General features: G+C 43.1%; 8 protein-coding genes across 32 annotated transcripts in view; 4 read left to right on the top strand and 4 right to left on the bottom strand.

Annotated features, from left to right (window-relative positions):
- LOC141271018 (G-protein coupled receptor 39-like) overlaps positions 1–3,519 on the bottom strand; it is a 4,996-nt gene extending 1,477 nt beyond the window's left edge. Inside the window, exons 1-3 of one of the 2 annotated variants that reach the window (XM_073681123.1) lie at positions 2,983–3,519; positions 1,995–2,944; positions 1–391 (exon numbers count right to left, since the gene is read on the bottom strand). The exon at positions 1–391 is cut by the window's left edge and continues 1,477 nt beyond it. In XM_073681123.1, coding sequence (XP_073537224.1) covers positions 60–391; positions 1,995–2,934 — 1,272 coding nt within the window. In that variant the 5' untranslated portion in view covers positions 2,935–2,944; positions 2,983–3,519 and the 3' untranslated portion in view covers positions 1–59. Of the gene's footprint in view, positions 392–1,994 lie in introns of both variants that reach the window. The other variant, XM_073681122.1, reaches the window with a different exon arrangement.
- A 15,969-nt stretch (positions 3,520–19,488) lies between these two features.
- On the top strand, positions 19,489–29,548 carry MRPL45 (mitochondrial ribosomal protein L45). Its single transcript, XM_073681121.1, has 8 exons — positions 19,489–19,616; positions 20,383–20,581; positions 21,512–21,629; positions 23,183–23,281; positions 26,077–26,125; positions 26,210–26,359; positions 29,000–29,170; positions 29,256–29,548. The coding sequence occupies exons 1-8, from the start codon at positions 19,575–19,577 to the stop codon at positions 29,352–29,354; spliced, it is 927 nt and encodes a 308-aa protein (XP_073537222.1). The 5' UTR covers positions 19,489–19,574; the 3' UTR covers positions 29,355–29,548.
- Positions 29,549–56,885: 27,337 nt separating this feature from the next.
- GPR179 (G protein-coupled receptor 179) lies at positions 56,886–80,140 on the bottom strand. Its single transcript, XM_073683474.1, has 11 exons — positions 78,513–80,140; positions 71,964–72,072; positions 70,124–70,208; positions 68,052–68,245; positions 61,833–61,901; positions 61,639–61,748; positions 61,316–61,554; positions 60,360–60,498; positions 59,980–60,085; positions 59,757–59,900; positions 56,886–59,551 (listed from the first exon to the last, which is right to left on the bottom strand). The coding sequence occupies exons 1-11, from the start codon at positions 79,481–79,483 to the stop codon at positions 57,164–57,166; spliced, it is 4,554 nt and encodes a 1,517-aa protein (XP_073539575.1). The 5' UTR covers positions 79,484–80,140; the 3' UTR covers positions 56,886–57,163.
- Positions 80,141–139,658: 59,518 nt separating this feature from the next.
- SOCS7 (suppressor of cytokine signaling 7) lies at positions 139,659–177,890 on the top strand. Of its 3 annotated transcripts, none has more exons than XM_073683472.1 (10): positions 139,659–140,405; positions 153,455–153,519; positions 153,606–153,710; positions 155,464–155,565; positions 156,057–156,187; positions 156,276–156,444; positions 156,793–156,921; positions 157,427–157,562; positions 173,016–173,173; positions 176,345–177,890. In XM_073683472.1, exons 1-9 carry the CDS (start codon positions 139,810–139,812, stop codon positions 173,134–173,136), a joined length of 1,554 nt encoding a protein of 517 aa, XP_073539573.1. In that variant the 5' UTR covers positions 139,659–139,809; the 3' UTR covers positions 173,137–173,173; positions 176,345–177,890. The 3 variants fall into 3 exon arrangements, with proteins under 3 accessions (XP_073539573.1, XP_073539572.1, XP_073539574.1); XM_073683471.1 differs by having other exon boundaries at positions 176,326–177,890; XM_073683473.1 differs by having other exon boundaries at positions 176,293–177,890.
- A 29,530-nt stretch (positions 177,891–207,420) lies between these two features.
- Positions 207,421–316,835, top strand: ARHGAP23 (Rho GTPase activating protein 23). 4 transcript variants are annotated; one of them, XM_073683470.1, is made up of 25 exons: positions 237,530–238,116; positions 272,072–272,248; positions 273,319–273,337; positions 273,978–274,076; positions 277,707–277,785; positions 277,894–277,948; positions 278,541–279,801; positions 280,072–280,227; positions 282,961–283,072; positions 284,172–284,229; positions 288,441–288,578; positions 288,753–289,046; positions 289,414–289,475; positions 294,797–294,924; positions 295,637–295,758; positions 295,999–296,154; positions 297,143–297,221; positions 297,667–297,740; positions 298,124–298,213; positions 299,703–299,828; positions 304,946–304,987; positions 305,322–305,415; positions 305,695–305,718; positions 308,638–308,669; positions 309,795–309,902. In XM_073683470.1, the coding sequence occupies exons 1-23, from the start codon at positions 237,928–237,930 to the stop codon at positions 305,712–305,714; spliced, it is 3,630 nt and encodes a 1,209-aa protein (XP_073539571.1). In that variant the 5' UTR covers positions 237,530–237,927; the 3' UTR covers positions 305,715–305,718; positions 308,638–308,669; positions 309,795–309,902. The 4 variants fall into 4 exon arrangements, with proteins under 4 accessions (XP_073539570.1, XP_073539571.1, XP_073539568.1 ...); XM_073683469.1 differs by lacking the exons at positions 237,530–238,116; positions 305,695–305,718 and adding an exon at positions 207,421–207,820 and having other exon boundaries at positions 309,795–316,835; XM_073683467.1 differs by lacking the exon at positions 305,695–305,718 and having other exon boundaries at positions 237,532–238,116; positions 295,640–295,758; positions 309,795–316,835.
- A 7,614-nt stretch (positions 316,836–324,449) lies between these two features.
- SRCIN1 (SRC kinase signaling inhibitor 1) lies at positions 324,450–912,574 on the bottom strand. Of its 18 annotated transcripts, none has more exons than XM_073683441.1 (24): positions 912,292–912,574; positions 660,529–660,812; positions 526,802–526,914; positions 523,594–523,618; positions 380,029–380,224; positions 379,720–379,918; positions 374,775–374,937; positions 370,749–371,581; positions 368,549–368,641; positions 364,716–364,750; positions 364,518–364,604; positions 360,850–361,022; positions 357,970–358,145; positions 357,681–357,811; positions 355,689–355,836; positions 354,153–354,453; positions 353,553–353,793; positions 353,296–353,450; positions 352,556–352,708; positions 349,220–349,351; positions 344,843–344,923; positions 340,893–342,065; positions 339,098–339,241; positions 324,450–330,181 (listed from the first exon to the last, which is right to left on the bottom strand). In XM_073683441.1, the coding sequence occupies exons 1-24, from the start codon at positions 912,311–912,313 to the stop codon at positions 330,050–330,052; spliced, it is 5,190 nt and encodes a 1,729-aa protein (XP_073539542.1). In that variant the 5' UTR covers positions 912,314–912,574; the 3' UTR covers positions 324,450–330,049. The 18 variants fall into 18 exon arrangements, with proteins under 18 accessions (XP_073539542.1, XP_073539541.1, XP_073539550.1 ...); XM_073683440.1 differs by having other exon boundaries at positions 523,594–523,617; positions 526,798–526,914; positions 912,292–912,573; XM_073683449.1 differs by having other exon boundaries at positions 324,450–329,902; positions 339,065–339,241; positions 523,594–523,617; positions 526,798–526,914; positions 912,292–912,572.
- Positions 912,575–1,023,049: 110,475 nt separating this feature from the next.
- On the bottom strand, positions 1,023,050–1,026,667 carry EPOP (elongin BC and polycomb repressive complex 2 associated protein). The gene has a single exon (XM_073681120.1). It carries the CDS (start codon positions 1,026,205–1,026,207, stop codon positions 1,024,957–1,024,959), a length of 1,251 nt encoding a protein of 416 aa, XP_073537221.1. The 5' UTR covers positions 1,026,208–1,026,667; the 3' UTR covers positions 1,023,050–1,024,956.
- Positions 1,026,668–1,105,754: 79,087 nt separating this feature from the next.
- Positions 1,105,755–1,147,271, top strand: MLLT6 (MLLT6, PHD finger containing). Of its 2 annotated transcripts, none has more exons than XM_073683461.1 (20): positions 1,105,755–1,105,821; positions 1,110,079–1,110,158; positions 1,119,496–1,119,550; positions 1,120,525–1,120,634; positions 1,120,740–1,120,843; positions 1,124,093–1,124,201; positions 1,132,857–1,132,958; positions 1,133,564–1,133,659; positions 1,133,833–1,133,959; positions 1,134,407–1,134,850; positions 1,134,982–1,135,130; positions 1,137,452–1,137,557; positions 1,138,263–1,138,329; positions 1,138,453–1,138,580; positions 1,140,016–1,140,177; positions 1,140,295–1,140,371; positions 1,140,717–1,141,039; positions 1,141,129–1,141,213; positions 1,145,020–1,145,229; positions 1,145,400–1,147,271. In XM_073683461.1, exons 1-20 carry the CDS (start codon positions 1,105,785–1,105,787, stop codon positions 1,145,439–1,145,441), a joined length of 2,613 nt encoding a protein of 870 aa, XP_073539562.1. In that variant the 5' UTR covers positions 1,105,755–1,105,784; the 3' UTR covers positions 1,145,442–1,147,271. The 2 variants fall into 2 exon arrangements, with proteins under 2 accessions (XP_073539562.1, XP_073539561.1); XM_073683460.1 differs by lacking the exon at positions 1,105,755–1,105,821 and adding an exon at positions 1,105,828–1,106,018.
- The last annotated feature ends 6,162 nt before the right edge of the window (positions 1,147,272–1,153,433 follow it).

Below are 1,153,433 nucleotides of genomic sequence, written 5' to 3'. Positions count from 1 at the left end.
ACAAATCAGGTATTGTCATTTGGGGCAATCAAATAGAACAAGACACATCTGAATATAATCTATAACATATCACTTGCTTCTTGACCTATTGTGGACAGTCTGATTCCTTGGCCTCTTGCTTGTATCTCCCAGGATCCAGATTCTGGAGGAGATCCTTTTGTGCAGGGGGTGATGCTATGTAGGAAGGCTCTGCGGAACTTACGGGATGTCAAGTTGTACAACAGTGGGGTAAGACAAGCACTGAGGTAGTAGAAACTATTAGTAATGGGCTGTAAGGTGATATAAGAGCGGTAATAGGTCTCTGTCCATTGATCTTTACTCCTCAATACAGTCATTAGCCTCCGTGATTGGAATGGTAGCCAGCACACCGCCAGCACACCTACAATACAGCCTGGAATTAGAGAGAGTGTATTACAACAGATGTGTCCAGAAACATTCATTATATATGGTACCTATATATAAAAACATGCACAGAAAAAATAACAAAAATATGCAGCATAAAAATATAAAATTCTGACTATGTGAGCCAATTTTACATGAAAGAAAAAAATGTCCATGTCTGTAGCGTGGTCCTATAGGGCCATATTACAGTGCATGCCATGGGAAGTGATGCAGTAGTCTATATTTATGGAAACTTCATGCTGTGAGCACATACTACACCTAGTGGCTTTACCAAAAAGCAGAATAAGATAAAACGAATAAAATGAGTGGGTTATGTATATTGTGTAAAAAAACAAAACAAACAACAACTGAGAAGTAATAGAGAACGCAGAGTATTTCAAATGTATCTGGTGGTGACATATCTCACTGCTCATCCTAATCTTCCTGGTTCATAGATAAAATTGTAAAACCAATATAATTCGAAAAATATTACAGTACAATGCAGCATACCATTACAGATTTATATACTATTTAGGTCCTGTGGAAAGGTAACTGACAACCTCTATGGCTATTATGTCGGATACAGTTAGTGGTTGTCACAATAACTTAAAGGGGTATTCCCATCTTATACATTTATGGCGCATCCAAAAGATATGCCATAAATGTACAGTAGATGTGGGTCCTATTAGTGAGACCTGCATATATCTCAAGAAGAGTAGAGAGGGGTTGGCATTCTTATACAAAAGAATGGGAATTCTCCCCATCACTCCACTGGTACGGCACATGTTAAAAGCCTATTCATGTAGGTGCCATTAGTGCAGCCCACATTTGCCATACAATATATATACAAGATAGGAATACCCCTTTAAACATACCTTCCAACTGTCAAAGAAGATTACAGCAAGATAGGAATACCCCTTAAGATAACAGCTGAATAGAGTATCAAAGGTTCACACCAGGGCGAAGTTCCCGCCTACCACAAATTAGCCTTTTTAATTATAAATTAACCGTATAAATTATGTATAGGTCCAATAGAAAATCATATAAGGGGGAAGGTTTCATTTATAGCAAAGAGTGAAATACATTGACATTTCTTAAGTAACAGTACCCCAAGGTACTGTGTGTGTGTATGTGTGTGTGTGTGTGTGTGTGTGTGTGTGTGTGTGTGTGTGTATATAATATATATATATTATACACTATATACAGTATAGTGTAACTACACCTTCAGAAAACATTTGACATGCTATATACATGTGTCAAAACTTTTTAATTGGTGAGGGTTCAGGTGCTGAGACTCCCACCGATCACTAAAACAAAAGGGGAGAAGTGCTCAGCTGAGTGCCACACTCCAAAACTGAAGATGAGCTCATTAGTAAGTCTTTGGTCCTTAAAGCTGACTTCAGATTTTCTGATGAAATAGGTCTTTTAATATATTTAGTGAGGGAAAGAAAACTTCGAATAGAGAACATGAAACTTGATATTTCTGCTGTTCTCCCATTAGCCCTCATTGTATAGCTGTGCCTGCCTTGGGAGTGAAATTCTAGAAAACTAGTGCAAGAAAAAACTTCAGCAGATGCCAATAGGAACCCACATTTTACTAGCTCAGAACTTACCTAGCAGTCTGGCATTTTGTCTGCGGACAGCCACATTTCCACCACTAAACCTGCCCAATTGCTGTATAGATCCATTAGGTCCTCTAATTTCCAAACTGTTGTTCCTGTTCCCCTGTAGAGTTCTCCTGATGTTCCAGCAGGTTATGGCCACCGCCAATAATACACCTAGGTATGTGAGGAAGGATGCCCAGACACTGACCTTAAAGAGCTTTACCCATGGGCTTAATGGGGTACATACTGATACGTCCTTGTCTTCAACTGCTTTAACATTGATGTTTTCCACGCCAATGGAAAAAAGAACAGGCAGACCAGCAAGCAGAGAAGCTATCCATAGAAAGCAAATGCGTAAGCGCACCCTCGACGACTGACGTATGTGAAGGCTTAAAGGTTGACAGGTTGCACGGTGTCTATCATAACTCAAAGACAATACATTGAATATAGCCGCATAGCAAAGCACTTCCCATAAGTAATAGAAGCCAGAGCATCCAACAGATCCCAGCGGCCAAGGAAAAGGACTCCAGATACTGCCATATAACTCAGCTGGGATGCCCAGTACTAGCTGCAAAATGTCACAGCATGCAAGGCTACATATATGGTGACTAAGTGAGGCTTGAACACTTCGTCCATCACGGATGCTCCTCAGTACCCTTATGACCAAAGTGTTGCCCAAAATTCCAGCCAAAAGTAGAAGGACGTAGGCCAATGACACTAAGGATTTGGCACAAACACCAAGCTTGATTGGGGCCTCAGGAGTGGCAGTCACGGGGGACATTGATAAACCGAGGTCAGGTCTGGCAGAAGATAAATTAAAATCAAGCCCTTCTTTATAATGGGAGTGCATAGATGGTTCCAAGAGTGGTGTGTCCCTTAGATCTTGGTTGGGTTTGGTCTGTACATATGTAAAAGTCAATATGTGCAGATCCTCGTATTCTCTACACATTTCCTTGTACCTTTTCCAACTTCTTCCACACTTTTATTGTAGTTTTACAAACTTCATCCTTGGTGTGTGCAGCAAGCTGTAGATGATGATGGATTCTCTAGTCTATATGTTCTTTTTGTTCTTCTCTGAAGTTCCTCTTGATTTGAGATCTACATTGAAGTTTTGATCTTGAAAGCTTCCTCGATGATCTTAAAGAAGTTTTTCCTGAGGTCTCACGTGTCCGTCAATAGTGTCTTATAATGATAAATCAGATGTCATCAGAGCCTATACTATAGCTTGTCTCTTCAGTGTCCTCCTGTCTAGTCTCTTCTGTTCAGTGCCGCTTGACTTCTCCTCTCGTTCAGTCGCTGCTCTTTAGTTTTCCTATCTTTTTGCTATTTACTTCTTGTAATGTCAGATATCTGTCTCCTTTCATTTTTTTTTTCATTCTGTCATCCTCCACCCCTCTATCTTATAACTTCAGAGAGGAAATGACAGGATGTTAGTTTTAGGAGTGTCAGATTATAAAGATGCTCGCTAAGTCACAAATTTGAGAGAGGGGTCTGCGGGTGTTGCCGATGTCGCCACTGGAAGTAATGTAGTGAAAGCTTCACAGCGACAATATGGGTTCTGTAATTAGGAACTTGCTTATCTGTGCAATGTTCTGCATAACAGAGGGAAATGTTAAGAGGTCAAAGATGAGATTTGCAGCATCTCAAAAATTATACAGTTATTAAATGGTTTACACTTGAGTTTTGAATTCTATTTTTCTGTTCTATAGTAACAAAGGCCTCATATTTGTGAATAAAAATCAAAGGTTATAAGATACTGATGTCTGGAAAGTGCTGTGGAACTAATGGCGCTATACAAGTGAGTAAAATAACCAGATAATAAATGTCGATATCTGCATGTTACATCCATGTCTGTGATCACTCTCTCTGCTTGTGACACTAGGTGGTGCCACATTATCAGTACATGTGATCAGGGCTGTATTTGGCGTTGGTGTGTCAGATGTGACAGACAGTTACCCTGCAGTTGGTTGCAGAAAATATCTTTGTTTGGCATTACAGACACCTTCTTAGATCTCTCACTCTAGGACCCAGCAGCTACCTCCCTCCTGCTAATTGACACTCAGGCCTGGGTGTTTAAATACTTTCTGTCTGTTACAGGGAGGTGCCAGTGATATTCACATGTTCCCTTGTGAAGGCTTGGTGCTATTGCAGTCTGCTTACTTCCTCTCAGGTGCTAGGAAGACGTGTGGTGTAATCTCTCTGAAGTCGACTCAAGCTAAATTACTTTTATCCGTGTTTGTCTCCCAATTTGTCTTTAGTTGTTAGTGGGGACTGACTAGTGCTCACCCCCCCCCCTTCCCTATCCAGGGCCAAGCTCTAGGGAAACACAGGGTTTAGGTTCCTGTGCGACGATTGGTGAGGAACCAATATAGGGATGATAGGGGAGATTAGGTGATATTAGATCAGCCTAGGAGGTCTTCACTCCCTCTTTCCCTACTGTCTGGGCTCCCTCCCCCTCTTCCCTTTGTGTTGCACTTAGTCTTTCCCTCACCTTGCGTGACATTATCACCGGCCGTGCACATTTAGAAAAAAAACAAAACCTGACACTTGGGTTTATTTGTGTGTTGTTTTTTTTCGGGCGTGTTTTTTTTTTTTCCATTTCTCCCTTGGTATGGGTTTAGCTGCAGAGCTCTCAGAGCAGTTGCGCGGACTGTTTCTGGTGGTGAATGACCTCCGCTGTGAAATTCAGCAACAGCATTAGCGGCTACAAGTCGCTAATGTGGGGGTCTCTGCAGGTAGGCCTGTCCAGCCTGAGCCCAAGGTTGCCCTCCCGGACAGGTTTTCAGGAGGTAGGACAAGTTTTTTGTGTTCAAGGAGGCCTACAAACTTTACTTTAAACTTCGTCCTTACTCCTCCAGAAGTGAGGAGCAACGAGTGGGAATTGTGATCTCACTGCTGCAGGGAGATCTGCAGTCCTGAGCTTTTTCTTTACCACAGGATTCGGTTTCTCTCCTGTCTGTGGAGGGTTTTTTTGGGGCCCTGTCCCTCATCTATGATGACCCTGACTGAGTCGCCTTGGCTGAGTCTAGGCTACGTCACCTTCAGCAGGGAAATCTGTCAGTGGAGACGTACAGTTCTGAGTTCCGTAGCTGGGCAACGGATTCTAAATGGAATGACTCAGCCCTTAGAAGCCAATTTTGTGAGGCCCTTACTGAAAGGTTGAAAGATGCTTTGGCAGTATATGAAACCCCTGAGTCCTTAGAGGCTGCCTTGTCGTTGGCTATAAGTATTAATAGACGCCTTCAGTATAGGCGGGTGAGTCTACCTTCTCCGGGGCCTTCTCGTCGGGGTTATGTACCTCTGCCGGGTGAGGCAGTGAACCAGTACTGGGGGAGGTGGAGGAACCGATGCAGTTAGGGGGTGCCTCTGCATCATACATTTCCATGGAAATTTACAAGAAAAAAGGTGTATATTTTGTGGGAAAAAGGGACATTCTACTGGGGTCTCTCCTTCAAGTTCTAAGCAAAAGGAAACTTGATTAACCCTTGGAAGTCTAGAGTTGGATAAGCAAGGGGTGCATTTATCGCCAACCTGCAGTTCCTGGTTTGTCCTAACAGCAGAGGCGGTGCTAGAGAGCAAAACCTAGAAAGTTTCTGTGTTTGTTAGTGGAGCTGGAGTCAGCATGGTTGATGCTGAGTTTGTGAAAACTCATGGTCTTGCTTGCTGTACTTTAGCTAAGCCTATTCCCATGTTCGCCATCGACTCGGCGCCACTTGCACAGAAAGCATTAATTCAGATTGTACATAATGTAAAACTGAGGGTGGGGTCAGTTCATTGGGAAATAATCCTTTGCTTTGTCCTGGATGGTCTTCCCACCCCAATTGTTTTGGGTCTTCCCTGGTTGGTGAAACATAATCCGTTGGTGGATTGGCAAGCCAGGGAGATCATTGAATGGGGAGATTACTGCCATGAAAACTGTTTAGATATTTCATTTGCTACAGTCTCTACAGAAATATTACCTGCTTTTCTGTCTGGTTTTAAGGATGTTTTTTTCTGAGAGGGGGTGTCAGGATTTGTCTCATCAGGTATATGACTGTCCAATTAACCTGACCCCCGGAGCTAAAGTACCGAAGTCCAGACTGTATAATCTTTCTGGCGTTGAGAGACAAGCCATGAAAGACTTCATTGAGGAAAGTCTGGAGAAGGGACACATCAGGTCCTCATCTTCACCCGTGGTGGCAGGATTCTTATTCGTGAAGAAAAAAGATGGCTGCCTACGTCCCTGTTTAGATTTCCGGGAATTAAATCAAATTACCATCCGAGATCCATACCCTCTTCCTCTGATTTCAGATTTGTTCAGCCAGGTTGTGGGAGCTAAGGTATTCTCTGAGCTGGTTTTAAGGGGAGACTACAATCTGGTTAGAATCAGAGAAGGAGATGAATGGAAAACAGCGTTCAATACCCCTGAAGGGCATTTCGAGAGTCTGGTTATGCCTTTCAGTTTGACCAATGCACCTGTGGTGTTCCAGCATTTCTTAAATGATATTTTCCATCATTTGGTGGGGAGGTTTGTGGTGATCTATCTGGACAATATTTTGGTTTACTCACTTGATTTTGAAACCCATCGGGGGCATGTTAAACAGGTGCCCCAGATATTAAGGGATAAGAAACTATTTGCCAAACTGGAAAAATGTGTTTTCGCCGTTCAGTAAGTGCAGTTTTTGGGGTACTTGTTGTCATCTTCGGGTTTTCGGATGGACCCGGAGAAGATCCGCGCAGTCCTTGATTGGAACTGTCCCGAGAACCTGAAGGCTCTACAACGTTTTCTGGGCTTTACTAATTTTTACCGGAAATTCATCTATAAAATTGCTCAGTAACCATGAAACCCCTTACTGACATGACTAGGAAGGGGTCTGATTTTTCAAAATGGTCGGATGCCTCCCTCCAGGCTTTTTCTTCCTTAAAGACTTATTTTGCCACGGCACCTATACTTAGTCAACCCAATGTTTTCCAACCCTTTATTGTGGAAGTTGATGCGTCGGATGTGGGGGTTAGGGCTGTGTTGTCTCAGGGTCCTTCCCCTGGTAAATGGCGTCCATGCGCTTTCTTTTCTAAAAAAATTGTCTTCGGCGGAGAGAAATTATGACGTGGGTAATAGGGAACTTTTGGCGATCAATTTGGCGTTCGAAGAATGGTGACATTGGTTAGAGGGGGCTGTCCATCCTATTACTGGTATTACTGACCATAAGAACCTGTCATATCTCCAATCAGCTAAGCATCTCAACCCTAGGCAAGCCAGATGGTCCCTGTTTTTTACTAGGTTCAATTTTGAGTCCCTTTTAGTCCAGGGGTCAAAAATGTCAAGGCTGATGCTTTGTCCCGGAGCTTCCCTGGTGGTGGTGACCATGAGAACCCTGTCCCAATATTACAGAACGGGGTAGTCATTTTGGCATTGTATCCTGAACTGGAGGGTGAGTTGTTGGAGGCTCAGGGGGACGCCCCTGCCTCCTGCCCTTCAGGAAGGTTATTTGTACCATCTAATCTGCGCTGCAAAGTAATTAAGGAACATCACAACTCTGTATTTGCTGGTCATCCAGGTGGTAAGGCAACCGCAGACCTCCTCTCTCGATGTTTTTGGTGGCCAGGGTTGCATCGTGATGTGATTGAACTCGTATCTACTTGTAGTATTTGTGCACGTTTTAAGGTTTTGCATACCCGTCCGTCTGGTACTCTTCTTCCGCTACCTAGCCCTAGCAGGCCATAGACACACTTGTCCATGGAGTTTACTACTGACTTACTGGTTTCTGCAGGCAAAATGGTGGTTTTGGTGGTTGTAGATAGGTTCAGTAAAATGGTTCACTTCGTCGCATTATCTGCACTTCCAAATGCCAAGACACTGGCTCAGGTGTTTATAAATGAGATTGTGAAGCTTCACGGGGTTCCCTCCGATGTGGTGTCAGATCGGGGGACCCAGTTTGTTTCCAAGTTCTGGAAAGCATTCTGTTCTCGACTGGGGGTGCAGCTGCTTTTTTTCCTCTGCCTTCCACCCTCAGTCGAATGGACAAACCGAGCGCGTCAATCAGAATTTGGAGACCTACCTCAGGTGTTTCGTCTCCGAAAATCAGGAGGATTGGGCATCTTACTTACCGCTGGCCGAATTTGCAATTAATAATCATCGTCAAGAATCCACTGGCAGATCACCATTCTTTGGTGCATACGATTACCATCCACAGTTTGGTACCTTTAGTGGGAGAGGAGCTTCGGGAGTTCCTGAGGAGGAACGTTTTGCTTCGTTGTTCTCCTCGGTGTGGCGGGGGGTTCTGAGTAATTTAAAGATCATGGGAGACAGGTATAAACATATGGCTGACAGAAAACGCTTGCCAGGTCCGGACCTGAATGTGAATGACTTTGTGTGGTTGTCTACCAGGAATATCAAGTTAAAAGTCCCTTCTTGAAAGCGGAGACCTAGGTTTATTGGTCCCTATAAAATAAACTCCGTCATTAACCCAGCAGCGTTTCGTCTTGAGCTTCCTCAGGCCCTTAAGGTCCACAATGTTTTCCACAGGTCCTTACTCAAGAAGTATGTGGAACCACTTGAGCGCTCACCCTTACCGCCGCCCCCAATAATGGTTGATGATAATCTGGAGTTTCAGATTTCGAGGATTGTAGATTCTCATCTCCAACGTCGTTCCCTGGAATACTTGGTGCACTGGAAGGGTTATGGTCCAGAAGAGAGGATGTGGGTTTCAGCATCAGAGGTGAACGCTCCCAGGTTGGTTCGTTCATTCCACACCTCTTATCCTGAGAATCCTCGTCCTGAGTGTCTGGAGGCCACTTGTAAGGGGTGGGGGGAATGTCACGGGTGTGTCAGATGTGACAGAAAGTCTCCCTGCAGTTGGTTGCAGAAAATCTTTGTTTAGCATTACATACACCTTCTTAGATCTGTCTCACTCTAGGACCCAGCGGCTACCTCCCTCCTGCTAATTGACACCCAGGCCTGGGTGTTTAAATACTTTCTGTTTGCTACAGGGAGGTGTCGGTGATATTCACATGTTCCCTTGTGAAGGCTTGGAGCTATTGCAGTCTGCTTACTTCTTCTCAGGTGCTAAGAGGACGTGTGGTGTAATGTCTCTGAAGTCTGCACAAGCTAAGTTACTTTCCTCCGTGTTTGTCCCCCGTGTTGTCTTTAGTTGTTAGTGGGGACTGACTAGTGCTCACCCCCTCTTCCCTATCCAGGGCCAACTCTAGGGAAACACAGGGTTTAGGTTCCTGTGCGGCGATTGGTGAGGATAAGGGAGACAGGGTGATATCAGATCTGCCTAGGAGGTCTCCACTGCCTTTTTCCCTAGTGTCTGGGCTCCCTTCCCTTCTTCCCTTTGTGTTGCACTTAATCTTTCCCACACCTTGTGTGACATTATGCTGCTATAGGCACTTTAAGTGTTCATGCCTCCTACTGATAAGGCAGACTAAAAGTGTCCATACCCTTTAGATAGTAGTTAAAGTCCCCTATACACACCTACCATGCTAGGTATGGGAAGAACCCAGCGAACGATGACAGGAAAAGGGGGGAAGCCCAGCAACTAGGGAAAGGGGGGATGGAGACCCCTAAGCAGATCTAACAGCACCCTGACTCCCATATCATCCCTAAATATGTTCTGCACCTATCAGCGTGCAGGATACCTTAGCCCTGGCTGACCCTAGAGCTAGTGTAGCACCCTGGGGGTTCGGTTGCTACAGAGGTATTGCATCTCTTCCAGATGTGCGATATCTCACTCTCAGGATGGAGTGTGGATCAGGACCCCGACACCTGCATGCATTACACCACATGTCAGGGGGGGCAGGGCGACCGATATGTTCCAAGTAGAGCACGACAGTCCCTGTCCCTGGCTGGGGTGGGGGGAGGGAACACCTAGTAAAGGGGGAACCCGGTAGTGCAGAAGCAGGGAGGAAGCAGTTCCTGGGTACACCTAGGGAGAGGTACAAAAGGTGGGCACCATCTTGGTTCAAGAGAGAAGTCGGTTCAGTGGAGTCAGAGAGAAGATGTGACAGAGCAGGATGCGGGTCTAGCCTGTGAGACCCAGTCAGCACTGAAAGGAGAGAGAGAGAGTAGGGGAGAAGAGATGAAGAAGAGCGGAGGAGGCTCCAGGAACACTGAGGAAAGAAGGGACTCCAGGGGTGTGGACCGGCTGATAGCCACCATACGCCCGCATCTACCTGAGTAGTGGGGTCAGGCCAAGGGGGAGACCAGTCCCCGAAACTAGTGGAGGCGGGGAACTACCCTCAACTAGAAACTGGAGGCTGTGACATTTTATATGGTGCAGCCCCTCTCTACACCCGCTAGGAAGTCACCACATAGGGTCAGGGAAACTGGCGCCGAAGTTTACCCAGAGAAGGCCCGAGGCAGCCGGACAGAAGCGTGGTCACTGGTGGGGTATGACAGGCCAGAGGAAGGATACGCAAAGGGGGTCCTGCGAAGCGCTCCAAAATCATCTGGGAGTTGGCCGAGCCCCCTCACCTGGTGAACATGGTGCGACGCGGGAAGTTACAGCCGGCCGGAGTATCGTGGATTAATGAACTGTGCGTAAAGATCCTGGACTGCATTACAGAGACTCTGAGTTATTATTCCCGCGCACCATCACCCCCATCATTCACCTACACTGCCCTGGGGCTACACTCTTCCCGTGGGGAGTTATACCATCCCTGTGCTGCTCACCAACATCAGCCCCAGCGGTCTGCCCTGCAGCGGCGGTTCATCCTGACCGCAATCCACGGGTGGCGTAGTCGGACATTCGAAAATAATGAAAACCATATCAATAGACTGCCACTGGTTTGACCACCCTAAGCCACGGGATCGGGTCATTGCCACGGTGACTACAACCCCCAGCATCCCACCAAAGGCCCGGTTCCGGGTTCCCCACGCGGCCCAGGGGGCGAGTCACTAGGCCCTAGGTAGGGAGGGGGAGGACTGAGCACTAGTCAGCCCCACTACAGCTAAAGACAAACAAGATAAACAGACAAGGGGATACACTTAGCTTTGAAAAGACACCAGAGAGATCACGACTACAATCCACAGACGAACTCCAAGGAGAATCTAGCTGACCGCCAGAACTCTAGACCTGAACAGAGGATTTTACTCTATCACCAGCGACTCTCTGGAGAAACGGAGTGTATTTAAAGATCCAGCAAGGGTGGGTTAACTAGCAGTAGAAGGTGGAGATCACTGCGGGGTCCTAGAGAGAGAGGGATGATGATAGGATCAAGGTGTCTGCAAGGCCAAGCGCAGTGACCTTCTACAGCCGGATCCAGAATGATTGTCTGTCAAACCTGGAAAGTGTCAATGGGGATGTAAAAGTGACCCATGACAATAGTGGTGATGCCAGCGGAAAGGAAGTGAAGTAGCCTGGTGGTGAAGTGGTTGAAAAAGGTGGCAGCTGATCCTGGTGGGCGGTAAATGACAGCCAATTGGAGGGGGAGTAGATGCTCACACCGTGCACCTCTAAATAGGGGAGACTAATGGAGGGCGGCAGTGGGATTTAGGTGAAGAAGCAGTTACCAGACAGGAGAAAACCAACTCCTCCTCCATGCTTGCCGCTGGGGCAGGGGGTGAAGATGCAGTTACCAGGCAGGAGAAAACCAACTCCTCCTACATGCTTGCCGCTGGGGCAGGGGGTGTGGGAAAGGTGATAACCACTGAATGAAAGTGCAGCTGGAGAGGCTGTTTCAGAGGGGTGAGCCAGGTTTTGGTGATGGCGTGAAGGAAAGTTTGTTAGTTATGAAAAGATCAGCCACGGGATGGATGTTATACACCTTATATACACTTGTGGCACTGGGACTGATGGAAAAACCTGAATTCAGTGTGATTAAGAGGCTTGACTGTGTCCCAATACTTTTGTCCTTAGACTGTAGTCCCTTAGCAGCTCTGTAGCACGTTCACCTTTGGATATCACCTTATGACTTATTGACTGAATTTCTGGTTCAATGGACAATGCTAATGGACATGTCTTGCCACATGACCCCCTCCCCATCAATGACCATTTTCCGGATGGGAGCAGCGCTGTTACAAGACTTTTCTAACAAGTGGAGGTCGTTTGCTAAACTGATAAAACAACAGAAAACTTCTAAAGACCAGTTATTAGTAATTTGTCTGTATTCTCATTTCCGGTACATAAGTAAATATTAGACATAAAGAGGACACCCCCTGTAAGTTTAGGAATTGTTACTATACGGCTGCTTGATACATTGTCTATAGTCACACATTCGCCTATGACAAAGGGTGATTGCCCTTTATGGCTACTGCTGGGAGGGTTCACACATGGGCGATTCTGGGTTACATCTAACTAGAAGTCTCTTTAAACATATGATGTCACATTAGTGGAATGTGGGATCATGAACTCTGTGTTTCCTCTGGTCATCATCTTGCCTGTCGACCTTTATCAAAGTATGCACTTAAATAAATAGTGAGATAACAGCGCTTGGGATCCATAGAAAGTGCACATACTAACAGAAACTAATGAGAAAATATATGGAAACAGACTTTTAAAGGGTTTTCCAAGGTTGAAAAACATGGCTGCTTTTGTTAAGAAATATCACCACCCCTGACCATGGATTGTGTCTGGTACTGAAGATCTGACCTTTTGATGTGAATAGAGCTGAGCTGCAATATCACACACAACTGTAGTCAGGGGTGGCGCTGTTTCTGCAAAGAAACAGCAATATATTTTAATCACAGATAAATCCATATATATATATATATATATATATACAGTACAGACCAAAAGTTTGGACACACCTTCTCATTTAAAGATTTTTCTGTATTTTCATGACTTTGAAAATTGTACATTCACACTGAAGGCATCAAAACTATGAATTAACACAAGTGGAATTATATACTTAACAAAAAAGTGTGAAACAACTGAAAATATGTCTTATATTCTAGGTTCTTATAAGTAGCCGCCTTTTGCTTTGATGACTGCTTTGCACACTCTTGGCATTCTCTTGATGAGCTTCAAGAGGTAGTCACTGGAAATGGTCTTCCAACAATCTTTAAGGAGTTCCCAGAGATGTTTAGCACTTGTTGGCCCTTTTGCCTTCACTCTGCGGTCCAGCTCACCCCAAACCATCTCGAGTGGGATCAGGTCTGGTGGCTGTGGAGGCCAGGTCATCTGGCGTAGCACCCCATTACTCTCCTTCTTGGTCAAATAGCCCTTATACAGCCTGGAGGTGTGTTTGGGGTTATTGTCCTGTTGAAATATAAATGATGGTCCAACTAAACGCAAACTGGATGGAATAGCATGCCGCTGCAAGATGCTGTGGTAGCCATGCTGGTTCAGTATGCCTTCAATTTTGAATAAATCCCCAACAGTGTCACAAGCAAAGCACCCCCACACCATCACACCTCCTCCTCCATGCTTCACGGTGGGAACCAGGCATGTAGAGTCCATCCGTTCACCTTTTCTGCGTCGCACAAAGACACAGTGGTTGAAACCAAAGATCTCAAATTTGGACTCATCAGACCATAGCACAGATTTCCACTGGTCTAATGTCCATTCCTTATGTTCTTTAGCCCAAACAAGTCTCTTCTGCTTGTTGCCTGTCTTTAGCAGTGGTTTCCTAGCAGCTATTTTACCATGAAGGCCTGCTGGACAAAGTCTCCTCTTAACAGTTGTTGTAGAGATGTGTCTGCTGCTTGAACTCTGTGTGGCATTGACCTGGTCTCTAATCTGAGCTGCTGTTAACCTGCGATTTCTGAGGCTGGTGACTCGGATAAACTTATCCTCAGAAGCAGAGGTGACTCTTGGTCGTCCTTTCCTGGGGCAGTCCTCATGTGAGCCAGTTTCTTTGTAGCGCTTGATGGTTTTTGCAACTGCACTTGGGGAGACATTCAAAGTTTGCCCAATTTTTCAGACTGACTGACCTTCATTTCTTAAAGTAATGATGGCCACTCGTTTTTCTTTACTTAGCTGCTTTTTTCTTGCCATAATACAAATTCTAACAGTCTACTCAGTAAGACTATCAGCTGTGTATCCACCAGACTTCTGCACAACACAACTGATGGTCCCAACCCCATTTATAAGGCAAGAAATCCCACTTATTAAACCTGACAGGGCACACCTGTGAAGTGAAAACCATTTCTGGTGACTACCACTTGAAGCTCATCAAGAGAATGCCAAGAGTGTGCAAAGCAATCATCAAAGCAAAAGGTGGCTACTTTGAAGAACCCAGAATATAAGACATATTTTCAGTTGTTTCACACTTTTTGGTTAAGTATATAATTCCACATGTGTTAATTCATAGTTTTGATGCCTTCAGTGTGAATGTACAATTTTCAAAGTCTTGAAACTACAGAAAAATCTTTAAATGAGAAGGTGTGTCCAAACTTTTGGTCTGTACTGTATATATAATACATACACACGAGTGCGTAAAGATGGTATAGCAAGTCAGTCGGCACGTGTTGGCTTGAGAAAGGCTCACACAATTTGAAGAGCCGAAATGTCACACGGGTGAATAAAGACCACAGTTTTTTCACTCTTTCACATCTATTATTATTATTATTATTTATTTATATAGCGCCATTGATTCCATGGTGCTGGACATAAGGAGGGGTTACATACAAAATACAGATATCACTTACAGTAAACATACTAACAATGATAGACTGGTACAGAGGGAAGAGGACCCTGCCCTTGCGGGCTTACATTCTACAGGATGATGGGGAAGGAGACAGTAGGTTGGGGGGTTGCAGTAGCTCCGGTGGTGTTGAGGTGGCAGAGTGGTCATTGCAGGTTGTAAGCTTTCTTGAAGAGTTGGGTTTTTAAGTTCCGTCTGAAGCATTCGAATGTGGTGGCTAATTGGACATGGTGGGGCACAGAATTCTAGAGGATGGGGGACATTCGAGAGAAGTCTTGGAGGCGATTAAGGGAGGAATGAATAAGTGTGGAGGAGAGAAGGAGGTCTTGGGAGGACCGGAGATTACGTGAGGGAAGATATCAGATTAGTTCTGAGATATATGGAGGAGCAAGGTTATGGATGGCTTTGTAGGTCAGTGTTAGTAGTTTGAACTGGATTCGCTGGGGAATTGGGAGCCAATGAAGGGATTTGCAGAGGGGAAAAGTGGAGGAGTAGCGAGATGAATTAGTCGGGCAGCTGAGTGAAGGACGGACTGCAGAGGTGCGAGAGTGTTAGCAGGGAGGCCACAGAGGAGGATGTTGCAATAGTCGAGGCGGGAGATGATGAGGGCATGCACAAGCATTTTAGTAGATTGAGGGTTGAGGAAGGGATGAATTCTGGAAATATTTTTGAGCTTGAGGCAACAGGAGGTGGAAAAAGCTTGGATGTGTGTTTTGAAGGACAGGGCAGGGTCACGGATTACTCTGAGGCAGCGGATTTCCTGTACAAGGGAAAGTGTGATTAGTGATTTATTGCTGTGTTTTATTGTTCTGCTTGCTTGTCAGTATGTGCTCTAATTTCACTTGTAAAGTGTCCAGCATTCCGGTAATCTCATTAGTATCTCAGGAGCCTCTAACCATTGTTCTAACAGCAACTAGGCCCATTGTGTGAGTGTTGAAAGTAGATCCGGCAGAGCCGTCACCACAGGGAGTCTCACATGCAGACCCCGGTGATGGGTTCTACCTGAGAAAAATACCTCCACTAATGCACGCTTAGCTTTGGGGGGGAAGGTGAGAGCAGTTCTGCCCATTCAGGGGGCTGATCCCAGTGAAGGAAAAAGAAGCCACATGTTTAGTGAAGAGTTGGTGGAATGTCATCAAAGGGATAAGATCTAGTCTGAGGACCTGGACCATGGATGGATCGATTGCTTATGGAGTAGAGATCAGCTGCCTATTGGGCTGGATAAACATGCTACAGTTGTGGGATCTGCCATCTGGATTTGATAAACTTTCTTAAAGGACTGTTGCTATTGGATACCTTTGCTTCAATCGTTTTATCTGTCATATGGAGGATTGTGGACTGTGACTACAGACTATACTGGCTGGAGATACGAAATCTGTGGACAACCAAAAGTTATTGGACAGTGAATATTACCTGGCACAAAAGCAGTGGAACTATCGCCCCGGGGAAGGGATCTTGTGGACTGAGACAATTGTATTTTGGACATTTACCTGGAATTGCTGTATTACCATGGATGTAAGGTATAAAATATTGTTGCATCGTTAACCTGCCTAATTGATTATTACAACCCACAATCTCAGATTTTCACACTATCCATCTATCTATTTCTACTTCTCATTCTCACTTCTATATATTAATTTCATTTTGAGGTCTTGAGCTTGTGGCCTTTGGAGGAGTTTTGGTGCAATTCCCCTGTACTTTTTCTATTGTTTCTTTGTGTCTATCATATAAAGATATGTAAGAAATAGATAAACAGCGTTGTGGATAATTGCATGGGTACAAGCCTCAGGTGCTGGTATAAAAAAATATGAGATAGATACACATATAACCAAAAATTAAAAAACGTTTTAGTTGTAAAAAAAACGTTTTTTTTTAATAACCAAAATATTGCCATGCCACATGGGCTAATAAAAAGTCCATTCTTGTTTCATCACAATACCTGCCTGCAGTTTCAATTTTTGGTTATCTTGCATGTGGATAGTTGTTTAGGAGGCCCTGCACACACCTCCCTGCTCTCTGTGTGCTGAACCAATTTTTTGTCTAGCTACATAGGTAGATGGTACACTGCTCAAAAAAATAAAGGGAACACTCAAATAACACATCCTAGATCTGAATGAATGAAATATTCTCATTGAATACTTTGTTCTGTACAAAGTTGAATGTGCTGACAACAAAATCACACAAAAATCATCAATGGAAATCAAATTTATTAACCAATGGAGGCCTAGATTTGGAGTCACCCCCAAAATTAAAGTGGAAAAACACACTACAGGCTGATCCAACTTTGATGGAATGTCCTTAAAACAAGTCAAAATGAGGCTCAGTATTGTGTGTGGCCTCCACGTGCCTGTATGACCTCCCTACCGTGTCCGGGCATGCTCCTCATGAGGTTGAGGATGGTCTCCTGTGGGATCTCCTCCCAGACCTGGACTAAAGCATCCGCCAACTCCTGGACAGTCTGTGGTGCAACGTGACGTTGGTGGATGGAGCGAGACATGATGTCCCAGATGTGCTCAATCGGATTCAGGTCTGGGGAACGGGCGGGCCAGTCCATAGCTTTAATGCGTTCATCTTGCAGGAACTGCTGACACACTCCAGCCACATGAGGTCTGGCATTGTCCTGCATTAGGAGGAACCCAGAGCCAACCGCACCAGCATATGGTCTCACAAGGGGTCTGAGAATCTCATCTCAGTACTTAATGGCAATCAGGCTACCTCTGGCGAGCACATGGAGGGCTGTGCGGCCCTCCAAAGAAATGCCACCCCACACCATTACTGACCTGCTGCCAAACCGGTCATGCTGAAGGATGTTGCAGGCAGCAGATCGCTCTCCACGGTGTCTCCAGACTCTGTCACATCTGTCACATGTGCTCAGTGTGAACCTGCTTTCATCTGTGAAGAGCACAGGGCGCCAGTGGCAACTTTGCCAATCCTGGTGTTCTGTGGCAAATGCCAAGCGTCCTGCATGGTGTTGGGCTGTGAGCACAATCCCCATCTGTGGACGTCGGGCCCTCATACCACCCTCATGGAATCGGTTTTTAACTGTTTGTGCAGACACATGCACATTTGTGGCCTGCTGGAAGTCATTTTGCAGGGCTCTGGCTGTGCTCCTCCTGTTTCTCCTTGCACAAAGGCGGAGGTAGCGGTCCTACTGCTGGGTTGTTGCCCTCCTACTGCCCCCTCCACGTCTCCTGGTGTACTGGCCTGTCTTCTGGTAGCGCCTCCAGCCTCTGGACACTACGCTGACTGACACAGCAAACCTTCTTGCCACAGCTCGCATTGATGTGCCAGCCTGGATGAGCTGCACTACCTGAGCAACTTCTGTGGGTTGTAGAGTCCGTCTCATGCTACCACGAGTGTGAAAGCACAACCAACATTCAAAAGTGACCAAAACATCGGACAGAAAGCATTGGTACTGAGATGTAGTCTGTGGTCCCCACCTGCAGAACCACGCCTTTATTGAGTGTGTCTTGATAATTGCCAATAATTTCCATCTATTGTCTATTCCATTTGCACAACAGCATGTGAAATTGACTGGACAGTTTGATTTCACAGAAGTTTGATTTACTTGGAGTTATATTCTGTTGTTTAAGGGTATGTGCCCACGTAGCGTTTTTCAAGCGTATATGCTGCCGAATTTCCACAGCGTAAACGCTTGTGAAACGCTATGTAATCCGCCCCCCATGGTCCCCAAGGGGATTCCGCAAGTTCAATGCCCATGCTGCTGATTTTTCCGCAGCGTTTTTGATGCACAGAAAAATCCGCAGCATGTCAATTAATTTTGCGTTTCCGCAAGCAGAATTGCCTTTGCAATGCAATAAAAAAACGCAAGGCAATTCCGCATGTGGAAATCGCGTGAAAAACACACGATAAACGTGTGCTGAAATCCGCATGCGTTTATCCGGGAGAGGACATGCAGAAAATTTCTGCTTCATTTCCGCAACGTGGGCACATAGCCTAAGGCTATGTGCCCACGTTGCATTTATGAAGCAGAAAATTTCTGCTGCATAAATGCAAGTCCTCTCCCGGAAAAACGCATGCGGAATTCCGCACGCGTTTATCGCGCTTTTTTCGCGCGTTTATCACGCGTTTTCCACATGCGGAATTGCCTTGCGTTTTTTATGCATTGAACAAAGGCAATTCTGCTTGCGGAAACGCAAAATTAAATGACATGCTGCGGATTTTTGAACGCAGCATAAGGCTGTGTGCCCACGTAGCATTTTTCAAGCGTTTTTGATGCGGAATTTCCGCAGCGTAAACGCTTGAAAAACGCTTGGTAACACGCACCCCATGGTCCCCAATGGGATTCCGCAAGTTCTATGCACATGCTGCGGATTTTTCCGCAGCGTTTATGCTGCGTTCAAAAATCCGCAGCATGTCATTTAATTTTGCGTTTCCGCAAGCAGAATTGCCTTTGTTCAATGCATAAAAAACGCAAGGCAATTCCGCATGTGGAAAACGCGTGATAAACGCGCGAAAAACGCGCGATAAACGCGTGCGGAATTCCGCATGCGTTTTTCCGGGAGAGGACTTGCATTTATGCAGCAGAAATTTTCTGCTTCATAAATGCAACGTGGGCACATAGCCTTAACGCTGCGGAAAAATCCGCAGCATGTGCATAGAAGTTGCGTAAACCCATTGGGGATCATGGGGTGCGTGTTACCAAGCGTTTTTCAAGCGTTTACGCTGCGGAAATTCCGCATCAAAAACGCTTGAAAAATGCTACGTGGGCACACAGCCTAAGTGTTCCCTTTATTTTTTTGAGCAGTGTAGATGATAGATATATAATATATACATATTAATCTCATTATCTGTATATCCATTATCTATCTATCTCACAACTGTCTATCTATCTCGCTATATCTTTCCGTCTGTCTAATCTTTCTTATTACATAGAAGCCGCCATTCACTCTCCCGCTCTGTTGCTATTGGTCGGCTTTAAGCCCCGCCCACACAGCTGCTCTCGGTGACAGCTCTTGTCATGTGACCGTGCAGCGTCCCAGCCTTCTGTGCGAGCGCAACATGGCGTCCTCCATGAGGGTTGTTAGGGCGCTGGGAGAACCTGTAAGTGCCGTCGGAGAGGTCACAATTAAAAAGTGGTATACGGTCCTGGGAGTTGTTACAGGAGCATGGCGGGTGGGGGGACGGGACTGTGTTCTGCCATTGTTAGATGAGCACCCCAGGCTTATCCTCCTGTCATGAAACTTTAGGACTCAGAGCGCCTGGACATAGAGAACATACTGCTGGACCTTGTAGTTCTATCACAGCTGTATGGCTGCCCATCAGTTAGGGAGCCACTACTCCTAGTATGCCATCATAGGCTGGGAGTAGTAGGTTGGAGGTGGCCACTACCATGACGCAGTGTGGGCAATCCTCTGCCAGCTACAGACACTGGCAATGTATCAGGGCATGTAAACTTCCTCCTCAGGCGGGTGACTCGCAGAGGAGTGTGCAGACCGGGTATCATTGTGATCTCTTCCCTGTCAGGTCTGTGAGGGCACACGGGCCTTGCTCAGGGGCGCCCGGTATGTGGGGCTCCAGTTTATCCGCCAATAGAGGCTCTTGTTCTGTCCGACCCGCGCCAGAGATGGAGGATCATACATTCAAAAGACCTCCATGTAATATTACAATTACATCCCCAGTGTGTGGCCAGCAGGAGCTGATCACCGGGGGTTTCTGAAGCCAATCCCAGAGCAGTCACCAGACCCAGATGCTGATTTCAGTATTAGGAGGGGTTCACTTAATAATTTCATTTTTATTCTATTTTATAGAGTATATACATTGGACCATTTATTAACTTGACTCCAGTGTCCTCCTTTTTACCTTGTAGGGATTTGCTGCCATTCTCAGTCCTTCCCGGTTGATTTCACCTCTTACCATTATAACAATAAGGACCAAGAAGAGAATGTATAAGCCCCCATATTTGGCAAATAAGCTTTCTGTAGATGAGATGATGAAGAAAGCTAAGGCTGCTGGAATAGTAATGCCTCATGAAAATTTGGAGCGACCAATTAATATCTCCTGCACAGGTAAGGACCCTCAGTGCAGTTTACTGAAAACGATTTTCTACTTCTAGAAAAGTGGACCTCAAACAATTCCTGTGATGTAAAATAACAAAGATAGATAGTTCTCGCCCTCCCCCACCCCAGTGCCGGCTTCCTGTCACTTCTGTGGTGGTGACATCACGTTTGCAGCGGAACACTGAGCTCATGCTGTCTACATTGACGGAGCTACTCATCTCAGTGATTAGCTGCAGCCGTGATGTGTCTGCTGTAGCAAAAACAGAGAAACCAGAACAGCGGCAGGGAGCTAGAGCAATGGAGGACGAGTACTATCTGTTTTTAGTTTACACTGAAGGAATCGTTTGGGGTCTACTTTTTTAAAATCCCATTTAAAGTGGTTGCTTCACAAAAGACAACTGCTATCACATAGGAGTTGCGTCAACCAGATTTTATAGGAGAATGTTATGTTTGACCAGTTAATTTAAATGCTGCAACCTGTTCTTGAAAAATCTAGTGTTCCATACTTTATGTAATACATATATGGCTTGAGTCAGACACTTTTCTAACCTTCTGGCTAATGGAGTGAGCCCTGAGTTGGGATTCTTACAAACAAAATTATTTTTTAGGTGACTTTCTTTAAAATACAAGTCACGTGAGTACACCAAAGCTGTGTCCTTGGTGACCACAGTATTAGGAAAATTATTGACATTAGCTTGTTATTACATCTGCAGGATATAGCATTACTTTATGATAGATGGGTGCCCACCCTCATGGACCCCTGTCTTTCCTGACTAGGATGAAACCGCTGCATTGATTCAGCGAAGGACCACAATTGTGGGTTAATCCCTTGGGACCTTGATTTTTTGAAATATTGGAAGTCACATCTGTATTTTGGCAATATGAGAACACCATTTTAGAATAATGCTTTCTTTCATTGTGCTCCTCTTTTGCTCATAGCTGGAATACTTGATGCATATGTGCCCCCAGAAGGTGATGCCCGTCTGTCCACTCTTTCCAAGGATGGCTTGAAGCAGAGAACAGAGCAACTGAAACAGACCGCGGCCTCTCAGTTGGCGTATGTGTTGACCGTAAAATTATGGCGTAGTTTTTTTTATTTCCTGCCGTTTACTAGTATGAAAATACCCCCTTTGACAATACCCGCCTCTCTTTTTCTGATCTTTCTCTTGTAATTCAGTTGCTTCATTTTATGTTTTGAGATTACAACTAATTGTATATGGTATGTAGGGCCCAGTTCATACTTATTGTGCTGGATTCTTCTAGAACACCTAGGTTTTAGAATAGATGCTGGCTTTTCCTTATGTTATATTCATCATTGCCACAAATTGTTCACAATTATGAGCAGCTATCAAACATAATATCCCCTTTCTGACACATGATGTCCTGTTACATCATGTCAGGTCCTTGTCTTTGATACGAGCTCTGGGGCTGCGCTTACATCATTGCCAGCAGATAATGGATGTAAAACATAGCCAGGATCTGCCTCTAACAGCAGCGGGTGGAGCCAAACTCTGCCCACTGCTATTAACCACGTAAAAGCCGCTGTCAATATTTTGACAGCGGCATTTAAAACGCAAAGACCTGGGGACGTGCCATTTCATTCACCCGTCATCCCCCGTCCCCAACCAGCGACGCACCATTGGGTTGCCGTGACAGCTGGGGTCTGCTGAAGACCCTCGTGCCTTTCATGACTGTGTGCATATGAAAACCAGCTTGTGACTGGTGTTAATAGTAGAATGTTATTTTTTCTATATGTGATATTGGACGATTGCAGGTTCAAGTCCCATAAGGGAACAATTAAATAAAAACTTATAAAAGTTAAAATAATCCACCTTTTCTTTTACCTTTTAAAAATAAAGAAATTTAAAAAATATATGTGGTATTTCTGTGTCCATAACATTCTGATCTACCAAAATATAGAAAATGATTGGTTTAATCAGGAAACGCCGTAATGAGAGAAAAAAAAATCAACTCCAGAATTTTTTTTTTTTTTTTGTCACTGCAACTCTGCAAAAAAATGCAATAAGAAGTGATCAAAACATTGTAGTGATACCAATTTTAGGTAGATACAAACGACAGGCCACCGCGACAAAGAATACAATCTTTCACACTGCTCCATCAACCAAATGAAACCGTTACATGTCGTGGAGAACAGCGTCAAATTTTCAATTATCTTTTTCACCACTTAAAGCGTCAAACTAGACAAGTTTTGGTATCTCTGTAATTGTACTGACCTGGGCAATCATGTGCACATGTCGTTTTTCCCACACACTGAATACTGTAACTACAAAACCCCAAAAAAACAATTGCAGATTTTGATTTTGATTTTCTGTTTTTCCAGTACATTGCATGGTAAAATGAATGGTGCTATTTAAAACTACAACTTGTTTTTTGTTTTGTTTTTTTTTGTTTGTTTGTTTTTTTTTACAAAACAAGCTCTCATACAGCTATATCAGCAGAAAAATAAAATAGTTATGGCTCTGGCAAGAAAGGAAGGAAAAAAATTAAAGCGTAAAAGTAAAAAATCACCATGTTGGGAAGGGGTTAACAGCTTGCCACTAACTGAATTATTAACATAAATGATTATATTTTTTTATTTCTTTTCTATAGGATTCGAAAGATCAAAAACCATGACGAGGATTTTAGCACCAAGACCTTTCCAGAGAAAGCTCAGGAAATCTTCATGGAAGCGCACAACTGTCTGACACAGTGAGTACCTTTGCCTTTGTATACGCCTGATAATGTCTGCTGCGGAGAGTGTGAGATGATTCAGATTCTTCTGGATCTATTGTATGTCTCATATTTTTATATAATAAAGTAGTGGAGTTTCGGCTTGATGTTGTTTCCATCTTTAGAACCAGAGAATAAATGATAACTTGCTGATCGTGTCCGATTTTTGGGACTGCTACCAATCCCAAAAATGGGATTCTGAATTACATAGTTTGTAAAGCCGAATAAAGACTTGCGTCCATCAAGTTCGACCTGTAAGTTCTGTAGTTGCTAAAGTTGATCCAGAGGAGGGCAAAAACCCCAAATGATTTAGCCAATCTTCACCTGAGGAAAAATTCCCTCCCGACTCTGAAACCAGCAGTCAGAATAAATCCCTGTATCAACCTACTATTTTATTCTATTTTTAAGTATATGCAGAAATCTGCCTGGTATCTAGAAAAGCATCCAGTCCCCGCTTGAACTGGTGTAGTGAATCTGACATTACCGTCTCCTCACTCAGTGAATTCCATATTCTCACTGCTCTTACCGTAAAGAACCCCTTCCTATGCTGGTGCTGAAACCTTTTCTCTTCCAGTCTTAGTGAGTGCCCTCTTGTTACCGTAATACCCCTCCTTTTGAACAAATCCCGGGCAAGGTCTCTATACTGTCCCCTAACATATTTGTACACATTTATTATGTCCCCCCTCAACCTTCTCTTTTCCAGGCTGAATAGTCCTAGTTTTGCCAACCTCTCTGGGTATTGCAGTCCCTCCATTCCCTTTATTAATTTTGTTGCCCTCCTTTGTACCTTTTCAAGCTCATTTATATCCTTTCTATATATTGGGGCCCATAACTGAGCACAGTATTCCAAGTGTGGTCTGACCAATTGCCTTAAAGGAAGTGCTGCCCAGGCATGTGCCCCACCATTCATTTATTCTCTATTTATTTTTTTCTGCTAGGAAAAAGATGAACTCTGTACTGTATCTCCAGCAGTCCCATAGAAAATGAATGGTTTGGTGGTGCACATGTCCGGCCACTGCTCCATTCAGTTAAGGTATTTCAGAACCCTGTGCTTTGGATTGGTTGGGGTCCCAGTGGTCAGACCCGAATACCGTTTTATCACCTATCCGGTAGTTGGGTGATAACTTCTGCTTTAGTTTAATAAATGACCAGCGCTCATTCCCAGGTCACACAGCTTAAAGGCAAATGTGGGTATCTGTAAACCACACCAATAAAAATGCTGAAATCCAATACATGTGTTACTACACTCTTAAGCTCATGTAAACCAGTTACAGCCAGCTACTCATTTTAGAAAAGCAAGTCGACAACACTCAAGAAATCAATGTTAAAGCTCTTGCTTAACACCAGCAGTACAGATAAAAATTATACCTGCAATAAATTATTATGGTGGCTGTAAATAAGTGCTCTTAACTGGTAAATGAAAGTAGAGAAGTGCCTCCAATTTAGTTCCTTTTTACTGTTCTTCAAAAGGCTGTAATATTGTAGCCCATAGTTTCCTTGCTTAACCCCTCTCCAACATGGCCAATTTCCATTCTTATGTTTTTTTATTTTTTCTGAGCGCTCTTCCAAGAACCATAACTTTTTTATTTTTCTGACCACATAGACATATGAGGGCTTGTTTTTTGAGGGAAGAATTGTACTTTTGAATAACACCATTAATTTTACTACATAATGTACTGGAAAACGGAAAACAAAAATCCAAGTGCAGTGAAATTGCTGAAAAAAAACACTGCGAAATTCTGTTGTTGTTTTTTTAACTGTTTTTTTACAGCGTACAGTGTGTGGTAAAAATGACCTGGCATTATGATTCTCCTCATCCATATAGTTATGGTGAGGCCAAATTTTAGTCGATTTATTTTTGTAGTATTTTAGCGGTAACTATTTTTTTTAATGTAAATTAACATTTTTGATTGTATTACCATATTCCCAGACTCATAATGTTTTCATTTTTCTGTCGATGGAGCTGTGTGAGGACTCATTTTTTGTGTGGGTGTAGACAACGTTTTTATTGATATCATTTTGAAATAGATCTGACATTTTGATCACCCCTTGCAGTATTATTTTTTGCGGTGAGCCCCCCCCCCCCCCCCCCCCCAAAAAAAAAAAAGTTTTGGAGTTTTTCATTTTTTTTTCTGTTTACGGTGTATGCCAGTTTAATATATTTTAGTTTTTGATCAGACTATTATAGACACGGCAATATCACATATGCATATTTTTTCAAAGCATTTTTTTATATTTATTTTTAATGGGGTAAAAGTGGGGGGGAGGGTGACTTGAACTTTTTTTTTTTCATGTTTGATGTTGCCGACGGCGCATAGAATGTTGCACCCCCATTCCTGCGCGCGGTAGAAGCTTAAAAGCTTCTGGCAGAGATTGCTGTTAGATGAAGGTGATCGGACGGGCTCAACCCATGAGCCTGTTAAATACAGCTGCTCCTGACTTATGCCATACATGTATGGCAAATGCCGGGAAGGGATTACAAGACTAGGATGAGGGCGCTCCAGACAATGGCATCTCCCTGTTTTTCAGAATACATTTTCAGCGCTACATGGTAATATAATCTTCTCCTATTGAAACTCTTGACAACCACACAACAATCCTATGCATTTTGGAAAATTTTGTTTTTCTTCATCAGGTGAAAACTTCTAAAGAATAACCTGTCATTATTGATGCCATTGCTAATGGAAGGGGGTTGTGAGACTTCTGTACCTCATTTTTTACAGCATAATATAGTGGGAAGTTGGACTAAAATTGAAATCTTTGTACTATTTCAGGTTTAATCGCCATAAGTTACACTTACTGGTTACCGAGCGCTGCTATCCGGTAAGTAATGAATTCTTGTGTGTGCCTAGTGTGTATGAAATTTTTTACCAGGTTTTTCTTACTTTTTTAATTTTTGTATTGTAGGAGATGGTGCGGGGTAACAGGTATCGTACAATACGCTGGTCTTTTGTGGAGTCCTTAGAGCCACCCAGAATTGTGCAGGTTCGGTGTCCAGAAATGGTTACAAAAGGGAACCTGTATGGCCAAGTAACTGTCCGTATGCACAGCAAACAGGTGAGGACAGAAAACAGCCATTCATAGATAAACTTTTATTCCAGAGTACATGGTCTTATGATATCACAAACTCTCCTCTTTCTTGATAGTTTATTATAGGAGACCTCTAGATTACAGCTGGCCATGCACAAAATGATCGTTTGTCCTCAGCCTTCCCTGTAATGGGTGGCTTGATCTATTGTTATTTAAAGGGGCTGTCCAAAATATACTTATTAATGACCAGTCCTTAGGATAGACCATTAATATCAGATTGGCGAGGGTCTGGCATTTCCACTGATCAACTGTTTGCAACTTCTGCTGAGACCGAATGTACATGTTGTATAGAATTACAACAGAGACAAACTGCTATACCACACCCAGCCCATGGACAAGAGTGGCGTTGTTTCTTGTAAACAATGATATGTAGTGTTGTGCGAATGTGCTCGGATAAGGAATTATCCGAGAACACTCAGGTCCTAACTGAGTATCTTTGGCGTACTTGAAAAATATGTTTGCGTCGCCGCAGCTGTTAGATAGCAGCAACACATGCCGAGATTGACGGTTTGTCAGTCAATCCCATGCAGCTATTCATGGCTGAAATGAGAATAGCTGTCTATATGGCCAGCTGTAGGTGGTAAGGATTATGGAAACAGCCGAGCTGGCTGTGCTCTGCTGATGTAATAAATTTTATTCACATCTATGGCTTAGTATACCACTGTCAGCTTGGCCCTTTCTTTAATCCTATGCGCCCCTCCACATACAGATGCATATCACTAAATTAGAATATCATGAAAAGGTTAATTTATTTCAGTTCTTCAATACAAAAAGTGAAACTCATATATTATATAGACTCATTACAAACAGAGTGATCTATTTCAAGTGTTTTTCTGTTAATGTTGATGATTATAGCTTACAGCCAATGAAAACACAAAAGTCATTATCTCAGTAAATTAGAATAATTAACAAAAAACATCACATCTGCAAAGGCTTCCTAAGCGTTTAAAAAGGTCCCTTAGTCTGTTTCAGTAGGCTCCACAATCATGGTGAAAACTGCTGACTTGACAGGTGTCAAGAAGGCAGTCATTGACACACTCCACAAGGAGGGTAAGCCACAAAAAGTCATTGCTAAAGAAGCTGGCTATTCAGTGTGTTGTATCCAAGCATATTAAAGTTGTCCGTTACTTTTTTTAAATTGCCCAATGTATTCAGCATGTGGGCATAAGTATATTTGTAAATACCTTGTGTTGCTGATAGCGCCGCTCACAGGCATTATCGGTGGGCGCTCACAGGCATCACGTGACCCCGCGCTGATGTCACGACAAGTGAGGCATGACTCAGCGCTGGGGTCCCCGCGGTGGACCCAGCAGCCACCGGTGGAACGCGGAAGAGGGACCCTCGACTGCAGCCTGGACTTGTCGTGACGTCAGCGCCAGCTGCAGCCGGCGATCACGTGATGCCTAAGAGCAGCCGATAGCGCCGCTCACAGGCATTATCTGCAACACAAGGTATTTTCAAAGATACGTATGCCCATATGCTGAATACATTGGGCAACTTAAAGTACCGGACAACCCCTTTAATGGAAAGTTGAGTGGAGGGAAAAATTGTGGTAGAAAAGGGTGCACAAGCAACCGGGATAACTGCTGCCTTGAAAGGATTGTTAAGAAAAGGCCATTCAAAAATTTGGGGGAGATTCACAAGGAGTGGACTGCTGCTGGAGTCATTGCTTCAAGAGCCACCACACACAGACGTATTCAGGACATGGGCTACAAGTGTCGCATTCCTTGTGTCAAGCCATTCATGACCAATAGACAACGCCAGAAGCATCTTACCTGGGCCAAGGAGAAAAAGACCTGGACTGTTGCTCAGTGGTCCAAGGTGTTTTCAGATGAAAGTAAATTTTGCATTTCATTTGGAAATCAAGGTTCCAGAGTCTGGAGGAAGAGTGGAGAGGCCATAATCCAAGTTGCTGAAGGTCTACTGTGAAGTTTCCACAATCAGTGATAGTTTGGGGAGCCAATACTTGGTTTAAAAACAACAGTATCACTGTGCTTGATTGGCCAGCAAACTCGCCTGACCTTAACCCCAGAGAGAATCTATGGGGTTTTGTCAAGAGGAAGATGAGACACCAGACCCAACAATACAGATGAGCTGAAGGCTGCTATCAAAGCAACCTAGGCTTCCATAACACCTCAGCAGTGCCACAGGCTGATCGCCTCCATGCCACGCCGCATTGATGCAGTAATTGATGGAAAAGGAGCCCCGACCAAGTATTGAGTGCATTTACTGAACATACATTTCAGTAGGCCAACATTATGGATTTTAAAAACATTTTTCAAGCTGTTATAAAGTATTCTAATTTACTGAGATAATGACTTTTGTGTTTTCATTGGCTGTAAGCCATAATCATCAACGTTAACAGAAATAAACACTTGACATAGATCACACTGTTTGTAATGACTCTATATAATGCGTTTCACTTTTTGTATTGAAGAACTGAAATAAATGAACTTTTTCATGATATTCTAATTTAGTGAGAGGCACCTGTAGATGGTTATTCCAATCTCAGCCAAGAATGACTACATTGTGAATACTCCTTTTAATGGATACATTGGGTCATTCTTTTTGTGCCTTGTAAGTACTGTGTGTCTCAATTACCTACAGACCTTAGTCATCTACGATCGCTTTGGTCGGGTGGAATGTGGCAGTGAAGAGCCTCGAGATGTTCTGGAGTACTTGGTATTTGAGCGTCACTTGGTGAATCCATATGGGTCATGGAGGTTGCATGGCAAGATAGTTCCTTCCTGGGCGCCATCTAAAGAGCCCATTGTAAAGGTCAGTAGAGTCAGACCATTGTTAAGCTCATGTTCCTGGAACCATTGCTATATCACATTTACCCTTTGCCTGTTTGTCTTCATAGACTGTAATGTTACCAGGTCCAGTATTACAGCCCTGGCAGGAGCTTGAAGATGTAGCTGTGGAGAAACAGGAACTCGTACCAAAACAGTGGTATAAATAAGACACCTGCACCTTGATGACATAAGCATTGAAGCCATCACAGAGATGTAAGCACTTCTTTCATCTACAAAGGACAATATTACAGCAGCCCCTTAGCCAGTATAAAATATACTGCTTGTAAAATCCATGCTATGAACAATAAGTATATAAGCCTTGGTATCTGCAACATTTGTAATAAAGTAATTTTGGAGTTATTTTGAGATTTATGTCCAGATTCTTGGTATATGTGTTTTATATACAATCTCAAAGTCACTGGGTTATAATAGTGCAAGATGCTTTGAGAACATTATTTAATAAGGAGCAGTTAATTTGAATGACATATTATTGTATACAGCTAATACAACGCTTCTCCAGTCTTACCACTTTTTTTCAAAGGAATGTCATTAGGAAAATGCTGGCCTAGTACAATTCGTATTGCTTCACTAACAAAATCACATTCTGATCTCACCTCTCCTGACCTTCAAATATACGGATATTTACTTTTTTATCTTTGATCTCCCAGAACAACTAGTTTGCCAACTTATGAATACTTATATCATTCTGTATGTGCCTGGGCAGTTTCTTCTATTTCACACTCATTTTCCATATGAGTTAAAAGGAATCATTTAAGTAGGTTTTTACTATTTATTCTGAGACTAGCATAATGTAGGGGCAGAGATCCTGATTACTGTGTTGTCACTTGCTCAGCAGATTGCCCTAGTTACAATACAATCAGTTTTATCAGCCGGAGATTATTACTAGAGGACTAGGTGTCACATGCCTGGTAGTCCTGCTAATCTGATTTGACTGGCTCTCCTGGGGCTCGCATGACTTTTATGCTATGCGATCCCAGTGGCTGCTTCACTCTCCTCTCCTACGGACTTTGACATCTGGAAGAAGTCAGAGTCAGGGCTGCTTTCTCGCCTCCTCTGGATCTCAATCATGTCCGAAGGTGGGGTTAGTGTAGCAGCCGTTGTTTGGCCCAAAGGGGTCGCGTGACATAACGATGTCACACGAGGCCCAGGAGAAGCCGGTGCTGGAACGGCTCCAACTCTGATTAGAATTTGATCAGAGTGTGATCATAGTGTGCTCCAATTTTCTCGAACGATGAGAAGATGGAGAAAAAAATTTCTCCATTCTATCAGTGCACAGAAGTCGGGCTACGCTCAAACGGTCAGAGTGCAGTTTGAGGTTTCCACACACTCTTTGACTTGCATGGCTGAGTGCGATCCAAACATAGGATGAAACTTGGGCATGCAGCAATTCTTTTCTCAGGATGTCTTTCTCTGAGGCCCCATAAAATAATATTGGTCCGTGTGCGATCCAATGTTTTGTCAGCTCCCACTCGGACTGAAAATACACTCTTCTGCAGTTGCCCTTAGGGTGATCTTTATCTCTTCTGCTGTGTAGACTACATGAACAAGAATTGTGTTCATGTCTAGATGTAAGTAATCCAGTATGTCCTGTGAGGCTGTGTGCCCACGTAGCATTTTTCAAGCGTATATGCTGCGGAATTTCCGCAGCGTAAACGCTTGAAAAACGCATGTATATCCGCACCCCATGGTCCCCAATGGCATTCCGCAATGTCAATGCCTATGCTGCGGATTTTTCCGCAGCGTTTATGCTGCGTTCAAAAATCCGCAGCATGTCATTTAATTTTGCGTTTCCGCATGCAGAATTGCCTTTGTCCAATGCATAAAAAACGCAAGGCAATTCCGCATGTGGAAAACGCGTGATAAACGCGCGAAAAATGCGCGATAAACGCGTGCGGAATTCCGCATGCGTTTTTACGGGAGAGGACTTGCAGAAATGAAGCAGAAATTTTCTGCTTCATAAATGCAACGTGGGCACATAGCCTGAAGGTGCTGCCAATCTCTCCGAGATGTCTGTTTTAATTTATTTGATTTGGTCATTGAGTTAGCCATGTCTGACATTACTAGTGGCAAGAAAATTATCTTTTAAATTGTACATGCCCCATAGACACGATTAATACTTAATTTTGAAATTGTCTTTTTTTTTTTTTATTCTTGCACAGTTAATGTATTTGCTTTTCGGATGTCGCATACATCTTCATAATGTGTATGTTCTCTCATGCGACAAGATCCTGGAATATAAACTATTTGTGTCAGACATAACAAAAATGCAATAATGCAGTTTCTATATTGTCTTTGACCACATTTCCAGTTTGTAACTTCCAGATAGATCTCTCAGCATTAATCTATCCAAATGTACACAAAGTGAGGCTGAGGTGTGCTTGCATTAGTTCACTATAGATGTCAAGTAAGCAAGAAATGGAAAAAAATAGTTTCCTTAAAGCTATTGTCATGCAAGGTGTGGGAAAGACTTAGTGCAACACAAAGGGAAGAGGGAAAGGGGGGAGTGGAGACCTCCTAGGCTAACATCACCCTGTCTCCACTAACATCCCTATATTGGCTCTTCGCCAATCGCCACACGCGAACCTCGCCTTGTCTTTCCCTGGCGTTTGGCCCTGGTTGGGGAAGGGAGGGGGATGAGCACTAGTCGATTCCCACTGACCATTAAAGACAACAAAGGGGAGCAAACAAGGGAAGATAGCTTAGCTTTTAGTCGACTTCAGAGAGATGAACACCCGTCCTCATAGCTCCAGAGAGAATGACGTAATGCATTTGCTCCAAGCCTACACAAAGGGTAATGTGAGTATCGCCGGCACCTCCCTCTAGCAGATAGCAGGTATTTATATACCCAGGCCAGGGTGTTAATTAGCCAGAGGAAGGTAGCCACTGGGTCTTAGAGAGACAGCCTCTAACGAGGTGTCTGTAATGCCAAACAGATCTCCTGCAACCAACTGCAGGGCGACTGTCTGTCACTTCTGACTCACCCGTGACAGTACCCCCTACTCTACGAGTGGCCTCAGGACCGGGTTTCTCAGGATAAGAGGTGTGGAATGAACGAACCAACCTGGCAGCATCCACCTCTGGTGCTGAAACCCACATCCTCTCCTCGGGACCATAACCCTTCCAGTGCACCAAGTATTGTAGAGAACGACGTTGGAGACGAGAATCTACAATTCTTGAAATCTGGAACTTCAGAATACCATCAACCATTACTGGGGGCGGTGGTAGAGGTGAGGGCTCAAGAGCGGTTTTTGAGCTAAAGTTAATTGAAAAGGAACGTGGGACATTGCTTTAACCCTTGGATTACTGTCAGAACTGGGGTGAGTATATTGGTTAATTTAAGAATGTGTCTGTTGTATTTTAAATAAAGTGTTTGCTTTGTGTCTGTATGTTTATTTAACTCTTTACTTTAATTAGGTTTGATGATGAAAGGGTGTGATTGACACCTTGTCATCACCAAACACCTTGTCATCACCAAACAAAAGAGCTAGGTGTCGGCTAATCCCATTCACCCAATCTTCATTAGCATTTCCATTCATGTAATTTCTGGGTGAGTTTGGGTATGTGTCCACGATCAGGAGCCACTGCGGGTTTGACGCTGCGTGCTGCAGCGTCAAACCCGCAGCATCCAGATGTTACAGCATAGTTGATGGTATTTCTAGAAATCCCATGACCACTATGCGTGCATCTGAGGCTGCAGATCACCCTTGGACACTGACATGCGGCGCTTCTTTCAGGACCACAGCATGTCAAATTCTCTTGCTGAGTCGCTAGTCTCTGCAACAGAAATTTGACCACTAGAATGTATTGAATGCGGTAAATCAGCTTGGTTCAGTGAACACGTGTATTTACCTGTGTTCAATAGAATGCAACGTTTTGGAGACACGCCTTTTATCTTGCGAATCTCCGGGGAGATGTATGATGCAGAGACACACACACCAAATCCCCCCTTCCCCCCCCCCCCCCCCAAGCATGGGTTCGTTCACCTCCAGACCGCTCCCCCGTACACAACCCTGACAAGAAGGCCCTGGAGAAGGTGGTTTCACCCGTCTATTCCGAAGGCGTCTAACAAGACGTATGGCCAACGACATGGCAGACTCCAAGGACTGAGGGGTTTCATATATTGCCAAGGCATCTTTCAACCTTTCAGAAAGGCCCTCGCAAAATTCACTTCTAAGGTCATTCCATTTGGAATCCGTTGCCCATGTACAGTACAGACCAAAAGTTTGGACACACCTCATTTAAAGATTTTTCTGTATTTTCATGACTATGAAAATTGTACATTCACACTGAAGGCATCAAAACTATGAATTAACACATGTGGAATTATATACTTAACAAAAAAGTGTGAAACAACTGAAATTATGTCTTATATTCTAGGTTCTTCAAAGTAGCCACCTTTTGCTTTGATGACTGCTTTGCACGCTCTTGGCATTTTCTTGATGAGCTTCAAGAGGTAGTCACCGGAAATGGAGTTCCCAGAGATGCTTAGCACTTGTTGGCCCTTTTGCCTTCACTCTGCTGTCCAGCTCACCCCAAACCATCTCAATTGGCTTCAGGTCTGGTGACTGTGGAGGCCAGGTCATCTGGCGTAGCACCCCATCACTCTCCTTCTTGGTCAAATAGCCCTTACACAGCCTGGAGGTGTGTTTGGAGTCATTGTCCTGTTGAAAAATAAATGATGGTCCAACTAAACGCAAACCGGATGGAATAGCATGCCGCTGCAAGATGCTGTGGTAGCTATGCTGGTTCAGTATGCCTTCAATTTTGAATAAATCCCCAACAGTGTCACCAGCAAAGCACCCCCACACCATCACACCTCCTCCTCCATGCTTCACGGTGGGAACCAGGCATGTAGAGTCCATCCGTTCACCTTTTCTGCGTCGCACAAAGACACAGTGGTTGGAACCAAAAATCTCAAATTTGGACTCATCAGACCAAAGCACAGATTTCCACTGGTCTAATGTCCATTCCTTGTGTTCTTTAGGCCAAACAAGTCTCTTCTCCTTGTTGCTTGTACTTAGCAGTGGTTTCCTAGCAGCTATTTTACCATGAAGGCCTGCTGCACAAAGTCTCCTCTTAACAGTTGTTGAAGAGATGTGTCTGCTGCTAGAACTCTGTGTGGCATTGACCTGGTCTCTAATCTGAGCTGCTGTTAACCTTCGATTTCTGAGCCTGGTGACTCTTATAAACTTATCCTCAGAAGCAGAGGTGACTCTTGGTCTTCCTTTCCTGGGGCGGTCCTCATGTGAGCCAGTTTCTTTGTAGCGCTTGATGGTTTTTGCAACTGCACTTGGGGACACTTTCAAAGTTTGCCCAATTTTTCGCATTGACTGACCTTCATTTCTAAAAGTAATGATGGCCACTCATTTTTCTTTACTTAGCTGCTTTTTTCTTGCCATAATACAAATTCTAACAGTCTATTCAGTAGGACTATCAGCTGTGTATCCACCAGACTTCTGCACAACACAACTGATGGTCCCAACCCCATTTATAAGGCAAGAAATCCCACTTATTAAACCTGACAGGGCACACCTGTGAAGTGAAAACCATTTCCGGTGACTACCTCTTGAAGCTCATCAAGAGAATGCCAAGAGTGTGCAAAGCAGTCATCAAAGCAAAAGGTGGCTACTTTGAAGAACCTAGAATATAAGACATATTTTCAGCTGTTTCACACTTTTTTGTTAAGTATATAATTCCACATGTGTTAATTCATAGTTTTGATGCCTTCAGTGTGAATGTACAATTTTCATAGTCATGAAAATACAGAAAAATCTTGAAATGAGAAGGTGTGTCCAAACTTTTGGTCTGTACTGTACTTCTCCACTGCCCGATTCCCCTGCTGAAGGCGATGTAGCCTAGCCTAGACTCAGCCAAGGCGACTCGGTCAGGGTCATCATAGATGAGGGCCAGAGCCCTAAAAACCCCCTCCACAGACTAAAGACAAACCGAGTCCTGCGGTAAAGAAAACGCCCACGACTGAGGATCTCCCTGCAGTGGAGAGCTCACAATTCCAACCCGTTACTCTTCATTTCCAGAAGAGTACGGACGAAGTTTCAAATACAATTTGCAGGCCTCCTCAAATACAAAAAGCTTGTCCCTACCTCCTGAAAACCTCAACCTTGGGTTCAAGCTGGACAGGCCTACCTGCAGAGACCCCCACATTGGCGACCTGTAGCCGTTTATGCTGATGCTAAACCTCACAGCGGAGGTCATTCACCTCCAGAGACAGACTACGCAGCTCTCTGCGAGCTCTGCAACTGAAACCATACCAAGGAGAAAGGAAAAAAAAATACCAAGCGTAGAGATGTCCTGCAACCAACTGCAGGGCGACTTTCTGTCACTTCTGACACGCCCGTGACAGCTATCTATTAAGCCTCTGTCAATTATTGACACTGCTGGATCTTTATGCAGATATAGGAGTTGTTTGCTGTAGAGCTGAAAAGATGGAGGTATGTTTTGAAATATCCTTAGCACCCATCTCCTGCCTGTATTTTTATACAGCAGAGGGGCAGTGGCTTCTGTCAGTCCATACAAATACCTGAAAGGATCTATTCAGAGATGATGCAGGGAATTGAAGGTATTATCCCACAACAATTCTATATATTGTTTTGGAGTAGTCTACTTTGGACCATAGGACCGCTTTACTAATGATTAGGGGCAATCACACATTTATCTTCTACCCTTTGATAGGTAAGCGATGTTTGTTGTGGAATAATCCATTTAAGGAACACCAAGGATCTGCTTTAGGCTCAAAAACATGTCTGGCATTTCTTTTAAAGACCATTTCAACAATTGAAAAAATGTAAAGTGTTAATTTTTAATTTGTTTTAAATATTATGATTTATTTTTAATGAAGTCAAATCTGAAAAATAATTTTAAAAGGTTTGGTATTTCCACTTTTAAACACTAGGGGGAGCAGCTACTGAAATTTGCCATGAAAACCTAGTATACAACTAGCTCACATTACGACCGCAGTAAACGTGGTGTGTGTGTGTGTGTGTGTGTGTGTGTGTGATGTCGCTCTTCCCCCTCCTCTTCTGGGTGTTTGTAAAAAGATAAGAAAGGATGAGTTTAGGATTACAGTGCAGAGCCATTTTGTTGGTGACTGCCAGTGATACTGACAAGTACAGTGTCACTGAGGACGGCCAGCACCACTGATTCTGTTAGTGCTGCTTGTTGTATCACGTGCGTGATTAGATATGCTTAGAGTAACACGCTGGGATTAGACACAGTGCTAAGTGTAGTGTATCACATGATGGAATTAGATATTGGGCTCAGCGGAGTGTATCACACAGGATGGGATTAAATCCGCAATATCTAATGTATGTGAGATGTGACCCCCGCTCCGTCCACTTCCATGGGAGCAGTGGTATAATGCGTGACCCTGCTCCGTCCACTATATTACTGCTCCCATAGAAGTGGACGGAGAGGGGTCACACATTATACCACTGCTCCCATAGAAGAGGAAGGAGCGTGGTCACACATCAAGGCACTGCAACCATAGAAGTGGACGGAGCGGGGTCACACATTACACCACTGCTCCCATAGAAGTGGACGGAGCGGTGTCACACATTTACACCACTGCTTGCTTAGAAATGTGTAAGTCTGCTTTGTCCACTTCTATTGGAGCAGTGGTGTAATATAAATGTCCTGTGCCTTTAATATGGCACTAAAGGGTGTTTACTGTTTACCTTAATAAATAAGTGAAAACACCTGGGGTCCCCACTATTTCTGGTAACCAGGCAAGGTAAAGCAGACAGCTGCTGGCTTATATTATCAGGCTGGGAAGTTCCCTGGTTTTTGGGCCCTTTGCTGCCTAAAAATAGCAGCCGACAGCTGCTCCAGAATTGGCACATCACATTAGATGCGTCAATTCTGATGCTTTGCCCGCCTCTTCCCAATTGCCACCGCACCAGGGTAATCGGGGTAATGGTAGTTGTGGTTGATGACAGCTGTAAATTGTCAAATATCACATCTGGCATCAAGCCCTGGTGCTAGTAATGGAGAGGCGTCTATCACACACCCCCATTACTAACCCACTAATGAAGAAAAAAATACACTGACAGAAAAATACATTTTATTTGAATGAAGACTCCCCGACACTTTCCCTGGTTCACCAATTTATTTTTGAAAAAAAAACAAAAAACATGCAGGTCCAATGTAGTCTACGGCGCTCCCACGACGATAACCGAATCAGACGTCCAAAGGCTATGGAGCCTTGTTCAGAGAATGACGCTCTATAGGCCGTAGCAGCAGCCACACCGGGTCCTGCTGCGCTCCGCGAGACCTGGCGGCTTTGATGAGCAGTGACCTCCGTAACTACACCGCTCATCAGTCGCCGAGTCCTCTGTATGATGGCCCCATATAGTGCACTACAGCATGATGGCCCCATATAGTGCACCACAGCATGATGGCCACATATAGTGCCCCACAGCATGATGGCCCCATATAGTGTCCCACAGCATGATGGCCCCATATAGTGTCCCACAGCATGATGGCCCCATATAGTGTCCCACAGCATGATGGCCCCATATAGTGTCCCACAGCATGATGGCCCCATATAGTGTCCCACAGCATGATGGCCCCATATAGTGCCCCACAGCATGATGGCCCCATATAGTGTCCCACAGCATGATGGCCCCATATAGTGCACCACAGCATGATGGCCCCATATAGTGTCCCACAGCATGATGGCCCCATATAGTGCACCACAGCATGATGGCCCCATATAGTGCCCCACAGCATGATGGCCCCATATAGTGTCCCACAGCATGATGGCCCCATATAGTGTCCCACAGCATGATGGCCCCATATAGTGTCCCACAGTATGATGCTTCTGAGCTATTCCTTGCACTTAAACAGTGGTTTTCTCCCACATATGGGGTATGGGCGTGCTCAAGAGAAATTGCACAACAAATTTTGGGGTCCATTTTTTCCTGTTATCCTTGCGAAAATAAAAAAAAAATTGTGTCTAAAGTAACATTTTTGTGAGTAAAAGTTAAATGTTCATTGTTTTCTTCCACATTCCAAAAATTTCTGTGAAGCACCTGAAGGGTTAATAAACTTCTTGAATGTGGTTTTGAGCACCTTGAGGGGTGCAGATTTTAGAATGGAGTCACTTTTGAGTATTTTCATAAAGGCCCCTCAAAGTCACTTCAAATGTGATGTGGTCCCTAAAAAAATGGTTTTGCAAATTTTGTTGGAAATATTAGAAATCACTGGTTAAATTTAACTCTTACAACTTCCTAACAAAAAAAGTTTTGGTTTCAAAAATTGGGCTGATGTAAAGTATACATGTAGGAAATGTTCTTTATTAACTATTTTGTGTGACATATCTCTCTGATTTAAGGGCATGGAGATTCAAAGTTTGAAAATTGCTACATTTTTGCCAAATTTAGATTTTATTTTATTATTTTTTTTTTTTCACAAATAAATGGCAGTTATATCAAATAAGTTTTAACAATTGTCATGAAGTACAATATGTCACGAAAAAACAGTCTCAGAACCAGTGGGATCCGTTGAGGCGTTCCAGAGTTATTACTAGTGTTGAGCGATACCTTCCGATATCGGGAAATATCGGATCGGATTGGATCGGACCGATACCGAAAAAGTATCGGATATCGCCGATTCCGATACCGGAAACCAATGCAAGTCAATGGGACATAAATATCGGAATTAAAATAAACCCTTTCTTTCCTTGTAGGTTATTTCTACATGAAGGAAAACAACTAAGAATAATGTAGAATGTATTGGGGGAGGTGGGGGAGACAATAAAGGCATAGAGGTTTAGCCCAGTCAAATGGAATAGCAGGAATTAATATTTTTTTATTATGTTCTGAGTTACGGAAATATTAACTATGTTAAGTATTTTTATATTTTGTCAGATATTTATGTTTCACTACTTCCATGCTCTTCACCTTCTTTTTTACTTCTCCCACACTTTCTCCTTCATCATCCTCAGCATCTTTTTCATCCACTTCTTCTTCACCTTCTTCTTCTTCACCTTCTTCGTATTATTCTTTTTTTTACATTCTTCATATTCTACTTCTTCATCTTCTTCATATTCTTCTTCTTCATCATATTCTTATTTGTGACAGGCATTCCTGTAGTTGTTATCTATAAAAGGTTGGACATTACACCTTTCGTTCTGCCCGTCACAAAAGATTTACAACAGGATTTGTCCGCGTTCAGTTTGGCCTGCAGCAGCAGGTCTTTTCCAGGGGCACCACGAGGAGGAACGGACTCACCCCCATACACTGCTTAGTCATCTTCTGCTTATAATTTAGATATTATCTTTTGCTCTGATTTTTAGTCTTATGCTTAATGTTCTTCTGCTTTTTGTTCTGCAGCTTCTTGTATTTCTGCTTCTTGGTTTTCTGTCTCTTGTTTTTCTGTATCTTGGTGCTTGTCTTCTCTTCTTTGTCTTCTTGGTCAACTTCTTCAGGGTCATCTTCTTGGTCTTCTTCGGGGTGGTCTTCAGGGTCGTCGTCTTCGGGGGTCCTCGTCTTCGGGGTCCTCGTCTTCTTCGGGTTGGTCTTCTGGGTCCTCGTCTTCGGGGTCCTCGTCTTCTTCGGGGTGGTCTTCAGGGTCCTCGTCTTCTTCGGGGTGGTCTTCAGGGTCCTCGTCTTCTTCGGGGTGGTCTTCAGGGTCCTCGTCTTCAGGGTCATTGTCTTCGGGGTCCTCGTCTTCTTAGGGTTGGTCTTCAGGGTCCTCGTCTTCAGGGTCCTCGTCAGGGAGATCCAGAGTGATTACCAAGAACCATTTCAAAAAGCTTGAACTTGGAAATGTAGCAGAAGGTACAAGAAAGCTGAGGAACTACCGAGGACCAGCTGACGGTACTGGAACCCGGATGGATAGCAGAAGGTACAAGAGCCAATGGAACTACCGAGGACCAGCTGATGTTACTGGAACTCGGTTACTAAGCAGGAGGTACCTGTGCCAGAAAGCACTACCAAGGACCAGCAGACGTTGGTGGAACTTGGATACCGAGAAGGAGGCACCTAATCCAAAGGCACTGCCGAGAACCAGCTGACGGTACTGGAACCCGGATGGGTAGCAGAAGGTACAAGAGCCAATGGAACTACCGAGGACCAGCTGATGTTACTGGAACCCGGATGGGTAGCAGAAGGTACAAGAGCCAATGGAACTACCGAGGACCAGCTGATGTTACTGGAACTCGGTTACTAAGCAGGAGGTACCTGTGCCAGAAAGCACTACCAAGGACCAGCAGACGTTGGTGGAACTTGGATACCGAGAAGGAGGCACCTAATCCAAAGGCACTGCCGAGAACCAGCTGACGGTACTGGAACCCGGATGGGTAGCAGAAGGTACCCATGTAAAAAAAAAGTTCAAGGCCGCGAGCCGGCCGCAGTTACCAAAACCCACAGTCCTACAGAGGGTGCTTGTCCTATTGGCACTATGGAACCAGCCTTCATTGCCAGATCCCGCAGCCCACATAGGAGTCACCTAAACTGCAGGCACCATAGAGTCGGCTAACCCGACCGCAACACGACAGGACAACGCATTGGAGGCAAAGTGACGTTGACACTACCCGGAAACAGCTGGCGTGCTGGAACCAGGCTGGGCAGGAGGGAGTACCCGTGCCAAAGACACTGCCGAGAACCAGCTGACGGTACTGGAACCCGGATGGGTAGCAGAAGATACAAGAGCAAATGGAACTACCGAGGACCAGCTGACGGTACTGGAACCCGGATGGGTAGCAGAAGGTACAAGAGCCAATGGAACTACCGAGGACCAGCTGATGTTACTGGAACTCGGTTACTAAGCAGGAGGTACCTGTGCCAGAAAGCACTACCAAGGACCAGCAGACGTTGGTGGGACTTGGATACCGAGAAGGAGGCACCTAATCCAAAGGCACTGCCGAGAACCAGCTGACGGTACTGGAACCCGGATGGGTAGCAGAAGGTACCCATGTAAAAAAAAAGTTCAAGGCCGCGAGCCGGCCGCAGTTACCAAAACCCACAGTCCTACAGAGGGTGCTTGTCCTATTGGCACTATGGAACCAGCCTTCATTGCCAGATCCCGCAGCCCACATAGGAGTCACCTAAACTGCAGGCACCATAGAGTCGGCTAACCCGACCGCAACACGACAGGACAACGCATTGGAGGCAAAGTGACGTTGACACTACCCGGAAACAGCTGGCGTGCTGGAACCAGGCTGGGCAGGAGGGAGTACCCGTGCCAAAGACACTGCCGAGAACCAGCTGACGGTACTGGAACCCGGATGGGTAGCAGAAGATACAAGAGCAAATGGAACTACCGAGGACCAGCTGACGGTACTGGAACCCGGATGGGTAGCAGAAGGTACAAGAGCCAATGGAACTACCGAGGACCAGCTGATGTTACTGGAACTCGGTTACTAAGCAGGAGGTACCTGTGCCAGAAAGCACTACCAAGGACCAGCAGACGTTGGTGGAACTTGGATACCGAGAAGGAGGCACCTAATCCAAAGGCACTGCCGAGAACCAGCTGACGGTACTGGAACCCGGATGGGTAGCAGAAGATACAAGAGCAAATGGAACTACCGAGGACCAGCTGACGGTACTGGAACCCGGATGGGTAGCAGAAGGTACAAGAGCCAATGGAACTACCGAGGACCAGCTGATGTTACTGGAACTCGGTTACTAAGCAGGAGGTACCTGTGCCAGAAAGCACTACCAAGGACCAGCAGACGTTGGTGGAACTTGGATACCGAGAAGGAGGCACCTAATCCAAAGGCACTGCCGAGAACCAGCTGACGGTACTGGAACCCGGATGGGTAGCAGAAGGTACAAGAGCCAATGGAACTGCCGAGAACCAGCTGGCGGTGCTGGAGCCCAGGGTAAATACTAAAAACAGAAGAGCCAGAGGTGTATTTGGAGGAGGTTTTAAATCCGTACTACAGTGGATGTGGACAAAGCAGGAGAATTTGCCGGACACACAGCTGGGGATCAGCTGACGTTACTGAATCCCAATAACACTGGAGCAAGCGTTGACTGTGCAGACGGCACTTCTGAGCAGCAACTAGCGGTATTGGAGCCCAGGGTAAATACTAAAAACGGAGGAGCCAGAGGTGTAATTGGAGCAAGTTTTAAATAAGTAGCACAGTGAATATGGACAGAGCAGGAGAAATTGCCGTGAACACAGCAGGGGAACAGCTGACGTTACCGAACCCCAATAACACCGCAGCAAGTGTTGACTGTGCAGACGGCACTTCCGAGCGCCAACTGGCGGTGCTGGAGCCCAGGGATAAGAATGAAAACAGAGGAGCCAGAGGTGTAATTCGAGCAACTTTAAAATGTGTAGTACAGTGGATGTGGACAAAGCAGGAGAAATTGCCGTCCGCACAGCAGGAGAACAGCTGACGTTACTGAACCCCAATAACACGGCAGCAAGTGTTGACTGTGCAGACAGCACTTCCGAGCGCCAACTGGCGGTGTTGGAGCCCAGGGTAAATACTAAAAACGGAGGAGCCAGAGGTGTAATTGGAGCAAGTTTTAAATAAGTAGCACAGTGAATATGGACAGAGCAGGAGAAATTGCCGTGAACACAGCAGGGGAACAGCTGACGTTACCGAACCCCAATAACACCGCAGCAAGTGTTGACTGTGCAGACGGCACTTCCGAGCGCCAACTGGCGGTGCTGGAGCCCAGGGATAAGAATGAAAACAGAGGAGCCAGAGGTGTAATTGGAGCAACTTTAAAATCTGTAGTAGTGAGAATGTGGACAGAGCAGGAGAAATTGCCGTCCGCACAGCAGGGGAACAGCTGACGTTACTGAACCCCAATAACATGGTAGCAAGTGTTGACTGTGCAGACAGCACTTCCGAGCGCCAACTGGCGGTGCTGGAGCCCAGGGATAAGAATGAAAACAGAGGAGCCAGAGGAGTAATTGGAGCAACTTTAAAATGTGTAGTACAGTGGATGTGGACAAATCAGGAGAAATTGCCGTCCGCACAGCAGGAGAACAGCTGACGTTACTGAACCCCAATAACACGGCAGCAAGTGTTGACTGTGCAGACGGCACTTCCGAGCGCCAACTGGCGGTGTTGGAGCTCAGGGATTACAGTTCAGGTGGTAGAAACATGAACAGAACAGGAGACCTGGATACTGTTGCCAACCAATTATTTATTCTGGAAGAGGACTGGCAAATTCATGAGAGATCCAGGCCTTGTTCATTTTGAGAAAAGTAAGCCGGTCAACGTTATCGGAGGATAGTCGCATGCGACGGTCTGTTAGTACACCACCTGCGGCACTAAAGACGCGTTCCGATAATACACTAGCAGCAGGGCAAGCTAGCACCTCCAGTGCATACTGACTAAGCTCTGGCCATGTATCCAGCTTACAGACCCAAAACTTGAAGGGAGAAGAGCCGTCTGGGAGTACACTAAGAGGGCAAGACATGTAGTCTGTCACCATCTGACGGAAACGTTGCCTCCTGCTGACTGGAGCTGTCTGTGATGGTGTAGACATTTGTGGCGGCGGGGACACAAAACTTTGCCACATTTCGGCCATACTGGTCTTGCCTTGTGCTGAGGCGCTGCTTCTGCTCCCTCTTTGTGCAGAGCTTCCTCCACTGCCTCGACGCACTGAGCTGCTTTGTAAAGCACTAGCAGCACTGCTCTCGGTTGGAATGGAGAACATGATGGAATGCACCAGTGCGTCTTGGTACTCCCGCATTTTACGCTCCCGGTTCAATGGTGTTATGAGGCTTTGTAAGTTGTCCCGGTAGCGAGGATCTAGGAGGGTGGACACCCAATAATCAGCCGTGTTGAGAATGTGGGCGATGCGGCGGTCGTTTCTGAGGCACTGCAGCATGAAATCAACCATGTGCTGCAGACTGCCAACTGGCCAAGAAACGCTGTCCCCTGCTTGAGGCGTGATCTCTGCCTGCTCTGCATCACCCCACCCTCGCTCTAGATACTGACTACTAGAGCATTGTGTACCTCCCTCCTCTGGACAGATGTCTTCCTCATCCATTGACTCCTCCTCATCCTCCTCACAAAGTGTCCCCTGCCTAGGCCTTTGTGAGGAACCACGTTGCGCAGACTGTAGAGAAGCAGATGGCATTTGTGACTCCTCATCCTCCACCTCTTCCAAAACCTCGTCCCTTAGTGCTTGCAGTGTTTTTTCAAGCAGGCAGATAAGGGGGATAGTCATGCTGACTAGTGCATCATCTGCACTCGCCATCCGCGTGGAATAATCGAAGGCACGCAAAACGTGGCAAATGTCCTTCATAGAGGCCCACTCAGTGGTGGTGAAGTGTGAACGGCGCGCACTGCGACTTGTTTGCGCCTGCTGCAGCTGGTACTCCATTACTGCTGCCTGCTGCTCACACAACCTCTCCAACATATGTAACGTTGAATTCCACCTGGTGGGTAGGTCACATATGATGCGATGTTCCGGAAGACATAATCGGCGCTGCAGAGCTGCAATGCGTGATCTTGCATTGCTGGAACGCCGCAAGTGAGCGCACTCTATGCGGACCTTGTGAAGCAGTGCATCAAGATCCGGATAGTCCCTCAAAAAACTCTGCACGACCAAGTTGAGCACATGTGCCAGACATGGGATGTGAGTGAGGTTGCCTAGGCCCAGAGCTGCCACCAGATTTCGGCCATTGTCACACACTACCATGCCTGGCTGGAGATTCGCTGGCACAAACCACACGTCACTCTGCTGCTTGATGGCATTCCAGAGCTCCTGCGCTGTGTGGCTTCGATTCCCCAAAGAAATTAATTTTAATACGGCCTGTTGACGTTTGGCCACGGCTGTGCTCATATCGGTCATCATAACAGGTAACACGGGTCGATGTGGAGGTAGACCGTGACGGCTCCTGCAGCGCTGATTCAGAGGAACTGGAGTATGAGGAGGAGTCAATGTGTACAGACTGGATTCCTGCAATCCTTGGAGTTGGCAGAACACGTACAGCGCCACTCTCAAGATCTGTACCCGGCTCCACAACATTTACCCAATGGGCAGTGAGGGAAAGGTATCGTCCCTGTCCATGCTTACTGGTCCACGCATCAGTGGTCAGGTGGACCTTGCTACTGACGGCGTTTTGTAGCGCATGTTTAATTTTTCCCTCCACATGATGTTGCAGGGCAGGGACGGCTTGCCTGCTGAAATAAAAGCGGCTGGGCACGTTGTATTGTGGGACTGCCAATGCCATAAAGTTACGGAATGTGTCAGTCTCCACCAGCCTGAATGATAGCATTTCAAGGGCCAGTAGTTTAGCAATGCCAGCATTCAGAGCCTGTGCTCGGGGGTGGTTTGCCGAGTATGGGCGCCTTTTCTCCCATGCCTGTGCTAACGATGGCTGTAGACTGGCCTGGGAGTGTGAGGATGACTGGGAAAGTGGTGCTGTGGGTGGAATTACACTGTGTCTCTGTACAACAGTGCCAGAGATTCTTCCATGGCGATCCTGTGAGGAAGCCGAACCAGCTGTGTGTGAGCTGGAGGAAGAGGCTACAACACGAGCTGAAGAGGTGGTAGGTGGCGCTGTAGGTTGGCCTAGGTCTTCAGTGTGTTTGTGTAACTCCACCACGTGCTTGGTCCGCACATGTTTCCACATATTTGTGGTATTGAGGTTGCTGACACTTTTCCCTCTTTTCACCTTCTGATTACACAGCTTGCATTTGACAAAGCAAATGTCATCTGCAACTGTGTCAAAAAAGGACCAGGCACTGCAAGTCTTGGGAGCGCCCGCTTTGGATTTTGGAAGAGCCATGCTCCTAATGGGTGCCGAAGTGGAGGCTACAGGCAACCAAGTCTGCCCCCTCCCTCTCCCTCCTTTTTGGGCCGTTCGGGGAATCTCTTCCTCAGAGCTGCTCCCACCACCTTCCTGTCCCTCACGCCATGATGGGTCAAGGACCTCATCATCTACACCACCCTCTTCAAACAACTGCTTCTCCTGGGTAGTCTCGACAGCACAGTACGCACCAGAAAGTGGCACCTGAGTCTCATCATCAGATGCGTACTGAGGTGTGCTGCTGACCATAGGCACTGGCCCACCCGCCTCTTCAGATTCAGAGAGACAAAACGGTTGCGCATCACTGCATACTACCTCTTCTTCAAATTCTCGAATTCTGCTTGGCTGGCCCCCTCTTTCCAAGCCAAGAGATTCAGAGAACAGAAGTAGAGATGGCTCCTGTCCAGGGCTCTCTGACTGCCTGGGCAATTTGGCAGGTGGTGAAGAGACAGATGGGTGCTCTTCAGTGCTCAGGACCTGAGAGGATCTGGAACTAATTGAAGTCGATGCGTTAGCTGCCATCCATCCGACAACGGCTTCAATTTGGTCCTCGCGCAGCAGTGGGGTACGGCTAGCTCCTACAAAGCTGCGCATAAAGGACTGTTCCCTGGTAAAACTGGGGGATGCTGAGTCACTGGTGCCCGCAGCAGGCACAGAATCCCCACGTCCTCTCCCTGCAGGCACAGAATCCTCACGTCCTCTCCCTGCAGAAACTCCACGCCCACGACCACGACCACATGCCTTACTCCCTGCCTTCTTCATCTTGGTAGACTGATAAAGATAGGCAGAAAAGTACTAAGGGCTTAGTGTGCTTATTCCTGAACAGCTGCTAACAGGTATAAGAAACACTAATTTTATAAAGTGTGGACTAGACTTTAATATGAGCTAATGTGGCCTACACAACTGTAAAGTGGAGTGTTTGGTGAACTTTATTTAGGTTTTTTTTGTCACAAAAAGACACTGGATGTGCCTAAAGATGTAATAACGATAGTATCACAAACTTTTTGTAGCTATTACAATGTAGGAAGGTAACCTACAATGCAATAGATGAGGCTGCAAAAAATAGGCTAATACTAATCTGGCTGGGGCTGCAGGGCCCAATGCTGCAGAAAGGCTCCTCTATCTACTCCTATATAGTGTGTTTGGAATCAATTTAGCTGAATATGGATGGAACCACCACACTAATAGGAGATATCAGGAAAAATTATGAATTGGCAATAAAGGACAATGTATGAGGCAGTGACACACACTGAGTGCACTACAACCAGACGGGGTTGAAGCACACACTACAGGATGAGCTGCACTCACACACCAGACCTTGCAGACAGCGGTGAACAGTACAGATGCAGAGCACTGTGCACTAGTGCTGCAAGACGGAAAAAAAATTCTCTATCTACTCCTATATAGTGTGTTTGGAACCAATTTAGCTGAATACAGATGGAACCACCACACTAATAGGAGATATCAGGAAAAATTATGAATTGGCAATAAAGGACAATGTATGAGGCAGTGACACACACTGAGTGCACTACAACCAGACGGGGTTGAAGCACACACTACAGGGTGAGCTGCACTCACACACCAGACCTTGCAGACAGCGGTGAACAGTACAGATGCAGAGCACTGTGCACTAGTGCTGCAAGACGGAAAAAAATTTCTCTATCTACTCCTATATAGTGTGTTTGGAACCAGTTTAGCTGAATACAGATGGAACCACCACACTAATAGGAGATATCAGGAAAAATTATGAATTGGCAAAAAAGGACAATGTATGAGGCAGTGACACACACTGAGTGCACTACAACCAGACTTGGCTGAAGCACACACTACAGGGTGAGCTGCACTCACACACACAGACCTTGCAGATAGCGGTGAACAGCACAGGGAACTGTGCACTAGCACTGCAAGGCACAGTGATTTAGAAAGTAGCTTGGGTAAAGCAGTATAGAGCAAATAGGTAGCTAAAACTGTCCCTCAGAACAACAGCGTCCTATCCCTAACTGAATTCACAGCAGAGTGAGCTCAAAATGGCGGCGGTGGCTTTTATAGTGCATCATGACATCATTTCAGCAGCCAATCACAGCCATGCCATTAGTTAAGATGCCTACATGCCTAACAGGATGTGCCCACACTTCTTAGGATCCTCATTGGCTGAATAAAATGAAAATGTCTCATTGCATTATGGGAACTTCCGATTCCGGTATACGATATTGCAATAGTATCGGAATTAAGTATCGGAATTCCGATACCGCGAATATCGGCCGATACCCGATATTTCAGTATCGGAATGCTCAACACTAGTTATTACCTCATAAAGTGGTTAGGGTTTCTTTGCATTGGTAAAGCCCTCTGGCAGCAGCTCAACTCCTGGCAGAACAAAAGGAGTTGGAATGTTAAAATGCAACATGCCTGATCAAGACAAAATTTAGATACTTCTGTACATGTGAGATACATCTATATAATGAAACATTGCAAAGTGCGCTGGATGAAGCTGTTCCTCCTACACATAGAACAACTTTTCATAGATGGCGGCAACTCCGGCACATGCTGAAATCATGTTTTCTCCAGCAGTGCTCCAGTTGTGCGGAACATCTGTGGAGAAAATCCAGTCTGGCTGAAGATTTCATCCATTATAAGTTTATTCTTAAAACATACAACTCTTCCCTTCATCTCTCCAAACAAGCCTACTTCAACACCTTCATCACCCCACTATTCAACAATCCTAAACAACTCTTTTCAGAAGCTCCTCAGTCCAAGAGTGCAGGCCCCAACCACCAACCACCAACCTCAGCGCTGACGATCTGGCCAATTATTTCAAAGAAAAAATTGACCATGTCGGACAGGAAAGTTTCTTCCAATCCCCTAATATCATGCATTCTCTTCCCTCCTGTACTTCATCTAACTTACTTTGTCTTTGAACTGGTCATGGAAGAAGTGACCAGACTCCTCGCATCTTCTCATCCTACTATCTGCACCAGTGACCCTATTCCCCCACATCTCCTTCAGTCCCTTTTCCCAGTTGTCACCACTCACCTGACTAAAATATTTAACCTCTCTCTCATCTGGTATCTTCCTCCTTTAAATACGCCAGCATACATCCATTACGTTAAAAAAAAACCTCAAACCAGACCTGCACTGCTAACTACAGACCTGTTTCTAAACTTCCCTTCATCTCTCAACTCCTGGAATGTTTGGTCCATTCCCGCCTAATCAATGTATCTTTTGCTGCCTCATTTTCTCTTCCCCTTACTGTTAGGGTTCCTCAGGGTTCAGTTTTAGGTCCCCTTATCTTCTCCCTACATACTGCCCCTATTGGACAAACCATCAGTAGATTCAGTTTTCAGTACCATCTCTATGCCGATGATACCCAATTATACACATCATCTCCTACCATCACCCATTCATTACTACAAAATACCAGTGATTGTCTTTCTGCTGTCTGTAACATCATGTCCTCCCTCTACAACAGAATCTATCAAAACCTGAACTTGTATTTCCTCCCTCTACTAACCTTCCCAAGCCTAATATTACATTTCCGTGTGTGGTTCTACCTTTACTTCCCAGCAACATGCCGCTGTCTTGTGGTTATATTTGACTCAACTCTTTCCTTCACTCACTACATCTGATCGCTTGCTCATGTCACCTTCACCTCAAAACATCTCTAGAATTTGACCTTTTCTTACTGTTGACTCTGCAAAAACTCTTACTGTTGCTCTTATGTATTCTCGTCTGGACTGTTGCAACTCTACTAATCAGTCTTCCTCTTACTAAACTCTCCCCTATCCAGTCCATCTTGAATTCAGCAGCCAGGATCATATTGCTTTCCAACCACTACACCGATGCTTCTAACCTGTGCCAGCCATTGCACTGGTTGCCCATCCGCTACAGAGTGCAATATAAACTTTCTCACTCTCACCCACAAAGCACTCCACAGTTCTCTCCTCCCTCATCTCTGTATATAACCCTACCTGTGCCCTCCGTTCCGCTAATGACCTAAGACTAACATCCTCAATAATCCAAACCTCCCACTCCTGTCTCTAAGACTTCTCTGCGCCAATTCTTTGGAATGCATTACACAGGACACTTCAATCCCCAATACCCACAGTTTCAAGTGTGCCCTAAAAATGCACTTCTTTAGACTGGCCTATCGTCTCACCTCACTTATCTAACTATTCCCATTTTTCCATTACCAAAATTTTCCTACAAATCTGGTCTTCATAGCATCTGTTTACATACCCTCCATGCACTTAATAGCCCTCTGGGTCTGTACTTGTACACATACTGGCTGGTGACCGGTTCATGCAGCATTATGTGAACACCCTATTTATTATATTGATGGTTGTACTATACAATAAAAGCACTTTTTACCATCTACCTTTTGTGCCTCCCCAATTTTTTCATGGACAATAAGCTTGTGAGCAGGGCCCTCACAAATGAAAAGTGCTGCGGAATATGTTGGCGCCATAGAAATAAAATTATTATCATTATTATATGTGTATGGGCAGCCTGTGAGTGGTATGTAAATTGTATGTTCTTATGTCATGTGACTTTCATCTGACTATCGTGCAGCAAAATATTAACAGGAAAATTATTTGTACCACAGCAGCATTCACATAGAAAAAGTCTGTATCCTTTGCATGGAAGTGAACCAATGTATAAAACTGGCCATAGCTTCTTTATTGGATTATTATTCTTTATAGGCCTTTTCTACTACAAAACTCTTCCCCTTTCTCTGTTTTTTCCCCTCTTATTTCTTTTCCACTTGTTTCCCTCTTTTTACTTTGTTGAAGAATGTCTTATTCTTCTAATTTCCTTGGGCCTGTTTCACTATTTGCATTTTTTTTCTTGTCAGTTTTTTTTCTTTATCTTGTGGTGTTATGGCATTTTTTGCGGCAAATTCTGTGAAATAGTATACATGGTTCACAAATTTTGTGCAAAATCACAGAGGCAGTTTATTTGTCTTTAAGTTTTTTTGCAACTTTTTAACTTATGTTCTGCTAAAATGCTGCAAACTACACACCAAAAATTCAGGCATATGTAAAAATCACAATTGATGAATTAAGTGAATAAAAACAAACTAGAAACCCTAAACTCCACCTACAGTGACAAACCTAAAAAAAGGAAAAACAGGCTCACAAATATAAAGACTTTACAAAGGCACAAATTGAAAGAACAATAAGGCAATAATGAAGAACGGGCAAAAAACCCTCAAAATCAGATAAAAAGAAGGCACCAATGCAATAATGAATTGGGCTTCTTATGTTTAGATTCCTCTACCAGCTTATAGTTACCTTCTCCAGTAATTTACAATTGTGATTGATAAGGGTTTTCAGTAATACTTTTTTCCCTTCTTCTGTCTAAGGAGGCTCCATTTCCAAATGATAGTTAGCCATTAATAATAGGAGGTTTTGAAAAACTTTATAAAATCAGATTCCACATTCATGTTATATAGCCAGAGCAACGCTTTTCGAACGCAGGGCTTGCGTTCTTTGTCAAGAGACTTGACATTCACCCAGCCCCCACTTCCCCAGTCGCACTAACTGGAGCTCTATGGAACGCACGCTCCATCCGTAACAAACTTTCCTACATTCATGAACTTTTCATTACTAACAAACTTTCCTTCCTCGCCATCACCGAAACCTGGCTCACCGCTTATGACAGAGCTTCTCCAGCTGCACTCTCATATGGTGGATTCCACCTTTCCCACACACCCCGCCCCAGCAGCAAACATGGTGGAGGATTAGGCTTTCTACTATCTGATTCCCGTGCCTTCACCCAAATGCCACTACCGCCCTCTGATACTCTTCCCTCTTTTGAGGTGCACTGTGTGCGCATCTCCTCCCCCTCCAACCTGCAACTGGCTGTCATTTACCGTCCCCCAGGGTCAGCCACCACCTTTCTCGACCATTTCACCACCTGGCTACTTCACTTCCTTTCCACTGACATCCCCACTATCATCATAGGCGACTTCAACATCCCCATTGACACTTCTCACTCATCTGTCTCTAAGCTTCTATCCCTTCCTTCCTCCTTTGGCCTTGCTCAGTGGCCTTCCACAGCCACTCACAAAGATGGCCACACACTGGACCTCATCTTCACCCTCCTCTGTTCCCTATCTATCCTCTCTAACTCACCTCTCCCTCTATCTGACCACAACCTACTTACATTGTCTTCCCTCTCCTCTCCAGGTCCACAAACCTCACTCCACATCCTCGCAGAAATCTCAAACACCTTGACCTACACTCACTCTGAATCCCTCCTCCCTCTTACAGACATAAGTTCCTTACATGATGCATATGTTGCTGCTGCTTTATATAACACCACAACAGCTGCAGCTCTCGATTCGGTCACCCCTCTCACACACCCAAGCTCGCACAATCAATAGGCAACCCTGGCACACCAACCGGACTAAAGAACTGTGACAGGCCTCTAGGGTTGCTGAGCGGAGATGGAAAAGGTCCCGCTCCAACGAGCACTTCATCACATTCAAACAATCCCTCACCATTTTCAAGTCCACACTCACTGCAGTAAAACAAACTTACTTATCTCTCATATCCTCCCTGTCTCACAACCCTAAACAGCTATTCAACACTTTCAATTCTCTCCTCCGTCCCCCAGTGCCTCCTTCCTCTCCTCTCATCTCAGTCAAAGACCTTGCTTCATTCTTCAAGCAGAAGATTGACACCATCATACAAAGCGTTTGCCTTAAGTCCCCACAGCCTCTCCTCATATCTACCCAACCTTCCTCCTCCAAAACTAGCTTCTCCACCACTACAGAGGATCAAGTTTACTCTTTACTCTGTGAACTCGACCCAGTCCTGTCCCACCTAATCCCTAACCTTTCCACAGCCTTCATCCCAACCCTAACCCACCTCTTCAACCTGTCACTAACAACTGGCGTTTCAAACATGCCTCAATCACACCCATCCTCAAAAAGCCCTCCCTCGACCCATCCTCTCTGTCTAGCTATAGCCCCATATCGCTCCTCTCCTATGCCTCAAAACTACTGGAACAACATGTCCACCTGAACTGTCCTCCTACCTCTCCTCCTGCTCCCTCTTTGCTTATAATCAGGCTTCCAATTGCACCGTTCTACTGAAACTGCCCTGACTAAAGTCACCAACAACCTACTTACCGCTAAATCCAAGAGTCACTACTCTGTCCTCCTCCTCCTGGACCTGTTATCTGCCTTTGACACAGTGGACATCAGAGACTTGGCCCTATCTTGGATCTCTTCATACCTAACAGACAGGACATTCAACGTCTCCCACTCACACACCACCTCCTCATCTCGCCCCCTAACTGTCGGTGTCCCCCAAGGTTCAGTCCTAGGGCACCTGCTCTTCTCTATCTACACCTTTCGCCTGGGACAGCTCATAGTCTCACGACTTTCAGTATCACCTCTATGCTGATGATACACAGATCTACCTCTCTGGACCCGATATCTCCTCCTTACTAACCAGAATCCCACAATATCTGTCTGCTATTTCATCCTTCTTCTCTGCCAGATTTCTAAAGCTTAACATGGACAAAACTGAATTCATCATCTTTCTCCCACCTCATTCAACCCCCCTAACTGACCTATCCATCAAAGTTAATGACTGGCCATTCTCCCCAGTAACACAAGCTCGCTGCCTCGATGTAACCCTGGACTCTGATTTCTCCTTCAAACCACATATCCAAGCCCTCTCCACTTCATGCCGACTCCAACTCAGAAATATCTCCCGGATCCGCACATTCCTCAGCTAAGACTCTGCAAAAACACTAGTGCATGCCCTCATCATCTCCCGCCTCGACTACTGAAACCTCCTGCTCTGTGGCTTCCCTTCTAACACTCTCACACACCCCTCCAATCTATCCTAAACTTTGCTCCCTGACTAATCCACCAGTCCCCCCCGCTATTCCCCGGCCTCTTTTCTCTGTCAATCCCTTCACTGGCTCCCCATTGCCCAGAGACTCAAGTTCAAGACCCTAACCTTGGCATACAAAGCCATTCACAACCTGTCTAGTCCATACATCTGTGACCTAGTCTCCCGGTACTTACCTGCACGCAACCTCCAATCCTCACAAGAACTCCTTCTCTACATTTCTCTTATCTCCTCTTCCCACAATCGCATACAAGACTTCTCCTGTGCATCCTCCCTACTCTGGAACTCTCTAACCCAACATATCAGACTCTCGCCTACCGTGGAAACCTTCAAAAGGAACCTGAAGACCCACGTCTTCCGACAAGCGTACAACCTGCAGTAATCACCGCTCCAGCATACCACTGCACGACCAGCTCTACCCCCACCTACTGTATCCTCACCCATCCCCTGTAGATTGTGAACCCTCGCGGGCAGGGTCCTCTCTCCTCCTGTACCAGTTGCTGACTCGATTTGTTCAAGATTATTGTAAATGTATTTGCTATGCATACCCCTTTCCACATGTAAAGCGCTATAATGATAAATAATAATAATATTTGTGGCGTTTTTTGCTGCGTATTTTTGAACACCCATTAATTCCTATGGGTGAAAAAAACGCAGCAAATACGCAGCAAAAACGCAGGTGCGTTTTCTGCTGCAGAAACGCTGAAAGGAGTGACATGCTCTATTTTCCAAATACGCAAGTAAGGCAAGGCTGCGTTCACACATTGCGTATTTCCCTGCGTTTTTTTACGCTGCGTATTTTCCTGCTTTTTTTACCTGCATTTTTTTACACAGGTAAAAAAAGCACCTCCATTCACACACTGCGTAGAAAAGCGCAGCAAAAAACGCAGTGTGAAATGAAGTGTGACATGTATAATGTATGTGTCTGTGTATACTGTGCGTTATGTGTCGTGTGTGTGTGATTGTCCCCCTAGTAGTGTACGTACAGACAGCTTCTGGCTGCTGTACATACACTGCTTTAAAAGAAATAAACTATGGATACTCACCTATCCGATGGATGGGAGAGGCGCCCGCTCCGGTCCCGCGGCTTCCAGCATCTGCCGTGAAGCGATCAGCTGACTGTCACGTGACCGGCTTGTAAATCAGCTGACCGGATGCCGGTTAGCTTACAGCTGATCGCTTCACCGGCAGATGCTGGAAGCGCGGGACCGGACCGGACGGCTCTCCCATCCATCGGATAGGTGAGTATCCATAGTTTCTCCTGCGCCTCCATAAAAAAGTGCTGGAATTACGCAGTGTGTGAACACCGCTGCGTAATTCCATCGCTTATAATGGGCACAATAGGAGAAAGCGCGGGACGCAGCTGCGTAAAGAATTGACATGTCAATTCTTTACGCAGCTGCGCTTTCGCGCTGCATAAAATCACACAGTGTCTGAACGGCAAAGGGAATTTCCCATTCACTTTGCTGGCAGACACAAGGCACATTGCGTATTTTCGCGCGCGCTTTTTCAAAATAAGCAATGTGTGAACGCAGCCTAAGGCAGAAAATACGCAGCAAACAAAAACCAACATGTGTGAACAGAGAATTCTGGTTTCTCATAGACTTTGCTGGTGCTGCTAGACGCAGCATAAAAATCTGCTGCAAAATCCACAGCAAAACACAACGTGTGTGAACATAGCCTGAGCCTCTCATCAGTGTAGAACAGACTGGCTGAGGGTGACGCCCTTGAGGCAACTTGTCGGATGTACTGGTTTTCTTTAAAGAGGCCAGCTGAGTATGGAGTCTATGGGAGAAAAGTATGCAGTAACCGATACTTCCCCAACCTTGCCCCATGGATGTCACACTCAGCCAAACAGATGCTGCTCTACACTGATGATGGGCACACACACTGAAGCAGGCTTTCTGTAGAGAAGCTTCTGGCTTGACTTGTATCACTGGACATGTTGCAAGGATCGATAAAGAGTCAGACATTGACCTATAGGGTAGACGCCTCTCCTAGATAGTTCTTGCGATATAGTTTCTTTTGTACTGTGAGAGCTAATTTGCATAACAAAGATGTTAAAAAGTAATAGCATTGAAGATAAAGCTGACCATACATCTTATATAGCTGTTAGCTAAACAATCCATCCTGACTCCCCCATAAATGTGAACATTTGGCTCTTCCTCGTATATTAATATGTTATAGGAGAGAGGAGGAAGCTGCTGCCAGACACCGTATCTCACAGAAAAAATAAGGCTCGGGATTTTGTATTCGATCTGCCTCATTCCTTTCATTCTGTGACATATATGGATAGAGCTGGGAGGCCCCATACATATTACATGTTTGGCTATTACTGGTGGGTTCGGCTGACCTAAATCTAATCTGTGGGGGTCTTATAACTGCTTCCTATCATGACCAGATCCATGAGGCATGGCTCATACTGATATTCTCCCTAATTAAATATTCCGTAGACAAAATAATTGTTAAGGGGCTCACTGGGTGAGGTGCTTCACGGACAAGTATCAAGGTTACTGGAAACTGCAGACAAGAAGGTAGCGATACTGGAAACTGCAGACAAGAAGGTAGCGATACTGGAAACTGCAGACAAGAAGGTAGCGATACTGGAAACTGCAGACAAGAAGGTAGCGATACTGGAAACTGCAGACAAGAAGGTAGCGATACTGGAAACCGCAGGCAGGTAGGTAGCAAGGTTACTGGAAACCGCAGATAAGTAACTCAGGGACTAGAATCCATAGACAAGCCGGAGACATCCTGATGACTGTGGACTTGAACTGTGCACAGAAAACTAAGACTTACTACAAGTCTTAGAGCAATACCAAGACACAGGTGTGTCTCTAGGGAGCCTATAAATAGGCCTTGGAAACACAGCACATGGATCACACTGGGCTACTTGCAAAGCCCGAAGCGGAACACCAGAAAATCAAATGGACCGGGGCATGTGCCTAACAGTAATAACTACAATTAACGTGTGAAATATTTTTACCAATTTTTGTCCTTTTAAATCAAATACTATATGTACAAACTAAGAGGCCAGGGAAGAAAAGAAACAATTTTTATTTGTATATTTGGGCACAGACAAAGGATCCAATTACGCCATAATTTTATCAGTTTCAAAATTTCTGAATTATTCTTTAATGCATCTTGAAATGAAAAGTTTATAGTAAAATTCTCCATTGTTTCGATACTCACACATACACTTCTGAGGAAATATGACAAACTGAATTCTGCTTCATCTCTCTTGTCTTTAAAATCTACCACTCACACAATCTGTTCCTATTGTAACCTAGGCAATAATTTGTATATCAGAGCAGGCATAATAGGGCACCTTCTCTTAATTTTTACTGAAAGTCCCATGGACATACATCAGCTTTGCTGTCTGGGATCTCGGTTTCATTGACTTCGTTGGGTTCCTCTTGCACCTCCCAGGGACAGATGTTTACCAGTTTGTTTGACTTTTCAATGTCTCCAGCCTTGGCATTTTGTGTATTTGTATCCAATGTGTTGTTTCCACTTCTCTCATTCTCATCAGAACACCTGATACTTTTTTCCACCAGAGAATAATGATAACGCCTATCATGCTTTACACTACTTTCGGAGGCATAGAGATCACCAATACGGCTTTCACTTTTGCTTATGATTTTGGTCAGTGGTCGAGGATCTTCACTGGACAAGCTGCTCAAAGAATCCTGTTTACTTTGTGCTTTGACTAGCTGACTGTTAGAAGGTCTGCTAGTCTGGGCTGACTCCCATGTGGATATTTCATCCATTCCCTTTGAAGAAGGTTCCCAACTGTGACTCTGGGACTGACTCATAGTTGCAGGAGTTTCCTCAGAATCTAGGCTTTCCCAAGGACATATCTCACCTCTCCTAGCTTCCAAGTCTAAACTATCTGATGTTTTAGATGGAACAGGACACCCATCAAATGTCTTGCTCTGTGATTGACTAAGTACACCAGGAGAACCTCCTGATTCTTCACTCTCCCAAGGACAGACTGCATCTCTTTGCTTGCCAAGTACCTCAAGCTTCATAACAAGTCTGCTACTACTCAACCCTCCCATTTCCAACACATCATCATTTGTTTCCCATGGGCATATGTCTTTTCTTTCTTGTCTTACATTCTTTCCTTCACAAGGACTGGTTCCCATTCTCTTGGTTTTCTCCTCACTTTCCCATATATTTTCATTATGGCTCTTTTTTCCTTCTGTTGAAGGGCTGTGAAAAGATAGGTTGCTACCGGACTGGCTAAGTGGACCTCCTGCACCTTCACTATCTGTGCTCTCCCATGGACATATTTCACTTCTTCTACTTTCCACACTATTGGATTTTTGTGGAGCATCTCTAGGACCCTCCATGCTTTCCCATGGGCAAACTGCCTCTCTCAGCTGGCTCATTCTTTCTAACCTGCTTGCTGTAAGGGTATGTTTGGAGGCTTTTGTGGTAGAGTATTTCCCCTCTTGTTCCATCTTATCATGACCATTTTTACCTGGCTGTGGGGAGGAGCAAACCAGCCCTTTATTTTCTGCTATGTTGAATGCTGTTGGTTTTGGTTTCTTGTCCACTGTATAACTGGATTCTGTTTCCCAAGGACAAACCTCTTCAAGAACCTGTTTATTTGTTTCTACAGCTCCCTCCACAGGTTGCTTCACCCTTTCTTTGTTTTCTTTGACCACAGCTGTTCCTTTAAATGCTCTGACTGCAAGAACCAAACTTTTTAGGGTACTTTTGTACTGTGGCTTTGTGTTATCAACTAATTCTGACTTCTTCACCACTGTACCTGTTGTCTCTAACCCCTTCCATTCATGTTGAACTGTTCCAGGTCTAATGGTTAGAGGAGAGCATCCATTCTCATTTTGCTTTCCGCTTCTATTACTCTCTTCTAGGTTTTTCGATTCTTCATTACTACTCAAACTATGGTGCTTTCCCCCCACCTCTCCCTTATTTACAAGTGAAGCATGTGGCTTTCCTGCTGAATGGGAGCTGTCCAAACTGCTGCATTTTCCTGGTGCATAAGTGACATGCTTCTGTGACCGATTTTCAGACTGCATTGGGAGCTCTTGAACTTCCCATGGGCATACCTCTGCTTTGTCAAAGCTGCCACCCAATAACGGGTTTCGGCTTCCTTCCATTGTTCTCTCTGAGGGGACATCTGTTAGTGGTCCCTTTCCTCTAGCACTTCCCATCATGCTATGGGATTTCTGTAGAGTCCCAGGTTGTACACTCAACGGCTTTTTATCAGCTAATAGATTGTGGGCACTAAGAGATTTACAAACCAAGGGCGCTTGACGAAGAGAATCACTGCGTGAACGTAAAGATACATTCCGAGCAAGATTTCGTCTCATGACAGAGTCTCGCAAGGAGGCATCTCGGGAAGAGCTTTCCAGTCGTGGAGATGTAGCTCCTGTATCCTTGGATTCTTGCATGTGGTCATATGTGCTATGTGACTTTCTTAAGGAAAGAACTCTCTGCCTCAAAGATTCCTCACGCAGTTTAACACTACTACTGTCCTGTTGCCTCCTCCTTTGTCCACCAGTCGAACCTGGTGATCCTTCACGTTCGTCACGTCCACTTTGCTTTGAAACAGAATCTGGGATTTCAGTGATGCGTCGAATAATGGATCGACCAAGACCTCTTCGAGAGCTGCGTTTCTTTTGCAGGTGCGGATTGTTTAGAGTCATTTTTTTTGTTTTATGGACTTCCAACTGAGCATAAAGTTTTTTCAGTTCGTCCTGCAGATAGAAATATAAAAGATGACAAACTATTAGCATGGAGCTGTTCTTGGGAAATACACTCGTTTTCTTTCCTGTGCATTTCAGATGGACTTTATGAGATATCATTGGATAATCCCGAGTCCGATAATAGAATATTATGCACATACCTATAGATCCCAATTTGTATTCTAGCTCCTGACATTCACAGATATTCAAGACTCACTCTGATGTCATCAGGGTCCAGGCTGTGCTCACTCCAAGCTGATGTGATGCTGCTATTCAGGTTGGATCTAGACCGTCTCAAGTCCAATTCATCTTCATACACCTCAGCAATCTCTTCTCTCGGAGGACCTCCTGCATGTAAGAACTAACACAGCCGCTTACATTGGGATCTGGTGAAAGAATATCTTTTATATAAATGGATGAACACAAATATTATAAATTACCTTGGGTACAAACATCAAGGTGAGTGTCATTGTGACTGTTCCATGTGTGTGAATGAAGAAGAGAAGTAGTGTCCAATCCGGATGAAGTGATGGAACCATAACAAACCTAGAGTGAAGAAGATGGTGTAGCACACTGTCAAGGGACTGTGAAGTTTGCATTGCATATCATGCGACAAGAAATAATTGGAGTTGGATGGCACTAATTACTGAGTGCATAATAATATCAGTTTACCTTTTGCCAAGAAAACATGCTTCCTGGATCTACACCCAAAACTAGCTAAAGCCTGGAGTAACGTTCCAAAACTGATGTGTGAACCAGGGAGTGAAAGTTGGAAAACAACAATATGGTGCATTTCATACCTTAGTACTTTTCACCTTACCTGAGAATATGGAACGCAGTTGATATAAGCATCTCATTGTGTATCGCCAGTCCCATATAACGTGGTTCATGGAAAGCAGAGGGCACGGTACGAGCTCCGTAACACAAGTAACTGCCCCAAAAGAGGAAGAGCAACTCACCTGTGGAAAGAGATCAGTGTCACACGGAGCACTTTATATCACTTCACATTTTCTTTCTCAATCATACATATGGCCAAAAGTAACATCCCCCTAATTATTGTATGCAGCTGGTTCAGCGACATCAATTTGAAACAGGTGCATAAAATCAAGCACACAAATATGCAATCTCCATGGACGTTGGTATCAGTTCAGTCATATAGAGAAACTGAGTGACTTTCAACATGTCACGATTAGTATGCCACATTTTATGAAATTTCTGACATCTGCCTTGGTAAAAGTAAATGCTGCTATTGTGAAATGAAAGATTCTAGGATTATAAATATCTCAGTCATGAGGCTGCACCAAGTAATTCAAACTGGAAGTGATATCGGCACAAGATCTGTGTCTCGAGATCTTCATGGAATGAGTGTCCATTGTGAAATACCTGCATGTAAACCTAGGATCACCTTGGCTATTGGCTCAAGCATTGTCTTAGCGGTATAAAATATGCAGTCATTAGTCTTTAAAGCATTGGAAATGTGTTTTCTATAGTGTTAAATCACGTTATTAAGTGGCTCTCTAGAGTATTAATAGGAGTTTGTTGTATGCCAACAGAATGTTACCTACCAGAAAGGTTAGTGCCTACTGTAAAGTTTGGTGGTAGAGATATATAGTATGGGACTATTTTGATAGTTTCATCTGTGCCTTTCATTTTCACTAAAGGGTGTGATTGTTACGTGTCTACATGTCTCTTGGTCACATTGTGTAATCTGTTAAACTTTGATGTGTCACATATTGCAATATAAAATTAAAATCTGACACAGTATAGAGGACTTACCCAAAGACATCATGTAGTCCCAGCGATCGTAATCACATGTGTAAAAGATTAGCCCTTCTTGTGTTTGTGTGCGGATGACCACTGGAACTCCTCTTTGTAAATTCTCTAGCGTCCCTACAGTCCATCCCACGAGGAACCAGATACAAACCGCCAAGATGATACATAACATACGTAACAATCGCACACTAGTCATGTACGGCACACGCTGGGCAGTCCGTGATAGGAAAACTTTCATAACCCTAGTGTAAGGTATTATACATTATAAAATATTAGTTCATGAAACCGTACATGTCTAACTAGACCGATATCATCTACAATCTTACCTGTACAATTTAAGTATAATGGTCCCATAGACAATACAGAAACCAAGTAGACGGACCCAGCGAAGAGCCATGCAACGGAACACACCGGGTTTAAAATACACAATAAATACCTGCAATCCAAAATTGGTTTTAGGTAAAAAACAAGAGCTCTCACACATCTTATTATTTGTGCTGAATACATTCTTGTAACTCACTGGAAAGTAGAGCAGCAGTGACCCAAAAAGTATAGTCTCTAGGAGGAGAAGACCTGAGGCTCGAATTCTCTATATGGGAAGAGACAAGGTTCAGGTGTTATTACTCAGGAAGAAGATGTCTTAGGACATGGATGAGCAACCTTTTGGCAATCCAGATGTTCCTAACAACATTCTACATATGACGTTCCATACACCAAAATGAAAACACCTTCAGTATTAATTATAATCAAAATGTAGCTGTCCGCACTGACTATGGTAAGGGTATGTTATGAAAATAGAAACATTGTGGATTTCATCCATGTTTAATACTTGTTTACAAAACTGCATTGTAATATCCATTAACAGGGCAGCACGGTGGCTCAGTGGTTAGCACTGCAGCCTTGCAGCACTGGGGTCCTGGGTTCATATCCCACCAAGGACAACATCTGCAAGGAGTTTGTATGTTCTCCCCGTGTTTGCGTGGGTTTCCTCTGGGTACCTTGGTTTCCTCCCACATTCCAAAGACATACTGATATGGAATGTAGATTGTGAACCCCAATGGGGACAGTGCCCATAATGTCTGTAAATCACTGTGGAGTTAATGACACTATATAAGTGAATAAAATAAATAAATAAATGTGATTAGGACTAAGCATGCTAAGCAACCGGTAGAGATCTTGGAGGACCAGTCATCAATCCTGATGTTTGTATTTAATCTAACACAGAAAAAGCACAAAAAAATCCAAGCAATTTTTACCTTAACCTTCTTTTCTTTTCACTCTGACCTAATTTTGTTTTATCCTACAATCAAATCTGAGCAACAAGTAAGGAAATCTTTTTATGTTTCAAAGGCTCTACATATACCCCTCCTCCTAAGTGTCCAGACTTTGGCTGTAAGATTTCCTGCGCCCAGTCTCCAGGTGATGCCCCCATACACATGAAGCAAAATGGGATGACGAACGGTTGATCGTCGGCAGAGATAAAAAAAAAACATCTCAGACTGTAGCCATGTCGATGTTACCGTCATGACCACACCTAAAAAACCAACATGCCAGATCGGTCTTTTGATTGATAACAATTGTTTATTAGTAGGCCATCGGTTGGAAACAGGGCTGTGGAGTCTGTAAGCCAAATCTCAGACTCCGACTCAGACTCCAACTCCGCCTCCACAACTGCGACTCCCTCATACATGGCTCATGTTTAAGTGATAAATTTACTGTAGCACAGATTGATCTCAGCTAAAAGTCTAGACCCTTAGATCAGGAATAGGACAGACATTTATAGGACATTTCATAACTTTCCCAAATTCTTATGGAAAAAATATTCCCCACAAACTGCATTGAACTACTGTACCCAATTTATTATATATTGGGAAGTTGGAGTCGGTCCATTTTATACCGATTCCGACTCTGACTCCACGACTTGGACTCCACAGCCCTGGTTGGAAACAAACAATTGCTTGTTTGTTTCACCGAGGCTGAAGTTGATCATTCGCTATGGTCAAAATCATCTGTTTTGGACAACTTTTCTCTGATGTGCATGTGGACCTTAAGAAAAAAATCATTAGGCCACGCACGTTTGGAAAAGGGGTAGTGTTTCAGTTGACCACTAGTAGAAATTTCAACTGATCCGCCAGAATTCTCTGCACAATTTCTATAAGACTCTTTCAGGATCATGTAGAAAATACTGCAGACTGACAAAAAGTGAGGTTGACTATATTTTTTGTTTTATTTAAATATTAAAGGGGTTGGATAACCCCTTCTAAATCCTTATATTTTCTTCCAGTAAAATAATAACACTTATACTCGGCTCTGGAGTCATTCCATTGGTGTCGGCACTGGCTCTCCCAGGGCTCATGTGACACTGTTATGTCACACAATCCCTGCTGCCAATCAGCACTGGCTTAACTCTCCTCTGGACAAATCAAGACATCCGGAGGAAATGAGTATCAGCAGCTCTCTCTTCCTCTGCATGTCAATTACATTCATAGGAGAGGAGAGTGAAGTCAGCGGTGATTGGCCACAGGGATCGCATGACATAGCAATGTCACGGGATCCCCAGAAGAGCCAATGCTGAAACCGCTGGAGCGGCGCCGGCACCAGAAGTTAGTATCAGTGTTATTTTTTTACAGGGGCTAAAGATAAGAATTCAAAAGGGGTTGTCCGAGTAGTGGAAAACCCCTTTAATCTCCAGGTATAAGTTTTCTTAAAATACTTCCTTTCCTTATTCAGATAAAATAACAGTCCAGGGGACTATTGTAACTCCGCCATGTACCGTTCTGTTGACATCTGGGAGTTACCATTCCCATTGTCAATGGGGCGTGTCCCTACATAGTGTCTTTGTCCAATCAGTGCTGTGTCAGAGTGTGTAGGGATAGACCCACCTGTCAATTTATAATTATATTCTTACATTTCCAGGAGAAATATCAGAGAAATTACAATAGTTCTGAGAAAAGATGCCCCAGAAATGTTATTATTTTATAGGCAATGCAAGTATTTGCTACAAAAGACATGTTAAGAATACTGACTGACCAGTCCTCTGTCATGTCCATGAAGCCTCAGATACTGTCCCCAGTACAATTTAATGTGGATTAATGTGAATGTTTCTGATACCTGAGATAATAAATGGTATTATTGGAATAGTAAACTTTTAATGCCATCCTCGGCGTATGCAAATTGATTAGTCAGAGGGGCGTTTCTTCACTAAGAGCAGTTTGGCTTTACATGCTGTAATCATGTTTCCCAGGGTATGATTGGCATGTTCCTTACTCACTGCTTCTTCTCTTCTATGCCTAGGAAGCAAAGACATTGAGCCTGATTCATCAAAGAGGTGTGCCTAAATTTTGCGACTTTTGGTGTTTTCACAGCTCCACCAAAATGGGTGAAGCTGGAGCGGGATGCCACAGCTCATCTAATTTATGACAAGCTGTGGTTTTTTGTCCACCAAAAATCTGATTCCAGTCTCTGACTGGAGTGGGAGTTCTGGAATAGCATACAGAGGCGCACACCACTTGTCAGACGCTGAAGATTAATGAAGAGGCATGCACTTCTTTATGAATCAGGAGCCAGTCTTGATGAATCAGACCCATTGAGCGCATGCGCCAGCTCTAAAGAGAAGATAAAAGAGAAGACACTGGACCCTATTCATCAAGACTGAAATTTTTCATGCCGGTCTTGATGATGGGACGTGGTGGAGCCAGGCACTTCCAATTCATGAAGACGTGCACGCTTCTATGAATCCGGAGCATCTGACAAGTGGCATGCACCTCTGTGCGTTACACCAGAAATCTTACTCTAGTCAGGTACTGGAATGAGATTTATTGTGTCGTGCCCTTGCCCTTTTCTGAGGAAAATATTAAAAGTTTATACTTCCGATAATAATAGCTATTGTCTCAGGTTATTTATCGGGGACATTATTGGGAAGCTGGATTCATGTTCTGAATTGCACTGGGGATGGTTTTTGAGGCTTCAGACAAGACCCCTTAGACCCCTTCTTGCCCTGTGACTGTATATTGCAGTTAGACCTCCATACTATTGCAGTGACAGAGCAGGCATAGGAACTGTACCCGTGCCATTACTTGTGGGAGCCAGCTGCATTATACAGCTTACAGCCTTCTCAAATGGTAGGTTTGCAGATAGCTCCAATTCTAGTTTAATAACTCCTTCCATGATGTGGTAAATTCTGACTGTGACATCTACATTTTCAGGCTGCTACATTAAGGAGAAAAATGTCAGGTCTGTGTCATTAAGTATTAAACTGGGCTGCAACTGTGGCGCCTCTGAGGGTTCAGTCGCCACAGGGGTACTGCACCTCAGAATGAGGTGTGGTATCTCCTTTCCAAGGTAAGGATGGAGTGCCACACAGGACCCCAACCACACACTCAACACTACACCACTCCAGTTCTGAAAGGGGCCTAATGCACCATAGTGCTGCCCCGTCCCGGAATGGAGCAGTTGGGGGGGAACCAAAGTTAGGGGGAACCATGTAGTGAGTGAGGGTGGAGGAAGCACTTTACTTTAGCACTTAATAGAACTATATATAACTGGAGGCCATTTTAATAACCGGGTCTTTAGTCGTGGGTCTTTGGGACGGCAGGTCAGCACAAGACTGCAGCCGCCTCAGGGTCCACAGTTCCCGGTCTCAGGCCTCGAGATGGGGGATTGGGGCAGAGTTAAAACCGGCTCTGTCCCCGGTCAGAGTCCAACTAAGAAGGCCCAGGAGGGGAGCAGAGGAGATAGGCTCCACAGGCAAAAGGATCTCATGGGATGCGGACGGAGTGGAGTCGCCACTTGCATACCTTATTCCGGCTCAGCCAGAGAGACCCTGCTGCAAGAGGGGGTATCGGTCCCCGATTATCTGACTTTGCACTTCACGTCTCTGTCGGAAAAGTCCAGAGGCTTATGTGGATCCCAGGGGGATACGGACGGAGCGGAGTCGCCACCTGTATTCCCTAATCTAAGTTTATCCAGAGGGACCCGGCCTTGCGCCAAGTTCTCACCACTAGTAACCAAGAAGGGCATCCAGTCGGTCCGGGAGCTAAAAGCTACCCATCAAGGACATCGCAGTACCCGTACGGGACACAGTGGGGGACACGAGGCGGGAGAAGTACAGTAGGAGACGAACACTTTAGAGCGGGGGTCCTGTCAAGCGCGCCTGAACTACCTGGAGGGTGCTGAACCCCACCCTGGCGGCCGCGGCTCGCCGTGTGACAGCAGAGAGAGAAGCTCTGAGCTGAGAAAACACTACCGTGAGTAAAATACTTGGATGACTTCAACTACTGCCTCTGTCTGTTCTTTCCTACGTGGCTCTGCACCCGCCAATGCGCTATTCTTCACTCTCCCACTACACTGCCCTGAGGCCCTGTTCCACCTGTGGGGAGCAGCACCAACTAAGCTGCCTAAAACACCGGCCTCAGAGGACTGCAGCAGCGCTGGTGATCCTCACCAGATACCACGGGTGGCGTCACGAACATTTCCCTATCCCATATAACCTTCCCCCCATTCCTTGCTTTTAAGAGTGACCCCAGGGTACGGGCCCGAGAGCCGGCCACCGCGGCATCCCCAAACACCATCAACAAGGCCCGGGCGCCGAGTCGCCTCCCCCCATCATCCCCTGGGCGCGTCACAACCTTAAAGGGAACCTCTCCGCTTCCCTGACTGTTCCCATAAGGCAGATTTCTTTATTCCAATAAGGTGCTGCAATCTTTGAACAATGAACCAATTGACTTTTATACTGCTGCTTTGCATATGCAAATAAGGCAGGTCTGAATAATGGTCCTACCATAACAAAGATTGAATGCAGGCTTAAAGTCAAGCCCAGGTAAGTGTGATTAGAAGATCCATGGCAGGACTAGTCTGTGGGAAGACTGCACGCCCTGCCACACTAGTCCTGACTCATTTGCATATTCAAAGCTGCAGAATAGAAATTCTGCAAATATTGCAGAGCTAGTGTGGATCCTGAAATATCTTATTGGGATAAAGAAATCTGCACCAATTGCACTATAGTAGCAGTTGGGGACCATGAGGGGACCTGACACGCTCCCTATGTTCACATGGTGTTTTACCCTCACGTCAGTGACTGTGTTGGGCTTACGTCTGGTGCCCTGGAAAATGGGATTCTGGTGAATTCACTGACGGAGCTATTGACTGTAATGATGCAGACGGAGTCACTGTGTTCTCTGTCGGCATCATTTCCGGCCATTTCCTCCTATTTGATGCGGGCTCCAAGACGCAGTCAACCACGTCTTGGAGCCGGCCTAATATAGGTGAATACAGTAAAAAATTATGTCCAACAGAGCACACAGTGATTCCGTCTGCATCATTACAGACAATGGCTCTGCATACGCCAGAATGCTATTTTCCAGGACTTCAGACATGAGGGTAAAACGAATTGTGAACATAGCCTATGGTGTTAAATGGATATATAAAACCATTCTTGAATGGTTTATTAAAGGGAACCTGCCAGCTGATTCATGGGCAGCTCGCTGTAGGGTTTCAGAGAAAAGCATAATTGAAAGTGCGGTCACTGACGAGGTGACTAGTCCATGAGGCAGGTCCCCACGCGCCAGCTAGACAGACAGATCTCTTCCTATATGTGTGGACACTCTTTCAACTTTTAACTATGTTTTTTTCTGAAACAATGCAGCAAGCTGGTCTCTGATTCATCCTGCATGTGGTTCGATTGGCATGAATCAGCTATCAGTTTCCCTTTTAAATAGCAAAACTTAGGTCTCATACTCACTTTGCTCTCTCGGAAGTTGTAGGACACCAGCATACTAAAGAAGACTCCCAACATCCCAGCACCTTGTAATGACAACACGGTAACACGCAAAGCCCAATCTTCTTTCACTATGCAAGGTGTGTTATCTTCACAAGTGGCGCAGCCTTTACTACAAGGTAGACAGGAAGTGGCCCCAAAGTAAGAGTTGTCCGGACCTGCAGGGTATATATATGTTTTTTAGAATATATATATATATATATATATATATATATATATATATATATATATATACACAGTTGAAACCAGAAGTTTACATACACTATATAAAAAGACACATATGCATGTTTTTCTCAATATCTGACATGAAATCAGAATAAACCTTTCCCCTTTTAGGTCATTTAGGATTACCAAGATTTTTAATATTTGCCAAATGCCAGAATAATGAGAGAGAGAAAATGTTTTAAGGCATTTTTATTACTTACTACAAAGTCAAAAGTTTACATACACAAGATTACTATGTCTTTAAACAATTCTGGACTGCCCATATGATGATGTCATGTGTTTGGAAGCTTCTGGTAGGTTTTTTGCCAACATCTGAGTTAGAGACACACTTGTGGATGTATTTTAATGCACACCTGAAACACACTGCTTTTTTGTGTAGCATCATGGGAAAGTCTAAAGAAATCAGCCAATATATCAGGAAGAGAATTGTGGACTTGCACAATTCTGGCTCATCCTGTTTACATACATTTCATTAGTATTTGGTACCATTGCCCTTAGACTGAATGACTTGGGTCAAATGTTTGGGATATCCTTCCACAAGCTTCTCACAATAGTTGGTCAGAATTTGGGCCCATTCCTCCAGACAGAACTGGTGTAACTGATCCAGGTTTGTAGGTCACCTTGCTCGAACCTGTCTTTTCAGCTTTGCCCATAAATTTTCAATAGGATTGAGCTCAGGGCTTTGTGATGGACACTCCAAAACATTGACTTTGTTATCCTTAAGCCACTTTGTTATCATTTTGGCAGTATGCTTCGGGTCATTGTCCATTTGGAAGACCCATTTCCGCCCAAGTTTTAACTTCCTGGCTGATGTCTTGAGATGTTGCTTCGGTATTGCCATATAATCTTTTTTTCTCACGATGCCATCTATTTTGTGAAGTGCACCAGTCCCTCATGCAGCAAAACAACCCCACAACATGATGCTGCTACCCCCATGTTTCACAGTTGGGATGGTGTTCTTAGGCTTCCAAGCTTCTCCCTTTTTCCTTCAAATGTAACGATGGTCATTATGCCCAAAAAGTTAAATTTTAGTTTCATCTGACCACAGGACATGTCTCTGAAAATCAAGGTCTTTGTTTCTGTGTGTATTTGCAAACAATAATCTGGCTTTTTTATGTATATTTTGTTGTAATGGCTTTTTCCTGGCAGAGTGGCCTTTCAGCCCATGTTGATACAGTACTCGTTTCACTGTGGATATTGACACAATCTTACCAGCTTCTGCCATCATCTTCACAAGGTTTTTTGCTTTTGTCTTTGGGTTGATATGCACATGTCAGACCAAAGCAAGTTCATCTGTGGGACACAGAATCCTTCTCCTTCCTGAGCGGTATGATGGCTGGACATTCCCATCTTGTTTGTACTTGCGTATAATTGTTTGTACAGATGAAAGAGGCACATTCAGGTATCTTGAAATTGTACCCAAGGATGAGACAGACTTGTGGAAGTCCACAATTCTCTTCCTGATATCTTGGCTGATTTCTTTAGACTTTCCCATGATGCTACACAAAGAAGCAGTGTGTAATCTTAGTGTATGTAAACTTTTGACTTTGAAGTAAATAATAAAAATGCCTTAAAACATTCTCTCTCTCTCTCATTATTCTGGCATTTGGCAAATATTAAAAATTATGGTAATCCCAATTGACCTAAAACGGGAAAGGTTTATTCTGATTTCATGTAAGATATTGAGAAAAACATGCATATCTCTCTCTCGCCAAAAAGACACAAACATTACATTACGAGTTATCTATAATTCTATATTGAAGACTACACATCAATGTACACATAGATATTTGCACAAAGTTTTACATTACCCTCGGGCTGTCTCCTGTAATAGCCAGGCTGGCACACACATCGGTACCTGCCCAAGATGGAGCCGTCTCTTTCATCCGACACACACTAAAGGAGGGGATACACAGCTCAGAACAAGCAAGCTATACAAGATTATTCATCACATACTAGCGATATTAGTAATCAATTAATCACCATCATCAATCAATCATTAACAGCCAAGAAGAAATTATATCTTATCTCTATTTCAATACCTAAGGGAATCTCAAAAATATATTTATTTATTAAAAGGGTTATTAGGATTTAGATAAACAAGATTGCTTTCACCAAAAACAGTGCCACGCCAACACACAGATTGTGTGTGCGGTATTGCAGCTTGGGCCCATTATACTATGTGGAAGGCTATGTGGGTCCTATTATACTATATGGAAGCCTATGTGGGGGCCATCATACCATGTGGGGGCCATTATACTGTTTGGAGGGCTATGTGGGGGACCATAATACTATCTTGAGGGCTATATGAAGACCATTATACTGTTTGGAGGGCTATGTGGGTGGCCTTCATACTATCTGGAGGGCTATATGAGGACCATTATACTGTTTGGAGGGCTATGTGGGGGCCATTATACTGTTTGGAGGGCTATGTCGGGGCTATTATACTTTTTGGAGGGCTATGTCGGGGGGCCATTATATTGTTTGGAGGGCTATGTGTGGGGGGCCATTATAATTTTTATGAGGGCTATGTGGGGGGGCCATTATACTGTTTAGAGGGCTAGGTGGGGGCCATTATACTGTTTGGAGGGCTAGGTGGGGGCCATTATACGGTTTAGAGGGCTAGGTGGGGGCCATTATATTGTTTGGAGGGCTATGTTGGGGTCATTATACTGTTTTGAGGGCTATGTGGGGGGCCATTATACTCTGTGTGAGCAATTATACAGTGTGGAGGGTTGTGTGGGTTCCATCATACTGTCTAGATGGTTGTGTGGGGGTCATTATACTGTGTGGAGGGTTGTGTTGGAGCCATCATCCTGTGTGGAGGGGTGTGGAAACCAGTAAACTGTGTGGAGGGTTGTGTGGGGGCCAGCATATTATGTGGAAGGGCATTATACTGTGTTGGTGTCACCATACTTTGCTAGGGAGGGAGTGGATGGTATAGTAGGTTCATGTGGAGGGTACTGTGGAGGAATTCACTGTAAGGGTATCATACTGTGTTTGGGGAGCACTTTTGTTGGCATCATACTTTATGGGGCAATAAAAGGGGAATCTAGGGGCTTCAATAGGAGAAAAATTACTTTGTAACTGTTGCAAAGTTGTGAGATATGCTCGTCTGCAGTCCCGCCGAATATTATTTATTTATTTTTTTTGTAGGGGGGCCCAAATAAAACTTCTGCTATGTGGCCCCATGATTTCTATGTAAGCCCCTGACAGGAGTCACACTTTGTATAAGAAAGCAGCAACAATGTCTAATCCTGCTCAATCCCTATAACAATGCAATAGCAAAGTAGATAACGTAGATTTACCAAACCATTTAAAGTAATGTTAACTGACATACTAAAATATCAAGAAAAGCCTAATGAACTTGCTCTGCAAATTTTGATATAACACAAAGTGTAAGGAACAGATTTATTGAAGTCGTTGTACGGATTACAAAACTAAGGCTGCTTTCTGAAAAAAAGAAAGAAACCTGAAATGCTGCATTGAGCCCGTGGACAAATGTAGTGTTATATTTGGGAAATAGGAGGATTTTTAATCTTGTAAAACCCTATGACTATCAACATTTCCCCTTCTTATATATCAAAATTCATAATTCTGGTTCTACTATCTCCAAGTAATTGAAATCTCCATGGCGGTAGACATTATTACCTGTGTACTGTTCTCATCACAGCTGTGAGTGTTGGCAAACCAGCCTGAGCCTTGGGAGCACTGGTCTATCCCCAGACTCAGCAATCGCACATCTGCATGTAATGTTCCCCTATGAAAGGAACAAAGGGAGAAATTTTAACGTACATGAATCATTTTAAGCACAAAGTTAATGATATACCGTAGCTATATTTTAAGTAAAAAGTGGAGTAATTTAGGAAATACTCAGCTGCCACAGGCTGCTCCATCATCAGTACGGGACTCGGACATCTGTGACACCGTTCTACCGGTCACAAGACCACTGTGGCTTGTAATGGGATGCAGCGGTCAGTTAACTTGAATAGATCCGGAGAAAAACATCCAATGACGTGCAGCTCGAATAACCTGACTGCGGAACCCTACTACAAACCAAGGCGGTCTTGTGACTGGTTGCAGTCATCACTTCTGGTCTTGGTGCAAATCACGGAGCGGCCTGCACTGGATTCAGGAGGATGGCAGCAGAGAGTGGGATTTATTTTGTTACTTTTTCAGAATCCATCTCCCACCTAATAAGCACCTCTTGCCTGGACAACCCATTTAAAGCGCACCTATTATTTCATGTATGTTTTCAGAATAAACTGCAATGTGTGAACGTGAGGGATGACACTTCTGACCATTATTTCAATTGCATTCTGCATTTTTCAATAGTTTTCAGCTCTATAGGCTCTATCTCAAGTTTCCGCTGTCTCTGACCTAGTGGGTGGACACTAACTGATGTGATGTCTCCTATACACAGAGCACAGAGAGAGATCCCTTTCTCTTTTTTCTGTATATCACACAAACAGAAGCAGCACTAGCCAGGAATATATTATACAACAGCACTGAGCTTTGTGGCTGTGAATCCAGTACTGCAGTGAAATACATTTGCTTAAAGCTGCAATCGGATCTGCCTGGACTCTCACTGTGCTGCGTGCTTTTAATTTCCCCCCATCCCCTCTATAGACTAAAATGGTCAGCGTGCTGGCAGTCAATTTTGTTTTGACCAAGACAGATCAGTGCTGTTTTTCACACTGGATGTTGAGTTCAATGGACAAAGTGGAGAAGAAGTGGCTCTTATGTGGTAAATGATACAGATTTCACTAATAAGATATATTTAAAAGTTTCTCTTGTACTATTGCTTTATGCTAAAGAGAACTTGGCACCTTGAGTATGCTATTTACCTGCAGATATAGGGCTAATCTGCAGGTAAATAGCGTTACTAAGCTACCTGGGTGCCATAATGGAAGTGCGGCTACCAGGAGAAAATGATCTAAATTCCTCTGGGAAACCGCCAACTTTCAGTCATTTTGCTGGTTCAGGGAGTGGCTACAGTCACCGCTCACAACACCGCTCTTTATATAGTGCGTGGCAGTTGTTAGCACGCACTGGCATACTTTGCTGACAGCTCGTTCTGCACAGATGCACTACACATCCCGCTATCAAAGTGCTGGAACATGCTTACAGCTGCCACTCACAATACAGTGAGCAGTGTTGTGAGCTGTGACTGTAGCCGCTCCCTGCACCACCCCTATGACTGAAAGCCGGCAGTTCCCAGGAGGAAATAAGTTCATCTTGTCTCAGTAACCGCGCTGTTAAAAAAGTAGCCGAGCAGCATTTTAACACAAGTTACCTGCAGATTATTCCTATATCTGCTGGCAAATAGTGTTTTCCGAGGTTCCCTTTAAGCTTGTTGAAATTACTTTGGCCATTTAAGCAGGCAGTATATATGAGTGAGTTTCAGCCAAAACATATAAATTCAAATATTCACTCCAATATTAGCAATTAATGAGCCACAATAGGGTTGTGTTGTTTTGGACATAAAATGCTGAAATTTTTTGAGCCTGCGGAATTCTAAATGCAGTTCTGATGTATAACAAACGATAGGCTTTAACTCAGCATCGATACTACGGACATTTTACACTTTCTTATAGCTACTGTTAGAAGCGAAGGGTGGTCTTTCCATAGGATAGGCAATTCATATTTGATGATGGGGGAGTATCCAACTTTCGGTACAGTAGCCAATCAGCATCAAAGATTAGGACATCAATGTTAAGTCTCAAAAAACTCTTTTAAAGGAATCTTTCAGTAGGATCAATCCTCCTAAGCCGTCTATATGGGCTTGAAAGTCATAGGAAGCTGAATAAAATGATACCTTGATATCTGCAATCCGATGTCTTATTCCAAATAAACCCATGTTTTTCATATGTAAATGGCCGGTTCAGGACTATGGGCCGGACACTGATCTGCATGAGACTTTGCTTCCAGAGATTACGTTTAATGAAAAGTAGCATTTCCAGTGTGAGACATGTAACTGACACCGAACAGTAGCACTGAACTTTGTCTCCTTACAAACATGTTTGCTGCAGCTCTCACAGCTCTGCTGTATTGTAAATCTATCTGTCTGTGATCTGGAGGCTGAATCTGAGAGGAACCTGCAGATGTGTCAGATATAATCACACACAGCTCTGCAGTGAGATCAGGAGAGCAGAAAGCGGCCATTATACATCACACTGGTAACACTGGTAACCATTACACCTTAAACTGGTAATCATTACATATCACACTGGTAATTCACCCTTTCATTTAAAATACACTCTGGAGGCAGATTCTCATGTAGATCAGTGGCTGACCCATATCTCTGAATAGCTCATTTACATATAAGAAAAACTGGATTTCTTTGGAATAAGACATCGGATACCAGATATCAAGACATCATTTTATTCAGCTATGACCTACAGTGCCTTGAAAAAGTATTCATACCACGTGAACTTTTCCACATTTTTTCATGTTACACCGACAAACTTAAATGTATTTTATTGGGATTTTATGTGATATATCAACACAATGAGCAAGTATTTCTGAAGGAAATGATACATGGCTTTCTAAATATTTGAAAAATATAAATCTGAAAATTGTGACGTGCATTTGTATTCAGCCTTGCCTGAGTCAATACTTTGTAGGTCCACCATTCGCTGCAATTACTGCTGCAAGTCTTTAGAGGTATGTCTCTACCGGCTTTGTACATCTACAGGCTGAATTTTCGCCAATTCTTCTTTGCAAACTAGTTCTAGTTCAGCAAGATTAGATAGAGAGCGTCTGTGAACAGCAATTTTGAAGTATTGCCACAGATTCTCAATGGGATTTAGGTCTTGACTTTGACTGGACCATTCACACACAGGAATATGCTTTGATGTAACCATTCCATTATAGCTCTGGCAGTATGTTTAGGGTCGTTGTCCTGCTGGAAGGTGACGCCCCAGACGCCCCAGTCTCAAGTCTTTTGCAGCTTCTAACAGGTTTTCCTCCAGGATTGCCCTGTATTTAGCTCCATCTATCTTCCGATCAACTCTGACCAACTTCCCTGTCCTTGCTGAAGAAAAGCATCCCCACAGCATGATGATGCGCCCACAATGTTTGACGGTGGGGATGGTATTTTCAGGGTGATATGCTGTGAGTTTTCAGCCATTTTTGCATTTAGCCAAAAAAGTTTTACTTTGGTCTCATTTGAACAGAGCACTATCTTCCCCATGCTAGCTGTGTCACCTACATGACTTTTTGCAAACTTCAAGTGGAACTTCTTATGGCTTGCTTTCAAAAATGGTTTACTTCTTGCTACTCCTCCTTAAAGGTCAGATTTATGCGAGATTTTCCCACCTGAGGTCTTGGCTGCTTCTTTAATTAGTGCTTTCTTTGCTTTGGATGTCAGCAGGCTCGGACTGGCCGACAGAAGAACGGGAGAATCCTCTGGTGGGCCTCTGTGCAAGAGTGGGCCACCCCCCTCTTATATGAGCAGTACTTGACACAATATACCTAAATCACTATGTACAGACAAAGGCAGCATCTTTTTCAGTTAACAATCTACCCAGTTCATTGTTATACAAATTTGTGATTGAGGATAATGTTACATTTGCATGAAGCTGAAAATTGGGGCCCTGGAGTTGGTTACTGGTGGGCCCTTGGCATCCCAGTCCGACACTGGATGTCAGTTTAGGTGGACGACTATGTCTTGAAGGTTTCCAGATGTGCCATACTGTTTCCATTTTCAGATGACGGATTGAACAGTGCTCTGTGAGATGTTCAGAGCTTGGGCTATTTTTTTTATAACTTAACCCTGTTTTAATCTATCTTCTCCACAACTTTATCCCTGACCTGTCCAGTGTGTTTCTTGGTTTTCATGACACTGTTTGATCCCTAATGTTCTCAAACAAACCTCTGAGGCCTTCACAGAACATCTGTAGTTATACTGAGAATAAATTACATACAGGTGGACTCAATTTACTAATTATGTGACTTCTGGAGGCAATTGGTCACTCAGGATTATATTTAGGGGTATCAGACTACAGGGCACTGAATACAAATGCATGGCGCAATTTTCAGATTATGTTTTTAAAATACTTAGACACCTAGTTGCCAACTTATTCTAAAATTTCTTAGAGGAATAACAAAAACTGCACAGGACTTATATTTTATAGGGAATTTAGCTAGACATATCAGGAGCACTGACCGCTCATCTTTGATGTTTAAATTGTACCATAGCTTGGTCTCACACTATTTATAAGGTGTAAGCCAAAAAATTACAGCTACTACTGAAATAATAGTATATATAACTGGCTGTTATAGATTAATTTAATTGACATCAATTAAACATACATTAAAAATGTGTGAAAATGCTGAAAGGTGAATGACAATCAAGGAGAAGGAAAGAGTAATGGATGATTGAACGATAATGTATAATTGGCGGATTATTGGAAAGACTTGAGATGTTCAAAACAATAATGCGTGACAAACAGTGTGTGACATAAACAGATTCATAAGTATAAAAGTGAATGTGATGAATAAGAAGTAAAGTTGATCTTATATATCTGTCAGTTTGGCCCAATGTTATGTGTATGAGGCCTGTCGGGAGACTATTGGGGCAAGAAAGATCAGCGTGTTGGATTTTAAAATGCCTAATCCTTTATTCCAACAGGAGATAAGCCCCCAGAGAGGACTGACAGCAGCTTATTCCTCTCTCCCCTATCTCTCCCAACTCCCCTGTAAACATGCACACTAGGCCATGCTGAACATGCATGTTTATTGGGGAGTCGGGACTGATAGTTGACCCCTGTACATATGTCCAGATGAACATGATCTTATCTGTATGGCCAATTTAAGTAAATACTATTTTCAGTGCAAATGTTTGCTTTTCTCTTGTTGTAAATGCCATCTAAAGGCATGATTTGGAATTTCAGTTTCAAATAAGAAAACTTGGAAAGTTCTACAATTCCCCATTAATTCCCCTCAATTTTCATGATCTCTGCTTGCCTCCATAGAATCAAGACTTTAATTCTTATCTTCAGCAGAAGTAAATCTGTCCTAGTCACTTGATGTCATACATGTACTCAATCATTATAGAAGAGGGGATCAGAGCTACGTCTTCCAAAAACCCATGGACCTTAGTAGCTATCACATGGCCAGGACCAAATTTTATTCACTGGAATTTAATAATGAAGGGATCTCAAAAACACAAGGAATCAATGTAAAAAAGTATATTGGGACATTTTATAACTTTTCAATAAATAAACTTTATTTCACTGAAACCAGAAGACCCCTTTAGGTTGGTAGATTGAACTACACACAGTTGGGGCACCACAGTTACAACATGTTATCATCAAAGGAGATGCCACAACTTTTACAGACATTTGTAATGCCACGTTCAATATTAATAACTGGAGTTAAAAATTACATAAGTAATTTAAGTAATATGAAGGTACAGCATCAGCATAAGCAAAAAAAAAAAAGAAAAATAAATGTAAAAAAAATTATAAATAAGGGAAAGATAGACGGGATCATACATTGTGGTTGTACATGTACCCTTTCCCTTTGTCCTTCTCTACCCATGGGTTAAACTTGATGGACATTTATCTTTTTTCAACTGTATTAACTATGCAACTATGTAACAAAATGTCTTTAGCATAACTATGAGGGTGGAATATTGGAATATTGGTATTAAGCCCGTGAATCCCTCATTCTATGGGTAAGGCGTCTATAATATGGCAGTTCTCTATGGATTTACTAATAAATAAGGGGACACTGAGATGGAGAGGCAGGGGGGTGCACAGACAGTTAGGACCTGGCAAACTAGCGCCATCTGCTCTCTGAGAGCTGGCGGATGGGAGATTTGCAGCTTAACAGCTGCTCAGTTTGAGGGCGGATGTGAGTGATACAGAAATCAGCATGTGTGAGAGTCTAATCTGTGGGGGGAGGGAAAATAGAAGGACAGGTGAGAGACAGAATGGGCAAATAGCAAGGAAAGTAAAAAAATCATAATTATGTCAACTGTGCATAATAACCAATATATTATAGTATGACCCAGTTAGTATCATTCCCATGAGAGTAATAATCATATAGTATCATCAACAGAAACACTACGGATACATTTTCAGTCAGACTCTCATCCCCCTCCCATCCTGTTTCTCTCCCTCCTCCATGTTCCAAGCTCTTCAAAGATCCCATCTGTCCTCTGCCCACACAATAATATGGAGGTTCACTTACTTAAATTCTGGACTCAGATCAGGCTTCAGCCCATAAAATGCAGTGGACAATGAGACCATCCATCCTTGTACAAATCGACCTCCCTCGCACTCCAGAAAGGGTTTAGACCACTGAACATGGCTTGGGTCCAAAACATAGCTGTCACCTCTGCTCCACTTGGGAGTTTCTAGACTTTGGAGGTCATTTAGTAGAATTGCTTTGGTAAGAGAAGGGTTGGCTTGAAAGGTGGTCCAGTTACCCAGGTCTATCCTGTGTCTCACACGATGAAGGGACAAAGACAAGTCCTGAAGCAAAATTTCATGACCCACCTTGGTAGCCTGAAGAAGCAGCTGAGGTTTAGAGGACATGGGATGTGCAGTGAAGGAGAGCATGGCCCTATGTATATGTGGTTCCCCTCCAGCCAGACTTCGAACCAAAGCATGATACCATTCCATATCCTCTTTTATGCTGGATTCTCGCATGTCACTAGCCTGGAATATCATGTTAAGGAAGTTGGTAGCATGCAACAAGTAGTCCAGTGGCCTTCTGACATGATGGAGAAGTGTCTCAGGTGGAGACCCCTGCAGGTCTGTTAGCTCAAATCTCCTTGAGCAATTGGCTTCTGATAGAGAAAGAAGGTCACCTGAGTGTAAGAACTGCACAGCTGCCTTTTTGCCCTCTTCATCAGGCTGGTCTGGATTAGGTGTGGATGGCTCAAATGGAGTTGTTTGGGTTGATGTTGTAGGAGAGGGTGAAAATGGAAAGGAATATAAAACCGATACAGTGGTAGAAGAGTCTGAAAAAACAGGAACAGGCACAGGAACTGAGGGAGTTGGCAGAGGAGATAAAGATGTTGGTGATGGAGTGGGGGTTGGAGTTGGTGTCCACTCGTCAATGGCATATTTCCAAGAAGGGCTCTGAAAATCCTCGTTGGCATGGAGAAAATGCTGGGCATGATGGCACCATAACAGCGCCCACCATAGCACCGCCATCTCTCCGTGAAGAAAAAATCATGCCAGGGATCTCATCCCTGCCAATCGTCGGAGGAGTCTTGGCCAGTTCTCTTCTGAACACGGACACCCCATCGCACAGAAGGACCAAATGCCTGTCAGGGCATGAAACGCTGGTAGTCTGATGCCATCTATAGAGGAACCTGTAAGCAACAGATATCTGCTACGGTCTCACGTGCACTGTGGACGTATCTAGTCTTCTCTATAAGATTCCCATGCTTTCTTCCCACTCCTTCTTGTCTCACTCCTCCCTCTGTAGCTCTTTCCTGTTACATCTACTAACCACTTTCTCTCTCAGACCCCTTTTCTCTCTCTCTCACTTATCTGTCTTCCCTGTTATATTATCTATTCCCTGTGATTCTCTCTCTTCTTCTCTCTATTCCTCTATCTCTCTCGTGGAACCCCCTCCCTCTCTGACTTGCTCCGTTTATATGTACGTCAATTCATTCCCCAATCTCTGCCTGGCACTGCCCCCTTACCCTGTGCCCGCTTCCCATGACAGGGCTGCCTAATCCTTTTGCTTGCTAACAGATCGAGGTGTGAGGGCAAGGACTGCTGGGCAATGATCAAAAGGCTCAAATGTGAGGGAGGAGTGTCTGCAGGATGCAGATGTTAGGGGAAAGCTGGCAGATTATGATGGCTACCGTGCCTCCTCTAGGCAAGAAGCTGAATATATGATGTTTGTGTAGCTCAAGGGGCACTTATTGAAGAGACACATTTCAGGCAATGCTCCTTGGGAAGGAAGTATGCAAATTAGATACCAGCATTGCTAATTAGTAGATGACATTATATTTAGGAGGCCGGTTACAGACTTGCTGGTAAGGACTGATTTTATCGGCATAGAGGAAACAAGACATTTGTTTTTGCATGTATAGTTATTGTAGTAATTTCTGCCATCCGTGGGGAATATAAAAAACAAGTTGGCATATGGGTCAAAAGTGTAGTAGAAAATGCCAACTGCAGCTGCCCAGTGATGAGTATGAGGTGAGGAGTTACCACTAAGTTAAAGGTCAAATAGAGACATGGCATCAAAGATGGCACGACTGTACGACAGAGATGGTAAAAGGGGGTAGTGTAAGATGCATAAAGTTATGTGGTGACAGTCTTGTGGGAAAAGGGGGGTTGTTCTGTTTTTTTTTTTCCGCTATGCTAGGAGACGCTAGATGTGTCGTCACACCCTGGCTAAAACTCCATGGCAACTGAGGCTGAGTTCTGCCCCCTCCATCAGACAGTCTGCTGTGAGAAAGGAGCTGGTACAGGAACATGGGGCTTCCTTCTGATAGGCGAGAGATTGAGTAAAAGATGTAACAGAGACAGATGAACAGAAGAGACGAGCAGAGAACATGGAGAGACACATATTTATATGTTACATACAAAGTGATGAGATAATGATATTACTGAACAGATTGATGAGGAGGAAGATTAATGGGCAGACAGCGCCATGTAATTCTTTGATGGTAAACAGCTGTCACATGAGTGTGGTTTCAAGTGTCTATCATTTACATTTCTTTTGCTGCATGCCGCGTCTTGTGGTAGCGCAATCCCTACAACCACAAGGATAAATGACATAAGTGATGTGGCGAGGGCAGAAAACTCACATGGGCTGGCAAGGACAGCTGGCATCAGGTGTTATGGGTGACATCGCTCAAGGATATTTTAATAAAAGCAAAATAAGTCAGAGAATTATGAATCAGGCATTTATGGCATTGAGGAGCAGCACGGTGGCTCAGTGGTTAGCACTGTTGCTTTGCAGCACTGGGGTCTGGGTTCAAATCCAGCCAAGGACAACACCTGCAAGGAGTTGTGTGGGTTTTCTCCAGGTTCTCTGTTTTCCTCCCAAAGACATAGATTTAGATTGTGAGCCCCATTGGGGACAGTGATAATGCCTGTAAAGCGCTGTGCAATATGATGGTGCTATATAAGCAATGCATAATAACAATAAATAATAATTGAGATAGAGCCATAGTCACAGCAATCCAATAGGCATTAGGTTGGATAATGTCCTGCACAAAAGCCTCTATTACTGCAGTTTTGACGCTGCAGAATTTCTGCACCATTTCCGCACCTAATATGCAAATTAGGTGAATTGCGTTTTTTTGGTACGGTTTTTACATGCGTTTTTGATGCATTTTTTATGCATGCGTTTTTCATGTCTTCATGTTGAAGTTTGCAGAGTTTCAGAAAATAGGTTTTTTTTTAAACAAACTTTATTGATCATCATGTAGCGTTTTTGTGTGCGTTTCCGCTGCGGAAATGCCATTGAAACACATATGCGTTTTTTACGCATGTGGATTTTCCTCATCTAATGCAAATCTATGAGGGAAAATCCTCATGCGTTTGCGCAAGAGAAATTGACATGGTCTGGAAAGACGCGCCTCATGTCAGTTTCCACAGGGTGTACAAAAACGCATAGTGGGCATGGGATTTCTAGAAATCCCATCCACTATGCTGTAACATCTGGCCGCTGCGGTTTTGATGCTGCATAAAAATGCAGCGTCAAAAGCGCAGCAAATCAGCTCCGTGTGCACATACCCTTAGGCTATGTTTCCATGATGAGTTTGTGATGTTACAGATTTTATGCACCAAATAGCTAAATTAGGTTACTTCCATTGTTTTTCATGGCTATAAGGTGTTACCTAGAAATATAGGGGAAATAAGGGAGCGCTGTCTAAGCGTAGTATTAGTAAATGTGACCAGAATAAGGTGAGAAGAGATTTTGCTCTCCTTGTGAAGTTGTGCAAGCAGGCACAACTCTGAAATGGGCAAATGTCCAGTAATGATCCTTGGTGGTGATTTGCTGCCAATGTGGTTACCGTGTACAATTCCTTGAAAAGGGTCCAACATGAAGCAATAGACAAAGTAAAAAACTAAGATATAGGCGCTCCCACTCAATAATACAAAGGTTCCAAAAAATTGGTGATTGATAAAAAATATTTTATTAATTAAATAAATACCTCTGTCGAGGAAGATAAGAGGTTTTGAATATTATATAAAAATTGCAATATAAAAACACAATGCGTTTCGATTATCCAGCCTTTATCAGGTGTATATTTGGTATGATCCACAGAACTTATTTATACCCTTCACTAGTGTTGGAAGGGGGCGGACTAATTAATAGATTTGCTAATTGGTAGGTTTTACTTCCCCCATTCCCCATCCACTTGTTTGCTAATATCAGTGGATGGTGAGGAATGTTTTTTTTTTTTTCATTGAATTTCTAGTGTGTTTTTTTACATGCAGAAATTCCTGAACTCATTCAAGTTTATAACGAAAATCTGTAAATAAAACACATATTTACCACAAGAGAATTTGACATGTTGTGGAATCCAAAATCACACCGCTGGTTTTTGCAGCATAAAAAAATCACAATGGGAATTAGATTTATATAACTTTCGTGTGCATTTTATGCACACGAAAAAATAAAATTGATAAAAACTCAACAAATACTCATCGTGGGAACTTAACCCTGTAGTGTCTAATAGTGTCCAATTAATACCTGGAATATAGCTGGATCCAGTAGACCTCAGGATCTGAATTCCACACCAAATTGCAGATTATCCACATTGGATTCACACTTCTGAGCTGAAAAATAAATCATGGTAAAATAATTAAAAAGTACTCACCTATTGTGGTTACAGTAGCCTGGTCCCCTGCTGGTCTCTCTATCCTGGCCTCCAATGATGACATATTGTCACATGTGGCCACAGCAGCCTGTGATTGGCTGCGTCGGACATGTGCCTACATGAGATGTCCTTGCTGAAGGCCATGATTTAGAGACTGTCAGGAGACCATACTAGCATTACAAAATGAGTGTATTTTTATTTTAAACTGCTTTTTATTTTACAATTGTCTATGAATTTTGCTTGTAATCAAAATTTGCAACAATTGGGTTTGGTCTTCCACATTGAACTCAATGGGGAAAATCTGATTTCCAGGTCAATCTTTTGCATGGAAAATTTCTTTAGTGTTTAGATGAGATTTGAACAAATTTCATTCTCTTTTCTTTTACTGTATATCACTTTTGATTTTCTGCCTGACTAAAAATTGTCCGCAATTCCGGTGAATGTATCCTAAGGTCAACTTTGGGTACAATAGGGCTTAAAGAGGTTGTCCACTACTTTTACATTGATGATATATCATTGGGATCCGTCATCAATGTCTGATTGGCTGGGGTCCTACACCCGTCACCCCCGCAGAACAGCTATTGGTTGTCGTCGGTGGCGACGCTGGCTACCGGCCGGAAATACTTACTTGCGGAGCTGGCAGTCTACTTGTAATGGCCAGGGCTTGTTACTGCACATCCGCCTCCTATTGATTTGAATAGGAGATGGATGTGCATTACCCTGCCTCGCCCACTACAAGTAGACACCCAGCTCCGCAAGTACTTCCAGCCGACGCCACCAATAGCAGCTGATCGGCGGAGGTGCTGGGTATCGAACCCTGGCCAATCAGACATTGATGACCTATCCTAGAGCTAGGGAATCAATGTAAAAGTAGTGGACAACCTCTTTAATAGACATCTGTGGGTTCTGAATTACAACTTTATACAACTCGGAAGTTGTACAGAGCTGTAGTTATAGTCTGTGTGAGCGCTTCTGGTGATTGGGCAACTGATCATGTATTTATCAGGATTTTTGTTGCCTTCTACAGTTTGACCACTAGTGGCCGCTATTGTTCACTTTAATAATTGTGCTGCAGTTTCACTCCTTACCACTGGAGGCAGCTGTTGTGTTCTGCAATTTCCCTTTACCAAGATGGTGGATTCTGAATATATGGAATCCATCTTATTTCCTGTTTGGGCCTATTTAAAGTCACATGGATCTCTCACTCATTGCTTGAGTATTATGGCTAGCTGTTAGCCTAGTTGCAGTCTCCAGCTCCTGAACATTCTTACCCAGACTGTTCTAATTTATCTACGAATTGTTTCCTACAACTCCTTGCTAGCTCCAAGAACTTCTACTACTGCTTGCTGTTCCTTCTTGTTCTCTTTCGGCCACTGGTTTCCAGCAGTACTACGCCAGTATCGTAACAATAATTGATAATCTAATACTAGTTTTTGCAAAATAATTTACAAAATTACAATTGTTTATCTTATGTGATAATAGTTTCTATGGTTTCTATTGATGATGTCCATATTCAGACACAGTAACTGATCCTCTATATTGAAAAACCTACTGTTAGGCCCCCAGCAGCAGTGTATTTCACACTAAGAATATTCGCTAATTGGGTGGATACTCCGTTGACTTTTATTCCAGATTAATGCTGCAGATTTGCACAACGAATCTCACCTTATGCAATGCTTAGGCCACGACCCCACTATAAGTATTTGGTCAGTATTCGGTCAGTATTTTTTCTCAGGAGTGGGAGCCAAAACCAAGAGTGGGTGATAAATGCAGAATTGGTGACTTGTTTCTATTATACCTTTTCTCTGATTGTTCCTCACTGGGTTTTGTCTCTCACTCCTGAGAAAAAATACTGACCAAATACTGATAGTGGGGCCGTGGCCTTATGGTAAAATCTGGGGTAAATCTGCAACAAAACCAATACAATTTGGTACCAATTTTGCAGTTGAAGATTTATTAATGAATAAGATTAATTAAGATTTATTATAAATTTGCAGCATGTCAATTTATCCTGCATATATACGTACATTTTTGCACTGCAAAGGGTAAAATAAGTAGCTTACCTGCATACCGCTGCAGATTCTACGGCAGCATTTCCACTGTCAGAGGTCACAGCATGAGAATGTACCTTAAAGGTGTCCATATACATTAAAAAGAAGTAGGCTGATGGTTAGACAATCCTTGAATCATCGATTCAGCCATATACTGTACATTTTACTCCATTTTGACTGTTACAGTTGTTTAATAACATACATGTTTAATGGCTTCAAGCAAAGGAGGAACTATTTTTCATTTTTTGTTAAAGTCCACCTGACAAACAATCGATTTGATTGACTTTAGTCTAATGTGTATGGCCACATTTACAATGAGAAGAAATAAGTTGCATTCTCTAAGTAGACTGCAAAACAGGGTTTACTTTACTCACAATAGTCACAAAACCTTGTTGGTTCTAGCAAAGAGGTGGAGTATGTAAGCAAACACAGAACAGTCCATATAACAGTACATAACTTGCCAGAGTAGTCCTTCAGGTGATTTCCTGTCTGTATAAATTATAGCTCTTTCATAGGTCACTATCAATTATTTAGCCATGGTGGCGGCTTTCTGTCAGTCTTTTGCACCAGTTGGCAGCACAATCACAAACAGGAGGGTGTGCCCAAAGTACGGTACATCTCCCAGGTTGATCACTGGCCTGGAGATAAGCGTTATCACTACACAATGCAAGCAAAGCGTAATGCAGCTACTGTTGCAGATTTCAGCTTTCAGCAGAATCATTTCACACTCTGATATTGTGGGCAACTTGGCTTGTTTACTTGTAACATACAGCAACCATTATCTGTATCTGTCACACACAGTGTGGGAAAGACTAAGTGCAACATGAAGGGATGAGGGGAAGGAAGCCCAGACACTAGGGAAAGGGGGAGTGGAGACCCCTGGACGAAAAGTGATAACAAAATTAAACCTAGTAAAAAACAGGGACCATCTAGCTTGTCTAGGGTTAAGATATTTAGCCGATTGCAGATATGACAGGTTGTTATGGTCAGTGTTATATATGCACGGCTGGTGATAATGTCATGCACAGTGTGGGAAAGACTAAGTGCAACACGAAGGGATGAGTGGAAGGAAGCCCAGATACTAGGGAAAAGGGGAGTGGAGACCCCTAGACCCTGCCTACCCTACCGTCCCTATATTGCTTCCACACCAATCGCTGAGCTGGAAAACTAAGCCCTGTATATCTTTAGAGCTAGGCCCTTGATATGGAGGGGGTGAACATTGGTCAGTCCCCACTGTAAACTAAAGACAACAAGGGAGACAAACAGAGGGGGAAAACTTAACTTGGGCAGACACCAGAGAGATAACACCAAACGTCCTTCAAGGGCACCAGAGAGGAAGCTAGCCGACTGCTATAGCGCCAAGCCTTCACAAGGGAAAATGTGAATATCACCGGCGACTCCCTGAAGCAGACTGAGAGCTTATAAACACCCCAACCAGGGTGTGTCAATTAGAGCAGGAGGGAGGTTGCCGTTGGGTTCAAAAGTCAGAAGGATTAAGACAGCGTCTGCAGTGCCAAACGCAGTGACGTTCTGCAGCCAGATGAAGAGCGACTTTCTGTTACATTTGACACACCTGTGACAGTACCCCGCCCTTCTATGAGTGGCCACCGGACACTCAGAACCAGGTTTCTCAGGATAAGAGGTGTGGAATGAATGAACTAAACCCACATCCTATCCTCTGGACCATAACCCTTCCAGTGCACCAAGTATTGTGGGGAACAACGTTGAAGACGAGAATCTACAATCCTCGAAATCTGAAACTCCAGATTAACATCAACCATTATTGGGGGCGGCAATAGGGTGAGGACTCAAGAGATTTGACATATTTCTTGAGCAGAGACCTGTGAAAGACATTGTGGATCTTAAGGGCCTGAGGTAGCTCAAGACGAAACACTGCTGGGTTTATAATGGCGGTTATTTTATAGGGACCAATAAATCTAGGTCCCAGCTTCCAAAAAGGAACCTTCAACTTGATATTCCTGGTAGACAACCACACAAAGTTATTCACATTCAGGTCCGGACCTGGCAAGCGTTTCCTGTCAGCTATATGTTTGTACCTGTCTCCCATAATCTTCAAATTACACAGAACCCGCTCCCCCGCTTCACCCACCCCGCCACACAGAGGAGAGTGACGAAGCAAAACTTTCCTCCTCAGGATCTCCTGAAGCCCTTCCACAACTAAAAGTAACAAACGGTGGATGGTAACCATATGCACCGAAGAAGGGTGACCTGCAGGTAGATTCTTGACAATGATTATTAATAGCAAATTCTGCCAGTGGTAAGTAGGATGCCCAATCCTCCTGATTTTCGGAGACAAAAACACCTGAGGTAAGTCTCCAAATTCGGATTAAGGCGCACGGTCTGTCCATTCGGCTAAGGATGGAAGGCAGAGGAAAAGGACAGCTGCACCCCCAGTCGAGAACAAAACACTTTCCACAACTTGGAAACAAACTGGGTTCCCCAATCTGACACCACATCTGAGGGAACCCCATGAAGCATCACAATCTCATTTATAAACACCTGAGCAAGAGTCTTGGCATTCGGAAGTGCCGGTAATGCGACGAAGTGAACCATTTAAGTAAGCCTATCTACAACCACCAAAACCAACGTTTTGCCTGCAGATACCGGTAGGTCAGTAATAAAATACATGGACGGGTGTGTCCATGGCCTGCTAGAAAGAAGAGTACCAGACAGAAGGGTATGCGATACTTTAGAATGCACGCAAGTACAACAAGCAGATAGGTGTTCAACCACATCCCGATGCAACCCCGGCCACCAAAAACTACGAGAAAGGATGTCCGCAGTTGCCTTACCGCCTGGATGACCAGCAAGCACAGAGTTGTGATGTTCCTTAATTACTTTGCGGTGCAGATTAGATGGTACAAATAACCTTCCAGAAGGGCATGAGACAGGGGCGTCCCGCTGGGCCTCCTATACCTCACCCTCCAGTTCAGGGTACAATGCCGAAATGATTACCCCCTTCTGTAAAATCGGGGCAGGATTCTCATGGTCTTCACCACCAGGGAAGCTCCAGCACAAAGCATCAGCCTTGACATTTTTGACCTCTGGACGAAAAGTGATAACAAAATTAAACCTAGTAAAAAACAGGGACCATCTATCTTGCCTAGGGTTGAGATGTTTAGCCGATTGCAGATATGACAGGTTGTTATAGTCAGTGTTATATATGCACGGCTGGTGATAATGTCATGCACAGTGTGGGAAAGACTAAGTGCAACACGAAGGGATGAGTGGAAGGAAGCCCAGACACTAGGGAAAAGGGGAGTGGAGACCCCTAGGCTGATCTAATAACACCCTGCCTACCCTACCGTCCCTATATTGCTTCCACACCAATCGCTGAGCAGGAAACCTAAGCCCTGTATATCCTTAGAGCTAGGCCCTTGATAGGGAGGGGGTGAACATTGGTCAGTCCCCACTGTAAACTAAAGACAACAAGGGAGACAAACAGAGGGGGAAAACTTAGCTTCAGCAGACACCAGAGAGATAACACCAAATGTCCTCCAAGGGAACCAGAGAGGACGCTAGCCGACTGCTATAGCTGTAAGCCTTCACAAGGGAAAATGTGAATATCACCGGCAACTCCCTGAAGCAGACTGAGAGTTTATAAACACCCCAACCAGGGTGTGTCAATCAGAGCAGGAGGGAGGTTGCTACTGGGTCCAAAAGTCAGAAGGATTAAGAAGGCGTCTGCAATGACAAACGCAGTGACCTTCTGCAGCCAGATGCAGAGCGATTGTTACATCTGACACACCCGTGACAGCATCTTCAACATCATGGAGGATTTCAGAAGAACCACTGGTGGACACAGATCGAAAAGGGTCCCTGTGCAAGAACAATATATAAGCTCTTTCAGTCCAATAGCTCATCATAATGCACTATTCCATCTGTTTTGGAAATGGGCACCTTACCTCTTGGGGCCCTATGCAGCTGCACAGGCTGCACCAATAATATGCCTGCCCCTGAGGAGAACAATGACGCAAATAAACCAGAGGTCACACACTATAGTGGTAACGCTAATAATTAACATGGCGCCATCTGCTGTATGCTCAACACAGTCCCTCAAGCATAAGTCTGCAGCTGTTGAATACTCCAACAGCTACACAGTCATATGTACATATACAGACAATTAGGCACAATGTCAATATTAATTTGTCTCCAGGGGCATCCAATCTCATACTGTCATCATTTATAGGAGAAAGCACAAGAGGAATAGTGTAATTACAGAGTGATGGAGCTTGGCACATGACACTAAGGACAAAAATGAAACGATAGTAACAGCCTACCTCTATTGTCATCTGGCATGCAGCATATATAGTGGACAGGGTGACACCTAGCGAGAATCGTCTCTCTCCCCCTCCTACAGGCTGTATATATAATGCATTCTCAGACTGTGTCGCTTCCAATTAGTGTTGTATGAATGAAGAGAGCAAAAGGACAGATGGCTGTAGTGAGCCTGGGGAGTTGTGGATGTGTCACAGATGTGTGGAGAAAGTGTCAAGCACACTAACCTTTCCCTGTACTCCGTTTCATCTCAAAATGTAATGTATAATGAGCAGATTATATACATTTGTTGATGACATCACAACCTTACAAGGATACTTGAGGTTTTGAAGAATACAGTTAGTTCCATATATATTTGGACAGAGACATTTTTCTAATTTTGGTTCTAGACATTATCACAATGAATTTTAAACAGAAAAAGTCAGATGCAGTTGAAGTTCAGACTTTCAGCTTTCATTTGAGGGTATCCACATTAAATTTGGATGAAGGGTTTAGGAGTTTCAGCTCCTTAATATGTGCCACCCTGTTTTCAAAGGGACCAAAAGTAATTAGACAATTGACTCCAATTCTATTTCATGGACAGCTGTGGGCAATCCTTTCGTTATGTCATTCTCAATTAAGCAGATAATAGGCCTGGAGTTGATTTGAGGTGTGGTGCTTGCATTTGGAAGGTTTTGCTGTGAAGTAAATATGCAGTCAAAGGAGCTCTCCATGCAGGTGAAACAAGCCATCCTTAAGCTGCAAAAACAGAAAAAAAACATCCGAGAAATTGCTACAATATTAGGAGTGGCAAAATCTACAGTTTGGTACATCCTGAGAAAGAAAGAAAGCACTGGTGAACTCATCAATGCAAAAAGACCTGGGCACCCACGGAAGACAACAGTGGTGGATGGTTGCAGAATAATCTCCATGGTGAAGAGAAACCCCTTCACAACAGCCAACCAAGTGAACAACACTCTCCAGGAGGTAGGCGTATCAATATCCAAATCTACCATAAAGAGCTGCACGGTGCAAGCCACTCATAAGCATCAAGAATAAAAAGGCTAGACTGGACTTTGCTAAAAAACATCTAAAAAAGCCAGCACAGTTCTGGAAGAACATTCTTTGGACAGATGAAACCAAGATCAACCTCTACCAGAATGATGGAAAGAGAAAAGTATGGCGAAGGCGTGGTACAGCTCATGATCCAAAGCATACCACATCATCTGTAAAACACGGCGGAGGCAGTGTGATGGCTTGGGCATGCATGGCTGCCAGTGGCACTGGGTCTCTAGTGTTTATTGATGATGTGACACAGGACAGAAGCAGCCGAATGAATTCTGATGTATTCAGAGCCATACTGTGTGCTCAGATCATGAGATCAAGACTTCAGGCAGTCATTGCCAACAAAGGGTTTTCAACCAAGTACTAGAAATGAACATTTTATTTACAATTATTTAATCTGTCCAATTACTTTTGGTCCCTTTAAAAACAGGGTGGCACATGTTAAGGAGCTGAAACTCCTAAACCCTTCGTCCAATTTTAATGTGGATACCCTCAAATGAAAGCTGAAAGTCTGAACTTCAACTGCATCTGAATTGTTTTGTTTAAAATTCATTGTGGTAATGTCTAGAACCAAAATTAGAAAAATGTTGTCTCTGTCCAAATATATATGGACCTAACTGTAAGAGCTTGTTCAGATGAGCATATAATAGGTGTGTATGCCGCCCCTGTGCAAAATTAGTAGCATACAAATTCACTACTTTGATCCTTATTTCGGATCAGACTTGACCAATAAAAGTCAATGAGTGCATACATTTATTATTGGTCTTTCAAGGATCCATTAAAAAAATATTAACATAGGAAACTGTATTTCATTTTTCATTATTTCTTAAATTAATGTAAAAAAATATGGATGTCATATGAATGTACAAAATATACAGATTGTATACGGTTGACAATATGATTGAAAAATCTTTGTTTTTTTTTTCTGGGTAGGGCTGATTCATTAAGACTGATGTTGTGCATGCCAGTATTAATGAAGGGGCTCACTGGCGTACAATGCACCTAATTCATTTAGAGGCACACGCCACTTAATGAATTAACTGCTTCTCTTACAACGTGTAAATGCAAAAAGTCATAAAATTTTTGTGCAACTTGCAAATTGCGCAAAAATATTGCAACTTATTAAGGTGTTTTACTCCAGAATTCTAGCATTATCCTCAATGAATCTGGACCCATATATTTCTAATTTAAATATTTGAAGCTGTGGCCAGCACAGGTTTCAACTTAGGCTATGTAGAGGAAAGCAGAAGATATTTGGAATGGGGCTGTTCAGAAAAACTTTGGGGGAAACGGCGAACTTTATGGTGACCAAGAAATGAATATCCATTTATTCCCCAAAGTTACACTTTATTGAAGGGGTTGCTCACCAATGACTTTTTTTTAAATTCACAGCTTCTGCTTAGAAGGCATTTGTTATGTCATGCATGCGTCATCCTGCAACGTAATGACATTTCTTTATCTTAACAATCAGAAGAGGTGCCAGAATGTCACAGGTAACAGGAGGATTGCAGTGGCTACTAGACCACGGTCCTGCATATCTTTTCACTCAACTTTAATACCAGACCCGCTGCTACTTTTCCAATGCAGCTTAGGCCCATACTGGTCTCTGTACTTTGTATTTGTTTCAAATTATCTTTATTGTTTTTTTAATGGGGTGGGGGGATACAATACACACGATGGGATTAAAAACATGCAAGTAACAAGGTCAGTAGGAAATAAATGTGAATTTACAGTAGGTCAACCTGTACTTTGTATTTGGTCCAGAAGAGCATGTTCCCGCCACAGTCAATAACTGGCCACAGCAGTAAAGAGCACTGCCGTGTAATTGATGTTACATGTCCATTCAGAACAGGCTGTACAGAGTCTGGCTTTGTACTGCCCGGTTGGACCATACAGACATCTGACCACTGCAACCAATCACTGTTGCGTTGGTCACCGCTGCAGTCAATGATTGGTTGCAGCAGTCTTATGTCCAACCAAACCGACCAGGGAGTAAAGAGAATGGCGGTGGACCAGATAGCAAAGGAGTGTCAGGAGCAATAGATAGTTCTCATCATTATTTCCTGCTATTAGTGATACAGTCTCTAAGTTTAATATTATTCTTTATTTAATGAATTCTTTATTTAATACTTATTCTTTAATTAAGAGGTTGAAACCTGGGAGCATGAACTGCGGAGATCAGGACCAGAAGTGCCTCAACGCCATTTGACCTCAACCTTTTGTAGGTCGTGACACACTATCAGATATGACAGATGGTGTTGTGTTCACTGCATAGTGACAGTATACAATCCTCTTAAATGTAAAGACCAGTGATTTTTATTCTGTGATAGCCTCCCTTGATATGGTTTTGACCTTGGTACCAAGTTCTGATAAAAGTATGATATCCCCAGTGCCACCAGTTTTTAGTACTGCCAAAAAAACAACATGAAAGCAATCAAGAGCTGTATGTGGCTCACAAGCAACAAGTAAAGGAATCCAGTTGTTCAGAATGTCATGCTTGACAAAACCTTTTAGTCTTGGGGACAACCTTGCAATCAACGGTATCTGAACCCTGAGTAAATGGGATCCATTAGGATTATTTGTCTTGGTTGTTACAATTCTGTTATTAAAGCAAACCATGACACTAATGTGAACAGACCCTGACCCTTACTCCCTTGTACAGGGTAGAGTGACTTGCTGTCACGGGTGTGTCAGAAGTGACAGACAGTCGCCCTGCAGTTCGTTGCAGGAGATCTCTATGTTTGGCATTACAGACACCTTCTTAGAGGCTGTCTCTAGGACCAACTGGCTACCTTCCTCTGGCTAATTAACACCCTGGCCTAGGTGTATAAATACCTGCTGTGTGTCAGAGGGAGGTGCTGGTGATATTCATTACTCCTTGTGAAGGCTTGAGCGAGAGCAGCACTTCTTCCTCTCTGGTTCATGAGGACGTGTGCGCATTTGTCTGGAGTCGTCTAAAGCGAAGTCTGTCTAGCTTAACACAGTTGTTTTCATTTGTCTGCCTATCACCTTTCGGTTGCGGCTTTATATTCTGTCCCCTTTCTGGCGTTTCCTGCTGGTGATAGATTCATTTGGATGTGACATCTGTTGATGTTTGGAGCCAGTCTGTGAAATTCCAGCTAAAGGTTTTCACTTTACTGTTTCTTTGCTATACCTTGCACCTATCTTTTGTTTATCTTTAGGAATTAGTCAGTATATTTGTTAACAGTACTTGCTTTATTCTCTTTTTGGTATTTCAGAATTTATTTTACTCACTCTGGGTTCTTTCCTTTGTTCAGCACACTTCCCTTTTTTAGGTAATTCATACTCTGCTCTGCCCTCCGTTTCTTTAGGAGGAACGTGAAGCAACTCGACTGCCTTTTAGCTAATTTTGGTCCTAGTTGCCATTTTCTAGTCTGTGGTTAGGGCTATCTCTCCTCACGCAGGAACCACTAGAGACTGAGGGGTCAGAATCCCTTGTCTGTACAGGAACCTGAAGGGTCAGCTGCAGTTTTTTAGTATATTAGATATTTTCCTGAGTGAGTTGCTCCACAAGCATAACATTTGCATAGAGAAGGTATGGCTTCTTAGTATGAAGTTATACTGGTTCTATAAGTACTGAGTTTACCTTGGTGGAGAATACCTCTGTAAGTGGAGTCCAATCATATGGGAAAAAACCTCTGTGTCTATATTTTTTATTATTTTGAATTAATGTATCTTTGGAAATATCTTTTATTTGTAGTTCCTTTCCGAGGATTTTCAGTTAGTTTGCAGCCAGAGCTTTGCAGATGTGACCAGTTTAAAAGAAACATTTCAGCTGATTCATGCTGCCTGAACTATGAAAATCATGAATCATAGACCGGCCCTTGCATTCTAAACATCTGCGTAGAAGATCACAGACTAGTGTATTCCGTGATCCTCTGCGCAGGCGCCGTCGAGTCAAGGAGACTTTCTCCCATAGAAGGGAGGATAGTGAAGGGAGCAGGAATACAGCGTTGCAACTGCACATCACATCTATAATAAAGACACGAGGTGGGGATTCCTTATAGCCCCGGGGCTTGGAAAGGATCATTAACATAAAGATAAAATATAAGATTTCACAAAATAAGACTATTAATATGAGGCATACACGTAGGACTAGATTAACATTTCTATCACCTGTATGCCCATATTAATAGGCTATATACGTCCCAGGGGGTGACAGATTCCCTATAAAGGGAATCTGTCACCAGGTTTATGCTTCCCAATCTGAGCATAGCATAGACACAAAGACCACTTTATTACTTACTGTAGTTTTCCAAAGCTGTAGTTTTGATATCATTTTTTTATCTGCTAGTTCTTATGAACGCTGTCTAACCTCTCCCACACCATTGATTGACAGCTTTCTGCCTATCTGTTCATAGACAGAAAGCTGCCAATAAATGGTGAGAGTGTGGTGCTAGCCAAAACTACATAAAAGGGGCTCATCACTGAGGACTATCAGAACTGCTGCAGATACAAGCATTTTATCAAAAGTATAGTTAGATGCTCAGTAAAACTTATGGAGGGAATTGAAGCTCCGAGTTGCCAAGCGACAGCCTCAAAAACTAAATGATTTAGAGATGATTTGCAAAGAGGAGTGTTAGAACCCTCCTGTTTGTTTTTCCATCTTGTGTTTTGCGGTCACCTGACCACCTGCCTTTATATTTCAGCTCCGCCCTTTTGGCTGTGCTGGACTTCAGTGTTGTTTGACTATCTTTCTAGCCAGTTGCTTCGGTGCCTATCTCTGTCAGTTCGTTTGGTCCTTCTGGGACCTCTAGTACCTTTTTGTCTGTTTGTCTTTTTGTGTTCTGCAACAACTTCTCTGTTTAGGAGGTGTCCCATTTTTGTTCCAGTCCTTAGTTCTTTTAGGGACCCCTCCCCTTATGCTATAGGTCTTCGTTCAGACTAGCCGAGGACTAAGGCGGGTCTGTTTGCTAGGAACAGGAAGCCCGCTACATCGTAGGGATTCAGCTTAGTTTTACTGTAGGGACAGCTTTCCCCTATCTTTCCTTAGTACATGTTGCAGATCATAACAAGGAGTAGACCAAAATTCCTCCTGACATGGGAGCCAACCTCATCATTAACTACAAACAAAGTCTGACTGCTGTTCTTGCCAACAAGGGTTTTGCCACCAAGTATTAAGTGTTGCTTGCCAGAGGGATCAAATACTTATTTCTCACCGCAAAATACAAATAAATTTATCTAATTTATACAATGTGATTTTCTAGATTTTTTGGGGGGATATTCTGTCTCTCAATGTTAAAATTAACCTACCCTTAAAATTATAGACTGTTCATGTCTTTGTCAGTGGGCAAACTTACAAAAACAGCAAGGGATCAAATAATTATTTCCTTCACTTTATTTATTTATTTTTGTCAGTCAGTACTTGGGGAGGAAACCGTAGGGAGAGGTGGGAAGCTGTGGAGACATCATACTGTTTTTGGGGGCATTATCATGTTGGAGTTTTTGGGGACATCATGCGGTGTGTGGGTGGCTGCGGGGGTCCATAATACCAAGTGTGGGGAGCTGTGGAGTCCACCATACTTTACCGGTGGTGGCTGTTGGATCCATCACACTGTAGAAACCAAGAGACCTGAACTGGAATGTAAATTGGTGTGCATGCAGCATGTAAGAGCATGTTCACACATGGCCACTAAACAGTAAAAAAAACAAAGACAGAAATACAATACACAAATACCCTGCAGTAAATAAATAAATCGTAATAGTGCATGAAAATAATAAAGGGTACTTAGTTAACATAATTTTGATCAAAATAATGCGAAAGCCATCCCACCTCGTCACGGCGACCCTTATGGGACAATCCTAACTATAATATTTAAAACCTTACCGTTTGGTGACGTACATGTGGATAAGGGCAGAGAGACTGAACCAAAACAGTGGACACAGAGACATGGGGAGCAAGATGAATAAGCTTTCCAGCTCAAAGAAAGGGCAGCCACACCCTTATATGTGCTTGTACACATTAGACTGTGTGGAGAGTTGTGGATGCATTGAGTCCAGCTTACTGTGTAGGAGGCTATAGTGCTATCACATAGTGTGTGGGAGACAGTGGGGATCCATAATACTGTGTGGGTGGGTTTGGGTTGGGGCATATGGTCTATGTCTGGGGAGCTGTGTGGTTCACCATACCATGTGGGGGGCTGTGGAGGCCATCATACTGTGCGAAGGGGGCTGTGTGGGGAACTGTGGGGGCATCATGCTGTGTGGGGAACTGTGGGGGCATCATACTGTTTGGGGAGGTGTGGGGGTCATCATACTGTGTGAGGGGTTTGCGGGATCCATCATAATGTGTGTGGGAACCTGTGGGGTCCATCATACTTTGTGGATGGGGTCCATCATGTAGGGGCAATCATACAGTGTGTATGGGTGGATGTGGGGGCATCATACTATGTGGGGAGCTGCGGGGTCCACCATATAGTGTGTAGGGGGCTGTGTGGGTGTCATACTGTGAGTGGGGGAATAATTCTGTGTGTGAGGAAGCTGTAGAGACATAATACTGTGTGTGGAGGTATTATATTGTGTGGGGGCTGTGGGGACAACATATGTTGTGTGGGGGCAATCATTATGTGTGTGGGAAGCTGTAGGGTTCACTATACTGTGTGTGTGAGGGCTGTTGGGTCCATCATATTGTGTGAAGGCATCAAACTGTGTTGGGGAGCTTTTGGGTCCATCATGCTGTGTAGAGGGCTGTTGGGGTCATCACACTGAGTGTGGGGGAGCCATTGACGCGCCCCTGGGCCTGTGTCGCGCTGCGTTGCGCACGCGGGAGCTTACCCGGAGCCGGATCTTTTGAGGGTTGTAGTCTCGTGGCGGTGATCCGGTCCGTGCCCAGGGAGTCAGACTAAGTGGCGCTGTATTAGCGGTAGATGTTGGACGACTACGCCACCCGTTGAGTACAGCTAAGGAGCTGCTGCTGCAGGGCAGACCGCTGAGGCCGGTGGTAGGATTGTGCAGCGTGATAGTATAACCCCCAACGGGAGGGGTAAGTCCTCAGGGCAGCCGACGTGGATGATGGGGGTAGCAGGAACCACTCGGAGAGGGTACGGTGTAGTTCAGGGTCTTTACTGGTGACAAAGATAGACCCTCCCGGAGTACTGGCTAGCGATTGGGGCCTGGTCAGTCCTTGAGCAGATGGGATCTCCCCTGGCCAGGCGGAGTTGTAGGCCTCCCAAACTAACGATACTCTTCTGGCTACCTTGCTAGAGGCGGGTATAAGTAGCCCACGTCCCTGAGTGTACCGTGTGGTGCTCACCCGTATGGCCGGTGACTCGGGGCCTTCTAGTAGCTTCCGCTCCACGACGGCGGTGCTGGTCCCACGCGTGTGACCGTGCCTTCGGGTTTCTGGGCCAGAGGACCTGAAATCCCCTGCCGGTCGGTTTCTGCTGCTGGGTAGGAGTTAGTCCCCACAGCCTCGGACTCCGGGTCCGGTGATAGCTTCTCAGTCAGGGCGAGCTCTGCAGCTGCCAGCCCTTGACTCCTTATAGCACTGCTCCCACAGAGCTCCTGATGTTCTTTTCCTATATCTGCTTCTCTTCTCTGTCTCTACTTCTTCTCTACTCACTAACCCTGCCTCAGCCCTAGGTTTATATAGGGGAAGTTCTTCCCCTCCCAGGACTGGGCAGGAGGTGTGGCATGCACAGGATCCCTGACCAAGAGACCTCCCACCTGCTCTCAGACATAGCATTGCTGTTACTGTGGAAACCAGACCCCTGGGGTGCCACATTCCCCCCTAGTGAAATTTAGTACTCCGGGACTAAACATATTTTTAGAAAAACATAACAAGGTATAAACAATAATAATACAATAAGAAAAACACATAAAGATGGTTACGGCGTGTCCGCAACCGGGTGCAGTCTTTGAAGAAAAGCAAGGTGTCCATTTCACCAAAACAGGGAGTCGTAACCAGGTAGGGGTCTGTCCTGCCCCGAGTCCTGAACAGTCTTTAGTCCATTCCTAGGTTACGCTCCAACCATGTACAAGGATTCCCGGTAAATCCCCCAAGGACTCCTATAAATAACTAGAAACACATAATTATACACAAGCAACAAGAAAAACAGGTAACCACAAATAAAACAATTTATACACTTCAAATCCTCCAACGTGCGGGTAACTGGCCTCTAGTGGCCCTAGTGGACCTACGGAGCTGACTGTCTAGCCCTGAACTACAGGGTGTAGGAGCTGTCAAGGGTAAACTGGGCAGCTGTCTACCGGCTCTTTGGCTCACTAGGGGTACGGCAGGCTCACTATAAGCAGAGGGTTGATCCTCCTGTTCTGCTTGTGTGGAGTCTTCTGCCTCCTGGACCGGCTGCTCTTCCAGCTCTACCTGTTGCTCCGTAGGCACTTGGGATGCTGGTTGGAGGAACGTGAGGACGGGTACCACAACTGCACCATTGACTTGAGTCCAGGACCGAGGGAAGTCTCCGAGCACAGTACTAACCATATCTTCCCTTTCCTCTACGGGTCGATGGTCTTCTTGTTCCTCTTCAGGGTTCCGTAGCTGTTCAGGACACTTCTTCAGGTGATCCCGGGATACAATGGCTATGGTCTCCCCTCCGTCTTTACTGATGGTACAGACTTTCGGGTTCTCGTGGCTTGAGGGCAGTACGGTGTACGGGTCCTTCTCCCACTGGTCGTCCAACTTGTGGAGCCGTCTTTTCCTCTTCAAGACCTGCTCTCCGGGTACCAGGGGAACAGCGGGAGCATACTGGTTGTAAGTTTTCTCTTGTCTTTCCCTAGCCTGACAGAGACTTCGCTCCACGCTCTCCTGTACTTTCCGGTACTGCTGCTGCCTCTCTGTGTCCCAGTCTGCTTCTGGTGAAGTGTCCTCGGGTGTCAGGACTCCCATTTCCAGGTCAACAGGTAACTTACCAGGTCTCGCCCTCATTAGGTAAGCCGGGGTACAGTTGGTGGAACCTACCGGGATGTGGTTGTATAGGTCCACCAGATCGGGCAGCTTCTCAGGCCACAGACTGCGTTCTTCCAGGGGCAACGTTTTCAGGAGATCCATTACCACCTGGTTCATTTTCTCACAAAGTCCATTAGTTTGCGGATGATAGGGTGTCGTCCTTATCTTCCGGCAGCCATACAGATTGCAGAACTCCTGGAAGACCTCCGCTTCAAAGGCAGGTCCCTGGTCCGTCAGCACTTGGTCCGGGTACTCGTGTGGACGGCAGAAGTGCTGCTGGAAGGCTCTAGCTGCTGTTTGAGCCGTTAAGTCCTTAACGGGGACGACAACCAAGAACCGGGAGTAATGATCCACAATGGTTAACGCGTAGACGTAGCCACTTCTGCTTGGGGTCAGTTTTACATGATCCAAGGCTACCAGTTCCAACGGCTGCCGGGTGACGATGGACTGCAGGGGAGTCTTCTGGCTGGCACGGTCCTTCCTTCTTAGGTTGCACGGGCCACAGTCTCTGCACCACCTCTCGATGGTTCCCCTCATGCCTACCCAGTGGAACCGCCCACGCAGCAGGAACTCCAGCTTCTTCCATCCGAAGTGTCCAGCCCCGTCGTGGTATGCTTCCATCACCATGGCTGCGTCTCTCCGTGGCACCACTACTTGCCAGATTAGTTCATGCGTCCGGGAGTTAACCATTCTGCGGCACAACTTCCCCTTGTAAAGGAACAGTCGACTCTTCTCAGCCCACAGTTGCTTGGCTTCCTCCGGAGCATCTGGGTCAAGGCGAACCTCCGGCCGAGTCAGCATCTCCTTCACCAGCCGGACGGCAGGGTCACTGTCTTGCGTTTCCTCCCAGTTGTAGTGAGGCAAGGGGTTAAACGTAGCGGCTTGCTTACTCCTTACCCGATGGGAATACTGGATAGTCCCATGACGGTGGAACGCGGGGAGTTCGACTTCTTCCAGTCCCTCTGGATCTTCTCCTACGTCCGGTAGGTTTGGCATCCTGGACAGGACGTCCGCGTTGGTATTGGAGCGTCCTGCCCGGTATTTGATTGTGAACTCGTAGTTGGACAGACGGGCCATCCATCTCTGCTCTAGGGCACCGAGTCTTGCCGTGTCCAGGTGTGTCAACGGGTTGTTATCCGTGTACACGGTGAACTGGGAAGAAGCGAGGTAGTGCTTAAAGCGTTCGGTGACTGCCCACACCACTGCCAGGAACTCTAGCTTAAATGAGCTGTAATTCTCAGGGTTTCTTTCGGTGGGTCGCAGTTTTCGGCTGGCGTAAGCGATTACTCGTTCTTTCCCCTGCTGGATCTGGGACAGTACGGCTCCTAGCCCGATGTTACTTGCGTCGGTGTAGAGGATAAAGGGCTGGCTGTAATCAGGGTACGCCAGGATTTCATCCCCCGTGAGGGCCATCTTCAGCTGGCGGAAGGACTCTTCTTCTAACTTCTCCCATCTGAAGGGTGGCTTCTGGTTCTTGGCCTTCCGGGACTGGCCTATCAGGAGGTCCTGCATAGGAGCTGCCTTTTTGGTGAAACCGGGGATGAATCTGCGGTAATAGCCTACCAACCCGAGGAACTGCCGCACTTCCTTTACACTGGAGGGACTTGGCCATTCCTTAATTGCGGTGATCTTATCAGGGTCGGGAGCCACTCCATCAGCGCTCACCACGTGTCCCAGGTACTGCACCTTTGGTTTCAGGAGGTGACACTTGGAGGGTTTCACCTTTAGGCCGTAGCTTGCCAGAGCTTCGAACACTTCCGCCAGGTGTTTCAGGTGGTCCTCATACGTCTTGGAATATACGATGACATCGTCCAGGTACAACAGGACCGTCTCGAAGTTTCTGTGGCCCAGACAGCACTCCATTAATCGTTGGAAGGTTCCTGGTGCATTGCAGAGTCCGAACGGCATGCAGGTAAACTCGCTAAGTCCCATCGGGGTGGTGAATGCGGTCTTCTCCCGGTCCGCCTCTGCTACAGGAACCTGCCAGTACCCACTAGTGAGATCCAAGGTAGAGAAGAAGTTAGCAGATCTTAAAGCAGCCAAAGACTCCTCTATCCTTGGTAAGGGGTACGCATCCTTGTGTGTGATACGGTTGATTTTCCGGTAATCTACACACATCCTCATGGTGTTGTCTTTCTTTTTGACTAAGACTAGTGGAGCTGCCCAGGGGCTACAGCTATCCCTGATCACCCCAGCCTCCTTCATGTCTCTAAGCATCCCCTTGGCGTGTTGGTAGTGTGCAGGGGGTACGGGTCGATACCTCTCTTTTATGGGAGGATGGTCTCCCGTGGGGATGCGGTGTTCTACCCCCTTGACTCGCCCGAAGTCTAACGGGTGTTTACTAAACACTCTCTCGTACTCTTGAACCACCCGATAGACTCCCTGTTTCTGGTGTGAGGGAGTGGAGTCAGTACCCAAATGTAGTTGCTGACACCAGTCCTCCATTGTTTTCTGAGAGCCGTTACCTTCCTCCGGGGAAGATGGAGGCAAGGGTTCTACGGACTGTATGGAATCTTGATTGATGGTATACAATTTGGCTAGCGTGGCATACCGGGGCAGGTACACTTCCCTCTTCCCGATATTTATTATGCGAACGGGCACCCTCCCATGGCGTACATTGACCACCCCCCGTGCTGTCAAAATGGTGGGCCTACTGTCTGAGTAAACTGGTTCTACCATTGCCTGGTAATCTCTACCTCTCAGACCAATAGCTGCCCGGCACCAAATCATCATTTCACTTTTCGGGGGCATGGCAATAGGGAAAGGGTCACACATTCGCACGCTACCAATCTCACCACCGGAGAGTTCTAGCTGTTGCCGTCGCATCAGTGCCCGGATCTCTTTCTGGAGCACTCGCTGCTGGCCGGAGCTGGCGTTCTTGGCAACCTGCTGTAAAAGGAAAATCACCTCTGCAAGACAATTTTCAATTACATTAGTTCCTAGAGTTATCTTTGGGTGACTCTCGTGTTTGTCAATGTCTACAATGATCAGTCCCTGTGCTGCCAGTTCGACTCTACCGATTTTAATGGTCACCTCTTTAAATCCAATCTGTGGCACGGGCTGACCATTGCTGGCGATGATACTCAAGTCGTCGTCAGAGTAGCGGGTGATATCCGAGTCATTCCAGTACTGCTTGAAGAGCACGTACGGGATGGTGGTGACCTGTGACCCGGTGTCCAGTAGGGCACTCATAGGAATGCCATCCAGTACCACGGGTAAGACTGGACGTCCTCCCACATATTTGTCGCGCCAGTTCGATGGGCCTGGTGATCTTTTTCCTGGGGGTTGGCCCTCTACCCCAGGTTGTGCCAGTTTAAAGGACAGTACCTTGCCATATGTCCGGGTTGATTGCAGCGGCGGCAGATGGGTCGTCCGTCCTCGTTGTATCGGTCGCTGGGTCTTCCTCTGGCCGGTGGGGTCCTCCTTGGTCGACGCCACGGGATGTCCTCCGGTCCGGATGCCAGCTGGATCTTCCCTGGAGTGGAAACCTGTAAAGACTGCACAGTTCGGGTTAGCGCAGCAACGCTTTTAGCTAGCTCTTGGACCTGATGGTGAAGGTCTGGAGCCGGGTCATTGTTCAAAGCCTGCGCATCAGCTCCCACAGGCCCTGTCGACAAGGGCGCCGCCTCCTGGTGGTAAGTGGTAGTGGGGCGTCTGGGGGTCACAACGCCACCTGGTGCCGGTTCTCGAAGCACCCGGATGGCTCTGTCCTTGAACTGTGCAAATCCCAGATGAGGGTCCTGTAAGGCCATTGCCCGCAACTGGGTTCGGTGGGCATTGCAATATAGTCCCTCTATAAATTGTTCAGTCAACAGCCTGTCCTCGTCTCCCACGCCGTCAGGGTCGGTCTGCTTAATGGCTCTCAGGGCCTCTTGTAGGTTCAGGGCATAGTCCCTTATACTCTCATATGCCCGCTGTTTGCACCCGTAGAATCTAAGCTTGATCTCGGCTGAGGTGCGGGTATCAAAGGTGTCCCTCAGCCGGGTTAGTATCCCTGCGACAGTCCTCCCCCCAGGTGGCCAGGACTTTACCTCCCTTTGGGCTGCCCCGGTTAATTGGGCCACCAGGATGCTCACTTTTTGCTCCTCTGTGAGGGGGTACACCTGGAAGAGGCTATCCAGCTTTTCTCTAAAGTCATGCAGGGTATGTGACTCCCCTGAGTACTGAGGTAGCCAGGCTGCCCCCGGGATATAGGGCATGGTGAAAGGCATGACCGCAACAGCGGTGGCGCTGGCGGGGGTTGAAGCGGTGAAGCTCTCCTCCGTATCCGGCATCCTTCTCCCCCCTAGTGGACCGTGGCCTACCTTGCGATGATCCTCTTCCGTAGGCCGCGGCTCCGCAGTGGATCGTCAGGGTTGAGGACCTTCCGTCGCGCTCCTGTGACATCGGCGTCTGCTGGGCTCCTTCCAGGACCTTACGCAACGTCCGGACGTGAGGCTGGGCTTCAGTTCTCGCGCGCTTTCGGAGTCCACGCCCCTCTTCTTCCCGCGCGGCGTCCTCAAGATGGCGTCCAATGGCGGGAAAACTCCACGTATGGCGGGAAGAAGGCTGAAGATGGCGCCGGATGGCGGGAAAACTCCACCGATGGCGGGAAGGAAGCGGAAGATGGCGCCGGATGGCGGGAATCTTCACCACAGGTAAGTTTGAACAGTCGTTTTCAGGCACGCAGTACCCGGTGGTTGCGGGCACGAAATCCTGCCGACTACGCCAAAAGTTGACGCGCCCCTGGGCCTGTGTCGCGCTGCGTTGCGCACGCGGGAGCTTACCCGGAGCCGGATCTTTTGAGGGTTGTAGTCTCGTGGCGGTGATCCGGTCCGTGCCCAGGGAGTCAGACTAAGTGGCGCTGTATTAGCGGTAGATGTTGGACGACTACGCCACCCGTTGAGTACAGCTAAGGAGCTGCTGCTGCAGGGCAGACCGCTGAGGCCGGTGGTAGGATTGTGCAGCGTGATAGTATAACCCCCAACGGGAGGGGTAAGGCCTCAGGGCAGCCGACGTGGATGATGGGGGTAGCAGGAACCACTCGGAGAGGGTACGGTGTAGTTCAGGGTCTTTACTGGTGACAAAGATAGACCCTCCCGGAGTACTGGCTAGCGATTGGGGCCTGGTCAGTCCTTGAGCAGATGGGATCTCCCCTGGCCAGGCGGAGTTGTAGGCCTCCCAAACTAACGATACTCTTCTGGCTACCTTGCTAGAGGCGGGTATAAGTAGCCCACGTCCCTGAGTGTACCGTGTGGTGCTCACCCGTATGGCCGGTGACTCGGGGCCTTCTAGTAGCTTCCGCTCCACGACGGCGGTGCTGGTCCCACGCGTGTGACCGTGCCTTCGGGTTTCTGGGCCAGAGGACCTGAAATCCCCTGCCGGTCGGTTTCTGCTGCTGGGTAGGAGTTAGTCCCCACAGCCTCGGACTCCGGGTCCGGTGATAGCTTCTCAGTCAGGGCGAGCTCTGCAGCTGCCAGCCCCTGACTCCTTATAGCACTGCTCCCACAGAGCTCCTGATGTTCTTTTCCTATATCTGCTTCTCTTCTCTGTCTCTACTTCTTCTCTACTCACTAACCCTGCCTCAGCCCTAGGTTTATATAGGGGAAGTTCTTCCCCTCCCAGGACTGGGCAGGAGGTGTGGCATGCACAGGATCCCTGACCAAGAGACCTCCCACCTGCTCTCAGACATAGCATTGCTGTTACTGTGGAAACCAGACCCCTGGGGTGCCACACCATCATATTGTGTGGTGGCTTTGGGTCCATCATACTGTGTGTAGGAGGCTGCGGGGTCCATCATATCGTGTAGGGGAATCATATTGTGTGGGTGATTATCATGCTTTGTCTGGGGAGCTGTGTGGTTCATTATACTGTGTGGGGGGCTGTGAGGGCAATCATATTGTGCGTAGGAGGTCCATCATGCTGTGTGGCGGGCTTTAGGACATCATATTCTGTGGGGAGCTCTGTGGGGACATGATTCTGTATGTGTATATGGGGGGTTGTGGGGTCCATTATACAGTTATAGGCAGCTGTGGGGTCAATCTTACTCTGTGGGTGGGGGCATTTAAGGGAATTGTACTGTGTAGGGGACATCACTGCTTGGGAGGAAGCTGTGGAAACATTATACTACTGTATCATACTGTGTGTGAGGGCATTATACTGTATAGGGGACTGCGGCATTCATCATTCTGTGTAGGGAGCTGTGGTGGCCATCATACAGTGTGTGGGGGGGTTGTGGGAGCTGGGGGCATCATACTGTATGTGGATGACTGGGGGCATCATATTGTTTGTGGGAGGAGCTTTTGATCAAGGTACATCATTATTATATATAATTGAGGCTGAATAACAGGAGCAGTATGATTTGTTAACTTTATAAAAAGCAGTAAATTATATGGTTTTGATTAGCTGCTACAGGTAAGAATATAGGTTATAATAAGCCCTATTGTAACATGTATTAGTGGTTAGTAAACATGCTTAGAGGGAACCTGTCACCAGAAAAAACGCTATTAACCTGCATCTATGTGGTGAATCTGCAGGTTAATAGCGTTGTGAACCTGCCTGGCGCCTGCACTTACCCGAACACTGCGGGGAGAATATAGGTTATAATAATCCCTATTGTAACATGTATTAGTGGTTAGTCAACATGCTTAGAGGGAACCTGTCACCAGAAAAAACGCTATTAACCTGCATATATGTGGTGAATCTGCAGGTTAATAGCGTTGTGAACCTGCACGGCGCCTGCACTTACCCGAACACTGCGGGGAGAATATAGGTTATAATAATCCCTATTGTAACATGTATTAGTGGTTAGTCAACATGCTTAGAGGGAACCTGTCACCAGAAAAAACGCTATTAGGGTATGTGCACACGATGCAGAAATGAAGCAGAAAATTTCTGCATCATTTCTGCATCTCCCTGGCAGAAAAACACATGCGGATTGTACATGCGTTTTTCCTGCGGAATACATGCGGATTCACATGCGTTTCCACATGCGGATTGACAAGCGCTTTCCAGGCGATTTTAGCATCACCTGGAAAGTGCTTGACAACTTGGTCACACTATATAAATCCATGCAACCGGCATGGATTTATATAGTGTGACCGTAAGAATGTTTAAAAAAAAATAAATAAAGCTATACTTACCCTCTGATGGCCCGGTGTGTGTTGCCGCGTTCGTTCCTGGCTTGTTCCTGGCTGCCGGAATATCGCGAGACACTGCGCTGAAGGGCCTGCTGTCACATGAGTGTGATGTCACCGAAGGTCCTTCAGTCTTGTATGCAAGTGACGCGCCCCCTGGGCCTGTGTTGTGCAGGGGAACCCGGAACCGGGCCTGTTGTAGAATGCTGGGGGTTGTAGTCTCCGTGTGGCGGTGACCCGGTCCGTGCCCAGGGTGGTCAAAACAGTGGCAGTCTTAATGTATAGCAAATGTCCGACTACGCCACCCGTGGATTGCGGTCAGTGGGGACCGCCGCTGCGCTGCCGACCGCTGAGGCTGATGTTGTCTGCGCTGCCGAGTATGGGATGACTCCCCACGGGAGAAGTATTGCCTCAGGGCAGCTAATGTGAGAGATGATGGGAGTGATGGTGTGAGGGTCCCAGTGCTAATGGTGCTGGTGCGGCGAGGAACCACAGAGACGTGCGGTTGCAGTTTTCAATGCTTTACTCACAGTTGTTGTTCATGTCAATGCTGCAGGCGATGACTGCCCGAGCCGTGCTGCGTCCACCAGGCAAGGGACTCGGTCAACTCCCAGGTAATTCCAGAGTGTGGTTCAGAGCTCCCTTCTCTACCTTTCTCTGGCCGTCCCCACCAGTGACCCACCTTTGTCCAGCTTCCTCGGGCCTTCTGTTGGCGAAACCTCTCCCGGTTTCCCTGACCCTATACGGTATGCCTTTCTGGTGGATGTAGTGAGGGGTCGCACCAAGATGTGGTAACAACCTCCGGTCTTTGGCTGAGGAATCTGTTGCCTCCACCAACTTGGGTTCCGGCACCCTGTTCTGCCAACCCTTCACCCTGTATCTCCTCTGGGCATATGGAGTTCCTTCTGTCCTCGTGTCTCTGGGCCTTTCTCTGTGTTCCTTGCCTCCTTTCTCCTCTGTTCCAGTTCCTTTCTTACTTTCCTTTCCGCTCCCTCTCCTCTCTCCTTCTGTTGTTTCCGGCCTCCACTCCAGGCCTGCCTCTGGAGCTGGGCCCAGACTGAGCCACAGCTCCCTGTCAGCCCTCTCTGGCTGAACTCCTGTCTTCTTCTCCTCCTCTCTGAACTGAACCGGACTGAACTTTGTTCTAAGATGGTGCCCACCTTATATACCTCCTTCTAACACCCGAGCCCAGGTGACTAGCAACCAATGGGCTCCTACCTATGCCCAGAGACCCACCCCTATCTGCTCCTACACCACTGGGTATTCCACCCCCTCCCCACTCCAGCCAGGGACAGATGCTGTCGTGCCTGCACTTCTGTCTAGTGGGAGCACCGTTGAGCTGTCCCTCGGAAATGGGGTGTGTGTGGTGCATGCAGCTTACTGAGTCCTGGTCCACACTCCATCCTTACCCGGGAGTGGAATATCACACCTCTGGTTTGAGGTGCAATACCCCTGTAGCAGCCGAGCCCTCGGGGTGCTACACAAGCAGAGGGAAGGAGACCGGGGGCCGTCGGAAGGTGAATATATCTTATTTTTTTATTTTATTCTTGTTTTTACAGCTTTTTAATGGTACCTGGGTGTGGAGGAGAGTCTCATCTTCTCCACACTCGGGTACCATCCGCACATTAGAACGCGCCAATAACGCAAGTACAAATGCAGTCTTGCGGTATTGGCGCGTTCTAATGCAAGTCAATGGCGGCGAAAATGCCGCGTTTCCGCAAAATTAATGGACATGCTGCGGATTTTTGAGCGCAGCATAAATGCTGCGGAAAAATCCGCAGCATGGTCACAGCATATGCGTATTTCCATTGGGGAGCATTGCTGCCCTTCTACCATGCGTTTTTAATGCGTTTCCGCAGCTGCAAAAACGCCGCGGAAACGCATCCTTAACCTGCAGATATGGGGTGAATCTGCAGGTTAATAGCGTTGTGAACCTGCCCGGGGCCTGCACTTACCTGAACACTGCGGGGAAAAAATTAACTTTATTCCCCCTGGCAGTGTTCTGGTTTCAGCCACAAGGGCGGCGCTGGTGCGGATTCAGTCACCGCTTCCCCAGCTCTAATTGACAGCTGGCCCCAATGCACAGCCTGTGTCAGTCAGGGCCGGGGGCTCTGTATACTCAGAGTGGTGACTGAACCCGCTCCGGCATCGCCGCCATGACTGAAACTGGAGAGCTACAGGGGGGAATAAAGTTAATTTTCTCCCCGCAGTGTTCGGCCTGCACATAAATTTGATAAGATCATAGAAAAACAGACATTACAGAATAGCAGACCATATCCTGACTCATGGCCTTGAGATCACACTTCCATGTTGCTCTAGTAACTCGGATAGGTGCTGCCCACTTATGTCTCTCAAACAATGGATTACTGCTTCTCCCTGTACATGGGGTCAATGGGCTATGCATGTGCTGTGGCAGCACTGCCATCTTGCACAATTCCACAGGAACACTCTGTGTCATTTTTCTCCCAATAAGGAGGTGAAATATGTGTAACGGTGCAATTGATACCACGGCTCCTGGAATACTTTCCAATTTACCAAAAGACCCAGCACTTCCCAGGGACATGCAGATGTGCCGATTTGCACCACCGCCTGTACTCTTCTTTGTCACAGTCTGCAGACAACATACCCAGTCAGGCCTCCTTCACCCACTTACCAGTCTCACACTCTACAATACAGGCCTAACTCTTACCCGACTCCTGATAGCCCAATAGGTCAACTGCCCAGTGCATGAGGTCCTCCTCCTGTCTTCTACCCTTCAGGAACTGGCCTTGTTTTTCTCTCATGGCCTCGTCTGTCAGATGCCTTATCGCGTCAATCATCTACTGATACTAGTACAACAGTACCCACTGTTCAGGAGGTACACTTGTAAGAGTATGTCCGGGACAAGCATGTTCTTCTTCCCTCCATACTAAATCGGGTACGCTTTTCGGGTATTTTAAGTGTATTGAAAGGTTTACGAATAATAATGTAAATAACATAGAATGTACCGTTTTACAGCTATTTTATATGTGAATGTATTATGACTAAAATGTGGTATTGTATTTAGATAGGGACAGCATAGGAATCGGATCAAGAAATAGTTAATATAGATAGGATTGGGAAGTGCAGTGGAGGGCACTTTAGTTCAGGAAGTTAAATAGGTTTAGTACAGAAACAGTTAATGTGTTCAGGAAACTTACCCCAGTTGGGATTGGTAGGAGTAGATATAAGGGGAAGCATTTTCTGGTTAGGGCAGATGATACAGAGATAGTGACAGTGTTAAAGAGTTCTGATAAGATTGTGTGGCGCCCCTGAGGGTTCAGTCGCCACAGAGGTACTGCACCTCACCCAGAGGTGTGGTGTCTCCCTTCTCTCAGGTAAGGAGGGAGTGCTGCACGGAACCCCAAAACACCTGCATCCAACACTACACTACTCCAGGCTGCTGGAGGGGAAAGATGCAATGTATGTTTCTGCTGAGCCCTGACCCTGGCTGGAGTGGGGGGAACCCAAAGGTAGGGGCAACCAATAGTGGGTGTGGGTGGAGGAAGTAGATAGAGGAAGCACTTTTCATAGGAGTATAAATAGGGAAGCCATCTTAGGGTGGCAGTTCAGTTGAGTGGTGGAGTAGTCGTGTCAGTTCTAGGGAGCTGTTCAGAAGCAGTCCGGGAGCAGAGTCTCATTAGGAGATCTGCTCCATAGTTAGGGCCAAGTGTGAAGGCCCCGGAGGGGAGCAAGGAGTAGGCTCCGTTCTACAGAAAGGATCCCAGGGGGTACGGCGCGTGCAGGACGGCACCTGTACACCCCGCATCTGCCAGAAGACAGAGGGATCGCTGCGGCATTCTAATCCCCCAGGAAGGTCAAGTAGGTCCCGGATCCGACGTACAGGAAGGACTCCAGAGCACCCGAGCGGGATTGAGAGTGGGCAGCGCAGAACAGGAGGGAGAAGGACCAGAGTAAAGACGGTCAAAATAGGAACACGAGAAAGTGGGGTTCCGCCAGGTATTCCCAAGTTGCCTGAGGAAGGATTGAACCTCTGCCCGGTGAACGCAGCGCGACGTGGGAGGCCTTTACCTACACCGTGCACCTGTGAAGTGTCTAAAGAACTGTGAGTAAAATCTTGGATGACTGCACCGCACTGCCTCCGTCCATTCTTTCAGCGGCACCATTGTTCCCCCTGCACTACAGCGCCCAGCGCAACCACCACTCCATCTTACACTGCCCTGAGGCCTGCTCCACCTGTGAGGAGCCGTCCCATCACTTGCTGCCCTAACATCTGCCTCAGAGGACTGCTGCAGCACTGGTGATCTTCACCAGACACCACAGATGGCGTCATGAAAAACCCCATATAGAAGAGTAAACCCCCTTTTTGTTGACCGCCCTGGGTCACGGATCGGGCCAGCCACCGTGATATCCCCCGGCAACCAGAGGCCCCGCTGCCGAGTACCCCACGGCCCTGGGAGCGCGTCAATTGTTTGGTGCAGAAGTTCAGGGCCAGAAAGCTGAAGAGCACGGAAGATATGGACAAAGAGAGAGAACAGCATGAGAATGGCCGCAACAAATTTCTGTGGTCCATCCCATACTAATTAGGTATGGAGGAGCCTGCCTTACTTGTTTCTCCTATGGGGAAGCAAGACGGGAAACCACAAAAGGAAATTGGGTCGGGATTCTGGGGAGCTGCGGAGCCGGGCGGAACATCCCAGGGGCCAGAGGTGGCAGCAAAGAGAGGGATAGCGCAGGCTGAAGAAACCGTTACCACTTTGACATATTGTGCTGTATCTGTGACTAAAACTGAACTTGATCTGCTAAGTAAAGTTGAACTGTTAAAAAAGAATAAAGTGTCTGCTGGTGACTGTGTGGCTGCATCCAGATCCGGAATTGCATATTGGAGTCCTCGTGACCAAAAGTGAGTGTTAGCCACTTTACACAGACCACACGACAGACGGAACATTATTTACTTGTGAGGTGCCAGGGTATGGGAGAACAACAGCCCGGCCCTCACCCATGGCTACCGCCCTGCACACCTTACACAATCACTTCTCCTGGAGTTACAGACATCAGCTCTGGAACTTCTTTTACATCACTCCTACTTTGTCCTTCCCATTCCTGAGAGAATGGCGGGGTCATTGGATCCTTTTACAGAACTGCACACTTCTTTCTGTATATTTCCTCTAAGGTGCAAAGCAATTCACAATCTCTATCCTCAATCTCCAATGCATCAGGCCACACACTAGTCACCCTCACATTCTGACATGGCAGCCCATTCGCCTGTCACTCAGCTCACTTTCCACCATGCCAGTGTCATATGTTGCACTATAATCAGTTAACCCCTTGAAAAACATGATGATACGGCAGTCTTTTACTTTTGAACGTAAACATATTCACGTAAAAAAGGGGAAAATGTGAACAAAACATTGCAATAATAGGAGAGATTAAAAAATATCAGCATCAATCAAAACATATCTCATTGGCTGGAACAGGGGATTTGGAATACAGCTATCCAATCACCCCACAATACCATAACAGTGTTTCTGTTCATTAAGCTACTGTGACATCACAGGGGATTTAATCAGGTAAACTGGATTTCAGTGAAGTGATCATCTGTGACATCACAAATGCCAGGAGAACAGCTGTGACCTCACAGGCAGGTGTCAGTGCAGACACATTGGATTTCAGTCAGGTAAGCTGTTGTGACAACTGTGCTTCTGTCAGAACATTTCTGACATCACAACCGGGTTTTAGTCAGGTGAGCTGCTATGACAGCTGTATAACGCAACGAAGAGATTAATTGAATATAGACGCATTTGAGGACATTTTTTTTACTGAAGTGCATGTATTTTGTGCTAAAAATTATTTTTGAAAAGTGGTTTCACTAAAAATGTTGCATTTTTTTACTTTTACTTACCTGCACATTGCCAGCTACAGAATGAGTTAAAGGAGTTGTTCAGCCAAATAATATTGCTGACTTTTTCCTAGGATACAATACAGTGGCTTGCGAAAGTATTTGCCCCCTCTGCTTGGCTTTTTACCTATTTTGTTACCTTACAACCTGTGTTTAAATATTTTTGTAATCTGATTTGTGTGTGATACATCAGCACTAAATAGTCTAAGTTGGGAAAGTGAAGTGAGAAAAATATAGGCATAAATTAACTGTATGGGATCAAATAACTAAAATTTGGCATGTGCATATGTATTCACTCCTTTTGCTATAAAGCACCTAAAAATTTCTGGTGCAAGCAATTACCTTTATAAATCCCATGCTTAGTGAAAGGAAGTCCCCCTGTGTGCAATTTAAGTGTCACATGGTCTGTCAGTATATACACACCTTTTCTGAAAGGCCACAGAGGATGTAACACCATTAAGCAAGAGGCACCACTAACCAAACAACACCATGAAGACCAAGGAGATCTCCAAACAAGTCAGGTTGTGGAGAAGTCAAGTCAGGGTTGGGTTATAAAAAAATCCCAATCTCTGATGATCCCCAGGAGCACCATCAAATCCAAAGCAAAAGGAGGCTCTACAAAGTACTGACTTGAGGGGGGTGAATAGTTATGCACACTGAAGTTTACAGTTATTTTGTCCTATTTGTTGTTTGCTTCACAATAAAAAGAAAACCAAATGTTCACAGTTGTAGGCATGTTCTTTACATGAACTGATGCATGCACTCAAAAAAAAAACAGTGAAATTCCAGGTTGTGAGGTAGTGACGCGCCCAGGGGATGGGGACGACTCGGCGCCCGGGCCTTGCTGTTAGTTTTGGGGGATGTCGCAGTGGTCGGCTCCCGGGCCCGTACCCTGGGGTCACTCTTAAAAAGCAAGGAATGGGGAAAGTTATATGGAATAGGGAAAGTTTGTGACGCCACCTGTGGTGTCTGGTGAAGATCTCCAGCGCTGCGACAGTCCTCTGAGGCCGGTGTTCAGGCAGCTTAGTTGGTGCAGCTCCCCACAGGTGGAGCGGGGCCTCAGGGCAGCGTAGGAGAAGGGATGCAGGACAGAGGGGACCCAGCTGGGTCAGAGGAAGAGTAGGCACACTCACAACAGTTCACTTCAGTACCTTTACTGGTGGTGTTTCAGGCACGATCCAGGGCACTGTAGGGTGAAGGGTGCATATCGGGACTCTCCCCTGTGAGCGGGTGTGGGGCCTCCTGTTTCTTGCCTTTTCCTGATAAGTTTATGACCTGCCTGGAGCTAGGCCTAACATGGTCTCTGTCTTGCACCGGCTGACCTGGTGGTAGGGCCTTCTGTTGGAGATCACACTCCCCGGTCTCTTGGGCCTCAGTGACTCCTGACCCTGGTATGACAGTCAGCTTTTGGTGTTCCTGGGACATGTAGTTCGCCAGGGGTTCCGGTTGTTTCTGCTGGGCCTTAGGGATCCCTGCAGACGCGGACCCGGTGTCCGGTAAATGGTTGTGGGGTGAGCTGGTTAAGCTCCTCTGCCCCTTATGTAGCTCGCTTACTCCACTTGCCTTCGGCCACGCTCGGGGCCCTCACTAGGCTTCACACTGGCAGTAGGCCTCACTACTCTTCACCGCTCTTATGGCGTCGGCACGCCCTAGGCTCATTAACTCGAGCTCTCTGAGTCTGTACTGACCCGACAACCTCTCTGGCTGCAGCAGACTTTAGACTGCGACTCCAGGCTTCAGACTTCAGACTAACTGACTGCCTAGCTCCACCTTCCCTTTTTATATCCCCATCTGGGCTCCCTCTGCTGGTCTGAGGTGGAAGGTGGAGGTGTGTGAATGTTACGAGGGCCTCTTGTGGAGGAATCCGTCCATGCACCCCTCTGGGATTTGTGGCACCAATGCGCAGCAGGGTGCCACATTCCCCCCTAGCAAAGCTCAGTACTCCCGAACTGAAGTACTTTTTATAACAACAATACAATAACTCTTCCCTTTATGGGAGGCACTTTGCTTAAACGTTGCATATAAAACATTATAAATAATAAATAGATACAGTATGTACAATTAGATAAGCAACCCCAGAATTCAAGTCTCTTCCGGTGAGGTACCCCGACAGGATGTCCATCTCACAGGGTAGAGTACTTGGTAGCTTGAGGGACCTGTCCAAAGCAAACCCTCCACGTAGGCCCTGGGGTGGCTGCAGGGCATGGTGATCCTGAGTTGGACCTCCGCTTGTGCCACACCAGACAGGTTTTTCTTCTGAGGTCACCTAAAGGGGCACGCCAGGGAGTGCAATTATTTACAAGAAGCAGTTTTTGGGCTGCACACAGTCCTCAGCCACAAAGTTCTTTATGTACCCTGACGGGTAACTAGAGGCAACAAGGGAAGTGTCCATTTCACTTAGATTGTCCATTATAAGGCAAAACGCAAGTTAAGGAATTCATACATGAAAATACACAATATAATACCCCAAGGGCAACTATCTACACTGTCAGAGTTTCCTTCTCTATTCTCTGTATCTGACAGGGGTCTGACCTCGTGTGCTACGTGTCGACCTACGTGGTACTGGGATGCGTGAGGCACTATTATTTGCACTACCTCCCATTCTGTCAGTTCTAAGTGTTCTGGAACTGCAGGGTTGCCTTAACCTATCTACAGGACTGGCAAGTATACCATTGGCTGGGCCTTCTTGCTCTGCTCCAACGGGGGATCCTTCTTCCGGGGATTCTTCTTGAGCAGGCTCTTCTGAAGCACTTACAGGTTCTACTTGCTGTGGAGGTTCTTCTGGCTGTTGAAAGAAGTGGATCACAGGTATTATTACTGCTCCTCCTAGTTGAGGCCAATCTGCCGGGAAATCTCCTAAGTCAGTATGGAGTACTGCTTCTTTAGGCTCCTCCGGTACGGTGAGAGGCACTTCTTCTTGGGGCTTTAGCAGGTCTGGACACAACTTCAGATGGTCTCTGGATACCGTTGCAGTCGTTATTTCTCCGTCTTTGCTAATCAAACAGGTCTTCTTGTTATCAAATCTTGAATTTAACACAGTGTAGGGTTCTCTCTTACACTGGTCATCAAGTTTGTGGTTTCTCCTTTTCCTCTTTAACACCACTTCTCCTGGTGTGAAGGGTTCTGCGGGCGCACTTTTATTGTAGTGGGCTTCCTGCTTGTCCCTTACTCGAGTGAGACTGTCTTCGACACATGCCTGTACTCTTCTGTACTGCTCCTGTCTGGTCGTGCCCCAGTCCTCAGTGGACATATCTGCTTCTGGCTCTACTACACCAAGCTCCAGGTCCATGGGCAACTTCCCGGGCCTGGCTCGCATGAGATATGCTGGAGTACAATTGGTGGAACTCACAGGTATGTGGTTGTACAGATCTACCTGGTCTGGTAGTAGGTCGGGCCACTGATTTCTCTCCTCTAATGGTAAGGTCTTCAGCAGGTTAATGACGATGTTATTCATCTTTTCACAGAGACCGTTGGTTTGGTGGTGGTACGGTGTAGTCCGGATCTTTTTACACCCGTACAGATGGCAAAACTCCTTGAACAGTTCGGCTTCAAAGGCTGGTCCTTGATCCGTCAGCACCTGCTCCGGGTACGCCTGAAATGTCTTTGCCGCAGTTTCTGCCCTCAGATCCTTGACGGGGGCGACCACCAGGAACCGGGAGTAGTGATCCACCATGGTCAGGGCATGGAATATCCTGACCTGCTGGGTGACAGCTTGACATGTTTCAGGGCCACGATCTCCAGGGGACGAGTCATCTTGATGGGTTGCAGGGGTGCCTTCTGGCTGCTGTAGTCTTTTCTTCTGAGGCTACAGGGTCCACAATTCCGGCACCACCTCTCAATGGAACTGCGCATTCCTACCCAATAAAACCGACACTTCAGCAGGGTTTCTAGCTTCTTCCAGCCAAAGTGCCCCGCCTGATCGTGGTAGGCTTCCAACACCATCTGGATGTCTTGGGCACCACTATCTGCCACACCATCTCATGGGTTTTGGGGTTGACGTACCTCTGACACAGCTTCTCCCTATAGATGAACAGACGGCTCTTTTCATTCCACAGCTCCTTGGCTTGTAGAGACGCGTCCTTCTCCAGGGAGGAACCTTCTTGGGTTATCAGCTCTTTGATACGGCTGACAACCGGGTCGCTGTCCTGGGTCTCTTTCCAGCTGTGGTGAGGCAGGGGGTTTAACGTCTTACCGCAATGCCTCCTGGAGGCTCATTGCTCGTGGACCATTCCATTCCGATGAAAGGCAGGTAGTTCAATCTCCTCCAGGTCATCCACTTCCTCTTCAGTGTCCGACTGGTGAGGCATCCTGGACAGGGCATCGGCGTTGGTGTTCTTGCGGCCCGCCCGGTATTTAATAGTGAATTGATAATTTGACAGCCGAGCTATCCATCGTTGTTCCATGGCTCCTAGCTTGGCTGTTTCCAGATGAGTCAAGGGGTTATTATCAGTGAAGGCAGTGAACTTACTGGAGGCTAGGTAGTGCTTGAACCGCTCGGTGATGGCCCAGACCAGGGCCAGGAACTCCAACTTGAAGCTGCTATAGTTCTCTTGGTTCCTCTCGGTTGGGCGGAGCTTCCTGCTTGCATAGGCGATCACCTTCTCTCGGCCCTCCTGCTTCTGACTCATTACAGCTCCTAATCCTTCGTTGCTGGCATCAGTGTACAGCAGAAATGGTTGGCTGTAGTCAGGGTAGGCTAGGATCTCTTCGCCGGTCAGGATCTCCTTCATCACCTTAAAGGATTCAGCTTGCTCCTTACCCCACTGGAACGGGGTATTTCTGCCTCTGGGGGACTGTCTTACTAGGAGGTCTTGCAGAGGCGCCGCTTTCTTGGTATAGTCCTTCACAAACCTCCGGTAATACCCGACTAGTCCCAGGGACTGACGTACCTCCTTGAGGTTGTTCAGCTCCGGCCATTTCTGGATGGCAGTGACCTTCTCCGGGTCTGGAGAAGTAATTTGCAGACTTTAAGGCAGCCAGGGATTCCTCTATACGTGGTAAAGGGTATGCATCTTTATGTGTAATGCGATTTACTTGTCTGTAATCTACACACATTCTCATGCTTCCGTCCTTTTTCCTGTGTAGAACTAGGGGAGCTGTCCAGGGACTACCACTATCCCTTACCATCCCTGCCTTCTTCATGTCGTGTAACATCTCCTTCGCCTTCTGGTAGTGTGCTGGTGGTATAGGCCTGTAACGTTCTTTGATGGGTGGATGGTCACCTGTGGGGATATGGTGTTGAACCCCCTTAATCCTCCCAAAGTCAAGTGGGTGCTTACTGAATACCTGTGCATATTCCTGAACCACCCGATGTACACCCTGCTTCTGATGGGCAGGAGTGGTGTCTGTCCCAACATGGAGCTGTTGACACCAATCCTCCACCTGGGTTGCCGGGTCATTATGCTCTACTTCGTCTGTTGAGGTTAAGGACTCCGCCGTGTATATGGAGTTGTTATTTACTGTGTACAGTTTGGCAACAGTGGCATAGCGTGGTAATCTAACCTCGTCCTCCCCATAGTTTAGGAGGCGTACGGGCACCCTTCCATTGTGTACATCCACTACCCCTCTGGCAGTCAAGAGTGTAGGCCTATGTTCCGAGCTAAGGGGCTCTACTACCGCCTGGTAGCTCCGTCCTTTGAGACCTATTGCTGCTCTACACCAAATCAGCATTTTACTCATCGGGGGAATCACAATGGGTACCGGGTCGGTCACCCGTACTTTACCAATTTCACAGCCTGTTAGCTTTATCTGTTGCTGGTACATAAGGGCTCGGATCTCTTTCTGGAGCGCCCTCCTCTGCCCTGGTCTGGCAGTGTCAGCTATCTGTTGGCGCAAGAACAACACTTCTCCCAAACAGTTACTAACAATATTTGTGCCAAGTACCATATACAAGTCTGTATCATCAGGATTAGTCTCTACTACAATTAGTCCTTGGTCCTTCAGTTCCACTCTTCCCACCTTTACTGCCACATCCTTAACCCCGACTAGGTTAAGGGGGAGGCCATTTGAGGCATGCACGGAAAGATCTGGATCTGGTGGGTGAAGTTCGTCTATGGAACAGAACCTTTTGTAGAGGACATCAGGCATGATGGTTACCTGAGATCCTGTGTCCAGCAGAGCGGGTGTCGCGATGCCGTCCAGCACGATGGACAGGAAAGGTCTTCCTCCCACGAACCTGCGGTACCAGTTTGATGGGCCTGAGGGGTCTACTCCTGGGTGTCGGCCTCGGCCCCAGGGTTTGCTTGTTTAAAGGACAGCTCCGGACGGCGTGTCCTGTCTTGTGGCAGCGGTGGCAGACAGGGTCCTTCGGAGGGCGGCGTTGGTCACTGGTCCTCCCAGGGGGTGGCGTTGTCCTCCTCCTCCTTCTCATCCAGGGGACATCCTCAGGGCTGTCGGCTAGCAGGATCCTTCCTTCCTCCTCGAGCTCCGTCCGCAGCTGCAGGGCACTCAGTACAGTGGTCAGGGTTTTGCTCAACTGACGCACTTCAGAGCGCAGGCTGTCCAGCTCACTAGGGGACGATGCTGGAACCTTGGCTTCAGCAGCCACCGGGGAAATGGTGGACGCTGCAGGCACTGGGGTGGCCCCACCCTGGTAACATTGGATAGCAGTTGTTTCCAGGGGCTGCAGTCCTTTTATAGCCATGTCCTTAAGGGTGTCAAAGGTGGCATGTGGATGATCCAGGGACCACCAACGCACAGTCCTGCTCTCCTCTTGAGACCTCAGTCCCCGGATAAACTGTTCCTTCAGCATTTTATTTTCATTATCGATGCTAGTTGGACTAACCTGCTTCAGAGCTCGCAGGGCCCCTTGTAAATGCCAGGCATAGTCCCGAACACTGTCCTCCGGTTGCTGAGCGCAGTTGTAGAACCTCATCCGGAGTTCTGTCTCAGTACTATTCTCAAAGACAGTCTGTAACTTTTTAAAGATTGCGGACACTGACTCCTGGTCTGCGGCCGACCAGGTTTCTACTTCTCGCTCCGCAGCACCAGTCAATTGTCCCAATACAACAGCGGCTCTTTGCTTGCCTGTCATAGAGTACATGTCCAGTATACCACATATTTTCCTTTTAAATCCAGACAGGGTATCTGGTTTGCCGCTGTACTGGGGGAGCCACTTCGCTCCAGGGATGTACGGTAGGGCCATGGGTATGACAGGGGTTACAAGCCCTGCTGATGGAGCCGCTGCTTCGGTCTGCTCGGCGCTGAGCGCGGGTTGAACATCAGGGCGGTTAATCGTTACTCCGGCGTTGTGCTGTTCTTCGGACATTCTGGGGCCCCCCTAGCGAACCGTGACCTACCTTTTCTTTTCTTCCGGTAGGCCGCAGCTCTGCAGGTGACGGTCTTCCTTCAGGACCTTACGTCGCTTGCGTCCTACGTCAGAGCGCTCACCGGCGCTCCTTCCAGGACCTGGAGCTTCCTGGTTTGATGTCGAGGCGTGGGGCGTGTCCGGGGCTTTGCGCGCTTCAGCAGGTACGCCTCTCAGTTTCCCGCGGTTACGCCCTTCTTCCCGCTCGGAGGCACAACAATGGCGGCGATCTTCGCCACAGTTAAATACACAGTTCTGATTAAAGGCGCACAGTACCCGGTTGCAGCAGACTATAGACTTTAGACTGCGACTCCAGGCTTCAGACTTCAGACTAACTGACTGCCTAGCTCCACCTTCCCTTTTTATATCCCTACCCGGGCTCCCTCTGCTGGTCTGAGGTGGAAGGTGGAGGTGTGTGAATGTTACGAGGGCCTCTTGTGGAGGAATCCGTCCATGCACCCCTCTGGGATTTGTGGCACCAAAGCGCAGCAGGGCGCCACAGTAGCAAAACACAAAAAATGTCAAGTGGGTTGAATACTTTCGCAAGCCACTGTAGATCCTCATTATGGTGTTCTAACACCCAGCACCTCCACTAATAAGCTATTAACTAGGGCATCACGGTGGCTCAGTGGTTAGCAATGTATCCCTGCAGCACTAGGATCCTGGGTTCAAATCCAACCAGGGACAACATCTGCAAGGAGTTTGTATGTTCTCAGTTTGTATGTTCTCCCTGTGTTTGTGTGGGTTTCCTCTGGGTTCTCTGGTTTCTTCCCACACTCCAAAGACATATGGGGAATCTAGATTGTGAGTCCCAATGGGGACAGTGCCCATAATGTCTGTAAAGCACTGTGGAATTAATGGCGCTATATAAGTGAGTAAAATAAATGAAAATAAATAAAATAAACTCTGGTGGCGATCAGATATATACATTGAACAGAACTGGACAGCACAGCTCCAGCTCAATGTGTAGCGGCTGCTGCTGAAAACTTCACATCACCTCCTATTCTCTGGAATATGGGTCCGTGGAAAAAATTGGACTGCACTCAGGATTATATCACGGACTGACAGTATGGAAAAGTTGGAGGAACTTTTTTTTTTAATCTCCACATCTGAGAAAAACGGATTCCACTCTGATCAGAGTGTGATTAGCATAATCAGACCATTTTTATCAGGTGTGGGCAATATGGAATATGACCCTGGCCTAAGACTCATAGGGGTCAAGGTGTTAGCAATGCAATTCCAGGTACCAGTGAAACAGGTTACACTGAGTCTGTGTTTGTGTGTGTGCGTAGTTTTTACATTCAGATGTTCTCCATTCAGGCCACATACCTTCATATGGTGCAGGAGCCCTTGGTGTATTACAATCACAAGGAATGAAACAGTTCTTTTTATAAAAAATAAAACAGTCATTACTAATGAAACTGGTGTAAAGTATGTACAGGGAATATCAGGCACAAAATGTAATGTTCACATCTCTCCTGTCTTTGAGGCACAGACATTACACGTGGTGTCATTTGACTTGTAAATGACATTGCAGCAATATGGCTTGTCTGACCTGAAAACACCATTCTTTTTGTCTATCTTTCACTGACTACAGCCCACTCCAAGGATGCCCTTGCCCCAGCCTGGCCAGTCCAGTATTCACTATAACATCCAGGTCTGGCCTACAGGTTTCCTTCTCTTTAGCATTTTAAAGTTGTGCTGTGTCAGGGTTACCCACCAACCCACCACTATACCTCCTCTGGACTCCTGGCCGTATCCAATGCAGCTGAGCTCTCCTTATGTTTATAATCCACTTGACCACACAGGATCCAGGATGCTCTGGTAGTATTACTCTGGCACTTGGTCCAGGAATCTTGCTATCTCTGATCTGCTTCTTACCTTCACACACTCCTCATTAGAACTCGCTCACACTGCTGTATAACACGTCCAAGTGCAGATCAGTCAATTCGGCATGAGAAAACAAACATATCATGCTGTGAGTGCATCCGAGAATCGGATTGCACTCACCCATACAAGTCTATGGGTGCGTGGGAAACATTGGACTGCACTCGGGCGTCATCCGAATGCAGTCTGATTATGCCGGCAATGGAGAACATGGAGAAATTACTTTCTCTGTTTTCTCCGCACCTGTGCTGCGATTCTCTCATGCGAGATAATTGGAGAACAGTGCACTGACACTCGGCTCAAACTCTGACAGAGTTTGAGTCCAGAGTCATTTCCATAATCAAACCTACAAAGAATACTTCCATACAAAAACTCATTTAAATAGTTCATCTTTATTTGCATACAAAGAAATGGTAAAAACAGGTAAAAAAGATATACTGCAGAATAAAAACAGCTGGTATACAAAACCTATGTGTGTCACATGCATAGAATAAATTCAGATTAAATACCATATAAATATGTTCACTTATATGCAGAGAGACATATATGCACACACATGCCCCCTTAATATATACAGGTAAATATAAATAAACCAATATAAATACGACATCAATGTTCAAGTGATCTTCTTTTGCATAGCGGAGTTACAATCTCCATTAATATACATGCTTTTTCTCTACTGATGTCGTATTTATATTGTTTTATTTATATTTACCTATATCTAAAATAAAGCAACATATAGCCAATGATGTGGCAATGAGTAAAGTGGATTCTAAAGGGAGGACCTGCAGAGCATACCTTGAGATATGTATTCTGGGAGTAAGAAAACATTGGGTCTTTATTCACATTCACATATTTGTAGACAAGACGATATCAGAAAGTATATACACTTTCCCCAGACCTGAATCCGATTGAGCACATCTGGGACATCATGTCTCGCTTCATCCACCAACGTCACGTTGCACCACAGACTGTCCAGGAGTTGGCGGATGCTTTAGTCCAGGTCTGGGAGGAGATCCCACAGGAGACCATCCGCAACCTCATCAGGAGCATGCCCAGGCATTGTAGGGAGGTCATACAGGCACGTGGAGGCCACACACAATACTGAGCCTCATTTTGACTTGTTTTAAGGACATTACATCAAAGTTGGATCAGCCTGTAGTGTGTTTTTCCACTTTAATTTTGGGGGTGACTCCAAATCCAGGCCTCCATTGGTTAATAAATTTGATTTCCATTGATGATTTTTGTGTGATTTTGTTGTCAGCACATTCATCTTTGTACAGAACAAAGTATACAATGAGAATATTTCATTCATTCAGAGCTAGGATGTGTTATTTGAGTGTTCCCTTTATTTTTTTGAGCAGTGTATATCCAGTGAAGAGCTGCTTTCCATTCTTTTTGTTCATTTCAAGTCATTTGTGTTTTTGGAACATTGTCTGTCAACAACATACCGTATATTCCGGCGTATAAGACGACCTGGTGTATAAGACGACCCCCCTACTTTCCTGTTAAAATATAGAGTTTAGGATATATTCACCGTATAAGACTACCCCTTTTCCAACGCATACCAAACACCGGTAAAAATTAAAAAAAAAACAGATTTGAATTTAACATGGTCCTTTTTTAATTTAAATTCTTATGACATGCAGGTATATAGCAGGAAAACTGTCACTCATAAACATATTAAAATAGGGGGGACCCCACGTCATTTTTTGGGGGGGTCCCCCATTCTAATAGCTAGTAAAGGCTAGGTATTCAGCTGGGGGCTGATATTAGTAGCCTGGGAAGCTCCGTGGGTATTACCCCCTTCCCAGACTTCAAACATCTGCCCCAGCCGTCTGCTTAACCTCCGCTAGAGACTATAATGATGGGGGATCCCACGCCAATTTTCTTTTTAAAAAATCCTTTATTTTAACACTAAATGACAATTGAGGGGTTAATAAAGATGCAGTCCCTAAATTATTATTAATTTTGTAATTAATTTTTCCCAAAAATGTTGACGTGGGCTTCGCCATATTTTTGTGTCCAGCCAGATACAGCAGGCAGGAACGGGCTGCCCCCAACCACCAGCTGCCTATTTGTACCTGGCCGGACACAACAATATAGGGAAGCCCTTTTTTTTTTTATTATTTCATGAAATAATTAAAAAAAAAAAGACGTGGGGCTTCGCCCTATTTTTGTGTCCAGCCAGGTACAACTAGGCAGCTGGGGGCTGGAATCTGCAGCGCAGGGAGGCCCAAGCTTTCTGGGCCCCACCCGCTGCAAATTGCAGTCCGCAGCCACCCCAGAAAATGGCGCGTTCATAGAAGTGCCATCTTCTGGCGCTGTACCCAACTCATCCAGGGCCCTGGTGCGGTGGCTCACTGGGTAATAAAGGGGTTAGGGCCAGCTTGGCATTATCAGCTGGCCCTAAGCCTGAAATTCATGGGGTCACGCCAATATTAGACATGACCGCCATGAATTTCTAGTAAAGTAATTAAAAAAAACACAACACCCAGAAAAAAGTCCTTTAATTGAAATAAACACACAATTTTTTAATGTTCTAAATTAAACCATACTTACCATCACGCCCATTCCAGCTGAAGCCAACGATCTCCTGCAATAAAAGTAAAATAATAAAGCAACCTAATCCTTACCTTCCCATGGTTCCCAGGACCGGTCCAGCTCTGCTACATCGAGATGACAGGCTGGACCGCAGCAGAACGCTGCCATCCAGCCTGTCGTCCCGCAGACACTGAGAAGCGCAGGCATGCTTGTGCTCCTCAGTGTCTGACTGTGACGGCATCCAGATGAGCCGACAATGAACTCGGCTCACCTCATGCACGTCACTGACAGCGTGGGAAAATTCTCCTGCTCCCCGCATGCGCAGTAGAAGTTTCCCACGCTGTCAGTGACGGACGTCCAGGAGGTGAGCTGAGTTCATTGTCGGCTCATCTGGATGCCGTCACAGCGAGACACTGAGGAGCGCAAGCATGCCTGCGCTTCTCAGTGTCTGCGGGATGACAGGCTGGATGGCAGCGTTCTGCTGCGGTCCAGCCTGTCATCTCGATGTAGCAGAGCTGGAGCTGTCCTGGGAACCATGGAAAGGTAAGGATGAGGTTGCTTTATTATTTTACTTTTATTGCAGGAGATCGTTGGCTTCAGCTGGAATGGGCGTGATGGTAAGTATGGTTTAATTTAGAACAATAAAGAATTGTGTGTTTATTTCAATTAAAGGACTTTATTCTGGGTGTTTGTGTTTTCTTTTAACTTTGACTATGGGGTTAGTAATGGGGGTGTCTTATAGACGCCTCTCCATTACTAACCTGGGCTTGATGTCAGCTGGCATTATAAGCTGACATCAACCCCAACCCTATTACCCCCTGCCACCGCACCAGGGCAGTGTGGAAGAGCGAGGCTAAGTGCCAGAATTGGCGCATCCTATGGATGCGCCATTTCTGGGGCGGCTGACGGCTGGTGTTTCTAGCCTGGGAGGGGGCCAATATTCATAGCACCCTTCCTGGGCTACTAATATCAGCCTCCAGCTGTCTGCCTAGCCTTTGCTAGCTATTAAAATAGGGGGGACCCCACGTCATTTTTTTGGGGGGGTCCCCCATTTTAATAGCTAGTAAAGGATAGGTATTCAGCGGGGGGCTGATATTAGTAGCCTGGGAAGCTCCGTGGGTATTACCCCCTTCCCAGGCTTCAAACATCTGCCCCAGCTGTCTGCTTAACCTCCGCTAGAGACTAAAATTAAGGGGAACCCCACGCCAATTTTTTTTTAAATAAATCCGTTATTTTAACACTAGATGACAAGTACAGTAACCAGCACTGTCACTGTACTTCATATATATGTGACTGACATGTTTCTATCTATCTAATCTATGTGTGAAGCTCTATTCTGTCTGTTATAAATTGTCGGGTACCGCTGCTGAATTGCCGGCCGGCTTTTTTAAAGAGACGGTGCATGGAAACACTAATATTTGTTTTAATAAATCCTTTACACTAAATGACAAGTACAGTAAGCAACACTGTCACTGTACTTCATATATATGTGACTGACATGTTTCTATCTATCTAATCTATGTGTGATTCTCTATTCTTTCTATTCTAAATTGTCGGGTGCCGGCTTATGCCGCTGCTGAATTGCCGGCTTTTCATATATTGTCACAGAAGCGATGCGAACTTCCCTGCTCCGGACACAGCACAGCGCTTCTGTGACAAGTGAAAGCTGTCGACACAGAAGCCCTGCGCTGTGTCCGGAGCTGGGAATACGCAGCGATGTGTCCGTTTCAGCACAGAAGCGCTGACTGTCTGGACCTACCGCCGCCGTATTTTAACTCCCTCCACCTTATATTAACTCCGACATGGCAGGGATACGGCCACGGCAGCTTATTAACACCCCCAGAGTATCCCCGCATGTCAATTTCTGAAAGTTCAAAAGCATTACCGGCGTATAAGACGACCCCAGACTAGACAGAAGATTTTTCAGTCTTCAAAAGTCGTCTTATACGCCGGAATATACGGTATATGTTTTCCCTAATTCCTAAAAATGATTTATTGCGTTCATTTCTGCAATAGTCTCATGAACTGACAGTTCTAATCTGCGATTTAAATACCAGATTATGATAGAATTCTGATCCAGCTTTTCTTTCAGTATGTCTGCAAATCCACACGTTTTCTCAATCATGACACTGGCTCCATCTGATGTTAAACCTACAAGGTTTTATTTTTGTTCACATCTTTTTTTGGCAGTGCACACACACTAGGATTTGGCTCCCCTTGCTGGTTCCAGTGGTCATCACGTTACCGCAGGTATGCAATGTGCATATTAGCGGTCACGAACCAACTAAAGTCTGAATACGACATTGCAAAACGTGACTAAGACTCTACTAGGAACGTGTGTATCTGTGTCATGCAAGGTGTGGGAAAGACTAAGTGCAACACAGATGGAAGAGGGAAAGGGAGCCCAGACACTAGGGAAAGGGGGGAGTGGAGACATCCTAGTCTTGTCTAGTGTCAAACTGTCTCAACTACCGTCCCTATATTGGCTCTTCACTAATCGCTGCACGCATGTCTCGCCCTGACTTTCCCTGGCGTATGGCTAAGGCTAGGGAAGGAAGGAGATGAGTACTAGTCGATCTCCACTAAACTCTATAGACAACAAGGGTAGACAAACAGGGGGTAATTGCTTAGCTTTAGACAACTCCAAACAAATGCGCCCACGGCCTCAAGCTCCAGAGGGGACGAAGTACTGCTCTTGCTAAAGCCCCACAAGTAGTAATGAATATCGCCGCCATCTCCCTCTTAGACACACCAGGTATTTATACACCCAGGCCAGGGAGCCAGTTAGCCAGAGGGAGGTAGCCGCTGGGTCCTAGAGACAGGCAGCCTCTAAGAAGATGTCTGTAATGCCAAACGTAGAGATCTCCTGCAACCAACTGCAGGGCGACTGTCTGTCACCTCTGACACACCCGTGATGATCTGTGGATGAGCAGCACAATCGTTTGGATGCTAAGCTGAGGCGGTCAAGGATGTGTTTTCTAACAAAAACTAATTCAGTACATGCTAATTCTTTAAGGGTTTTTTGGAGAAGGTTTTCATTTCGTAAAGCAGTTTTGAAGAAATCTACGGCTATGTGCACATGGCGTCTTTTAGACATTGGCACAGCCACTGAGTTTTCTCTAGTGAAGCAGTTTCATGAAAACGCCAGCGGTTATTTTCCTGAAGCAGCTTTGCCGTCATCCTTGTGGCGTCAACGGCATCCTTTACTCTTACTCTAAACCGTGAAGTATAGACAGCGCACGGATTCTGAACGGAAGACGTTTGAAAAATAAACATGTCACTTCTTTTAACTGCTTCAGGGTGTCCGAACCCTGAAGCAGTTAAAAGACAAGAAATTAGGTGGTTCATCTGCACAGCAAAGACTTTTTGACATGGCTTGCATTATGCTTATTTTATGGGACACTCTTGCAGCACTTTTTTAGGTGGATTTTCAGGTGCAATACTTCTGAAAAAGACGCCGTGTGCATGTAGCCTTCAATTGTTTTGGGGAAGTTTTTTTCCTTAATGCACCACTCAGGCATTTTTTTTATTTCACTGCTAAAGTTGTGCAACTAATGTAAGTTCCCCGACCCTAGTATTACACCAGGGTTGTTCAGTAAATTATCTACCCCAGCATATTCTGTCAGTGTTAGAGAGCTGAGCGTTTCTGAACATGCAACAGACACAGTAGAGGTTCAGTCTGGTTAAAGCACTGGAAGTGACAGGATGGCAAGTGCAGTACAGTGCTGCTCTACAAAGAAAGTGAGGGATTCAGAGCTTTGTTCCTTGATTAAATTCGTTACAAACGAAGAAAGGAAGCCTACACAAATCAATGAAAAGATGATTGCTCTACAGGTGCATCTCACTAAATTAGAATATCATCAAGAAGTTAATTTATTTCAGTTCTTCAATACAAAAAGTTAAACTCCTATATTATATAGAGTCATTAAAAACAGAGTGACCTATTTCAAGTGTTTATTTCTGTTAATGTTGGTGATTATGGCTTACAGCCAATGAAAACACAAAAGTCATTATCTCAGTAACTTAGAATACTTTATAACAGCAGCTTGAAAATGATTTTAACATCTGAAATGCTGGCCTACTGAAATGTATGTTCAGTAAATGCACTCAATACTTGGTCAGGGCACCTTTTGCATCAATTACTGGATCAATGCGGCATGGCATGGAGGCGATCAACCTGTGGCACTGCTGAGGTGTTATGGAAGCCCAGGTTGCTTTGATAGCAGCCTTCAGCTCGTCTGCATTGTTGGGTCTGGTGTCTCATCTTCCTCTTGACAATACCCCATAGATTCTCTATGGGGTTAAGGTCAGGCGAGTTTGCTGGCCAATCAAGCACAGTGATACTGTTGTTTTTAAACCAGGTATTGGTACTTTTGGCAGTGTGGACAGGTGCCAAGTCCTGCTGGAAAATGAAATTTCCATCTCCAAAAAGCTTGTTGGCAGAGGGAAGCATGAAGTGCTCTAAAATTTCCTGGTAGACGGCTGTGCTGACTTTGGTCTTGATAAAACACAGTGGACCTTCACCAGCAGACATGTCTCCCCAAACCATCACTGATTGTGGAAACTTTACACTAGACTTCAAGCAGCTTGGATTATGTGCCTCTCCACTCTTTCTCCAGATTCTGAGACCTTGATTTCCAAATGAAAATTGGAACTCTGGGATCTTGTGGAGTGTGTCAATGACTGCCTTCTGGACATCTGTCAAGTCAGCAGTCTTCCCCATGATTGTGGAGCCTACTGAAACAGACTAAGGGACATTTTTAAACGCTTAGGAAGCCTTTGCAGGTATTTTTTCTTAATTATTTTAATTATAGAGCTAGAGATAATATAAAGATAATGACGTTTGTGTTTTCATTGGCTGTAAGCCATGATCATCAACATTAACAGAAATAAACACTTGAAATAGATCACTGTGTAATGACTCTATATAATGTATGAGTTTCACTTTTTGTATTGAAGAACTGAAATAAATTACCGTTTTGATAATATTCTAATTTAGTGAGATGCACCTGTATATGGTAATGATGCACTTTCCTACTACCAAGTAAAGTTTGGGGTCACGCAGTTTAAATGTAGGGAATCAGCTGAAGATGACCACCATTAAGGGCAACCTGAAGAAGCATCTACAGAGAAAATGTACCGTAAAGTGGAGACCATGATTTTGTAAGATCGTCGGGTCAAAGTCAGTGTTATAGCTCATGAATTAGGCATTTCAGTTGGCATGATTTCTAGTATCATTCATGATGTTTTGAAGATATCAAAGATCAGTTATAGGTGGGTGTCATGAATGTTGATGCTTGAGCAAAAAACATGTCTCCAGCAAATTAGCCAAAAGAATTTGGAAGTGTTTAGACAAAAATGTTATTTTCATATTCAGGTAGATAAATTATTGAACACCCCTCGAACTTTCCAGCCATCGTCTTCAGTTGTTTCCGGCGCTGCTCCGGTCCTGAGCCGGCATCGTTTGACCTCAACTTCTGACTGACCGGAAGTCAAAGGTAATGTTTAATGGACTTACACTGAGTTGTGACTTCCGGATCTCCCAGCAAACACTGGAGCAATCCGGCAGGTCACAATCTTCAAAAGACCGACCGGAGCAGCACTGATAACAGATGAAGACGGCAACTGGTAAGTATAATACTAGGGGCAGGGAACTTAGATTAGTTGCACCACTCCAGAGCTGTAATAAAAAATGGTGGAGTGGTGTTTTAAGTGTTTTTACAGCCTTTTGATCGGACGGTGCTTAGTTTGGAGTGTTTTCCATCAGGAACTGCCTCAAAGAAATTAGATGTACTCTCTTTTTTTCTACCACCAGGAGTTTTTCAAAAACTGAAATGGAAGAAAAACACGCAAAAGACTGAACATATGAACAGCAAAGTGGTTTTACAATAAAAATTAATAGGAAACGTCTTAAAAGCATTTTTTTGCGATTTTTTGGGGGGTGTCTTTTGAGTGAACTAGTTCAAAAAGACGCCTCGTGCCCATATTCTTAAGCTTATTGAGTGACTCAAGTGAATTTGTGGACATCATTTCAGTGTGCTTTCGCAGAAATTCAGCTTTTGTGGCTTTAATAAATGGGGACTGTCTCTTACATTTTTGAAATTGTGGCAATAGACAATTATTGTATTTGCCTCAGTCTATGTGACACAATAAATTTAATCAAAATGAACACTCTTGAAAGCGTTGTTAATGTTTTTCTTTTGCTGTATTACGTGAATGAAGGGTAAAGGCCCCACACAGTATTCTAAAATCGTCCAAACCCCGCAAGATCAGTAGGATTGGCCAATAGTCTAATTTGCATAGAAGCTTCCCGAATCTCCCCCGTCAGATGTAAAGGAAGAGAAGGATCCAACCTGTTGAAATTCACCAGACGATCCTTTTTTTCCTCTGGAAGATAGGCCGTTGTTAGACTCTACCAGAGAAGTCTGATAGCGGCTCTCACAGGGAACACAGGAGCACTCGACGAAGCTAAGCATTCCTGTGCATGGAAGACTCGCGGGAGATAGCAGTTAGACAATACGGTTGATAGCTATCTAATGTGTATGGAGCCTAAATAATCTCCATATCAATACCTTTCATAATTTGGAATTCAATTAATTGTTCAATACTAAAACAAAACAAAACATTGACATTTTAGATCCATGGCCAGGAAACTCCCCAGAACCTGTGGTGAATCCTCAACAAGTGGATAAACAAACAAAAGCCCAGACATTGTGATAAACTCCAAGCACCTATTAGACAAGAATGGGTTGTCACAAGTCAGGATTTAGCACAGAAGCTGGTATCCATCATGTCACAGCGATATGTAGAAATCTTGAAAAATAAGGACAATACACTGTAAATATTGAGTTTTTGCATAAACTTGATGTATTTATCAATAAAAGTTTAAAACTTATGAAATGTTTATAATTTTATATATTTAACTTACTTATATAGCACCAGCACAGCGATTTACACACATTATCATCACTGCCCTTATTGGGGCTCACAATCTACATTCCCTATCAGTATGTCTTTGGAGTGTGGGAGGAAACTGGAGAACCTGCTGGAAACCTACGCAAACACGGGGAGAACATACAAACTCCTTGTAAATGTTGTCCTTTATGGGATTTGAACCTAGGACCCCAGCTCTGTAAAGCAAAGTATACCTTAGAAATGTGTGCATAAAAGATCTAAACCAGAAGCAGAAAACTGTGAAGAATAAAGTTTGTGTCAGTCTCAAAATTTTTGGCCACGGATGGACGTTCAACTCCTTCCATCAGCCAGCAGCTACTCTGTGGACATAACTCAGGGGCCTCTTCAACAAAAGCTAGATTTCTATATAGGGTTGAAAAGGTGAATACTAAAGTGTCTTTGGAATCTGATAAGTGAAGATGTTTGTGGCAAGTCTGACCATGTAAGCTCTATGAAGGGTTGATGGATCATCTTAACGTTTAGGACTATTTATTGGTTTTGGGAAAGAGACTGAACCATCTTCCAGTGTTACTTATGGTATCCCTTAGGGAAACCGAACGAAAAATAAAATGTCAGTATGGGCTAAGTCCCAACAAATGGAAAAAGAGTCTGTTCCACAAGGTACGATTTTTCTTTTTTTGCATGGTGGCTCAGTAGGGATGGTGTATGCCCGTGTATATTATACAAATGCATACATCAGGGCTCTGTGTTCAGTGCTAATGCCAAAAGATTTCCCCAGATTATGAACCAAATGTAGCTGAAAATTCTGTGAGAACAGAGCCTACATAACTTTTCTGATGTCGTCCTTTTAGTTTTACTGATAATTAAAAATTACAGCTATCAAAACCAAGCCACCTGCCTCATATGAAAGATAGCTGCTGACTCCATTAGTGATCAGCTAAGGGTAACAAATCATGCTATGGCTGCCCACTGGCATGGGTTATTGTTTCCCAAACATTGTTACTTATTGTTGAATGACTTTCTGATTCTATGAATAAAATGAGATCAGTTCTACATGACGCAATGTATGTACGTGTAATTATTCTACATGTAGGTAGAAAATGTTAAAAAATCAGTTGTCACAAACCCAGTGGGACACATGCAAAACACATGATGCAAGACTGCGTCAATGTCTGAAGAGAGTGCAGAACATGAGAAATGTTACTGTAATACTCATTCCCAAACTATGTACAACCATCATTAACAAACCCAATCCCGAGAGAATGGAAGGCAGCGCAAGTCATAATGAAATGAACTGTTCTGTATACTTAACCCTATACAGCAGAGCTAGCACTGGTTGTATACAAGATATTCTAAGGTTACAATCACGTAGACAATACTCCTGCACAGGGGAGGAGTCCTGAGGAGATAATTTGCATATTCCCACTGCATTTTGGGATAAGTAAAGAGTCTCCACGAGCTCAAAGAACACTGGATTTTGGCCGTTTGAGCTGAAAGGAGGACATCGGTAAACTGCGCGCGAAATTTGAAGCGTTTTTCACTGTTTTCATAACACATTAACGATAAGAACATGGAAGAGTCCAGGAGCCATTTGGTGAGCTGCATATCCTGCTACATGTTCAGACTTGCCAGTGGAAAAGCCAAACTTCACATGCCAGAAATGCAAGCTTGTGTCCCTGTAGGAGGAAAAGTTGCGAAATCTAGAAGAGAGGTTAACTACCTTGAAAATCATTAAGGAAGGTGAAGAGTTCTTAGACAGACCAGAATTATCTCTTCATGATACAGAAAGAGAAGAAATTCGAACTGCACCTGACGAAACAGAGGAATGGAAGCATGTGACCCACAGAAGCAGGAGGATCGAGAGGCAGTCAGCACCCATACTGCTCAGGAACCAGTACCAGGCTCTCACGCAGGAGAACCATGAAGAAATACAGCAAAATAAGACTTTGCCAGCAATGAATAACCTTGTAAGCCCTCAGAATCCTCCTGGATGGAGAAAGAAAAATGTTGTGAAGAAAAAACGGAGAGTGGTGGTCATGGGGGATTCCCTGTTGAGAAGAACAGAGGCCGCTATCTGCAGACCAGACATAACCTCAAGAGAAATGTGCTGTCTTCCAGGAGCAAAAATTAAAGATGTGTCTGACAGGTCTTCAGACCTACAGATCACTACCCATTCCTGCTAATACATGTGGGGACAAATGACACCGCAAGAAAGGACCTGGAAACCATCTGCAGTGACTTTGAAAACTTAGGCAAGAAAGTGAAAGAGTTGGGAGCGCAGGTGGTCTTCTCACCCATCCTTCCAGTGGATGACGATGGAACAATGAGGTGGAATAAGATTCTACAGGTGAACAACTGGCTACGTCGATGGTGCCGTCAACAAGAATTTGGATTTCGGGATCACGGAATGAATTACCTATATGATGGACTACTTGCTAGAGATGGGGTGCACCTTACGAAGACTGAAAAACATGTATTTGGAAGTCGCCTTGCTACACTCATCAGGAGAGCTTTAAACTAGAACAATGTGGGAAGGGAAGCAAAAGGCCAGAAAAAGCCATACAGCTGACAAATACTATTGAGATCTCTGCTATTGGAAGTGGAAAGGAAGAACAAAGACAGAAAAATCAAAATAATAAAAATATGGTAGGAAGAGAAACCAATCACAAACTAAAATGTTTTTATACAAATGCACAGAGCATGGGCAACAAACAAGGAGAATTGGAACTACTAACGCAGGAAAAGAAATATGATGTCATTGGAATCACTGAAACTTGGTTGGACAATACACATGATTGGAATACAAGGCTAAAAGGATACAACTTATTTGCAAGAAACAGACTTGATAAACGAGGAGGAGGTGTCGCTTTGTATGTTAGAAAAGCGTACATCTGCACAGAGATTGAAGCTTCAGAGACTGGGAGTTCTGTGGAAACTGTTTGGGTAAGAATACAAGGAGAGAACAACGGAAAGGACACCATTGTAGGCATTTACTACAGGCCACCTGGGCAAGCTGAAGATATGGATGAACTCTTTATGTATCAAATGACCAAGTTCTCCAAAAAATATGACGTAGTGGTCATGGGAGATTTCAACTATCCAGACATTTGTTGTGAATCTCTCTCAAGTAAAACTAACAGGTCAAGCAAATTCTTATCCTCACTTGCTGACAACTTTATCTTCCAAAAGGTAGGGGAGAAAACAAGGGGATCTGCTACTTTGGATCTAATCCTTATAAACAGGGAGGAAATGGTTGAGGAGGTAAAAGTGGCTGGGACCCTAGGAGGAAGCGATCATGCTATTATAGAATTTTGGATAACTAGAGGAGGAAGACATGTGAAGACTCAAACTTCAAGGTTAGATTTTAGAAAGGCAGATTTTAAGTGACTCAGAAAGAGAATAGGAGGGATCCAATGGCTGGATGTCTTTAAAGACAAAAATGTCCAGGAAGGATGGGAAATTTTTAAAAATGGGATTCTCAAAACACAATCGTTACCAATCCCGAAAAGTAGGAAGAATGGGAAGCATTTAAGGAAACCAGGATGGATGAACACAGAACTTAAATACATGCTAAAAAGAAAGAAAGAAATGTTTATCAAATGGAAAGAGGGAGGCATATCTAAAGAAGATTATAATGCAGTCTGCAGAACCTGCAGAGCACGTATCAGGTTAGCTAAAGCTGACAATGAATTAAGGCTTGCAAGACATGTCAAAAGCAATAAAAAAGGATTGTGGGGGTATGTCAAAAGTAAAAAAAAGTCAAAGATGCTATAGAATTTTTACAGGATGAAAATGGTGAAATGGTAAGAAAGGATGTCGAGAAGGCCGAACTTTTTAATTCCTATTTTGCATCTATTTTCTCTCAGAAAGAAAATGTAACATCAACTGATCTTCACTGTCCTATTAAAGGAATAGAAGAATCCAAGTTATCTGTAAACAGAAATATTGTGAGGGAATATTTAGCTAGCATAAATGAGTTCAAGTCTCCAGGTCCAGATGAATTACACCCCATAGTACTGAAGGAGATCGTAGAAGAAATTTTAGAACCACTCTCTATAATCTTTGAAAATTCTTGGAGAACAGGAGAAGTCCCAGAAGACTGGAGAAGAGCAAATGTTGTTCCTATCTTCAACAAGGGGAAAAAGGTGGACCCAGGGAACTATAGGCTGGTGAGTCTGACTTCTATACCAGGAAAGATCTTCGAACAAATTATTAAACAACATGTATGTAAGTACCTGGATAATAATGAAGTGATTAAGCAGAGTCAGCATGGGTTTGTAACTAACAAGTCATGTCAGACTAACTTAATTTCCTTCTATGACAGAATCACTGACTGGGTGGATCAGGGAAATGCTGTAGATATAGTAGATCTTGACTTCAGCAAAGCATTTGACAAAGTATCTCACACCATCCTTATTGAAAAAATGTATATAAGTATGGAATGGACAAGGCAACTGTTAGGTGGATTCATAACTGGCTTAGTGATCGGACTCAAAGGGTGGTTGTAAATGGCTTCACATCCACTTGGATGAATGTTTCAAGTGGGGTACCACAGGGCTCTATCCTGGGACCTGTATTGTTCAACATCTTTAGCAATGATTTAGATGAAGGAATTGAGGGTAAACTGATTAAATTTGCTGATGACACAAAGCTAGGAGGGATAGCTAATACTAGAGAAGAGAGAAAGAGGATTCAAAAAGACCTAAATAAACTGGAGCAGTGGGCAGCAACTAACAGAATGGTTTTTAACAGGGAAAAATGCAAAGTACTACATCTGGGCAATAAAAATGAAAAAACATATACAGAATGGGAGGAATAGAGCTAAGCAACAGTACTTGTGAAAAAGACTTAGGTATACTAATAGATCATAGACTGAACATAAGTCAACAGTGTGATGCAGCAGCAAAAAAGGCAAATACAATTCTGGGATGTATTAACAGAAGCATACAATCTAGATCACGTGAAGTCATTATCGGACTTTACTCCTCTTTGGTCAGACCTCATCTGGAATACTGTGTCCAGTTTTGTGCACCACATTTTAAAAAAGACATCGACAAACTGGAGCAAGTTCAGAGAAGAGCGACCAGAATGGTGACCGGTCGGCAAACCATGTCCTATGAGGAACGGTTACAGGATTTGGGAATGTTTAGCTTGCAAAAAAGAAGACTGAGAGGAGACTTAATAGCTGTCTACAAATATCTCAAGGGCTGTCACATTGTAGAAGGATCATCTTTATTCTCATTTGCACAAGGAGAGACTAGAAGCAATGGGATGAAACTGAATGGGAGGAGACACAGATTAGATATTAGACAAAACTTTTTGATAGTGAGGGTGATCAATGAGTGGAACAGGCTGCCATGAGAGGTGGTGAGTTCCCCTTCAATGGACGTCTTCAAACAGAGGCTGGACAGACATCGGTCTGAGATGATTTAGTGAATCCTGCTTTGAGCAGGGGGTTGGACCAGATGACCCAGAAGGTCCCTTCCAACTCTACCATTCTATGACTCTATGACATAATGCAGCCATAGTATCCAAATAATACTCCTCTAAATTGCCCCCTCTAACTGCAACTCCTGGAGAGAATAGTCACCAACAGTCCAGTACTGTACTTATTTTTCTGAAACAATCCTGGAAACTTTAGGGATGTCCTGGGCTGGATGGAGAAAGGTTTCCAAGTGGGATTGTGGTTAGTCTTGGACAGTTCTAGAGACAGGAAATAAACATCCCTCCCTACTGTACTGGGGGCATGTCCCGCTTTGTACTGTGTGTCTTTACGAGAAGATAATAGTAGAGCAGGAAGCCTTGAGCTCCCTGCACCACAATTTATCTGTGTCATCTGAGGATCAGCGCAGGAGGTGTGATGACATCACTACATTGTACCTTGCCACACAGCGGATATCGGAAGCCTGCTCTGCTCATCATGGGGTCGGAGATAGGTGGGTAGTTTTTTTATTTGCCAGTGAAGTGAAAGGGTAACATACTGTGGAGGAGAGAAGGCATCACACCATGGCAATGGACCTGACCAGGATGTACTTTTTGACTCTCTATTTCCAAATTCAGGTTGGGAGAATGGAATTAAAGGGACACTTTTAAGGGTCAAATAGTACTGTGATTGAACTCTCAAATAATACCGCCATACAGTACTAAATAATACTGGTGGCTTTAGTTAATTCCTGAAATTGCCATTTTCATGGTCCCCTTGGTAATGGAGTAAATCTGCTCAACTTGCCTTCCCTTAGAGACCAGACCTGGGCTTGTTACAGATACATTAGTTATTAGATAATTATCAGGGCTCTCCACACAAGCACAGCCAGGAGACTGACATCTTCTGGAAGCAAAGACTAAAAGTTCTGTCACTTATGAAAAGTAGAGACCTTTAAAGAGGTATTACCCTCTACAAGATCGTATCCCAATATTTAGTAGGTGTAATAATAATAATATTAACAAATACCTCCAATTAGAAATGTAGTATAGTTTTTCTGATTTGCTATGTCTATTTCCTCATATGCAGATGACGCGCCCCTGGGCCTGTGTCGCGCTGCGTTGCGCACGCGGGAGCTTACCCGGAGCCGGATCTCTTGAGGGTTGTAGTCTCGTGGCGGCGACCCGGTCCGTGCCCAGGGAGTCAAACTGAGCGGCGATGTACTAGCAGTAGATGGTTGGTGACTACGCCACCCGTTGAATGCAGCTATGGAGCTGCCGCTGCGGGGCAGACCGCTGAGGCCGGTGGAAGGATGGTGCAGCGTGGATGGTATAACCCCCAACGGGAGGGGTATGGCCTCAGGGCAGCCGACGTGGATGATGGGGGTAGCAGGAACCACTCAGAGACGGTGCGGTGTAGTTCAGGGTCTTTACTGGTGACAAAGATAGACCCTCCCGGAGTACTTGCTAGTGATAGGGGCCTGGTCAGTCCTTGAGCAGATGGGATTTCCCCTGGCCAGGCGGAGTTGTAGGCCTTCCCAACTAACTGTACTCTTCTGGCTACCTTGCTAGAGGCGGGAATAAGTAGCCCACGTCCCTGAGTGTATCGTGTGGTGCTCACCCGTATGGCCGGTGACTCGGGGCCTTCTAATGGCTTCCGCTCCACGATGGCGGTGCTGGTCCCACGCGTGTGACCGTGCCTTCGGGCTTCTGGGCCAGAGGACCTGAAATCCTCTGCCGGACGGTTTCTGCTGCTGGGTAGGAGTTAGTCCCCACAGCCTCGGACTCCGGGTCCGGTTAGAAATCTTCTCAGTCAGGGCGAGCTCTGTAGCTGCCAGCCCCTGACTCGTTGTAACACTGCTCCCCACAGAGCTCCTGATGTTTCTTGCTATGCTGCTTCTCTTCTCTACTCTTGTTCTGTCTTCTTTTTCCCTCACTCTGCCTCAGCCCCGGGTTTATATAGGGGAAGTCCTTCCCCTCCCAAGACTGGGCAGGAGGTGTGGCATGCACAAGATCCCTGACCAAAGGACCTCCCACCTGCTCTCAGACGTAATATCTCTATCACTGTGGCAACCAGACCCCTGGGGTGTCACACAGACATTGCAGGACTTTAGGTATCCATGGTTACGTCCACTGATGAAGTGACAGTTAGTTAGCTAGTTCCTAGTGGTCGTAACCATGGATACCTAAGGTCCTGCAATGCCTGCACATGAGGAAATGGACATAGCCAATCAGAGAAACTATACTACATTTCTAATTGGAGGTATTTGCTAATATTATTAATATTACATCTACTACATATTGGGATAGGATCTTGGAGATGGGAATATCCCTTTAAGGGATTGCCCCCTTTAAAAACAAACAAACTGAGCTTTATTTAACATCCTTGACTCCAATGCTGTGCCTCTGCTCCTGCCCAAGCCTCTGTTGTTTGGCTGCAGCGGTGTAGTAACATCGACAGTGCTGCAGCCAATCAGTGAGCTCAGTCACGCTGCCAATGTAGACAGCACGAGCGAGTCAGTACAGTGATTTCACCAGTGCGGCCAAACAATAGAGACCGAAGCAGCGGAGGCAGAGTGCTGGACCTGGAGAGGGTATGTAATGCTCAGTTTTTTGTTTTTGAAGGTAACTGATCCTATGGGCAAACCCTTTTTTTAAAAGTGATGTCTTTAAACTGTCAAAAGAGAGACGTTAAAAAAACCTCAAAACTGTCTAATAAGAAGAAAAGATTTTGTTGCCCATAGCAACCAATCAGAATGCAGCTTTCATTTTACCAAGGCTGCTTATAAAATGAAAGTTTCAATTGTTGCTATGGGCAACAAAGTAAGTTCTCCTTATAATAGTGTATATTAGAGCCTAGAGAATTTTTCATCCATATAACAAATATATTGCATATCTGCCCAAAAAATGACGTATTTTTTAAGGCATGTTAGAGACAAGCAATCTGATTGGTTGTTCCAGCTGCTCTTCACTTGGTGTCTTGCCCCGCCCACAATGCGTTTAGCTTTACACAGTCATAAACAGGACACTCACAGGTAGAGTCTGATCCGCCAAGAAAATGGCGGCTCTCCTTTGCGGCGACACTTTTCTGATGAATTGGCGCATTTGACAGCTCTATGGGCGGAGCTTCATTCCACTGCATGGAAACAAGCCCCGCAGCTGTCACTCAGCAAACCGGAAGTGACGTCGTCTTGTATCGGATACGGGGGGCGGGCTCCGATGAGGGAGCTGTCGGAGCTCGGGCAGCGGAGCTGGGAGAGGCCGAGGCTCGGGCCGGGGCCTGCAGAGCCACCGGGGACATGCGAGGCGCAGCGGCAGAGGAGGAGGCCGCGTCCTACCGGGTGCTGAGCCGGCTGCTAGGCTGCGGAGCAGAGGCCGGGGAAGAGGCAGCCAGACCCAGGCTCATGGTGTTCCGTAATATGCTACGAGGGGAAGAGGTGGACGATGCGGAGGCCTCCAAAGAGCCGGGTGCAGGAGTGGAAGCGGTGCCCGCAGAAGGGGCTCCTCCGCCGGCTGAGCTCTGCAACCGGCACCGCAAAGCCGCGCAGCCTGGGGAGGGCCTGGAGTTGCAGCTGGGGGCGCTGGGGCTGCGAGGGGCCGGCTGTCCGTGCGAGGAGACCAGCGATGCCCTACTGGTGCTGGAGGCCCCCGAGGCCCGGAGGCTGGAGGAGGAGGACGACGGGGAGGCGGCAGCGGGGGACGGACAGGCCGGAGCGGCGGCCCAGAGGAGTGCGGGGAGAAAGGGCTCTCTGCGGATCCGGCTCTCCAGGATCTTCCGCACCAAGAGCTGCGCCGGCACCGCGGGGGCTGCGGACCGGAGAGGAGCCGGGGACCTGGGGGGCTCTGGGGGCAGCCTGACCGACATGTCCCGGGACAAGGAGCTGGAGCTGGGCAGGTGAGAGTCCGACAGGTCCTTCCTGGGCCCCACAGACCCTCTGGAGCCCCAGCTGTGACATTAGGGGACCACAGACCCTCTGGAGCCCCAGCTGTGTGACATTAGGGGCCCACAGGCCCTCTGGAGCCCCAGCTGTGTGACATTAGGGGCCCACAGACCCTCTGGAGCCCCAGCTGTGTGGCATTAGGGGCCCACAGGCCCCCTGGAGCCCCAGCTGTGTGGCATTAGGGGCCCACAGGCCCCCTGGAGCCCCAGCTGTGTGGCATTAGGGGCCCACAGGCCCCCTGGAGCCCCAGCTGTGTGGCATTAGGGGCCCACAGGCCCCCTGGAGCCCCAGCTGTGTGGCATTAGGGGCCCACAGGCCCCCTGGAGCCCCAGCTGTGTGACATTAGGGGCCCACAGGCCCCCTGGAGCCCCAGCTGTGTGACATTAGGGGCCCACAGGCCCCCTGGAGCCCCAGCTGTGTGACACTAGGGAGCCACAGGCCCTCTGGAGCCCCAGCTGTGTGACACTAGGGGGCCACAGGCCCTCTGGAGCCCCAGCTGTGTGACACTAGGGAGCCACAGGCCCTCTGGAGCCCCAGCTGTGTGACACTAGGGAGCCACAGGCCCTCTGGAGCCCCAGCTGTGTGACACTAGGGAGCTGGAGCAGTGGGTGATGCTCAGGTGTCTCAGAAGCAGATGTAGCAGAAGGTGTATTTCCTGGAGGCTGTGATTATTGGGGTCCTCTGGCACATCTGGGGTGTGTGGTGACAGTACACGGGCAGAGGGTCAGCAGGATGGTGCCTGTGCTCTATTCTAATGCAGCCACCTGCCCATGCAGTGTCATCAGCACCATTCACCCCCGATTGGGAAGTGGAGCCATAGAATCCCTTTAAGGAGTTAGTCACGTTCTTTAATGGGTACAATTGCAAAGTGTATGGAAGAACAAGCAACATTATAATTTACTTCTAATCCAAAATCATCTCTGTTCTCAAAAATGGGGAGACTTTTGAGCCTGTCAGAGGTGGCAGAAGTGCAGGGTTTACAAGCTCTTGTCTCTACAGCTTACAAGCTGTTTGCTGTGGAGCTGGCGTCAGTGCCCCGGTGTGATGCAGAGGCAAAACTGTCCTTGCTTTCAGCATGGGAGCTGGAACAATTCAGGCCAGTGATGCATTCATGCTGTCAGTCGTGCAGGAACCAGGGAGACAGGAGAGCGCTATGCACCTGAAGAAGGTTCGTGAGATTACTTCTTTAAGGCTCTGTTCACACTATTAGGCCATTCCATCTCCCTGTTGTGTGAGAAAGTAATTCATGTAGATACAGGACAGATGCAAATTGCCCCCGAAGATTCCCATTGCCTATAACGGGGTCGGTTTAGTTGCTGTTATGGTGTCATTTACTGGGATAACGGACATAGCACTCTCTTTCCTGGCAAACTGACAGACGCCATGACAGATGCCAATCCCACCTATTATAGGTAGGGGTGTTTTCTGGTGCTCTCAGCACCTGTCATGTAACAGATCCATCCTCTGCATGAATTACCTGTTTCTGATCCTAGAACACAGATGTGACAAGAGCGGATTTTTTTTTCTGCACAGCAGCCGACCTGTTGTACTGATGTTATAATTTGCAGCTTGTCCGCTTCTGTTTTGCAGTTTACCCCTATTTAGGGGCTCAATTACTTTACTTTTTCATGTACGAATGCCATCCGTTTTTTTTCACGCATAGCACTTCTACCTATGACAGACTACTGGACTGTTAACACGTCCGTGATTTCTTGCGGATCCAGTGGGCCGTGCAAAATTTCGGAGACGTGTCTGATCAAACTCGGCAATGATTCTGTGTCCTTGAAAAAAATAAATCGGACACCACTCGGATGCCATCTTTATGCTGACTGTTATTCGTGGAATGATAGAAGGTGAAGAAACTTTTTTTTTTTCTGACCACACTCTGATGAAAATCTGATGAAACTCAGTCAGTTTTTCTCGTATTTGAAAAATACCCAAAAACCAGACATCTGAATGAGGCATAAAATGAGTAAATCTCACAGCGAATTCCACCACAAATCTGCAGCAAAATCTGGGTGCAATACGCAGGTATCTACTGAAGTTGGAGGAAACTTTTGCTAGTCATCATTTAACCCATTAATGAGAATCTGTCATTATGAAAATACTGTCCAATCTGCAAGCATCATGTTATAGGGCAGGAGGAGCTGAGCGGATTTAGATACAGTTTTGTGAGAAAAGATTCAGTATAATCTGTGTTTTAATAATTACAGCTTTTTCTCTTACCTGTATTTTTTGACTATTGGGCGGTCCCATCAGTGGTTGACAGCTAAGGGCTTTTTCACATGTCAGTGACACGTTTGGTGACAGTTTCCACACGTACTGGAGACACTGACACACTCAGACCCATTCGAATCTATGGGTCTGCGCACATGTCAGTGTGTTTCCACGGACCGTGTGTCCATGTGCTCCACACGCTGACATGTCCGTTTTTTTTGCGGATGCCCGGTCTGCAAAAGTCTCTCACGCTGAACACACACGGATGACATCTGTGTGACACGTACTGGCGCCTGGAAAACATCGCGACAGCGCTGTTCCCAAGCGCCGGGTGCTGCACGCTGCCCTCATCATGGTTCCCTGTCGGCGCTGGGAACAGCACCAGCAGGGACAATGTTGAGGGTAGTAGTAGTCTGCTTCCACAGTGTCCCTGTGTAAAATAAGATTAAAATAATAAAATCCTTATACTCACCTAAGTGTCCCCCGCTGTAATCCATGTGACCCATCAGCAGAGGAGCCGGGGAGAATGAGCCACTCCGGAGCTGCTCTGAGTGAGTGACAGGACCCTGCTCCGGGGCCCACTCGCTGGAGCGGCTCATGCTCCTTGACGTGAGAGGGTTACAGCAGGGGACATCTCCGGACAGGTGAGTATAAGGATTTTCTTATTTTAATCTTATTTTTACACGGGGACTGAGCGGGAGCAGACACTACTACCCCCATCATTGTCTCTTCTAGTTCTGATCGCAGCGCTGGCTTTGGAACAGTGCTAACTGTAGCTCCAGTGTGTATGATCCTGATGCAGCATACATGTGACACACGGGAGACGGATATCTCCGGTACCGGAAATATATAGATGTGTGAAACCGGCCTAAGTCTGTATGCACACTTGCACAAAGAAATCTGTCAATCACATGGGACAGCCCACTGGACCGAAAATCCCTAAATCGGCGGTGGATTAAATGATAACACAGGTTACTCTGAATCTTTTATTCGCAATTATATATCAATCTGCTCATCTCCTGCTCTATAACATGGTGCCTGCAGACTGGACTGCATTTTCATAGTGTCAGGTTCCCTTTAAATGCTGCTGTCGCAGTTAATTGAGATTTTCAAAATGAATTCCTGTGCGTCCATTTCTTGTATAGTCAGAAAGTCCAGTGTCCTTCTAAGGATCCCAGGGCTGTCGGATCATATTCCTTATTGCTAGGGCATGCTTATGTATTCCCTACCTTCTACCTATCTACTGTTAGTATATATGTTAATGTACCTGCATCTAAATATATCCCAGTACATAATGGCTAAAAAATATAAATGAAAGGGGGGAACCTGATAGCAGGATTTATGCTTCAAAGATATTAAAAAAGCCCTCCCATGAAGTTTTTTTTTTTTTTTCCACTAAATCTGTGTATATGTAGTGTAATGTGTATACTCGCCTACTTCCGCCTACCCCGTTTCAGCTTCGTTGTTGTCCTCTTCTCAGTGATGTCATCCCTCTGCAGACGCTCTGTGTGATCCAGAAGTAGTTTTTACAATGTAAGCCTATAGAGTGTCAGATCAAAGCTCCATAGACTTACATTGTAAAAGATGCACAGTGATCCGGAGAGTCTGACGAGCGTTGACGTCACTGAGAAGGGAGCAGAACGGTTCTGGGTATTGGAGAAGGCCGCCGGAGGGGAGTACATTAACATAGACACACTACACTATATACACAGGTTTAGTGAAGAAAAAAAAAAAAAACTTCATGGGAGGACTTCTTTTAAGGAGCACTTTATTACCCCTCTAATATTTTTAATAATTCCTGTACTATTCTTAAGGCCTTACTCAGATGTCCATGTTCACGTACACAACAAAATTTAGCCCAGTTTTCAAATATTTAAAGGGATTTTCCTAACTTAAGCCTTATTTAGATTTTGGTGATTTTTCTCACACACCTTAAAGGTCAGATTTTCATCAGTGTTCTGGTCAGTGTCACTTTTTACAATTAGTTTCATATTTCTCTAGCTTCTCCTGTCAAGCATGAATATCGGACAGCATTATGATGCAACTTACCGTAGCTGGCATCAGAGTTCTGTTCAAATTGTTATTTACCGTAGTTTTTTCTTTTTCCACAGACCCAGACACTTGCATTGACAAGTTTGATCCTTGACTCTGATCTAAATCGGACATGTCTCCACATTTTGGTGCGGATCAACGTGGTCCACAAAAATACATGGGCACGTGGACAGCCTTAGAACTCAAACCCCATTATAAATTATATCTACGAGAAACACGAATAAACCCTAAGGTTGTGAGCTGCACTTTAAGTTGAATTTTCAAGATAAGCTGTGGTGTTTGTGTAAATGAGGAATAACCCTATTTCTAGCCGTTAAATAACGTTTCTCTGTGTCTCTCTGCTTTAGTTTACCGGCAGATTCTCCCCTCTCCATAGACTTTTATAGGCATTAGGTGTAATGTGATCCATCACCGCACAGATTTGTAGACTGTTTTCAAGCGTGAATGATCAGTGCAGGAGACAAAAAGTGACTGATAACTGTGAAACTTAACATTTTTCTCTACTAAGGAATATTGCAAAGTTTGGAATCTTCACTTTATGAGTTTTATTAAAAAGTGTAGTTGCTATATAAGTTATAGCTTAATGACTTTCTGAACAGTCTGCATGGTGAGTCTGAGGTTTGTGACCTCAACCCCCTCCACCAATTCCAAAGAAAGTGAAAATCTACAGTGAACTAATTGTTCACTGGACAAAAATAATTCTCAGATTGCTCTATTAAAATATCTTCGGATTTATCACAGATAAACATGAGTAGTTATCTGATATTATATGGTTCTGAGACCCCAAACCCCTTACACTACTCTGAGGCTTCTGCTACTGGAAATCTGTAACAAACAAAAGGTAAAAGGTCTCTGAATTCAGAGAATCATAGATTCCAATAGTAAATCTATGAGCAGCACCGAGGGTTGTGTGAGCCTTACAGAGATGATTCATTCTAAAAATTGGGAGGCTTCATACTATTCGTCTTCTCATGTATCTATGACATAAAAGTTTCACTCTTGTCCTATTTGTGCTTTATTTTTTTTATACCATAGACAGAATATTTCTAACTTTGAGGGCACATTATTGGATGGAGAATTACTTTCAAAGGAGCTACAGATGTAATGTAATAGCGTAGAGGTCAAACACCTTTTATACTGCTCAGAGATCTGTTACTGGAAATCTGACCTCATCTTGTACTTTCCTTGTATTGCTCAGTCATTTATCCATGTGGCTGCCATGTAATACTACAATTATCTTGCAGTAGCCACTACAAGATAAATGCTTCTGGGCTGCTTTGCCAGGAGCAGGATCTGTGGCATTACAGGATGCATCTGATTGTGGCAGCGCTCACGTTCTGGAAGGGGCTGTCAAGCTCCTTATGAGGGCTGATCTGCAGTTCTCAGCAGCGGGCACTACAGTGTATGTATGAAGTGGTCCAGTACAGATCAAATGTTGACATCCATTTGCTGTAGGATAATTTTGCTTGTACTGCTAATAGGAGCAGTTACAAAGTAAGCCATAGAGATTTGCTGCAGTTTCCCGAATGTATTCTTGTAGGTGGTTTCCAAGGTGTCAGTGCCAGAGGTACCTGTGGCACACAGAGGTCCACAGGTAGAAAGTGTAGCAAAGTGTTGCCCATCCAGCTATCGCATCAGCTTTCAGGAGCTGGAATATATGTGAAGCATGTTATTTATGGTGAACTGTGGTTTTATCACTAGCCTTAGTTTTTAGTTGCCATTAGTAGCCGATGTTGCTGCAAAGAACCCCACATCCTGACTGCACTCTAGTTTTCCTTGATAAAAGCATTGGACTGTCCCTAGGCTAGGTACTGAATGTATGAATGCTTGGAGTTGGACCTGTGGGACCATCGGCCAAAATGCAAAGATGGTAGTAACTCTCTAGGCTCCTTCACTGCAGTCCCCAGCAGCTGACTGTCCCTGTCTGTGCCTCTGAGTGCAGCTCAGTGCTGTTACAGTGAACGCATTCCCTGGCTCCTGTGCTCTGCTGATTGGTTTAGATATCAGAGGTGGACCCCCAGCAATTATTGATGGCTAACCTATGGACCTGCTGTTCACTGCTATTAAGTGAAGTAATTACAGATACACATTGACCATACAGGACAGGGAGCTGGGTGAGCACATGCCACTTCTGCACTTCTAAGGGAAGAGTTTAAACTACTATATACAGTGATAGGTAATTTTACTGTTTTGCCTCTCACTATAACTACATGTCATATTTAGGTGCCAATACCTATCCTACTTGTGGTCTTGTGCTGCATCCTGTCTTGTGACTGGTCAGGAAACGCTGCATAATAACACATCTGGTCAGAGAAGCTTTATTAGAGGATTATTACTGGAGACCCCAGTTATATATCCCCTTGACATCATTGCAATACGAAGTAGTCTTTTTCTTCAAGACTCACAAAAAAACAGGGTGTCATCCATTGTAGACTTTGTGATGGGCGCTGAAATGCCCTGAAAATTTGTGGGGTTTCTGACGTTGCCCACCCATCGCTTGAAACACTTGCCTGATGAATACCAGCGCAGTGCAATGTATGAGCTCAATACTAAATCAGTGAACCCTTACTCCGCTCCGTGCAGGCTCAAACTCTTTCTATTGCTCTTGTACACAGCTTTGTTCACACACGCTTAAGACAATTGTTTTGAGACACACAAAACGTACAAAAAAATGACTGTGTTAGGGTAAAAAGTACAACATTATTTAAACAGAACAAACAAGATTAGAGATTAGATTGACCCAAACAAGACACAGCTCACTGTGAATGGAGACAATACGTAGTGATATAGTGCCAGGCGAACACTGGTAAGTATAAAGCCTTTAGTAGGCACCTGCACAGTGCCAGGAGGACATTGGTAAGTATAAATTTGTGGGGGATCTGAGGTTGCCCACCCATCGCTCGAAACACTTGCCTGATGAATACCAGCGCAGTATGATAATATACTCGCCTACCGCCGTTCTCTGTGACCCAGCGCCATTGTTCTCCTCTTCTCAGTCACCTCTCTGCAGACTCTCTGGTACCCCTGAGCCCTGCGTGACTTGGAAGTGGCTTTTACAGTGTAAGTGTATTGCTAGAGACTTCCGGCTCACACACAGAGCCTAGTGTGACGCAGAAAGTCTGCAGAGCCGGTAACATCACTGAGAAGAGGAGAACAATGGGGCTGGATCCTTGAGAAGGCAGAGGTAGGTGAGTATATTATCACATGCACACTACACTAAATGCATGTATACACAGATTTATTTTAAAAAAATCCTCATGGTAGGGAGTCATTAAAGGGCATCTGCACATTATTATTTTAAGTGTCCCAGAGACTTGTATGATTTAGAAAGTGTTCTGATACTACCTTTTTCTCCATAGGATATGACATAAATATTTGATTGCGGGACCACTGATCAGGATTTCCAAAACTTAATGGAAATTTTCAGCCCTCTTAAAACTATAATGAACGATTGGTGTGATATGAGTCACCCAGCTGCACCCGACGGACCCTATATACTGTCAAATGTGAAGGAACTTCAACCATGCTTTTGATCTAGCCTCTACCAATCTAGATAGATAAGACAAGGTTTAAAGGGATTGTCCCCCTTCAGTAATTCTTGGTCCCTGGTCGCAGTTAAGAGATATATAGATATATATAGTTATATATATATATATAGTTATATAGATGTAGATATATATATAGTTATATATATATATATATAGTTATAGTTATATATATATATATATATATATATATATATATATATATAGTTATATATTATATAGTTATATATATATATATATATATATATATATATATATATATATATATATATATAGTTATATATACACACACAGTGCAGACCAAAAGTTTGGACACACCATCTCATTTAAAGATTTTTCTGTATTTTCATGACTTTGAAAATTGTACATTCACACTGAAGGCATCAAAACTATGAATTAACACATGTGGAATTATATAGTTAACAAAAAAGTGTGAAACAACTGAAAATATGTCTTATATTCTAGGTTCTTCAAAGTAGCCACCTTTTGCTTTGATGACTGCTTTGCACACTCTTGGCATTCTCTTGATGAGCTTCAAGAGGTAGTCACTGGAAATGGTCTTCCAACAATCTTGAAGGAGTTCCCAGAGATGCTTAGCACTTGTTGGCCCTTTTGCCTTCACTCTGCGGTCCAGCTCACCCCAAACCATCTCGATTGGGTTCAGGTCTGGTGACTGTGGAGGCCAGGTCATCTGGCGTAGCACCCCATCACTCTCCTTCTTGGTCAAATAGCCCTTACACAGCCTGGAGGTGTGTTTGGGGTCATTGTCCTGTTGAAAAATAAATGATGGTCCAACTAAACGCAAACCGGATGGAATAGCATGCCGCTGCAAGATGCTGTTGTAGCCATGCTGGTTCAGTATGCCTTCAATTTTGAATAAATCCCCAACAGTGTCACCAACAAAGCACCCCCACACCATCACACCTCCTTCTCCATGCTTCACGGTGGGAAACAGGCATGTAGAGTCCATCCATTCACCTTTTCTGCGTCGCACAAAGACACAGTCGTTGGAACCAAAGATCTCAAATTTGGACTCATCTGACCAAAGCACAGATTTCCACTGGTCTAATGTCCATTCCTTGTGTTCTTTCGCCCAAACAAGTCTCTTCTGCTTGTTGCCTGTCCTTAGCAGTGGTTTCCTAGCAGCTATTTTACCATGAAGGCCTGCTGCACAAAGTCTCCTCTTAACAGTTGTTGTAGAGATGTGTCTGCTGCTAGAACTCTGTGGCATTGACCTGGTCTCTAATCTGAGCTGCTGTTAACTTGCGATTTCTGAGGCTGGTGACTCGGATAAACTTATCCTCAGAAGCAGAGGTGACTCTTGGTCTTCCTTTCCTGGGCGGTCCTCATGTGAGTCAGTTTCTTTGTAGCGCTTGATGGTTTTCGCAACTGCACTTGGGGACACTTTCAAAGTTTTTCCCAATTTTTCGCACTGACTGACCTTCATTTCTTAAAGTAATTATGGCCACTCGTTTTTCTTTACTTAGCTGCTTTTTTCTTGCCATAATACAAATTCTAACAGTCTATTCAGTAGGACAATCAGCTGTGTATCCACCTGACTTCTGCGCAACATAACTGATGGTCCCAACCCCATTTATAAGGCAAGAAATCCCACTTATTAAACCTGACAGGGCACACCTGTGAAGTGAAAACCTTTTCCGGTGACTACCTCTTGAAGCTCATCAAGAGAATGCCAAGAGTGTGCAAAGCAGTCATCAAAGCAAAAGGTGGCTACTTTGAAGAACCTAGAATATAAGACATATTTTCAGTTGTTTCACACTTTTTTGTTAACTATATAATTCCACATGTGTTAATTCATAGTTTTGATGCCTTCAGTGTGAATGTACAATTTTTATAGTCATGAAAATACAGAAAAATCTTTAAATGAGATGGTGTGTTCAAACTTTTGGTCTGTACTGTCTGTATGTATATACAGTACTTGCTCCCTGTCTCTTAACTGCAACCAGGGACCAAGAATTACTGAAGGGGGACAATCCCTTTAAACCTTGTCTTATCTATCTAGATTGGTAGAGGCTAGATCAAAAGCATGGTTGAAGTTCCTTCACATTTGACAGTATATAGGGTCCGTCGGGTGCAGCTGGTGTCTGCTGGGTGACTCATATCACACCAATCGTTCATTATAGTTTTAAGAGGGCTGAAAATTTCCATTAAGTTTTGGAAATCCTGATCAGTGGTCCCGCAATCAAATATTTATGTCATATCCTATGGAGAAAAAGGTAGTATCAGAACAATATTTCTAAATCATACAAGTCTCTGGGACAGTTAAAATAATAATGTGTAGATGCCCTTTAATGAATGGTCTGTACTGTATTTAAAAAAAAAAAATCACGCCGTCACTCACCCTTCTTGGGTCAAGCGCTGACTATCCTGTACTGATGTCTGGTATTGGCCCACAGCGCTAATGTCACGTCAACAGCACGGTAGCCAATCATACTTGAATTCTGAGAAGGGCAATCAGTCTATGCAGGCAGAGCCGCTGAGCTCACTGATTGGCTGCCACGCTGTCGATGTGTCACCACCCCGACCACTACGAGATACTGGAAGTGGCCTCAGCACTAGACTTGGTGAGTAAAGTGTGGGGGCCAAGATTATGCTCTGCTTCGTCATGTACGGTGTATAAGCCCCGCAGCAGCACATCTGACACACGAGTCATAGGGAAACGGAGAAGTTTGCCTATTAACCTGGAAATTCTCTTGACGTTTTTAAAATAAACTCCAGGAAAAAACAAATACTGTTCCACTAGGACTCTATGGTATCATGCTCAGCTCCCTCAAAATTTACGTTTAAATGGGTTGTCCACCCCTAAAAAGGTTTTCATAAACTGTCAAGCCTATGCTATTATTAAAGAAAGCATATCCACCTTATCAATCTGTCACCATTTCTCTCCCAGCACTGGCCCATGTCCCCGGCAGGTCTGCATGCTTCCTCTTCTGGCCGCATGGACATGTGATGCTTCAGCGATCACATGCCTGACAAAATCTGATTCCTGTGGCCGCAAATGACTTCATTTTGTAAGATGGGTTATTTTTCTTGTGTTCAGTACCTTACACATACATTGATCTGCCCTGTCAGTGGCCTCCATCAGTCCCAGCAGGGGTGGTCCTCGGCTGCTCCTGCATATTATTCAGACTAATAATGACCGTGCTGATGTCACGGTCAGCTTGTTATCCATGCAGGCTAATCATGTGCCAGGCATAATAGCTCATTTTTGCTGGCTGGTCCTACATGTTGTTGAAGACTGGGTTCTCTGGGCACAAACTGCTGGCTGAGCTGCTATGTAAGATCTGTGCTTTAGCGGGAGCTGGAATTCTTTTCTATGGCTGTTGTGACAAATGAAAACACCAGACTTGTAAATGATAACGGAGGTGTACGTAAAATCTGCACACAACGTGTCATCCTGTGACCAGGTAGAGCCGTGTACATCTGGATATACGGCATGTTCTGAGACGGGGAGACGCTTGCAGTATGTCATTCGTGGGGGCAGTGTTATGACTGCTGCAACATTTGATATTTTTGAGTTTCTTTGCCATGGGAACTCTGTATTTTCTTGCATGATTCGTGACAGAGTGCCAGACCCTCCTTCGGATCCTCTGTCTGCACGGAGTGGAGGTGGCATCACATTGCTCTACAGACTTTGTGTTTTCTCAGTAGTTATCCCACAGGTTGTAGAGAAGTAATTTTGGACAGTGGAGGGGGTTAATTAAAAAAAAAAAAGTACTGGACCTACACATGGTATTTTGGGTACCGCAACCGAGTCTTATATTGGTGAGGGCTGCATGGCATAAAACCACATGATGGGCCACCATTAGTATTAACTTCAATGACTGGAAGTTCATGGAAAATCCTCATGATCTTCGTTGGTCTATAGACTTCAAGGTAACCTGAAAAGTGGTCTGTAGTGTACCTCTGAGCTGTGACTACCACATACACTACCATGTTGTTGGACTTGGTGAATGAAGATCACATCCTTTATTTTTGTCATCTGTCCTAGAATATGTCCATATTGATACAATATTGACTGGCTGCTTTATCCTCCTATATACAATGGCGAAGCAATAGCTAGTATAAATTAGTGTATATATGACATTGAGTTTTCAGAGGAATAGTTCTAGTTTGGACAGCTTGATAGGGCATACCTGACAGTTAAGCCCCCCAACGACGTCAACAGGTTTGGCTGATGTATATGCTAATTATATGGTCTCCCAGAGATATGATGCCGCCAGACATGTCTGATGACTGCCCTGTCATGGAGAACCCAGACGTGGTCAGTCAAACAAGCACTCCTGTGTATGGGAGTGATGGCTGACGGCCGAACCATCGTTTGGCTGACTGCCACCTAATACGTAAGGCAGGCTTAAGGGAACAAAAAGATCAGTCAAAATCACATATGCCGGATCCTTAATGCCCCAACAATCATCTCTCAGGGGTTCTCCTACACATTAGATTGTCAACTGAACTCTGCAGTATCGTTGGGCTCAGCCAACGTTGCTCTAATGTGTATGGAGGCCCTAAAGGTGTTGACCCACAAAGTTTATTTTGATAAATAGATCTTGGAATAAAAATAAGTTCCACAATTGGATGTGTTTTAAAACATTTTTTTTCCTTTGCTGATCATCTTATAAATGTGCCCCTGCTGTGTCTGACCGTACACGAACATGGTCTGATCATACCACTGCTCCTGGGCGAGGGGGAGGAAGCAAAAGAGTATACAGACATTACAGCACGGGATTGCTGCTGCTGCTGCTTTCTGTGAGGTATAACATTTCACTGCCTGCTTGAAAACATGTTTTACCTCACAGAAAGAATCGGCTGTGATCCCGTGCTGTCCTGTCTGTGTACTCTTTTGCTTCCCCCCCCTCGCCCAGGAGATGTGGTATGATCAGACCATGTTCATGTATGGTCAGTCACAGCCATTACACAGTAATTTGTTTTTAACACATCCAATTGTGGACATTTATTATTACTCCAAGGTCTATTAATTAAAATGTACTTTGTAGGGAAAGCCCCTTTAAGTCCTGTCATAACCACAGACGAGGATTATTTGAATCTGTATGGTGTGCTCTGCTTGTTGATGAATAATATTCTTGTCTTCTCTGATATTTCCTATATTGTCCTGTTTTTGTGTGATATCTGTGTTGCCATAGAATTGACAATGTGTCTCTTTACAGGAAGCCCCGTTTGACCAGAACTCAAAGTGCCTTCTCTCCTGTCTCCTTCAGTCCCCTCTTCACTGGTAAATGGTTTCGTTTTTTTTTTAACCATTCACCCTGATTATGCATGTTCCCATTACATTGTTTAATGTGGTTTTCTTTGTGACAGGTGAAACAGTATCGCTTGTGGACGTGGACATATCACACCGAGGTTCATGCTCTACCCACCCCCCTACCCCACCCCCACCTCCTCGCAGGAGCCTGAGCCTTCTAGGTAATGCCCTGGCTGGTGTCCTCTCTTATGCCCTTATAAAAGGAACGTGTTATCAGAAAATGTCCTGTTGTTGGTTTTTATGTCAAAGGGAACCTGACAGCTGAACACCTAGAAAGGAATTATTTGGCTGCATCTGTCTTTTAAGGCCGATTATTGGCAACCCCACAGCGGGGGAAGCTTACAGTATATAGTGACACTTGCATTTTCAAACTTCTTTCGCCACATATCGAAAGGACTTTGATTAGTTGAAAAATGGTGTACCAGTCCTGTCGTGTCTGCTGATGGCATGCACACTGAGACATTGCTGTGGTCCTTCATCCGGCCTCGCTGTTTTCTCCCATAACTTTACGTCCCGTGGCTGCTTGTGAACTCCGCAACTTCAGATAGAGGTCCACTGCACATGCCTGAAGTCACAGTATTCTCAAGCAGCCACGGGGTGCAAAGTTCTGGGTGGAGGGTGAGCCCAGATCGGGGAGCATAGTCAAGCCTCAGTGGGCATGCTTTCTGTAGACGGAGTCTTTTTCAACTAGTCAAGGTCATTTTTGATATGTGGCGAAAGAAGTTTGAAAAAGAGAGTATTGCTATATACTGTAAGGTTTCTCCACACCATGGGGTTGCCTGTAATCAGCATTAAAAGATACATGCAGCCTTATAATTCGATTATTGATGTTGATACAGATGTCAGGTCGCCCTTTTAAATGTATTTTAAAGATTTTTTTTTCATAACTATTTTTTTTTCTTTTTTAATTTTTCTTTCTTGCAATTTTCAAACTGGCCACTAGATGTAATATTAGACTACTTCCTCTTCACAGGAATATTAGCAGCTATAGACCAACACAGATTCTTGTTTGTGGTCATTGTGCAAGCAGGTGGTCTTGTGTGATCATTTCTGTATAGAGCTATTATAGAGAACCTGTCAGCACGATTTTGCATGTTAAAGTAATGGCATGGCCATAACGGTGCTCTTATACAGATACTTTAATTAAGAAATCCGCATGGTGGTTGTCCTTTTAATCAGCATTTGAAGTGTTAATGTAATGAGCTTTAAGTGCATAGGGGCGGGACTGTGGGTTGGGGTTTTGGCTTCTGTCCCGGCCCCTCCACCAGCTTCTGCTGTCTTTATCTGCCTCCTGTTTGAAAGTTCATGCTGAGGACTTCCTTACAGTGAGTGGCACTTGTGCAGATTGAGCTCCTGGCGTTCTTCAAAAGAATACGGCTGGTGGAGATCACTGAACTGAGTGTCAATCTGTGCTTGTGCCGGCACCAGCGACATTTTATTGAAGACTTCTGGGAGATCAATCTTGTGTAAAGCGTCACCCGCAACGAGGACGGCTCCTGTGCAAACTTTCAAAGAGGAGGCAGATACAGACACCTGAGGCAGACGGGAGGGCCTTGGAAGGAGCCGAAGACCCTACCCACAGTCCAGCCCCTATGCACCTAACATGTATTACACCAAAACTTCAAATGCTGGTTAAAGAACAGCCACCATGAGGATTTCATCACTGAAGGTATCTGTTTAATCTGTATAACAGTGCCATTATGGCCGTGTCTTTACATGCTGACAGGTTCTCTTTAAGAACTCCAATAAAATATATACAAAAAAAATCGGACTGCATTCTATAACAACGAATCAGAATTTCGTTTTCAAAAACGAAATGTATGGGGAAGATATTGGTTAGGTTCATTATGATTCTTTCCATTATGTGTGTAGATTTTAATACACTATAGTATATATAAATTTTCCTTATTCCAGATGATATTGGAGGTATACAACCAGCGTCTGTTCTAGTAGGTCCTATGGGTTCTTCACTTCAGTCGTTCCCACTGCCCCCTCCACCACCGCTACATGCTCCTGGTTAGTCTTTACTGCTATAAGTTCTATTATCAGACATTTGTATTGATTTTGACATTTTCTTTTGACGTGATGTTAGATTGTATTGATTTATTATTAATTTTAGGCGTGCATTTTTTTTTCCCAGATTCGGCTTATAGTACAGGTTTTCATGAACCTAATATCTTTTTGCAGAGAGTAACATTAAAGGAGAACTCCTGGACACCCTGTGTAATCCTGTTCATTACATGAAATATACTCTGCATATTGTGACTTTCTAGTTGGCTTGTGCTAATACATAGCCTTCATCCAATCTTGCAGAGATGCGATGTAAAGCATGGGGGAATAGAGCAAATGATGTAACAGAAGCGTAAAATCTCACACTTGGTGCATTAAAAAATTGGTTGCCATTCTTACATATATACTTTGTGCACTGGAAGGGCAATGCAGGGGGGGACAGTTGTGCAACGTTTGGTCTGAAAGCAGCTAAAATATCTTTTGTTACTATTTTTCAGATCCTCTGCCTCGATTGGTACCTCTTCGGCCTCCTGAGTGTGTCCCAGTCCCTCTGGTACAGCCCTTACAGTGTCCGATTTTCCGGCAGGATCCTAGTAGTTTTGCTGCAAGTTTGAGAGAACTGGAAAAGGTTGATCTTGGTTTATACATGTTCCGCTCCTTACGTTATCTCTTCTTTTAAGCTCTTTATTTTACTTTGCTTACCTTTCTTCTTGCAGTGTGGTTGGTACTGGGGTCCTATGAACTGGGAAGATGCTGAAATGAAGCTAAAAGGGAAGCCAGATGGTTCATTTCTTGTACGAGATAGCTCTGATCCCCGCTATATCCTGAGCCTCAGCTTCCGATCGCAGGCCATCACCCACCACACACGCATGGAGCACTATCGAGGTGAGAGCAAATGGGGCAATGTCTAAAGTGGCAGGACTGCTGATAGTTGACCCTTTACGGAGATCAGGGCAGGCGTAACAATGATGATGGCCTAGAATCACAAAAAATCCATAGCAGATCCACAATTCACAGCGTGCGACAACATCTGCATAAATTTTTACTAATATGTCTGGGTCAGGGCTTAAAACCCCCCGTTTCTAGTATTTTACTTAAATTTGTTCTAGATCTTCGATGATGAATTTCCCAAATCTGTCTGAACGTGGCCTTATGGTTACTTCACAATTTATTTTTTCTGCAATGTAGATGTGATGGTGATATATTAACCTTTGTTCTCCACTTGCGGTTTAGGCACGTTCAGTCTGTGGTGCCATCCCAAGTTTGAAGACCGGTGCCAGTCTGTAGTAGAGTTCATAAAACGGGCTATCATGCACTCAAAAAATGGGAAGTTCCTTTATTTTCTGCGCTCACGGGTGCCAGGTTAGTACATGAAGTGCAGTCACTATACTAGGTGTGTGTATGACTGCCTGATAAGTCGTCACATCGGACATCTTTCCTTGTATATAGTTTACTTAGACTTTGGCAGCATGGTGGCTCAGTGGTTAGCACTGCAGCCTTGCAGCGCTGGGGTCCTGAGCTCAAATCCCACCAAGGACAACATCTGCAAGAAGTTTGTATGTTCTCCCTGTGTTTGCGTGCGTTTCCTCCGGATTCTCCGGTTTCCTCCCACACTCCAAAGACATACTGATAGTGAATCTAGATTGTGATTCTCAATGGGAACAGTGATAATAATGTCTGTAAAATGCTGCGGAATTAATGGTGCTATATAAGTAACGCATAATAATAATAGACTGTGACTGTCCTAAGCATTTTTACTTCTATATCGCCAACATATTCCGTAGCACTTTACATTTTAGAGGGTACTTGTACAGACAATTATTTTACATAGTTGGTAGAATTGTATTCTCTGACCTCTCTCTTTCAGGTCTTCCTCCTACCCCAGTTCAACTATTATACCCTGTGTCCCGCTTCAGCAATGTGAAATCTTTGCAACATTTATGCCGCTTCCGTATTAGACAACTGGTCCGGATAGACCACATTCCTGAGCTCCCTCTACCTAAGTGAGTACTGAGGTCTTAGTCCATAGCCCGAGGCCACAGCCTTTGTGTTTTCGGAGATGATTGCTGCAATGTTCTTGGGTAATTGAAAGCCACATCAGACTTGAGCAAAGTGTTGCACTGATCCACTATTTCCAATTTACAGACACATACTCAACATTCAGTAAAATTTCTTCAAAGCTTTAGTGCAGATTCCCACTTATCGATTCTGCTGCTGATTTTCCAACGTCGATTTTCCGCTGGGCTATCTTCTGTTTATTACAGTTAGCAGCATTGTAGATGAGTGTTTGTTTTTTTTTTATTTTTTTTTTTAAAGGCTTTATTTTCCTTTTTTTTTAGCACAATGAAAATATTAACAATAGCAACCATTAAAATCAATAAGAATCATCAATATTCCAAAGAACCATACATACAACCTCATACACAACATGCTGTCCTACCTGTCCCCATGCCCATCATCCTCGCCCCCGAAATGTCTTTAAGTAACACGATATGCAGACATATGATGGAACTAAATATACCGAAGGTTAATATTGGAATCTTATTGGGCAGCGTCTGCTATTGCTGACCACCATCCCTATACCTTATTAAGTTTATAACCACGTTTCCTTTTCATATAGAGAAATTTATATAGTAGAATATATTTATTGAGTAATTGCAGCCTGTGGAGCATACAGGGGGCTTCTTTGGATTTCCATGCTATTATAATTATCTTTCTAGCACATCTTCCATCCATTCAACATAAGGTATATACTCGAGTATAAGCCGAGGTACCTAATTTTCCCACAAAAAACTGGGAAAGCTTATTGACTCGAGTATAAGCAAAGGATGGGAAATGCAGCAGCTCCTCGTAAATTTCCCCATCCTAGTATGTATGGCCCCCTCATCTCATCTCATGACCCCCCCACTAATCCTGGTATTCATGGCCCCCTCAACCCCCGTCAATCCTAGCACACTTAAAAAAAATAGTGTGTGGGACCATGTGCGTGGAGAGGAGCGAAATATGCGTTCACTTTAGTAGCGGGCACTGTCAGCAGGAACCACGGCTCAGCGCTCCTCCGTGCCCGCTACTAAAGAGAAATGAATATTCCCTCAGCAGCGGCTACCGTGTGTGCCCTGCTCCTCCGCCACAAACTGCCCCTCCGCAAACCCCCCCCCCCCTAACAGTGGTTTTCCCCCACATATGGGGTATCTACATGCTCAGGATAAATTGCACAACAAATTTCTTGGTCCATTTTTTTCCTGTTACCCTTGCAAAAATAAAGTTTGCGTCCAAAGTAACATTCTTGTGAAAATTAAATGTTCGTTGTTTTCTTCCACATTCCAAAAATTCCTGTGAAGCACCTGAAGGGTTAATAAACCTCTTGAATGTGGTTTTGAGCACCTTGAGGGGTGGAGATTTTAGAATGGTATCACTTTTGGGTATTTTCTGTCATATAGACCCCTCAAAGTCACTTCAAATGTGATGTGGTTCCAAAAAAAAAAAAATTGTTTTGTAAATTTTGTTGGGAAAATGAGAAATCGCTGGTCAACTTTTAACCCTTATAACTTCCTAACAAAAAAAATTTTGCTTCCAAAATTGTGCTGATGTGAAGTAGACATGTGAGAAATGTTCTTTATTAACTATTTTGTGTGACATATCTCTCTGATTTAAGGGCATGAAAATTCAAAGTTTGAAAATTGCAGAAGTTTTAAAATTTTCGCCAAATTTCCTTTTCTTTTTCCCCACAAAGTAACCTAAGTCGTATCTAAGAAATTTTATCACTATCATGAAGTACAATATGTCACAAAAAAAAAACATTTCATTAACGTGCAAACCACCTCCTTGGGGAAATGGGCTAAACCAGAATGGCACCCTAGGTGACACCAGGGGCATATGTGAGCCCCTCCATATATTCTGTGCTATTGCCCACACTCTAGCTACTGTCTTAAAGGGACTCTGTCAGCACAGGCTGACCGTTCAAACTAAGTACTGCCATTAGGCTCTTCACGACACAGCCAATCTTTCTCCTTCCCCCATGACTGCACCACGGAGAGAGGGGATCCGCCCTTCAAGGACAGGAAACCTACAGATAAAAGGGCGGTACCTCTCTCCCGCATCAGTTGGTTTCCTGTCCTTGACGGGATCCTAAAGTTCCTGAGGAGGCATACCTGCCGGGTGCCAGAAGATGATCGTCGTCGGATTCCAGGCCCGACCAGTCCGATCCAGGCAGCGGGGGTGCCCTGATGCTCCACCGCTTGGTTCAGTGGGCCTCTAGGGTGTGCAGGGGGGGGTCCAGAAGAAGAGGACTGAGCCTGCCGGGGTGCTGTGCTGGACCCCCTGGTTGCGGCAGGTGAGAGTGCGGCCCGGCAGCGTACTTTTAAACTTCAGGGTTTCTGCTGTGAATGCGCGAGCGCGCCGGGCGCCTCCGGATGACGCGGCGCCGCAATGCATGACTGGGTAAACCAGTCTGCGCCGGCATCCACCTGCAGCTGTGGGGGAGGAGGGGGCGCGGGGTCACCACAGGCACTGGCGGAGGATCTCCCAGTGCCTTAAAAGACAGCGCAGGACGCCAGATAATGCTGCTATCATGCTGTTGGCTGTATTTAAAAAAAAAAAAAGAGAGAAAATGAGTGACCAGGAATTGCTGGAGGAGCAAGGGTTGCATCCTCAGTCGCCACCGCCAACCCAGCAAAAGAAAAAGCCGGAAGAAACTGGGCACCAGGGCCGTAGCAGTGGAAGCGGGCGCTCCGGCCGATCGTCGCAGCGCAGCAAAGACTCCACCTCGGCGTCTTCCAGGAGGACCCCACCTGTAAAGATGGCTCCACCTCCTGAACCGGTACCCTCTCTTCGGTCTGGTTGGTAAGTGAGCTTCGTGAAAGTCCACTTTGTAACTAGGGGCCCTGCTCTTTCTCTTTTTCTCTTTTATCAGTGAAGAAAGAGTACGGGGAAACTAAAGAATAGAACCTGTGCACTTTGCACAGAAGCCCTACCCACTACTTGGGATAAGAGACTCAGCAGCTCCTGCATTGAGCAAACTATATGCGAGGGAACCCCGAGATTTGCCTCTGAGCTTAGAGACCTAATTAAGTTGCAAGTCGAAAATACCATTAAATCCTTCCTGGGGGATAAAAGGTTAAAAAAAAAACCAAAAACATATCCCCCGAGTCCCGATCTAGTAGTTCTGAAAATGGCGAAGATTCGGACACATCCATCTCTTCATCTTCCTCTTCCTCGTCTACAGATAGAGGAGGACGGAGCTGCTTTCCTATAGAGGAAACAGCCTCATTAAAGTTGTCAGGTCTACCATGGGGTTAGCAGATCCCCCGGCCCAAAAAATCTATCCAAGATATGTTCAGCGGTCTAGATCAAAAAAAGAGGAGGTCCTTTCCACTAAATGAGCATGTCCTCTCTTTAATTAAGAAGGAGTGGAGTAAACCGGAGAGGAAGGGCTTCCTTGCGCCTAAACGGAAGTACCCGTTCGAGGACCCTGTATGTTCCTTTTGGGAGAAAGCGCCAAAATTGGACGTCGCCATAGCCAAAGCCTCAAGGAAATACTCCCTTCCTTTTGAGGACATGGGCGTCTTAAAAGACCCCATGGATAAGAAAGCAGACTCCTTTCTAAAGGGTTCCTGGGAAGCCGCTGGTGGGGGGGCTAAAACCTGCGGTAGCAGCCACATGTACAGCCAGGTCATTATTGGTCTGGCTGGATCAGCTTGAAACGCATCTAAGGCAGAAAACCTCTAGAGACACAATTCTAGAATCTATCCCAGTGATGAAAGGGGATTCCGCCTTCCTAGCTGACGCCTCGGCGGATTCCGTCAGATCAGGTGCTAGGGTGACAGGGCTTGCTAACGCGGCCAGACGAGCCCTCTGGCTCAAATGTTGGCCCGGGGATCTACAGACTAAATCAAGATTGTGCTCCATCCCCTGTGAAGGAGAGTTTCTATTTAGGTCTGCTCTTGATGACATCTTAGAAAAAGCAGGGGACAATAAGAAGCGTTTCCCTATCCTGTCAAACAATGCTTACGGAAAACCTTTTCGGAGTAAGAGATGTATCCGTAGAAAACCCCCTAAAGAGCAGGATAGGTGGGAAGACAGGAGAAGGAAGACCAAAGGATTCCTATTTAATAAACCCCCCAACGATAGCAGAAAGACCTCCCAATGAAGATTTGCCCTGGGTGGGAGGGAGGCTTTCAAGCTTTCTCCCGGCCTGGGAGTTAATATCCAACAACTCGTGGATTCTGAGCATAATACAATCGGGCCTGAAACTCCAGTTCCTCACATTTCCTCAACAAAACTTTGTCGTGACCCCCGAAAGGTCCTCAAGCAAGGAGCAGCGGGCCTTGGAGCAAGAAATCCAAGGACTACTAGTGAAGGCAGTCCTTCAGGAAGTCCCGGAGGAGGAGGAAGGCAGGGGTTTCTATTCTCCGTTGTTCCTGAGGAAAAAGCCAGATGGGACGTACAGGACGATTGTAAATCTAAAAAAGCTAAACAATCTTTTGAAGGTGGAAGCCTTCAAAATGGAAACAATAAAATCATCAGTGAAAATGCTGTTTCCCAATTGTTTTATGGCCGTCCTGGATTTAAAAGACGCTTATTATCACGTCCCGATACACAAAGACTACAGGAAGTTCCTCAGAGTAGCAGTTCCCATGGGTGGAGAGGTCAGACACTATCAATATACGGCCCTCCCATTCGGCATCGCCATAGCCCCAAGGGTTTTCACCAAGATTGTGGCAGAGGTAATGGCTCATCTAAGGGAACAGAATACCCTGGTCATCCCATACTTAGACGACTTCCTTGTAATAGGCAGCTCCTTCCTAGACTGCAAATCCCATCTGGGAAAAGTCATGGATTCTTTGACTCGCTTAGGATGGCTTTTGAATCTGGAGAAATCCAAAATAGTACCATGCCAGATACAGGAATACCTTGGCATCGTGCTGGATTCAAAAAGACAGGAGTGTCGTCTCCCCACAGAGAAAATTCGCAAAATCATGGACCAGATGTCACGGGCAAGGTCCCACCCATCTATGTCCCTACGGGAAGCCATGTCCCTTCTAGGTTCCCTGACAGCTTGTTTCCCGGCCGTCCAATGGGCCCAAATACATACCAGGACCCTACAGTGGGAAATTCTGGAGGCAGAAAAATCCCTAAAAGGGCATTTAGAAGGGCAGTTAACGCTATCTGCAGAAACCACACTTTCCCTAGAGTGGTGGGGGAACATAGACAATCTAGGGTGGGGGATTCCTTGGACTATCCCGACACCTCAAATTCTGACCACAGATGCAAGTCCTGGGGGTTGGGGGGCTCACCTCAACAATCTCGTAGCTTAGGGGGTCTGGTCAGAGCGCCTAAAACTAATGTCCTCAAACATGAAGGAGCTCCTAGCGGTAGAGCGGGCCCTCCGGGAATTCAAGCATACACTACAAGGACATCACGTGAGGGTCTTTTCAGACAACCAAGTAGTAGTGGCGTACCTGAACCACCAGGGGAGTACACGGTCCCATTCCCTAATGCAGACGACAGAGGTCATCTTTCGCTTAGCCGAGGAGAACTTACAATCCCTATCCGCTCTACACATAAAAGGAATAGAAAATCATACCGCAGACTGAGTCGGACACAACTGAAACAGGGCGAATGGGAATTAAGTCACTCGGTTTTTCGACAAATTGTACAAATGTGGGGCCGGCCCTCCATAGATCTGTTCGCCATCAATCGGAACAAGAAAACACACTCTTTTTGCTCCCTAGATCCCAGTGGGAACCCCGTAGCCGTGGATGCCTTCATGATCCCATGGAAATACCCTCCAGCTTACGCTTTTCCTCCGACTTCTCTGATTCCGGCTGTTCTGAGGAAAATCAGGGAAGAGAAAGCAAGGGTAATCCTGATGGCCCCCTTTTGGCCAAAGCGAGCATGGTTTTCATGGCTGAGGAGGTTATCAATCTCCGACTCATGGGTTCTTCCAGAGCTTCCGGACCTTCTTTCTCAAGGTCCGGTTCTCCATCCTCGGGCGTCAAGCTTACACTTGACAGCCTGGAATTTGTGAGGGCTCTTCTGAAAGACAAAGGTTTCTCCCCAAATCTTATCACCACACTACTTCAAAGTAGAAAACCAGTGACCACCAAACTATACGGGAAAACCTGGAAGAAGTTCCTTTCAGTCTCAGGTTCCAGGTTGGATGGGGAGGTTCCATTAACAGCTATCCTGAAATTTTTACAGAGGGGTCTAGAGCAGGGCCTGGCCACAAGTACCTTTAAAAGTTCAAGTCGCAGCCCTGGGAGAGCTCTACAATGTTGACCTAGCTAGGGATATATGGGTATCTAGGTTTATTAAGGCATCAGCTAGATCCAGACCCATCCCATCCCAAAATACTACACCGTGCAATTTAAACTTGGTCCTTTCAGCTTTAACGAAGGCCCCTTTTGAACCCCTGTCGGAAGCGTCCCTAGAAATTCTGTCCCTAAAAACAGCACTCTTGGTAGCTCTCACATCCGCACGTGGGGTTAGTGATATTCACGCCCTATCGGCAGACCCCCCCCCCCCTTCACGCAAATCTCAGAGGATAGGGTTACTCTGAGAACTGACCCTGCCTAGCTACCAAAAGTGGCGTCAAGATTTCACAGGTCCCAGGAAATCACCCTTCCTTCTTTCTGCCCTAACCCTAGGAACACGAAGGAGAAGGTCTTGCATACACTAGATGTCAGAAGGTGCCTAATCCGACATCTACATAGGAGTGTAGGCAGGATAGTTCTCTCTTTGCTTTCAGGGCCCTCTTAAGGGGAGAAAAGCCTCTAAGGGCACTCTGGTCAGATGGATAAGGGAGGCATCACACTATCGTACTCCTCACGTGAAGAAGCTGGCCCGGAGATACTGAAGGCCCACTCAACAAGAGTGGTGGCAGCCTACTGGGCGGAGAAGGCCGGTACTACGATAGAGCGGATATAGAGCGGCAACCTGGTCTTCCCCCTCTACCTTCTTTAATTACTACCGGATAGACTTAACCTCTTCTTCAGACCTTACTTTCGGGAGAAGGGTTCTGGAAGCTGTGGCTCCCCCCTAATGAGTCACTTCTCTGTAATTCTCTCCGTGGTGCAGTCATGGGGGAAGGAGAAAGATGTAGTTACTTACCGGTAACGGGATCTCTCAGAGCCCATGACGGCACCCTTCACGTGGTGACTCTGACGAGTTCTTAATTTGTAAAATTTCGTGTTACTAACCTGGTGGTCCTCTCATGCTCTGTAAACAACTGATGCGGGAGAGAGGTACCGCCCTTTTATCTGTAGGTTTCCTGTCCTTGAAGGGCGGATCCGCTCTCTCCGTGGTGCCGTCATGGGCTCTGCGAAATCCCGTTACCGGTAAGTAACTACGTCTTTTAACCACTTCGCGCCAGAGCCTGTTTTTGTCTTCGTGACCGGGCCAATTTTTTCAATTCTGACCACTGTCACTTTATGAGGTAATTACTCTGGAACGCTTCAACGTATTCCCCTGATTCTGAGATTGTTTTTCCATGACATATTGTACTTCATGACTGTGGTATAATTTCTTCAATATAACTTCCGTTTATTTGTGAAAAAATCGGAAATTTGTCGAAAATTTTGAAAATTTTGCAATTTTTAAACTGAATTTTCATGCCCTTAAATCAGAGAGATATGTCACACAAAATAGTTAATAAATAACATTTCCCACATGTCTACTTTACATCAGCACAATTTTGGAACCAAAATTTTTTTTTTTGTTAGGTAGCTATAAGGGTTAAAAGTTGACCAGCGATTTCTCATTTTTCCAACAAAATTTACAAAAACCTTTTTTTAGGGACCACATCATATTGGAAGTCACTTTGAGGGGTCTTTATGACAGAAAATACCCAAAAGTGACACCATTCTAAAAACTGCACCCCTCAAGGTGCTCAAAACCACATTCAAGAACTTTATTAACCCTTCAGGTGCTTCACAGGAATTTTTGTAATGTGGAAGAAAAAAATTAACATTTAACTTTTTTCACAAAAATGTTACTTTAGACCCAATTTTTTTTATTTTCACAGGGGTAACAGGAAAAAATGGACCCCAAATTTTTTTGTGCAATTTCTCTTGAGCGTGCTGATACCCCATATGAGAGGGAAAACCACTGTTTGGGCGCACTGCAGGGTTCGGAAGGGAAGGAGCGCCATTAGACTTTTTGAATGTAAAATTTGTCTGAATAGTTAGCAGACGCTATGTTGCGTTTGGAGAGCTCCTGATGTGCCTAAACAGTGGAAACCCCCCACAAGTGACACCATTTTGGAAACTAGACCCCTTAGGGAACTTATCTAGATGTGTGGTGAGCACCTTGAACCCCAAGGTGCTTCACAGAAGTTTATAATATTGAGCCGTAAAATAAAATTTTCACATTTTTCCCATAAAAAATGTTTTTCATTCCCTAATTTTGCATTATCATAAGGGTAAAAGGATAAATTGCACCATGAAATTTGTTGTGCAATTTCTCCTGAACACGCCGATACCCCATATGTGGAGGCAAATTACTGTTTGGGCACATGGCAGGGTTTGAAAGGGAAGGAGCGCCATTTGACTTTTTGAATGTAAAATTTGTTTGAATAATTAGCGGACGCCATGTCACATTTGGGGAGCCCCTAATGTGCCTAAACAGTGGTAACCCCCCACAAGTGCCACCATTTTGGAAACTATACCCCTTAGGGAACTTATCTAGATGTGTGGTGAGCACCTTGCACCCCCAGCTGCTTCACAGAAGTTTATAATATTGAGCCGTAAAATAAAATTTTCACATTTTTCCCATAAAAAATGTTTTCCATTCCCTAATTTTGCATTATCATAAGGGTAACAGGATAAATTGCACCATGAAATTTGTTGTACAATTTCTCCTGAGTACACCGATACCCCATATGTGGGGGAAAACCACTGCTTTGGTGTACAGCAGGGTTCGGAAGAGAAAGAAGCGCTATGTTGGCTGGGATAGCCAGCAGACACCATGTCACATTTGAAGAGTCGCTGACATGCCAAAACAGCAGAAACCCCCACAAGTGACCCCATTTTGTAAACTACACCTCTAAAGGAATTCATCTAGGGAAGTAGTGAGCATTTTTTAATTTTTTAATTTATACCATTGGGCAGTGAAAAAAGCATAATTATATTTTTACCACAAAAAAATGTTTTACCCTCAGATTTTACATTTTCACACAGGGCAATGGGTAAAAATGGTGCCGAAATGTGTCACTCAATTTCTTCTAAAAGTGGCAATACCCCATATGTGGCTGTATCGTACCGCTCAGCCATATGGCGAGATCTGGGGGGGACGGAGTGCTATTTGACAATTGGAGAACAAATTATTGTAGAATAGGCATTTGGATTTGGGAGCACAAAATTTTCTGAATTTCTTTTGGGGGGCAAGGACCATTTTGCTTTTCTAGAGCCTTTCTGCTACCAGTAACTTGGAAGTCCCTTATATTTTTAACAGATGATGGACCTGAGTGGGGACTAGCTTCTTTTGAGGACTGAGTTGAAGCTTTTATTGGGAACATTTTACGTAACATTTATCCGGCGCTCTAGGCTGAGCACTTACATCGGGGTTTCCATCTAAATTTCCAAGTGATGTAATTCAGATGAAACCCCTGCGGGATCCATTCACTGTAATGAGGCAGCAGAGTTACTCTGGACACCGTCTGGCCTCTGTTTAGTGGTGTCCTTTTTTTCAGAAGTGCACAAAACTGTGGCCAACCGCACTTTTATGCACGCCTAAAACAAATGACACCGTGGGATCCCAGGCTAGACGGCGTCCACAGTGGCCTATATCTGCCTCATTACAGGAAATCTTCCATCATGGGTTCTGGCTGAATCACGTATTTCAGAGATTTACACGGAAACTCTGGTGTAAGTGCTCAGCGCAGAGCGCAGGATAAATGTGAGCAGAGCCTTACTGCGATCTTTGGGAGACATAATAAACAAATCAGTAGCAGGTGAATAATATTTGTTTTATTTATTTTTTATGCCGTTCCTAGTGTGATATAACTGATTAGATTACTTTATTCTTCGGGTCGGTGCGATTACAGAGATACCAGATTTATATCGGGTTTTTATGTTTGGCAGCTGTCACACACTAAAATACGCTTTTTTTGCAAAATCTAGTTTTTGCATCACCATATTTTGAGAGCTATAATTTTTCCATATTTCGGCCGATAGTCATGTGACGGCTTGTTTTTTGCGGGACGAGTTGACATTTTTATTGGAACCATTTTTGGGTACGTGACATTTTTTGATCGCTTTCTATTCCGTTTTTTGGGAGGTAAAGTTAACAAAAACAAACACTTCAGGAATTGTTTTTTGAGGTTTTTTTTATGCCGTTCTGCGTGTGGTAAAAGTGATCAGGCAGCGTTATTCTTCGGGTCAGTACGTTTACAGCGATACTACACTTACTGTATTTTTTTTATGTTTTGGCGCTTTTACACAATAAAACAATTTTATAGAAAAAAATATTTTTTTTGCATTGCTTTATTCTGAGCGCTATAACTTTTTTATTTTTTGGCTGATGGCGCTGTATGGCGGCTTTTTTTGCGGAACAAGATGACGTTTTCAGTGGTACCATTTTTATTTCTATTCTGCTTTTTGATCGCATTTTTTTCCACTTTTTGTTTGGCGATATGATGAAAAAGCATATTTTTTTGCTCCGTTTTTTTATTTATTTTTATTACGGTGTGCACTGAAGGAGTTAATTAGGGTAACAGTTTTATAGCTCGGGTTGTTTCGGACGCGGCGATACCAAATATGTGTACTTTTTTTGGTTTTGTAATAATATGCGGATTTATTGGTTTATTATTTTATTTATTTATTTTTATTTTGTGATTTTTTTTTTTTTTTTTTAATAGTTTAAAAACTTTTTTTTTACATTTTTACTTAGTCCCTGTATGGGACATTAATTTTTATTTTTCTGATCACTGATCTCATGTAATGTAATAGACATATATTACATTACATGAGATCTTCACTGACTGTTTCAGTCTCCTGTCTGGAATCAGCTACATACAGGCTGAAGCCAGACAGGAAGGACACCATATATGGCAGAGCTGGAGGCGGTCATGTGACCTCCAGCTGCCATAGCAACCCCAGGTCCTGGAAGGAAACGGAGGTCTTTGGAGGTAAGTAAGACGACCCCCTCTCCTCTTGCTGTCTCCTATATGCCGCAATCACTATAGATCGCAGCATATAGAAGACAGCAAAGGGTTAACATCACTGGGACCTGATCTAATCAGGTCCCGATGATGTACCCTGTCAGAGCTAACGCTCTGCACCGGAATCGCAGTGCTTGCAGGACCCTGGGGGTCCTGAGCACTGCGAGACCACCCACCGTTTTTAAACGTCGGCGCTGCACAGAGCCCGGGAAGCGCCGACGTTTATCTACAGTGGGCGGTCGGGAACCGGTTAAAGTGATAAGGCAGCGTTATTCTTCGGGTCAGTACGTTTACAGCGATACTACACTTACTGTATATTTTTTTTATGTTTTGGCGCTTTTACTCAATAAAACAATTTTAGAGAAAAAAACATTTTTTTTGCATTGCTTTATTCTGAGCGCTATAACTTTTTTATTTTTCGGCTGATGGAGCTGTATGGCGGCTTTTTTTTTGCGTAACAAGATGACGTTTTCAGTGGTACCATTGTTATTTCTATTTTGTTTTTTGATCGCATTTTTTTCCACTTTTTGTTTGGCGATATGATGAAAAAGCATATTTTTTTGCTCCGTTTTTTATTTATTTTTATTACGGTGTGCACAGAAGGAGTTAATTAGTGTGACAGTTTTATAGCTCGGGTTGTTTTGGATGCGGCGATACCAAATATGTGTACTTTTTTTGGTTTTGTAAAAATATACGGATTTATTGGTTTAATATTTTATTTATTTTTATTTATTTTGTGATTTTTTTTTTTTTTTTTTTTTAAATAGTTTAAAAACTTTTTTTTACTTTTTTTTTACATTTTTTCTTAGACCCTGTATGGGACATTAATTTTTATTTTTCTGATCACTGATCTCATGTAATGTAATAGACATGTATTACATTACATTACATGAGATCTTCCCTGACTGTTTCAGTCAGAGTCTCCTGTCTGGCTACAGCTGCAGCTGAGCCAGACAGGACACCATATATGGCAGAGCTGGAGGCGGTCATGTGACCTCCAGCTGCCATAGCAACCCCAGGTCCTGGAAGGACTCTGAGGTCTTCGTAGAGGTAAGTTGACGACCCCCTCTCCTCCTGCTGTCTCCTATATGCTGCGATCACTATAGATCGCAGCATATAGAAGACAGCTAAGGGTTAACATCACTGGGACCTGATCTAATCAGGTCCCGATGATGTTCCCTGTCAGAGCTAACGCTCTGCACCGGAATCGCAGCGCTTGCAGGACCCTGGGGGTCCTGAGCGCTGCGAGACCACCCACCGTTTTTAAACGTCGGCGCTGCACAGAGCCCAGCAAGCGCCGACGTTTATCTACAGTGGGCAGTCGGGAACCGGTTAAATACTTTTTCTCATCAGTTGTTTTTCCTCCGTCTCCACCTCCCACTTCTTTTGATTGATAGTTCTGGCTTCATTGGGCCAGAGAAGGTTAGAGATGTATGGAAACCATGCAGGTGGGAAGGTGTATTTAAAAGATTTCCCCTGCCGTGAAGCACCGAGCGCCAGTACTTGTTTTGAACAGTCATTCTGTGCTGACAGAGTCCCTTTTACAGAGGATTGGATCTGTTGAGGCCTTGTTGTATCTATAGCATATCAACGGATAAGGAAAGGAGAAAGGCAGCACTCACCAAATCCAGAAGTTGAGATCGTCCTTTATTGATGCATATAGGACATATGAGCGGCGTGCAGGATCAGGGAAAGGCGGTGTGGGGGAGGGAGGTGTTGGACGACGGCCGTTTTGCGCTCACGGCACTACCGTTGTCCAACACCTCCTTTCCCCGCACTTCGGAGGCAGCGCGTCCACAGATTGAGATCTCAGGAGACAACATCTCTGTGCCAAGATTTCAGTCTGCACATGCGCAGCCTCCAGCTGCCATTTTCCTGAAGTCCACCGCATTGAAAACCATGGGGAGTGAGGGGTCTTTGGGCTTTCACAAAATGTCTGAGGATCCCCCTCGTCGCCGAACACCCCTTCCTACCAGCGAGTGACCCGCACCATTGCCCCACTCCTTCCACCAGCTTTCTGCAGCAGCGACCCTGGGAACCCGCTCCACCGCAGCTGGTAAACTACATTTGGATTATAAGACGCACATTTTGGGGGTCTACTTGTATTTTAGAATAGACGCTATTGCAACATTTAGCTAATTGGATTTCATCTCGTGTTCAGAAGTGTGTGTAATTTCCAATCCTTAGAATTGGATAAAAATAGTAATTTACGGATCATGAGGATGAGATCACATGAACATGACTGGTTCGGTGTGAGCAGCAAACAGTGTGATCGGCTCTTGACCTAATGTACATCAGCCTGGTTTAAGACCTGGTGATCATTCTCAATATGTAAGACTAGTGGTAAGTTTCTACAGAAAGCGGTTTTTTTTCCCCCTATGACGTGTCTGAAAGAAATTCTTTCTATAGTCACTGGGTATATGGACAAATTATTTTCCCTTTTATAGAGGAAGAGGTTTTATATGACCTAATTAAAATCTTTCTTTAACAATCACTGCATACGTAGTTAATAATATGGAAGACCCTGATAATGGAGAACAGAATACATTTAGCAGAGTTTTTGTTAAGTGTGTTTGTATGTATATATAATATATATTACAAAAATCCTGCTAAATGTGTAATACAGTACATGTATATATGACACCCACAAAAACTGCCTGCCGTCTCTTCCCTACTACTGTGTGGATCAGTGTGTGTGTAAATATAATTCTCCGTCCTATATAATTATCATTTCCAGCATCAACACTAATTATTAGTCGCAGCCAGGCAGAGCCCCTGCTAAGTGCTGTTTATGTTGCTCTGGGAGGTCTGGGGCTGTGCTGTTGTCTGCTGCTGTCTCGCAGCTTGTTCACCCCCTGTCAGAACATAGACGGCATTGCTAATTTTATTACACTCCTGTGTGATGCTGTGTGACCCACATTATAGAATATGGACTTCTGAATACAGACACCACTCTTTATTACCATTCCGGGCCTTGGCATGATTAAGTGACATTGACTTTGTCCAGATTCATCTTTTTTGAAAACAAAATAAGAAAAGTGACGACATGACTATGGCTTTTGTGACAGCAGATCGATATAGAATATTTTTCTCTAAAATGTCTCTAGTAAACATTTTTGATTGATACCTGCATTTTGGACGGATTTACCACTGAATAGATACACCATTTTTAAGTAACGGGATTATTATATGTAACATTTTATAGGTCATTTGTCTCCAACTTATGGCTTGCGTCATAGTCTGTGACTTCCAGGGTATGCTGAGAGTCGTACCACTACATCATCTGAAAAGTCATTGCTTGATACTATTGCTTTTCCAAAAATAAGTCTAATCTAGTCACAATTTAATAGAATATTAATATTACAGTGGGTGGTCTGAGATGAGAAATTCGGGGATGAGCTGCAATGCCAGATGCAGCCTTGAGCAATAGCTAAAATCTTTTCAAAACCTAAATCCTAGGCAACCCTGTTTAATATTTTGAAAGAAGGGGCAAATTTGGAAATTAGTAATGAGACTTTTGTTAGGTTCTTAATTTTTGGAGTTTGGATAATCCCTTTATCATCTAGTAGATAATTATTAGTTTGGTGCGAGTTCCACTGCCTGGACTGATTGCCAGAATGAGCGTCCTTCTCCCCTGGCTCCCACTTTGCCTCAGAACCATAGCCAGGAGGCATTGAATGCTTAGTGAATTGTTTGCACCCTGCCTCTCCATTCAATTTCTATGTACAAGAGTGCAGATGATAGCGGAGTGCAGCACTCTGAACTTCATTTGTGCGGTAGGGCACATGCATGATTGGCTGCTTGACCCAACCCTTCTGGGTCATGGTCTTGTGGCCAGGAAAAAAAGGGAGGGCAGGCCTGTCGGATTTGGTGAATGGTTGGGTACTAGCAGGAACTTGTACCTTTACATCAGTTCTTGCTTATGTAGTTGTTAGGTGGTAGTTTTTGGAGACTGGAACATACATAAGTGTATATATTGGTGCACACTTGTTTTGGAAATGACCCATTGATATCACCTTCTTGCATAATCATGAAGTACAAACGACCTTGATTACGACTCTAAAGGATATATGGTCATTGTGTTTGCTGACGGCCTCTTTAAGACTGCATTACTTGTTCTGGCATTGTGTATACAAGAATATGGAATGTTTTACAGGTGCATTTTTGCTTTTAATGTGTTTTTAAATAGTCATAAAGGCCCTTATAAAAATTGTTCAAACGTCTCCACCCTAGTTTCTTAGCAATCTAGTATATTGCGGAAATGTCATCTTACAAGCTCTTTCCATTTCTTCTTCAGGCCTCTCATCTCATACCTGCGCAAGTTCTACTACTATGACCCACAAGAGGAAATATACCTGTGTTTAAAGGAGGCCCGTCTTGTTCCCAAAATGGAGTCTGGGACAGAGAGCTCCACGTAGCAAGGCTTCTACATGTAACTTATTGTGTTGGACCCAGGTAATTAAGATGAGAATTTTCATTGTAGCCTGATGGGTAAAACTAATATCTTTTACTTGTGGGGTAGTTTTTCTGATACATGGTTTTCTCCTAGACAACCCCACTCTGTGTTCTAGTAGAACATATAAAAGTCATATAGGGTAGTTTGCTGCTCAGCATGCACACCTCCACACCTCTGGCGAGCTCTATTTAGACTGAAAGCTACTATAAAATGCTAGTATGGTCTGATGAGGCTTCTGATAATCAAAGAAAGCTGGATCCACACTGATGGGCTTTATTACTCTCATTTGTATGTAACCCATTCCCAACCTCTGACATATGACAGCTGTTAAGTGAACATGTATGGAGCATGCTCAGGAGCTGAACCAGCGCTTTAAATGGCAGGTGCCAGTTGTATTATACAGCCAGGCATCTTCCTCCAACAGCAGTGATTGGAGCTACAGTGCTGGCCAAAAGTATTGGCACCCCTGCAATTCTGTCAGATAATACTCAGTTTCTTCCTGAAAATGATTGCAATCACAAATTCTTTGGTATTATTATCTTCATTTAATTTGTCTTCAATGAAAAAACACAAAAAGAATTGTCCTAAAGCCAAATTGGATATAATTTCAAACCTAAAAAAGGGGGTGGACAAAAGTATTGGCACTGTTTGAAAAATCATGTGATGCTTCTCTAATTCGTGTAATTAACAGCATCTGTAACTTACCTGTGGCACTTAACAGGTGTTGGCAATAACTAAATCACACTTGCAGCCAGTTAACATGGATTAAAGTTGACTCAATCTCTGTCCTGTGTCCTTGTGTGTACCACATTGAGCATGGAGAAAAGAAAGAAGACCAAAGAACTGTCTGAGGACTTGAGCAACCAAATTGTGAGGAAGCATGAGCAATCTCAAGGCTACAAGTCCATCTCCAAAGACCTGAATGTTCCTGTGTCTTCCGTGCGCAGTGTCATCAAGAAGTTTAAAGCCCATGGCACTGTGGCTAACCTCCCTAGATGTGGACGAAAAAGAAAAATTGACGAGAGATTTCAACTCAAGATTGTGCGGATGGTGGATAAAGAACGTCGACTAACATCCAAACAAGTTCAAGCTGCCCTGCAGTCCAAGGGTACAACAGTGTCAACCCGTACTATCTGTCGGCGTCTGAATGAAAAGGGACTTATGGTAGGATACCCAGGAAGACCCCACTTCTTACCCCGAGACATAAAAAAGCCAGGCTGGAGTTTGCCAAAACTTACCGGAGAAAGCCTAAAATGTTTTGGAAGAATGTTCTCTGGTCAGATGAGACAAAAGTAGAGCTTTTTGGGAAAAAGCATCAACATAGAGTGTACAGGAAAAAAAAAGAGACATTCAAAGAAAAGAACACGGTCCCTACAGTCAAACATGGCGGAGGTTTCCTGATGTTTTGGGGTTGCTTTGCTGCCTCTGGCACTGGACTGCTTGACCGTGTGCATGGCATTATGAAGTCTGAAGACTACCAACAAATTTTGCAGCATAATGTAGGGCCCAGTGTGAGAAAGCTGGGTCTCCCTCAGAGGTCATGGGTCTTCCAGCAGGACAATGACCCAAAACACACTTCCAAAAGCACTATAAAATGGTTTGAGAGAAAGCACTGGAGACTTCTAAGTTGGCCAGCAATGAGTCCAGACCTGAATCCCATAGAACACCTGTGGAGAGATCTCAAAATGGCAGTTTGGAGAAGGCACCCTTCAAATATCAGGGACCTGGAGCAGTTTGCCAAAGAAGAATGGTCTACAATTCCAGCAGAGCATTGTAAGAAACTCATTGATGGTTACCGGAAGCGGTTGTTTGCAGTTATTTTGGCTAAAGGTTGTGCAACCAAGTATTAGGCTGAGGGTGCCAATACTTTTGTCCGGCCCTTTTTTGGAGTTTTGTGTGAAATGATCAATGATTTGATTTTTGCTTCATTCTCTTTTGTGTTTTTTCCTTGCAAGCAAATAAAATGAAGATAATAATACCAAAGAATTTGTGATTGCAATCATTTTCAGGAAGAAACTGAGTATTATCTGTCAGAATTGCAGGGGTGCCAATACTTTTGGCCAGCACTGTATCTCTGATCTCTTCTGTTTAAATGGAACTTGTCACCATAAAAAAAAAAAAAAAACGCTATTAACATGCAGATATATTCCTGTGAGGGAAAAAATGAACTTTATTCTCCTGGCAGCATTCCAGTTTCAGTCATGGGGCTACACCGGCGCGGATTCTGTCACTGCTCTGAGTATACGTGTCCCCGATCCTGACTGACACTGGCTCTGCATTAGGTTCGGCTATCAGTCAGAACCGGGGACGCGGTTACCGTGCCGGCACCACCCCCTTGACTGAAACCGGAACGTTGCCAGGGGCAATAAAGTTCATTTTCGCCCCGTAGCGTTCAGGTAAGTGCGGGCTCCGGGCAGCTTAGTAACGCTATTAACAAGCAGATTAACCCCATATCTGCAGGTTAATAATGTTTTTTTCTGGTGACAAGTTCCCTTTAGGTGCTTCAAAGCTGCTATTAATTTCCGACTTTAGCATTTAAGCTTTGCAATCTAAGACAGGCGGAGCCCGCTGCAGCGTCATAGAAGATTGTCAATACATACTGCATTACTAAAGTATTGTGGTATATAGTGCAAGCCATAATACGATTGCAGGTTCAAGTCCCTAAGGGGACTAAAAAGTAAAAAAAAGAAAACTCCTAAAATGTAAAATCTATCCCTTTTCTGAAAGTGAAAATAAAGATATAAAAAATGAAACCTTTTGCTATCTCTGCATCTGTAAAATGAATTGACCTATATCGCAAGCTGTGTAAAGGTAAAAAAATAATCAAACTGACAGAATTTCCATACTTCAGTCACTGCTCCTACCTCTAAAAAAATAAAATGCATTAAGGAGTGACCCAAACGTTGTATGTTCCCTAAAAAGACAGCAATAAAAATGTCAGCTCGCAACCTAAAAAAGCAATCCCTTGTACCTCGATAAAGGGAAAAACTAAAAGTTGTGGGCCTCAGAAAGTGGTGACACAAGCCAAATTTTTTTTTATGTTCTTTTGCAAAGTTCTGAAATATTATTTTAAACCATTAATATATTTAAAAAGATTTTATTTCTTGTAATGTTACAGGATGACTTTTCACACCGGACTAATTTGCACCAGGTCTCTTGTTTCTTGGTAGGAAGTGTTGTGCTGGTATGAGTACACTGGACCCCACCCCGGGGGATGGAGAAATATGACGGGGGGAACGGACCTTCAGTGGACCGCGTCTAAGTCTCCTTCTACATTTTCCCCCTGTAAAGACTAAGGGGTGATAATTTAACTTGGACTTGGGTGTCACACTGCCAGCACCCTGACGTACCCCCCTGATCTCCAAGAGCCCCCACTGGAATGTAAGTTGCTGGTCACACCGTTCTGCCAGCATCCTTACTATGTTACAGTATTGTATTTTGATGAAATTTCCTTGTAATGAAAGTGAACAGGGTTACTTACCCGCCATAGCTACTGAACAACTGGCCGTCATCTACTGGATTGTCTTCAGGGCTTCCTGTGTGAGCTCCACTTGATATTCATTTACAATACTAGGGGGTTTTATTCCTCCTACAGAAAGGACAGTAATTTATTTTATTAGTGAAGGTCCGCAGAGACTGTGCATCTCATGAACAGAACTGGAAGTCTTCTTGGTCCATGGTCACATGGTGTACAGACTACTACTAATGACCGTCTTGCCCTCAACCTGCTGGAGGGAGGACACATCTACATTTTACTACTGATGGAAAAGAAAAATTCTCCGTAGTGCTGAATGTCCTTCCGTCCTGTCATGTGGCTTCTCACATTTTGATCTCTCGATGCAGGTCTTCATAACACTGGATAAAGCTTACCACTGGAGATAATACATTCATCTCTAACAGCATGGTTATGGCTGTCCGATACACGGGTTAAATAGTCCGGTAATTATTGCACCCATAGTGAGTGCCACCTGGCTGCTGCAGCCGCCCTACGAGCCCACACAGAGTTGATTGTGGAACCACAATTGTTTAGCCTTTTTTATTTTTAATGTTATTTTTTTATTTATCCTGAGGGGTAAGGATTTATTTTTTCATTTGTTGCCCTTAAAAGGGAAAAAATGTAAATTAAGCTCATGGAGTAAAGTGAAAATTATCTCCAGCACAACCTTAAACTCCCCTTCCTTTTCCTTAAATTGACCGAATTTTGTGTATATTTTTGTTTCTGCGCTTAATTTATTGAAAATAGTCTGTGTAATTTATTTTATTGTCTTTCTTCCTTGTTGGATTTTAATATATGGAAACTGCTGCAAAACTGGCCCTGCGTGCATATTTGGGATGTCAGAAAAAAAAAAATCTGTTTAAGGTGTCCTTCCCAGCCCTGTTTGTATATACTGTGTTATAGGCATGAGAGGGACACATTCTTTCCAATTTAATTTTTATTTTTTAATCTCCTATATTTTTGAATCTCCCCTCCCCCAAGAATGATTTCTTTGTAGACGTTGAATAGAAGATAACTGCAAAAATTGTTTTGTGTTAGTGATCAGTCTTTCTGTTACGTTTCTCCCATCCCCGGCCCACCCCAAGACATTAAAACATTCACCTATGTCTTGATTTAAACTCCTGTCTCTAATTATAATTGATTTTTTTTTTTTTGCCATGTTAATTACTTCAAGACGGGTGGAGAGTGGGTTTAAAATAAACAATTTAGATATAACTACATCCCCTTGTGTGATTGTTGTCTGCTTTACTGTTGTACTGCTATAGAGTGTGTGCGCTGGAGCCTTCTTAATCATGGCTCTGTCCTCTGATACACAAGCACCTACTTAAGTCATATCCAATACAGACCTATCAGCTCTGTGAAAAACACTGGCTATGTGCCAACGATGCAGAAATGAAGCAGAAATTTTCCTGAGATTTCTGCATCTCCTTGGCAGAAAAAACGCATGTGGATTTTACATGCGTTTTTAAGCTTTTTTGCATGCATATCCGTATGCATTTTTTCAAGCGCTTTTCCAAGCGATTTTGAGCATCACTTGGAAAAGTGCTTGACAAGTTGGTCACACAATATAAATCCATGCAACTGACATGGATGTATATTGTGTGACCAACTTATGCTGCTTTAAATGCAGCATCAATAGTAAAAAAACAAAAAACATTATACTTCTCTGGTGGCCCCCGGTCTCCTTCTCCGGTGGCGTTCTGTCTTCGGCGTCCCACGCTGTTCTGAAAGGACCTGCGCTGACATCATTTAGTCAGCTGACGGGTCACGTGACCGCTGACATCACTAAATGATGTCACCACAGGTCCTTTCAGAACACGGCGGGATGCCGATGACAGAGGAAGCCGCCGGAGAGGTAAGTATAATGTGTTTTTTTTTTTTTTTATGTTTTAATTCATTTTTTACTAATGGTACCTGTGGCTGGAGGAGAGTCTCCTCTTCTCCAAACCTGGGTACCATCCGCACATTGAACCGCATAGCATCCGCATGTATATATGTATACATGCGGATGTTATGTGACTCAATGCAAGTCAATGGCGGCTATTTCGCCGCGTTTACTTACAAGAAATGGTTGTGCTGCAGATTTTTCCGCAATGATAATCCGCAGCGGAAATTTCCGCAGCATGTGCACAGCACTTGCCGATTATCATTGGGGAACATGGGAGACAACTTAACATGCCTTTTTAATGCGTTTTCGCAGCGGAAATGCATTAAATCTGCATCGTGGGCACACAGCCAAAGTGAGCCTTTTCTCAAATACTTGTCATTAGCAAATCAGATGATTTTCCTTCAGGATTTGAGAGATGTGGATTTACTGCCTCACCAGATTTTGCAGTCACTTTGTTAGTGAGTCTTTGTCAATGAGATTCTATGCAGCATTAAAATGGCCAATGCAGCCTTCACTCACATCCAGTCAGACTTTAAGGTGAACCAATTGAATTACCTGTGTTGTCAATATTTTTGGCCAATGGAATACAAAGGGAGAATAGACTCTCCTATCTTCCTCTCACTGGGGAACAATTTTGAACATAATTTTTGTTGAGTTAAATTTTTCTGCTGATTTAAACTAAAATAGGCTAAAAAGAGAATGGACAGCACCTCCAAAAACATACGTTGATCTAATGCCTCTCGGCAAAAATATATAAAACGGAACATGAGGTTCTTAGCTTAACATTCTGATCAGACTGTATGAAGCCCACTGCCACGTCACAGCAAACCTCTTAGTGCTGGTGTACTGTCGGTGCGACGGTGGTTTGCGCACGGCGCCATTCCTTCAGGGCAGGAAACGTTAGGACCCACTAAGGTTTGCCGTGGCGTGGTAGTGGGCTTTTCCTGGAAAGTATCCTGTAGCTTAAAAAGTTGTTGTGATAGGAAAAAAACGATGTGACTTTTGGGTTCAGAAGCCAAAAGTTAGTCAAAAACCAGTGTCAGATCTAACTGTGACAATTGTGTTACCCAGAGTAATTCACTGAAAGTGAAATACAAAAGTGGTGAATTAATTTGCCAATTTATCTCTATGGCCAACAAATCATCAAAATACAATTCAGGTGGAAATGTTACTCACCTCCTGACAGGTGATTGAAATTAACTCCATACAGAATATTGGTATTTATCAGAAATGTAATAAAATGTCCCTGCATGCTATGAAGCCCAGGATACAGCTTCTTGAATATGGTAAAATTGCAGGCAAAGGAAACAGCTGCCTGTAAAGGGTTAATCTGAATCTTAAAAATACAGAAACAGCCAGCAGTAGCCACAGTGAAGAGAAGACTGTTACTGGCTTTGCCTCTTGATGTGGCTAATTTCACCTCTTCCTTTTCCATTTGCTCCACAATATACATAAATCTTTTGAACATCACTACCTATATAACTTCTGATTCTATCCGCTCAACCGTGTCAGACCCGTGGATACCAGTGTTCCCCAACTCCGGTCCTCAAGGCCCACCAACAGGTCATGTTTTCAGGATTTCCTTCCTATTACACAGGTGATGGAATTATTGCCTGTGCAGGTGATGGAATTATCACCTGAGCAATACTAAGGAAATCCTGAAAACATGACCTGTTGGTGGGCCTTGAGGACTGGAGTTGGGGAACCCTGCTATAGACCATTTCTTCCCATGCTTCCCTATTTTCCCCTGCTGCTTTCAATTTGCATGATGTTCATTCCCCATGTCGTAGATGATGTTAAGGGCCTCAGTCTCCCCTGTATCCTTTTACCACTGATCATTCTGTGTAGCTTCTCACCTTCTAGTAAATTTGCCCTCATCACACGTCTGAAGTAGGTCAGTTTCTGGGTTTGTATCTTTCACATAATCTTTGTTGGTGATCTTCGCTCAGGGATGCACATTTTTTGGTTCAATGACCACATTGAGAGGCAGAGCTCCTCCCTCCTCCTCCCCTCTCACTTCTACATAGGTGACAGTTGGTTTTTAAAAGATTCTATGTAGAAGTGAGAGGAGGAGGGAGGAGCTCTGCCTCTAGTACCTTGCTCACCTCTACTTAGAATCTTATCAACATAACCTACAGAACATAACCAGTGTAAAGCCCCCGTCTCACATAGCGAGATCGCTGCTGTGTCACGGTTTTGGTGACGCAACAGCGACCTCAGCAGCGATGTCGCTATGTGTGACACTTTGCGACGTTTCAGGCCCCTGCTGTGAGGTCGCTGATCGCTGCAAAATGTCCTGGACCATTTTTTGGTCGTTGCTCTCCCGCTGGTCAGCACACATCGCTGTGTGTGACCAGCGGGAGCAGTGATCAGGCTGGTAACTATGGTAAACATCGGGTTACTAGGGGCACACGCGCACCTAGTAACCCGTTGTTTATCATGGTTACGAGCCTGCTAAAGTGAACGGTAACCTCCCGCTCACTGTAGCAGAGTGGTAACCGTGATAAACAACGGGTTACTAGGAGCGCGTGTGCCCCTAGTAACCCGATGTTTACCATAGTTACCAGCCTGCTGGTAACCAGGAGCAGGACATCGTGGAAAGATTCTTTCCATGATGTCGCTGCTCCCCTGATCATTGGTGAGCCTGCCTGTTTGACAGCTCACCAGCGACCACATAGCGACGCAGCAACGATCCCTGACAGGTCGTATCGTTGTCGGGATCGTTGCAGCGTCGCTAAGTGTGACGGGGCCTTAACAGCCAAAGTAAAATCAGTAAATCTTTATTGGTAAACAAATATAAATACAAATAAAATGAGGATGACAAACAGAAGGCTAATCCACAAAACAAGCCCAGATATCAACTAGTCCCCGTGGAAGAAGCTGTACATAAAACGCACGTCGGGGTGTTCTTCTTGGCTACTCCACATACAGATTTTGCCCTTCTTCCTTATGTCGTATTGTAGTCATTGCTACATCCAGCATAAATTTTGTCTTTCATGTTCACTATTGGATATTTCTGTATTGACAATGTTCACAGTCTATCGGAATGCACTTTTGAAGGAATACACTTGGTATTTTTTCTGATAGATTGCCTTTCTACTTGTTATCTCAGCTACTTCTATTTTCTATTTCAGCCAGGCACTTGGCACTTCACCACTACTCCTATCATTTGTTAATATTCTTTTTATAATTTTTTTTTTTCTTGGGGCTATGTACTACTTAAATTTGCTTTTTATATACCTCATGGTCTATTGACAAGTCTATATCTGGGCTTGTTTTGTAGGTTAGTCTTCTGCTTGACATCCTACTTTTATTTATTTGTTTTTATCATATTTCTCTTGATTTTTACTTTGGCAGTTACACTCCTTATATTCTGTAGGTTCTGTTGTTTTTTAAGGAAGGCCCTCTACAACTTTGGTAGGTAGGTAAATTATAGGTAGGTACATTAGAATCTTATCAGTAGCTGCTGCCATCTCCTATCTCAGTAATGGGAAAGTCTGTCTTTACTGAATAGATTTTACCCTGGAATTAATTGTGATATCTGATCATGACTGGGAGAGAAAAAGAAAACCAATTTCATGTGTACTATTGATTTATAAAATAAAAATGACTTGCGCTTTTAATAACAAATCTCTGGAATCCAGGTTTCTGTCCTCATTTTATGCCGCTCCCACGTAGGACAACACAAACGTTGTGTGAAGACATGGGGTCTTCCATACTACTCAAACAACACAGGGTGAGGGTGAAACAGCGTGGCAATGCTTTATTGAACCACAAAGCGGACAATTAACACATAGAACAGTCCCAGTAAATACCCAAGATGTTACAACATTACACAGTCTCACCCTTCTGCTCTGCCTGCCTGGGATAGAACAGCTGCGACTTTGAGACTTCCAGGGCCAACTACCTCAACCAGTGGCCCCCTGCTTTGGGTGGGCCCACACAGAAATAAGGTAGCAGCAAGCTTAGGAAGCTAGCAGTCCATCGAGGTACAAGGCCAGGAGACCCGAGGGTCCCACCCTGGCCTCTCCGAGAGTTTCCATGGGGCCAGATGACCGGCTGGTCCCAATCTGGCTTCTCCGAATGTCTCTGTGGGTTCCAGGCGACCGGATGGTCCCTCCTGGCAACCCCAAACAACATATCCATGGGGCTAGGTGACTTCATCGTCCCAACCTGGTCTTCCCAAATGTATCCATGGGCTCCCTGACGGTCAATGTAGCAGATCTGTATCTTTCCAGTCAGGGCCTCGTACCCTTAGACCGGAATCATGTGGAATCCAAATCTGTGTCTCTTTGGATGGAGCCGCCATGCAATCCATATACTGTCCTGAAGGATGTCTCTCATTCTCCTTGTAAAGTCTTTCTGATGCTCTTTGATTCTGCTTGCAGCCCTACAGACATTCCTGTTTATATTTATATCTGTATAAGGTCATCAGTCACAGGTTGGGGGAGGGCAGCGCTCAGGTCTCATTGTTTAAGCTAATCAATTTACATAGTTGGTATACAGTGGGCTCTTTAAATCAATATTCAGCTGGCTTTCAGTACAATATGTAATTAGCATATTAGCAGACATCATTGTTTCCAAACCCAAGAAGAGATAACAATCAGGATTATTTGTATAATCCTATGTCCTTCTTGACCAGCCAAGAGAAACACATACACTTATCTTTGTGTTGACTTATAGATGTATTTCTCTTGGCTAAATAAATCTAGACGTCTGGCTTATTAAGATTATAGGCTGTATCGTCACACCTTGACAGTTTAAGTTTTTGTAAAAAGGTGCAAGAAATTAACATCAGAATTGTTCAAACGCTGTGGCGTAAATAAGTGTTGGCACCTCGGTAGTATTTGCACTCACTAATTGAACTGGAGTGCCAGCTATGACAATCCCCACAGTCCTCAGATTAGAGGAGTTGCAGTGCTTTGCTGCTTGTAAGTTCACTTCCCCACTATCAGTATTTGGTCAGTATTTTTTCTCAGGAGTGGGTGATAAATGCAGAATTGGTGACTTGTTTCTATTATACCTTTTCTCTGATTGTTCCTCCTCACCTGGTTTTGGCTCTCACTTCTGAGAAAATATACTGACTAAATATTGATAGTGGGGCCGTGGCCTTATTCAGATTATTGCAATACAGACACAATCCTATTGAATGCTGCTGTGTTTCTGATCAGCAGGGTTACCCACAAATTAAAAAAAGCAAAAAATTCTGGAATAGTTTATCTATTCCCTGAAGTTAGTGGGTTTCACTTAACTCCTGTACCAACATATGATATACCAGTACATCATATGCTGGCTCACACGCCGAGCCCGCATCTTTACCGGCACATGACTGCTGATTTAAGCAGAGCTCCACCTGTGTCTGTTAAATGCCGCTGTCAATCTCTTAACACGCCCCAGCTGGGGTGCGTGTCGTTCCACGCTCCCATCAGCGCACCCCTGATGTGGTTGCGGGGCACCAATGGATTGCCATGACAACCGAGAGTCTGCTGAAGACCCCCATGCCTGTCATTACAATCCTCCTGTGACAGCCAGTGTTTTGTTGGCGTTCATAGATTGTGATTTTTCGATATCGCACAAGCGATCAGACGATCGCAGCTTCAAGTTCCCTACCAGAATTATGTTTTTTTTGGCTGCCGCAACATTGCAGTAAGAGACAATGAAAACATTGTGTCTACCCCAAAATGGAATCTGTTAAAACATCAGCTCAGGTGCAATAAATAAATCCTCACCCAGCCCCAGATCCCGAAAATTGAAAGTGTTACTAGTCCCAGAAAAGGGCAACACAAGCAAAAAAAATTTTTTTTATACAAATTTCCGAATTTATCACCACATAAATTAAAAAAAACAACTATGCACGTTTGGTTTTATTTATTTGTACTGACCTGGAGAATCATATTGCCAGTTCAATTTTACCGTATAGTGAACATGGTCTAAAAAACAAAATAAATAAATAAAATTGTGAAATTGCACTGGAATATTTTTCCCACTTTCCAATGCATCACCTGATAAAAGAAATAGTGATGAGCGCAAGTGCTCGTTACTCGAGTTTGCCTACGGTGCTCGGGTATGCACAGAGTATTGCGGGTGCTCAAGTGACATGTTTGAGCACCCCAGCCGCATTTCATGCGGCTGTTAGCTACAAAACAGTCTTGGATTGCCTGCGTTTGTCAGGCAATCCCTGCATGTTTTGTGGCTGTCTAACTGCAGCGAAACATGCGGCCACGGGGACTTGAACGTGTCACTTAAGCACCCGCGATAGTCGGTGCATACCCGAGCACCATAGGCAAACTCCTGTAAGAGCACTTGCGCTCATCACTAAAAATGAATGGTGTCATTCAAAAGTACAACTTGTCCTGCAAAAAAACAAGTCCTCATACGACTATGTGGTTGAAAAAAATTAAAAAGTTATGACTGTTGGATCAAGCAGAGGAAAAAAACAAAACCTGAAAATGGTTTGGGGTGAAGGGGTTAATATTTTCTTTAGGTCATTATCTAACTTACAAGTGGAGACTAAACTGTAGCACAGCAGGTAAGGTGCTCTAGTAGGGTCCAACACCAGTAGATAGGTAAAGATTAACTGGGCAATCAGACGAGTTGAAGTTCATCAATTTTAATTGCAGCTTAAGCACAACAAAATGGTAGATGTTTCGGTCGAAACAGACCTTCCTCAGTATATGCAGACTGCGTGAGGGGAATGGATACTGGCGGAGAGGACAGACGCCGTATCAGGATTAAGTCCCAAGACGTGGATGTGATGAAGTACACTGCTCAAAAAAAATAAAGGGAACACTTAACAGAATATAGCTCCAAGTAAATCAGACTTCTGTGAAATCAAACTGTCCACTTAGGAAGCAACACTGATTGACAATCAATTTCACATGCTGTTGTGCAAATGGAATAGACAAAAGATGGAAATTATTGGCAATTATCAAGACACCCTCAATAAAGGAGTGGTTCTGCAGGTGGGGACCACAGACCACATCTCAGTACCAATGCTTTCTGGCTGATGTTTTGGTCCCTTTTGAATGTTGGTTGTGCCTTCACACTCATGGTAGCATGAGACGGACTCTACAACCCACAGAAGTTGCTCAGGTAGTGCAGCTGATCCAGGATGGCACATCAATGCGAGCTGTGGCAAGAAGGTTTCCTGTGTATGTCAGCATACTGTCCAGTGGCTAGAGACGCTACCAGGAGACAGGCTGTACACCAGGAGATGTAGAGGGGGCCGTAGGAGGGCAACAACCCAGCAGCAGGACCACTACCTCCGCCTTTGTGCAAGGAGGAACAGAAGGAGCACTGCCAGAGCCCTGCAAAATGACCTCCAGCAGGCCACAAATGTGCATGTGTCTGCTCAAACGGTTAGACACCGACTCCATGCGGGTGGTATGAGCGCCCGACGTCCATAGATGGAGGTTGTGCTCACAGACCAACACCGTGCAGGATGCTTGGCATTTGCCACAGAACACCAGGATTGGCAAAGTCTCCACTGGCGCCCTGTTCTCTTCACAGATGAAAGCAGGTTCACACTGAGCACATGTGACAGACGTGACAGTCTGGAGACGCCGTGGAGAGCGATCTGCTGCCTGCAACATCCTTCAACATGACCGGCTTGGCAGTGGGTCAGTAATGGTGTGGGGTGGCATTTCTTTGGAGGGCCGCACAGCCCTCCATGTGCTCGCCAGAGGTAGCCTGCCTCCCATTAGGTACAGAGATGAGATCCTCAGACTCCTTGTGAGACCATATGCTGGTGCAGTTGGCCCTGGGTTCCTCCTAATGCAGGACAATGCCAGACCTCATGTGGCTGGAGTGTGTCAGCAGTTCCTGCAAGATGAAGGCATTGAAGCTATGGACTGGCCCGCCCGTTCCCCAGACCTGAATCCGATTGAGCACATCTGGGACCTCATGTCTCGCTCCATCCACCAACGTCACGTTGCACCACAGACTGTCCAGGAGTTGGATGCTTTAGTCCAGGTCTGGGAGGAGATCCCACAGGAGACCATCCGCAACCTCATCAGGAGCATGCCCAGGCGTTGTAGGGAGGTCATACAGGCACGTGGAGGCCACACACAATACTGAGCCTCATGTTGACTTGTTTTAAGGACATTACATCAAAGTTGGATCAGCCAGTAGTGTGTTTTTCCACTTTAATTTTTGGGGTGACTAAATCCAGGCCTCCATTGGTTAATAAATTTGATTTCCATTGATGATTTGTGTGATTTTGTTGTCAGCACATTCAGCTTTGTGCAGAACAAAGTATTCAATGAGAATATTTCATTCATTCAGATCTAGGATGTGTTATTTGAGTGTTCCCTTTATTTTTTTGAGCAGTGTATTTTAGGCAAAAGACGCGGAATCCACCGCTCATCATATGGGCTGCCTTGTCTGTTTCGACCGAAACGACTACCATTTTGTTGTGCTTAAGCTGCAATTAAAATTGATGAAATTCATGTCGTCTGAGTGCCCAATTTTACTTTCTATATTCTAACTTACAAGCTTGCTGACAATTGAATAATTTTAGGGTGCTTTCCTTTAGGATGTGTGCACATCAGATATTCTGTTTGGATTTTTTGGACACAATATGCGCTTAGTACAATACCACCAACATTTTGTATGAGATTTTGTGGAATTTTATTCATAGGCTGCAAAGAAAATCCGCAGTGTAAATTGAACTGTGTTGCGGCTTTGATATCTACACTGCAGATTTCATCAATGATTCTAATACAAAGTGTGAAATGTGCTACAAGTCTTATCACATTACGTAATGGAATCTGAAGCGGATCTAACAGATTTAATCAATGGTATTTTTATGTTGGATGGGAAAAGTATAATTCTATATTTAGCAGAGACATGGATGTGTGTGAACATCTTGTAAATTTTACCAGTTGTGGGACAAATAGTTATCGCAATAAAAATGATACTTGCTTTAAATAAATCGGGGGCCATGAAAGGCAATGAGTCTATATTGCATCTTAGTGTAAACTGTTACGGATCCGGGTGGTGGAACGTCTGTGCTGCGGTGCAAGGAGGGACCAGAGGGGCGTAACTAGGTATCAACTCGGACTGACCAAGGTCGCACGGCGGCTCAATCGACTCCGTGAACCAGGGAAGGACCGAGCAGAGGGACCAGGTGCTACTCTGGGCCTGTACTTGTATGAGAGCAGGTGACTGCCACGGGTCGGAAGGCAGGGACTGACCGGTACAGCAGATGAGCACGGCAGGCAGGCTGATGGGTGATCCGGGTAGACGGACTGGCAGACAACACGGGTAACTGGCAGGAGCTTCCAGGTAGGCTGGCTGGTAGGCACGGCAGGTAACTGGTACGTTCTCCAGGTAGGCAGGCAAGCCTGGCCCATAGACAGACTGGCGGGTTTGGACCGTAGGCAGACCGTCGGGCTGGACTGGTAGTCAGGCTGGCGGACTGGACTGGTAGTCAGGCTGGCGGACTGGTAGGCTGGCAGACTGGACTGGTAGTCAGGCCGGCAGACTGGACTGGTAGTCAGACTAGCAGCAGGACCTGAGGGCTGAAGCAGAGTTAGTACACAGAGCTACAACCTTGCACGGGCACCTCCATTTTGGAGGAGGTGCCTTTTATATGAGAAGTCCTCCAGCCATTGGCCGGGGACTCCTTAGGATGGCGCGTGCGGCCCCTTTAAGAGGGAGGGAGCGCGTGCGTGCGCCCTAAGCACAGTGCCCGGGAAGCTGCGCGTGCCAGCTGCAGCAGGAGAGCCGGAAGACGCCGGGCCAGTAGCGTGGCGATAAGGGGGACGGCGTCTCTGCCTGTCAGGAGGCAGAGACGCCGATACTACATAAACCTCCTGTCATTCTGCATTACCACAGTACTAAAGGCTGTGTGTACAGAGTCCCCACACACAGCAATGCTGGGGGTAGTATTATACACGGTGTGCACAATTATTAGGCAAGTGAGTATTTTGACCATATCATAATTTTTATGCAGATTTTCCAACTCCAAGCTGTATAAACGTGACTAGTTATTGGATGAAGCAGTTCAGATGATGAGTATTTGTGTAATGAGGAAGGTGCAGCCTAAGGATACAACATCTTTTATCACGGTGTGCAGAATTATTAGGCAGCTTGTTATCTTCAGGCTAAATGGGCCAAAAAAAAAAATGATTTAACGAACTCTGCAGCGCTATTAAAATTGCTAAGGTATTGGGGCATAATCACAGAACCATCAAATTTTTTGTTGCAAATAGGGGGTCACAAAAAAAATGTTTAGAAAAAAAAATGCTCATTAACTGCCAAAGATTTGAGAAGAATCAAACATGAAGTGACCAGGAAGCCATTATCCTCCAGCGCTGCCATATTACAGAACTGCAACCACCCTGGAGGGCCCAGAAGTACAAGGTGGTCAGTGCTCAGAGACACGGCTGAGGTAAGCAGGCTGAAACCCGACCACTACTGAACACGACACAGAAGGTGAAATATCAAGACTGAGCCAAGGAATATCTGAAGACAGATTGTTCAAAGGTTTTTTGGACTGGTGAGATGAGTAACTCTTGACAGACCAGATGTATGGGCCTGTGGCTGGATCCATATTTGGCATAGACCTCCACTTCGACTCAGACGCCAGCAAGGTGGAGGTGGCGTACTGCTATGGGCTGGTATTATTAAAGGCCATTCATTCAGAAGAACATTTGTGAATTCAGACACTGATGTTGGAGAAGAGCACCTGGCTCACAATCTCCGCTCTGTGCAGGTGATCATGTTCGTCCACACCAAACTCACCCACCCATGCCTTTATAGACTTTGCCTTCTGCACTGGGGGCAGTCATGCTGAAACAGAAAAGGCTTGCCACAAAGTCTTTATATGCTGAAGCATTAAGATTTCCCTTAAAGGGAACCTGTCACGTCCTAACTGACCTCTAGACTGCCCCCATAGCGTTGTTAGTGATGCAATGTGCATCACTAACCAGCTGTTTTCATGAAAATTGGTGCAGCTATAATGATTTTATAAAGTTAAATAAACTTAGATCCGACCTGCCTTTTCAGTCATAAGGGCATGTTTGTCATATTCAGTCATGGGCAGGCGCAGCATTCACTCACTGCTGGCGCCGCTCACATATTTGAGTCCTGCTCCCGGCAAGCGCTGATATTGTGGGGCGCAGGCGCACTAGTATATGTCCGGCCGCCTGTGCAGTGAGGCTGTGTGAGTACCAGCTGCACTGCGCATGCGCTATGACGCTCTATTCCCCGCGCATGTGCTATGAGGAGCTATGTTCCCTGCGCGTGTGCAGTGAAGCTGGTAATCACAAAGCCTCACTTCGCAGGCGGCCGGACATATACAAGAGCGCCTTTTCCCCACAATATCAGCGCTTGCCGGGAGCAGGATTCAAATACATGGGCAGCCTCAGCAGTGAGTGAATGCTGCGCTAAATATGACAAGCACACCCCTATGACTGAAAATGCAGGTAGGATCTAAGTATATTAAACATTATAAAATCATTATATCTGCACCAATTTTCATGAAAACAGCTTGTTAGTGATGCACATTGCATCACTAACAACACCATGGGCAGTATAGAGGGAAGCTAGGACATGACAGGTTCCCTTTAAGTGGAACTAAGGGGCCAAGATCAAACCCTGAAAAACCACTCCATAGAATTATCCCTCTTTTGCTAAACTTTACTGCTGACCCAATGCCTTCAGGCAGGTAACGTTCTCCTGGCAGTCTGGACTTAGTCTTAGACTGGTGCATGAGACTTCCAGATAGAGCAGTGTGATTCGTCACAACGCTGAACACGTTTCCACTGCTCCATAGTTCAGTGGCGGCAGCATTCACCTCTCGATCCAACGCTTTGCATTGCTCTTGATGATGTACGGCTGTCATACAGCTTCTCGCCCATTGAAACCCATGACATGAAGCTCTTGGTGCACAGTTTTTATGCTGATGTTATTGCCGGAGGAGGTTTCTGATTCTGCAGTTATTGAGTCATCAGAGCGTTGGTGACTTTTATGCACTATATGCCTTAGCACTACGTGACCCCGCTCTGTAACTTTATGTGGTCTCCACTTTGTGGCTGAGTTGCTGTGGTTCCTCAATGCTTCCACTTTTCAATAATATCATTAATACTTGATCATGTAATATATTGGAGGAAATAAATTTCATCAACGGATGTGTTACAATGGCGGTATGCTATGACCATAGGATAAAGTCAATGAAGGATATTTCCAGCATCCACAAAAATTATAGAATAAAAATTCTCTTTTAATAAATCATGTTAAAAAGTGAGATAAATGTGCATAATTAGAAAGGCTCTTGAATTCTTACGTGTTTCGGATCACCTGGATCCTTTTTCATAGTCAGATACAACCACTGAACCATTATTTAACCCCAGACAGAGTGGGGTGTCTCAGCATGTGACATGTTGCGTAATGAATATTGCTGATATATGGAAATATAAAAAAGCATTAATTGACTGAATATCAATAATCATACATAAGGTCTGTTCTATAGTTTAACCGATGAGTTGTTCAGCCCAGAAAGCCTCACGAGACAGGAGTTTGGCGAACCATCACCCCCTCTCCTAGGTTTATGCACACAACGCCTTGAGAAAGCAGGAATCTAATATGTGAAACGCGCGTCGGGGTTCTTTTAAACCACCTCACCTGTCAGGTGGTACCCGCTACCCCACACTGATAAAAACAATCCCTCCTATTTGCCTCTCGTTGACGATTACTAGTCTTATCATGTTTCTGCATTACCATTAACAGAGGCTATGGCTCACTTGCCTGCATTGGTGGGGCTCATCTTGCCTGCACTGCACTTTGCTGTATAGACATATATCATTTTGTGTGGATGTGGTGTACTATGACTGACACTTTGTTTTTCTGTCATGATATTTCTAACATGTTTGATCATTTTTTTCTATGAGTAACAAATATGAAGTTTCATACAAACAAAACTCTCTTTCCTCCAAGCTGATATATAATTAAAAAGACTCCTGAATTCTTACGCATTTCGGATCACATTGATCCTTTTTCATAGTGAGACATAACCACTGAACCATTATTTAACCCCGGACATAGTGGGGTGTCTCAGCATGTGACATCTTGCATAATGAATATTGCTGATATATGGAAATATAAAAAGGCATTAATAGACTGAATATCAATAATAATACATAAGCTCTGTTCTATACTGTAGTTTAACCAATGAGTTGTTCAGGTATCTAATTTGAGGATCCAGAAAGCCTCACGAGACAGGAGTTTGGCAAACCATCACCCCTCTCCTCGGTTTATGCACCCTTTCGATAGTGTATTCTTGAAGATCATTAGAATTTCCAGCCTGTATGTCACACCACAATACCATAATGGCCTGCACCACCGCGGTCAGATCAGGTAAGCAGTGCCTGCCTATCAGATCTAATTTATTGTGTGGCTGGCACAGTATATGGGCACTATTCATCTGGATAGTAAACATTTTTTTAATTGGGCTCTATTACAATACTAGATAAATATGGGCATGTTTAGTTTTAGACGTGACCTATAGTTTCATGGGTTACTAGGGCAGTTACAGAGTTTGGAAAACCTATGGGACAAGCGATCTTTATGTATTAAAATATCCTTTTGGGGTTCTTACTAATTTATGGAATATTTGTTACACTTTATTTCTATTTATGTTTTGGCATTACAATAATTCAGCACTTTTGTATGATGCCAGAATACATTATTTTTTTTTGTCTCTGCTTATGATAATTGCAAATGAATATAAGTTCTAATGCTGCTTTCAAACTGTTGTAACAAAATGTTGTAAGAAAGCGGGTTCACTTTACTAAAATGTGCCTGAAAGCTGCTTTTATTTTACCTCAGTATTTGTAAGCCAGAACCAGGAGTGGGTGATAAATCCAGAAGTGGTGACGTGTTTCTATTATACTTTTCCTCTGACTGTTCCACTCCTGGTTTTAGCTTATAAATTCTGATGTAAAAAACTCACCAAATACTGAATGTGTGAACATAAGTTGTAAACCAAACTGCAAAAATACATAAGAAATGTTAAGGTCCTTTAATGTGATTTTTCGTGTGTTAAGGTGTCTAAGATTTCTTAGTGAAAACATGAATTTGTTTTAAAATGTGTTTTATATTTAACAGAGTATCACGTTGGTGTTATTACATTTTTCCACTAGAGGGCAATATTTTCCATATACTTATTCAGTATTCTAGGGGGAAACTGATATGTTATTACAATGTGATGATATCTGATGGAGGCGAAATTCACTTGGCCTAACACTAATTAGTATTTCTATTAAAAAAAAAACATTATTATATAGAGCATGATTTTCTTCAACATATTGATTTTTAGATTTAAGAGGATTTGTAGCGATATTTTTTTATTTTATTTCAACCTTATAAATATAACGCAATTAATAATAGGATCTAAATTTTGCTGTTCATTTGCTAAGTCTGTAAACGTAACCTCACACCACAGCACACGTTCTAAATACAGCTACTCCAATCTTGTGACCTCTCCCCTAGATGACCTGATGGCTGCAGTCTGGAAATTCCATTTCGTGGGTTCTGGTTGCCATGGGAACACTTCCTCCTTGATATATTTTGCTGGTGGTCTGACTGGTAAAGGATATGAGTCTATATTCACCTTATTTCATACTGCCAATCAGTCGCCACCCTGCTCAGAGGTCTGAATTACAATCCGCTCATTCATTCCTGAAGACGTCATATCCTGAGATCCAGGGTTGTGTGTGTGTGTGTGTGTGTGTGTATATATATATGTATGTGTGTATATATAAGTATGTGTGTGTGTGTGTGTGTGTATATATATATATATATATATATATATATATATATATATATGGGAAAAATGATGCAAAAAACCCTGCTTTCAAAAAAAAATAGAAGTATTAATAGTTTATTTTATCAATTAACACAATGCAAAGTGAATGAGCAAAAGCGAAATCTAAATCACATGAATATTTGTTGTCTCTACCCCTTTCCTTCAAACCAACATCAGAGCAGTAATTCTTCTACACTTGCACACAGTTTTTGAAGGAACCCAGCTGGGAGGTTGTTCCAAACATCTTGGAGAGGTAACTACTGATGTTTTGTGGATGTAGACTAGCGCAAATCTTTCTATCTCTTCATACAATCCCAAAGAGACTTGATGATGAGATCGGGGCTCTGCGGCAGCCATATGTTTTTGAGGTTGTTGTCTTGCTGCAGGATAAATTTGGAAACAATCCTCTCTAATGGCATTGCATGATGAGTAAGGCTAGATTCACACATCTGTGTGAGTGTTGCCATCCAAGAAAAAAGGACTTTTTTTTCTCAGTTGTCATCCTCACTGCATCATTTTTTTTTCTTTCCTTTTTCCACACCAAATGTAGACTAAACTTTTATTATCCATTGACTTTTAATGTATCAGTTAAAAATGGATGAAACTCGGATGAACTCTAAAGTACAAAGTCTCTCTAGTTTCTACCATGTTTCTCAGATCTCCATAGACTTTAAAGGGGATGTCTCATTCACAATGTACATTTTAATTATTAAAACTATCCAAGAAAAAAAATGGGCAGTACTAGGACATGTCACATGGATGTGTAAATGTAGCGCAAGTATCTTTCTGTATGTTTTTGCCTTGATGACACCAATAAATGATGTCAAAAGTCACAGGCAACAAACTTGTAGCCAGTCCAAGTATTTTACGCCTTTTTTCTTTTACTTTTTATATTTTTTTGTGCTTGAGACAAGATCTGATTTGCAAATCTGTGCTCTTAGCCGTCATTCAGGCATCCATGAGCCACGTACGTGTTCTATCCATGTTTTTCACAGATAGAACATGTGCCCATTATAGTTTAAGGGGCTGTTCCCCAGATTACAATCATAGACTCAAAATTTCAATGTTTTGTTCAGCGAACCACTTGGTTATCACTTTTGCCTTGTGACATGGTCCCTGTCTTGCTGGAAAAAGCCTTGTTCATCACCAAATTGCTCCTGGATTGTCGGGAGAAGTTTTCTCTTGGAGGATGGTTAGATACTATTATTTCTTCATGGCAATATTCTGAGGCAAAATTGTAAGTGAGCCTCCTCCCCCCTTGGATGAAAAGTAACCACATACATGAATGGTCTCAGGATGTTTTACTGTTGGTATGATACAAGACTCATGGTAGAGCTCATCTTTTCTTCTCCTGACAATCATTCTTCCAGATGTCCCAGGCAGTATGAAAGGGTCTTCATCAGAGAAAATCACTTTAGACCAGTCCTCTGCCGAATGTCAGTTTGCTCTCGATGCTTTTTCAAAAGATGGCTTTTTTGCTCCGTTGCTTTTTGACACCAGATCAGCCTCCAAAAGCCTTCACTGAACTGACACCTGCCTGCTGCCATTCCTGAGCAAGCTCTGCACTGGTGTTGAACCGATCCGTAAAAATAATTTAGCAAAAATATTATACTGTGTGGATGGTGCCACCCAGTCACTCCATATTCTCAAGTATATACTACACTCACCGCTAGGGAATTGGGGTGGCATACTGATTAAGTTTATATCATGCACTTTAGCTCCCCTGAAGGACCTGGTGGGGGAAACGCGTCGGGAGACGCACGCTTGACTAGTTTAGGGCTACTCACAGAAAAGGGCTAGCTGTGGACTGCCCTTGTCAGGGCGGGAGCTTTGTGGTTTGAGGGATACTATAGCCTATACAGGGTTTAATAGGCTCTCCCCTTGTGCTCCACCTGACAGCATTGTTCTACTGGTTGAAGGAAGTCTAATATTGGATGCCTGGACCATTACTCGCCTTCTGTCGTCACTGAAGACTATTGGTGAGACTGTTCCGATTATACACTATATCTGTTTAGAATCTACTATAGAAAAGTGACCACTGTCGCTTAGCATTCCATGACATTCCTTGTTATTTGTGTGGTACTATTGTGATATCGACCCGACAGTTCGATGGTGTTTTTATATGTGTATTAGTGTCCATGGTACTGGATGTATCTGGATATAGGAAATATTGATTTATTTTAGTATAGTGTTATTAAAAGTTATATTTTAAAACTCTCCTTTCAGTGCTGGCTATTGAACCGCTGAATTCTCTTTAGTAAATGGCCCTGGCACTTGCTGGCTTTTTTGGGTGCCCTGAATTCTTCTTCACAGCAATTAAACAACTCTATTTGAATGGAGTTCTTGTGATCTAAGTCAATTTCAATGGCAAGGAATGTCTTTTGCAATTTATTTTTTATCTGATCATATTTTGTAACAATCTGGAGATTTTTGCAAATTGTATAAAAACTGAAGCAGCAGACTTTGTGAAAACCAAAATTTGTGTCAGCCTCAAAGCTTTTGGCCATGACAGCGACTGTACATTTTGATTGTGAGGATCTAAAGGGTTGGTTACAGACATACAACGCACTGACCTTCTTTTGAGATAATTAGTCATGTATATTTAGGATAGCTGAGCGTTGTTCAGCTATTCTTTACTCAGGCATAGATTAACTTGCTGCTTCTCCCAACTGGAGAGGGCAAGTTGTACTGTCCATGTAAAGGCCTCTTGTGTTAGAAAAAAGAGACGGCAGTCCTGAGCAGAGGCGGACAGAGACAGAAGAGGGCCCCTAAGCTAAAAACAGTATAAGGGCCCTTTGCTGAACAATAGTTCTATCTATGAGAGAAGCTGCTATGGAGGTGATAATGGGGCCCTGTTTGGCTGTGCTGGTTGCCCCAATGATATGTCCGCCTCTGGTCCTGAGGATCACACTGTCTTCTATGGGAAGGAGCAGGATATACAAGCAATGAGTGTACCTGAAGGGGAGTGATTTATGATGCGTACTTGCTAGGGAGCACCCCACTTTTTTGTATGTATCTGATTTAGGTTTTAAGGTGATTATTTGTTTACAGCAAGTAAAATTCCGGTTTTATGAATTGTAGTTGTTTCATAATTCATGGGCCCTATTAAAGGCTCTTTCCATTTTAAAGACTATGTAATACAATTACACAGTATTTTTTTAATGGTTCATTTGCTTCCTGACTTTCTAAGTAGTATTAATTAACATTTTTCTACAATTTTGTTGCTGCAAATGGTCTAAATCCTTTTACTAACTGGGAGCTTTATAAATGTTACGACTCCATCCAAGCTCCTGCTCCTAATGGCTCTCTGCTCACTCCTCCCTTATCTCAGTCTATGGCCATGTTCACACGTTCAGTATTTTACATCACTATTTTTAAGCCAAAGCCAGGAGAAGTGATAAATACAGAAGTGGTGACGTGTTTCTATTATACTTTTTCTCTGACTGTTCCACTCCTGATTTTGGCTTACAAATACTGAATGTTTGATCCTGGCCTTAGAAATGGCAAGAAGGAAGGGGAAAGGTTTGTACTCAGCTTTCTACAGCATGTAAAGAGAAGTATTTCAGGGAGGGTGGAGAAATGCCAAAAATGAGGAAAGCACATGAAGAGGAAATAAGTGCAGGATAGAAGCTGTGCTCGCTGGAACTCGCATTGATAATATAACCAGCATGTATTACAGCGAGGGACACTCCCACGAGAGACAAATCTGAAACCTGCATATCTGAAAATTAGTAAATCAATGAAGACTGCAGACTGAAAACAAGTGTTATTTTATTAAAGGTAACCACTAACTTTTTTTTTTATGTAAAAGATGTCCATAGCCTTTAAGTTATGTTCCTTCAGTTTTTTGTGTGACTAATGGGCCATAAAAATAATTAGATATGTCCTACTCTGGTCTGTCTTGTGAACAAAACTCATTAATTTAAGTGGATTTGTCAGTAAAAAAGAAGTATGGCATATGGATGACATGGTTGTGTTGTCCGCTTTTTACTGGTTGCTAGGAGAAGTTTGATAAACGTTATCTGATCTTTTTTTTTTTTTGTTATGAGAAAAACTGATGAGACATGCATAGCAAAAACATGGTACAAAAACATACCATAACATGGAAATCAAAATTTTTTCTTCATTATTTTTTTTTCCTGGAGCAACATGTACATGGATATGTGAATAAGCCCTAAAGTATTATACTAAAGAGCCTGGGCACTGTGTATTCTGCAGCATAGTGGCACTGTAATATGGAAATATTCTTTCATAGTAGAAATTTGATACAACATCCAATGGAGCTTGCAATCATTTTTTCTTTTAGGTTCCTATAAAAGCCCCCCTAAAAAACGAGTATACCTGAATAGAAGTACAGCAGGGTTGCATCGACTTCTATGGATGCTTCTGCATATTACAAGTCAAAGGTTGTTGGTCACTGTTGACATTTTCATCCGTTAATGACCAGGACAACAAATCGCACCATTCTGGCAATCAGTGACTAAATGGACCCTCACTCCAGTGTGAACAGAGCGTATCCATTATTTGATTTATTTAGGTTCTGTGGGCCTAAAACTCCTGGTGTTGTCTGCGGTTTGGCAGAAAGTCACAATGAAGAATGTAATGGAGTTGAATATACAGAGTGGTCCAAAAGTAAGTGGACACAAAGTGTAATAAGGTAATGAAGGGGGAGATTTATCAAACATGGTGTAAAGTGAAACTGGCTCAGTTGCCATTCGCAACCAATCAGATTCCACTTTTCATTCCTCACAGACTCTTTGGAAAATGAAAGGTGGAATCTGATTGGTTGCTAAGGGCAACTGAGCCAGTTTCACGGATCTAGTTTTCACAGATAGATCTCCCCCAAATCTGTTTTCTTTTCAGATAATTCAGATAACACATAATGGCAAATAATTTAAATACAGATCAAAGAAAATGGATTTTAACACAGTATGAGAAATCTCAAAATGCTGAAACCGTTAGAGCAAATTGGGTTGAAACATTCGGTACTCAAGACCCAAAGAGACAAACCATTTACCGCATTCGTGACAAATTCAATGCCACTGGCTCAATCCTTAATGCTCCTAAAACTGGTCGACCCAAAACAGTCTGTACAGAAGATAATAAACAACTTGTTGCTGAAACATTTGTTCAGAGTCCAGAAAAGTCCACAGAAGAGCCTCTTTGGAATTGGGAATTTCACGAGCTTCTATCATGCGAATCCTGAAATCTATTGGGTGGAAAGCTTATCGTCCACGTCTAATTCATGGTTTATTGGAGGATGATCCAGACAGGCGGCTGCAATTTAGTAAGATTATGCTTAACGAAATTGAAGAAAATCTAGTAATTTTAGATAACATTATGTGGAGTGATGAAGCTTCTTTCAAATTATCCGGCCATATTAACAGACATAATTGTATTTACTGGTATAATGAGAACATGCATTTAACATTAGAGCAACAACTAAATGAGCTTGGTGTCAATGTTTGGGGTGGTATTTCAAGTTTTGGTGTTTTAGGACCAATATTTTTTGATGGAACAGTCACAGGAGATAAGTATCTCGAAATTCTAATGAATCAAGTTGTTCCCCAGTTACAGCAACAGCCTAATTCAAATGACCTTTATTTCCAACAAGATGGGGCCCCTCCACATTATTCAAGAGTAGTCCGCGAGTATCTTGATGAAACATTTCCTAATAAATGGATTGGCTGAAGAGGCCCACTTGATTGGCCGGCACGTTCACCAGACTTGACCCCAATGGATTTTTTCTTTTGGGGACTACTCAAGGACAAACTTTATAGTCGAAAACCAAAAAGTGTCAGTGACTTGAAAAATTACATAAGAGATGCATTTCAAGAAATTAATACCCAAAGAGACTTGTGCAAAAAAGTTTGTCGAAGTGTAAGAGGCGACTTCAAAGCTGTGCAAATTGTAATGGAAAACAGTTGGAGCACCTGTGTTGATAAAATTTAAGGGCTTTTATATTATTGTTCAGAATAAAATTTAATTGTCAATGTTATGCTTGTGTTAGTAAATATAATTTTATATATAAATCAAAATAAATGTTATTATTTTCTGGCCACCTACTTTTTAACCACTCTGTATATATATACACATGAATACTTGATATTATGCTTCATGCTCCAAAATACTCTTATCTTTCAGGAAGCCTGAAGTCGCATACCTGAAGAACTGAAACAACTCTAAGAAGTTTTAAAGTGTTATATTTTCATGTCAGAATGATCAGTTTCTTGACTGTGTTCTCCCTTTAGTCTTTAGAAAGCCCCAACAAGGCTGCAGTATCTGACCACATGAAGACTGCTTTTCCGTCTACCCCTCTATTTCACAAAGAACCAGCCATCGTTACATCCATGCTCTGTCCGCCCCACCCATGCTAAGTATTTTGCCTCTTTTTTTGCCATGATGTTTTACTAACTCTCTAACCTTGACCCTTGTTATTCACACATATTTTGTGTGACACAGGAAACCTTCTGTCCGGAGAAGGAAGATGGAGGCTCAGGAAGAGTTAATATGGAGAGTGACGCCCTTTTCCTGTTTTACAAATGATTTTTTTGGCTCAAGGAAACCAGAAATTCCTCAGCCTGTGACGTGTTCTTATGTGTGGCACTGAGAATTCTTCTCTGAGGATAAGGGGAAATTATTTCTACATACTATTCATATGGAGATGGATATATTTATATAGTGCTAAGGTCTCGCCTGGTGCCGTAGACAAATGTTTTACTGATGATCGCTCACTTCCTAGAAAAATATTTAGATTTGAGAGTCCTCAGTGGTTGATACCTTTTAATGGCTAACTGAAAAGATGGTAACAAATTTCAAGCTTTCGAGACTTCGAGCTTGCAATTTGTTACCATCTTTTCAGTTAGCCATTAAAAGGTATCAACCACTGAGGACTCTCAAATCTAAATATTTTTCTATCTACTGGCTAACACGGTACAAGAATATATATTTTCCCTATATCACTTCCTAGAGGAACTTTTATAGGTAGTCAAATCGCCTTTTGGTTTTTGGGGAGGGTAAAAAGTCTATAGGAAGCCCACAATGACCTGGTGAGCGCATAGAGACTCCATACAGATGTTGCCCGGGTAGCATTTGAACTCTGTGGTATAAAGCGTTCGTGCCAAGATGAAAAAAAGTGTATCCCATTTTTTTTCCATCTGTGATGTTTGAAGAACATAACCTGTATAAATAGCTATTAAAGGTGTACTGTACCTTCTGAATGTTCTAAACAAGGTTTAAGTCAGCTCACCCACTATGCAGTCCGATGCCAGGAACCAGTAGTGCACCAGGAATCAATTGAAGACAATAGTGTTCACGCGTCAGAATCGAATAAAAAATCCAAGTTTATTGTAGAAAAAATATTAATGAAAAGATCACCCTGGGTCACCAACCATCCAGAATGTATAATCAGCAAACGTATTTCAGACCTGCGTCTTTAATCATTGCATTATGAATGTTCTGGTCCAATACCCCTGCACAAAATCTGAATATTCCAGAATATTGCTGGAGATGGAGAGCACTTGATGGTTTCCTGCTGCAATTATCTAAACATGTCCTCAGATTAGGGTCTTTTAGAAAGAGGTGCAATCTCTTAGTCTTCAAGTCACGCTAATGTGAATACCATTATTTTCCAAATTCTTTCTTTCTTAACCTACCTCCTTTCACATGACCGTGGTTTTTTTTGTCAGAATGCTATCCGTGGAAAAAAAAAAGGGCATCATTCAAGTGCAGCATCTAAGTGTACTGCAATGAATTACACCTGAATTTAATATGATGTATACAGAATGCACTTGGTCATCTACCACCACCGCAATCTAATCACCATGTGTATTTATCTATTCTTCCTGCAGATTTGTTAACCCTCGCTCCACCATACCGCTACACAGCCAGCTGTACCCTCGCAGGCAGGGTCCTCGCTCCTCCTGTACCAGTCGCTGACTTGTTTTGTTCAAGATTATTGTGCTTGTTTTTTACTTTTCTGGATGAAAATCCGACAGATCTTTTATACTGTCGTGTGTCCCTAGCCTTATACATATATTGACAACAGAAAGATGTCTAATTACTAGGAATTGAAAGCAACTTTTGTTCCTGGAATTAGATGCCCGAATCAAAGAGGTTCAAAATATGGAATATCTAACAGCGTTATCAAATAATGAAGAAGAGATGTTTGAGGCTGCATGGACATTATGGGATAAGTATTAGATTTTGCAGAGAGATTGATTTTTGGTAAATCTGATCTCTAGATGACTACATAAGAGGCCTCTTACCAGAGTGGAGTTCCCGTCAATATGGAATATAAGCTTTGTCCTCCTGTCTTGTCCAAGTCCATTTCTGTTTTGTTCTAAAGTCTGTGGTATTGATAGAGATAGCTGAAAGATGGATCTAGCAATTATTGTCTGTCCACTGGAATCCCCCTTTAAGGTCTCATTCACATATCTGCAAAGATAATAGATGGCTAGCTTGTAGTGTTTTATTAAGCCAAATAAATAATTAAATGAAAAAAAAAAAAAAATGACATGGGGACATGTCCAGTGATCTGTTCGGATATACAGATTTATAGTTTGCAGGATGTACTTCCCAGATATTGAAGGTTGCTCTGGGTACATTCTATAATATACACTACATATGTGGAATTGCAGCTATTAAAGGTACGTATGGGATAAGGGTGGGCATTAAACGATGTTGCAAAGAATTCTTTAGTTACAAATAATCGGGAACAAAGTCTACATCTACTTTGTTCACAAAGTTGTTTTAAATGTACAAAAAACATTCAGGAAAGTGAGTTTTTGGAATTGAAAGAGTAAATAACCCAGAGGAGGAGATTGGTAAGGTAATGATAACAGAACAGATCTTATGTATTTTTACTTATTCGTGCATTTCTAATGCATTGCATATTAGTACTCCTGTTTTTCATGACTATGTAAAGGGAACCTGTCACCAGAAAAAAAAAACGATATTAACCTACAGATATTTGGTTAATCTGCAGGTACCAGTGTTATTATGCTGCCCAGCGCCTGCACATAGCCGAACGCTGCAGGGAGAAAATTAACTTTATTTCCCCCACAGCGTTCCGGTTTCAGTTATGGGTGCGGCGCTGGTTCAGTCACCACTCTGAGTATACAGAGCGGCGGCTGTAACCGCGTCCCTGGCCCTGACTGATAGCCAGGCCTGATGCAACGCAACGTTCGGATAAGTGCGGGCGCCAAGCAGTTTGGTAACGCTATTAACCTACAGATTAACCCTATATCTGCAGGTTAATAGCTTTTTTTCTGGTGACAGGTTCCCTTTAAGTACAGTACAGACCAAAAGTTTGGACACACCTTCTCATTTAAAGATTTTTCTGTATTTTCATGACTATGAAAATTGTACATTCACACTGAGGGCATCAAAACTATGAATTAACACGTGGAATTATATAGTTAACAAAAAAGTGTGAAACAACTGAAAATATGTCTTATATTCTAGGTTCTTCAAAGTAGCCACCTTTTGCTTTGATGACTGCTTTGCACACTCTTGGCATTCTCTTGATGAGCTTCAAGTGGTAGTCACCGGAAATGGTTTTCACTTCACAGGTGTGCCCTGTCAGGTTTAATAAGTGGGATTTCTTGCCTTATAAATGGGGTTGGGACCATCAGTTGTGTTGTGCAGAAGTCAGGTGGATACACAGCAGATAGTCCTACTGAATAGACTGTTCGAACTTGTATTATGGCAAGAAAAAAGCAGCTAAGTAAAGAAAAACGAGTGGCCATCATTACTTTATAAATTAAGGTCAGTCAGTCTGAAAAATTGGGAAAACTTTGAAAGTGTCCCCAAGTGCAGTTGCAAAAACCATCAAGCGCTACAAAGAAAGTGTCTCACATGAGGACCGCCCAAGGAAAGGAAGACCAAGAGTCACCTCTGCTTCTGAGGATAAGTTTATCCAAGTCACCAGCCTCAGAAATCGCAGGTTAAAAGCAGCTCAGATTAGAGACCAGGTCAATGCCACACAGAGTTCTAGCAGCAGACACATCTCTTCAACAACTGTTAAGAGGAGACTTTGTGCAGCAGGCCTTCATGGTAAAATAGCTGCTAGGAAACCACTGCTAAGGACAGGCAACAAGCAGAAGAGACTTGTTTGGGCTAAAGAACACAAGGAATGGACATTAGACCAGTGGAAATCTGTGCTTTGGTCTGATGAGTCCAAATTTGAGATCTTTGGTTCCAACCACCGTGTCTTTGTGCAAGCGCAGAAAAGGTGAACGGATGGACTCTACATGCCTGGTTCCCACCGTGAAGCATGGAGGAGGAGGTGCTTTGCTGGTGACACTGTTGGGGATTTATTCAAAATTGAAGGCATACTGAACCAGCATGGCTATCACAGCATCTTGCAGCGGCATGCTATTCCATCCGGTTTGCGTTTAGTTGGACCATCATTTATTTTTCAACAGGACATTGACCCCAAACACACCTCCAGGCTGTGTAAGGGCTATTTGACCAAGAGGGAAAGTGATGGGGTGCTATGCCAGATGACCTGGCCTCCACAGTCACCAGACCTGAACCCAATAGAGATGGTTTGGGGTGAGCTGGACCGCAGAGTGAAGGCAAAAGGGCCAACAAGTGCTAAGCATCTCTGGGAACTCCTTCAAGATTGTTGGAAGACCATTTCCGGTGACTACCTCTTGAAGCTCGTCAAGAGAATGCCAAGAGTGTGCAAAGCAGTCATCAAAGCAAAAGGTGGCTACTTTGAAGAACCTAGAATATAAGACATATTTTCAGTTGTTTCACACTTTTTTGTTAAGTATATAATCCCACATGTGTTAATTCATAGTTTTGATGCCTTCAGTATGAATGTACAATTTTCATAGTCATGAAAATACAGAAAAATCTTTAAATGAGAAGGTGTGTCCAAACTTTTGGTCTGTACTGTACATATCCATGAATCACATATTTGCATGGGTGGATCCCATTTACTATTTGGTATTTTTAGGCTGAGACGGACCCAATAACCATGGACCTTCCCAACCTGATAAACTCACAGCTTTCTGCTTTCAAAAAATAAGGGGGGCCCCATGTCATTTTTTTTTTCATTTAATTATTTATTTGGCTTAATAGAACACTACAAGCCAGCCATCTATTATCTTTGCAAATCAGTAATTTCTTGAATGCATAATATATTCCGGTACATGGCACCTGGATGACACACACACACGGATGACACACACATACACATGGATGACACACACATACACACGGATAGCACATGGATAACACACACATACGGATGACACACATACACACGGATAGCACATGGATGACACGGATAGCACATGGATGACACACACACGGATAGCACATGGATGACACACACATACACACGGATAGCACATGGATGACACACACACATGGATAGCACATGGATGACACACACGTACACACGGATGACACACATACACACGGATAGCACATGGATGACACACACACGGATAGCACATGGACGATACACACGGATAGCACATGGATGACACACACATACACACGGATAGCACATGGATGACACACACATACACACGGATAGCACATGGATGACACACACATACACACGGATAGCACATGGATGACACACACGTACACATGGATAGCACATGGATGACACACGTACACATGGATAGCACATGGATGACACACACATATACACGGATAGCACATGGATGACACACACATACGCAGGGATAGCACATGGATGACACACATGTACACACGGATAGCACATGGATGACACACATGTACACACGGATAGCACATGGATGACACACACGTACACACGGATAGCACATGGATGACACACACATATACACGGATAGCACATGGATGACACACACATACGCAGGGATAGCACATGGATGACACACACGTACACACAGATAGCACATGGATGACACACACATACACACGGATAGCACATGGATGACACACACATACACACGGATAGCACATGGATGACACACACATACACACGGATAGCACATGGATGACACACACGTACACATGGATAGCACATGGATGACACACGTACACATGGATAGCACATGGATGACACACACATATACACGGATAGCACATGGATGACACACACATACGCAGGGATAGCACATGGATGACACACATGTACACACGGATAGCACATGGATGACACACATGTACACACGGATAGCACATGGATGACACACACGTACACACGGATAGCACATGGATGACACACACGTACACACGGATAGCACATGAATGACACACATACACACGGATTGAAAAAAAAACGTACACACAGATGCTTAAAACGGAATATCTCACATGGACGTGTTTTTATGTGCACGTGTGAAGGGGCCTTACGGTCAGCTATGATTAAGGCCTAATTCAGACATCAGTTTTCCTCACGTACAGGAAAAACGGACTGATTATTTTGATCAGAGTATGGTCCGAGTGTCATCAGTTTTTCTCATATGTAACGAGACAAAAGGTTTGCTGGACTCACCGCATGTGTTTAGCGTGTTCTCCTCTCATGTGTTATGTGGGAGCCACTTCACTGCTGGCCTGCAGTATAGATAAGAAGATTCAAGTTAAAGGAATTAGCACTCCCATTAGAGAGAAAAAATACCGGATTTTCTTTATTGATATCTTCGTTAAAAAATGTCATGTGCAGTTCCATGTTAACCTCTGACGCGTTTCCAGCGACTCGCATACTCAGTCATAGAGAGCTAAGGACTAAGGGATACGCTGGAAACGCATTCGGGGGTTAACATGGAACTGCACATGTCATTTTTTAACGAATATATCAAAAAAGAAAATCCTGTTTTTATATCTCTCCTGGGAGTGCTAATTCCTTTCTGTTGAATTTTCTCCCATCAGTTTTTCTCATATGTGGAGAAAAAAAAAAGTTTCTCCACCTTCTCCATTCTGTCAGTCTGTGAAAATGTCGGTCATCCGAGTGCAGTCCAATATTTTCAAGGACCCATAGATTTGCATTGCCTATTTTGATCTGACCCTCGGATCAGAATTGGACGTGTTTCGGCAATTTTCTGCAGACAATCCGGGCTATGAAAAATCATGTAGGTGAAAATCACGTCTGAATGAGCCCTAACCCTAAGGACTCATTCACATGACTGATTTCCGTGTACGAGTGCTATTAGTGTTTTTCATATATAGCACTCTTACCTGTGTAAGTTTATGGGGCCATTCACATGTCTGTAATTTTTTGGCTGACGGAAGATCACAGAGACATGTCCGACTTTGTTCTGAGGGCTGGATCGAAATCGTCAATGCAAGTCAATGGAAAAAATCGGACTGCACTTGGATGATATCTGAGTGCAGTCCAATTTTGATGGAATGTCAGAAAGGAAAAGGTGGAGAAACGTTTTTTTTTTTCAACTTTTCCATGTACGAGGAAAACGAGTGACACGACTCGGACCACATTCTGATCCAAATAATTTGTCTGTTTTCCTCGTATGTGAGAAAAACTGAAGTCTGAATGGGGTCCAATATTTTTACCCAAAACATGTAAGCAAAATGGATTGTTTTTAACTGTGTGCACATTGCGCTTGTTTTTTAATCCCGTGTTATTAATAGCTACGTTCTGACCACCTTTCTGTTGGTGCTGGAGAACATCCTATATGGACCTGCTGTAGAAGCAGACCACAGCCTGCCTACCCTGGAAGTTTCCTGAGGCCTTCCCCCTTAACACTGGAGTGTAGAGCTGAACCAAACAGTTGTGCTTTTTTTACTTTTTATTTAGAAAATAAAAGCTGCAGTCTTATTCGTTGCTATGAGCAACTGCTACTTTTATTTTCCTCCACTGGCGTACTGCATAGTAACCAATCAGATTGCAGCTTTTCTTTTTTTAGAGCAAGTTAGAAAATAGAAGCAGGATTCTTATTGGTTACTACAAACAACAACTCAACTTTTTTTTCCATCACTGGGGTACTGCATATAGCAACCAATCAGATTGCTGCTTGTTAGTTTTCCAGCGCAGGTTAGAAAATAGAAGCTGGATTCTTATTGGTTGTTGGTGCCTGTCGCTGCTCATCTGTGTGTATGTCGGTGTGTGCACACGTCCGTGTATCGCTCTGCGCCGCCTTGTCTCCCGGTCGGGTCTGGTTATCAGCAGCCATTCTTGTAGTGTATCTCTCCGTCTCCTTCCTCTTCCCTATGTCCTCTCCGTCAGTGCCCCCAGTGTGACAGCTCGTCGCCCCCCTCCCGGCAGCGGCTCTGCCCTGTATCTCCCCCTCGCCTCCAGCAGCAGGAGGAGGGGGAGGGGAGCTCCTCTGTCATCCTGTGAGGAGGGAGAGACTTATACACAGTGCGAGCCGGAGAGAGACACAGGAGGAAGGCTCCGGCCATTGCCAGGGATTCCCGGCCCCTCCACCTAAATGAATGGCGTGGCTTTCTGCCTGGTGGGATCCCCGTCTTCCCCCGCCGCTCAGGTAAGAGACGCCTGGCACCGAGGACCCTGCTCTGCTCCTGGACCGGCAGGGGCTGGGTGGGGTTTGGGTGGCAGCAGATCCCACAAGTACATGGAGCCTGTGCTGTGAGGGGCCTGCTCTGCTGGAACTGTGTGTATGTATGTGTATATATATATATATGTCCAGCTGTGTTATCCCCCGTATCCCCTCGTTGCCCTGTATATAGAGGGCAGTATGGACTTACAGGAGGCATTTACATTGGGTACCGCAACTCCGTACTCATCTACAGTATATAGAGGGCAGTATGGACTTACAGGAGGCATTTACATTGGGTACCGCAACTCCGTACTCATCCATATACAGTATATAGAGGGCAGTATGGACTTACAGGAGGCATATACATTGGGTACCGCAACTCCGTACTCATCCATATACAGTATATAGAGGGCAGCATGGACTTACAGGAGGCGTATACACTGCTCAAAAAAATAAAGGGAACACTTAAACAACAGAGTATAACGCCAAGTAAATCAGACTTCTGTGAAATCAAACTGTCCACTTAGGAAGCAACACTGATTGACAATCAATTTCACATGCTGTTGTGCAAATGGAATAGACAATAGATGGAAATTATTGGCAATTATCAAGACCCACTCAATAAAGGAGTGGTTCTGCAGGTGGGGAACACAGACCACATCTCAGAACCAATGCTTTCTGCCTGATGTTTTGGTCACTTGAATGTTGGTTGTGCTTTCACACTCGTGGTAGTATGAGACGGACTCTACAACCCACAGAAGTTGCTCAGGTAGTGCAGCTCATCCAGGATGGCACATCAGTGCGAGCTGTGGCAAGAAGGTTTGCTGTGTCTGTCAGCGTAGTGGCCAGAGGCTGGAGGTGCTACCAGGAGACAGGCCAGTACACCAGGAGATGTGGAGGGGGCCGTACTAGGGCAACAACCCAGCAGCAGGACCGCTACCTCCGCCTTTGTGCAAGGAGGAACAGGAGGAGCACTGCCAGAGCCCTGCAAAATGACCTCCAGCCGGCCACAAATGTGCATGTGTCTGCACAAACGGTTAGAAACCGACTCCATGAGGGTGGTATGAGGGCCTGACGTCCACAGATGGGGGTTGTGCTCACAGCTCAACACCGTGCAGAATACTTGGCATTTGCCACAGAACACCAGGATTGGCAAAGTCTCCACTGGCGCCCTGTGCTCTTCACAGATGAAAGCAGGTTCACACTGAGCACATGTGACAGGCGTGACAGAGTCTGGAGACGCCGTGGAGAGCGATCTGCTGCCTGTAACATCCTTCAGCATGACCGTTTTGGCAGTGGGTCAGTAATGGTGTGGGGTGGCATTTCTTTGAAGGGTTGCACAGCCCTCCATGTTCTCACCAGAGGTAGCCTGACTGCCATTAGGTACTGAGAAGAGATCCTCAGACCCCTTGTGAGACCATATGGTGGTGCAGTTGGCCCTGGGTTCCTCCTAATGCAGGATAATGCCAGACCTCATGTGGCTGGAGTGTGTCAGCAGTTCCTGCAAGATGAAGGCATTGAAGCTATGGACTGGCCCGTCCGTTCCCCAGACCTGAATCCGATTGAGCACATCTCCCAACACGTTGCACCACAGACTGTCCAGGAGTTGGCGGATGCTTTAGTCCAGGTCTGGGAGGAGATCCCACAGGAGACCATCCGCAACCTCATCAGGAGCTTGCCCAGGCGTTGTAGGGAGGTCATACAGGCACGTGGAGGCCACACACAATACTGAGCCTCATTTTGACTTGTTTTAAGGACATTACATCAAAGTTGGATCAACCTGTAGTGTGTTTTTCCACTTTAATTTTGGGGGTGACTCCAAATCCAGGCCTCCATTGGTTAATAAATTTGATTTCCATTGATGATTTTTGTGTGATTTTGTTGTCAGCACATTCAACTTTGTACAGAACAAAGTATTCAATGAGAATATTTCATTAATTCAGATCTAGGATGTGTTATTTGAGTGTTCCCTTTATTTTTTTGAGCAGTGTACATTGGGTACCACTCTCCGTACTCATCTATATACAGTATATAGAGGGCAGAATGGACTTACAGCAGGCATATACATTAGGTACCGCTCTCCCTACTCACTCATCTAGCTGTATACACATTATGGCCGCTGGGTTTGTCTTATCATCCCGCGTCTGTATTTAACCGATCCTTACAGACAGCAATGGATGCCTTCCTTTACAATCCACTTCTCCATTGACTTCAGTGGTAACAATACCAGCGGCAGTTTGTGAAATCGATAGCAGAATATAATAACAGAACGATTATCGCCATTGTGATCCGAGCCTTGTTGATCCCATGGATGTCGCACGTTTTTACACCAGTGGTGCCCGGAAGACCCCATTTATTGACTTTTAACTGGGTCTATTGGATATGATGGCGATGCTGTTTTTCCCCTTCTAACAAGACAGAATCTGCATTGAAGAGTTGGTTCACAGATCAGGACCTATTTATTACATATGGAGATACCACATAACGGACGGGTGGTTGCTTTAGATTTCTTTATGGATGGATATAATATATGTATTAGCCTTCTATGACCTCTGTATGGGGTTAGCAAGTTTTCTATATAAAGGAGTCGTGTGTGTGTACACATGGACATATCCCACCCCAGTCTAAAAGTATTGCACATTCTATGTGAACGGATGTCCCATAGACATCTCAGCCCATCAGAAGACGACATATTTGCCCCCTCCAGCTGCACAGACTTGTTGAAATATGAACAAGTCTGCACAGTCAGAAAGAAATGACTGATTTTTGATAGGCTAAGGGACATTAAAGAGGATATCCGGAATTTAAAATAATTTTTGGATAACAGCTGGAAAACTGATAAAATGCAGTACTTACAGTTTCAACTTCCTCAGTTCCAGAACTAATGCGCCCCATGTCCCGTCAGTTTTGTTTTTCTTCCCTGTAGCGATGACGTCACCTGTATGAATCAGTGGATGTGTACTGTACATTTATTCTTACCTTTTTATATAGCGCCATTAATTCCACAGCACTTTACAGATATTATAGACACTGTACCCATTGGGGCTCACAATCTACATTCCCTATCAGTATGTCTTTGATTTGTGGGAGGAAACCGGAGTACCCGGAGGAAACCCACGCAAACACGGGGAGAACTTACAAACTCCTTGCAGATGTTGTCAATAGTGGGATTAGAATTCAGCATCCCAGCGCTGCAAAGTGCTAACCATTGAGCCACCGTGCTGCCATGTAAGACGTCACCTCTGAGACTAGTGATTGGCTGCAGCGGTTACGTGCATGTACAACAAGGCATCACTGCTAGGGAGTACGCAAAGAGCTCCCCAGACCATCAGTCCTGGAGATGCCTATTAGAAATCCAAGACAGCCTTGTTAAAACTTGTTTCTCTTTACATTATTTAGAAAGTTGCCCTTAGCCACTAAGGCCGGTTACACATGATTGACATTTATGGTCCGGCGACCGCAAGACTCATGACCAAACCCATCAGCCTCATATATAGCAATGAAGGCCATTCCATCATCACACCCCCAGTCCTCCTTGCCAGTCTACAGTTATAACATACCATATACTTTACTTGAAACGCAGCGGCCAATTACTGGCATCAGCAGAGTAACATGGAACACCCTTTTAATCTGCGTGGAGGACAGGAAATCGTTTGCCCGGTCATCAAGCCCCTCTGTGGGCGGGGGTGGCAAATGTACTCACTACATTCTCTTCATTAAAATACCAGTCCTCATGCCCTTTATTTGCTGTACCCACAGGTGGGCACTTTCTTTACAGTGGGTGGGAATACTAGTGTAGCATTTATTGTGCTCTGCTGTAGACTTGTGTCCTGTTCACACCATCATTACAGTACACGCTTTTAAAGCTGGAATAATGAACCACTATGGCCCCCAGTTATGCTAGCCACAGGTCTAGATTTATTGGTCATTAGAGGAACTCTTTTACAAATGTTATTATTCAGTGACCAGTACGGCAGAGGACTCTGGCCATCTTTCTAATGTCATTACTTGTTCACAGACAGGGTTGTTTGGTCGAATCCTGTCTTCCCAGACTCCCACGTAAACATCTGTTTGGTATGTAATTTACATAGAGGCGGGGGATCAGCAGCTGCCAGATACATCTGGCACCACTTATCTAAATTGGATTGGACAGGATGAAACTCAACAGACATAAATCCAATACACAATGAATTTTCTGCCAATCTTACTTAACTCGGCATGTGATTTTATATATAATATATATATATTTTTTTCTTACATTGGATTAGTATTTCCCAGGATGTGTCTGTGAGTAAATGACTCCATTCATAGTGAGCGATGAGAAGGCCTGTTCCACTTCCCTGTAGTGGCAGGAACGCTGACATATAAAGATCACGTTTTGATCTGCTTGCTGTAACATGCATGTTCCCGGCCTCTATCATTCCTATGGTTTCTTGTGCATTTTTGTGGTTTGCATTAAAGATGTCATCATTTGCTTGCACAGTCTGTGGTTGCCATGGTAACAGCTCCCTCCTTTCCAGGTATAGGCGGTTGTAGTACGGCATAAGTGGAGTAGTAGTGTGCACCGCCCTCCCCCAAGTGGTTACAATAATGTGGCCTGATTTCTGCCAGACCATTGGGGCCCAGTGCAGATCGACTTCCTGCACACTGCCGTTCCCTGCCCTGTCTTACAATGGTATCTCACATAATCACCAGCCAGGAGCATTATGATGCAGCATGACAATGTGCAATTTGCACAAGATATATGTCAGTCCCACTGAATAGGGTATTAATGAGAACAATTATTTTTCTTCCTACAATATAGGCTTTGTAAGTCCCATGTGCTGCGTCTGGATTTTATTCAAAGGTCGCTGGTCTTGGAATGTTTTCTGAGCATTCTGCAATACTTCATGATAATGTGGCCTGTGGGTGGCACTATTTTACAGTAGGGGTAATTCCATTCACGTATTTTCAGGGTAAACGGATGGATGCTGCTAATTGTCCAGACGTTTTAGAGCAGGCATGTCACCTCCACCAGATAAAGATGAAGACGTGACAGGTGTCGTTGTAAAGATTTTACTGGATGAGCCAGAGCTGCACTTGTTGAAGACGTGATCTGCCCCAGCACATGTAGTCTTTGGGGATTCCTCCAGAGCAATTGTCTGTTGATGAGAGCTCTGAGTTGTGGTTCTACAGCAGCTCGAGTCACTTATTTCGATTGTTTCATGTTCAGACTTAGCTGATATTTTGGCAGATTTTTAGTGCAACGAGCTGCAATATCGCACATAAATGCGATAAAAAAACATGAATACGTGGCTCCAGTTCTCACTTATTCTAATGCCATGTCGGAACAGCCTGAGTTACTGTCACCGGGGATCATGCTGGTGACTTTATCAATTTTATGGGAAAAAGCTATATTCACCCCTGACAAGGCACATACGTTCTACCTTTATATTCTTATACTTACTAATCAAGCAGATGCTTCTGTCAGAGAATACTTCCAAAATATGCTTCTGATCAAACATGAAAAGTTTTTTTTTCTTTTTTTGTACGTCTCCATGAGAAACCGGAGGTATATAGAGAAACAGTTGCCTTGCCCTATAAACGTCTATGGTGGCCGTATTACCTCTTTGTACTACCATAATACACTTGTGTACGTGAACTCGTGCATTTTTTCCATGCTACACTGCTCATTGGTGTATTAGATGGAAATATGGATCGGGCATGTAGGATTTAAACATGTCCAATCATTTGGTTCTCAGAAGAATTGGCTTATCCTCCCCCCCCTTCCTGTTGAGAACACAGCCAAGCCGAGCGTATATGTGTGAGGGGGTCAGGATCTAATATCTATGATGTACTGCCACCCTTTCCTGTTACGGGACCCCCAACCGTAAGAAGATATTCATAAGAGTTGGACGTCACCTCACAGGAGGTAGCTGGAGAATCCGGAGAGTCTTACTGTATCAGTTAAACCTGAAGTGCATTGTAATAATTGAACATATGGTTACTATTAGCAACAAGCCTGAGTTTTGTCAGTGAGGAGTCTGAGATGAAACAATGGGCCAATGTGACAAGTGTTATAATTGCTTTGGGCTCATGTTATGGGCACAGATAACTTAATGTGGGGAGAACGAGTCAAACAACTCCACTGTGCACAAACCCTAAAATCTAGTACCATTTGGCGATGAATGCTTGTACCGATCTCTCAAAGATTACAATATTGTGTATGTGGCAGAGCTTCATGATGTGGTGTTGTCTGCCCTCTGCTGAGAGTACATTCTGCTTGTGTGGACATATACCCATGTTCTAACATCCCCATGTAATGCACTCTATAACTGGCAGCGCCAGTGTGGCACTGAATTATCATGTCTCTTAATACTAGACAGGGCTGACAAATCAATCCTTAGAGAGCTGGGAAGAATGGCAAAACCTTTCTTTAACACTGTGGCTTCTAATAGACCCTTGGACCCTGAAATTGGGGTCTGCTATTGTCATGTGATGACTGATGAGGTGATGTAGATATCACAGATGGGACCCCCTACTTCAGACCCTCAACTTCTCCCTGATTTAACTTTGATCCTTGATGGGCTGCTTCCCAAATTTCATCTCCACTTCTCTGATCATGTGGAGCTACACTACTTGCTTAGCTCTGCTGCATCTGTGTCCATCTTTCTATTCCCTAATACATTTTGCAGGGCATTTCTGCAGCTTGTGTGTGTTATTACATATATTATTTATTAGAAATAACTTCAGATACTTCGGTCCTGGAACAGATTTCCATATATTAATTAGATTTTGATGAGGTCACGGGAGATGGGTCGGGTTGGTGGTGGTTACTTTTGGTATAGTTGGGTACAGAGCCTTTCCGCCATCATTCATCTGCTTGTGAATGCTTCTGAGCTATGGTATCCATGAATCTACTCTTCTGTATCACACCCTTACTGGCCACGTTGGCAGCATAGTTCTGATTTGATGTTTTTTTTTTTTTTTTTTTATAAAAATGGAAATAGATTTCTGGGAGAGAAAGCTATAAAAATAAAATCCAATCTATATTTGCTTTGTTAGTAAGACAATAATATTTTTATATCTTATTAGAGAACATGAATGGTGTGTAAAGTGGGGTACCCAGCTCAGGACCCCATCCAGGGATCAGGGCTACTCTTGCCCTGGTGGACCGGCCTGGGCTCCTATTATATGGTCAGACGTTCAGTTGAAAAGTTTTCTGTTCTGTAATTTGAAGCTTTCTGCGTATTAGTTTTGGAAAAGTCCAATTAATCAGGACAAGTACTAATGAAATAATGTCAGGTGTTTATGGCGAGCCTCTAACTTATTTTAGAATAATGAGCTGATGAGAATGCACCCATATAGTAACCTTATTCCAGTAGTCTGTCTGTTCGTGTCCAATACTGTACGGCGCTGTGTGAAGAATGTGCCCCAGCCGGCTTTCTAAGGGTTATAGTGTCAAACTTGCATTTTTGTGGAGTCCTTTTCAAAAATGACATGTGTGTCTCAAAAATGACATGCCCCCTCTGAAAGCCAGTGTTTATTGGGTGTGAGACGTTCCTGGAGTGGGGGAAGGTTACAATTCTTTCAGCGAGTGTGAATTTGACATCTACGTGCAGGTAGACAGCTGAGAGGTTGGAAAGGAGAAAAATTCACACAAATAATACCAAATTGGTGCCATCGGGGGCGTCATCATCATCATTCCTAATATGCAGCAAGCTATGTAGTTAATACATGATTTTTACAATAATAATTAAAGGGTTGATTGTGACTTGTAGGACTGCTGCTTCCAATAGGAGGCGCTATAGAGTTCAAGCCTTCTTTTTCTCTGAAGAAGCAATTTGCATACAATAATAATATATTTAATATTTTAATTTCTATATCTTTTTTTATTTTGGTCCTTGTACTGATCACACTTTTTCTTGTGTGATCAGTTGGATCCATTTTTTTTGTAATATAAACATTTTTACCTTTTTGTCACCATCATTTTTGCCACCTAATCTGAGAGCAGCATAATGTAGGGACAAGACCCCACTTCCAGTGATGTGTCACTTACTGGGCTGCTTGTTGCAGTTTTGTAAATCCCTGCTTTCTCTGCTGCAGATCTAGCAGTGCTCTGAATGCTGAGCTCTGTATAACCCCGCCCACATCACTGATTGGCAGCTTTCTGTGCACAGATCGCTGGAATCAGGGTCTCTGTCTGTACATTATACTGCTTTCAGATTAGGTGGCCAATTCGTAGTCGTGCCTCAAGGGTATCATTCATGCTGCCTGTGGTTTGGACAACCTGAACCAGGTGACAGGTTTCCTTTAAAATGTAACTGCACTTTCACAAAACTTTTAACATGTGGTAGAGACATGACCGAAGTTTTGATCGGTGGGTTTCCGGGTGCTGAGGCACTCGCCAATCGCTAAAACGAATCTGCTTTCGTTGAAGACTGAAAGCTGGTGTACTGACTTTCTTAGGAGTCCATCTTCAGTCTTAGAGGAGAGCCGCACTTGCCTCGGGCTTTTGGTTTAGTTATTGGTGAGGGTCTCAGCACCTGGACCCCCACCATCTCTATAACATGTCAAAAGTTTTGTGAAAGTGTAGTTCCACTTTATGGATTGCTATATCTGTAGGAAGCATTAGACGGGCATTACTACTTCATACATTTATGATGTAACCACAGAATATGAATCCCCTGTCCGGCAAACGACGGTGTCCAGTGGTGGCCACATATAGGGCTAGAAGGAGTTGAAGTGGAGGTGGCCTTGTGTTGAAGTCTACGGGAGTTACGGTAACAGCTGAGGACAGTATAGGATAGTGTTCACATTAGCATTGTAGCTTTGTGTAAGTCTTGACCCTATGTCGGATATGTTGTATGGTAACTTATAATGCGGTCTAGCAGGCTTCTGTTACAGTTCCCATAGTTTTCACAGTAAGAATGATGGGGCAAAAGCCATGAACTCCAGTATGAACTTTGCTAAAGCCTGTATCATACATGTTTCTTGTTACTATTCCCGTCACTTCAGCCTTATATTTTGTAGTCTTGGTATTTTTCGAATTGCATGATAATTTAGGGCCTAAATATTTCTCTCCTTTTGGAATCTGTATGTAGGATATGAAATGGGGACAGTACATGGCTGTGAGCTTATTAGTGGGGGTGTTAGTGCTTGCAGATCTGTATATACTGGAGGTTATTTGCTTGACTTTCCATTTCACAATTGGTTACATAGAATTGGAATTGATATGAAAAGCTGCGAGTTTCTGTTGTTCTAGTGACTTCTTCCTGATAATATTTATAAACCCAGGCTAATCCCCATGTGGCAGCCAGCGCCAGGCATGTGTACATGTATATACATGCAAGTATGCCGAGGAGGAATGTCATCTGCACTCCATGGCTCTCAGACATGTCCTTACTGAGCGGGGGCCGTGCAGTATACAGCCCTGTGCCATTGTATATTGTTCTGCGGCTTCATACCATCTGATGACACTCGTGCGCCCTGTGGCAAGCCAGAAGTATCCCCAGCAACTAGAAAATGCCTGTTAACATTTGACTTTAGGGCTTTTTTTAAAATTGAATGTGGTTTTATGAATTTGACTACATGGGTCATAGATTGCTGTAATATAGCGTTCCTGCCAGAAGTTTTCCAGCTTCAGCATGGTCTTGGGCTGGCTGGGTGACAACTGCTCCACTGAGCCAGCAAAATGTCCATAGTGGTTGTCACTCCTCTTTCCTTACTTGGCTCTGCAAACTAACGTTACTGATCTCTGAATTAATCACTATTACCGTAGGCTAAATATACAGACTACCATCTGAAAATGGAAAAAGACCTTCTCCCCCACACATGACCCCCAGAGTTCTTGCTCCTGGACAGGATTGGCCCTCTTCACTATGGCCTGGTTATTTTGAGCATGTATAATATATTGGGCTCAATGTTTTCCTCCAACAGGAAAGTGATGGAATAATTGGATCTGCCATAGAAATGTAAGAAGAAGATCTCCCCCCAAAGCTTCTCCCGAGTCTCTGTATACAGGCTTGATAATTGGCGCTGGCATCCAGTCTATGTACAGCATGCTGAAGGATGTGCCAAATACCAGGCTAGATCTTTTAGGACATTTTGGTCGTCTGTTTTAGGGTCTTTCTAGCCCTTTAGGACCCAGTGGATTTGCATGACTAGAGTACAGACCAAAAGTTTGGACACACCTTCTCATTTAAAGATTTTTCTGTATTTTCATGACTATGAAAATTGTACATTCACACTGAAGGCATCAAAACTATGAATTAACACATGTGGAATTATATACTTAACAAAAAAGTGTGAAACAACTGAAAATATGTCTTATATTCTAGGTTCTTCAAAGTAGCCACCTTTTGCTTTGATGACTGCTTTGCACACTCTGGGCATTCTCTTGATGAGCTTCAAGAGGTAGTCACCGGAAATGGTCTTCCAACAATCTTGAAGGAGTTCCCAGAGATGCTTAGCACTTGTTGGCCCTATTGCCTTCACTCTGCGGTCCAGCTCACCCCAAACCATCTCGATTGGGTTCAGGTCTGGTGACTGTGGAGGCCAGGTCATCTTTTTTCCATTAACAGATTTCTTTTTTACTGATTTTGTATCATGTAATCACAAAGCAAGAGTTGAACAGTAGCGTCAGTTGTACATAGTTTTACATCGAATTATAATGAGAACGACATGTCATTGTATGCTTCTTCGACGACGTAGAATAAAATAGCCCATAATGAACAGTGAGAAAGATGATGCTATAAAAAAGAAAGGGAAGAAGGGACGATTGGGAGAAGAGTGAGGGGTGGTGTAATATTATTTAGCTGCTGTTTTCATTTTCCCACAAAGACGTTGATGTAGGAGTTTCTCCTTAGCATTTGTACTTCTACTACATTATATGGCGATTTCTGCCTCCTGGAGAGAAGTGGACTGTTATCTTCCTTTCCTGACCTGACACAACAACCCTCATCCGCTGATTATGTAAATGTCTATGAACAATCTAATGCACAAGTAGTGCTGAGGCCTTATCTATTCTGCATGTTGTGTAGTGATCTGCAGTTTTTGAAATGGCTCATTAGTCTACAACCTCTTGCTTACGGCCCCTATACACATTAGACAAAAAATTGGCCCACAAACCGTTTTTTTTTTCCAGAGGAAAAAAATATCTCAGCCCGCTTTGACCATGTTAGATTTTGTTCAGCTAACGATGCGGATGGTGCTTATTATCGAGAGAGCAATATAACACACCTGACCCCAGTATTGAATGTTTGTCCATAGAAACAAACTTTTCACCAAGAAAACAGACTATTGTTCGTTATGGTTGAACTTACAGATTTCTTTTTATAACTATTTTGCATATTCTCTGTGTAAAGGCACAAGTCAAGGGGTTTTCCACTTTCAGTAAAGTGTACCCCAAACACTGTAAAATAACTGAGCAGGTACTCGCCCTCCCTGTGTCCAGCACCAGTTCCCCACCGCCGCTTGTCCCTTCTGCCTCGGCAGAGCTGCTGAGCTCCGTGATTGGCTAAAGTGAAGCTTTGCGCTTTCAACATGATGTCACCACTGCAGCCAAAGCACTAAGACCCGAGGAGTGTTGTGGAGCAGGCTCTGGACCCTGGGAGGGAAAGTACCTGCTCTTTTTGCTATTTTAGGTATTTTAGAGGGTTTTAGAACATTAGGGATTTTCTTTCGGCTATTTTCTGTCTAATTTCTCTTTCATAGTGGGTCTGTGAAAGTTGTCATCTGGGGTTTAGTTTTCTATTGATGGGTTACAGATCTGTCTTTCGGCACAAAGACTTTTCAATGACAGTACCTACCAAACAGCGAAAATTTCCAACACAACAGATTATCTTTTTGACAGATTTTTGTGGGACGGCTATGGCCATGCTCAGAGACCTCTCTGTCACATCCATATGCCCAACTATGGGTGGCAGTGAAACACTTACCCTATGTCCTCAGCTCTATCGATTTCTGGATGTGATTACTTGTTTTCCTGACTACACGCCCTCATCTATATTGACCGCTTCAAAACAGAGCATTTCGCTAGGTCTGGCTCCAATATATGTGAAATTTGTATTCGTGGACACAGTTGTGCCAGATGTGTCCGCTTTTTTTCCAGGTCCAAATTCCTTCGCTGTAAGGACAGTCTGCTTCTAATGAATCTTCAAAGTTGGTATAAGCTAACACTTGTACATTCTCATTGCTAAAAATGCTGAAAACGCTGATAAGGGGAACCACAAAGTACGTTCCTTAGTTGCTTACTTTCAACTCCCTGTACAGTGCCGTTCAGTTGGTTAGTTTTATGTTGGCATGTTTGCTGTTTTATGACCTGAGGTTGTAGGTGTTGATAGGAGAATAGCTATGGGTAAATCAACAATGAAGTAATTGGACAAGGTCTTCAAATCGAGGAACTGGCAACGAAGACACGGCTCGTACATAGTCTGGTCTTTTCTGTAGTAACAATGGATGCGAAACCTGGACGATAAAGAAACAAGACCGAAGAAGAATCGATGACTTTGAAATGTGGTGCTCTAGAAGGATATCATCAATATCATGGATGGCAAGAAGAGCAAACGAATCAATCTTGGAATTAATGGTGCTATATAAGTGAGTAAAATAAATAATAAATAAACAAATCAAACCAGACATGTCAGTTGAACCAGGGATCACCAGGCTACGACTTGCCTACTTTGGACACATTATATGAAGAGAGCAACCTCTGGAGAAGGACATCATAGTCGAAAGATTAGAAGGCACAAGGCGAAGAGGAAGACCAGCAACCCGATGGCTTGATACTATCAAAATAACGGCAGCGAAGACCCTGGTGGACCTATCTAGGCTTGCAGAAGATCGATCTTCCTACACAGTGTTGATCCATAAAGTCTCGATGGCTGGAGATCGAGCCGAAGGCCGTTAAATAATAACAAGTAGAAATAGGCAGGCACATGCGCGACTACTTCTGTTCAGTCTACGCTCTGGTGAAATGGAGAACTCATGCATATATTGATATATTGTGCGTATGCTATAAATATCTCAGAAGGGAAACTCCTTATAAGTAAAATTTTCCATAGTGAAGAGATGAAGGTGAGCATACAAATTATAATATAAAGTAATGTAAAGCACACCTTAACATATAAAATTGTAAAGATCAATACAGGGTGAAGTTCAGGAAAGCTGCTTAATCCCTTCAACATCCAAAGGGGCAAATAAACTTTACCAGGTCCAGGATCTTTAAGGCACATCTAAAAATGTTCCTGGATTCCACCTCTTAATCACACTTACAGTGCTAGTATGCAGATGGAAAAGATCAGTCCTGGCGTTCTTAGGTAGTGAAGATCTTCATCCTCTCACCGCTCATGATGTGAACTCCCTCGAAACATAACTGAACAAAGAGCAGCACAGCCAGGTACACTTATCCAAGAAATAGGGTTTTTTATACTGACAAAATCCACTTAAAATATAGGCATCAATAAAAGGAGAGGCAGCACGCCAGTTCACGTTGGTACAACAAATTTTATTTCTCGGATAAATGTACCTGGCTGGGCTGCCCTATGTTCAGTTGTGTTTTTAGTTGGTTTACATCATGAACTTTGAGAGGAAGAAGATTGTCAATACCCAACAGTGCTGGGGCCAGTATTCTCCATATGCAAACTGACACTGCAAGTGTGGGGAAGAGGAGGAATCCAGGAGATTTGTTTGGACATGCAAATTAGTCTAAAGTCATCCACTGATGCCAACCACCTAAATGTTGCCTCAAGGATCGTTCTGCATGTCAGAGGAAAAAAGAATTGGGCATGTTGTTAAAGGGGTTGTCCAGGTAATCTAAATTATTGTTTGAATGCCTCTAACCAACTAAAAAAAATAAAAGACTAACTGATAGGGAATTTAGCTCTTGAGCTCCACTGTGGACTGTGGAATTAATATCACTATATAAATATATATATATAGACTTGCCTTAACCAGTCCTCTGCAAGTCCCTTTCTGTCACTTACCTGGTTCCTCCTGGTCTGAACATCTTGTTCCCATACTCAGCACTACGGAAATAGGCAGTAGATCACTGGCTGAGATGGATCACCAGTGTGGCCGGTAATTGGTGAAGCAGTTTTTCCCAGTTTCTCAAGAATGGGGACTAAGTAAGCACCCGAACAGTAGCTGTTTTTTTTTTTTTTAGGTTATGAAGTTTTTTTCCATGGATATCACAGTTGTTTTTGCTCTGAAAACCACATAATTTATTTTCTTAAATAAAACCTCCTAGTGATTGCAATGAGAAAACACCCAGATTGCACATGGTGCCATTGTTTCCACTTGTTATTGTAAGCACGAAAAAAGAAGCTTCATGTCAATTCTTCATGCATTTCTGCTTGGGGGGAAAAAAAATCTCAAAATTTGACTACTGAATCAATTGCAGGAGAAAAAATTGTCCCATACACAAAGGGCATGAAAAAGTACACCATAAAAATTGTATGTATATAATATAATAGTATAATGCGTAGAAGCATGTTCCCACTATGGCCATTTCACAGACAAAACCCCCCCAAAAATGAGCATATACCCTGTAGTAAGTAAACAGCGTGCAAGCGCTCATAGGCGCGAAACGGCCGTCGTCGGCACAGGTGTTACACATGTACCCCCCAGCTTGTTGTGATTATAATGCAACAATAAAAAAGTAAGTTTTTACATGAACCGGTGAGTGCCTTCTATCTTTTTTTGATATTTTACATGGACATGCATATTTGTATAGAAGTTAATGCACCCGGTTCGTATGGGATAGGTGCTTTGTCCTGCTCTATTGAGCAAAATTACGAAAGCAAAGGTGCTGCCTTTCTGATCTACTATGGACATTAAAGTGTAAAAAGTCATCCCACCATGACAAGGTGTATCCAATCGAGATGGTCCTATTCTGTCTCTAGTATTAAAGCCACCTCAGCTGACCTCAATATATATAAGGACTGAATGTTTAGACACCTGCCCATGGGGAGCTGTATAGATGAAATGCCTAGCTCAAAAAGGGGGAGCCACACCACTGTTTGTACAGAGTACAAGAAACTACAGCAAAACCAAAGAAATGACCCGGATCATATGTCCCTTCTCCCCATTGAGAACACATGCACTCTCAGCTGAACTGAGCACACGTTTGTATGTAAAAAAAAAAATACGGTTTGTACGACTGCTACTAAAGATAGATCGGACACTTTGAAGTATGAAAGGAAGTAGATGACTTTTTACGATGGCCTAAAAATGATGGTTTATTGGCATTAAATCTGCTTGTGTAAACAGGCGTCTGCCAGTCATTAGAGGATACTGGAGAAAAGACAAGCGATTTCAAAAGCAGCTGCAATTTTTAAAATCATACCATTGTTGTTAGTGTTATGTTCTGCTACCAGAGCTAAGGAAAGAGAGGAGATCTGTCCCTACGATAGAACTCAGCTTAATCCCTACGATGTAACAGGGGACCTGATCCTGCGATCAGACCTGCTAAAGTCCTAAGCTAGTCTGTACGGAGACCTATAGATGTGGGGAAGGAATCCCTACAAGTACTAAGGACTGGGAGGAATATGGGACACCTCCTAACAGAAATAGTAGCAGACAGACGAACAAACAAAATATATAGAACATAGAGGTCAGTAGACCAAGCAAACTAACAGAGCAAGACACAGAGCACAGGCTAGCTAGAAAGTAGATATACAATGAAGTCCAGCAAAGCCAGAAGGGCGGAGCAGGCTTAAATAGGCCAACAAGGTCATGTGACCAGCAAAGGAAAAAAAACCTAAGAGCAAGGTTCTAACAGTACCCCCCCTTCTAAGAGGATCCTCCGGATCCCCTAGGACCAGGCTTATCAGGAAATCTCCTGTGAAACGCTGTGATAAGTCTGGACGCGGAAACATCATCCGACCTCACCCAAGAGTTATCCTCGGGTCCGAAACCTTTCCAGGCCACAAGATACTGCAAACTACCTCTATACAGTCTAGAGTTAAGGATGCGAGAAATTTCATATTCCCCGTCCTCCACCACCGGAGGAACAGAGGCAGAGGCGTCACAATCCAATACAACAGCTTTTTTCAACAGAGAGACATGAAATACCGGATTAATTCTCCAGGAGGTAGGAACCTCCAACCTAACAGCAGATTGGTTGACAACCTGAAGCACCTTAAAGGGCCCTACAAACTTGGGACCCAATTTCTTAGAAGGAATCCTCAACCGCAGATTCCTAGAGGACAACCAAACCATGTCACCAACAGCGAACAAAACCTCCTGTCGTTTCCTATCAAAGTAGTCCTTAGATTTTCTGTTGGCCTCCTGAAGATTACCACGCACATCCGTCCAAACTCTCTCCAAATCACCGGAAAAATTCTCCTCCTCAGGCACGGCAGATCCCAACTTGGAGAACGACCCAAACGACGGATGTCTCCCAGAACAACAAAAAAAAGGCGAACAACCAGCAGAAGAAGATGTATGATTGTTCAGAGCAAATTCAGCAAGTGGCAGAAACTCAGACCACCCCTCTTGATTGTCTGCCACAAAACAACGCAAGAACTGCTCAACATCCTGGTTTTTCCTTTCTGTCTGGCCATTAGATTCAGGATGATATCCGGACGAGAACGATAAATGAACTCCCAACCTGTCACAAAAGGCACGCCAAAAACGAGCCACGAACTGAGGACCCCTATCAGAAACAATGTCAGTAGGAACGCCATGAAGTCTGACAATTTCCTTGACAAAGGCCTTAGCGAGAGTTTTAGCGCAGGGCAGTTTGACAAAGGGAACCAAGTGACACATCTTGCTAAAACGGTCCACGACCACCAAGATGACAGTAAAACCCTCAGAGGGGGGAAGGTCAGTTATAAAGTCCATAGCCAAATGTGTCCAAGGAGCACTGGGAACCTCCAAAGGACAAAGCAACCCCGCAGCAGGAGTATGTGAGGACTTAGATCTAGCACATATAGTACATTGACGCACCCACTTAATGACTTCCTTCTGCCATCCAGGCCACCAAAAACTGCGACCCACCAGTCTCTTGGTCTCAGAGATTCCGGGATGACCTGCCAACCGAGATTCGTGACACTCAACAAACAAATCTCTCCTAAAGGTCCCAGGCACAAACAACCTCCCATGAGGAGTGTTAGAAGGGGCATTCTCCTGAGCTTTAAGAATCTCATTTTCCAAAACGGAGTCCAAAGCAGCTATCACAACACCTTCTTGTAAAATGTTCTCCTCTTTCTCAGCACCGACTATGGGAGAAAAACTGCGAGACAAGGCATCCGCCTTAACATTCTTAGTACCAGGGATGTAAGTAATGGAGAAATTAAACCGCGAGAAAAACAGTGCCCACCTAGCCTGACGGGCATTCAGGCGCTTGGCAGCATCAAGATATATCAGATTTTTATGATCCGTAAGAACCTGAACGGGAAATTCCGCACCTTCCAAGAAGTGGCGCCAGTGTTCAAATGCGAGTTTAATAGCCAATAATTCCCGATTACCAATATCGTAATTCAGTTCAGTCTCCGAAAAAATTTTTGAAAAAAAGGCACAGGGATGTAATCCATCCCCGTTATCCTGAGACAATACTGCGCCAACCCCCACAGAGGAAGCATCAACCTCAACCAAAAACGGCTTAGTCACATCAGGCTGCATAAGGATGGGAGCAGAGGTGAACCTCTCCTTGAGATACACAAAGGCTTCAATGGCCTCAGAAGACCACTGAACCGCATCAGCACCTTTCCTGGTGAGATCAGTCAGAGGTTTGACAATACTAGAAAATTTTTTTATGAATTTTCTGTAGTAATTGGCGAAACCCAAAAACCTCTGTATCGATTTCAAACCAATAGGCCTAGGCCATTCCTGCACAGCCTGAACCTTAACCGGATCCATCTCAAAACCTTTGCTGGAGATAATGTAGCCCAAAAAACGAATTCTCTGTACAGCGAACTCACATTTCTCCAGCTTAGCAAAAAGCGAATTGTCCATTAATAACTGTAATACCTCACGCACGCTCCGCCAATGAGACTCCAGATCCGGCGAATAAATCAAAATGTCATCCAAATACACAACCACATTTTTGCCGATCAAAGGTCTAAGGATGTCATTAATCAGATTCTGAAAAAATGCAGGAGCATTAGTAAGACCAAAAGGCATAACCAGATTCTCAAAATGACCCACAGGAGTGTTAAAAGCAGTCTTCCATTCGTCACCCTCCTTCATGCGCAACAGATTGTATGCCCCCTTAAGGTCAATTTTAGAGAACCACTTGGCCCCCATTAACTGGTTAAACAGATCAGGAATCAATGGCAGTGGGTAAGGATTGCGTACAGTAATTTTGTTAATCTCACGAAAATCCAGACAAGGACGTAAACCGCCGTCCTTTTTTTTTTTACAAAAAAAAATCCAACCGCCACAGGAGACTTAGAGGGCCTAATGTGACCGGCGGCCAAACTTGTCTGTATGTATTCCTCCAAAGCCTTCCTCTCAGGAATAGTAAGGTTAAATAAACGACTTTTAGGAAGAGTCGCTCCAGGGACAAATTCAATAGAACAATCATAGTCTCTATGGGGAGGCAAAACCTGCGATTCCTTCTCAGAAAAAACTCTCCAAAAATCCTGAATAGGAACAGGCAATTCTCCCCTATCCAAAGCTGCAATACGCCCGTTACAACACTTGTCATAACATTTATGGCTCCAGGATTTAATTTCACTGGTAGACCAATCCAGTACAGGATTGTGAAATTTTAACCAGGGCAATCCCAATATTACTGGAGAAGGCAAGTTATTCAACACTACCAAATCCAATTTCTCATGGTGAACACCATTAATAGTGAGAGGAAATTCACAGACCTTGAGAGTAATATTCTTCAAAGGGGAACCATCCACAGAAACCACAGCAATGGGGGATGATAAAGGTTCAGGTTTTAAATTGAGTCTTTCCACGAATCCCCCATCAATTACATTCAGAGTAGACCCGCAATCAACAAACACCCGAAATTCCATTAATTTTTTCTGAGCAATCGTGGAAGCAGCTAAAAATATACCCTTGGAATTTAAACAGGCAATACGGGCGTGACTGACCATTTTTTTTTCTTTCTTCATACGAAGCTCACAGCCTTTAATCAAATGACCAGATTTTCCGCAATAGAAACACAAGCCTTCAGAAAATCGACTGTCTTTTTCTTGAGAGCGAGGTGCCACCGATCCAATCTCCATCGGTTCACCACTGTTAGTACACACATTCTCATAACCAGAAACTGACATAGCAGAGGATTTTCTCTCATTAACCCTTGCACGCAGTCTTCTATCCACCCGTATAGCTAATTGCATAGCCTGTTGCAAATCTTCAGGTGTAGGATAAGCAATTAGCAGGTCTTTAACCCTTTCACTGAGCCCAGCAAGAAATAGACTTTTCAGAGCAGAATCGTTCCACCCTGTTTGAGTAGACCAACGACGGAAATGAGTACAATATTTTTCCACATTACCTGATCCCTGTTTTAAACGTCTCAACTCAGTCTCAGCTGATGCGACACGGTCAGGATCATCATATAATAGTCCCAAAGCAGAAAAAAAACTATCCACTGATCTGAAGCATGTATCACTAGGTTGCAAAGAAAAGGCCCACTCCTGAGGCTCTTTGCGCAAAAGTGACATTATGAACCCTACGCGCTGGGATTCATCCCCAGAGGACTTAGGTCTCAAACGAAAATACAATAAGCAAGCATTTTTAAATGAAAAAAATTCTCGGTGTTCACCAAAAAATAAATCCGGCAAACATACATTAGGCTCCAAGAAATGTGCTCCAGGACAGTTACTCACGTGCTGACGGAGCTCGGCCACCTCCAGAGAGAGTCCCTGCAGGCGATGAACCAAATCCTGAACCGACACCATGATGGAACAGAAAAATCTTTCCTTAGAGAATTTGCTGGCTGGACTTACTGTTATGTTCTGCTACCAGAGCTAAGGAAAGAGAGGAGATCTGTCCCTACGATAGAACTCAGCTTAATCCCTACGATGTAACAGGGGACCTGATCCTGCGATCAGACCTGCTAAAGTCCTAAGCTAGTCTGTACGGAGACCTATAGATGTGGGGAAGGAATCCCTACAAGTACTAAGGACTGGGAGGAATATGGGACACCTCCTAACAGAAATAGTAGCAGACAGACGAACAAACAAAATATATAGAACATAGAGGTCAGTAGACCAAGCAAACTAACAGAGCAAGACACAGAGCACAGGCTAGCTAGAAAGTAGATATACAATGAAGTCCAGCAAAGCCAGAAGGGCGGAGCAGGCTTAAATAGGCCAACAAGGTCATGTGACCAGCAAAGGACAAAAAAACCTAAGAGCAAGGTTCTAACAGTTAGAAATCTTGTCCTTTATAACATTAAAGGGATTTTCCAGGGTGAAATTAATTTATTTTATTTATTATGCATTGCTTATATAGCATACTCCCCAGTGCTTTTCAGACATTATCACTGTCCTCATTGGGGCTCACAATCTAAGTTCCCTATCAGTATGTCTTTGGAGTGTGGGAGGAAACCGGAGAACCCGGAGGAAACCCAGGCAAACATGGGGAGAACTTACAAACTCCTTGCAGATGTTGTCCTTGGTGGGATTTGAACCCAGTGCTAACCACTGAGCCACCTTGCTGCCAGGGTGAAATGAAAAGTCTGCAGTCATTGTGAATCCTGACTGTGTGCCCTATAAGTCCCAAGTAAGAGGGTGGTCACATGGCTATATGTGATTTGCATATTTGCAGTAATATGTGGACTAATGTCTCATCCGACTTCTGTCAATTCTCTTGTATTGAGGAGACTATTCGGCAATTGACCTCAAGTTTGCAAATTGCATACAAGCAGTGACGTGACCACAACTCGCTCGGAGCATACAGGGCACACTGTCTCATAGTGATTGCAGACTTTTCATTTCAGCATGGAAAATCCCTTTAACACCTTGCTATATCGACAATCATTGCCATTTTTACTAATTTATCTTACCCTGTAGAAGGTCTATTGGAGATCGTCCATGTGGATGAGACCTCCTTCCATGAATATGCATATGAATGCCTTAAAGATCAATAGTGGAAAAAACCCACCATGGAAGCTGCATCTAGTGATCACTGAAGTCACGACCCTATAAGCACCATCTACGATAAAACACAACATATGCAAACCATTTCCACCGTTATGTATATCTGCAGTTTGTGCCATTTGTTCCTGTTTGTTCTACTTGTTTTCTCAGTGATTGTATATGTTCTCGTTGATTACCTTTCCCCAATGCATAGTTTCTTTCCCTCTATTCTTTGATGTGTGCTCTCGCATTCTTCCGTGTGTTTCTTACACTCGGAGGCTGTATTGTGTTGCGTTCATGAAATCTGGGAACCACTTGACACAATTTCCGTCCCATTTATAAAGTACAAGGTAAACTTATAGCCAGGACTTTCCTATAAATACCTGCAGTGGTTTACAAAGCACAAGCTGCATTTACTGGCAGCTGATCTCTCAGTTCCTATTAGGCAGAGTTTACACATAGGGATTATTGTGCCTGTTTGCAGTGATAGTCACTGCATGTAAGTGGTCAGGTCGATCCACCCTATTCAATTTTGTGTTAATATTTTGCTTATGTGAGCTTGATCACTTGTCTATGTTGGAGTACAGACGCATTGGACGGTTGTCTAATCCTGTGACATAAGCGGCATCAGAGGTGCCTTATAAATGCTTCTCTATTAAAACGAATATGCTGTACATTGGGAAAGCTGTGTGCATGCTAATTTTTGTAGAGAAAGGATCATAGGAAAATGAAGACTTGTTTGCAGGCAGTACTATCCAGACAAAGTGATCGCCTGCATCCCAAAACGCGTTTCACAAGTGAAAGAGTTTGAACCAGTGAAGTCTCTGAGATGTGTTCTGAACATAACATGTAATTGCCGCAATGGTGAGTATCATAAAACTTTACTTTTAATATTCATGGATAAAAAACATAGTATCACATACTCTATCTTATCAACTCTACAACCACAGTGGTGGACACTGAGTCAAATTAAGTCTCAATCACTTAATGCTAGAACTAATAGTCATACATTGCCTATATGACAGAAGTCATCAAAAATTCATGTGCAAAGTACATATAGAAGAATTTAAATGGCTATATATGGGTAGCACGGAGGCTCAGTGATTAGCACTGCAGCCTTGCCGTGCTGGGGTCCTGGGTTCATATCCCACCAAGGACAACATCTGCAAGGAGTTTGTATGTTCTCCCCGTGTTTGTGTGGGTTTCTTCCGGGTTCTCCAGTTTCCTCCCACACTCCAAAGACATAATGATAGGGAATCTAGATTGTGAGCCCCAATGGGGACAGTGCCCATAATGTCTGTAAATTTTCTGAATTGTAAAGCGCTGTGGAATATGTTGGCGTTATATAAATAAAAAGATTATTATTATTATAATACCAAATATACATGTGAGTGAGAAAATCAATAGTGAGTGTTTAATAAATGGAACTTTCTCACCCATCTGTTTCATCCATATGACAGAAATGAGGTCCTTCCTTCATGTCGTTGTTTTAAAGGCTCCCCATCTGGTCAGAAGGAGGCAGAGCCTTGAGCTGGCCCTGTTATGCCCTATTTCGTTTTATTGTAGCCATATCGCCCCACAAGACGCCTGCCCTTACTAGGGCAATCCACAGCTAGTCTTACCTGGTCTGCCCTAAACTTGCCCTAGGTGCCACCCGACGCGTTTCTCCTATTATAGGTTATCAGGGGAGAGCTTATGCTCTTATGATACGATTTGCGGGTACCAGTGTCCACCTGTCTAATAGTTACCGCTAATGGCCAGAGCTCAGTGCGGGAGTCTTGTGCCCATATGTACTGGTGGCTCTCACCTGCATGTAACCTCTTTTTGCTGCCACCTCATCCATCTGCTATAAAATGGAACTCATAATTGTTCAAAAATTGAGGGTCTCCGAGGTGGGAATCCCGACTATCTGACATTTCAGGTAAACAGTGTTAGTTTTTTCTCCCCCCTAGGGGGGCATAAGTATAATGGGTGTTGAGGTTGCAGTCGACCCTGGGTAATGGTGCCTAGAGGGGTCCTAAATGTCCCTTTTGCCCATCTGAGAAGACCAGTACTACTAATGACCCTTAATACTTGAGGTCGCTATTAGGGATTTTGCAATAGGGGCTTTAAGGCACACCAAAGCCCCAGCCACCCCATAGATTGTTTTGTAGTTTTCTAGTTCATTACTTTTTCTGCTTATTCTAATTATTTTTTTTACACTATTACAACTTTGCCATCTCATAGCAATATAAAATGTAATAGTGGCTGATGACTGGCTGATGCAGAGAAGCCATTACAAAGAATTACATGTGAGGGGATCTTCCCCCTGTATTGTGCTTTCTCCCTGGTGCGTGGGATCCAAATGGGAGAAGTCAGGTCAGCAGCCCTCTGTTCTTATTTCCTGTCTCATTGGATTGAACTTTTCCTGCTTTTCCAGATGTCCGCTTTTAATCTTCACCATTTACATTCATAGGAACAAACATACACAATGCCCGAAGCTGATGGAAGCTCCGGGACTAATAGTTTACACAAAGGACAGATTTGCCTCCACTGTCTCTGCCCAAGACTCCAGCTGCAAGTTATAAAATGATCTTTGGTAGTGAAACAATGCAGACAAACTAGGTTCTTGTAGACACATTTCACTGATATACATCTTGCCAGGATCCTAGAAGGTTCATGTGTGAGGGGACATCTCAACCGGCCCTGATACTGAAATGTTTTACCCTAGCCTTAGTTTGCCTGTTTAACATGACTAAGGGTTGTGACTATACATTTACACTAAAGTCGTCCTAACTCGCCGATTTAATGTATTGGATTTTGGGAAGAAAAAGGATTGGACATGTTGCATTTCAGTATGCACTATACTATATTCTTGAGAGATGAGCTCTGTGAGAGGTGTCTGGCAGCAGATTATCTCTCTCCCCACTAGGAGATGTGTAGGGTTGGCAGAGCAGAGCATGCATGAGAAACTGGTGCCCTGCTGCGCCGTGGTCCTGGAGCTTCATGTAAGGGATAATCCTTCTGATGTTTGGATATAACTTAATTGCTGTGCTGTACACATGCATACGTTCCTTCTTTATAGGCATCACTTTTATAACAGAACGTTATAAATCAATCCAGGTAACCACTACATCTAGACATATGCTATTACCTATGATAGTTCTTCCAGTCCGGTCATTTTTTCTTTATCACTTTGGGTTTTATACCATAGCAGTTCGACTCTCCATTGACTTTGTTTGCAATTGTTGACTACTGTGGTCATAAGTTAGCTTTTTTTGTGGCATATAAATGCATGTTGATAGAAGCCACGTGATCTATCATTCTCCATTACTGACTTGTGGATATGCTAAAATGATGGCACAATAAACCTCATGTAACATCCATTCACACATGATCCAGAAGATGATAATGACTAATAAACACAATGTGCTGGGGCCGTGACCACATGGGAATCCTGTGAGCAAGCACACAGTGTGGGATGTTTGTAGTAAGCATGTCCCCTGACATAGGGAGGAGGTGGGCAGACAGGGGACAGTACAGCGGAGAGGAAGGTGCTAAACCTGCTAGTAATATCCTGTGCTGACTCCACAGGAACCTGCGGCCTGCACTGCCCCTTCCTGCGCACACAGCCCTGACACAGGAATTTCATTCACTTTAGTGAGGGATGACCGCCAGTTCCCCACATATTCCCAGCATCGCCACAAGAGGTTAATATATATATTAATGCAGTGGTATGTTGACTACACATGAAGCAATCGGATCTGTACAATTCATATCTGACTGGACCTGAGGAGGCAGACATGACAACAAAATGCAAATATATTAGACATGTAGGGGGATCTGAAAATCTATTTAAAGTGAACCTGTCATATTGAACATGCTCATGTCTAAGCATCGTGTTATAGAGCATGAGGAGCTGAGCCGATAAATAGCCGGTGGGGAAAGGATTCCGTGCACTTTGTACTTCATTCTTTAAATGTTGCTCATTTTGGATTTAGGAGTCCAGTGGGCGGTCCTAATCAATGATTGACAGATGTTCCTGTGCCATTGTACACAGACATTGCTCTCTATCTATACTGCCTAAGCCCAGAATTAGCAGGGATTTCAATAAATAAGCTTACAAGTTGGCAGTCCTAATCAGTGATTGACAGGATTCCCTGTGTCTGTGTACTTACAGTGTGTCAATCACTGATTAGGACCGCCCACTTGATGCTTATGCTTATTTTAATCCAGGCTCAGTATGGGTTTAGGAGTCGAATGGGCTTTCTTAGTGATAGACAGAAATCTCTGTATACACACTGACACATGGAAGGCTGTCCATTGCTGGTTAGGACCGCCCACTGGACTGCTGAGCACAGAACGAGCTGGCATTTCTATGCATATAGTGCAAGCTATACCGAATCTTTCCCCACAGTCTATATTCCTGCTTAGCTTCTCCTGCTATACACGATGCTGTCCACTGATAGGACTGCATGTTCACTGTGACAGGTTCCCATTAAATAGATTTCCCAAATATGTGCTGCGGCTGGACAATCTGACTGCCTGCTACTATTATATGGGGCAATTGCACAGTAAATCTTGAATCGTGCCGCACTCTTGCCCAGATATCCCACTTGAAACGTCCCCTTGGGGCATGAACCTTGGTCACACTTTTTTCTGCAGTATGAAATATTTGGAATGCTTTCAGAAGTATCCAAAATGTTCTGGAAATGTTTTCTCTCCATACAGCGCCTACTATGGGGATGGGGTGATATGATTCACTGCCGGCAGTTTGTATACATGCAGCTTCCCTTGTGCTCCCGCCTCGCTGTATCCTGTATGATCCCATTGTGCGGCCAGTGAGAGTGAGCTGATGGGTGTAACAGGTGCACCTACCTCGTCCTACACATATCTCCTATAATATGCTCACACGCCCTGCCTGGCTTCATTCCTACCTCTCCATCATTGTCTGTGTGTGCTCACCCCAAATAATGCGTTCATGTGTGGCCAAGCATGTTTTATTGTCACCCACCTAGACATGTCAGCTAATCCCAGGTCACTGTGGAGATAATGATCTATTCCTGTGCGCGCACATGCTTTTATCCTCCATCTAGTAATACAAGGCTGGTAGGGAGCGAAAATATTCCAGAAAATACAGGACGGCTTCATATTGTTATATTGTCATTTAAAGGATGGCGAAAATACTAATCACAAATAATAAAAACAGTAATTGGAAAACTAATTGCTGCAATTTTTTCTGTATTATTTTTTTATACAATTTTTTTGCAGCTTTTGGGTAAAAACAGAACGGTAAACAATAGTCTTATGCCTAATAGAAGATATAAACTGGAGCTGGAACTACAAGTCTCAGTATATTTTGTCAGTACATGGCCATTACTATAGGAAGGTACTGATGGGTGTAGCAGTATTTGTGTTAGTAATGCCCCAGTACAGGTTACTTTCATGCCACCTCTGTTTGCATTATATTTCTATTATTAGTCATTCTGCATACAGAAAAAAAAATATATAAATATACATATATACATACACACCAGATATGAGCAGTAGTGCTGTGCCTACTGATGAGCTGCAGCGGTACGTGACAGTCCTCCAGACTGTGTGTTGAGCAGAAAAGGGTCAGTACTTTTTACTACTAATACTTATTATTTTTAATATGTATATCACTTTTATGATAAAGATGAGAAATCAGATGCATTTGCTTATGGGTTGTATATGTTTTATAAGGATATCTGGGTGGCCGTTTTATTCTCTTGCTCTAGTATACCTGGTGTTTGGTGGTCAGTATACAGCAATGTAATTAATTCACCAGTCTGATATATGTTATGTCTGTTATTGCGGATTCGCACCAGTAAAGAGGTTGTAATACAGGGATTTGTCACTTATCCATTGGACTGGCAGTACATATCTGATTGCTAGGGGTCCCTCCACTGGAGCCTGCATTGATCACTAGAATAGGGGTCCTGAAACCCCCAGTCCTTCTCGCTGTGCAGCCATAGTAGAGTTTGAATGGAGCAGATAGAAATGGCCAAGCTCTGCAGTTGGCTGATCATAGTTATTCTGAATGTGAATAGACTTGAAAAGAGAAATTACTGTAGACTTTGGGGGACAGATAAACCACCCTTAAAAGCCATTGTATGTCTGTATTATTTTTTTATGGCAGTAAAGTATTAAGAACTGGAAGTATTAAGAACTTCCATAAACTTCAATGGAAATTGAAAAAAGCAGCATATATCTAGGCAGCCTGGCAATTTCACCGAATAAATGGTAAGTCGGACTGATGTTTCCTCTAATAAGGAAATAATATATCTGTACAAATACACATGTATCTGATCCTTGCCAAGTCTTTTGTCCTGTTGGTAAATGAGGTAAAAAAAAGTTAGAAAATAATCAAAATGCTAAAACGTACAAACTCCTTGATCCCAGTGGTAACAACTGAGCATCCTCGCTGCCCAGGCACATCATCATATATTAGCTCCGTCCTTACTGTGGTGATTATGGCTGGTGACCAGGAGGCTTCTTCAATTAGTATGATTGACACATGAATGCCAGATTATAATAAAAGGTGTTTTCCAATCCGTACAGAAATTTTGGCTAAATCCTAACCTGTCTTCTCAAACAGCAATTTAACTACCATCTAACTTTGACACCGTTCCTGCGATGCTGATACCAGGATTCTCTGCCCGTGTCGATCCATCAGTGCCATCCAGTTGCTGACTGCTTAGATGACGTCACCACATTTTTGTATGGGTCAGAAAATAACGTCATTGCTGTAAAAATAGTCTGAATGCAAGTAAAATATTAAGCTGTACACAATGGTCCACAATCAGCACAATAATCAATATGTGGGTCACATCTTGTATGATAGAAGCCCTGGGTAATAACCACAAGAATCAGATAAACTCTCGTCTGATATTCCTGATGTTCACCATGAGAAGGGTTGTGGTATCGTGCATAGTTCCCCTGATGGGTTAACAATCCTGGCCCACCTCGCCCACTCCCCCTCAATGGTCTTTGTCCTGGATCTGTATGAATAATTAATTTCAGACTCCCACTTCTGTCAGTGGCTTTGTGTTGTGTTTGCAGTGCTCTCCCCTGTAGACTCCATTCTGGAGTTTGAGGACTTGTCTTGGTCCTTGTGAACTTGTTTTACAGTGTGTTTTACGGAGTGCTGGACAATTGACAGCTTGTACGGAGTGGTGGTACACAAGGGCCGGAAAATGCACTTCAAAGGGTTTGAGTGTTTTGTGGCAGCACTATTTTACTTGTCAGGGCTGGTGGACCACTATGAAAGGCTTTGTATGGAGTAGTGGTACACAAGGGCTGGAGAATGCACTTCAAATGCAGTTTTACGTGTCAGGACTGGCAGACCGCTATGAAGCGCTCTATATGGACCCATTATTCACACATGGTGGTCATGATCATTTTGATATAAGAACCATTATTTACAAGACTGCTTCCTATTGATTCTCATTGACTTCATGGAAACCTTTAGTGACACCAGGGCACCTAATATAATGTCATGATCCTTGAAAATGTATACTCGTAATGTATCATATTGTAGGGGTTGGAGTGTTGCTGTAGGAGCTATTTCACCAACTCCAGGTATTATTTTGGATCAATATTAAAACCTTCAAAAATCACTAATACAAAATAACCCAAAATGTGGTTCCCAACAGCAAACTAATAGTCTTATTGGCCACTCTGGTACTCCTAAACTCTGTTTTTTATGTTAGGTGACACTTCTTTCCTGCGTCTTAGGGTTGTCCAAGGTTTAAAAAAACTGTCAGCATCTCATCCCTATTGAAGTGAATGGAGCTGCAATACTAATCTTAAGCCCCTGGACCAAATAACTTTGTTTTTAAGAAAAAACATCCAGTTTAAGGTGTCTTACAGGCCTTTAAATTCTCTGCCCTCTACATGACACATTTTTGATCCATTCTGCCCTGATACCCAGACCCCCCCCCCCTTCCCCGTGTTTTTTAGGCTAGCCTCTCTCCTACTTTTCCAATGTCCCTGAGATCTGCACTTACTGAGAACATGTTTAGGAAGGAAGGAAACGTGAAAAAGTTGGAAAGCCATAGAACAGTGAGAGCTATCTGCACACAGGGACAGAAGAGTGACAAGGGAAGCGACAGTGGTTCTGTAAACTTTCTGACTGCTCTTTACTGGGCATATTATACTGATTACTTATAATGATCTCCGCTCCAGCAGCTGTGCCCTTATCTGACACAGGCTAGCATATTTTCTGACACTTCTCTGGCAGTTGCCCATCATGGCATTCCTAGCAGTCAGGCACACAGTTTGGCTGACCCATTGTAAGGTGCACTTCTGGCATTTTTTCATTAAACAAAACCTGGCATGGCTTGTCAATCTCTGTGTGAGTCAGAATAGCATCTTGGCACCCACAAATACATAGCCTGGCACCCATCGATAAACATACTGTGTGCTCCCACAGACACAGTGTCCTAGGCAGACAGTCTGGGTAGTGCTGATGGCAGGTTAAGCTTCAATTCACCCCCTCTCCCCTCACTAGCGGCCTGCCAGCCCCCACTTGTGCTGCTGTCAGCTTTGGGGCTGGAGAGAGACAGTGGTAGGGGTGTGGAGAGGACACTTAGCGAGGGAGAGGCACATGCAGGGTGGGGTAAGAGCCCGTGGCAGCTGCCTCACATGCGACCAGGAGTTTTCCCCTGTGTATGTGAATGGCTGGCTGTGACTGCTTCTTTGTGTGCTGAAGACCTTCCCTCCCAGGAGTTGTGCTTTTCTGTTGGGCTCTCTTCTTTCTTGCTTTTCTTTCATCCATCTTTCCATTTTCTCCCCGTCTGTGTTTCCCTTGTCCTGCGCTCACTTCCATTCAGTGGCCCATGACCACCCGTCTGTTGTGAACTTCTGGGTTGCAGCAGATCTGTCATACAGATCCTTGACACTTGCTTTTCGCTTTGTGTCCAAACGTGTCAGCTCTTCCCTTCGTCACCTCTCACCCTTTGTCAACTATTCCCTAAAGTCTACCCTCTGCCTTGGGAATGACAAGTGTGGGATAATGGGAAACACTCTCGTCTCTTTCAAGCGGATTTTACTTTTTATCAGAATATGCCAGTTATGCAAAGAAGCATGTCGGGCCCTGAGGGGCCAAACTGGTGCTGGGAGAAGGTAGTAGGAGTGGATTGTAGCTCTCCTGAGCCATGTTGTATTTGGCTCGCAAGCTCAAGAAATGGACAACGAAAGTCAGCAACGCTTCCAACCAGGACCAGGGGTTCCCATTGGGGTGTTCAGCAAGGGGTAAGATGCATGGCCTATTAACTCCTTAGTAGCAGAAGTATGTGCGGCCGTGTGTTTACACGGTCTAATGCTGGACTGAAGTATGCAGACAATGTCTAACTAAATATATATATATCCTCTCAGTGCAATGTGTAGTATGCCGAGCAGCACGGTGCTACTTATAGACCGTCCCTTAGCAATGCAGAATATTTGGTTTCTGTATATATGTGACTGCATGTGTCCAGGGCAGTGGCCATCTTTCAGCATTGGGTATTAGTAAATTTCAGGGTCCATAGTTTCCTTCGTTTTATGACGGTCAGCTGTGTTTTTTCCCCTACTGCAGCGGCTTCCGCTTGGATGAAAATGGCATAGTTCAGGGAGATTAAGTTTGGGAACTGCTGATCGTTGCACAGTGCCATACATGGGATGTCATGGTGTGCGGCTCCTCTGCCACTATCTGTATGTAGGTATACTCATAGGTGTAGTGGCTTCCTACCTGACATGACAAGGTAATCAATACTTAAATGAAAGCTTCCTGTTTATCATGTAAATCATTGCCAGATAATGATAATGACATGTCTGGTAATGACAGACGTGATAATTCACCATGACGTACAGTAATCATGCAAGTCGTGCATTGACAGTATTAGGCGACTGTGATATTACAGTTTTACAATTACTCATTTACGTTAGGGACATTCTTTAATTTTATTAAAATGAAATGGCAAACTAACAGGATATTGTTTGGTTAGCTCAAATTATGAATATTCCCGAAAAGGAAAAAAAAAAAGGAAAAATACACTCCAATAGACTTCAAGTGTGCTCATGCGTGCGTCCAGCTGTCCTTTTCCTCTACTTGATGCAGCTGCCTTGTATTGCAAAGTGAGGAACTTGGGGCCCTACATTCCCCTAATTGGCGAGAGATCCCCACTCCACCATACACATGTACGTCCAGGTCACTTCCAGTTGAGAGTGGGAGAGTAAAGCTCGCCATATACAGTGGATATAAAAAGTCTACACATCCCTGTTAAAATTATAGGTAAAAAAATCATACCAAGAAGAATTATTTCAGAACTGTTTTCACCTTTTAATGTCACCCATAATCAGTACTATTCCATTGAAAAACAAACTGAAATCTTTTTGGGTTGGAAAAAAAATAAAGAACTAAAATATTGTGGTTGCAAAAATACGCACACCATAAACTAATGCTTTATTGAAGTACACTTTGCATTTTTCATAGCATTCAGTCTTTTTGGATCTTATCAGCATGGCACATCTAGAATTGCCAATCTTTTCCCACTCTTCCTTGCAGTAGTGCTCCAAATCTGTCAGATTGTGAGGGCATCTCCTGTGTACAAGCGCTCTTTTCAGGTGAACAAAAATATTTTCTATTGGATTCATGTCTGGTCTCTGGCTGGGCCATTCTTTAGTTGATTTGGAGGTATGCTTAGGGTCGTTGTCGTGCTGAAAGGTAAATGTTAAGATTTGAGAGTCCTCAGTGGTTGATACCTTTTAATGGCTAACTGAAAAGATGGTAACAAATTGCAAGCTTTTGAGACTACTCAGGCTTCTTCATCAGGCATAGAATAACACAAAATCTGAAGAATCACATATTTATACACAACAGGGCACAAGAATAATGCAATAGATGAGACAAGTGACGTGAAGCAGAATTATTACTATGGGACGGGGGAGAATGAGTTGTGGTCATAAATATTGGATCAGTTCATAGATAAGGAGTGTGAAAGTTTTATTGTTCTGTGATTGAGGTCTGTTCTGGGGCTGTGATGCCCCCACAGGTCTGAGGAGCACATTGCTTAGTTGATGTGAAATGACATAAATCCATGCGACACATTCATTCCTGCACTGAGTGTATCAAAGGTTGTCATGAGTTTGAATTCCCAAATTTTTCTGTCTCTCTGATAATTGAAGTTACCTTTTAATACCAGTAACTTCATGTCTATGATGCTGTCATCAGGGATACAAAAATGTTTGGTCACAGGTAGATCTATTCTTTTTTTCTTTTATTATGTGGCGATGAGAATTCATCCTGTAAACAATTGATATCAGGTGCATACAATATTTGGCCACATTTTCACCAATGTATACTGGCAAGTTTTAGAATAGTCAGCATAATTTTCTTTTCAATAATTATTAGGTTTTCAGTAAAGTACAAGTTAAACAATTACCAAGAAAGGTAACAAGACAAAAGAAACTATATGGGGATAAGAACATCTTTTCGAATAGGAGAGCATTCTGGAGACTTGTACAGGGTCTCCAGACAACAAACAGTCCATAAATTGGTGTACTTGTGTAGCATCGGAGAGTGAAATAGAATAGGTGGACTAAGGTTCCCAAAAACTTAGCAAGAGCAGTGCGCCTCATAGGTGCAAATGGTGTCTGAGGCGGAGATCACTTCAGACAGGCATGGAGGCTCTGGTGATTTCCAGTGCCTTATGAGCACTAGTTTGGTGATCAAGTGTTTATACCCCATTATGGGCCTTAATTTGGGAGGGAAAGTAAGAATGTCTAGAAACAGCAGTTCAAGATGAATGTAAGGGATGCATAGAAATGTGTAATAGTCAATAATGGGTCAAAACATCTGGATCTTAGTGAAAGACCACAAGATATAACATACTGTCCCCTTATGTGTACACTGTCTCCAACAATCAAACATAATTTTAAAATAAGCCCCACAAGAACTGAATAAATGGTTTAGTTGGAATCTGTTCATTTCACATGATGAGATTGATGTGGATCTTTTCATGGCAAATGAAGAGCCCCCCCGCCCTTCCTCTTTGATTTGGCTTTGATACATATGAATGCAATCCACAAAGACCCCCGCTCGAAGGCCCTTATCCATACTACCTTCTGAAGCTTCACTGCTACTGCTCCCTAAAACAAAGCAGGTCACTTTAAAAGCATCAAAGTCATATTTTCTCTGTGCCCATCCTGATATCTCTGTTCCCACAAAGGTGACCTTGGCTGGTAGCCGCACGTGCTGGTAATAAACTCTTAAAATCATTTGGGATGTTACAAAATGTGCTCAGATCTGTACTAGAATGTACTCGATCTCCTCTCACAATTGAGAAACTTTTCATTTCTTCTGCATTTGTGACTTGTTTTTCATTAGTTGGAGAATTTCGTCCATGCTTGGTCTGGAAACCACATTAAAGTACCAATGTGGTGAATTCCTATAGCTGCGGACATGGGCCGCACATGTTCATACACAGGGCTTATAACAAGGAGTCTTAGTAGGAATGCCAATCTGAAAGTGAGCAATTCCAGAAAAATCTATTCAGATCCACATTATTGTACATAGCGTGCCCCACCCCCTTGGAGAGCCATGTATTACTCAAGAAGTGTATAACGAGAATATTGAATGATGAGGGGGTGCGATTCATGGAGTCTGATGGTGTACTGTAATGCATACATTTGGTACCTATTCATCTGCGATCAGTATACAACAGTCTGTAGGAGATTATAATCTTCACTGTATTCTCTAATCCTGGCAGATTATACTCTGCCCTTGAGCTCATGCTACCCTGTATTTTATATATTTTGGAGATGATAATTTCCACAGTCTGTTGTAGGTTATGGTGTACTGTATAGCATCCCATAGCCTGAAGATGTATCGCCAGCACCTCTTATTGCTGAGACCTTTCTCTTCTCGTTCCATCGACTCGAAGGATCTGAGCTGAAAGTAGTACACTTTGGAAATGTTTTAACTTTTGAGTTTTTCTCATCATTGTAGGCCTCAATATCCCCACATACAGTGGGGAAAATAAGAATTTGATACACTGCAGATTTTGCAACTTTTTCCACCTACAAAGAATGGAGAGGTCTGTAATTTCTATGGTAGGTACACTTCACCTGTGAGAGAGAGAGAATTTAAAAATAAAAGCCAGAAAATCACATTATATGATTTCTACATAATTAATTTGCATTTTATTGCATGAAATAAGTATTTGATCACTTACCAACCAGCAAGAATTCTGGCTCTCACAGACCTGTTAGTTTTTCTTTAAGAAGCCCTCCTACTCGACACTCATTACCTGTATTAATTGCACCTGTTTGAACTTGTTACCTGTATAAAAGTATAAAAGACACTTGTCCACACATAATCAATCACACTCCAATCTCTCCACCATGGCCAAGACCAAAGAGCTGTCCAAGGACATCAGGGACAAAATTTTAGACCTGCACAAGGCTGGAATGGGCTACTGGACCATAGGCAAGCAGCTTGGTGAGAAGGCAGCAACCGTTGGCACAATTATTAGAAAATGGAAGAAACACAAGATGACTGTCAGGCTATGTTCACACAAATTGGGTTTTTTTAGGTTACAAATCTGCAGCAAAACTTATCTCTGGCAGGATATAAGCTGCGTCAAAAACGCAGGTTTTGATGCATTTTTTTCCCCCTGACCTTTTGTCTCTATTTATGCATGTACATAAAGTTCTGTAAAAAAAAAAAATATATTTTGCCATCAAAAACGCTGATGCAAATTTTGGTGCTTTTTTTCAGCGTTCTTTTCACCACCCATTACTTCCTATGGGTAAAAAAATGGTAATAGAAGTGACATGCTCTATTTTCTAAAAACCCAACCAAGGCACAAAATATGCCGCAAAAAAACAAGATGTGTGAACAGAGAATTCTGATTTCTCATAGACTTTGCAGGTACTGCAAAATGCAGCTGAAAATTTGCATAAAAATCATGCAGCAAAAAACGCTGAAAAACCCAACGTGTGAACATAGCCTAAATCTTCCTTGGTCTGGGGCTCCATACAAGATCTTTCATCGTGGGGTAAGGATAATTCTGAGAGGTCAGGAATCAGCCCAGAACTACATGGTGGGATCTGGTCAATGACCTGAAGAGAGCTGGAACCACAGTCTCAAACATAGTAACACACTACCCATCATAGATTCAAATCCTGCAGGGCATGCAAGGTCCCCCTGCTCACGCCAGCACATGTCCAGGCGTGTTTGAAGTTCACCAATGACCATCTGGATGATCCAGAGGAGGCATGAGAGAAGGTCATGTGGTCAGATGAGACAAAAATAGAACTTTTTGGTATCAACTCCACTTTTGTTTGGAGGAAGAAGAAGGATGAGTACAACCCAAAGGACACTGTCCCAACCGTGAAGCATGGTGGGGGAAACAACATACTTTGGGGGTGCTTTTCTGCAAAAGGGACAGGACGACTGCAACGTATTGAAGGGAGGACGGATGGGGTCATGTATTGCGAGATTTTGACCCAACAACCTCCCTCCCTCAGTAAGAGCATTGAAGATCGGTCATGACTGGGTCTTCCAACATGACAATGACCTGAAACACACAGCCAGGGCAACTATGGCGTGGCTCCGTAAGAAGCATTTCAAGATCCTGGAGTGGCCTAGCCAGTCTCCAAACCTGAACCCAATAGAAAATCTTTGGAGGAAGCTGAAACTCAGTGTTGCCCAATGACCGCCCCGAAACCTGAAAAATCTGGAGAAGATCTGTATAGAGGAGTGGACCAAAATCCCTGCTGTGTGCAAACTTGGTCAAGAACTACAGGAAATGTCAGACCTCTGTACTTGCAAACAAAGGTTTCTGTACCAAATAATGAGTTCTGTTTTTCTATTGCATCAAATACTTATTTCATGCAATAAAATTCAAATTATGTAAAAATCATACAATGTGATTTTTCTGGATTTTCTTAAGATTCTGTCTCTCACAGTTGAAGTGTACCTACGATAAAAATTACACACCTCTCCATTCTTTGTAGGTGGGAAAACTTGCAAAATCGGCAATGTATCAAATACTTATTGTTATGCACACGCCCGGGCTAAGCGGCGTGTGCGTGTGATTGGTAGTGATTCCACTGGACCGTGCCGGAGAGTGAATGCCTGGAGGGGCGTGACTAAGTATTCACCCGATCCGACCAGGGTCGCACGACGGCATACGACGCCAGTGCACCAAGGAGGAACCGAGCAGAGGGACCAGGTGCTACTCCAGGACAGACCCCGGACACGGCTGTTGACCCACACAGGGAAATACAGGAACAGGCTGGTAGGCTGGCACACAGACTGGTGGGTATAGGCAGGCACGACTGGTATGCAGGCAGGCAGGTATGCAGGCAGGGGGGTAAAGACAAGCACAGCTAGAGTGCAGACAGGGAGGCACTAGCAGGTAGGAACACAGGCGGGATAGGACCCAGTACACACCGGGACTCAGGAACAATACAGGCAGAGGGTTACAGGCAAGCACAGCTAGAGTGCAGACAAGGCTGAGCAGGGAGGACAGGGCTCTGTTCACACGGAACAGACAGGAAGGGAAAGACAGAGCCAAATACTCACACAGTACTTGCAGAGGCAACAAGCAGGAGTTAGGTACGAGTTCAGACTCTGCAGAAAAAGGAAGGGAACGGACATAGAGGCAAAACAGGTAAAGGACAGGAGAGAGTTCAGACTGGAACTGAGTGTACGGAGGAGACCGACACTGCAGCGGGATACAGGAGCGGGTCTGGGAATACGGCCCCCAGAGAGGCAGAACGAACAGGCAAGGAGCGTGTTCAGACAGGACAGACCAGAAACAGGAGCGGGTCTAGGAAATCGGCCACAAGAAGGCGGAACGAACAGGCAAGGAGCGTGTTCAGACAGGACAGACAAGAGAACACAGAAAGGACTCAGTTCAGACACGGGAACTAATACCGCAAAGCAGGAGACATACAGGACTTAGTTCAGACACGGGAACTAATACCGCAAAGCAGGAGACATACAGGACACAGTTCAGACACGGGAGCTGATACCGCAAAGCAGGAGACATACAGGACTCAGTTCAGACACGGGAACTGATACAAAAAGCAGGAGACATACAGGACTTAGTTCAGACACGGGAACTAATACCGCAAAGCAGGAGAAATACAGGACTCAGTTCAGACACGGAAACTGATACAAAAAGCAGGAGACATACAGGACTCAGTTCAGACACGGGAACTGATACAAAAAGCAGGAGACATACAGGACTCAGTTCAGACAGGCCTGGAAATACAGCCTCCAGGAAAGGCAGACAAGGAAACAAAGACGGGACCTGGCACCTTCAGAGTGCAAGCACACACTGAAGGAAAACACTATGCTCAGGCAGGGATAGAAGGGAGCTGCTGAGCTATATACCAAGTGTCAGACAGCAATAGGCTGAGGACGCACAAGGGGTGTGACCCACAGCAGGTACAAAAAGCAGGAAGTGATCGGGCGCCGCCCTTAAGCAGCAGAGACAGACACAAACAGACAGCATGGAGGGAAGCCAGAGAGACACTCTGGACAGGAGATCAAGTGCGCTCTCTTGCACAGTGGGAGATGGACCACCATGCAAGGACGCCGCCAGGTATGTTACAGTACCTCCCCCCTTACGCCCCCTCTTCTTCAGGCCTGCCAGAATCTTCCGCAGGGAATTCGAGGACCAGTCGTTCACTGGGTTGGAGGGGGACAGAGACTTGAGGGTAATCTCTGCTTCGAGGTACATCTTGTCAAGCTCACAGGAAAAAATAGACGGGTTATCAGGTACATAATGAGGAAAAGTCACTGTCTCTTTGTTATCTGGTGGTACCCCGGAGGATTCAGGAAACAACTGGAGGTCCTCCGCCGGGTCAGAAGAGTGCAGAGGCTCAGAGAAAACAACTGCTTCAGAGTACACTAGGTCAGACTCACTGGAGGAAGCAGGCGAGGTATCGGGTACCGAGTATAGGAAAGTCTCTGTCCATTCACCACCAGGTGGCACCCCGAAGGGTTCTGAACACAACTGGAGGTCCTCCGCCTGGTCGGAGGGGTGTAGAGACTCGGGAGTAACCTCTGCTTCGGAGTACACTAGGTTGGACTCACTGGACGAAGCGAGCGAGGTATCAGGTACAGGATATAGGAAAGTCTCTGTCCATTCACCACCAGGTGGCACCCCGAAGGATTCTGAACACAACTGGAGGTCCTCCGCCTGGTCGGAGGGGTGTAGAGACTCAGGAGTAACCTCTGCTTCGGAGTACACTAGGTTGGACTCACTGGACGAAGCGAGCGAGGTATCAGGTACAGAGTATAGGAAAGTCTCTGTCCATTCACCACCAGGTGGCACCCCGAAGGATTCTGAACACAACTGGAGGTCCTCCGCCTGGTCGGAGGGGTGTAGAGACTCAGGAGTAACCTCTGCTTCGGAGTACACTAGGTTGGACTCACTGGACGAAGCGAGCGAGGTATCAGGTACAGAGTATAGGAGAGTCTCTGTCCTTTCGCTACCAGGTAGCACCCCGAAGGGTTCAGGAGACAACTGGAGATCCTCCGCCTGGTCGGAGGGGTGTAGAGACTCGGAGGTAACTACCACTTTGGGGTACCCATTGTCAGGCTCACAGGACGAAGCGGACAAAGTATTGAGTACCGGGTGTAGAGAAGTCTCTCTCCATTTGTCATCGAGTGGTATCCCGGAGGATTCAGGAGGCAACAGGGGATCCTCCGCCAGGTAGTAGAGGTGCACAGACTCAGAGGTAACCACAGCTTTGGAGCATCCTTGGACATGCACACCGGTTAAAGAGAGAGAAGCATCTGATGCCGGGTGCAGGAAGTTCTCCTGTGTGGAGTCTGGATGGGCAGAAGTCTCTTCGGGCAGGAGAACTGGTGCACTACCCACGCACACTACCCATTGGGGTTTCTCCGGGATACAGGGAGATGAAGCTTCAGTAGGGACTTCAAGGTTGGGGTCAGGAGGTCTCAGGGAGGACAGGCCCTGGCGTGACGGCTTGCCTCTACGTCTAGCACGTCTGGACTGCCTCTTGAGGTTGAGAGAAGTATTCCGGAAAGCGTAGTCACCCTGAGAGGATTCTGGGTGGGCAGTAGTCTCATTGGGCTGGAGGACTATTGCGCTACCCACACACATTACCCATTGGGGCTGCTCCGGGATATTGGGAAGTGAAGCTTCAGCAGGAGCCTCCGGGTTAGGATCATCGAAGACCATTAGAAAGGCCACCAGGAAGGCCATTAGGTCCCGGAGGATCGGATCCTGTGTTTCATATAGGGGGTTGATCCATTCCAAGGCATCACCCGCCAGGTAAGACATCATAAAGGCCACTTTAGCCCAATCGGAAGGAAAATAAAGAGGGTAGGCCTTAAAGTGTAGCATGCATTGCTCCACAAATGCACGACACTGTCTTGGATCCCCATAGTAACGTGGCGGATCCGCAGGAACGAGAGCTGATAGATCCATCTGGACGGTGCGTAATTCGCCTGGAACTCAGCTAAGGGAAAAAAAATTTATTTATTTATTTTAATGCATATATTCGCTGGAAAACTTCTCAGAGGGCGAAGGCCGTGGGGCTCAACGGGAACCATGGCCTGAGCATGCTGTTATGCACACGCCCGGGCTAAGCGGCGTGTGCGTGTGATTGGTAGTGATTCCACTGGACCGTGCCGGAGAGTGAATGCCTGGAGGGGCGTGACTAAGTATTCACCCGATCCGACCAGGGTCGCACGACGGCATACGACGCCAGTGCACCAAGGAGGAACCGAGCAGAGGGACCAGGTGCTACTCCAGGACAGACCCCGGACACGGCTGTTGACCCACACAGGGAAATACAGGAACAGGCTGGTAGGCTGGCACACAGACTGGTGGGTATAGGCAGGCACGACTGGTATGCAGGCAGGCAGGTATGCAGGCAGGGGGGTAAAGACAAGCACAGCTAGAGTGCAGACAGGGAGGCACTAGCAGGTAGGAACACAGGCGGGATAGGACCCAGTACACACCGGGACTCAGGAACAATACAGGCAGAGGGTTACAGGCAAGCACAGCTAGAGTGCAGACAAGGCTGAGCAGGGAGGACAGGGCTCTGTTCACACGGAACAGACAGGAAGGGAAAGACAGAGCCAAATACTCACACAGTACTTGCAGAGGCAACAAGCAGGAGTTAGGTACGAGTTCAGACTCTGCAGAAAAAGGAAGGGAACGGACATAGAGGCAAAACAGGTAAAGGACAGGAGAGAGTTCAGACTGGAACTGAGTGTACGGAGGAGACCGACACTGCAGCGGGATACAGGAGCGGGTCTGGGAATACGGCCCCCAGAGAGGCGGAACGAACAGGCAAGGAGCGTGTTCAGACAGGACAGACCAGAAACAGGAGCGGGTCTAGGAAATCGGCCACAAGAAGGCGGAACGAACAGGCAAGGAGCGTGTTCAGACAGGACAGACAAGAGAACACAGAAAGGACTCAGTTCAGACACGGGAACTAATACCGCAAAGCAGGAGACATACAGGACTTAGTTCAGACACGGGAACTAATACCGCAAAGCAGGAGACATACAGGACACAGTTCAGACACGGGAGCTGATACCGCAAAGCAGGAGACATACAGGACTCAGTTCAGACACGGGAACTGATACAAAAAGCAGGAGACATACAGGACTCAGTTCAGACACGGGAACTGATACAAAATGCAGGAGACATACAGGACTTAGTTCAGACACGGGAACTAATACCGCAAAGCAGGAGAAATACAGGACTCAGTTCAGACACGGAAACTGATACAAAAAGCAGGAGACATACAGGACTCAGTTCAGACACGGGAACTGATACAAAAAGCAGGAGACATACAGGACTCAGTTCAGACAGGCCTGGAAATACAGCCTCCAGGAAAGGCAGACAAGGAAACAAAGACGGGACCTGGCACCTTCAGAGTGCAAGCACACACTGAAGGAAAACACTATGCTCAGGCAGGGATAGAAGGGAGCTGCTGAGCTATATACCAAGTGTCAGACAGCAATAGGCTGAGGACGCACAAGGGGTGTGACCCACAGCAGGTACAAAAAGCAGGAAGTGATCGGGCGCCGCCCTTAAGCAGCAGAGACAGACACAAACAGACAGCATGGAGGGAAGCCAGAGAGACACTCTGGACAGGAGATCAAGTGCGCTCTCTTGCACAGTGGGAGATGGACCACCATGCAAGGACGCCGCCAGGTATGTTACACTTATTTTCCCCACTGTACTTGATCCTATTCTAGAAATATACAACCCACACTATCAATTTCATATATGTCGTGCTATGACATGGAAGAGGTATGTGCTCAATATAATCCAGGAAATATAATATATTCTATACAATCTATTGTAATATACAGTAATATTATTCTATGATGCTCATATATGTGCAGTTATCATGGTCCTTCCTTGCGTGTGAGTCATCTATAGCCTCTGCTTTTCCTTATCATAAGTTGCCAATCCACATTAGATGAACTTTAGACATACTTGCCAATTTAGGGTGATCTGTTTAACCATCAAATGTGTATTAGGGTGTACTGCCTTCCTTCTGACCGCAGATGTCGGAGAGAGAAAGTAGAATTGGGCATGTGGGATTTCAACATGCCCGATCTTTTTGTTTTCATTGAAGAGTAGCCACCAGGGAATCTATCAGCAGTTTACACCTCTCTCTTCTGAGAACATGTCATCCTCGCCAAGTCTAGGGTATCTGGGTTTGAAGGATGGGGTAGTGGAGAGGGGACAGAAGAGAAACCTGTTGGCTTACACCTCCGCACCTCTGTCAATTGTATGGTCACCTATGCACCCATTCATTATCCTCGTCTATTAGCCATAGCAGTGAGCCACTAAGAACGTCCTTCACTGCACAGGACGTTGTACTTTTCAGCATTGTATTGATAATCCATTATGTCATGCCTTATTTCTCCAGTGGTGGAGCTCCAGGCTGATTGGGTATGTATAGCCGGCCTCCTGCTGATTGCAGCTGATAATTTCTCAGCCTCGAGGACGGTAGATTACTCACTTGATTGGCCTTGAAATTCCAGTTCAGTCTAACAGGCATGTCCCATAGTAAGATGTGATTATATGCTGTTTTTTGGAGACATAATATTGCCTTTATCTGTCTAGTGCGGAGACCATTCTGTAAATGTTGGGATTAGTAAATACGGTGTGTTCAGCTCTGTGTCTCCATATAGATTTCTACATATACATTACACGGAGGGTGGTCATGGATGTAAATATGGCAGCCGGGGAATTAACAACCTGTTAGTTTCCTTCTATTTCCTTCTACAGACTTCTTGGTTGAAATCGTTCTTTTTTGCATAATTTTTATATGTCTCACAGCATTGCTTGGCTATAGGGTAAAGATGAAGAATGTCGGAGACTGTCCAGTAGACTTTACGGTTTCATGTACCGAGATCTCTGTTGGGGTCAGAGGGTTGTATGGGTGGGTTCACATCTGCGCTATCTTTTTTTTTTTTTTTGTTCTGTCATAGGAGGAGAGAATTCTCACTAATGCCACCTGATGGCGGAAACTACCCTATTAGGCATAGTCTGACCAGTTGACGCAAATTGGATAAAACAGGAAAAATGTATGCGGTGTCATCCGTGTGCTGTAATGGAGGAGACCAAACAGCACCTGGATGACACCGCATACATTTTTCCTGCTTATCCCATTCTATGATCAGCTCCCTGCCGAGGGCATCTAGAAGCTAGCGGTCAGTAATCGAGTGGACATTATTGTACTACTTCCAGTGTTGTGCCTGCCCAGCACAACCAGCCAAGGTGAGCGCAACTCGCATGTTTCTTCTCTGGCCAGTTGTATCGATCCACACATGAAGCGCTTTCCTTTTTCAGTTTCTACACTTGTATCATGACTAGGAATATTAGCCAAGGAGGATCGGTAAAGAATTGGACATCGACTTATCGGGTAGCTACCGCCAACATGAAGTGGCGCTAGTGAGAGGTTTTTTTTTCTTACCACAATATCCATACACAACTGGTCTCACTAATGAAAGCCAGTTCCCTCTTCACCCAAAAGTTGCACTGCTTCATAGGATCAGAAAATAGAAATGAAGGCGTGCCATATCTATCCCTTATTGGCCACCGCTGGCATCTGACACCCCCCATTGATTTATAATTAGGTCAGTCAGATTGCATCCTAGTGACCAGCATTTTGTCAGGAAAAATAACGCTGAATATTGCTCTTTTCTTTGATATAAAATAATCAGCGATGGAGGATCTGCAATCTAGAATTTGGTGGTGAATCGAGAGCCACACATGCCCTCTATTCCTGTGCGGGGCGAGATGGGACCCCATTCTCTAAGTAGATAAAAGTTTCACCTCTGCGATCCATACCTATCAGAAATGTATGGCATGTCCAAGATGAACACCATTTTAAACAGGGTATATAGTATTGAGACAACCCCCTTAAATAGTGTTGAGGCAGGGACTGAGCTTTTAACATTCATGTCATCTTGCATCTCTGCACTCAAGGCTTGTGCCTACTATTCTGCCCTCAAAAGTGTTAGTCAGGGCCACTTCCTTCACATTCACCCAGCAGTGGTAAAAGCGGTCACATCACGCTCCTATGCAGCTCTGATTCCTTGAAATTCCCTCTATCTTAGGCTGTGTGCCCACGTAGCGTTTTTCAAGCGTTTATGCTGCGGAATTTCCGAAGCATAAACGCTTGTGAAACGCTAGGTAATCCGCACCCCATGGTCCCCAAGGGGATTCCGCATGTTCTATGCACATGCTGCGGATTTTTCCGCAGCGTTTATGCTGCGTACAAAAATCCGCAGCATGTAATTTGCGGTAGCGCAGCGGAACTCCCACCATTGACTTGCATTGAAACGCATAGAAACCGCGACTGTACATTTGTACAAGCGGCTTCTATGCGTCTCTATGTGCGGATGGTACCCAGTTCCGGAGGAGAGGAGACTCTCCTCCAGACCTGGGTACCATTGTACCTGTAAAAAAAGAATAAAATAACAAAGTTATATTCACCTGTCCGGCGTCTTCTCTCTGAATGCCGGCATCGCTTGAGGACCTGCGGTGACGTCACAGTCATGTGACCGCAGGCCCTTCACCGCTCTGTCTCGCGATATGCCGGCAGCCGGGAACCAGACAGGAACGAGCGCTGCAGCCAAGCCGGGCATCGGGGGTGAGTATAGCTTTATTTGTTTTAATTTTTATGGTTCACACTGTATAAATCCATGCCGGTTGCATGGATTTATACAGTGTGACCTAGTTGTCAAGCACTTTCCAAGTGATGCTATCGCCTGGAAAGCGCTTGTCAATCTGCATGCGGAAACGCATGTGAATCCGCATGTATTCTGCAGGAAAAACGCATGCACAATCTGCATGCGTTTTTTCTGCCAGGGAGATGCAGAAATGCTGCAGAAATTTTCTGCTTCATTTCTGCATTGTGGGCACATAGCCTCAGGCTTGTCTCATACATACATCCGGGAAACTCGGATCCGGCTGGGATCGCAATATCCGACCCAACCACCAGGTAATTAGAGTTAACTGCCTCATAGCCATACAGTGCTCAGCATAAATGAGTACACCCCAACAGATTTGTCAGAAAACCTTTAGTTTCCTTTCAGAATCAACATTTTCTATTGGCTACCATACTACAAAAGAATCCCTTGAAGAATAGAAAAACATAGATGTTGCAACATGTCGCCAACTTATTCATTCCATGCCTAGAAGACTTGATGTTGTAGTTAAAATCATGGGGGTGATGCAAAATACTAGGTGTAGTAGTCTTTGTTACGGGGTGTATTCATTTTTGCATCAAATGATTTGAGTAAATCTGGAGATGTTGTAATGAAAGTTATTAAGCTTACTTTCATGTTATGGGTTAAAAGATGAAAAATTTTGGAAGTTTTTCTTGTGTTCCGTGAGAGATAGATTTTTAGTTTTCGAAAGGGGTGTACTCATTTATGCTGAGCACTGTCTATGAGGCAATTAGTTAAGGTCAGGAGACCTGGTGGTCTGGATGGTATTGTGGCCCGTAATTCACAGACGTTTGAAACCGGTCTTGGCCATACACATTAGATATCAGTTTGCTCTCCTAACACTCTCTCCTCCCCTATATACACTGCTCAAAAAAATAAAGGGAACACTTAAACAACAGAATATAGCTCCAAGTAAATCAGACTTCTGTGAAATCAAACTGTCCACTTAGGAAGCAACACTGATTGACAATCAATTTCACATGCTGTTGTGCAAATGGAATAGACAATAGATGGAAATTATTGGCAGTTATCAAGACACACTCAATAAAGGAGTGGTTCTGCAGGTGGGGACCACAGACCACATCTCAGTACCAATGCTTTCTGGCTGATGTTTTGGTCACTTTTGAATGTTGGTTGTGCTTTCACACTCGTGGTAGCATGAGACAGACTCTACAACCCACAGAAGTTGCTCAGGTAGTGCAGCTCATCCAGGATGGCATATCAATGCGAGCTGTGGCAAGAAGGTTTGCTGTGTCTGTCAGCGTAGTGTCCAGAGGCTGGAGGTGCTACCAGGAGACAGTCCAGTACACCAGGAGACGTGGAGGGGGCCATAGGAGGGCAACAACCCAGCAGCAGGACCGCTACCTCCGCCTTTGTGCAAGGAGGAACAGGAGGAGCACTGCCAGAGCCCTGCAAAATGACCTCCAGCTGGCCCCAAATGTGCATGTGTCTGCACAAACGGTTAGAAACCGACTCCATGAGGGTGGTATGAGGGCCCAATGTCCACAGATGGGGGTTGTGCTCACAGCCCAACACCGTGCAGGACGCTTGGCATTTGCCACAGAACACCAGGATTGGCAAAGTTGCCACTGGCGCCCTGTGCTCTTCACAGATGAAAGCAGGCTCACACTGAGCACATGTGACAGACGTGACAGTCTGGAGACGCCGTGGAGAGTGATCTGCTGCCTGCAACATTCTTCAGCATGACTGGTTTGGCAGTGGGTCAGTAATGGTGTGGGGTGGCATTTCTTTGGAGGGCCGCACAGCCCTCCATGTGCTCACCAGAGGTAGCCTGACTGCCATTAGGTACCGACATGAGATCCTCAGACCCCTTGTGACACCATATGCTGGTGCGGTTGGCCCTGGGTTCCTCCTAATGCAGGACAATGCCAGACCTCATGTGGCTGGAGTATGTCAGCAGTTCCTGCAAGATGAAAGCATTGAAGCTATGGACTGGCCCGCCCGTTCTCCAGACCTGAATACGATTGAGCACATCTGGGACATCATGTCTCGCTCCATCCACCAACGTCACGTTGCACCACAGACTGTCCAGGAGTTGGCGGATGCTTTAGTCCAGGTCTGGGAGGAGATCCCACAGGAGACCATCCGCAACCTCATCAGGAGCATGCCCAGGCGTTGTAGGGAGGTCATACAGGCACGTGGAGGCCACACACAATACTGAGCCTCATTTTGACTTGTTTTAAGGACATTACATCAAAGTTGGATCAGCCTGTAGTGTGTTTTTCCACTTTAATTTTGAGGGTGACTCCAAATCCAGGCCTCCATTGGTTAATAAATTTGATTTCCATTGATGATTTTTGTGTGATTTTGTTGTCCGCACATTCAACTTTGTACAGAACAAAGTATTCAATGAGAATATTTCATTCATTCAGATCTAGGATGTGTTATTTGAGTGTTCCCTTTATTTTTTTGAGCAGTGTATATTAACACCTATGTTGGTGGCTTGTATTACTTGGAAACAAAGTTGGGGCGCTGAAATTCAACATGCCCGATCTTTCTGTTCCCCAAATTCATCTAACAGGTGGCTCCTACACAAATTAGATGGTCGGTCAGGCTCCTCAAAATCGCTTGGTTCGGACATCATTATCCTAATGTATATGTTCCACTATGGAATTCTTGATGGAGCTATTTTAGGCACCACCTAGGCAGTCTAAGGGACCTTTAAATTGCTGTCAGGGGTGCCCCAGCGCAGTTTTGAGAACACGTTCCCTTTCATTTCAAGGGCCAGTGCTGCTCGTTTTGAAGGTGTTTCTGGTTCGGTTGTGGTGTTTTTGTGTTACATTGTAGAGTTGGCTGTTTAGCATTATGGATGTGTCCCTCTGCTGGTAATACCTCAGAGTGCACAGTGGTTTATGTAAATCTCTGTGTACATCAGGTAGGTTACATTGAGTGGGCTTCGTTGCAGGCCTCAGTCATCTGGACGCTTCTTCTATAATTTCCCAGTCTCCTGTGGTGCAGATAATGTGTAACTGTTGTGTATATCTGGCTTTGGCCGTGGTGTGTGCGTGGCCTGTGTAACCTCCAGTAATCTCCTGCTGCATGCTGCTTTCTTTCCCAATATATCCCTTCAGCGGCTGACACAGTGCTGTGCAGATCCTAATCATCTAATCTTTCTATGAATTTCTGAGCCACAGAGTCCGTCCCTGGCACAGACTGAGACACCGCAGACAGCACAGAGCCGTGTGACATACCGTCTGCCCCAGTCACAATCACGGCATTGCTCTGCAATATGGAATCTGTGCCCTATTCTGATCCCATACCCTGAAATAAGAAGTACTCCCTGATCTAGTTATATGCATGGAGAAGAAGCCTAGGCCTGGGCAACATATGGAAAGAAGGTGAAAGACGATTGGCACCATTGTACCCGAAATGAAAATATAAGCAACTTTTTTTTTTTTTTCCAATTATTTTCCTACTCCGGTGTTTAAGGCAGCAAAGCACCCCATGTGTGTCCATAGTAATACAGGAACATACATTTGGTATATTAACAGGAAAGGGGGAGCAGCTAGAAAGGAGCATGACTGCTGGATAATACTACACAGGCCTTGTTTGTTGTCTGTTAGCATGGAGATGCTTAGGTCTGCATTAGCACTGCAAACACTAATTAGTTTCAATGGAAACTATTAACAAAGTTCATTTTGTTTTTAATTATAGATGACTTTGAGCAATAAAAAACATTTGATTACAAAGGAGCATATAGCTGATAAAGAAAACCCTTTACCAGCTTTAGCATGTTAAACTGGCCACATTGTGGTATAGTGGCCACAGAGCTGAATAAAGCACAGTTTTTATTTTTGAATTTCTCTTCTCCGCTGTAGAAATATTAGCTAGTAAAGTTTATATGCTAGTTTTCCCTTCAATCTAGAGGGAGTTAACTTAGGTTTGTCTAAGCTGGTGGTTATTTTTTCTCCTGTATGAGGTTGACCAATTGTAAGCAAGAGGTGTCCTATAGGGGAAGAAAAGGAACCCACCCCCAGAGAAGATCAGACCTGGCTTTCTCTGTGTGATATGGAAAGACCAATGTGACCCAGGTCTGACAGATCTAAGTGCCAGAGATTACTGCAGGGCTGTGTGTTAAAAACACCTCTTGCAGCTCTCCTCTCACAGTACTGTTAGCTTTGCTCTACCCAACACTGACTGACATGAGAAGTGAGCTGCAAAATTTGTTTGTAATTATGCGCAGCACTGCTCTCCTTCCTCACTGATCTTCATGCATGCACCTACCTTTATTACAAGTGAGGGAGGGGAGTAGAGCAGAACTATGTGACATTATAAACACCTCTGCAGTTCTTTCATGGCACTGTGAGTGTGTGGGGAGGGGAGTAGAGTAGGGATATGTGTCATTATAATCCCCTCTGCAGCTCTATTCTCACCTTCTCTTTTAACTTAAATCATTTTATGATTTGAAGGTCAGTAACAACATTAACAAAAGCAATTGGAACATCATGCATACAAAGATGTTCCAAAAGAAGAGAGTTGGTAAACAAATTCTCCTATTCTCACCTACTCACTCAGTTATGCCTATTTCACATGTCCGGATTTTTCCAGTGCTGGAAAAATCAGTACCGGAGATGTCCGTCTCTACCTGTGTGGCAACCGTGTGCTGCATCAGGATCATGCGTATCGGCGCCTGGGAATCAGCGGTACAGGTTGCACTGTTCCCAAGCATCAGGTGCTGAAAGAATCTCTCATCATTGTCCCCTGCTTGCGTTGCTATTAGCGCTAGCAGGGGACAATGTTGAGAGTAGTATTATGCTCCCAATGTCTCCAAAACCTGTAAAAATAAGAAAAAAAATCAAAAAAATCATTATACTCACCTGGCTTGAGGCGAGCACACACTATGAGGAGCAGAGGAGAATGACTTGCTGCAGCGAGCGGGCCCCTCACCTGCGCTGAGCTCACTGAGTGACCGGACACCGCTCAATGAGCTCAGCGCAGTTCAGTGGCCCACTCCCTGTAGTGAGTCATTCTCCTCTGCTCTTCAGCATGTGTGGTCGTCTCAAGCCAAGTGAGTATAATGATTTTTTTTATTTTATTCTTATTTTTACATCACACTGATGACACACGGATGTCAAGGCGCAGGACACTGGATTACAGCGCCTCAACTACACGTCACAGGATACTGTAACGTGCAGGAGGGAGAATATTATTGTAATGAAGAGAGGAGGCGGGGATTCCTTCCGGCCCTGGGGTGCTCAAAGGATCATTAACATAAATATATAATATAAGATTTCACAAAACAAGATCATTAATATGAGGCATACAGGAAGGACTAGATTAACATTTCTATCACCTGTATGCCCATATTAACAGGTTATATACGTCTCAAGGGGTGACAGATTCCTTTTAACACAATCTGCTGACAGGTCATCTTTAAACCTCTCTCCTGACATGTCTCTGTTAGCATATGCTTGTGTTCTCCTTGAATTCAATGCTGATTGGGCAGTGTCAGACTGGGTATGGACACTCCTCAATTTAGCATCAGCCCAGTTGTCAATTTATTTATGTATTTCTAGGAGGAATAATAGAGGAACAGCAAAATATAAAGATTTAAGAAAATATTCTGCAAAATTGTAATTTTGTCGGAAATGCAACTATTTACTAAATCAGACATATCAAGAAACACATCAGACACGTGGAAGGTGCTCTTAAAAGCCTCATACCATCCTACAATTCCTACAGAAATTTACATTTTTTGTAAGTTGTATGGTACTATGTACAGTGGAAACCACACAAAATTGAACTAAAAAGGTCTGAAATATGTCTAATTTACAAGGATGGAGGAGTGTTATCATAGTACAGTCACCCTGACAGCACAGAGCTGTGTGACAATGAGTGTTGTTATAGTACAGTCATACTGACAGCACAGAGCTGTATGACAATGAGTGTTATCATAGTCAGTCATACTGACAGCATAGAGCTGTATGACAATGAGTGTTATCATAGTCAGTCATAATGACAGCATAGAGCTGCATGACAATGAGTGTTGTTATAGTACAGTCATAATGACAGCACAGAGCTGTATGACAATGAGTATTGTTATAGTCAGTCATACTGACAGCATAGAGCTGTATGACAATGACTGTTATCATAGTACAGTTATACTGACAGCATAGAGCTGTATGACAGTGTTATAGTACAGTCATACTGACAGCACAGAGCTGTGTGACAATGACTGTTGTTATAGTACATTCATACTGACAGCACAGAGATGTGTGACAATGAGTGTTATCATAGTCATACTGACGGCACAGAGCTGTATGACAATGAGTGTTATCATAGTACAGTCATACTGACTGCATAGAGCTGTATGACCATGAGTGTTATCATAGTCAGTCATACTGACAGCATAGAGCTGTATGACCATGAGTGTTATCATAGTACAGTCATACTGTCAGCATAGAGCTGTATGACAATGAGTGTTATCATAGTACAGTCATACTGACAGCACAGAGCTGTGTGACAATGACTGTTATAGTACAGTCATACTGACAGCACAGATCTGTGTGACAATGACTGTTATAGTACAGTCATACTGACAGCATAGAGCTGTATGACAATGAGTGTTATCATAGTCATACTGACAGCACAGAGCTGTATGACAATGACTGCTATCATAGTACATTCATACTGACAGCACAGAGCTGTGTGACAATGAGTGTTATCATAGTACAGTCATCCTCACAGCACAGAGCTGTGTGACAATGAGTGTTGTTATAGTACAGTCATCCTCACAGTACAGAGCTGTGTGACAATGAGTGTTATCATAGAACAGTCATCCTGATAGTACAGAGCTGTATGACAATGAGTGTTATCATAGTACAGTCATACTGACAGCACAGAGCTGTATGACAATGAGTGTTATCATAGTACAGTCACCCTCACAGCACAGAGCTGTGTGACAATGAGTGATGTTGTAGTACAGTCACCCTCACAGCACAGAGCTGTGTGACAATGAGTGTTATCATAGAACAGTCATCCTGACAGTACAGAGCTGTATGACAATGAGTGTTATAGTCAGTCATACTGACAGCACAGAGCTGTATGACAATGAGTGATATCATAGTACAGTCATACTGACAGCACAGAGCTGTATGACAATGAGTGTTATAGTCAGTCATACTGACAGCACAGAGCTGTATGACAATGAGTGTTATCATAGTCAGTCATACTGACAACACAGAGCTGTATGACAATGAGTGTTATCATAGTACAGTCACCCTCACAGTACAGAGCTGTGTGACAATGACTGTTGTTATAGTACAGTCATACTGACAGTACAGAGCTGTATGACAATCAGTGTTATCATAGTACAGTCATACTGACAGCACAGAGCTGTATGACAATGAGTGTTATCATAGTCATACTGAAAGCACAGAGCTGTATGACAATGAGTGTTATCATAGTACAGTCATACTGACAGCACAGAGCTCTATGACAATGAGTGTTATCATAGTGCAGTCACCCTGACAGCACAGAGCTGTATGACTGAGTGTTATCATAGTACAGTCATACTGACAGCACAGAACTGTATGACAATGAGTGTTATCATAGTACAGTCATACTGTCAGCACAGAGCTGTATGACAATGAGTGTTGTTATAGTACAGTCATACTGACAGCATAGAGCTGTATGACAATGACTGTTATCATAGTACATTCATACTGAGAGCACAGAGCTGTATGACAATGACTCTTATCATAGTACAGTCATACTGACAGCACAGAGCTGTATGACAATGAGTGTTATCATAGTCAGTCATACTGACAGCACGGAGCTATATGACAATAACTGTTATAGTACAGTCATACTGACAGCACAAAGCTGTATGACAATGAGTGTTATCATAGTCAGTCATATTGACAGCACAGAGCTGTATGACAATGAGTGTTATCATAGTACAGTCATACTGACAGCACAGAGCTGTATGACAATGAGTGTTATCATAGTACAGTCATGCTGACAGCACAGAGCTGTATGACAATGAGTGTTATAGTCAGTCATACTGACAGCACAGAGCTGTATGACAATGAGTGATATCATAGTACAGTCATACTGACAGCACAGAGCTGTGTGACAATGACTGTTATAGTACAGTCATACTGACAGCACAGATCTGTGTGACAATGACTGTTATAGTACAGTCATACTGACAGCATAGAGCTGTATGACAATGAGTGTTATCATAGTCATACTGACAGCACAGAGCTGTATGACAATGACTGCTATCATAGTACATTCATACTGACAGCACAGAGCTGTGTGACAATGAGTGTTATCATAGTACAGTCATCCTCACAGCACAGAGCTGTGTGACAATGAGTGTTGTTATAGTACAGTCATCCTCACAGTACAGAGCTGTGTGACAATGAGTGTTATCATAGAACAGTCATCCTGATAGTACAGAGCTGTATGACAATGAGTGTTATCATAGTACAGTCATACTGACAGCACAGAGCTGTATGACAATGAGTGTTATCATAGTACAGTCACCCTCACAGCACAGAGCTGTGTGACAATGAGTGATGTTGTAGTACAGTCATCCTCACAGCACAGAGCTGTGTGACAATGAGTGTTATCATAGTACAGTCATCCTCACAGCACAGAGCTGTGTGACAATGAGTGTTGTTATAGTACAGTCATCCTCACAGTACAGAGCTGTGTGACAATGAGTGTTATCATAGAACAGTCATCCTGATAGTACAGAGCTGTATGACAATGAGTGTTATCATAGTACAGTCATACTGACAGCATAGAGCTGTATGACAATGACTATTATCATAGTACATTCATACTGAGAGCACAGAGCTGTATGACAATGACTCTTATCATAGTACAGTCATACTGACAGCACAGAGCTGTATGACAATGAGTGTTATCATAGTCAGTCATACTGACAGCACGGAGCTATATGACAATAACTGTTGTTATAGTACAGTCATACTGACAGCACAAAGCTGTATGACAATGAGTGTTATCATAGTCAGTCATATTGACAGCACAGAGCTGTATGACAATGAGTGTTATCATAGTACAGTCATACTGACAGCACAGAGCTGTATGACAATGAGTGTTATCATAGTGCACTCATACTGACAGCACAGAGCTGTATGACAATGACTGTTATAGTACAGTCATACTGACAGCACAGATCTGTGTGACAATGACTGTTATAGTACAGTCATACTGACAGCACAGATCTGTGTGACAATGACTGTTATAGTACAGTCATACTGACAGCATAGAGCTGTATGACAATGACTGTTATCATAGTACATTCATACTGACAGCACAGAGCTGTGTGACAATGAGTGTTGTTATAGTACAGTCATACTGACAGCATAGAGCTGTATGACAATGACTGTTATCATAGTACATTCATACTGAGAGCACAGAGCTGTATGACAATGAGTGTTGTTATAGTACAGTCATCCTCACAGTACAGAGCTGTGTGACAATGAGTGTTATCATAGAACAGTCATCCTGATAGTACAGAGCTGTATGACAATGAGTGTTATCATAGTACAGTCATACTGACAGCACAGAGCTGTATGACAATGAGTGTTATCATAGTACAGTCATCCTGACAGTACAGAGCTGTATGACAATGAGTGTTATCATAGTACAGTCATGCTGACAGCACAGAGCTGTATGACAATGAGTGTTATAGTCAGTCATACTGACAGCACAGAGCTGTATGACAATGAGTGATATCATAGTACAGTCATACTGACAGCACAGAGCTGTATGACAATGAGTGTTATAGTCAGTCATACTGACAGCACAGAGCTGTATGACTGAGCGTTATCATAGTCAGTCATACTGACAGCATAGAACTGTATGACAATGACTTTTATCATAGTACAGTTATACTGACAACACAGAGCTGTATGACAATGAATGTTATCATAGTACACTCATACTGACAGCACAGAGCTGTATGACAATGAGTGTTATCATAGTACAGTCACCCTCACAGTACAGAGCTGTGTGACAATGACTGTTGTTATAGTACAGTCATACTGACAGTACAGAGCTGTATGACAATCAGTGTTATCATAGTACAGTCATACTGACAGCACAGAGCTGTATGACAATGAGTGTTATCATAGTCATACTGAAAGCACAGAGCTGTATGACAATGAGTGTTATCATAGTCATACTGACAGCACAGAGCTGTATGACAATGAGTGTTTTCATAGTACAGTCATACTGACAGCACAGAGCTCTATGACAATGAGTGTTATCATAGTGCAGTCACCCTGACAGCACAGAGCTGTATGACTGAGTGTTATCATAGTCAGTCATACTGACAGCATAGAACTGTATGACAATGACTTTTATCATAGTACAGTCATACTGACAGCACAGAACTGTATGACAATGAGTGTTATCATAGTACAGTCATACTGTCAGCACAGAGCTGTATGACAATGAGTGTTGTTATAGTACAGTCATACTGACAGCATAGAGCTGTATGACAATGACTGTTATCATAGTACATTCATACTGAGAGCACAGAGCTGTATGACAATGACTCTTATCATAGTACAGTCATACTGACAGCACAGAGCTGTATGACAATGAGTGTTATCATAGTCAGTCATACTGACAGCACGGAGCTATATGACAATAACTGTTGTTATAGTACAGTCATACTGACAGCACAGAGCTGTATGACAATGAGTGTTATCATAGTCAGTCATATTGACAGCACAGAGCTGTATGACAATGAGTGTTATCATAGTACAGTCATACTGACAGCACAGAGCTGTATGACAATGAGTGTTATCATAGTACAGTCATGCTGACAGCACAGAGCTGTATGACAATGAGTGTTATAGTCAGTCATACTGACAGCACAGAGCTGTATGACAATGAGTGATATCATAGTACAGTCATACTGACAGCACAGAGCTGTATGACAATGAGTGTTATAGTCAGTCATACTGACAGCACAGAGCTGTATGACTGAGCGTTATCATAGTCAGTCATACTGACAGCACAGAGCTGTATGACAATGAGTGTTATCATAGTCAGTCATACTGACAGCACGGAGCTATATGACAATAACTGTTGTTATAGTACAGTCATACTGACAGCACAGAGCTGTATGACAATGTGTGTTATCATAGTACTGTCATATTGACAGCACAGAGCTGTATGACAATGAGTGTTATCATGGTACAGTCACTCTCACAGTACAGAGCTGTGTGAAAATGACTGTTGTTATAGTACAGTCACCCTCACAGCAGAATTGTGACAATGAGTGTTATCATAGTACAGTCATACTGACAGTACAGAGCTGTATGACAATGAGTGTTATCATTGTACAATCACCCTGAAAGCATAGAGCTGTATGACAATCAGTGTTATCATAGTGCAGTCATACTGACAGCACAGAGCTGTATGACAATGAGTGTTATCATAGTCAGTCATACTGACAGCACGGAGCTATATGACAATGACTGTTGTTATAGTACAGTCATACTGACAGCACAGAGCTGTATGACAATGTGTGTTATCATAGTACTGTCATACTGACAGCACAGAGCTGTATGACAATCAGTGTTATCATAGTCAGTCATACTGACAGCACGGAGCTATATGACAATGTTGTTATAGTACAGTCATACTGACAGCACAGAGCTGTATGACAATGTGTGTTATCATAGTACTGTCATACTGACAGCACAGAGCTGTATGACAATGAGTGTTATCATAGTCAGTCATATTGACAGCACAGAGCTGTATGACAATGAGTGTTATCATAGTACAGTCACCCTCACAGCAGAATTGTGTGACAATGAGTGTTATCATAGTACAGTCACCCTCACAGTACAGAGCTGTGTGACAATGACTGTTGTTATAGTACAGTCATACTGACAGTACAGAGCTGTATGACAATCAGTGTTATCATAGTACAGTCATACTGACAGCACAGAGCTGTATGACAATGAGTGTTATCATAGTCATACTGAAAGCACAGAGCTGTATGACAATGAGTGTTATCATAGTCATACTGACAGCACAGAGCTGTATGACAATGAGTGTTTTCATAGTACAGTCATACTGACAGCACAGAGCTCCATGACAATGAGTGTTATCATAGTGCAGTCACCCTGACAGCACAGAGCTGTATGACTGAGTGTTATCATAGTCAGTCATACTGACAGCATAGAACTGTATGACAATGACTTTTATCATAGTACAGTCATACTGACAGCACAGAACTGTATGACAATGAGTGTTATCATAGTACAGTCATACTGTCAGCACAGAGCTGTGTGACAATGAGTGTTGTTATAGTACAGTCATACTGACAGCATAGAGCTGTATGACAATGACTGTTATCATAGTACATTCATACTGACAGCACAGAGCTGTATGACAATGACTCTTATCATAGTACAGTCATACTGACAGCACAGAGCTGTATGACAATGAGTGTTATCATAGTCAGTCATACTGACAGCACGGAGCTATATGACAATAACTGTTGTTATAGTACAGTCATACTGACAGCACAGAGCTGTATGACAATGTGTGTTATCATAGTACTGTCATACTGACAGCATAGAGCTGTATGACAATGACTGTTATCATAGTACATTCATACTGACAGCACAGAGCTGTATGACAATGACTCTTATCATAGTACAGTCATACTGACAGCACAGAGCTGTATGACAATGAGTGTTATCATAGTCAGTCATACTGACAGCACGGAGCTATATGACAATAACTGTTGTTATAGTACAGTCATACTGACAGCACAGAGCTGTATGACAATGTGTGTTATCATAGTACTGTCATACTGACAGCACAGAGCTGTATGACAATGAGTGTTATCATAGTCAGTCATATTGACAGCACAGAGCTGTATGACAATGAGTGTTATCATAGTACAGTCATACTGACAGCACAGAGCTGTATGACAATGAGTGTTATCATAGTACAGTCATGCTGACAGCACAGAGCTGTATGACAATGAGTGTTATAGTCAGTCATACTGACAGCACAGAGCTGTATGACTGAGCGTTATCATAGTCAGTCATACTGACAGCACAGAGCTGTATGACAATGAGTGATATCATAGTACAGTCATACTGACAGCACAGAGCTGTATGACTGAGCGTTATCATAGTCAGTCATACTGACAGCACAGAGCTGTATGACAATGAGTGTTATCATTGTACAATCACCCTGAAAGCATAGAGCTGTATGACAATCAGTGTTATCGTAGTGCAGTCATACTGACAGCACAGAGCTGTATGACAATGAGTGTTATCATAGTCAGTCATACTGACAGCACGGAGCTATATGACAATGACTGTTGTTATAGTACAGTCATACTGACAGCACAGAGCTGTATGACAATGTGTGTTATCATAGTACTGTCATACTGACAGCACAGAGCTGTATGACAATCAGTGTTATCATAGTCAGTCATACTGACAGCACGGAGCTATATGACAATGACTGTTGTTATAGTACAGTCATACTGACAGCACAGAGCTGTATGACAATGTGTGTTATCATAGTACTGTCATACGGACAGCACAGAGCTGTATGACAATGAGTGTTATCATAGTCAGTCATATTGACAGCACAGAGCTGTATGACAATGAGTGTTATCATAGTACAGTCACCCTCACAGTACAGAGCTGTGTGAAAATGACTGTTGTTATAGTACAGTCACCCTCACAGCAGAATTGTGTGGCAATGAGTGTTATCATAGTACAGTCATACTGACAGTACAGAGCTGTATGACAGAGTGTTATCATTGTACAATCACCCTGAAATCACAGAGCTGTATGACAATCAGTGTTATCATAGTGCAGTCATACTGACAGCACAGAGCTGTATGACAATGAGTGTTATCATAGTGCAGTCATACTGACAGCACAGAGCTGTATGACAATGAGTGTTATCATAGTACAGTCATACTGACAGCACAGAGCTATATGACTGAGTGTTATCATAGTACAGTCATACTGACCGCACAGAGCTGTATGACAATGAGTGTTATCATAGTCAGTCATACTGATAGCACAGAACTGTATGACAATGACTGTCATCATAGTACAGTCATACTGACAGCACAGAGCTGTATGACAATGAGTGTTATCATAGTACAGTCATACTGACAGCACAGTGCTGTATGACAATGAGTGTTATCATAGTCATACTGACAGCACAGAGCTGTATGACTGAGTGTTATCATAGTACAGTCATACTGACAGCACAGAGCTGTATGACAATGAGTGTTATCATAGTACAGTCATACTGACAGCACAGTGCTGTATGACAATGAGTGTTATCATAGTCATACTGACAGCACAGAGCTGTATGACAATGAGTGTTATCATAGTCAGTCATACTGACAGCATAGAGCTGCATGACAATGAGTGTTATCATAGTACAGTCATACTGACAGCACAGAGCTGTATGACAATGACTGTTGTTATAGTACATTCATACTGACAGCACAGAGCTGTGTGACAATGAGTGTTATCATAGTACAGTCATACTGACAGCATAGAGCTGTATGACAATGTGTGTTATCATAGTACTGTCATACTGACAGCACAGAGCTGTATGACTGAGTGTTATCATAGTGCAGTCACCCTGACAGCACAGAGCTAGCTGTATTACCATGAGTGTTATCATAGTACTGTCATACTGACAGCACAGAGCTGTATGACGATGACTGTTGTTATAGTACAGTCATACTGACAGCATAGAGCTGTATGACAATGTGTGTTATCATAGTACTGTTATATTGACAGCACAGAGCTGTATGACTGAGTGTTATCATAGTGCAGTCATGCTGACAGCACAGAGCTGTATAACAATGAGTGTTATCATAGTACAGTCATACTGACAGCACAGAGCTGTATGACAATGAGTGTTATCATAGTACAGTCATGCTGACAGCACAGAGCTGTATGACAATGAGTGTTATAGTCAGTCATACTGACAGCACAGAGCTGTATGACAATGAGTGATATCATAGTACAGTCATACTGACAGCACAGAGCTGTATGACAATGAGTGTTATAGTCAGTCATACTGACAGCACAGAGCTGTATGACTGAGCGTTATCATAGTCAGTCATACTGACAGCACAGAGCTGTATGACAATGAGTGTTATCATTGTACAATCACCCTGAAAGCATAGAGCTGTATGACAATCAGTGTTATCATAGTGCAGTCATACTGACAGCACAGAGCTGTATGACAATGAGTGTTATCATAGTCAGTCATACTGACAGCACGGAGCTATATGACAATGACTGTTGTTATAGTACAGTCATACTGACAGCACAGAGCTGTATGACAATGTGTGTTATCATAGTACTGTCATACTGACAGCACAGAGCTGTATGACAATCAGTGTTATCATAGTCAGTCATACTGACAGCACGGAGCTATATGACAATGACTGTTGTTATAGTACAGTCATACTGACAGCACAGAGCTGTATGACAATGTGTGTTATCATAGTACTGTCATACGGACAGCACAGAGCTGTATGACAATGAGTGTTATCATAGTCAGTCATATTGACAGCACAGAGCTGTATGACAATGAGTGTTATCATAGTACAGTCACCCTCACAGTACAGAGCTGTGTGAAAATGACTGTTGTTATAGTACAGTCACCCTCACAGCAGAATTGTGTGGCAATGAGTGTTATCATAGTACAGTCATACTGACAGTACAGAGCTGTATGACAGAGTGTTATCATTGTACAATCACCCTGAAAGCACAGAGCTGTATGACAATCAGTGTTATCATAGTGCAGTCATACTGACAGCACAGAGCTGTATGACAATGAGTGTTATCATAGTGCAGTCATACTGACAGCACAGAGCTGTATGACAATGAGTGTTATCATAGTACAGTCATACTGACAGCACAGAGCTATATGACTGAGTGTTATCATAGTACAGTCATACTGACCGCACAGAGCTGTATGACAATGAGTGTTATCATAGTCAGTCATACTGATAGCACAGAACTGTATGACAATGACTGTCATCATAGTACAGTCATACTGACAGCACAGAGCTGTATGACAATGAGTGTTATCATAGTACAGTCATACTGACAGCACAGTGCTGTATGACAATGAGTGTTATCATAGTCATACTGACAGCACAGAGCTGTATGACTGAGTGTTATCATAGTACAGTCATACTGACAGCACAGAGCTGTATGACAATGAGTGTTATCATAGTACAGTCATACTGACAGCACAGTGCTGTATGACAATGAGTGTTATCATAGTCATACTGACAGCACAGAGCTGTATGACAATGAGTGTTATCATAGTCAGTCATACTGACAGCATAGAGCTGCATGACAATGAGTGTTATCATAGTACAGTCATACTGACAGCACAGAGCTGTATGACAATGACTGTTGTTATAGTACATTCATACTGACAGCACAGAGCTGTGTGACAATGAGTGTTATCATAGTACAGTCATACTGACAGCATAGAGCTGTATGACAATGTGTGTTATCATAGTACTGTCATACTGACAGCACAGAGCTGTATGACTGAGTGTTATCATAGTGCAGTCACCCTGACAGCACAGAGCTAGCTGTATTACCATGAGTGTTATCATAGTACTGTCATACTGACAGCACAGAGCTGTATGACGATGACTGTTGTTATAGTACAGTCATACTGACAGCATAGAGCTGTATGACAATGTGTGTTATCATAGTACTGTTATATTGACAGCACAGAGCTGTATGACTGAGTGTTATCATAGTGCAGTCACCCTGACAGCACAGAGCTAGCTGTATTACCATGAGTGTTATCATAGTACTGTCATACTGACAGCACAGAGCTGTATGACGATGACTGTTGTTATAGTACAGTCATACTGACAGCATAGAGCTGTATGACAATGTGTGTTATCATAGTACTGTTATATTGACAGCACAGAGCTGTATGACTGAGTGTTATCATAGTGCAGTCACCCTGACAGCACAGAGCTAGCTGTATGACCATGAGTGTTATCATAGTACAGTCATACTGACATCACAGAGCTGTATGACAATGACTGTTGTTATAGTACATTCATACTGACAGCACAGAGCTGTGTGACAATGAGTGTCATCATAGTGCAGTCACCCTGACACACACACATGTATTACATTGGATACGCTGTATAAAACAGGAGGCTGTGCGAGGATTGCTGCAGGTGACAGCAGTGACGCCTGTACAGACGACGTACGCACTTTATAGGACACCATCAGCCAGATGTGTGGCACAGGACTGATGGAGGGGCTCATGGCACTGCCCTATGGATATGTCCGGCTCAGGGCCAGTGTGATATGGAGACTGTTACTGAAACAATGCCATACACAGAAGTGAGCGATGAAGGAGCGGAGCCAGCGACCATGAAATCAGCAGGACAATAGACAGAGCCAGGGCTGTAGTGATGAAGGCACTTTCCTGTGGTGGGGCATGAGGGGCTGCAGATGGGTGGGTGCAGAAGGCGACCATTGTCTGAGAACCCAGGATCTGAGCTTGTGCATGGTATTTTATTATCAGTAGCCCAGCAATGTTGTGCAATGCCGGCCCTCTATAGCATGAAGCTGTTTATACTAAGCAGCATGTATCAGATCACAGGAAACTCTGTATACACCACACCCCATGTAATGTGATAAATAGGACAAGAATAGGACCGGCCGAGCTTTCCTTTCATATTGTGCTGGATGTGAGGGTGTGATCACTGCACGTATTGTGTCTGAGGCCTCCACATCTCTGGAAACAAGGTCGTACAGCTGAGACTAGGTATCATTTAATGTTTGAGTTTTAGGATGATTAAAATGCATGAAAGACAGAGCATCCATGTGTAGTGACATAATTTACAAGGGGTGTGGTGAAAGCCTGGAGTCCAGCTCTACCCCCACCCTCCTCTCCCCTCAATGTCTGTGCCAGTCGGGCATTGTTTGCAGCTGTGTCCTTTGGGCCCTCGCTCTTTCATTACTCCTCCCATGGAGATCAGCTGTATGTGGAATTGACTCATTTCCAGGATGTCTCTGTCTGTCACGACCCCAGCCCCCCAATCATGTCATCATCCCAACAGTATGTCTGCTGGGTGAAGGTAAATCAGTTTAGAAAGGAGCAAATAATTTATAAAAAAAAAAAAAAGCTGTGAACATCAGCTGATGCTCTGCCAAACACAGCAGTGATCCTACAAGTCTAGATTCTATGTTCTTGGTGTATATACAGACGAGATCCGGTGTCATGGGTGTATATAGATGCCATCTTGTGTGTGTATGTATGTGTGTATTCAGGAAGAAAGTAGTTTGTCAGTCCATGTGCCGTTAAAAGGGTCTATGTTATAAAAGTAGATTTGAGCTGCAATACCACACACTGAAAACTGACACTTTTCTGTGATTTTGGACAATCCCTTTAAACCTTAGGACTGGTGATTGGGTTCGGCAGTGCATTTCCTTGTCATGGAGACGTTGTCTTGGGATCCTTTAGTTCTGTAAAAATGGTCTAGGATTAACCATAGCCATGCCATAAGGATCCATGCACCAAGATTATGATAATTCTAGGTATTCTGGCCAGTTTGTACGAACAATCCCACTAGCAACCCACCAGACTAAATCGGCAGCTAAAACACTTCATTAAAAAACAAACCACAGGGTCATTCACTTGCACAAAATGTCAAAAGATTAGCCAGATTCAGCCGATCATGCCGCACACATTTAGTTTCAGCCAAAGAAACTTGCATGTATTTTACAAACTTTTTTCTGCCAATTCAGGCATCCTTTGACTGCCATGTATTTGCCACGTAACCGACTAATTGCCCCAAAGTTATTGGATATAAGACAATATGATAACGCCTATTACATTAAGACTTGATGCTGTGATCAAAGCAATGTTGCTATAGAAAATTGCTATGACAGTGAGATTAACAATTAAAGGGGCTGTTACAGCCTGAGGAAGCGATGTAATATCACAAGGATACACAATTACTTGCATATCGGTGGAAAGTCAACTTATAAGACCTCCACCGATCGCTAGAATATTTTCTTGGATGGCGCCATATTCATAAGTTACCACAGTTAAGCACCACCTTCTTGAGTGATGCTGTTCACTAGATTGTGTCTGGATGGGAGTGAGCAAATGGATAAGGGTTCTTGCAGTCAGACCCCCATTTGTCAGTTAGTGATGACATAAAATGGCAATATGCTATTACTTGTCCAGACCCCTTAAAGGAAATCTGTCACCAGGTTTTGCAACCTAATCTGAGAGTAGAATAATGTAGGGTCCGAGACCCTGATTCCGGTGATGTCACTTACTGGGTTGCTTGCTGTAGTTTTGATAATTTCTTTCTCATAAAACGGGATTTTATCACTAGAGGACTAGTAAACCTGCTGCAGTATAGTCCAACTTCAACTTCTTCCCCAGCACTGATTGTCAGCTTTCTGCCTATGCACAGTGTACACAGAAGGCTGCAAATCAGTGGTGTGTGTGAGGTTATACAGAGCTCGGCAGCAGAGAAAACTGTGATTTTATCAAAACTGCAGCAAGAAGCCCATTAAGTGACACATTGCTGGAATCAGGGTCTCTGCCCCTATATCATGCTGCCCTCAGATGAATTAGCAAAAACCTGGTGACAGGTTCACATTAATAACCAATAATTGATTGGGGTGTCTGTGGAAGAATATCAGCCACGTGTTGATAATGAGTAGTGAAATTGTAAGTAGTGATGATCGGGCGCCTGTACAAAGCCCACCCTTCTTGGTTTCAGCTGGAGTGTGTCTTGTCAGATATGTAAGTTCCAGTTATTACAGATATAAGGGTAGGAAACTGTTATAGAAATTAAAAAGCCAATACCTGAAGGTGGGAACATAGTGCTGTATGCGAGTGTGCCATCTCCTCATCTTTTTCTTCTTGTGGTGTTTGCAGGCCCCCTTAGCCCCACGAGATGGGGGTCGATTCAGCAGTTCCCCACCTCCTGAAGAGCCCTTATCATGGGTCGGACCCAGGACATTGATCATCAGGAAGACCCGGCAAGGATTTGGCTTCACTCTGCGCCATTTTATTGTATATCCACCCGAATCTGCAGTACATGCCTCACAACAGGTACAACGCAAACTACATTTACTTTACATATTATGTGTATTATTAGAACTGACGCTGACAATAAGGGGCCCTAATAAACACATCGTCCCTTTTACATTTTTTTCCTGAACAACCAATACTACTGATACTACTGATGAGTGGTAACAGCCCAGCTCTGTGTGAGTAAATGGGTCCTCGTCCAGTTTCCTTCTCGGGGGCTGGCAAGTGGCACTGTGTAGGCAAAACAGTGAAGGGGCTGCAGGACTGTATCAGGGCCGCAGCCTCTTGATTCCCAGGAACAGTGGAGGGCCCAGGATGACCATAAAGTGATGGCATATCCTTGCAACATACCAAGATGAGTATTAATAGGAAAAATGAAATTGCATTCATTACTGAACTTTCCTTTCCCCATCAGAACAAAGTTACTATTTTAATCATATTTCTACTCACGTAGAAATGTCAGAAGATTGGTATAAATCTTGGTGCCAGAAATCCTACTATTCACTAGAATCAGAGGCTTTTCTTGTCTGTAGGTTACATTTTGAAACCATATGAATATATGTAATTGACTTTGCAGTGTGACACATGGCTAGATTGTTAAAGGGAATCTGTCAGTAGGATCAAATTTCCTAAGGCAAGTATTTGGGCATGCAAGTCATAGAAAGTTGAATAAAATGATAGCTTGATATCTGCGATTTGAGGTTTTATTTTAGAGAAATCCACGTTTTTCTTAATATGTAAATGAGCTGTTAAGATCTATGGGCCAGACACAGATCTCCCTGAAAAATCTTCTTCCAGAGTTTATTTTAAATGAATGTTAATGTCGCCTTTCATTTAAAATAGTCTCTGGAGGCTGATTCTCAGTGTGATCTATCTCTAGCCCATAGATCTTAACAGCTCATTTACATATTAAGAAAAACATGGATTTCTCTGGAATAAGACTTCAGATCGCAGGTATCAAGGTATCATTTTACTCCGCTCCCTATGACCTGCATGCCCATATAAATGGAGGGTTGATCCTACTGACAGGTTAAGTATGCTGTTTTTGCATTCATTGTACTTTGTGCTTACATGCTCTCCTTTTCTTACAGGAAGAAAATGGCAGCGCAGGTACGTGTCCTAGATGCTGTATATACATTATATAGTTTCTAATCTGGTAAATATTTGGTTTACAAAAGTCGTCCGAACCTGCTGATTTTTGTGGGAGCGACAATCCTTCTGATGTGAATGGGGGGGCCTCCCAACTTCCTCCCGTCAGATGAGGTTGTGGAAAAGAAGGATAGAGTAATTAGAATTTCAAACCTGATCTTTTAGTTTTCAGGGGAGTTACACCTCTGCCAGAGCTGTCTGGCAGTGGCTTTCTCCTCTCTACCAGTTGATAACACATGACTTCTCGGCCGCGTCAATTGTGCATGTACATGGGAACGTTGGGAGGGATGGCCTTCTGCCAAATAAATGTACTAACGATAGTTGTCTCAAGTGTATGGCCAGATTTACACGAATGGGACTTTAGATATGTCCGAGCTGGCAGCGAAGTATGAGGCCGAGGAGTTGTCGACTGCAGTTTGATTGACTGGACAGAAGTGTCTATGATGCCTGTATGTATGTTACTTTGTATTGGCTGCACTCCTGTTTCTGTGCACTAGATTGGATTACTTATATGATTTTGCTATCTTCAAAATGTTATCTTCCTCCTTAAGCAGTTTATCCTTCTCCATCTACAAGTCTCTGTTCTTGTGCTGCATTTTAGAGTATCCCTCTGCATCCGGTCGTCTGGAACCAATGGACACCATCTTTGTCAAGCAGGTGAAGGAAGGTGGACCTGCCCAGCAGGCAGGATTGTGCACTGGTAGGTGATGGAATAAGAGTGGAGAGAATGTAATAATAGGGTTGTATGTTATATGTAGCAAGGGATGTATTTGGTTGTCATTAAGAGTTAAAAAGAGAAAACAAAGTAGTTTGACAATAAATGGCTTCACCCAACTTAGTGGAAAAAATGTTTTTTTTGTTATCATTCATATTCTCTGAAACAAGGCCAAGAAAGGAAAAATTCTGCTGGGGTATGTAAACTTTGGAGCACAGCTGTATTTCCATTTTGTAATGCAAGGCAATCGTATACGAAAAACAAGAATCCACACACTTTTACCCCTGTATCTCCCCAATATGGTTTCTTCTTATCAACCTATTTTCTTGCATAATTTTTTTAAAACCTGTAGAACAGGGGTGGGCAATTAATTTTCCCGAGAGGCCACTTGCGAGACCATGACTGTTGTGGAGGGCCGACCCAATTGGCTGAAATTAATTATTCTCAATATTAATATACTAATTACAATTCTAATTATTATTTTATATTTAGATTATCATTTAATATTGAGCAGAATTAAGTATGCTGACACCTCCCTATATACAGCATGAGCCCCCACACAGCCTGCCTATATACAGCATGAGCCCCCGCACTGCCTCCCTATACACAGCATGAGCCCCCACACAGCCTCCCTGTATACAGCATGAGGCCCCACACAGCCTTCATTATACAAAACATGAGCCCCCACACAGCTTCCTTATATACAGCATGAGCCCCCACATAGCACCCTATATGCAGCATGAGCCCCCACATAGCCTCCCAATATACAGCATGAGCCCCCACACAGCTTCCTTATATACAGCATGAGCCCCCACATAGCACCCAATATGCAGCATGAGCCCCCACATAGCCTCCCAATATACAGCATGAGCCCCTACACAGCTTTCAATATACAGCATGAGCCCCCACACAGCTTCCAATATACAGCATGAGCCCCCACACAGCCTCCAATATACAGCATGAGCCCCCACACAGCCTCCAATATACAGCATGAGCCCCCACACAGCCTCCAATATACAGCATGAGCCCCCACACAGCCTCCAATATACAGCATGAGCCCTCACACAGCTTCCAATATACAGCATGAGCCCCCACACAGCCTCCAATATACAGCATGAGCCCTCACACAGCTTCCAATATACAGCATGAGCCCTCACACAGCCTCCAATATACAGCATGAGCCCCCACACAGCCTCCAATATACAGCATGAGCCCCCACACAGCTTCCAATATACAGCATGAGCCCCCACACAGCCTCCAATATACAGCATGAGCCCCCACACAGCCTCCAATATACAGCATGAGCCCCCACACAGCCTCCAATATACAGCATGAGCCCTCACACAGCTTCCAATATACAGCATGAGCCCCCACACAGCCTCCAATATACAGCATGAGCCCCCACACAGCCTCCAATATACAGCATGAGCCATCACACAGCCTCCAATATACAGCATGAGCCATCACACAGCCTCCAATATACAGCATGAGCCCCCACACAGCCTCCAATATACAGCATGAGCCATCACACAGCCTCCAATATACAGCATGAGCCCCCACACAGCCTCCAATATACAGCATGAGCCCCCACACAGCCTCCAATATACAGCATGAGCCATCACACAGCCTCCAATATACAGCATGAGCCCCCACACAGCCTCCAATATACAGCATGAGCCCCCACACAGCCTCCAATATACAGCATGAGCCCCCACACAGCCTCCAATATACAGCATGAGCCATCACACAGCCTCCAATATACAGCATGAGCCATCACACAGCCTCCAATATACAGCATGAGCCCCCACACAGCCTCCAATATACAGCATGAGCCCCCACACAGCCTCCAATATACAGCATGAGCCCCCACACAGCCTCCAATATACAGCATGAGCCATCACACAGCCTCCAATATACAGCATGAGCCATCACACAGCCTCCAATATACAGCATGAGCCCCCACACAGCCTCCAATATACAGCATGAGCCATCACACAGCCTCCAATATACAGCATGAGCCCCCACACAGCCTCCAATATACAGCATGAGCCCCCACACAGCCTCCAATATACAGCATGAGCCCTCACACAGCCTCCAATATACAGCATGAGCCATCACACAGCCTCCAATATACAGCATGAGCCATCACACAGCCTCCAATATACAGCATGAGCCATCACACAGCCTCCAATATACAGCATGAGCCCCCACACAGCCTCCAATATACAGCATGAGCCATCACACAGCCTCCAATATACAGCATGAGCCCCCACACAGCCTCCAATATACAGCATGAGCCCTCACACAGCATCCTATATACTTTGTAAACATCCCATACACATATGAAAGAAAAAAAAAAACACATACTCACCTCGCTCCTATCCCCCTCGGCGCTCTGCTCCTGTGCATTCAGCAGAGTCTCAGCAGCAGCGCGATAAAGTGACGTCAATGCGTCTGCTGTCTCACACTCTGATTGGTGGAAGAAGGAGCCGATGGTGCCGTCCTCCACCAATGTATTCACCGCTATCTGCATTTTGAGGATGCAGAGAGCGGCGGACGAGCGGCAGAGAGCACGGTGCGACCCGTGGGCCACTGTTTTCGGCCCCTTGGCTGTCCCTGTCCACATCTGGCCCTCTGGCTATTTCAATGCGGCCCACGGGCCACACTTTACCCAGCTCTGCTCTAGAAAATTTTTACCTTTGTACCGTTTAAGTATCCCACTTGGTTCTTGCTTCACATCACACCTGTAGTACTTCACCCGTCTATTGCGCCATCTATGTTAATTGCCCATTTCTAGCCTTCTTAGTCTTGTCAGATTTTCTGAAATGATGCCAGGTCTTTCTAATTATTTCTTCCGTAGTTTTCTAACTTACTAAGGTTTTTTTTCTTCATATATATTTTCTATATCTTTCCTCCTGTTACCAACATTTCAGAATCATTTTCTTGGTAGGATAAAGTATTTTAGAAATAGCCCGTTGTTTTGCAGCTGTACCTGTTAATTGCCCGATATATCCAACAACCCAACTTTGGGATCTCTTGGCATCTTTACACCATATATTCTATGAAGCTATTCTATAACCTCTGAACAAAGGTCTTGCAGTGCCCCATACACAAAAAACATGTTTTAGGCTTCATACAGACGTCTGTTTTTGTTCATGTACCCAAAAAAATGGCACAAGTTTCATCAGTGCATTGGATCTGAGTGTCATCAGTGTTGGGTTCGTGGCACAGTTTTTACCATCAGTGGTTATTGCGTATAGATAACTAAATTATAAATCTTCTCCTACCCACTACAAGGTTACCTACGGACAGCACACGGCTGCCATCCGTGTGCTGTCTGTGATTCTCACTGACACACAGACTTATATAGGTAATTTTCATCCGTGATACCGGTACAAAAACATGTCTCCATGACTTTTGCATGGACACAGTCCGCATAAAAACACAGACATGTTAACAGCCTCAGAGACTGTAATGGGTACGTGCTCTATCTGTGAAAATCAAGGATAGAACATGGAAGTAAGTAACAGACATCTGAATGAGGCCTTAGATGTCCTTTTTGAGCCTTAAGCCTGTGTTTTGTGCTTCCTGGTTGACAAGCTGTTTGTTTTTCAGGTGACCGACTTGTAAAGGTTAATGGAGAGAGTATAATCGGGAAAACGTATTCACAAGTCATTGCCCTGATACAAAACAGGTGTGAAGTGTGGCATATTGAAGGGTGTGGGCAGAAAGTGCATGTCTATTTCAATGTCTGACTGCAGATTTATATATTAAATTTGTTATGTAACATTTTTTCACCCAGTGATGATGTGCTGGAGCTCTCCATTATGCCACGGGATGAAGACATACTACAGCTGGTAAGTGCCACACGTGGCAGTCTTATTCCACTGTTATGCATCCATCACAACCTCTGTTTGACATATGTATCTGCAGCTTTTATATGTATATGCTAAACGGAGGGCATAAAATGTGCTGTGGACCAGGGCTAAGTAATATTCAGTTATAGAGGAATATCATATATATGTACACTATTCAACGTCTTGATAAATATATTACCACTATCCGTAGGAAATAAATTAGCTATAACTGTCTGCTATCCCCAGCATTTACATGTGGATTGCAGTTGGGGTGTGCACTGGCTTTCATTTTCAGTCCTAAATCCAATTTATTGCCCTGTTTCCTGCTCCACCACCAATTCTAGGAGTGAGCTTAAAATATTCCCCTCAAGGACTGGCACCTCTTCTGCATAGTCAGCACTGACTACGGAGGAGCGGCACTAGTCCAGGAGGTATCAATTTTTGTTCTTTTTCTCAGCTCTTTGGTTCCATTAATAGTGGTATACAATAGTGGACAACCCTGTTATAATGTATTTGTTGAATACGCTATTACTGCTTTACATGGAGTCCCACTAAGTTTCTAATATATTTTTACTTCTATTTTCATCTTCAGGCATACTCGCAAGATGCATATCTGAAAGGGAATGAGCCATACCGTGGAGGAGCACATAGTATCCCCGAGCCACCCCCTGTGTTTTATCCATGGCGGAGTCAGCCACCTGAATGTTCTCCTGGGTATCCTGCAAGCTCCAGAGTACAGCGCTCAAACTATGAGGACTTTCCTTCCATCAGAAGCCCCATACATGGTGATGTACCGAGGAGCAGCCCTACTCATCATGACAGCTATTCCAGACCGCTTCCTAATCCTTTCCCTCCCCACAGACCCTACATGGGGTCACCATCCTCATCTGACAGATTCAGAGGACCAGGCCCTCCGTGTAATTCTGCATATGGTTGGACTTCACGCTATCAGCCAGAGCCTCCAATTAAAGCTCCTGTAGACTCTTGGGAGCAGACAGCTAACCCCCGCTGGGTGAGTCATTGGGAGAGACAGCAAGCATTGTGCAACTGGATGTCTCAGCAGACCCCTCATAGGAGGGGTTCTGCTTTACCCCCAAGAAGACGCAGTGCCTCACAAGATCGCCTAGGAGAAGTCTCCCATCCTAATAACTGGCCTCATAGTGTGTCACAAGATACTCTCCACCATCCTCCTGATAATGATTCTTGGGGTCATCGGGCACAGTCAGATAATTTTCTGGCCCATTATGGAAGATCTATGGAGAAACTGGAGTTGAATGCTTTAATATCTCCTCCTTATGAACGCTCTGTGTGGTCTTCAGACAGACCCCCACGGACAACACAAGCAGTGTCATGTCCACCTGTAAGTCAGACTGTGCCATCTGGCCCTAGGGATGTAGCCAAGCCTCCAACCCAGCACTCTAGTTCTGGGGATTCAGGGTACATTGGGTATCGGAGTTATAGTCCATCTTTTCAGCGTCGGACTGAGCTGCTTCATGCTTTTTCCTTTAGGGAGACTGCATTTAGTGGCTTTCCTACATTTAGGACAGCACAATATCCAAGTTCTCCCCCATCCCCAACAGAAAGGAGAGAGCCATCTGTGAGTGTCAGCTCCACAGATGACAGTAGTGCCACGGAGGAGAGAAGAGAGGAGGTAGTATTGAGGCAAAAGCCTCCATCAGGGCGCAAGCCACCAGCAGCTGCTCGCCAAGTTAATGTTCTCTTTCCTGAGGAAAGCAAGGGCTTGGAGTACTCACCTTCTGCTGGCAGTGAGGAGACAAGCAGTGAACGACCATTGCAGAGGATACCACCCTTACCATTTTCTGAGGAGCCTCTAGCATCGATCCCTTTTATTGGTAAGACTGCATTAATTGATTTGTTTGTTACTAATGCATTCATCTGACAATGAATCTTCAAGAAGTTTTCCAATAATAGACCTTTCTTCAATGAGCAGGTCCATCTGATTATAACAGCAGGATGACCTCTCCTGCATGGACACCTCTCTGTTAACATTTCAGTTATGTCGGCTTACATATATGTGATTTTTTTGTTGTTGTTATTATAGGACTTTTCACACATCCAATATAGTAGTAAATCTGCATCATTCTAATTTTAATTCTTTACAGATGAGCCAACAAGTCCAAGCATTGACCTACGAGCCAAACATGTCCCTGCCTCCTGCGTGGTATCCAGCGCCATCAACTCTGCCCCTGTGATCTCCGACAGTCCTTCTTCCCCAACATTTAGCTTTTCCATCGGTCGCCATTACTCACAGGATTGCAGTGAGTGCCCTCATTGTGTATTTCAATGCTGGTTCACTGGCTAGCTTATTGACATTTGTCAATATGGGGAAATTAATCATGAGAACAGAAATGGTTAAACAAGTATTAAAAGTACAGTATATTTAAATTGTGCATGACGTCCGGGCTGGATTTTAGCATTGGTGTTGTGCATTACCTGAGATGCTCAGTGTTGTGGACACGTACAGGGTGTAGAGTCCTGATTAAAAGGCTAAATATTGCTCCCTTTAGGCTGTGTGCCTACGATGCGTTTTTGGTTCTTTTTTTGGTGCGTATTTGCAGCGCTTAAACGCTCCAGAAACGCATTTCATACCTTATCCCATGACTTCCTATGACATTCTGCAAGTTCTGTGCAAATGGTCAGGATTTTTTCTGCGCAGATTTTACTCGCATAAAAAATACGGACATGACCAATTCTTATGCGTTTCTGCATGCGTATTTGCCTATTGGAAAAACGCATGCAAATACGCGTCAAAAACGCATGGAAAAACCGCATGCGTTTTTCTGCCAAGGAAATGCAGAAATGCTCAGGAAAATTTCTGCTTCATTTCTGCATAGTGGGCACTAAGCCTTAGGCTGCGTACCCACTATGCGGTTTTCAAGCGTTTCTGCCACGGAATTTCCGCAGCGAAAACACTTAAAAAAACGCTTGGTAATACGTGCCCCATGGTCCTCAATGATAATCCGCATGTGCTATGCACATGCTGCGGAAATTTCTGCTGCGGATTATCATTGCGGAACAATACGCAGCATGTACATTCATTTTGCGGACACGCAGCGTAATCGCCGCCATTGACTTGCATTGGACCGCGTGACATCCGCATCACTGCATCTGCACATACTTATATCAGACGGTTCAATGTGCGGATGGTACCCAGGTCTGGAGGAGAGGAGACTATCATCCAGACCTGGGTACCATAGAAACTGTAAAAAAAAAAAAAAAGAATTTAAAATAAAGATTATACTTACCTTCCGATGTCCCCTGGTCTCCTCAGCGATGTGTGCGATGTGTTGGGCGGCTCGCGGTGGTGTGAGGACCTGACATGACGTCACTGAGTCATGTGACTGGTCACACGACTGCTGACGTCTGCGGTTGCGTGACCTGTCGTATGACTCAATGATGTCATCGCAGGTCCTTCACACCACCGCAGGAGACCGGACGGAGCGGAGAAGGAGATCGCGGGCCATTGGAAGGTAAGTATAATCTTATTTTTTACCTTTCTTATTCTTTTTTTTAACTATTACTTGGTCACACTATATATGCCGGTTGCATGGATTTATATAGTGTGTTGTCAAGCACTTTTCCAAGTGATGCTAAAATCGCTTGGAAAAGCGCTTGATAACCCGCATGCAGAAATGCATGCAAAAACGCTTGACAAACGCTTCTACCTGGCGGGAAAAACGCATGTAAAATCCACATGCGTTTTACCTGCCAGGGAGAAGCGTAAAAAATATGCAGCATATCTGCATCGTGGGCACATAGCCTTACTGTAACACAATTGACCTGCAGCAGGAGCCTCTCCCCTCTCCCCTTGTCGGTAGGACATATAGATTGGTAAACCGCGCCCCTTGTTTAAGGCACACCTCCTCACCTAAGACCTAGCTCTTTAGACTCCCATACACATTTGCCTGAACCAGTCGATATCTGTCTGTCACATGTGCTCGGGGCATGTTAGATTTCTAACAGCAAGTCCTTTTGTTCCCCGGGAGATGAGCCACCGTTAGGGGAATCTGACAGCGGCTCTGTCATGGAAAACAAAGGAGCGCTCACCTATATATTGGGCACTCGAAGGAGATAGTTCTGTCTACAACTATCGTTCTGTTGATAACTAAAGGCGTCATACACGTTAAATAGCTGTCTTCCAACCAAAATTGGAACTATTCAGCAGAAAACTTTTGCACTGCAGGATTTACACAAGACGTATGTATGGCTTCAAGAACATGCAGAAAATCCTGCAGACTGACATGAAGCTAGACTATCTCCCGTTTAGTTTTATCATTCATTTCTAGGTTTACTGTTCCTTTAAGGGTGTATTTACATGAGACCATTTTGTCATGATATTGCTTAGGATTTTTACAGAAATTCTCTAAATTATAGCAAAGCCGTAACGTTTTTTAGTTTATTTGCTAAAGAGTTGTTGTAAAAGCACGCAGAAGTGTGAGTAATTCCTGAGAATGTCGTCAAACCAACATATTTCTTCAGCAATTTCTAACTACTGAAATCTGAGCTGGTTAGAGAGAAGAATAGTGTGCAGATCTCTAGGGAGTGCAGTCCGCCGATAATCTTCAAATTAGTGCATCCCCAGAACACCGCCGAGGCTCTGGCTGCTGGTGCTATCATTTCATCAGCACGCCCAGATACATCGTTAAAAATAATAGGCTTATGCTCCTTGGGTTGACACCATATCATTTAAGGATGCAAATGGCTCAGTTTAGGCCTGGCTATTTGCTGCCCTTCACTGGCACAATCATAAATTTCAACAAAAATAAATATAAATCCTGTAAATTGTGCCAGATATGAGAAAAAACATTTCTGAAACATTGAAGCCACCTTTTATACATAGAAGGCTTCTTTTGTACATAATTGATTCTTTTATGCTTGAACATACATAGAAGGAATGTGAATGTGAAACGTAATTGTTCATTCTGTAGTGGTACACGTGCAGCGCCATATTGTGTTCCTTCCTTATGTCTCATCTCTGCTGTTTTATTTAGGTAGCATTAAGTCCAGTCGGCGTTCCTCTTATCTTCTGGCCATCACCACTGAGCGCTCAAAATCTTGTGATGATGGACTCAACACATTCCGCGATGAAGGGAGATTACCAAGGTAAGCGTGGGCTACTCTCACCACAAATAAGCGTATTTGATTGATTTTGGGCGCCCCCTGCCAATCTTTTTTGCAGCAGACCATTTATCATACTCTAGGGTGGATAAGCAAACAGCCAAGTTAGATGTTGACGTTACATGTAGGAAAAATGTAGAAATCCAGGAAAGGAAAGCATACACATTTCTGACACAAAGTCCTCAATCATTGCAATAATTAAGCATGTTGTGTCAAAAACACGTCTTCTATTCCACATTGTTTTTTTAATGAATCTTAAATAAAAATGTTATTTTAAGGACCCCTTTGCTAGATTTCTACATTTTTCCTACATAAATTACCTTTTAAAAGAGTTATCCTGGCAGATGATTGATGACCAATCCTTGGGCTGCTGCAGAGTACTGCTCTTATTTAAGAGCTGATCTGCAGTAACCGGCAGCAGCTGCTATATGTGTAATGAAGCTTGTGCGTTGCAGCTCTGTCCATTGATTACGTCTGGCTTCCGGCAGAGCTAATAATCGCTGATTAGAGGCGGTGCCTGGCGTTGTACCTCCACTGAATCATTGCTGAGGAACTTTCCAAAGGGTAGGACATGGATATCATGTGCCTGGAGACACCCTTTAAATATAACTTTTCACCAACAAGGTGTCAACCAATTGACTTCATTTTTCACTAGAAAATATAGTCTTATTCCTTTGTTCTATATCACCATTGACAGTTATTATCGCGTCATTAGATAATCCAAACTGTTCTATGTAGAGAGTGAAGTGTATTTTGTATGCCATTCACCTCTCTTCCTATATATGTTTTTGGCTGTGCCAAAAACAAGATAGAAAATAATTTTGTTGAGGTCTGAATTCAGTACTTGTGTGGGGAGCTCCTAGATGGGCAGTATCTTGTAGATTGATTTTAGATGTCAGATGTAGAATTGTCAGTGGTGGCATTACTTCTTGTCTGAGGACCTGCGGGCACATGGCATGAGTGTGCATTAGTTGTGAGGACGCTGAGCAGCAGTGCAGATGCACTCAAGACGCAGAGGAGATGAAAGCTGGTAATGTCTCTGCTAGACATGTAATCTGATAATTGTCTCCTTCTCCAACCACAGGAGAGTTGTGGGCCGGGTGCCGAGTCTGCGGATGCTGCGGAGCTTCTTCACTGATGGGGTGAGAATGCATTTTGTAGCTGTAATTACTGTTAATATCTGGGTGTGGATGGTGTTATGAGCTGCGTTCACACTAAATATTTATTACTATGAGTTCCTGCTGCAGAGTGTCACTTAATATTCACAATTACATAATTTATAGGTAGTCATGGATCATATATATCTATAGGTAGTCGTACCACAAACTCATTCATTTAGTGTTTACATTATAGAAATTGCCAGAGCATGCTCTGTAAGGACAGTTAGCTAGCAAGGGATGCTGGGAAATTTAAAGACCGTCCATCAGATGATTTATGCCTATTAAAGGGACTACAGCATTGGGTAGATGACATGTTCACACCTGCCTGACTGCAGATTAGTTTAATAATTATGTTAGAGAGCTGACAAGAGCCTCGAGAGTGGTCCCAGTGCTTGCAAGCCCTCCAGCTCTCCTTACTAAAGCCTGCCTCATACAACCCTTTGACCTTGAAGGATGGGTGAACTGTGGTAGCACCTCAAGGAGAAGGAGTAGAATGGTTTAGTAAGGGGAGCAGGAATGCTTGCAGGGCTGGGACTATCCATAACACATTTACATAATGGATCAAGTCAAATTCCTCTACATTGTTAAAATTGATCTGTAGCCACATAGATATATTTTATCAAGTTGTAAAGGGTTATTCCCAAAAAAACCTAGTTATCTTCTTTCCATGGGAACCCCAGCTTTCCCAAGATTGAGGCTTTACTGCCTTGTCCTGGAGCTGAGGTGCGTATGTGTGGCCTCCTCTACATTCATTGACTATGGGACCAGCTGAGCGCTGCACTTGGGAATCCCATAGACAAAAAATGGAGCAGAAGCCAGGCATGCGCACCTCTGCTCTATTTTTTGTCTATGGGATTCCCAAGTGCAGCGCTCAGCTGGTCCCATAGTCAATGAATGTAGAGGAGGCCACACATACGCACCCCCTGCTCCACTCAGGGTGGGGCTGCAGAGGGTTCTTGGGGTTCTCAAACCTCGATTTTGGGACTGCCGGAAATGTCCTGGCGGATGAAACTTTGGATCGCTTGCAATAAACAAGTTATACCCTATTCCAATATTGTACAACTTGTTTTCTTAGGAATGATCCTTTAAAGTCCTCTACCTTGCACTGTATATGGTTTAGTAGCCACACATCATCTGACGGAGTTTCTTAGCTTTCTCCTTATCCATCTCCCACTTATAATGTCAAGGATATAATTTACTGAATTTACTCTTAGGTTTTTTACATTCCCTACATTTCTGTTTCACTGTCAAGACACCTTTAGTAAATATCCAGCGTTAACCATCAGTTTATTGAAAGGGAGTCTGTCAGCAGTTTTAACCTGTAAAAATTATACGTAAATGTGTGTAAAATGGTAATCTGTGGAACTTGCTAATAAGGTTTTAATATCACAGGTGTCTCGATCTTTAGCTATCTCCTCTTTTCCAGTGTTAAGCAACTCAAATTCTGCTTGTGCTCGACACAGACTAGGCTTTGCCCATTTCAGTATTTAGGCCAGCCACCTTTTCTCATGGTTTATGCAAAGACCGAGAAGAGATCTGGCATAACTATTGAAATGAAAAGTCAGCCAGCCAGCCCCCTTCTCCCAAAGCAGTAGTCATGTGCTAACACAAAAAATGCTCTCCTGTGTCCAGCACGAGCCGGAAATGGAGCAGCTGAGCAGGGAACAGAGGGAATAGAAATGGATCAGGTCACTGGTGATACAATAGGATGATTCACTCACTACTTTACCCGGAAAAATTGCTGTAACTTCTAAAAGAGACGACCTGTCGTACTGAAATTTGGACTCTACATATCTTGGTTTATGAGAAACTGATATATTAAAGCAGGTGTTGAAAATGTCCACCGTTCACATCCAAGCATACGTTGTTCCATATTGTTGAATGAATTCCGCAACATGTCTGGGGTCATAGCCTGAATTTCTCACTGTATGTTCTCTCGGAGTGCCTGTAATGTTCGTGGCTTGTTACTGTACACCCGACCTTTCAAATGGCCCCAAAGTGAAAAATCCAGCAGTGTTAAAGGGAATCGGTCAGTAGCATCAACACTCCTTAGCCGTTTATATGGGCATATAGTCATAGGAAGCTGAATAACATGATACCTTGATATCTGCGATCTTATGTCTTATTCCAGAGAAATCCACGCTTTTCTTATTTGTAAATGTCCTCTTCCAGGCTATGGGGAGGATACTGCCTGGAAGGTAACTCTGCCTCCAGAGATGATTATACATGAAGGGGGAGTTACCAGTGTGAGACAAGTAACTAACACAGAACAGGAGAACTGAACTGAACTTTGTCCCATTACAAACACATTTTCTTCTCTCTGAGCTCTGCTGTATTGTAACAATATTACATTCTGTCTGCCTGTGAGCTGGAGGCTGAAGCTGAGAGGAACCTGCAGATGTGTCCTGTATAATCACACACAGCTCTGCAGTGAGATCAGGAGAGCGGCCATTACACCTCACACTGGTAACCATTACACCTCACACTGGTAACCATTACACCTCACTGGTAACTCCCCCTTCATGTATAATAATCTCTGGAGGCAGAGTTACCTTCCAGGCAGCGTCTACCCCATAGCCTTGAAGAGCTCACTTACATAAACTGATAAAAGATGATTTATCAGCAACATGGTATTTGATATGCGATATACAATTACGACTTTTTTCAGCAGTCTATAACCTGTATGCCCATAGTAATAGCTAAGATAGGTCAAATATGGTGGCAGATTCCCCTTAAACAAGCACTCCCTTCAAAGTTTTTATCCTCTTAATATATTGCAATCATCATATTATATAGCACTGTGTACTTACAATTGCTCATTTTGCCCTTCTACCCAGCTAATTCTTCTGATTTCTCTGCTCTGTGTAGAAACAGGAAATCTATTTTCTCTTTATCATTCCCCTCTTTAACCCCTGACTCAACTGCCCCCCTCCCTCCCCAGGGACTTTTGCAGTGACTCATGAGTTGTGCAGGGAAATTTGACCCCCTGTTTCTACATAGAGCTTAGAAGGATTCAGCTAGTCAGTTTTTAATCACGTGATTTCATAGACCTAATGGAAAAGAGAAGGAATAGCTGGGTAAAAGGGCAAAATGAGCAATTGTAACTGCACACTGCTATATAATAGGATCATTGCAATATATTAAAGATGTTATCCACTACTTTTTCATTAGGAGGTGGAGATATGTAGCACCCTGCCGCTTTCACTATCAGAAGACAAAGCAGCTCCGCAATCGAGCAGTTGCGGTCGCTGACACCGAGAACAGCTGATCAGCGGGAATGCTGGGTGTCGAACTCCTACTGATCAGTCATTGATGACCTATCCTATGGATAGTTCATCAATGAAAAAGTAGTCAACCACCTCTTTTAAGTGGATAAAAATTTGGATGGGAGTGCTCTTTAAGTAAGGCAATTTTGTTGGCCACAGTCCCTTGGAGATTACTCTGACATCAAAAAAGGCATCAATACACGGTTTGGATGGTGGATTTTGACCCCCAAACTAAACGCACTTTGGCACCTCTTTAAGGACTCCAATAAGTTTTCCAATTTGTTTTCACAATGAAAACCCGCTCCTCCAAACTGTATCTGTACATGGTTAACAAATGAAGAAGGAATTCTGCAGGAGTGAAATGCAAGCACCACACACAAACTATCGACGTGCAGAAAGGCGTGCGGCAAGTCTATTTCGTAGTGGAGACGACCGTCGGGGTGACAAGTTGGCGAGACCACTTGGCTTGAGGATGTTTCTCGTCACTGCCATTGATGTTCATTGCACTCTCACTTCTCAAGAACCAAAGTATGTAAAGTTCGAATTTGAGTACGAGCGACCTTCTCTATTAGAAGTTACCGCAATTTTTCCGGGTAAAGTACTAGTGAATCACCCCATAGTAAGCTGTATAAATTCCTATGTTAAACTTGATAACCTGTAATAGAACATATCCTGCAGTATCCAGATATTTGTAGATGGCGAGAGAACTGTCCTTTTGTCCTGACATCACATAGCTGGTAAGAGCAGATTGCCACCTGGTGGCCACAAGCAATTGTATAACAAATGTCCCCGTTACAGGAATATCCCCTTTGTTATAACAGATAAGACTGACTTTTTTACTATTCTTCTAGTATCACTTAGTTTGAACTGGAGCAAAAAAGATGTGCCACAATCTTATATTTTCTTTCCCTCTCTTATTCTTTGCAGTCTTTGGATAGCTTGGTTGCGCCTGAGGACGGACGGGCAAAACGGCACTCTGCTTCTGAAATTTCAGATACAGAGCTCAGTGATGTGCACAGGGAAGGCTGGCTGCTCTATAAGCAGATTCTCACTAACAAGGGCAAGGTATGGCTGCTGGTCGGTTGTGGAGTGTTCATGGACACTTCTTGTTACCCCTTGCTCTGTTTTTTATGGAGGTATTTTTTTCCTTCTCCACATTTTCAGTCTCTTATGGCGACTCAGTGACTGTCCTCGTGTGTACGTCTGTATCATGGTGATTTTTCTCTTGTCTCCCTGTAGAAGGTTGGCGGCGGGCTCCGTCAGTGGAAACGCGTGTACTCCATCCTGCGCCCTCACCTCCTCTTCTTGCACAAGGAGCGCCCAGAGACAAGGGGTCCGGGGCCAGGTGAGGAGGAGCAGCCAATCAGCATCCTTGGAAGCCTGGTGGACATCTCTTACAGCGAGACCAAGAGGAAGCACGTCTTCCGGCTGACGACACCTGACTTCTGTGAATATCTCTTTCAGGCAGAGGATCGGGATGATATGTTGGGCTGGGTAAAAGCCATCAGAGAAAACAGTCGGGATGAGGGTGAGGTAAGGGGGCTTTTATCTCCTTTATGATGGAGTTTTAAGATATAAAACGGTAAAAAGCAAGGGATTAAAGTAAGAAGTTTGTGGACCACTAATCTGTGCATTAGTCACTAAGAGAAAAGGGTTTTATACGACACAGCATTGAATGTGTCAAGATGACTGCAGCCGCATGAGATTCTTCTGTTGTAACAATGTCATTTTCTGCTTCAAATTTATATTTGAAGTAATTTTAATAATTTTTTTAAATGAGTTACACACACAGAGCTAGGAAGCATCGGAATTTTGGAAAATGTATAAATTGTACAGCAATTTGTAAAGTATCTTACTTGTGATCATACTAAAAGTCCCAATTTCTTTCCCTCCGTTCCAGGACCCAGGCTTTGCCAGTCATGCTTTGATTAACAAGAAGCTTAATGACTATCGCAAAGTAAGGTAAGATAACAATAGGATTGCATATACATTTTCTCTGGTACATGTGGTATCACTCACCATGCCGGGTTGTGTCAGTTACAACTCCTATGTAGGCATAAATAACCAGCTGCGCCAGATCTGCGTGTTACGACAGACCACAATGTAATTTGGTAATATGAAAAAGGAATACATAGATGTGTATGTTGTGTTGCCCGTAAATAAAGATACGTAGTGGAAGTGCGAAGATGAAGATCAATCAATTGTGGTTTTATCCTGAGGAAGGAGTCTGTTCTGACTCAGAAACGCATAGAAATAAACTGCATGATCTTAATCTTTTTGCTTCCATCGGACATCTTTATTTACCAGCAGCACAGCAGATACCGTATTTTTCGGACTATAAGACGCACCGGACCATAAGACGCACCTAGGTTTTAGAGGACGAAAATAAAAAAATAAAAATTGAAGCAAAAAATGTGGTCATGATGCACTTTTAAGGGGGAGGGGGTCTTCTGCTGACACTGGTATATTCTGACAATATCCCCCATCCTGGTATATATGCCCCCCCCCCTTCCTTTTATACGTGGTCCCCATCCCCATCCTGGTATGCCTGGCATCCCTCCATCCTGGTATGCATGGCACCCCTCATCCTTATCCTGGTATGCATTGCACCCCTCATGCCTATCTTGATATGCATGGCACCCCTCATACCTATCTTGATGTGCATTGCACCCCTCATCCCTGTCCTAGTATGCATGGTACCCCTTATCCCTGTCCTGGTATGCATGGCACCCCCTCATCCCAGTCCTGGTATGCATGGCACCCCTCATCCCAGTCCTGGTATGCATGGCACCCCTCATCCCTGTCCTGGTATGCATGGCACCCCTAATCCTTGTCCTGGTATGCTTGGCACCCCTAATCCCTGTCCTGGTATGCATGGCACCCCTAATCCCTGTCCTAGTATGCATGGCCCCCCTCATCCCTGTCCTGGTATGCATGGCACCCCTCATCCCTGTCCTGGTATGCATGGCACCCCTCATCCCTGTCCTGGTATGCATGGCACCCCTAATCCCTGTCCTAGTATGCATGGTCCCCCTAATCCCCATCATGCTGCACATTAAAAAAAAAAAAAAAACACTCCTACTCATCTTTCTTCTCTCCTCCAGCGCTGCTTCCGGTCTGCCTGCACTGATCTCTCCATGTGAGCCGCGCATGACGTCACTTCCATGCGCGGCTCACAAGGAGAGATCAGCTGCCGGAAGTCACTGCTCCCCACGCCAATGGGCGTGGGGAGCAGTGAATATTCATTTTCTTTAGCAGCGAGGACAGTGTACGCTGCAGTAGGCTGCTGCTGCCTCCTGTGCCCCGCTCCTCCACCGCTGCCGCTCCCCCCACACCACACATAAATATACCCCCCCCCCCCAACATTCGGACTATAAGATGCACCCCCCATTTTCCTCCAAAATTTTGGAGGAAAAAAGTGCGTCTTATAGTCCGAAAAATACGGTACTTCCGTGTATTCCTTTTTCATATTGCCATATTGATGAATTTGGCACAATAAAAGTCAGCATTGAATTTCACAAGACAAAATAAAAGAATAGTGATTTAAAAAAAAAATGCAAGTGATGAATCGGGGCCTATGCATCAGCACACTGCAAACATGAAGGCATAAATTCCATTATTGCTGCACTCATAAAAAATGTGAGGAACTTAAAGCGCACCTATCACTAAATTTTGTTTTATTTAAATTAAATACAGATGTAATAACATTTATCATTTGACTAAAACATTATAAACAAGGCATACACCACGTGGGAGAAAAACTCCCTTTCTTGGCACCAGCCTCCACTTAACTGAGCCGACTTCAACTCAACTGAAGTCGCTGCCAGGCAGGGGAATTCCCCCTTCTCTGCTTTGCTGACCTCACTCTCCCATGATGCAGTGCATCAGGAAAGGGAAGGCAGTCTGCCTTCTGAGCCCAGGCAGCACTGTGACTGAACTGGATGTGCTCAGTCCAGCAGGCAGCTGTGGGTATGAGCTGTGCTCCATAACTCACCAGGCAGTGAACTGGAGCCAGCTCTCATGTTTCCTCCTTCACCTCCCAGTTCCTTTGCTCACACTGTCCAGCAGAGAAGCCTCAGTAGTGATTGTGCCCCTCCCCCACTGTCACCACACACACACACACACACACACACACACACACACACACACACACACACACACACACACACACACACACACACACACACACAGTGCAATGTGTGTATTTTCAAATATCTGTATACCTGTGTGTGTGTGTGTATATGTATGTGTATATATATATATATATATATATATATGCACCATGTGTATATATGTGTGCAGTGCAAGTGTGTGTGTGTGTATATATATATACACAGTACAGACCAAAAGTTTGGACACACCTCATTTAAAGATTTTTCTGATTTTCATGACTATGAAAATTGTACATTCACACTGAAGGCATCAAAACTATGAATTAACACATGTGGAATTATATACTTAACAAAAAAGTGTGAAACAACTGAAAATATGTCTTATATTCTAGGTTCTTCAAAGTAGCCACCTTTTGCTTTGATGACTGCTTTGCACACTCTTGGCATTCTCTTGATGAGCTTCAAGAGGTAGTCACCGGAAATGGTCTTCCAACAATCTTGAAGGAGTTCCCAGAGATGCTTTCCACTTGTTGGCCCTTTTGCCTTCACTCTGCAGTCCAGCTCACCCCAAACCATCTCTATTGGGTTCAGGTCTGGTGACTGTGGAGGCCAGGTCATCTGGCATAGCACCCCATCACTCTCCTCCTTGGTCAAATAGCTCTTACACAGCCTGGAGGTGTGTTTGGGGTCATTGTCCTGTTGAAAAATAAATGATGGTCCAACTAAATGCAAACTGGATGGAATAGCATGCTGCTGCAAGATGCTGTGGTAGCCATGATGGTTCAGTATGCCTTCAATTTTGAATAAATCCCCAACAGTGTCACCAGCAAAGCACCCCCACACCATCACACCTCCTCCTCCATGCTTCACGGTGGGAACCAGGCATGTAGAGTCCATCCGTTCACCCTTTCTGCATCGCACAAAGACTGTGGCTGGAACCAAAGATCTCAAATTTGGACTCATCAGACCAAAGCACAGATTTCCACTGGTCTAATGTCCATTCCTTGTGTTCTTTAGCGCAAACAAGTCTCTTCTGCTTGTTGCCTGTCCTTAGCAGTGGTTTCCTAGCAGCTATTTTACCATGAAGGCCTGCTGCACAAAGTCTCCTCTTAACAGTTGTTGAAGAGATGTGTCTGCTGCTAGAACTCTGTGTGGCATTGACCTGGTCTCTAATCGGAGCTGCTGTTAACCTGCGATTTCTGAGGCTGGTGACTTGGATAAACTTATCCTCAGAAGCAGAGGTGACTCTTGGTCTTCCTTTCCTGGGGCGGTCCTCATGTGAGCCAGTTTCTTTGTAGCGCTTGATGGTTTTCACAACTGCACTTGGGGACACTTTCAAAGTTTGCCCAATTTTTCGGACTGACTAACCCTTATTTCTTAAAGTAATGATGGCCACTCGTTTTTCTTTGCTTAGTTGCTTTTTTCTTGCCATAATACAAATTCTAACAGTTTATTCAGTAGGACTATCAGCTGTGTATCCACCAGACTTCTGCACAGCACAACTGATGGTCCCAACCCCATTTATAAGGCAAGAAATCCCACTTATTAAACCTGACAGGGCACACCTGTGAAGTGAAAACCATTTCTGGTGACTACCTCTTGAAGCTCATCAAGAGAATGCCAAGAGTGTGCAAAGCAGTCATCAAAGCAAAAGGTGGCTACTTTGAAGAACCTAGAATATAAGACATATTTTCAGTTGTTTCACACTTTTTTGTTAAGTATATAATTCCACATGTGTTAATTCATAGTTTTGATGCCTTCAGTGTGAATGTACAATTTTCATAGTCATGAAAATACAGAAAAATCTTTAAATCAGAAGGTGTGTCCAAACTTTTGGTCTGTACTGTACATATTTATATATAGCAAGAGAGAGTGCTATATATATAAGCATACGTGTGTTATATAAACAGAGGGGCTCAACGATAATGTGCAGTTACATAAAGTTGCGCTATATATAAATCTATAGGTATAGAGAGAGTCAAAATTGGGACGGCACCATATCTTCAAAATATCGGGTGCAAGGCCCCCAAACAGATATCCATAAGTAAAGACAGTATAGCAAAAAAAATGGCAGGCTGCACACCAAAAGGTCTTTGAAAAAATATGGACTTTATTCGCCCGGAGTGGCGACGTTTCGGTTGCGGTGCAGTGATGAAGGTTGTCTGCAACTGAAACGTCGCCACATCGGGCTAATACAGTCCATATTTTTTCAAAGAACTTTTGGAGGACGGCCTGCCATTTTTTTGCTATAGATATAGAGAGATATATGGAAAAATATCAGCAACCAGCCAAAAACCTTCAAATTAGGAAAAAATAGAATGGAAGCAGCACTTCACTGAAAATAAATGATAGACTTTATTCCCCATCTGATCTGCATGGATAAAGTCGGCCTTTTTCACTTATTTCCACTGGAGCGCTGCTTCAACTGTATTATTCAACTTGCTCCATTTTTAGCCACGAGATGTAAATGTGGATTTTTATTAGCAGATATGGGTGATACATGCTGTGGTTACTCTGTAGTCTTCTCTCTGGCTCTACACACAGTATATATAGACAGAAGACCCCTTTACATAGATTGTCCCCCTTTCTATTATGACCATTTGATAAATGAGCTCTCAGGGTCACTACACTGCTGGTGAGCAGAGGTTCAGCCTAGCAACCTGCCTCTGGGGGTGTGTCTCAGAACACAGCACGCTAAGCTGCCAATCCCAAGATGGCCGCTCCCATAACTGTGATTCTCTTATTTCATAACGCAAGTAATTCTTTCAAAGGTAATTTATTTCATGTTAATTTATATCTACAGTCTCCTAACTGTAATATACCATAATATGTGTGGAGGTGATAGGTCCTCTTTAAGTAATATTTTTCAATGAACGTCAGTTGGACCCCTAACTCATATTTGCACCACTTAAATGCCACGGTCAGAGATTGACAGTGGTGTGGAAGTGGAAAAAAGCAGCAATCAGAGCTACTGTAGGATGAAAGTGCTGGTATCCGCCGCGTGTGGTGCGGGTACAGGTCCTGAGCATTCTCCATATTCCTGCACCTGTGATGGGATATATTAGTATGTCATTATTATTTTTTTAAATATATATATTTAAAAATATTAACCTTAAAATGAATTTTCACCATTCATTAGTTATTTATTTTATTCTCCTATTTTTATTTTAGTATTACTGGGGCCAAACCTGACATGTCCCCTAAGGGGACAAGAAGTTTAGGCATTCGCTCAGAGCTGTTATGGGCAGCAGGGCTGGCCGCCCCTCGCTCACCCAAGCAGCAGGACAGTGCTGTAAAAGGTAAGGCCGAGTTCACATGAGCATTTTCAATATCATCAGTTCTTCAACAGACGATTGTTGATCCCATATATCATCAGTATGTCATACTTGTGTGCTTTTTTCAATACTGTATGGAATCCATATGGTATCCATTTTAAACATCAACAATTTTAAAATATAATAATTGAAATAGTTTTCTGTGTTAATAATTGGAATGGGTGCATGATGTGATGTATGGATAGTAACCCATACATGATTCGTTTTTTTGCGCACTCATTGATTTATAATGGCCGAGTTGAATTACAAAAACGGATTAAAGTAATTTTCTGTTCTTGCGTAAAAATGTTCATATGAACTACCACATTGGCTTGCATTGGTGCTGTTTGTGTGTCACCGGTTTTGCATATGGACAGCACACGGACATTTAATATGCTCGTCTGAACGAGACCTAAGCTAAGCACGGGCTTTTCTGGAAATCATAATGGAATATAGTGGTTGGGTAGCATTGTGTAATGTCTGTGTGTCTGCTCCTCTGCCTCTCAGACAACTTCTGTTTCACCTAATGTAACTTGTACAGAAAATCCTATACAGTTGCCCTTTCCCTTTATTAGTGATTAAAAGGCAAACTTGTATACCAGTCCTAGCACCATGTTTTATACAGATCCACAATAAATACAGTATTGATTGTAAAACACGTGAGAAATCATACGTCTCTTGGGTATGTTTTCCCTAGCAGATGAAGGACCTTCTTCCAAAGTTCCTTGGGGAATCAACATTATGAAGAAGAACAAAAAGTGTCCACCAAGGGCTTTTGGGGTGAGACTAGAGGATTGTCAGCCTGCAGTGGAAAACAAGGTGAGGATGCATTATGATCTAGATATAATGTATCTATCTGTATGTTCCATATTGCTCTATTGTTCTGCACATACAGTGAAATCTTGCTTGACCAGCATGCAACTGAATGTGAATGTAAAGGGATTACATTTACTGGTCACATAAGGGGAATTATTGGTGTAATGAAGAATAGACTGCCCTTATTAGATCTGTATAAATTGAATATTCACATTCTCTTTTTATCTCCCATGTCACCCGCAGGGGGTTCCTCTGATTGTGGAGTTGTGCTGTACGTTGGTGGAACAGAAGGGTCTGGAGTATTTAGGAATATACCGTGTTCCTGGAAATAATGCTGTGGTGAGCAGTCTGCAAGAACTGCTTAACAAGGGGCTGATTGATACCAACATACAGGACCAGGTAAGAGAAACTGGGATGGATGGATGAATGTAGCCATGTCTTACATGTACTGTGTAACTTTACTTCCAGTTTATGGGGAGAATACATTGTCAATTTTCACGGATGCTCAGTACTGTTGGTATTTTTCTTGTTCTAAAATAAGCAGCCATGTTGCTTTTATATCACATTTTTTATAAGAATATGTTGTCTTGTTTGGATAGCTTCTTTTTACCGATTTATTAAGTCTCCCAAAAATATTCTGTTGGGGTAGTCAGCAGCAGCTCTCTATTCAGGTGATTAGAATAGTTGTGAATGAAGAAAACCCCAGCATCAGTGCAACCTATCCATCTTTAAATGTTCTCACCTATCAATAAAATAGGTGATTACGTGCTGGTCGATGGGGGTCCGATTGCTGAGACCTACATGATCCAGAGAACTGTGCTCTGAATTGAGCGGTGGCTGGACATGTGCATCACTGCTCCCTTTATTCTCTGTGGGACTGCCAAAAAAACAAGCGCGGTAAGGGTATGTGCACACGTTGAGTATTTGATTGCAGAAATTTCTGCAACGTTTCTGCATCTCTTGGCAGGAAAACGTTGCGTTTTTGCCTGCGTTTTTTCAGTGCATTCAATGGGTGAAAAATGCATGCTGCAGATTATTTTCTGCACCAAATCTGCAAGTCAAAAATTCTCAATTTTTGCCACAAATCCGCGCAGAAAAAAAAATGCAACAAATCTGCAACGTGTGCACACAGCCTTATGGTTATCATCGCCAATCCCACATAGAATGATTGGACTGGTGGAGTGCATGTCTGGCCACCGCTACATTGAGATGGGGCTCTCTTTGATGACCCAATTCTCAGGACTGTGAAGGTCCTAGTGGCTGGACCCCCAATGATCGGCAAGTTAGCAGCTATCCCAGAAAAGTTAGCACCTATCTCTGAGAACGTCTAAAGGCGGAAATGCTCTTTTAATGTTAAGTTCCTGACCTCATTATATTGTGGTTTCAGCGCTGGCAGGACTTGAACGTGGTCAGCAGTTTACTTAAATCTTTCTTCAGAAAGCTGCCTGAACCCCTCTTCACTGACGGTGAGTGTGACAAGTGTTTGCACTTCTTCTGCAGGCTGGTGCTGTTCATTACTGTGGGATCATTAGAGCCAGTTACACTGTACACACATTGCTCATGCCGACTCTGGAAATATCCAAATAAAATAATGATTGATGTTTTTGTGCACACTCAATTTAGACCATGCCCTGTTCCTTCCCCCATGAATTTGCCAATAGTTAACCTTTAGTTTTGTGGTTCTCTTGACAAAAAGCACATCAGAAAATTAGCGGGAATTGTCAGTCATTATAATAGCCCATTAATCGAAGACCATCATTATCCCCAAATATAATATGTGAATATAATGCATACATTTCTCTAAATCTGTGTGGTTGGCAATTTTTCATCTGCTGTGTCCACATAGTTAATGAAATGCAGAGAATGACCAATGATTATGACCGTTACGTCTTTCATTGATTTTCTTTTAAGACAAATACAATGAATTTATTGAAGCAAATCGTTTAGAAGACTCCAAGGAGAGAATGAAAAGACTTCGCAAACTGGTAAAAATTTCCACAGATTTTATACACTTAATCCAAGGTGAAATCACAATGCGCTTTCAATACTGGGAGAGTTGAGCCCTGAAAACTTTGAAGACAAATTCAGTTCAATATAGATTATATCCATAGGTAAACTATATAAAGGTGTTGAACCATGGACATAACCTTTAATTTTCTGTAGCTTGATATTAGTGGCAAATCCAAACTCCCAGTGGTTCTGCGAGAGACAGAACAGCACAATGATCTGAGATTGGTTTAGTAGAACTATTGGGTGTCCATGTTGTTTGCCACCCGTCTGATCCTGGCTTATCCTGTAAATGGATGATGGGTGTGGTACTTTAGAGCTTTTCTCTTAATTTACATTGAAAAATCTGATCTCCTGACAGATTAAAGAACTCCCCTCATACTATTATGAGACTCTGCGCTTCCTGGTTCGTCACCTGAAGACTGTGGCCGATCACTCCGAGAAAAACAAGGTGATGATTCTTTTTCTTCTTTGTAACAGTATTACAAACAGTTGTGGGATATGCATATGCTGAATGATAATCTATAAGAGATCAGGATATCTGCATAGCGTAAAAAAGGTTTAAAATGATAAACCCGAGGAGGTTGTAAGGATAGATTGGCTGATGGAACCAGCGATTGAAGAACCTGTCACAGCTTACATCTGTCTGCTCAACAGTTTTCTATCTACAGCTATTGCCCCTCTTTCCCCCCAATATAGTGTACCTGTGGCTCAGCCTTATATACATATTTACTCATTATCTAGTATTGGGCATTCATACCCTTTAATCTTCTTACTTTACCATTGTTGACATATTGTTATCCTTCTTGTCAACACCTTATTTAATTATCTTTCTGTTGTTTTTTTAACTATTCTTCTAAAACTATAAAGGGTGTCTGTCTTTATTTCTCCTACCACTTCATTTTCACTGGTACTCAATGAATACCTGGCACTGATATCTGTTAATGAATCACAAATGGACTGCCATATTTACTTAGTTGCTCTTTAATTTACACTGGCATTGCACTGCTATTATCTGCTGTGTTCTCCTGCGGTGCGTGCTTGCCTCAGCAGAGGAGCTCTCGGGTGCAGTGGTCACGCGTCCTCTGACGTCCCCCTCCCCACCTTCCGCCTAATACCTCAGTGGAGGTCACTGACCTGTGATGTCGGACGCCACCTCCACTGCTTCCAGCGCTCCACACTGCTGATGCGAGCACCATCACAAACTGCCTGATACTAGGAGAGGTGAGTCTCCCAATAAATGGTCAACATTCACACTCCTACTTCACTCCCTTCAGGCTGATTCAACTTTTTATTGGTGTATTTGTAACTTTTTCCCCATTTTGGGATTTTATTTGCACTTGCACTTTTCATTGGTTGGTTGTTTACCTATTATCTTGGGACATCAATTTTATGTGTCTATTCTCTGCTGCTCTTTGTAGGATAATTTCACAATATTGCTGCCACATTTTGTCATAAGCGTGTATAGTTGAAGTTATATAGACGTGTACCTAACTATGTGATTGTACTTGTATACTTCACATGTTTGGGAATTTTCTTACTTGTATCAGTTTCATGCAGTTGGTCCCTGGGGGAGTGGGTCCTTTGTTCCACACTCCCAGTTTTTATTCTATTGTTCTGATTGTATCAATAAAGATTATTCCTTATTGTTCCTTCCATTGTTTATTGAGTTCTTGGATATGTTGGGACTATTTCTTTTAGTTGTTGGCCTTTTCTCTTGGGCACTTATATACATGTTATATAATACATCTGGGGTGATAAGTATCTTCTTGATGCCTCTATTAAAGTGATCAGATGATGGTTTAATATATTAGCTGTTAGATGCGTCTTGGGTTTCACTACATTAACTAGTAGGTATGATTATGGAATTTGTCAAACCCGTTCATTACTTTTCCACCTCTTGCTAAAACTAAATTGTAACCTTAAATTTTCTTCTGCAGATGGAGCCCAAAAATCTGGCCTTAGTTTTTGGTCCCACTCTTGTTCGCACTTCTGAGGACAACATGACTGATATGGTGACACACATGCCGGACCGCTATAAGATTGTAGAAACGCTTATCCAGCATGTAAGTATAGACATTTACATTCCCATTCCAGATATTGTCCCCATATATAGCAACCACTTGAGTAGAGTAATTGGAACTCCCAACAATGTAAAGGTTATCTAAGCTAGCCCTACCATCATACCAGATTCATTATAGTATACCCATGAGTAGTTGCACGCCTGAAACGCGTAAGGTGTTTACGTTTGTATTTTCTCATTTCTCTTTTTAGTGCACTATTTTTGTCTTTTAATGGATTCAAATAAACTGGACTAAAAAAAGAAATATCTATCTATCTCTCTCTCTATCTATCTATCTATCTATATATATATATAATTTGTGTGTGTGTGTGTATGTATGAATATATATATATATAGTACAGACCAAAAGTTTGGACACACCTTCTCATTTAAAGATTTTTCTGTATTTTCATGACTATGAAAATTGTACATTCACATTGAAGGCATCAAAACTATGAATTAACACATGTGGAATTATATACTTAACAAAAAAGTGTGAAATAACGGAAAATATGTCTTATATTCTAGGTTCTTCAAAGTGGCCACCTTTTGCTTTGATGACTGCTTTGCACACTCTTGGCATTCTCTTGATGAGCTTCAAGAGGTAGTCACCGGAAATGGTTTTCACTTTCCAGGTGTGCCCTGTCAGGTTTAATAAGTGGGATTTCTTGCCTTATAAATGGGGTTGGGACCATCAGTTGTGTTGTGCAGAACTCTGGTGGATACACAGCTGATAGTCCTACTGAATAGGCTGTTAGAATTTGTATTATGGCAAGAAAAAAGCAGCTAAGTAAAGAAAAACGAGTGGCCATAATTACTTTAACAAATGAAGGTCAGTCAGTCTGAAAAATTGGGAAAACTTTGAAATTGTCCCCAAGTGCAGTTGCAAAAGCCATCAATCGCTACAAAGAAACTGGCTCACATGAGGACCGCCCCAGGAAAGGAAGACCAAGAGTCACCTCTGCTTCTGAGGATAAGATTATCCGAGTCACCAGCCTCAGAAATCGCAGGTTAACAGCAGCTCAGATTAGAGACCAGGTCAATGCCACACAGAGTTCTAGCAGCAGACACATCTCTTCAACAACTGTTAAGAGGAGACTTTGTGCAGCAGGCCTTCATGGTAAAATAGCTGCTAGGAAACCACTGCTAAGGACAGGCAACAAGCAGAAGAGACTTGTTTGGGCTAAAGAACACAAGGAATGGACATTAGACCAGTGGAAATCTGTGCTTTGGTCTGATGAGTCCAAATTTGAGATCTTTGGTTCCAACCACCGTGTCTTTGTGCGACGCAGAAAAGGTGAACGGATGGACTCTACATGCCTGGTTCCCACGGTGAAGCATGGAGGAGGAGGTGTGATGGTGTGGGGGTGCTTTGCTGGTGACACTGTTGGCGATTTATTCAAAATTGAAGGCATACTGAACCAGCATGGCTACCACTGCATCTTGCAGCGGCATGCTATTCCATCCGGTTTGTGTTTAGTTGGACCATCATTTATTTTTCAACAGGACAATGACCCCAAACACACCTCCAGGCTGTGTAAGGGCTATTTGACCAAGAGGGAGAGTGATAGGGTGCTACGCCAGATGACCTGGCCTTCACAGTCACCAGACCTGAACCCAATAGAGATGGTTTGGGGTGAGCTGGACCGCAGAGTGAAGTCAAAAGGGCCAACAAGTGCTAAGAATCTCTGGGAACTCCTTCAAGATTGTTGGAAGACCATTTCCGGTGATTACCACTTGAAGCTCATCAAGAGAATGCCAAGAGTGTGCAAAGCAGTCATCAAAGCAAAAGGTGGCTACTTTGAAGAACCTAGAATATAAGACATATTTTCAGTTGTTTCACACTTTTTTGTTAAGTATATAATTCCACATGTGTTAATTCATAGTTTTGATGCCTTCAGTGTGAATGTACAATTTTCATAGTCATGAAAATACAGAAAAATCTTTAAATGAGAAGGTGTGTCCAAACTTTTGGTCTGTACTGTATATATGTATATGTAATATGCATACAGTGGAGAAAATAAGTATTTGATACACTGATGATTTTGCAAGTTTTCCCACCGACAAATGTAGAGGTCTGTAATTTTTATTGTAGGTACACTTCAACTGTGAGAGACAGAATCTAAAAATAAAGACCAGAAAATCACATTGTATGATTTTTACACAATTAATTTGCATTTTATTGCAAGAAATAAGGATTCGATAGAATAGAAAAACAGAACTTAATATTTAGTACAGAAACCTTTGTTTGCAATTACAGAGGTCAGACATTTTCTGTAGTTCTTGACCAAGTTTGCTCACACTGCAGCAGTGATTTTGGTCCACTCTTCTATACAGATCTTCTCCAGATCTTTCATGTTCCGGGGCTATCGCTGGGCAACATTGAGTTTCAGCTCCCTTCAAGGCTTTTCTATCGGGCTCCGGTCTGGAGACTACCCCAGGACCTGGAAATGCTTCTTATGGAGCCACTCCTTAATTGCCCTGGCTGTGTGTTTAGGGTCATTGTCATGCTGGAAGACCCAGCCATGACCCATCTTCGATGCTCTTACTGAGGGAAGGAGGTTGTTGGCAAAATTTCGCTATGCATGATCCCATCCATCCTCCCTTAAATACGATGCAGTTATCCTGTCCCCTCTGCAGAAAATCACCCCCAAAGTATGATGTTTCCCCCACCATGCTTCACGGTTGGGACGTTGTCCTCATTTTTCTTATTCCTCCAACCACAACTGGTAGAGTTGATGCCAAAAAGTTCTATTTTGGTCTCATCTGACCACATGACCTTATCCCATGCCTCCTCTGGATTATCTAGATGGTCATTGGTGAACTTCGAATGGGCCTGGACATGTGCTGGCGTGCGCAGGGGGACCTTGCGTGCGCTGCTGGATTTGAATCCATGACGGCATAGTGTGTTTCTAGCAGTAATGTTTGAGACTGGTCCCTGCTCTCTTCAGGTCATTGATCAGGTCCTCCCGATTAGTTCTGGGCTGATTCCTGACCTTTCTAAGAATCATCCTTACCCCACGAGGTGAGATCTCGCATGCAGCCCCAGACCGAGGAAGATTGACAACTATCTTGTGTTTCTTCCATTTTCTAATAATTGTGTCAGCAGTTGTTGCCTTCTCATCAAGCTGCTTGCCTATTGTACTGTAACCCATCTCTGCCTTGTGCAGGTCTACCATTTTCTCCCTGGTGTCCTTAGACAGCTCTTTGGTCTTGGCCATGGTGGAGAGATTGGAGTGTGATTGATTGAGTATGTGGACAGGTGTCTTTTATACAGGTAACAAGTTCAAACAGCTGCAATTAATACAGGTAATGAGTGCGGAGTAGGAGGGCTTCTTAAAGAAAAACTGACAGGTGTGTGAGAGCCAGAATTCTTGCTGGTTGGTAGGTGATCAAATACTTATTTCATGCACTAAAATGCAATTTAATTATTTAAAAATCATATAAATGTTATTTTGAGGTTTTTAGGTTTAGATTCTGTCTTTCACAGTTGAAGTGTATCTACGATAAAAATTACAGACCTCTCCATTCATTCTAAGTGGGAAAACTTGCAAAATCGGCAGTGTATCAAATACTTATTTTCCCCACTGTGTGTATGTATGAACCCACAAAATATGTGATAAAGTATTATTAGAATGCATCATTTTTTATTTTTAAAAATGTTTGTCAGATTTAAGCAAAGAGAAGAAAAAATAAAGGGCCAAATGGCAAGCTATAATTACATCAGTATTTTCATAAACAGGACCTTTCACCAAATTTTTCATGTTGAACTGGACACACAATGCACTAGTGACTGTAGAGCGGAGTTAAAGGTTTTGGGGTTTTATCAATTTCACCTCTCCATTATGGTGGGTGTTATCAGGTTTCGTTCAGGGCATGAACTTTTCTCATTGTATGATGCTGACCAATCATAAGCAGACAGCAACACTCAAAGGAAAGAAAACACGCCCACACAATAGCTTAGTGCTGGTTTCTCAGTGTGAGATGTATAATGTCAGATAGCCTGATCTCCTGGTCTATCCACCTGCATGAGTCAGTGTAGGGGAGGGGGACATGCTGTTGAATTTAACTGTGTCACATTACAAACCCTTCTATCAGTTCTTCTCCTTTCACAGTGCTGTCACCTCTGCTGTACTGCCCTTTCCCCCACACTACTTGTCCTGAGATGTGCGAATAATCACACTCTGCTGAGCTCAGAGAACCTGAACTAGGTGAACTCGCTGGGCAGGTAGATCAAGGCATTACATCTCACACAGGAGTAACCTGCCTGTTTTAGTCTACTCTTGTGTGAGATATAATGACATCATGCTCTCAAATCACTGCAGAGCGATTAAAAGTTGAGCACAATAGATATAACTGTGAGCTCTCAGCCCTGGAGGTGAGTACAGCAGAAATGACAGCGCTAGGAGAGGAGGAGAGCTGATAGAAGGGTTTGTAATGAGACACAACTAAACTTAGCTGCACTACCCCTCCCCTACACTGACTGCAGGAGGTTAGACCAGGAGAGGAGGGCTGTATCATTACATATCACACACTGAGATACCTACGCTATGGTGGGGGCTCGTTCTTCTTTCTGCTGTGTATAGTACTGCCTGCTAGTGGTTGGTCAACACCTTACAGGAAAAAGAAGTACATGCCCCCAATGAAACTGTCTGATAACACCTACTTGGACTTTATGAAAATTAATTCATTAGGATACAAATACTTTGATTGCCAATATCTCTGCAACAAAGAGGTGAGATAAAAAAAAAAAGTTTTATTCCGCTGTGTTGGTAATATTACGTCATGTGTCCAGTTCCACATGAAAAATTTGGTGAAAGGTCCTCTTTCAATACAATACATGTACTTGGGGGGTGATAAATATTTCAATACTGGACTTGCGAAAGGGTCTCGGGGAGTGCTAACAGTCCACTTGTTGGGAGGCACAAAATACTTGCTTTGCCCATGTTGCTGGCAACACACAACACGCCACTGGGTATTGGAGAATATTAGGAATCTCATTAGGGCCTATGGAAGCATCGAAACTAAGTATCAGAATTATATCTATATAATATAAATATGTTTATCCCTCCCGCCTGCTTACATTTTGCAGTTAATGCTTTCTCTCTTTTTCTTTTCTAGTCTGACTGGTTCTTTAGTGATGAGCATGAAAAAGCTGAAAAGGTAAGTGCACTCAGTAATGTTCAGTCTCATTGAGACTGTTGTGAGTGAACTCCTTTAATAATGGCATGTTGTGTCTTCTGTCTCACAGGTTTACAGTACATGCCCATTTTCAGGAAATTTTTGATTCTGTATCATTCATATAATTTCTATGTCTAAACTGGCTCCCATCCGAGAACAAACACATAGAATATAGCCTGGATCTGAACTTTTTTCTCCCATCCACGCCATAGATATAATGAACAAATGCAAGTGGACACATACTCTTGCGTGTCCTAGGTTTAGGCCCGTTAATCTATTTTGCTCCTCCATATTTGATCCATGGTTTGTATTTTAGACTCCCGTGGATGAATTTGATGCACAATCTGTACCAAATATTGAACATCTTCTGCCAAACATAGGACGGACAATAGCACCAGGAGACACCTCAGGTAGGTTCTGCAGCCATCATTGGAGTAATTGTCTTTGGGGAAACACAGTAGTCTTGGAATATTCTCTTTATGTAGAAATGTGCAGATATTCCTCTCACTGTCGGTTACACACATGTGACACTAGGCTGTGTTCTAGACACATCACACATCATCTTAAGGTGGAAACACAGAGGCCTGATCCACCCTGGCATGTTGTGACTTGTAATAATTCCCAGCCTTTTTTCCTTTCCTCCTTCTCCCAATATCTGTCCCTTCTCCTCCTCCTTTCTCTTCTCTCAGCGGATCTTCAGCAGCCGTGAACGGGTATGGTTGGTTTCTGCCGCTTTCCCTCCTAATCACTTGGTTGGTTGCAAGAGAGATGCTTCCTATATTACATATAAAATGTAGATCCATAAAGATGATAGCAACAGATGACACTGATTCATGGGCAAAAGTTCACCTGTCTGTCAGGGACAACCCAACTGAATCTCTGGAAAAAATCAAGCGCTGTCACTTTGCTATTTACTGCAGAGTGATGGTGGAGGAAAAGACCAGCTGTTCATCTCTCTTGTCTCCACCTATCGCCCGCCCGGGGATTTAACACATTTGATGGCTGTTACCGTGTGGCGTTGTCACGCTAATGTCCTGTGTTACTGCTGCTCTCACATACTTACAGAGCGGCACCAGCAAGTTGTCTGCAGGCTCCCCCACCTTCTAGATATACAGTGTCTCCTAAATATGCACTAAAATTACCTCCATTGAAACGATCATTGTTTTTCACCTTAATAGTTTTTCTTCTTCAATCTCATACTTTTTTTCTTAAGGGGCAGCTGTTATGAAGTCAGGCACGTTTAGCTTAGGGAACTCCTAAAATGCTGAATCTTGGATGTCAATTAGCTTGTAACCAGATATTTCAGTCCTTTCTATCTGAAAGTGATATACAGTAGTGTTCAAAATAATAGCAGTCCAATATGACTAACCAGGTTAATCATTGTTTTAGGTATAAATTATATTACCACATGTCAAACAATTTACCAGTTGGTGCAGTAGATTCTAAGAAAACCAACAGACTCAGCATTCATGATCTGCATGTTTTGAGTCTGTGTATTTGACTCTATGCAACATAGATGTGAAACAGTTCTAAAAAAAACTGTGGGTATACAACTAAATATTAAGTTAGTGATTCACAGAAATGCTAAATCCTCAAAAAAAAAGAGTACATATTGTGAGTTTGTAAAGACAAATGCAGACACCGCTATTTTTTAGAACAACCCAATGTTAATTTTTTGTTATTTTCTGTAAAGTAGTCAAAAATTATATACATTTCTCTTCATGTTTTGAAGGGTCACCTGATTCCCACCTGTTTCTTCACAGAATGATTGATCTCACTAATTGAACTCCACACTGCTATTATGTTGAACACACCCCCTTACAATTAATTATTCAAATACACAGACTGAAAAACATGCAGATCATGAATGCGGAGTCTGTTGGTTTCCTTAGAATCTACTGAACCAACTGGTAAATTGTTTCACATTCTGTGGACTTAGAGTAGAGAAACTACTATACACGCTCATTAGAATAGTTGACAAGCATTTGGGACCCTCTTCAACCTCATCATCAATTTATTGGTCTGCTTAGTGGGCGCTGTTCAACCTTTGATAGGGACTTGGACATTTAAATTCTCACATCTTACTTCCCCCCCACGTAGCCCCATGTCTTTCTTAATGCACCTTGCCCTAATTTTCCTCACCTTCATCCTTTTCTCCATCATCCATTTCTCTTATTTTGAACACTTCTGCACTGTAATGCATTTTCATACCTCTTTGGGTTTTATCCTTCTGTAAATATCATGTATCAGCTTAAGAATTGCATATATTTTCTATGGCCAGTACATGTTTATGTTGCACTACAGGGCATGTGGACATCATAGAGAGGGTCTCTGCTGGGGATTGCCCTAATACATATGTGTCAAACTCTGGCCCGCAGGATGGTTTATTTGGCCCGCGATACCAGAACCACCACCCCTATGTGGGGCCATTACTCTGTATGGAGGACTTTGTGGGGCCATTACTCTGTATGGAGGACTATGTGGGGCCATTATACTGTATGGAGGACTATGTGGGGCCTATTATACTGTATGGAGGACTTTATGGGGCCCATTATACTGTATGGAGGACTATGTGGGGCCCATTATTCTGTATGGAGGACTTTGTGGGGCCCATTTTTCTGTATGGAGGACCTTGTGGGGCCCATTATTCTGTATGGAGGACTATGTGGGGCCCATTATACTCTATGGAGGACTTTGTGGGGCCCATTATACTGTATACTTGTTGGCCCGAGACTTTGTCCAAGTTTTTCACTTTGGCCCTCTGTGTGTTTGAGTTTGACATACCTGCCCTAATAGAAAGCTTTCGTTAATGAGGCCCATTTTAGGCTACCTCTTCAGATCTGTTAAAAGCAAGAAATCCTTTACACATGCTGCATATAAAGCAGAAATGTGACATTCTCTCGACACATTTTTAGCATTTCTCTTCTCTTCTCATACTTTTCTTTCTGTTGACATTTCCTTCATCCCACTGTGTGTTCTCCCATTATTCTCTGCACTGTGCTGGAAGGACCTGCAATCTTCCCTTGTGTGTAGTCTTATGTGTGGGGATGAAGAAAGCATTTATTTCTATTAGTGATTGCTTTCTCTCATCTTTATGCCAGTTCACACACTTTTTTTTGCCCTTACAATTACCATGTCCTTTAGAATCTGATTGAGATGTGCAATGCCAATGGCTCCCACAGTACTAGCCAGTGATGGATGAGGCTTAGGGCAAAGGACGGGATCGTCCGCGTCTAGTGTAGTAACGGTTTTAGCCTGGAGGCAAAATAGATTTCACTTTTAATTGGTAATATCATCCTCCAGGCTCATTCTTCACAGGTAACGTTTGATTCTTTCTAATACAGAAATTGAGAAATAAGAGAGAATAAGGAGACTAGAAGAACAATCTTGTAGCAAAGGCTGCACTTTTGGTGTTGTGTCCATCATGTACTGTGTGTTAACCATATGTCTGTGGGTTATTGGTGGCCCATTTGTGCTCTATATGTGCCCAAGTGAATCGTGTAGAGGAAGTGGAGGTAAAAGACCAGACTAATCCCGAGCTCCATGATATATGTGATGGGAGGCCCGGGCTTCTTTAATTCTTCATTAATACTTTGTTATTCTCTGCTCAATTTTGTCTGTTTTCACTTTAGATTCAACGAATAGTGATTCAGCCAAAGCAAAGGTAAGAAACACTGAAGTACTCAGCTCCCAGGCCTGGAAATATGGACTGAGCCCCCTGATGGGAAGCAGCAACCTGTCTTAAATATAGTGTACAAACTAATAATGGTACAAGGAAGAAAGTTAAATGGGTCAATCAGTGCCGCTCAGTTCCACATCTAGAAGTGCTTGATGAGACACATCTGCCAAGACACGTCCACGATTGGTAGGAATCATGCCCGTGTCCTAGTGTAATGAACAGGATGCATGCAAGATATCTGTCGATTGTGCACACATCTTGGCGTCGTGTGGGGTCATACCATCATAGGCGTTTCTCACCTCCAATGTGGAAGGGATCGACGCTGGACAACCACTTTAAAGAAAAAGTTCCATCAAAAATATATGTTCCCTACTGTGCAAGTCTTTTACTGAAAGTATCACCCATAATAAATAAATGATAGCACACTGGTAACACAAATGCTAGGAGAAATGGATGCAGGGAAAAAAGAATCTCCTTTATACATGTGATGGACACAGCATTTCCATGGCTGAAGCGGGAATATCTCAGACCACAGGAGGTGGAGCTGCGGAAACGTCTGTGCCATGCTGTTTTCATAACTCCAATTAATTTCTATGGACGTTACTGCTCCTTGCTTCTTCTGTAGCTCCATCTCAAGTAATCAGAGCCTGGGCAGTTATTCCTGTTTCAGCCATGATAGGCCATCAATATCTGATAGATTGAGTTTTAGTCTCTGCACCCCCTCCGAACAGCAGATTATTGCATCTGTGGCGCACAGCCTGATATTGCAGCTCAGTAGAATTCACTTAAATGGAACAAAACTCTGCTACTAGACTCAGCCGTCACCAAAAGTGCAGAGCAGTGTCTGATATGCTCAAGTTTAGGAGGTGCTTATAGTTGGACCTCACCGATATTGATGATTTATCTTAAGAAGATGCCATCAATTTTGTAGTCTTGGAAAACCCTTTTGCATTTTAACATTTTAGTTCCCTGTGAGCTCTGACTTGTCATAAAGAGAAGTCAAAAATTTGCATCAATTTTATTCCCATCTGATCTATTGCAGATTCTTATTTTTTAAAGTACCAATAAAGCAATATGGATAAATATTTCACATTTTCTTTTTTCTTAAAGGCATCTCGAAAGGAGTTATATGCCCGTGATATCCTGTCCATTCCCTTCATTTCAGCAGTGAACCGCAAGCGCAGGAAGCGAAGAGATGAGAAGCGCTTTGGGAGCAGCACAGAGGAAGACGACTCTGAGCAGGAGGTAGCACGGTTAGGGCAGCCTGAGGCGGAGGTGGAGATCATAGAAAAGCAAGAAAAAGCTGAAGAACCCCAAGAGTCGTTGTCTTCAAAGACCCAAGAACGAAAGTTGTTGGATGAAGGGGACATTGACGCACAAACTAAAACCTCAGAAAGCAGGTGGCCAGCCCCTGTAGAAGAAAGGATCCCTGCCGATGCCCGATCCATTGTGTCGGGGTACTCAACTCTCTCTACACTGTGCTCAGAGCCAGCCTCCAGTGTTCGTGGTGGTGATGACGCTGATGATGAACGCAGTGAATTCAGCCACATGGAAACAGACACAGAGGTTGGTGGAGGAAGAGAGACGGAGCGACCACGCTCACAAGACTCTTTCACTTCTCAAAGGCTAATTCCTGGTGATACACTAGCTCGGAAGAAATTTGGGAAGGGTAAACTTGAAGGCTCTGAGGATCCAGTGTCCTCACATCCTCGCACACCTCAGCGCATTAGGCCGGCAGCAGATGATCTTTGTATGGCAGCAATGCGGAAACCTGGATCCCCAGAAACCCGACGTAGGAAAAGTGCTTGGAGACGACACACTGTGGTGCTCCCCGGGCAGCTTACTGACCTTAATTTCAATGACTGGAAAGAGCCAGTTCTTGGAGCAACATCAGCTTCTGAACCCAGTCCCCGCTTAAGTGGAGGTGCCTGGGCAGAAGCAAGGGACTCAGGACTGAGTAGCCTGGAATCTCAGAAAGCCAAAACCCCAGCAGTTCAAGAACCTGTAGCCAACAAAGGGTCCAAATCCCAGAATCCTTCTCTTCCTGGACTCCGCCATTATCTGTAAACACTCCGCTGTTACCATGAATGCCATGTGGTGGTCTCACTTCACATTTTAAGCATACAGACTTTTTCCCCTTGGCTTCAGCTATTTGGGGGGAGAGAAAAAGTTTATTTATTTTTTTTTTTTTTACATTGTCCTTTTTTTGTTCTTCTCTGGTGCCATCTTCTCTCACAATTGCAGCTACAGACCAGATACAGGAAGACACTTTGCAGGACCTAATGATGAAGTTTAGAAAGTGTCTTAAGTCCCCCCTAAAGAAATGTGGGCCACCACTAGCCGTTCATGACTGGTTTCTGTATACATAGGAGAGTGCACACATGGAGTAATTACATTTCTACAAAGCAACTCCTAACAGACTGAGCGGATCACTCCCAACTCTGCAACACGTTTCCCAAATATAGATTCAGACTATGGTGCCTTAATCCATTTTTTACATCGTTAACCCTTTTCCTGCTAAAGCTGAACCGTGGCATGTGCACAATACATGGGTGCATGTATATTGGTCTGTATAGATGTAAAGTACACTGTGAGTAGTGTATAGATGTACAGTAAAATTTCATTATTTCAGCATCTGATGGACCAGCGTGCTTGTGACTTGGCTGCAGGCTTTTATGGCTTTAGCCTGGCTCATTGTGCAATTTTGGATTTTATTGGAGTCGTAGATGTAAGGAATTTTACTGTACAGAGTTTCTTAATTTGTGGTCATCTGTATGTATGTAAAATAATACATACTATATGCACATACATAATATAAGTATGTATACATTACTATGCACACCGTATACTATTTGATGTACTGTCTTTTTGCAGACCAGCTAGCTGAAGGTTAATTTTGCCACTGGATACAGTATCCGAGGTACCTTAAAGGGAACCTGTCATCAGATTCATGCTGACTGAACTATGGCAGGAGACCACCTCAGACTATTCAGGGAAGATACATAGTCCCTTGCCCCCAGCTTTGTAAAGTATAGTACATAAAAGCACTCCTTAGTTGCATGGAAGAAAATGTTACTGATCTGTCATGTCCTGCTAAAGGTGCCACGCTTTACAAGACTGCTAACATTTTGTTCCTCCGGACCATGACCATGGCCCTATTAGGAGCAGTGTGGAGGATGATGGCACATAACTTTTCAAAGTATGTGTACGCAGCATTTGAGAGTAAAACATACCCGGCTGCAATTGTGCAGCCATTGTCTGATTCATGGTGTCAGTGGATCAGACAGCATGAATCTGATGACAGGTTCCCCTTCACGGTATATTCGCACACGTCAGATTAATTGCCAAAATTTCGGCTACTGACCCTTTTATATGAATCTGAAACAACCATGTTCATATAAGCAGGAGTGAATTTTCACAGAAGTTTCAAATCCAATTTTTCTGGTCATAAGGCTGTAAAATGTAAAAGAAGGAAACTGCATCCATCCTCCAACAAGCATGCATCTATTGAACTGAGCTAGCGTTGCTGTATTAGTCCCAGGAGGGGCCACTGAGGAGACAGCGGAGGGGGCAGAGGCTGAGGGGCTTGTGTAATAAGGGTCTACCTATGATTTGTTTTCTCTTTAGACTTTACTTCTGGTTAAACTCGCACTCTTTTCAGAATATCCTACTCCCCACTATTAGTCTGCTCTTATGCTGTGCACCAATGCACCACTTTAGTAAGTACTATAGTAAGCGTGTTATTACATAAGATTAGGGATAGCTACAGATGGGCAGATATCTGAAATAACTGCCCACATACTGAATGAGGTGTTAATTTATCATTAAGAACGCCTCGGGCTGGCTTCACATATCCAAAATATATGGTTTGAGTACAAACCACCATGTGTAGGCTGCCCATGTGTCTCCTGACTCAACCGCTTCATACATGTTTAGGCGGCTGTTGAGATCGGGTCAAAAAACCCACAGCTGGTCCGGACATTGCAGTCCTTACTCAGGCCGTGAATGTGGGACGTGTGGCACCAGCCTTAATCTGGGGAACCCAGCATGTCTGTGCATTGCCAGGGTAGACCACTTATTTCATCCGGGACTGTTCAATGCTTTGAATACTTGCTGACCGGTCCCGGCACAGATTAACCAGTTCTAACAAACTGAGATTGTCCAAGCCAGGCAACCCATTAAGGTGCTGTTGAGGGAAAGAAACTGAAGATAAAATTATAATGCAATTTTCTTTTCTGTGCTTTTTGCACCTCGGACACAGCATTGCTTTGACTATAGATATAGTGGCACCATTTCACAGTTGTTACAATTATAGTTCCCAGGTAAGGAGAACCTTTAATGATCTCCAAAGCAGAACTGTCCAAATCCCCCCTGTATAGGTGGAGAGAGGAGAGTGGCAGGAGGATTTACAAAGCCATTCTAGAAGACTTTGCAGTAACGTCTTTGGTAAATAGGAACTCGACTTGTCCCATTTCCGCACTTGGCCTCCGGCTGGAGAGTTGTAGGACTGACTGCCACTGCAGCCCATTTTTGGCCTCTGGGTTTCATTGCTTTTCCTTTGTGCTCCCTGAATCTTGTATATGAAATGTAAATGATTTTATAGAACTCTTTTAAACTGCAGCAAATAATATTCATCCCCATATGGGGGAAATATGTGCACCAGAGACCCCTGCTGTGTCCCCACCCATGAATGTGAAATGTCATGGTGCAGATAGCCCACTGTCCGTCCCAGCAGGAGACAGATATACCAGTACATCATCTAAGTGCCATTATCCACACAGATTTACCTCATACGGACAAGAAGCTTTTGTTATCTCTGCCGCTACCAGGCTGAAGTGTCTGCAGCATGCTATACATTACTAGCCGTGTACATTGTGGAGCAAAGTTCTGCAGCCTTTGGTACTACAACTCCCAGCATGTTGATTCACAACTAATAGCCACAGATTGTAGATCACTGGTGTGTAGGAAAGTTACTGGTGAGAGGTGAGGTCTTACAAGATGTCTATGCTTCTTTGTAGTATAGAAAGACATATAGACCCGGGCTGATGTAGGTACACAGCCTATTTGATGTAGCCCAGGCCCACTGAATAAGAATGGCCCATTTTGGCAAGTAAAGAAACTAGGGGAAAATATGAGTAGTGCAATAATTTTAGCTGTTTAGAAATGTCCTGGGGACCCCTTAAGAATGTACTGAGAATATGATAAAGGGTTCTGCTTCATAGGACTGCTGAAGCGTGTTGGAGACTGGACTGGTACTGATGGCATCTGGAGCTGAGCTGAAGATTTTTTGTCATGTGTCAGCTGCTCTTCATGGGTGTATACTGAGGAAAGAAGTTGAGGAGGATAACAGCACATATAGACCACTGCGTCCACTTTTTGCAGAAGCCTCCTGTATCTTATCTGGTTGTAAGCAAGTATCCGACAATGGCAGATTCAGAAACAGATGAGAATAGGACATGCACTGAGTTACTAAAGTTTAGGCTATTTTTTTATTATATTTTTGAGGCCTTTTAATTGCTTGCATATCGGGCCGGGTCCAAGTCCTGAGACCCCAACGGATAACTCAAAAAACCAAGGATGAAGTGCACAGTTCCTGCCTAAGAGCAGAGTATGGATTCAATAGAAAATCATGCACATGGGGCCCGATTCATTATTACTTTTGCGCCTGTTTTTGGTGTGTTTCTCCTATTTTTTCATTTGCCCTTTTTAAAGCCTTTTTATGCGTTTACCTGTTTTTTTTTGTTTGCCATTTTGAGGTTTTCAGCTGATTCACTTTTTTGCAACTTTTTAAAAATGTTCAAATTTTTGCATAAATGTACTTTAGTCCCTCTTGGAGTGATTTTATGTACACTTAGAATTTTGACACACATTTGGTGACATTTTAGCGGATCGTGTGACTTTTTTGCTCCCTAAAGTCGCCAAACAGGTTGAAAACAAAAATAAAGAGTATTTTTGATTTTGTGTAAAATTTATGAACCACGTGCCATTTTGAAGAATTTGGCACAACAAAAAAGTTAACGAATACTATAAGACAAAAAAAGAAAAGTCACTTTAAAACACGGTCTGTTGAATGACACGCTTAGACAGCAGCTTGGCGCTTCTACCTCCTGAGCTGAGTTTAAGGACTTAAAAAATATATATTAAAAAATTCTAAAGTTTGGTTACTCTTACATGGAATAGACACACTGATCCATTAAAATAAGGCATGTGTGAACAGCTTCATTAAGTTCTAAGGGCCAACACATGGGTGAATACATGGCTATATACTGAAGCTGTAAACCCCATTTTTGCCCTGGTCGCATGGCAGGCAGTCTGAAGCTGTAATTTATGATATGTGTAGCACACTGGTAGACTGCAATGAAATGGTTATTGGTTTAAGGCTCGGAGCAGGGTGTTGTCCGCTATGGACTGGGTAGTAGTGATGTGTACGAATTAAAGGATTAAAACGGGCTTATCCATCTGACCTGGGATTAATAAGGCACATGATCCACCAGAGGCCTGGACACATGAAGTTTTATAAATTGGAAGCAAGTACTGGAGGTGAATGCAGACCAGGCCTTGATAGTGTTATTTTTCTTGTTCATACACTGTTAGAAATCTGTATGTGACATTGACTAGAAAGCCGTACCACGTGAGGGATGATATGTGAAGTACAGTGCGGGATATGCAGTGGTCACCAAGGCATGCTGGGAGCTGTAGTCTCAACCAGAGGCTGCAGACCACTGAAGTGTAGTCAGAAAGCTAAGGAGTAAGGTGGTGTATGATTGGGTAGTGTTGGTGAAAAGTGACCATGTCCTGCTCCCACACATGCAAATGACAAGTCACAAGACAGGTAACAATACCGTGGTCCATTGGTGCACAGCAGAAATAACAGCAGACTGCAACTGTCTAAACTTATCTCTTTTTTTATCCTGTCGATCCAGCACTGACGCTTCAGTGGCCCTCCCGCTTTTGGTTAACAGGTGATAACATGCCATTCTACAGCCAGCACCTCCTAGTTATGGCAGCCACAATGAGTAGCCAAAGACCAGGAGGACCACCAGAGCAATCAGTGCTGGGTCAGAGACAAGATGCCAGTATTGCTTGTTTTACACCATTTGCAGCTGTTTTTTTTATTATTTTTTGAATCGACCCTTATAATCTAAAGTGGCTCCACAAAGCATTACTTCCCTGCTCCCTTCCCGCTAGTTTACAAATAGACCTTTCACTGCCCTGAAATGAAGGATCTGTTCTCATGGCGTTTTGGCAATATATATTGACTGTTACTTGTAATGTGTAATAACATAAGTGCTGCCTCTGTACCCCATCCTGGTCCCCTTCTCTTACTGCCTGTACCCTGCACCGCCTATGCCTTTCTATTATACCCCCTCTAAATGCCTGAACAGTGCCTCCAAACCTCTTCACTTATCTGTATAAAGTGTTCCTCCAGCTTTACATATAGCCTCTGGTGTATGACGGAGGCCGGCAGACTATGGCTCTGCATGTGCGGTCAGCCTCGAATATATAGTTCTGTACATAAACTTTACCAGACCCTTCCCAATAATAGCCTCCAGTACCCTATGCTTTTTAACCTTTTTTATTATCTCGACTGACCTCAAATCCCAAGCCCACACCTTCCATTACATTGTAAATATATATATTTATATATATGGACTTGGTGCTGCTAACAAACTGTTCATAACTCGTTGCTGCAATGTATGTTGCTCTTACCGATGGAATTCTGCAACGGTAGATCATTCATCGTGATTGTGCTGCGGGATGTTATTGGCAGCGAAAAGGTTAAAATCTACTAAAAAAAAAAAAAAGTGTCTGCTGAAGATGAGCACGTGGCGGCTCTAATGAGGTCTATACAGTAACATTGTGCATTGCAAGCCTTCTCGGCAATAAAGAAGTTAATACAACCCAGGATCCTTAGTGAAAGTGTTTTGTATAAAAACTGCCGCCATTCCAGACTAGTATTGTGACTAATGTATAATCCTGTGCTGCATATAATGTAAAGTATTATTACTCTGTTCTGTAAATATGGTCTCTACATGTGTAACATAATATAAAATGTATACAAATTTTTAATGTTTGTTTTTATTCTCCAGCTTTTTTTTTTTCTTTTTAATGGAGATACTGCTGAATAAAGCTTCTTGCATGTTTTATGGACCCTGATATCCTCCTGGATTACACAGATTAGATTACCCATCCATTGTCTGTCCAGAAGATGGGACAGAATCTGTACTCTGGAGCCGTATATAAGGACTGGTCATAAAAGCAAAGGCCCAAAGTTGGGTTAAAGGGATCTTGTCACCAGGTTTGTTCCAAATGAGAAGACCGGTATCTTTCAGCCCAGATATACAGCATTCTATAATGCTGTACCTATGCCCCCAATCAGGCCTGCAAGACCAGAAAAAGACCTTTTATAATACGCGCCGGCGGGGCAGTTCTGTCCGAGGGGCATCGCTGTCTTAGTCTGGCACCTCCTCTCTTCTTGCGATGCCATCCTCCTTGCTGCGTGTGACTGGCACGTCCTACGTCATCCACATATTGTCCCGAGGCATCGCGCTTCTGCGCAGGCGCACTTCTCTGCCCTTCTTTGACTTTTCCCGGCACATGCGCATTATAGTACTTTTCCCTTAACAGGGCAGAGAAAAGTACACCTGGCAGGAGCGCGATGCTGGGGACACTGTGTGGGTGACGTAGGACTCGTCATCCACACTAAACAAGAAGAGAGGAGGCACCAGACCAAGACAGCGACGCCCATCGGACGTTTCAAAAACATGAGTTAAGCCTAAAATCTTTATACTAGTTTTTATTTCCATGCATTGGGAACATTGCACTCTGTTTTCTAATTCAAAACATGAAGAGAAATGTATATAATTTTTAACTACTTTACAAAAAATTAAAATTGGGCTGTTCTAAAAAAAATAGCATTTGTCTTTACAAACTCACAATATGTACTCTCTTTTTTTAAGGATTTTGCATTCTTGTGAATCACTAGCCTAATATTTAGTTGTATAGCCACAGCTTTTTTAGCACTGCTTCACATCTATGTTGCATAAAGTCAGCCAATTTCTGGCACCTGTCAACTGTTATTCCAGCCCAGGATACTTTGACTACATCCCACAATTTTTTGCCATTTGTTGGCCTTGACTCAGAAACCGCATTTTTGATGTCACCCCCCCAAGTGTTCTATCGGATTAAGGTCCAGGGATTGGGCTGGCCACTCCATAACCTCAATTTTGTTGGACTGGAACCAAGATTTTGTCTGTTTACTGGTGTGTTTAGGGTTGTTGTCTTGTTGAAACACAAATTTCAAGGGCATATCCTCTTCAGCTTAAGGCAACATGACCTCTTCAAGTATTTTAATATATGCAAACTGGTCTATGATCCCAGGGATGCAGTAAATAGATCCGGCACCATATTAAGAGAAACATGCCCATATCATGATGCTTGCACCACCATGCTTCACTGTCTTCAGTGTACTGTGGCTTGAATGCCGAGTTTGGGGGTCGTCTGACGAACTGACTGCAGCCCTTGCACCCAAAAAGAACAATTTTACTTTCATCAGTCCACAAAATGTTTCTCCATTTCTCTTTAGGCCAGTTGATGTGTTCTTTCGCAAATTGTATCCGCTTCAGTATGTCTTTTTTTTAACAGTGGGACTTTGCGGGGACTTCTTGCTAAGAGTTTAGCTTCACACAGGCGTCTTCTAACTGTCACAGTACTCACAGCTAACTTGAGACGGTCTTTGAACATCCTGGAGGTGATCATTGGCTGAGCCTTTGCCATTCTGGCTATTCTTCGATCTACTCGAATGGTAGTCTTCCATTTTCTTCCACGTCTCTCTGGTTTTGCTTTCCTGTTTAAAGCATTGGAGATTATTATAGCTGAACATCCCATCATTGTCTTCACTTCTTGATAAATTTTACCCTCTCAATCAACTTTTTAATCAAAGTACGGTGTTCTTCTGAACAATGTCTCGAATGACCCATATTTCTCAGGCTTTCAAGGAGAAATGCATGTACAACATGTGCTGGCTTCACCCTTAAATAAGGGCCATCTAATTCACACCTGTTTCTTCACAGAATGATTGACCTCACTAATTGAACTCCACACTGCTATTATTTTGAACACACCCCCTTTCAATTATTCAAATATACAGACTGAAAAACATGAAGATCATGAATGCTGAGTCTGTTGGTTTTCTTAGAATCTACTGCACCAACTGGTAAATTGTTTGACATGTGGTACTATCATTTATACCAAAAACAGTGATTAACCTGGTTAGGCATATTGGACTGCTATTATTTTGAACACTACTGTGCAGCATATTAGAATGCTGTATATAAGGGCGGAAAGGTACTGGCCTTATCTCGTATGGGACAAACCTGGTGACCGGTTCCTTTTAAGTTCCCACAATGAGTTTTTGACCCTGCATATTTTTGCTCCCCAAAAAAAGTGTCTTACCGTTCCAGCAACGTGGATGGGATTTATAGAAATCTCATGCCCACTGTTCTTTTTTAACACTGCGTAAACTGACATGCGGTGCATGTCTGAAGTCAGCAACATGTCAATTTTTTTTGCCGGTAGGCTGAGTTTTATGTGCAGAATTTCCCCATAGAATTGTATTACATGTGGAAAATCGGCAGGTAAAAAACGCATATCCGGTTTTAGTGCTTTTCTGCTGCAGAAACGCAATAAAAACGCTTTTAATCCACATATGAGTATATCAATAAAGTTTTGTCAAAGCCAAATACCAGGCAGTATAAAAAACAAAGGAGCTTTGGTAAAAACATGACACACCAAAAAGAGACAAAAAACGCAGTGTCAAAAACTAATTTACTTAATAGGTTCAGAATATCTGCAACATCAAAAAATCAGCAAACACTCATTGTGGAAACGTAGCATTAAAGGAACGTTCTAGAAAAATTAATTTGATACATTTTGTCTGCTGTTAGACTGGCAGATAATGGAGAACAAACTTTCCTAGAAAGACTTGTTTCCAAATATTAGGCTGTCTAAACAGGCCTGCAATCACCCAACGAACGAGCAAAATATCGTTCTCTTCAGCATATTTTCCTGTGTAAAAAGGACTGATGCTACGATGCTACCTAGAACAATAATAATCCGTGCACACAGATCGATCGTATTAACAATCGTTCTATCTGCATGGAAGTGCTGTCAGACGATCTAAACAAGCCATTGACGGGGTTGTCCGGCCTTGTGCTACAAGTCAATGAACGCTGTAAGGATTCTCCGGTAGCGTGCGGTCATGTGAGAACAATTATGTGATTTGCATGCTTCCGGCCACATTCTGACTAGACATGTCTGGCCTTGCTCAATACACTTGCATTGAGCAAGGCGGGCACATGTTTAGTTGGCACGTGACCACATGTATGCAAATTGTATACCTGCAGTCATGCGCCCGCTCTCGGCACCGGAAACTCCTCACAAAGTGCAGTGCGTGCGATGTGAGGATTCATAAGTCTGCAGTCACATAAAGTGACTGTAGACTTGTAGCCTAAGGCTGGACAACACCTTTTAAATTACCACTCGCTGATAGCTGAATTCTCCCTGCCTGTGTGATGTAAGGCACGAGGTAATGAATTCAGATAGTGAGCTATCAATCAATCAAGCTAAAGAGAATGATGCTAGCTGAGAAAACAACTTGGGAATCCATAAACTAGTTAGGTGCTCTGTCTCTCCCAGAGCACTTACTGCCTAATTTGCATATTAATTAAAACACTAATTTCTTGGGGAATGCAGCAGATAGACGATATTAGTGTCAGTGGATTTACATTTCAGCAGTTTGGTGAGGTTCTTATTGACAGATTCCTTTAAGTTATATTTAAATGTCATCCACTGTCAGGAAGCTACATACTAGATAGAATCAATTTACGGACTGTTCATACACCGCTTTTTTTCTGCATGAATAATGCAGGCTATGGCCAGAAAAGTGCAGCATAAATTCAACACTTTTTTTTAAATGTTTTTTTTTTCTCATTGGGGAAAAACTGCAGTAAAATGAGTAAATGCTGCATTTTGTGTGTTTTCTGATCCTTTGCACTGCTGCGTAGTTGTTAGCACTATACGTTCCCAGAAGTGGAACACGAGTGCTTTTACGGGGAACGCCGGATGTGACGCATTAAACTTTTAGCCTTGCGCTCCAAGGGCTGGAACGCGCAAACACCATATTGCCGAGCACCGGAAGTGACGTCGGCGGAAACCGGAAGCTATGCGTTCCACGATGTGGAGCGCACGCCAACCTACCAGGTCTAAGAGTGCTGGATTAGACTAGAAATGGAGACTATGGAGTGCAAACACATGGAGTATGGGGCCTATTTGCTTACAGGTTGCACACCTGGTATCTATTATTGGGACTTTTTGGGACCAATGGAATCAGGGTGGAGGATGTATTTAAACAGGACTAGTGGAAGGCTTGAGTTACCTACCCTAGTTCTGACTATCAAAATGGACTGATCATCAGTATGCATCTATATATTATATATCTATACCCTGGACATTCCTTCTGTATCAGCCTTCTGAGGAACCGTACATTTGGGGAAACGCGTTGAGGCACTGGGACACTAATCAGAGACCGGAGACATGAGGACCTGATTTTGAGGCTTTAGGCTTCTATCGTCTATCTGGGACCACTTTTTATCTCTGGTCATAAGTCCTCCATTGGGAGACACTGGGACACTGATAAAAGGCTGAAACCTTCATCATTATACATCCTGGACATCTTCTTATGGGCAAGATAAGTCATCTATTTACATTACTCTCATAGTTTTTTCACTGTTTACAATATATGCCTTAGATTGCATCGGATTATGGTGCAATTAGGAATTAATTTTAGAGCGAGCCAGGATATTTAGAGATAGCCGGCGTGGAGTGGGGGTGCCAAAATCACCAACTTTAATTAGGGTGCCAACCTCCGCAGATAGGCAGGAATCAGCACATAGGTAATAATTTAGGGCCTGGTCAGTGGTGTATATTCAGTGTAGAGGTCTATGGAAGAGTGATCCTACTTGTTTGTTTTAATTATGCACTACAATCACTTTGTTCACTGGGTTGCACTTATCCTTGTGAGGTACTGAAAGACTCGCTGTATGATTTTATTTAATCCTTTCTACATGTATAAAGGAAGGGATTACTTGATTATGATAAATGGTATACTAGCTGTGTGAGATACCCCCTTCTTTTTGCCAATAGGGCTAAACCAATATGTGGGTTTAGCCCTATTGGCAAATGTGGGTTATGTGGGATAAACCAATAGAGTCCAGTACCTCTAGTGTGGTTGTTTCACAATAATATGTATGTTGGTCCGCTTTTTAAAGAGATTTTTCTGATTTAAAGGTTTTTTATTCTGAGGTTACATGTTAGCCATGCTTTTTCCTCAGAACAGTCGTATTATAATATAAAAAATACTGTAAAAAATCTGTGTTCAAGGAAAGTGGATGTGAATTTATGAAAACTCATGCCCAATGTGTCTTTATACAGACGTTGTTGAACTTTGCATTTTTTGGTGCAGTTTTCCCTATAGGTTTCTTGGGGCACCTGAAAAAATGGCTTGTAAAAAAAAGCATTTGCATTTTTAAGTGCGAAATATCAGTGTTTATATACTAAAAACATTAGCAAAAATGGAATAATGAGAACAGATCTATTGGGAATAATGGAGCAGAAAAAGTGACATATACGCTATGTGGGAGCATGGCTTGAAAAATTGACATGCTCCACTTAAAAAAACAAAAATGTCAAGGAAAAAAAAACACTGATTGATTCATCAAAGCTTTTATGCCAGAAAATTGGCGTAAAATGCAAACAGGTAAAATGGGTGGAACTGGGAAAGAGTCAGGACGGGGTGTGACTATGTCCGCGCGTCACATTCAGCAAGAGTGACAACGTTTCTAACAATCCATGACTTGAGTCGTTTTTCTGGCGAGACACAGAAACGGTCTGTACTCTGATTCTGTTTCATGGATCTCACACTAGTATAAAAATGCATATTTTACTATACTATTACAGTAGATCTCTCTAACAGCAGCTTGGACTAAAATGAATGGAAGTTTGTGATCCCAAATTCCTGCTAGCTTGCTGGCTGTCATGTGGATGTTCCTGCATTCCTCTTGTGTATTAATCCCACAGAAAATCACCAGACTCTCCAAGTCATACTACAAGGCTCATTAAAGGGTCAATAGTGACTTATAGGATTGCCTCTTCCAACAAGTGGCGCTATAGAGTTCATGTCCTCTTCCTCGCTGAAGAGGCAATTTGCACATTAAGTTTGGATGCAGATTCTTTGACCTGGAAGCTAAAGACAGTTTTTCATAGCCCCTAAAATGCCTACCTATGGCTGAAAGGTAATTTCCACATTATTGTACCAGAGGATCCATGGCCGAAATCTAAGGCCGACATTTAGATTCTGCTGTGGATACACACAAAAGTCAAAGATAATAAATAAGATTGTGATTACCCCATTGGTTTGTGTCGAAACTGGATTTTAGTTAGAGGTTCGAGCAGAAATCCACAGCGTTTCTGCAACAGAATTAACACACTGTAGATTTGATCATTTCTATCAAGTAAATTTATAATTACATTAAAAAATTTTTGTATATGTTCATGGGGTTGAGATCACCATCCTCTTCTTTCTTACTGAAAATTGATGTGGACTCGTTGATTCTGCACAAGAAATTATCTATGTCTGGACTTTTGCATTAATGAGTGAATCACTATATAACCTGTGATTTGGGCTCCAGAGTTCATCTTCTAAGGGCTCGTGCACACGACCCATTTTCTCGTACGAATGTTATCCGTATTTTTTGCAGATAGCACTCATACCTATGATATTCTGTGGGGCTGTGCACATGTCCAATTCTTTTCTTTGACCAAGCAGTCCGCGTAGAAAATCGGAGACCTGTCTGATTTTGATCCGGGTGTCGGAACAAAATCGGCAATGACTTCCGAGTGCGGTCCGATTTTCATGGACTGACAGAATGGAGAAGGTGGAGAACCTTTCTCCCCCTCCACCTCTGAGAAAAACTGAAGCCACTATGATCAAAATCTGATCAGAATGTTAGGACCGGTTTTCTCAGATATGGAGATATTTGTCATGTGAACCTACACTAATACTAAGAACAGGAAATTTTATGAGCTCCTGTAAGATTTAGTCTTTGTTAAAGGGCTTTCCTGACTGAGCAAACATTTCTGTAATAATCTGTAAAAATCAATATGTAAACTGTCCCAATTCAGCAAAGAAATTTACATTCAGCCTTTTAAACTGTAAAGAGAAAACTAAACACACCAAATAATTTCCACACAAAAGAAAAACACATGATTTTTTTTTTCACGGAATATTTATGGCATCCATATATTTATACATAGAGCTATATTCTACAATTGTAGCATCGACTGTACAAAATGACATCATTACCCAGAATCACTGCGAAGAGAGACGCGTTGAGAGGCCTTGAACATTTCACAAATATTAACCATGCTCAGATAGACAGATTTTCAAATTTTTTAAGGAATAAAACAAAAAAACAAATGTATATTTCCCCCCTCAAGTCAATTTTATGTCCCAAACATTTCCTTTTTTTTCATTTTTACAACAGAGACAATATTGCTAAATTTATCATGCAAAAACCTGGTGTCCGCATGCTTCCTCGCTCATGATCACCCTCGTCTGATATGGGTCCTTCATTCATTTATGGCTTATTCCCACTTTGTTGCTTACCCATAGTTCTTAATATGCCATGAAAAGCACATAGTGTATGGTTAGTGCCTACACCTCCATGAAAGTAAATCACAGCTCATTGTATATGGATGTATCCATTCTACCCAATTGTATCATTTCTGCAACTATCTCCAGACTTATCAGCCATTGTCATGGGATTCTCAGCACACTACAAAATGTACTTCACTATGGATAAGGCCAAAATGTGAATAAGCCATGGAAAAATAGTAATGCACTTGGTCATTTGATGGCATTTTCCATGGGTGGCCTGTACTTCATGTTTGCAAGGTAAGTTATGCAGGGTCCGTCATCTAAATGTTTGTGTCATTGGTTCGCACATCTGATGACAGACTTGATATGTATAGGAGCTGAAAACTTGTGTAATATTTTTGGACTTAACAATAATGCGCTTTCTATACCTACAGTTCATATGTCATTTACAAAAATATCAATACAAACAAGAGCAGCTCACAGTTATTTTTAGGCAAGAGAGGATCAGTGATTAAGTGCACCATGTAAAATACTGCCATCTCCTTTTGGATTAGAACAAAAAGGTCTGATTTTTAATCCCCCCCAAAAAAACAAAAACAAACAGCACCCCTCTCATTGGCTGTGACTGGTATTGGTGCTCAGCCCAGTGTATATATTTCCAGGGAAAACAAAATAAGCAAATCTGGCCATTTTCTCTAAGCATCATACTTTATCTTTAATAAAAAGCGTAACTATAACTATCATATTAAAAATAAGAACATAAACTATCTTATTATGGTGAAGAATCTTCTTAAATGTCTGCAGATCTTATATACGAGTACCATCATCTGCACAAGGCTAAGGCGAAATTAGGGAATGGCTAAAAAATGTACCTGTGAATAGGCTACTTTCCAGCGAATTGACTCATTTTGTGCTTATTTTAATCCTTTATTGGGTTTGCCCAATCCCAAGAATTTTTTTTACAGTTATGATGGTATAAAATATCAGAGGGATAAAGAGTAGCTGTCATTTTAATTTATTTCAGAAATCAATTGTACACATGAAAATAAGAAACTTATCAATACATCTTATCAGAGAAACCTGCCTTTTTTCTCCTCCTGGACTGATCTTACAATCTCAATTCATGGGTAAAATCTGTGTTCAGTGAAGGCAGACTTCTCCATTACTGAGATAGGAAAAGGCCGTTAATGGTATTAATAAAAACCGGTTTGGAATCCCAAGGCTCTTCATTCCCGCAGTGCAGCCCGCCTAAATGTGCCAGCTTCCATCTTTGCCATTATACATCTTCAAGAGCCATTTCCTCCAGCCACGGAGCAGCAGCGGCTCTCCATGCTTTTATAGGTGTTGTGCCTGCACACAACACCTGTAGGTGAGTGTTTCCATCACTTATACTTACCCTTTACCAGCTGCTGTTACCCTATTTTATGTGCACGTTTGTCCCTCTCCAGAGGTTCTCAGGAAAAGACAGTTGGTGTTTTTAAAATTCTATGGAGGAGGGAGGAGCTAGAGGCAGACACATATTTAGCTGCAAATTCTACTGAAATGAGAGTTGATTCTCATACATTTCTATGGAGAATTGTAACAGTTAGCTCGTATCTCAGTAATGGAATGAATGATCAGTTCAGAAGGAGAAAGGAGCAGATTTCTCTGATCAAATATTTTCTTATTTTCATATGTATCATTGATTTATTAAATGAATTAAAAAATGACGGTTACTCCTTAAACCCAACTTACAACTGCTCCCATGTGTCCAGTGATGATGTAGTGTGCGATCGTGCAGAGGTCCCATGTCATCAACAGACCTGTGTGAACAGAAACTATGTATATGTGTGTGTGTATGTGTATAACATACATATTATAATTTATATTATTAATTTTTTTTTAAATTGTAAATGACAGGTAAAAAAAAAATCTATGGGATTGGGAAACCCCATTGCTTTACTCCATAAACGGCAGCCTCCCCGTCACCGTGAATGCTCCTCGGCAGCTGTAAACACTGGCATCCAGCTATCTGTACTACTAATATTAGCAGGGACACCATACATTTATAGGGCTTTCTACTGCATATTAATAACCCATTTACAGAAACCTATGGGGATCGCTTTAAAATAAAATATATCTAAAACATGTCTGTTCTCTTCTGTTTTCATAGAAATACTGCAAATCTAGAGAAGTACATATATAGTGAGGGGTCATATGGTAGAATTGTTGCCTGTCACAATACACACAATATACTTTTTGTTACACTTTAGAGTCTGAATTGTAACATTATAGGGAAATGTGTGAATGAAAAGACTGAATAGGTAAAACCAGGACGCTGGATCGATCTTATGGATAACTAGGGCCAATATTCCTTCTAGCTGTGGCATTATTATTCGTGTTTTTGGAGGGGGTGTATAATTTGGCCGCACAGTCAGAGCTTAAGCACTTACTGTTGATATTGTAAGTTGTGAAAGAATCTGAAGAATGGAAATATTTGTAAACGTCTTCACCAAGGAAACGTAACAATGCAAATATCGGTAACACGGTAACTTCTGGTGGAGAACATGCAGAATGTTTATATGAACATGTTGTTCCCACATAAAACGTATGACATAAAGCTAGTGGTCTCCACCCTGACACAACACAGTTGCGGGCCAAAAACATTCTTTTAACTTAAACGTATGTATTTGTGGCTAAAAATCATTTTTGCTATAGAATTTCCTAAAAAAAATTTGGACCATTTGGCTTATACAGCCAATATGAATTACTTGTACATAGCAGACAGCAACCTAGAGGATAGTTCAAATGTAGAGAGATATGGGTTACAGATACCTGTCCGATGAGCTCACTGACAGATTTGCTGTTAACTCTTTCTGCAGTCTGCTATGTGCTGTGAAACACTCATACAAAAATTATTTACAGCCAAAAATACATGCAATGGGGTTAAAAAAGTAGCCTCAGAGGTGTCCATATAATTTAAACACATCATAAAAATGAGAATGTTAGGGGTTTGTGCAAGAGCATACAAATCATAGAGGCAAACTATGGACAGCTATGGGATCCTTAAGGAGTTAAAGCCAAGTCCATTTTAGTCCCATCTCCTTGTTACTAGGTGGCAAAAATCCGTGCAGGACCCTAAGCCAAATCCTTCTTCTAAGGCCGGGTTCACACAAGTCTATAAAAAAATTGTCAAAAGTTTCTTTAAAAAAAACCCTCTTTTCTTCTTTGTCATTCGTATGCAATCCATTTTTACACATCAGCAACTATTAAAAATTTACAAGACTAACAGACTACAGATTTCTATATTAAAGAATTGCAATTTATCCGTAAAAATCAGATGCTAATCAGTGGCTCCGTATGGAATCCTTTTTTTTAAGTGTGCACCTATAGCCATGAATGGGTGAATCTAATCTGACACACAGAAGAAACTAGTGAATGCTGCGATTTTTTTCATGTGCAGATTATGTCCGTGAAAAAAAAAAATCGCTGATCTACAACGCCCCATTGAGTAAAATTAATCTGAGTGCTGTCCGTGTTTTCATGGAGAGCACTCGAACCAAAAATACGGTTGTGTGAACTTGGCTTAACCAGGGGTCGTTACTACAGTAGGTGCTGGGGTTTCAGTCGCACCCAGGCCCTGGAGCCCCAAATCCTTTAGGTTCATATGAAAAGACCAATACTACCATAGAACAGTGATATTTAGGGGCCCTGATGGAGATTTTGCATTGGGGCCCATGAGGTTTAGGTTACGCCACTGGGCTGAAGGGTTATAGAAATACAAAGCAAGGCCTTTCTGACATGGGTGACCCCCCAGCAACATGGGCCTCCTATTTTGGATGTATGCTGTTGCCTTTGTGCACTTCCTATTTTATGACATAATCCTTTTACAATACTTCATTAAATAAATGTCTTCAAGAATATCCAAGAAAATAAATAAATCTGCTGATAATTTAATGATCTCGTAGATCAATACAATTTCTTTGGAAAGTGCTACTGATTGGGAGTTGTTCTGCACTATTATTGGGGGATATTTAGGGCAGTGTATGCTATAGAAATTACTTAACAACCTACATTCCCTAATAGATCTATTCAGTGCAAGAAATGTCCAGAAATATGGCCAGAGTAGGATACTGGAGACCCGTAGCACCATAAGACATGATCGGCCGGCATGGAAACCCTGTACGGACCATAAACCCTGCTTTAGGTTTTATAGGTCTGAAATAAATCTCTGGAATTAAAGTTTATGACCCCCTCCCCCATATAGAATTACCCTGTTCAATCAACTCCTCTCGCACCATAGAAGGAAATATTTAAAATTGTACATATATATTTATATTCTGTATTTATTTTATATATATTATGTATATATTTAGGTTTGTTTGTAATACAATAATAATAATAAAAAAAAAAATAAGTAGGACTCTTTCACTGAATGGAAAGATTCCGAGATTTCAAGATGTGACCGTATAGGTTGTTCATTATCTTTATATAAACTCCACCTCTGTACAAAAAAATGAACAATTTACAAAAACCAGAAGCGAAGCGCACAGTGCGAGAATAGACAGAAGCAAATTAAATAGTGTGACTTGCTCTTCAGGTCTCTCTCCTGTCCATTTAACACACTTTCTTAGACACACAATTCACCAACACACACACACACTTCACATATAGTGTTATCAATGTCTGTGCTTATATTATACAATGTTACACAGGAATGTCCTACAAGTAAAACCCTAACAACCCATATGGAACGCCCAGAATAATCCGATAGGGTGATGATTTTGACTCCTTTTTGAGTTTCTGACAATCCTATTGATAATGAAAGCCCCGGGAACGTCTCTACCTTGTGCCCTGAAGTCCACCTTCTGCCCCCCGCCTACGACCGGTCAGGAAATAGATATTGCTAGACAAAGATAACAGTGTTGGCGTCACCAGTCTTGGCATCTCACACTCTTTTGTGAGTGATCATGTAATACCACGCACCTGGCGACATGGAAGCCACCACTTCTTTTCCATCTGTGCTTTTATTCAATAACCCAAGCGTGGCACAGAACCCGGACTTACCTTGCGTTTCATACTTTTGGGCTACTGTGAAAGTGTGGGTGCTGTACAAACACCCAAAAATACAATCTGCTCTCTTGGGGGGGGGGGGGGTAAGGGATGGGGAGGTTGGGGTCTTTGCTTATTGCTGGCAACGCAACACACACAAATAATAGAAAAAAAAAGATCATCCTGACATCTCTAGACTTCCACAGAAACAACAAATAAATGAAGCATCAAAATAAAAAAACAAAACAGAAAGCAACATACAAGGCTCGGGACCCCGAGATACTGTCCGGTAAAGTCCTGGCTTCCGAATATTCAGATCTGCGTCATTTGGAAAGATGAGCAGCTTGCAGGTGTGGTAACAGTCACGCCTGGGGAGGTGGGAGGCACCAAGGAATGCGCCGACTGTTGTACGTCGTGTCTCTCACACTCCTCTCCGCGTTTTCAGCCCTTTATGGTGTCAGGTTTCTCAAAGCTGATAAAACGCAGAGGGGAAAAAATCGGTGAGGAGGCTCGTAGCCAGAAGAAGTTGGCCAACCTAATAGTCCACACTTCTAGGAGCATGAAGGAGAATTCAGATGAGAAGAGCACAGTTGAATAAAAACTTGCAAAGTAGATAATTTTAGAAGGAAATAGAGGAGTTCCTTGAACCAAAGGAAGTCAGTACAGGGATAGAGGTTCGAGAAGGTGCATTTTTATCCGATCCAGGGTTATTCTCATTCACATTACCAGCCTCTTTAGATGGTCTAGCAGCCTGGAAAGGAGAGTGAGAAGTAGACTGAGGAAATTAGGATGGTGACATTTCAGCCAAGACACAGAAGAGAGACATCGGGATTCTGAACCAATGAAGTCAATGAGAGAAGTGACGTAGAAAAAGAAAGATCATTAGTGACAGAGGCACAAAGGGGACATTAAAGGGGTTGTCTCACTAATCCAATTTTCATATGCCCTAATAGGATATACATAAAAAGGGTCCCCTTATTGGGACTCTCCCCTTATTGGAATCTCTCCCCTTATTGGGATCTCCTCTCTGAGCCAGAGCTGCACCAGCTTTTTTCAATGCAGGGAACCCATCCTAATATTGAAAGGGAAGTGAATGGCTGGCACAGCTTCCAGAAGAATTAACTACTGATCCCTGGTGAATCCAGAAGTATCAGTCAAGTTACTTTCTAAGCAGCATCTTATGTAAGAGATATTCCTATCTTAAAAACTTATGGCATATTGCTGTAATATTCTATTACCTTATGATCCTGAGATTCTTGAGGCTAAAGCAATGGTACACTGCACTAGACTGCATGATATGCCAGAGACCCAGGATCTGGTGCAAGAGATGTGCAATTTGGGGGTGCATTTATTTGTGGCCCTGGTTCATCAGGCTCTGGTTACACCATCGGGTCTGCTCTGCAGTTCAATGCATGGTGGATGACCGGGCACCTATTTGCAGGAAAAAACACTATAGGGGGCATTGTGTTAAATTACAGCTGGTGGGGCTTGCATTCTCAGAAATTTTCAGGGTCCCCCATCAAAGCTATTTCTGGTAAAATCTCATCACCTTATAACATAGGAATACCCATTTAAGTAATGTGGAAAAAATACAGAAAAAATATCTAAATATACTGTATATATAAAAGATATCTTGTAATAATAAGGATTTGCAGAGGGAAATTTGTATCTTTAGGGTTCAGTGACCAAAGATAATGGTAGAAGGCCCTATGCTAATGAAAAAAACAAACCAAGATGGAATAGCAGGGCACTGATAAAGGATGAAAGAAAGTTGTGCTTGAAGATCACAGGATGGTTATCAGGACTAGAAAGGCATAGGTAGATAGATGGTAATGGAAGGCCAATAAGGGTAAGGGTGGGCATAAATAAAATATAGGAAAGTTTAATACATAATATTGACTCCACTTATATAACAAAAGAAAAAGAAAAGTCACAAGTGAATAAAAGAAAATTATAACAAAGCACACATGGCCTTTCATCAGAAATATGGCAATTTGAGTAGGTGGATGGGATAAAATGCAAATTCAGGCAAACATGAGGAATAAAAAGAACAATAAGTAAGAGAAGAGTGAATACAAAAATAACACAAAAACAAGAAATAAACGATATAGAAAATGTGAGACTTGGCAAGAAACACAGGGCAGTCATTCTGTGGCCTGAATTATTATCCCTTCAAATGGACACATTATGAAAGGGAAAATGTCACCAGTTTTGTCATATATCAACTGAAACTATCACCTTATTCAGCGCCTGTGCTGCACTCCATAACCGTCTGTGATTGACGTGGATGACGCCTCCTGCGCATGCACATTTATGTTTTTGGTTTTGCGCGCAGTAGAGCAAAGCATAGTGCGCAGCCATGATTTCTCTGCGCAGGTGCGAGATTTCACCTGGCAATGTGTATGACACAGGAGGAGCCAGCCACGTCAATCAAAGAAAGAGGGCGGCGAGCAGCAGCCGGGGGGAGGGATGGAGAGCCCAGAAAGGATGCCCATCGGACCGGACCGACAGGATTACCATACAGCACGGGAGAATTTCAAAAGATTTTGGGGGTGTACAGGGGGAGTCAGAGGGTTATATAACTAGTTATGCAATACAACACAGGCACTGAATAAGGTGATAGTTTTAGTTAATATATGACAAAACTGATGACAGGTTCCCTTCAAAAGGTTTTTTATTGATAGCCTACCCTCGGGGTGCTGGGTGTGGCACCCTCTCCAGATACTGATGGCCTAATTTACACATTGCCCATCAATAAAAAAGTAGTGGCCAACCTCTCTAAGGTTTACATCTCTTTATTTCATGATGGCGCTAGTTTTTACAATGATGAGAACAAAACGAATGCCTCAATTCTTTATAGAACGGTGTTGTGCTGTTACTCTATGATTACCCCTGAAAATTATTACATACATTAACCAATGTTATCATTCCATTTTTTCAATGGAAAGTGTCCCTATACAGTCTCTCACACCATTTTTGCATTTTCAGGAGGGAATAACAGAGGAATGGCACAACTCAGAAAGTATTTAGAAAACATGGTCCAGAAACTGTTTCTTCATGGGGATTACAAGCAGTATTTAGTTACTCTCATATTCTTCCTTTACACTTTTGGATCATGGATCTTTTAGTGAATGATAAGCGCCATTGTAAGCAGGGAATGTATCATCCAGATACATTTTTATTTTTTTTTACAGTTAAGAGATTTATTCTTCTAATGTGTTTTGATTTTCTAATTCTGAAGTTTCTTGTTTTTTCTTGACAAAGAACTGCAATATGGAATGATATGTCTTTAGGTTTTGCATTGATGGAAGAATAAAGTAGATATATACTGCACCCTATTTTGTATTGTTAACCATCCATCTTTCCCAAAAAGGTTTAATTATGAGTTAAATGGAATCTGTCACCACATGTGACCTATGTAAACTATTAATATGGGCATACAGGTCATAGACTGCTGAGGAGAGCGATACATGTATGCCTCATATCCGATGCCTTGTTATGGATAAATCATCTTTTATCACTTTATTTACAATGGCATGTAAAAGTTTGGGCACCCCATGTCAAAATTACTGTTATTGTGAACAGTTAAAGGGAATCTGTCAACCCCTGGGAGATATCAGACTTCTAATATGGGCATACAGGTTATAGAAATGTGAATCTATAAGTACCTGTATGGCCCATATTAACAGTCTGCTTGCAGAGAAATGTAGTTTTATAAAATCAGTTTTCACATGCTTGGCGTTCGGGGGACGCCAATAAATCCCCACCTATCTGATTAGGAAGCCCAGAAATCCCTGCCTATCATCTTATTTTGCATATCCCCCACCCTCCCCTGCACGTCCACTCCTCCAGGAGCAGCTGATGGCCGCAGAAGGACAGTATTATTGCGCTGCGCCGCTGTAGCTCATCGTGGCTATGGAGGCTCTCTGAGGATAACAGGAGATCAGTACCTCTGCACTCTGTGCCCCGGACAATGTGGATTAATCCCGAGGAAGTGCTGCTGGCAAACGCCCTGTGGATCTGTGACATGCAGGGGAGGGGGGGGGGGCGATTCAAAATAAGATGATAAGCGGGGATTTCTTGCCTTCCTAATCAGATAGGCGGGGATTTCTTGCCTTCCTAATCAGATAGGCGGGGATTTCTTGCCTTCCTAATCAGATAGGCGGGGATTTCTTGCCTTCCTAATCAGATAGGCGGGGATTTCTTGCCTTCCTAATCAGATAGGCGGGGATTTCTTGATGTCCGGGGGACGCCAAGCATGTGAAAAGACATTTTAATAAACTACATTTCTCTGCAATCACACCTCTACTATGGGCCATACAGGTAAGTATAGATTTACAGTTATATGAAAAAGTTTGGGCACCCCGATTAATCTTAAGCTTAATGTTTTATAAAAATTGGTGTTTTTGCAGCAGCTATTTCAGTTTGATATATGTAATAACTGTTGGACACCGTAATGTTTCTGCCTTGAAATGAGGTTTATTGTACTAACAGAAAATGTGCAATCTGCATTCAAACAAAATTTGACAGGTGCATAAGTATGGGCACCCTTATCATTTTCTTGTTTTAAATACTCCTACCTACTTTTTACTGACTTACTAAAGCACTTTTTTTGGTTTTGTAACCTCATTGAGCTTTGAACTTCATAGCCAGGTGTATGCAATCATGAGAAAAGCTACTTAAAGTGGCCACTTGCAAGTTGTTCTCCTGTTTGAATCTCCTCTGAAGAGTGGCATCATGGGCTCCTCAAAACAACTGTCAAATGATCTGAAAACAAAGATTATTCAACATAGTTGTTCAGGGGAAGGATACAAAAAGCTGTCTCAGCGATTTAACCTGTCAGTTTCCACTGTGAGGAACATAGTAAGGAAATGGAAGAACACAGGGACAGTTCTTGTTAAGGCCAGAAGTGGCAGGCCAAGAAAAACATCAGAAAGGCAGAGAAGAAGAATGGTGAGATCAGTCAAGGACAATCCTCAGACCACCTCCAGAGAGCTGCAGCATCAACTTGCTGCAGATGGTGTCACTGTGCATCGGTCAACTATACAACGCACTTTGCACAAGGAGAAGCTGTATGGGAGAGTGATGCGAAAGAAACCGTTTCTGCAAGCACGCCACAAACAGAATCGGCTGAGGTATGCAAAAGCACATTTGGAGAAGCCAATTTCTTTTTGGAAGAAGGTCCTGTGGACTGATTAAACCAAAATTGAGTTGTTTGGTCATACAAAAAGGCGTTATGCATGGCGGCAAAAAAACACAGCATTCCAAGAAAAACACTTGCTACCCACAGTAAAATTTGGTGGAGGTTCTATCATGCTTTGGGGCTGTGTGGCCAATGCCGGCACCGGGAAACTTGTTAAAGTTGAGGGACGCATGGATTCCACTCAGTATCAGCAGATTCTTGACAATAATGTTCAAGAATCAGTGACAAAGTTGAAGTTACTCAGGGGATGGACCTTTCAGCAAGACAATGATCCAAAACACCGCTCCAAATCTACTCAGGCATTCATGCAGAGGAACAATTACAATGTTCTGAAATGGCCATCCCAGTCCCCAGACCTGAATATCATTGAACATCTGTGGGATCATTTGAAGAGGGCTGTCCATGCTCGGCGACCATCAAACTTAACTGAACTGGAATTGTTTTGTAAAGAGGAATGGTCAAAAATACCTTCATCCAGGATCCAGGAACTCAGTAAAAGCTACAGGAAGCGACTAGAGGCTGTTATTTTTGCAAAAGGAGGATCTACTAAATATCAATGTCACTTTTCTGGTGAGGTGCCCATATTTATGCACCTGTCAAATTTTGTTTGAATGCAGATTGCACATTTTCTGTTAGTACAATAAATCTCATTTCAAGGCAGAAACTTTACTGTGTCCAACAGTTATTACATATATCAAACTGAAATAGCTGTTGCAAAAACACCAATTTTTATAAAACATTAAGCTTAAGATTAATAGGGGTGCCCAAACTTTTTCATATAACTGTACTTTTCTATACCCTGTAATGGCCATAGTAGAGGTCTGATATCTCCCTGTGGGTGACAGATTCCCTTTAAGCAAGTTGAAGATGAAATCATCTCTAAAAGACCTAAAGTTAAAGATGACACATTTCCTTTATATTTTAGGCAAAAAAAAAATTACAAAAAGGAAAGTGGGCCGATGCAAAAGTTAGGGCACCTTGCATGGTAAGTACATAGTAGCACCACCTTTTGCAAGTATCACAGCTTGTAAACGATTTTTTTGTAGCCAGCCAAGTCTTTCAATTCTTGTTTGAGGAATTTTCATACACTCTTCCTTGGAAAATTATTCCAGTTCTGTGAGATTCCTGGGTCGTCTTGCATAAACTGCTATTTTGAGGTCTACCCAGAGATTTTCAATGATGTTCAGATCATGGGACTGTAAGGGCCATTGTAAAAACTTCGGTCCACAGGACTTGTTTCCAAATTGCATCAAGCTTGTTTAGATGTCCTTTTGCATACTTCTGACGCTGAATTTTATGGTGAGGACACAGGAGAGGTTTTATTCTGATCACTCTTTCTTGAAGGTCATATTTGTGCAGGTGTCTCTAAACCGTAGAACAATGTACCACAACTCCAGAGTCTGCTAAATCTTCCTGAAGGTCTTTTGCAGTCAAGGGGGGGGGGGTTCTGATTTGCCTTTGTAGCAATCCTACGAGTAGCTCTCACTGAAATTTTGCTTTGTCTTCCAGACCTTATCTTGACCTCCACTGTTCCTATTAATTGCCATTTCTTAATTACATTTGGAATGAGGAGAGGGCAACTTGAAAACGCTTTGCTATCTTCTTATAGCCTTCTCCTGCTTTGTGGGCCTCCACCATTTTCATTTTCAGAGTGCTAGGCAGCTGCTTAGAAGAATCCATGGCTGCTGTTTTTGGCATAAGGTTAGAGGAGGCTGGTTTTTATAAAGCGGGGAAATTTGGACCTTTCCTCATGATGATAGTGAACAAGCCATAACCCTAACAGGCTAACTAAGGTCTGAAACCTTGGTCAAAGTTATTGGAGCGCATAAATCTCCAAGATTGCCCAAACTTTTGCCCATTTTCCTTTATGTAATTGTTAAAATGTAAAAAATTACAATATATTTTTTGTCTAAAATACAAAGGAAATGTGTCATCTTTAACTTTAGCCCTTTTAGAGATTATTTCATCTTCAACTTGCTTAACTGTTCACAATAACAGTAATTTTGCCAAGGGGTGCAAAAATTTTACATGGCACTATAAATGACCTGTTCCAGGCTATGGGGCGGAAGCTGCCTGGAACATAATTCTGCCTCCACAAATTATTTTACATGAAGGGGGAGTTACCAATGTGAGACATGTAACTAACACAGAACAGGTAAACTGAAATTGTCTCCTTACAAATACATTTTGTGCAGCTCTCTGAGCTCTGCTGTATTGTAACAATATTACATTCTGTCTGCCTGTGAGCTGGAGGCTGAAGCTGAGAGGAACCTGCAGATGTGTCAGGTATAATCACACACAGCTCTGCAGTGAGATCAGGAGAGCAGAGAGCGGCCATTACACATCATACACATCGTAATAGTTTAAATAGGTCAAATGCAGCGACAGATTCCGTTGAAGCCTGACTCCTATCTCTTCCCCATTTCCCTTGAGGCCTGCCTGGGCACATGGAGAAGTGAATCATTAAAGTTAGGCTCCATCCATATGAGGTCACCTTGTTGTGGTTGGATGGCTTTTATGCTTTTTGATCGCAAAATGTTAACTAAGTATCTCACGTTTTTTCTGTGTCTAGCAATAGTGGAATTAATGTATTCACTAAGTGCAGTGTGCTGAAGCACAGTGTATGTATAAGGCTATGTTCACACGTTGCATTTTTTTTTTTATGTTTTTTTATGCAAATTAAAAGCTGCTTTTTATCAGCAAAAGTTATGAGATTTCAGAAATCTCATGCACACGATTGTTTTTTTTTTCCTGACTGAATTGGAAAACTGCTGCTTTTTTGAAAAATTGCAGAATGTCAATTTTTTTTCAGCGTTTTTGCAGTGTTTTTTCACCCATAGAAAGCAATAAGTAAGTGCAAAAAAGCAGCAGAAAGCAGCAAAAAACGTTTCATCATTTTAAGTGAAAAAAACATGTACAGCATGATGTGAAATCCATTTATTTTTATGATTTTCCCAAGTTTAAAACAAAATTGTCTTGGTGTCCTCACATGAGCATGGATGTTAGTATTAGTATTTAATTAAAATAGTGATATGTGTGAAAGTAAACAATATCTGAACAGCTCAATACCCGACCAATGTATGAAAATAAACAATGCCATACTAATGTGTGAAAATAAACAATGTCTGACCATCTCAATGCACTGCCATTGTCTTAGGTAAACTATGCTTGACCAATTCAACTCCCCCACTGTTTTTACAATTGTGTATTTTTACATCAACTCATATGAACTTTTTTTTCAGAATAGTCACTATTTGTTCACACATAAAAATCTTTTTCCACTAAATAATTTAATCAAATTGCCCTTTTTTCCAAAAATGTTTTAAGGTTTCACACATGTCTTGCATTGGTGGCCTATTACCTTGCATTGTTCATGCTTTTCCAGTAGAAACAAAACTGAACTTTGGGATCCTGAAAAGTGCAGCAAAAACACCAACAAAACCTGCTTTTTGGCTGCAGCTTTTTAACTGCCAAGAGATCAGGTTTTGGCTGCAGAAAAATCAGCAAAAAAGCAACGTGTGAACATAGCCTTAATGTGACTATTTTGCAGTTTTGTTCTCTTCTTTCTAAATATGTAAAATGTTCTATTCTACATTCTGTGCATGATTATAAGGGTGTCTATCTTGGGTGCTCTGCTGTTTATTAGTGATTTGAGACATGCTTTACAGCAGTCACGTGGGCCATAGGAACTAGAAATCAGGAGAATACACATTGACAAGTTCTTTGACCTGTGTCCTGGTCATTGAAAAAGGAGAGTGAGGAGGCAAGCTGTGACCATCACCTATTGTGAAAAGTAGATCCTGTATTATCTGTATATACTGTACAGACAAGGACAACATTTTTGGTAACCTTCTGTTGGATCTTGTAGCAAAATATTAAGTTAAGGGTACTATCATTTTTTTTATATTTTTTTATTGAACGACAATTCAAAAGCCATGTCTGATTTTCATTAGTTGATATTCAGTAAATTTAAATTGAAAATTACTTTTGTCAGATTCCAGTTATTTCAATGACCATTGTGTTTTTTTCTTATTTTAACAGAAAAGTATCAACAATTTTGTACATGTCTGTAGGTGTTTGCTTCTATTGTGATCTGACTTGTGATTATAATGAGATGACCACTGAAGAGTGATCTCTACAGGACTGGAGGTGTCAGCATGTTATGCGACTCCGTGGTCGGAGTTAAAACTGCAAGACTTCAAGATGTGTTTTTTTTAAATATAGACAGCCATACAGATAGTGTGCCCATTGCGGAATAGCTCAGGTCTTCAAGAGAAGAGGTAGGCCTGGTGAGACAATACCAAAAACCCAACAGTTGTCTTACATTACACAGATGGTGCTGATCTCAAAATGGCCCTGGTGACAAGGTTTAACACACAGACTGATGCAGGATTAGGATGAGATAGGAGAGGGGAGCCAGTGTGTGCTAACCTTGTGCTCACATCTTCTCTAGAGATAAACTACCTGCTGGTGGCCCTGGATCCTCATGTACTCCATCCTTTGTTTGGAGTGCTTGTTGCTCTTGTCTCCACTGCTTTGCTGGACGCTCTTTAGTCGTGAGCCAACTGGATTTACCATCTTCATGGGAGGAATTGACATACCGCCACTCTGCAAATAAAAAGACCAAAATGTCAAAACAAAAAGACGAAGCCTCTCATAGCATGAGCCTTAGAAGACTAAATATATCTGAAAATACTGCAGGCTTGCAAAATGCAGGACAAGGCCGAGGCCCTGGTTCTAACCAATCGTCAATGAACAGTTATGTAGCGATCTGAACCAAATGGCCACTCACATCGCATGCAAAAAAATATACCAGATGGGATTTTGTAGCTTTGTTTTCTGCATGACTGTTTGGTCAGGACACGGACAGTGCCAGCAGATACAGGTGTGAACTGCATTCATTACACACTGACAAGGTCAGGGAGGAACGTCACTGTTTCCCGTTTCTTATCTGCTTCCTACAGCTCAGTTTTTGGCATTCCCAGACCATGCATGTCATAGAGAGATGTAATATCTTGACCGATGGGGTCACACACCTGTGAAAGCATCATCCAATAAGTGAACGCTTGCCAATCCTGACTTTCCCTTATTTCTAGTGCACACAGTCAGTAATGAGGGTGAATTGTAAAAACTGGAACAGAAAACTGGTATACAGTAGCCTATCAGTTCCGATTAAATACCGTTATTGATGGAAGAAGGGTGAGTGCCGCTCTTCTATATTAAAATCATCAACTCCTATAAAATTTTCCCAGCGTCATTTAATATTTTAACTTTGTACACTAGAACAAAACATAGAACAACATTTAATGGGAACCCCTCGGGGCAAAGTTCCCATTACCTAAGCCTCACATCTGAGTTTCCGATTGGAAGGCAACGAGTCCTAAAAGAGGCAGAGCATGGTGAGTGAGTGGTCTCTCGCATCCATATACACATAGCAAGTATATGCAAGTGTCACTAGCGGGGGCTTACTGCATACAGTTTTTTACAGAACCCATTGAGTTCACTAGTAGCTCCATAGGTCCATGTGCATTACTTCTCCTACTGTCATAGTTTTATCACTTAAATGGGTCCCGTCTATATAAATGATTACCAATCTACTGGATATGCTTCATCTAAATGAAGTCTTGAGTCCATTGTAAAACAAGAGACACAAGTGCCTTATTCAGGCAATTGGTGGGGGTCCATATGGTGAGATTCACACTGATCCAACATTTTTGTAAACCAGACTCCTTTATTGGTTTGCACAAGAAGAGTGTGTGTTGTTCTGCAGATGAAAAATAAAGACATCATCCACATTTTTTACAGAAAACCCATCATGCTACCACCCATCTGCTGTTTACAAGCATCAGGACTGCTGATATGCATGATGAGATACACTTCAGCAGACCCAAAGCAGCCAAATATCTAATATGCATGGTCCTGGGCCGTCCCTGATGTCAGGAAATGTGTTGGATTTCATCATGTGTGATTCTTTTATTCTGCAGATGTCTGACAGCTTCACATTTTCCTCTGAAAACACAACCTCGCTCGATGTGTAAGGAGATATAAGGAGGAATAGCTGTCAGCAGAACAAGCGTTCATGTGACAGCTATTATAAGTATGAAGGAAGCTTAAATTACATATTGCAGTTTATACAAAAAGGACATACATCATTATATTATTATAAAGAGACAGGCACATTATCATTAAGGCACAGGCACAAATCTATTTGTGAAGACGAAAATTTCAGGGCAGACTTGATTAAAAAAATGAAGAACACCTTAGCAATCTGAGGCTTTGGTAGTAAAGGTGGTTTCTTTTTCTGAAGGAAAGGGCTGTCCGACCCTGTGAGAGGTTTTACATTAGAGCTTCCCCCATTCAGGTGACAAGATAACCTTTCCTGTTCTTCCTTTGAGTATATCTCTGATGGGTGATGCTCCGGTGGGACGTCCTGCTCAGTGATCGATGAATGGACACCAATTGCATTAATTGTGAGCTCCAGTTCTCGAATGCTTTCCTCCAGGCTATCCAGCCTTTTGTATGTGTTCTTGCAAATGTCCATGCTCTTCCAAGCCTCATGATTGCTAGCCGCACTGTCCTCAGCGACATGCGAAGCACTGCTATCAATGTTAGCAGCCGAGTTTAACATTTTTTGAACATCAATGACTCTAAGTTTGGAGTTTCCATCTGACTGAACAGGAGAAACCTGTTTGGAAACATCAGTACTTTTGATTGATGGAGGCTTTGATGCTTTTGCTTGTACATGCCTGGGTTTTGGCACAGGAAGACTTGGCTTTGGTATGTTTGGGTGCTTGTCGGATGTGCCCATTTCTATCTGACCATCATAATTATTAGAAGAAGGACTCTGTTCTGTGCTTTCTCTGTAAACTTTATTTCCCATTTGGTTCTTTATTTTTTCTCCATGTTCCTTCATCTCCACAACATCAGTCTTCAGATTCCACAACTCTCTGCGGTCTTCCTGTGGACTTTGTCCTTCATCAGATAGAAACGGGACAGGACTGGTCTTCGATTGAGCACTGTTATTATCTCTGGATATGACCTCTTTTTTCATTTCACAGAAATGTTTAACTTCTAATAACTTATTTTTCTCCTCGGTCGATAATGAGACTATTTTATTATTGCTTATCATGAAGCCTACACTATCATGCTCTGTGTGTTTGATGCACTCATCTTCCATATTTCTACAATTGGACTGGGAGATGACATTGTCACTTTCTGACAGGCCTGGGTCTTCAATGTCCTTTGCTACAGCTGAGCAGGACCATTCTGTCACTTTTTCCAGCAAAGCATCGCTACTACCAAGATTAGCAAAACAACAGTAATTAATTTCAGAATTTTCATCAGGGGGTGATGGTGGATTGGAAGACCACTCTGTCAAAATAATCTGTGGCAGCGAGAATTTCCTACTGGTCACCGGAGGGAAAGATAATTCCTAAAAGAAGGAGACAGAAAGTTAGATTAGGTATATGGCATAAAATATTCATAAGCAGATGAACATAGCTTCATTGGGGTCCTATTAAATTTGTTGATTTCCTTTTCTTCTTAATATATGGATAGAACGAAAAACATAAAGATTCTGTTAGTGATATGACAACACTGTGTGCAGAATTATTAGATGAGTGAGTATTTTGACCATATCATCATTTTTATGCAGATTTTCCAACTCCAAGCTGTATAAACCTGAATGCTTATTGGATGAAACAGATCAGGTGATGTGTATTTTTGTAATGAGGAGGGTGCGGCCTAAGGATACAACATCCTTTATCAAGGTGTGCAGAATTATTAGGCAGCTTGATATCCTTAGTCCAAAAGAGAGATGTAACTGACCCTGAGAAATCAATGAGAGAAACACACCTGCAGCGACATTTCGGGAGACCTCGACCTTGAGAAAAAAGGGGGAGGTCCCCCGAAAGGTTGTCGCAGGTGCGTTTCCCTCATCGTTGGTCAGTGTTTCTGCCCTCCTGTTCATTTCATGGAAGCGCTTATGTGCACATGAACAACCCACACCGAGGATCTGTCTGCAGCTCGGAGGCTCGCTGAGACCCGTATCACAGTCAGGATGTATTGTTCACAGTGGTGAATATATTGAGATGAAATTATTTGTATATACACTGGATGAAATATTTTTGATAAATTATGAAGAAAATTACTGGTTGTGCCATTTGTCTATACAGGAAAAAGCCTGCAACTTTCATGAAAACCATGATTTTAATGCAGGACAATGCTCTATCGAATGCATCGAAGCCTCTACTACTTGGCTGCCAGTAAAGGCCTTAAAGGGTTGTCCCAAGAACAAAGTTGATTTTAATCAATAGATCTTGGAATAATAATAAGTTCCACAATTGGATGTGTTTAAATAAAATGTCCCTGTGCTGATATAATCTTATAAATGTGCCCCTGCTGTGTACTGTGTAATGACTGTGTCTGACTGAGCAAGAACAAGGTCTGCACATACCACATCTCCTTGGCAAGGGAGGAAACAAGAGAGTATACAGAAATTACATCATGGGATCGCTGCTGCTGCTTTCTGTGAGGTAAAACATTTCACTGCCTGTTTGAAAACATGTTTTACCTCATAGAAATAATCAGCTGCGATCCCACGTTGTCCTGTCTGTATACTCTCTTTTGCTTCCTTTTTTTGTGGAATGTGCAGACCATGTTACTGCATGGTCAGACATATCCAGTACACAGTACATAGCAGGGACACACATATAAGATGAATCTCAGCACAGAAATATTTTTTTTAACACATCCAATTGTGGAATATTTTTATTCTAAGATCTATTAAGATGTACTTTGCTCATGGGACAAATCCTTTAAAGATGAAAAAATAATAATATGGCTCCTTCCTCACCTGACCAAAACCCTATTGAGAACTTGGGGGAGTTACTTAAATGGGAGATTTACAATGAAGGAAAAAAGTCTCTGAACAGTGTCTGGGGGCTGTGGTTGGTGCTGCCCAAAAAGTTGATAGTCAACAGATTAAGAAACTGACAGACTCCATGGATGGAAGACTTATCACTGTTGTTGAAAATAACAGTGGCTATTATTGGTCACTAATATATTTTTTTAAATGTCAGAAGTATTTTTTGTACATTTTGAGTTGTTTGGTTATTGTTCTCATAGTGTTCTCATCTTTAAAAGATGAAAATAAACAATTGACATGGGAATATTTACGTTTTTCATTGAGCTACATAATAATTTTGCACACTAATAGTTGCCCAATAATTCTATACACTAATATATTCTCCTAAGAAAGTCAAAACTTCACTTTTACTTTCTTAAATATTCAGGTCTCAGGTTTATTAAACTTCTGGATTGACTGACAGCACTGTAGTTGTTCAATACTAAAATTAATCATCAAAAACACAAACTGCCTACTAATTCTGCACAAAGTGAACATACTCGATGAAATAAGACACCACATCGTAGACATATCCTGAGTCCCAACCAATGTCAATTCATATAATATAATACAACCTAAAGGTGCCCTTACACATTAAATAGCCGTTGACCTAACACTTGCCAGCCATTTCTCCCTCCATGCACATGCACGCTCAGTTTGGCAGAGCATGCATGTGCTTTCAATGGGGAGAAGGAAGTAAGCCTTTGCTAAACATCTCAGGTGGTAGCTTATCTTCCCTGTAAACAAAAGGATTGGGTGTAGAACATACCCCCCTCCTATCCCTGACACGATCTGTCGGGGGTGAGTCGGGAGGCCCCTATACACAGGCTTTTCACTAATATTCAGGGGGGTCTTAAGATATGCAGTATTGATAACAACTCTTAATCTTTGATTGTAGATATAATGACTAAAACGCTTAAACGCCTGTCGGCATGCAACATGCAGTATATTCAATTTTACTTTGAAATATTTGCAAATAGTTTTGTTCATGTTTCTCTAGCCATTGCTGAGTTGCATATGACCATCACTGTCACAAGTGACTTCTTAACCTACTGGACAGACCAGTAAAAGTATACAGCTATCACATAATGCTTGTGATGTAGGATGCCATCTCTACTGGTGAGGCCAGGCCAAGCTTATAAAGTTATAAATCGTCCTATCTGACAATCTAAGCTTGCTGTAAAGAGTATATACAGGATTTATTTTTTAGCATACTCAACACTCAAATTATGTTATTTTTTTCATTACAGTGACAGTTATATTATGGAGAAATCCACTGAAACACTATCAGTTCTGCACCTTACCTGTATCTGAGGTGACCGTGACACTGTGGACTCTACAGATGGAGGCTTGACTGTGTCATCTTTGGGAAAAGTATCTCCAGCCTAGCAGGACATGATGACAATGTTCAGCGATCATCAGCTTGAGTCTCATCGTTCTTATTAAGTGCATAAAAAGTGAGTATTGGCTGACAGATCCAGTAAAGTAGAAAGGAAAGGAAGGTGAGCGCAGCTTCATAATGCAAGATAGAAGAAGGTTGAAAGCTGGAGGAAGTTCTTTCTGTACTTAGAAGAAATGAAGAGCCTTGAAAATCTTGAGATTTCTTGTGTTGTGTTGTTGAGATATATAAAGAGGTACAGAGTATTGGTGTCCACAATTGTACAAAAGGACAAGGACAAGGAGAAGAGAGAAGATGAATGCAGCCAAAAAAGTAGAAGGTCCAAGGAGATAGCGAAACAGCCAGGCAGGTAACATAGGAGTCTGTATTTCTAGATACGTTCATTGTTAGTTTACAAAGATCTAGGAGTGGAGAAGAGAGTATGACGGCAGAGGAATCACTCTGATTGTGCTGCATGCGTAGCCATGCTGAGCAGAGAACCTGATCTTCAGCATTCACCATCGCTTGTCTCCATACAAGGCATTTAAAGAGTCTACAGCACTGTGATACTCTTTATTAACCCCTTTACGTACATGGCACTTTTTGCTATACAGGTCATGTATTATAGAATATATATTTACAAGTTTCCCAACTTCCAAAACTTACATGGCACAATAAAGTGTACAGATCCCACACACTCATCTACATTACAGGGACATCAGTCCAAATGGATCATATGAGAGCTCAACAACAGTGGCATCTGTGATATACTACAGCCCTCTATGGCTTATCGTGGTCTCAGACAATCGTAGGTAACAAATGGAAGGGTGTATAGTTGTAATCCCACCCATCAACTAAAAACAGCTAAACTTTAAAGAAGATCTGTCAGTTCTCCTTACATTTCCATTGTATTAAATTTGTGTGCTCACTATGACAATTCTGCAGCTTCTTTTCTAATAGCGCCATGTTGTATCATTCCTCTGTTATTCCTCCTAAAAATTTCTGTATAAATTAGACAAGGCTGGAGTGAAGGGACACCCCCCCCCAACAAGGAGTGCACAGTTGTCAATCAGCACTGACTGTATTAGACTATCTAAGGTCACACTCCTTTGTCAAGGATAATGGTAATACCCAGTTGTCAATTTATTGGTAGAATTCAGGGAGGAATTACAAAGGAATGGCACAGTGAAGTTTTGGTTCCCCTGGTCAAAATTACTGCTATTGTGAACAGTTAAGCAAGTTGAAGTTGAAATGATCTCTAAAAGGCCTAAACTTAAAGATGACCAATTTCCTTTGTATTTTAGACAAAAAAAAATATAATTTTTTACTTTTTAAAAATTACATAAAAGAAAATGGGCAAAAGTTTGGGCAATCTTGGAGATTTATGCGCTCCAATAACTTTGACCAAGGTTTCAGACCTTAATTAGCCTGTTAGGGTTATGGCTTGTTCACCATCGTTAGGAAAGGACAGGTGATACAAATTTCCCAGCTTTATAAAAGCCCAGCCTCCTCTAACATTGTGCCAAATAACAGCAGCCATGGGTTCTTCTAAGCAGCTGCCTAGCACTCTGAAAATGAAAATGGTGGAGGCCCACAAAGCAGGAGAAGGCTATGAGAAGATAGCAAAGTAGGATTGCTAGAGAGGCAAATCAGAACCCCCGCTTGACTGCAAAAGACCTTCAGAAAGATTTAGCAGACTCTGGAGTTGTGGTACATTGTTCTACTGTTCAGAGACACCTGCACAAATATGGCCTTCATGGAAGAGACATCAAAAGAAGACCTCTCCTGCGTCCGCATCAAAAAATTCAGCATCAGAAGTTTGCAACAGAACATATTAACAAGCTTGATGACTTTTGGAAACAAGTCCTTGGACCAGTGAGATTAAAATAGAACTCTTTGGCCACAATGATTAAAGGTATGTGTGGAGCAAAAAGGGCACAGAATTTCAGGAAAAGAACATCTCGCCAACCAATAAGCATGGGGGTGGATCAATCATGCTTTGGGGCTGTATTGCAGTCAATGACAAGAGGAACATTTCACGGGTAGAGGGAAGTATGGATTAGATGAAATTTCAACAAATTCTTGATGCAAATATAACACTATCTGTAAAAAGCTGAAGTTGAAAAGACGATGGCTTCTACAAATGGATAAAGATCCTAAACACATCAAAATCCACAATAGACTACCTCAAAAGGCACAAGCTAATGGTTTTACAATGGCCCTCACAGTCCCCTGATCTGAACATCATTGAAAATCTGTGGCTAGACCTCAAAATAGCAGTGCATGCAAGATGACCCAGGAATGTCACAGAACTCCAAGAATTTTCTAAGGAAGATTGGATGAAAATCCCTCAAACAAGCATTGAAAGACTCTTATCTGGCAACAAAAAGTGTTCACCAGCTGTGATACTTTCAAGAGGGAGTGCAACTAGGTACTAACCATGCAGGGTGCCCAAACTTTTGCATCGGCCTATTTTCCTTTTTGTAATTTTTAAAATGCAAAATATGACAATATATATATTTTTTTGCCTAAAATACAAAGGAAATGTGTCATCTTTAACTTTAGGCCTTTTAGAGATCATTTCATCTTCAACTTGCTTAACTGTTCACAATAACAGCAATTTTGATCGGGGTCCCCAAACTTTTACATGCCACTGAATGTATAGATTTCTGCCATGTACTGTATACCGGAGCACCTTGCAAACACTGATCATGGAGGAACCTGGCAGGCTCTGTTTAAGGAGACAGCTGCAAGCAGTTGTTATTTCTATGGGAAAACACTATGCATTTCAATATTTTGGGGATGGATGTGCTGCTGAAGAAAGGAAACAAAGATATGAATGTGGCATATTCTTTAAAGAAGACCTGTCACGCTTCTTTTCTTTCCGCTTCTCCCCTGAGTATCTTGTTTCTTTCTTTTTTTAAAATTCGCCACACAGTTCCAGAGATATGTGCCTTTTTGTTAAAGCGAACCAGTCACCAGAAATAGTGGTATTAACCTGCAGATATGCGGTTAATCTGCAGGCTAACAGTTTTATTATGCTGCCCGGCGCCTGCACGCAGCCGAATGTGGCAGGGAGAAAATTAACTTTAGTCTCCCCGCCAGCATTTGGTTTCAGTCATGGAGGCGGGGGCACCGCTGTAACCATGACCTTGGCACTGACTGACACTCCCTCTACATTGTGGCTGTCAGTCAGGGCCAGGGGTGCGGTTACAGCAGCAGCTCTCTATTCTGAGAGAGGTGACTGAACCAGCGGAGCCCCCGCCTCCATGACTAAAACCGAATGCTGGCGAGGAGAATAAAGTTAATTTTCTCCCTGCTGCATTTGGCTGCGTGCAGGCGCCGGGTAGCATGATAACACTGTTAACCTGCAGATTAACCACATATCTGCAGGTTAATAGCGATATTTATGGTTACAGGTTCCCTTTAAGGTCTAATTTTTATGGTTTTTACAAGGGGGCAGCACTCACCGGATTCCCTAGGGGCGTGTCTTTAGGCTGCTTTACACAATTACCCTGTAAGCCACTCCCCTTTGGCATAGATCATAAAAGTCAGCATAAATAAAAAAGGCCCATATATCTCGGGAACAGTATGGCAGATTTAAAAAAAACAAAAAGTGAAATACTCAGAGGAGCAGCGGGAATAAAGTAAGAGAAAATACTGGCCACTTTTGACCTGGTGACGGGTACTCTTTAAGCTGTAAGAAGTCTTCATGAGAGTCTTTGCCCAGTGGCAAAGACTGAGTAAGCAATCATCAATTAAACAATACATTGATCATGAGTCATTCACGTACCGGTAATTCATTATACCCCTGATTGCACCTGATCAGTGCAGTATTCCTTTATTTGATTTTCAGGGTCAGGATACCGTACAGACTTCCAGTATATTAGATTGCATAAGTATCTATCTATTAATGTAACAGTTGACCACAGATCCTCATCATTAACAATACAATAACACTTTCCCTCAAACATGTAAAAAAAATACATAGCAGCGCAGATACCAATGTAACTTTGTAATATTTTGTTCATGCCAGATGTCACCAGTTATGCCAGCTGCCATTAAGGAGCCACAGACATGCAGATAACGTGATCCCCGTGCCTGCTCTGGAGATGTGCGGATGAGTGACAGGCAGCTTGGCTTGCATTAGTAGGCTGAATATGTTACTGTCAGTGGAGTGAGGGACAGAGGAGGTGAGGCATTAGTTGGTTAACAAAGACTTAAAGAGACGGTAGAGTGAAGGATTAGACTGTGAGAAGTGCACAGCAGACCGGGCCAAGGTGCCCAGAATGCAAGCTGTTACCTTCCATCCTCCATGTTCTATGGTGGCCTCATTAGACCACAGATGTGCTGGACGTGGCACCGAATGGGATGCCGCTGAGAGCTCAGAATGGAACTGAGGTATTAAGAGGGACCCAGAACTTCTCTGAAACACCTGGGAAGTCAAAATACAGCACGATGGGAGACAGAAACCAAACACCAAAACTGTGCTGAGTCACACACATGAGAGTGTGTATATGCATATATTTATATGGACCCATCTCCTACTGAGACGCAGCAGACCTCATGAGACCTCTTGTACCATAAGCATTACGTAGTTACACACAAGACAAAACTTGGTCAAACCTATCGATTTTGTCGGGATCAGGTGACAGTCTAATGGGTATGGAGGCCTCCCGACTCGTCATGGGGACCTCACCATGCCTGATCTTTTACATTTCTTTGGGTTTGGCAATGACTTATCTCCCTCTCCCCATTGAAATATTTTTTAACTTGCTGCAATGATCTACCATGTTCCTCTGGCAAAGGATTTGCTTACATGAGCGTATTACATGGCAGAATACTATGCAATGTTTTATTAGATAGCACTCGGCCCTACGTTATACTATGGGGCAGGGCATATCTGCTGTGGGTGCAACCGATGATCGAATCACGCGCACTCATACAAGTCTATGGGTGCATGTGAAACTTCGGACTGCACTCAGATGTCATCTGAGTGCAGTCTGACATCCGCGGACAGAGACCATGGAGAAGATGGAGAAGTTAATTTCTCAGTCTTCTCCGCTCCTCGTGCGAGAGAATCGCAGCACAGTGAGATCACACTCAGATTAAACTCTGACAGAATTTGAGCCGAGTGTCATTTGCATAATTGGCCCAATTCTCTCATATGATAGAATCGATGGCCGTGTAACCCGGCCTTATATTTACTCTTCAGTTTCCAACAATTTGTTTATGAGGAGCAGAACTTCTGAGAAATACTGGACATTTATATGCATTATGTGATATACAGATCATAAGTTACCCACTTGTAATGGATATCTATTTTGCTGACAATCCAAACTTTTAAACTTTTAGGTAATGTCAGAAATAAAGAGTCATGTATGAGGAAACACCAAGGTTTATATTCTGCGGATGTATGAACATGGTGAATATTAAACAGAAAAATATGATGTTAGTAATGATGCTGTCAATTAATATTAATTATGTATCTTATATCGCTGATTTGGCACAAGCACATGGTGCATCACTATAAAGGAAAAAATAAAAGGTGAGGTTCACCTAATAAAAATCTCAGGTCATATAGAGCCTCACTGCCCCCTAAAATCCTTACTCACTTACAATACAGGGGTACAGCACTCCAATTCTGCACTAATCAGTGCACAGACCAAGTAAGCATTTATTTTACTATCTTCTTTATGCCATTTTGCTCACAAGCATTCTACCCTCAATAATGAAAAGCAGCCATTACACAGCAGTACCATTACAGATAATGGCTAGACAGATCATTGGATAACTGTAATCTCAGATGGGGTTGTCCAATTCCCCAGGTTGTAGTTTTCCAGAACTGTGCTCACTCGTCCATTGATGGCCATGTAATCGCATACTGCATTCTTACTAAAGAGCTGAATTTTCGTACTATATAAAAAATTAGAACACATCATTTGATGGTATTAAAAAGGAATCTGTAGACATAATAGAAAGAGAGCCTATTAAAATTAAAGAAGTCTTCTGGTTTTGGAAAACCCCTCTCCCCTAGGGGCAGTTTAAAAAAATAAAAGAAACAAACTGAGCCTCACTTACACTCCCCAGGTCCAGCGCTGAGTCTCCACTGCTATGCCCGGTGTCTATTACTATCTACAGTGCTGACATCATGTCGACAGCGCTGCAGCCAATAGCTGAGCTCAGTGGCTTTGGCTGAATTCATGGCACTAGTCACTAAGAGCCACGGAGCTCAGTTACTGGCTGCAGTGCTGTCAACATGAAGTCAGCGCTGCAGACAATAACAGACACCAGGAGAGAGAGAGTTAGTGCTGAACCTGAAAAGGGTGAGTAAATCACAGTTTTCGTTTTTTTTTTTATTAAAAAAAAAAAAAAGAAAACCCCTTTAGGCTTTGTGCCCATGATGAGTTTTTGATGCTGCGTATTTTCGCTGGGTTAAAAAAGCAGAGTCTAACAGTTCCAGCAAAGTGGATGGGATTTATAGAAATCTCAGGCTCAGTGTGCTTTTTTTTTTTTACTCAGCGTAAACTGACCTGCGGTTCCTGTTTCAATTCAGCAGCATGTCAATTTCTCTTGCAAGTACACTGAGTTTTATGTTCAGATTATTCCATAGACTTACATTAGGTGCGTAGAATCCACAGGTAAAAAATATGCACATGCATTTTTAGTGCATTTCCACTGCGGAGACGCATTTAAAATGCATGTAATCCGCAAATCAATTAAGTTTTGCCAAAGCCAAATACCAAGAAGTATCAAAAACAAAGCAGCATTGTTTAAAACATGAGATACTAAGAAGAGACAGAAAATGCAGAGTAAAAAATGCACTAAAAAACACAATGAAAAAACGCAAGTATTGTAATTTACATAATAGGTGCAGAAATGGTGCAGAAAATCTGCAACATCAAAACTTCACCAAAAGCTCATCGTGGGAACGTAGCCTTAATGCTAGTAAAAAAAAAATAACCATCTTACACCAAAAAGAAAAATGTTTAGATTTGGATGTTTTCTCCTTTTCTGAGGGGTGTTACAAATTGAAAAAAAAATTGGAGCGTTCGTCATATTAGAAGGAAATCTTAGGAGACGCACTGTCAGTGAAAGGTGTGGTAACATCACAATATTACTGCAACTTCATGTTTCCAGGGGAAGAAAAAGTTGCAAGCCACCGTACAACCATCACAAAATATTATTATTATTTATTATTATAGTGCCATATTCGAGCATATCTCTGTATACTGAAGCTGCATTGCCCTCACCCAATATCTGGGGCCAGTGTGACATGTGACAACCAAATGACCACAGTCCTAAAGACAAGTCTGTTGAATGAGTTGTCATTTCTTAGCAGAGAAAGGGTTTGGGGACTTACAGCCTTGATATCTGTTATCCCGAGAACAAGGAGTAAGAAGCAAGTGGGACAAGATATCACAGCAATCAGGGGGTCACCATATAAATTAGGATTGGGTGATTAGTGGTCAATTTAGGGTAAAATAAAAAAGCTAGATTTCCAAAAAAAAACAAAAAGAAAAGAGGAGAAGCAAAAATCCATCTATCTGTAATATCCATACAGAATAAAACCTTAGAGAAGGTATTGTGCCTGTGGGTATATAGGAAGAAATTTGGATTACGTTCACACAATTCTCACCTCTAGCTCTGCAATAATTCGATCTTCGTCATCATCGTCTTTGATGCCAGAGGCGATGATCGGTGGGGTGGATGCTGGGCGAACCACTTCAGAAACAGTGCGACGAAGCTTCACCTGAGGTTTCTGGCTTTCCAGTTCCTCAGAGTCAGACTTCTGGAATATGGGGAAAATAATCTTTAGATAATGTACAGATGTATAATGTTCTAACATTGTTTTTACAATACATGTAAACCGGTGATCCTGAGAACTCGCAATGAGAAGAATGAAGGAGTCTTACATGCCAGCTTCATCCGTCATAAAACATTAACATTTTTTAGAGTTTCTTTTAGAGTTCCTACAGTAAATAAGTGCTTAACAAGTCAGGGTGGTGGAAAAAAAATAGAATGGATGCTCACCTCCTGTAGTAACGCTGCCTTTCTATACTCAGCACAGTGTCAACCACCAGTCCCCTAACATCAGCATCTAGATCAGCTGCCGTCCCTACATTTTGTCCAAACAAGTGACGCCCCTGAGGGATGTTGACGCCAGGAGACCACACAGTGCTGAGTATGCAAAAGCTGCTTCAATTGGTGCTTTTTTTTTACCACCCAGTGGCCATTCAAAAATGGATGGCTAAGTTGTGGACATCCCCTATAAATGTGAAGACAAGAACCCCCTTGTGGTTACCATTACACTTTTCTGACAATTCTTCGTTTTGCACAGACTCTGTATTGCATAGCTTCTTTTACGGCTTTTCTCACCTTGATGAATGCGGCATCCTTCTTGCTGGTGACGATCACCTCCCCTGTACGAGTTGTGGTGATCCCATGTGAGGATGGAAAGCTGCGGCGAGGTGGTGGAGGAGGTGGGGACTTAGATGGCTTTTCAGTCCTGTATCTGGGGACTGTCAGTTCATCTGTATGTAAATAAGTCAAGAAATAACAAACCAATCCCAAAACCACTTTGTACGTTTTTATACATCACTTCAACCCTCTACATGTGCGCTCCTGTGTCTTACCAGAGCCTCTTCTCCCATTAGGATCTAATTTGGTGCTAAGCTTTTGTGCTTGCTGTGGCTTGTTGGCACGGTGCTCTGGGGTAGATGCTGCACTTCCACTTGTTTTATGCTTGGCTGCAAAATCCAAGTCTGGAATAGCCTTCATGAGCTCGGCCTGGGTCTCTTCCAGTAGGCGGTTAATGTCTTTGGCACTGTACTGCGTCAGTGCTGCTCGCTTCTCCTCCCAGTCTCGCTCGGCTGCCTAATGTAGGGAGAAGGGAAGCGCCCATGTAGCAGGAGAGTAACAATGGGTCACATATAATACAATGATGAACATGAGGGTTTATATACACTTTTTAAGGCCTATAACAGCAGATCAATCACTAAATAAGAAATTGAGATGGACATGGCTACATTTGCATGGATGTTCTTCTGAGTCGTTGTGGAATCACATCTAGGCCCATTACTTCTACAGAGACCCTAAATATTGGTGAATGACAACGAAATATATTGTGAGTGCAGTTTTAAGATATTGACATAGATCATTGCACCGCATGTACCCAATTCACTGGATCGTCTAAAACCATTGTTGGCCTTGTACATGTCATCAGCAGTACTTACCTCAACGGAAACCGATTTCTCTGCTCCCACCTTCTTGTTCTGTGTCTCTGGGACTGTCTGGGTCTTCACGGTCACCATCTCCCCTCGGGTTGGGGTACTAGTGTGAGAAGCAGCATCCCAGTTGGGTGTCTGAGATTCATTAAGCTGTGAGAAGTTTGTTGGGGGGCTACAGGGAAGCTCAAAATCTGTGCTTTTAGAGAACTCTCCATCAGTTGCCATTTGCTTGGGAGAGGGATTATGAAAGTTCACTGGAGTGTTCCAAACACCTTCATCTACTTGCCTGGAGAACATAAGAGGACACCTTAAACCATAGAAAAAAGTGACACTTAGAAAAAAACCTAAAGGAACTTTGCACATGGAGTGAGCTACAGGATTTTGCCTTCAAAATACATTTTCACAAGAAGTGGATAAGTTCTCAAATTGCCTTTAGCAGATCATTATAATGAAATTATCACGTTCCCAATGCTACTCTATGTACAAAGCCATGCAACATGTGGTGAGGGGGAAGCAGCATACACTTGGAAATATGGTACTCCTGGGATTTTGAGATGCTCGGATTGGGTCCTAACCCATAAATACAAGTATTAAAAGAATCTGGCACTTCTTAATAGATCATATTTATTTGTGTCATCCAATTCACATTGTAAAAAAGTGACGTTTCAGTCTTCACGACCTTCATCAGACATACACATAGTAAAGAATTGGACAAAGAAAGTGATGTAGAGCTGAATAGAACGGCAATGTCATTAGTGCAACCTCCATCGCTGTAGAGGTGCGTTCTCCAAAACATTACTTTTTTTACACTGTGAATTAAATGACACAAATAAATATTATCTTCATCATCTACTGAATGGAATCTGTCAGTAGGGTTTTGCTATTTCATCTGAGAGTAGCATAATGTATGGGCAGAGAGCCTGATTCCAGGGATGTGTCACTTGCTCAGCAGCTTGCTGTAGTTTCAATACAATCAGTGATTATTAGCAGGAGATTATCACTGCAGGACTAAATTTCACATGCAGGTCAGTCAGACTAATGTGTGTAACCCCGCCTCCACCACTGATTGGCCGCTGGCTGACACTGTACAGTGTACACAGGAATCAGCCAATCAGTGGTGTGGGCGGGGTTATACACAGCTCAGCACTGACCACTGCTACATCTACAGCAGAGAAAACAGGGATTCTATCAAAACTGCACCAAGCAGCCCAGTAAGTGATACATCGCTGGAATCAGGGTCTCTGCCCCTATACCACGCAGCTCCCTGAAAGGCACTCCCTTTATACCATGCAGCTCCCTTTAAGAAATGGCTTCTGGCCTCAGAGTTGCTTTTTCCTTGGATGCAGGGAGAATAAAACAGTATAAGAATATGTTAACTGTCTGTGTGCTGGTGTTAAATGAAAAGATTGATTTAAAAAGAAATGTCACGATTCCTGGTTTAGTAAATAATTCTATTCCAGAGGAAATAACAGGTCAGATACATCTTCTCAAAGAACTAGGTGGCTATAGGTCGATATTTATATGTTTGCTGAGATTACTCACTTGCGTATCTGAGCCAGTGTGTCCGTAACCGTCTTGCACCTCTTTAGCAGCCCGTCCAAACGATGCGGCTCCTCCTTCAGGAACTTCACTGCTTCCACCTCCACACGCAGGACTATTCGCATTTTACTTTGCAGGCTGGGAAACTGAGCTATAGATTGGAGAAGGATCTAATCAAAACCAGGTACTCACAAAACAGAGGGGTTCACAGACATTAGGGACTGGAACAAAACTATCAGAAATGTAACAAGGTCACATTGGATGAAGTTTATAGAGAATCTGTCACTTGTCATAAATATGTCATTGATTAACCTGGTGTAAATGCTGCTGTTCTCCTGAATCTGACATTGTTTGTCTTTTGTTCTTGTGCCTCTCTGTTCCTGAGATATAGCCCCCTATTCCCGGTGTATAAAGCTAGTCTTTTTAGCCAAATGGGCGTGATCCTAAATTTTTCCCTATGGAAGTTTGCATAAGGACCATGCCCAGTTGGACAAAAAGAAGGAAGAAAGGACCATATCTGAGGATTGGAGAGGCGCAGGAGCAAAAGAAAAACCATGCCTGATTCAGGAGAACAGCGGCATTTACACCAGATAAAAAATACATATTTAGGGCAAAAGACAGATCATCTTTAAGACGTGATACTTCACCAGCCTTGTACAAACAGGTCATGACATTGGTGCATTGCAAGTATGAATGGCCACATTCCCAGTTATTGAAAGGTCAAAAATGCTATCACTATAATAGCTCCTCGAAGCTAATAGAACAGCGTCCATTGTGATTATTTATCCCTGCCACAAATAAATGCATACTTCAAACAATGTTTACTGACATCCTTCATCCTACTCTGTAGGAAACAGCAGAAATAACAATTTTCAATTATGATCATCCCCTTTACATACTGTATGGGATTGCTCTGACAATATATTCAAGGATTATCGGAAATGTTACATTTTTGTAAGGGTCCACTGAGATTTGTCCGCAGACTACAAGTAGCTTCAGTAGTTGTCTTTATCTTCTTCTATACTGGATATAATTTTTCAATTGCATTACAGGTAGACACAGACGGAAGAGGCTCCTCTGCAAGAACAATATGGGTGTGTTACCACATTCAATTTGCTGCGGTTTTGACGCCGCGGACTTATGCAGCGTCAAAACCGCAGAGGCCAGATGTTACAGCATAGTGGAGGGATCTGTAGAAATCCCATGTCCACTATGCATGTCTGTGCACCTGTGGATCACCCGCGGAAACTGACATGCCGCGCGTCTTTCAGATCTGCAGCATGTCAATTTCTCTTGTGGATCCGCATGCGGATTTTCCCCATAGACCTAACCTCTGAGAGGAAAGTCCGCATGTGGAAAAAAAGTAAAATGTGTGTGTGCTAATTTGCATAATAGGTGCGGAAATTCTGCAGCGTCAAATCCTGAATGTTGGAACTATATGGACCCTTTGCAGTCCAGTAGGCCATCATAATGCACAATTTCATCTGCTTTGGAGGTAGAAGTGGGCCCCCTTATCTCGTGGGCTCCTGTGTAGCTACACAGGCTGCATCAAGTCAAGCCAATGGCCATCCTATTACACATTAAGGTTATGTTCACATGAGTTTTTTGAGGATTTTTTTTCACTCCAAAATCCTCCTCAAAAAAATCTCTTCAAAGTCATCTGGAGAACTCTTCTTATTAATTTCTCTGAGAAATCTAATTTACTATTCATATGCGGAATAGTTTGAGTTGTTTTTTTTCCAAGAGAATATAAAAAAAAGAGAATGTCACTTCTTCTCATCCCGATATAATAGGCTCCAAACTAGGCACTGTCCAAATAAAGGGTTGTGAAAAAAACTGCTTCAGGAACAGAAAACTATTCCAAAAATGGAGCAGTTCTTGAAGGCTTTTCTGCATGAAAACATCATTGTTTTTGAATGCCTCAAATAACTCAGTGTGAATATGGCCTAATTTTTGTTTTCGGTCTTATGTCCATAATTTTACCCTTCTCCTTACCTTTCAGCTCTGTTAGTGTCTCCCCAAGCTGTTTGAGCACGACAGCCTTCTCCTCCAGTTCCTGCACTGATATCAGACGGTGGTTGTGTGCTAGATCTTTCTTAATCTTGTCCACTGATTTCTCTAAATCGCTGTAGCACGAAAAATCAATATTAATCACAGTAAATACATAAAAAATACATAAAAATAAATTATACATATACTACACAATAAGACCCCCAGGCCTCAATGTGTCCATTTTGCCATGACCATATAATTCCGCCAAAGGACTAGTCACACAAATACTCACTTGAGCTGCTGAGTGATGAGCTCTTCCTCGTTCAGATACTTCAGCCTCTCTTCCTCCACCATTGCTCTCTGCCGCTGTAATGGGTCTTCATGTTTCCGCACGGTGTCAGTCACTCTAACACTTATCTCAGTCTCTGTGCGTTTCAACATGCTCCGCACCGTCTCCTGGTTCTGCAGCTAAAGTACATAGAGATACAAAGAGGCATGGAACAAATGGTTAAATATCTTCCGCACTATGTAAGGGGTAAAATTTAACTTCTTGGCATTTTATACACTGCTCAAAAAAATAAAGGGAACACTTAAACAACAGAATATAACTCCAAGTAAATCAAACTTCTGTGAAATCAAACTGTCCACTTAGGAAGCAACACTGATTGACAATCAATTTCACATGCTGTTGTGCAAATGGAATAGACAATAGATGGAAATTATTGGCAGTTATCAAGACACACTCAATAAAGGAGTGGTTCTGCAGGTGGGGACCACAGACCACATCTCAGTACCAATGCTTTCTGGCTGATGTTTTGGTCACTTTTGAATGTTGGTTGTGCTTTCACACTCGTGGTAGCATGAGATAGACTCTACAACCCACAGAAGTTGCTCAGGTAGTGCAGCTCATCCAGGATGGCACATCAATGCGAGCTGTGGCAAGAAGGTTTGCTGTGTCTGTCAGCGTAGTGTCCAGAGGCTGGAGGTGCTACCAGGAGACAGGCCAGTACACCAGGAGACGTGGAGAGGGCCATAGGAGGGCAACAACCCAGCAGCAGGACCGCTACCTCCGCCTTTGTGCAAGGAGGAACAGGAGGAGCACTGCCAGAGCCCTGAAAAATTACCTCCAGCAGGCCACAAATGTGCATGTGTCTGCACAAATGGTTAGAAACCGACTCCATGAGGGTGGTATGAGGGCCCGATGTCCTCAGATGGGGGTTGTGCTCACAGCCCAACACCGTGCAGAACGCTTGGCATTTGCCACAGAACACCAGGATTGGCAAAGTCGCCACTGGCACCCTGTGCTCTTCACAGATGAAAGCAGGTTCACACTGAGCACATGGGACAGACGTGAGAGAGTCTGGAGACGCCGTGGAGAGCGATCTGCTGCCTGCAACATCCTTCAGCATGACCGGTTTGGCAGTGGGTCAGTAATGGTGTGGGGTGGCATTTCTTTGGTGGGCCGCACCGCCCTCCATGTGCTCGCCAGAGGTAGCCTGACTGCCATTAGGTACCGAGATGAGATCCTCAGACCCCTTGTGAGACCTTATGCTGGTGCGGTAATCCCTGGGTTCCTCCTAATGCAGGACAATGCCAGACATCATGTGGCTGGAGTGTGTCAGCAGTTCCTGCAAGATGAAGGCATTGAAGCTATGGACTGGCCCGCCCGTTCCACAGACCTGAATCCGATTGACCACATCTGGGACATCATGTCTAGCTCCATCCACCAACGTCACGTTGCACCACAGACTGTCCAGGAGTTGGCGGATGCTTTAGTCCAGGTCTGGGAGGAGATCCCACAGGAGACCATCCGCAACCTCATCAGGAGCATGCCCAGGCGTTGTAGGGAGTTCATACAGGCACGTGGAGGCCACACACAATGCTGAGCCTCATTTTGACTTGTTTTAAGGACATTACATCAAAGTTGGATCAGCCTGTAGTGTGTTTTTCCACTTTAATTTTGGGGGTGACTCCAAATCCAGGCCTCCATTGGTTAATAAATTTGATTTCCATTGATGATTTTTGTGTGATTTTGTTGTCAGCACATTCTGCTTTGTACAGAACAAAGTATTCAATGACAATATTTCATTCATTCAGATCTAGGATGTGTTATTTGAGTGTTCCCTTTCTTTTTTGAGCAGTGTATATTGGCTCCAATTTATTACTGTATTTGCGCCTTTTGTGTCTAGATGTTTTGTGTTTTTCGCTTGTTTTCCATTTGTAGCATTTTTAGTATTTTTTACAAGGGTTCTGTTTTTTTTTTGATGATTGTTGGTATGGGCAGGCTTTGGGGTATCCAGAAGTTTTTGAATGATTCATTAATTGCAACTTTAAAATATCGCTAAATTTTTTCATAAATGTACACTAATCCTGAGTGATATTATGCACGCTTGAAATTTTTAGAGCCTCTTTTTTAACATTTTAGCGGAACTCGTGACTTTTTGCCCTGAAAAGTGACAAAACTGTTAAAGACAAACATAAGGAGCATTTTAGTGACTTAAAAACCCGCAAATGATGAATCGGGCCCATAGTTTTATTTCGATGGCCCTTTCCCTTGTACATGGAAACACACACTAATGCCAGGGTCACACAAGCATATAAATCAGATGAGTGCTATCCAATTTTTTATCAGATAGCACTTGGACCAATATTATTCAATGGTGCAGTGCAGATGACCGATTTTTTTCACTGACAGGATATGTCTGTGTAAAAAATCACAGCGTGCTGGGTTTTCACTCTGAAATCAGAAGGCACTCACGCATTCAAGTCTATTGAATCCAACATTGAGCAGAGGGTTGGACCAGAAGACCCTGGAGGTTCCTTCCAACTTTACCTTTGTATATTTCTGTGGTGCGTGGAAAACATCAAACTGCACTCGGATGATATCTGAGTGCAGTCGGAATTATGCAGACTGAGAAAATGGAGAAATTTTGTTCTCCATCTTCTCATCTGAGAGAACTGTATTACATTATGCTGACACTGAGCAAACTCTGATCAAAGTTTGACCGGGAGTGTTATTAGCATAATAGATCTGATTCTTTTGGATGAGAGAAGCTACAGTCTTTTGACTCTGGCCTAATGCTGCATTCCCACAATGCGTTTTTGGGAATACATGGACGGACCAAGGTGCTGAGAGTTGTAGCCGGCCTCATTACTACCAAATTCTTAGTACCTGAAGTTTCTTCAGTTGCTGCAGCTGGTTCCTTAGTTCGCTGGCATTATGTTGCAGGTCATGAAGATGAAGCTGCATGTGCAGGCGAGTGATTGCCTTACTCTGGTCAGCGGGGGTGGAAGTGGACCCTGGGGTAGGAGTGGACATTGGGGTGCTAGTATTTTGAGGTCCAGCTAAAACAGAGTACAAATGAGAATTTACTAAACTTCAAACAGACCAACATCTATGTTCCACCGCAGCAGAATGTCATATTTTCCATAGTCTGTGTGATGGATGTAGGCTGTAAATCATTAAGGCATTTCCCCTATAATTCCGGCACAATATTACTAGGGGCACTTTTCTGCTTTTTATATGGTAATGAAGGCATATTGCTTCAATGTGCACTTCTCCCATTTACCACCAGAGGTTAGTCATGCATCTAATACACTGGGGATAATATATCAGTAAGGGCGTTCATACGCCAGTATAGCCCAGTATTGAGCCTACACTGGCACAATGTGTGCCAAATTTTAAGTTGTAAACTTCTGAATAAATTTGCCACATGTCTGGGCTGACAATGCACAAGAAAATATAAATATATGCCAGCCATGAGCTTTCAGCTACAATATACTTTTCTTGCCATGTATTAATAAGCTCTTCTCACTTTTTAGAAATGAGCAGTCAAAAAAAAATAAGTCGCAAATGATTGCTCAAATAATGGCATGTGCCATGATTTGGAAAGTTTTTTCTTTATGCCAGAAAACTAGCGTAAGGAAAAAGAACCTCCAAAGTAGACATTATGATGAAAATATATTAAGGCTTTTGCGCCAGTATTTTTTTTTCGCAGTCAAAAAGTCACAAATTTTGCCACACACCACATTTGTGGCATAAACTGTGACTTTGTCCTATTTTACGTCACTAAGTGGGTATCAGAATGGGCATGGTTAGCTATGTAAATAAGCTGCAGGCCATATACAGTACAGACCAAAAGTTTGGACACACCGTCTCATTTAAAGATTTTTCTGTATTTTCATGACTATGAAAATTGTACATTCACACTGAAGGCATCAAAACTATGAATTAACACATGTGGAGTTATATACTTAACAAAAAAGTGTGAAACAACTGAAAATATGTCTTATATTCTAGGTTCTTCAAAGTAGCCACCTTTTGCTTTGATGACTGCTTTGCACACTCTGGGCATTCTCTTGATGAGCTTCAAGAGGTAGTCACCGGAAATGGTCTTCCAACAATCTTGAAGCAGTTCCCAGAGATGCTTAGCACTTGTTGGCCCTTTTTGCCTTCACTCTGCGGTCCAGCTCACCCCAAACCATCTCGATTGGGTTCAGGTCTGGTGACTGTGGAGGCCAGGTCATCTGGTGTAGCACCCCATCACTCTCCTTCTTGGTCAAATAGCCCTTACACAGCCTGGAGGTGTGTTTGGGGTCATTGTCCTGTTGAAAAATAAATGATGGTCCAACTAAACGCAAACCGGATGGAATAGCATGCCGCTGCAAGATGCTGTGGTAGCCATGCTGGTTCAGTATGTCTTCAATTTTGAATAAATCCCCAACAGTGTCACCAGCAAAGCACCCCCACACCATCACACCTCCTCCTCCATGCTTCACCGTGGGAACCAGGCATGTAGAGTCCGTCCGTTCACCTTTTCTGCGTCGCACAAAGACACGGTGGTTGGAACCAAAGATCCCAAATTTGGACTCACCAGACCAAAGCACAGATTTCCACTGGTCTAATGTCCATTCCTTGTGTTCTTTCGCCCAAACAAGTCTCTTCTGCTTGTTGCCTGTCCTTAGCAGTGGTTTCCTAGCAGCTATTTTACCATGAAGGCCTGCTGCACAAAGTCTCCTCTTAACAGTTGTTGTAGAGATGTGTCTGCTGCTAGAACTCTGTGTGGCATTGACCTGGTCTCTATTCTGGGCTGCTGTTAACCTGCGATTTCTGAGGCTGGTGACTCGGATAAACTTATCCTCAGAAGCAGAGGTGACTCTTGGTCTTCCTTTCCTGGGGCAGTCCTCATGTGAGCCAGTTTCTTTGGAGCACTTGATGGTTTTTGCAACTGCACTTGGGGACACTTTCAAAGTTTTCCCAATTTTTCGGACTGACTGACCTTCATTTCTTAAAGTAATGATGGCCACTCGTTTTTCTTTACTTAGCTGCTTTTTTCTTGCCATAATACAAATACAAATACTAACAGTCGATTCAGTAGGACTATCAGCTGTGTATCCACCTGACTTCTGCACAACACAACTGATGGTCCCAACCCCATTTATAAGGCAAGAAATCCCACTTATTAAACCTGACAGGGCACACCTGTGAAGTGAAAACCATTTCCGGTGACTACCTCTTGAAGCTCATCAAGAGAATGCCAAGAGTGTGCAAAGCAGTCATCAAAGCAAAAGGTGGCTACTTTGAAGAACCTAGAATATAAGACATATTTTCAGTTGTTTCACACTTTTTTGTTAAGTATATAATTCCACATGTGTTAATTCATAGTTTTGATGCCTTCAGTGTGAATGTACAATTTTCATGAAAATACAGAAAAATCTTTAAATGAGAAGGTGTGTCCAAACTTTTGGTCTGTACTGTATATGGATTGTTACTTTTTAAAAAGTCACAAAAAAGGCTGAGATTCGACTCCAATAAAGAAGGTGGAGTAAAAAGTGTACAAATAGTTTTAGACAGAAGATTCAGAATTAAACAGTTACCAAATTTATTCAACGTTGTGCGACACTTTGATAAATTTTATACAAAAATAAACGACAAGGCAACCACAAGGAAAAGTGATTTAAAAAAGCCTTGCTAATAATTCCCTGTGACATTTTGAAGCCCATAGCATATGTTCCCCCAATGTCTACTCTGCAGGTTGTGAGCTCCACATACACGTGGAGGTAACTATTCTAGATGTTATAATTAGGGATGAGCGGACCCGTAGTTCGGGTTCTGGTACACATCCCGAACTTCAGTCTAAAGTCCGGTTTGGGTAACAGAACTGTACCCGAACTTGAACCAGAACCTGAACCCCATTGAAAACAATGTAGACCCGAACTTTGGATCTCTCTCGTCCCGGGACTTCCCCCAGAATTCCGAACATTGTAATGGACGTCCGGGAGAAGTCCATGTTTGGAGTTTAGCACAAGACACTAATTATCCGGTTCGAACCCTGAACTTTTAAGTTCGGGTTTGCTCATCACTAGTTATAATCAAATATGTCCCCTAGTGGCGACAATGGGAAGCCAAAATGTTTACATGTATGGGGGGGAAGAAAACAGTGCCCTGTAATAAAAGGTCCCAAACCAGTAGTCTTATTAAAGGGTAACCAAACGTTTAAATATTTTTTGATATGTTGTAGCCCCTGTTTAGTAATGCTAATCAGTGATGGTCCTGAATCCCCCTTTGCCCCCACTAACCACTCAAACCAAGGGGCAGAAGTGGTCAGCTGATCCTTAGAGCGTGGGCTGAACATTGTCCGCACCCATAGACTTCATATTGAGTCCGGACATCGCTCTGCTCATGATCTGAGGACAAACTGCTTCTGCCCCTTGGCATGACCAATCGGGGGAAACCCCAACTGTTCAACACCTCTAATCGGGGGCTATAACATATAAAAAAAATATTTAAACATTTAGTCACCCTTTAAGTATACTAGGAGAAAGATCCAAATTATTTACTTAAAGCTTTCTCTGCTTTTTTTCTTGGATGTCTGGCCGTCACTGACTGTTTGTACAGCTTCATTTCTGGCGCATTGCTATTAAGAGCTGTGAAAAAAAAAATCTAGAAAATTAGCATGCAGGCTTTTAGGACATAAGTGGAGTCTGTAATTCTTTACATTGCAAATGTCCTACTGTACTGATGCAACCATTACTCACTTGTTGATCCACTGTTGGTTGACTCGGTCTTCTCACTAGAAATAGATATGAGAGATGGTCAAAATGGAAGACAAAAACTTACATATGAGCATATAGTCCATAATGATGAGTTAAAGTGACTCTACAATGATCCAGTCACTAGTTCCCAGATTTATAACATTTATTTTTGAAAGTTTTTCCCCCTGATAATAAAAATGAGCTTGGCTCTATGTGGATTCATAAAATGCTCATCCTAATATCAGGATCATACAGATGTTCTGACACGGATTTTCCAAGCAAATATGCCAGCTCCATCAGGTCTAAGAGAGCTATGTAATAATGTATGCCGTGTGTGTTGTGAAATCTGGTGACGGATCTGTGGTCTTACATCCAAGATTCAGTTCGACTCGCTGATTGGTCTTTTCAGTCACGGCTCGAGCAGACAACCGTAGATTCTCTTACCCGAGAGAATCGGGCCAAATGACGCACTGATCATACGCATAGTGCGATCTGATTCTCTCGGATGAGTGAATCAAAGGTCACAGTGAGGAGAAAATCGAGAACAAAATTTCTCCATCTTATCCATTGTGTCAGTGTGCGGAAATCGAACTGCACTCAGATGTCATCCGATTGCAGTCTGATATTTCCCATGCACTCATTGACTTGCATGGCCGAGTGCAATCCGAATACTGGATCAAACTCAGGCATGCAGCGGTGTTTTCTGCGGACAGGATCTGTACAAGAAAAATATCAGACATGTGCACAACACTAAAAAAAAACATCGGTCTAAGTGAGAGCCGATATTTTGTTGTATCGCACTTGGATTGATAATCGGTGGTCTGAACCTGCCTTTGAAGAGATTGTTCACCAAGATTCACCTCTTTCTGGCGCCACATTCAACGGAAGTACACAGTGTATGGAGCTGGGAAACAACAGAGATCTACACTGATTCTTGGGTTTTGTAGCTTAGCTCCCATTGAAGTGAATCTCAGCCTTAGAGGAGAGTCACACAGCCGTATAACTAGGAAAAGGATCACAACGCAATGCTAGGACTGGCCATTGGCTCTTTTGACAGGAGCGTGACAGCTGCATAGAAATACATGCCTTCACGCTCCTGTCAGGAGAGCCAACAACCAGTCCTAGCATTGCGTTGTGATCCTCATCGGAGTTACACGGCCGTCTAACTCTCCCCTTAGACAACACCTTTAAGATTCAGTAGATGAATTAGGTTTATCACCTGTGGATGCCACCAGTGCTCTGACATTTGCACAATCAGCACATGGAGGTGACCGATGGACGGGACATCAATGCTGGAGAGGCGGCAGAAACCAAAGCAGCAGTGGATTCATAAGTAAAGAAATTATTTCCTTCTTTTATAGCGTTCCCGATCTTAGAATTTAGTAAAACTGCTTTAACCATCAAAGTGTTTGGTAATTTCTCAGACAATTAAGCTTTTTATCATCTTAGGTAAATTCCCACAATGAGGATTTGATGCATTTTTTCCACTTCTTTTGTTCGTAAGCAGAAAAACGCAGAGTATTACAGCTCCAGCAACGTGGATGAGATTTCTATAATTCTCATGGACACTGTGCTGTTATTTTTATGCTGCGGAAACTGACCTGTGGTGCGAAGTTTAATTCCTCAACACGTCAATATCTCTTGTGGTAAATGTGTGTTATAGTTACAGCTTCTCCCCATAGACTTGAATGAGATGGGGAAAATTCACAGATAAAAACTGCATATGCGGAAATGCAGCGAAAATGCAGCATGGTGGCTCAGTGGTTAGCACTGCAGCCTTGCAGCACTGGGGTCCTGGGTTCTAAGGAGACCATCGGCAAGGAGTTTGTATGTTCTTCCCGTGTTTGTGTGGGTTTCCACTGGGTACTCTGATTTCCTCCCACACTCCAAAGACATACGGATAGGGCAGTTATATTGTGAGCCCCAATGGGGACAGTGAAGATGATGTCCATAAAGCGCTGAGGAATTAATCGCACTATATAAGTGAGGAATAAGTGATTTTAAAAATTTGATGCTCCACAGACATAAAATACAGACACTCGGATAGTACAAGGATGACAATACAAATGAAAATTGTTTTCTGGATAAAAATCTGACAATTTTTCTTACCCTTGCCTGATCCCGGACTAAGGGTACAATCACACAGACTTGTACTAAGCTTAAAAATCCACATAAAAAACTGCTTCAAATATCCTTTAAATACTCTTTGATGTGGATTTTAAAGCGGATCATCTTCAAATTCCATGTCTAAAAAACTGGAACTGTATTTTCACCTTTTATATTACTGGAAAAAAAGGTACCCTTATAAATCTTGAGTATATGTGATAAGATTGTATACAGATCCACCCATCTAATGTCAGAAAGAGGCAACACAAAATGTTCTCAGTACTGTATGCATTTTTTACAGGCACATTTGAAAACTATAATAAATTATTAAAGGGGTTATCCAGTGAAGCTAAGCGATCACTAGACCACAGGACAGGTGATACCTTATAGATTTGTGGAGGTCCAACAACTGGGACACACACCAATTAGCAGAGTGGGGGACTTTTATCCCAGTTAAAATGCAGTATGCATGCTTGACCGCCGGTCCATTCATTTCCTATAGGTCTGCCAGAAAAAGCTGAGCTTGGACCCATGGACCTCAGTAGCCCCATGAGAAATGAATGGAGCAGCTTTCAGGCATGTATGCACCCGCTCCTTCGGGGATAACAGTGTCCTGTCCTGTCAATCACTGTGGTTCCCAGGGGTTGGACCCCAACCGATCTATAAGTTATCACCTCTCCTGTGGTTAGGTCATAATTTATGTGCTCAGGGCAACCCCTTTAAGATTATACATGAGGTGTCTGTAGCTTGAAATATTAATATGAACACATTAGCAGCAATTGTAAAATGGTAATATTAGAATAATCTGTAGTAGAGTATCCAGTCTTCAAAAAAATCACAAAAGCAGAATATTTTTGTACTCACAGTGGAAAAAAGTGCCCAATTTGTACATATTGTCCAAGAATTTACGTATGGTTGGCTACCCTGGCACGAACAATACCCTGCACTGAAGAACCAGAGCACTTTATTCTTTTGGTATATTATAAAAATGCTCCTGATGCTAATTGTTAGAAATGTATTGTAATACTGCATGCACTTAAAGGCTCATTTGCACAGAATGATTTTTCATTCATGCAACCAATAATCTGAGAACCTCCTAACAATCGCTCTAAGTAAATGGCCAAAGTGATAATTTACAACAGATTAGTGTGTTTATTGTAGAGAAAATGAATGTGTAAAAAGTAATGTTGCTAGTCGGTGCTGTTGATCCATGCTATATAATGATGGTCTTCTATGTCTATAGAGAGCTGACAAATAATTCTGAGTGTGTGGGTGTGCGAACAACAAGGATTAAGTATCAACCCCCCAATAAAAAAACTATTTCTAATGGCAATGCTACAGCAATGGCTGATCTGTCAGTGGGAAGAAGAATGATGCAAAACAACCTCATCTTTTCAGGTTAACTTCTAGCTAATAATATGGTGGACACTTCAGAAATTAAATGCCAAATATCTGTAAAAAAGACATTTCTAAAGTCTAATGCAGAACTTAGTCATCAGAAACAAAGCAAGAGGTCTCCAGGAGAATATGGCATAGTAACTACCACCATGGTTGTTATTAAACTAAGGCATCAGGGATCAAGACCTTAAAAAGATCTACCTGGTTGCCAACCGAGGCTGTAATAAAAGGTGACCTATTGTTTGGGTTACAGTATAAGTGTCTGCTACATGTGTGATCATCACAGGCCACAATGCAATGTTCACCCATGACAATGTCTTCCCTCTCTATACCTGGGATTTTCGCTGTGGGAACTTTGCATTAGAGCGCTCTGGACTAGTCCCGTCAAGCTAGCAATCTGTTTCTCCATTGCTTCCATCCGTTCCCTGCAAAACACAGAACTAGGAATATTAATACTACATTTTATATCCAGTGGAAGTGACTTCTAATTCAACATAAAATCTTGGATTCAAATGGTAAGTGCACACCATATCACCGATTCATTATTGGCAGGGTTTTTATTTAAGTTACTTTCCTTTTATGTATTGTGGCATTAGTTGCCAATTTTATCAAAACGGCGAATGTGATTTATAAATTTGGCGCAAAGTCAAAAATGTGCTTTCTTACTGTCTTGAACTGTTTTTTGCGACTTTTGGCAACAAAATTTGTCCGTGCTCAAAAATACACCAGAAGAGAACTGTAGTGAAGTTGCTCCAAATTGTGCTAATTTTTAAGAAGTCACAATTGACGAATCAGGTGAAAACATCAGGAATTGATAAAGTCCGCCAACAAAGCGGAAAACAAAAAAAAACAAGCGAGTACATATAAAACAGAATTCAAAAAAGGTGCTAATAGAATAATGAATTGAGTGCAGACAAAAAAAAGGAACAAAATGCACAAAATTAGACAAATAACAGAGGCAAAGGCAATGATGAATCGGGGGGCCCATGTCTTTTAGACACCGGTGTACTCACATTGTTCTTGAAGCAGAAGACGTTTCAGGAAAACAACAGCAGTGTTTCCTATAGCGTCTTCTGGGACGTTTATAGCTTCATTGTTGCAGCAGCTTTATTTCATATATAAGATAGTGGCGGTTTCCAAGTGAAAGCCACCAGAAGAATGGACAGGTCACTTATTTTAGCCGCTTCACGGCTTTTGAAGCCTGAAGCAGTTAAAAGAAGTGACAAGATGGAACATATTCACAGGAATATGACATTGAAGTGCATATGTTCCTTTTTGGGGTGTTTTTTTTTTGCAGCCCTGAAAAAGACGTTGTGTGCACATAACCAAAGGTAATAAAATCACAAAAATGCCTATCTACTGTGGATGAAAATATCTACATTTCCAAATGAGATCTTTGCACGTATGACTCTCCTACAAAGACTCCGATCAAGATGATGAAGAAACGTCAGCGCAGACACATTAATCAGGTTAATTAATAAATGATGCAGTTATGAATAAGATAGCAGCGCTAGAAGACTTCAGCAATGAACATCTCATTATTGGACTGCTATTTTGGCATAAGGCATGTTGATTTATTAATACCCTGAAATGTGTTAATTATCAGAATCCATCTTATTACGTATCATGCCGATTGCAGAGAAGCCATATAAATATTGCTATATTATGCTTTTAAGGATTTTACTGACGTAGTCGCTAAATGATCTCCATGATAATAACATTTACATTGGTTCAGCCTCAGCATCTACATTTGGTCCTCTGGTATATACAGACCCAGGAACTGCCATCTTTCTCCTGTTTAGGGCCCTACATTGATGCCATGTCTCTTTGGAAAGTCTATACCAACCAAGGCCCCTATGACAATATTAACCCATAGTTTCTGCGAAGTAAGATGTTTGCTGTTGGCTGGATACTCTTAATATTTGCTCCTTTTACTGGCCTTAAAGGGAACCTGTTACATTGCACATGCAGTCCAATCTATGGACAGCACATGGTATAGGGAGGGAGAAGCTGAGCAGAATGATATATAGGTTTGTTGGAACACATTCAGTATAACTTATATAATATTCATTGAAATCCCTGGTGCTTGTATGTATATGAGTCCAGTGTGCGGTCCTACTACTGATGGACAGTTTTCTCTGTATGCAGTCATAGAAGGAAGACTGTCAATCACTGAATAGGACCACACACTGGACTCATATACATACAAACACCAGGGACTTCAATGAATAAAATGCAAGTTTTACTAAAACTTTTCCTACAAAAATGTATATTATATGATCAGCTCCTCCTCCTCTATAACAACCTGCCTGCAGATCAGATACCATTTTTAACATGACTGGTTCCCTTTAACAATTAATATCTCCTTTCTATCAACCACATTTTTGATAGTGCTCAGGTATATAATGCTTACTAATGACATGCCTAAGATATCTTGAGATAGGAATCTCGGTTAAAAAGTGAAGAAACTTGCCATTGGCCATATGGGTAATGGATGACCAATACATAAAAGTAACAGGTCATTGGTCTTACCTTGTCTCAACTTCTTTGGTGGGCACTGGAGAGCTGAAACCAGACAAAGGACGTTCACCTGGTCCAGGGAATATTTCATTGTTGCCCGAGGAAGAGCTGGGATTCCTCTGCTTACCCACAGGGCTGTCCATAAAAACAGAAGAAGAAGAATCCTTGCGAAATGTCTGGCGAACAGGGGAGGAGCGGCTGGAAGGCCCTGAATAAGGACTATGGGGACCTTGACTCTGGTTGACTTCGACCATCCTTCCATCTGACACCTTTTGTGGTGAGGACGGTGGAAGACGAAAACCCATTCCAGGACCATAGGTGTCTCCATATATCTGGGAATTAGGTTTGTACATTCCATCTTCTAGATCTGTCTGTAGAGCAGCTGCAGAATAAGTGCTCAGGGAACGCACTGATCCACGCTTATATAACCCCCCTGGGTATGCAAAGGGGTCCCCAAGTCCAGCTAGGGACTGAGTGGATGTAATGCTAAGTCTTCCTTCATGGACCATTGCATAAGGATCTGAATAGAGTCCTTCATTCTTCACCAGCACGACATTCTTGTTGGTCAGATCTTCATCAGGCTTCACATCCCGTCTCTCCAAGATAGCGCTAGGACTAGGAGAGACTCCTTGGGCTGGAGGAAGGCCAGACATTCTGTCCCCATGATGCACGGGACTTCCAGCATAGGAAGGTGGTCGTCCACCACTGTAAGACATGCGGGAGCGTGCTGGGGAAGAGGACTGAAGTACTGGAGGAGGAGACCCAGAGGCCAAGTGAGGAGCAGGAGACATACTATTGAGGCGTCGAGTAGGAGAAGAATCCCTGGACCCATACATCATCTCACGCTGTGAAAGAAGAGTTGCAGAATATGGTCAGGGCAACCAAAATATTTTAAATACACGAATTAAATAGCATGCAAATTATGAAGGATGAGAATCTACCAGTACAATATATTTTCTATTCTAGAGACAGGCATGCACATTGAGACCAAAGCTAATATGCTCATGCTGGTCAGTGAATAGATATAATACATATATACAAGACATATGAAACAGGGCACACATCATTCATCCAACAGCCACAAGTCACCACACTTCTATTAATTTCGCTATGTATGTACACACATGCAGGGTCAGATTACAGCAATGATGTCCTGGGGATCCTCTCACATGCTTTATTTGTGGACTTCTGGTGGATTTTACCATATGATCTTTTCACATGGTGCCATCTGTGATAATGTGTGGGCACTATACTATGATGCTATATTTGGGCATTGTATAATAATAATTATAATTGCACTGTTATATGCTCACTATATGGCACTACTATGTAGACACCAGTATTGTATATTGATGTTATATGGAACTTTGTTACAGTATACTTTAGTTAATGTTATATTTCACTTTCTTTATAATATTAGGAAAGGGGTCCCCAAACATCTGCCCAAATGCTTCCATACACTTTGATCTAGCCCTGCATACATGCCAAATATAGCTCACAAGATATCCAACCAAAGAGACAGACGTACATGCACATACATACGAAACCGCAGGACAACACATACATTATACAACATCCGCTTACATACAGAAATAGTAACTCCATCTACCTCTTTTACAATATACAAACTTGCTCACAAACATACATATGGTGGCATAGAATCGGCAAGTGCAGATTACTGCAGCACATAGTATTGCCTAGTGCCCCTTAGTGCATGAAGACATACAGTATAATATACAGTATCTGTACCCATAAGTACACCCAATTGTGTAGTGTGAGTGTGGGAAGGGGGACAAGGGCATCTGATCTGAGCACAAAATTCTTAGGGGTGCAAAATAAAAAAAAATCTGAATAACACTGGCATCACTAGCACTAAAGATCCAAAGCAATGCACATGCCCAGACCCCTGGTTCCTTTCCCTGGATCTCTGGGTGAGCGCCACTGTGAATTTCATAGTCAACAACATAACGTTGATACTGTTGGATCCTGTGATAGACCATGGGCTCCCTTAACCCCCAACCTTCACCCTATAGGCCGTAGGTTGACATAGACAATTGCTTACAAGACATCAGCATCCCAGTACAGGTGGCACAACGACAACACTGCCTATGCACTCTGTGGGCACAGTGGAGGAGGTCACAAGAATTATTTGAGTAAAAAGTGGCACAAAGGTAGTAGCATTATCAATTTTGAAGGTGGCACTCAGGGGGTATCATTACTTTCTAAGCCAATGTTGATGTGGCATTATTTATTTTAAGAGCACACTCTCAGGGTGCATTTTTGGGTTAGGGGCACAATAATGTATACACTTTCTCTTGTAATATTTTCTTTCACCTTATAATTCTAATTCAGCGTATTTTTACTTCCCCATTTATTAGGTAACACTATTGTATGTCCACTGTATATAGTAAAATACTTACCGGTTTCCATCTTCTGCCATTTCCAGCACTGCTCTTGTCCTCTCAGGCAGCATGTGACTGCTTCTTTTTCTTGCCGGCTCACACCCCCGATCATTACTTCCTTTCCCAGTGTAAATCGTTTCCTATACTTACATTGAAAAAGTGACATCTGGCCCACACAAAAACGATGAGTGACCCAGCTAATGACAAATGTGGTCACATGACACAGGAGAGGACTGGAGCCATGCTGGAAACGGCAGGAGACAGCAACCGGTAAGTATTTTAATGCACATAGTGCACACACATTACTGGCAGCTAACGTATAGGAAAAAAAATACAGAAGTGGTAAAATTATATATGGCTGCGCAAAATAAACTCTCATACAGTAAACGTATACAGCAGCTTTTATTAGAGGCCAGGCTAAGAAGATGAAGAATCCTCAATAAGGCACGTTCTGCAACTCATGTCTAAATCCATTTCCATAAATCACTTTGCACACAGCCTGCTGCTGTTATTCTCACCACATATTAATTAATTAAAATCAGAAGCACATTACCTGCCACCTATCTGTCTCCTGTACCCCTGACAGTAATGAAATGCGCATTAAGCAGAAGAAGGGAAATCCCTGTGAAGTGAAGAAGCTGCAGACATTTGTATGCAGGATCACACCTACAGTCTCCACAATAGGAATAAGAACATGGAGGAAGAAAAGGAGAGGAGCTCTCCAAGATGACTCATTAGCACAGACAAACATCTCAGGAAAGTGACTGCTAATGTATGCAGAGCGAGACTCCTATTACTTACTTGCTGTATACACAGTGCCATATTCCGGATGCTGAAATGACTCTGGATAGCAAAAGGCAGACTTACTTAATGCACATACACCGCAAGGCTTGAACTTAACACAATTTACCCGCCTTAACTGCTTTTTATTCCATGTCTGAAACAACTAGAATAAACATGAGCTAGAACATAGGTAATGATTTCTTATAATGGGGGTAGATCTCACACATATTACTCAGCTGGTATGCCCGATAAGGAACGAATGTTTCTGAACCAATGGAAATCTGGGGAATCTGGTGGAAAATGTATGAAACAAGCAGATTGCTGATATTGCTACCCGTGTAATTAAACCTCCCATGCAAAACAATGCAAGTGTCATACTGATCCATGGTGGTCACTAAAATAAAGAATCCATGACGTTCTTCTGATCACCTGGCCCTTGAAGCTCTAGGTTAGATTAGCCAGGCTTTATTCACAAGACCAGATCAGCCGAAGAGACCAAATGAGCAACAGGAATAAATAGAGCGCTGTCGCCCCGCAGCTTTAGCAATTGGCAAAGGGTTTCAGCTATTGGTCCTACTCCAACCAGATCTTATTGGCATTGCCAATAGATATTCTCAAATATTGTGGAAAACACTCTTTTTAATGACAGTTTCTGTAACACAGAGACAAGTAACAGCCATTTATAGTATAGTGCTAAACAACAAATCTCACCTAACAGTATACACACCATCTTCAATTCCACACACAGAAGCAATCTGGTTGTACAGACAAACAACAGTCATTCACATGCACGGCTCCCATTCCACACAAGGACACACATGCTTCTGGGCTGGGAGCAATCACTGCCACCTACTTCCAGCCCCCAGCCCAGACCCAGCCAAAGCCGGTGACAGCAGTCTGACCAGCGGTCTTTTCCGCTTACTCTCACGTCCCCGTTGGTGATGTGAGGAGCAGGAAACGAGGAGTAAATGGGCTCCTTCCGGTAGATCTTTATAATACTTCTGTCCTGAATGTCTCTGAGAAAAGAAAAAACAGATAAGATGTTAGCTAATAAAATCAAACTGATCACCCAGAAGAGACTCCATGATGCTGTCCTTACTGTGTGTATGAAATAAATAAATATATTTAGCTATAGTCTTTGAATTCATGAATTACTTGGTCACTCTATACAGTTGAAACCAGAAGTTTGCATACTCTATATAAAAAGACACACATGCATGTTTTTCTCAATATCTGACATAAAATCAGAATAAATCTTTCCCATTTTAGGTCAATTAGAATTACCATAATTTTTAATATTTGCCAAATGCCAGAATAATGAGAGAGAGAATGTTTTAAGGCATTTTTATTACTTACTGCAAAATCAAAAGTGTGCATACACTAAGATTACTATGCCTTTAAACAATTCTGGACGGCCCATATGATGATGTCATGTGCTTGGAAGCTTCTGACAGTTTTTTTGGGCAACATCTGAGTTAATTAGAGACACACCTGTTGATATATTATAATGCACACCTGAAACACACAGCTTCTTTGTGTTGCATCATGGGAAAGTTTAAAGAAATCAGCCAAGATATCAGGAAGAGAATTGTGGACTTGCACAAGTCTGGCTCATCCTTGGGTATACTTTCAAGATACCTGAAGGTGCCTCGTTCATCTGTACAAACAATTATACGCAAGTACAAACAAGATGGGAATGTCCAGCCATCATACCACTCAGGAAAGAGACGGGTTTTGTGTCCCAGAGATGAACATGCTTTGGTCCAACATGTGCATATCAACCCAAGGACAAAAGCAAAAGACCTTGTGAAGATGATGGCGGAAGCTGGTAAGATTGTGTCAATAATCACAGTGAAACGAGTACTGTATCAACAGGGGCTGAAAGGCCACTCTGCCAGGAAGAAGCCATTACTCCAAAAGAAACATAGAAAACCCAGATTAATGTTTGTAAATGCACACAGGAACAAAGACCTTCTTTTTTGGAGACATATCCTATGGTCTGATGAAACTAAAATTGAACTTTTTGGGCATAATGACCATCGTTCCGTTTGGAGGATAAAGGGAGAAGCTTGAAAGCTTAAGAACACCATCCCAACTGTGAACCACGGGGGTGGCAGCATCATATTGTGGGGTTGTTTTGCTGCAGGAGGGACTGGTGCACTTCACAAAATAGATGGCATCAAGAGAAAAGAAGATTATGTGACAATACTGAAGCAACATCTCAAGACATCAGCCAGGAAGTTAAAGCTTGGGCGGAAATGGGTCTTCCAAATGGACAATGACCTGAAGCATACTGCCAAAATGGTAACAAAGTGGCTTAAGGGTAACAAAGTCAATGTTTTGGAGAGGCCATCACAAAGCCCTAATCTCAATCCTATTGAAAATTTATGGGCAAAGCTGAAAAGGCAGGTGCCATCAAGGCGATCTACAAATCTGGATCAGTTACACCAGTTTTGTCAGGAGGAATGGGCCCAAATTCCCACCAACTATTGTGAGAAGCTTGTGGAAGGATATCACAAACATTTGACTCAAGTCGTTCAGTTTAAGGGCAATGGTACCAAATACTAATGAAATGTATGTAAACTTTTGACTTTGCAGTAAGTAATAAAAATGCCTTAAAACATTCTCTCTCTCTCATTATTCTGGCATTTGAGAAATATTAAAAATTATGGTTATCCTAATTGACCTAAAACGGGAAAGGTTTATTCTGAGTTCATGTCAGATATTGAGAAAAACGTGGATACGTGTCTTCTTATATAGTGTATGTAAACTTCTGGTTTCAACTATACATGGCACATTCATCTTGAAGTTCTTCAGTTTTCGCAGTAGAATCAGTACCTGATAAAGTCCCCAATCCACTTGTAGTCAGATATGTGGACGGCCTGTTCCGTTCATTTAGATTAGGATGCAATCTAAAAGTCTGAAACATTTATCTCTATACTGAATCTGTCAAAAACTGAACTTCTGGCATTTTTGCAATCTATTTCCCTATCTAAACTTGACATTTTAATTTCTTTATGTAGAACGATGATAACTCTTAGGCAGCATGCCCGCTGTCTTGGGGTTAAGTTTGACTCAGATTTGTCCATTACAATCTATTTTTAATCTGTTGCACATCCATGCCATCTGCACTTCAGAAAAACATCTCCAGAATCTGTTCTTGCCTTTCTGCGAAAACAGCCAGAACTCTTGTTGCATTCTAGTAGACATTACTGACCAGTTTTCCATTCTCTAAACTTATTTCTCTCTTCTCCATACTGAATGCCACAGCCAGGCTTATATTTCTGTCCAGCCTCTACACCGATGCCTCCACCCTGTGCCAGTCACTACAATGGTTGCTCAATGACCTAAGACTAACTTCCTCTGTAATCTAAACTTCCCACTACCATTTACAAAACTTTTCTTAAGCTGCACCAGTTCTCTTGAAGGTGGTATCTCAGACTACCACATTAATTCCGAATATCCACAGTTTTAAACGTGACCCCAAACAAGTTTTTAAGCAGGACTCTAACATTCCTTAATCGTACACCCTCATCCCCTTCTAAGGCTATGTGCCCACGTTGCGGAAATGAAGCAGAAAATTTCTGCTTCATTTCTGCATGTCCTTTCCCGGAAAAACGCATGCGGATTTTCGCAAGCGTTTATCGTGCGTTTTTCGCGCGTTTTCGACATGCGGAATTGCCTTGCAGTTTTTATTACATTGAAAAGGCAATTCCGCATGCAGAAATGCAAAATTAATTAACATGCTGCGGATTTTTGTGCGCATCAAAAACGCTGCGGAAAAATCCGCAGCATGGGCATAGAACTTGCGGATTCTCATTGGGGACCATGGGATGCGGATTACCAAGCGTTTTACAAGCGTTTCCGCTGCGGAAAATCCGCATCAAATACGCTTGTAAAACGCTACGTGGGCACATACCCTAACATTTCTTCTCAAAACTTGATGTTTTAAATTAATAGTATAGCCTGCACTAATACAATTGCTCTGCAAAATTTTATGTGTACTTCCCTATTTTTTTAATCAAAAATGTCTGGACCCTTGTAAAAAAACAACACTTTTTACCTCTTGTGTTATCACTACTTCCTTATAGATTGTCAGCTCTTGTAATCAGTGCCCTCACTCCTATTGTTTGAATTGTTTAATAATTTATTACTATGTAAAGTCCAATATAGTTTGTGCACCCTCTGATTGCAAAGAGATGTGGAATATGTTGGTGCTATACAATAAAAATTATTATGACGCATCTAACTAAGGGTTTTTTCTTTGGTAAACCTTTATCATAAAGTCAGGGTTTCCAGCTGTTTAAATCCCCACTATAAGATGTGGTGGAACCGGGCAGCAAATATTCAATGTCTCCACAGTGAAAATTAAATATAATACTGTTCTCATTGAAATTAAAGGGCTGCAATGCAAAAGATAAAGTTTACAGCAAATACACAAGGAGCTGCAGATTTTTTGATGGGTCTATGTACTCTTCAAGGGGTTGTCCCATAGACAGCACATATCACCTATGCACAGCAGCAATGATCACACGTCCTCCCCAGCGTTCGTTTTGGGTACCCTGTTATGTTCTTAGGATCATAGCAACCCCAGCAATCAGATATCATCTATCCTATGCGTAAGATGATAAATATTGTTTATGTGATAACCTCTTTGAAAGGGAACCTGACAGCCCGGTGGCAAAAAAAATCCAGACAAGTTTCTTCATTATAGAGTGATATTTTTTACTCTGCAGCATTTCCAAGAGAACACAGTTTTAAAAATGAGCCCAGACATGGGAAAAAGAGCCCAGTGGTCAGCTCCTTCCAGCTTCTCCCAACCTGGCTCAATTGACAGGTTTCTCCCTATATGAAAATAGGGAAAGACCTGTCAATCAAACCAAAGTCAGTTGTGTGAAGCCTAAGGGAGTTGCCCAATAGTTATTAAGTTCTCCCACTCCTGTCTCTTTTTTTAAAGGGGTATTCCCATCATGTGTAGGATATGTCATACAGTAACTATGTCATAACTGTATTGCAGATGCATCAAATGGCATCAGCATCTAACTTAAGAACAGGGACCCATCATTGCTGTCAGTGGAGAGGTGATCCTAATTCCAATACGAATAAATGGGATTTCTAACCACCTCTGCACTGATAGTGGCATGCATTAAGGCCTCGTCCTTGAGATAGAGGCAAGTTTATTCATTGGGAACTGCATCTACTATACATTTATTGCATAGCCTGTAGATATGCCACAAATGTATGAGATGAGAATACCCCTTTAATCTAATCTATCATAAAAATACCCCTTTAATCTATATAGTAAATGCGGCAGCGATTTAGAGGAAAAGATAACAAATTAAACCTGCACTCTAAAATGCTATAATATGCAAACATTGAATATATGAAATTGGAACTGCATTACTGCTGGATCATATATTCAATGTATGCATACTATAGCGTTTTGGAGTGCAGCTTTAATTTGTTAGTTATATAGAGTGGCTCTCTTAGCTTGCACCTGTTCACATTTGTCTTTCTGCTTGGAAGTGAAGGTCAGTCTTTTGATATTTCGAGTAAAACATAGCTTTATGTAATAAGGGCACCTGTCTGAACTTCATGTTTCATGTTGTCCGTGGCTCAGGCATCATGAAACGGCTAACAGCTTCTCTTTGAGATATTTCCAGCTTTCATGGAAGATACAAACATGTATTCACCCACTTCCACTTCCCAGAGGACATCACACTGTGGCATCATTCAATTCTTAGACGGCCTCTTACCAAATGGTCACTTCTTGGTCTATAGCCACTCCTGATCCATACCTGACATCTTCTAATTCATAGAAGACATTCCGGGACTCGTCTTTGATTAGTATAGCTGTGTTATGTGATTTCAGCATTCCCATGGTGAGCTTCTGCTGGAACATGTGCACTATAAGAGCATGTAATGTGTCCATGCTGGTGATCTCGTGAGTAATGTGCACCCGTCTCGTCTCGTCACCATACTGCAGGAACAAGACACCTGGAAGCAGAGTGATATTCACTGCATTAAATCTAGAAAGAGGCAGACTCGCACACAACCTCCTACGAAGGTCAGTAACACTGTAAGGAACACATGTATAATTTACGGACCTGGTGAGCGTAGTTTGGTTTGGCTGGTGGATCGAGATAGTGGCAGGCTTTGCCGAAAACGGTTCATCCTGTTAAAACCAAGTGGCAACTCTGCTTCAGACATGGTCTCCAGGGATTCAGCCGAAGCAAAGGACAATTTGGCTGCTTGATCTGCAAGGCCGGGCTGAGAGCTTTGGGAGTGACGCGAGCTCCTAGTCTGCAAACCAAAGAGATACAAAAATTACTGATCAATAGTGTTGAGCGATACCTTCCAATATCAGGAAATATCGTATCGGATTGGATCGGACCGATACCCAAAAAGTATCGGATATCGCCGATTCCGATACCGGAAACCAATGCAAGTCAATGGGACACAAATATCGGAATGAAAATAAACCCTTTCTTTCCTTGTAGGTTAATTCTACATGAAGTAAAACAACTAAGAATAATGTAGAATGTATTACGCGAAAAGCCGGCAATTCATCAGCGGCATACACCGGTACCCGACAATTTAGAACAGAAAGAATAGAGATTCACACATAGATTAGATAGATAGAAACATGTCAGTCACATATATATGAAGTACAGTGACAGTGTTGCTTACTGTACTTGTCATTTAGTGTAAAGGATTTATTTAAAAAAATAATAGTGTTTTCATGCACCGTCTCTTTAAAAAAGCCGGCCGGCAATTCAGCAGCGGTACCCGACAATTTAGAATAGAAAGAATAGAGAATCACACATAGATTAGATAGATAGAAACATGTCAGTCACATATATATGAAGTACAGTGACAGTGTTGGTTACTGTACTTGTCATTTAGTGTAAAGGATTTATTTAAAAAAATATTAGTGTTTTCATGCACCGTCTCTTTAAAAAAGCCGGCCGGCAATTCAGCATCTGTACCCGACAATTTAGAATAGAAAGAATAGAGAATCACACATAGATTAGATAGATAGAAACATGTCAGTCACATATATATGAAGTACAGTGACAGTGTTGCTTACTGTACTTGTCATTTAGTGTTAAAATAAAGGATTTATTTAAAAAAAAATTGGCGTGGGGTTCCCCTTAATTTTAGTCTCTAGCGGAGGTTAAGCAGACGGCTGGGGCAGATGTTTGAAGCCTGGGAAGGGGGTAATACCCATGGAGCTTCCCAGGCTACTAATATGAGCCCCCAGCTGAATACCTAGCCTTTACTAGCTATTAAAATGGGGGACCCCCTCAAAAAAATGATGTGGGGTCCCCCCTAATTTAATAGCTAGCAAAGGCTAGGCAGACAGCTGGGGGCTGACATTAATAGCCCAGGAAGGGTGCCATGAATATTGGCCCCCTCCCAGGCTAGAAACACCAGCCGTCAGCCGCCCCAGAAATGGCGCATCCATAGGATGCGCCAATTCTGGCACTTAGCCTCGCTCTTCCCACTGCCCTGTAGCGGTGGCAGTGGGGTAATAGGGTTGGGGTTGATGTCAGCTTATAATGCCAGCTGACATCAAGCCCAGGTTAGTAATGGAGAGGCGTCTATAAGACACCCCCATTACTAACCCCATAGTCAAAGTTAAAAAAAAAAACACAAACACCCAGAATAAAGTCCTTTAATTGAAATAAACACACAATTCTTTATTGTTCTAAATTAAACTCTACTTACCATCACGCCCATTCCAGCTGAAGCCAACGATCTCCTGCAATAAAAGAAAAATAATAAAGCAACCTCATCCTTACCTTTCCATGGTTCCCAGGACAGCTTCAGCTCTGCTACATCGAGATGACAGGCTGGACCGCAGCAGAACGCTGCCATCCAGCCTGTCATCCCGCAGACACTGAGAAGAACAGGCATGCTTGCGCTCCTCAGTGTCTCTCTGTGACGGCATCCAGATGAGTCGAGTTCATGTCCAATGAACTCAGCTCACCTCATGCACGTCACTGACAGCGTGGGAGAATTCTCCTGCACTCAGCGCTTCAGCGTGAGAATTTTCCCACGCTGTCAGTGACGTGCATGAGGTGAGCTGAGTTCATTGGACATGACCTCACCTCATTCACGTCACTGACAGCGTGGGAAAATTCTCACGCTGAAGCGCTGAGTGCAGGAGAATTTTCCCACGCTGTCAGTGACGTGCATGAGGTGAGCCGAGTTCATTGGACATGACCTCGGCTCATCTTTATGCCGTCACAGAGAGACACTGAGGAGCGCAAGCAAGCCTGCGCTTCTCAGTGTCTGCGGGATGACAGCGTTCTGCTGCGGTCCAGCCTGTCATCTCGATGTAGCAGAGCTGAAGCTGTCGTGGGAACCATGGAAAGGTAAGGATGAGGTTGGTTTATTATTTTACTTTTATTGCAGGAGATCGTTGGCTTCAGCTGGAATGGGCGTGATGGTAAGTAGAGTTTAATTTAGAACAATAAAGAATTGTGTGTTTATTTCAATTAAAGGACTTTTTTCTGGGTGTTGTGTTTTTTTTAAATACTTTACTAGAAATTCATGGTGGTCATGTCTAATATTGGCGTGACCCCATGAATTTCGGGCTTAGGGCCAGCTGATAATGCCAAGCTGGCCTTAACCCCTTTATTACCCAGTGAGACACCGCACCAGGGCCCTGGATGAGTTGGGTACAGCGCCAGAAGATGGCGCTTCTATGAACGTGCCATTTTCCGGGGTGGCTGCGGACTGCAATTTGTAGCGGGTGGGGCCCAGAAAGCTTGGGCCTCCCTGCGCTGCGGATTCCAGCCCCCATCTGCCTAGTTGTACCTGGCTGGACACATAAATAGGGTGAAGCCCCACGTATTTTTTTTTTAATTATTTCATGAAATTCATTAAATAATTAAGAAAAAAAGGGCTTCCCTATATTGTTGTGTCCAACCAGGTACAAATAGGCAGCTGGTGGTTGGGGGCAGCCCGTTCCTGCCTGCTGTACCTGGCTGGACACAAATATAGTGCGAAGCCCCACGTCAATTTTATTTTAATTATTTCATGAAATAATTTTTTAAAAAAAGGGCTTCCCTATATTGTTGTGTCCGGCCAGGTACAAATAGGCAGCTGGTGGTTGGGCGCAGCCCGTTCCTGCCTGCTGTACCTGGCTGGACACAAATATAGGGCGAAGCCCCACATCAATTTTTTTTTTAATTATTTCATGAATTTCCTGAAATAATTAAAAAAAAATTGACGTGGGGCTTCGCACTATATTTGTGTCCAGCCAGGTACAGCAGGCAGGAACGGGCTGCGCCCAACCACCAGCTGCCTATTTGTACCTGGCCGGACACAACAATATAGGGAAGCCCTTTTTTTCTTTATTATTTCATGAATTTCATGAAATAATTAAAAAAAAAAATACGTGGGGCTTCTCCCTATTTGTGTGTCCAGCCAGGTACAACTAGGCAGCTGGGGGCTGGAATCTGCAGCTCAGGGAGGCCCAAGCTTTCTGCCCCCCCCCCCCCCCGGTGCAAATTGCAGTCCGCAGCCACCCCGGAAAATGGCGCGTTCATAGAAGCTGGATGCTGTACCTGGCTGGCATACAAAAATATGGCAAAGCCCACGTCAAAATTTTTGGGAAAAATTAATTAAAAAATAAATAATAATTTAGGGACTGCATCTTTATTAACTCCTCAAATGTCATTTAGTGTTAAAATAAAGGATTTATTAAAAAAAAAATTGGCGTGGGATCCCCCATAATTTTAGGCTCTAGCGGAGGTTAAGCAGACGGCTGGGGCAGATGTTTGAAGCCTGGGAAGTGGGTAATACCCACGGAGCTTCCCAGGCTACTAATATCAGCCCCCAGCTGAATACCTAGCCTTTAATAGCTATTAAAATGGGGGACCCCCCCAAAAAAATGACATGGGGTACCCCCTATTTAATAGCTAGCAAAGGCTAGGCGGACAGCTGGGGGCTGATATTAATAGCCCAGGAAGGGTGCCATGAATATTGGCCCCCTCCCAGGCTAGAAACACCAGCCGTCAGCCGCCCCAGAAATGGCGCATCCATAGGATGCGCCAACTCTGGCACTTAGCCTCGCTCTTCCACGCTGCCCTGGTGCGGTGGCAGGGGGTAATAGTGGTGGGGTTCATGTCAGAGCCAGCTGCCATGAAGCCCAGGTTAGTAATGATGGGCGTCTATAAGACACCCCCATTACTAACCTACAAAATGTTAAAAAGAAAAAACACACTACACCCAGAAAAAAATAATTTATTTGAAATAAAACACACAATTTTATTTAATTCTTAGTTTACTAAAAAAAAATAGTTACCTGTCCACGTTCCTGCGCTGATCTCCCATGCACAGCTGTCACATCTGAAGATGGTGACAGCTGTGCATGGCTGCTGTAAGCTCACGCTGCCGGGAACACGTCCGCTCCCGGCAGCGGGAGCCACTGACTGAGGTCACCGGAGTGCATTCAGTCAGTGCTGCTCCGGAGACCTCCTTTACGGCACTGCTGTACCGTGGGAATTTCTCACGATACAGCAGGGCCGTAAAGGAGCTAACCGGAGCAGCGCTGCCTGAACTCCGGCGAACCCGCTTATGCAGTGACGGGGCTGCTTTACGGCCCCATCATTCTAGCGACGGCAGCGGTTCAGAGCGGTCACATTCTATGTGGCTGCTCTAAACTGGAGATCATCGTGGGACACTCGTGGACTACTACGGAGGGGTAAGGATAAGTTTGTGGTTTATTATTTTATATTTTATTACAGGAGATCGATGGCTTCGGGGAATTAGGTGTCTAGGTGAGTATAGGTGTAGTTTTTTATTTTTTACTATATTTTAGGTGGCGATCGGCGGGGACAGGTAATGTATAAACTAATTTATTTTAGGTAACCACTGGCCACCAATGACATGTATTTTAAATTTATTGGGGACACAGTAGGGCAATTTAAATAGCAGGATCAGGCTGATGGGAACTACTGCTCCCATCGAGCTGATCCTGCTGGCACGAGTGGACGGGGGACAGACATAGGCCGATGGGAGTAGTAGTGTCACATCGGCCTATGTCTGCCTGCACGCACACACCCGCAGACATCGCACAGACACCGCACACACTCGCAGACACCGCGCACAGACACCCACACACACCAATCATGACGGGCTGATCGTCTGGGAGGTGAGGCTGACCTGTGCGGCCGTGGGAAAGTTCATGTGAGTTCATGCAATGCAGTCAAGCATGAACTCACGTGAACCCTCTGAGGGCACCGCGGCGACTTCAAATGAACAGCTGATAGGCATCACCTGATACCTCAGCTGTTCATTTGAAATAACCGGCGGGAAAGCGCAGCACAGAACGGGAAAGCCGGCGGTGAAGTCTTTTCACTGCCGGCTTCCCCGCCCGGGTCCTTCGCTCCCCGCTCCTTGGTGCTGCGCTCCCCGCCCGGTCCTAACTTACGATCGGGATGGGAGGTGGCGAGGGGAGCGGAGGAGCGGAGGATCGGGGTGGTAGGCTGCGGGGAAGCAGTATGGGGCTGTGTGATTGTTTAAAAGCCGGCGGCTTTTTACCGCCCACCGGCTTTTAAACGATCAGGAGAATTCTCCCACGCTGGGATGGCATTCTGATGACAGGCTGGATCGCAGCTGAGCGCTGCCATCCAGCTTGTCATACTTCAGAGACACTGCAGAGCGCAGGCATTATGGGAACTTCCGATTCTGGTATTCGATATTGTAAAAGTATCGGAATTAAGTATCGGAATTCCGATACCGCGAATATCGGCCGATACCCGATATTTCAGTATCGGAATGCTCAACACTACTGATCAATCCAACGACTGTAGCAATATAACATATACAAGCTGCTGTAATGGTTGCAATTTATTAATAGTTACATCTTCCTCTCCCCTCATAAGCCATGACATTACTCTGGTATTAATATTCTGCTACAGCAAACGTCATTAGGCCGTGTGAACATACAAGCCCCAAGGTTCCCATCTTAAGACGAACTTGCTAAACTATCATGTACTAGAGGAAAAGCGTAAATATTTCAATTCATTTCAGAGACGAGCAATGTGCTGTAGGCTACAAGGAGCACTTCTGCATTTCTAAACTAGACATAAAAACTGTGACAGGTTTTCTCATCTGCCTAGTATACAATATCGCTAAAGTAATGTATTGCATCAGGGAATAGAATGAGATTGTGGGGGTACAGACATATACACTGCTCAAAAAAATAAAGGGAACACTTAAACAACAGAATATAGCTCCAAGTAAATCAAACTTCTGTGAAATCAAACTGTCCACTTAGGAAGCAACACTGATTGACAATCAATTTCACATGCTGATGTGCAAATGGAATAGACAATAGATGGAAATTATTGGCAATTATCAAGACACCCTCAATAAAGGAGTGGTTCTGCAGGTGAGGACCACAGACCACATCTCAGTACCAATGCTTTCTGGCTGATGTTTTGGTCACTTTTGAATGTTGGTTGTGCTTTCACACTCGTGGTGGCATGAGACGGACTCTATAACCCACAGAAATTGCTCAGGTAGTGCAGCTCATCCAGGATGGCACATCAATGCAAGCCGTGGCAAGAAGGAACAGGAGGAGCACTGCCAGAGCCCTGCAAAATGACCTCCAGCAGGCCACAAATGTGCATGTCTGCACAAATGGTTAGAAACCAACTCCATGAGGGTGGTATGAGGGCCTGACGTCCACAGATGGGGTTGTGCTCACAGCCCAACACCATGCAGGACGCTTGGCATTTGCCATAGAACACCAGGATTGGCAAAGTCGCCACTGGCGCCCTGTGCTCTTCACAAATGAAAGCAGGTTCACACTGAGCACATGTGACAGATGTGACAGAGTCTGGAGACGCCATGGAGAGCGATCTGCTGCCTGCAACATCCTTCAGCATGACCGGTTTAGCAGTGGGTCAGTAATGGTGTGGGGTGGCATTTCTTTGGAGGGCCGCACAGCCCTCCATGTGCTCGCCAGAGGTAGCCTGACTGCCATTAGGTACCGAGATGAGATCCTCAGACCCCTTGTGAGACCATATGCTGGTGCGGTTGGCCCTGGGTTCCTCCTAATGCAGGACAATGCCAGACCTCATGTGGCTGAAGTGTGTCAGCAGTTCCTGCAAGATGAACGCATTGAAGCTATGGACTGGCCCGCCCCCATTCCCCAGACCTGAATCCGATTGAGCACATCTGGGACATCATGTCTCGCTCCATTCACCAACGTCACATTGCACCACAGACTGTCAAGGAGTTGGCGGATGCTTTAGTCCAGGTCTGGAAGGAGATCCCACAGGAGACTATTCGCAACCTTATCAGGAGCATGCCCAGGCGTTGTAGGGAGGTCATACAGGCACGTGGAGGCCACACACAATACTGAGCCTCATTTTGACTTGTTTTAAGGACATTACATCAAAGTTGGATCAGCCTGTAGTGTGTTTTTCACTTTAATTTTGGGGGTGACTCCAAATCCAGGCCTCCATTGGTTTATAAATTTGATTTCCATTGATGATTTTTGTGTGATTTTGTTGTCAGCACATTCAACTTTGTACAGAACAAAGTATTCAATGAGAATATTTCATTCATTCAGATCTAGGATGTGTTATTTGAGTGTTCCCTTTATTTTTTTGAGCAGTGTATATAATCTATTAAATGCTAATTAAGCCCCCATACACATTAGATAGATGCAGGTGAACGATCATTTGGTTGACAGCTATCTCTCCTGACTAGCTAATACACAGTAAGGCCTGGCAGTGCTCCAGTGTTCTCTACAAAAGAGCCGCTGTCAGACTCCTCTGGTGGCAGATTACCTCCCGGACAACAAAAGGATCAACTGTTGGAAATCTGACGAGCCAGATCCATCTCTACCTCAACATCGTCTGTTGGAAGAGATTTAGGAGGCCTCCATACACTCTAGACTGTCATCCAAACCCATCAAGCATGTTTGGCTGACTTTAGTCTGATTTCCTTCTGCTTTAAAAAAGTTGGCCAGCTCTTTTACATTGATTCCCTATCCAATTCAATGGGAGGCGGATGTGTAGTACCCCGCGGCGGCCACTACAACTAGACGGCCAAGCTCCGCAGGTAAGTACTTTCGGTTGCCGGCAGCCGCTGCTGACATCGATAACAGCTGATCGGCGGGAGTGCCGGACCACGGCCAATCGGACATTGATGCCCTATCCTACGGATAGAGTATCAATGTAAAAGTAGTGCCCAAATTTTTTAAGGAGGAGTCACAGCTGATTTTAAAATGAAGATAAACATACTTTACATTAATGTAATACATAATCATATTGCCCTGAATCATCAAGGTGCAAGGTAATTTTAAGAGCAAAACGAACGCTATAAAAACTAAACCCAAAAAACATTGGCAGAATTGCAGTTGTTTTCAACATTTCACCTAATTTGGATTTGTTTTACCAATTTTATTAGCACATTATATGGAAAAGTAAATAGTATCAAAACTACATCCCGTCCTGCAAAAAATTAGCCTTCATACGGCTATGTCAACGGAAAGATACAAAAAAGGTATGCCTCTTAGAAAAAGAAAGGAGAAAAGAAGGAACAAAAAAATCATAAAAATGAAAATTGCCTATGTTTTGCTTGTGTCATTATTTTAAAAAGTAACATAAAAACGCACAAATTCACTCCACTCACCAGGTGGCGTAAAAACCAGAAACATCACTAAACATGAGGCTACATTTTCTACATACTTTTCTCACTGCTCTGTGCAATGTTGAAGATCTCATCTAGTGTGGATACAATTTAGTTACACAAGTTTTATTTTGCATTACTCAAATAGAAGCTAAGAGAAATAAATATAATCTTTTACATTATAAATATGTTTTAATGTGTGTACTATCCATTCATTGACATTCACCACTTGGCATCCAGAATTCTGCCAGATGTTCCTCACAAACTAAACATAAACTTCCACTTTTTATATCATTACCACTAGAAATGGGGCAGAACCCCCCAATAGATACAGCAAATCTCTAAGAGTTTCTGAAATATCAAAAGTGACATGAAAAGGAAAAGCCAATTGGAGTTTATAGAAACTAAACATCAAGAACACAAGAAGGAGATGTTGAATGGTGTATAACAAGTATTTAATATATCCCATATATAAAAGTGATAATACATAAAGAATATATTTAGCCTATATAGAATATGGATGATTGCTATTGGTCAGTTATTAGTCACATGACCAGTGCCACCTGTGTGGCCAGGCAATTTGATTGGTTGTTGGCAGTTGAAAGTGACAGTTGGAGTTGACTTGCGACGGTGGAGGAGATGTCTGCCAACCCTAAACTGAATGCGAATATGGAGATGAATGAAGATAGTGGACGACGGAGTAAGAGAAAGAGGAGGACAGATGTCATCTTGATCTCATCAGATGAAGAAAAGAAGACATCTAAGAAGAGGAGCCAAGGGAGGAAGAAGAGAAAGATAACATCCGGATCAGCAGGGAAGATGTCTTCCAATCTCAAGGTGGATCAAATGGATGAAGAAAAGAGAAAATGTGCCAAGAAGAGAAGACACATCCTGAAGTCTTCAGGAGAAAAAGAGCCATTGCCTAAGAGAGCTAAAGGTGTCCAGAAGACCGAAGACCTGCAGGATGACCACAGTGCCTCAGGTACAGTATGTATTCATATACATATATGGATTACACAAATGGATTACGATTTTTTCCTAAGCCATGTGGTTTTCTTCCCATTTTTATAACTGTGTCACAAGATTTACATTCTTTAGTCAACATAGCCATGTTTCTTTGCTGATTAGGTTGAGCTGTAATTTTGATAATATCATTTTGGGGTATATGTGCAGCCTGACTCATCATGTCGTTTTTGCCATTATTAGGTCATGAAATTGAATGAAATGTCGTGAACATTTTGCAGAACTCATAGGGTCTAATGGGGGGACTCAGATGGGAAACATGGGGCCATTGATAGGGCCCAGATTAGCATTCTCACCAATCCTCACCATTTTAGGAGTAAGACTTTGCATATCAGTTACTGCAGCTGATGATACACAGTCAGTACCTGCACAATCAATAGGGTGGATATATCTGTCAGAAACTTTGCATGTTGATCAGTATGGACTAATGATATTTTATAAAACCTGTGTAAAAAATACTGTACATCATTTGTTCAATCCTGTAAAATAGTGTTTCATATAAAATCAATTAAAATGTCACCTTGAAGAAGATCTGTCACCAGTTCAACAGTCTCCAGTTTTTGCTCTTATTTTATTCTTGCTAATCCCCTGAGTATTCAAGTTTTAGTTTTTTTATGTTTAAATCTGCCATTCCAAAGAAATGGGACTTTTTATTTAGTGCAAATTTTCATGTTTTTTTCTTTTACAAAGGGGTGTGGCTCACAGGATTCTCTGTGGGCGTGTCTTTAGGCTGCTTTGCATTATTCCCTGTGTGCACCACCCTCTTGATAAAGAACATAAAAATTAGAACTGAATAAAAAAGCTCATTTCTTTGGAACCGTAAGGCAGAATTTAAAAAAAAAATCCAGAATATTCAGGGAAGCAGTAGGAATAAGATAAGAGCAAAAACTTGTCACTTTTGACCTGGTGCTCGGTTCCCTTTAAAGGGTTTTTCCCACAATGGCAATATTTTTTACAAAGCACAGTATCTGCATAACGATTGTTAATATATATACTAGCCCAAAATAAAGTTTCTTTCTTGTACCTTTGTGTCTTTTATTGTGTCTTTCTGACCCTCAGTGTATCCAGTTTCACAGAGCTGAATGTTTGATCCTATTCATATCTGCTAAAACTACATTTCCAGCAGCACCCTGCCTCTCCTCAGTGCTGCAGGCCTCTACCTCAGCTCTTATGAGTATTTCCTGATAGAGACAGCTAGATCTCAACATGGACAATAAGATAACCATTGATAGATTTCAATGTAGTGACTGTGACCCACTATTTGACTGATATTCATTAATATTAACATGTTGGTGCACGGGTATCTTCAGAACATGATAGCAGAGCTGAGCATAGAACAGCTGAACTGTGCTACAACACGGCTGTCAGGGCAATAAGAATATTGTGTCTGGGCGATGTCTTATTACACTGGGTTCAGGTGCATTTGTTTTTATGAATTACACAGGTTCATTAGGTGCAAAAGCTGCTCATGACAGTGGGATCTCCAGCATAACATAGCTGAACTGCGGTACAACCCGGCTGTATAATTTTTCTTAGACAGATTCATTTGGTGCATTTGAGCATGCTCGACCGACAGCTTTAGAGCTACTGAAGGACAGATCCAATGACAACTGAGGGTAAACAGAGCCTGAGGTCATCATTAGAGGGTAATAGCTGTAAATCAGTGCAAATTTAAAAACAGATAAAATCTGTAAGGAAACAGCGCACGAGACCATAGGGTGATACTTTAATAAAATGATGCAATAGATCTAGGTAATATGCTCTCCTGAGTGAGTTGTGTAGGCACAACTCCTGTAAAAGCTCAATAATGGTCACTGCTGCCCGTGTCTGGAGGATAAACTCCACCAGGATGCTTGACAAGAAGAGACAATTTACGGTTTTAGGCCGCACTACCGAAATAAGAATCCCTGGTCCAATGATATGAATAAGCAGTTTTTATTCCACAACGTTTTTCGACGCTGGACTGGCGTCTTTATCAAGTGTAAAAAACAATTTTTTTTTACACTTGATAAAGACACCGCTTATTCATATCATTGGATCAAGGATCTTTACTTTGGTAGTGCAGCCTAAGGCTATGTGCCCACGATGCAGAAATGCTCCGGATTTTTTCCTGAGCGTTTCTGCATCTCCCTGACAGAAAAAACGCATGCGGATTGTACATGCGGATTGTACATGCGGATTGTACATGCGTTTTTCCTGCCAGGGACATGCGGATGTGAAGCGTTCTTCACTTGCATTTCCGCATGCGGGTTGACAAGCGCTTTCCAAGCAATTTTAGCATCACTTGGAAACTGCTTGACAACTTGGTCACACTATATAAATTCATGCAACCGGAATGGATTTATATAGTGTAACCGAAAGAATGGTAAAAAATAAAAAATAAATATTATACTTACCTTCTGATGGCCCCCGGTGTCCTTGTCTCGGCTTGCCGGCAGCTCGCGATAGACTAAAAGACCTGCCGACGTCAGCGGTCGCGTGACCCGACACATGACAAAATGACGTCAGCGCAGGTCCTTTAGTCTACCGCAAGCTGCCGGAAAGCCAAGACAAGGACTCCGGGGGCCATCAGAAGGTAAGTATAATATTTATTTTTCATTTTATTTTTTTTACAGGTTCTATGGTACCCGGGTCCGGAGGAGAGTCTCCTCTTCTCCAGACCCGGCAACCATCCGCACATTGAAACGCATGGAATGCGCATCTGCAGATGCAGCGATGCGGATTCCATGCGTTCCAATGCAAGTCAATGGCGGCGAAAACGCCGCATTTACGCAAAATAATTGGTAGTGCTGCGGATTTTTCCGCAATGATAATCCGCAGCGGAAATTTCCACAGCATGTGCACAGCACATGCGGATTATCATTGGGGAACATGGCAGACCTTCTACCAAGAATTTTTTAAGCGTTTCTGCAGCGGAATTGCCGCTCCGGAAACGCTTAAAAAAAGCATAGTGGGCACACAGCCTAAAACTGTGAATTGTCTCTTCTTGTTAAATGTAAACATAGGTTGTATTGGCACACATGATTAATTCTGTATTTACAAAAAACTGACACCGCTTTATGATTTTGGAAATAACCCTGGTGCCTACAGTGAAACATGGTGGAGGCAGTGACCTTATGTGGGGCTGTGTGAGTGCTGCTGATGTCGAGGAGCTACTTTTCATTGATGTTATCATGAATTCAGAGATGTAGTGCTCCATATTGAAAGAGAGGATACTGACATCACTCCGTGCCCTTGGTAAACATGCATTTTTCCAACATGACGATGATCCAAAATACACATATAAGGACACTGTTGCATGAAGAGAAACTGGGTGAAAGCGATTCAGCGGCCAAATATTTCCCCTTATCTGAACTCAACTGAAACCCCTATGGGGAATTCTGGAGAGACAAGATGAGCATCACTCACCACCCAACATCCAGGCTCTAAAAGAGGTTGTTCTTGAAGAATAGAACAAGATAGTTGTTGCAAGTTCCAACTTGTTCATTCCATGCGTAGAAGACTTGGTCCTTAAAAGTCATGGAGGTCATACAAAATAGTAGATGTAGTAATTTTGAAATGGAGTGTATTCATTTTTTCATCAACTAATTTGAGCAAAACTGACATCTTTGTAATGAACCTTTTTTTCATGTTATGGCTTAAAGGGGTTGTCCACTACTTTATATCCCCCCGCCATGTATCCCTCCGGAGCCCCTAAGACTTCTTGTAAATACCTTCTGTTGCTAATAATGCCTGTCACTGGCCGCTCACAGGCATCACGTGACCCCCGGATGCAGCCGGCTCTAACATCCGCTGATGTCACGACAAGTGCTGGCAGCAGCTGGGGGTCTCTCTCTTCCGTGTTCTACGGTGGATGCCAGGTTGTGGGCGGGGTTACCCCGCACGTCACACCCGGCATCCACTGCTGCTCTGCCTCTCCCCATTCATTGGGAAAGTGCGCGGTGGATGCTGGGTGTGACGTGCTGGGTGACCCCGCCCACAACCCAGCAGCCACCGCGGGGACCCCAGCGCTGAGTCACGCCTCACTTGTCGTGACATCAGCGCAGGGTCACGTGATGCCTGTGAGCGCCCACCGATAGCGCCGCTCACAGGCAGTATCAGCAACAGAAGGTATTTACAATAAGTCTTAGGGGCCCCGGGGGGATACATTGGGGGGAGGGAATAAAGTAGTGGACAACTTCTTTAAACAAATGTTCTATGAAACTCAGTAGTGTCAAAATTTTGGAAACTGTTGTTATGTTCAGTGACATATTGATTACAATCATACCTTTCAAAGGGGATGTACTAATTTATGCTGAGCACCGTAACTGGGAGCAAAGCACTCGTGTACAGATATGTTTAATTTAGCCATAAGAAGAGTAAGAACTCATACTCACTTGCGAGTAAAACGGATGAGTGCAATCTGATAAAACACCGGATTGCACTTGGACCAATGTTAATCAATGAGTGACATCTCATCTGCGATTTTTTTCTATGCTGAAATCGGGCAGAGAAAAAAATCGCAGCATGCTGAGTATTGCCGCATATCTCGGGCGAAACTCACTAATGCAACTCAATGGTTGCGTGAAAAAAATCACACGGCACTCGGACCATGCGAGTCCCGTTCGATTTTCACACACCCGTCTCTTTAAAAAAGCTGGCAATACATCAGCCGCATACAGTTACAATAGTACCCGACAATTTAGAACAGAAAGAATAGATCTACACACATAGAATAGATAGATAGAAAGATGTTAGTCACATATATAATTAGTACAGTGACTGTGCTGGTTACTGTACTTGTCATTTATTGTTAAATTAAAGAATTTATTAAAAAAAAAATTGGCGTTGGGTCCCCCGTAATTTTACACTCTAGCAGAGGTTAAGCAGACAGCTGGGGAAGATGTTTGAAGCCTGGGAAGGGGGTAATACCCATGTAGCTTTGCAGGCTACTAATATCAGCCCCCAGCTGAATACTTAGCCTTTACTGGATATTAAAATGGGGTCCTCCAAAACATGACGTGGTGTCTCTCTATTTTAACAACTATCAAAGGCTAGGCAGACAGCTGGGGACTGATATTAATAGCCTAGGAAGGGGCCATGAATATTGGCCCCCCCTGAGGCTAGAAACAGGAGCCCTCAGCTGCCCAAGAAATAGCGCATCCATAGGATGCATCAATTCTGGCACTTAGCCTCGCTCTGCCCATTGCCCTGTGGTGGTTTATAAAACGCCCCCATTATTAACCCCATAGTGGAAGTGATATGTGAAAAAAAGACACCCACACCGTGAATAAAATATTTTAATTGAAATAAACACAGACACCCTTTATTTCTTCTAAATTAAACTCTACTTACCATCACGCCCATTCCATCTAAATCCCATGTCTCCTGTAATAAAAGTAAAATAATTAACCAACCTCATCCTTACCTTTCCGACGTGAAGAACAGAATCCAAGTGTCCCGTGACGGCTCCAGCATTGCTACATCTAGATGGCAGGCTGGATAATAGCGGGACGCGACCATCCAGCCTGCCATCCTGCAGGAACACTGATGCATGCGTGCGATCCTCAGAGTCTCTGCGGAATGGCAGGCTGGATGGTCGCGTCAAGCTACTCTGCAGGCTGCCATATAGATGTAGCAGTGCTGGAGCCGTCTCTGGACACTTGGATTCTGTTCTTCACGTCGGAAACAGAAGGATAAGGTTGGTTAATTATTTTACTTTTATTACAGGAGACATGGGATTCAGATGGAATGGGCGTGATGGTACGCAGGTGTTTAATTTAGAGGATTAAAGGGTGTCTGTGTTTATTTCAAATAAAATATTTTATTCACGGTGTGGGTGTCTTTTTTTCACATATCACTTCCACTATGGGGTTAGTAATGGGGGTGTCTTATAGACGCCTCTCCATTACTAACCTGGGCGTGATGTCAGCTGGCATTATAAGCTGACATCAACCCCAGCCCTATAACCCAACTTACTACCACCACATCACGTTTTTTTTTTTACACATATGGGTATGAGCCCTTAGGGTCAGGACTAGGGAGTAAAAAACTAGTGATTTCTATGGATTTGATATTGCATCGATTCTGTGATATGAATATAATTTTACGTGAATTCAGGAGGATAAGGTAAAATACAACCATTTCACAAAAAATACCATAGTACAGAGTGCAAACTTCCAAAAAGAGATTCTGCAAATCCTCAATCCTGCAGATCAGCTTTGTTAGCATCTATCTAGTCAGTGTCAACAGAGTTCAGTAAATGTTAAGCATCTTCTCATTTTCCCCGATAGGACACATTGCTCGGCCAACCTGCTCTAGGAGCACAATCTCACCCAACATCAGAGAGAGATTGGTTTTCCATCACGTGCTCGGGCAGGGAGGTTTTGGGAAGGTAGTGCTGGCAGAGGATGCTTCTAACCATCAGAAGTATGCTGTTAAGATCATCAGCAAGAGATCCCTGCTCGCCTCTGGCAATGAGGAATATGTGATGGTGGAGCGCCGAGTTTTACAGCTGGCAACTGGGAGCCCCTTCCTTGTCCACGCAGACTTCGCATTCCAGACCAAGGTACAGCGATGGCTGCTTTCTGAAATGTCCCTATATTAAGAAGTATAGCCTGGGCGCTTAATGGGAAATTTGCCCTTGCTACTGGCAGATTAAAAGTGTGCCTACAAGCCAATTTGTAGTTGTCTGGCTATTTCGATACAGAACTAGGGAAGGGGAGCGAATCCTCAGGTGAAGGAAAGCCTAGCTATGACCATACATTACACAAACTCAACCCCTGTGTATAGAGTAACTGCCTTATATACAGCAAGACCTCATGTACAGTGCGGTACAATGGCTCCAGTTTATATGGATCCATAATAAGGAATCCATAGAAGTTTATGGGTCCTTTAATGCATTGTACCTCCATATTCCTCATAATTTATACATCGGCGTGGAAAGCTTCTAGGGAAGAATAGATACATATATACAGGTGCATCTCACTAAATTAGAATATCATCAAAAAGTTTATTTCAGTTCTTCAATACAAAAAGTGAATCTCATATATTATATAGAGCCATTACAAACAGAGTGATCTATTTCAAATGTTTACTTCTGTTAATGTTGATGATTATGTCTTACAGCCAATGAAGATACAAAAGTCATTATCTCAGTAAATTAAAATAATTAACAAAAAAATACCTGCAAAGGCTTCCTAAGCATTTAAAAAGGTCCCTTAGTCTGTTTCAGTAGGCTCCACAATCATGGGGAAGACTGCTGACCTGACTGATGTCCAGAAGGCAGTCATTGACACACTCCACAAGGTCCCAGAGTTCCAATTTTCATTTGGAAATCAAGGTCCCAGAGTGTGGAGGAAGAGTGGAGAAGCACACAATCCAAGCTGCTTGAGGTCTAGTGTGAAGTTTCCACAATCAGTGATGGTTTGGGGAGCCATGTCATCTGGTGTAGGTCCACTGTGTTTTGTCAAGACCAAATTCAGCGCAGCCGTCTACCAGGAAATTTTAGCGCATTTCATGCTTCCCTCTGCCGACAAGCTTTTTGGAGATGTAAATTTCATTCTCCAGCAGGACTTGGCACCTGTCCACACTGCCAAAAGTACCAATACCTGGTTTAAAAACAACAGTATCACTGTGCTTGATTGGCCAGCAAACTCACTTGATCTTAACCCCATAGAGAATCTATGGAGTATTGTCAAGAGGAAGATGAGAGACACCAGACCCAACAATGCAGACAAGCTGAAGGCTGCTATCAAAGCAACCTGGGCTTCCATAACACCTCAGCAGTGCCACAGGCTGATCGCCTCCATGCCACGCCGCATTGATGCAGTAATTGATGGAAAAGGAGCCCCGACCAAGTATTGAGTGCATTTACTGAACATACATTTCAGTAGGCCAACATTTTTAAAAACATTTTTCAGGCTCTTGTTATAAAGTATTCTAATTTACTGAGATAATGACTTTTTTGTTTTCACTAGCTGTAAGCCATAATCATCAACATTAACAGAAATAAACACTTGAAAGAGATCACTCTGTTTGTAATGACTCTATATAATAAATGAGTTTCACTTTTTGTATTGAAGAAATTAACTTTTTGATGATATTCTAATTTAGTGAGATGCACCTGTATATGCCACCTGTCATAGTATTTTATGGCAAGTCTATATGTAGATGTTGTCAGGATTTGGTAACTCTGTCTTCTCTCCACTTGTTTCTTCTATGTAACAGATGCTTGTTCTTCTTGGGCTGGAATACATGAGCTGCGGGGACTTCTTTGATTTCTTAGATGTGAAGGGGCGGCTTGACATCCCCAGTGCAAGGTAAAATGTTATCTAAAACCCTGATCTGCATTATTAGTAAATGACACTGGACAGGTTACAGGGTTAGCTGAACATACATTCTGACATACAGTAATTTAGTTACATTTGTATTAGAAATAACCATTATCATCTCAGTTAATTATACATGGTGTCCATTATCACTGAAGGGCTCTCCCACTAATGTCACGTATCACATTATCACCTATCCATAAGACTGTCAATTACTCTTCTGTCCAAAGCTGGTCCATCAATGAGCAGTTCCTCCACATTATCATGTCCGCGGTGAGGAGATGTATGGAATGGTTATCAAACATGCATGCTGTGTCTCCATACAACCCTGTGGGAGATGATTGAACAGCGCATGGCTATTTCCATATGTCCCACCATAATTATCATGAGTGGCAGTGCACATGACCAATTGTAGACATGCTGGTGAGGAAAAATGGGAATGGAGCATGCTGATGGATGGGGACCTCACAGTCTGACAATTATCTCCTGTAAATCTATGGTTATGTGTGATATACAGCATTTCACCTATAAGTCTATAGACTGATAGTATAAGTTCTACTACTAGTGTAAGAGCCTCCTGTCACCTCCACCACATGTTACATTTAGTCATTTTCTCTTGTGCCAGATTCTATGCCGCTGAGCTCGTGTGTGGCATCCAGTTTCTCCATACTAAGGGCATCGTACACAGGTAATTACTCGTCATGTAACATCTCTAACTATCACAATGTAGCAGAATATTTACATATCTTATTACATAATGAACAGCAAATTATTATCTTATGTTCTTTCTTATATTTTAGAGACCTCAAGCCCGAGAACATCTTGGTGGCTGAAACGGGCCATATTAAAATCACGGATTTCGGTCTCGCTCTTGAGAACATCTTTGGAGACCGCACAGCCACCAAACGTGCTGGGACCAAAGAATATATGGCTCCTGAGGTGAGCAGAAGACTTCTCTACTACTGCATATCTGGTGCATTAATGATTCTGCTCCAGGCTGAAGTTCCCTGTAGTTTTTCTGGGTGCACTGAGCATTACTCTAATGACATAAAACATGTAGAAGGTTTTGACCTTTTTAGTAACTGTTCTCTCCTTTATGGCAGATGCTGGCTGGGGAGAAGTATGGCGCCGGAGTGGACTGGTATGCGTTTGGTGTCATCTTAAACGAAATGATTACCGGTGAGTGCAAATACCATCGTGCACTATTTGATGAAACGCACTCCGGCGTGAAGAACATCATTAAGAAGGTCAGTGAGTTATTGGTATAAGATGTAATGCCACACTACACAAGTACAGGAAAAACATTTGCAAGTTCCAGGCATTATCCGCAGCACTGGTTGCATCCTAAATCTTACAAATATTACTCTTTTTTTTAGCTTCTCCAGAAAGATCCTGCCAGGCGCTTAGGAGTCAAGAAAAACATCAGAGGTCATCATTTTTTCCAGCACGTTGACTGGGTCTCTGTGGAAGCCCTTCGGGTGCCCCCACCACACATCCCTGTAGTAAGTAAATGGAGTCAACTTCTGCCCAGTTCTGAATTAACTTTTTTTATAGCATATAATATAATAAATAATGATCATCATTACATAATTATTTTCTGCTGTTTTCTTCTAGCCATCTAATCCTCGTTGTGAACCAGAAACATTCAGGCTGGACGAAATCGAGGCAGAAGAGGCCAGAAATTCATCAATACCCCCAAACAGACAGGCCGCTTTTAGAGGGTTTTCATTCGTCACCTAGAAAACCCCTAAAACACCAGCTCAATTGTCATCAGATCAAGATGTCCTCCTGAGTTCTGGAAGAAGATTTCCAGAAGAACATGAAGACCATCTGGATTCATGAGGAACACCCATTATGAAGAACGAAGAATGTATCCTTGTGATTGGCACTGGCTGAAGAAATTCTCGGCACAAAGATTTCTCCTGTATTCATCCATGACCTTGAGAAATATCCCGGCTGGGAAGAAGACTAACAATGGACCTGCGAAGATGGAGAAGCCAGACGACAAGCTGGCGGTAAGTAGAAGTGCAAGAACATCTGCACTTCCTCACTGTCATAGGCATTTGTAACCGGTGACTGGTTTTCCTGTAGCCCACAATAGCAGCAGATCATGGTGCTGTCTTGGGTTAAGAGAAAATAACTCGGTGAGTGCTGGCCGGCTATTTAGGGGACGGAGGAGGACGGAATTTTTTTTTTTTAATGCCTATGACAATTTTTACATATACCGGTATTTTAGATTCCTCATGTTCATGACACTACTGTCACGAGCTATGGGGAATAAGGTGTGAGTTGGCCGGCTATTAAGGGGTGGAAGGAGGCCGGATTTTTTTTTTTTTTTTTTTTTATGCCAATTATTGTATTTTACCTGTCATGGGTTCTCAAGGTCATGACAGTACTGCTATGACCAATGAGAAATAAGATGTGACTTGGCCATCGATTTAGCCATAGATGTGCTTTTATTGAAAACCTACACAAAAGCATGGTCTTACTCCGTGACAACAAGTTAAAACTACTGTTGGCATATCTACCAGTCTAATATCTTACCATTCATTCTTTTTTTGGGTAGGTGGCTCATTTTAATCAGCATGCTGCTAACACTATATGTGCAGGAACCCCCTTGCCCCCTCACTTCTTAGTGTGCATTGCATCTGTACCTGCCATTGTCTACCTTCAATTTGCCCTTCTTTTATACCTTAATCAGTTTGACAGATAGGAGACCAGAAGAATAGAAAAAAGACCTACCCCACTTCTTGTAATCTGTCTTGGCATCTCTGCTGCTAGATATGGATTGGACTTGACAACAGGCAGTAGGCAACAAGTTAGACAGAAGGGAAGCACCTAGTTCCCCGCACTTTGCAGTAATTTTTCAGGTGCGGAATATAAATTTTAAAGCGGTTATCAGCTACTTTGCATTTTTTTGGCTATTGATCTAAGGACTACCAGCAGGAACTCCTGCAGACAATTCTGAGACACTAGCGGTAAGTAGAAGTGTAAGAATACCTGCACTTCCTCACTGTCATAGGCATTTGTAACCAGTGACAGGTTTTCCTGTAGCCCACAATAGCAGCAGAACATGGTGCTGTCATGGGTTAAGAGAAAATAACTCGGTGAGTGCTGGCCGGCTATTTAGGGGATGGAGGAGGCCGGAATTTTTTTTTTTTTAGTGCCTATGACAATTTTTACATATACCGGTATTTGATATTCCTCATGTTCATGACACTACTGTCACGAGCTATGGGGAATAAGGTGTGAGTTGGCCGGCTATTAAGGGGTGGAAGGAGGCCGGATTTTTTTTTTTTTATGCCAATTATTGTATGTTACCTGTAATGGGTTCTCAAGGTCATGACAGTACTGCTATGACCAATGAGAAATAAGATGTGACTTGGCCATTGATTTAGCCATAGATGTGCTTTTATTGAAAACCTACACAAAAGCATGGTCTTGCTCCATGACAACAAGTTAAAACTACTTTTGGCATATCTACCAGTCTAATATCTTACCATTCATTCTTTTTTGGGTAGGTGGCTCATTTTAATCAGCATGCTGCTAGCACTATATGTGCAGGAACCCCCTTGCCCCCTCACTTCTTGGTGTGGATTGCATCTGCACCTGTCATTGTCTACCTTCAATTTGCCCTTCTTTTATACCTTAAGCAGTTTGACAGATAGGAGACCAGAAGAATAGAAAAAAGACCTACCCCACTTCTTGTAATCTGTCTTGGCATCTCTGCTGCTAGATATGGACTGGACTTGACAACAGGCAGTAGGCAACAAGTTAGACAGAAGGGAAGCACCTAGTTCCCCGCACTTGGCAGTAATTTTTCAGGCGCGGAATATAAATTTTAAAGCGGTTATCAGCTACTTTGCATTTTTTTGGCTATTGATCTAAGGACTACCAGCAGGAACTCCTGCAGACAATTCTGAGACACTAGCGGTAAGTAGAAGTGCAAGAACACCTGCACTTCCTCACTGTCATAGGCATTTGTAACCGGTGACTGGTTTTCCTGTAGCCCACAATAGCAGCAGATCATGGTGCTGTCTTGGGTTAAGAGAAAATAACTCGGTGAGTGCTGGCCGGCTATTTAGGGGAAGGAGGAGGCCGGAATTTTTTTTTTTAATGCCTATGATAATTTTTACATATACCGGTATTTTATATTCCTCATGTTCATGACACTACTGTCACGAGCTATGGGGAATAAGGTGTGAGTTGGCCGGCTATTAAGGGGTGGAAGGAGGCCGGATTTTTTTTTTTTTTATGCCAATTATTGTATTTTACCTGTAATGGGTTCTCAAGATCATGACAATATTGCTATGACCAATGAGAAATAAGATGTGAGCTGGCCATTGATTTAGCCATACATGTGCTTTTAGTGAAAACCTACACAAGAGAATGGTCTTGCTCCCTGACAAGTTAAAACTACTTTTGGCATATCTACCAGTCTAATATCTTGCCATTCGCTCTTTTGTGGGTAGGCGGTTCATTTTCGTCAGCATTCTGCTAGCACTATATGTGCAGGAACCTCCTTGCCCCCTCACCTCTTAGTGTGCATTGCATCTGCCATTGTCGACCTTCAATTTGCCCCTCTTTTATACCTTAAGCAGTTTGACAGATAGGAGACCAGAAGAAGAGAAAAAAGACCTACCCCACTTCTTGTAATCCATCTTGGCATCTCTGCTGTTAGGTATGGATAAGACTTGACAACAGGCAGTAGGCAACAAGTTAGACAGAAGGGAGACACCTAGTTCCCCGCACTTTGCAGTGATCTTTCAGGTGTGGGACATAAATTTTAAAGCGGTTATCAGGTACTTTGCGTTTTTTTGGCTATGGATTTAAGAACTGCCAGCAGGAACTCCTGCAGACAATTCTGAGACACTGGCGGTAAGTAGAAGTGCAAAAACACCTGCACTTCCTCACTGACATAGGCATTTGGTAACCGGTGACTGCTTTTCCTGTAGCCCACAATAGCAGTAGATCATGGTGCTGTCTTGGGTTAAGAGAAAATAGTGGGTGAGTGCTGGCCGGCTGTTTAGGAGATGGAGGAGGCAGGAATTTTTTTTTAAATGCCTATTATTAATGCCTATAAATGTTTACATTTATTGGTATTTCATATTCCTCATGTTCATGATACTTGTGACGACACAGCTTTTAATCTTAATTGTACAGATGTGTAAATTCAGTATGCCAGGAGCCATACACCTTTATCTTTATGTTGACTTTTGAATTTGTGCTCTTCTTTGGTTGATCAACACAGACTATTGTTTCAATAAGCCTGGATGTTGATCACTTGAGTTGATATTTGTTAATTGATGAATGGCTGTTACATCAGCTCCTACAACATATTGTCTGTTAGTTTTGCAAGACAGCGACTCAGAGTCTTGGAACAATAATGTTTTCTAATATGCTAATTACATATTTTACTAAGCCAGCTAGTTTGTTGATCTGCAGAGGAGTGGAATACAAAGTATGCAAATTGATTAAATGCTCAAACAAGGAGCCCCAGCCACCTTCCCCCATGACCTGTGAATGATAACCTGAGTCACAGATGTAAATATAAAAAGGGATTTCTATCGTGCTGCAAGAAGAATCAGAGAGACTCTTCAGGACAGCAACCAAGACACATAGCTCCATCATGAGGGATACAGATGTGACTCTACAGGATATCAGCTTAGGGGACCCCAGCCCCAGCTGAAGGGATACAGATCTGCTCCATTGACTATCACAGAACCCATGGATACATTTGCGGAAACCAGGTTGGGACCCTCCAGTCACATGGTTCCATGGAGATGTTTGGGGTAGCCAGGTAGGGACCCTCCGGTCACCTGGAACCCATGGATACGCTCGGCGAAAGCCAGGTTGGGACCATCCATTCACCTTGTTCCATAGATATGTTTGGAGAAGCCAGGGTGGGACTCTCGGGTCTCCTGGTCTTGTACCTCAATGGACTGTCAGCTTCCTAAGCTTGCCACTACCTCCTCTCTGTGGGTGTCCACCCAAAGTGGGGTGCCACTGGTTGAGGTAGTTGGCCCTGGAAGTCCCAAAGTTGCAGCTGCTTTATTCCCGGCGGCCAGCGGGAGAGTGAGACTGTGTAATTTTGCACCATCTTGGCTATTTGCTGGGACTGTTCGATATGTTTATTGTCTGTTTGGTGTTTCAATAAAGCATTGCCACACTGTTTTACCCTTACCCTGTGTTGTCTGAGTAGTATTATGCCCACGGAAGACCCCGTGTCTTCACAACATTACTGTCACATGCTATGGGGAATAAGGTGTGAGTTGGTCGTCCATTAAGGGGTGGAGGAGACCAGTTTTTTTTTTTTTTAATGCCATCTATTGTATTTTACCTGTAACGGATTCTCAAGTTCATGACAGTACTGATATGACCAATGAGAAATAAGATGTGAGCTGGCCATCGATTTAGGCATACATGTTTTTTATTGAAAACCTACACAAAAGCAAGCATGGTCTTGCCAGTGCAAGATGTCAGAAGAACAATCCATACACTAGTAGAATTTGGTTTTAAAACTGATTTTTTTTCACCATGGATTCTGTTATAAATCTGCAACTGTGTTACATACACATTTTGTCTAGAATTTTCCTCCAGCAAAAACCACAGTGTGGGTAGGAAAACGCTAAGGTTTTGATACATCTTTTTCCTTGCATTTTTTCTCATTCATTTTAATGAGTGAAAAACTGCAAAAAAAAAATTGAAAGTATAGACATACTGCAGATATGTTAAAAAAAACAACAAAACACTTTGATGTTTCAAATCTCCAAAGAAAAAATAAGCAGCATATGCACGAGATTTCAGAAATCTCATTCACTTTGCTGGTACTGGAAAATGCAGGGTTTTTTTCTGCAGCAAAAACGCAGCTTGTGAACATGCCTTTATATTGCAAATGAGTAAAACCATCAGTTTTGAGTAAATTTGCAGCATGCCTATTATGTTGCAGCATGGATAAATCATGTGCTGATGTTTGAAAATCCATTTTCATGAACTGCTATTTGCTGCAGACTTTTAATGCTGATGTCTCAATAGAAATCTGTGATAAATCTGACACATCTGAACATAAGCTCAAAAGTCACTAGAAATATTAGATGGAAATTACACATAAATGAAGTTTACATCCTCTCATCAGCGGTACATGTTGGGTGCATCGTCTAATGTATACCTCTGACAGGGGCTGTCACCTCTGAATGGCTGTCTCGGATGCCTATGATGGATGCCATGGTACTTAAATTTTTTTTGCATTTCATGAAAGGTAAAAGGGTTAATAAAGGGCCTTGAAGGGGTCGTCCAGGGAAAATAAAACTTTGGCCAGGGGACTGGACATGTAAAACATGACAAACTCATTCATATTCACCTACCGGTACTTATCTGAATCCAGCGCAGGCAGTTCAGTAGTCGGCACAGAAACAGGAAGAGGTGATGTTACCTTTCCACCAGCCACTGGACTGGTGCAGACTGTGATTGACTGCAGCGGTCAGGTAACTTGAGAACTGCATCATCGGATGCATCAGAATGACAGTCTGCTGAAAGTTACCTAACCGCTGCTGCACCACAGACCACAATGGTCCGGCGGCTGGTGGAGCAAGTATGACAGAGTTTATTATGTTTTACATATCCAGTTTCCCATGGTCAAAGTTTTGCTTTGCCCAGACAACCTCTATAATAAAATTTTTACCCTGGACAGTCATGTCTGAAAGGAGTTGTCCATTACTCGGACAACCCCTTCTCAATCCGCATGTTTCCTCCTTTTAAAATAACACCACTTATACACACCTCCGATACTGGTGCCTTTCCAGCGGTGTCGGCACTGTCTGTCCCAGCGATCGCATAACAGTGTGACATCAAGTGAACTTTGGCCAACCATGGGCTCCTTCACTCTCCCGCCTTCTGACAAATCACTTACATCCGGAGAAAGTGAGCGCTGTTGCTCTCTCTTTAATTGGACGTATGTGATATGTCTGAGGGTGAGGAGAGTAAAGAGGCCGCTAATTGGCCGCAGGGTTCGCGTGACGTCACACTGTTACGCGATCACCGGAAGAGACAGTGCCGGCTCTGGAGGGGAGTATAAGTGTTGTTATTTTAAAAGGGGGAAACATATGGATTGAGAAGGGGATGTCCAAGTAGTGGAAATAAAATAACAAACAGAGACATACCCACCTACTGTTTCCCCCCGTGGATCCAGAGAAGGCCGCTCTGATGGTCTGCACCAGCACCAGAAGACATAAGGTCACCTTATTTCTTCACTGTATCACCAAGGTCTGTGATTTGCTACATTTGACCTTGAGAGATACCACAAATGTAAAGAAGAACGATGATGGACCGACACGATGGAGGAACAAGTGGATCTAATGGTAACAGGTTAAGCATGTAAATGCAAAAGTGTGAAAACACCTGCACTCCGCCACAGTCATAGGCATTTAGAACCGGTAATTGCCTTTCTTGTAGCCCAAAATAGCAGCAGATTATGGTGCTGTCTTTGGCTAAGAAGAAATAAATAGGTAAGTGTTGGCAGGCTATTTCTGGGTTGAGGAGACCGGAGATTTTTTTGTAACGCCTATCACAATTTTTACAAGTACCGGTAATTTTAATTACGCATGTTCATGACACTACTGTGGAATAAGGTGTGAGTTGGCCAGATATTAAGGGGTGGAGGAAGCTGCATTTTTTTAAATGTCTATTATAATTTTATCTATAACTGGATCTCAGGGTCATGATAGTACTGTTATGGCAATGAGAAATAACATGCATTATACTTATTTATATAGTGCCATTAATCCCCAAGAAATTCTCATCACTGTCCCCACTGGGGCTTTCAATCTAAATTCCCTGTCAGTATGTCTATGGAGTGTGGGAGGAAATTACTCGTTTGTCAGTTGATTTGGTCATTCATGCCAACATAAAAATCATAGTTATTGGCAGCACATTTGTCACGCAAACTAAAGACAACAAGGGAGGCAAACAAAGGGGATAACTTAGCTTGAGCAGACACCAGAGGGGAAACGCCAACTGTCCTCCAAGGGCACCAGAGAAGAAGCTAGCCGACTGCTAGCGCTCCAAGCCAAAGCCAAGGAACATAGAAATATCACCGGCGGTTCCCTGCAGAAAACTGAGGGTTTTTAACTCCCTTGCAAGGGTGTGTCAATTGACAGCAGGAGGGAGGTCGCCCCTGGGTCTTAAAGTAAGAAAGATTACGAAGGCGTCTGCAATGCCAAACGTAGTGACCTTCTGCAGCCAGAACCAGAGTGACTGTCTATAACACCGGACACACCCGTGACAACATTGCCCTGTGATACAAATACAAATACAAAATACAGGAAACAAATCTCCTACTGGAAATGGACCTTTGGCCACATTCAGTATTTGGTCAGTATTTTACGATCCGTATTTGTTAACCAAAACCAGGAGTGGATCAGAGGAAAAGTATAATAGAAACACGTCACCACTTCTGTATTTATCACTCACTCTTGGTTTTGGCTTACAAATACTGATGTAAAATACTGACCAAATACTGAACGTGTATATAGTCGATCAATGTTTGTTATTGGCATAAATCTTACCATACACATGCATCTATAGTTATTATCAGCAATGACACTCAGATCTACCTTTCTGGCCCACACTTCACCTCTCTGCTGTCCAGAATCCCGGAGTGTCTATCTGCCATATCCTCCTTCTTCTCCGCTCCCTTCCTAAAGCTCAATGAGGACAAATCTGAACTCATTATCTTTCCTTCATCTCACGTATTTTCCCCACCTGATTTATCTATCACAATAAATTACATCATGACCGGAAATCCGCTGCCTCGGAGTAACCCTTGACTTTGCCCTGTACTTTGAACTACACATCCAAGCTCTCACCACCTTCTGCCGCCTCCAGCTTGAAAATATTTAAAAATCCGCCCTTCCCTAAACCCTTAAACTACTAAAATGCTTGTGCATGCCCTCATCATCTTCCGCCTCGACCACTGCAACATCCTCCTCTGTGACCTACCTGATGCCGCACTAATTGATTTTTCTCCTCGCTATTCCTTCGCTTCCCACCTTTGCAAATCCTTTCATTGGCTCCCAATTCCCCAGCGTATCCAGTTCAAACTACTAACAGTGACCTACAAAGCCATGCATAATCTGTCTCCTCCGTACATCTCCAAACTAATCTCCCGATATCTTTCCTCATGTAATCTCTGGTCCTCACAAGACCTCCTTCTCTCCTCCACACTTATTCTTTCCTCACCCAATTGTCCTCAGGACTTCTTCTAAATGTCCCACATCCTCTGGAATTCTGGCCTCAATACATCCGATTATCCACCACATTCGGATCCTTCAGACGGAACCTGAAAACCCAACTCTTCAAGAAAGTTTACAACCTGCAATGACCACGCTGCCACCTCAACACCACCGGAGCTACTGCAACCCCCCAACCTACTGTCTCCTGCCCCATCATCCTGTAGAATGTAAGCCCGCAAGGGCAGGGTCCTCTTCCCTCTATACCAGTCTATCATTGTTAGTTTGTTTACTGTAAGGCTATGTGCACACTGTTAGTTTTTGATGCGTTTTTTTCCACGCGGAAATGCACCAAAAATGCTAGGTAATCCGTGTGCCAGCTAATGCAATGGCAATCCTGAAGTGCTGTGCACATGATCAGGAATTTTCCTGTCAGGATTGTCATTGCACTTAAATCTGCAGCACGTCAATTCTTTGTGCGTTTCTGCAGCGTTTTTCACCCATAGACTTGAACTGAGTCAGTCAAATCTGCAGCAAAAACGCAGGTATAAATATATTTACAGATTTGCTGCGGATGTTTGCTGCGTATTTGACTGACTCAATTCCAGTCAATGAGTCAAAAACGCCGCAAAAACGCACAAAGAATGGTACCTGGGGAAGACTACTCCTCCCATCATCTGACAGCCGCTCTCCCTGAAAACAGCGGGAGCAGGCGTGGCTGAGGGGAGAAGTAGTCTCCACAGTCAGCGTCTGTGCGGTGTTCAAAAAAAAAAAACAGTAAAAATCTATATTAAAATAAATTTTATCACCTGACCGCTCTCCTCCCGATGTCCCACGGCGACCCGATCACCCGGCAGCTGGCAATATATTGACAGGAGAGTGACCGCTCCCGGCAGTGTACATCACTGCGCTGCTGGGACTGAGTTCACTGGAGTTCATCAGCTGAAGATCAACTGACAAGCTCAGGGACTTCACTTACGGCATTGGGGCAACACTGATGCAGAAAGTGAGGACACCGGAGATTATCAGCTGATCTTCAGCTGATGAACTCCGGTGAACTCAGCCCCAGCAGCGAAGCAATGTACACTGAAAGGAGTGATTACACTCCTGTCAGTGCATAGTGCTGTCTTCTACACCAGTCACATCAGTGATTGCTGGTGTGACTGCTGTGGAAGTGACCCAGATCGTCATGGGACACTGGGATTACTTCTTGACAGTGGACAGGTAAGAAATATGGTTGTTTTTTATTTTAGTTTTTTTCTTACAGGAGACAAGGGCTTCGAAGATTGGGCGGTAAGTGAGTATATGGTGTTTTTTATTTTTGAATAAAAGATTAAAACCGTGTGGAAATTTAATAAACAACATACTTTATTCTGCCCGTATCTTTATTTGAAAAAATGTCAAAAACCTTACTAAGGGGTTAGTAATGGGGGCGCCCCTCCATTACTAACCTGGACTTCATGTCAGCCAATACAAGGCTGATATGAACCCCAACCTTATTATCCCACTCGCCACCGCTACACGGCAGTGGGAAGAGCGGAGGTTAACCACCAGATTTGGCGCATCTTATGAATGTGCCATTTCTGGGGCTGCCGAGAGCTGATATTATTAGCCATGGAGGGGGCCAGGATCCATGGCCCCTTTCCAGGTTATTAATATCAGTCCGCAGCTGTCTGTTTAGCCTTTGCTGGTTAGATTTTATAGGGGGACCCTACGTAATTTTTTTTCTGTAATCTAGCCAGTAAAGGCTAAGCAAACAGCTGTGGGCTGTTACTAATAGCCAGGGAACATTTATGGCTAATGGCCCCTTCCCCAGCTACTAATATCAGCTCCCAGCGGTTGGCTTACCCTCTACTGGTTATGAATATGACACGGGAGCCCACGCCATTTTTATTTTCAATTTTAGGCAATGTGCCCACAATCCATTCATAGTAGCGCTTTGGACGCAGCATATTTTGGATAAAAAAACGCATAAAAAAAAGCATCAAAATCATGGCCAAACGTGCGTTGTTTCTGCGTTTTTCCGGCCTAGAGATACAGAAACCTTAAGGAATTTTCTGCATTCAAATCTTGAACATGCGCACATAGCCTAAGTGATATCTGTATTTTGCATGTAACCCCTTCTCATGTACAGCACCATGGAATCCATGGTGCTATATAAATACATAATAATAATAATCCATAAAATAGTACAGATTGTGTGGGTTACAGACATATATAGCATTTATTAAATGTTATTATGTGGTTGACAGCTATCTCTCCTGAATTGCTAATACACAGTAAGCAAAACCTACAAACGAATGGAAGTCAAAACGCCATCAACTTCTAAAAGATAATACATTCTTTATTAACATCAATAAATTAAAATCACTTAAAAAATGGGGAAATAACTAGTAGACAGAAAAATCCAAACACTGGTTATATCACAGTGCTCCACATAGGGGCGCCATAATGGTATTCCACAAGAGAAGGGATTCAAAATTCTCAATTAGATACATATATATATATATATATATATATATACATATATATACTGTATACATATATATATCAAAAATTGATCTAGCCTGGTGAAATATGTAAAGTGTTGCTGTGCTGAATGTCAAGGGGAAATATAAACCATGTGGATAAGATGATAAGTATCTATTTTTAACTATTCTAAGGCTGTGTGCCCACGATGCGTTTTTTAAGCGTTTCCGCAGCGGCAAAAACGCTGCAGAAACGCTTAAAAAACGCATGGTAGAAGGCCTGCCATGTTCCCCAATGATAATCCGCATGTGCTGTGCACATGCTGCGGAAATTTCCGCTGCGGAAATTATCATTGCGGAAAAAAACGCAGCACTACCAATTATTTTGCGGAAGCGCTGCATTTTCGCCGCCATTGACTTGCATTAGACCGCATGGTTTACGCATCACTGTATATGTAGATGCGCATTACATGCGTTTCAATGTGCGGATGGTACCCAGGTCTACAGGAGAGGAGACTCTCCTCCGGACCCGGGTACCATAGAACCTGTAAAAAAAAAAAGAATAAAATAAATATATACTTACCTTCTGGTGGCCCGCGGTGCGCTCCTCCTTGCTTGCCGGCAGTTCGCGATGGAATGAAGGACCTGCGCTGACGTCAGAGTCATGTGACGGGTCACGCGACGCTGACGTCGGCAGGTCCTTCAGTCTACCGCTGCCGGCAGCCGGGACGGTGAAGCAAGACAGCGCGGGCCATCGGAGGGTAAGTATATATTTATTTTTTTATTTTTTGACATTCTCTCGGGTCACACTATATAAATCCATGCTGTTTGCATGAATTTATATAGTGTGACCAAGTTAGCAAGCACTTTCCAAGTGATGCTAAAATCGCTTGGAAAGCGCTTGTCAACCCGCATGCGGAAATGCATGTGAAGAACGCTTCACTTCCGCATGTCCCTGGCAGGAAAACGCATGTACAATCCGCATGTACAATCCGCATGCATTTTTTTTTGCCAGGGAGATGCAGAAACGCTCAGGAAAAAATCCTGAGCATTTCTGCATCGTGGGCACATAGCCTAAGTATATTGCACACACCCCTAGGCCTGAAAGAATAAATAAATAAATATATATATATATATATATATATATATAAGGTGCAACAGTGTAGAATTATATCCTGAGAGTCACAGTGGACAAATCAATTTATTGCATTTATTGCACAAACACCTAAGGCCTAGCTAAGAGTAAAGTGCAACTATGCTCATTGGATTCACCAGTGAATACAAATTCCAATTCCAATGGGTGTTATACTCCACTAGGGCACATAGCATCACTTATTGTACTCAGAAACAGTTTTAACAATACGAGGTGGCAAGAAAGCCTAAAACTATATCAAAGAGTACCTAAGTCATGAAGAGACATGGAATATAAAGATAGAGTAACATAGTATGCACGTGGATAAGGCACACAGCAGATATCATGAATAAATCACCAGAGTTACATAGAGTATAGATAGGAGCAAAGTGTACGACCTGAGAGCTGGTTTATCCCCGACGTGCGTTTCGCGGTAGCTTCTTCCGGAGGGGGGGCGTTTTCCGTTCCCCGAAAGAAGCTACCGCGAAACGCGGTAAATAGAAGTTTGTTATTCTCTCAGACCTAGGGGTGTGTGCAATATGCTTACAAAAGATAAAAACAGATACTTTGTGTGACTCACGCGCGCCCTCTGTAAGCCCTTACCCTGGGAGATGGGGGACTCGGAGTCGGGTCCTGCGATGTAGAGATGGGGTGCAGCCGTGGCCCGGACCCGCTCCGTGCCCAGGGTCGTCACATTAAAACAAAGAGATGGTACGGGCTTATCCGGGTTGAGTGGCTGATCTCGACTACACCACCTGTGGCACCTGGTGAAGGCCACCAGCGCTGCTGCAGTCCGCCGAGGCATGGTGTTATAGCAGCCGACGTTGTTACTACTCCCCACAGGCGGAGCAGGGCCTCGGGGCAGAAGGACAGGATGAAGGGGGTAGTAGTCTAGGAGGCCTGGTGCTGCGTAGCGCGGTGGGATGCAGAATAAAGAGTCCGGAGGCCATAGGGGTGAACTTCCAAGGCTTTACTCACGAAAGAGATGGCAGTAGGAAGGCGACTCCCTGCTCCTCGCAGAGTTCTGCGGTCACCAGAGACGAGGGTCCGACAACCTCCGAGTAAGTCCTGCGTTCAATCAGGACCCCGCACCAGAGTGTTCCTAGACTTCAGACCGGTTCCTTTCCTGTCTGTGTGTGTGTAGATAGGCCGCGTCTCCCTCTGAACTTCTCTCAGAAAAAGGGTACGGGTGGCAGCTCCGCTGCTTCCGATACCCGGTGGGATCCTCAGGGCCTACCGGGCTTTCCCGACCAGGACGTGGAGTAGCAAGGTCGGGTGTCGGGGGCCGGTACCCCTCTTGCAGCCGGAGTCCCTCTGAATATATCAGGTTGGCGAGGACAGGTGGCGTATACCGCTCCGTCTGCATCCTCCCTGGGATCCATTTGCGGTGGAGCTACACTCTTAAGCTCCGGGCCTTCTTGGTCATGGTCCTTGACCAGGCTGAGACATACATTATTTGCAGCCTGCCCCTCGACCCAAGGCCGGGGTACGAGGGCCGTGTCCCCGTCCTCTGCAGGTCCACACAGGATCCACGTTCAGGGAGGAGAGATCACGATGAGGAACAGTCAAAGAACCATAAAGGACATCAAAAGGACCATGAACCAAGATGGCTGTGTATTAAATATCAAATATTAAGTGTCACTAAAATGTGAGTCCTCCACCCTCACCCACTAAATGGTTCCCCTATCTCTTGGTTCCCCAGTCTCCCTGTAACCAGGAGGGAAGCACCTAGTGCATTCTAGCCCCCTCTGGTGGGAGAAGTGTGGTGTTGGATGTGGAGGTGGGGTCCTGACCATCACACTGTTCTTACCTCAGAGGAGGAACACTACACTCCATTAAAGAAGTGCAGCATTCCTGTGGCGTTCGAACCAGCACAGCAACACTTTACTTATTTCACAAGGCTAGATCAATTTTTGCTATATATATATATATATATATATATATATATATATATATAGATATATATATATATATATAGATAGATATATATATACATATATATATATAAATATATATATATATATATATATATTTAATTGAGGATTTTGAATCCCTTCTCTTCTCTTATGGGATACCATTATAGCGCCGCTGTGTGGAGCAATGAAATATAACCAGCATTTGGATTGTTCTGTCTACTAGTTATTTCCCCATTTTTTAAGTGATTTTAATTTATTGATGTTAATAAAGAATGTATTGTCTTTTAGATGTTGATGGTGTTTTGACTTCCGTTCGTTTATAGGTTTTGGTTATACAGTACAGACCAAAAGTTTGGTCACACCTTCTCATTTAAAGATTTTTCTGTATTTTCATGACTATAAAAATTGTACATTCACACTGAAGGCATCAAAACTATGAATTAACACATGTGGAATTATATACTTAACAAAAAAGTGTGAAACAACTGAGAATATGTCTTATATTCTAGGTTCTTCAAAGTAGCCACCTTTTGCTTTGATGACTGCTTTGCACACTCTTGGCATTCTCTTGATGAGCTTCAAGAGGTAGTCAGCTCAAATTGTTAGCGGATATCATGTTGCATTTGGAGAGTCCCTGTGTGCCCAAACATTGGAGCTCCCCCACAAGTGACCCCATTTTAGAAACTAGACCCCCCAAGGCACCTATCTAGATGAATAGTGAGCACTTGGAACCCCAGGTGCTTCACAAATTGATTCATAAAAATGAAAAAGTGTTTTTTTTTTTCACTTTTTCATTATTACGAATCAATTTGTGAAGCACCTGGGGGTTCCAAGTGCTCACTATGCATCTAGAAAGGTGCCTTGGGGGGTCTAGTTTCCAAAATGGGGTCACTTGTGGGGGAGCTCCAAAGTTTGGGCACAGAGGGGCTCTCCAAACGCAATGTGGTGTCCACTAACAATTTGAGCCGATTTTCCATTCAATTTGTTAGCGGATACCATGTTGCATTTAGATAGTCCCTGTGTACCCAAACATTGGAGCTCCCCCACAAGTGACCCCATTTTGGAAACTAGACCCCCCAAGGCACCTATATAGATGCATAGTGAGCACTTGGAACCCCTAGGTGCTTCACAAATTGATTCGTAAAAATGAAAAAGTGTTTTTTTTTTCACTTTTTCATTATTACGAATCAATTTGTGAAGCACCTGGGGGTTCCAAGTGCTCACTATGCATCTAGAAAGGTGCCTTGGGGGGGTCTAGTTTCCAAAATGGGGTCACTTGTGGGGGAGCTCCAAAGTTTGGGCACAGAGGGGCTCTTCAAACGCAATGTGGTGTCCACTAACAATTTGAGCCAATTTTCCATTCAATTTGTTAGCGGATACCATGTTGCATTTAGAGATTCCCTGTGTACCCAAACATTGGAGCTCCCCCACAAGTGACCCCATTTTGGAAACTAGACCCCCCAAGGCACCTATCTAGATGCATAGTGAGCACTTGGAACCCCTAGGTGCTTCACAAATTGATTCGTAAAAATGAAAAAGTGTTTTTTTTTTCACTTTTTCATTATTACGAATCAATTTGTGAAGCACCTGGGGGTTCCAAGTGCTCACTATGCATCTAGAAAGGTGCCTTGGGGGGTCTAGTTTCCAAAATGGGGTCACTTGTGAGGGAGCTCCAAAGTTTGGGCACAGAGGGGCTCTCCAAACGCAATGTGGTGTCCACTAACAATTTGAGCCAATTTTCCATTCAATTTGTTAGCGGATACCATGTTGCATTTAGAGAGTCCCTGTGTACCCAAACATTGGAACTCCCCCACAAGTGACCCCATTTTGGAAACTAGACCCCCCAAGGCACCTATCTAGATGCATAGTGAGCACTTGGAACCCCTAGGTGCTTCACAAATTGATTCGTAAAAATGAAAAAGTGTTTTTTTTTTTCACTTTTTCATTTTTACGAATCAATTTGTGAAGCACCTGGGGGTTGCAACTGCTCACTATGCATCTAGATAGGTGCCTTGGGGGGTCTAGTTTCCAAAATGGGGTCACTTGTGGGGGAGCTCCAATGTTTGGGCACACAGGGGTTCTCTAAACGCAACATGGTGTCCGCTAATTATTCAAGCAAATTTTACAATCAAAAAGTCAAATGGTGCTCCTTCCCTTCCGAGCCCTACAGTGCGCCCAAACAGTGTTTTTTCCCCAAATATTGGGTATCTGCGTGCCCAGGGGAAATTGCACAACAAATTTTGCGGTCCATTTTTTCTTGTTACCCCTGTGAAAATAAAAAAAATTGGGTCTAAAGTAACATTTTTGTGAAAAAAGTTAAATGTTCATTTTTTTCTTCCACATTCAAAAAATTCCTATGAAGCACCTGAAGGGTTAATAAAGTTCTTGAATGTGGTTTTGAGCACCTTGAGGGGTGCAGTTTTTAGAATGGTGTCACTTTTGGGTATTTTCTGTCATAAAGACCTCTCAAAGTGACTTCAAATGTGATGTGGTCCCTAAAAAAATGGTTTTGTTAAGTTTGTTGGAAAAATGAGAAATCGCTGGTCAACTTTTAACCCTTATAGCTCCCTAACAAAAAAAAATTTTGGTTCCAAAATTGTGCTGATATAAAGTAGACATGTGGGAAATGTTATTTATTAACTCTTTTGTGTGACATATCGCTCTGATTTCAGGGCTTAAAAATTCAAATTTTGAAAATTGCAAAATTTTCAAAATTTTCGCCAAATTTCCGTTTTTTTCACAAATAAACGCAAGTGATATCGAAGAAATTTTTCCACAATCATGAAATACAATATGTCACGAAAAAACAATCTCAGAATCAGGGGGATCCGTTGAAGCGTTCCAGAGTAATTACCTCATAAAGTGACAGTGGTCAGAATTGTAAAAATTGGCCCGGTCATTAACGTGCAAACCACCCGCGGGGCTTAAGGGGTTAAATGAGAAGGTGTGTCCAAACTTTTGGTCTGTACTGTACATGGAAGTGCCTTACAAATTTTTGACTTTAGATAGGTTGAATAATACACAGTAAGGCCTGGCAGCGCTCCAGTGTTCTCCATAAAAGAGCCGCTGTCAGACTCCTCTGGTGGCGGATTACCTCCCGGACAACAAAAGGATGAACTGTTGGAAATCTGATGCCAAGCAGGTTCGGCTGACTTTAGTCTGTTTTCCCTCTGCTTTAAGGAGGAGTCACAGCTGATTTTAACATCAAGATGAACATACTTTACATTAATATATTACATAATCATATTGCCCTGAGTCATCAACGTGCAAGGTCATCTTTAGAGCACAACGAACGCTATAAAAACTAAACCCAAAAAACACTGGCAAAATTGCGGTTAATTTCAACATTTCACCTAATTTGGATTTGTTTTACCATTTTTTAGCACATTATATGGAAAAGTAAATATCAAAACTACATCCTGTCCTGCAAAACACTAGCTGTCATATGGCTATGTCAATGGAAAAATATAAAAAAGAAAGGAGAAAAGAAGGAAAGAAAGAAATCATAAAAATTGCCTACGTTTTGATTGTGTCATCATTTTAAAAAGTAACATCAAAACTTACAAATTCACTCCACTCACCAGGTGTCGTAAAAACCAGAAACATCACTAAACATGAGGCTACATTCAGGGCCGTATTAGCCACTAGGCACTGGAGGGGGGGTGCCTATGGAGGCAGGTTAAAGGGACGGCGCCATCTTGAAGGAAACATTTTTTTTTCTTTTTTTAAAGCCCCAAACCCTTGGCTGGATCAAGTAGGAAAACTGGTGTTTTTTTAAGGGGGAGGGGGAATATGCAAGTGCACAGCAGGGGCAGAGGAGCACTAAACAGTTTCCCGCCTAAACGGAAGAAATTATATCTGAATGGTATAGGACTTGCGATGACGTCACGATCATATGACTCGAGGTGGGGAGCCATAAAGTTTTGCCGGCTGGAAGCTGCAGGAGAAGCTGGAGGAGATGGGAAAACTGAGACGTAATGAGAGAACAGGGTACATAAGGAGTCCAATGTGTATGTGATAGAGGGGTGCAAACTCTGTTGGCTATGGGGGTGCAGGGAGTGAGAGATAGAGGGGTGCAAGGTGTATGTGATAAGGTGAGAGAAAGGTGCAAGGGGGTGCAGGGTGTGTGAGATAGAGAGCTGCAAGGGGGTGCAGGGTGTGTGAGATAGAGGGTTGCAAGGGGGTGCAGGGTGCTTGAGATAGAGGTGTGCAAGGGGTGGTAGGGTGTGTGAGATAGAGGTGTGCTAGGGGTGGTAGGGTGTGTGATATAGAGGTGTGCAAGGGTGTGCAGGGTGTGTGAGATAGAGGTGTTCAAGGGGGAGCAGGGTGTGTGAGATAGAGGTGTGCAAGGGGTGGTATGGTGTGTGAGATAGAGGTGTGCTAGGGGTGGTAGGGTGTGTGAGATAGAGGTGTGCAAGGGTGTGCAGGGTGTGTGAGATAGAGGTGTTCAAGGGGGAGCAGGGTGTGTGAGATAGAGGTGTGCAAGGGGTGGTTTGGTGTGTGAGATAGAGGTGTGCTAGGGGTGGTAGGGTGTATGAGATAGAGGTGTCCAAGGGTGTGCAGGGTGTGTGAGATAGAGGTGTTCAAGGGGGAGCAGGGTGTGTGAGATAGAGGTGTGCAAGGGGGAGCAGCGTGTGTGAGATAGAGGTGTGCTAGGGGTGGTATGGTGTCTGAGATAGAGGTGTGCTAGGGTGTGTGAGATAGAGGTGTGCAAGGGTGCGCAGAGTGTGTGAGATAGAGGTGTTCAAGGGGGGTGCAGGGTGTGTGAGATAGAGAGCTGCAAGGGGGTGCAGGGTGTGTGAGATAGAGGTGTGCAAGGGGGAGCAGGGTGTGTGAGATAGAGGGGTGAAGGGGGTGAAGGGTGCGTGATATAGGGGGTGCAGGGTGCGTGAGAGAGGGGTGCAAGGGGGTGCAGGGTGTGTAAGAAAAAGGGGTGATGGGTAAGTGAGATAGAGGCGTGCAAGGGGGTGCAGGGTGCGTGGGATAGGAGGGTGCAGGGGGCATGAGAGAGAGGTGCATGATGCGTGAGAGGGGTGCTGTGAGATAGAGTGGTGCAGGGTGTCTGGGTAATGGGGGTGCAGGGTGTGTGAGATAGAGGGGTGCAGGCTGTGTGTGATAGAGCACCACAAAGGAGGTGAAGACGAGGGAGAAGGTAAGTGCTCCATAGTGTAGTTGAAGATGTTAGGAACTTTTACTGTGGACTGTGGCTGGGGGAATAGCGGAATTCACTCAGTATACAAAGTGAGGGCACAGTATGAGAGACAGTATACAAAAGTAAGGACAGTTTAAGGACAGAGTATGGGGGGAGCAGTATACGAGGGACACCGTGAGGGCACATTATGGAGGCTGTATGGTGTAAAAAGGGGACCTGAAGATGTGGACAGTGTGGAGGCCATAGTTCATATCACAGGTACTGTATATTGTGTAGTTTGGAGAGCGTATAAGCCATACTTGTTAAGGGGAGATGGTTTGACGGATATTATTCATAAGGAAAGCCAGTGTAGTGGCCATAGTTAATGTGGGAGGAATGGTGGGTATAGTATATAAGAGGGACAGTGTGGAGGCCATGTATCATAAGGGGGGCAGTGTGGGGGTCAGTTTTTGGGCAGGGAGCACAGTGGGGCAATTATTTATTCAGGTGCACATCATAAGGCTTATTTAGTGCACATCATGTGTGGATATTTTTTATTTCGGCGTAATTATGAGACTGTTATTTTTAAGGGCAATGTGTTGGAATGTGCTGTAGAAGACCAGATAAGAGGGAAGTCTGCAGAGACGATTTGTAGATGTCCAAAGTCACCCTGGGGTCTGGACCAAATGAAGAAGAAAGGGATGAGAACATTTCCAATCAGGACTATCCACTGCCTATTGGATCAGGTACGTATTATTACGCGCACTGCGATCGTGACCGCACACAAGCGGTGCGGGGCGACTACCGCCAGGTGTCAGCTGATTCTCAAAGCTGACACCAGGTGCCATGTGCCAGGAGTGGTCAAACACCGCTCCCGGCACATTAACTCCCGCAATGCTGCTATCGAAGTTGATCGCAGCGTTTCGAGAGCAAGGTGAGGTAAGCGCAGCTTACTTACCTCCTCTCCGGGGTCCCGCGCTGTCTGTGCCGGGTCCCGGTAGTTGTCATGGTGTCCCGATGTCGTCATGATGACATCCGGGTCACCAGGCAGCAGGAAGTCACTTTAATCATGCGCAGTGTGCGATCAAAGTAACTTCTGAGTGTGCAGCGCTGACATGCAGCATAACATAGAGATGGTGCTGCATCTCTATGCTATGCAAGTGATCAGCCTGCAAAAAATGAAAGTCCCATAGTGGGACACAGTGTAAAAGTAAAAAAAAGAATCAGAAAGTGAAAAAAAAAAAAAAAATTGTAAAAAAATGAAAAAAATAATAAAAAAAAATATATATATATACTGTCCCCATAAATATTATTATGAAAAAAAACAAAACAAACAAATAAAAGTACACATATTTGGTATTGCCGTATCCGGAAAGACCTGACCTATAAAACTGTCCCACTAGTTAACCCCTTTAATGAACACGGTAAAAAACTAAATAAAAAATGAAGCAAAAAACGATGCTTTATCATCATACCACCAAACAAAAAATGGAAAAAAACGCAGTTAAAAAGACGAATATAAATAAAAATGGTACAGCTAAAAACATCATCTTGTCCCGCAAAAAACAAGCTGACATACAGCTCCATCAGCCAAAAAATTTTGGAGGAAAGTGGGGGGTGCGTCTTATAGTCCGATGTACATAAATATTGTGGCTGTGGGTGGTGGGTGAAGCGGCAGTGGCTGAGTAGCGGGGCACAGTAGGCAGCAGCCTACACTGTGCCCGCTACTAAAGAAAATTAATATTCACTGCTCCCCACGCCCCATGGGGAGCAGTGAATATTCATTTTCCTTAATAGCAGGCACACTTCCTGCAGCGCAGCTCCTGGTATGCATGGTACCCTTCATCCATGTATGTATGGCTCCCCTCATCCCTCATCCCGGTATTTATGGCACCCTTCATCTCTGTATGTATGGCCCCCCTCATCATGGTATGCTTGGCACCCCGTGATCCCCATCACGCTGCACAGAAAAAAAATAAACACTCATACTCACCTCCTCTCTCCTTCAGCGCTGTGTCTTGCTCTGTGTCGGAATAGTTACTGCTCCCCACACCGGGACTGCGTGCGTGGGGAGCAGTGACCATTCATTCTCCCTAATAGTGCGCACTCTGTACCCACAGCACGGCTCCTACTGCGCTCGGCTGTCAGTGTGCCCGCTATTAAAGTCCATGAATATTCACCACTCCCATGGGTGTTGTGAATATTCATGGAGTTTAATAGTGGGCACGCTGACAGCCTAGCGCAGCAGTAGTCGCGCTGCGGCTACAGTGTACGCGCTATTAGGGAGAATGAGTGGTCACTGCTCCCCACGCATGCAGTTCCGGCGTGGGGAGCAGTGACTCTTCTGGAACAGCATTTCGCTGTGTGAGAACCCTGTCGGCAACAGAGCAAGATGCAGCGATGGAGGAGAGAGGAGGTGAGTATGATTGTTTATTTTTTTTCTGTGCAGCGTGATGGGGATCAGGGGGTGCCAAGCATACCAGGATGAGGGATGAGGGGGGTCATATATATTGGGATGAGGGGGGCCATACATACAGGGATGAATGGGGCCATGCATACAAGGATGAAGGGGGCCATGCATACAGGGATGAGGCATGAAGGGGGCCATACATACCGGGATGAAGGGGGCAATACATACTGGGATGAAGGGGACCATACATACAGGAATGAAGAGTGCCATACATACCAGGAAGAGGAATGATGGTACCATACATACCAGGAAGTGGGATGAAGGTGTGATAGATTCCAGGATGGGTGTGAGGGGGGCCATACATAACAGGATGGGGGATTGGGGTGCCATGCATACCAGGAAGGTGGATTGGGGTGCCATGAATATCAGCATGCGGATGAGGGCCACATATAACAGGAAGGAGGGGGCCATATATACCAGGATGGGGAATATTAACAGAATTGGGGGACATTACCCCTATAACAGTGTCAGCAGCAGACCTCCTCCCCCTTAACAAGGCATCATGACCACATTTTTAGCTTACATTTTTTTTCTATTTTCCTCCTCTAAAACCTAGGTGCGTCGTATGGTCCGATGCATCTTATAGTCTGAAAAATACAGTATTTTTTTCTATAAAATAGTTTTTATAGTGTAAAAGCACCAAAACATAAAAAAATATATAAATGTGGTACCGCTGTAAACGTACTGACCCGAAGAATAAAGCTGCCTTATCAATTTTATCATGCGAAACGGCATGAAAAAAACAGAAAAAAAAACAATTCCTGAATTGTTGGTTTTTGTTTATTCTGCCTCCCAAAAATTGGAATAGAAAGCAATCAAAAAATGTCAAGTGCATTGGGTGGTCATGCCCAACTATTCAGAGTTTTTGGCTCAAAATATTTGACCTATTTAACAAACTTTCCATATACAGGGCGCGACCTTCGTTGGAGTTTGCCTTACTATCATTAAGTGACATTTCAATGTCAGGTTTCAAAAAAGGCCTACTGAAACATTTCCTCACAGCTGCCAGGAATCGAATTCCTCAATACTGGAAACAAGAAAAAACGCCGTCACGCTCCGAATTTGTATCTGAGCTCAACAACATATTCAGAATTGAACATTTAATAGGCCAGATTACAGGAACCTCAGATAAGATTTACAATACTTGGGCCCCTTGGATCGCGTTCAGAGAAACCCCAGACTTGGATTCCTGGTTAAATTAGATTCATCTTCACTTATCTCGATTTATGATACCCTATAATGAGCACCCTGTTACAGTATCAACTCGCCACGAGAGTTCTCAAGAGTTGCGATACCTCAGGAGAGAGACCTACCCCCTTCCCTATTGCTCTCTTGCCCCACACCCCCCCTCTTTTCTTTCCCTTTTCCCTCTGTCTTGATTCTTTTCCTTCTCCCGTCACTTTATTCTAATATTTCCTTTAGCCTACATAATTTTTATCATGTTACTGTTATTCATTTATTAAGGTGGGTCATATCTAATACAATTAAACACTAATCAATTATACACAATCCTGTTAAGTAATATGATCGTAAAGTTAAATTGTACCATTTTGACAATTTGTTGCTGTGCAAACACTGTACCATTTATTACTGTTCATATTTGTTATACTTCACATTCAATACATTTCTAATTTACAAAAAAAAATGACAAGTGACCGAAAATGGTACCAATAGAAACATTAACTTGTCCCGCAAAAAAACAAGCCATCACATGACTCTGTCGGCCGAAATATAGAAAAATTATAGCTCTCAAAATATGGCGATGCAAAATCTAGTCGTTGCAAAACAAGGGCCTTTTAGTGTGTGACAGCTGTCAATCATAAAAACCCGATATCTGGTATCGCTGTAATCGCACCGACCCGAAGAATAAAGTTGTCTAATCACTTATATGGCACGAGGAAAGGCGTAAAAATAAACTCTAGGGTTAGAGTTGTGCTAGGGTTAGGGTTGTGCTAGGGTTAGGGTTGTGCTATGGTAAGGGTTGTGCTGGGTTAGGGTTGTGCTAGGGTTAGGGTTGTGCTAGGGTTAGGGTTTTGGTAGGGTTAGGGTTGTGCTAGGGTTAGGGTTGTGCTAGGGTTAGGGTTAGGTTTGTGCTAGGGTTAGGGTTGTGCTGGGTTAGGGTTGTGCTAGGGTTAGAGTTGTGTTGGGGTTGGGATTTTTTAAAAAGTAAAGAAAAAAAATGATGACGATATGGGGACTAGTGTTGAGCACAAGTGCTTGCTACTTGAGTTTGCATCGGGTGCATGGGTATGCACCGAGTATTGCGTGTGCTTGAGTGACATGCTCGAGTCTCTGCCCCATATGCTTCGCGGCCAAAAAAACTTGCAGGGATTAACTGCCATGCACGAGTGATCCCCGCATGTTTTTTTTTTGAGTGTCTAACAACCGTGAAACATGCAGGGCGGGGACTCGAGCATGTCACTTGAGCACCCGCGATAAATGGTACATACTCGATTACCCGATGCAAACTCAAGTAGCGAGCACTTGCAATCAAGACCAACGACAACTTATTCAATATGATAACATAATGTTATCAAATTCTGTGTCCAAAATGTTCACTATACCCCTTGATAAAATCCTTGAGGGGTCTAGTTTCCAAAATGGGGTCACTTGTGGAGGCTTTCAACTATTTAGGCACATCAGGGGCTCTCCAAACGCGACACAGTGTTCGCTCTCAATTCTAGCCAATATTGCGTTCAAAAAGTCACACAGTGCTCCTTCCCTTCTGAACTCTGCAGTGCGCTCAAACAGTGTTTTTTCCACACATATGGGGTATTGGCGTACTCTGGAGAAATTGCACAACAGTTATTTTTATTTTCACGGTTCCATGTTATAAACGTCTGTGAAGCACCTGGGGGTTCAGGGTGCTCACCACACATCTAGATGAGTTCCCTGAGGGGTCTAGTTTCCAAAATGGTGCCACTTGTCGGGGTTTCCCCTGTTTAGGCACATCAGGGTCTCTCCAAACGCAACAAGGCGTCCGCTAATTATTGAAGCAAATTTTACATTCAAAAAGTGAAATGGCGCTCCTTCCCTTCCGAGCCCTGCCGTGCTCCCAAACAGTGGTTTTCCCCTACAAATGAGGTATCTGCGTGCTCTGGAGAAATTGCAGAACAAATTTTGTTGTCCATTTTTTCCTGTTACCCTTGCAGAAATAAAAAAATTGGGGTCTAAAGTAACATTTTTGTGAAAAAAGTTAAATGTTCATTTTTTTCTTCCACATTCCAAAAAATCCTGTGAAGCACCTGAAGGGTTAATAAACTCCTTGAATGTGGTTTTGAGCACCTTGAGGGGTGCAGTTTTTAGAATGGTGTCAATTTTGGGTATTTTCTGTCATAAAGGCTCCTGAAAGTCACTTCAAATGTGATGTGGTCCCTAAAAAAATTTTTTTTTTTAATTTTGTTGGAAAAATGAGAAATCGCTGGTCAACTTTTAACCCTTACAACTTCCTAACAAAAAAACATTTTGGTTCCAAAATTGTGCTGATATAAAGTAAAGATGTGGAGAATGTTATTTATTACTATTTTGTGTGACATATCTCTCTGATTTAAGGGCATGAAAAGTCAAAGTTTGAAAATTGTGAAATTTTAAACATTTTCGCCAAATTTCTGATTTTTTTCACAAATAAACGCAAGTCATTTCGAAGAAATGTTACCACTATCATGAAGTACAATATGTCACGAAAAAACAGTCTCAGAATCAATGAGATATGTTGAAGCGTTCCAGAGTAATTACCTCATAAAGTGCCAGTGGTCAGAATTATAAAAATTGGCCTGGTCATTAACGTGCAAACCACCCTCGGGGGTAAAGGGGTTAAAGAGGTTGTCCATTACTTTAGCACTGATGACCTATCCTTAGGATAGATCATCAGTGTCTGATCAGTGGGGGTGACATCAGCTGTACTTGGTGTCGGCGGCCAGAGCTGCTTAGTTACGGAGCTGCACAGCGCAGGGGGCAGACATGCAGTACCCGGCTGCGGCCACTTTACTGTAGACGGAGCTGTGCAGCTCCATAACTGAGCAGTCCCAGCCATCGCCATCATCAAGAACAGTTGATCAACGGGGGTGCTGGGCGTTGCACCCCCACCGATCAGACATTGATGACCTATCCTAAGGATAGGTCATGAATATAAAAGTAGTGGCAACCTCTGTAAGCAAGCTTATAACTTATTTCACTCAATGGATGAATATCTTGCTCATGCATCGGGTGACTGACAGCCTGTTCTGTGTAAATACGTGTAAATACGCTCAGTGGCTCTGTGGGGGCTTAGATCTGAACCCCCACAAAACAGCATTCAGTGATATGCACTGATGAGACCTTTGACTATAAAGATGCAGACGGAGTCACCATGTGTTCTGTCGTGCAGCATTGTCGGCTGTATACACCTAGTTGAGGCAGGTGGCAAGACGATCAAGGAGGCGTCTGATTGACTCAAATTTATGTTGCAGCAGAACAACGAGCCCAAACATCCAGCCAATACCATTAAAGGGGTCGTCCAGACTTGGAACAAGAGTCTGGATTCTCTGTATGTGACTGCTGCAATGTGATGGCTTGTGGTGAGCACGCTATAACGATTCCCTGATGCAAGATAGCGGTCATGTGACCTCATGCCTGCCATTTGAATACTTGCAGTCACATGCCGACTATGTATTCGGCTTCTCTCAATAAAACTGAATTGATTGCATTTGTTGCTTAGTGATGAACTTGTGACCTTCCGACCTTAGTCTAACATGTATGGGGACCTTAACATCTAAAGGGAATAGGGATCATTCACACATCCGTGTTCAAACACGTACGTGTAAAATGGTTCCGGTGTCATCAGTGTACGGTCCGTGTGTCATCAGTGTACGGTCCGTGTGTCATCAGTGTGCGGTCTGTGTGTCATTAGTGTACGGTCCATGTGTCATCAGTGTATGGTCCGTGTGTCATCAGTGTACGGTCCGTGTGTCATCAGTGTGCGGTCCGTGTGTCATTAGTGTACGGTCCATGTGTCATTAGTGTATGGTCCGTGTGTCATCAGTGTATGGTCCGTGTGTCATCAGTGTACGGTCCGTGTGTCATCAGTGTGCGGTCCGTGTGTCATTAGTGTGCGGTCCGTGTGTCATTAGTGTACGGTCCATGTGTCATTAGTGTATGGTCCGTGTGTCATCAGTGTATGGTCCATGTGTCATTAGTGTACGGTCCATGTGTCATCAGTGTACGGTCCGTGTGTCATTAGTGTATGGTCCGTGTGTCATCAGTGTACGGTCCGTGTGTCATCAGTGTACGGTCCGTGTGTCATTAGTGTACGGTCCGTGTGTCATTAGTGTACGGTCCGTGTTTCATCAGTGTACGGTCCGTGTGTCATCAGTGTACGGTCCGTGTGTCATCAGTGTACGGTCCATGTGTCATTAGTGTACGGTCCATGTGTCATTAGTGTACGGTCCATGTGTCATCAGTGTACGGTCCATGTGTCATCAGTGTACGGTCCATGTGTCATTATTGTACAGTCTGTGTGTCATCAGTGTACGGTCCATGTGTCATCAGTGTACGGTCCATGTGTCATCAGTGTGCGGTCCGTGTGTCATTAGTGTACGGTCCATGTGTCATTATTGTACAGTCCGTGTGTCATTAGTGTACGGTCCGTGTTTCATCAGTGTATGGTCCGTGTGTCATCAGTGTACGGTCTGTGTGTCATCAGTGTGCGGTCCGTGTGTCATTATTGTACGGTCCGTGTGTCATTATTGTACAGTCCGTGTGTCATTATTGTACAGTCCGTGTTTCATCAGTGTATGGTCCGTGTGTCATCAGTGTACGGTCTGTGTGTCATCAGTGTACGGTCCATGTGTCATTATTGTACGGTCCGTGTGTCATTATTGTACAGTCCGTGTGTCATTATTGTACAGTCCGTGTGTCATTAGAGTACGGTCCGTGTTTCATCAGTGTACGGTCCGTGTGTCATCAGTGTACGGTCTGTGTGTCATCAGTGTGCGGTCCGTGTGTCATTAGTGTACGGTCCGTGTGTCATTAGTGTATGGTCCGTGTGTCATCAGTGTATGGTCCGTGTGTCATTAGTGTACGGTCCATGTGTCATTAGTGTACGGTCCATGTGTCATCAGTGTACGGTCCGTGTGTCATTAGTGTATGGTCCGTGAGTCATTAGTGTATGGTCCGTGAGTCATTAGTGTATGGTCCGTGTGTCATCAGTGTATGGTCCATGTGTCATCACTGTATGGTCCGTGTGTCATTAGTGTACGGTGCGTGTGTCATTAGTGTACGGTCCGTGTGTCATCAGTGTACGGTCCGTGTGTCATCAGTGTACGGTCCATGTGTCATCAGTGTACGGTCCATGTGTCATTATTGTACAGTCTGTGTGTCATCAGTGTACGGTCCGTGTTTCATCAGTGTACGGTCCGTGTGTCATCAGTGTACGGTCTGTGTGTCATCAGTGTGCGGTCCGTGTGTCATTAGTGTACGGTCCGTGTGTCATTAGTGTATGGTCCGTGTGTCATCAGTGTATGGTCCGTGTGTCATTAGTGTACGGTCCATGTGTCATTAGTGTACGGTCCATGTGTCATCAGTGTACGGTCCGTGTGTCATTAGTGTATGGTCCGTGAGTCATTAGTGTATGGTCCGTGAGTCATTAGTGTATGGTCCGTGTGTCATCAGTGTATGGTCCATGTGTCATCACTGTATGGTCCGTGTGTCATTAGTGTACGGTGCGTGTGTCATTAGTGTACGGTCCGTGTGTCATCAGTGTACGGTCCGTGTGTCATCAGTGTACGGTCCATGTGTCATCAGTGTACGGTCCATGTGTCATTATTGTACAGTCTGTGTGTCATCAGTGTACGGTCCGTGTGTCATCAGTGTACGGTCCGTGTGTCATCAGTGTACGGTCCGTGTGTCATTAGTGTACGGTCCATGTGTCATTATTGTACAGTCCGTGTGTCATTAGTGTACGGTCCGTGTTTCATCAGTGTACGGTCCATGTGTCATCAGTGTACGGTCCGTGTGTCATCAGTGTACGGTCCGTGTGTCATCAGTGTACGGTCCATGTGTCATTAGTGTATGGTCCATGTGTCATTAGTGTATGGTCCGTGTGTCATTAGTGTACGGTCCGTGTGTCATCAGTGTACGGTCCGTGTGTCATCAGTGTACGGTCCATGTGTCATCAGTGTACGGTCCGTGTGTCATTATTGTACAGTCTGTGTGTCATCAGTGTACGGTCCATGTGTCATTAGTGTATGGTCCGTGTGTCATCAGTGTACGGTCCGTGAGTCATTAGTGTACGGTCCGTGTGTCATCAGTGTACGGTCCGTGTGTCATTAGTGTACGGTCCATGTGTCATTAGTGTACGGTCCATGTGTCATCAGTGTATGGTCCATGTGTCATCACTGTACGGTCCGTGTGTCATTAGTGTACTGTCCGCGTGTCATTAGTGTACGGTCCATGTGTCATCAGTGTACGGTCCGTGTGTCATCAGTGTACGGTCTGTGTGTCATCAGTGTACGGTCCGTGTTTCATCAGTGTACGGTCCGTGTGTCATCAGTGTACGGTCCGTGTGTCATCAGTGTACGGTCCGTGTGTCATTAGTGTACGGTCCGTGTGTCATTAGTGTACGGTCCGTGTGTCATTATTGTACGGTCCATGTGTCATTAGTGTACGGTCCGTGTTTCATCAGTGTACGGTCCGTGTTTCATCAGTGTACGGTCCATGTGTCATTAGTGTACGGTCCATGTGTCATTAGTGTACGGTCCGTGTGTCATTAGTGTACGGTCCGTGTGTCATTAGTGTACGGTCCATGTGTCATTAGTGTACGGTCCGTGTGTCATCAGTGTACGGTCCGTGTGTGATCAGTGTACGGTCCGCGTGTCCATTTTCACCATCAGTCGTCAGTGGCTTTCACAGATGACTGAATAAATTACAGGGGCCGCACGGTGGCTCAGTGGTTAGCACTGCAACCTTGCAGCGATGGGGTCCTGGGTTCAAATTCCACCAAGGACAACATCTGCAAGGAGTTTGTATGTTCTCCCCGTGTTTGCGGGGGTTTTCTCTGGTTTCCTCCCCCACTCCAAAGACATACTGATAGGGAATGTAGATTGTGAGCCCCAATGGGAACAGTGCTGATATTGTCTGTAAAGCGCTGTGGAATTAATGGTGCTATATATGTGAGTAAAATAAATAAATAAATTACAAAGCTTCTCCTATACTTTACAATATTAATCACAGACAGCACACGGATGGCACACAGATCTGTAAACTGTCTCATAGACTACAATGCATATCTGTTGTAGCCATGAAAAATACAGATAGAATCTGTATTTATGACACTGACAGCTGCAATGAGGCCTTTGTCTGACTTGCCATTAGGGGGCGTGACCACTTAAAGAGCCTAGGGCAGCATGAATGCCAAATGCGGCCCTGGCTACATTTATCAATACTTTTCTCACTGCTCTATACAATGTTCAAGATGTCGTCAGATTAGTGTGGGTACAATTTAGTTACACAAGTTTTTATTAATCAATTAATTGCATTACTCAAATAGAAGCTCAGAGAAGTAAATATAATATTTTACATTATAAATATTTTTTAATGCGTGTACTATCCATTCATTGACATTCACCACTTGGCATCCAGAATTCTGCCAGATATTCCTCACAAACTAAACATAAACTTTCAAGTTTTTATCTTTACCACTAGAAATGGGGCAGAATCCCCCAATAGATACAGCAAATCTCTAAGAGTTTCTGAAATATCAAAAGTGACATGAAAAGGAAAAGCCAATTGGAGTTTATAGAAACCAAAAATCAAGAACACAAGAAGGAGAAGTTGAATGGTATATGACAAGTATTCAACATATCCCATATATAAAAGTGATAATACATACAGAATATATTTAGCCTATAGAGCAGGGGTCTCAAACACGCGGCCCGCGGCCCTTCAGGCTGCTTCATGCGGCCTGCAGGCACCATAGACCCCGATCGCGGCCCGGTCCAGGAGCTGCCGGCAGCTGCGCTTCAGTTCAGTATATTGCAGTGCAGAGACCGGCTCTCTGCACAGCAATACCAGTGTCAGCCGCCGGCCCATCAGAGGCCAGCAGCTGACATCTGCGCGTGTCAGTGACGTCATACGCTGCTGCGCTGGGACGCTGATGTCAGCTGCTGGCCTCTGATAGGCCGGCGGCTGACACTGGTATTGCTGTGCAGAGAGCCGGTCTCTGCACTGCAATATACTGAACTGAAGCGCAGCTGCCGGCAGCTCCTGGACCGGGCCGCGATCGGGGTCTATGGTGCCTGCGGGCCACAGGTGCAGAAAGGACGCCGAGGGAACGGAGGACAGGTGAGAAGAATCTTTTTTTTTTCTCTTGTATGTGTAGAACGGCACAAGGGACAGTCCTCCAAGATGGGGACCAGGCTGGGGACAATCCGAAAAGATGGGGACCAGGCTGGGGACAGTCCTAAAAGATGGGTACCAGGCTGGGGACAGTCCTAAACGATGGGGACCAGGCTGGGGACAGTCCTTAAATATGGGGACCAGGCTGGGGACAGTCCTAAAAGATGGGGACCAGGCTGGGGACAGTCCTAAAACATGGGGACCAGGCTGGGGACAGTCCTAAAACATGGGGACCAGGCTGGGGACAGTCCTAAAACATGGGGACCAGGCTGGGGACAGTCCTAAAACATGGGGACCAGGCTGGGGACAGTCCTAAAACATGGGGACCAGAATGGGGACATTACTACAAGAGGGGGACCAGGATGGGGCATTACTACAAGATGAGGACATATCTACAATATGGGGACCGGTATGTGACATTACGACAATATGGGGCCTAGGATGAGAGACTTTACAACAAGATGGGGACCAGTATGGAATATTACGACAAGATGGGGACAAAGATGGGGGACATTACAAGATGCAGACCAGGGTGGGGCACATTGCTACAAGATTTTGGCAGAAAAACTTCAAAATAAAGCATGAAAAAATATTTTGCCACTAAAAATGTTGCTTTATATCTAAACTAAAGTAAACAAAAAAAAGTGCATGTTTTATTATCGCCACATCCATAACGACCCAAGCTATAAAAAATAAAACAGCAAAAATGTTCAAAAGGTGTATAGAAAAAAAAATGGTATCACTAAAAATGTCACTTTGTCCTGCAAAGAATGCAGCCCCCCAAATTAATTTTTTTTCCGTGTGCGGCCCTTTTACCCAGCCGAGTTTGAGACCCCTGCTATAGAGCATATATTAGCCATTTGAGTATCAGAATATTTCCTATATCAGTCTATGTAAATATAGTATAAATTGTATAATACTCCATTCAGGACAATAGTAAAAGGTTACACACCATCATGACATCTCTCATAAGAAAAAGGTGTAGAAAAAAAACACATGATCTCTAACGCTATAATAAAATAAATTTTTATTGAAAATAATTAAAAAATACAGGAATAGTCAGCCAATGGTTGCCATCAGCGGCCAGCTAAGGTAAAGTATCAGTAATAAACCCAGTTTTAGGTAATGTAAATTAATCGAGAACAAGGTTTCCATATATAATAAATAATATGGGGATCTTGGCATCATACTCCAGCTTGGGTAATATAATCTATTATGCACTTACTATGTATTTATATATGTCATATGTTTTAGTGTGTCTTTCATAAATGCCTTGATTGATAGTTTGTCTCCATATAAGTTACTATTGATTACTGATTGCATGAGGTAATCTGTGTCACTCTACCTTACTATTTTTATGATTACACATCTTGAATTTTAATATATGATTAATTTTATTATAGCTTTAGAGATCATGTGTTTTTTTCTACACTGTTTTCTTATATGAGAGATATATTTAGCCTATATAGAATATGGATGAATGCTATTGGTCAGTTATTAGTCACATGACCAGTGCCACCCGTGTGGCCAGGCAATTTGATTGGTCGTTGGCAGTTGAAAGTGACAGTTGGAGTTGACTTGCGACGGTGGAGGAGATGTCTGCCAACCCTAAACTGAATGCGAATATGGAGATGAATGAAGATAGTGGACGACGGAGTAAGAGAAAGAGGAGGACAGATGTCATCTTGATCTCATCAGATGAAGAAAAGAAGACATCTAAGAAGAGGAGCCAAGGGAGGAAGAAGAGAAAGATAACATCCGGATCAGCAGGGAAGATGTCTTCCAATCTCAAGGTGGATCAAATGGATGAAGAAAAGAGAAAATGTGCCATGAAGAGAAGACACATCCTGAAGTCTTCAGGAGAAAAAGAGCCATTGCCTAAGAGAGCTAAAGGTGTCCAGAAGACCGAAGACCTGCAGGATGACCACAGTGCCTCAGGTACAGTATGTATTCATATACATATATGGATTACACAAATGGATTACGATTTTTTCCTAAGCCATGTGGTTTTCTTCCCGTTTTTATAACTGTGTCACAAGATTTACATTCTTTAGTCAACATAGCCATGTTTCTTTGCTGATTAGGTTGAGCTGTAATTTTGAAATTATCATTTTGGGGTATATGTGCAACCTGACTCATCATGTCGTTTTTGCCATTATTAGGTCATGAAATTGAATGAAATGTTGTGAACATTTTGCAGAACTCATAGGGTCTAATGGGGGGACTCAGATGGGAAACATGGGGCCATTGATAGGGGCCCAGATTAGCATTCTCACCAATCCTCACCATTTTAGGAGTAAGACTTTGCATATCAGTTACTGCAGCTGATGATACACAGTCAGTACCTGCACAATCAATAGGGTGAATACATCTGTCACAACAGAAACTTTGCATGTTGATCAGTATGGACTAATGATATTTTATAAAACCTGTGTAAAAAATACTGTACATCATTTGTTCAATCCTGTAAAATAGTGTTTCATATAAAATCAATTAAAATGTCACCTTGAAGAAGATCTGTCACCAGTTCAACAGTCTCCAGTTTTTGCTCTTATTTTATTCTTGCTAATCCCCTGAGTATTCAAGTTTTAGTTTTTTTATGTTTAAATCTGCCATTCCAAAGAAATGGGACTTTTTATTTAGTGCAAATTTTCATGTTTTTTTCTTTTACAAAGGGGTGTGGCTCACAGGATTCTCTGTGGGCGTGTCTTTAGGCTGCTTTGCATTATTCCCTGTGTGCACCACCCTCTTGATAAAGAACATAAAAATTAGAACTGAATAAAAAAGCTCATTTCTTTGGAACCGTAAGGCAGAATTTAAAAAAAAATCCCAGAATACTCAGGGAAGCAGTAGGAATAAGATAAGAGCAAAAACTTGTCACTTTTGACCTGGTGCTCGGTTCCCTTTAAAGGGTTTTTCCCACAATGGCAATATTTTTTATAAAGCACAGTATCTGCATAACGATTGTTAATATAGAGTACTAGCCCAAAATAAAGTTTCTTTCTTATACCTTTGTGTCTTTTATTGTGTCTTTCTGACCCTCAATGTATCCAGTTTCACAGAGCTGAATGTTTGATCCTATTCATATCTGCTAAAACTACATTTCCAGCAGCACCCTGCCTCTCCTCAGTGCTGCAGGCCTCTACCTCAGCTCTTATGGGTATTTCCTGATAGAGACAGCTAGATCTCAACATGGACAATAAGATAACCATTGATAGATTTCAATGTAGTGACTGTGACCCACTATTTGACTGATATTCATTAATATTAACATGTTGGTGCACGGGTATCTTCAGAACATGATAGCAAGCTGAGCATAGAACAGCTGAACTGTGCTACAACACGGCTGTCAGGGCAATAAGAATATTGTGTCTGGGCGATGTCTTATTACACTGGGTTCAGGTGCATTTGTTTTTATGAATTACACAGGTTCATTAGGTGCAAAAGCTGCTCATGACAGTGGGATCTCCAGCATAACATAGCTGAACTGCGGTACAACCCGGCTGTATAATTTTTCTTAGGCAGATTCATTTGGTGCATTTGAGCATGCTCGACCGACAGCTTTAGAGCTACTGAAGGACAGATCCAATGACAACTGAGGGTAAACAGAGCCTGAGGTCATCATTAGAGGGTAATAGCTGTAAATCAGTGCAAATTTAAAAACAGATAAAATCTGTAAGGAAACAGCGCACGAGACCATAGGGTGATACTTTAATAAAAAGATGCAATAGATCTAGGTAATATGCTCTCCTGAGTGAGTAGTGTAGGCACAACTTCTGTAAAAGCTCAATAATGGTCACTGCTGCCCGTGTCTGGAGGATAAACTCCACCAGGATGCTTGACAAGAAGAGACAATTTATGGTTTTAGGCTGCACTATCGAAATAAGAATCCCTGGTCCAATGATATGAATAAGCAGTTTTTATTCCACAACGTTTTTCGACGCTGGACTGGCGTCTTTATCAAGTGTAAAAAACAATTTTTTTTTACACTTGATAAAGACACCGCTTATTCATATCATTGGATCAAGGATCTTTACTTTGGTAGTGCAGCCTAAGGCTATGTGCCCACGATGCAGAAATGCTCCGGATTTTTTCCTGAGCGTTTCTGCATCTCCCTGACAGAAAAAACGCATGCGGATTGTACATGCGGATTGTACATGCGGATTGTACATGCGTTTTTCCTGCCAGGGACATGCGGATGTGAAGCGTTCTTCACTTGCATTTCCGCATGCGGGTTGACAAGCGCTTTCCAAGCAATTTTAGCATCACTTGGAAACTGCTTGACAACTTGGTCACACTATATAAATCCATGCAACCGGAATGGATTTATATAGTGTAACCGAAAGAATGGTAAAAAATAAAAAATAAATATTATACTTACCTTCTGATGGCCCCCGGTGTCCTTGTCTCAGCTTGCCGGCAGCTCGCGATAGACTAAAAGACCTGCCGACGTCAGCGGTCGCGTGACCCGACACATGACAAATGTAGCACCCCGAGGACTCGGCTGCTACAGGGGTATTGCACCTCAGTCCAGAGGTGTGATATTCCACTCCCGGGTAAGGATGGAGTATGGACCAGGGCTCAGTAGGCTGCATGCACCACACACACCCCATTTCCGAGGAACAGACCAACGGTGCTCCCACTAGACAGAGTGCAGGCACGACAGCTTCTGTTCCTGGCTGGAGTGGGGAGGGGGAGGAAAACCCAGTGGTGTAGGAGCAGATAGGGGTGGGTTTCTGGGCATAGGTAGGAGCCCATTGGTTGCTAGTCACCTGGGCTCGGGTGTCAGAAGGAGGTATATAAGGTGGGCACCATCATAGAACAGGGTTCAGTCCAGTTCAGTTCAGAGAGGAGCTCAGCCAGAGAGGGCTGACAGGGAGCTGTGGCTCAGTCTGGGCCCAGCTCCAGAGGCAGGCCTGGATTGGAGGCCTGAGACAGCAGAAAGAGAGAAGAGAAGGAACAGGAAGGAGCGTAAGAAAGGAACTGAAACGGAGAAGAAAGGAAGCAAGGAACACAAAGAAAGGCCCAGAGACACGAAGGCAGAAGGAACCCCATATTCCCAGAGGAGATACTGGGTGAAGGGTTGGCAGAGCAGGGTACCGGAACCCGAATTGGTGGAGGCGACTAATCCTCAGCCAAAACCGGAGGTCGTGACCACATCTTGGTGCGACCCCTCACTACATCCACCAGAAAGGCATACCGCATAGGGTCAGGGAAACCGGAGAGAGGTTTCACCAACAGAAGGCCCGAGGAAGCTGGACAAAGGTGGGTCACTGGTGGGGACGGCCAGTAGAAAGGAAGAGAGGGGAGCTTTCAGCCACACTCTGGACTTGCTTGGGAGTTGACCGAGTCCCTCACCTGGTGGACGCAGCACGGCTCGGGCGGTCACTGCTGGCCGAAGTGACCGGAGCAATAACTGTGAGTAAAGCTATGGAAACTGCACCACACGTCTCTGTGATTCCTTGCCGCTCCAGCACCACTAGCACTGGGACCCTCACACCATCACTACCACCATCATCCACATTAGCTGCCCTGAGGCAATACTTCTCCCGTGGGGAGTCATCCCATACTCAGCTGCGCAAACAACATCAGCCTCAGCGGTCTGCAGCGCAGCGGCGGTCCCCACTGACCGCAATCCACGGGTGGCGTAGTCGGACACTTATTACCATACAAATAGACTGCCACTGGTTTGACCACCCTGGGCACGGACCGGGTCACCGCCACACGGAGACTACAACCCCCAGCGATCCGGCTCCGGGTATTCCCCCTGCACAGCAGCAGCAGCACAGGCCCAGGGGGTGCGTCACAAAATGACGTCAGTGCAGGTCCTTTAGTCTACCGCAAGCTGCCGGAAAGCCAAGACAAGGACTCCGGGGGCCATCAGAAGGTAAGTATAATATTTATTTTTCATTTTATTTTTTTTACAGGTTCTATGGTACCCGGGTCCGGAGGAGAGTCTCCTCTTCTCCAAACCAGGGTACCATCCGCACGTTGAAACGCATGGAATGCGCATCTGCAGATGCAGCGATGCGGATTCCATGCGTTCCAATGCAAGTCAATGGCGGCGAAAACGCCGCATTTACGCAAAATAATTGGTAGTGCTGCGGATTTTTCCGCAATGATAATCCGCAGCGGAAATTTCCACAGCATGTGCACAGCACATGCGGATTATCATTGGGGAACATGGCAGACCTTCTACCAAGAATTTTTTAAGCGTTTCTGCAGCGGAATTGCCGCTCCGGAAACGCTTAAAAAAAGCATAGTGGGCACACAGCCTAAAACTGTGAATTGTCTCTTCTTGTTAAATGTAAACATAGGTTGTATTGGCACACATGATTAATTCTGTATTTACAAAAAACTGACACCGCTTTATGATTTTTGAAATAACCCTGGTGACTACAGTGAAACATGGTGGAGGCAGTGACCTTATGTGGGGCTGCGTGAGTGCTGCTGATGTCGAGGAGCTACTTTTCATTGATGTTATCATGAATTCAGAGATGTAGTGCTCCATATTGAAAGAGAGGATACTGACATCACTCCGTGCCCTTGGTAAACATGCATTTTTCCAACATGACGATGATCCAAAATACACATATAAGGACACTGTTGCATGAAGAGAAACTGGGTGAAAGCGATTCAGCGGCCAAATATTTCCCCTTATCTGAACCCAACTGAAACCCCTATGGGGAATTCTGGAGAGACAAGATGAGCATCACTCACCACCCAACATCCAGGCTCTAAAAGAGGTTGTTCTTGAAGAATAGAACAAGATAGTTGTTGCAAGTTCCAACTTGTTCATTCCATGCGTAGAAGACTTGGTCCTTAAAAATCATGGAGGTCATACAAAATAGTAGATGTAGTAATTTTGAAATGGAGTGTATTCATTTTTTCATCAACTAATTTGAGCAAAACTGACATCTTTGTAATGAACCTTTTTTTCATGTTATGGCTTAAAGGGGTTGTCCACTACTTTATATCCCCCCGCCATGTATCCCTCCGGAGCCCCTAAGACTTCTTGTAAATACCTTCTGTTGCTAATAATGCCTGTCACTGGCCGCTCACAGGCATCACGTGACCCCCGGATGCAGCCGGCTCTAACATCCGCTGATGTCACGACAAGTGCTGGCAGCAGCTGGGGGTATCTCTCTTCCGTGTTCTACGGTGGATGCCAGGTTGTGGGTGGGGTTACCCCGCACGTCACACCCGGCATCCACTGCTGCTCTGCCTCTCCCCATTCATTGGGAAAGTGCGCGGTGGATGCTGGGTGTGACGTGCTGGGTGACCCCGCCCACAACCCAGCAGCCACCGCGGGGACCCCAGCGCTGAGTCACGCCTCACTTGTCGTGACATCAGCGCAGGGTCACGTGATGCCTTTGAGCGCCCACCGATAGCGCCGCTCACAGGCAGTATCAGCAACAGAAGGTATTTACAATAAGTCTTAGGGGCCCCGGGGGGATACATTGGGGGGAGGGAATAAAGTAGTGGACAACTTCTTTAAACAAATGTTCTATGAAACTCAGTAGTGTCAAAATTCTGGAAACTGTTGTTATGTTCAGTGACATATTGATTACAATCATACCTTTCAAAGGGGATGTACTAATTTATGCTGAGCACCGTAACTGGGAGCAAAGCACTCGTGTACAGATATGTTTAATTTAGCCATAAGAAGAGTAAGAACTCATACTCACTTGCGAGTAAAACGGACGAGTGCAATCTGATAAAACACCGGATTGCACTTGGACCAATGTTAATCAATGAGTGACATCTCATCTGCGATTTTTTTCTATGCTGAAATCGGGCAGAGAAAAAAATCGCAGCATGCTGAGTATTGCCGCATATCTCGGGCGAAACTCACTAATGCAACTCAATGGTTGCGTGAAAAAAATCACACGGCACTCGGACCATGCGAGTCCCGTCCGATTTTCACACACTCGTCTCTTTAAAAAAGCTGGCAATACATCAGCCGCATACAGTTACAATACATTGGTACCCGACAATTTAGAACAGAAAGAATAGATCTACACACATAGAATAGATAGATAGAAAGATGTTAGTCACATATATAATTAGTACAGTGACTGTGCTGGTTACTGTACTTGTCATTTATTGTTAAATTAAAGAATTTATTAAAAAAAAAAATTGGCGTTGGGTCCCCCGTAATTTTACACTCTAGCAGAGGTTAAGCAGACAGCTGGGGAAGATGTTTGAAGCCTGGGAAGGGGGTAATACCCATGTAGCTTTGCAGGCTACTAATATCAGCCCCCAGCTGAATACTTAGCCTTTACTGGATATTAAAATGGGGTCCTCCAAAACATGACGTGGTGTCTCTCTATTTTAACAACTATCAAAGGCTAGGCAGACAGCTGGGGACTGATATTACTAGCCTAGGAAGGGGCCATGAATATTGGCCCCCCCTGAGGCTAGAAACAGGAGCCCTCAGCTGCCCAAGAAATAGCGCATCCATAGGATGCATCAATTCTGGCACTTAGCCTCGCTCTGCCCATTGCCCTGTGGTGGTTTATAAAACGCCCCCATTATTAACCCCATAGTGGAAGTGATATGTGAAAAAAAGACACCCACACCGTGAATAAAATATTTTAATTGAAATAAACACAGACACCCTTTATTTCTTCTAAATTAAACTCTACTTACCATCACGCCCATTCCATCTAAATCCCATGTCTCCTGTAATAAAAGTAAAATAATTAACCAACCTCATCCTTACCTTTCCGACGTGAAGAACAGAATCCAAGTGTCCCGTGACGGCTCCAGCATTGCTACATCTAGATGGCAGGCTGGATAATAGCGGGACGCGACCATCCAGCCTGCCATCCTGCAGGAACACTGATGCATGCGTGCGATCCTCAGAGTCTCTGCGGAATGGCAGGCTGGATGGTCACGTCAAGCTACTCTGCAGGCTGCCATATAGATGTAGCAGTGCTGGAGCCGTCTCTGGACACTTGGATTCTGTTCTTCACGTCGGAAACGGAAGGATAAGGTTGGTTAATTATTTTACTTTTATTACAGGAGACATGGGATTCAGATGGAATGGGCGTGATGGTACGCAGGTGTTTAATTTAGAGGATTAAAGGGTGTCTGTGTTTATTTCAAATAAAATATTTTATTCACGGTGTGGGTGTCTTTTTTTCACATATCACTTCCACTATGGGGTTAGTAATGGGGGTGTCTTATAGACGCCTCTCCATTACTAACCTGGGCGTGATGTCAGCTGGCATTATAAGCTGACATCAACCCCAGCCCTATAACCCAACTTACTACCACCACATCACGTTTTTTTTTTTACACATATGGGTATGAGCCCTTAGAGTCAGGACTAGGGAGTAAAAAACTAGTGATTTCTATGGATTTGATATTGCATCGATTCTGTGATATGAATATAATTTTACGTGAATTCAGGAGGATAAGGTAAAATACAACCATTTCACAAAAAATACCATAGTACAGAGTGCAAACTTCCAAAAAGAGATTCTGCAAATCCTCAATCCTGCAGATCAGCTTTGTTAGCATCTATCTAGTCAGTGTCAACAGAGTTCAGTAAATGTTAAGCATCTTCTCATTTTCCCCGATAGGACACATTGCTCGGCCAACCTGCTCTAGGAGCACAATCTCACCCAACATCAGAGAGAGATTGGTTTTCCATCACGTGCTCGGGCAGGGAGGTTTTGGGAAGGTAGTGCTGGCAGAGGATGCTTCTAACCATCAGAAGTATGCTGTTAAGATCATCAGCAAGAGATCCCTGCTCGCCTCTGGCAATGAGGAATATGTGATGGTGGAGCGCCGAGTTTTACAGCTGGCAACTGGGAGCCCCTTCCTTGTCCACGCAGACTTCGCATTCCAGACCAAGGTACAGCGATGGCTGCTTTCTGAAATGTCCCTATATTAAGAAGTATAGCCTGGGCGCTTAATGGGAAATTTGCCCCTGCTACTGGCAGATTAAAAGTGTGCCTACAAGCCAATTTGTAGTTGTCTGGCTATTTCGATACAGAACTAGGGAAGGGGAGCGAATCCTCAGGTGAAGGAAAGCCTAGCTATGACCATACATTACACAAACTCAACCCCTGTGTATAGAGTAACTGCCTTATATACAGCAAGACCTCATGTACAGTGCGGTACAATGGCTCCAGTTTATATGGATCCATAATAAGGAATCCATAGAAGTTTATGGGTCCTTTAATGCATTGTACCTCCATATTCCTCATAATTTATACATCGGCGTGGAAAGCTTCTAGGGAAGAATAGATACATATACAGTTATATGAAAAAGTTTGGGCACCCCTATTAATCTTAAGCTTAATGTTTTATAAAAATTGGTGTTTTTGCAACAGCTATTTCAGCTTAATATGTGTAATAACTGTTGGACACAGTAATGTTTCTGCCTTGAAATGAGGTTTATTGTACTAACAGAAAATGTGCAATCTGCATTCAAACAAAATTTGACAGGTGCATAAGTATGGGCACCTCACCAGAAAAGTGACATTAATATTTAGTAGATCCTCCTTTTGCGAAAATAACAGCCTCTAGTCGCTTCCTGTAGCTTTTAATGAGTTCCTGGATCCTGGATGAAGGTATTTTTGACCATTCCTCTTTACAAAACAATTCCAGTTCAGTTAAGTTTGATGGTCGCCGAGCATGGACAGCCCTCTTCAAATGATCCCACAGATGTTCAATGATATTCAGGTCTGGGGACTGGGATGGCCATTCCAGAACATTGTAATTGTTCCTCTGCATGAATGCCTGAGTAGATTTGGAGCGGTGTTTTGGATCATTGTCTTGCTGAAAGATCCATCCCCTGTGTAACTTCAACTTTGTCACTGATTCTTGAACATTATTGTCAAGAATCTGCTGATACTGAGTGGAATCCATGCGTCCCTCAACTTTAACAAGATTCCCGGTGCCGGCATTGGCCACACAGCCCCAAAGCATGATGGAACCTCCACCAAATTTTACTGTGGGTAGCAAGTGTTTTTCTTGGAATGCTGTGTTTTTTTTGCCGCCATGCATAACACCTTTTTGTATGACCAAACAACTCAATCTTGGTTTCATCAGTCCACAGGACCTTCTTCCAAAAAGAAATTGGCTTCTCCAAATGTGCTTTTGCATACCTCAGCTGACTCTGTTTGTGGCGTGCTTGCAGAAACAGCTTCTTTCGCATCACTCTCCCATACAGCTTCTCCTTGTGCAAAGTGCATTGTATAGTTGACCGATGCACAGTGACACCATCTGTAGCAAGATGATGCTGCAGCTCTCTGGAGGTGGTCTGAGGATTGTCCTTGACTGATCTCACCATTCTTCTTCTCTGCCTTTCTGATGTTTTTCTTGGCCTGCCACTTCTGGCCTTAACAAGAACTGTCCCTGTGTTCTTCCATTTCCTTACTATGTTCCTCACAGTGGAAACTGACAGGTTAAATCTCTGAGACAGCTTTTTGTATCCTTCCCCTGAACAACTATGTTGAATAATCTTCGTTTTCAGATCATTTGACAGTTGTTTTGAGGAGCCCATGATGCCACTCTTCAGAGGAGATTCAAACAGGAGAACAACTTGCAAGTGCCAATTTAAGTAGCTTTTCTCATGATTGCATACACCTGGCTATGAAGTTCAAAGCTCAATGAGGTTACAAAACCAAAAAAAGTGCTTTAGTAAGTCAGTAAAAAGTAGGTAGGATTATTTAAAACAAGAAAATGATAAGGGTGCCCATACTTATGCACCTGTCAAATTTTGTTTGAATGCAGATTGCACATTTTCTGTTAGTACAATAAACCTCATTTCAAAGCAGAAACATTACTGTGTCCAACAGTTATTACATATATCAAACTGAAATAGCTGTTGCAAAAACACCAATTTTTATAAAACATTAAGCTTAAGATTAATAGGGGTGCCCAAACTTTTTCATATAACTGTATACAGGTGCATCTCACTAAATTAGAATATCATCAAAAAGTTTATTTCAGTTCTTCAATACAAAAAGTGAATCTCATATATTATATAGAGCCATTACAGAGTGATCTATTTCAAATGTTTACTTCTGTTAATGTTGATGATTATGTCTTACAGCCAATGAAGATACAAAAGTCATTATCTCAGTAAATTAAAATAATTAACAAAAAAATACCTGCAAAGGCTTCCTAAGCATTTAAAAAGGTCCCTTAGTCTGTTTCAGTAGGCTCCACAATCATGGGGAAGACTGCTGACCTGACTGATGTCCAGAAGGCAGTCATTGACACACTCCACAAGGTCCCAGAGTTCCAATTTTCATTTGGAAATCAAGGTCCCAGAGTGTGGAGGAAGAGTGGAGAAGCACACAATCCAAGCTGCTTGAGGTCTAGTGTGAAGTTTCCACAATCAGTGATGGTTTGGGGAGCCATGTCATCTGGTGTAGGTCCACTGTATTTTGTCAAGACCAAATTCAGCGCAGCCGTCTACCAGGAAATTTTAGCGCATTTCATGCTTCCCTCTGCCGACAAGCTTTTTGGAGATGTAAATTTCATTCTCCAGCAGGACTTGGCACCTGTCCACACTGCCAAAAGTACCAATACCTGGTTTAAAAACAACAGTATCACTGTGCTTGATTGGCCAGCAAACTCACTTGATCTTAACCCCATAGAGAATCTATGGAGTATTGTCAAGAGGAAGATGAGAGACACCAGACCCAACAATGCAGACAAGCTGAAGGCTGCTATCAAAGCAACCTGGGCTTCCATAACACCTCAGCAGTGCCACAGGCTGATCGCCTCCATGCCACGCCGCATTGATGCAGAAATTGATGGAAAAGGAGCCCCGACCAAGTATTGAGTGCATTTACTGAACATACATTTCAGTAGGCCAACATTTTTAAAAACATTTTTCAGGCTGTTGTTATAAAGTATTCTAATTTACTGAGATAATAACTTTTTTGTTTTCACTAGCTGTAAGCCATAATCATCAACATTAACAGAAATAAACACTTGAAAGAGATCACTCTGTTTGTAATGACTCTATATAATATATGAGTTTCACTTTTTGTATTGAAGAAATTAACTTTTTGATGATATTCTAATTTAGTGAGATGCACCTGTATATGCCACCTGTCATAGTATTTTATGGCAAGTCTATATGTAGATGTTGTCAGGATTTGGTAACTCTGTCTTCTCTCCACTTGTTTCTACTATGTAACAGATGCTTGTTCTTCTTGGGCTGGAATACATGAGCTGCGGGGACTTCTTTGATTTCTTAGATGTGAAGGGGCTGCTTGACATCCCCAGTACAAGGTAAAATGTTATCTAAAACCCTGATCTGCATTATTAGTAAATGACACTGGACAGGTTACAGGGTTAGTTGAACATACATTCTGACATACAGTAATTTAGTTACATTTGTATTAGAAATAACCATTATCATCTCAGTTAATTATACATGGTGTCCATTATCACTGAAGGGCTCTCCCACTAATGTCACGTATCACATTATCACCTATCCATAAGACTGTCAATTACTCTTCTGTCCAAAGCTGGTCCATCAATGAGCAGTTCCTCCACATTATCATGTCCGCGGTGAGGAGATGTATGGAATGGTTATCAAACATGCATGCTGTGTCTCCATACAACCCTGTGGGAGATGATTGAACAGCGCATGGCTATTTCCATATGTCCCACCATAATTATCATGAGTGGCAGTGCACATGACCAATTGTAGACATGCTGGTGAGGAAAAATGGGAATGGAGCATGCTGATGGATGGGGACCTCACAGTCTGACAATTATCTCCTGTAAATCTATGGTTATGTGTGATATACAGCATTTCACCTATAAGTCTATAGACTGATAGTATAAGTTCTACTACTAGTATAAGAGCCTCCTGTCACCTCCACCACATGTTACATTTAGTCATTTTCTCTTGTGCCAGATTCTATGCCGCTGAGCTCGTGTGTGGCATCCAGTTTCTCCATACTAAGGGCATCGTACACAGGTAATTACTCGTCATGTAACATCTCTAACTATCACAATGTAGCAGAATATTTACATATCTTATTACATAATGAACAGCAAATTATTATCTTATGTTCTTTCTTATATTTTAGAGACCTCAAGCCCGAGAACATCTTGGTGGCTGAAACGGGCCATATTAAAATCACGGATTTCGGTCTCGCTCTTGAGAACATCTTTGGAGACCGCACAGCCACCAAACGTGCTGGGACCAAAGAATATATGGCTCCTGAGGTGAGCAGAAGACTTCTCTACTACTGCATATCTGGTGCATTAATGATTCTGCTCCAGGCTGAAGTTCCCTGTAGTTTTTCTGGGTGCACTGAGCATTACTCTAATGACATAAAACATGTAGAAGGTTTTGACCTTTTTAGTAACTGTTCTCTCCTTTATGGCAGATGCTGGCTGGGGAGAAGTATGGCGCCGGAGTGGACTGGTATGCGTTTGGTGTCATCTTAAACGAAATGATTACCGGTGAGTGCAAATACCATCGTGCACTATTTGATGAAACGCACTCCGGCGTGAAGAACATCATTAAGAAGGTCAGTGAGTTATTGGTATAAGATGTAATGCCACACTACACAAGTACAGGAAAAACATTTGCAAGTTCCAGGCATTATCCGCAGCACTGGTTGCATCCTAAATCTTACAAATATTACTCTTTTTTTTAGCTTCTCCAGAAAGATCCTGCCAGGCGCTTAGGAGTCAAGAAAAACATCAGAGGTCATCATTTTTTCCAGCACGTTGACTGGGTCTCTGTGGAAGCCCTTCGGGTGCCCCCACCACACATCCCTGTAGTAAGTAAATGGAGTCAACTTCTGCCCAGTTCTGAATTAACTTTTTTTATAGCATATAATATAATAAATAATGATCATCATTACATAATTATTTTCTGCTGTTTTCTTCTAGCCATCTAATCCTCGTTGTGAACCAGAAACATTCAGCCTGGACGAAATCGAGGCAGAAGAGGCCAGAAATTCATCAATACCCCCAAACAGACAGGCCGCTTTTAGAGGGTTTTCATTCGTCACCTAGAAAACCCCTAAAACACCAGCTCAATTGTCATCAGATCAAGATGTCCTCCTGAGTTCTGGAAGAAGATCTCCAGAAGAACATGAAGACCATCTGGATTCATGAGGAACACCCATTATGAAGAACGAAGAATGGATCCTTGTGATTGGCACTGGCTGAAGAAATTCTCGGCACAAAGATTTCTCCTGTATTCATCCATGACCTTGAGAAATATCCCGGCTGGGAAGAAGACTAACAATGGACCTGCGAAGATGGAGAAGCCAGACGACAAGCTGGCGGTAAGTAGAAGTGCAAGAACATCTGCACTTCCTCACTGTCATGGGCATTTGTAACCGGTGACTGGTTTTCCTGTAGCCCACAATAGCAGCAGATCATGGTGCTGTCTTGGGTTAAGAGAAAATAACTCGGTGAGTGCTGGCCGGCTATTTAGGGGACGGAGGAGGCCGGAATTTTTTTTTTTTTTAATGCCTATGACAATTTTTACATATACCGGTATTTTATATTCCTCATGTTCATGACACTACTGTCACGAGCTATGGGGAATAAGGTGTGAGTTGGCCGGCTATTAAGGGGTGGAAGGAGGCCGGATTTTTTTTTATGCCAATTATTGTATTTTACCTGTCATGGGTTCTCAAGGTCATGACAGTACTGCTATGACCAATGAGAAATAAGATGTGACTTGGCCATTGATTTAGCCATAGATGTGCTTTTATTGAAAACCTACACAAGAGAATGGTCTTGCTCCCTGACAAGTTAAAACTACTTTTGGCATATCTACCAGTCTAATATCTTGCCATTCGCTCTTTTGTGGGTAGGCGGTTCATTTTCGTCAGCATTCTGCTAGCACTATATGTGCAGGAACCTCCTTGCCCCCTCACCTCTTAGTGTGCATTGCATCTGCCATTGTCGACCTTCAATTTGCCCCTCTTTTATACCTTAAGCAGTTTGACAGATAGGAGACCAGAAGAAGAGAAAAAAGACCTACCCCACTTCTTGTAATCTGTCTTGGCATCTCTGCTGCTAGATATGGACTGGACTTGACAACAGGCAGTAGGCAACAAGTTAGACAGAAGGGAAGCACCTAGTTCCCCGCACTTGGCAGTAATTTTTCAGGTGCGGAATATAAATTTTAAAGCGGTTATCAGGTACTCTGCATTTTTTTGGCTATTGATCTAAGGACTACCAGCAGGAACTCCTGCAGACAATTCTGAGACACTAGCGGTAAGTAGAAGTGCAAGAACACCTGCACTTCCTCACTGTCATAGGCATTTGTAACCGGTGACTGGTTTTCCTGTAGCCCACAATAGCAGCAGATCATGGTGCTGTCTTGGGTTAAGAGAAAATAACTCGGTGAGTGCTGGCCGGCTATTTAGGGGAAGGAGGAGGCCGGAATTTTTTTTTTTTAATGCCTATGACAATTTTTACATATACCGGTATTTTAGATTCCTCATGTTCATGACACTACTGTCACGAGCTATGGGGAATAAGGTGTGAGTTGGCCGGCTATTAAGGGGTGGAAGGAGGCCGGATTTTTTTTTTTTTTTTTTTATGCCAATTATTGTATTTTACCTGTCATGGGTTCTCAAGGTCATGACCGTACTGCTATGACCAATGAGAAATAAGATGTGACTTGGCCATCGATTTAGCCATAGATGTGCTTTTATTGAAAACCTACACAAAAGCATGGTCTTACTCCGTGACAACAAGTTAAAACTACTGTTGGCATATCTACCAGTCTAATATCTTACCATTCATTCTTTTTTTGGGTAGGTGGCTCATTTTAATCAGCATGCTGCTAACACTATATGTGCAGGAACCCCCTTGCCCCCTCACTTCTTAGTGTGCATTGCATCTGTACCTGCCATTGTCTACCTTCAATTTGCCCTTCTTTTATACCTTAATCAGTTTGACAGATAGGAGACCAGAAGAATAGAAAAAAGACCTACCCCACTTCTTGTAATCTGTCTTGGCATCTCTGCTGCTAGATATGGACTGGACTTGACAACAGGCAGTAGGCAACAAGTTAGACAGAAGGGAAGCACCTAGTTCCCCGCACTTGGCAGTAATTTTTCAGGTGCGGAATATAAATTTTAAAGCGGTTATCAGCTACTTTGCATTTTTTTGGCTATTGATCTAAGGACTACCAGCAGGAACTCCTGCAGACAATTCTGAGACACTAGCGGTAAGTAGAAGTGTAAGAATACCTGCACTTCCTCACTGTCATAGGCATTTGTAACCAGTGACAGGTTTTCCTGTAGCCCACAATAGCAGCAGAACATGGTGCTGTCATGGGTTAAGAGAAAATAATTCGGTGAGTGCTGGCCGGCTATTTAGGGGATTGAGGAGGCCGGAATTTTTTTTTTTTTAGTGCCTATGACAATTTTTACATATACCGGTATTTGATATTCCTCATGTTCATGACACTACTGTCACGAGCTATGGGGAATAAGGTGTGAGTTGGCCGGCTATTAAGGGGTGGAAGGAGGCCGGATTTTTTTTTTTTTATGCCAATTATTGTATGTTACCTGTAATGGGTTCTCAAGGTCATGACAGTACTGCTATGACCAATGAGAAATAAGATGTGACTTGGCCATTGATTTAGCCATAGATGTGCTTTTATTGAAAACCTACACAAAAGCATGGTCTTGCTCCATGACAACAAGTTAAAACTACTTTTGGCATATCTACCAGTCTAATATCTTACCATTCATTCTTTTTTGGGTAGGTGGCTCATTTTAATCAGCATGCTGCTAGCACTATATGTGCAGGAACCCCCTTGCCCCCTCACTTCTTGGTGTGGATTGCATCTGCACCTGTCATTGTCTACCTTCAATTTGCCCTTCTTTTATACCTTAAGCAGTTTGACAGATAGGAGACCAGAAGAATAGAAAAAAGACCTACCCCACTTCTTGTAATCTGTCTTGGCATCTCTGCTGCTAGATATGGACTGGACTTGACAACAGGCAGTAGGCAACAAGTTAGACAGAAGGGAAGCACCTAGTTCCCCGCACTTGGCAGTAATTTTTCAGGCGCGGAATATAAATTTTAAAGCGGTTATCAGCGACTTTGCATTTTTTTGGCTATTGATCTAAGGACTACCAGCAGGAACTCCTGCAGACAATTCTGAGACACTAGCGGTAAGTAGAAGTGCAAGAACACCTGCACTTCCTCACTGTCATAGGCATTTGTAACCGGTGACTGGTTTTCCTGTAGCCCACAATAGCAGCAGATCATGGTGCTGTCTTGGGTTAAGAGAAAATAACTCGGTGAGTGCTGGCCGGCTATTTAGGGGAAGGAGGAGGCCGGAATTTTTTTTTTTTAATGCCTATGACAATTTTTACATATACCGGTATTTTATATTCCTCATGTTCATGACACTACTGTCACGAGCTATGGGGAATAAGGTGTGAGTTGGCCGGCTATTAAGGGGTGGAAGGAGGCCGGATTTTTTTTTTTTTTATGCCAATTATTGTATTTTACCTGTAATGGGTTCTCAAGATCATGACAATATTGCTATGACCAATGAGAAATAAGATGTGAGCTGGCCATTGATTTAGCCATACATGTGCTTTTAGTGAAAACCTACACAAGAGAATGGTCTTGCTCCCTGACAAGTTAAAACTACTTTTGGCATATCTACCAGTCTAATATCTTGCCATTCGCTCTTTTGTGGGTAGGCGGTTCATTTTCGTCAGCATTCTGCTAGCACTATATGTGCAGGAACCTCCTTGCCCCCTCACCTCTTAGTGTGCATTGCATCTGCCATTGTCGACCTTCAATTTGCCCCTCTTTTATACCTTAAGCAGTTTGACAGATAGGAGACCAGAAGAAGAGAAAAAAGACCCACCCCACTTCTTAATCCATCTTGGCATCTCTGCTGTTAGGTATGGATTAGACTTGACAACAGGCAGTAGGCAACAAGTTAGACAGAAGGGAGACACCTAGTTCCCCGCACTTTGCAGTGATCTTTCAGGTGTGGGACATAAATTTTAAAGCGGATATCAGGTACTTTGCGTTTTTTGGGCTATGGATTTAAGAACTACCAGCAGGAACTCCCGCAGACAATTCTGAGACACTGGCGGTAAGTAGAAGTGCAAAAACACCTGCATTTCCTCACTGTCATAGGCATTTGGTAACCGGTGACTGTTTTTTTCCTACAGCCCACAATAGCAACCCGACATGGTGCTGTCTTGGGTTAAATGAAAATAACTGGGTGAGTGCTGGCCGGCTATTTAGGGGATGGAGGAGGCCTGAATTTTTTTTTTCATGCCTATGAAAATTTTTACATTGACCAGTATTTCATATTCCTCATGTTCATGACACTACTGTCACGACCTTTGGGGAATAAGGTGTGAGTTGGCCAGCTATTAAGGGGTGGAAGGAGGCCGGGAAACTGATTACTGTTGTCCCCCCATCTTGGCTCCCCACTTTACTTAGTGGTAAGTGGGATTTATTTGACTTTAGATGTAATTTTTATGCACATCATTGCATAGTGCATATTCCAGCTTCTAGCTGGAACTTCATATACCACTGGGGATTACCTATTTGGGTGACACAATGGTCTTTTCTACATTTTGTACCTTTCCTATTGAAGATTGAAATTTTGATGATTGAGTATGTTACAACTTTTGATAGATGCTTTTTAATTATTTATAAATAAAGATCTATTTTATGCCATATGTACTCGCTATTTCTCCTGTTTTTTCATATGCAATTGAGTAGGCGAATGGGTGACAGGCATAACGTAATGACGGATGACCTGTCAACCAGATTATAGATATGAAGGCCGACCCCTGTTTACCTTTATATTTATGTTGACTTTTGAATTTGTGCTCTTCTTTGGTTGATCAACACAGACTATTGTTTGAATAAGCCTCCTGGATGTTGATCACTTGAGTTGATATTTGTTAATTGATGAATGGCTGTTACATCAGCTCCTACAACATATTGTCTGTTAGTTTTGCAAGACAGCGACTCAGAGTCTTGGAACAATAATGTTTGCTAATATGCTAATTACATATTTTACTAAGCCAGCTAGTTTGTTGATCTTCAGAGGAGTGGAATACAAACTATGCAAACTGATTAAATGCTCAAACAAGGAGCCCCAGCCACCTTCCCCCATGACCTGTGAATGATAACCTGAGTCACAGATGTAAATATAAAAAGGGATTTCTATCGTGCTGCAAGTAGAATCATAGAGACTCTTCAGGACAGCAACCAAGACACATAGCTCCATCATGAGGGATACAGATGTGACTCTACAGCAGGGTTCCCCAACTCCAGTCCTCAAGGCCCACCAACAGGTCATGTTTTCAGGATTTCCTTAGTATTACACAGGTGATAATTGCATCACCTGCACAGACAATAATTCCATCACCTGTGCAATACTAAGGAAATCCTGAAAACATGACCTGTTGGTGGGCCCTGAGGACTGGAGTTGGGGAACCCTGCTCTACAGGATATCAGCTTAGGGGACCCCAGCCCCAGCTGAAGGGATACATATCTGCTCCATTGACTATCACAGAACCCATGGATACATTTGCGGAAACCAGGTTGGGACCCTCCAGTCACATGGTTCCATGGAGATGTTTGGGGTAGCCAGGTAGGGACCCTCCGGTCACCTGGAACCCATGGATACGCTCGGCGAAAGCCAGGTTGGGACCATCCACTCACCTTGTTCTTTAGATATGTTTGGAGAAGCCAGGGTGGGACTCTCGGGTCTCCTGGTCTTGTACCTCAATGGACTGTCAGCTTCCTAAGCTTGCCACTACCTCCTCTCTGTGGGTGTCCACCCAAAGTGGGGTGCCACTGGTTGAGGTAGTTGGCCCTGGAAGTCCCAAAGTTGCAGCTGCTTTATTCCCGGCGGCCAGCGGGAGGGCGAGACTGTGTAATTTTGCACCATCTTGGCTATTTGCTGGGACTGTTCGATATGTTTATTGTCTGTTTGGTGTTTCAATAAAGCATTGCCACACTGTTTTACCCTTACCCTGTGTTGTCTGAGTAGTATTATGCCCACGGAAGACCCCGTGTCTTCACAACATTACTGTCACAAGCTATGGGGAATAAGGTGTGAGTTGGTCGTCCATTAAGGGGTGGAGGAGACCAGTTTTGTTTTTTTTTAATGCCATCTATTGTATTTTACCTGTAACGGATTCTCAAGTTTATGACAGTACTGATATGACCAATGAGAAATAAGATGTGAGCTGGCCATCAATTTAGGCATATATGTTTTTTTATTGAAAACCTGCACAAAAGCAAGCATGGTCTTGCCAGTGCAAGACGTCAGAAGAACAATCCATATACTAGTAGAATTAGGTTTTAAAACTGATTTTTTTTCACCATGGATTCTGTTATAAATCTGCAACTGTGTTACATACACATTTTGTCTAGAATTTTCCTTCAGCAAAAACCACAGTGTGGGTAGGAAAACGCTAAGGTTTTGATACATCTTTTTCCTTGCATTTTTTCTCATTCATTTGAATGAGTGAAAAACTGCAAAAAAAAGTTGAAAGTATAGACATACTGCAGATATGTTAAAAAAAAAAAAACACTTTGATGTTTCAAATCTCCAAAGAAAAACTAAGCAGCATATGCACGAGATTTCAGAAATCTCATTCACTTTGCTGGTACTGGAAAATGCAGGGTTTTTTTCTGGAGCAGCTTGTGAACATGCCTTTATTTTGCAAATGAGTAAAACCATCAGTAAATTTGCAGCATGCCTATTATGTTGCAGCATGGATAAATTATGTACTGATGTTTGAAAATCCATTTTCATGAACTGCTATTTGCTGCAGACTTTTAATGCTGATGTCTCAATAGAAATCTGTGATAAATCTGACACATCTGAACATAAGCTCAAAAGTCACTAGAAATATTAGATGGAAATTACACATAAATGAAGTTTACATCCTCTCATCAGCGGTACATGTTGGGTGCATACCCCTTTACAGCCTGTGAAGTATTAGTACGCACAGGCTGTAATCCCCCGGTTCAGTGAGGGCTCCGGCACTGAGCCCACACTGAACCGAGCACATGTCAGCTGATTATTACAGCTGACATGTGCCCGCAACAGCCGCGGGTGGAGTCGCGATCCAACCGCGGCTGTTAACATGTTAAATGCCGCTGTCAATCTCCGACATCGGCATTTAACGCGCGCTTCCTGGAAGCGCGTCCTAAGCCCCGCACATCAGCAACCCCCGTCACGTGATCGCGGGTCACCGATGGGCGGGCATGACAACCCAGGGTCTGCAGCAGACGCCTGCGGTTGTCATGAGCTGGTCGCTATGAGCGCCACCTAGTGGTCGGGGCTCATAGCACAGGACCATTTCTGCTACATACAAGTGATCTGCTGATCCCCTGTATGTAGCAGAGGCGATCGGACAGTTGCTGCTTCTAGTCTCCTATGGAGACTATAGAAGCATGCAAAAAGTGGAAAAAAAAGTTTTTAAAAATATAAAAAAAAATTAAAAAATATAAAAGTTTAAATCACCCCCCTTTCGCCCCATTCAAAATAAAATAATAATAAAAAAAACACCTACATAGACATATTTGGAATCGCCACGTTCAGACTCGCCCGATCTATCAATATAAAAAAAGAATTAATCCGATCGGTAAACGGCGTAACGAGAAAAAAATTCTAAACGCCAGAATTACGTTTTTTGGTCGCGGCAAAATTGCAAAAAAATGCAATAATGGGCGATCAAAACATCGGATCTACCCCAAAATGTTATCAATAAAAACGTCAGCCCGGCGCGCAAAAAATAAGCCCTCACCCAGCCCTAGATCCCGAAAAATGGAGACGCTATGGGTCTCGGAAAATGGCGCTATATTTTTTTTTTTTTTACTAAATTTTGGGATTTTTTTTCACCACTTAAATAAAAAAGAACATATACATGTTTGGTATCTACGAACTCGTAATGACCTGGAGAATAAGAATGGCAGGTCAGTTTTAGCATTCCGTGAACGTGGTAAAAAAAAAAAAAACCAACTGTGGTATTGCACTTTTTTAGCAATTTCACCACACTTGGAATTTTTTTGCCGTTTTCCTGTACACGATATGGTAAAACTAGTAATGGCGTTGAAAAGTACAACTCGTCCCACAAAAAATAAGCCCTCACATGGCCATATTGAGCAAAAAGTAAAAAAGCTATGGCTCTGGGAACGAGGGGAGCAAAAAACGAAAATGCAAAAACGACAAAACCCAAGGTTGCGAAAGGGTTAATGTATACCTCTGACAGGGGCTGTCACCTCTGAATGGCTGTGTCGGATGCCTATGATGGATGCCATGAAAAAAAATTTCAAGAAAGGTAAAAGGGTCAATAAAGGGCCTTAAAGGGGTCGTCCAGGGAAAATAAAACTTTGGCCAGGGGATTGGACATGTAAAACATGACAAACTCATTCATATTCACCTACCGGCACTTATCTGAATCCAGCGCAGGCAGTTCAGTAGTCGGCACAGAAACAGGAAGAGGTGATGTTACCTTTCCACCAGCCACTGGACTGGTGCAAACTGTGATTGACTGCAGCGGTCAGGTAACTTGAGAACTGCATCATCGGATGCATCAGAATGACAGTCTGCTGAAAGTTACCTAACCGCTGCTGCACCACAGACCGCAATGGTCCGGCGGCTGGTGGAGCAAGTATGACAGAGTTTATTATGTTTTACATATCCAGTTTCCCATGGTCAAAGTTTTGCTTTTGCCCAGACAACCTCTATAATAAAATTTTTACCCTGGACAGTCATGTCTGAAAGGAGTTGTCCATTACTCAGACAACCCCTTCTCAATCTGCATGTTTCCTCCTTTTAAAATAACACCACTTATACACACCTCCGATACTGGTGCCTTTCCAGCGGTGTCGGCACTGTCTGTCCCAGCGATCGCGTAACAGTGTGACATCAAGTGAACTTTGGCCAACCATGGGCTCCTTCACTCTCCCGCCTTCTGACAAATCACTTACATCCGGAGAAAGTGAGCGCTGTTGCTCTCTCTTTAATTGGACGTATGTGATATGTCTGAGGGTGAGGAGAGTAAAGAGGCCGCTAATTGGCCGCAGGGTTCGCGTGACATCACACTGTTACGCGATCACCGGAAGAGACAGTGCCGGCTCTGGAGGGGAGTATAAGTGTTGTTATTTTAAAAGGGGGAAACATATGGATTGAGAAGGGGATGTCCAAGTAGTGGAAATAAAATAACAAACAGAGACATACCCACCTACTGTTTCCCCCCGTGGATCCAGAGAAGGCCGCTCTGATGGTCTGCACCAGCACCAGAAGACATAAGGTCACCTTATTTCTTCACTGTATCACCAAGGTCTGTGATTTGCTATATTTGACCTTGAGAGATACCACAAATGGAAAGAAGAACGATGATGGACCGACATGATGGAGGAACAAGTGGATCTAATGGTAACAGGTTAAGCATGTAAATGCAAAAGTGTGAAAACACCTGCACTCCGCCACAGTCATAGGCATTTAGAACCGGTAATTGCCTTTCTTGTAGCCCAAAATAGCAACAGATTATGGTGCTGTCTTTGGCTAAGAAGAAATAAATAGGTAAGTGTTGGCAGGTTATTTCTGGGTTGAGGAGGCCGGATATTTTTTTGGAACGCCTATCACAATTTTAACAAGTACCGGTAATTTTAATTACGCATGTTCATGATACTACTGTGGAATAAGGTGTGAGTTGGCCAGATATTAAGGGGTCGAGGAAGTTGCATTTTTTTTAATGCCTATTATAATTTTATCTATAACTGGATCTCAGGGTCATGATAGTACTGTTATGGCAATGAGAAATAACATGCATTATACTTATTTATATAGTGCCATTAATCCCCCAGAAATTCTCATCACTGTCCCCATTGGGGCTCTCAATCTAAATTCCCTGTCAGTATGTCTATGGAGTGTGGGAGGAAACCGGAGAACCCGGCGGAAACCCACACAAACACGGGGAGAACATACAAACTTCTTGCAGATGTTGTCCTCGGTGGGATTTGAACCTAGGACCCCAGTGCTGCAAAACAACTAGAAACCATCCCAATTCTTGAGTCCTATAACTTGCCGTCCTCTCATCTTGAGTGTGTGCTCCTATTCATCAACATTCTGCTGGTCGTACAGATGCAGAAATGTCTTTACTCGAACGTGAATTGAATCTGCCATTTTCCAATGACTTGGGCGCTCAGGACTGATCGCTTGCCTTTGTATTGTCTGTATGCAATTTGACAGACAGGGGAGCAGGAACAGAGAAATAAAAAAATTTAAAAAAGGCGAAATGCTCCGAAGCAGCGAGAATAAAATAAGAAAAAAACTCTTGATAAATTCCCATACGTGTTTTCTAAGGCATTTATACAGTTTTTTATTAAGGAAGGAGGTGGGCAGTGTCACAGTACCCTATAAACAATAGATATGTTAGCAAATATGTGCCACTGCCTTTTCCACAGGCTGATAATCCACGTACAAGTGTTTATAACAATGCTAGTTCCTAGTCATTGGACCTTGTAAACATGCTGAACAGTTAATAAACAAGCAAAATACTCGTTTGTCAGCTGATTTGTTCATTCATGCCAACATAAAAATCATAGTTATTGGCAGCACATTTGTCACGCAAGGGTGTGGGAAAAACTCAGTGCAACACAAAGGGAAGAGGGGAAAGAAGCCCAAACAAGAGGGAAAGAGGAAGTGGAGACCCCGAGGCAGATCTACTAACACCCTGCCTACCCTACCGTCCCTATATTGGTTCCACATCAATCGCCGAGCAGGAAAGTTAAGCCCTTTATATCCCTAGAGCTAGGCCCTAGATAGGGAGGGGGAGGGGCGAGCACTGGTAAGGCCCCACTACAAACTAAAGACAACAAGGAAGACAAACAAAGGGAATAACTTAGCTTGAGCAGATGACGCGCCCCCTGGGCCGTGGGGTACCCGGTGCCGGTAGATGCTGGGGGTTGTAGTCACTGTGGCGGTGACCCGGTCCGTGACCCAGGGCGGTCAATCCAAGGGTAATTTGTATATATGGTTTTTAATGTCCGACTACGCCACCTGTGGAGTGCGGCTAATAGGGGCCGCCGCTGCGGAACAGTCCTCTGAAGCTGATGGTTTGGCAGCAAGGGTGGTATAACTCCCCACGGGAAGAGTGTAGCTTCAGGGCAGTGTGAGTGGATGATGGTGGTTGTGCAGGGTGTCGCGGTGCAGAAATAACCACAGAGTCCGTGCAGTGCAGTCACAGGGTCTTTACTGATGACACTTTTAACAGGCCTGGACTGGAGTACTGACTAGTGGTAAGAGCCTGGTCAGTCTGGGAGCAAGCATAGAGTCCTCCTGGACAGATGGAGTTGTAGGCCTGCCGTTCTTGCTATACTCTTTGGCTATTCTGCTTGTAGCTGTGTTGTAGCCCACGTCCCTGAGTGTAACGTGCTGTGCTCACCCATATGGCTGGCAACTCGGGCATTGTGGATGCCTCGCTCCTCCTTGGTGGTACTGGTCCCTCTGTGCTGCTGAGCCTCCGGGCGTCTGATGGGGCCAGGAGACCTGCAATCTCCTGCCCTGCGGTATCTGCTGCTGGGTCTGGAATCCCCACAGCCTCGGACTCTGGTGTCCGGTTCTCTGTGTATCCTGGCTAGGACGAGCTTCCTCAGCTCCAGTCCCTAGCTCCTCTCTCCTCGATGTCCTAATCTCAACTCCCTGACACTGACTAAACTAACCCCGCCCCCAGATCCAGTTGACAAGGGGAGGGTCCTCCCCTTGCTGGTCTAGAGCCAGGAAGTGTTGCATGTATTGTGTACCTGGCTAAAAGAACTCCTGCTTGCTTCCAGGTATGGCATTACCTCTTTTGAGGGAAGCAATGCCACTGTGGCAACCAGACCCTTGGGGTGCCACACAGACACCAGAGGGGAAACGCCAACTGTCCTACAAGAGCACCAGAGAAGAAGCTAGCCAACTGCTAGCGCTCCAAGCCAGAGCCAAGGAACATAGAAATATCACCAGTGGTTCCCTGCAGAAAACTGAGGGGTTTTAATTCCCCTTCAAGGGTGTGTCAACTGACAGCAGGAGGGAGGTCTCCCCTGGGTCTTAAAGTAAGAAAGATTAAGAAGGCGTCTGCAATGCCAAACGCAGTGACATTCTGCAGCCAGAACCAGAGTGACTGTCTATAACACCAGACACACCGGTGACAACATTGCCCTGTGTAAACAGGATACAAATCTCATATTGGAAATGGACCTTTGGCCACGTTCAGTATTTGGTCAGCAATTTACCATCCATATTTGTAAGCAAAAACCAGGAGTGGATCAGAGGAAAAGTATAATAGAAACACGTCACCACTTCTGTATTTATCACCCACTCCTGGTTTTGGCTTACAAATACTGATGTAAAATACTGACCAAATACTGAATGTGTATATAGTCGATCAATGCTTGTTATGGGCATAAATCTTACCATACACATGCATCTATACTTATTACCTGTAACGACACTCAGATCTACCGTTCTGGCCCAGACTTCACGTCTCTGCTGTCCAGAATCCTGGAGTGTCTATCTGCCATATCCTCCTTCTTCTCCGCTCCCTTCCTAAAGCTCAATTAGGACAAATCTGAACTCATTATCTTTCCTTCATAGCATGTATTTTCCCCACCTGATCTATCTATCACAATAAATTACATCATGACAGGAAATCCACTGTCTTGGAGTAACCCTTGACTCGGCCCTGTCCTTTAAACTACACATCCAAGCTTTCGCCACCTTCTGCCGCCTCCAGCTTAAGAATATTTCCAAAATCCGCCCTGCCCTAAACCTTTAGTCTACTAAAATGCTTATGCATGCCCTCATCATCTCCCACCTCGACCACTGCAACATCCTTCTCTGTGACCTACCTGACCAATTCATTTTTCTCCTCGCTATTCCTTCGCTTCCCACCTTTGCAAATCCTTTCACTGGCTCCCAATTCCCCAGTGTATCCACTGCAAACTACTAACACTGACCTACAAAGCCATGCATAACCTGTCTCCTCTATACATCTCCAAACTAATCTCCCTGTTAGAACCCTCCTGTTAGTTTTTGCTATCTTGTGTTTAGCGGTCACGTGACCATCTGCCTATATATTCCAGCTCTGCCCTTCTGGCTTTGCTGGACTTCAGTGTTGTTTTGACTGTCTCTCTAGCCAGGTGCTTCGGTGCCTATCTTTGTCAGTTTGTCCTTTTTGCCCTGCAACAACTTCTGTTTAGGAGGTGTCCCATTTTTGTCCCAGTCCTTAGTTCTTTTAGGGACCCCTCCCTTAATTCTATAGGTCTCCGTTCAGACTAGCTGAGGACGAAGGCGGGTCTGTTCACAAGGAACAAGCAGCCCGCTACATCGTAGGGATTCAGCTTAGTCTTACTGTAGGGACAGCTTTCCCTTATCTTTCCTTAGTTTGTTGCAGATCATAACAGTAAGTCCAGCAAAAAAAAAAAAAAAACTAAAAGGAAAGAAAATTCGGGTATCAGTATGGTTTCCGTCCAGGAGTTGGCTCAACGCCTGCAGGGATTGCCTCTGGAGATGGCCGAGCTTCAGCAACACGTGAGTAGCTGTCCTGGAGCGCATTTTGTTGAGCCCAAGGTAGGACTGCCTGATGTTTTTTATGATAAACAGCAAGATTTTTTTTCTTTTAAAAATGCTTGTTTGTTATATTCTCATTTGAGACCAAGATCCTCTGGGAATGAATCCCAGCGCATTGGTTTTATTATGTCACTTTTGCGCAAAGAACCACAGGGTTGGGGCTTTTCTCTCCAACCTAATGATCCGTGTTTAAGTTCTGTTGAAGAATTTTTTTCTGCTATGGGGCTATTATATGACGATCCTGATCGAATCTCATCTGCTGAATCAGAACTTAGACGTTTGAATCAGGGGTCAGATGATGTTGAAAATTATTGCACACACTTCAGGAGATGGGCTTCAGAAGTTAAATGGAATGATTCTGCGCTGAAATGTTTATTTCTTGCTGGTCTGAGTGAAAGGGTTAAGGATTTGCTAATTGCTTTCCCTGCACCTGAGACTCTGCAGGAAGCTATGCAGTTAGCTGTTCGTGTGGATAGGAGACTGAGGTCCAAGGTTAATGATGTAAAAACTCCTGTAACTTCAGGTCCTAGTTCCCAGAAAATCTGCTCTGACAGCGGAGAACCAATGGAGGTTGGGGCGATGTCACTCCGCTCTCAGGAAAGAGATCGGAGATTCGCCGAGGGTTTGTGTCTTTATTGTGGTAAACATGATCATTTGATTAAGCATTGTGAGCGTCGTTTAAGTAAAGAAAAAAAAAAGGTTATTTACACCCGTATAGCTTGTTTACGCTCTGCAGGAGTGTTTCTTTCTGGGAGTACTGCTCTGCAGGGAGATTTGATTGAATTTCAGGTATTTGTGGATTGTGGTTCAACACTTAATGTGATTGATAAAGGGTTTTTGGAAAACCTTAAATTGAAATCCAATCCTTTGTCATCACCTATTTCTGTGGTTGCAATTGATAACACTCCTTTGAAATGTATTACTCACAAGACTGCTGCATTTCCTCTCACTATCAATGGAGATCACCAAGAAATTTTGGACTTGGTTGTTTTGGATAATTTGCCCTCTCCAGTTGTTCTAGGATTGCCTTGGTTAAGACTGCACAATCCTTTATTGGACTGGTCTACTAATGTGATTAAGTCTTGGAGTCCGAAGTGCTATGATAAATGTTGTAATGGTCGCATTGCGGCTGTGGAAAAAACGGAATTACCTGTACCTATTCAAGATTTTTGGAGGGTTTTTTCGGAGGAGGAGTCACAAGTTTTACCTCCTCATAGGGATTATGATTGCGCCATTGAGTTTGTTCTGGGTGCTACTCTTCCCAAAAGTCGCTTGTTTAATCTTACTATCCCTGAGAGAAAGGTCTTGGAGGAGTACATACAGACTGGCCTGGCTGCTGGTCACATTAGACCTTCTAAGTCACCTGTGGCAGTTGGATTCTTCTTTGTTAAAAAAAAAGACGGCGGGTTACATCCATGTCTGGATTTTCGTGAAATTAATAAGATTACTGTACGCAATTCCTACCCATTGCCGTTAATTCCTGACTTGTTTAACCAGTTAGTGGGGGCCAAGTGGTTCTCCAAAATTGATCTCCGGGGGGCACACAATTTGTTACGTGTGAAGGAGGGTGATGAATGGAAAACTGCTTTTAACACTCCGGTAGGTCACTTTGAGAATCTGGTGATGCCTTTTGGCCTTACCAATGCACCTGCATTTTTCAGAACCTTATTAATGACATCCTGAGACCTTTGATTGGTAAGAATGTGGTTGTGTATTTGGATGACATTTTGATTTATTCACCAGATCTCGAGTCCCATTGGCAAAGTGTGCGTGAAGTTTTGCAGTTATTGAGTGATAATTCACTCTTTGCTAAGTTGGAGAAATGTGAGTTCGCTGTGCAGAAAATTAGTTTTTTGGGCTACATTGTCTCCAGCGAGGGCTTTGAGATGGACCCTGTGAAGGTTCAGGCTGTGCAGGAATGGCCTAGGCCTATTGGTTTGAAATCTATACAGAGATTTTTGGGTTTTGCCAATTATTACAGGAAATTCATTAAGAATTTTTCTGTAATTGTTAAACCTCTAACCGATCTCACCAGGAAAGGTGCGAATATGGCCCAGTGGACTACTGAGGCCATTGAAGCGTTTGAGTATCTCAAAGAGAGGTTCAGTTCTGCCCCTATCCTTTTGCAGCCTGATGAGACCAAGCCTTTTTTGGTCAAGGTTGATGCTTCATCAGTGGGGGTCGGAGCAGTTTTGTCTCAAGAGAACAAGGGTGGAGTACATCCTTGTGCCTTTTTTTCGAAAAAAAATTCGGCAACCGAACTGAATTATGATGTTGGAAATCGGGAGTTGCTGGCTATTAAACTTGCATTTGAACACTGGCGTCATTTTTTGGAAGGCGCTAGATTTCCTATTCAGGTTTTCACAGATCATAAGAATTTGATCTATCTGGATGCTGCCAAGATTTTGAATGCCCGTCAAGCTAGGTGGGCACTTTTTTTTTCTCGGTTTCATTTTTCTGTTACCTATATCCCTGGTACTAAGAATGTTAAAGCCGATGCTTTATCTCGCAGCTTCTCTCCTACGGTCGGTGCCGAGGAGGAGGAGAGCATTTTGCAGAAAGGAGTTGTGGTGGCGGCTTTGGACTCCGTTTTGGAGAATGGGATTCTGAATGCTCAAGATGATGCTCCATCTAACACTCCCCATGGGAGGTTGTTCGTGCCTAGAGCCTTTAGGAGAGATTTGTTTGTGGAGTGTCATGAGTCTCGGCAGGTCATCCAGGAGTTTCAGAGACTAAGAGACTTATCAGTCGCAGTTTTTGGTGGCCTAGATGGCAGAAGGAAGTCATCAAGTGGGTGCGTCAGTGTACTGTGTGTGCTAGGTCAAAGGCTTCACATACTCCTGCTGCTGGTTTGCTTTGCCCTCTGGAGGTTCCTAGTGCGCCTTGGACGCATCTCACTATGGATTTAATTACTGATCTTCCGGTGTCCGAGGGGTTTACTGTCATCTGGGTGGTCGTGGACCGTTTTTAGTAAGATGTGTCATTTGGTTCCATTCGTTAAGTTGCCCTGCGCCAAGACACTCGCTAAGGCGTTTGTTAAGGAGATTGTCAAGCTCCATGGCGTTCCCACGGATATTGTTTCTGATAGAGGACCTCAGTTTGTGGCTCGCTTTTGGTGTGCTTTTTGTGACAGGTTGGGAGTCCATTTGTCATTTTCATCTGGTTATCATCCTGAGTCAAATGGACAGACTGAAAGAAAGAACCAGGATGTAGAACAGTTTTTGCGTTGTTTTGTGGCGGACAATCAAGAGGTGTGGTCTAAGTTTCTGACTCTCGCAGAATTTGCTCTTAACAATCATACATCCTTCTCTGCTGGGTGTTCTCCTTTTTTTTGTTGTACTGGGAGACATCCGTCTTTTGGTTCGTTCTCCAAATTGGGGTCGGCGGTGCCGGAGGAGGAGAATTTTTCCGGTGATTTGGAGAGAGTTTGGACTAATGTACGTTGTAACCTGCAAGAGGCTAACAAGAAGTCCAAGAAGTATTTTGACAGGAAACGTAAAGAGGTTTTGTTTACTGTGGGTGACATGGTTTAGTTGTCCTCGAAGAACCTGCGGTTGAGGATTCCCTCTAAAAAACTGGGTCCTAAGTTTGTGGGTGCATTTAAAGTGCTTCAGGTTGTTAACCCGTCTGCTGTTAGGTTGGATGTCCCTACTTCCTGGAAGATTTATCCTGTGTTTCATGTTTCCTTGTTGAAAAAGGCTGACGTATCTAATAGGGACGCCACTGTCACAGTTCCCTCTGTGGTGGAAGACGGCGAATATGAAATTTCTCGTGGCATAGAGGGAAATTACAGTATCTTGTCTCCTGGAAGGGTTTCGGTCCCGAAAACAACTCCTGGGTAAGGACCGATGATGTCTCTGCTCCTAGGCTTGTTAAAGCTTTCCACAGGAGGTTTCCTGATAGGCCCGGGCCTGGAGGATCCGGAGGATCCTGATAGAAGAGGGGGTACTGTTAGAACCCTCCTGTTAGTTTTTGCTATCTTGTGTTTTGCGGTCACATGACCATCTGCCTATATATTCCAGCTCCGCCCTTCTGGCTTTGCTGGACTTCAGTGTTGTTTTGACTGTCTCTCTAGCCAGGTGCTTCGGTGCCTATCTTTGTCAGTTTGACCTTTTTGCTCTGCAACAACTTCTCTTTAGGAGGTGTCCCATTTTTGTCCCAGTCCTTAGTTCTTTTAGGGACCCCTCCCTTAATTCTATAGGTCTCCGTTCAGACTAGCTGAGGACGAAGGCGGGTCTGTTCACAAGGAAAAGGGAGCCCGCTACATCGTAGGGATTCAGCTTAGTCTTACTGTAGGGACAGCTTTCCCTTATCTTTCCTTAGTTTGTTGCAGATCATAACACTCCCGATATCTTTCCTCACGTAATCTCCGGTCCTCCCAAGACCTCCTTCTCTCCTCCACACTTATTCCTTCCTCACCCAATCGCCTCCAAGACTTCTCCCGAATGTCCCCCATCCTCTGGAATTCTGTGCCTCAACATGTCCGATTATCCACCACATTCGGATTCTTCAGATGGAACCTGAAAAACTCTACAAGAAAGCTTACAACCTGCAATGACCACGCTGCCACCAGAGCTAATGCAACCCCCCAACCTACTGTCTCCTTCCCCATCATCCTGTAGAATGTAAGCCCACATGGGCAGGGTCAACTTCCCTCTATACCAGTCTATCATTGTTAGTTTGTTTACTGTAAGGCTATGTGCACACTGTGCATTTTTTATGCGCTTTCGCTGCGTTTTTTTTTCCACACGGAAATGCACCAAAAATGCTAGGTAATAAGTGTGCCAGCTAATGCAATGACAATCCTGAAGTGCTGTGCACATGATCAGGAATTTTCCTGTCAGGATTGTCATTGCATTTAAATCTGCAGCACGTCAATTCTTTGTGCGTTTCTGCAGCGTTTTTCACCCATAGACTTGAATTGAGTCAGTCAAATCAACAGCAAAAACGCAGGTATAAATCTATTTGGACGCAACACTGATCCAGAAAGTGAGGGCACCGGAGCTTATCAGCTGATCTTCAGCTGATGAACTCTGGTGAACTCAGCCCCAGCAGCGAAGCAATGTACATTGACAGGAGTGATTACACTCCTGTCAGTGTATAGTGCTGTCTTCTACACCAGTCATATCAGTGATTGCTGGTATGACTGCTGTGGAAGTGACCTGGATCATCATGAGACACTGGGATTACGTCTTGACGGCAGACAGGTGAGAAATATGGTTGTTTTTTATTTTTGTTTTTTTTACAGGAGACAAGGAATTTGGGGATTGGGCGTTACGTGAGTATACAGTGTTTTTTATTTTTAAAGAACAGATTAAAACCGTGTGGAATTTTATTTAAATAAAATACTTACTTCTGCCCCTATCTTTATTTGAAGAAAAGTCAAAAACCTTACTACGTAGCCGCCAGTACAAAGCTGACATGAACCCCAACCTTATTACCCCACTCGCCATCGCTACACGTCAGTCGGAAGAGAGGAGGCTAAACACCAGATTTGTCGCAGCTTATGGATGTGCTATTTCTGGGGCTGCTGAGAGCTGATATTATTAGCTATGGAGGGGGCCAGGATCCATGGCCCCTTTCCTGGCTATTAATATCAGCGCGCAGCTGTCTGTTTAACCTTTGCTGGTTAGATTTTATAGGGGGATCCTACATAAAAAAATTTCTGCGGTACCCCTGTAATCTAGCCAGTAAAGGCTAAGCAAACAGCTGTGGGCTGTTATTAATAGCCAGGGAACATTTATAGCTAATGGCCCCTTCTCTGGCTATTAATATCAGCTCCTGGCTTTCCCTCTACTGCTTATGAAAAGGACACGGGAGCCCACGCCATTTTTTTTTTCAATTTTAGGCTATGTATCCACAATACAGACGTAGTAGCCCTTTGGACGCAGCATATTTTCGATGCATCAAAAAAAGCATAAAAAAACGCATCAAAATCATAGCAAAAAGTGCAATGTTTCTGTGTTTTTCCGGCCAAGAGATACAGAAACCTTAAGGAATTTTCTGCATTCAAATCCTGAACGTGTGCACATAGCCTAAGTGATATCTGTATTTTGTATGTAGCCCCTCCTCATGTACACCACCATGGAATCCATTGTCCTATATAAATAAAGAAGAATAATCCATAAAATAGTACAGATTGTGTGGGTTACAGACATATATAGCATTTATTATATGTTATTATGTGGTTGACAGCTATCTCTCCTGAATTGCTAATACACAGTAAGCAAAACCTACAAACGAATGGAAGTCAATTACGCCATCAACATCTAAAAGATCATACATTCTTTATTAACATCAATAAATTAAAATCACTTAAAAAATGGGGAAATAACTAGTAGACAGAAAAATCCAAACACTGCTTATATCACAGTGCTCCACATAGGGGCGCCATAATGGTATCCCACAAGAGAAGGGATTCAAAATCCTCAATTAAATAGAAACATATACAGTAGAGACCAAAAGTTTGGACACACCTTCTCATTTAAAGATTTTTTGTATTTTCATGACTATGAAAATTGTACGTTCACACTGAAGGCATCAAAACTATGAATTAACACATGTGGAATTATATACTTAACAAAAAAGTGTGAAACAACTGAAAATATGTCTTATTTTCTAGGTTCTTCAAAGTAGCCACCTTTTGCTTTGATGACTGCTTTTGTACACTCTTGGCATTCTCTTGATGAGCTTCAAGAGGTAGTCACCGGAAATGGTCTTCTAAGAATCTTGAAGGAGTTCCCAGAGATGCTTAGCACTTGTTGGCCCTTTTGCCTTCACTCTGCGGTCCAGCTCACCCCAAACCATCTCGATTGGGTTCAGGTCTGGTGACTGTGGAGGCCAGGTCATCTGGCGTAGCACCCCATCACTCTCCTTCTTGGTCAAATAGCCCTTACACAGCCTGGAGGTGTGTTTGGGGTCATTGTCCTGTTGAAAAATAAAAGATGGTCCAACTAAATGCAAACCGGATGGAATAGCATGCCGCTGCAAGATGCTGTGGTAGCCATGCTGGTTCAGTATGCCTTCAATTTTGAATAAATCCCCAACAGTGTCACCAGCAAAGCACCCCCACACCATCACACCTCCTCCTCCATGCTTCATGGTGGGAACCAGGCATGTAGAGTCCATCCGTTCACCTTTTCTGCGTCGCATAAAGACACAGTGGTTGGAACCAAAGATCTCAAATTTGGACTCATCAGACCAAAGCACAGATTTCCACTGGTCTAATGTCCATTCCTTGTGTTCTTTAGCCCAAACAAGTCTCTTCTGCTTGTTGCCTGTCCTTAGCAGTGGTTTCCTAGCAGCTATTTTACCATGAAGCCCTGCTGCACAAAGTCTCCTCTTAACAGTTGTTGAAGAGATGTGTCTGCTGCTAGAACTCTGTGTGGCATTGACCTGGTCTCTAATCTGAGCTGCTGTTAACCTGCGATTTCTGAGGCTGGTGACTCGGAAAACTTATCCTCAGAAGCAGAGGTGACTCTTGGTCTTCCTTTCCTGGGGCGGTCCTCATTTGAGCCAGTTTCTTTGTAGCGCTTGATGGTTTTTGCAACTGCACTTGGGGACACGTTCAAAGTTTTCCCAATTTTTCGCACTGACTGACCTTCAATTCTTAAAGTAATGATGGCCACTCGTTTTTCTCTACCTAGCTGCTTTTTTCTTGCCATAATAGAAATTCTAACAGTCTATTCAGTAGGACTATCAGTTGTGCATCCACCAGACTTCTGCACAACACAACTGATGGTCCCAACCCCATTTATAAGGCAAGAAATCACACTTATTAAACCTGACAGGGCACACCTGTGAAGTGAAAACCATTGCCGGTGACTACCTCTTGAAGCTCATCAAGAGAATGCCAAGAGTGTGCAAAGCAGTCATCAAAGCAAAAGGTGGCTACTTTGAAGAACCAAGAATATAAGACATATTTTCAGTTGTTTCACACTTTTTTGTTAAGTATATAATTCCACATGTGTTAATTCATAGTTTTGATGCCTTCAGTGTGAATGTACAATTTTCAAAGTCATGAAAATAGAGAAAAATCTTTAAATGAGAAGGTGTGTCCAAACTTTTGGTCTGTACTGTATATATATAGCAAAAATTGATCTAGCCTGGTGAAATAAGTAAAGTGTTGCTGTGCTGAATGTCAATGGGAAATATAAACCATGTGGATAAGATAAGTATCTATTTTTATCTATTCTAAGTATTTTGCACACACCCTTAGGCCTGAAAGAATAAATATACATATAAGGTGCAACAGTGCAGAATTATATCCTGAGAGTAACTAGCTAAGAGTAAATTGCAACTATGCTCATTGGATTCACCAGTGAATACAAATTCCAATTCCAATGGGTGTTATACTCCACTAGGGCACATAGCATCACTTATTGTACTCAGAAACAGTTTTAACAATATGAGGTGGCAAGAAAGCCTAACACTATATCAAAGAGTACCCAAGTCATGAAGAGTCATGGTATATTAAGAAAAAGTAACATAGTATGCACGTGGATAAGGCACACAGCAGATATCATGAATAAATCACCAGAGTTAGATAGAGTATAGATAGGAGCAAAGTGTACGACCTGAAAGCTGGTTTATCCCCGACATGAGTTTTGCGGTAGCTTCTTCCGGGGAACGGAAGACACACCCCCACCCAGGGCCAGCTCCAGGTTTTTCTGGGCCCAGGGTGAAAGAGTCTCAGTGGGCCCCTTTAACACATACCACGATTCATGATGCACGGATACCACAGAGAAATATATATATATATATAGTACAATGCCAAAGATTTCACGTCTTACATTACATGAGCGATATCTATTGTAAATTCCACAATAGCTCAGAAACTGGCGAATCGCTCCACACAGTATACTGGCCCCCATAAAATGCTCCATACAGAATACTGGCCCCCATAAAATGCTCCATGCGGAATACTGGCCCCCATATAACGCTCCATACAGAATAGTTGTAGCGTCGGCGTCCCTGCCTCCTGCCAGACAGGGACGCCGTTCCCCTCACCTCTCCGCTCCGTGCCCGGCGGCTTCCTCCCGCTCTGCTGGCAGCGCGCGCTGCTTCTTGGCCTCTGTGCTTAGGGTGCGCGCGCGCTCCCCCTCTCTTAAAGGGGCCGCGCGCGCCGTCCTAAGGAGTCCCCGGCCAATGGCCGGAGGACCTCACCATATATAAGGCACCTCCTCCAAAATGGAGGTGCCCGAGCAATGTTGTTGCAAAGCCTTTCAACTCTGCTTCAGCCCTCAGGTCCCGTTACCAGTTACCTGCCAGTCACCTGCCAGATTCCTGCTTGATACCTGCCTGATATCTGCTTACCTGCTTGCTATCCTGAGGTCCGACAGTCTGCCTATGGATCAGTCCGCCTGCGGACCAGGAAGTACCTGCCAGATACCTGCCTGCCTGTCCAGAGACTCTTACTCGCTCACCTGGGAGCGCTCACCTGCTACCTGCCTGCTAGCCTACCTGGAGGCTTAGTCGTCACTTGCGGTGACCACCTGCATGTCCAGAGACTCTTACTCGCTCACCTGGGAGCGCTTACCTGCTACCTACCTGCTAGCCTACCTGGAGGCTTAGCCGTCACTCGCTGTGACCACCTGCCTGTCCAGAGACTCTTGCCCGCTCACCTGGGAGCGCTCACCTGCTACCTGCCTGCTAGCCTACCTGGAGGCTCTGCCGTCACTTGCCGTGACCACCTGCCTGTCCAGAGACTCTTGCCTGCTCACCTGGGAGCGCTCACCTGCTACCTGCCTGCTAGCCTACCTGGAGGCCCTGCCATCACTTGCCGTGACCACCTGCCTGTCCAGAGACTCTTGCCCGCTCACCTGGGAAGCGCTCACCTGCTACCTGCCTGCTAGCCTATCTAGAGACTCTTCCCTGCTGTCACTTGCCGTGACCACCTGCCCGTCTAGAGACTCCTTCCCTGCTGTCACTTGCCGTGACCACCTGCAAGTCTAGAGACTCTTACCCTGCTGTCACTTGCCGTGACCATCCGCCTGTCTAGAGACTGTCCCCGTCACTTGCCGTGACTTCCTGCCCCTTCTACCCAGAGACTGTCCCTGTCACTTGCCGTGACTACCTGCCCGCCTTCCCTGGGAGCCACCCGCTTCCTTACAAGGACTGCCCCTTTGTATAGTTGCTCAGAGGTTCCACCTCCCAGACCCGTTACAGTTTGCTCGGGCACCGGAACCCGGTGGCACCCAAGCTCCCTCGCTCTCGGACCTATGCCATGAACTGTCCCGTCAGAGGTCCCAACAGGAGTCCATCCTGAGCCACCTGCGTAGTGTTAACTCCCGCCTGGACACACTGACTACATCTTCGGGACCGGCTTCCAGTCGCACGACTCCTACCCCGGCAGCGCCACTGTCCATCAATTCCATGGCATCTCTTCCCGGTCCCCGCCTCACCGCCCCACCTCGTTTTGGCGGAGATCCCGGTCAGGCACGGGGCTTCATTAACCTGTGCACTCTGCACTTCGAACTGTTGGCACACCAGTTTTCCACTGACCGAGCCAAAGTAGCCTTCATCATGTCCCATCTCACGGGGGAGGCGCTGGCTTGGCTAAATCCTCTATGGGAGAGAGGAGACACCCTGGTGTCCAATCTGCCAGCCTTTCTCTCGGCTTTCCGGAAGGTCTTCGACGAACCAGGACGGAGGACCTCATCCGCCTCATCTCTGCTACGCCTCCGCCAAGGAAGTCTCACCGTGGGCCAATATGCCATACGGTTCCGTACCCTTGCTTCGGAGCTTGCCTGGGATAACGACGCCCTGGTGTCCGTCTTCTGGGAGGGTCTGTCCGGCCGTATTAAAGATGAACTCGCCGGTCGGGACATTCCTACCACTCTCGATGACTTAATTACACTTGCCACCCGGATTGACATCCGGTTCCAGGAGCACACCAAAGAGGTCACCCGTGAGAGGAGGTTTCCACGCCTTGCCCCTACCTCCCAGAGATCCGTCACTTCCTCCGTTACTCCTCCGGCGCACTCACCCGAGCCTATGCAGGTCGACCAGACCAAGATGGTCAAGACCCGTCAGGAATTATGCCGTGCCGAGGGGAGCTGCTTCTACTGTGGCAGTAAGGAGCACCGGATCCGTTCCTGCTCGGAGAGGTCGGGAAACGCCTGTGTCTAAGATCGCTCAGAGAGGTCACCCTAGACAGAAATAAACCCTCTCCATCTCTAATGCTGTCGGTCTCTATCATCTGCGGGGAGAACCGTTATTTTGAACTGGCTCAACTTGACTCTGGAGCTGCCGGAAATCTCATTTCTCAGTCCCTGGTAGAGAAATACCGCATTCCCACCAAACCTCCGGCTGTACCCTTATCTGTCGCCGCCGTGGATGGGGGCCTCTTACCACATCCCATCCAACTCATCACCGAATCCATAACTCTGCAGGTGGGAATGCTGCACTCTGAGAGCATCTGCTTCCATGTTCTGCCTGGGCTCTCTCACGCCCTCTTGCTAGGCCTACCTTGGCTCCAGAAACACACACCCGTGCTTGATTGGCAGACCGGAGAAGTTCTTCGCTGGGGACAGGACTGCCATAAGACTTGTTTAGTTCCCGTTCATCCTGCTCGTCCTTCTCCTACCCCAGCCAATCTACCCGGCCTACCGGTTCCCTATAAGTCTTTTGCGGACGTCTTTAATAAAAGAGAAGCAGAGACATTACCCCCTCATAGACCATACGACTGCCCAATTGACCTGATGCCCGGCGCTACTCCTCCCCGTGGGCGTATTTACCCTTTGTCCGCTGCTGAGACCCGGTCCATGTCTGAATATATTGAGGAGAATCTGGCCCGGGGATTTATCCGGAAATCTACCTCCCCGGCGGGAGCAGGCTTCTTCTTCGTCAAAAAGAAGGACGGCTCACTCCGTCCCTGTATAGACTATAGAGGCCTTAACCTGATCACAGTGAAGAATAAATACCCCCTTCCGCTCATTCCTGAATTATTTGACCGTCTGAGGGGGGCTAGAATCTTCACCAAGCTGGACCTCCGTGGGGCGTATAATCTGGTCCGTATCCGTCAGGGGGATGAATGGAAGACGGCATTCAACACCCGGGACGGCCACTATGAATATCTTGTAATGCCCTTCGGTGTCTGTAACGCTCCCGCTGTCTTTCAAGAGTTGGTCAATGACATCTTCTGTGACCTTCTCTACTCCTGCGTGGTGGTGTACCTGGACGACATCTTGGTCTTCTCTCCGGATCTTCTCACTCACCGGAGGGACGTTCGTCAGGTCCTGCTCAGGCTCAGGCAGAACCACCTCTATGCTAAATATGAGAAGTGCCTCTTTGAGCAGACCTCGCTTCCGCTTCTGGGCTACATAATCTCTCAGACCGGCCTACAAATGGACCCTGAGAAACTGTCTGCCATCGAGAAGTGGCCCCGACCAGAGGGGTTGAAGGCTATTCAGCGGTTCCTGGGCTTCGCCAACTACTACCGCCTCTTCATTCCGCACTTCTCTTCCCGGACTGCCCCTATCTCGGCGCTCACCCGTAAAGGCGCTAATCCCAGAGAATGGAAGCCCGAAGCAGAAGAGGCCTTCCTTTCTTTAAAACGAGCTTTTTCCTCCGCCCCTGTGCTGCATCGTCCGGACGGCAACAAACAATTCTTTCTAGAAGTCGACGCTTCCTCCTCCGGAGCCGGAGCAGTACTTACCCAAAAGTCGTCTTCCGGAAGAATGGTAACCTGCGGCTTCTTCTCCAAACTCTTCTCCTCATCTGAGCGCAACTATTCTATAGGAGACCGAGAATTGTTGGCCATTAAGCTGGCACTGGAGGAGTGGCGTTACCTGCTCGAGGGGGCTCTTCACCCGGTAATAATTTACACGGACCACAAGAACTTGGCTTACCTCCAGAGTGCCCAGAGACTTAACAAGCGCCAAGCCCGGTGGTCCTTGTTCTTCGCCCGCTTTAATTTCATTCTACATTTTCGCCCGGCTGACAAAAACATCAAAGCTGATGCCTTATCCCGATCCTTTTTGGTCTCTGATCTTGAGGAGGAGCCTAAACACATCATCGACCCCGCCAAAGTAATGCAGGTGGCCCCCGTGAATCTATATCGTCTTCCACCCGGTAAGACATTCGTAACTGTTCCTGATCGTGAGAAGGTTCTACACTGGGGACACTCATCCAAGCTAGCTGGCCACGCTGGTCAGAAAAAGATCCTCCAGCTTATTTCCCGGCATTACTGGTGGCCTACCCTGCACAAGGACGTAATAGACTTTGTTTCAGCCTGTGTGTCCTGCGCCCGCAACAAGGTTCCGAGACATCTGCCAGCCGGCCGTCTCCTTCCTCTTCCTGTACCTGCTGCCCCGTGGCAGCATATAGCTATGGACTTTATAACGGACCTCCCTGTCTCTGCCGGTTGTACGGTCATATGGGTGGTCGCTGACCGCTTTTCCAAAATGGCTCACTTTATTCCCTTGCCGGGTCTCTCGTCTGCATCAGAGTTAGCTAAAGACTTTATCCATCATGTCTTCCGTCTACACGGTCTTCCTCTCCACATCGTATCCGACCGAGGGGTTCAGTTCACCTCTCGTTTTTGGCGAGCCATGTGTAAACTGCTGGGGGTCACCTTGGACTTTTCTTCTGCATATCACCCACAGTCCAATGGCCAAGTAGAACGGATCAACCAAATTTTAACCAGTTACCTCCGGCACTTTGTTAATGCTCATCATTCCGACTGGGTGGATCTTTTACTGTGGGCCGAATTTTCTTACAATAATCACGAGAGCGAATCTTCCTCCAAATCCCCGTTTTTTGTAGTCTTCGATCAGCATCCTCGGCTCTCGTTTCCCGTCTCCACCTCGGTGGACAATCCGGCTGCGGAATCTCTCGTTAACGAATTTTCCTCCATTTGGGAAAGTACCAGATCCGCACTTCTTCAGTCATCCGAGCGGATGAGAAAACAGGCTGACAAAAGACGTCTGGATCCACCACAATTCCATCCTGGAGATAAGGTCTGGCTCTCGTCCAAGTATGTCCGGCTCAAGATTCCTTCCTACAAGTTAGGGCCTCGGTTCATCGGCCCACTGGAAGTTATCAAACAAATCAACCCGGTGGCCTATAAATTGAAACTCCCAGCCAACTTGCGGATTCCTAACTCCTTCCATGTATCTCTACTCAAACCCGTGGTACTTAACTCTTTTTCCAAGTCTACAGGTACGCCTCCTGCTCCGGTTTCCGCTGAAAACGAGTTTGAGGTAGAGAACATTCTGGCCACCAAAAGGGTAAGAGGAAAGTCCTTTTTTCTAGTGGATTGGAAGGGGTTTGGTCCTGAGGAGAGAACATGGGAGCCCCGGGAGAACATCCATGCCCCGCTCATCCTTGATAAATTTCTCTCTGGCCTAAAAAAGGGGGGGCCTAAAGGGGGGGGGTACTGTAGCGTCGGCGTCCCTGCCTCCTGCCAGACAGGGACGCCGTTCCGCTCACCTCTCCGCTCCGTGCCCGGCGGCTTCCTCCCGCTCTGCTGGCAGCGCGCGGCTTCCCGGCCTCTGTGCTTAGGGAGCGTGCGCGCTCCCCCTCTCTTAAAGGGGCCGCGCGCGCCGTCCTAAGGAGTCCCCGGCCAATGGCCGGAGGACCTCACCATATATAAGGCACCTCCTCCAAAATGGAGGTGCCCGAGCAATGTTGTTGCAAAGCCTTTCAACTCTGCTTCAGCCCTCAGGTCCCGTTACCAGTTACCTGCCAGTCACCTGCCAGATTCCTGCTTGATACCTGCCTGATACCTGCCTGATATCTGCTTACCTGCTTGCTATCCTGAGGTCCGACAGTCTGCCTACCAGCACCTGCCAGTCTGTCTATGGATCAGTCCGCCTGCGGACCAGGAAGTACCTGCCAGATACCTGCCTGATACCTGCCTGCCTGTCCAGAGACTCTTACTCGCTCACCTGGGAGCGCTCACCTGCTACCTGCCTGCTAGCCTACCTGGAGGCTTAGCCGTCACTTGCTGTGACCACCTGCCTGTCCAGAGACTCTTACTCGCTCACCTGGGAGCGCTTACCTGCTACCTACCTGCTAGCCTACCCGGAGGCTTAGCCGTCACTCGCTGTGACCACCTGCCTGTCCAGAGACTCTTGCCCGCTCACCTGGGAGCGCTCACCTGCTACCTGCCTGCTAGCCTACCTGGAGGCTCTGCCGTCACTTGCCATGACCACCTGCCTGTCCAGAGACTCTTGCCCGCTCACCTGGGAGCGCTCACCTGCTACCTGCCTGCTAGCCTACCTGGAGGCCCTGCCGTCACTTGCCGTGACCACCTGCCTGTCCAGAGACTCTTGCCCGCTCACCTGGGAGCGCTCACCTGCTACCTGCCTGCTAGCCTATCTAGATTCTCTTCCCTGCTGTCACTTGCCGTGACCACCTGCCCGTCTAGAGACTCCTTCCCTGCTGTCACTTGCCGTGACCACCTGCCCGTCTAGAGACTCTTACCCTGCTGTCACTTGCCGTGACCATCCGCCTGTCTAGAGACTGTCCCCGTCACTTGCCGTGACTTCCTGCCCCTTCTACCCAGAGACTGTCCCTGTCACTTGCCGTGACTACCTGCCCGCCTTCCCTGGGAGCCACCCACTTCCTTACAAGGACTGCCCCTTTGTATAGTTGCTCAGAGGTTCCACCTCCCAGACCCGTTACAATACTGGCCCCCATATAACGCTCCATACAGAATAATGGCCCCCATAAAACGCTCCATACAGGATACTGGCCCCCATATAACGCTCTGTACAGTATACTGGTCCACTTATAACGCTCCATACAGGATACTGGCCCCTATATAATGCTCCATGCAGGCTGTTCCCCCCACATAATGCCCCATGCAGGCTGTTCCCCCTCTTATAATGCTCCGTGCAGGATGTCACTCCCCATATAATGCCCCATGCAGGATGTCACCCCCCATATAATGACCCATGCAGGATATCACTTCTCCCCCCCACATAATGCCCTATGCAGGCTGTTCCCCCTTTATAATGCCCCATGCAGGCTGTTCTCCCTCTTATAATGCTCCGTGCAGGATGTCACCCCCCATATAGTGCCCCATGCAGGATGTCACCCCCCATATAATGCCCCATGCAGGATGTCACCCCACATATAATGCCCCATGCAGGATATAACCCCCCTCTCTTTAAAATTCCCCATGCAGGATGTCACCCCCCCTCTTTATAATGCCCCATGTAGGATGTCACCTCCCATATAATGCCCCATGCAGGATGTCACCCCCCATATAATGACCCATGCAGGATATCACTTCTCCCCCCCATATAATGCCCTATGCAGGATGTCCCCCCCCCATATAATGCTTCATGCAGGATGTCCCTTCCCCCCCATATAATGCCCCGTGCAGGATGTCACCCCTCATATAATGCCCCATGGAGGATGTCACTTCTCCCCCCCATATAATGCCCAAAGCAGGATGTCCCGTCTCCCCCCCATATAATGCCCCATGCAGGATGTCCCTTTCCCTCCATATAATGCCCCATGCAGGATGTCCCTTTCCCCCCCATATAATGCCCCATGCAGGATGTCCCTTTCCCCCGATATAATGCCCCATGCAGGATGTCCCTTTCTCCCACCATATAATGACCCATGCAGGATATAACCCCCCTCTCTTTAAAATTCCCCATGCAGGATGTCACCCCCCCCTCTTTATAATGCCCCATGCAGGATGTCACCCCCCATATAATGCCCCATGCAGGATGTCACCCCCCATATAGTGCCCCATGCAGGCTATCACTTCTCCCCCCCATACAATGCCCTATGCAGGATGTCCCTTCCCCCCCCCCATATAATTCCCCATGCAGGATGTCCCTTTCCCCCCATATAATGCCCCATGCAGGATGTCACCCCTCATATAATGCCCCATGAAGGATGTCACTTCTCCCCCCCATATAATGCCCCGAGCAGAATGTCCCTTCTCCCCCCCATACAGGATGTCCCTTTCCCCCCCATATAATGCCCCATGCAGGATGTCCCTTCCCCCCCCCATATAATGCCCCATGCAGGATGTCCCTTTCCCCGATATAATGCCCCATGCAGGATGTCCCTTTCCTCCACCATATAATGCCCCATGCAGGATATAACCCCCCTCTCTTTAAAATTCCCCATGCAGGATGTCACCCCCCCTCTTTATAATGCCCCATGCAGGATGTCACCCCCCATATAATGCCCCATGCAGGATGTCACCCCCTATATATAATGCCCCATGCAGGATATCACCCCCATATAATGCCCCATGCAGGATGTCACCCCACCCCTCCATATAATGCCCCATGCCTCCATACATTAAAAAAAAAATCAAATACTCACCTCACTCCTCCTCACCTGCTGCCGCTGCTCGGGTCTGGACTCCAGCGTTGCCGGCGTCTTCCCCCTCTGCGTTGCCTGTGATGGCTCAGGGGAGGGCACGGTGGAAAGACGTCACCACACCCTCTGACCCTCTGACCTGACACGTCACAGGGAGCACAGAGCAGGAAGACAGCGGATCTGCGGAGGCACGGGGAGAGGTAAGTATCTGGCTGCCGGGGCCCTGAGCAAGCGGGGGAGAAGGGTGGGCACTGGCACCGCTCTCCTCCGCCCATAGCTTGGCGGGGTGCCCGACCGCGAGTGGGCCCCCTGCTTGCTCAGGGCCCCGGCGCTTACCCGGATGCGCCGGGTGCTGACGCTGGCCCTGACTACTGTCACGAGGTATGTGGAATAAGGTGCGAGTTGGCAAGCTATTAAGGGGTGGTGCATTTTTTTTTTAATGCAATTTATTGTATTTTACCTGTAACGGGTTCTCAAGGTCATGAAAGTACTGCTAAGACCAATGAGAAATAAGATGTGAGCTGACCATCAATTTAGCCATACATGTGCTTTTATTGAAAACCTACAAACTTGCCCCTCTTTTATACCTTAAGCAATTTGACAGATCGGAGACCAGAAGAAGAGAAAAAAGACCTACCCCACTTCTTGTAATCTGTTTTGGCATCTCAGCTGCTAGATATGGATTAGACTTGACAACAGACAGTAAACAACAAGTTAGACAGAAGGGAGACACCTAGATCCCTCACTTTGAAGTGATTTTTCAGGCGTAGGACATAACTTTTAAAGAGGTTATCAGGTACTTTGCGTTTTTTTGGCTATGAGTCTAAGAACTACCAGGAAGAACTCCAGCAGATAATTTTGCTGCTTCCTGTGACATCACATTGACAGAGCAACTTCTTATCTTCTGCTCTGTCCTGGGCGTCACTGCCAATGTTATTCTGACTGACTGCCAGCTCTCTGCTGCCCATCTGCGGACAGCCAGCTATCAATCAGCATCACAGTGCCAGTGATGCTCCGTTGACAGAGCAGACCAGAAGTGGAAAAGCTGCTTTGTTGATGTGAGGTCAAATGAAGCAGGAGAATCACTGCCTGCACCAGAACACATTGTTGCAAAGCAGATTAGGCAAGTAGTTAGTAAGTTCTTTGCCCCATAGCCAAACAAAATCCAAGGTCCCGGATAACCCCTTTAAGTGAAGCGATTTGCAGATTGTCCCTTTATCACTCATTCTCCTATTTGAGGAGGATAGAAACAGAATATATGCTATGTCCCACATTTATTAGGTTTGTCCCAATAGAGGGCAGGGCTTATACAGATCATATACAGGGAGGGACTGTGGTGTTCCTAAATTGTCAAAACAAATGTTGGTAACTATAGCACTCTCAATTTTTTGAACTTCTAGAAAGTGCAGAAGAGACAAGAAATTAAAAGCCAGGGCAAGACGTCATGGACTAGTAAAATTAGGTTTTTAAATTGCTGACTTTTTTTCACCATGAATTCTGTTATAAATCTGCAACTGTGTTACATACACATTTTGCATAGAATTTTTCTGCAGCAAAAACCACAGTGTGGGCAGGAAAAATGCACGGTTTTGATGCCTGAATCCAATGCAGGCAGTTCAGTAGTCTGTGCAGAGACAGGAAGAGGTGATCTTACCATTCCACCAGCCACCATACCGCTGCAGCCTGTGATCAGCGGCAGAGGTCAGATAACTTGAGAACTGCATCATCAGATGCTTCATGATGACATTCTGCTTAAAGTTACCTAACCACTGCTGCACTACAAACTGCAATGGTCCGGCGGCTGGTGGAACATGTAAGATAGAGTTTATTATGTTTTACATATTCAGTTTCCCATGGTCAAAGTTTTGCTTTGCCCAGACAACCTCTATAATAAATTTTTTACCCTGGACAGTCAGTCTGAAAGGAGTTGTCCACTACTCGGACAACCCCTTTTCAATCCATATGCTTCTCCCCTTTAAAGTAACGCCACTTATACACACCGGTGCCATTCCAAAGGTGTCGGCACTGTCTTACCCGGTGATCGCGTAACAGTGTGATGTCACGTGCGCGAGCCCTGCAGCCAATCAACGGCGTCTTCACTCTCCTCGCCTTCGGACAAATCTCTTACATCCAGAGAAAGTGAGCGCTGCTGCTCTTTCTCTTCCTTTGGATGTATGTGATACGTCCAAAGGAGAGGAGAGTAAAGGGGCCGCTGATTGGTAGCAGGGTTCACGTAACGTCACACTGTTAAGCGATCGTCGGAAAAGACAGTGCCGACACCGCTGGATTGGCGCTGGCACCGGTGGTGAGTATAAGTGTTGTTATTTTAAAAGGGGGAAACATACGGGTTGAGAAGGAGTTGCCTCAGTACTGGACAATCTCTTTAAAAATATCAAACAGAGACATACACACCTACTGTCCCCCCCCTCCTCGTGGATCCAGAGAAGGCCACTCTGATGGTCTGCACCAGCAGCAGAAGCCTTAAGGTCACCTTACTTCTTCACTGTACCACCAAGGTCTGTGATTAGCTACATTTGACCTTGAGAGATACCTCAAATGGAAAGAACGAAGATGGACCAACAAGGTGGAGGAACAAGTGGATCTAATGGTAACAGGTTAAGCATGTAAATGCAAAAGTGTGAAAACACCTGCACTCCGCCACAGTCAGAGGCATTTATAACCGGTAATTGTCTTTCTTGTAGCCCAAAATAGCAGCAGATTATGATGCAGTCTTTGGCTAAGAGGAATGAAATACATGAGTGTTGGTCGGCTATCAAGTGGTGGAGGAGGCCAGATATACCGTATTTTTCGGACCATAAGACACACTTTTTCCCCCCAAATTTGGGAGGAAAATGGGGGTGCGTCTTATGGTCCGAAAGTAACTTACCAGTGGTGGTGGAGCGAGAACAGCGGCAGCAGATGGCGGCGGCGGCAGCAGCAGCAGAAGAGGTATCTGCCTGGGAGCCGGGGCCTTGCCCGGTACTGGGGCCGGTTTCTTGATGTGAGCGGCGTGAGCTGCTTCCGGTGTGCGCGGCCATCTTTCTGAAGCTGATCTACAGGAAAATGGCTACCGGCGCATGCGCTCTGTTACGCCGGCGGCCATTTTCCTGTAGATCTCAGCTTCAGAAAGATGGGCGCGAGCATCGGAAGCCGCTCACGCCACTCTGCCACGCTACTCACAGCAAGACACCGGCCCCAGTACCAGGCCCCAGCCACTTCTCACCCAGGCCCCAAGCCCCCACTCACCAAGGCCCCAAACCCAAGTGCCAGCCATCATTCCCCCAGGCCTCAAGCCCCAGCGCCAGCCATCACTCCCCCAGGCCCCAAGCCATCACTCCCCCAGGCCCCGAGCCCCCACTCACCCAGGCCCCAAGCCCCCAGCCACCACTCACCCAGGCCCCAGCCCCCAGAGCCAGCCACCACTCACCCAGGCACCAAGCCCCCAGCGTCAGCCACCACTCACCCAGGCACCCAAGCCCCCAGAGCCAGCAAGCAGACGCCCAGCGCAAGCCACCAGGCCCCCAGCCCAACAGCACCAGGCGCCCAGCCCCAGGCTACCAGATGCCCAGTGCAGGCCACCAGCACCAGGCCACCAGGCGCCCAGCGCCAGGCCACCACGCCAGGCCACCAGCACAAGCCACTAGCGCCAGGCCCGGCTTCCTGAAGGATCTTGCCTCCTGTGCCCCAGGAGAACATACAAACTCCTTGCAGATGCTGTCCTCGGTGTGATTTGAATCCAGGACCCCAGCGCAGCAAAACAACTAGAAACTATCCCAATTCTTGAGTCCTATAACTTGCCATCCTCTCATCTTGAGTGTGTGCTCCTATTCATCAACATTCTGCTGGTCGTACAGATGCAGAAATTCCTTTACTTTCACCTTCTAACGTGAACTGAATCTGTCATTTTCCAATGACTTGAGCGCTCAGGACTGATCGCTTGCCTTTGTATTGTCTGTATGCAGTTTGACAGACAGGGGAGCAGGAACAGACAAATTAAAGGCCATCTTTTATGGATATATCATCAATTGTGAAGTCTCGGACAACGACTTCAAGAGGACTTGTCACCAGGTATAACATTACAAGTTTTTGCTCTTATTTTATTCCCACTCCTCCTCTAAGTATTCTGTGCTTCTTTTGTTTTGATAGTTTTTGGACCTTTTTATTTACTGCTAATTTTTGTAATCTTTACTAAGAGGGTGTGGCTCACAGGATTCTCTGGGGCGTGTCTTTAGGCAGCTCTGCATTATTACTCTGTGAGCCACGCCCCCTTGTACAGACCATAAAAATTAACACTGAATTAAAATACTCTCTACTAATCTCAGGAGCATATGGTGGATTTAAAAGAAAAAAAAAACAAGACAAAAAGAACAAAAAAACAAGAACAAATAAACAAAATACTCAGGAGCAGCAAGAATAAAATAAGAAAAAAAATGTTGATGAATTCCCATCAGTGTTTTCTAAGGCATTTATATTGGGTTTTTTTAAGGAAGAGGGTGGGCAGTGTCACAGTGCCCTATAAACAATAGCTATGCTAGCAAATACGGGCCCTAAGTGGCCTTTTCCACAGGCTGATAATCGACGTACAAGTATTTATAACAATGTTCATTCCTAGTTAGTGGACCTTGTAAAACAAGCAAAATACTCGTTTGTCAGCTGATTTGGTCATTTATGCCGACAGAAAAATCATAGTTATTAGCAACACATTGCCCTGTGTAAACAGGATACAAATCTCCTATTGTAAATGGACCTTTGGCCACATTCAGTATTTGGTCAGTATTTTACATCAGTATGTGTAAGCCAAAACCAGGAGTCGAACAATCAGAGGAAAAGTATAATAGAAACACATCACCACTTCTGTATTTATCACCCACTCCTGGTTTTGGCTTACAAATACTGATGTAAAATACTGACCAAATACTGAACATGACCTTGAGATTCTGATCAACCCGTATATAGTTGATCAATGCTTGTTATGGGCAGAAATCTTACCATACACATGCATCTATAGTTATTACCGGTAATTCAATAACAAACAAACAGAACAATCATTCTTGGACTGGGGAACACTGGACCCACCAGAGGACTTGATTCTGAGAGTCCCCCTTTAAATTATTGAAAACCAATGCATTATCACTAAAATGGGTTAATCTGAATCTCATGGTATTGCGAAAAGATACACAATACTGGGAATCGGGTCTGCTTGCAGATTCAATCGGTCATCACGTGATTGTTCATAAGTGATTTGCATACTTGTGGTCACGTGCTGACAAGCTTCTCTTCCTGCTTCTCTGAATACTAATGTTAAAGCATTGAGAGAAGCAGGAAGAGAAGTTAGTCGTCACATGACCACAAGTATGCAAATCACATATGAGCGATCATAGGACGACTGATGAAATCAGCAAGTAGAGCCGAATTCTTAAGCTATGTGCACACAATCAGGATTTAAAGCAGAAATTTCCTGAGCGTTTCTGCATCTCCTTGGCAGGAAAACCGCTAGGCGTTTTTTGCATGCGGTTTTTGAAGCATTTTTGTACATCAATGAATGCTTTTTGGAGCTAAATAAAGTTATTTGGTGGGACATTGCCTAAACTCTTGGATTACCAGAAGTATATTGGTTCATTTAAATGATTAAAGAATGTGTCTGTTGTATTTCAAATAAAGTGTTTGCTATGGGTCTGTGTGTTTATTTAACTCTCTACTTTACTTTAATTAGTTTTGTTCATGAAAAGGTCTGATTGACACCTTGTCATCACCAAACAAAAGAGCTAGGTGTCAGCTAGTCCCATTCACCCAATCTTCATTAGCATTTCTATTCATGTAATTTACGCGGCAGCTATGAGCTGGTATTTTTAGCCTGGGAAGGTGCCTTTTGCAAACCTGGTCCCTGGCCATTATTAACAGCTCACAGCTGGTTCCTTAGCAGCTACCTCCCCCGATCAGCAACAAGCAGCGCTTTGGACGCAGTGCATTTTTGTTGCGTCCAAAACATGGTGTTCTAATGCCGCACTTTTGTTGTCGGTACATGTGAATCCACCGCATATAATGATAATTCAATCGGTCAAAATCTGCAGCGGAGACTAATGTGTCCGCTACAGAAATTGACATGATGCGGGTGAGTTTTGGTACGTGGCCATGATCAGGAGCCGCTGCAGTTTTGACGCTGCGTGTTTATACAGCGCCAAACCCGCAGTGTCCAGATGTTACTGCATAGTGGATGGGATCTCTAGAAATCCCATGTCCGCTATGTGTACATCTGAGGCTGCAGATCACCCGTGGACACTGACATGCGGTGCGTCTTTCAGGATCGCAACATGTCAAATTCTCTTGCAGAGTCGCTAGTCTCCGTAACAGAAATTTGACCACTAAATTGTATTGAATGCGATAAATCCGCATGGTTCAGTGAACACATGTGGATTTACCTGCGTTCAATAGAACGAAACTTTTTGGATGCAGCAAAAAATATGCTTCGTCTGGATCGTGGGCACAGAGGAGAAAATTTTAAAAAATGGTTTTGAAACGCAGCAAATCCGCAAGCATAGATATTATACTTGCGGATTTGCTGCGTTTCAATTAAAGTCAATGGACAGAAAATGCTCCGGAAACGCTTGGCACAATGGCCATGCTGCGGTTTTTTATGCAATGCTAATCCTGAGCGGAAATTTCATGTGTACAGCACATCAGGATTACCATTGCTATAGCTGGCAGACCTATTAACAAGCATTTTTGCAGCATTTCCGCAGCAGAAAAACAGCCGCGAAAACGCATCAAAAACGCATCATGTGCACTTAACCTAACAGTGTGTATTCTTCACATTTTTAGTATTTTGCATAATACAGAGCATGAAGAAGATTAGCCCTGCATATTTTGTCATGGGTGGTCGAATTTTGCCTAAAATTCTTTATTTTATTTTTTGTGTTTTTAGGTTAAAAGATGGCAAAGACAAAGACAAATTTATCACCAGATGTCAGGAAGGTTTTTATCCTGAGAGTGAAGTCAGGCAAAAGCCAAAAACAGGTAGCTATGGAATTCAACTGTTCTCAGAGTCAGGTGTTACGTATATTAAAGGAAAAAAAGGTTATGGAACATCTGACAAACCTAAAAGTGAAGTTGATCACATTATTAAGAAAAAGTCAGTATTTGATGTCCATAAAAGTGCTGTACAGATTTTCACACGAAATGAACGAAGAATATGGAGTCAAACTGAGTCGCCAAACTGTGGTGCAACAGCTAAGAGCAGTAGGGTTGAATGCACGAGTTCCCGTCAAGAAGCCTTTCATCTCTGCAAAGAACCGGACGGTCCGACTTGAGTTTGCCAAAGAACACGGCCAACGGAAAGAGACAGATTGGTCTAAGGTGTTGTGGTCGGATGAATCCAAGTTCAATCTGTTTGGTAGTGATGACAAGCACTATATATACTGCCCAATTGTAAAGTGTAATGATGTAAGGTACGATACACCTACAGTGAAACGTGGTGGTGGCAATATCATGGTTTGGGACTGCTTTTCTGCATCTGCCATTGGCTCGTTGCATAGAATTGATGGAGATATGAATGCTAACATGTACAAGGATATACTGGAGAATGTAATGCTGCCACATGGTAAAACCAAAGTAGGTAGGGGATGGAATTTCCAGTAAGACAATGATCCTAAGAACACATCCAATTTAAAAATGTTCGCCTGTTGCAGTGGCCAAGCCAATCGCCTAATTTGCACCCTATAGAGTACCTTTGGGATGAGTTAGGACGACGAGTTGGGGCCCGTACCCATAGCAAAAAAGATGAAATGTTTGTAGATTTGCAAATGGAATGGAGCAAGATCCCTCAAGATGTCTTGAATACCCTAGGGGCTTCAATGCCCCGTCGGTGTGGTGCAGTAATTAAAGCAAGAGATTATGCTACAAAATACTAAGTTATGGCATTGTAAACAGTGAATTACTCTCTATGTTGTGATCAATAAATAGTATATGCAAAACTTTTGGCAGTCAGTTTTCTTTAATTAAATGACCTTTCCTATATTCAAAAGCAGTTTGGTTGTAATTAAGGTCTTGCATGATGACAACTTCATGCACTTTCAATTCATCACCAGGGAAATGGCATCACAACAACCAGACAGAAGTAAATACACTTTAAAAAAAAAATGCAACCCTTTTGGTCGCCATTGTATGTATATACATAATGTCCCCAGGCTTGTAATCTATGATTCCGCACAGAAATAAAACTATTTATAACATTGTGAAATGAGGAGTTTGGGGCAATTTACTATTTCTATAATTTATCCAGAAACTTGGGATATTCCATGGGCTGGTTTTGCTTGTTGAAATGAATATGCCATAACGTGAGATCAGCGTGTGACAGCAGCAGTGCACAATATTCTCTTCCTTGGCACATGCCCTTTTTGCTCATCTCTGTAAAGTTCAGAGAGCACAATTCTTGCAGGCGGGTAAAGGCTACTTACTGACAAGCTGCGTTTTGTCTGACAGATGAAGCTATTTGGGCCTGATTGTCCCTGACCTCTTATGGAACATTAATCAGAGCACTGGTAATGGCTTTGTAAAAGAGCAGATAAATTTGTCAGCCCTTTTATGGTGATGTCATCAGAGGAAACAAAAGAGAACAAGTGACATACTTGTGGAGTGGAAGTAAATGCCAAGTACCGATCCTTTGCTTAGCTATGTACAGCAATGTACTGAGTTGTAAAATGTGTGTAGTCTATACCGATGCATAAAAGTCATTACAGACTAGGAATAATCATGGAATAGAAAAGACTTGTGGTCTATTTATTTATTTCTTCATTAGAAGAAATTGCTGTTGTCCTCGGAATACAATCACCCACCTATACTGTAGCACAGTTATAGGGAGTACAGAGGTAACAACCGTAACCAGGCCTTAAAGAGGTATTCACAATTCCAAAATCCTATCCTAATATGTAGTAAGTGTAATAATATTAGCAAATACCTCCAATTAGAAATGTAGTCTAGTTCTTCTGATGTGTTATGTCGCCTACCCCATGAGCAGGACATTGCAATAGCTCAGGTATCCATGGTTACGACCATTAACAACTAATTAACTAGGTCTTCTTAAAGCGATGAACACAGTGCAGTAGCCTGACAGTAGTACAATGTCGGGCTATCACTCACAGCTGCGGTCACCACAGTGTTCTGAGCACAGTAGTGTAACCATCACACTGCTGTGCTCTGAACACTGACTGAGCTCTGTTATGTCAGTGTATGCCTCACTCAGTCATCCCTGCATTGCAGACATCTAAAGGAGGCTTACACTGACATAGCATGTATCTAATCCCACCATACGTTACAGGCTGCAGAGCAGCAGATCTAATTTTCATCATGTGTGATGCAGCCCGCAGTGCCACGTATTTAATCCCTAAGAAATTAGGTTTAGGGTTCCATCAAAGAAAGTTCACCTTGCCGTGGTTGATGGGCTCTCATGAATTGGCCAATTTATGAGCTAAGTACCTTCATTTTTAGAACTATATTCTATATAGCAGTAATGCAGTTAAAATTTCATATATTCAGTCTTTGCATACATCTTAGCACTTACAGACTCTGCTGCTGTATTCTCTTGTTTGTATATTATGCAGTCATAGCAGCTTGCACCTGTTTACACTTGCTTTATACTGTTCGGAGGTGCTGGTCAGATTTTTTTTTGTAGTTTACTATTAGAGGTTGTGACTGCCTCTTTTTCTGACTGTGCACTCCTCCCTTCAGCCTAAAATTCCCTTCACACGTCCTGATATTTCTGGAACTGTAAAGTACCAGTGCTATCCTTGTCCATGTGTACGTGTGAGTCATCAGTGTGCCGACCGTATGCATCATCCGTGAGACACGTTCTGAAATAGAATGCAGAATAGAAATGACAGATGTTTAAGTGTTAAAGGATGTGCAAAGATAGAGATAGATAGGTAGTTAGATATCCGTGAGATATTGTATATAATTAGTGCCTACATGTGTAGTGTACTGTACTTGTATTCAGCTAATAAATGAAAAAAATGTGGGGCCCCCCCTATTTTTGATAACCAGCAAAGGTAAATCAGACAGCTGCGGGCTCATATTGTCAGGCTGGGAAGGTCCATGGTTATTGGTCCCTTCCCAGCCTAAAAATACCAACCTGCAGCCACCCCAGAAGTGGCACATTAATTAGATACGCTAATTCTGGCACTTTGCCTGGTTCTTCCTGATTGCCCTGTTGCGTTGGCAATCGAGGGAATAGTATTGAGGTTGATGTCAGCTGTGATTTATCAAAAATCACATTTGAGATCAATCCCTGGGGTTAGTAATGGAGAGGTGTCTATCAGACACCCCCATTACTAACCCAGTAATAAAAAAAAAAAAGACAAAAAAAAACTTTATTTGAATAAAGACTCCCCTACACTATCCCTGATTCACCAATTTATTGTAAAAAAAAATCCCATGCAGGTCCGCTGTAATTCACCGAATCCAATGTAGTCCAGAAATGAGTACTTGAAAAAGATAAAACAGGAGAAATAAACACAAGAGACAGACCCTAGTTCACCAATTTGTTTGTAAAAATGTTCCCACGAAGCTCCGATGTAGTCCACATTCCCTGAATCCAGCTCTGGCGTCTGTGAATAGCAGTAAAATTCCTGCTATTCACAGGTGCCGGGTACTAATGATAATGCTCATCAGAGCCGCTGGATCTAGCGTGAGCCAGCGACGCTGATGAGGGTTGTCGTCAGTACCCGGCCACTGTGGATAGCTGTAATTTTACTGCTAATCACAGACGCCGGAGCAGGATTCAGGGAACGTGGACTACATCGGAGCTTCGTAGGAACATTTTTACAAATAAATTGGTGAACGAGGGTCAGTCTCTTGTGTTTATTTCTCTCGTTTTATGTTTTTCAGGTATCCATTTTTGGACTACATTGGATTCCCAGGACTACGGCGGACCTGTGTGGGATTTTTTTTTCAATAAATTGGTGAACAAGGGATAGTGTGGGGGAGTCTTTATTTAAATAAAGTGTTTTATTTGCCGGTGTTTTTTTTATTACTGGGTTAGTAATGGGGGTGTCTGATAGACACCTCTCCATTACTAACCCCAGGGCTTGATGGGGTTAGTAATGGATGACTAATCACAGCTGACTTCAACCCCAATTACCATTACTCCGATTGCCAATGCACCAGGGCAATCGTGAAGAGCCGGGCAAAGTGCCAGAAGTGGCGCACCCAGCCTGATAATATTAGCCCGCAGCTGACTCCTTTACTTTTGCTGGTTATCAAAAATAGCGGGGACCACACATCGTTTTTTTCATTTATTTATTTATTAGCTTAGTACATGTACCGTAATCTACACACGCAGGGCACTAATGCTATAGCTTATGGACATCTATCTATCTTTGCACATCTAACACCTAAACATCTGTAATTTCTATTCTGCATTCTATTCCGGTACTTGTCACACGGACGGCACAGGAATGTCACACTTTATGTAATCCGTGTGAACATGTACAGAACGTATTGACATCCATGCTGCCAGAAAAAAATGAACGCGTCTACGGGTTTGTCACACGGTCTGTGTGAAATAACAGATATGTGTGCAGCCTCATATATTATAATAGGCGTGTGTGTCCGTGTCGCCAGTACGTGCAAAAACGGAAGTCACAAGCACCGAAAAAACGGACAAGTGAAGGGGGCCTAAGGCTGCTTTTAATGAGTGCTGGATCCTAACTGCCCTTTAAATTTGTAAGTTTATAGCTTGGGAGAGGCATGTTTGATAAATATTAGGTTTAGGGTCCCATCAAAGAAAGGTCACCTTGTCATGGCTCATGGGCACACATGAATTGACCAAGTTATGGGCTAAGTACCTTCATTTTTTAAGTATATTCTATATAGCAGTAATGCAGTTCAAATATCATATATTCAATGTTTACAGGGTGCGGCTATATTCTCTTGTTTGTATAATCCCAGCGTGTGATACACTCCCTTTATCTAATCCCAGCGCGTGATACACTGTGCATTTTCAATGCCAATGCGTTATACAGTCTGCTCTTCCTGGTGTTTAAAAGTGGGAAATATAAAAACTTTTTAAATTATTTTTCATATTTTATACCATTAAAAAAATTTTAATATTAAAAAAAAAAAAAAACATTAAAACTTTACATTTTTTCAATTGTTGATAAAAAAAAAATGTTTGATGTCACATTCCCTTTAAAGAAGCCTCAGTTGGCAATCACTGCATACGACTGATGGAGATAAAAAAATTAACTTTGGAGGACAATAAAGGGAAAACAACAGAACACACGGTGCTGCTAATCCGAGGAAATAAGAAACAGATACAGAGAACATGCAATCTATAAGGGTACGTTCAAACATGAGATACATGCAGATTTGTAACAGATTTTGTTGTGGATTTCAGCCTATTTATTTCAACGAATTAAATCTGTGTTGAAAATATGCAGCATAAATTCAGAGGCTGAAAAAAAAATTAAAAAATGCATTTCAGTGAATTTTTGTGTTTGGGTTTTTTTTTGCTGCGAGTGGATGAGATTTGTTAAAACTTCATCTACTTAACCTCTGCTGTAATTTTCCGCCCGGATAATCAGCAGCTTATTTGTCCCATAAATCATTTCTATGTAACAATGTGAACAAATACAAATGTAAAACAGTAAGGAAAAGGTTACACAGTCACTGGCAGATACAGTGTGCATTACGTTGCCACATCTCTTTTAGAAAGGCAATGCCCGTGGCTGTGTTTCTCCATCTGCCAGGCACGTGCTGGTTGGGGAGAGACTTGTGTATAACCAGGCCCTGTCTCTGGTATCACCGGATGCCAGTCTCTCACTTCTGTTACAGAGCTGGTTGTGTATGACTAGGTCTCATGCGGGCATTACCAGCTGCCCGTCTCACACTGCTGATGGACTTGGCTGCGAGAAGAACTTGGCAGCAAGAAGACTGCAGATGTTTTCTAGGCAAATCTTCAATACTCTGAGCTGCGTACTGTCCCAATTTCCAGAAATGAAGAGTGTGTGTTGGCTGCTCGGCGAGGTGCAGGTGTGCATCACCGTATGATGTCATGTATTGGAGCAGGTTATATTATGACACATCTTTCGTTTTTTTTGTACATGTGATACAAAGGTTTTTCTAAAGCTGGCCATTCAACTTTACCAGTCAGTTACTGCAGGGCTGGTATGCGCTGACGTCAATAATAATAGGGTACTGTTAGTTCTTACGCTCCCCCTAAGACTGAATTTATATATCCGTGTGTTAGGGTCTGATTGGGGTCTGCAATGCAAGAACTGGTAGAGGGTCTCCTGAGCTGAATCTGACAGCCTCATATATGCATATGACACTGTTCAGTTTGGGGTCGGGAGACCTGTGGCCGGTCTGTGAATCAAGGACAGATGTGTGAATGTGGCCTAAGGCCCTATTTAGATGTCCATTTCTCATGTACACGTTCTATTCGTGTTTCCCATGGTTAAGACACATACCCATTAAACAGGTGTATCTCACTAAATTAGAATATCATCCACAAGTTAATTTATTTCAGTTCTTCAATACAAAAAGTGAAACTCATATTATATAGAGTCATTACAAACAGAGTGATCTATTTCAAGTGTTTATTTCTATTAATGTTGATGATTATGTCTTACAGCCAATGAAAACACAAAAGTCATTAGCTAAGTAAATTAAAATAATTAACAAAAACACCTGCAAAGGCTTCCTAAGCGTTTAAACAGGTCCCTTAGTCTTTTTCAGTAGGCTCCACAATCATGGGGAAGACTGCTGACTTGACAGATGTCCAGAAGGCAGTCATTGACACACTCCACAGAGTTCCAATTTTCATTTGGAAATCAAGGTCCCAGAGTCTGGAGGAAGAGTGGAGAGGCCACAATCCAAGCTGCTTGAGGTCTAGTGTGAAGTTTCCACAATCAGTGATGGTTTGGGGAGCCATGTCATCTGGTGTAGGTCCGCTGTGTTTTATCAAGACCAAAGTCAGCGCAGCCGTCTACCAGGAAATTTTAGAGCATTTCATGCTTCCCTCTGCCAACAAGTTCTTTGGAGATGGAAATTTCATTCTCCAGCAGGACTTGGCACCTGTCCACACTGCCAAAAGTACCAATACCTGGTTTAAAAACAACAGTATCACTGTGCTTGATTGGCCAGCAAACTCACTTGACCTTATCCCCATAGAGAATCTATGGAGTATTGTCAAGAGGAAGATGAGAGACACCAGACCCAACAATGCAGACGAGCTGAAGGCTGCTATCAAAGCAACCTAGGCTTCCATAACACCTCAGCAGTGCCACAGGCTGATCACCTCCATGCCACGCCGCATTGATGCAGTAATTGATGCAAAAGGAGCCCCGACCGAGTATTGAGTGCATTTACTGAACATACATTTCAGTAGGCCAACATTTTTAAAAACATTTTTCAGGCTGTTGTTATAAAGTATTCTAATTTACTGAGATAATGACTTTTGTGTTTTCATTGGCTGTAAGCCATAATCATCAACATTAAGAGAAATAAACACTTGAAATAGATCACTCGGTTTGTAATGACTCTATATAATATATGAGTTTCACTTTTTGTATTGAAGAACTGAAATAAATTAACTTTTTGATGATATTCTAATTAAGTGAGATGCACCTGTAGTTTATGGGACTGTTCATATGTCCGTGTTTTTTTTGAAGACCAAGTATCAAATCAGGCCATGTAAAAAAATGCCATCTGTGTGCTGTCCGTTTATTACTGTTTAATGCGGTGGGGAACATTGGAAATGCATTTTCTGTTTTCCTATGAGAATAATGGAGGCCACAGACCACACTGATGGTAAAAATAGAGGCCCTGACAAAACACTAATGAAAATCTGCTCCAACACACTGATGAAAAACAGTCAGTCTGAATGAGTCCTAAAGGTGGCTGCAGATAACCATGATGTTAAGTTTAAAACACCACTCGAGCTGGTGGTGCTACTAAACTACGATCCCTGACCCGAGTATTATACTCACCTGCCGCCATCTTCACCTGTTATTGGAGCTGCGGCATTCCAGTGACGCTATCTTGTGACCACAATTTCTGAAGTCAGAAGTAACGGTCACAAGCTGTCAATGGAAGTCTATAAGAGCCAGAACGAGAAAAGTGACCTCCGGCTCGCTTCAGCAAACACAAACTGCTGGAGACCGATAGGAGCGGCGGTGATAGAAGGTGAAGATGGCGGCTGGTAAGTTTACAACTAGGAGCGGGGACCTTAAGATTAGAAGCACCACTCCAACACTGCAATAACAAAACCCACTGGAGTGGTGCTTTAATATCTATGGGGTGGATGTATGAAGGGCTTTATGTAACTTTTATGGTGTGAAATAAATTGCAACTTTTTGAAGTGACATTTCTGCACCAGAAATTGCAATTTTGCATTTACTTTTGAAGTGTCGAAGATGGGTGTGTTTTTGTATATGGGACATGGCCAACCATTATAATAATTTCCGTTAGAAATTTGTGTAAATAATAGAGCGATTATATGCCTACTTATAGAAGGTAAAGGTTTCAAATGCAGACTTGAAATTTAAAACACTTTATACATCTCTAAGTGGATGTCCACCTATCAAAGTCCCTGCAATGTCTGCTGATGAATGAAAATGTGACCAGACCTGTCCATCAGCCTCATCCAATAGGAAAGCAGCGTTCTCATGTGAGGTGGTGGAGATCAATGGACTGGTCTGGTCACAAGCCTCTCCACCAGTCTACCAGCAGCCATCTTATGGACAGTGCAGTCTGTGATGAAAGCTGCATAACTAAGTGCTGGAGAAAAACTTGTAATACTTATATAATAGTAAAACCGAAAGAAATGAACTTTGTATACATGCAACGTGTAGGAGCATGTTCACACTGACCATTAAACAGAAAACCTAAAATAGAAACAAAATGAATGGGTACCAGTCCTGCTCGATCCTTATGCATATTAAGGTATTAAGGTAATTTTTGACACATGGTAACAGGTTTTGATACTAGAGGATAGGAACGTCCCAGTTAGGTACACACTGTTGCTGTTGGGATGGCTTTACGCTTTTTTTTATAAAAAACAGTGTTTATTAAGTACCCTGTGTTACGTATATGCACTATTACTTTTACTTACCGCACTTACAGCAGGGTATATGTTCATTTTGTTTCTAGCTTAGGTTTTGATTTTTTTTATATAATAGTTAGTATACACAAAATCATGTCCTAAACACATGTTAAAAAAAAAAGATAAAGTAGCCAGCCTCTTTAAGGAGTGCATTTTTAATTTAGTGCATCTTATTCTCCAGTACTTGAACCTAGAGTCTTTTTATGATGGATTAAAAAAATATTTCAGAAGAATTAGAGATTTTTTACATCAGAAAGGAATTTGTTCTGGGGATTATATTTAATTAGTACAGAAAGTCCCAGAGTCTAAACTCTTTCACTATAACCAGATTTGTCATTTTGCGCAGTCACTACGGACTTCTTCTGAGGACTTTCCAACTTCATCTCCTTTTTAATCTGCATGTCTCAATACACCGGTAGAAGAGGTGTTGTGTCTGAATTATATAATGCTCAATGTACTCATTCTTCTCTACCTTTAATTGTGGTTTGGCAAAGGAAACTCAAAAAATCTATGTGGGATAGAGTTTTTATAGAAACAGCTAAACCGTCTATTAATGTTTCTCTAGTTGAAGATGCTTTCACAATGATTTCCTAATATTTTCCAGGTTGCGGCTGTGATGGTTCTGCTATGCTATATCCTATCCCTATCTGGATTAGGGTTGAGACCTATATATAGTTGTTGTTGTAATAATTATTATTATTAAAATATAAATGTGTTTTAGTTGCTATTACCAGATGAAGGCCACGGCCCCACTATCAGTATTTTTTCTGAGGAGTGGGAGCCAAAACCAGGAGTGGGTGATAAATGCAGAATTGGTGACTTGTTTCTATTCTACCTTTTCTCTGATTGTTCCTCACCTGGTTTTGGCTCCCACTCCTGAGAAAAAATACTGACCGACTACTGACCAAATACTGATAGTGGGACCATGGCCGTAGACTGTATCTCTCCACAAGTGGTGTTGTTTACTATATACACTCTATAGCCAAAGTCTGCGGACCCTTGACCATCGGCTTCACATTTCACAATCACGGGTGTCAGTCTGGAGATGGGCTGCACCCTCCTTTGTAGCTACAGTAGCCTGCAGACTTCTGGACTGGAAAGCCTTTCCACAAATTTTTTGGTCTGTGTCTGTACTAATTTGGTCTGTCTCAATCTGTATTACATACATCATAAAGGTGATCGCACTCATGATTCTGTGTGATCACTTAAGTTCATCCATACCAAGCTCGCCCCACCATGTTTTTGTGGACCTCACCATGAGGAGCACAGTCATGCTAGAACAGGAGAGGGCCTTAACCAAACAGACATAAAATTGTAAGCGACGATAGCCTGAACTTTTATTGTATTTTGTAGCATTAAAGGGAACCTGACAGCTGATACATGCTGCCAGATTCACAGGCACATTTATTAGTCACTGGCAGCCTGATTTCAGCCAGGTATGTTTGACTCAAACGCTGCGGTGTTTCAGAGTTAAACATACTTTCGCTGCCAGGAGTCCAAGCTGCATGGTAAGCTAGTCGGAAAGTTGGGTCCCTGGTGGCTTCTCCCTGCATGTTCCCCTTGAGTGACAGGTCTCTCCCTGTGTACATGTATAGGGAGAAACTTGTCACTCCAGAAGAGCAGTTGGGGAGAAGCTGCAGGACTCGCCTATCCGACTAGTCTCCTGTACGACTCGGTCCCCAGTGGCTTTTAAAGTATGTTTTTGTCTAAAATGCAGCAACCTTTCAGAGTCAAACATACCTGGCTGAACAGAAGCAGCCAGTGCCTGATAAATGCTGCTCGCGGAGCGGGCAGTACGCATCAGCTGTCAGGTTCCCTTTAACATATAAAGAATGTCCTTTTGGTCTCCATCTGGCCAGCAAACCTTTATGTTTCCTGTATAGAATTACATAGTGAGTTACATACACTATTCCATACAAAAGTATACAAAATGTACCGCATATACAGGTGGATAAGCCTCAGCCTTCCATCAGAGGTGGGGTTCTACTCCTGACATATTTTCAAGTAAAAGGCCCCCATTCTTGTTAGATAGCTATTGGCTAACTGACTGTTCAGCCAATAATTATCTCTCCCGACTCCCCCATACACAGGAGTCACTTGTGCTCTCTCCATGAAGGAGTTGTTTCCAGTCCCCTCTGGCAGCAGCTAATATCCTGGGAATATAAAAGAATTGGCCATTCCACAGGTCGGATCCTTCTCTCCCCGGATATTATCTGTTGGAAGAGTCAGGGAGCCTCCATACACATTAGATTATCAGGTGATCCCCGATATACGTGGCTTCGGCTGACTTTAGTCTATTATGTGTGGGCACCTGAAAGGGAACCTATCACGTCCCAAAATGCTACTGGGTGGAAATTAACTTTATTCCTCCTGGCAGCCTCCGGTTTTAGGTCATAGGGGTAGGCCAGCGTGGTTTCAGTCATCGTTCAATACACTGTGAACAGCAGCTGTAACCATGCCCCGACACTGAGTGACAGCAGGCTCTGCAATGGATCGATACAGAGCATGGCTGTAGCATATTTGCCACAAGCACTTCCAGATCCTTAAAGGGTTTCACTGGCCACATGATATTGATGACCTATCCATCCATATCCTATCCATAGAATAGGTCATCAATATCAAGTTGGTGGTCGTCTGACACTCAGCACCCTCACTGATCAGATGTTATTAGTGACAGCATTGGCCAGAAATTAACATCGAACAGTGCTGCACTGCGCAGCTCCATACAAATGTGTAGCCGCCGCTGGTGGGTGCTGCAGATCAGCTCCTATTAGAGAGGATGGCCATCATGCTGGATTAAAAGTTTTTTTTTAATGTGCTTTTACAGAGGACATAGCACAGACGGCAAGGTACTTTTGCTGAAGTTTCTTCATTGAATCTTTTTCTTGAATCAATTTCATTCCTGACAAGTCTTACATTTAGATGTCTACTTGTCACTTTCACCATTTGTTCTTTAACTGCTGAGTCAAATCATCAAATCAATTCAGTCTTCGTCCCGACTTCAGAAGCAGGGCGAATCAAATACATTTTGCCATTCATTATTTGGGAAGTGACCCAGAAGGCGGAGAACGAGAACCTGTTCTCAGAAGATTTCTGAAATAAACAAGTCTTTCTGCTGGTACTGATGTCTGGAGACGAGACCATTAGACAACAAGATCAAATACCAACATCAAACCACTGGTCCAGCTCTTGTTTATCCACTTTCCTTTTATTTTGCCACTGGTGACATTTCAGAATGCCCAACGTGGTGACATACTGAATTAGTGCCAACATTAAAGATAAATTCCACCTCGCTTCAAGTCAGGCTTAGCAAAGTAAATACATAGAATAAACTTTAGAGACTTTTCTTTGAGATGGACGTGATGCTTAGTTTTTCCCTTTGTCACTAGCATAATAACTCCAGCAACACAAGACAAAGTAAATTGCACGGTTATTGAAGTCAATCATGTAGACAAACAACATAAAGAGACTCAGTATTTCCTCATTGAAACATTTCAAGATTACACAATACAAGACACTACCTGCACACAGGTCATATTTCCAAACACAAAAACGTCCTAGGATGTTATGCAGCAAAATTCCATTAAAGAGAACCTGTCAGAAGTTCTAATACGACGTGCTGCGGAGTACTATGTCAGCATGTAACTTTAATGTAACACATAACACTTTCTATTAAGTGGCACATGCTGTCAAATAAGTACAGCACGGTGCCAGGTAAAAATACGGAGAAAAGTGGCAGCTTTTCTGGTAAATAACCTGTGTGGCTTGCATACACCATTTATTGAAATACAATTTGTTTAATAAATATGTCCCAATAATTGAAGTTAATCATTACTGCAATAGTAGGAAGTCATTTTTTTCAAGAAAGTCTGTCAACGCGTTTTTACTATGGAATCTGAGAGCAGCAACATATAGGGGCAGAGACCCTGATTCCAATGATGTATTACTTACTGGACTGCTTGGTGCAGTTTTGATAGAATCCATGTTTTCCTTGCTGTAGATGTAGCAGTGTTCAGAATGCTGAGCTGTGTATAACCCCGCCCACACCACTGATTGGCAGCTTTGTGTGTACACTGTACATTGTCAGCGAGCTTTCAATTAGTGGTGGGGGTCGGGTTACAGATTAGTTGGACTGGCTTGCACGTGACACGTAGTCTGGCAGTAATAATCTCCTACTGATAAAATACTGATTGTATTGAAACTGCAGCAAGCTGCTGAGAACGTGACATATCCCTGAAATCAGGCTCTCTGCCCATACATTATGCTGCTTTCAGCTTAAATAGCAACAACCTGCTGATAGATTCCCTGTAAGTGGCGGGCGTCATGGCCGGGAGGGCCCCATTCCAGCTGCTCTAACTACACAAGTGGCATGTCTACCTCACCTTATTGCATTCTGCCTTATGAAATGTTACTCATACACTTCAGATCTGTCACTGACAGTTATTTGCTGTGACTGTATTTCATGGTAACTTTTCATGGTTAAGTAAACCATCAAAATGCTAACACTTTGGCCTATGAGCAGCTTAAAGGCTATGAACACCATTGACATGAAAAAATATATATACAGTAAGTGGTTACCTATAGTTAACAAAATTTCACAAGCTTTAGTCTGCAATCTAAAGAGCACCCAGAAACACCCAGAAGCGACAAGAAAAAGGACAGCCAAGAAGGGAAGAAGAGTGGTGGTGGTGGGAGACTCACTACTGAGAGGAACAGAAGCAGCTATCTGCAGACCGGACATAACCGCAAGAGAAGTATGCTGCCTCCCAGGCGCGAAGATCAAGGATGTTACCGATAGGATACCGAAGCTCATCAGTTCCAAGGATGTCCACCCATTTCTTCTGATACATGTTGGCACCAATGACACGGCAAGGAAGGACCTACCGACAATCTGCAAGGACTTTGAAGCATTGGGGAAGAAAGTAAAAGAACTGGAGGCGCAGGTAGTTTTTTCTTCTATCCTTCCAGTAGACGGGCATGGCGTCAGGAGATGGAACAGGATCCTTGATGTGAACAACTGGCTGAGACGATGGTGCAGACAACAAGGATTTGGATTCCTGGACCACGGTGTGAATTACCTCTATGACGGACTCCTTGCCAGAGACGGACTACACCTCAACAAACCCGGGAAACACACATTCGCCAGGAGACTCGCAACACTCATCAGGAGGGCGTTAAACTAGAAGAAGAAGGGATGGGAAGAAAAACGCTGGACACGAACATGCAACCAGAGAACATACTAATGAAAGATATGAAGTGCGACAAAGAAGGTCCAAGACAAGATACTTGGAAGGGAGGTAAGAAAATTTCTAATACAATCCACAGGGAGAAGATTGGAACAAAACAAAATCGTGTAAACTGCGTGCTAGCAAATGCCAGAAGCCTGACAAACAAGATGGATGAACTGGAAGCAGAAATATCTACAGGTAACTATGACATAGTGGAAATAACCGAGACATGGTTAGATGAAAGCTATGACTGGGCAGTTAACTTACAGGGTTACAGTCTGTTTAGAAGGGATCGAAGAAGTCGGAAAGGGGGTGGAGTCTGTCTATATGTAAAGACGTGTCTAAAGCCTACAATACGGGAGGATGTATGGGAGGGAAATGAGGAGGTCGAGTCCTTATGGGTGGAGATACATGGGGCAAAAAACAATAATAAAATTATCATAGGAGTCTGTTATAAACCACCAAATATAGCAGAAGCCACGGAAAGTCTATTAATGAGACAAATAGACGAAGTAGCAAAAAATAACGAGGTGATTATTATGGGGGACTTCAACTACCCCGATATAGACTGGGAAACTGAAAGCTGTAGATCTCAGAAAGGAAACAGGTTTCTGTCAATTATCAAAGACAATTATTTGTCACAACTTGTGCAGGAACCAACTAGAGGGACGGCCCTTTTAGACTTAATATTAACTAGCAGGCCAGACAGAATAACTGAGGTGCAGGTCGGGGGGCACCTGGGAAATAGTGACCACAACATTATACAATTCCACATGTGCTTCAGTAGGGTGCCCAGCAAGGGAGTCACAAAAACACTGAACTTCAGGAGGGCAAAGTTTGATCAGCTAAGAGATGCCCTTCACCTTATAGACTGGGATAGTATCTTTAGTAATAGGAGCACGGATAGAAAATGGGAAATTTTCAAAACAGTCCTACATAGTCACTGTAGAAGGTACATACCTTATGGGAATAAAAGGGCTAGGAATAGGAGGAAGCCAATGTGGCTAAATAAGGAAGTCAAGAGGGCAATGAAAAACAAAAAAAGGGCTTTCGGTAAACTTAAACAAGAAGGCAGCGAGGAAGCGCTAATATCTTATAGGGAAAAAAACAAAATCTGTAAGAAACAAATAAGAATAGCAAAAGAGGAGACAGAGAGACTAATTGCCAAGGCAAGTAAAACGAATCCCAAACTGTTCTTTAACTATATAAACAGTAAAAGGATTAAAACTGATGGAGTTGGCCCATTGAAAAATAACCTGGGTAAAATCATAGAGGGCGATGAGGGTAAAGCAAACCTACTCAATAGCTTCTTCTCCACTGTTTTCACAAAAGAAAACTATTTATCGGAGGAAATGCAGAGTGATAAAGTAAACCCTCCGCTAAATATCACCCACCTAACCCAGGAGGAAGTTCAGAAACGCCTAAATAATATCAAAATAGACAAGTCACCAGGCCCAGATGACATATACCCCCGGGTACTAAAAGAATTAAGTAATGTGATAGACAGGCCGCTGTATCTTATATTCAAGCACTCTTTATGGACAGGGACTGTCCCACTAGACTGGCGCCAAGCAAATGTGGTACCAATATTCAAAAAGGGGTCTAAAAGTGACCCTGGGAACTATAGACCAGTAAGCTTAACGTCTGTTGTGGGTAAATTGTTTGAAGGATTTCTTAGGGATGCTATTGTAGAATATCTTAATGATAATAACTGTCTAACTCCATATCAACATGGATTCATGAGGGATCGCTCCTGCCAAACAAACCTGATCGCCTTCTACGAGGAGGTGAGATCACAGCTGGACCGGGGAGAGTCAGTGGATGATGTATACCTTGACTTCTCCAAAGCGTTTGATACCGTGCCACACAAAAGGTTGGTATATAAAATGAGAATGCTTGGTCTGGGGGATAATGTGTGCAAGTGGGTAAATAGCTGGCTGAGTGATAGAAAGCAGAGGGTGGTTATCAATGGAATAAGCTCAGGGTGTGTCAGGGTTACTAGCGGGGTACCTCAAGGGTCTGTCTTGGGCCCTATATTTTTTAATATATTTATTAATGATCTAGTGGAAGGGTTGCATTGTAAAATAGCAATATTTGCAGATGATACTAAACTTTGTAAAGTAGTTAATACAGATGAGGATAGGGCACAGCTACAGGAGGATTTAGATAAATTGGGGAGTTGGGCCAAAAAATGGCAAATGGGGTTCAATGCCGATAAATGTAAGGTCATGCACATGGGAAAGAAAAACAGCAGTCACCCATACATATTTAATGGGAAACCGTTGGGGAAATCTTACATGGAGAAGGACCTGGGCGTCTTGGTTAACAGCAAATTAAATTGGAGTGCCCAGTGTCAGGCAGCAGCTGCGAAGGCAAATAGAGTCATGGCATGCATCAGAAGAGGAATAGGGGCATATGATGAGAACATTGTTCTTCCTCTGTATAAAGCGCTGGTAAGGCCGCACTTAGAATATTGTGCACAGTTCTGGGCTCCGGTGCTCAGGAAAGACATATTGGAGCTAGAGAGGGTACAAAGGAGGGCGACTAAGGTAATAAAGGGAATGGAGGGACTTGAATACCCAGAGAGGCTGTCTAAATTAGGCCTATTTACGTTGGAAAAGAGAAGGCTTAGGGGAGACCTCATAAACATGTATAAATACATCAGGGGGCAGTACAGAGATCTCTCCCATGACCTGTTTATACCAAGGATGGTGACAAAGACGAGGGGGCACACTATGCGTCTGGAGGAAAGGAGGTTCCTGCACCAGCATAGAAGGGGATTCTTTACGGTCAGAGCCGTGAGACTCTGGAACTCTCTGGGAGAGGAAGTGGTGATGTCCAACTCACTTAATGAGTTCAAGAGAGGCCTGGACGCCTTTCTTGAGAACAATAAAATTACATCTTATGCTTAGTGATAGTTAATTAATCCAGGGATTTAATCTGACTGCCAGATTGGAGTCGGGAAGTGAATTTTTCCTCAATGATGTAAATTGGCCTATACCGCATGTTTTTTTTTTGCCTTCCCCTGGATCAACGCTGCGGAATAGCTGCAGTGCACAAGAAATAGGCTGAACTGGATGGACACTTGTCTTTTTTCGGCCTTATAAACTATGTAACTATGTAATCTTCATTTCTACATTGATTTTCAGACTGCCTCTTCCTCCATTATGCAGTTTATAGCCTGATTAATTTTCAGACTTTTTTCCTTGTGGAAGTGTCCTTCCCGGTAATATAGGCTGTATGTGATCTCTGTGTATATACAAGGTACTATTGTCTTCACTTGCTTCCAAATATCAGCACAGCTTCTATCCTGCACTTATTTCCTGTCCATGCTCTTTCCTCCTTGCTTATAGCTTGTTTCCTCTGCCCTCTGAGACACTCTCTCCCCTGTCCACTGCAGATCTGTGTACATCCCCCTCCCTCTTGGTATCTCTAACACTGAGAGAAGTGACGGATTAGAAAAGAGCCGTAAGGAGTAGGTCTGACGGATTTGTAACATTTCTGCAAAGTGCACAACCATATAAAAAGGTTAATTGCTCTACAGCAACAAGGAATTGAACATTTTTAATGGAAATTATTTGAAAAGTTTCTTAATTTTGCATTTAGAAAGCAAATGAACAATAAAGAAAAAAGCAGTGTGAAAGTGTACATAGCTTTTAAGTTTTCAGCAACCCCGTTTCCACCGTGTTCATATTGAAAAACGTAAGGTAATTATACTGTTCTACATTGGCACCTGGGACTCGCTCATTGGTGTGTGTGATTTCTAACAAGCTCTGAGGATGCTTAAACAGGTCCCCTCGAAAATCATGATCCAGACAAGTGATCCAGGTAATGGCACTAAGAGCACAGCACATTTCATGGCAGTGACAAGCAGATAAAAAAGGGCAATTTATTTAGATTTATACAATATTATAATACAAATACTTGTCAGCTGTATAACCCATGGAACAAAAAAGGCTCAAACAGTTTACATATAATGCATGCTCATATAGTCACCAAAGCTAAACCTACAACTGGGGCATAAAGCAGACTGCAAGGACAGAAGGACAGACAGGGCAGGGGTACCAATAAAAAAGGCTTTGACAAGTATGACAGATCACATGTGGAACTGAAAGTCATCGGAATAGTTTAGGGAATGCATTCTCACATACTCCACTACGAAATAGAGGAGACTTTGTAATTCTTGGACGGCGTGGAGAACATTTATAAGACTGTGTCATGCCCCGGAAGAACTATCCTTGTCTTGCACAGACAACCCATTTGTATGGGCGTTGTGTAATTCTTAATTACCCCCTAGGTGACGCCGGAGGAAAACTGAACGATTACTGTAAGGTTTCTCCACAAATTACTGTCGATTTCCTTTTTTATCACATTTTTTGATCAGTGTATTGTCAAGGGACTGTTCTAAAAAGTAGGGGTTGTCCAAATAATGTGGACAACCCTTTATTGATATTTTGGGGTTTCTAACACTGACCCCAAATAACAATAGCTCATATATTTTTCACACTTAGGACTTCGACCAGACGACTGTATTTTCGGTCCAAGTGCGATCCAACAAAACATCGGATCGCACTCTGACTAATGTTATTCTATGGGGCCATGCACATGTCCGATTTTTGACTCGAACAGAGTCTGTCGAAGGAAAAAAAATGCAGTATGTTTGATTTGCATCTGATATTTGGATGGCACTCAGCCATGCAAGTCAGTGAGTCCGTGGAAAAAAATCGGACCACACCCGGATGACAATCGGAGAGCGGTCCGATTTTCATGGACTGACAGAATTAGAGAAGATTGGAGAATTTTTTTCTGAATCTTCTCCTCATCTGAGAAAATCGGATCACACTATGATCAAACTCTGATTAGAGTGTGATTAGCATAATCGGCCCGATTCTCTCGGATGACAGAAAATACAGTTGTGTGACCTTAGCCTTACTAATATACAATTTTTTTCATCACTAGCTTAACTAGTATGACTTTAGGTTAGAATTGCTTAATCTTGGTTTGTCACTGCTGCACAGTGGTTACATCCATGCCTGTAAGAGGTGGAAGAGATTCACATCTAAATAGAAAATCATAGGCCATAGTGGAAGAACAACTTATCTTTTTCATGGCAGTGGCAGAGTACACTTATTGGTTACAATTCACAAAGAAAGGCACAGTAAGCTTGGTGGTTACAATACATCCTAGATGGCACAAATAAGCTTGATGGTTGGTAGTCAGACCATGCCCAGAAATTATAATGCAGGGGGCAATCTAACTAATTAGACCTGTACATGATGATGATGATGTTCTCCTGCGTGACAACAGGACTATTGTGACAATTGTACTACCCAATATTTAGGAGCATCTTACCATGTTAGATGTAGATGGTGTGGTGAGGCAGGAGATCGAAAGTGTAAGTATGCTGTCACCGTAAATAGATGACAGAATGCAAGAATACAAATATATACTGTATATTTATTTATTTTTTCTTTTTCTCCTTTTTCTCTCTTTACCACCAGTGTGACAAGTAAGTGCCCAGCATAGAGAGGTCAAACCCAAGTCACTGTATAATCACAATGTTTGCATTAATATGTCTGGAGCTGATTATCACCAGTTTGTACCTGATTATGAAGTGCATTACAATAGCTGTATTCAAGGGTTAAATAGACTGCAGAGGACAGACCATTCCTGCTAAAATTAACTGATTGTGAGAACACCTAATGGACCATTACCCGGAGAAAGAATAAATGTCACCTACACAGCAAACCACTTAACGCCCATCGTGTGCTCCTGAGCCCGCAGAGGCTTTTCACACTCTGTATCCAGACATATTTTGCAAACATACAAGTCTGTTAATGGTTGATTTCTAAAAAAATATTCCGCTTTTTGTTAATCTACTGATGGAATTCACGATAGAGGCAGCCAGAGACATACGTAGTGTTACTATTTCCTTGTCATGTAATGGTGAATGGTAAATAAATGATTGGAAGGGTGTTGGTGCTGGTCCAACTGATGGGACACAGAGGAATTGACAGAATGGGGGATCCTGCCTTCCAGTGCTCCCCAGATGCTCACAGCGGCAAGGAGGGGTAGTGGTTGACCCTTCACGATTCATTCACACTCCTTTGTACTGAAAAGCACAAGCATCTATGCTTTTCAATCCAGGGAAAAAAGGCATGCTAATGTATAGCAAGGGAACATGTTATTTTGGGGTACGCTGGTGTCCATATAAGCTAGAGATACTTTTGGTGTGTACGCTTAGAGTTACAGGAAGATGATTCTATTACTGGTTTTACTTAATTAAAAACGGTCCAATGACATCAGGTAACAAAACAAAAATGTATTGGTACATGCACTTGCTTCTCTATAAATTATTTTTTAGATGGGCCTTCTAAACTATACTGATCACAGAGAGTCCGGCTGCTAAGTCCCCCAATAATCAGCGGCAATCTGTGGGTAATCCAGCAAAAAGTGTTGAATTTCTGCACAGCGCCACTGCAGGGGAAATAACGTATTACACAATTCCCATTGAAATTAACAGACCATCCATGTAAACCAATAAAGGAAACTTGACCAGTAACACTACCCCTGTGTAAGCTGAGATAGTGTGGGATAGGGCAGTGTAAAATATTATGAAATATATCTATTACTGTGCCATCCGTTGAGTTGGTATTCAGTTTTTATTAATATGCAAATTATGTTTGCAAGTGCACTGATTGGTGTTTCAGTGCACTTGCAGTCTATGGCTCCTCTTTGACTTATGGCGCTCCTTCTTGGTTGACAGAAAAGACAGAAGCTCTGCTGCATAATCTCTGATCTTCATTTTCAATCAAGGAGTGGGGTGGTGTTAGCGGTGAGATGAGGAGAGGATCCATAGACTGCAAGTGCAATAATATGTCTACCATTGCACTTTCAGTTTATGGATCCTCTTTACATCACTCCCCATCAGCAATGCATTTTGATTGTCAGCTGCATAATGTCACTTCTGCTCTCTGCTGTCAATCAATAAGCATAGGTGATGCAAGTAGGGTGGGGAGATGATAGGAGGAGCCATAGACTGCAAGTGCACTGATATGGACATCTGTGCACTTGCAAACCTAATTTCCATATCAAAGAAAGACAAATTTCGTCACAATAGCACAGCAGATGAAGCTTTAATGGGCACCTTTCATAATGTTTTACACTGCCCTATCCAGCACTACTTTCACTTGCGAACATGTACTGCTACTGACAGGTTCCCTTTAATGTGCCAGGCCCTCTAGAACTAGGGAACATCCTTATATTAGACTAGATCAGTGATGGCAAGCCTTTTAGAGACCGAGTGCCCAAACTGCAATCCAAAACCCACTTATCTATCGCCAAGTGCCAACACGGCAATTTAACCTAAATATTGAGGTTTTAGTTTATAAAAAACAACTGATACAATGAGCAGGCGAGCGCAGTATAGAGCAGCCACAGGAAGGAGCAGGGGTATGAAACTGTAGAAATAAAGAATACAATCGGTACGGAAAGTATTCAGACCCTTTTACATTTTTCACTCTTTGTTTCATTGCAGCCATTTGGTAAATTCTAAAAAGTTCATTTTTTTCTCATTAAAGTACACTCTGCACCCCATCTTGACTGAAAAAAAACATAAATGTAGAAATTTTTGCTAATTTATTAAAAATTAAAAACTGAAATATCACATGGTCATAAGCATTCAGACCCTTTGCTCAGACACTCATTTTTAAGTCACATGCTGTCCATTTCCTTGTGATCCTCCTTGAGATGGGACTACTCCTTCATTGGAGTCCAGCTGTGTTTAATTAAACTGATAGGACTTGATTTGGAAAGGCACACACCTGTCTATATAAGAACTCACAGCTCACAGTGCATGTCAGACCAAATGAGAATCATGAGCTCAAAGGAACTGCCCAAGGAGCTTAGAGACAGAATTGTGGCAAGACACAGATCTGTCCAAGGTTACAAAAGAATTTCTGTATTACTCAAGGTTCCTAAGAGCACAGTGGCCTCCATAATCCTTAAATGGAAGAAGTTTGGGACCACCAGAAGTCTTCCTAGATCTGGCCGTCCAGCCAAACTGAGCAAATGGGGGAGAAGAGCCTTGGTGAGAGAGATAAAAAAGAAGAACCCCAAGATCACTGTGACTGAGCTCCAGAGATGCAGTAGGGAGATGGGACAAAGTTCCATAAAGTCAACTATCACTGCAGCCCTCCACCAGTCGGGCCATTATGGCAGAGTGACCCGACGGAAGCCTCTCCTCAGTGCAAGACATAAGAAAGCCAGCACAGAGTTTGCTCAAAAACACATGAAGGACTCCCAGACTATGAGAAATAAGATTCTCAGGTCTGATGAGATGAAGATAGAACTTTTTGGTGATAATTCTAAGCGCTATGTTTGGAGAAAACCAGGCACTGCTCATCACCTGCCCAATACAATCCCAACAGTGAAACATGATGGTGGTGGCAGCATCATGCTATGGGGGTGTTTTTCAGCTGCAGGGACAGGATGACTGGTTGCAATTGAAGGAAACATGAATGCAGCCAAGTACAGAGATATCCTGGATGAGAACCTCTTCCAGAGTGCTCTGGAACTCAGACTTGGCCGAAGGTTCACCTTCCAATAAGACAATGACCATAAGCACACAGCTAAAATAAGAAAGGAGTGGCTTCAGAACAACTCTGTGACCATTCTTGACTGGCCCAGCCAGACCCCTGACCGAAACCCAATTGAGCATCTCTGGAAAGATCTGAAAATGGCTGTCCACCAACATTCACTATCCAACCTGACGGATCTGGAGAGGATCTGCAAGGAAGAATGGCAGAGGATCCCCAAATCCAGGTGTGAAAAACTTGTTGCATCATTCCCAAGAAAACTCTTGGCTGTACTAGCTCAAAAGGGTGCTTCTACTCAATACTGAGCAAAGGGTCTGAATACTTATGACCATGTGATATTTCAGTTTTTCTTTTTTAATAAATTTGCAAAAATTTCTACATTTCTGTTTTTTTTCAGTCAAGATGGGGTGCAGAGTGTACTTTAATGAGAAAAAAAATGAACTTTTTAGAATTTACCAAATGGCTACAATGAAACAAAGAGTGAAACATTTAAAGGGGTCTGAATACTTTCTGTATCCACTGTATGCTCACCCCCATCTTGGTATATATGCTGCCCTCCCCCATCCTTGTTTATATGCTGCCCTCCCCCCATCCTTGTATATATGCTGCCCTCCCCCCATCCTTGTATATATATGCTGCTCCATCCTTGTACTGTATATATGCTGCCCACATCCTTGTGTATATGCAGCCCTCCCCTCATCCTTGTATATATTCGGCTCCCCCCTCATCCTTGTATATATGCTGCCCTCATCATAGTATATATGCCCCCCCAACCAATGTATATATGCCCCCCAATCAATGTATATATGCTGCCTTCCCCCAATCCTTGTATATATGCCCTCCCCCAATCCATGTATATATGCTGCCCTCCCCCAGTCCATGTATATATGCTCCCTCCCCCAGTCCATGTATATATGCTCCCTCCCCCAGTCCATGTATATATGCTCCCTCCCCCAGTCCATGTATATATGCTCCCTCCCCAGTCCATGCATATATGCTCCCTCCCCAGTTCATGTATATATGCTCCCTCCCCCAGTTCATGTATATATGCTCCCCCCAGTCCATGTATATATGCTCCCCCCAGTCCATGTATATATGCTCCCCCCCAGTCCATGTATATATGCTCCCTCCCCCAGTCCATGTATATATTCCCCCTCCCCCAGTCCATGTATATATTCCCCCTCCCCCAGTCCATGTATATATTCTCCCTCCCCCAGTCCATGTATATATTCTCCCTCCCCAGTCCATGTATATATTCTCCCTCCCCCCAGTCCATGTATATATTCTCCCTCCCCCCAGTCCATGTATATTGTGCTCCCTCCCCCCAGTCCATGTATATGTGCTCCCTTCCCCAGTCCATGTATATATTCTCCCTCCCCCAGTCCATGTATATATGCTCTCTCCCCCAGTCCATGCATATATTCTCCCTCCCCCAGTCCATGTATATATTCTCCCTTCCCCAGTCCATGTACATATTCTCCCTCCCCCCAGTCCATGTATATGTGCTCCCTCCCCCCAGTCCATGTATATATTCTCCCTTCCCCAGTCCATGTATATATTCTCCCTCCCCCAGTCCATGTATATATTCTCCCTCCCCCCAGTCCATGTATATATTCTCCCTCCCCCAGTCCATGTATATATTCTCCCTCCCCCAGTCCATGTATATATTCTCCCTCCCCCCAGTCCATGTATATATTCTCCCTCCCCCCAGTCCATGTATATATTCTCCCTCCCCCCAGTCCATGTATACTGTGCTCCCTCCCCCCAGTCCATGTATATGTGCTCCCTTCCCCAGTCCATGTATATATTCTCCCTCCCCCAGTCCATGTATATATGCTTCCTCCCCCCAGTCCATGTATATATTCTCCCTCCCTCAGTCCATATATATATTCTCCCTCCCCCAGTCCATGTACATATTCTCCCTCCCCCAAGTCCATGTATATATTCTCCCTTCCCCAGTCCATGTATATATTCTCCCTCCCCCAGTCCATGTATATATGCTCCCTCCCCCAGTCCATGTATATATTCTCCCCCCCAGTCCATGTATATATCCCCCCCAGTCCATGTATATATTCCCCCTCCCCCAGTCCATGTATATATTCTCCCTCCCCCAGTCCATGTATATATTCTCCCTCCCCAGTCCATGTATATATTCTCCCTCCCCCCAGTCCATGTATATATTCTCCCTCCCCCCAGTCCATGTATATTGTGCTCCCTCCCCCCAGTCCATGTATATGTGCTCCCTTCCCCAGTCCATGTATATATTCTCCCTCCCCCAGTCCATGTATATATGCTCTCTCCCCCAGTCCATGCATATATTCTCCCTCCCCCAGTCCATGTATATATTCTCCCTTCCCCAGTCCATGTACATATTCTCCCTCCCCCCAGTCCATGTATATGTGCTCCCTCCCCCCAGTCCATGTATATATTCTCCCTTCCCCAGTCCATGTATATATTCTCCCTCCCCCAGTCCATGTATATATTCTCCCCCCCCCCCAGTCCATGTATATATTCTCCCTCCCCCAGTCCATGTATATATTCTCCCTCCCCCAGTCCATGTATATATTCTCCCTCCCCCCAGTCCATGTATATATTCTCCCTCCCCCCAGTCCATGTATATATTCTCCCTCCCCCCAGTCCATGTATATATTCTCCCTCCCCCCAGTCCATGTATACTGTGCTCCCTCCCCCCAGTCCATGTATATGTGCTCCCTTCCCCAGTCCATGTATATATTCTCCCTCCCCCAGTCCATGTATATATGCTTCCTCCCCCCAGTCCATGTATATATTCTCCCTCCCTCAGTCCATATATATATTCTCCCTCCCCCAGTCCATGTACATATTCTCCCTCCCCCAAGTCCATGTATATATTCTCCCTTCCCCAGTCCATGTATATATTCTCCCTCCCCCAGTCCATGTATATATGCTCCCTCCCCCAGTCCATGTATATATTCTCCCCCCCAGTCCATGTATATATCCCCCCCAGTCCATGTATATATTCTCCCTCCCCCAGTCCATGTACATATGCTCCCTCCCCCAGTCCATGCATATATTCTCCCCCCCAGTCCATGTATATATGCTCCCCCCAGTCCATGTATATATGCCCTCCCCAGTCCATGTATATATGCTCCCCCCAGTCCATGTATATATGCTCCCTCCCCCAGTCCATGTATATATTCTCCCCCCCAGTCCATGTATATATTCTCCCCCCCAGTCCATGTATATATTCTCCCTCCCCCAGTCCATGTACATATGCTCCCTCCCCCAGTCCATGCATATATTCTCACTTCCCCCAGTCCATGTATATATGCTCCCCCTAGTCCATGTATATATGCTCCCTCCAGTCCATGTATATATGCTCCCTCCCCCAGTCCATGTATTTATTCTCCCCCCAGTACATGTATATATGCTCCCTCCCCCCAGTCCATGTATATATGCTCCCTCCCTCTAGTCCATGTATATATGCTCCCTCCCTCTAGTCCATGTATATATTCTCCCCCCCAGTCCATGTATATATTCCCCCCCAGTCCATGTATATATTCTCCCCCCCAGTCCATGTATATATTCTCCCTCCCCCAGTCCATGTACATATGCTCCCTCCCCCAGTCCATGCATATATTCTCCCTCCCCCCAATCCATGTATATATGCTGAACCCAGTCCATGTATATATGCTCCCCCCCAGTCCATGTATATATGCTCCCCCAGTCCATGTATATAGGTTCCCTCCCCCCAGTCCATGTATATAGGCTCCCTCCCCCCAGTCCATGTATATATTCTCCCTCCCCCAGTCCATGTACATATGCTCCCTCCCCCAGTCCATGCATATATTCTCGCTCCCCCCAGTCCATGTATATATGCTCCCCCCCAGTCCATGTATATATGCTCTCTCCCCCAGTACATGTATATATCCTCCCCACAGCCGCCGCTGTGCATCGCATATTTAAAAAAAAACAAAAAAAACATAATAAACACTCCTACTCACCTTCCTTCCTCTCCCGCGCAGCGTCCTCTCCTGTAGCCGGCAGCTGACTCCAGCGTCCTAGCGACGGGGGTGCATGACGTCACTGCCATGCGCCCTGTCGCTTGTATGCTGACGTCAGCCTGCTGGCCTCTAATTGGCCAGCAGCGTGTATTGCAGCGCACAGGCCTGGCAAGTTCGTGCGCTGCAATACACTTCAGCTAGATGTGCGTCCGAGAACGCACATCTATCTGAAGTAGCGGAGCTGGCATCTGCAGGCTTAAGAGCTGCGGCGATGGCACGCGTGCCCACCGGGAGGGCTCTGAATGCACTGGACTAGATTGTTTGGAGATACAATTACTTTGTGGTTGTCAAGGCAATGAATGAGTTTAAATCCCTTTAATAAAGTCACGGATGGTCGCACAAAACATGGTACACCATGCAAAGATGTCTGGAGCAGTGGTCTTCCCTGATTACAATAAACTGCCTAAAGTAACCCTATAAAGCACCAGAGGAAACTTTATTCTCTTTCTCAATGTGAACCGGTCTGCAGGTCTCATAGACAACACAACATAGGCCAGTAATAAAAGAGACAATAAGTCATGAATTTGAGAACTCTTGCGTCTCAAGGTATAAGACATCGATGCACAGAACAAACAGGGCAAACTGTATAGCAGACTTACAGAACATCAGTATACCTACTCTTATCGTGCAGGATGTTATAAATAATCTATCATATTGATGCAAATTTTTCAAAACTTTTTGACAGATACATATTAAAAGGTATGTTATTACTGTGTCATGAATTTGTCAAAGAAAACAGTACAGTTTCAGTGCTAGTTATGGCTAGACATCATATACTAGATTCAGAAATGCTACAGATCTTTTTACCCTTCTCCTCTTGCCAGTCTTCATCATGCAGGTAATGATATCGTAACCCACCCACTTCACACTTTTAAAGAGGACCTGTCAAGCTTTCTGACATGTCTGAACAAGTAAATGCATATTTTTTCAATTAAAAAATAATAATAAAAAAAAAACAACATGTTTATTTTTTCAGACCTTAACATTGTTCCGTTCTTTTGTTATTCCTCCTGGAAATGTATAAATAAATGAAAACACAAGGCATTATCATTGCCCTTTTCGATAGGATGTTTTTCTAGCTTTAAGCACAGATTGGATACTGCCAGACTGTGTAAGATCAACCCGATGAGGGAGTAAAGAATGGTTAGGCCCAGTTGTCAATGAATTTCCAGTAGGAATAACAGAGTAACAGCAAAATGCTTGAGTTCTAAGAAAACATAAATGTTATTTCATTGGGAATACAAGTATTTACTAAAACAGAAAATCATGATAGAAAAGTCCTATTTAGTACAAGTGTTTGGAGGAAGGGAGTGGTGATCTGCACTGCTGATACTGTAGTCTCAATAAATCCAGAAGATGATGTGGAGGAGAAACAATCTCAATGCTTTTCGAAGTTGGACAATCTTCATCAGGAGGAACCACAACTTCGAAACAGCAGTTTTTCTTCACCATTTTACTCTTTGGCCATCGGATAAGACCCTATTGCGCTTGGTGTCCCCTTGTGATATCATAAATAATATAATAACCCATTAACGTCTCATTAACTTTGCTTTTTTTGAATAAATGTCTGAGTGACATCAACAAAACTCTGCTGAGTGTGTGCAAATGTAGCTGGTAACCTGCCACTTGGGCAGATATAAACGGCAGTAACTTCCATCCACTCTTTGGCGCTATGAAGATAATTAGAGGCCCCGCGCTCATCTGCTCGACGAACAGACCAAAGATTCAGAATCAACCCCAAATTTACCATATGCTGCTGCTCAATAAAGTACACTTACACTCTGCACAGGAGCAAAAAAAAAGTGAGTCTGTTAAATTGATGTTATCCATTGCCACAGAAAACAGATATTAACTGCACGGGAGGAGCTCAGCAACCTTTGTAACAACGCAGATATATCATTATAAGTCTGACAATCAATCAGATGTGTGCAGCAAGGCAGGAGCTGGGCTACGGGAAACGTAATATAAGCGTGATTAATTGTACTACAGCCAACCAGAGTGCAGAATAATGATTGCATGGATACAACAGGAATTTATTTACAGCTGAGTAGATCTATGAAAGATTTATGTAACCATGAAAGGGTAATGGTGAACGATACGCATCTATCTGCACTGTCAGAGAACACGTTTGGAGTAAGAATGAATGACTCTAGTTCGGAGAAAAAAAACTTTCTTCCCATGATGTCATTTTGTATTTTACCAAAAAGTTGTGCCCAAGTGGGTTTCATAAATGTGTCCTATACACTCTGGAGTTCAGAATGACAGCTGTCATTCATTTATACCGCATTCCAAATTATTATGCATATTGGATTTAAGTGTCATAGAAATGTAATTATTTGGTTTTCACATAAACTCATGGATGGTATTGTGTCTGAGGGTCTTTGGATCAATGAACTCAATCTCAAACACCTGTGATAATTAGTTTGCCAGATAAGCCCAATTAAAGGAAAACTACGTAAGAAGGATGTTTCACGTTACCAAGCAGGCCACAGGTTTCAGGCAATATGGGAAAGAAAAAGGATCTCTATGCTGCCAAAAAGTGTCAAATAATGTATTACAAGGTATGAAAACATTAGATATTTCACAAAAACGTAAGCATGATCATTGTACAGTGAAGATATTTGTGGCTGATACAGAGCACAGAAGAGTTTGTGCAGATAAAGGAATAATGAAGAAGGTTTCTGCCAGAAAAATTCATTGGATTAAGAGACAGTTGCTCTGATACCATTACAAAGCACAGGTATTTGAAGCTGATGGTGCCTCTGGAGTCCCACGAACCTCAAGGTGTAGGATGCTCCAGAACGATACAGTTGTGAATAAACCTACTATTTTGCCATCCTTAAACCCTGCTCACAAGCAGAAATGGTTGCATTGGGCCCAGAGATACATGAAGAATAACTTTAAAACAGCCTTGTTTACTGAGAAGTGCAACCCTGGATGGTCCAGATGGTTGGTGGATGGCCATCATGTCCCAGCAAGGCTGTGACTTCAGCAAGGAGGTGGCAGAGCCATGTTTTGAGTCAGAATCATGGGGAGAGAGTGGGTTGACCACTTTAGGGTCCCTGAAAGTGTGAAAATGTCCTGGGTAAAGTATAGAGTTTCTGACAGATCACTTTCTTCTGTGGTACAAAAAGATGAACTGTGCCATCCATAGCAAAATCATCTTCATGCATGACAATGCACCATCTCATGCTGCAAAGAATACCTCTGAGCAGGCTTGGACTGGCCCACAGGAGAACATGAGAATCCTCCGGTGGGCCTCTGTGCAAGAGTGGGACACCACCCTCTTATATGAGCAGTACTTGGCACAATATACTTGAATCACTATGTACAGACAAAGGCAGCATATTATTCATTTAACAATCTACCAAGTCCATTGTTATATAAATTTGTGATTGTGGATAATGTCACATTTGCATGTAACCCTGGAGTTGATACTGGTGGGCCCTCGGGCCGAGTCACTGGCTGCTAAAGGCTAAAAAGGAGAGAAACTCATGTTGTGGCCACCATTCTTCCTGTCCTCAACCCTATTGAGAACCTTTGGAGTATCCACAAGCAAAGGATATATGAGGGTGGGATGCTGTTCCCTTCAAAACATCAGCTCTGGGAGGCTATTCTGATGTACTGCAAAGAAATTCAAGCATAAACTATCCAAAAACTCACAAGTGCAATGGATGCAAGAACTGTGAAGGTGATATCAAAGAAAGGGTTCTATGTTAACATGTAACTAGGCCTGTTAAGATGTTTTTGATTGAAAAAGCTTTTGATTTTAACAAATGTGACCTCTTAATGCTACAAATTCAACAAATGACCATTTACAGTTCTTTACCACCTATAACATGTTTGGTAACTCTGTTGTGCACAATAATTTGGAACAGTGCATTTTGATTTTTTTTAGTTTTGAAAAATATACTGTTATCATTGGGAGGTTTGTCCAATAAAATGTGATTTATACTCTAACGGTTGATGATTTGAACATTATACTCATTCATTTATACTGACCATTTAGGAAAGTCAGAGAAAAATAGCACTGGTACAATAATCTGGAAAGCGGTGTATGTGCCATGTGTGCCCATAGTTCTGTCCATATATTTTATATAGACAAGTTGATACATTATATTCTTGATTTTCTACAGGTAAAACATTTTTTCAATGTAAATAGTAAAGAATGTATATCTGCCCCTTGTACTGCCCTGAATTAAATGACCCTCCTACCCCAAATTATCAATTTATGAGTCTATTGGGCCTTATTTCTGGCAACGACAGCTGACAATAGATTCTGCTGACGTTCTTGACCCATCTATGCCTATATATAGCTGTAATGGCCTCTCTACAGGAGCATATATCAGGAGCTTAAAGGGCTGGATTTTGGAGGCTAAGCCATAAATATCAGATCAGTAAGGGCCGCTCTGCAGGCACCGCGCCAATCAGCTGACATTTATAGAATACCTATTTTTTATTTAATATCTAGTCCCTTTGCACAGAGTGGAGTTCAGGCTCATAGACTTTCTAGCGCTTTGTGTGCGCACTCATATGGGAGCTCAGGGCTTCTGAGCAGTGCGTTTTGAGCAGTTTCTTTGAGCGACTGGTGGGGGTCTGAAGACCTGGACCCCCACTGATCTGCTGCCCATGTCTGGAAGGAAAAATATATGTATATAAAAAAACGATAGGTATTCTGAGCTACAATACCAGCCCCAGTCAGTACCATAATGTACTTATATAAAGCATGGAATTGCTTTTCGTCCGGCTCATGGCTGGATAATGTTAGCTTATTTTGCACTTTATAGTGATACTTAAATATTACAAATGCTGTTTCATGTAAACCGTTACATTATCTGGACATAAGTGGTTCCTCTTCAAGTGTCAGTACAAGTACTGGGTGAATCAGCCCTGCCGCCCTGTTGCTGGAGGCTACTGTTGCGGTGCCTCTATATGAGAATGTGTTGCAGTGGATAGCGCTATGACAGTCGAATGTACTTGTGAATGAAAGGGGTATTATTTGCCTCCTATGGTGCTTGGGCGTGAGCCTGGTAAGAATAACAAGATTCCTTTGCTGACGTAACTGTTGCTCCCACTGTAGTCTGACTTACAACCTGGGAATCCCGAGTCTGATGTCTGACTTTCCCTCTCCGTTGTAAGCCAGGCTACATTGGTGGTAGAGAAATTGAACTGTGCTTCGGACAAGAAGCGGCTCCCAGTGGTACCGTAGCAGTCTGGGGCAAGTAGAGAGTGTTATCTCCATGCATGCTGATCGTGAGGCCAGGTGGGTGAAGAACAGGGTCTCCGAGCATCATAGCAAGTGAGATCTGAGAAAAACATGTTATACGATTTGTGTGCAATGAACCAAAGTATGATCACCTGTGAAACCATAATGGTCTTAAGGCCGTGATTTTTTTCTCGTACGTACAAATATTATGACCGTTGTTCATCCGTTTTTTTGGATCCGATCTTCATCATTGTTTGGTCACTGTGTCTGTTCTTACCATCAGCGTTTATCAGTGATTTTCACGTATGAAAAAATAAACTGCAAAGCTTCCCTGAAGCCGTCTGTGTAATGTCCGTGACTTTGACTGACCAGTAGACTGGTATGGGTAATTTTGGTCCATGACTCCGATCAAAAATGGACATACGTCAATGATTTTTTTGCAGACAAACGGACATGTAAATAGCATCATAGATTTTAATTGGTACTTGTTCTCTCCATGAAAATCATAGAGTAGAGCATGTACGTGATTCATGGGTGTGTGAATGAGGCCTAAAGGGAAAGTCTGCAGAGCTCACCTATGTTCTTTGTTAAAAACCAGTGGCGTAACTAAAAACTCGTCAACCTCAATGCAAAATCTCCCACAGGACCCCCAATTATTATAACTATTGGTATTCTCATATGGGCCAAATGGACCTTTTTGGCCCACAAGGCTAAGGGCCTGGGTGCCACTGCAACCCCTACAATCTGTTATGCTTTTGGTTCCAATTAAAGACTAAGCATTGTGCCTCTCCGTGAGAACCACGACACTGGTGTTCAGTGACTGTGATTGTGTGCCTCCATGAAGGGACATGGAGAGCAAACAAAAAATGCAATGCACTGCTGTAAATATACAAAGATATCGGATCGATCATGTAATACCAAAGGAAAATAGGTGGCATATTGTGCCCTGAGCCATTGCCGATTTTCTATGAGTTGTAAGGAAACAAATTAGTTGATTAACAAAAGGAAAAAAACAGATAGTAAGGTTAAACCAAAGAATTACATGGCGCTTAGACAAGCAGCAGAGAACCAGGCAACGCAGGCGACAGGAAAATAGGATAAGGCGTTTATCTTGTTACACTGTATAGGAGGCTCTTTAATCCCTGTAAAGAACCATGACTATGAAGCAATCTAATATGGATACTCTTCTATGAGACTTATTCCTCAGCGGTAAATGAAAATGTAGGTGGAAATAGGAAAAGCAGAGAGGGAGAGATGTAAAAATGACTGGAAGAACCCCAAGATGAATAGCAGATCTGTCAGAATGCAAAGACCGAGCTGAGTGAAGAATGAGAACTCAGCCCCATAGAGTCAGCCTAATGAAATTGTTCTGACGGAGATTAGTGACAGTACATTGAGCATTATAAGGTCATTGGCACTCGAGATGAGAGAGAGCGAGAGACAGACACTGTCTCCTAGATTAGAGAGACTGCCTGCTTCCTCATAGCCACAATTACCCCCTACAGAGATGACAGCAGGCAGGACGAGAGATGGCCTTCCTAGGTAAATCATGGAAGTGTCCACATGTAGACTGAGACCACTGAGGTGCCCAAAGGCAGAAAATGATCAGGTAAAGGGTTGCAATTAGTCAGGTATGCTGGATATTTTCTATAGATTTCTTATGAAAATTTTGTTAATTGCTTATGTAAAATTAATTGAAAATGTCACATTAAAGTGAATCTCTCACTGGATTTCATAACAGAAAACTGCATATATTATTAAATAGATCTGATGACACTGGCGTACTTACTTTGAAAATCCACGCCAGAATGGCTGTTAATCCTTTTGGAAAGATCAAACTCATGAAAGTTTGACTCATGAAATGCTCATTTAAAAATTAGGATTAAACAATAATTTCAATAAGGATTTTCAAAGTAAGCATCCAACCTTCATCAGGTCTAAGACATCTCTGCAATAACATAAGCCTTTTGTATTGTGAAATCTGGTGACAAATCAACCAAGACGAAAAAACAATATGCATAGACAGACACATAAAAAAAGGCGGCATTGCCGAGTCAAAGAATATTTTCATGTTTTGCCATAATTTTATTTCTGACTCAGTATTCATCAATATCGGATATAAAAAACATCTCCATATTAAGTATGTTATGATCTGCAACAAAACTAAGGAAAGATAGGGGAAAGCTGTCCCTACAGTAAGACTAAGCTGAATCCCTACGATGTAGCGGGCTGCCTGTTCCTTGTGAACAGACCCGCCTTCGTCCTCGGCTAGTCTGAACAGAGACTTATAGAATTAAGGGAGGGGTCCCTAAAAGAACTAAGGACTGGGACAAAAATGGGACACCTCCTAAACAGAAGTTGTTGCAGAGCAAAAAGGACAAACTGACAAAAAGTACTAACGGTCCCAGAGGACCAAGAACTGACAGAGATAGGCACCGAAGCACCAGGCTAGAGAGACAGACAAAACAACACTGAAGTCCAGCAAAGCCAGAAGGGCGGAGCTGGAATATATAGGAAGATGGTCACGTGACCGCAAAACACAAGATAGAAAAAACTAACAGGAGGGTTCTAACAAAGTAGGAGTGAATAACAAGTTTTATGCAGTTGTACTCACGATGGACTTAACCCCTCCATTATTCTAGGCAGTAGCTCTATAAACTACCTAAAGGGTATGAGCACATTGTATTTTTGCAAGTGTGAACCTGATAAGTTTTTCAGAAGGAAGACAGTTCAGGATATGCCTGCGTCTTTATTAGCATATTTTCTGTGGTTTTTTTTGCGATCTGTTTGGCTGACGGCTTTTTTTTTTTTTTTTTTTTTTTTAACTTCTATTGAATAAACTAGTGAGCGGCTTCAAAGACGCCAGGAGAATGGGCAGCTCACTTCTTTAACCACCTGGTGTCTTTGGAAACCTGAAGCAGTTAAAATGGTCAAAAGACTGAGCATATGAACAGCAAGTTGTTTTTACATTGCAATACACATTTTAAGTCTTTTAGCACTCCGTTTAGTGCTTTTTCAGGTGAGTTATGGGGCAGACCAGCTGAAAAAAGACATTGTGTGCACATAACGGAAAGGAGTTACCAGACACAGCGCCACTCTTGATCAGCGGTGGTACTTGGTATACAGCTCCTCCCCATTAGTTTACCACTCTGTATAATTTCTGCTCCTTTGTACAGTATTAGCATGGAGGCTTAGTGGTTAGTACTGTTACCTTGCAACTCTGTGGTATGGGGGGGCTGCTAAAAAGCCACTTTACCTTGGTCAGATTATTTAGAAAAAGGGCTAAGGAAAAAAAACAGACCTTGTACCTTGAGTAAAAGTAAATCCTAAAGCTGGCCATATTCATAATAATAATAATAATAATAATAATCTTTATTTTTATGAAGCGCTTTACATACATTATCATAGGGGCTCACAATCTATATTCCCTATCAGTATGTCTTTGGATTAGATAGCTGTTGACCAAACGATCATTCAGCCGACAGCTATCTCCTCGAATTCCCCATACACAGGAACACTCGGCTCGGCAGTGCCTTCATGAGTTCTCAGTGAGAGAGGCACTACCAGACTTCTCCGACAGCAGTTCTCTGCAAATCCAAAGGATTGATTATTGTAATTCTTTCCCTTCCCGGACAGATAAGTAAAGTGGGCCCCTATAGGCATTAGATGGTCGATCCATCCTGCTGAAATCGGCAAGTTCAGACAAATTTGCCTACTATGTGTGGGTCAACTGGATTCCTTTGAAATTTGTCTTAGAGTGCGTTTGTGATGGGGAAATATTATTTGTATAAAATATGTTTAGAACATAGTTTTGTCTCCTAATTTCATAGCCATAGGGTCTGCTGACATAGTAAAGTTAGTATAAAGTATAGTAAAGCCCAACCTTTGTTCCTTAAGGCTCCCATACACATTAGACAAATGTCGACTGAATCAGCTGATATTGACAGGTTCGGCCGACAGTCTAATCTGTATGGGGACGCTGAACGACTGATGGTCAAAAGAGATGTCGATCAGGGACATCCGATTTCAGAATGCCAACGGCATTGTTCTGCAGGAGATAAGCCAAAGGCCAACGTGTCAGTCATCAGCTTTCTCAGAGAACTCATAAACACTCAGCCGAACGAATGCCCCTGTGTTTGGGAGAGTTGGCTGAGATGGATGAAGGCCGAAAGATCGGCCAAAACATTGTTCGGCCGACGGCCATCTAATATGTCTGATGCCACCTGAGATAACAGCACTCTAGGTGGGCAGTGCTGTGAATCAATGACCTTTCAGTATAATGCCACAAACTACTTTCTTACGAAATCACCAGGGACTCTGCTGTTTCTCTATTCTAATGTTTGCAGCCGTTGTTGTGTTAGACACTTTCTATCGCTGGCAGTAACCAAGTTACCAGCAGTTCCCAACAGACAAGGACTCCAACCCCCCTCCAACCTCGCACTTCCTCAGGCAAACATCTCCTGACCTTTGCCAGCTTCTCAGCAACCAGCAAGACGTCAGGATAAAACAGTTCTCCTACTGATCAGCTGGGTGTGTACACACGGGCACTGCTTCCACCTGCCAGGTTATAGAGGTCTCCTATAAAGTAAATTGGCTCACAGGAGTCACTAAAGCCCTTCGCTCCCTATTAAGTCGCTGCCCTGTATGTGTCCAAAAGAGAATGTATTTCAGCCTCGAAGATAAGCTGCTCAGCCATACCATGCCTGTAGAAAATATGTAATGCCTCCTGTTCTTTTTTCAGGGCTTATCATGTCGCAACAGTGAATCGTTATGGATTAATTAGGATTTTTTGACGACAAAAAAAATCTTAAAAAAAAGCTTAAACACAAAAAACAAAAAAATGAAGAAAAAGACTCCTCAATAAAGAAAAAACAAATCTCTACACAGTAATGTCCATTCATTAAAGTTATAACTGGGAGCAGCTTTATCCACCTCTGCTACACTGAACAGTTATATGAACAGTCATTTTCCGGCAGATTCTGCCTGGGATCCGCTAGTAAAAGCACCACAAAAGTGCCAGAAGATAAACATAGTACACAGCAATGTCAAAGCCCTAAAGCAGATAATAGAAGTGACAAGCTCATTCTGTGGTCGGCTTTCGCTAGGAAGCTGCCCTCTCTCTATTCTACAGTTTAGAGTAAAAGCTGGCACCAGCGCAGCCACCACAATAACAACCAGCAAAGCCCCCTCAAGAAAACAACCCCCGGCATTTTCCTAAAGCGGCTTCATCTGGGGAAACTGGGCTGGTCTAAATTACACCATGTGCACATACCCTTAAAGTGAATTTGTCATCAGGTTTATGCTATCCTATCTAAAGGCAGCATAACATAGTGACAAAACAATGGACCACACTCGGATGACGATTTTCAAGGACACACTGCATGTAGAAGATGGAGAAACTTTTGGTTTTATCCACATTCGAGAAAACTGGATCATACTCTGATCACACTCTGATCAAAGTCTAATCAGCATAATCGGACCGATTTTCTCGGATGAGAAAAAAAAGGGTCCTGTGACCGTAACCATAGCGGCAGTGGGATCCAAGCGCTCAGTCTTCCTGCTCATGAGCGGCATCCTAGCCCTGCCCTCAAGATTGTCAGCTTTCTCCTTCCACTGTGTATGGGTAGAAATATGTCAATCAGCGGTGGGTGGTGGAGGGAGTCAGCGTCTCAAACAGGGCAGCATAAACCCGGTGACCAATTTCATTTGAACTGATCTTACTACTCTCATATATACACAAAGGCAGATCATCCACATATAATATTGATGTATGACCAGTGCCACCTACATGTTGGGAAAGTTATAAAAACCAGTCAAGGGAACGATGCCAAAACCTTTCCAAGACACTGAATATCCCTCACATTACACTTACTTTATTCCTAAACGTTTACATCCTCAAAAACACTTCCACACGGTAAGATTATAGCACTGTCCTTTAGGTTTAATACTCTTTTGATACACTTTGTGTTCCAGTCTTAAAGACGCTGTTCAGTCCGCAGTCACTTTATATGACTGCAGTATAGAGATGACCACAACACTACGGTAAAATGGTATTGTAAAATTGTAAAAATCCGCTTCAATGATTCGTAAGAAAACTTGGCACTCAGAGTAAATGAAATGAAATAAATGATTTAATATGCAATCCAACAATAAAGATTCACGAACGTTTCAGTCTACATTAGACCTTCACCTCACTGTGCCTACTGTCCAACTGAAAAGATATCACATTGCATTTTATCCCCTGGGTCAGCTAGGAAGTGCTGAACGTGGTGTCCACCGCTGGTTCACACAGGTCCGCTTGAAACATTTGTGAACCTTTATTGTAGGATTGCATATTACATCATTTATTTTCATCTACTCTGAGTGCCAAATTTTCTTACATATGTTTATATGACTGCAGACTGTTGAACACTGTTGAACACCTTGCACACTGTCATGATTCCCCTGTATTTCCCATGCGGCTGGGAGTCACATATATATACGATTTGTATACAAGAGGTCATGTGCCGATTAGACTCTCCTCTACTTCTCAAAGTTCTAAAGGAGGAAAATGTAAATGACATAGATGTGCTCCTGTCTCAGCTGTCTAGTACAGGGAATACAGGGAAATTGCATTGCACACTGTCACGATTCAGCAGTATGCAGTCACATGGAGTGGTGGGGGATGCTAAGTACGAAGAGACCAATACACTTGATTAGCACAGCCTCATTTAACACATAGGCTACATTTAACACAAGCTGCAGTTCCATGCACAACCAGGTGACTGGGGGCACTGCTGTGCAGGAAAAAGCTAGGAGAGACGTAGCCCTGAATAAATGCTGCGGCCTCTATTTTCTCAGTGTGGCTCCCAGAGATTGGATGCACAAAGATTATAAAATAATGACATATATTAACATTACAAAATTGGAATAACCCTTTAATAATAATAATTAAAAGGGTTTGTCATGGTGCCCCCCTCAGTAATATATAGGTCGGTGTCGGTGGTCACACATGCCCAGTCTGACCACCTGGATCCTGATGTATTTCAGCAGTGGAGTGATTCCTGCTATTGTTCAGGCCAGTTAGTAAGAATCCACTAGAAGCGGCTTCTTCTCACCAGCACTGGACACAAGAGGTGGATGGTCTGAGGGGATGAGCAGATGGGGGTGCTATAAAACTAATTGTCATTGACATTCCCAATGTATTATAATGGCAATACAATCCATGGTTAGTCTTCTAAATAATAAAAAAAGAAAACTAATTTGTTCATAAGTAGTGAAAAGCAATTAAAAATGTTGATTGATTTTTTTTAAATGCGATAATTTATATTGTATAAGGACTTATTTAAAGGGATTTTACATTTTAATTTTTTTTAATGAACATTAGCTTGTGCTAAGGAAAAAATCAGAAAATCAGAGTTAATTACCCTTCGTTTGCCCCACAATGACTCTCTACAGCGGTCTTTGTCAACAGGCTGCAGCGGTCACCATTACAGCGCACATGACCATTGCAGACAATCAACGGGACCAGTGGTGATGCTGATGCAGACAACATTAGCCACTTAGCATAGTGATTGGCTGCATCGGTAACTTGTGCTGTAGCTGTGATGTCACTGCTGCAGCCTGTCAGCGAAGGCTGTAGTGGAAAGGAATTGCTAGACAAGCAGAGGGTAATTAACTCTGATTTTCCTGTTAGTCTTTAGCTCGAGCTAATGAGTATAAAAAATTGAAAGAGGAAGACCCCATTAATATGGCCTGCAGAACAATAGAAAATGCAATGTACATGTCACAAATCTGAAACACAGTAACGGTTCAAATATAAGAGTCAGTTATGTATCTAGGTCAGTACTTGGCCATGTACAACCACAAACAGAACACAAAAAACACACAATAAACGGCACATGCAACACCCGGGTGTATACTGACCTTAAAGCTCCAGTAGTTTGGTTGCTAAAAAGAATAGGAAAAAAGTTAATTATTTTCCAATTTTACAGCTATGTACATCAGAAGATTTATAACAGCACTAGTTTCTGCCATTGATACCAGCACTGAACTGGCAAAATATTTGGACCTTTCGGTATCCTATGTTCAGGGAAATTCTAGCCGACAATGTACATCCTATATGTTATATATTGTTGCGTCTGTACACTCTGCGTAGACCCAGCGCAGGAGATTTATCTGTGTGTGGGATTACATGAAGACACAGAAACATTTGCAAGATTCCAAACCAACAGAAGATCTGTGGTTAGTTCTCCAAGATGTTTGGAACAACCTCTCTGCAAGGTTCCTTCAAAAACTGTGTGTAAGTGTACGGAGTAGAATTGAAGCTTTGAAGCTGTTCTGAAGGTTAAGGACGGTCACACCAAATATTAATTGTATTTAGATTTCTCTTTTGTTCATTCCCTTTGCATTTTGTTAGTTGATAAAAAATGAACTATTAAAAATTCTGATTTTGAAAGCATTCTTACTTTGCAACATTTTTTTTCCCCACACCTGCCTAAAATTTTTGTACAGTAGTGCAGAGCCGGTATGTCACTCTCCACAAGGAGAAACATTCCCCCTTAGACCTCAGTCCAGAACTTCTCATCTAGCCAAATCAGTTCTCATACTTTGCACTGACGAGGGCCAACAGCCCGAAACACCATGTCTGCAAACTGAGATTCTGATTTGGCTTTTATCCTAAGTCATATTTCACGACTCGTTAAAAGGTCGATTGTGACTTGTAGGATTGCGGCTTCCAATAGATGGCGCTATAGAGTTCAAGTCCTCTTTTTCTCTGAAGAGGCAATTTGCATATTAAATTTCCCAGAGGAGCATTGCACGGCGAATAAGCCTCCTTACCTTGACATGCTAGAGCCGGTATGTCACTCTCCACAAGGAGAAATGTTACCCTTACACCTCAGTCCAGAGCCTCTCACCTAGCCAAATCAGTTCTCATACTTTGCACTGATGAGAGCCAACAGCCCGAAACACTGTGTCTGCAAACTGAGATTCTGATTTGCAAGACTCGTTAAAGGGTTGATTGTGACTTGTAGGATTGCTGCTTCCAATAGATGGCGCTATAGAGTTCAAGTCCTCTTTTTCTCTGAAGAGGCAATTTGCATGTACAGTACTGTACATCATGCAGGCATAGTCATTTCAACTTCAGGACACTAAGCTCTTCTACTGTCTATGACAAGGCTGTTTTCTCCAGAATGCCATTGGGATACATAATGGACATCCTTTAAAGGTAATAAACAGAGTTTGCACCTTAGATAATCCCAAGCAGAAATGATCTGAACAAAGAGCAAGGAAGTGCCCGGGAACTAAAAAGAGTTTCCAGCCACCCAAATATACATAACTGAGTATTTAAAACTATCTCCATATTCTAACTCAATTATGCCAGATGTCCCAGTAGTTAGGTATCCAATCACAGACTTCCTATGTCGGTATAAAACTACAGTTGGCATCTTCTAATGTCAATATGTAAACCTGTCTCCTTCCCTATCACATCCTATGTATAGACAGATAAGGGGGCTGGCTAAGCAACTGAATAGAGCAATCAGCCAGCCTCCTTAAAGGGAATCTGTCAGCATGTTTTTGCTATGTAATCTGAGGACATAATAATGTAGCAGCTGAGACCCAGACTTCAGGCAAGTGTCACTTAGGCTGTGTGCTGTTGTTTCCATACAATGAAGATTTTATCACCAGGAGATTATCACTGCTTGAACCACAGTGCACTTGAGCCCTGATCCAACCATGCCCGATTCTTTGATTAACAGCTTTCTATCAACATACAATACACATACAGAGCCTGGGGGGCGGGGACAGCTTTCTCAGCTCTGCTACATGCTACATCTAAAAACTTGATTCTGTCACAACTGCTGCACTTAGTAAACTAAGTGATACATCACTGGAATCAGGGTCTCTTTTCCTACATTATGCTGATCTCAGATGAGGGAGCAAAAACCTGGTGACAGATTCCCTTTAACACACAGCACAAATGACATGACAACAAAGGAAACGCTCTCCAGTTTTGAGCAAAGGACTTGAGGTTGAGCTGTCGAATCCAGAACTACAGCGGATATCTGATGATGGGGAAACCTGGCATAACTGAATATGCCTTACTTTATATTGCACAAATACGGATTTTTGGGGGGCTGGAAAACCATATAAAATACCTTTGGCTTCCACACGACTCCTATAAAGTCATATTAATTTTTTGCATGACAAATCCACACTGGACGGGTATCACAAAGTAAAGATGACCCTAAATATACAGGAAACATCAGCTGGAAGTCTAGATTACAATCTAAATCAGCAATGCCTCCAAGTCCAAAATGAAAATATTCCTTTGGATGTTGCCGAACATTTTTTCGTAACTAAACATGGAAACAGGCATTTGATGTTGTCTGTGACCATCTAGAGTCATTGAAAGAAAAATGATTATGTCTATGACCACGGGAAGAGAAGAAGGTTAGTAGACAAAAGTGGACATTTACAGATCACTAAGTGGTCGTGATCTGGTGCCGAGCTCGATACTTCAAATGTTCTGCAGGATATTGGGAGGAGGAGGTTAATTGAGCATAAAGAGATGAACAGAATTTTGGCCTAGACCAAACCCCAAAGTCTTCATGTTGTGTCCACTGACCAACGCACAAAAATGCATTTTCTTCCAAACTATGATCTGCTCTCCTTTATCATAGCGCAGTTATTATTTGGTAGCACTACGTAATTGCCTATTATGTGCTTTAGTTCATTTGTGCATCTAGGTGCAGTTGGTATTGTCTGAAATAATTACACGAGATGCAGTTTACAGAATATATTATCCGCCTATTCATCCAGCCCCAACTGCACCTGGAAGCAGCAGGAATACACCCAGGATACAGAACACCAGGTTAGCTAAATTGGCGTGAAATTAAATGGTGCTTAGGATGTGAGGATGATACATGCCGCTTCGTAATACTGAACCCAAGTGATACTCCAGGGTGTACCCGTCAAATCAGGCAAACCTTTAACATCAAATGATTACCCATAAAAGTGTGTGTGCTTTAGAGTGGGCTAAAACATACAATACATCCTCCAATCTCACCCTCTTTGCTCCCCTGGAAAATAAATGGCCTGAACTTCCAAGAAAAAGGAAGAACTTACCGATGATGGGTTATCTAGGCACACAGGCACTGCATTCTCCTGTGTCTCTCTATACATCAGAGCATCAGGGCTGCATGAAGTCCCTGCAAGCAGGATAGATGAGGAGCCTTGAAGCAACTAGAGAGAAAAGGGAAACGGTACAAAAGTCAGAAAGTGCAGTGTATTCATCTAGTTTTCTGGTATTCTTTATTTCAATACATTTTGTAGGACTTAACCTTCCAGCCAAACTGAGTCATAATCCCAATATGGCAAATCCACGTCCTCACACATTGGAGATCAAGTTTATCAGATGTCCGCACTATCATTGTCCTACAAGCCAACGTCCAGTATGTAACACAGTCATAGTAAAATTCATGCAATCTAAAGTATTCCCAAAATATTACGTTATTCATAGGATATAAGATCACTTACTGATCACTGGAAGTCTCCTAGTCAATGAATGGAGACGATTGAGCATGCAAGCCCCCACTCCAATCAAGATGGGGGTCTGCAAATCTCTGCTGCCCAATTCCAGTGGCTCAGTCTTGGGAGATTGGGATAGCTGTGGGTGCAAGCAGTCCGACCGCCAGAAATTAGTACAGCAATCCCCTATCCTGCTGCTAAGGGATAACTTAATATTTTGGGAATAACCCTATAAAATTGGAAAGTCTCTCTACAAAACCAATGCATAGAATATGCAAAACTATAGAAAACAAATAAGATGCTAAAATAAACCTCAATCCTACAGAAAAAGATTTTTGTCATCCATGCAGCAACATTTCACCTTCAGTTTATTGTCACATTTCATGGACTTATCCTTAACAAGAGACATTTTCAGCGAGCCATTACAATTTGATGAGACAGTATAGCATCTGCTCTATACAGTCATACAGTTGTTACAAGTATATATTAAAATCAACATTTTAATCATAAAAAAGGCAATTTGGGGAACTGAAATGTAAAAAATTATGAAAATAACGAAAGCTTGCTTCTCCTTCACGTTTGCCCCTAACGTATCAAAAAGACAGGAAATCAAGTCGCATGAAAACTGTATAAAAGAGCTTGTACGCCCGGGTATACGGGTTTGGATGACCATTATTATAATGATACCAATGACTAGAATAGGAGTTAGACACTGTGTGCACTTAGCCTCATACAGCATATTAAATGGTCACTATTATTTCAACAAACTTTGCACAAATCCTTAGTACAACTGAATACAAAAATGTTGCATTTAGAAGAAATATGTTTTTTCTCCATTTATGAGCTACCACTTTTAACCCGTAACCTCCCACCCACAGGTCTGAGATCATCATTCACTCTTAAAAACAGGTAAAAAAAACTACAACTGCCTACTGAAATTTATGGAGACAGCAGGATGGAAGAGGGAGGAGTAGAGTGAGAGAGACACAGTGATGTGCTGCTGTTTTCTAGTAAGTGTTTTATCTCACCCCAGTGCTTGATTCGCAGATACACTGCTCATTACTGTTGAAAATGTCCTCCATGCTGCCACTTCTAAACAAGTGCTACTTAGAGGTAGTAAAGAAGGAATGCATCATGTCTGGGTGTACTGCGCATGGGAGACATCATAGCAGCTCATTTATGCCTACTAGCTCGGAAACAAATGAAAATTAAAATAGAGCCAGTATAAGTTAAAGTTGGCGTAGGATCAAAGACATACAATGGCCAGAAATAGTGTAATATCTCATCATGTACACACATAACTAGTAAATATAAAAAGTCACCTTAATCAAAGATACTTTTAAACGGCTATTAAATACATAGTAACAAAAGACAAATACAGTGACAATTCATGTATCATGGAATTGCTCCATTAAACCTAATAGCTAAAATTGCCTAAGATTCATGATGATTTTGTGATACCATATAAAAAGAAAGCTGGTATAGAGAATACCTATTCCACACTGGATGGGGTGTGATAAGACTGCGTACAGCCCAGTATAATGAGGGCTAAGGATATAAATGTTCTAAATAATTCAAGAGCAGTGTTTGATATCGCCAGACTGTGTAATATAGCCACCTAACAAGGCACTGCGGAGTGTATAACACCTCACTATGGCGGCACAGAAGGCGTCTCACACATATGCTCAATCAATGCTGATTAATTGCGGATAGTAGGAAGTGATGGAATGATTGCTCCTAGACATGAGCTGACTGCACAGTGGCATTACACCGTCTTCTGCACTGGAAAAGCAGCCATGTATATCAGCAAAATGTATCCTCTGTGGTATGTGGTCATCTGGACCTAAAGGCACTGTTTGCACCCACTCTCCGCTGTGTCTATCTCACGGAGATCCAGAATGCTGTAATATGACCACCCCTTTCCAATCAGAATACGCTGCTTTTAGCTGACTGCATGTTATGTATTAGTGTTTGGACTCACTCGGAAGATTTTTGTATCTTTTGTTTTGCTTACCAGGGATGAGGATTTGGAGTCCATTTTGGGTTCAGTAGTTCAATGCAGGATGTGCTGTAAATGTCTTCATAAGAATTTGTGAAAGCTATGAAATGTCCTATAAATGTCTGTTCTGTTCCTGATCTAAGGATCTAGGCTTTTTGTTGAGATGAATCTGTGCTGCACTTTATGTACATGCTCAGTAGTGAGGCAGTGAGATGAATCTGTGCTGCGCTTTATGTACATGCTCAGTAGTGAGGCAGTGAGATGAATCTGTGCTGCACTTTATGTACACGCTCAGTAGTGAGGCAGTGAGATGAATCTGTGCTGCACTTTATGTACATGCTCAGTAGTGAGGCAGTGAGATGAATCTGTGCTGCACTTTATGTACATGCTCAGTAGTGAGGCAGTGAGATGAATCTGTGCTGCACTTTATGTACATGCTCAGTAGTGAGGCAGTGAGATGAATCTGTGCTGCACTTTATGTACATGCTCAGTAGTGAGGCAGTGAGATGAATCTGTGCTGCACTTTATGTACACGCTCAGTAGTGAGACAGTGTGATGAATCTGTGCTGCACTTTATGTACATGCTCAGTAGTGAGACAGTGTGATGAATCTGTGCTGCACTTTATGTACATGCTCAGTAGTGAGGCAGTGAGATGAATCTGTGCTGCACTTTATGTACATGCTCAGTAGTGAGGCAGTGAGATGAATCTGTGCTGCACTTTATGTACATGCTCAGTAGTGAGGCAGTGAGATGAATCTGTGCTGCACTTTATGTACACGCTCAGTAGTGAGGCAGTGAGATGAATCTGTGCTGCACTTTATGTACATGCTCAGTAGTGAGGCTGTGAGATGAATCTGTGCTGCACTTTATGTACATGCTCAGTAGTGAGGCAGTGAGATGAATCTGTGCTGCACTTTATGTACATGCTCAGTAGTGAGGCAGTGAGATGAATCTGTGCTGCACTTTATGTATATGATCAGTAGTGAGGCAGTGAGATGAATCTGTGCTGCACTTTATGTACACGCTCAGTAGTGAGATGAATCTGTGCTACACTTTATGTACATGCTCAGTAGTGAGGCAGTGAGATGAATCTGTGCTGCACTTTATGTACACGCTCAGTAGTGAGGCAGTGAGATGAATCTGTGCTGCACTTTATGTACATGCTCAGTAGTGAGGCAGTGAGATGAATCTGTGCTGCACTTTATGTACATGCTCAGTAGTGAGGCAGTGAGATGAATCTGTGCTGCACTTTATGTACATGCTCAGTAGTGAGGCAGTGAGATGAATCTGTGCTACACTTTATGTACACGCTCAGTAGTGAGGCAGTGAGATGAATCTGTGCTGCACTTTATGTACATGCTCAGTAGTGAGGCAGTGAGATGAATCTGTGCTGCGCTTTATGTACACGCTCAGTAGTGAGTCAGTGAGATGAATCTGTGCTGCACTTTATGTACATGCTCAGTAGTGAGGCAGTGAGATGAATCTGTGCTGCACTTTATGTACATGCTCAGTAGTGAGGCAGTGAGATGAATCTGTGCTGCACTTTATGTACATGCTCATTAGTGAGGCAGTGAGATGAATCTGTGCTGCACTTTATGTACATGCTCAGTAGTGAGATGAATCTGTGCTGCACTTTATGTACATGCTCAGTAGTGAGGCAGTGAGATGAATCTGTGCTGCACTTTATGTACATGCTCAGTAGTGAGGCAGTGAGATGAATCTGTGCTGCACTTTATGTACATGTTCAGTAGTGAGGAAGTGAGATGAATCTGTGCTGCACTTTATGTACATGCTCAGTAGTGAGGCAGTGAGATGAATCTGTGCTGCACTTTATGTACACGCTCAGTAGTGAGGCAGTGAGATGAATCTGTGCTGCACTCTATGTATATGCTCAGTAGTGAGGCAGTGAGATGAATCTGTGCTGCACTTTATGTACACGCTCAGTAGTGAGATGAATCTGTGCTACACTTTATGTACATGCTCAGTAGTGAGGCAGTGAGATGAATCTGTGCTGCACTTTATGTACACGCTCAGTAGTGAGGCAGTGAGATGAATCTGTGCTGCACTTTATGTACATGATCAGCAGTGAGGCAGTGAGATGAATCTGTGCTGCACTTTATGTACATGCTCAGTAGTGAGGCAGTGAGATGAATCTGTGCTGCACTTTATGTACATGCTCAGTAGTGAGGCAGTGAGATGAATCTGTGCTGCACTTTATGTACACGCTCAATAGTGAGGCAGTGAGATGAATCTGTGCTGCACTTTATGTACATGCTCAGTAGTGAGGCAGTGAGATGAATCTGTGCTGCACTTTATGTACATGCTCAGTAGTGAGATGAATCTGTGCTGCACTTTATGTACATGCTCAGTAGTGAGGCAGTGAGATGAATCTGTGCTGCACTTTATGTACATGCTCAGTAGTGAGGCAGTGAGATGAATCTGTGCTGCACTTTATGTACATGCTCAGTAGTGAGGCAGTGAGATGAATCTGTGCTGCACTTTATGTACATGTTCAGTAGTGAGGCAGTGAGATGAATCTGTGCTGCACTTTATGTACATGCTCAGTAGTGAGGCAGTGAGATGAATCTGTGCTGCACTTTATGTACACGCTCAGTAGTGAGGCAGTGAGATGAATCTGTGCTGCACTTTATGTATATGCTCAGTAGTGAGGCAGTGAGATGAATCTGTGCTGCACTTTATGTACACGCTCAGTAGTGAGATGAATCTGTGCTACACTTTATGTACATGCTCAGTAGTGAGGCAGTGAGATGAATCTGTGCTGCACTTTATGTACACGCTCAGTAGTGAGGCAGTGAGATGAATCTGTGCTGCACTTTATGTACATGCTCAGTAGTGAGGCAGTGAGATGAATCTGTGCTGCACTTTATGTACATGCTCAGTAGTGAGATGAATCTGTGCTGCACTTTATGTACATGCTCAGTAGTGAGGCAGTGAGATGAATCTGTGCTGCACTTTATGTACATGCTCAGTAGTGAGGCAGTGAGATGAATCTGTGCTGCACTTTATGTACATGCTCAGTAGTGAGGCAGTGAGATGAATCTGTGCTGCACTTTATGTACATGTTCAGTAGTGAGGCAGTGAGATGAATCTGTGCTGCACTTTATGTACATGCTCAGTAGTGAGGCAGTGAGATGAATCTGTGCTGCACTTTATGTACACGCTCAGTAGTGAGGCAGTGAGATGAATCTGTGCTGCACTTTATGTATATGCTCAGTAGTGAGGCAGTGAGATGAATCTGTGCTGCACTTTATGTACACGCTCAGTAGTGAGATGAATCTGTGCTACACTTTATGTACATGCTCAGTAGTGAGGCAGTGAGATGAATCTGTGCTGCACTTTATGTACACGCTCAGTAGTGAGGCAGTGAGATGAATCTGTGCTGCACTTTATGTACATGCTCAGTAGTGAGGCAGTGAGATGAATCTGTGCTGCACTTTATGTACATGCTCAGTAGTGAGGCAGTGAGATGAATCTGTGCTGCACTTTATGTACATGCTCAGTAGTGAGGCAGTGAGATGAATCTGTGCTGCACTTTATGTACATGCTCAGTAGTGAGGCAGTGAGATGAATCTGTGCTGCACTTTATGTACATGCTCAGTAGTGAGATGAATCTGTGCTGCACTTTATGTACATGCTCAGTAGTGAGGCAGTGAGAAGAATCTGTGCTGCACTTTATGTACACGCTCAATAGTGAGGCAGTGAGATGAATCTGTGCTGCACTTTATGTACATGCTCAGTAGTGAGTCAGTGAGATGAATCTGTGCTGCTCTTTATGTACATGTTCAGTAGTGAGGCAGTGAGATGAATCTGTGCTGCACTTTATGTACACGCTGAGTAGTGAGGCAGTGAGATGAATCTGTGCTGCACTTTATGTACACGCTCAGTAGTGAGGCAGTGAGATGAATCTGTGCTGCACTTTATGTACATGCTCAGTAGTGAGGCTGTGAGATGAATCTGTGCTGCACTTTATGTACATGCTCAGTAGTCAGGCAGTGAGATGAATCTGTGCTGCACTTTATGCACATGATCAGTAGTGAGGCAGTGAGATGAATCTGTGCTGCACTTTATGTACACGCTCAGTAGTGAGATGATTCTGTGCTGCACTTTATCTAAATGCTCAGTAGTCAGGCAGTGAGATGAATCTGTGCTGCACTTTATGTACATGCTCAGTAGTGAGGCAGTGAGATGAATCTGTGCTGCACTTTATGTACACGCTCAGTAGTGAGGCAGTGAGATGAATCTGTGCTGCACTTTATGTACACGCTCAGTAGTGAGGCAGTGAGATGAATCTGTGCTGCACTTTATGTACATGCTCAGTAGTGAGGCAGTGAGATGAATCTGTGCTGCACTTTATGTACATGCTCAGTAGTGAGGCTGTATGATGAATCTGTACTGCACTTTATGCACATGATCAGTAGTGAGGCAGTGAGATGAATCTGTGCTGCACTTTATGTACATGCTCAGTAGTGAGGCAGTGAGATGAATCTGTACTGCACTTTATGCACACGCTCAGTAGTGAGGCAGTGAGATGAATCTGTGCTGCACTTTATGTACACGCTCAGTAGTGAGGCAGTGAGATGAATCTGTGCTGCACTTTATGTACATGCTCAGTAGTGAGGCAGTGAGATGAATCTGTGCTGCACTTTATGTACATGCTCAGTAGTGAGGCAGTGAGATGAATCTGTGCTGCACTTTATGTACATGCTCAGTAGTGAGGCAGTGAGATGAATCTGTGCTGCACTTTATGTACATGCTCAGTAGTGAGGCAGTGAGATGAATCTGTGCTGCACTTTATGTACACGCTCAGTAGTGAGACAGTGTGATGAATCTGTGCTGCACTTTATGTACATGCTCAGTAGTGAAACAGTGTGATGAATCTGTGCTGCACTTTATGTACATGCTCAGTAGTGAGGCAGTGAGATGAATCTGTGCTGCACTTTATGTACATGCTCAGTAGTGAGGCAGTGAGATGAATCTGTGCTGCACTTTATGTACATGCTCAGTAGTGAGGCAGTGAGATGAATCTGTGCTGCACTTTATGTACACGCTCAGTAGTGAGGCAGTGAGATGAATCTGTGCTGCACTTTATGTACATGCTCAGTAGTGAGGCTGTGAGATGAATCTGTGCTGCACTTTATGTACATGCTCAGTAGTGAGGCAGTGAGATGAATCTGTGCTGCACTTTATGTACATGCTCAGTAGTGAGGCAGTGAGATGAATCTGTGCTGCACTTTATGTATATGCTCAGTAGTGAGGCAGTGAGATGAATCTGTGCTGCACTTTATGTACACGCTCAGTAGTGAGATGAATCTGTGCTACACTTTATGTACATGCTCAGTAGTGAGGCAGTGAGATGAATCTGTGCTGCACTTTATGTACACGCTCAGTAGTGAGGCAGTGAGATGAATCTGTGCTGCACTTTATGTACATGATCAGCAGTGAGGCAGTGAGATGAATCTGTGCTGCACTTTATGTACATGCTCAGTAGTGAGGCAGTGAGATGAATCTGTGCTGCACTTTATGTACATGCTCAGTAGTGAGGCAGTGAGATGAATCTGTGCTGCACTTTATGTACACGCTCAATAGTGAGGCAGTGAGATGAATCTGTGCTGCACTTTATGTACATGCTCAGTAGTGAGGCAGTGAGATGAATCTGTGCTGCACTTTATGTACATGCTCAGTAGTGAGATGAATCTGTGCTGCACTTTATGTACATGCTCAGTAGTGAGGCAGTGAGATGAATCTGTGCTGCACTTTATGTACATGCTCAGTAGTGAGGCAGTGAGATGAATCTGTGCTGCACTTTATGTACATGCTCAGTAGTGAGGCAGTGAGATGAATCTGTGCTGCACTTTATGTACATGCTCAGTAGTGAGGCAGTGAGATGAATCTGTGCTGCACTTTATGTACACGCTCAGTAGTGAGGCAGTGAGATGAATCTGTGCTGCACTTTATGTACATGCTCAGTAGTGAGGCTGTGAGATGAATCTGTGCTGCACTTTATGTACATGCTCAGTAGTGAGGCAGTGAGATGAATCTGTGCTGCACTTTATGTACATGCTCAGTAGTGAGGCAGTGAGATGAATCTGTGCTGCACTTTATGTATATGCTCAGTAGTGAGGCAGTGAGATGAATCTGTGCTGCACTTTATGTACACGCTCAGTAGTGAGATGAATCTGTGCTACACTTTATGTACATGCTCAGTAGTGAGGCAGTGAGATGAATCTGTGCTGCACTTTATGTACACGCTCAGTAGTGAGGCAGTGAGATGAATCTGTGCTGCACTTTATGTACATGATCAGCAGTGAGGCAGTGAGATGAATCTGTGCTGCACTTTATGTACATGCTCAGTAGTGAGGCAGTGAGATGAATCTGTGCTGCACTTTATGTACATGCTCAGTAGTGAGGCAGTGAGATGAATCTGTGCTGCACTTTATGTACACGCTCAATAGTGAGGCAGTGAGATGAATCTGTGCTGCACTTTATGTACATGCTCAGTAGTGAGGCAGTGAGATGAATCTGTGCTGCACTTTATGTACATGCTCAGTAGTGAGATGAATCTGTGCTGCACTTTATGTACATGCTCAGTAGTGAGGCAGTGAGATGAATCTGTGCTGCACTTTATGTACATGCTCAGTAGTGAGGCAGTGAGATGAATCTGTGCTGCACTTTATGTACATGCTCAGTAGTGAGGCAGTGAGATGAATCTGTGCTGCACTTTATGTACATGTTCAGTAGTGAGGCAGTGAGATGAATCTGTGCTGCACTTTATGTACATGCTCAGTAGTGAGGCAGTGAGATGAATCTGTGCTGCACTTTATGTACACGCTCAGTAGTGAGGCAGTGAGATGAATCTGTGCTGCACTTTATGTATATGCTCAGTAGTGAGGCAGTGAGATGAATCTGTGCTGCACTTTATGTACACGCTCAGTAGTGAGATGAATCTGTGCTACACTTTATGTACATGCTCAGTAGTGAGGCAGTGAGATGAATCTGTGCTGCACTTTATGTACACGCTCAGTAGTGAGGCAGTGAGATGAATCTGTGCTGCACTTTATGTACATGCTCAGTAGTGAGGGAGTGAGATGAATCTGTGCTGCACTTTATGTACATGCTCAGTAGTGAGATGAATCTGTGCTGCACTTTATGTACATGCTCAGTAGTGAGGCAGTGAGATGAATCTGTGCTGCACTTTATGTACATGCTCAGTAGTGAGGCAGTGAGATGAATCTGTGCTGCACTTTATGTACATGCTCAGTAGTGAGGCAGTGAGATGAATCTGTGCTGCACTTTATGTACATGTTCAGTAGTGAGGCAGTGAGATGAATCTGTGCTGCACTTTATGTACATGCTCAGTAGTGAGGCAGTGAGATGAATCTGTGCTGCACTTTATGTACACGCTCAGTAGTGAGGCAGTGAGATGAATCTGTGCTGCACTTTATGTATATGCTCAGTAGTGAGGCAGTGAGATGAATCTGTGCTGCACTTTATGTACACGCTCAGTAGTGAGATGAATCTGTGCTACACTTTATGTACATGCTCAGTAGTGAGGCAGTGAGATGAATCTGTGCTGCACTTTATGTACACGCTCAGTAGTGAGGCAGTGAGATGAATCTGTGCTGCACTTTATGTACATGCTCAGTAGTGAGGCAGTGAGATGAATCTGTGCTGCACTTTATGTACATGCTCAGTAGTGAGGCAGTGAGATGAATCTGTGCTGCACTTTATGTACATGCTCAGTAGTGAGGCAGTGAGATGAATCTGTGCTGCACTTTATGTACATGCTCAGTAGTGAGGCAGTGAGATGAATCTGTGCTGCACTTTATGTACATGCTCAGTAGTGAGATGAATCTGTGCTGCACTTTATGTACATGCTCAGTAGTGAGGCAGTGAGAAGAATCTGTGCTGCACTTTATGTACACGCTCAATAGTGAGGCAGTGAGATGAATCTGTGCTGCACTTTATGTACATGCTCAGTAGTGAGTCAGTGAGATGAATCTGTGCTGCTCTTTATGTACATGTTCAGTAGTGAGGCAGTGAGATGAATCTGTGCTGCACTTTATGTACATGCTCAGTAGTGAGGCAGTGAGATGAATCTGTGCTGCACTTTATGTACACGCTGAGTAGTGAGGCAGTGAGATGAATCTGTGCTGCACTTTATGTACACGCTCAGTAGTGAGGCAGTGAGATGAATCTGTGCTGCACTTTATGTACATGCTCAGTAGTGAGGCTGTGAGATGAATCTGTGCTGCACTTTATGTACATGCTCAGTAGTCAGGCAGTGAGATGAATCTGTGCTGCACTTTATGCACATGATCAGTAGTGAGGCAGTGAGATGAATCTGTGCTGCACTTTATGTACACGCTCAGTAGTGAGATGATTCTGTGCTGCACTTTATCTAAATGCTCAGTAGTCAGGCAGTGAGATGAATCTGTGCTGCACTTTATGTACATGCTCAGTAGTGAGGCAGTGAGATGAATCTGTGCTGCACTTTATGTACACGCTCAGTAGTGAGGCAGTGAGATGAATCTGTGCTGCACTTTATGTACACGCTCAGTAGTGAGGCAGTGAGATGAATCTGTGCTGCACTTTATGTACATGCTCAGTAGTGAGGCAGTGAGATGAATCTGTGCTGCACTTTATGTACATGCTCAGTAGTGAGGCTGTATGATGAATCTGTACTGCACTTTATGCACATGATCAGTAGTGAGGCAGTGAGATGAATCTGTGCTGCACTTTATGTACATGCTCAGTAGTGAGGCAGTGAGATGAATCTGTACTGCACTTTATGCACACGCTCAGTAGTGAGGCAGTGAGATGAATCTGTGCTGCACTTTATGTACACGCTCAGTAGTGAGGCAGTGAGATGAATCTGTGCTGCACTTTATGTACATGCTCAGTAGTGAGGCAGTGAGATGAATCTGTGCTGCACTTTATGTACATGCTCAGTAGTGAGGCAGTGAGATGAATCTGTGCTGCACTTTATGTACATGCTCAGTAGTGAGGCAGTGAGATGAATCTGTGCTGCACTTTATGTACATGCTCAGTAGTGAGGCAGTGAGATGAATCTGTGCTGCACTTTATGTACACGCTCAGTAGTGAGACAGTGTGATGAATCTGTGCTGCACTTTATGTACATGCTCAGTAGTGAAACAGTGTGATGAATCTGTGCTGCACTTTATGTACATGCTCAGTAGTGAGGCAGTGAGATGAATCTGTGCTGCACTTTATGTACATGCTCAGTAGTGAGGCAGTGAGATGAATCTGTGCTGCACTTTATGTACATGCTCAGTAGTGAGGCAGTGAGATGAATCTGTGCTGCACTTTATGTACACGCTCAGTAGTGAGGCAGTGAGATGAATCTGTGCTGCACTTTATGTACATGCTCAGTAGTGAGGCTGTGAGATGAATCTGTGCTGCACTTTATGTACATGCTCAGTAGTGAGGCAGTGAGATGAATCTGTGCTGCACTTTATGTACATGCTCAGTAGTGAGGCAGTGAGATGAATCTGTGCTGCACTTTATGTATATGCTCAGTAGTGAGGCAGTGAGATGAATCTGTGCTGCACTTTATGTACGCGCTCAGTAGTGAGATGAATCTGTGCTACACTTTATGTACATGCTCAGTAGTGAGGCAGTGAGATGAATCTGTGCTGCACTTTATGTACACGCTCAGTAGTGAGGCAGTGAGATGAATCTGTGCTGCACTTTATGTACATGCTCAGTAGTGAGGCAGTGAGATGAATCTGTGCTGCACTTTATGTAAATGCTCAGTAGTGAGGCAGTGAGATGAATCTGTGCTGCACTTTATGTACATGCTCAGTAGTGAGGCAGTGAGATGAATCTGTGCTACACTTTATGTACACGCTCAGTAGTGAGGCAGTGAGATGAATCTGTGCTGCACTTTATGTATATGCTCAGTAGTGAGGCAGTGAGATGAATCTGTGCTGCGCTTTATGTACACGCTCAGTAGTGAGTCAGTGAGATGAATCTGTGCTGCACTTTATGTACATGCTCAGTAGTGAGGCAGTGAGATGAATCTGTGCTGCACTTTATGTACATGCTCAGTAGTGAGGCAGTGAGATGAATCTGTGCTGCACTTTATGTACATGCTCATTAGTGAGGCAGTGAGATGAATCTGTGCTGCACTTTATGTACATGCTCAGTAGTGAGATGAATCTGTGCTGCACTTTATGTACATGCTCAGTAGTGAGGCAGTGAGATGAATCTGTGCTGCACTTTATGTACATGCTCAGTAGTGAGGCAGTGAGATGAATCTGTGCTGCACTTTATGTACATGTTCAGTAGTGAGGAAGTGAGATGAATCTGTGCTGCACTTTATGTACATGCTCAGTAGTGAGGCAGTGAGATGAATCTGTGCTGCACTTTATGTACACGCTCAGTAGTGAGGCAGTGAGATGAATCTGTGCTGCACTTTATGTATATGCTCAGTAGTGAGGCAGTGAGATGAATCTGTGCTGCACTTTATGTACACGCTCAGTAGTGAGATGAATCTGTGCTACACTTTATGTACATGCTCAGTAGTGAGGCAGTGAGATGAATCTGTTCTGCACTTTATGTACACGCTCAGTAGTGAGGCAGTGAGATGAATCTGTGCTGCACTTTATGTACATGATCAGCAGTGAGGCAGTGAGATGAATCTGTGCTGCACTTTATGTACATGCTCAGTAGTGAGGCAGTGAGATGAATCTGTGCTGCACTTTATGTACATGCTCAGTAGTGAGGCAGTGAGATGAATCTGTGCTGCACTTTATGTACATGCTCATTAGTGAGGCAGTGAGATGAATCTGTGCTGCACTTTATGTACATGCTCAGTAGTGAGATGAATCTGTGCTGCACTTTATGTACATGCTCAGTAGTGAGGCAGTGAGATGAATCTGTGCTGCACTTTATGTACACGCTCAATAGTGCGGCAGTGAGATGAATCTGTGCTGCACTTTATGTACATGCTCAGTAGTGAGGCAGTGAGATGAATCTGTGCTGCACTTTATGTACATGCTCAGTAGTGAGATGAATCTGTGCTGCACTTTATGTACATGCTCAGTAGTGAGGCAGTGAGATGAATCTGTGCTGCACTTTATGTACATGCTCAGTAGTGAGGCAGTGAGATGAATCTGTGCTGCTCTTTATGTACATGCTCAGTAGTGAGGCAGTGAGATGAATCTGTGCTGCACTTTATGTACATGCTCAGTAGTGAGGCAGTGAGATGAATCTGTGCTGCACTTTATGTACATGTTCAGTAGTGAGGCAGTGAGATGAATCTGTGCTGCACTTTATGTACATGCTCAGTAGTGAGGCAGTGAGATGAATCTGTGCTGCACTTTATGTACACGCTCAGTAGTGAGGCAGTGAGATGAATCTGTGCAGCACTTTATGTATATGCTCAGTAGTGAGGCAGTGAGATGAATCTGTGCTGCACTTTATGTACACGCTCAGTAGTGAGATGAATCTGTGCTACACTTTATGTACATGCTCAGTAGTGAGGCAGTGAGATGAATCTGTGCTGCACTTTATGTACACGCTCAGTAGTGAGGCAGTGAGATGAATCTGTGCTGCACTTTATGTACATGCTCAGTAGTGAGGCAGTGAGATGAATCTGTGCTGCACTTTATGTACATGCTCAGTAGTGAGGCAGTGAGATGAATCTGTGCTGCACTTTATGTACATGCTCAGTAGTGAGGCAGTGAGATGAATCTGTGCTGCACTTTATGTACAAGCTCAGTAGTGAGGCAGTGAGATGAATCTGTGCTGCACTTTATGTACATGCTCAGTAGTGAGATGAATCTGTGCTGCACTTTATGTACATGCTCAGTAGTGAGGCAGTGAGAAGAATCTGTGCTGCACTTTATGTACACGCTCAATAGTGAGGCAGTGAGATGAATCTGTGCTGCACTTTATGTACATGCTCAGTAGTGAGGCAGTGAGATGAATCTGTGCTGCTCTTTATGTACATGTTCAGTAGTGAGGCAGTGAGATGAATCTGTGCTGCACTTTATGTACATGCTCAGTAGTGAGGCAGTGAGATGAATCTGTGCTGCACTTTATGTACATGCTGAGTAGTGAGGCAGTGAGATGAATCTGTGCTGCACTTTATGTACACGCTCAGTAGTGAGGCAGTGAGATGAATCTGTGCTGCACTTTATGTACATGCTCAGTAGTGAGGCTGTGAGATGAATCTGTGCTGTACTTTATGTACATGCTCAGTAGTCAGGCAGTGAGATGAATCTGTGCTGCACTTTATGCACATGATCAGTAGTGAGGCAGTGAGATGAATCTGTGCTGCACTTTATGTACACGCTCAGTAGTGAGGCAGTGAGATGATTCTGTGCTGCACTTTATGTAAATGCTCAGTAGTCAGGCAGTGAGATGAATCTGTGCTGCACTTTATGTACATGCTCAGTAGTGAGGCAGTGAGATGAATCTGTGCTGCACTTTATGTACACGCTCAGTAGTGAGGCAGTGAGATGAATCTGTGCTGCACTTTATGTACACGCTCAGTAGTGAGGCAGTGAGATGAATCTGTGCTGCACTTTATGTACATGCTCAGTAGTGAGGCAGTGAGATGAATCTGTGCTGCACTTTATGTACATGCTCAGTAGTGAGGCTGTATGATGAATCTGTACTGCACTTTATGCACATGATCAGTAGTGAGGCAGTGAGATGAATCTGTGCTGCACTTTATGTACATGCTCAGTAGTGAGGCAGTGAGATGAATCTGTGCTGCACTTTATGTACACGCTCAGTAGTGAGGCAGTGAGATAAATCTGTGCTGCACTTTATGTACATGCTCAGTAGTGAGGCAGTGAGATGAATCTGTGCTGCTCTTTATGTACATGCTCAGTAGTGAGGCAGTGAGATGAATCTGTGCTGCACTTTATGTACACGCTCAGTAGTGAGGCAGTGAGATGAATCTGTGCTGCACTTTACGTACACGCTCAGTAGTGAGATGAATCTGTGCTACACTTTATGTACATGCTCAGTAGTGTGGCAGTGAGATGAATCAGTGCTGCACTTTATGTACACGCTCAGTAGTGAGGCAGTGAGATGAATCTGTGCTGCACTTTATGTACATGCTCAGTAGTGAGGCAGTGAGATGAATCTGTGCCGCACTTTATGTACATGCTCAGTAGTGAGGCAGTGAGATGAATCTGTGCTGCACTTTATGTACATGCTCATTAGTGAGGCAGTGAGATGAATCTGTGCTGCACTTTATGTACATGCTCAGTAGTGAGATGAATCTGTGCTGCACTTTATGTACATGCTCAGTAGTGAGGCAGTGAGATGAATCTGTGCTGCACTTTATGTACACACTCAGTAGTGAGGCAGTGAGATGAATCTGTGCAGCACTTTATGTACATGCTCGGTAGTGAGGCAGTGAGATGAATCTGTGCTGCACTTTATGTACACGCTGAGTAGTGAGGCAGTGAGATGAATCTGTGCTGCACTTTATGTACACGCTCAGTAGTGAGGCAGTGAGATGAATCTGTGCTGCACTTTATGTACATGCTCAGTAGTGAGGCTGTGAGATGAATCTGTGCTGCACTTTATGTACATGCTCAGTAGTCAGGCAGTGAGATGAATCTGTGCTGCACTTTATGTACATGCTCAGTAGTGAGGCAGTGAGATGAATCTGTGCTGCACTTTATGTACATGCTCAGTAGTGAGGCAGTGAGATGAATCTGTGCTGCACTTTATGTACACGCTCAGTAGTGAGGCAGTGAGATGAATCTGTGCTGCACTTTATGTACATGCTCAGTAGTCAGGCAGTGAGATGAATCTGTGCTGCACTTTATGTACATGCTCAGTAGTGAGGCAGTGAGATGAATCTGTGCTGCACTTTATGTACACGCTCAGTAGTGAGGCAGTGAGATGAATCTGTGCTGCACTTTATGTACACGCTCAGTAGTGAGGCAGTGAGATGAATCTGTGCTGCACTTTATGTACACGCTCAGTAGTGAGGCAGTGAGATGAATCTGTGCTGCACTTTATGTACATGCTCAGTAGTGAGGCAGTGAGATGAATCTGTGCTGCACTTTATGTACATGCTCATTAGTGAGGCAGTGAGATGAATCTGTGCTGCACTTTATGTACATGCTCAGTAGTGAGATGAATCTGTGCTGCACTTTATGTACATGCTCAGTAGTGAGGCAGTGAGATGAATCTGTGCTGCACTTTATGTACATGCTCAGTAGTGAGGCAGTGAGATGAATCTGTGCTGCACTTTATGTACATGTTCAGTAGTGAGGCAGTGAGATGAATCTGTGCTGCACTTTATGTACATGCTCAGTAGTGAGGCAGTGAGATGAATCTGTGCTGCACTTTATGTACACGCTCAGTAGTGAGGCAGTGAGATGAATCTGTGCTGCACTTTATGTATATGCTCAATAGTGAGGCAGTGAGATGAATCTGTGCTGCACTTTATGTACACGCTCAGTAGTGAGATGAATCTGTGCTACACTTTATGTACATGCTCAGTAGTGAGGCAGTGAGATGAATCTGTGCTGCACTTTATGTACATGATCAGCAGTGAGGCAGTGAGATGAATCTGTGCTGCACTTTATGTACATGCTCAGTAGTGAGGCAGTGAGATGAATCTGTGCTGCACTTTATGTACATGCTCATTAGTGAGGCAGTGAGATGAATCTGTGCTGCACTTTATGTACATGCTCAGTAGTGAGATGAATCTGTGCTGCACTTTATGTACATGCTCAGTAGTGAGGCAGTGAGATGAATCTGTGCTGCACTTTATGTACACGCTCAATAGTGAGGCAGTGAGATGAATCTGTGCTGCACTTTATGTACATGCTCAGTAGTGAGGCAGTGAGATGAATCTGTGCTGCACTTTATGTACATGCTCAGTAGTGAGGCAGTGAGATGAATCTGTGCTGCACTTTATGTACACGCTCAGTAGTGAGGCAGTGAGATGAATCTGTGCTGCACTTTATGTATATGCTCAATAGTGAGGCAGTGAGATGAATCTGTGCTGCACTTTATGTACACGCTCAGTAGTGAGATGAATCTGTGCTACACTTTATGTACATGCTCAGTAGTGAGGCAGTGAGATGAATCTGTGCTGCACTTTATGTACATGATCAGCAGTGAGGCAGTGAGATGAATCTGTGCTGCACTTTATGTACATGCTCAGTAGTGAGGCAGTGAGATGAATCTGTGCTGCACTTTATGTACATGCTCAGTAGTGAGGCAGTGAGATGAATCTGTGCTGCACTTTATGTACATGCTCATTAGTGAGGCAGTGAGATGAATCTGTGCTGCACTTTATGTACATGCTCAGTAGTGAGATGAATCTGTGCTGCACTTTATGTACATGCTCAGTAGTGAGGCAGTGAGATGAATCTGTGCTGCACTTTATGTACACGCTCAATAGTGAGGCAGTGAGATGAATCTGTGCTGCACTTTATGTACATGCTCAGTAGTGAGGCAGTGAGATGAATCTGTGCTGCACTTTATGTACATGCTCAGTAGTGAGGCAGTGAGATGAATCTGTGCTGCACTTTATGTACATGCTCAGTAGTGAGGCAGTGAGATGAATCTGTGCTGCACTTTATGTACATGTTCAGTAGTGAGGCAGTGAGATGAATCTGTGCTGCACTTTATGTACATGCTCAGTAGTGAGGCAGTGAGATGAATCTGTGCTGCACTTTATGTACACGCTCAGTAGTGAGGCAGTGAGATGAATCTGTGCTGCACTTTATGTATATGCTCAGTAGTGAGGCAGTGAGATGAATCTGTGCTGCACTTTATGTACACGCTCAGTAGTGAGATGAATCTGTGCTACACTTTATGTACATGCTCAGTAGTGAGGCAGTGAGATGAATCTGTGCTGCACTTTATGTACACGCTCAGTAGTGAGGCAGTGAGATGAATCTGTGCTGCACTTTATGTACATGCTCAGTAGTGAGGCAGTGAGATGAATCTGTGCTGCACTTTATGTAAATGCTCAGTAGTGAGGCAGTGAGATGAATCTGTGCTGCACTTTATGTACATGCTCAGTAGTGAGGCAGTGAGATGAATCTGTGCTGCACTTTATGTACATGCTCAGTAGTGAGGCAGTGAGATGAATCTGTGCTGCACTTTATGTACATGCTCAGTAGTGAGATGAATCTGTGCTGCACTTTATGTACATGCTCAGTAGTGAGGCAGTGAGAAGAATCTGTGCTGCACTTTATGTACACGCTCAATAGTGAGGCAGTGAGATGAATCTGTGCTGCACTTTATGTACATGCTCAGTAGTGAGGCAGTGAGATGAATCTGTGCTGCTCTTTATGTACATGTTCAGTAGTGAGGCAGTGAGATGAATCTGTGCTGCACTTTATGTACATGCTCAGTAGTGAGGCAGTGAGATGAATCTGTGCTGCACTTTATGTACACGCTGAGTAGTGAGGCAGTGAGATGAATCTGTGCTGCACTTTATGTACACGCTCAGTAGTGAGGCAGTGAGATGAATCTGTGCTGCACTTTACGTACATGCTCAGTAGTGAGGCTGTGAGATGAATCTGTGCTGCACTTTATGTACATGCTCAGTAGTCAGGCAGTGAGATGAATCTGTGCTGCACTTTACGTACATGCTCAGTAGTGAGGCAGTGAGATGAATCTGTGCTGCACTTTATGTACACGCTCAGTAGTGAGGCAGTGAGATGAATCTGTGCTGCACTTTATGTAAATGCTCAGTAGTTAGGCAGTGAGATGAATCTGTGCTGCACTTTATGTACATGCTCAGTAGTGAGGCAGTGAGATGAATCTGTGCTGCACTTTATGTACACGCTCAGTAGTGAGGCAGTGAGATGAATCTGTGCTGCACTTTATGTACACGCTCAGTAGTGAGGCAGTGAGATGAATCTGTGCTGCACTTTATGTACATGCTCAGTAGTGAGGCAGTGAGATGAATCTGTGCTGCACTTTATGTACATGCTCAGTAGTGAGGCTGTATGATGAATCTGTACTGCACTTTATGCACATGATCAGTAGTGAGGCAGTGAGATGAATCTGTGCTGCACTTTATGTACATGCTCAGTAGTGAGGCAGTGAGATGAATCTGTGCTGCACTTTATGTACACGCTCAGTAGTGAGGCAGTGAGATAAATCTGTGCTGCACTTTATGTACATGCTCAGTAGTGAGGCAGTGAGATGAATCTGTGCTGCTCTTTATGTACACGCTCAGTAGTGAGGCAGTGAGATGAATCTGTGCTGCACTTTATGTACATGCTCAGTAGTGAGGCAGTGAGATGAATCTGTGCTGCACTTTACGTACACGCTCAGTAGTGAGATGAATCTGTGCTACACTTTATGTACATGCTCAGTAGTGTGGCAGTGAGATGAATCTGTGCTGCACTTTATGTACACGCTCAGTAGTGAGGCAGTGAGATGAATCTGTGCTGCACTTTATGTACATGCTCAGTAGTGAGGCAGTGAGATGAATCTGTGCTGCACTTTATGTACATGCTCAGTAGTGAGGCAGTGAGATGAATCTGTGCTGCACTTTATGTACATGCTCATTAGTGAGGCAGCGAGATGAATCTGTGCTGCACTTTATGTACATGCTCAGTAGTGAGATGAATCTGTGCTGCACTTTATGGACATGCTCAGTAGTGAGGCAGTGAGATGAATCTGTGCTGCACTTTATGTACACGCTCAGTAGTGAGGCAGTGAGATGAATCTGTGCTGCACTTTATGTACATGCTCGGTAGTGAGGCAGTGAGATGAATCTGTGCTGCACTTTATGTACACGCTGAGTAGTGAGGCAGTGAGATGAATCTGTGCTGCACTTTATGTACACGCTCAGTAGTGAGATGAATCTGTGCTGCACTTTATGTACATGCTCAGTAGTGAGGCTGTGAGATGAATCTGTGCTGCACTTTATGTACACGCTCAGTAGTGAGGCAGTGAGATGAATCTGTGCTGCACTTTATGTACATGCTCAGTAGTCAGGCAGTGAGATGAATCTGTGCTGCACTTTATGTACATGCTCAGTAGTGAGGCAGTGAGATGAATCTGTGCTGCACTTTATGTACACGCTCAGTAGTGAGGCAGTGAGATGAATCTGTGCTGCACTTTATGTACATGCTCAGTAGTGAGGCAGTGAGATGAATCTGTGCTGCACTTTATGTACATGCTCAGTAGTGAGGCAGTGAGATGAATCTATGCTGCACTTTATGTACACGCTCAGTAGTGAGGCAGTGAGATGAATCTGTGCTGCACTTTATGTACACGCTCAGTAGTGAGGCAGTGAGATGAATCTGTGCTGCACTTTATGTACATGCTCAGTAGTCAGGCAGTGAGATGAATCTGTGCTGCACTTTATGTACATGCTCAGTAGTGAGGCAGGGAGATGAATCTGTGCTGCACTTTATGTACATGCTCAGTAGTGAGGCAGTGAGATGAATCTGTGCTGCACTTTATGTACATGCTCAGTAGTGAGGCTGTATGATGAATCTGTGCTGCACTTTATGCACATGATCAGTAGTGAGGCAGTGAGATGAATCTGTGCTGCACTTTATGTACATGCTCAGTAGTGAGGCAGTGAGATGAATCTGTGCTGCACTTTATGTACACGCTCAGTAGTGAGACAGTGAGATAAATCTGTGCTGCACTTTATGTACATGCTCAGTAGTGAGGCAGTGAGATGAATCTGTGCTGCTCTTTATGCACATGCTCAGTAGTGAGGCAGTGAGATGAATCTGTGCTGCACTTTATGTACATGCTCAGTAGTGAGGCAGTGAGATGAATCTGTGCTGCACTTTATGTATATGCTCAGTAGTGAGGAAGTGAGATGAATCTGTGCTGCACTTTATGTAAATGCTCAGTAGTGAGGCAGTGAGATGAATCTGTGCTGCACTTTATGTACATGCTCAGTAGTGAGGCAGTGAGATGAATCTGTGCTGCACTTTATGTACATGCTCAGTGGTCAGGAAGTGAGATGAATCTGTGCTGCACTTTATGTACAAGCTCAGTAGTGAGGCAGTGAGATGAATCTGTGCTGCACTTTATGTACACGCTCAGTAGTGAGATGAATCTGCTGCACTTTATGTACATTCTCAGTAATGAGGCAGTGAGATGAATCTGTGCTGCACTTTATGTACTCGCTCAGTAGTGAGGCAGTGAGATGAATCTGTGCAGCACTTTATGTACACGCTCAGTAGGGAGGCAGTGAGATGAATCTGTGCTGCACTTTATGTACACGCTCAGTAGTGAGATGAATCTGTGCTGCACTTTATGTACACGCTCAGTAGTGAGGCAGTGAGATGAATCTGCTACACTTTATGTACATGCTCAGTAGTGAGGCAGTGAGATGAATCTGTGCTGCACTTTATGTACATGCTCAGTAGTGAGGCAGTGTGATGAATCTGTGCTGCACTTTATGTACATGCTCAGTAGTGAGGCAGTGAGATGAATCTGTGCTGCACTTTATCTACATGCTCATTAGTGAGGCAGTGAGATGAATCTGTGCTGCACTTTATGTACATGCTCAGTAGTGAGATGAATCTGTGCTGCACTTTATGTACACGCTCAGTAGTGAGGCAGTGAGATGAATCTGTGCTGCACTTTATGTACATGCTCGGTAGTGAGGCAGTGAGATGAATCTGTGCTGCACTTTATGTACACGCTGAGTAGTGAGGCGGTGAGATGAATCTGTGCTGCACTTTATGTACACGCTCAGTAGTGAGGCAGTGAGATGAATCTGTGCTGCACTTTATGTACATGCTCGGTAGTGAGGCAGTGAGATGAATCTGTGCTGCACTTTATGTACACGCTGAGTAGTGAGGCAGTGAGATGAATCTGTGCTGCACTTTATGTACACGCTCAGTAGTGAGGCAGTGAGATGAATCTGTGCTGCACTTTATGTACATGCTCAGTAGTGAGGCTGTGAGATGAATCTGTGCTGCACTTTATGTACATGCTCAGTAGTCAGGCAGTGAGATGAATCTGTGCTGCACTTTATGTACATGCTCAGTAGTGAGGCAGTGAGATGAATCTGTGCTGCACTTTATGTACATGCTCAGTAGTGAAGCAGTGAGATGAATCTGTGCTGCACTTTATGTACACGCTCAGTAGTGAGTCAGTGAGATGAATCTGTGCTGCACTTTATGTACATGCTCAGTAGTCAGGCAGTGAGATGAATCTGTGCTGCACTTTATGTACATGCTCAGTAGTGAGGCAGTGAGATGAATCTGTGCTGCACTTTATGTACACGCTCAGTAGTGAGGCAGTGAGATGAATCTGTGCTGCACTTTATGTACACGCTCAGTAGTGAGGCAGTGAGATGAATCTGTGCTGCACTTTATGTACATGCTCAGTAGTGAGGCTGTATGATGAATCTGTGCTGCACTTTATGCACATGATCAGTAGTGAGGCAGTGAGATGAATCTGTGCTGCACTTTATGTACATGCTCAGTAGTGAGGCAGTGAGATGAATCTGTGCTGCACTTTATGTACACGCTCAGTAGTGAGATAAATCTGTGCTGCACTTTATGTACATGCTCAGTAGTGAGGCAGTGAGATGAATCTGTGCTGCTCTTTATGCACATGCTCAGTAGTGAGGCAGTGAGATGAATCTGTGCTGCACTTTATGTACATGCTCAGTAGTGAGGCAGTGAGAAGAATCTGTGCTGCACTTTATGTATATGCTCAGTAGTGAGGAAGTGAGATGAATCTGTGCTGCACTTTATGTAAATGCTCAGTAGTGAGGCAGTGAGATGAATCTGTGCTGCACTTTATGTACATGCTCAGTAGTGAGGCAGTGAGATGAATCTGTGCTGCACTTTATGTACATGCTCAGTGGTCAGGAAGTGAGATGAATCTGTGCTGCACTTTATGTACAAGCTCAGTAGTGAGGCAGTGAGATGAATCTGTGCTGCACTTTATGTACACGCTCAGTAGTGAGATGAATCTGCTGCACTTTATGTACATTCTCAGTAATGAGGCAGTGAGATGAATCTGTGCTGCACTTTATGTACTCGCTCAGTAGTGAGGCAGTGAGATGAATCTGTGCAGCACTTTATGTACACGCTCAGTAGGGAGGCAGTGAGATGAATCTGTGCTGCACTTTATGTACACGCTCAGTAGTGAGATGAATCTGTGCTGCACTTTATGTACACGCTCAGTAGTGAGGCAGTGAGATGAATCTGCTACACTTTATGTACATGCTCAGTAGTGAGGCAGTGAGATGAATCTGTGCTGCACTTTATGTACATGCTCAGTAGTGAGGCAGTGTGATGAATCTGTGCTGCACTTTATGTACATGCTCAGTAGTGAGGCAGTGAGATGAATCTGTGCTGCACTTTATGTACATGCTCATTAGTGAGGCAGTGAGATGAATCTGTGCTGCACTTTATGTACATGCTCAGTAGTGAGATGAATCTGTGCTGCACTTTATGTACACGCTCAGTAGTGAGGCAGTGAGATGAATCTGTGCTGCACTTTATGTACATGCTCGGTAGTGAGGCAGTGAGATGAATCTGTGCTGCACTTTATGTACACGCTGAGTAGTGAGGCGGTGAGATGAATCTGTGCTGCACTTTATGTACACGCTCAGTAGTGAGGCAGTGAGATGAATCTGTGCTGCACTTTATGTACATGCTCAGTAGTGAGGCTGTGAGATGAATCTGTGCTGCACTTTATGTACATGCTCAGTAGTCAGGCAGTGAGATGAATCTGTGCTGCACTTTATGTACATGCTCAGTAGTGAGGCAGTGAGATGAATCTGTGCTGCACTTTATGTACATGCTCAGTAGTGAGGCAGTGAGATGAATCTGTGCTGCACTTTATGTACACGCTCAGTAGTGAGGCAGTGAGATGAATCTGTGCTGCACTTTATGTACATGCTCAGTAGTCAGGCAGTGAGATGAATCTGTGCTGCACTTTATGTACATGCTCAGTAGTGAGGCAGTGAGATGAATCTGTGCTGCACTTTATGTACACGCTCAGTAGTGAGGCAGTGAGATGAATCTGTGCTGCACTTTATGTACACGCTCAGTAGTGAGGCAGTGAGATGAATCTGTGCTGCACTTTATGTACATGCTCAGCAGTGAGGCAGTGAGATGAATCTGTGCTGCACTTTATGTACACGCTCAGTAGTGAGGCAGTGAGATGAATCTGTGCTGCACTTTATGTACACGCTCAGTAGTGAGGCAGTGAGATGAATCTGTGCTGCACTTTATGTACATGCTCAGTAGTGAGGCTGTGAGATGAATCTGTGCTGCACTTTATGTACATGCTCAGTAGTGAGGCAGTGAGATGAATCTGTGCTGCTCTTTATGTGCATGCTCAGTAGTGAGGCAGTGAGATGAATCTGTGCTGCACTTTATGTACATGCTCAGTAGTGAGGCAGTGAGATGAATCTGTGCTGCTCTTTATGTACATGCTCAGTAGTGAGGCAGTGAGATGAATCTGTGCTGCACTTTATGTACATGCTCAGTAGTGAGGCAGTGAGATGAATCTGTGCTGCACTTTATGTATATGCTCAGTAGTGAGGTAGTGAGATGAATCTGTGCTGCACTTTATGTACATGCTCAGTAGTGAGGCTGTGAGATGAATCTGTGCTGCACTTTATGTACATGCTCAGTAGTGAGGCAGTGAGATGAATCTGTGCTGCACTTTATGTACATGCTCAGTAGTGAGGCAGTGAGATGAATCTGTGCTGCACTTTATGTACATGCTCAGTAGTGAGGCAGTGAGATGAATCTGTGCTGCACTTTATGTACATGCTCAGTAGTGAGGCAGTGAGATGAATCTGTGCTGCACTTTATGTACACGCTCAGTAGTGAGATGAATCTGTGCTGCACTTTATGTACACGCTCAGTAGTCAGGAAGTGAGATGAATCTGTGCTGCACTTTATGTACATGCTCAGTAGTGAGGCAGTGAGATGAATCCGTGCTGCACTTTATGTACACGCTCAGTAGTCAGGAAGTGAGATGAATCTGTGCAGCACTTTATGTACATGCTCAGTAGTGAAGCAGTGAGATGAATCTGTGCTGCCCTTTATGTACATGCTCAGAAGTGAGGCAGTGAGATGAGTCTGTGCTACACTTTATGTACATGCTCAGAAGTCAGGAAGTGAGATGAATCTGTGCTGCACTTTATGTACATGCTCAGTAGTGAGGCAGTGAGATGAATCTGTGCTGCACTTTATGTACATGCTCAGTAGTGAGGCTGTGAGATGAATCTGTGCTGCACTTTATGTACATGCTCAGTAGTGAGGCAGTGAGATGAATCTGTGCTGCTCTTTATGTGCATGCTCAGTAGTGAGGCAGTGAGATGAATCTGTGCTGCACTTTATGTACATGCTCAGTAGTGAGGCAGTGAGATGAATCTGTGCTGCTCTTTATGTACATGCTCAGTAGTGAGGCAGTGAGATGAATCTGTGCTGCACTTTATGTACATGCTCAGTAGTGAGGCAGTGAGATGAATCTGTGCTGCACTTTATGTATATGCTCAGTAGTGAGATGAATCTGTGCTGCACTTTATGTACATGCTCAGTAGTGAGGCTGTGAGATGAATCTGTGCTGCACTTTATGTACATGCTCAGTAGTGAGGCAGTGAGATGAATCTCTGCTGCACTTTATGTACATGCTCAGTAGTGAGGCAGTGAGATGAATCTGTGCTGCACTTTATGTACACGCTCAGTAGTGAGGCAGTGAGATGAATCTGTGCTGCACTTTATGTACATGCTCAGTAGTGAGGCAGTGAGATGAATCTGTGCTGCACTTTATGTACACGCTCAGTAGTGAGATGAATCTGTGCTGCACTTTATGTACACGCTCAGTAGTCAGGAAGTGAGATGAATCTGTGCTGCACTTTATGTACATGCTCAGTAGTGAGGCAGTGAGATGAATCCGTGCTGCACTTTATGTACACGCTCAGTAGTCAGGAAGTGAGATGAATCTGTGCTGCACTTTATGTACATGCTCAGTAGTGAAGCAGTGAGATGAATCTGTGCTGCACTTTATGTACACGCTCAGTAGTCAGGCAGTGAGATAAATCTGTGCAGCACTTTATGTACATGCTCAGTAGTGAAGCAGTGAGATGAATCTGTGCTGCCCTTTATGTACATGCTCAGAAGTGAGGCAGTGAGATGAGTCTGTGCTACACTTTATGTACATGCTCAGTAGTGAGGAAGTGAGATGAATCTGTGTTGCACTTTATGTAAGTGCTCAGTAGTGAGGCAGTGAGGTGAATCTGTGCTGCACTTTATGTACATGCTCAGTAGTGAGGCAGTGAGATGAATCTGTGCTGCACTTTATTGTACATGCTCAGTGGTCAGGAAGTGAGATGAATCTGTGCTGCACTTTATGTACAAGCTCAGTAGTGAGGCAGTGAGATGAATCTGTGCTGCACTTTATGTACACGCTCAGTAGTGAGATGAATCTGCTGCACTTTATGTACATTCTCAGTAATGAGGCAGTGATATGAATCTGTGCTGCACTTTATGTACTCGCTCAGTAGTGAGGCAGTGAGATGAATCTGTGCAGCACTTTATGTACACGCTCAGTAGGGAGGCAGTGAGATGAATCTGTCCTGCACTTTATGTACACGCTCAGTAGTGAGGCAGTGAAATGAATCTGTGCTGCACTTTATGTACACGCTCAGTAGTGAGATGAATCTGCTGCACTTTATGTACATGCTCAGTAGTGAGGCAGTGAGATGAATCTGTGCAGCACTTTATGTACACGCTCAGTAGTGAGGCAGTGAGATGAATCTGTGCTGCACTTTATGTACATGCTCAGTAGTGAGGCAGTGTGATGAATCTGTGCTGCACTTTATGTACATGCTCAGTAGTGAGGCAGTGTGATGAATCTGTGCTGCACTTTATGTACACGCTCAGTAGTGAGGCAGTGAGATGAATCTGTGCTGCACTTTATGTACATGCTCAGTAGTGTGGCAGTGAAATGAATCTGTGCTGCACTTTATGTATATGCTCAGTAGTGAGGCAGTGAGATGAATCTGTGCTGCACTTTATGTACATGCTCAGTAGTCGGGCAGTGAGATGAATCTGGGCTGCACTTTATGTATATGCTCAGCAGTGAGTCAGTGAGATGAATCTGTGCTGCACTTTATGTACACGCTCAGTAGTGAGGCAGTGAGATGAATCTGTGCTGCACTTTATGTACATGCTCAGTAGTGAGGCAGTGAGATGAATCTGTGCTACACTTTATGTACACGCTCAGTAGCGAGGCAGTGAGATGAATCTGTGCTGCACTTTATGTACATGCTCAGTAGTGAGGCAGTGAGATGAATCTGTGCTGCACTTTATGTACATGCTCAGTAGTGAGGCAGTGAGATTAATCTGTGCTGCACTTTATGTACATGCTCAGTAGTGAGACAGTGAGATGAATCTGTGCTGCACTTTATGTACATGCTCAGTAGTCAGGAAGTGAGATGAATCTGTGCTGCACTTTATGTACACGCTCAGTAGTGAGATGAATCTGTGCTGCACTTTATGTACACGCTCAGTAGTGAGATGAATCTGTGCTGCACTTTATGTACATGCTCAGTAATGAGGCAGTGAGATGAATCTGTGTTGTACTTTATGTACACGCTCAGTAGTGAGACGAATCTGTGCAGCACTTTATGCACACGCTCAGTAGTGAGGCAGTGAGATGAATCTGTGCTGCTCTTTATGTACACGCTCAGTAGTGAGGCAGTGAGATGAATCTGTGCTGCACTTTATGGACATGCTCAGTAGTGAGGCAGTGTGATGAATCTGTGCTGCACTTTATGTACATGCTCAGTAGTGAGGCAGTGTCATGAATCTGTGCTGCACTTTATGTACACGCTCAGTAGTGAGGCAGTGAGATGAATCTGTGCTGCACTTTATGTACATGCTCAGTAGTGTGGCAGTGAGATGAATCTGTGCTGCACTTTATGTATATGCTCAGTAGTGAGGCAGTGAGATGAATCTGTGCTGCACTTTATGTACACGCTCAGCAGTGAGATGAATCTGTGCTGCACTTTATGTACATGCTCAGTAATGAGTCAGTGAGATGAATCTGTGCTGTACTTTATGTACACGCTCAGTAGTGAGGCAGTGAGATGAATCTGTGCAGCACTTTATGCACACGCTCAGTAGTGAGGCAGTGAGATGAATCTGTGCTGCACTTTATGTACATGCTCAGTAGTGAGGCAGTGTGATGAATCTGTTCTGCACTTTATGTACACGCTCTGTAGTGAGGCAGTGAGATGAATCTGTGCTGCACTTTATGTACATTCTCAGTAGTGAGGCAGTGAGATGAATCTGTGCTGCACTTTATGTACATGCTCAGTAGTCAGGAAGTGAGATGAATCTGTGCTGCACTTTATGTATATGCTCAGTAGTGAGGCAGTGAGATGAATCTGTGCTGCACTTTATGTACATGCTCAGTAGTCAGGCAGTGAGATGAATCTGTGCTGCACTTTATGTATATGCTCAGTAGTGAGGCAGTGAGATGAATCTTTGCTTCACTTTATGTGCACACTCAGTTGTGAGATGAATCTGTGCTGCACTTTATGTACATGCTCAGTAGTGAGGCAGTGAGATGAATCTGTGCAGCACTTTATGCACACGCTCAGTAGTGAGATGAATCTGTGTTGCACTTTATGTACACGCTCAGTAGTGAGGCAGTGTGATGAATCTGTGCTGCACTTTATGTACATGCTCAGTAGTGAGGCAGTGAGATGAATCTGTGCTGCACTTTATGTACATGCTCAGTAGTCAGGCAGTGAGATGAATCTGTGCTGCACTTTATGTACACGCTCAGTAGTGAGATGAATCTGTGCTGCTCTTTATGTACACGCTCAGTAGTGAGGCAGTAAGATGAATCTGTGCTACACTTTATGTACATGCTCAGTAGTGAGGCAGTGAGATGAATCTGTGCTGCACTTTATGTACATGCTCAGTAGTGAGGCAGTGTGATGAATCTGTGCTGCACTTTATGTACATGCTCAGTAGTGAGGCAGTGTGATGAATCTGTGCTGCACTTTATGTACACGCTCAGTAGTGAGGCAGTGAGATGAATCTGTGCTGCACTTTATGTACATGCTCAGTAGTGTGGCAGTGAGATGAGTCTGTGCTGCCCTTTATGTATATGCTCAGTAGTGAGGCAGTGAGATGAATCTGTGCTGCACTTTATGTACATGCTCAGTAGTCAGGCAGTGAGATGAATTTGTGCTGCACTTTATGTATATGCTCAGCAGTGAGATGAATCTGTGCTGCACTTTATGTACATGCTCAGTAGTGAGGCAGTGAGATGAATCTGTGCTACACTTTATGTACACGCTCAGTAGTGAGGCAGTGAGATGAATCTGTGCTGCACTTTATGTACATGCTCAGTAGTGAGGCAGTGAGATGAATCTGTGCTGCACTTTATGTACATGCTGAGTAGTGAGGCAGTGAGATGAATCTGTGCTACACTTTATGTACACGCTCAGTAGTGAGGCAGTGAGATGAGTCTGTGCTACACTTTATGTACACGCTCAGTAGTGAGGCAGTGAGATGAATCTGTGCTGCACTTTATGTACATGCTCAGTAGTGAGGCAGTGAGATGAATCTGTGCTGCACTTTATGTACACACTCAGTAGCGAGGCAGTGAGATGAATCTGTGCTGCACTTTATGTACATGCTCAGTAGTGAGGCAGTGAGATGAATCTGTGCTGCACTTTATGTACACGCTCAGTAGAGAGGCAGTGAGATGAATCTGTGCTACACTTTATGTACATGCTCAGTAGTGAGGCAGTGAGATGAATCTGTGCTGCACTTTATGTACATGCTGAGTAGTGAGGCAGTGAGATGAATCTGTGCTGCACTTTATGTACATGCTCAGTAGTGAGGCAGTGAGATGAATCTGTGCTGCACTTTATGTACATGCTCAGTAGTGAGGCAGTGAGATGAATCTGTGCTGCACTTTATGTACATGCTCAGTAGTCAGGAAGTGAGATGAATCTGTGCTGCACTTTATGTACACGCTCAGTAGTGAGGCAGTGAGATGAATCTGTGCTGCACTTTATGTACACGCTCAGTAGTGAGATGAATCTGTGCTGCACTTTATGTACATGCTCAGTAATGAGGCAGTGAGATGAATCTGTGCTGTACTTTATGTACACACTCAGTAGTGAGGCAGTGAGATGAATCTGTGCAGCACTTTATGCACACGCTCAGTAGTGAGGCAGTGAGATGAATCTGTGCTGCACTTTATGTACATGCTCAGTAGTGAGTCAGTGTGATGAATCTGTGCTGCACTTTATGTACATGCTCAGTAGTGTGGCAGTGAGATGAATCTGTGCTGCACTTTATGTATATGCTCAGTAGTGAGGCAGTGAGATGACTCTGTGCTGCACTTTATGTACATGCTCAGTAGTCAGGCAGTGAGATGAATCTGTGCTGCACTTTATGTATATGCTCAGTAGTGAGGCAGTGAGATGAATCTGTGCTGCACTTTATGTACATGCTCAGTAGTCAGGCAGTGAGATGAATCTGTGCTGCACTTTATGTATATGCTCAGTAGTGAGGCAGTGAGATGAATCTGTGCTTCACTTTATGTACACGCTCAGTAGTGAGATGAATCTGTGCTGCACTTTATGTACATGCTCAGTAGTGAGGCAGTGAGATGAATCTGTGCTGCACTTTATGTACATGCTCAGTAGTCAGGAAGTGAGATGAATCTGTGCTGCACTTTATGTATATGCTCAGTAGTGAGGCAGTGAGATGAATCTGTGCTGCACTTTATGTACATGCTCAGTAGTCAGGCAGTGAGATGAATCTGTGCTGCACTTTATGTATATGCTCAGTAGTGAGGCAGTGAGATGAATCTGTGCTTCACTTTATGTGCACACTCAGTTGTGAGATGAATCTGTGCTGCACTTTATGTACATGCTCAGTAGTGAGGCAGTGAGATGAATCTGTGCAGCACTTTATGCACACGCTCAGTAGTGAGATGAATCTGTGCTGCACTTTATGTACACGCTCAGTAGTGAGGCAGTGTGATGAATCTGTGCTGCACTTTATGTACATGCTCAGTAGTGAGGCAGTGAGATGAATCTGTGCTGCACTTTATGTACATGCTCAGTAGTCAGGCAGTGAGATGAATCTGTGCTGCACTTTATGTACACGCTCAGTAGTGAGATGAATCTGTGCTGCACTTTATGTAAACGCTCAGTAGTGAGGCAGTGAGATGAATCTGTGCTACACTTTATGTACATGCTCAGTAGTGAGGCAGTGAGATGAATCTGTGCTGCACTTTATGTACATGCTCAGTTGTGAGGCAGTGTGATGAATCTGTGCTGCACTTTATGTACATGCTCAGTAGTGAGGCAGTGAGATGAATCTGTGCTGCACTTTATGTATATGCTCAGTAGTGAGGCAGTGTGATGAATCTGTGCTGCACTTTATGTACATGCTCAGTAGTGAGGCAGTGTGATGAATCTGTGCTGCACTTTATGTACATGCTCAGTAGTGAGGCAGTGAGATGAATCTGTGCTGCACTTTATGTACATGCTCAGTAGTGAGGCAGTGTGATGAATCTGTGCTGCACTTTATGTACACGCTCAGTAGTGAGGCAGTGAGATGAATCTGTGCTGCACTTTATGTATATGCTCAGTAGTGAGGCAGTGTGATGAATCTGTGCTGCACTTTATGTACATGCTCAGTAGTGAGGCAGTGTGATGAATCTGTGCTGCACTTTATGTACATGCTCAGTAGTGAGGCAGTGTGATGAATCTGTGCTGCACTTTATGTACATGCTCAGTAGTGTGGCAGTGAGATGAATCTGTGCTGCACTTTATGTATATGCTCAGTAGTGAGGCAGTGAAATGAATCTGTGCTGCACTTTATGTATATGCTCAGTAGTGAGGCAGTGAGATGAATCTGTGCTGCACTTTATGTATATGCTCAGTAGTGAGGCAGTGAGATGAATCTGTGCTGCACTTTATGTACATGCTCAGTAGTCAGGCAGTGAGATGAATCTGTGCTGCACTTTATGTATATGCTCAGTAGTGAGGCAGTGAGATGAATCTGTGCTGCACTTTATGTACATGCTCAGCAGTGAGGCAGTGAGATGAATCTGTGCTGCACTTTATGTACATGCTTAGTAGTGAGGCAGTGAGATGAATCTGTGCTGCACTTTCTGTACATGCTCAGTAGTGAGGCAGTGAGATGAATCTGTGCTGCACTTTATGTACATGCTCAGTAGTGAGGCAGTGAGATGAATCTGTGCTACACTTTATGTACATGCTCAGTAGTGAGGCAGTGAGATGAATCTGTGCTGCACTTTATGTACATGCTCAGTAGTGAGGCAGTGAGATGAATCTGTGCTGCACTTTATGTACACGCTCAGTAGTGAGGCAGTGAGATGAATCTGTGCTGCACTTTATGCACATGCTCAGTAGTCAGGCAGTGAGATGAATCTGTGCTGCACTTTATGTACACGCTCAGTAGTCAGGCAGTGAGATGAATCTGTGCTGCACTTTATGTACACGCTCAGTAGTGAGGCAGGGCTGTGGAGTTGGAGTCAGGGAAATTGAGGAATCTGACGTTTGGCTTACCGACTCCACAGCCCTGTTGCTTACAATACACCAATATTTTCCATTAAATTAAGAAGAACGCCACTAATAAATCTGAAACATTTTATGACTTAACATAAAAAAGTCCCTTGTTTTGCAAAATATTCAGGACAGTTTAGTGATAAATTTAGCGACAGTTTTTAGGTGCAATCTGAGCTACAAATTTAGTGCATTTTGTGCTGTAAATTTTCTCAAAAATGTTCTCCCTTGACAAGCAATGAAGGATTTATTAAGTGTTGCTTAAATATCCTGAAAAATGTAGTTTGATTGCCACAGTCCTGTGCCAGTCTGTTCTTGGTGTGAGGCACTCAGCATCATGTGGTCCTGTGACAAGGTGCAGGAGATATGATCACTGAAGTGGATGAGTGCGAGATGAATGACGTGAATGAATCTTCAGCTAAAGACTAGAATTGAATTTAAACCTGCCGATGTATGACGGTAAACGACCCCTAATCAGCAAAATGTTTGTCGGTCGGCGGTCGGTTAACAGCCTGTCTAGACAGGCCAACTCTGCTTCAGATGCGCACTGAACGAGCAGTGATAGACCATTCTGTACACATAGGCTGCCAATGTTTTCGTTAACGCATGTCCTTTTTACACAGGACGCTGTGCTAACGAGAATGATTTTTTTTGGGCAAGAGAAAAGATCATTTCAGCTGACGAATTAGCATCTGGCTTGTTTGTTAGGTGACTTGCAGCTTGTTTGCACTGCCCGATTATCAGGAAACGAGCACTACTTGGAACTCTCGTTTGTGACAATCATGCAGTGTAAAAGGACTTTAAGGCTGGTTTCCCCAGAATTCTGGTGTAAAATTGCTTGAAATGTTGCTTGATCCCAATACTAGTAGTGTAGTAGAGAGGAATAAGCTTACTGCAGCTAGATTATAATAGGTACATGTTGTATCCGTGAAAAAAACGAATACAACACACACGTGCAACACAGACGTCTGATTGAGGCCATAGACAGTGTTTTTTTTATGACATTGCAAACTGAGCTATTCTCCTTGTAGAAAGTAACCTAAAAAATCTGTGAACACATTTATGATAATTGCAGTCCACTGAAAATGTATTTCTGAGTTCTCAAAAAATGATATTAACATGCATTTAGTGGTCAAACTATAAGCTTAAAAGGACTAATCATCCATTAACATAAATGTCAATAGATGATGTATGAGCGACGTATTGAAAATTAAAGTATTAACTTTCACTGTATTAAACGTATACATAAAAAAAATGTATCCATCAAAACATTTATATACAATGTATAACAAACATGCCAAACGTACACAAAAGTACAAATGTGAACCATAATGTAGCGCTCCAACACAAAGGGCCAAATTTATAAGTTTTGATTTTTTACTTCACTTTTCATTTTTTGTCTGAGTAAAGGTCATAAATAGTGTGTTAAGTCAAAAATGGTCTTTCATTTTGTCTTAAACCTTTTCTTGCAGATATATGGCACAAAAAGTTGAACATTTAGCAAAATGGCACAAAATAACTGGGATAAATGAAATCACTCCAGGGACAAGACAGGAGTAAATTTTCAACAAATTTTGCAAATGATGAAACAGGTGAAAACATCTGGAAAACCTAAACTCTGTCCACAGTGGTGAACATATAAAAACAACATGCGAACACATAAAACAGACTTTAAAACAGAAGAATTAGGTAGAAATGAAAAATAGGTGAAAAACTAGACAAAAAAACGGACGCAAATACAATAATGAATTGGGCCCTAAGTGCCTACGGCATATGTGTGCCGAAAGGTATTTCCAATACAGGTTTCCCTGTCGCTCAAAACTACTAATGGTCTTGCTTTGGTAAAGGAGTCGACCATTTGAAGACCCCTAAGCATCTTTAGCACAAAGGTGCCTTCCCTCCCCCCCAAAAAAATGCTGCACTTTCAACTTTCCAATGAGGGTCGCTTTAAAAAGTGTTTAAACAGCGTGAGAGATGATTGGAGATGTGGCATAAAAGTGTTCTGGTAATATCACTACACATGTTTAATAAATCCTTCATCATTGGAGACTAAATTGTGCAAGAAGGTAAAAATTCAAGAACAGCTCAAACAATATAATACTATAGGCATGGAAATTATATTCAGTTATTATGAGCATGCATTACACTTAGAAATTATTTTTTCACAATACAACACCTTCAAGCAAAATGAGAGTGTTAATTGTTAATGTGTTAATCTGCTAACATCTGAATTATCAGGGGGTTCATAGACTTCCACCATTGTCACATATGGAGCTCTTCATTGAGAGACTGGAAAGGAAAGTGCACTTAAACTATCTCTTTAAAATATAAAACCAGGTAGCCATTAATAATGATGCCTATTGTTAATAAAAGGGATAATTTTGTACAGTAATGTAATTGCCGGTATATTAATTATCACCAGGCTGTGGGTAACGCTAGCAGCCTCTTCTGCTCAGCGTATTCCTCCTCTCAGCTGGAGGACGTGCTGCACATCTCAGTCTCCTGTGTCCAGCCGTCACCTCCACTTTGTCAAAATCTTGTCAGTTTGCCAGCACTTCCCACTACGTTATTTCTTTCTATGTTGCAATTGTCTTTAATACACAAGAAACTCCAACGAGCTTTTATCAGTTCTAAAGCGTTTAATGTAAAATGATAAGCGTTTCAAGAGAGGAAGAATCTGCAAGTGAGGAGTATCTGGGTATTAAGAACAGAAGGTGGCGTAGAATGTACAAAGGGAGGCAGTGAAAAGCATTGGTTGGCATGGTTAGAAATCCATCAAAATCCAAACTGGCAGACATGATGGAGGTCCTAGTTAAAAGGGCTTTCTCATCCTTGTAAACAGGTAAATTGCAGAGTCCTGGTAAAAACAAACAATTTAGCAATTATATTATTATTAAACATGCTCTCCATCCTTGAGAACAGAGGGAATTTCAATGTTAGCGCTCATTGCCTACTGGCCACGTCTGCAGTCTACCAGTAATGGCGCACAGATAGGGTAAGTGGCTCAACCACGGTCCAAACTGTCAATCATCAGGAGCACACCACCCCCAGACAATTTGGGAGCCATAGGCAGGGGAGTGGTACGCTCCTGAAGTCACAACCTTGAGCAAACCTTTTAGGCTGTGTGCCCACTATATGTTTTTCAAGCGTTTTTGCCGCGGAATTTCCGCAGCGAAAACGCTTAAAAAACGCTTGGTAATACGTGCCCCATGGTCCCCAATGATAATCTGCATGTGCTGTGCACATGCTGCGGAAATTTCCGCTGATTACCATTGCGGAAAAATACGCAGCATGTGCATTAATTTTGCGGATACGCAGCGTAATTGCCGCCATTGACTTGCATTGAATCGCATAATATCCGTATGAGCACATGTGCGGATATTATGCGATTCAATGTGCGGATGGTACCCGGGTCTGGAGAAGAGGAGACTCTCCTCCAGACTCGGGTACCATAGAACCTGTTAAAAAAAGAATTGAAAATAAAAAATAAAGATTATACTTACCTTCCGATGGCCCCCGGTGTTTTCTCCGCTGCGTCCGGCTGTTGTATGGGCCGCTGACGTTGGCGGTCGCGTGACCTGTCACGTGACTAAATGACGTCATGGCAGGTCCTTTCACACCACCGCGACCCATACAACAGCCGGACGCAGTGGAGAAAACACCGGGGGCCATCGGAAGGTGAGTATAATCTTTATTTTTACCATTTTTATTCTTTTTTTTAACTATTACTTGGTCACACTATATAAATCCATGCCAGTTGTCAAGCACTTTTCCAAGTGATGTTAAAATTGCTTGGAAAAGCGCTTGATAACCCGTATGCAGAAATGCATGCAAAAACGCTTCCACCTGGCAGGAAAAACGCATGTAAAATCCACATGTGTTTTTCCTGCCAGGGAGAAGTGGAAAAAATATGCAGCATTTCTGCATCGTGGGCACTTAGCCTTAGGGGATCAGACAGAAGAATGGTTGTTTCACATGGAGCAGAAACAAGGCATGTAATCTTAGAAGTGTTGCCTGATTTTGGCCCTGCCTCGTTGATAGAAACCCCAAAAAACAAACTAATCACAAGGGGTTCTTTTGCTGAGACCCAAAGTGATCAGTTGTAATCAGCAGGAGAAGGCAGCAATATGTCTTCTATACTCTTGTGGCGCCACCACAGAACAATTACATGCTGCACACTGGAATTAATGGTTCATTGCAGGGGTCAGCAACCTGCGGCACTCCAGAGGTTCAAAAACTACAACTCCAAATATGCCCTAACAGCAGGAGGTTGCCAGGTGGCTCGCTGGCCGTGATGGAAGTTGCAGTTTCATAACAGCTAGTATGTCACAGGTTGCTGACCCCTGGTGTAATGCATGGAGGTTCAAAGTCCCCTTGGTACAGAAGTGGTCTTTGTACCCCCTACTGTAGCTAAATGTAACAATATTTCACATACTGAAATCAATAATGACCATCGTTAATGATAAGAATACCCCCGAGTGTCACAACTACACTAAAACTTAACTTTTGTAATAAATAATTTTTAGTGCAGTTCTGGCAATTGTGGTACATTTAGACAAGCACATAATCTGCAAATGTACATTTGTAGGAAACAGATGAGCAAAGCACTCATTAGTTGGGTGATTGGATCATTTATGGAAGCAAAAAAAATAACATTATCGGCAGCACCTTGTTCGGTGTAAGGCCAGGTGCACATGACTGTATTTTCAGTCAGAGTGCAATCTGACAAAACATCGGATCGCACTCAGACTATTGTTACTCTATAGGGCTGCGCACGTGTCCAATTATTTTCTCGGAAGGAGTCAGTTAGAGAAAAAAATTGCAACATGTCCGAGTTTGATCAGATACTCAGATCGCACTCACCCAAGCAAGTATATGGGTGCATGGGAAACATCAGACTGCACTCGGATGACATCCGAGTGCAGTCCAATTTCCGTGCACTGACACAATGGAGAAATTTTGTCCTCCACCTTCTCCTACACTTAATCGGAGAGAATCGGCGCACACTATGCTGACATTCTGATCAAACTCGTATCAGAGTTTGATTAGAGTATCATCGGTTGCCGTGTAACATAGTAACATAGTAACGTAGGTTGAATAAAGACCTATGTCCATCCAGTTCAACCTTCCACCCCCAATTGTACTCCCTACACTAACATACTAACTTACTGGGACTAGGCCTCACAAATGTATTACTACCATTTTTATTATTGCTGCACTATTACACTTAAAAATGAAAACGTTTAGAATTTTTTAATTAGTTTTATATTTTGTATTACTCTTGTGATTCTAATAATCTTTTAATACATCCTAAAATCTTGTTTGTTTTTGCAGCTGCTGCCTGACATTGAGTACTGCTGCTCAGCTGACTTGTAACCAGAATAGCCAAGTCCTTCTATTGTTCTGTAGTTCAGAGTATACTCCCATTTAATGTGTATGCAGCAATAGGATTACTCCATCCTAGATGCAAGTGGCCTAAACATGCTATGTTCCCATCTTTGTTTATCACCCTCTGAAAAATGGCAAGTAAATGCAGCAGTGGTGCAGAGGCCGCACGACTGAATCTCCTCCTATTTGTTATCATAATGCAATTAGTAAATGAGGTTTTAGTAATTATTCCTCGCCAGACTACACGGTAATCTATTCTGTGTGATTAGTGTCTAGGAATCTGACAGGTTGTGAATTTGTGAATGGTAACTTGTGAAAGGGAGCTTAACTAATTTTGTGGTGCAGAAAACAAATATGATAAATTTGCTGATTGGCTCTCATTTTCAAAATCCAGAGGAGAAAGTAATTACTTATGACACCTTTCATGCAGGCTTATACAAAAATTGCATCTTTATTGTTTCATCATCATTGTAGCATTGTTAGCAGCTAGTCTATTACATCATCTACAGTATTTAGTCTATTGAGCCTTCAGTATTCTATCATCTACTACTCTGTCCTCCTCCTCCTAGACCTGTCATCTGCCTTTGACACAGTGGACCATTCCCTCTTACTACAGACTCTCTCATCTCTCGGTATCACAGACTTGGCCCTATCTTGGATCTCCTCATACCTAACAGACAGGACATTCAGCGTCTCCCACTCACACACCACCTCCTCATCTCGCCCCCTGTCGGTGTCCCCCAAGGTTCAGTCCTAGGGCCCCTGCTCTTCTTCATTTGCACCTTCGGCCGGGGACAGCTCATAGAGTCTCACGGCTTTCAGTATCTCCTCTATGCTGATGACACACAGATCTACCTCTCTGGACCCTTTATCAACTCCTTACTAACCAGAATCCCACAATGTCTGTCAGCTATTTCATCCTTCTTCTCTGCTAGATTTCTAAAACTTAACATGGACAAAACAGGATTCATCATCTTTCCTCCATCTCACTCAATCCCCCAACAGACTTATCCATCAAAGTTAATGGCTGCTCACTCTCCCCAGTCCCGAAAGCTCGCTGCCTCGGCGTAACCCTAGACTCTGATCTCTCCTTCAAACCACATATCCAAGCCCTTTTCACTTCCTGCCGATTCCAACTAAAAAATATTTCCCGGATCTGTACATTCATTAATCAAGAATCTGAAAAAAAAAAAACCTAGTCCATGCCCTCATCATCTCCCACCTCAACTAGTGCAACCTCCTGCTCTGTGGCCTCCCTTCCAACACTCTTGCACCCCTCAAATCTATCCTAAACTCTGCTGCCCGACTAATCCCCCTGTCCCCATGCTATTCCCAGGCCTCTCCCCTCTGTCATTCCCTGCACTGGCTCCCCATTACCCGGAGACTCCAGTTCAAAGCCCTAACCTTGGCATACAAAGCCATCCACAACCTGTCTCCTTCATACATATGTGACCTAGTCTTCCGGTACTTACCTGCATGCAACCTCCGATCGTCACAAGATCTCCTGCTCTACTCCCCTCTTATCTCCTCTTCCCACAATCGCATACAAGATTTCTCCCGTGCATCTCCCCTACTCTGGAACTCTCTACCTCAACATGTCAGACTCTCGCCTACCGTGGAAACCTTCAAAAGGAACCTGAAGACCCACCTCTTCCGACAAGCCTACAACCTGCAGTAACCACCGCTCCATCACACCGCTGCATGACCAGCTCTATCCTCACCTACTGTATCCTCACCCATCCTTTGTAGACTGAGCCCTCGTGGGCAGGGTTCTCGTTCCTCCTGTACCAGTCAGTGACTTGAATTGTTTAAGATTATTGTACTAGTTTTTTGCTATGTATACCCCCCTTTTCACATGTAAAGTGTCATGGAATAAATGGCGCTATAATAATAAATTATAAAAATAATAATAATCTTAGGGTGACCAATCAAAAAATGCCAACTCAGCTCTGATGACGTAATCCTAATTACAACTGCGTCACCTACGTTTATGAATTCTCTCAGTGTAAGGTATACAATTTTAGGATTTCTTAGCTTAGTTTCTTAGCATATTGACATGTTTCTATATGGATTTTTTTCAGATATGCCTTGTTCTTGCATTAGCAAAGTGGATAGTTTTTGATACATATGCAGAGAAGTCACTTTTGCATCACAAAGGCAAAACTTGACTACCATGATAAGGAAAGCCTACAACCTATATTTTTGCTGCATAATAGGAGATCAGGACAAGAGTTGGGTTCCATACATATGCTGCAAGAGATGTGCATCACAGCTTACCCATTGGTTGCATGGGAAGAGGCAATCTATGCCTTTTGCAATCCCAATAATCTAAAGAGAGCGTACCGATCACACTACCAATTGCTGTTTCTGCATGGTGCCCCCCATTAGGAAAGAAGTTTCAAAGAAGAAGAAGTGCATTTTACAGTATCCAATCATTCCATCTTCAATACTCCCAGTACCACATATAAAAGAACTGCCTGTTCCAAAAGCACCAGAAACATTTTCAGTTGAGTCAAGTGAGGAAGAAGAGGGCGCTTGGTGTCATGAAGCATCTTCCTCTCACAACCCAGCCTTTCAGTCAGTAACCTCAACTGAACCACACCTTATAACACAAAGTGACCTAAATGATCTTGTTAAAGCTTTCGATCTGATCAAGAGTAAGGCTGAGCTCTTAGGTTCCAGGCTACAGGAGTGGAATCTCCTAGCGGGCGATCTTTGGATTTCTTTGTTCCGCAACCATGATAAAGATCTTGGCTAATACTTCTACACTGTGTTCCAAATTATTATGCAAATAATATTTTCTCAGATTTTCCCAAATTACCTATATGAATTGCAGTCATTGTAATTTTCCAGTCAAATAACTATTAGAGTACAATTGAAAGGTTTTTGTACAAACTGCCTATGATAACAGTATATTTTTTAAAAACTAAAAAACTCAAACTGCACTCAAAATGCATGTTCCAAATTATTATGCACAGCAGAGTTTTCAACCTTTTCATTTTAATAAAGAACAGAAAAATGGTCATTTTTGAAATTATAAGCATTAGCAGGTTATTACAAATTGAAATCAAACAGTTTTCAACTCAAAACTTTATTCTAGGTGATGTAACAATTGCACATAGGACCGCTTGTTCGAAAGGAGCTTCTGAACTCTCTCGTCCATTGAATTTGTCAGGTTTTGGATGGTTTCTGCTTCAATTGTTTTACATGAGGACAGAATACCCTCCCAGAGCTGTTGCTTAGATGTGAACGGCCTCCCGCCATCATAGACACTCCTTTTGATGATAATCCAGAGGTTCTCAATGGGGTTGAGGTCAGGGGAGCATGGGTGCCACACCATAAGTTTGTCCCCTTTTATGCCCATAGCAGCCAGAGATGCAGATGTGTTATGTGCAGCATGAGACGGGGCATTATCATGCATGAAAATGATCTTGCTGCGGAATGCACGGTTCTTCTTCTTGAACCATGGAAGGAAGTGCTGTTTGAGAAACTCAACATACATTATGGAGTTCATCTTTACCCCTTCAGGGATCCTAAAAGGGCCGACAATCTCTCTCCCCATGATTCCAGCCCAAAACATTACTCCACCTCCTCCTTGTTAGCGCCGTAGCCGTGTTTGCATGGGGTGTCCATCAACCAGCCATCCTCCACTCCATCCATCTGGACCATCGAGATCATTTCATGCATGATAATGCCCCGTCTCATGCTGCACATAACACATCTGCATCTCTGGCTGCTATGGGCATAAAAGGGGACAAACTTATGGTGTGGCTCCCCTGACCTCAACCCCATTGAGAACCTCTGGAGAATCATCAAAAGGAGTGTCTATGATGGCGGGAGGCAGTTCACAGCTAAGCAACAGCTCTGGGAGGGTATTCTGTCCTCATGCAAAACAATTAAAGCAGAAACCATCCAAAACCTGACAAATTCAATGGACGAGAGAGTTCAGAAGCTCCTTTCGAACAAGGGGTCCTATGTGCAAATGTAACATCACCTAGAATAAAGTTTTGAGTTGAAAACTGTTTGATTTCAGTTTGTAATAACTTGCTAATGCTTATAATTTCAAAAATGACCATTTTTTTGTTCTTTATTAAAATGAAAAGGTTGAAAACTCTGCTGTGCATAATAATTTGGAACATGCATTTTGAGTGCAGTTTGAGTTTTTTAATTTTTTAAAAATATACTGTTATCATAGGCAGTTTGTACAAAAACCTTTCAATTGTACTCTAATAGTTATTTGACTGGAAAATTACAATGACTGCAATTCATATAGGTAATTTGAGAAAATCTGAGAAAATATTATTTGCATAATAATTTGGAACACAGTGTACATGAAGGGCGATCTTGTGGCATACAATAACATCAACAGTTTAATGGAAGTTCTGAAGATAAGTCAGGGATGTATGTAGGAGGGGCAGGCGGGGCATGTGCCCCGGGTGCAGCCGGCAGGGGGGCACTGTCGGGCCGCCTAATGCGGCGGTCCGATGTGTCCCCCCGACGGCTGGATTCTGCCGCTCCCCGGACCGGGATTCGGCCATTCTCTGAGTGGGCTCTCAAGCTGACAGCCCGCTCAGGGAAGCTACGAAGTGCCGGCTCTCAGTCATTGTACTTGCGTCTTGCAGACGCAAGTACTATTGAAGCTCTGATCGTCGGCTTAGAGCAACGTCAGCAGCATGATCAGGTCATGTTATCGCGCTGCTGACATCACTCGCCGGCGCCCACAGGAGAGATGAGCATTGGTGGTAAGTGCTCCTGTGGCTATGGAGCTGAAGACACTGAAGATTCAGCCCAGGGGGGCTATTAATTGTGCAGGGGGGCTAATTATTAATTGTGCAGGGGGGCTATTTATTCATTGAGCAGGTGTCACGGGTGTGTTGCCACGAAGATCGTCACGAGTACACAGCCTGACTTCTCGCAGCTGACTTGTTGGTGCTTTGTGTTTTTTCGGCAGTGAAGGAGTTAATTCTCTCTCTCTCTGGGCTAGCTGAGGTCCAGCCTCGCCCAGCTGCAATCAATGCTTCTTTAGTGAGACTCCTTCATATTCCTGCAGGTCTGTTTGGGAGGTGTCGGTGAAAGCTTTTCATTCAGACTTACAGAGCGGATCGTGGTGTTTGGAGTTGCTGAGATAAGTTTATTTGGAAGTGTTTTTTCCCTTTCCTCGCTTTATCATTTATCTCCTTTCCCGTTGGTGTTCCCTCTGTTGTAGTTGTGTAGAAGTTGTATGCAAGGTGGTTTTGGTTTTTCCCTTGTACTGTCTCGTTCGTCTAAATACTGTGTGTGGGCATATTATTTCTGGTTCCCAATTGTTGTGATCGGGGTCCTTCTCAGGACTAGATTACTGAGGTGCAGGGATCCTCAGGAGGTAGGGGTTACGCTGGCGGCCTGGACCTCTGTACCTTTAACAGTACCTCCAGGTTGAGGGATTAGTCAGGGCCCCAGCTTAGGGTCAGCTTAGGCCCCCTACCTCCAGTATTCTGTGACAGTGACAGCAGGGGGCTATGGATTAATTGTGCAGGGGGGGTTATTCATTGTGCAGGGGGTATATTTATTAATTCTGCAGGGGGGCTATTTACTAATTGTGCAGGGGGCTATTTACTAATTGTGAAGGGGGGATATTTACTAATTGTGCAAGGTGGCATATTTATTCATTGTGCAGGAGGCATATTTATTCAGTGTGAAGCGGGGGATTTATTCAGTGTGGAGGGGAGAGGTTTAATCTGTGGGGGGTGGGTGCAGACACATTATTGGTAGCGAGAAAATGTGTGCGGACACAGTATGGGAAGCGAGAGTGATGGGATGTGTGCGGACACATTATGGGGAGTTGGGGGAATTTGTGAGGAAATATGAGGAGGTAAGGGAAACATGTAAGGAGACTATTGAGGGGAATAGTGTAAGGAGACAGTATGGGGCAAGAAAACTGTGAGTGGGCAAAGAATAGAAACTGAGTAGTTGGTGGGGGATAGCATGGGGGACAGTGTAAGGTCACAGCCAGGAGGGAACAGTATGCTAAGGAGGGAGAGTGTGATGAGGGGGCACAATACAGAGATTGGGCCCTATAGGGGGGACACAGTGTGAGGACAGTGTGAAGAGGGGGCCCAGTATGGAAAGGAGAGGGCAGTGTGGAGACCATGTACCATAAGAGGGACAGTGTGGGGGTCATATTTTGTGCAGGGAATATAGTGAGGGGCAATTATTTATTCAGGGGATCAGTGTAGGGCAGATATTTGTATTCAGGAGCATTATAATGACTCTGCTAAGGGCATCGTGTGGGGATGTGCTGCAGAAGACCGGAGAAGATAGAAGTCTGCAGAGACGAGCTGTGGATGGGAAAAGTCATCATGTGTCTGGACAAGAGGAAGAAAAGAAAGAGAACAACTCCAGAGACAGCGTCACCTATAAGGTACCTGGATGTAAATGTTTTTTTATGATGCTGACATTTTTATATTTTTATTTATATTAGGAGCATTAAAAATGTTGTCCACGTTTGTGATGAGTATGCAGTCATTCCATGTGACTGCAGACTTCTGAATTCTCACAGTGCATACTGCACACTGTCAGGATTCTCTCGTGCCGGTGATTTGCATACATGCAGGCACGTGCTGATTAGACATGCGTGGCCTCACTCAATGAAAATGAAATCTCATACTTGTGGTGACATGACCATCCACTTTTGCCACGGAAAGGGAGAATCCTAAGGCTGCGTGCCCACTATGCGCTTTTTTAAGTGTTTCCGCAGCGTAATTTCCACCGCGGAAACGCTTAAAAAAAACTTGCTAATAGGTCTACAATGGTCCCCAATGATAATCCGCATGTGCTGTGCACATGCTGCGGAAATTTCCTGCTGCAGATTATCATTGTGGATAAAAATAAAAAATAACTACACGTACACATGTGGATATTATGCGGTTCAATGCGTGGATGGTACCCGGGTCTGGAGAAGAGGAGACTCTCCTTCAGACCTGGGTACCATAGTACCTGTAGTTAAAAAATTAAAATAAAAAATAAACATATACTTACCTTCTGATAGCCCCCTGTCTGCTCCCGGTGGTCCTGCTGGCTCTTCGGCTGCTCGCGGTGGTAAAAGGACCTTCCATGATGTCATTTAGTCATGTGACAGGTCACGCGACCGCTGACGTCGGCGGTCGAGTGACCTGTCACATAACTAAATGACGTCATGGAAGGTTCTTTTACACCACAGTGAGCCTCCGAAGACACTGGACGCACCGGAGAAGAAGACCGGGGGCCATCGGAAGGTGAGTATAATGTTTTTTTTATTTTTCACCATTTTTATTCTTTTTTTTACTATTGATGATGCATTTGCAGCATCGTAACTTGGTCACACTATATAAATCCATGCCGGTTGCATGGATTTATATAGTGTGACCAAGTTGTCGAGTGCTTTTCCAAGTGATGCTAAAATCGCTTGGAAAGCGCTTGACAACCCGCATGTGAAAACGCATGTTCAAAACGCTTCACAAACGCTTCTACCTGGCAGAAAAAACGCATGTAAAATCCGCATGCATTTTTTCTGCCAGGGAGATGCAGAAACGCTCAGGAAAAATCCGGAGCATTTCTGCATCGTGGACACTTAGCCTAAATGTGTGTAGTGCATGTGCTGTGAGAATTCAGAAGCCTGCAGTCACATACAGTGACTGCAGACTTTCATCCAAAACCTGGATGATATCTTTAATTATAAATTAAAGCCCTGTAGCCAATCCTAACAGCATGTAACATCCTCACTGTCAGAATTCAGCTCTGTGTGCAGGTTCCATCAATCATCACATGGCCACTTCACTCATATGCGATTTTCATACTTGCGGTCACGTGACGAGCTGCTCTTCCTGCTTCTTTCAGAGAGAATTAGGAAGAGCAGATCGTCGGCATGTGACTAAGGCCACGGCCCCACTATCAGTATTTGGTCAGTATTCGGTCAGTATTTTTTCTCAGGAGTGGGAGCCAAAACCAGGTGAGGAACAATCAGAGAAAAGGTAGAATAGAAACAAGTCACCAATTCTGCATTTATCACCCACTCCTGGTTTTGGCTCCCACTACGGAGAAAAAATACTGACCGAATACTGACCAAATACTGATAGTGGAGCCGTGGCATTAGTGTGAAAATCACATGTGCAGGGGAAGGAGCGGGTGAGGGGGGGCGCCAAACTGAATTCTTGCCCCTGGTGCTAGAAGACCTAGATACACCTCTGAGATAAGTCATAATCCAGAGGAATGAATGCTCTTCATCGATTGATCCAAAACAAGCCTAAAAGCCATCTTGCTGCATAATGGCAATTCCAATTGGTTATGCAGTCCACATGAAAGAAATCTATGACAACATGAAACAGCTGTTTAGGTGCCTGAACTATGACCAAATTTTGTGGTCCCTCTGTGGTGACTTCAAGGTGGTTGCCCTCTTACTTGGTCTCCAGTACTGCTGCTTTCTGTGTGAGTGGGATAGTTGTGCAAGAGAATATCACTACGATAAAAGAGACTGGCCTCTCCAACATTCACTTCAGCCAGAGAGTAAAAATGTCCGGCATCCAGCACTTGTTGATCCACATAAGATTATGTTATCACCATTGTAGATCAAGTTGGACCTAATGAAGAACTTTGTTAAAGCAGTGGATAAAAATGCAAAAGCATTCAAGTACCTTATTGATAAATTTCCATGGTTGAGTGAAGCAAATATAAAGGAAGGAGTCTTTATTGGACCTCAGATTCATAAGTTTCTTCAAGATGAGGAGTTTCTTCGTTTGTTGCAGGGCAAGAAAAAGGCTGCATGAATAGCATTCACATTAGTGGTAACTAATTTTTTGGGAAACTCAAGAGCAGATAGTTAGATTCTCATCTAACTTTTTTCCACCAAACTGCGGAGCAGTGAGTGACGAGCACGGTGAGAGATTTCACTGTGAGAGAAGAAATATCAAGGAAAAATGGAATCCACCAATGCTTGCAGATTACTGTTGGACAATTGTAAGAGGTGATCCAATGCTGGAGTATAAGAGACAATCAAAAAAAGAGTTGTCACTGAATGAGGACCAAATTTTGTAGTGCAATTTCTGTAAATGATTATAATTCACAACAGTGTTTAGACATGTTTTAGTTATTTGAATTATTGCTACGTTTCCTGCTCTCTTGGGGTAATTTTGGTCGGCCACTCCTGGGAAGGTTCATCACTGTTCCATGTTTTTGTCATTTGTGGATAATGGCTCTGACTGTGGTTTGCTGGAGTCCTAAAGCTTTAGAAATGGTTTTATAACTTTTTCCAGATCCAGATCTCAACTACTTTGCTTCTCATTTGCTCCTGAATGTCTTTGGATCGCAGCATGATGTGTAGCTTTTGAGGATCTTTTGGTCTACTTCACTTTGTCAGGCAGGTCCTATTTAAGTGATTTCTTGATTGAGAACAGGAGTGGCAGTATTCAGGCCTGTGTATGGCTAGGGAAATTGAACTCAGCTTCCCAAATATGTGATAAACCACAGTTAATTTATGTTTTAAGGGGGGCAATAATTTTTTCACACAGGGCCCTGTAGGTTTGGCTTACTTTTTCCCTTAATAAAGACCTTCATTTTGTGTTTACTTAGAGATATCTTTGTCTAATATTTAAATTTGTTTTGTGATCTGAAACATTTAAGTGTGACAAGCATGCAAAAGAACAAGAAATCAGGAAGGGGGCAAACACTTTTTCACACCACTGTATATAACCATTAGTTTAGTAGAAAATATTATGCATTTACAATAAATTGCCAAACGCACTTTATTCCAAGTAAAGCCCTCCCCCCAATTGTGTAGCAATAGAGCGGCCTCTTGTTAGCGGCTATCACATGTTGCGTAATTGCACCATTTTTTTATTGTCAAAAACAAGAGGGCAGGAAAAACGCTGCATATTGTTACGGTTTTGCATACGTTTTTATGCAATGTTTACTTTTGTATGTTACATTGTGTGTGGAAAAAAAGCAGTGTGTGTATGAGATTTCAAAAGTCTCATTGATTATGCCGGTATAGAAAAATGCTATGTTTTTTACGCCCCAAATGAGCTGCAAAAAATCACATGAGAACACACCATTAAAAGCGATTTTCACTACTATGATACTGATGACCTAGGATAGGATAGATTGATATCAGATAAGTGGTGGTCCTACACCCAGCACCCACACCAATCAGCTATCACCGCCGACAACAAAAAGATGTAAGAATTAAATAAAGTGGAACAGTGCGATACACGGTTTAGTGGCCATTACCAGGTATTTCAGATCAGCTCCTATTAAAATAGGGAAATTGCTAAACATACATGTGGTGGATTTGTCGACTTTCTTCATGTGTGTTTTTTGTCTTTTTTAAAAAAAATCGCATTCTCCATATTATAACAATTTGACATCCCCTTTAGCCAATGATTTAATGTTGTGTTGTTCTTCTGTTATTCATCCTAGAATTTTACTTTAATTTGTCACCATATGGGGGTGTGTCCCCCACACAGTGACACTGTCCAATCATTGCTGATATTATCAGACTGTGTAGTGACACGCCCCTTTGACAAGAGAAAAGGTACCACCCAGATGTAAATTTAACCATACCTTTCTACTAGAAATAACAGAGGAACTGCATAATAATGTAGAGTTGTAAAAAAAGATGGTCCAGAATTTTAACATAGGAAATACAAGGAAAAGCTGAGAAGCCCTCTTTAAATATGACCTTCTGTCTCTCCTGACATGTCTGCTTTAGTAAATACTTGAAATCCTCATAATAGAACAATTCAGATTTTTTTTCCCTAGTCCTTTGCATTGTGACGTTCCTCTGTTATCATTCCTGGAAATACATAAATAAATTAACAATTGGGTGTTACTAGTTGACTAGTCACCGTCTGACACTGTCCAATCAGTGCTAACAGTCTAGCTATGGATCCGCTCCTTTCCTAGGGAAAATAGTAATATCTAGTTGTAAATGCATTCATAAATTTCTAGGAAGAATAAATGAGATTCCACACAATGCAGAGCTCTAAAAAAATCATGATCCAGAATTCAGGAGAACAAATATTTCCTGATGTCAGGAGAGATGTCGGGTCCTTGGATGCAACAGTTTTCTTCATGTCTACCTTCCATTTTCCATGTCATGTGCTGTTTTATCAGGATCCCCAGAATGTGACGTAATGCAGAAAATGATGATTGTTATTATTAATGATGATCATATTATTCATTCTATCAAATCTAAATCACTGTGAAAAGATCAATACGTCAATATGTTCTTCATTTTCTAGCATGTAATGGATTTGTATCGGATTCATTTCAGATGAAATATAAATAAATAAATATATATATATATATATATATATATATATATATATATATATGCGTGTGTACAATGCTAACAATGTAAATGAATCCAAAATTCATTATCCAGCAGCAAAAAGGACAGAGATAATCTGGCAAATGTGCAATAGTCTAGACAAGTGCACTGTGATGATATCCAACCTCTAAGGTGAAGGACAGAGTACGGTGTGTGGCAGTACAGAGCAGGTTCACGTATGGCGGTGTATGGTGTGAACTGAAGGCTATACAGGCAGCAAAGTCAATCATCATTGTAGGATGACATCACATCTTAAATTACAATGATGACATTTTGGTTTTACATTGAGACTAATAAAAAATCATTTTGAATATTTCTTGCATTTGAAGGGCCATGGAAAAAAGCCGAGATGTGAGTGGCTAGAGAAGAGGTCATTGATTGATGCAGTAATGCAGACAACAATGTGTTCCTCTCAATCCCAGGCCAGGGAGACATGAGATATGGCAGAAGTGTGGGGCACTGACTTGGCAGCAGATGATGTGCAATGAAATCCACTGTACACAAGGCTCTCAGGTGACTGCTCTCAGCAGACAATGCTGGCTCTGTTCCTATTCACACCTGTCTGCTGGAGGATTTCTCCATTTACAGCAACCTGGAAGCCAAAGAGCAAATGGAACAGGTTGCAGACAGAGGAGAGGAAAGCCACAGCAGCACCCTGGCTCCATGAAGGAGAGCTGGCTACAAGGAGGAGATGATGAAGAAGTCTTACCTACTCTATGGATGGGAGTCCTGCACTGACTGCTAATCCATCAGCAGAGGCTCCTCTGTGCTGTGGAGGCGAGGAGGACACCAGCACCATTCCTCCTGGTTACATGCTGCTGCCTGGCAAGGAGGCTGTGAAGGGGCACGTACTGCAGCCCCCTGCCCATCTCACACATCAGCCCCTCTCCCTGGGCTCTGGCCAGCTTCACCATGCCGCCTGACCTGGGCAATGTACCGTGCCCCTGCTCCTTGGCTGCTCAGGAGACTGCGCTCCTTCTGTCTTCTGCACTTTGCTGGTAATCCAATGCTACAAGGAGCGATGCTGGCAGATCAGCCCATACTACAAGACTGAGCATCTGCTCACACTGACAGGGAGGAAGGAGGGAGGGAGGGAAGGAGCAGCCGAGGAATGCAGATCCAGGGGTTCCTGCAGCCTGATCCATCAGAGGAGGGAGGAGACGGAGGCAGTCTCAGCGAGCTCAGGCCACCTCCTTCCTAAGAAGGGGGGCAGAGTACACCTGCACAGTGTAGATAAAGCCAGGAGCCCTCCCAGCAAGCATGGAGAGAGGGCATTATTCTCCTCTTCAGTGCAGGCTGCTTTATCTGACAAGTACACAGGATCCTGCTGCTGCAGACCACTGATAATAAGACAAGGGGGCTTTTAGGATAAGGTTAGGAAATACAGATCTTTATTCCCCCCTTCAGTGATCTCCAAACAGCACAGACCAATGTTTGACACAAGTCACCAACTTGATGCTAATTGCTACCAGTTGTAAGGTTACACCGCGACAGCGGCTGCAAAATAGCGTGCCTACAATTTATGGGTCAGGACTGGAGCAGCTAACCGCTTAAAATCACCTGAGGCTGATGGGGAGGGAGGGCACATAGCGAAAATGGCCAGCACATCCTAACTGATGTGAACAGGAGCCAATAAAAGAATTCAAACTATAAAAAAAGGTCAAAGTTGCCTCCTAATTTTTTTTAATTGTAGGCTTGCATTTCAGCCCCAGAGAGGTGACAGAGAAGGACAGGGACCCAACAATGAAGGACGCCTTGACGCTGGCTATTGGGCACACATATATTGGCCAATCTATGCGCTAAGTACCTTCCTTTACTGTAATTTTTCATATAAATATTACAGAAAGATTTTTTTAAATATTTCATGTGAACATTTTGTAGCGCTTTCCTATGTTTCTATAGCAGCAATGCAGTTTCAATGTCTTAGAGCAGGGGTCCTCAAACTACGGCCCGCGGGCCACATGCGGCCCGCGGAGGACTTTTATCCGGCCCGCCGGGCTATGGGCGGAGGAGAGGGGAGCAGTGTCAGCGCCCGCCCTTCTCCCCCGCTTGCTCAGGGCCCCGGAAGCCGGATACTTACCTCCATAGGCGGATTATAATGAGGGCAATCCGGGCGACCGCCCGGGGCCCCGAGCCGGCAGGGGGCCCGCGGCTCCAGGCGGGGTGTCTAATGCCGGATTGCCCTCATTATATGTGCAGGCCGCCGCGGCACATAGCGGTAGCAGTGGCGGGAGGGAGGGGGCCCGGACCGCTCCCCCAGCAGCGGCCGCCGCTATTTCTTCATCGACCGGGCCAGCACTGCAGCAGTTAACTTCCCTGTGCTGGCCCGGCCGCGTCACTGCTAGGAGACACGGCCCTGTGCGCGGCTGTGTCTCCTAGCTGTGACGTCACGCAGTGCGCCCCGGCCTGCAGTGCTGCACCGGAAAAGAGACAGAGCAGGCAGGAGGAATGGAGCCGGGGGATGGTGAGTGTGTGTGTGTGTGCCGATGTGTGTGTTTGTGGGCAGGTGTCTGTGTGGGCAGGTGTGTGTGGGCAGGTGTGTGTGTGTGTGTGTGGGCAGGTGTGTGTGTGTGTATATGTGTGTGTGTGTGGGCAGGTGTGTGTGTGTTTGTGGGCAGGTGTCTGTGTGGGCAGGTGTGTTTGTGTGTGTGGGCAGGTGTGTGTGTGGGCAGGTGTGTTTGAGGGCAGGTGTCTGTGTGGGCAGGTGTGTGTGTGTGTATATGTGTGTGTGTGTATATGTGTGTGTGTGTGGGCAGGTGTGTGTTTGTGGGCAGGTGTGTGTGTGGGCAGGTGTGTGTGTGTGTGTATATGTGTGTGTGTATATGTGTGTGTGTGTGTGTGGGCAGGTGTGTGTGTGTGTTTGTGGGCAGGTGTGTGTGGGCAGGTGTGTGTGTGTTTGTGGGCAGGTGTCTGTGTGGGCAGGTGTGTGTGTGTGTGTCTGTGTGGGCAGGTGTGTGTATATGTGTGTGTGTGGGCAGGTTAGAAAGTCTTGCCCTGTTGAACACTACACCTGACTTGAGGCCACCACCTCTTGGTTGTCCAATGTTCTTGCTTCTCTAGGGCTCTTCTCAGATATTCATTATACCAGCTCCCCAGAATACCAAAGCTAGGGTGGGTGACCGCGAGCCCTGGTGGTGGTCATAACTGCGGCCACCCAGGGGCAATACTTCATAACAACAATCCCCTGAGGTGGTGTAGGATGTAAGGACCTATTCACACTACATTCAGCGCTGCATTCAGGTCTTTACACAAGGCTTACAACTGAATCCCTGACATTCAGGATTGTGCTGTCTGAAATGAGACATCTCAAAGCAGAGCAAATGGAGCCTAAAGATTCAGACTTTAGCCTCGGTTTGCCTTTGTTCAAATCAATGGCTATGTCAAGGCCCATCTGAATGCCATTTTTCAGGGATTTAGATAGAAGCCTGGAAAGAGGAGATGAATGCATTGCAAAATTCAGTGTGAATAGGCCCTTATATCTGGAGTCTTGATATTGATGCCACATGCATTTTACTTGTTTTTAACTTAAAAAAAAATACACACACACAAATTATACACACACACACACACACTATACATACACACACATTATACACGCTATACATACATACACTATACATACACACACATTATACACACACACTATACATACACACACACTATACATACACACACACTATACATACACACACATTATACACACACTATACATACACACACACAGATGTGTGTGTGGGCAGGTGTGTGTGGGCAGGTGTGTGTGTGATGTCTGTCTGTTTGTGTGTGTTTGTGTGGGCAGATGTCATTGTGTGGTGTCTGTTTGTATGTATTTTTGTGTTTCAAATGTGTTTATGCGTGTCTGTATATGTTTGTGTGTGTGTGTGTATGACTGCATGCGGCCTCCTGCTGAGTATAGTTGGCGCCGTGCGGCCTCCTGATGTCTCTGGGGGGGCGCCGTGCGGCCTCCCGCTGTGTATAGATGGCTACGTGCGGCCTCCCGCTGTGTATAGATGGCTACGTGCGGCCCCCCGCTGTGTATAGATGGCTATGTGCGGCCCCCCGCTGTGTATAGACGGCGCCGTGCGGCCCCCCGCTGTGTATAGATGGCTACATGCGCCCCCCGCTGTGTATAGATGGCTACGTGCGGCCCCCCGCTGAGTATAGATGTCGCCATGTGGTCTCCTGCTGTGTATAGATGGCTACGTGCGGTCTCCCGCTGAGTATAGATGGCGCTGTGCGGCCTCCTGCTGTCTCTGGGGGGAGCGCCGTGCGGCATCTATACTCAGCAGGAGGCCGCACGTAGCCATCTATACACGTATACTCAGCAGGAGGCCGCACGTAGCCATCTATACAGTGCGATCTATACACAGCGGGAGGCCGCACGGCGCCATCTATGCACAGCGGGAGGCCACACGGCGCCATCTATACACAGCGGGAGGCCGCACGGCGCCATCTATACACTGCGGGAGTCTCAGTGCTTTGCAACAGCAGTCAATAAATTCTGCTTGACTAATTCTGAGCACCATAAAGTCTGGTTCGCTTCTAACCTGCTGTCTTCATTTTCAGCTTGCTGAATTCTATCTCATTTACTGTCATTCGAGACGATGCCTTTGCTGGTCTCTTTCACCTTGAATACCTGTAAGTGCTCCACTTAATGTCATATTTTTGATTCTGTTCTTCTTCATCTTATGGCATGTGCAATTGTATGAGCAAGTATTCATATGAATTTATGACCTACTTAAACCTTGGAGGACCTTAAATTTTATTCAATAAAATTTTTTTCCAGTTTAAAACTATGGGACATATATGTGCCTTGGTCCTCAAAGGGTTTTTAAAGGGGCTGCAAACATAAATACGAAAAAAAATAATTCAATTAGTGCTTTTTGTGTTCATTTAATTTTTATTTGAAGTCCATTTTTTTTATATACCTTGAAATTAAGCCCTACCCCATGGAATGAAGCCCTACCTACATGACATCTGAGAGCTACATGGATCCCGCTTGTGAGGTGCCTGTCCGTCACTACTATTCAATTTTAGGGTCCACTCACTAAGCCATATATTCTCTCATGCAAGAGAATAGGGCCAATTATGCTAATGACACTCGGCTCAAACTCTGTCAGAGCTTCAACTGAGTGTGATCCGATTCTCTCGCAGCACAGATATGGAGAAGATGGAGAACTTAATTTCTCCATCTTCTCCATAGTCTCTGTGAGTGTTCATTGGACTGCACTTGGATGACATCCGAGTGCAGTCCAATGTTTTACGTGCACCCGTAGACTTGTATGGGTGCACATGGTCCGAATATCGAATGAGATTATTTTCTCATGCCAATAATCGCAGATCTGCACTGTCCCATAGTATAACATAGGGCCGAGTCCTATCCGATAAAACATCACATAGCATTCGGCCGTGTTATACGACAGTGTGAACGAGCCCTTAGAGTCAAGGAATATTTACATGCAGATGATGATATTACTCTCCAAGTGTATATTTTTTTAGGCGAGTTCATAGTAAATGCTTTGCCTTTTTGACATGTGATCAACTAAAGAACAAGAAAGATTTAGGACCTCCCCTATACAGAAACGGAAAATAGTTTGGAGGATTTGCATGTCCTTTTTTATTTATTATTAGAAAATCATAAAAGATCCCGTCTTTTAACCATGCTGTGACTTTCTGCTGAGGAAGAGGGAGAGAGCTGCCCTATTCAGAGTCTGTAATAAGACCTGCTGACAAAAGTGTTGAAGATACAGTCTAATGTGAATTAACAATGAAAAAAGTTAATTTCACAAATGGCTTGTATTTTTTTTAATACAAACTTTTTTGTCTTTACAGCTCCTTTAAAGGGAATCTGTCATCAGGTTTTTGCCACCTAATCTGAGAGCAGCATAATGTAGGGTTAGATGCACTGATTCCAGTAATGTGTCACTTACTGGGCTGCTTAGTGTTGTTTTTATAAAATCATTGATTTGTCAGAAGGTAATTGACTAGTAAGTTCTGTAGGACCCCACCCCCATCACTGATCAGTAGATTTCTGTGTACACTGAGCATGGGCAGAAAGCTGCCAATCAGTGGTGTGGGCGGGGCTATACAGAGCGCAGCATTCAGAGAGCTGCTAGATCTGCAGCAGATAAAACGGTGATTTTCTCAAAATGACAACAAGCAGCTGAAAAAGTGACACATCGCTGGAATCAGGGTATCTGCCCCTATATTGTGCTGCTCTCAGATGAGGCAGCACAATTAATATTGTGCCAAATTAATTTCCCGTGAACTATCACATGATCTATCACAGGGGATCATGTGACATGTCACGTGATAAATCAGGTGTGGGGGGGGCCCGCGCCTTCTAAACTGCCCGGGGCCCTTGCCACTCTTAATCCACCCCTGCTTACCTCTCCCCGTGCCTCTGCAGATCCGCTGTCTTCCTGCTCTGCGCTTCCTGTGACGTCTCAGGTCAGAGGGTGCGGTGACGTCTTTACACCGCGCCCTCCCGAGTGCCGTCACAGGCAGTGCAGAGCGGGACGCCGCCGCCGCGACGCTGGAGTCCGGACCAGAGTAGAGCAGCGGCAGCGGCAGCAAGTGAGAAGTGAGGTGAGTATTGGATTTTTTTTTTTTTTTAATGTATGGAGGCATAGGTCATTATATGGGGGGGTGACATCCTGCAAGGGGTATAATATGGGGGGGGTGACATCCTGCATGGGGCATGATATGGGGGTGACATCCTGCATGGGGCATGATATGGGGGGTGACATCCTGCATGGGGCATTATATGGGGGGGTGACATGCTGCATATGGCATTATGTGGGGGGGTGACATGCTGCATGGGGCATTATATGGGGGGGTGACATGCTACATGGGGCATTATATGGGGGGGTGACATGCTGCATGGGGCATTATATGGGGCGGGTGACATGCTGCATGGGGCATTATATGGGGGGGTGACATGCTGCATGGGGCATTATATGGGGGGGTAACATGCTGCATGGGGCATTATATGGGGGGAGTGACATGCTGCATGGGGCATTATAAAGACAGGGGAGTGATATCCTGCATGGGGCGTGACATGCTACATGGGGCATTATATGGGGGGGTGACATGCTACATGGGGCATTATATGGGGGGGTGACATGCTGCATGGGGCATTATATGGGGGGGTGACATGCTGCATGGGGCATTATATGGGGGGGTGACATGCTGCATGGGGCATTATATGGGGGGGGTGACATGCTGCATGGGGCATTATAAAGACAGGGGAGTGATATCCTGCATGGGGCATTATATGGGGGGGTGACATCCTGCAAGGGGCACTATATGAGGGGTGACATCCTGCATGGGGCATTATATGGGGGGTGACATCCTGCATGGGGCATTATATGGGGGGTGACATCCTGCATGGGGCATTATATGGGGGGTGACATCCTGCATGGGGCATTATATGGCAGGTGACATCCTGCATGGGGCATTATATGGGGGGTGACATCCTGCATGGGGCATTATATGGGGGGGAAAGGGACATCCTGCATGGGGCATTATATGGGGGGAAAGGGACATCCTGCATGGGGCATGATATGTGGGGGTGACATGCTGCATGGGGCATAATATCGGGGGGAGGGGTGACATGCTGCATGGGGCATAATATGGGGGGGTGACATGCTGCATGGGGCATTATATGGGGGGGTGACATGCTGCATGGGGCATTATAAGGGGGGAACAGCCTGCATGGGGCATTATAAGGGGTGGAACAGCCTGCATATGGCATTATAAGGGGGAAACAGCCTGCCTATTGGGAACATTTACCTGCCCATTGAGGACCTATGCTGCCTATTGGGGATATTTACCTGCCTATTGGGACATTTACCTGCCTATTGGGGACATTTACCTGCCTATTGGGTACAGTTACCTACCTATTGAAATACCAGTTGATTTAACTTTACTTGTTCTTCATTTTAAATATTGTATTTGTTCCTGTATTGTTTTTTTTACTACAAAATAAGATATGTGCAGTGTGCATAGGAATTTGTTCATAGTTTTTTTTAAAAACTATATTCCGGCCCTCCAATGGTCTGAGGGACCGTGAACTGGCCCCCTGTTTAAAAAGTTTGAGGACCCCTGTCTTAGAGCAATCACTTTTAGCAATTTTGGAGGCAACTTTGACCTTTTTTTAGGGTTTGTCCAGAAATCACTGATTTTTTTCATATGCAAACAACGGAGCAGTATGTAAGTTTTTACCATAAGAGATTCATGACATCGCTGCACAGTATCACCTTCACCAGGCGATGGAGGAGGAAGAAAGAGCTGCTCGTTGTGTGGATATATGAGTGGAACGGTTGTTTTTTTTAAATTGCCATCTAAAGAGCGACACAGAGGGGAAATTATAACGGCATGGGGCCACATAGGGAAACATTATTACTGAATAGGGGCTGGAATGGGGAACATTGTACTGTAAGTGGGCCACAATGGCGGACATTATAAATGTATGGGAGCCACAATGGGAGACATTATATTGAATGTGGGACATTATACTGTATGGGGGCCAAAATGAGTGATATTACTTTATAGGGGACATTATACTGAATAGGGGACATTATACTGTTTTGGAACCACAATGAAGTACATTATCAGTGTATTGGAGCTACAATGTGGGACATTATTAGAGTATGGGAGCCAGAATGGGTGATATTATTACTTTATTGGGGCCAGAATGGGGGACATTATTCTGAATAGGGGACAATATCCTGTTTGGAGACCAAATTGGGGTACATTATCAGTGTATTGGGGCTACAATGGGGGACGTTATTAATCTATGTGGGCCAGAATGGGTAACATTTATATTGTGAGGGGGTGACAAAGCGTGACATCACTACTGAGATATATTTAATGTTACGCTGGTGTCTCCGCATGGTTCCACTCCTTCTCCCCGGCAGGGAAGCCAACATGCTTACCCCCACGGCTGCGCTGCTGTTCCCCAATTGGCCATACAGGCTGGACCTCCTGCTGCGCATGTACACCTTACGTTTAATGTGCTGTGCCGTGTCTTGCTGTGCTACTAGTCATCGCCTGCGCCTGGAGTGGAGCGCTTTGGTTGCTTCTCCATTAGTTGCCTGCTGTGTCGGTATGAATCTTTGAATGTTATATAATTTAATCAGATGGCTGATTCTTATTATTATAAGATTATTAAATGTAGGACATGCAGTGATTACTGTCTGAGACTGGGAGTGTGTGGGGGGCTTATTATATGTACAAGGCAGGATGCTTATTATAAGCTAGATATAGCAAATAAGTACATAAAATATAACTTTTATTAATGAAAAGTCTAAAAAGAAATTTATAACATGATGCCCATATGGTATATCATAAGTAAAAAGATATAAATATCTACGATATAGCTGGACAGAATATCAGGCCCTATTAGGTCCAGCATAAGTAAGAATAATGAAGGTATTCAAGCTATGAAGTCCAAAAAGAGAACCCCACAGATACGCAAAAAACAAGGTATATCTCACCAAATGCCCATATAGCAATATAGACGGTGATCATACCTATATCTGCATATACCCATAGACATAACAAGCCATTATTAAATGGTAGGTATGTATACAGAAATAGAACTATGAGGAGCCTTCTATTACCATCCAGGCATTTAAATCCTCATAGAACATGGAAACATCTCACCCGGGGTCTTTTTATGTCTACTCCCCCTTTACATTATAGGTGATCAGTTTGTCCACGGAACATCCCGACGCGTTTCAATCCTTCATCAGGGGTATATAGTTCCTCTTCATTAAGGGTATATCATTCCTCATTCCTGCATTGGTTCCTTAATCATATCCTAATGTCTAGGATATCATTAGGATATGATTAAGGAACCAATGCAGGAATGAGGAATGATATACCCTTAATGAAGAGGAACTATATACCCCTGATGAAGGATTGAAACGCGTCGGGATGTTCCGTGGACAAACTGATCACCTATAATGTAAAGGGGGAGTAGACATAAAAAGACCCCGGGTGAGATGTTTCCATGTTCTATGAGGATTTAAATGCCTGGATGGTAATAGAAGGCTCCTCATAGTTCTATTTCTGTATACATACCTACCATTTAATAATGGCTTGTTATGTCTATGGGTATATGCAGATATAGGTATGATCACCGTATATATTGCTATATGGGTATTTGGTGAGGTATACCTCGGATTGGGATGTTCCATGGATTAACTCATCACCTGGAATGTAAAGGGGGAGCAGATATATATAAAAAGACCCCGGGTGAGATGTTTCCATGTTTTATGAGGATTGAGTGCCTGGATGATAATAGAAGGCCCCTCATAGCTCTATTTGATTGTATACTTATTTACCATTTAATAATGGCTGGTTTTGTCTATGGGTATACACAGATATAGGTATAATCACCGTCTATATTGCTATATGGGCATTTGGTGAGATATACCTTGTTTTTTGCGTATCTGTGGGGTTCTCTTTTTGGACTTCATAGCTTGAATACCTTCATTATTCTTACTTATGCTGGACCTAATAGGGCCTGATATTCTGTCCAGCTATATCGTAGATATTTATATCTTTTTACTTATGATATACCATATGGGCATCATGTTATAAATTTCTTTTTAGACTTTTCATTAATAAAAGTTATATTTTATGTACTTATTTGCTATATCTAGTTGATATCTTCATAATAAGTCTTTTGGTCTCTGCTGGATTATATGCTTATTATAAGCCCTGTTAGTATAATAAGCCCCCCTGCCAACTCACAAAGACATTACCAATGGAATAAACTGCACTACATGTAATAATCTCATAACAATAAACTGCTTATTATTATGAGATTATTAAATGCAGTACATCTCATCCCATGGTTATTGTCTGGGAGAGGGACTAAGAGAATGGGATGATGGATGATTTACTTCATATCGTGGTCACAGTTTTAGCCCCCTCCCTGGACAGTATCCGCGATTTGCAGTAATCACACATAAGTGGCTTAGGTAAGGGCGAGTCTGATAAACGACCGCTGATGGGATACATGATTGCCAATTGGCGATTATTTAATAGCATGTTGAGACAGACCGACTGGTATTAATGTGTACAACGAACGCTCGGTAATAGATCATTCTGTGTATATAGACTATTATTATTCTCGACAGCACATTCTAAGTTTGGAAAGGACGATCATGTGCTGCCGAGAAAGGTTGATTTTTAAGCCAGACTAAAAATAATTTCACCTGATGAACAAGTGCTTAGCTTGGCAGTCTGATTACATTGCACAATTATCGGGAAACACTGTAAATCCACCATAAGAACATGTGATGGATGATTAGTGCATGTCATCATGGTTACTGTGACAATAAAAGGTAGTAGGAGTCCAGTGGGAATGGCATAGGAGGGATAATAACGGAAAATTATGTGACTATATTAATAAACCAGGGTGATGGGCATATGGGATTACTGTAAAAATTTAATTTTCTGGAAAGATGATGCATGATTACTGCACTGTTTACTTTGATTATGTGGTTTATTCACTATTGCCTGCAGATATATACAGGGTGGTCCAAAAGTAGGTGGACAGAAAGTGTAATAAGGTTATGAAGGGGGAGATTTATCAAACAAAATCTAGTAATTTTAGATAACATTATGTGGAGTGATGAAGCTTCTTTCAAATTATCCGGCCATATTAACAGACATCCAAAACCAGGGGAGGAGTCCTGAGGAGATAATTTGCATATTCCCACTGCATTTTGGGGTAAGTGAAGAGTCTCCGCGAGCTCAAAGAACACTGGAATTTGGCTGTTGGAGCTGAAAAGAGGACATCGGTAAACCAGGGGAGGAGTCCTGAGGAGATAATTTGCATATTCCCACTGCATTTTGGGGTAAGTGAAGAGTCTCCGCGAGCTCAAAGAACACTGGATTTTGGCTGTTGGAGCTGAAAAGTGGACATCGGTAAACCAGGGGAGAAGTCCTGAGGAGATAATTTGCATATTCCCACTGCATTTTGGGGTAAGTGAAGAGTCTCCGCGAGCTCAAAGAACACTGGATTTTGGCTGTTGGAGCTGAAAAGAGGACATCGGTAAACCGCGCGCCGGTAGGCGCGCGCATTTTGAAGCTTTTTTCACTGTTTTCAGAACATTAACAGCAAGAACATGGAAGAGTCCAGGAGCCATTTGGTGAGCTGCATATCCTGCTACATGTTCACAGATTTGCCAGTGGAAAAGCCAAACTTCACATGCCAGAAATGCAAGCTTGTGTCCCTGTTGGAGGAAAAGTTGCGAAATCTAGAAGAGAGGTTAACTACCTTGAAAATCATTAAGGAAGATGAAGAGTTCTTAGACAGAGCAGAATTATCTCTTCATGATTCAGAAAGAGAAGAAATTCGAACTGCACCTGATGAAACAGAGGAATGGAAGCATGTGACCCACAGAAGCAGGAGGATCGAGAGGCAGTCAGCACCCATACTGCTCAGGAACCAGTACCAGGCTCTCACGCAGGAGAACCATGAAGAAATACAGCAAAATAAGACTTTGCCAGCAATGAATAACCTTGTAAGCCCTCAGAATCCTCCTGGATGGAAAAAGAAGAATGTTGTGAAGAAAAAACGGAGAGTGGTGGTCATGGGGGATTCCCTGTTAAGAGGAACAGAGGCCGCTATCTGCAGACCAGACATAACCTCAAGAGAAATGTGCTGTCTTCCAGGAGCAAAAATTAAAGATGTGTCTGACAGGATATCAAGACTCTTCAGACCTACAGATCACTACCCATTCCTGCTAATACATGTGGGGACAAATGACACCGCAAGAAAGGACCTGGAAACCATCTGCAGTGACTTTGAAGACTTAGGCAAGAAAGTGAAAGAATTGGGAGCGCAGGTGGTCTTCTCATCCATCCTCCCAGTGGATGACCATGGAACAATGAGGTGGAATAAGATTCTACAGGTGAACAACTGGCTACGTCGATGGTGCCGTCAACAAGGATTTGGATTTCTGGATCACGGAATGAATTACCTATACGATGGACTACTTGCTAGAGATGGGGTGCACCTTACGAAGACTGTAAAACATGTATTTGGAAGTCGCCTTGCTACACTCATCAGGAGAGCTTTAAACTAGAACAATGTGGGAAGGGAAGCAAAAGGCCAGAAAAAAGCCATACAGCTGACAAATACTATTGAGATCTCTGCTACTGGAAGTGGAAAGGAAGAACAAAGACAAAACAATTTAAATAATAAAAATATGGGAGGAAGAGAAACCAATCACAAACTAAAATGTTTTTATACAAATGCACAAAGCATGGGCAACAAACAAGGAGAATTGGAACTACTAACGCAGGAAAAGGAATATGATATCATTGGAATCACTGAGACTTGGTGGGACGATACACATGATTGGAATAAAAGGCTAAAAGGATACAACTTATTTGCAAGAAACAGACTTGATAAACGAGGAGGAGGTGTCGCATTGTATGTTAGAAAAGCGTATATCTGCACAGAGATTGAAGCTTCAGAGACTGGGAGTTCTGTGGAAACTGTTTGGGTAAGAATACAAGGAGAGAACAACGGAAAGGACACGATTGTAGGCATTTACTACAGGCCACCTGGGCAAGCTGAAGATATGGATGAACTCTTTATGTATCAAATGACCAAGTTCTCCAAAAAATATGACGTAGTGGTCATGGGAGATTTCAACTATCCAGACATTTGTTGGGAATCTCTCTCAAGTAAAACTAACAGGTCAAGCAAATTCTTATCCTCTCTTGCTGACAACTTTATCTTCCAAAAGGTAGGGGAGAAAACAAGGGGATCTGCTACTTTGGATCTAATCCTTATAAACAGGGAGGAAATGGTTGAGGAGGTAAAGGTGGCTGGGACCCTAGGAGGCAGCGATCATGCTATTATAGAATTTTGGATAACTAGAGGAGGAAGACATGTGAAGACTCAAACTTCAAGGTTAGATTTCAGAAAGGCAGATTTTAAGAGACTCAGAAAGAGAATAGGAGGGATCCAATGGCTGGATGTCCTTAAGGACAAAAATGTCCAGGAAGGATGGGAAATTTTTAAAAATGAGATTCTCAAAGCACAATCGTTAACAATCCCGAAAAGTAGGAAGAATGGGAAGCATTTAAGGAAACCAGGATGGATTAACACAGAACTTAAACACATGCTAAAAAGAAAGAAAGAAATGTTCATTAAATGGAAAGAGGGAGGCATATCTAAAGAAGATTATAATGCAGTCTGCAGATCCTGTAGGGCACGTATCAGGTTAGCTAAAGCTGACAATGAATTAAGGCTTGCAAGAGATGTCAAAATCAATAAAAAAGGATTTTGGGGGTATGTCAAAAGTAAAAGAAAAGTCAAAGATGCTATAGGATTTTTACAGGATGAAAATGGAGAAATGGTAAGAGAGGATGTTGAGAAGGCCGAACTTTTTAACTCCTATTTTGAATCTGTTTTCTCTCAGAAAGAAAATGTAACATCAACTGATCTTCACTGTCCTTTTAAAGGAATAGAGGAATCCAAGTTATCTGTAAACAGAAAGATTGTGAGGGAATATTTAGCTAACATAAATGAGTTCAAGTCTCCAGGTCCAGATGAATTACACCCCAGAGTACTGAAGGAGATCGTAGAAGAAATTTTAGAACCACTCTCCATAATCTTTGAAAATTCTTGGAGAACAGGAGAAGTCCCAGAAGACTGGAGAAGAGCAAATGTTGTTCCTATCTTCAAAAAGGGGAAGAATGTGGACCCAGGGAACTATAGGCCGATGAGTCTGACTTCTATACCAGGAAAGATCTTTGAACAAATTATTAAACAACATGTATGTAAGTACATGGATAAGAATGAAGTGATTAACCAGAGTCAGCATGGGTTTGTAACTAACAAGTCATGTCAGACTAACTTAATTTCCTTCTATGACAGAATCACTGACTGGGTGGATCAGGGAAATGCTGTAGATATAGTATATCTTGACTTCAGCAAAGCATTTGACAAAGTATCTCACACCATCCTTATTGAAAAAATGACCAAGTATGCAATGGACCAGGCAACTGTTAGGTGGATTCATAACTGGCTTAGTGATCGGACTCAAAGGGTGGTTGTAAATGGCTTCACATCCAGCTGGATGAATGTCTCAAGTGGGGTACCACAGGGCTCCGTCCTGGGACCTGTATTGTTCAACATCTTTATCAATGATTTAGATGAAGGAATTGAGGGTAAACTGATTAAATTTGCTGATGACACAAAGCTAGGAGGGATAGCTAATACTAGAGAAGAGAGAGAGAGGATTCAAAAAGACTTAAATAAACTGGAGCAGTGGGCAGCAACCAACAGAATGGTTTTTAACAGGGAAAAATGCAAAGTACTACATCTGGGCAATAAAAATGAAAAAAGCATATACAGAATGGGAGGAATAGAGCTAAGCAACAGTACATGTGAAAAAGACTTAGGTATACTAATAGATCATAGACTGAACATGAGTCAACAGTGTGATGCAGCAGCAAAAAAGGCAAATACAATTCTGGGATGTATTAACAGAAGCATACAGTCTAGATCACGTGAAGTCATTATCGGTCTCTACTCCTCTTTGGTCAGACCGCATCTGGAATACTGTGTACAGTTTTGGGCACCACATTTTAAAAAAGACATAGACAAACTGGAGCAAGTTCAGAGAAGAGCGACCAGAATGGTGACTGGTCTGCAAACCATGTCCTATGAGGAACGGTTGCAGGATTTGGGAATGTTTAGCTTGCAAAAAAGAAGACTGAGAGGAGACTTAATAACTGTCTACAAATATGTCAAGGGCTGTCACATTGTAGAAGGATCATCTTTATTCTCATTTGCACAAGGAAAGACTAGAAGCAATGGGATGAAACTAAATGGGAGGAGACACAGATTAGATATTAGAAAAAACTTTTTGACAGTTAGGGTGATTAATGAGTGGAACAGGCTGCCACGAGAGGTGGTGAGTTCCCCTTCAATGGACGTCTTCAAACAGAGGCTGGACAGACATCTGTCTGAGATGATTTAGTGAATCCTGCTTTGAGCAGGGGGTTGGACCAGATGACCCAGGAGGTCCCTTCCAACTCTACCATTCTATGATTCTATGACATAATTGTATTTACTGGTATAATGAGAACATGCATTTACCGTATTTTTCGGACTATAAGACGCACTTTTTTCCTCCAAAATTTTTGAGGAAAATGGGGGGTGCATCTTATAGTCCGAATGTTGGGGGTGTGTGTATATATATGTGGCGTGTGGGGGGAGCGGCAGCGGTGGAGGAGCGGAGCACAGGAGGCAGCGGCCGCCTGCTGCAGCCTACACTGTCCCCGCTGCTAAAGAAAATTAATATTCACTGCTCCTCACGCCCATGGGGCGTGGGGAGCACTGAATATTCATGCTCCTTAATAGCGGCACACAGTGTAGCCGTGCTGTGGCTCCTGCTGCTGCCGGAATCGCCTGTGCCCGCTGTTAAAGGGCATGAATATTCAACCTCTCTCCACGCCCATGGGCGTGGGGAGGGGGTGAATATTCATGCCCTTTAATAAGCGGGCACACGAGATAGCCGGCAGCAGCAGGAGCCGCGGCGCGGCTACACTGTGTGCCGGCTATGAAGGAGAGTGACACACAGCGCACACAGTCCCGGCGTGGGGAGCAGTGACTTCTGGCAGCTGATCTCTCCTTGTGAGCCGCGCATGGCAGTGACGCCATGCGCGGCTCACATGGAGAGATCAGTGCAGGCAGACAGGACGCAGCGCTGGAGGAGAGAAGAAAGGTGAGTAGGATTAGGGGGACCATGCATACTAGGATAAGGATGAGGGGGCCATACATACCAGGATAGGGATTAGGGGTGCCATGCATACCAGGATGGGGATTAGGGGTGCCATGCATACCAGGACAGGGATGAGGGGTGCCATGCATACCAGGACAGGGATGAGGGGTGCCATGCATACCAGGACAGGGATGAGGGGTGCCATGCATACCAGGACCCGGATGAGGGGTGCCATGCATACCAGAACAGGGATGAGGGGTGCCATGCATACCAGGACAGGGGAAGGGGTGCCATGCATACCGGGATAGGGATGAGGTGTGCCATGCGTATCAGGATAGGGATGAGGGGTGCCATGCATATTAGGATGGGGATTGCTGTGCCATGCATACCAGGATGGGGATTGCTGTGTCATGAATACCAGGATGGGGATTGCTGTGCCATGCATACCAGGATAGAAATTAGGGGTGCCATGCATACCAGGATAGGGATGAGGAGTACCATGCATACCAGGACAGGGATGAGGGGTGCCATGCATACCAGGACAGGGATGAGGGGTGCCATGCATACCAGGACAGGGATGAGGGGTGCCATGCATACCAGGATAGGGATGAGGGGTGCCATGCATACCAGGATAAGGATGAGGGGTGCCATGCATACTAGGATGGAGGGATGCCAGGCATACCAGGATGGGGATGGGGACCACGTATAAAAGGAAGGGGGGGGACATATATACCAGGATGGGGGATATTGTCAGAATTGGGGGACATTACCCCTATACTAGTGTCAGCAGAAGACTCCCTCCCCCTTAAAAGTGCATCATGACCACATTTTTTGCTTAATTTATTTTTTTTCCTCCCCTAAAACCTAGGTGCGTCTTATGGTCCGGTGCGTCTTATAGTCTGAAAAAATACGGTAACATTAGAGCAACAACTAAATGAGCCTGGTGTCAATGTTTGGGGTGGTATTTCAAGTTTTGGTGTTTTAGGATCAATATTTTTTGATGGAACAGTCACAGGAGATAAGTATCTCAAAATTCTAATGAATCAAGTTGTTCCCCAGTTACAGCAACAGCCTAATTCAAATGACCTTTATTTCCAACAAGATGGGGCCTCCTCCATATTATTCAAGAGTAGTCCGCGAGTATCTTGATGAAACATTTCCTAATAAATGGATTGGCCGAAGAGGCCCACTTGATTGGCCGGCACATTCACCAGACTTGACCCCAATGGATTTTTTTTTGGGGAGTACTCAAGGACAAAGTTTATAGTCGAAAACCAAATCAAAATAAATGTTCTTATTTCCTGTCCACCTACTTTTGGACCACCCTGTATATTTAAGGTATGTGTATAAGGTGCCTGGATCTAATGATGCATTTATACTGGACTATCATGGACGCTGACTGGCTTTCTTAAGTCAATCAGCAGGCGTTTATTACCCTGTTTGAACAGGCTGACTGCACCTTGATGTGCACAGTAATGATCGTTAACATGATCGTTCTGTGCGCACAGAATAATATAGTTCTTGGCAGCACATTACCTTGCTGTCCAGCAAGTTTAAAAATCATTTAAAAAAACTGTCAGAAGGTTTTTGTTATGTAATCTGACAGCAGCATAATATAGGGCAAGAGAGCTTGATTCCAGCGATGTATCACTTAGTGGACTGCTTGGTATAGTTTTGATAGAATCCCTGTTTTATCTATTATAGATGTAGCAGTGGTCATAATGTTAAAGGGAACCTGTCATGTAAAAAATGCTATTAACCCACAGATATTAGGTTAATCCGCAGGTTAATAGCGTTCTGCAGCTGCCCGGTGCCTACACTTGGAGCCCCACTGCCGGGAGGAAATGAACTTTATTCCTCCCAGCAGTCTCGGGCTTTCAGTCATAGGGATAAGCAGGTGCGGCTTCACTCAGTGAGTAATGGCTGTAACCGCACACCCTCCTGGCTCAGACTGACAGCCGGCTCTATTCATGTACTGATTGTGGTTCTGGTGATGTATTCATGTACTGATGGTGGCTCTGGTGATGTATGCATGTACTGATAATAGATCTGGTGATGTGGTAATGTAGATGTCATACAGAGGGATGCAGCAGTCTTGAAATTAATAAGATATTGGGGTGTGATCATAGAACCATCAAAAGTTTTGATGCAAATAGTCAACAGGGCCACAAGAAAAAGTACGCACATTACCAAAGATTTCTGAGGAACCAAGCATGAGGAATCAAACGTGAAGTGAGGAAGCCATTATCCTATAGTGCTGTCATGTTCCAGAACTGCAAACTCCCTGGAGTGCCCAGAAGTACAGTGCTCAGAGACATGGCCAAGGTAAGGAAGGCTGAAACCCAACCACCACTGAACATGACACAGAAGGGGAAATGTCAAGACTGGGACAAGAAATATCTGAAGACAGAATTTTCATAGGTTTTATGGACTGATGAGATAAGAATGACTCTTGATGGACCTGATGTATGGGCCCGTGGCTGGATCAGTAATGGGCACAGACCTCCACTAAGACTCAGATACCAGAAAGGTGGAGGTGGGGCACTGCTCTGGGCTGGTATTATTAAAGATGAGCTAGTTGGACCTTTTCAGGTTGAAGATGGACTCAAAATCCATTCGCAAACCCACTGCCAGTTTTTAGAAGACACTTTATTCAAGCAGTGGTATGTCCTCATTTTTCAAGAAAACCAAGAATTTTATGCAGGACAATGCTCCATCAGAGCATCGCAGTTTCCACTGCTTGGTTGCCAGTAAGATGGCCTCAAAGATGAAAGAATAATGACATGGCCCTTTCCTCACCTAACCCAAACCTTATTGAGAACTTGAGGGAAGGAAGGAAAACAGTCACCTCTCTGAATAATGTCTGGAGGCTGTGGTTGTTACTGCACAAAAATTGATTGTCAACAGATTAAGAAAATGACAGACTCCATGGGTGGAAGGCTTATGACTATTGGTGAAAAGAAGGGTGGCTATATTGGACACTGTTATTTTTATAGACATGTGAGAAATTTATTTTTGTACATTTTCATTGGTTTGGTTATTGTTTTCCTCACTTTAAGAGATGAAAATAAACAATTGACATGAGAAAATGCATGCTTTTCAATTAGTTGGCCAATAATTCTACACACATAGATATTCTCCTGAGAAAGACAAAACCTCACTTTTACTTTCTAAATATTCAGGTTTTAGGTTTACTAACGTTTTGGATTGACCGACAGCGCTGTAGTTAATTAATCAAATTAATCGTCAAAAATACAAATTGTATTTTTGTATGCAAAATACTTCTGAACACAGAGTAGTGGAATACGTTGTCTTGTTTAAAAACTTATTTTCCACTTTTGTAGTAAGGTGCAATGAAATTACCAACTGTATCTATGACCTACGTGTTTTCTGAATCCAGCCAGCAGGTGGCAATAAGTAAAGTAGATAATGCAAAAACAGGTTCTAATTCAGTCCTCGCTGTATTCCATGTAGTAACACACACCCAGACAGCAAAATGAGTAGAAACCGAATAGTGTGATCTCCTCAAGCTGTGGCATTTCCAGTAAAACAGAAATATATACTGGATTAGGCCTTTTTCACATTTGTGCAGATTTGGTCAGTATTGGGCATCCATTTGACGGCCTGTCATTTGCCATTAATATGTCATTTATACCTGGTGTAAATAGTGCTTTTCTCCTGAAGCTGGTATTGTTGCTTTTTGTTCCTGTGCATCTCTGTTCCTGAGGTGGGGCTGCCTCTTCCCTGTATATGAATCCAGTCTTATTAGCCAAGTAGGCATGATCCTCATGAAAACACTCATAGAGAATAGTTGAGAATTACACACCCCCCCCCCCCTGGCTAACAAGACTATTTACAGGGGAGAGGGGACTATTTCTCAAGAGAGGAGAGATACAAGAAGCAAAAAAAAAAAAGCAACAGATTCAGTAGAACAGCAACATTTATACCAGGTTAAAAATATAAAAAACTATAGTATATATATATTTTGTATATATATACAGTACAGACCAAAAGTTTGGACACACCTTCTCATTTAAAGATTTTTCTGTATTTTCTTGACTATGAAAATTGTACATTCACACTGAAGGCATCAAAACTATGAATTAATACATGTGGAATTATATACTTAACAAAAAAGTGTGAAACAACTGAAAATATGTCTTATATTCTAGGTTCTTCAAAGTAGCCACCTTTTGCTTTGATGACTGCTTTGCACACTCTTGGCATTCTCTTGATGAGCTTCAAGAGGTAGTCACCGGAAATGGTCTTCCAACAATCTTGAAGGAGTTCCCAGAGATGCTTAGCACTTGTTGGCCCTTTTGCCTTCACTCTGCGGTCCAGCTCACCCCAAACCATCTCGATTGGGTTCTGGTCTGGTTACTGTGGAGGCCAGGTCATCTGGTGTAGCCCCCCATCACTCTCCTTCTTGGTCAAATAGCCCTTACACAGCCTGGAGGTGTGTTTGGGGTCATTGTCCTGTTGAAAAATAAATGATGGTCCAACTAAACACAAACCGGATGGAATAGCATGCCGCTGCAAGATGCTGTGGTAGCCATGCTGGTTCAGTATGCCTTCAATTTTGAATAAATCCCCAACAGTGTCACCAGCAAAGCACCATCACACCTCCTCCTCCATGCTTCACGGTGGGAACCAGGCATGTAGAGTCCATCCGTTCACCTTTTCTGCGTCGCACAAAGACACGGTGGTTGGAACCAAAGATCTCAAATTTGGACTCATCAGTCCAAAGCACAGATTTCCACTGGTCTAATATCCATTCCTTGTGTTCTTTAGCCCAAACAAGTCTCTTCTGCTTGTTGCCTGTCCTTAGCAGTGGTTTCCTAGCAGCTATTTTACCATGAAGGCCTGCTGAAAAAAGTCTCCTCTTAACAGTTGCTGAAGAGATGTGTCTGCTGCTAGAGCTCTGTGTGGCATTGACCTGGTCTCTAATCTGAGCTGCTGTTAACCTGCGATTTCTGAGGCTGGGGACTCGGATAAACTTATCCTCAGAAGCAGAGGTGACTCTTGGTCTTCCTTTCCTGGGGCGGTCCTCATGTGAGCCAGTTTCTTTGTAGCGCTTGATGGTTTTTGCAACTGCACTTGGGGACACTTTCAAAGTTTTCCCAATTTTTCGCGCTGACTGACCTTCATTTCTTAAAGTAATGATGGCCACTAGTTTTTCTTTACCTAGCTGCTTTTTTCTTGCCATAATACAAATTCTAACAGTCTATTCAGTAGGACTATCAGCTGTACAGTTATATGAAAAAGTTTGGGCACCCCTATTAATCTTAAGCTTAATGTTTTATAAAAATTGGTGTTTTTGCAACAGCTATTTCAGTTTGATATATGTAATAACTGTTGGACACAGTAATGTTTCTGCCTTGAAATGAGGTTTATTGTACTAACAGAAAATGTGCAATCTGCATTCAAACAAAATTTGACAGGTGCATAAGTATGGGCACCCTTATCATTTTCTTGTTTTAAATACTCCTACCTACTTTTTATTGACTTACTAAAGCACTTTTTTTGGTTTTGTAACCTCATTGAGGTTTGAACTTCATAGCCAGGTGTATGCAACCATGAGAAAAGCTACTTAAAGTGGCCACTTGCAAGTTGTTCTCCTGTTTGAATCTCCTCTGAAGAGTGGCATCATGGGCTCCTCAAAACAACTGTCAAATGATCTGAAAACAAAGATTATTCAACATAGTTGTTCAGGGGAAGGATACAAAAAGCTGTCTGAGATTTAACCTGTCAATTTCCACTGTGAGGAACATAGTAAGGAAATGGAAGAACACAGGGACAGTTCTTGTTAAGGCCAGAAGTGGCAGGCCAAGAAAAACATCAGAAAGGCAGAGAAGAAGAATGGTGAGATCAGTCAAGGACAATCCTCAGACCACCTCCAGAGAGCTGCAGCATCAACTTTCTGCAGATGGTGTCACTGTGCATCGGTCAACTATACAACGCACTTTGCACAAGGAGAAGCTGTATGGGAGAGTGAAAGAAGCCATTTCTGCAAGCACACCACAAACAGAGTCGGCTGAGGTATGCAAAAGCACATTTGGAGAAGCCAATTTCTTTTTGGAAGAAGGTCCTGTGGACTGATGAAACCAAGATTGAGTTGTTTGGTCATACAAAAAGGCGTTATGCATGGCGGCAAAAAAACACAGCATTCCAAGAAAAACACATGCTACCCACAGTAAAATTTGGTGGAGGTTCCATCATGCTTTGGGGCTGTGTGGCCAATGCCGGCACCGGGAAACTTGTTAAAGTTGAGGGACGCATGGATTCCACTCAGTATCAGCAGATTCTTGACAATAATGTTCAAGAATCAGTGACAAAGTTGAAGTTACGCAGGGGATGGATCTTTCAGCAAGACAATGATCCAAAACACCGCTCCAAATCTACTCAGGCATTCATGCAGAGGAACAATTACAATGTTCTGGAATGGTCATCCCAGTCCCCAGACCTGAATATCATTGAACATCTGTGGGATCATTTGAAGAGGGCTGTCCATGCTCGGCGACCATCAAACTTAACTGAACTGGAATTGTTTTGTAAAGAGGAATGGTCAAAAATACCTTCATCCAGGATCCAGGAAATCATTAAAAGCTACAGGAAGCGACTAGAGGCTGTTATTTTTGCAAAAGGAGGATCTACTAAATATTAAAGTCACTTTTCTGGTGAGGTGCCCATACTTATGCACCTGTCAAATTTTGTTTGAATGCAGATTGCACATTTTCTGTTAGTACAATAAACCTCATTTCAAGGCAGAAACATTACTGTGTCCAACAGTTATTACATATATCAAACTGAAATAGCTTTTGCAAAAACACCAATTTTTATAAAACATTAAGCTTAAGATTAATAGGGGTGCCCAAACTTTTTCATATAACTGTATATCCACCAGACTTCTGCACAACAGAACTGGTGGTCCCAACCCCATTTATAAGGCAAGAAATCCCACTTATTAAACCTGACAGGGCACACCTGTGAAGTGAAAACCATTTCCGGTGACTACCTCTTGAAGCTCATCAAGAGAATGCCAAGAGTGTGCAAAGCAGTCATCAAAGCAAAAGGTGGCTACTTTGAAGAACCTAGAATAAAAGACATATTTTCAGTTGTTTCACACTTTTTTGTTAAGTATATAATTCCACATGTGTTAATTCATAGTTTTGATGCCTTCAGTGTGAATGTACAATTTTCAAAGTTATGAAAATACAGAAAAATCTTTAAATGAGAAGTTGTGTCCAAACTTTTGGTCTGTACTGTATATATACATATATATAAATCAGTATATATTACAACGTATAACTTTTTTTTTTTTAATCTTAGCTAAAAGCTGAAAAATAGGAGGTTAAAGCGCAAAGTATAATTAGATCAGTATTTTCCTAAGACTCCAAGACTTGTGCTTCAGGGTAAGAGGTTCAATACTGAACTGGTGAAAGGGACTCAAGGAGTAATAAAGGGTCACAGGCTAGAGGGGGAAAAATACTTGCCTTGCCCCGAGCACTGGCAACCCGCGTGCAATTTTATATGACTTTTCATAAAACAAATAATAAGCTTTGTTTGCAGAAACTATAACGAATCTATAATACATTGAAGCTGGGGTAGTAAAATCCTACCTGAGGCCTCATTCACACGTCAGTATTTGGTCAGTATTTTCCATCAGAGTTTGTATGCCAAAACCAGGAGTGGAACTTACAGAGAAAAACTATAATTGAAAGATTTACACCGGTTTGGTGTTTATTAGACACTCCTAGTTTTGGCATACAAGTACTGACAAAATACTGATAAAAATACTGATGTGTGAGTAAAGCTTAAGGCTCCTTTCACATTTTGTTTTTGCCCACGTTCATTGGTCTCGTTGGGGCTTGAGCCCGAACTGCGCCTGAGTGCTGGTCTAGGCGTACACACCGAAAAATTATGCACGTCAGAGCACCCGTTGACTCTGTCGACACCAATATAATCTATGGCCCCGTCGGCGCATACGCCCCAATCCCGTTTGGCGGGAGTTTCAGACGCAACCCCCATCAGGACAAACGAACATGGGCAAAAACGTAATGTGAAAAGAGCCTAAGGCAGGGGTCTCAAACTCGGCTGGGTATATGGGCCGCACATGGAAAAAATTTGAATTTGGGGGGCCGCATTCTTTGTTCAATGTGACATTTTTAGTGATACCATTTTTTTTGTATACACCTTTTGAACATTTTTGCCGTGTTTATTTTTTTATGGCTTGGGTCGTTATGGATGTGGCGATAATAAACGTGCACTTTTTTGTGTTTACTTTAGTTTACATATAAAACAGCATTTTTAGTGCCCAATATTTTTTCATGCTTTATTTTATTTTTTATTTTTTTTACAATTTTATTTCCCCCAATTGGCCACATACAGTAATATTGTCTCACAATTAGCATCATATAGTAATAATGGAAAACATCTTGTAGTAATGTTCCCCATCCAAGTCCCCATCTTGTACTAATGTGCCCCATCCAGGTCCCCATCCTGTGGCTATGTGCCCCATCCAGGTCCCCATCCTGTGGCAATGTTCCCCATCCAGGTCCCCATCTTGTGGCTCTGGTCCTCATCTTGTGGCTCTGTGCCCCATCCAGGTCCCCATCTTGTGGCTCTGTGCCCCATCCAGGTCCCCATCTTGTGGCTCTGTGCCCCATCCAGGTCCCCATCTTGTGGCTCTGTGCCCCATCCAGGTCCCCATCCTGTGGCAACGTGCCCCATCCTGGCGCCCATCTTGTACTAATGTGCCCCATCCAGGTCCCCATCTTGGGGCTATGTGCCCCATCCAGGTCCCCATCCTGTGGCTATGTGCCCCATCCAGGTCCCCATCCTGTGGCTATGTGCCCCATCCAGGTCCCCTCTTGTGGCTATGTCCCCATCCAGGTCCCCATCCTGTGGCTCTGTGCCCCATCCAGGTCCCCATCTTGGGGCTATGTGCCCCATCCAGGTCCCCATCCTGTGGCTCTGTGCCCCATCCAGGTCCCCATCTTGGGGCTATGTGCCCCATCCAGGTCCCCATCCTGTGGCTATGTGTCCCATCCAGGTCCCCATCTTGTGGCTATGTGCCCCATCCAGGTCCCCATCCTGTGGCTATGTGCCCCATCCAGGTCCCCATCTTGTGGCTATGTGCCCCATCCAGGTCCCCATCCTGTGGCTATGTGCCCCATCCAGGTCCCCTGTTGTGGCTATGTGCCCCATCCAGGTCCCCTCTTGTGGCTATGTGCCCCATCCAGGTCCCCTCTTGTGGCTATGTGCCCCATCCAGGTCCCCATCCTGTGGCTATGTGCCCCATCCAGGTCCCCATCTTGTGGCTATGTGCCCCATCCAGGTCCCCTGTTGTGGCTATGTGCCCCATCCAGGTCCCCTCTTGTGGCTATGTGCCCCATCCAGGTCCCCTCTTGTGGCTCTGTGCCCCATCCAGGTCCCCATCCTGTGGCTCTGTGCCCCCTGTGTTGTTCTTCACGCACATAAAATAGAAAAAAAAAAAGATGATTCTCACCTGTCCTCCGTTCCCTCGGCGGCCTTCCTGCAGATGTGGCCCGCAGGCACCACAGAGTCCGACCCCTTGACGATCCCGACCTGGTCCAGGAGACTGGACAGAGACTGTCTCCCAGCACAGCATTTTCAATGTCAGCCGCCGGCCAATCAGAGGCCAGCAGCTGACATCTGCATATGGCAATGACGTCATACTCGCTGCGCCGACACGCAGATATCAGCTGCTGGCCTCTGATTGGCCGGCGGCTGACATTGGAAATGCAGTGCTGGGAAACAGTCTCTGTGCGGCAATTCAGCGCTGCTGTCGGCGGCTCCTCCTGGACCTGGTCGGGATCGTCAAGGGGTCTGTGCCTGCGGGCCGCATAAAGCAGCCTCAGGGGCCGCATGCGGCCCGCGGGCCACGTGTTTGAGACCCCTGGCCTAAGGGATTAAAGAGGCCATGGAGAATACATTAGGCAGAAACTATTATTCTATTTGTCTGTGTGTGGACACTTCGTAAATATTCTTATTTTTGACCACTGGAAAAAATGGGGCTCTTTTCAGTCTTGAAACCAAAAATGAAGTAGTCAGCTCACCAAGATGGACGAGTAGTCCTCAGTGTTTTCCAGAGCCACGCACGGATCAGGGCAGAGCAGCCGCAACAGGAACAGGTAAAGAAGCTATGTGATCCAGCGAAGAGGGCTAGGAGTCTTTGATATAATAAAATATAGCTTTTATTGACCCATTTTAAAAGACAACACCAACCAAAACATTGGCACAAGTGCACATTAGCTACTAGTGATAGGACCTAAGCATTTCGACTTGCGTCTTACTCATGGTCTCATGAGTAAGACGCAAGTTGAAACACCTAGAAAAAACCTAGAAGTCTGAACTGAAACATAAATTGATGTGCATGCAAAATGTAAATGCATGTTCACACAAGGCGACTAGCAAGTTGAAACACGTAGGTCTTATTACTAGAAGCTAATGTGCACTTGTGCCAATGTTTTGGTTGGTGTTGTCTTTTAAAATGGGTCAATAAAAGCTATATTTTATTATATCAAAGACTCCTAGCCCTCTTCGCTGGATCACATTACTTCTTTATCTTTTCAGTCTTGTCTAGCTGATTACTTTCTATTTTCTACCACATAACAAACAGAACTGTGTAAAATATGTTTCTTGGCTCTGTTGTTACGCAACCCCAATTTCATCAGGTGCCTGTCGTGGATTTTCTTTGTTAAAAAAATTAAAGCAAAAATCACACGCTAATCCATAGAACTGAAAGCATGTGTGACGTTATATGTGATAAGTGAGAGCCTATCTGTATTTTCTATGCAAAGTGTGTTCTTGCCTCACTATTAGCACACGAATAACCTAACCTAATGGGTACTGCAGTCATAACAAGTGATGGTACAACTCCAGGATATGCCATTCCTTCCTAGTTTGTGAGGGATCAACTTCTGGAAGTCCAGACTATCAACAAAGGGACAACAGCCCCATTGGCTTTGTCCTCACAGTGGCGCTAACATCCAGCTGCTGTGCAGGGAAGGGCAACATGGCTCCATTCAAGTACGAGGAGTTAAAGGGATTTCCCATCTTGTAAATTGAAGACGTACCACCAGTATGTACCATCACTTTATGATTGGTGAGGTGCCACTTCTGGGGCAAAGATTCAGAACATGAAGGAGATGTACTTTTTTCCCAATAAACACTGAAACTGAACAGACCCAGCGATCCGGCCACCTTCAGAGTAACGCTTACAAGCTCTACTGGAAAGAGCTTCTAAGCACTATGCTCCTTGTCTAATAGTCTGGCCACCTCTGAATGACTCCAAGGGTGGTCAAGCAATAAGCAGCAATAAAAAATTAAAAATCTCCTCTGCTCTTGAAAATGGGGAGGATTTTTATAAGAAGTAAACTATAACGTTGCTTGTTTTTACAAGCACTTTGAAAAACTAACAACTTATGATGATGAAAATAACCCTTTAAAGAAGCACTCCTCCCATCAAAATTTTTATCCTTTTTATATATTGCAGGCATCATATTATACAGCACTGTGTACTTACAATTGCTCATTTTGTCTTTCTACCCAGCTAATTCTTCTCTTTTCCATTAGGTTTATGACATCAGGTGATTAAAAACCGACAAGCTGAATCCATCTAAGCTCTATGTAGAAACAGGAGGACAATTTTCCCTGCACAAGTCATGAGTCACTGCAAATGTCCCTGGCAGGCGGAGGGGGTCAGTTGGGTCAGAAGTTAAAGAGGGGAATGATAAATTCAGGAACAAGAGACTTCCTGTTTCTAGACAGAGCACAGAAAAGAGAATAATTAACTGGATAGAAAGGCAAAATGTGCAATTGTAAGTACACAATGCTATATATAATATGATGACTGCAATATATTAAGAGGATAAAAACTTTGATGGGAGTGCTTCCCTAAAATGAAGCTGTAGGTGGAAGTAGTTGGCCAATAAATAAGGTAAAATCCACTCTGTGGCTTAGCCTAAAATTGTTTTACATGCTCTCACCTATTGTGTATTGATAACACACATCATGCCTGCATACACTCACCTTCTTGCTTGTAGCCTCCCTGTCATTTTTATTCTAAAATTACACCACCGGTTAGCCCTCTAGATTACTCGTTGCCATTGTGGTGTAATTGCTAGTATAGATCAACATTACATGCTGTAAGACTGAATTTCAATTTTACTGTAATATATTTGACAAGCTCCCCCCTCTAATCTCAGCCCACAGAGCATATGAGAGAGATCTTGGCTCAGATGAGTGATTCAGCAGAGGGAACATTTGGCTCGTCCCAGTTAGATTTGCCAAGATGCCAAATTAACAGATAATTATCAACAAAATTCTAGGCAGACGGGATGAGGATACAGATTAAAGAGATGGGTAAAGGAGTAACATGTATATGGGGCTACAATGATGGAGAAGTAATGCAGATGACGGCAAACGCCACAATAACCAAATGTTCTGTCTTATATATAGTTTCATTGTTGATAAAAATATAAAAGGGAACGACTGCCATGGAATCTGTGCAGAGATTCATCCGCTGAGTACAACCTGATTGCCTGTCATTACATCATATTAAAGACAATCTGTATGTCTGATGTGATCCATCTCGGGCTTGATTTAGCCTCATATTTTTAATCACACTTAGCGTCATTTCTTTTTCTCATTTGTTATTCTTTTTAATTTTGAAACTGCTTTCATTATGACTAAATAGACAGCGGCATTTCCTATTCTCTTCTTAAAGGGGTTGCCTGGGACTTTAAAGAAGTTGTCCACTACTTTAACAAAGATGCCCCATCCGTAGGATTATCGGTGCTGACGGCCGCCGGCTGGAAGTGTTCACCTGCGGAGCTTGGCCGTCTAGCTGCAGTGGCCACCGCGGGGTACTGCACATGCACCTATTCAATTCATTGGGAGGCGGATGTACAATACCCCGCGGCGGCCACTAAAACTAGATGGCCAAGCTCCGCAAATAAGCACTTCCGGCCAGCGTTGGTCGCCGGCATCGATAACAGCTGATCGGCGGGGGTGGCTGGGTGCGGGAACCCGGCCGATCAGACATTGATGCCCTATGCTACGGATGAGGCATCAATGTAAAAGTAGTGGACCATTTCTTTAACATTGGTAGTCTATCGTAAGTTCTCAGTTACAGAGCTGCACAGCTCCGTTGACGGAATAGTGGCTGCGACCCAGTACTGCACATCCAGCCCCTATTGATTCAAAAAGGGAGCAGATGTGCAGTACACGGCCCTGCCCATTATATAGTCGACAAAGCTGTGCAGATCTGTAACTGAGCAGTTCCGGCCACCGCTAACACCGGTAAGAGCTGATTGGCGGGGGTGCCAGGTGTCGCCACTCACTAATCAGACATTGATGACCTATCCTAAGGACAGGCCATCAGTGTTAAGGTCCCAGACAAGACCTTTAAAGTGGATGTCTCCCTACAATATGAAAGTTAGTAAATATGGGTTCTTACAATCTGTCAAATTCCTTATCTTCGGGATACGACATCAATATTAGATCGATGCGGGTCTTACCAGAAACAATCCCTCTGATTAGCTGTTTGAAGAGGCTGTGGCGCTCATGCAAGTGCATCTACCTGAGGAAGATAGCTTCTGCTATCGAAACGCGTCGTGGCGTTAGAGAGCGTATTAAACAATAAAAGGTTTGTGTTTTATAACCTTAATTCCCTGTCTAGTTGATCTAGCGCTTCCCTAACACCGCACAATTCTTTCCTTCTTGATTGCCAATCTCCATGGTGGAGAGCAGTGGAAGCTGCTCGGTTTACAACTAGATTACTACAGGACCTGCCGTGATGTCATTATGGAACGCCCACTTCGGTCACACGGTCCCGGTCATGTGACCGCTGAAGCAGGAGGAAACTCCTTACAGCAGTCCCTGTTTAGCTGCGGTCATCATACAGACTCCCACCTGGAAGCGTTTTCCCTTGTTGTGCGGGGCTCCTTGGCACAACAGGACCACGTGAGTGGTCACAACATCTCCCCCTTCCCCCCCCCCCAAACCTCAGGCTCTTCACCATTGGCGCTCCAACTGTTTTTGTTTTCCAGCTCATGCAAGTGCGGCAGTCTCGTCAATGTTTACAAGCAAGCTGCATTTTTTAGATTATTTCTATATATTGCAGTGTTGTCTTATTTGCTTCAGTGGAAACAACGCTGTAATATGTTGCATGATGACTAAAAAAATATGGTACAGACATGTACGAACCAGTCTGCAAGCAGCTAAAAACATTGGAGACGATAGAGAGCTAGCCGCAGCCGCAGCCTCTTCAAACAGCTGATCAGAGGGGATGCCGATAGTTGACTCTCCACTGATCTAATATTGATGGCTTATCCTAAGGATAAGTCATACATTTTAAGAGGCTGGATAACCCCTTTGATGAGACGATCAAAGCATAACGGCCATAATCAGATTAATGTTCACATTTTTTTTAAAATTAGATTTGTCATTTGGAAGGTACCACAAATGAAGAGAGAATTCTGATTATACTTCTGTTTGTATTATGGAAAATTCTTTTGTGTCTTTTGTCCCTATGCATTAAAGCATAATGATGGACAGTTGTGTCCTAAGCTATTGTTTCTGCTCCAGTAGATGCAATATTGCTATTGTAAGAATTTGTTACATTTATGGTCAGCTGTAGTTATATCTGGGAAAGCATGATCACAATCATAATGGCTGCCATTTCAACTCCTTTAGGTTAAGTGCACACTGAGCGTTTTCGCTGCGTTTTTTCGCACGGAAATGCACCTAAAACGCTAGTTAATCCGTCTGCCAGCTAATGCAATGACAATCCTGCGGAATTTTCCACTCAGGATTGTCATTGCATTAAAATCCGCAGCATATCCATTCTATGTAGCTTTTCTACAGCGCAAAAACGCTCAAAAAAATGGTACCCTGGCCAGGGAAGATTACTTCTCCCATCATCCGACCGTCACTCCCACTGATAACAGCGAGAGCAGCGCAGCTGAGCGGAGAAGTAGTCTCCTCAGCCGAATCGGGGCTGTGCGCAGTGAAAAAAAAAAAAGTAAAAATCTGTTTAAAATAAAAAACACCTTTTATCTTCACCTGTCTAGCGTGCCCTGCCATCCTCCTGATGTCCCCCGGACATCTGGCCGTGTCTTTATTGAAAAAGCGTCAAAAACTTTACTAGGGGTTAGTAATGGGGGTGTCTGATAGACACCTCTCCATTACTAACCTGGTGTACGTGTTAGCCGCCAATACAAGGGTGAAATGAACCCAAACCCCATTACCCCACTCGCCACCGCTACACGGCAGTGGAAAGAGCGGAGGCTAAGCGCCATATTTGGTGCATCTTATGGATGCGCCATTTCTGGGACTGATGAGGGGTGATATTATTAGCCGCGGAGGGGGCCAGTATCCATGGCCCCTTCCCTGGCTATTAATATCAGCGCACAGCTGTCTGTTTAGCCTTTTCTGGTTAGATTTTATAGGGGGGCCCTATGTCAATTTTTATTCTTGGGTCCCCTTGTAATCTAGCCAGTAAAGACTAAGCAAACAGCTGTGAGCTGTTATTAATAGCCAGGGAACATTTTTGGCTAATGACCCCTTCCCCGGCTACTAATATCAGCCCCCAGCGGTCAGCTTTCCCTTTACTGGTTATAAAAATAATGCGAGAGCCCACGCCATTTTTAAAAAAAAAAATTTAGGCTATGTACCCAGAATCTGGACATATGGATGCAGCATATTTTTGCTGCGTTCTATTGAACGCAGGTAAATCCACATGTGTTCACTTAACTATGCTTATTTACCGCATTCAATACATTCTAGTGGTCAAATTTCTGTTGCTGAGACTAGCAACTCCGCAAGAGAATTTGACATGCTGCGGTCCTAAAAGTCGCGCCGCATGTCAGTGTCCGCGGGTGATCTGCTGCCTTAGATGCATGCATAGTGGACATGGATTTCTAGAGATTCCATCCACTATGCTATAACATCTGGATGCTGCAGGTTTGACTCTGCATAAACATGCAGCGTCAAACCTGCACCGGCTCCTGATCGTGGGCACGTACCCAAACTCACCCGCAGCATGTCAATTTCTGTAGCGGACACGCTAGTCTCCGCTGCAAATTTTCACCAATTGAAATGTCATTAAATGCGGTGGATCCGCATGTATTGACAACAAAAGTGCGGTATTAGAACACAGCGTTTTTGACATAGCGAAAATACGCTGCGTTTAAAGCGCTACTTGTTGCTGTTCATAAGGATGTAGCGGCTAACGAAACAGCTGTGAGCTGTTATTAATAGCCAGCGAACATGTTTGGCTAATGGCACCTTCCTAGGCTAAAAATAGCAGCTGTCAGCTACCCCAGAAATGACTTGAATGGAAATGCTAATGAGATTGGGTGTATGGGATTAGCTGACACCTAGCCCTTGTGTTTTGTGATGACAAGGTGTGAATCAGACCCTTTAATTACTAAAAGCTAATTAAAGTAAAGTAAAGAGTTAAATAAACACACAGAATAAAACACTTTATTTGAAATACAACAGACACATTCTTTAATCATTTAACTTAACCAATATACTCACCCAGGTCTGACGGTAATCCAAGGGTTGAAGCAATGTCCCATGTTTCTTTTTTCAAATATCTTTATTTAGCTCCAAAAAGCCTTCATAGATGTCCAAAAACGCATCCAAAAAAATGCATTAAAAAATGCATCAAAGATGTGTCAAAATCGTGGCAAAACGCGTGTTTTTTCTGCAGCTTTTTTTCTGCCAATAGATGCAGAAATGCTGCAGAAATGTATGCATTCAAATCCTTAACGTGCGCACAAGTGTTGTCTCCCAGTTTACCCAGTAGTGAAGTTGAAAATAGATACATGATCATTGCACCGTTGTTGCACAGCTTTGTCAGCATTACATTATGACAGTAAAATGGGCGATAGTTAACCCATACAGCTGATTATCAGATTTCTTAGAAACAGGTTTAACTAAAAATCATAAACTTGTAATAGTTTGACAGTCAAGGACAACTCAAGGACGTACATTTACATGTGATTACTGGAGTTTAGTGGGAACTATACCTTAACTGTACCTTACACCACCGAAAGAAATGTATTCCAGTCAAGAACCGACTTACATTTCTGTTGTAATTTGTTCCACTTTTGTATAACTAAATTGTCGGGCGTGCTTGGCCATGTCTACTCCCGGCTGAGCTCAATTCATTTTTCAAAAATGTGGTAATGCAAGCCAGGACTGGGGTAAAATCTCAATGTTTTTGCACAACTATGTGTTGCAAAAAAAGATTTGCAGCACCTCAAGACGTTTTACACCAGAAAACTTGTGGAAACTGCTTGATAAATTATTCTTTATATATGTGCACACATCTTTTTCAGGTTGATTCCACCTGGAACACCCCTGAAAAAGCGCCGTAAAAGCGCAGCAAAAAGTAAACATAATGCACAGCAAAGCAAAAACAACATTGCTGTGCACATGTTCAGTCTTCTGTTACTTCTTTTAACCGCTTCAGGGTTCAAAAATTGTGAAGCAGTTAAAAGAACCAACATGTTCATCCTTCTGTGGCTTGCTTTTTATAGTTAAGACGACGGCAAAACCGCCAGCAAAGCCGCCTCAGGAAAAAGCCAATTTTTTCTGAACTTTTCTAGCTTCGCCTAGGAAAACTTTGGTGGCTCCACCAGCATTTTAAAAGTGTCATGTGCATATACTATTTACGACTAATCTGCTAGGGTACAATACGCCATATTCATTAGGAGGGTGCGCTACTTAAAGGGGTTGTCCGATCCAAACCAATAAGTCTGCAGTCACTCTGTGTGACTGCAGACCTATGAATCCCCCCAGCGCACACACTGTGCTATGCGTGGATTCGTTGGTTTCTGAGCCGGGTCCGGAGGCTATGTGTAAGTTATACATACTCCCGGCCAGTGGGCATGAACTTGCTTCCATACACTTTTATGGAGCGAGGCCACGCCCTCTAGTTGGACGCGTCACCAGTCAGTGCGCAGCCTCACTCAATACAAGTGTATGGAAGCAAGTCGCGCCCACGGGCCGGTAGTATGTATAACTCATACATACCCTCCTCTCCCGGGTCTGAAACTGGGAATCCCTGCAGCGTACAGTGCCTGAGCTGGTGGGATCCATAAGTCTGCAGACACACAGAGTGATTGCAGACTTATGGATTTGGACCGGATAACCCCTTTAATGAATTTGCCATATCTTCCAGTTTTCCATGAGCAGAAAATGAACTAATTTCTTCTATAATTTACAACACTTTCGTGATTCAAATTTTTGTGAATCTTTCCCTAATGTGAATGTGTTACGCAAAAATGAGCAAATTTTTAAAGTCAGAAAGCCGGGAGAAAATTCATGATGACGCCGCCTCACAGTTTCTAGATTTGGATTTTTCTGTCAGCTACGGTAAATCTGAAATGGAATCTGCATAAAAAATTGTTCTTTTTATGCCTTTTTTTTGTGTGTGAGTCACTTTTTTTCTGCTTCTTATGTGTTCAGTTATCTAATGTTGCATGTTTTCTGTACCCAACACACAAGAAGAATTGTTATGATACAGAAAAAAACGTGCTATAGTTACTAAAGGGCGTGTGTTTTCCAATTTAAAGCGATTTTTATATGATTTTAGAGTTTTGGTATTTTGACACTGTATAGCTTAATACAATGGAGAATAAATGTGAAAGGTATAAATGGCTCTAGATAAATAGATACTGTATATAGATTAAAGAAGTTGTTCACAACTTTTTATTACCCCCTCCAATGTATTCCCCTGGGGCCCCCAAGGGATTTTGTAATTACCTTGTGTTGCAGATACTGCCTGTGAGCGGCGCTACCGCGGGCCGCTCACAGGCATCATGTGACCCGCCACTGTTGTCTTGTGAAGTGAGGCGTGACATCAGTGACGCGGTCCCCACGGTGTATGCTGGGCTGTGGGCGGGGTTACCCCGTGCGTCACACCCAGGGAGGGAGATTGCGTGGTGGATGCCGTTGTGACGTGCAGGGTAACCCCACCCACAACCCAGCATCCACTGGTGGAACGTAGAAGAGAGACCCCCGGCTGCATCCGGAATCATGACGTGATATCAGCGGATGTCAAAGCTGGCTGCAGCCGGGGGTCACGTGATGCTTGTGAGCGGCCAGTGATAGCGCCGCTCACAGGCAGTAACTGCACCGCAAGGTACAAAACCACTTAGGGGGCCCGGGGGAATACATTGGGGGGGGTAATAAAATGTAGCGAACAACCCCTTTAAATATGGTAAAAATAAACTGGCAGGTTTGGGCCTGCAAGGCTGGGGGACTGTTGTAAAAATGTTAACTATTAGAGGATTGAGTAGAGATATATGAACGTTATTGCTAGCAGGCTGCAATAATGTACTGTATTTTACTTGAATAATGAGAAGCTGGAATCTTTAACAAAACTTACAGAAAGGTAAGGGAGGACAAATCTGGACATGTGCATGTGTTTATGTAACTAGGAGGCGCTGGATCTGTACTTTTAGGATGTGCCAACTTTGCTTACCCTTGGATCTACTGCTGCATTGCCTCTAGTTAGGCTTCACAATCAAATAATTTCCTGCCAATCCATGTTTGCCATGTGCCAGATTAGCAGAATTTGAGTGCCATATTATTGAAATAAATTAGATTATGCAAGCCGCAGAAGTAACAATAATGGCCATAGATGGAGCAATTTTACTAACAGTACTAGCAATAATGAATCACTGCATGTTAAATATGGCAATACAACGAATTGAAAATGATGAAGTAAAATCTGAAATGGTTATATAAATTCATTGGACATGTTTGAAAAATATGATTGGAAATTGCAGTTGTATAACTGTTATATTATATGTACTTACTGATGATCTCTGGCATATGAAAAGTGGTTGTCTGGTTGTAACAATCACATTGTTTATCCTTGAAGAGAACCTACGCTGCATATATAGGGTAAATCTGCTGGAAAGTAGAGTTAAAGGGGTGGCCCGAAATTAATATTTATTTTAATACTAAATGTCTGTCAATTTAATGTCATAATCTAATCTCTTTTCAAATGTACTTTATTTAAACTGACCCTATCGTTCCCTCACTACACTAACTGCTTTATTTTTTTTTTACCTACTTCCTGCTTATGACACTTCATTTGAGAACCCCCAGTGCATGCTGGGATACTCAAACGAAACGTCATTGGGGAAAGAGGTTGTGGTCACTCCCCATACTGAAATGAAGCGTCATCCGTGACTTGCACTTCAGGGATCTTGTCACTGTGTAATATTCTTTTTAATGCACAATGACAGTGCGCTCCCTCGCGGCTGTTATGAGAAGTGACAAGCAAAAGAGCACACTGTCAGTACGCATTGTAGGGAGAAAACCCGGCAAACAGAGACCAGACCCGCAACCTCAAGTGTTGCTACTTTTTAATGTCTAATCCACTCAAAGCAATGAAAAGACATCTGGTAATAAATAAAGTAATGATTGTATATTGTGTCTACTAAATAGAGTTCATGAAATATGAACTGTATTATTGAACTTACATTATATATCCCACCTAGGACAACATCTGCAAGGAGTTTGTATGTTCTCCCCGTGTTTGAGTGGGTTTCCTCCGGGTACTCCAGTTTCCTCCCACACTCCAAAGACATAATGATAGGGAATGTAGATTGTGAGCCCCAATGGGGACAGTGCCGATAATGTCTGTAAATTGTCTGAATCGTAAAGAGCTGTATAATATGTTGGCGCTATATAAATAAAAAGATTATTATGATATGTGCATGCATGTTTCTAACAAATCAGTACACATAGAGACTTTTGACATTTTAATTTTTTGTTTTGTTAAAAAGTACATTGAAATGTAAAACTTGGTGAGGAAATGCAGTGATGTCATCTCTCTAGAAAACAGGGGCTCCTGATTAACTAACCTCATTAATCTTACATCATTGGTAATAAAATCCTGGTGGGGAAATGTATGTTTCTTTCTAGTGCTACAGAAATTCTGTATGTAGAAAAGACATCAGTTTTAGCTGCCTTATTGTTGATGCTTTATAGGTTGGAACTTCAGCTATAAAACACTACTTTGCCCGGGGCTATTATGTCAAGAGTATAAGTAAAGTGGTTACAAAATAGAGAATCTATTTCTAAAAAGAAAAAAAAATCTTTCTGTAAATGCAGCTGAAGCGAAAAAGGTCTCAAGCTGCTCCACAAGATTCTCAATGCGAACAATGATGATTTAAAAACTTATAGTCTTTGCACTTTCAAAACTTTAAAGGAAACAGTCATCTATAGCTTAAACATGTATTTCTGGTCAAATTCTGCTATTACAAGCCAACATCATTGTCAACAACTGGCTAATAATTGCCAAGGAAGGGCAGTGGAAGTGGATTAGCAGTTTTGGTACCATTGAAATTGCTACCGAGTATTTCATGCAGATTATCAGATGAAGTAGTGTATGGCTCACCAGCTGTTGTAAAACTGCGACTCTCAGCATATCCTGACATCTGTAGCCGGGAGATGTAGATTTTCAACAATTGAAGAGCCATGAGATGAAGACTACTCAAGTAGAGAAAGCAAGAAGTGAAATTCAGAAAGCGTGCACAGTCGGAACCCCACATAAATAAACTGAATTGAATCCAAATTGTGATACGTCTATCGGATTTGAGGAGGATTTTTACCCATTTTATTGAAGAATGCCTGCCTACTGATCTATTGATTTCCTGTTCCCTCACTCCTTTGTTGTCCACCTCTTCTTCCAACCTCACTAAACTTAAAGGACAAACAGGACGGTGCCAAAGTTTTACATAGTGGTTACATAGATTAGCCTGACTGGCCGGCATGTCAGACCTAGTCCTGCAGTAACAATCTCCTGCTGATAAAGCACTAATTGTATTCAAACTACAACACACAGCCTGGTAAGTGACACTTAAATCAGGCTTTTTTGCCCTATTTTATGCTGCTCTCAGATTTTATGCTGCTCTCTTGTCCATGCAGGCTGCCAGCGTTGCCCCCTCTATTATTTGATGGGGGTCATAGCAATCATACATTTATCACGTATACTGTGAACAGATGATAAATGTTTTTCATAGGTTAACCTCTTTAAACCATGAACCTGCTTTCAGCAGCCACATTAATATACAGTGGGTTTTTCGGGTTACGTTGTGCTTTCTGTCGTTTTGATGAGAAGACCAGCAGTGTACTGTATGTAAAGCTATTTTCCTCGCCAAATTGAGATAAAGGCCACAGTCACAGATGTGAACAGGACCTTGGAAGGGGAATTCTTCATTATTTCTCTTCTTATTGCTCTTCAGTAACAATATACATAAAGAAAATGTAACCAATATAACATATACATTTTACATCTATTAACTTTAGAATAATATAAATAACTGGATCATACACTAAAGGCTGAAGCGAGTCACCAGAGCAAGGAAAACGCTTCTTTTGTTGCTGAAGGTCACAGAGACCTTGAGGATTTTCATTCACCAGTGAAATGAAATATGTCTCCAGGAAAAGTACCAGTAACTTATATCTGCTGAGTGTAACAAAAAATAAGTGATGCAACTAATTACAAGACTGATACCAAATAAACTCACTTGTGAAATGAATCATATTAATTATCAGATGAATGTTGCTCTATATAGCTTCATTTCCCTGTATCCATGATAAAATTATTTAGATATATGGATTTTCTGTACTGTTGAAGGCACAATATACATTGGATTAAAGCACATCTGGGATTAGATTTCACAATACAGACTGAATAAATGAGTAAATAAATGTCTTAGACCTTGTGAGGCTGATGGACTTACTTTGAAACCATCTTCATGGTTATATAATCCTTAATGACTGTAAAAACTCAGGCTCTGCCCTCAGTCTCTAGTATGATTGTCAATCTCCTTAGTTTTCCTCCTTCCTTGCTACTGAATCTCTGCCCATCTTGTCTGATGGAGAGCTCCTTAGTGTTCCTTCTCCTTGTTGCTGAATCTCTGCCCACCTAGCCTGATGTAGAAATCCTCTGTCTCCCTCCTTACAGCTGAATCTCTGCCCATCTTGTCTGATGAAGAGCTCCTCAGTGTTCCTCCTCCCTGACACTGAATCTATACCCACCTATCCTGATGTAGAACTCCTGTCTCCCTCCTCTTTGCAGCTAAATCTCTACCCATCTTGTTTGACGATGCGCTCCTCAGTGTTCCTCCTCCCTGCTGCTGAATCTCTGCCTACCTAGCCTGATGTAGAGCTCTTCTGTCTCCCTCCTCCTTACTGCTGAATCTCCACCCATCTTGTCTGATGGAGAGCTCCTCAGTGTTCCTCCTCCCTGCCGCTGAATCTAGAACTCCTGTCTCCCTCCTCCTTACTGTTAAATCTCTACCCATCTTTTCTGATGACGAGCTCCTCAGTGTTCATCATCCCTGCAGCTGAATCTCTGCTCACCTTGCCTGATGGAGACTGCCTCAGTGTTCATTAGATTTCACGAGATAAGCTGCACCCAAAGGTGTCTCTCCTATTAAGGGGTTGTCTCACTAGAGATATTTATGATATGTCTGACAGATGCTGCTCCCACCTCATCTGTATTCGGAACTCACATAGCAATAGCATACAATTGAGAAATATGGCACATGCATGGCAATTTCTCTACTTGCTGCTAGTCCGATGCCAGTCGCAATGCGGGATTGGCAGATTGCTGTTCTGGAGACACGTGTTGCGTTCATATCTATGTTATGTGTACAGCAGCATTATATACAGTTGTGCTCCAAAGTTTACATACCCCGGCAGAATTTTTCCTTCTTTGGTCTTGTTTCAGAGAATATGAATAACAAAAAACTTTTTTCTCCACTCATGGTTATTGGTTGGGTGAAGCCATTTATTGTCAAACTACTGTGTTTTCTCTTTTTAAAGCTTAATGACCCTGATCACATATCACATACCCTGGTGATTTTGGCCTGATAACATGCAAAGAATTTGACACAAATGGGTTTGAATGGTTACTAAAGGTAACATCCTCACCTGTGACCTGTTTGCTTGTAATCAGTGTGTGTGCATAAAAGCTGAGTGAGTTTCTGGGATCCAGACAGACTCTTGCATCTTTCTTCCAGCCACTGACGTTTCAGGATTGTGAGTCATGGGAAAAGCAAAAGAATTGTCAACGGATCTACGGGAAAAGGTAGTTGAACTGTATAACACAGGATAGTTGAACTGTATAACACAGGAAAGGGATACAAAAAAAATATCCAAGGAATTGACAATGCCAGTCAGCAGCGTTCAAGCTGTGATTAACAAATGGAAAATCAGGGGCTCTGTAAAAACCGAACCATGGTCAGGTAGACCAAACCATGGTCAGGTAGACCAACAAAAACTTGGGGCACAACTGCCAGGAAAATTGTTCAGGATGCAAAGAAAAACCCACAAATAATATCAGCTGAAATTCAGGACTCTCTGAAAACTAGCGGTGTGGCTATTTCAAGATGCACAATAAGGAGGCACGTGAAGAAAAATGGGCTGCATGGTCGAGTCGCCAGAAGAAAGCCATTACTGCGCAAATGCCACAAAGTATCTCACCTACAAAACGCCAAACAGCACAGAGACAAGCCTCAAAACATCTGGAACAAGGTAATTTGGAGTGATGAGACCAAAATTGAACTTTTTGGCCGCAACCATAAACGTTACATTTGGAAAGAGGTCAACAAGGCCTTTGATGAAAGGAAAACCATTCCTACAGTAAAGCACGGAGGTGGACAGCTGATGTTTTGGGAATGTGTGAGCAACAAAGACATAGGAAACTTGGTAAAAGTAGAAGGACAAATGAATGCAGCACGTTATCAGCAAATACTGGAGGCAAATTTGCACTCATCAGCCCGGAAGCTGCTTGGGACATACTTGGACATTCCAACATGACAAAGATCCAAAACACAAGGCCAAGTCGACCTATCATTGACTACAGCAGAACAAAGTGAAGGTTCTGGAGTGGCCTTCTCAGTCTCCTGACCTCAATATCATTGAGCCATTCTGGGGAGATCTCAAGCGCGCAATTCATGCTAGACAGCCCAGGAATTTACAGGAACTGGAGGCTTTTTGCCAAGAAGAATGGGCAGCTTTACCATCTGAGAAAATAAAGAACCTCATCCACAACTACCACAAAAGACTTCAAGCTGTCATTGATGTTAGAGGGGTCAATACACGGTATTAAGAACTGTGGTATGTGAACTTTTGATCAGGGTCATTTGGATGTTTTTGGTTGTCATTAAAATTTAAAAAGAGAAAACATAGTAGTTTGACAATAAAAGGCTTCACCCAACCAATAACCATGAGTGGAGAAAAAGTTTTTTTGTTATCATTCATATTCTCTGAAACAAGGCCAAGAAAGGAAAAATTCTGCCGGGGTATGTAAACTTTTGAGCACAACTGTACCCTAAGATCTGCACTGTCATTTGACATTTATTAAGCTGAACTAAAGTGCAGTTCTGGGGGCAGTTGGTCTAATACAAGATTTAACTGATTAATGACCTATGATGTGCATTTTCATCATAGGTTTTTAAGCAAAGTATGAAACAGGCTCAGCTCCAGTGTGAGATGCCGGCTGTGTTAATTAGTCAGCATATGCCTGTATATCTGCAGCGGCCAGAGCACAATCCGATTGCTGTAGTTTAAGCATTTAAATATCTCTGTCAATCTCTTAGAGCGGCATTTAACCACTTCGCGCCAGAGCCTGTTTTTGCCTTCGTGACCGGGCCAATTTTTTCAATTCTGACCACTGTCACTTTATGAAGTAATTACTCTGGAACGCTTCAACGGATCCCCCTGATTCTGAGATTGTTTTTTTCGTGACATATTGTACTTCATGATAGTGGTAAAATTTCTTCGATATCACTTGCGTTTATTTGTGAAAAAATCGGAAATTTGGCGAAAATTTAGAAAATTTTGCAATTTTCAAACTTTGAATTTTCATGCCCTTAAATCAGAGAGATATGTCACACAAAATAGTTAATAAATAACATTTCCCACATGTCTACTTTACATCAGCACAATTTTGCAACCAAATTTTTTTTTTGTTAGGTAGCTAAGGGTTAAAAGTTGACCAGCGATTTCTCATTTTTCCAACAAAATTTACAAAAACATTTTTTTAGGGACCACATCATATTTGAAGTCACTTTGAGGGGTTTTTATGACAGAAAATACCCAAAAGTGACACCATTCTAAAAACGGCACCCCTCAAGGTGCTCAAAACCACATTCAAGAACTTCATTAACCCTTCAGGTGCTTCACAGGAATTTTTGGAATGTGGAAGAAAAAAATTAACATTTAACTTTTTTCACAAAAATGTTACTTTAGACCCAATTTTTTTTATTTTCGCAGGGGTAACAGGAAAAAATGGACCCCAAAATTTTTTGTGCAATTTCTCTTGAGCGCGCTGATACCCCATATGTGAGGGAAAACCACTGTTTGGGCGCGCTGCAGGGTTCGGAAGGGAAGGAACGCCATTAGACTTTTTGAATGTAAAATTTGTTTGAATAATTAGCAGACGCCATGTTGCGTTTGGAGAGCTCCTGATGTTCCTAAACAGTGGAAACCCCCCACAAGTGACACCATTTTGGAAACTAGACCCCTTAGGGAACTTATCTAGATGTGTGGTGAGCACCTTGAACCCCAAGGTGCTTCACAGAAGTTTATAATATTGAGCTGTAAAAATAAAATTTTCACATTTTTCCCACAAAAACGTTATTCATCCCTTAATTTTGCATTATCATAAGGGTAATAGGATAAATTGCACCATGAAATTTGTTGTGCAATTTCTCCTAAACATGCCGATACCCCATATGTGGAGGCAAACCACTGTTTGGGCGCACGGCAGGGTTTGAAAGGAAAGGAGCGCCATTTGACTTTTTGAATGCAAAATTTGTTTGAATAATTAGCGGACGCCATGTTGCATTTGGGGAGCCCCTGATGTGCCTAAACAGTGGAAACCCCCCACAAGTGACACCATTTTGGAAACTAGACCCCTTAGGGAACTTATCTAGATGTGTGGTGAGCACCTTGCACCCCCAGCTGCTTCACAGAAGTTTATAATATTGAGCCGTAAAAATAAAATTTTCACATTTTTCCCACAAAAAATGTTTTTCATTCCCTAATTTTGCATTATCATAAGGGTAACAGGAGAAGTTGCACCATGAAATTTGTTGTGCAATTTCTCCTGAGTACGCCGATACCACATATGTGGGGGAAAACCACTGCTTTGGTGTACGGCAGGGTTCGGAAGAGAAAGGAGCGCTATGTTGGCTGGGATAGGTTGCAGACACCATGTCACATTTGAAGAGTCGCTGACATGCCGAAACAGCAGAAACCCCCACAAGTGACCCCATTTTGTAAACTACACCTCTCAAGGAATTCATCTAGGGAAGTAGTGAATATTTTTTAATTTTTAAATTTATACCATTGGGCAGTGAAAAAAGCATAATTATATTTTTACCTCAAAAAAATGTTTTACCCTCAGATTTTACATTTTCACACAGGGCAATGGGTAAAAATGGTGCCGAAATGTGTCACACAATTTCTTCTAAAAGTGGCAATACCCCATATGTGGCTGTATCGTACCGCTCAGCCATACGGCAAGATCTGGGGGGGACGGAGTGCTATTTGACAATTGGAGAACAAATTATTGTAGAATAGGCATTTGGATTTGGGAGCACAAAATTTTCTGAATTTCTTTTGGGGGGCAAGGGCCATTTCGCTTTTCCAGAGCCTTTCTGCTACCAGTAACTTGGAAGTCCCTTATATTTTTAACAGATGACGGACCAGAGTGGGGACTAGCTTTTTTTGAGGACTGAGTTGAAGCTTTTATTGGGAACATTTTACGTAACATTTATCCGGCGCTCTAGACTGAGCACTTACATCGGGGTTTCCATCTAAATTTCCAAGTGATGTAATTCAGATGAAACCCCTGCGGGATCCATTCACTGTAATGAGGCAGCAGAGTTACTCTGGACTCCGTCTGGCCTCTGTTTAGCGGTGTCCTTTTTTTCAGAAGTGCACAAAACTGTGGCCAACCGCACTTTTATGCACGCCTAAAACAAATGACACCGTGGGATCACAGGCCAGACGTCATCCACAGTGGCCTATATCTGCCTCATTACAGGGAATCTTCCGTCATGGGGTCCGTCTGAATCACGTATTTCAGAGATTTACACGGAAACTCTAGTGTAAGTGCTCAGCGCAGAGCGCAGGATAAATGGGAGCAGAGCCTTACTGCGATCTTTGGGAGACATAATAAACAAATCAGTAGCAGGTGAAGAATTGGTTTTATTTATTTTTTACGCCGTTCCTCGTGCGGTATTAGTGATGAGATTACTTTATTCTTCGGGTCGGTGCGATTACAGAGATACCAGATTTATATCGGGTTTTTATGACTGACAGCTGTCACACACTAAGATGTTTTTTTTTGCAAAATCTAGTTTTTGCATCGCCATATTTTGAGAGCTATAATTTTTCCATATTTCGGCCGACAGAGTCATGTGACAGCTTGTTTTTTGTGGGACGAGTTGACATTTTTATTGGTACCATTTTTGGGTACGTGACGTTTTTTGATCGCTTTCTATTCCGTTTTTTGGGAGGTAAAATTAACAAAAAACAACAATTTAGGAATTGTTTTTTGAGGGTTTTTTTTATGCCGTTTTGCGTGTGGTAAAAGTGATCATGCAGCGTTATTCTTCGGGTCAGTACGTTTACAGCAATACTACACTTACTGTATATATTTTTTTATGTTTTGGCGCTTTTACACAATAAAACAATTTTATAGAAAAAATATTTTTTTTGCATTGCTTTATTCCGAGCGCTATAACTTTTTCATTTTTCGGCTGATGGAGCTGTATGGCGGCTTTTTTTTGCGGAACAAGATGACGTTTTCAGCGGTACCATTTTTATTTCCATTTTGCTTTTTGATCACATTTTTTCCCCCTTTTTGTTTGGCGATATGATGAAAAAGCATATTTTTTTGCTCCGTTTTTTATTTATTTTTATTACGGTGTGCACAGGAGTTAATTAGTGTGACAGTTTTATAGATCGGGTTGTTTCGGACGCGGCGATACCAAATATGTGTACTTTTTTTGGTTTTGCATAAATATACGGATTTATTGGTTTAATATTTTATTTATTTATTTTTATTTATTTTGTGATTTTTTTTTTTAACAGTTTAAAAACATTTTTTTTTTACTTTTTTTTTACATTTTTACTTAGTCCCTGTATGGGACATTAATTTTTATTTTTCTAATCACTGATCTCATCCAATGTAATAGACATGTATTACATTGGATGAGATCTTTGCTGACTGTTTCACAGGCAGTGTGTCCTGCCAGGCTTCAGCTTGCAGGCTGAGCCTAGCAGGACACCATATATGGCAGATCTGGAGGCGGTCATGTGACCTCCAGCTGCAATAACAACGCCAGGTCCTGGAAGGTATCAGGGGTCGTTGGAGAGGTAAGTATACGATCCCCTCTCCTCTCACTATATTCTATATGTCGCGATCACTATAGATCGCGGCATATAGAACATAGCAAAGGGTTAACATCATTGGGACCTGATCCAATCAGGTCCCGATGATGTCCTCTGTCAGAGCTAACGCTCTGCACCGGAATCGCAGCACTTGCAGGACCCTGGGGGTCCTGAGCGCTGCGGGACCACCCACCGTTTTTAAACGTCGGCGCTGCACAGAGCCCAGGCAGCGCAGACGTTTATCTACAGTGGGCGGTCGGGAACCGGTTAAATTACTCCATTGCCGATACGTTCATGCATCGGCTACCATCGCACCCCCACCTCCCCCATGGCGTCTCAATTGCAGGGAACAACGGATTACCATGGCAGCCGGGGCCCTGCCGAAGGCTGATAAAGCTGCCATCTTAGTCCTCCAGCAAAGCTCAGTTACAGGGTAAGCTCCATAGGAGAACCACGATTTTACAATATTTTACTTTATACTGCAATACTGTGGCATTTCAGCCTATAGTATAACCAAATGTAGGTTCAAGTCCCCTAAAGGAACTAAAATATAAAGTAAAAATGAAAAAAAGAGTAAAAGAAATTCTAATATATATATATATATATATATATATATATATATATATATATATATATATTTATATGTATTCATATATATATACACTGCTCAAAAAAATAAAGGGAACACTCAAATAACACATCCTAGATCTGAATGAATGAAATATTCTCATTGAATACTTTGCTCTGTACAAAGTTGAATGCGCTGACAACAAAATCACACAAAAATCATCAATTGAAATCAAATTTATTAACCAATGGATGCCTGGATTTGGAGTCACCCCCAAAATTAAAGTGGAAAAACACACTACAGGCTGATCCAACTTTGATGTAATGTCCTTAAAAAAAAGTGAAAATGAGGCTCAGTATTGTGTGTGGCCTCCACGTGCCTGTATGACCTCCCTACAACGCCTGGGCATGCTCCTGATAAGGTTGCGGATGGTCTCCTGTGGGATCTCCTCCCAGACCTGGACTAAAGCATCTTCCAACTCCTAGACAGTCTGTGGTGCAACGTGACGTTGGTGGATGGAGTGAGACATGATGTCCCAGATGTGCTCAATCGGAGTCAGGTCTGGGGAACTGGCGGGCCAGTCCATAGCTTCAATGCCTTCATCTTGCAGGAACTGCTGACACACTCCAGCCACATGAGGTCTGGCATTGTTCTGCATTAGGAGGAACCCAGGGCCAACCGCACCAGCATATGGTCTCACAAGGGGTCTGAGGATCTCATCTCGGTACCTAATGGCAGTCAGGCTACCTCTGGCGAGCACATGGAGGGCTGTGCGGCCCTCCAAAGAAATGCCACCCCACACCATTACTGACCCACTGCCAAACCAGTCATGCTGAAGGATGTTGCAGGCAGCAGATCGCTCTCCACGGTGTCTTCAGACTCTGTCACGTCTGTCACATGTGCTCAGTGTGAACCTGCTTTCATCTGTGAAGAGCACAGGGTGCCAGCGACGACTTTGCCAATCCTGGTGTTCTGTGGCAAATGACAAGCGTCCTGCTCGGTGTTGGACTGTGAGCACAACCCCCATCTGTGGACGTTGGGCCCTCATACCACCCTCATGGAGTTGGTTTCTAACCGTTTGTGCAGACACATGCACATTTGTGGCCTGCTGGAGGTCATTTTGCAGGGCTCTGGCAGGACTCCTCCTGTTCCTCCTTGCACAAAAGTGGAGGTAGCAGTCCTTCTGCTGGGTTGTTGCCCTCCTATGGCCCCCTCCACGTCTCCTGGTGTACTGGCCTGTCTCCTGGTAGCGCCTGCAGCCTCTGGACACTACACGACAGACACAGCAAACCTTCTTGCCACAGTTAGCATTGATGTGCCATCCTGGATGAGCTGCACTACCTGAGCAACTTCTGTGGGTTGTAGAGTCTGTCTCATGCTACCATGAGTGTGAAAGCACAACCAACATTCAAAAGTGATCAAAACATCAGCCTGAAAGCATTGGTACTGAGATGTGGTCTGTGGTCCCCACCTGCAGAACCACTCCTTTATTGAGTGTATCTTGATAATTGCCAATAATTTCCATCTATTGTCTATTCTATTTACACAACAGCATGTGAAACTGATTGTCAATCAGTGTTGCTTCCTAAGTGGACAGTTTGATTTCACAGAAGTTTGATTTACTTGGAGTTATATTCTGTTGTTTAAGTATTCCCTTTATTTTTTTGAGCAGTGTATATATATACAGTACAGACCAAAAGTTTGGACACACCTTCTCATTTATAGATTTTTCTGTATTTTCATGACTATGAAAATTGTACATTCACACTGAAGGCATCAAAACTATGAACTAACACATGTGGAATTATATACTTAACAAAAAAGTGTGAAACAACTGAAAATATGTCTTTTATTCTATGTTCTTCAAAGTAGCCACCTTTTGCTTTGATGACTGCTTTGCACACTCATGGCATTCTCTTGATGAGCTTCAAGAGGTAGTCATCGGAAATGGATTTCACTTCACAGGTGTGCCCTGTCAGGTTTAATAAGTGGTATTTCTTGCCTTGTAAATGGGATTGGGACCATCAGTTGTGTTGTGCAGAAGTCTGGTGGATACACAGCTGATAGTCCTACTGAATAGACTGTTAGAATTCCCAGAGATGCTTAGCACTTTTTGGCCCTTTTGCCTTCACTCTGCTGTCCAGCTCACCCCAAACCATCTCGATTGGGTTCAGGTCTGGTGATTGTGGAGGCCAGGTCATTTGGCGTAGCACCCCATCACTCTCCTTCTTGGTCAAATAGCCCTTACACAGCCTGGAGGTGTGTTTGGGGTCATTGTCCTGTTGAAAAATAAATGATGGTCCAACTAAACGCAAACCGGATGGAATAGTATGCCGCTGCAAGATGCTGTGGTAGCCATGCTGGTTCAGTATGCCTTCAGTTTTTAATAAATCCCCAACAGTGTCACCAGCAAAGCACCCCCACACCATCACACCTCCTCCTCCATGCTTCACTGTGGGAACCAGGCATGTAGAGTCCATCCGTTCACCTTTTCTGCGTCGCACAAAGACACGGTGGTTGGAACCAAAGATCTCAAATTTGGACTCATCAGACCAAAGCACAGATTTCCACTGGTCAAATGTCCATTCCTTGTGTTCTTTAGCCCAAACAAGTCTCTTCTGCTTGTTGCCTGTCCTTAGCAGTGGTTTCCTAGCAGCTATTTTACCATGAAGGCCTGCTGCTCAAAGTCTCCTCTTAACAGTTGTTGTAAAGATGTTTCTGCTGCTAGAACTCTGTGTGGCATTGACCTGGTCTCTAATCTGAGCTGCCGTTAACCTGCGATTTCTGAAGCTGGTGACACGGATAAACTTATCCCCAGTAGCAGAGGTGACTCTTGGTCTTCGTTTCCTAGGGCGGTCCTCATGTGAGCCTGTTTCTTTGTAGCGCTTGATGGTTTTTGCAACTGCACTTGGGGACACTTTCAAAGTTTGCCCAATTTTTCGCACTGACTGACCTTCATTTCTTAAAGTAATGATGGCCACTCGTTTTTCTTTACTTAGCTGCTTTTTTTCTTGCCATAATACAAATTCTAACAGTCTATTCAGTAGGACTATCAGCTGTGTATCCACCAGACTTCTGCACAACACAACTGATGGTCCCAACCCCATTTATAAGTCAAGAAATCCCACTTATTAAACCTGACAGGGCACACCTGTGAAGTGAAAACCATTTCCTGTGACTACCTCTTGAAGCTCATCAAGAGAATGCCAAGAGTGTGCAAAGCAGTCATGAAAGCAAAAGGTGGCTACTTTGAAGAACCTAGAATATAAGACATATTTTCAGCTGTTTCACACTTGTTTGTTAAGTATATAATTCCACATGTGTTAATTCATAGTTTTGATGCCTTCAGTGTGAATGTACAATTTTCATAGTCATGAAAATACAGAAAAATCTTTAAATGAGAAGGTGTATCCAAACTTTTGGTCTGTACTGTATATATTCATGTCTGAATCAAAATGTACAAGTACTTAAACCAAATGCTTAATGGCAAAACATATAAAAAATCAGAATGTTAAATATGCCATTTTTAAATACCCACACTTCCTAAAAAATGTAATAAAAAAGGATTAAAATGTCATATGGACCTCAAAATTGTATTGATTAAAATGACAGCACGGGGCACAAAACACAAGCCCTCACAGCTTCATGATTGGAAAACTACAAAAGTCACAAGTCTCAGAAAATAGTGACACAAACAATATTTTTATTTTATTTTTTTTAAATTTCAGATTTTTTTTTTCCACCATTAAAATAATGAAATAACTGGACAAGTTTTCCGATTGTCATAATTGTACCAACCTGGAGAATTATGTTGCCAGGTTATTTTTATTGCAGAGTGAATCCTGTAAAAACAAAACCCAAAAAAACAATAGTGATATTGCATTTTTTTCACAATTTCTACGCACTTGGAATTTTTTTCCTATTTTCCAGTACACTGAATGGTACAATGAATGGAGTGATTCAAAACTAAAATTTGTCCCCCCCCAAAAAAACAAGGCTATATTAAGCAAAAAAAAAAGTACAAAAAGTTATGGCTTTTGGCATAAGGGAAGAAAAAACGAAATCGCAAAAAAGAAAAATTCACTTGTCGTTAAAGGGATAAGATATTGCACCACTCACAACTAAATATATGATACTTGATATTTTACAGAAATGAGTGTCAGTTATATAATGTTGGTAATATGTAAATGTTGTTTTGTAAGCTCACAATAATGAAGAAGATGACAAGTTCTCCAATCTTATCTTTTTATTAATCTGTCGTATCTTAGGCCTTTGCGGCAGTGAATGTTTGATACCAGAATACTCAGGAGAGTGATTCATTATCATCACATCTGTCAGGTTCCAATCTGAGCCAAACTCCTACAACCCAAATCAATCAGATTGTGTGAAAGTCTATTTGTTAAAATGTCTGAAGCCCAAAACAGATTTTCTCAATGTGTAGAAAGATACCAGAGGGCTTAGAGCTAAAGAACAGCTATATATATATATATATATATATATATATATATATATACAGTGGGTACGGAAAGTATTCAGACCCCTTTACATTTTTCACTCTTTGTTTCATTGCAGCCATTTGGTAAATTCTAAAAAGTTCATTTTTTTCTCATTAAAGTACAATCTGCACCCCATCTTGACTGAAAAAAAACAGAGATGTAGAAAGTTTTGCAAATGTATTAAAAAAGAAAAACTGAAATATCACATGGTCATAAATATTCAGACCCTTTGCTCAGACACTCATATTTAAGTCACATGCTGTCCATTTCCTTGTGATCCTCCTTGAGATGGTTCTACTCCTTCATTGGAGTCAATCTGTATTTAATTAAACTGATAGGACTTGATTTGGAAACGCACACACCTCTCTATATAAGACCTCACAGCTCACAGTGCATGTCAGACCAAATGAGAATCATGAGCTCAAAGGAACTGCCCAAGGAGATCAGAGACAGAATAGTGGCAAGGCACAGATCTGGCCAAGGTTACAAAAGAATTTCTGTATTACTCAAGGTTCCTAAGAGCACAGTGGCCTCCATAATCCTTAAATGGAAGAAGTTTTTGACCACCAGAAGTGTTCCTAGACCTGGCCGTCCAGCCAAACTGAGCAATCGTGGGAGAAGAGCCTTGGTGAAAGAGGTAAAGAAGAACCCCAAGATCACTGTGGCTGAGCTCCAGAGATGCAGTAGGGAGATGGGAGAAAGTTCCACAAAGTTAACTATCGCTGCAGCTCTCCACCAGTCGGGCCTTTATGGCAGATTTGCCCAACGGAAGCCTCTCCTCAGTGCAAGACATATGAAAGCCCGCATAGAGTTTGCTCAAAAACAAATGAAGGACTCCAAGACTATGAGAAATAAGATTCTCTGGTCTGATGAGACGAAGATAGAACTTTTTGGTGTTAATTCTAAGCGGTATGTGTGGAGAAAACCAGGCACTGCTCATCACCTGCTCAAAACAATCCCAACACTGAAACATAGTGGTGGCAGCATCATGCTATGGGGGTGTTTTTCAGCTGCAGGGACAGGACAACTGGTTGCAATTGAAGGAAACATGAACGCGGCCAAGTACAGAGATATCCTGGCTGAAAACTTCTTCCATTGTGCTCTGGACCTCAGACTTGGCCGAAGGTTCACCTACCAACAAGACAATGACCCTAAGCACAAAGCTAAAATAACAAAGGAGTGGCTTCAGAACAACTCTGTGACCATTCTTGATTGGCCCAGCCAGAGCCCTGACCTAAACCCAATTGAGCATCTCTGGAGAGACCTGAAAATGGCTGTCCACCAACGTTCACCATCCAACCTGACGGAACTGGAGAGGATCTGCAAGAAAAAATGGCAGAGGATTCCCAAATCCAGGTGTGAAAAACTTGGTTGCATCATTCCCAAGAAGACTCATGGCTGTACTAGCTCAAAATGGTGCTTCTACTCAATACTGAGCAAAGGATCTGAATACTTATGACCATGTAATATCAGTTTTTCTTTTTTAATAAATTTGCAAAAATTTCTACATTTCTGTTTTTTTTCAGTCAAGATGGGGTGCAGAGTGTACTTTAATGAGAAAAAAATGGACTTTTTAGAATTTACCAAATGACTGCAATGAAACAAAGAGTGAAAAATTGAAAGGGGTCTGAATACTTTCCGTACCCACTGTACACTGCTCAAAAAAATAAAGGGAACACTCAAATAACACATCCTAGATCTGAATGAATGAAATATTCTCATTGAATTCTTTGTTCTGTACAAAGTTGAATGTGCTGACAACAAAATCACCCAAAAATCATCAAAGTAAATCAAATTTATTAACCAATGGAGGCCTGGATTTGGAGTCACCCCCAAAATTAAAGTGGAAAAACACACTACAGGCTGATCCAACTTTGATGTAATGTCCTTAAAACAAGTCAAAATGAGGCTCAGTATTGTGTGTGGCCTCCACGTGCCTGTATGACCTCCCTACAACGCCTGGGCATGCTCCTGATGAGGTTGCGGATGGACTCCTGTGGGATCTCCTCCCAGACCTGGACTAAAACATCCGCCAACTCCTGGACAGTCTGTGGTGCAACGTGACATTGGTGGATGGAGCGAGACATGGTGTCCCAGATGTGAGTTCAGCTCATGAAAAATGGAAGCAAAAACAAAAGTGTTGCATTTTTATTTTTGTTCTGTATATATACAACCCTTGGCAAAAATTATGGAATCACCGGTCTCTGAGGATGTTCATTCAGTTGTTTAATGTTGTTGAAAAAAAGCAGATCACAGACATGGCACAAAACTAAAGTCATTTCAAATGGCAACTTTAGGGCTTTAAGAAACACTAAAAGAAATCAAGATAAAAAATGTGGTACTCAGTAAGGGTAATTTTTTTCAGGCCAAGCAGAGGGAAAAAATTATGGAATCACTTAATTCTGAGGAAAAAATTATGGAATCACCCTGTAAATTTTCATTTCCAAAACTAACACCTGCATCAAATTAGATCTGCTCGTTAGTCTGCATCTAAAAAGGAGTGATCACACCTTGGAGAGCTGTTGCACCAAGTGGACTGACATGAATCATGGCTCCAACACGAGAGATGCCAATTGAAACAAAGGAGAGGATTATCAAACTCTTAAAAGAAGGTAAATCATCACGCAATGTTGCAAAAGATGTTGGTTGTTCACAGTCAGCTGTATCTAAAATCTGGACCAAATACAAACAACATGGGAAGGTTGTTAAAGGGAAACATACTGGTAGACCAAGGAAGACATCAGTGCGTCAAGACCTGAAACTTAAAGCAATATGTCTCCAAAACAGGAAATGCACAACAAAACAAATAAGGAACGAATGGGAGGAAACTGGAGTCGATGTCCATGACCGAACTGTAAGAAACAGCCTAAAGGAAATGGGATTTACATACAGAAAAGCTAAACAAAACCTATCATTAACACCTAAACAGAAAAAAAACAAGGTTCCAAAAGCAATCGTGGACTGTGGATGACTGGATGAAAGTCATATTCAGTGATGAATCGCGAATCTGCATTGGGCAAGGTGATGATGCTGGAATTTTTGTTTGGTGCCATTCCAATTAGATTTATAAAGATGACTGCATGAAGAGAACATGCAAATTTCCACAGTCATTGATTATATGGGGCTGCATGTCAGGTAAAGGCACTGGGGAGATGGCTGTCATTACATTATATCTTCAATAAATGACCAAGTTTACATTGATATTTTGGACCGTTTTCTTATCCCATCAATTGAAAGGATGTTTGGGGATGATGATATCATTTTTCAAGATGATAATGCATCCTGCCATAGAGCAAAAACTGTGAAAACATTCCTTGAAAGAAGACACATAAGGTCAATGTCATGGCCTGCAAATAGTCCGGATCTCAATCCAATTGAAAATCTTTGGTGGAAGTTGAAGATAATGGTCCATGACAAGGCTCCAACCTGCAAAGCTGATCTGGCAACAGCAATCAGAGAAAGTTGGAGCCAGATTGATGAAGAGTACTGTTTGTCACTCATTAAGTCCATGCCTCAGAGACTGCAAGCTGTTATTAAAGCCAGAGGTGGTGCAACAAAATACTAGTGATGTATTGGAGTGTTCTTTTGTGTGTTTGTTTTTCATGATTCCATAATTTCTTCCCTCTGCTTGGTCTGAAAAAAATTACCCTTACTGAGTACCACATTTTTTATCTTGATTTTTTTAGTGTTTCTTAAAGCCCTAAAGTTGCCATTTGAAATGACTTTAGTTTTGTGCCATGTCTGTGATCTGCTTTTTTTCAACAACATTAAACAACTGAATGAACATCCTCCGAGCCCGGTGATTCCATAATTTTTGCCAGGGGTTGTGTATATTGTAGACAGGCAGCAAGATAGTGTCTATTGCGGACAGGTCCGGAAAGGAGTGGATGTGTCACCGAGGTACCTAGCCTCAGTGATGTGACACCTGAAAAAGGCTCCAGCACTGATAGGGTTCTGAGAGGTTTTGCTTTAGTGGAGCAGTATGGGTTCAGATGTCAGGAATGATTGGTAAGTGATGGGAGAGACCAGTCATTCCTATGCTCCGAGCCAGGAAGTTCACTTTGAGTGGAAAGGACAGCAGAGCTGCTCATAACTGTGAGGGTTTAGAGGTGGTAACACCTCTGGTGTTTGGGTGTCTGTGAGTGGAGGTGTGTAGGGTAGACCCCCAGTGTTGTCTTTGCTGAGGACTAAGACCTGGACACTAACCCAAGAGGGCAAACCCACACTTCTGTGTGGACTTTTTACTTTATGTTTTCACTTTGTGTCAGAAAAGGATGTTTTCGTTTCTTATCCTGATCGGTGTCTGGATACTTAATAAACCATTGCTTAGTTTGAACTGAAGAAACCGGATCCCTGTGTGTACCAGCACCTACCAGAGAGCTGATCCCTTACAACTGGTGGAGAATGTGGGCAGAAATCCCAGAGAAGCATAGGTGATTGTGGAAAAAAAGTCAGTATGTCCTGACTGAAGGCTAGTTTAGTTATGCAGGCACAGGTTGGAAACATGGAGGAGTTGATCAAGCAACTGGTCCAGGCCAACATGCAGAAACAAAGCCCAGGAGAAGACTAATAAACTGTTGATGCAACACTTCCAGCTGCAGCAACAACAGGTATAGCAACAGGAACAGCAGCAGATGACGCTCCTGGCAGAAGCTGTCCACGTCAGGGAAACCGCACCCCCCAAACCAAAGTGATGATTCTCAGCAGAGGAAGACAGTAAGAGGGGCATTGCAAAAGACGACTCTGAGAGATGGCATTGAGGCATTCCTGACGGTGTTAGAGAGCGTGGTGGACTGTGAGAAGCTGCCTCCAGAGCAATGGGCAGAGGTTCTGGCGCTATATTTGTATCAGGAGCCGCAGAAGGCATATTATGATCTGACCCTTCAGGACGCCAAGGAGTAGGGGAAGCTCAAGGCCGAGATCTTGACCCATCTGGGGGTAACTGTGGCAGTCAGGACATGACGAGTGCACCACTGGGGCTACCGCAGGCACATGACTCCCAGGTTCCAGATGTTTGACTTACTGCACTTAGTACAGAAATGGCAGCAGCTCGAGACCTATTCCCCGGCCCAGATGCTGGAAAGAGTGGTGATGAACCGATTCATCCACTCACTTCCACAGCAGTTTCAATGGTGGGTTTCCCAGGGAGATCCCCAGAATGCAGGTGACCAGGTAGGCCTAGTGGAGAGGTACCTGGCAGTTGAAAATTCCCTGGGGAATTAAGGGGATTTTAGGTTACTGTACTGGGGTTCCCAAAGGACGGTGGATGCAAAAAAGGAGACTAAAGCCTCACATGTGGGCCTCCAAAGTCCCAAGAGGGGTCAGAGCCGAGTTTAAGGACTACATCTTGGGACATTATCTGTTGGAGGTGTTGCACCCCGGGGCATATATTGGCCAATTGTCCCCTGACCTCAGAGTCGATGGATTGCAGCATAGCTGCTTCTACTTCAACCACTCTGCCTGCAGTGGTGTCCCTCTGCCTGGTGAGGGACCTCCAGCCTGCCAAATCATGACGAATGGGGTACAAGTGGCTGGACTCCTTGACTCTGGAAGTTTGGTGACCCTGGTAAGGATAAGGGCCGTACTCCCACATTGCCAGTTATTCCAGGGGGAATATTTGATTCAATTGGAGAAACCTGAGGATCGAGTGCGGCTGTTGGTGCCCACAATGGGTAGCAAATTCCTCGCCAAATAGCAAGGTCAATATGAGGTCATGGAAAGGGTTAGAGAGGCCCACTATAAAGTTCACCGACCAGTGAATGCGGATGCCCTCACAAGGGACCCACTCATAGGGTTCTGAGAGATTTTGGTTTCATAAAGCAGTATGGGTTCAGGTGTCAGTAATGATTGGTAGGTGATGGGTGGGACCAGTCATTCCCATCCTCCAATCAAGGAGGTTCTGCTTAAGTCAAAAAAGCTGCAGAGCAGCTCATAACTGTGTGGGTTTAGAGGTGGTAACACCTCTGGTGTTTGAGTGTGAGTGGAGGTGTGCAGACCTCCAGTGTTGTCAGTCTTTGCTAAGGACTGAGACCTGGACACTAACCCGAGCGGGCTAACCCGCATTTCTGTATGGACTTTTTACTTTATGTTTTCGCTTTGTGCCGGAATAGGCTGCTTTTGTTTCTTATCCTGATTGGTTTATGGATATTTAATAAACCACTCCTTTGTTTGAACTAAAGAAACCCGATCTCTGTGTGTACCAACTGATCCCTTATCTATCTATCTATCTATCTATCTATCTATCTGTCCATACATATATTTCTTTAGCAAGGCAGTGGTCGTCTTGGAGGTGTGTTTGGGGGTCATTATCAAGTTGGAATACTGCCCTGCGTTCCAGTTTCCGAAGGGAGTGGATCATGCTTTGCTTCAGTATGTCACAGTAAATATTGGCATTCATTGTTCCCTCAATGAACTGTAGCTCCCCACTGCCGGCAGCACTCATGCAGCCCCAGACCATGACACTCCATCCACCATGCTTGACTGTAGGCAAGAAACGCTTGTCTTTGTACTCCTCATCTGGTTGCTGCCACACATGCTTGACACCATTTGAACCAAAGTTTATCTTGGTCTCATCAGTCCTCAGGACATGGTTCCAGTAATCCATGTCCTTAGTTTGCTTGTCTTCAGCAAAGTATTTGCTGGCTTTCTTGTGCATCGTCTTAAGAAGAGGCTTCTTTCTGGGACGACCGCCATGCAGACCAATTTGATGCAGTGTGCGGTGTATGGTTGGAGAACTGACAGGCTGACCCCCCACATCTTTAACCTCTGCAGTAGTGCTGGCAGCACTTCTATTTTGAAAAGACAACCTCTGGATATTACACTGAGCACGTGCACTCAACTTCTTTGGTCGACCATGGCGAGGCCAGTTCTGAGTGGAACCTGTGTTGTTAAACCGCTGTATGGTTTTGCCAACAGTGCTGCAGCTCAGTTTCAGGGTGTTGGCAATCTTTTTATAGCCTAGGCCATCTTTATTCCATGGGCGTGGCCAGCGCACCTTCGTACGCCAACCTCTTCCGGGGTTACTGGGAACGATTGATTTTTGGCAACTGGGGTGTGGCGGGCTGCGAACATGTGCAGTGCTGGTTCCGTTACATTTATGATTTACTTTTTTTATGGCAGGGCATGGCAGAGGAGCACGGTATATTCATGGGCAGATTGGGCATTAATCCATATAATATCAAGTTAACATAAATTTGACACTAAAAAAGTGGAATTTTTGGATATTTTGATAGAGGTGGGACCTGATCGTTTGATTACAACTGATGTATATCGTAAACCCACCTCTGTTAATGCTATCTTACATGCATCATGTGCCCACGATAGGTCTACGATTCGCGCCATCCCCACCGGACAGTTCTTACCTATGAGAAGTATCTGCTCCTCGGACTTACAATTCGAGGAGCAGGAGGCTGATCTGGCATCGCGCTTCAGAGAAAGAGCTTACAGCAACTGGAGTATCAAGAGGGGGTACCTTAGGGCGAAGCATACTCCCTGCACTGAATTGCTTCATACCAAGGTGACCAGGGGCACGACCATTAATCAGCCTAAAGTCAGATTTATTACCACCTACAACCATGAGTGAGAGAGCATGAGGTCCATTTTAAAGAGTCATTGGCGTGTCCTCCAGACCGACCCTCATTTGAGGGATTCTCTGGCGGATTATCCATTAATGACAGCTCGCAGATCTAGAAACTTGCGCGACATACTTGTTCGGAGCCATTATGTGCCCCAAACACCATCCTTGTTCGGACCCATTCGATCTTTGAGGGGATGCTTCCAGTGTGGATATTATCTGGCATGCAGCAATGTCCTTCACATTGCTTCCTTCACGTCGGCGGACGGTACTATGACATATGACATTAAGGAATATGTGAATTGTGGCACCTGCAATGTGGTGTATTATGCCACCTGCGGGTGCCAACTCATATATGTTGGTTTGAGAGAGCTACGCAGACGTGTTAGGGAGCATGTGAGGGACATTGCTGCTGCCCGGACGGTGGAGGACCCTTCTTTATTGAAAACATTGCCCCGCCATTTTAGGACCCACCATGATTGAGCCCCTGCTTCCCTTAAAGTCAGGGGGATTGAGGTCGTCCATGGTGGGATCCACGGAGGCAATATTAGAAGGGTCCTTGCCCAGCATGAAACGCGTTGGATTGTAACCCTGGGGACGATGACCCCTGGGGGTTTGAATGAATCTCTTAGTTTTGCCCCTTTTTTGTGAACGTCGCTCCCCGTGTCTTCTGTGTTATGTACCTACATTATATTTTAAAGTGTAAAAAATTTTTTTAAAAAAAAGAAATAAACCTTTTTTTCTTATACATTTTTCCAAACAGTTTCGTTGTTTTTTTTATGCTGCCCCTCCCCTTGTCCTCGGTACGACCTGCATGTGAATGAACACCATCTTCCAGACGAAATTGGCACAGGCTGAAAAAATTGTGACTTTTATTATAGCCAGGATTGTTGTAATTGTGGCCGGACTTTCACATATTTATTTAATTACTTTTGTAAAATGTCTTTTGGCTTGATATATGTGGCATTATTGAGCCTCGCACCTTTAATGTTTTCCTTTCTGTGCTTATATGTCCACTTTTGTCCATAAGGGGTTAATACCTACCTCTGTTTTAACGATTTGCCGTCACTTGCGCTCCCTCTATTCCCCCTCCCTCCTCTGGGAGACACTGCGTCTAGGACTGCGAGTGCGCATGCCCGGGAGTCATGGTGACGCATCCCTGTTCCTGAACTTCCTGCCACGGTGACGCAGTTGTGCTTCCGGTTCGGAGGTGAGAGACAGGAAGCGGTGGAGCGCTACAGAGTGTCCGGCATATGGCATTTTACAATGCCACAAGGTATATAAAGAGGTTGTGGTCTGGGGCTCATCATATTCCCCCTGATGAAGCTATAATTCAAAGAGGAAATGTACATTGGGGTTTGTAAGCGGGGGATTTTCCACTGTGGGGTCCATGCATGGCACTGCACTTTACTTAAGTTGAGCAGGGTACTGTTTAACTACACTCTGTATGTGTACCATTATGCCTTACTTTATGACTATTTACTATCTGTCCATTTGTGGTTTTATGTTCTACAATCTTTTGTGGTCTGTAGACAAATATGGTCATTTGTGATCATTCTAATACATAATTGATATGGACTGACATTATATTATTTTGTTTACTACCATAACCTGTGGACCTATGACTGTATATTATTATGTGTATAATTGTATGTACTATGCATTGACCTCTTTTTGTATCCACCTTTCTGGTTCCGGAAAAAAGCTGTGAAAATTATATATTATCACTTGATTAAAATATCTTAAATTGCACACCTTCTCTCCTTTCTTTTCCCCTTCCCTTTGTCATATTTATGTAGAGCAACAATTCTTTTTTTCAGATCCTCAGAGAGTTCTCTGCCATGAGGTGCCATGTTGAACTTTCAGTGACCACTATGAGAGAGTGTGAGAGTGATAACAATGAATTTAATACACCTGCTCCCCATTCACACCTGAGACCGTGTAACACTAATGAGTCACATGACACCGGGGAGGGAAAAGCGCTAATTGGGCACAACTGGGCCATTTTCACTCAGGGGTGTACTCCGTTTTGTTGCCAGTGGATTAGACATTAATGGCTGTGTGTTGAGTTATTTAGAGGGCACACCAAATTAAAACTGTTATACAAGCTGTAGACTGACTACTTTACATTGTATCAAAATGCCATATCTTCAGCGTTGTCCCGTGAAAAGATATAATAAAATATTTACAAAAATGTGAAGGGTGTACTCACTTTTGTGAGATACTATATATATATATATATATATATATATATACAGTACAGACCAAAAGTTTGGACACACCTTCTCATTGAAAGATTTTTCTGTATTTTCATGACTATGAAAATTTTACATTCACACTGAAGGCATCAAAACTATGAATTAACACATGTGGAATTATATACTTAACAAAAAAGTGTGAAACAACTGAAAATATGTCTTATATTCTAGGTTCTTCAAAGTAGCCACCTTTTGCTTTGATGACTGCTTTGCACATTCTTGGCATTCTCTTGATTAGCTTCAAGAGGTAGTCACCGGAAATGGTCTTAGAACAATCTTGAAGGAGTTCCCAGAGATGCTTAGCACTTGTTGGCCCTTTTGCCTTCACTCTGCGGTCCAGCTCACCCCAAACCATCTCGATTGGGTTCAGGTCTGGTGACTGTGGAGGCCAGGTCATCTGGCGTAGCACCCCTTCACTCTCCTTCTTGGTCAAATAGCCCTTACACAGCCTGGAGGTGTGTTTGGGGTCATTGTCCTGTTGAAAAATAAATGATTGTCCAACTAAGCGCAAACCGGATAGAATAGCATGCCATTGCAAGATGCTGTGGTAGCCATGCTGGTTCAGTATGCCTTCAATTTTGAATAAATCCCCAACAGTGTCACCAGCAAAGCACCCCCACACCATCACACCTCCTCCTCCATGCTTCACGGTGGGAACCAGGCATGTAGAGTCCATCCGTTCACCTTTTCTGCGTCGCACAAAGACACGGTGGTTGGAACCAAAGATCTCAAATTTGGACTCATCAGACCAAAGCACAGATTTCCACTGGTCTAATGTCCATTCCTTGTGTTCTTTAGCCCAAACAAGTCTCTTCTGCTTGTTGCCTGTCCTTAGCAGTGGTTTCCTAGCAGCTATTTTACCATGAAGGCCTGCTGCACAAAGTCTCCTCTTAACAGTTGTTGAAGAGATGTGTCTGCTGCTAGAACTCTGTGTGGCATTGACCTGGTCTCTAATCTGAGCTGCTGTTAACCTGCGATTTCTGAGGCTGGTGACTCGGATAAACTTATCCTCAGAAGCAGAGGTGACTCTTGGTCTTCCTTTCCTGGGGCGGTCCTCATGTGAGTCAGTTTCTTTGTAGCGTTTGATGGTTTTTGCAACTGCACTTGGGGACACTTTCAAAGTTTTCCCAATTTTTCGCACTGACTAACCTTCATTTCTTAAAGCAATGATGGCCACTCGTTTTTCTTTGCTTAGCTGCTTTTTTCTTGCCATAATACAAATTCTAACAGTCTATTCAGTAGGACTATCAGCTGTGTATCCACCAGACTTCTGCACAACACAACTGATGGTCCCAACGCCATTTAAAAGGCAAGAAATCCCACTTATTAAACCTGACAGGGCACACCTGTGAAGTGAAAACCATTTCCGGTAACTACCTCTTGAAGCTCATCAAGAGAATGCCAAGAGTGTGCAAAGCAGTCATCAAAGCAAAAGGTGGCTACTTTGAAGAACCTAGAATATAAGACATATTTTCAGTTGTTTCACACTTTTTTGTTAAGTATATAATTCCACATGTGTTAATTCAAAGTTTTGATGCCTTCAGTGTGAATGTACAATTTTCATAGACATGAAAATACAGAAAAATCTTTAAATGAGAAGGTGTGTCCAAACTTTTGGTCTGTACTGTATATATATATATATATATATATATATATATATATATATATATATATATATATATATACTGTATATATCATACTAAAAAGCAAAATGCAGCATAGTGTTTGCTCTCTGGGATGTAGATGATATTTAAAAATGCAGGGCTGCCTTCTAACATTATCAGCTAATTCGTTATCTGTCTTGATTAGCCGTGACATACACATAATTAACCAGAAAAACTAAGAGAAGGATTGGAAGCCCTAGGAGGAAAATTTAAAAAAAGCTGAAAATGTTAACACACAAAGAATAAAATAAACAAATTTGGCTGAAGAACAGAACCTACATATAAATTTAAACCTTGCCCTACATTTTAAATTGCTAGTTAGCTAGTAATTGCTTTTAACAGCCATTAATAATGAACTCTCTATACACATTCATGCTATGTACGATAGCATGTGCATTTGTTCTCGTTGCATAGATGGAAATAAGCGACTGCTAGACATCTCTTGTGGTACCTTACAATCCATGAGAACAAATTATTGGGTATGTTGAAATTCAACATGTCTGACACTTTTTTTTCGCTGACATGTGCCGAATCAACAGTTTCATAAATATTCGATGGTTGACAGGGTGTGGTTATTTTAGCAACTAACTGCCCGAACAACTACTTTGTGTATCTCATTGTACTGGTGCCTTCAACATAGCTACCAGGACCCTGATAACTATTACCTCTACACCCCCTATAGCAATACCACTGTCTGAGTTGTTAATTATTATTGAGAAAGTCACCACAGATAATAATTCCGATCATTGCCAAGTACAAGATGAAGAATTTTACATCTGATTGCAAGGAAATCTCACATATTATATATATATATATATATATATATATATATATATATATATATATATATAGTACAGACCAAAAGTTTGGACACACCTTCTCATTTAAAGAATTTTCTGTATTTTCATGACTATGAAAATTGTACATTCACACTGAACGCATCAATACTGTGAATTAACACATGTGGAATTATATACTTAACAAAAAAGTGTGAAACAACTGAAAATATGTCTTATATTCTAGGTTCTTCAAAGTAGCCACCTTTTGCTTTGATGACTGCTTTGCACACTCTTGGCATTCTCTTGATGAGCTTCAAGAGTTGTCACTGGAAATGGTTTTCACTTCACAGGTGTGCCCTGTCAGGTTTAATAAGTGGGATTTCTTGCCTTAGAAATGGGGTTGGGACCATCAGTTGTGTTGTGTGGATACACAGCTGAAAGTTCTACTGAATAGACTGTTAGAATTTGTATTATGGCAAGAAAAAAGCAGCTAAGTAAAGAAAAACAAGTGGCCATCATTACTTTAAGTAATGAAGGTCAGTCAGTCCGAAAAATTGGGCAAACTTTGAAAGTGTCCCCAAGTGCAGTTGCAAAAACCATCAAGCGCTACAAAGAAACTGGCTCACATGAGGACCGCCCCAGGAAAGGAAGACCAAGAGTCATCTCTGCTTCTGAGGATAAGTTTATCCGAGTCACCAGCCTCAGAAATCACAGGTTAACAGCAGCTCAGATTAGAGACCAGGTCAATGCCACACAGAGTTCTAGCAGCAGACACATCTCTTCAACAACTGTTAAGAGAAGACTTTGTGCAGCAGCCCTTCATGGTGAAATAGCTGCTAGGAAACCACTGCTAAGGACAGGCAACAAGCAGAAGAGACAAGTTCGGGCTAAAGAACAGAAGGAATGGACATTAGACCAGTGGAAATCTGTGCTTTGGTCTGATGAGTCCAAACTTGAGATCTTTGGTTCCAACCACCGTGTCTTTGTGCGACGCAGAAAAGGTGAACGGATGGACTCTACATGCCTGGTTCCCACCGTGAAGAATGGAGAAGGAGGTGTGATGGTGTGGGGGTGCTTTGCTGGTGACACTGTTGGGGATTTATTCAAAATTGAGGGCATGCTGAACCAGCATGGCTACCACAGCATTTTGCAGCAGCATGCTATTCCATCCGGTTTGCGTTTAGTTGGACCAACATTTATTTTTCAACAGGACAATGACCCCAAACACACCTCCAGGCCTAGTAAGGGCTATTTGACCAAGAAGGAAAGTGATGGGGTGCTACGCCAGATGACCTGGCCTCCACAGTCACCAGACCTGAACCCAATCGAGATGGTTTGGGGTGAGCTGGACCGCAGAGTGAAGGCAAAAGGGCCAACAAGTGCTAAGCATCTCTGGGAACTCCTTCAAGATTGTTGGAAGACCATTTCCAGTGACTACCTCTTGAAGCTCATCAAGAGAATGCCAAGAGTGTGCAAAGCAGTCATCAAAGCAAAGGGTGGCTACTTTGAAGAACCTAGAATATAAGACATATTTTCAGTTGTTTAACACTTTTTTGTTAAGTATATAATTCCACATGTGTTAATTCATAGTTTTGATGCCTTCAGTGTGAATGTACAATTTTCATAGTCATGAAAATACAGAAAAATCTTTAAATGAGAAGGTGTGTCCAAACTTTTGGTCTGTACTGTATATATAAAGTACTGGAGAGAAGATGTGTAACATTAAGATTGTTAGCTCCAGTGATATAAACAAAGAAAAAGTGTTCCAGCACACAAAGTATAGAAATGGGTTAATCAACCATCTTAGTGCTAGGGTGATTAAACACCTGTAGAAAGGGAGGAACTCAGAGGATAAAATCACAGCCTTGCAGAGCATTTGGTGTGGGGTGGGTCCGGAGGCACAAGCTCTGGAGCTGTGGTGTGCATGTTAAGGAAAGCTAAACCTTGGGTTGTTTTGTTCCGGAAGCGGGTGGTTACCAGTAGCAACAAGGACTGAGCCATACGTTATGGCAATGTTTTGTTTTTCCTGTTAAGCCAGGAAGGCCATGTCTGTTTTGCTAATATTGCTGTAGTTTATGCAGTGCTCTTAACAAACTCAGCAGAAGATTTAAAGAGACAGTGTTCCTGTGTACCTCTATATGCAACCAATTGAGCCGATCTGCCACAGTATATATACTTACACTCCTTGGTTGCTATCAGTGAAGTTATATTATTAATGGTTGTCTGATTAATGTTCTGCCACTCTGAATGCACTTGAACACACAGAAATCACCAGAAGTTGCTGCTGGCAGCTTCCTTTGCAATGGCTGACCAATGACATCTCAGATATGCTCAATGGGAGACAAGTCTGGAGAAACTGTAGGCAATACTAGCATGTTTAAGCCACAACAGCTGCTCACAGTAGCACAAGCAACAATCGGCCTGGCTTTGTCATATTGAAAAACAGTTCCTGGAACACTTTAAGGAAATGGCCACATCATTGGTTCCATGACCCAATCAATGTAACGCGGAGCTGTTAGTGTACCTGGAATGAAGACTAGAGGCATCCAGCTACATTATGCCACTACAGCACCATAGTCCCAGTAGTAGGACTGGTGTGACGTTCCCTCATGGAGGCCTCTTCATGGCATTTGAAGAATGGCACACAGTAATCCATACTGTATTGTGAAATTAAGTGTCACATTCCAAGCGTAAGGCGTCAAACAGTGTGTACATAAACCATCAGAAGGCATTTGCATGACATTGGGCTACCAGACAGATGCCCAGCTACAGGTGTTCCATTGTCCACACACCACTGCTCTCAAAGGTTATCATGGTAAAGAGCAAGAAGGCTGGAATGGAAGTCTATCCTCTTCAGTAATGAGTCTCGATTTATCTTTGAAGCAATGATAGCCAGAGATTGGTCTGGAGACCACATGGACAATGCCATGAAAAAGCCTTCATGAGGAAACAAGAATGTGTCACATGAACCATTTTTTCAACATGACAACTCCAGGCTACATGTTACTCATGGTACTTTGAGCAGCGTGTGTGGCCTAAATATGCTGCCAGCATCTCTGGATTTGTCTCCAATTGAGCACTTATGGGACATCATTGGTCAAGTATTACAAAGAGAGCTGCCAGCCGCGGATCTTGATGATTTGAGTGCACAAGTGCATTCAGCATTGCAGAACATTCCTCAGACTACCATTAATAACCTCATTGATAGCAGCCGAGGTATGTAAATGTAAGTATTTCTGCAGGTGGCCCTCATACTTTATAGTAAATAAATTGAGATATTCTGAAAATGTTGTTTCCATTATTTCCTCATTTGCATATCATTAACATGTCCATCCATCCTGTGATTTCCATAACTCAACGACGTTTTCTTCTTGATGTTGCAATTCAATGTTGAGTATATAAATATAAAGAATATAAAGTTGAAACCAGAAGTTTACATATACTATATAAAAAGACACATATGCATGTTTTTCTCAATATCTGACATGAAGTCAGAATAAACCTTTCTCGTTTTAGGTCAATTACGATTGCCATAATTTTTAATATTTGCAAAATGCCTGAATAATGAGTGAGAGAATGTTTTAAGGCATTTTTATTACTTACTGCAAAGTCAAAAGTTTACATACACGAGATTACTATGTCTTTAAACAATTCTGGACTGCCCATATAATGATGTCACGTGTTTGAAAGCTTCTGATGTTTTTTTTTACAACATCTGAGTTAATTAGAAACGCACCTGTGGATGTATTTTCATGCACACCTCAAGCACACTGCTTCTTTGTGTAGCATCATGGGAAAGTCTAAAGATATCAGCCAAGATATCAGGAAGAGAATTGTGGACTTGCACAAGCCTGGCTCATCCTTGGGTACAATTTCAAGATACCAGAAGGTGCCTCGTTCATCAATTATACGCAAGTACAAACAAGATGGGAATGCCCAGCCATCATACCACTCAGGAAGGAGACAGGTTCTGTGTCCCAGAGATGAAAGTGCTTTGTTCCGACATGTGCATATCAACCCAAGGACAAAAGAAAAAGACCTTGTGAAGATGATGGTGCATGCTGGTAAGATTGTATCAATAACCACAGTGAAATGAGTACTGTATCAACATGGGTTGAAAGGCCACTCTGCCAGGAAGATGCCATTAGGCTATGTGCCTACGATGCAGAAATGCTCAGGATTTTTTCCTGAGCGTTTCTGCATCTCCCTGGCAGAAAAAAATGCATGCAGATTGTACATGCGGATTGTACATGCGGATTATATATGCGTTTTCCTGCCAGGGACATGCAGAAGTGAAGCATTCTTCACTTGCATTTCCGCATGCGGGTTGACAAGCGCTTTCCAAGCGATTTTAGCATCACTTGGAAAGTGCTTGTCAACTTGGTCACGCTATATAAATCCATGCAAACAGCATGGATTTATATAGTGTGACCCGAGAGAATGTCAAAAAATAAATCTATACTTACCTTCCGATGGCCCGCGCTGTCTTGCTTCACCGTCCCGGCTGCCGGCAGATCGTATTACACTGAAGGACCTGCCGAAGTCAGCGTCGTGTGACCCATCACATGACTCTGACGTCAGCGCAGGTCCTTCAGTCCATCGCGAACTGCCGGCAAGTGAAGAGAAGGAGAGCACGGGCTGTCAGAAGGTAAGTATATACACTGTGTTCCAAATTATTATGCAAATAATATTTTCTCACATTTTCCCAAATTACCTATATGAATTGCAGTCATTGTAATTTTCCAGTCAAATAACTATTAGAGTACAATTGAAAGGTTTTTGTACAAACTGCCTATGATAACAGTATATTTTTAAAAAAATAAAAAACTCAAACTGCACTCAAAATGCATGTTTCAAATTATTATGCACAGCAGAGTTTTCAACCTTTTCATTTTAATAAAGAACAAAAAATGGTCATTTTTGAAATTATAAGCATTAGCAGGTTATTACAAACTGAAATCAAACAGTTTTCAACTCAAAACTTTATTCTAGGTGATGTTACATTTGCACATAGGACCCCTTGTTCGAAAGGAGCTTCTGAACGCTCTCGTCCTTTGAATTTGTCAGGTTTTGGATGGTTTCTGCTTTAATTGTTTTGCATGAGGACAGAATACCCTCCCAGAGCTGTTGCTTAGATGTGAACTGCCTCCCGCCATCATAGACACTCCTTTTGATGATGCTCCAGAGGTTCTCAATGGGGTTGAGGTCAGGGGAGCATGGGTGCCACACCATAAGTTTGTCCCCTTTTATGCCCATAGCAACCAGAGATGCAGATGTGTTATGTGCAGCATGAGACGGGGAATTATCATGCATGAAATGATCTCGATGGTCCAGATGGATGGAGTGGAGGATGGCTGGTTGATGGACACCCCATGCAAACACGGCTACGGCGCTAACAAGGAGGAGGTGGAGTAATGTTTTGGGCTGGAATCATGGGGAGAGAGATTGTCGGCTCTTTTAGGATCCCTGAAGGGGTAAAGATGAACTCCATAATGTATGTTGAGTTTCTCAAACAGCACTTCCTTCCATGGTTCAAGAAGAAGAACCGTGCATTCCGCAGCAAGATCATTTTCATGCATGATAATGCCCCGCCTCATGCTGCACATAACACATCTGCATCTCAGGCTGCTATGGGCATAAAAGGGGACAAACTTATGGTGTGGCACCCATGCTCCCCTGACCTCAACCCCATTGAGAACCTCTGGAGCATCATAAAAAGGAGTGTCTATGATGGCGGGAGGCAGTTCACATCTAAGCAACAGCTCTGGGAGGGTATTCTGTCCTCATGCAAAACAATTAAAGCAGAAACCATCCAAAACCTGACAAATTCAATGGACGAGAGAGTTCAGAAGCTCCTTTCGAACAAGGGGTTCTATGTGCAAATGTAACATCACCTAGAATAAAGTTTTGAGTTGAAAACTGTTTGATTTCAGTTTGTAATAACCTGCTAATGCTTATAATTTCAAAAATGACCATTTTTTTGTTCTTTATTAAAATTAAAAGGTTGAAAACTCTGCTGTGCATAATAATTTGGAACATGCATTTTTAGTGCAGTTTGAGTTTTTTATTTTTTAAAAAATATACTGTTATCATAGGCAGTTTGTACAAAAAAACTTTCAATTGTACTCTAATAGTTATTTGACTGGAAAATTACAATGACTGCAATTCATATAGGTAATTTGGGAAAATCTGAGAAAATATTATTTGCATAATAATTTGGAACACAGTGTATTTATTTTTTATTTTATTCTTTTTTTTTACAGTTTTCTATGGTACCCAGGTCTGGAGGAGAGTCTCCTCTTCTCTCGACCTGGGTATCATCCGCACATTAGAACGCATGGAATGCGAATCTACATATACAGTGATGCGTAATCTATGCGGTCTAATGCAAGTCAATGGCGGCGAAAACGCAGCACTTCCGTAAAATAATTGGTAGTGCTGCGTTTTTTTCCGCAATGATAATCCGCAGCGGAAATTTCCGCAGCATGTGCACAGCACATACGGATTATCATTGGGGAACATGGCAGGCCTTCTACCATGCGTTTTTTAAGCGTTTCTGCAGCGTTTTTGCCGCTGCGGAAACGCTTAAAAAACGCATCGTGGGCACACAGCCTAACTCCAAAAGAAACACAAAAAAGCCAGATTAATGTTTGCAAATGCACACAGGAACAAAGGCCTTAATTTTTGAGACATGTCCTGTGGTCCGATGAAATTAAAATGTAACTTTTTGGGCATAATGACCATCGTTATGTTTGGAGGAAAAAGGGAGAAGCTTGGAAACCTAAGAACACCATCCCTACTGTGAAACACAGGGGGGGGCAGCATCATGTTTATGGGGTTGTTTTGCCGCAGATGCCATCACAAAATAGATGGCATCAGGACAAAAGAAGATAGTGTGGCAATACCGAAGCAACATCTCAAGACATCAGCCAGGAAGTTAAAGCTTGGGTGGAAAATGGGTCTTCTAAATGGACAATATCTCGAAGCATACTACCAAAATGGTAACAAAGTGGCTTAATGATAATAAACTCAATGTTTTGGAGTGGCTATCTCAAAGCCCTGATCTCAATCCTCTTGACAATTTATGGGCAAAGCTGAAAAGGCAGGTGCGAGCAAGGCGACCTACAAACCTGGATCAGTTACACCAGTTCTGTCTGGAGGAATGGGCCCAAATTCCGATCAACAATTGTGAGAAGCTTGTGGAAGAATATCCCAAACGTTTGACCCAAGTCATTCAGTTTAAGGGCAAATACTAATGAAATACCAAATACTAATGAAATGTATGTAAACTTTTGACTTTGCAGTAAGTAATAAAAATGCCTTAAAACATTCTCTCTCTCTCATTATTCTGGTATTTGGCAAATATTAATAATTATGGTAATCCTAATTGACCTAAAATGGGAAAGGTTTATTCTGATTTCACGTCAGATATTGAGGAAAACATGCATATGTGTCTTTTTATATGTAAACTTCTGGTTTCAACTGTATATATACATGCTTTATTTTACTAATGTTTGGACAAATGTGTTAAAATATTACATGCACAAATACTTTAGAAGCTTTTTTCCTCCATGGACGACATACTGTAACACGGTAACATCTCTGTGTCTACGACCAGCATAACTCCATGTGAGTGACAGATCAGTGTGGAAAGCGAATGGGTTAATCATCTCCGGAATATCTGACAGGCAGTGAAATCACACAGCTGAATTCAGGGCATTCTTATTCAAAGCTGCACCCATCCTCTCTCTGCCATGTCAGACCTGTCTATGACGAGAAGAGATCTGAGCAGCCATTTCAGAAAGATTTCAGTTTAGATGCATCTACCACTCGAGACACTCTTCAAACTGTGTCACAGAACCACCCCAATCTTTTATTCACCACTTCAAAAGCCAGAAATCCTTCTGCACCAGACTCTGTCTCTTGGCTGTAGAAGTGGAGCGGGAATTAATTTATCAAAGCAAAGATGTCACTGTACCCAATACGACTTTCACTATGGCACATACTTGGCAACAAAGACAACTGATTGCAAGATATTTAATTTGTCAAATGTAATGCCCAATCCTCCAGATAGTACTGCCATTACAGGGTAAATAGTCCCTGTGATAAGTCCTATTTTGCTAAATCATTACCGTGAGACGGAGCATCTGTCTCTCTTGGAATATATGAGAATAACATACACGGTGTGCAGAATTATTAGGCAAGTTGTATTTTAGAGGATTATTTTTATTATTGATCAACAACTATGTTCTCAATCAACCCAAAAGACTCATAAATATCCAAGCTTAATATTTTTGGAAGTTGGAGTGTTTTTTTTTTTAGATTTGGCTATCTTAGGAGGATATCTGTTTGTGCAGGTAACTATTACTGTGCAGAATTATTAGGCAACTTAAGAAAAACCAAATATAATCCCATCTCACTTTTTTATTTTCACCAGGTAAACTAATATCAGTGCACAAAATTTAGAAATAAATATTTCTGACATGCAAAAACAAAACCCCCCAAAAATAGTGATCAATATAGCCACCTTTCTTTATGATGACATTCAACAGCCTTCCATCCATACATTCTGTCAGTTGCTTGATCTGTTTTCGATCAACATTGCATGCAGCAGCCACCACAGCCTCCCAGACACTGTTCCGAGAGGTGTACTGTTTTCCCTCCCTGTAGATCTCACATTTTATGATAGACCACAGGTTCTCTATGGGGTTCAGATCAGGTGAACAAGGGGGCCATGTCATTATTTTTTCTTCTTTTAGACCTTTACTGGCCAGCCATGCTGTGGAGTAGTTGGATGCATGTGATGGAGCATTGTCCTGTATGAAAATCATGTTTTTCTTGAACGATATCGACTTCTTCCTGTACCACTGCTTGAAGAAGTTGTCTTCCAGAAACTGGCAGTAGGTCTGGGAGTTGAGCTTCACTCCATCCTCAACCAGAAAAGGTCCCACAAGTTCATCTTTGATGATACCAGCCCATACCAGTACCCCACCTCCACCTTGCTGGCGTCTGAGTCGGAGTGGAGCTCTCTGCCCTTTACTGATCCAGCCTCTGGCCCATCCATCTGGCCCATCAAGAGTCACTCTCATTTCATCAGTCCATAAAACCTTTGAAAAATCAGTCTTAAGATATTTCTTGGCCCATTCTTGACGTTTTATCTTATGTTTCAAAGGTGGTCGTTTTTCAGCCTTCCTTACCTTGGCCATGTCCCTGAGTATCACACACCTTGTGCTTTTTGATACTCCAGTAAAATTGGAAATTTCAAGACTGCTGCATCCCTCTGCAAGACATGTCACAATTTTGGACTTTTCAGAGCCCGTCAAATCTCTCTTCTGACCCATTTTGCCAAAGGAAAGGAAGTTGCTTAATAATTAAGCACACCTTATATAGGGTGTTGATGTCATTAGTCAACAGCCCTCCTCATTACAGAGGTGCACATCACCAGATTTACTTAATTGGTAGTTGGCTCTCAAGCCTATGCAGCTTGGAGTAGGACAACATGTATAAAAAGTATCATGTGATCAAAATACTCATTTGCCTAATAATTCTGCACACAGTGTATATAGCTACATCAAGTGCTTGACATTGCTGTGATCAGGACAGTAAGGCTATGCACACTGATTTTTTATAACATTGCGTGGACATTTCTCATTTATTTATATTATGGGAATATTCAAAAGTGATTGAAAATATTGTAACTTTCTTATGATGATTTATGTAATATTTTGCATTTTTGTGATCAGCCATTGTCTCCTTGCTGTTGAGAATTGAACAGTAAGCAGACCCCCTTTGGTGTGTGAATTAATATAATCTGGCTTAAAGTTTACCATCTGCCCAAATGATTTTCCAGCAAAGTTCCCAGCAGGGCTGTAGGTGATGGACATGGCCTCCAAGCTGTCAGAAAACTCAGATATTATAAATGGTAATGACTTCACTTTGGCTGCGGATCAGAAGGTGTCTATATACTGTTGTCTGAAAAATGCACCAAGCCCCATTTAAATGTGTGTTAGGCTAGGAGGTCTAAGGGGGAATGTTTCTCCATGTGAAGAGTGCTAAGCCAGCGTAAGGAGACTTATAGGTCATGCAATGCCTCTCCGATAAATTAAGTATGCTAATAGCCTCTTCATTGAGGAAGAGAATGTAAACTCCAGTGCCACCTATTGGATGTAGCACTCTGAAAAATCAATTTCGACCCTTTAACGAGCCTTGCCATATGACTTACGATACATCATATATATTTAGCCTAGAGTACACGTCAGGAACTTTTCCTGACGTGTACTGTAATGTTCTAATAGGCCCCCATTTATCAATCAAGAGGTCAAAAGTGTGTCAGCCTCCGACTGGCTGATGTGCATCTGCATACAGTTTGTTTTACTGTATATATGAAAGTGCTTTCCTATACGGACGGACACAGCAACAAAACGTATACCATGCTGTATACATTTTTTTACAACGGGTCCTTACGGTGAATAGATGCCTTGTCACCCATCCTGACTTGGACCACTGTTGGGCACATGCCTCCTGAGTGAATGTGTCCAACAATGGGCACAGTGTATACCTAGCCTTGGATATGTAAGAAGGAGGAAGTGTTGCTCACGTACCACTTCGAAGACATGTATTTTGTTGCAATGCATCATGACGTTTGAATGATTAATAATCTGTATTACTAGTGATAGGTTGTGTTCTGCCCAGTACTAGGTAGGCTACAGGGTTAATAGCTGGGACTAGCTCAGGGGGGGGGCTTAGTGTGAGCACAATGGGGAGGTTCCTGTCAGGAAAGCTGATAGGGCCTAGCTTACAACTAGAGCAACTCTATGGTCTGATTAATCAGCTGAGACGCATGACGTGGGTGTCCTAAAGTGAGTGGAGACCAAGGCAACGGATAGCATGATCCCGAATGAAGACAAGGAAAACTGTTAGAAGTAGTGAGTGATTCTTGGGATGCAAGGTCTGTGGCAAGAAGCCTGCCAGGATGTTGCGGAGCCTACTGACAGTCAAGTGACGGAGGAACTCTGAGAAGGAAAATGGGACGAAGAGAGAGTCCCACATGTGGTAGTTCCAAGGCATTAGCAAGCAGAGAAGCTAAGTAACGACCACAGTGGCATAAGTAGCATCTCTATGGGGAAAAGGAGACAGAACCGCATTTTGAGAAATAGAACTCTCTACCGGTTAGTGGAGCTATTGTTGGGGACTAAGCTCCAGAAATGTTGTGCTGGGTGTTGGTGAAGCTAGAGAGGCCGACAGACAGAAAGCAGAGCAGCCTCAGGAAGGAATGGGAATATGTCTGAAGATGTCATATGTTCTAAGAGAAATGTCCATTAAGTTTTGTACCCACTATCTACTGTAGATACTTCCCCATAAGTTATTTTATAGTAAAAGACAGTTTATTGTTGGATGGTAGTCTCCCTCATTGAACTCTGTACCATCAGGTCCAGGCCAGTGGAGGTCAACGTCATCATGCAGTTTGCAAGGTCATAGCGCCCTCACAGATAAAGTCCACACAGACAAGTACGTTGTCCACGGCTACCGCCCCGCGCCATTTTACAGATACATATCCTCATTGGGACTGGATTTACATTTTTGGGGAGGAATGGTGGGAGCGTTAAGAAAACAATTGTAAGCGAGAGAAGATGTTGTACATAGCAACAAGGCAGATTTCCAGTTGTCATATGGAAAATTAAAGCAGCAACATCACTCATTGCCATGCTGATAGCTGCAGACATGGCACCTGAAATCCCTGGTAATCAGCTGATATTGTCTGGTCTGTTATTTGCCATTCCTTCCATCTGTGGGTGAAATTTTTTACTAAAGTGTTTTCCCACTATGTTTCTGGCCTATAATGGCCTGCACTAGCTTAAAATAATAAAATCAGATGGTACTTACCCTTCTTGGGTACAGCGACAGCCTCGGCAGCTGCACCGGTGTCTGTTTCCTGGCAGCAGCGGTGACATCTCGACTACAGCGCACATCACTTCTGCTCCAACATCCCTGAGCTCAGGGGCCCGAGCTGTCTACATTGCCTAGCTCAGTGATTGGCTGCAGTGGTGATGTGCACTGTAGTCAAAATGTCACTGCTGCAACCAGTAAGAACTATCTGATTTTATTAGTCCATTTTAATGAAGTCCATTAGAGGTCAGAAACCTATAAGTGGAAAACCACTTTAAATTAGTCCAAGTGTGTAAACCTTTGTCGCTCAGCACCATTTTGTCCAATGAAGCTGACCTACAATATAAGGCTACAGCCCCATTATCAGTATTTGGTCAGTTTTTGGTCAGTATTTTTTCTCAGGAGTGGGAGCCAAAACCAGGAGTGGGTGATAAATGCAGAATTGGTGACTTGTTTCTATAATACCTTTTCTCTGATTGTTGCTCACCTGGTTTTGGCTCCCACTCCTGAGAAAAAATACTGACCGAATACTGACCAAATACTGATAGTGGGGCCGACATGCTGACTGAGACAGGGTTGTCTGAGTAGTGGACAACCCCTTTAATTAGTAATGAAAAGTCCCAAAATTGACACCTGCAATGAAAGGCAAAACTGGCACTACATTGTCGCCATACAGAATGTGGACACAGTATAGCCACAGTTATGCCATGTATCTCTGTTACAGACCATCACTGGGCCAGTCTTATGTATTATTTACTCTTACCTTCTTGTTGTACCCACGCTGGTTTACGGCTTAGGCGACTGCAGGCCCATATAAATATACAGACGTGAAATGAATAATGAATTAAAGGGAACCTGTCGGCCCATTTATGTTACCCTTTCTTAGGACAGCGTACAGTAGTGAGAATCAGCGGTCTGTCACTTATGTGATTATGCTTTCATTTATATTTTGCAGTGGGATGGCATGGCTGTAAGGCAGCTCACTAAAATTAATGTCAGAAACACTTAAATATGCTTAAAAAAGCTTCATTGTTTATTTAACTAGGAAAACATGCATATATTGAACAGCAATTTTTGGGTTGATTTTTGACATGAACTTGAACTGTGAAAAAACAACAATTTTTTTGCACATTGAAGAAAAAAAGAACAAAAAGACACTGTCCACGCCAAAACATGTATAAAAGACATTGTTTAACCCCTTAGTGATGGAGCCAATTATGTCCTTAATTACAAAGCCAAATTTTACAATTCTGACCACTGTCACTTTATGAGGTAATAACTCTGGAATGTTTCAACAGATCCCACTGATTCTGAGAATGTTTTTTCGTGACATATTGTACGTCATGATAGTGGTATATGACTTTGTGAAAAAAAACTGAAATTTGGTGAAAATTTAGCAATTTTCAAACTTTGAATTTTTGTGCCCTTAAATCAGAAATATATGTCACACAAAATAGTTAATAACATTTCCCACATGTCTACTTTACATTAGCACAATTTTTGCAACAAAAAAATTTTATGCTAGGAAGTTATAAGGGTTAAAAGTTGACCAGCAATTTCACATTTTTCCAACAAAATTAGCAAAACCACTATTTTTAGGGACCACATCACATTTGAAGTGACTTTGAGGGGTCTATATGACAGAAAATCCACCAAAGTGACACCATTCTAAAAGTTGAACCCCTCAAGGTGCTCAAAACCACATTCAAGAAGTTTATTAACCCTTCACGTGCTTCACAGGAACTGAACAAACGTGGAAGGAAAAAATGAAAATTTAACTTTTTCCACACAAACAGAGCGGACGCCATGTCGCGTTTGGGGAGCCCCTGATGTGCCTAAACTGGAAACCCTCCACAAGTGACCCCATTTTGGATACTAGACCTCTCAATTAACTTATCTAGATGAGTGGTGAGCATCTTGAACCCCCAGGTACTTCACAGAAGTTTATAATGTAGAGCCATGAAAATAAAAAATCTAACTTTTTCCACAAAAATGATCTTTTAGCCCCAATTTTTTTATTTTCACAAGGGTAAGAGGAGAAAATGGACCCGGAGAATTGTTGTGCAATTTCTTCTGAGTACACTGATACCCCATATATGAGTAAAAATCACTGTTTGGGAGCACAGCAGGGCTCGGAAAGAAAGGACCACTGTTTGACTTTTTGAATGTAAAATTTGTTGGCCTAGTTAGCGGACGCCATGTCACGTTTGGAGAGCCCCTGATGCACCTAAACAGTGGAAACCCCCCACAAGTGACCCCATTTTGGAAACTACACCCCTCAAGAATTTTATCAAGGGTATAGTGAGCATTTTGAACCCAGAGGTACGACACAGAAATTGATAACATTAGGTCGTCATATTGAATATCTTGTCATTAGTGTTGTTAAGCGCAAGTGCTGACTACTTTGCGTTGGTTGCTTGGGTATGCACAGAGTATCACGTGTGCTCAAGTGAGATACTCGAGCGAGTCCCCGCCCCACATGTTTCGCTGCTGTTAGACACCCAAAAAGAAAACATGCGGGGATTACCTGTGTAGGCATACCCAAGCACCCTAGGCAAACTCAAGTAACAAGCACTTGTGCTCAACACTAGTTGTCATATCGTCATCATTTTTTTCTTTACTTTTGAAAAAATACCAACCCCAACACAACCCTAACCCTAACACATCCCTAACACAACACTAACCGTAACACAACCCTAACACAACCCTAACCCTAACACATCCCTAACACAACACTAACCGTAACACAACCCTAACACAACCCTAATCCTAACCCCCAACACAATTCTAACCCCAACCCTAGCACTAACACAACCCTAATCCTAACCCTAATTCTAATCCTAAATCTAACCCTAATCCTAACCCTACCCCTAATCCTAACACAATCCTAACCATAATCCTAACCCTAATTCTAGCCTTAATTCTAATCATAACCCTACTCCTAATCCTAACACAATCCTATCCCTAATCCTAATTCTAACCCTAATCATAACCCTAATTCTAATCCTAACCTTTATCCTAACCCTAATTCTAAGCCTAAATCTAGCTGTAATTCTAACACTAATCCTAACCCTACCCCTAATCCTAACAGAATCTTAATCCTAACCCTAATTCTAACCCTAATCCTAACCCTACCCCTAATCCTAACACTAATTATAATCCTAACCCTAATTCTAACCCTTATCCTAACCCTAATTCTAATCCTAAATCTAGCTGTAATTTTAACCCTAATCCTAACCCTACCCCTAATCCTAACACAATCCTAACCCTAATCCTAACCCTAATTCTAACCCTAATCATAACCCTAATCCTACCCCTAATCCTAACACAATCCTAACCCTAATCCTAACCCTATCCCTAATCCTAACACAACCCTAACTCTAATTCTAATCCTAACCCTAATATTATCCCTAAACCCTAACCCCAACCCTAACTGCAAGGAATGGAAAAAAATATATTTTTTATTTTATAATTTTTATGTAACTAAGGGGGTGACAAAGGGGGATTTTGTTTATTATTTTTTTTTCTTTTGATCACTGTGATAGGGTTTATCACAGTGATCAAAAGGAACCAATAGGGAAAATTTCTTATTGTTGCCGGGCACCGGCCGGCAGATCTTGGCGGGCGCACTGCGCATGCGCCCACCATTTTTTTTTTACAGGAAAATGACGGAGGGCTGGGGGATGGATCAGTAGATCTGGGGGATGGCGGAAGTACTGGGTGGGCTCAGGGGGCTTCATTTCTCTCTCCTCTAACATGTGTATCATGTCAGAGGAGAGAGAAATCATTGTAACTGCGAGCACACTTTTTTTTTTTTTCATGATCGGGGACCTGAAAACCAGCCCTGATCATGTTCTCCAGGGTCTCAGCCCTGGTAGCTGAGACCGCAGAGAATTTCTAACACTGCGGGGTGCTACAGTCAGTGCCGTGAAAGAGCAGCGCTCAGGCATAAGTACCCTTAACTGCTGCAGTTACGGCGTTCGTTAAGGGGTTAAACCCTTAAGGAGTGGGCAATTATTATTTTTTTTAACTTTTGTTAATTCATCCGCTTCTTCTAAGAGCCTTAACTTTTTTATTTTCCCATTACCATAGTCGTTCTTTGTCAAATGAGTTGTAGTTTTGAATGACACAATTAAATACAGTGGAATGGTATAAAAGACGCAATCCTTTTGGGGTCTTGTTTTTACTGCGTTTATTAGGTGGTAAAAATGACCTGGCAACATCAGTCCTCAGGTCAGTTTGATCATGGCGATTCCAATCACATAAGGTTTTTCTTTACATTTTAGTGGTTGAAAAAAATTCAGACACAACTTTTTTATTCTTCTGTTAATGGACCTTTGTGAAAGCTTAATTTTGTTGAGTTTTGTAATTTTTATTGATACCATTTTGGGGTACATACGTCATTTTGATTGCTTTTTAATGCATTTGAGCATTCCCTTTATAGAATAATATTTTTATATTTTATTAGTTCAGGCAGTTATGTAACGCCAGTTCCAAATATGTTTATTTTTTACAGCACGCTAATTATATTTGAGGAAAAGGGGGGTGATTTAATTGTTTATGTATTTTTTAATATTCTTGAAAAATATGTTTTAGGTTTTTACATTTTCTTTTCACCACCCCTCCTTCTCCAAGAGGACTTAAACCTATGATTCCTTGATCGCCAATTATAGTACAGTGCAATACTGTAGTATTGCACTGTATTGTGAAATTGCCGATCTCCTGCAAAGTCCTGTGTCAGGCTGGGCTTCAGAGGAGTTCTAACATGGCAGACACAGGGTCCTCCTGTACATGTATGCTGGGGTTAAAGCAGTTTACAAGTCAGATTTTTGCAGTAAAATCATAAAAAACCTCTGTGTGAATATATCGTTACTATAAATGGGAATAAGATGTCAATCATGGGTGGGTGGGCTAGGGGGAGCATGTATCTAATTGTTGACATAAAACTAACACATTCACACATAGAAACACTGGTGAAATCTACATGTTTTTCACTATTTTATGCCACTCTCACAAAGGGCAGCACAACCTATTAGCAGATACCTTAAATAATCATTACAAACACTATAGCAGGGGTCCCAAACTTGTGGCTTGGAAGGGCCTTTGTGGCTCGTGGCTGTCTGCCATCTTGGTGCATTAGCACCATGTCTCACAAACAGCTTAAAGAGTAGGTCTCCAGATAGTGACTCTTGTGAATAGTCCTGCAGAGAAAAGCAGATCTGAATGTGCATATACTGGCCTTGGGGGTAGAGCAATAAAATAAGTATGGTAAGCTGGAGACAGGATAATACTGACAGTCAGGGGACGTGTTTGGACCTAGATGCAATAGTATGGTGGAACTGCTTGATGCAAAAATACTGAATTGGGGCAAGGTGGGAACCCCTGGATTTAAGCATACTACTTTGGTGTGATTTCTGCGGAAATGCTTTGGCTTTCATTATACCAGTAATGGGGATTTGGGTCTTGCTACTTTGAAGTGGTGGGAGTAGGGTGTCACTACTTGCGCGGGGGTGGGACAGGGAGGTCTAGATATGGCTCATGACCCTCTCTCATATCTGAATGTGGCTCTCCAGGTAAGTAAGGTTGGCGACCACTGCTGTAATGTTACAAAACTTTACTACAACCCCTAAAATCATACATTTCACAAATTGGACTATGTAATTACAGTAATTACTAAACAATATACAATATATATAACAATAGAGAAAAATGTTTATGAGTGATGGAATACAATTAGCCCAACCTGTCAGGGTACAGCAATGAGGATGGACTGGGTCATCTATTTCTACATGCACCCCTCTGCTCTACACATACATATTAATTGACTGCTACCACAAATAACACATATTAAAAAGGTGATTTCACTGCAAGGAAAGAAAATTAAAATTCTATTACAGTATTTTCTCTCGCTGCAACAGGGGACACTAATTGTTTCCTGTCAGCTAAACCCATTATTTTTGATTACAAAGTTATTTAAATCTCATGCTAAATAGATTTACATGGATATTTTTCACAAAACAATTATGTTGGATGATGGGGCCAAATATATTTCATGAAAACGATATTCTGCTAAGAAATGGACAAGAACCAGATTTTGCTATAAGTGACTAACAATACAGAAATACAGACGTACATGGAAATAATGGAGATCTGAAATTGCCTGCAGGAAAGCAAGCCAAAGTGTCATTTGTCAGCCTGAAGTTTCTTGATCATCAGGAGATGCCCTATGAAAAATGTTCCCGATGCAGTTTACTGGAATAAAATATAAAACATAGCAACACAACAACCATCAATCTTGCCTCATAAAAGAAAAGTGAGCTCAGAATCTGGGTGTTTGGGATGCTGCAATAAGCTATGGAGATGGAAACGACCTGGGGTCCAAATCAGCAAGAAAATTTGCACGTAATTGTTATTAAAAATTCCCTGTGTTGTTAAAGAACAGAGAGACTTTTAATTTGATTGCTTACTACTGTATCAGTGGTGGCTGGCCTCTTTGGTAAGGATCACATCACTTACAAGCTCTTTTCTATAGAGTTTGTAACCACTGCTCTGAAGCTCTTACGATCAAGGGACCCAGCCAGCTTTAGTGTCACTGTGCTGCTCCCCTGCTGCAGAAGCAGCATCGGAGAGTGGACATTTTGGGATAGCAATACAACCATGTCAATGGTCAGAACTGTCAAGAAATCAGGAGTGCACAGCCCCCAGAAACCAGGAAGATGGAGACTCAAGAGCGGTAAGCAAGCTGGCTGATTTTGGTCTGTTAACAAGTGTTGAAGAACTTTGTACAAGTCGATTCTTCTTCTAGCCTGTTTATATGGGCTGATGAAAACTGATGGGAACAGAATGATTGTTAATATGGTTGCTCTGTCCCTATAACAGCTTCGAGATGTCGGCAGCACATCCCCCATTTACATGGAGTAATGTGCTACCTATACTGAACAAAGTGAACATGCGTCTTGGTAATTTTTTGGGTGATTGCTGGCATGTTTACATGAGCTGATTATCGGCTTATCTAAATGGGCCTTACCGTTATAGGGAGAAAATAAAAATGATTGATTAAAAACATGTGTAGCAAGTATATGTGTATAATATACAAGTAAGTGTCAGCTGGATAACTGTACTGTTAGAACTGATAGTAGAAAGAATGTTTCAGCCTTCCGTAATATTGACACTTACAACAATGGTTCAGTGATGGACATGAGCCATCTTCTTGTAACACACTGTTTTACTAGCTATTGCAGAGGATTATGATATTTTGACTTTCAACCCATTGTGAGCATTGCATTGTAGCTCATGTGCATGCTCATATGGATTCATGTTGTGGTCATGTTAGATGTGGTACCCATATAATGCAATTGTCCCATAATGTGCCTACAGAGATTTTAGCCCTGCAGATTCCATATTCTGTGTCTGTCAGAAAATAAATAGTCACATGGTTGAATGCCATACTGCAGAGGTACTCTGTCCTAGATTACACACATGTAACGATCATTATGCACATAAATGAGAGCCATTGGGGTGCATCTTTCATGACATCTAATATAGGATAGAGAGTGCTGTAATATTTTTTAAGGCAACATAATGTCCATTTCAACAGGTGAATAGAGAGAAGCTGTAACTGTGCCCCCGGCATTGACTGACAGCCGGCTCTAATGCTGAACTGTAGTCAGTCAATGCTGGGGACATGGTTACAGCCGCCGCTCTTTATGCATAGAGTAGAGACTGAACCTGCGCCAGCACCATTCCTATTACTGAAACCCAAAAACTGCCGGAGGGGAATAAAGTTAATTTCCCCCCAGCAGCAGGGAGGTCTAAGTGCGTGCGTCAAGCAGGTTCTGCAGGTTAATAGTGTTTTTTTTTTCATGTGACAGGTTCCCTTTAAATGGGTAAAATTGCAATATAAAACAAGCAACTTACTAATTATTTTGTTGTTATTAAAAATCCTGTTCTCAAGAATGAAGGTATTTTTAAATTTATAGTTTACAGTTTGTTATCTATGTTACCAGCAATCGCTGCAGTCTTTCAGAGGTCGCCATTCTTCTAGACCAGGAATATAACACTTACAAGCTCTTTCTAATAGAACTTGGAAGCACAGCATTGAAACTGGCCTGATCAATGGATTTGGCCAGCTTCAGTGCCACTGCTCTACTCTGAGGCAGCAGAAGCAAAACTGCCTCTGCTTGCAGCAACGGAGGACGCACAGTTCGTACCAGATGCCCGACAACGCTGCTAGTCCTGACTCAATCAATCAGGAGCACATGTCTCCCGAAACAGGAAGTAGGGAGGCTGGGGAGCGGTGTGCTCCTGGAAACATTCCCTTTAAGCTGCTTGTTATAATGTAACCACATCATTAGTTCTGATGTACTAGTGTGATATTGCAATCTCGGTGGGGCAACGTTGCCCTGTAGCTCTAATCTTATACTTGTGTTATTGGCTCTTATCTACAACAAAGAGCATGAAGTGTTAATGAAGTAAATGTGAGTGAATTTGTATACTGTAGCAGAGAGAATATTACCTTTGTACATGTTACAATATTTATTAGGAAAAGCTGTGGGTGGACCTGTTCTCACCTGATCTCGAATCCTCTCCTGCTGACCACGGATGGTCAAGGCATGTTGAGGGTATTTGTTCTTTAGATGATCCATGAAGGCGTCTCTCTTTCTTTCCATATCAGACTTCTGGAGATTGGTTAGCGCCTCCAGGCTCTGGGCAGCAATCACTGTGTGCCGGCGCTCGGAAGTGTGCACCAAGCCCACATTAGAAAAACGCCTTGTCCCGTTACCGAGAGTGCGGTACTCTCGAGGGTATTCAGCATCGTCCGCAGAGATCATGTGTGTCCCAGACCGGCTGGAATCTGCAGAAAGGTAATAGAACAGGAAAAAAACATTAACATAACACTCAGTGGTCAGCCCGCCCTTGGGCCTATAGTATATGTAATTGTTGAAAGGATTGTGATCCTCTGTGGGATCACAATGCATTAGACATGCATATAGGTCAGACTCTTAAGGCATGAGAGCACTGCTGACAGAAACACGGTTGGGCAGGTTATTGCTTTAGGATATGAGCATAGTAAAGTATTCTTTAAGATCAGGTAATGAATTCTATGAAGAGCTGGGCTTTCACTAGGGAGAATGATATGCTTGGGATTTCTAGTTCAGTTTCCGTTAATTACAGTTATTATAATCTCTATTTCAGTATTGGTAAATTAGACTTTATCTGTTAATACTACGATTATTATTTATAAAAACTGATTGTTTTTCATAAAAATTATCGTTAACAGTTGTCATGGAAGTGGTCTCCATTGGTAGCCATTGTGTCACTTAGGGTATATGCCCACGATGCATCCGGGCCTGCGGATTTGACACTGCGGAAGAGCCACCGGCAGCTTCCGCTCATTTTATGCAAATGAGCGGCATCATTATTTTTTCACATGTGGACTTTCCCCATAGAAATTAGGACTATGGGGAAAGCCCACATGCGGACCCGCAGGAGAAATTAACATGCTGCGGCTTGGAAAGACGCGCCGTATGTCAGTTTCCGCTGGTGATCCGCAGCTGGCCAGATACGCATAGTGGACATGGGATTTCTAGAAATCCCATCCACTATGCTGTAACATCTGGCAGCTGCGGGTTTGACGCTGCATAAGTCCGCAGCGTCAAACTCGCAGCAAATCCCGACCGTGTGCACATAACCTTAGAATGTCCTAATAAGTGATTTGAAATTGGCAATCTCTTTTCTACTTTTAAAGCCCACCAATTCGACAGGTTTTAAAAGATAACTGGGGGCACTATTTGATTGCAGTAAATGGTAGCGTCAGAAGCAACAAATTAGAAACATGCATTTTGTTTTATCTGAACTTCCTTTTAACAGGATATGTCACTAGCCATAAATTTGTCTTTTTTTTTTACTCGGTGATAATGCCGCTGTTTTCTTGAATATGGCAATGTTTCTCTTTTGTTCCTGCACGTCTCCGATCCTGAGATAAGGCTCCTTCTTCCCTCCATATATATATTTTTTTTCAGGCAAGTGGTTGTGGTCGTCAACCCTTCTCTACGGTAGTTTTCTTTAGCACCACACAAAGTTGATTAAGAATACTGGCTTTATATACAGGGAAGAGGGGGCCATATCCCAGGAATGGAGAGGCATATGAACAAAAGAAAAATGGTGCTAGATTTGGGAGAACCGTGTTGTTTAGATCAGGTAAAAAAATGCATATTTATTGCTAGTGACAGTTCCTCTAAAATGTCGTTATTTCTACTTATGTCAATGTTCCACTGGTTCATTAGTGAGAATAGTAAGTGGCCCCCATTGATTTATCATATTAACATAGGCTATAACTGTTTATATGGAGAAAGAGTGATATAAAATATCCAAGTTTTCATATAATTACATTCCGAAGAGCAATATAACAATTTTGCCGATGAACACTTTTACTGTACCACTGCAGACGTAGAATCTTAGGCTAATCAAGACTAATAGTCATGGATAGAAAGTTAAATCCATTGCAGAATTTCCTGATCATATAAATATTTTGAGAAATCTAGATTTTAAAGCAAATTCTACCTGAACACTTCACAGCGTGGGAAGGAATTTGCCTATGGCTTTGTCAGCATTTCCTTCAAATCTTCAAAAAGAAATCTTGTTGGACCTAGCCAGCTTTCCTCAGCTCCTACTTTAGTATGTTATAATGAATGCAATATGATTTTACATCAACTCAAAGAAAATGTTGTAGATTCAGGACATCAAAGAATGTGGAGATTCACCTTGCCATTTTGTAAAACTGCATATTATATAATTTGTAAAATGAAGATTTAAAAAAAATTGCACAAATTTAAATGCACCAAGTGCAATTTTTTGTATGGTTGTCTTTTATTAAGCACTGTAGAGAAGAAATTGTCCTTTTGCTCTGATCTTATTACAAATGCGAAACTTGGACAATAAAGAATTAAGACAAAAGAAGAATTGATGCCTTCGAAATGTGGGGCTGGGGAAGGATGTTATCAATGCCATGGATGGAAAGAAGAACAAACAAATAACTCTTGGAACAAATCAAGCCAGACATGTCACTCGAAGCAAGGATCACCAAGCTATGACCTTCCTACTTTAGACACATCATAAGAAGCGAGCAATCACTGGAGAAGAACATCATGGTCAGAAGAGTAGAAGGTAAAAGGTGAAGAGGACGACCAGCAACCCGATGGCTTAATACTATTAAGATAACGGTGGAGAAGACCCTGGTGGACCAATCTAGGCTTACACAAGATCGACCTTCCTACAGATCATTCATCTATCAAGTCGCCATGGCTCGAAATCGAGACCAGGGGGCCATAAAATAATAATATTGACCTATCAGTATCCCATATAGAGCTGGTGATGATAGGGCTTTATCTTTTGGAGCAGCTCCTCCATGTTTGGTTGGGGACATTGGTAACTGTACAGTTTGACTTTACAAACTCAAGTTCTGAACCAAAACCAAAACATCTTGTGGCATAAAAAATATGGAGTCTATCTGACTTGTTACATTTTTTTTATCCAATCTCCCCACAATAACAATTGAGAACTGTGCAGAGTATAATGATTATTGTAAAATCTTCCGCTTATTACTGCTGAGAATGATTTGCATTAAAACCAAGAAGAATAGTGTCTACTTCATCTCTTATCTATTTCCTTCTTTACCCTGATGTGAAGCTGAGGAGCCATTGTTATGTTTTTCCAGCAATCTTTTTCTGTGAGCTTTCTGTCTTCTTAACCTTGATTCATTATTCATTTTAACAAAGGAGAAGAGGATTCATCTCTGCTCTTAATTATTTATCTATTGCATATCATTGCTGATACGATGTGGATGTGAATTTTTATTAAGTATTGCTCATATGCATATACTGTAAGATAACTGTTTATGATTCTAAAAGACAAAGTTGCATTTACGACAAAACTTTTTTTGTAAATTGAGACATTTAATTGTTGTAAATGCCTAAGCAAAATTTATCAGTGTTTTACACCATTTCTTACACCATTTTTTGTATCTACGCCAATACTTAAAATTGACTAGAAAAGGTGCTTGATTAACCATCTGCTGTGAAGTATGACATATTTATCACAGCATTTTTACAGAAAAGTAGCAAAAAACGCACATTATCTAGACAGGTCATAGCTAAAAATGTGAAGAACAAAGACAGCCATTTTTAACATGCATAAAAAGTTGAAATGTTTGCAAAATTCGACAATAATTTGCCACTTTGGTCTTTTGTTCTTTTCTAACATTAAGAATTGTACCAATAAGCATGTTTAAAAGTCTTAATTTGAGCAATATAGTTTTGCATTGTCTTGTGACATTTGGTACATTGGTCTCAGGCTTCTCTTTAACATTGGGAAGGGTACAACCATGCTAATAAAATTGTGCCAAATTAATCTTTAAGGTGTGACATTCGATAAATATGAAGTAACAGATTGAAAATGAGTACACTACATATTTCACTTTAGTGGAGATATCACAGTACCTGTGCTACATTTGAAGAATCCTCGATGGTATAAAATTCCAGTTTTTATTACACCAACGCATTTCGGCATCGGACTAGCACCTTTTTCAAGGTGAAAAACCAAATGACAAATTAAATTGCTATCTGGAAGAATTTTTCCTCCAGCCACTGGCCTGCAGCTGTGGATTCAAAGGCTTTTATAGGTGTTGTGTCCCTACACAACCACCCCAGTTGAGCATTACCATCGCTCTCATCCTCTCTTATTTCTTTTGCGGTATTGCCCTATTGTGCGTTTGTATTCTGACTCCATAACTAAGCTGCAGGTGTGGGGCCCTTGAGACAGCTTTTCTGTGGTTGTCTTTATAGAACCTGTACTCACACCATGAACTTCATTAGATAGCTTTAACTCGACTGCAGAGGCACATATGAAGATTCCAGGAGTTTATTCTCAGGCTGAATTCTTGTATTTATGCAGAATAGCAGTAGCTGCAACAGCTGCAGTAGATAAAAAGACAATTCTGAACCAGAGATACACATAGATGAACCTAGCAAGAAGGCTGACAAACTCTAACTGGGGAAGAAGGGAGGGGTTACTTAAATCAGAGCTGAGATACATGGAGGGAGAAAGGACTAACTTCTAAAAGGCAAACTGATTACATAACAGTGTAACAGCAGCAATACAATAATAATACAATACTGTATGACTCCCAAGTCGTAGGACATGACAGCTTCTGTCCGAACTAGACCTTTACACTAAAGATTTGCCACAAATTACCCCATTTCTTACAAGTTTATTCCAGTATCAGTCTTTGCTTTGTATTTAGGCAGCGATGGGGGGGGGGGGGGGGTTCCAGCAGTTGAACTTCTTTACCAGGCTACCTAATGGCTAATGTGAATGGTCCCTTCATCTATGAGACAGAGAACAGTGCCTATGCTCTGTTGGATCAGAACCAGCTATTACATGGTCATATATTCTTGGCTAGCAGTAACTTCCTCCTGTTATAACACCCAGTCACCCAGTCTCTGAAGATTGACTCAGGACTACCAGGCTTCATTTGCAAAAGGTGTTCCATCTTCATGAGACAACTCCTTTTAAAGGTAAAGCACTCTCGGTTTCAAGGTAAAGGTTTTTCTGGTTACTTCCTAATAAGAATTTACCTAGATATTATACTACTGACAAATATGCCAAATATCACTGGTAATAAAATCCACTTGTGAGATGAAAGGGAGTAAAAGGGAATGAATATACGTAAAGCAGTAATGTGTATACCTATAAAACATCTGAAACTACTTCATATTTCATAAGATTGGTGTGGGGAATAATTTATGTTGTCAATGATCATTAAATACACATGTACCCATGTAGTCAGGTTGTACATCACTGACTTATACTTGGTCTGTTTTGGTACATATGCTACTTGATGAGGCGGAGAAGCGAGGTTTATGAACAGTGGAATAGGCATGTCTTTTGCGTATGCCGGTGTTGATGTACGTTGATGTATATAACACATAATATATCGGTAATACTTTAGGAATGCAGCATTCCATGCCGAAATTGCACTGCAATGCAGCTGGAAGCTATGTGTGTGTATTGAACTATTTATGTGAGGTCTGAGCCCAACATTTATGAGTAGTTTTGGAACCATCAAAATTGTTGACCAAGATTTTCATGGCACCTCGGATGCAGATTATAACATGAATTACTGTTCTTCAATGTATGGCTCTCCAGCTGTTATAAAACTGCAACTCAGCATGTCTTGACATCTGTAGCCGGGAGATGTAGATTTTAAGCAATTGAAGAGCCATGAGATGAAGACTACTCAATTAGAGAAAGCAAGAATTACAATTCAGAAAGCGTGCACTGTAGGAATTTTGCATAAATAAATTACACCCAAAATTTAATTGAACCCAATTTGCAGGGGAGGAGTCCTGAGGAGATAATTTGCATATTTCCACTGCATTTTGGGGTAAGTGAAGAGTCTCCGCGAGCTCAAAGAACACTGGATTTTGGCTGTTGGAGCTGAAAAGAGGACATCGGTAAACCAGGGGAGGAGTCCTGAGGAGATAATTTGCATATTTCCACTGCATTTTGGGGTAAGTGAAGAGTCTCCGCGAGCTCAAAGAACACTGGATTTTGGCTGTTGGAGCTGAAAAGAGGACATCGGTAAACCAGGGGAGGAGTCCTGAGGAGATAATTTGCATATTTCCACTGCATTTTGGGGTAAGTGAAGAGTCTCCGCGAGCTCAAAGAACACTGGATTTTGGCTGTTGGAGCTGAAAAGAGGACATCGGTAAACCAGGGGAGGAGTCCTGAGGAGATAATTTGCATATTTCCACTGCATTTTGGGGTAAGTGAAGAGTCTCCGCGAGCTCAAAGAACACTGGATTTTGGCTGTTGGAGCTGAAAAGAGGACATCGGTAAACCAGGGGAGGAGTCCTGAGGAGATAATTTGCATATTTCCACTGCATTTTGGGGTAAGTGAAGAGTCTCCGCGAGCTCAAAGAACACTGGATTTTGGCTGTTGGAGCTGAAAAGAGGACATTGGTAAACCAGGGGAGGAGTCCTGAGGAGATAATTTGCATATTTCCACTGCATTTTGGGGTAAGTGAAGAGTCTCCGCGAGCTCAAAGAACACTGGATTTTGGCTGTTGGAGCTGAAAAGAGGACATCGGTAAACCAGGGGAGGAGTCCTGAGGAGATAATTTGCATATTTCCACTGCATTTTGGGGTAAGTGAAGAGTCTCCGCGAGCTCAAAGAACACTGGATTTTGGCTGTTGGAGCTGAAAAGAGGACATCGGTAAACCAGGGGAGGAGTCCTGAGGAGATAATTTGCATATTTCCACTGCATTTTGGGGTAAGTGAAGAGTCTCCGCGAGCTCAAAGAACACTGGATTTTGGCTGTTGGAGCTGAAAAGAGGACATCGGTAAACCGCGCGCCATTAGCATTTTTCACTGTTTTCAGAACATTAACAGTAAGATTATGGAAGAGTCCAGGAGCCATTTGGTGAGCTGCATATCCTGCTACATGTTCACAGACTTGCCAGTGGAAAAGCCAAACTTCACATGCCAGAAATGCAAGCTTGTGTCCCTGTTGGAGGAAAAGTTGCGAAATCTAGAAGAGAGGTTAACTACCTTGAAAATCATTAAGGAAGGTGAAGAGTTCTTAGACAGAGCAGAATTATCTCTTCATGATTCAGAAAGAGAAGAAATTCAAACTGCACCTGACGAAACAGAGGAATGGAAGCATGTGACCCACAGAAGCAGGAGGATCGAGAGGCAGTCAGCACCCATACTGCTCAGGAACCAGTACCAGGCTCTCACACAGGAGAACCATGAAGAAATACAGCAAGATAAGACTTTGCCAGCAATGAATAACCTTGTAAGTCCTCAGAATCCTCCTGGATGGAGAAAGAAGAATGTTGTGAAGAAAAAACGAAGAGTGGTGGTCATGGGGGATTCCCTGTTAAGAGGAACAGAGGCCGCTATCTGCAGACCAGACATAACCTCAAGAGAAATGTGCTGTCTTCCTGGAGCAAAAATTAAAGATGTGTCTGACAGGATATCAAGACTCTTCAGACCTACAGATCACTACCCATTCCTGCTAATACATGTGGGGACAAATGACACCGCAAGAAAGGACCTGGAAACCATCTGCAGTGACTTTGAAGACTTAGGCAAGAAAGTGAAAGAATTGGGAGCGCAGGTGGTCTTCTCATCCATCCTCCCAGTGGATGACCATGGAACAATGAGGTGGAATAAGATTCTACAGGTGAACAACTGGCTACGTCGATGGTGCCGTCAACAAGGATTTGGATTTCTGGATCACGGGATAAATTACCTATACGATGGACTACTTGCTAGAGATGGGGTGCACCTTACGAAGACTGGAAAACATGTATTTGGAAGTCGCCTTGCTACACTCATCAGGAGAGCTTTAAACTAGAACAATGTGGGAAGGGAAGCAAAAGGCCAGAAAAAGCCATACAGCTGACAAATACTATTGAGATCTCTGCTACTGGAAGTGGAAAGAAAGAACAAAGACAAAAAAATCTAAATAAAAATATGGGAGGAAGAGAAACCAATCACAAACTAAAATGTTTTTATACAAATGCACAAAGCATGGGCAACAAACAAGGAGAATTGGAACTACTAATGCAGGAAAAGAAATATGATGTCATTGGAATCACTGAAACTTGGTGGGACGATACACATGATTGGAATAAAAGGCTAAAAGGATACAACTTATTTGCAAGAAACAGAATTGATAAACGAGGAGGAGGTGTCGCATTGTATGTTAGAAAAGCGTATATCTGCACAGAGATTGAAGCTTCAGAGACTGGGAGTTCTGTGGAAACTGTTTGGGTAAGAATACAAGGAGAGAACAACGGAAAGGACACCATTGTAGGCATTTACTACAGGCCACCTGGGCAAGCTGAAGATATGGATGAACTCTTTATGTATCAAATGACCAAGTTCTCCAAAAAATATGACGTAGTGGTCATGGGAGATTTCAACTATCCAGACATTTGTTGGGAATCTCTCTCAAGTAAAACTAACAGGTCAAGCAAATTCTTATCCTCTCTTGCTGACAACTTTATCTTCCAAAAGGTAGGGGAGAAAACAAGGGGATCTGCTACTTTGGATCTAATCCTTATAAACAGGGAGGAAATGGTTGAGGAGGTAAAGGTGGCTGGGACCCTAGGAGGCAGCGATCATGCTATTATAGAATTTTGGATAACTAGAGGAGGAAGACATGTGAAGACTCAAACTTCAAGGTTAGATTTTAGAAAGGCAGATTTTAAGAGACTCAGAAAGAGAATAGGAGGGATCCAATGGCTGGATGTCCTTAAGGACAAAAATGTCCAGGAAGGATGGGAAATTTTTAAAAATGAGATTCTCAAAGCACAATTGTTAACAATCCCGAAAAGTAGGAAGAATGGGAAGCATTTAAGGAAACCAGGATGGATGAACACAGAACTTAAACACATGCTAAAAAGAAAGAAAGAAATGTTTATTAAATGGAAAGAGGGAGACATATCTAAAGAAGATTATAATGCAGTCTGCAGATCCTGCAGGGCACGTATCAGGTTAGCTAAAGCTGACAATGAATTAAGGCTTGCAAGAGATGTCAAAAGCAATAAAAAAGGATTTTGGGGGTATGTCAAAAGTAAAAGAAAAGTCAAAGATGCTATAGGATTTTTACAGGATGAAAATGGAGAAATGGTAAGAGAGGATGTTGAGAAGGCCGAACTTTTTAATTCCTATTTTGCATCTGTTTTCTCTCAGAAAGAAAATGTAATATCAACTGATTTTCACTGTCCTTTTAAAGGAATAGAAGAATCCAAGTTATCTGTAAACAGAAAGATTGTGAGGGAATATTTAGCTAACATAAATGAGTTCAAGTCTCCAGGTCCAGATGAATTACACCCCAGAGTACTGATGGAGATCGTAGAAGAAATTTTAGAACCACTCTCCATAATCTTTGAAAATTCTTGGAGAACAGGAGAAGTCCCAGAAGACTGGAGAAGAGCAAATGTTGTTCCTATCTTCAAAAAGGGGAAGAAGGTGGACCCAGGGAACTATAGGCCGGTGAGTCTGACTTCTATACCAGGAAAGATCTTTGAACAAATTATTAAACATCATGTATGTAAGTACCTGGATAAGAATGAAGTGATTAACCAGAGTCAGCATGGGTTTGTAACTAACAAGTCATGTCAGACTAACTTAATTTCCTTCTATGACAGAATCACTGACTGGGTGGATCAGGGAAATGCTGTAGATATAGTATATCTTGACTTCAGCAAAGCATTTGACTCTATGGCAGTACGTCTGTTGGAGTTGTGGAGGATTTTCTCCCTTCTATTGAAGAATGGCTGCCTATTGATCTATTGATTTACTGTCTATGCACTCTTTTTTTTCATCCATATCTTTTTGAAACCTCATTGAATCTAATGGACATAAAATACTGTGCACAAGTTTTGAGCAGGCATGGAAATATGCTGCAAAGTAAGAATGCTTTCAAAAATAGAACTGTCAATAGTTTATTTTTTTATCAATTAACAAAATGCAAAGTGAATGAACAAAAGAGAAATATAAATAAAATCAAGATTTGGTGTGAGCACCTTTTGTTTTCAAAACAATCAATTCTCTTAGGTACACTTATACACAGTTTTTTAAGGATATCGACAGAGAGGTAGTTCCAAACATCTTGGAGAACTAATCACAGATCCTCTGTGGATGTAGGCTTGAGAAAATCTGTCTGTCACTTTATGAAATCCCTGACAGACTAGGTGATGTTGTGATCAGCGCTCTTCTTTACACTGAAGATAGTTCTTAATGACATTGGCTGTATGTTTGGGGTCATTGTCCTGCTGCAGAATAGATTTGGAGCCAATCACATGCCTTCCTGAATGATGAATAAGTATTTTTCAGCATTGAGTACACCATTAATTCTGGACAAATTCCCAATTCCATTTGCTCAAATGCAGCCCCAAACTGGTACAGAACCTCCACCATGCTTCACTGTTGCCTGTAGACACTCATTACTATACTGCTCTTCAGCTCTTCGATGGACAAAATTCCTATCTGTTACTGCTAAATATTTCTCATTCACATTTTAACTAATCAGTCCAGGAGATCTGCTGTAATTTTATGCACCCAGTTCATGTGTTTTGTGCATATTTAAGTTACTTAACCTTGTTTCCATGTTAAAATTATGTTTTTCGGGGCATTTCTTCCATACAAACCACTTTTAGCCAGACTTCTCCAAACCGTATATGGGTGTATCTGGTTCCCACTAATTAAAATACAAGCAGTCACTTTTCCATCATGCAGTACCATCAGGGAGGTGTCTGATTACCTCCAAATTTATTCTGCAGCAGGATAATGACCCCAAATATACAGTCAATGTCATTAAGAACTACCTTCAGCATAAAGAAGAACAAGGTGTCCTGCAAGTGATGACATGGCTCCCACAAAGCTCTATTTTCAACATCATCCAGTGTTTCTTGGATTAAATTAACAAACAGAAAGATTGGCTCAAGCCTACATCTATTGAAGATCTGGGTTCCAAGATGTTTGGAAAAAAATCTCTGCCAAAGTTTTTCAAAAACTTTGCAAGTATATCAAGAAGGATTGACGCTTTGATGCTGATTTCAAGGCAAAAGGGTGGTCACATTAAATATTTCTTATTTTTCTATTCAATTAGTATTTTGTTAATTGATAAAAATATACTATTAACACTTTTATTTTTTTTAATGCATTCTTACTTTGCAATTTTTTTCAACACCTGCCTAAACCTTGTAAGTGGGTATGAATGTGTGCCGCAATAATAGTATGTCTGTGGTATATGGCAGCCATTGTATTTATGTGGAGCGTGACTGTCAAATATTTTATTTATTGGCTTTCCTTGTAATGGAATAGAAGACAGTGTCCGAAGTACAATGCAAGTATTATATACCAACAATAGGAACTGTACCTACTATTTTTCATCTTTCAACAGAATCGTTCTGCACTCAAACATTGTAGAATGAACTGTTTTACTTGGAAAATACAGCAACCAGTATCTTCGTCATCAGAACATGAACGATACAGGAAAAACAAGTATACACAAACCAAAGAGGTCACACAGTTTATTATTGGCAAATTCTAACAGTTAACACAGAGTTACCTGCTGTCTGCTCAACACAGTTCATCTGCAGCATAAGCCTGCAGCTGTAGTTTACTCCAACACCTACAAGTAAAGGTCCTAAAAACTCAAAGACACTGGACAACCCTGGAATTAAACTGAATTTGGGAGTAATTGAAAAACATGCCTAGTAGATTGATGGGCTAAAGAAATTATAAATCAAAGTCAATCTGTACTTGTACGCACCTTAGTGGCAGCATGATCACATCCTGAGCCGAAGTGTGAATGAGGTAGTCTATATCCTTGTAGTTGAGACTGTTATGGGCGGGTATCCAGTGACTACTCTCATGGATAGAATTCACGTTAAGGGTACTGTTGATTCTAATTCAGGCCGGGTATTCATCGCATTTTGTATAAGACTGTTTTTAGATATTTTAAATAATATTTGGTTCTTTCCTATATTTGTATATGCCAAGAAAAAGACAGGAGCCTCTTTTACAGGTATGTTAATAAGATTCCCCTGACAAATCATTTAGTGAAACGTGCACTGGTTGTGCTGGCACCTGGGCTTAGTATGTATACAGTACACATCGTGTTTTTACCTTTTGCATGTATTTTATGAGCTTTGGGGGTCTCTGCAATTCAGTATCCTGCTTGACAAAAAGTTTACCTTTTTGGCACTTTTGTCACCTTGGCATCTGGCACTTTATCTTTTGATGCAGTAAGGGGTTTTATATATTGTAATATACAGTGTACACTGTGCAGTCTACGATTTATATTCAGTAACTCTGATTATACATTTGATATTATGAGGTTCGGCGTTTCTGTAATTCAATTCTATAGGCAGATGTACTTTGGTGCCACCATGTACTGCTTGAACAATGAACATGTATCCATCCCTCTACTACAATGCATTGTAATTGTTATTATACAAAATTTGCACTTCTTTGGATGTTTACATGTCACCAGTGATCTGCTATTTTCTGTACTTGAATTTCCCTTTTTAATCATGTTAATATTTTAACTTAATTCATTTAAATGAATATGGTCCTTGTTAACACCATTTTGTGTATAGGTGATCATTAATTTAATAAAGCTTTTTAAGTGTATAGGTAGCTCTATTAAAGGGAACCTGGCAGTTGATACATGCTGCCCGATATACAGGCAGCATCTATCAGACACTGTCTGCATGATTTCAGCTATATATACAGTACAGACCAAAAGTTTGGACACACCTTCTCATTTAAAGATTTTTCTGTATTTTCATGACTATGAAAATTGTACATTCACACTGAAGGCATCAAAACTATGAATTAACACATGTGGAATTATATACTTAACAAAAAAGTGTGAAACAACTGAAAATATTATTATATTCTAGGTTCTTCAAAGTAGCCACCTTTTGCTTTGATGACTGCTTTGCACACTCTTGGCATTCTCTTGATGAGCTTTTCACTTCACAGGTGTGCCCTGTCAGGTTTAATAAGTGGGATTTCTTGCCTTATTAATGGGGTTGGGACCATCAGTTGTGTTGTGCAGAAGTCTGGTGGATACACAGCTGATAGTCCTACTGAATAGACTGTTAGAATTTGTATTATAGCAAGAAAAAAGCAGCTAAGTAAAGAAAAACGAGTGGCCATCATTACTTTAAGAAATGTAGGTCAGTCAGTGCGAAAAATTGGGCAAACTTTGAAAGTGTCCCCAAGTGCAGTTGCAAAAACCATCAAGCGCTACAAAGAAACTGGCTCAAATGAGGACCGCCCCAGGAAAGGAAGACCAAGAGTCACCTCTGCTTCTGAGGATAAGTTTATCCGAGTCACCAGCCTCAGAAATCGCAGGTTAACAGCAGCTCAGATTAGAGACCAGGTCAATGCCACACAGAGTTCTAGCAGCAGACACATCTCTTCAACAACTGTTAAGAGGAGACTTTGTGCAGCAGGCCTTCATGGTAAAATAGCTGCTAGGAAACCACTGCTAAGGACAGGCAACAAGCAGAAGAGACTTGTTTGGGCTAAAGAACACAAGGAATGGACATTAGACCAGTGGAAATCTGTGCTTTGGTCTGATGAGTCCAAATTTGAGATCTTTGGTTCCAACCACCGTGTCTTTGTGCGATGCGGAAAAGGTGAACGGATGGACTCTACATGCCTGGTTCCCACCGTGAAGCATGGAGGAGGAGGTGTGATGGTGTGGGGGTGCTTTGCTGGTGACACTGTTGGGGATTTATTAAAAATTGAAGGCATACTGAACCAGCATGGCTACCACAGCATCTTACAGCGGCATGCTATTCCATCCGGTTTGCGTTTAGTTGGACCATCATTTATTTTTCAACAGGACAATGACCACAAACACACCTCCAGGCTGCGTAAGGGCTATTTGACCAAGAAGGAGAGTGATGGGGTGCTACGCCAGATGACCTGGCCTCCACAGTCACCAGACCTGAACCCAATCGAGATGGTTTGGGGTGAACTGGACCGCAGAATGAAGGCAAAAGGGCGAACAAGTGCTAAGCATCTTTGGGAACTCCTTCAAGATTGTTGGAAGACCATTTCCGGTGACTACCTCTTGAAGCTCATCAAGAGAATGCCAAGAGTGTGCAAAGCAGTCATCAAAGCAAAAGGTGGCTACTTTGAAGAACCTAGAATATAAGACATATTTTCAGTAGTTTCACACTTTTTTGTTAAATATATAATTCCACATGTGCTAAAACACTGCAACGTTTTAGAGAAAAACATAATATAAAGCTGCTGGGGACTGAGATACTGAGCAAAGGGTCTGAATACTTATGACCATGTTATATTTCAGTTTTTCTTTTTTAATAAATTTGCAAAAATTTCTACATTTCTGTTTTTTTTTTTCAGTCAAGATGGGGTGCAGAGTGTACTTTAATGAGAAAAAAAAATGAACTTTTTAGAATTTACCAAATGGCTGCAATGAAACAAAGAGTGAAAAATTTAAAGGGGTCTGAATACTTTCCATACCCACTGTGTATGCATATGTCACCTGCAAAGTAGAAAATGCACAAATCAAAATATAATTCACTGCAATTTTTTTTATTTCATATGTGACCCCTATTGTTTTCAGTGAAATGTAAATGTGCTTTCTAGTGAAAAATGTATTGTGACTTCTGTCGCTGTAATTCCTGTGTATCATTGGCATTACGCCTTCCCTGTACAGAAAGAGACACCTATATAATTCTCTAATGAACAAAGTCCCGATGCCCTCTTGCACTTTACGCTCTTGTGCTTCTCCCATGTTTCCTTCAGGCTTCATTAACTACTAAGCGTCACTTTTGCCGGAAATAAAAAGTAAATGATGAAAAAAGAAAACCAAGTGGAGCCATTAAGGATCTCACTGACAGACTGTTATTTACTGCCCTCAGAACCACTGAAGAAAGGTGAATCAGCCCCTCCAATGTGGCATTAAATACACATTACTAAGAACTGCTGGGATGGAAGGGAGCGGGGAGGGGGTCTGGATATATGGCTGGGGACAGGCTCTGATTGCTTTCTTCAGATAATAGCTTATGACTACTACCTGGAACGGCTTCAGTTGGAATACTGCCTGGCCACCATGTAGCTTCTCAGGGGCTATGATGTAAAAAATACAATGTTATAGACTGGGTAAACGCAAAAAATGGAGGTTCTGAAGCAGTGGACAGAATATCTTGTGTGATAATATATGCAGAAATCAAGACCTTCTGTGAGCAACATGAACGGTTTTGTTCAGTAAAAGGCTTTCTAACCATCCATGAATACACGCTGGACGTACCTGCATGCCTTCCAAATGCTGGAAGACACGAGATACAGAAGTCTGAACAACCATTATTCAGCTGAATGGTCACTCACAGGGCATTTTTTCGGCCCATGGAACACCAGAGAATTGGGCAAACAAACTTCAGACAACAGCCTTGAAGCAAATCTTATAGCATTGTGGTTTTTTAAGTATTTCTACAGCATCTAAAGCAGGGGTCTCAAACATGCGGCCCCTCCGGCTGCTTCTTGCGGCCCGCAGGCACATAGACCCCGTAACGATCGCGGCTCTCTCCAGCAGCCGCCGACATTAGCGCTGTAATGCAGTGTATTGCCACGCAGAGACCGGCTCTCTGCACAGCAATACCAGTGCCAGCCGCTGGCCTATCAGGGGCCAGCAGCTGACATCTCCGTCCCAGCGCAGCGGCGTATGACGTCACTGCCATGCGCATGCGGGCCACAGGTGCAGAAAGGACGCCAAGGGAACGAGAACAGGTGAGATTTTTTTTTTTTCTCTGTCATGTGAAATACAGCACAGGGGACCTGTGCTCAGTATGGGGGGGCACTGTGCGCAGTATGGGGGGACGGGGACCCTGAGCGCAGTATGGGGGGACAGGGACCCTGTGCGCAGTATGGGGGGACGGGGACCCTGTGCGCAGTATGGGGGGACGGGGACCCTGTGCGCAGTATGGGGGGACGGGGACCCTGTGCGCAGTATGGGGGGACGTGGACCCTGTGCGCAGTATGGGGAGGGGGACCCTGTGTGCAGTATGGGAGGGGGGACAGACCCTTTGTGCAGTATGGGGGGACGGGGACTCTGTGCGCAGTATGGGGGGAGCGGGACCCTGTGCGCAGTATGGGGGGGAGGGGACCCTGTGCGCAGTATGGGGGGACAGGGACTCTGCGCACAGTATGGGGGGGGACTGACCCTGTGCGCAGTATGGGAGGGGACGGACCCTGTGCGCAGTATGGGGGGGACCTGGATGGGGGACATGTCTGCAAGATAAGGACCAGGATGGAGGACCATGTCTGCCATATGGGGGACCATGTCTGCAATATGGGGGACCATGTCTGCAATATGGGGGACCTGGATGGGGGACCATGTCTGCAATATGGGGGACCTGGATGAGGGACCATGTCTGCAATATGGGGGACCATGTCTGCAATATGGGGGACCTGGATGGGGGACCATGTCTGCAATATGGGGGACCTGGATGGGGGACCATGTCTGCAACATGGGGGACCTGGATGGGGGACCATGTCTGCAATATGTGGGACCTGGATGAGGGACCATGTCTGCAATATGGGGGACATGGATGGGAGACCATGTTTGCAATATGGGGACCATGTGTGCAATATGGGGGACCTGTCTGCAATATGGGGGACCATGTCTGCAATATGGGGGACCTGGATGGGGGACCATGTCTGCAATATGAGGGACCTGGATGGGAGACCATGTCTGCAATATGGGGACCATGTCTGCAATATGGGGGACCATGATGGGAGACCATGTCTGCAATATGGGGACCATGTCTGCAATATGGGGGACCATGTCTGCAACATGGGGGACCTGGATGGGAGACCATGTCTGCAATATGGGGGACCTGGGTGGGAGACCATGTCTGCAATATGGGGGACCTGGATGGGAGACCATGTCTGCAATGTGGGGGACCTGGATGGGAGACCATGTCTGCAATGTGGGGGACCTGGATGGGAGACCATGTCTGCAATGTGGGGGACCTGGATGGGAGACCATGTCTGCAATATGGGGGACCTGGATGGGAGACCATGTCTGAAATATGGGGGACCTGGATGGGAGACCATGTCTGCAGTATGGGGGACCTGGATGGGAGACCATGTCTGCAATATGAAGGACCTGGATGGGAGACCATGCCTGCAAGATGAGGACCAGTTCAAAAGGTGTATAGAAAATAAAATGGTATCACTAAAAATGTCACTTTGTCATACAAATAATGCGGCCCCCCAAATAAAATGTTTTTCTGTGTGCGGCCCATATGCCCAGCTGAGTTTGAGACCCCTGATCTAAAGACTTCTAGGTGGCTCTGTTGTACCTCCATATGTCCCACAGAGAAATACAGATTTTTTTTCCTGTTTGAGTAGGTGTGAAAAGATAGAAAAAAAAGTGTTATGCTCCATTGGATGCTGTAGGACAGAACTGTTCTCCCTTTACTTGACCAAAATATGGTGCTGTACGGAGCAAACTGTTATTACTCCACGACAACGCAAGTCAGGCTGAAAAATTCTGCAGCGTAAAAACAAACTGCGAAGTCCGTGAAAACTGTGCGGAACGCCCCGTTCAGAACCGCTGTACTGACTGATACACACTGCAGTACTTTACTCTGCCTTCAACAGTACGCCTGCGCAGTAGCGTGATGCGGGGGAGACTGTGTGGATGCTGTAGGGACGCATCATCCACACGAAGCAAGAAGGAGGACGGCGATAGAAATACCAAGAACATCAACATCACTCGGACCGGACGGCCCCCCAGGTGAGTATAATAAAAGCTCTCTTTCTTCTCTTTCAGGCCGGGTTGGGGCCATATATACAGCATTATAGAATGCTGTATATCAGGCCTGAAAGGTGGTGGCCTTTCCTCATATCGGCCAAACCTGGTGTCAGGTTCACTTTAAGCGTTTTTGCAGTGTCTCATTACTTATAAGGGGTAACAAATGCTGCAAAATTGCTGAAAAGATTGTCATGCTGCAGATTTTCAAAAACGCTACAGCACTCAAATTTGGTCAGGAAATAAGAAGTTCCAATTACATGAGATTTCTGAAAACTCATTGATTTTGCTGAACTGTAAAATAGCTTCTTTGCTGCCTAAAAAACTCACAGCTAAACTCTACAAAGATGCCATGTGTGAACATACCCTTAGGCCTTATTTAGACATCAGTGTTTTTTATGTAGGCAAAAAAAATGGTTCCAGCCATCAATGTTTTGGATTCATGTGTCATCAGTGTTTGGTCAGTATATCATCAGTGTTACATCAGTGTTTTTCCATGTATGGATAAATAAATGGCAAAGCTTCACCTATCATTTACAATGTTAAGTAAGGGCAACACACAGATGGCACATGGATGTCATCCGTGTGCTATACATGTTTTACATTGACCCATAGACTTATATTAGACTTATATTAGCCCTTTGCATCTGTGCTGTCATGCCAACCCAAAGGCGACCCGCGATCAGCGGCGTTTAACATGTTAACAGCCGCGGATGGATCGCGATTCTACCCGCGGCTGTTATTGGAACATGACAACTGATCAGATCAGCTGTCATGTGCCCGGAAAGGTGCAGGCTCACCGCCGGAGCCTGCATCAAACAGTGGGAGGCGACCTTAGATGTACCTATACGTCCAAGGTTGTAAAGGGGTTAAGGCCATGTGCACACATTGAGTATTTGGTGAGTTTTTTACCTCAGTATATGTAAGACAAAACCAGGAGTGGAACAATCAGAGGAAAAGTATAATAGAAACACGTCACCACTTCTACATTTTTTACCCACTCCTGGTTTTGGCTTACAAATACTGATGTAAAATATTCACCAAATACTCAATGTGTGCACGTGGCCTTATGCAAAATGAAAAATGTACCTTAAATTGTATTTAGGAATAAACATTTTGTTGCGATCAGCACGTCTATCTTCCGCATTGGCTGTGTTGTGTAGACATCCATGGCCTCCTTCTGCTCTGCATTAATTGTATTTTGTGTTTTCAGACGCACAGTCGCTGCAGTGACTTGCTCCGAGGTCAGGAGCGCATTACAGAGTGACATATAAAATGTGATATAAAGTGGCATTCATCAGCCATGCAGTTGCTCCGCAGATACCGTGTCCTCACATTGCACTCCTTACAACATTTGGCACACTAGGATATATTAACCAGGCCACCGCAGCCCTGTAACACAATGAGAACCAAAGAGCTTTTCATCCTTTTACACTAAGGGATGTTGATTTCAATTACAAGCCATTTAACAGTTAAATGCACAGGCTGGTTATTATTCACACACAATCCTTAGATAATCACATACAAAACCCACATGTAGGACCAGGAATACTGAGCACCAGATGCCGGGAACAGCTTGGATTTTCTAGTATCAGTCTATTTTCTTGTGATTGTTGCCCTCCCTCTGGTTACTTGTACTACATGCAATGGCTTCAGGTACAAATGCCAGAATTGAAGAAAGTAGATCATCAGCACATAGCAGCTGATCAGACCTGTCAAATTCTAATATGGCCTGGAAAATTAAAAACCGGTATGTGGTGGCTATAAGCAACTGCTGCACATTTCTTCTGCCCTAGTTTTATCCATCATATAATCTGTACTAGTCTACTATATACGATTGTAATAAGCAAAGCCGATCTCAGTCTCACTGCTGCTGTGATGCAATCCAGGATCTGATTTCCCTTGTTGCTCTATTGCCACCATTATTGCTCATCTGGTGGACATCACATATCTGTGTGGAGTAGGACGGGGAGAGGAGATAACTCCTTTATACAGTGTTTCATCTATCTGTCTAAGGGCTCATACTCATCTGCTAGAAAAACGGACAAGTACAATCCCATAAAAAATCGGATTACACTCTGACCAATGTTAATCTATGAATTATAGCTCATCTGCGATTTTTTTCTCAGCTGAAATTGGACTGAGAAAAAAATCGCAGCATGCTGCGTATTGCCTCGTATATCGCACGTTCCTCGCCAATGCAAGTCAATGGGTGCAAGAAAAAAACGTACGGCATACGGACCATCCGTATGCCATCCGATTTTTACGGATACAGTACCATTCTGTACCATAGAACACTGCAAATAGTTTTGTAAATTATTGTAGAATAATAGTTGCAGACAAAAAAAAGCGCATTGCATACGGATGTCATACGGATGCTAGGTGTGAAAAATCGCATAGCAATCGCATAACACTCGTCCGTTTTTTTCAGTCCAGAAATCGGACCGTTTTTTTTCTCACATATGGGTATGAGCCCTCAGGGAAGTGTCCACACGGCCGTATAACTCGTAGAGGATCGCAACGTAATGCTCGGACTGGTCCTTAGCTCTCCCAACCCGAGTGTGACAGCTGCACAGAAGTACATTCTGTCACACTCGGGTCATGAGAGCTAACGGCCATTCCGAGTATTACGTTGCGATCCTCGTCCAAGTTATACGGCCGGTTGATTCTTCCCTAAGGCGTCATTCAGACTTCAGTTTTTCACATACAAGTTCTAAGCTCCATCGGTGTTTCTCACTGACAGAACTCGTACCCATTTTAATCTATGGGGCTATTCACATGTCCTTGTATTTTTGCTGACTGAGTGGTCCACACAAAATAATGGAAACTGATAGACTTGTGTGCAAGTCTATAGGTCCGTAAAAAAATCAGAAAGCACTCGGATTTTTCACAGACTGATAAGAGAAGCTTGAGAAACCTCCATCAGTTTTTTTTCCGCTCTGCAGCGCTCTCTACCGTGGGTACACTAATGCCCAACGTTCACCTGTATAGGGTTCTTTAGTAGGACCAGGAAAACAAAAGTTGCCATCTGTAAAGCTTTTAAATTACACAGTTCTGCCCATAAAGCATGAAAACCACAGAAAGAGAAATAAAAACTATATAAAGGTTAATAAGTGATTTATTGCAAAAAAAGTGAAAATAACACTTCTAATTTACTACATTATTCTCAGCTACAGTCTTTGAAGAAGATGAAGATGACTGACATTTTTAGAGCAATACTTGAACAACACTATGTAATAGAAACTAAAAGCAAAGGTTGTTTTATAGCTCACAGAAATGGACAATTGTGAAGTAGACTACAGAAATAACATAAAATCCACACTTGCATGAGATCTGCCTCTGCTAACAGCCCTACATCCTACACATGTGTCCGGAGAGAACGCATCTTGCAAGCAAATGACCTGAGTTGTGCTCTAATTGAGTCCTTATCATTCATTAGTTTCCTCAGCTCAGCCTTCCGACCCATGGACTAGCTGCCGGCTGGATCAAATGGGCTAGTCAAACATGAGCGAAAGAAAAATCCACCCAGAAGTAACGATCACATCAGCTCTGAGCTCCTGGCCGGTAATTACACGCATGGGAGGTTGAACGTGCCTGGCGGCTTCTGTCCTTATTGTTGGGAAGAATTATAGGAATGAGACAACAGAGAAATGCTTCTCGCGGCCATATCTTTCAGTAGAGCAAAAAGAAAGAGGACATCTATCAGCTTCTCTCATCAAGGAAACGGGTGGGGATAATTACTGACATGCGGTCCAGCTAGTTGGCTCTGCAGTGCCATGTTCTCAATAGCAAAGGAAGAAGCTGGACAGCCTCTGGTTGGTCTTTAAGGATACTGAATAGCACAATAATCAGAATAAATCATATCTTATCTGGCCTCATTGCACAACAGATTTACCAACAGGATAGAGAATATCTTTATGATTGGCCAGTCTCAAAAGTCAATGCAAACCATTAGGATTCAATGCAAAAAGACACATAGACAGATTGATCAAAATATCTTAAAATGGAGAATTACTGCAAAATATATGTAAATGTATGCAATAAACTTTTGGATTTTTGCATAGAGTAGACAAAGTCTCAGGCCCTCCCTAAATATTCCCACAAATCTTAAAAAATATGAATTATAATATCCAGTACTATGTTCCTGTATGTAATGACTGGGAGTACACTAGAGGAAAAGCTGGATTTGCCAAGGGTTGATCTTCTGAAGATCATGTTCAGAAAATCGCAACACCCATGGTCTCCTTATGTGGCACATAGTAACACCTAAGCTGAATTCAATCCTGGTTGCCATTTTTCATTATTGTTGAAGGTTTGTAGAAGGTTGTAAACACTTATTTTCATTTATAGTGCAGTGTACATAGTATAATAGCCAATATACATCACTTCAGATTGCACTATTTGAGAAGTAAGCCATCTGTCATTATGGTTAAATGCTAGTACAATCTTCTGAATATGGTGAGAACGACACTACAATTGCCGGGACCAGATAAAGATCTGTGGAGTCCACTTTAATTCGTAATCAGGGATGGGGAACCTTTTGAAGCCAAGGACCATTTGAATACCATCATTCGGGGGCCGTACAAAATTATCAACTTGAAAATTACCCTGCTACATTTGGTCCAATAATTATTTAACTCACCTCTAATGTGATGGCTGGAATTGCTTCCCTTTGGTGCGGCTGTAATGTTAGGTGGTAGTGATGATGTTGCTATTCGCAACTGCTGTCCCAGCTTTGTGTCGGTCTGGAGCCCAGACGACTCTTTGCGATAAGTTTTTTAATTAATTGATTGCAAAAGTAAGTTATTCTGAACACAGCTTTATATTACTCTGCAGGTCTCTTCAAAGTGGGAAATTCAACACTGCTCGCGTTACATTCATAGAACTTAAGCAGTGGAAGATCTGCAGTATACATCTCCTAGGAGACACTGAGACTGCTGTATATACATTAAATAGGAGACACAGAAACTGCTGTACATACATCACATGGGAGATACTGAGACTGGTAAATACATCACATATGAGACACTGAGAATGCTGAAGATATCACATAAGAGACACTGGGGCTGGTGTATATATATCACATAAGAGACACCGAGACTGCTGTATACATCACATAGGAGACACCAGGAATTGCTCTATATACATCACATAGGAGACACTGGGACTAGTGTATATACATCACATAGGACACACTGGGGCTAGTGTATATATATCACATAGGAGACACTGGGATTGGTGTATATATATCACATAGGAGATACTGGGGCTGGTGTATATATATCACATAGGAGACACTGGGACTGGTGTATGCATTACATAAGGAGACAGTGGGGTCGGTGCATACATTACATATGAGACAGCGGGGCTGGTGTATACACATTACATTGGAGACAGTGAGGCTGGTGCACACAATACATAGGAGACAGTGAGACTGGTAAATACATCACATAGGAGACAGTGGGACTGGTGCATACATGACATATGAGACAGTGGAGCTGGTGCATATACATTAAATAGGAGACAGTGGGGCTAGTGCATATACATTACATAGCTCCCACAACAGCTCAATGGGGTTGAGATCTGGTGACTGCGCTGGCCACTCCATTACAGATAGAAAACCAGCTGCCTGCTTCTTCCCTAAATAGTTCATGCATAATTTGGAGGTGTGCTTTGGGTCATTATCCTGCTGTAGGATGAAATTGGCTCCAATCAAGCGCTGTCCACAGGGAATGGCATGACGTTGCAAAATGGAGTGATAGCCTTCCTTATTCAAAATCCCATTTACCTTGTACAAATCTCCCACTTTACCAGCACCAAAGCAACCCCAGACTACCACATTACCTCCACCATGCTTGACAGATGGCGTCAGGCACTCTTCCAGCATCTTTTCAGTTGTTCTGCGTCTCACAAATGTTCTTCTGTGTGATCCAAACACCCCAAACTTTGATTCGTCTGTCCATAAAACTTTTTTCCAATCTTCCTCTGTCCAATGTCTGTGTTCTTTTGCCCATATTAATCTTTTCCTTTTATCAGCCAGTCTCAGATATGGCTTTTTCTTTGCCACTTTGCCCTGAAGGCCAGCATCCCGGAGTCGCCTCTTGACACTGGCGTTTTGCCTGTACTATTTAATGAAGCTGCCAGTTGAGGAGCTGTGAGGCGTCAGTTTCTCAAGCTAGAGACTCTAATGTACTTGTCTTGTTGCTCAGTTGTGCAGCGGAGCCTTCCACTTCTCTTTCTACTCTGGTTAGAGCCTGTTTGTGCTTTCCTCTGAAGGGAGTAGTACACACCGTTGTAGGAAATCTTCAGTTTCTTGGCAATCTCTCGCATGGAATAGCCTTCATTTCTAAGAACAAGAATAGACTGTCGAGTTTCACATGAAAGTTCTCTTTTTCTGTCCATTTTGTTTCATAGAACAAACAAATGTAATGCTCCAGATTCTCAACTAGCTCAAAGGAAGGTCAATTATATAGCTTCTCAAATCAGCCAAACCATTTTCAGCTGGGCTAACATACTTGTGCAAGGGTTTTCTAGGGTTTTCTAAACATCCATTAGCCTTCTTACACAGTTAGCAAACACAATGTACCATTAAAACACTGGAGTGGTGGTTGTTGAAAATGGGCTTCTATACACCTATGTAGATATTGCAAAAAAATACAAGACGTTTCCAGCTAGAATAGTCATTTACCACATTAACAATGTATAGAGTGTATTTCTGATTCATTTAATGTTAGCTTTATTGAACAAAAAAATTGCTTTTCTTTCAAAAATAATGAAATTTCTAAATGACCCCAAACTTTTGAACGGTAGTGTATACAGTGGTGGCCAAAAGTATTGGCACCCCTGCAATTCTGTCAGATAATACTCAGTTTCTTCCTGAAGATGATTGCAATCACAAATTCTTTGGTATTATTATCTTCATTTAATTTGTCTTCAATGAAAAAACACAAAAAGAATTGTCCTAAAGCCAAATTGGATATAATTTCAAACCTAAAAAAGGGGGTGGATAAAAGTATTGGCACTGTTTGAAAAATCATGTGATGCTTCTCTAATTCGTGTAAGTAACAGCACCTGTAACTTACCTGTGGCACCTAACAGGTGTTGGCAATAACTAAATCACACTTGCAGCCAGTTAACATGGATTAAAGTTGACTCAACCTCTGTCCTGTGTCCTTGTGTGTACCACATTGAGCATGGAGAAAAGAAAGAAGACCAAAGAACTGTCTGAGGACTTGAGAAACCAAATTTTGAGGAAGCATGAGCAATCTCAAGGCTACAAGTCCATCTCCAAAGACCTGAATGTTCCTGTGTCTTCCGTGCGCAGTGTCATCAAGAAGTTTAAAGCCCATGGCACTGTGGCTAACCTCCCTGGATGTGGACGGAAAAGAAAAATTGACGAGAGATTTCAATGCAAGATTGTGCGGATGGTGGATAAAGAACCTCGACTAACATCCAAACAAGTTCAAGCTGCCCTGCAGTCTGAGGGTACAACAGTGTCAACCCGTACTATCCGTCGGTGTCTGAATGAAAAGGGACTGTATGATAGGATACCCAGGAAGACCCCACTTCTTACCCCGAGACATAAAAAAGCCAGGCTGGAGTTTGCCAAAACTTACCTGAGAAAGCCTAAAACGTTTTGGAAGAATGTTCTTGACTCGCCCCCTGGGCCTTGGGGCACTCGGAACCGGGCTTCAGTGTAATGATGGGGGTAGTAGTGGCAACCCGGTCCGTGGCTCAGGGTGGTCAGGCCAGTGGTAGTCTACTATGTGCTTTGCAATGTCCGACTACGCCACCCGTGGATTGCGGTCAAGGCTAACCGCCGCTGCAGTGCAGACCGCTGAGGCTGGTGTTGTGGGTGCAGCAGGGAATAGTACGACTCCCCAAGGGAGGAGTGTAGCCTCAGGGCAGCGAGGGGTAGATGGTGGGGGTGATGGTGCAGGGAGTCCCAGTACCGTTAGTGCTGCCGAAGTAAGAAGCACAAAGACAACGTGTTGCAGTCCAGGGTCTTTTACTCACAGTTCGTATACTCCAAGCCACTTCTGTACAGGTAGTGACTGCCCGAGCTGTGCTGCGTCCACCAGGTGAGGGGCTCGGTCAACCCCCAGGCAATTCAGGAGTATGGCACAGGACTCCCTTCTATCCTTCCTCTGGCTCGTGCCCCACCAGTGACCAAGCTTTTGTCCAGCTGCCGCGGATCTATGCAGGTAAACGTGGGCCCTGTTTCCCGCTATCCTATATGGTGCCTTCCTAGCAAGGTTTAGCAGGGGGTCGCACCAAGTGATGATCACGATCTCTGGTTCTTGGCTGAGGGATAATTTACCTCCACCAATTTGGGATCCGGTACCCTTTTCTTGCCTGACCCGTCACCCGATTTTGCGTTGGTCCTTAGGGTCCCCTCTGCCTTCTTGTTTCTGAGCCCTTCTGTTTCTCTGTCACTCCTTCTCCTTTCCTGTTCCTTCCCTCGGCCTCTTCTCTAGGCCTACTTCTCCTTCTCCTCTCAGGCTCCGGCCTTCACCCTAGGCCTGCCTTTGAGCAGAGCTCCTACAGAGCCTCCACTCCCTGTCTTCTCCTCTCACTCTGAACCGACCTGACTTCACTCCTGTCCTAAGATGGTGCCCACCTTTTATACCTCCCATCTGCGTGTGAGCTCAGGTGACCAGCACCCAATGAGCTCCTACCTATGCTCAGAAACCGTCCCCCTCTGCTCCTGCATCACTGGGTTTTCCTCCCCCCTCCCCACTTCAGCCAGGGACATGGTCTGTCGTGCCTGCATTACTGTATAAATGGGAGCACCGTTGAGCTGTCCCCTGGAAATGGGGTGTGTGTGATGCATGCAGCTAACTGAGCCCTGGTCCATACTCCATCCATACCCGGGAGTGGAATATCACACCTCTGGCAGAGGTGCAATACCCCTGTAGCGGCCGAACCCTCGGGGCGCTACATTCTCTGTTCAGATGAGACAAAAGTAGAGCTTTTTGGGAAAAAGTATCAACATAGAGTGTACAGGAAAAAAAAAGAGGCATTCAAAGAAAAGAACACGGTCTCTACAGTCAAACATGGCGGAGGTTCCCTGATGTTTTGGGGTTGCTTTGCTGCCTCTGACACTGGACTGCTTGACCGTGTGTATGGCATTATGAAGTCTGAAGACTACCAACAAATTTTGCAGCATAATGTAGGGCCCAGCGTGAGAAAGCTGGGTCTCCCTTAGAGGTCATGGGTCTTCCAGCAGGACAGTGACCCAAAACACTCTTCCAAAAGCACTATAAAATGGTTTGAGAGAAAGCACTGGAGACTTCTAAGGTGGCCAGCAATGAGTCCAGACCTGAATCCCTGTGGAGAGATCTCAAAATGGCAGTTTGGAGAAGGCACCCTTCAAATATCAGGGACCTGGAGCAGTTTGCCAAAGAAGAATGGTCTACAATTCCAGCAGAGCATTGTAAGAAACTCATTGATGGTTACCGGAAGCGGTTGTTCGCAGTTATTTTGGCTAAAGGTTGTGCAACCAAGTATTAGGCTGAGGGTGCCAATACTTTTGTCTGGCCCATTTTTGGAATTTTGTGTGAAATGATCAATGATTTGATTTTTGCTTCATTCTCTTTTGTGTTTTTTCCTTGCAAGCAAATTAAATGAAGAGAATAATACCAAAGAATTTGTGATTGCAATCATTTTCAGGAAGAAACTGAGTATTATCTGACAGAATTTCAGGGGTGCCAATACTTTTGGCCACCACTGTATATATATATATATATATATATATATATATATATATATATACGCTACCCAAAAAAATAAAAGGAACACTCAAATAACACATCCTAGATCTGAATGAATGAGATATTCTCACTGAATACTTTTTTCTGTACAAAGTTGGATGTGCTGACAACAAAATCACACAAAAATCATCAATGGAAATCAAATTTATTAACCAATGGAGGCCTGGATTTGGAGTCACCCCCAAAATTAAAGGGCAAAAACACACTACAGGCTGATCCAACTTTAATGTAATGTCCTTAAAACAAGTCAAAATGAGGCTCAGTATTGTGTGTGGTCTCCACGTGCCTGTATAACCTCCCTACAACGCCTGGGCATGCTCCTGATGAGGTTGCGGATGGTCGCCTGTGGGATCTCCTCCCAGACCTGGACTAAAGCATCTGCCAACTCCTGGACAGTCTGTTATGCAACGTGACGTTGGTGGATGGAGCGAGACATGATGTCCCAGATGTGCTCAATCGGATTCAGGTCTGAGGAACGGGCAGGTCAGTCCATAGCTTCAATGCCTTCATCTTGCAGGAACTGCTGACACACTCCAGCCACATGAGGTCTGGCATTGTCCTGCATTAGGAGGAACCCAGGGCCAACCGCACCAGCAAATGGTCTCACAAGGGGTCTGAGGATCTCATCTCGGTACCTAATGGCAGTCAGGCTACCTCTGGTGAGCACATGGAGGGCTGTGCAGCCCTCCAAAGAAATGCCACCCCACACCATTACTGACCCACTGCCAAACCGGTCATGCTGAAGGATGCTTTCATCTGTGAAGGGCACAGGGCGCCAGTAGCGACTTTGCCAATCCTGGTGTTCTGTGGCAAATGCCAAGTGTCCTTCACGGTGTTGGGCTGTGAGCACAACCCCCATCTGTGGACGTCCGACCCTCATACCGCCCTCATGGAGTTGGTTTCTAACCGTTTGTGCAGACACATGCACATTTGTGGACTGCTGGAGGTAATTTTGCAGGGCTCTGGCAGTGCTCCTCCTGTTCCTCCTTGCACAAAGGTGGTGGTAGCGGTCCTGCTGCTGGGTTGTTGCCCTCCTACGGCCCCCTTCATGTCTCCTGGTGTACTGGCCTGTCTCCTGGTAGCTCCTCCAGCCTCTGGACACTACGCTGACAGACACATCAAACCTTCTTGCCACAGCTTGCATTGATGTGCCATCCTGGATGAGCTGCACTACCTGAGCAACTTCTGTGGGTTGTAGAGTCTGTCTCATGCTACCACGAGTGTGAAAGCACAACCAACATTCAAAAGTGACCAAAACACCAGCCCGAAAACATTGGTACTGAGATGTGGTCTGTGGTCCCCACCTGCAGAACCACTCCTTTATTGAGGGTGTCTTGATTATTGCCAATAATTTCCATCTATTGTCTATTCCATTTGCACAACAGCATGTGAAATTGATTGTCAATCAGTGTTGCTTCCTAAGTGGACAGTTTGATTTCACAGAAGTTTGATTTACTTGGAGTTATATTCTGTTGTTTAAGTGTTCCCTTTATTTTTTTGAGCAGTGTATATATATATATATATATATATATATATATATATATATATATATATATTTATATACAGTTGTGCTCAAAAGTTTACATACCCTGGCAGAATTTTTCCTTTCTTGGCCTTGTTTCAGAGAATATGAATGATAACAAAAACTTTTTCTCCACTCATGGTTATTGGTTGGGTGAAGCCATTTATTGTCAAACTACTGTGTTTTCTCTTTTTAAATCTTAATGACAGCCAAAAACATCCAAATGACCCTGATCAAAAGTTCACATACCCTGGTGATTTTTGCCTGATAACATGCACAGAATTTGACACAAATGGGTATGAATGGCCACTAAAGGTAACATCCTCATCTGTGACCTGTTTGCTTGTAATCGGTGTGTGTGCATAAAAGCTGAGTGAGTTTCTGGGATCCAGACAGACTCTTGCATCTTTCACCCAGCCACTGACGTTTCTGGATTGTGAGTCATGGAAAAGCAAAAGAATTGTCAACGGATCTACGGGAAAAGGTAGTTGAACTGTATAACACAGGAAAGGGATACAAAAAAAATCAAAGGAATTGATAATGCCAGTCAGCAGCATTCAAACTGTAAGAAATGGAAAATCAGGGGCTCTGTAAAAACCAAACCACGGTCCGATAGACCAACAAAAATTTCGGCCACAACTGCCAGGAAAATTGTTCGGGATGCAAAGAAAAACCCACAAATAACATCAGCTGAAATTCAGGACTCCCTGAAAACTAGCGGTGTGGCTGTTTCAAGATGCATAATAAAGAGGTACTTGAAGAAAAATGGTCTGCATGGTCGAGTCGCCAGAAAAAAGCCATTACTTCGCAAATGTCACAAAGTATCTTGCCTACAATACGCCAAACAGCACAGAGACAAGCCTCAAAACTTCTGGAACAAGGTAATTTGGAGTGATGAGACAAAAATTGAACTTTTTGGCCACAACCATAAACGTTACATTTGGAGAGAGGTCAACAAGGCCTATGATGAAAGGAACACCATTCGTACAGTAAAGTACAGAAGTGGATTGCTGATGTTTTGGGGACGTGTGAGCTACAAAGGCACAGGAAACTTGGTAAAAGTTGAAGGAAAGATGAATGCAGCACATTATCAGCAAATACTGGAGGCAAATTTGCACTCATCAGCCTGGAAGCTGCGCATGGGATGTACTTGGACGTTCCAACATGACAACAATCTAAAACACAAGGCCAAGTCGAGCTGTCATTGGCTACAGCAGAACAAAGGGAAGGTTCTGGAGTGGCCATCTCAGTCTCCTGACCTCAATATCATTGAGCCATTCTGGGGAGATCTCAAGCACGCAGTTCATGCTAGACAGCCCAGGAATTTACAGGAACTGGAGGCTTTTTGCCAAGAAGAATGGGCAGCTTTACCATCTGAGAAAATAAAGAACCTCATCCACAACTACCACAAAAGACTTCAAGCTGTCATTGATGTTAGAGGGGGCAATACACGGTATTAAGAACTGGGGTATGTGAACTTTTGATCAGGGTCATTTGGATGTTTTTGGTTGTCAATAAGATTTAAAAAGAGAAAACACAGTAGTTTGAAAATAAATGGCTTCACCCAACCAATAACCATGAGTGGAGAAAAAGTTTTTTTGCTATCATTCATATTCTCTGAAACAAGGCCAAGAAATGAAAAATTCTGCCGGGGTATGTAAACTTTTGAGCACAAGTGTGTATATATTTATATATATATATATATATATATATACAGTACAGGCCAAAAGTTTGGACACACCTTCTCATTTAAAGATTTTTCTGTATGTTCATGACTATGAAAATTATGCATTCACACTGAAGGCATCAAAACTATGAATTAACACATGTGGAATTATATACTTAACAAAAAAGTGTGAAATAACTGAAAATATGTCTTATATTCTAGGTTCTTCAAAGCAGCCACCTTTTGCTTTGATGACTGCTTTGCACACTCTTGGCATTCTCTTGATGAGCTTCAAGAGGTAGTCACCGGAAATGGTCTTTCAACAATCTTGAAGGAGTTCCCAGAGATGCTTAGCACTTGTTGGCCCTTTTTCCTTCACTCTGCGGTCCAGTTCACCCCAAAACATCTCGATTGGGTTCAGGTCTGGTGACTGTGGAGGCCAGGTCATCTGGCGTAGCACCCCATCACTCTCCTTCTTGGTCAAATAGCCCTTACACAGCCTGGAGGTGTGTTTGGGGTCATTGTCCTGTTGAAAAATAAATGATGGTCCAATTAAACGCAAACCGGATGGAATAGCATGCCGCTGCAAGATGCAGTGGTAGCCATGCTGGTTCAGTATGCCTTCAATTTTGAATAAATCCCCAACAGTGTCACCAGCAAAGCACCCCCACACCATCACACCTCCTCCTCCATGCTTCACGGTGGGAACCAGGCATGTAGAGTCCATCCATTGACCTTTTCTGCGTCGCACAAAGACACGGTGGTTGGAACCAAAGATCTCAAATTTGGACTCATCAGACCAAAGCACAGATTTCCACTGGTCTAATGTCCATTCCTTGTGTTTTTTTATCCCAAACAAGTCTCTTCTGCTTGTTGCTTGTCCTTAGCAGTGGTTTCCTAGCAGCTATTTCACCATGAAGGCCTGCTGCACAAAGTCTCCTCTTAACAGTTGTTGTAGAGATGTGTCTGCTGCTAGAACTCTGTGTGGCATTGACCTGGTCTCTAATCTGAGCTGCTGTTAACCTGCGATTTCTTAGGCTGGTGACTCAGATAAACTTATCCTCAGAAGCAGAGGTGACTATTGGTCTTCCTTTCCTGGGGCGGTCCTCATGTGAGCCAGTTTCTTTGTAGAGCCTGATGGTTTTTGCAACTGCACTTGGGGACACTTTCAAAGTTTGCCCAATTTTTCGGACTGACTGACCTTCATTTCTTAAAGTAATGATGGCCACTTGTTTTTCTTTACTTAGCTGCTTTTTTCTTGCCATAATACAAATTCTAACAGTCTATTCAGTAGGACTATCAGCTGTGTATCCACCAGACTTCTGCACAACACAACTGATGGTCCCAACCCCATTTATAAGGCAAGAAATCCCACTTATTACACCTGACAGGGCACACCTGTGAAGTGAAAACCATTTCCGGTGACTACCTCTTGAAGCTCATCAAGAAAATGCCAAGAGTGTTCAAAGCAGTCATCAAAGCAAAAGGTGGCTACTTTGAAGAACCTAGAATATAAGACATATTTTCAGTTGTTTCACACTTTTTTGTTAAGTATATAATTCCACATGTGTTAATTCATAGTTTTGATGCCTTCAGTGTGAATGTACAATTTTCATAGTCATGAAAATACAGAAAAATCTTTAAATGAGAAGGTGTGTCCAAACTTTTGGTCTGTACTGTATATATATATATATATATATATATATATATATATATATATATATATATATAAACATACCATGCAGAAACCAAATAATACAGCTTTACAATGTCGATAGAAAGTCTCATAATTTCAATACATCAGTGGCTTAATAAATGCATATGCTGAATAGATCTATAGACATGAAAGATGCCAAAGAGTGTCCTTTTGGCATTTATAAGGCAGAAATACATTGGTTTACTGCAGCAAACAATTTTGTCAAGGGCGTTTTATGGATGATGTACATCACTCTACGGTATACAGTGCCATACATTGGGAGATTTTCCAGGCATGATAGTATAACTGCCATACACTTTTCAAATAATGCATGTATAATGTGCCTTATTCCAGTACAGACTGTATAAATAGCATAAGTTTCTCTGTCATTCAGTAATCTCCAGTTTATTCTACATATTTTTTTATTCATATTTAAACCACTCTGAGTTTCATAATTCAATAACACTGGGAAAAATGCCACCAAAATAAAAATACGAATTAGTTTCTTTGTAAGATAAATAAACACCATCTAAATAATATTAAAGAACCATACCCATCAAAAATGTTATCCTCTTAATATATTGCAGTCATCATATTATATAGCACTGTGTACTTACAATTGCTCATTTTGCCCTTCTAACCAGTTAATTTACTCTTCTCCATTAAGTTTATGACATAAGGTGATTAAAAACAGACTAGCTGAATCTTTCTCAGCTCTATGTAGAAACAGGAGGTCAATTTTCCCTGCATGAGTCATACCCTTCTTCAACTCCTCACCGAGAGGCTCAGCGCTGTCAGGGATTTTGCAGTGAGTAGAATTGTAGGTCTAATGATGACTCATGCAAGGAAAAGAAACTTCCTGTTTCTACATAGAGCTTAGAAGGATTCAGCTAGTCAATTTGTAATCATCTGATGTCATAGACCTAATCGAAAAGAGAAGAATTAATTGGGTAGAAAGACAAAATGAGCAATTGTAAGTACACCGTGGTACATACATAATATGATGATTGCAATATATTAGAGGAGTGCTTCTTTAACAAATACTGTCGTACACTGCTCAGACGACTGTGCCCAGTTGATACACAAGAGACTCAACGGCATAGTGGTGGTAATGGGGCATTTGCCCCTTTTGCTCTCTGTATAGTTTGGCCATTTGCCTTATGTGGCATCCAGTAATTTAGCTGCTTACTGATCCCAATTACAGCAGCACGCTCAGACGGCAATACCACTATAGCAAAAATAAAAATGCTGCAGTGGTTTTCATACAAGCAGTCTGGCAGGTAATGGGATATGTTTCTGCCACTCATTATACATGTGTTTTAGATCTCTGGTCCATAGTGAGAGAAGTAGTCCAACTCCAAGAGCGGCTTACACTTAGCAGTTTAATAATTACATATAAAGAGAAGGCTGAATATAGCATAATGTGATATTTTTGCTGGCATTTTCAAACATGCCGCAATGTGTTTGATATGTATTCCCTGATGAGAGGATGGGAGGGAGGATATTGAGGGGAGAATAAACACTAGAACATGAGAGAGAGGATGGGGGGTGCGGGGTTAAAGGGTTACACATAAGAAGAGAGAGTCTAAATGTGACACTGAGTAAGATGTTACTGGAAAAGAGAGCAGGTCAAAGAGAATGAGGGAGGAGGAGAGATTCGGGAGAAGAAGATAAAAGCAAAAGCTATAAAGAGAGAGAAAACAGTTTTAGGGGATGATGGTTGGAGACAGAGGAGAATTAATGGCCTTCGGAAGATAGAAATATGGAGAAATTAGATTAAAAGAGGTAGATGTAAGGAATGGCTGTTAGCGTAGAGGTAGATGGAGAGAGAAGATAATGAAAGATAAGAGATGAGAAGATAGAAAGGAAGAAGTGTGACCAACAGACTGATGAAGATAATAGGAAAGAAGCCGTGAATTAATGGAAACAAGAAGTAGACCATTCACCCGCGTGAAAGAAAGATAATAATTATGGAAAATTAACATTCAGTGAAAGTGTCTTGAACAGACCGGCCGCAGGATACGCAGCTCGGTAGCTTACATCAAAGGATGAATGTGCTGCCTCAGCCCGGACAGGAGGGCGATGTGCAGGAATCATCGATTTTCTGAGAAAATCTTACATGGCTTTTATTGATCACGCCTGACTCCTTCCATGCTGTGTCAACCGCCTGGTGCCAGCCCTGCCAGGTCCTAACAATCTAGAGAATGACAGGGATTGGGGGCCCAGTGCCATGTGAAGGAAGCATGGTACAGGACTGACAGGAGGACAGCATCAATAGTCGCTTTTTAATAGGACTATCACGCAAAATCATCAAGGGCTAATTAAAGATAAAACATTGCAGCGTTTTCAGCCTGTAACTGATTGGAAACATTTGGAATGTTTAATTAATTTGCACCATTTGATTCAGATGATTAGTCGTAGAGAAATGACAGTGCTACAAACAGGAACAAGGAGAGAAAAAACAGAACAAAACAAAATATAACAGAGCATGCTAACCATTGTCCATCTTTGGGCTCACTCACTCTGATATTGCTACAGTCAGTCACCGTGACCTTGAGTTCTGTCTGCAATTATAAAAGAGCTTTGGCTCACATGGCCGAGGGCGTAACTAAGACACGATATAACTATGACCATATATCTGTGTGTTTATTTTACATACTGGGACCCAACTACATCACTGCATTCATTGTCCTTGCACAATGATATTACTGTGTGCATGATCCCTGTATTGTGATGCTGTGCTTATTATCCTAGTCCTGCAATATTCTTGTGATCCTTGGCCGTTAGCTGTAGCATCTCTATGTTTATTCCTCTTATGTGATGTGACTGTGTACAATAACCTGTTCCTATGATTTACAAGTAATTTATTATTCCCATGCTGCGACATCACTGTGTGCTATAACCCTTTGCTATGACTTCACATTATATATTACCCATATACGAGTACATGCAACATTACTATTTTTTGTTGTTCATTTCTTGACATCCCAGTCAGGGGCGGACATATCATTGGTGCATCCTGTGCAGATACACAGGGGCTCAAGAGATAAGGGGGCCCACTTCAACCTCCAAAGCAGGTGGCATTGTGCATTATGATGAGCTATATGGCTGCAAAGGGTCCATATATTGTTCTTGCACAGGAGCCCTCTTCAGTCTGAATCGCCAGTGATCTCAGTGCACATTATACCTATTCATTTATACTTTTTTTCCATGATTTCTGGCAGACATCACTGTAGCAATTATTTTTGTACTGTTACTTCACTTTACTGCGATGTTACTGCGTTGTTCAGTACTTTGCAGTGGAGGTCGGTTATGCGCTCTGCCGCTCTATTGGGAGTGCCGAATACCTGCCGAGCCCAGCACTTGACTATCTCTGGCAGTCTCATTAATAACAAATGGAGCAGCAGTTCGCTTGATCGACCACTGCGCCAATCACACGGGGCTCTTCGGAGCCCCGATTCACAGGATCGGTGGGGATCCCAGCAGTCAAGACCCCCAGTGATCAGGAATTTATCACCGATCCCGTGGATAGAGTGTAACTTCCAAACTTGAGAATGTTCCCTTAAAGGGACTCTGTCAGCACAGAATGACTGTTCAAACTAAGTCCCACTGCTCGGCACTTTACGGCGGGGGCCAATTTAAATACACATACCCAACTGTTTGTTTTCCCTCAATCTTCACCCTCTCTTCTTTTATAGACAGCTCTGGCTTCAAAGGGCCAGAGAAAGGTGGAAATGGAAACCAAGCAGGTGGGAAGGTGTATATAAATGATTGGCCTCGCCATGAAGCACCAAGCGCTTGTACTTGGTTTGCACAGTCATTCTGTGCTAACAGTCCCTTTAAAGAAGTTGTCCACTACTCTTTCATTGATGCCCAATCCGTAGGATAGGGCAATGTTTGATCGGCCGGGGTCCCGCACCCCAGCTGATCAGCTATTATTGGGGCCGGCCAGAAGTACTTACTTGCGGTGCTTGGCCATCTAGCTGTAGTGGCCGCCGCAGGGTACTGCACATCTGCCTCCCATTGAATTGGAGACGGATGTGCAGTAGCCCGCGGAGGCCAATATAGCTAGACGGCCAAGCGCCGCTACCGCCGGCCCCAATAACAGCTGATCGGCTGGGGTGCCGGGTCTGGGACTCCAGCCGATCAAATATTGATGCCCTATCTAACGGATAAGGCATCAATGAAAAAGTAGTGGACAACTTCTTTAATGTTGCTGCAATGTGACATCACTGATTTTCCTGCTGTTGCCACGAGGTGGAGTTTTCTGCATACAGATCATATTGAGAATTTTAGTAGCTGTAAAAATTCATATGAATTCAGCTCCCCTAGTGGTGGCTGTTGCCAGCCGGAGGTTTGTGATTTACATGAGAAGAGAAGCAGGCAATGTGGAGCTCACTGGAGGCAATTTATCAATCTATTTACATTTGGGCCGAATGCCCTATTTATGAAGCCTCTAAGTCAGGAATGTCAAACTCCAACACACCGAGGACCAAAATGAAAAACTTTGACAAAGTTGCGGACCAACCAGTATACAGTATAATGGGCCCCATATAGTCCTCCATACAAAATAATAGACCCCACATAGTCCTCTATACAGTATAATAGGCCCCACATAGTCCTCCATACAGAATAATGGGCCCCACATAGGCCTCCATACAGAATAATAGACCCCACATAGTCCTCTATACAGTATAATAGGCCCCACATAGTCCTCCATACAGAATAATGGGCCCCACATAGGCCTCCATACAGAATAATAGACCCCACATAGTCCTCTATACAGTATAATGGGCCCCACATAGTCCTCCATACAGAATAATAGACCCCACATATTCCTCCATACAGTATAATAGGCCCCACATAGTCCTCCATACAGAATAATGGGCCCCACATAGCGGTGGTGATTCTGGTGTTGTGGGCCAAATATAACCACCCTGAGGGACAGATATGGCCCACGGGCCAGAGTTTGACATATACAGTTATATGAAAAAGTTTGGGCACCCCTATTAATCTTAAGCTTAATGTTTTATAAAAATTGGTGTTTTTGCAACAGCTATTTCAGTTTGATATATGTAATAACTGTTGGACACAGTAATGTTTCTGCCTTGAAATGAGGTTTATTGTACTAACAGAAAATGTGCAATCTGCATTCAAACAAAATTTGACAGGTGCATAAGTATGGGCACCTCACCAGAAAAGTGACATTAATATTTAGTAGATCCTCCTTTTGCAAAAATAACAGCCTCTAGTCGCTTCCTGTAGCTTTTAATGAGTTCCTGGATCCTGGATGAAGGTATTTTTGACCATTCCTCTTTACAAAACAATTCCAGTTCAGTTAAGTTTGATGGTCGCCGAGCAAGGACAGCCCTCTTCAAATGATCCCACAGATGTTCAATGATATTCAGGTCTGGGGACTGGGATGGCCATTCCAGAACATTGTAATTGTTCCTCTGCATGAATGCCTGAGTAGATTTGGAGCGGTGTTTTGGATTATTGTCTTGCTGAAAGATCCATCCCCTGCGTAACTTCAACTTTGTCACTGATTCTTGAACATTATTGTCAAGAATCTGCTGATACTGAGTGGAATCCATGCGCCCCTCAACTTTAAGAAGATTCCCGGTGCCGGCATTGGCCACACAGCCACCAAATTTTACTGTGGGTAGCAAGTGTTTTTCTTGGAATGCTGTGTTTTTTTGCCGCCATGCATAACGCCTTTTTGTATGACCAAACAACTCAATCTTGGTTTCATCAGTCCACAGGACTTTCTTCCAAAAAGAAATTGGCTTCTCCAAATGTGCTTTTGCATACCTCAGCCGACTCTGTTTGTGGCGTGCTTGCAGAAACGGCTTCTTTCGCATCACTCTCCCATACAGCTTCTCCTTGTGCAAAGTGCGTTGTATAGTTGACCGATGCACAGTGACACCATCTGCAGCAAGTTGATGCTGCAGCTCTCTGGAGGTGGTCTGAGGATTGTCCTTGACTGATCTCACCATTCTTCTTCTCTGCCTTTCTGATGTTTTTCTTGACCTGCCACTTCTGGCCTTAACAAGAACTGTCCCTGTGTTCTTCCATTTCCTTACTATGTTCCTCACAGTGGAAACTGACAGGTTAAATCTCTGAGACAGCTTTTTGTATCCTTCCCCTGAACAACTATGTTGAATAATCTTTGTTTTCAGATCATTTGACAGTTGTTTTGAGGAGCCCATGATGCCACTCTTCAGAGGAGATTCAAACAGGAGAACAACTTGCAAGTGGCCACTTTAAGTAGCTTTTCTCATTATTGCATACACCTGGCTATGAAGTTCAAAGCTCAATGAGGTTACAAAACCAAAAAAAGTGCTTTAGTAAGTCAGTAAAAAGTAGGTAGGAGTATTTAAAACAAGAAAATGATAAGGGTGCCCATGCTTATGCACCTGACAAATTTTGTTTGAATGCAGATTGCACATTTTCTGTTAGTACAATAAACCTCATTTCAAGGCAGAAACATTACTATGTCCAACAGTTATTACATATACAGTGCCTACAAGTAGTATTCAACCCCCTGCAGATTTAGCTGGTTGACACATGCGGAATTAACTTGGCATTGTGACATTTGTACTGTAGATTAGCCTGGAAGTGGGAAATGCACTGCAGCAAATTTTTTTTTTTTTTTTTTTTAAAAACGTTAAAAGTAAATTCAGAGTGTCATTTATTATTCAACCCCTCAAAGCACAAGAATTCTGTTTGGTCACCCTAAAGTATTAAGAAGTAGTTCAGGCACCAAGAATAATGAGCTTCACATGTGTGGATTAAAGATCTCTTTTGCCAGCCTTTTCTGACTATTTAAGACCCTCCCCAAACTTGTGAACAGCACTCAGACATGGTCAACATGGGAAAGACAAAGGAGCATTCCAAGGCCATTAGAGACAAGATCGTGGAGGGCCACAAGGCTGGCAAGGGTTACAAAACCCTTTCCAAGGAGTTGGGCCTACCTGTCTCCACTGTTGGGAGCATCATCCATAAGTGGAAGGCTTATGGAACTACTGTTAGCCTTCCACGGCCTGGACAGCCTTTGAAAGTGTCCTCCCGTGCCGAGGCCAGGCTTGTCCGAAGAGTGAAGGCTAACCCAAGGACAACAAGGAAGGAGCTCCGGGAAGATCTCATGGCAGTGGGGAGATTGGTTTCAGTCAATACCAAAAGTAACGTACTCCACCGCAATGGTCTCCGTTCCAGACGAGCCTGTATGGTACCTTTACTTTCAAAGCGTCATGTCAAGGCTCATCTACAGTTTGCTCATGATCACTTGGAGGACTCTGAGACAGACTGGTTCAAGGTTCTATGGTCTGATGAGACCAAGATCGAGATCTTTGGTGCCAACCACACACGTGACGTTTGAAGACTGGATGGCACTGCATACGACCCCAAGAATACCATCCCTACAGTCAAGCATGGTGGTGGCAGCATCATGCTGTGGGGCTGTTTCTCAGCCAAGGGGCCTGGCCATCTGGTCAGCATCCATGGGAAGATGGATAGCACGGCCTACCTGGAGATTTTGGTCAAGAACCTCCGCTCCTCCATCAAGGATCTTAAGATGGGTCGTAATTTCATCTTCCAACAAGACAACGACCCAAAGCACACAGCCAAGAAAACCAAGGCCTGGTTCAAGAGGGAAAAAGTCAAGGTGTTGGAGTGGCCTAGTCAGTCTCCTGACCTTAACCCAATTGAAAACTTGTGGAAGGAGCTCAAGAATAAAGTCCACATGAGACACCCAAAGAACCTAGATAACTTGGAGAAGATCTGCATGGAGGAGTGGGCCAAGATAACTCCACAGACCTGTGCCGGCCTGATCAGGTCTTATAAAAGACGATTATTAGCTGTAATTGCAAACAAGGGTTATTCCACAAAATATTAAACATAGGGGTTGTATAATAATTGACCCACACTTTTATGTTTAAAATTTAATAAAATTCAACTGAGCAACATAACTTTTTGGTTTGTAAGATTTATGCTTCTGTTCATAAAACCTACTCTCGTTTGCAGTTTGAAGGCTCTAACTTATTTGCATCTTATCAAACCAGCTAAATCTGCAGGGGGTTGAATACTACTTGTAGGCACTGTATCATACTGAAATAGCTGTTGCAAAAACACGAATTTTTATAAAACATTAAGCTTAAGATTAATAGGGGTGCCCAAACTTTTTCATATAACTGTACAGTATGCTCTAGTCTAAGACATTACCACTGAATACAGGTAAATTACACAGAGTATTTACATCGCCATTAGAACATGGAATACAGATGAATACATTTTTTTTTTCATTTATAAATATGATGTTACAACAGGAATTTACTGGGGTCTCGTAATATAGTTTAGTTAGATTCATTAGCATTATATACTTGTTTCTTCAAGATGGTGTTCTTGTATTGGCAAAAATGCCTCAGGTGCTATACTTTACATGCACTATACAGCCTTTTTATGTAGGCATTTTAGGGCAGTTTTGTTTGTGCATTTACTGGCAACAATATTGTGTAGGCAACATTTGGTGTTATGTGAGCATTGTATGGCACCATTATTTATTATTTTTCCATTGTGTGGCAATATTATTTTGGCAGTGAAAAGCTCTATTGTGTGGACGTTATATAAAAGCATAATTTGTCATTGCATGGAAGTATTAGGACAAAAACATTTGTGGTTAAAAATGCATATACTGTATATCTATAACATTTTATATAAAATTGGCCCTAGATCTTACTGCAGAGCTATTCAATCATCTGTACTCCCACCCACAATGACTGAATTCCATCCATCAGTCGCCCATAGCAGATTCTGCACAGATAGCAATGGTGTGGCTGCAGTGCACCCGAAAACTGTGCAGTCATGTACGTCTGACTATTAAATTATTAATGAATAGTAATGGTTGTGCAGTATTGTAGGTTTACCCAATAAACCATGCAGTTATTTTTCATCAAACATTTAAAGGGAACCTGTCATCTTGGAAAATGCTATTTACCTGCAGATATAGAATTAATCTACAGGTAAATAGCATTACAATGCTTCCTGGCTGCCTACTGAAAGTACGGTCACTGGAAGAAAATGAACTTATTTCCTCCAGAGAGCTTCCGGCTATCAGTGATGGGGTGTGTATGTAGCGGCTTCAGTCACCGCTCACAGCACCACTCATTATACTGTACTATGAGCAGCGGCTGTCACTTTGATCATGTGTGCAGAGCGCGCTGTCAATCAAACTGCCGGGGTGTGCTTACAGTATAGTGAGTGATGCTGTGAGTGATGACTGAAGCCGATCTGTGAATGACTGAAAGCCGGCAGCTTCCGAGAAGACATTAATTCATTTTCTCTAGGTAGCTGCACTGTCAATAAGGCATCTGAACAGATTCCTTTTAACAATCGATTTTTATTAATCCATTTGGAAACCCCACCAGAATAACACCGTCACAGGGTTTTAGGCTACAGCACAGCCACTTTTCTGCCACGCATTCGGGGCATATTCAGGCAACACATTTTTTAGGCTGAAAAGTGCAAAGATGATTGAAAGAAAATCAGGGGTGGAAAACTGATGAAATCTGCTGCAGATAGGTCCGATCAACACGTGGCTACATGTCAATTCTTTTTTTCTGTAGGTGGAGAAATCAACTCCCTTTAATTTACAATGTACATGCTAATTGAAAACAATGCAACAAGGATTTTGAGCATGGCCTTAGAACAACACACATTTTGCCCCATTCCTGGTTATGTGCTTTCTACACACTAGAACCGCTAATAATATAATTTTTTTGAACGGATTGAATTCTTTTTTATAGAACTGAAAAAATATATATTTTGTAGATTGCAATACATATTGTAAAGAAAACAAAAAATAGATACAAGTACTTGGAGAAAAATAGTAAAAACTTAATAAATTATGAAGAAAAAATAGAGGCAAGGGGTCATTATGACCCCTTTTGCAGTGCTAGTGTTAATCATAAATTACCCACAGCTCAAGATCCAAGCTCTGTGTGATTGACAAGTCTCAAAGTTGGTGTGTTGGGCAGATTGACTACACGGTATCCTCACTGAAGAAAGCAGGAGATATTTGAGCTTCTGGGATTTTCTATCACCATGACTTGATGACTTGCTGGGAATATGCCTATGTATGTTGTAAGTTGAAGGGCAGCATATAAAAGCAAAATCGGAATATCCTCGTAGCGCAAAATAAAATTGGTTTATTTCCCCATTACAGTAAATCTATCACCAACACACATTCTCCAGAAAATGAAAAGTAATCTCAGTGCTCCTGTCTAAAATAGAGGCACAGCAATATAGCTGGGTGCCGAATGAAATAAGACACACGGGGCTGTGAGAATTGTTATATAAGTGGCAGCAAGCTTGTGCCTCCAGATGTGCCCAAAATTTCAGAGCCAAGCTGCAAATTGTGTGACGTCCCTGCTGATTTGGTACCTTGGTGGCTTCCTACTTAAAAGTAAGCTATTTATTTCCCCAAGGAGTGTTTACATGAGCCGATAGTAGCAGAAAACTTCACCAATACCACGCTTACAAAACCCCTGATAAAACCACATAATAAATCTCGCCTTATTCCTTTTTATTTTTTCCCCTTTTTTATAAACCAGTCCCAAGAGTGTTTTTTGAAGTAAAAACCACAATGCACATATTTATGTGAAAATTACTACAAAAATGGTTTATACAAATGTACTATGGAGCTGAGTTCATAGATCCAAAATACCACATGTGAACTTATTTATAATGCTTACTTATATATCGCTGTAATGTTCGGCAACACTTTACAGATATTGTCATCACTGTCCCCATTGGGACTCACAACTTAAATTCCCTATCAGTATGTCTTTGGAGTGTGGGAGGAAACCAGAGTACCTGGAGGAAACCCACACAAACATGGGGAGAACATACAAACTCCTTGCAGATGTTGTCCTTAGTGAGATTTAAACCCAGGACTATAGCCCTGCAAAGCAACTGAGCTAACCACTGAGCCACTGTTAACTTACCCTTAAAGGCTTTGACACCTATGCCATAGAAAAATAATGGTTACCTTTAGTTAATAACATTGCACTAAGGTTCAGGCTGCAATTTTCATTCTTTCATTTATTTTTCAACCCCCCTGATACAGTCTGCAGGGTAATGCAAATTTTACATTTTTCTCTTGTGGGAGTGCCTCTCCCTGTAATACATGCTGGATGTCAAGTCTGTGTATACCCAGGTTGCCACAAGCTTCCTTGGGTCATTTATCAGCACTAGGTGTGAATTTATTTGCATGTGCCATTTCAGTGGCCATGACAGTGGTCTGTGGCCAATGCACAGGAGAGGGAGGGAGTACCGCCTCTTACCCTACTGACAACCATGACTTTACATTTGATTAGCTGGCATGGTGCGACGTCAAATGTATGTCATGCTGCAACAATGATTTGGCAACAGGCCAGCTAATCAAAGAAGAGCTGCAGACGTCAGCAGGTAAGAGGCAGTACTCCCTCTCCCGTGTAGCGGCCACAAACCACTGTCATAACCAATGGAATGGAACTTGTGAATTGATTTGCAGCAACTTTAATCAACACAGATTTTGATCCCGGGGATATCCATCTCCTTGAGATATTTTCTTCCCTCTCCATGCTGTGGAAATCTGCATAGAACTTCCAAACTCCTGCTGCTATCTCGTAATAATGAGAGAAGGGAAAAGGGAGAGCAGAGAGAGAGAGATGTCAGGAACTCTAATGGATTTGTAACATTTTTGAAAATGCACTAAGCTAGATAAAGGACCTACCAACACTTTGTAGGAGCAAGATGTATTCTTTAGCTCATATATTAGCACAGCTTCTATCTCACAGCAAAGCTTCTATCCTACACTTATTTCCTCTTATACTTTCCTCCTTTTCTGCAGCCTATTTTCTCTGTCCTCCCTGAGATTCTTTCTCCCATCTTTCTCGCCTTTTTACATTGTCAAAATCTGTCTACATCCCCTATTTCCATTTTCTATTTCTAACACTAAGAGAAAGGAGGTGGAGGGCAGAGTGAGCCGTCAGAATCAGGATCAGGAGCTCTGACGGATTTGTAACATTTTTGCAAAAGCACTTAGCTAGAGTGCAGCCATACATATATGTAAGGATATATGAGGTCTGTACAGTGCCATAACAGATTGAAATCTAGGTGTGATATGTAGAACAGACACATATTTGACCCACTAAATCACTCAAAAGCTTCTCTCCACCTTAATACTGTGACTCGAAGACTTTAAACAACCAACAATCATGAATGTGTTACATTGAGTAATGATCCTTTAATTCTAAAACCTGATTTTTAGACATTAGGTGCAACCCCAATTCCAAAGAAGTTGAGACACTGTGTCAAATGTAAAGAAAACAAGAATGCAATAATCTAGTAACTTCTCATATCCATATTTTATTCACAACAGAACATAGAACACAAATCAGAAGTTGATTGCTACGAATATTTCCATTTTATTTGAAAAACATAACTCATTTAGAAATTGATGGCAGCAACAGATTTAAAAAAAGTTGGTACAGGGCCATGTCTACTATTGTGTAGCATCCCCTCTTTTTTACAACAGTTTGTAAACGTCTTGTATGTGAGACCAATTGCTGGAGTTTTGGGAGAAGACTGTTGTCCCATTCTTGTCTGATTTGATCTTTTAGTTTTATAATGCACCTAATGTTTTCTATTGGTGAAAGGTCTGGACGGCAGGTGGCAAGTTCACCATCCGAACGCTTCTTTTGTGAAGCCATGCTGTTGTTGAAGGATGTTGTTGATGGATGTAGTATGTGGTTTAGAAATGTGCTGCTGAAATATGCAAGGCTTTCCTTGAAATACACATTGCCTGGATGGGAGCATATGTTGTCCTAAAACCTGTATATAAAGGCCCCGTCACACTAAGCGACGCTACAGCGATCCCGACAACGATACAACCTGTCAGGGATCGTTTCTGCGTCGCTATGTGGTCGAGGGTGAGATGTCAAACAGTCAGATCTTCCCAATGACGCAGCAACGATGCGGCGACCCGTAACGATCTGTATAACGATGCACGCCTATGTGTTTCTGTGTCTGGGTCGTTAACAAGGTCGTTGGTAAGGTGTCAAACACACCGATGCATGCTACCCAGCGGGACCTCAACGATCAAAGAAATGTCCAGACCATTCCGACACGACCAGCGATCTCACAGCAGGGGCCTGCTCGCTGTTATGTGTCAAACGTAGCGAGATCGCTGCTGAGGTCGCTGTTGCGTCACAAAACTTGTGACTCAGCAGCGATCTCGCTTAGTGTGACGGGGGCTTAATGCTCAGCACTGATATTGACTTTCAAGATGTGTTATCTGCCCATGGTAAGAGGAGGTACTTTTTCTGCCGTGCAGCAGCCACAGACCACTATTGTGGCTGATGGAATGTGTCATGCAAATAAATTCGCACTAACTCTATATTCAGGGAGACACCTGAGGGATCATGCAGAATCCCACCGCGACCTCCAATTTGTCAAGGATTATTATCCCACAATATCACAAATTCTCAATATCACAGGCCGGTTATTGGAAACTAACAGTGAGCGTATGGCATACACCTCCAGATTCCAACACATGGAATGTGTGTATATACCGCTGTAGATCACTGCTAACTCCACGACAACCCAGACACTACTCGCTGCCTCCACCAATCCATTTTTTTTTAAATATAGGCTGATTGCTTTCTGGTAATGTATATGGCTTCGGGGCGAGGCACGGTTACAGAACAAAAGAAACAGAACTATTACATTTTATATTTAATCCAAAGGGAGACAGTGTTTATGAAAAATATACAAAAGATTTTACAAAGGGGACAAAACAATACAGCATATACTGTCACAGAAAATAAAAGTGATTAACAGAAGAACTTACTATACCGATCACAGAGACGATTCAGTTTAGCTGAAGGAGAGTGCTTCAATTGACTGTTTCGTGAACAGGATACCTGCATACATACACGGATATGTATCTCTCAGCACGAACACAGATCATAATTCGACTTGATCTTTTATCAACCCCATGAGTCCCACCCACACACTTCCCCTGTGATGACCTCACAGGGGCCGGGTTGTAGGCTGGTCTCATCCCTTCATGATTTTATGAAATCCCCAACTTATGAGACAACTCCTCTCCAGATGGTCTTAGAAGTTGGAGATTGATGCCATATTTTTATATTTATTATCTTTGCACTATTGATTTACAGCTCATCGGCAGGGCTCACAGATATGAAAAAATATGCATGTTGTTCCCCAATTAACCCTGCTGCTAAAAATACATGTCTCATCAAAATCGGATTTATAGAAATTCCCCTATTCTATATTTTCCCCCGGGACATATTTCTGCCGCAGGTGAACCACTTCTCTCACAGAGACAAAAAGGTGTCCAGTGTAAATGTAAAATATTTTCCCTAAACTGACAATGTATTTCCTGCGGACAAAAGGTCTCTTCCACTTCTGTGTCTATGCGTCAACACAAGTCTATATGGCTGTCCACCTCTCTGAAAAGACTTCTCCTGTCTCAAACAGTCTATTGTACAATTTTACATCAAGGTGTCAGATCAGATTACAAATCACAGAGGGAAAAAGGAGGGGGTGAGTGACTTGAGAAATTTTTAATATTTTCTATGACAAGGACCCTTCAATCTTTTTTACAATTTAGCATCACTGATAATGTGATGGATTTAATCACCTAGGCACTAATGCAACCTCATACCATCAGAGATGAAGGCTTTTAAACTGTGTGCAGATAACAAGCTGGATGGTCCCTCTGCTCTTGAGTCCGCTGAATTTCAAATTTTGATTCACCTGACCAAAGAACAGTTTTCCATTTTGCCTCAGTCCAATTTAAATGAGCTTTGGTCCAGAGAAGACAGCAGCATTTCTGGATTGTGTTGATACAGTGTAACATCCCGGGCAGCGTGCTTGCATGGTGCACCACCTCCCACCATGCAAGACCGCAATCTTACCTGTCAGTCCATGCTGCGCTCTTTGCTCCAGTACCTGCTCTGTTCATGTCTCTTGTCTGATTGCTTAGGGCGTCGGCGCGGCTTTCTGCTTGTTTCTTATAGCTACTGTGTGCACAGTCCTAATGCGTCCCCAGCCTATTGTTGTGAGTCACTGGATACTTAAACCCCTTCCACCCAGTAGGAGGTGCCTGAGCAACACTTTCTCTCAGTTGGTCCTTTGCAACTGAATTGCCAGGTCCTGTCCTGTATCTAGTCTGTTCCGCCACCCTGGGGGCTGTATACCCAGGCCTGTTACCTGTCTGTTCTGCCATCCTGGGGGCTGTATACCCAGGCCTGTTGCCTGTCTGTTTCCCCCACCCTGGGGGCTGAGTTCCCAGGCTCGTTTCTGTATCTTGTTTCTGTTTCAGTTCCTGTCAGAACTGTGTCCTAGCCCGTTTCTTGTTTGTTTCCATGTTTGTACCTTCCCTTTTCCTGCAGTGTCTGAACCTGCACCTAACTCCAACTCGTTGTCTCTGTACTTCTGTTTGTGAGTTTTGTGTCCATTCGCTACTTCATTGTAAGTACCTTGTGTGTATCTGGTCCTGCTTGTTCTGTTTCCCTGCCTCCGTATTTACCTCCTGTGTTCTAGCTATCTTCCTGTATCTTCCAGTCTGTTCCATGTGAACAGAGCCCTGTCCTGCCTCCCTTCACCTTCTGCTCTGTTCTGCTCTGCTTGCTCACCGCTCCGGTGGTTCCGCTCTGCTCCGCTTGTTTACCGCACCTGCGGTTCCGCTCTGCTCTGCTTGCTCACCGCTCTGGCGGTTCCGCTCTGCTCCGCTTGTTTACCGCACCTGCGGTTCCGCTCTGCTCTGCTTGTTTACCGCACCTGCGGTTTCGCTCTGCTCTGCTTGTTCACCGCTCTGGCGGTTCCGCTCTGCTCCGCTTGTTTACCGCACCTGCGGTTCTGCTCTGCTTGTTTACCGCACCTGCGGTTCCGCTTTGCTCTGCTTGTTTACCGCTGCGGCGATTCCGCTCTGCTCTGCTTGTTTACTGATCTGGCAGTTCCGCTCTGCTCCGCTTGTTTACCGCACCTGCGGTTCCGCTCTGCTCTGCTTGTTTACCGCCCCTGCGGTTCCGCTCTGCTCTGCTTGTTCACCGCTCCGGCGGTTCCGCTCTTCTCCGCTTGTTTACCGCACCTGCGGTTCCGCTCTGCTCCGTTTGTTTACCGCACCTGCGGTTCCGCTCTGCTCCGCTTGTTTACCGCACCTGCGGTTCCGCTCTGCTCTGCTTATTCACCCACCTGCGGTTTTGCTCCGCTCAGCTTGTTCACCGCACCTGCGGCTTTGCTTCCCTCTGCTTGTTCACCGCACCTGCGGTTTTGCTCCGCTCTGCTGGTTCACCGCTCCTGCGGTTTTGCTCTGCTAGTCCACCGCACCTACGGCTTTATTCCTGTATCCCAGTCTGTACTGATCCCTATCCAGCCTGCGTTCATACCTGCCAGTATCTGCCTGTCTGCATTCCAGCTGTGCCTGCCAGCACTCGCCTGTCTTCATACCAGCCGTGCCTGCTAGTACCCACCTGCCTTCATACCAACCGTGCCAGCCAGTGCCCACCTGTCTGCATACCAGCTAACCTGCCTGTTCCTGCATTCCCCGGTGTGGGTCAACAGCTGTGACCGGGGTCTGACCTGGAGTAGCACCTGGTCCCTCTGCTCGGTTCCTCCCTGGTTCACGGAGTCGACTGAGCCGCCGTGTGACCTTGGTCGGATCGGGTTGATACTTAGTTACGCCCCTCCAGGCACTCCTCGGTTAATGGTACAGTGGGATCACTAATCACGCTCACGCCAGTCAGTCCGGGCGCGAGCGTAACATACAGCATATGGCTTTTCCCTTGAACAATAGAGCTTTAACTTGCATTTGTGGATAGCATGGTGAAATGTGTTTACAATAAATGATTTCTGGAAGTATACCTGAACCCATGTAGTGATCTGAATGACTACATTATGCTCATGCTTAACCCCTTAAGTCACTTTGCAGGTTAATGACCAGGCTTCATTTTTTTAAATTTGACCACTGTCCCTTTATGAGGTAATATCTCTGGAACGCTTCAACGGATCCTGCTGATTCTGAGACTGTTTTTTTTCGTGACATATTGTACTTCATGATAGTGGTTAAAGTTTTTCGATAACACTTGCGATTATTTGTGAAAAAAATTGGAAATTTGGCAAAAATTTAGAAAATTTCACAATTTTGAAAATTTTAATTTTTATGCCCTTAAGCCAAAGAGTTATGTCACACAAAATAGTTAATAAATAAAATTTCCCACATGTCTACTTTACATCAGCACAATTTTTGAAACATATTTTTTTTTGTTAGGATGTTATAAGTGTTAAAAGTTGCCCAGAAATTTCAAATTTTTCCAACAAAATTTTCAAAACCATTCTTTTAGGGACTACATCACATTTGAAGTGACTTTGAGGGGTCTATATGACAGAAAATACCCAAAAGTGACACCATTCTAAAAACTGCACCCCTCAAGGTGCTCAAAAACACATGCAAGAAGTTTATTAACCCTTCAGGTATTTCACAGGAACTGAAGCAATGTGGAAGGAAAAAATGAACATGAACATTTAACTTTTTTTCACCAAAATTTTACTTTAGACCCATTTTTTTATTTTCACAAGGTTGTCAGGAGAAAATGGCCCCCAAATTTGTTGTGCAATTTCTCCTGAGTACGTATATGTGGGGGAATACCATTGTTTTGGCGCATGGCAGGGCTCGGAAGGGAAGGAGCACTGTTTGAATTTTTGACCGCAAAATTGGCGGGAATCAAGAGCAGACGCCATGTTGCGTTTGGAGTGCCCTTGATGTACCTAAACAGTGGAAATATACCACAAGTGACCCCATTTTGGAAACTAGACCCCTCAAGGAACATATTTAGATGTGTAGTGAACACCTTTAACCCCCAGGTGCTTCACAGAAGTTTATAACGTAAAGCTGTGAAAATAAAAAAATCTAATTTTTTTTCCACAAAAATTATCTTTTAGTCCCAAATTTTTCATTTTCACAAGGGTAACAGAAAAAAAATGGACCTCAAAAGTTGTTGTGCAATTTCTCCTGAGTCCACCAATAACCCATATGTGAGGGAAAATCACTGTTTGGGCACATGGCACGGCTCGGATGGCAAGGAGCACCATTTGACTTTGTGAATGCAAAATTGTCTGGAATCGAGAGCGGACGCCATGTTGCGTTTGGAATGCTCCTGATGTGCCTAAACAGTGGAAACATACCACAAGTGACCCCATTCTGTAAACTAGACTCCTCAAGGAACACATTTAGATGTGTGGTGAACACGTTGAACCCGCAGGTGCTTCACAGAAGTTTATAACGTAGAGCTGTGAAAATAAAAAAAATGTTTATTTTCACAAGGGTAACAGGAGAAAATGGACCTCAAAAGTTGTTGTGCAATTTCTCCTGAGTACGCCAATACACAATGTGTGGTCGAAAACTACTTTTGAGGCACAAGGCAAAGCTCAGAAGGGAAGAAGCGCCATATTGGAGTTCAAATTTAGCTGGAATGGTTTGAGTGTGCCATGTCAACATTGGCAGAGCCCCTGAGGTGCCAAAACAGCAGAATCCCCCATAAGTGAACCCATTTTACTAACTACACCTGTCAATGAATTCATCTAAGGGTGCAGTGATCATATTGACACCTCAGATGTGTCACAGAATTTTATACCACTGGGCAGTGAAGAAAAAAATAATTCCATTTTTACCACAAATATTTTGTTTTAGCCCCAGATTTTACATTTTCACATGGGGAAATTGGTAAAAAAAATGGCACCAAAATGTGTCACACAATTTCTGCTGAATGTGGCAATACCTCACATGTGGTTGTACAGTACTGATTAGCCACACAGTGATACTCGGGAGGGACGGAGCGCTATTTGCCTGCTGGAGCGCAGATTTTCCTAGAATAGTTTGCGGACTCCATATACAGAGCCCTTAAGTGCTAGAAGAGCAGAATTCCCCCCTCAAGTGACCCCATTTTGGAAATCATACCCCTGCCAAACATGTGGACGCTCAGAAGGGAGGGGGGATTTGAATTTGGGAGTGCAGAATTTGCTGAATTTCTTTTGGGGGGGCGAGGAGCCATTTTGCTTTTCCAGTGCCTTTGTACAACCAGTAACATGGAAGCCCCCTATATTTCTATTAACACATGACAGACCTGAGTGGGGGCTTTTTATGTGAAGCTTTTATTGGGAACATTTTACAAAACATTTTGGATCACATTTATCCAGTGCTCTATGCTGAGCACTTACTTTGGGGTTTCCATCTAAATCTCCGAATGCCGAGATTAAGTGAAACTCCCAAGGGATCCATTCACTATAATCGGTTTTATTTATTGTTTACGCCATTCCTCTTGCAGTAGAAGTGATTAGGCGACTTTATTCTTCGGGTCGATGCGATTACAGCGATACCAGTTTTATAGCGGGTTTTTATGATTCACAGCTGTCACACACGAAAAAACTATTTTTTTTGCAAAAACTAGTTTTTGCATCGCCATATTTTGAGAGCTATATTTTTTCCATATTTCGGCCGACAGAGTCATGTAAGGACTTGTTTTTTGCTGGACAAATTGACGTTTTTGGTACCATTTTCAGGCACGTGACACTTTTTGATCGCTTTCTAATCCGATTTTTGGGAAGCAGAATAAACAAAAACCAACAATTCAGGAATTGGTTTTTTTTTAGTTATTTTTTTCATGCCGCTCTGCGTGTGGTAAAATTGAAAAGGCAGCTTTATTCTTCGGGTCAGTACGATTATAGCGATACCTCATTTATGTAGTTTTTTTTACGTTTTTGCGCTTTTACATAAAAACTTTTATAGAAAAAATAATTATCTTTGCATCACTTTATTCTGAGAGCTATAACTTTTTTATTTTTCCGCTGACGGAGCTGTATGGCGGCTTGTTTTTGCGGGACAAGAAGACGTTTTCAGCGGTACCATTTTTATTTACATTCGTCTTTTTGATCGCGTTTTATTCCACTTTTTTCTAGCGGTATGATGAAAGGGCATAGTTTCCCATGTTTGAAGGGGCTAACTAGTGTGACATATTATAGATCAGGTCGTTCCGGATGCGGCAATACTAAATATATGTACTTTATTGTTTATTTTTTACATAAAAATGTGTATTTATTAGTGTAATATATTTTAATTTTTTTTCCTTTTTTTTTTATAGATTTTTTTCAATTTTTTTTAACTTTTTTTTAAACCTTTTTACTTTCACTTTTTTCCCTCTTTCCACAGGTATAATGTATTGCAATGCACTAGCATTGCAGTACATTAAACCTATAGTGAAAGCTCCTGAGACCATGCTGTGAGCATGGTCTCAGAAGCTTTCCGTAGCTTGGTGACCTGGGAGTCGTTATGACGACCCCAGGTCACCATGGCAACGGTTGGGTCCCTGCAATGACATCGCCGGGGCGCCAATCTGAAGCTCCCGTCCCTCCGCCTGCCTCCTGAACGCTGCGATCGCCCTCGATCGCAGCATTCATGGGGTTAACAACCAGGGGCGGTGCTGACACCGCTCCTGGCTGTTTTGTGCAGGAGCTCAGACACTGTCAGCACTGAGCTCCTGCTGTGATCGGGCAGGAGACTCTAATATTTCAGCTTCTCCTGCGCTATTGTGCTATGATCAGTCAGTCAGATTGACTGACCGATCACAACGATCTATGTACGGGGACCGCTGGCATGAGTCCCTGCACCTCTTCCCCTGCTGCTCGGCTGTCTGTGACAGCTGTCGGAACTGAATTGTCACTGCGTGTTTACACGCAGTGACAGTTCAAAGTCATGATGGGGATAACCCGTCCTGGTGCGCGAACTAGCATCTAGCCATGACGGGTTATCCCCATCATTGGGCGTTATGGGGTTAATGCAGTGCCGCCTGAGGGCTCGTAGATCACGAGCATCCAATATTGACCATTAGACTTATCCCTTGTGCATATGGATTTCACCAAATTCTCTGAATCTTTTGATGATATTATGCACTGTAGATGGATATTCAAAGTGTTTGTACTTTTACATTGAGGAATATTTCTCTGAAATTTTTACACAATTATTAGACGCAGTTAGTTGTTCAAGGATTGGTGAACCTCTGACCATCTTTGCTTCTGAGAGACTCTACCTCTTTAACGTGCTTTTTTTATGCACAGTCATATGTAGCTGACAATTGTCCCTCCAGCGCATTTTCATTAGTATCACTTACATTTGCAGCATTTTGTTAACCCTGTACCAACTTTTTAGAGATATCTTGCTGCCATCAATTTCTATATGAGTTAATTTTTTTAAATGAAATGGAAAAAAATGTGTAACTTTCAACTTCTGATGTGTTTTATCTTCTGTTGTGAAAAAAACACATAATATAATATAACACATTTCCAAATTATTGCATTCTTTACATTTTACACAGTGTTCCAACGATTTTGGAATTGGGGTTGTAATTACAATAGTGTACAGAGTAGTTTCTCACCAAATCACAGCAATAATTTCATTACACACCATGAGGGTATCATACCGGGGAACAGGAATCTAGGACTTCAGCAGGAGGAAAATTACTATGTAAAAGCTGCAAAGTTGTAAGATATGCTGTTCTGTGACCCCGACAATTATTTTATTTATTTATTTATTTTTTTGGGAACGCCCAATTAAAACTTCTGCTATAGGGCCCCATGATTTCAATGTACGCCCCTGGGTCTCTCCCTATATGCGCACATAGACAGAGACCTGTCAATCTAGGTCAGCGGGTGGTGAGAAGTCGCCGGGGACCCGCCTGTCCTATTAAAGTATGTTTTTCTCTGAAACACTGCAGCATTTCAGAGTAAAAAGTATCTGTCTGAGTTCACACAGTTCATACATGTAGGCTTGGGAAGGGGCAGCATATGTGAGCTGTCAGGTTCTCTTTAAGGACATATCCTAGAACAATTTCATTGTCAAAGAGGCTAAGTTATCATTTCCAAAAATAAATGTTTTAATGCACCAGCCAAATTTCATGAAATGACAATGTGCAGTGATGCTGCTGAGAGTTTCAGAGGGAATGAGACACAGTTCTCTCCACTTACCACTCTCGTAAAGCTCGGATATTCAGGATGACTGGATTTGACAGTTGAGATCAGAATACTGATAGTGCTAAGCTTTAAATGCTTTATGCTGTTAGTAGAGCACAAACTTGAAACATTATATACCTACTGTACCAATAATGCTACATACCATTTTCCAACTCTGCTGTACACATCAAAATGTACAAGGCCTAAAATATGATGAATACAGTCATTTTGATGGTGTCAGAAAACATGGAAGGGATGATTTGTAGACAAAATGAGATTTATAGATACGATCTATTCCAAATTGTAAAGTGTAATAATAATAATAATAATTAAAAATCAAGTATTTTTCCAAAGTTACAGATTTAATCCCCCCTATTCATCCACCTGACAAATCTTGAGTTAGTACCCCTAGCACTATAACATATTTTCCACTCCAACCAGTCATGTCCACAGAAATCTTGGAACAATTATTTGATGCTATATAGCAACCCACATCTCTGATAATGGTGTGTCCCCTACTCCAAATTTAAAGTGCCAACATCTTGTCACAAAAATCTATAGATATGATACATGATAAGGCTGCATTCACACATCATTTTCCAGCTGAATTTTTTATTGGACAGGACACAGGCTCACTGAGTACGTCCTATTTTGATCCTCAACACTGGATCAGAATAGGACATTCTCACGGATCTCATTCTTGGATCCATCATGGATGTGTGAATGGGTCTGTGAGACTCTATAGGCCTCACTGCTGTCCGATAAAAAAATCGAACATCACTCGAATATTTCACATGAATATGTGACTACACCCTCACCATCTGAGATCACTGCTGTCCGATAAAAAAATCGAACATCACTCGAATATTTCACATGAATATGTGACTACACCCTCACCATCTGAGAAAAATAGATTTTTTCTCAAGTTGCTTCCTAGATGTATCTTAGGTGCATCAATTTATTTCTAATCCCTTTTATTTAATGTAGCAGGTAGACTGCTGAGCTTTTTTTAATCCATTGACTCAACAATGTATCAGTTAAAATCCGATGAAACTCGTATGGACTCTAAAGTACAAAGTCTGTGTTCCTGGTTTCAGACTTTAATATCTGAGTCTGATCAGCAAAACTGATGAGAATAGGACATGCTCTGAGTCTCCAGACCAGACACACAGACCAGTTTTAAAGCTGATGTGTGTATGGCTCAATAAAACTCTGTGGCCCTGGTTCATCAAAGCAATTTTGCCAGTTTAAATTTCTTTGAAAACTCACAAAATCTTTATGCAATGCAGAGTTGCGTAAAAATGTTGTGACTTTTTGTGTTTTCACGTCAGTTTCTCCCAGCTCTAATTCATGATGAGCTGTGGTGTACGCTACACCAGAAGTCTTACTCCAGCCAGGAACTGGAGTAAGATCTCTGGCGTGGTGTATGTAGGTGCACGCCACTCACCAGACACTCCATATTCATGACTGCATTCACCTCTTCATGAATTGGGAGCATCTAACTTCTACACCCCCCCATATCAAGACCGGCCAGAAAATCACTGTTCTCAATGAATCGGGCCTGTGGGATAGTGTAGTGTCCAAGAAAAAAAAGACAGCACTAGGACATGTCACATGGATATGTGAATGTAACCTTAGTATATTGTGACTATATTATGGTGTTGTTCTCATGATACGGAAGTTTTTGTTTTACCTTTGCATTACAATAGTACTCCAGGAATTATTTTTGCTCATATAATGTTTATTTACCAGCAATATTCTAGCTGTGTAATTTAAAGAAGCACTCTATTGGAAAGAGCTTCTAAGCATTATGCTCGTTGCCTAATAGTCTGGCCACCTCTGAATGACTCCAGGGGTGGTCAGGCAACGAGCAGTAAACAAAATTAAAAATCCCTCTGTTATTAAAAATAATCCCCATTTTCAAGAAGAGGTAAACTGAAACGTTGTTTGTTTTTACAAGCACGTTGAAAAACTAACAATTTATGATGATGAAAATAACTCTTTAAAGAAGCGCTCCTCCCATCAAAATTTTTATCCTCTTAATATATGGCAGTCATCATATTAAATAGCACTGTGTACTTAATATATTGAAATCATCATATAATATAGTACTGTGTACTTACAATTGCTCATTTTGTCTTTCTACCCACTTAATTCTTCTCTCTTCTCTTTTTCCATCACATGAGTAAAAACTGACTAGCTGAATCCTACTAAGCTCTATGTAGAAATAGGACGTAAATTCTCCCTGTATGACTCATGAGAGGAATAATTAATGCAGGGACAAGAGACTTCCTGTTTCTACATAAAGCAGAGAAAAGAGAATAAGTATCTGGGTAGAAAGGCAAAATGAGCAATTGTAAGTACACAGTACTATATTATATGATGATTTCAATATATTAAGAGGATAAAAACTTTGCTGGGAATGCTTCTTTAATTAATCCCAGCTCAGTTACATCCATAGTTTATGAACCCTACATTGCGGGCAGTTGCTTCTATAATCTGCAGTCTCACCAACAGTCCAGTGTAATGCTCTCCTGTATATACAGGAGACAATTTTCTGACTGTGAACTACAGGATGACAGCATTAACTGCTGAAATCCCTCATGCCAGCACTCAGACCTCTCACCTTCCCACCACGCTACATCTTCCATTTCCTTCTGTTTGTTACCTATGCAGCTAAGGAGATCAATTTTGTTTTATGTAAGAGAGCGGTCATATAGATGGTGAGTCCATACAAGTATTACCAGCAGAGTTAGAAAACTATCCTGTCTCACATTGCCTGTCAAGATCTATAATGTGTGCAGAATCTCCATTGTATCTTTATGAGATGCAGCTTAAGCTTGTCTTTTTGTTTCCTTTAATTCTCCATGTGGCCCAGACCACCATTATTATTTCTCCTAACCATATCTTTTTGCAGAGTTTGCCGCAAAGATGTTCGTGGCTCCTCACTTTTGAAGCATATACTCATTCTATATACCTACCACCCACTGTGCCCTAAACATACTGTATTATAATGCCACACACTGTGATCTTGAATATAATACTGCCACACACTGTGCACCCAAAATAGACCCCTGGATATAATACTACTACACACTTTGCCCCATGTAATGCAATCTCACTTCCCACTGTGCCCCCCTGAATATAGTGCCATATACCATTCCTCCTGAAAATAATAATTTCACACATGGTGCCACCTCAATATAACAGTGCCACACACGAAGCCGATAAATATATTAATGATATACACTGCATCCCAAAAAAGTAAAGAGTTCTGCTCATAGTGCCTCAGTCACCCAAAGTATCTACCAAATATCTCACCAATACAATTGATGCCGATAGTGCCCCTTAAAGACTTCTGTATTGCTGTACACAGATGCCACATACAGGTGCTTCTCACATAATTAAAATATCATCAAAAAGTACATTTATTTCAGTTCTTCAATACAAAAAGTGAAACTCATATATTATATAGAGTTATTACAAACAGAGTGATCCATTTCAAGTGTTTATTTCTGTTAATGTTGATGATTATGGCTTATAGCCAATGAAAACACAAAAGTAATTATCTCAGTAAATTAGAATACTTTATAACAACAGCTTGAAAATGTTTTAAAAATTCGAAATGTTGGCCTACTGAAATGTATGTTCAGTAAATGCACTCAATACTTGGTCGGGGCTCCTTTTGCATCAATTACTGCATCAATGTGGCGTGGCATGGAGGCGATCAGCCTGTAGCACTGCTGAGGTGTTATGGAAGCCCAGGTTGCTTTGATAGCAGCCTTCAGCTCATCTGTATTGTTGGGTCTGGTGTCTCATCTTCCTCTTGACAATACCCCATAGATTCTCTATGGGGTTAAGGTCAGGCGAGTTTGCTGGCCAATCAAGCACAGTAATATTGTTGTTTTTAAACCAGGTATTGGTACTTTTGGCAGTGTGGACAGGTGCCAAGTCCTGCTGGAGAATGAAATTTACATCTCCAAAAAGCTTGTCGGCAGAGGGAAGTGTAGCGCCCCGAGGGTTCGGCCGCTACAGGGGTATTGCACCTCTGCCAGAGGTTTGATATTCCACTCCCAGGTAAGGATGGAGTATGGACCAGGGCTCAGTTAGCTGCATGCAGCACACACACCCCATTTCCCAGGGACAGCTCAACGGTGCTCCCACTAGACAGAAGTGCAGGCACGACCGACCATGTCCCTGCTGGAGTGGGGAGGGAGGGGTGGAACACCCAGTGCTGTAGGGGCAGATAGGGGGCGGTTCCTGAGTGTAGGAAGGAGCTCATTGGTTGCTGGTCACCTGGGCTCATGGTCAGAGGGAGGTATAAAAGGTGGGCACCATCTTAGAACAGTGTTCAGTCTGTGAGGAGAGGAGAGCTGACAGGGAGCAGCAGCTCAGGCTGAGTGCTGCTCCAGAGGCAGGCCTAGGGAAGAGGCCGGGGCCTGAGAGGAGAAGGAGAAGTGGGCCTGGAGAAGAGGCCGAGGAGGAGGTGAAGGGGAGCTGAGATTCTGGCTCATCTCAGCTCCAAGAGAAAGGAACAGAAGCAGAAAGGAGCTGCAAAGAAGGAGAGACAGAGAAACAGAAGGGCTCAGGAACAAGAAGGTGGAAGGGACCCTAAGAACCCACGAGAATCCAGGGTGCAGGGTCAGGCAGATTAAGGGTACCGGATCCCAAGTTGGTGGAGGAGAAACAACCCTCAGCCAAAGACCGGTCGTCGTGATCATCTATTGGTGCGACACCTCATCAAACCTGCTAGGAAGGCACCATATAGGACAGCGGAGGACGGGGCCCACGTTTAACCGCACAAGTCCGCGGCAGCTGGACAAAAGTGGGTCACTGGTGAGGCAGGCCAGAGAAAGGATTAAAGGGGGTCCTGTGCCATGCTCCTGAGCTGCCTGGGAGTGGACCGAGCCCCTCACCTGGTGGACGCAGCACGGCTCGGGCGGTCACTGCTGACAGAAGTGACCCGGAACAAACGAACTGTGGGTAAAGACCCTGGACTGTAACTTGTTGTCTGTGTGCTCCTTCGCGCCTCCAGCACTATCAGCACTGGGACTCGCACTACCATCACTCCCACCATCCACTACACTGCCCTGGGGCTGCACTCTTCCCGTGGGGAGTCACATCACCTCAGCTGCACCCATCATCAGCCCCAGCGGACTGCCTTGCAGCGGCGGTTCCTAATAACCGCAATCCACGGGTGGCGTAGTCGGACATTATCTCAAGTACGTAGCAGACTACCATTGGCCTGACCACCCTGAGCCGCGGAACCGGGTTGCCACTACTACCCCCATCGTTCCCCTATCGCCCAGATCCGCATGCCCCACGGCCCAGGGGGCGAGTCAGCTTTGGCGTAGTCGGCAGGATCGTGACCAACCCGCCACAAACGGGTATTGCGTGCCTGAAGAGAATTACACATGTACCTTAAAAAGAAGTTTCCCGCCGTCCGGAGTCGTTTCCCGCCATCCGGAGCCGATTCCCGCCATCAGACGCCATCTTGGACCGTTTCCCGCCATCTTCATCCATCTTTCCCGCCCTGGCAGAGCGGACGCCATTATGTGCGCGCCAAAAGACAGCAGGAAGCTATCTCCCATCGTGGGCCAGGTCCCAGAATGGCGCCAAAGAAGGAGCCCGCCCCCACCAGTTATGAATGCAGCAGTGGAGATGTCCATCAACGTGGGGGGGCTGCCCCTGAGAGTGATTGTCAGCAGAATGCCCCAGGACCACCCCCTCTGGGGGCGGAAAGAGAAGAAAACTGTGGGGCAGGGCGCGGTCTGGATCAGTCTGGCCAGGCCGCACCCGGAGATGGAGGGGGAAATCAGTTCCGGTACCCTGGTAAAGGGCCTGCTGCAAGCTACACCACCATGCAGCCTCACCGAGCTGTTAGCCCATCTCCCCAAGGAGGATCCCGAATACACACGGGCGGCGCTGGAAGAGCTGGACCGGAGGATGGTCCGGGCGCAGCAAGAAGTGATCGTCGGATGGAAGAAGGAAGTGGCCCGGCGGGCTGTGATCCTGCAGCCGAAGGCGCCGTCAACGAGCAGCGCACCAGCCACCGAGGGCAGTGAAGGCCGAGCGGAGGCCGAGGACGACGCCGCGGAGGAGGCCGCGACAGCAGAGGCGGGTAACGGAGACGCCCCTGCACCGAATCCTGAGGCCGCCGACCTGCCCCTGCACCCTGTCGCGGAGCCCAATGCACCGGGACCCGCCGTCGACACCGTGCCCTCACCGCCATCAACCGGCCCCCAGGCCGTCGACGCTGCCAGTGAGCCCCGCACCACGCCGTGCCCTCTGACCCCGGGCGTGCTCAGCCAACCGCCACCGCAGGCCCGGCCGCGAGGCCCTGCGCTCCCAGGCGCCGCTGCCCTGACGGAACCTCCTGCACCAGCTGTGCCACCCGTGGGAGTAACCAGAAAACGACCAGCACGGGCCTGGTCGCAAGGTCACGTGCCCCCGGGCGCCGCCAACCCACCTGCGTCCCCTGCTGCTGCAGTACCACCACTGGGCGCGGATCTCTTTGCCCAGCACACCACTCCGGATGGGCTGCCTTTCATCTGGCCCCCCGAATTTGTCAACCCCCGCTTCCGGAGGAGCCCGCCCGCGGAGGTCGAAGTGCCCTCTGAGCCCCTCATACCTGCTCCAGCGCCTCAAGAAATCCCCCAGCTGCCATTAGAAGACGCCCAGTTTGAATGGGACCCCACAGGGGAGGACCTGATGGGGTTCACGAAGGAAACGCGAGCGGGCACAGCCGAGCGGCGAGAGGCCTGCCGCCAACAGCTGGAGATGTTTGAAAAGGAGCAGCGCGAGCGGCGGGTGAAGCAAGAAAAGCTGCAGGTCCAGAGCGCGGAGCAGAAAATGAAGGCGCGGCGAGATCCCCGAACTGCCCGCAGACCCCGAGTCACCGGGACTGTGGTGAAGTTCCAGATGGAGCGCGGCTGGGGTTTCATCCGAGACCCCGAGACCATCAGTGACGTGTTTGTGACAAGGAGAGATGTGGAGAGTCACCTACCGGAAGGCCATCGTGGGCGGGATCTATTCCCAGGCGATGTGGTGTCTTACACCCGACACCAAGGCGTGAAGGGGTGGTACGCCCTACACGTCCGCCGAGTAGTAGAGGAGGAGGAACAACACTACTCGGACGCCGAGTACCAGGAGGGCCCGGACGGGCCTGAAGATCCGTATGAGGAGGAAGAAGGAGCGTCACGAAGACACCGTTACCAGTGAACGGTCAAGTGGCATTGTAAATAGTTACCCGTAAGGGTGCAAAGGAACTGTGTGGGACTGTTTCAAATTGCGTGTGGTCCCCGTTGGGACTGATATAGGACTGTGTGAACGTTATGCCTATCCCCTAAGTAACCTGGCTGAGGACTGAGAGCAGCCATCCCTCTTCCCCTAACAGGCTGAGGACTGTGAGCAGCCATTCCCCTATCCCCACCGGCCGAGGATTGGGAACGGCCAATCCCTGTAAATAGTTGCGCTTCCTAAAGCGCCCCCTACTGGTTTTATAAAAAGACTGCAACGTCTACCTCAAGACAAGTTTGCTGGACTGTTGCACCTTTAAGAGGAAAGAACACCTGGTCGCAAGTTGCACCGCCGCCAGGATCCAAGAATGTGTTGTAAAAATGTTTTCCTGCAAATGTTTTATATGAAAAAGTTTTTATATGCTGCTAGGTGATAATGCGAATGTTTTACAAGGTGTTTGATATGACAAAAGAGTTCCAGAGGCATTAGCAAAGTGTTTTATAATAGTGGCAAGAAAAGAAAAGCGTTTCCCATAAAGGGAATTGAACCAAGTTACCTGTTTTCTAATGTGAAAAGTTTTAAAAAGTTTTGCATGTCCTGTAATTAACTGTTTTTGCTCTTTTCCAGCCCGAGGACGTGCTGTGCTTTACCAGGGGGGAATGTAGCGCCCCGAGGGTTCGGCCGCTACAGGGGTATTGCACCTCTGCCAGAGGTGTGATATTCCACTCCCAGGTAAGGATGGAGTATGGACCAGGGCTCAGTTAGCTGCATGCAGCACACACACCCCATTTCCCAGGGACAGCTCAACGGTGCTCCCACTAGACAGAAGTGCAGGCATGACCGACCATGTCCCTGCTGGAGTGAGGAGGGAGGGGTGGAACACCCAGTGCTGTAGGGGCAGATAGGGGGCGGTTCCTGAGTGTAGGAAGGAGCTCATTGGTTGCTGGTCACCTGGGCTCATGGTCAGAGGGAGGTATAAAAGGTGGGCACCATCTTAGAACAGTGTTCAGTCTGTGAGGAGAGGAGAGCTGACAGGGAGCAGCAGCTCAGGCTGAGTGCTGCTCCAGAGGCAGGCCTAGGGAAGAGGCCGGGGCCTGAGAGGAGAAGGAGAAGTGGGCCTGGAGAAGAGGCCGAGGAGGAGGTGAAGGGGAGCTGAGATTCTGGCTCATCTCAGCTCCAAGAGAAAGGAACAGAAGCAGAAAGGAGCTGCAAAGAAGGAGAGACAGAGAAACAGAAGGGCTCAGGAACAAGAAGGTGGAAGGGACCCTAAGAACCCACGAGAATCCAGGGTGCAGGGTCAGGCAGATTAAGGGTACCGGATCCCAAGTTGGTGGAGGAGAAACAACCCTCAGCCAAAGACCGGTCGTCGTGATCATCTATTGGTGCGACACCTCATCAAACCTGCTAGGAAGGCACCATATAGGACAGCGGAGGACGGGGCCCACGTTTAACCGCACAAGTCCGCGGCAGCTGGACAAAAGTGGGTCACTGGTGAGGCAGGCCAGAGAAAGGATTAAAGGGGGTCCTGTGCCATGCTCCTGAGCTGCCTGGGAGTGGACCGAGCCCCTCACCTGGTGGACGCAGCACGGCTCGGGCGGTCACTGCTGACAGAAGTGACCCGGAACAAACGAACTGTGAGTAAAGACCCTGGACTGTAACTTGTTGTCTGTGTGCTCCTTCGCGCCTCCAGCACTATCAGCACCGGGACTCGCACTACCATCACTCCCACCATCCACTACACTGCCCTGGGGCTGCACTCTTCCCGTGGGGAGTCACATCACCTCAGCTGCACCCATCATCAGCCCCAGCGGACTGCCTTGCAGCGGCGGTTCCTAATAACCGCAATCCACGGGTGGCGTAGTCGGACATTATCTCAAGTACGTAGCAGACTACCATTGGCCTGACCACCCTGAGCCGCGGGACCGGGCCGCCACCACTACTACCCCCAACGTCTCCCTATCGCCCGGATCCGCGTGCCCCACGGCCCAGGGGGCGAGTCAGAAGCATGAAGTGCTCTAAAATTTCCTGGTAGACGGCTGCGCTGACTTTGGTCTTGATAAAACACAGTGGAATTACACCAGCAGATGACATGGCTCCCCAAACCATCACTGATTGTGGAAACTTCACACTAGACCTCAAGCAGCTTGGATTGTGGCCTCTCCACTCTTCCTCCAGACTCTGGGACCTTGATTTCCAAATGAAATGCAAAATTGACTTTCATCTGAAAATAACACCTTGGACCATTGAGCAACAGTCCAGGTCTTTTTCTCCTTGGCCCAGGTAAGACGCTTCTGGGGTTGTCTATTGGTCATGAGTGGCTTGACATAAGGAATGCGACACTTGTAGCCCATGTCCTGAATACGTCTGTGTGTGGTGGCTCTTGAAGCAATGACTCCAGCAGCAGTCCACTCCTTGTGAATCTCCCCCAAATGTTTGAATGGCCTTTTCTTAACAATCCTTTCAAGGCTGCGGTTATCCCGGTTGCTTGTGCACCTTTTTCTACCACACTTTTTCCTCCCACTCAACTTTCCATTAATATGCTTGGATATAACACTCTGTGAACAGCCAGCTTCTTTAGCAATGACAGTTTGTGGCTTACCCTCCTTGTGGAGTGTGTCAATGACTGCCCTCTGGACATCTGTCAAGTCAGCAGTCTTCCCCATGATTGTGGAGCCTACTGAAACAGGCCAAGGGACCTTTTTAAACGCTTAGGAAGTCTTTCCAGGTGTTTTTTGTTAATTATTCTAATTTACTGAGATAATGACTTTTGTGTTTTCATTGGCTGTAAGTCATAATCATCAACATTAACAGAAATAAACACTTGAAATAGATCACTCTGTTTGTAATGACTCTATATAATATATGAGTTTCACTTTTTGTATTGAATAACTGAAATAAATTAACTTTTTGATGATATTCTAATTTTGTGAGAAGCACCTGTATATGCATAGATGTCCTGTACACTGTCTCCTTTCTGAATGGATTAGACATCAATGGCTGCAGCGTAGGGGAGCATCAGAGAGACATTATGAGACATCAAGATGCATCGCTGGCAGGTGCTGTCAATAGATGGTGAGCTTCTGTTCTACTAGTGCTGAGGAATTCAGGAGGTTTCCCATTTTTTAGGTATCTCATGGACATACTGAGAAAGTTTGAAAGTATGGTCTATAGGTAACTATGTGTAACAAATACTTTTCTCTATGCAATAGCGTAACATGAAGCTCGTGGGCCCCAAAGCAAATCTCCAACAGAGCCTCTAAGTATCATGGGTCTGTAAGTATTTGATTGCAGAAATTTCGGCAAGGTTTCTGCATGTCTTGGCAGCAAAAACACTGCAGCAAAAAAGCGAGTTTTGCGGTGACTTTGGTGCATTTTTTTATGCATTTTTTTTTATGCGTTTTTGTACAGCAATGAATGCTTTTGGAGCTAAATAAAGATATTTGAAAAAAGAAAAGTGGGACATCACTTTAACCCTTGGATTACCGTTGGACCTGGGGTTAGTATATTGGTCAATTTAAATGATTAAAGAATGTATCTGTTTTATTTCAAATAAAGAGTGTGTGTATTTATTTAACTCTTTACTTACAAGTTTAGTAATGAGGGTTTCTGGCTGACACCTCTTCATTACTAAAGCTAGGGTTAGGTGTCAGCAACACCTAATCCTATTAACCCTAATCCCATTACTCCTAATACCGCACTTGTTTTGTCAGTACATGCAGATCCACTGTATGTACATTTCAATAGGTTAAAATCTGCAGAAAATTCTCAAGCAGTGGTGCAGTAAGTGAGGTCACTGGAGCTCTCAGCTGATCATCAGCTGATTGAACTCCAGTGACCTCACTCCCGGCAGCTCAGTGCTATATACTGCCGGGAGCAATTGCCCTCCTTCAGTGTATAGAGTGCTGCCGGGTGATCGGATCACCATGGGACACTCAGGATTATGGCGGTAGGTGAGTATAAAGTGTTTTTTATTTTAATATAGATTTATTTTAACTTTTTTTTTACATTGAGCACAGGCGCAAGCTGAAGAGACTACTTCTCCCCTCAGCGGTGCCGGATCTCGCTGTTAGCAGCTGGAGCGGCAGTAGGCTGATGGGAGGAGTAGTCTCCAGCGGTCAATTCTTTGTACGTTTTTGCCATGTTTTTGACTCATTGACTTGAATTGAGTCAGTCAAATATGTAGCAAACATCCGCAGCATATCTGCAAATATTTTTATACCTGCGTTTTTGCTGCGGATTTGACGGACACAATTGAAGTCAATGGGTGAAAAATGTAGCAAAAATGCACAAAGAATGTACATGCTGCAGATTTAAACACAATGACAATCCTGACAGGAAAATTCCTGATCATGTGCACAGCACTTCAGGATTGTCATTGCATTAGCTGGTTAGCTAGGATACTCTAGGATTTTTGGCTCGTTTCCGAGTGGAAAAAACACAGCGGAAACGCACCAAAAATGCACAGTGTGCACACAGCCTTACAGTATTGGTCTTGTAACATGGGCCAAAGGGACCTTTGGGCTCCTTAGGTTCCAGGGTGTGGGTGTGACTGCAACCGCTGCAGCCAATATAGTTACACCCTTATCTCTAAGTATATAGAGTATATTTTGCTCTAATTAAGATTACATGAAAGAAATGGCCAACTAAAATGCCAGGGTAGGTGAGCAATGAGGGGAAAGGCTGGATAAAAAATACCTGTGTTTGATTCACATAGATGTTTGGGTGCCATGATGTGATCAAAACACCAAGGCCTTCCCATAACACACCCAAAACATATGACCGTAAAACCAAGCTAAATAAGTGAAGGCTAGACAATAACACGCAGCACAAAATAGTAGAACAAAAAAAAAGCAAAATGTCAAACACATAAAAAAAAAGCGGCAAATAGCTCGAAGCGGAGAGAAGAAAATATTAAGACAAGACGACAGGGTATATTGTGAAGAATATGCCAGTGAACATCTGTTGACAGAGCATATAAAAGATCTGGCATATTAAAAATGCATAGAGTTGCATATGAAAGTGGCACTTATTTTAATATTGTGCCAATGTCACTGCGGAGAAGGCTGCGCTATTGTGAGCAGCCAGCAGAGGGCGCGCAGCAGAACACATTAGTTAACCTGTGACTGGTAACGCTTGTATGAATTGTATGAACTGTTTAACGAGGTCTGGGCTCTGATGAACATCATTTGTGCACAGGAAGAGATCAGTGTCAAACACAACCTGTCAACAGCACAAAGGAGAGTCCTGCACTTTTTCTTCAGTCAAAGAAGGCAGAAAAGCAGCAAAAGGCATTAATATATGACTTAATCTTTTTACTTCTACTGCTATTAATATGGTGGGTTCACAAATAATTTGTGCAAGAATCTCATTCTCAAATTGGACTCAATCGATAACCAAATGAAAGTGGTTAGATCCAATTTTCTAATTATCCAGCTATGATTATCACATTTCCCAGGGCACCGTTACTGTCTTAGCATGTTAATGATGGACATTGTAAAGAAAGGGGAATTTTTATTTCAATATCCATAGTAGCAAAATATCACTGTGTATCAATAAGTAATGGAGGGTGGTTCATAGTACAACCCTCGTAATTAGTCGATTGCACCCTTGGCAATTAGCTGACGAGGACTGCCAGATGGTTGTGCCAACTATGCCAGAGAGACATTCATATTACTTGCCTTTGTCAGCCTGATAGGGGGCAGCCCTGAGTGGGGTCCATATGCCCTAGTATAACATACAAGCAGACATTGTCCTAAGCAGACAACGTATTAAGGAGACGTCTGGGTGATTGGCGTCAGATTCTGCTTGAACTATGTTTCATATCTTATGCTGCATATAATGACAAAGAGCGATATAATGTGGCATTACATCATCTTTGAGGGAACATCAAAATGAAAATGATTCAATATATCTGCAGGATTGCAGGCAGACCGCACAATGGAAGCCCCACAATGCAGAGATCAATGTGCAGGAAATGTGTGTCCTTTCTAACATTATGTGAAATTTTTATAATGATTTCCATTTAAAGGGACTAAGGATGATACAATGTAATGCATATAGTGCTCGGCAGTCACAACTAATCGAACATCCGACTTCTCAGGTATTGACTGAGATAAAATCTGACATAACAGAAAAAGATCCAGACTGGTAATGGATGACTCTACGCTGACCGTAAAAGTGACCAACAGTGTTTAACAGCGGCATAACGAGAAGCTACTTGACCTCATTGCGGGATGTGTAGCAGGTCTCTGCCTACCTCGTGATGTCTTCTCATGTGGAAGAGAGGCCTTTAGGCCCCCTAAGGCAACATGGCCAGCAGGGGAATGCCAGCTCTGCACCCCCTATAGCAATGCCCCTGGTCTTCAGATGATTTGAAAGGACAAAACCTTTCCTTTCATCGCCAACATATTCCACAGCACTTTACTTTTGTTAATACTTTTCCACAAATATTTGAGTTTGTTATTTTCCTGTACTAAGTAGGGGTGCGAAGATTTGCTAAGCTAAATGCGCTGAAATTCTGACTCAATTTGTTAAAAAAAACTGACCTGGTCAACAAGGTGGTGTGGTCTAACTGGAAAAGGGGAGCAGCCTGGTGGAAAAGGGGCATGACTTAAAATATTTTGTCACAAAACTTTATCATAAACTAAGCAAACTCAGAAGTGGCGTAAAGATAGACAAACATGTTCAAGATGCACCACAGGTATCATCTAGAATGATTGTGATCAATATGGCGCATTTTCGGTGTGACAAGTTTGTTTGCACTGTCTAACTTATTACACAAGGTAAGTAAATCTGTCCCAGTGAAGATACCCTTTAATGAAGACATCCATGCCTATAATGAAGACACTCATACTTTCAATGAAGACACCCATGCCTTTAATGAAGACATCCATGCCTTTAATGAAGACACCCATGCCTTTAATGAAGACATCCATGCCTTTAATGAAGACACTCATACCTTCAATGAAGACCCCAATGCCTTTAATAAAGACATCCATACCTTTAATGAAGACCCTATACCTTTATATGATTCTTAGCAGTAATGCCACCATGTGTCAATCTAACCAGCTTGTGTTTTTTGGCTCTGAAACACCCCAATTGTAAAACATTGCTCCTGGCAAAATCCAAAACACAGAAATATAAAGCAGCAATTCTTTCAGAAATCACATCTGCATTCAGTCCACAGAGTACCAGCACAGAATGCAGGAAGGTTTTACATAATGCATAAAGTCCAGCTGAAGGGGAGATGCTGAGGAATCACTTGCTGCAAGCCAATACATCACCATCCAGGGATCCCACATGAACCATCCGACTCTTACCTCTGGCAGAAGGTTGGTGATACAGGATGGAATGGACGATTATCTGAATAGATCATCCTGTTCTTATCTCCCGTTTTTCTCTAGCACATTTTTCCTGCAGCCAACCGCTCCCGGTCAGAGAGTAACAAGGTTTAGTTTGACTAATTATAATTCTTTACTGGCTTCAACCCCTGTTGACCATGTGAATAATGTTTCTCCTAAATGTCCTGTCTTCTCCTAGGAAGGAAATTCAAGCTGTAGCCTGAAAGGACCTTGTGATCGTCTGATCACCTGGCGGAAACCAGGAAAAGAGGCAGCATGCACGAGAAGGCAAGACGGTGTAGACAGACATCCAAGGATCCTTGAAATACCATCCAAAAACTGATGAAATAATCATGTAGCCGAACCTTCAACACAGTTTATTGCTGCAGCTCCGTAAATCTTCAAGAGTCGACCCAGACCCCTGATGGACCATGAACGAGGCGACAGTAAGCAGAGCATGAAAAATAGGTTAAAGCCAATGCAAAGGACAAATAATATTGTAATAATAAGTCTCTGCAAAAAGCAAGCCAGGAATGAATGAGACGAGAAAGCTCCCAGCTACAGAGTGTGAAATAATACAGAGCAGCAGCAAAGCCAGAATCCACTCTGCTGCTATTCATCAGGAGCTGAGCCGAGTCCAGGCGCGCACACACACACATTGCCTCAGGAGAATGGAGGAATCACAGATGCAGCGAGTACCTCTTCTACACTGCACTGTACCATCCCTACCTCCCCCATCTCTATGGGGGCTGCAATCTAGTGTGTGCAATTCAACACAGTTCATGGCATCCTGAGAATACTGACTGTAATACAGCAAGTGCATGTATCGAGCGAGCAGAGAGGTGTGCAGCATACGGTATTAACCCATGCACCATTATGTGGTGCAATAACAGGCTGTTAGAAACACTGCACATTTCATACCAGAGTACATAGATAGCAAATGTTGGATATGTATATATATTACTAGCCGTAAAAAAAGTAAAAAAACAGCAGCAACATTGTCAACCAGGACAACGCATCGGCTATGGATTGCTATAGGGTGTATGTCATCCTGTACTGACATCACGTTTCACCGTACAGCATAATTGCACGTCACAACCTACAGTTAGCCATAAACATTCATTTTTTTGTCTCCGTTTCCCATGATTTTTGGAGTTTTCTGCCAACATTGTGTCACAAGAGAATTGGTGCTATGTAGCCAAGGTGCAAATTGGTGACAAACATTGTATGACCGGTTCCCCATGTTTATAGAACATACATCAACATAATTCACCAACATACAGATCATTGAATGCAGTGGAGAGACAGATTATCTGCGCCTTTGCACAATAAAATATGGGTCGCGCCGCGCATTTGATATTGTAAGTGAACAAAAGAGGTGTATAAGCTAATAGGGAAGATGTGAAGCCAAAACAAGGTTCTATGTTTGGGGCCTAGAAATGCCACAGTAGATACCTGCTCATCCATCAACTCTATAGTTAGATAAGTCTCAGTTGTGGAGGTCAAGGCAAATTATGTCCTCGCTATAAATAAGGGCTCATTCAGACGTCAGTGATTTTTCTCATACATGAAAAATGGTCCAAGTTTTGTCAGTGTTTTCGATCAGAGTGTCATCAGTATTTGGACTGTGTGTCAGTTTTCACCTTCAGAGTTTCGTCCGATTTCCTTGGATGGAAAAAAGAGGTTTCTCAACCTTCTCCTATGTTCTCCTATCAAGAGGTCGGCAAAAAGTGGTCCAGTATTTTCACTGACCCATAGACTTGCATTGGTGATTTTGATCCGAAAAATCGACTGTGGTTTTGTGCAGACCACTCAGTCCAAGGAAAAAATTGGATATGTGAAATAACCTATATACTATCATAAGTACAAGTGCTATCCATGAAAAACATGGATAGCACTTGTTTGAGAAAAACTGATGTCTGAATGAGCCCTAACAGAGATTTATGCAGAGAAGTTCAGCCAAAGAAGATAAAGCTTAATCAAAGTCTAAAATCTCCAGTAGTAAATATTTCAGAAGAACAAGTGCTTAACCATAAGAGATGAAGTCTACAGTCACACCGTGGATGTAGAGAGAGACAAAAAGTCTCTCTGTCTTATACAATGGTGTGAAAAAGTGTTTGCCCCCTTCCTGATTTCTTATTCTGCTGCATGTTTGTCGCACTTAAATGTTTCAGATCACAAAACAAATTTAAATATTAGACAAAGATAATACAAGTAACCACAAAATGGAGTTTTTAAATAAAGGTCTTTATTATTAAGGGAAAAAGAAATCCAACCCTACAAGGCCCTGTGTCAAAAAGTGCATTCATCATACCAAAAGTAAAATATGGTGGTGGTATTGTGATGGGCTGGGGCTGTTTTGCTGTTTTCTGAAATGCTGTGTTACTTCTATGCCTGATGTAATGGGACATAAACCCATTACATACACCGGCCATCTGTTTGTGACCTCAAGCTGAAACACACTTGGGTTATGCAGCAGGACAATGATCCAAAACACACCAGCAAGTCTACCTCTGAATGGCTTAATAAAATCAAAATTAAGACTTTGGAATGGCCTAGTCAAAGTCCTGACCTTAATCCGATTGAGATGCTGTGGCATGACCTTACAAAGGCAATTCATGCTCGGAAACCCTCCAATGTGTCTGAATTACAACAATTTTGCAAAGATGAGTGGCCAAAATTCCTCCAGAGTGTTGTAAAAGACTCATTGCCAGTTATCGCAAACACTTGATTGCAGTTGTTGCTGCTAAGGGTGGCCCAACCAGTTAATGGGTTTTGGGGGCAATCACTTTTTCACACAGGGCCTTGTAGGTTTGGATTTCTTTTTCCCTTAATAATAAAGACCTTCATTTAAAAACTGCATTTTGTGTTTACTTGTGTTATCTTTGTCTAATATTTAAATTTGTTTTGTGATCTGAAACATTTAAGGGTGACAAACATGCAAAAAAATAAGAAATCAGGAAGGGGGAAAACACTTTTTAACACCACTGTATATCAGTATACCAATATTATAAATAATATGTAGAAGTCCAGTTACAGCTTTTGCATTCAAACTAGAAGCTTAAGACTGTTGTGAAACCAGGGACACCACCCTTTAAATGGTATCTGTAAGCAGGTTTTGCTATGTAATCTCAGAGCAGCATAATGTAGGGGCAGAGATTATAATTCCAGCGATATATCACTTACTGGGCTTCTTGTTGCAGTTTTAAAAAAATCTGTATTTTATCAACAGGAGGTTATCACTAGTGGACTAGTTGTCTGTAGCCATTACTACTCCTATTCTGTGTAGCCCCGCCCCCACCACTGATTAGAAGCTTTCTGTCAATATACGGTGTATAAGCTGCCAATCAGAGGTGTGGTTGAGGTTATACAGGGCTCAGCATTCAAATAACTGCTAGATCAGCAGCAGAGAAAACAGGGATTTTATCAAAATGACAGTAAGCAGCCCAGTAAATGACACATCATTGGAATCAGGGTTGCTGTCCCTACATCATGCAGCTCTCAGATTTCATAGCAAAAACCTGATGACAGATTGTCATTAAAATGCAGCCTCTGTATTTTGTTTAATTTAGTCTTATATGGTGTCCATTCAGAAGAATGATCATCCATGTAATACAAAGATAGTTCTAGTCTGCCAGAATGGGAAATGCGTGTACATTCCTGCTCATGTAGATGGTTCCAGATAATAAGAGTGCTTGCTAAATGCTTGTGACCTAACATGGACAGAGGTTGTCTACATGAGACACCGCCTCTAAAACTAACCCTCTTCGAAATACAGATAGAATAGAACAGTTTTGGTAAATGCTCTGCATTATGAGGAGGGCTTCCTAATTGACTAAGTTCACAGATCAAGGACATATTGTACAACAAGACATTGGTATTGGAGGGATGTTCTGTGTACACAACATAGATCTATCCTCACCTAACATTCTAATTAGCCATATAAAAGACTAATGAATAAAAGTTAAGGGGTCGATTCATCAAACTTTTACTCCAGAAATCTGTCAGAAAATCTTTGGCAAGTGGCAACATATTTGCGCAAAGCGGAGTTGCACCAAAAAATTGCGACTTTTGGCGTTTTCTCGTCAGATGGAATCAGCTCTACCAGAATGGATGGAGCTGGGGTGGAGTTGGGGCAGGGAGTCAAATTTATTAAAAATGCGGGCATTTTGAAAGCCAGAAATGCTACTCCAGTCCGTGACTGGAATAGCATTTTTGGCACGGCGCATAGAGGCACATGCCACTCAGCAGAGGTATAGATTTCGTTAAGTTTCTCAGGAGGTGCTTCTTAATGAATCCTGTACTGCATCAAGACTGGCATAGCACGAGTGTGCGCTACGCCAGTCTTGATGAATCGGCCCCTTAAAGTTGAACAGATCATATCAATAATAAATAGATTATCAGATTCATAGACTATAAATCTATAGATTTTTATGGAGTCATTACGAATTGATGGCTTTAACCAGGCTAAATACACCCAGGCCTGTATTTACAGACATTGCTATTTAGCATAAATGCACCCTAATTCTACCCTTCCAACATACGGTACTTGTTATCTCACACCCCCATATACAGCTATTTTTATGGGACCATTATGTAGTTATTAAAGGAGTTGTGTAGCGCTTGATCTAACTTTGAGCTTGGAAAGATGCTGCTGCACACCAGGCAGAACAGCTGCCAAACACTGTTAGGATGCATACGTGATACCTCCCACGGTGGGAACAGAAATAGTGCAAAAAATAGAAATCAATGAACAGACTCGGTTGACGCATCCCTAAAAAAAAGACAAAAGTGAAAAAATTCTTTGATACTTGGTCGCCAATTATACAACTCCCTCGTCTTTATATTACACCTCATTCAGACTCATACAGTAGCATGTAAAAATGGGGGCACCCCTGGTCAAAATTACTATTATTGTCTACAGTTGAAGATGAAATGATCTCTAAAAGGCCTAAAGTTAAAAATTACACATTTCATTTGTAGTTTAGGCAAAAAAAAAAAAAAATAAAATATATATATATATATATATATATATATATATATATATATATATATACAGGGTGGTCTAAAAGTAGGTGGCCAGTAAATAATAACATTTATTTTGATTTATATATAAAATTATATTTACTAACACAAGCATAACATTGACAATTAAATTTTATTCTGAACAATAATACAAAAGCCCTTAAATTTTATCAATGCAGGTGCTCAAACTGTTTTCCATTACAATTTGCACAGCTTTGAAGTCTGCCTGTTACGCTTCGACAAACTTTTTTGCACAAGTCTCTTTGGGTATTAATTTCTTGAAATGCATCTCTTATGTAATTTTTCAAGTCACTGACACTTTTTGGTTTTCGACTATAAAGTTTGTCCTTGAGTAGTCCCCAAAAGAAAAAATCCATTGGGGTCAAGTCTGGTGAACGTGCCGGCCAATCAAGTGGGCCTCTTCGGCCAATCCATTTATTAGGAAATGTTTCATCAAGATACTCGCGGACTACTCTTGAATAATGTGGAGGGGCCCCATCTTGTTGGAAATAAAGGTCATTTGAATTAGGCTGTTGCTGTAACTGGGGAACAACTTGATTCATTAGAATTTCGAGATACTTATCTCCTGTGACTGTTCCATCAAAAAATATTGGTCCTAAAACACCAAAACTTGAAATACCACCCCAAACATTGACACCAGGCTCATTTAGTTGTTGCTCTAATGTTAAATGCATGTTCTCATTATACCAGTAAATACAATTATGTCTGTTAATATGGCCGGATAATTTGAAAGAAGCTTCATCACTCCACATAATGTCATCTAAAATTACTAGATTTTCTTCAATTTTGTTAAGCATAATCTTACTAAATTGCAGCCGCCTGTCTGGATCATCCTCCAATAAACCATGAATTAGACGTGGACGATAAGCTTTCCACCCAATAGATTTCAGGATTCGCATGATAGAAGCTCGTGAAATTCCCAATTCCAAAGAAGCTCTTCTGTGGACTTTTTTGGACTCTGAACAAATGTTTCAGCAACAAGTTGTTTATTATCTTCTGTACAGACTGTTTTTGGTCGTCCAGTTTTTGGAGCATTAAGGATTGAGCCAGTGGCATTGAATTTGTCACGAATGCGGTAAATGGTTTGTCTCTTTGGGTCTTGAGTACCAAATGTTTCAACCCAATTTGCTCTAACGGTTTCAGCATTTTGAGATTTCTCATACTGTGTTAAAATCCATTTTCTTTGATCTGTATTTAAATTATTTGCCATTATGTGTTATCTGAATTATCTGAAAAGAAAACAGATTTGGGGGAGATCTATCTGTGAAAACTAGATCCGTGAAACTGGCTCAGTTGCCCTTAGCAACCAATCAGATTCCACCTTTAATTTTCCAAAGAGTCTGTGAGGAATGAAAAGTGGAATCTGATTGGTTGCTAAAGGCAACTGAGCCAGTTTCACTTTACACCATGTTTGATAAATCTCCCCCTTCATTACCTTATTACACTTTCTGTCCGCCTACTTTTAGACAACCCTGTATATATTCATCTTTTTCATTTTAAAAATTACAAAAAGGAAAATGGGCCAATGCCAAAGTTTGGGCACCCTGCATGGTTAGTACCTAGTAGCACCCCCTTTTGAAAGTACCACAGCTTGTAAACACTTTTTGTAGCCAGACAAGAGTCTTTCAATTTTAGTTTGAGGGATTTTCATCCATTCTTCCTTGGTAAATTCTTCCAGTTCTGTGAGATTCCTGCGTCGTCTTGCATACACTGCTATTTTGAGGTCTAGCCACAGATTTTCAATGATGTTCAGATTAGAGGACTGTGAGAGACATTGTAAAACCTTCAGCTTGCGCCTTTTGAGGTAGTCTATTGTGGATTTTGGTGTGTGTTTAGGATTAGTGTTCAGCGAGTATGTCTCATTAACCCTTTCGACGAGCATGCTCGAGTGCTCGCCGAGTAATTTGGCGTGCTCGGCATTTAGTCTACTGTCACCGCGGCTGCTAACAGCCGTGACACATGCAGGCATTGCCTGTTTGACACATGGCTGCTGTTTTGTGCCACAAGGTTAGAGGAGGCTGGGTTTTCATAAAGCTGGGAAATTTGCATCACCTGTCCTTTCCTAACTATGATAGTGAACAAGCCATAACCATAACAGGCTAATTAAGGTCTGAAACCTTGGTCAAAGTTATCTGAGCGCACAAATCTCCAAGGGTGCCCAAACTTTTGCATCGACCCATTTTCCTTTTTGCAATTTTTAAAATGTAAAAGATGAAAAAATATAACTATTCACAATAACAGTAATTTTGACCAGGGGTCTTCCATATGTGAAAATCACTGATGAAACCTGGATCCAAAGCATAAATGAACAAACATAGATTTCTGGATGAGGCCTTAAAGGGAACTTTTTCCTCCCTTACTAGAGGGTACAAAATTAGACAACAAATATATTCTTTGTAGGATTGAAGCCTGTAAGATCCCTACAAGTAATACCTACAAGTCTGACTACACAACTCCCTTGAAGCCCATCCTATCTCTGTCCTTACTGTTATGTTTAAAATAAAATATTTAGTGAAACTTTAGCAAGTAAAAGGAGAACTTTCCTTTGCAGCCAGATCTGTGATTTTTTACCCTGCACCCATGATTGTTATGCCTCTGGGTATAACACTCATGTAAATTTTATATTAACTCCTTGACTACCTTTGACATATATTTTCATAATAGGTCTCCAAGGGAAGTATGATGCTGGCTCAGTAGCCGAGCCTACTTCATACCAGGCGGATGCTGGTTGTGTGACATTTAAGTGACACCACTGCCAATGCATACGCACACCAACTAAAATAGGCCCCCAGAGACATGACTGAAGGGACCGATAGGTCACCACAGCAGCTGGGGGACTGCTGAAGAACCATATCAATAAAAATGTATCAGGGGGCAAAAAAAAAGCTCTCACTCAGCTTCATTGTGAAAAATAAAATAGTTACGGGTCTTAGTAGATAGGAACACATCCCCCAAAACTTTTTATACAAATTTCTGATTTTTTTTTTACCACTAAAATAAGCTTGGATAAGTTTGGTATCACTATAATCATACTGAACTGGAGAATCATGCCAGGAAATTTTTACCACATAATAAATGCCATAAAAGCAAAACCTAAAAAAAGCAATGGTGAAATTGTGGTGTTTTTTTTGCAATTTCATTGCACTTTGATCTTTTTTCCCTTTTTCCAGTACATTGTTTGATAAACTAAATGGTGTCATTCACAACTAAAACTCGTTTGCAAAAAAAAAAGCCCTTGTATAGCTTTGTTGATAGAAGAATAAAAAAAGTTATGGCTCTTGGAACAAGGGAAGAAAAAAACTAAAAAATCTCGGTTCCTTTAGGGATTAAGCAAACAAAACCTGAGTAAGTACATGACAATTTTTTATTATTATTATTATTTATACATTAATAAAGGGAACAAAGTGCACATATTTTCCAGTGTGAAAAGTAACTGCCCTTAAACGGTAATAACTGTAGCAAGAATTGAAGTAAAAAATGTCCTATTACTTTTATGTAAAAAAATTTTTTACAGTATCCTATAAAAAAACAAACTAAAGATTGTTATTTTCCAATAACATAAAGTATACAAGTTCTGCAATTGCTGGAAGGCTCAGCAATAGTACCGACAAGCTTTTGTTATTTCTGAAATTCTGTCTGAGCCTGCCATTTGTGAATCTCAGGGATGTGTCATTCAGCACAACATGTTCTCTAGGCCCCGGACTATAGGAAATTTTTCATGTGGGTGGTATCAGCTGAGCTGCTGCACCGTTTTTCTGATCTCTTACAGGCTAGAAAGAAGTAAAAGCTGCAGAAAATTTCACATTGTTCTTCTATGCTCGGTATGTAACAAATTTAACAGTCAATAACAGAGTACAGAAAATATCTGACATGCAATATATCCAAACCTTATCTACTAGGATGTATGGCTGTGAGGGAACTGAGCATTTTATTACTTGTCCTTAAATAGGGTTTCCCAGTAGTATTTTTCTTCTTTTTTTACAGGCAGTGTGAATCTTAGAATGAAAAATTATGGCATCATGTAAAAAAAATATGTCCACAATTAGAACTATATTACAGACAGCTCATTTGAATGAGCTGTAGACACAACTGTATGATTTACTGGCTGTCAATTTGCTACCCCCAGAACTAGGTTAAGTTTGGGTTAATTAAGTATATTGGGAAATGCCTTTAATTTTAACTACAAGATCCATACTGCATGTTGAAAAAGACACTTATGGAAACTCACTCGAGTGGTCATCACATGCTGCAGATTGTAAGACGGTGAAGAAAAAGAAATAGCTTGCTACAATCTTAGTGGTCTGATCCCCCATCAAGGAATGCCATAAATATAGAGTATAAAGCAAAGGTCAAATGGGACCATATACTGTTATATGGATCTGACTTCCAAACTGCAATATAAATGTCATCTTGGTGTCTATCAGCCGCAGAAGCTGCCTTTAAAAAAAAACAAAAAAAAAAAAAAACGAGTTTTTCCTTAGTGATGTCAAAAAAAGACCATGATGTAGTGCCATGTTGCAGTATATTTCTGTGCCTACCATAAAATGTGTGTGAAATCTTTTTAAAACATTTTGCAATTTTCTGGCAGTTTTAGCAAAAAAAATAAAAAATCGTCATTACCACTATCTATGAATAAATCTTAAAGGTCACTACTGACTACACCATTCCTCCTTTTTAAAACAGAGATTGGAGTTTGATCTGATCCACACTTTTAGGCCACATTCACACGTTCAGTATTTGGTCAGTATTTTACATCAGTATTTGTAAGCCAAAACCAGGAGTGGGTGATAAATACAGAAGTGGTGACGTGTTTCTATTATACTTTTCCTCTGACTGTTCCACTCCTGATTTTGGCTTACACATACTGATGTAAAATACTGATCAAATACAGAACGTGTGAACGTGGGCTTAGTCCAAATGTCCGGCTTGTAAGAGGGTTGGAAAGTAGTGTTCCAGTTAACCTTCTTGCAAGAGAGACTGGCCCTTTAAATTGGTGCTCCCCATCTGGACTTATGTTTAGTGCACTTGTCTATGTTTTATTCTCAGCTCATTTATTATCATTGCATTATGTGTATTGTATGTGTCTGTGGAAGGTGCTGACTCTTACCAGCACTGAAGGAGCCCAGTTAGATTGGGGTCAAGTCTATTGATGATTGAAGTGAGACGGGGTGGATAGTGTGGTAGCCTAGGTTATTTAGGGGCTCGTTTGTCAACACTTTGGATCAGTTGCAGAGGGCACATGGAGAAAGTAGAAGGTACCCTACCTCAGACAAATCACAATTTGTAAATGGATAAATTATACATCTTAAGTTGTATGTTCCCACAGGTTGAGAGGGGGAGATTACCATTGTGACAGTCCCAGGTAGAGGAAGCTGTGCCCACCTGTAAGGAGTAAAGGAAGTGACCACCTTAGTAGAGTGGTGCCCCCATAGTGACACGAGTCGGGGAAAATAAAGAGGCCTATGGTGGTGAATAAGTGAGATATCTAGTTGCCAGGAGAATGGCGAGTGATCACCACTAGAACTAGGACACTAGGTGAGGAGAGCTGTGCCCCAGTAGTTACCATACTGTGAACGAGGATTAAGTCATTGTAGGGACGTGGTCCTGAGGTACAAATGTGAGTCGGTGCAAAGACCTACTGAAGAAAGAGACTACAATCCGAAGAACTTGCCTGGAGTGAGAGGTTTAGACAGTTGCTAGAGCGTGTATGAGTGCTATTGTGGTGAAGTGGCTATGAGAGGCCTGTGTGGAAGAAGTGTCTATAAAGAGCCTGTACATAGGTTGTCACTGAAATGTTTAAATGACCCATGAAGCGAACAAAGATACCGGCCCGGGTGTGTCAGGTGTAATAGACAGTTGTTCTGGATCTGGCTGTAGAAGGTCACTGCGCTTAGCATTGCAGGCACCTTCTTAATCCTTCTTCCCTTAAGACCCAGTGGCGACCTCCCTCCTGCTGCTGATTAACACACCCTTGCATGGGAGTTAAAAACTCTGTTTGCTCCAGGCAATTGCCAGTGATACTTCTATGTTCCTTTGTGCATGCTTGGAGCACTAGCTGTTGGCTGGCTTCTTCTCTGGTGCTCTTGGAGGACAGTTGGCGTTACTCCTCTGGTGTCTGCTCAAGCTAACTTAATCCCCTTTGTTTGTCTACCTTGTTGTCTTTAGTTTGTAGTGGGGTCTGACCAGTGCTCACTCCTCCCCCTCCCTATCTAGGGCCAAGCTCTAGGGATATACAGGATTTAGGGTCCTGCTCGGTGATTGGTGTGGAACCAATATAGGGACGGTAGGGTAGGCAGGGTGTCATTAGATCTGCGTAGTGGTCTCCACTCCCCCATTTCCCTAGTGTTTGGGCTTCCTCCCCCTCTTCCCTTCGCGTTGCACTTAGTCTTACCCACACCTGGTGTGACAATGCCACTCTATGCCTCTCTAAAAAAAGACTATGTCAAGTCCGTGTTTCTGTACCACCTCAAGAAGGGAAACCCCAGCCAGGGATGCCCTGTAAGGCCTCATTCACATGTCTGTGTTTACACACATACGTAAAAAATGGTTCAGGTGTCATCAGTGTGTTGTCCATGTGTCTGTTTTTATCATCAGTGTTTTTCCAGTATGAATAAAGAAATAAATAAATGACAAAGCTTCTCCTATACTTTGCAATGTTAGAGATGGATAGCACACAGGCAGCACACAGATCACACATGGATGTCATCTGTGTGCTGTACATGTTTTTCACGGACCCATAGGCTTGTATTGGGCCTTGTCATCCATGCTGCTGGAAAAAAATGGACGTGTAAAAACACAGACATGTAAATAGCACCATATGTTACAATGGGTAATAATGTTTTTCTTCACCGATACTGCACATACTGGCAACACGGACATGTGAATGGGACCTAACATATACTGAGATTGCGGCCTACCACACAGAATTGCAGCATTGATATTTCAAGTGCGATAACATGATTCAACTTTGATAGGCAGGCCTATATTTTTGCTGGAGACTAGATAGACAGGATTACACCACTGAATGTCAGAAAAGAGAGAGTAAACTCCCTTGTCACTCTCTGATGTCTCCTTGGAGACTGTGTGACTTGTGACTAGGGTTTGTAGACTTTTACTCTGCATTGATTGCTGCTATCTCTATGATCTATGATCTCCAGCTTTTATTGTTTTAAAAAATATTACAAATTCAATCAAAAACACAACTTAGCACATTGGAAAACAAATTTCTGTGTACACATGAAAGTTTTAATATAACCAGGGACCTCATTCAATGTATTGCTGCCACCCATACTCTACATTCTGACTTTATCGCAAATACTGTATACTCAGAAAAAAGAGCAGAAAGCCCCAAACCCAATTACCTAAGAAGGAGTTGAGACAAGGTTTAAAGGATGCTAGAGGACATACCACAAGCCAGTAAAATAAATTAGCATCAATTCTCCAAGGCCAAATTTCCATTTAGATTTTGCAAGACCAGCATTGCTAGAAAGGGATTTTGATTCCCCCACTAGATATTGCAGCGCTCCTGGATGTGGAAAATCTCCTGTGACCAAGATGATGGAACAGGCAGTGAAGTCATCAAATGTCCAGTATAGGTGACGACAGGCCAAAGAGAAAAAGAGAGACATTGGGCAGTCTCTCGATGTGCCACAGAGATTACCTCAAAGGCATATATAGTGTTAATTAACAAGCACGGAGGGCACTTTCTTCCTGAGCTCACAGCTGTGACAGGCACAAGATGATGCAACGTTAGACACATATGGTCCGTGGAGACACATCTGTAACCATGTGCCAGATTCACAACACATACTAGTAAATATGATGGCAAGGTGATAGTAAAAACATTATTGGCACACGTGAATACATTATGTTACCCATATGTTTACCTGCATGGGAATGGTCGAATATCCCGTACATTGAAGGTTTATACTGCTGGTATAATGTTACTGAAAATAATAGTAAAGACAACTTTTTAACTCGAATTCACAAATGGACTGAAAATATGTGAAAGGAGTTTTCCAATTTTAGGAAAGTGGACCTCAAATACTCTAAAGTACCTAAAATAACATATAGACCACTCTCCTGGGGTCCTAAATTGACTCCCCGCTGCTGCTCTGGTAAGTGTTTTGGCTGCAATGGTGACATCACGTCGTCAGCGCGCATCACCACTGTAGCCAATCCTTGAGCTTGGTGGCTCATGACGTCTTGGTCGACACGTGCCGCTGAGTTCAGTGATTGCTACAGTTGTGATGCAGCCAAAACACTGAGGCCTGAGCAGTGGCAAGAGGCTGGCATTGGAACAGGGGTGTGTGAGTTTGTTATTTTAGGTATTTTAGAGCATTTAGAGCATTTCCAAAAGTGAAAGTCTTTTTTTAAGCTGTCTGTCAAATCTTGATTAAATTGGTCCAATGCATTAATAGACATTGAAGGCTTTTCATCTGCAATGTTCTTTAAAATTACTGCACCATTACTTTTAGCATAGGATATGTACATATAGTGGTGTAATTTGAAACTTGGGCCCCCAATACAAAATCTCGCAGAGATGATAATAATAATTATAGCCTTTTCATATGGGCCAAAGGGAACTTTTGGGCCTCCTAGACTCCAGGACCCGGGTGCGGTTGCAACCCCCTGCAGGTATTATAGTTACGCCCCTGAGTACATAGGTTCCAGTGTATATAGACCTTGCTATGTACAGTATATTAGCTGTATATGTGTTCTCCTGCTGTGCTGTGATGCCTCTTGATTGAATAAAGTCTCTACAAACCAAGACCTAAGAAGGAGCTCTTTCCATAATATTAAGACCCAGATTCTAGTAGAAATTGGTTCTACATTAACAGATATCAGCCAAAATACAGGAAAATAATAGTTTATCCGCTGAATAGGGTTAGCCAACAGAGAGGGTCAGCAAGAAGACCACCTTTCCATTAACCCAGTGTGTGAGCAGAAGAGATAATAGATGTAGGTGACGGTGCATGAACAGTCAAGAGCATCTTTCCTCTTCACTAAGAAATAGGGGTGAGATGTGTTCATCGAAAACGAGAATTGGAATAACATTAACCCATTGTAATAGAAAGGAAATAGGTTTAAATTGCAGGATTTAAGGAATATTTGGTCTATTGTTTTTAGGGTGGCCTGTTTTATACAACAGATTAAATAAAAAGTGAGCATTTTATCTAAAAAAAAAATTAGCCCATGTTAATAAATAGCTCTGATACAGCTCCAAATTATGTGTAACGTGCCAAAAGCTGCCATTTTTTTTTCTTTAAAGGGAACCTGTCAACTATCGCCAGGATTTTCTACCCCATCTGAGAGCAGCATGATTCACTGATTCCAGTGATGGATCACTTATTAGGCAGTTTTCTGCAGTTTTGATAAAATCCCTGCTTTCTCTGCTGTAAATCTAGCAGTTCTCTGAATGCTGAGCTCTGTATAACCCCGCCCACATCACTGATTGGCAGCTTTGTGTGTACTATGCATAGACAGAAAGCTGCCAATCATTGGTGGGCATGTGGTTATACAAAGTTCATGAATATGGAAGACTACAGGCAGCAGATTTACTAGTCTTCTACAGATAATCTCCTACTGATAAAACAGTGATTTTGTAAAAACTACACTAAGCATCCCAGTAAGTGACCAGTAAGTGACACATAGTTGGAAGCAGGGTCTCTGTCTCTACATTATGCTGCTCTCAGTTTAGGTGGCAAAAACCTGGTTATAGATTCCTTTAAGGAGGCTTTCCTATTTCATAAAGTGATGCTGTATTGCTAGAATATGCCATCACTTTATTGTTGGTGAGGGTTCAACATTTGAGAATGAAGGAAATACAGCACTGATGTAGCACAGCATCCCTTTTAGAAAGGGAAAAATTAGAAAGACCACACCAGCACCCCCCTCATTCTCAGGATAGGTGGTGTCACATTGTTAGGTCCAATCTATTGATCATAAAAGTGATGCCATACCCTAGTAATACAATTTGATTTTGCGTGGAATTTGGAGCCTTGATATGTATGTATATATATATATATATATATATATATATATATATATATATCAAGAATACAGGGTTCTGATTGCATAGGGCAGGGGAGACAATTGAGGTTATTAGTCAACTATAATCATTATAATGGCCAAGCTTCAAAGATCATTCCAAAGATCGAAAGCTGTGAAGAAGAAAATACATTTGGACGTTTTGCTTGCATTCATATTCAAGATTTCATGCTATAAGGAAAACAGTCAAGAATACAAATGAATCCAATTATTTTAGATAACCTCCCACTTTTTAAAATCATTCATTATTATTTTTCTTTGGCAGTATGTGATATTTCAGTTTCGAAAAACACAGAAAATATAGCTTTCACTGTAAGGATCTTGGAGTAATTTGGGTAAATGAGCTAACGGTTTGCAACATTTACTTTTCAGAAGAGGAATTATGTTTCTAAGGATATATTCCGTAGAAAATATGATTTTCTTAAAGACTGTATTTATGTCATAAATCAAAACAATGATAGTGAAGGCAGCAAACAAAATCCTGTCAGAAAGTAATGTAATGCAGCAACATAATAGCCATAGTGACACGTATTTATATTAATGGATACATAGGAAGATTATTCAAAAACACTGTTGTTGACAGCCCAAAATATTCATAAAATTTGTACTGCCTTTAAAGAAGCACTCCTCCTCCCATCAAAGTTTTTATCCTCTTAATATATTGCAGTCATATTATATAGCTCTGTGTACTTACAATTGCTCATTTTGCCTTTCTATCCAGTTAGTTCTTCTTTCTCTGCTTTATGTAGAAACAGAAAGTCTCTTTTCCATGCATGAGTCTTCCCCCTCTTCAACTCCTGACCCAACTTCTCTCCTCCTCCTTGATAGTGACTTTTGCAGTGACTTATGACTCATACATGGAAAAGAGACTTTCTGTTTCTACATAGAGCTTAAAAGGATTCAGCTAGTCAGTTTTTAATCATGTGATGTCATTGACCTAATAAAAAAGAGAAGAATTAACTAGGTAGAAAGGCATAATGAGCAATTGTAAGTACACAGTGCAATATAACATGATGACTGCAATATATTAAGAGGATAAAAATTTTAATGGGAGGAGTGCTTCTTTAAGGGTATGTGCACATGACATCTTTGTCAGGCAGATTCCTCCTAGAAACCACCTATAAAAGTGCTAAAAAAAAACACCAAAAGGAATCAATATATGCACAGGAATGTCAAAATGACATGCTGTGAATGCATTGCAACTTTTGTAACTTCTTTCAACCATTTCAGGCTTTGAAAGCTGTGAAGCAGCTAAAAGAAGCGACTGGTCCATTCATCTGGTGGCTTCCGCTTGGAAGCTGTCACTATGTTATATATGGAATTTAAAATAAAAAACATTGGCGGCAAAACCGCAGCATAAGACATCCAAGAAGATTCAGAAAAGCACACTCTCTGCGTTTTCCTGAAATGTCTTCTGCTTCAAAAATTATGTGGGTACACTGACATCTAAAAGATGCTATGTGAACATACCCTAAGAATGTATTCATATTTGTACAAGCTCTTGCCCTTCACTTAATTTGATCTGTGTTAGGTAGGATAGTGCCACTTATTTTGGGGTCAAGTGCAACTTACTTTGTATCTGAGTATTCTGCCCTTTTTGGTAGCAAAATGCTGCAACTTTTGCATGAAAATATAGCTTTTGTGCAATACAAGAATAATCACCTGATGGATTTCAAATCAAATAAACAAGTACAGCAGATATAAAAAGTCTACACACCTCAGGTATTTGTCATATACAAAAAAATGAAAAAAAAAATCATACAAAAAAAGAGTAATTTCAAAACATTTTCCACATTTAGGCTGTGTGCCCACGATGCGTGCGCAGTGGCAAAAATGCTGCAGAAACGCTTAAAAAATGCATGGTAGAAGGCCTGCCATGTCCCCCAATGATAATCCGCATGTGCTGTGCACATGCTGTGGAAACTTCCGCTGCGGATTATCATTGCGGAAAAAAACGCAGCACCACCAATTATTTTGCGGAAGCGCTGCGTTTTCGTCGCCATTGACTTGCATTGAAACGCATCACTGCATCACTGCATATGTAGATGCGCATTCCACGCATTTCAATGTGCGGATGGTACCCGGGTCTAGAGGACAGGATAACCTGTGAAAAAAAGAATAAAATAAAAAATAAATGTTATATTTACCTTCTGATGGCCCCCGCTGCGCTCGTCCTCCCTTGCCGGCAGATCGCGGTGGACTGAAGGACCTGCGCTGACGTCATAGTCATGTGACGGCAGGTCCTTCAGTGCAGTGTACCGCGAGCTGCCAGCAAGGGAGAACGGAGCGAAGCAAGACTGCAGGGGCCATCGGAAGGTAAGCATAGATTCATTTTTTTATTTTTAACCATTCTTTACGGTCACGCTATATAAATCCATGCTGTTTGCATGGATTTATATAGTGTGATCAAGTTGTCAAGCACTTTCCAAGTGATGCTAAAATCGCTTGGAAAGCGCTTGTCAACCCGCATGCGGAAATGCAAGTGAAGAACGCTTCACATCCGCTTGTCCCTGGCAGGAAAAATGCATGTACCATCCGCATGTACAATCCGCATGTGTTTTTTTCCGCCAGGGAGATGCAGAAATGCTCAGGAAAAATCCGGAGCATTTCTGCATCGTGGGCACATAGCCTTAATGTCACCCATAATCTGTTCAAATTCATTGAGAACCAAACTGAAACCTTTCTGAGAAAGAAAAATAAAGAACTAAAATAATGTGGTTGCATAAATATGCACACCCTTTAACTAATACTGTGTTGAAGTACCCTTTGAATTTGTCACAGTATTAAGTCTTTTTGGGTAGGAGTCTATCAGCATGGCACAGCTAGAATTAGCAATCTTTGCCTACTCTTCCTTGTAGTAGTGCTCCAAATCTGTCAGATTGTGAGGGCATCTCCTGTGTACAGCGCCCTCTTCAGGTCAACCCACAGATTTCAATTATAATTAGGTCTGGGCTGTGGCTGGGTTATTCCAAATCTTCTAGTGAAGCCATTCTTTGTAGATTTTGAGGTATGCTTAGGGTTATTTCCATGCTAAAAGGTGAAGTTCCTTTTCAACTTCATTTTTTTAGCAGAGGTCTGAATATTTTGATTCAAAATTAACTGACATTTGGAACTGTTTATAATTCACCCTACCTTGAGTCAAGGCCTAGTTCCAGCTTCCGAAAAACAGCCCCAAAGCATCATACTGCCTCCACTATGCTTCACTGTGGGTATAGTGTCCTTTTTGTGATGCACATTATTCGTTTTGTGCCAAACATACTTATTGGAATCATGGCCAAAAAGTTCAAACTTGGTCTCATCAGACCACAGCACATTTTCCCACATGCTTTTGGCAGACTTAATGTAAGTTAAGGCTTCTGTCCTGCCACCCTACCCCATAAAGAATACGGTGAGATTATTGTCACTTGCTGTACATAACAAGTACTTGCCAGAAATTGCCTGCAGCTCCTTTAATTTTGTTGTGGCTTCTTGGCAGCCTCCTTCTGAACCAATTTTGAGGGACGTCCAGTCCTACATAATGTCACAGTTGTTACAAATTGAAGCCACTTCTTGATAACTGTCTTCACAGTGTTCCATAGTATATCTAATGCCTTGTAAAAAAAAATCTACTCTTCTATGGACTGATAACTTTCAATAATGAGTTCCCTTTGCTGTGTTGTAAGCTGTTTACAGACCATGGCTTTTGGTGTAAAATGTAACTAAGAAAATGTTAGGAAAATTCTACTAGAACAGCAACATTTTAGGGGGGTTAATCAGAATCACTGTAAATGATGGCAGCTGTGTACTGACTTCTATTTAACCTGAGTTTAAATGTGATTGTCTAATTCTGAACACAACCATATTCCCAATTATAAGAGGGTGTCCACACTTATTGCAACCACATTATTTTAGTTTTGTTATTTTCCCCCTCAAAATGATTTCAATTTTATTTCTCAACAGATTTGTACAAAATATGGGTGACATTTAAAAGTGGAAAAAGTTCTGAAATGATTCCTCTTGTCATGTGTAGACTTTTTATATCCATTGAAGGTAATTTCCCTAATCACTATTGGGCATGCCCATTTTAATATCCATACTTTTAAGTCTTTTATTTTCTATTTATGTAAAAAGAACCCATGGTTTGCGCCACCACTGCTGCTGCTTTGCACAACAAGTGAGTTTCTGCCTGGTTTCTTCAGTCTCTGACAATGCCAATTTTACACTACAAATGTCAATTTTGCAAAGTGACACTACAGACAGTTTGTGAAGCAGTAAAATTTAAAACCTGTCACATTGTATTCAAATTCTATCCAAGTGTAAAAGAATGGAAGACATTGCTACACTTCAGGGCCCCAGGATGTCAGGCTATATTTGATACTGTGTATGTCAAGAGATCACTCATCGAAAAACTTTTCAGACTGCAGTGTGGGTCTAGTATAAATGGACAAATATTTGAAATATTTGTCTTTTTTACAAGGTGTGCCTTTTAAGCATGGCTGTTCTACTTGCAACGATAGAAGATCTCAATGTTTTAGAAATAGTTAAACTGGCCGAACACATGAGACAGGTATGGGCCCATTCTGCACAGAGTTATTTTTCTTCATAAACATGCATGTTTGGCTTAGCATGCATATTTATTTCAGTGGCAGAGGGATGGACAGAGTGGAGGGCCTCAAATTCCATCTTCAAAAAACACACTTTCTGCAATCTGCAAAGCCACTGCAGGCCATATCTAACCACCTGAGTAGCACCAGAGAAACCACGATGGACATGGGGAAGGCAAGTACCTGCTATGTTTGTTATTTTATAAGAATACAGTATAAACTTTTGAGGCCATATTTTGCAAAGCTACAAAACTACTTAAATACAACTCTGAATAGCGTACACTAAAACAAGATTGAATTTGCCAATGTCCACACATGTAACAATTGCAAACCGGCTATGTGGTGTTACATAGAGTTATATAGAATATGGCATATCTACACGCTATTGTACAGTTATGAGATGGCATACTAGCTACATGTTTAATATAATGGCTATATGGCAATATGTATTATTTGAAGGTATACTAATGTGAGCTAAACTTTAAAAGTATGCTATTAGAATGCATGGAGGTATACTAATGGCTATTTAGGGGTATTTGAGAAGATGTAATATTATATGGTGGTATTCTAACTATTTTTTGGCATGTGGTGGTATATCATATGTAGGCATACTGCTTATAAGTACAGTATATGGTGATACTTGCGATTATATAGAAGTACTGGTAGTATGGGTGTATATGTTATTATAAAGAGTTATATACTCTAGGACTCCATGAGGCAATAACATAATTGTTATTGCCGCATTTGGAACTACCCAAGCTGTAAAATGGTCATTTAATTTAACCAATAGAATGAACACTGTTAAAAAAACATAAATAAAAATCATGCCAAATTTGCTGTTTTTTTCATAATACAACCACACAAAAAATGGTATAAAGATTTAGAAAAATTTCATTTGCATAACAAAATAGTATCATTTAAAACGTCAACTGGTTCTGCAAGTATGTTTGGTGCAAAGCCAACACTCCATATCATCAAAAGAACAGCATACCCCCACTGAAGCATGGTGGAGGCAGCATTATCCATGACAATGATTCTAAGCATACATCCAAATCAAGAAATGAATGGCTTCACAAGAAGAAGATCAAGTTTTGGAATGGCCCAGCCAGAACCCAGACCGGAGTCCAATTAAAAATCTGTGGGTTGACCTGAAGAGGGCACTGTACACACAGGAGATTCCCTGATAGATTTGGGGTGCTACTGCAAGGAGTGGGCAAAGATTGCCAATTCTGGATGTGCCATGCTGATAAGCGCCTACCAAAAAAGACTGAATACTGTCATAAACTCAAAGGGTACTTCAACAAAGCATTAGTTGAAGGCTGTGCATATTTATGCAAGTACATTATTTTAGGTCTTTCCTTATTCCTTCCAAAAACACTTAAGTTTATTTTTTAATGGATTTGTGAAGATTATGGGTGACATTAAAGGGGTTGTTCACTTTTCAGACAACCCCTTCTCAATCACTGTTTCCCTCAAGTAAAATAATAACATCTATGCTATGTTGGCATTAGCTCTCTCGGGACTTGTGTAACATTGTTTTGTCATCTGATCCCTGCGGCTAATCAGTGGCCGCTTCACCGTCCTCTCCTTCACATGTAATTAATGTCAGGAGAAAGTCAGACCTGTGGCTGCTCTCTCACTTACTCCCAATGTCTGATTTATCCGAAGGAGGGGAGATTGAAGTGGCTGCTGATTGGCAGCAGAGATCGCATGACATGATGCCATGCGAGCCCCAGGAGAGCCAGTGCAGTCACTACCCAGAACGCTGCCAGCACCACAGGTGAGTACGAATGTTATTATTTTGCTTAGGGGAAACATAATGATTGAGAAGGGGTTGTCCAAGTAGTGGACAACCCCTTTAATAGTGGAAATAGTTCAGAAAGTATAATATGTAATGTAGAGTTGAGCAGAAATATTGGCAGGATCCTGGTACAGTGGTCATGCTGATAATCCATGTCTACTGGACCATGTCCTACTACCTGTGGCATCCCTTGGACTTTTCTGGTCAATGTGCCCACGCTACGTCATGGGTGGATTCAGGGCTGTATTTGGAGTTTCTGCTGCCCTAGGCACTGTCAGTGGTCGCCCCCCCCCCCCGGTCAAAAAAGAATAAAATAAAAAATAAATATCATACTTACCTTCTGATGGCCCCCGGTGTCTTTATCCGATGCGTCCTTGCTTGCCGGCAGCTCACGATGGTCTGAAAAGGATCTGCCGTGACGACATTTAGTCATGTGACGGGTCACGGGTCACGCGACCGCTGACGTTGGCAGGCCATCAGAAGGTAATTATATATTTATTTTTTATTTTTTACCATTCTTTTATGGTCACACTATATAAATCCATGCAGGTTGCATGGATTTATATAGTGTGACCAAGTTGTCAAGCACTTTCCAAGTGATGCTAAAATCGCTTGTCAACCCACATGCGGAATTGCAAGTGAAGAACGCATGTCCCTGGCAGGAAAAATGCATGTAAAATCCGCATGTAAAATCCGCATGCATTTTTTCTGCCAGGGAGATGCAGAAACGCTCAAAAAAAATCTGAAGCATTTCTGCATCGTGGGCACATAGCCTTACATTAATTGTATGACTCAATATTGAGCACACGTAGCCATCTATACACGGCGGGAGGCCGGACGGCGCCATCTATACACAGCAGGAGGCCGCACGGCGCCATCTACACACTGCAGGAGGCCACATGTAGCCATCTATACACAGCAGGAGGCCGCACGGCGCCATCTATACACGGCGGGAGGCCGCACAGCGCCATCTATACACAGCGGGAGGCCGCACGGCGCCATCTGTACACAGCAGGAGGCCGCACGGCGCCAGCTATACACAGCAGGAGGCCACACGCAGCCATCTACACACAGCAGGAGGCCACATGTAGCCATCTATACACGGCAGGAGGCCGCACGGCGCCATCTATACACAGCGGGAGGCCGCACGGCGCCATCTATACACAGCAGGAGGCCGCACGGCACCATCTATACACAGTGGGAGGCCGCACGGAGCCATCTACACACAGCAGGAGGCCACATGTAGCCATCTATACACAGCAGGAGGCCGCACATAGCCATCTATACACAGCGGGAGGCCGCACGGTGCCATCTATACACAGCAGGAGGCCGCACGGCGCCATCTATACACAGCAGGAGGCCGCATGTAGCCATCTATACACAGCGGGAGGCCGCACGTAGCCATCTATACACAGCGGGAGGCCGCACAGTGCCATCTATACACAGCGGGAGGCCGCACAGCGCCATCTATACACAGCAGGAGGCCGCACAGCGCCATCTATACACAGCAGGAGGCCGCACAGCGCCATCTATACACAGCAGGAGGCCGCACAGCGCCATCTATACACAGCAGGAGGCAGCACAGCGCCATCTATACACAGCGGGAGGCCGCACGGTGCCCCCCCCAGAGACAGCGGGAGGCCGCACGCAGTCACGCACACACAAACATATACAGACATATACATACACGCATAAACACATTTGAAACACAAAAATACATATAAAAAGACATCACACAATGATATCTGCACACACACACTCAATCACACATACACACACTCACTCTCACACATACACACTCTCACACACACACTCTCTCATACACACACACACAGACTCACCATCCCCCGGCTCGGCTCCAGTCCTCTCCGGTGGTAAGTAGCAGTGCAGGGCGCGCACTGAGTGACGTCACAGCTAGGAGACACAGCCGCGCACAGGGCCATGTCTCCTAGCAGTGACGCGGCCGGGCCAGCACATAGGGAAGTTAACTGCTGCAGTGCTGGCCCGGCCGGAGAAGAAGCAGTGGCCATGCGCCGCTGCTGGGGGAGCGGTCCGGGGGCCCCCCGCCACTGTCTGCCACCCGGCCGGCTCGGGGCACGAACAAAAAAAAAAACACACACAAAAAAAAAACCACGCTCAGGAGCCGCCCTCCCCGAATTCCGGCACCCTAGGCACGTGCCTACAAGTGCCTAAGGGCAAATACGGCCCTGGGTGGATTGCGCTGCAACTTAACGATGTCGTGGGGACTACTAATCAAAAGAGGTGTCAAGGAGGCGGCAGGTAGTTGAAGGTTCGCTCTGTTCTTGTGGCTACGGACTACTGACGAGGCCACTGGATCAGGGTCATGCAAATTTTTTTGCTCAACTCTTGTTAGAACCCTCCTGTTAGTTTTTTCTATCTTGTGTTTTGCAGTCACTTGACCAGCTGCCTTTATATTCCAGCTCCGCCCTTCTGGCTTTGCTGGATTTCAGTGTTGTTTGACTGTTTTGCTAGCCAGGTGCTTCGGTGCCTTTCTCTGTCAGTTTGCTTGGTCCTCTGGGACCTCTAGTACTTTTTGTCAGTTTGTCTTTTGTGTTCCACAACAATTTCAATTAGGAGGTGTCCCATTTTTGTCCCAGTCCTTAGTTCTTTTAGGGACCCCTCCCTTAATTCTATAGGTCTTCGTTCAGACTAGCCGAGGACGAAGGCGGGTCTGTTCACTAGGAACAGGCAGCCCGCTACATCGTAGGAATTCAGCTTAGTCTTACTGTAGAGACAGCTTTCCCCTATCTTTCCTTAGTTCTTGTTGCAGATCATAACAACTCTAGTATAAATTTTATATTAAGAAATCTGGTGACCAACCTGCTTTAAACCATTAAAAAATATAAAATTTTTCCTTTTAGAGCAAGATAGAAATATCAGCCATGTCTGTACCATTGTTTAACTCATAAGAAGCCTGGAAAATATGATTTTGCTAATGAATGTCTCAGTATAATGCTCTTATATGAGTAATTGGCTTAAAGAAATTTAATGTCAATCAAATTCCTGTTCCTGTTCAAAAGCTTATGAGAAAAGTGGGAATTATTCAAGGACATCATCATGCCATGAGCTAAAACATTTGTACTCATTGGCCTAAATCACTAGAGCATCAATTACACACACGGTAATTTATTGAGAGCACCTCACGTAAATTTACATGCAATAGCTGCCATTCCGCATAAATCATGTAAATTAAGTGATTAGCATGTTCTGTTCATTGCATAAAAATGCAGAACTGTAAAGTCCTTTTGACGTTTAGCTTGTTTGATGTGGTTTAATGTGGTAATGTCAAACTATTGTGAGATGAAATATGTAGGAGGAACGTGGCGCAGCTCATTTCATAGTTCTCAATATACTTTTACTTTGCGTTTAAATAAGGATTTATGTGAGTGAAACACTTTGCATACAAAAAAAAGATAGAGTGTAATTTTTTTTAAATAGAGCTGGATTGGCAACTGGCTTTGGAGACTCCAGCTGAGGGATGTTGCAGCCATCCCTACATTTTTAGTGAAAATATTGTATTCAAATTGCTGTCCACTGAGCCTATGATAAGGAGTGGAAGAAGGGTTGCAGTTTCACTAGGGCTACTGGAGCCTAGGGTGGCTCATATGAGAAGACCAATACTTTTAAACACTTCTGATAGTTGGGGGTCTGATGGAGATTTTGCATTAGAGCCCACAAGCTTCATGTCATGCCATTTCCGATGATACATAAAAGAAGACACATACCTGTGACGCAGAGGGGCTAGAAGGGAGAACCATATAACTAGGATGTATATTATTATAATTATTATTTATTTATATAGTACCATTGATTCCATGGTGCTGGACATAAGGAGGGGTTACATACCAAATACAGATATCACTTACAGTAAACAAACTAACAATGATAGACTGGTACAGAGGGAAGAGGACCCTGCCCTTGCGGGCTTACATTATATCAGGGCTGGTTAATAGGGTACGGTTTTTAATGGGACGTACGTCAAACCATTTCAAGATGAGAAAAGGAATAGAAGTTTGGGGAGAAAGGGATATAAAGAGGTGATGTGAAGGTACCGATTGGTGGCTGTAGTGGGGTATGAAGATTGGCCAAGGTGGAGCAGGGCAGTTACTGAAGTAGTATCCCTTCCTCCCACCATAAGGTTGGTCTATTTATAGATGTAGCTTTGATTTAGGTTACAAAATTTATTTTAGTTTGGCTGCATAGGGTTGGCATTATGTCATGGCAGCTGGCAGGAACAGGTCTTTGGAAAACCAATTAGTTTTGTGGTAAAAGGAGACTCATTTGGATGAGGGTCACTCCTCTGTACGGGATGGAAAATATTCAGGGTCCTTAATAAACCAAGGTCTCAGAGAGACAATATCTAGTGTACCATTCAGAAGGAGGGCCCTCAAAATTGGCGCAGTGTGGGCAAAGAGGAGCAGCTGATGGTGCAGTGTTTTGTATGGTTGATCTCTAAAGACCCTTTCTTTGTGTTTTTGGTTTAATATGATATGCTGTTACTGTTATAATGATATTTAATAAAGGCTACTGTGGCCATTGCATCAAGTCACACAGTGTTTGTCCTTACTGTGGGACAGGAAAAGAGGGAAACAGGTTGTTTGACGAGAAGTCAAAGGTCAGCCATTCCATAGCTATGACTTTCTATGCTGTTTCATATAGGGGGTTTCATGATGTTCATATGCCTAATAGAGCATAGGAAAAAGAGTTTTATCATTGAGGCAATTTCCGTCTACCTCACAGCGCCCAATTCTTGCCCCATGATCAGCTCTTGTATTACACATTGTACTAGACCATACCTTGTATTTTCACTATATACCATCTTAAACTACAGAATTTAACCCCTTGCCCTTGGTATTTCACTCTATATACTTTGCAAATAAAAAATCTGTTTAATAAGTAACTTAAAAGATTTATCTTAAGTCTGAATGTCTAAAATTTCTTCTGGAGTGCAGCTATATATCAGTACTGAGTGGACACAGCGCACCGCCGCAGGGTATAAATTTTAACGGTACAGTCGGTTTGACAGATGTGTAAGTCACGACTTGTGCTCCTTGTGCTTGTAAATATAATTCTGTGAATTTTCAATGGCTTCTGGATTGTTTCATGTAGCAGTTGTCAAATGCTTACAGTTTCGAAAGGTGATAAAATATTTCCAGATTTTTTTCATAGTCAAGCGGAAAATATGACCAATACAAGACAATTATTTATATAGAATTATTAAAAAAATTCAGGTAACTAGTACATGACAGTAACACATGTAAAGTCTATCGCCTCACTATTGACTATGTTGAATTTAGACTGCAGTTTATTCTTCCCAGTCACAGTATGAACCATTCATGGCCAAGGAGAAGTAAGGCTACATTCACATCTGCATCAGGAGTCTCTGCCTCAGATGCTGTTGTTTTCCTTGCGTCCCCTTGATCACTATTTTATCTCATAAATTTGAAGTCGTCAGCTCTTCGTGTTTTTTTCTTTCATATTTGTCCATGATATTAGCAGGAATATGATTTACAAGCCATCTATTTTACTATTTTTTTTTTATAATATTTCCCTATTATTTTAAGACCAATTTTATGCCATTTATATCTGTGTACCATTTGCCTATTGTATGATTTGTCATGTAAATGGCTAAGACACAGTCGCAAAAAGTGGACATTACTATTTTTTTTTAACCACATTTCACCATTTTCAACATCACAGCAATATTTTATTACTGGAGCAATAAATTTGCTCGAATATCTGTCGCATCTTTGGTCATTTGTGATGCTTTAATACTTGTGACAAAGTCACTGGCAGTATGTAGGAAGGAAGATATGTGTCACTGAGGCTGTTAGCCTCACAGTTGATGTGTAAACATGGAAGTTTCTCCAGCACATTAAGTGCAGAGAGGGTTAACGGCCCAGGTTTACAAGGGAATGTTTTTAGTGGATGACGAACGGCGGGACGTCATCCACCATATCTCCAATACAGAGAGTGCTCTGAGCTTTAAATAGCCAGCCTTGACAATGAGGTGTGTTCAGTACCTGGGGTAAATCTGATCCAGAGAGGAGCTCACACGTGTTGTGCTGAACCATGTGTGCTTAATCGTGAGTGGCCAGATCTTGGCCGATATACGGACTGTGCTGCAAGTTTTGTATTTTGTTTTGCCACTTTAGCCGTATGGGCTGTGTTTTTTCTTTATGGACTACCAAGTAGTTTATGACACTGAATAAACTAACCCAAAATTTAAAGAGATAGTGTCCTGTGTCTACCTCTGCCTACAGCCAAGCTTGTCGCTTTACCACATACTATATTAAAAAAGTACTCCCATTAATATTTTTTTCATTAAATGTGTGTATATATGTATGTAATGTAGTGTGACTGTATTAAGATTTTCACCTACCATCTATCTCAAGGATCCAGCGCTGTTCTCCTCTTCTCAGTAACGTCACCGCTCTTCAGACTCTCCAGGTCACACTGCACAATGCGTGACACGGAAGTGGCTTTTACAATGTAAGTGTATGGAGCGTCATAACGTGGCTCAGAATTAGGCTTTATAGACTTACATAATAAAGAGACTTCCAGTTCATGTATAGTGCATAGAGTAATACCCTTGGTATGTGGGCATAACCTTGATCTAATAAAAAGCAGAATTTGAGTTTTTGTATTCTGTCAGTCCTGGAAGGTACAGCTTGCTGTGAGTCCTGTCTGTTTTCCTAAGCAGTACCTCCCTCCGCTAATCTTTGTGCTATTTCCGTGACATCAGGTTTAGTCATTTTCTTTTGTTATCTCTTTTATACTATGTAATTGTATATATCATATTATTTAGTCCCATTTTGTATCATGTTTGTACATATTTTATAAACACTGCCTACCTTTCCAGATTAAATGTATAAAATTTAATAGCTCTGTTCCTCTTGCTCTTTAAACCGCACCCCTGAAGTCATATGCTATCTGTAGCAGGTGTCCAATCGGCCTGTATAAACGATTGGTGGTGGCAGTTAGTGGTTCCCTTTTGTTATTGTGGATTTGGTAATGACCATACTGGGGTATATATATATATTCTATGAGCTGGAATCGGAGATGTATATACCATACGCTCACTTCGAGTTCCCCAATAACTGGACTAGTAGTGGAAGCAGCTACGGCCACGTCCATCACTCATCAGTCAATAGCGTAATTGTCCTGACGATTGGAGGCAGCTGAGTCGCTTCCCTTGACAAACTGGTGGCAGCGGTGGGATATAACAGAGCATTAGTGATCTAGGGTGAGCAATCATCCCTGTCACTAAAATCTTGCATGGTCCCTGCGAGGATTCTGTGCAGAGTATTTATACCTCAGACAATACTGTACGTGTAGCAGTTACACCCCTCCTCCTCTCTTGTTTTTAAGTTCTATCTTTTATTTGATGAGTGACTGCTAAGAAGGCAGCTGCTTATAAGAAGCTCTGGAAAGCTGTGCTGATCTGTTTGTGTGGCGCCCCTGTGGGTCCAGTTCCCACAGAGGTACTGCATCTCACCCAGAGGTGTGGTACCCCACTCTCAGGTAAGGAGGGAGTACTACCCGGGACCCACACACCCACATCCAATACACTCCACTTCAGGAGGGAAGGGCGGGATTGCTCCTAAGGGAGAGCACAGTCCCTGGTCCCTAGCTGGAGTGTGGAACTAGGTAGAGGAGGTGGGTGGAGGAAGTAGATCAGGGGAGCACAGTCAGAAAGAGTATGAGAAGAAGGGGAACCATCTAGAAGGGTCGAGTCCTGCTCAGGAGAGCAGTGTAGGAGGGTCCAGGCTCCTGACTCCAGTGCTTGGAGCAGGAGTTGAGTGGAGAGAGAGGAGTCGGGCCTGGTAAGAGAGGCCCAGGAGAGAGCGAGAGAGGACAGGAGCAGAGGGAAAGGCTCCAGAGAGAGAAGGTATCCCAGGGGCATGGTGAGTGCAGGAAGCCACCCATGCGCCCGAATTCACACGGACGTGGAGGGATCAGGCCGCAGAAGGGGACCGGCCTCAGACTAGTGGAGAACAACCAGGCTCAGCTAGCAAACCGGAGGCTGCAGCATTTTCAAGGTGTTGCAGCCAAAACCCACAATTATATCGCTGAAAAGGTGGCCACATAGGGTCCAGAGGATTGCAAGTCGCCCGACAAGACCCAAGGCCACTGGCTTGGGACACTAATTGTGAGGAACAGGGCAGGAGGGTGAGAGCCAGTGCAGTGAGACGACCGGGAAAGGTACATAGAACGGGGTCCCGTTTAAGTGTTCCTGAGGTACCTGAGAAATTGCTGGATCCCTACCCCGGAGGACACAGGACGACGTGGGCGGTCATTCCGGCTGCAGCGGTGACCTGGAACTGCTTTGAACTGTGAGTAAAGCCTGAAGACTGCACCCCACTGTGTCCTTGACTCATTATCTGCGCCATCACCTGCACTACACGGCACCAACGACATCTACCTCATAAAATCACCATCTACTGCCCTGGAGCTAAGCTCTGCCTGTGGAGAGCTGAGCCAATTCTGCTGCGTCACCATCAGCTCCAGAGGATCTGCACCGCAGTGGCGGCCCCATATAGCCGCATACCACAGGTGGCATCACGAACATTATCTCTTAAAAACTTTATTCCCCTTTTACTTTCCCTTTAGATTGACCGCCCGGGGCCACGGACCGGGTCACTGCCATCGTGACATCCCCAGCACCGATCGGCCCAGCTACTGAGTACCCCACGGCCCCAGGGGACGCGTCATTTGCGTGAGGAGCAAAATCTCGATGGGTTAGACAAGACCAAAAGAGATGTTGATCTGTGCCTTGGTGGAGGATGATGCCAGGCACCAACACCAGTGGAGCACCAGGATGCCCAGTTGTCAATCAGCATGACACCAGCAGTCATGCCCATCAACAGAGCAGCCTGGAAGAGGAAGAGCTGCTCTGTTGACATGGAGCAGCTGAATCGCCGGCAGGAGCGGTCAGTGATTGCTCTGAGCCTGTGCCAGTTACAACAGGCAGGTAGTTAGTTTTTAGCCACCAAGTAAAAAAAAATAAAAATCCTGGATAACCTTTTAGTATTTTTTGATTTTGACTACAATTTTCCCATAAAGATCTGAGAGCTAAATATGTCTATTTGACTGTAGTGAATCGCCATGCTCTCCCGTTGAATCAGTCTATTTCCACAAGAAACAGTAATTAAATCTCGGATGTCTCTGAAGTCAAAAGTGCTGCAAAAATTGGAAATTAAACGGATGGTATCAGTACTGAAAAACACTCATTACAGACACTAACACCATATTTAACTGCAGAGTAATATTATTGATCGTCATGTCTCTAAAGAGCTGATAAACCACATCACTTGCCCTCAGAAAAGTCATGCTCGCTTCCTTTATCTCTAAAGCCATGAAGGAAAATAGGTTATGATTTCTATCAGCTCCCAGTTTAAAAGGGATTTTAATGCACACAGATGATGAATAGGCTTGCACTGAAAATATTACTACTGTACTAAATGCTAAAGGGACTGCTATGACAAACAGTATCCGAAAAATGACGCTTCTAAATTATTTTAAAGAATGATTCAAGGCCATAATGAGACTTAAAAATCATTACTTTAAGACAGGGCTCAGACGTTCGTATTCTTGGTTATTGTGCTGTACACACCAACAATTTTTCACGCAGACAAATGGTTATTGTGAAAAAAATCACGGCATGCACTAGTTAGGTACAATTTATAGACCTGACTATTGCATGTCAACATCAAACAGCTCCTGCACTTGTGTGACCGATCACATGGGGCTGAACATCTGCAATTTACGGACATGAATGGCCCAAGTTTTAGGGCGGCTTTTCGAACACTGCCTTAACAGGATCTGTGGATCTTGAGGTAGTTCGGCTCACTCTACAGCACACGGAGGTAGACACGGGAACACTGTCTCTTTAGATTCTTCCCAGGTTTATTATACAGGCAGCATAAACTGTGGTGAAGTAAAAATAAACATGGCCAAAACAGGAAAACAAAAGAAAAGTGGTAGCACAAAGCACAGTCTTTGTGGTAGAAGGGATCTGCCTGATCAGAGTTTAGTAAACAAACGGTTCAGCTTTTTTTGTCACGACACAAAGCACTGGAGTTCCTCTCTCCAGCCCTACCGAACACTGAATGATTCGAAAGGCTGGCCCAGGCCACACCTTGGGGTGGAGATATGGTGAACAGCCTCCCATCCGCTCTATAGCTGTTCATATAAAAACCTAGCCTATTAAAAATGGCTGATTAACCCCTCAGCACGTAACATGCTGGAGAAAACTTCAAGGTTTCACATTACTGAAGCTAATAGCCTCAGTGAAACATATCTCCCCTCCAGTACTTTGCCAATGACTTTGTCACAATCTATAAAAGAAGGCAACCAGTATTTGGCAATTGTCTATCTAAAAGTGTATGGATAGCTAAAGTCCGGCCAGGTTCTCAAGGTTGACTGGCTCAAGTCCACCATAATCCGAGGACTTGGGAAATCGGAGAAAAAAGCTATTGGTAAAGTTGTGATGCCTTACCAACCCATTGAAAAAACTAAAGACAGAGATATTGTACAGTAAAATTGATTAAACTGTTGATGTATATAGTTCCCACACAATGTGATGACATAACACACAATGGCACATGAAGATTAGGTGGTAGGCGCTGGCCCAGAAGGCTGAATTTACACTGTTTCTCAAGACCAATAAGCTACACCACAGTGGACAATGTATTGAACTGATCACTAGGCTAAAATTTAGACCTAAATTGGCAATACACCTACTGATAATACTTATCGAATTGTCTATGATACTAAAAAAATCAGTCTAAACTAATGTAAATTAGTTTTGTTGAAAATTTCAGGAAAGTGCTTGTAATTCTTGTGTTTTTTTTATTGATAAACAACATAATAATCATATAGTTTTGGTCTCATTGAGACATCCATTTTGTTGTGCCTGTTCTGTAGTGTACAAAGATGTCCATTTTTTATTTGGTTTACAGAGGAAACTCGCCAATTCAAGTGAATAAGTCTGTGAAAAATCACATAGCACATGGATCATGCCATTCATGTGTCATCCGAGTACTGTCTGTTTTTTTTACAGTAATTTTTTGAATATGAGAAAAATAGATGCCACAATGATAGCAAAAACGGACACAGGCACCAAAAATTTATGAATATCCGATCCAGCACACTGATTAATAACAGTCTGTTTCTTTTCTTACATAAAAAAATGAATGTTTGAATGTGGTCTTATGTAGCAAGAAAATACTTATCAAAACCTTTCCTTTTACTGATAAGTGGCCAAATCACTGGTTAGCTAATTTTCCCACCTATGATTACGCTTAAAGCCCTTTATTTTAGGATTGCACATTAGTTTGTGCAAGCTTGAGAATAGGAATTAGGCATGCAATTGGTTAAACAGTGCTAGAATAAATGTATTCTTAGAAAATGTAATGTTTTTTTTTTTTACATCTGACCTGTATAAGGGGCGTATTTATAGTATAAATGCCATTACGATGTCACATGCTGAAATACTGCACTGCAAAATTATAAACTGCTGCATTTTTTTTATTTTTGGCTACACTTTACTTACAGGTGAAACACTTAAATGGCTTTTTTCTTTGCAAATATTTTATTAAGAATAATTGAGGAAATGTGAGTTAGAGAAAAATATCCTGAATTGCAGTAGGCACATGGATAGATGGAATCATTTTGTTGCCCGTGCTTTCGAACACAACATGATGCAGCTGTTTCTAGGCTCTTTCAGAGTAAGAATGTGCAGTCCTGTTCTCTCATTTCAAAAGACAGCAATTAAGACAAGTTCTTTTTCCTGTTGGGTTTCCGGCTCTGAATGACGCGCTAGAACAGGAGGGGGTTGGGGGGAATAAATGTCACCCATTCAAACTGCACAACACCAGCTTTCTCCGGTGGCTACGGAAATATGTCAATTCGTCTATTTGTGTTCCGCAATTACACTGATTGATTGATTTATTTATTTGTGATTTTTGTCAGCTGTCACTTCCAGCAGCTTATGACACGTGTCATCATTCTCAGTCTGAAATAAATTAACAGTTTCTAAGATAAGTCTAATTTCTCTAATTTCCTCTGCAATTTTCCTGCTGATGTTAATAAACCTATTTATCGGAGCTGTGCGTACCTGTTGACATATTCTCAGCAGCAGTTTTTATGGAGTCTCTTACAGAAACTTGTGTGAGGTCTCCTGTACATTGTAGATCTGTAAGGTCTCGTTTGGCCGAATATGATTTGGAAACCATGAACACCAATGAGACACATGATAGAGTGACGACATCTTCCCTCACACTAACGTACTACTCCCTTGGGGGTCGGTGGCAATGGTCTGTGATGTAGTGCGGAAAGAAGCAGGAAAGGCCATTTTGGTTAACAACAGTCTTTTACTGAGGTAGAAGTTGAAAGAATATATATCTGGCATCAGACTGGATGGTATTCACACTTGGATTTGACAGAGTTTTCTTCTAGATGTCTATACATGGCAGTACTTTACATTTCATCTTCCACACGCTCTCACAATCATACGATTCCATACTAGAAGAATCCTTCTGTACCATTTACCGCACACCGGCATTAGCAGCCACCTTTCCAGATGCTCCCATGAGGCAAGACATAGAATTCCTTCCCTGATTCTTCCACACTAGGTTGGCAACTTGCAACCCACCACAGTATCAGGGCGACCTTATCAAGCCCACAGCAGTCTCAGGACTACTGATCGCTCTGATCCACCACTTTTCCAACTATGCTCCTGTTTGGGCCTCTCCCAGCTTCCCACTAAGTTGTACTCATTTCCAGGATAATGCTTCAGACGCTTTTTTGGATTCCTGTTCTAACAGAATCAGCTTTCTTTTTTGGCTGATGCTCACTGTGCTGTAACTACAGGAACTCAGATGTACTAGGCCTCAACAGCCCCATATATAGAAGAACCTTTTCCTTGAGTTCCCACTTATTGCTAACCCTTTCTTTACCAAAACTCCTGCAGCTAGCAATAGTTTTCCCAGTACATGTATAAATTAATGCATCAGCTGAGAAATGCACCAACATAACACATTACAATTATCATATGATCTTCAGGGGGTACTGATCATTCTTCCATTCTTAGATATCTATGGCCACAGAGCCTGTATGGCAGCAAACCGAGTCCCAACAACTATGTGTCTTGGAGACATAGACACTCTGTGTGCCAGATTATGGTTCTCTATGGGGCACCGTATTATGATATCTGTGAAACAGCATCCAATAGAGCATGCTACCATTTTTTTTTCTCAGATTCTATATGAATCAATAAAAAAAAGAAACCTTTAGGCTTTGTGCACACGATCAAGAATTGCTTGCAGAAATTTCTGCAGCGTTTCTGCAAGTTTGTGCACCTCTTGGCAGCAGAAAAGCAGCATTTTTTATGCATTTTTTGTGCTTCTTTGCCTGCGGATTTGCTATGCGTTTTTTCCAGTGCATTGTTTTGGAAAAACGCAGGCCAAAACCCACAAAGAATGGACATGCTGCTTCTTTTTCGGCACATGAAATTCAGTCAGAAAAAATCCTGATCATGTGCAGAGAACTTGCAAAATGTCATAGGAAATCATGGGATAAGGTTTGCAATGCGTTTTTAGCTCATTTCTTCTTGGAAAAAACACACCAAAAACGCACTGTGTGCACATAGCCTTAGAAGAAATCATAGCCATAACAACATTAAGCAGGACTTTAATGGCTAACCCTTAGGCTGTGTGCCCACGATGCGTTTTTCAAGCGTTTATGCTGCGGAATTTCCGCAGCGTAAACGCTTGGTAAACCTTCCCCCATGGTCTCCAATGCAATTCCACACTTTCAATGCCCATGCTGCGCATTTTTCCGCAGCGTTTATGCTGCGTTCAAAAATCCGCAGCATGTCCATTAATTTTGTGGAAGCGCTGCGTTTTTGCCGCCATTGACTTTCATTAGAATGCGCCAATTCCGCAAGACTGCATCTGTACTTGCGTAATTGGCGCGTTCTAATGTGCGGATGGTACCCGGGTGTGGAGGACAGGAGACTCTCCTCCACACCCAGGTACCATTAAAAGCTGTAAAAAAAAGAATAAAATAAAAAATAAAGATTATATTCACCTTCCGACGGCCCCCGGACTCCTTCCCTGTGCTTGCCGGCAGATCGCGCAGGACTGAAGGACCTGCGCTGACGTCACAGTCATGTGACGGCAGGTCTTTCAGTACAGCGTACTGCGATCTGCTGCCAGCCAGCACAGGAGCGCAGAAAGTCTCGGGGGCCATCAGAAGGTAAGTATAGGTTTATTTTTTTATTTTTAACCACTCTCTCGGGTCACACTATATAAATCCATGCTGTTTGCATGGATTTATATAGTGTGACCAAGTTGTCAAGCACTTTCCAAGTGATGCTAAAATCGCTTGGAAAGCGCTTGACACCCGCATGCGGAAATGCAAGTGAAGAACGCTTCATTTCCGCATGTCCCTGGCAGGAAAACGCATGTACAATCCGCATGTGTTTTTTTCTGCCAGGGAGATGCAGAAACGCTCAGGAAAAAATCCTGAGCATTTCTGCATCGTGGGCACATAGCCTTATACAGCTTTGGGCTTATACACAGCCACAATAAAAGCTTGAGCCCTAAAGCTGCAAATATACTTTACTCTTGTTCACTGTTAGGAAGCTTTTAGTCATTTACTGCAATCATATGGTGCAACAAGTTTCTACAGGAGAAACTTAAATCTGAGCTCTTTGCATTCCAGAATCTCTCTGAGAGGAGACTACACAGGCCAAGTGCACCAAACTGCAAGTGTCACTTGTTGCTATGGACAATGGCCATTTTGTATGACTAGTCAGTCAGTCGTGTCTGAGTTACCAGTGAAGGTGAGCCCACAAAGCCTGAAGCAGGACCTGAATTGTCATCTGGGTGAGACCCTGTTATTGCTTTGCCTTCATTGGAAAAGAACTGTGATTTTTGTTATTACGTATGTGCTGGGAAAAGGTTGTTTTCATTTAACGAGCTGTGCAAGTCTATCAAGTTCAATAAACCTCAGACTGCTCTTACACAAGAATCCGGTGCCTGTGTGAACTCTAGTGCCTACCTGAGAGCGTGAATCCCTACACACCCTAGATGTATCCGATTTTTTTCCTCATCCCTTTTTTTCACTAAAGCAAAAAAACTTGTCTGAATTTTGTTTAGCCATTTACTCTTAACCTTATGTCACATTGACATATTACCATTTGGTCATTGTTTTACATCATTATTTGTAAGCCAAAACCAGGAGTGGAGCAAATAGAGAAAAAGTATAATAGAAAAACTTGGATGGAAAAGTGTTAAAAGAAAATAAGAATACTAAGTTACCTGTGCTGAAAACTAATTGTGCCAGTGCGCCTGCATAATTAAAGGGAACATGTTATGTAAAAAAACGCTATTAGCCTGCAGATATGGGGTCAATCTGGAGGTTAATAGCGTTCTGAAGCTGCCCAATGCTGCACTGAGAGCCCCGCTGCCAGGAGGAAATTAACTTTATTCCTCTCGGCAGCCTATAGCTTTCAGTAATAGGGCAGAGGCGTTGTGGCTTCAGCCCTCGCTCAGTGCATAGTGAGCAGCTCTAATGCTGAGCTGGCTGTCAATCAGTGCTAGGAGCACAGTTACAGCCGCCTATCAGTATGCATTGAGCAGTGACTAAAGCTGAGCCAGCACTGCCTAATGACTGAAAGCCAGAGGCTATCAGGAGGAATAAAGTTAATTTCCTCCTAGCAGTGAGGGAGCCGGGCAGCTTCAGAACGCTATTAACCTGCAGATTAACCCCATATATGCAGGTTAATAGCATTTTTTTTACATGACAGATTCCTTTTAAACCCTGCATTTTTGTGAGGGGCGCAGGGTGCTAGTCGTGGTGAAGTGCTGCTGTTCTTCTCCCACACCCTGGCTCCCCACAAATATAAAATAAAGTCCTATTCTTCATGTGGGCTGTGTGTAGTAGATAATACTTACGTTTTCCGTTGAGGGCCTCATCTGATACTCTGTCCTTTTCTCAGAGGCAGGCACACAGTCAAGCTCAGACTCTTGATTCTTTCTTAACAAAACCATTTTTTACTGTAGTTGTTCAGTAAAGTTTTTGGTCTCAGATACAGCACATTGGGGTACAACAGACACAGTTACAGCTTTCTTCAATACCCCTTTCACTCTTAACTCTTTGTTCCCTAGGTATGATTCACCTGGTACCGCAGCGTTCTAGAACTTGGTTCTGCTTCCTATAGGGACATTCCTGTCCATTTCACCTTCTTGGGATGTACGTAAGGCTGGCTCCTCCACGCCTTCTCCGGGCCATAGATCCCAGACGTTTAGGGAAGTTTCCTTGTAGTTTACCGCTTCTTTTTCTATAGTGCTGCTTCTCTCTTTCTCTGCCTCTTGCTATATTACTCTCGACCTTCAGCCCATTGGCCTTGAACTTTTCCACTCCTCTCAGTTATGCCTCCTGCACATACTTTAACATTACAACCATCCTCTATTGGCCACTTGGGACAAAAAAAGATATCGGCCCCCTGTCATAGGTATACGCCCCTGGAAGAAGCGAACGCAAAACGGCAAGGGAGACACTTCACAATACTATCCTCCTGGTGGTTCCTACTATAGGTAAAAGCGCGGTTTATTATTGTATTTCATATATTGGATTACCTTATGGGCATATGACCATTTCTACATACTGCTATTTGTATTTACTGATGATAGCTTCCAGCTACTGGTATTGTCTAGACTGCCTTGTGATTACTTCATTCCACATGCCGCTACCCTTATGTTGATATTGATGGCACGATGCACTTTAGTCAAACCTTTAGGGGTTCTTCTACTTAGCAGCTGAGTGGGTGACAGCCTTGTTATATACTCTTACTGTGCTGTGGTCTTTAAGAGCCCATTCCTATTGCTTTGTTATCTGTAGTCCACCACTTGGATTGTGTATTTTCTTGATGTCCTCCCCTCCATTGGAGGTTCCCTTTCCTTGCTTTTATCGTTGTCGTTTCTATTTATATCAATAAAATCTTGTATGTGTATGATAATTGGAGCTGGCGTCTCTTTTGCCCCGGGCCATGATAATAACCTATAGGGATCTTGGTGCATAGTATCTCTGACTGACTGTCTGACTGGAAAAAGAAAAACTGTTGCTCTTCCCTGGCCCAAACTCCTCCCCCTTTTGACTGGACCAATCACCAACTCTTCTTCAGTTGCTGGGCAAAACTTCCCTACTGCAGTCACTAAACCTTCTATATCTAAGGTGCACCCAACTAAATCTTCCCCCTTTCTAACTTAATTCCTAAGTCCTAAACTATGCCTTAAATCTTATACACTAATAGACCCACTACTGCCTATTTGCCCTAATGTTCCTATCTATCACTAACTAAATGCTAATCTATCTATTATCGTATGCTCTCCCTATACATGAATAACATTAATCACAATACTTTGCATTATCCGCATACATTAGTGCCTATGAAACTATATGCAGATTCACATATTAATACAGTCACAAAAATCCAAAACAAGAACCATACAGTTGGTACAAAGACTGTTTAAAGAGGCATATGACAGCCCCTGTCACATCCTTACATCTACTCAATGTTTCCTTCAAACTTTGTCTGTAAAGAATAAAGATGCCTTTAATGTTGCCATTTTTTTTTGCCAGCCAGGAAAATGATAACACACCCCGAAATCAAGAAAAAAAAGGTTGTCGGGATTTGAAGCAATGACATGTGGCTTGCAATTTGTACCTTGAAATAGTCTACAGTCAAAACGGAATTCCTAGTGATCTCACCGCTTCATCTAACAGCTCAGTATGAAGTCCCTTAGCCGTAGAAAAACAGACACATATATAACACGGTCAAGAGGAAGCAACAGATACCTACACACCAGACAGACCCAGGGACAGGAATAACCCGGCTAGGATTAAGGAGTGATATCCATGCAAGTAGAAATGAGAAATCATTGTTTTTGATAACCTCTGTGTGTAATTTCTTCAAGATCCCCGTGATCTGCCCTTTTTCACAATTTGCAGCCACAGAGCTGGCAGGGTTGTACCGATCAGTGCTGGGAGGTTATTTTCTACATAACTGAAGCCACATATTGTGTTAGAGGATAGAAAAGTGAATCTCCAGCGGTTAAGATATATCAGAATCAATAAGCAAGGAAATGAATGTCATTTAGATTGAAATAAAATGTTGAGGCTTGGGAGGAAAGGTAAGTGAGAAGATAGAGCACTGTCAGGACGGGGTATGATAAACTGAGAGCAAGTAAAGTAAATGAGACAGAGATGGCCAATCCAATATACGCATCTACATAGACTCCCATCTGATAGAGTTGAAATGGGAAAATAACGTACAATTCAGGAGCAAATGAATGGAATGAAAATAGCTTGAATAATCCTGTATCTGGTAAAAGAGAATGGACCTCCAGGAAGATGCTGGAAATTCATAAAGGCTCATGCAGACGTCCGTGGAACTGAGTCCGAGTATGGACCGCAATGCACAGACTGTCCTAGGGGTCTCCTGACCCAAACTTGACAGCCTCATAGACATTATTGAGGTTATCGAGTTCAGATTGCGAGACCCATGGACATTCCATGCATTGCGGTCCATGCTTGGACTAAGATCCATGGATGTCTGCATGAGCCCTAAGGGATAATAGAGACCAGACTTTAGTGAAAAAAAAATTCTATAGTTAATTTCACTATAACTTGAATGTGAGTGACTCGATTTGGTGGTCACACTTTATAAGGAATAATTTTATGGCCAATATCTTCCATCAATGAAATGCACTGATTACATTGGTATACAGTGTCTGAACGGTTTTATATTAAGTTTATGGTGCTGATTAAGGATATGACTTTGGTTTGCCATATTGACTCTAGTTTCTGAAATATTTAATAGTTAATTAATTACAGTAAAATTCTGGCTTCAAAAAGTCGCTTGTATAGCATTGTAAGCCTACTAATTGAAATACAAAATAATTATATGGGATATTTCATTACCTAAGACACTGATAAAGAGTCAAAAGACCAAAAGCTATTGCATTTGTTATCACACACAAGTCACATTGGGGGAATGCATTATTTTCATGGATGGATTATCTCAAAAACTAGAACCAATTCAGCAAAAGTAATAGGATTTTTTAATTCAGCACCCTCAAAATACCCTAAATCCATTCAAAAAACCTTGACACCTGAAAACATTTTTTTTTGCAGACCCATGTTATGAAACATAAAAAGGTCTACGTTTTGGTTCCATTGTGTTGTTTTCACATACATGGAAGCTTAAATACTTAGACTCTACGTCACAACCTTTTTTGTTCCAAGAGCCACGTGGGTCAGACCAAGGCCCAAGGGCTGCATTAAGATCAGAAGTTGCTTTTACAATTTAAGTCTATGCAGCCTAGTTCTGAGTCTCCATAGGCTTACATTGTAAAAACGACTTCCGGCGAGTTGAAATTGAAGTCACGTGAGTCCGAAGAGGACCAGAGTGTTGCAGGAAACTGTGGAAAACAGCAATCAGAAAATATTTTAACCTACATGGCATTACACACATATTTAGAGAGATTTAGATAATCAAAGTTTTATCAGTAGTACTTTTTTAAAAGCTATAAAAAATACTTTAATAAACTCATGGTTGAAAGTCCTGGATTCAATTCTTACCGAAGGCAACATTTGCATGGAGTTTCTGTCTTTTTCCTGAGTTTGTGGGGGTTTCCTCCAGGCACTCCAAGTTCCTTCTACATTCCCAAAAATATACTAATGAGGATTAGTGAAACTGATTGTAGTTTGTCCATAGCTAAAATAGGGAAAGTTGATTTTGAGCCCCATTGGAGAAAGGAACTAAAGTGAACAATAACAATGAGGACGCTATATCAGCAACAACAAAAAAACTAAAAAATAAAACAAATCTATCTATATCTATCTATCTATAGATAGATATACATATACAGTACAGACCAAAAGTTTGGACACACCTTCTCATTTAAAGATTTTTCTGTATTTTCATGACTATGAAAATTGTACATTCACACTGTAGGCATCAAAACTATGAATTAACACACGTGGAATTATATACTTAACAAAAAAGTGTGAAACAACTGAAAATATGTCTTATATTCTAGGTTCTTCAAAGTAGCCACCTTTTGGTTTGATGACTGCTTTGCACACTCTTGGCATTCTCTTGATGAGCTTCAAGAGGTAGTCACCGGAAATGGTCTTCCAACAATCTTGAAGGAGTTACCAGAGATGCTTAGCACTTGTTGGCCCTTTTGCCTTCACTCTGCGGTCCAGCTCACCCCAAACCATCTCGATTGGGTTCAGGTCTGGTGACTGTGGAGGCCAGGTCATCTGGCGTAGCACCCCATCACTCTCCCTCTTGGTCAAATAGCCCTTACACAGCCTGGAGGTGTGTTTGGGGTCATTGTCCTGTTGAAAAATAAATGATGGTCCAACTAAACGCAAACCGGATGGAATAGCATGCCGCTGCAAGATGCTGTAGTAGCCATGCTGGTTCAGTATTCCTTCAATTTTGAATAAAACCCCAACAGTGTCACCAGCAAAGCACCCCCACACCATCACACCTCCTCCTCCATGCTTCACGGTGGGAACCAGGCATGTAGAGTCCATCCGTTCACCTTTTCTGCGTCGCACAAAGACACTGTGGTTGGAACCAAACATCTCAAATTTGGACTCATCAAACCAAAGCACAGATTTCCACTGGGCTAATGTCCATTCCTTGTGTTCTTTAGCCCAAACAAGTCTCTTCTGCTTGTTGCCTGTCCTTAGCAGTGGTTTCCTAGCAGCTATTTTACCATGAAGGCCTGCTGCACAAAGTCTCCTCTTAACAGTTGTGTCTGCTGCTAGAACTCTGTGTGGCATTGACCTGGTCTCTAATCTGAGCTGCAGTTAACCTGCAATTTCTGAGGCTGGTGACTCGGATAAACTTATCCTCAGAAGCAGAGGTGACTCTTGGTCTTCCTTTCCTGGGGCGGTCCTCATGTGAGCTAGTTTCTTTGTAGCGATTGATGGTTTTTGCAACTGCACTTGGGGACACTTTCAAAGTTTTCCCAATTTTTTGAACTGACTGATCTTCATTTCTCAAAGTAATGATGGCCACTAATTTTTCTTTACTTAGCTGCTTTTTTCTTGCCATAATACAAATTCTAACAGTCTATTCAGTAGGACTATCAGCTGTGTATCCACCTGACTTCTGCACAACACAACTGATGGTCCCAACCCCATTTATAAGGCAAGAAATCCCACTTATTAAACCTGACAGGGCACACCTGTGAAGTGAAAACCATTTCCGGTGACTACCTCTTGAAGCTCATCAAGAGAATGCCAAGAGTGTGCAAAGCAGTCATCAAAGCAAAAGGTGGCTACTTTGAAGAACCTAGAATATAAGACATATTTTCAGTTGTTTCACACTTTTTTGTTAAGTATATAACTCCACATGTGTTAATTCATAGTTTTGATGCCTTCAGTGTGAATGTACAATTTTCAAAGTCATGAAAATACAGAAAAATCTTTTAATGAGAAGGTGTGTCCAAACTTTTAGTCTGTACTGTACATATATATATATATATATATATATATATATATATATATACACATACATATATATATATATATATATATATATATATATATATATATATTGTAATGCAGCAGCTTGCTAGCATTATTGTAAATGGTCCAGGATGTGTTTTACCTGACCATGTACCTTCCCCTTTAACTGACTGGTCACATGACTGTGACATCACACAGGTCCTGTATGCACAGTAAAGGTCTGTACACATGACTGGGACAGCACACAGGACCTATACACACAGCTGACTGATCACATGACTGTGACATCAGCAAGGTCCTGTCAGTATGGGTGTATGTGTGCACAGGATATATAAACCCCGGTAATTGGAGACAGGTATGTTCAGTGAGAGAGGCGTGAGGCCTGTGCTCCGTGTGTGTGGGACACCGTTTGTGAGAGGCCTAGTGAGGCCGAGAGTGAAGCCTGGCAGCCTGAAAGGCCGAGCCTGGATCCTGTGCGTGGATGTCAGTGGCCTTTGAGGGAGAGCCGGCTTAGTGAAGAACCCTGAAAGGTGCAGGCTGGATGTCAAGTGTGGAAGACATACCAGTAGCCTACGAGGGGAGGACGGCTAGAGACCCTCACCTGGGAAAGGCGCAAAGCCACAGTGGTGGCGGAATAAACGGACTGTAGCAGCCAAAACCCGCTAAAGGTAAAAACGCTGCATTATATGAACATTTATGTTGTTGCCTAGCCGAGGGCTATAATGGGAGCCAAGTGGACGTATCTGTCGCTGGAAAGGCTCCCGAATTGTGATGTGTGTAATATGCCGGTCTGCCACTTGAGAAGCTCCCGGAGGTGATAGGTGTAAACATGCCGGGCGTATACTAAGATGGACTGTGTGATTAGCGGTTTATGATGAAATAATAAACTGCATTGTGAATTATCGGAAGGACATTGCTTATGTGCCTTAATTGACCAGGTGCAGCGAGTATCCCCCATTATGATGACTAGCGCTGCCTTACAATATATAAATATGTATATATATATTTGTGTACAGGTTTCACTGGCCTTAGAGCAATAGTTGGCATTATTAACAGGGACATTTATAAAGTTATTGATCTATGTAACATCCTTTGTGCATAAAATACAGCTGGTTATCAACGTGATATCAAAGAGTAGACGATGCTCTCCTTTCCTTATTCGTATTTTGTTACGGCCATCATTAATTAGCATATATTTCATTTTATTTGCAGTTGTTGTTTTGCTGACTTTCAATGCCTACAAATCCCTAACTGTTTTTGATGATGTGGATAGCGCAGAGGTATGTTGCTGACACAAGAGTTGGAGAGCTGCCCTTCCAGAGGAATAAACATACACTCGTTCCTACTACAAAGAATAATGATGCCGAGCCTGTTTATTTGATGTGAACAGAAAATTAAATGATGCTGATTTTTTGGAAACAACTTTTTATTTAATACCCAGCTGTCATGAAATGCGCATTGCTAAGCAGCGAATTGCTGACACCAGACCAAGCGTGCATGAATGGGCCTGATTGCCTGACTAGAGCAGACGTAAAGTCTGTAGTCTGCAGGAGGTGGGAAGTACGGGAAGGTGGACCAAGTAATGGATGGTATGTGTACCCAGTGACCTATTATTTATGCAGAGATGCAGTTCTTCCATCTGCAGAGTAAATGCTTCCGTTTCTGGAAACGCTTCCCTCATTATAGCTAAATACTTCATGCCTTTTAGCAAAAGCTGACCTGGGGCAAGAGCTTTACAGTCACGGAGACATAACTCTTTTCTCTGTATTTGGAGTTCTGATTGACTCGTTCCAGGAAATTAAAAGATTGAATGCTTAGATCTTTCTCCTAGACTCCGAAACGTATGTACTGGGCTGCACTGAACACTAGGTATGTGCCTATGCCAGGATAAATTAGGGCTGCGGTTTGTAATCTGCTCTCTGGCTTTTATGAACCATCCAGGTCTGACAACAGCTGGAGAGTAACAGGTTGTCGACTACCGATATAGGCATCTTACAGCAATCAGATAGGACCTCACAAGCAGCTCTTTGGGACACCTGTACACTAAACCCTATTGTATGTCTGTAAATCAATGCATACATGCACCGATCTTCTGTCAAGGAAGCACAAGGAATAGTCATCTAATGGCAAAACGTTGGTGTAGGCAGGGGCATACATAGAAATGTGAGGGACCTCATGCCAATGGTTTGAACGGGGACCCTCATTGGCCCCTTGCTGCCAATAAACAACCCATTGCGTTCCTGTGAACACTTTATGGGGGAAAAAGGGTATGATAGATGGGCCCCTCGTCTAACCACTTATATGTCATGGTTACTGTTTACCATGGCATCTAAGGAGTTTAATTGCTGTGATCAAAGCTAGCTCCAATCTTAGAAGTTACTGGTGGGTGTCTGCTGTGTAACACAGCCAACTCCTGCCAGGTATGGGGCGGACTCAGTGCGTGAGCCCGCTCTATGCAAATGGTCCTTACTTCTGCCATATACTGTATATACAACTGATTTCTGGAGAAGTGGGTAGATGCCAGGAAGTAGGCGCTGCCTTTCAGCACCTGGTCTCCTCTTGATCACAGGTTTCAATTTAGCTGGTGACCTGACACCATTGGTGATATGCCACTACGTGTAGATGCAGATCAATCAACCACTCTTTTGAATATCAAATGCGAGAAAACGCATTGAGAGGTTTTAAGTTTTTCCTATCTTATAGTCACTAATATAATTCTGCTATGCACAGCGTAAGTGATCTACAAATTATGGCTCTTTAGCTGTCCCAAGACTACAAGAAGCAGCAAGCTCTTCCAGAGCCTTTGTGTATTTTGGGAGTTGTAATTTCACAACTGCTGGAGAGCTACAGATTGGAGATCAATGTCTTATATTATAGACAGTTGCAATATGTAAGTGTTATTTGACGGTGGAAAGAAGTGATAGAGAATGGTAAGGAAGGCAGCAACCAACAGGAGTTGATGGAAAGTGAACCACATCAAAGAACTGCAATCACCGATAGGCAGCCATAATAAAGTATTGTATATGGATTTAATACAAAAAATTACATTGACATTTATGGACCAAAATATGTTTCTATCATTAATTCTAAGATACTGTTTTCTTGGAAATCAATCTCATAATTCCAGAAATAAAGATCCGGAAGTTTTCCTGCCATAGACAGTCACGTGCCTTGGTCAGGGTGCCAGGTTGTAATTTGCTCAAGGAAAAAATAGCTGCTCCATTTTTATTCTGATAGAACCCACAGTATACTGCGCACAGTTTCTTAGCCTGGCATAGCTTGTTGTTTGCAAAAAGAGCAGAATAGTTTCATTCATACCAAGAGCCAAGAAGAGAGCAGCTCTGCTTGTTGATGGCAGAGAAGACATGAGTATGTTTTTCACCTTTAAAGAACCTTTCCCAGTGTATTGGCAGTAGACAGATGTACTGTGTTAGACATACGTCGGTCTACAACATGAAACAACTCAATCCACCCCATATTATTATTTACTTCAAAATAAAATAATTCTCTAAAGCAGAGCATCTCGAATATCCACCAAAGAGTGGTCAGGTGTAAGTGACAACTTTTTCTGGTCACTTTGCTCCTTGCCAGGCATTCTAGGATGTAGTGTGGTCTCCTTGCTAATCCACTGATGATGACAATGGTCTATTTTAAAATGTGACATCTGTTTTTTAAGTATCTAGAATTAGAAATTAATCAATTCAATTCGATGTGAATGAAATTCGTGTTGCATTTTTAGAAATTTGTGGAACACAGTGAAATCTAACAATTTGAAATTCACTTTGCACAAGTTGCCCAAAATGTCTGCTGCCATGCAGAAGATTGCATCATTTAGAGAAGGATCACATGTCTTTTGATGCGGCTGGGCAAGCTTTCCCATAATGCCCTGTAGGTATCACATTACATGGTATAGCGCAGGCAATTAGGAGGGATTATCATAGCCATATAAAGGCAGAAGCAGAGAATGCAGCAGCCATTTTGTCATGAATCTGGATAGTGAGAAGATGTCACAGCTCATAACTTAATCATAGAAAAATGTAGTGAAAGCTATAAAACACTTAAGAAACTGTACAGGTAGACCCCAGTTCATGAAGATTGGCGTTAAGATTACAGTCTTGATAGAGATGTGTCAAATTCACTAAGAGGCATCTGACACTTAATAAATTTGGTACCTTTTGCATTGCGCCACCACAAGATTTATACTAATTTATGCCTTTTTTATATTATGACAAATTTTAGGTTAACATTATCAACAGAACTCAGCCATGCCCCCTTAAGCCTAGCACCACCTACTTTAAAAGTGGGCGGAGCTGTCTAGGACTCGCATAAAAAATGCCAAAAATGGCAACATTTCTACGCAACTACGAGTTGGGCAAACATTTAACAATATTCCAAGTAGTTTTATGCCAGAAATTTAGAAACGGGGCTATACTGTGCATAACAATACAGCAGTGAAGAAAATTAGTGTGTGAGGAGAAGATAATAATGACATATACATTTTTTTCATGGCAATAGGAGGTTTTGGCATTCTTCTTGATTTACCACAAATCAAATTTGCTTGGAAAATTCAGAGAATTTGGCAAATTTGAGGTTATCAAAATGTACTTATTTTTAATTTAAAATAGATTAGAATTGGACCAGTTTCAGAATATGTTGGTTTGGCCTTTAGTTTGGTGTTTTAAAGGCATTTTGTCACCCCTAAAACTCCAATTAACCTGCTAGTACAGTCATATAGAAACTTAGTCTCTTATAAAGTCACATCTGTACCATATATTTTACTGTTTTTGCAGTTCAGAAAAAAAAGTAATATGTAATCAGGACTCCTTAATGCACTCTTGGTGTGGCCAGGGGCTTTGTACATTGCTCTGCCCCCTCAATTAGCATGGGGTGCACAACTCCATATGTTGCACGCATGCCGCTAGGTTCAGATAGGGCGAGACGGGTTTCATGAATTCGTTGGAATCTTGACGGAACCGTTACTCAGGGCGACCATAGGCTGCAGCTTCTCTCAGGCACACGATAGATCCAATTGCTGACCAGACACATCTGACAAGTCTTTTTCAACAGTTTAAGAGTGGAGTTTATTCAAGTACGACCAGTACCATTTAACTCTTTAAAGAAACAGGCTTCACCACAGTACAGTCTATTAAAGCAGGTACACTAATGGCAGTCTCTTCAATAACACAGTTCAGCACAGATTAGATCTTTTAGCAGCACACTTCTATGTATACACAACCACAGGCTTTTCCTTCACAAGGACACAATAGTACACAGCATTCTTTATCCTGCATGGAGATGGTGGGGGGAGGGTTTGATGAGGGAGATGATCCCTGTGGCACAATTCATTCCAGTCCTTATCTTCCTGTCTGATAATACTCTGCACTCCTTAGTTCAGGGAGTTTATCTGACCTGTGCTTAGTTTCTCTCCTGATCTGAATCCTGTTCAGTTGCCTTCTGTCAGATACAGATAACACACCACCTTTCTCTTCAGCTTCAGCCAGACTTCAATAACAAGTTCCCCACAATCCCCCTGGGGCTCTTCTAAAACTCTCCCTGTCTCCTGTGACTGTGTTAACCCCTCTAGTTGCTGGATGATTCTGAAGCACAAGACTTCCTGTCTCCTAACTTCATGTCTACAGCACTTCTTCTGCATGTCACACATAGCTTGATTGACAGCACTCACTTGCCCAGAGTGAGTACTGCCTTAACTAAATTGCGCATGTGCACTGACATTCTTGGAGTACACAGTGTTCCTCACTTGCCCCTGGCTTTAGCGGCCACTCGCTGCACTGACTGGTTGGTATATCAGTAGCTTCATGCTACAGTGATGGATGTAGTGAGCAGCCACTGCTCCAGAAGCGTCTGTGCTCATGTGTAGTTCAGCGTTTGTGTAATTCATGTGTGAGGCAGAACTTGCAGAGGTGAAGTGAGTGCTATCAATCAAGCAAAGGGGCAGTGTACCCCAAACTAATTGAGGGGGCAGGATGGTGCACATCCTTGGCCACGACAAGGTCTCACTGAGGAACCCAGGTTTACATATTAAATACATTTATTTTTTTTCTGGATAGAAAAAGCAGTAGCATTTTTAGTATAGGCTTGATTTTTATAGTCTCCTATATGACTGTACTAGCAGTTTAATTGGAGTTTTGAAATTTAATCGGAGAGAATTATAATACAGGGCAAGAGACCCTGATTCCAAGAATGTGTCACTTACTAGGCTGTGTGTTGTAGTTTCAATTCAATCAGTATTTTATCACCAGGAGTTTATTAATGTCTGTCAAGGTCTCACATGCACAGCAGTCCAGCTAATCAGTGTAACCCATCCCCACCACTGAGTGGCAGCTTGCTGACAATGTACACTGTGCCCAGGAAGGTGTAATCAGAGGTATGAGTGGGGTTATACACAACATTCTGGCCACTGATACATCTCCAACAGGTAAAGCAAGGATTCTATTAAAACTGCACCAAGCAGTCCAGTAAGTCACACATCACTGGAATCAGATTCTATTGCCCTACATTATGCTGCTCTCAGATTACATAGCAATAACCTGCTGACATATTCCCTCTAAATCCAGTGACAAAGAAGCTCGCATGAATATGGTATTGTGGGTGTAAAAATTTGGCTGCATTATGGTTTTCTGGAACAAGTATTTGATAAAGTAAAATTTAATTCACTTATGCATATACAAAAGACTGTAGAGAGGCTTTCTAGGCTTCTTTTTTGGCACTCGGCATCCAGGGGACAATCCAGCTGAGCACCTACTACTTGGCCACATGTACAGGCAGAGATAGCCTTTTAAATTATCACCAGTGGAAGACAACAGATAAGTGGAAACAAAGTATGAGCGAACAATAACCCGTAGCTTCACGGGCTACCAAGTAGTAATGCATCTTGTAAACTATAGACCTGGAGGGACAGGGAAGCTGTGGTATAATAGTAGCCACATGCTATTAAGCATTCACCTCCTTCTTTAATAAGCAGACATTAGAGAAATAAAATATTAAAGAGAAATATGTTATTAATTAAAGAAAAAAACAAACCATAGATTCCTAGGATTATTTTTCAATGTTTTTAAGAATCCTGCCCAAAACGAATAAAATCCTACTGTGCCAAAGAGCTGCTCACATCATGCGCCATAGAGACAAACCTCCATTTCACCAGGCTAGAAAATCAAAGACTTTTCCTGTTAAACAAACTTTTGTCAAAATTTTATGTGTATCAAATCAAAGCAACCTAGCTGATTTAGACAAAACTTTGGTCGGGTCTAGTGTGGAACCCTACACATGTTCCCGATGTTAGGAGATTTTTCAAAGTGAGAAATCACTTATTTTATAACATCCTTATCTCAATTCCAGTTCTGTTTTCATATTGCGTTTTCTTTCTAAGTTGTCGTTTCTATGCCATGTCCTCACCTCTGGGCTGTTTTTTTTTTTAAAAAGTGAATGTCTACACATGAATATCATTTTTTTCACCAAAATACCAATTATACTAAATTCTGTTTCAATTTTCTTGTAATACAGTGAAGAGCAAAAGGGTAACAATATTTTGAACTTTTGACTTTCAGGCTCCATATCTCACCATCCACTACTGCTTCGAAAGTGAGACTACCATCATTTTATAGACAATGATCTTGGCTATCTGATACATACATTTGATTTCCAACTTAAGATACGATTAGTTATGCAGATTCTTCTCATGTAACTGCATTGTTACTATTATTATTAAAGGGAATCTGTTATCATGTCTTTGCTATGTAATCTGACTGCAGCATGATGTAGGGACAGAGGTCCTGATTCCAGCGATGAATCATTTAGTTTACTGGATGTAGCAGTTACGCTAGAATCACAGTTTTCTCTGTTGCAGATCTACCAGAACTCGGAATGCTGAGCTGTGTATAACCCCACACACACCACAGCTTTTGTGTACATGGTCTAATGAGAGAAAGCTGCTAATCAGTGCTGGGGGAGTGGTTGGACTAGGAGGCATGAGACAACTAGCTCTGTAATAATAATCTCCTGCTGCCAAAATAATGACTTTATTGAAATAGCAACACAAAGCCAAGTAAGTGACACATTGCTGGAATCAGGGTCTCTGCACCAACATTAGGATACTCTCAAATTACATGCAAAACCCAGCTGACAAATTTACTTTAAAAGGGTTATCTGATTGATTCTCCTATTTGATTTTTACATAATGATGAATAAAAAAAACTATTTATCTATCTATTAGATAAGATCGAATTGATTTACATTTTTGGGAATTGACTGAACACGGTAAATTTGAACAATTTGCGATTCGCTTATCATGAATTGCCTAAAATGCCTTGTAGAATTTTGCACATTGCAGATTTTTATCATCCAGAGAAGGATCACATGACCTTAGGAATAATTTCCCATAATACCTTGCAGTTATTTCATCACAAAGCATAGCAGTCAATTATAAGTGATTGTGATAGCCAGTATAAAAGCAGGAGCAGAAAATTCAGCAGCCATTTTACGGTAAATCTAAATGGTGAGAGGATATCACACTTCACAGCTTAGCCACAGAAATAAGGAGAGAAAGCCATAAAACATTGAAGAAATCGCTCTGCGTGTTTTTTGCTGCAAATTTTAAAACATGTAATGTGGCCTCAGAGTGTGAACACAGTCTAAAGACAGTGTATGTATCAGCACTGTAGACAAGAAAGTTAGTGTGTGAGGAACAGAGAACAGTACAATACACATTTTTTCAGGGCAATTGGAGACTTTGGACTACTTTCTATTCATTGTGAACTGAATTTCCTTGGAAAATTTGTCAAATCTGGCAAATTAAATTTTAAAAGATTTACTAATTTCTACTATTTATCTAGCAATTCCAGCTCCTCTGGGGTGTCATTTTGAAAAAACACAGAAGGATAAAACTAGTATAATCAAGAAACACCAGAAGAGAATATGAAAGAACTAGATGCGAACAAATGGAGGGCTTATATATTAGATATATATTAGATATATCTGCTGGTGATTTTTTTCATCCCTAGTTGAAATGTTCTTTAATGCGAAAACATGAATTGCAAACCCTGTACTCTCAGGGATCCAAGTCAGATTTTACATGCGTTTGGTATAAATTTGTAACCATGCTGAATAATTCAACACAAGGTATACCGTATATCCATTTTACATCACCCTGTCCTGTAAAAAGAATCACATAGGACTGAATTTCAGATGTATTCATGTTTTATCACCAACATCACTCCACCAAGTCAGATGAAAGAGGAAGATTTGCAATGAAAAGTTTAATATTCTTGTTCAGCTCATGAAGCCCATTGAGAAAGAACAGCTAGACAGGGGTAATAGATAATAGATCTACACTGATAATAAGGGACAGTTCTTGTGTTTCCATCCCAGTAACATAACCCCTAAGCTGATAGTACATCACCTTTATAGATACTGAGATGAAAAATAATGGACTGCTCACTATATCCTGCGGTTGATTGCTCCGCTCACAGTAATGTCCAAATATTGAGGAAAGCATGGAAGCGTCTGCATAAATGATAGCGCAATGAAGCTGCAGAGACTGAATTGTTATCAAAGATGTAAAAAAAAATGAATATTGATTAAAGAGAAAAAATATATGCTAATGCAGTCAGAATATAACATTTGGAAAGCTGTTAATATACATTTCCAGAGTTGAGTTAAAGAAGCGCTCCTCCTATCAAAGTTTTTATCCTCTTAATATATTGCGATCATCATATTATATAGCACTCTCTACTTACAATTGCTCATTTTACCTTTCTACCCAGTTAATTCTTCTCTTTTCCATCAGGTCTATGACATCACATGATTAAAAACAGACTAGCTGAATCCTTTTAATCTCTATGTAAAAATTGGAAGTCTCTTTTCCCTGCATGAGTGATCATTAGAACTAAGATACTACATCACTGCAACATCCATGGCCGGCCCAGCTCCACCTCCTCTTCAACTCCTGACCCAGCTGCTCGGCTCCTCCCCCTGCCAGGGACTTTGCAGTCATTTAAAATTGTAGATCTAATGATGACTCATAGAGGGAAAAGAAACTTCCTGTTTCTACATAGAGCTTAGAAAGATTCAGCTAGTCTGTTTTTAACCCCTTTACGACATAGGGCGTATTAGTACGTATGTGTGCCCTGGGACTTATGGACCAGATACGTATTAATACGCCCTGGCGATTGCGCCCGCACACGGGCTATGCAGGCGCGATCGCCGCCGGGTGTCAGCTGATTGTCACAGCTGACACTTGGTACTATGTGCAGGGAGCGGTCCCGCCCCGCTCCCGGCACATTAACCCCCGCAATGCTGCGATCGAAGTCGATCGCAGCATTGTGGTGGCAGAGGGGAGGTGATCAGTGTACTCACCTCTTCTTCCGGCCTCCAGCGCTGTCTGCCGCGGCTTACTGGATGTTGCCATGACGACCCGATGTCGTCATGACAACATCCGGGTCACCAGACAGCAGGAAGATTTTTTGGACATGCGCAGTGCATTTCCAAACTATCTTCTCCCTGTCCAGCGCTGACAGCCTGTATGGCACAGGGATGGTGCTCCATTCCTGTGCCATGCAGGCGATCAGAGAAAAAAAAGTGAAAGTCCCATAGTGGGACAAAGTAAAAAAGTAAAAAAAACTGTCATAAAGTGAAAAAAAAAAAAAAAATTAAAAAAATATTTAAAAAAAAATTAAAAAAATAATCCACCAAAAATAAAAATATAATGTACCCATCAATAAATATAATTATGAGAAAAAAAAAAAAAAACAATGAAAGTACACATATTTGGTATCGCCACGTCCGGAACGACCTGACCTATAAAACTGTCCCACTAGTTAACCCCTTCAGTGAAGACGGTAACAAAAAAAAACAATGCTTTATCACCATACAGCCAAACAAAAAATGGAATAACACGCGATCAAAAAGACGAATATAAATAAAAATGGTACCGCTGAAAACGTCATCTCATCCCGCAAAAAACAAGCCGCCATACAGCTCCATCAGCCGAAAAATAAAAAAGTTATAGCTCTCAGAATAAAGCGATGCTAAAAAATATTTTTTTCTATAAAATAGTTTTTATTATGTAAAAGTGCAAAACATAGGGAAACGATATAAAAGTGGTACCGCTGTAAACGTACTGACCCAAAGAGTAAAGCTGCCTTATCAATTTTACCACACGCGGAACAGAATAAAAAAAAAAAAACAATTCCTGAATTGTTGTTTTTTGTTTATTCTGCCTCCCAAAAATCTGAATAGAAAGCGATCAAAAAATGTCACGTGCCTGAAAATGGCACCAATAAAAACGTCAACTCATCCTGCAAAAAACAAGCCGTCACATGACTCTGTCTGCCAAAATCTGGAAAAATTATAGCTCTCAAAATATGGCGATGCAAAAACTAGATTTTACAAAAAATGCGTCTTTTAGTGTGTGACAGCTGTCAATCATAAAAACCCCATATTATTCTGGTATCGCTGTAGTCGCACCGACCCGAAGAATAAAGTCATCTAATCACTTATACCGCAAGAGGAACGGCGTAAAAAATAAACTCTCGGGTTAGGGTTGGGCTAGGGTTAGGGTTGGGGTTGGGGTTAGGTTTGGGGTTAGGGTGGTGATGGGGTTGTGATTTTTTTCAAAAGTAAGAAAAAAAGATGACGATATGGCGACTAGTGTTGAGCGCAAGTGCTCACTACTTGAGTTTGCATCGCGTGCTTGGGTATGCATTGAGTATCGTGGGTATTTGAGTGACATGCTCGAGTCTCCGCCCCACATGCTTTGCGACCAAAAAAGCTTTGCGGGGATTGCCTGCCATTCACGAGCGATCCCCGCATGTTTTTTTGGGGTATCTAATAAACGTGAAACATGCGGGGCAGGGACTCGAGCATGTCACTCGAGCACACGCAGTACATGGTGCATACCTGAGTACCCGATGCAAACTCAAGTAGCGAGCACTTGCGCTCAAGACTAATGACAACTTATTAAATATGATGACCTAATGTTATCAAATGCTGTGTCGTACCTCTGGGTTCAAAATGTTCACTGTACCCCTTGATAAAATCCTTGAGGGGTCTAGTTTCCAAAATGGGGTTACTTGTGGGGGGTTTCCACTGTTTAGGCACATCAGGGGCTCTCCAAGCGCGACATGGCGTCCGCTAACAAATTGAATGGAAAATCGGCTCAAATTGTTAGCGGACACCATGTTGAGTTTGGAGAGCCCCTGTGTGCCTAAACATTGGAGCTCCCCCACAAGTGACCCAATTTTGGAAACTAGACCACCCAAGGCACCTATCTAGATGCATAGTGAGCACTTGGAACCCCCAGATGCTTCACAAATTGATTCGTAAAAATTAAAAAGTGGAAAAAAAATACTTTTTCATTTTTACGGATTAATTTGTGAAGCACTTGGGGGTTCAAAGTGCTCACTATGCATCTAGATAGATGCCTTGGGGGGTCCAGTTTCCAAAATGGGGTCACTTGTTGGGTAGCTCCAATGTTTAGGCACACAGGGGCTCTCCAAACGCGACATGGTGTCCGCTAACCAATTGGAACCATGTCGCGTTTGGAGAGCCCCTGTGTGCCTAAACATTGGAGCTCCTCCACAAGTGACCCCATTTTGGAAACTAGACCCCCCAAGGCACCTATCTAGATGCATAGGGAGCACTTGAAACCCCCAGGTGCTTCACAAATGAATACGTAAAAATAAAAAAGTGTTTTTTTTCCACTTTTTCATTTTTACGAATCAATTTGTGAAGCACCTGGGGGTTCCAAGTGCTCACTATGCATCTAAATATGTGCCTTGGGGGGTCTAGTTTCCAAAATGGGGTCACTTGTGGGGGAGCTCCAATGTTTAGGCACACAGGGGCTCTCCAAATGCAACATGGCGTCTGCTAATTATTCAAGCAAATTTTACAATCAAAAAGTCAAATGGCGCTCCTTCCCTTCCGAGCCCTGCCGTGCGCCCAAACAGTGGTTTTTCCCCACATATGGGGTATCTCCGTGCCCAGGGGAAATTGCACAACAAATTTTGGGGTCCATTTTTTCTTGTTACCCCTGCGAAAATAAAAAAAATTGGGTCTAAATAACATTTTTGTGAAAAAAGTTAAATGCTAATTTTTTTCTTCCACATTCCAAAAATTCCTGTGAAGCACCTGAAGGGTTAATAAAGTTCTTGAATGTGGTTTTGAGCACATTGAGGGGTGCAGTTTTTAGAATGGTGTCACTTTTGGGTATTTTCTGTCATAAAGACCTCTCAAAGTGTCTTCAAATGTGATGTGGTCCCTAAAAAAATGGTTTTGTAAATTTTGTTGGAAAAATGAGAAATCGCTGGTCAACTTTTAACCCTTATAGCTCCCTAACAAAAAAAAATCTTGGTTCCAAAATTGTGCTGATGTAAAGTAAACATGTGGGAAATGTTATTTATTAACTATTTTGTGTCACATATCTCTCTGATTTAAGGGCATAAAAATTCAAATTTTGAAAATTGCTAAATTTTCAAAATTTTTGCCAAATTTCCGTTTTTTTCACAAATAAACGCAAGTGATATCGAAGAAATGTTACCACAATCATGAAGTACAATATATCACGAAAAAATAATCTCAGAATCAGGGGGATCCGTTGAAGCGTTCCAGAGTAATTACCTCATAAAATGACAGTGGTCAGAATTGTAAAAATTGGCCTGGTCATTAACGTGCAAACCACCCTCGGGGGTAAAGGGGTTAACCAAGTAATACCATAGAACTAATGGAAAATAAAATATTCAGCTGGGTAGAAAGGCAAAATGAGCAATTGTAAGTACACAGTGCTATATAATATGATGACTGCAATATATTAAGAGAATAAAAACTTTGATGGGAGTGCTTCTTTAAGGAGCAGGTGCTGAAATAAAGCTGTACATAAATATCAATGTTTTATACTCTACTGTTAATAATTCTTGCAGTGCTATGCACATGGAGTAACTATGTATGCCGCCATAGAACACCGTACTACGGAGCTATTCTCACCTAGAAGCAGTGCTTGTATGGCATAATAGCTCTGCAATACAGCAGCTGATAAACAAAGCCACAATGGGATTCTCAAAATCTCAATTCAGGAGCGCACCACTCCTTTGCCTCCCAACTTCCTGCTTGTTGGGTTAGAGGGAGGTGTGCTCCTGATTGATTAACAGTTCTTCTTTCCCCAATGTGTTGCTGCCTGCTTATGATTGGTCAGCATCAGAAAGAGGAAAAAGTACACACATCCAGTGATATTTCTCTGGTAATGCTGTCAAGGTAAAATATATATTATAGAAAATCAATTAGTTTATTTTAATAGATTAGCTAATCAGTGTGAATCAATATACCGATGATGAAATAATCTATGTGTATGTATGTATGCAAATGTGTATATGCACATGGATTATGTTAATAATTAATAAATATATAACTAACAGCTTCTATTCTTATTGTAGACATGAACAACTAAATGATTTCCTATGAATGACATATGCATGGTTGATAACAGAGAGATTCATGTCGAGGTGGCAAAGATGGCGCTGAGAGACAAACTCACCCCCTCCCATCGGAATTCCTAAGGCGTTACTAAGGTCAAAAGATACATGGATGAGCAAATTACAGTGTGCCGAGTTATCAGAAAAGAGCAATAAACTTTACTAATCCCACTTAGAAGGAGAATACTATTTAACCCCATGTCTACGTAATAAAGTATGCCATTTGCGTGGTTCAGTCTCTGAGTGAAGTTTTTCAACCAGATTAGCAGATTTGGTTAATTAGCTTATCTGCATGCACTCGGACATCTTTAATTTGGAAGAGAGCAGTTACCTAGTGTATCTTAAATTGGTGAAACCTCCACAATGCCAACTTGGACTTTAAAAAAATTAACTGTTTAGATGCCAAGTACTTTGATCAGTAATGCCTCGGCAACGGAGAGGCGAAATAAAAAGAAAAGTTTTATTCTGCTCTGCAGCCACTATTATATTGTGTGTCCAGTTCAACATGAAAAATTGGTGAAAGGTCCTCTTTAAACAAACACGTTCTTCTCTTAGAACACATAAAAATAAGTGAAAAAATAATGTTTTCGCTATTATCTAGAATCTCTAATAATCAATCTTTTTGTTTGGGGGGCAGTGACTGCCTTTTCATTTGGCTGAGTACTCCTCACACGCGACTAAGGCCAGGTTCAGATGAGTCTATGCAAAATTGTAAATTTTTCATCCTAAAAAAATGGCACTTTTTCATCTGTATTCTCTTCCATATACCATCAGCATGTCCATTTTTTACATCCATATGCAATCCCTATGCCCGTTTTGTATATCTGTATGGCATCTGTTTTTTACATGAACAATTTAATAAATAATAAAGGAAGGACAAATACACTTTCCTGTCTCACTGCTTTATTATCAATTACAATTATTAAGTGCTACAATTTTTACATGCAGACCATCAATCCTTGTGTAAAACCATTCACGTGAGCTACCACATTAACTTGCATTGGCCCTTGTGCTGTCTGTATGCTATCAGTTTTGCATATGGACATTATAGAGACCGACTGTACGCTTGTCTGAACAAGCGCCAAGGCTGTTTTAATTACAGCTGGATCCTACAGTACCTGCCCTAGGACTAATATGACATGACCTAGGAGATGTAAATTTGATAGTGTAGGTTCACAATTACAATGGGGTACACCTTATCTTAGCAGATGAGCTCACACAAACTGGCCAAATTGTGCGCTAAGTACTAATATTTTATAATTAAAGTCTACATATCAGTAATACAGTTTAGAATTCATATATTTAATATTCGCATATACCTTAGTGCACTCAGTGTGTCTGTAAAGGCCCTGTCACACTAAGCAACGCTACAGCGATCCCGACAACGATACAACCTGTCAGGGATCGTTGCTGCGTCGCTATGTGGTCGCTGGTGAGCTGTCAAACAGTCAGATCTTCCTAACGACGACGCAGCAATGATGCGGCGACCCGTAATGCCTATGTGTTTCTGTGTTTAAGTTGTCAACAAGGTCGCTGGTAAGGTGTCAAACACACCGATGCATGCTACTCAGCGGGGCCTCAACGATCAAAGAAATGTCCAGACCATTCCGACACGACCAGCGATCTCACAGCAAGGGCCTGGTCGCTGCTAAGTGTCAAACGTAGCGAGATCGCTACTGAGGTCGCTGTTACGTCACAAAACTTGTGACTCAGCAGCGTTCTCGCTAGCGATCTCGCTTAGTGTGACGGGGCCTTAATCCATTTCTTTCCTACATTTCTTTCTGTAAGGCTTTAGGGACAATTAATACGATTGTTATTACAGCTTCCACAGGGGTTGACGTCCTGAACAATGTATCTGCTTATTTTTTATCCATTGATGCATTTCCTGGCTCCAGCACTGCCGCATACGCTGGCATACTTGCCTGTTGGCAGATTTGTAGATCTAAAGGTTGATATTTTTTCTGCAGATCCAAACAAAGTTCCAATGATCCTTGTCTAAGCTACATTCTGTACAAAAACACTCCTATAGAGAATACTTTGTTTCACCGCTGATGACGGCTCGATATAAGCTGCCAAGTTTATCCTTGAGGTGAGTAAGACCTAACTAATTGCATCTGTGCCCATAGATTGTACACAAGGTCCCAAAAGATGAATTATAACAGTAAGACTTGCCAAGACTCTTAGAAGGATAGTGGACACCAGTCGCGCTTGCTGCTGTGAATACATAGTTGCTTCTTCTTTATGCTGCTTGTGATCTCTAATCCTTCCTGAATAGAGAAGTCTACAATTCAAAACTATTTAGAAAAGACTGCGGGCAAATATATAAAACCTATTGCAGTGTAAATCTACAGCAGTTATCTATGGATTTTGTAATTGGACATTGGAATATGATTTTATTAGTTGGTTAGGATAGGGGATGGTAGGACAAAGGATAATTTGCTGATCACTGGTGGTACAACATCTGAGATCCACAGCGATCCAAAGAACGAGGTTCTAGAACCCGATAATTAGCCTCTACAGAGCCCAGTCTTGAATGGAGCAGAGATGCTTATACTCTGTCTCTACACCACTCATTGTCTATGAGACTGTCAGACAAATCTGAGTACAGTGCTCACTTATCTCTGGCAGTACCACTGACAATGGAGCAGAGGCCAATTATTCGACTTGTACTCCATTCAATAAAAACCTTTTCACAACCCTGTTTTTGGGATCATTGAGCATCCCAGTGGTTGACCCCCATCAATCCTGTGGATAGACCCACTACTGGACAATCCCTTTTTAATAGTTACACTGTTCATCACAGAATAAAACATTGCATACTCACCATCCACGCTGCTGATGAACCACTCAATTGAAGAGTTGTCACATGACCACTGCAGTCAATCAGCTGCGCTGTGACCACTTGGGAACATAGTTCTGCTGTCAGAGGAAGAGCACTGGTCCAGGAGGTAACTATACAGTGTTTTTATTTTATCATGGGCAATAGAGCTATAAAAGGAAATATGTTAGTAGGGTCAACCCTCCTAACCATCTATATGGGCATGAAGGTTATAGAAAGTTGAAAAAATGATAACTTGATATCTGCATTCAGATGTTTCATTGCAGCGAAATCCAAATTTTTCTTAATATGTAAATGAGCGGTTAAGATCTATGGGCCTGATAGAGATCTCACTGAGGATCTTCCTCCAGAGCTTATTTTAAATGAAGGAGGTGTTACCAGTTTGAGACATTTAATAACTGACATCAAACATGTAGGGTTGCTTGCAGCACTCTTCAAAGGGCAAAAGAGCAGATCAGGGTATTCTCCCATATAAAGATCCAAGATTCAAAATCCTAGTGACCCACTTGGATACAGTATACATAGGAAAATAGTAGACAGAGTCCAGCAGGTCATAAAGTTCAAAACATCTTTATTCTGCCATACACAGGATGCCATAGTGCTGTCAGTTCTGCTGCATAGCTGGGCTTGAATATAACCAACTTGGTACAGCGGAGTTGAACCTTGTCTCAATACAAACACATTTGCAGTTGTCTTCTCACTGTACAGTCAGCTCTGCTGTATTACCATTCTCTACACACTGGCTGCCTGTGAGATGAAATCAAAAGCACTATGTGAGGACAACTACAGCTGCAAATATGTTTGTAATGAGAAAAAGTTCAGTTCTGCTAATGTGTTTGTTCTGGAATCGCTGCATAGCTGTATGTGATTATGACAGCAAAGTGTCAGCCATTACATGTCTCACACTGATAATGCCCCCTTTCATTTAAAATAATCTCTAGAGGCAGATTCTCAGGGAGATCAGTGTCCAGCCCGTAGATCTTAACAGCTCATTTAAACATTATGAATAAACGATTTTTATGGAACAAGACATCAGATAGCAGATATCAAGGTATCATGTTATTCAACGTTCTATGACCTGCATGCCTATATAAATGGCTTAGAAGGATTGATCCTACTGACAGATTTAATTTAGGAAAGGGTTGTCTAGTAGTTGACATCCCCTTTAAGCAAGAAATCTAAAACAGAATGACAAATCACTAGATAAGTCTATGATGGAACAAATAAACAATTTTTTCACACCCTCTAAACTAGGAGAGTCGTGGTAAGTATGTGGCGCCCCGAGGGCTCGGTTGCCACAGGGGTATTGCACCTCAACCAGAGGTGTGATATTCCACTCCCAGGTAAGGATGGAGTGTGGACCAGGGCTCAGTTAGCTGCATACACACACTCACCCCATTTCCAGGGGACAGCTCAACGGTGCTCCCATTTATGCAGGCACAACTGACCATGTCCCTGGCTGGAGTGGGGAGAGAACCCAGTGATGTAGGAGCAGTAGGGGACGGTTTCTGGAGCACAGGAAGGAGCTCATTGGGCGCAGGTCACCTGAGCTTAGACACAGAGAAGCAGATAAAAGGTGGGAGCCATCTTAGTCAAAAGGGGAGAAGTCCAGTTCAGAGTTCAGTTCAGTCAGAGCTGACAGGGAGCCGCGGCTCAGCCTGAGCTCAGCTCCACGAGGCAGGCCTAGAGAGAAGGCCGGGGCCAGAGAGGAGAAGAGGAGAAGGAGAAGGAAGGAAGGAGAAGAGACAGAGGAGTAGAAAGGCTCCAGAAACAAGAAGGCAGAAGGGACCCTAAGAGAGCAGAACGGACAGCAACCGTTGCAAACCCGCGTTATATCGGGTGAAGGGTCAAGCTGTGGAAGGGTACCGGATTCCCAAGTTGGAGGTAAATCATCCCTCAGCCAAGTACCGGAGGTTGTGATCATTTATTGGTGCGACCCCCCGCTAAACCTGCTAGGAAGGCACCATATAGGATAGCCGGAAGCGGAGGCCAACGCTTACCCGACACGGTCCGCGGCAGCTGGACAGAAGTTTGGTCACTGGTAGGGCACGAGAGGCCAGAGAAAGGACAGAAGGGGGTCCTGTGCCATACTCCTGAATTGCCTGGGGGTTGACCGAGCTCCTCACCTGGTGGACGCAGCATGGCTTGGGCAGTCATTGCTGACAGAAGTGACTTGGATAACAACTGTGAGTAAAAGACCCTGGACTGCATCACTGGACTCTGTGTGATTTCTGCTGCGCCGGCACCATCACCCCCAGCATCCACCTACGCTGCCCTGAGGCTACACTCTTCCCGTGGGGAGTTATCCTATCCCTGTGCTGCACACCAACACCAGCCTCAGTGGTCTGCCTCGCAGCGGCGGTTATCCCTGACCGCAATCCACGGGTGGCGTAGTCAGACATTCAAAACACTGATAAATAGACTGCCACAATTTGGTCTGACCACCCTGAGCCACGGGATCGGGTTGCCACTACTACCCCCATCAGCACCGTACACCAGAAGGCCCGGTTCCGGGTACCCCACGGCCCAGGGGGCGAGTCAAGTATAGCATTCAATAATTCTTGACATTGAACTATACATTCTATATACCATGGCACAATAGAAGCCAATCATCTTGTTGAACTGGAGATTGCTACAGCCATAGAACCTTGCAATGACTTCAGTCAAAAGTGCCTTCAAAATTACTAGAGGCGTCCTAAATAGTGGGGTCAGACTCACTGTCTGAAAAGCATTGTTGTATACTAAATATACAATAGCTTAGATATGTTGACTGTTTGCCAGTCATTTTTGAGCAAGTTGGAATCAGTTTGATATCCTCATTGTAAAATTCTAGCATCTTGCCCCTGTGTTTTTGGAATCCCTGGTTGGGCCACGCAGCCCTAGATTGAGATATAGGCCTTTCTGGATGTACATGAGATAACAAGTAATAAACATTCAGAATAAGTATGGTGCCAAATATGATAATATTCATCATTGCATTATTTTTGTTGTCTTAGACTTTGTTCACACCTTGGTTGTGAGGTCTGTTTTTCTGTTTTGTTTTAGAAACAAAAAAGGACATTCAGCTGAAAATCAAATCCATCACAAAATGTATACAAGCTGAAGAAGAAAAGCCCCATTGATTATACCTGGGTCTGTCTGGTTTTCATTTTGTGTTCGTTTTTGAATAGAACAAACAGCATGCAGAACTGTTTATTTAGTTCAAGAAACATATGTAAAGCAGAAACCAGACTGACTCCATAACAGTCAGTTTGGCCCTTCTGCTTCACTTTTCATGTTTTATAACAGATCCGTTTTCCACATGAATTCCATTGGAACTCCAAACGCCGGTGTGAACAGAGCCCAATTGTATGAATTTGTTTTTGTGATTTAATAAATAACAGGCAGTTCAGTTGTGTTTCACAAAAAAATTGCTATTTGTATAGCTACTGTACCTTCAGCTAAAAAATTAAGTTTTGAGTTGCGTCCAGTAACATATAAAAGTTTTGGGCACATTTTTTGACGTCTTGTTGACAGCCTTCTAGCACAATGAAAGGTTAAAATTTTGTTGTACACTATATCTGTACTAAACTTTGTGACCTTTAGAAAAATTTCAATGGACGTGACAAGGTCATGCAAAGATAAGGTGACCAGAAGTATTTGGACAAATTTAGCAATTCTAAAGATAGAAAATGGAGCAAACTTGCTAATAACAAGGGTCAGATTTAATTTTCAGCCTTCAGAACAGTGTTTAGAGCCAGTCTTAATAAATTTACCCCATTGTGTCCATTTCTGTATTTGCAGCGTCGATAACCCATGCAGGAAATCAAGTGACACAAACTCCAAGAATGAATATCAAAGACAGTCGTAGACCCAATAATGAATGCATCATAAGTCTGGGTCACTTAAGCAAATACCAATCAGGAGTCTAACGTAGGCTCTATTATTAAGACTATTTAAAAGTAGAAATATTTGTATAGAATTATAACAAGTTTTCCATTGGCACATCATAACCATGCAAAATATGCAACTGAGAAACTGATTATCCCTATGATTTCAGCACGAAGGACTAGTGACTACCAGTGCGGCATGGCTGGTGACATCCATACCTGTGACAGGGGAAGGCAAGCAATTTGTGAATGTTGTGGCACAGACAGAAATAGCAAGGAGAGAAATAGAGATTCATCCATGGCGGTTTCTCCAGAGATAATTTTAATTATGAGGAGCTTGCGTTCTCTGCAGATTCTATAGCAAAGTTATTAAAAAAAGTCCTTGTCACACTGAATCAATGTCACAGAAATTTGGTGATTACATCAAGGAGATGATATAGTTCAGTCATTTTCTGGATAATACAACTGCTCAATATTACAGAGAAAGAAAATGGTAGATATGGTTTAGTGAGCTCATCTCAGAATTTCATAGCTTTTATGGCACTTTGTCACCGTGCTTAGTTATAGTACCTCAATGAGGATATAACTAGAATTCATAGAGAAGCATATTAGGAAGCCTGGGAATAGGCCCCTAACTCTGTATAATGGAACTGCAGTAATGCAAATAACTGCACAACTACTTTTACTTGCGTCGCAATAAGAAATATATAGAATTTATCATTTATCTAGTTTTTTAAGAACCATACGCTTGTGTAAGTAATCTGTAGTAATAGTAACGCCCATGTGTCTAAAGGCATCCATACAGACTAGAGCTGTGATGGCGAACCTTTTAGAGACCAAGTGCCCAAACTGCAATCCAAAACCCACTTATTTATCCCAAAGTGCCAACACGGCAATTTAACCTAAATATTGAAGTGTTAGCTTAGAAAAAACAACTGATACAAAGAGCAGGTGAGAGCAGTATAGAGCAGCCACAGGAAGGAGCAGGGGTATGAAACTGCAGAAATAGAGAGTGTGCTCACCCCCATCTTGGTATATGCCCCCATACTTGTATATATGCTGGCCTCCCCCCATCCTTGTATATATGCTGCCCGCCCCCCATCCTTGTATATATGCTGCCCTACCCTCATCCTTGTACATATGCTGCCCCCATCCTTGTATATATGCTGGCCTCCCCCCACTCTTGTATATATGTTGCCCTCCCCCATCCTTGTATATATGCTGCCCGCCCCCCATCCTTGTATATATGCTGCCCTACCCTCATCCTTGTACATATGCTGCCCCCATCCTTGTATATATGCTACCCTGCCCTCATCCTTGTATATATGCTGCCCTCCCCTCATTCTTGTATATATGCCCCCCCAATCCATGTATATATGCCCCCCAATCCATGTATATATGCTCCCCCCCAGTCCATGTATATATGCTCCCTCCACCAGTCCAAGTATATATGCTCCCTCCCCCAGTCTATTTATATATTCTCCCTCCTCAGTCCATGTATATATGCTCCTTCCCCCAGTCCATGTATATATGCTCCCTCCCCCAGTCCATGTATATATGCTCCCTCCACCAGTCAATGTATATATGCTCCCTCCCCCAGTCCATATATATATGCTCCCTCCCCCAGTCAATGTATATGACGCGCCCCCTGGGCCATATTCTTTATGGGAATATCCGGAGCCGGATCAGATGGGAGTTGTAGTCTTCCGAGTGGCTATGACCCGGTCCGTGCCCAGGGTGTCAAACTCAGTTGTATGTGGCAGTCCTACAGATGTTATTAAGTTCTTAATGTCGACTACGCCACCCGTTGTATTGCGGTCACTATGGCCGCCGCTGCAGCAGGGTCCTCTGAGGCTGATGGTATTGGTGCAGCTTTTGATAGTATAACCCCCAACGGGTGGGGTATAGCCTCAGGGGGTCAGGTGCAGAGGATGGGGGTTGTGGTGGTGCAGCATAGATGTTAAATGAAGACAGAGTCGGGTTGTGCAGTTTAGGGTATTTACTCACTGCTGATGTTCCGGTCACTCCAGCTTCAAGTGACCACTCGAGCCGTGCTGCGTCCACCAGGTCCTGGATTCAGCAAACCCCCAAACAAGTCCGGAGCGTGACCCTGAGCTCTCCTTCTGTCCTTTCCTCTGGCCGTCCCCACTAGTGATCCACCTAGGTCCAGCTCCCTCGGGCCTTCTGTTGGGACACCCTTGGCCTTGGGTTCCCTGACCCTCCACGTGGTATGCCTTCGGGGTGGATGTAGTGGGTGGCCGTGGCAGACGCTGCCCACGGCCTCCGGTCTCTGGCTAGGGTGTGCTTTTGCCCCCACCAGTTTGGGATCCGGTACCCTATTGCCGACTCTTCACCCGGGGATTGAATTTGGGTTCTCAGAGTCCTTTCTTTGCTCTCTCTGGGTCTTTCCTTCTCTGCTCCACTCTCTCTCTCTCTGGGGCTTCTCTGCTCCTCTTCCTCCTCTGACTTCTCTCTGCAAAAGGCTGGCAGACTGACCCTGTTCTCTGATGGTGCCCACCTTATATACACCCTCTATGTGTGAGCTCAGGCGACCAGCACCCAATGAGCTCCTATCTTTACCCAGGCTGCTCCCCCTATCTGCCCCTACACTACTTGGGATGTACCACCCCCCTCCCACTCCAGCCAGGAACAGACTCGGTCGTACCTGCACATTTCTAAGTGGGAGTACCGTCGGTCTGCTCCTCGGAAATGGGATGTGTGTAGTGCATGCAGCCTACCGAGCTCAGGTCCACACTCCATCCTTACCCGGGAGTGGAATATCACACCTCTGGGTTGAGGTGCAATACCCCTGTAGCAGCCGAATCCTCAGGGTGCTACATTCCCCCCTGGTAAATCACAGCACGTCCTCGGGCTGTAAGAACAAAACACCAAAAAACATACAATTTTTTTTATAAACAACATAATAAAACATATTAAAATATCATATAAAACATTATATATATATATATCAAATAAACTTTTCATATAAAACATTCTCGTCGCCTCTGGCTCCTCCCTCCGGTCACTGTGCAACGTGTGACCGGGTAAAGTGCGACAGTCTTTTCTTGAAAAATGGTTTTCCTATAAAACCGGTAGGGGGCGCTTTAGGACGCGCAACTATTTACAAGGGGTAGTGGCCGCTCTCAGTCCTCGGCCAGGTATTAGGGAGGAATGACCGCTCTCAGTCCTCGGTCAGTGGGATTTAAGGGAAATACGGGTAAACAGTTCACACTTGCTGGTCCCAACAGGGACCATATTAGCAACAGTTACAGTTCACTGTGCCCCGACGGGCAACTATATACAGCTTGTACTCTGCTGTACTTAACGACGGCGTCCTCCTGCTCTTTCTTTATGTTTTCCTCTAGCTTCAGACCCGTCCGGGTCCTCTTGCTCTTCCTCCTCACACCGCAGCTCTTCCTCCGTCAGGCGATGCACATGGAGGGCGTAGGGTCCTTTGGCACACTTGTGCCGGGTGAAGGTGACCTCGTCCCCGATGTAAAGGTCACGACCTCTGTGTCCCTCCGGTAGGTGGGACTCAACGTCTCTCCTGGTCACGAAGACGTCGCCTAGGGTGCGGTGGTCTCGGATGAAGCCCCACCCATGCTGCATGTTAAACTTTATCACAGTCCCGATGGTGCGGGGACTATGCGCTGCACGGGGGTCTCTCCTGGCCCGGCTCTTCTGCTCCGCGCTCCTTATCTGAGCTTGCTGTTCCCGGACCCGCCTCTCTCTCCGCTCCCTCTCGAAGACCTCGAGTTGTTGGCGGCAGCACTCAGCACGCTCCGCTGCAGCTGCCCGAGTCTCCTGAGTGAACCCCATGAGGTCTTCTCCGGTGGGGTCCCACTCAAACTGCGCTTCTGCTAGCGGGGGCGAGATCCTCTTAACGGGCTTTGGAGCCGGGATCAGGGGTTCATCAAGGGGTCTCTCTTTCCGGAGTCGGGGATGGTGAAACTCCGGTGGCCATATGAAGGGCTGCCCATCCGGGCACGTATGTTGGGCAAACAGGTCCTCTCCCAGATGCGGCACTTTTGGTCTTATGGGATCGGTGGTGTTAGCGCCCGGGTTGCCCGGGCCTTGCGGCCAGGCCTGGGGTATCTGGAAGGTGAAGGGCACCGTAAGGACGGCGGCGCCCTGGGCTACTTGGCCCTGCGACCAGGCCGGTGGCTCCGCGGAGGTAGGGGGCGCTGTTGGTATTGCGGCGCCCGGGGGTACTAGGCCTTGCGACCAGGCTGGTGGTACTTCCTGCTTGGTCACGCTCGGGGTCGAGGCGTGTGACGTCACAGGGGTCACGGCTGCGGCTTCCGGTTGAGGCCTAGTCTGTGGCGGTGACGTTGCGGTTACGGGCACGGCAGGGGGTACTTCGGGCTCTGCGACGGGGAGCTGGGGCAGGTACGCGGTTTCCCGGTTTGGGGTAGAGACGTCCCCTTTACCTGCCTCCACTCGTTCGGCTCCCTTCTCGGCGCCGTCTCCGGCCTTCAGTCCTCCTGCGCCATCCTCAGAGGCGGTCTGTCTCCTCGTCTCGGGTGGCGTGCTCCGCTGACGAGTCTCGGTCTTCTGGGCCATCTCTCGGCTCCACTGCGCCAACGTCTCTCGCTGCACCCGGGCCATCCTCCTTGCGAGGCCCTCCAGAGCGGTCTGCGCACACTCCCGGTCTCGGGGGAGCTGTGCTAGGACCTCCACTAGGCCTAGTGGGGTCGTTGTTTCCAGCAGGCTCCTGACCAACGGGTCGGTGCTGCTCTGCTCTCCTACAGTTGTCTCCAGCAGGCTCCTGGCCAGCGGGCCGGTGCTGCTCTGCTCTCCCTCCTCTGTTTCTAGCAGGCTCCTGGCCAACGGGCCGGTGCTGCTCTGCTTTCTCGCCATCTCCGGGTAAGCTCCTCCGATACTCTTCTCCAGGCTTCTTGCCTCCGGGTGCGCTCGCTCCAGACTACTCCAGGCGACACCCATCTTTGTTCTCTTCTTCTCAGTCCTCCCACTTCGAGGGCGGTCCCGGGGCCACTTGGTGATTGTCAGCTCCAGGGGCTGTTCTTTCACGCTGACAGACACCTTTAGCATCACAGTCTCTGTTGGTGGGGGCGGTTTCCACTTTTGGCGCCATTTTCGGTCCTGGCCCACGATGGGAGTCGGCCTCTTGCCACCCTCTGGCACGCCCATAATGGCGTCCGCTCTTCCAAGGCGGGAAACCTTTGGAAATGGCGGGAACCGCTTCCCAGTGGCGGGAAACTCTGCAGATGGCGGGAAAAAGCTGTTAATGGCGGACAACCGGCGGGAATCGACTGGTGATGGGGTCCGATGGTGGGGACCCTCCGGAACCGGCAGGAGACTTCTTTTTGAGGTTAACTCGTTCTTTTCTTCAGGCACGCAGTACCCGGATGTTGCGGGCACGTAATCCTGCCGGCTACGCCAAAGTTGACGCGCCCCCTGGGCCATATTCTTTATGGGAATATCCGGAGCCGGATCAGATGGGAGTTGTAGTCTTCCGAGTGGCTATGACCCGGTCCGTGCCCAGGGTGTCAAACTCAGTTGTATGTGGCAGTCCTACAGATGTTATTAAGTTCTTAATGTCGACTACGCCACCCGTTGTATTGCGGTCACTATGGCCGCCGCTGCAGCAGGGTCCGCTGAGGCTGATGGTATTGGTGCAGCTTTTGATAGTATAACCCCCAACGGGTGGGGTATAGCCTCAGGGGGTCAGGTGCAGAGGATGGGGGTTGTGGTGGTGCAGCATAGATGTTAAATGAAGACAGAGTCGGGTTGTGCAGTTTAGGGTATTTACTCACTGCTGATGTTCCGGTCACTCCAGCTTCAAGTGACCACCCGAGCCGTGCTGCGTCCACCAGGTCCTGGATTCAGCAAACCCCCAAACAAGTCCGGAGCGTGACCCTGAGCTCTCCTTCTGTCCTTTCCTCTGGCCGTCCCCACTAGTGATCCACCTAGGTCCAGCTCCCTCGGGCCTTCTGTTGGGACACCCTTGGCCTTGGGTTCCCTGACCCTCCACGTGGTATGCCTTCGGGGTGGATGTAGTGGGTGGCCGTGGCAGACGCTGCCCACGGCCTCCGGTCTCTGGCTAGGGTGTGCTTTTGCCCCCACCAGTTTGGGATCCGGTACCCTATTGCCGACTCTTCACCCGGGGATTGAATTTGGGTTCTCAGAGTCCTTTCTTTGCTCTCTCTGGGTCTTTCCTTCTCTGCTCCACTCTCTCTCTCTCTGGGGCTTCTCTGCTCCTCTTCCTCCTCTGACTTCTCTCTGCAAAAGGCTGGCAGACTGACCCTGTTCTCTGATGGTGCCCACCTTATATACACCCTCTATGTGTGAGCTCAGGCGACCAGCACCCAATGAGCTCCTATCTTTACCCAGGCTGCTCCCCCTATCTGCCCCTACACTACTTGGGATGTACCACCCCCCTCCCACTCCAGCCAGGAACAGACTCGGTCGTACCTGCACATTTCTAAGTGGGAGTACCGTCGGTCTGCTCCTCGGAAATGGGATGTGTGTAGTGCATGCAGCCTACCGAGCTCAGGTCCACACTCCATCCTTACCCGGGAGTGGAATATCACACCTCTGGGTTGAGGTGCAATACCCCTGTAGCATCCGAATCCTCAGGGTGCTACATATATATGCTCCCTCCCCCAGTCCATGCATATATGCTCCCTCCCACAGTCCATGTATATATACTCCCTCCCCCAGTCCCAGGGCCGGCGTCAGCACCCGGCGTACCCGGGCAAGTGCCGGGGCCATGAACCATCAGGGGGGGCAAACTCGTTATCGGGGCCCGGGCCGCTTCCCCGGCATCTGTGCAGGGCCGCCGGTGCTGTTCAAGCCCTGCTCTGCTTCATGCAGCAGCAACAGTGCTCGGACAGCACCGGCGGCCCTGCACAGATGCCGGGGAAGCGGCCCGGGCCCTGATGGCGAGTGGGCCCCCCTGATGGTCCAGGGCCATGTGACACGCCTGAGGCCCTGCACTGCCACATGACTGAGGAGCTGGACGGGACACAGGCCAGGGGGCAGATGAGCGAGCTTCCCCAATCCCCATATAAAAAATATTTCTTATGTGTGTGTGCATGTATGATGTGAATGTCTGTGTATGTCAGTGTGTATGACTGTGTATATATATTTATGTCTGCTTTATGTGTTTTTAAGAATGTGTTCAAATATATGTGTATGTATCTGTGCGTGTCTGCGTATTGTGTGTGTATATCTGTGTACCATGTTCATGTGTGTATGTGTGTGCATGCCTGCGTACCGTGTGCATGCGCATGTCTGTGCACTGTGTGTGCGTGTCTGCGTATTGTGTGCGTGTCTGCGTATTGTGTGTGCGTGTCTGCGTATATTGTGTGTGCCTGCGTATATTGTGTGTGCCTGCATATATTGTGTGTGTGTCTGCGTATTGTGTGTGTCTGCGTATTGTGTGTGTCTGCGTATTGTGTGTGTGTCTGCGTATTGTGTGTGTGTGCGTGTCTGTGTATTGTGTGTGCGTGTCTGCGTATATTGTGTGCGTGTCTGCGTATATTGTGTGTGTATGTCTGCTTATATTGTGTGTGTGTGTCTGCGTATTGTGTGTGTCTGCGTATTGTGTGTGTGCGTGTCTGCGTATTGTGTGTGTGCGTGTCTGCGTATTGTGTGTGTGCATGTCTGCGTATTGTGTGCGTGTGTGCGTGTCTGTGTATTGTGTGATTGTGTGTGTGTGTGCGTGCGTACTGTGTGTGCGTGTCTGCGTACTGTGTGTGTGTGTGCGTGTCTGCGTACTGTGTGTGTGTGCGTGCATGTCTGCGTACTGTGTGTGTGCGTGCATGTCTGCGTACTGTGTGTGTGTGCGTGCATGTCTGCGTACTGTGTCTGTGCGTGCATGTTTGCATATGTGTAGGATGAGGTGGCAGGCTGGGCCCTGTGTTGTATACCTAGATTTCTCCGCCGTATCTGTGCATCATGAATCGTGGCATGTGCTAAAGGGGCCACTGAGACTCTTTCGCCCGGGGACCACAGAAACCTGGAGCCGGCCCTGCCCAGTCCATTTATAAATACTCCCCCAGTCCATTTATATATGCTCCCTCCCCCAGTCCATGTATAAATGCTCTCTCCCCCCAGTCCATGTATATTCTCCATCCCCCAGTCCATGTATATATTCTCCCTCCCCCAGTCCATGTATATATTCTCCCTCCCCCAGTCCATGTATATATTCTCCCTCCCCCAGTCCATGTATATATTCTCCCTCCCCCAGTCCATGTATATATGCTCCCTCCCCCAGTCCATTTATATATGCTCCCTCCCCAGTCCATGTATATATGCTCCCTCCCTAGTCCATGTATATATGCTCCCCCCCAGTCCATGTACATATGCCCCCCCAGTCCATGTATATATACTCCCCCCTTAGTCCATGCATATATGCTCCCCCCCAGTCCATGTATATATGCTCCCCCCTTAGTCCATGCATATATGCTCCCCCCAGTCCATGTATATATGCTCCCCCCTTACTCCATGCGCATATTTCCCCCCCCCTTAGTCCATGTATATATGCTCCCCCCCAGTCCATGTACTTATGCCCCCCCAGTCCATGTATATATACTCCCCCCTTAGTCCATGCATATATGCTCCCCCCTTAGTCCATGCATATATGCTCTCCCCATTCCATGTATATATGCTCCCCCCTTAGTCCATGCATATATTCTCCCTCCCCTAGTCCATGTATATATGCTCCCTCCCCCAGTCCATGTACATATGCCCCCCCAGTCCATGTATATATGCTCCCCCCCTTAGTCCATGCATATATGCCCCCCCCAGTCCATGTATATATGCTCCCCCCAGCCTGCTAGCGCCCCTGTTCGTCGCATATTAAAAAAAAAACATAATAAACACTCCTACTCACCTTCGTTCCTTCTCCCGCGCGGCGTCCTCTCCTGTAGCCGGCAGCTGACTCCAGCGTCCTAGCGGCGGGGCGCATGACGTCACTGCCATGCGCCCAGTCGCTTGTACACTGACATCAGCTGCAAGCTGCTGGCCTCTGACTGGCAACAGTGTGTATTGTGGCGCACGGGCCTGGCAAGTTCGTGCGCTGCAATACACTTCAGCTAGATGTGCGTCCGAGAAAGCACATCTAGCTGAAGTAGCGGTGCTGGTGTCGGCACTCGGCGGGCTCAGAGTTCGCACCCGCCGGGCCCGATCCAGTAGCGCAAGTGCTGCGGCGATGGCGCGCGTGTCCACCGGGAGGGCTCTGCGTGCCCCTTCTGGCACGCATGCCATAGGTTCGCCAGCACTGGACTAGAGCAATGTCTTCATAGCCTGAAAATTTCTGTGTCTTTACAACAATTTTATGTTGATGGGGGCCTCCCAGCTCTTCCCTTACAAATTATTTCAGAGAAAAGAAGGACTGAGTGTGATACATTTCCACACCTTATCATTTGGTACTCAGGTGAGATAAGCCAACACCAGAGGTGAATGATAGAGGCTTAATTCTCTATTCCCATTCAAAACACATGAACACTCATCTGAGCCGAGCATGCTTGTATGTGGAGGTTGGCAGAAATAGTTCTGCACATGGATTTCTCCAGAATATGTGAATATAATGATGATATTATGTACTGTAGATGATGGGATATTCAAAATCTTTGCAAATTAATATTTAGAAACATTTTTCTGAAATTGTTCCACAATTTTTATATGTCCTTGCTCACAGATTGGTGAACCTCTGACCATCTTTGCTTCTGAGAGACTCTGCCTCTCTAACATTCTCTTTTTCTACACTGCCATGTGACTTGGTTCAGCTATTTTTCACTAGCGTCACTTACTTATCCAACCTTTCGTTAATCATGTCCCAACTTTTTTGAGATATTACTGCCATCAATTTGTAAAGGAGTTAATTTTTTTAAAGAAATAGAAAAAAGTCTACCTTTCACCCTCTGATATGTGTCTGTGTTCTGTTGGGAATAAAATATGGCTATAAAACATTTCCAAGTCATTGTATTCTTGTTTTCTTTACATTTTACACAACATCCCAACTTTTTTTTGGAACTGCAGTTGTAGATAAACAAGAACAAATCACACAAATGAGTAAAAAATATTAGACTTCAAAATTTGTTTGAGGAAAATAATCCAATATCACATGTCTGTGAGTGGGAAAAGTATGTGAACGTTTGCTTTCAGTATCTGGTGTGACCCCCTTATACAGCAATAAGTGCATATAAATGTTTGCGATAATAGTTGAATTATCTTGCACATTAACTTGCAGGAATTAAAACTTTCCTCCCTACAAAACAGCTTCAACTCTGTTATGTTGCCATGTTTTCTTCCATGAGCTGCTCGCTTTAGGTCTTTCCACAATATTTATAGGATTACAATCAGGACTTTGACTTGGCCATTCCAAAACTTTAACTTTATTCTCCTTTAACCATTCTTTTGTAGAACAGTTTGTGCGCTTTGGGTTGTTGTCTTGCTGCATGACCAACATTCTCTTGAGATTCAGCTCACGGACTGATGTCCATACATTTAACTTTAGAATTTGCTAATAAAATTTAGTATTCATTGTGTTTTCTTTCATTAACTATAACTGTTCTCATTTAGAGTAAAAATCTCTACTTTGGTCTTATCTATCAAAAAAACATTGTTCTAATAGCCTTCTGGCTCGTACAAGTGATCTTTAGCAAATTGCAGATGGGCAACAATGTTGTTTTTGGAAAGCAGTGGCTTTCTCCTTGCAATTATGCCATGCACACTTTTATTGTTCAGTTGGAGTGCAAACTCTTTAGAGATGGTTATGTCACCTTTCTCAGTCTGATGAGCATCAACAAATTTTCTTCTGAGGCCCTCAGAAATCTCTTGATGGTACCATGATACAGTTTTACAAACAAATTTTGTAAAAATCAGACTTTCATAGATCCCTGTTCTTTAAATAAAACAGGTCGCCTACTCCCACCTGTCATCCCATTGACTGGAAATACAAGACTCTAAGTCCACCTTCAAATTATCTGTTATCCTGAAGATTCCCATACTTTTCCCACTCACAAACATGTGATATTGGATAATTTTTCTCAATAAAATAAAACAACAAATTTTCGATTCATTTGTTATCTGGTTCTCTTTATCTATTTCAAGGACTTGTGTGATAACCATATGTAGTTTTATGTCAAATTCATGCAGAAATATGGGAAATTCTGAACAGTTCACAAACTTTTAAGCACCACCGTAACTAATTGCACCAAAAGCTCTATGATGTAAGTGTAAGGATATGGACATACTGCCCACATTCCCCATTGAAGAAAAAGTATTTTGATTTATCCCCTACATCCGGAACTTGCAAGCGGAACTTGAAAACCCATCTCTTCAAACAGCTTACAGCCAGCAATGACCCCGCTGCCACCTCACTACTACCAGAGCTGCTGCCTCACCAACGCCGGAGCTGCTGAAACCCCCGAACCTATTGTCTCCTTCCCCATTATCCTGTAGAATGTAAGCCCACAAGGGCAGGTCCTATCACCTTTGAACCTCTCAGTCACTATTAGTTTGTTCATTGTAAGTTATATTTGTATTTTGTTTTTAACCCCCTTCTGATGCACAGCACCATGGAATCAAACGTGCTCTAAAAATAAATAATAATAATGTGTAATGTGAATTGTGACTTGCGTTAGTGATGCTGATATTGTGGGTTGTTTGACTGTAGAGACAATGAGAGTTAAAGGTTTGGACTTGCCCAGAGTGGGAGGAGCTAAGCTGAAGGCACAGAGACGATTTCCTGTTAGAACATTAGAAAGGTCCTTGTGTGCATAGAAAAAAAACCTAAGGTCTAGTGTGAGCAGTGCCGTAGGTGACGTAGGTGTGGCTACCGAGAAAGGAGACAGAAGATAGTGAGATCCTGAGCAGAGAAGTAGAAGAGAAGTGACTGAAGAAACAGAGTGATCATTCGGAGAGGGATCCTGTGTAAGGTCGCCTGGTAGAATCTATAACTCACAGAGGTAACGGGCCTAAAAGGGACAGGGTATGCAAGACAAAGAGAATGCCCGGACAGGAGTACCAGAGCGTCAGAGACAGGGAAGATAAGTACTGGCCATACTGGCAAAGTATCTCCCCTAAGGGGAAAAGGACGTGGAACCATGGGATGAGCATAGGATTCTTACATACTATATTGTAGTACTGAGTTGGGTTGTGGTGAAGTGAAGAGGAATGGTAAAGATAGAGAATAAGCGGGTAAAAAGCGGATTCATGTATGTATACCCCTTTTTCACATGTAAATCACCATGGAATAAATGGTGCTATAATAATAAATAATAATAATAAAAAGGAAAGAATTGAAACTGTGTGGAAAATGGTACGTGTTGTGAAAGAAATGTTCATAAAGCTGTGTACCTGCTATCTACTTTATATATTCCCTACCAAGTTCTCGTTCAGTAAAAAGTATTTTTGAATGGTGGTCTCCCTTATTGAACTGTGAAACATCTGGTCCTGGCAAACCAGTGACATTGGTTACATGCGGCCTGCACGGGCATAGCGCCCTCACAGCACAAGTCCACACACCCAGCCAGGACACCTTCATGTAATGTGCTGGGGAACAAGAAATGAATACCTCACCCACGGCTACTGCCCCGCGCCACGTTACATAAGTTCACTATGTGTCTGTTGGATTTGTGATGGTGGAGGCCCGAAGATGATTGCCACTTATGCACATGCTATAATCCAGCATGTTTAGGTTAGGCTTTGTATTCTCCTTCAAAAAAGAAAAAAAAAGTTTTCTGTGTAACCAGGAAACCTTAATGGGTAATTGGACATCAGTAAAACAAACTATTTCCACGATCATACACTCCTTGCAAAGAATCAGTCACCTCAATTTATTCAGGCAGTGAAGCAAAATTGTTGTTCCCTGTAGCTTTATTCAAACCGTTTTCATAATAGGTGTCAGAAAACTGCGAAGTGTTCATTATTTACACATAATTAATCCAAACTGTTAGCGGAGTTACCTTCTGTAGGCTAAAACACATAATTGTTTTTTGTACCTGGACAGTAAGCAGTGTTCCCTGAAAACAAATATGCTGCAGGTGCACAGTGCTGGTATGCAGAACAGATAAGGGCTGGTGGTCAGCTCATTAGGAATATCCACGGAAAGGTGTTGTGGATCATATAAACACCTGGAACAGTAGACATCAGAAGATTATTTGCAATTATTAATAAACAGGATTAAGGTATTATCTATGGGTGATTTCAGAACAGTATAGTATCCTTATGCATGTAGTAAAATAAAACCTGGTAAAAAAGGAACTTGCTGGAAATATCCAGCACTCAGAACTCAAAGGCATTTAACCACTTAAGAGAACAACTGCACATCCCAGTATAACCCCAAGCCAATTAAGCTTCAGGTATATCAATCGGTCCATTTAGAAAGCAGAAGCGCTACTGAATCAATTTTACCTGCTTTTGTGCAAATGAAAGGGAAAACAGGAGAACTAGAGTGGCAACAGCAAGATAACCCACAAAATAGGGAACGCCTTGCAAGTGGTGACCACAGACAATGATTCTCTCCTTATCCTTCCTTATTCACCGATTCTTCCCTAGTCTGGCATTTTGCTAGTGTCCAACTCACTACTGGTAGCATGAGGCAGTAGCTGCAGACAACTCAGATTGCACAGGTAGCCAAGCTCCTCCGGAATGGCACATCCATACGTGCCACCACAAAAAGGTTTGCTAAGTCTCCGAGCACAGTTTGAAGAGATTAAGCAGATACCAGGACACAATTTGTTGCATGAGGAAAGACAGACAGGACCTAAGAAAGAAATCAACCCAGCAGCATGACCAGTATATGTTCCTTTATGCGAGGAAGAACAGAAAGAGCAATATCAGAGCCTTACTTAATGACATTCAGTGGCTACCAGTGTGCATGTTTATGACCAAACTTTCAGAAACAAACTCCTCAAGGGTGGAATGAGGTCCCAATATCCTCTGGTGGGACCTGTGATCATTGTTCAGCACTATACAGTTCAATTGGCATTTGTCATAGGATTGGCAGATCCACTATTGGTGTCCTAATCTCTTCGTAAATGAGAGCAGGTGCTGGTGCACATAGAGCACACTTTCTCATTGGTGAATGCTATGCTGCCTCCAACATCATCCAGCATAACCAGTTTGACTGTGGGCCAGTTATGGTCTGGTGAGACATATCTTTGGAGGGTCGCACAAGCCTCAAAACGATAGCCAAAGGGAAGTAATTGATGCTATGGGTTGGTCCTCAAATTCCCCAGCCCTCAATCCAATTGAAAACCTCTGGGACACTATGTATCAATGCACCCAACACCACCAAGCAGCACCACAGCATATCCAGAAATATATAACTGATTTCCAAAGGACTGGATATATTCAAATCTTCCCTTATTTCATCATCAATAAAAAGTTTAAACATGGCATGGTAGCTTTTTAATAATGATGTAAAAAAGGAAGATTTGGAAATATCTAGTGTCTTAGAAATGCATTTCTTTTTCCTGAGTTGAGTGGGTGGGTGGATTGTCGCTTCTAAAAATCATAGTTATATGAGTGATGCAAAGATTCCAACTTTGGACAGCCTATCTAGGATCTCACTAATGCCCTGATTCAGGTCTGGGTGGAGATTCTCCCATGACACTTCATGCAGTGGGGACTGTGCAGGGTCTTTAGTCATTACTGAGTCATATCATGAGTTACTGTACCATGATAAAATTCACAAATTTTCAGTCTGCCTGTGATTTCAATTTTTTACTTTGATTTTCGAACTAATTTGGAATCCAGACCTCAATTCTTTGATGACTTTGGTTTCCATTGATCATTGAGAAGAAATTTTGTTCTCAACAAATTACATAATTTCTATTACTAAGGCTTGTCAACTTGATTCTTTCGTTCATCATGTGTGGTTTAAGTGCTCCCTTAATTATTTGGGGGTAGTGTTGTAATAGATTTTGACTTTAACAATTTAAAAAAGACCATTTGGTAATATTTTTGATATTACATATTCCTTCACATTCTTCAAAATTAATATCTTCCCATTGGTGGATAAGGTATCAATGCAAATGCTAATGTATCGACAAACCAGTAAATTAGTGTCAAGTTTTAATGGTCAATTGAACTTCTAGCAAATCAGGTTAGGAGACCCTCTACAGCAGGGATGTCAAACTCAAACACACAGAGGGCTAAAATGAAAAACTTGGATAAAGTCGTGGGCCAACCAGAATACAGTGTAATGGGCCCCACAAAGTCCTCTAAACAGAATAATGGGCCCCACATAGTCCTCCATACAGAATAATGGGCCCCACATAGTTTTTTATATAGTATAATGGGCCCCACAAAGTCCTCCATACAGAATAATGGGCCCCACAAAGTCATCCATGCAGAGTAATGGCCCCACATAGGGGTGGTGGTTCTGTTGTTGCGGGCCAACTACAATCATTCTACAGGCCAGATTTGACATGTATGGTCTACAGGAAAACAAAGATTGCAACTAAGGCCCTCTATATACAGCAGATGTCCTCAAACTGTGACTTGGGAGCCCTTAATGTGTGGTTCGTGGCTGTCTGTCAGCTTGGTACATTAGCATCAGGTCTAGCACACAACTATGAATATCAGGTTTCCAGATGGTGACTTTTGAGTGTAGCCCTGCACAGAAGAGCAGATCTGGATGAGCATAAACTGGCCTTGGTGTAGGATGTGATAGTGTGGTGGGAGTGCCTGATGCAGGGATACCAACGGTAGGTAAGGTGGGAAACCCAGGATCTAGGAACACACCCTATGGGGAAGCTTTGACTGTCATCATACTGGTAATGGGAGCTCTGGATGTCACTAATGTGGGGAAGAGCGAGAGTAGGAGCTGGATGGTACTACTCAGGGGAGCTGGATGTGGGTCATGACCCTCTATTAGAACTGAATGTGGCTCTCAAGATATGAAAGGGTGAAGACCACTGATGTAGAGGAATCCAAAATTCTGCCTAGCTATATTCACACAATGCTCCTTTATACTAATGTTCTCTATCATTATATTTTACAACATTGTGAGTTTATGTCCTGCAGTCGCAAGTTGACATGTAGCTCTAGCTTAAGCACTGGTTCAGATGAGTGTATTAAACATCTGTGTGTCGTACGTATGCAAAATGGGTGGCATATGGTTAGCACACAGACCAATGCAAGTCAATGTGGTAGTTCACATGAACGTTTTTACCTACATACCGATGGTTTGTGTGTAAAGATAATTGCAGAGTGCACTACTTTGATATGTATTCTGGATCAGATTCGCCCATTATAAATGAGTGGGTGGCAGAAAAAGGATCCCATATGGGTTACCATCCATATGTCATGTGTTTTTCATGGATACATTATAATTATTAAGATATAAATCAGTATTTGACCTTTATTATTTATTAAATTGTTCATGTAAAAAGTGGATACCTCATGCATGTATAAAATGGGACATATGATGGCTCAAGAACGTAAAAAACGGACATATAGCATATAGGACGAAAAATGGACGATATTGCATATGCTCATCTGAACCCAGCCTAATGGTACCTGAATGCATATTTGCAATTCCAACAAAAATATATGCAAAAATGCAGCTGGTAACACAGATTATAGCAGAAGAATTATTAGCAATAGCTTTATAACGCAAAGTTTCCCATCAGGTCGTAGTGTAGGAATAATTGATCTATTCGTCTCTAACTTCAATGAATAAGATCATCACAAGACAGCGCACATTACAATGTCACTGCGCCATCAGCAACCAATGTCTTATTTCTGTCCACTGGCCACATGACAATGTACAGAGAGGTAAAAACAGCTGTGTCTTGGACCAGCGGGTTGCATCCTGCAAATCTACTATATAATTGTCTTATCCCGTCTGTCTGTCTGTCTGTCCAGGAAATCCCGCGTCGCTCATTGGTCCGGCAGCGGCCAATCAGCGCCGCGAGATTTCAGAAAAAAGATGGCGGCCGTTAACGGCTCATCTGCGGGACGGAGCTCAGCGGCGTTGCAGCCGGGAGATGAGCGCCGCGAGGCGCTCATATCCCGGCCGGTAGCAGCGGAAGGACCGCCGGCGTCGCTGACACCCATGCTGAAGGGAGGACCGGGGAGCGGCGCTGCGGGTCGGGATACTTCTGCTGCGAGCGCCCGCTCATGTCCCGGGTTCTCGCAGCGGAAGTAGCCGCACAGGCAGCGCCGCTCCCCGGTCCTCACCAAGACAATTCGATGATTGGTTGCGGTCTTCGGACCCGACCAATCACTGATCTTAGCGCAAAAGTTAAATACCGCTGTGCTGATTGGTCGCGGACGCTGCCCGCGACCAATCACCGATTTGGGCGCCAAATTTAAATATCGGCCGCGACCAATCAGCACAGTAGTGGTTAACTTTAGCTGCAAGATCAGTGATTGGTCACGGGCCAAGACCGCGACCAATCACCGATTTGTGCGGCACATTTAAACAGCGGCCGCGACCAATTGGATGTCAGCGCCGCTCCCCGGTCCTCCCTTCCGCATGGATGTCAGCGCCGCTCCCCGGTCCTCCCTTCACACCCTAGTCGCATGGATGTCAGCGGCGCTGCCTGTGCGGATACTTCCGCTGCGAGAACCCGGGACATGAGCGGGCGCTCGCAGCAGAAGTATCCCGACCCGCAGCGCCGCTCCCCGGTTCTCCCTTCACACCCTAGCCGCTGATGTCCCCATAGTATCCGCATGGTGTTACAAAGATCCGGACATTTGTGTTAAAAATCGCTGATTGGTCGCTGGCGGTGCCCGCAACCAATCACCGATTTGGGCGCCAAATTTAAATATCGGCCGCGACCAATCACTGATCTTGGCTCCACATTTAAACACCGCTGTACTGATTGGTCGCGGCTGCTAATTAAATGTGGCGCCCAAATCGGTGATTGGTCGCGGGCAGCGGCCGCGACCAATCAGCAGAGCGGTGTTTAACTTTAGCGCCAAGATCACTGATTGGTCGCGTGCGGAGAGCGCGACCAATCAGCGAATTGTATTGGTGAGGAGCGGGGAGCGGAATCGTATTAGTGAGGACCGGGGAGCGCCGCTGCCTGTGCGGCTACTTCCGCTGCGAGAACCTGGGACATGAGCGACTGCTCGCAGCAGAAGTATCCCGACCCGCAGCGGCGCTCCCTGGTCCTCCCTTCACACCCTAGCCGCTGATCTCCTCACAGTATCCGCATGGTGTTACAAAGGTCCGGACATTTGTGTTAAAAATCGCTGATTGGTCGCTGGCGCTGCCCGCGACCAATCACCGATTTAGGTGCCAAATTTAAATATCGGCCGCGACCAATCACCGATCTTGGCTCCACATTTAATCACCGCTGTGCTGATTGGTCGCCAACGCTGGGCGTGACCAATACCGATTTTGGCGCCACATTTAAATAGCAGCCGCGACCAATCAGTACAGCGGTGTTTAAATGTGGAGCCAAGATCGGTGATTGGTCGCGGCCGATATTTAAATTTGGCGCCCAAATCGGTGATTGGTCGCGGGCAGCGCCAGCAACCAATCAGCGATTTTTAACACAAATGTCCGGATCTTTGTAACACCATGCGGATACTGTGGGGACATCAGCGGCTAGAGTGTGAAGGGAGGACCGGGGAGCGGCGCTGCGGGTCGGGATACTTCTGCTGCGAGCGCCCGCTCATGTCCCGGGTTCTCGCAGCGGAAGTATCCGCACAGGCAGCGCTGCTCCCCGGTCCTCCCTTCACACCCTAGCCGCTGATGTCCCCACAGTATCCGCATAGTGTTACAAAGATCCGGACATTTGTGTTAAAAATCGCTGATTGGTCGCTGGCGCTGCCCGCGACCAATCACCGATTTGGGCGCCAAATTTAAATATCGGCCGCGACCAATCACCGATCTTGGCTTCACATTTAAACACCGCTGTACTGATTGGTCGCGGACGCTATTTAAATGTGGCGCCAAAATCGGTCATTGGTCGCGCCCAGCGTCGGCGACCAATCAGCACAGCGGTGATTAAATGTGGAGCCAAGATCGGTGATTGGTCGCGGCCGATATTTAAATTTGGCGCCCAAATCGGTGATTGGTCGCGGGCAGCGCCAGCGACCAATCAGCGATTTTTAACACGAATGTCCGGATCTTTGTAACACCATGCGGATACTGTGGGGAGATCAGCGGCTAGGGTGTGAAGGGAAGACCGGGGAGCGGCGCTGCGGGTCGGGATACTTCTGCTGCGAGCAGTCGCTCATGTCCCGGGTTCTCGCAGCGGAAGTAGCCGCACAGGCAGCGGCGCTCCCCGGTCCTCACTAATACGATTCCGCTCCCCGCTCCTCACCAATACGATTCGCTGATTGGTCGCGCTCTCCGCACGCGACCAATCAGTGATCTTGGCGCTAAAGTTAAACACTGCTCTGCTGATTGGTCGCGGCCGCTGCCCGCGACCAATCACCGATTTGGGCGCCACATTTAAATAGCGGCCGCGATCAATCATCGATCTTGCCGCCACATTTAAACACTGCTGTGCTAATTGGTCGCGGACGCCAGCCGCGACCAATCAGCAAGCTTGGCGCCAAATTTAAACAACGCTCTGCTTAATCGTCGCGGACGCCAGATGCGTCCAATCAGTGAGATTGGCGCCAAATTTAAACAACGCTCTGCTGATTGATCGCGGTCGCTGGCCGAGATCAATCAGCAGTATTGGCGCAAAATTTAAACAACGCTCTGCTGATTGGTCGCGACCGTCAGCCGCAACTAATCAGCGATTTTGGCGCCAAATTTAAACACCGCTCTGCTGATTGGTCGCGGCCGGCGACCAATCAGCGATTTTGGCGCCAAATTTAAACCCAGCTCTGCATCGCTCTGCTGATTGGTCGCGGTCGCCGGCCGCGACCAATCAGCAGTATTGTCTCCAAATTTAAACACCTCTTTGCTGATTGGTCGCGGTCGCGACTAATCAGCGATTTTGGTGCCAAATTTAAACATACTCTCCATTCCTCACTAACACGGTTCGCTGATTGGTCGCGGCCGCCGCCCGAGACCAATCAGCGATTTTGGCGCCAAATTTAAACACCGCTCTGCTGATTGGTCGCGGCCGCCATCCGCGACCAATCAGCGAGATTGGCGCCAAATTTAACAATGCTCTGCTAATTGCGCCCCTCGGCCGTATACCTATTCTAGAATACCCGATGCGTTCGAATCGGGCCACCATCTAGTGTGAGTATAATCAGCTTTCCTACTGAGCACGCTTATGTAAGAGGCGAGCATTACAGCATAAAGGGCACACTTACAATTACCAAATACTGTACATTGGTACAATGTAACAGAAGCAGACACAGACAAAAGAGCGTCCTGCTGCAAGAACAGTATATGGGCCCTTTGCAATCCAAAAGCTTATCATAATGCACAATCCCACCTGCTTTGGAGCTAGAAGTGGGCCCCCTTATCTCTTGGGTCCCTGTACAGCTGTGCAATATAATACAATCATTTCTAATTTTTACAATGTGGGTAACATATGTGAACATACACAATATTCAGACTTAAGACTTACAGACTTCAATCTGTCAAGAGTTAAAGAAGCACTCCTCCTCCCATCAAAGTTTTTATCCTCTTAATATATTGCAGTCATCATATTATATAGCACTGTGTACTTACAATTGCTCATTTTGTCTTTCTACCCAGCTAATTCTTCTCTTTTCTCTGCTCTATGTAGAAACAGGAAGTCTCTTGTCCCTGCATTTATCACCCCCCTCTTCAACTCCTGAAGCAGCAGCTCCCTCCTCCCACTGCCATAGGCTTTTGCAGTGACTCATGACTTGTGCAGAAAAAAATTGACCTCGTGTTTCTACATAGAGCTTAGAAGGATTCAGCTAGTCAGTTTGTAATCACATGATGTCATAAACCTAATGGAAAAGAGAAGTATTAGCTGGCTATAAAGGCAGAATGAGCACAGTGCTATATAATAGGATCATTGCAATATATTAAAGAGGTCGTCCATTACTTTTTCATTGATGACGTATCCTTAGGATACGTCATCAATGTCTGATCAGCCGGGGTCCGACACCCAGCACCTCACCGATCAGCTGTTATCAGTGTCAGCGGCCACTGGTCGGAAATATTCACTTGCAGAGCTGGCTATCTTCTGACCTCACCGATCAGCTGTTATCAGTGTCAGCGGCCACTGGTCGGAAATATTCACTTGCAGAGCTGGCTATCTTCTGACCTCACCGATCAGCTGTTATCAGTGTCAGCGGCCACTGGTCGGAAATATTCACTTGCAGAGCTGGCTATCTTCTGACAGTGGCCACCGCAGGGTACTACACATCCGCCTCTTATTGATTTGAATAGGAGGTACAGTACTGTACCAGTGACCAGGAGGCATGAGACATTGGTTTTATTGATACAGCAACTTACAGCCTAGTAACGACACATCACTGGAATCAGGCTATCTTGTCCTATATTATGCTGCTATCAGATTACATAGCAAAAACCTGCTGACAGATTACATTTCAGTAACGGTATAGATTGGTTTATGTTTCAAAGACATACATGGCCATATAAGCAATTTAGGGGTCTGGTATGCACAGATTCCATTTTATGTGTTTCTAAGTAAGAACATATGATATGGCAGCCTACAAAGCATACTTAAAATATCAGTTTTACAATATATGTGCCTAAAGACCCCTATATACATCAGAGAAAAGTTGTCCAAACCTGCTGATTTTGGTGTAACAAGCTGTGTAACCATCTAATGTGTATTTACACATCCCAAATGTCAATCGAGAGAAGGATCAGGTACATTAAATTTCAATGCTCGATCATTTCGTTCCCTCAGAAGATAAGCAATTGGTAGAAATATTATTTCACATTGAAAACACATTTAGGGCTCTTTCACACGTCCGTGTCTCCAGTATGTGTGGTGACAGTTTCCACACCTACTGGAGACACTGATGTAGCACCCTGAGGATTCGGCTGCTACAGGGGTATTGCACCTCAACCCAGAGGTGTGATATTCCACTCCCGGGTAAGGATGGAGTGTGGATCTGAGCTCAGATAGACTGCATGCACTACATACATCCCATTTCAGAGGAGCAGGCCGACGGTACTCCCACTTAGAAATGTGCAGGTACAACCGAGCCTGTTCCTGGCTGGAGTGGGAGGGGGGTGGTACATCCCATGTAGTGTAGGGGCAGATAGGGGGAGCAGTCTGGGTAGTGATAGGAGCTCATTGGGTGCTGGACACCTGAGCTCACACATAGAGGGATATATAAGGAGGGCACCAACTTAGATCAGGGTCAGTCTGTCAGAATCAGGAAGAGGAGCAGAGCAGAGCCCTAGAGAGAGAGAGAGGAGAAAGAAAGAGAAAGACCCAGAGGGGGAAGACTGAAGGGACCCAAGAACCCAAATTAGAACACCGGGTGAGGAGTCAGCATCAGGGTACCGGAACCCAAGCTGGTGGGGGTAAAGACATTCCCCAGCCAGAGACCGGAGACCGTGGGCAGTGTCTGTCACGGTCACCCACTACATTCACCCCGAAGGCACACCACATGAAGGGTCAGGGAACCCAGGGCCAAGGGTGTCCCAAAAGAAGGCCCGAGGGAGCTGGACCTAGGTGAATCCCTGGTGGGGACGGCTGAAGAAAGGACAGAGGGAGAGCTCAGGGCCACGCTCCGGACTTGTTTGGGGGTTGGCTGGATCCAGGACCTGGTGGACGCAGCACGGCTCGGGTGGTCACTAGCAGCTGGAGTGACCAGTACAACATCTGCAGTAAGTAAACACCCTTAACTGCACAACCCGAGTCTGTCTTCATTGCCGGCTGCACCGCACCACTACAACCCCCATCCTCTGCACCTGACCCCCTGAGGCTATACCCCTCCCGTTGGGGGTTATCCCACCAAGCTGCGCACCCACCATCAGCCTCAGCGGACCCTGCTGCAGCGGCGGCCACAGTGACCGCATCCCAACGGGTGGCGTAGTCGACACAAAAGAACTTTAGTAACATCTGTAAAGCTGCCACATAACACTGAGCTTGACGCCCTGGGCACGGGGCCGGGTCACAGCCGCTCGGAGACTACAACCCCCCATCTGATCCGGTGCCGGATATTCCCCTCAAAAAGGAATATGTCCCAGGGGGCGCGTCAACTTTGGCGTAGTCGGCAGGATTACGTGCCCGCAACACCCGGGTACTGCGTGCCTGAAGAAAAGTGCAAGTTTACCTCAGAAAGAAGTCTCCCGCCGGTTCCGGAGGGTCCACGCCATCGGACTCCATTACCAGTCGTTTCCCGCCGATTGTCCGCCATTTCCAGCTTGTTCCCGCCATCTGCCGAGTTTCCCGCCACTGGGAAGCGATTCCCGCCAAAACCGCAGATTTCCCGCCTTGGAAGGGCAGCGGACGCCATTATGGGCGTGCCAAAGGAGGGCAGGAGGCCACCTCCCATCGTGGGCCAGGACAGAAAATGGCGCCAAAAGTGGAAACCGCCCCCACCAACAGAGACTGTGATGCTGGAGGTGTCTGTCAGCGTGAAAGAACTACCCCTGGAGCTGACAGTCACCGAGATGCCCCGGGACCGCCCTCGAGGTGGGAGGAGACGAAAGAGAAGAGAAAAGATGGGTGTCGCTTGGAGCAGTCTGGAGCGAGCGCACCCGGAGATGGAGAGAAAGCAGAACAGCACCGGCCCGCTGGCCAGGAGTCTGCTAGAGACCGAGGAAGGAGGGCAGAGCAGCACCGGCCCGCTGGCCAGGAGCCTGCCGGAAGAAGGGCAGAGCAGCACCGACCCGATGGTCAGGAGCCTGCTAGAGTCCACAACCCCGCTAGGTCTAGCGGAGATCTTAGCGCAGCTCCCCCGAGACCGGGAGTGTGCACAAAGTGCCCTGGAGGGCCTCGCAAGGAGGATGGCCCGGGTACAGCGCGAGATACTGGCGGAGTGGAGCCGGGAGATGACCCAGCAAGCTGAGACCAGTCAACGGAGCACGCTACCCTGGAAGAGGAAGCAGACCGCCTCTGAGGATGGCGCGGGAGGACCCAAGGCCGGAGACGGCGCCGAGAAGGGAGCCGAACGCATGGAGGCAGGTAAAGGGGACGCCTATACCCCAAGCCGTGACACCGCTTACCTGCCCCAGCTCCCCGTCGCAGAGCCCGAAAGTCCCCCTGCTGTGCCCGTAGCCGCCATGTCACCGCTATGGACTAGGCCCCGACCGGAAGCCGCCGCAGCGACCCCTGTGACGTCACGCGCCTCGACCCGGAGCGTGACGAAGCAGGAAATACCACCAGCCTGGTCGCAAGGCCTAGTACCCCCGGGCGCCGCATCACCAACAGCGCCCCCTACCTCCGCGGAGCCTCCGGCCTGGCCGCAAGGCCAGGTAGCCCAGGGCGCCGCTGTCCTAACGGTGCCCTTCACCTTCCAGGTGCCCCAGGCCTGGCCGCAAGGCCTGGGCAACCCGGGCGCCACCACCACCGCGCCCGCGCCCGTAAAACCAAGGGTGCCACACCTGGGGGAGGACTTGTTCAGCCAGCTCACATGGCCGGACGGGCGGCCCTTCATCTGGCCCGAAGGATACCATGAGCTGGAACGGCAGCAGAGACTAAGACCCCTAGATGAACCCCTGATTCCGGCTCCGAAGCCCGTGGCACGGATCTCGCCCCCGCTAGCGGAAGCACAGTTTGAGTGGGACCCCACCGGAGAAGACCTAATGGGGTTCACTCAGGAAACTCGGGCAGTCGCCGCTGAGCGTACTGAGTGCTGTCGTCAGCAGCTAGCAGAGTTTGCCCGAGAACGGGAGGAGAGGCGGGTCAGAGAACAACAGGCCCAAATCCGGAGCGCGGAGCAGAAGAGCCGGACTAGGAGGAACCCCCGTGCAGCGCACTGTCCCCGCACCATCGGGACAGTGATAAAGTTCAACCCGCAGCATGGGTGGGGCTTTATTCGGGACCGTAACAACCGCGGTGACGTTTTTGTGATCCGCAGAGACGTCGAGTCCCACCTGCCGGAAGGTCACAAAGGCCGTGACCTCTACGTCGGAGACGAGGTCACCTTCACCCGGCACAAGTGTGCCAAAGGACCTTACGCCCTCCACGTACACCGCTTGACGGAGGAGGAGTTGCGGTACGGGGAGGAGGAGCCAGAGGACCCGGACGGGTCTGAAGCAACACCATATCAAGAAAAAGCAGGAGGGAGCCGTCGTTGAGGACGGGAGTAGAGACTGTATATAGTTGCCCGTCGGGGCACAGTGAACCGTTGCTGCTAAAATAGTCCCCGTTGGGACCAGTGAACTGTTTACCCGTTAACCCCTTCATCCTACAGGCTGAGGACTGTGAGCAGCCATTCCCTTCCCTCTACCTGGCCGAGGACTGAGAGCGGCCAACTTTCCCTGTATATAGTTGCGCTTCCTAAAGCGCCCCCTACCGGTTTTATAGGAAAAACCAGTTTTTCTAAGAGACTGTCGCACTTTTCCCGGACACACGTTGCACAGTGTCCGGAGGAGGAACCAGAGACAAGAGAAGTCTACGAGAATGTTTATATAAAAAGTTTTATATATATAATGTTTAATATGTTTTATATGTTTATATGGAAAAAAAATTGTATGTTTTGGTGTTTTATGTCTTTACAGCCCGAGGACGTGCTGTGATTTACCAGGGGGGAATGTAGCACCCTGAGGATTCGGCTGCTACAGGGGTATTGCACCTCAACCCAGAAGTGTGATATTCCACTCCCGGGTAAGGATGGAGTGTGGATCTGAGCTCAGATAGACTGCATGCACTACATACATCCCATTTCAGAGGAGCAGGCCGACGGTACTCCCACTTAGAAATGTGCAGGTACAACCGAGCCTGTTCCTGGCTGGAGTGGGAGGGGGGTGGTACATCCCATGTAGTGTAGGGGCAGATAGGGGGAGCAGTCTGGGTAGTGATAGGAGCTCATTGGGTGCTGGACACCTGAGCTCACACATAGAGGGATATATAAGGAGGGCACCAACTTAGATCAGGGTCAGTCTGTCAGAATCAGGAAGAGGAGCAGAGCAGAGCCCTAGAGAGAGAGAGAGAGAGGAGAAAGAAAGAGAAAGACCCAGAGGGGGAAGACTGAAGGGACCCAAGAACCCAAATTAGAACACCGGGTGAGGAGTCAGCATCAGGGTACCGGAACCCAAGCTGGTGGGGGTAAAGACATTCCCCAGCCAGAGACCGGAGACCGTGGGCAGTGTCTGTCACGGTCACCCACTACATTCACCCCGAAGGCACACCACATGAAGGGTCAGGGAACCCAGGGCCAAGGGTGTCCCAAAAGAAGGCCCGAGGGAGCTGGACCTAGGTGAATCCCTGGTGGGGACGGCTGAAGAAAGGACAGAGGGAGAGCTCAGGGCCACGCTCCGGACTTGTTTGGGGGTTGGCTGGATCCAGGACCTGGTGGACGCAGCACGGCTCGGGTGGTCACTAGCAGCTGGAGTGACCAGTACAACATCTGCAGTAAGTAAACACCCTTAACTGCACAACCCGAGTCTGTCTTCATTGCCGGCTGCACCGCACCACTACAACCCCCATCCTCTGCACCTGACCCCCTGAGGCTATACCCCTCCCGTTGGGGGTTATCCCACCAAGCTGCGCACCCACCATCAGCCTCAGCGGACCCTGCTGCAGCGGCGGCCACAGTGACCGCATCCCAACGGGTGGCGTAGTCGACACAAAAGAACTTTAGTAACATCTGTAAAGCTGCCACATAACACTGAGCTTGACGCCCTGGGCACGGGGCCGGGTCACAGCCGCTCGGAGACTACAACCCCCCATCTGATCCGGTGCCGGGTATTCCCCTCAAAAAGGAATATGTCCCAGGGGGCGCGTCACTGACACACACAGACTCATTCAAATCTATGGGTCTGCGCATATGTCAGTGTGTTTCCATGGACCGTGTGTCCGTGTCCTCCACATGCTGACATGTCCGTTTTTTTGCGGATGCACGGTCCGCAAAAGTGTCTCACGCTGAACACACACGGATGACATCCATGTGTCATCAGTGTGACACGTATCGGCACCTGGGAAACAGCGCTACAGTTAGAGTTGTTCCCAAGCGCCAGGTGCTGAACACTGCCCTCATCAGCACCAGCAGGGACAATGATGAGGGTAGTAGTAGTCTGCTCCTGCAGTGTCCAACTGTAAAAATAGGAATAAAATAAAAAATCCATATACTCACCTAAGTGTCCACTGCTGTAAACCATGCGACCGATCAGCAGAGGAGCCGGGGAGAATGAGCCGCTGCAGCGAGCGGGCCCCAGAGCTGCGCTCAGTGAGTGACAGGACACCGCACCTGAGCTCAGCAAAGATCCGGCGCCCGCTCGCTGCAGCTACTCATTCTCCCCGGCTCCTCTGCTGATCGGTCACATGGATTACAGCGGGGGACACTTAGGACAGATGAGTATATGGATTTTTTATTTTATTTTATTTTTACAGTTGGACACTGTGGGAGCAGACTACTACTGCCCTCATCATTGTCCCTGCTGGTGCTGATCGCAGCGCCGGCAGGGAACCATGATGAGTGCAGCGTTCAGTAGCCGGAGCTTGGGAACAGTGCTAACTGTAGAGCTGATTCCCAAGCAACGGTCCGTGTGATCCTGATGCGACACACGGGCGGCACAAGGTTGCCACACCTGAGACACACGGGACACAGATATCTCCGGTACCAGAAATATACGGACGTGTGAAACCGGCCTTACACTCAGCTGAAAAAAATATGCATGTGAATAAGGGGGTTGGGAAAAGTGTCTAGGACTCTAGGGTGTATGGAAACGCTAATGGCCTGCCATCAGCCAAGACTAGATATAGAAAACTGAGGAGAGCCAATAAATTATACTTAGTATACTAAAATTTTATATACTTTTTTGTGATCATTCAATAATGCAGAATCTTAGATAATTTAGGAATTCTAAATTAAAGGAATTTTACTGCTATTGTTAATAAGGATAATGGTTTCTATTATTTCCAGCCCCTTCTATTTCAGCGTTAATTAACAGCACCAAGGATCTTCTAGAGATCTTGCACTTTCTTCTTCATTCTTCTATCGCCTAGAGGAAGGAGTGATTAACCAAAATTAAAGTTTACTTCACATACAAATTGATGACTCAGCTTTTATAACATTTAGTGAGAAATTATAGGAATTCAGCTTCAATAAATATTTTTAAAAAAGTCACACATCTACCTGATGAATCAGGCACATTCTAATGAAAATATTAAATATGGGTTTGTATTGTGAAAACTATGAATTACAAAAGCCCAGAGAAGCTAAATATGAGATATCTTGCGGATGTCACGAAAATCAAATCAAATAAAAGTATGGTTTGTGGTTTTATTTATTTGATTCTGCTCTGTAGCCTCAGAATAATGGGATTATTTACCTGTGTCATTCGTGAAGTATCATAGCAGACAATAGTTAATCTAGGCTGATGGTCCCATAAGGCTATATAAGGTTACTAATAAACTGTCTCTATGAAATAATAAGCTCAGGAAAGTACAAGAGAAATCCTATCTCCATCAACACATTCGGAAGGTCAAACCCAGAGACAGATCGATACCCATAGAGGTCAGGAATAGCAATATACTGACTAATGTATTTTTCATCTGTATCTGTTGTACAAGGGCACTGGTACCATTGAAGCCGGTTTAGATGTTGTCATGGGGTCATTAATGAGGTACAGGTTGACCTACACACATTAAAGGGGTTTTCTGGTATTTTACAAAACTTGGCCTGGAGTTTGGAATTTTCCTAAATAATGAAATGATTCTTATTTGCCTGTTGTATTGCCCTCTGCTCCAGCGCTGCAGCTTCATTCTGTCAATCATTCATGTGACCAAGGGGTGCCATGGGCAACTAATATTTTTTTATTTTGTAATGTTATTTCCTATTCTTGGTCTGGTTTTATAAAATCCCAGAAAACCTCTTTAAACTAGAATAATTTGATCAATATTACTTGACTACATCCCAGAGTGTACCATAATGTAGAGCTCCTGCCCTGGATCTTCTATGGATTGCTTGGTGAGGGGCCACATTACCTTTCTCCTTATCATTAAGAGCCTGATCGGGCTCATGCGCTCCACAGTTAGGATGTATTCACATCTTTGTTGGTTCTTTCCATCAAGGTTTCCATTTCCATTTGGATCTATCATTTGATGGATCCAGCGCAGCAATAGGATTTGCTCTATACACAGAAGTCATTGTTGAGATGTGAACAGAGCCTTACCCAATATTGGCAGGAAACAGTTATAGGGAAGTGTTATGTCTCTCTACTGTCCTATATTCTCAAGAACCAGCTTTTCCAGTATTAGGTGAACCCAATCAACACATAAACATTATAGTACCTTGGATATTAAACATGCAACTAATGATGATGGGTGGAAATGAGCGAATCCCAACTGCAAACCAGCTCCAAAGTTAGGGTCGCCATTGATTTCTATGGGGTTCGGGTTCAGGTTCAAGTTTGGGTACAGTTCTGGTACCCGAACCGAATTTTGGACTAAAGTTAACTAAAGTTTTGTCGAACCCAATGACCCCGAACATCCACAGGTCCACTCATCCCTAATGATGGGGTACCTCCATTACTGATAAATCAGCATTGGAATTGATATGCAAATGAGGGTGCAGATCTGAAACCTATGTTGTCTTCTTCTGTTTGACTGACAACCTCTAAGCTGTGTGACTTCAGGCAAAGGAGCTGTCAGTCAAGGAGGAGGAGGTGACGCTGGGCGGGCAATAGAGCTGGAGTGACAGAGGCTTCAGATCTGCACCCCCATTTACATATCAATTCCAACGCTGATTTATCAGTAATGGAGTGGCCATGTAAAGGTATTGCTGGACTTGTCTTTGAAAGAGCTACATGCCCATATAAATAGTTTGGGGTGTGAAATTCTGCTGACAGATTCATTTTAAAGGTGTTGGCCACCTTTGGAGACTATTTATTTATTTATTTTACTTAATTGTATGTATTTGGGTTTAAAAATAATTTTTGCAATTGGGTTTAATTAAAAATGTTGCATTGTTTGGCTTTTACGGGCTCTTATTTTACCTGCATAGTCAACTTTGATGTGGTCTGTGGTCATAAATAAGCTGAGAGGAGCTAAAAAAAGACAGGTAGAAAAATTACAAATGCTCGTGTCAGGTCCTCAGAATGAACTCACTGACAGATTCCTTGTTATCTCATTCTACAGCCAGTAATAGACAGTGCAACATAGAGTCAGTAGAAGGCTAAAGGTGCAAATTTTTAATGAAACCCAATTGCTAAAATGATTTTACATGACAAGTTTTCATCAACTTTAAGTCGAATGTGTATGCGTACCTTAAGCATTAGATTTCAAATATGTACACATTATAAAATCCAATTACGTAATTTCTGTAGTAGATCAACATATTTTGCAATTTAACATTTTATTTTATTTTTTCATCCATTTGCCCAATATGGTTCCCTTCCATCACTTTCACATTTAATTGCTTCTTACAGAGGAATAATTGACTGCTGATACGTCAGTTCTCCATTTGTGATGATAACATAAGTACATGGAATTATAGTTCTATAATTTGGGTTATAGACTTCAGACGGAGAATGTATTTCTCTTCAGTATATGATAAAAAAAAGACCCTTTGAAAGCTCTGTATGGCTGTGCTATTTCTCTTTGTCTATTGGAAATATTTAAACTAAATGTGTAATAATATACTCATTACAGGACATTAGCTTTGTTCTCGGATCTTGTTAATAGATGTTCTTGCAGAGTGATTTAGAAGTTCACTAGTATATGAAGGCAAACCCATCACGAGACAAGTCCATATGAGTTAAACGGAACCAGGTTTTCCCCATTTAAAGTATGGCTAGCATCTTTAAGCCCTGTTTTGCAGCATACTAGTTTGCTGTATATATGTCCCCAATGTACTATGCAAGGCACAAAATAGACCTTTATTATACTCATGCACGGCGCAGTCTGATCCGATGGGTCTATAGTCTTGATCCGGCGCCTCTTGTCTTCTTGCGATCATTGTCCTCCTTCCCTGCTTTGTGTGAGTGATGCGTCCTATGTCATCCACACAGTGTCCTCCATCGCGCTCCTGCGCAGGCTCATTCTATCTACCATGCGGAGGGCAGAGCAAAGTACTGTAGTGCGCATGCACCGGCCATTGGCGCTCTTTCACCTTTCCCTGCACATGTGCACCACAGTACTTTACTCTGCTCTCGATGGGGCAGAGAGAAGTGCGCCTGCACAGGAGCAAGATGGAGGACACTGTGTGAATGATGCAGGGGGCGTCATCCACACAAAGCAGGGAAGGAGGATGGTGGCCATAGAAAGAGAGGAGGCGCCGGATAAAGACCAGAGACGACCAAAAGAAATGGACGCATCAAATGGGTGCTCAACCAATAAAATGTGGAAGCATCCAATATTTTATCACTGAGTTTAAAGAAAAGATGGTGGAAATAAATGAAAACACCGATTCCAAAAAAGGATGCTGAATTTTTAAAAGCACTTAGAGATTACAGAGGAGGGGACCAGTGAAGATATTACTGGACTATAACAGTGAGAAGAACGATTCACAGGACTCTGGTCCGGCACCCATGTCAGTGGTCCATGGCTGCCGGAACAGAGCCCTATGAATTCCCTCATATCTGCACCCACAGAACTTCTGTTGGTTCCTGCAACGTAATGAGTGTGTCATACCGAAATGTAAAGACGTCCCATGAGCCTACCAATCAAAAAAAGTGACAGTGATGTCACAGGTAGCAGGAGGATCGCAGTGTTCTGATCAAGAAACCATAAACTACTGTACGTGACCGCTGTGTAGCGCCCCGAGGGTTCGGTTGCTACAGGGGTATTGCACCTCAACCAGAGGTGTGATATTTCACTCCCAGGTAAGGATGGAGTATGGACCAGGGCTCAGTTAGCTGCACACATATACACTCCTCATTTCCGGGGGACAACTCTACGGTGCTCCCATTAGTATGCAGGCACGACTGACTATGTCCCTGGCTGGAGTGGGGAGGGGGGGAACCCTAGTGATGTGGGAGCAGATAGAGGCTGGTTTCTGGGCATAGGAAGGAGCTCATTGGATGCAGGTCACCTGAGCTCAGACACGGAGGAGGAGGTATAAAAGGTGGGCACCATCTTAGTTCTGAGAGACGTCAGTCTGTGAGGAGAAAGTGAGAGTGGAGGAGAAGGGGAGCAGAGGCTCCGCTGGAGTTCTGCTCCAGAGCCAGGCCTAGGGACACGGGCAGGGCGAGAGGGAGAAAAGAGAAAGGAACATAACAGAAAGAGAAGGAACCAAAAGAATAGAAAGGCCCAGGAACAGGAAGGTAGAAGGGACCCTAAGGACCCAGGAGATTACGGGTGACGGGTCAGGCAAGAAAAGGGTACCGGATCCCAAATTGGTGGAGGCAAATAATCCTCAGCCTAGAACCGGAGGTCGTGATCATTTATTGGTGCGACCCCTCGCTAAACCTACTAGGAAGGCACCACATAGGGCCAGGGAAGCTGGCGCCAAGTTCTCCCAGAGAAGGCACGAGGCAGCCGGACAGAAGTTTGGTCACTGGTGGGGCTCGGCCAGAGGAAGGATAGAAGGGAGTTCTGTGCCATACTCCTGAATTGCCTGGGGGTTGACCGAGCCCCTCACCTGGTGGACGCAGCACGGCTTGGGCAGTCACTACCTGTACAGAAGTGGCTTGGAGTATACGAACTGTGAGTAAAAGACCCTGGACTGCAACACGTTGTCTTTGTGTTCCTTACTGCGCCAGCACTAACGGTACTGGGAAGCCCTGCACCACGACCCCCACCATCTACGCTCACTGCCCTGAGGCTGCACTCCTCCCGTGGGGAGTTTTACTATTCCTTGCTGCACCCACAACACCAGCCTCAGCGGTCTGCTCTGCAGCGGCGGTTTACTCTGACCGCAATCCACGGGTGGCGTAGTCGGACATTGCAAAACATATAGAAGACTGCCACTGGTCTGACCACCCTGAGCCATGGACCAGGTTGCCACTACTACCCCCATTATTGCCCTGTTGCCCGGATCCGAGTGCCCCACGGCCCAGAGGGCGAGTCAGCTTTGGCGTAGTCGGCACGATTGTGACCAACCCGCCACAAACGGGTATTGCGTGCCTGAAAAGAGACTTTTTCACTGTATTAAAGATGGCGCCCGCCCCAGAAGAACGGACGCCATAATGTGTGCGCCAAAAGACAACAGGAAGCCACCTCCCATCGTGGGCCAGGTCCCAGAATGGCGCCAAAGAAGGAGCCCACCCCCAACAGTCATGAGTGCAGCCGTAGAGATGTCCATCAAGGTGGGGGGGCTGCCCCTGAAAGTGATTGTCAGCAGAATGCCCCAAGACCACCCCCAATGGGGGCGGAAAGAGAAGAAAACTGTGGGGCCGGGTGTGGTTTGGATCAGTCTCACCGGACCACACCCGGAGATGGAGAGAGGAGCCAGCTCCAGCACTCTGGCGAGGGGCCTGCTGCAGGCCGAACCACCATGCAGCTTCACGGAGCTGCTAGCACAACTCCCCAAGGAAGACCCGGAGTATGTGCGAGCTGCCCGCGGTCCCCGAGCCACCGGGACTGTTGTGAAATTTCAAATGGAGCACGGCTGGGGCTTCATCAGAGACCCGAACACCATCTGACCACCCTGAGCCACGGACCGGGTTGCCACTACTACCCCCATTATTGCCCTGTTGCCCGGATCCGAGTGCCCCACGGCCCAGGGGGCGAGTCAGCTGCACCAGGGCCCTGCAAATACAGTTATATGAAAAAGTTTGGGCACCCCTATTAATCTTGAGCTTAATGTTTTATAAAAATTGGTGTTTTTGCAACAGCTATTTCAGTTTGATATATGTAATAACTGTTGGACACAGTAATGTTTCTGCCTTGAAATGAGGTTTATTGTACTAACAGAAAATGTGCAATCTGCATTCAAACAAAATTTGACAGGTGCATAAGTATGGGCACCTCACCAGAAAAGTGACATTAATATTTAGTAGATCCTCCTTTTGCAAAAATAACAGCCTCTAGTCGCTTCCTGTAGCTTTTAATGATTTCCTGGATCCTGGATGAAGGTATTTTTGACCATTCCTCTTTACAAAACAATTCCAGTTCAGTTAAGTTTGATGGTCGCCGAGCATGGACAGCCCTCTTCAAATGATCCCACAGATGTTCAATGATATTCAGGTCTGGGGACTGGGATGGCCCTTCCAGAACATTGTAATTGTTCCTCTGCATGAATGCCTGAGTAGATTTGGAGCAGTGTTTTGGATCATTGTCTTGCTGAAAGATCCATCCCCTGCGTAACTTCAACTTTGTCACTGATTCTTGAACATTATTGTCAAGAATCTGCTGATACTGAGTGGAATAGATGCGTCCCTCAACTTTAACAAGATTCCCGGTGCCGGCATTGGCCATACAGCCCCAAAGCATGATGGAACCTCCACCAAATTTTACTGTGGGTAGCAAGTGTTTTTCTTGTAATGCTGTGTTTTTTTGCCCCCATGCATAACGCCTTTTTGTATGACCAAATAACTCAATCTTGGTTTCATCAGTCCACAGGACCTTCTTCCAAAAAGAAATTGGCTTCTCCAAATGTGCTTTTGCATACCTCAGCCGACTCTGTTTGTGGCGTGCTTGCAGAAACGGCTTCTTTCGCATCAGTCTCCCATACAGCTTCTCCTTGTTCAAAGTGCGTTGTATAGTTGACCGATGCACAGTGACACCATCTGCAGCAAGTTGATGCTGCAGCTCTCTGGAGGTGGTCTGAGGATTGTCCTTGACTGATCTCACCATTCTTCTTCTCTGCCTTTCAGATGTTTTTCTTGGCCTGCCACTTCTGGCCTTAACAAGAACTGTCCCTGTGTTCTTCCATTTCCTTACTATGTTCCTCACAGTGGAAACTGACAGGTTAAATCGCTGAGACAGCTTTTTGTATCCTTCCCCTGAACAACTATGTTGAATAATCTTTGTTTTCAGATCATTTGACAGTTGTTTTGAGGAGCCCATGATGCCACTCTTCAGAGGAGATTCAAACAGGAGAACAACTTGCAAGTGGCCACTTTAAGTAGCTTTTCTCATGTTGCATACACCTGGCTATGAAGTTCAAAGCTCAATTAGGTTACAAAACCAAAAAAAGTGCTTTAGTAAGTCAGTAAAAAGTAGGTAGGAGTATTTAAAATAGGAAAATGATAAGGGTGCCCATACTTATGCACCTGTCAAATTTTGTTTGAATGCAGATTGCACATTTTCTGTTAGTACAATAAACCTCATTTGAAGGCAGAAACATTACTGTGTCCAACAGTTATTACATATATCAAACTGAAATAGCTGTTGCAAAAACACCAATTTTTATAAAACATTAAGCTTAAGATTAATAGGGGCGCCCAAACTTTTTCATATAACTGTATGTTTGCTCAACTATACTCAAGGTGCATTCCCACTGGACATATTTGCTGTGGAATTTTCACAGCAAACTTGCATCTCCAATATCTGCACTGAGTTGTGCAGATATCATTGCAGTTTCCACTGTGTTCATGCTGCTGATAAAAGTGTGGTAAATATCCGCAGCATAAATCGACAGGCTACAGATGTCAAATCAGTAGCGCTGGTCAATTTTTTTTCCCGTGAGTTTTCTCTGCAGCATATGGATGCGATTTCATAAATCTCATCTACAAAGCTGCTCCTGTAATATAGAGACGATATTTTGCTCAGAAAATCCAAAATGTGCCGTATCTATTTGCAATGAGGTTTCAGGACTTAAAGAGGATCGTTCAGCTCTCCTGTCTTATTTGTTGTAGTAAATACTTGTGTTTCCTATGAAATAACAATTAAAAACCTTTTTTTCTTAGAACTCTATGTTGTATGGTTGCTCTGTTACTCCTCCAGGAAATTACAATTTCCTTGGTCAATAGGGTGCATCCCTACACAGTCATCATCAATGTCGAAGTATTTAGGGACACACACCATTATTGTTATTTAATCGGAATGGAAGTAGGGAAGTTAATAAATCATCTTTAAGCATAAAATTAAAATAGGACTAGTAATACATAATTACAAATATTTCCAATGGACCTAATCAAAAATACATTAGTCAGTCTATTGTTATTTCTGACCTCCATCAGTATTGATTTTGACCTCATGTTTTATTGGGTCTCAACATCTTGAACGGAGTTCAAGAATTGGACTGGACAATGGAAAAATGGAAGTAATTAAAACCATGAAAGCTATTAAACCACAAAAGGTCTACAAATAACTAAGAAATTATCCTACAGCTGATATAGAGATGAGATTCTCATGGTGTCTGTTCTTCCAGATCAGATAAGAACTAGTGATGAGCGAGTATGTTCTGTTAACCATTTCAGCGAGCATGTGAGGAATGCCTAAGAAACAGGCATCCCTCACATGTATTAAAGCTGTCAAACAGTCGCAAATCATGAGCACGGAGTGACTAAAACATAACACCTGAGCACGCTGAAGATACTCGGAAAACACCCGAGCATGCTCATAAGTAAGTCGAGTAACGAGCATGCTCGCTCATCACTAATAAGAACCTGTCTTGAAGTAGAAGAACCTAAGAACTATCTTAATGGGGTTGTCCAGTGAAAACAAGTTATAATGTATCCCACAGGATAGGTGATAATTTGCTGATGGTGGAGGTCCTACCACTGGGACCCGCCCCAATTGGCAGATCTGGAAAATGTTATTCCTGATGGGGAACGTTTATACCTGTTACAAAATGGAGTGGCAGGTCAGATGCTATTCCTTATGGGGCTGCTGGAAAAAGCTGGGCACCACCACCACCGATCAACAAGTTATCACCCATATTGTGGATAGGAGACAGACAACCCCTTTAAGTTTGACAGGACCGTCCTGTAAACAGAACTATTAAAACGGGCATCGTTTACTAATTAGCATCAAAGAGGTCTTTGTCAGTTTAAGTTGTCATTTTAGGTGTTCCGAGTCATAACAAGACAGGGCTTAAATGTCCCACAATTTGGGAATTCATTATTGGAAAGTAAGTCCACAAAAGTGTCAAAGAAAAATGGTGGATATTTTATACATCAAGAACCCTCCCGAAAGGAGTCATGAATAGTGTTGAGCGATACCTTCCGATATCAGGAAATATCGTATAGGATTGGATCGGACCGATACCCAAAAAGTATCGGATATCGCCGATTCCGATACCGGAAACCAATGCAAGTCAATGGGACACAAATATCGGAATGAAAATAAACCCTTTCTTTCCTTGTAGGTTAATTCTACATGAAGTAAAACAACTAAGAATAATGTAGAATGTATTACGCGAAAAGCCGGCAATTCATCAGCGGCATACACCGGTACCCGACAATTTACAACAGAAAGAATAGAGCTTCACACATAGATTAGATAGATAGAAACATGTCAGTCACATATATATGAAGTACAGTGACAGTGTTGCTTACTGTACTTGTCATTAAGTGTAAAGGATTTATAAAAAAAAAATAATAGTGTTTTCATGTACAGTCTCTTTAAAAAAGCCGGCCGGCAATTCAGCAGCGGTACCCGACAATTTACAACAGAAAGAATAGAGCATCACACATAGATTAGAAAGATAGAAACATGTCAGTCACATATATATGAAGTACAGTGACAGTGTTGATTACTGTACTTGTCATTTAGTGTAAAGGATTTATAAAAAAAAATAATAGTGTTTTCATGCACCGTCTCTTTAAAAAAGCTGGCCGGCAATTCAGCAGCGGTACCCGACAATTTAGAATAGAAGGAATAGAGAATCACACAAAGATTAGATAGATAGAAACATGTCAGTCACATATATATGAAGTACAGTGACAGTGTTGATTACTGTACTTGTCATTTAGTGTTAAAATAAAGGATTTATTTTAAAAAAAATTGGCGTAGGGTTCCCCTTAATTTTAGGCTCTAGCGGAGGTTAAGCAGACAGCTGGGGCAGATGTTTGAAGCCTGGGAAGGGGGTAATACCCACGGAGCTTCCCAGGCTACTAATATCAGCCCCCAGCGGAATACCTAGCCTTTACTAGCTATTAAAATGGGGACCCCCCCAAAAAAATGACGTGGGGTCCCCCCTAATTTAATAGCTAGCAAAGGCTAGGCAGACAGCTGGGGGCTGATATTAATAGCCCAGGAAGGGTGCCATGAATATTGGCCCCCTCCCAGGCTAGAAACACCAGCCGTCAACCGCCCCAGAAATGGCGCATCCATAGGATGCGCCAATTCTGGCACTTAGCCTCACTCTTCCACGCTGCCCTGGTGCGGTGGCAGGGGGTAATAGTGGTGGGGTTCATGTCAGCGCCAGCTGCCATGAAGCCCAGGTTAGTAATGATGGGCGTCTATAAGACACCCCCATTACTAACCTACAAAGTGTTAAAAATAAAAAACACACACTACACCCAGAAAAAAATAATTTATTTGAAATAAAACGCACCATTTTATTTAATTCTTAGTTTACTAAAAAAAATAGTTACCTGTCCACGTTCCTGCGCTGATCTCCCATGCACAACTGTCACATCTGGAGATGTGACAGCTGTCATTGCTGCTGTAAGCTCACACTGCCGGGAACACGTCCGCTCCCGGCAGCCACTGACTGAGGTCACCGGAGTGCATTCAGTCAGCGCAGCTCCGGAGACCTCCTTTACGGCACTGCTGTACCGTGGGAATTTCTCACGGTACAGCGGGGCCGTAAAGCAGCTAACCGGAGCAGCGCTGCCTGAACTCCGGCGAACCCGCTTATGCAATGACTGGGCTGCTTTACGGCCCCGTCATTCTAGCGGCGGCAGCGGTTCAGAGCGGTCACATTCTATGTGGCTGCTCTAAACTGGAGATCATCGTGGGACACTCGTGGACTACTACGGAGGGGTAAGGATAAGGTTGTGGTTTATTATTTTATATTTTATTACAGGAGATCGATGGCTTCGGGGAATTAGGTGTCTAGGTGAGTATAGGGGTAGTTTTTTATTTTTTACTTTATTTTAGGTGGCGATCGGCAGGGACAGGTAATGTATGAACTAATTTATTGTAGGTAACCACTGGCCACCAATGAAATGTATTTAAAATTTATTGGGGACACAGTAGGGCAATTTAAATAGCAGGATCAGGCTGATGGGAACTACTGCTCCCATCAAGCTGATCCTGCTGGCACGAGTGGACGGGGGACAGACATAGGCCGATGGGAGTAGTAGTGTCACATCGGCCTATGTTTGCCTGCACGCAGACACCGGCAGACATCGCACAGACACCGCAAACATCGCACAGACACCGCGCACACCTGCACACATCGCACAGACACCCACACACACTAATCATGACGGGTCTGATGGTCTGGGAGGTGAGGCTGACCTGTGCGGCCGTGGGAAAGTTCATGTGAGTTCATGCAATGCAGTCAAGCATGAACTCACATGAACCCTCTGAGGGCACCGCAGCTACTTCAAATGAACAGCTGATCAGCATCACCTGATACCTCAGCTGTTCATTTGAAATAACCGGCGGGAAAGCCGGCGGTGAAATCTTTTCATTGCCGGCTTCCCCGCCCGGGTCCTTCGCTCCCCGCTCCTTGGTGCTGCGCTCCCCGCCCGGTCCTAACTTACGATCGGGATGGGAGGTGGCGAGGGGAGCGGAGGATCGGGGTGGGAGGCTGCGGGGAAGCAGTATGGGGCTGTGTGATTGTTTAAAAGCCGGAGGCTTTTTACCGCCCGCCGGCTTTTAAACAATCAGGAGAATTCTCCCACGCTGGGATGGCATTCTGATGACAGGCTGGATCGCAGCTGAACGCTGCCATCCAGCTTGTCATCCTTCAGAGACACTGCAGAGCACAGGCATTATGGGAACTTCCGATTCCGGTATTCGATATTGTAAAAGTATCGGAATTAAGTATCGGAATTCCGATACCGCGAATATCGGCCGATACCTGATATTTCAGTATTGGAATGCTCAACACTAGTCATGAAGCATGTTACATGAGCCCTTTTAGCACTGCTTAGATCTCTCATCAGGATGATGGGAATATCGAAAAAAAATGTCATAACCATATCATGAGGAGGAGAAGAAGGAATCCTGTTCCCCTACAGTGCCTCTGACAGCCAATTTAGCTGCATGCAAATATAGTTCAGTACATTGTTTGAATGGATGTGTCCGACAAGGTCTGACTGCTGCTGCAAAAAATTATTTTAACAGGCGTGAAGTGGATGACAGCATGCGCCCGTCTCACACTGCCGCTTTTTATATTCCTCCAGAATGTTTGAGGTGGGTCTTAGCTTTCCCTATTACAGAGTTGAGTAGCTCTGCCAGACTTTTCAAGCCTTCACCCTGGTCCGCCCGAGTCATTCCAAAGCACATTTTGAGGTTGACCCTTTGAATAAATTGGGAAATAATTACAGGGCTGTCATAAAAGAGGCAGAGGGATATTCAGGCTGAACATCTGTCTGCAAAGGACATTTAATCTACTTTCATTTTCTTATGTTTGACAGGCAGAATGAAAGTTCTGAATTGCCAAGTGGAAAGTTGTGTCATGCAGGCCGTGTACAGTCATGGCCAAAAGTATTGAGAATGACACCAAAATAATATTTTCACATGATCTGCTGGCCTCTGGTTTTTATTAGCGTTTGTCTGATGTTTATATCACATACAGAAATATAATTGCAATCATATTATGAGTACCAATAGGTTATATTGACAGTTAGAATGAGTTAATGCAGCAAGTCAATATTTGCAGTGTTGCCCCTTCTTCTTCAAGACCTCTGTAATTCTCCCTGGCATGCTCTCAATCAACTTTTGGACCAAATCCTGACTGATAGCAGTCCATTCTTGCATAATCAATGCTTGCATTTTGCCAGAATTTGTTGGTTTTTGTTTGTCCACCCGTCTCTTGATGATTGACCACAAGTTCTCAATGGGATTAAGATCTGGGGAGTTTCCAGGCCATGGACCCAAAATCTCTATGTTTTGTTCCATGAGCGATTTAGTTATCACCTTTGCTTTATGGCAAGGTGCTCCATCATGCTGGAAAAGGCATTGTTGGGTGCCAAACTGCTCTTGGACGGTGGGAGAAGTTGCTCTTGGAGGACATTCTGGTACCATTCTTTATTCATGGCTGTGTTTTTAGGCAAGACTGTGAGTGAGCCGATTCCCTTGGCTGAGAAGCAACCCCACACATGAATGGTTTCAGGATGCTTTACAGTTGGCATGAGACAAGACTGGTGGTAGCGCTCACCTCTTCTTCTCCGAATAAGCTGTTTTCCAGATGTCCCAAACAATCGAAAAGGGGATTCATCAGAGAAAATGACTTTGCCCCAGTCCTCAGCAGTCCACTCCCTGTACCTTTTGCAGAATATCAGTCGGTCCCTGATGTTTTTTCTGGAGAGAAGTGGCTTCTTTGCTGCCCTCCTTGAAACCAGCCCTTGCTCAAAGAGTCTCCGCCTCACAGTGCGTGCAGAAGCACTCACACCAGCCTGCTGCCATTCCTGAGCAAGCTCGGCACTGCTGGTAGTCCGATCCCGCAGCTGAAACAGTTTTAAGATACGGTCCTGGCGCTTGCTGGTCTTTCTTGGGCGCCCTGGAGCCTTTATGACAACAATGGAAGCTCTCTCCTTGATGATGCGATAGATTGTTGACTGAGGTGCAATCTTTGTAGCTGCGATACTCTTCCCTGTTAGGCCATTTTTGTGCAGTGCAATGATGGCTGCACGTGTTTCTTTAGAGATAACCATGGTTAACTGAAGAGAAACAATGATACCAAGAACCAGCCTCCTTTTAAAGTGTCCAGTGATGTCATTCTTACTTAATCATGACTGATTGATCGCCAGCCCTGTCCTCATCAACACCCACACCTGTGTTAATGGATCAATCACTAAAACGATGTTAGCTGCTCCTTTTAAGGCAGGACTGCAATGATGTTGAAATGTGTTTTGGGGGTTAAAGTTCATTTTCTGGGCAAATATTGACTTTGCAAGTACAGTAATTGCTGTTAAGCTGATCACTCTTTGACATTCAGGAGTATATGCAAATTGCCATTACAAAAAATGAAGCAGTAAACTTTGGAAAAATTACTATTTGTCTCATTCTCAATACTTTTGGCCATGACTGTACACTCAGTAATGGTGCATGCAATCAGGCACATGGATACAACTGCAGAAGCAGCGTGCACTCGTATGGCCATTATTCCTGGCAGAAACCTGCAGCAGGAGGATAATTAGCACAATTATTGCCTGTATATAAAAATAAATAAACTGTAACCTCCCTCCTTCCCTGCACATCCAGATGGATATTTCTCTTCATATGCAGTAGCACTGAGACAGGCGAGATACGCTAGACCACTGCCAACTTGCTCCACAAATTTTTTTCTTTATCCAAAAATTGAATTGGCTCAGGCTACTCCTAGCGGGAGACTTTTCTGTGTCCTTACATGTCCCCTAAGCTTTATTAGAAATCCTTGATCAGCACTTTCTCCAGAGAGCAAAAATGACCTAATATTTCCTAACTAAATTTCTGTATGTGGTACAAAGGGATCAAAATAGTTAAAGAAAATTTTATTGTAATGTTACTAGGATTCCATTTGATGTATTTTACATCCCCCATCTATACACACTGAATATTTGGGTAGGTGAGAAGCCAACACAAGTCTAAGGAAAATCTAAGGACTGTATATAAATATAATTTCTATCAATATCTATAGGGCAAAACACATAGTGGTACATATTAAGTGAAAAATACATATGCTAGAGCCAGGCAATGATTTCTGCTAAACATTGTCAACATGGTCACAATTACCAGGCTGGGTCAATTCTAACTTTTCTGAAGTTGAAAAATGAAATGTCAGTGCAATTTAAACTTTTAGTGCACAAAAGTTCCTCCTATGCACAGTATGATAGCCCATAGGCCTCTATATACAGGATGATGGCTCCTACAATTCCCAATAAATAGTATGATACACCTACAGGCTCCCACACAGTATGATTTCCTATAGATTTCTATACACAGTAGGATGGCCCCCACAACTCACTATATACGGTATAATGCCCCATAGTCCCCTATGTAGATCCCTATATACAGTATGATGACCCCCCCAGCAAAAAATACACAGTATGATGCCCCATAGCCCTTCTATACACAGTATGGTTCCCCATACCCCCTGTATAAAGTATGATGCCCCATAGTCCCCCTATACATAGTACGATGTCCCCCCAGTACATTCTCCATTATGATGCCACTACAACCCCCCCACATCCAGGTTCTCGGATCACCACAAGCTCTGTGTGAGGTGCGCAGGGTGGTAGTAGTGGTGAGGAGCAGTCATTCTCCCACATCCTGGCTCCCCACAAATAAAAGATAGTGTCCTGTCTGTCATGTGGTCTGGGCGTAGTGCAATACACTCACTTTTATAGCTTCTGCTGACTCGACGGTTTCGGCGCCAGACACCACCACACAATCAACGACAGAGTTTATATTCTTTTGTAACATACCAACTTTACTCACCAACTTCACAGTTTCCATAGCAGATTCAGTACAACACATATTCAATTGCTCATCCTGGGCTCTCCATTCATTTTCTGGTGCCCCAGGCCCCTGAGTTACGCTTCCTATCATCACAGCTCTTATGCTTTCTGACCCACTCTTCTGCTGGCTCATTCATCCGGCTCCCTTAGGGAGGTGAAAAAGTCATCAACTTCCATGCCTGATTCGGGCCGTAGGCCCCGGATTTCCTGTGAGTTACCACTGAACAAAGTTGCGGCTGTCCGCATACTATCTCTCCTTTCCTTTAGTGTGCTTCTCGTACTTTTCCAGGCCCCTGGCCTAATCTGCTTCTCCTCAGAACTTTCCTCTCCAGCACTCTCTTAAACGTTGCAACTATCACTACTTAACATTAACTGACTTACACCAGGAAGTACTCCTTCTATTTATAACTCCCATCTGGGAAATTCCCTGAATCTCATAACTATAACTTGCAGTTCAGTTACCTTTTTTTAAACTGCCCCCTACTGTACTTCCTAATTCTTAACTACCCTTATCTTGTTACTGTACTTATATCCTATCCTTTCCCTATATTATTTTATTACAGCATGCTAAAACACATTTTCATTATTTCAACATTAGTATACATAAAACCATTCTTAATGTCCGGTCAATACATACCTAACACATCTACTGTTCAGAAATGGATGAAGAGTATGCGTAGGCACCAACACACCCTTACATCTGTCTCGCAACCAGCTTATCTTACAGTAGGCCGGCGAGGGTGGTGCTAAGCAGAGAAGTCATCGCGCCTCCTATCAGCTGGTCTCCAACCAGTCACAGGCCACAAGTAGCCTGTGGCCTGCCAGATCAAGAGGCAGAGCAGGGAGCCAATAGTTCTCTGTTCCGCCACAGCTGTTAACAGTATTGACATCATGAGGATGTTTATACAGTTAAAAGTTTTGTAGGCCTGTTTTGTAGTTTTGTAGGCCAATAGGGCAAAATGCCCCCCCCCCTCAGATAGCCACCTCAGATAGCCACCTCAGATAGCCACCTCAGACCACCGATTGAGGAAAGATTGCAGGCATATCACCGGTTATGGGACCCAAAATCTATGTGGATCCATTTTCACACAACTGTAAGGTACAAATAGATTAGTTTAAAGACATACTGATAGGGAATTTAGATTGTGAGCCCCATTGGGGACAGTAATGATAATGTCTGTAAGGCGCTGCAAAATATGATGGCACTATATAAGCAAAGCATAATAAAATAAATAATTCCTGCAATATCATTATGTTTATTCTACCTGCGTTGTGACATTACTGTGTTTCAGAGGCACACCGACCATAGCAGTAGATCACGCAGACGCTATGAGGCCCATGAGTCAAGGGGGCCTGGTGGTGCCTGAAAACGGACTCTTCCCCTCATCCGTCATAACAATTTCAGTGGTATCCTCAGGACGTGGATTCTGTTGAACAGAATGGTGGAAAGCTCCCGGATCCATCATTCAGACTGTGCCTCTGAGTCTAAGATTCTGTGTATTGCAGGCGCAATGATGTTACTACATCACTCCTGGTGTGCGGAAGTTTCAGTACTCACACTCCACAGACTCAAGTAGCATGCCAGGAGAATGGGATTGTAACATACCTGGCGGCGTTCTTGCATAGGGCACCATCTCCCATTATGCAAGATCACAAAATCTCATCTAAGAAAAACTGATGAAACTCTGATAAAACTCGGAAAAACTGACACTGACCCAACTCTGATGAAACTTTGATAAAAAAAAAACTGATGAAACTAGGACTGTTTTTTTTGCATATGAGACGAATCACTGACGTCTGAATGAGCCCTAAAACTCATACTCTCATCCATTTAAAGAGAACTTTTTCACTCAATGAATGAGGGAGGGACAAAAATGGACAGTACACATATGCCATCAATGTGCTATCCATTTTTCATCAACTAATCCTATGTTCACATGCATCGTTTTTGCTGCGTTTTTTTCTGCAGCCAAAACCTGCTCTTTTGAACGTAAAAATACTGCATTAAAACCCCGGTGATTTGGCGTTTTTGCAGCACTGTCTCAGCCTTTTTGTCTCTTTTTTTGCAGTGTTTTTTTGAGTGCGGATTACATGTGTGCTTTGTTTACAGTACATGTTTAAAAAAGTTAGTTTTATTCCCCAAATACACTTCAATAACGCATCAAAAATGTTGCAAAAAATGTTGCGTTTTTTGTTTTACTTTCTCATTGCTTTCTATGGGTGAAAAACGCTGCAGAAACGCTGCTAAAGTGCCAAAAGAATTGACATGCTGCAGATTTAAGAAAAGCTGCAGTTCTCAAATTCAGTTAGAAGAAAAAACCAATTGTGTGCATGAAATTTCTGAAATCTCATAGCTTTTGCTGGTTTTGTAAACATTAGCTTTTATTTTGAATTTAAAAAAATGCAGCAAAAAAACGCTGCATGTGAACATAGCCTTAGGCTATGTGCCCACGATGCAGAAATGCTCCGGATTTTTTCCTGAGCGTTTCTGCATCTCCCTGGCAGAAAAAAACGCATGCGGATTGTACATGCGGATTGTACATGCGGATTGTACATGTGTTTTTCCTGCCAGGGACAAGCGGATGTGAAGCGTTCTTCACATGCATTTCTGCATGCGGGTTGTCAAGCGCTTTCCAAGCGATTTTAGCATCACTTGGAAAGTGCTTGACAACTTGGTCACACTATATAAATCCATGCAAACGGCATGGATTTATATAGTGTGACCGTAAAGAATGGTAAAAAATAAAAAAATAAATCTATACTTACCTTCTGATGGCCCCCGCAGTCTTTATTCGCTCCGTCCTGGCTTGCCGGCAGCTCGCGGTACACTGAAGGACCTGCCGTCATATGACTAAATGACGTCAGCGCAGATCCTTCAGTCACCCCGATCTGCCGGCAAGCGAAGACAAGCACACCGGGGGCCATCAGAAGGTAAGTATAATATTTGTTTATTTATTTATTTTTTTTTTTTACAGGTTCTATGGTACCCGGGTCCGGAGGAGAGTCTCCTCTCCTCGACACCCGGGTACCATCCGCACATTGAAACACATGGATTCCTCATGTACAGATCCAGTGATGCGTAATCCAAGCGATTCAATGCAAGTCAATGGTGGCTAAAACGCAGCACTTCCGCAAAATAATTGGTAGTGCTGTGTTTTTTTCCGCAATGTGCACAGCATTGGGGAACACGGCAGGCCTTCTACCAAGCGTTTTTTAAGTGTTTCTGCAGCGGAAACGCTTAAAAAACGCATCGTGGGCACACAGCCTAAGGGTACGTTTTTGATCTGAGTGCTGCCCATGTGGAAAACAGTCCGCACATGAACAGCACAATGACCAATGTTAATCAACATGCTAGTTCACATGAATATTTTTGCAGACGGACTAACAATCAGCAGGTGCTAATCTCAATTTTATTTTTTGGATTTTTTTACCTATACATTTCAATGGAAGAGCAAAAAACAGATGCAATACAAACACCAACCAATGGATTCATTGCAATTGTTAACATAGGAAACTGTATTTGGCCTTGTATATTTTTTTAGTTATTGATATATAAAAATGGATGTCATACAGATGTCACCTGGATAAAAAAATCATCTGTATTTTTTTCCTGGAAGAACTTTTTCACGAATAGAACACATATGCATTATATTACATGGGACTGTTCACATGTTCATGTTTTTTGTGGACCAATTGGACCACCCATTCAAATCAATGGGTCCATGAAAAAAAAAACATGGGTGCCATCATTTAAGTGCTGTCCTTGCTTTACTACTTAATGGGTAGCAGAAGCTTGCATAAAAGAAAAACTTATGGTAACAACGGACACATGTACGAAAAATCAATGAAAATCTGATCTAGCACACTAATGAAAACCAAGCTGCTTTTACTTCTTTGTAAAAAATATTGGATGAGTGAAACTAGCAGAATCCCAGGAGAAGCTTAGGAAACCTACATCAATTCTTTTTTTTGCATACAAGAGAAATGGATGAAACATGGTTGGTAAAACTGAACACACAGACCAAAAATATGAAATATGGATACAGCAAATTGTTGCAGGAGGGGATGGAAAATTATGGGTAAGGCCGGTTTCACACATCCTGATATTTCCGGTACTGGAGAACACAGTACCGGAGATATAAATGTCCATGTGTCCGTGTGCACTTGTGTGGCATACATGTGGAAACCGTGTGCTGCCCGTGTGCCGTAGTTCAGGGGCCCATTCTCATTCTCCTCTACTGCTCAGCGTGTGCGGTCGCCTCAAGCTAGGTGAGTATAATGATTTTTTAAATTTTATTCTTATTTTTATAGGTTTTGGAGACATCGGGAGCAGAATACTAGTCTCAACATTGTCCCCTGCTGGTGCTGATCGCAGCACAAGCAGAGGACAATGATGAGAGATTCCTTCAGCATTCAGCGCTTGGGAACAGCGCTAACTGTACCGCTGATTCCCAGACGCCATGGCATCTGTGTGTCATCAGTGTGCACAAGTGTTGGACGTTTTGCAGCCCGTGCGGCGTGCAAAACACAGACATGTCAGCGTGTTTTGCTCACGAACACACAGTGCGTGGAAACACACTGACATGTGCACAGATCTACCCGCGTGTCTCCAGTACGTCTGAAAACTGTCACCACATGTACTGGAGACCCTGACGTGTGAAAGAGGCCTAAGGGAAATGTAGAATACCTAAAGTGACAATTAGTTGATAAATAACATTGGTTCTTTTAGCTACTTAATTATATACAGGTTCAAAATTTTGATTTGCTTCATCTCCCCATCGCCTTATCTCTTTTTCCAATATAATTTGTCTCTAATAATATTTTAATCCTACATTTGCATTTTCCTCTAATTTATTTCAGGACAGAGACTACTCCCGCTTAAAAGGGTTGTCCAGTACTATTTACATTTTTTTTACTATGGGACTAAAGACTAACAGTAGTTGCTAACAGAGGCATCTACTTGCCTGTTCTACCCAGTGCCGACTAAGAGCGGTCACCGACCTCTCCTGCTGGCAATTCAGCTGCTCCACATCAACAGACCAGCTCTTCTTCCTGGCTGCTCTGTTGACTGGGCGTGACTGCTTACATTATGCTGATAACAGCATGCTCCCCGCAGTTAGGCAGTGGGGAGCCAGCTGTCAATCAGCATTACATCATTATTCACACTTCGTCAAAAGAGCAGAGCAAAAAAGAAGCCGCTTCTTTGACAATGTGAAGCCACTGAATCACCGATAGGAGCGGTCTGAGACCGCTCTGTGCCAACAGATATTGGTGCCGGACACAACAGGCAGGCAGTTAGCAACTACCTGCCTGTTAGTTCTTAGGGCTGCAGTAAAAAAAAATAGTCCTGAATAACCCCTTTAAGGATTTTACACTATATATATATATAGAGAGAGATATCTATCTATCTATCTATTATATATATATATATATATATATTATATATATAAATTGAAAAATAGGTGCAGCACTAGCAATAGCAAACAAAAGATAACAGGTCCAAAGCCTCCCAGGCAGAACCAAACCTCGATAATATCCAGAAGAATGGAGGCCGCACTCCAAGGTCAAAAAATGTGAATGGTTTATTGACCCATTATCAAGGCTTGAGAAAGTTCCACACTTGGAACAAAACATCACCATCATAATGGATCAATAAACTATCCACATTTTTTGACCTTGGAGTGCGGCCTCCATTCTTCTGGATATCGATATAAATATAGATATATGTAAATATATATTATTACATGAAAAGTGAGACTTTATATTGGATCATAATTTGTATACCTTTGTGACATATGGAAGGAAACTGTGATTCTGATTATTCAGATAATTCTTACTTTCTGTAATAAGAAAAAAAGTTGCCTAAAAACATGTTAAAAAGCAGATTAACTATTGAAAAACATTTTTGTTCATGAATGTGGAAAATATCAGTTGTGTTAATAAGTACTGACTGTTCACTCTCACTTTCTTCTGATAGATAATATAACCGTATTAATAATTTGCAGTTCTGTTCTTAACCACCAGAGGATGCACATGTCAAGTTTTCCTTAGATCAGATAACATCAAGGGCACTCAGGATCCAACACTTTGTCTTATGCAGAACAATATTAGCACGTAATATTGTATAAAAGGATCCCAGAATTTATAGAAATATTATTCTTTCACAAATTGGGTTATTTATAGGGCGAATTATCCCTGGAACCAATTCCTGTCATAATTAGTGAACTCCAATCCAGGAGAGCTGTGTACGTTTACTGCATGTGGCTGAAAAAAAACCCCTCTTTCTCCGGAGCCATGCTTAGGTCTGATGACTGTGAAATGTTAAAGACTCTCGTTTGTTTTACACAATTACCCTTTCTTCCTCTCAAGGCATCTTCCAAGGTTCTGCGCACACTAAGTACAGGCAGGATCCAGTTTACCCTGGAGGGTTGCTCCTTCCAAAATAAGAACAACAAAAAAAAATCTAATAAAAACTGAACAAACAACACGGCTTTTAATTACTGAAATAATTAGTCTGTCTCGGTGATAATGTTAAATCATAATCGTCTATCGTCTCTGGGAAGTGAGAATGTATTGAGAATCAATGAGAGTGCGATGCTACCATTATCGCTGACAGACATTATTAAGCGTGCAGTAAGCTTACAGACCGGAGGGTGGATGGCTAGCCGGCACTTACTAGGCTGACACGCTAGTACAATATAGTGCTGCACAAAGTTACACTGCTACTGCAATCCTGTACCAAAGCGAAAAGTGTAATAAGGCCATACTTACTATGTGTCACTTCTCGCAAAGGAGCAGCCAATCTCCTCAGGCACTTGGGCCCGGGCCTTGTTTCACCTCAAGAACCTCAACATGAAATGCACATCACGGGTATGTGCACACGCCATCTTAAGGCCACGTGCACACGTTAAGTATTTGGTCAGTATTTTACATCAGTATGTGTAAGCCAGGGGTAGAACAGTCAGAGGAAAAGTATAATAGAAACACATCACCATCACCACTTCTGTATTTATCACCCACTCCTGGTTTTGTCTTACAAATACTGATGTAAAATACTGACCAAATACTCAACGTGTGCACGTGGCCTTATGGTCTGCAGACCAGGTTAGCTCTTCAGGAGGAGTGTTTTGGGTTGTTTTTTTCAACGGATTTTTTTTTGCCTCATATTTTTTTACTTGGGAATAAACTAGTAAGCGCTTTCCAAGCGGATGCCGCCTGAAGGATAGTCAGCTCACTTTTTTATACCACTAGTGACATCTTTGGAAACCTGAAGCTGTTAATAAGACACTCAAAAGCCTGAATATATGAACAAGTCATTTTTACATTGCAATGCATATGTTCATAAGTTTTAGCGATTATTTAGAGCTTTCTTGTCAGATTACAGAGGGGATCCACCTGAAAGACGACATGTGCACACCACAATACTCATGGCTTGGCCACCATATAAATCATTATCTACTATAGTGTTTAGTGCCTAAGACAAATGGTTAAACGAAGTACAACTGGTCAAACCAGCAACTTGATCATGGCTGCCCAAGGCTACTTGATGCACAAGGGATGCAAACGCTAACCCATCCGATCAGATCCCATAGAGGACTCCGCAGATTTCGCCCTTTCCAATGCAAAGAGTGAAATGTGCGGAAAACTCACACCTTTTCCTCCACTTTGATTTACTGCTAACAGATTTATCTTCTTTTTTTTAAAATTTTGCAGATGATAGGAACATACTCTTGAAGGGATTTTGCTGTTTTGACTTGATTTCTCCATAGTCTCAGAGATTTATTATATAGCAAATTGATTTTTTATTGATCTTCCTCAGGTCCAGCGCTGCCTTTTCGCCATTGCTCCACTCTTTGTTGTTCAGCTGCAGTGGTGACATCACGTCTACAGTGCTCACAACTGCTGCAGCTAATCACCAAGTTCAGCGGCTCTACCCATGTGATTGGTTGCAGCGTTGTAGACGTGATGTTACTCCTGCAGCTGATCAACAAGGACCGCAGGATGCAATGGCAGAGAGGCAGCGCGGGATCCTAAGAGGGTAAGTAAAGGCTCAATTTGTAATTTTATATCTCTGAGTCTATGAGGTAATAAAAGTTACCACAGATCAACCCCTCTAATGTCATCAATGATCAGTGTATGCTTTCTGTGTTCTCAATTTGCACGAGAATAACTGATTAGGAGATGAAAATCATCTGACGGTAATCTAATGTATATGACCGGCCTAATGGTAATATTATTAATGAAAATAAATGTCACGGTAGTACTAGCATTGAAAAAAGTAGCGAGACTGGAGTGCGTGACAGAGTTTCATCACCCTTGAGCTGATGGACTGATGTCAAGACACAAGGACATTAATCTTCCCATCACAGTTTTCCTGGGTCAGCAGCCATGAGGAGGCTGGAAGAAAGATAAGCTACATTATGATGACAAGCAGCAGTTTCCTAGCCAGGTGACATCTACAAGAGCTGGGTTCTCAGCGTGTCCTACAGAGGACACAGAGCAGGGTGCTGTCATGCAGAACCAAACTGAGTTTCACTGTACGACACTATGAAATTCATTCTCAAGCCTTATGGGTATAAAATAGGCCTGGGTTCTCTTTGGATGCCAGTGTAAGCAGGAAAAACAGGAGTACGAAGACAGGAGGACATACAGAGATATAATATATATTGTTAGAGGAGTTTATTATACATGTGTAAGAGGACGTGACAATACTCCTGAAAAACCCCGGCGCTGTGTGTCGTTGGTGCAAGATGGCTGCCATCTACCGTTAAGACATGCGGAACTAACCAAAAGAGGAAGGGTTGCAGGGAGGACGTGTTTAGATGTAACACGTAATCAGGTGCGATTGATGACGAAGTTCCTCAGTATAAAAGGTCTGGGCGCCAAACAGCAGGTTTTGGCGTCAAAGGGGAGAGTGGTCCAGACATGCTCAGGAGAAGAAGCTGCAGCTGGAGTGACAGGCCTCAGCAGGAAGCGTGTGCCAGCGGGTTGCTGGTCGCTTGCAAGCAGGACCCAAGCGGCACCAAGTCAGACCCACAGTCCAGACTACATTGGCCAAGGCCCGAGGACCCCATCTGCCCCGGTCAAGACTCAGAGCCTAGACTTCACCAGTCCAGGCCCAAGTCCCAGACCCGTGCCATTCAAAACCCAGAGCCCAGACGACACCAGTCAAGAGCTGGAGCCCAGCCCTCTTTTCCCCAGACCCAGGAGACACCTACTGTCAGTCGAGCACCGAAGATTCGTGAGGAGACTCTGCCTGAAAGAGGACACCTCCAGTGGTGAATGAGAGACATGAGTGAGCTGGGCCATTGCTTTCAGGGAATGTCCTAGGCTCAGAAAACAGATAGAATGGGGGTCGATTGAAGAGAAGGAGGTCCAACGTGCCCTGGTAGACTTTGTCAGGAGGACTTGAGGCCTAGTGGGACGAACCGTTGACCCCCGCTAGGGCCATTACCAGAGGAGAAGCCAGTACGTTAGCTCCCTTGTGAAAGGGGTGTACAACCCCTGTTAGAGGGTTAAGAGAATGACTAACAAGAGACTTCCATAACGTTTAAATGTGAATTCTAGGACTCTTGATGTATTCTGTATTGTATAATTCACTCTCGATTGTTTAAGTTCACATTGTTTAACTGTTGCTATAACTACCGCAATTCCCCCGCCGTATCAAAGAAAATAAATAGTTCATTGGGTGTTCCTGCCTCGTGTCTATCTGCGTGTTGTATCCGGTCACCTGCATAACACATGCACAGCCCGAAAATCAGTAAAAGGTCCCATCTAAACAAGAAACAGCATATTATCTACCAGTGGTTGGTGTTCTAGCGAAACCGGAAAACATTTCCAGTACTTTATTTTAAGGTGCTCATGGTTCACCAGTGGTGCATACACTTTTGCTTCCCTCACTTTATGCCAGGGGTGGAGATCCCCAGGCCCACTGGCCATTTACAGCCCTCGATGACCTTTTACCCGGCCCCCGGGAAGACCGCAATACTTGCAGCTGGCAGCTGTATCTTGAACGCAGCCAGTCCATTAATTTCTTCTTGCTCTGTGAGCACACACACGCAGTGTTCACTACTGAGCGCAGAGGTGCGTGCAATGAAAGATTGCGTCCTGACACCAGTGCCAGCGTCAGGACGTACTTTGTGGGCGGAGTTAGCGATTTGTACGGCCCCCGAAGAATGGTATAAATATCCAAATGTCCCTTGGCAGAAAAAAGATTCCCCACCCCTGCTTTATGCAATAGAGAAATTAGTGGAAAATTAACTATACAAGACAGGCCACAATCTCCAGACTGTTCAAATGTATAGGAGCGGAATGACTAACTATATTTGTATGTTAGATAGTTACATTGTGTTGAACCCATAGTACAGCAACCAAATGGAATATTGCATATAAAGAATCACTAAATATCAGGACATTATGAATATGAAAATATCTTGCAAGATACACTTGTTCTTAGAGTATGCTCAGCATATACTCCAGGAAAGTGTGCTGATATTCCCAGCCAACATGCCAAATTAGTCACCAAACCAAGTGTCAAGTCAGGGGCCTAGCTCTTAGGCCACCACGTCAAATTTGTAACAGACCCCTCCTCACATCTACCATGTGCTATGCGATTTATAATAGTGTTTTTTTTTTAGGCCTTTGGTCAGGCACAATACATGACATTTTTGGTGTGCCTTTACGGAAGCACTCTGGCTGTTTTCGTATTGTATAAATTATCAATAAATGAATGCAGTTTTCATGTATTTTTGAAGCCATTTGGCTATTGGGTGATATTGCATAAAATGGGTCAAGTTTATTAAAACTGATGTTTTATACCATAGAGCAAAAATCAAAAAAAGAAATATTGAGTAAATTGTACCCGTACCCTCTTAATAAATTTTAGACTGTCCTAAAGATAGAAAATTATATCTACAACTGCTTTAAGCAACTGTAATATTTTCTGGCTTATGGCTCAATAATTTTGCCTAAGGCCTCATTCAGACTTTGTTTTTTAACATACGTGTTCTATCCGTGGTTTTTACGGACAGAACACATACCCATTTTAATCCATCATATTTTTGGGAAGACGTTTCTGCAAAAAAATAATCACAGATATTTTTGAGCTGAGTCAGAAATCAAAATTGCTCATTTAAGTCTACAAGTCTATGAGGCTCTGCACATCAGTGTGCTGTCCATTGTTAACATTAAAATGGATACAAGAAGCTTTGTAATTTATTTATTTATTATATTCATACATGAAAATCACTGAGGAAACACTGATGGTAAAAACTGACCAATGGAAATTGGATGAAAAACAGTAATGCACAACGGTCTGTGTTTTTGTGCACGATAAAAATCACTGAAGTCTGCATGAAGTTGTGGCTACGTCACTTCTTGTACTCCATGTCAACTTTTGCAACATCTAGTGAGCATGCTGCAAGAGCTGAAAATTGTGTGCAATCTGCAGTTTTTGTGCAAAGTACAACTATTTGGGGATAAATTTATTCCAAAAACTTGCATAAACTTCTAAATGAATGGACCTTTTTTTTAACAAAAGAAAGCTATTTTTGCCTATCATGCATTTTTTTCAGTCAATGCCAATAGGTGGCTCTAGAATTCTAGTCCTCTTCCTCGCCGAATAGACAATTTGCATATTTAATTTTCCAGAGGAGCATGAATGGCTTATAACTCTCCTCACTCTGACATGCTAAGCTTGGCTTGTCACTCTCCACAAGGAGAAACGTTACTCCTTAGACAACCAGTCCAGAGCCTGTCACCTAGCCAAATCAGATCTCTTACTTTGCACTGATGAGCGTCAACACCCCGAAACACCGTGTATGCAAATTGAGATTCTGGTTTGGCTTTTATCCTAAGTCATATTACAAGGCTTCTTAAAGAGTCGATATTGACTTTTAGGATCGCTGCTTCCAATAGGTGGCACTAGAGTTCTAGTCCTCTTTCTCTCTGAAGAGACAATTTGCATATTTAATTTCCCATGCATGGCATATAAGTCTCCTCACTCTGACATGGCAGGCTTGGTTTGTCACTCTCCACAAGGAGAAACGATACTCCTTAGACTTCAGTCAATGGCAAAAGTGTATTCAAGAGGAATGGGAAATATAAAGGAAGGATTTATATACTTCTTTCTGGATCCACTTCTGACTTTGGCTCAAACAACTATATCAAAAACTACAGTCTCGTCTGTTTGTGAAACCACCCTTTTTTTCCTGCTTCAGACCCTACACTATCCAGTACTTGAACCTGGCCTTATGCTGCATGGTTTACATCTAAACAGGCAGTAGCATATTATCTACCGATGGTTTGTGTTCTAACGAAACCCGAAAACATTCCCAGCACTTTTATTTTCAGGTGCTCATGGTTGACCAGAGGAGCACACACTTCTGCTTCCCACACTTTATGCGATAGAGAAATTATTGGAAAATTAATTACACAGGCCACAGAACCGCGCAGCCTTTCCAAACACCGGTGAGAAAGGTTAACTCTTTTGCTGCTAGGTGAGACATAAGCCGTGAAAGCTTCAAATAAAAGGTAACAGAGCAGTAGAAAAGGAGAAGAGCTCTTCTATTCCTCCTTGCTAGAAGAATGTGCTGTGATCCTGCTCAGCGGTTCGTCTTCATTTTGTAAGACAGCCATTTCAGGAGAGAAGCGATGTGTCCTTGAATGTCCTTCAGCAACGTGTGTGCGGCTCAATGTACACTGTGGCTCCCGAGTACCACTGAATTGGACCCTGTAGGGGGTTACTGCCACCAGACAATTACCACAGTGTGAGCATCATGTCCTACTATTGTGCTATACGGATACAGAATGAAGGGCCTACAGGTATTGTCAAGCACTGTGTTTGCTGTTACTATATACTATAACCTATGCTACAGTGCCCAATATAGAGCTATACAACAGGGCCGCCATTATGCTCAGTACACACCGCCATTATACACACCATTCTTGTTGCATAAGGGACAATACAGATGTAAAACATTTCTGTGAATTCAGCCTTATTAAGTAAAAAAAACAGAAAATGCAAAAAATAATAAGAATGCCTACGCACTTACTAGTCTTGTGAAAGCAACTAAACAGTGACTCATTTTTTCAGAGTAATAGTAAAATTTTGACATTTACAATCTTTTTGCACACGTTCAACTGAAATGGATGAATTACTTGTCAGGTGGAAGGACAGAAGCACGTTCTAAAATCCATATGTATTAAAAAAGTTGTAGACCCCTTTTTTCACAAAGCAAGACCAAGCAGGAAAAACAATGCCTTACTGCTTTCCTGCCGCCAACCGAGTCCCCAACTGGTGTCCAAGCTTCCTCATCCAGCAGGGACAACTCGCATAACGCAAACGTCCTTCTTATATCATTCTAACATAAGAGTGTGTCACCAGAATACTCATTTAATATCTCCTCTAGAGTCTTCAGTCTTTTCCTACAAGATCAGGATACGTCAAGAATGAATCACGCAAGGCAAACAAGACAAAACGAGACTCGAAGGAGACATCTGGCCAGCCTTGGTGAATGTCTCCTTATGACTGACCGTGTTTGGTTTTAGGGCATGGTCTAATTTGTTGCTAATATCTATGCATTAACATTTATAAGAGATGGGTAACGTTTTCTAAGGTAAGGTCTGTTGACCATTTTACACCAGGTCATACTATTCATATCTGGCAGGGTTGCCAACCATCCAGAAATTCCAGGACAGTCCAAAAAAATTGGTCACTTTTTTGATATGTCCGTAAAAAAAATGTGAGGTGTGATCTTTTTGAAGCTGAATAAAATTATACATATTATTATGACTGTAATTATCATCATTTTACAGTTTACAGTGACTGCAGCTGATGGCTTCATGTCTTAATCTACATTTTTCTCAATGATCTTAACAGCTCATTTACATATTAAGAAAAAAATGAATTTCTTTGGTATAAGACATCAGATTGCAGATATCAAGGTATCATTTTATTCAACTTTCTATGACCTACATGCCCGTATAGATGGCTTAGAAGGACTGATCCTTCTGACAGATGCCCTTTAAGGCTGGCTATGCATTAGGAAGCACTTGTTTGTCCAACAGCTATCTCTTTTGACCCCCCACCCCAACCCATATACATGTGCACTTGGCCAATATGAGCGTGGATGTGTTCTCACTAGGTAGAGGGAAGCAAGCTGATGCCAGACACTTCCTAACAGAAGGAAGGAGCAATTGAAACCTCACCCTCCCAGGACATCATACATCTGATGTCCTGGGAGAGTTTGGAGACCTCTATGCAAATTAGAATACTATCTGGTCCCATGTAAATTGGTGGGTTTAGCCAATATACATCTAAAGTGTTTGGCTAACAAGTTCAGTTCTATTTGTTTGAGGAGTTATGGCTGACAGTACAAAGACCGTGTGCACACAAAGCCATAAAAAAATTCTGAGAATACACTGACGTTCATGTAAAAATCATTTGTATAATCTGCATGTTCCAATGTCAGATTGTGCCAATTACTCAGAGATCGTGGCTGGCACCAAGGAAGCACTGTGACTGTCAATGGAGTGGCAGTCAAGGAGAAAGGAAAACTAAACTCAGAGATTACACAAAAAATGAAAACATATGTAATACAGAGGAAAGACGTATATACCTTTAAAAATATATGTGCACATATCTAGTCCGAAACACTTGTACTCTCTTATATGTCCCTTCTTTTCCCAGAAATATTTAGAGTAGTCTCCTGGCTCCAACAGAGATACTCATTATCCCCATTGAACAGTGCTGTATGTAGCTGCCAGCAGCATGCTGAGAGTCTTTGTCAGCTCTGGACCGAAGCCTGCAGAATGTGCACAAAGAATATTGAATGTCCACTTGTTAGGCTTGATGATGATTACGATAACAAGGTGCAGTAAAGGGGCAGGCATTTACTGGTTATCCCCACCTCCCTTTAAAGCAAGGATGTCAAACTCAAATTCACACTTGGCCAAAATTAAAAACTGGGACAACGTGGCATGCCAACCTTGATATTTATTAAAAAAAAAATCTACAATTGAGGATGTTTTTTCTTCTCATCAAATATAACCATGAACCTTTTTCGTATGGAAACAAACTTAAGTTTTGCTTAACCCCTTAGTGACCAAGCCATTTTTTTTAAATCTGACCAGTGTCACTTTATGTGATAATAACTCTTGAATGCTTCAACATATCCCATTGATTTCGAGATTGTTTTTTTCGTGACACATTATACTTTATGATAGTGGTAAATTTAGGTTGATATGTTTTGCATTTAATTATAAAAATATCAGAAATCTGACAAAAACTTTTAAACATTAGCAATTTTCAAACGTTGAATGATTATTTCTTTAATCCCAATATTTATTAATGTTTTTATATGATATGACTAACATTTCATTCATGTCTGCTTTACATCAGCACCATTTTTAAAATGTTGTTTTATTTTGTTAGCATTTTAGAAGGTTTACAAATGTAGCAGTAATATTTAATTTTTTCAAAGAAATTTAAAAAAAAGTATTTTTATAGGGACCTGTTCAGTTTTGAAGTGACTTTGGGGGTCCTTTATATTGTAAACCCCCAAAAGTGATACCATTTTAAAAACAGCACCCCTCACCGTATTCAAAACTGCTGTCAGGCAGTTCATTAACCCCTTTTCAGAAATTAATTTAACAGGAATGAAAAAGTTTATTTTTACCACCTAAATTTTGATAAATACTGAACAGGCCGCAATAGTCGGCAAACTAAGGCCATTATTTGGCTATGAACTGCCATGACAAACATCAGGACCACACAATCAAGATCTCAGGGTGCCGATGGGGATAAGAGGGAGCCCCCACACTCTGTTAACCATCCAGATGCCATAACCACTATTGACTTAAGGGGTTAAACGTCCATGGCCGGTGCCGACACTGATCATGGCTGATGCAGCAAATTGTCAGCTATAGTGTACAGCTGCTGGATTGTCACCCATCGGGGGATGCTAGTCTCTTATATCGCAGGTCAGTAAAAAGACGCATTGGTGATCACTAAAGGCCCCGTCACACTTAGCGTCGCTATGTGGTCGCTGGTGAGCTGTCAAACAGGCAGGCTCACCAACGATCAGGGGAGCAGCGACATCGTGGAAAGAATCTTTCCACGATGTCCTGCTCCTGGTTACCAGCCTGCTGCTGAAGCAGGAGCAGGCTTGTAACCATGATAAACAACGGGTTACTAGGTGCGCGTGTGCCCCTAGTAACCCGATGTTTATCATGGTTACCAGCCTGATCGCTGCTCCCGCTGGTCACACACAGCGATGTGTGCTGACCAGCGGGAGGGCAAAAAATGGTCCAGGACACTTTGCAGCGATCAGCGACTGCACAGCAGGGGCCTGATCGCTGCAAAGTGTCACACATAGCGACATCGCTGGTGAGGTCGCTGGTGAGTCACCAAAACCGTGACACAGCAGCGATCTCGCTAGCGATCTCGCTATGTGAGACGGGGGCTTTAGGGTCACCTTAGAGATCACTAATCTGGAACAAGCAAAGCTTAAAGGGAATCTGTCACCAGGTTTTTGCTCCCCCATCTAAAGATGGTAGGGAGTGAACAAAAAGGGTAAAATCTCAATACACAGGGAAAGGATAACAAAAATGTAAATGTGCAAAAAAAAACAAAATAGAGAATACATGACTAAATAGATTAATAAAATAAATCATGGCATGATCCAAAAAGGCCTAAAGAGGCAAACCCCACTAGAAAAGACCCCTCTCTAGCAGGTCAATAAAATATATCATTTTGTGTACTACAATAAAATAGTTATTTTATGAAATAATGAATTAAAATAACAATCCTAATTTGCCATAAATAGAATAGATTATTCGATATATGCATATAATCTAATATTTTTTATGGCAAATTAGGACTGTCATTTTAATTAATTACCCCATATAATAACTATTTTAATATAGTACAATAAAAGCTAAATTTAGACAACATACCCTTCTCAAGTCAGTCATCTCCATTTGTGGTTATTTATAGCTGTATTAATTCATGGTATGAGCGCACCGGCTCAGTAGCATACCTGTGCCCAGGTTGTGTAGGTGATAAGTGACCTGCCAGGAAGCTCCAGTGTTTCATGGAGCAGCGAGGAGGTCACTTTTCAATACAAGTCTATGAGAGCCGCGTTCTGGCCTCGTTCTATCTCTCATAAACTTGCATTGAGAGCTTGTGATGTAACTTCTGATTTCTGGCCACTCAAAAGCTACGCTCATAAGATGACACCGTGGGACCGGACTGGTGCCGAAAAATGGTGAAGATGCCAGAGGGTGAGTATATGACTGGGGGCAGGAGACTTACATTTAAAGCGCCACTCCAGCGCTGAAAAAAAAAAACAGCTGGAGTGATGCTTTAAAGGAAAACATCTTTATATCATTACACAGGTAATAAAAAAAGTATTCAATGATGTGCTCTCTGCCTCTCTCTATTTCCTATGTTAGAATGTCAGATTTTCTGTTTTGTACCAAAAAAATGAAGTGATCACAGCAATGAAATTAAATTAATTTCCATTCATAAAATAAAATGATGCACACAAAGTTTCTTGGTTCTCATTTGTTGTCATGATGTAAAAAGAGGTAAAAATAAATTGCCCATTTTGGTACATGAATACATGAACACAAAAATAAGACACATATCCCTTTATCTCTAAACTCCTGGAACGCCTGGTCCACTCCCGTCTAATCCGCTATCTCTCAGACAACTCTCTTCTTGACCCTTTACAATCTGGTTTCCGCTCTTTACATTCTACTGAAACTGCCCTCACTAAAGTCTCTAATGATCTACTAACAGCTAAATCTAATGGTCACTACTCCCTGCTGATTCTCCTGGATCTCTCTGCAGCATTTGACACTGTGGATCACCAGCTCCTCCTCACTATGCTCCGCACTATTGGCCTCAAGGACATGGTTCTCTCCTGGTTCTCCTCTTATCTCTCTGACCGCTCCTTCTCTGTGTCTTTTGCCGGCTCCTCCTCCTCCCTACTTCCTCTTACTGTCGGGGTTCCTCAAGGATCAGTCCTAGGCCCCCTTCTTTTCTCCTTATACACCGCTCCTATTGGACAAACAATCAGTAGATTCGGTTTTCAATACCATCTCTATGCTGATGACACCCAATTATACACCTCTGCTCCGGACATCACCCCTGCATTACTACAAAAGACCAGTGATTATCTTTCTGCTGTGTCTAACATTATGTCCTCCCTCTACCTAAAACTGAATCTGTCAAAAACTGAACTACTCGTCTTTCCTCCCTCCATTAATCTACCTGTGCCCGATATTGCCATCTCCGTTTGTGGCTCAACCATTACTCCCCAGCTACAAGCCCGCTGTCTTGGGGTCATTTTTGATTCAGATCTTTCTTTCACTCCTCACATCAAATCACTCGCTCGTTCATGTCATCTACACCTCAAAAACATCTCAAGAATCAGGACTTTTCTCACCTTTGACTCGGCAAAAACTCTTACTGTCGCTCTTATTCATTCTCGTCTTGACTATTGCAACGCTCTACTAATCGGTCTCCCTCTTACTAAACTCTCCCCTCTCCAATCCGTCCTGAACGCAGCAGCCAGGATCATATTCCTCGCCAACCGCTACTCAGATGCCTCTTCCCTGTGCCAGTCATTGCATTGGTTGCCCATCCAATATAGAGTTCGTTTTAAACTTATCACGCTTACCCACAAAGCGCTCCATGCTTCAGTACCCCCCTACATCTCCTCCCTTGTCTCAGTCTACCACCCTACACGTGCCCTCCGTTCTGCAAATGACTTGAAACTAAAATCCTCCATAATCCAAACTTCCCACTCCCGTCTCCAAGATTTCTCGCGTGCTGCGCAAATTCTCTGGAATGCACTACCCAGGACAGTTCGATTAATTCCCAATACCCACAGTTTCAAGCGAACCCTAAAAACACATTTCTTTAGACTGGCGTATCACCTAAACACACTCTGTCCATCCCAGCTTTCCCCCATATTAAAATCTTCTTCAACTTCGGGTTCAAACCAACCATGCACATAAAAGCCTCTGTCAGGACTGCACACATACTGGCTGGCGACCAGTCCATGTATTATTATTTATCCTATTCAGTATATCAAGGCTGCATTATACAATATATGTACTTTTTACCTTTTGTGTCTCCCCCACTTCCTCATAGACTGTAAGCTCGCGAGCAGGGCCCTCACTCCGTTCGATATGAGATATGCTTATTCTGTATTGTCTGTATAAGTCCCCCCTAAAATTTGTAAAGTGCTGCGGAATATGTTGGCGCTATAAAAAAATAAACTATTATTATTAAAAAAGGCTCTTACATTTCTCAGAAAGACTTGCAGTGAAATTTATGTTCTCTGTCATCAGCATTGCAAATTTCACTCTGACTCATAATTCCTGTCCTTTCAGAAAGAGCTTTCAGCAGGCTTATTATCATCAGAGGTAGGATTACAATGACAGATAGCATCTCTATATATTGTACACCTTTGTACACGCTCATTAGAAGCTTCAATACAAAACATAGGGACGAAGTCAGTTCATTGCTGCTAATGTACATGTGCCTTTCCTGAAAATAAGAACAAATAAGAGTTTACCAATGTCCCAGTGACCAGTGTAAAAATTGCAAGATTTCTAATTTTTATTTTTAATAAAGATTGTGATGGGGGAAAAAAACACTGTAAAAAAGTACATTTAACACAAAAACCCCATTTGAGCAATAGCTCATTTTTTTATGACGCATTCCCCTTAAGTAGCTTCAGTAACAATGCAGATTCCCTGCCACTTGTGTTACCTTACGTCCATCGTATACTACTACATTTGCACGTACCATATAATTCTAGATTCATGAAAACAAATTCTAATCCCAGTCTCATGTGCTGTTACCAGTCTTTGCTTTGTATAATACCAGATTTACTTGGAGTGTCACTATTCTCATGCACTGTAATCTCTGCTTAAAGCGGATCACAACAGTACAAACTGCATAAATCATTAAATAAATCTCTTGGACTAGATTAGACTAGTGTACTTACTATGGAAGTGCATGTAAGAAAGGCTGTGTAATCCTATTGGAAAGTTTTGAAGCTAGGTATTTAAATGAGTCCAGATAGAGACTGTACAGCTGTTTTGAGTGGGGCTTTCATAGTTAGTACACAGCTTCATCAGGTTTAGGAGGTGTATTTAATATTGTGTGCAGATTTGATTGTGAAATCTGGTGACACATCCACGTTAAAGGGAACTTGTCACATGATAAAACGCTATTAACCTGCAGATATGAGGTTAATCTGCAGGTTAACAGCATTCTGTACCTGTCCAGCACCCACACTTAGACCCACTGCTGGGAGGAAATTAACGTTATAGCTCCCAGCAGTGTTCGGGTTTCAGCAACGGGGGTGGCGCCGGATCAGGTTCAGTCAATGCTCCTTGTTTAGAGAGCGGCGGCTGTAACCGCACCCCCGGCCCTGACTGACAGCAGCTCAGCATTAGAGCCGGCTGTCAGTCAGTGCCAGGAGCGCGGTTACAGCCGCTGCTCTCTATACACAGAGCAGTGATTGATCTTTCATAACAAGCACCACCCCTGACCATGATTTGCAGCTCAGCTCTATTAATGTCATTGGGCCTGAATTGCAATACCAGAAATGAACATGGTCAGAGGTGGCACTGTTTCTAAAAGAAAGCAGCCATGGTTTCCTAATCCTGCACAACCCCTTTAAAGGTTATTACACTAAGAACAATGGCCATTTATTAGTGGGATTGACAGCCATCAGATCCACACTGACCCAATAGTTACGATAATGTTATTTATATGGTTTCTGGGAAAACTTTTTAAGCATTGTTTCCAAATAAATCTCACATTATCTTCAATAATATAATTTCCATTATCTAACCACAAGTGCTGATATAAATGTTTCTTCTCCTAGGCACTACAACAAATAATACCCTCGTATCTGAGAGAATGAGCAGATATTGGCCGCTGCTAATGCTTGTGCTGCCCTGGGCAACCATGAATGAAGGTAAATTATTAATTATGCAATGTAAGAGCTGTACTCTGCCATCCCTGGTTATTATTAGATGAATTGTTGGCTGCCACAGACCAGTCGGCACAATGCAGAATAAAAATGGAAATTAAACAAACATAAAAGCTTTCTACTTCTAATTCTAAGACAAGTGCTGCCCTCAAGCTGTGCTCCATAGGGTTATATACTGTGCACAACAATAAATATACTGTTCTGTCCTAGCATCAGATATTGGTGTACTGGTGTGCTCAGAATCTGAAGAAGCAGACATTTATAATTATGTTTTATAGACTACGTAAACATTTCTACAATTCTAGCAAACGCCAGTATTATACTCAAGGTTCTGTGTATACCAGCATCAATTTCATTAATTGGTATACAATTAAACCATGGGGGACAGAGCTGTACAGCAAATTTGGTTAAAGGGGTTTTCCACTATTTTGATGACCTAACCTTAGGCTAAGTGCAGACAAATGAAGATCTCTCATCTGAGAGAATCAGATCAATTATGCTAATCACACTCTGATCGGACTCTGAGTGTGATCCGATTCTCTCGGATGAGAAGATGGAGAAAAAAATGTCTCCATCTTCTCCATTCTGTCAGTCCGTGGAAATCGGACTGCGCTCAGATGTCATCCAAGTGCAGTCCAAGGTTTCCCATGCACATATTGACTAGCATGGCTGAGTGCAATCCGAATATCGGATCAAACTCGAGCTCGGAAAGACTCAAGTCTGAGGATAAATCAGACATGTGCCAGGCACCATAGCATAACTTTGATCCGAGTGCGATCTGATGTTACAGATCGCACTCGGACCAATGCCTATAATACAGTCATCTGCACGAGTCCTTATGATAGATTATCAATATCAGATTGGTGGAGGTCCGACACCCAATATCCCCACCAATCACCTGTTCAAACAATTTAATAATTGGAGCTGATCTGCAGTAACTGTTAGTGTGACAGAGAAGTGGTGATGCAAACAGGTTATTGGAAGGATAGGTCATCAATATAAAAGTGGTGGAAACCCCGTCTAATATGTTCTAAGGTATTGTCCTGATGGCTTCCAAACCTACTCACAGGCACTAAACTTACATTTTTTAACATCAAACCAATGCCTGATATCTCAACACCAAAAATTCCAGCTCACTCACCAATCTGACAGGTACACAAAGGAAGTGTAGATAACAATCAGAAAAAAAACATCTCCAACATCGGAGTTCCACTTTAAAATCTTTGCTTGATTTCATTAAATGTAACACACAGGTTTATTATAATTATAGGATGGACCAATTTGAAATTTGTGCTTTAAAAAGTTAGGAGTTTACCTACAATCTGTTATATTATACTTGCGGGCATGGTGCCTGTAAATGTCCTACCTCTTCAATGTGGCAGTCTTCTGGTCCTACACATACTTTTATTAATTTTCCTGACCTATGTAGACATTTGATTTGATATTACCATGCTCATACAAGGCACACAATACTGTATACATGATATAAGTTTGCTTGTTTTTTAAATAAAAAAAAAATCACAAAAAAACTATTTTGTTCTATTTTGTGCAAAACATAAACTTTACCACCCATATATTATATGTAAACCCCCTGGTCTCTAGTCACATTAACAGTTAGGCCTCATTCAAGCATCATTGATTTTCCATCAGTGTTTGTATGCCAAAACCAGGAGTGGAACATACATTGAAAAAGTATGGTTTAAAGATTGACACGTGTTCTGTGTTTTGAGACAAACCTGTTTTTGGCATACAATCTGAATGAGTCCGCAGTAAGTACTTTGACCCACATTAAATTACTCTTGGATATAGCACTTAAAAGGTCATCAACTCTGATCCACCATGATAAAAAAAGGCCATTGGTTAACAACCCATCACATTTTTATCAGTCATTCATGAGATCTTCCACACATAGCCATCCTTTATTCTTAAGAAGTTTTGTATCCAAATAAATTGAAAAACCCGGTAAATATATTTTTCATGGAAAAGGCTTAGTTGTCAATGGAATCTGACCACTACTCTGTCATGATACACTAGAATTAAACCTTGATCAAGACCTTCCTTGTCTCCCCATTTACCTATGTGACTCTTGTGGAGCATGCCAAGAGCAATGAGATGTCACCCCAATAAGAACAAGATGATGACAGCAGGATGCCATTAGACACAAGACCCCTACACATAGCTATTTGAAAAGCTATTAACCTGGGGTTCTGGACTGAGGTTGGGAGAGGAGTGGGCTCCTGGGAGCATGTAGATACAATCAGTGTCAGACTGGGGTGCCAAGGGCTTAGTTGTCAATGGAATCTGACCACTACTCTGTCATGATACACTAGAATTAAACCTTGATCAAAACCTTCCTTGTCTCCCCATTTACCTATGTGACTCTTGTGGAGCATGCCAAGAGCAATGAGATGTCACCCCAATAAGAACAAGATGATGACAGCAGGATGCCATTAGACACAAGACCCCTACACATGGCTATTTGAAAAGCTATTAACCTGGGGTTCTCGACTGATGTTGGTAGAGGAGTGGGCTCCTGGGAGCATGTAGATACAATCAGTGTCAGACTGGGGTGCCAAGGGACTACCAGTAACATTGACTTTGAGGGCCCCACTTTTCAGCTGAATGCAAATATTAAACTACCCTTGTCCACAAATGTACCTATACCTCTATGTAATAATAAACTGTGTATTTTGGTAAATGAATACTGCTGCTTTTTTTTGTACCAAGTGAATTATGCGAAGTACTGCCCATACAGTGAGGTTGGGGGCCCATGTCTGCAACGGGGCCCAATAGGAGATTCCCCTGTTCCCCTATGGACCAGTTCGAACCTGGATACAACTGCCACGTGTTACACAATTCTGAAAAGGAAGAGTTGTATAAACGAAGCAGGATTCAGGCATGTGTCTGAGTTGAATGCACCCAACTGCATACACCGCCAAGCTTGTGTCCCCCATCTGTTGTCAACTGTTGTTAAATGTCATTACAGTTATCTTCTTATCCCAAAAATACAGTAAAAGTTTCATTATTTGAGTTTACACCCAGTATTGTCTCCATGTACTAGTTGCATCACTTCCGTAGGGTAGTTACCTCTGAACCCCTTTTGCCCCCTCATTCACTATATTACACTCTAGCATGCACCATTTAAAACCAGCTAGTAATTAAAAATGTTACAAGTAAAAAACACACTATAAAATACAATATGAACAGCAAAATCAGATAAAAAACAGTTTTATATATTTTCTGCATGTAAAAGTTGCATTTACATCTTGATTGTATACGGTATTTATGCACAAGCAGCCAAGTATGTTTGCCTGTATGGTTACCAGACATAAATTGTGCATAGGATATGAGTAAGGCACGGGGAGACAGGTAGATTGCTGCTCTGGAGCCAGTAGAAGCAGGATAATCTCCGCAGTGCAGTGACATATTTATAAAGGTTTGCAAATGGCATTTTAAAATGTCCAAAAGACAGCACCATATAATTTTCATAAAGAGAGCAGTGGAAGTACTATATATTATATCGCAATTCACCCCAAATACCACTTACATTCACTCATAAGGCATTACTTAATATTTAAAGCACCTTGAACATTCATGTTTAGAAATGTCAAAAAGCATCTTGGAGTTGAAGTTAAAATTCTTTTGTGACAATCACTTTGCTTAGAAAAATAATGTTGGATGCTTGCAGTGGCATAGTGAGAAAAAGAAGTAAAAGCCTAATTGTAATGTACTATTAAATTGTGCAGCTTTATATACAGCTCTGCAAATCCCAGTGTTTGCCAAGGGCGTTATTTTAATGAGCTGCAGGTTCAGACAGAGGTTCCCACCACATACTCGTGTGCTCATTACAGGATAGTGGCTTAAATCAATCACCAGAGAGAAAAGGTAATCAATTCCCATAAACATACATTTTCCCAGCCAGAGATTGCTACCGGTGATATCTTGGTCCTAGTCTGATTACAGCATTTTCTTACACTTGGAGGATGGCTACAGGCGGTGTAGTTCACCAGCCCTTATCACAGTGGCTTTGTTCAGACAGGTAGCTAAGATCTTATATATAGGGGACCACCCTAGTATAACTAGCTAGTGGAGATGGGCTAGGTGGTCTAATCTTCCATCTACGGAGGTTTTGCTTCTTGCCAACGGACGATTCTGAGACAAATTGTGGAAAGATTGAAGAGTCTGATGTCCTACAGATGAACTTCAGGACCACGGACAGTGCATACAGAATATACGCCACAATTATAGGGAGGAAACTGCCACCATCTGCAAACAAAGGAGCATTACAGCGCACATCTTTTCTGTCTCATCCCAATTATCTTCTGCATATTCTTAGCGAATAGTGGTAAATAGCTTATGTAAACAGCATTACTGTAATAATAGCAAATACTTGAAACACAAAAATAGTATTTTGGTATTATGATACAAAATATTCATGTAAGTCATAAAAGTGGCATAATTACCGACAGCCATGATCCAAAAGTTAATAAAATAGGATGATATAATACTTGCAATAGAGGAGTCCAGTGCACCACTTTGCTGTCTGCGCACACTTAGTGCAACCCTCCACAAGGCTGTAGCAATACAGAGAAATCCAGGAACCAGGGCACCAGACGTCCTCCTTTTTGTAACTTTATTAGTGCAGAAAAATCCCAACTTTTCGGCCGCACAGGGACTTGATCAAGCCATAGAAAAAGAGACATGTACATACCTCTTTTTTCTATGGCTTGATAAAGGCCCTGTGCCACCTAAACGTTGTGACTTTTCTGCACTAATAAAGTTACTAAAAGGAGGACGTCTGGTGCCCTGGTTCCTGGACTTCACTGGTCGATATAATACTATTGACTTACATAAAATGTACATATAATAAACCTGTAGTTCTACCTTCTAAAAATAAAAATGAATGTACCCAGAAGAAATATCCTCCCAGTGGATGGCCATGGAACAATGAGGTGGAATAAGATTCTACAGGTGAACAACTGGCTACGTCGATGGTGCCGTCAACAAGGATTTGGATTTCGGGATCACGGAATGAATTACCTATATGATGGACTACTTGCCAGAGATGGGGTGCACCTTACGAAGACTGGAAAACATGTATTTGGAAGTCGCCTTGCTACACTCATCAGAAGAGCTTTAAACAAGAACAATGTGGGAAGGGAAGCAAAAGGCCAGAAAAAGCCATACAGCTGACAAATACTATTGAGATCTCTGCTATTGGAAGTGGAAAGAAAGAACAAAGACCAAAAAATCTAAATAATAAAAATATGGGAGGAAGAGAAACCAATCACAAACTAAAATGTTTTTATACAAATGCACAAAGCATGGGCAACAAGCAAGGAGAATTGGAACTACTAACGCAGGAAAAGAAATATGATGTCATTGGAATCACTGAAACTTGGTGGGACAATACACATGATTGGAATACAAGGCTAAAAGGATACAACTTATTTGCAAGAAACAGACTTGATAAACGAGGAGGAGGTGTCGCTTTGTATGTTAGAAAAGCGTATATCTGCACAGAGATTGAAGCTTCAGAGACTGGGAGTTCTGTGGAAACTGTTTGGGTAAGAATACAAGGAGAGAACAACGGAAAGGACACCATTATAGGCATTTACTACAGGCCACCTGGGCAAGCTGAAGATATGGATGAACTCTTTATGTATCAAATGACCAAGTTCTCCAAAAAATATGACGTAGTGGTCATGGGAGATTTCAACTATCCAGAAATTTATTGGGAATCTCTCTCAAGTAAAACTAACAGGTCAAGCAAATTCTTATCCTCTCTTGCTGACAACTTTATCTTCCAAAAGGTAGGGAAGAAAACAAGGGGATCTGCTACTTTGGATCTAATCCTTATAAACAGGGAGGAAATGGTTGAGGAGGTAAAAGTGGCTGGGACCCTAGGAGGCAGCGATCATGCTATTATAGAATTTTGGATAACTAGAGGAGGAAGACATGTGAAGACTCAAACTTCAAGGTTAGATTTTAGAAAGGCAGATTTTAAGAGACTCAGAAAGAGAATAGGAGGGATCCAATGGCTGGATGTTCTTAAGGACAAAAATGTCCAGGAAGGATGGGAAATTTTTAAAAATGAAATTCGCAAAGCACAATTGTTAACAATCCTGAAAAGTAGGAAGAATGGGAAGCATTTAAGGAAACCAGGATGGATGAACACAGAACTTAAACACATGCTAAAAAGAAAGAAAGAAATGTTTATCAAATGGAAAGAGGGAGGCATATCTAAAGAAGATTATAATGCAGTCTGCAGAACCTGCAGGGCACGTATCAGGTTAGCTAAAGCTGACAATGAATTAAGGCTTGCAAGAGATGTCAAAAGCAATAAAAAAAGTCAAAGATGCTATAGGATTTTTACAGGATGAAAATGGTGAAATGGTAAGAAAGGATGTTGAGAAGGCCAAACTTTTTAATTCCTATTTTGCATCTGTTTTCTCTCAGAAAGAAAATGTAACATCAACTGATCTTCACTGTCCTTTTAAAGGAATTGAAGTATCCAGGTTATCTATAAACAGAAAGATTGTGAGGGAATATTTAGCTATCATAAATGAGTTCAAGTCTCCAGGTCCAGATGAATTACACCCCATAGTACTGAAGGAGATCGTAGAAGAAATTTTAGAACCACTCTCTATAATCTTTGAAAATTCTTGGAGAACAGGAGAAGTCCCAGAAGACTGGAGAAGAGCAAATGTTGTTCCTATCTTCAAAAAGGGGAAGAAGGTGGACCCAGGGAACTATAGTCTGACTTCTATACCAGGAAAGATCTTTAAACAAATTATTAAACAACATGTATGTAAGTACCTGGATAAGAATGAAGTGATTAACCAGAGTCAGCATGGGTTTGTAACTAACAAGTCATGTCAGACTAACTTAATTTCCTTCTATGACAGAATCACTGACTGGGTGGATCAGGGAAATGCTGTAGATATAGTATATCTTGACTTCAGCAAAGCATTTGACAAAGTATCTCACACCATCCTTATTGAAAAAATGACAAAGTATGGAATGGACCAGGCAACTGTTAGGTGGATTCATAACTGGCTTAGTGATCGGACTCAAAGGGTAGTCGTAAATGGCTTCACATCCAGCTGGATGAATGTCTCAAGTGGGGTACCATAGGGCTCTGTCCTGGGACCTGTATTGTTCAACATCTTTATCAATGATTTAGATGAAGGAATTGAGGGTAAACTGATTAAATTTGCTGATGACACAAAGCTAGGAGGGATAGCTAATACTAGAGAAGAAAGAAAGAGGATTCAAAAAGACCTAAATAAACTGGAACAGTGGGCAGCAACTAACAGAATGTTTTTTTAACAGGGAAAAATGCAAAGAACTACATCTGGGCAATAAAAATGAAAAAAGCATATACAGAATGGGAGGAATAGAGCTAAGCAACAGTACATGTGAAAAAGACTTAGGTATACTAATAGATCATAGACTGAACATGAGTCAACAGTGTGATGCAGCAGCAAAAAAGGCAAATACAATTCTGGGATGTATTAACAGAAGCATACAGTCTAGATCACGTGAAGTCATTATCGGACTTTACTCCTCTTTGGTCAGACCTCATCTGGAATACTGTGTGTTTTGGGCACCACATTTTAAAAAAGACATCGACAAACTGGAGCAAGTTGAGAGAAGAGCGACCAGAATGGTGACCGGTCTGCAAACCATGTCCTATGAGGAACGGTTGCAGGATTTGGGAATGTTTAGCTTGCAAAAAAGAATACTGAGAGGAGACTTAATAGCTGTCTACAAATATGTCAAGGGCTGTCACATTGTAGAAGGATCATCTTTATTCTCATTTGCACAAGGAAAGACTAGAAGCAATGGGATGAAACTGAATGGGAGGAGACACAGATTAGATATTAGAAAAAACTTTTTGACAGTTAGGGTGATCAATGAGTGGAACAGGCTGCCACGAGAGGTGGTGAGTTCCCCTTCAATGGACGTCTTCAAACAGAGGCGGGACAGACATCTGTCTGAGATGATTTAGTGAATCCTGCATTGAGCAGGGGGTTGGACCAGATGACCCAGGAGGTCCCTTCCAACTCTACCACTCTATGATTCTATGAAATATGAACAGACACCTACACTGTAAATGCTGCATATTTTCTGGAAATGGTAAGAGGTCCATAGCTGATGGTAATCAACAGAACAACAACACAGTATATACAATAAAAAGTCTGGGAGTCACGTGATACTATTCTATATACTATTGATCAATTCTTCTCCTGTCTTCTTCACTTCTTCAACATCCCTACTGACACCCTCCAGTCAGCAGCCTCCAAACTCCTGTCACTTACTTCATCCTTTGGACTTAGTGGTCCTCCTCAGCCACCCACACAGACGGACATACATTAGACCTTATCTTCACCAGTCTCTGCTCCCTATCTATCCCCTCTCCCCTTATCTTATCTGATCACCATCTATTCACATTCTCATCCCTGTTCTCCTCACCTGTCACCCATGTCCAGCAACTAACGCACCCCCGCAGAGACCTCGCACATTCAGACACACACACACACTCTGACTCTATTCTACCACTGGCATCCATATCTTCACTCCACGACACAGACAGTGTCACTGCTTTCTACAATGTCACTCTCGTATCAGCTACTGACACAGTTGCCCCTCTCGTGCATGGCAGAGTGTGACGAATCAATAGACAACCCTGGCACAATAACCTCACTAAAAAGCTTTGGCAAGTGTCCAGGGTCAAGGAGCAGCGTTGGAAGAAAACACATTCGCAAGATGACTTCACTGGATTTAAATACTCGCTTTGAAATCAGCCCTCACCTCTGCTAAACAGATCTACTTCACAATCCTCTATCTTCCTTATCCTACAACCCCAAACAGTTATTTAACACTTTTAACTCCCTCCTCCACTCTCTCCACTGCCCCCTCCGACCTCCCTCATCTCTGCTGAGGACTTTGCCACACACTTCAAAAATAAGATTGACCAAACAAGGCAAGTCTTTATTGTTCAACCACCGCAACCCTTTTTGTATACCAGACCATTGCCCTTCCATCATAAGCTCCCTCTCCAACATCATGGAAGGAGAGCTTACTCGTCTCCTCTCCATATCATACCTCACCACTTGTGCACTTGACCCCATCCCACCTCCTCCCCAACCTCATCATCACACTTATCCCATCCCTAACCCATCTCTTCAACCAATCACTAACTTCTGGTACCTTCCCTTCTGCTTTCAAACATGCCACAATCATGCCTATCCTCAAAAAGTCATCCCTCGACCCGACCGCTATGTCAAGCTATCGCCCCATATCGCTGCTTCCATTTGCTTCCAAGCTCCTTCAGCAGCATGTTCACTCTGTAGGTTATCCAAGAGAAAGTTAGATGAGAGGTGGGAGGAAAGTTCAATCTGGTTTCCGTCCCTATCATTCCACTGAAACTGCCCTGACCAAAATTACTAACGACTTACTTACAGTTGAAGCTAACAGACAATCTCTATACTCCTCCTTCTAGACCTGTCCTTTGACATAGTTGACCACTGCCTCCTACTACAGATCCTCTCTCCCTTTGGAGTCAAAGACCTTGCCCTCTCCTGGATCTCCTCATACCTTTCCAACCGCACATTTAGCATCTCCCACTCTCCCACTATTTCCACATCCCATATTCTCTCTGTTGGAGTCCCTCAAGGCTCTGCCATAGGAACCACTACTCTTCTCCATCTATACTCTTTGCCTAGGACAACTCATAAAGTCTCATGCTTTCCAGTACCACCTATACGCTGATGATACTCAGATCTACTTCTCTGGCCCAGTCGCCACCTCTCTGCTGTCCAGAATCCCAGAGTGTCTATCAGCCATATCCTCCTTCTTCTCCTCTCTCTTCCTCAAACTCAATGTGGACAAATCTGAACTCATCATCTTTCCTCCATCTCATGTAGCTTCCCTACCTGATCTATCTATCACAATAAATCACATCGCGCTTTCCCCTGTACCGGAAATCTGCTGCCTCGGAGTAACCCTTGACTCTGCCCTGTCCTTCAAACCGCACATCCAAACTCTTTCCACCTCCTGTCGCCTCCAGCTCAAAAATATTTTCAGAATCCGTCCTTTCCTCAACCCTCAATCTACTAAAATGCTTGTGCATGCCCTCATCATCTCCCGCCTTGACTACTGGAACATCCTCCTCTGTGGCCTCCCTGCTAACACTCTCGCACCTTTCCCGTCCGTCCTTAACTCTGCTACCCGATTAATTCATCTCTTTCCTCGCTACTCTGCCGCTTCTCCCTTGTACAAATCTCTTCAATGGCTCCCAATTCCCAAGCATATCCAGTTCAAACTACTAACATTGACATACAAAACCATCCATCACCTGTCTCCTCCGTATATCGCCAAACTATTCTCCCGATATCTTCCCTTATCCAATCTCCGGTCCTCCCAAGACCTCCTTCTCTCCTCAACACTTATTCATTCCTCACCCAATCGCCTCCAAGACTTCCGAATATCCCCCATTCTTGAATTCTGTGCCCCAACACGTCCGATTATCCACCACATTCGGATCCTTCAGATGGAACTTGAAAATCCATCTCTTCAAGAAAGCTTACAACCTGCCATAACCCCGCTGCCGCCTCACCAACACCGGAGCTGCTGTAACCTCCCAACCTACTGTCTCCTTCCCCAGCATCCTGCAGAATGTAAGTCCACAAGGGCAGGGTCAACTTCCCTTTGTACCAGTCTATCATTGTTTGTTCGTTTACTATAAGTGATATATGTATTTTATATGTAACCCTTTTCTCATGTACAGCACCATGGAATCAATGGTACTATATCAATAATAATAATATTCTACAGATTTATAAGTGAAACATCAGTAGCCTAACTTAAAACTTGTGGGCCAAACCTGAAACAGCCCCTTCTGCATCTTTCAGACAATCATAGTTTTAGCAGTCTAAGATGAGGGAAATTTCCATTGAGTCCCTTGAGGCACCATATAGTGATATAATTACAACTGCTAGTGAGAGACCTACAATTCAAAGTGCCACTGTCTTTCATGGAGTTACACCAGTGCAACCTAAGAGCACTAAATAACACATGGGCAAGGACACAATGGAGCCCAAGAATGCAATCAGAACATTGATGCCGAACAACATTTGCTGCTTATCATAGAAGTCAATATATCTGAAGTATGCCAGCAAATTTGGATATCTGGATATCTTGTGAGTCAATTTAATTGCATTAAAAATAAAAGTTTAATGATCTACATGACAGCCATCAAATCAACAGGCACCTGTTTATTTCAGTGAATGTCAGTGGTCATATTAAAATCACTTTTATTTTTTTTATTGTAATTGTAGGGTGATTCTCTCCAAATTGTTCTAAATGGTGCAAAATATTCATCAATATGGTGCAATATTAAAAAATGCTATTTTTTGTCTTTAACTTGTTGTGACTTCTTAGCACCAACGTTACAAATTCCTTAAATTGTTTAAAAATTGCATCAAATTGAAAAAGTCTTACTCCTGGAGTTGGAGAGTGGGGGAGGTGGGGCTGGTGTGAGATGGGCCAAAAAAATGCGACATTTGGTCAAAGTCACACTTCATGAATCTGCATAAAACAACTGGATAAGCAAAATTGATGAAAGATTAAAAAAAAAAGACTTAAAAAAGAAAGACAACTTAGAAAGTGAAACAAAACATTTAAAGAATAAGGCACAAATATTAAAGCTACTAAAAGTAGTAATTTATTCCAGAAAACTGGAGAAACAGCAATGATGAATCAGTGGTCCTGAGTCCTGTTCCGAAGAACATTGAGTGAATTGGTGGACCAGCCAGCGAACTACCACTCCATTCAATGTCTACGGAACATACAGTATGGTGATAGTTGAGAGCGGCTCCATCACTCCCATAGACATTGAATGGCTCCATTCAAACTTCAGTGAAACAGAGGCTTCTGATCCCTGCTGTAGTGATCAATGTGGGTCTCAGACCCCCAGTGATCATATACTTATCACCTCTCCCCTGTATATGTGATACGTTTTGTTCAGGGTTATCCCCTTATTAGGCTTATTGTCATTCTAAAAATGTGCAATAAAGTGTGCGTGTCACTGAAATAGGGAATTTAGATTGTAAGCAAAACCAGGAACACAATGTCATTGATTGCAGTCTGTTTACAGCCCTGTCCCTATAATATGAGAAATAATACATTTACTTTTCAATGGTAAAATTCCTGGAAGCCTCTAACTGTGCAGACTCCCTTCTAGCATTCAGATGATATTTAGTATTCAGGGATAATAGGACTTCAACCTGTCACTCCGGCAATGTAAGCCAAGATGTGACTGAAGTGACACATATGTTCATTTCTGTGGCAGTTTTAAAATAATCCTTTTTTTTGAGCTGCAATATGGGAGCCGGAGACAAAGATTTTTCTTCTCTTCTATTTTTAAAACTAAACGAGACGTTATTGCGTCTGTTTTGAAAGTCAAATGTTCAGTGGAAGCAGCTGATGGTAAAAATATATTAGCTGAGCAGAAAGTATAGCGGTAAATGACTCATTATAACACGTTTGTCTCATCACCAAGAGTTTAATTGTATTCATGCACCTGCAGCCGAGCGGAGCCGACAGGTCCTAATATGATATATTATAAGTAGTTATTAGAAAACATATCTAACCCTGGTGCACGGGAGAAATATTGATTCTTGTTTTATACACTGCGAACAATTATAGTATGAGCGGTCAGCACTAAAAATTAAATGTGTGGCCCAAGCTGTATTCCCGCCCTTCTGTCCGATATTATGTGTTGGCGAGTTGAATGTACATGGCTCAAGTGTAAAAAATTCTACATTATGCAAGGGCCAGAGTGTAGACTCAGGAGAGGACTAAATCAATAAGTCAAGTTTGAGATTTGCACTTTGTAAATTGATTTGCAAATCCATGGACATTACAAGATTTGGACAAGTCGATTTGCCAACTTTGAAATAAATTGATTCAACCGTATCAAGTAATGGATACAGATTCGCAATCAATTTGCAAACTGCAAAACATGAACTTCCTGAATTGATTTGTTCATCTGTAAACTCCTTTTTTCGACTTAGCACAAAGTATTGTAACTTTTTCAATGGTGACTATATTTCAAGAAGGTCACAGAGGCTCCTACTGTAACACAAAAATGATAATCTGTCAGTTCTGCTGCAGGGTCATGGAAGAAAATAAGTTTTATCCAATTTTTTTTCCTTACCATAAGGTTTTCCTCTGCAAAAAAACACTTGTATTGAACTATAGCTACTGTACATGTGTACATTCCCCTAAAGTCACACATGACTTGTGATACTAATATGAACTGTGTAGCCATCTCTGGAACAAGATATAGCATTGTGTCTCTTGACCCTTTTGTTAGTCCTGAAAGTAGTAGATGAGTTAGAGAAGTGACCACCTATGTCTCCATTATAATTAATAGTTACCAGAAGGTATGTAATGATAGGCAGTTACCACAACACCCATATTCTTCAATGGTTGAGAACGATGCATGGTCTTCTGCTCTCTGGATTATTAATTGAGGAGAAGGTGATCCCATTCTTTTTATAGGGAATCCTGAAAGTGAAACCTGCACCTATCAGACATTTATTTACTCTAAGGCCACATTCACATTTTCAGTATATCGTCAGTATTTTACATCAGTATGTGTTAGCCAAAATCAGAAGTGGAACAATCAGTGAAAAGGTATAATAGAAACACGTCACCACTTCTGTATTTATCACCCACTCCTGGTTTTGGCTTACAAATACTGATGTAAAATACTGACCAAATACTGAACGTGTGAACGTGGCCTAAGGACATCAGCACTGGACACTAGAGATAAGCAGATTGATTCATGGGACTCTGGTCCAGCGTCCAGGTCAGTGACGCCATCTGTGTGACATGACATCATGCCAGCCCTGGATAATGAAAAGACGCGCTAGGGGATGCTGGAAGGTAAGAAATTCCTATCATTTAGCTGCAAGGAGCCACTTACCTAGACAATGGACAGGAGTCCTACAACTCGATCACTACTGGACACACTTATTTAATGTGGGTGCCTGTCTCAATACTCTCCCACAGGTAGACATACATTTATGGCATATTCTTTTGATATGCTATAGATGTCTTAGGCTAAGTTCACATGTACAATAATCACCTGCTTGAAAAGGATCCAGTAGGCAAAAAAAAAGATCCATTTCAAATGGAAGAAAAACAAATGGCTATTTATCTGATCCGTTTTCCATAGACTTAAATGCCCAAAAAATAGATCCATTTGCAATCTGCATTTTTAGCCGTACAAAACAATTGTGACTGCACAACGTTTGTGACCTGCCAAGATAACTGACAGCTGCTGGATCTGTTTCAAACAGATTCTTACTGGATATGTGAACTCAGCCTTAGAAGGGAACACCCCTTTAAGTCTTAGTGTACCTGTTTTTCTGCATTGTTTAAGTAGATCTAAAATGCAGCTACTTTCAGAACTTTGTATCTTCCAAAACAAGTTTTATAGCTGCCATACATTAATTAATCTTGCCCATGGTGCTCACATTTCTGCATAACAAGCAGTAAATGCTACTGAAATTAGGAAACTCAGAGTCAATCTTAGGGACTATAAGTCCCTGTTGAATATCTAATTTTCTTCTAAACGTCCCTGGTGTGGAATAGTGAAAGCGCATTTAATGCACATGATGTGAGAGTGTTCCTCATTAGGTTTTACTGGAAAGGAATTTTGGCTACTACAAACAGAGTATATAATATAAGCCTGCAGGAGAAAATACCATCGGTGCAACCTGCGCAGCAGCACAGGGGCCCTAAAGGTAACAGGACCACTTTGCCTCCAAAGTAGTTTATATCACAGGCACATAAAGGAGTTATTGGACTGCGATGGGCCCGCATACTGTTCTTCCATAGGGGACCTCTTCTGTTTGTGTCAGCCCCCGCCTGAGCCTAATTGACTATAAACTGGTGAGATCCCTGACTACCATCGGCAATCCATGTATGATGTTTCATTTTAGAGAAATCATAACCTATCCACAAACAGCTCTTACTACCGTCAAAGAATTCAAAAGTAAGCTGAAAGGTATAATAATGATATGCATAAATATTAAATCCAAAATATAAATTGCCACTGAACGCACTTTAACATGATAGGCTAAATACAATGCCATAAAAGTTTTATAATCGTGAACAGAGAGGTTTGAAAAGTAGATATACATCGTTTATAAAACTTTACCTATGTCAGTAATGTATAGAAACTACAGCAAGTGGTATTTTATGGTGCATGTCTACCATCTCTGGATGGCTACACAAGAGTAAGGAGATTTAACTATGACTTCAGATTTACTGTGGACACTTTCAGTTGTACCAGGTAGGGAAATGTTGGAAATTATGATGTGTCTTCCAGTGAATGGTCACGAAAATGGAAATCGAAGTATTGTGGTTCAAAATCCCCAAATCAATTTTTTCTTAAATATTAATATCACCTTTAATATTCTGCATCCATGTTCTTAAGGCAGTCATATTCCTCCAGTATATTATATTTATATGAGCAATCTATCTTTATATTTTAGTTGGGTGAACCAGCATTTTTACTAAGTTACTCGAAAGCAATGCAAAGTACAGGAAACTACCAGTGATAAAAAATAATAATACATAAACTTGAAGAAGAGATAATGAAAACAGCTTTCAATGATATAAATAATATTCATAAAATTCAGGACCAAGTTCAGGAATTTGACATAAGGGAATTTACTACATGCATATTCAATGTGCTTACATACAGTATATAATGAACATTATATATGGAACTCTCTCTGCTCTGCTATAAGCCTACAAATCACACTGCCCTACACAGAGTTGCTGGGACAACCTTCTGAACAACTCAGGAAAATCAATTGTTTCCACGCTTTAAAAGGAATTTCTGACCTTTAATTGCCCTCTGTAAGACAAAAAAAATGTAACAACGATCCAATCATCTAATATCACGACTGTTTAAAAGGATTGTCCAATTTGGACAGCATTGTCCGTAAAAAGTCACCTAATGATCGCTATAGATTTCAATAGATAAAACCCACAACTTTCATTTGTTGTGTCTGGCGGCAATAATGTGTAGTTGGTCACACAGGTCTCCTGGTGGAGGAATGTGGTATTATATGGAGACCATTCAAATGAATTGTGCTGTGTCCTACAGAATAATAGAGGAGGGTCCGGAGCATTGGGCATTCACTCTATAACATTGATAAGCTTAAGGCTGATGCTACAAGACGACAACTGGTTGTGTAGCCAAAGATGCTACATCACAGCAAGTGTATGGGGCTGCATTGCTACCCACAAGGTGCCGTGACCGCAATAACCAAGTCACAGAAAATCCAACTGGTTCTGACTTTTTTGCTACTTGCCTGCCTCAGTACATTGCTTTATAGTGAATATGAACAAAGCTTTTGGTACAACCCTAACACTAAAATTGGTACTAATCAATAGAAACCTTTTCTTAATCAAAACATAAATCTTACTTTAAAATGTGTCGGTATCAGAGCATTTACGTTGGACCATTGCCCAAGAATGGCTTACCCAGTTTTAGATGGAGCTGCTCTTTTAGCCTTCACGTCTGTACCCCCTGATCAAAATGCGTCCCTCGTGTGTATGAATATAGAACTACATAAAATTCTCTATGATTCATATTTGAAAACATACTTAAAAGATACATCCATAGGCTGAATGTGCATTTCAATGTAGAGTAGGCTGCCATCAGTGACTAACCGGTTGGAAGTGTCACCAGTCAATTAGTCATGGTGAGTCGCCCACATAATCACAGGAACAGCACCTCTATATAAACTCTTAAGGTTTTCTTCATGGGCCACATTTTTTCAAATTATGACAATATAGAGTATATTGAAAAAATGTGTATTCTTCTCATGAAACTCTTGAAATGTCTCTTCGCCCGATTCATCATTTTCTGTCTTTTTGAAGTCACATTTCTTTTTCTGTTTTCTGGTTGCACAAAGGAAAAAATGCTCTTTGGGTCCGATTCATTATTGCATTATTGCCCTTTTTTGTTTAGTTTTTGGTTCTTTTCACCTATTTTTAATTTCCACCTTGTTCTTTTTTATTTGTGCCCTTTTTAAAGTCTATTTTATATGTGCTCACCTATTTGTTATTTTTATTTTCGCCATTGTAGACAGGGTTTGGTGTTTCCAAATGTTTCTGATACATGAAGTGCAACTTTTTTTAAAAAAATGTGCAAATGAAAGAAAACACCAAAATTTAGATGAAAAAAGAGTCGAATGCCATAATGAATCTGGCCCTATCTTTTCTCTCTCACTCTCATATACACATTACACATACACACAAAGAGAAATCAGTGGTCAACTAGATGTCGTTCACCAAACCTCAACAAATAATCATGAACAGTAATTCAGTATGGCAAGCTTATAATCGAAGATAGCTCCAATTGACAGTGACAATGTTGACTTCTTCCAGAACCCACATCTGTAATAAGTACAAAGTGATTTTGTCAAAGTTTTTCATTCCGACATATTAAACGTGATATCTCAATGGGCTCCACCTTCAATCTGCTGGTCTGCTAATAATGTGCATGTGGGCATCGGCCAACTGGTCATCGGTGATGTCGATTGGGTATTTCCAATTGTAGACTGCAGATCAGTTGGCTCTACCTGAGATAAGCTACCAGCAAAGATATTGGTCAGCCACTTTCTCATAGAGAAAACTGGAACACTCGGCTTAGTGCTCTTGTGTATGGGAGAGACGTCCGAGATGACTGCTGGCCAAATAATCGACTGAAGCACCGTTGTGCTGACAGCCATATAACGTGTATGGCTTAATTCTACAAGTCTAAATTATTATTTCTAGGCTGTACTTCCCACTTATCTCCCTGCCAGTCCATATTAGTGGCTTTCCATTGTTAGTCTCCTGCTTCCTACTAAGTGCAGTGAGATATGTACAAAGAGACACAGGAACAAATAGATAAATAGATCCCACATTGTACTGGAATAGTCATGCTACAAACCAAAGTGTGTAGGGAATTATAGCTTTGTGGTGATATCGTGGAGTTATAAGGTCCAGAAAGGGTTTCTTCTTCCAACTACTTACCATTAAATTTTTTGCACAAATTTGTAGAATTTCAACCTTAAAACAGTAAAACTTTCCAAAACTCTGGTAATAAAAGTAGGATCTCTAACAGATCCCCCATCTCTGGTGTCTTGTTATATGGCAGCATGGCATTAGGACCCTTCAGGCACCTTGACCCTCAGGACAACTGCTCCTTGTTTTCAACACCTGTTTAGGAGCTCACTTACAAAACAGCATTTTTACAACTCATAACCTTTTTTTTACAACTTCTAACTTTTTAAGTGCATTTTTTATAAGCCTACAAGAATTGTATATTAAGTAAGGTTTATTCACAGTCAGGGTTCACACTTTGTATCCACAGTGCGCCTAAAACCGCGCAGGCATATAGATTGGTGAAACACCTGTGTGGTTGGTGATCTAAAGAGAACTTTACCATACCTGCTATCAAACTGCTTTTATCAGCAAGCAAGTTGAAAAACGTATCCATCTGCAACCAGGAACGGTTTCGGAAGTAATTTGGGAGCCCAGCCATATGCTGATTGATGTTGGATACTCAGCAAGCACCTAGTAATCATTAGTAGAAATGTGTGCAGCTCTGTTTCTATTTTCCAGGTGCTTTGGGAAAAGGTTTCATTTTTTTTATACCTCTAATGTGAATTTTGTATTTTACCTTCTCAAAAATCATAAAGTCAAATGTAGAAAATCAGAAAGACAAGTTTCTACTCAAGCCTTCAGTCATTAAATGAGATAAGCCACAAATCAATCAGCAACTTTTGCTTAGCATCATTTCCAGAAAATATGCTGAAAAACACATGTTCACATTTTGACATATCTCATCACACAGATTTTAACAGTACTTGAGCATTGAGATAGAGCCATGTATACAAAACCCGGCTGTCAATACACTTTAAACAGAAAGCAAACCCAAATAAGGAATTTTACATCACATCGACTTGCCCTGACTTTACATTACAAAGTGAATTCCCATTCCTCACTCATGTTGAGTATGTTGAGTGCATATCATATAAATGTAGCTAGGTATGGATAAATAAAGTAAATTAAAGTGTACCTGCAGTTTGACAAGAAAAAAAATTATAGTGAAGGATTTGTAATATGACAATTTTTCGCAGCCCTTGCAATAAAGTATTTTTTTTCCAACCGCATTAAAGATCAAGTATCATCTTCAGTGCAGTAGCCTGCGCCATAGGATCCTAGTGCAAAATCCTATATAATTGTAATGGGTGGGGAGGTCATGGCTGAGGGTCACATCCGCGCGCCCCACGCTACAGAAAAAGGGGGATCAGGAAAATTATATACGGTACATCAGATAGCAGGCACAACACTTAAAGGATATGTATCTTTTGTACAGTCCAAAGGCAGGAACTTCACGGTTAAAGGTGTTGGTGCATTACTTCTGTTACATGTTACAGTAAGCAACCAGATGACATAGGGAACCTGCATCTTCTCTTCGTGTGAATGTGTCACCCCAGGCCTGGATGCCACAAATATTAAAGGCTGTGTCTGAGAGCAGGAGTGAGGTTCCCTGGTCAGGGACAATTAGCATACAGCACCTCCTGTCCCAGGCCAGTAGGGGGAGCTGGCTGCCCCCATAAAAGCTGGAACTGAGGGCAGGGTTAGAGAGAACTGGACGACCTAGCTCAGGACTGAGACTAGTGCCAGAGAAGGAGGGACAGTTCAGCTGTAGCCGAGGAGTCCGTGAGGCAGAGGAGAGACTACGAGCCAGGGACAGAGGCGACGAGAGCCGGTCCTGGCTGAGAGAACTACACTACCGGACATTGGGGTTCGAGGCTGTCAGGGTTGCAAGCCCAGCAGCAGAAAACCAACCCGCGAGGGATTTCAGGTCCCTTGGCCTAAGAAGCCTGGAGGCTCCGCCACACAGAGGGACCAGTACAGCACGGAGAAGCAAAAGGTACCTAAGGCCCGAGTCGCAAGCCATACAGGCAAAGTACACGGCCAGCTCAGGGACGTGGGCTATTACACCACGAAAAGGGGGATAGTCCGCAAGGGCAGAGAGAGAACGGTAGGCCTTCACACTCACCCTGACCAGTGGGGCTCGCCCGAATGCTCTCAGACACCCAGGCCCATTCCTACCTGGTACTCCTGTTGGGTCAGTAGTAATACCTACAATAAAGACCCTGGACTGTTTGAAGCGGACTCTGAACTCTTATTACTGCGGCCTGCACTATCACCCCCAGCATTCACATACGCTGCCCTGAGGCTAAACTCTTCCTGTGGGGAGTTATCCGACCCCTGTGCTGCACACCAACATCAGCCTCAGCGGTCTGCCTTGCAGCGGCGGTCATCCCTGACCGCAATCCACGGGTGACGTAGTCGGACATTCATAACTCTACAAATAGACTGCCACAGCATTTGGTCTGACCACCCTGAGCCACGGGATCGGGCTGCCACTACTACCCCCATCATCGCACTGAAGCCCGGTTCCGGGTACCCCACGGCCCAGGGGGCGAGTCAGCTTTGGCGTAGTCAGCAGGATTGTGACCAACCCGCCACAAACGGGTATTGCGTGGCTGAAAAAGACTTTATACTTACCTGAGTGAAGTTTCCCGCCATCCGGAGCCGTTTCCCGCCATCTTCAGCCGTTTCCCGCCATCCTCAGCCGTTTTCCCGCCATCGGGCACCATCTTCGGGACACCGCGCGCGAAGAAGAGGGGCGTGGACGTCCAAACCGCGCGAAACCTGAAGCCCCGCCCTACGCACCGACGCTGCGCAAGGTCCTGGAAGGAGAGAGAGCGACGCTGACGTCACCAGGACGCGACGCAAGGTCTTCGCCCGGAGCAGCACCAGCGGAGCCGCGGCCTACGGAAGAGGATCAACGGAAGGTAGGCCACGGTTAACTAGGGGGCAGGAAGATGTCGGAAGCGGAGGCCCCCTCTACCACCAGCGTGGCTGCAGCAGCGGTGATGCCGTTCTCCATGCCCTACATCCCCGGAGCGGCCTGGCTGCCCCAATACTCAGGGGAATCCCATACATTAACTGACTTTAAGGAAAGACTGCACAGTTTATTTAAAGAACAGAAAGTGAGCATTCTGACGGGGCAGCTAACCGTTGCAGCCCAGCGGGAAGTGAAATCATGGTCAGATGAGGAGAAAAGGACTGTAAAGGACATTCTGACCCGGCTGCGGGGTACCTTTGACACCCGTACCTCAGCAGAGATCAAAATGCGTTTCTATGGCTGTAAGCAGCGAGCCAAAGATAGTATCAGAGACTATGCCTTGAACCTGCAAGAAGCTCTGGGAGCAATCAAACAAGCTGACCCTGGCAGCGTGCAGGATACCGATAAACTGTTGACTGATCAGTTCATAGAAGGTCTGCTGTCCAGCGCCCACAGAACCCAGCTGTGCCTCATGGCGCTACAGAACCCCGATTTGACTTTTGCACAGTTCAAAGATAGGGCCATCCGGGTGCTCCGAGAACCCGCACCAGGTGGCGCTGTAGTTTCCCGGCGCCCTGCCATCACTTACCACCAGGAGGCAGCGCCCTACCCTGCAGACCTTGTGGGGGCTGATGCGCAGGCCCTAAACCCATCCCCGCCTGCAAACCGGCACCATTAGGTCCAAGAACTAACAAAGAGTGTTGCTGCATTGACCAGGACAGTACAGTCGTTACAGATGGACCCGTCAGGACCAATCAAGCTGGCTTCAAGTCCGGAGGATGTCCCGTGGCGTCAATGGAGGAGGATCCCGTCGTTCAGAGGGAGGCCCGCCGATCGTTACACTGAGGATGGACAGCCGATTTGCCACTGTTGCAGCCAGCCGGGACACGTAGCCAGGTACTGTACTTTAAATGGGTCCGACCTGGGGCAGAGGGCCAACCCCCAGGCATAAGGTCATCAGGCCCGTCTAATTGGCATGATAAGTACGTAGGGGGACGCCCGGTTTTACCCGTAGTGCTGGACGGTATCCCCATGAGTGCACTGCTGGACACCGGGTCCCAGGTGACTACCATCCCCTATGTACTTTTCAAGCAGTACTGGAGTGACACTGACATAACCCGCTATCCAGACAGTGACTTGAGCATCATCGCCAGCAATGGCCAGCCCGTGCCGCAGGTGGGGTTCAGAGAGATGACCATTAAGATTGGTAAAGTTGAACTGCCGGCACAGGGAGTGATCATTGTGGACATTGACCGTCGAGAAAGTCACCCTAAAATAACCTTGGGTACTAACGTGATTGAAAATTGTCTTTCAGAAGTGATTGTAATTTTGCAGCAGGTGGCGATGAATGCGAGCTCCAGCCAACAGAGGGTCCTCCAGAAGGAGATAAGAGCCCTGATGAGACGGCAACAGGTAGAACTGTCTGGTGGTGAGATCGGTAGCGTGAGGATGAGTGACCCGTTCCCCATTGCCATGCCTCCCAAAAGTGAAATGATGATCTGGTGTCGGACTGCAATCGGGTTAAGAGGAAGAGACTACCAAGCCATGGTAGAACCCGTGTACTCAGACAGCAGGCCCACCATTTTAACAGCCTGGGGGGTGGTTGATGTCCGCCATGGAAGGGTGCCTGTCCGGATCTTAAACATTGGAGAAAGGGAAGTACACTTGCCCCGGTACGCTACACTAGCCAAATTGTTTGCCGTCGAACACAATGCTCTCAGGGTCGTGGAACCCTTGCCTCCATCTCCCCCGGTGGAGGGTAATGGCTCCCAGAAACACAAGGAGGACTGGTGCCCGAAACTCCACGTGGGTGCTGACTCCACTCCTTCGCACCAAAAACAAGGAGTCTACCGGGTGGTTCAGGAGTACGAGAGAATCTTTAGTAAGCACCCGCTAGACCTCGGCAGGGTGAAAGGGGTGGAACACCACATCCCCACGGGGAGCCACCCACCAATAAAAGAGAGACACAGACCTGTAGCCCCTGCACATTATCAGAACGCAAAGGGCATGCTGAGAGAAATGAAAGAAGCCGGGGTCATTAGAGACAGCTGTAGCCCCTGGGCAGCCCCCTTGGTTCTGGTAAAAAAGAAAGACGCCACCATGAGAATGTGCGTGGACTACAGACAAATCAATCGTATCACCCATAAAGACGCGTACCCGTTACCTAGGATAGAGGAGTCTTTAGCCGCACTAAAATCAGCTAACTTCTTCTCTACTTTGGATCTTACTAGCGGGTACTGGCAGGTTCCTGTGGCAGAGGCTGACAAGGAGAAGACCGCCTTCACCACCCCGATGGGATTGAGTGAATTCAACTGTATGCTATTCAGGCTCTGCAATGCACCCGGGACCTTCCAGAGGCTGATGGAATGCTGTCTAGGGCACCGAAACTTCGAGACGGTCCTACTTTACCTGGACGACGTGATCGTCTATTCGAAGACTTACGAGGACCATCTAAAACACCTGACAGAGGTGTTTGAAGCCCTGGCAGGCTATGGCATGAAAGTGAAACCCTCCAAGTGCCATCTGTTAAAGCCGAAGGTACAGTACCTGGGGCACGTGGTGAGTGCAGAAGCAGTAGCCCCCAACCCCAACAAGGTCACAGTAATCAAGAGCTGGCCAAGCCCCTCAAACATCAAAGAAGTGAGGCAGTTCCTCGGGTTGGTAGGCTACTACCGAAGGTTCATCCCCGGGTTCACTAAGATGGCGGCCCCTATGCAGGACCTCCTGATAGGGCAATCCAAGACCACAAGCCAAAAGCCACCCTTCAAGTGGGACAAGCCGGAAGAGGAGTCCTTCCGCAAGTTGAAGATGGCCCTCACGGGGGATGAGATCCTGGCCTACCCCGATTATGGCCAGCCTTTTATCCTCCACACAGACGCCAGTAATGTGGGGCTAGGAGCCGTACTGTCCCAAAACCAACAGGGCAGAGAAAGGGTGATCGGGTACGCCAGCCAGAAGCTGAGGCCCACTGAAAGGAACCCGGAGAATTACAGCTCCTTCAAGCTAGAATTCTTGGCAGTGGTGTGGGCCGTCACAGAACGGTTTAAACATTACCTGGCCTCCGCAAAGTTCACCGTGTACACGGACAACAATCCGTTGACACACCTGGACAATGCAAGACTTGGTGCCCTAGAACAGCGGTGGATGGCCTGGCTATCAAATTATGAATTCACAATCAAATACCGGGCAGGCAGAACCAACGCCAACGCAGACGCCCTATCAAGAATGCCCCACCTACCCGAAGGAGAAGAAGACTCGGAAGAGCTGGAGGAAGCAGAGCTCCCTGCGTTCCACCGGTATGGGGCCATTCAGTATTCTCACCGGGTAAGAGACAAAGACCTAACCACCGTCATGTTCAACCCCTTACCCCACCACGGCTGGGCTGAAACGCAAGATAGTGACCCTGCAGTTCGCCTGGTGAAAGACCTGTTAACCCAGGCAGACGCTAGCCCTGGCCTGGACGCTCCAGAGGAAGCCAAGCAGTTATGGAAGGAGAAAAGCAGGCTATTCCTCTACGAGGGTAAGCTGTGCAGAAGGCTTGTCAACCACCGGACGCACGAGCTGACCTGGCAGGTAGTGGTCCCAAGACGAGATGCAGCAATGGTCCTGGAGGCCTACCATGACAGAGCGGGACACTTCGGGTGGAAGAAACTGGAGTTCCTACTGAGAGAGCGGTTCTACTGGATCGGTATGAGAGGGGCCATAGAGAAGTGGAGCAGGGACTGCGGCCCATGCCACCTCAGAAGGAAGGACCGTACCAGCCAGAAGACACCCTTGAGGCCCATCGTCACCAGGCAGCCTCTTGAGCTAGTAGCTCTGGACCATGTGAAGTTGGCTCCAAGCTGGACCGGCTACATCTATGCCCTCACGATTGTGGACCATTACTCCCGGTTCTTGGTGGTGGTCCCGGTTAAAGACTTGACGACCCAAACAGCGGCCAAAGCCTTCCAACAACACTTCTGCCATCCACACGGGTATCTGGAATAGGTCTTGACAGATCAAGGTCCAGCGTTTGAGGCGGAAGTCTTCCAGGAGTTCTGCAACCTCTACGGCTGTAGGAAGATTCGGACAACGCCTTACCACCTGCAAACCAACGGGCTGTGTGAGAAAATGAATAATATCGTGATTGATCTCCTCAAGACGTTGCCCCTGGAAGAACGCAGCCTGTGGCCGGAGAAGCTGCCAGACCTGATAGACTTGTACAACCATATCCCGGTGAATGCTACCAACTGCACCCCGGCTTACCTGATGCGAGCAAGACCAGGTAAGCTGCCTATGGACCTGGAGATGGGAGTCCTGACACCCGAGGACACCTCCCCAGATGCGGACTGGGATACGGAACGGCGGCTACAGTACAAGAAGGTACAGGAGAGTGTGGAGAGGAGTCTGGCTCAAGCAAGAGAAAAACAAGAGAGGCTCTTCAACCAACACGCCCCTGCTGGTCTCCTGGAACCTGGTGAGCAGGTCCTGAAGCGGAAGAGAAGGCTTCACAAGCTAGATGACCAGTGGGAGAGCGATCCGTACACAGTACTGCCGTCCAACCACAACAACCCAAAGGTATGTGTGATTACCAAGGATGGAGGAGAAACCACTAGCACCATCTCCAGAGACCACCTAAAACGGTGCCCCGAGCAACTACAGAGTCCAAGTGAAGATCAAGATGACCTTGAACCCGCAGAGGACAAGGAAGAAATGATCAGCACAGTTCTCGGAGAGTTCCCCCGGACCTGGACTCGGATAAATGACGCGATAGTGGTACCCGTCCTACACTTCCTTCAGCCTACCCAGCAGGGGCCTACAGAAGAACAAGCAGCCCCGGAGGAAGAAGAACCCATGCCAGCAGCCCAGGAGAGTCAACCCTCTGCTGACAGTGAGCCTGCCATGCCTGCGGTAAACCAAAGAACCCGCAGACAGCTGCCTGCCCTGCCTGTAAACCCAGCTAGTAGCTGTACCCTTAATACTAGCGGGGAAAGCCAGGTTAGACCACCACCAGACAGTGGGTTACGGAGGTCAACCCGGAGCACTAGGGGTCAAATACCAGCTCGCTGGAAGATCTAAATGCACAGTGTATATATTTAATGTTTTATGTTTGTACCCTGGATATTAATAATGTTTTTCCAGTTTCCCTGGATACAATGGACTGACAGGTTATGGACGGTGAATAACCAGAACTACCATGTAGATAGTTGCACCTGGTGCCCTCTTTCGAAGATGACCACAGAAGAAAAACCTGTCCGGCGTGGCCCTCTTGTGGTCCAAAGTAGGTAGCTCAGCCTTGCCACCACGCCCAAGGCCAGGAACTTGGGGTTTATAGGGACAGGTCCCCACACTGTGGAAAACTTCACCTTGTTGGGTGATATGGACACCCGGTCACGGAAGCGCCGTGACCTTAAGGACAAAATGTACTTGTATATATGTTATTGTTTATAACCTGTATTTGTGTTTCCTGTTTAGTCCCGGAGTACTAAATTTTACTAGAGGAGAATGTGTCACCCCAGGCCTGGATGCCACAAATATTAAAGGCTGTGTCTGAGAGCAGGAGGGATCCGAGGCTGTCAGGGTTGCAAGCCCAGCAGCAGAAAACCAACCCGCAAGGGATTTCAGGTCCCTTGGCCTAAGAAGCCTGGAGGCTCCGCCACACAGAGGGACCAGTACAGCACGGAGAAGCAAAAGGTACCTAAGGCCCGAGTCGCAAGCCATACAGGCGAAGTACACGGCCAGCTCAGGGACATGGGCTATTACACCACGAAAAGGGGGATAGTCAGCAAGGGCAGAGAGAGAACGGTAGGCCTTCACACTCACCCTGACCAGTGGGGCTCGCCCGAATGCTCTCAGACACCCAGGCCCATTCCTACCCTGTACTCCTGTTGGGTCAGTAGTAATACCTACAATAAAGACCCTGGACTGTTTGAAGCAGACTCTGAACTCTTATTACTGCGGCCTGCACTATCACCCCCAGCATTCACATACGATGCCCTGAGGCTACACTCTTCCCGTGGGGAGTTATCCGACCCCTGTGCTGCACACCAACATCAGCCTCAGCGGTCTGCCTTGCAGCGGCGGTCATCCCTGACCACAATCCACGGGTGGCGTAGTCGGACATTCATAACTCTACAAATAGACTGCCACAGCATTTGGTCTGACCACCCTGAGCCACGGGATCGGGTTGTCACTACTACCCCCATCATCGCACTGAAGCCCGGTTCCGGGTACCCCACAGCCCAGGGGGTGAGTCATGAAGACCTCCCCGGCTGAGGTGCATCACTAAGATTCCTCACTACTATTCTCAAAGTACATTTGATGGAAGCCACACGCTCCTTGGTGTGCCACTGAATTGTCTGTTCTCCATAGGAAAACACGTGTCTCAGCCTGGCCATCTTCTCCTCTATGACCCTCAGGTCTGGTTACACTTCCACCCCTTTTCTTGTATAAATAGCGTTTTCTGTAGGCCTCATTTGCCTAAGATAAGGAATCCTTCTGCCACTTAATCCTTGTTCACTTTCGAACGTGCTATCCGAGTATGGTCTCCCTTCTATGCACACAACACCCATATAACAATGCAAATCTGCAAACATTAGGACCATAGGTCCTTCTCTTGTGAGTACTCTTCCATATCTGCCTAACAACAGCAACCTAGTTACTTTTGCCCACTTAGCTCCTCCTATCCTGGCCTGCCCTCCAGTAGTTAACCCTATCCACTTGTTAGCTAAGTGCTGAAGGCCCCAAATCAGATAAAACATATAAAACATGGCAAAGCATTGTATAACCATAAGATCTTCAAGGGGGGTGTTGACAACTTCTCCACTCCTTTACATTATAATTGTATTTTATTGTGAAACTAGAGGTAGACTTCATGGAAAAATATATGGAATTTGACTCCAAAAGAATAATGGCATGCTAATCACCTAGCATTAAAGGGGCTTGTCTACTACTTTTAGATTGATGACTTTATCAATATAAGATCAGTGGGTGTCCGACACCTGGCACCCACATACATGAGCTGGTATCACCTCTGACGGTGGCTGGATGTAAGGATAGTACAGAGTGGGACAACTCAGCTCTGTTTAGTGGCCACTGCTAATTCCTGCAGCTCCTATAGAAGAGAATAGGAATACGGATAGGTCTTCACTATAGGGATAGAGGAAAACTAATATAAAAGGCTGCATTCTAGAACCCAATTCATTCCAAAAATCTACTGGTGTCAATCTTCAAATGAAGAAGAGGTGGCTGATCTAAACGACATGGTCACCATTGGAATTAATGTAAATTACAAATGAAAGAAATTGCAGGATTTTGTGCCTCTCACTTATTTAGAGCTGGGTGGTATTAAGAGAAACTGTCACCAAATCAAAAGTGGCCAGTTTTTGGTCTGATTTTATTTTATTCCTGCTGCTCCCCTCCTGAGTATTCCATTTTTTTTACATTTTCCATACCGTTCCAGAGATAAAAGCCTTATTATTTAGTGCTAATTGTAATGGTCTTAACAATGGGGAGTGGCCCACACGTTTCTATAAGGAGAATGTCTTTAGGCTACTCTACATTATTACGATGTGAACAATGCACCCTTGGTAAAAAACATAAAAATTTGCGCTAAATTAAAAGGCCTATATCTCTGGAATTATGTGGCGGATTTATAAATAAATAAAAACAAAAAAGCAAGAATAAAATAAGAGCAAGAACTGCCCACTTTTGACTTGTTGATAGGTCCTCTTTAAAATAAAATCTGCATTGCTTTCATGCTTAGGCTTGGTTAACATCTGTGCTCGCATTTCTATATTTATGTTCCGTGATAGGAACAGAAGGGCTGAAATGATGGCGGCACCAATTCTATAACATGATGGGCAACAGCGACACCTGATGAACCCCACTGATAATGCGATCCATTGGATTTATGTCATCGTGTCATGCTGTGCTATTTTTCCTGCATTTATGGTGGGTTCTGGGATGGAGACTCCTTATGGACAATTCTTGGTTTTAACCTAGATTTTCTTTTTTTTTTTGCTTTAAGAAGCTAAACAAAATGTTCAATTAACTGGCGTCGAGGAAGAAATAAGATATATTTGATGCAGACATTCTCTTCCCGCCACTCAGCTATGATTGATTATAGAGAAGAAATTGTCAATCATCAAAGCTGGTGGCAGGAGTAGGACGTTCACACAAAATATATCAGACTCCTCCTGGCAGCAGCTCACTGAGTGGTGCATTCACATCCATACAAATCTGTGGTGGACATCCCACTGCTAGAATAATAAGCACAAAGTAGTCAAAGCACAGAGGTATTAACCATAGTTTAATATAGAGGTAATACACCGTGATACCTCTGCACAGGAATAGTAAAGCTAATTGTGAGACAGTTCAGAAGTCATGTATCACAATACTGGGATAATGCACAAACTGACAACAGACACAATGATGGAACAGAAGGTGGGTAATACACACATAGGATGGCATAGTAATGTCATAGTTGTGGAATGATGCACATAGTGATGTCACATAATAGGGGAAAAATAAACATTGTGATATCACAGATGGGGGCACAGTAATGGCATAGCATAGGCATAATAATGGCATCATAATTTAGAGTTAATTCACAGGTCTGAGGTAACAGGAATAATGCACAGTAATGTCAGAGAGAACAGTATTATCTTATCAGGCTTTAGGGCTTATGCGTGAGTATAACGTCTTTACACCTAAGGATATGTGCACACGGCATCTGACAAGTTTTCTCAGGCAAAGCCGCTTCAAGAAAGCAATGACGGCTGTTTTGTTGAGCCTGCTGTTTGCGGACATCCTTGACGCTCATTGGAGGCTTTCACTCCATACTATAATATAGAGAATGGGCGTCTTCCAAGCTGAAGCCCTCAAAGAATGAACATGTCACTTCTTATAGCCTCTTAAAGGGGTTGTCCACTACTAGGACAACTCCCTCTCATTCCCCATGTTTGCCCCAGATAAAATAAAAAAGCCTATATTCACATCCCATGCCGGCGTCGTTCCAGCGGTGTTGGCACTTGTGGTCCCAGGGCTCCTGTGTGGTTGTTGGATTTGCGCCCAATTTGCGCTGGCGTTACTGTCCCCGCCTCTTGTCGAATTGAACATGTAGAGAAAGTCCGGGCTGCAGCTGATTTCTGATTTCCTCTTCATGTTCAATTTGTCTGAAGGTTGTGACAGTGATGCCAGCGCATATTGGGAGCCAGGCGTCACGTGTCACAACACCGCACGGAGCCCCGGGGACGTGAGTGCCAACACCGCGAGAACAGCGCTGGCACGGGAGGGGAATATAAGCTTTTTTATTTTATCGGGGCCAAGGGTGGGGAATGAGAAGAAGTTGTCCAAGACATGGTTAAAAGAAGTAGAATGAGATGGACCATTTACACAGTAATATCGTTTTCATATTGCTGTGCACTATGTCTATTTTATGTGGCGCTTTTGCGGAACTTTTTCAGGCAGATTCCCGGTGTGTGCACATAATCTTATAGTTATCTTGCTTGTGACAGGTTAAAAAGAGATTTCATACATAAAGGAAAATTAAACCACTCTAAGCTCATCTGAAATCTATCAGCATGGAGGTCTACAATATGTGAATTCAGAGCCTAGTGGCGAAAAAAGACTTGTTTGAAAGATTTTCATCCACCTACAGTAAATACCTCCAATAATACCTGGTGAGCCATTTTACATTTATTTTGTTATTTATTAGACTGGTTCTGCACATTGCTCTTCACTGTTTTCTGCTGTCAGGATTATCAAATCTCTCAACATTTCCATGAAAAAAATAAACAGAATTTGTCCTATAAGACCAGAGAACCTTTACACCATCACTGGCACTAAATAAAGGGCTCATGCATTGACCTACAATTTGCTGGTCGGCACTTATACCTTCATAGGAAGCTGTGAGCTAGCTTAGTAAGTGAGCAAATAAAGCATCCGCATTGCACAACGCAGCTTCTTCTCCGTAATATCAAGCAAATACGAGACTGTCAACTGTAATGATAAATATTAACAATATAAAGTGTCTACTGAATAAAACATATAAATGTGAACATAGCCAGTTGTGTTATTTTTTATTTATATATATATCTGCAAAACTTTTTTTTTTTAAGGAAAATAAATCTCGCACTATATTTTTATTTGACGCATGGTCAAGTGAAAGGAGAGCCCCCTGCAGTTATGCTGTACGAACAATTATTAAAGTATGTTAGGGAATGCATTTTTTTCTCAAAAGAAAACTGGAGAACCATGTTACCGCTTCACAAGTGTCTAGGGAGCGCGAATCAAGAAAGTTGTCAAGCATTTCTTATTTTAACAGCACAATCTTAGGCCACGTGCACCTGGCATCATTTGGATGCTGCTGGCGCAGAAGCCAAGTTATCCCTCCTGAAGACACCTCTGGAAAACGCTTGCGGTTGTTTTGCTGAAATGGCTTCGCCGGCGGCTTTACCATTGTTCTTGCAGTGGTTCCGCTACCGGTGGCTTTTTCTCCATACTATCAAGTATAGAGAGCGGGTGGCTTCCGCTAGGACAGGTTACTTCCTTTAACCGCTTCAGGTTTCCAAACCATCATGTAGTAAGAAAACGTGACATAACACAGAAAATGTGCACTGTGATATTGCGTTGATATTATGCATTATGTTTACATTATGGAGCACTTTTGCGTCACTTTTTGAGACAGAATCCGCCTGAGAAAGACGCCATGTGCACATACCCTTACACAATGAGGGAATAACCATTCCAAGTTGGAAAGCATGTCATCACCTGCCATCTGCACAGTCCTATCCTTCTCTTCCTCCAAAATGTTGGTTTCATATTAAAGGGAGCGATTCGCTCTTACTTGATTTACAGTTCAGACCAAAGGCATTTTCATGACACTGGTCCAATATGTTAATTTCCGATGCGGATACAGTGCTCAGTATAAATGAGTACACCCCAGCAGATTTGTCAGAAAACTTATGGTTCCCTCTCAGAATTTTTTTTCTTTATGATACCACACTACAAAATACTCCCACAATTGATTGCAAACAAGATGTCTTATTTTGCACACCCCAAAAAAATAATTTTCATAACAAATTCAATGGTGCTGTAATACAGTAAACAATAAATAAAAAATCTCTTAGGCTATGTGCCCACGATGCAGAAATGCTCCAGATTTTTTCCTGAGTGTTTCTGCATCTCCCTGGCAGAAAAAACGCATGCGGATTGTACATGCGGATTGTACATGCGTTTTTCCTGCCAGGGACATGCGGATGTGAAGCGTTCTTCACATGCATTTCCGCATGCGGGTGTCAAGCGCTTTCCAAGTGATTTTAGCATCACTTGGAAAGTGCTTGACAACTTGACCACACTATATAAATTCATGCAACCGGCATGGATTTATATAGTGTGACCATAAAGAATCGTAAAAAATAAAAAAATAAATCAATACTTACCTTCCGATGGCCGCCGGAGTCTTGCTTCGCTCCGTCCTGGCTTGCCGGCAGCTCGCGGTACACTACACTGAAGGACCTGCCGTCACATGACTAAATTACGTCAGCGCAGGTCCTTCAGTCCACCGCAAGCTGCCGGAAAGTGAAGACAAGCACACCGGGGGCCATCAGAAGGTAAATATAATATTTATTTTTTATTTATTTATATTTTTACAGGTACTATGGTACTTGGGTCCGGAGGAGAGTCTCCTCTCCTCCAGACCCGGGTACTATCCACACATTGAAATGCATGGAACGCGCATCTACATATACAATGATGCGGAATCCATGCATTCCAATGCAAGTCAATGGTGGCGAAAACGCAGCGCTTCCGCAAAATAATTGGTAGTGCGGCGTTTTTTTCCGCAGCGGAAATTTCCGCAGCATGTGCACAGCACATGCGGATTATCATTGGGGAACATGGCAGGCCTTCTACCATGCATTTTTTAAGCGTTTCTGCAGCGGAATTGCATCGTGGGCACACAGCCTTATATCTTGAGAATATAGAGGAATTTTAATAACAAGTAAATTCCAAAGTTAATTGTTTTTAGAAGTACTTTGCAATTTTACCCTTTAAATTCATGATTTTGATTATAAAGGTATATTAGGCAATAACTACAATATAAACAGAATGTGAATTCAGAACTTAGTCATGAAAAATAACTTGTTCAAAAGGTCTTCATCTGCCTTATATAACTCATAACCCATGCTGAGTAATTTTACAGTCAATTTTTATATTTCGGAAATATGCTATGCACATTGCTCTCTACTCATCATTTTTTTAAATTACATAACCTATCCACTTTTCCTTGAAAATAAATGTGCAGAGTTTTTCCTATGAGATCAGAAAACCTGTTCGGATAGGATTTGATCCTGTGATTAGCATTAAGTAGAGGACTCGTGCATGGATCTGTAATTTGCTGGTCTGCATGAGCTCTTATACCTTCACAGGATGCTGTGAGCTAGCTTGTAAGTGAGCAAATAAAGCATCCGCATTGCTCAAGGCAGCTTCCTAATGTTTACAAGCAAATACATGAGACTGTCAATTGTGATGAGAAATAGTTTACCATCACTCCCCCATGGAATACAGTGTTCCAGAGTTTTCCAAACACTAGATTTTAACAGTACAAAGAACCTTATTAATATATTGATGTCAGTAGTATTGCCTCGCAGCTCTGGTGTCCTGGGTTCAAAGCCAACCAAGGGCAAGCATCTGCATAAAATTTGTTTGGATTTCCTTTGGGTACTGTCGTTTCTTCATAGACTTCAAAAACATACTGATAGGTTAATTGGCTTTCTATAAAACTGGCCTTTTTGTTAGTATCTAAAATAGGGAAAGTGAATTGGAGCTCTATTAGGGACATGGGCTAATATGGACCATGCAATTCTTTGCATTGACCTTGGATATATTTATATATATGAAGACCTCATCAGTAGTTTATTTTTCTGAGGAACGTAGAGTCAGTGTCATCTTCTTAGAGATACCACTCTTATTTTTATCTAGTTGTCTACCTTTCAACTTTCCTATCAGCTATTTATAGTGTGAAGCCCAGAAGGCTCTGGATATGTTCAGTGTTGGTGTTGGTGTATAACTTACTGGCAATAACGCAAAAAACAAAGCCATTTTTTCCTTTGTCACCTGCAGTAGTACATCCATTGCATGTATTCACTATCATATTTACAACATTTTAGATACATTGCTTTATCCACTTCATTCCCGGACGATTTTCCATTTTTTTTTCATTTTCTCCTCCTCTGCTTCTTCCAAGAGCCATAACTTTTTTTATTTTTCTGTTCACCTAGCCATATGAGGGCTTGTTTTTGCGGGACAAATTGTTTTTCATTTACTGCATGGAATGACACGCGCCCCCCTTGCCGATGTGTGTTAAATGCCGGGCTCTGCTCCACCCGCTGCTGTTAAATGTACATGATGGTTGATTAAATCATCCATCATCTGCCAGGAAAGATGCGGACTCGGTGTGTGAGTCTGTGTCAAAGTCAGAGACATGACATATGACATAAACATACGTCATATGTTGTGAAGGGGTTAACACCTTTCCGACGTGGTCAGTAATAGTATGCACCACGTCGGAAAGGCCGGTTCAGCGGGGGCTCCGGCGGTGAGCCCGCACTGAACCGAGCACATGTCAGCTGATTCTTACAGCTGACATGTGGCCACACAGCCGCGGGTGCAATCGCGATCCACCTGCGGCTGTTAACTAGTTAAATGCCTCTGTCAATCTCTGATAGCGGCATTTAACAGCGCAGCGCCGGAAGCACGTCACTTACCATGCCCATCTGTGACCCCGTCACGTGATCGCGGGTGACTGATGGGTGAGCATGACAGCCCTGGGTCTGCAGCAGACCCCAGTGGTTGTCTTGTAAAGATTGTAAGCAAAAAGCAAGCAAAAAGTGTAAAAAAAAATGTTTTAAAAAATATAAAAAAAAATAAAAAAATATATAAGTTTAAATCACCGCCCTTTTGCCCCATTCAAAATAAAATAATAAAAAAATAAACCCCACATACACATATTTGGTATCGCCGCGTTCAGAATAGCCCGATCTATCAATATAAAAAAAGAATTAATCCGTTCGGTAAACGGTGTAATAAGAAAAAAATTCCAAACGGCAGAATTACATTTTTTTGGTTGCCGCAACATTGCAATAAAATGCAATAACGGGCAATTAAAACATCGGATCTACCTCAAAATAAAAACGTCATGCAAAAAATAAGCCCACATCCGGCCCCAGATCCCAAAAAATGGAGACGCTACGGGTCTTGGAAAATGGCACCATTTTTTTTTTTTATAGCAAACTTTGGAATTTTTTTTCACCACTTAAATAAAAAAGAACCTATACATGTTTGGTGTCGACGAACGCATTCAGTGAACGTGGAAAGAAAAAAACAAAAAACCACTGTGGAATTGCATTTTTTTTGCAATTTCACCGCACTTGGAATTTTTTTCCTGTTTCCAGTACACGATATGGTAAAACTAGTGATGGCGTTTAAAAGAACAACTCGTCCCGCAAAAAATAAGCCCTCAAATGGCCATATTGACCAAAAAATAAAAAGGCTATGGCTCTGGGAAGAAGGGGAGCAAAAAAAACCCTCAAAAACGGAAAATGCTCCGGTCATAAACCTCTCAGCGCGATTTTGTATTGTTAAGTATAGATATGGCTGTAATGGCGCTGTAATAATGATTATATTGATACCTTTGGTGAAGAAATCCGCTTTGTGGTTCTTGTTTAATCACCAAAATCTAATCAGCAGAACACGTGATTAAAGAGGAATCACAATGCGGATTTCTTCACCAAAAGTATAAATTTATTCTACATTACAGCCTCCATCACAGCCATGTCTTTACTTTTCATTACAAAATCATGCTGTCAGGTTTTCTTTAAATGTATCAATATTATTTATTTTGACACCTGCTTCCTATTATTCCCTAATTTCCTTATCAAGCTGACCATGTACTATTTTACTATTTAGGTTCTATTCATGTGACCTTTAAGTCAAATGACAAAAAAAGTCATACAAGTATACTAGAAGTAAGTCATGAAGATTAACTTTATATAAGTATTATTGCTCATCATATTCCGTCGTTGGCACTCAGCAGTTCTGGATAATGATATACTGTAGAGCCGTATGCTCGGCTTTCCTCCGCATTCTGGTGCTGAATATTGCTGTAGGTTTATATCTTAATTTTACATCTATTCGGTCTGTTTTCTAATTTAAGCTGTTCATTTTTTTTTTCAGAAGCCATTCAAGGTGAAAATATATGAGCAAAGCTTATTATTTAATCCTTCTCAATAACCGGCCGCGGAAGGTGTTGTCTCAGCATACAATAATATTTCTGGACAATACTGTCAGCAAAAGTCTCCTAGCAGGAGCATATTACTGGTGCAATTTCTTCTTAGACGCAGAAGTCTGTCTAGAGACACAATGTACGACTGTGTGCCGACAAATTTATAAATCTAATAGTGTAATCAGCAGATACTGTTTCCTTGAATTCACTATATGTATAATGTGAAGAAGATTCATTTCTCTGCCAGCAATGAAGCCTTCTCAGAGAGCAGAAATCCAATAAGAGTGGGATATCAGTCTGTTTCCTTCAAAGACATACATCCGAATGCATTGGACTTTAAAAAGGAACTCTATGTTTTATCAATGTAAATCAATTTTCCTGGTTTTGCATATTTAGTTTGCTTTTCTTTCAATGTGGCTGCTTGCCACCCATTGCACAGTACATTCACAAAACTCAAAATATTCAAAAGGGAAACTGGCTGTCAGATTGCTAAAAGCTTTCAGCAAACAAGAGGTGGGAGCATGTTAGTAAGTTTGGTCAGTACTGTAACCAATGCTAATTGATTACTTTAAGAAGGAGCACACATGCTAATTTCCGCTACCGATTTGCCACTGATTTTCTCTATGTATTACACCACAAATCAGATGAATGTTCACTGCAGATACGGTACAGTACAGACCAAAAGTTTGGACACACCTTCTCATTTAAAGATTTTTCTGTATTTTCATGACTTTGAAAATTGTACATTCACACTGAAGGCATCAAAACTATGAATTAACACATGTGGAATTATATACTTAACAAAAAAGTGTGAAATAACTGAAAATATGTCTTATATTCTAGGTTCTTCAAAGTAGCCACCTTTTGCTTTGATGACTGCTTCGCACACTCTTGGCATTCTCTTGATGAGCTTCAAGAGGTAGTCACCGGAAATGGTCTTCCAACGATCTTGAAGGAGTTCCCAGAGATGCTTAGCACTTGGTGGCCCTTTTGCCTTCACTCTGCGGTCCAGCTCACCCCAAACCATCTTGATTGGGTTCAGGTCTGGTGATTGTGGAGGCCAGGTCATCTGGCGTAGCACCCCATCACTCTCCTTCTTGGTCAAATAGCCCTTACACAGCCTGGAGGTGTGTTTGGGGTCATTATCCTGTTGAAAAATAAATGATGGTCCAACTAAACGCAAACCGGATGGAATAGCATGCTTCTGCAAGATGCTGTGGTAGCCATGCTGGTTCAGTATGCCTTCAATTTTGAATAAATCCCCAACAGTGTCACCAGCAAAGCACCCCCACACCATCACACCTCCTCCTCCATGCTTCACGGTGGTAACCAGGCATGTAGAGTCCATCCGTTCACCTTTTCTGCGTCGCACAAAGAGATGGTGTGTCCAAACTTTTGGTCTGTACTGTATATATATTTGAACTATGAAATTTAATACAATTTGAAATACTTCCTGCTAATTGATTTCTTTATTCTTTTGTTAAATGGGAACACATATGCAAATTTCTGATGTGGATTTGCCACAGATTTCTCCCTATGCATTGAACCATAAGTCAGATGAATTTCCACTGCAGATATATATATATATATATATATATATATATATATATATATATATATATATATATATATATATATATATATATATATCTTGGCAGCATGTGGATGGGATTTGTTAAAATCTCATCCACTTTGCAGCTATTGTGATATGCTGCTGATTTTCCACCCACACATATAGACAGAAAATCTACAGCACATCCACCACTTGTAACCTGATAAGCTGTTTGCAGTCTAAGGGTATGTGCACACGATGCAGAAATGAAGCAGAAAATTTCTGCATCATTTCTGCATCTCCCTGGCAGAAAAAACGCATGCAGATTGTGCACGCGTTTTTCATGCGGATTCAAATGCGTTTCCACATGCGTTTCCGCATGCAGATTGAAAAGCGCTTTCCAGGCGATTTTAGCATCACCTGGAAAGTGCTTGACAACTAGGTCACACTATATAAATCCATGCAAACAGCATGGATTTATATAGTGTGACCCGAGAGAGTGTATATACTTACCTCCGATGGCCCGCGCTGTCCTTCTCAATCCATTCTCCCTCGCCGGCAACTTTGAATTGAAAGACCTGCCGACATCAGCGTCACGTGACCCGTCACATGACTCTGACGTCAGCGCAGGTCCTACAACTCACTGCAAGTGCCGGGAACCAAGCTGGAGTGCTGCGCGGGCCGACAGGTGGTAAGTATACATTTATTTTTTTATTTTATTCTTGTTTTACAGCTTTTTTAATGGTACCTGGGTGTGGATGAGACTCTCCTCTCCTCCACACCCGGGTACCATCCGCACATTAGAACGCGCCAATAACGCAAGTACAAATGCAGTCTTGCGGAACTGGCGCGTTCTAATGCAAGTCAATGGCGGCGAAAACGCCGCTTTTACGCAAAATTAATTGACATGCTGCGGATTTTTGAGCGCAGCGTTTACGCTGCGGAAAAATCCGCATCATGGGCACAGCACATGCGGATTTCAATTGGGGATCATTGCTGCCCTTCTACCATGCGTTTTTAATGCGTTTCCCCGGCGTTTACGCAACTGCAAAAACACCACGGAAAAGCATTAAATACGCATCGTGTGAACTCAGCCTTATCCAAGTTTCACACTTTTCTCATCTTGAGGCTATGTGCTCATGTTGCGGAAATGAAGCAGAAAATTTCTGCTTCATTTCCGCATGTCCTCTCCCGGAAAAACGCATGCGGAATTCCGCAAGCGTTTATCGCGCGTTTATCGCACGTTTTTCACGCGTTTTCGACATGCGGAATTGCCTTGCGTTTTTTCATGCATTAAATAAGGCAATTCCGCATGCGGAAACGCAAAATTAATGAACATGCTGCGGATTTTTGAGCGCAGCATAAACGCTGTTGAAAAATCCGCAGCATGGGCATAGAACTTGCGGATTCTCATTGGGGACCATGGGGGGCGGATTACCAAGTGTTTTACAAGCGTTTCCGCTGAGGAAATTCCGCATAAAAAACGCTTGTAATCCGCAACGTGGGCATGCAGCCTAAGAGTTTCCTTCCAGTACTATAGGCTGAATGAGAAGACTGAGTGTATCCAGGGTACTGCTCTCCATTAGGACATACAGGTGCTTCTCACAAAATTAGAATATCATCAAAAAGTTAATTCATTTCAGTTCTTCAATACAAAGTGAAACTCATATATTATATAGAGTCATTACAAACAGAGTGATCTATTTCAAGTGTTTATTTCTGTTAATGTTGATGATTATGACTTACAGCCAATGAAAACACAAAAGTCATTATCTCAGTGAATTAGAATACTTTATTACAACAGCTTGAAAAATGTTTTTAAAATCCGAAATGTTGGTCTACTGAAATGTATGTTCAGTAAATGCACTCAATACTTGGTCGGGGCTCCTTTTGCATCAATTACTGCATCAATGCGGCGTGGCATGGAGGCGATCAGCCTGTGGCACTGCTGAGGTGTTATGGAAGCCCAGGTTGCTTTGATAGCAGCCTTCAGCTCGTCTGCATTGTTGGGTCTGGTGTCTCTCATCTTCCTCTTGACAATACCCCATAGATTCTATATGGGGTTAAGGTCAGGAGAGTATGCTGGCCAATCAAGCACAGTGATACTGTTGCTTTTAAACCAGGTATTGGTACTTTTGGCAGTGTGGACAGGTGCCAAGAATTGCTGGAGAATGAAATTTACATATCCAAAAAGCTTGTCAGCAGAAGGAAGCATGAAGTGCTCTAAAATTTCCTGGTAAATGGCTGCGCCGACTTTGGTCTTGACAAAACACAGTGGACCTACACCAGCAGATGACATGGCTCCCCAAACCATCACTGATTGTGGAAACTTCACACTAGACCTCAAGCAGCTTGGATTGTGCACCTCTCCACTCTTCCTCCTGACTCTGGGAGCTTGATTTCCAAATGAAATGTAAAGTTTACTTTCATCTGAAAACAACACCTTGGACCACTGAACAACAATCCAGGTCTTTTTCTCCTTGGCCCAGGTAAGACGCATCTGGCGTTGTCTATTGGTCATGAGTGGCTTGATACAAGGAATGCGACACTTGTAGCCCATGTCCTGGATACGTCTGTGTGTGGTGGCTCTTGAAGCAATGACTCCAGCAGCAGTCCACTCCTTGTGAATCTCCCCCAAATTTTTGAATGGCCTTTTCTTAACAATCCTTTCAAGGCTGCGGTTATCCCGGTTGTTTGTGCACCTTTTTCTACCACACTTTTTCCTTCCACTCAACTTTCCATTAATATGCTTGGATACAGCACTCTGTGAATAGCCAGCGTCTTTAGCAATGACCTTTTGTGGCTTACCCTCCTTGTGGAGTGTGTCAATGACTGCCTTCTGGACATCTGTCAAGTCAGCAGTCTTCCACATGATTGTGGAGCCTACTGAAACAGACTAAGGGACCCTTTTAAACGCTTAGGAAGCCTTTGCAGGTGTTTTTTGTTAATTATTGTAATTTACTGAGATAATGACTTTTGTGTTTTCATTGGCTGTAAGCCATAATCATCAACATTAAAAGAAATAAACAGTTGAAATAGATCACTGTTTGTAATGACTCTATATAATATATGAGTTTCACTTTTTGTATTGAAGAACTGAAATAAATTAACTTTTTGATGATATTCTAATTTTGTGAGAAACACCTGTATATCAGCACAGCTTCTATCCTGCACTTTATTCCTTTACATGTGCTTTCCTCCTTAATTATAACCTGTTTTCTCTGCAGACTGTATAGAGACTGTAGATAAATTTTCCCCTGTATTCACACACCATAAATCTGTGGACAACCATCTTACCTCTCTATGCTTTCAACTGTAGCACTGAAAGAAGGGAGCAAATAGCTGTCAGAACCAGGAACAGGAGCTCTGACTGATTTGTAACATTTTTGCAGCACATTCAGGTAGAAGTAAAATGGAAGAAACTGTTTAAAGAAAATTCAGAAAGGGCTTAACTTTGCATTTAGGAATCAAATAACTGCATACACGTTTTCAGCAGCTTCAATGCACTCGCTTTATTGCATTGTTACTTTATTTTGTAATTTATTATTTCACTGAATTGAAAATTAAAGGCAAATAAGTTTAAAGCTACTCACATCTTGCTGTAAAAATATTATATTTCATTAAAAAATTAATGATGTGTTAATAGTCGTTACAATGTAATTTAACCTAAAGTTAAGGGGGATCTCTCTTGAAAAGTTAAATTTGGCAGTGGACAGCCAGGAGGATAAAACAATAAAAAAAAGCACACTCACCCCAGCTCTCTGCTGCTGGACTGTGAGTGGTTATGTCACTGACCAGCAGTGATCTGACCACTGTAGCCACTGTTTGGCTGCAGGATAAGGAATGGTCATTCAGTGGCTTCAATGGTCAGGCCGTTGCAGGTCAATTGCGTCACAGCTCATAGCCGAGACAGCATTGGATGGGTGGGGGAGATGAGTTTGTATTCTTAAAGGGGTTTCCACTACTAGGAAAACCCCTTCTTAAACTAAATGTTCGGCCCTGATACAATAAAAACACCTATACTCACCTCCCATGCCAGCTCCATTCCAGCGATGCCGGCACTCGCGGTCCCGAGGCTGTGATGCAGTGGAATGACACGTGATGCCCGGTGCCCAATCAGCACTGGCGTCACTGTTCCCGCATTCGGACAAACTGAACATGAAGAGGAAGCCTGGGATCAGCTGCAGCCCTGGCTTCCTCTTCATGTTCCGTTTGTCCGTCCGAAGGCAGGGACAGTGACGCCAGTGCTGACTGGGCACCGGGCATCATATGTCATTCCACTTCACCACAACCTCGGGACCGCGAGTTCCGACACCGCTGGAATGGAGCCGGCATGGGAGGTGAGTATAGGTGTTTTTATTGCATCAGGGCCTAACATTTCATTTAAGAAGGGGTTGTCCTAGTAGTGGAAACCCCTTTAAGAATACAAACTTATCTCCCCCACCCCTCCAATGCTGTCTCGTCTAAGAGCAGTTTAAGAAGGGGTTGTCATAGTTGTGGACAACTCCTTTAATTGTTTTAGCCCTCTAGCCAAATCTACCTTTTCAGCAGAGAACCCCTTTAAAGGTGTTATCTGGATCCAGAAGGATGATCAGCTCCACTCCTGTGTATAGGCTGTGTCTAGTATTGCAGCTTATCTCTATTTATTCGAATAGGAATGAGCTGCAATGCAAGACACAGTCCATGGACAAGAGCCGAGCCTAGAGGATCCACAAGCTTCCCTGACATGCCCGTTTTAGCACCTGTATTACCCATGAAAAAAATAAATTGACAGCTGGGTGTTATTATTGCCCTTGGGGTTCTCCTTACAGATTCACACAGTGAGCACTGATTGGATAGTGTGAAAGTGCGCAGGGACACAACCCCAGTTGTCAATTTATTCGTTAATTTCTAGTAGGATTTGAACCATAAGAACAAAGGTAATTTTCGTCACAATCCAGCCATCATGACCATGCATAAATTACATTTGTGGTAAAAATGTCCTTTAATGCTATAGTTTTTAATGAATGCTGGCTGTGTATACTGTATGTACACTTGTTATTTTCACATATTGGAGCATTTTAAGGATATTTCATTGCTTTTCAAAATTCCCAATTCCTGAACTAGTACCTAAGACAAACCTCCGGCTTCCTTTGTCTTCTATCCTCTGTGTAATGCACAATGCTGATCACTGTACCAAATGAATAGCCGTCTCCAGTTACTGTAGCAATAATGAGCACAGCAATGTCTTTTGTTCTCGAACTCTAAGGATTTGTGCTATCCGTCCCACCATGTACCACAATGGCTAAAAAGCTTTGTGTCTCGTCTGTTCCTAGCAGGGGAAACAACATTTATGCCTATTACTCCATGACCAATGTAAATAATTATCTAATCCGAATGAAATACCGCACTGGATGACCACTTGATGATGGGCATTGTATGGATATTATAAAGGAGAGAACATAGAGCAGATAATTGGAGTAACAACTTTGCCAGTCCAGTCAAATAAGAAAAAGAAAAAAATCTACAGAGTTCAGAGGTTAAGTAACGTGGTAATGAAAGTGATTACAAATTAAAATCTGAAACGGGCAAGATGGACAGTCAAAGGGAACAGAGAAATATATTGATTTTATAGGTTTTTACTTAACCCAGTAAATGCTGTATGATATTTACACTGAGAAATATTGCTTTATTTTAATATTATTCTAAGGAAATAATGCAAATTCAAAGTGCCCAAGTGCTAGTAACATGATTCTGCACCTTGTGACAGCTGCATATGATATGAACTTGCACCTGGGATTCATTTTCAGTGATTTCATTTGTGCTCAGTAGTATCTGCATTTGTCTCAGGCTGCCCATACACATTAGATGGATGTTGGCTGAATGATGTTTTGGCCAATTGTTCGGCTAACAGCCATCTCAGCAGATACTCCCATACACAGGAGCGCTCGCTCAGCCTAGAGTTCCTGTTTTCTCTTTGAGAAAGTGACAGACTTACACTTTGTCTGTTGTCTTATCTCAGGGAGAACAATGCGATTGGCAGAAACTGGACAGCAATCAATATCTCTCCCGACAATCAGTCGGCCAGCACCAGATCCTTATCTTCCCCAACAATCGTCTGTTGAGGCCCCCATATACATCAATATCGGCGGGTTCAGTCGACATTAGTCTAATAAGTATAAATGCCTTTAGCCATTGGTTGGCAAATAGTGTACGACAGGATCCGTCTTGGTATGGATATAATGTGATCTACATACACTGATGAGACTAATATTGTGTGTTCCACTCATGCCACAAAACACCTCTGAACTGTAAAGGCATGGACACTGCAAAATCTCCTCTGGTATTAAAACCAATATTTTGGTTTGCAACAATGTTTAGGTAGTATTGTCTGTGTCAAAATAAAATCCACATGAATCTTAGGATACCCAGCTAAACATTGCCCAGATCATCACGTGGCCTTCACCAGCTTGCCTTATTCCCATAGTGTATCCAGGTGCCATCTCTTACACGGGAAAGTGCCGAACACACTGCAGGTGGTTCACCTTTGTCTATTTCTCTACAGTTTAGTTCTGATGCTCACATGCCCATTGTAAGCACTTTTGCTTGTGGATTGGTGTCAAGCATGGATACTCTGTCACCTACACACCTATATGTGGCAAACTACAATGCACTGTGTTTTGACATCTATTATATCCAAAATTCACCAAATTCTCCTCTATGGGATCGAACGGACTTGCATTCACTCTCCATGTACATCAATGAGCCTTGGGTGACCAGGACTGGTTATCCTTTCACTAAAAAGTAACTTCTGCATACTGATACACCCCACAAGAACTTAGGTGCATCACCTGTGCAATACTAAGGAAATCCTGAAGACATGATCTGTTGGTGGGCCTTGAAGACTGGAGTTGAGGAACACTGTTCTACAGTAGTCATCACAATTTGGGCCTTTTCATAGTCACTCAACTCCTTTCACTTTCCCAATTTTTTTTCTTCCAGCTTCTAGAATTGATGCTTTCTTTTCTGCGTTAATTTTTCCATCCCTTCACAGGTGCCATTATCACAAGATAGTCAAAGTTATTTTTTTCACATTTAGTGCTTTTAATGTGATGGCTGAATGGTGCATATGTGATGGGGTTGTGATGATTTCATCTGCAATTCTTAAAGATGTAAGAGATATGTCTCCTTGGAATTAGCTCCTTAGTAATTTGTCACATTAGTTATAGATTATAGATTCTAGGGATAAAATGACAGATGGTCTGACCTTGAGGCTAATTCAAAAGTTACAACAAATATGGCTGTACCTTACTGTCATCTTTGCAAAAATGTCCACCACAGCAAACTAACAAAATGCTAACATCTCTGTAAGTAAATAAGAATAAATAAGTAAATAAGAACTACCAAACTTTGCATGCTGCTTTAACTACGGGTTTACTAGTATATTGTTTTTAATGTTTTGTGGTGTCAGGAAAGACATTTGTAGCATATAGATGGTTTAGGGGCAGAGTCCTAGGTTTATGAGGATTTGTTATTTCAGCTGTGTATTTTAGCCAAACCTATCACAAATAACCTATATATGTGAAGTAGAGATGAGCAGATCTGACAAGATTCGAAGTCGCAAAATCCGCCGTAGTTTACTGGGAAATTCAATTCACAGTGAATTTATTCTCCACAAATTTAATGCCCAGAACATTATAAAAGTAAGATGTAGAAAAAAGAAAAAAAGCAACCAATACTCACCTCACTGCTCTCCTCCGCTGCTCACTGCCCACCATACGATCATTGGCGCCTGTTCTTACTGCCACCATGAGTTGAAACCCCAGGTTTTTAACGCTATGCTGGAACTACTATCCACAACGAAACGCTGGATATCCCTGTGCATGCTTGGGACGTCCTGAGCCTAGTCGCAGCTGGACGTCCCGGCCTAGAGCGCACATCATAAGGTTGCAGCGCACTTCCTGACGTCACAATGTTGCTGAGACCATACTTTAAGCATGTGCAGAATCGTCTCGGGCCTGGTTGTCGTCCTAGTCCTAGTCCAAGTCCTAGCCTTGTGTTGAGAGGCCTATGGTTTTAGTGGCGGTAGAAAAAGTTGGCGTGGACCGTATGGGGGAGAACATTTAGGGGAGGTGGCTAGGAAGTGAACAGTGAAGTGAATATTAGGTTTGTTTTTACCTTTTGCCAGCCCTGCTATGTTCGCCTGCGCGAGCTGACGATGTCGCTGCGCAGGTGCAAGATTTTGTTAACTGGGTGATGAAGGACGCATCTTCCACATTAATCAAAGCAGGAGGACAGCGATTAACAGCAGAGAGGAGGGACACACATGAGGCGTATCTGGGGGGGGGGTGGCAGGCTGGGCATGCACCCCGGGGCAGACGGCAGGGGGACGCAGTCAGGCGGCCTAATGCGGTGGTCCGAAGGGTCTTCCCTGGTGGCTGCCACCCCCGGACTGGGATTCAGCCACTCTCTGAGCCGGCTGTCAAGCTGACAGCCGGTCCACAGAAGCTGCAGCGCTGGCTCCGGTGATTGTACTCGCGTCTCTCAGACGCGAGTACAATTGAAGCTCTGACCTTCAGGTCAGAGCGACACCTGCAGCGTGATCAGGTCATGTGATCATGCTGCTGACGTCACTCACCAGTGCCCAGAAGCGTGAAAAACATTGGTGATTAGTACTCCACACTGGAGCTGAAGACACTGAAGATTACTTGGGGGGGGGGAGACATTTTCTGTTTGTGGGGGTGTTTTCACTGTGGGGGGTATATACCCTGTGTGTGTGCATGGGAATGTATTTACTGTGGGGGGTATATACTCTGTGTGTGGGGGGTGTATTTACTGTGGGGGGTATATACTCTGTGTGGGGGGTGTATTTACTGTAAAGGCATTATACTCTGTGTGTGGGGGGATTTACTGTGTGGGGGAGATTTAGTGTAACGGAGCTCTGGGAGATTTACTGTGTGGGGGAGATTTAGTGTAACGGGGCTGGGGGAGATTTACTGTGTGGGGGAGATTTAGTGTAACAGGGCTGGGGGATATTTACTGTGTGAGGGAGATTTAGTGTAACGGGGCTGGGGGAGATTTACTGTGTGGGGGAGATTTAGTATAACGGGGCTGGGGGAGATTTACAGTATGAGGGAGATTTTGTATAACAGGACTGCGGGATTTACTGTGGGGGGAGATTTATCATGTGAGGGAGATTTAGTGTAACGGAGCTGGGGGAGATTTACTGTGTGGGGAAGATTTGAGGACACAAGTTTGGGGAGCAAGGAAAGGACAGGGGCAGACACAGTATTGGGAGTCCGGGGGATGTGTGAGGCAGTATGGAAAGTGAGAGGTTAAATGTACTAGGAGTGAGGGGGAAAAGTTTGAGGGGACTAGTGCAAGGAAAAAGTGTGGGAGGAGAAAAGTGTGATGGGGCACAGAATAGAAACTGAATAGTTTGGGAGGGGGTAGCATGGGGGGACAGTGTAAGGGCACAGCCAGGAGGCGACAGCATGCTAAGGAGCATGCTAAGGAGGGGGGAGTGTAATGAGGGGGCACAGTACAGAGACTGGGCCCTATAGGGGGGGGACCCAGTGTGAGAGGACAGTGTGAAGAGGGGGCCCAGTATGGAAAGGAGAGGGCAGTGTGAAGAGCATGCACAATAAGAGGGACAGTGTGTGGGTCATATTTTGTGCAGGGAATATAGTGAGGGGCAATCAGTTATTCAGGGACTCTGCATAGGGGCAGATATTTTTATTCAGGAGCAATATAATGACACTGCTATCTTTAAGGGAATCGTGTGGGGATGTGCTGCAGAAGACTGGAGAAGATGGAAGTCTGTAGAGATGAGCTGTGGATGTGAAAACTCATCATGGTGTCTGGACAAGATGAAGAAGAAAAGAAAGAGATCAACTTCAGAGACTACACCATCTATCAGGTACCTTGATGTAAATGTTTTTTTGTTATACTGACTAATTTTCATATTTTTATTTATGTTATGAGCATTAAACAGGTTGTCCACGTGTGTGATGAGTCTACAGTCATTCTATGTGACTGTAGACTACAGAATTCTCACAGTGCGCACTGCACGCTGTCAGGATTCTCTGGTGCCGGCGATTTGTATACTTCCGGCACATGCCGACTAGACATGCGTGGCCTCACTCAATGTAAATTAATTGATTGAGGCCTGACAACTCTAGTCGGAATGTGGCCAGAAGTATACAAATCACATACTTGTGCAAGGCAGAATCCTAAAAGCGTGCAGTGCAAGCGCTGTGAGAATTCAGATGGCTGTTGGCACATAGAGTGACTGCATACTTTCATCTCAAACCTGGACAAGCCCTTTAATTATAAAATGAAGCCCTGTAGCCAATCCTCACTGTCAGGATTCAGCTCTGCTTGTTGGCTCCAGCAGTGATCACATGATCACTTCACTCATATGAGATTTTCATACTTACGGTCACGTGACAACGAGCTGCTCTTCCAGCTTCTCTGTTTTTCACTGAACATTGAGAGAATTAGGGACAGCAGCTCATTGGCACGTGACTAAGTGTGCAAATCACATATGTGCTGGGGAGGGGGCGCCAAACTGAATTCTTACCCCTGGTGCCAGAAGACCTAGATACACCACTGGGACACACACCGCAGCAATGACGCCCATCAGACCAGACTGTCTGGAATTGCATGCAGCGCAGGAGAAATTCAAAAGTTTTTTTGAAGAGTATAGAGGGGGAGTCAGGGAATAATATCCAACTTTGTGTAATGCAGGACAGACGATGATTAAGGCAGTGGTATTTGTTCATACACTAAAAAACTGGTGACAGGTTCACTTTAAAAAAACTGAGTACGCTGTTTAATATACAACATCTGGCTGCCGAATTACATAAAGCATTTGACACTGAGACACAAGTTACAGGCAGATTTTAGTTTGTATTTTGTTGTCGGCTTTTTTCTACTAGGATAATAACCATTTGTTATAACTCTCTGCTTACCAGACACAATATTTGGTCCTGTTCTTCTGTCCTGTGCTTGTACAGCTCTGACCTAATTAGTGATAATACAGCTACATGCTGGTTTGCGGCACAATTAGCAATAATATCGTGTAGGGAAGAACTATAAAAGTTATGGAAGTGCCATGTAGCTACAAGGGCGTACAATTCCAGTAGTACAATAGCAGATCTTTTGACTATAAAATGACCAGGCAGGATTTTTTATATTCTGTAGTCAAAATATTTGTATTCTGTCAATACCAGTGCATAATGAAGGCGAAGTCTGGCAGATTGTTATATAGAGGTCAACAACAGTCCAGGCATGACACGGTGAATAAAAAATAGGAGTCTTATGAATATAGTTTGCATAAAGGGAACCTGACAGCAGGATCGACACCTATTAACTAATTACATTTGTCCTTAAGGGTGCTGTCAGATGGCCGTATAAATCGGACCAAGATCGGAATGCAGTGCACGGACTGGCCGGCGGCTCTCCCGACCCAAGTGTGACAGCTTCATGTATTTCTCTATAGCTGTCACGCTCGGGTAGGAAGAGCGGCTGGCCAGTCCGATCTTGGTCTGATTTATACGGTCTTCTGACTGCGCCCTAAAGGTGATTTCAGACAACTCCATTGTTTGGGCAAAGTTCATAGTATATAATCATTCTCACCTTTTCAAAGTTCTTTCATTGCATGTGGTAATGAATAGGACTAGTCTAAGAAATGTGTACCAAGTGCAGATCAGTTGCGCCCCATCTCCTGATAGCACGCTCACTGAGGCATGATTGGGATCTCTGATCTATCCCTACACTCTCTTTCCTGAATTCGAAATCCTGCGGATACCTGCGAACACGGTGACTATGGCATACACAATGGACCTATGCTTATATACCAGAGGCTTGCGGTTCACTGTGCATGCCCGAAGTCGCCATGTGCACCAGACAAAAGCACCAGACAAACACCGAACAAACATAAATTATTAACATATTGTATGTATGAAATCTCAGGCTACAGATTAAATTAAAGTTACTTAGAAAATAATTAATTATGAGACCTAAGTAAAGGAAAAAATGAAATTACACGGTGTTTATCTACAATTATCATACCTGATTATATCTGGTGTCCTATATGTTATGACTACACATCTGGTGTCCATTTCCTATATTAAGATATGTAGACATCATACAGCAGCCTCCAATCCATAACAGCAGCAATTAGCTGATCACCCAAGTGGCTTCGATACAAAATGTATACATCTGATAAAGGAGCTGGTTTGGTTCTGTAACGCATATGTGCATTACATGTATCATATCCAAACAAAATTATATCGCAACCATTCATGGTGAGTGGGAGCATTCACTACAATAGGGTCGTGACTCATGCATCATTGGTTCCCTTATAAAACGATTGTGACTAGTATCACTGGGCAAAAGCCCAATACAAGTGGGTCGTGTTTTTGCATTGGATCAATACAAAAAGAAGTAGTTTTTGTGAGCCAAGCATTTTCAAGAGTATGAGAACACATGGCAGATATGTTGCATAAATCCGTATCACTGAAAATCGGTTCCATATATGTGCATGTTTCCGCAGAATCTACATTGTTTTTAACAAGTCCTATTCAGATAACTAGGAGAGTCACATACATTTCTGCAACATATCTGTCATAAGGTGCAGTCAAAAATTGAAGGTCTAGGAACATAAACCCAAATTATTATAGGGTATGTTCTAACCCACAAATAAAAATATGTTGTTTCTGTTGTGATTTTGCTGCAATTTTGTCCATAGTTTCTGTAAATATATGAATGTGGTCCCGTACACAGTTAAAATTAATATTTCATACATGTTGTTAAAAATAACAAGAACACCACAATGGACAATCTTGTTCAACAGAAAGCTGACATTATTAAAGGGAATCTCTCAGTAGGTTTTGGTATGTAATCTGAGAGCACCATGATGTAGGGGAAGAGAGCCTGATTCTAGTGATGTGTCACTTACTTTCCGGTGTTTTGCTGTTTCAATACAATCAGTGTTTTATCAGCAGGGAATTATCACTACAAGACAACTGTCCTTGTGCCTGCTAGTCCAACGCCCCCACCAGTAATTAGAAGCTTTCTGCCAATATACAATGTACACAGAAAACTGTCAATCAGTGGTGTGGGTGGGGTTATACACAGCTTAACAACTGAGCTCTGCTAGATCTGCAGCAGAGACAACTGTGATTCTTTCACCCAGTAAACAAAGTGATACATCGCTGGAATCAGGGTACCTGCCCTTAGATCATGCTACTGTCATATTACATTGCAAAAACCTGCTGACAGATTCACTTTAAAGAGGTTGTCCACTACTCGAACAACTCCTTCTCAACCCTATGTTTCCCTCTTGTATAATAATAACACTTATACTCACCTCCGATGCCAGTGGCGTTCCAGCCGTGTTGGCACTCTCTCCAGTGGATGGTGTAACATTGTTATGCCACATGATCCTTGCGCCCAATCAGCACTGACTTCACTCTCCCCTCCTTTGGACAAATCACATACATCTGGAGGAAGTGAGAAAGCAGCTCTCTCCCTTCCTCCGGATGTATATGATTTGTCCGCAGGGGACGGTGGGGAGTGAAGCCAGTGCTGATTGGCCACAGGGATTGCATGACATAACAATGTCATGTGATCCCCAGGAGAGCCAGTGCCACTGGAACTGTGCCGGCACCGAAGGTGAGTATAAGTGTTATTATTTTACAAGGAGGAAACATAGAGATTGAGAAGGGGTTGTCCAAGTAGTGAACAACCCCTTTAAAGTCTAATTTCAGACCAAATCAGAGGCAATTTGCTTAGCATGTGGTATTGAATTTTCAGAAAGGGAAATCTTTAAGCAGTGCTAATAAAGATGAAGTCCTAGTGGTTAGAGAGCAGAGTTCATGAACATGCTCTCTCATATGTACCTACGACCAACAGTATCAGTAGATCACTTTTTTTTCTAGATTTGCCTTTTAAATACTTTGGAGTTTCAGAAAAGTTGGCAACCACAGTGTGTTGTATATAAAATATTCAGACGTATGGGCTCAGGCATGTATTGATCAAATATTCTCTTAGGAAAAAATTGAATTCTAACATCTTACAAAATCATTGCTCTTAAAAACGGGTCTTGTAATATTGCAGTGGGTTGATCGATGTAATGCTCTGAAATCATTAAACATGTTGAACATCATGTCTATAAATCCTGGAGAAATAAAAGATGTCAGCAGAATGTCTTTGCCTTGTACTAGAAAAAGCAGGTGATAGATCTGTCCCATTAATCTCACTACTGCAAATAACACTTGGTTTGTTTCTTCTTGCCCCTTCTTTTCTAATAAAAACTGTATGACAAAATAAAAAGCGTAGGATGGTTACTTAGAAAGAGAGGCCACCTTGAAGCTGCTGGGCCTCAATGAAAGATCAGTCTTACCACCGCCACAATCGTGCGTCATTTGTATTATCGGTCTCCTCCTATACGGCAGAGGTATGACCACACCGTCGACAGTCTTTAAAGTTATGCTTCTGCTTAAAAAAGACTATACTGTCATTTTGATAATTATTAATTCGTAGTACACACTGGAATTTATCAAATCCAATGCAACAGAAAGATATACTAAAGACTCAGCAGACGTGAGTGACCTTCCTGACAAAACTGCTAAGAAAGTAAACTCCGCACAAGTCCTACTAGGGGGTAAGATGTTGAAAACGTATTTACAAGATGCAGAATATTTTTCACCAAGGTCATCTATTAAAAGTTGAATTGATTAATATTAATAGGATGAGGGAAACATTTAGAAATACATTTACATTACCCCTACAAAACAATGCAACAGACACATATTGCCATATAGGTCATATTGTGTCAAATGACCTATGAGATAATCTACCAAATTAATTACTATGGGGATTTAAAGAGTCCTAAAAAAAGGTTGATAGATCCATAAAAGGTCTAAAATATCAGTACAGAAATAGATATCACAAAGTATTCCCTCCAGACAAATATAAGGATATAAACATGGATTTTCTGGAGGATATAACAGTGCAGGTAGCCTGAGAAGGTTACACCTCGTGTGAATGCGTGTAAATCACTAAGGTCTATCCATTTAATGCATACACTCTGCAACCCGTCTTACCAAAGAAACCTTATTTTTGTGCCCATTAATCTCCCAGCATGCCCCAGCCTAAAGTCAACATGGTCGGGTATAAATAAATAATACCGTCATTCATAATGGTCTCAAGAGCTTGCAGTCCAAGGTGACACCTTAAATTGGGTCAGCAGGCTGAATCACATATGAGAAGTTGATTTCTTTTTCATTTTGCCCTGCAGGTCTTCCTGCTCAGAAACATCTCTCACTTCTAACGCCCTTTCCATAGATATCTCTAAAGTCTCTTTGTTTTATCACTGAATTGCTACAACACAAATGAAAGGAAGAAAAAAAATCACATTCTTTACTCATTGTGTCCAGGATCCCAGACTAAACAGGGCGCTGGAAACAATCCCATATATAGGGAAGACATCAATGTTGCAGTAAATGTCATATGATGGCTATATTGATATATGAAATCCTTAAATGCAGTAAAAGGGAAAGACGTCAATGCAGTGACTGTGCCGATGCAATGTAGATCTATAAGGATAGATCAGCTATTGTTATACAGAAGTGTTGCTGCTGGACAGCATTCAATGGAGGCAACATTATTAACCTGCCCCTTCTGTGGCCCTGTTTAATTAGCAATACTGGCATAAGAAGAATAACACACGCATTGGCCAAACACTCGCAGACAAAGCTCTACAGCTGGTATGTATACAGAATAATGTTGCCAGCATACAGTTTCTAGGGCAAAGAGCTGAATGTTCCCAAGAGCCCGGAAAAAAAACCTTCCCTTCTCCTTATGCTATCAGCTGCCTCTCTACATTCTTCTCCGCTACAATCTCCTTTGTGAGAGCATCCTAAAAGAAAACCCACTCTGTTCTCCCTTTATCTTCATCTATGTCTGCTCTCCACTGAAAGGCATCCCTTTGCCTGCAAGCATCTCAGCATCTCTTCCTTCTTCTGCACAGAGGTGAGCATCTGCAGCATCACCACTTCTTGTTCGCACCCATCTGCTTAACACACAATTAAAGAAATACCTGCTACTTAAGAATGGATGCACAATTTGGGGGTGGGGGGGTTGACATGCCTTGAGAAGGTGAGTTGCCCATTTCGCTTCCTTCCTTTCCAGCTTTCTCCTTGCGAGTCGATCAGGCCCAGCCAAGCATTGAGGTGGGAGGTGTGTGGATGTGAGAGAGGGAGAGAAGGAGATGGAGTGAGGGTGTGCAAGTGTGTGATGATGTGCAGGGGGACAAAACAGGAAGCGCTCAGTCTCTCATGATACATTAATGGGCAGTGATCATTCCTTGCTCTCCCTTTCTCTTAAAGGATCCTACATTGAAAGGTGTCTGGAATGATGCCGGCATATCATTATGCTAATGATTGGAAATGCAATAGCCGGAGCTGAAGGGGAAGGGCCAAAGACGGAGAGACAAATGGCAAATGTCATTCATAAACATGACACAAATGCATCAGGTCACAGGGATTCCCTACAGATACCTCCTCCTCCCACCTTCATGAAATAATCATCAAACAAAGGCCTGGAAGTGAATATTGATCAAGATGGTGGAGATCAAATAAAGCCAAGAAGGTGCCTTCCATTGTGTCTATAACACATCAAAGACATGCATAAGCATGAACTTGAGCCTGTGCCACTATATTATGGTTAGCCGTACACACTCGGATTTTAGGCAGCCTGAGCTATCAATCAGAAAAGGCTAGGCTGTATATGAGGGAGATAACCAGCACTTCTGACAGTGAGATGGATGTTCTCCGTGTCATAAACATGATTATTTTTCTTAAAAACCTAGGAGATTTCATGAGTCGCTGTTAGTGGGAGATCTGCTCATTAATAGGCAAAAAACATCAACACAAAACCACATAACTGAACTGAATAATGACTGGGACAAATAGTTCTGTTGTTGTATAGAATCAAGTCTTGTAATCCTATGCTTGTATATGAAAAATTGCACAATCAGCAACAAAAATTAACTTTGCATCTAAGAAAAATCACTCATCATATAAGAGCAGTCAATATAGTGAGTGGTCAAACAATTAGCTAATGTATAAGAGGCCCCAGCTGCTGGGAGAATTACAGATATAGCCCCCTCTATGCACACCAATCATAAGGCAGGGCCTCAGCGGACCCTCACATGGAGCACCATGGACAATATCACTAAAGGAGAGCTACCAGCAAAAGATCTATACAAGATCCGTTAGTATATGATACATGTGTAAGAAATACTTTATTAATAGTTTTAGGGATTATTCCCAAAATCATAATGTGGTCTTATAATAAGGCAGACATATATTTATTCATTTGTGCCAATATAATTCATTTCTAAATCTGCCCCATTCTGTATATCTCACCCCTCCAAAGGATGATCCACATTGGAGCCATTTTGTAGTTCCAAGAGCCCAGGCCAATCATTCACAGTGCAGTTTTTCTCTTAGCTGGCATACTGCCAGCATAGCTGTGCCATGTCTAAAACGGAGTTTCTACTGTAAGGTGTGATGTCACAGAAAGGGGTGGAGCCTCCTTCATTACATTGCATTCATTAGAGAGGTCATACCAGGAAACTGCGGTGCCCGTGTGCTAGTAACTAAGAGGAGTAATGTTCTGCTGGATGATGTGTATAGGGGACTGAGAGGGGCAATGTACGGCAGGTTGTAGGCTATATATAGGGGGCTGAGAGGGGCAATGTACTACAGGATGGGGCTGTATACAGAGGGCTTAAAGGGGGATATACTGCAGAAGGAGGCTCTGTGCATAAGGGCTGAGAGAAGTGATACAATACAGTAGTGGCTGAAAGGAGCGATGAATCACATGATTGGACTCTGTATAGATTGACTATAGATTGACTGCAGGAAGGGTCTTCATATAGGAGCTGATATTAGTTGAGTAGTGTTTGTTGTCTGTTGCTGAGATATCAGTAATGTGAAATTGCAAATGCCACTCCTTTCATGCATATGGCAGAAGATCATCTTCTGTCATGTGCATCAATAGAGCTGCATTTGCAGTTTCAAAAAACTGATGTGTCAGCAAAAAGCAACAAACACAGCCCTACACTGTTGTTGTGGATCAAAGCTGAGATCTGCGAGAACCATCTAATGATGTAAAACCACACTGTAGGCATGCTGATGTAAATGACAGAAGATAAAATTGGTCAGACAAGTTAATGTACAGGAGCAGTCAATGCACAGAAGCATAAGGTATATTCTACATTTAGATTAGGTTGATGCTAATTCAGAGATGTGAGGCTAGTCAGCAGCACACAGGAGAGGAAGGGAGGGTTCTGCATTACTGAAGAAAACTAAGGGCTCCTAGAAAATGTAGTTTTAGCTAGTAAGAATAGGGCCGCTTATTCTAGTATGTGAAGCTGTATGCATAGAGGGACAGATATGGAAAACGTTATGTTGGATTTAGTCTGTATATTAACAATAAGTATGCATTTAATGTGCTTTGTGAAAAATAATGCGATTGTGGGAATAACCCTTTAATCTTTTATTATATTCGTACTAGATAGAGTCGCTTGCCGTTATAAGCCCAAAGATAGGGGATGCACTACTGAGTTTCTGATAGCAGCAATTCTGCTTTGTGCCAGATGCTGTGCTGTCAATAAAACATGGTGGGAATTGAAATCACCAAATATCGCAAAATCTATATCCCAAAAAGTGTCAAATACAATTCTGAGCAAAAGTCTTAGACAAGCGTGGAAAAAAAATCAAAATTTCGATTCTTCTAGATACACTTGCAGACAGTTTTTGAAGAAACTTGGCAGGGAGCAGTAGCCTAGCTACCAGGGAGGCAGAGGGGTAGTTGCCCCGGGCCCCACCCTCTGAGAGGCCCACCTGGAGCTATGCTACTGTATCGGCGTGAGCTGATACAGATAAACTCTCCAGTAGGGAGACATCATCCCTCTACACTGCCACGCGGTTGCTATGGGACCCGTGAGCCAGGTGGGGGTCCCATGCCCCCACTCCGTCAACGTACGTTCAACTGTATCGGCTGACATCACTGATGCAGACACTGACAGTGAGAGCGACGATGTCACTTCATGGCGCCTGCTGTGCTGAGATGTGTGGGCGCTTGCTGCAGAGACCAGAGCAGCAGGGGAACAAAGACGAGAGGTGAGTATTGTATATATTGTGACAAAGTCACTGGTAAAGTGCTGGAGGGGAGATATGTTTCCCTGAGGCTGTTGGCTTCAGTGAACGAAAACCATTAAGTTTCCTCCAGCATGTTATTTGTTGAGAGGGGTTAAGTCCATAGTAAAGGGAGTTTTTTTTGTGAATGACCATTGTGAAGGGTGGGAGGTCATTCACCATATCTCTCCGCCTCAGGGTGTGGTCTGGGGGAGTTTAAATATTGAGCCAGCTGAGGCATTCAGAGTTCATTGTCTGGAGAAGTAAGCTCCAGAAGGGAGCTTGTGTCTGTTCCTGAACCATGTGGAGTTGCTGAACTCTTAGCAGGCGAATCCCTGCTACTACAAGGACTGTGTTTTTTATGTTACTATTTTTGCTGATAGTTTGGAAGAAGGAGAAGGCAGAACAACATTCATTACACACAAAAAAAAAACAGCGGAAGGTGCTGCTATAGACAACAATGTAATGAATCTACAAAACTGCACACTATTTTAATGGAAGTGTATATGGCAAACGCAAATAATGAGAGTCAATCAGCTCACCTTCTCAGTGCATGGCACTTCTACCCTGTAGAAAACGCAATAGTCCGCGATTGAAGCCAGCATTCTTCTCTTTGAACCAGGTTCAGATTAAGGACCATTAAGGTCTGAAACGCGTTACCTGGTTTATTTTTGTCACCTTGCTGCCAATGTCGGTACATGTAAATGATGCTGTTGTACAGAATCATCCAAGTTTACATTATTATTAAAAAAGAGAATAAAGTTTGGGCTTTTATCAAAGTGACAAGTGCTGGCTTAAATCGTAGACTGTTATGTTGCAAATACACTTCATTTGAAATCTTCTATTAAGTGATGGATAATACCTTTTGTGGGACAACCCATTTAAACAACATCACAATTACCAGCCTTGCAGTTCAGTCTTCCTTTGCTTGTCAGTCATGCAACAAATAGAAATGGGATGAGTATAATTTATTGAAGCATTGCCGCGTCTAGACGTACGTCAGCAGTAAATTTAACGTCTTCCTAGTATTCATTTTATGCTGTTATACCAATATCTGTAGAGGAAAATAGTGCAATGATGCAGAACTGCTACTATATCTATCCTTTGCACAGCTATATCTAGTGGAAGTATCACTAAATACCTGATGTAGTTACTGAAAGCTCTCTAGGATTTTACAGTTTACCAGCATTTTATATGTACTCTTATGGATAGAGATTGGAATTTAACCTTCAAAATAAAAATCACTTTTCTACTACTAGAGTTCCTTGACAATACAAGTGGTTAGAAACTAGATATCTGCTGAAAAAGCAAAATTGTCAGTACATTAACTATCACCCTATTACCAGGGAAAGCTTGAAGTTTTCTTGGCCCACGGTAAAAATCAATGCATGCAGAACTTTCAATCATCAAGACTATCCCAAACCAATGACCCTGAAATAATAGGAGTAGGAGTAGAGGTCATTTGTAAAATTATATGTATGTTGAGTAGATGGGCTATTTCCAAGTAAAAATTAAAGTAATGCATTTAGAATGCATTACTTTCAGTAAAAAATCACTAAGAAAATGAAAAATTAACTAAAATATAAAAAAAATTAAAATATAGTAAAATAACAGAAACGTCTTGTATAAAAATATATATTTAGATCTAGTTATGGCAATAATATACACATCATTATTGTGAAAGGAATCTTTAGATGGAAATGTATCTGAAAAAAATGTACGGATTTTTTTTTCAGTTTACATAACGTTTATGCCAAACATTCCTGAAAACATTTGCATGGGACTTGCAGAAATCCATGTACATGCTTCAGAAACTTTTAACTTTAGAAGTATTCAACAGATTTTTAGTCACAGAAATTTCTGCAACAAATCTGCCAAATCTCTATATACCGTTATCAATGGGTTTTCTCACAGTTTTGCAGAAACTCAAGACGATGGATGCCCCCATAGCATGCCACCATAATTATCAGAAATATTTTTTTTAAATTTGACCAATTATGTTTCTTTTTAAATTTAGAATAGAAGTTTAGACCATGTGACAATTTATCCCTCTCTATTCGCCTCAAGTTAAAATGAAATTTTTACCTTACAAAAATTACATCTGACCTTACCATTACTAATGATGACTTCTTCTATCAATGTGAGTCTGGTGGGGGTTTATGTCAACGGAGTGCAGCCACATGGATATACTATACGTCTGCAGGTGGAGTAGCCTCATTATATAAGACGATGCAGTCTCTTTATATAAAAATAAAGGCTCAAAGGCTACTTTTTTTTTGGTTATGTTACAATAAAGGTGTTCATACACATTAGGTGGGATTCACATATTCGAATATATGGTCCATGCTTGGATCGCAAAACAGATCTGGCAGGCACGTCTCCTGACCCAAACCAGCTGCCTCATATATAGTCAGTTATGTTCTGGTTCAGTTGATTCTGGTCAGAAGACCGTCCAGTCAGGCCGGGTATTGTGACCTGAACACAGGTTGTATATCATGGACATGTGAAGTCACCCTTAGATAGCGCTTTCGCTGTCTTCTAAAAGCTGTCATTCCCAACTCCCCCATACTCATAAATGTTCGGATCAGCGGAGCGTTCATGTGCTTCCAATGGGGAGATTGGAGTAAGCCATTGATTTGTGGTCCCTTTTTTAAGAGAGAAAACTACGTAATCTTAGTCTTTCCTGAAGTCATCTGTCACAATAGTGTTGTGAGGCTCCCATACTTCTCAGCAGGGGCGTTACGAATGCGGTTGCAGAGAGTGAGACCGCACCTGTGCAGGTGAGGGGCCCACCGATGTAAGCACCTACTTCAGCTGAATGTGCGTCCAAGGACATACATTCAGCTGAAGTGTGTTGTTGCGCAGAGACCTGGTGGCTCCCTGTGCTGCAATACACGCAGCCGGCCAATCAGAGGCGCCACGATGGGGACACTATTACACGTATGTCTATATAGGATCTAGAACGCTACAAAGGCCCATACATCTGACCAATATAGAGGTGGGGGCCCAGGTCCAAATTTTGCACTGGGGACCACGGGAACATTGTTACGCCACTGCTCCTCAGATGACTGGTTCGACAACTTATGAAATGCCAAAACAACAGAAAAGGTCCCTAAAACTTACTGCCAATTCTGCCAGTGTAGATGCTGGAACATCACCCGAATGGCCTCCTCCACAATGACAGAGAGGTGAGTAGCCTTGCACTAAAATACCAACATCCCTAGTGGCTGCAACTGGATATACAGAACATCAATTGAAGATATTATCAACGGGAACATTTCTTATAGCGCAGTCATATTTTAGCAATAATGAAACAACATAAAATGAACACAACCAATGATAAACTATTGCTTATTGTCGTAACTAGAACACTTTCACTGTTGGAATAAAATGGGTAGAAATTATTGCTTTATTTCTGCACACTGTTCCCTCGTGAGATATAATTTTATGCCGTACAATGTGCCATTCAGTAGTTTGCTATAGATTACTCACCACCACAAGGTAAGGCTGATAATAGATCAGAAGCAGGGGGCCGTCTGCATGTACAAATGCCTAATTCCTTCCTAAAATTCAGAATGTCAGAAAGCGAGGAAAATAAATGACTTAGCAAACCAGTTTGTACTGTACACCTGTAATTCTAGAAGAGATGGGGTGGGGAGCTGGGAGGACACAGGCAGGAACAGAACACGTATCACATAACCAGCCTGGAGTAGCATATGCTACATGCAAATCTAGATACAAACACTTGTCTGAATTCATGGCTGATTTGTTAGAAAGAAGCCTGATCCTCAGCTTGTATCCACTGCTGATTGCAATTATAAAACAGAAGAAGAGAAGAATACATAATATTATCATGTCCTTCTCTCTGACAGGTAATCTGCTAGACTGCAGAGGGATTATGGCAATGCTGCAAGCATGGATGGCCTTAGAGATTCGAGAAAGTGATCCTGGTTAATTACCTGTGCCCTCAAGACCCTACTATTAATGTTAAAAGGACAGGGAATAAATATTGTTATTTCCCATTTACTGGAAGATAATGTCCTTTCAGAAGTGGCAGATGCTAATGTGCTTTATATCAATTAGTCTATAGTCATGTAGCTGAATGCCAGCCAAAAAAGGCTGACTGAATGGGGAAATCACTATTTAGTTCATCGCTAGTGATGATCAAGTATGCCTCATTAACCCTTTTGGCGAGCATGCTCAGGTGCTCGCCGAGTATTTTGGCGTGCTCGGTGTTTCATTCATTGTCGCCGCGCCTGCAAGCGTCATGGCTGTTAGACAGCTGTGACACAGTGAGAGATAGCCTGTTCGCCAGGCTATCTCTGCATGTGTCACATCTGTCTAACAGCCATAACACGTGCAGGCGCCGACAAGGGTTAGTGAGTCATACTCGATCAATACTATTCATCACATATTAATACATATTTTACTGGGCAAGCAAATATTCAACTATGGCCCATCCATTGTTTGACAAAAATCTGATTAATATCGCAGTCCAAGGTGAAAAATGGCAGGCGGGAGGCTGCTGTAAATCTTTTACCCCATATGTGCTAATAACAGCTAGTGTTGGACAGGGTTACATTAGTTACAGAAAAAAATGTTAGTATATACTACCCTCCATATACTTTAAATTATTCAATTTTACAAAAAAGTTGTGAATTTTACTGTCATCATTGCATGTCATCAATAAGGTAAAATATATTATTAGTTGATCAACTTATAATAAACTCTAGTAGCAATAACAAACTTTACAAACTTTGGTAACCAGTGTCCAACTGGGATGCCAAAGTTCCACCATTAACATTGACTTTGGGGGCCCACTGTTCAGCTACATGCAAATATTACACTACCCTCATTCACAATTTTACCTCTGTTTCTATATAATAATACACGGGTAGTTTGCTAAATGAATGATGAGATGCAGCCTTTATCTGTTCATAGTGAATCGAGAGTGTTTTGTACCAACTACTGCTCATATAGGGTGGTGGGGCCCACCGGGGAATTCACATGCTCCCCTGTGGGCCAGTCCGAGTTTATTAGTAACATGTGACTGGTTCCAAATTCAGCTCCCAGTAAAATTGTCTTGTGCTAGACCTATGGAACCTATTATGGATCCTCTATCTAATCAAGCCAACAGCCATCAGCCTTTGATAAAAAGTTGTCAGGTGGCATGTCCCTAGCAACAAGTCCAAGGTTACATAGTCCGTCACCACATGTGAGGGCTAAGCTTATTTGAAAGTATTTATGGTCAAGAAATTTGGATAAAAATCCTGCTATTCCTGTTTTCAAACTAAATTGGAAATCTTGCCCATAGCAACCAAATTATTCAAAATTATAATTTTTGTAGTGTAATGTCTAATTGTTGCTATAGACAACATACTAAATTTATTTGTGAATTCAAAATATATGATACCACATGAATATACAATTGTACTTATATAATATATATTAATTATAGACATATACTGTTTACAGACTAATTGTGTTCTAATTGTATTCTTAAAAAAAGTATTCTTTGTCAGACAGTATTGCTGTTTAGGGCCTGATGGTTATAAAGCAAATTAGAATACTTCATATTCATTTTTTTTTAAACAAAAGTTGATATGGGAACCATACAAAAAAAGAAAAGGAAGTTTCTTGTGTGAAAGCATCTGTCCAGGATTAAAGAAGCACTCCCATCAAAATGTTTACCCACTTAATATATTGCAATCTTTATATTATATAGCACTGTGTACTTACAATTGTTCATTTTGTCTTTCTACCCAGCTAATTCTTCTCTTTTCCATTAGGTACAGTTATATGAAAAAGTTTGGGCACCCCTATTAATCTTAAGCTTATTGTTTTATAAAAATTGGTGTTTCCAGGATCCAGGAACTCATTAAAAGCTACAGGAAGCGACTAGAGGCTGTTATTTTTGCAAAAGGAGGATCTACTAAATATTAATGTCACTTTTCTGGTGAGGTGCCCATACTTATGCACCTGTCAAATTTTGTTTGAATGCAGATTGCACATTTTCTGTTAGTACAATAAACCTCATTTCACGGCAGAAACATTACTGTGTCCAACAGTTATTACATATATCAAACTGAAATAGCTGTTGCAAAAACACCAATTTTTATAAAACATTAAGCTTAAGATTAATAGGGGTGCCCAAACTTTTTCATATAACTGTATATGACATCACATGATTAAAAACTGACTAGCTGAATGCTTCTAAGCTCTATGTAGAAACAGGAGGTCAATTTTCCCTGTTTGAGTCATAAGTCATTGAAGAAGTCCCTGGCAGGGGGAGGAGGGAGCAGCTGGGTCAGGAGTTGAAGAGGGAGATGACTTGTGCAGGGACAAGAGACTTCCTGTTTCTACACAGAGCAGAGAAAAGAGAAGAATTTACTGGCTAGAAAGGCAAAATGAGCAATTGTAAGGAGTACTTCTTTAAAGAAACATGTCTGCTAAAAAGAGGATTTGTCTGGTGTTGTATCTTTACTCAGTTAAATGAATGTTCTAATTTAAGATATTTATGGCATAATCACAGGATTTTTGATACCTGTCTGATAGATGCGGGTCCCCAGTGCTGTCAGACCTAGAGAGATGGCTTGTTGAGCAATTATCATAGCTATGAATGGAGAGTGCTGTACAAACGTGGCCACCATTTATGGCATAGTATCAAACAACCCCTTCAAGCATATGGTACAAAGCTCCAATGCCACCTACAATCTGTGAACAGGTTACATAGTTAATGTGGTTGAAAAAAGACAAATGTCCTTCAAGTTCAACCTGATCCACATTTTAATAAAATACACAGATTACCCATATAATCATAATAGGAATAAAAGCAGACCTGACACCCACACAGTGTAGCGCTTGGTCTGAATTGACATAGATAATCAATTAGTGAAATAGGGTGAGCGACGGACAAAATATTAAATAACATTGGATATCTTTATATGTGATGACATCTGGCAGAGATCTACAGTATCTTTGAATATTGCTAACATCATTCTTTTCCTACATAGCAAACCCATTTCCTCAAGCCTCCTACAGTTAAAGCCTACGTGCCCAATGCCGCTCACCAGTAATAAAATGAGCAATGCTGTTTCATTTTATTATCCTGGGAAGAACAGCCAAGTGTACTGAAGCCAGTGTTCACCATGCCAAATACTACAATTATTATTTCACCAACAGGAAATGCTCCTTCCTTTACCTACATGATCCCCAAATAATCAGCAATTCAAAATTTCTTCATTGTCTCAAGCTTAGTCCCTTTCAGGTATTTACAGCTGTCACGATTCCATCACTTACTGTGTCCTATGGGCTCTGTGAATGACGGTTATAGGAAGTTTCGCCCCCAGCAATTTGCCCCCAGCAGTTCGCCCCCATCTGTTCGCCCAGAGGTACATTTCGCCGCTATCATTTTGCCCCCAGGGAGATTCGCCCCCGCACATTTCGCCCCCGGACGTTTCGAACTGGGGGTGATATGTGTGGGGGTGAGATGTGCGGGGGCAAAACATTCTGGGGGCCAAACAAATGCTGGGGACGAAATGTGCGGGGGCGAAATGTACCCGGGGGCAAATTGCTGGGGGCGAACTGTTGGGGGCGAAACATCCAATTCCCGTAAATGACAGCTCTGCCACCCTATGGGATCGCGAGGGCTTGCTGAGCTGTCATGATTGACATCTCTACCACCCAATCTAGAGGTGTGCGTATTGTGAAAGACATCTCAGCCATCCTATCTGGTTTTGTCTGTGGGATGTCCTCCAGGTGTCATCCATTCTGGGAGATTACAGGGCTATTTAGCACTCTGACACTTGTTAGACCATTGCCAATTGTAGCTTTGTTCAAGTGGTGTGTGTTTGCTCTGTGCTCTGAGTTGTATTCTGATCTCCGCTGTGGACCTTGGATTGACCATCCGTTTGACTTATCCCTTTGTCTTGATCCTTACCTTCCTGATACTCTGACCTCAGACTGTTATTTGTACTACCCTTTTGTCTTTTCCCTTTGTCTATTACGAGCCATTTTGGTACTGACCTCGGACCTCTTGACTATTCTGCCTCACGGTAAGTCAGTGAGTATTGACTAGCCTCACATTGAGTAGTGACTAGCGTCATATTAGCCTTTGTAAGTTCCTCCATCAGTGCCCTGCCCTCATTGTACATCATAAATATATAATAGGTATCTAGGTCACCAGACTGAGATTGCATAAGACAATACATAACCCATCTATTAAGGAGTCATTCATTTGTTGGTGTACAGATATATTTTGTTCTTTCCTGTTCCTCTGTGATATATGCTTAGCACCATCTGCCCATTCTGATATTTTACTGTCAATGGATGTAGAACTATTTAAGAACAACAGGGCTTTTGTGTCCTTGTTGATTTACCATCTTGTTTTAGCTTTCTTTGGGGTAGTGAACCATGAGAACAGGAAGTTTAGCTCCACTTGTTAAATGCACAATAAGAAAGCACTAAATATCCTTGACATAATGAACAGTAAAATATATTTAAAGTACAAGAATTTTTACATTAGATTAGGATTTTTGGTTCATATTTTACTATATTTCTATACCTAAATTATATTTCTGTATCCAATAGTAATTACAAAATGCAGATGATGAAATTACTCCTTTACTTGGAAAAGAAGAGAACTTAGATCCCAATTACCTTGATTTCTTCAAAAGAGACCGAGCATCTGCAAAAGTGCATGAAAGCATCATCTTTAATTGAATACAAAAACACACACAATCTAGCTTGGAAAATAATAAGTACATTTTATTTTGAGATATTTATTTAGTATCACCTTATTCTGAAGAGCTGCCTTTATTAAAGGGAACCTGTCAGCAAAAAAAAAAAGTTATTTACCTCCAGACATGATGCTGCAAGTAAATGCTGTTTTAAGCATGTGCAGTAGTCAAATAGGAAGTACGGCTGCAGGGAGAACGTTTAGATTTATTCTCCCTGCAGCAGCTCACTTTCAGTCATTGGGATGGCAGTGTGTTGTGCAGGGGAGTGATTACAGCACGGTCACTTTGTAGTGAATGCTGACTGTTCATAGCTCCAATGACTGGAAGATTGAGGCTGCAGGGAAAATATAACACTATTTTCTCGCTGCGGCAGAACTTCAAACTAGACACCTGCACATGTTTAAAATAGCATTTTCACACAGAATACCACTATGGCTGCAAATAAATACCAATTTTATGCTGACATGTTTCATTTAAATGTTTTTTCCCAAAATTGTAAATGATCCACTATTCTTGAGATAAAAGATAACTTAATGATTGCTGGGACCCTCAGTAGTACTTTCATTGGCGCACAGGAACCTTTAAACGAGACTCTGCAGAGCTCTGTCTTGAATAGAGCAGAGGTGTGCATGCTCCAGGGGAGTATCTGAGGTGGGGGGGAGGCAGGCACAGCCAACAGGAGGCCCCATCAGGCAGCCTACTGCAGCGGTCCGAGGTGTTTCCCAGGAGGCATTTTAGAGTGGGATTCGGTCATTCTCTGAGCCAGTTGTCAAACTGACAGCCAATTCTGAGAACAAGTAAAAATCCACCTCCTTGCATTTAACTGTACTCGCGTCTTTTAAGCGCAAGTGCAATTGAAGCTCTGACCAAGGACACAGCCCCACTATCAGTATTTCGCTACGGCCCCACTATCAGTATTTGGTTATGGCCCCACTATCAATATTCGGTCAGTATTTTTTCTCAGGTAGGAGTCAAAACCAGGAGTGGGTGAGAAATGCAGAAAAAATACTGACTGAATACTGACCAAATACTGATAGTGGAGTCGTGGCCTTAGGTCATAATAGAAAAGGTATAATACAAACAAGTGCACTACTTCTGAATTTATCACCCACTCCTGATTTTGGCTCCCACTCCTGAGAAAAAAATCTGACCAAATACTGATAGTGGGGCTGTGGCCTAACGACATTTCTGGGTCAAGGTGACGTCAACAGCATGACCAGGTCAGGATGTTTTTTTGTAGAAAAAAAATTGAGCTTTACTTACCCTTCTCTGGGACCAGTGCGGTACCTCCCCTTAAGGCTATGTGTGTACGTTGAGTATCTGGTTGCAGAAATTTCTGCAAGGTTTCTGCATCTCTTGGGAGCAAAAACGCTGTTTAAAAACACGCTTTTTGCAGTGTTTTTTCATGCATAGTTTGCATGCGTTTTTTTGATGCGTTTTCGTACAGCAATGAATGCTTTTTGGAGCTAATTAAAGGTATTTGAAAAAAAGAAACATAGGACATGGCTTTAACCCTGGGATTACTGTTGGTCCTTGGGTTAGCATATTCGTTAATTTAAATAATTAAAGAATGTGTCTGCTGTATTTAAAATAAAGTGTTTTATTCTCGGTGTGTGTGTTTATTTAACTTTTTACTTGCAAGTTTAGTAATGAGGGTGTATAGTTGACACCACTCCATCACTAAACCTAGGGCTTGGTGTCAGTGACAACTAATCCCATTACCCCTAATCCTGTTACTCCTATTGCCATTCAAATATGAAGTGTCATTTATGGGGCAGCCGTGAGCTGCTATTTTTAGCCTAGAAAGGGGCCATTAGACCAACATGTTCCCTGGCTATTAATAACAGCTCACAGCTGTTTCGTTAGCCGCTACGTCCCCACAATCAGCAACCAGCAGCGCTCTGGATGCAGCATATTTTTGTACCTGCGTTTTTGCTGCAGATTTGACTGACTCAATTGAAGTCAGTGGGTGAAAAACGTTGCATAAACACACAAATAATTGACATGCTGCAGATTTAAACGCAATGACAATCCTGACAGGAAAATTCCTGATCATGTGCACAGCACTTCAGGATTGTCATTACATTCCCTGGCATTTTTGGCCCATTTCTGCACGGAAAACACTGCGAAAATGCACCAAAAACGCACAGTGTGCACAGCCAAAAAGCCAAGCCAGAAACTACAGTTATATGAAAAAGTTTGGGCACCCCTATTAATCTTAAGCTTAATGTTTTATAAAAAAATGGTGTTTTTGCAACAGCTATTTCAGTTTGATATATGTAATAACTGTTGGACACAGTAATGTTTCTGCCTTGAAATGAGGTTTATTGTACTAACAGAAAATGTGCAATCTGCATTCAAACAAAATTTGACAGGTGCATAAGTATGGCCACCCTTATCATTTTCTTGTTTTAAATACTCCTACCTACTTTTTACTGACTTACTAAAGCACTTTTTTTGGTTTTGTAACCTCATTGAGCTTTGAACTTCATAGCCAGGTGTATGCAATCATGAGAAAAGCTACTTAAAGTGGCCACTTGCAAGTTGTTCTCCTGTTTGAATCTCCTCTGAAGAGTGGCATCATGGGCTCCTCAAAACAACTGTCAAATGATCTGAAAACAAAGATTATTCAACATAGTTGTTCACTGGAAGGATGCAAAAAGCTGTCTCAGAGATTTAACCTGTCAGTTTCCACTGTGAGGAACATAGTAAGGAAATGGAAGAACATAGGGACAGGCCTCTGACACTGGATGTAAGGCCACGGCCCCACTATCAGTATTCGGTCAGTAATTTTTCTCAGGAGTGGGAGCCAAAACCAGGTGAGGAACAATCAGAGAAAAGGTATAATAGAAACAAGTCACCAATTCTGCATTTATCACCCACTCCTGGTTTTGGCTCCCACTCCTGAGAAAAAATACTGATCGAATACTGACCAAATACTAATAGTGGGGCTGTGGCCTAAGGGGAAACATTTCTCCTTGCGGAGAGATCCTAATTGAGATAAGAAGATTTATAGTAATAATCATCTTTATATAGCGCCAAAATATTCTGCAGTGCCTTACATATGTTATTATTGCTGTCCCCATTGGGGCTCACAATCTAAATCCCCTATCAGTATGTCTTTGGAGCATGAGAAGAAACCAGAGAAAACCCACACAAACACAGGGAGAACATACAAACTCCTTGCAGATGGTGTCCTTGGTGGGATTTGAACCCAGGACCCAAGCACTGCAAAGCAACAGTGCTAACCACTGAGGCACCGTGCTGCCCACAGTATATATAATGTGTGGTGCAATGTTTAGTATAATATGCTTATATATATTGATGTGGTCCATTAGCCTGGATTACATATGGTTACATTTATAACTTGGACATGAATGACATTGCTTTTATATGTATATCTATTAGGTTATATATACTTATATACCTCATTAGCTTGGTTCATTATATACATGTATTATTCTTTTACGTCTTGCTGTAAATTTTTGTGCTGCCATCTGCTGGTTGACTCACTTTTTATCTGTGTTTTTAATTGTTATTTATACACATAATAAAGATGTAACATTCCTCTATGATTTCTAGCTCTATGCACATTTTTCCCTGTAGGCTTATATCTGTTCTGTGCTGAATTGTTTTATTAGATTTTCCATGTTTATACTATACACTATATTTGGTTATTGTACTCAGATTCTTATATTTTCTATGCACATTTTCTTGCTGTATACACCTTGACTTGTTGCTTTATTTCTTTCTCTGTTATTACCTAGCTGAAACATTGTATGCTATTCTCCCTTTCTATAGCATGTGTATGTCTCTGAAAGAGAAGTTAGATTGTGAGTCTTATTTAGAACAGTCACAGATGTGAGACAACCCTTTTGCAAATGGAAGCTGGACCCACAGTCTGCTTATCACCGGAGGTTCAGCTTCTTTAACCCCCAGCTGTTTTCAGCAGTGGAAGGGACATCCGGTCATGCAGTTATAGTAATTAATGACCAATTATTTATTATATAATTAGCCAGAGTCTTCCAGAGCAAAACCCACTCTTTGTAAGACATTTCTTCTATGGGAGACATTACCTCTATGATGCCTATGTGACTTGACAGGAAATATTGAAAGGGATTGTGAGACTGAGACAACCATACACTGCTTCTCACAACATTCAGTAGGAAGTAAGACAACAGCACCGATCTCCCCTTTGTTTACACATGGTCTTCTCCCACACAGAGGTATCTCCAGCTCAGATGCAGAAAGGCTCACACAGCTGTGCAGTTAGTAAGACATGGGAGAGCCCTACATCAGCCTCCCTCTCATAGAAAGCCGGAGCTATTATTCTTACATTAGTCATTAGTTTGGAAATATTTTACTTTTCTCAATTATAGATATTTCAGAAAGGTTTTGATTTTTTGGTCTACTTTAACCTCATGACAATTCCCAGGAGGTTATAGGTTCCTATTAACAGCAAGATAAGCCTGTATCATTAGAAGGGCAAAGTTTTGCAATATAGACTGTCAGCGAGTAACTAGCGGATTGTTTACACGCTGCATCCGGCAGGGCATACTGTTTATGTACATGTACAAAGTAATGTTTTCTTCAGCATGATCAATGCAGATTTACAGACACTGCCAGTTTGCCATACAGCCAGAGAGAGGCTGCTGAATATTGATCTGCGTCCAGGCAGAGAAAGGCAGTCAAGTGTGCTAAATCAAGATGCTATTTACACTCTCAGACGTTCTCATTCTCGCAGCTGAGGCGCACACATTGTATCCTCAGGAGGGAGGCGTCCTCCCATGGATGGAGGAGCACTCTCCTCACAGGAACATTTGGAAGGGGTATTGTGAAGAGGCCATGTTCAATCACATTGTTCTAAACTTGTCAGTTCTCAGTATGGCAGACATCATTTGTATTATATGCCTATCATCTATTACAGAATCTAGAAAGACTTATGCTCCTCTCTACTCGGGACCTGTGGATTTATTTTTTGTTCATTCATTCAGTCGGAGCAGCCAAAACTTTTTCATTTTTCTGTAGCTTCTCTATATGACATCTGGCTTTATTGTGTCTGTAAGGCTGCGTTCACATGTTGCGTAAATACTGTATTTTTTGTTTTCTGCAGCTGTCCGCGACAAACTACACAATGACAATCTTGTCTGGATATTGCATTTTTGCTGCATTTTTTATGCCTTTCCCCCCTTATTTGATGCTTTTTTGGTGCAGATCTGAAGCCGTGTTTCTAATGTGTTTTTTATAATACAAAAAATGTTTTATTCTGCGTTTTTTAGGCTCCACATAGAAGCCTCTAGAGAAAAAAATCACCAAAATTGCACACTTCAGCAGTGTCTTTAGATGCACAGTGGATGCAGTTTTCATGAAATCACATCCACTTTGCTAGGACAGTTAAACACTGCAGAATTTCTGTGCAAAAAAGCAGCAGAAAAATGCAGCATTTATGCTACATGTGAACATGGTCTAAATGGCCAAGCAAAGTGGATGTGATTTCATGAAAACTGCGTCCTCTGTGCATCTAAAGACTCTGCTGAACTGTGTGGTTTTGGTGCTTTTTTTCTGTAGATGCTTCTATGTGGAGCCTGAAAAAACCCAAGGGAAAAAAAAAAAACATTGCATTTTTAAATGCAGAATCAAAGCTTTTCTGTAGTATGAAAAAAGCTTTAAAAATGTGGCTTCATATCTGCACCAAAAACATATCAAATATGGGGGAAAACTCATAAAAGAAACACAGTAAACATGCAATAATCAGAGAACATTAGCGTCATGAGGTGCAGAAAACGTGCAGAAAAAAAACGCAGTTGAAAAAACATAGCATTTACGCTACCTGTGAGCGCGGCCTCAGCGTTACATTTTTATTACTTTTCGGTTAAATTCAGAAAAAACATCAATGATGCCATTTTTAAACCATTTACTGATCCCCATAAATAATTCTGATCGCTGTTTTGTACGATTACAGGTACACAAATACGTCTGTTATTTGCTGATTTGTGATGTTTATTTATTTTTTTTTTTTTAAAAAAGCACATTAAAAATGAAACTATAGTATCGTATTTTTCGGACTATAAGACGCACCGGACCATAAGACGCACCTAGGTTTTAGAGGAGGAAAATAAAAAAATAAAAATGTAAGCAAAAAATGTGGTCATGATGCACTTTTAAGGGGGAGGGGGTCTTCTGCTGACACTGGTATAGGGGTAATGTGCCCCAATTCTGACAATAACCCCCATCCTGGTATATATGCCACCCCCCTTTCTTTTATATGTGGTACCCATCCCCATCCTGGTATGCCTGGCATCCCTCCATCCTGGTATGCATGGCACCCCTCATCCTTATCCTGGTATGCATGGCACCCCTCATAGCTATCCTGATATGCATGGCACCCATCATCCCTGTCCTGGTATGCATGGCACCCCTCATCCCTGTCCTGGTATGCATGGCACCCCTCATCCCTGTCCTGGTATGCATGGCACCCCTCATCCCTGTCCTGGTATGCATGGCACTCCTAATCCCTGTCCTAGTATGCATGGTCCCCCTAATCCCCATCAGGCCGCACATTAAAAAAAAATAAACACTCCTACTCACCTTTCTTCTCTCCTCCAGCGCTGCGTCTGGTCTGCCTGCACCGTTCTTTCCATGTGAGCCGCGCATGACGTCACTGCCATGCGCGGCTCACAAGGAGAGATCAGCTGCCGGAAGTCACTGCTCCCCACGCCGGGTCTGTGTGCGCGGGGAGCAGTGACTTCACTCTCCTTCACAGTGGAGGAGCGGGGCACAGGAGGCAGCAGCCGCCTACTGCAGCCTACACTGTCCCCGCTGCTAAAGAAAATGAATATTCATGCTCCTTAATAGCGGTATACAGTGCAGCCGCGCTGCGGTTGCTGCTGCTGCCGGCTATCTCCTGTGCCCGCTCATTAAAGGGCATGAATATTCACCCCCTCCCCACGCCCATGGGCGTGGAGTGAGGTTGAATATTCATGCCCTTTAACAGCGGGCACAGGAGATAGCCGGCAGCAGCAGCAGCCGCAGCGCGGCTGCACTGTATACCGCTATTAAGGAGCATGAATATTCATTTTCTTTAGCAGCGGGGACAGTGTAGGCTGCAGTAGGCGGCTGCTGCCTCCTGTGCCCCGCTCCTCCACTGATACCGCTCCCCCCACACCACACATAAATATACACCCCCCCAACAGTCGGACCATAAGACGCACCCCCCTTTTTCCTCCAAAATTTTGCAGGAAAAAAGTGCGTCTTATGGTCCGAAAAATATGGTTAGTGTTTTTCATTATTTTTTAGTAATTTTATAGGAAGAAAAAAAATCTCTTATTTTCCCTCTAGAATATGGGGATTTAGAAAGAGGTCTAAGTGGTAACATTTCTCCTTATGGAGAGTGACACACTAGCTCTGGTACGTCAAGGTAAGGAGGCTTATTCGCCATGCAATGCTCCTCTGGGAAATTTCATATGCAAATTGCCTCTTCAGAGAAAAAGAGGACTTGTACTCTATAGCGCCACCTATTGGAAGCAGCAATCCTACAAGTCACAATCAACCCTGGTGTGTCACTCTCCATAAGGAGAAATGTTACCCCTTAGACCTCAGTCCAGAGCCTCTCATCTAGCCAAATCAGTTCTCATACTTTGCACTGACAAGGGCCAACAGCCCGAAACACCATGTCTGCAAATTGAGATTCTGATTTGGCTTTTATCCTAAGTCATATTGCACGACTCGTTAAAGGGCTGATTGTGACTTGTAGGATTGCTGCTTCCAGTAGGTGGCACTATAGAGTACAAGATCTCTGTTTCTCTAAAGAGGCAAATTGGGATTTAGAAATACACTGGTATATACATATACAGATGTATCGCTATGTACCTGCATTGTCTGCTTGTGGGGTTTGTGGCTGCAATACAGATCAAGTAAACAAAATTCACCCAGCAATGTCACTGGAGCCTGTGGCTCAAAGCTTTAGTTGTTGTCTGCAATTATAGAGGATGTGCGTTCAAGTCCCGGGTAGACTCTCACAAAAAGAGAAAATTAGATTTTTGTAATTGTTTTTTTCATATTTTTATTAGTTTTATAGGAACAAAAAATCAGACTTTTTCTTCAATTATACAATACAGTTACATAGAAATACACTGCTATATACAATGTATCCCTATGTAACTGTATCATCTGCTTCTGAGTTCACTGCCTGCACTATATCTCAAGATTATCAGATTCTCCTATCTTCATCATTGCGGGCTATAGCTCATGAATAGAGCTGCTGCCTGTGAGTGTGAGTTTGTGTCTTGGGGAGTCCAGATCAGAAGAGAAGAAGGGAATAGTTTATTTACTTCAAGTCAGAATGTAGCGTGCGGCCTTCACTCCTGAGGAGTAGGAGCCACAGAGCAATGGCGACATCGGAGAGAGAAGAGTATTAAAAGTGGAGACAAAGCCCTGACGTGGTGGGACTAAGCCCTCAAACTGGGGCAGTCCCGCTGAATCCAGTACAGTTGGGAGCTATGACACTATCACCGACAGTCCTGTAGACAATGAAGAATGGCGCTTATTCATACTGAGAATTAAAGTGCTCTGTCCCTGGGATCGTTGGGAGTCGTATTGGTGTGCAAGTCATCTGGCTCATTGTGCAACGTTCGCAAGATTGTTTATATTCCATGAAAACCCCCCTTAAGAATACAAATCCCTAAAATGTTAGACTCTCAGAGGGACAATTATAACCAATCTCCAACAGGCTACAGAAGTGACCTTCCGACCTGGCTCTGAAAAGTGGCTATACATTTGTTATATATAGTCAGACCACATGGTGCCCAGCATTTTCCTCCCGCTGCCTCTTCTATTGAGATCCGATCCTCCAGCATCCAAAATGGCTACTACAGAATCATCGGAAGCAGTGGTTAGTCCGGACCACACCTTCCCTGGCTTTCCTGCGGTGTGTAGACATTATTCAAACTTACCATTATACTCCATGCAACTGTGGTGGCCATGTTGGATGCAGGAGGACTGAAACACTGATCTAACTGGGATGCAAACTATGGGTACGAGGTAGGGAGACTATACATGAGAAATGTATTGTCATGCTGGAGGGTATATAGTGGTCTACCCTGCCCAACCAGTAACACCAAATATCTTTGATTCAGGAAATATGGACCCAGTGAGAAGCTGGCACCTGGGAATGACAGCTGGACTTATACACACACTAGCTGTGGACTACGCGTCCCTCTGCCATTGACCACTGTGTAATGACCACTTAGTAAACAGCTGTTTCCATGGAGATTTACTAAGCCGCGTTCACAATAAGCAGACTGCACCATGACCAATGCATCTTCCAGTGTGCACAAGAACACGCACTGACCTGTATCTCCATACTGGAGCAGTCTCCATGGTAACATGTATGCACCATTCAGACAGACCTAGATGAATGCTGACACTCCCTGGTGGAGAGGAGATATAGCAAACTGGAAACCATAGCGAGAACAATCCAGGGCTGGAAGAGTTAATAGAGGCTCAGCATAATCTAGACAATTTTCTATCCTCACCCTCATGTAATGAATTATTTTACACTTATAACATGGACCGGAATATACTGTACATAATATTTCTGTGTTGTAATAAAGATCGATTTACAGCAAATGTTATTAACACGTGAATTATATTTAGACACAATAAAATGCTCAAGCGTATACTCATCTACAGGTGAATGTATCCGATCTCATATCTACAGTCTGCTAATGGGATGATACTCTCATGCTACAATGGGGGAAGGATCTGGAGAAAGTGGCATAATTCTCGCAAGACTCTCAATAAGGGAAGCTGGCAAGTTACATTAGCAGAGACAGCCATCAGAATCTTGACGTTCCTGACATCTTCTTTTAGAATGTCTTCATTCGGTATGTGGTAGCATACAATAAGACCCATCATTACGTGTCCTGGTTAAAGAATAAGCGTTGTTTTCATTTTTTTTATTAAGCAATAATACACTGAAATTAAGAAACTTTGTAATATATCTTATTAATCTACTTCTTTCTCTTCCTGAACTGATCATTCATTGTCAAAATTCACAATTCATGAGTAAAATCTGTATTCAGTAAAGACAGATTTTCCCATTACTGAGATAGGTGATAGTAGTTGGTGCTCATAAAGTTCTATGGAGGAGGTAGACACAGACATTCTGCTACGAGCTCCCCTAAAACAACGGGTGTATTTTAAGTAGTGTATTTCATAAATGCTGTCGTTTTAAAAGGATAGCCTGTGACAGATACCCGGCAAAGTTTTGCTTTTTCGCTATCATTTTTCATCCCCCTATTCAAAGAACTATACCTTTTTTTATTTTTCCATCTACATAGCCATATGAGAGCTTGTTTTTTTGGGGACAAATTATATTATTTAATGGCACCCCTTAATTTACCATATAATGTACTGAGATACAAAAAAAAATCTTAGAAGTCTGGAATGAAAAAAGAAACTCCATGATTTTATTTGGATTCTTTTTTTTTTTTTTACAACATTTGTCTTTTCGTAAGAGTAACAAGTTAACTTTGGTCTGCGAGACAGTACACTTATGGAAATGCCAAAGTTATAGAGATTTTTTTTATGTTTTACTACTAAAAATAAACCAGTTTTATACAAATAAATATTTAGATTTTTTTTATGCCGCCCTATTTTGGGGACCCAGAACTTTTTATTATCCTGTCAATAAAGATAAGGTAAGGTTTGTGTTTGGTGAGGCAAGTTATAGTTTTTATTGGTAAATTGGAGCATATACTGTATGTCTTTTGATTACTTTTTATCACATTTTTATTATTTTAAATCCTCACATTATACACTGTGCAGTATAAATAATGTGGTATGTCACTACTTTGGAATTTTATAGACGGCACTATAACCATTTTTTTCTACTTAAAAAGTAGTGGAAGGAGAGTGACTTAAACTTTTACATTGTTTTCTTTTTTTTTCCCCAATATATATACAGTACAGACCAAAAGTTTGGACACACTTCTCATTTAAAGATTCTCATTTAAAGATTTTTCTGTATTTTCATGACTATGAAAATTGTACATTCACACTGAAGGCATCAAAACTATGAATTAACACATGTGGAATTATATACTTAACAAAAAAAGTGTGAAACAACTGAAAATATGTCTTATATTCTAGGTTCTTCAAAGTAGCCACCTTTTGCTTTGATGACTGCTTTGCACACTCTTGGCATTCTCTTGATGAGCTTCAAGAGGTAGTCACCGGAAATGGTCTTCCATCAATGTTAAAGGATTTCCCAGAGATGCTTAGCACTTGTTGGCCCTTTTGCCTTCACTCTGCGGTCCAGCTCACCCCAAACCATCTTGATTGGGTTCAGGTCTGGTGACTGTGGAGGCCAGGTCATCTGGCGTAGCACCCCATCACTCTCGTTCTTGGTCAAGTAGCCCTTACACAGCCTGGAGGTGTGTTTGGGGTCATTGTCCTGTTGAAAAATAAATGATGGTCCAACTAAACGCAAACCTGATGGAATAGCATGCCGCTGCAAGATGCTGTGGTAGCCATGCTGGTTCAGTATGCCTTCAATTTTGAATAAATCCCCAACAGTGTCACCAGCAAAGCACCCCCACACCATCACACCTCCTCCTCCATGCTTCACGGTGGGAACCAGGCATGTAGAGTCCATCTGTTCACCTTTTCTGCGTCGCACAAAGACACGGTGGTTGGAACCAAAGATCTCAAATTTGGACTCATCAGACCAAAGCACAGATTTCCACTGGTCCAATATCCATTCCTTGTGTTCTTTAGCCCAAACAAGTCTCTTCTGCTTGTTGCCTCTCCTTAGCAGTGGTTTCCTAGCAGCTATTTTACAATGAAGGCCTGCTGCACAAAGTCTCCTCTTAACAGTTGTTGTAGAGATGTGTCTGCTGCTAGAACTCTGTGTGGCATTGACCTGGTCTCTAATCTGAGCTGCTGTTAACCTGCGATTTCTGAGGCTGGTGACTCGGATAAACTTATCCTCAGAAGCAGAGGTGACTCTTGGTCTTCCTTTCCTGGGGCGGCCCTCATGTGAGCCAGTTTCTTTGTTGCGCTTGATGGTTTTTGCAACTGCACTTGGGGACACATACAAAATTTGCCCAATTTTTCAGACTGACTGACCTTCATTTCTTAAAGTAATGATGGCCACTCGTTTTTCTTTACTTAGCTGCTTTTTTCTTGCCATAATACAAATTCTAACAGTCTATTCAGTAGGACTATCAGCTGTGAATCCACCTGACTTCTGCACAACACAACTGATGGTCCCAACCCCATTTATAAGGCAAGAAATCACACTTATTAAACCTGACAGGGCACACCCGTGAAGTGAAAACCATTTCCGGTGACTACCTCTTGAAGCTCATCAAGAGAATGCGAAGAGTGTGCAAAGCAGTCATCAAAGCAAAAGGTGGCTACTTTGAAGAACCTAGAATATAAGACATATTTTCAGTTGTTTCACACTTTTTTGTTAAGTATATAATTCCACATGTGTTAATTCATAGTTTTGATGCCTTCAGTGTGAATGTACAATTTTCAAAGTCATGAAAATACAGAAAAATCTTTAAATGAGAAGGTGTGTCCAAACTTTTGGTCTGTACTGTATATACATATATCTAATATATATATATGTACAGTATATATGTATATATATATATATATATATATATATATATATTGTGGTAAGAGGACTCACAAGCCTGCTTCCAGAGGTAGAAACAGGAGTGTTTTCATCTGCAGATTTATTTAATATGGCATAAATCACTGCAGGTCCAACAAAATAAACACGCCCTTGCTGGTATATCAGCAAAACAAAAGATAAAGTATAGCACAGTCCATATGTATGCTGGATTCGCCTGCTCAGGTTCTCAAGTTCTCACAAATTTCAGCTCTCCCTGAAGTTTCACACAGTCTGGAGACTTCCTACTCCAAACTCACAACAGCCAAAAAAAACTCAATGCTGGAGATTTAACTCCTCCAGCCACACCCTTGAGGTGGAGATATGGTGAGTAGGCCTCCCGCCCATCTCAGACCTACTCACAAAAAACCCATCCCAAGATCACTGATTAACCTCTTCAGTACCTAACATGCTGGAGATAACTTCTAGGTTTAGTTCACTGAGGCTAACAGCCTCAGTGAAACATATCACCCCTCACATACATCACCAGTGACTCTGTCACATATTCCTCCCTTCTGCCCAAAGCCAGGGGTTTTGGCACCTTCAATAACCAGACAGAGAATTCTAGAGAGGGCATCCGCGTTACCGTGTAACTTCCCAGGTCTATGCTCCACGTGAAAACTATAATCCTGGAGACCTAAGAACCACCTAGTCACCCGGGCATTCTTACTCTTCTTCTCCCTTAACCATCTCAAAGGGGCATGGTCTGACACTAATTTAAACTTTCGGCTTAGTAGGTAATATCTCAGCGTATCTATGGCCCATCTTATGGCTAAGCATTCTTTCTCTACTATAGCGTAGTTTTTCTCGCAGGACAAGAGCTTCTGGCTTAAATACAGGATGGGATGTTCCTCCCCATTTATCTCTTGGGACAGCACGGCTCCTAGGCCACCTTCTGAAGCATCTGTCTGGACCACGAACTCTTTACTAAAGTCCGGTGCAACCAGGACTTGCTGCTTACACAGTGGCACCTTCAGCTGTTGGAACGCCGTCTGTGCTTCATCCGTCCATTTGGCCATCATTGATTTGGTGCCTTTGAGAAGATCCGTAAGTGGTGCAGCCATCATGGCAAAATTTGTGATAAACCGCCAGTAATATCCCAAAATTCCAAGAAACGCTCTCACTTGCTTCTTGGAGAGCGGTTGCGGCCAGTTCTGGATTGCCTCAACCTTATTTACTTGTGGCTTAATTTTGCCTCTCCCGACGATATAGCCTAAGTACTTGGCCTCTTCCTTCCCAATGGCACATTTTTTTGGATTTATAGTAAACCCCACCTTTCTCAGAGCATCCAGAATCGCCTGTATCTTTGGTAGATGACTAGCCCAGTCTAGGCTAAAGACTACAATGTCATTAAGGTAGGCTGTGGCATGCTTGTTATGTGGGGCTAGGATCCGATCCATGGCCCTCTGAAAGGTGGCTGGGGCCCCTGCAGTCCAAAAGACATTCTAGTATATTGGAAACATCCATCAGGTGTCGAGAAAGCCGTCTTCTCCTTGGCCCTTTGGGACATGGGGATCTGCCAGTAGCCCTTTGTCAGGTCGAGGGTGGTAATGTACCTCGCAGGTCCAAGTTTCACAATGAGTTCATTGACGTGGGGTATCGGGTATGCATCACACTTGGATACTTCATTCAGCCTACGGTAGTGGTTACAAAATCTCCACTCCCCGTCAGGCTTTGGCACAAGAACAATGGGACTCGACCATCCACTCTTTGATTCCTCTATCACGCCGAGGTCTCTTCACCTCGATTGAGATCACCTCACGGCGTGCTTCAGGAATCCTACAGGGCTTAAGGTTTACCCTAACATGAGCTTCTGTCAGCACATCATGCTCGACCACCTGCGTACGCCCAGGCTACTCAGAGAACAGGTCACGGTTCCATTGCAACAGCTCTCTACTCTCTACACTGTTACTTCTTGGCCGGCGATAGAGTCTCTGCTATGGTCTCATCCTACACTTTGACTTTGGGACTGGCTCCCAAGCAAGGAACCCCCAATGTTTCCCGATCTTGCCATGGCTTGAGCGAGTTCACATAATATACTTTGCTCGGCTTTCTTCGGCCAGGCTGGTGGACTTTGTAATTCACTTCACTGAGTTTCTCCACCACCTCATACGGGCCTTGCCACTTGGCCAGTAACTTGGCTCTCGACGGTGGAAATAAGCAACAGAACGCGATCGCCAGGGTAGAACTGCCTCAGCCTCACTGATTGGTTATACACCCTTGCCTGTGCTTCCTGCGCCTGCAGGAGATGCGTCTTCACGTTGGGCATCACTTTCGCCATTCTCTCCTTCAACTGGGCAATGTGCTCAATGATGCTCTGGAAGGGCGTGACTTCGGCCTCCCTGGTTTCCTTGACGATGTCTAGGAGTCTTCGTGGATGCCGACCATACATGAGCTCGAAAGGAGGGAAGCCAGTGGAGGCTTGAGGAACTTCTTGGAGAAAAGCAGAAATGGAAGCAGGTAGTCCCAGTCTCGCCCATCCTTCTCAATGACCTTCCTGAGCATCGCTTTTAAGGTCTTGTTAAAGTGCTCCACTAGGCCCATTCGTCTGCGGATGGTAAACTGAGGTCCGCAGCTGGGCAATTTGGAGGATTTTACACAGCTCCTTCATCACTTTGTTCTTGAAGGGGATTCCCTGGTCTGTCAAAATCTCCTTTGGCACACCCGTCCTGGCAAAAATATGGACCAGTTCCCAGGATATACTTTTGCTTGACGAGTTCCTTAATGGTAACGCTTCAGGGTACCGGGTCACATAGTTCATGACCACAAGGATGTATTGGTGCCCCCGTGCTGATTTAACTAAGGGACCCACTAGGTCCATGGCAATCCTCTCAAATGGGACTTCTATCACAAGTAAAGGGACCAGGGGACTGCGGAAGTGGGAAGAGGGGGCGGTTATCTAGCAGGTGGGGCAGGTCCAACAATAATTTAGGATCTCCTGGTAGCATCTGGGCCAATGGAACTTATGCATAATCCTCTCCTGAGTTTACCCCCCACACAATGTCCCCCCCAACACATGTGAATGGGCCATATCTAACACCCTCCTCGGATATGGCCCTGGAACTAACAACTGCTCCACTATCTCACCACCCCTCAGTTTGGTTACCCCATACAACAACTTCCCATTGACCGCAAAGTGTGGGAACCTGGTGTCTGCCCCCGGCTCTTGAGCAACCCCATTACAGACACAGACAGTAATTGTCAAATGCCCCCTTTAAGGTCAGGTCTTGAACTTGGGCAGTCCCAAAGTTCTCTCTGGACACTTCTAACTCAGGGAGGTCGGCCTCCTCGGTCACAGTCTTATCCTCTTCACCGGCAAGGACACACAGGAGGAACTCATCAACCTTTGATTTTGACAGGGTTTCTTCCTGAGGGATCTGGCTTTTGTCCGAGAAACTCGATAGGGACCCCTTTTCCCATAAGTTCCAAAATAAGGAAAAGGCCCGCCCCAATATAATGGGATGCATCAGGTCTTTGACCACCCCGACCTCGTGGGACTGGGTACCACAGTCTGTTCCCATGGTCACTCTGGCCACAGGGTAATCCTTGGCGTCCCCATATATGCAACAAATGCCCACAGTTTTGGCAGGGATCAACTGGTGGGGAAGAGTAGCACTGATTAAGGTCACCAGACTCCCAGAGTCCAATAGTCCAAGCACCATCACCCCATTAATGGACACGGCACACGCCTGCGGCCCCTCGCTGGGTTGACACTCCACACTACAGGCTAGGTGTAATAGGAACCACGTTTGCCTAGGCTACAGTCCATTGGTTCAGAGGACATATGGCACCGGGCAGCTATGTGTCCAGGATTATGACAACACCAACAGACCAGGTCCTTAATAACAGGCTTTGCGAGACCCTAAGCGGAATTGGGATGCCCCTCATTTGTGACTCTAGACCCCCTACATGGTAAGCCCGCACCCCTTTGGGTACTCCAGTACGGGGAAGTGACTATGTCCGGTTTCCCGATGGATTTCTCGACAATTGGTACCTCTCTACTAGGCCAATGAGGTCATCCGCGTTCTGAGGGTCACCCTGGGAAACCAAGGTCTACACTGGCCTGGGAAGGGAGTGAATGAATCTGTCAATCACCACAAGCTCGACCATCTGAGCAGGAGTGGAAGACTCTGGCTGCAACCACTTCTGGACTAAATGTAGTAAGTCAAACATCTACGAGCGAAGGGGTTTGTCGCCAGCATACACCCAGGGGTAGACCTTTTGTGCTCTGACAGACATAGTCACTCCTGAGCGTGCCAATATCTCTGTCTTTTACTTGGCATACTCCTGTGCATCCTGTAGGGCCAGGTGATAGTAAGCCTTTTGGGGTTCACCCGTTAAATAGGGGGCCAGCACCTCTGCCCACTGCTCCGACGGCAGCTTCTCCCGCTCTGCTACCCTTTCGAACACAGTCAAAAGTGCCTCAGTATCATCACCTGGGGTCATTTTTTGCATAGCTCGCCTTACTGCTTTCCGGACGTATGAAACATCACCTGGACTTGGGGGAGGGGCGGTTTCTCTGCTGCGGACTTCCCCTGCTAGGAGTTTCACCTGCCATTGCTGTTGATGGATCTGCTGCCTCAGGAGTTTATTTGTCTTCTGCTGTACCTGCTGCTGCTCCCGGTGCTGCTGCTGCATGTGCTGCTGGTACTGCTGCTGCTCTTGTTGCTGCTGTAGCTGCTGCTGGTGCTGCTGCTGTTGGCTTTGTACCAGATGCCTGATGAGCTCCTCCATGCTGCCGGACATCTCTCACTGGCTGGCAGCCTTTACCCAGGACACATAACGTTTTCTGTGACAGCTACACGTGTTCGTGGAATTTGCACGCATTCGACACACCAACTGTGGTAAGACGACTCACTCGGCTGCTTCCAGAGGTAAATACAGGAATGTTTTCATATGCAAATTTATTTAATATGGCATAAAGCACTGCAGGTCCAACAGAATAAAAACAGCCTTGCTGGCATAACGGCAAAACAAAAGATAAAGTATAGCATAGTCCATATGCATGCGGATTCGCCCACTCAGGTTCTCACAAACTTCAGCTCTCCCTGAAGTTTCACACAGTCTGGAGATTCCTTCTCCAAACTTACAACAGCCAAAAAAACCCTCACTGCCAGAGATTTAACTCCTCCAGCCACACCCTTGAGATGGAGATATGGTAAGTAAGCTTCCCGCCCATCTCAGACCTATTCATGAAAAAAACATCAAAAGATGGCTGATTAACCTCTTCAGCACCTAACATGCAGGAGACAACTTTTAGGTTTAGTTCACTGAGGCTAACAGCCTCAGTGAAACATATCTCCCCTCACATACATGACCAGTGACTCTGTCACAATATATATATATGTATATACAGCTCTGGCAAAAATTAAGAGACCACTGCACAGTTTTCTAAAAATCACCATCTCTACATGTCTGACAGCCATTCCATTCCAGTGTCAGTTGAATTCCAACCAAAATACACCTCATTCTACTTAATGTGCTTCTGATTAGGTGATCACCTGAACCAAATCTTATGTAACGAGGGAAAGTATAAAAAACACTGCTGTGGTCTTCACAATCCTCTTGCAATAGGACAAGCTGGGTGGCAAAACAAGTGCTAGGAATAGCCCAAAAGTAATTTGAATGAAAAAATAACTTTTAACCATGCCAAAGGAGTTGAAAAGAAAAGTCTTGAGTGAGGAAAAGAAGGGCTCAATTCTGTATTTACTAGCAGAGGGATACAGTGAGCGTCATGTTGCCTCCATCCTTAAAATTTCGAAGGCGGCAGTCCATTACAACAAGGTCAAGCAGCAGACATTGGGGACAACAAAGCTACAGACCAGCAGAGGGCGAAAGCGACTATCCACTGACCGGGATGACCGTCATCTTATTCGAATGTCACTCAGCAACCGCAGGATGACATCAAGTGACCTACAAAAGGAATGGCAAATGGCAGCTGGGGTGAAGTGCACGGCAAGAACAGTTCGTAACAGGCTCCTAGAGGCAGGCCTCAAGTCATGTAAAGCTAGAAAAATGCCTTTCATCAATGAGAAGCAAAGGAAATCCAGGGTGAAGTTTGCCAAAGACCATAAGAATTGGACCATAGAGTACTGGAGTAAGGTAATCTTCTCTGATGAGTCTAATTTTCAGCTTTGCCCAACACCTGGTCATCTACTGGTTAGACGGAGACCTGGAGAGGCATACAAGCCACAGTGTCTTGCACACACTGTGAAATTTGGTGGAGGATCGGCAGGTTAATCTTTGTGAAGGACGTATGAATCAAGCTGCATACAAGGTTATCCTTGAAAAACACTTGCTTCCTTCTGATCAGGCAATGTTCCCCAACTCTGAGGACTGTTTTTTTTCCAGCAGGACAATGCCCCATGCCACACAGCTACAGTAGGTCAATCAATGTGTGGATAAAGGAGCACCACATCAAGACCCTGTCATGGCCAGCCTAATCTCCAGACCTGAACCCCATTGAAAACCTCTGGAATGTAATCAAGAGGAAGATGGATAGTCACGATCCATCAAAAAAAGAAGAACTGCTTACATTTTTGTGCCAGGAGTGAGATAAGGTCACCCAAAAGCAGTGTGAAAGACTGGTGGAAATCATGCCAAGACGCATGAAAGCTGTGATTAAAAATCATGGTTATTCCACCAAATATTGATTTCTGAACTGAGTTAAAACATGAGTATTGTTGTTTCTAAGTGAATAAAAACTTGTTTTCTTTGCACTATTTGAGGTCTGAAAGCACTGTTTTTTCTCAATTGCTGCAAATAAATACAAAATTTTTAGGTTTGAATTTCGGATACATGTTGTCAGTTGTTTATAGAATAAAACAACAATGTACATTTTATTCAAAAATATACCTATAAAGAGAAAAATCAGAGAAAATTTAAATTTTGCAGTGGTCTCTTAATTTTTGCCAGAGCTATAAATACAGTATATATATATTATATATATATATATATTTATTTTTATTTTTTTTATTTTTTTATTTTTTTTTTCGAATATGTAACTGCTTGTTTGAGCTTACAGCTGTTTTTTTAACCTCCTAACAGTGCTTCATTGGAATTACTAAGATGGCACACAGAGTGCCTTTTAATGAGCAGTGAGCTGCTATGGCAACTCAAAGGCACCCCTATGATCGTGCTTTGGTGGTGTGAGGGGGGGTGATGGGATGATGCAGGGGGCTTACCCCCTTTGCCTAATCACTGATGCTATTGACTGCGGAATCTAAGGGGTTAAACTGCAGGAGGCTACTGAGCTCGCTCCATGTGCTCTATGCAACCACAAGACTTACAGTATATTTACATTATATGGTTATGAAGAAATTAACCCTGCACAAAATCTATTGTTTTATCAAAATAAATTAAGTCACTTGTGACCACCAGCTGCCAGATTTATGCACCCTGCCAAGAAAGTTCCCATTTGTGGGTAGTTTTTACCCTCATACAGAAATCTTATATTGTTGTATCACTATACATTTAGTGAATGAAAGTCATAGAAGATAAATGCAAACCACTTTCTACCCATGTACAGTACAGACCAAAAGTTTGGACACACCTCATTTAAAGATTTTTCTGTATTTTCATGACTATGAAAATTGTACATTCACACTGAAGGCATCAAAACTATGAATTAACACACGTGGAATTATATACTTAACAAAAAATAGTGTGAAACAACTGAAAATATGTCTTATATTCTAGGTTCTTCAAAGTAGCCACCTTTTGCTTTGATGACTGCTTTGCACACTCTTGACATTCTCTTGATGAGCTTCAAGAGGTAGTCACCGGAAATGGTCTTCCAACAATCTTGAAGGAGTTCCCAGAGATGATTAGTACTTGTTGGCCCTTTTGCCTTCACTCTGCGGTCCAGCTCACCCCAAACCATCTCGATTGGGTTCAGGTCTGGTGACTGTGGAGGCCAGGTCATCTGGCATAGCACCCCATCACTCTCCTTCTTGGTCAAATAGCCCTTACACAACATGGAGGTGTGTTTGGGATCATTGTCCTGTTGAAAAATAAATGATGGTCCAACTAAACGCAAACCGGATGGAATAGCATGCCGCTGCAAGATGCTGTGGTAGCCATGCTGGTTCAGTATGCCTTAAATTTTGAATAAATCCCGAACAGTGTCACCAGCAAAGTACCCCCACACCATCACACCTCCTCCTCCATGCTTCACGGTGGGAACCAGACATGTATAGTCCATCCGTTCACCTTTTCTGCGTCGCACAAAAACACGGTGGTTGGAACCAAAGATCTCAAATTTGGACTCATCAGACCAAAGCACAGATTTCCACTGGTCTAATGTCCATTCCTTGTGTTCTTTAGCCCAAACAAGTCTCTTCTGCTTGTTGCCTGTCCTTAGCAGTGGTTTCCTAGCAGCTATTTTACCTTGAAGGCCAGCTGCACAAAGTCTCCTCTTAACAGTTGTTGAAGAGATGTGTTTGCTGCTAGAACTCTGTGTGGCATTGACCTGGTCTCTAATCTGAGCTGCTGTTAACCTGCGATTTCTGAGGCTGGTGACTTGCATAAACTTATCCTCAGAAGCAGAGGTGACTCTTTGTCTTCCTTTCCTGGGGCGGTCCTCATGTGAGCCAGTTTCTTTGTAGCGCTTGATGGTTTTTGCAACTGCACTTAGGGACACTTTCAAAGTTTTCCCAATTTTTCGGACTGACTGACCTTCATTTCTTAAAGTAATGATGGCCACTCGTTTTTCTTTACTTAGCTGCTTTTTTCTTGCCATAATACAAATTCTAACAGTCTATTCAGTAAGACTAATAGCTGTGTATCCACCAGACTTCTGCACAACACAACTGATGGTCCCAACCCCATTTATAAGGCAAGAAATCACACTTATTGAACCTGAAAGGGCACACCTGTGAAGTGAAAACCATTTCCGGTGACTACCTCTTGAAGCTCATCAAGAGAATACCAAGAGTGTGCAAAGCAGTCATAGAAGCAAAAGGTGGCTACTTTGAAGAACCTAGAATATAAGACATATTTTCAGTTGTTTCACACTTTTTTGTTAAGTATATAATTCCACATATGTTAATTCATAGTCTTGATGCCTTCAGTGTGAATGTACAATTTTCATAGTCATGAAAATACAGAAAAATCTTTAAATGAGAAGGTGTGTCCAAACTTTTGGTCTGTACTGTAGAAGCAGGATCACAAATGAAAAAACACAACTTCAAGACCTTAAAAAGCTAATTCTCTACATTCTAATGCTGATCCTGAAAATGAAGGACTGTTGTGTCCGGTTCCTTGTTTTCCCCAAAACAAAAGCCACCTGCTGTGTAGTGAATAACAGCAGCAAGTTTTTAATCAAGAGAATAAGGCCAAGTACAGCTGGGGGACCAGGGTCGCTACTGTGCAGGCAAAGCTTAAAAAGAAGGGCACATTTTGCATCCCTTAAATTCTCAGGTTCATTAAGTGATAGTGTGTCCATCGTTGACACTTTAGCACTTTATTGAAATTAATAAGATTTTATGATTATCTCAGAATATCTATTCTACATTTACCTTCTAAGATGTCAAAACATTCTCAGGTCATTTTTTGGTCTGATTTTTTTAATTTTTGGACTTGGGCATATGTCAATTGTGTATAGAATGTTTTGAAGGAGAATTATCATTTTATGAACATATGATACAAGGGTTCCTCTATTGTGCAGATACATACAGTGGTGCTTGAAAGTTTGTGGCCATAAAAGGTCTTTTTTCGACCTAAAACATTGTTTTAGCTTTATTGCTTGTCCAAGTGATCTTTAGCAAACTTTAGATGGGTAGCAATATTGTTTTTGGAGAGCAGTGTCTTTCTCCTTACAATCCTGCCATGCACGCCACTGTTGCTCAGTGTCCTCCCGATTGTGGAGTTATGGATATTAACATTAGCTAATGTGAGAGAAGCCTTTAGTTACTTTGATGTTACTTTGGGTTCCTTTGGTGACTTCGCGGACCATTATACACTTTGCTCTTGAAGTCATCCTTGTTGGTCGACCACTCCTTGGGAGGGTAGAAATGTTCTTGAATTTCTTCCATTTGTACACAATATGTCTGACTCTGAATTGGTCAAGTCCAAGCTCTTTAAAGATGGTTTTGTAACCTTTGCTATCCTGATGAGCATTAACAACCCTTCTTCTGAAATTCTCAGATATCTCCTATGTTCGTGCCATGATAAACTTCCAAAAACATGTGTTCTGAAGATCAGACTTTGATAGAACTGCATTTTTTAAATAAAACAAGTCACCCACACCTGATTATCATCCCATGGATTGAAAACAGCAGACTACTTTCACCTTCAAATTATCTGATAATCCTAAAAGTTCCCATACTTTTTCCACTCACAGACATATGATATTGAATCATCAGATATTTGTGACTCATTTGTTTGATTGAGCTTTTTTTATCTACTTTTAGGTCTAAGTTATGCAAAAATATGGAAAACTCTGAAGGATCCACAAAATTTCAAGCACCACTGGACATAGCAATTATTACAATTTTGGTTTGCAATCATCTACAAATATGGTGGAGATTTAGGAAATGCAGCTATGATATTTCTTTCTGGAGCTACAACAAGTTCGGCATGTGTCAATCTTTTTCAAGAAATATGTTAAGAACTGGACAAGATCATTTTTTATTAAAGCTAATTTTTTATTCACTGATGCAGAAGTTTGATGGGTGCCAAATGGGAAAGGTAAGAAAATCATCAATTATATACGTATTAATATCATTAATCAAAAAATATCTTGCCTAGCATTTTAATTAATTACATAGACAATTCCATTTGAGGCACTTACATGCCCTCAGGTATTTGCTAAGATTCAGTAGGCTCTGTATTAGAATACTTTAAGATTACCAGTTTATTGCACATTTACACTGACCCAAGCTGGTTTTATTGAATTACAGTATGCAGGGAAATCAATCAAGTTTTCATTTAATTTCTCTCATTTGATTTAAAGGGGTTGTCCAGGTTTTTCACAAAAGTCTGCAGTCACTATGTGACTGCAGACTTGTGAACTCTCACATCGCGCACAGCGCACGCTCTGAGAATTCTCCGGTGCCAGCGGCAAGACAGAGCAGTCGTGCATACTTTCGGTCACATTCTGGCTAGATGTGTGTGGCCTCGCTCAATACAAGTGAATTGTGCCAAATGCAGAATTCACATGCTCTACATTTACAGTCAGAGTTTGGACCGCGATGTCCGGATCAATCTCAGGTCTCCTGATCGAACTGAACAGCCTCTTAGGCAAAATTGGGACTATTTAGGTTAGGTTAGTTAAGGACACCCAACATCAACAGAGACACCATCTGGACATCAAGGTCCAAATGTTGGAAATGTTAAGTGGCTATGTTTTTTTGTGTGTGAAACATTTCACACACAGTGGGTTTTTTTTTTGGATGTCTTTTTTTTGTTCAGATTTTCTTATATTTTTTCATGTGTACATTAAGTCCTGTAAAAAAAAAGCCCATGGGAAAACTATAAAAATATGACATACTTAGAGCATGCGGAGCTTTGAAATTAAAATTTCTTAGCCAATAAATGCACCAAACACAAATAAAACACTCCAAAAATCCATAATGTGTAACTTAATTATGTCTTGACTTAAAGAAAAAAAGTACTTGAAGGAAAAACACAGCAAAAATGCAGAGCTGTTCTACAAAAATGCTATTTCTGAAACCACCTTTAGAGTATGTTCACACATGTGGGATACACGGCAGATTCTCTGAATGATGTTATGGCTGGGAAAACCTCAGCATATTAAAGTAGCAGCAATGTGGAGGAGAATTTACCCAATCTTGTTAACACAATATGTAAATCTACAGAGCAAATTGATCTGCGGTGCAAATTTTAACAGAGGATTTCCTTCTTTGCATAGAGTGAAATCTGCATCAAACCCGCATCAAAATCCACAAATCAGCATGCAACAAGCTACAAAATCAGCAGCAGAAAGTTTGTTTATGTGAAAGCGTTCTTAAGCTTCATTCATAGAGTCATATAAAACAGTTTGTGTCAGGGATTTAAGTTTTTGTTAAAATGGGATTAAATCTAAATAAAATAAGAAACTCAATAAAATATGTAAGGGTTTTTGTGATTTTCTCTGAAGAAACAAATTAGCCTTATAAATGAAGCCATAAAAAGTGGAGTAGAGGCACCAGAGCTTAAATAAAAAATAGGGAAGATTTATTATTGCTAGCGGAGCATATGCCGGTATTTCTCTCCCATGCAGGAAGAGTCATTTTCTTCAAAAGGAAACATGGCCTATTGACAGTGGTGTAGCATAAGAGAGTTAAAGGGAATCTGTCAGCAGGTTTTTGCTACCTCATCTGAGAGCAGCATAATGTAGGCAAAGAGAAGTTAATATTCAATGAAGTATCACTTAGTTTACTGGGTGCAGCAGTTTTGACACAATCAGAGCTTTTAGATTTAGAATGAAGCAGAGCTGAGAAAGCTAACCCTGCCCACACCTGGCTCTCTGTGTACAAAGTCCATAGACAGGGAGGTGCTTAGTTGCTGGACTAGTCCGGCAATGTTAATCTCTTAGTGATAAATCCGTCAGTTAGCAAACTACAGCACACACTTTGACAAGTGACATATTCCCAAATTTTGTGTTTCAGCCTCTATCCCCTGCTGTCTTCAGATTACATAGCAAAAACCTCCTGACAGATTACCCTTAAGGGGCAGATGCTCCAGATGCCACCGTCTATAGGAGGTGCGAATTTCACCCTCCCCTGCCACTTCTCCATGCTGCCCACACTATGAAGTGATCGGCAAGCACGCAGTGAATGCCCACCTAAAGCTGATTAAGCAGAGTGCAACAGGAGAGATGAGTCCTGCATAGGCAGTGACCAAAATGAAAAAGCTCAGTATAATGAAGTGAGCTTTGTCATCTCAATCGCTGCCTCTGCAGAGCGCAGCCAATGACAAACTCACCACTTACCACTGCTTCGCTCTTCATAAACAGCAACGGGGATTGACAGAAGATTGCAGCTCATGTGATTTGATACTGTCTTCACTCATTACTAAGATCTGCTTTTATATGTTTACACATTTTCTAATCCTAACTAAGGTTAGGTATAAAGTTAGTCTTAGGGCTAGGGTTAGGCATAGGACTAGGGTTAATCTTAGGGTTAAGGCTAGGGTTAGTCTCAGGGTTAGGGATTGGGTTAGGATTAGGGCTATTGTTAGAGTTAGGGCTATTGTTAAGCTTAGGACTAGGGTTAGGGTTAAGGCTAGAGTAAGAAAATTGTTCCATAAAAAATGTAATTAAAAAAGCAAAAAGAAACATAATATTTATATTTTTTATTTCTAAAATATTAACAAAACGCAGAAAAGAAACTATGAGGCCAAAGCACAAACTATAAAAGTTACATCAGTATTTTCCTCAAATATGTGTTTCCTTACAATACATGCACTTGGGGGATCAATACTGGACTGGTAGAAAGCACTCCGGAAGCGCTATTAGTTCACAGGATAGTACATGAAATATACTTGCCTTGATCTGGACACTGGTAACCCACACTATGCCACTGTCTTTTGATGATTGTGGCACAGGCTAAAAACAATACTTGGTCAGACCTGGCATGGTTAGTAATTGAGTCACAACTTTGAAGATCTGTGAAATTTTCACAACACATGTGACCATGTGATTGCCATATGCTCTATTGTATTCAATCCGTAAAACAAGGCGTGATAACATAAATAATAAATGTGTGATTTTATAGTTCTTCCAGCTGAGTCAGGCTGCTGGGTTTAAACAATCATATGAAAAATAGTGTGTATTCCATCCAAATACCATCTAAGTGTCATATGTGTGTCCATTTTTTACATCCGTATGGCATCTGTTTTTAGACATCAACAGTTAAAAAAATGTAAAAGACCAAATACAGTTTCCTATGTTAATAATTGTACTGTACCTGTAAAATAGAGATACAGTATGGATGATTTATATGGGATCCATTTTTGATGGGGTTTTGCACGCCCATAGACTTGAATGGTCGAGTCTCTTCTGAAACTCGGAAGAGAATAGTGCAGGAATTTTTTTTCAAACAAACAATTGGTCCATGTGAAAAAACAATACACGGACAGCACACATACGTATAATATTTTCATCTGAGCGAGCCCTGAGCCCTACCACTACATTTTCTGACTCTCCACATATATATATATTTTTTCATAGAAAAGCACAAAATGACTGACTTCACCATATGGCACGCTGGTTGTTCTGCTATGCCATTAATATACACAATATATAGAAATAGAACTTAGAATAAAGTGTTAAAAATATTTCCCTGTCACTGGAGTAAGTGATTAATGAAGCATATGCTAAATATACTGTATGTATAGCACATGAGCCAAAGGGGAATGTATGTATTGGGGACAGAGCGTTAGTCTAAAACTGGACCATATATTCTTGTCTTTGCTGTAGGAGAAAAATAAAGTATATATTAGGATTTGAATGAATAGTAGTTTTATGTAAGAAAGGATCATATTCAGCATAATTGGTAATACATAAGAATAATTAAATATTAATTTTGTATTATGATAATGCTCAGGATATACATATTTTAAATGCCCCTTTCCCACAGGAAAAAAAAAGACTTATTTCTCATGTCTCGTTTTGGCCCATATATGTACTTTTTACTTTGAAGTGAAAGTCTTAAAGTTTGGCACAGTTCCTTGAAAAAGTATTCATATCCCGTGAACTTTTCCACATTTTTTCAAGTTACACCCACAAACTTAAATGTATTTTATTCGGATTTTATGTGCTATACCTACACAAAATAGCAAGTATCTGTGAAGTGTAAAAGAAATGATACATAATTTACTACTTATTTTTAAAAAATAATTCTGAAAATTGCGCCATGCATTTGTATTCAGAGTCCTGTAGTCTGATACCCCTAAATAAAATCCTGAGTGACCAATTGCCTCCAGAAGGCACATAATTAGTAAATTGAGTCCACCTGTGTGTAATCTATTCTTAGTAGAACTCCAGTTGTTCTGTGAAGGCCTCAGAGGTTTGTTTGAGAACATTAGAGATCAAACAGCATCATGAAAACCAAGTAACACACTGGACAGGTCAGGGATAAAGTTGTGGAGAAAATTAAAACAGGGTTAGGTTATAAAAAATAGCCCAAGCTCTGAACATTTGACAGAGCACATCCAAAAATGGAAGCAGCATGGCACAACTGCAAACCTATCAATACATGGCCATCAACCTAAACTGACATCCCAAGCAAGAGGAGCACTAATTAGAGAAGCAGCCAATAGAACCATAGTAACTCTGGAGGAGCTGCAAAGGTCCCCAGCTCAGGTAGGAGAATCTGTCCACAAGACAACCGTTAATCATATACACTGCAAATCTGGCCTTTATTCCAGAGTATAAGAAGAAAGCCATTTTAGAAATCAAGCCGTAAGAAGTCCCATTTGCAGTTTGCAAAAAGCCATGGAGGGGACACTGCTAGCATGTGGAAGAAGGTGCTCTGGTCAGATGAGATCAAAGTAGAACCTTTTGGGCTAAATACAAAACGCTGTATGTGGTTCAAAACTAACACTGCACATCAGACAGAAAACACCATCCCTACCATCAAACATGGTGATGGCAGCATCATGCTGTGGAAATGCTTTTCTTCAGCAGGGACAGGGAAGCTGGTCAGAGTTGATGAGAAGATGGATGGAGATAAATACAGGACAATCCTGCAGCAGGACAATGACCCTAAACATACTGCCAGAGTTACAATGGAATGGTTTAGATCAGTGTTCCCCAACTCCAGTCCTCAACAGCCACCAACAGGTCATGTTTTCAGGATTTCCTTAGTATTGCCCAGGTGATAACTGCATTATCTGCACAGTCAGTAATTCCATCACGTGGGGAATACTAAGGAAATCCTGAAAACATGAACTGCTGGTGGCTCTTGAGGACTAGAGTTGTGGACACTGGTTTAGATCAAAGCATATTGATGTTTTGAATAGCCCAATCACAGTCCCGACCTAAATCTCATTTAGAATCTGTGGCAAGACTGCAAAATTGCTGTTCACAGATGCCTCCATCCAATCTCACTGAGCTAGTTTGCAAAGAAGAATGGACAAAAATTTCAGCCTCTAGATGTGCAAACCTGGTAGAGACATACCTCTAAAGACTTGCAGCAGTAATTGCAGCGAAAGGTAGTCCTACAAAGTATTAACTCAGGGAAGGCTGAATACAAATGCAAGTCACAATTTTCAGATTTATATTTTTAAAATAATTAGAAATCCATAATTTATTTTAAACTTCACAAATACTTGCTACCTTGTGTTGGTATGTCACTCATATCACTCTGCTTATATGTGTTAACTTCTGCTTTTACTAAACTCTCCCGCCTTCTAACACACTCTGTGCATTCTCTCCACATCAACCCCTCCCTTCGCCCCTCTTCCTTGTATAACTCTGAGCCTCTACTGACATTCTCACCCACTCCAAACCATCGACTATACAGCACTCAAAACGTTAATACAAATTGTTGCACCACCTGCTCTTTCTCTTTTTTCACCTTCTCCGAGTGGCTGGCGACATCTTCCCCAACCCTGGGCCTCACTCCACTAGTATACATAACTCTCTTTCAGCTGCATATAGAAACCCTGCCAATCTTATTAACAATCAGTGCATGCCTTCTCCTATCGCTTTTCATTGTGCCCTCTGGAATGCACGGTCAGTGTGTAACAAACTGACTTACATTCATGATTTTTTCCTCTCTAATTCCCTTAACCTTCTGGCTCTTACAGAAACCTGGATCCAGCAGTCAGACACCACTGCCACTGCTGCTCTCTCATTTGGTGGGCTGAAATTTTCACATACTGCCAGACCTGAGAACAGACAAGGTGGAGGTGTTGATTTGCTCCTTTCATCATAATGTGTTTTCCAGGTCATCCCCCCTGATTCCCTCACTTATGTTTCCTTCCTTTGAAGTCCACCGTCAGACTCTTTAAACCCTTCTCCCTGCGAGTGGCGGTTGTGTATCGCTCTCCAGGCTTCTCCCGCCAGTTCCTGGATCACTTTGCCAGCTGGCTTCCTCACTTTCTATCCTATGACATCCCAACCCTCATCATGGGAGACTTTAATATCCCCATCGATGATCCCTACCCCTAATCTGCCTCTCATCTACTTTTTCTAACCTCTTCATTCGGCTTCTCACAGTCTACTAACTCTCCTACGCATGAAGACGGGAATACTCTGTACTTGGTCTTATCCCGTCTCTGCTCTCCCACTATCAGACCACAACCTTCTTTCCTTCTCTGTCAAGCACTGTCTCCTCACCCAAGACACCCCCACTTATCACACTTATAGGAATACATGTATCATTAATACCCAGCAGCATATGGACAATCTACACACATCTTTAACTCCCATCTCCAACCCTCTCCTGCCCAGACTTAGCATTGTCACACTACAATAATACACTGAAGAGTGCCCCAGATGTAGTAGCACCTTCTACACGCAGAAAGACCCGACACAGGCAACGGCAGCCCTGGCACATGCTGCAAACATGTTTTCTTCAGCGTTGCTCAAGGTCCGCTGAGCGTCAGTGGAGAAAATCACTTTTAGCAGAGGATTTCATCCACTATAAGTTCATCCTCAAAACCTATAATTCTGCCCTTCATCTGGACAAACAATCCTACTTCACCACCCTCATTATTTCACTAGCTAACAATCCAAAACGACTTTTTGAAACCTTACACTCCCTCCTCAGCCCTAAAGCACAGGCCCCCATCACCAACCTCAGCGATCAGGATCTGGCCACTTATTTCATAGAAAAAAATCAACCACATCCATCAGGACATTTCAGTCCAATCTCCTCAGTGCCTATATCCCCTTCCCTGCCGCACTTCAAGCTCACTTGCCATCTTTGAGCCTGTTACAGATACAGAAGAAGAAGTTGCCCAGCTCCTCGCTTATTCTCGGCCTACAACCTGCAACAATGACCCTATTCCCTCCTGGTTCTCCTCCTACCTCTCTGACCGCTCCTTGACTGTATCTTTTGCTGGCTCCTACTCCTCTCCTCGTCCCCTTACTATCGGGGTTCCGCAGGGCTCAGTCCTAGGCCCCCTCCTCTTCTCTCTATACACATCCCCTGTTGGACAAAACATCAGTAGATTTAGGTTCCAGTATCATCTCTATGCTGACGACAATAATACAACATTATGTCCTCCATCTTAAACTGAATCTCTCCAAAACGGAACTTCTTGTGTTTCTCCCCTCTACTATCCTAACTCTACCTGACATTGAAATTACTTTGGAGGGTTCAACCATAACTCCCAAGCAGCACACCCTCTAAACTTTCCTTTATTCCCTATATCCGATCACTAACCCGCTCTTGTTACCTGCATCTTAAAAACATCTCCAGAATCCAACCTTTTCTCACCTTTGAAACTGCTAAAACTCTTACTGTTGCTCTTATTCACTCTTGTCTGGACTAATGCAACTCTCTTCTGATCGGTTTCCCCCTTGCCAAACTTTCTCCGCTCTAGTCCGTCCTGAATGCAGCAGCCAGGATCTTATTTCTGTCCAGTCGCTTCACTGATGCCTCCATCTTGTGCCAGTCATTACCCTGGTTACCCATTCGCTACAGGGTCCAATATAAACTCATCGCTCTCACCCACAAAGCTCTCCACAGTTCTGCACCACTTTATAACTCCTCTCTCATCTCTGTCTATCGCCCTACACGTGCCCTCCGTTCTACAAATTACCTAAAACTAACATCCCCCATAATCCAAACCTAGCACCTCTGTCTCCAAGATTTCTCACATGCTGCTCCGGTTTTCTGCAATGTACTTCCCCAGACAATCTGACTGATACCTAGCCCCCACATCTTCAAGCACGTTTTAAAAAAACATCTCTTTAAGCAAGCCTACCACCTCAACTCAGTAAACTAACTTTACCCTGTTCCCTACCTCAAAATATTCTTCAGAATCTGCACCCTACTATTCATCTGTCTCCACACCCTCCATGCACATGATAACTGCACTTGATACTTGATAATTGCAGTTAAACATATGGGCTGATGACTGGATCATGCAGTCTTATATGAAAATTCCTATATATTATAATTGCCAGACCTGAAATAACAAGCACTTTTCACCTATTGTGTCCCCCCCATTTCCTTGTAGAATGTAAGCTTGCAGACAGGACCCTCACTCCTAATGTAACTGTTTAAACTGTCTTACCTTGTATTGAATTTATTGTCTGTACATGTCCCCGCTTAAAAGGGCTGTGGAATATGTTGGTGCTATATAAATAAAAATAATAATTAATATTATTATCAAAGCTTTCAAGCTAATAAAAGCAGCAAAATGCAAACCCAACTCAGAGTTGCACCTAAATTTTGTGACTTTTGGCGTTTTCTCGACAGTTTCTTCCAGCTCTAACAAAATGGGCAGAGCTGAGGCTGAATGGGGTGTGGTGGGGTTGTGATGGGGTTGTGGGTTCATAATGAGCTGTCACATTTTGTACGCCTGTAGTCTCACTCCAGTCCCCGACACACAGAGGCACACACCATGCGTCAAACGCTCCAGATTCATGAAGAGGCATGTGCCTCTTCATGAATCAGGAGAGTTTGACTCCACCACTCCCCTTCATCGGGCCCAGTGGTTGTTTTTATATGGATTTTGGAAAGGACTGAATGCTTTGAATACTTGTTGAATAAGGTTTCCATTGATTCTAAATAGAAACTAACATTGCTCTTTTCTTGAAGTGTATTTCTTGCGGAATCAGCATAAAACATAACATTAAAGTCAAAAGGTTGCAGTAAGAGAAACGTTGAAAAAAAAAACGTATCAACAAGCAATTCAAAAACTATATAAAGATATGTGCGGAAGACATCTGTTACACGCCAAATTTTTCCAATGCGAAGACGAAAGGGTACTTTATTTAAAACTTCTTCGTTGGCCCAAAGGAGCTGTGGTATGTGCCGACCATGAATTGGAGCAGCTCTACATGTTAGGACACAGCAAATAACACAGTACATAGCAGGGGCACATTTATAAGATTTTTACACCACAGGAAAAAAAATTTAAAATTCAATTATGGCACTTATTGTTATTACACGATCTATTAATTAAAATGTACTTTTTGGGACAAAACTGTTGAGATATATTTACATTGGACAGTAAAGCACTATCAATGAAACAATAGTCTATACTCCCCCCCACACCCCCCAAACACTTTAGATTGCTAACAAATGATAGATTGGCTGGTCATTCAGTCGGCAGCTATCTTGCCCAACTCTCCCTATACAGGAGAACTCGCTCTCTGTGTTCTCTATGACAAAGCCGCTGCCAGACATCTCTGGTGGCAGCTTTTCTCTTAAGGTGCTTTTACACTGAAAGACTATTGTGCACAAGTATTCTTAATAATGCCCATTTCCCAATAATCTTTCAATGTAAACAGGCAGCTGATGACCCAATGAATGAGCAAAATGCTTGTTCGCTGAGTGAAATGATCTTTTGTGCGGTGCTAAAGATCATCGTTCTTAGCAGCGCGTTGTCCTGTGTAAATAGGACTCATGATGTCGAAAGTTATGGTAGCCTATGCACACTGAACCATCTAATAGATTGTTTTGCCTGTGAAAACAGGCTATTAATCCACAGCAGATTGGAAAATTTTCTGTCATTTAGTGCCATTCGTTAGTCCGTGCAAATGGACCTTTAGAGAACAAAAGGATCAACTTCCGAAATCTGACACGCCGGATCCTTATTTTCCCTGACAATCGTTTGTTAAGGACCCCATACGCATTATATTGTCGAACCAGACGATAGCAGCGTGTTCGGCCGATGTTAGTCCAATGTACAGTACAGACCAAAAGTTTGGACACACCTTCTCATTTAAAGATTTTTCTGTATTTTCATGACTATGAAAATTGTACATTCACACTGAAGGCATCAAAATTATGAATTAACACATGTGGAAATATATACTTAACAAAAAAGTGTGAAACAACTGAAAATATGTCTTATATTCTAGGTTCTTCAAAGTAGCCACCTTTTACTTTGATGACTGCTTTGCACACTCTTGGCATTCTCTTGATGAGCTTCAAGAGGTAGTCACTGGAAATGGTCTTCCAACAATCTTGAAGGGGTTCCCAGAGATGCTTAGCACTTGTTGGCCCTTTTGCCTTCACTCTGCGGTCCAGCTCACCCCAAACCATCTCGATTGGGTTCAGGTCTGGTGACTGTGGAGGCCAGGTCATCTGGCGTAGCACCCCATCACTCTCCTTCTTGGTCAAATAGCCCTTACACAGCTTGGAGGTGTGTTTGGGGTCATTGTCCTGTTGAAAAATAAATGATGGTCCAACTAAACGCAAACCGGATGGAATAGCATGCAGCTGCAAGATGCTGTGGTAGCCATGCTGGTTCAGTTTGCCTTCAATTTTGAATAAATCCCCAACAGTATCACCAGCAAAGCACCCCCACGGTGGTTGGAACCAAAGATCTCAAATTTGGACTCATCAGACCAAAGCACAGATTTCCACTGGTCTAATGTCCATTCCTTGTGTTCTTTAGCCCAAACAAGTCTCTTCTGCTTGTTGCCTGTCCTTAGCAGTGGTTTCCTAGCAGCTATTTTACCATGAAGGCCTGCTGCACAAAGTCTCCTCTTAACAGTTGTTGAAGAGATGTGTCTGCTGCTAGAACTCTGTGTGGCATTGACCTGGTCTCTAATCTGAGCTGCTGTTAACCTGCGATTTCTGAGGCTGGTGACTCGGATAAACTTATCCTCAGAAGCAGAGGTGACTCTTGGTCTTCCTTTTCTGGGGCGGTCCTCATGGAAGCCAGTTTCTTTGTATCGCTTGATGTTTTTTGCAACTGCACTTGGGGACACTTTCAAAGTTTGCCCAATTTTTCGGACTGACTGACCTTCATTTCTTAAAGTAATGATGGCCACTGCTTTTTTCTTGCCATAATACAAATTCTAACAGTCTATTCAGTAGGACTATCAGCTGTGTATCCACCTGACTTCTGCACAACACAACTGATGGTCCCAACCCCATTTATAAGGCAAGAAATCCCACTTATTAAACCTGACGGGGCACACCTGTGAAGTGAAAACCATTTCCGGTGACTACCTCTTGAAGCTCATCAAGAGAATGCCAAGAGTGTGCAAAGCAGTCATCAAAGCAAAAGGTGGCTACTTTGAAGAACCTATAATATAAGACATATTTTCAGTTGTTTCACACTTTTTTGTTAAGTATATAATTCCACATGTGTTAATACATAGTCTTGATGCCTTCAGTGTGAATGTACAATTTTCAAAGTCATGAAAATACAGAAAAATCTTTAAATGAGAAGGTGTGTCCAAACTTTTGGTCTGTACTGTACATTGGGACCATAAGAATCACTGGTGTAAAGAGGATAAGAGGGAGAAGTACGTATTTTTACAGTATCCATGCTATGTAGATATACACTGGGGAAAAAAGTATTTAGTCAGCCACCAATTGTGCAAGTTCTCCCACTTAAAAAAATGAGAGAGGCCTGTAATTGACATCATAGGTAGACCTCAACTATGAGAGATAAAATGAGAAAACAAATCCTGAAAATCACATTGTGTGATTTGGAAAGAATCTTTTTTCAAATTTTAGTGGAAAATAACTATTTGGTCGATTACAAAAATTCATCTCAATACTTTGTTATATATCCTTTGTTGGCAATGACAGAGGTCAAATGATTTCTGTAAGTCTTCACATGGTTGGCACACACTGTTGCTGGTATGTTGGCCCATTCCTCCATGCAGATCTCTTCTAGAGTAGTGATGTTTTGGGGCTGTCGCTGGGCAACACGGACTTTCAACTCCCTCCAAAGTTTTTCTATAGGGCTTAAATCTGGAGACTGGCTAGGCCACTCCAGGACCTTGAAATGCTTCTTACGAAGCCACTCCTTCGTTGCCCCGGTGGTGTACTTGGGATCATTGTCATACTGAAAGACACAGCCACGTTTCATCTTCAATGCGCTTGCTGATGGAAGGAAGTTTGCACTCAAAATCTCATGATACATGGCCCCATTCATTCTTTCATGTACACAGATCAGTCGTCATGGTCCCTTGGCAGAGAAATAGCCCCAAAGCATGGTGTTGACACCCCCATGCTTCACAGTAGGTATGGTGTTCTTTGGATTCAACTCAGCATTCTTTTTCCTCCAAACACGACGAGTTGTGTTTCTATCAAACAGTTCTACTTTGGTTTCATCTGACCATATAACATTCTCCCAATACTCTTCTGGATTATCCAAATGCTCTCTAGAAAACTTCAGACGGGCCCGGACATGTAATGGCTTAAGCAGGAGGACACGTTTGGCACTGCAGGATCTGAGTCCTTGGCAGTGTAGTGTGTTACTGATGGTAGCCTGTGTAACGTTGGTCCCAGCTTTCTGCAGGTCATTCACTAGGTTTCCCCGTGTGGTTCCAGGATTTTTGCTCACCGTTCTTGAGATCATTTTGACCCCACGGGGTGAGATCTTGTGTGGACCCCAGATCGAGGGAGATTATCAATGGTCTTGTATTTCTTCCATTTTCTAATTATTGCTCCCACAGTTGATTTCTTCACACCAAACTGCTTGCCTACTGTAATTGACCAAATACTTATTTTCCACCAAAATTTGAAAAAAAATTCTTTCCAAATCAGACAATGTGATTTTCAGGATTTGTTTTCTCATTTTGTCTCTCATAGTTGAGGTGGGAGAATTTGCACAATTGGTGGCTGACTAAATACTTTTTTTCCCCCACTGTATACAGCTGTATGAAAAGCTGCTGGAAACAAAAAAGGAATGTGGAGTAATTTGTACAGAAACTGTTAATGTTGTGTTTTTCTCTGCTTACATTAATTCTGAAAAGATATCATCTTATTTGCATACAAATCTCCATTAAATAAGAATTGTCTGTGAAAGTAGAAAGAGAGAATCTGTGATGTGTGAAACTGGTTAGATGTATTTCCTAACCCCTGCTGTCGGTGAATCACGCAGGAATATATAGTTAGGCGCGCACTTTGCAGATGTGTGCATTATTTGCATACCGCCATGCACATTTTTTCAAAGCAGAGAATAGAATAAAAAAATGGATGATCTGCCAGATTTATACATGAATGTAATGGGAACAAAGGAGGGTCGGAATAGAAAATGGCAGATACTTGCTTTCCTTTACAGCAGACGTCAGCAGACAGCAGATCTGCCGCTATACGCATTAGATTGTATGAGAATCTTGTCCACATTGGTAACATTTGCTGATAATTCTCTTATGAGCATTGTTGACACTGGTCCTACCAAATGTTCCACTAATTTACCCAAAAAGAAAAAGAACATCTTTTTAATATTTTCACTGAATCATCATTCAACCATGTCATTTTACATACTTTCAGATGTATTTTTTATGTTCTATATCAAGAATCTATGTAACCTTGCCATGAAATGATCATTTCAATGTGGGGAAAAAAAAATTGAGGTGGTTAATTCTCAAGGTCACATAAATGAAGCCTTTCCTCCAGAAAAGACTAAACCATTTTTCTTTCAAAGTGTAACTGCTCTCACAGAAAAGAAGTCTTTCCTCCACAAAGCGCTACCTTCTGACATCCAGAGATAGTACTCTCCTGATGTTTAAGATTTTGTAGACATCAAAAGATGGGGACTATGAAATCAGACCTGCAACAATATCCAAATTAATGAAGTTGCACAACATCTGATAAATGTCTCTGGAACTAGTCAGTACTTACTAATACTGTATAAACTGTAACTCTGGAGGGTAATCCAGCATTAAAGAAGCAGCGTCCTGTACTCGACAGTCGTGTTTGTAGTGATAACTAGTAGATTAATAGCATAGAAGTTAGAGGAACCTACTGTTTGCTCTTACACCCCTTTTGAAAAGTAAGATTTTAATCAATAATTCACAGAATACAAGAACAATTTCCAAAATCTTGACAATACAGAGTTTCATAGAACATCTTTTTAACCCATAACATGAAAGCAGGGGTAGATATATACCACTGGTGTAACCCAAAAGGTAAGGTAGCCCACTTTCACCTCCAAAACAGCAGAGTCTGTCACAGACACAAAGAGCCTTGAATATCCTGCTCTTTCCTGTCTTTGGCTCTCTCCTGTCTGTCTCTGCCACTGCATGAACCGTATTATTAACCGTATTGGTTAATAATATAACATAATATAAAATTGTCAGTTTTGCTCAAATTAGTTGTTTCGAAAATGAATAAACCCCACATCAAAAACTACTACATCTAGTATTTTGTATGACCTGCTTGATTTTTAAGGACCAAGTCTTCTAGGCATGAACAAGTTGGCGACATATTGCAACGTCTATCTTTTTCTATTCTTCAAGATCGATGTCTGGATGCTGGATGGAGAGTGATGCTCAATTTGTCTCTTCAGAATTCCCCATAGGTGATCGGTTGGGTTCAGATCATACAATCATGTCCTTGAAATTATTCCAGAAAATGAAGTATTTCTCCCAGAAAATTATTGCAATTACACATGTTTTGTTATACACATGTTTATTTCCTTTGTGTATTGTAACAACACAAACAATCATAGATAAAAAGGCAAATTGGACATCATTTCACGCAAAGCCCCAAAAATTGGTGGCACCTTTCCAAAAATGGGGGTAAACAACTTTGTTTCAAGTTCCCTTGCAACACAAAAGGAAGAGGAGTGGAGACCTCCTAGGCTGATCTGATATTACCCTGTCTCCCCTACAGTCCCTATATTGGTTCTTCACAAATCGCCGCACAGGAACCTACCCCTGTATTTCCCTAGCGCTTGGCCCTGGATAGCGAAGGAGGGAGATGAGCACTAATCCCCACTAACAACTAAAGACAACAAGGTAGTGACGCGCCCCCTGGGCCGAGGGGTACACGGTGCCGGGCCGGTCGTTGCTAGGGGAGATGTCACAGTGGCGGTGACCCGGTCCGTGACCCAGGGTGGTCAATAAAAGGAGATATTTACAGGGGATTTATAGTTTTTATATACAGTTTGTGACGCCACCTGTGGTATGCGGCTATATGGAGCCGCCGCTGCGGTGCAGAACCTCTGGAGCTGTTGTTAGTGCAGCAGAGTTGGTTCAGCTCTCCACAGGTAAGCTCAGCTCCAGGGCAGGAAGTAGTGATTTTATAGATGTTGCTGTGCGGTGTAGTGCAGAGGATGGAGCAGTTAATAATCAGTCCACAACTTAATGGCGGTTTCCTCTTATCTTTACTTGCGGTGGTTAGGCAGACCGGGGCACGGGTACTAGCTGGTAGTAGAGGTCCGGGCGGCCTGGAAGCAAGTTGGGGGATCCACCTAGCCAGGTGGAGTTGTAGGCCTTCCCTTTGCACTACCTCTTTGGCCCTGCTGCGTATAGCTATGCTGCGGCCCTCGTCCCTGAGTAAAACGTCTTTGTGCTCACCGGTATGGCAGGCAGCTCGGGCCTTCTTGGAGTGTCGCTCCCACGTGGCGGTGCTGGGCCCTATGATGCTGCTGAGCCTCCGGGCGTCTGATGGGGCCAGGAGACCTCCTGCCCTCCGGTTTCTGCTGCTGGGCTTTCGGTGCCCCACAACCTCGGACTCTGGTGTCCAGTTCTTCTACGCTTTCCTCTGGGGTAAACTGCCATGCAGCTCCACTCTGTGGGACTTTCCTCGTCGACGTCCTGTACTCATCTCCTGTCTGTCCTCTTCTGTTATGATCTGCTACAGAGACTAAGGAAAGAGAGGAGATCTGTCCCTACAATAGAACTAAACTAGATCCCTACGATGTAACAGGGAACTTGATCCTGCGATCAGACCCGCTAAAGTCCTCGGCTAGTCTGAACGCAGACCTATAGATGTGAGGGAGGGATCCCTACAAGATCTAGGGACTGGGAAAAGTTGGACACCTCCTAGCAGAAATAGTAGCAGTCAAAGACAAACACACAACAAAAAGGCATAGGGGTCAGAAGACCTAGCAAAACTAACAGAGAACGGCAACAGAGCAACAAGCTAGCTCAACAGTAGTAAATACAAATGAAGTCCAGCAAAGCCAGGAGGGCGGAGCCGGATTAAATAGGCAAAATGGTCATGTGACCAGCAAACTAAAAAAAAACTAACAGGAGAGTTGTAACAGTACCCCCTCTTCTAAGAGGATCCTCCGGATCCCCTAGGCCCAGGCTTACCAGGAAACCTCCTGTGAAACGCTTGGACAAGTCTGGGAGCAGAAACATCATCCGCCCTCACCCATGAGTTATCCTCAGGTCCGAAACCCTTCCAAGCGACGAGATACTGCAAACTCCCTCTATACCGTCTAGAATTTAGGATGCGGGAAATTTCATATTCCCCGTCCTCCACCACCGGAGGAACAGTGGCAGAGGCGTCACCATCCGACACATCAGCTTTTTTCAACAGAGAAACATGAAACACCGGATTAATCCTCCAGGACGTAGGAACCTCCAGCCTAACAGCAGATTGGTTAACTATCTGAAGTACCTTAAAGGGCCCTACGAACTTGGGACCCAATTTTTTAGAAGGAATCCTCAATCGCAGATTCTTAGAGGACAACCAAACCATGTCACCAACAGCAAACAAAACCTCTTGCCATTTCCTATCAAAGTACCTCTTAGATTTCTTGTTAGCCTCCTGAAGATTACCACGCACATCCGTCCAAACTCTCTCCAAATCACCGGAAAAACTCTCCTCCTCAGGCACAGCCGAAACCAATTTGGAAAATGACCCAAAAGACGGATGTCTCCCAGAACAACAAAAAAAAGGCGCACACCCAGCAGAAGAGGATGTATGGTTGTTAAGAGCAAATTCAGCAAGTGGCAGAAACTCAGACCACCCCTCTTGATTGTCTGCCACAAAACAACGCAAGAACTGCTCAACATCCTGGTTCTTCCTTTCTGTCTGGCCATTAGACTCAGGATGATATCCGGATGAAAACGACAAATGAACTCCCAACCTGTCACAAAAGGCACGCCAAAAACGAGCCACGAACTGAGATCCCCTATCAGAAACAATGTCAGTAGGAACACCATGTAGTCTGACAATTTCCTTGACAAAGGCCTTGGCGAGTGTCTTAGCGCAAGGCAGTTTGATGAAGGGAACCAAGTGACACATCTTGCTAAAACGGTCCACAACCACCCAGATGACCGTGAAACCTTCAGAGGGAGGAAGGTCAGTAATAAAGTCCATAGCCAGATGTGTCCAAGGTGCACTAGGAACCTCCAGAGGGCAAAGCAACCCCGCAGCAGGAGCATGCGAAGACTTGGATCTTGCACACACAGTACATTGGCGCACCCACTTAATGACTTCCTTCTGCCATCCAGGCCACCAAAAACTGCGACCCACAAGTCTCTTGGTCTCAGAAATTCCTGGATGACCTGCCAACCGAGACTCATGACACTCAAACAAATCTCTCCTAAAGGTCCTAGGCACAAACAACCTCCCATGGGGAGTGTTAGATGGGGCATTCTCCTGTGCTTTAAGAATCTCATCCTCCAAAACGGAGTCCAAAGCAGCAATCACAACACCTTCTTGTAAAATGGTCTCCTCTTCCTCCTCAACACCGACCATGGGAGAAAAGCTGCGAGACAAAGCATCCGCTTTAACATTCTTGGTACCCGGGATGTAAGTAACGGAAAAATTAAACCGGGAGAAAAAAAGTGCCCACCTAGCCTGACGGGCATTCAAGCGCTTGGCAGCATCAAGATAGATCAGATTTTTATGATCAGTGAAAACCTGAATGGGAAATTCAGCACCTTCCAAGAGATGACGCCAGTGTTCAAATGCGAGTTTAATCGCCAGCAATTCCCGATTACCAATATCGTAATTAAGTTCAGTCTCAGAAAAAATTTTTGAAAAAAAAGGCACAGGGATTTACTCCATCCTTGTTTTCCTTAGACAACACCGCACCAACCCCCACCGAAGAAGCATCAACCTCAACCAAAAACGGCTTAGTCACATCAGGCTGCATAAGGATGGGAGCAGAGGTGAACCTCTCCTTTAGAAACACAAAAGCTTCAATAGCCTCAGAAGTCCACTGAACCGCATTAGCACCTTTCCTGGTGAGATCGGTCAGCGGTTTGACAATAATAGAAACATTTTTTATGAATTTTCTGTAATAATTGGCGAAACCCAAAAACCTCTGTATCGATTTCAAACCAATAGGCCTAGGCCATTCCTGCACAGCTTGAACTTTAACCGGGTCCATCTCAAAACCTTCACTGGAGATAATGTAGCCCAAAAAACTAATTCTCTGTACAGCGAACTCACATTTCTCCAGCTTAGCAAAAAGCGAATTGTCCATTAATAACTGTAATACCTCACGTACGCTCCGCCAATGAGACTCCAGATCCGGCAAATAAATCAAAATGTCATCCAAATACACAACCACATTTTTGCCGATTAAAGGTCTAAGGATATCATTAATAAGATTCTGAAAAAATGCTGGAGCATTGGTGAGACCAAAAGGCATAACCAGATTCTCAAAATGACCCACAGGAGTGTTAAAAGCAGTCTTCCATTCATCACCCTCCTTCATGCGCAACAAATTGTATGCCCCCCGGAGATCAATTTTAGAGAACCACTTGGCCCCCACTAACTGGTTAAATAAATCAGGAATCAATGGCAGTGGGTAAGGATTGCGTACAGTAATTTTATTAATCTCACGAAAGTCCAGACAAGGACGTAAACCGCCATCTTTTTTTTTTACAAAAAAAAATCCCACAGCCACAGGCGTCTTGGAAGGCCTAATGTGACCGGCGGCCAAGCTTGTCTGTATGTATTCTTTCAAAGCCTTTCTTTCAGGAATAGTAAGATTAAATAAACGACTCTTAGGAAGAGTCGCGCCAGGGACAAATTCAATGGTACAATCATAGTCTCTATGGGGGGGCAAAACCTGCGACTCCTCCTCAGAAAAAACTCTCCAAAAATCCTGAATAGGTACAGGCAATTCCCCTCTATCCACAGCAGCAATGCGCCCGTTACAACACTTGTCATAACACTTAGGGCTCCAGGACTTAATTTCATTGGTAGACCAATCCAGTACAGGATTGTGCAATTTTAACCAGGGTAACCCCAATATTACTGGAGAAGGCAAATTATCCAATACCACCAAATCCAAATTCTCTTGATGAATACCATTAATAGTGAGGGGAAATTCACAGACCTTGTGAGTAACACTCTTCAAGGGAGAGCCATCGACAGAAACCACAGCAATAGGGGATGACAAAGTTTTAGGTTCTAATCTAAGTTTTTCCAAGAATCCCCCATCAATCACATTCAGAGTAGATCCACAATCCACAAATACCCGAAATTCAATTAATTCATCCTGAGCAGCAGTAGTGGCAGATAGGAATACTCCCTTAGAATTTAAACAGGCAATACGAACATGACTGACCATTTTTTTTTCTTTCATCTTACGAAGCACACAGCTCTTAATAAAATGACCAGAATTTCCGCAATAGAAACACAAGCCTTCAGAAAGTCGGCGGTCTTTTTCCTGAGAGCGGGGTGCCATCGCCCCAATTTCCATCGGCTCTCCATTGTCAGCACAGAACCTCTCTGGACTCGAAGCTGACATAGCAGAGGATTTGCTCTCATTAACCCTTTCACGCAGTCTCCTGTCCACCCGTATAGCTAATTGCATTGCCTCCTGCAAGTTTCCAGGTGTGGGATAAGCAATCAGTAAATCCTTTACCCTTTCACATAGCCCTGCAAGAAACAAGCTTTTCAAAGCAGAATCGTTCCACCCCACCTGGGCAGACCACCGAAGGAAGTGAGAACAATATTTTTCCACATTACCTGATCCCTGCCTCAAACGTCTTAATTCAGACTCAGCAGATGAGACACGATCAGGATCATCGTACAACAAACCCAAAGCAGAAAAAAAACTATCCACTGATCTAAAGCACGGATCACTAGGTTGGAGAGTAGTGTTGAGCATTCCGATACTGTAATATCGGGTATCGGCCGATATTCGCGGTATCGGAATTCCGATACTTAATTCCAATACTTTTACAATATCGGATACCGGAATCGGAAGTTCCCATAATGCCTGCGCTCTGCAGTGTCTGTGAAGGATGACAAGTTGGATGGCAGCGCGATCCAGCCTGTCATCAGAATGCCATCCCAGCGGGGGAGAATTCTCCTGATTGTTTAAAAGCCGGCGGGCGGTATAAAGCCGCCGGCTTTTAAACAATCACACAGCCCCATACTGCTTCCCCGCAGCCTCCCACCCCGATCCTCCGCTCCCCTCGCCACCTCCCATCCCGATCGTAAGTTAGGACTGGGCGGGGAGCGCAGCTCCAAGGAGCGGGGAGTGAAGGACCCGGGCGGGGAAGCCGGCAGTGAAAAGACTTCACCGCCGGCTTTCCCGTTCTGTGCTGCGCTTTCCCGCCGGTTATTTCAAATGAACAGCTGAGGTATCAGCTGATGCCGATCAGCTGTTCATTTGAATTAGCCGCGGTGCCCTCAGAGGGTTCATGTGAGTTCATGCTTGACTGCATGAACTCACATGAACTTTCCCACGGCCGCACAGGTCAGCCTCACCTCCCAGACGATCAGACCGTCATGATTAGTGTGTGTGCGGGGTGTGTGTGCGGGGTGTGTGCGCAATGTTTGTGCGGGTGTGCGCGGTGTCTGTGCGATGTGTGCGGGTGTGTGCGGTGTGTGTGCGGGTGTGTGCGGGTGTGTGCGTGCAGGCAGACATAGGCCGATGTGACACTACTACTCCCATCGGCCTATGTCTGTCCCCCGTCCACTCCTGCCAGCAGGATCAGCTCGATGGGAGCAGTAGTTCCCATCAGACTGATCCTGCTATTTAAATTGCCCTACTGTGTCCCCAATAAATGTTAAATACATGTCATTGGTGGCCAGTGGTTACCTAAAAGAAATTAGTTCATACATTACCTGTCCCCGCCGATCGCCACCTAAAATAAAGTAAAAAATAAAAAACGACACCTATACTCACCAAGACACCTAATTCCCTGAAGCCATCGATCTCCTGTAATAAAATATAAAATAATAAACCACAACCTTATCCTTACCCCTCCGTAGCAGTCCACGAGTGTCCCACGAAGATCTCCAGTTCAGAGCAGCCACATAGAATGTGACCGCTCTGAACCGCTGCCGCCGCTAGAATGACGGGGCCGTAAGGGTTCACCGGAGTTCAGGCAGCGCTGCTCCGGTCAGCTCCTTTATGGCCCTGCAGTACCGTGAGAAATTCCCACGGTACAGCAGTGCCGTAAAGGAGGTCTCCGGAGCTGCGCTGCCTGAATGCACTCCGGTAACCTCAGTCAGTGGCTCCCGCTGCCGGGAGCGGACGTGTTCCCGGCAGCGTGAGCTTACAGCAGCCATGCACAGCTGTCACCATCTCCAGATGTGACAGCTGTGCATGGGAGATCAGCGCAGGAACGTGGACAGGTAACTATTATTTTTAGTAAACTAAGAATTAAATAAAATTGTGTGTTTTATTTCAAATAAATTATTTTTTTCTGGGTGTAGTGTGTTTTTTCTTTTTAACACTTTGTAGGTTAGTAATGGGGGTGTCTTATAGACGCCCATCATTACTAACCTGGGCTTCATGGCAGCTGGCGCTGACATGAACCCCACCACTATTACCCCCTGCCACCGCACCAGGGCAGCGTGGAAGAGCGAGGCTAAGTGCCAGAGTTGGCGCATCCTATGGATGCGCCATTTCTGGGGCGGCTGACGACTGGTGTTTCTAGCCTGGGAGGGGGCCAATATTCATGGCACCCTTCCTGGGCTATTAATATCAGCCCCCAGCTGTCTGCCTAGCCTTTGCTAGCTATTAAAATAGGGGGGACCCCACGTCATTTTTTTGGGGGGGGTCCCCCATTTTAATAGCTAGTAAAGGCTAGGTATTCAGCTGGGGGCTGATATTAGTAGCCTGGGAAGCTCCGTGGGTTTTACCCCCTTCCCAGGCTTCAAACATCTGCCCCAGCCGTCTGCTTAACCTCCGCTAGAGACTAAAATTATGGGGGATCCCACGCCATTTTTTTTAAAATAAATCCATTATTTTAACACTAAATGACATTTGAGGAGTTAATAAAGATGCAGTCCCTAAATTATTATTTATTTTTTAATTAATTTTTCCCAAAACTTTTGACGTGGGCTTCGCCATATTTTTGTATGCCAGCCAGGTACAGCATCCAGCTTCTATGAACGCGCCATTTTCCGGGGCGGCTGCGGACTGCAATTTTCAGCGGGGGGCAGAAAGCTTGGGCCTCCCTGCGCTGCAGATTCCATCCCCCAGCTGCCTAGTTGTACCTGGCTGGACACAAAAATAGGGAGAAGCTCCACGTTTTTTTTTTTTTAATTATTTCATGAAATTCATGGAATAATTAAGAAAAAAAGGGCTTCCCTATATTGTTGTGTCCAACCAGGTACAAATAGGCAGCTGGTGGTTGGGGGCAGCCCGTTCCTGCCTGCTGTACCTGGCTGGACCCAAATATAGTGCAAAGCCCCACGTCAATTTTTTTTTAATTATTTCAGGAAATTCATGAAATAATTAAAAAAAAATTATGTGGGGCTTCGCCCTATATTTGTGTCCAGTCAGGTACAGCAAGCAGGAACGGGCTGCCCCCAACCACCAGCTGCCTATTTGTACCTAGCCGGACACAACAATATAGGGAAGCCCTTTTTTTCTTAATTATTCCATGAATTTCATGAAATAATTTAAAAAAAAAATACGTGGGGCTTCGCCCTATTTTTGTGTCCAGCCAGGTACAACAAGGCAGCTGGGGGCTGGAATCCGCAGCGCAGGGAGGCCCAAGCTTTCTGGGCCCCACCCGCTGCAAATTGCAGTCCGCAGCCGCCCCGGAAAATGGCGCGTTCATAGAAGCGCCATCTTCTGGCGCTGTACCCAACTCATCCAGGGCCCTGGTGCGGTGGCTCACTGGGTAATAAAGGGGTTAAGGCCAGCTTGGCATTATCAGCTGGCCCTAAGCCCGAAATTCATGGGGTCACGCCAATATTAGACATGACCACCATGAATTTCTAGTAAAGTATTTAAAAAAACACAAACACCCAGAAAAAAGTCCTTTAATTGAAATAAAGACACAATTCTTTATTGTTCTAAATTAAACCATACTTACAGTCACGCCCATTCCAGCTGAAGCCAACGATTTCCTGCAATAAAAATAAAATAATAAAGCAACCTCATCCTTACCTTTCCATGGTTCCCACGACAGCTTCAGCTCTGCTACATCGAGATGACAGGCTGGACCGCAGCAGAACGCTGCCATCCAGCCTGTCATCCCGCAGACACTGAGAAGCGCAGGCATGCTTGCGCTCCTCAGTGTCTCGCTGTGACGGCATCCAGATGAGCCGAGGTCATGTCCAATGAACTCAGCTCACCTCATGCACGTCACTGACAGCGTGGGAAAATTCTCCTGCACTCAGCGCTTCAGCGTGAGAATTTTCCCACGCTGTCAGTGACGTGCATGAGGTGCGCCGAGTTCATTGGACATGACCTCACCTCATGCACGTCACTGACAGCGTGGGAAAATTCTCACGCTGAAGCGCTGAGTGCAGGAGAATTCTCCCACGCTGTCAGTGACGTACATGAGGTGAGCCGAGTTCATTGTCGGCTCATCTGGATGCCGTCACAGCCAGACACTGAGGAGTGGAAGTATGCCTGCGCTTCTCAGTGTCTGCGGGATGACAGGCTGGATGGCAGCGTTCTGCTGCGGTCCAGCCTGTCATCTCGATGTAGCAGAGCTGGAGCCGTCGTGGGAGCCATGGAAAGGTAAGGATGAGGTTGCTTTATTATTTTTCTTTTATTGCAGGAGATCGTTGGCTTCAGCTGGAATGGGCGTGATGGTAAGTATGGTTTAATTTAGAACAATAAAGAATTGTGTGTTTATTTCAATTAAAGGACTTTTTTCTGGGTGTTTGTGTTTTTTTTAAATACTTTACTAGAAATTCATGGTGGTCATGTCTAATATTGGCGTGACCCCATGAATTTCGGGCTTAGGGCCAGCTGATAATGCCAAGCTGGCCTTAACCCCTTTATTACCCAGTGAGCCACCGCACCAGGGCCCTGGATGAGTTGGGTACAGCGCCAGAAGATGGCGCTTCTATGAACGCGCCATTTTCCGGGGCGGCTACGGACTGCAATTTGCAGCGGGTGGGGCCCAGAAAGCTTGGGCCTCCCTGCGCTGCGGATTCCAGCCCCCAGCTGCCTAGTTGTACCTGGCTGGACACAAAAATAGGGCGAAGCTCCACGTTTTTTTTTTTAAATTCATGAAATTCATGGAATAATTAAGAAAAAAAGGGCTTCCCTATATTGTTGTGTCCGGCTAGGTACAAATAGGCAGCTGGTGGTTGGGGGCAGCCCGTTCCTGCCTGCTGTACCTGACTGGACACAAATATAGGGCGAAGCCCCACATCAATTTTTTTTAATTATTTCATGAATTTCCTGAAATGATTTAAAAAAAATTGACGTGGGGCTTCGCACTATATTTGTGTCCAGCCAGGTACAGCAGGCAGGAACGGGCTGCCCCCAACCACCAGCTGCCTATTTGTACCTGGTTGGACACAACAATATAGGGAAGCCCTTTTTTTCTTAATTATTTCATGAATTTCATGAAATAATTTAAAAAAAAAAATACATGAAGCTTCTCCCTATTTTTGTGTCCAGCCAGGTACAACTAGGCAGCTGGGGGATGGAATCTGCAGCGCAGGGAGGCCCAAGCTTTCTGCCCCCCCCCGCTGAAAATTGCAGTCCGCAGCCACCCCGGAAAATGGCGCGTTCATAGAAGCTGGATGCTGTACCTGGCTGGCATACAAAAATATGGCGAAGCCCACGTCAAAAGTTTTGGGAAAAATTAATTAAAAAATAAATAATAATTTAGGGACTGCATCTTTATTAACTCCTCAAATGTCATTTAGTGTTAAAATAAAGGATTTATTTTAAAAAAAATTGACGTGGGGCTTCGCCCTATATTTGTGTCCAGCCAGGTACAGCAGGCAGGAACAGGCTGCCCCCAACCACCAGCTGCCTATTTGTACCTGGCCGGACACAACAATATAGGGAAGCCCTTTTTTAAAAAAATTATTTGATGAAATAATTAAAAAAAAATTGACGTGGGGCTTCGCACTATATTTGTGTCCAGCCAGGTACAGCAGGCAGGAATGGGCTGCCCCCAACCACCAGCTGCCTATTTGTACCTGGTTGGACACAACAATATAGGGAAGCCCTTTTTTTCTTAATTATTCCATGAATTTCATGAAATAATTTAAAAAAAAAATGCGTGGGGCTTCGCCCTATTTTTGTGCCCAGCCAGATACAACTAGGCAGCTGGGGGCTGGAATCCGCAGCGCAGGGAGACCCAAGCTTTCTGGGCCACCCCCGCTGCAAATTGCAGTCCGCAGCCGCCCCAGAAAATGGCGCGTTCATAGAAGCGCCATCTTCTGGCGCTGTACCCAACTCATCCAGGGCCCTGGTGCGGTGGCTCACTGGGTAATAAAGGGGTTAAGGCCAGCTTGGCATTATCAGCTGGCCCTAAGCCCGAAATTCATGGGGTCACGCCAATATTAGACATGACCACCATGAATTTCTAGTAAAGTATTTAAAAAAACACAACACCCAGAAAAAAGTCCTTTAATTGAAATAAACACACAATTCTTTATTGTTCTAAATTAAACCATACTTACCATCACGCCCATTCCAGCTGAAGCCAACGATCTCCTGCAATAAAAGTAAAATAATAAAGCAACATCATCCTTACCTTTCCATGGCTCCCACGACAGCATCAGCTCTGCTACATCGAGATGACAGGCTGGATCGCAGCAGAACGCTGCCATCCATCCTGTCATCCCGCAGACACTGAGAAGCGCAGGCATACTTCCACTCCTCAGTGTCTGGCTGTGACGGCATCCAGATGAGCCGAGGTCATGTCCAATGAACTCAGCTCACCTCATGTACGTCACTGACAGCGTGGGAAAATTCTCCTGCACTCAGCACTTCAGCGTGAGAATTTTCCCACGCTGTCAGTGACGTGCATGAGGTGAGCTGAGTTCATTGGACATGACCTCACCTCATGTATGTCACTGACAGCGTGGGAGAATTCTCACGCTGAAGCGCTGAGTGCAGGAGAATTTTCCCACGCTGTCAGTGACGTGCATGAGGTGAGCTGAGTTCATTGGACATGAACTCGGCTCATCTGGATGACGTCACAGAGAGACACTGAGGAGCGCAAGCATGCCTGCGCTTCTCAGTGTCTGCGGGATGACAGGCTGGATGGCAGCGTTCTGCTGCGGTCCAGCCTGTCATCTCGATGTAGCAGAGCTGAAGCTGTCGTGGGAACCATGGAAAGGTAAGGATGAGGTTGCTTTATTATTTTACTTTTATTGCAGGAGATCGTTGGCTTCAGCTGGAATGGGCGTGATGGTAAGTATGGTTTAATTTAGAACAATAAAGAATTGTGTCTTTATTTCAATTAAAGGACTTTATTCTGGGTGTTTGTGTTTTCTTTTAACTTTGACTATGGGGTTAGTAATGGGGGTGTCTTATAGACGCCTCTCCATTACTAACCTGGGCTTGATGTCAGCTGGCATTATAAGCTGACATCAACCCCAACCCTATTACCCCCTGCCACCGCACCAGGGCAGCGTGGAAGAGCGAGGCTAAGTGCCAGAATTGGCGCATCCTATGGATGCGCCATTTCTGGGGCGGCTGACGGCTGGTGTTTCTAGCCTGGGAGGGGGCCAATATTCATGGCACCCTTCCTGGGCTATTAATATCAGCCCCCAGCTGTCTGCCTAGCCTGTGCTAGCTATTAAATTAGGGGGGACCCCACGTTATTTTTTTTGGGGGGGTTCCCCCATTTTAATAGCTAGTAAAGGCTAGGTATTCAGCTGGGGGCTGATATTAGTAGCCTGGGAAGCTCCGTGGGTATTACCCCCTTCCCAGGCTTCAAACATTTGCCCCAGCTGTCTGCTTAACCTCCGCTAGAGCCTAAAATTAAGGGGAACCCCACGCCAATTTTTTTTTAAATAAATCCTTTATTTTAACACTAAATGACAAGTACAGTAATCAACACTGTCACTGTACTTCATATATATGTGACTGACATGTTTCTATCTATCTAATCTATGTGTGATTCTCTATTCTTTCTATTCTAAATTGTCGGGTACAGATGCTGAATTGCCGGCCGGCTTTCTTAAAGAGACGGTGCATGAAAACACTAATATTTTTTTAAATAAATCCTTTACACTAAATGACAAGTACAGTAAGCAACACTGTCACTGTACTTCATATATATGTGACTGACATGTTTCTATCTATCTAATCTATGTGTGAAGCTCTATTCTTTCTGTTGTAAATTGTCGGGTACCGGTGTATGCCGCTGATGAATTGCCGGCTTTTCATGTCATTCTACATTATTCTTAGTTGTTTTCCTTCATGTAGAATTAACCTACAAGGAAAGAAAGGGTTTATTTTCATTCCGATATTTGTGTCCCATTGACTTGCATTGGTTTCCGGTATCGGAATCGGCGATATCCGATACTTTTTGGGTATCGGCCCGATCCAATCCGATACGATATTTCCTGATATCGGAAGGTATCGCTCAACACTATTGGAGAGAGAAGGCCCATCCCTGAGGATCTTTGCGCAAAAGTGACATTATGATCCCTATGCGCTGTGATTCATCACCAGAGGATCCGGGTCTCAAACGAAAATATAATAAACAAGCATTTTTAAAAGAAAAAAAATCTTGTTGTTCGCCAAAAAATAGATCAGGCAGACGTACCTTAGGTTCCACAAAATGCGCTCCAGAACAGCTACTCACGTGTTGTTGGAGCTTGGTCACCTCCAGAGAGAGTCCCTGCAAGCGTTGAGCCAAATCTTGCACCGAGACCATGATGGAAAACTGGAGGTGTTTCCTTAGAGAAATTTTTTTTTTTTTTTTATGGCTGGACTTACTGTTATGATCTGCTACAGAGACTAAGGAAAGAGAGGAGATCTGTCCCTACAATAGAACTAAACTAGATCCCTACGATGTAACGGGGAACCTGATCCTGCGATCAGACCCGCTAAAGTCCTCGGCTAGTCTGAACGCAGATCTATAGATGTGAGGGAGGGATCCCTACAAGATCTAGGGACTGGGAAAAGTTGGACACCTCCTAGCAGAAATAGTAGCAGTCAAAGACAAACACACAACGAAAAGGCATAGGGGTCAGAAGACCTAGCAAAACTAACAGAGAACGGCAACAGAGCAACAAGCTAGCTCAACAGTAGTAAATACAAATGAAGTCCAGCAAAGCCAGGAGGGCGGAGCCGGATTAAATAGGCAAAATGGTCATGTGACCAGCAAACTAAAAAAAAACTAACAGGAGAGTTGTAACATCTTCACACTAACTAACCCCGCCTTCAGATCCTAGTTGCTAAGGGGAGGAGCTCCCCTTGCTGGTCTGGAGCCAGGAAAGTGTTGCATGCTAGTATACCTGATTAGGGGACCCCTCCTTGCTTCCAGGCATGGCATCACCCCCTTGTGAGGGAGGCTATGCCACTGTGGCAACCGGACTCCTGGGGTGCCACAGTAGACAGACACGGGGGAAAATAACTTAGCCTGAGGCGACTTCAGAGAGATAACACACAAGTCCTCTTAGCACCAGAGAAGAAGTAAATAGACAGCACTCGCTCCAAGCTTTCACAAGGAAACATGTGAATATCACTGGCACCGCCCTGCAGCAAAGTGAAACTATTTAAACACCCAGGCAAGGGTGTCAATTAGAGCAGGAGGGAGGTAGCCGCTGGGTCCTAGAGTGAAACAGCTAGGAAGGTGTCTGTAATGTCAAATGAAGAGATCTTCTGCAACCAACAGCAGGGCGACTGTCACATCTGACACACCCATGACACTGTGAGAAATAACAGGTGTGGGCAATATGAATATCACACCTGAAACCAGATAAAAAGGGGAGAACATGGCCTGGAACATGGTCTGATCATAACACATCTCATGGCCAGGGGAAGAAACAAAAGAGAGGATACAGACATCACAACAGGGGATCACAGCTGATTCTTTCTTTGAGGTAAAATATTGCCTAACAACGGGCAGTGAAATGTTTTCCCTCACAGAAAGAATCAGCTGTGATCCCCTGCTGTAATGTTTGTGTACTCTCCATTGTGTCCTCCCCTGCCCAGGAGATGTAGTGAAACTATTGAAACATCCAGGCAAGGGTGTCAATTAGAGCAGGAGGGAGGTAGCCGCTGGGTCCTAGAGTGAAACAGCTAGGAAGGTGTCTGTAATGTCAAATGAAGAGATCTTCTGCAACCAACAGCAGGGCGACTGTCACATCTGACACACCCATGACACTGTGAGAAATAACAGGTGTGGGCAATATGAATATCACACCTGAAACCAGATAAAAAGGGGAGAGCATGGCCTGGAACATGGTCTGATCATAACACATCTCATGGCCAGGGGAAGAAGCAAAAGAGAGGATACAGACATCACAACAGGGGATCACAGGTGATTCTTTCTTTGAGGTAAAATATTGCCTAACAACGGGCAGTGAAATGTTTTCCCTCACAGAAAGAATCAGCTGTGATCCCCTGCTGTAATGTTTGTGTACTCTCCATTGTGTCCTCCCCTGCCCAGGAGCTGTGGTATGATCAGACCATGTTCCTGTACGGTCAGACACAGCCATTACTCAGTACACAGCAGAGGCACATTTATAAGATTATCTCAGCACAGGAACATTTTTTTAAACACATCCAATTGTGGAAGTTATTATTATTCAAAGATCTATTGATTAAATGTTCTTTGTTCATAGGAAAACCCCATTAACCCTAAAACATGCCTCCTTGGCCTTTGCAATGGTGTGGAATAGACGGGTACCTATGATGATAGTGTTGTGTTCAAACCACAGCAGCGAAATGGCAGGGGAATTCAGACTTTCTACAGCAGTAACCATACCTCTCTTGTGGCCATTTCAGAAAAGAGGAGAACAAGTCACCACTCTGACAGGGGGATATTGATTAAAATCTTACCTTTCAAAGAGGGTGTACTCACTTATTCTGAGCAATGTATATATCACCTATCATTGGAGCAAATGACAAACCAAAAGCCAATTCTGCAGCAATAAAAACATAACTGGTCTGTGGATCCTAATGTTATAAAATAATCAGAAATGCATCGAAACAAGTACAAATTTAAACATTCTATAGCTTATTTTATTTTATTTTATTTTTTTTAAAGGCTGGAAATGGTCTGTAAAATATTGGGATTCAAGTGCTATATTGCTTTATGACTTCTCTGTATTCTTCCTGAGCAGCTGGCTCACCCTCAAAAGCAGTACAAATCCTACAGTAGCTCTCCATCCCCTGCTAGAGAAAATTACCCTCAATTTCACAGCAGACACAAAAAGAATGAAAAAGAAAAAAATCATTAACTATTATAGCTCAGCCGTTCCTAGTGTATTGATGCATGGCAGCCCCGAACTGCTCAGCACTAGCAGTGTAAGGGTTAGGACCCATGAACCAATTACTTTCTGTATGACACAGGTTGGACAATAATGTTTCTCACTATTGCAGTATACCTGGTACATGTTATGCAATCAGAAGAGATGTATGCAATTTAGTATCCTATTATCCAAATATAGCACAATAAAAAATATCTTTTTTTCCGGTCTTTCAGAACATCCACTAATGTGAAACGGACAAAAGTACAATCCAGCTGAGAAACAAATTGGTCCGGAGAGAGGCATGTTCCAAAGCTTTAAATGACCCAATATAGACAATGTAGAGAAGTTTTTGACTTACGGTGTCATTTGGAGGATTTATCTTTAGCTGACCCCCAACTGGTTAATATAGCATTAAGGAACAATTTGACCTTTCCAGCCAGAAAGCTCAAGCGAAAGAGAGAGAAAAACATGAAATAAAGTTGTTTTCAGCTGCTGGAAGGAGCCTGTACAAGGGAACACTTGACATTAAATTCTGAATCTTGCAGATTCAATCATTTTGCAAACTTACATAAGTGGAAACAGATAAAAATTCACATAAAAAAAACACCCGCAAAAAAACTTTATAATTACTGTAAAGTTGCAATAATCTTATGACTTGAGGGTGTTATATTGGATCCGTAGCATAACAAATATATTCATGGCTACAGGTTTCCAAAGAGATTTACCATGTCATGAAATGCATAAATTCATAATTTTGCACAAAAAAAATCACATTTTATCAAAATGGTGTCTGCCACATGATAGTTATGGCATATCAGGTACAATTTTTTATGTTACATCATGGATGAATCAACTACATTGCATTTTGGGTCTAGCATATTTTTCCAAACACAGCGCACTTTAGGTGTGCATTTATTTCCTGCACTTTGCTATAGGCTTCTTTAGGTTGGGTTCATATGAATAAATTGATGATTTTTCATTTGTATTGTCATCTACAAAGAAATGTTAACTAGGATCCTCCTTTTTTTGTGGAATTGGAATTTTTTGGAACAGTGGAATTCATGTATTTATTAACAGTGTACGCATATCCGTACGTCATGTCCATTTTTAAATCTGTAGAGAATCTTTTTTTTTTTTACATCAAGAATTAAAATAAATACAAGACCAAAAACAGTTTCCTACTTTAGTAACTGCAATGGATCCATTAAAGGTGGATTCCATACGAATAGTGTTCATATGACATCCATTCTTTTAAACACTCTTTTAGTTTAGTGGGCGAGTCTGATCCGAAAAATGGATCAGAGTAAGGCAGGCTACAATTTTTTTATGCGCAGACAATCCTGTAAAAAAGTTAAACTGAACTGCTTCTTTCAGTTGAATTGGTCCAAATGCTGTTCATGAGCAGTTCGTTTGACACCCTGAAAATATGCTCATCTGAATCAGCCCTTATAGAAAAAAAATGTGAGAATATGAAAAAGAAAACAGTCATAAAAATATATGACAATCATGGCAATTTTACTAGGCAAAAATAGAGACCCAACAAAAACTATGGACAATAGCTATTAAGGTCATTGTGCCAGTGTTCTACCATATTTGTGTAATTATTTGTGTCATTTTTTTTCACCATGAACTTGTATAAAAAAGATCGACTTTGTGCCCCGTGCCCAATAATTTTTGAAAATGATTGTGGCTAAGTTAGTCACAAATTGTACCATATTTAGTTTTGGCGTGCACTGGTTTTTAGCTGCAAATTGATGGTCTAAAGCTGGGATGTCAAACTCAATCCCACAGAGGGCCCAAATGAAAAACTTGGACAAAGTCGCGGTCCAACCAGTATACAGAATAATGGGCCCCACAAAGTCCTCCATACAGAATAATGGCCCCACAATGTCCTCCATACAGAATAATGGGCACCACATAGTCATCAATACAGAATAATGGCCCCACATAGTCCTCAATACAGAATAATGGGCCCCACAAAGTCCTCCATACAGAATAATGGCCCCACATAGTCATAAATACAGAATAATAGGCCCCACATAGTCCTCCATACAGAATAATGGGCCCCACATAGTCCTCCATACAGAATAATGGGCCCCACATAGTCCTCCATACAGAATAATGGGCCCCACATAGTCCTCCATACAGAATAATGGCCCCACTTAGTCCTCCATACAGAATAATGGGCACCACATAGTCATCCATACAGAATAATGGCCCCACATAGTCCTCAATACAGAATAATAGGCCCCACACAGTCCTCCATACAGTATAATAGGCCCCACATAGTCCTCCATACAGTATAATAGGCCCCACAAAGTCCTCCATACAGAATAATGGCACCACATAGTCCTCCATACAGAATAATGGCCCCACATAGTCCTCCATACAGAATAATGGGCCCCACATAGCCCTCCATACAGAATAATGGGCCCCACATAGTCCTCCATACAGAATAATGGCGGTTCTGGTGTCACAGGCCAAACATAACCACCCTGTGGGCCAGTTTGACATGTATGGTCTAAAGTAAGTCATGGGCTGGCATGAGTAATAGTAACCTGATGCTGCAAATATAACACAGATAGAAAAGTTTAGAAATGACTAAGACCATGTTCCCACATAGCGTAAATGCTGCAATTTTCCCGCTGCGCTTCTTTTGTGGGGCATATTCATCATGTTTAACAGTTCAAGCAAAGCTGATGTGATTTCATGAAAACTCACGCCCACTACTAAAGATGTTGCATACACGGCAGCTGACTTTAGGCAGTGCTCGATCTTAGAAGTGAGCGCTGTCAATCAGAATTGGGGGAAGCCCTCAACATGCAAAATGAGGGGACGTCACGGTGCACGTAACGGTTCACCAAGCCCCCAACATTTACATATGAATTAAAAAATAATTTTCTCAGGCACTGTATCAGTAACAGGTACATTGCTAACAAGATTTGCATAGGGGCTAAGTCAAATATATGATGGTATGGCTTGTTTAAAATGCATTTTGGGGGTAACAGACTCACCCTACAGTTCATGAAGGTTCCAGGTTTATTTGTAAGATGTCAAGGGCTACTTTATTCCAAATATACTGATCAGGTGTGGCATTAAGTAGTGCTTTAGATGCATGAAGAAAGGTAACTAGCTTATGTGCAGTATCAGCGCAATGACAGCAGCAGCCTGGAGCAAGGGGAATGTAACAATGTGTGAGCATCTCCTCTGTATGTTTTTGATCTTATTGAACCTGGAATGTGAGTCATCTTTAGCTAAACTGAGCCAGCCAAACTTTGTATTTCAGAATATCGAGGTCTGGATATCAAGTACATAGAGATGTATAAATGATACCTTTACATGAGATATTTTCTGTATTTATTAGTCTAAATTCCATTGCAAAATCCATAGTGCGTGCTTATATGGCCCAAGGTTTTTATGTCGATAGGTTAAATAGAGCGGAAAAACACAAACTGTGTTTTAGGATAGGCAACTTAACATTGTTGCTGTTTTGCACTTGAACTGTTGCCATCTGAGAAGCTAACTGGACATTGTTGTTACGTAGTAAGTGTTATGCCAATGAGTATATGGCTACTAGAGCCAGTATGCCAGTTTTCCATTTGGTGCCAACAATTTTTTTTTCCAGGTACTGGGGCTTTAAAGTTGATGATCACTGTGTACAGACAGGCGCTGTATGAGATGTTCGGCTCTGGTCATGGAGATGGGAGATGGGAGTAGTAACATGTATATACAGTTAGGTCCAGAAATATTTGGACAGTCACGAATCTTCATGATTTGGGCTATGCATGCCACTATTTTTCATTTAAAATAAAACAACTGAGATGTAATTGGAGTGTAGATTTTCAGGTGTAACTAACTCCTTCACCCCTGGGTCATTTTCTGATTTTTTCGTTTTATTTTTTTCCTCCCCTTTTTACAAGAGCCATAACTTTTTTATATTACCATCAGTATAGCCGTGTGAGGGCTTGTTTTTTCACAGGACGAGTTGGACTTTTGAATGACACCCTTGATTTTACCATCTAGTGTGCTGAAAACAGGAAAAAAAAATTCAAGTGAAAAAAAAAAGTGCAATTCTACAATTGTAGTTTGGGGTTTTTATTTACAAAGTTCACTACATGGTAAAACTGACCTCGCAATATGATTATCCAGGTCAGTATGAGTATGCAGATGCCAAACATGTATAGTTTACTTTTTATTTAAGTGGTGAAAAAAAAAATTCAGAAATTTGTACGGAAAAAAGTTTTTGCTTTTGCCTCCATTTTCCAAGAGCCGTACCGTTTAAATTTTTTGGAATCTGGGGCTGTGTGACGGCTTATTTTCTGTGCCCTGAGCTGACATTTTTATTGATATTATTTTGGTGTAGATGCTATGTTTTGATCGCATCTTATTGCATTTTATTTCAATGTTGCGGTGACCAGAGAATAGCCAATGCAGCTCATTAAAGAGCTTTTGAGATAATTGTCCAATTACTTTTGGTTCCTTTAAAAAGAAGCAGCTACATATTGAAGAGTTGTAAATGCTTATTCAAATTAGGATGTGAATACCTTCAAATTACAGTTCAGAGTCTGTACTTTAAGCCCATATTGATTACATAACTGTATCTTGAATATGTTTTGATAAGCAGCTAGAATGCCCAAAATTTTCACTGACCTGATATTTCTGGACCTAACTGTATGTTGCAGAATTTCAGCTGAGGAGAGAGTGTATCAAATACAGATAATCTGCAATTAGTAAAAGTACAGTGGGTACGGAAAGTATTCAGACCCCTTTAAATTTTTCACTCTTTGTTTCATTGCAGCCATGTGGTAAATTCTCAAAAGTTCATTTTTTTTCTCATTAAAGTACACTCTGCACCCCATCTTGACTGAAAAAAAAACAGAAATGTAGAAATTTTTGCAAATTTATTAAAAAAGAAAAATTGAAATATCACATGGTCATAAGTTTTCAGACCCTTTGCTCAGTATTGAGTAGAAGCACCCTTTTGAGCTAATACAGCCATGTGTCTTCTTGGGAATGATGCAACAAGTTTTTCACACCTGGATTTGGGGATCCTCTTCCATTCTTTCTTGCAGATCCTCTCCAGTTCCATCAGGTTGGATGGTGAACATTGGTGGACAGCCATTTTCAGGTCTCTCCAGAGATGCTCAATTGGGTTTAGGTCAGGGCTCTGGCTGGGCCAGTAAAGAATGGTCACAGATTTGTTCTGAAACCACTCCTTTGTAATTTTAGCTGTGTGCTTAGGGTCATTGTCTTGTTGGAAGGTGAATCTTCGGCCAAGTCTAAGGTCCAGAGCACTCTGGAAGAGGTTTTCACCCAGGATATCTCTGTACTGACTGCATTCATGTTTCCTTCAATTGCAACCAGTCGTCCTGTCCCTGCAGCTGAAAAACACCCCCATAGCATGATGCTGACACCACCGTGTTTCACTGTTGGGATTGTATTGGGCAGGTGATGAGCAGTGCCTGGTTTTCTCCAAACATGCCGCTTAGAATTATCACCAAAAAGTTCTATCTTCGTCTCATCAGACCAGAGAATCTTGTTTCTCATAGTCTGGGAGTCCTTCATGTGTTTTTGAGCAAACTCAATGCGGGCTTTCATATGTCTTGCACTGAGGAGAGGCTTCCATCGGGCCACTCTGCCATCAAGGCCCGACTGGTGGAGGGCTGCAGTGATAGTTGACTTTGTGGAACTTTCTCCCATCTCCATATTGCATCTCTGGAGCTCAGCCACAGTGATCTTGGGGTTCTTCTTTACCTCTCTCACCAAGGCTCTTGTCTCACGATTGCTCAGTTTGGCTGGACGACCAGGTCTAGGAAGACTTCTGGTGGTCCCAAACTTCTTACATTTAAGGATTATGGAGGCCACTGTGATCTTAGGAACCTTGAGTACTGCAGAAATTCTTTTGTAACCTTGGCCAGATCTGTGCCTTCCATAATTCTGTCCCTGAGATCCTTGGGCAGTTCTTTTGAGCTCATGATTCTCATTTGGTCTGACATGCCCTGTGAGCTGTGAGGTCTTATATAGACAGGTGTGTGCCTTTCCATATCAAGTCCTATCAGTTTAATTAAACATAGCTGGACTCCAATGAAGGAGTAGAACCATCTCAAGGAGAATAACAAGGAAATGTACAGCATGTGACTTAAATATGAGTGTCTGAGCAAAGGGTCTGAATACTTATGACCATGTGATATTTCAGTTTTTCTTTTTTAATAAATTTGCAAAAATTTCTACATTTCTGTTTTTTTTCAGTCAAGATGGGGTGCAGCGTGTACATTAATAAGAAAAAAAATTAACTTTTTAGAATTAACCAAATAGCTGCAATGAAACAAAGAGTGAAAAATTTAAAGGGGTCTGAATACTTTCCGTACCCACTGTAAATTCAAGATACAGCAATAAGTGAGAGGTAATAAAACATAACATTTAATAACTACCATTAAAATATTGTCTAACATACAAAATATGATAAAATCACACCAAACGGAGGTATCCACAGTGTATTCACCTGTCTGGACACACGTCCGTTAGTAGAGATGTGCTGTTAATCTAACATCAAAAAGCATATGCAGGTGTTGGACTATTATATCACAGAACATGAATTCAGGGGTGAGAATGTTCAAATTTCACACTTCACGTATTCTCAAAAGGTAGAATGAACTCAACACATATGAGTATATCAATACATACTGTCAAAATGCATAATTCAATTCCTTCATCAAATAACCTACATAAATAGTTCAAACATCATAAATTCAATATCAAACAGTGGTTCAGTTATCCTCAAATGATGATTATAAAATAACTAGCAGTCCCTTCAGTGGATAGGGAATCAAAGATAGATCAATGATAGAAAAATGTATTATCCCACAAATTGTTCCCCTCAGTGGAAAGACAAACGTGTCATAAATAGGGAAACATTGCCTCACTCATTTAAGATGACTCCATTCGTGGGATGTGTGAGTACCAGGGTTCCAGGCAGGGAGGACCAGCAGCATAAAAAAGGCCCTGTATGACCCTAAAAAAAACTGCCTCTCCCTAAGGCCCCAAGACTCTCGCCAGTCCACAGCTGTCCTTGTAATGGTGACCCGAGAAATGCCTTATACGCCTCATGTTTCCTCCACCATAATTCATCAGGGTAATTTAATGCTATGGGGATAAAGGGTACACGCCTATTCACATATAGTGGTTTCAGATATCCACTTAGGGTACAGTGCTCATGTCTACCACATAATATATTGGCCATAATAATTAGTGGTTGATGATCAGCACCTGGGTAATCATCTCGATAGGCTCCCTTTCACAGGAAGCAATCCTACAATATCAGGTATAATAATTAAATAAGGCATCCTACCTCCGCTGTGACCACGAGACAGTCCTGTCTATTGTTAAGATGCGCCAAGATGCAACAACGTCCCCGTTCCCACTCATAGTGCCAGAACACACTGTGGAACGCAGTGCAGACTTCTGGTCGTTCACATCTGACGTCACTTACGGTGCGACCTCCCACTCTTGGAACTCACTGTGGTCCGCACTGAATACTTCAGGTAGCTCATGCCTGACGTCATCCTCGATGTGACCCACATCTATTGGAATGCACCGTTGAACGCACATCAGTGACTGCTAACTCGAAAGCAAAACACGTCAATGCCAATGTGCCATCCTTGAAACACATACCTGACATGCATCCCTCAATCCAATCTGAGGCTTAATAGCTGGTCTATATGACTACTATAATGCACATCCCATATTATGTCAAAGCAGCTCAAACATTTGAGGAATGTAATAAAAAGATATTTTTAATCCAAAATGTAGGCAGTCCTATTCTTAGTTTCAAAGCATCCACATATGTTAAAGGAGGGTCCACCTTTTCTTAATTTCATTTCTCCATCTTCAACAAGAAACAGAGGGGGACCGTCACTGACTAAATACAGAAATATACAAATCAGTACACTAATAGGGTTACCACTGGCATAGGTCATTCTAATCACGGTCTTCCTTTCGATCAAACAAAATTAAGGATGAAGGTCAATTATGGAGATCAGGACACTCACACACCATGAATGTGTGGCGCCCCTGCGGGTTCAGTCGCCACAGAGGTACTGCATCTCACCCAGAGGTGTAGTATCTCACTCTCAGGTAAGGAAGGAGTACTGCCCGGGACCCTAACACCTGCACCCAACACTACACTACTCCAGACTAGCAGGAGGGGCAAGATGCGTCGCTCTCCTGCTGAGCCCTGTCCCCGGTTGGAGTGGGGGGAACCAAAGTAGGGGGAACCATGTAGTGGGTATTGGTGGAGGAAGCAGATTGGGGAGCACTTGAGAAGGAGGATATAAAAAGGGGAAGCCATCTTATGAGGAGTGGTCAGTCTGATGAGTTCAGTCAGAGGAAGAGAGTGTGTGGAGCAGGAACTCAGCAGGAGCTCTGCTCGGGAGGAGGGCCTAGTGAGAGAGGCCCAGGACAGAAAGAAGAGAGGAGAGGAGCAGGAAAGAAGGCTCCAGTAAAGCAGAAAGGATCCCTGGGGTACGGGCAGTGCTGGAGGCCACCTGCACGCCCAAATCTACCAGGCGGTTGAGGGATTGAGCCGCAGAAGGGGACTGGCCCCTAAACTAGCAGAGAAGACGTCGCCCGACAAGGTCCACGGTCACTGGCTTGGGACACTGGGTGTGAGGTGCAGGGAGATGGCCAGAAGGAACACACAGAAGGGGGTCCCGCTATGTACTCCGGAGGTACCTGCGGGTTTGCCGAACCTCTCCCTGAGTAAGCACAGGACGACGTGGGAAGTTACCCTGGACCTGGTAACTTGGAGTCTAAAAATCGTGAGTAAAACCCTGAAGACTGCACCCCACTGTCTCTGTGAATTATTACTGCACCATCATCCCCTGCACTACGCTGCACAGCAACATCTATAACATCACCATTTCCTGCCCTGGAGCTAAACTCTGCCTGTGGAGAGCTGAACCAACTCTGCTGCACTAACATCAGCTCCAGAGGACCTGCTCCGCAGTGGCGGCTCCCTTTTGCCGCATACCACAGGTGGCGTCACGAACTTTATATAAAAACTATAATCCCCTTTCCCAAATTCCCCTTTTAGTGACCGCCCTGGGTCATGGACCGGGTCACAGCCACTGTGACATCTCCCCTAGCAACGACCGGCCCGGCTACAGAGTACCCCACAGCCCAGGGGGCGCGTCAAATGCATATTTTTATCCCAGGCATATAAAATTAAAGACAATCTAGACTCCAAGCCATCCAAGTGGGTAATGTGTGTAATGCACACGCCCGGGCTGAGCGGCGTGTGCGTGTGATTCCACTGGACCGTGCCAGAGAGTGAATGCCAGGAGGGGCGTAACTAGGTATTCACCCGATCCGACCAGGGTCGCACGACGGCATACGACGCCAGTGCACCAAGGAGGAACCGAGCAGAGGGACCAGGTGCTACTCCAGGACAGACCCCGGACACGGCTGTTGACCCACACAGGGGAATACAGGAACAGACAGGTTAGGCTGGCACACAGACTGGTGGGTATAGGCAGGCACGACTGGTATGCAGGCAGGCGGGTATGCAGGCAGAGGGGTACAGGCAAGCACGGCTAGAGTGCAGACAGGGAGGCGCTAGCAGGTAGGAACACAGGCGGGATAGGACCCAGTACACACAGGGACTCAGGAACAGAACCACAGATGTGGCGGACAAACACAGCAGAGTCAGGCCGCCCAGAGAGGCGAGCGAGAGCAGGGCAGGACGAGACCACCTAGAGCGGCGAGCGAGAGCAGAGCAGGACGAGGCCGCCTGGAGCGGCGAGCAAGAGCAGAGCAGGACGAGGCCGCCTGGAGCGGCGAGCAAGAGCAGAGCAGGACAAGGCCGACTGGTGCGGCGAGCAAAGGGTAAAGCAGGCTAGAACCGCCGGAGCGGTGAGCAAAGGCAGAGCAGGCTAGAACCGCCGGAGCGGTGAGCAAAGGCAGAGCAGGCTAGAACCGCCGGAGCGGTGAGCAAAGGCAGAGCATGCTAGAACGGCCGGAGCGGTGAGCAAAGGCAGAGCAAGCTAGAACCGCCGGAGCGGTGAGCAAAGGCAGAGCAGGCTAGAACCACCGGAGCGGTGAGCAAAGGCAGAGCAGGCTAGAACCGCCGGAGTGGTGAGCAAAGGCAGAGCAGGCTAGAACCGCCGGAGCGGTGAGCAAAGGCAGAGCAGGCTAGAACCGCCGGAGCGGTGAGCAAAGGCAGAGCAGGCTAGAACCGCCGGAGCGGTGAGTAAAGGTAGAGCAGGGGGGACAGGGCTCTGTTCACACGGAACAGACAGGAAGGGAAAGGCAGAACCAGATACCCACAGGGTACTTGCAGTGAAGTAGCGAGTGGACCACAAACTCACAAACGGGAGTACAGTGACAATGAGCAGGAGTTAGGTACGAGTTCAGACTCTGCAGAAAAAGGAAAGGTACGGACATAGAGAAACACGGGAAAACAGGCTAGAAGGGAATACAGACAAGAACAGACAAAGTAGCAAGATACAGGAGTGGGTCTAGGAATACAGCCCCTAGAAGGCGGGAGGAACAGGCCAGGAGCGTGTTCAGACAGGACAGACTAGATACAGGAGCGGGTCTAGGAATGCAGCCCCTAGAAGGCGGGAGGAACAGGCTAGGAGCGTGTTCAGACAGGACAGACAAGATACAGGAGCGGGTCTAAGAATGCGGCCCCTAGAAGGCGAGACGAACAGGCAAGGAGCGTGTTCAGACAGGCCTGGAAATACAGCCTCCAGGATAGGCAGACAAGAGAACACAGAAGGGGACCTGGCACATTCAGAGTGAAAAGCCACACTGAATGAAACACAATGCTCAGGCATGGGTTAATTGGAGCAGCTGGTTTAAATACCAGGTGACAGACAGCAATAGGCTGAGGACGCACAAGGGGTGTGCCCGCAGCAGGTACAAAAAGCAGGAAGTGATCGGGCGCCGCCCTTAAGCAGCAGAAAGAGACGCAAACAGACAGCATGGAGAGAAGCCAGAGAGACATTCTGGATTGGAGATCAAGTGCGCGCTCTTGCACAGTGGGAGATGGACCACTATGCAAGGACGCCGCCAGGTATGTTACAATGTGATACAAGACCCTAATAACGGATCATGCCACGAGTATGTCTGGGTGTCAGCCTACAGTAGGCGTACACGCCCGAAAATGATGCACAACAGAGCACATGTTGATTCTGTCAGCACCATTTTAGTCAATGGCCCCATCGGTGCATACCTCGATTCCAGTTTTGAGAGGTGTTCGGACACAAGCCCCTACTTGACCACTGAATGTGTGCAAGAACGCAATGTAAAAGGTGCCTAAGAAATAAATAACGTAGTAAAGCAACTGCCATCAGGCTTTGGCCTCCAAGGAGAAGAAGGAAGTCTGAGAATGATGAGGAGAAGGTGTGCCATGTCTTGCAAAAGGTGGAAAGATATTCCTGTGCTGCAAAGATGGAGATTCTTTACCAAGGATATTTCTTCATCCTCTAATTCGGCACCATCGTAAAATGCTTGTGCCAGGAGCGTGTCTTCCGCAGAATCTTTGAGCCTCGGGATATACACACAGGAGCTCTCTTAGGGATTTTCTGATGAGAAATGACTCTGAGTTATTAATGTGCTGTAGTCAAATTTGCCACAAGGGCTGCGATGGCCATCACGACTGGTGGTGCTGTTGGAGATGCCCAGGCACAGCACCACACATTCATTACACATTTGTGACTATGTCTGGTGTTACAACATAGTCTCCAGGCACTGCCCGATACATACATCTGTGGCCATGTCTTGTATTGCAGCTTCGTCCTATTCAGGTGATATAGTTATGCATGTGGCTGGCATTGCAGCTCAGTGCCATGGAAGTGCTTGGTGCTGTGTCTGGGTAAATAATGTAGGGGAGTTGGCACTGCAGCCCCCTCACTCAGCATTAAACCCCCCCCCCCCCACCAAACAAATATTATGGCCATGATCCGGCCACCTGGCAGACTGGGCACTGTGAATTTTGCGAATGGGTGGAGGGCAGAGATTCAAAAGCAAAAGCTGATGAAAAAGTGAAGAATTGTGTTAGTGTTATTCTTCATTCACTTTATCATCACAAACCAGCCTGGATTTCTCCTGCAAGTCACCTGCCTCTGGTTTTGTCACTCTAAACACTGCCCGCAATTGTGAGGCGGTTGCCATAGAAACCTACAATCCTCACAAAGCTTTACTCATCACACATGTGAACGCTGCCTGATATCCTCCGCACATTGTGTTCTTGTAACAGATGCCTTAACGTCACAGTGTAGAAATAACAGTGTCTTGTTAAAATCTCATTAACTGCAGTAGTCACCAAGAAATCAAATTATACCTAGGAAAGGTGATAATAAGGAGACAAGCTCTTCATGGGTCTTGGTAAATCAACATGGCCGACTGCCTTTGTTATCCTGCATAATGCAGTACCCAAAATGGTATTATGTACAGATCAAGGTGTTTTAATGTTTATGACTATGTGGCCTAGTGGGATGTGTAACTTTCAGCCATTGTGTCAGGAATAATTTATGCCTTGTCTCCCTTATGGAAAACATGCGGCATCTTGACCCTGTATTATGTTAGCGAGAAGTCTGTTTTCTAGGAAGATGCAGCTCAGTCCTGGAGCCGAACATGTAGTAAGCAGCTGCTGCCATCTACTGGTGACATTTGTCAAATAGCGCCTTGAAAAATGGCAAGTACTGATCCAATACTAGCCAAGGAAAAACTGATCTCATAGCCTTTTCACTTGCATAGCATGCAATGCTACATACACTAGCAGGGGAATTATTAGAAAAGCCTGGGCTCCACAGTAAACCTTTGAGTGTGCCCCCCATTATCACCGTCGGACCCTCCAGCAGTGCTGGATCCTACTCTAACAGCACCTACATATGCAGAGCTGAACGCACTGCAGGAGACCCCACAGTGATGAACAGGATTGGGTGTCAGAGCAGACGGCACTGCAGATACGTGTGCACACGGCATCCTGAGCCCCCCTATGAACAAGGGTCCACTAGAGCTGTAGGTTTGCCTCTGTACATTAGCTAAATTTAAGCTAAATTCACCCTTGTCTCATCCAGGAAGTTATAACGTAGTACGATAAATGGGGCAGAAAAGTTTCAGGACCATAATATATATTTTGTATGTTTTGCACTAGGAAACCCAGGAACTTTAAGATACTTAATAGATAGACTGAAGTTTTGATGTCCTGGTTGGCTAGTGGCTCTGCAGCTCCAATAAAATGTCTACAGTGTCATGTGTTGGGCAAGCACGGTGGCGCAGTGGTTAGCACTGCAACCTTGCAGCAATGGGGTCCTGGGTTCAAATCCCACCAAGGACAACATCTGCAAGGAGTTTGTATGTTCTCCCCATGTTTGTATGGTTTTCCACCCAAAGACATACTGATAGGAAATTTAGATTGTGGGGACAGCTATGGTGATGTCTGTAAAGCGCTGTGGAGTTAATGGTGCTATATAAGCAAGTAAACTAAATAAATGTGTGAAGTTCATTGAGAGAACACTTTCACAAGAAGTGATCATAGTGATGGATGCTGTGGTATTTTTCTAAATGACTCTATTAGTGATTGCTGCTGATAACCCGCAGTACAGACCACTTGAAGTCTGTGGTGCGGGCTATACTAAAGTGTGCAGTAGCATCCCGCTAGTCACTCTTAGCTATTGTCTTCAGTGCAGCAGTGAGCAGTTAGGTGCTCGCTGCCACTTTATTATACAGGTGTTAATTGTCATTGTAATCCTGACTCTGATGACAATGAGTCTACTGAAAACAAGGAGGACAAGAAGTATAAGTTTAAAATAAGCCAAATGGCCAATGTGAAAATTGCAAGATTACTAATTGTTTTAAACACATATTGTGATATGAAAAATAAACCATTGCCAAGAGTAAAAAAAAATACTTGGAAATACGTTTATGCCCCAAAAAAGTATTCTAGGAGTGATACCCTTGTTGTTTAACCAGAAAAAATGTATTTGCACGATTTCAGAGCACAGAGGCCCCTTCATCACTCCATCTACTCCTTGCACAAATGCGTTGTAACATCTCTGAAATCTTGTGCTCTTGTCTCAGTCACTCATTTGTAAACTGGCCTGATGAAAGAGCCTCTGTACTCCAAAGGCTTGCAAATATATGTTTTCTGGTTAACCAGTGAAGGTATCACTCATAGAATTCTTTTGTCTTTTTTTGGGCATAAAAATATTTACATTTGATTTTTCTGACCAACATGGTACCACAATATAATTTTTTATTGTATAATCTTAAAAAAATTACATGGGACACAAAAGCCTGATTAAATAATAGGTAATTTTCTAATGGCACATTCTCTTTAAATGGAAATATATTCAGGACTATTACAGAACAGGAGAAGGACTGGGGTATTCTGGTTACAAGGAAGCTAAACAACCATACTCAATGCCAAGCAGCAGCTACAAAAGCAAATAAGATTTTAGGGTGTATAAAAAGAGAGATAAAATCCCACGATCCCAACGTATCGTTACCCCTCTATAAATCACTTGTAAGGCCATATCTTGAATATGGGATCCAGTTTTGGCTTCCACATTTTAAAAAAATATTGGAAAGCTAGACAAGGTTCAATCATAGTAACAGGTTGTTACATGGGGTGGAAGACTTGTCCTATAATGAGAGATTACAAAAGTTGGGCTTGTTTAGCTTAGAAAAAAGACTAACCAGACGCAATCTCATTTACTTGTATAAATACATGCGAGTTCAGTACAAAGGACTGGCACGTGACTTATTCCTTCCAAAGACCTTACAAAGGACCAGAGGGCATTCATTACTTATTGAGGAAAAGCAATTCTCGCAGCTAAATAGGAAAGGGTTCTTTACAGTTAGAGCAGTCAGAATGTAGAATCCCTGACCACAAGAGGTAGTGATGGCTGAAACTATAATGACTTTTAAAAAGGACTGGATGTTTTTCTCACAACAAATGATTGTGGGTTACAAATAATTTAGCGATAGAGAAGGTATAACTTGTGGAGAAAGGTTGAACATGATGGACCTATGCCTTTTTTTTAACATGTATAACTATGTAACTATACTGTATATCACAATATCTCACATTCTGAATTATTAATCCTAAAGTTATCCACAATCCAGATAATAGACTTCAGATTAATAATAAATTGATGTAATAATGCAACTAATGTAATAAATGCATGTCAATGAGAAGATATAATAAATAAGGGTATTCAAATAGGGCTGCATGAACCAGTCATCAGGCACTAACTGTAAAAATACATTAGTAATTTCCAGTGGCGTAACTAGAGTCTGATGGGCCTTGGTAAAAATATGGACCTGATCAACCCCCCCATGTTAGTCAGATGTATGGGCCTTTGTAGAGTTCTAAATCCTATAAGGACATACGTGTTGCCTCCCCCATATTATGTAGTAATATCCCCCATCCTGTACTAATGTACATACTGGGCCCCTTCCTGGTATATATGTCCCCCATCCTGAGCAATTTCCATGAATATGTGTCTGCCATCCTGGTATATATGCCCCCCCATTCTGATATATACAGTATGTCCCCTATCCTGGGCCCTTTCCTGATATATATACCCCCCATCCTGGTCCTCTTCTTGGTATTTATGTCCCCTATCCTGGTATATATACCCTCCATCCTGAGCCCCTTCTGTGTATATATGTCCTCCATCCTGGGTTCCTTCTGGGTACATATGCCCCCCATCTTGGGTTCCTTCATTGTACATATGCCCGCCATCTTAGTTTTTTTCCTGCTATATATACCCCCCATCCTGGGTTCCTTCCTGGTATACATGTTCCCCATTCTGGTATATATGCCCCCCATCCTGGGTTCCTTTTTGGTATATTTGCTCCCCATCCTGAGTTCTTTCCTTTTATGTATGCCCCATCCTGGTATATATATGTCCCCCATCCTGGAATATACTGGTGTATATATCCCCATCCTTGTATATATGCCACCATCCTGCGTTCCTTCGCGGTATATATGCCCCCCATCCTGGGTTCCTTCCTTATATGTGTCCCCCATCCTGGTATATATGCCTCCCATCCTGGGTTCCTTCCTGTTATATATGCCCCCATCCTGGATTCCTTCCTGTTATATAAGTCCCCCACCCTAGTATATATGTCTCCCATTCTGGTATATATGCCTATGCCCCCATTCTGAGTTTCTTCCAGGTATATGTGTACCCCCAACCTGGTATATATGCTCCCTTCCTGGCGACCTTCCTAGCATATATCTCCCCCATCCTGGTATACAGTATATGCCACCCATTCTGTGTTCCTTCCTGGTATATATGTCCCCCATTCTGATATACATGCTCCCCATCCTGTGCCCCTTCAGGTATATATGCCCCTCATCCTAGTATACAGTGGTGTGAAAAAGTGTTTGCCCCTTCCTGATTTCTTATTCTCTTGCATGTTTGTCACACTTAAATGTTTCAGATCACAAAACGAATTGAAATATTAGACAAATATAACACAAATGAACACAAAATGCAGTTTTTAAATGGAGGTCTTTATTATTAAGAGAAAAATAAATGCAAACCTACGGGGCCCTGTGTGAAAAAGTGATTGCCCTCCACCACACCTTAAAACATAAATTAACTGTGGTTTATAACATCTTTGGGAAGCTGAGTTCAATTTTCCTAGTCACACACAGACCTGATTACTGCCACACCTATTCTCAATCAAGAAATCACTTAAATAGGACATGCCTGACAAAGTGAAGTAGACCAAAACATCCTCAAAAGTTAGACATCATGCTGCGATCCAAAGAAATTCAGGAACAAATGAGAAACAAAGTAATTGAGATCTATTAGTCAGGAAAAGGTTAGGAAGCCAATGCTAAAGCTTTGGGACTCCAGCGAACCACAGTGAGAGCCATTATTCACAAATGGCGAAAACATGGAACAGTGGTGAACCTTTCCAGGAGTGGTCGGCCAACAAAAATTACCCTAAGAGTGCAGTAATGACTCATCCAAGTGGTCACAAAAGACTCCATAACAATAGCCAAAGAACTGCAGGCATCATTTGCCTCAGTTAAGGTCAGTGTTTAAGACTCCACCATAACAAAGAGTCTGGTCAAAAATGGCATGCATGGCAGAGTTCCAAGATGAAAACCACTGCTGAGCAAAAAGAACATAAAGATTCGTCTCAGTTTTACCAGAAAACATCTTGATGTTCGCCAAGACTTTTGGGAGGATACTCTGTGGACTGATGAGACAAAAGTTTAACTTTTTGGAAGTTGTATGTCCCATTACATCGGGCGTAGACGTAACACAGCATTTCAGAAAAGATGGTGGTGGTAGTGTAAAGGTTTGGGGCTGTTTTGCTGCTACAGGACCTGATAACTTGGTGTGATGAATGGAACCATGAATTCTGCTGTCTACCCAAAAAATCCTGAAGGAGAATGTCCGGCCATGTGTTTGTGACCTCAAGCTGAAGCGCACTTGGTTTATGCAGCAATGATCCAAAACACACCAGCAAGTCCACCTCTCAATGGCTTAAGAAAACAAAATTAAGACTTTGGAGTGGTCTAGTCAAAGTCCTGACCTTAATCCGATTGAGATGCTGTGGCATAACCTTAAAAAAGCGGTTCATGCTCAGAAACCCTCCAATATGGCTGAATTACAACAATTTTGCAAAGATGAGTTGGCTACAATTCCTCCAGAGTGCTGTAAAAGACTCATTGCCAGTTATCGCAAACGCTTGATTGCAGTGGTTGCTGCAAAGGGTGGCCCAACCAGTTATTAGGTATAAAGGGCAATCACTTTTTCACACAGGGCCCAGTGGTTTGGATTTCTTTTTCCCATAATAATGTAGACCTTCATTTAAAAATTGCATTATGTGTTTATTTGTGCTATGTTTTTCTAATATTTAAATTTGTTTTGTGATCTGAAACATTTACGGCAAGTGTGACAAACATGCAAACGAATAAGAAAGGGCAAACACTTTTTCACACCACTGTATATGCCCCCCATCCTGGGCCCCTTCCTGCTATATATGTCCCCCATTCTGTTTTTTTTCCGGGTATATTTGGGGGACATATATACAACAAGGATGGGGGACATATAAGCCAAGAAGGAACCAGGGATGGGGGGGTGCATATATACCAAGAAGGAACCCAGGATGGGTGGCATATACACCAGGATTAAATCCAAGATACCAGGATGGGGGGCATAAATGCCTATTTTCTAGCGCATTAAAAAACATTCTACTTACCTTCCCCTGCTCCGCGTGACGTCCTCTTCTGTAGCTAGCACAGAGGCCGGCAACTGACATCGGCGTGCCTGCTATGGGTTCTGTCACTGTCATGCGCCACCTGCTGGCAACAGCTGTCAGCCTCTTATTGGCCAGCGGGGTGTTTTGCGGTGCAGAGACCCGGCGGGTCTCTGCACTGCAATACATTTCAGATCCAGCTGAAATAGGCTCCAATGTTGGTGGGCTCCACCTCCTGCACGGGCCTGGTCGCAGTCGCAGCCTATGCGATGCGACCGTGATCGTTACACCCTTGGTAATTACAGGCTCCTCCCTCACTCCTCTTGGCAATTGTTGAATTATGTGTTACGCTGTATATATTGTCTGTACATGTCCCCTCTGATTTGTAAAGTGCTACCAAATATGTTGGCAGTATATAAAGGAAGATTATTAATTATTATAATTATTCTTATTATTTAATAAAACATTTCTTGGCTAGTCAATGATAAAGATATATGTAAAAGTAGTTTGTATAATGTATTATTATAAATGTCTCTAGATTTTGTGCTCACATTTATGATGATAAGTTTTCCTGCTATTGCAGCATGCAGTAAAAGACTATAGTGTTTATGTAGGAACATGCTATCATGACGTGAAACGTTTCCCTAGAGGCCGAATAAGGAGAACATCACAGGAGACTATCTAGGTCCTGGTAGAATAGCCAAAGGAACATTCTGCTATAGATCTTATAACAGATCAGGAAAAGATAGACCAAAGAGTCACATAATACACATACAGGAAATTTCTACATGCCTGAAATGTCCTTTGACATTCATATTTGTAAGCAGACTAGATAGACCTAATCCTGTGTCTACAGGTGAAAGGGGTCCGTCTCTGCCTTTTTATGCCTTTATTTTTACTAATATGGAATCACACACCCATTTATAACAGTGGTATCCTGTGACAAAATAGAAGAGAATGGGAGAAACCTCTGTATTTTTCAAAGCTAGGTTGCTGGACTGAGAGATGTGAGATAGATAGATAGATAGATAGATAGATAGATAGATAGATAGATAGATAGATAGATAGATAGATAGATAGATAGATAGATAGATAAAGATAAAAAGAGGCAGCACTCCATTATTAAGCAAAAAGTGTGGACATTATTAGCCCATGTGGCTAATAAAGTCCACACTTTTGCCTAATAATGGAGTGCTGTCTCTTTTCAACTTTATATATTTGACGGATAATGGGATTGTTGGTCCAGGAGGCTTGCACTATGAGATTTTTTTAAATTTTTTGCATGTTGTGCTGCTTCATTTTTCTCTATGTACAGTGGCTTGCGAAAGTATTCACCCCCTTTGCTTTTTACCTACTTTGTTACCTTACAACCTGTGTTTAAATATTTTTGTAATCTGATTTGTGTGTGATACATCAGCACTAAATAGTCTAAGTTGGTGGAGTGATGTGAGAAAAATATAGGCATAAATTAAATTTATGAAATCAAATAAGTAAAATTTGGCATGTGCATAAGTATTCACCCCTTTTGCAATGAAGCCCCTAAAAATTTCTGGTGCAAGCAATTACCTTCATAAGTCCCATGCTTAGTGAAAGGAAGTTCCCCTGTGTGCAATCTAAGTGTCACATGGTCTGTCAGTATATACACACCTTTTCTGAAAGTCCACAGCGGCTGCAACATCATTAAGCAAGAGGCACCACTAACCAAACAACACCATGAAGACCAAGGAGATCTCCAAACAAGTCAGGGACAAAGTTGTTAAGAAGTACAAGTCAGAGTTGGGTTATAAAAAATATCCCAGTCTCTGATGATCCCCCAGAGCGCTATCAAATCCATTATCATCAAATAGAAAGAACATGGTAACGCAACAAATCTGCCAAGAGAAGGCCGCCAACCAAAACTCTCAGCCTAGACAAGGAGGGCATTAATCAGAGAGGAGGAACAGAGACCAAAGGTAACCCTGAAGGAGCTGCAAAGTTCCCAAGCAGAGACTGGAGTATCTGTCCATACAACCTCAATAAGCCGTACACTCGATAGAGGTGGCCTTTAAGGAAGAGTCGGCACAAAAAAAGCCTTTACTTACACACAAAAATTGTAATGCTCATTTTGAGTTTGCCAAAAGACATGTGGGAGACTCCCCATATGTTTGGAGGAAGGTGCTGTGGTCAGATGAGATCAAAATTAAACTTTTTGGCCATCAAGGTTAACGCTATGTCTGACACCAAACCAACACATCTCATTATCCCAAGAACACCATCCCCACAGTGAAACATGGTGGTGGCAGCATCATGCTGTGGGGATGTTTTTTTGGCAGCAGGGAAAGGGAAAATGGTCCAAGTCAATTGGAAGATGGATGGTGCGAAATACAGGGATATTCTTGAACAAAAAACCTGTTTCAGTCTGGCAGTGATTTGAGACTGGGACGGAGGTTCATCTTGCAACAAGACAATGACCCAAAGCATACTGCTAAAGCAACACTCGGGTGGTTTAAGGGGAAACATGTAAATGTTCTGGAGTGGCCTAGTCAAACCCCAGACCTTAATCACATTGAGAATTTGTGGTCAGACTTGAAGATTGCTGTTCACCAGAGGAAACCATCTAACTTGAAGGAGCTGGAGCAGTTTTGCCTTGAGGAATGTATAAAAATCCCAGTGGCAAGATGTGGAAAGCTCTAAATCTTATGCAGCAAATGCAAAGCTTTTTGGACACATAACCAGAGCTCCGATTAAATGTGAAAAAAGTGGAGGACTCTATTAACCCATGTGGCAATATTTCGGTTACAAACAGAACTCAAGCAACCTTTCTCAAGTTGCTTGAGAAAGGTTCTGTTATAATAATAATAATTTTTATTTTTATATAGCGCCAACATATTCCACAGCGCTTTACATACATTATCATCTGTCCCCATTGGGGCTCACAATCTAGATTCTCTATCAGTATGTCTTTGGAGTGTGGGAGGAAACCAGAGACGCCAGATGAAACCCACGCAAACATGGGGAGAACATACAAACTCCTTGCAGATGTTGTCCTTGGTGGGATTTGAACCCAGGACCCCAGCGCTGCAAGGCTGCAGTGCTAATCGCTGAGCCAGCGTGCTGCCATATGGAACCAAATTGTTGCCACATGGACTAATAAAGAGTCCTCCACTTTTTTCACATTTAATCAGAGCTCTGATTATTAATTTTTCTTTTTTATATATACAGATATGAGATAGATAGATAGATAGATAGATAGATAGATAGATAGATAGATAGATAGATAGATAGGTTAAATGAACTGCCCCTGAAGAAAATGGTCAATAAGCACAAAAAATGTTTTGTGAATATACTCCAAACTGTGCAAGCAAACAGCATTTATTTTTGCAGTACAGCAACACAGTGACCGTGAAACTATTGATTTCACTACCTCCTTGTGTCCACTAGAGGGGGCACGCATTACAACATTCTCAATCAGTGATTAATCATTATAAGTAGTTAAATGGACGGATCTGAGGCCTCATCTGTGACTTATTAGTGCCTTAATGATGGTAGGACAAGAGGAATTTTTACCAGTCTGGAAAGGTTCACAGATCTAATAGCCAAAGTCTGAGGGAAATGAATGCTAGTTGTGTTGGGGGCAAAGGTCAATAATTACCAGCATACTAATTACATGTAAAATGGACAGAATCATTTACTTTTTTTTTTTCTTTTTAAGAAAACAAAATTTCAAATAACTATAGACATGGCAATATATGAACCATGTTTAATCAGATGATCTTTGCTAGTTCATGTGTCGCCCTCTAGAGTTGTTTGGAGGCTCAAGCTAAGGCTCTATTCACACTAGAGTTATAGCTTCTGTTTATAACAGAGCCATGATAATGATGCCTCGTTCATTTACAAATGGAAACCAACAAATTCTAATGAACCCTAGTGACTTATTTTATTATTATGTTATACAGGGGTTCCGGCGGTTTTGACAACAAGAATAACATATGGTTTTATTATTAAATTATGCAGAAATATGGAAAAATTTTCAAGGGTTCAGAAATTTTCTGAAAATTATATTACAACCTATCCAGAATTCTATTGAAACAATGTTTTGTGGATGTATTACACTAAAACAGAGTTTTTTGGTTTACATTATGAGCCTTTTATATAGAGAAATAAAATTGCTGCATTTCAGCATAAAATCCTCACACAATCTGTGAAACTTGGAGGTGTAGTATCCTGATTTGCAACTTTTTTTCTGCATATAGACCAGGATGGGGTGGCCATCATTAATGAAACAATGAATTCTGAATTCAACCATCAGATTCTAAGGAAAATATCAGGACCTCTGTCCATGAGCTGATTCTCAAAAGAATGTGGGTCATGTAGCCAGACAGTAACCCAAAGCATACAAGTCGTTGTACAAAAGAATGGCTACAGAAGAATAAAGTTAAAAGTTTTGGAATAGTCAAGTCATAGCCCTGACCTTAATCCTATAGAAATGTTATGGAAAGACCTGAAGCGAACAGTTCATGATAGACAACTGACCAACATAATACAGATGAAGCTGTTTTGTAAGAGGAATGGGCTAAATTTCCCCAACTTCGAAGTGCAGGACTAAATCAACAATTATCAGAAATGTTCAGTTACAGTTATTGCTACGTAAGAGGATCACATCAGATACTTAAAGCAAAGGTTTGTTTGATTTTGTTCTCTATCTACATTTAGGACTTTTTTTTTAATCTCGTAGTTTTATGTCAAAATTATGCAGAATTATGGAAAATTTTTGAAGGTTTCAGAAACTTTCAAGCACCAATTTGCATAGTTTTAGGAAGGATTTTTTTTTCCCCTAAAATGGGGCAATTAACATTCACTTAATGTGGTTTTCACCTTTTTCAGGATCAACTTGTTAGGTTAAAGTTTGAAGTTGATCGACTTATGTCCCCATTCAACCTTAAAACCATAAAACTATTTTTGTCTTTAATATTATTTGATATTTAATTGAATTTTAACACTTTCATTAGTATTAAATATATATATACATATATTTTTTTTACTCACTTATATAGCGCCATTAATTCCACAGTGCTTTACAGACATCAGCATTGTTGCCTATTTCTTAGGCATTCCTCACATGTATTAAAGATGTCAAACAGTCGCAAATCATGCGCAGGCGTGACTAAAACATAACACCCATGCTCGCTGAAAGGGTTAACAGAACATACTCGCTCATCACTACTCACAATTAGTGTTGAGCGAGTATGTTTTGTTAACCCTTTTGCCGAGTATGCTCGGGCCGAGCACCGAGTAGTTACAGCTGCTCGGTGATATGTTTAAATCACTCCCGTGTGCATGATTTGCGACTATTTGACAGCTTTATTACATGTGAGGAATGTCTATTTCTTACACATTCCTCACATGTAATAAAGCTCTCAAACAGTTGCAAATCATGCACACGGGAGCGATTCAACCATATCACCGAGCAGCTGTAAATACTAGGAGCTCGGCCCGAGCGTACTCTGAACAGAACATACTCGCTCAACACTACTCACAATCTAAATTCCCTCTAGTATCTCTCTGGATTATATATAAATTTGCATATATTCTGTACATAAACCCCTCACCCCAAATATTACTATGCTGAATCTCAAAGTCCTATAGAGAAGAAAGATCTTTTATGATCCATATGATCCATAACTATGAGGTTTAATATGCAGCTCAAGGAGGGATATAGGAGGGGCCGAGTATTGTGAAAAACTGTGTTATCAAAAGGGAGTTGCCTTTCCACAATCCAACAACTTCACTATAAATTATAGTAGAAACTGGTGGAAATTATAGCACAAATCTACAACCGCTGCATTAAACACTAGTATTTATAAATTTTTCCAATGGGGTTCCGTTTGGAAAGCAGTTATAGCTTGATAAAATCTCACTACAAAAAGTCTGTGTATAACCTCAGCCTAAAAAAGAAAACTTTTCTTTTTAAACCTTTACTTGCACATTCTTTAACAGATAGTGTCTGACAGTAGAACACACACACACACATATATATATATATATATATATATATATATATATATATATATATATGTATATTGCTGCCTAGTCCAAAGATAAGGTGCAGAAAACCCTTACAAATTAAATAAACCATCTATCTTCAGTATATAAATATATAAAACAAATACTATAACTAACACAACATCAGTTAAAAAATATGAACTCTGACGTTTTTAAACTTTTTGGTAAAACATTTAAAGTATTAAATCTTGTATGTCAGAGTTCAACAAGCACTCAACTATATTAGGGTATATAACACTATACTATACAAAGACACCAAAAAGAAACAAAGTTCTTATGGCTATTTAATACGGAACTGTAGAAATTCTGTGCACACTGTGCCATGTGAATAGTGCCTAAGGTTAAGGATGACAGATGAACAACTTTACGTCAAATGTGATTTCTCAATTTGTCACACTTAGGCTTTTAAGAAAGAACCTTGGGGTCATGTTAAAAATTAAATAAAGTAACAAAATCCTGGAATAAAAAAAAACCAAACATATTTAACTCAGAATTGTCTTTGTTCCATGGCCTTTTTGGTTTCACTAGTAATAAAATCCTCAGGTATATATTGGATACTAGCATTCAAACATGGCATATAGTGTTTTATTATTATTATTATTATTATACTCTATTATTATTATTATCATTATTTATTATAAAAAAAATAAAGTGATTATGAGGCTATGTGCCCACGTTGCAGAAATGAAGCAGAAAATTTCTGCTTCATTTCTGCAAGTCCTCTCCCGGAAAAATGCATGCGGAATTCCGCACGCGTTTATAGCGCGTGTTACGTGCGTTTATCGTGCGTTTTCCGCACGCGGAATTGCCTTTGCAATGCAATAAAAAACGCAAGGCAATTCCGCTTGCGGAAGCGCAAAATTAATGGACATGCTGCGGATTTTTCTGTGCATCAAAAACGCTGCGGAAAAATCCGCAGCATGGGCATAGAACTTGCGGAATCCCCTTGGGGACCATGGGGGACGGATTACCAAGCGTTTCACAAGCGTTTACGCTGCGGAAGTTCCGCAGCATATACGCTTGAAAAACGCTATGTGGGCACCCAGCCTAACACTAGGCCCACGTGTTTCGAGTGTTTAAACGCTCTTAATTGTAATGTAATTAAGAGCACTGAAATGGCCAAAACGCATATTCCTAGTTTTATAACTTTCATTTTTTTGTTTTTAGAGCATATTAATAAGTAATATTTTAAAGCCAATTTAAATATTTTTTTTTTTAGGCTGCAGCTGGATACCTGTTTTCAGTCACAGTGACTGTTCTACCTGGGAACCGGACTTAGCATTTTTCCAGGCACCGCACCCATTATGGATAATTGCCTACACTGTTGAGCTGATGTGAATTACTCCTTTTTCTGCATTTTTATTATATAATGTTTTATCACTAAGGAAAATAAATGTATTTGCTGCTAAAAGAACTGACATGCTGCTTAAAGAAAAACCTAACCACAGATTAAAAAAAGAAAAGTTACAGTAAAATGTTGTATGAATATGTCCTAATAGTGAAGGGTTAAACTTAACCATTGCACATAATGTAAATGTTTTTTTTTCCAGCCTTATATTTTATCCTTTGTGATGGTAAATTCAGCATGTTATCATAGGAATATCTTCCCACATTACCCCAGTGAGTGCTGAGAATAGTGAAACGCTCCTATCGCAGTGAAGGGGAAACGCTCTTATGCACTTATCTCTAAATATACTGTCAGGGGAATTTCCTTTCAGCTGTCTGAAAATGTTTAATCTCTGACAATTTGTCAAGTAGCTGAGCGAATCTAACTATTATATTAATGCATAGTTTTTACATATTCTGAGAAATCAATCCAAACACAGCCATGCAGAAGTGTAACGTGGGCAGAGTTATTTATCAGCAGCAAATACATACATTTACTTATAATAAGGTTATCTAATATATATAAAAGTGCCCGATATATCAGCAGCACGCTGCTCCTTAAAGAGCCAAAACACAGAGTAGAGGGAAGACTAGGGCGTAAATGTGAGGGATGTTTGAGAAGGAAGCTTATGCCTTAACGGCGCCCTTTTCAAGATCACTATAAGACGTGTCACCTATTGGTACATTAGTAAATTGCTTATTGTTCGTTACGGACAATGGAATTTCTAAGTGAACCACAAGCTCTACCCGAAAAGTAAACCCACCAACGTGTATTTAGTTTATGGGGCAATTTACCTGCATTTTGCCTCTGCATCCTGTTCTGATGGAGTCACTACAGAATACAGAGACAATGTTATTATATTCGGAAAGTTTTAATATGCAACATGATCAATAAAATGGTGTTTTCTGGAGGGTATTAACCATCGAAGTACTGTTGAGACTGTTTTTTATGATGAACTACACAGTGTAATACACAACCCATACAGAACCTTAAAGGGGTGGTCCGAACTTCAAATTAATTTTCATTCTAAATCCCTATCTATTTAGTGCCATAAGATAAACTATTTTCTAATATATTTGAATTAAAAGTTCCCTGTCCTTTCCTAACTACACTACCAAACTGCTTTTCTATTGTATTTTTTCCACTTCCTTTTTGATGACACTTCGTTTGAGAATCCCAGTGCATTCTGGGATATTCAAATGAAGCATCCTCAGGGGGCGGAGGCTGCAGTCACGGCCACAGCCTCTGCCTCCTGCCTGAAACAAAGCATCATCAATGTCGCTCGTTTCAGAAGTTGAGCTAGTCCCTGGTCTGACTATGCGATGTGCACAATGATAGTGCGCTCTCTTGCCGGCTCAGATCAGCAGTAATGAGCTGGCAAAAGAGCGCGTTGTCAGCATAACTGGTGTGTAGAGACCAGTAACGTCACTTGCGAGGGCGGCACTGGTCTCTGCACATCGGATATTCTGACAATGCTCCCTATTGCTGGCTTGTTGCTACTGATCTGAGCCGACGAGAGCACGTGCTGTCATTGTGCACATCACATAGTGCACATCGCGCAGGGATTAGCCCAGCCCCTGAAACAAGTGTCAATGATGACGCTTGATATCAGGGATCGGCAGGGGCTGCGGCACTGACCGTGGCCTCTGCCCCCTGATAACGCTTTAAGTAACCCAGCATGCACTGGGATTCTCAAACAAAGTGTCATCAAAAAGGTAGTGGAAAAAAAAGAAAAGCAGTTAGATATTGTAGTTGGGGAAGGATAGGGAATTTTTAATTCAAGTATATTAGAAAATAGTTTAGATCATGGCATTAAATAGATAGGGATTTAGGATGAAAATTTATTTGGAATTCAGAACCCTTTAAAGTAGTGGACAATCCCTAATTAATGGGACCATGGAGGTGAACAAAATAAAAAAAAATTATACCTCCCTGACCGAAGCCACTCCTCCATGTATAGCACTGTTTTCCGCTCCAGTCCGTTGGAATCAACATTCAACAGAGGCTTCATGAAAGCACTGCAGCCAGTCAGCCGCCACTGATTGACTGCAGCATTCACATTTTGTCCAAGCAGAAGAATCAAGGGGATTCTTCACTAAGTACAGAGGAGTGGCAATGGTCCAGAAGGTGACCTATTTTTGTGTATTTCAACTGCACAGCCCATTCATATAATGGACAACTCTTTTAATGATTGCAGTATAGTGGTTCCTCATATTATATTCTACTAAAAGACAGATGTTTGATTAAGAAATGTTACATAAAGTATATGACATTGAATCACCATGAAAAAGTTTAAAGGAAACTTGTCACCAGGTTTTTCCCATATAAAGTAGGGCCAGCATCTGTAAGCCCTACGTGACAGCATTTTATATTGCTGTATATATGTCCCCAATGTGCTCTCCATAAAACAAAAATTAGCTGTTATTATAATCACCTAAGGGGCGGTCTGGTCTGATGGGCGGCGCTGTTCTTGATCTGGCGCCTCCTCTCTTCTTCGTGTGGATGACTCGTTCTACATAATCCACACAAAGCAAAGTACTGTAATGGGTGGGGAAAGTTCAAAGAGCACCGGCACATGCGCATTACAATACTTTGCTCTGCCCTCGGCAAGGCAGAGAAGTGCACCTGTACAGGAGTGAAGTGCCGAGGACACTGTGTGGATGACGTAGAATGTATCATCCACACCGAGCAAGAAGAGAGGAGGTGCTGGATCAAGACCGGTGACGCCCATCGGACCAGACCGCCCTGAAGGTGAATATAATAAAAGCTATTTTTTGTTTTATGGAGAGTGCATTGGGGACATATAGACAGCATTCTAGAATGATGTCACATAGGGTGTACAGGTGCTGGCCCTACTTTGTATGGGAAAAACCTGGTGACAGGCTCCCTTTAAATCCAGCACCAGGTAAAAAAAATATTTTTCCTCTGATGCCTTTTCAAAGTCAGTTACACTGGCAATAAACGCCTGCCGATCAGCTACTTGTTTGTTGATATAATGGTGGTTGTATAATAGCCTGCTTTCACAGGCCAACTGCATTTCAGGTGTGCATTGAACGATCTGTAATATGTAATAGATTGTTCAAAGCTCATAGGTTGCCATTGTTCTCAGCAGTGCGAGTCCTGTGTACACAGAGCGATGTGCTGATGAGAATGAGGATCTTTTGTGCAGTACAAAAGATTATTTCACACAATGATCAATTAAGCATTTTGCTCGTTCATCAGGTGATCGGCAGCCTTTTTAGACAGCACAGCTATTGGGATATGAGCTTTCTTGGAACGCTCATTCATGATAATCATGCAGTGTAAGGGCAAACAACTGAATGGTGTTGTCCACTCCATACAACCATAATAGGTATAAACTTTCTGGCTTGCCCAAACTAAATTAGGGTATTAACTATAAACAGAGAAACATTGCATGCAAAAATTGTATAAGTATAGCAGTAATAATAAGAATAGCAGACATTAAATCTGTTTCAATAGTCCCATATATTCAACATCCAACCTAACAACAATCACACACACACACACCCACCAAGAAAAAAAAAATATTTGGGATCATTATGATCTGCTAATGTTTAATAAACAATATCTCAGACAGGTGGCTGTGATGGAAAAGATTGCATCATGTGGATGAGTATATGATTGTGGATAGTACTTAATGTGGTTGGCCACTACTTTTTTTGATGGCCTGTCCTTAGGATAGCACATCAATATTTGACACGGTTGGAAATTCTTGGATGCTGTCGAAACACAGCAGCTCCAGCAAAACTCATCAGGATAGGGGGTGGATCTGCAGTACCCAGCACAGCCACTGTAGAACTGAGGGAGCTGCTGTGCTCCAGTAGCATCTGACAACCCCCTGCTGCCTCCAGCATTGGTGGTAGCTGTTAGGTGGGAAGGGGGATGTCGCACCCCCATCAATCAGAAAATAATAGGGATATGGATAGGTCATCAATAAAAAAAGTAGTTCATCCCCTTTAATATAAATAACCCATTATAGAAGATACATATAACTAATATTGAAGTATAAAAAAAAAACGTTATATTTTAATCCATCAGCTTTTATATCTATCTACGGCTTAGGGGGCATTTACACTGTACGAAAATCGTGAATGAGCGTTCTAAGAAATGCTCGTTTCCCAGTAATCTGTCAATGTAAACAGGCTGCCAGTCACCCGACTAATGAGCAAAGTGTTCTTTTATCGGTGAAATCATCTTTTGGTTTGCTTTAAAAAATCATTTCTGTAAACAAGAGATGTGTTGCCGGGAACAATGACAACCTATCTGTACTGAACAACCTACAACTGATTGTTCTCTGCTCACATGAGATCATGAGATGGGGTCTACTAGTGTAAACAAGCTATTAAATGGCTGCCAACCAGAAAATATATAGCCGATTGTTGGTCGTTTAACACTGCAGATGACTCAATGTAAACTTACCTTAAGGTTATGCGTCCAGTTTTTGATGCTACGTATTCTTGTTGCATCAAAAACGCAGCGTCTTACAATTCTAGCAATGTGGATGGGATTTATAGAAATCTCATGCCATTGTGCTTTTTTAGTGTGAATAAACTGACCTGCGGTGCGTGTTTCAAATCCACTACATGTCAAATTCTCTTGCGAGTACGCTGAGTTTTCTGTGCAGATTTTACCATAGACTTGCATTGGATGAGGAAAATCTACAGTTAAAAAATGCACTAAAACCACATATAATCCACACATGACTGCATCAATAAAGTTTTGTCAAAACCAGGAAGTATCAAAAACAAAAAAAGTTTCCACGCAGGTCTGACGTAGTCCACCGAATCGAACGTAGTCCACAAAAGGAAACCTGAAAAATATAAACAGAGAGAAAGAAACACAAGACACTTTCCCTCATTCACCAATTAATTAGGAAGAAAACTTCCCATGCAGGTCCGCTGTAGTCCACCGAACCCAATGTAGTCCAGAGCGCATAGTGACCAGCAACGTCTGAAGAGCAGTGACGTTACTGACGTCACCGCTCTTCAGATGGAGGCATGACGCAGCGCCTCTAAAGAGCGGTGACAGCGGTGACATCAGTAACGTCACTGCTCTTCAGACGTTGCTGGTCACTATGCGCTCTGGACTACATTGGGTTCGGTGAACTACGGCGGACCTGCTTGGGAACTTTTTTTTTATAAATTGGTGACCCAGTGAAAGTGTCAGGGGGTGTTTATTTCAATAAAGTATTTTTGAGTATTTGTTTTTCTTTTTTCTTAGTGGGCTAGTAATGGGGGTGTCTGATAGACACCTCTCCTTTACTAGCTCCAGGGCTTGATGTCAGCTGTGGTTTTGGACAATTCACAGCTGACATCAGCCCTAAGCATCATTACCCGATCGCCACCGTACCAGGGCAATCAGGAAGAACCGGGCAAAGCACCAGAATTGGCGCATCTTATGTGATGTGACACTTCTGGGGTGGCTGCGGGCTGGTATTTTTAGGCTGGTAAGGGCCCAATAACCATGGACCTTCCGAGCCTGATAATATCAGCTCTCAGCTGGCAGCTATACCTTTGCTGGTTATTTTTTTTTTTTTTTTTATCATAAAAAATAATTTAATCATAAAAAATTGTCCAATAAGGTCCACAGGGCGCAATTTTATAATATGTCGGGGAGTTCTGCAATTATATGTCTTTATGTCTGCCGGTCTGTTTATATGTCTGCCTATATGTCTGTCTCTCTAAATGTCTATATGTATATCTTTCAATCTATATCTATCTTTCTATATCTATTATCTATCTCTATCTATTATCTATCTCTATAGCATTCAGTGCTGTTCAAAAACGCTTCCAAAATTCATGCAAAACGCGTGTTTTTGCCACTGCGTTTTTCCTGCCAACAGATGCAGAAATGGTGCAGAAATTTCTGAATCCAAATACTCAACATGTGCACATAACATACCATATTTTTAATGAATAAGGATTCATTTAATCTGGTGCTGTATTTAAACTTTTTCCCTACGAAATAATGAAGCACTGCTTGTTGCCTCACAATGTTGACCCATGCACATGAGTGGTGATTGCCTGCAGACTGGATAATTTTAAGTGGTGATATACACTGAACTGGGGTGAGCTGTATCTTGAGCTTTCATAAATCACAGAATCACAGATTTAGGTGCTTCAAGGTGTATATAGGCTGCCGTACAAAGCCTCTGCAGGGTATTGTAAAACCTGGACTATGGTACACTATAGAATTGTGCATTGTATTCCAGTTATTACATAATACACACGCAAGTGTTACCAAGATTTATATATGCTTGGATCTAGGTGATTATGACTTTTGTGCATTTTTTATATAACTCATTAAAGTAAAATGAGGCTGAACCTTAACCACAAAAAAAAAAAAATGCTCCCCAATTCATCATTCTTTTTGTGCCTTTTTCCGAGTAAGAGTTTTCAATTTAGGTATTTTTATTTTTGCGCCAAATCCATTATGTCTTTTGCACAATTTTTACGCTTATATTTTTCCAATCCTCCTACTTTTGGGGGATTTGATGTTGCTTATCCAGATGTTTTTGGTTAATTCATTATTTTCAACTTTTCGAAATGTTGCTACTTTTTTATGGAATGGTACTCCAGTATCCTTGTGAATTCCGGAATCTTTTTTTCTCTGCAGTTGAAGACTAATGTGTGACATTTTAATGCTTATTGAAAGGATCGTGCTAAAAGGTGTAAAAAAAAAAAGTAAAAGAGAAAAAAATAATAATAATTTAATTAATTAGTGTGCCATTTGGATTAATTTGATGCAAAGTCCACCAGCAAAAATAAGAAAAACAAGACAGAAAAATGACATAAGGAATGCAATTGATGAATCCTGGCCTTAGTTTTCATTATCACATCTTATCATATGGCGTCAGATCTAGATTGCACCTGGTTTCTAGAAAGTTTTATGTGCTCCGTGAAAGGTGCTAATCTTTATTCTCTAGTCCTTTTATTCCCTTCTCTTTCACTATTAATTAAAAGGATACAGTTTCACTAACCAGCTGAAGTTAGGAGTCAAATTACCTAAAATAGTGTCAAATAATTGGATTTCTTTGTGGAGGCCAGGCTTCGAGCTACCACCCGCCTCCCACTTTATTTTCCATTGTATGTTGGGAGGGTAAGGTGACTGTATCATTTATTTAAAGTTGTTTTGAAACATTAGGTTTGTGGGTGGGAAATCTGGGTGTGTGGATGGGAACAAGCCATTTTGTTCTTTGTAAAAAGCGTCCAGTAGGAGGGGGCAGGGGGAGACCCCCGGCTTACAATAACCCTTTGTCTGCTCTTCTCCATTGGTCACATGTAAACAAAGACTGGAGGAGAATTTAGTGACACAAGTCCCTTTCCCTCCTCCCACCCTCACAGACCTCTCACTCCTGTGGCTGCACAGCTTGAACTTCACCTCCAGCTCCCTAATAACCAATTAACAGTCAAATACTAAGTCATAAATGCATTAAGTGGCTCCAGCGCTCCTTACACCTTCAGTCCAGATACTACAGACCTCTACATGGAGGAATACTACAGGATGGAATTCAGGAAAGTGACAATGTAATTATAGAGATATTGTGCTATTTTCAGTATTTGACTTTTTTACATTTTTGTTTTTACAGGGTTAATAAATATTTTTATTTATCACAAGAAATTAAAACATATGGGATAACTAATGTAAAAGTGATTTCATTTTCCAAATACCTTTTGCTATAACATTCTTTTTTCTTTGATGTAAATAGTGAAATGGATTTTGTTTTCTTTGACGTTTAAAGTATCAAAAAATAAAACAATAAATAAATAAACTTTACTAAAAAAGAAAAAAACACAAATTTTCCTTTTTTCACCAAAATAAAAAAATCTGTTAAAGTATATAACAAAAAATAATTATACATAAAATGTAATGTTCACATTGCGCTAAACTTTTTTTTTTGTTTGTATATTTACAGGTGTCCCATTTCGGATTGCTAATCTAATCTATATAAATCTCCCCACCCATGGCGGATTCTACCCTCTTGGCCTGACAGCTGAGCAGTGGGACCTTTATCTTTCACAATGATTAGATTAGTAGCTCTGCAGGGTAGGATGTAATTCTATGATGGTTATTAGTAGCCTGTACATAATTATAAATATATCTATCTATATATATATATATATACACATGCATATATATAAGTATATATAAATATATATTTACAAATACATATATATTTATATATACATTATATACAGTATATACACATATACATAAAACATATATATATAGTCCTTTTTTAGATAGTATTTTTGCCAAATTATAAGACAGAAATTGACTTCATATATTTTCAAGCTGTAAAATAAATATCTTTTCTGTATTTTAATAGATTTTCATATTTCATACGATATACCTGAATTCTGCTGGTTGTAAATGTTTCGATAAAACTTGGTGATTATAGTCCAAGCCTGAAATTCCAATTCTGTTTATTGGAGAAAGAAAAAAAAAAGTGACCAAATGTCTGAGACTAGTTCCAGGGAGAGAGGAAATTCACGGCAAAATAAAAACACATGTAATTTACAAAAGAGGATTTGCCTGTGGGCTAGTAAATGAGAGCTCTTGCTATTGATCCAGGATTAAATGCTTATGGGGGTAGGCAAATCACTGGAAGACTGAGAAGGGGTAGAGATATGAAGAAAACAAAACACTGAAACAAAGAAGAAAAAGTCTCTACATCAATAAGAACATGTGACTCAAATATATTTTGGAAAATGTAACATGTCCTCTTTATTATATCAACTAAAACAAGAGGCTTCCTTGTGTATTATATTCCAATATACTGGCTCATACTTGGCAGATTTGCAGTCAATTAAAACATATATGTATTAAAAAGTATGCGATAGCAACATTATTTAGCAGACATACCTTGAAGTTCATGGGCCCTAAGGCAAAATCTGTAGCAGTGCCCCATTTACCAAGTGCCATTTATAATATTGGTGACTTTCCAGATGGCAGCGGTGTCTTTAGGCTTCCTCAGATACCAAAGCCTGGGTGCAACTTGCCCGGTTAACCTTACCCGTCTTCTAACAACTGGCACTGTTTTCACTTTGCATCAAAATAAAGCTCTGGAACTGGCCTGAAAATCCACACCAACACCTTCAATGAAATCCGAATGTGTTACTTACGATTTGGATGCAGAATTTAGCCACAGAATTTACTCATTGAATTGCAATGAATTATATATTTTAATAAAACTCCATTAACTAACATTGTCATCTATTTTGTGGAGGAATTTCATTGCAAACTCGAACATACTATGTGAATCCACCTTAACAGTTGACAGGGCCACCATGAAAGCTGCCACAGTATTCATCTGATTCCCTTAGCCGCTTATTTTGCCCAGTCGTAACAAAATAGGTGTGGGAGAACTTTGACTACACAACTAGGTAGATTTACTATTGAGTCAAAAAAGTTGGGTAATAATCCCTGTCTTTCAAACTGCACATTCAAACTCTTTCCACCTCTTGCCGCCTCCAACTCAAAAAAATTTCCAGAATCCGTCCTTTCCTCAACCATGAATCCACTAAAATATTAGAGTATGCCCTCATCATCTCCCTCCTCGACTACTGCAATATGCTTCTCTGTGGCCTCCCTGCCAACACTCTTGCACCTCTTCAGTCTGTTCTTAACTCTGCTGCACGACTAATCCATCTCTCTCCTCACTACTCCTCCGCTTCTTCCCTCTGCAAATCCCTTCATTGGTTCCCAAGGTATCCAGTTCAAACTACTAACACTGACCTACAAACCCGTCCATAATGTCTTCTCCGTACATTTCCAAACTAATCTTCCAATACCTTCCCACACATAATCTCCTCCACACTTGTACATCCCTCACCCAATTGCCTCCAAAACCTCTCCTGGGTAGCCCCCATCCTCTGGAATTCTGTGCCGCAAAACGTTTGATTATCCACCACACTTTCAGACAGAAAACTTGAAAACCCGTCTCTTCAAGGAACCTTACAGCCTGCAATGACCCCAATACCACCTCATCACTACCGGATCTTCTGCAACCTCCCAACCTACTGTCTCCTACCCCATCATCCTGTAGACTGTAAGCCCGCAAGGGTAGGTCATCTCCACTCTGTACCAGTCTGTCATTGTTAGTTTCTTGAGTGTATTTTGCTTGTAACCCCCTTCTTATGTAGAGTGCCATGGAATCAAAGGTGCTATATAAATAATAATAATAATAATCCCTGTGGGATAATATCCCTGTGGGAGCTGTAATTGTTGTCATTCTGGAAAGGACGGGAGCCCTACAAACCACCATTTACCTGCCAGAATCCTTGCAGCCCCTTAGTAGTCCCAGCACAGCACAAAGTCAAAATTGCAGTATGAGGCATGCATGATGTTGCCCCGAGGCTATTAATCAAAGGAGACATCGGGATGCCGGTAGGTAGGAGGCTGTTTGCGAGGCTCCAGTTCGGCAACCACAGAGTAATGACATGGTCTTTATAAAAGAGCAACTAGGTGCCATAAATGTATTAGGGATCTACCCCTAAAATGTATAATATCTCACGTGAATTCTTCAGTAACTGTACATGAAGATAGATGCTGGGTGACAACACTAGCAGCCATTACAGAGCTCGTAATCCAACTTTCTGCAGACTCGGTATATCTATAGTTCCCTACTACTGTGCTGTGTGTGTCAGTCTTCACTGCAGTTCTAGTATTTTGTTCAGCAGAATAAGGATGAACAGCAGAAGACAACAGTGGGGTAAATTTAGTAACACGGTCTAACTTTTAGAAAGTGCAAACTTAGACTAGACAGTCTGAACATGTGCCAAAACACAGTGGTTCATGTAAGATGATACATTTGGTGCATCTTTAGACTGTAAAATTGGCTTACTCTGGTCTACTAAATTGTGGCACAGTTTTGGCACACAGGATCACAGTTTAGGACACATCCCTTTCTTCAGCCTCAGTTTTTAATTTTTTGACGGAAATGAAGACAGATTTCTGACTCATATGGCTTAGTAAATCTGCCCCATTGTATTTGAAACGCAAAAGCAGAGCAAGGAACTGTTGTAGGCAGTGATCTATAGGATCACCCGGAAGACCTCATTAATTAGTGGAGATGTCTGCTGGACATTTGCAAAACAGCTGCCGGAATGCCAAATGCATTTGAATAGACTGAGGCAGGTAACTCATCTTGACATGTATACAAAGACAAGAAATGTTAGTTTTGGAGACAAAGGTTAAAGGGTTATTTCCAAAAAAAAAGCAAGTTATCTTCTATCCATGTGATAGAGGATAACTTGCTGATCGCTGGGGGTGCGACCGCTTGGACTCCCAGCGATCTCAAGAATCGGGCTCTGCAACCGCGTCCTGAATAAATTAAATGAGTTGTATATGCTGGAGTACTGTATTTGGTTGTAAATGGAGCAGTGGCCGCACGTGAACACCAGCCACTCCATTCATAACAGTGCTGCAGAGTTCTAAAGCCCTAATCTCAGGATAGCTGGGGGTTCCAGCGGTCAGACCATCATCAATCAGCAATTTATCCCCTATCCAACAGATAGGGAATAACTTTTGGGGGGAATAACTCTTTAATGGTCGACTGTCAGCACAGAAAGACGCTCAGTGCACCCTTGGCATGACCAAACATTTAAGTACACCTTCCCACCTACCTGGTTTTCCTCCATCTCGAAACTCACCTTTTCTTTGATTGACAGCTCTGGCTTTAATAATAATAATAATAATAATAATATTTATTTTTGTATAGCGCCAACATATTCCGCAGCGCTTTACATACATTATCATGGCTGTCCCCATTGGGGCTCACAATCTAAATTCCCTATCCGTATGTCTTTGGAGTGTCGGAGGAAACCTGAGAACCCGGAGGAAACCCACGCAAACACTTTATAGGGTGGAGATAAATGGAGAACAAGCAGGCGGGAAGGTGTATGTAAATGTTTGGCCACGCCGCAGTGCACTGAGCGCCTGTACTTTGTTCGGACAGGAATACTGTGATGACAGAAAGGGAACCTGTCATATTCCCAAAAACACTATTAACCTGCAGATATGGGGTTGATCTGCAGGTTAATAACTTTCCAATGTTGTCTGGCTACTGCACTGAAAGTGCGGCTTCTGGAAGGAAATGAACTTTTTTCTTCCCAGGAGCCACTGCTTTTCAGTCTGAGGCGTGCACACAGCGGCTTTGCTCCGTATATGTGAGCAGCGGCTGTAAGCATGTCCTGGCACTTTGATTGACAGCTCACTGTACACAGATGTGCTGCAAAGGGATCTATCCCACAAAGTGCCAGGGCGTGCTTAGAACTGCCGCTCACTGTATATGGAGCAGTGACTGAAGCCACTCAATGAACGCCTCTATGACTGAAAGCCGGAGGCTGCTGGGAAGAAGACAGTTTATTCCTTCCTGGTAGCCACGCAGCTTTGGAATGCTATTAACCCTACATCCACAGGTTAATAGCGTTTGGGGACATTCATAGATTATAAGCTTGTGAGCAGGGCCCTCACTCTTGTTATGTGTCGATCAACGTGTTACTCTAATGTCTTATTTTGTTTGTACAAGTTCCATCTGAATTGTAAAGTGCTGCGGAATATGTTGGCGCTATAGAAATAAAAATTACTATTAGGACAGGTTTAAAGTGATCACCGAGTCATGTTGCTCAGTTCACTTCAGCTTATACTTTCACTGGATTGATTAGGGTGCCAGCATGAATAGATATTTTTAGGGTCTCATGCATACACTTTAATTTTAGGGAGACTGTTTCAGTAGAAAGCCCCATTTACACTGTGCGATTATTGCAAACCAGCATTCCTAGAAACACTCATTTCCCCTATAATTATGCAGTACAAAGAGGCTGCTGATCATACAACGAATGAGCAAAACGTTTGTCAGGGGAAATGATCTTTTGTGCTTCACAAAAGACCATCGTTCTCGGCAGCGCGTGTGAAGAGGATTCGTGCTGTCGAGAACGACACTTCTAAAAGCCGGCTGTGTAAACAAGTTATTAAACCACCATCAATCGGCAAGCATGTTTCAGGTTGGTGGTCGTTTAAGGCTATGTTCACACACGTTGTGTTTTTTTCTGCTGCAAAGCTGCTGCTAACTTTTCTCTGGCAGGATAACAGCTGCGTTAAAAGCGCAGGTTTTTGGTGTGTTTTTGCACCTTTTTTTTGACCACCCATTACTTCCAATGGGTGAAAAAACGCTGCAAAAACGCAGGTGCGTTTTCTGCTGCAAAAACGCTGAAAGAAGTGACATGCTCTATTTTCCAAAAACACAACCAAGTCACAAAATATGCAGCAAAAAAACAACGTGTGAACAGAGAATTCGGGTTTCTCATAGACTTTGCTGGTACTGCAAAACGCAGCTGAAAATTTGCATAAAAATCTGCAGCAAAAAAAGCTGCAAAACTCAACGTGTGTGAACATAGCCTAACACTGCACATTGCTCAGAGTAAACAGACCTATAGGCTATGTGCAGACCGATTCATTTGAGACATTCAAAGACAAGCAGTTTCAAGAACAGATAGAGAAGGAAAGGAGGCAAGTGGAGACCGTTTATGAAAATTCAGTTCCCTGTACTGGAACGCTTTATTTCAGTTTTTATTATTCCAAAACGGATTAAAAAAAAAAACAGGAATAGCCAATTGATATGTGAACAGAGCCTAACGTTAAACAGACTTATAAAGTTCTCAAGGTTTTTATATACTTGTGACTGATTCAGGACGATATTCTTATCTTGTATAAATAGAAGGTACTACAGCTTTTAAGGCTCCAGTGTAAAGCCCCCTCCCCAACTAACCACTGTGTTATCACAAAATGACAAAGAACATTGCATGTCAGCTTATGTATATCAGCATTCACTGATCAAAGGCAGCACATTAGTTTTTCACTCTAAAAATACCCCACCATTTTATAGTGTGACATGATCCAGAACGCACCCCCCAGCTCTTAATGTATAGGTATGCATTACCAATATTCTAAAAATACTTACCAAGGAACTATTTGATTTTTTTTTTGCTTACCCATCAGGCCGCCCATGGATGTTTGGGTAAGAAAATAAACAGAAGAGGAAGCTGCTCTATTCGTTACTGTCACAAACATGCGAAACATATGCCAAAAATAAACTCCTTCTATGAAAGCTTATGGGAACAATACAGCATTGGATCTGGCATACAAACATATACAACAGATGTATGGCCCTAATGTGGTGTGAATAAATCCAAATAGCTCATCTTTTATTTTTCCCATTTGTTTTGAATCCATTCCTAGATTTGGCTCAGAAGCCTGCACCCAAAACTGCATGTGTGATTCCAGACAGTGGACAAAGCGGGGTCTTGGCACATGTATGTATGTTTGTTTGTGTATTAATGTACAAGGTTGTTTTTAACTGTATTGAAAAACATATTTGACTACACTTTTAAAGGGCATCGGCCATTAGGGTCAACCCCCCTAAACCATCTATAGGCCATGCAGGTCATGGAAAGGTAAACAAAATGATACCTTAATATCAGCAATCTGATGTCTTATTAAGAAAAATATGAATTTCTCTGGAATATGTAAATGATTGTTAAGATCTAGGGGCCAGACATAGATGTCCCAGAGAATCTGCCTCTAGAGCTTATTTTAAATGAATGGGGGCATTACTAATGTGAGACATGTGGATCAGGAGAGCAGACTGTCAGTCATTACATGTCTTACACTGGTCTAACAGTGATTTAAAATAGTTTCTGGAGGTAGATTCTCAGGGAGATCTGTGTCCAGCCTACAAATATTAACAGCTCCTTTACATATTAAGAAAAATGTGGATTTCTCTGGAATAAGACATTGGATCGCAGATATCAAGGTATCATGCTATTCAGCTTCCTATGACCTGCATAGCTATATAGGCAGTTTAGGAGAGTTGATCCTACTGACAGATTCCTTTTAAATTCAATTGAATCCTTTACAAAAAAAAAGTTAACTTTTTTTTTTTTTTTACATTAATCCAAAAACAGTTCGCAATTATGTATAGGTGAACATGAGTTCTGATCTAAGGCCATGTTCTCACATAGCATAAATCATGCGTTTTGGGAGGTTTTTTTTGCTGCATTTTTTGTGCAGAAAATCTATTGTATTTGATAGTTCAAGCAAAGTGGATGTGATTTCATGAACACTCATGATTAAAAATGCTGTGGAACTGCGATATATATATATATTTTTTTTTATACACTTCTATGGGGAGCCTGAAATGCAATTGCATTTTAAAGTGTAGAATCTCAGTATTATTGCACTACTAATGGATTAATAAAAAACGTTCTGAATCAGAATTGCCTAAAAAAGGGTAACGCAGAAAAAAACCCAGCAAAAATGCAATAATGAGAACAGACTGCTATGGCATATTTTGGTGCAGACCCCTCTAGAAAAAAACGCAACGTTTATGCAGGTGGGAACATGACCAAAAATACTCTATACATATTAAAATCAGGGCTGTGGAGTCGAAGTCGTGGAGTCGGTATAAAATGGACCAACTCCAACTCCTAAAATATATAATAAATTGGGTACAGTAGTTCAATGCAGTTTGTGGGGAATATTTTTTCATAAGAATTTGGGAAAGTTATGAAATGTCCTATTCCTGATCTAAGGGTCTAGACTTTTAGCTGAGATTAATCTGTGCTACAGTAAATGTATCACTTTAACATGAGCCATGTATGAGGGAGTCGGAGTCATGGAAATTGAGGAGTCGGAGGTTTGGATTACCGACTCCACAGCCCTGATTAAAATATCTTGTTACAGTATGTTAGTCATTTAATTGACAAATGATTAATGAACGACAGTTGTGCCAACATGGCCATACACATTTTAGTCCATACTGTTATATTTGTTCAGTCCACAAAACAATTTATTCCAGACCACAGCGACTCCTGGTAGTAAAACATTGGTTTTCATTCCCCAATGAGTTTCGTGAGGCAGGGTGTGACCAGAAGTTAGTGGAAGTAGATGCACCCAAGCGATCTCCGTAGTACTTCACCATCCCCAGGTGCGGCCTAGTAGACTTGATGATGCATGGTCTTGCTTGTATGGTGCAGCAAGTATGAAGTCCAAGAGGCGGTCACCGTGCCTGTGCTGTTACCGCTGGACCTGTGCACTGACCAACGTTACACCGGGTGAGCACTCCTGCCGACCATGAGGCAGTATCTACTTACCTGCCAGTTGTCAACATTAATTTTTTCATACGGAGCTTTGCTCCATTTTTTCAGCTTACTAAAGTCTATCATAGTCCTCCTGTTTATTTTCTCTTTTAAGGGCACTGCCTTTATTTTTTCGGATCCACAACCCGGAGATCCCACTTGGCCTTTTAATAATGACCCAGTCCTAATTTTTCTTGCCCTCTACCTTTAGCCTCTGCTCTTAAGCAACCTGTAACAAGCCTTGCAATGTCTCAACATTCAAAAAGATGCAATGCAAAGCCATTTACTTGTATGACAAGGATGTAGCAGCTATACAGAGCGAACTTTGGCCGCGCAACATCTGTCACAGCCAAAGTCATCGTGTAGCTTGAGCCTAAATTTAACAAGGTGGCCTGCATCCTAATTGTTTTTTTGTAAGCGGCTCGGGCCCAATTTTAGTTTGAGACCCCTAATCTAATGAGTGATAGCTACTGTAGGAAAGCTGTGTCTCTTCATCTTCTGTTTGCTCCGGAATCTTACCGAATTTAAATTAGTGGCGAATCATACTTTAAAGGGGTTGTGCGACCCTAGGCTACAAGTCTGGAGTCACTATGTGACTGCAGACTTGTGAATCCTCCTATCATACACACTGCACGCTGTGAGGGTTCTCTATGCCAGGAGCGGACGATCATGTGGCCGCAAGTACGCAATATACATATTTCCATCCACATTCCGACTAGACTTGACCAGCCTGACTCAATACACTTGCATTGAGCGAGGCCGCACTCATCTACTTGGCAATCAACTGCATGTATGCAAATCATATACTTGCGGTCATGCACTTGCCACTCCCAACGCCGGCATTGGAGAATCCTGACAGCGTGTAGTGTGTGCGATGTGAGGACACACAAGTCTGCAGTCACATAGACACTGACTGGAGACTTGTAGCCTAAGCCCAGACAACCACTTTGAACTAATCATTGTCTATGACAAGACAACTCTTTCACTCAAAAAGCCAATATAACACACATATACATACACACATATATATATATATATTCAGATATTTCTGGGGATTCTAAGGGTGCTTTCTCATTGCGTTTAGGCACCTGTTCAGTGGCCCCCGTCTGGGCTTACATCCAAACTCCCCTGCAAAATGGGATTCGGACGTATGCACCTATGTGGCCATAGACTATAATGGTGATGGCAGAGTGAATGTGCGCTCTGTTGTGCATATACACCTACTAGAGGCGGACACCCAGACACAGTCTACTACATCTGAGTGTCCACCTTCAGCAGGCGTACATACCCGAATATGATGCACGGAAAAGCACACATTCTCTCTGCCAGCACCATTATAGTCTGTGGCCCCATCATTACATAGGTCCGAATCCCGTTTTGCGTGGGGGTGGGGGGTCGGCTGTAAGCCCCGACTGAACGGGTGCCTAAACGCAATGTAAAAAGTACCCTAAGTTCTAGAAACTGGAGACAAAACATTGAAAAACGTCTGTCTCCATATTCAATCTAGCAAAGAACAATCGACTGAAAATAAATATACCAGGGTTTTTTTTTTGTTGAAGTGGATCAAAAGGAAAGCATCTGCACCAAGTTTAAAGAAATGAAAATTTTAAAAAAACACTAGCGACTTCTTTGGTACTTCTGGGTCATTCCTGGTCCCATATTAGTTTCTGGTCTTCTGAAATTATGTGAGGTCACTTTTCTACACTATAAATCATTACAAGGGAACAAGGGTACAGAGACCACCGTGGGAACCAAGAAAGTATTGCCATTGGAACACCAAAGGGAGGCAAGTACAGCATTTTTGGTTTTTACTTGTCTCAATTTGCACATGTTGCTACAGGTAATCTGCAGTTAAAACAGCAACAAATGAAGACATGCTGCCAGTTTAAAAATTTACACAAGTCAATTTTGCCAGTAATGTATCTTACTGCAGATTTTCTGTTCCCTATCAGCACACACTTATACATCTCTTGTATATGCACTAAAAATCCCTGCATTTGTAAATCAATGCTTAGGGCCTATACTGACAGACTGATGGCAGTCATTAAACATCCACCGATAAGCTGCATGCAAGCCGATCACTAGACATTTAATGGCCTGTTCAGACAGGCCGACCACACTTCCATGCGTACAGAACATCATGTCATCGGCAGCACATCTCCAGTTTATACAGGACGATGTGCCGCTGAGAGTGAGGATTTTTAAGCCTGCTTAAAAATCATCTCACTTGATGAGCGAGCGTTTGCTTGTTCATTGGGCGCCTGCCAGCTTGTTTAGACAGGCTGATAATTGGGAAGCGAGCGTACCTAGGAATGATCTACCGGCCTACCTTAAAGGGACCTCTACAGTGAGCTGCAGCCTAGCATGACTGGTGAGGGCGCATTTAGAAGGACATATAAATCGGAATGAGACCAGAACGCAGTGCATGGACTGGTCGGTGGCTCTCCCGACCCGAGTGTGGCAGCTGCATAGAAATACATGAAGTTGTCACACTCTGGTAGAGAGAGCCACCGACCAGTTTGTGCACTGCGTTCTGATCTAGGTCCGAGTTATACAGCCATTTGACTGCGCCCTAAGGCCACGTGCCCACGTTCAGTATTCGGTCAGTATTTTACATCAGTATTTGTAAGCCAAAACCAGGAGTGGGTGATAAATACAGAAGTGGTGACGTGTTTATATCATACTTTTCCTCTGATTGTTCCACTCCTGTTTTAGGTTTACAAATACTGATTAAATACTGAACGTGTGAACATGACCTTACAGAAAGTATTAGAGCGCTTTTCAAGTAAATAGACTTTTCAATCACATGCTGCCTAAATTGAACATAATATAGGCACATTCTTGCCTGGTTTATGAAAGAAATGAGGAATTTTAATAAAGCTTTAGATTACCCTACTAAGTCTTTCATTTCTTATATGAGGAAAAGTAAAGAGATGATCGACTAGTCAGACGCTGACCATAGACTTCCCTGTATATTTTATAATTACAATAATTGGTTCGATCTGGCAAAATACAGGTAGGCAAGAAAGCCCAATGTATATATCCTACAATAAAGCACAATACTTCACCTTCAAGATTCATGTTTATTGAACAGTTTGGCTTTCATATTGCACAACAGAAAAAAAAATATCCATTTTAGCTCTGTCTGCTTGTATTTAACTCCATAAATCAAAAATAAATACAATAACAATGAACTTGGGCATCCAGGCAACTTATAGATCGTTGGAGGTGATTAAATGTATGGAGGGCAATGTGGGAATACCAGAATGCTATGTGGGACTGTGCATTCAGAAATCAATCTTCTAGGAAGGGGCCTGGTTACACATCCCCCACCTCTCCGCACTCCCTTTAATAGGATGTCATTTAGATGTAAATAGCCACTTACTGAAAGATTCCGGTTAGTATGGAGCAGGGGTTGGCACAAGATCTCAAGCGAGATGCCCCTTTGATGCATCACTACAGGCCTCCTCTTGCCTCCTAGAGAGGGGGTGTGGGGACCAAGGGGGGAGTAGGAAAGGGGGAGACGAGTCTCCTGTGTGGATTTGGTTTTGTGCCTGACACACATGGGTCAAGTCTGCATTAACCCATGTCTTCCTAATTTGCATGAAAATAAAACAGTCTCTTAAATAAAAAAAAGAAAAAAACAGTTGCAGGAATTTTCACAAATTACATTAACCCATTCTCTGAGACCCTGCCAGTAATCCACATCGGTGATCGCTCTACCAGTTTGCAATCTGATCATAGTTTTTTTTTAACTTAATTTCAATTTCTTCTTATTGTAGCAACACTATAAGTCCTAGTGTGAACGTCTGTTTTCTCCTGCACACAATAATCAGATTAGGGAGCTGACCCCAGTGCACTCACAGAGGTATACATTGCCTATGCAGGCTGCTCCGGGTTAACCCTGTAGGTGCAAACACAAATTACAGTGCTTCAATATACTCTTACTGTACCACCAAAAGTTAAAAAACACAAGTCCCAGTGCTCTCTGACCTCTGGCCTCACACCAGCAAACTGGATCTTCTAATCAAGTATAAGGGGCCATTAAGAGGTTACATGGCCCTTCTGTGGGATCGCCTATAGGGTTAAAAGAAGTTTGGCATAGGGTCAGCAGCTGGATGATAACCTCTTGGTGCCTTCCTGCAAGAACTAAATGTAACATTGCTTATTGTAGCACTGAAATTGAATAGTATAATAAATAGCTCGATACATCCTGGGCCTCTGGTAACAATACGATGTGTATAACCTCTTTATACCGATTCCATTCTTCTCATTAATGGAACAAAAAAAGTTTCCTTTCAACTTTCCCCACCCCCCTCTGCCTCTCTTTCCATCATCTCCTACCTCTTCACTTTCCATCAGGCTACAGCCATCCTGCTCTGTCTACCTCCATTTATTTTGTCCTGTTTTCTCAAACCCTCAAGAAACTTGTGTCCAGTAAACAAATAGTACTTTGGCATGTTTAGCCTTATTTTCTTTTTTTTAATATCCCAAAAATTTGAAAAAAAAAAAAAAAAATCATTTTGGTTTTAGAACAGGGTTATTTATATATATATAAAAAAAACAAGTCAAAAGAAAACCAAATCAATAAACACAAAATATTTCACATAAGAGTTACAAAAATACTTTGCTCTCCAAAATATTTATCCTAGTATAGCACCACAGCTGAAATTCAGCAAGTGTTAAGAAATAGAAACAACAAAAAAAAAACGCAACACAGCTCACCTCCATACGGTATTAAAATAAATACATATAGTTTGATTGTGTGCTATGGTGGATGAAAGCAAAGTCAATGCAGCAGAAGAACTAGCACCTACTCAAGTTGATCCACCTAAAGGCATGTTTTACTGATTATAGACCATCTTTAAGTATGCCAATCATGCCAACGGGCACCATAGTTATTGTAGGGCCAAGAGATGATGTTCCAGGAGGTCTCACTTGATATGAGAAACATTTCATTTACTTCCTAATCACAGTTCACTGACGGGGAATGTCCTAAATTTCAGACTAGGAGGTAAAGGGATGGCATTTCCTCCTGGGTTCCAGCCCCAGACAGGGTGAGTTCTAGGCACAGCTTTAGGGTCCTGTGTCTTTAAAGAATAAGCAGGACACAGGTCTCCATCCTCTCCTACTACAAGAGAGGGTGGTGCTGGAAAATTCCCCAAAAAGCTAAATGGGGGTCTAACAGGTGCATGAGGGTTAGAGGCAGACTTTTTTCCATTGGCATTCCTGTCCCGAATCTTCTTCTTCTTTAGTAGCACTTTGCCCTTAGGCCTCCCCGGCCTTTTGCCACCAGGGGACTTACATTTTCGTGTAATGGCGGGGTGCAAGTCTCTCAAGTCTGTTCTGAAGCCCCTGGCGTAACACCACAATTTGGATTGCCGGACCAGCCTATCAAACTGTTGTACCCTGGGTTCTGGCTCCACAGGCTGGGGACCCTCATTAGGACCCTCCTCCTCCTCTTCTGGAGGTAGAGATGCCTCTTCTTCATTGTCCACTGCTATTTTAGGGGACTGCCCACATTCTTGGGTCACACACTTTTTCTCCTCGGATTCTTTAGTATTGGATTCCTGGGGAGGCGTTGGACTACTGGCCCGCACAGCAGTTTGGGTGTCCTTTGCCGGCGGTTTTGGAGATCTGCAGTCCCGGCTCCTCGTTATTATATGGCGACTGATCTTATTAATCTCTACGGATCTATAAACGTCACCGCTGCTGTCAGATTCGGTGTCCGATGAGCTCGTCTGGTAGATGGCGCAGTCCGAGGGGCTGGAGTAGCCTACTGAGGTAGCTGGGCTATGCGGGGCACTCGGAAATATATCCACAAGCTCAGTTGGGAACGTGGCTCTCATCCTGGAGGGCACACAGTCCTTTTGTGGCGTTTCGGGGGCGTCCCCTTCAAGTTGCATCCACTCTTTAGAAATCACAGTATTTGGCCCCCAGGATGAGGAGCAGAGAACACGGAGATCCTCCCTGGATATCAGACAGCACTGCACGGCCCGGCTGGGGACAGACCGCAGAGCCTTTAAGGCCCGGAGCTCCCGCAGGTCACAACGCCGGCTCTGGATGTGCAGCCTCTCCATCCGGCGGCAGACCCGCCCCCGCGGAACCCCCCGCAGCGGCCCGCTCAGCACCTCGGCCAGTGCGAACAGCTGCCGGCCTCCGACGTGTAGGTAGCCCATCCGGGTGCCGGCTATTTCCTGGTATCCTGCCCTGGGCTCCATCAGGGTCCATGTGGCTTTCAGAACTGTTGGTGAAGAGAAGTGGGAGCCCACAGTCCGGCACAGAACGCTACGGAGCCCGGCCCGGCATACTGCCGGCAGCGGGAATGAAGCGCGGCTCAGCCCGGACCACGGCGATCAGCGACTACAGAGCTCTGCAGGCAGACAACTTCCGAATCCATCCATGTATGTGCGGTCAGCGCCCACATGCAAACTCCATCCCCGGATTCACAGGTGCAGCCTGGCAGTTCCGTTTCCCATGTGAAGCCGGTGCTGCGCTTCTCACAGACAATAGTATGAGGGCAGAGGGCGCTGCGGGTCCGGGCGGCAGTCAGTGGGCAGCCCCGGTCTCCGGTGCGCGCAGTCCCGGGTGTAGCGCATGCACGGCGCCGCGCAGCCTTCTGCGCTTTCTCCGTCCAGCCCACCGCACGCTGGACGACGAGCCTGCCAATCAACGTGCGAAACCCTCTCTCCCCATTGGTCGCTTTTCATCGTGACATCACAACTTTAAAAAAAATGTATCCGCCCCTTCACCAATATCTCACAAAGAGACCGTGGAGCCTAATGGTAAAGCCATGGCTTCTGCCTCTGGCCAGGCACTGCTGGGGGCACCCGGGGCTTCCCACCGGTCACTGGTGCCCCCCAAGTGATTACACCCCGTGGGTATAAGGGTGAGAATTGTCCCATAGACTGTAGTCATAAAAGGCACAATGCACTAAGATATGGCCGGCGGTGTGCCCCTCATCAGTGCACGAGTATACCCAGCAGCGTGCAGCCCCGGGGCATCTACCTGCCCGTGCACCGTGGGGAGAAGCGCCGGTATCTGCCCTCATAGCGTGAGCTAGCCGTGCAGTGTATACAATACAATAGCTCCCATATCAGGGAGGAATATACGGCTGTAATGTGTGTATATAGAATGTAGAATATATATATATATATATATATATATACATACATACACTATAGCTATAGTCAATGTGTGTATATATAATGTAGAATATATATATATATACACTATAGCTATAGTCAATGTGTGTGTATATATAATGTAGAATATATACTATATATATATATATATATATACACTATATCTATAGTCGTTGTGTAATGTGTGTATATATATATATATACACTATATAGTCGTTGTGTAATGCAAGTGCATATATATGTGGAATGAGGAATATATATATACATACACATATACTATAAATATATTCTACATTAAACACATGCATTATACAACCACCATATATAGTAGCATTGTGTGTATATATATATATATATATATATATATATATATACATATACAAATATTTCATATCTATTTGTATTTGTTTCACATCAATCTGTCTCATATTTATCTGATTTATATAATTAACCTGCTATATATATTTTTATGGATCTAATCTCATATCTATAACTATAGTAACTATGTATCTATCATCTCACATCTATTTATCATATAATCTGGCCATATATGTTATGTCATATTTATTATTTTCAGATGTATCAAGAGATAATATATATAAATATATAATAATAATTGTATTTATATATATATATATAATTTCTGATTATATTTATGTATATTAGCTTTGGGAACACGTTTACCTTTTCTTTTCAAAACCAAACAATTAAACAGCTTAGTATGATGACTAGTAGTAATGGGAAGCTATGGGATGCGTTATTTCAGTGCTGTCCGCTCCTGTACACACGGCTACATGTAGGTACATGGACGTTGCGCTACCAGATGAGATACGTCACTGTGCAGACTGCGGCGCGCTACTTGCGGCAGGACACGCGGGCTGCTGGGTAACAGACACAAATTCCATGATACCTGTAATAAATCCCAATATTAGCGCAGATTGGCCTCCATTTAGCGGCGGCTGCCCCCTGTGACCGCACTGCACGCACCGGGGCCGCTCTCGGCGCAGCAGGCACAGCGCTGGGCTCTGCTATCTGCGGTCAGTGGTTCTGGTAGAAGAGTAATGGCGCTGCATACAGATAATATTTGTAGCCTCCTGATCGCTAATTATTTGCAGGATATTGGTGATTACTTCGATGCTGCCTGTATCTGTTAGTGACCATGTTTATGTTTATTACTTGTACGGGCGTCACACCGCCGCCTAGTGGCGAATATTGCAGGGCTCTGCCTCTGTGCAGATGGCCATGCTGCGCACACGAGGTCATCATGAAAAACGCCTAGTACATTTCTGTAAAGCCAGCAGCAAGATACGATAGGACAGATGACAGACATTTTATATAGATAGATATAAATACATATATATCTATATATAAAATGTCTGTCGTTATCAATAGATAGATATATATTAGATAGATTATAGATATGTATATGTAGATATACTGATAGGTATATATGAGAGATAAAAAAAAAACATTTTTTTTATGGATCAGGATCTCTTTTGTTTTGTTTTTTACTCATGTAAACAATCAAGGATTCAAGCTTGAAGCCCCTCGACCACCATTCTGCCTGATGAGGTGGTGCCCCCTTCCAGACAGGGAAAAAAACTGAGTTGGTTGCACTTCTATTGGAGATAGATGGATTCATTGTCCCTTCATTCTTGGCTTTGCTGCTGCGACCTGGTGATGGCGCACGCATACACCTGAAGTGCATTGTTTCTGACACTTTAATGAAGTTTGTTTCCATAATTCTACTAGAGTGACTTGAGTGTCCTGTAATCACATGTGAAGGATATTTGGACATTGGAGTCAAAATGTGCAATTAATTTCCTCCAATCTTTCAAGTTGCTCTTTTCCTGGCATGTTATGCAGCAGACTGTGAGGGATACGAATAATTGTAGCATTGTCCCTATTATTCCTCACAGAGTGCCAGAGTCTGCTGTCTTTATGTTTGCACAACCTACAATGTGAACCTTTAAAAGGTTATTCCCAAGATAGTAAATTATTCCCTATTCCTAGCAGTCAATCCCACAGCAATCCTGAGAAAGGGGATCTGGTACCCGGGATCCAGAATCTGCAGAGCCCGTCTTGAATGTAGTGCAGGTGCACAGACTCAACCTCTGCTATATTAATAATTAATTTTTATTTATACAATCTATGAGGAGATAGGGGAGACACAAGGTAAATGGTAAAACGTTCTTGTATTGTACAGTCTGGCCATCAATATAATAAATAGGGTGTTCACGTAAAGCTGCATGAACCAGTCACCAGCCAGTATGTGTACAAGTACAGACCCAGAGGGCTATTAAGTGCATGGAGGGTGTGTGAACAGTGTGAAGAAAAGCTCTCACCCAGCTTGTTTAATAGTGATAACCCTAGACAACAAAAAACATGGCTTTAAAGGGAACCTGTCACCAGAAAAAACGCTATTAACCTGCAGATATGGGGTTAATCTGCAGGTTAACAGTATTATTAACCTTCACTTAGCCGAACGCTGCGAGGAGAAAATGAACTTTATTCCTCCCGGTAGTGTTCGGTTTCAGTCATGGGGGCGGCGCAGTCACCACTGTGTATAGAGAGCAGCGTCTGTAACTGCCCCCCTCGGGCACTGACTGACAGCCGGTCCTAATGCAGAGCCAGTGTCAGTCAGGGTCAGGGATACGGTTACAGCCACCGCTCTGTATACTTAGAGAGGTGATTAGAAGCAGCGCCGCCCCCATGACTGAAACCAAACACTGCCGTGAAGAATAAAATTCATTTTCTCCCCGCAGCGCTTGGCTAAGTGCAGGCGCCTGGCCAGTTAGTAACGCTATTAAGCTGCAGAATAACCCCATATCTGCAGGTAATAGCGTTTTTTCTGGTGTCAGGTTCCCTTTAACCTAACAGGCTGTTTCAAGTGTAAAGCAAACAAATGTAAAGCTTGAGGGTATGCACAAAAAAACAACACATTTTTCCTCAAACACAAATAAATAAAGTTTTGTAATACATGATTATATTAATTGTAACAGTGCATGTGTCATCTATCTTATTCAATGTACCATCTGTAAAGTCCAATATGTGGGATACACAACAGGACCTCTTAAAATACGGATATGTAGGCATCTCTCTAATGCAGTTAACCCCTTGGCTATTTCACCATCAGCAGTTTCCAGACATTTTGCCCAGGCACATAAAGGAAACAGTGGTTTTAAATTAATGGGCATTACAAAAAAGTGTATAGACCACTGCGAGTGGGAGACCATAGACGCAAACTATTAAACAGGGAATCAAAGTGGATTTTTATCTTGGAAACTCGTGTACCCAGTGCCAGTGGTCTTAACAATAGACAAGATCTTATCTTACAATATTCATGATTTTTATCCATTCATTATATTGATTGTAGCCTGTTATGTTGTTTGTCATGTTATTTCTCTGGTTGTTCATCATGTATATCGGTGCAGTGGCTGGCACAGGGTAGAGGCATCGGTGTAGCGGTTGGAGAGGAATATGATCCTGGCTGCTGCATTCAGGACGGATTAGAGGAGGGAGAGTTTAGTAAGAGGAAGACTGATTAGTAGAGAGTTGCAATAGTCCAGACGGGAATGAATCAGAGCAACAGTAAGAGTTTTTGCCGAGTCAAAGGTAAGAAAAGGTCAAATTCTAGAGATGTTTTTGAGGTGTAGGTGACATGAGTGAGCGAGTGATCGGATGTGGGAAGTGAAGGAAAAATCTGAGTCAAATATAACCCCAAAGACAGCGTGCATGTTGCTGGGGAGTAATTGTAGAACCACACGCGGAAATGGTAATAGTGGGTTTAGGAAAGTTAGTAGAGGGAGGAAACACAAGGAGTTCAGTTTTTGACAAATTCAGTTTTAGATAGAGGGAGGACATGATGTTAGAGACAGCGGAAAGACAATCACTGGTGTTTTGTAGTAATCCAGGGGTGATGTCAGGAGATGATGTACACACATGGTCAAAATTGTTGGTACCCCTCGTTTAATGAAAGAAAAACCCACAATGGCCACAGAAATAACTTGAATCTGACAAAAGTAATAATAAATTAAAAATCTATGAAAATGAACAACTGAAAGTCAGACATTGCTTTTCAACCCTGCTTCTACAGAATTAAAAAAAAAAAATACCAAAAATTTTGACCATGTGTGTATATTACTGGGTATCATCAGCATAGAGATGGTACTGAAAACCAGATCTACTGATGGTTCGTCCAATAGAGGCAGTATACAAGAAGAGGAGGGGAATTAGAACTGAATCTTGAGGAACCCGAACAGTAAGGGGAAGAGGTGTGTGACTGCAGACTTATGAAACCCCCCAGCGCATGCACTATGAGCTGCTGAGATTTACCGATTTTTGAGCTGGGGCAGGAGGGTATGTATGTGTTATACATACTCTCGACCAAAGCCCGTCCAGTGAGTGCGGTCTCACTCCATACTCCATGCACACCTCTTCTTCGCTCAAGATTGGGCTCTATGGAGCTCAGGTCCTGGGTCCCACAACCCCTTTCTTGGGATTACTGGGGGTCCCATCAGTCAGTACCACAGGGATCGTGATTGTGTGATTGACAGTCTCTGTATCTTCATGGTTTACGTTACTCCCGGCATCTGTGTTGCCCAGTCACAGCTCTGTTATGTGGTGGGCTTGCCGAAGCATCTGCCTTTGGATTGGCAAGCTATTAGCAGAGCTATGATGGAGGAACACAGACTGTAAAGATATGAGCAGTGCACCGTCAGTCATGTCCAGGGGGTGTGACTGCAGCTACTGACACTGAACAGGTTTCAGTGAGTGACATCTTGGCAGACCATTCTGGGTTCATTAGCATACATCGAGGTGCTGTAGTTAAGTTGATTTTGCTCAAATATGTGCAGTTGCATAAAACAATAAATGCAATAATGGAATATTTGAATAACAGTCTAACAGGTTAAATGTCAGGAGACCTGCCAGGATCCCTTTGAAGGGATTATACTTGCATACAGGCTTGGACTGGCCCACAGGAGAATCCTCCGGTGGGCCCCTGTGCAAGAGGGGCCACCACCCTCTTATATGAGCAGTACTTGGCACAATATACTTGAATCACTATGTACAGACAAAGGCAGCATTTTATTAATTTAATCTACCCAATTCATTGTTATAGAAATTTGTGATTGAGGATAATGTCACATTTGTATGACGCTGAAAAATGGGGCCCTTTTGTTGGTTACTGGTGGGCCCTTGGCACCCCAGTCCGACACTGCTTGTGTCACTTGTATTCGGTGGCTCTGTGTCCCGGTCCTCAGTCTTCTGTCAGGTAGTTTGTTGTGTAGGACATATGCTATTTTAGTGCCCTGCCCCCATCACAGAGATCGTCCCCTCTAACAGTTGTAATGTAACTTGGGACAGGAGCTGACATTATGATGCCACAATGGGTGAAGATATACTGTATGTGGTCTGCCATCTGTAAATGGCGCCCCTATAATTCCTGCTTCTACTTGAAGAATATTGAGGGTAGTAATGATCACTCCCATCATTGTAACTGTGTAAAAAAAAAAAAAAAAATTCAAGACAAAAAACCTCACATGACACTTTTACTTTCTTTTTATCTTTTATTGGAATAGCAATAAGCAACACTGTAATAAAAATATTACTGGCCCTTAAAGAAATTAAACTATGATCGCAGTGACTCTCAGGTCAGGCCCATAGAGACCACAGAACTAGCTTTGGTCATTGAGGACCGGCTGAGAGCCACTGGACCCAAAGATCCAGAGGAAGGCGAAGAAACCCCCCGGAGAGTTCTGCCACAGGGGGGGAAAAAATTCCTTCCTGACCCCAGTTGTGGCGATCGGATATTTCCCTGGATCAAGTCTGCCCTGCTGCATATTGCTGTATATCTACATGTGTTATAGGCTTAGGAGAAGGAAAAGACAAATACACCCTGCTGAAGAGGAGCTTACTATCTAATATACAATATACAGGCTGCTCCTGAGGGCGTGCAGAATAATGTACACCCTGTCCTAGGAGCTTACAATCTAATATATAATATACAGGCTGCTCCTGAGGGCATACAGAATAATGTACACCCTGTCCTAGGAGCTTACAATCTAATATATAATATACAGACTGCTCCTGAGGGCATGCAGAATAATGTACACCCTGTCCTAGGAGCTTACAATCTAATATATAATATACAGACTGCTCCTGAGGGCATACAGAATAATGTACACCCTGTCCTAGGAGCTTACAATCTAATATATAATATACAGACTGCTCCTGAGGGCATACAGAATAATGTACACCCTGTCCTAGGAGCTTACAATCTAATATATAATATACAGACTGCTCCTGAGGGCATACAGAATAATGTACACCCTGTCCTAGGAGCTTACTATCTAATATATAATATACAGACTGCTCCTGAGGGCATACAGAATAATGTACACCCTGTCCTAGGAGCTTACTATCTAATATATAATATACAGGCAGCTCCTGAGGGCATGGATAATAATGTACACCCTGTCCTAGGAGCTTACAATCTAATATATAATATACAGACTGCTCCTGAGGGCATACAGAATAATGTACACCCTGTCCTAGGAGCTTACAATCTAATATATAATATACAGACTGCTCCTGAGGGCATACAGAATAATGTACACCCTTTCCTAGGAGCTTACAATCTAATATATAATATACAGACTGCTCCTGAGGGCATGCAGAATAATGTACACCCTGTCCTCGGAGGTTACAATCTAATATATAATATACAGACTGCTCCTGAGGGCATGCAGAATAATGTACACCCTGCTTCTAGGAGCTTACAATCTAATATACAATATACAGGCTGCTCCTGAGGGCATGCAGAATAATGTACACCCTGTCCTAGGAGCTTACAATCTAATATACAATATACAGGCTGCTCCTGAGAGCATACAGAATAATGTACACCCTGTGCTCGGAGCTTACAATCTAATATCTAATATACAGGCTGCTCCTGAGGGCATACATAATAATGTACACCCTGTCCTAGGAGCTTACTATCTAATATATAATATACAGGCAGCTCCTGAGGGCGTGGATAATAATGTACACCCTGTCCTAGGAGCTTACAATCTGATATACAATATACAGACTGCTCCTGAGGGCATACAGAATAATGTACACCCTGTCCTAGGAGCTTACAATCTAATATATAATATACAGACTGCTCCTGAGGGCATACAGAATAATGTACACCCTGTCCTAGGAGCTTACAATCTAATATATAATATACAGACTGCTCCTGAGGGCATGCAGAATAATGTACACCCTGTCCTAGGAGCTTACAATCTAATATATAATATACAGACTGCTCCTGAGGGCATACAGAATAATGTACACCCTGTCCTAGGAGCTTACAATCTAATATATAATATACAGACTGCTCCTGAGGGCATACAGAATAATGTACACCCTGTCCTAGGAGCTTACTATCTAATATATAATATACAGGCAGCTCCTGAGGGCATGGATAATAATGTACACCCTGTCCTAGGAGCTTACAATCTGATATACAATATACAGACTGCTCCTGAGGGCATACAGAATAATGTACACCCTGTCCTAGGAGCTTACAATCTAATATATAATATACAGGCTGCTCCTGAGGGCATACAGAATAATGTACACCCTGTCCTAGGAGCTTACAATCTAATATATAATATACAGACTGCTCCTGAGGGCATACAGAATAATGTACACCCTGTCCTAGGAGCTTACAATCTAATATATAATATACAGACTGCTCCTGAGGGCATACAGAATAATGTACACCCTGTCCTAGGAGCTTACTATCTAATATATAATATACAGGCAGCTCCTGAGGGCGTGGATAATAATGTACACCCTGTCCTAGGAGCTTACAATCTAATATATAATATACAGGCTGCTCCTGAGGGCATACAGAATAATGTACACCCTGTCCTAGGAGCTTACTATCTAATATATAATATACAGGCAGCTCCTGAGGGCGTGGATAATAATGTACACCCTGTCCTAGGAGCTTACAATCTGATATACAATATACAGACTGCTCCTGAAGGCATGCAGAATAATGTACACCCTGTCCTAGGAGCTTACAATCTAATATACAATATACAGGCTGCTCCTGAGGGCATACATAATAATGTACACCCTGTCCTAGGAGCTTACAATCTAATATATAATATACAGGCTGCTCATGAGGGCATGCAGAATAATGTACACCCTGTCCTCGGAGGTTACAATCTAATATATAATATACAGACCGCTCCTGAGGGCATGCAGAATAATGTACACCCTGCTTCTAGGAGCTTACAATCTAATATACAATATACAGGCTGCTCCTGAGGGCATGCAGAATAATGTACACCCTGTCCTAGGAGCTTACAATCTAATATACAATATACAGGCTGCTCCTGAGAGCATACAGAATAATGTACACCCTGTGCTCGGAGCTTACAATCTAATATCTAATATACAGGCAGCTCCTGAGGGCATACAGAATAATGTACACCCTGTCCTAGGAGCTTACAATCTAATATACAATATACAGGCTGCTGCTGAGAGCATACAGGATAATGTACACTCTGTCCTCGGAGGTTACAATCTAATATATAATATACAGGCAGCTCCTGAGGGCGTGGATAATAATGTACACCCTGTCCTAGGAGCTTACAATCTAATATATAATATACAGACTGCTCCTGAGGGCATGCAGAATAATGTACACCCTGTCCTAGGAGCTTACAATCTAATATATAATATACAGACTGCTCCTGAGGGCATACAGAATAATGTACACCCTGTCCTAGGAGCTTACTATCTAATATATAATATACAGACTGCTCCTGAGGGCATACAGAATAATGTACACCCTGTCCTAGGAGCTTACAATCTAATATATAATATACAGACTGCTCCTGAGGGCATACAGAATAATGTACACCCTGTCCTAGGAGCTTACAATCTAATATATAATATACAGACTGCTCCTGAGGGCATACAGAATAATGTACACCCTGTCCTAGGAGCTTACTATCTAATATATAATATACAGGCAGCTCCTGAGGGCGTGGATAATAATGTACACCCTGTCCTAGGAGCTTACAATCTGATATACAATATACAGACTGCTCCTGAGGGCATACAGAATAATGTACACCCTGTCCTAGGAGCTTACAATCTAATATATAATATACAGGCTGCTCCTGAGGGCATACAGAATAATGTACACCCTGTCCTAGGAGCTTACAATCTAATATATAATATACAGACTGCTCCTGAGGGCATACAGAATAATGTACATCCTGTCCTAGGAGCTTACAATCTAATATATAATATACAGACTGCTCCTGAGGGCATACAGAATAATGTACACCCTTTCCTAGGAGCTTACTATCTAATATATAATATACAGGCAGCTCCTGAGGGCGTGCATAATAATGTACACCCTGTCCTAGGAGCTTACAATCTGATATACAATATACAGACTGCTCCTGAAGGCATGCAGAATAATGTACACCCTGTCCTAGGAGCTTACAATCTAATATACAATATACAGGCTGCTCCTGAGGGCATACATAATAATGTACACCCTGTCCTAGGAGCTTACAATCTAATATATAATATACAGGCTGCTCCTGAGGGCATGCAGAATAATGTACACCCTGTCCTCGGAGGTTACAATCTAATATACAATATACAGGCTGCTCCTGAGGGCATGCAGAATAATGTACACCCTGTCCTAGGAGCTTACAATCTAATATACAATATACAGGCTGCTCCTGAGAGCATACAGAATAATGTACACCCTGTGCTCGGAGCTTACAATCTAATATCTAATATACAGGCTGCTCCTGAGGGCATACATAATAATGTACACCCTGTCCTAGGAGCTTACTATCTAATATATAATATACAGGCAGCTCCTGAGGGCGTGGATAATAATGTACACCCTGTCCTAGGAGCTTACAATCTGATATACAATATACAGACTGCTCCTGAGGGCATACAGAATAATGTACACCCTGTCCTAGGAGCTTACAATCTAATATATAATATACAGACTGCTCCTGAGGGCATGCAGAATAATGTACACCCTGTCCTAGGAGCTTACAATCTAATATATAATATACAGACTGCTCCTGAGGGCATACTGAATAATGTACACCCTGTCCTAGGAGCTTACAATCTAATATATAATATACAGACTGCTCCTGAGGGCATACAGAATAATGTACACCCTGTCCTAGGAGCTTACTATCTAATATATAATATACAGGCAGCTCCTGAGGGCGTGGATAATAATGTACACCCTGTCCTAGGAGCTTACAATCTGATATACAATATACAGACTGCTCCTGAAGGCATACAGAATAATGTACACCCTGTCCTAGGAGCTTACAATCTAATATATAATATACAGGCTGCTCCTGAGGGCATACAGAATAATGTACACCCTGTCCTAGGAGCTTACAATCTAATATATAATATACAGACTGCTCCTGAGGGCATACAGAATAATGTACACCCTGTCCTAGGAGCTTACAATCTAATATATAATATACAGACTGCTCCTGAGGGCATGCAGAATAATGTACACCCTGTCCTAGGAGCTTACAATCTAGTATATAATATACAGACTGCTCCTGAGGGCATACAGAATAATGTACACCCTGTCCTAGGAGCTTACAATCTAATATATAATATACAGACTGCTCCTGAGGGCATACAGAATAATGTACACCCTGTCCTAGGAGCTTACAATCTAATATATAATATACAGACTGCTCCTGAGGGCATGCAGAATAATGTACACCCTGTCCTAGGAGCTTACAATCTAATATATAATATACAGACTGCTCCTGAGGGCATACAGAATAATGTACACCCTGTCCTAGGAGCTTACAATCTAATATATAATATACAGACTGCTCCTGAGGGCATACAGAATAATGTACACCCTGTCCTAGGAGCTTACTATCTAATATATAATATACAGGCAGCTCCTGAGGGCGTGGATAATAATGTACACCCTGTCCTAGGAGCTTACAATCTGATATACAATATACAGACTGCTCCTGAGGGCATGCAGAATAATGTACACCCTGTCCTCGGAGGTTACAATCTAATATATAATATACAGACTGCTCCTGAGGGCATGCAGAATAATGTACACCCTGCTTCTAGGAGCTTACAATCTAATATACAATATACAGGCTGCTCCTGAGGGCATGCAGAATAATGTACACCCTGTCCTAGGAGCTTACAATCTAATATACAATATACAGGCTGCTCCTGAGAGCATACAGAATAATGTACACCCTGTGCTCGGAGCTTACAATCTAATATCTAATATACAGGCAGCTCCTGAGGGCATACATAATAATGTACACCCTGTCCTAGGAGCTTACAATCTAATATACAATATACAGGCTGCTGCTGAGAGCATACAGGATAATGTACACTCTGTCCTCGGAGGTTACAATCTAATATATAATATACAGGCAGCTCCTGAGGGCGTGGATAATAATGTACACCCTGTCCTAGGAGCTTACAATCTAATATATAATATACAGACTGCTCCTGAGGGCATACAGAATAATGTACACCCTGTCCTAGGAGCTTACTATCTAATATATAATATACAGACTGCTCCTGAGGGCATACAGAATAATGTACACCCTGTCCTAGGAGCTTACAATCTAATATATAATATACAGACTGCTCCTGAGGGCATACAGAATAATGTACACCCTGTCCTAGGAGCTTACAATCTAATATATAATATACAGACTGCTCCTGAGGGCATACAGAATAATGTACACCCTGTCCTAGGAGCTTACTATCTAATATATAATATACAGGCAGCTCCTGAGGGCGTGGATAATAATGTACACCCTGTCCTAGGAGCTTACAATCTGATATACAATATACAGACTGCTCCTGAGGGCATACAGAATAATGTACACCCTGTCCTAGGAGCTTACAATCTAATATATAATATACAGGCTGCTCCTGAGGGCATACAGAATAATGTACACCCTGTCCTAGGAGCTTACAATCTAATATATAATATACAGACTGCTCCTGAGGGCATGCAGAATAATGTACACCCTGTCCTAGGAGCTTACAATCTAATATATAATATACAGACTGCTCCTGAGGGCATACAGAATAATGTACACCCTGTCCTAGGAGCTTACAATCTAATATATAATATACAGACTGCTCCTGAGGGCATACAGAATAATGTACACCCTGTCCTAGGAGCTTACAATCTAATATATAATATACAGACTGCTCCTGAGGGCATGCAGAATAATGTACACCCTGTCCTAGGAGCTTACAATCTAATATATAATATACAGACTGCTCCTGAGGGCATACAGAATAATGTACACCCTGTCCTAGGAGCTTACAATCTAATATATAATATACAGGCAGCTCCTGAGGGCGTGGATAATAATGTACACCCTGTCCTAGGAGCTTACAATCTGATATACAATATACAGACTGCTCCTGAGGGCATACAGAATAATGTACACCCTGTCCTAGGAGCTTACAATCTAATATATAATATACAGGCTGCTCTTGAGGGCATACAGAATAATGTACACCCTGTCCTAGGAGCTTACAATCTAATATATAATATACAGACTGCTCCTGAGGGCATACAGAATAATGTACACCCTGTCCTAGGAGCTTACAATCTAATATATAATATACAGACTGCTCCTGAGGGCATACAGAATAATGTACACCCTGTCCTAGGAGCTTACTATCTAATATATAATATACAGGCAGCTTCTGAGGGCGTGGATAATAATGTACACCCTGTCCTAGGAGCTTACAATCTGATATACAATATACAGACTGCTCCTGAAGGCATGCAGAATAATGTACACCCTGTCCTAGGAGCTTACAATCTAATATACAATATACAGGCTGCTCCTGAGGGCATACATAATAATGTACACCCTGTCCTAGGAGCTTACAATCTAATATATAATATACAGGCTGCTCCTGAGGGCATGCAGAATAATGTACACCCTGTCCTCGGAGGTTACAATCTAATATATAATATACAGACCGCTCCTGAGGGCATGCAGAATAATGTACACCCTGCTTCTAGGAGCTTACAATCTAATATACAATATACAGGCTGCTCCTGAGGGCATGCAGAATAATGTACACCCTGTCCTAGGAGCTTACAATCTAATATACAATATACAGGCTGCTCCTGAGAGCATACAGAATAATGTACACCCTGTGCTCGGAGCTTACAATCTAATATCTAATATACAGGCTGCTCCTGAGGGCATACATAATAATGTACACCCTGTCCTAGGAGCTTACAATCTAATATACAATATACAGGCTGCTGCTGAGAGCATACAGGATAATGTACACTCTGTCCTCGGAGGTTACAATCTAATATATAATATACAGTCTGCTCCTGAGGGCATACAGAATAATGTACACCCTGTCCTAGGAGCTTACAATATAATATACAATATACAGACTGCTCCTGAGAGCATACAGAATAATGTACACTCTGTCCTCGGAGGTTACAATCTAATATATAATATACAGACTGCTCCTGAGGGCATGCAGAATAATGTACACCCTGCTTCTAGGAGCTTACAATCTAATATATAATATACAGGCTGCTCCTGAGGTCATGCAGAATAATGTACACCCTGTCTTCGGAGCTTACAATCTAATATACAATATACAGGCTGCTCCTGAGGGCATGCAGAACAATGTACACCCTGTCCTAGGAGCTTACAATCTAATATACAATATACAGGCTGCTCCTGAGGGCATGCAGAACAATGTACACCCTGTCCTAGGAGCTTACAATCTAATATATAATATACAGGCTGCTCCTGAGGGCATGCAGAATAATGTACACCCTGTCCTCGGACGTTACAATCTAATATATAATATACAGACTGCTCCTGAGGGCATGCAGAATAATGTACACCCTGTCCTAGGAGCTTACAATCTAATATATAATATACAGGCTGCTCCTGAGAGCATACAGAATAATGTACACCCTGTGCTCGGAGCTTACAATCTAATATCTAATATACAGGCAGCTCCTGAGGGCATACATAATAATGTACACCCTGTCCTAGGAGCTTACAATCTAATATACAATATACAGGCTGCTGCTGAGAGCATACAGGATAATGTACACTCTGTCCTCGGAGGTTACAATCTAATATATAATATACAGGCAGCTCCTGAGGGCGTGGATAATAATGTACACCCTGTCCTAGGAGCTTACAATCTAATATATAATATACAGACTGCTCCTGAGGGCATGCAGAATAATGTACACCCTGTCCTAGGAGCTTACAATCTAATATATAATATACAGACTGCTCCTGAGGGCATACAGAATAATGTACACCCTGTCCTAGGAGCTTACTATCTAATATATAATATACAGACTGCTCCTGAGGGCATACAGAATAATGTACACCCTGTCCTAGGAGCTTACAATCTAATATATAATATACAGACTGCTCCTGAGGGCATACAGAATAATGTACACCCTGTCCTAGGAGCTTACAATCTAATATATAATATACAGACTGCTCCTGAGGGCATACAGAATAATGTACACCCTGTCCTAGGAGCTTACTATCTAATATATAATATACAGGCAGCTCCTGAGGGCGTGGATAATAATGTACACCCTGTCCTAGGAGCTTACAATCTGATATACAATATACAGACTGCTCCTGAGGGCATACAGAATAATGTACACCCTGTCCTAGGAGCTTACAATCTAATATATAATATACAGGCTGCTCCTGAGGGCATACAGAATAATGTACACCCTGTCCTAGGAGCTTACAATCTAATATATAATATACAGACTGCTCCTGAGGGCATGCAGAATAATGTACACCCTGTCCTAGGAGCTTACAATCTAATATATAATATACAGACTGCTCCTGAGGGCATACAGAATAATGTACACCCTGTCCTAGGAGCTTACAATCTAATATATAATATACAGACTGCTCCTGAGGGCATACAGAATAATGTACACCCTGTCCTAGGAGCTTACAATCTAATATATAATATACAGGCAGCTCCTGAGGGCGTGGATAATAATGTACACCCTGTCCTAGGAGCTTACAATCTGATATACAATATACAGACTGCTCCTGAGGGCATACAGAATAATGTACACCCTGTCCTAGGAGCTTACAATCTAATATATAATATACAGGCTGCTCTTGAGGGCATACAGAATAATGTACACCCTGTCCTAGGAGCTTACAATCTAATATATAATATACAGACTGCTCCTGAGGGCATACAGAATAATGTACACCCTGTCCTAGGAGCTTACAATCTAATATATAATATACAGACTGCTCCTGAGGGCATACAGAATAATGTACACCCTGTCCTAGGAGCTTACTATCTAATATATAATATACAGGCAGCTTCTGAGGGCGTGGATAATAATGTACACCCTGTCCTAGGAGCTTACAATCTGATATACAATATACAGACTGCTCCTGAAGGCATGCAGAATAATGTACACCCTGTCCTAGGAGCTTACAATCTAATATACAATATACAGGCTGCTCCTGAGGGCATACATAATAATGTACACCCTGTCCTAGGAGCTTACAATCTAATATATAATATACAGGCTGCTCCTGAGGGCATGCAGAATAATGTACACCCTGTCCTCGGAGGTTACAATCTAATATATAATATACAGACCGCTCCTGAGGGCATGCAGAATAATGTACACCCTGCTTCTAGGAGCTTACAATCTAATATACAATATACAGGCTGCTCCTGAGGGCATGCAGAATAATGTACACCCTGTCCTAGGAGCTTACAATCTAATATACAATATACAGGCTGCTCCTGAGAGCATACAGAATAATGTACACCCTGTGCTCGGAGCTTACAATCTAATATCTAATATACAGGCTGCTCCTGAGGGCATACATAATAATGTACACCCTGTCCTAGGAGCTTACAATCTAATATACAATATACAGGCTGCTGCTGAGAGCATACAGGATAATGTACACTCTGTCCTCGGAGGTTACAATCTAATATATAATATACAGTCTGCTCCTGAGGGCATACAGAATAATGTACACCCTGTCCTAGGAGCTTACAATATAATATACAATATACAGACTGCTCCTGAGAGCATACAGAATAATGTACACTCTGTCCTCGGAGGTTACAATCTAATATATAATATACAGACTGCTCCTGAGGGCATGCAGAATAATGTACACCCTGCTTCTAGGAGCTTACAATCTAATATATAATATACAGGCTGCTCCTGAGGTCATGCAGAATAATGTACACCCTGTCTTCGGAGCTTACAATCTAATATACAATATACAGGCTGCTCCTGAGGGCATGCAGAACAATGTACACCCTGTCCTAGGAGCTTACAATCTAATATACAATATACAGGCTGCTCCTGAGGGCATGCAGAACAATGTACACCCTGTCCTAGGAGCTTACAATCTAATATATAATATACAGGCTGCTCCTGAGGGCATGCAGAATAATGTACACCCTGTCCTCGGACGTTACAATCTAATATATAATATACAGACTGCTCCTGAGGGCATGCAGAATAATGTACACCCTGTCCTAGGAGCTTACAATCTAATATATAATATACAGGCTGCTCCTGAGAGCATACAGAATAATGTACACCCTGTGCTCGGAGCTTACAATCTAATATCTAATATACAGGCAGCTCCTGAGGGCATACATAATAATGTACACCCTGTCCTAGGAGCTTACAATCTAATATACAATATACAGGCTGCTGCTGAGAGCATACAGGATAATGTACACTCTGTCCTCGGAGGTTACAATCTAATATATAATATACAGGCAGCTCCTGAGGGCGTGGATAATAATGTACACCCTGTCCTAGGAGCTTACAATCTAATATATAATATACAGACTGCTCCTGAGGGCATGCAGAATAATGTACACCCTGTCCTAGGAGCTTACAATCTAATATATAATATACAGACTGCTCCTGAGGGCATACAGAATAATGTACACCCTGTCCTAGGAGCTTACTATCTAATATATAATATACAGACTGCTCCTGAGGGCATACAGAATAATGTACACCCTGTCCTAGGAGCTTACAATCTAATATATAATATACAGACTGCTCCTGAGGGCATACAGAATAATGTACACCCTGTCCTAGGAGCTTACAATCTAATATATAATATACAGACTGCTCCTGAGGGCATACAGAATAATGTACACCCTGTCCTAGGAGCTTACTATCTAATATATAATATACAGGCAGCTCCTGAGGGCGTGGATAATAATGTACACCCTGTCCTAGGAGCTTACAATCTGATATACAATATACAGACTGCTCCTGAGGGCATACAGAATAATGTACACCCTGTCCTAGGAGCTTACAATCTAATATATAATATACAGGCTGCTCCTGAGGGCATACAGAATAATGTACACCCTGTCCTAGGAGCTTACAATCTAATATATAATATACAGACTGCTCCTGAGGGCATGCAGAATAATGTACACCCTGTCCTAGGAGCTTACAATCTAATATATAATATACAGACTGCTCCTGAGGGCATACAGAATAATGTACACCCTGTCCTAGGAGCTTACAATCTAATATATAATATACAGACTGCTCCTGAGGGCATACAGAATAATGTACACCCTGTCCTAGGAGCTTACAATCTAATATATAATATACAGGCAGCTCCTGAGGGCGTGGATAATAATGTACACCCTGTCCTAGGAGCTTACAATCTGATATACAATATACAGACTGCTCCTGAGGGCATACAGAATAATGTACACCCTGTCCTAGGAGCTTACAATCTAATATATAATATACAGGCTGCTCTTGAGGGCATACAGAATAATGTACACCCTGTCCTAGGAGCTTACAATCTAATATATAATATACAGACTGCTCCTGAGGGCATACAGAATAATGTACACCCTGTCCTAGGAGCTTACAATCTAATATATAATATACAGACTGCTCCTGAGGGCATACAGAATAATGTACACCCTGTCCTAGGAGCTTACTATCTAATATATAATATACAGGCAGCTTCTGAGGGCGTGGATAATAATGTACACCCTGTCCTAGGAGCTTACAATCTGATATACAATATACAGACTGCTCCTGAAGGCATGCAGAATAATGTACACCCTGTCCTAGGAGCTTACAATCTAATATACAATATACAGGCTGCTCCTGAGGGCATACATAATAATGTACACCCTGTCCTAGGAGCTTACAATCTAATATATAATATACAGGCTGCTCCTGAGGGCATGCAGAATAATGTACACCCTGTCCTCGGAGGTTACAATCTAATATATAATATACAGACTGCTCCTGAGGGCATGCAGAATAATGTACACCCTGCTTCTAGGAGCTTACAATCTAATATACAATATACAGGCTGCTCCTGAGGGCATGCAGAATAATGTACACCCTGTCCTAGGAGCTTACAATCTAATATACAATATACAGGCTGCTCCTGAGAGCATACAGAATAATGTACACCCTGTGCTCGGAGCTTACAATCTAATATCTAATATACAGGCTGCTCCTGAGGGCATACATAATAATGTACACCCTGTCCTAGGAGCTTACAATCTAATATACAATATACAGGCTGCTGCTGAGAGCATACAGGATAATGTACACTCTGTCCTCGGAGGTTACAATCTAATATATAATATACAGTCTGCTCCTGAGGGCATACAGAATAATGTACACCCTGTCCTAGGAGCTTACAATATAATATACAATATACAGACTGCTCCTGAGAGCATACAGAATAATGTACACTCTGTCCTCGGAGGTTACAATCTAATATATAATATACAGACTGCTCCTGAGGGCATGCAGAATAATGTACACCCTGCTTCTAGGAGCTTACAATCTAATATATAATATACAGGCTGCTCCTGAGGTCATGCAGAATAATGTACACCCTGTCTTCGGAGCTTACAATCTAATATACAATATACAGGCTGCTCCTGAGGGCATGCAGAACAATGTACACCCTGTCCTAGGAGCTTACAATCTAATATACAATATACAGGCTGCTCCTGAGGGCATGCAGAACAATGTACACCCTGTCCTAGGAGCTTACAATCTAATATATAATATACAGGCTGCTCCTGAGGGCATGCAGAATAATGTACACCCTGTCCTCGGACGTTACAATCTAATATATAATATACAGACTGCTCCTGAGGGCATGCAGAATAATGTACACCCTGTCCTAGGAGCTTACAATCTAATATATAATATACAGGCTGCTCCTGAGAGCATGCAGAATAATGTACACCCTGTCCTAGTAGCTTACAATCTAATATACAATATACAGACTGCTCCTGAGCACATGCAGAATAATGTACACCCTGCTTCTAGGAGCTTACAATCTAATATATAATATACAGGCTGCTCCTGAGAGCATATAGAATAATGTACACCCTGCTTCTAGGAGCTTACAATCTAATATACGATATCCGAAGGTAGCTTACCAAGGGGTGGCTGCGGTGCAGCGGGGTCACAGGAGGCAGTGTCGCTGCTTCAGGAGGCCGGTGTTGGCAGGCCCTGGGCTCTCATAAGATGTTGGCGCCGGTGATCAGAGTCCCTTTTCTCATTGATTGCCCTGCAGTGGTCTTTGGGAAAATGGATGCTGGAGGTGGTGCATGCGTCTCCCGAGACCTGAATCTGCTCATGCGTCGCCGCCAGCGGCTGTTTTCCCAAAGCCCACTGCAGGTCAATCAATAGGAAAGGGGACTCTACTCACCAGCTCCGACATCTTATGAGAGCCCAGGACTCGCAGCATCGCCCCACTCCTGAAGCAGCGGCGCTGCCTCCTGTGACCCTGTTGCCCCGGTAACCTACCGTTAAACGGACTATAAGAGGCACAACTATTTTATTTTAAAAAATTATTTTCCACCCTAATTTGGTTTGCATCTTATGGTCCGGTGCGTCTTATAGTCTGCAAAATATGGTAATGGCAATGCAAGTCTATGGGTCTGTGAAAAAACTGGACCGCACTTGGATAGTCTGTAACTCTATAACGCCAGTTGCCATTGCTTCAATTCTGCTCATGATATCCTATGGTTCCAGTTCTGATACTCCTGCTGCCATCAAGGTACTACGTTCTCCTTTGTTCTGCTCGGCCGTCCTGCTGCGCCATCGTCATCTGTCAGTGCTTAATTATAGCTGCTCATCTTAACTAGATGAGACATACCACCTATCATTACAAAAAAAGAAGATTCAATTATAGAGATGTTTGCTGAGATTTTTTAGGGGTAAATGGTGCAGTTCTAAGCTTCACCACAAACACCCCACAGCTAACACCACAAACACCCCACAGCTACACAATGTGTGAATGGGGCCTTCGTGTTAAGTGAAGAGCTACCTACATGGACTTGTCTTCCTCAAGCTGCTGCCTCTGGGACACAAGATGGTTCAGGATTAGAACCTTACACATTCTGTACCAATTGTGATGTCATGTGATATCTATGATGCCATATGCCCTGTGATGTCATGTCCCTTGTGATGTCATAATAACTGCCACTACTGAGTTATGTATCAAGTTTCCAACATCAAGGAAGAGTTGAATTAATAAAACAAATTCACAGGCTGCAAATAACCACCAGCCTCATTTTTAATTGAGTCATGACGCACGTTACAACCTAAACATTTCCACCCTTTTATTGTAATCCATATCACCTACTGCTCTATGAACGAAAGGAAAACACAGGACGCTATACTGCAATTCCTGATCACGATAAGGCTGCGTGGCCACAATGAGGATTTAATGCGTTTCTGCAGCTGCATTTCCACCGCGAAAACGTATTAAAAGCGCATGTTGAGTTGTCTGCCATGTTTCCCAATGATAATCTGCATGTGCTGTGAACATGCTGCGGAAATTTCTGCTGCGGATTATCATTGCGGAAAAATACGCAGCACGTCCATTAATTTTGCGAAATTGCGTCGGCAGTAGCGTGACCTGTAACATGACTAAATGATGTCACGGCAGATCCTTTTACACCATCGCGAGCTGCCGGGGATCCAGGACACATCGCTGAGGAGACCGCGGGCCATTGGAAGGTGAGTATAATTTTTTTTTATTTTTAACATTTTAATTCTTTTTTTTTTACTATCGATGCTGCATTTAAAGCAGCAGATGGTCACACAATATAAATTCATGCCGGTTGCATGGATTTATATTGTGTGACCAAGTTGTCAAGAACTTTTCCAAGTGATGCTCAAAATCGCTTGGAAAAGCGCTTGACAAAACACATGCGGAAATGCATGTTGAAAATGGTTGACAAATGATTCTACCTGGCAGAAAAAACGCATGTACAATCCGCATGCATTTTTTCTGCCAGAGAGATGCAGGAATGCTCAGGAAAAATCCGGAGCATTTCTGCATCATGGGCACATAGCCTCAACCATCAGTTCCAGCTCACCCCTGATCCAACAGGACCAAGAGAGCTGACAATGGAGAACTGTAGTGTGACACCCCAGGGGTCTGGTTGCCACAGTGATAGAGATGTTATGTCTGAGAGCAGGTGGGAGGTCCTTTGGTCAGGGATCCTGTGCATGCCACACCTCCTGCCCAGTCTTGGGAGGGGAAGAACTTCCCCTATATAAACCCGGGGCTGAAGCAGGGTTAGCAGTCAAGGAGAGTAGAGACAAGAAACAGCAGAAGAAATACTACTACGAGTCAGGGGCTGGCAGCTGCAGAGCTCGCCCTGACTGAGAAGCTTTCTTACCGGACCCGGCGTCCGAGGCTGTGGGGACTAACTCTTACCCAGCAGCAGAAGCCGACCGGCAGGGGATTTCAGGTCCTCAGGCCCAGAAACCCGAAGGCACGGTCACACGCGTGGGACCAGCACCGCCATCGTGGAGCGGAAGCCATTAGAAGGCCCCGAGTCACCGGCCATACGGGTGAGCACCACACGGTACACTCAGGGACGTGGGCTACTTATATCCGCTTCTAGCAAGGTAGCCAGAAGAGTACAGTCAGTTTGGGAGGCCTACAACTCCGCCTGGCCAGGGGAGATCCCATCTGCTCAAGGACTGACCAGGCCCCGTTCACTAGCAAGTACTCCGGGAGGGTCTATCGTTGTTACCAGTAAAGACCCTGAATTACACCGCACCGTCTCTGAGTGGTTCCTGCTACCCCCATCATCCACACCTGCTGCCCTGAGGCCATACCCCTCCCGTTGGGGGTTATACCATCTACGCTGCACCATCCATCCACCGGCCTCAGCGGACTGTCCTGCAGCGGCAGCTCCATAGCTGCATTCAACGGGTGGCGTAGTCGTCCTACATCTACCGCTGTTACATCGCCGCTCAGTTTGACTCCCTGGGCACGGACCGGGTCACCGCCACGAGACTACAACCCTCAAGAGATCCGGCTCCGGGTAAGCTCCCGCGTGCGCAACGCAGCGCGACACAGGCCCAGGGGCGCGTCAGTAGCAGTCTGAAATTAAATTCACACGGGTGTCATAGAGGGCAAAACCAGCCGATTGCCTTACTAAAGCACCCAAATGTGCAGATTCTCCTTGGAATCTGGTCAATAACAGTTTTTTTTTTTAAATCATAGAATCATTATAACAATCACAACAAGAGACACATGACAGCGCTTTTTGCTAAGATTTTCAAATTAAAGCTATGGCCCCACTATCAAAACCAGGTGAGGAACAATCAGAGAAAAGGTATAATAGAAACAAGTCACCAATTCTGCATTTATCATCCACTCCTGGTTTTGGCTCCCACTCCTGAGAAAAAATACTGACCGAATACTGATAGTGGGGCTGTAGCCTAATGATGCATGTTCTGAATCCCACTACTAACCCCCCATGTATAGAATGTATGAGTGAGGTCGTAAGTGAAGAGTTCCCTACCTGGACTTGTTTCCTTCAAGCTGTCGGGCTGTAATGAAATAAGATGGCTCAGGTGTTGCACTTTGTACATTCTATATCAATTGTGATGTCATATGATGTCTATGATGTTTAAGTGCTTTGTGATGTCATCAGAACTGCCTGTTTAACCCCTTCCAACCCAATGACATACTTAGATTTTTTTGAACAGGTTATTTGCATGTAATGGCGCAGACAATGAAAGGACCGCGGTAATCATCCAAAACTATTTATTCTACCATAGAAATGAAATCTAAATATAGGGACACTATTTATATACAGTACAGACCAAAAGTTTGGACACACCTTCTCATTTAAAGATTTTTCTGTATTTTCATGACTATGAAAATTGTACATTCACACTGAAGGCATCAAAACTATGAATTAACACATGTGGAATTATATACTTAACAAAAAAGTTTGAAACAACTGAAAATATGTCTTATATTCTAGGTTCTTCAAAGTAGCCACCTTTTGCTTTGATGACTGCTTTGCGCACTCTTGGCATTCTCTTGATGAGCTTCAAGAGGTAGTCACCGGAAATGGTTTTCACTTCACAGGTGTGCCCTGTCAGGTTTAATAAGTGGGATTTCTTGCCTTATAAATGGGGTTGGGACCATCAGTTATGTTGTGCAGAAGTCAGGTGGATACACAGCTGATAGTCATACTGAATAGACTGTTAGAATTTGTATTATGGCAAGAAAAAAGCAGCTAAGTAAAGAAAAACGAGTGGTCATCATTACTTTAAGAAATGAAGGTCAGTCAGTCCGAAAAATTGGGCAAACTTTGAAAGTGTCCCCAAGTGCAGTTGCAAAAACCATCAAGCGCTACAAACAACTGTTAAGAGGAGACTTTGTGCAGCAGGCCTTCATGGTAAAATAGCTGCTAGGAAACCACTGCTAAGGACAGGCAACAAGCAGAAGAGACTTGTTTGGGCTAAAGAACACAAGGAATGGACATTAGACCAGTGGAAATCTGTACTTTGGTCTGATGAGTCCAAATTTGAGATCTTTGGTTCCAACCACTGTGTCTTTGTGCAAAAGGTGAACGGATGGACTCTACATGCCTGGTTCCCACCGTGAAGCATGGAGGAGAAGGTGTGATGGTGTGGGGGTGCTTTGCTGGTGACACTGTTGGAGATTTATTCAAAATTGAAGGCATACTGAACCAGCATGGCTACCACAGCATCTTGCAGCGGCATGCTATTCCATCCGGTTTGCGTTTAGTTGGACCATCATTTATTTTTCAACAGGACAATGACCCAAAACACACCTCCAGGCTGTGTAAGGGCTATTTGACCAAGAAGGAGAGAGATGGGGTGCTACGCCAGATGACCTGGCCTCCACAGTCACCAGACCTGAACCCCAGCGAGATGGTTTGGGGTGAGCTGGACCGCAGAGTGAAGGCAAAAGGGCCACCAAGTGCTAAGCATCTCTGGGAACTCCTTCAAGATTGTTGGAAGACCATTTCCGGTGACTACCTCTTGAAGCTCATCAAGAGAATGCCAAGAGTGTGCAAAGCAGTCATCAAAGCAAAAGGTGGCTATTTTGAAGAACCTAGAATATAAGACATGTTTTCAGTTGTTTCATACTTTTTTATTAAGTATATAATTCCACATGTGTTAATTCATAGTCTTGATGCCTTCAGTGTGAATGTACATAGTCATGAAAATACAGAAAAATCTTTAAATGAGAAGGTGTGTCCAAACTTTTGGTCCGTACTGTATATATATATATATATATATATATATATATATATATATATATATATAGTTATAAGCAGGTAAACACAATGTTATGAGTAATAACAATAATAAGGGGTAATAACTATTTATTCTTCTACCACAGAAAATAAATCTAAATATAGGGACGCTATATATATACATATATATACACACAGTATAGTTATAAGCCGGTAAACACAATGTTACGAGTAATAACAATAATAGGAGTAATAAAAATAACGTCAGTACTTTACGACACTTATTAAACTAACTGCAATATCTTATTCAACTTTCTATTTGTATACACTATCCTTACGGTTCAACAGTCAAACCTATATTGATACCTTTCTGTCTTAGCTCAGTGGGCGCCACTCTCAGCACTAAACCCGTTGCTGGCACTAATAGGGGTCACCAATATTTCCCGCTAGGTCGCAAGTCCTTTATAAGTGAGTCACTTAGTACCCTGCTCATCACATTAGCCACTCTCGTTCTCTTCCGAAGCGCGGCCCACACCCTGTACCATACATCTACACTGGAAGTAGTGGTCCACAGGAATGGTCTTCCGCTACAGCTGGATGGTCTCTCAAGGCTGGTTCGGCACTGGCCTTCTCTGGGAATTGACCTCCCTTGGACCCTTCTGTGACGATGGTGGCTGTAAGCCCACTTAGCGGCCACACAATATGCCTGGTACAGGTTCTGGCGCCAACTGCTCCCTTCTCAGCCCAGCCAGGCATTTTTATATTTTGTCACTGTGATACAACTGTCACCTGACCTGGCGTCGTCTTCAATCCCTTCCCCGGGAACATGCACTTCCACTATAGGGGTTCCTACTACTATAATCCTGTTTGCTTTCACTTTCTCTAAAGTCTTTGACCAGCAGATGGTGTTGTTCGCTTGCAGTTACTCTACTTGGCCTTAACTGTATGTGCCCTCTCATTCGTTCATCTCCTTACAATTTAATAGAGTGGATACGAGTGTATTGATTGAGCTAAGGAATTGATGCACCTCCACACAAGGCAAATACTGGCTGTATTACACAGCATCAGCGCTGCAGGTACATTGTGCGCGCTATTAAGGTGAGTGAATGGTCACTGCTCCCCACGTCCACAGTCCCGGAGTGGGGAGCAGTGACTATTCCGACACAACACAGCATCTCGCAGTGTGAACTACGCATGGCAGTGACGCCATACTTGGCTCACACAGTGAGATCAGTGTCGGCAGCAGAACAGGACGCAGCACTGGAGCAGAGAGCAGGTGAAAAAAATTGTTTATTTTTTTGTGTGCAGCGTGGTGGAGATCAGGAGGTGCCAAACATACCAGGATGGAGGGGTGCCAAGCATACCAACAAGAGGGATGAGGGGTGCCATACATACCAGGAAGAGGGATGAGGGGGGCCATAAATACCAGGAAGAGGGATGAAGGGGGCCATACATACCAAGAAGAGGGATGAAGGGGGCCATGCATGCCAGGATAAGGGTAAGGGTGCCATGCATACCAGGATGAGGGATAAGGGGTGCCATATATACCAGGAAGAGGGATGAAGGGTGCCATACATACCAGGATGAGGGAGGAAGGGTGCCATGCAAACCAGAAAGAGGGATGAGGGGTGCCATGCATACCAGGATGGGGATGAGGGGTGCCATGTATATCAGGATGGTGATGAGGGCTATGTATAAGAGGAAGGAGGGGGCCATATATACCAGGATGGGGGACATTACCCCTATAACAGTGTCAGCAGCAGACTCCCTCCCCCTTAACATTGCATCATGACCACATTTTTTGCTTAAAATGTTTTTTTTTCTATTTTCCTCCTCTAAAATCTAGGTGCGTCTTATAGTTCGAAAATACGGTATATAACAATTTTTAAACTGTACAAAAATATGAAGAACAATAGAAAAAAAACAAAATGCAATAAAAGTGATCAAAAAATAATATGTAACCTAATATAGTGCCAATTAAATCTACCACTCAGCGCACACAAAAACAAGCCCTCATATAGCTCCATCAATGGAAAAATAATACATTTTAAGTCTTGGAAAAAAGGGACAAAAAAATCATTTTTTTTACAAAGTTCAGAATTATTTTAAGTCATTGAAATAATAAAGGACTATGCATGTTTGCTGTTACTGTATTCATACTAAGGCCCCTTTCACATGTCCTGATATGTTCGTCCATGTGTACGTATTGTAAGGGTTTTACTCACTTGGGTGCGACGGGAGGAAAACAGGAAGCATGTTCCTTTAAAAGTTCATGTCGGTTTATTGCTTCATAAACCCAGAAGCCAAAAGGAAAAACAAACAGCCTTTGGTTCAGTCAAACAAAGTAAAGTGTCCTTAGCAGGTCTCTGCTCAGCCAGGCCTGTATGGCCCACAGGCAGAGTAGTGTCCAGTATCCTGGCTCGGTCTGGAGACAATCATACACAGGTGGCCTTCTCCCTCCAAACACACAGACCATGTGTCAAACAACGACGACCATTTTAAAGGCTGTTAACCACACCCAGAGGTGAGGTATGTGGGTAGCTGGACCCGCCCAACACTCCTAGCTACCCATAACCCGGTCCCAGGTGCACCAAACGATCCTCTTAGCGCTTAGATGCACTAGAGAAACACTCTGGGTTACATCACAGAGGACAGCCATCTCTGTGACACATACCTCCCATCGACTATGCGACCATTAGCTACCTTAGATACCTCTCCCCTCGGCCTAAAGCCGTGGGGTTTGGCACCTTCTACCACTAGACAGGGAATTCTCGACAGGGCATTGGCATTACCATGTAGCTTCCCTGCTCTATGTTCTACATGGAATTTGAAATTCTGTAGGGCTAAGAACCAGTGGGTGACCCTAGCCTTTTTACCCTTTGTTTCCCTCATTCATCTGAGTGGGGCATGGTTGGATACCAATCTAAACTTACGTCCTAACAGATAGTACTGTAACGTGTCCACCGCCCACTTTATGGCCAATCACTCCTTCTCTATGTCCGAATAATTCCTCTCACATGAGGACAGCTTCCTACTCAGGTATAGAACAAGGTGCTCCTCCCCGTGAATCTCCTAGGAAACCGACATCTGAGGCATCTGTTTGGAGTACAAATTCTTTCTTAAAGTCGGTGGCAACCAGGACCAGTTGCTTATACAGAGCCCCTTTCATTTTTTGAAAGGCTGTCTCTGCCTCTTCAAACCATTTGGCCATTGCCGATTTCATCCCCGTTAGGAGGTCAGTCAGGGGTGCGGCCATCATGGCGAAGTTTGGGATGAATCTCCTGTAGTATCCCACGATCCCCAGGAAGGCTTTATCTTGTTTTTTTGACAGTGGTCTTGGCCATGTTTGGATTGCCTCCACTTTTCTGATTTGGGGTTTGATCTCGCTTCTGCCCACTACATATCCCAGGTATTTGGCTTCTTCTTTCCCCATGGCTCATTTCTTAGGGTTTATTGAAAACCCCGCCTTCCTTAGAGCATCAAACACCACCTGGACCTTTTCCAGATGACTCTCCCAGTCTGGGCTGAAGATAACAATATCATCCAGGTATGCTGCGGCGTATTTCTTATGGGATGCAAGGATTTGATCCATGGCTTTCTGGAAGGTTGCAGGGGCCCCTTGCAGTCCAAATGGCATCCGGACATACTGGAAGCATCCGTCCGGCGTAGAAAACGCAGTCTTCTCCTTGGCTCCCTGTGCCATGGGGATCTGCCAATATCCCTTCGTCAAATCCAAGGTGGTTATGTACCTTGCTGGCCCAAGTCTCTCGATCAGCTCATCGACGCATAGCATGGGATATGCGTCGAATATGGAGACCTCATTGAACTTCCGATAGTCGTTGCAGAATCTCCATTCACCATCAGGCTTTGGGACCAAGACAATCGGGCTCGACCAACCTCTCTTCGATTCTTCAATGACACCGAGTTTCAGCATACTAGCCACCTCTTTGGAGATCAACTCTCGTCGGGCCTCAGGTATCCAATAGGGCTTCAAGTTCACCCACACATGTGGCTCCCTAAGAACGTTGTGTTCTATGACCCTTGTGTAGTCCGGCAATTCTGAGAACAGATCCCTGTTTTTCTGAAGCAACTCCTGACACTGCTGTTGTTGGGCCTTCTTTTTTCACCACCTCATATGGCCCTTGCTATTTGGCCAATAACTTACTCTCCACTGTAGGAATTAGCACAAGGACTTGGTCTCTCGGATTGAATTGCCTCACTCTGGCTGACCGGTTGTAGACCCTGGCCTGAGCTTCTTGCACCTGGAGGAAATGTCCTTTTATGATGGGCATCACTTTCGCAATCCTCTGCTGCATCAGTGCAACGTGCTTGATGACGCTTCTGTGGGGCGTAACTTCGGCTTCCCAGGTTTCCTTTACTATATCAAGGAGACCCCGCTGATATCGGCCATACAGGAGTTTGAATGGTGAGAACCCCATAGAGGCCTGTGGAACCTCACGGATGGAGAACAACAGATATGGTAGGAGGCAGTCCCAGTCTCTACCATCCTTTTCTATGGCCTTCCTCAGCATACTCTTTAGAGTTTTGTTGAACCTCTCCACGAGGCCATCTGTCTGAGGATGGTACACTGAAGTTCTCAGTTGTGAGATTTGCAGGACCTTGCATAACTCCCTCATCACCTTACTAATAAAAGGTGTTCCCTGGTCGGTCAGGATCTCCTTTGGTAAACCTGTCCGGGAGAAAACATTGACCAATTCGCGAGCTATACTATTTGCGGAGGAGTTTCTCAGGGGAATTGCTTCCGGATAGCGTGTGGCATAGTCCAGGATGACCAAGATATATTGATGCCCATGAGCAGATTTAACCAGGGGACCGACCAAGTCCATGGCATTCTCTTGAACGGCACTTCAATAATGGGCAATGGCACGAGGGGACTTTGAAAGTGAGAGGTGGGGGCGGTTAACTGACACGTAGGGCAGGACCTTCAGTACTTTAATATTTCCTGGTGACACCCGGGCCAATAGAACCTTTGCATGATCCGTTCCTGCGTTTTTTCCACCCCTAGAAGTCCCTCCAAGATATGTGAATGGGTCATGTCCAACACCTTCCGTCTATAGAGACCCGGCACTATTAACTGTTCCACCAGCTCCTCCCTCACTTTCGTGCCCAGTACAACAATTCCCCACTTATCATAAAATTGGTAAACCTTGTGTCAGCCCCCGTCCCCTGTGCAACCCCATTTATGACCGTGACATTATTGAAGGCTTCCTTCAGAGTTAGGTCACTATGTTGGGCAGACCCAAAATTCTTGCTCATCACCCCTAACTCCGGAATGTCAGACTCAGGGGACCCTACCTCCTCATCCCCCGCAAGGACACAAAAGGGAAGCCTGTCTGACTCTGGGTGTGGTGATACCTCACCAGGGTTAACTGGTTTCCTATCTGAGCCAGTGAACCCAGAACCCTTCCCCCACAGATCCCAAAATAAACAAAAGTCCCAGCTTATAATAATAGGGTGCAACAAGTCCTGAACAACGCCGACCTCGTGGGACTCAGTACCGTGGGCCATTTCAATGTCAACTCTGGCCATAGGGTAGTCCTTAGCATCACCATGAATGCGCTATACGCAACTTTTTTCCCCGGGATCAGTTGGAGAGGAAAGGTGGCCCTCACAAGTGTCACCAGACTCCCAGAGTCTAGCAGTGCCGTTACTGCCCACCCGTTCACCTTCACGGGACACGCTTGTGGCCCCTCGCTGGGTGGACAGTTCACAATTCAGGCCAGATACGCCTAATATGAACAACGGCGTCCCATGCAGTCCATCTGCTCATGGGTCAGGGGATAACGGGTGGCTATATGGCCTGGGCCGTGGCACCTACAGCAAACAACATCATCCATAGGGACCTTGGGCATTACCTCCTCCACCCGTTTGGACCTTGGACGCCCCATCCCTTTTTGGGCCTCCACCCCCTGTTGGGACCCCCAGTTTGGAGTGGCTGCCTTCCCAAGGAACCCTCAACCCCCTGGTATCTCTCGACCAGTCCATCGGCATTCCGGGGATCACCTCTGGGCAACCCAAGTCTGTACTGGCCTCGGCAGGGAGTGCACAAACCAGTCCATCACCACCTGATCTACCATCTGCACAGGCATAGAGGACTCCGGCTGCAGCCACTTCTGGACCAGGTGCAAAAGGTCAAACATTTTGGAGCAACGGGGTTTGTCCCAGTAATACACTCAGCGGTGGACCCACTGGGCCCTGACAGACATAGTCACCCCCAAGCATGCCAGAATCTTGGTCTTTAGCTTGCCATACTTCTTAGCATCCTGCAAATCTAGAGCATATTACGCTTTCTGGGGCTCCCCCATCAGGTATGGCGCCAGTTCCTCTGCCCCCTGCTCTGCCAGAAGTTTCTCCCTCTCAGCAACCCTTTCAAATACAGTTAGAAAAGCTTCCACATCATCTCCAGGGGTCATCTTCTGCAAGGCTTGTCTTACCGCCTTCCAGATGTGAGAGTCGTCAGCCAGACCTGGGGTTGGGGCGCTCGTCCTGCCCTGGATGGCGGTTGCCAGAAGCTGCATCTTCTGCCGCTGCTCCTGCTGGTGCTGCTGGATCTGCTGTAACAGCCTGTTGGTCTCCTGCTGGTGCTGCTGCGACTGAACCAGGTGTTTCAGCAGGTCCTCCATTTTGTCTGGCGATGTTTGCTGGCTTGTTGCAGACTTCACCTAGAAAATGCAGTCCCTTTTGTAGCAGTCACACGTATCTGCTGGGAATGCTGCCTGCATGTCTAACACCAATTGTAGGCGTTTTACTCACTTGGGTGCGACGGGAGGAAAACATGAAGTATGTTCCTTTAAAAGTTCATGTCGGTTTATTGCTTCATAAACCCAGAAGCCAAAAGGAAAAACAAACAGCCTTTGGTTCAGGCAAAAAAAGTAAAGTGTCCTTAGCAGGTCTCTGCTCAGCCAGTGGCACACAGGCAGGGTAGTGTCCAGTATCCTGGCTCAGTCTGGAGACAATCATACACAGGGGGCCTTCTCTCTCCAAACACACAGACCATGTGTCAAACAACGGCAACCATTTTAAAGGCTGTTAACCACACCCAGAGGTGAGGTATGTGGGTAGCTGGACCCACCCGATTCTCCTAGCTACCCATAAGCCGGTCCCAGGTGCACCAAACGATCCTCTTAATACTTAGATGCACTAGAGAAACACTCTGGGTTACATCACAGAGGACAGCCATCTCTGTGACACATACCTTCCATCGACTATGCGACCATTTTTCACCTTACAGTGTGTATTCTCCGTGTGGTGAATTTGAGAGCGCAGAATTTGCTGAATATCTTTTGGTGGGAGCCACGTCACTTTTCCAGAGACTTTGTGCTACCAGTAATGTGGAAGCCTCGTATATTTATGTTAACAGATGGCGAACCTGAGTGGAGACTTGATTTTTGTGGGTTGAGTAGAAGCTTTTATTGGTAGCATTTTGGGGTACAGAACATTTGGGATCACATTTATCCTATGCTCTGTGCTGAGCACTAAAATCGGGGTTTCCATCTAAATCTACAAAATACATGATTCAGATGAAACCCCAGAGGGATCCATTCACTAATGAGGCAGCAGAGTTAATCTGGACTCCGTCTGGCTTCTTTTTAGTGTTGTCCTTCTTTTCAGAAGTGCACAAAACTGTGGCCGATGACACTTTTATGCAAACTTAAAAAGACGGATACCACCGGATCATGTGCCGGACGGCGTCCACAGTGCCTCCATCTACCTCATTATAGGCAATCTTCCGCCGGGGTTCTGTTTAAATCACGTATTTCAGAGATATACATGGAAATCCCGGTGTAAGCCCTCAGCGCAGAGCGCAGCATATATGTGAACCGAGCCATACTGCGATCTTTGGGAGGCAGAAAGAACAAATCAACAGCAGGTGAAGAATTGTTTTTATTTATTTTTTACGCCGTTCCTCGTGCGGTATAAGTGATTAGACTATGTTATTATTCGGGTCGGTGAGATTACAGCGATACCAGTTTTATATAGTGTTTTTTTTGTTTAGCTGCTGTCACACACTAAAAGACGCTTTTTTTGCAAAATAAAGTTTTTGTATCGCCATATTTTGAGAGCTATAGTTTCTCCATATTTCGACCAACAGAGTCATGCGAGGTCTTATGTTTTGCGGGACGAGTTGACATTTTCATTGGTATCATTTTCAGGCACGTGACATTTTTTAATCGCTTTCTATTCTGATTTTTGGAAGGCAAAAAGAACAAAAATCATCAATTCATGATTTATTTTTTTTTTATGCCGTTCACCCTGTGGTTGAAGTAATAAGACAACTTTATTCTTCGTGTCAGTACCACATTTATATATATATTTTTTATGTTTTGTCGCTTCTACACAATAAATACAATTTTATAGAAAAAGTATTGTTTTTACATCGCTTTATTCTGAGAGCTATAGCTTTTTTATTTTTCCACTCATGGAGCTGTAGGGCAGCTTGTTTTTTGTGGGACAAGATTATGTTTTCAGCTATACCATTTTTACTTACATTCGTCTTTTTTCATGGCTTTTTTATTCTTCTGTTTTTCCAGCGATGTGAGGAAAAAGCGTAGTTTTTATGCCATGTTTGTAATCTTTCCGGCGTTCACTGTAGGGGTTAACCGCTTCCCGACCGCCCACTGTAGATAAACGTCGGCGCTGCCTGGGCTCTGTGCAGCCGACGTTTAAAAATGGTGGGTGGTCCCGCAGCGCTCAGGACCCCGAGGGTCCTGCAAGCGCTGCGGGTGCGGTGCAGAGCGATAGCTCTGACAGGGAACATCATCGGGACCTGATTGGATCAGGTCCCAGTGATGTTAACCCTTTGCTGTCTTCTATATGCCACGATCTATAGTGATCGCGGCATATAGAAGATAGCAAGAGGAGAGGGGGTCATCTACTTATCTCTCCGACGACGCCTGACACCTTCCAGGACCTGGCGTTGTTATGGCAGCTGGAGGTCACATGACCGCCTCCAGATCTGCCATACACTGTGTTCCAAATTATTATGCAAATAATATTTTCTCAGATTTTCCCAAATTACCTATATGAATTGCAGTCATTGTAATTTTCCAGTCAAATAACTATTAGAGTACAATTGAAAGGTTTTTGTACAAACTGCCTATGATAACAGTATATTTTTTAAAAAAATAAAAAACTCAAACTGCACTCAAAATGCATGTACCAAATTATTATGCACAGCAGAGTTTTCAACCTTTTCATTTTAATAAAGAACAAAAAAATGGTCATTTTTGAAATTATAAGCATTAGCAGGTTATTACAAACTGAAATCAAACAGTTTTCAACTCAAAACTTTATTCTAGATGATGTTACATTTGCACATAGACATACATTTGCATGGGTGCCACACCATAAGTTTGTCCACTTTTATGCCCATAGCAGCCAGAGATGCAGATGTGTTATGTGCAGCATGAGAAGGGGCATTATCATGCATGAAATGATCTCGATGGTCCAGATGGATGGAGTGGAGGATGGCTGGTTGATGGACACCCCATGCAAACACGGCTACGGCGCTAACAAGGAGGAGGTGGAGTAATGTTTTGGACTGGAATCATGGGGAGAGAGATTGTCGGCCCTTTTAGGATCCCTGAAGGGGTAAAGATGAACTCCATAATGTATGTTGAGTTTCTCAAACAGCACTTCCTTCCATGGTTCAAGAAGAAGAACCGTGCATTCCGCAGCAAGATCATTTTCATGCATGATAATGCCCCGTCTCATGCTGCACATAACACATCTGCATCTCTGGCTGCTATGGGCATAAAAGGGGACAAACTTATGGTGTGGCACCCATGCTCCCCTGACCTCAACCCCATTGAGAACCTCTGGAGCATCATCAAAAGGAGTGTCTATAATGGCAGGAGGCAGTTCACATCTAAGCAACAGCTCTGGGAGGGTATTCTGTCCTCATGCAAAACAATTAAAGCAGAAATCATCCAAAACCTGACAAATTCAATGGACGAGAGAGTTCAGAAGCTCCTTTCGAACAAGCGGTCCTATGTGCAAATGTAACATCACCTAGAATAAAGTTTTGAGTTGAAAACTGTTTGATTTCAGTTTGCAATAACCTGCTAATGCTTATAATTTCAAAAATGACCATTTTTTTGTTCTTTATTAAAATGAAAAGGTTGAAAACTCTGCTGTGCATAATAATTTGGAACATGCATTTTGAGTGCAGTTTGAGTTTTTTTTTTTTTTTTAAATATACTGTTATCATAGGCAGTTTGTACAAAAACCTTTCAATTGTACTCTAATAGTTATTTGACTGGAAAATTACAATGACTGTAATTCATATAGGTAATTTGGGAAAATCTGAGAAAATATTATTTGCATAATAATTTGGAACACAGTGTATATGGTGTCCTGCTAGGCTCAGCCTGCAAGCTGAGTCCAGCAGGAGACACAGTGTGAAACTGTCAGCAGTGGTCTCATCCAATGTAATATATGTCTATTACATTGGATGAGATCAGTGATCAGAAAAATAAAAATTAATGTCCCATACAGGGACTAAGTAAAAATGTAAAAAAAAGTCAAAAAAATGTTTTTAAACTGTTAAAAAAAAATCACAAAATAAATAAAAATAAATAAATAAAATATTAAACCGATAAATCCTTATATTTATGCAAAAACAAAAAAAGTACACATATTTGGTATCACCGCATCCGAAACAACCCGAGCTATAAAACTGTCACACTAATTAACTCCTTCTGTGCACACCGTAATAAAAATAAATAAAAAACGGAGCAAAAAACTATGCTTTTTCCTCATATCGCCAAACAAAAAGTGGAAAAAAATGCGATCAAAAAGCAAAATGGAAATAAAAATGGTACCGCTGAAAACGTCATCTTGTTCTGCAAAAAAAAAGCCACCATACAGCTCCATCAGCCGAAAAATAAAAAAGTTATAGCGCTCAGAATAAAGTGATGCAAAAAAAATATTTTTTCTATAAAATTGTTTTATTGTGTAAAAGCGCCAAAACATAAAAAAATATACAGTAAGTGTAGTATCGCTGTAAACGTACTGACCCGAAGAATAATGCTGCCTTATCACTTTTACCACACGCAGAACGGCATAAAAAAAAACCTCAAAAAACAATTCCTGAATTGTTGTTTTTTGTTAGCTTTCTATTCCGTTTTTTGGGAGGTAAAATTATCAAAAAGTGTCACGTACCCAAAAATGGTACCAATAAAAATGTCAACTCGTCCCGCAAAAAACAAGCTGTCACATGACTCTGTCGGCCGAAATATGGAAAAATTATAGCTCTCAAAATATGGCGATGCAAAACTAGATTTTGCAAAAAAAAAGCGTCTTTTAGTGTGTGACAGCTGTCAATCATAAAAACCCGATATAAATCTGGTATCTCTGTAGTCGCACCGACCTGAAGAATAAAGTAATCTCATCACTTATACCGCTCGAGGAACGGCGTAAAAAATAAATAAAACCAATTCTTCACCTGCTACTGATTTGTTTATTATGTCTCCCAATGTGCTCACCACACATCTAGATAAGTTCCCTAAGGGGTCTAGTTTACAAAATGGTGTCACTTGTAGGGGGTTTCCACTGTTTAGGCACATCAGGGGCTCCCCAAATGCGAAATGGCATCCGCTAATTATTCAAACAAATTTTACATTCAAAAAGTCAAATGGCGCTCCTTCCCTTCCGAGCCCTGCAGTGTACCCAAATAGTGGTTTTCCCCCACATATGGGGTATCGGCATACTCAGGAGAAATTGCACAGCAAATTTAATGGTGCAATTTCTCCTGTTACCCTTATGATAATGCAAAATTAGGGGATGAAAAACATTTTTTCTGGGAAAAATGTGAAAATTTTATTTTTACGGCTCAATATTATAAACTTCTGTGAAGCACCTGGGGGTGCAAGGTGCTCACCACACATCTAGATAAGTTCCCTACGGGGTCTAGTTTCCAAAATGGTGTCACTTGTGGGGGTTTCCACTGTTTAGGCACATCAGGAGCTCTCCAAACGCAACATGGCGTCTGCTAATTATTCAAACAAATTTTACATTCAAAAAGTCTAATGGCGCTCCTTCCCTTCCGAACCCTGCAGTGCGCCCAAACAGTGGTTTTCCCTCACATATGGGGTATCAGCGCGCTCAAGAGAAATTGCACAAAAAAATTTGGGGTCTATTTTTTCCTGTTACCCCTGCGAAAATAAAAAAAATTGGGTCTAAAGTAACATTTTTGTGAAAAAAGTTAAATGTTAATTTTTTTCTTCCACATTCCAAAAATTCCTGTGAAGCACCTGAAGGGTTAATAAAGTTCTTGAATGTGGTTTTGAGCACCTTGAGGGGTGCTGTTTTTAGAATGGTGTCACTTTTGGGTATTTTCTGTCATAACGACCCCTCAAAGTGACTTCAAATATGATGTGGTCCCTAAAAAAATGTTTTTGTAAATTTTGTTGGAAAAATGAGAAATCGCTGGTCAACTTTTAAACGTTATAGCTCCCTAACAAAAAAAAATTTTGTTTCCAAAATTGGGCTGATGTAAAGTAGACATGTGGGAAATGTTATTTATTAACTATTTTGTGTGACATATCTCTCTGATTTAAGGGCATGAAAATTAAAATTTTGAAAATTGCAAAATTTTCAAAATTTTCACCAAATTTCCGATTTTTTTCACAAATAAACGCAAGTGATATCAAAGAAATTTTACCGCTATCATGAAGTACAATATGTCACGAAAAAACAGTCTCAGAATCAGGGGAATCCGTTGAAGTGTTCCAGAGTAATTACTTCATAAAGTGACAGTGGTCAGAATTTAAAAAATTTTCCCGGTCACGAAGGCAAAAACAGGCTCTGGTGCGAAGTGGTTTAACTAGTGTGATAGCTTTATAGATCAGGTGGTGGCAATACCAAATGTGTGCTTTTTTTGTTTATTTATGTGTATATATAAATATGTGTATCTATTTGTGTGATATTTTTTATTCTTTATTTTGTGTTTTTTTTAAATAATTTTTTCAATCTTCTTAACTTTTTATTATCTTTTTACTTCGTCCCTCTATGGGACTTTAAAGGGGTTGTCCACTACTATTCAAAATAGCCCAATGTGGTTTCATGATGAAAAGAAGCTTCTTTCTAATTACCTCCCTCTGCTGTTTCTGCCTGTGAGTGGCGCTATCACTGGCCGCTCACAGGCATCACGTGACCCCCGGCTCTGACATCCGCTGATGTCACGTCATGATTCCGGATGCAGCCGGGGGACTCCTCTTCTGCAATCCACAATAGCTGCTGGGTTGTGGGCGGGGTCATACCCAGCATCCACCGCGCACTCTCCCTCTCCCCATTCATTGGGAAAGCGCGCAGTGGACCCCAACACTGAGTCACGCCTCACTTGACGTGACATCAGCGGGGGGTCACGTGCTGCCTATGAGCGGCCACCGATAGCGCCGCTCACAGGCAGAAACAGCGACAGGTAAATAGAAAGAAGCTTTTTTTCATCATAAAAACACATTGGGCTATTTTGAATAATAGTGGACAACACCTTTAACTTTTATTATTGATCACTGGTCTCATGCATTGCAATGCACGAGCACTGCACTTCATAAAACCTGTGATATTACACAGGCATATCGCCTATTAGGCTAAGTGCCTATGATGCACAAATGCTGCAGATTTTTTCCGTATCTACCTAGCAGGAAAAACGCATGCGGTATTTACATGCATTTTTCCTGCCAGGTAGAAGCGTTTTTGCATGCATTTCTGCATGCGGGTTATCAAGCGCTTTTCCAATCGATTTTAGCATCACTTGGAAAAGTGCTTGACAACTTGGTCACACTATATAAATCCATGTAACTGGCATGGATTTATATAGTGTGACCAAGTAATAGTTAAAAAAAAGAATAAAAATGGTAAAAAATAAACATTATACTTACCTTCCGATGGCCCCCGGTCTCCTGTACGATGCGTCCAGTCTCTTGTATGGCTCACGATGGTCTAAAAGGACCTTTCATGACGTCATTTAGTCACGTGACAAGTCACGCAACTGCATTAAGTATAATGTTTATTTTTTATTTTAATTTTTTTTTTAACAGGTACTATGGTACCTGGGTCTGGAGGAAAGTCTCCTCTTCTCCAGACCTGGGTACCATCCGCACATTGAATCGCTTAATATCCGCATGTGCATGGTGGCAATTACGCTGAGTGTCCGCAAAAATAATGGACATGCTGCATATTTTTCCGCAATGATGATCCGCAGCGGAAATTTCCACAGCATGTGCACAGCACATGCGGATTATCATTGGGGACCATGGGGCACGTATTACCAAGCGTTTTTAAGTGTTTTCGCTGCGGAAATTCCGCTGCTTAAACGCTTGAAAAACGCATAGTGGGCACACAGCCTTACACTCTGCCACACCATGTATCTGGCACACCATGAGGTCATTGTTTGGTCCTGGTCATTGCCAGGGCAACCATCGGCTGCCCCTGATTTTGGCACAGGGGTGCCGTTGGAGTGAGAGAGGGAGCCCACTCCCTCTCTTAACCTTCCAAATGTTGCAGTCGCTCTCAATCACAGCATCTGGAGGGATAATCAGCCAGGGGCGATGCTGGCACCGTTCCTGGCTGTTACTACAGGAGTTCAGCTACTAGCAGCACCAAGCTCCTGCTGTGATCATGTGGGATGTGCTGATACTTCAACACCTCCTGCACGATCATGCTGTGATTGATCAGTCAGATTGACCGATTATAGCAATCTGAGTGCGGGGACGATGGAATGGGTCCCCGCACATTTTCCGTGCCACTCAGCTGTCAGTGATCGCTGTCGGCAAGGATCTGTCACACAGTGAAAGTTTTAAGCCATGACGGACATAGCACGTCATGATTTGGAAACTGACACCCGCTCATGATGTGCTACATCCGTCATTAGTCATAAAGGAGTTAGAATTTATTGTTGCTTTATTCCACACAGACTTTAAATGAGACATGGGTTCCTCTTTTGCCTGGAGTGTTTCTTTAATTTATAAACACTGTGTTTGACATTATATAAAAATATTACTGCATTTTGCAATAAAATTGGTTATCTTGTACTATTTCTATATACAGTATCTGCATTGCAGTGTGATTTTTCTCTGGTGTGCCCAAGGTGCTCCAGTCTGACGCTGCTTGCATATTCCATAGTATTGGGAAACATGAATTGATAGTAAGAAATGCAGTATATATGTAGGGCAGTATGATGGCTCAGTGGTTAGCACTGTAGCTTTGCAGCACTGAGATCCTGGGTTCAAATCCCACCAAGGACAACACCTGGAAAGAGTTTGTATGTTATCCCCATGTTTGTGGGGGTTTCCTCCAGGTTCCTCCCACACTACAAAGACATACTGATGGAGAATTTAGATTGTGAGCCCCAATGGGGACAGTGCCCATAATGTCTGTAAAACTCTGTGGAATTAATGGCACTATATAGTGAGTAAAATAAATATTGTACATGCATTGTATTCATAAGAATCTGTAAAAAAAAACTGTAATATGCAGTATCCCAAGGTTAAAGGAGTATTCCAACCACAACAATCCTATTTGATATTAAAGTACTTAAAAAATATTCATGTTTGCATTTTATTGTTTATAGCCAGTGTCCATATAACTAAAAAAAAGCCTGGTGAAAACCCACATTACCACCACTTTTTATGTCCTCCTGTAAAGCAGTCCTCACATATCATGAGCATATACAATTTTTTTCTAAGGATTTTCTATAACAGTGTCTTAAATACTTTGTTACAGAGAGCGAGCCCGTGCAGTGCCATTGGGCACAGGGGAGAGGGCATAGGATAGAGCAGAGTGCTCCTGGGAAATGTCGTTTTGCAGAAAGGGTGATTACCTGTGACGGACTGTCAATTTTGCCCTGGAAATTTGGAATATTTAAAAGCCAGAACAATCACTGATTTTACAACAGAACAGGTTGGTGTGTAGATTATATGCTAGTTCACAGATTATTTTGGAGTTCCATTTATTCTGTTTTAGAATTCATGCCCAAAACGGGGCCATTTGCTTACTGATGCAAACAGAATCAAAGAGACTCCAATGATTATTATGGGGTCAGTCTTGTTTACATTTGGTGTCTGTTTTTTAGAAAGGAAGAAAAGAAAATGTAATGCATGCTGTCTTTTTTCTTCCATTCTAAAAAACGGATATCAGACAAACCCCGTAATATTCAATGGAGCTCCTCTGCTTCCATTTGCATCAGTCAGCAAATATGTCTGATTTTGGTATGAATTCCCCTTAGGTCAAAGGTTTCTGAGAAAACGTCTGGGTTCCATTGTGTCATTTTTTAGAATGGAACAAAAAGTTCTCCATGATGCATTTTTTGCTCCGTTCTAAAAACTGACACATCACATAACAGAACCCAGGCCACCCCCATAAAAACCAATGGAGCTCTTTTGTTTCCTTTTGCATCATCTATACAATCGATTCCGTTCTCAAACGCAGAAGTGAACCCCTCCTTCAGCCTAAGGTTGAAGCTATAAGTCACAGGAAAAATGAAGGAAAAGCTGTGGTCACAATATAGCTTCAATCTTTGACTTGCTGTTACAACTTTTAGGCACTTGTAGGTGATCTCGGGTATTGAACCTGCTTCACAAAATATGGCTGTGTTGCTCATAGAATTAACCACATTGCATCTTATATTTTTCCACTGAAGTTTAAAGGGGTTGTCCATGTGAGAGAATATATTTTCCCTACATGGACATGGAGACATGGGTCACCTTCAGCACAGCAAAATGTACAGGTATAAACAGATGAAACTTCCATAGGGCCAACATCTTATTAAAAAGGGGTAACCTCTTTATAAAATTAAAACTTGGCTCTCATGAGTTGCTATGTGCAACAAGGCGAGTTTTTGGAAAATGAGGACCTGTGGGCAGCATATGGTACTCTGTGCAGTGCCATATTATTTTTCTTATAGCTTGCAGAGCATCTGATGGAAGATGCTGCGAAAATGAAAAAAAACTATGTATGTCCCGTAATGCAATCAGAAGATAACAGAGGCATATTGGAGTCCTATAGAAGTCTTTGGGTGCTATATCAAAGCTCTGTCCAACTTGGAGGCTGTTCAAAGCCATAATAGGGTTATGTGTGCAGTGCATTTGCAAAGCTGAGAATGGTCTAACATGGAAATTATAAAGCTATTTTCTATAACTTTCCACACTTTTGGATTAAATCCTTCATGTGGTTAATAAAAAAACAGACATGGCAAATACACCTGAATATCTAATAGTCCCTTTTTAATTATGGTTGGGTAGCAATACTGGGGTATACATTCATGTGTTTTATCACAATATTTCAAAATCTCATAACACAAGTTACTCTTGTCAATTTCCAGGACACAAGTTTAAGCCTCTACTGCCCTGATGTTTTCTATGCATGTAGTGATGATAGTTAAATGATCCTTCACCTTAGATGAGTTATGAATCTCCGTTTCACCATACAAGAAGTGTGAAAAAGATCCACCTATCAGTTTCTAACATGCAGCTGCAAGGTCTTTGAAGACTTAACCCAAAGTAAAGGGTCACTGGAGTACAAGGACAGGACTTGGCAAAAAAAAAAACTCTTTGCCCCTACTCCTTCAGATCAAAGATATGGGACAACAGAAGAAAAAGGTAATGGAACAATGGAAGAATGGAGTGATCATCTACTTCAGATGTGGGCAACCTAATGGAAGGATGATGACATTCTTGAGGTGAGTTAACACAATTCAACTTTAGCCTACAGGAAATCAGAATTAAAATGACCATATTCTGATAGGTTAGACATTAGTGTCATCAATCTGTCATATGATAAAAAAAAATCTCTGACAGTAAGCACTCTTACAAAATAATAATGTTGGAATTCATAATTTCCACTTTCCTGGTTTTACATAAAGTTAAGATACTGGGTAATGTCTAGTATGTGCCAGACATTGTTAATAAGGAATAAGGAAATCCTAACAATGGGGCCGTAGTTCTGCCGTTGGCGGTCATCATTTGCTACATGGCTTAATTCCCTGCATAGCCGGCTGTCAGGGATCACAATCTTGGAGGGAAATACATTCAAGGGTGTAGGGATGTGTCACCTTCATTGTTAGGATCTTTGTGGTCCCAATGGTCCAATTTCGTGCCCTTGTAGAGAGAGACCTGTCAATCCAAGGCAGCAGGCGAGGAGAAGCTGCCGGGGACCCACTTGTCCGATTAGTCTCCCGTGAGGCTCGGTCCCCGGAGTCTATTAAACTATGATTTTCTCTGAAACGCAGCAGCGTTAAATATATATGGTTGAGATCATACAGCCACGGTCTGATACATCCTGCCTGTGGATTGGGCAGCATGTATCAGGTGTTAAGTTCCCTTTAAGTTCAACACAGAATTTTGTGTAAAATGTCTTTAATTGGCGGACTTTAATTTTAGAGATATTGCTGTAAATTCAAAACCTTACTATAAATGGTCGGCCAAGGTGCCTCAGTACTCCTTTAGGCCTCCTTCACACGTTCGTGTTGTATCCGTTTTTTTCATGGATACAACACGTACCCATTAAAATCTATGGTGCTATTCACATGTCTGTGTTTTTTCAAGGATTGTGTGTCCATGCAAATCTCACGGACATGTCCATTTTTTCCAGTATCACAGATTAAATGGGCCAATACAAGTGTATGGGTCCGTGAAAAACACGTATAGCACACGGATCCCGTTCATGTGCTGTACGTATTTAACATTGCAAAGAATAGGAAAAGCTTTGTAATTTATTTTTCATGTATGTATCTATGAAAAACACTGATGACACACTGATGGCAAAAACGGACACACGGACCGTACATTGATGATACACTGATCCAAATCGTACCATTTTTTCACATAGGTGTTTAAACACAGATGTGTGAATGAGGCCTAATATATACACTTTGCTTACTATAAAGTGTGTGTTTTTTCTTTATCTCCTCCATCAGAAGATGGTAAGCTGTCCATGGGGTGCCAATTTTTACTTTGTAATGAGCATCTAAGAGCTGTTATGCAAAATACTGCTTAGAAGTGTTAGAATCTATTAAAGTAGCACTCCGGCAATGTGTTTTATTTTATAGTCTCTTAGCCATAGTTATGTGCACTGTGCATGTATTAATTCTCAGGGGTATCTGTATCTTAAAGTTACTTTGACCTTGTCTGTAGGTTCACGTTCTTCAGCAGGATTCTGTTTCTTCTCTTTATGGGGATTAATCTCTTCCAATGTACCAGTCTGGCTATAAAATCCTGGCCTATAGAATACATTTGAGTGTAATGTTTCTTGTACACATGACAAAAGAGAAAAAAAATAAAGTGTGCAAACCTTTACATTTTTGGGGACAACTAACCCAGTGGTAAAGGTATAAGGGGTCACAGCTTTAACTGTAAAGCCTGACGCTGGCTCCTAACCCATAAGCGCTAAGAGGCCGCTCTCACCACATAATCAGGGCTTCTATTAGTTTTGCATTGATGGGTAACTTGAAAGACGCAGAGATACAACTGTAAAGTTACTAGTCGGTTGTGGCCATGAAAAGACATTGCACGCTCCGGGCAGCCCCTTATTCTGCTCCAGCTAGCAGACACTGTCTGGTGTAGAGGGAGAAAAGGCTACAGGAAGAGGATATGTATGCCTGCATCCACTCCTCCTAAGGCTGCGTGCCCACGTTGCGTATTACAAGCGTATATGCTGCGGAATTTCCGCAGCGTAAACGCTTGTAAAACGCATGTATATCCGCATCCCATGGTCCCCAATGGCATTCCGCAATGTCAATGCCCATGCTGCGGATTTTTCCGCAGCGTATATGCTGCGGTCAAAAATCCGCAGCATGTCCATTAATTTTGCGTTTCCGCATGCAGATGGTACCCAAGTCTGGAGGAGAGGAGACTCTCATCCAGACCTGGGTACCAAAGAACCTGTAAAAAAAAGAATAAAATAAAGTTTATACTTATCTTCTGATGTCTTCCCGGTGTTTTCCCGCCGTCGCGAGGTGTGTGAAGGACCTGCCACGTCATTGAGTCATGTGACCCATCACATGACTCAATGACGTCACCAAAGGTCCTGCACACAACAGCGTGAGCCGCTCAAGACTCCGGACGGGGCACAGAATGTATCGGTAGGTGAGTATAAACTTTATTTTTTTATTTTATACCATTCTGATTTTTTTTTTTTAACTATTACTTGGTCACACTATATAAATCCATGCCGGTTGCATGGATTTATATAGTGTGAACAAGTTGTCAAGCACTTTTCCAAGTGATGCTTGAATCACTTGGAGAAGTGCTTGATAACCCGCATGCGGAAATGCATGCAAAGACGCTGCAAAGATGCCTCACATACGCTTCTACCTGGCGGGAAAACCGTATGTAAAATCCGCATGCGATTTTCCCACCAGGGAGAAGCGTAAAAAATATGCTTCATTTCCGCAACGTGGGCACATAGCCTAAGGCTACGTTCCCACGGTGAGATTTTGGTGAATTTTTGAAGCTGCAGAATTTCTGCACCATTTCTGTACCTAGTATTTAAATTAGGTTACTTGCATTTTTTCATTGTGTTTTTTGTGTGCATTTTTTTAAACATTTGTTTTTATCACGTTTTTGTCTCTTGTTGGTATGTCATGCTTTAAATAAAACTTCTTTGTTTTTGATACTTCCTGGTATTTGGCTTTGACAAAACGTTCTTGATATACTTAGATGCAGATTGCATGCGTGTTTTCCGCATCTAATGCAAGTCTATGGGGGAAAATCCACACAGAAAACTCCGCGTCCCTGCAAGAGAAATTGACATGTTGCAGATTTGAAAGACGCACCGCAGGTCAGTTTACCCTGTGCAAAAAAAAAATGACAGTGGGCATGATATTTCTGTAAGTCCCATCCACTTTGCTGGAATTATAAGATGCTGCACTTTTGACGCAGCAAAAATACACAGTGTAAAATCACACTAAAAGTTCATTGTGGGAACTTAGCCTTAGCATTCTGGCAACCATGGACAACTGTTGGTAGTAGGCAGCTCCTTGGCCATAAACTACAAGTCTATGGATACTGGTGCAAAAAGTCAGCTTGGGGTCCTTCACTTCACAAATCAAAATTGGTGGCTGTCTCACCAAGCAGGATGAGACCACCAGAAAGTCACATAGGTAAAAACCGCATCTATCAGACATTTATGGCATGTGCTCTACAGATGCCATATACAGGGTGGTCCAAAAGTAGGTGGACAGAAAGTGTAATAAGGTTATGACAGGGGAGATTTATCAAACAGTGAATTGCAGCAGCCTGTCTGGATCATCCTCCAATAAACCATGAATAAGACGTGGACGATAAGCTTTCAGGATTCGCATGATAGAAGCTCGTGAAATTCCCAATTCCAAAGAGGCTCTTCTGTGGGACTTTTTTGGACTCTGAACAAATGTTTCAGCAACAAGTTGTTTATTATCTTCTGTACAGGCTGTTTTGGGTCGACCAGTTTTTGGAGCATTAAGGATTGAGCCAGTGGCATTGAATTTGTCATGAATGCAGTAAATCTTTTGTCTCTTTGGGGCTTGAGTACCAAATGTTTCAACCCAATTTGCTCTAACGGTTTCAGCATTTTGAGATTTCCAATACTCTGTGAAAATCCATTTTCTTTGATCTGTATTTAAATTATTTGCCATTATGTGTTATCTGAATTATCTGAAAAGAAAACAGATTTGGGGGAGATCTATCTGTGAAAACTAGATTTGTGAAACTGGCTCAGTTGCCCTTAGTAACCAATCAGATTCCACCTTTCATTTTCCAAAGAGTCTGTGAGGAATTAAAAGTGGAATCTGATTGGTTGCTAAGGGCATCTGAGCCAGTTACACTTTACGTCATGTTTGATAAATCTCCCCCTTCATAACCTTATTACACTTTCTGTCCACCTACTTTTGGACCACCCTGTATATATGACTTGAATTTTTTTCTAAACATTAAATCAACAATACTGGGGACAAGCTGACTTCTTATTTAGTCAAGATCTTATAGGTGAGGGCCTCCCAACTCTTCCCCAACAGATGATATCAGGAGAAAAGGGGATCGGGCATGTTGAAATTCAATGCCTGATTTGTTTGTTCTCAGAGGCGGGAAGCCAGCAGTGGCCAAATCAAGCAAACATGTCTAAGAGGATTGGGGGAATATCTGCAGGCTGAACAAGCGTTCTGCTGACTGATAGTGAAGGGGCAAGGCAATTTTAGATTAAGTGGTCACCGAGCGTTTTTGATGCATTTTATCCGCACGGAAATGCACCAAAAACGCTAGTTAATCCGTCTGCCAGCTAATGCAATGACAATCCTGATATGCTATGCGCATGATGTGGAATTTTCCGCTCAGCATTGTCATTGCGATAAAATACGCAGCATGTCCATTCTTTGTAGCGTTTCTGCAGCACAAAAATGCTCAAAGAATTGTATCCAGGCCGGGGAAGAAGACTACTTCTCCCATCATACGACTGCCGCTCCCGCTGATAATAGCAAGAGCGGCGCAGCTGAGGAAGTAGTCTCCTCAGCCAAACCGGGGCTGTGCGCGGTGTAAAAAAAATATATATATATATCTTTTTAAAATGAAAAACACCTTTTATCCTCACCTGTCCGGCGTCCCACCGTCCTCCTGAAGTCACCCTGCGACGCGATCATCCTGGCGGCCGGCGGTACACTGATGGGAGCGCGCTCGATCCCAACAGTGTACATCGGTGTGCTGCAGGCTGAGGTCAGGTGAGTTCATCAGCTGAAGATCAGCTGATGAGCTCCGGGACCTCAGTTTATGGCACCGGTGCTGTGTGGGAATATTCTCACGAATGTTCTCATGCAGTACTCATGCAGTAATGAGGTTACCGGGGCTGATCAGCTGATGAACTCACCTGACCTCAGCAGAGCAATGTACACTGACAGGAGTGATTTTACACTCCTGTCAGTGTACAGTGCTGTCTTCTACAGAAGACCCATCAATGATTGATGGGACTTCTGTAGAAGTGACCCGGATCGAAGAGGGACAATCTGGATTACATCATGACGGCGGACAGGTGAGGGATATGTTTGTTTTTTATTTTTGTTTATTTTCAGGAGATGAGGGCCTCGGGATTGAGAGAACAATAAAAAAAAATATTAAAACCGTGTGTAATTTTATTTCAATAAAAAAATTTATTCTGGTCGTGTCTTTATTGAAAAAGCATTGAATACTTAACTACAGGGTTAATAATAGGGTCCATCTTATAGACTCCTTTCCATTACTAACCTGGACTTTATGTCAACTGCCAATACAAGGCTGACATGAACCCCAGGGCAGTGGGAAGAATGTAGGCTAAGCACCAGATTTGGTGCATTTTATGGTTGCGCCATTTCTGGGATTGCTGAGGGTTAATATTATTAACCGCGGAGGGGGCCAGGATCCATAGCCCCTTCGCTGGCTATTAATATCAGCCCGCAGCTGTCTGTTTAGCCTTTTCTGGTTAGAGTTCATAGGGGGACCCTACATCAATATTTTTCTGGGATCCCCGTGTAATCTAGCCAGTAACGACTAAGCAAACAGCTGTGAGCTGTTATTAATAGTCAGGGAACATTTTTAGCTAATGGCCCCTTCCCCGGCTACTAATATTAGCCCCCAGTGGTCGGCTTTCCCTTGTTAGAACCCTCCTGTTTGTTTTTTCCATCTTGTGTTTTGCGGTCACGTGACCATCTGTCTTTATATTCCAGCTCCAGCCTTTTGGCTGTGCTGGACTTCAGTGTTGTTTAACAGTTTTGCTACCCAGGTGCTTCTGTCCCTATCTGTCAGTTTTCTTGGTCCTTAAGGGACCTCTAGTACCTTTTTGTCAGTTTATCTTTTTGTGTTCTGTAACAACCTTCTCTGTTAAGGAGATGTCCCAATTTTGTTCCAGTCCTTAGTTCTTTTAGGGACCCCTTCCTTTATGCTATAGGGCTTCGTTCAGACTAGCCGAGGACTAAGGCGGGTCTGTTCACTAGGAACAGGCAGCCCGCTACATCGTAGGGATTCAGCCTAGTCTTACTGTAGGGATAGCTTTCCCCTTTCTTTCCTTAGTACTTGTTGCAAATCTTAACATCCCTCTACATTTAGGCTATGTGTCCATGATCCGGACGTAGCAGTGCTTTGGATGCAGCATATTTTGCTGCGTCCAAAACGCTGTGTACTATTGAACGCAGGTAAATGCACATGTGTTCACTTAACCATGTGTATTTACCGCATTCAATACATTCTAGTGGTCAAATTTATGTTGCGGAGGCTAGTGACTCTGCAAGAGAAATTGACATGCTGCAGTCATGAAAGACATGCGACATGTCAGTGTCCATGGGTGATCCGCAGCCTCAGATGCACGCAGAGTGGACATGGGATTTCTAGAGATCCCATCCACTATGCTGTAACATCTGGACGCTGCAGGTTTGAGGATGCATAAACACGCAGCTTCAAACCTGCGGCAGCTCCTGATAGTGGCCACGTATCCAAACTCACCCGCAGCATGTCAATTTCTGTGGCGGACACGCTAGTCTCTGCTGTAGATTTTAACCGATTGAAATGTCATTATTTGTGGTGGAACCGCATGTATTGACAACAAAAGTACGGCATTAGAACACAGCGTTTTGGACGCAGCAAAAATACGTTGTGTCCAAAGCGCTGCTTGTTGCTGTTTGTGAGGACGTAGCGGCTAATGAAACAGCTGTGAGCTGTTATTAATAGCCAGGGAACATGTTTGCCTAATGGTACCTTCCCAGGCTAAAAATAGCAGCACTCAGTTGCCCCAGAAATGACTTGAATGGAAATGCTAATGAGATTGGGTGTATGCGATTAGCTGACACCTAGCCCTTTTGTTTGGTGATGACAAGGTGACCCTTTCATTACTAAAAGCTAATTAAAGTAAAGTAAATAATGAAATAAACACAGAGTAAAACACTTTATTTGAAATACAACAGACACATTCTTTAATAATTTAAATTAACCAATATACTCACCCCAGGTCTGACGGTAATCCAAGGGTTGAAGCAATGTCCCATGTTTGTTTTTTTTTTAAATATCTTTATTTAGCTCCAAAAAGCATTCATTGATGTCCAAAAACGCATAAAAAACGCATTAAAAAAGCGTCAAAATTGCGGCGAAACTCATTTTTTTTCCGCAGTGTTTTTCCTGCCAAAAGATGCAGAAACACTGAAGAAATTTCTGCATTCAAATCCTGAATGTGCGCACATAGCCTTAGGCTACGTTCCCAAGATGAGTTTTTTATGCTGCATATTTTTGAAAAAATGCAAGTAACCTATTTCACTATGGGTACGTAGCCTAAGGGTCCATCAATTAGTTTGGAATTCACTGTATTAGGGAATTACTGGTCTGCATGGGCAACATATCTCACAGGATCAGCTTTTCAAACACACTAATACTCAATTCATTGCAGTACCATAAACTAATAATAATAATTTTAGTTCTATAGCGCCAGTATTTCACACACCACTTTACAATTAAATAGGGACATCTAAATTAGGTGACAAGAGGACTGCTGCAAATACATGAATAGTACCTGTTATTATCCATTCTGGCATGGTATCACAATCACACCAGTCTCCCCCTGCTTAACAGGGCAGTCCTGTTTTTTGTAGAAGCGTCATGCCATGAACGCATCTGTAAACATTTTATCTGTGCAGTTCTGAAGCATCTTATAGCTTCCAGATTTCCAGATGGTTTTACTACTTCTCTGTGTGATGAGCTCTCAGTCATAGGGGGGTCATAGAGAAGACAAAGCGTACACAGACCAGAGCACCTTTATATGGCCAATTGTGTCCAATAAAACAGCACAAATGCAGTGTTGTGAGAAAGAGTTGTCTGTTTACACATAATTTGCCACAATATTGTCTTCATGTCAATAGTATCTAATACAACTGTGTATGACTATTAAATACCATTTGCATCTGTCCGCCACATCTTCCCATGGATTGGCTAGAAGTGTTTTCTGCTGTACAGCAGAGGGTGTAGTTATGATTACAGCGGCAAATCAATGAAACAGCATTGTCTTATGGAAAGTGTGCAATGTATGTGTTTAGGAATACAGTCTGTTGTGAAGCGCTCATTACAAAAGCCAGAGATACATCAAAGTCAGGGACCACCTCCAAAGCACTTACGGGAACAGCGAGCAACAAAATCAAACTTCCTGTTGCAACTAAAACACTGCACACAGGTATGTTTAGGCAGCTCTTCTATCTGTCAGCAGTTTTGCAGGGTCAGGTTCCCTTTAATAAATCTAACCCCTTGTGTATGAAACCAGCTTCAAAAACATTCTTCTGGCAAGAGATTGTTATTGATCATGGTTTGGTGCTCCCTTTATTTATTCATACTTTTATGTATACAAATGGCCACGTCCTTCAATAGGAAATCAGAATCATATGATGGTGATGCTCCATATGTTACAAGGCAAGGCATTTAAAGGGGTTGTCCACAACTGATCCCAATTTTAATCAAAACAATGAATATTCACCCCTTGTGGTGGCGCCATTCCAGCAAAGTCGATGCCACTGTTCTCAGAGAGTGTCTTGACTTGTGTCACTTGCAGATTGCAGCCACAAGAAGTCGCTCATCAGCGGCAGCCATTACTATTTAGTCAGAGTGAACGGCCGTCCTGTCAGAATATTGATGAGCGGCATGAAAGAGAAGCCACTCATTGGCATGTGACACAAGTCACATCACTCTCCAGGAACAGCGGCACCGACATCGATGGAGCGGCGCCACTGCAAGAGGTCAAGAGGTAAATATACACTGATTTTATTTTAATTGGAGTCTTTATTAAGTTGGGGCTGTCTAGTAGAGGATAACCCCTATAAGGAAATGTGCACAAGGTGGGTGGGGAGGGTTTAGGAGCTTTTTAGAGCTAGTCTACGCCACATGACATAAACATAGCTAGAATTGTGGACTGCAAAAAGGACCATGGTCCTAAATGCAGGACACTCCCAAAATCTTTAAACCCAAAGTTCAAGAACACAAGAAGCATAAAGGACCCGACTAAAGTGTCATAGAGTGAGTCGCATACCCTGTTTATCATAAAATACTAAACTTTATTGAAAAAAGCATAAAAACAGGTATCAAAATCAATAAATCATGAAAAAGTATAGAATGGACAGCCGGGCAACAATACAACCATGAGGCTGACACATGAGCATGGTATACAAGATGAATAAGAGTTATATTTGCAAGTGCAAAAATAAATGAATACCATTAATACCAAGTATTGTCATGAAGGATGACCTCAGTTCCACAGATTGGAAGACAAACAGACAGAAATTCTACCTCCAAACCACAGTAAAACGTCAGAACCTTGATTCAAGTTGCCTCAAAATGATTATGCCATAGACTCAAAGTAGTCAGCTGCACACATGTAAAAAAAAGGGGGCCAAATAGTGACCCTTACGTCACAAACACGTGTTAAATGGTCAGACTATAATGCATATGCTGCAACGGAGAGAGTAAAAATGCCAAGTGCATATATACAAAAGGAGGCACCAGGTGTGAGGTAGTAAAAGGCTTCTTACCCATCAAGTGTACTGATGCTCGTGCGTCAAACCAGAGCCCCAATGCGTGTTTCGCGTTGGCTTTCTCCGGGGGCTTTTTTTTTTATGCTTTTTTCAATAAAGTTTTGTATTTTATGATAAACAGGGTATACGACTCACTCTGACACTTTAGTTGGACCTTTATGCGTCTTTGGTTCTTGAACTTTGGGTCTACTCCACATGACGCCTAAATAATCGACTTTTCCTATACATTTTTATTGCAAAAACCACTTTGCTGTTTGCTGTTCAAATGTTCAATCTTTTGAGCTATTTTCTGCTTCCAGTTTTGAAAAAAAAAAAAAAAAAACACCTGGTGGGAGAAAGAGAAAGTGCATGTCACTTCTTGGAGGCAGATACTGATGGAATCCACCCCAAACTAGATTTGGGAAAAAAAACTCTCCAAAATCCTCTTGAAAAGTTCTTCAAAATCGCTTCAGAAAACCAGTAACTCCTACAAAAACACGAGAAAACTCGTAGTTTTTGAGCTTGTCAAAAAAACTATGTGTACACATAACCTTAAATGGAACCTGTCGTGGGATTCATGCTGACTAAAACCACATGCCGCAAGAATCAGGGACAGGTTTCATTATTACAGATATCTGTTTCACTCTGAAGCACTCCAGCTTTTCAGCAAAAACATACTATCAGCAGGTGACCAGTCATCAAAGTTAGCACCCACCAACTTCTCAGCTCTACATAATTGACAGACCTCTCCTTATACATGGCTAGGGATCTGTCAATCATGCAGTGTTGGGTCGAGAAAAACTGGCAGAGGTCCGCTTTATTGATTAGTAGTCTCATTCTGGGTCCCCTGCTTTAGGGGTGAGGTTCAACAGGCAGTGTGTTTTCAAAGTTAGATATAGAATCATTTATTGTTTGATCATGTTTCAATTAAGGTGTCCAGCATTTGGCGGATATTCTAATGGAAACTAAACAGACCCCATTATAGTAATGGGATATGTCAGATGGTTTGTGTCAGGGAAATATTGAGAAATACAGAAAATATTCTTTCTTCCCCCATCATAGATATTTAGAAGTCTTTCTCCCAAGCCCCTCTTCACCCCTCCCGTATCCCCCGTTTGTCATAGGAGAGTTGACAGTCCAGCATCTGTCTCTCTGCAAATTATCACATACAGTAGAAGTGACTTGTAAAGCTACAACCTAATTAAAATGCGAGGGTCTTTCTCCCTGGCAGAACCAGGGGGTTATTAGACACAGGCTGGCGATCAATTTACACATAACTGTTGGAGCTTGATTCCCGGGACGTCAAAGGGAGTTTTAGCCGAAGCCCCAGTCCGACCGGAGCCGATATGAAATATGGAATAACTGCAGTTCCATAATTCTGCTAATAACGGGACCTATACTTTTAGTGGCAGGATCAGCCAAGGAGCAATATGCTTATTTTTCCTTAGCCGTAATCCCCTCAAGAGGGCTGTGGCGCAAAATAGCAGAGCACAGCTATGCCATGCGTGGTCTCTACAGAAAGGCAAATTCATAACGGAAAAAATGGCGTCACTTGCAAGCTTCTGTGAGCAACAAGGGATACGTTATCGCAGAAGTTAGTGTTTTTAATAAAAATGTGCAGGCTGGAGACCAGCCCTGTGATGTCAGCACAGGGGGTGTGGACAGGTCTCTCCCTTCAGCATAAAATAGTTTTCTGAGGTTGGAACAGGACTCATTGCCAGGGGGGTATAGATACTATAAGCAACGGGTCATGTTTGATAACGTTCAAATCAAATCGGGGAGCCCCTCCTCCACCTATATTGAATCATCTCAGCAATCTTATAGTAAGTTTCTTCTTTAATCCTTATTAATTTGTGTTACTGCATATGTATTGCAATGTCTTCTTTGTAAAATCCTTGTATATGTTTTTCAGAAACACTGCCTCCCCTTTGGATTAAATATAAAATTTAATTTTTTTTTTCTTTTGTCCTGCAATCGTTCCCTCCTCCGAAGCCATATACGCTACCAAAAAGCAGACGTCTGATCAGGCCTGTATTATAGTTCAAACTCTGCTGGTGGTGGCAGCGAATAATATTAATAATCGGTCTATCTTGAAACTGACAGTGACCTACAGAGGGCGTAAACACATATTCCATGCGTTGGAATCCAGAGGTGTGACGCCATATGCTCACTGGTCGCTTGCTGATACCTCCATAGTGAGTAGTGGGGACCGTGTGCTCGTGGATCCCTGACGAAATCCTGACAGAGTGACGGCACGGTGAGATATTGTGGGATCTCCCCGATGTCATCTCTGTGGGATACCTGACAGTTTGTATGTTCGTCATATGAGAAATACAGTTTGTAACAAAACTGAAGGTGGTTCTGGTGCGATATTTCTGTACGGATAATGTTTCCAGTGATGTATTCATGTATGGATGGTGGCTCTTTGATATATTCATGTAATGGTGGTTTTTCTGGTGTTGTATTCATCACCAGAACCATCAGTACATAAATACGAAACCAAAATCATCATCAGTACATAAACAGAACACCATAGCCATCAATAGTACACAAATATGGCACCAGAACCGTCACCAGAAGATACAGCTGAAACCAGAAGTTTATATACACTATATAAAAAGACACATATGCATGTTTTTCTCAATAGCTGACATGAAATCAGAATAAACCTTTCCCGTTTTAGGTCAATTAGGATTACCATAATTTTTAACATTTCCCAAATGCCAGAATAATGAGAGAGAGAAAATGTTTTAAGGCATTTTTATTACTTACTGCAAAATCAAAAGTTTACATACAGTTCATTAGTATGTGGTACCATTGCCCATAAACTGAATGACTTGGGTCAAACGTTTGTGATATCCTTCCACAAGCCTATTCCTCCTGACAAAACTGGTGTAACTGATCCAGGTTTGTAGGTCGCCTTGCTCGCACCTGCCTTTTCAGCTTTGCCCATAAATTAGGACTGAGATCAGGGCTTTGTGATAGCCACTCCAAAACATTGACTTTGTTATCCTTAAGCCACTTTGTTACCATTTTCGCAGTATGCTTCTGGTCATTGTCCATTTCCACCCAAGCTTTAACTTCCTGGCAGTAGATCACTAGAACCACCATCAGTACATGAAGACGGCACCAGAACAACCGTCAGTAGAGACAAGCATAAGAAAAACTACAGAGGCAACCAAAAGTTTTGCATTTTTTTAAAGTGTGATTACTTCTGTCTGGTTGTTGTGATGCCATTTCCCTGGTGATGAATTGAAAGTGCATGAAGTTGTCATCATGCAAGACCTTAATTTTAACCAAACTGCTTTTGAATATAAGTATGGTCATTTAATTAAAGAAAACTGACTGCCAAAAGTTTTGCATATACTATTTATTGATCACAACATAGAGAGTAATTCATTATTTACAAAGCCATAATTTAGTATTTTGTAGCATAACCTCTTTCTTTAATCACTGCACCACACCGATGGGGCATTGAAGCCACTAGGGCAGTGCTAGCGAACCTATGGCACGCGTGCCAGAGGGGGCACGCAGAGCCCTCCCTAAGGTCACACGCGCCATGGTCGCAGCACTAGCCCTCCTGTATTGGCCCAGCGGGTGAGGACTCTGAGCCTGCCGAGTGCCGACGCCAGCCCCTACTTCAGCTAGATGTGCGTTCTCTGACACACATCTAGCTCAAGTGTATTGCAGCGCACGAATTGGCCAGGCCCGTGCGCCGCAATACATGCTGCTGGCCAATCAGAGGCCAGCAGCTGACGTCAGCATACACGCGACTGGGGGCATGGCAGTGACGTCATGCTCCCCCGTCGGTAGGACGCTGGAGTCAGCTGCCGGCTACAGAAGAGGACACGATGCGGGAGAGGAAGGAAGGTGAGTAGGAGATTTTTTTTTTCTATATGTGATGAACAGCGGTGCCTGCAGGGGTGGTGGGGGGAGCATATACATGGATTGGGGGCAGCATACATACATGGATTGGGGGCCTCATACATACATGGATGGGGGAGGCAGACATATATGCATGGATTGGGGGAGCATTTATACAAGAATTGGGGGTAGCATACATACAAGGATTGGGGGCAGCATACATACAAGGATTGGGGGCAGCATACATACATGGATTGGGGGCAGCATATATACAAGAATTGGGGGAGGGCAGCATATATACCAGGATTGGGGGAGGGCAGCATACATACATGGATTGGGGGCAGCATACATACAAGGATTGGGGGCAGCCTACATACATGGATTGGGGGCAGCATACATACATGGACTGGGGGCAGCATATAAACAAGGATTGGGGGAGGGCAGCATATATACAACGATTGGGGGAGGGCTGCATACATACATGGATTGGGGGCAGCATACATACAAGGATTGGGGGCAGCATACATACAAGGATTGGGGGCAGCATACATACATGGATTGGGGGCAGCATACATACATGGACTGGGGGCAGCATATAAACAAGGATTGGGGGAGGGCAGCATATATACAAGGATTGGGGGAGGGCTGCATACATACATACATGGATTGAGGGCAGCATACATACAAGGATTGGGGGCAGGATACATACATGGATTGGGAGCAGCATACATACAAGGATTGGGGGCACCATACATACATGAATTGGGGGAGGGCAGCATATATACAAGGATTGGGGGAGGGAAGCATACATACATGGATTGAGGGCAGCATACATACAATGATTGGGGGCAGGATACATACATGGATTGGGGTCAGCATACACTACCGTTCAAAAGTTTGGGGTCACCCAGACAATTTTGTGTTTTCTATGAAAACTCATACTTTTATTTATCAAATGAGTTGCAAAATGATTAGAAAATATAGTCCAGACATTGACAAGGTTAGAAATAATGATTTCTATTTTGAAAGAATAATTTTCTCCTTCAAACTTTGCTTTCGTCAAAGAATGCTCGCTTTGCAGCAATTACAGCATTGCAGACCTTTGGCATTCTAGCTGTTAATTTGCTGAGGTAATCTTGAGAAATTTCACCCCATGCTTCCTGAAGCCCCTCCTACAAGTTGGATTGGCTTGATGGGCACTTTTTGCATACCATACGGTCAAGCTGCTCCCACAACAGCTCAATGGGGTTGAGATCTGGTGACTGCGCTGGCCACTCCATTACAGATAGAAAACCAGCTGCCTGCTTCTTCCCTAAATAGTTCATGCATGATTTGGAGGTGTGCTTTGGGTCATTGTCATGTTGTAGGATGAAATTGGCTCCAATCAAGCACTGTCCACAGGGTATGGCATGGCGTTGCAAAATGGAGTGATAGCCTTCCTTATTCAAAATACCATTTACCTTGTACAAATCTTCTACCTTACCAGCACCAAAGGAACCCCAGACCATCACATTACCTCCACCATGCTTGACAGATGGCATCAGGCACTTTTCCAGCATCTTTTCAGTTGTTCTGCACCTCACAAATGTTCTTCTGTGTGATCCAAACACTTCAAACTTTGATTTGTCTGTCCATAAAACTTTTTTTCCAATCTTCCTCTGTCCAATGTCTGTGTTCTTTTGCCCATATTAATCTTTTCCTTTTATTAGCCAGTCTCAGATAAGGCTTTTTCTTTGCCACTTTGCCCTGAAGGCCAGCATCCCGGAGTCTCCTCTTCGCTGTAGACGTTGACACTGGCATTTCGCGTGTACTATTTAATGAAGCTGCCAGTTGAGGAGCTGTGAGACGTTGATTTCTCAAACAAGAGACTCTAATGTACTTGTCTTGTTGCTCAGTTGTGCAGCGGGGCCTCCCACTTCTCTTTCTACTCTGGTTAGAGCCTGTTTGTTCTCTCCTCTGAAAGGAGTAGTACACACCGTTGTAGGAAATCTTCAGTTTCTTGTCAATTTCTCGCATGGAATAGCCTTTATTTCTAAGAACAAGAATAGACTGTCGAGTTTCACATGAAAGTTCTCTTTTTCTAGCCATTTTGAGAGTTTCATAGAACAAACAAATGTACTTCTCCAGATTCTCAACTAGCTCAAAGGAAGGTCAATTTTATAGCTTCTCAAATCAGCCAAACCGTTTTCAGCTGGGCTAACATACATGTGCAAAGGTTTTCTAGGGTTTTCTAAACATCCATTAGCCGCCTTAAACAGTTAGCAAACACAATGTACCATTAAACACTGGGGTGGTGGTTGTTGGAAATGGGCCTCTATACATCTATGTAGATATTGCAATAAAAACAAGACGTTTGCAGCTAGAATAGTCATTTACCACATTAACAATGTATAGAGTGTATTTCTGATTTAATTAATGTTAGCTTCATTGAAAAAAAATGTGCTTTTCTTTCAAAAATAATGCAATTTCTAAATGACCCCAAACTTTTGAATGGTAGTGTACATACAAGGATTGGGGGCAGCATACATACAAGGATTGGGGGCACCATACATACATGGATTGGGGGAGGGCATCATATATACAAGGATTGGGGGAGGTCAGCATACATACAAGGATTGGGTGCAGCATATATACAAGAATGGGGGCATATACCAAGATGAGGGTAAGCACATTCTTTAGTTATGTTCATAGAAAAAACAAACACTGGCGGCACCGTTGCACCTACACAATCTCATTTTGCATGCACATCAACTTACGTTTCAGTTCAGACTCCCAGGTTTTTTCTTTGTAGTTTAGTGTGCTTCAGTGCATATAAGGGTGTGGCCGCCCTTTGTCTGAGCTGAAAGGTTCATTCTGCCTCTCAGGTCCATGCTTCTACTAGGGGTTCAGTCTCTCGGCCCTTATCCATATGTATGTCACTTGACAAATGGTAAGGCTTTAATATTAGAGTTAGGACTGTTCCATAAGGGTTGCCATGACGTGGCAGGATGGCTTTTACATTATTTTGATCAAAATTATGTTAACTAAATACCCTTTATTATTTATCATTATTTTTATGCACTGGCGATTTATCCATTTACTTCCAGTTATTTGGGTATTTTGCTTGTCTTTGGTTTTTCTCTGTCTAGTGGCCTTGTGTGAACATGCATTTACATTTTGTTTTTTCACAATCTCTGATTCAGTAGCACAAACACCTCTCCCTTGTGAACCGGGTGTTTCGCTTGAAAACAGAGTCCAGGCACATCATATGAAAGAATATAGTGTGCACTCACCGGTAAATAAAAATTTCTTCTTTATTTCATCAATTTAAAGCAGCAAGGCAGGGAATCAGTGGAACACTTAATAGACGACGGCCGTTTCGCGCATATAAGCGCCTCAACAAGTCACTGCGCGAAACGGCCGTCATCTATTAAGTGTTCCACTGACTCCCTGCCTTGCTGTTTTAAAGTGATGAAATAAAGATGAAATTTTTATTTACCGGTGAGGGCACGCTACATTCTTTCATATGACATTCTTTACTTCTGCGGTCTCATACCCCTGCTCCCGTCTGTGGCTTCTCTATGCTGCCCTCGCCTGCTCTCTGTAGGAGTTGTTTTTTCCTAAGCTAAAACCTCAGTATTCAGATTAATTTGCCGTGTTGGCACTTGGCGATAAATAAGTGGGTTTTGGGCTGCAGTTTGGGCACTCGGTTTGTAAAAGGTTCGCCATCACTGCACTAGGGTATGAAAGACATCTTGGTGGATTTTGCGCCATTCCATTTGCAAATCTGCAAACAATTCATCTTTATTGCTATGGGTACAGGCACCAACTTTTCACCCTGACTCATCCCAAAGTGCTCTATAGGGTTTAAATCATGTGATGGTGTATGGTTGTACTGAGGAAGGAGTTGGTGGACTCTGAAACGCGTAGACAATAAACCTACAATTTTATCCATACTAATGGTTTGTCGTGACTCCAGAGAGCGCAGAAACAACTTCCTTTCCCAGCATCTATCTCTGACATATTCATAGGAAGCAGCAGCATCTTGCGTCCAGGCTTTATAGGTGTTGTGTCCATACAACCCTACTAGGTGAGCAGTTTTTAATACTTCTGTAACAATTATTAATTGGATAAGACCCTATTGCGCACTTGCATTTTTTTCATAAATCATATGATTGGCTCGGCCATTGCAACAGGCGAACATTTTTCTTTGCTAAGCAATTTTTTACTAAATTGGATGTATACTTAGGATCATTGTCTTGCTGGAATTTCCATCCCCTGCCTACTTTGGTTTTACCATGTGGCAGCATTACATTCTCCAGTATGTCCTTGTACATGGTAGCATTCATATTTTCCATCAATTCTATGCAAAGAGCCAATGGCAAATGCAGATAAGCAGCGCCAAACCATGACATTTCCACCACATTTCACTGTAGGTGTTTGGTACCTTAGACCATTGCGTTTTCCAATTTGGCGGTATATATAGTGCTTGCCATCACTACCAAACAGATTGATCTTGGATTCATCCGACCACAACACCTTAGACCAATCTGTCTCTTTCCATTGGCCGTGTTCTTTGGCAAACTAAAGTCGGACCTTCCGGTTCTTTGCCGAGATGAAAGGCTTCTTGACTGTAACTCGTTCATTCAACTCTACTGCTCTTAGCCGTCGCACCACAGTTTGGTGACTCAGGGATTGAAGCTTGAAGAGGACAATTTGCATATTCCAGGTGCCTTCTGGGAAAAGCGAAGAGTCTCCTTCAGCTAGAAGATCGTTGGGTACAGCCGGGACCAGCTGCTTGGAAAGCATCGCCAAACCAGGGATTGAAGCTTGAAGAGGACAATTTGCATATTCCAGGTGCCTTCTGGGAAAAGCGAAGAGTCTCCTTCAGCTAGAAGATCGTTGGGTACAGCCGGGACCAGCTGCTTGAAAAGCATCGCCAAACCAGGGATTGAAGCTTGAAGAGGACAATTTGCATATTCCAGGTGCCTTCTGGGAAAAGCGAAGAGTCTCCTTCAGCTAGAAGATCGTTGGCTACAGCCGGGACCAGCTGCTTGGAAAGCATCGCCAAACCAGGGATTGAAGCTTGAAGAGGACAATTTGCATATTCCAGGTGCCTTCTGGGAAAAGCGAAGAGTCTCCTTCAGCTAGAAGATCGTTGGGTACAGCGGGGACCAGCTGCTTGGAAAGCATCGCCAAACCAGGCATTGAAGCTTGAAGAGGACAATTTGCATATTCCAGGTGCCTTCTGGGAAAAGCGAAGAGTCTCCTTCAGCTAGAAGATCGTTGGGTACAGCCGGGACCAGCTGCTTGGAAAGCATCGCCAAACCAGGGATTGAAGCTTGAAGAGGACAATTTGCATATTCCAGGTGCCTTCTTGGAAAAGCGAAGAGTCTCCTTCAGCTAGAAGATCGTTGGGTACAGCCGGGACCAGCTGCTTGGAAAGCATCGCCAAACCGCGCGCCTAGGGTATCACAAGAAAGAAGACAGACATCAAGTCAGCAGGGACAAGAAGCAGCATGGCAGATGTGACAACCTACATGGTGAGCTGCAACATGTGCTACATGTTCACAGATCGACCAGAAGCTGAAACCAACTTCACCTGCCAGAAGTGTAGACTACTGGCTCTTTTAGAAGAAAAGGTGCGGGGACTGGAAGAAAGAATTGCGACATTAAAACTCATCAAGGAAAATGAAGACTTCCTGGACAGAACAGAAACGTCACTACTGGTCACGGAAAGTGAAGGAAGCGTCAGAGAACCTCCAGAGGCAGACAAGTGGAGGCAAGTGACCAAAAGAAACAAGAAGACCATGGAGACACCACCAACCACACAACTGAGAAACAGATTCCAAGGACTTGTGGAGGACGAAGATGGCACACCTAAGGATGAGGAACTACCAGCAAGCAAAAAAGAAAAGAGCACCCAGAAACACCCTGAAGCAACAAGAAAAAGAACAGCCAAGAAGGGAAGAAGAGTGGTGGTGGTGGGAGACTCACTACTGAGAGGAACAGAAGCAGCTATCTGCAGACCGGACATAACCGCAAGAGAAGTATGCTGCCTCCCAGGGGCGAAGATCAAGGATGTTACCGATAGGATACCGAAGCTCATCAGTTCCAAGGATGTCCACCCATTTCTTCTGATACATGTTGGCACCAATGACACGGCAAAGAAGGACCTACCGACAATCTGCAAGGACTTTGAAGCATTGGGGAAGAAAGTAAAAGAACTGGATGCGCAGGTAGTTTTTTCTTCTATCCTTCCAGTAGACGGGCATGGCGTCAGGAGATGGAACAGGATCCTTGATGTGAACAACTGGCTGAGACGATGGTGCAGACAACAAGGATTTGGATTCCTGGACCACGGTGTGAATTACCTCTATGACGGACTCCTTGCCAGAGATGGACTACACCTCAACAAACCCGGGAAACACACATTCGCCAGGAGACTCGCAACACTCATCAGGAGGGCGTTAAACTAGAAGAAGAAGGGATGGGAAGAAAAACGCCGGTCACGAACATGCAACCAGAGAACATACTAATGAAAGATCTGAAGTGCGACAAAGAAGGTCCAAGACAAGATACTTGGAAGGGAGGTAAGAAAATTTCTAATACAATCCACAGGGAGAAGATTGGAACAAAACAAAATCGTGTAAACTGCATGCTAGCAAATGCCAGGAGCCTGACAAACAAGATGGATGAACTGGAAGCAGAAATATCTACAGGTAACTATGACATAGTGGGAATAACTGAGACATGGTTAGATGAAAGCTATGACTGGGCAGTTAACTTACAGGGTTACAGTCTGTTTAGAAGGGATCGTAGAAATCGGAAAGGGGGTGGAGTCTGTCTATATGTAAAGACGTGTCTAAAGCCTACAATACGGGAGGATGTATGGGAGGGAAATGAGGAGGTCGAGTCCTTATGGGTGGAGATACATGGGGCAAAAAACAATAATAAAATTATCATAGGAGTCTGTTATAAACCACCAAATATAGCAGAAGCCACGGAAAGTCTATTATTGAGACAAATAGACGAAGTAGCAAAAAATAACGAGGTGATTATTATAGGGGACTTCAACTACCCCAATATAGACTGGGAAACCGAAAGCTGTAGATCTCAGAAAGGAAACAGGTTTCTGTCAATTATCAAAGACAATTATTTGTCACAACTTGTGCAGGAACCAACTAGAGGGACGGCCCTTTTAGACTTAATATTAACTAGCAGGCCAGACAGAATAACTGAGGTGCAGGTCGGGGGGCACCTGGGAAATAGTGACCACAACATTATACAATTCCACATGTGCTTCAGTAGGGTGCCCAGCAAGGGAGTCACAAAAACACTGAACTTCAGGAGGGCAAAGTTTGATCAGCTAAGAGATGCCCTTCACCTTATAGACTGGGATAGTATCTTTAGTAATAGGAGCACGGATAGAAAATGGGAAATTTTCAAAACAGTCCTACATAGTCACTGTAGAAGGTACATACCTTATGGGAATAAAAGGGCTAGGAATAGGAGGAAGCCAATGTGGCTAAATAAGGAAGTCAAGAGGGCAATGAAAAACAAAAAAAGGGCTTTCGGTAAACTTAAACAAGAAGGCAGCGAGGAAGCGCTAATATCTTATAGGGAAAAAAACAAAATCTGTAAGAAACAAATAAGAATAGCAAAACAGGAGACAGAGAGACTAATTGCCAAGGAAAGTAAAACGAATCCCAAACTGTTCTTTAACTATATAAACAGTAAAAGGATTAAAACTGATGGAGTTGGCCCATTGAAAAATAACCTGGGTAAAATCATAGAGGGCGATGAGGGTAAAGCAAACCTACTCAATAGCTTCTTCTCCACTGTTTTCACAAAAGAAAACAATTTATCGGAGGAAATGCAGAGTGATAAAGTAAACCCTCCGCTAAATATCACCCACCTAACCCAGGAGGAAGTTCAGAAACGCCTAAATAATATCAAAATAGACAAGTCACCAGGCCCAGATGACATACACCCCCGGGTACTAAAAGAATTAAGTAATGTGATAGACAGGCCGCTGTATCTTATATTCAAGCACTCTTTATGGACAGGGACTGTCCCACTAGACTGGCACCAAGCAAATGTGGTACCAATATTCAAAAAGGGGTCTAAAAGTGACCCTGGGAACTATAGACCAGTCAGCTTAACGTCTGTTGTGGGTAAATTGTTTGAAGGATTTCTTAGAGATGCTATTGTAGAATATCTTAATGATAATAACTGTCTAACTCCATATCAACATGGATTCATGAGGGATCGCTCCTGCCAAACAAACCTGATCGCCTTCTACGAGGAGGTGAGCTCACAGCTGGACCGGGGAGAGTCAGTGGATGTTGTATACCTTGACTTCTCCAAAGCGTTTGATACCGTGCCACACAAAAGGTTGGTATATAAGATGAGAATGCTTGGTCTGGGGGATAATGTGTGCAAGTGGGTAAATAGCTGGCTGAGTGATAGAAAGCAGAGGGTGGTTATCAATGGAGTAAGCTCAGGGTGTGTCAGGGTTACTAGCGGGGTGCCTCAAGGGTCTGTCTTGGGCCCTATATTATTTAATATATTTATTAATGATCTAGTGGAAGGGTTGCATAGTAAAATACCAATATTTGCAGATGATACTAAACTTTGTATAGTAGTTAATACAGATGAGGATAGGGCACAGCTACAGGAGGATTTAGATAAATTGGGGAGTTGGGCCAAAAAATGGCAAATGGGGTTCAATGCCGATAAATGTAAGGTCATGCACATGGGAAAGAAAAACAGCAGTCACCCATACATATTAAATGGGAAACCGTTGGGGAAATCTGACATGGAGAAGGACCTGGGCGTCTTGGTTAATAGCAAATTAAATTGGAGTGCCCAGTGTCAGGCAGCAGCTGCGAAGGCAAATAGAGTCATGGCATGCATCAGAAGAGGAATAGGGGCATATGATGAGAACATTGTTCTTCCTCTGTATAATGCGCTGGTAAGGCCGCACTTAGAATTTTGTGCACAGTTCTGGGCTCCGGTGCTCAGGAAAGACATATTGGAGCTAGAGAGGGTACAAAGGAGGGCGACTAAGGTAATAAAGGGAATGGAGGGACTAGAATACCCAGAGAGGTTGTCAAAATTAGGCCTATTTACGTTGGAAAAGAGAAGGCTTAGGGGAGACCTCATAAACATGTATAAATACATCAGGGGGCAGTACAGAGATCTCTCCCATGACCTGTTTATACCAAGGATGGTGACAAAGACGAGGGGGCACACTATGCATCTGGAGGAAAGGAGGTTCCTGCACCAGCACAGAAGGGGATTTTTTACGGTCAGAGCCGTGAGACTCTGGAACTCTCTGGGAGAGCAAGTGGTGATGTCCAACTCACTTAATGAGTTCAAGAGAGGCCTGGATGCCTTTCTTGAGAACAATAAAATTACATCTTATGCTTAGTGATGGTTAATTAATCCAGGGATTTAATCTGACTGCCAGATTGGAGTTGGGAAGTGAATTTTTCCTCAATGATGTAAATTGGCCTATACCACATGTTTTTTTGTTGCCTTCCCCTGGATCAACGCTGCGGAATAGCTGCAGTGCACAAGAAATAGGCTGAACTGGATGGACGCTTGTCTTTTTTCGGCCTTATAAACTATGTAACTATGTAACTTTGACCTCATATTCTTCGTTCATTTTGTGTGAAATCTGTACAGCACTTTTATGGACATCAGATATTGAATTTTTCTTAATAATGTGATCAACTCTGGAGGAAGTTTTCCGTGGTCGTCCACTTCTAACTTTGTCAGCTGTTCCATAACCTTCTTTTTCTTTCTTTAATATACGTGACACTTGACTCTGAGAACACTTGAATACCATAGCTACCTCTTTTTGGCTTTTGCCTGACTTCACTCTCAGAATAATAACCTTCCTGACATCTGGTGATAAATTTGGCTTTGTTTTTGCCATGTTCTAACCTAAAAACAAACACATAAAAAAAAAATTTAGGCAAAATTCGACTACCCATGACAAAATATGCAAAACATTTGGCCCAGCAAATGTTGAAAACTAACACATAAAGGAATAAAACAATATAAAACACAATTTTCGTCCTTATAGCTGACAACCATTTGCTTCTGGTTTACTAAAATCACCAGGAAAATGTCATCACAACAATCAGACAGAAGTAATCACACTTTAAAAAAAAATGCAAAACCTTTGGTCGCCACTGTACCATCAGTACATAAATACATCACCAGAACCACTATCAGTATATTAATGCATTGAAATAAACCTCCATAAGTACATGAATGCATCACCAGAACAATAATCAGTTCATGAATACAAAACCACCATCAGTAAATAAATACAACACCAGTACCATTTTCAGTACTTGACTAAATCTCCAACCTTAGTACAGCAATCAAATTATATATGAATTAATAATAAAATATATTTATGGTATCTATTGTGTCCCTTTCAAATATCAATTGGTTGGTTGTATAGTACAGCAATCAGTTGTAATGTCAAGTCAGAGCCATATACATTTGTATCTCATGAACCTACAACTCCCAGTATGTCTTTAACAATGGGAAGGAGATGCTGGGAGTTGTTGTTATCAGTCATTATCAAACTGCGGACCATACAGGAACCACAGACTGATGAGATGTAGTCAGTATCAACAAGTACACATTTATATCCAGGTATCTTATAGGTGACATCTTCTCTGATTGAGTCGTTTCTTTCTTTTCATCTCCATTTTGTCCAGATACCATGTTGACTTTTCACATCTATACCTCTGCTCTGCAGACTTCCCTCTTCTCTGCTCTTCTGCAGCAAATTTCAACACAGTGCCCTTACAAATAAATGTGTTATTAAAGTGCCCTCTGCATAAAGATCTCTGTCCACACAATGCACTAAACAAGCCTCCTTTGGTATATGGTCACACTGTTTTTCATTATCAGCGATAAACGCCACACCATCGTCTCTTATGATCCACACCCTGTACTATGGCTTTCCTCTCTCCACTGTTTTCCCTTACACTCTCTATATCTCCACACTGCCCACCGCCAGGCTAACTTCTCTCCATACTGTGCCCACATTTCACGCTGCCTCTTCTCCATATCCATTCTGTGCCCCCTCCTCACACTATGCCCTCCTACTGCCCACCACTTTGTCCTCTCCAAACTGTACCCTCTCCTCACACTGCCCCCCTACACGGTATGATGGTCACTACAGCCGCTAATACAGTACTTCCACAACAGTCCCCAAATATACACTACGATGTCCACCACAGCCCCCTATGCAGTATGATGTCCACAACAGACCCCCATTATATACTATGGTCACTACCTCAGCCCCTCATATATAATATGATGTCTACCACAGCCCACTATACACAGTATAATTTCCCCCACAGTCTCCCATATAATATGTACCCCACAGCCCCTCTTGTATTGTCCCCATACCCAGCCTCACTTGTAGTTTCACCATAGCCAGTCCCTCATAATGTCCCCCATAGCCAGCAACTCGTAATGTTCCCACAGCCAGCTCTTCATAATGTCCCCACAGCCAGCCCCTGGTAATGTCCCCCCAGCCAGCCCCTCAATGTTCACACAACTAGCCCCAAATAATGTCAACACAGACAGCCTCTCAATGTCCACACAACCAGCCCCCCATAATGTCAACACAGGCAGCCCCTCAATGTCCACACAGCCAGCCCTTAAATTTACACATAGCCCGTCCTTCAATGTCCACACAGCCAGACCCTCATAATGCCCCCACAGGCAGCACCTCATAATTTACACACTGCCAGCCCCCCATAATGTCTCCACAGCCAGCCCTTCATAGTGTCCCTTCAGCCAGCCCCTCATAATGTCCACACAGCTAGCCCCTCAAAATTTCCCCACATCCAGCCCATCATAATGTCACCACATCCAGTCCCTCAAAATGTTCCCACAGCCAACCCCTCATAATGATAACAAAGCCAGCCCCTTGTAATGTCAGCACATCCAGCCCCTCATAGTGTCCCTACAGTCAGTCAACCCTTCATAATGTCCACACAGCCAGCATCTACCAATGTCCACAAAGCCTAATGTCCATACAGCTAGCCGCTCATAATGCCCCCCACAGCCAGCCATTCATAATGTCCCCACATCCAGCCCCTCATAATGTCCCCCACAGTCAGACCCTCATAATGCTCCCACCGCCAATCCCTCATAATGTCCACACAGCCAGCCTCTCATAAAGTCTCCACATCCAGACCCTCATAACGTCCCCACAGCCAACTCCTCATAACTTCCCCACAGCCAGCCCCTCGCAATGTCCACACAGCCAGCTCCTCAATGTTCACACAGTAAGCCTTTCATAATGTCCCCATAGTCAGACCTTCATAATGTCCCCACAGCCAGCCCCTCATAACATCCCCACATCCAGCACCCAGTATTATGTTCCCCACATGCAGCCCTGAACTGCTCATAATGTCCCCAAAGTCAACCCCTATTGTGAGTAAAATAAGAAAAATTTAAAAAAAGCTTATACTCACCTAATCCAGGCTCCCCGTCCAGCACAGCCGCTATCTCCTCTTCTGACTGGTACAACAGTGGGCGCTGGATCTGACGTCCTCTGCGCAAGCCATCTCCTTCAGTGCGCAGGTCGGAAGTAGCCTGTGTTCTGATGGAGATCCCAGCAGAACAGGAAGCTGATTACATCTTCTCTGCTCCTGTCCCGGGTGGCGCTCCCAACAATTGTTTTCCCGTCTTACAGACGCAAATACAATTGAATGCAGGGAGGAAGCGATGGCCAGAGCGCAGGCAAAAAGAGGGGTGAGCGGTCAATTACTGACACCGCTCACCTGAGTACCCACCCCACGGCCGTCACTGTGCTGAATGTCTGCGGCCGGAGGAGGGTGTCGGGCGGCCGCGCGCATTTAGCATCGTCAGGGTATTTTTTTCCCTTAAGTACGCCCCCCTCGGCAAGACAGGAGGTAGCGCGCTAGGAAGGTGCCTACCCTGCCTACCCCTTGTCCTGGTCCTGCTCCTGACCATCCCCCAACAGATATCAGGTGACATAGAGATCCAGTGGTTGGAATTCAATCACAAGATCCTTTATTCAGCAGATAATCTACAGCCAAAGATGTCTGGAAATGGCTCCCTCATAATACAGAAGTGTTTGGCCAAGCCAAGCATTCCTGCCTTTGGTGGAGTCAAAAGAGATAGCTTTCAGCTGAATTAATGTTCTGCAGACAGCTGCCCAATGTATATAACCAGCTCTAGTATGGTAAATTCATGTGAAAAGTTCCCTTTAAAGGGACTGTCAGCACAGAATGACTGTTCAAACCAAGTGCAGACACTTAGTGCATCATAGTGTGGCCAAACATTTGTATACACCTTCCCAACTGCTGGTTTTCCATCTACAGTTGAAACCAGAAGTTTACATACACTATATAAAAAGACACGTATGCACGTTTTTCTCAATAGCTGACATAAAATCAGAATAAACCTTTCCCGTTTTAGGTCAATTAGGATTACCATAATTTTTAAAATTTGCCAAATGCCAAAATAATGAGAGAGAGAATGTTTTAAGGCATTTTTATTACTTACTGCAAAGTCAAAAGTTTACATACATTTCATTAGTATTTGGTACCATTGCCCTTAAACTGAATGACTTGGGTCAAACGTTTGGGATATCCTTCCACAAGCTTTACAATAGTTGGTTGGAATTTGGGCCCATTCCTCCTGGCAAAACTGGTGTAACTGATCCAGGTTTGTAGGTCGCCTTGCTCGCACCTGCCTTTTCAGCTTTGCCCATAAATTTTCCAAAGGATTGAGATCAGGGCTTTGTGATGGCCACTCCAAAACATTGACTTTGTAATCCTTAAGCCACTTTGTTATCCTTAAACCATTTTGGCAGTATGCTTCAGGTCATTGTCCATTTGGAAGACCCATTTCCGCCCAAGCTTTAACTTCCTGGCTGATGTCTTGAGATGTTGCTTCAGTATTGCCACATAATCTTCTTTTCTCATGATGCCATCTATTTTGTGATGTGCACCACTCCCTCCTGCAGCGAAACAACCCCACAACATGATGCTACCACCCCCGTGTTTCACAGTTGGGTTGGTGTTCTTAGGCTTCCAAGCTTCTCCCTTTTTCCTCCAAATGTAACAATGGTCATTAAGCCTAAAGAGTTCAATTGTAGTTTCATCAGACCACAGCACGTCTCCAAAAATGAAGGTCTTTGTTCCTGTGTGCATTAGCAAACATTAACCTTGCTTTTTTATGTTTCTTTTGGAGTAATGGCTTCTTTCTAGCAGAGTGACCTTTCAGCCCATGTTGATACAGTACTCGTTTCACTGTGGATATTGACACAATCTTACCAGCTTCCGCCATTATCTTCACAAGGTCTTTTGCTTTTCTCCTTGGGTTGATATGCACATGTCGGACCAAAGCACGTTCATCTCTGGGACACAGAACCCGTCTCTTTCCTGAGTGGTATGATGGCTGGACATTCCCATCTTGTTTGTACTTGCGTATAATTGTTTGTACAGATGAACGAGGCACCTTCAGGTATCTTGAAATTGTACCCAAGGATGAGCCAGACTTGAGAAAGTCCACAATTCTCTTCCTGATATATTGGCTGATTTCTTTAGACTTTCCCATGATGCTACACAAAGAAGCAATGTGTTTCAGGCGTGCATTAAAATATATCCATAGGTGTGTCTCTAATTAACTCAGATGTTGCCAAAAAAACTATCAGAAGCTTCCAAACACATGACATCATCATATGGGCAGTCCAGAATTGTTTAAAGGCATAGTAATCTTAGTGTATGTAAACTTTTGACTTTGCAGTAAGTAATAAAAATGCCTTAAAAAACTCTCTCTCTCATCTCTCTGGGATAGAACAGCTGCAACTTTGGAGACTTCCAAAGCTAGCTACTTTAACCAGTGCCCCCCGCTTCTGGCGGGCCCCCACAGAGAGAAGGTAGCAGCAAGTTTAGGAAGCTAGCAGTCCATCGAGGTACAAGGCCAGGAGACCCAAGGGTCCCAACCTGGCCTCTCCAAGAGTTTCCAAGGAGCCAGATTACCGGCGGGTCCCAATCTGGCTTCTCTGAATGTCTCCGTGGGTTGCAGGCGACCGGTGGGTCCCTCCTGGCAACCCCAAACAACATATCCATGGGGCCAGGTGATTTCTTTGTCCTCTCCTGGTCTCCCCAAAATGTATCCATGGTCTCTCTGATGGTTAATGGAGCACTTCCGTATCTTTCCAGTCAGGGCCGTACCCTTAGGTTAGAATCATATAGAATACAAATCTGTGTCTCTTTGGGTTACGCAATGTAATCCATCTACTGTCCTGAAGGATGTCTCTCATTCCCCTTGTAAGGTCTTCTTCCAATCTCTGTTTCAAGTCTGACTGCTACAGAAGCACATGTCCTTTTTAAATACACATCCACAGGTCAAGGGTCATCAGTCACATGTCAGAGGTAAAGGTGCAGGGCTCAGCTATCATTGCTTGAGCTAATCTATTTACCTAGTTGGTATCACAGGGGGCTCTTATAAGTACACATATAGCTGGCTTTTAGTACAATTGGTCATTAGCATAGTAAACATGATTGTTTCCAAAGGAATAGAATTCAACATTCAGGGTTATACAATTACTGGTCTGTTCTTATTGACCAGACACAAATACACAAAGATAATAGAGTATTTCTCTTGGATTAACAAATCTAAACGTCTGGCTTATTAAGATTTTACTCTGTATCATCACAATAACGTTTCCCACATGTCTACTTTACATCAGCACAATTTTTGAAAGATAATTTATTTATTTTTGTTAGGAAGTTAGAAGGGTTAAAAGCTGACCAGCGATTTCTAATTTTTACAACAAAATTTACTAAACCATTTTTTTAGGGACCACATCACATTTGAAGTGACTTTGAGGAGTGTATCTGACAGAAAATACCCAAAAGTGACACCATTCTAAAAACTGCACCCCTCAAGGTGCTCAAAACCATAAGAAGTTTATTAACCCTTCAGGTGCTTCACAGGAATTAATGGAACGGGGCAGGAAAAAATAAACATTTAACTTTATTTCACAAAAATTTTCCTTTAGATCAAATTTTTTTTTACTTACACAATGGTAACAGTAGAAAATGGACCCCAAATTTGTTGTGCAATTTCTCCTTAGCACACAGATACTCCATATTTGGGGTAAAACCACTGTTTGGGTGCAGGGCTTGGAAGAGAAGGAGCACCCTTAGACTTTTTGAATGTAAAATTTGCTGGAATAATTAGCGGACACCATGTCGTGTTTGGAAAGCCCCTGATGTGCCTAAACAGTGGAAACCTCCCACAAGTGACACTATTTTGGAAACTAAACCCCTCAGGGAACTTATCTAGATGTGTTGTGAGCACCCTGAACCCCCAGGTGCTTCACAGAAGTTTATAATGTTGAACCGTGAAAATAAATAAATCACATTTATCCACAAAAATGTTTTTTTTAGCCACAAATTTTGCATTTTCAAAAGTGTAACAGGAGAAATTGCGCTATACAATTTGTTGTGCAATTTCTCCTGAGTACGCAGATACCCAACATGTGGAGGAAAACTACTGTTTGGAAAGGAAGGGGCGCCATTTGACTTTTTGACTGCAAAATTTGCTAAAATAATTAGTGGACATCATGTGGCGTTTGAAGAGCCCCTGCCCCTAAACAGTGGAAACCCCCCACAAGTGACACCATTTTGGAAATTAGACCCCCTCAGGGAACTTATCTAGATGTGTGGTGAGCATCTTGAACCCCCAGGTGTGGGAAAAATGTGATTTTTTTTTTTTATTTTCACGGCTCAGCGTTCTAAACTTCCATGAAGCACCTGGGAGTTCAAGGTGCACACCTGTCACGCAGGGTGTGGGAAAGACTGCAACACAGAGGGAAGAGGGAAAGGGAGCCCAGACACTAGGGAAAGGGTGGAATGGAGACCTCCTAGTTTGGTGTAGTGTCACCCTGTCTCAACTACTGTCCCTATATTGGCTCTTCACCAATCGCCGCACGAGTGCCTCATCCTGACTTTGCCTGGCGTAAGGCTAAGGCTAGGGAAGGGAGCAGATGAGCACTAGTTGATCTCTACTAAACTCTATAGACAACAAGGGTAGACAAACAGGGGAGGATTGCTTAGCTTTAGACGACTCCAGCCAAATGTGCACACGGCCTCAAGCTCCAGAGAGGACGAAGTAATGCTCTTGCTAAAGCCTCACAAGTATTAATGAATATCGCTGGCACCTCCCTCTCAGACACACCACGTATTTATACACTCAGGCCAGGGAGCTAATTAGCCAGATGGAGGTAGCCGCTGGGTCCTAGAGACAGCCAGCCTCTAAGAAGATGTCTGTAATGCCAAACGTAGAGATCTCCTGTAACCAACTGCAGGGCGACTGTCTGTTACCTCTGACACACCCGTGACCGCACCACACATCTAGATAAGTTCCCTGAGGGGTCTACTTTCCAAAATGGTGTCTCTTGTGTGGTTTTTCCACTGTTTAGGCACATCAGGGGCTTTCCAAAAGTGATATGGCGTCCGCTAATTATTCCAGCAAATTTTGCATTCAAAAAGTCAAATGGTGCTCCATCCCTTCCAAGCCCTGCTGTGCGCCCAAACAGTAGTTTTCCCCTACATATGGGGTATGTGCGTACTAAGGAGAAATTGCACAACCAATTGTATGGTGCAATTTCTCCTGTTACCCTTATGAAAATGCAAAATTTGGTGCTAAAAGACATTTTTGTGGGAAAACAAAAACAGGCAGTAGTGGATTTTGCTAACTGCCGTTGTAGTGACTAGTACTTTGTAGTGACCAGTACATTGTGCCCAGCTCATACTTCTGGAGACACGAACCGGTAAATTAGGTGAGTTCTCATCGCTACAGAAATGCCAAACATGTGGAACTAAATGTGGTTTAGACACACTGCAGCTCAGAAGGGAGGGGGGCATTTGTATTTGGGAGTGCAGAATTCGCTGAATTTCTTTTAGGGGGTGAGGGCCATTTTGCTTTTCTAGAGCCTTTGTACTACCAGTAACTTGAAAGCCCCTATATTTCCAATAACAGACAGCGGACCTGAGTGGGGGCTTTTTTGTGGATTGAGTTGAAGCTTTTATTGGGAATATTTTACGTAACATTTGGGATCACATTTATCCTGCACTCTACGCTGAGCACTTACTTTAGGGTTTCCATCTAACTCTCCGAGTGACGTGATTCAAATAAAACCCCCGAGGGATCCATACCCTATATTGAGGCAGCAGAGTTACTCTGGACTCTGTCTGGCCTCTGCTCAGCGTTGTCCTTCTTTTTAGAGGTGCACAAATCTGTGGCCAACCGCACTTTTATGCACGCCTAAAAAGGCGGACACAGCTGGATCACAGGGCAGACGGCGTCCACGGTGCCTCCATCAGCCTCATTATAGGGAATCTTCCGACGGGGGTTCCGTCTGAATCACGTATTTCAGAGATTTACACAGAAACCCCGATGTAAGCACTCAGCGTAGAGTGCAGGATAAATGTGAGCCATGTCTTACTGCGATCTTTGGGAGTCAGAATGAACAAATCAACAGCAGGTGAAGAATTTATTTATTTTTTACGCTGTTCCTCGTGCGGTATTAGTGATATGACGACTTTATTCTTCAGGTCGGTGCAATTACAGCGACACCAGATTTATAGCAGGTTTTCATGTTTGACAGCTGTCACACACTAAAAGACTCTTTTTTTTGCAAAAACTAGTTTTTGCATCACCATATTTTCATAGCTATAATTTTCCCATATTTCTGCTGATAGAGTCATGTCAGGGCTTATTTTTTGCGGGATGAGTTGATGTTTTTATTGGTACCATTTTCAGGCACATGACATTTTTTGATCACTTTCTACTCTGATTTTTGGGAGGCAGAATAAACAAACACCAGCAATTAAGGAATTTGTTTTCAGCTTTATTCTTCAGGTCAGTACGATTACAGCGATACCACATTTATATGTTTTTTTTTATTTTTTGGGACTTTTACACAATAAAAACTATTTTATAGAAAAAATAATTATTTTTGCATCGCTTTGTTCTGAGAGCTATAACTTTTTTTATTTTCCGCTGACGGGGCTGTATTGGAATTTTATGTATTTTTATATGTATATATTTTTTTATTTTTTAAAAACTTCTGTACTCTGTACACTGATCGTGTCATGTCAGTATAAAGCAGTGTTTCCCAAACCCCATCTTCACGGCCCCCCACAGGTCATGTTTTCAGGATCTCCTTAGTATTGCACAGGTGAGAGAATTCCTGATGCCTTGATGATACTTCAATCACCTCTGTAATACTAAGGAGATCCTGAAAACATGACCTGTGGGTGGCCGTGAGGATGGGGTTTGGGAAACACTGGTATAAAGCCTGATTCAGATGTTCGTAATGCATGGAAGTCTGAATGAGGCTTTACTGCTTCGTCTGTGTTCCCTAATGAAGAATATGTTATGGATGGAAAATCAATAACACTATATTGAATAAAAATAATAATAAAAAATAAATAAATGAGAATATGTAAAGATTTTAGCAAACATTTTTGTTCACCTATGTACATTGGCTTTAATTTCAATCCAAAGAAGCTAACTGGATCTTTTGATAGATCTGTTGTGAAATCCTTGGAGTGTGCAGATTTAGATTCTATATTACTGAATATATTTAGTCTATGAGACCAAAGTTCTCAGCACTGCTTTTATAGTTTGTGTTTTTTCTGTCCATTTATTATAAGGGATGTCAGAGTGGACCTATGCCGGGGTAGTTATGATGTGACCACTGAATACTTTAGTACAGACTAGAATATGGGGGCACCTGCGTATGTCACTCTCTAAGGTTAGCATACATAGGACAATAGTGCAAATTTGTGAGAAAAGATTCAGCATACCTTGTAATTTATCCATTGAAATCCCTTCTCTTTTTATGCTTAGGTGTCTAATGGGCGGTGCTTATGCATACTCATATGGGAAGTCTGTCAATCACTGAAAAGGACGGCCCACTGGACTCCTAAGCTATGGAAGGCAAACAATGAAAATTTTTAAGGAAACCCAATTGTAAAAATGATTTTTAGCTCCAAATACATTCAGGTAAAAAAAAAAAGTTCCCTAAGATGGACAACTCCTTAACGACCTTGGATGTATGAGCATCCCCCTCAGCGTCGGAGCTCGCACCTTTCCGGGGACATGACAGCTGATCTGATCAGCTGTCATGTGCCCCTAACAGCCGCGGGTGGAATCGCGATCCACCCGCGGCTGTTAACATGTTAAATGCCGCAGTCAATCTCTGACAGCGGCTGCGGCGGAAGGACGTCACTAGTCCAGCCCATCGGTGCCCGTGTCACATGACCTTGGGTCGCCGATGGGTTGGCATCACAACCTGGGGTCTGCAGGAGACCCCTGCGGTTGTCATTGCCGAGATGCTATGAGCGCTGCCCAGCGGTCGGCACTCATAGCAAGTGAGCACTTTAACTGTTTTTTTTTGTGTAGCTCAGGTGATCAGATGATCACAGCTTTAAGTCTTGGGGGGAAAGGTTGAACTGGATGGACCTAGGTCTTTATTTAACAACGTTGCTATGGAGACTATTGAAGCATGTGAAAACTTTAAAAAAAAAAGAAGTTTTTAAAAATATTTAAAAAATTAAAAAAGTATAAAAGTTCAAATCACCCCCCTTCCAACCCATTCAAAATAACACAATAATAAAAAAAATCAAATATACACATAATTGGTATTGCCGCATTCAGAATCGCCCGATCTATCAATGTATAAAAAAAAATTAATCCAATCGGTAAATGGTGTAACGAGAAAAAAAATCAAAACGCCAAAATTAGGATTTTTTGGTCGTCACAACACTGCAATAAAATGCAATAAAAGGCAATCAAAAGAGCATATCTACCCCCAGATCCCAAAAAATGGAGATGTTATGGGTCTCGGAAAATGGCGACTTTTTTTTTTTTTGCAAACTTTGAAATTTTTTTTCACCACTTAAATAAAAAAGAACCTACACGTTTGGTGTCTATGAACTCGTAATGACCAGGGGAATAATAATAGCAGGTCAGTTTTAGCATTAAGGGTATGTGCTTAGAATGCAGATTTGAAGCAGAAATTTCCTGGGCATTTCTGCATCTCCTTGGAAGAAAAAACGCATGTGGATTTTACATGTGTTTTTTCATGCGTTTATGCATGCGTTCTTTTCAAGCGATTTTGAGCATCACTTGGAAAAGGGCTTGACAAGTTGGTCACACAATATAAATCCATGCAACTGGCATGGATTTATATTGTGTGACCAACTTAGAGGAAATTTCTACTATCAAATGCTGCATCTAAAGTAAAAAAAAAAAGAATTAAAAAGAAATAAAAAAACATATATTCACCTCTCCGGCGGCCCCCGGCAGCATCCTCTCTCCTCAATGTCCCGCGGTGTACTGTCAGGAACTGCGGTGACGTCATTTAGTCAGCTGATGGTCACACGACCATCACTTGACCACTGACGTCAGTGGTCGCGTGACCATCAGCTGACTAAATGACATCACCACAGGTCTTGCAAGTACACCGCGGGATGCCAAGGAGAGAGGACGTTGTCAGGAGGAGACCGGGGGCCGCTGGAGAGGTGACTATGAATATATTTTTTTATTTTTTACTTTAGAATTTAACTTGCAGGTACCATGGTACCCTGGTTGGATGAGAGTCTCCTCTTCTCCAGACCCGGGTTCCATCCGCGCATTGAACCGCATAACATCTGCATGTATACATGCGGATATTATGCAGTTCAATGCAAGTCAATGCCCAAATTGGTTGTGCTGCGGATTTTTCCGCAATGATAATCTGCAGCACATGTGGATTATCATTGGGATACATCCCAGATCTCTTACCAAGCGATTTTAATGCGTTTCCGACGCGGAAATGCAGCCGCGGAAACGCATTAAATCCGCATCGTGAGCACACAGCCTTAGTGAACATGGTACTTTTTTCACAACTTCACCACACTTTGAATTTTCTTCCCGTTTTCTAGTACACGATATGGTAAAACCAATGGTGGCGTTCAAAAGTACAACTTGTCCCGTAAAAAATAAGCCCTCACATGGTCATATTGACCGAAAAATAAAAAGGCTATGGCTCTGGGAAGAAGGGGAGCAAAAAACAAAAATGCAAAAACCCAAGGTGGTAAAAAGGTTAGGATGCTTTTGTGTTTTAGCTAGCCCAAGCTAAGCTGCGTGTCAGTTGTGCTCATTTTGCAAGAAAATGAGAAGGGCCATGTAGTTGGTTGCTACAGGAGACTACTCAAACGTTTCTTTCCTCTCCTTTTCGTAGGTGTCCCCAATGTTTAGGTATTGGAAGAGTACGACCTATGTACTAGCAGCCTGGTGTGCAGTGCACCTCCTACCCAAAAGCTACTCGTCACCACCCACCTGTCTCAGCAACATCTGATCCCCTCACGTGACCTAAACCTCCTACGAGCCCACATACACACTCCGCTTACATGAGCCACAACCAACATGCACGTTTCGCGCGTGCGCTGTATACGACACAACTTTGGCTTTAGGCGCTTCTACCGACGTTATTGTACTTAGAAAAAAATAATTGCTACGCGCATGCGCGCTATTAGTGTACTGAGTTTCTGTACGCATGCGTCATGTCCCTAGAACTATGGTCGTCGCCCGGGGTGAGCGGAGCAGGTTGCGCATGCGCACTGGCCCGGCAGGTCGGCCGCCCGGCCCCGGGGAGAACAGTGGCGGCGGCTCCATGGGAGGATGAAGGAGATGGTTGGAGGCTGTTGCGTGTGCTCGGATGAGAGGGGCTGGGCCGAGAACCCACTGGTCTATTGTGACGGCCACGGGTGCAATGTGGCGGTGCACCAAGGTGGGGCAACGCGTCCTGGGGGAGGGGCAAGTATTGACAGAAGGGGCGGTAGATAGGACACCTTTGGGGCAACTGTTCGGGTGAAAGGGTCAGGTGTATGGAGATGGACAGGGCTGGGGGGCTGACTACATTGTAAGGGTTAATAATGGGACACGCGCTATTTACATATATGCTAATGAAGTGTCATCTAAGCCAGTGCTAGCGCTCATTACTGTGCAGAAGGTGCTGCGTACAGGTATGTGCTAGCGCTCATTACTGTGCAGAAGGTGCTGCGTACAGATATGTGCTGGCGCTCATTACTGTGCAGAAGGTGCTGCGTACAGATATGTGCTAGCGCTCATTACTGTGCAGAAGGTCCTGCGTACAGATATGTGCTAGCGCTCATTACTGTGCAGAAGGTGCTGCGTACAGGTATGTGCTAGCGCTCATTACTGTGCAGAAGGTGCTGCGTACAGATATGTGCTAGCGCTCATTACTGTGCAGAAGGTCCTGCGTACAGATATGTGCTAGCGCTCATTACTGTGCAGAAGGTGCTGCGTACAGGTATGTGCTAGCGCTCATTACTGTGCAGAAGGTGCTGCGTACAGATATGTGCTAGCGCTCATTACTGTGCAGAAGGTGCTGCGTACAGATATGTGCTAGCGCTCATTACTGTGCAGAAGGTGCTGCGTACAGATATGTGCTAGCGCTCATTACTGTGCAGAAGGTGCTGCGTACAGATATGTGCTAGCGCTCATTACTGTGCAGAAGGTGCTGCGTACAGGTATGTGCTAGCGCTCATTACTGTGCAGAAGGTGCTGCGTACAGGTATGTGCTAGCGCTCATTACTGTGCCGAAGGTGCTGCGTACAGGTATGTGCTAGCGCTCATTACTGTGCCGAAGGTGCTGCGTACAGGTATGTGCTAGCGCTCATTACTGTGCCGAAGGTGCTGCGTACAGGTATGTGCTAGCGCTCATTACTGTGCCGAAGGTGCTGCGTACAGGTATGTGCTAGCGCTCATTACTGTGCCGAAGGTGCTGCGTACAGGTATGTGCTAGCGCTCATTACTGTGCCGAAGGTGCTGCGTACAGGTATGTGCTAGCGCTCATTACTGTGCCGAAGGTGCTGCGTACAGGTATGTGCTAGCGCTCATTACTGTGCCGAAGGTGCTGCGTACAGGTATGTGCTAGCGCTCATTACTGTGCCGAAGGTGCTGCGTACAGGTATGTGCTAGCGCTCATTACTGTGCCGAAGGTGCTGCGTACAGGTATGTGCTAGCGCTCATTACTGTGCCGAAGGTGCTGCGTACAGGTATGTGCTAGCGCTCATTACTGTGCCGAAGGTGCTGCGTACAGGTATGTGCTAGCGCTCATTACTGTGCCGAAGGTGCTGCGTACAGGTATGTGCTAGCGCTCATTACTGTGCCGAAGGTGCTGCGTACAGGTATGTGCTAGCGCTCATTACTGTGCCGAAGGTGCTGCGTACAGGTATGTGCTAGCGCTCATTACTGTGCCGAAGGTGCTGCGTACAGGTATGTGCTAGCGCTCATTACTGTGCCGAAGGTGCTGCGTACAGGTATGTGCTAGCGCTCATTACTGTGCCGAAGGTGCTGCGTACAGGTATGTGCTAGCGCTCATTACTGTGCCGAAGGTGCTGCGTACAGGTATGTGCTAGCGCTCATTACTGTGCCGAAGGTGCTGCGTACAGGTATGTGCTAGCGCTCATTACTGTGCCGAAGGTGCTGCGTACAGGTATGTGCTAGCGCTCATTACTGTGCCGAAGGTGCTGCGTACAGGTATGTGCTAGCGCTCATTACTGTGCCGAAGGTGCTGCGTACAGGTATGTGCTAGCGCTCATTACTGTGCCGAAGGTGCTGCGTACAGGTATGTGCTAGCGCTCATTACTGTGCCGAAGGTGCTGCGTACAGGTATGTGCTAGCGCTCATTACTGTGCCGAAGGTGCTGCGTACAGGTATGTGCTAGCGCTCATTACTGTGCCGAAGGTGCTGCGTACTGGTATGTGCTAGCGCTCATTACTGTGCGGAAGGTGCTGCGTACTGGTATGTGCTAGCGCTCATTACTGTGCGGAAAGTGCTGCGTACTGGTATGTGCTAGCGCTCATTACTGTGCGGAAGGTGCTGCGTACAGGTATGTGCTAGCGCTCATTACTGTGCGGAAGGTGCTGCGTACAGGTATGTGCTAGCGCTCATTACTGTGCGGAAGGTGCTGCGTACAGGTATGTGCTAGCGCTCATTACTGTGCGGAAGGTGCTGCGTACAGGTATGTGCTAGCGCTCATTACTGTGCGGAAGGTGCTGCGTACAGATATGTGCTAGCGCTCATTACTGTGCGGAAGGTGCTGCGTACAGATATGTGCTAGCGCTCATTACTGTGCGGAAGGTGCTGCGTACAGATATGTGCTAGCGCTCATTACTGTGCGGAAGGTGCTGCGTACAGATATGTGCTAGCGCTCATTACTGTGCGGAAGGTGCTGCGTACAGATATGTGCTAGCGCTCATTACTGTGCGGAAGGTGCTGCGTACAGATATGTGCTAGCGCTCATTACTGTGCGGAAGGTGCTGCGTACAGGTATTGATCGCATATATGATGTCTTCACATGTAGGAGATGGATGAGCTTTGTCCTCAGATGTTCCTCCTGGCCAGTATCTGAGTATTGGGCAGCTCAGACACCCATCCTAATAATGAGCGTGTAGGAGATGTCAGGGATGAAATCTGCAGCCTGATCTTACTTTCCATAGTGCCGGTCTGTAGGTGATATCCGGAGGAAGACGTGTACAGCGTCATTTGTTATCACTGAGACGACGCAGGAACGTGTCTACATAGAGCTCACTGAGCGTTGTGTGGTTGCTGTGCCGCTATGTGGTTACTTGTTGTCTCTGACAGCGGATGTGGCTTCTTATCACTGACTTCTCTCTGTCACTCACGTGACAAGAAGCCAGCGCTGTGATGGTACTCTGACTTGTAGATGAAGGCATGGTTTGTGTTTTGAAAGCTGCACCTCTATGGGGGGTGATTCATGTGTGAAACAGAAGTCATCTGTTTAATTCATGTTCATTAAAGGTTAAAATGGAAAAAGCACCTTTTGCAGTTTACTTGTTATTAAAAATCCTATTTGTTCTGAAGAATGGAGGGATGTTTAACTTTATGTATTGCTTGTTGCCTAGGATACCGGCCACCGCTGTGGTCTACTAGAGGTGGTCAAGCATGTGCAGTGCTTACAAGCTCTTTCCAATAGAGCGGCTATACTCTTCCATGAGCTGTTCAGATCACTGTTGGCTTCCGATCCGGCCAGGTTCAGTGTCAGTGTGCTCATCCTCCTCCTGCAGAGGCAAAGCTGCCTTATACTGCAGCATCGGGGGGCAGCACTGTTCACACCGGCGATGTCAGTCCAGCAGAAGCTCGCCCACCTCCCAGCAAGCGGGAAGCACACTCATGTCAAAAATGTGACAGTCCTTTTATTGGGTTTTCCAGGGTTAGAAAAATGTCTGTTTTTTTTGTTTTGTTGCCAGAAATGGCGCCACTTTCTCAGTGGGATGTGTTTGATATTGAAGCTCCGCTCTTTTGAATTTCATGAAGCTGAACGGCAATTCCATAATAAGCCCGTGGTCAGGAATTGCCTGATTTTTTTTGTTAATGAACGGAGCCATCTTTCATAAAGAAAGTGAAAAAAGCTAATAACACAGGTTATTTATTTAAGCAAGGCCAGAACTGAAAGAAGTGTATTAGGGAAGGACTATGTTGGCTAATAAAAAACCACATAGATGCAATAGTTTTGATTGATGGCAGTCCAGTTACTGAGCCCCTCCCACCCCCCACCAACAATCACCAGAATTACAGGAGTGTGGTCCCCACCTGGCTCCCATTTGCATGTATATTTTATAATAATATAGAGTAGTGATGTACAATATAGAAATGATAAAGCCCCCATACATCACCAAGGAGAGACTGACGCTGCCAGACTGAGCTACAGTTGCTTTGCCCCTCTTTAGCGATCGATATTGGCTTTCTGTAGATTTTGTCTCCTCTGTTTAATCCTGTAATGTTTTTCCCTCTCCTTCCAGCATGCTATGGGATTGTACAGGTGCCAACAGGTCCATGGTTCTGTCGGAAGTGTGAGTCACAGGAGAGAGCCGCCAGGGTGGTAAGTAGTGATATGTATGTGTGCTCAGTATGGTGTCCTATCCCGTCAGCAGATGCATCCTGTGCCTGTAAATCCACTGACACGGCACAGGCGGCTGATCTCGGGAGCTGGACTGACAGAGCAGTCGTGGGATTATATATCTTCACTGCTTGTGATCTGGTTTGTAAAGTGAGCAACTCTGTTCCTTTAATTCCCTACCATATTATTGTAGGCTTTTTAGAGAACATTGGACACATCTTGGGTACCAGGCTTTTACATTACATTCATTCTGTTTGGAGCATAGCCTTAACCTCTTAACGCTCCATGAATGATGTACTACTACATCATGCAGGCTCAGGAGCTGAGCATGCAACACACAGGACAGATTCTGGCTATTGCCAACTACTACTATTAACCTCTTAAACACCGCTGTTAATCACTGACAGCAGTTTTTAAGTGCTGTAGTCCTGCCCAGGTGTCTGTTTGGCGGGCCACCAGCCCTCCCGCGATGCAGTCGCAGGGAGCCATTGGGATGCTATGACAGCCAAGGGGCCTGCTGAAGGCCACGTGCCTATAATGTTAATTTTCCTGTGACTATATACAGCAATACTGATGTATTGCTGAATATAGTATTAGCAATTGCAGTGGACTAAAAAATAAAGCGAAAAGTAAAACAGAAGTATATAAAAATAAAAACATAAAAATTAAAATCACCCCCAGATATCCCCAGTTAAAAAATAAATAAATTAAAAAAAATGTAAAATAGAAAATCTAATTTGGCACCAGTGCATCTATAAAAGTCTGATCTATCAAATGTAAAATAAACTTACTTGATCAATAAATGCTGTAAAGATCAAAGTATCAGAATTGCATTTTTTCCGTCGCTGCAAAAAAACGCAATAAGCGATAAAAACATAATATGTCCATCAAAATAGTATAAATAGAAGGAAAGGGCTCCTCCCTCCTTGAGTGATCTGATGAGTAGAATATCGGACATTAGAAGATTGGAATATATGACAGCTATATTGAATGACAAAGTGTCCGTATTCGATACAATTTGGGCGCCCTGGGACTACTACTGGGCTCAGTATAATTGTTGATTAGCTCACTTCACTTTATCCCTCCCACCCCCCTTTCTTATGTGGCTGCGTGCCCACTATGCGTTTTTCAAGTGTTTTTGCCCCGGAATTTCTGCAGCGAAAACGCTTAAAAAACCGCTTGGTAATACGTGTCCCATGGTCCCCAATGATAATCCGCATGTGCTGTGCACATGCTGCTGAAATTTCCGCTGCGGATTATCATTGCGGAAAAATACACAGCATGTCCATTAATTTTGCGGACACGCAGCGTAATTGCCACTATTGACTTGCATTGAATCGCTTAATATCCGCATCACTACATGTGCACATGCGGATATTAAGCGATTCAATGTGCGGATGGTACCCGGGTCTGGAGAAGAGGAGACTCTCCTCCAGACCCAGGTACCATGGTACCTGTTAAAAAAAGAATTTGAAATAAAAAATTAACATTATACTTACCTTCCGATGTCCCCCGGTCTTTTGTCTTCTGCGTCCGGTCTCTTTTACGGCTCGCGGTGGTGTGAAGGGACCTTCCATGACATCATTTAGTCATGTGACAGGTCACGCGACCGCTGATGTCAGGGGCGCGTGACCTGTCACATGACTAAATGACGTCATGAAAGGTCCCTTCACACCACCGCGAGCCAAACAAGAGACCGGACGCAGTGGAGAAAAGACCGGGGGACATCGGAAGGTAAGTATAATCTTTATTTTTAACCATTTTTATTCTTTTTTTCAACTATTAACTTGGTCACACTATATATGCCGGTTGCATGGATTTATATAGTGTGACCAAGTTGTCAAGCACTTTTCCAAGTGATGCTAAAATCGCTTGGAAAAGCGCTTGATAACCCGCATGCAGAAATGCATGCAAAAACGCTTGACAAACGCTTCTACCTGGCGGGAAAAACGCATGTAAAATCCGCATGCGTTTTACCTGCCAGGGAGATGCGGAAAAAATATGCAGCATTTCTGCATCGTGGGCACTTATTCTGTCTCTGTCTTCGTCCATTGTCGATTAGTCTGTTTTATTTATGTTAATAAGCAGTTTTCTTTAATGACTTGGAAAGGTTTTGTAACAATAAATGGAAGGTCTTGACACAAAGGTGGGAGAAGAGACTGGTCTTGGGGCCTGTTTGTGCCCTCATCTTCTTGAGCTTATTACTTCATTGTCAACCAGTCATAAGATAAAGAAGGTCTTCCTAGCTATAGGAATGTTGGTTTTCCATTCAATTATCAGACTACAATGTAATGTGTTATTTGTATTATTGTATTGTATTATTCTATTTTATAATTCAATAAAAATTACAGTTAAAAAAAAATGGTATAAATAAAAACACCAGCTCGCCACACAAAAAAATAAAAAGATCTCACACAGCTCCATTGATGGATAAATGAAAAAGTTATGGGTCTCTCAAAATGACTGCATAAGCCTAATATTTAAAAAAAAAAAAAAAAAAAAGTTCAGAATTTTTTTAAGCCACTAATATAGTAAAAAAAAAAAGCTATAGATGTTTGGTATCGCTGTAATCGTACTAATCTCGAGAATCACATTTTCAGCTCATTTTACTGTAAAATTAACGCCCTAAAAATAAATCCCAAAAAAACATGGCTTAATTGTGTGTGTTTGTTTTTTTAAACATTTCATATCACTTGGCTTTTTATTTGCTATTTTCTCTTACGGTATATCATAAAATGAATGCTGTCATTCAAAACTACAACTTGTACCACAAAAAAATCAACCCCACATATTTCTGTTGGCTGAAAAATAAATAATAATAATAATAATAATAAAAATAAAAAAAAAGTTATGGCTATTTGAAAACTAGGGAGGAAAAAATGAAAATGCGAAAATGAAAATTGGATGCATCCATAAGGGATTAAAGGGGTTGTCCAGGCAAAACAAAATAAGAATATTACATCAATATGTAGGCTATCAGCACAGGAGAGGAATCACATTAGATAGGTTCCCAGCAAAGAAGATCGCCTTGTTGTGGCTGCTCGGCATGCGTGAATTGGCCAATTTATGCGCTAAGTATCTTCGCTTTTTCCTATCTTTCTAGAGCAGTAATGCAATTCAAATTTCATATATTCCATGTTTGCATACTATAGTGTTACAGAGTGCACCTTGATTTGTTAGTTATGTATGGAGTTGGCTCTTCTGAGTATGTACCTGTGCACGCCAGTTTTCTGTTTGGAAGTGACGGTCAGTCTTTTGATATTTGTACCTATGACAGTTTATTGGGCTGTTCACATGTCAGATTTTTTTTCCTCAGACCAAGTAGTCAATGCAAAATCGCAGAAACATGTCAGATATTGATCCAAGTGTCAGATCAAAATCAGCAATGCAAGTCTATGGGTCAGTGAAAAAATCCGACAGTATTCGAATGCCATCCGGGTGCTGTCCATTTTTCTACTCAGGAAACTGTAAACGTTCCTGTAGATGATTAAAAGCTGTTATGCTACAGAATTGTAAGGTATCTGTAAAAGTCGGATGCTGTGTGTGGCTCCATATGTCATGTCATTTTTTTTCTCACACCCATCAGATTTCGGAATGGCATTGCTTTTTTTCTTATGCTGAATACAGCTGAGAATAAATACGCAGATCTCCACTGCCTCATTGAATAACATTGGTCAGAGTATTATACCTTTTTTTTCTCGCATTGCACTCCTCTGATTTATATGCAGTGTGAGCAATCCCAAAAAGTTACACTCTCTCCCATCAGACCATCTTCACTGATCGGTTCTCAGTTAACTTATTCTGCAGCCAACATGTAGGCTATTTAAACAGTACAAAAGTTTTAATGAAACCACGTTGCAAAAATGATTTTTAGCCCTAAACACATAGATTTAAGGTCACATTTACAGTGGAAAACATGTAATGTAAATGAGAAAGATCATGAAGGGCCAAGAGTTAGCATGGCAAATCTGAAAGAAGACTTGTGTAGAGGCCCCCTGATCATCCCGGGAGGTGTAATTGTAGAGCTTTTTTAGTGCTTCAGATACTTTGCCTCTATACGAAGGTCTGATTTATGGTATGAAGTGCATTCTAGCAAACACAACGTATGTTAGTTGTGTCTGCAAATAAAGTTTATTGTGGAAATCTATATCTGAATAAAAATCACGAGACAAATACAAAGGGCCGTTACCCAATTTACTATTCTTACATTCTCTACCCGGATGCCCAATTCTCTCTCCAGTTACTGCCATCCCACAAGCACAGTATATATCAACCATTGATAAAGTGCAAGCCAATTTACATGTGATTTTTGGGAAAAAAGAATCCAGTCTCCTATTCTGTATGTCAAGCCAGTGCTTTATGTGAAGAGTCTTTTTTCTATAAGGAAGAGTTGGAGTCGAGCAAAAGTCTTTCATGTATGTTTAAATGAGTTATACGAATTCAGAAAATCAGTGTCCGGTGGCTGGATTTTGTTTAAAAAACAAACAAACTGTGTGTTACTCACCGTCCCTGGGTCCAGCGCTGAGTTTCCATGGCTGCTTGCTGTATCTGTTATTGTCTCCCCATATTCGTCATCACTGAGCTCCGTTATTGGCTCCAGCGGTGTCAACGTGATATTAGCGTTGCAGACAATAGCGGACACCGAAGTAGCGCCAGAGACTAAGGGCTGGACCCAGGAAAGGTGAGTAATGCACAGTTTGTTTTGCAGCATTCATCAGCCTGGGGAGTAGATGCTTTCCAAAACCAGAAAATTCCTTTAATGTAAACCACAATGGGACAGATTACCAACCAGATTTATACATCAGTAAATTAACAAAGATGATGCTCTACTTGGAAAAATTCTGGAAAATAACAAATCTCCAAACTGTGATCATAAATGCGATTGCCTGTTCCCTCTTTACAGGCGAAACACGTTAGGGGGCAGCACACCTGCTCTAGGGGATTATATTTAATTTTATCTATGCTATTTTAGGGACATAAAAGGGGTATTCCCATCTCCAACATCCCATCCAAATATGTAATAAGTGTAATAATATTAGCAAATACCTCCAATTAGAAATGTAGTATAGTTCTTCTGATTCGCTAAGTCTCTTTCCTCATGTGCAGTCATTGCAGGATCTTAGGTATCCATGGTTACAACCACTAGCAACTAGATAACTAACTGTCACTTTATCAGTGGTTGTAACCATGGATACCTAAGGTTCTGCAATGCCTGTGCATGAGGAAAGAGACATAGCGAATCAGAAGAACTATACTACATTTCTAATTGGAGATATTTGCTAATCATATTATTATTACACCTACTACATATTGTGATAGGATCTTGGAGAATCTTCATATACTGGACCGGCCATCGTATAATATAATATATTTCTATTTTTTTCAGATGCTGTTTATTATACATTAAATATTTTAGTTTCATTTATTTGATGTTTACTATTGACTATTATTGCATTTAACAGCACTTTATATATTATGATATGGATCAAATCTATTTATGCACTATTACCCCATGATATATTCGTCTACCACCTTCACCATACATACCCCCATTGCACTTGTTGCTATTTGTGTTTTTATTTATATAATGATGTAATTGAATAACATTTTTCCTATTAATACTAAACATTATGGTACCTATTTGTGTGTAGGTATATAATAGTTTTACTAGGTACACAAGCAGCCATATATTTTGACTCATTGATGATTCATTATTGGTACCCTTTAACTGGGTTGTCCGGTCTAAAACGACAAGTTTGCAATCACTTTAAGTGCCGACTTGTGGATCCTCCCAGCGCACGCATTGTGGGGATTCACCGGTGTCAGTGCCGGGAACGGTGATCATGTGACTGCCAGTATGTGATATGCACACTCCCGGCCAGAACCCTACTAGACTGTTTCCGGTCTCGCTCAATGCAAGTGTATTCCGTAAGGTCGGATACAGTCTAGTCTTATTCTGTCTGGGGATATGCATATTGCATATGTGCGGTACGTGAGCGCTATTCCCGGTCACATAGAGTGACTTCAGACTTGTCATTTTAGACCTGACAACCCCTTTAAAGTTGCTTCTGAGCATATCTGTATTGTTAAGTGAGGACTTTGAACTTCCTGTTATGCGTCTTGTGTAACGCACTAGTGGAATTCACATGCATGGTGTTTAGTATAGCAAAGTTCACAGCTTTATTAAAGGGAACCTGTCACTAGTCATGCTGCCCCAAGCACATGCAGCATGAAACAGAACCCCACTGCATGATTGCAGCCAAGTGTGTTTTGCTCTGAAATCACTGCTTCTTTTCAGAATAAACATGCTTTGAAAAGTTGCATAATTTTGGCGCAAATCAAGGCTGTGTTAAAATTTTGAGACTTTTGGCGTTCTCACAACATTTTTCTCAGCTCCAACAAAGTGGGCGGAGCAGAGACGTGGGCATGGTGATCGCCGCTTATCAAGCGCATGACGAGTGACGGCGTTCGCTATGCCACAAATCTTACTCCAGCGGGGACTGGAGTAGGATTTGTGGAGAGGCGCACACAGAGGTGTAGACCCCTTGGCATATGCCTCTTCATGAATCAGGAGCATCTGACTAGGACCACCCTTCATCAAGACTGGTGTGAAGAATGTCGGTCCTGATGAATCGGGCTTATGTGTCTATGTGACTAGTCCGATGTAGTCCCTGGCCAGCTTCTCCGTGCTCCATAACTGATAGGACTCTCCCTACGTCTGTATATAGGCAGAGACCTGTCTGTCAACTGGAGCGGGGCGGAGAGAAGCATTGGACTAGTCAGCTGAGACATTCAGTCCCTGGCTGGCTTTTCAAAGCGTGTTTATTCTGATATGCTGTAAAACACACACTTCTACAGTTGTGCAGCCGGACTCTGCCCAAACCATGGGCAGCATAAACTTGCTGAAACGTCACCTTTAAAATGAATCCTAATGAGAGTACTGCTCATATCAGTAATATGTATAGTTGTGGCGTCCGGGATGGGTCGTGCTACCCAATAGTGAAACATAAGGAGGCACATGCATAACCCCCAGCATTGTGTCCACTGTTGTTAGTAAGGTTAGACAGATGTTCGCTAACTTCACCAACCTAAGGCAAAAGTGCACGCTCGATCTTCATCCCCAGCTAGGTGACCACATTTATTACTCAGTTTATGCCTTGGCATAAAAACGTTGCAATTTTGGCCAAAAAGCCAAACAATGCGGAAAACATAAGTTAGCCTTCCACATTTGCCATAAGTTAAAAACGTGGATATGGCTACAATGAGGTAGGTGAGGCCACCACATTTTACATGTAAACAACAAAAGACAGAAATGGAGCTTAACAGAATACAATTAGAAAAGAAATTTTATTGATATAAATACATTAAGGTACATATAAAATCATAAGAGGGAATATAATTCCTGATGTGTGCAAAAGAGAGCAGAAAATCCCCCCACAAACAGACCTCAGGTAGGCATCATTAAAGTGCAAAATATGATGTGCAGCAAAGAGTAAACACTATGCATACCCAACCACAGGGGAGCAAAAAATGTTGCTACAATACCCCATAATCTGTACAAAAGCTAAAAGCAATATTGAGTAATAGGAAATGCAAGTTTTGCACACATCAGGAATTATATTCCCTCTTATGGATTTTATATGTACCTTAATGTATTTATATCAATAAAATTTCTTTTCTAATTGTATTCTGTTAAGCTCCATTTCTGTCTTTTGTTGTTCATGTGTTCTGGAGCTATGTTGCTGGTTTGACACGTTTGCGCTCGTGGATTTCCATGGGCACCGGCGTGCCTCCAGCAATTATGTTTTTGGGTTTGATTTTGCTAACATTTTACATGTATTAGATGAAAATGAAAGCTAAAATGTGGCAAACATTTTGGCACAAATCTAAGGCGGCTCATTTTCTGCATTTTCAGCAATCTCTAACTCTCTAATGCGCCGGTCAGGTGTCCTTTTTTTTTTGTTTAAATTGGAATGTGAAATACCAGTCTTAGCAATTACTGGGCTGAAGGGTATATTCACACATGAATCAAGATTTCTTGCAGAAATATTGGCCACTGAAAATCAGATTAATCTGAATGAGGTTGTTTTGGCCACAAGCACTGATTCAATTAACTGTATATATGAATGGGGCAGACGAATATCTGCTGTGAATCTGGTGTGAATTCACTCTACAGGTGTCTGTACACATTTGAACAATGTTGACGGAACCTGCATATTTTGGGAAGACGAGCCCTACACTCTCATGTTTATGGTGGCCTCCTGTCTATCCAGCAACTCTTGATCCTCTTGTTCTACCACTCTTCAGGTGTCTGACAGTGGCTTCTCCCCTCCCCACCATTAAACCTTGCATAACAATAGCCAACTGCTATTGAAGTTCTTTGGGCTTCTTAAAGGGGTATTCCGGCTCAGCTGACTTCTGTATTGGGAGGTGAGTTGGGCCGGTTAAGTGATCATGTCTTTTGATACCTCCAGAATGCACACAAGTCCTTCAAAGTATCGTGCATCTGTCTTAGGCCATGTTCAATATTTGGTCAGTATTTTACCTCAGTATTTGTAAGCCAAAACCAGGAGTGGGTGATAAATACAGAAGTGGTGACGAGTTTCTATCATACTTTTCCTCTGATTGTTCCATTCCTGGTTTTGGCTTACAAATACTGAGGTAAAATACTGACCAAATACTGAACGTGTGAACGTGGCCTTAGACTGATACCTGCAGGACGGTGGAACCTAGTCATTAGAATACATGAGTGCATCCTAGCTGGTATCAGTATAGGACAGGTCAGAATTAAATCACATATAATATATAATATTTATCTGAATTTTATGGGTTTTAACCTTGAACATTGCCAAAGCTGGAACAATCTTGTGCTTTGATAACCAGTGTGCTGTAAATGTCTATTTCCTAGTAAATATTCTTATCAACACTGGTCGGCCATGACAGAGCAACCCAATAGAAGGCCATGTAATATAACCTTAAGAGAGTTCTTATGTTAATACACGTCTTATACAGAAATCTGAGATTTCCAATAAAAGGAATATGATAAAAAGAAAATTGTTAGGGGATGATGAAATTGGTATGTAGAATAGATTTAGCTTAAGTAGCAACTCCCATAAGAAGGTTGTATGTAGCACTGCAGAGAACGCAGATACCTCCCTCCCCCTTACCCTGCAAAAACTATTAACAGAATGTAGACTGTTCCTTATGGTAACCTACATTCTGTGTATGCCAGCCCCAGCATTATGTAATCACATACCTACAGATGAAGAGTACTGCAAATATTTTGTGTAATTGACCATTCTATTATTCTCCTTTCCAGAGATGTGATCTTTGTCCACATAAAGAGGGGGCGCTGAAGAGAACGGACAATGGAGGTAAGGCTAACTCCAGATTTACAGATCCCCTCTCTCATATGATAATTACTCCTTGTTTTGAGGTCAGAACTGTAGTTCATTTTCTGAGATTGACAATTTTCTCTATGTAAAATGGCAAAATATTGTGCCTTTCTTTAGCGCCACATGCATTTTTCTCACTCAAGAAAATGTTTTTTTCAAGTATGGGTTAAAAGTGTACCCAGTGATTAAGCAGATTCCCATAGGTCAAATCGATCCATGAACAATATGATTATCGTTAACTATTGTAGAGTCTTTAAAGAAGATGTCAGGGGAAAATAAGTTATCAGCAATTCTCATGATGGGTGATAACTTACTGACTGGTGAGGGTCCGACCACTTGGACCCACACCGATCATCAGAACTCTGAATGTTTATCCCCCAACGGGGCACTTATATCCTCATTACAAAATGGAGTGGCAGGTCAGTTGCTTTATACATTCTCTAAGGCAGTGTTCTCCAACTCCAGTCCTCAAGGCCCACCAACAGGTCATGTTTTCAGGATTTCCTTCCTATTACACAGGTGATGTAATTATTGTCTGTGCAGGTGATGGAATTATCACCTGAGCAATACTAAGGAAATCCTGAAAGCATGACCTGTTGGGGAACCCTGATCTAAGGGGCTGCCAGAAAAAACCAAGTGCAGCACTCAGTATTCCCATACTGAATGAACGGAGCGGCGGTTGAGCATGTACACTGCTGATCCATTATTACAGGGATAAAAGTGCCCCATTCTAATGGTCAGACCCAACCGATCAGTAAGTTATCAGCCATCCTATGGGTAGGTGATAACTTGTTTTCACCAGACAATTCTTTTAAAATCAACTATAATTATGTTTATGGCTAGCCTCGGACATTATTAATGGATTTGACAGAATAGAGATGGCTACTTGACCCAAAAACTGATAATCTCATCTTTTTCAACTTTTTAAAATGTCTTGTTAATACTTCCCACAGGCTGGGCACATGTGGTGTGTGCGTTATATATCCCAGAGGTTCAGTTTGCAAATGTGTTGACAATGGAGCCTATTGTCCTGCAGTATGTGCCACATGATCGATTCAACAAGGTAATTGGCTATAAGGGCCCTTTAACTTTCAGAATGTCACAGATGTGTTTTGCCAGCTGTGTGCCTCCATTCTTTATTCCAGTCTCACTATGTTTCCTTCCATAGACTTGCTATATATGTGAAGACCAAGGACGAGAAAGCAGGGCTGCATCTGGGGCCTGTATGACTTGTAACAGACATGGGTGTCGACAGGCATTCCATGTGACATGGTGAGAGTTTCATATCAATATGAAACTAGTGCAAAATTTACAGGTTCCTTCACAAACTGTTTTAGCCATGATTGTGTGGCTTAATATACGTTCTATAGGGGTGGAATATGGATTTCGCTCAGATACTCAGCACCAGGCACAGTCTGGTGGTGAGAAGTACTGCTGTACAGGGATGAAAAGTGAATCGGACACAGCACTACACCAACAGTCATAATGGGATGGTTTATCATAGGAATTTGCCATTACTATATGAGATGGGAAAGTCATGAAGGAACACACATGGAAATAAAGAGTAAAAGTGTGAAGCAAACCAGAATTTGTGTTTAAACCCTAGATTTCTCAAAGTACCCCCTAGTTTACTCTGATGACAGCTTTACACCCCCTTAGCATTCTCTCAAGCTCCGTCATCAGGAATGGCTTTCTAATAGTCTTGAAAGAGTTTCCAGACGTGCTGAGCACTTATTGGCTGCTTTGCCTTCAATACAATGCAGCACTTTATCCCTCTCCTTCTTGGTTATATAGCCTTACTTTAGACTGAAGGTGAGGTTTGGGATGAGATGTAGGGTGGTGCATAACTGTGAAGTGCTTTGTGAGTGAGAGTGATAAGTTTATATTGCACTCTGTAGTGGATGGGTAACCAGTGCAATGACTGGCACACGGTAGAGGCATCGGTGCAGCGGTTGGAGAGGAATATGATCCCGGCTGCTGCATTCAGGACGGATTGGAGAGGGGAGAGTTTAGTAAGAGGGAGACCGATTAGTAGAGCGTTGCAATAGTCTAAGAAAAAAGTCATATTCTAGAGATGTTTTTGAGGTGTAGGTGACATGAGTGAGCGAGTGATCGGATGTAGGGGGTGAATCAAAAATCTGAATCAAGTGTGACCCCCAAGACAGAGGGCATGTTGCTGGGGAGTAATGGTGGAACCACACACGGAAATGGTAATAGTGGGCATAGGTAGGTCAGTGGAGGGAGGAAATACAAGGAGTTCAGTTTTTGACAAATTCAGTTTCAGATAGAGGAGGGATGACATGTCATGTAGAATGCTGTGGTAGCCATGCTGAGTAAATGTGCCTTAAATTTGGAATAAGTCACTAACGGTGTCAGAAAAGCACCCCCACGCCATCACATCTCCCACAACATGCCTCACTGTGGTAACCACACATGTATAAAGCATCCACTACACGTTTTCTGCATCTCAAAATGAAAAATTTTGACTTCTCAGACCACAGTACATATTTCCACTGATCTTCTGTCCAGTTCTAGTAAAAAAGACAAACCTAAGACAGAAGCAAAATGAACATATACCCTGCTGTAAGTACATAATTAAAAGTAATAGTGCATATAAATAACATAGGGTACTTAGTAAACACTGTTTTTGATCAAGAATAAAAGTGGAAAAGCCATCCCACCAGCGACAAGGAGTACCCAAATCGGAATGGTCCTAACCTCTGGTATTAAAACCTTCAAGGTTCAAGCATTTTTCCAGAATGACTGACCTTCATGTCTTAAAGTAATGATAGACTGTTGTTACTCTTATTTGAGTGGTTCTTGCCATTTTCTGGCTTAGAACAGTTGTGGAATAGGGCTCAGCACTGTGTGGAACTGTGTACCAACACTGCCTCTGAAAAACACAGCCAATATGCGCAAACACTTTCTGAAGGCCAGTGATTCCACAAATGGACTCTTTACATATCTGTTCATTGTAAGCCATTCCTAGTGACTACCTAATACCTGAGAGAATGTCAAGTGGATCTAAGGCTGTCATCAGAGGAAAAGGCAGGTACTTTAACCCCTTAACAACCTTGGGTCTTTCTGTTTTTGATGTTTTTATTTTTTGCTCCCCTTCTTCCCAGAGCCAGAACTTTTTTCATTTTCGTTCAATATGGCTGTGTGAGGGCTTATTTTTTGCGGGACGAGTTGTACTTTTAAGCACTATCACTGGTTTTACCATATCGTGTGCTGGAAACGGGGAAAAAAATTCCAAGTTCGGTGAAATTGCAAAAAAATGAAATTCCACAGTTGTTTTTTGGGTTCTTTTTTTTTACCACGTTCACTGAATGCTAAAACTGACCTGCCATTTTTATTCTCCAGGTCATTACAAGTTTGTAGACACCAAACATGTATAGGTTCTTTTTTATTTTAAGTGGTGAAAAAAAATCCTAAGTTTGCTAAAAAAAAAAAAAAATGGTGCCATTTTCCGAGACCCGTAGCGTCTCTATTTTTCAGGATCTGGGGCCGGGTGAGGGCTTATTTTTTGCACGCTGGGCTGTCATTTTTATTGATACCATTTTGGGGTAGATCCGATGTTTTGATCGCCCATTAATGCATTTTATTGCAATGTTGCAGCGACCAAAAAAACGTAATTCTGGCGTTTAGAATTTTTTTTCTCACTACGCCGTTTACCGATTGGATTAATTCTTTTTTTATATTGATAGATCGGGCGATTCTGAACTCGGCGATACCAAATATGTGTGTGGTTTTTTTTTTTAAATTATTTTGTTTTGAATGGGGCAAAAGGGGAGTGATTTAAACTTTTGTATTTTTTTAACATTTTTAAAAACTTTTTTTTTTACACTTACTGCATGCTTCAATAGTCTCCATAGGAGACTAGAAGCAGCAGTTGTCTGATTGCTTCTACTGCATACAGGCGATGAGCAGATCGCCTGTATGCAGGAGAAATGCTCCTGTGCTATGAGTGCCGACCACTAGGTGGCGCTCATAGCTAGCGAGACATGACAACCACAGGGGTCTGCTGCAGACCCTGGGTTGTCATGCCAACCCATCGGTGACCTGCGATCACATGATGGGGTCACCGATGGGCGGGGCCTAGGACGCGCTTCCTGGAAGCGCGAGTTAAATGCCGCTGTCAGAGATTGACATCGGAATTTAACTAGCTAACAGCCGCGGGTGGATCGCGATTCCACCGGCGGCTGTTGCTGGCACATGTCAGCTGTAATAATCAGCTGACATGTGCCTGGTTCAGTGCGGGTTCAGCGCCAGAGTCCCCGCTGAACCGGCCTTTCCGACCTGGCGCGTACTATTACTGACCAGGTCGGAAAGGGGTTAAGAAATCCTAAGGTTTAACACAAATTTTGATGTCTTTCACACATGTTGTGTGTGGCTTCGTGTTTTTTCTGCCTTCAGACTGAATCTATAATGTGCACATTCCAATAATAACAAGCAAAACCATTGCATGAACAGATGTGTGCAAACTTTTCATGGGTCATTTTTATTTTTTTTTAATCATAGTGCCCAGATGGCTGGTCTGTTATGTGAGGAGGAGGCTCAGGAAGTGGACAACGTCAAGTATATTGGATACTGCAAATACCACTATAACAAGATGGTTAGAGATCCACAGGTATCGGTCTCCGTTTACTTTTCTGTTACTAGTTTCAAGGTCAACTATCTGCACAGTGACGTTAAACTAACTTTAAAAACATTAGGGTGCTTTCACATTGCGTTCCGGCACCCGTTCAGTGGCCCTGTCGGGATTACGTCTCAACCCCCCTGCAAAATGGGAATCGGACGTATGTGCCAACAGGCCATAGACTATAATGGTGTGCTCTGCCGGTGCCATTATAGTCTATGGCACCGTTGGTGCATGCACCCGAATCACGTTTTTTGGAGGGTTCAGAAAGCACCCTAACAGAATTCCTTGACCAGCAGTCCTCTGATATAATGTTGTTCATGGCTCCAATCTTTAGTAGCATCTTTCCAGACCTGCAGCCGGACTATATTTCTAATTCCTTATGGCTTCCTGGTTATCCATAAAACCTCTCTGGGCTGTTGGACTATAGCCTGCTTATGGAAAACTGCTACAAGCTGCAGGTAATACTGCATTCACATTTCTGCAGTCAACAAGCAGAGATGTTCCTAACGGTTATCTTCCCATAAAATCAAAGAAGATCACACCTCTTATTATATTTGGCTTGTAAAAGGCCCTGTGTGGCCAAAATGACCATTTTTTTCCCTTTTTATGTGGTAGCCAATAGATTCCTTGGAGGAGAATGTCTTGTGCCTTGGACCTTATTTGACTTTTTAATGATCTGGCAACACTGTGAGTAGTTGCACCAAGACTTGCAAGTTTCCCAAGGGCAGTCCCAGAACTGGAAAGTGCCCCTTGTTTTTGATGGATGACTTCCATTTTGACATGCACAAAAATTTCGGGCATGCACCATGCATTCTCCGTTCAACACATATTTGTACTCTTAGGCTATATTCATACATGTTGTGTTTTTTTTCTACTGCAAATCTTTTCTCTGGCAGGAAACAGCTGCGTTAAAAATGATGGTTTTGGTGCATTTTTTGCTTCGTTTTTTGACCACCCATTACTTCATGTGGGTGAAAAAACGCTGTAAATACACATCGTTCTCTGCAACAAAAACGCTAAAAGAAGTGACATGCTCTATTTTCCAAAAACACAACCAAGTCCAAAATACGCAGTAAAAAAAAAACAACAACACGTGTGAACAGAGAATTATGGTTTCTCATAGACTTTTCTGGTACTGAAAAACGCAGCTGAAAATTTGCATAAAATCTGCAGCAAAATACGCTGTAAAACCTAACGTGTGTGAACATAGCCTTAGGCTATGTGCCCACGTTCAGGATTTGATTGCAGAAATTTCTGCAGCGTTTCTGCATCTCTTGGCAGGAAAAACGTTGCAGAAAAAAATGTGCATTTTGATGCATTTTTTGATGCATTTTTGTACATCAATGAATGCTTTTTGGAGCTAAATAAAGATATTTGAAAAAAGAAACGTGTGACATCACTTTAACCCATTTACCCCCGAGGGTGGTTTGCCCGTTAATGACCGGGCCAATTTTTACAATTCTGACCACTGTCACTTTATGAGGTAATTACTCTGTAACGCTTCAACGGATCCCACTGATTCTGAGATTGTTTTTTCGTGACATATTGTACTTCATGATTGTGGTAAAATTTCTTCGATATCACTTGCATTTTTGTTTGAAAAAATCGGAAATTTGGTAAAAATTTTGAACATTTCGCAATTTTCAAAATTGTAATTTTCATGCCCTTAAATCAGAGAGATATGTCACACAAAATAGTTAATAAATAACATTTTCCACATGTCTACTTTACTTCAGCACAATTTTGGAACCAACATTTTTTTTCTTATTAGGGAGCTATAAGGGTTAAAAGTTGACCAGCGACTTCTAATTTTTACATCAAAATTTACAAAAACATTTTTTTAGGGACCACATCACATTTGAAGTCACTTTAAGGGGCCTTTATACAGAAAATACCCCAAAGTGACACCATTCTAAAAACTGCACCCCTCAAGGTGCTCAAAACCACATTCAAGAAGTTTATTAACCCTTCAGGTGCTTCACAGTAATTTTTGGAATGAAGAAGAAAGAAATGAACATTTAACTTTTTTCATAAAAATGTTATTTTAGACCCAAATTTTTTTGAATGTAAAATTTGCTTGAATAATTAGCGGACGCCATGTTGCATTTGGAGAGCCCCTGATGTGCCTAAACAGTGGAAACCCCCCACAAGTGATACCATTTTGGAAACTAGACCCCTCAGGGAACTTATCCAGATGTCTGGTGAGCACCTTGAACCCCCAGGTGCTTCACAGAAGTTTATAACATGGAGCCGTGAAAATAAAATTTTCAAATTTTTCCCACAAAAATGTTTTTCAGCCCCCAGTTTTGCATTTTCATTAGGGTAACAGGAGAAATTGCACCATGCAGTTTGTTGTGAAATCTCTCCTGAGTAAGCAGATACCCCATATGTGGGGGAAAACCACTGCTTGGGTGCACGGCAGGGTTCGGAAGGGAAGGAGCTCCATTTGACTTTTTGAATGTAAAATTTGCTTGAATAATTAGCGGACGCCATGTTGCGTTTGGAGAGCCCCTGATGTGCCTAAACAGTGGAAAACCCCCACAAGTGACACCATTTTGGAAACTAGACCCCTCAGGGAACTTATCTAGATGTGTGGTGAGCACCTTGAACCCCCAGGTGCTTCACAGAAGTTTAGAACATTGAGCCGTGAAAATAAAAAAAATCAAACTTTTTCCACAAAAATGATCTTTTAGACCCAAATTTTTTATTTTCACAAGGGTAAGAGGAGAAAATGAAACCTAAAAACTGTTGTGCAATTTCTCCTGAGTACGTCAATACCCCATATGTGGGGAAAATACACTGTTTGGGCGCACGTCAGGGTTCAGAAGAGAAGGAGCACTGTGTGACTTTTTGAACGCAGAATTGGCTAGAATCAAGAGCGAATGCCATGTCGCATTTCGGGAGCCCCTGACGTGCCTAAATAGTGGAAACCCCCCACAATTGACTCCATTTTGGAAACTAGACCCCTCAAGGATTTTATCATGGGGTATAGTGTACATTTTGAACCCAGAGGTATGACAGAATTTGCCAACATTAGGTCATCATATTGAATAAGTTTTCATTAGTCTTGAGTGCAAGTGCTCGCTACTTGAGTTTGCATCGGGTACTCGGGTATACACCATATATCGCGGGTGCTCAAGTGAGAGTCCCTCCTCCCATGTTTCACGGTTGTTTCGATACCCAAAAAAAAACATGCTGGGATCGCTCGTGCATGGCAGGCGATCCCAGACAAGTTTTTTTGGCCGCGAAGCATATGGGGCAGAGACTTGTCACTCGAACACCCGCGATACTCCGTGCATACCCGAGCACCCGATGCAAACTCAAGTAGCGAGCACTTGCGCTCAATACTGGTCGCCATATCGTCAACATTTTTTTTTCTTTTACTTTTGAAAAAATCACAACCCTAGCCCAAGCCTAACCCTAACCCTAGCACAACCCTAACCCTAGAGGCAGAATAAACAAAAAAAACGGCAATTCCGGAATTGTTTTTTTTTTTTTTTTTTTTTATGTCGTTCCACGTGTGGTAAAATTGATAAGGCAGCTTTATTCTTCGCGTCGGTAAGTTTACAGCGGTACCGCATTTATATCATTTTTTTAATGTTTTGGCGCTTTTACACAAAAAACTATTTTCTAGAAAAAAATTTTTTTTTTTGTATTTCTTTATTCTGAGAGCTATAACTTTTTTTATTTTTCGGATGATGGAGCTGTATGGCAGCTTGTTTTTTGCGGGACAAGATGACGTTTTCAGCGGTACCATTTTTATTTACATTCGTCTTTTTGATCTCGTGTTTTTCCATTTTTTGTTTGGCGGTATGATGATAAAGCATAGTTTTTTGCTTTGTTTTTTATTTTTATTTTTTTACCGTGTTCACTAAAGGGGTTAACCAGTGGGAAAGTTTAATAGGTCAGGTCGTTCTGGACACGGCAATACCAAATATGTGTACTTTTATTGTTTGTTTTTTTTTTTTTATCATAATAAATAAATATTATGAATACAATTTATTTTTTGGGGATTATATTTTTCACTTTTTTTTTATTTTTTTTTTATATGTTTACATTTTTTTTTTTTTTCTCACTTCACTTTTTTTTTTTTTTTTACTGTTACACATTGTTCCACTAAGGGACTTTCACTTTTTGCAGCCTGATCGGCTGTATAGCATAGAGACCAAAGTAACTTCCTGCCTCCTGGTGACCTGGATGTTGTCATGACGACATCGGGTCGTCATGGCAACATCCGGGAGCCGCCGCAGACATCGCTGGATGCTGGGGAGAAGGTGAGAACCGGCGCTTACCCCCCTTGCCCCCGCAATGCTGCGATCGACTTCGATCTGGGAGCGGTGCGGGACTGCTCATAGCACCGGGTGTCAGCTGTGACAATCAGCTGACACCCGGCGGCGATCGCCCCACACCGCTTGTGTGCGAGTGCATTGTGCGTAATAGTACGTAGCTTGTCCGTAAGTCCCAGGGCGCAGCTACTTACTATTACTGACTTGGTCGGAAAGGGGTTAACCCTTGCATTACCGTCAGACCTGGGGTGAGTTTATTGGTTAATTTAAATGATTAAAGAATGTGTCTCTTGTATTTCAAATAAAGTGTTTACTCTGTGTGTTTATTTAGCTCTTTACTTTAACCCCTTACTTACCGGGGACGTATTAGTACGCATATCTGCGTACCGCCGGTTCAGTGAGGGCTCCGGCGCTGAGCCCTCACTGAACCGAGCACATGTCAGCTGATTCTTACAGCTGACATGTGCCCGCAACAGCCGCGGGTGGAATCGCGATCCACCCGCGGCTGTTAACCAGTTAAATGCTGCTGTCAATCTCCGACAGCAGCATTTAACGCGCGCTTCCGGGTAGCGCGTCATAAGCCCCGCCCACCGGCGACCCCGTCACGTGATCGCGGGTCGCCGATAGGCGTGCATGACAACCCAGGGTCTGCAGCAGACGCCTGTGGTTGTCATGATCTTGTCGCTATGAGCGCCACCTAGTGGTCGGCGCTCATAGCACAGGACCATTTCTGCTGCATGCAGGGGATCTGCTGGTCCCCTGTATGTAGCAGAGGCGATCGGACAGTTGCTGCTTCTAGTCTCCTATGGAGACTATAGAAGCATGCAAAAAGTAAAAAAAAAAAGTTTTTAAAAATATAAAAAAAAATAAAAAAATATAAAAGTTTAAATCACCCCCCTTTCGCCCCATTCAAAATAAAATATATAAAAAAAAACCCCACATACACATATTTGGTATCGCCGCGTTCAGAATCGCCCGATCTATCAAAATAAAAAAAGAATTATTCCGATCGGTAAACGGCGTAGCGAGAAAAAAATTCTAAACGCCAGAATTACGTTTTTTGGTCGCCGCAAAATTGCAATAAAATGCAATAACGGGCGATCAAAACATCGGATCTACCCCAAATGTTATCAATAAAAACGTCAGCCTGGCACGCAAAAAATAAGCCATCAACCAGCCCCAGATCACGAAAAATGGAGACGCTACGGGTCTTAGAAAATGGCGCTATTTTTTTATTTTTTTTTTTACCAAATTTTGGAATTTTTTTTCACCACTTAAATATAAAAGAACCTATACATGTTTGGTGTCTATGAACTCGTAATGACCTGTAGAATAAGAAGGGCAGGTCAGTTTTAGCATTCAGTGAACATGGTAAAAAAAATAAATAAAAAACAACTGGGGTATTGCACTTTTTTTGCAATTTTACCGCACTTGGAATTTTTTTCCTGTTTTCCCGTACAGGATATGATAAAACTAGTAATGGCGTTGAAAAGTACAACTCGTCCCGCAAAAAATAAGCCCTCACATGGCCATATTGAACAAAAAATAAAAACGCTATGGCTCTGGGAACAAGGGGAGCAAAAACAAAAATGCAAAAACGAAAAATGCTCCGGGGCTTAAGGGGTTAATTAGGTTTAATAATGAAAGGGTCTGATTGACACCTTGTCATCACTAAACAAAAGGGCTAGATGTCAGTTAAACCCAATCTTCATTAGCATTCCCATTCATTTAATTTCTGGGGCAGCTGAGAGCTGCTATTTTTAGCCTGGTAAGGTGCCATTAGCAAACATGTTCCCTGGCTATTAATAACAGCTCACAGCTGTTTATTTAGCCGCTATGTCCCCACGATAAGCAACCTGCAGCGCTTTGGACGCAGCGTATTTTAGCTGCGTCCAAAATGCTGTGTTCTAATGCCGCACTTTTGTTGTCAATACATACAGATCCACCGTATGTAATGACACTTCAATCTGTCAACATCTGCAGCGGAGACTGGCATCTCCACTACAGAAATTTGACATGCTGTGGGTTAGTTTGGGTGCGTGGCCACGATCAGGAGCCGCTGCAGGTTTGAAGCTGCGTGTCCATACACCGTTAAACCCGCAGCGTCCAGATGTTACAGCATAGTGGATGGGATTTCTAGAAATCCTATGTCCACTATACGTGCATCTGAGGCTGCGGATCACCCGTGGACACTGACATGCAGCGCGTCTTTCAGGATCACAGCATGTCCAATTCTCTTGCGGAGTCGCTAGTCTCCGCAGCAGAAATTTGACCACTAGAATGTATTAAATGTGGTAAATCCGCATGGTTCAGTGAACACATGCGGATTTACCTGCATTCAATAGAACGCAGTGTTTTGGACGCAGCAAATATATATTTCGTCCAAAGCGATGCTACGTCTGGATTGTGGGCACATAGCCTAAAATTAAAAAAAATGGTGTGGGCTCCAGCGTCATTTTGATAACCAGCAGAGGGAAAGCCGACCGCTAGGAGCTGATATTAGTAGCCGGGGAAGGGGCCATTAGCCCAAAATGTTCCCTGGCTATTAATAACAGCCCACGGCTGTTTGCTTAGCCTTTACTGGCTAGATTACAGGGGGGCCCCAGAAAAAAATTGACATAGGGTCCTCCTATAAAATCTAACCAGCAAAGGCTAAACAGACAGCTGGGAGCTGATATTAATAGCCAGGGAAGGGGCCATGAATCCGGGCCCCCTCCGCAACTAATAATATCAGCTCTCAGCAGTCCCATCAGTAAGATGTGCCAATAAAGACACGGCCAGAATAAAGTGTTTTATTGAAATAAAATTACAAACGGTTTTAATAATTTATTTATTATTCTCCGAATCCCTCGTCTCCTGTAAAAAAACAAAACAAAAATAAAAGACAACCATATCCCTCACCTGTCCGCCGTCATAATGTAATCAGAGTATCCCACGGCGATCCGGGTCACTGCTACAGCAGCCACATCAATCACTGAAGACAGCACTATACACTGACAGGAGTGTAATCACTCCTGTCAGTGTACATCACTGTGCTGCTGGCTGAGTTCACCTGAGTTCATCAGCTAATCAGCTGATCAGCTCTGGTGACCTCATTTACTGCATCAGTGATGCGTTGGAAAATTCACACACAGCACGGGTTCCATAAAGTGAGGTCCAGTAGCTCGTCAGCTGATCTCCAGCTGATGAACTCCAGTGAACTCAGCCAGCAATACAGCGATGTACACTGCCGGGAGCGAGCGCGCTCCCTTCAGTGTACCGCCGGGTGATCAGGTCGCCGGGGAACATTGGGAGGATGCCGGACAAGTAAGAATGAAAGGTGTTTTTTATTTTAATGTAGATTTTTACTTTTTTTTTTTTTTTTTTTTAACACCGTGCACAGATGCCGGCTTGGCTGAGAAGACTACTTCCGTCCTCAGCCTCGCTGCTCTCGCTGTTATAAGCGGGAGCGGCAGTCAGATGATGGGAGGAGTAGTCTTCTTCCCCGGCCCTTTTACCATTCTTTTGTGCGTTTTTGTAGTGTATTTGATTCATTGACTTGAATTGAGTCAGTCAAATACGCAGCAAACACCCGCAGCAAATCCACGGATATATTTATACCTGCGGGTTTGCTGTGGTTCAATTGATCTCAATGGGCAGGAAACACTGCAGAAACGCTATAAAGAATTAACATCTTGCGGATTTAAACGCAATGACAATCCTGAGCGGAAAATTCCGGATCATGTGCACAGCACATCAGGATTGTCTTTGCATTAGCTGGCAGATGGATTACCTAGCGTTTTTGGTGCATTTCCGCCCAGAAAAAACACAGCCAATACGCATCAAAAAAGCACAGTGTACACATGGTTTTATTGCTGTGAGCAAAGGTTTCACTTATGGCTGCATCTGGGAAAATGCTTCTCATCTGACAGGCTGGGAAAGCACAGCGCCTGCAAAAGACATTAGTGCATTTCAGAGCACTGCAGCTGTCAATCAAGGTGGCAGGGTTTAGTGAGGAGTCCGAGATTAATACAGCCCCCAGGGCTCTTGCACGCTCATTTACATAATCAAAATTTATTTTCTCTACATTGCTAAATTGATCTGCAGCCAGAGTGGTATGTCTTAAAGTCCCCTAACTGCTGCTGTAGATGTTTTAGTAGGCATGTGGCATCTGAAAGACTTGGGGCACCTGTTCTAATGAACGATGGAAGTCCCAGTGATGGGGGTCCTCAGCGATTATACATTTATCACTTATGCTGCTGACAGGTTATAAAAGCTTTTTGTGGGACAATCTACATTACTATAAAATATTACTCTTGTGTCTGATGCTTTGTGTTCTAATATATTATATAATTATTCTTTTATTTCTGTTACTCAGAAAGTCTCCCGTCTCCCTTGCCCTTTCATCCCAGGACGGTGTAGCCGGTCAGGTTCTCCTTCTATAGAAAAGCCTCTCCTGTATCGTGAGCGACAGAAAAAGGTAGGTTTTTGGCCAGGTTTGTTTGTTCAGATTTTGTTGGCTTGTGATTAAGTTGCTACTCAGAAGGAAGGAAAGTTTTTGTTTTTTTTTAAAACTGGACAATACTCGATAACCCATTATTGACTTATGATGTACATTTTCGTCATAGTTCTATAAGGAATGTATTAAGCAGTCTCAAGACCTGAGCCTGCTTTATACCAGGCAGATGCCGGCTGTGTTACATAGCTAGCATCTGCCTATAACTGCAGCGACCGAAGCTTTCTTCTTCAATGTTGTGGGTGGGGTTATACAGAGCTCATGACTGAGAGGACTAGCAGAGCTGCAGTAGCTGAGAGATTATATCAAAACTATAGCAAAGAATCCAGTAAGTGACACCGCTCTGGAATCTGGGTCTGTCCTTATTTTATGCTGTCATCCGTTTTTGTACCTGGAGTTAAGCTTAAAATTTAGAAAATGTTCCCAGTATTCATTTCATACATTAAAGTTCTGAAGCTACAGCTATAATAGTTTAGCAAACTGCTTGGACACCTATGAATGTGACGAGGAATAAAGTTTTGTTGACTTTATTTTTTTTGCATTATAATTACTTTTTAAAAATTTTCTAGAGTCACAAAGACAGGGAGAAAATTCGTCATCGGAAGCATCGCGATTCACCAGGTCACATAACTGCCCCTCCGTTGTTACCCATATCTACAGAGAAGGTATTTTTTCTGTGATCTCATCTGTTCATATCCCCACTGAGAGTTTTGTCCAGTATTTCTGTTGATGCAGAATTAATTTAGCTAGCTGTAATCTGAAAGTTCAAGGGTTAACATATCTCTTCTTGCTGTACATGCATTTCTCTCATTTTATATCTTGCTCTGGGTCCATACAGCTGGAAAGCAGTGCAGACAGTCCAGAGGTGTCAAGGTCCGAGAAGGGAAAAAAACCATCAGGTCATAGAGGCCGAAAGACTGGAATTGGCAAAGGGGTCGCAGGATCTGGCAGTGCTTCCTCTATGGGTGTGTATCATGAATTATTTTATTCTCAAATATAGAGATAATCCTAATTGATGGGCAGGTATGGGCAACCCCATAACATGATAAATACAATGTTTTCCTTTTTTTTTTGCTGATAGTTTCTTATTTGTACGCTTTAAAGACAGTCACAGATTCATGTTGTTATAACCAGCCAATTCTGTACATATACAGGAATGAATCGTTAGTGTTGTGTTCTGTATAATATGCAGCTAGCCATTCTTTTTCTGTAAATGTGCTTAAATAGTTATACCCTCCCCTTAAACATCTCCAGAACAGGGTCACCCAAATGCCAAGTGGAGAATTAATGAAGAGGTGGCGGTACATGTCTGCAGCTCTCCATTCATTTCTATGGGAGTTGCACAAACAGTTGAGCAAGCATGTCATGTAAAGGTGCCATTTTCTTGCCATTCATTAGATCTCACATTGCAGGTAGTGCTTCCTCTCCTCCTGAACTGGTCACATTCCCTAAATTGGAAGAGCAGGAGGAAGAAGAGGAGGATGAGGAAGAAGAGGAAGATGAAGATGTGGGAAGATGTTCTAGACCTACACCATCTTCTCCTCCAGAACTCACCTTCTCCAGCTTTGGCTCCATCATGCGCTTTTCAAGTGACTCATCCACTCATACCCGACCATGGGATTCCTCTTCTGGTGATCATAGACCACAGAGGTGGAGCAGAGAAGGTAGTGAGCCCCCACGAGAGAAAAAGCATAAAGGAAACAGGAAAAGCAGGCATGGTCCTGGGAGGCCTCGGGGTAGCAAGAACAACCCACCTCACAGCGTTGCCGCCTCTGCCATGTCCCTGCCACCACGGCAGTATACTCACTCATCCTCTTTGCTCAGTGTCAGCATGGAATCGCCCCTGATGTCATCAGGTACAATAAGAATACTTGTATATTGGTGTGGGGATTGTCACAGGAGTCAAACCAGTGTGAATGAAAATGTTCATGTGAATCTGACATGTTTACTCTTCTTTCCTGCTAATGTTATGTATTCTTCTCATCAGGGATCTACACCAGTAATAAGGACCCCATCTCTGTGAGGACGGCCTGCAGCACTCCGCTCCCCTCCAGCCTCCTGTCTCACCAGAGCTCCCTTACTCCATACAGCAGAGGCTGCTCCATCACCCCATCGTCTTCTACTTCAACCACACAGGTCTGAACTTGGAAAATAAATGCTGTGTGATGCAAAATATTAATACAAATACCGTATTTTTCGGACTATAAGACGAACCTTACCATAAGACGCACCCCAGGTTTAGACAACCGAAAATAGGAAAAACTTTTTTTCCTATTAATTAAAACTTACCTGGTGATGTAAAGTGGAGGGGTCATTATCACTAATTTTAATGTACTAGGGTAGAATAGGGAGGTAATAAATCTATTGTTAGTTTCTCTCTGCAGTGCTATACCCACAACATAGCTCTGCGACATGCACATATACTCACACAAACAGTTCTGCTACATGCACATATACTCACACAAACAGCTCTGCTACATGCACATATACAGACATATACACACACAGTCTACATTACCACATCCTGCAGTCCCTAATCATGTGATCAGTCACATGACCTGAATGGTCCTGGAATTACTGTTGCAGAAGTTCCTTCAGCTGCTCAGCTCCTCTAGCCTCCGTTCCCGTCGGTAAGCTTCCTCTCCTGCTCTGCACCGATCACCTAGATTAGTGCAGAGCAGGAGGGGAGACAGCCGCTCTCTCTGTGATTGGGGAGGACGCAGCGTCAGTGTTCTCCTCTATCACAGAAAGCTGCCTCCGGACTATAAGATGCGCACACTTTTCTTGTTGAAAATGCGTCTTATAGTCTGAAAAATGCTGTACATATGTATGAATACTATTGTGTGCATACTATTTTAGTGGTTTGTGCACATATTCAGAGTTATTACGGTAATATTTCCAAAGTATAGTTTAATTGTTGCCATTTACACAAGATGCCGTGAAGTTACATAAGTGACTCCTATGAATAAGATCTGGGAGGTTCGAAATGTCAGTTTCTCCTTGGTTACTACGAATCTTTATGTCCTGCTGAAATATCGATCCATGGCACGACTTTCAATTTAATATCTCACAATAAAGTATCTGACACTTTTGCTTCAAAACTGCAGAGTGTGAAGTAAATCATTGCAGCAGTTATTTGAAGGATCTTACTCTTTACTTGCACATTGAAGAACTCCTCTTGCGTGCACTACAATTTCTTATTATTTGGAAGGCCAATAGACAGTGAATAGAACACAAGCACACAGACTGGTCCACCGCTACACTTACACAGGAGATTCAGGGCCCTCAGTTTTGGCCATATTTGGGCCCTGGTGGGAGCCCAACAGCTATAGTGGTTATCCTTTATCACATGGAAAAATGAAGATTAATTAAGGGTTTGTTTGGTCCTCTAATGAAGGTCTGCAGTCACACCATGTGACTGCAGACCTTTTGAATCCATACAATGTCCACTCTGCATGCTGTCCGTATTCTCCAGTGTGACTTCTGGCCACATTCTGACTAGACGTGCACAGCCTCACTCTATTCACTTTTATTGAGCGAGACTGAGCACGTCCAGTCGGCTTGTGACTGCATTTATACAAATCATATACGTACAGTGACGTGAGTGTCTGCTTCCACCAGCAACACCGGAGAATCCAGACAGTGTTCGGTGCGCACACTGTCAGAAGTCTGTGACTTCAGACTTTCATTAGAAGACCGAGCATCCCCTTTATATAGCCGGACAAACTTCTTTTTACAACCCTTGATTTTGTTGATCTAAACACCCTTAAGTATTCTATACTGTTCTAATGGTTTTCTAACCACTCCTGTGTGTTTGTTGAACGCCATTAAAAGGGTTGTCCGGGACTTTAATGTTGATAGCCTCTCCTTAGGATAGGTCATCAATGCCTGATTGGTGGGGGTGCGACAGCTGTTACTGGTGTGGTCGGCGGCTGCAACTGTTCAGTTACAGAGCCGCACAGCTCTATCGATGGCATAGTGGCTGCGGCTGGGTACTGCACATCCACCCCCTATGGATTTGAATAGGGGGCGGATGTGCAGTACCCGACCGCGGACACTATTCCATCGATTAAGCTGTGTGGCTCTGTAACTGAGCAGTTGCGGCGGACACCGGGAACAGCTGGTCGGCGAGGGTGCCTGGTGGTGTACCCCCACCTATCAGGCATTGATGACCTATCCTAAGGATAGGTCAACCCCTTTAACATACATCATGTCTTTCCTTTAACATACATCATGTCTTTCTCAGGTGACATGTTTTAAATGCAAACTATGATATAAGAGGCTAATATTATCACTTCTATTTATTGTTAAAATTCACTAACATATTTTGTAGCAATATTTTAGTTAGATTTTATATATGTATATATATATATATTACATTGTATAAGAAAATACTTCCATGGTTTTGAATCTGTTTTAATGCATGTCGATGTTTCTCCCCAATTTTTGTTTTGTAGGTATTCTCGCTGGCAGGCTCCACATTCAGTATACCCTCGTCACATATATTTGGAAGCCCTCTGTCAATGCCCCCTCTCCTCAGTCAGGCTGAGAATAATAGGACAGGTAACCTCTAGTACTGTTATCTTAAATATCGTGTAAAACAGAATATGCAAACCAGTGAAATGTTTTAATATTTTATGAGCACAAAAAAGCATTACATAAAGGTTTTTCAATAGGTAACATCAACAGAATAGATGATAAATGGTAGATTGTCGAGTTTGACCCCTGACACCTCCTCACCAGTATTGAGTCATGGCTGAGCATGAATGCTGTCAATCCATACAACTCATCCTCACTGCAGCCATCGCAGATCCCAGTGATCTGTTGGGACACAGTGGTCAGGAATTAGTATTATTTGTACAGATTGAGAAAATAAGTTTCTCCTAATTACCAAAACGTTGATTTAGTCATAGCTATGCAAAATTTACCATTGATAGAAATTGAGGGTAAGCAGAATATATAGTTGTAGGCAACACAATTATCTGCTAGATGTGACACCCCTCTTAATTTTGCAAAGTAGGTGCATATATGACATGAATGGGCACACATAACCCTATAGATATTCATCTATATGAAACACAGGGGACTGATCTCAATTTGTGGAATTGTACTTTATTATAATAATGTTCTTTGGGCTTAGTAAATGAACAAGGTCCTATAAGGAATAAAACGTCGGTTAGGTTTCTGCTATTACATGTATAAAAAGTAATTTCCTTAATAAAAAGGGTGAATGTTTTCATATTAAATAAGACTTCTGTTCTTACACAGAGCCTGAATTGGAAGACTGCAGCTTCATATGTAGAGGTAGTTCTCCACGAGAGAGTTTGTCCTCTATGTAAGTATACTTGATATAGCAGAAATGCATAAAGCTTTTGTAACACATGTTCCATGCTATGTAGTGTACATGTACAATTCACGTAAAATTCACACTAAGAAAAAGACTTTGTTCTCCCAACAGGTCACCAATCAGCAGCCTGCCCCCTTTATATGACCCAAATGGCGCTTCCACACAGAATGATAATGTACCACAGGTCACAGCCAACCTTGAACAATTACTGGAGAAGCATGGAGAGGCAGGGGTTAACAGTAAGACTCTAATTTAAAAGGTTAAATAATGCGTAGCTGTTGATTCTTATAGCAGGGGGTATTGGGGACATGACTGTAATTTGCATCCTGAGGGTCCATGTTGCGGCTCCCATACAGATGGCCATTGACGTCCTTTGCGGTCTCTTGTGGCTGCTCACATTTATTTTCCATGTCACAGAAAAGAGGAGCGAGTGGTACATAGTGCAAGAGGTGGGGCGGGAAAGTACTAATGGTGCACTGTGGGGACAATTCTGGGATTTCAGTATATTGGCAAAATGAGGGTCTTCTTACTACTGTCTGGTACTCCAGAAAGATGAGGTGGTCATACATGAGTGCGGCTACCATCGTTATAGCACATAAACTGCAATGGGGGGAGTCACATGGATTCATTGTCTCACCGTTTCTTTGCGAACCGAGGAGAAGGGGATCCCTATGTCTCTTGAGAGGTAGGAGACCTGAAAGTGGAATCGGAGAGACATTTATGGAATATAATTTTGATATGCCACAAATGTCTCAGAATGTAATACCTTTTTGAATTTTAATATTTTAATGTGTACTTTGGAAACTCTGCTGTCTGACAATGTGGCCCTCCTATAAGGAAAGGTTGTAATCCAGAGGAAGATATGACTGATAATTTCATGGTGTTGGAGAATAATGGGTAACTGTTGGGAAGGCTAAAGGACATGTAGAAATGTATGTGACAGAATTCAAGTATCAAGTTAGACCCTGCTGATGGCTGTGATATGGGAGTATGAAAAAGAGTAAAATAAGAATTTGTCAGTTCCATATTAATGCAGATGGTGGTGAAAAAATAATAAAAATAATTGACAGAATTATAGAGAATACAATCATTTCTCGAAAAAGAAGAAAAGTAATCCAGCTCACCACTTCTCAGTAGATAGTATTTTTCTCAGGTGCACGGATCAGAAGAACTCGTGTTGGCAACAAGTGTTGAGATCCAAAGAAGAGCAATGAAGAAAGCAGATCCAGCACCATCAATCCAAAAAATGAATGAACTTAATACTATGGCAATACTATGATTAAGAACTTAGGGTTCGAAACGCGTCAGTGTGCAGCCTTGTTACGCAGCGCTTTTTTTTAACATGGACATTTTAATACATTTCCAATAAATGCTCTTTTTAACTCCTTAATTTTGTTGGATTGATGGTGCTGGATCTGCTTTCTTCATTGCTCTTCTTTGAATAATTTCTCGAAGTATCCTGTTCTATATAAGAAATAAAACATGGATGGGATAGGATCAGCTGTGGGTTAGGAATTAGACAGGTAATATTAGGACCCATTACAAGTGGAAGAAATGAGTACACCCTGGACTAAGTAGAGTCTTTTTGCATTGTTTAGTGTAAATTATACAAAGGTAGTGCAATCACCGTACCGTTATGCAGTATCATTCTTAATTCTCATTCTGCCTCCACAGTTGTGGACATGCTCCAGGCATTGCACTCACTGCAAAAAGAGAACCGCTCACTACAAGACCAGATCTTGAGTCTGACCGCTCGGAAGGAGAAGCTGCAGCTGCTGAATGTTCAGCTTGCTTGTCCCTTTCCCCCTACTTTACCAGCAATTAATGTTCCTCATGGTGAGTCCTTGGTTTATGGTTCTCCTCCTATTTATTTAGAGATGGTTCAATTCTACCAGCAGTTTCTACATAGATGAACTCTTCTTCCATAACTCTGCCCCTCTTCTGTATCTGCAGTGAGCGCCCAAGACACTTTGAGCAATAAGAGTCCGACTTCCAAGAGCAGCGTTCGTACTGAAAACTCTCCTTCTGAGGTGGAGATATTGCACTATAATGATTGTCAATAAAGCAACTTGACTGCATGTACTGGACATCTCACCCCCTTCTTCTATCTCTCCTCTAATTTGTTGCATACATCGTCATCAATTTTATTTTTTTCTTTATTTTTGTGCTTATTTTTTCACACATATACTGGTTACATCTCTTCCTTGCCCTTGTCCAAATTTGCTATTACTGGTGCCCGTTATTCTCATGTGCCATGCTTAGCTACTGATATATCCTGTATTGCTGTATTTTTAGACATTTTAACTCTTGCTTTTCTGTTTTTTTTTCCCCTTCAGTTAATGACCTTTCCTTATTTTTGCAATACTCCTGCACAGGACCCCCAGTCTGGCTGTCCCAGCAGAAGCAGCTCCTGTCTATCCTTGCACAGCACTCCTCCCCCAGGCCCACTGTCTCATACAGCTTCATCACTTCCCATGATGGGAGCAGAACAACTAATGAATGGGCTGGTACGAGCCGCAGGCCCTGGAGCGCCCTCTGCCCTGGCAGCTATTCCTCTTCTTGGAGCTCTTTCTGGTAATCCTGGTGCACTATCACTGAATACTATTCTAGGAAGTATCACTGGCATTCTGCAGACAGCATCCGGACAAACTCCGAACCCTCTGTGCAGCGGGCCTGCCAGCAGCCACATACCAGCCAGGTGAGCTGGTGTATATGGAAGACTTTCTCTCATGTTTTACATTAGCTTCCTAGTACGATTCATCAAAATCTGCTTCTTTTCTTATGCAGCCTTTCCCCACTGAACACACTGACAGAACAACAGCGGCAGCTAGCACAACAGTTGCAGCAGCTCGCCTCTGCTCATCTCACTGTGGTAGGTATCCTCAGCCTTTACATGAACACTTCAACTACACCTGTGCCTTTTATAAGTATTAAAGGGTTAGATAAGTGCTTTCTGCTTCCTATTTAATCCCAACCGTTCCAGCACTGTGTCCCCAATCCTCTCCTCTGGTCTTCTGCTTAGCTGGATATAGGGATAATGTCTGGATTACTTCATGCTGCAGCCAATCACTGGCCTCAGCCATATACAGCATAAGAACGCTGAGTCTAGGGATTCACTGCAGAGGTGAAGTGAGGTATACAGGACTGAAAAAACATTTCTGCTTTCATCCAAAAACAATGTAACAACAGGACACGGGTAATATTACAACTCAGCCCTATTCAATTGAAAGGCGCTGAACTGCAATTTTAGCCAATGGGTAGACAGACAGACAAACGCCTCAATCCCATGGTATTGTCAGCAGCATCTAACTGGTTAAGCTTCCAGGATTATAGGTAATTTATAGTTTGTTAGTATTATGGGCAGCACCACAAGATCATTTTGATAGAACTAAGAGCACTTCAGCCTTGGAGATCACCTCTGGAGTGCTTGTGGCAGCAAGGTGCTTTGGAGTAATAGATCAGATTTACATTTATGTTCACCTCATACCTGTCCTACCTAGCGCTGTCAGCAGTTTTACTGGGTCAGAACCGCAGACTCCCTTAGTTGTTTGCTTTGTAATCTTCATACACTCCTCAACATTGAAATTGAAATACCAAGAAGGATGAGACGTGGAATTATGGAAGTCACAGGATGAATAGACATGTTAGATATGTAAATGATGAAAAAATGGAAACCCTCTTTTTTTTTTTTTTAATCAGATCATTTTTATTAAAAACAGCTAATACAAATTTTCAATTATCAACTAGGACATAATAATTCCATATTATAACACACAGACAAAACATCATAACTTCAAATCCCAACATTCCAAAGAGAAGCATTTTTCATTTAATCGGCATTTCTAGAATAAAGGAGCATAAAATTTGTCTGGGAAGGGAGGAGAAAGGGGCTAATAATTAGGGAGTAACCTCTTATATATTCTATCTCTAATTAGAAGATTTGTGGCTAGCCCTGGAGTATTAAGCCAAGGACTCTATGTCTTTTAAAACCTCACAATTTAGTCAGTCTTGAGTCTGAGCCCCACATGCAGAAATCCCCACACTTACTCTTCTTGGCTGATATCAGTGATGTTATTAATGGTTGTCTGAGTAATGTTCTGCCACACTGAATGCACTTGGGCAAATAAATCATCAAGATCCGCTGATCTTGATCCGCATCTCAGAAGTGCTTGATGGGAGACAAGTCCGGAGACGCTGCAGGCCATGGTTACACATTTAGACCATGAAGGTTGTTCACAGAAGCACAAGCAACATGCAGCCTGGTGTTGCCATGTTCAGAAACTGCTCCTGGGACACTTTGGACTAACACTAGTGGGGGCTCAGTGATGCTCTGGGGCTGCTTTGCTTTCTCTGACACTGGAAACTTGCAGTGTGTGCAGGTCAAGGTGGATTCAACCAAACATCAGGAAACCATATGAGAAATCATCAAGCATTCTATGAGGAAGCTGGAGCTCGGGCATCATTGAACTTTCCAGAAGGAAAATGATCACAAGCATACCTCAAAGTTCTCCAATTCTTAGTTTCAGAAGACGTCCTGTAGAAGTCTGGAGCAGACGTCACAGTCGCCTGACTTTAAGCCCATAGAAAATCTTTGGTGGGAATTGTAGAAGGCGGACTCAGCACGTAAACCCTAGAATATTCGTGACCTGGAGGCCATTGCCCATGAGTAATGAGCTAAGACTCCTCAGAAACGCTGCCATTAGCTGGTGTCTGACTGTGCATCACATTTGCAACACGTTATAACAGCCAACGGTGCTCTACTGAGTACTGAAGACTCTTGTCATGGAGGGGTGAATAATTCTGAGACTAAAGTACTCTGTTAAAGTGGCATTTTGTGGTTGAATTAGGCTATTTACATTGTTCTAGTTTGGTTTATTGCAAATAGAAAGTTTGTAAATTTTACTAATAAACCTAAGTTTCATTGGGGACTGAATAATTTTGATTGCACCTGTAAGCAAGTATTGTCTAGCTAGCCCAGGGGTCTCAAACATGATTGCCGCATGTGACCCCTGAGGCTGCTTAATGCGGTCCCCAGGCATCGGAGCCCCGTAATGATTGCTGCCTGGTCCTAAGGGCCGCTGAAGTCTGTGATTCTTTTCAGTTGAATGTTCTACAAGTTAGGGACCAACATGGGCCATTACTACAAGATGGGGACAAGGATGGGCACATTACTACAAGATGGGAACCAGGATGGGCACATTACTACAAGATGGGAACTAGGATGGGCACATTACTACAAGATGGGAACCAGGATGGGTACATTACTACGAGATGGGAACCAGGATGGGCACCTTACTACGAGATGGGAAACAGGATGGGCACATTACTATGAGATGGGGACCAGGATGGGCACATTACTACAAGATGGGAACCAGGATGGGTACATTACTACGAGATGGGAACCAGGATGGGCACCTTACTACGAGATGGGGACCAGGATGGGCACATTACTACGAGATGGGGACCAGGATGGGCACATTACTACGAGATGGGGACCAAGATGGGCACATTACTACAAGATGGGAACCAGGATGGGCACATTACTACGAGATGGGAACTAGGATGGGCACATTACTACGAGATGGGAACCAGGATGGGTACATTACTACGAGATGGGAACCAGGATGGGCACCTTACTACGAGATGAGGACCAGGATGGGCACCTTACTATGAGATGGGGACCAGGATGGGCACATTACTACAAGATGGGGACCAAGATGGGCACATTACTACAAGATAGGAACCAGGATGGGCACATTACTACAAGATGGGAACCAGGATGGGCACATTACTACGAGATGGGGACCAGCATGGGCACATTACTACGAGATGGGGACCAGGATGGGCACATTATTACAGGATGGGGACCAGGAAGGGCACATTACTACAAGATGGGGACCAAGATGGAGGACATTACTACGAGATGGGGATCGGGATGGGAACATTACTACGAGATGAGGACCAAGATGGGGGACATTACTACGAGATGGGGACCAATATGGAGGACATTACTACGAGATGGGGACCAAGATGGAGGACATTACTACGGGATGGGGTAAACTACTACAAGATGGGGACATTACTATAAGAAGTTGGTCAGAATTAATATATGGTGCAAATTGTAAGAAAATCACTGTATGTGGAAAATTAGGGGACACAAAAAGGAAATAAAAATTGTAAAAACTGTAAACTTGTAAAAGCTATAAAACTGTACCATAGCAAATAAAATGAATGCCATGTAAAAGAAAAAAGCCAAAAATGTTCAAAAATGATACAAAAGTTGTATAGAAAAAACAATATGGTATCATTAAAAATTTCATATCAACCTGCAAAGAATGTGGCCCTTCAAATTCACATTTTTTCTATGTGCGGCCCATATACTTAGCAGAGTTTGAGACCCCTGGTCTAGCCTGTACAATGCCTTATGACTTCTTCACACTTGCGTTCGCTCTTTTTCTTTAATTTCCATTGCTTTTTGATCAGAATATTGTAGCTCCGTTTGATTTTTTTTTTAATCCAATATGAATAAAATGTAAATCTGCCAGACATTATTATAAGTTGATTGGAATAGAAAACAAGATCATAACTGATCATTACAAATCCATCTAGTTTTGTAAAATTAGAAATCAGTGCCTTTTTTTCCATTTATTTCAACTATGTATTTTGTGTCTTTTATAGGAACAGCAGAATGTCCTTTATCAACTTGTTCAACACTTACAACAACGACAGGATCTACAGCGTCTGATAACAGCGCCAGCTGCCCCTCCTCTGCTGCCTGTGACATCAACATCTAACACCATGGCATCCTCCCCGGCCCCTCCCATTCTTACCGCTCAAGCCCCCCCCTACCTTGGGTCACAAGGCGAGGGGGGGGTACAGAAGTCAACAGTACGTTTCTTCAAGTAGTGGTATAGGGAGATAATTGCATATATTTTTTATTATGGTTGCCTTTGCCTCATGCATCGGCCTTGTTGTGTTCTACATTCTTTATATTCTCCTTTATTTTAACATGGACACAAATCATCCCGCATCGTTTTCTTGTCTGTTTTGTATTACAGAGAGGAGGTGAGAAGACGCCCGCAAATCACGACAAGGGATGAACCGAACTCCCTGCATCCACCATATCTGACCGTTCTCTACCCAGATGAACGTGTGGAGGACGTTCCCAATTTCGCCAGTAGGAGAGGATACCCACATCTATTGGGAGAAAAGAGCACGTCTACAAAGCAATGATAATATGTACCGGCCTGCGGATAAGGTTGTATTATGTAGAGTAGCTGGAAATATCTGTTCCGGACACATACTGAAAATATGTAGCGTATCTGTGTTTCATGCAGAGTGATGTGTCATTTCCATGTAATGGTCTATTCTTGCACAGCACCTTTAAATGTATGTGTCATGCAGATTACTTCTCTCCTTAGTACGCTGTGCACATTACTGTGTGCGTCTGTATACATTTCTAGATGTTAAATGGCCCAGTGTCCTCTCCCATTCCATTTCAAGCAGGGGTCCTTGCGGCCCTTCTCCTTATTCTTCTCTTAATTGGAAGTAGAACTTTGTGCACTCAGCCCCTTAAAACCCCCCATGCCTATTTCCGTTCTCCGGCACTAGGGGCGTAGCCTGAAGCACCTTGTGATACTAAGTATCAGTCCATGTGAAGGATGTGTGCCGGCAAGTTCTTCGCTCTGTTGCACTATCCTTGTGTTTCTCTGTGTACATTCGATCCATATTGTATAGTATATGTTCATCTGTACACATACGTATACACAAGCTTTTTTTTTTTTCTTTTTCTTGTTCTTTTGACCCTGGTCGCTCATGTTTCCGTGATAACTGTGCACGGAGCAATATATGTAGCAATTTCTTGTGAATTCTTTTAGCACAAGATGTAGATATTTTACCATGTGTGTATCTTGGGGTAAATAGGAATTTATTGATCCCTTTTAAAGGGGCCTTGCTTCTATGTAATATAAGCATATATATATATACATATATATAACTATGTAAGAAAGATGTCCGGAGCATTTGGTAGCCCCAAAATTTGCACCTTTGTCTCAATGACTGTTTTGTACAGAAATAGGAATTTTGTTTTTGCGAGTTTGGCTGAGGAAATATGCTGGATTTCTTTTTTTGCATCTGGCAAGCCAAAAATTGCCTACTCCTGTTTTTGGGCCTAACATAAAAGGCTTTGTCATAAAGCAGGAAAGTTTGCTGTTGTCTACAGCCACAGATATAAATAAATGTCCTCAATTAAAGAATCACTCCAGCTTCTTTATGCACATATAATACATACTCACCATCAATATTCTACCTGTGTAATTTACTCCATTCCACCTGAAATACATCTATACAATTTCCCCTTCATTATAGGAGGTTGGGTCACATGATCTCAAATCTACCAGCCAGTCCAGTTCATGTGCTAATGTGGAAACAGGATGTCAGTCTCTGACTTCCTGTGAACTACAAGTAGACATAATCACCTATTAGATCCCTCCTAGCAGCTCTCAGACTCCTCCACTTTATGTCCCTATGTATGTCTGCCATCCATCCATTTCTGCTTTATATAAGAGAGCAGTGATACAGCAGGGGAGATGGGCCATATCTGCATCACAGAGGATACACCGAGACTGCTGCATACATCACAGAGGATACACTGAGACTGCTACATACATCACATACCATACACTGAGACTGCTGAATAGATCAAATAGGAGACACTTGACTGTTGTATATACTTCACATAGGAGACACAGACTGCTGTATATTCATCGCATGGCATACACTGAGACTGCTGTATACATCACATAGGAGACTGCTGTATACATCACATAGGAGACTGCTGTATACATCACATAGGAGACTGCTGTATACATCACATAGGAGACACGGGGACTGCTGTATATACATCACATAGGAGTCACCGAGACTTTCTGTATACATCACATAGGAGACACTGGGACTGCTGTATATACATTACATAGGAGACACTGGGACTGCTGCATACATCAGGGGACATCTGCTCTGTTAATGATCAACCATTATATAGGAGCAAGAACAATGTGATGACATTCTGATACCATAGAGAATGTAGTCTAAATTATGGGAACCATCTAAGAAGGGAAATGAATCAAAATGACAATCCTGGCATGGCACATGAACTGAAAGAAGTATACATAAAGCATATACAAGAGCCTCTATATTTATTTATTCAGTGATCCACTATACTGGAGAGCTTTAAACTAGAACAATGTGGGAAGGGAAGCAAAAGGCCAGAAAAAGCCATACAGCTGACAAATACTATTGAGATCTCTGCTACTGGAAGTGGAAAGGAAGAACAAAGACAAAACAATTTAAATAATAAAAATATGGGAGGAAGAGAAACCAATCACAAACTAAAATGTTTTTATACAAATGCACAAAGCATGGGCAACAAACAAGGAGAATTGGAACTACTAATGCAGGAAAAGAAATATGATGTCATTGGAATCACTGAAACTTGGTGGGACGATACACATGATTGGAATAAAAGGCTAAAAGGATACAACTTATTTGCAAGAAACAGACTTGATAAACGAGGAGGAGGTGTCGCATTGTATGTTAGAAAAGCGTATATCTGCACAGAGATTGAAGCTTCAGAGACTGGGAGTTCTCTGGAAACTGTTTGGGTAAGAATACAAGGAGAGAACAACGGAAAGGACACCATTGTAGGCATTTACTACAGGCCACCTGGGCAAGCTGAAGATATGGATGAACTCTTTATGTATCAAATGACCAAGTTCTCAAAAAAATATGACGTAGTGGTCATGGGAGATTTCAACTATCCAGACATTTGTTGGGAATCTCTCTCAAGTAAAACTAACAGGTCAAGCAAATTCTTATCCTCTCTTGCTGACAACTTTATCTTCCAAAAGGTAGGGGAGAAAACAAGGGGATCTGCTACTTTGGATCTAATCCTTATAAACAAGGCGGAAATGGTTGAGGAGGTAAAAGTGGCTGGGACCCTAGGAGGCAGCGATCATGCTATTATAGAATTTTGGATAACTAGAGGAGGAAGACATGTGAAGACTCAAACTTCAAGGTTAGATTTTAGAAAGGCAGATTTTAAGAGACTCAGAAAGAGAATAGGAGGGATCCAATGGCTGGATGTCCTTAAGGACAAAAATGTCCAGGAAGGATGGGAAATTTTTAAAAATGAGATTCTCAAAGCACAATCGTTAACAATCCCGAAAAGTAGGAAGAATGGGAAGCATTTAAGGAAACCAGGATGGATGAACACAGAACTTAAACACATGCTAAAAAGAAAGAAAGAAATGTTTATTAAATGGAAAGAGGGAGGCATATCTAAAGAAGATTATAATGCAGTCTGCAGATCCTGCAGGGCATGTATCAGGTTAGCTAAAGCTGACAATGAATTAAGGCTTGCAAGAGATGTCAAAAGCAATAAAAAAGGATTTTGGGGGTATGTCAAAAGTAAAAGAAAAGTCAAAGATGCTATAGGATTTTTACAGGATGAAAATGGAGAAATGGTAAGAGAGGATGTTGAGAAGGCCAAACTTTTTAATTCCTATTTTGCATCTGTTTTCTCTCAGAAAGAAAATGTAACATCAACTGATCTTCACTGTCCTTTTAAAGGAATAGAAGAATCCAAGTTATCTGTAAACAGAAAGATTGTGAGGGAATATTTAGCTAACATAAATGAGTTCAAGTCTCCAGGTCCAGATGAATTACACCCCAGAGTACTGAAGGAGATCGTAGAAGAAATTTTAGAACCACTCTCCATAATCTTTGAAAATTCTTGGAGAACAGGAGAAGTCCCAGAAGACTGGAGAAGAGCAAATGTTGTTCCTATCTTCAAAAAGGGGAAGAAGGTGGACCCAGGGAACTATAGGCCGGTGAGTCTGACTTCTATACCAGGAAAGATCTTTGAACAAATTATTAAACAACATGTATGTAAGTACCTGGATAAGAATGAAGTGATTAACCAGAGTCAGCATGGGTTTATAACTAACAAGTCATGTCAGACTAACTTAATTTCCTTCTATGACAGAATCACTGACTGGGTGGATCAGGGAAATGCTGTAGATATAGTATATCTTGACTTCAGCAAAGCATTTGACAAAGTATCTCACACCATCCTTATTGAAAAAATGACCAAGTATGCAATGGACCAGGCAACTGTTAGGTGGATTCATAACTGGCATAGTGATCGGACTCAAAGGGTGATTGTAAATGGCTTCACATCCAGCTGGATGAATGTCTCAAGTGGGGTACCACAGGGCTCCGTCCTGGGACCTGTATTGTTCAACATCTTTATCAATGATTTAGATGAAGGAATTGAGGGTAAACTGATTAAATTTGCTGATGACACAAAGCTAGGAGGGATAGCTAATACTAGAGAAGAGAGAGAGAGGATTCAAAAAGACCTAAATAAACTGGAGCAGTGGGCAGCAACCAACAGAATGGTTTTTAACAGGGAAAAATGCAAAGTACTACATCTGGGCAATAAAAATGAAAAAAGCATATACAGAATGGGAGGAATAGAGCTAAGCAACAGTACATGTGAAAAAGACTTAGGTATACTAATAGATCATAGACTGAACATGAGTCAACAGTGTGATGCAGCAGCAAAAAAGGCAAATACAATTCTGGGATGTATTAACAGAAGCATACAGTCTAGATCACGTGAAGTCATTATCGGACTTTACTCCTCTTTGGTCAGACCTCATCTGGAATACTGTGTGTTTTGGGCACCACATTTTAAAAAAGACATAGACAAACTGGAGCAAGTTCAGAGAAGAGCGACCAGAATGGTGACTGGTCTGCAAACCATGTCCTATGAGGAACGGTTGCAGGATTTGGGAATGTTTAGCTTGCAAAAAAGAAGACTGAGAGGAGACTTAATAGCTGTCTACAAATATGTCAAGGGCTGTCACATTGTAGAAGGATCATCTTTATTCTCATTTGCACAAGGAAAGACTAGAAGCAATGGGATGAAACTAAATGGGAGGAGACACAGATTAGATATTAGAAAAAACTTTTTGACAGTTAGGGTGATTAATGAGTGGAACAGGCTGCCACGAGAGGTGGTGAGTTCCCCTTCAATGGACGTCTTCAAACAGAGGCTGGACAGACATCTGTCTGAGATGATTTAGTGAATCCTGCTTTGAGCAGGGGGTTGGACCAGATGACCCAGGAGGTCCCTTCCAACTCTACCATTCTATGACTGCACTATATATGTAAAATTAGCTGGAGTGCTTCTTTAACATTATTAAAGGAACTCATGACTGCTATGTCATTACAGGTTGTGGCATGTTCTGGTCAGTTTGAACTTGTAATTCCACAAGAGTAGCATTTTCAATGGAAGCTCATATATACATACTCAGGTAGTCCAAATTAGCCTCTGGATGAAGCCTGATTGTGCAGGTCTCCATGATTATCTACAAAATAATATAATAAAGGGGCAGTGTAGACACTTCTGGAAAATCCACAGGATTTGCAATAAATGCCTAACAAGTAGGGACTCATTTCTAGAAGGGGGTCTAGTGCCCCCCTACCCTCCTATTCTGCTGATTTAAAGTATAATAGGGAGGTGGCCCATCTTCCATGCAGCTCTCCCTATTGGATTCTACAGGAGTAACTCAAATGATGCTTTGAATTGGCAAACTGATGACCGATTCATAGGAAATTTCACTTATCATGCCATGTACTTGCCATGTAGTCCTATCCCTAAAGTCAATGTATAATCAGAAAAGAAAATGTCATATTCTTTAAATCAGGTTTATATGTTAATTGTATTTTTTTAATTGACAATGTTTTTGTTTTTTTTTCATATCACAGTTTTTATTACAAAAATAAATCTAAATCTTTCCATTTCCACAGTAGCCATTTGGGCTATTTTAATTCATACTTCCTGTTCTTTACAGAAAACTTTTCAGAAGTCTCATTTTCATCAGAGACAGGATTACGATGACAGGGTAACACCTCTATATACAGCTGATAACACATTCTCCACCATTCACAATAGGTGATGTCACAGCTTTCCATGCTTCCCTTCCCTTCACAATGACCTTTGCAAATGCTCATTAGATGTTTAAATCCAAAAAGATAGTTTCAGGGTCTGTTCATTGCTGCTAATGTACATGTAAATTTCCTGAAAAAACAGGAAGTATGAATGTAGAATACCCTAGTGGCCAGTGTGAAAATTGCAAGATTTCTATTTTTTTAATAGAGCGTGATAGCAAAAAGAAAAAAAATTACATTTATTTTTTTAGTTTTGGTAACATAAAAACACGATTTAAACAGTAGATTATTTTCTGGTAACTAATTCCCTTTAAACTGCACTAAGGCCGGTGCTATTGCACAAGTCAAAGTTGCTAATCATCGAATGTTAGAAAATGTATATGTGCCGATAACATTTTTTCCAAGAATATAATGGGACACTTTGAAATATTTGCAACAGAAGGCAGTATAGTAAGCATTGAAGGAGTCGAGCACAACTGATATCATTTTATGAAAATAATTCACTGTACCAATAAACTTAAATGGGATCTGAACTTTCAACAAACTTTGCATAAATCAATAGTACTAGTGAATATAAGAAACTTATTTTAATATATCTTATCAGAGAAAGCTGCTTCTTCCTCCATTTATGATCCATTTTCCATTGATTTTGATGTAAGCAGCCTTGACTTGCTGGATCTGATGACAGAAATGGGAAGAAAATGACCAGTGGAGCATGTTCATTACAATACAATAGTGTCATAATTATGAGAGGCTGGTAATTCACCACTTGTCTCCCCCATAACCCTGTTATCAATATTCATTCTTAAAAATATATAAATGAGACTTAAGCCCCCGTCTCACATAGCGAGATCGCTAGCGAGATCGCTGCTGTGTCACGGTTTTGGTGACGCAACAGCGACCTCACCAGCGATGTCGCTATGTGTGACACTTTGCAGCGATCAGGCCCCTGCTGTGAGGTCGCTGATCGCTGCAAAGTGTCCTGGACCATTTTTTGGACGTTGCCCTCCCGCTGGTCAGCACACATCGCTGTGTGTGACCAGCGGGAGCAGCGATCAGGCTGGTAATCATGATAAACATCGGGTTACTAGGGGTACACGCGCACTTAGTAACCCGATGTTTATCATGGTTGCAAGCCTGCTAAAGTGAGCGGTAACCTCCCGCTCACCGTAGCAGAGTGGTAACCATGATAAACATCGGGTTACTAAGTGCGCGTGTGCCCCTAGTAACCCGATGTTTACCATGGTTACCAGCCTGCTCCTGCTTCAGCAGGCTGGTAACCAGGAGCAGGACATTGTGGAAAGATTCTTTCCACGATGTCGCTGCTCCCCTGATCGTTGGTGAGCCTGCCTGTTTGACAGCTCACCAGTGACCACATAGCGACGCAGCAACGATTCCTGACAGGTCGTATCGTTGTCGGGATCGTTGCAGCGTCGCTAAGTGTGACGGGGCCTTTAAGAGTTGAGAATGAGATGAGGTGGCTTCGTTAAGCTTTGCTGCATAAAAGATGAGATGAAGGACAGGTAGATATAGCGCTGTGATTGTCTTTCAATTTGTCCTGAATGAGTTGCACTCCATATTTCTACAAATTATTGTATTATTTTCCCATGTAAAAGATAGTACCCAGCTGCACACCAGAGCTTCTTCCACTACAGCACTCTTCTTAAAGTGAATCTGTCAACAGCTCCGCCACCTCAATCCCCCAAAACTATCTCTATATGTATGTAGCTCTTTCAAAGACAAGTCCAACAATACCTTGACATAGCCACTCCATTCCTGTGTTACTGAGAAATCAGCATTTGAATTGATTTGCAAATAAGGCTGTAGATCTGAAGCCTCTGTCACTCCAGCTCTATTCCCCACCCAGTGCCTTCTCCTGCTGCATGATTGGCAGCCTCTATGATGTGTGACTTCAGGCCAAGAAATCATAAGTTAAGCAGGAGGAGGCAGCACTGAGCAGGGAATAGAGCTGGAGTGACAGAGGCTTTTGATCTACAGCCTCATTTACATATCAATTCAAACACTGATTTCTCAGCTATGAAGGAACAGACTGGCTATGTAAGGGTATTGCTGGA

The sequence above is a fragment of the Phyllobates terribilis genome, unplaced genomic scaffold (assembly GCF_046119375.1).
Source record: "Phyllobates terribilis strain yellow unplaced genomic scaffold, ASM4611937v1 Scaffold_5__5_contigs__length_657084704, whole genome shotgun sequence".
In the NCBI taxonomy this organism is placed as follows: Eukaryota; Metazoa; Chordata; class Amphibia; order Anura; family Dendrobatidae; genus Phyllobates; species Phyllobates terribilis.
The sequence above is the reverse complement of the archived record's forward strand: the minus strand, read 5'-3'. Positions and strand labels throughout refer to the sequence as shown.

What these genes read in the sequence shown, in the direction of transcription:
- SRCIN1 (XM_073683440.1), bottom strand. Translation starts at nt 912,313, where the DNA reads ATGGGCAACTCACCTTCTCAAG. An exon ending in AGGAGAGGATTCGAGATCAG is followed by an intron (nt 526,915 to 660,528) that starts GTGAGAACAGGT and finishes TTTTCTCTCTAG; the next exon opens with TTGCTTCAAGGCTCCTCATC. An exon ending in AGGATGCCGCATTCATCAAG is followed by an intron (nt 352,709 to 353,295) that starts GTGAGAAAAGCC and finishes CCCATATTCCAG; the next exon opens with AAGTCTGACTCTGAGGAACT.
- MLLT6 (XM_073683460.1), top strand. Translation starts at nt 1,105,910, where the DNA reads ATGAAGGAGATGGTTGGAGGCTGTTGCGTGTGCTCGGATGAGAGGGGC. An exon ending in AGGAGAGAGCCGCCAGGGTG is followed by an intron (nt 1,110,159 to 1,119,495) that starts GTAAGTAGTGAT and finishes TCTCCTTTCCAG; the next exon opens with AGATGTGATCTTTGTCCACA. An exon ending in TGGAGAGGCAGGGGTTAACA is followed by an intron (nt 1,138,581 to 1,140,015) that starts GTAAGACTCTAA and finishes CTGCCTCCACAG; the next exon opens with TTGTGGACATGCTCCAGGCA.
- GPR179 (XM_073683474.1), bottom strand. Translation starts at nt 79,483, where the DNA reads ATGGCGGTGCTATGGTGGGCGCTGTTATGGTGCCATCATGCCCAGCAT. An exon ending in ACAACTTCCGAGAGAGCAAA is followed by an intron (nt 61,902 to 68,051) that starts GTGAGTATGAGA and finishes CTTCCCATATAG; the next exon opens with AGAATTCGAGCCTCAGGTCT. An exon ending in TGGACCCTGATGACATCAGA is followed by an intron (nt 59,552 to 59,756) that starts GTGAGTCTTGAA and finishes TTCTATCTGCAG; the next exon opens with GACGAACTGAAAAAACTTTA.
- EPOP (XM_073681120.1), bottom strand. Translation starts at nt 1,026,207, where the DNA reads ATGGAGCCCAGGGCAGGATACCAGGAAATAGCCGGCACCCGGATGGGC.
- MRPL45 (XM_073681121.1), top strand. Translation starts at nt 19,575, where the DNA reads ATGGCGTCCTCCATGAGGGTTGTTAGGGCGCTGGGAGAACCT. An exon ending in TTAGGGCGCTGGGAGAACCT is followed by an intron (nt 19,617 to 20,382) that starts GTAAGTGCCGTC and finishes TTTACCTTGTAG; the next exon opens with GGATTTGCTGCCATTCTCAG. An exon ending in TTACCGAGCGCTGCTATCCG is followed by an intron (nt 26,126 to 26,209) that starts GTAAGTAATGAA and finishes TTTGTATTGTAG; the next exon opens with GAGATGGTGCGGGGTAACAG.
- ARHGAP23 (XM_073683466.1), top strand. Translation starts at nt 237,928, where the DNA reads ATGCCAGTTATGCAAAGAAGCATGTCGGGCCCTGAGGGGCCAAACTGG. An exon ending in TTCTCACTAACAAGGGCAAG is followed by an intron (nt 288,579 to 288,752) that starts GTATGGCTGCTG and finishes GTCTCCCTGTAG; the next exon opens with AAGGTTGGCGGCGGGCTCCG. An exon ending in GTGATTCAGCCAAAGCAAAG is followed by an intron (nt 308,670 to 309,794) that starts GTAAGAAACACT and finishes TTTTTCTTAAAG; the next exon opens with GCATCTCGAAAGGAGTTATA.
- SOCS7 (XM_073683472.1), top strand. Translation starts at nt 139,810, where the DNA reads ATGCGAGGCGCAGCGGCAGAGGAGGAGGCCGCGTCCTACCGGGTGCTG. An exon ending in CTTCAGTCCCCTCTTCACTG is followed by an intron (nt 153,520 to 153,605) that starts GTAAATGGTTTC and finishes TCTTTGTGACAG; the next exon opens with GTGAAACAGTATCGCTTGTG. An exon ending in GTTTGAGAGAACTGGAAAAG is followed by an intron (nt 156,188 to 156,275) that starts GTTGATCTTGGT and finishes TTCTTCTTGCAG; the next exon opens with TGTGGTTGGTACTGGGGTCC.